Here is a 1,153,433-nt window from a genome sequence, read left to right as displayed (position 1 = left end):
GAGAAAGAGCGCTGTTTGATTCACTGAATGGATGAATAGAGCTTCAATCACTAAATTAATGAGTGCTGGTTTCTTCCTAAAATGTGTGAGTTACTTTTAGTTTCATTGCATCAATGTAACACGTCTGACGTATTGAATGCATGAATTCAGTTTGATTCCATAATGAATAAATGCAGTTTATTTTATTGAATGAAAGCGTTAATTTGGAGACATGGATTTAATGAGAGAAGCTCTACTCATTGAATTAACAGATGGAGTTTGTTTCATTGCATTGAATGAATGAAAGAATGCAGTTTGTTTCAGTAGATAAATCAGTGAATTTGGATTCATTGAATGTATGAATTACTATTGTTTAAATGAATCAATGAAAAACGTTTGGATCATTGAAAAGTTTTGAAGTTAGATTCAATTAATATATGCAATTTGTTTCATTGAACGAATGAGTTAAGGTTGAGTCATTGAAAAAATGAGAGAAGCTGTACTCATTGAATTAACACTTGCAATTTGTTTAATTGAATGAATGAGTGCAGTTTAATTGATGAAAGAATGCAATTTGTTTCAGTAGATATTTGAATGAATTTGGATGCATGAAATGCATGAATTAAGCTAATTTCAATGAATCAATGGAAAACGTTTGTTTCATTGAATGCATCGTTGAAATGTAATTCAAGGAATGAATGCCTGCAGTGTGTCTCAGTGAATGCTTGCGTTAAGCTAGAGACATTGACTTAATGCAGTACACTCTACTCATTGAATTCATACGTGCAGTTTCATTCCTTCAGAGAAAGAGCGCTGTTTGATTCACTGAATGGATGAATAGAGCTTCAATCACTAAATTAATGAGTGCTGGATTCTTCCTAAAATTTATGAGTTACTTTTAGTTTCATTGCATCAATGTAACACGTCTGACGTATTGAATGCATGAATTCAGTTTGATTCCATAATGAATAAATGCAGTTTATTTTATTGAATGAAAGCGTTAATTTGGAGACATGGATTTAATGAGAGAAGCTCTACTCATTGAATTAACAGTTTGATTCATTGAATGAATGAAAGAATGCCGTTTGTTTCAGTAGATAAATAAGTGAATTTGGATTCATTGAATGTATGAATTACTATTGTTTAAATGAATCAATGAAAAACGTTTGGATCATTGAAAAGTTTTGAAGTGAGATTCAATTAATATATGCAATTTGTTTCATTGAACGAATGAGTTAAGCTTGAGACATTGAAAAAATGAGAGAAGCTGTACTCATTGAATTAACACTTGCAATTTGTTTAATTGAATGAATGAGTGCAGTTTAATTGATGAAAGAATGCAATTTGTTTCAGTAGATATTTGAATGAATTTGGATGCATGAAATGCATGAATTAAGCTTATTTCAATGAATCAATGGAAAACGTTTGTTTCATTGAATGCATCGTTGAAATGTAATTCAAGGAATGAATGCCTGCAGTGAGTCTCAGTGAATGCTTGCGTTAAGCTAGAGACATTGACTTAATGTAGTACGCTCTACTCATTGAATTCATACGTGCAGTTTCATTCCTTCAGAGAAAGAGCGCTGTTTGATTCACTGAATGGATGAATAGAGCTTCAATCACTAAATTAATGAGAGCTGGTTTCTTCCTAAAATGTATGAGTTACTTTTAGTTTCATTGCATCAATGTAACACGTCTGACGTATTGAATGCATGAATTCAGTTTGATTCCATAATGAATAAATGCAGTTTAATTTATTGAATGAAAGCGTTAATTTGGAGACGTGGATTTAATGAGAGAAGCTCTACTCATTGAATTAACAGATGGAGTTTGTTTCATTGCATTGAATGAATGAAAGAATGCAGTTTGTTTCAGTAGATAAATAAATAAATTTCGATTCATTGAATATATGAATTACGTTTCTTTAAACGAATTAATGAAATACGTTTGAATCATTGAAAGAAGTTTTGAAGTGAGATTCAATTAATGTATGCATTTTGTTTTATTGAACGAATGAGTTAAGCTTGATACATTGAAATAATGAAAGCTGTACATTCTTGATACATTGAAAGCTGTACTCATTGAATTAAGAGATGGAGTTTGTTTCATTGCATGAACGAGTGCAGTTTGATTCATTGAATGAATGAAAGAATGCAGTTTGTTTCAGTAGAGAAATAAGTGAATTTGGGTTCATTGAATGTATGAATTACTATTGTTTAAATGAATCAATGAAAAACGTTTGGATCATTGAAAAGTTTTGAAGTTAGATTCAATTAATATATGCAATTTGTTTCATTGAACGAATGAGTTAAGCTTGAGACATTGAAAAAATGAGAGAAGCTGTACTCATTGAATTAACACTTGCAATTTGTTTAATTGAATGAATGAGTGCAGTTTAATTGATGAAAGAATGCAATTTGTTTCAGTAGATATTTGACTGAATTTGGATGCATGAAATGGATGAATTAAGCTTATTTCAATGAATCAATGGAAAACGTTTGTTTCATTGAATGCATCGTTGAAATGTAATTCAAGGAATGAATGCCTGCAGTGTGTCTCAGTGAATGCTTGCGTTAAGCTAGAGACATTGACTTAATGTAGTACGCTCTACTCATTGAATTCATACGTGCAGTTTCATTCCTTCAGAGAAAGAGCGCTGTTTCATTCACTGAATGGATGAATAGAGCTTCAATCACTAAATTAATGAGTGCTGGTTTCTTCCTAAAATGTATGAGTTACTTTTAGTTTCATTCCATCAATGTAACACGTCTGACGTATTGAATGCATGAATTCAGTTTGATTCCATAATGAATAAATGCAGTTTAATTTATTGAATGAAAGCGTTAATTTGGAGACGTGGATTTAATGAGAGAAGCTCTACTCATTGAATTAACAGATGGAGTTTGTTTCATTGCATTGAATGAATGAAAGAATGCAGTTTGTTTCAGTAGATAAATAAATAAATTTCGATTCATTGAATATATGAATTACGTTTCTTTAAACGAATTAATGAAATACGTTTGAATCATTGAAAGAAGTTTTGAAGTGAGATTCAATTAATGTATGCATTTTGTTTTATTGAACGAATGAGTTAAGCTTGATACATTGAAAGAATGAAAGCTGTACATTCTTGATACATTGAAAGCTGTACTCATTGAATTAAGAGATGGAGTTTGTTTCATTGCATGAACGAGTGCAGTTTGATTCATTGAATGAATGAAAGAATGCAGTTTGTTTCAGTAGAGAAATAAGTGAATTTGGGTTCATTGAATGTATGAATTACTATTGTTTAAATGAATCAATGAAAAACGTTTGGATCATTGAAAAGTTTTGAAGTTAGATTCAATTAATATATGCAATTTGTTTCATTGAACGAATGAGTTAAGCTTGAGACATTGAAAAAATGAGAGAAGCTGTACTCATTGAATTAACACTTGCAATTTGTTTAATTGAATGAATGAGTGCAGTTTAATTGATGAAAGAATGCAATTTGTTTCAGTAGATATTTGACTGAATTTGGATGCATGAAATGGATGAATTAAGCTTATTTCAATGAATCAATGGAAAACGTTTGTTTCATTGAATGCATCGTTGAAATGTAATTCAAGGAATGAATGCCTGCAGTGTGTCTCAGTGAATGCTTGCGTTAAGCTAGAGACATTGACTTAATGTAGTACGCTCTACTCATTGAATTCATACGTGCAGTTTCATTCCTTCAGAGAAAGAGCGCTGTTTCATTCACTGAATGGATGAATAGAGCTTCAATCACTAAATTAATGAGTGCTGGTTTCTTCCTAAAATGTATGAGTTACTTTTAGTTTCATTCCATCAATGTAACACGTCTGACGTATTGAATGCATGAATTCAGTTTGATTCCATAATGAATAAATGCAGTTTATTTTATTGAATGAAAGGGTTAATTTGGAGACATGGATTTCATGAGAGAAACTCTACTCATTGAATTAACAGATGGAGTTTGTTTCATTGCATTGAATGAATGAAAGAATGCAGTTTGGTTAAGTAGATAAATAAGTGAATTTGGAATCATTGAATGTATGAATTACTATTGTTTAAATGAATCAATGAAAAACGTTTGGATCATTGAAAAGTTTTGAAGTTAGATTCATTTAATATATGCAATTTGTTTCATTGAACGATTGAGTTAAGCTTGAGACATTGAAAAAATGAGAGAAGCTGTACTCATTGAATTAACACTTGCAATTTGTTTAATTGAATGAATGAGTGCAGTTTAATTGATGAAAGCATGCAATTTGTTTCAGTAGATATTTGAATGAATTTGGATGCATGAAATGCATGAATTAAGCTTATTTCAATGAATCAATGGAAAACGTTTGTTTCATTGAATGCATCGTTGAAATGTAATTCAAGGAATGAATGCCTGCAGTGTGTCTCAGTGAATGCTTGCGTTAAGCTAGAGACATTGACTTAATGTAGTACGCTCTACTCATTGAATTCATACGTGCAGTTTCATTCCTTCAGAGAAAGAGCGCTGTTTGATTCACTGAATGGATGAATAGAGCTTCAATCACTAAATTAATGAGTGCTGGTTTATTCCTAACATGTATGAGTTACTTTTAGTTTCATTTCATCAATGTAACACGTCTGACGTATTGAATGCATGAATTCAGTTTGATTCCATAATGAATAAATGCAGTTTATTTTATTCAATGAAAGCGTTAATTTGGAGACATGGATTTAATGAGAGAAGCTCTACTCATTGAATTAACAGTTTGATTCATTGAATGAATGAAAGAATGCAGTTTGTTTCAGTAGATAAATAAGTGAATTTGGATTCATTGATTGTATGAATTACTATTGTTTAAATGAATCAATGAAAAACGTTTGGATCATTGAAAAGTTTTGAAGTTAGATTCAATTAATATATGCAATTTGTTTCATTGGACGAATGAGTTAAGCTTGAGACATTGAAAGAATGAGAGAAGCTGATCTCATTGAATTAACACTTGCAATGTGTTTAATTGAATGAATGAGTGCAGATTAATTGATGAAAGAATGCAATTTATTTCAGTAGATATTTGAATGAATTTGGATTCATGAAATGCATGATTTAAGCTTATTTTAATGTATCAAAAAATCCGTTTGTTTCGTTGAATGCTTCGTTGAAATGTAATTCAATGAATGAATGCCTGCAATTTCTCTCATTGAATGCTTCCGTTAAGCTAAAGACATTGACTTTATGTAGTATGCTCTACTCATTCAATTAACCGGAGGAGTTTGTTTCTTTGCATGAACGAGTGCAGTTTGATTTTTTGAATGAATGAAAGAATGCAGTTTGTTTCAGTAGATAAATAAATAAATTTCGCTTCATTGAATATATGAATTACGTTTCTTTAAACGAATCAATGAAATACGTTTGAATCATTGAAAGAAGTTTTGAAGTTAGATTCAATTAATGTATGCATTTTGTTTTATTGAACGAATGAGTTAAGCTTGATACATTGAAAGAATGAAAGCTGTACATTCTTGATACATTGAAAGCTGTACTCATTGAATTAAGAGATGGAGTTTGTTTCATTGCATGAACGAGTGCAGTTTGATTCATTGAATGAATGAAAGAATGCAGTTTGTTTCAGTAGATAAATAAGTGAATTTGGGTTCATTGAATGTATGAATTACTATTGTTTAAATGAATCAATGAAAAACGTTTGGATCATTGAAAAGTTTTGAAGTTAGATTCAATTAATATATGCAATTTGTTTCATTGAACGAATGAGTTAAGCTTGAGACATTGAAAAAATGAGAGAAGCTGTACTCATTGAATTAACACTTGCAATTTGTTTAATTGAATGAATGAGTGCAGTTTAATTGATGAAAGAATGCAAATTATTTCAGTAGATATTTGAATGAATTTGGATGCATGAAATGGATGAATTAAGCTTATTTCAATGAATCAATGGAAAACGTTTGTTTCATTGAATGCATCGTTGAAATGTAATTCAAGGAATGAATGCCTGCAGTGTGTCTCAGTGAATGCTTGCGTTAAGCTAGAGACATTGATTTAATGTAGTACGCTCCACTCATTGAATTCATACGTGCAGTTTCATTCCTTCAGAGAAAGAGCGGTGTTTGATTCACTGAATGGATGAATAGAGCTTCAAACAACTAAATTAATGAGTGCTGGTTTCTTCCTAAAATGTATGAGTTACTTTTAGTTTCATTGCATCAATGTAACACTTCTGACGTATTGAATGCATGAATTCAGTTTGATTCCATAATGAGTAAAAGCAGTTTATTTTATTGAATGAAAGCGTTAATTTGGAGACATGGATTTAATGAGAGAAGCTCTACTCATTGAATTAACAGTTTGATTCATTGAATGAATGAAAGAATGCCGTTTGTTTCAGTAGATAAATAAGTGAATTTGGATTCATTGATTGTATGAATTACTATTGTTTAAATGAATCAATGAAAAACGTTTGGATCATTGAAAAGTTTTGAAGGTAGATTCAATTAATATATGCAATTTGTTTCATTGAACGAATGAGTTAAGCTTGAGACATTGAAAGAATGAGTCAAGCTGATCTCATTGAATTAACACTTGCAATGTGTTTAATTGAATGAATGAGTGCAGATTAATTGATGAATGAATGCAATTTATTTCAGTAGATATTTGAATGAATTTGGATTCATGAAATGCATGATTTAAGCTTATTTTAATGTATCAATGAAATACGTTTGTTTCGTTGAATGCTTCGTTGAAATGTAATTCAATGAATTAATGCCTGCAATTTGTCTCATTGAATGCTTGCGTTAAGCTAAAGACATTGACTTTATGTAGTATGCTCTACTCATTGAATTAACAGGAGGGGTTTGTTTCTTTGCATGAACGAGTGCAGTTTGATTTTTTGAATGAATGAAAGAATGCAGTTTGTTTCAGTAGATAAATAAATAAATTTCGATTCATTGAATATATGAATTACGTTTCTTTAAACGACTCAATGAAATACGTTTGAATCATTGAAAGAAGTTTTGAAGTTAGATTCAATTAATGTATGCATTTTGTTTTATTGAACGAATGAGTTAAGCTTGATACATTGAAAGAATGAAAGCTGTACATTCTTGATACATTGAAAGCTGTACTCATTGAATTAAGAGATGGAGTTTGTTTCATTGCATGAACGAGTGCAGTTTGATTCATTGAATGAATGAAAGAATGCAGATTGTTTCAGTAGATAAATAAGTGAATTTGGATTCATTGAATGTATAAATTACTATTGTTTAGATGAATCAATGAAAAACGTTTGGATCATTGAAAAGTTTTGAAGTTAGATTCAATTAGTATATGCAATTTGTTTCATTGAACGAATGAGTTAAGCTTGAGACATTGAAAAAATGAGAGAAGCTGTACTCATTGAATTAACACTTGCAATTTGTTTAATTGAATGAATGAGTGCAGTTTAATTGATGAAAGAATGCAAATTATTTCAGTAGATATTTGAATGAATTTGGATGCATGAAATGGATGAATTAAGCTTATTTCAATGAATCAATGGAAAACGTTTGTTTCATTGAATGCATCGTTGAAATGTTAATCAAGGAATGAATGCCTGCAGTGTGTCTCAGTGAATGCTTGCGTTAAGCTAGAGACATTGACTTAATGTAGTACGCTCTACTCATTGAATTCATACGTGCAGTTTCATTCCTTCAGAGAAAGAGCGCTGTTTGATTCACTGAATGGATGAATAGAGCTTCAATCACTAAATTAATGAGTGCTGGTTTCTTCCTAAAATGTATGAGTTACTTTTAGTTTCATTGCATCAATGTAACACTTCTGACGTATTGAATGCATGAATTCAGTTTGATTCCATAATGAGTAAAAGCAGTTTATTTTATTGAATGAAAGCGTTAATTTGGAGACATGGATTTAATGAGAGAAGCTCTACTCATTGAATTAGCAGTTTGATTCATTGAATGAATGAAAGAATGCAGTTTGTTTCAGTAGATAAATAAGTGAAGTTGGATTCATTGATTGTATGAATTACTATTGTTTAAATGAATCAATGAAAAACGTTTGGATCATTGAAAAGTTTTGAAGTTAGATTCAATTAATATATGCAATTTGTTTCATTGAACGAATGAGTTAAGCTTGAGACATTGAAAGAATGAGAGAAGCTCTTCTCATTGAATTAACACTTGCAATGTGTTTAATTGAATGAATGAGTGCAGATTAATTGATGAAAGAATGCAATTTATTTCAGTAGATATTTGAATGAATTTGGATTCATGAAATGCATGATTTAAGCTTATTTTAATGTATCAATGAAATACGTTTGTTTCGTTGAATGCTTCGTTGAAATGTAATTCAATGAATGAATGCCTGCAATTTGTCTCATTGAATGCTTGCGTTAAGCTCAAGACATTGACTATATGTAGTCTGCTCTACTCATTGAATTAACAGGAGGAGTTTGTTTCTTTGCATGAACGAGTGCAGTTTGATTTTTTGAATGAATGAAAGAATGTAGTTTGTTTCAGTAGATAAATAAATAAATTTCGATTCATTGAATATATGAATTACGTTTCTTTAAACGAATCAATGAAATACGTTTGAATCATTGAAAGAAGTTTTGAAGTTAGATTCAATTAATGTATGCATTTTGTTTTATTGAACGAATGAGTTAAGCTTGATACATTGAAAGAATGAAAGCTGTACTCATTGAATTAAGAGATGGAGTTTGTTTCATTGCATGACCGAGTGCAGTTTGATACATTGAATGAATGAAAGAATGCAGATTGTTTCAGCAGATAAATAAGTGAATTTGGATTCATTGAATGTATGAATTACTATTGTTTAAATGAATCAATGAAAAACGTTTGGATCATTGAAAAGTTTTGAAGTTAGATTCAATTAATATATGCAATTTGTTTCATTGAACGAATGAGTTAAGCTTGAAACATTGAAAAAATGAGAGAAGCTGTACTCAATGAATTAACACTTGCAATTTGTTTAATTGAATGAATGAGTGCAGTTTAATTGATGAAAGAATGCAAATTATTTCAGTAGATATTTGAATGAATTTGGATGCATGAAATGCATGAATTAAGCTTATTTCAATGAATCAATGGAAAACGTTTGTTTCATTGAATGCATCGTTGAAATGTTAATCAAGGAATGAATGCCTGCAGTGTGTCTCAGTGAATGCTTGCGTTAAGCTAGAGACATTGACTTAATGTATTACGCTCTACTCATTGAATTCATACGTGCAGTTTCATTCCTTCAGAGAAAGAGCGCTGTTTGATTCACTGAATGGATGAATAGAGCTTCAATCACTAAATTAATGAGAGCTGGTTTCTTCCTAAAATGTATGAGTTACTTTTAGTTTCATTGCATCAATGTAACGCGTCTGACGTATTGAATGCATGAATTCAGTTTGATTCCATAATGAATAAATGCAGTTTAATTTATTGAATGAAAGCGTTAATTTGGAGACATGGATTTAATGAGAGAAGCTCTACTCATTGAATTAACAGATGGAGTTTGTTTCATTGCATTGAATGAATGAAAGAATGCAGTTTGTTTCAGTAGATAAATAAGTGAATTTGGATTCATTGAATTACTATTGTTTAAATGAATCAATGAAAAACGTTTGGATCATTGAAAAGTTTTGAAGTTAGATTCAATTAATATATGGAATTTGTTTCATTGAACGAATGAGTTAAGCTTGAGACATTGAAAAAATGAGAGAAGCTGTACTCATTAAATTAACACTTGCAATTTGTTTAATTGAATGAATGAGTGCAGTTTAATTGATGAAATAATGCAAATTATTTCAGTCGATATTTGAATGAATTTGGATGCATGAAATGCATGAATTAAGCTTATTTCAATGAATCAATGGAAAACGTTTGTTTCATTGAATGCATCGTTGAAATGTAATTCAAGGAATGAATGCCTGCAGTGTGTCTCAGTGAATGCTTGCGTTAAGCTAGAGACATTGACTTAATGTAGTACGCTCTACTCATTGAATTCAAACGTGCAGTTTCATTCCTTCAGAGAAAGAGCGCTGTTTGATTCACTGAATGGATGAATAGAGCTTCAATCACTAAATTAATGAGTGCTGGTTTCTTCCTAAAATGTGTGAGTTACTTTTAGTTTCATTGCATCAATGTAACACGTCTGACGTATTGAATGCATGAATTCATTTAGATTCCATAATGAATAAATGCAGTTTATTTTATTGAATGAAAGCGTTAATTTGGAGACATGGATTTAATGAGAGAAGCTCTACTCATTGAATTAACAGATGGAGTTTGTTTCATTGCATTGAATGAATGAAAGAATGCAGTTTGTTTCAGTAGATAAATCAGTGAATTTGGATTCATTGAATGTATGAATTACTATTGTTTAAATGAATCAATGAAAAACGTTTGGATCATTGAAAAGTTTTGAAGTTAGATTCAATTAATATATGCAATTTGTTTCATTGAACGAATGAGTTAAGGTTGAGTCATTGAAAAAATGAGAGAAGCTGTACTCATTGAATTAACACTTGCAATTTGTTTAATTGAATGAATGAGTGCAGTTTAATTGATGAAAGAATGCAATTTGTTTCAGTAGATATTTGAATGAATTTGGATGCATGAAATGCATGAATTAAGCTAATTTCAATGAATCAATGGAAAACGTTTGTTTCATTGAATGCATCGTTGAAATGTAATTCAAGGAATGAATGCCTGCAGTGTGTCTCAGTGAATGCTTGCGTTAAGCTAGAGACATTGACTTAATGCAGTACACTCTACTCATTGAATTCATACGTGCAGTTTCATTCCTTCAGAGAAAGAGCGCTGTTTGATTCACTGAATGGATGAATAGAGCTTCAATCACTAAATTAATGAGTGCTGGATTCTTCCTAAAATTTATGAGTTACTTTTAGTTTCATTGCATCAATGTAACACGTCTGACGTATTGAATGCATGAATTCAGTTTGATTCCATAATGAATAAATGCAGTTTATTTTATTGAATGAAAGCGTTAATTTGGAGACATGGATTTAATGAGAGAAGCTCTACTCATTGAATTAACAGTTTGATTCATTGAATGAATGAAAGAATGCCGTTTGTTTCAGTAGATAAATAAGTGAATTTGGATTCATTGAATGTATGAATTACTATTGTTTAAATGAATCAATGAAAAACGTTTGGATCATTGAAAAGTTTTGAAGTGAGATTCAATTAATATATGCAATTTGTTTCATTGAACGAATGAGTTAAGCTTGAGACATTGAAAAAATGAGAGAAGCTGTACTCATTGAATTAACACTTGCAATTTGTTTAATTGAATGAATGAGTGCAGTTTAATTGATGAAAGAATGCAATTTGTTTCAGTAGATATTTGAATGAATTTGGATGCATGAAATGCATGAATTAAGCTTATTTCAATGAATCAATGGAAAACGTTTGTTTCATTGAATGCATCGTTGAAATGTAATTCAAGGAATGAATGCCTGCAGTGAGTCTCAGTGAATGCTTGCGTTAAGCTAGAGACATTGACTTAATGTAGTACGCTCTACTCATTGAATTCATACGTGCAGTTTCATTCCTTCAGAGAAAGAGCGCTGTTTGATTCACTGAATGGATGAATAGAGCTTCAATCACTAAATTAATGAGAGCTGGTTTCTTCCTAAAATGTATGAGTTACTTTTAGTTTCATTGCATCAATGTAACACGTCTGACGTATTGAATGCATGAATTCAGTTTGATTCCATAATGAATAAATGCAGTTTAATTTATTGAATGAAAGCGTTAATTTGGAGACGTGGATTTAATGAGAGAAGCTCTACTCATTGAATTAACAGATGGAGTTTGTTTCATTGCATTGAATGAATGAAAGAATGCAGTTTGTTTCAGTAGATAAATAAATAAATTTCGATTCATTGAATATATGAATTACGTTTCTTTAAACGAATTAATGAAATACGTTTGAATCATTGAAAGAAGTTTTGAAGTGAGATTCAATTAATGTATGCATTTTGTTTTATTGAACGAATGAGTTAAGCTTGATACATTGAAAGAATGAAAGCTGTACATTCTTGATACATTGAAAGCTGTACTCATTGAATTAAGAGATGGAGTTTGTTTCATTGCATGAACGAGTGCAGTTTGATTCATTGAATGAATGAAAGAATGCAGTTTGTTTCAGTAGAGAAATAAGTGAATTTGGGTTCATTGAATGTATGAATTACTATTGTTTAAATGAATCAATGAAAAACGTTTGGATCATTGAAAAGTTTTGAAGTTAGATTCAATTAATATATGCAATTTGTTTCATTGAACGAATGAGTTAAGCTTGAGACATTGAAAAAATGAGAGAAGCTGTACTCATTGAATTAACACTTGCAATTTGTTTAATTGAATGAATGAGTGCAGTTTAATTGATGAAAGAATGCAATTTGTTTCAGTAGATATTTGACTGAATTTGGATGCATGAAATGGATGAATTAAGCTTATTTCAATGAATCAATGGAAAACGTTTGTTTCATTGAATGCATCGTTGAAATGTAATTCAAGGAATGAATGCCTGCAGTGTGTCTCAGTGAATGCTTGCGTTAAGCTAGAGACATTGACTTAGTGTAGTACGCTCTACTCATTGAATTCATACGTGCAGTTTCATTCCTTCAGAGAAAGAGCGCTGTTTCATTCACTGAATGGATGAATAGAGCTTCAATCACTAAATTAATGAGTGCTGGTTTCTTCCTAAAATGTATGAGTTACTTTTAGTTTCATTACATCAATGTAACACGTCTGACGTATTGAATGCATGAATTCAGTTTGATTCCATAATGAATAAATGCAGTTTATTTTATTGAATGAAAGGGTTAATTTGGAGACATGGATTTCATGAGAGAAGCTCTACTCATTGAATTAACAGATGGAGTTTGTTTCATTGCATTGAATGAATGAAAGAATGCAGTTTGGTTAAGTAGATAAATAAGTGAATTTGGAATCATTGAATGTATGAATTACTATTGTTTAAATGAATCAATGAAAAACGTTTGGATCATTGAAAAGTTTTGAAGTTAGATTCATTTAATATATGCAATTTGTTTCATTGAACGATTGAGTTAAGCTTGAGACATTGAAAAAATGAGAGAAGCTGTACTCATTGAATTAACACTTGCAATTTGTTTAATTGAATGAATGAGTGCAGTTTAATTGATGAAAGCATGCAATTTGTTTCAGTAGATATTTGAATGAATTTGGATGCATGAAATGCATGAATTAAGCTTATTTCAATGAATCAATGGAAAACGTTTGTTTCATTGAATGCATCGTTGAAATGTAATTCAAGGAATGAATGCCTGCAGTGTGTCTCAGTGAATGCTTGCGTTAAGCTAGAGACATTGACTTAATGTAGTACGCTCTACTCATTGAATTCATACGTGCAGTTTCATTCCTTCAGAGAAAGAGCGCTGTTTGATTCACTGAATGGATGAATAGAGCTTCAATCACTAAATTAATGAGTGCTGGTTTATTCCTAACATGTATGAGTTACTTTTAGTTTCATTTCATCAATGTAACACGTCTGACGTATTGAATGCATGAATTCAGTTTGATTCCATAATGAATAAATGCAGTTTATTTTATTCAATGAAAGCGTTAATTTGGAGACATGGATTTAATGAGAGAAGCTCTACTCATTGAATTAACAGTTTGATTCATTGAATGAATGAAAGAATGCAGTTTGTTTCAGTAGATAAATAAGTGAATTTGGATTCATTGATTGTATGAATTACTATTGTTTAAATGAATCAATGAAAAACGTTTGGATCATTGAAAAGTTTTGAAGTTAGATTCAATTAATATATGCAATTTGTTTCATTGGACGAATGAGTTAAGCTTGAGACATTGAAAGAATGAGAGAAGCTGATCTCATTGAATTAACACTTGCAATGTGTTTAATTGAATGAATGAGTGCAGATTAATTGATGAAAGAATGCAATTTATTTCAGTAGATATTTGAATGAATTTGGATTCATGAAATGCATGATTTAAGCTTATTTTAATGTATCAAAAAATCCGTTTGTTTCGTTGAATGCTTCGTTGAAATGTAATTCAATGAATGAATGCCTGCAATTTCTCTCATTGAATGCTTCCGTTAAGCTAAAGACATTGACTTTATGTAGTATGCTCTACTCATTCAATTAACCGGAGGAGTTTGTTTCTTTGCATGAACGAGTGCAGTTTGATTTTTTGAATGAATGAAAGAATGCAGTTTGTTTCAGTAGATAAATAAATAAATTTCGCTTCATTGAATATATGAATTACGTTTCTTTAAACGAATCAATGAAATACGTTTGAATCATTGAAAGAAGTTTTGAAGTTAGATTCAATTAATGTATGCATTTTGTTTTATTGAACGAATGAGTTAAGCTTGATACATTGAAAGAATGAAAGCTGTACATTCTTGATACATTGAAAGCTGTACTCATTGAATTAAGAGATGGAGTTTGTTTCATTGCATGAACGAGTGCAGTTTGATTCATTGAATGAATGAAAGAATGCAGTTTGTTTCAGTAGATAAATAAGTGAATTTGGGTTCATTGAATGTATGAATTACTATTGTTTAAATGAATCAATGAAAAACGTTTGGATCATTGAAAAGTTTTGAAGTTAGATTCAATTAATATATGCAATTTGTTTCATTGAACGAATGAGTTAAGCTTGAGACATTGAAAAAATGAGAGAAGCTGTACTCATTGAATTAACACTTGCAATTTGTTTAATTGAATGAATGAGTGCAGTTTAATTGATGAAAGAATGCAAATTATTTCAGTAGATATTTGAATGAATTTGGATGCATGAAATGGATGAATTAAGCTTATTTCAATGAATCAATGGAAAACGTTTGTTTCATTGAATGCATCGTTGAAATGTAATTCAAGGAATGAATGCCTGCAGTGTGTCTCAGTGAATGCTTGCGTTAAGCTAGAGACATTGATTTAATGTAGTACGCTCCACTCATTGAATTCATACGTGCAGTTTCATTCCTTCAGAGAAAGAGCGGTGTTTGATTCACTGAATGGATGAATAGAGCTTCAAACAACTAAATTAATGAGTGCTGGTTTCTTCCTAAAATGTATGAGTTACTTTTAGTTTCATTGCATCAATGTAACACTTCTGACGTATTGAATGCATGAATTCAGTTTGATTCCATAATGAGTAAAAGCAGTTTATTTTATTGAATGAAAGCGTTAATTTGGAGACATGGATTTAATGAGAGAAGCTCTACTCATTGAATTAACAGTTTGATTCATTGAATGAATGAAAGAATGCCGTTTGTTTCAGTAGATAAATAAGTGAATTTGGATTCATTGATTGTATGAATTACTATTGTTTAAATGAATCAATGAAAAACGTTTGGATCATTGAAAAGTTTTGAAGGTAGATTCAATTAATATATGCAATTTGTTTCATTGAACGAATGAGTTAAGCTTGAGACATTGAAAGAATGAGTCAAGCTGATCTCATTGAATTAACACTTGCAATGTGTTTAATTGAATGAATGAGTGCAGATTAATTGATGAATGAATGCAATTTATTTCAGTAGATATTTGAATGAATTTGGATTCATGAAATGCATGATTTAAGCTTATTTTAATGTATCAATGAAATACGTTTGTTTCGTTGAATGCTTCGTTGAAATGTAATTCAATGAATTAATGCCTGCAATTTGTCTCATTGAATGCTTGCGTTAAGCTAAAGACATTGACTTTATGTAGTATGCTCTACTCATTGAATTAACAGGCGGAGTTTGTTTCTTTGCATGAACGAGTGCAGTTTGATTTTTTGAATGAATGAAAGAATGCAGTTTGTTTCAGTAGATAAATAAATAAATTTCGATTCATTGAATATATGAATTACGTTTCTTTAAACGACTCAATGAAATACGTTTGAATCATTGAAAGAAGTTTTGAAGTTAGATTCAATTAATGTATGCATTTTGTTTTATTGAACGAATGAGTTAAGCTTGATACATTGAAAGAATGAAAGCTGTACATTCTTGATACATTGAAAGCTGTACTCATTGAATTAAGAGATGGAGTATGTAGTCTGCTCTACTCATTGAATTAACAGGAGGAGTTTGTTTCATTGCATGAACGAGTGCAGTTTGATTCATTGAATGAATGAAAGAATGCAGATTGTTTCAGTAGATAAATAAGTGAATTTGGATTCATTGAATGTATGAATTACTATTGTTTAAATGAATCAATGAAAAACGTTTGGATCATTGAAAAGTTTTGAAGTTAGATTCAATTAATTTATGCAATTTGTTTCATTGAACGAATGAGTTAAGCTTGAAAAATTGAAAAAATGAGAGAAGCTGTACTCATTGAATTAACACTTGCAATTTGTTTAATTGAATGAATGAGTGCAGTTTAATTGATGAAAGAATGCAAATTATTTCAGTAGATATTTGAATGAATTTGGATGCATGAAATGCATGAATTAAGCTTATTTCAATGAATCAATGGAAAACGTTTGTTTCATTGAATGCATCGTTGAAAAGTTAATCAAGGAATGAATGCCTGCAGTGTGTCTCAGTGAATGCTTGCGTTAAGCTAGAGACATTGCATCAATGTAACACTTCTGACGTATTGAATGCATGAATTCAGTTTGATTCCATAATGAGTAAAAGCAGTTTATTTTATTGAATGAAAGCGTTAATTTGGAGACATGGATTTAATGAGAGAAGCTCTACTCATTGAATTAGCAGTTTGATTCATTGAATGAATGAAAGAATGCAGTTTGTTTCAGTAGATAAATAAGTGAAGTTGGATTCATTGATTGTATGAATTACTATTGTTTAAATGAATCAATGAAAAACGTTTGGATCATTGAAAAGTTTTGAAGTTAGATTCAATTAATATATGCAATTTGTTTCATTGAACGAATGAGTTAAGCTTGAGACATTGAAAGAATGAGAGAAGCTCTTCTCATTGAATTAACACTTGCAATGTGTTTAATTGAATGAATGAGTGCAGATTAATTGATGAAAGAATGCAATTTATTTCAGTAGATATTTGAATGAATTTGGATTCATGAAATGCATGATTTAAGCTTATTTTAATGTATCAATGAAATACGTTTGTTTCGTTGAATGCTTCGTTGAAATGTAATTCAATGAATGAATGCCTGCAATTTGTCTCATTGAATGCTTGCGTTAAGCTCAAGACATTGACTATATGTAGTCTGCTCTACTCATTGAATTAACAGGAGGAGTTTGTTTCTTTGCATGAACGAGTGCAGTTTGATTTTTTGAATGAATGAAAGAATGTAGTTTGTTTCAGTAGATAAATAAATAAATTTCGATTCATTGAATATATGAATTACGTTTCTTTAAACGAATCAATGAAATACGTTTGAATCATCGAAAGAAGTTTTGAAGTTAGATTCAATTAATGTATGCATTTTGTTTTATTGAACGAATGAGTTAAGCTTGATACATTGAAAGAATGAAAGCTGTACTCATTGAATTAAGAGCTAAAGACATTGACTATATGTAGTCTGCTCTACTCATTGAATTAACAGGAGGAGTTTGTTTCATTGCATGAACGAGTGCAGTTTGATTCATTGAATGAATGAAAGAATGCAGATTGTTTCAGTAGATAAATAAGTGAATTTGGATTCATTGAATGTATAAATTACTATTGTTTAGATGAATCAATGAAAAACGTTTGGATCATTGAAAAGTTTTGAAGTTAGATTCAATTAGTATATGCAATTTGTTTCATTGAACGAATGAGTTAAGCTTGAGACATTGAAAAAATGAGAGAAGCTGTACTCATTGAATTAACACTTGCAATTTGTTTAATTGAATGAATGAGTGCAGTTTAATTGATGAAAGAATGCAAATTATTTCAGTAGATATTTGAATGAATTTGGATGCATGAAATGGATGAATTAAGCTTATTTCAATGAATCAATGGAAAACGTTTGTTTCATTGAATGCATCGTTGAAATGTTAATCAAGGAATGAATGCCTGCAGTGTGTCTCAGTGAATGCTTGCGTTAAGCTAGAGACATTGACTTAATGTAGTACGCTCTACTCATTGAATTCATACGTGCAGTTTCATTCCTTCAGAGAAAGAGCGCTGTTTGATTCACTGAATGGATGAATAGAGCTTCAATCACTAAATTAATGAGTGCTGGTTTCTTCCTAAAATGTATGAGTTACTTTTAGTTTCATTGCATCAATGTAACACTTCTGACGTATTGAATGCATGAATTCAGTTTGATTCCATAATGAGTAAAAGCAGTTTATTTTATTGAATGAAAGCGTTAATTTGGAGACATGGATTTAATGAGAGAAGCTCTACTCATTGAATTAGCAGTTTGATTCATTGAATGAATGAAAGAATGCAGTTTGTTTCAGTAGATAAATAAGTGAAGTTGGATTCATTGATTGTATGAATTACTATTGTTTAAATGAATCAATGAAAAACGTTTGGATCATTGAAAAGTTTTGAAGTTAGATTCAATTAATATATGCAATTTGTTTCATTGAACGAATGAGTTAAGCTTGAGACATTGAAAGAATGAGAGAAGCTCTTCTCATTGAATTAACACTTGCAATGTGTTTAATTGAATGAATGAGTGCAGTTTAATTGATGAAAGAATGCAAATTATTTCAGTAGATATTTGAATGAATTTGGATGCATGAAATGCATGAATTAATCTTATTTCAATGAATCAATGGAAAACGTTTGTTTCATTGAATGCATCGTTGAAATGTAATTCAAGGAATGAATGCCTGCAGTGTGTCTCAGTGAACGCTTGCGTTAAGCTAGAGACATTGATTTAATGTAGTACGCTCCACTCATTGAATTCATACGTGCAGTTTCATTCCTTCAGAGAAAGAGCGCTGTTTGATTCACTGAATGGATGAATAGAGCTTCAATCACTAAATTAATGAGTGCTGGTTTCTTCCTAAAATGTATGAGTTACTTTTAGTTTCATTGCATCAATGTAACACTTCTGACGTATTGAATGCATGAATTCAGTTTGATTCCATAATGAGTAAAAGCAGTTTATTTTATTGAATGAAAGCGTTAATTTGGAGACATGGATTTAATGAGAGAAGCTCTACTCATTGAATTAACAGTTTGATTCATTGAATGAATGAAAGAATGCAGTTTGTTTCAGTAGATAAATAAGTGAAGTTGGATTCATTGATTGTATGAATTACTATTGTTTAAATGAATCAATGAAAAACGTTTGGATCATTGAAAAGTTTTGAAGTTAGATTCAATTAATATATGCAATTTGTTTCATTGAACAAATGAGTTAAGCTTGAGACATTGAAAGAATGAGAGAAGCTCTTCTCATTGAATTAACACTTGCAATGTGTTTAATTGAATGAATGAGTGCAGATTAATTGATGAAAGAATGCAATTTATTTCAGTAGATATTTGAATGAATTTGGATTCATGAAATGCATGATTTAAGCTTATTTTAATGTATCAATGAAATCCGTTTGTTTCGTTGAATGCTTCGTTGAAATGTAATTCAATGAATGAATGCCTGCAATTTGTCTCATTGAATGCTTGCGTTAAGCTAAAGACATTGACTATATGTAGTCTGCTCTACTCATTGAATTAACAGGAGGAGTTTGTTTCTTTGCATGAACGAGTGCAGTTTGATTTTTTGAATGAATGAAAGAATGTAGTTTGTTTCAGTAGATAAATAAATAAATTTCGATTCATTGAATATATGAATTACGTTTCTTTAAACGAATCAATGAAATACGTTTGAATCATTGAAAGAAGTTTTGAAGTTAGATTCAATTAATGTATGCATTTTGTTTTATTGAACGAATGAGTTAAGCTTGATACATTGAAAGAATGAAAGCTGTACATTCTTGATACATTGAAAGCTGTACTCATTGAATTAAGAGATGGAGTTTGTTTCATTGCATGAACGAGTGCAGTTTGATTCATTGAATGAATGAAAGAATGCAGATTGTTTCAGTAGATAAATAAGTGAATTTGGATTCATTGAATGTATGAATTACTATTGTTTAAATGAATCAATGAAAAACGTTTGGATCATTGAAAAGTTTTGAAGTTAGATTCAATTAATATATGCAATTTGTTTCATTGAACGAATGAGTTAAGCTTGAAACATTGAAAAAATGAGAGAAGCTGTACTCATTGAATTAACACTTGCAATTTGTTTAATTGAATGAATGAGTGCAGTTTAATTGATGAAAGAATGCAAATTATTTCAGTAGATATTTGAATGAATTTGGATGCATGAAATGCATGAATTAAGCTTATTTCAATGAATCAATGGAAAACGTTTGTTTCATTGAATGCATCGTTGAAATGTTAATCAAGGAATGAATGCCTGCAGTGTGTCTCAGTGAATGCTTGCGTTAAGCTAGAGACATTGACTTAATGTCGTACGCTCTACTCATTGAATTCATACGTGCAGTTTCATTCCTTCAGAGAAAGAGCGCTGTTTGATTCACTGAATGGATGAATAGAGCTTCAATCACTAAATTAATGAGTGCTGGTTTCTTCCTAAAATGTATGAGTTACTTTTAGTTTCATTGCATCAATGTAACACGTCTGACGTATTGAATGCATGAATTCAGTTTGATTCTATAATGAGTAAATGCAGTTTATTTTATTGAATGAAAGCGTTAATTTGGAGACATGGATTTAATGAGAGAAGCTCTACTCATTGAATTAACAGATGGAGTTTGTTTCATTGCATTGAATGAATGAAAGAATGCAGTTTGTTTCAGTAGATAAATAAGTGAATTTGGATTCATTGAATGTATGAATTACTATTGTTTAAATGAATCAATGAAAAACGTTTGGATCATTGAAAAGTTTTGAAGTTAGATTCAATTAATATATGCAATTTGTTTCATTGAACGAATGAGTTAAGCTTGAGACATTGAAAAAATGAGAGTAGCTGTACTCATTGAATTAACACTTGCAATTTGTTTAATAGAATGAGTGAGTGCAGTTTAATTGATGAAAGAATGCAATTTGTTTCAGTAGATATTTGAATGAATTTGGATGCATGAAATGCATGAATTAAGCTTATTTCAATGAATCAATGGAAAACGTTTGTTTCATTGAATGCATCGTTGAAATGTAATTCAAGGAATGAATGCCTGCAGTGTGTCTCAGTGAATGCTTGCGTTAAGCTAGAGACATTGACTAAATGTAGTACGCTCTACTCATTGAATTCATACGTGCAGTTTCATTCCTTCAGAGAAAGAGCGCTGTTTGATTCACTGAATGGATGAATAGAGCTTCAATCACTAAATTAATGAGTGCTGGTTTCTTCCTAAAATGTATGAGTTACTTTTAGTTTCATTACATCAATGTAACACGTCTGACGTATTGAATGCATGAATTCAGTTTGATTCCATAATGAATAATTGCAGTTTATTTTATTGAATGAAAGGGTTAATTTGGAGACATGGATTTAATGAGAGAAGCTCTACTCATTGAATTAACAGATGGAGTTTGTTTCATTGCATTGAATGAATGAAAGAATGCAGTTTGGTTAAGTAGATAAATAAGTGAAGTTGGAATCATTGAATGTATGAATTACTATTGTTTCAATGAATCAATGAAAAACGTTTGGATCATTGAAAAGTTTTGAAGTTAGATTCATTTAATATATGCAATTTGTTTCACTGAACGATTGAGTTAAGCTTGAGACATTGAAAAAATGAGAGAAGCTGTACTCATTGAATTAACACTTGCAATTTGTTTAATTGAATGAATGAGTGCAGTTTAATTGATGAAAGAATGCAATTTGTTTCAGTAGATATTTGAATGAATTTGGATGCATGAAATGCATGAATTAAGCTTATTTCAATGAATCAATGGAAAACGTTTGTTTCATTGAATGCATCGTTGAAATGTAATTCAAGGAATGAATGCCTGCAGTGTGTCTCAGTGAATGCTTGCGTTAAGCTAGAGACATTGACTTAATGTAGTACGCTCTACTCATTGAATTCATACGTGCAGTTTCATTCCTTCAGAGAAAGAGCGCTGTTTGATTCTCTGAATGCATGAATTAATAGATTCTATTAATGTATGCATTTTGTTTTATTGAACGAATGAGTTAAGCTTGATACATTGAAAGAATGAAAGCTGTACATTCTTGATACATTGAAAGCTGTATTCATTGAATTAAGAAATGGAGTTTGTTTCATTGCATGAACGAGTGCAGTTTGATTCATTGAATGAATGAAAGAATGCAGTTTGTTTCAGTAGATAAATAAGTGAATTTGGATGCATTGAATGTATGAATTACTATTGTTTAAATGAATCAATGAAAAACGTTTGGATCATTGAAAAGTTTTGAAGTTAGATTCAATTAATATATGCAATTTGTTTCATTGAACGAATGAGTTAAGCTTGAGACATTGAAAAAATGAGAGAAGCTTTACTCATTGAATTAACACTTGCAATTTGTTTAATTGAATGAATGAGTGCAGTTTAATTGATGAAAGAATGCAAATTATTTCAGTAAATATTTGAATGAATTTGGATGCATGAAATGGATGAATTAAGCTTATTTCAATGAATCAATGGAAAACGTTTGTTTCATTGAATGCATCGTTGAAATGTTAATCAAGGAATGAATGCCTGCAGTGTGTCTCAGTGAATGCTTGCGTTAAGCTAGAGACATTGACTTAATGTAGTACGCTCTACTCATTGAATTCATACGTGCAGTTTCATTCCTTCAGAGAAAGAGCGCTGTTTGATTCACTGAATGGATGAATAGAGCTTCAATCACTAAATTAATGAGTGCTGGTTTCTTCCTAAAATGTATGAGTTACTTTTAGTTTCATTGCATCAATGTAACACTTCTGACGTATTGAATGCATGAATTCAGTTTGATTCCATAATGAATAAATGCAGTTTATTTTATTGAATGAAAGCGTTAATTTGGAGACATGGATTTAATGAGAGAAGCTCTACTCATTGAATTAACAGTTTGATTCATTGAATGAATGAAAGAATGCAGTTTGTTTCAGTAGATAAATAAGTGAATTTGGATTCATTGATTGTATGAATTACTATTGTTTAAATGAATCAATGAAAAACCTTTGGATCATTGAAAAGTTTTGAAGTTAGATTCAATTAATATATACAATTTGTTTCATTGAACGAATGAGTTAAGCTTGAGACATTGAAAGAATGAGAGAAGCTCTTCTCATTGAATTAACACTTGCAATGTGTTTAATTGAATGAATGAGTGCAGATTAATTGATGAAAGAATGCAATTTATTTCAGTAGATATTTGAATGAATTTGGATTCATGAAATGCATGATTTAAGCTTATTTTAATGTATCAATGAAATCCGTTTGTTTCGTTGAATGCTTCGTTGAAATGTAATTCAATGAATGAATGCCTGCAATTTGTCTCATTGAATGCTTGCGTTAAGCTAAAGACATTGACTATATGTAGTCTGCTCTACTCATTGAATTAACAGGAGGAGTTTGTTTCTTTGCATGAACGAGTGCAGTTTGATTTTTTGAATGAATGAAAGAATGTAGTTTGTTTCAGTAGATAAATAAATAAATTTCGATTCATTGAATATATGAATTACGTTTCTTTAAACGAATCAATGAAATACGTTTGAATCATTGAAAGAAGTTTTGAAGTTAGATTCAATTAATGTATGCATTTTGTTTTATTGAACGAATGAGTTAAGCTTGATACATTGAAAGAATGAAAGCTGTACATTCTTGATACATTGAAAGCTGTACTCATTGAATTAAGAGATGGAGTTTGTTTCATTGCATGAACGAGTGCAGTTTGATTCATTGAATGAATGAAAGAATGCAGATTGTTTCAGTAGATAAATAAGTGAATTTGGATTCATTGAATGTATGAATTACTATTGTTTAAATGAATCAATGAAAAACGTTTGGATCATTGAGAAGTTTTGAAGTTAGATTCAATTAATATATGCAATTTGTTTCATTGAACGAATGAGTTAAGCTTGAAACATTGAAAAAATGAGAGAAGCTGTACTCATTGAATTAACACTTGCAATTTGTTTAATTGAATGAATGAGTGCAGTTTAATTGATGAAAGAATGCAAATTATTTCAGTAGATAATTGAATGAATTTGGATGCATGAAATGCATGAATTAAGCTTATTTCAATGAATCAATGGAAAACGTTTGTTTCATTGAATGCATCGTTGAAATGTTAATCAAGGAATGAATGCCTGCAGTGTGTCTCAGTGAATGCTTGCGTTAAGCTAGAGACATTGACTTAATGTATTACGCTCTACTCATTGAATTCATACGTGCTGTTTCATTCCTTCAGAGAAAGAGCGCTGTTTGATTCACTGAATGGATGAATAGAGCTTCAATCACTAAATTAATGAGTGCTGGTTTCTTCCTAAAATGTATGAGTTACTTTTAGTTTCATTGCATCAATGTAACACGTCTGACGTATTGAATGCATGAATTCAGTTTGATTCCATAATGAATAAATGCAGTTTATTTTATTGAATGAAAGCGTTAATTTGGAGACATGGATTTAATGAGAGAAGCTCTACTCATTGAATTAACAGATGGAGTTTGTTTCATTGCATTGAATGAATGAAAGAATGCAGTTTGTTTCAGTAGATAAATAAGTGAATTTGGATTCATTGAATGTATGAATTACTATTGTTTAAATGAATCAATGAAAAACGTTTGGATCATTGAACAGTTTTGAAGTTAGATTCAATTAATATATGCAATGTGTTTAATTGAATGAATGAGTGCAGATTAATTGATGAAAGAATTTGGATTCATGAAATGCATGATTTAAGCTTATTTTAATGTATCAATGAAATACGTTTGTTTCGTTGAATGCTTCGTTGAAATGTAATTCTATGAATGAATGCCTACAATTTGTCTCATTGAATGCTTGCGTTAAGCTAAAGTCATTGACTATATGTAGTCTGCTCTACTCATTGAATTAACAGGAGGAGTTTGTTTCTTTGCATGAACGAGTGCAGTTTGATTTTTTGAATGAATGAAAGAATGTAGTTTGTTTCAGTAGATAAATAAATAAATTTCGATTCATTGAATATATGAATTACGTTTCTTTAAACGAATCAATGAAATACGTTTGAATCATTGAAAGAAGTTTTGAAGTTAGATTCAATTAATGTATGCATTTTGTTTTATTGAACGAATGAGTTAAGCTTGATACATTGAAAGAATGAAAGCTGTACATTCTTGATACATTGAAAGCTGTACTCATTGAATTAAGAGATGGAGTTTGTTTCATTGCATGAACGAGTGCAGTTTGATTCATTGAATGAATGAAAGAATGCAGATTGTTTCAGTAGATAAATAAGTGAATTTGGATTCATTGAATGTATGAATTACTATTGTTTAAATGAATCAATGAAAAACGTTTGGATCATTGAAAAGTTTTGAAGTTAGATTCAATTAATATATGCAATTTGTTTCATTGAACGAATGAGTTAAGCTTGAAACATTGAAAGAATGAGAGAAGCTGTACTCATTGAATTAACACTTGCAATTTGTTTAATTGAATGAATGAGTGCAGTTTAATTGATGAAAGAATGCAAATTATTTCAGTAGATATTTGAATGAATTTGGATGCATGAAATGCATGAATTAAGCTTATTTCAATGAATCAATGGAAAACGTTTGTTTCATTGAATGCATCGTTGAAATGTTAATCAAGGAATGAATGCCTGCAGTGTGTCTCAGTGAATGCTTGCGTTAAGCTAGAGACATTGACTTAATGTCGTACGCTCTACTCATTGAATTCATACGTGCAGTTTCATTCCTTCAGAGAAAGAGCGCTGTTTGATTCACTGAATGGATGAATAGAGCTTCAATCACTAAATTAATGAGTGCTGGTTTCTTCCTAAAATGTATGAGTTACTTTTAGTTTCATTGCATCAATGTAACACGTCTGACGTATTGAATGCATGAATTCAGTTTGATTCTATAATGCGTAAATGCAGTTTATTTTATTGAATGAAAGCGTTAATTTGGAGACATGGATTTAATGAGAGAAGCTCTACTCATTGAATTAACAGATGGAGTTTGTTTCATTGCATTGAATGAATGAAAGAATGCAGTTTGTTTCAGTAGATAAATAAGTGAATTTGGATTCATTGAATGTATGAATTACTATTGTTTAAATGAATCAATGAAAAACGTTTGGATCATTGAAAAGTTTTGAAGTTAGATTCAATTAATATATGCAATTTGTTTCATTGAACGAATGAGTTAAGCTTGAGACATTGAAAAAATGAGAGAAGCTGTACTCATTGAATTAACACTTGCAATTTGTTTAATAGAATGAGTGAGTGCAGTTTAATTGATGAAAGAATGCAATTTGTTTCAGTAGATATTTGAATGAATTTGGATGCATGAAATGCATGAGTTAAGCTTATTTCAATGAATCAATGGAAAACGTTTGTTTCATTGAATGCATCGTTGAAATGTAATTCAAGGAATGAATGCCTGCAGTGTGTCTCAGTGAATGCTTGCGTTAAGCTAGAGACATTGACTTAATGTAGTACGCTCTACTCATTGAATTCATACGTGCAGTTTCATTCCTTCAGAGAAAGAGCGCTGTTTGATTCACTGAATGGATGAATAGAGCTTCAATCACTAAATTAATGAGTGCTGGTTTCTTCCTAAAATGTATGAGTTACTTTTAGTTTCATTACATCAATGTAACACGTCTGACGTATTGAATGCATGAATTCAGTTTGATTCCATAATGAATAATTGCAGTTTATTTTATTGAATGAAAGGGTTAATTTGGAGACATGGATTTAATGAGAGAAGCTCTACTCATTGAATTAACAGATGGAGTTTGTTTCATTGCATTGAATGAATGAAAGAATGCAGTTTGGTTAAGTAGATAAATAAGTGAAGTTGGAATCATTGAATGTATGAATTACTATTGTTTCAATGAATCAATGAAAAACGTTTGGATCATTGAAAAGTTTTGAAGTTAGATTCATTTAATATATGCAATTTGTTTCACTGAACGATTGAGTTAAGCTTGAGACATTGAAAAAATGAGAGAAGCTGTACTCATTGAATTAACACTTGCAATTTGTTTAATAGAATGAGTGAGTGCAGTTTAATTGATGAAAGAATGCAATTTGTTTCAGTAGATATTTGAATGAATTTGGATGCATGAAATGCATGAATTAAGCTTATTTCAATGAATCAATGGAAAACGTTTGTTTCATTGAATGCATCGTTGAAATGTAATTCAAGGAATGAATGCCTGCAGTGTGTCTCAGTGAATGCTTGCGTTAAGCTAGAGACATTGACTTAATGTAGTACGCTCTACTCATTGAATTCATACGTGCAGTTTCATTCCTTCAGAGAAAGAGCGCTGTTTGATTCTCTGAATGCATGAATTAATAGATTCTATTAATGTATGCATTTTGTTTTATTGAACGAATGAGTTAAGCTTGATACATTGAAAGAATGAAAGCTGTACATTCTTGATACATTGAAAGCTGTACTCATTGAATTAAGAGATGGAGTTTGTTTCATTGCATGAACGAGTGCAGTTTGATTCATTGAATGAATGAAAGAATGCAGATTGTTTCAGTAGATAAATAAGTGAATTTGGATTCATTGAATGTATGAATTACTATTGTTTAAATGAATCAATGAAAAACGTTTGGATCATTGAAAAGTTTTGAAGTTAGATTCAATTAATATATGCAATTTGTTTCATTGAACGAATGAGTTAAGCTTGAAACATTGAAAAAATGAGAGAAGCTGTACTCATTGAATTAACACTTGCAATTTGTTTAATTGAATGAATGAGTGCAGTTTAATTGATGAAAGAATGCAAATTATTTCAGTAGATAATTGAATGAATTTGGATGCATGAAATGCATGAATTAAGCTTATTTCAATGAATCAATGGAAAACGTTTGTTTCATTGAATGCATCGTTGAAATGTTAATCAAGGAATGAATGCCTGCAGTGTGTCTCAGTGAATGCTTGCGTTAAGCTAGAGACATTGACTTAATGTATTACGCTCTACTCATTGAATTCATACGTGCTGTTTCATTCCTTCAGAGAAAGAGCGCTGTTTGATTCACTGAATGGATGAATAGAGCTTCAATCACTAAATTAATGAGTGCTGGTTTCTTCCTAAAATGTATGAGTTACTTTTAGTTTCATTGCAACAATGTAACACGTCTGACGTATTGAATGCATGAATTCAGTTTGATTCTATTATGAGTAAATGCAGTTTATTTTATTGAATGTAAGCGTTAATTTGGAGACATGGATTTAATGAGAGAAGCTCTACTCATTGAATTAACAGATGGAGTTTGTTTCATTGCATTGAATGAATGAAAGAATGCAGTTTGTTTCAGTAGATAAATAAGTGAATTTGGATTCATTGAATGTATGAATTACTATTGTCTAAATGAATCAATGAAAAACGTTTGGATCATTGAAAGGTTTTGAAGTTAGATTCAATTAATATATGCAATTTGTTTCATTGAACGAATGAGTTAAGCTTGAGACATTGAAAAAAGGAGAGAAGCTGTACTCATTGAATTAACACTTGCAATTTGTTTAATTGAATGAATGAGTGCAGTTTAATTGATGAAAGAATGCAAATTATTTCAGTCGATATTTGAATGAATTTGGATGCATGAAATGCATGAATTAAGCTTATTTCAATGAATCAATGGAAAACGTTTGTTTCATTGAATGCATCGTTGAAATGTTAATCAAGGAATGAATGCCTGCAGTGTGTCTCAGTGAATGCTTGCGTTCAGCTAGAGACATTGACTTAATGTATTACGCTCTACTCATTGAATTCATACGTGCAGTTTCATTCCTTCAGAGAAAGAGCGCTGTTTGATTCACTGAATGGATGAATAGAGCTTCAATCACTAAATTAATGAGTGCTGGCGTCTTCCTAAAATGTATGAGTTACTTTTAGTTTCATTACATCAATGTAACACGTCTGACGTATTGAATGCATGAATTCAGTTTGATTCCATAATGAATAAATGCAGTTTATTTTATTGAATGAAAGCGTTAATTTGGAGACATGGATTTAATGAGAGAAGCTCTACTCATTGAATTAACAGATGGAGTTTGTTTCATTGCATTGAATGAATGAAAGAATGCAGTTTGGTTCAGTAGATAAATAAGTGAAGTTGGATTCATTGATTGTATGAATTACTATTGTTTAAATGAATCAATGAAAAACGTTTGGATCATTGAAAAGTTTTGAAGTTAGATTCAATTAATATATGCAATTTGTTTCATTGAACGAATGAGTTAAGCTTGAGACATTGAAAGAATGAGAGAAGCTGATCTCATTGAATTAACACTTGCAATGTGTTTAATTGATTGAATGAGTGCAGATTAATTGATTAAAGAATGCAATTTATTTCAGTAGATATTTGAATGAATTTGGATTCATGAAATGCATGATTTATTTTAATGTATCAATGAAATACGTTTGTTTCGTTGAATGCTTCGTTGAAATGTAATTCAATGAATGAATGCCTGCAATTTGTCTCATTGAATGCTTGCGTTAAGCTAAAGACATTGACTTTATGTAGTATGCTCTACTCATTGAATTAACAGGAGGAGTTTGTATCTTTGCATGAACGAGTGCAGTTTGATTTTTTGAATGAATGAAAGAATGCAGTTTGTTTCAGTAGATAAATAAATAAATTTCGATTCATTGAATATATGAATTACGTTTCTTTAAACGACTCAATGAAATACGTTTGAATCATTGAAAGAAGTTTTGAAGTTAGATTCAATTAATGTATGCATTTTGTTTTATTGAACGAATGAGTTAAGCTTGATACATTGAAAGAATGAAAGCTGTACATTCTTGATACATTGAAAGCTGTACTCATTGAATTAAGAGATGAGTGCAGTTTAATTGATGAAAGAATGCAATTTGTTTCAGTAGATATTTGAATGAATTTGGATGCATGAAATGCATGAATTAAGCTTATTTCAATGAATCAATGGAAAACGTTTGTTTCATTGAATGCATCATTGAAATGTAATTCAAGGAATGAATGCCTGCAGTGTGTCTCAGTGAATGCTTGCGGTAAGCTAGAGACATTGACTTAATGTATTACGCTCTACTCATTGAATTCATACGTGCAGTTTCATTCCTTCAGAGAAAGAGCGCTGTTTGATTCACTGAATGCATGAATTAATAGATTCAATTAATGTATGCATTTTGTTTTATTGAACGAATGAGTTAAGCTTGATACATTGAAAGAATGAAAGCTGTACATTCTTGATACATTGAAAGCTGTACTCATTGAATTAAGAAATGGAGTTTGTTTCATTGCATGAACGAGTGCAGTTTGATTCATTGAATGAATGAAAGAATGCAGTTTGTTTCAGTAGATAAATAATTGAATTTGGATTCATTGATTGTATGAATTACTATTGTTTAAATGAATCAATGAAAAACGTTTGGATTATTGAAAAGTTTTGGAGTTAGATTCAATTAATATATGCAATTTGTTTCATTGAACGAATGAGTTAAGCTTGAGACATTGAAAGAATGAGAGAAGCTCTTCTCATTGAATTAACACTTGCAATGTGTTTAATTGAATGAATGAGTGCAGATTAATTGATGAAAGAATGCAATTTATTTCAGTAGATATTTGAATGAATTTGGATTCATGAAATGCATGATTTAAGCTTATTTTAATGTATCAATGAAATACGTTTGTTTCGTTGAATGCTTCGTTGAAATGTAATTCAATGAATGAATGCCTGCAATTTGTCTCATTGAATGCTTGCGTTAAGCTAAAGACATTGACTATATGTAGTCTGCTCTACTCATTGAATTAACAGGAGGAGTTTGTTTCTTTGCATGAACGAGTGCAGTTTGATTTTTTGAATGAATGAAAGAATGTAGTTTGTTTCAGTAGATAAATAAATAAATTTCGATTCATTGAATATATGAATTACGTTTCTTTAAACGAATCAATGAAATACGTTTGAATCATTGAAAGAAGTTTTGAAGTTAGATTCAATTAATGTATGCATTTTGTTTTCTTGAACGAATGAGTTAAGCTTGATACATTGAAAGAATGAAAGCTGTACATTCTTGATACATTGAAAGCTGTACTCATTGAATTAAGAGATGGAGTTTGTTTCATTGCATGAACGAGTGCAGTTTGATTCATTGAATGAATGAAAGAATGCAGATTGTTTCAGTAGATAAATAAGTGAATTTGGATTCATTGAATGTATGAATTACTATTGTTTAAATGAATCAATGAAAAACGTTTGGATCATTGAAAAGTTTTGAAGTTCGATTCAATTCATATATGCAATTTGTTTCATTGAACGAATGAGTTAAGCTTGAGACATTGAAAGAATGAGAGAAGCTGAACTCATTGAATTAACACTAGCAATGTGTTTAATTGAATGAATGAGTGCAGTTTAATTGATGAAAGAATGCAAATTATTTCAGTAGATATTTGAATGAATTTGGATGCATGAAATGCAGAAATTAATCTTATTTCAATGAATCAATGGAAAACGTTTGTTTCATTAAATGCATCGTTGAAATGTAATTCAAGGAATGAATGCCTGCAGTGTGTCTCAGTGAATGCTTGCGTTAAGCTAGAGACATTGACTTAATATTACGCTCTACTCATTGAATTTTAACGTGCAGTTTCATTCCTTCAGAGAAAGAGCCCTGTTTGATTCAATGAATGGATGAATAGAGCTTCAATCACTAAATTAATGAGTGCTGGTTTCTTCCTAAAATGTATGAGTTACTTTTAGTTTCATTGCATCAATGTAACACGTCTGACGTATTGAATGCATGAATTCAGTTTGATTCCATAATGAATAAATGCAGTTTATTTTATTGAATGAAAGCGTTAATTTGGAGACATGGATTTAATGAGAGAAGCTCTACTCATTGAATTAACAGATGGAGTTTGTTTCATTGCATTGAATGAATGAAAGAATGCAGTTTGTTTCAGTAGATAAATAAGTGAATTTGGATTCATTGAATGTATGAATTACTATTGTCTAAATGAATCAATGAAAAACGTTTGGATCATTGAAAGGTTTTGAAGTTAGATTCAATTAATATATGCAATTTGTTTCATTGAACGAATGAGTTAAGCTTGAGACATTGAAAAAAGGAGAGAAGCTGTACTCATTGAATTAACACTTGCAATTTGTTTAATTGAATGAATGAGTGCAGTTTAATTGATGAAAGAATGCAAATTATTTCAGTCGATATTTGAATGAATTTGGATGCATGAAATGCATGAATTAAGCTTATTTCAATGAATCAATGGAAAACGTTTGTTTCATTGAATGCATCGTTGAAATGTTAATCAAGGAATGAATGCCTGCAGTGTGTCTCAGTGAATGCTTGCGTTAAGCTAGAGACATTGACTTAATGTCGTACGCTCTACTCATTGAATTCATACGTGCAGTTTCATTCCTTCAGAGAAAGAGCGCTGTTTGATTCACTGAATGGATGAGTAGAGCTTCAATCACTAAATTAATGAGTGCTGGTTTCTTCCTAAAATGTATGAGTTACTTTTAGTTTCATTGCATCAATGTAACACGTCTGACGTATTGAATGCATGAATTCAGTTTGATTCCATAATGAATAAATGCAGTTTATTTTATTGAATGAAAGCGTTAATTTGGAGACATGGATTTAATGAGAGAAGCTCTACTCATTGAATTAACAGTTTGATTCATTGAATGAATGAAAGAATGCAGTTTGTTTCAGTAGATAAATAAGTGAATTTGGATTCATTGATTGTATGAATTACTATTGTTTAAATGAATCAATGAAAAACGTTTGGATCATTGAAAAGTTTTGAAGTTAGATTCAATTAATATATGCAATTTGTTTCATTGAACGAATGAGTTCAGCTTGAGACAATGAAAGAATGAGAGAAGCTGTACTCATTGAATTAACACTTGCAATTTGTTTAATTGAATGAATGAGTGCAGTTTAATTGATGAATGAATGCAATTTGTTTCAGTAGATATTTGAATGAATTTGGATGCATGAAATGCATGAATTAATCTTATTTCAATGAATCAATGGAAAACGTTTGTTTCATTGAAGGCATCGTTGAAATGTAATTCAAGGAATGAATGCCTGCAGTGTGTCTGAGTGAATGCTTGCGTTAAGCTAGAGACATTGACTTAATGTAGTACGCTCTACTCATTGAATTCATACGTGCAGTTTCATTCCTTCAGAGAAAGAGCGCTGTTTGATTCACTGAATGGATGAATAGAGCTTCAATCACTAAATTAATGAGTGCTGGTTTCTTCCTAAAATGTATGAGTTACTTTTAGTTTCATTGCATCAATGTAACACGTCTGACGTATTGAATGCATGAATTCAGTTTGATTCCATAATGAATAAATGCAGTTTATTTTATTGAATGAAAGCGTTAATTTGGAGACATGGATTTAATGAGAGAAGCTCTACTCATTGAATTAACAGATGGAGTTTGTATCATTGCATTTAACGAATGAAAGAATGCAGTTTGTTTCAGTAGATAAATAAGTGAATTTGGATTCATTGAATGTATGAATTACTATTGTTTAAATGAATCAATGAAAAACGTGTGGATCATTGAAACGTTTTGAAGTTAGATTCAATTAATATATGCAATTTGTTTCATTGAACGTATGAGTTAAGCTTGAGACATTGAAAAAATGAGAGAAGCTGTACTCATTGAATTAACACTTGCAATTTGTTTAATTGAATGAATGAGTGCAGTTTAATTGATGAAAGATTGCAATTTGTTTCAGTCGATATTTGAATGAATTTGGATGCATGAATTGCATGAATTAAGCTTCTTTCAATGAATCAATGGAAAACGTTTGTTTCATTAAATGCATCGTTGAAATGTAATTCAAGGAATGAATGCCTGCAGTGTGTCTCAGTGAATGCTTGCGTTAAGCTAGAGACATTGACTGAATGTATTACGCTCTACTCATTGACTTCATACGTGCAGTTTCATTCCTTCAGAGAAAGAGCGCTGTTTGATTCACTGAATGGATGAATAGAGCTTCAATCACTAAATTAATGAGTGCTGGTTTCTTCCTAAAATGTATGAGTTACTTTTAGTTGCATTTCATCAATGTAACACGTCTGACGTATTGAATGCATGAATTCAGTTTGATTCCATAATGAATAAATGCAGTTTATTTTATTGAATGAAAGCGTTAATTTGGAGACATGGATTTAATGAGAGAAGCTCTACACATTGAATTAACAGATGGAGTTTGTTTCATTGCATTGAATGAATGAAAGAATGCAGTTTTTTTCAGTAGATAAATAAGTGAATTTGGATTCATTGAATGTATGAATTACTATTGTTTAAATGAATCAATGAAAAACGTTTGGATCATTGAAAAGTTTTGAAGTTAGATTCAATTAATATATGCAATTTGTTTCATTGAACGTATGAGTTAAGCTTGAGACATTGAAAAAATGAGAGAAGCTGTACTCATTGAATTAACACTTGCAATTTGTTTAATTGAATGAATGAGTGCAGATTAATTGATGAAAGAATGCAATTTGTTTCAGTAGATATTTGAATGAATTTGGCTGCATGAAATGCATGAATTAAGCTTATTTCAATGAATCAATGGAAAACGTTTGTTTCATTGAATGCATCGTTGAAATGTAATTCAAGGAATGAATGCCTGCAGTGTGTCTCAGTGAATGCTTGCGTTAAGCTAGAGACATTGACTTAATGTAGTATGCTCTACTCATTGAATTCATACGTGCAGTTTCATTCCTTCAGAGAAAGAGCGCTGTTTGATTCACTGAATGGATGAATAGAGCTTCAATCACTAAATTAATGAGTGCTGGTTTCTTTTAGTTTCATTGCATTAATGTAACACGTCTGACGTATTGAATGCATGAATTCAGTTTGATTCCATAATGAATAAATGCAGTTTATTTTATTGAATGAAAGCGTTAATTTGGAGACATGGATTTAATGAGAGAAGCTCTACTCATTGAATTAACAGATGGAGTTTGTTTCATTGCATTGACTGAATGAAAGAATGCAGTTTGTTTCAGTAGATAAATAAGTGAATTTGGATTCATTGAATGTATGAATTACTATTGTTTAAATGAATCAATGAAAAACGTTTGGATCATTGAAAAGTTTTGAAGTTAGATTCAATTAATATATGCAATTTGTTTCATTGAACGCATGAGTTAAGCTTGAGACATTGAAAAAATGAGAGAAGCTGTACTCATTGAATTAACACTTGCAATTTGTTTAATTGAATGAATGAGTGCAGTTTAATTGATAAAAGAATGCAATTTATTTCAGTAGATATTTGAATGAATTTGGATGCATGAAATGCATGAATTAAGCTTATTTCAATGAATCAATGGAAAACGTTTGTTTCATTGAATGCATCGTTGAAATGTAATTCAAGGAATGGATGCCTGTAGTGTGTCTCAGTGAATGCTTGCGTTAAGCTAGAGACATTGACTTAATGTAGTACGCTCTACCCATTGAATTCATACGTGCAGTTTCATTCCTTCAGAGAAAGAGCGCTGTTTGATTCACTGAATGGATGAATAGAGCTTCAATCACTAAATTAATGAGTGCTGGTTTCTTCATAAAATGTATGAGTTACTTTTAGTTTCATTGCATCAATGTAACACGTCTGACGTATTGAATGCATGAATTCAGTTTGATTCCATAATGAATAAATGCAGTTTATTTTATTGAATGAAAGCGTTAATTTGGAGACATGGATTTAATGAGAGATACTCTACTCATTGAATTAACAGATGGAGTTTGTTTCATTGCATTGAATGAATGAAAGAATGCAGTTTGTTTCAGTAGATAAATAAGTGAATTTGGATTCATTGAATGTATGAATTACTATTGTTTAAATGAATCAATGAAAAACGTTTGGATCATTGAAAAGTTTTGAAGTTAGATTCAATTAATATATGCAATTTGTTTCATTGAACGAATGAGTTAAGCTTGAGACATTGAAAAAATGAGAGAAGCTGTACTCATTGAATTAACACTTGCAATTTGTTTAATTGAATGAATGAGTGTGGTTTAATTGATGAAAGAATGCAATTTGTTTCAGTAGATATTTGAATGAATTTGGATGCATGAAATGCATGAATTAAGCTTATTTCAATGAATCAATGGAAAACGTTTGTTTCATTGAATGCATCGTTGAAATGTAATTCAAGGAATGAATGCCTGCAGTGTGTCTCAGTGAATGCTTGCGTTAAGCTACAGACATTGACTTAATGTAGTACGCTCTACTCATTGAATTCATACGTGCCGTTTCATTCCTTCAGAGGAAGAGCGCTGTTTGATTCACTGAATGGATGAATAGAGCTTCAATCACTAAATTAATGAGTGCTGGTTTCTTCCTAAAATGTATGAGTTACTTTTAGTTTCATTGCATCAATGTAACACGTCTGACGTATTGAATGCATGAATTCAGTTTGATTCCATAATGAATAAATGCAGTTTATTTTATTGAATGAAAGCGTTAATTTGGAGACATGGATTTATTGAGAGATACTCTACTCATTGAATTAACAGATGGAGTTTCTTTCATTGCATTGACTGAATGAAAGAATGCAGTTTGTTTCAGTAGATCAATAAGTGAATTTGGATTCATTGAATGTATGAATTACTATTGTTTAAACGAATCAATGAAAAACGTTTAGATCATTAAAAAGTTTTGAAGTTAGATTCAATTAATATATGCAATTTGTTTCATTGAACGAATGAGTTAAGCTTGAGACATTGAAAAAATGAGAGAAGCTGTACTCATTGAATTAACACTTGCAATTTGTTTAATTGAATGAATGAGTGCAGTTTAATTGATGAAAGAATGCAAATTATTTCAGTAAATATTTGAACGAATTTGGATGCATGAAATGCATGAATTAAGCTTATTTCAATGAATCAATGGAAAACGTTTGTTTCATTGAATGCATCGTTGAAATGTAATTCAAGGAATGAATGCCTGCAGTGTGTCTCAGTGAATGCTTGCGTTAAGCTAGAGACATTGACTTAATGCAGTACGCTCTACTCATTGAATTCATACGTGCAGTTTCATTCCTTCAGAGAAAGAGCGCTGTTTGATTCACTGAATGGATGAATAGAGCTTCAATCACTAAATTAATGAGTGCTGGTTTCTTCCTAAACTGTATGAGTTACTTTCAGTTTCATTGCATCAATGTAATACGTCTGACGTATTGAATGCATGAATTCAGTTTGATTCCATAATGAATAAATGAAGTTTATTTTATTGAATGAAAGCGTTAATTTGGAGACATGGATTTAATGAGAGAAGCTCTGCTCATTGAATTAACAGATGGAGTTTGTTTCATTGCATTGAATGAATGAAAGAATGCAGTTTGTTTCAGTAGATAAATAAGTGAATTTGGATTCATTGAATGTATGAATTACTATTGTTTAAATGAATCAATGAAAAACGTTTGGATCATTGAAAAGTTTTGAAGTTAGATTCAATTAATATATGCAATTTGTTTCATTGAACGAATGAGTTAAGCTTGAGACATTGAAAAAATGAGAGAAGCTGTACTCATTGAATTAACACTTGCAATTTGTTTAATTGAATGAATGAGTGTGGTTTAATTGATGAAAGAATGCAATTTGTTTCAGTAGATATTTGAATGAATTTGGATGCATGAAATGCATGAATTAAGCTTATTTCAATGAATCAATGGAAAACGTTTGTTTCATTGAATGCATCGTTGAAATGTAATTCAAGGAATGAATGCCTGCAGTGTGTCTCAGTGAATGCTTGCGTTAAGCTAGAGACATTGACTTAATGTAGTACGCTCTACTCATTGAATTCCTACGTGCAGTTTCATTCCTTCAGAGGAAGAGCGCTGTTTGATTCACTGAATGGATGAATAGAGCTTCAATCACTAAATTAATGAGTGCTGGTTTCTTCCTAAAATGTATGTTACTTTTAGTTTCATTTCATCAATGTAACACGTCTGACGTATTGAATGCATGAATTCAGTTTGATTCCATAATGAATAAATGCAGTTTATTTTATTGAATGAATGCGTTAATTTGGAGACATGGATTTAATGAGAGAAGCTCTACTCATTGAATTAACAGATGGAGTTTGTATCATTGCATTTAATGAATGAAAGAATGCAGTTTGTTTCAGTAGATAAATAAGTGAATTTGGATTCATTGAATGTATGAATTACTATTGTTTAAATGAATCAATGAAAAACGTTTGGATCATTGAAAAGTTTTGAAGGTAGATTCAATTAATATATGCAATTTGTTTCATTGAACGAATGAGTTAAGCTTGAGACATTGAAAGAATGAGAGAAGCTGATCTCATTGAATTAACACTTGCAATGTGTTTAATTGAATGAATGAGTGCAGATTAATTGATGAAAGAATGCAATTTATTTCAGTAGATATTTGAATGAATTTGGATTCATGAAATGCATGATTTAAGCTTATTTTAATGTATCAATGAAATACGTTTTTTTCGTTGAATGCTTCGTTGAAATGTAATTCAATGAATGAATGCCTGCAATTTGTCTCATTGAATGCTTGCGTTAAGCTAAAGACATTGACTTTATGTAGTATGCTCTACTCATTGAATTAACAGGAGGAGTTTGTTTCTTTGCATGAACGAGTGCAGTTTGATTTTTTGAACGAATGAAAGAATGCAGTTTGTTTCAGTAGATAAATAAATAAATTTCGATTCATTGAATATATGAATTACGTTTCTTTAAACGAATCAATGAAATACGTTTGAATCATTGAAAGAAGTTTTGAAGTTAGATTCAATTAATATATGCAATTTGTTTCATTGAAAGTATGAGTTAAGCTTGAGACATTGAAAAAATGAGAGAAGCTGTACTCATTGAATTAACACTAGCAATTTGTTTAATTGAATGAATGAGTGCAGTTTAATTGATGAAAGAATGCAAATTATTTCAGTAGATATTTGAATGAATTTGGATGCATGAAATGCATGAATTAAGCTTATTTCAATGAATCAATGGAAAACGTTTGTTTCATTGAATGCATCGTTGAAATGTAATTCAAGGAATGAATGCCTGCAGTGTGTCTCAGTGAATGCTTGCGTTAAGCTAGAGACATTGACTTAATGTAGTACGCTCTACCCATTCAATTCATACGTGCAGTTTCATTCCTTCAGAGAAAGAGCGCTGTTTGATTCACTGAATGGATGAATAGAGCTTCAATCACTAAATTAATGAGTGCTGGTTTCTTCATAAAATGTATGAGTTACTTTTAGTTTCATTGCATCAATGTAACACGTCTGACGTATTGAATGCATGAATTCAGTTTGATTCCATAATGAATAAATGCAGTTTATTTTATTGAATGAAAGCGTTAATTTGGAGACATGGATTTAATGAGAGATACTCTACTGATTGTATTAACAGATGGAGTTTGTTTCATTGCATTGAATGAATGAAAGAATGCAGTTTGTTTCAGTAGATAAATAAGTGAATTTGGATTCATTGAATGTATGAATTACTATTGTTTAAATGAATCAATGAAAAACGTTTGGATCATTGAAAAGTTTTGAAGTTAGATTCAATTAATATATGCAATTTGTTTCATTGAACGTATGAGTTAAGCTTGAGACATTGAAAAAATGAGAGAAGCTGTACTCATTGAATTAACACTTGCAATTTGTTTAATTGAATGAATGAGTGCAGTTTAATTGATAAAAGAATGCAATTTATTTCAGTAGATATTTGAATGAATTTGGATGCATGAAATGCATGAATTAAGCTTATTTCAATGAATCAATGGAAAACGTTTGTTTCATTGAATGCATCGTTGAAATGTTAATCAAGGAATGAATGCCTGCAGTGTGTCTCAGTGAATGCTTGCGTTAAGCTAGAGACATTGACTTAATGTATTACGCTCTACTCATTGAATTCATACGTGCAGTTTCATTCCTTCAGAGAAAGAGCGCTGTTTGATTCACTGAATGGATGAATAGAGCTTCAATCACTAAATTAATGAGTGCTGGTTTCTTCCTAAAATGTATGAGTTACTTTTAGTTTCATTGCATCAATGTAACACGTCTGACGTATTGAATGCATGACCTCAGTTTGATTCTATAATGAGTAAATGCAGTTTATTTTATTGAATGAAAGCGTTAATTTGGAGACATGGATTTAATGAGAGAAGCTCTACTCATTGAATTAACAGATGGAGTTTGTTTCATTGCATTGAATGAATGAAAGAATGCAGTTTGTTTCAGTAGATAAATAAGTGAATTTGGATTCATTGAATGTATGAATTATTTTGTTTAAATGAATCAATGAAAAACGTTTGGATCATTGAAAAGTTTTGAAGTTAGATTCAATTAATATATGCAATTTGTTTCATTGAACGAATGAGTTAAGCTTGAGACGTTGAAAGAATGAGAGAAGCTGAACTCATTGAATTAACACTTGCAATGTGTTTAATTGAATGAATGAGTGTGGTTTAATTGATGAAAGAATGCAAATTATTTCAGTAGATATTTGAATGAATTTGGATGCATGAAATGCATGAATTAAGCTTATTTGAATGAATCAATGGAAAACGTTTGTTTCATTGAATGCATCGTTGAAATGTAATTCAAGGAATGAATGCCTGCAGTGTGTCTCGGTGAATGCTTGCGTTAAGCTAGAGACATTGACTTAATGTAGTACGCTCTACTCATTGAATTCATACGTGCAGTTTCATTCCTTCAGAGAAAGAGCGCTGTTTGATTCACTGAATGGATGAATAGAGCTTCAATCACTAAATTAATGAGTGCTGGTTTCTTCCTAAACTGTATGAGTTACTTTTAGTTTCATTTCATCAATGTAACACGTCTGACGTATTGAATGCATGAATTCAGTTTGATTCCATAATGAATAAATGCAGTTTATTTTATTGAATGAAAGCGTTAATTTGGAGACATGGATTTAATGAGAGAAGCTCTACTCATTGAATTAACAGATGGAGTTTGTTTCATTGCATTGAATGAATGAAAGAATGCAGTTTGTTTCAGTAGATAAATAAGTGAATTTGGATTCATTGAATGTATGAATTACTATTGTTTAAATGAATCAATGAAAAACGTTTGGATCATTGAAAAGTTTTGAAGTTAGATTCAATTAATATATGCAATTTGTTTCATTGAACGCATGAGTTAAGCTTGAGACATTGAAAAAATGAGAGAAGCTGTACTCATTGAATTAACACTTGCAATTTGTTTAATTGAATGAATGAGTGCAGTTTAATTGATAAAAGAATGCAATTTATTTCAGTAGATATTTGAATGAATTTGGATGCATGAAATGCATGAATTAAGCTTATTTCAATGAATCAATGGAAAACGTTTGTTTCATTGAATGCATCGTTGAAATGTAATTCAAGGAATGGATGCCTGTAGTGTGTCTCAGTGAATGCTTGCGTTAAGCTAGAGACATTGACTTAATGTAGTACGCTCTACCCATTGAATTCATACGTGCAGTTTCATTCCTTCAGAGAAAGAGCGCTGTTTGATTCACTGAATGGATGAATAGAGCTTCAATCACTAAATTAATGAGTGCTGGTTTCTTCATAAAATGTATGAGTTACTTTTAGTTTCATTGCATCAATGTAACACGTCTGACGTATTGAATGCATGAATTCAGTTTGATTCCATAATGAATAAATGCAGTTTATTTTATTGAATGAAAGCGTTAATTTGGAGACATGGATTTAATGAGAGATACTCTACTCATTGAATTAACAGATGGAGTTTGTTTCATTGCATTGAATGAATGAAAGAATGCAGTTTGTTTCAGTAGATAAATAAGTGAATTTGGATTCATTGAATGTATGAATTACTATTGTTTAAATGAATCAATGAAAAACGTTTGGATCATTGAAAAGTTTTGAAGTTAGATTCAATTAATATATGCAATTTGTTTCATTGAACGAATGAGTTAAGCTTGAGACATTGAAAAAATGAGAGAAGCTGTACTCATTGAATTAACACTTGCAATTTGTTTAATTGAATGAATGAGTGTGGTTTAATTGATGAAAGAATGCAATTTGTTTCAGTAGATATTTGAATGAATTTGGATGCATGAAATGCATGAATTAAGCTTATTTCAATGAATCAATGGAAAACGTTTGTTTCATTGAATGCATCGTTGAAATGTAATTCAAGGAATGAATGCCTGCAGTGTGTCTCAGTGAATGCTTGCGTTAAGCTACAGACATTGACTTAATGTAGTACGCTCTACTCATTGAATTCATACGTGCCGTTTCATTCCTTCAGAGGAAGAGCGCTGTTTGATTCACTGAATGGATGAATAGAGCTTCAATCACTAAATTAATGAGTGCTGGTTTCTTCCTAAAATGTATGAGTTACTTTTAGTTTCATTGCATCAATGTAACACGTCTGACGTATTGAATGCATGAATTCAGTTTGATTCCATAATGAATAAATGCAGTTTATTTTATTGAATGAAAGCGTTAATTTGGAGACATGGATTTAATGAGAGATACTCTACTCATTGAATTAACAGATGGAGTTTGTTTCATTGCATTGACTGAATGAAAGAATGCAGTTTGTTTCAGTAGATCAATAAGTGAATTTGGATTCATTGAATGTATGAATTACTATTGTTTAAACGAATCAATGAAAAACGTTTAGATCATTAAAAAGTTTTGAAGTTAGATTCAATTAATATATGCAATTTGTTTCATTGAACGAATGAGTTAAGCTTGAGACATTGAAAAAATGAGAGAAGCTGTACTCATTGAATTAACACTTGCAATTTGTTTAATTGAATGAATGAGTGCAGTTTAATTGATGAAAGAATGCAAATTATTTCAGTAAATATTTGAACGAATTTGGATGCATGAAATGCATGAATTAAGCTTATTTCAATGAATCAATGGAAAACGTTTGTTTCATTGAATGCATCGTTGAAATGTAATTCAAGGAATGAATGCCTGCAGTGTGTCTCAGTGAATGCTTGCGTTAAGCTAGAGACATTGACTTAATGCAGTACGCTCTACTCATTGAATTCATACGTGCAGTTTCATTCCTTCAGAGAAAGAGCGCTGTTTGATTCACTGAATGGATGAATAGAGCTTCAATCACTAAATTAATGAGTGCTGGTTTCTTCCTAAACTGTATGAGTTACTTTCAGTTTCATTGCATCAATGTAATACGTCTGACGTATTGAATGCATGAATTCAGTTTGATTCCATAATGAATAAATGAAGTTTATTTTATTGAATGAAAGCGTTAATTTGGAGACATGGTTTTAATGAGAGAAGCTCTGCTCATTGAATTAACAGATGGAGTTTGTTTCATTGCATTGAATGAATGAATGAATGCAGTTTGTTTCAGTAGATAAATAAGTGAATTTGGATTCATTGAATGTATGAATTACTATTGTTTAAATGAATCAATGAAAAACGTTTGGATCATTGAAAAGTTTTGAAGTTAGATTCAATTAATATATGCAATTTGTTTCATTGAACGAATGAGTTAAGCTTGAGACATTGAAAAAATGAGAGAAGCTGTACTCATTGAATTAACACTTGCAATTTGTTTAATTGAATGAATGAGTGTGGTTTAATTGATGAAAGAATGCAATTTGTTTCAGTAGATATTTGAATGAATTTGGATGCATGAAATGCATGAATTAAGCTTATTTCAATGAATCAATGGAAAACGTTTGTTTCATTGAATGCATCGTTGAAATGTAATTCAAGGAATGAATGCCTGCAGTGTGTCTCAGTGAATGCTTGCGTTAAGCTAGAGACATTGACTTAATGTAGTACGCTCTACTCATTGAATTCATACGTGCAGTTTCATTCCTTCAGAGGAAAAACGCTGTTTGATTCACTGAATGGATGAATAGAGCTTCAATCACTAAATTAATGAGTGCTGGTTTCTTCCTAAAATGTATGTTACTTTTAGTTTCATTTCATCAATGTAACACGTCTGACGTATTGAATGCATGAATTCAGTTTGATTCCATAATGAATAAATGCAGTTTATTTTATTGAATGAAAGCGTTAATTTGGAGACATGGATCTAATGAGAGAAGCTCTACTCATTGAATTAACAGATGGAGTTTGTATCATTGCATTTAATGAATGAAAGAATGCAGTTTGTTTCAGTAGATAAATAAGTGAATTTGGATTCATTGAATGTATGAATTACTATTGTTTAAATGAATCAATGAAAAACGTGTGGATCATTGAAAAGTTTTGAAGTTAGATTCAATTAATATATGCAATTTGTTTCATTGAACGTATGAGTTAAGCTTGAGACATTGAAAAAATGAGAGAAGTTGTACTCATTGAATTAACACTTGCAATTTGTTTAATTGAATGAATGAGTGCAGTTTAATTGATGAAAGATTGCAATTTGTTTCAGTAGATATTTGAATGAATTTGGATGCATGAAATGCATGAATTAAGCTTATTTCAATGAATCAATGGAAAACGTTTGTTTCATTGAATGCATCGTTGAAATGTTAATCAAGGAATGAATGCCTGCAGTGTGTCTCAGTGAATGCTTGCGTTAAGCTAGAGACATTGACTTAATGTATTACGCTCTACTCATTGAATTCATACGTGCAGTTTCATTCCTTCAGAGAAAGAGCGCTGTTTGATTCACTGAATGGATGAATAGAGCTTCAATCACTAAATTAATGAGTGCTGGTTTCTTCCTAAAATGTATGAGTTACTTTTAGTTTCATTGCATCAATGTAACACGTCTGACGTATTGAATGCATGACCTCAGTTTGATTCTATAATGAGTAAATGCAGTTTATTTTATTGAATAAAAGCGTTAATTTGGAGACATGGATTTAATGAGAGAAGCTCTACTCATTGAATTAACAGATGGAGTTTGTTTCATTGCATTGAATGAATGAAAGAATGCAGTTTGTTTCAGTAGATAAATAAGTGAATTTGGATTCATTGAATGTATGAATTATTTTGTTTAAATGAATCAATGAAAAACGTTTGGATCATTGAAAAGTTTTGAAGTTAGATTCAATTAATATATGCAATTTGTTTCATTGAACGAATGAGTTAAGCTTGAGACGTTGAAAGAATGAGAGAAGCTGAACTCATTGAATTAACACTTGCAATGTGTTTAATTGAATGAATGAGTGCAGTTTAATTGATGAAAGAATGCAAATTATTTCAGTAGATATTTGAATGAATTTGGATGCATGAAATGCATGAATTAAGCTTATTTCAATGAATCAATGGAAAACGTTTGTTTCATTGAATGCATCGTTGAAATGTAATTCAAGGAATGAATGCCTGCAGTGTGTCTCGGTGAATGCTTGCGTTAAGCTAGAGACATTGACTTAATGTAGTACGCTCTACTCATTGAATTCATACGTGCAGTTTCATTCCTTCAGAGAAAGAGCGCTGTTTGATTCACTGAATGGATGAATAGAGCTTCAATCACTAAATTAATGAGTGCTGGTTTCTTCCTAAAATGTATGTTACTTTTAGTTTCATTTCATCAATGTAACACGTCTGACGTATTGAATGCATGAATTCAGTTTGATTCCATAATGAATAAATGCAGTTTATTTTATTGAATGAAAGCGTTAATTTGGAGACATGGATTTAATGAGAGAAGCTCTACTCATTGAATTAACAGATGGAGTTTGTATCATTGCATTTAATGAATGAAAGAATGCAGTTTGTTTCAGTAGATAAATAAGTGAATTTGGATTCATTGAATGTATGAATTACTATTGTTTAAATGAATCAATGAAAAACGTGTGGATCATTGAAAAGTTTTGAAGTTAGATTCAATTAATATATGCAATTTGTTTCATTGAACGTATGAGTTAAGCTTGAGACATTGAAAAAATGAGAGAAGTTGTACTCATTGAATTAACACTTGCAATTTGTTTAATTGAATGAATGAGTGCAGTTTAATTGATGAAAGATTGCAATTTGTTTCAGTAGATATTTGAATGAATTTGGATGCATGAAATGCATGAATTAAGCTTATTTCAATGAATCAATGGAAAACGTTTGTTTCATTGAATGCATCGTTGAAATGTTAATCAAGGAATGAATGCCTGCAGTGTGTCTCAGTGAATGCTTGCGTTAAGCTAGAGACATTGACTTAATGTATTACGCTCTACTCATTGAATTCATACGTGCAGTTTCATTCCTTCAGAGAAAGAGCGCTGTTTGATTCACTGAATGGATGAATAGAGCTTCAATCACTAAATTAATGAGTGCTGGTTTCTTCCTAAAATGTATGAGTTACTTTTAGTTTCATTGCATCAATGTAACACGTCTGACGTATTGAATGCATGACCTCAGTTTGATTCTATAATGAGTAAATGCAGTTTATTTTATTGAATAAAAGCGTTAATTTGGAGACATGGATTTAATGAGAGAAGCTCTACTCATTGAATTAACAGATGGAGTTTGTTTCATTGCATTGAATGAATGAAAGAATGCAGTTTGTTTCAGTAGATAAATAAGTGAATTTGGATTCATTGAATGTATGAATTATTTTGTTTAAATGAATCAATGAAAAACGTTTGGATCATTGAAAAGTTTTGAAGTTAGATTCAATTAATATATGCAATTTGTTTCATTGAACGAATGAGTTAAGCTTGAGACGTTGAAAGAATGAGAGAAGCTGAACTCATTGAATTAACACTTGCAATGTGTTTAATTGAATGAATGAGTGCAGTTTAATTGATGAAAGAATGCAAATTATTTCAGTAGATATTTGAATGAATTTGGATGCATGAAATGCATGAATTAAGCTTATTTCAATGAATCAATGGAAAACGTTTGTTTCATTGAATGCATCGTTGAAATGTAATTCAAGGAATGAATGCCTGCAGTGTGTCTCGGTGAATGCTTGCGTTAAGCTAGAGACATTGACTTAATGTAGTACGCTCTACTCATTGAATTCATACGTGCAGTTTCATTCCTTCAGAGAAAGAGCGCTGTTTGATTCACTGAATGGATGAATAGAGCTTCAATCACTAAATTAATGAGTGCTGGTTTCTTCCTAAACTGTATGAGTTACTTTTAGTTTCATTTCATCAATGTAACACGTCTGACGTATTGAATGCATGAATTCAGTTTGATTCCATAATGAATAAATGCAGTTTATTTTATTGAATGAAAGCGTTAATTTGGAGACATGGATTTAATGAGAGAAGCTCTACTCATTGAATTAACAGATGGAGTTTGTTTCATTGCATTGAATGAATGAAAGAATGCAGTTTGTTTCAGTAGATAAATAAGTGAATTTGGATTCATTGAATGTATGAATTACTATTGTTTAAATGAATCAATGAAAAACGTTTGGATCATTGAAAAGTTTTGAAGTTAGATTCAATTAATATATGCAATTTGTTTCATTGAACGCATGAGTTAAGCTTGAGACATTGAAAAAATGAGAGAAGCTGTACTCATTGAATTAACACTTGCAATTTGTTTAATTGAATGAATGAGTGCAGTTTAATTGATGAAAGAATGCAATTTATTTCAGTAGATATTTGAATGAATTTGGATGCATGAAATGCATGAATTAAGCTTATTTCAATGAATCAATGGAAAACGTTTGTTTCATTGAATGCATCGTTGAAATGTAATTCAAGGAATGAATGCCTGTAGTGTGTCTCAGTGAATGCTTGCGTTAAGCTAGAGACATTGACTTAATGTAGTACGCTCTACCCATTGAATTCATACGTGCAGTTTCATTCCTTCAGAGAAAGAGCGCTGTTTGATTCACTGAATGGATGAATAGAGCTTCAATCACTAAATTAATGAGTGCTGGTTTCTTCATAAAATGTATGAGTTACTTTTAGTTTCATTGCATCAATGTAACACGTCTGACGTATTGAATGCATGAATTCAGTTTGATTCCATAATGAATAAATGCAGTTTATTTTATTGAATGAAAGCGTTAATTTGGAGACATGGATTTAATGAGAGATACTCTACTCATTGAATTAACAGATGGAGTTTGTTTCATTGCATTGAATGAATGAAAGAATGCAGTTTGTTTCAGTAGATAAATAAGTGAATTTGGATTCATTGAATGTATGAATTACTATTGTTTAAATGAATCAATGAAAAACGTTTGGATCATTGAAAAGTTTTGAAGTTAGATTCAATTAATATATGCAATTTGTTTCATTGAACGAATGAGTTAAGCTTGAGACATTGAAAAAATGAGAGAAGCTGTACTCATTGAATTAACACTTGCAATTTGTTTAATTGAATGAATGAGTGTGGTTTAATTGATGAAAGAATGCAATTTGTTTCAGTAGATATTTGAATGAATTTGGATGCATGAAATGCATGAATTAAGCTTATTTCAATGAATCAATGGAAAACGTTTGTTTCATTGAATGCATCGTTGAAATGTAATTCAAGGAATGAATGCCTGCAGTGTGTCTCAGTGAATGCTTGCGTTAAGCTACAGACATTGACTTAATGCAGTACGCTCTACTCATTGAATTCATACGTGCCGTTTCATTCCTTCAGAGAAAGAGCGCTGTTTGATTCACTGAATGGATGAATAGAGCTTCAATCACTAAATTAATGAGTGCTGGTTTCTTCCTAAAATGTATGAGTTAGTTTTAGTTTCATTGCATCAATGTAACACGTCTGACGTATTGAATGCATGAATTCAGTTTGATTCCATAATGAATAAATGCAGTTTATTTTATTGAATGAAAGCGTTAATTTGGAGACATGGATTTAATGAGAGATACTGTACTCATTGAATTAACAGATGGAGTTTGTTTCATTGCATTGACTGAATGAAAGAATGCAGTTTGTTTCAGTAGATCAATAAGTGAATTTGGATTCATTGAATGTATGAATTACTATTGTTTAAATGAATCAATGAAAAACGTTTGGATCATTGAAAAGTTTTGAAGTTAGATTCAATTAATATATGCAATTTGTTTCATTGAACGAATGAGTTAAGCTTGAGACATTGAAAAAATGAGAGAAGCTGTACTCATTGAATTAACACTTGCAATTTGTTTAATTGAATGAATGAGTGTGGTTTAATTGATGAAAGAATGCAATTTGTTTCAGTAGATATTTGAATGAATTTGGATGCATGAAATGCATGAATTAAGCTTATTTCAATGAATCAATGGAAAACGTTTGTTTCATTGAATGCATCGTTGAAATGTTAATCAAGGAATGAATGCCTGCAGTGTGTCTCAGTGAATGCTTGCGTTAAGCTAGAGACATTGACTTAATGTATTACGCTCTACTCATTGAATTCATACGTGCAGTTTCATTCCTTCAGAGAAAGAGCGCTGTTTGATTCACTGAATGGATGAATAGAGCTTCAATCACTAAATTAATGAGTGCTGGTTTCTTCCTAAAATGTGTGAGTTACTTTTAGTTTCATTGCATCAATGTAACACGTCTGACGTATTGAATGCATGACCTCAGTTTGATTCTATAATGAGTAAATGCAGTTTATTTTATTGAATAAAAGCGTTAATTTGGAGACATGGATTTAATGAGAGAAGCTCTACTCATTGAATTAACAGATGGAGTTTGTTTCATTGCATTGAATGAATGAAAGAATGCAGTTTGTTTCAGTAGATAAATAAGTGAATTTGGATTCATTGAATGTATGAATTATTTTGTTTAAATGAATCAATGAAAAACGTTTGGATCATTGAAAAGTTTTGAAGTTAGATTCAATTAATATATGCAATTTGTTTCATTGAACGAATGAGTTAAGCTTGAGACGTTGAAAGAATGAGAGAAGCTGAACTCATTGAATTAACACTTGCAATGTGTTTAATTGAATGAATGAGTGCAGTTTAATTGATGAAAGAATGCAAATTATTTCAGTAGATATTTGAATGAATTTGGATGCATGAAATGCATGAATTAAGCTTATTTCAATGAATCAATGGAAAACGTTTGTTTCATTGAATGCATCGTTGAAATGTAATTCAAGGAATGAATGCCTGCAGTGTGTCTCGGTGAATGCTTGCGTTAAGCTAGAGACATTGACTTAATGTAGTACGCTCTACTCATTGAATTCATACGTGCAGTTTCATTCCTTCAGAGAAAGAGCGCTGTTTGATTCACTGAATGGATGAATAGAGCTTCAATCACTAAATTAATGAGTGCTGGTTTCTTCCTAAAATGTATGTTACTTTTAGTTTCATTTCATCAATGTAACACGTCTGACGTATTGAATGCATGAATTCAGTTTGATTCCATAATGAATAAATGCAGTTTATTTTATTGAATGAAAGCGTTAATTTGGAGACATGGATTTAATGAGAGAAGCTCTACTCATTGAATTAACAGATGGAGTTTGTATCATTGCATTTAATGAATGAAAGAATGCAGTTTGTTTCAGTAGATAAATAAGTGAATTTGGATTCATTGAATGTATGAATTACTATTGTTTAAATGAATCAATGAAAAACGTGTGGATCATTGAAAAGTTTTGAAGTTAGATTCAATTAATATATGCAATTTGTTTCATTGAACGTATGAGTTAAGCTTGAGACATTGAAAAAATGAGAGAAGTTGTACTCATTGAATTAACACTTGCAATTTGTTTAATTGAATGAATGAGTGCAGTTTAATTGATGAAAGATTGCAATTTGTTTCAGTAGATATTTGAATGAATTTGGATGCATGAAATGCATGAATTAAGCTTATTTCAATGAATCAATGGAAAACGTTTGTTTCATTGAATGCATCGTTGAAATGTTAATCAAGGAATGAATGCCTGCAGTGTGTCTCAGTGAATGCTTGCGTTAAGCTAGAGACATTGACTTAATGTATTACGCTCTACTCATTGAATTCATACGTGCAGTTTCATTCCTTCAGAGAAAGAGCGCTGTTTGATTCACTGAATGGATGAATAGAGCTTCAATCACTAAATTAATGAGTGCTGGTTTCTTCCTAAAATGTATGAGTTACTTTTAGTTTCATTGCATCAATGTAACACGTCTGACGTATTGAATGCATGACCTCAGTTTGATTCTATAATGAGTAAATGCAGTTTATTTTATTGAATAAAAGCGTTAATTTGGAGACATGGATTTAATGAGAGAAGCTCTACTCATTGAATTAACAGATGGAGTTTGTTTCATTGCATTGAATGAATGAAAGAATGCAGTTTGTTTCAGTAGATAAATAAGTGAATTTGGATTCATTGAATGTATGAATTATTTTGTTTAAATGAATCAATGAAAAACGTTTGGATCATTGAAAAGTTTTGAAGTTAGATTCAATTAATATATGCAATTTGTTTCATTGAACGAATGAGTTAAGCTTGAGACGTTGAAAGAATGAGAGAAGCTGAACTCATTGAATTAACACTTGCAATGTGTTTAATTGAATGAATGAGTGCAGTTTAATTGATGAAAGAATGCAAATTATTTCAGTAGATATTTGAATGAATTTGGATGCATGAAATGCATGAATTAAGCTTATTTCAATGAATCAATGGAAAACGTTTGTTTCATTGAATGCATCGTTGAAATGTAATTCAAGGAATGAATGCCTGCAGTGTGTCTCGGTGAATGCTTGCGTTAAGCTAGAGACATTGACTTAATGTAGTACGCTCTACTCATTGAATTCATACGTGCAGTTTCATTCCTTCAGAGAAAGAGCGCTGTTTGATTCACTGAATGGATGAATAGAGCTTCAATCACTAAATTAATGAGTGCTGGTTTCTTCCTAAACTGTATGAGTTACTTTTAGTTTCATTTCATCAATGTAACACGTCTGACGTATTGAATGCATGAATTCAGTTTGATTCCATAATGAATAAATGCAGTTTATTTTATTGAATGAAAGCGTTAATTTGGAGACATGGATTTAATGAGAGAAGCTCTACTCATTGAATTAACAGATGGAGTTTGTTTCATTGCATTGAATGAATGAAAGAATGCAGTTTGTTTCAGTAGATAAATAAGTGAATTTGGATTCATTGAATGTATGAATTACTATTGTTTAAATGAATCAATGAAAAACGTTTGGATCATTGAAAAGTTTTGAAGTTAGATTCAATTAATATATGCAATTTGTTTCATTGAACGCATGAGTTAAGCTTGAGACATTGAAAAAATGAGAGAAGCTGTACTCATTGAATTAACACTTGCAATTTGTTTAATTGAATGAATGAGTGCAGTTTAATTGATGAAAGAATGCAATTTATTTCAGTAGATATTTGAATGAATTTGGATGCATGAAATGCATGAATTAAGCTTATTTCAATGAATCAATGGAAAACGTTTGTTTCATTGAATGCATCGTTGAAATGTAATTCAAGGAATGAATGCCTGTAGTGTGTCTCAGTGAATGCTTGCGTTAAGCTAGAGACATTGACTTAATGTAGTACGCTCTACCCATTGAATTCATACGTGCAGTTTCATTCCTTCAGAGAAAGAGCGCTGTTTGATTCACTGAATGGATGAATAGAGCTTCAATCACTAAATTAATGAGTGCTGGTTTCTTCATAAAATGTATGAGTTACTTTTAGTTTCATTGCATCAATGTAACACGTCTGACGTATTGAATGCATGAATTCAGTTTGATTCCATAATGAATAAATGCAGTTTATTTTATTGAATGAAAGCGTTAATTTGGAGACATGGATTTAATGAGAGATACTCTACTCATTGAATTAACAGATGGAGTTTGTTTCATTGCATTGAATGAATGAAAGAATGCAGTTTGTTTCAGTAGATAAATAAGTGAATTTGGATTCATTGAATGTATGAATTACTATTGTTTAAATGAATCAATGAAAAACGTTTGGATCATTGAAAAGTTTTGAAGTTAGATTCAATTAATATATGCAATTTGTTTCATTGAACGAATGAGTTAAGCTTGAGACATTGAAAAAATGAGAGAAGCTGTACTCATTGAATTAACACTTGCAATTTGTTTAATTGAATGAATGAGTGTGGTTTAATTGATGAAAGAATGCAATTTGTTTCAGTAGATATTTGAATGAATTTGGATGCATGAAATGCATGAATTAAGCTTATTTCAATGAATCAATGGAAAACGTTTGTTTCATTGAATGCATCGTTGAAATGTAATTCAAGGAATGAATGCCTGCAGTGTGTCTCAGTGAATGCTTGCGTTAAGCTACAGACATTGACTTAATGTAGTACGCTCTACTCATTGAATTCATACGTGCCGTTTCATTCCTTCAGAGGAAGAGCGCTGTTTGATTCACTGAATGGATGAATAGAGCTTCAATCACTAAATTAATGAGTGCTGGTTTCTTCCTAAAATGTATGAGTTACTTTTAGTTTCATTGCATCAATGTAACACGTCTGACGTATTGAATGCATGAATTCAGTTTGATTCCATAATGAATAAATGCAGTTTATTTTATTGAATGAAAGCGTTAATTTGGAGACATGGATTTAATGAGAGATACTCTACTCATTGAATTAACAGATGGAGTTTGTTTCATTGCATTGACTGAATGAAAGAATGCAGTTTGTTTCAGTAGATCAATAAGTGAATTTGGATTCATTGAATGTATGAATTACTATTGTTTAAACGAATCAATGAAAAACGTTTAGATCATTAAAAAGTTTTGAAGTTAGATTCAATTAATATATGCAATTTGTTTCATTGAACGAATGAGTTAAGCTTGAGACATTGAAAAAATGAGAGAAGCTGTACTCATTGAATTAACACTTGCAATTTGTTTAATTGAATGAATGAGTGCAGTTTAATTGATGAAAGAATGCAAATTATTTCAGTAAATATTTGAACGAATTTGGATGCATGAAATGCATGAATTAAGCTTATTTCAATGAATCAATGGAAAACGTTTGTTTCATTGAATGCATCGTTGAAATGTAATTCAAGGAATGAATGCCTGCAGTGTGTCTCAGTGAATGCTTGCGTTAAGCTAGAGACATTGACTTAATGCAGTACGCTCTACTCATTGAATTCATACGTGCAGTTTCATTCCTTCAGAGAAAGAGCGCTGTTTGATTCACTGAATGGATGAATAGAGCTTCAATCACTAAATCAATGAGTGCTGGTTTCTTCCTAAACTGTATGAGTTACTTTTAGTTTCATTGCATCAATGTAATACGTCTGACGTATTGAATGCATGAATTCAGTTTGATTCCATAATGAATAAATGAAGTTTATTTTATTGAATGAAAGCGTTAATTTGGAGACATGGATTTAATGAGAGAAGCTCTACTCATTGAATTAACTGATGGAGTTTGTTTCATTGCATTGAATGAATGAAAGAATGCAGTTTGTTTCAGTAGATAAATAAGTGAATTTGGATTCATTGAATGTATGAATTACTATTGTTTAAATGAATCAATGAAAAACGTTTGGATCATTGAAAAGTTTTGAAGTTAGATTCAATTAATATATGCAATTTGTTTCATTGAACGAATGAGTTAAGCTTGAGACATTGAAAAAATGAGAGAAGCTGTACTCATTGAATTAACACTTGCAATTTGTTTAATTGAATGAATGAGTGTGGTTTAATTGATGAAAGAATGCAATTTGTTTCAGTAGATATTTGAATGAATTTGGATGCATGAAATGCATGAATTAAGCTTATTTCAATGAATCAATGGAAAACGTTTGTTTCATTGAATGCATCGTTGAAATGTAATTCAAGGAATGAATGCCTGCAGTGTGTCTCAGTGAATGCTTGCGTTAAGCTAGAGACATTGACTTCATGTAGTACGCTCTACTCATTGAATTCATACGTGCAGTTTCATTCCTTCAGAGGAAGAGCGCTGTTTGATTCACTGAATGGATGAATAGAGCTTCAATCACTAAATTAATGAGTGCTGGTTTCTTCCTAAAATGTATGTTACTTTTAGTTTCATTTCATCAATGTAACACGTCTGACGTATTGAATGCATGATTTCAGTTGATTCCATAATGAATAAATGCAGTTTATTTTATTGAATGAAAGCGTTAATTTGGAGACATGGATTTAATGAGAGAAGCTCTACTCATTGAATTAACAGATGGAGTTTGTATCATTGCATTTAATGAATGAAAGAATGCAGTTTGTTTCAGTAGATAAATAAGTGAATTTGGATTCATTGAATGTATGAATTACTATTGTTTAAATGAATCAATGAAAAACGTGTGGATCATTGAAAAGTTTTGAAGTTAGATTCAATTAATATATGCAATTTGTTTCATTGAACGTATGAGTTAAGCTTGAGACATTGAAAAAATGAGAGAAGTTGTACTCATTGAATTAACACTTGCAATTTGTTTAATTGAATGAATGAGTGCAGTTTAATTGATGAAAGATTGCAATTTGTTTCAGTAGATATTTGAATGAATTTGGATGCATGAAATGCATGAATTAAGCTTCTTTCAATGAATCAATGGAAAACGTTTGTTTCATTAAATGCATCGTTGAAATGTAATTCAAGGAATGAATGCCTGCAGTGTGTCTCAGTGAATGCTTGCGTTAAGCTAGAGACATTGACTTATTGTTTTTCGCTCTACTCATTGAATTCATACGTGCAGTTTCATTCCTTCAGAGAAAGAGCGCTGTTTGATTCACTGAATGGATGAATAGAGCTTCAATCACTAAATTAATGAGTGCTGGTTTCTTCCTAAAATGTATGAGTTACTTTTAGTTTCATTTCATCAATGTAACACGTCTGACGTATTGAATGCATGAATTCAGTTTGATTCCATAATGAATAAATGCAGTTTATTTTATTGAATGAAAGCGTTAATTTGGAGACATGTATTTAATGAGAGAAGCTCTACACATTGAATTAACAGATGGAGTTTGTTCATTGCATTGAATGAATGAAAGAATGCAGTTTGTTTCAGTAGATAAATAAGTGAATTTGGATTCATTGAATGTATGAATTACTATTGTTTAAATGAATCAATGAAAAACGTTTGGATCATTGAAAAGTTTTGAAGTTAGATTCAATTAATATATGCAATTTGTTTCATTGAACGAATGAGTTAAGCTTGAGACATTGAAAAAATGAGAGAAGCTGTACTCATTGAATTAACACTTGCAATTTGTTTAATTGAATGAATGAGTGCAGATTAATTGATGAAAGAATGCAATTTGTTTCAGTAGATATTTGAATGAATTTGGATGCATGAAATGCATGAATTAAGCTTCTTTCAATGAATCAATGGAAAACGTTTGTTTCATTGAATGCATCGTTGAAATGTAATTCAAGGAATGAATGCCTGCAGTGTGTCTCAGTGAATGCTTGCGTTAAGCTACAGACATTGACTTAATGTAGTACGCTCTACTCATTGAATTCATACGTGCAGTTTCATTCCTTCAGAGAAAGAGCGCTGTTTGATTCACTGAATGGATGAATAGAGCTTCAATCACTAAATTGATGAGTGCTGGTTTCTTTTAGTTTCATTGCATTAATGTAACACGTCTGACGTATTGAATGCATGAATTCAGTTTGATTCCATAATGAATAAATGCAGTTTATTTTATTGAATGAAAGCGTTAATTTGGAGACATGGATTTAATGAGAGAAGCTCTGCTCATTGAATTAACAGATGGAGTTTGTTTCATTGCATTGAATGAATGAAAGAATGCAGTTTGTTTCAGTAGAAAAATAAGTGAATTTGGATTCATTGAATGTATGAATTACTATTGTTTAAATGAATCAATGAAAAACGTTTGGATCATTGAAAAGTTTTGAAGTTAGATTCAATTAATATATGCAATTTGTTTCATTGAACGAATGAGGTAAGCTTGAGACATTGAAAAAATGAGAGAAGCTGTACTCATTGAATTAACACTTGCAATTTGTTTAATTGAATGAATGAGTGCGGTTTAATTGATGAAAGAATGCAATTTGTTTCAGTAGATATTTGAATGAATTTGGATGCATGAAATGCATGAATTAAGCTTATTTCAATGAATCAATGGAAAACGTTTGTTTCATTGAATGCATCGTTGAAATGTAATTCAAGGAATGAATGCCTGCAGTGTGTCTGAGTGAATGCTTGTGTTAAGCTAGAGACATTGACTTAATGTAGTACGCTCTACTCATTGAATTCATACGTGCAGTTTCATTCCTTCAGAGGAAGAGCGCTGTTTGATTCACTGAATGGATGAATCGAGCTTCAATCACTAAATTAATGAGTGCTGGTTTCTTCCTAAAATGTATGAGTTACTTTTAGTTTCATTTCATCAATGTAACACGTCTGACGTATTGAATGCATGAATTCAGTTTGATTCCATAATGAATAAATGCAGTTTATTTTATTGAATGAAAGCGTTAATTTGGAGACATGGATTTAATGAGAGAAGTTCAACTCATTGAATTAACAGATGGAGTTTGTATCATTGCATTTAATGAATGAAAGAAAGCAGTTTGTTTCAGTAGATAAATAAGTGAATTTGGATTCATTGAATGTATGAATTACTATTGTTTAAATGAATCAATGAAAAACGTGTGGATCATTGAAAAGTTTTGAAGTTAGATTCAATTAATATATGCAATTTGTTTCATTGAACGTATGAGTTAAGCTTGAGACATTGAAAAAATGAGAGAAGCTGTACTCATTGAATTAACACTTGCAATTTGTTTAATTGAATGAATGAGTGCAGTTTAATTGATGAAAGATTGCTATTTGTTTCAGTAGATATTTGAATGAATTTGGATGCATGAAATGCATGAATTAAGCTTCTTTCAATGAATCAATGGAAAACGTTTGTTTCATTAAATGCATCGTTGAAATGTAATTCAAGGAATGAATGCCTGCAGTGTGTCTCAGTGAATGCTTGCGTTAAGCTAGAGACATTGACTGAATGTATTACGCTCTGCTCATTGAATTCATACGTGCAGTTTCATTCCTTCAGAGAAAGAGCGCTGTTTGATTCACTGAATGGATGAATAGAGCTTCAATCACTAAATTAATGAGTGCTGGTTTCTTCCTAAAATGTATGAGTTACTTTTAGTTTCATTTCATCAATGTAACACGTCTGACGTATTGAATGCATGAATTCAGTTTGATTCCATAATGAATAAATGCAGTTTATTTTATTGAATGAAAGCGTTAATTTGGAGACATGGATTTAATGAGAGAAGCTCTACACATTGAATTAACAGATGGAGTTTGTTTCATTGCATTGAATGAATGAAAGAATGCAGTTTGTTTCAGTAGATAAATAAGTGAATTTGGATTCATTGAATGTATGAATTACTATTGTTTAAATGAATCAATGAAAAACGTTTGGATCATTGAAAAGTTTTGAAGTTAGATTCAATTAATATATGCAATTTGTTTCATTGAACGCATGAGTTAAGCTTGAGACATTGAAAAAATAAGAGAAGCTGTACTCATTGAATTAACACTTGCAATTTGTTTAATTGAATGAATGAGTGCAGATTAATTGATGAAAGAATGCAATTTGTTTCAGTAGATATTTGAATGAATTTGGCTGCATGAAATGCATGAATTAAGCTTATTTCAATGAATCAATGGAAAACGTTTGTTTCATTGAATGCATCGTTGAAATGTAATTCAAGGAATGAATGCCTGCAGCGTGTCTCAGTGAATGCTTGCGTTAAGCTAGAGACATTGACTTCATGTAGTACGCTCTACTCATTGAATTCATACGTGCAGTTTCATTCCTTCAGAGAAAGAGCGCTGTTTGATTCACTGAATGGATGAATAGAGCTTCAATCACTAAATTAATGAGTGCTGGTTTCTTTTAGATTCATTGCATTAATGTAACACGTCTGACGTATTGAATGCATGAATTCAGTTTGATTCCATAATGAATAAATGCAGTTTATTTTATTCAATGAAGGCGTTAATTTGGAGACATGGATTTAATGAGAGAAGCTCTACTCATTGAATTAACAGATGGAGTTTGTTTCATTGCATTGAATGAATGAAAGAATGCAGTTTGTTTCAGGAGATAAATAAGTGAATTTGGATTCATTGAATGTATGAATTACTATTGTTTAAACGAATCAATGAAAAACGTTTAGATCATTAAAAAGTTTTGAAGTTAGATTCAATTAATATATGCAATTTGTTTCATTGAACGAATGAGTTAAGCTTGAGACATTGAAAAAATGAGAGAAGCTGCACTCATTGAATTAACACTTGCAATTTGTTTAATTGAATGAATGAGTGCAGTTTAATTGATGAAAGAATGCAAATTATTTCAGTAAATATTTGAGTGAATTTGGATGCATGAAATGCATGAATTAAGCTTATTTCAATGAATCAATGGAAAACGTTTGTTTCATTGAATGCATCGTTGAAATGTAATTCAAGGAATGAATGCCTGCAGTGTGTCTCAGTGAATGCTTGCGTTAAGGTAGAGACATTGATTTAATGTAGTACGCTCTACTCATTGAATTCATACGTGCAGTTTCATTCCTTCAGAGAAAGAGCGCTGTTTGATTCACTGAATGGATGAATAGAGCTTCAAACACTAAATTAATGAGTGCTGGTTTCTTCCTAAAATGTATGAGTTACTTTTAGTTTCATTGCATCAATGTAACACTTCTGACGTATTGAATGCATGAATTCAGTTTGATTCCATAATGAGTAAAAGCAGTTTATTTTATTGAATGAAAACGTTAATTTGGAGACATGGATTTAATGAGAGAAGCTCTACTCATTGAATTAACAGTTTGATTCATTGAATGAATGAAAGAATGCAGTTTGTTTCAGTAGATAAATAAGTGAATTTGGATTCATTGATTGTATGAATTACTATTGTTTAAATGAATCAATGAAAAACGTTTGGATCATTGAAAAGTTTTGAAGTTATATTCAATTAATATATGCAATTTGTTTCATTGAACGAATGAGTTAAGCTTGAGACATTGATAGAATGAGAGAAGCTGATCTCATTGAATTAACACTTGCAATGTGTTTAATTGAATGAATGAGTGCAGATTAATTGATGAAAGAATGCAATTTATTTCAGTAGACATTTGAATGAATTTGGATTCATGAAATGCATGATTTAAGCTTATTTTAATGTATCAATGAAATACGTTTGTTTCGTTGAATGCTTCGTTGAAATGTAATTCAATGAATGAATGCCTGCAATTTGTCTCATTGAATGCTTGCGTTAAGCTAAAGACATTGACTTTATGTAGTATGCTCTACTCATTGAATTAACAGGAGGAGTTTGTTTCTTTGCATGAACGAGTGCAGTTTGATTTTTTGAATGAATGAAAGAATGCAGTTTGTTTCAGTAGATAAATAAATAAATTTCGATTCATTGAATATATGAATTACGTTTCTTTAAACGAATCAATGAAGTACGTTTGAATCATTGAAAGAAGTTTTGAAGTTAGATTCAATTTATGTATGCATTTTGTTTTATTGAACGAATGAGTTAAGCTTGATACATTGAAAGAATGAAAGCTGTACATTCTTGATACATTGAAAGCTGTACTCATTGAATTAAGAGATGGAGTTTGTTTCATTGCATGAACGAGTGCAGTTTGATTCATTGAATGAATGAAAGAATGCAGTTTGTTTCAGTAGATAAATAAGTGAATTTGGGTTCATTGAATGTATGAATTACTATTGTTTAAATGAATCAATGAAAAACGTTTGGATGATTGAAAAGTTTTGAAGTTAGATTCAATTAATATATGCAATTTGTTTCATTGAACGAATGAGTTAAGCTTGAGACATTGAAAAAATGCGAGAAGCTGTACTCATTGAATTAACACTTGCAATTTGTTTAATTGAATGAATGAGTGCAGTTTAATTGATGAATGAATGCAAATTATTTCAGTAGATATTTGACTGAATTTGGATGCATGAAATGGATGAATTAAGCTTATTTCAATGAATCAATGGAAAACGTTTGTTTCATTGAATGCATCGTTGAAATGTAATTCAAGGAATGAATGCCTGCAGTGTGTCTCAGTGAATGCTTGCGTTAAGCTAGAGACATTGATTTAATGTAGTACGCTCTACTCATTGAATTCATACGTGCAGTTTCATTCCTTCAGAGAAAGAGCGCTGTTTGATTCACTGAATGGATGAATAGAGCTTCAAACACTAAATTAATGAGTGCTGGTTTCTTCCTAAAATGTATGAGTTACTTTTAGTTTCATTGCATCAATGTAACATTTCTGACGTATTGAATGCATGAATTCAGTTTGATTCCATAATGAGTAAAAGCAGTTTATTTTATTGAATGAAAGCGTTAATTTGGAGACATGGATTTAATGAGAGAAGCTGTACTCATTGAATTAACACTTGCAATTTGTTTAATTGAATGAATGAGTGCAGTTTAATTGATGAATGAATGCAAATTATTTCAGTAGATATTTGAATGAATTTGGATGCATGAAATGGATGAATTAAGCTTATTTCAATGAATCAATGGAAAACGTTTGTTTCATTGAATGCATCGTTGAAATGTAATTCAAGGAATGAATGCCTGCAGTGTGTCTCAGTGAATGCTTGCGTTAAGCTAGAGACATTGATTTAATGTAGTACGCTCTACTCATTGAATTCATACGTGCAGTTTCATTCCTTCAGAGAAAGAGCGCTGTTTGATTCACTGAATGGATGAATAGAGCTTCAATCACTAAATTAATGAGTGCTGGTTTCTTCCTAAACTGTATGAGTTACTTTCAGTTTCATTGCATCAATGTAATACGTCTGACGTATTGAATGCATGAATTCAGTTTGATTCCATAATGAATAAATGCAGTTTATTTTATTAAATGAAAGCGTTAATTTGGAGACATGGATTTAATGAGAGAAGCTCTGCTCATTGAATTAACAGATGGAGTTTGTTTCATTGCATTGAATGAATGAAAGAATGCAGTTTGTTTCAGTAGATAAATAAGTGAATTTGGATGCATTGAATGTATGAATTACTATTGTTTAAATGAATCAATGAAAAACGTTTGGATCATTGAAAAGTTTTGAAGTTAGATTCAATTAATATATGCAATTTGTTTCATTGAACGAATGAGTTAAGCTTGAGACATTGAAAAAATGAGAGAAGCTGTACTCATTGAATTAACACTTGCAATTTGTTTAATTGAATGAATGAGTGCAGTTTAATTGATGAAAGAATGCAAATTATTTCAGTAGATATTTGAATGAATTTGGATGCATGAAATGCATGAATTAAGCTTATTTCAATGAATCAATGGAAAACGTTTGTTTCATTGAATGCATCGTTGAAATGTAATTCAAGGAATGAATGCCTGCAGTGTGTCTCAGTGAATGCTTGCGTTAAGCTAGAGACATTGACTTAATGTAGTACGCTCTACTCATTGAATTCATACGTGCAGTTTCATTCCTTCAGAGAAAGAGCGCTGTTTGATTCACTGAATGGATGAATAGAGCTTCAATCACTAAATTAATGAGTGCTGGTTTCTTCCTAAAATGTATGAGTTACTTTTAGTTTCATTGCATCAATGTAACACTTCTGACGTATTGAATGCATGAATTCAGTTTGATTCCATAATGAGTAAAAGCAGTTTATTTTATTGAATGAAAACGTTAATTTGGAGACATGGATTTAATGAGAGAAGCTCTACTCATTGAATTAACAGTTTGATTCATTGAATGAATGAAAGAATGCAGTTTGTTTCAGTAGATAAATAAGTGAATTTGGATGCATTGATTGTATGAATTACTATTGTTTAAATGAATCAATGAAAAACGTTTGGATCATTGAAAAGTTTTGAAGGTACATTCAATTAATATATGCAATTTGTTTCATTGGACGAATGAGTTTAGCTTGAGACATTGAAAGAATGAGAGAAGCTGATCTCATTGAATTAACACTTGCAATGTGTTTAATTGAATGAATGAGTGCAGATTAATTGATGAAAGAATGCAATTTATTTCAGTAGATATTTGAATGAATTTGGATTCATGAAATGCATGATTTAAGCTTATTTTAATGTATCAATGAAATACGTTTGTTTCGTTGAATGCTTCGTTGAAATGTAATTCAATGAATGAATGCCTGCAATTTGTCTCATTGAATGCTTGCGTTAAGCTAAAGACATTGACTTTATGTAGTATGCTCTACTCATTGAATTAACAGGAGGAGTTTGTTTCTTTGCATGAACGAGTGCAGTTTGATTTTTTGAATGAATGAAAGAATGCAGTTTGTTTCAGTAGATAAATAAATAAATTTCGATTCATTGAATATATGAATTACGTTTCTTTAAACGAATCAATGAAATACGTTTGAATCATTGAAAGAAGTTTTGACGTTAGATTCAATTAATGTATGCATTTTGTTTTATTGAACGAATGAGTTAAGCTTGATACATTGAAAGCTGTACATTCTTGATACATTGAAAGCTGTACTCATTGAATTAAGAGATGGAGTTTTTTCATTGCATGAACGAGTGCAGTTTGATTCATTGAATGAATGAAAGAATGCAGTTTGTTTCAGTAGATAAATAAGTGAATTTGGGTTCATTGAATGTGTGAATTACTATTGATTAAATGAATCAATGAAAAACGTTTGGATGATTGAAAAGTTTTGAAGTTAGATTCAATTAATATATGCAATTTGTTTCATTGAACGAATGAGTTAAGCTTGAGACATTGAAAAAATGAGAGAAGCTGTACTCATTGAATTAACACTTGCAATTTGTTTAATTGAATGAATGAGTGCAGTTTAATTGATGAATGAATGCAAATTATTTCAGTAGATATTTGAATGAATTTGGATGCATGAAATGGATGAATTAAGCTTATTTCAATGAATCAATGGAAAACGTTTGTTTCATTGAATGCATCGTTGAAATGTAATTCAAGGAATGAATGCCTGCAGTGTGTCTGAGTGAATGCTTGCGTTAAGCTAGAGACATTGATTTAATGTAGTACGCTCTACTCATTGAATTCATACGTGCAGTTTCATTCCTTCAGAGAAAGAGCGCTGTTTGATTCACTGAATGGATGAATAGAGCTTCAATCACTAAATTAATGAGTGCTGGTTTCTTCCTAAACTGTATGAGTTACTTTCAGTTTCATTGCATCAATGTAATACGTCTGACGTATTGAATGCATGAATTCAGTTTGATTCCATAATGAATAAATGCAGTTTATTTTATTAAATGAAAGCGTTAATTTGGAGACATGGATTTAATGAGAGAAGCTCTGCTCATTGAATTAACAGATGGAGTTTGTTTCATTGCATTGAATGAATGAAAGAATGCAGTTTGTTTCAGTAGATAAATAAGTGAATTTGGATGCATTGAATGTATGAATTACTATTGTTTAAATGAATCAATGAAAAACGTTTGGATCATTGAAAAGTTTTGAAGTTAGATTCAATTAATATATGCAATTTGTTTCATTGAACGAATGAGTTAAGCTTGAGACATTGAAAAAAGGAGAGAAGCTGTACTCATTGAATTAACACTTGCAATTTGTTTAATTGAATGAATGAGTGCAGTTTAATTGATGAAAGAATGCAAATTATTTCAGTAGATATTTGAATGAATTTGGATGCATGAAATGCATGAATTAAGCTTATTTCAATGAATCAATGGAAAACGTTTGTTTCATTGAATGCATCGTTGAAATGTAATTCAAGGAATGAATGCCTGCAGTGTGTCTCAGTGAATGCTTGCGTTAAGCTAGAGACATTGACTTAATGTAGTACGCTCTACTCATTGAATTCATACGTGCAGTTTCATTCCTTCAGAGAAAGAGCGCTGTTTGATTCACTGAATGGATGAATAGAGCTTCAAACACTAAATTAATGAGTGCTGGTTTCTTCCTAAAATGTATGAGTTACTTTTAGTTTCATTGCATCAATGTAACACTTCTGACGTATTGAATGCATGAATTCAGTTTGATTCCATAATGAGTAAAAGCAGTTTATTTTATTGAATGAAAACGTTAATTTGGAGACATGGATTTAATGAGAGAAGCTCTACTCATTGAATTAACAGTTTGATTCATTGAATGAATGAAAGAATGCAGTTTGTTTCAGTAGATAAATAAGTGAATTTGGATTCATTGATTGTATGAATTACTATTGTTTAAATGAATCAATGAAAAACGTTTGGATCATTGAAAAGTTTTGAAGTTATATTCAATTAATATATGCAATTTGTTTCATTGAACGAATGAGTTAAGCTTGAGACATTGAAAGAATGAGAGAAGCTGATCTCATTGAATTAACACTTGCAATGTGTTTAATTGAATGAATGAGTGCAGATTAATTGATGAAAGAATGCAATTTATTTCAGTAGACATTTGAATGAATTTGGATTCATGAAATGCATGATTTAAGCTTATTTTAATGTATCAATGAAATACGTTTGTTTCGTTGAATGCTTGGTTGAAATGTAATTCAATGAATGAATGCCTGCAATTTGTCTCATTGAATGCTTGCGTTAAGCTAAAGACATTGACTTTATGTAGTATGCTCTACTCATTGAATTAACAGGAGGAGTTTGTTTCTTTGCATGAACGAGTGCAGTTTGATTTTTTGAATGAATGAAAGAATGCAGTTTGTTTCAGTAGATAAATAAATAAATTTCGATTCATTGAATATATGAATTACGTTTCTTTAAACGAATCAATGAAATACGTTTGAATCATTGAAAGAAGTTTTGAAGTTAGATTCAATTTATGTATGCATTTTGTTTTATTGAACGAATGAGTTAAGCTTGATACATTGAAAGAATGAATGCTGTACATTCTTGATACATTGAAAGCTGTACTCATTGAATTAAGAGATGGAGTTTGTTTCATTGCATGAACGAGTGCAGTTTGATTCATTGAATGAATGAAAGAATGCAGTTTGTTTCAGTAGATAAATAAGTGAATTTGGGTTCATTGAATGTATGAATTACTATTGTTTAAATGAATCAATGAAAAACGTTTGGATCATTGAAAAGTTTTGAAGTTAGATTCAATTAATATATGCAATTTGTTTCATTGAACGAATGAGTTAAGCTTGAGACATTGAAATAATGAGAGAAGCTGTACTCATTGAATTAACACTTGCAATTTGTTTAATTGAATGAATGAGTGCAGTTTAATTGATGAAAGAATGCAAATTATTTCAGTAGATATTTGAATGAATTTGGATGCATGAAATGCATGAATTAAGCTTATTTCAATGAATCAATGGAAAACGTTTGTTTCATTGAATGCATCGTTGAAATGTAATTCAAGGAATGAATGCCTGCAGTGTGTCTCAGTGAATGCTTGCGTTAAGCTAGAGACATTGACTTAATGTAGCTCTACTCATTGAATTCATACGTGCAGTTTCATTCCTTCAGAGAAAGAGCGCTGTTTGATTCACTGAATGGATGAATAGAGCTTCAAACACTAAATTAATGAGTGCTGGTTTCTTCCTAAAATGTATGAGTTACTTTTAGTTTCATTGCATCAATGTAACACTTCTGACGTATTGAATGCATGAATTCAGTTTGATTCCATAATGAGTAAAAGCAGTTGATTTTATTGAATTAAAACGTTAATTTGGAGACATGGATTTAATGAGAGAAGCTCTACTCATTGAATTAACAGTTTGATTCATTGAATGAATGAAAGAATGCAGTTTGTTTCAGTAGATAAATAAGTGAATTTGGATTCATTGATTGTATGAATTACTATTGTTTAAATGAATCAATGAAAAACGTTTGGATCATTGAAAAGTTTTGAAGGTACATTCAATTAATATATGCAATTTGTTTCATTGAACGAATGAGTTAAGCTTGAGACATTGAAAGAATGAGAGAAGCTGATCTCATTGAATTAACACTTGCAATGTGTTTAATTGAATGAATGAGTGCAGATTAATTGATGAAAGAATGCAATTTATTTCAGTAGATATTTGAATGAATTTGGATTCATGAAATGCATGATTTAAGCTTATTTTAATGTATCAATGAAATACGTTTGTTTCGTTGAATGCTTCGTTGAAATGTAATTCAATGAATGAATGCCTGCAATTTGTCTCATTGAATGCTTGCGTTAAGCTAAAGACATTGACTTTATGTAGTATGCTCTACTCATTGAATTAACAGGAGGAGTTTGTTTCTTTGCATGAACGAGTGCAGTTTGATTTTTTGAATGAATGAAAGAATGCAGTTTGTTTCAGTAGATAAATAAATAAATTTCGATTCATTGAATATATGAATTACGTTTCTTTAAACGAATCAATGAAATACGTTTGAATCATTGAAAGAAGTTTTGAAGTTAGATTCAATTAATGTATGCATTTTGTTTTATTGAACGAATGAGTTAAGCTTGATACATTGAAAGCTGTACATTCTTGATACATTGAAAGCTGTACTCATTGAATTAAGAGATGGAGTTTGTTTCATTGCATGAACGCGTGCAGTTTGATTCATTGAATGAATGAAAGAATGCAGTTTGTTTCAGTAGATAAATAAGTGAATTTGGGTTCATTGAATGTATGAATTACTATTGTTTAAATGAATCAATGAAAAACGTTTGGATGATTGAAAAGTTTTGAAGTTAGATTCAATTAATATATGCAATTTGTTTCATTGAACGAATGAGTTAAGCTTGAGACATTGAAAAAATGCGAGAAGCTGTACTCATTGAATTAACACTTGCAATTTGTTTAATTGAATGAATGAGTGCAGTTTAATTGATGAATGAAAGCAAATTATTTCAGTAGATATTTGAATGAATTTGGATGCATGAAATGGATGAATTAAGCTTATTTCAATGAATCAATGGAAAACGTTTGTTTCATTGAATGCATCGTTGAAATGTAATTCAAGGAATGAATGCCTGCAGTGTGTCTGAGTGAATGCTTGCGTTAAGCTAGAGACATTGATTTAATGTAGTACGCTCTACTCATTGAATTCATACGTGCAGTTTCATTCCTTCAGAGAAAGAGCGCTGTTTGATTCACTGAATGGATGAATAGAGCTTCAATCACTAAATTAATGAGTGCTGGTTTCTTCCTAAACTGTATGAGTTACTTTCAGTTTCATTGCATCAATGTAATACGTCTGACGTATTGAATGCATGAATTCAGTTTGATTCCATAATGAATAAATGCAGTTTATTTTATTAAATGAAAGCGTTAATTTGGAGACATGGATTTAATGAGAGAAGCTCTACTCATTGAATTAACAGATGGAGTTTGTTTCATTGCATTGACTGAATGAAAGAATGCAGTTTGTTTCAGTAGATAAATAAGTGAATTTGGATTCATTGAATGTATGAATTACTATTGTTTAAACGAATCAATGAAAAACGTTTAGATCATTAAAAAGTTTTGAAGTTAGATTCAATTAATATATGCAATTTGTTTCATTGAACGAATGAGTTAAGCTTGAGACATTGAAAAAATGAGAGAAGCTGCACTCATTGAATTAACACTTGCAATTTGTTTAATTGAATGAATGAGTGCAGTTTAATTGATGAAAGAATGCAAATTATTTCAGTAAATATTTGAGTGAATTTGGATGCATGAAATGCATGAATTAAGCTTATTTCAATGAATCAATGGAAAACGTTTGTTTCATTGAATGCATCGTTGAAATGTAATTCAAGGAATGAATGCCTGCAGTGTGTCTCAGTGAATGCTTGCGTTAAGCTAGAGACATTGATTTAATGTAGTACACTCTACTCATTGAATTCATACGTGCAGTTTCATTCCTTCAGAGAAAGAGCGCTGTTTGATTCACTGAATGGATGAATAGAGCTTCAAACACTAAATTAATGAGTGCTGGTTTCTTCCTAAAATGTATGAGTTACTTTTAGTTTCATTGCATCAATGTAACACTTCTGACGTATTGAATGCATGAATTCAGTTTGATTCCATAATGAGTAAAAGCAGTTTATTTTATTGAATGAAAGCGTTAATTTGGAGACATGGATTTAATGAGAGAAGCTGTACTCATTGAATTAACACTTGCAATTTGTTTAATTGAATGAATGAGTGCAGTTTAATTGATGAAAGAATGCAAATTATTTCAGTAGATATTTGAATGAATTTGGATGCATGAAATGCATGAATTAAGCTTATTTCAATGAATCAATGGAAAACGTTTGTTTCATTGAATGCATCGTTGAAATGTAATTCAAGGAATGAATGCCTGCAGTGTGTCTCAGTGAATGCTTGCGTTAAGCTTAATGTAGTACGCTCTACTCATTGAATTCATACGTGCAGTTTCATTCCTTCAGAGAAAGAGCGCTGTTTGATTCACTGAATGGATGAATAGAGCTTCAAACACTAAATTAATGAGTGCTGGTTTCTTCCTAAAATGTATGAGTTACTTTTAGTTTCATTGCATCAATGTAACACTTCTGACGTATTGAATGCATGAATTCAGTTTGATTCCATAATGAGTAAAAGCAGTTTATTTTATTGAATTAAAACATTAATTTGGAGACATGGATTTAATGAGAGAAGCTCTACTCATTGAATTAACAGTTTGATTCATTGAATGAATGAAAGAATGCAGTTTGTTTCAGTAGATAAATAAGTGAATTTGGATTCATTGATTGTATGAATTACTATTGTTTAAATGAATCAATGAAAAACGTTTGGATCATTGAAAAGTTTTGAAGGTACATTCAATTAATATATGCAATTTGTTTCATTGAACGAATGAGTTAAGCTTGAGACATTGAAAGAATGAGAGAAGCTGATCTCATTGAATTAACACTTGCAATGTGTTTAATTGAATGAATGAGTGCAGATTAATTGATGAAAGAATGCAATTTATTTCAGTAGATATTTGAATGAATTTGGATTCATGAAATGCATGATTTAAGCTTATTTTAATGTATCAATGAAATACGTTTGTTTCGTTGAATGCTTCGTTGAAATGTAATTCAATGAATGAATGCCTGCAATTTGTCTCATTGAATGCTTGCGTTAAGCTAAAGACATTGACTTTATGTAGTATGCTCTACTCATTGAATTAACAGGAGGAGTTTGTTTCTTTGCATGAACGAGTGCAGTTTGATTTTTTGAATGAATGAAAGAATGCAGTTTGTTTCAGTAGATAAATAAATAAATTTCGATTCATTGAATATATGAATTACGTTTCTTTAAACGAATCAATGAAATACGTTTGAATCATTGAAAGAAGTTTTGAAGTTAGATTCAATTAATGTATGCATTTTGTTTTATTGAACGAATGAGTTAAGCTTGATACATTGAAAGCTGTACATTCTTGATACATTGAAAGCTGTACTCATTGAATTAAGAGATGGAGTTTGTTTCATTGCATGAACGAGTGCAGTTTGATTCATTGAATGAATGAAAGAATGCAGTTTGTTTCAGTAGATAAATAAGTGAATTTGGGTTCATTGAATGTATGAATTACTATTGTTTAAATGAATAAATGAAAAACGTTTGGATCATTGAAAAGTTTTGAAGTTAGATTCAATTAATATATGCAATTTGTTTCATTGAACGAATGAGTTAAGCTTGAGACATTGAAAAAATGAGAGAAGCTGTACTCATTGAATTAACACTTGCAATTTGTTTAATTGAATGAATGAGTGCAGTTTAATTGATGAATGAAAGCAAATTATTTCAGTAGATATTTGAATGAATTTGGATGCATGAAATGGATGAATTAAGCTTATTTCAATGAATCAATGGAAAACGTTTGTTTCATTGAATGCATCGTTGAAATGTAATTCAAGGAATGAATGCCTGCAGTGTGTCTGAGTGAATGCTTGCGTTAAGCTAGAGACATTGATTTAATGTAGTACGCTCTACTCATTGAATTCATACGTGCAGTTTCATTCCTTCAGAGAAAGAGCGCTGTTTGATTCACTGAATGGATGAATAGAGCTTCAATCACTAAATTAATGAGTGCTGGTTTCTTCCTAAACTGTATGAGTTACTTTCAGTTTCATTGCATCAATGTAATACGTCTGACGTATTGAATGCATGAATTCAGTTTGATTCCATAATGAATAAATGCAGTTTATTTTATTAAATGAAAGCGTTAATTTGGAGACATGGATTTAATGAGAGAAGCTCTACTCATTGAATTAACAGATGGAGTTTGTTTCATTGCATTGAATGAATGAAAGAATGCAGTTTGTTTCAGTAGATAAATAAGTGAATTTGGATGCATTGAATGTATGAATTACTATTGTTTAAATGAATCAATGAAAAACGTTTGGATCATTGAAAAGTTTTGAAGTTAGATTCAATTAATATATGCAATTTGTTTCATTGAACGAATGAGTTAAGCTTGAGACATTGAAAAAATGAGAGAAGCTGTACTCATTGAATTAACACTTGCAATTTGTTTAATTGAATGAATGAGTGCAGTTTAATTGATGAAAGAATGCAAATTATTTCAGTAGATATTTGAATGAATTTGGATGCATGAAATGCATGAATTAAGCTTATTTCAATGAATCAATGGAAAACGTTTGTTTCATTGAATGCATCGTTGAAATGTAATTCAAGGAATGAATGCCTGCAGTGTGTCTCAGTGAATGCTTGCGTTAAGCTAGAGACATTGACTTAATGTAGTACGCTCTACTCATTGAATTCATACGTGCAGTTTCATTCCTTCAGAGAAAGAGCGCTGTTTGATTCACTGAATGGATGAATAGAGCTTCAAACACTAAATTAATGAGTGCTGGTTTCTTCCTAAAATGTATGAGTTACTTTTAGTTTCATTGCATCAATGTAACACTTCTGACGTATTGAATGCATGAATTCAGTTTGATTCCATAATGAGTAAAAGCAGTTTATTTTATTGAATGAAAGCGTTAATTTGGAGACATGGATTTAATGAGAGAAGCTCTACTCATTGAATTAACAGTTTGATTCATTGAATGAATGAAAGAATGCAGTTTGTTTCAGTAGATAAATAAGTGAATTTGGATTCATTGATTGTATGAATTACTATTGTTTAAATGAATCAATGAAAAACGTTTGGATCATTGAAAAGTTTTGAAGTTATATTCAATTAATATATGCAATTTGTTTCATTGAACGAATGAGTTAAGCTTGAGACATTGATAGAATGAGAGAAGCTGATCTCATTGAATTAACACTTGCAATGTGTTTAATTGAATGAATGAGTGCAGATTAATTGATGAAAGAATGCAATTTATTTCAGTAGACATTTGAATGAATTTGGATTCATGAAATGCATGATTTAAGCTTATTTTAATGTATCAATGAAATACGTTTGTTTCGTTGAATGCTTCGTTGAAATGTAATTCAATGAATGAATGCCTGCAATTTGTCTCATTGAATGCTTGCGTTAAGCTAAAGACATTGACTTTATGTAGTATGCTCTACTCATTGAATTAACAGGAGGAGTTTGTTTCTTTGCATGAACGAGTGCAGTTTGATTTTTTGAATGAATGAAAGAATGCAGTTTGTTTCAGTAGATAAATAAATTTCGATTCATTGAATATATGAATTACGTTTCTTTAAACGAATCAATGAAATACGTTTGAATCATTGAAAGAAGTTTTGAAGTTAGATTCAATTAATGTATGCATTTTGTTTTATTGAACGAATGAGTTAAGCTTGATACATTGAAAGAATGAATGCTGTACATTCTTGATACATTGAATGCTGTACTCATTGAATTAAGAGATGGAGTTTGTTTCATTGCATGAACGAGTGCAGTTTGATTCATTGAATGAATGAAAGAATGCAGTTTGTTTCAGTAGATAAATAAGTGAATTTGGGTTCATTGAATGTATGAATTACTATTGTTTAAATGAATCAATGAAAAACGTTTGGATCATTGAAAAGTTTTGAAGTTAGATTCAATTAATATATGCAATTTGTTTCATTGAACGAATGAGTTAAGCTTGAGACATTGAAAAAATGAGAGAAGCTGTACTCATTGAATTAACACTTGCAATTTGTTTAATTGAATGAATGAGTGCAGTTTAATTGATGAAAGAATGCAATTTGTTTCAGTAGATATTTGAATGAATTTGGATGCATGAAATGCATGAATTAAGCTAATTTCAATGAATCAATGGAAAACGTTTGTTTCATTGAATGCATCGTTGAAATGTAATTCAAGGAATGAATGCCTGCAGTGTGTCTCAGTGAATGCTTGCATTAAGCTTGAGACATTGACTTAATGCAGTACGCTCTACTCATTGAATTCATACGTGCAGTTTCATTCCTTCAGAGAAAGAGCGCTGTTTGATTCACTGAATGGATGAATAGAGCTTCAATCACTAAATTAATGAGTGCTGGATTCTTCCTAAAATTTATGAGTTACTTTTAGTTTCATTGCATCAATGTAACACGTCTGACGTATTGAATGCATGAATTCAGTTTGATTCCATAATGAATAAATGCAGTTTATTTTATTGAATGAAAGCGTTAATTTGGAGACATGGATTTAATGAGAGAAGCTCTACTCATTGAATTAACAGATGGAGTTTGTTTCATTGCATTCAATGAATGAAAGAATGCAGTTTGTTTCAGTAGATAAATAAGTGAATTTGGATTCATTGAATGTATGAATTACTATTGTTTAAATGAATCAATGAAAAACGTTTGGATCATTGAAAAGTTTTGAAGTGAGATTCAATTAATATATGCAATTTGTTTCATTGAACGAATGAGTTAAGCTTGAGACATTGAAAAAATGAGAGAAGCAGTACTCATTGAATTAACACTTGCAATTTGTTTAATTGAATGAATGAGTGCAGTTTAATTGATGAAAGAATGCAATTTGTTTCAGTAGATATTTGAATGAATTTGGATGCATGAAATGCATGAATTAAGCTTATTTCAATGAATCAATGGAAAACGTTTGTTTCATTGAATGCATCGTTGAAATGTAATTCAAGGAATGAATGCCTGCAGTGTGTCTCAGTGAATGCTTGCGTTAAGCTAGAGACATTGACTTAATGTAGTACGCTCTACTCATTGAATTCATACGTGCAGTTTCATTCCTTCAGAGAAAGAGCGCTGTTTGATTCACTGAATGGATGAATAGAGCTTCAATCACTAAATTAATGAGAGCTGGTTTCTTCCTAAAATGTATGAGTTACTTTTCGTTTCATTGCATCAATGTAACACGTCTGACGTATTGAATGCATGAATTCAGTTTGATTCCATAATGAATAAATGCAGTTTAATTTATTGAATGAAAGCGTTAATTTGGAGACGTGGATTTAATGAGAGAAGCTCTACTCATTGAATTAACTGATGGAGTTTGTTTCATTGCATTGAATGAATAAAAGAATGCAGTTTGTTTCAGTAGATAAATAAGTGAATTTGGATTCATTGAATGTATGAATTACTATTGTTTAAATGAATCAATGAAAAACGTTTGGATCATTGAAAAGTTTTGAAGTTAGATTCAATTAATATATGCAATTTGTTTCATTGAACGAATGAGTTAAGCTTGAGACATTGAAAAAATGAGAGAAGCTGTACTCATTGAATTAACACTTGCAATTTGTTAAATTGAATGAATGAGTGCAGTTTAATTGATGAAAGAATGCAATTTGTTTCAGTAGATATTTGAATGAATTTGGATGCATGAAATGCATGAATTAAGCTTATTTCAATGAATCAATGGAAAACGTTTGTTTCATTGAATGCATCGTTGAAATGTAATTCAAGGAATGAATGCCTGCAGTGTGTCTCAGTGAATGCTTGCGTTAAGCTAGGGACATTGACTTAATGTAGAACGCTCTACTCATTGAATTCATACGTGCAGTTTCATTCCTTCAGAGAAAGAGCGCTGTTTGATTCACTGAATGGATGAATAGAGCTTCAATCACTAAATTAATGAGTGCTGGTTTCTTCCTAAAATGTATGAGTTACTTTAAGTTTCATTGCATCAATGTAACACGTCTGACGTATTGAATGCATGAATTCAGTTTGATTCCATAATGAATAAATGCAGTTTATTTTATTGAATGAAAGCGTTAATTTGGAGACATGGATTTAATGAGAGAAGCTCTACTCATTGAATTAACAGATGGAGTTTGTTTCATTGCATTGAATGAATGAAAGAATGCAGTTTGTTTCAGTAGATAAATAAGTGAATTTGGATTCATTGAATGTATGAATTACTATTGTTTAAATGAATCAATGAAAAACGTTTGGATCATTGAAAAGTTTTGAAGTTAGATTCAATTAATATATGCAATTTGTTTCATTGAACGAATGAGTTAAGCTTGAGACATTGAAAAAATGAGAGAATCTGTACTCATTGAATTAACACTTGCAATTTGTTTAATTGAATGAATGAGTGCAGTTTAATTGATGAAAGAATGCAATTTGTTTCAGTAGATATTTGAATGAATTTGGATGCATGAAATGCATGAATTAAGCTTATTTCAATGAATCAATGGAAAACGTTTGTTTCATTGAATGCATCGTTGAAATGTAATTCAAGGAATGAATGCCTGCAGTGTGTCTCAGTGAATGCTTGCGTTAAGCTAGAGACATTGACTTAATGTAGTACGCTCTACTCATTGAATTCATACGTGCAGTTTCATTCCTTCAGAGAAAGAGCGCTGTTTGATTCACTGAATGGATGAATAGAGCTTCAATCACTAAATTAATGAGTGCTGGTTTCTTCCTAAAATGTATGAGTTACTTTTAGTTTCATTGCATCAATGTAACACGTCTGACGTATTGAATGCATGAATTCAGTTTGATTCCATAATGAATAAATGCAGTTTATTTTATTGAATGAAAGCGTTAATTTGGAGACATGGATTTAATGAGAGAAGCTCTACTCATTGAATTAACAGATGGAGTTTGTTTCATTGCATTGAATGAATGAAAGAATGCAGTTTGTTTCAGTATATAAATAAGTGAATTTGGATTCATTGAATGTATGAATTACTATTGTTTAAATGAATCAATGAAAAACGTTTGGATCATTGAAAAGTTTTGAAGTTAGATTCAATTAATATATGCAATTTGTTTCATTGAACGAATGAGTTAAGCTTGAGACATTCAAAAAATGAGAGAAGCTGTACTCATTGAATTAACACTTGCAATTTGTTAAATTGAATGAATGAGTGCAGTTTAATTGATGAAAGAATGCAAATTATTTCAGTAGATATTTGAATGAATTTGGATGCATGAAATGCATTAATTAAGCTTATTTCAATGAATCAATGGAAAACTTTTGTTTCATTGAATGCATCGTTGAAATGTAATTCAAGGAATGAATGCCTGCAGTGTGTCTCAGTGAATGCTTGCGTTAAGCTAGAGACATTGGCTTAATGTAGTACGCTCTACTCATTGAATTCATACGTGCAGTTTCATTCCTTCAGAGAAAGAGCACTGTTTGATTCACTGAATGGATGAATAGAGCTTCAATCACTAAATTAATGAGTGCTGGTTTCTTCCTAAAATGTATGAGTTACTTTTAGTTTCATTGCATCAATGTAACACGTCTGACGTATTGAATGCATGAATTCAGTTTGATTCCATAATGAATAAATGCAGTTTATTTTATTGAATGAAAGCGTTAATTTGGAGACATGGATTTAATGAGAGAAGCTCTACTCATTGAATTAACAGATGGAGTTGGTTTCATTGCATTGAATGAATGAAAGAATGCAGTTTGTTTCAGTAGATAAATAAGTGAATTTGGATTCATTGAATGTATGAATTACTATTGTTTAAATGAATCAATGAAAAACGTTTGGATCATTGAAAAGTTTTGAAGTTAGATTCAATTAATATATGCAATTTGTTTCATTGAACGAATGAGTTAAGCTTGAGACATTGAAAAAATGAGAGAAGCTGTACTCATTGAATTAACACTTGCAATTTGTTTAATTGAATGAATGAGTGCAGTTTAATTGATGAAAGAATGCAATTTGTTTCAGTAGATATTTGAATGAATTTGGATGCATGAAATGCATGAATTAAGCTTATTTCAATGAATCAATGGAAAACTTTTGTTTCATTGAATGCATCGTTGAAATGTAATTCAAGGAATGAATGCCTGCAGTGAGTCTCAGTGAATGCTTGCGTTAAGCTAGAGACATTGACTTAATGTAGTACGCTCTACTCATTGAATTCATACGTGCAGTTTCATTCCTTCAGAGAAAGAGCGCTGTTTGATTCACTGAATGGATGAATAGAGCTTCAATCACTAAATTAATGAGTGCTGGTTTCTTCCTAAAATGTATGAGTTACTTTTAGTTTCATTGCATCAATGTAACACGTCTGACGTATTGAATGCATGAATTCAGTTTGATTCCATAATGAATAAATGCAGTTTATTTTATTGAATGAAAGCGTTAATTTGGAGACATGGATTTAATGAGAGAAGCTCTACTCATTGAATTAACAGATGGAGTTGGTTTCATTGCATTGAATGAATGAAAGAATGCAGTTTGTTTCAGTAGATAAATAAGTGAATTTGGATTCATTGAATGTATGAATTACTATTGTTTAAATGAATCAATGAAAAACGTTTGCATCATTGAAAAGTTTTGAAGTTAGATTCAATTAATATATGCAATTTGTTTCATTGAACGAATGAGTTAAGCTTGAGACATTGAAAAAATGAGAGAAGCTGTACTCGTTGAATTAACAATTGCAATTTGTTTAATTGAATGAATGAGTGCAGTTTAATTGATGAAAGAATGCAATTTGTTTCAGTAGATATTTGAATGAATTTGGATGCATGAAATGCATGAATTAAGCTTATTTCAATGAATCAATGGAAAACGTTTGTTTCATTGAATGCATCGTTGAAATGTAATTCAAGGAATGAATGCCTGCAGTGTGTATCAGTGAATGCTTGCGTTAAGCTAGAGACATTGACTTAATGTAGTACGCTCTACTCATTGAATTCATACGTGCAGTTTCATTCCTTCAGAGAAAGAGCGCTGTTTGATTCACTGAATGGATGAATACAGCTTCAATCACTAAATTAATGAGTGCTGGTTTCTTCCTAAAATGTATGAGTTACTTTAAGTTTCATTGCATCAATGTAACACGTCTGACGTATTGAATGCATGAATTCAGTTTGATTCCATAATGAATAAATGCAGTTTATTTTATTGAATGAAAGCGTTAATTTGTAGACATGGATTTAATGAGAGAAGCTCTACTCATTGAATTAACAGATGGAGCTGGTGTCATTGCATTGAATGAATGAAAGAATGCAGTTTGTTTCAGTAGATAAATAAGTGAATTTGGATTCATTGAATGTATGAATTACTATTGTTTAAATGAATCAATGAAAAACGTTTGGATCATTGAAAAGTTTTGAAGTTAGATTCAATTAATATATGCAATTTGTTTCATTGAACGAATGAGTTAAGCTTGAGACATTGAAAAAATGAGAGAAGCTGTACTCATTGAATTAACACTTGCAATTTGTTTAATTGAATGAATGAGTGCAGTTTAATTGATGAAAGAATGCAATTTGTTTCAGTAGATATTTGAATGAATTTGGATGCATGAAATGCATGAATTAAGCTTATTTCAATGAATCAATGGAAAACGTTTGTTTCATTGAATGCATCGTTGAAATGTAATTCAAGGAATGAATGGCTGCAGTGAGTCTCAGTGAATGCTTGCGTTAAGCTAGAGACATTGACTTAATGTAGTACGCTCTACTCATTGAATTAATACGTGCAGTTTCATTCCTTCAGAGAAAGAGCGCTGTTTGATTCACTGAATGGATGAATAGAGCTTCAATCACTAAATTAATGAGTGCTGGTTTCTTCCTAAAATGTATGAGTTACTTTTAGTTTCATTGCATCAATGTAACACGTCTGACGTATTGAATGCATGAATTCAGTTTGATTCCATAATGAATAAATGCAGTTTATTTTATTGAATGAAAGCGTTAATTTGGAGACATGGATTTAATGAGAGAAGCTCTACTCATTGAATTAACAGATGGAGCTGGTTTCATTGCATTGAATGAATGATAGAATGCAGTTTGTTTCAGTAGATAAATAAGTGAATTTGGATTCATTGAATGTTTGAATTACTATTGTTTAAATGAATCAATGAAAAACGTTTGCATCATTGAAAAGTTTTGAAGTTAGATTCAATTAATATATGCAATTTGTTTCATTGAACGAATGAGTTAAGCTTGTGGCATTGAAAAAATGAGAGAAGCTGTACTCATTGAATTAACACTTGCAATTTGTTTAATTGAATGAATGAGTGCAGTTTAATTGATGAAAGAATGCAATTTGTTTCAGTAGATATTTGAATGAATTTGGATGCATGAAATGCATGAATTAAGCTTATTTCAATGAATCAATGGAAAACGTTTGTTTCATTGAATGCATCGTTGAAATGTAATTCAAGGAATGAATGCCTGCAGTGAGTCTCAGTGAATGCTTGCGTTAAGCTAGAGACATTGACTTAATGTAGTTCGCTCTACTCATTGAATTAATACGTGCAGTTTCATTCCTTCAGAGAAAGAGCGCTGTTTGATTCACTGAATGGATGAATAGAGCTTCAATCACTAAATTAATGAGTGCTGGTTTCTTCCTAAAATGTATGAGTTACTTTTAGTTTCATTGCATCAATGTAACACGTCTGACGTATTGAATGCATGAATTCAGTTTGATTCCATAATGAATAAATGCAGTTTATTTTGTTGAATGAAAGCGTTAATTTGGAGACATGGATTTAATGAGAGAAGCTCTACTCATTGAATTAACAGTTTGATTCATTGAATGAATAAAAGAATGCAGTTTGTTTCAGTAGATAAATGAGTGAATTTGGATTCATTGATTATATGAATTACTATTGTTTAAATGAATCAATGAAAAACGATTGAATCATTGAAAAAAGTTTTGAAGTTAGATTGAATTAATGTATGCAATTTGTTTCATTGATCGAATGAGTTAAGCTTCAGACTTTGATAGAATGAGAGTTGTTCTCATTGAATTAACACTTGCAATTTGTTTAATTGAATGAATGAGTGTAGATTAGTTGATAAAAGAATGCAATTTGTTTTAGTAGATATTTGAATGAATTTGGATGCATGAAATGCATGAATTAAGCTTATTTCAATGAATCAATGGAAAACGTTTGTTTCATTGAATGCATCGTTGAAATGTAATTCAAGGAATGAATGCCTGCAGTGAGTCTCAGTGAATGCTTGCGTTAAGCTAGAGACATTGACTTAATGTAGTACGCTCTACTCATTGAATTCATACGTGCAGTTTCATTCCTTCAGAGAAAGAGCGCTGTTTGATTCACTGAATGGATGAATAGAGCTTCAATCCCTAAATTAATGAGTGCTGGTTTCTTCCTAAAATGTATGAGTTACTTTTAGTTTCATTGCATCAATGTAACACGTCTGACGTATTGAATGCATGAATTCAGTTTGATTCCATAATGAATAAATGCAGTTTATTTTATTGAATGAAAGCGTTAATTTGGAGACATGGATTTAATGAGAGAAGCTCTACTCATTGAATTAACAGATGGAGCTGGTGTCATTGCATTGAATGAATGAAAGAATGCAGTTTGTTTCAGTAGATAAATAAGTGAATTTGGATTCATTGAATGTATGAATTACTATTGTTTAAATGAATCAATGAAAAACGTTTGGATCATTGAAAAGTTTTGAAGTTAGATTCAATTAATATATGCAATTTGTTTCATTGAACGAATGAGTTAAGCTTGAGACATTGAAAAAATGAGAGAAGCTGTACTCATTGAATTAACACTTGCAATTTGTTTAATTGAATGAATGAGTGCAGTTTAATTGATGAAAGAATGCAAATTATTTCAGTAAATATTTGAGTGAATTTGGATGCATGAAATGCATGAATTAAGCTTATTTCAATGAATCAATGGAAAACGTTTGTTTCATTGAATGCATCGTTGAAATGTAATTCAAGGAATGAATGCCTGCAGTGTGTCTCAGTGAATGCTTGCGTTAAGCTAGAGACATTGACTTAATGTAGTACGCTCTACTCATTGAATTCATACGTGCAGTTTCATTCCTTCACAGAAAGAGCGCTGTTTGATTCACTGAATGGATGAATAGAGCTTCAATCACTAAATTAATGAGTGCTGGTTTCTTCCTGAAATGTATGAGTTACTTTTAGTTTCATTGCATCAATGTAACACGTCTGATGTATTGAATGCATGAATTCAGTTTGATTCCATAATGAATAAATGCAGTTTATTTTATTGAATGAAAGCGTTAATTTGGAGACATGGATTTAATGAGAGAAGCTCTACTCATTGAATTAACAGATGGAGTTTGTTTCATTGCATTGAATGAATGAAAGAATGCAGTTTGTTTCAGTAGATAAATAAGTGAATTTGGATTCATTGAATGTATGAATTACTATTGTTTAAATGAATCAATGAAAAACGTTTGGATCATTGAAAAGTTTTGAAGTTAGATTCAATTAATATATGCAATTTGTTTCATTGAACGAATGAGTTAAGCTTGAGACATTGAAAAAATGAGAGAAGCTGTACTCATTGAATTAACAATTGCAATTTGTTTAATTGAATGAATGAGTGCAGTTTAATTGATGAAAGAATGCAATTTGTTTCAGTAGATATTTGAATGAATTTGGATGCATGAAATGCATGAATTAAGCTTATTTCAATGAATCAGTGCAGTTTAATTGATGAAAGAATGCAATTTGTTTCAGTAGATATTTGAATGAATTTGGATGCATGATATGCATGAATTAAGCTTATTTCAATGAATCAATGGAAAACGTTTGTTTCATTGAATGCATCGTTGAAATGTAATTCAAGGAATGAATGCCTGCAGTGAGTCTCAGTGAATGCTTGCGTTAAGCTAGAGACATTGACTTAATGTAGTACGCTCTACTCATTGAATTCATACGTGCAGTTTCATTCCTTCAGAGAAAGAGCGCTGTTTGATTCACTGAATGGATGAATAGAGCTTCAATCACTAAATTAATGAGTGCTGGTTTCTTCCTAAAATGTATGAGTTACTTTTAGTTTCATTGCATCAATGTAACACGTCTGACGTATTGAATGCATGAATTCAGTTTGATTCCATAATGAATAAATGCAGTTTATTTTATTAAATGAAAGCGTTAATTTGGAGACATGGATTTAATGAGAGAAGCTCTACTCATTGAATTAACAGATGGAGCTGGTTTCATTGCATTGAATGAATGAAAGAATGCAGTTTGTTTCAGTAGATAAATAAGTGAGTTTGGATTCATTGAATGTATGAATTACTATTGTTTAAATGAATTAATGAAAAACGTTTGGATCATTGAAAAGTTTTGAAGTTAGATTTAATTAATATATGCAATTTGTTTCATTGAACGAATGAGTTAAGCTTGAGACATTGAAAAAATGAGAGAATCTGTACTCATTGAATTAACACTTGCAATTTGTTTAATTGAATGAATGAGTGCAGTTTAATTGATGAAAGAATGCAATTTGTTTCAGTAGATATTTGAATGAATTTGGATGCATGAAATGCATGAATTAAGCTTATTTCAATGAATCAATGGAAAACGTTTGTTTCATTGAATGCATCGTTGAAATGTAATTCAAGGAATGAATGCCTGCTTTGAGTCTCAGTGAATGCTTGCGTTAAGCTAGAGACATTGACTTAATGTAGTACGCTCTACTCATTGAATTAATACGTGCAGTTTCATTCCTTCAGAGAAAGAGCGCTGTTTGATTCACTGAATGGATGAATAGAGCTTCAATCACTAAATTAATGAGTGCTGGTTTCTTCCTAAAATGTATGAGTTACTTTTAGTTTCATTGCATCAATGTAACACGTCTGACGTATTGAATGCATGAATTCAGTTTGATTCCATAATGAATAAATGCAGTTTATTTTATTGAATGAAAGCGTTAATTTGGAGACATGGATTTAATGAGAGAAGCTCTACTCATTGAATTAACAGATGGAGCTGGTTTCATTGCATTGAATGAATGATAGAATGCAGTTTGTTTCAGTAGATAAATAAGTGAATTTGGATTCATTGAATGTATGAATTACTATTGTTTAAATGAATCAATGAAAAACGTTTGGATCATTGAAAAGTTTTGAAGTTAGATTCAATTAATATATGCAATTTGTTTCATTGAACGAATGAGTTAAGCTTGAGACATTGAAAAAATGAGAGAAGCTGTACTCATTGAATTAACAATTGCAATTTGTTTAATTGAATGAATGAGTGCAGTTTAATTGATGAAAGAATGCAATTTGTTTCAGTAGATATTTGAATGAATTTGGATGCATGAAATGCATGAATTAAGCTTATTTCAATGAATCAATGGAAAACGTTTGTTTCATTGAATGCATCGTTGAAATGTAATTCAAGGAATGAATGCCTGCAGTGTGTCTCAGTGAATGCTTGCGTTAAGCTAGAGACATTGACTTAATGCAGTACGCTCTACTCATTGAATTCATCCGTGCAGTTTCATTCCTTCAGAGAAAGAGCGCTGTTTGATTCACTGAATGGATGAATAGAGCTTCAATCACTTAATTAATGAGTGCTGGTTTCTTCCTAAAATGTATGAGTTACTTTTAGTTTCATTGCATCAATGTAACACGTCTGACGTATTGAATGCATGTATTCAGTTTGATTCCATAATGAATAAATGCAGTTTATTTTATTGAATGAAAGCGTTAATTTGGAGACATGGATTTAATGAGAGAAGCTGTACTCATTGAATTAACAGATGGAGCTGGTTTCATTGCATTGAATGAATGAAAGAATGCACTTTGTTTCGGTAGATAAATAAGTGAATTTGGATTCATTGAATGTATGAATTACTATTGTTTAAATGAATCAATGAAAAACGTTTGGATCATTGAAAAGTTTTGAAGTTAGATTCAATTAATATATGCAATTTGTTTCATTGAACGAATGAGTTAAGCTTGAGACATTGAAAAAATGAGAGAAGCTGTACTCATTGAATTAACAATTGCAATTTGTTTAATTGAATGAATGAGTGCAGTTTAATTGATGAAAGAATGCAATTTGTTTCAGTAGATATTTGAATGAATTTGGATGCATGAAATGCATGAATTAAGCTTATTTCAATGAGTCAATGGAAAACGTTTGTTTCATTGAATGCATCGTTGAAATGTAATTCAAGGAATGAATGCCTGCAGTGTGTCTCAGTGAATGCTTGCGTTAAGCTAGAGACATTGACTTAATGTAGTACGCTCTACTCATTGAATTCATACGTGCAGTTTCATTCCTTCAGAGAAAGAGCACTGTTTGATTCACTGAATGGATGAATAGAGCTTCAATCACTAAATTAATGAGTGCTGGTTTCTTCCTAAAATGCATGAGTTACTTTTAGTTTCATTGCATCAATGTAACACGTCTGACGTATTGAATGCATGAATTCAGTTTGATTCCATAATGAATAAATGCAGTTTATTTTATTGAATGAAAGCGTTAATTTGGAGACATGGATTTAATGAGAGAAGCTCTACTCATTGAATTAACAGATGGAGTTTGTTTCATTGCATTGAATGAATGAAAGAATGCAGTTTGTTTCAGTAGATAAATAAGTGAATTTGGATTCATTGAATGTATGAATTACTATTGTTTAAATGAATCAATGAAAAACGTTTGGATCATTGAAAAGTTTTGAAGTTAGATTCAATTAATATATGCAATTTGTTTCATTGAACGAATGAGTTAAGCTTGAGACATTGAAAAAATGAGAGAAGCTGTACTCATTGAATTAACAATTGCAATTTGTTTAATTGAATGAATGAATGCAGTTTAATTGATGAAAGAATGCAATTTGTTTCAGTAGATATTTGAATGAATTTGGATGCATGAAATGCATGAATTAAGCTTATTTCAATGAATCAATGGAAAACGTTTGTTTCATTGAATGCATCGTTGAAATGTAATTCAAGGAATGAATGCCTGCAGTGTGTCTCAGTGAATGCTTGCGTTAAGCTAGAGACATTGACTTAATGTAGTACGCTCTACTCATTGAATTCATACGTGCAGTTTCATTCCTTCACAGAAAGAGCGCTGTTTGATTCACTGAATGGATGAATAGAGCTTCAATCACTAAATTAATGAGTGCTGGTTTCTTCCTGAAATGTATGAGTTACTTTTAGTTTCATTGCATCAATGTAACACGTCTGATGTATTGAATGCATGAATTCAGTTTGATTCCATAATGAATAAATGCAGTTTATTTTATTGAATGAAAGCGTTAATTTGGAGACATGGATTTAATGAGAGAAGCTCTACTCATTGAATTAACAGATGGAGTTTGTTTCATTGCATTGAATGAATGAAAGAATGCAGTTTGTTTCAGTAGATAAATAAGTGAATTTGGATTCATTGAATGTATGAATTACTATTGTTTAAATGAATCAATGAAAAACGTTTGGATCATTGAAAAGTTTTGAAGTTAGATTCAATTAATATATGCAATTTGTTTCATTGAACGAATGAGTTAAGCTTGAGACATTGAAAAAATGAGAGAAGCTGTACTCATTGAATTAACAATTGCAATTTGTTTAATTGAATGAATGAGTGCAGTTTAATTGATGAAAGAATGCAATTTGTTTCAGTAGATATTTGAATGAATTTGGATGCATGAAATGCATGAATTAAGCTTATTTCAATGAATCAGTGCAGTTTAATTGATGAAAGAATGCAATTTGTTTCAGTAGATATTTGAATGAATTTGGATGCATGATATGCATGAATTAAGCTTATTTCAATGAATCAATGGAAAACGTTTGTTTCATTGAATGCATCGTTGAAATGTAATTCAAGGAATGAATGCCTGCAGTGAGTCTCAGTGAATGCTTGCGTTAAGCTAGAGACATTGACTTAATGTAGTACGCTCTACTCATTGAATTCATACGTGCAGTTTCATTCCTTCAGAGAAAGAGCGCTGTTTGATTCACTGAATGGATGAATAGAGCTTCAATCACTAAATTAATGAGTGCTGGTTTCTTCCTAAAATGTATGAGTTACTTTTAGTTTCATTGCATCAATGTAACACGTCTGACGTATTGAATGCATGAATTCAGTTTGATTCCATAATGAATAAATGCAGTTTATTTTATTAAATGAAAGCGTTAATTTGGAGACATGGATTTAATGAGAGAAGCTCTACTCATTGAATTAACAGATGGAGCTGGTTTCATTGCATTGAATGAATGAAAGAATGCAGTTTGTTTCAGTAGATAAATAAGTGAGTTTGGATTCATTGAATGTATGAATTACTATTGTTTAAATGAATTAATGAAAAACGTTTGGATCATTGAAAAGTTTTGAAGTTAGATTTAATTAATATATGCAATTTGTTTCATTGAACGAATGAGTTAAGCTTGAGACATTGAAAAAATGAGAGAATCTGTACTCATTGAATTAACACTTGCAATTTGTTTAATTGAATGAATGAGTGCAGTTTAATTGATGAAAGAATGCAATTTGTTTCAGTAGATATTTGAATGAATTTGGATGCATGAAATGCATGAATTAAGCTTATTTCAATGAATCAATGGAAAACGTTTGTTTCATTGAATGCATCGTTGAAATGTAATTCAAGGAATGAATGCCTGCTTTGAGTCTCAGTGAATGCTTGCGTTAAGCTAGAGACATTGACTTAATGTAGTACGCTCTACTCATTGAATTAATACGTGCAGTTTCATTCCTTCAGAGAAAGAGCGCTGTTTGATTCACTGAATGGATGAATAGAGCTTCAATCACTAAATTAATGAGTGCTGGTTTCTTCCTAAAATGTATGAGTTACTTTTAGTTTCATTGCATCAATGTAACACGTCTGACGTATTGAATGCATGAATTCAGTTTGATTCCATAATGAATAAATGCAGTTTATTTTATTGAATGAAAGCGTTAATTTGGAGACATGGATTTAATGAGAGAAGCTCTACTCATTGAATTAACAGATGGAGCTGGTTTCATTGCATTGAATGAATGATAGAATGCAGTTTGTTTCAGTAGATAAATAAGTGAATTTGGATTCATTGAATGTATGAATTACTATTGTTTAAATGAATCAATGAAAAACGTTTGGATCATTGAAAAGTTTTGAAGTTAGATTCAATTAATATATGCAATTTGTTTCATTGAACGAATGAGTTAAGCTTGAGACATTGAAAAAATGAGAGAAGCTGTACTCATTGAATTAACAATTGCAATTTGTTTAATTGAATGAATGAGTGCAGTTTAATTGATGAAAGAATGCAATTTGTTTCAGTAGATATTTGAATGAATTTGGATGCATGAAATGCATGAATTAAGCTTATTTCAATGAATCAATGGAAAACGTTTGTTTCATTGAATGCATCGTTGAAATGTAATTCAAGGAATGAATGCCTGCAGTGTGTCTCAGTGAATGCTTGCGTTAAGCTAGAGACATTGACTTAATGCAGTACGCTCTACTCATTGAATTCATCCGTGCAGTTTCATTCCTTCAGAGAAAGAGCGCTGTTTGATTCACTGAATGGATGAATAGAGCTTCAATCACTTAATTAATGAGTGCTGGTTTCTTCCTAAAATGTATGAGTTACTTTTAGTTTCATTGCATCAATGTAACACGTCTGACGTATTGAATGCATGTATTCAGTTTGATTCCATAATGAATAAATGCAGTTTATTTTATTGAATGAAAGCGTTAATTTGGAGACATGGATTTAATGAGAGAAGCTGTACTCATTGAATTAACAGATGGAGCTGGTTTCATTGCATTGAATGAATGAAAGAATGCACTTTGTTTCGGTAGATAAATAAGTGAATTTGGATTCATTGAATGTATGAATTACTATTGTTTAAATGAATCAATGAAAAACGTTTGGATCATTGAAAAGTTTTGAAGTTAGATTCAATTAATATATGCAATTTGTTTCATTGAACGAATGAGTTAAGCTTGAGACATTGAAAAAATGAGAGAAGCTGTACTCATTGAATTAACAATTGCAATTTGTTTAATTGAATGAATGAGTGCAGTTTAATTGATGAAAGAATGCAATTTGTTTCAGTAGATATTTGAATGAATTTGGATGCATGAAATGCATGAATTAAGCTTATTTCAATGAGTCAATGGAAAACGTTTGTTTCATTGAATGCATCGTTGAAATGTAATTCAAGGAATGAATGCCTGCAGTGTGTCTCAGTGAATGCTTGCGTTAAGCTAGAGACATTGACTTAATGTAGTACGCTCTACTCATTGAATTCATACGTGCAGTTTCATTCCTTCAGAGAAAGAGCACTGTTTGATTCACTGAATGGATGAATAGAGCTTCAATCACTAAATTAATGAGTGCTGGTTTCTTCCTAAAATGCATGAGTTACTTTTAGTTTCATTGCATCAATGTAACACGTCTGACGTATTGAATGCATGAATTCAGTTTGATTCCATAATGAATAAATGCAGTTTATTTTATTGAATGAAAGCGTTAATTTGGAGACATGGATTTAATGAGAGAAGCTCTACTCATTGAATTAACAGATGGAGTTTGTTTCATTGCATTGAATGAATGAAAGAATGCAGTTTGTTTCAGTAGATAAATAAGTGAATTTGGATTCATTGAATGTATGAATTACTATTGTTTAAATGAATCAATGAAAAACGTTTGGATCATTGAAAAGTTTTGAAGTTAGATTCAATTAATATATGCAATTTGTTTCATTGAACGAATGAGTTAAGCTTGAGACATTGAAAAAATGAGAGAAGCTGTACTCATTGAATTAACAATTGCAATTTGTTTAATTGAATGAATGAGTGCAGTTTAATTGATGAAAGAATGCAATTTGTTTCAGTAGATATTTGAATGAATTTGGATGCATGAAATGCATGAATTAAGCTTATTTCAATGAATCAATGGAAAACGTTTGTTTCATTGAATGCATCGTTGAAATGTAATTCAAGGAATGAATGCCTGCAGTGTGTCTCAGTGAATGCTTGCGTTAAGCTAGAGACATTGACTTAATGTAGTACGCTCTACTCATTGAATTCATACGTGCAGTTTCATTCCTTCAGAGAAAGAGCGCTGTTTGATTCACTGAATGGATGAATAGAGCTTCAATCACTAAATTAATGAGTGCTGGTTTCTTCCTAAAATGTATGAGTTACTTTTAGTTTCATTGCATCAATGTAACACGTCTGACGTATTGAATGCATGAATTCAGTTTGATTCCATAATGAATAAATGCAGTTTATTTTATTGAATGAAAGCGTTAATTTGGAGACATGGATTTAATGAGAGAAGCTCTACTCATTGAATTAACAGATGGAGCTGGTTTCATTGCATTGAATGAATGAAAGAATGCAGTTTGTTTCAGTAGATAAATAAGTGAATTTGGATTCATTGAATGTATGAATTACTATTGTTTAAATGAATTAATGAAAAACGTTTGGATCATTGAAAAGTTTTGAAGTTAGATTCAATTAATATATGCAATTTGTTTCATTGAACGAATGAGTTAAGCTTGAGACATTGAAAAAATGAGAGAATCTGTACTCATTGAATTAACACTTGCAATTTGTTTAATTGAATGAATGAGTGCAGTTTAATTGATGAAAGAATGCAATTTGTTTCAGTAGATATTTGAATGAATTTGGATGCATGAAATGCATGAATTAAGCTTATTTCAATGAATCAATGGAAAACGTTTGTTTCATTGAATGCATCGTTGAAATGTAATTCAAGGAATGAATGCCTGCTTTGAGTCTCAGTGAATGCTTGCGTTAAGCTAGAGACATTGACTTAATGTAGTACGCTCTACTCATTGAATTAATACGTGCAGTTTCATTCCTTCAGAGAAAGAGCGCTGTTTGATTCACTGAATGGATGAATAGAGCTTCAATCACTAAATTAATGAGTGCTGGTTTCTTCCTAAAATGTATGAGTTACTTTTAGTTTCATTGCATCAATGAAACACGTCTGACGTATTGAATGCATGAATTCAGTTTGATTGCATAATGAATAAATGCAGTTTATTTTATTGAATGAAATCGTTAATTTGGAGACATGGATTTAATGAGAGAAGCTCTACTCATTCAATTAACAGATGGAGCTGGTTTCATTGCATTGAATGAATGATAGAATGCAGTTTGTTTCAGTAGATAAATAAGTGAATTTGGATTCATTGAATGTATGAATTACTATTGTTTAAATGAATCAATGAAAAACGTTTGGATCATTGAAAAGTTTTGAAGTTAGATTCAATTAATATATGCAATTTGTTTCATTGAACGAATGAGTTAAGCTTGAGACATTGAAAAAATGAGAGAAGCTGTACTCATTGAATTAACACTTGCAATTTGTTTAATTGAATGAATGAGTGCAGTTTAATTGATGAAAGAATGCAATTTGTTTCAGTAGATATTTGAATGAATTTGGATGCATGAAATGCATGAATTAAGCTTATTTCAATGAATCAATGGAAAACCTTTGTTTCATTGAATGCATCGTTGAAATGTAATTCAAGGAATGAATGCCTGCAGTGAGTCTCAGTGAATGCTTGCGTTAAGCTAGAGACATTGACTTAATGTAGTACGCTCTACTCATTGAATTCATACGTGCAGTTTCATTCCTTCAGAGAAAGAGCGCTGTTTGATTCACTGAATGGATGAATAGAGCTTCAATCACTTAATTAATGAGTGCTGGTTTCTTCCTAAAATGTATGAGTTACTTTTAGTTTCATTGCATCAATGTAACACGTCTGACGTATTGAATGCATGAATTCAGTTTGATTCCATAATGAGTAAAAGCAGTTTATTTTATTGAATGAAAGCGTTAATTTGGAGACATGGATTTAATGAGAGAAGCTCTACTCATTGAATTAACAGATGGAGCTGGTTTCATTGCATTGAATGAATGAAAGAATGCAGTTTGTTTCAGTAGATAAATAAGTGAATTTGGATTCATTGAATGTATGAATTACTATTGTTTAAATGAATCAATGAAAAACGTTTGGATCATTGAAAAGTTTTGAAGTTAGATTCAATTAATATATGCAATTTGTTTCATTGAACGAATGAGTTAAGCTTGAGACATTGAAAAAATGAGAGAAGCTGTACTCATTGAATTAACAATTGCAATTTGTTTAATTGAATGAATGAGTGCAGTTTAATTGATGAAAGAATGCAATTTGTTTCAGTAGATATTTGAATGAATTTGGATGCATGAAATGCATGAATTAAGCTTATTTCAATGAATCAATGGAAAACGTTTGTTTCATTGAATGCATCGTTGAAATGTAATTCAAGGAATGAATGCCTGCAGTGAGTCTCAGTGAATGCTTGCGTTAAGCTAGAGACATTGACTTAATGCAGTACGCTCTACTCATTGAATTCATACGTGCAGTTTCATTCCTTCAGAGAAAGAGCGCTGTTTGATTCACTGAATGGATGAATAGAGCTTCAATCACTAAATTAATGAGTGCTGGTTTCTTCCTAAAATGTATGAGTTACTTTTAGTTTCATTGCATCAATGTAACACGTCTGACGTATTGAATGCATGAATTCAGTTTGATTCCATAATGAATAAATGCAGCATATTTTATTGAATGAAAGCGTTAATTTGGAGACATGGATTTAATGAGAGAAGCTCTACTCATTGAATTAACAGTTTGATACATTGAATGAATAAAAGAATGCAGTTTGTTTCAGTAGATAAATGAGTGAATTTGGATTCATTGATTATATGAATTACTATTGTTTAATTGAAACTTTATTGCTGGAACAGAACAGCAGGTCAGGCAGCATCTAGGGAACAGAAGATTCGACGTTTCGGGCACATGCCCTTCTTCAGGAATGAGCAGAGAGTGTTCAGCAGGAGAAGATAAAAGGTAGGGAGGAGGGACTTGGAGGAGGGGCGTTGGAAATGTGATAGGTGGAAAGAGGTCAAGGTGAAGGTGATAGGTCCGAGTAGGGTGGAGGTGGAGAGGTCAAGAAGAAGACTGCAGGTCAGGAAGGCGGTGCCGGGCTGGAGGGATTCGGCTGAGACAAGGTGGGGGGAGGGGGGATGAAGAAACTGGTGAAGTCCAAGTTCATCCCCTGTGGTTGGAGGGTTCCCAGTCGGAAGATAAGACGCTCCTCCTCCGACCGTCGCGTTGTTGTGTTTTGGCGGTGGATGAGTCCAATGACCTGCATATCCTCGGTGGAGTGGGAGGGGGAGTTGAAATGCTGTGCTACAGGGTGATTGGGTTGGTTCGTCCGGGTGGCCCAGAGGTGCTCTCTGAATCGCTCCGCAAGTAGGCGGCCTGTCTCGCCAATATAGAGGAGGCCACACCGGCTGCAGTGGATGCAGTAGATAATGTGGGTGGAGGTGCAGGTGAATCTGTGGCGGATATGGAAGTTTCCTTTGGGGCCTTGGAGAGAAGTGAGGTGGGAGGTGTGGGCGCAAGTGTTGCACCTCCTGCGGTTGCAAGGGAAGGTGCCGGGAGTGGAGGTTGGGTTGGTGGGGGGTATGGATCTGACAAGGGAGTCGCGGAGGGAGTGGTCTCTACGGAAAGCTGATAGAGGAGGGGAGGGAAATATATCCTTGGTGGTGGGGTCCGGTTGGAGGTGGCGGAAGTGACGGCGGATGATGCGCTGTACATGGAGATTGGTGGGGTGGTAGGTGAGGACCAGTGGGGTTCTGTCCTGGTGGCGGTTGGAGGGGCGGGGCTCAAGGGCGGAGGAGCGGGAAGTGGAGGAGATGCGGTGGAGTGCATCGTCGATCACGTCGGGGGGGAAATTGCGGTCCTTGAAGAAGGAGGCCGTCTGTGTTGTGCGTATTTTGAACTGGTCCTCCTGGGAGCAGATGCGGCGGAGACGAAGGAATTGGGAGAATGGGATGGCGTTTTTACAGGGGGCGGGGTGGGAGGAGGTGTAGTCCAGGTAGCTGTGGGAGTCGGTCGGTTTGTAGTAGATGTCCGTGTTGATTCGGTCGTCTGAGATAGAAACAGAAAGGTCTAGGAAGGGGAGGGAGGAGTCCGAGACTGTCCAGGTGAATTTGAGGTCGGGGTGGAAGGTGTTCGTGTAGTGGATGAACTGTTCAACCTTCTCGTGGGAGCACGAGGTAGCGCCGATACAGTCATCAATGTAGCGGAGGAAAAGATGGGGGGTGGGGCCAGTGTAGTTGCGGAAGATGGATTGTTCCACATACCCTACGAAGAGGCAGGCATAGCTGGGGCCCATGCAGGTGCCCATGGCTACTCCTTTTGTTTGGAGAAAGTGGGAGGATTGGAAAGAAAAGTTGTTCAGGGTGAGGACCAGTTCAGTCAGTCGAAGGAGGGTGTCGGTGGAAGGGTACTGAGTGGTACGGCGGGAAAGGAAGAAGCGGAGTGCTTTGAGTCCTTCGTGATGGGGGATGGAGGTGTACAGGGACTGGATGTCCATGGTGAAGATGAGGCGTTGGGGACCGGGGAAGCGGAAATCCTGGAGGAGGTGGAGGGCGTGGGTGGTGTCACGGACGTAGGTGGGGAGTTCTTGGACTAATGGGGACAGGACCGTGTCGAGGTAGGAGGAGATGAGTTCGGTCGGGCAGGAGCAGGCTGAGACGATGGGTCGTCCGGGGCAGTCAGGTTTGTGGATTTTGGGCAGGAGGTAGAAACGGGCGGTTCGGGGTTGTGGTCCTATGAGGTTGGAGGTGGTGGATGGGAGGTCCCCTGAGGTGATGAGGTTATGGACAACATAAATACGCACAACACAGACGGCCTCCTTCTTCAAGGACCGCAATTTCCCCCCCGACGTGATCGACGATGCCCTCCACCGCATCTCCTCCACTTCCCGCTCCTCCGCCCTTGAGCCCCGCCCCTCCAACCGCCACCAGGACAGAACCCCATTGGTCCTCACCTACCACCCCACCAATCTCCATGTACAGCGCATCATCCGCCGTCACTTCCGCCACCTCCAAACGGACCCCACCACCAAGGATATATTTCCCTCCCCTCCTCTATCAGCTTTCCGTAGAGACCACTCCCTCCGCGACTCCCTTGTCAGATCCATACCCCCCACCAACCCAACCTCCACTCCCGGCACCTTCCCTTGCAACCGCAGGAGGTGCAACACTTGCGCCCTCACCTCCCCCCTCACTTCTCTCCAAGGCCCCAAAGGAAACTTCCATATCCGCCACAGATTCACCTGCACCTCCACCCACATTATCTACTGCATCCGCTGCAGCCGGTGTGGCCTCCTCTATATTGGCGAGACAGGCCGCCTACTTGCGGAGCGATTCAGAGAGCACCTCTGGGCCACCCGGACGAACCAACCCAATCATCCTGTAGCACAGCATTTCAACTCCCCCTCCCACTCCACCGAGGACATGCAGATCATTGGACTCATCCACCGCCAAACCACAACAACGCGACGGTCGGAGGAGGAGCGTCTTATCTTCCGACTGGGAACCCTCCAACCACAGGGGATGAACTTGGACTTCACCAGTTTCTTCATCCCCCCTCCCCCCACCTTGTCTCAGCCGAATCCCTACAGCCCGGCACCGCCTTCCTGACCTGCAGTCTTCTTCTTGACCTCTCCGCCTCCACCCTACTCCGACCTATCACCTTCACCTTGACCTCTTTCCACCTATCACATTTCCAACGCCCCTTCTCCAAGTCCCTCCTCCCTACCTTTTATCTTCTCCTGCTGAACACTCTCTGCTCATTCCTGAAGAAGGGCATGTGCCCGAAACGTCGAATCTTCTGTTCCCTAGATGCTGCCTGACCTGCTGTGCTGTTCCAGCAATAAAGTTTCAGCTTTGATCTCCAGCGTCTGCAGACCTCACTTTCTCCTATTGTTCAAATGAATCAATGAAAAACGATTGAATCATTGAAAAAAGTTTTGAAGTTAGATTGAATTAATGTATGCAATTTGTTCCATTGATCGAATGAGTTAAGCTTGAGACATTGAAAAAATGAGAGAAGCTGTACTCATTGAATTAACACTTGCAATTTGTTTAATTGAATGAATGAGTGCAGTATAATTGATGAAAGAATGCAATTTGTTTCAGTAGATATTTGAATGAATTTGGATGCATGAAATGCATGAATTAAGCTTATTTCAATGAATCAATGGAAAACGTTTGTTTCATTGAATGCATCGTTGAAATGTAATTCAAGGAATGAATGCCTGCAGTGAGTCTCAGTGAATGCTTGCGTTAAGCTAGAGACATTGACTTAATGTAGTACGCTCTACTCATTGAATTCATACGTGCAGTTTCATTCCTTCAGAGAAAGAGCGCTGTTTGATTCACTGAATGGATGAATAGAGCTTCAATCACTAAATTAATGAGTGCTGGATTCTTCCTAAAATGTATGAGTTACTTTTAGTTTCATTGCATCAATGTAACACGTCTGACGTATTGAATGCATGAATTCAGTTTGATTCCATAATGAATAAATGCAGTTTATTTTATTGAATGAAAGCGTTAATTTGGAGACATGGATTTAATGAGAGAAGCTCTACTCATTGAATTAACAGATGGAGTTTGTTTCATTGCATTGAATGAATGAAAGAATGCAGTTTGTTTCAGTAGATAAATAAGTGAATTTGGATTCATTGAATGTATGAATTACTATTGTTTAAATGAATCAATGAAAAACGTTTGGATCATTGAAAAGTTTTGAAGTTAGATTCAATTAATATATGCAATTTGTTTCATTGAACGAATGAGTTAAGCTTGAGACATTGAAAAAATGAGAGAAGCTGTACTCATTGAATTAACACTTGCAATTTGTTTAATTGAATGAATGAGTGCAGTTTAACTGATGAAAGAATGCAATTTGTTTCAGTAGATATTTGAATGAATTTGGATGCATGAAATGCATGAATTAAGCTTATTTCAATGAATCAATGGAAAACGTTTGTTTCATTGAATTCATCGTTGAAATGTAATTCAAGGAATGAATGCCTGCAGTGTGTCACAGTGTGAATGCTTGCGTTAAGCTAGAGACATTGACTTAATGTAGTACGCTCTACTCATTGAATTCATACGTGCAGTTTCATTCCTTCAGAGAAAGAGCGCTGTTTGATTCACTGAATGGATGAATAGAGCTTCAATCACTAAATTAATGAGTGCTGGTTTCTTCCTAAAATGTATGAGTTACTTTTAGTTTCATTGCATCAATGTAACACGTCTGACGTATTGAATGCATGAATTCAGTTTGATTCCATAATGAATAAATGCAGTTTATTTTATTGAATGAAAGCGTTAATTTGGAGACATGGATTTAATGAGAGAAGCTCTACTCATTGAATTAACTGATTGAGTTTGTTTCATTGCATTGAATGAATGAAAGAATGCAGTTTGTTTTAATAGATAAATAAGTGAATTTGGATTCATTGAATGTATGAATTACTATTGTTTAAATGAATCAATGAAAAACGTTTGGATCATTGAAAAGTTTTGAAGTTAGATTCAATTAATATATGCAATTTGTTTCATTGAACGAATGAGTTAAGCTTGAGACATTGCAAAAATGAGAGAATCTGTACTCATTGAATTAACACTTGCAATTTGTTTAATTGAATGAATGAGTGCAGTTTAATTGATGAAAGAATGCAATTTGTTTCAGTAGATATTTGAATGAATTTGGATGCATGAAATGCATGAATTAAGCTTATTTCAATGAATCAATGGAAAACGTTTGTTTCATTGAATGCATCGTTGAAATGTAATTCAAGGAATGAATGCCTGCAGTGAGTCTCAGTGAATGCTTGCGTTAAGCTAGAGACATTGACTTAATGTAGTACGCTCTACTCATTGAATTCATACGTGCAGTTTCATTCCTTCAGAGAAAGAGCGCTGTTTGATTCACTGAATGGATGAATAGAGCTTCAATCACTAAATTAATGAGTGCTGGTTTCTTCCTAAAATGTATGAGTTACTTTTAGTTTCATTGCATCAATGTAACACGTATGACGTATTGAATGCATGAATTCAGTTTGATTCCATAATGAATAAATGCAGTTTATTTTATTGAATGAAAGCGTTAATTTGGAGACATGGATTTAATGAGAGAAGCTCTACTCATTGAATTAACAGATGGAGCTGGTTTCATTGCATTCAATGAATGAAAGAATGCAGTTTGTTTCAGTAGATAAATAAGTGAATTTGGATTCATTGAATGTATGAATTACTATTGTTTAAATGAATCAATGAAAAACGTTTGGATCATTGAAAAGTTTTGAAGTTAGATTCAATTAATATATGCAATTTGTTTCATTGAACGAATGAGTTAAGCTTGAGACATTGAAAAAATGAGAGAAGCTGTACTCATTGAATTAACACTTGCAATTTGTTTAATTGAATGAATGAGTGCAGTTTAATTGATGAAAGAATGCAATTTGTTTCAGTAGATATTTGAATGAATTTGGATGCATGAAATGCATGAATTAAGCTTATTTCAATGAATCAATGGAAAACGTTTGTTTCATTGAATTCATCGTTGAAATGTAATTCAAGGAATGAATGCCTGCAGTGTGTCCCAGTGTGAATGCTTGCGTTAAGCTAGAGACATTGACTTAATGTAGTACGCTCTACTCATTGAATTCATACGTGCAGTTTCATTCCTTCAGAGAAAGAGCGCTGTTTGATTCACTGAATGGATGAATAGAGCTTCAATCACTAAATTAATGAGTGCTGGTTTCTTCCTAAAATGTATGAGTTACTTTTAGTTTCATTGCATCAATGTAACACGTCTGACGTATTGAATGCATGAATTCAGTTTGATTCCATAATGAATAAATGCAGTTTATTTTATTGAATGAAAGCGTTAATTTGGAGACATGGATTTAATGAGAGAAGCTCTACTCATTGAATTAACTGATGGAGTTTGTTTCATTGCATTGAATGAATGAAAGAATGCAGTTTGTTTCAGTAGATAAATAAGTGAATTTGGATTCATTGAATGTATGAATTACTATTGTTTAAATGAATCAATGAAAAACGTTTGGATCATTGAAAAGTTTTGAAGTTAGATTCAATTAATATATGCAATTTGTTTCATTGAACGAATGAGTTAAGCTTGAGACATTGAAAAAATGAGAGAAGCTGTACTCATTGAATAAACACTTGCAATTTGTTTAATTGAATGAATGAGTGCAGTTTAATTGATGAAAGAATGCAATTTGTTTCAGTAGATATTTGAATGAATTTGGATGCATGAAATGCATGAATTAAGCTTATTTCAATGAATCAATGGAAAACGTTTGTTTCATTGAATGCATCGTTGAAATGTAATTCAAGGAATGAATGCCTGCAGTGAGTCTCAGTGAATGCTTGCGTTAAGCTAGAGACATTGACTTAATGTAGTACGCTCTACTCATTGAATTCATACGTGCAGTTTCATTCCTTCAGAGAAAGAGCGCTGTTTGATTCACTGAATGGATGAATAGAGCTTCAATCACTAAATTAATGAGTGCTGGTTTCTTCCGAAAATGTATGAGTTACTTTTAGTTTCATTGCATCAATGTAACACGTATGACGTATTGAATGCATGAATTCAGTTTGATTCCATAATGAATAAATGCAGTTTATTTTATTGAATGAAAGCGTTAATTTGGAGAAATGGATTTAATGAGAGAAGCTCTACTCATTGAATTAACTGATGGAGTTTGTTTCATTGCATTGAATGAATGAAAGAATGCAGTTTGTTTCAGTAGATAAATAAGTGAATTTGGATTCATTGAATGTATGAATTACTATTGTTTAAATGAATCAATGAAAAACGTTTGGATCATTGAAAAGTTTTGAAGTTAGATTCAATTAATATATGCAATTTGTTTCATTGAACGAATGAGTTAAGCTTGAGACATTGAAAAAATGAGAGAAGCTGTACTCATTGAATAAACACTTGCAATTTGTTTAATTGAATGAATGAGTGCAGTTTAATTGATGAAAGAATGCAATTTGTTTCAGTAGATATTTGAATGAATTTGGATGCATGAAATGCATGAATTAAGCTTATTTCAATGAATCAATGGAAAACGTTTGTTTCATTGAATGCATCGTTGAAATGTAATTCAAGGAATGAATGCCTGCAGTGAGTCTCAGTGAATGCTTGCGTTAAGCTAGAGACATTGACTTAATGTAGTACGCTCTACTCATTGAATTCATACGTGCAGTTTCATTCCTTCAGAGAAAGAGCGCTGTTTGATTCACTGAATGGATGAATAGAGCTTCAATCACTAAATTAATGAGTGCTGGTTTCTTCCGAAAATGTATGAGTTACTTTTAGTTTCATTGCATCAATGTAACACGTATGACGTATTGAATGCATGAATTCAGTTTGATTCCATAATGAATAAATGCAGTTTATTTTATTGAATGAAAGCGTTAATTTGGAGAAATGGATTTAATGAGAGAAGCTCTACTCATTGAATTAACTGATGGAGTTTGTTTCATTGCATTGAATGAATGAAAGAATGCAGTTTGTTTCAGTAGATAAATAAGTGAATTTGGATTCATTGAATGTATGAATTACTATTGTTTAAATGAATCAATGAAAAACGTTTGGATCATTGAAAAGTTTTGAAGTTACATTCAATTAATATATGCAATTTGTTTCATTGAACGAATGAGTTAAGCTTGAGACATTGAAAAAATGAGAGAAGCTGTACTCATTGAATTAACACTTGCAATTTGTTTAATTGAATGAATGAGTGCAGTTTAATTGATGAAAGAATGCAATTTGTTTCAGTAGATATTTGAATGAATTTGGATGCATGAAATGCATGAATTAAGCTTATTTCAATGAATCAATGGAAAACGTTTGTTTCATTGAATGCATCGTTGAAATGTAATTCAAGGAATGAATGCCTGCAGTGTGTCTCAGTGAATGCTTGCGTTAAGCTAGAGACATTGACTTAATGTAGTACGCTCTACTCATTGAATTCATACGTGCAGTTTCATTCCTTCAGAGAAAGAGCGCTGTTTGATTCACTGAATGGATGAATAGAGCTTCAATCACTAAATTAATGAGTGCTGGTTTCTTCCTAAAATGTATGAGTTACTTTTAGTTTCATTGCATCAATGTAACACGTCTGACGGATTGAATGCATGAATTCAGTTTGATTCCATAATGAATAAATGCAGTTTATTTTATTGAATGAAAGCGTTAATTTGGAGACATGGATTTAATGAGAGAAGCTCTACTCATTGTATTAACAGATGGAGTTTGTTTCATTGCATTGAATGAATGAAATAATGCAGTTTGTTTCAGTAGATAAATAAGTGAATTTGGATTCATTGAATGTATGAATTACTATTGTTTAAATGAATCAATGAAAACCGTTTGCATCATTGAAAAGTTTTGAAGTTAGATTCAATTAATATATGCAATTTGTTTCATTGAACGAATGAGTTAAGCTTGAGACATTGAAAAAATGAGAGAAGCTGTACTCATTGAATTAACACTTGCAATTTGTTTAATTGAATGAATGAGTGCAGTTTAATTGATGAAAGAATGCAATTTGTTTCAGTAGATATTTGAATGATTTTGGATGCATGAAATGCATGAATTAAGCTTATTTCAATGAATCAATGGAAAACGTTTGTTTCATTGAATGCATCGTTGAAATGTAATTCAAGGAATGAATGCCTGCAGTGTGTCTCAGTGAATGCTTGCGTTAAGCTAGAGACATTGACTTAATGTCGTACGCTCTTCTCATTGAATTCATACGTGCAGTTGCATTCCTTCAGAGAAAGAGCGCTGTTTGATTCACTGAATGGATGAATAGAGCTTCAATCACTAAATTAATGAGTGCTGGTTTCTTCCTAAAATGTATGAGTTACTTTTAGTTTCATTGCATCAATGTAACACGTCTGACGTATTGAATGCATGAATTCAGTTTGATTCCATAATGAATAAATGCAGTTTATTTTATTGAATGAAAGCGTTAATTTGGAGACATGGATTTAATGAGAGAAGCTCTACTCATTGAATTAACAGATGGAGCTGGTTTCATTGCATTCAATGAATGAAAGAATGCAGTTTGTTTCAGTAGATAAATAAGTGAATTTGGATTCATTGAATGTATGAATTACTATTGTTTAAATGAATCAATGAAAAACGTTTGGATCATTGAAACGTTTTGAAGTTAGATTCAATTAATATATGCAATTTGTTTCATTGAACGAATGAGTTAAGCTTGAGACATTGAAAAAATGAGAGAAGCTGTACTCATTGAATTAACACTTGCAATTTGTTTAATTGAATGAATGAGTGCTGTTTAATTGATGAAAGAATGCAATTTGTTTCAGTAGATATTTGAATGAATTTGGATGCATGAAATGCATGAATTAAGCTTATTTCAATGAATCAATGGAAAACGTTTGTTACATTGAATTCATCGTTGAAATGTAATTCAAGGAATGAATGCCTGCAGTGTGTCCCAGTGTGAATGCTTGCGTTAAGCTAGAGACATTGACTTAATGTAGTACGCTCTACTCATTGAATTCATACGTGCAGTTTCATTCCTTCAGAGAAAGAGCGCTGTTTGATTCACTGAATGGATGAATAGAGCTTCAATCACTAAATTAATGAGTGCTGGTTTCTTCCTAAAATGTATGAGTTACTTTTAGTTTCATTGCATCAATGTAACACGTCTGACGTATTGAATGCATGAATTCAGTTTGATTCCATAATGAATAAATGCAGTTTATTTTATTGAATGAAAGCGTTAATTTGGAGACATGGATTTAATGAGAGAAGCTCTACTCATTGAATTAACTGATGGAGTTTGTTTCATTGCATTGAATGAATGAAAGAATGCAGTTTGTTTCAGTAGATAAATAAGTGAATTTGGATTCATTGAATGTATGAATTACTATTGTTTAAATGAATCAATGAAAAACGTTTGGATCATTGAAAAGTTTTGAAGTTAGATTCAATTAATATATGCAATTTGTTTCATTGAACGAATGAGTTAAGCTTGAGACATTGAAAAAATGAGAGAAGCTGTACTCATTGAATAAACACTTGCAATTTGTTTAATTGAATGAATGAGTGCAGTTTAATTGATGAAAGAATGCAATTTGTTTCAGTAGATATTTGAATGAATTTGGATGCATGAAATGCATGAATTAAGCTTATTTCAATGAATCAATGGAAAACGTTTGTTTCATTGAATGCATCGTTGAAATGTAATTCAAGGAATGAATGCCTGCAGTGAGTCTCAGTGAATGCTTGCGTTAAGCTAGAGACATTGACTTAATGTAGTACGCTCTACTCATTGAATTCATACGTGCAGTTTCATTCCTTCAGAGAAAGAGCGCTGTTTGATTCACTGAATGGATGAATAGAGCTTCAATCACTAAATTAATGAGTGCTGGTTTCTTCCGAAAATGTATGAGTTACTTTTAGTTTCATTGCATCAATGTAACACGTATGACGTATTGAATGCATGAATTCAGTTTGATTCCATAATGAATAAATGCAGTTTATTTTATTGAATGAAAGCGTTAATTTGGAGAAATTGATTTAATGAGAGAAGCTCTACTCATTGAATTAACTGATGGAGTTTGTTTCATTGCATTGAATGAATGAAAGAATGCAGTTTGTTTCAGTAGATAAATAAGTGAATTTGGATTCATTGAATGTATGAATTACTATTGTTTAAATGAATCAATGAAAAACGTTTGGATCATTGAAAAGTTTTGAAGTTAGATTCAATTAATATATGCAATTTGTTTCATTGAACGAATGAGTTAAGCTTGAGACATTGAAAAAATGAGAGAAGCTGTACTCATTGAATAAACACTTGCAATTTGTTTAATTGAATGAATGAGTGCAGTTTAATTGATGAAAGAATGCAATTTGTTTCAGTAGATATTTGAATGAATTTGGATGCATGAAATGCATGAATTAAGCTTATTTCAATGAATCAATGGAAAACGTTTGTTTCATTGAATGCATCGTTGAAATGTAATTCAAGGAATGAATGCCTGCAGTGAGTCTCAGTGAATGCTTGCGTTAAGCTAGAGACATTGACTTAATGTAGTACGCTCTACTCATTGAATTCATACGTGCAGTTTCATTCCTTCAGAGAAAGAGCGCTGTTTGATTCACTGAATGGATGAATAGAGCTTCAATCACTAAATTAATGAGTGCTGGTTTCTTCCGAAAATGTATGAGTTACTTTTAGTTTCATTGCATCAATGTAACACGTATGACGTATTGAATGCATGAATTCAGTTTGATTCCATAATGAATAAATGCAGTTTATTTTATTGAATGAAAGCGTTAATTTGGAGAAATGGATTTAATGAGAGAAGCTCTACTCATTGAATTAACTGATGGAGTTTGTTTCATTGCATTGAATGAATGAAAGAATGCAGTTTGTTTCAGTAGATAAATAAGTGAATTTGGATTCATTGAATGTATGAATTACTATTGTTTAAATGAATCAATGAAAAACGTTTGGATCATTGAAAAGTTTTGAAGTTACATTCAATTAATATATGCAATTTGTTTCATTGAACGAATGAGTTAAGCTTGAGACATTGAAAAAATGAGAGAAGCTGTACTCATTGAATTAACACTTGCAATTTGTTTAATTGAATGAATGAGTGCAGTTTAATTGATGAAAGAATGCAATTTGTTTCAGTAGATATTTGAATGAATTTGGATGCATGAAATGCATGAATTAAGCTTATTTCAATGAATCAATGGAAAACGTTTGTTTCATTGAATGCATCGTTGAAATGTAATTCAAGGAATGAATGCCTGCAGTGTGTCTCAGTGAATGCTTGCGTTAAGCTAGAGACATTGACTTAATGTAGTACGCTCTACTCATTGAATTCATACGTGCAGTTTCATTCCTTCAGAGAAAGAGCGCTGTTTGATTCACTGAATGGATGAATAGAGCTTCAATCACTAAATTAATGAGTGCTGGTTTCTTCCTAAAATGTATGAGTTACTTTTAGTTTCATTGCATCAATGTAACACGTCTGACGGATTGAATGCATGAATTCAGTTTGATTCCATAATGAATAAATGCAGTTTATTTTATTGAATGAAAGCGTTAATTTGGAGACATGGATTTAATGAGAGAAGCTCTACTCATTGTATTAACAGATGGAGTTTGTTTCATTGCATTGAATGAATGAAATAATGCAGTTTGTTTCAGTAGATAAATAAGTGAATTTGGATTCATTGAATGTATGAATTACTATTGTTTAAATGAATCAATGAAAACCGTTTGCATCATTGAAACGTTTTGAAGTTAGATTCAATTAATATATGCAATTTGTTTCATTGAACGAATGAGTTAAGCTTGAGACATTGAAAAAATGAGAGAAGCTGTACTCATTGAATTAACACTTGCAATTTGTTTAATTGAATGAATGAGTGCAGTTTAATTGATGAAAGAATGCAATTTGTTTCAGTAGATATTTGAATGATTTTGGATGCATGAAATGCATGAATTAAGCTTATTTCAATGAATCAATGGAAAACGTTTGTTTCATTGAATGCATCGTTGAAATGTAATTCAAGGAATGAATGCCTGCAGTGTGTCTCAGTGAATGCTTGCGTTCAGCTAGAGACATTGACTTAATGTCGTACGCTCTTCTCATTGAATTCATACGTGCAGTTGCATTCCTTCAGAGAAAGAGCGCTGTTTGATTCACTGAATGGATGAATAGAGCTTCAATCACTAAATTAATGAGTGCTGGTTTCTTCCTAAAATGTATGAGTTACTTTTAGTTTCATTGCATCAATGTAACACGTCTGACGTATTGAATGCATGAATTCAGTTTGATTCCATAATGAATAAATGCAGTTTATTTTATTAAATGAAAGCGTTAATTTGGAGAAATGGATTTAATGAGAGAAGCTCTACTCATTGAATTAACTGATGGAGTTTGTTTCATTGCATTGAATGAATGAAAGAATGCAGTTTGTTTCAGTAGATAAATAAGTGAATTTGGATTCATTGAATGTATGAATTACTATTGTTTAAATGAATCAATGAAAAACGTTTGGATCATTGAAAAGTTTTGAAGTTAGATTCAATTAATATATGCAATTTGTTTCATTGAACGAATGAGTTAAGCTTGAGACATTGAAAAAATGAGAGAAGCTGTACTCATTGAATTAACACTTGCAATTTGTTTAATTGAATGAATGAGTGCAGTTTAATTGATGAAAGAATGCAATTTGTTTCAGTAGATATTTGAATGAATTTGGATGCGTGAAATGCATGAATTAAGCTTATTTCAATGAATCAATGGAAAACGTTTGTTTCATTGAATGCATCGTTGAAATGTAATTCAAGGAATGAATGCCTGCAGTGAGTCTCAGTGAATGCTTGCGTTAAGCTAGAGACATTGACTTAATGTAGTACGCTCTACTCATTGAATTCATACGTGCAGTTTCATTCCTTCAGAGAAAGAGCGCTGTTTGATTCACTGAATGGATGAATAGAGCTTCAATCACTAAATTAATGAGTGCTGGTTTCTTCCTAAAATGTATGAGTTACTTTTAGTTTCATTGCATCAATGTAACACGTCTGACGTATTGAATGCATGAATTCAGTTTGATTCCATAATGAATAAATGCAGTTTATTTTATTGAATGAAAGCGTTAATTTGGAGACATGGATTTAATGAGAGAAGCTCTACTCATTGAATTAACAGATGGAGTTTGTTTCATTGCATTGAATGAATGAAATAATGCAGTTTGTTTCAGTAGATAAATAAGTGAATTTGGATTCATTGAATGTATGAATTACTATTGTTTAAATGAATCAATGAAAAACGTTTGGATCATTAAAAAGTTTTGAAGTTAGATTCAATTAATATATGCAATTTGTTTCATTGAACGAATGAGTTAAGCTTGAGACATTGCAAAAATGAGAGAAGCTGTACTCATTGAATTAACACTTGCAATTTGTTTAATTGAATGAATGAGTGCAGTTTAATTGATGAAAGAATGCAATTTGTTTCAGTAGATATTTGAATGAATTTGGATGCATGAAATGCATGAATTAAGCTTATTTCAATGAATCAATGGAAAACGTTTGTTTCATTGAATGCATCGTTGAAATGTAATTCAAGGAATGAATGCCTGCAGTGTGTCTCAGTGAATGCTTGCGTTAAGCTAGAGACATTGACTTAATGTAGTACGCTCTACTCATTGAATTCATACGTGCAGTTTCATTCCTTCAGAGAAAGAGCGCTGTTTGATTCACTGAATGGATGAATAGAGCTTCAATCTCTAAATTAATGAGTGCTGGTTTCTTCCTAAAATGTATGAGTTACTTTTAGTTTCATTGCATCAATGTAACACGTCTGACGTATTGAATGCATGAATTCAGTTTGATTCCATAATGAATAAATGCAGTTTATTTTATTGAATGAAAGCGTTAATTTGGAGACATGGATTTAATGAGAGAAGCTCTACTCATTGTATTAACAGATGGAGTTTGTTTCATTGCATTGAATGAATGAAATAATGCAGTTTGTTTCAGTAGATAAATAAGTGAATTTGGATTCATTGAATGTATGAATTACTATTGTTTAAATGAATCAATGAAAACCGTTTGCATCATTGAAAAGTTTTGAAGTTAGATTCAATTAATATATGCAATTTGTTTCATTGAACGAATGAGTTAAGCTTGAGACATTGAAAAAATGAGAGAAGCTGTACTCATTGAATTAACACTTGCAATTTGTTTAATTGAATGAATGAGTGCAGTTTAATTGATGAAAGAATGCAATTTGTTTCAGTAGATATGGCATTGAGGGTGAGTTGGAGGTTTGGATTAGGAATTGGCTGGATGGAAGAAGACAGAGGGTAGTAGTTGATGGCAAAGTTTCTTCATGGAGTGCCGTCACTAGCGGTGTTCCGCAAGGATCTGTTTTGGGACCATTGCTGTTTGTCATTTTTATAAATGACCTGGAAGAGGGGTTAGAAGGTTGGGTGAGCAAGTTTGCGGATGATACGAAAGTCGGAGGAGTTGTTGACAGTGAGGAAGCATGTGGCAGGTTACAGCAGGATATAGAGAAGCTGCAGAGCTGGGCAGAAAGGTGGCAGATGGAATTCAATGTAGCTAAGTGCGAGGTGATTCACTTTGGGAAGAATAACAAAAAGATGGGGTACTGGGCTAATGGTCGGATACTTGGTAGTGTGGATGAGCAGAGGGATCTTGGTGTCCATGTACACAGATCTCTGAAAGTTGCCACCCAGGTAAATAGTGCGGTGAGGAAGGCATATGGCGTACTGGCTTTTATTGGTAGAGGAATTGAGTTCCGGAGTCCTGAGGTCATGATGCAGTTGTATAAGACTCTGGTACGGCCGCATCTGGAATATTGTGTGCAGTTTTGGTCGCCATACTATAGGAAGGATGTGGAGGCATTGGAACGGGTGCAGAGGAGGTTTACCAGGATGTTGCCTGGTATGGAAGGAAAATCGTATGAGGAAAGACTGAGGCACTTGGGGCTGTTTTCACTAGAGAAAAGAAGGTTTAGGGGTGACTTGATTGAGGTGTACAAGATGATTAGGGGGTTAGATAGGGTCGACAGTATGAACCTTTTCCCGCGTATTGAGTCGGGTATTACAAGGGGGCATAGCTTTAAATTAAGGGGGGGTAGATATAGGACTGATGTTAGGGGTAGGTTCTTCACTCAGCGAGTTGTTAGTTCATGGAATGCCCTGCCAGTAACAGTGGTGGACTCTCCCTCTTTATGGGCATTTAAGAGGGCATTGGATAGGTATATGGAGGATAGTGGGTTAGTGTAGTTTAGGTGGGCTTGGATCGGCGCAACATCGAGGGCCCAAGGGCCTGTACTGCGCTGTATTCTTCTATGTTCTATGTTCTATGTAGATATTTGAATGATTTTGGATGCATGAAATGCATGAATTAAGCTTATTTCAATGAATCAATGGAAAACGTTTGTTTCATTGAATGCATCGTTGAAATGTAATTCAAGGAATGAATGCCTGCAGTGTGTCTCAGTGAATGCTTGCGTTAAGCTAGAGACATTGACTTAATGTAGTACGCTCTTCTCATTGAATTCATACGTGCAGTTGCATTCCTTCAGAGAAAGAGCGCTGTTTGATTCACTGAATGGATGAATAGAGCTTCAATCACTAAATTAATGAGTGCTGGTTTCTTCCTAAAATGTATGAGTTACTTTTAGTTTCATTGCATCAATGTAACACGTCTGACGTATTGAATGCATGAATTCAGTTTGATTCCATAATGAATAAATGCAGTTTATTTTATTGAATGAAAGCGTTAATTTGGAGAAATGGATTTAATGAGAGAAGCTCTACTCATTGAATTAACTGATGGAGTTTGTTTCATTGCATTGAATGAATGAAAGAATGCAGTTTGTTTCAGTAGATAAATAAGTGAATTTGGATTCATTGAATGTATGAATTACTATTGTTTAAATGAATCAATGAAAAACGTTTGGATCATTGAAAAGTTTTGAAGTTAGATTCAATTAATATATGCAATTTGTTTCATTGAACGAATGAGTTAAGCTTGAGACATTGAAAAAATGAGAGAAGCTGTACTCATTGAATTAACACTTGCAATTTGTTTAATTGAATGAATGAGTGCAGTTTAATTGATGAAAGAATGCAATTTGTTTCAGTAGATATTTGAATGAATTTGGATGCGTGAAATGCATGAATTAAGCTTATTTCAATGAATCAATGGAAAACGTTTGTTTCATTGAATGCATCGTTGAAATGTAATTCAAGGAATGAATGCCTGCAGTGAGTCTCAGTGAATGCTTGCGTTAAGCTAGAGACATTGACTTAATGTAGTACGCTCTACTCATTGAATTCATACGTGCAGTTTCATTCCTTCAGAGAAAGAGCGCTGTTTGATTCACTGAATGGATGAATAGAGCTTCAATCACTAAATTAATGAGTGCTGGTTTCTTCCTAAAATGTATGAGTTACTTTTAATTTCATTGCATCAATGTAACACGTCTGACGTATTGAATGCATGAATTCAGTTTGATTCCATAATGAATAAATGCAGTTTATTTTATTGAATGAAAGCGTTAATTTGGAGACATGGATTTAATGAGAGAAGCTCTACTCATTGTATTAACAGATGGAGTTTGTTTCATTGCATTGAATGAATGAAAGAATGCGGTTTGTTTCAGTAGATAAATAAGTGAATTTGGATTCATTGAATGTATGAATTACTATTGTTTAAATGAATCAATGAAAAACGTTTGGATCATTGAAAAGTTTTGAAGTTAGATTCAATTAATATATGCAATTTGTTTCATTGAACGAATGAGTTAAGCTTGAGACATTGAAAAAATGAGAGAAGCTGTACTCATTGAATTAACACTTGCAATTTGTTTAATTGAATGAATGAGTGCAGTTTAATTGATGAAAGAATGCAATTTGTTTCAGTAGATATTTGAATGAATTTGGATGCGTGAAATGCATGAATTAAGCTTATTTCAATGAATCAATGGAAAACGTTTGTTTCATTGAATGCATCGTTGAAATGTAATTCAAGGAATGAATGCCTGCAGTGAGTCTCAGTGAATGCTTGCGTTAAGCTAGAGACATTGACTTAATGTAGTACGCTCTACTCATTGAATTCATACGTGCAGTTTCATTCCTTCAGAGAAAGAGCGCTGTTTGATTCACTGAATGGATGAATAGAGCTTCAATCACTAAATTAATGAGTGCTGGTTTCTTCCTAAAATGTATGAGTTACTTTTAGTTTCATTGCATCAATGTAACACGTCTGACGTATTGAATGCATGAATTCAGTTTGATTCCATAATGAATAAATGCAGTTTATTTTATTGAATGAAAGCGTTAATTTGGAGACATGGATTTAATGAGAGAAGCTCTACTCATTGAATTAACTGATGGAGTTTGTTTCATTGCATTGAATGAATGAAAGAATGCAGTTTGTTTCAGTAGATAAATAAGTGAATTTGGATTCATTGAATATATGAATTACTATTGTTTAAATGAATCAATGAAAAACGTTTGGATCATTGAAAAGTTTTGAAGTTAGATTCAATTAATATATGCAATTTGTTTCATTGAACGAATGAGTTAAGCTTGAGACATTGAAAAAATGAGAGAAGCTGTACTCATTGAATTAACACTTGCAATTTGTTTAATTCAATGAATGAGTGCAGTCTAATTGATGAAAGAATGCAAATTATTTCAGTAGATATTTCAATGAATTTGGATGCATGAAATGCATGAATTAAGCTTATTTCAATGAATCAATGGAAAACGTTTGTTTCATTGAATGCATCGTTGAAATGTAATTCAAGGAATGAATGCCTGCAGTGAGTCTCAGTGAATGCTTGCGTTAAGCTAGAGACATTGACTTAATGTAGTACGCTCTACTCATTGAATTCATACGTGCAGTTTCATTCCTTCAGAGAAAGAGCGCTGTTTGATTCACTGAATGGATGAATAGAGCTTCAATCACTAAATTAATGAGTGCTGGTTTCTTCCTAAAATGTATGAGTTACTTTTAGTTTCATTGCATCAATGTAACACGTCTGACGTATTGAATGCATGAATTCAGTTTGATTCCATAATGAATAAATGCAGTTTATTTTATTGAATGAAAGCATTAATTTGGAGACATAGATTTAATGAGAGAAGCTCTACTCATTGAATTAACAGATGGAGTTTGTTTCATTGCATTGAATGAATGAAAGAATGCAGTTTGTTTCAGTAGATAAATAAGTGAATTTGGATTCATTGAATGTATGAATTACTATTGTTTAAATGAATCAATGAAAAACGTTTGGATCATTGAAATGTTTTGAAGTTAGATTCAATTAATTTATGCAATTTGTTTCATTGAACGAATGAGTTAAGCTTGAGACATTGAAAAAATGAGAGAAGCTGTACTCATTGAATTAACACTTGCAATTTGTTTAATTGAATGAATGAGTGCAGTTTAATTGATGAAAGAATGCAATTTGTTTCAGTAGATATTTGAATGAATTTGGATGCATGAAATGCATGAATTAAGCTTATTTCAATGAATCAATGGAAAACGTTTGTTTCATTGAATGCATCGTTGAAATGTAATTCAAGGAATGAATGCCTGCAGTGTGTCTCAGTGAATGCTTGCGTTAAGCTAGAGACATTGACTTAATGTAGTACGCTCTACTCATTGAATTCATACGTGCAGTTTCATTCCTTCAGAGAAAGAGCGCTGTTTGATTCACTGAATGGATGAATAGAGCTTCAATCACTAAATTAATGAGTGCTGGTTTCTTCCTAAAATGTATGAGTTACTTTTAGTTTCATTGCATCAATGTAACACGTCTGACGTATTGAATGCATGAATTCAGTTTGATTCCATTATGAATAAATGCAGTTTATTTTATTGAATGAAAGCGTTAATTTGGAGACATGGATTTAATGAGAGAAGCTCTACTCATTGAATTAACAGATGGAGTTTGTTTCATTGCATTGAATGAATGAAAGAATGCAGTTTGTTTCAGTAGATAAATAAGTGAATTTGGATTCATTGAATGTATGAATTACTATTGTTTAAATGAATCAATGAAAAACGTTTGGATCATTGAAAAGTTTTGAAGTTAGATTCAATTAATATATGCAATTTGTTTCATTGAACGAATGAGTTAAGCTTGAGACATTGAAAACATGAGAGAAGCTGTACTCATTGAATTAACACTTGCAATTTGTTTAATTGAATGAATGAGTGCAGTTTAATTGATGAAAGAATGCAATTTGTTTCAGTAGATATTTCAATGAATTTGGATGCATGAAATGCATGAATTAAACTTATTTCAATGAATCAATGGAAAACGTCTGTTTCATTGAATTCATCGTTGAAATGTAATTCAAGGAATGAATGCCTGCAGTGAGTCTCAGTGAATGCTTGCGTTAAGCTAGAGACATTGACTTAATGTAGTACGCTCTACTCATTGAATTCATACGTGCAGTTTCATTCCTTCAGAGAAAGAGCGCTGTTTGATTCACTGAATGGATGAATAGAGCTTCAATCACTAAATTAATGAGTGCTGGTTTCTTCCTAAAATGTATGAGTTACTTTTAGTTTCATTGCATCAATGTAACACGTCTGACGTATTGAATGCATGAATTCAGTTTGATTCCATAATGAATAAATGCAGTTTATTTTATTGAATGAAAGCATTAATTTGGAGACATAGATTTAATGAGAGAAGCTCTACTCATTGAATTAACAGATGGAGTTTTTTTCATTGCATTGAATGAATGAAAGAATGCAGTTTGTTTCAGTAGATAAATAAGTGAATTTGGATTCATTGAATGTATGAATTACTATTGTTTAAATGAATCAATGAAAAACGTTTGGATCATTGAAAAGTTTTGAAGTTAGATTCAATTAATATATGCAATTTGTTTCATTGAACGAATGAGTTAAGCTTGAGACATTGAAAAAATGAGAGAAGCTGTACTCATTGAATTAACACTTGCAATTTGTTTAATTGAATGAATGAGTGCAGTTTAATTGATGAAAGAATGCAATTTGTTTCAGTAGATATTTGAATGAATTTGGATGCGTGAAATGCATGAATTAAGCTTATTTCAATGAATCAATGGAAAACGTTTGTTTCATTGAATGCATCGTTGAAATGTAATTCAAGGAATGAATGCCTGCAGTGAGTCTCAGTGAATGCTTGCGTTAAGCTAGAGACATTGACTTAATGTAGTACGCTCTACTCATTGAATTCATACGTGCAGTTTCATTCCTTCAGAGAAAGAGCGCTGTTTGATTCACTGAATGGATGAATAGAGCTTCAATCACTAAATTAATGAGTGCTGGTTTCTTCCTAAAATGTATGAGTTACTTTTAGTTTCATTGCATCAATGTAACACGTCTGACGTATTGAATGCATGAATTCAGTTTGATTCCATAATGAATAAATGCAGTTTATTTTATTGAATGAAAGCGTTAATTTGGAGACATGGATTTAATGAGAGAAGCTCTACTCATTGAATTAACAGATGGAGTTTGTTTCATTGCATTGAATGAATGAAAGAATGCAGTTTGTTTCAGTAGATAAATAAGTGAATTTGGATTCATTGAATGTATGAATTACTATTGTTTAAATGAATCAATGAAAAACGTTTGGATCATTGAAAAGTTTTGAAGTTAGATTCAATTAATATATGCAATTTGTTTCATTGAACGAATGAGTTAAGCTTGAGACATTGAAAAAATGAGAGAAGCTGTACTCATTGAATTAACACTTGCAATTTGTTTAATTGAATGAATGAGTGCAGTTTAATTGATGAAAGAATGCAATTTGTTTCAGTAGATATTTGAATGAATTTGGATGCATGAAATGCATGAATTAAGCTTATTTCAATGAATCAATGGAAAACGTTTGTTTCATTGAATGCATCGTTGAAATGTAATTCAAGGAATGAATGCCTGCAGTGTGTCTCAGTGAATGCTTGCGTTAAGCTAGAGACATTGACTTAATGTAGTACGCTCTACTCATTGAATTCAGACGTGCAGTTTCATTCCTTCAGAGAAAGAGCGCTGTTTGATTCACTGAATGGATGAATAGAGCTTCAATCACTAAATTAATGAGTGCTGGTTTCTTCCTAAAATGTATGAGTTACTTTTAGTTTCATTGCATCAATGTAACACGTCTGACATATTGAATGCATGAATTCAGTTTGATTCCATTATGAATAAATGCAGTTTATTTTATTGAATGAAAGCGTTAATTTGGAGACATGGATTTAATGAGAGAAGCTCTACTCATTGAATTAACAGATGGAGTTTGTTTCATTGCACTGAATGAATGAAATAATGCAGTTTGTTTCAGTAGATAAATAAGTGAATTTGGATTCATTGAATGTATGAATTACTATTGTTTAAATGAATCAATGAAAAACGTTTGGATCATTGAAAAGTTTTGAAGTTAGATTCAATTAATATATGCAATTTGTTTCATTGAACGAATGAGTTAAGCTTGAGACATTGAAAACATGAGAGAAGCTGTACTCATTGAATTAACACTTGCAATTTGTTTAATTGAATGAATGAGTGCAGTTTAATTGATGAAAGAATGCAATTTGTTTCAGTAGATATTTCAATGAATTTGGATGCATGAAATGCATGAATTAAACTTATTTCAATGAATCAATGGAAAACGTCTGTTTCATTGAATTCATCGTTGAAATGTAATTCAAGGAATGAATGCCTGCAGTGAGTCTCAGTGAATGCTTGCGTTAAGCTAGAGACATTGACTTAATGTAGTACGCTCTACTCATTGAATTCATACGTGCAGTTTCATTCCTTCAGAGAAAGAGCGCTGTTTGATTCACTGAATGGATGAATAGAGCTTCAATCACTAAATTAATGAGTGCTGGTTTCTTCCTAAAATGTATGAGTTACTTTTAGTTTCATTGCATCAATGTAACACGTCTGACGTATTGAATGCATGAATTCAGTTTGATTCCATAATGAATAAATGCAGTTTATTTTATTGAATGAAAGCATTAATTTGGAGACATAGATTTAATGAGAGAAGCTCTACTCATTGAATTAACAGATGGAGTTTGTTTCATTGCATTGAATGAATGAAAGAATGCAGTTTGTTTCAGTAGATAAATAAGTGAATTTGGATTCATTGAATGTATGAATTACTATTGTTTAAATGAATCAATGAAAAACGTTTGGATCATTGAAAAGTTTTGAAGTTAGATTCAATTAATATATGCAATTTGTTTCATTGAACGAATGAGTTAAGCTTGAGACATTGAAAAAATGAGAGAAGCTGTACTCATTGAATTAACACTTGCAATTTGTTTAATTGAATGAATGAGTGCAGTTTAATTGATGAAAGAATGCAATTTGTTTCAGTAGATATTTGAATGAATTTGGATGCGTGAAATGCATGAATTAAGCTTATTTCAATGAATCAATGGAAAACGTTTGTTTCATTGAATGCATCGTTGAAATGTAATTCAAGGAATGAATGCCTGCAGTGAGTCTCAGTGAATGCTTGCGTTAAGCTAGAGACATTGACTTAATGTAGTACGCTCTACTCATTGAATTCATACGTGCAGTTTCATTCCTTCAGAGAAAGAGCGCTGTTTGATTCACTGAATGGATGAATAGAGCTTCAATCACTAAATTAATGAGTGCTGGTTTCTTCCTAAAATGTATGAGTTACTTTTAGTTTCATTGCATCAATGTAACACGTATGACGTATTGAATGCATGAATTCAGTTTGATTCCATAATGAATAAATGCAGTTTATTTTATTGAATGAAAGCGTTAATTTGGAGACATGGATTTAATGAGAGAAGCTCTACTCATTGAATTAACTGATGGAGTTTGTTTCATTGCATTGAATGAATGAAAGAATGCAGTTTGTTTCAGTAGATAAATAAGTGAATTTGGATTCATTGAATGTATGAATTACTATTGTTTAAATGAATCAATGAAAAACGTTTGGATCATTGAAAAGTTTTGAAGTTAGATTCAATTAATATATGCAATTTGTTTCATTGAACGAATGAGTTAAGCTTGAGACATTGAAAAAATGAGAGAAGCTGTACTCATTGAATTAACACTTGCAATTTGTTTAATTCAATGAATGAGTGCAGTCTAATTGATGAAAGAATGCAAATTATTTCAGTAGATATTTCAATGAATTTGGATGCATGAAATGCATGAATTAAGCTTATTTCAATGAATCAATGGAAAACGTTTGTTTCATTGAATGCATCGTTGAAATGTAATTCAAGGAATGAATGCCTGCAGTGAGTCTCAGTGAATGCTTGCGTTAAGCTAGAGACATTGACTTAATGTAGTACGCTCTACTCATTGAATTCATACGTGCAGTTTCATTCCTTCAGAGAAAGAGCGCTGTTTGATTCACTGAATGGATGAATAGAGCTTCAATCACTAAATTAATGAGTGCTGGTTTCTTCCTAAAATGTATGAGTTACTTTTAGTTTCATTGCATCAATGTAACACGTCTGACGTATTGAATGCATGAATTCAGTTTGATTCCATAATGAATAAATGCAGTTTATTTTATTGAATGAAAGCATTAATTTGGAGACATAGATTTAATGAGAGAAGCTCTACTCATTGAATTAACAGATGGAGTTTGTTTCATTGCATTGAATGAATGAAAGAATGCAGTTTGTTTCAGTAGATAAATAAGTGAATTTGGATTCATTGAATGTATGAATTACTATTGTTTAAATGAATCAATGAAAAACGTTTGGATCATTGAAATGTTTTGAAGTTAGATTCAATTAATTTATGCAATTTGTTTCATTGAACGAATGAGTTAAGCTTGAGACATTGAAAAAATGAGAGAAGCTGTACTCATTGAATTAACACTTGCAATTTGTTTAATTGAATGAATGAGTGCAGTTTAATTGATGAAAGAATGCAATTTGTTTCAGTCGATATTTGAATGAATTTGGATGCATGAAATGCATGAATTAAGCTTATTTCAATGAATCAATGGAAAACGTTTGTTTCATTGAATGCATCGTTGAAATGTAATCAAAGAATGAATGCCTGCAGTGAGTCTCAGTGAATGCTTGCGTTAAGCTAGAGACATTGACTTAATGTAGTACGCTCTACTCATTGAATTCATACGTGCAGTTTCATTCCTTCAGAGAAAGAGCGCTGTTTGATTCACTGAATGGATGAATAGAGCTTCAATCACTAAATTAATGAGTGCTGGTTTCTTCCTAAAATGTATGAGTTACTTTTAGTTTCATTGCATCAATGTAACACGTCTGACGTATTGAATGCATGAATTCAGTTTGATTCCATAATGAATAAATGCAGTTTATTTTATTGAATGAAAGCGTTAATTTGGAGACATGGATTTAATGAGAGAAGCTCTACTCATTGTATTAACAGATGGAGTTTGTTTCATTGCATTGAATGAATGAAAGAATGCAGTTTGTTTCAGTAGATAAATAAGTGAATTTGGATTCATTGAATGTATGAATTACTATTGTTTAAATGAATCAATGAAAAACGTTTGGATCATTGAAAAGTTTTGAAGTTAGATTCAATTAATATATGCAATTTGTTTCATTGAACGAATGAGTTAAGCTTGAGACATTGAAAAAATGAGAGAAGCTGTACTCATTGAATTAACACTTGCAATTTGTTTAATTGAATGAATGAGTGCAGTTTAATTGATGAAAGAATGCAATTTGTTTCAGTAGATATTTGAATGAATTTGGATGCGTGAAATGCATGAATTAAGCTTATTTCAATGAATCAATGGAAAACGTTTGTTTCATTGAATGCATCGTTGAAATGTAATTCAAGGAATGAATGCCTGCAGTGAGTCTCAGTGAATGCTTGCGTTAAGCTAGAGACATTGACTTAATGTAGTACGCTCTACTCATTGAATTCATACGTGCAGTTTCATTCCTTCAGAGAAAGAGCGCTGTTTGATTCACTGAATGGATGAATAGAGCTTCAATCACTAAATTAAAGAGTGCTGGTTTCTTCCTAAAATGTATGAGTTACTTTTAGTTTCATTGCATCAATGTAACACGTCTGACGTATTGAATGCATGAATTCAGTTTGATTCCATAATGAATAAATGCAGTTTATTTTATTGAATGAAAGCGTTAATTTGGAGACATGGATTTAATGAGAAAAGCTCTACTCATTGAATTAACAGATGGAGTTTGTTTCATTGCATTGAATGAATGAAATAATGCAGTTTGTTTCAGAAGATAAATAAGTGAATTTGGATTCATTGAATGTATGAATTACTATTGTTTAAATGAATCAATGAAAAACGTTTGGATCATTGAAAAGTTTTGAAGTTAGATTCAATTAATATATGCAATTTGTTTCATTGAACGAATGAGTTAAGCTTGAGACATTGCAAAAATGAGAAAAGCTGTACTCATTGAATTAACACTTGCAATTTGTTTAATTGAATGAATGAGTGCAGTTTAATTGATGAAAGAATGCAATTTGTTTCAGTAGATATTTGAATGAATTTGGATGCATGAAATGCATGAATTAAGCTTATTTCAATGAATCAATGGAAAACGTTTGTTTCATTGAATGCATCGTTGAAATGTAATTCAAGGAATGAATGCCTGCAGTGTGTCTCAGTGAATGCTTGCGTTAAGCTAGAGACATTGACTTAATGTAGTACGCTCTACTCATTGAATTCATACGTGCAGTTTCATTCCTTCAGAGAAAGAGCGCTGTTTGATTCACTGAATGGATGAATAGAGCTTCAATCACTAAATTAATGAGTGCTGGTTTCTTCCTAAAATGTATGAGTTACTTTTAGTTTCATTGCATCAATGTAACACGTCTGACGTATTGAATGCATGAATTCAGTTTGATTCCATTATGAATAAATGCAGTTTATTTTATTGAATGAAAGCGTTAATTTGGAGAAATGGATTTAATGAGAGAAGCTCTACTCATTGAATTAACAGATGGAGTTTGTTTCATTGCATTGAATGAATGAAAGAATGCAGTTTGTTTCAGTAGATAAATAAGTGAATTTGGATTCATTGAATGTATGAATTACTATTGTTTAAATGAATCAATGAAAAACGTTTGGATCATTGAAAAGTTTTGAAGTTAGATTCAATTAATATATGCAATTTGTTTCATTGAACGAATGAGTTAAGCTTGAGACATTGAAAAAATGAGAGAAGCTGTACTCATTGAATTAACACTTGCAATTTGTTTAATTGAATGAATGAGTGCAGTTTAATTGATGAAAGAATGCAATTTGTTTCAGTAGATATTTGAATGAATTTGGAAGCATGAAATGCATGAATTAAGCTTATTTCAATGAATCAATGGAAAACGTTTGTTTCATTGAATGCATCGTTGAAATGTAATTCAAGGAATGAATGCCTGCAGTGAGTCTCAGTGAATGCTTGCGTTAAGCTAGAGACATTGACTTAATGTAGTACGCTCTACTCATTGAATTCATACGTGCAGTTTCATTCCTTCAGAGAAAGAGCGCTGTTTGATTCACTGAATGGATGAATAGAGCTTCAATCACTAAATTAATGAGTGCTGGTTTCTTCCTAAAATGTATGAGTTACTTTTAGTTTCATTGCATCAATGTAACACGTCTGACGTATTGAATGCATGAATTCAGTTTGATTCCATAATGAATAAATGCAGTTTATTTTATTGAATGAAAGCGTTAATTTGGAGACATGGATTTAATGAGAGAAGCTCTACTCATTGAATTAACAGATGGAGTTTGTTTCATTGCATTGAATGAATGAAATAATGCAGTTTGTTTCAGAAGATAAATAAGTGAATTTGGATTCATTGAATGTATGAATTACTATTGTTTAAATGAATCAATGAAAAACGTTTGGATCATTGAAAAGTTTTGAAGTTAGATTCAATTAATATATGCAATTTGTTTCATTGAACGAATGAGTTAAGCTTGAGACATTGCAAAAATGAGAGAAGCTGTACTCATTGAATTAACACTTGCAATTTGTTTAATTGAATGAATGAGTGCAGTTTAATTGATGAAAGAATGCAATTTGTTTCAGTAGATATTTGAATGAATTTGGATGCATGAAATGCATGAATTAAGCTTATTTCAATGAATCAATGGAAAACGTTTGTTTCATTGAATGCATCGTTGAAATGTAATTCAAGGAATGAATGCCTGCAGTGTGTCTCAGTGAATGCTAGCGTTAAGCTAGAGACATTGACTTAATGTAGTACGCTCTACTCATTGAATTCATACGTGCAGTTTCATTCCTTCAGAGAAAGAGCGCTGTTTGATTCACTGAATGGATGAATAGAGCTTCAATCACTAAATTAATGAGTGCTGGTTTCTTCCTAAAATGTATGAGTTACTTTTAGTTTCATTGCATCAATGTAACACGTCTGACGTATTGAATGCATGAATTCAGTTTGATTCCATTATGAATAAATGCAGTTTATTTTATTGAATGAAAGCGTTAATTTGGAGAAATGGATTTTATGAGAGAAGCTCTACTCATTGAATTAACAGATGGAGTTTGTTTCATTGCATTGAATGAATGAAAGAATGCAGTTTGTTTCAGTAGATAAATAAGTGAATTTGGATTCATTGAATGTATGAATTACTATTGTTTAAATGAATCAATGAAAAACGTTTGGATCATTGAAAAGTTTTGAAGTTAGATTCAATTAATATATGCAATTTGTTTCATTGAACGAATGAGTTAAGCTTGAGACATTGCAAAAATGAGAGAAGCTGTACTCATTGAATTAACACTTGCAATTTGTTTAATTGAATGAATGAGTGCAGTTTAATTGATGAAAGAATGCAATTTGTTTCAGTAGATATTTGAATGAATTTGGATGCATTAAATGCATGAATTAAGCTTATTTCAATGAATCAATGGAAAACGTTTGTTTCATTGAATGCATCGTTGAAATGTAATTCAAGGAATGAATGCCTGCAGTGAGTCTCAGTGAATGCTTGCGTTAAGCTAGAGACATTGACTTAATGTAGTACGCTCTACTCATTGAATTCATACGTGCAGTTTCATTCCTTCTGAGAAAGAGCGCTGATTGATTCACTGAATGGATGAATAGAGATTCAATCACTAAATTAATGAGTGCTGGTTTCTTCCTAAAATGTATGAGTTACTTTTAGTTTCATTGCATCAATGTAACACGTCTGACGTATTGAATGCATGAATTCAGTTTGATTCCATAATGAATAAATGCAGTTTATTTTATTGAATGAAAGCGTTAATTTGGAGACATGGATTTAATGAGAGAAGCTCTACTCATTGAATTAACAGATAGAGTTTGTTTCATTGCATTGAATGAATGAAAGAATGCAGTTTGTTTCAGTAGATAAATAAGTGAATTTGGATTCATTGAATGTATGAATTACTATTGTTTAAATGAATCAATGAAAAACGTTTGGATCATTGAAAAGTTTTGAAGTTAGATTCAATTAATATATGCAATTTGTTTCATTGAACGAATGAGTTAAGCTTGAGACATTGAAAAAATGAGAGAAGCTGTACTCATTGAATTAACACTTGCAATTTGTTTAATTGAATGAATGAGTGCAGTTTAATTGATGAAAGAATGCAAATTATTTCAGTAGATATTTGAATGAATTTGGATGCATGAAATGCATGAATTAAGCTTATTTCAATGAATCAATGGAAAACGTTTGTTTCATTGAATGCATCGTTGAAATGTAATTCAAGGAATGAATGCCTGCAGTGTGTCTCAGTGAATGCTTGCGTTAAGCTAGAGACTTTGACTTAATGTAGTACGCTCTACTCATTGAATTCATACGTGCAGTTTCATTCCTTCAGAGAAAGAGCGCTGTTTGATTCACTGAATGGATGAATAGAGCTTCAATCACTAAATTAATGAGTGCTGGTTTCTTCCTAAAATGTATGAGTTACTTGTAGTTTAATTGCATCAATGTAACACTTCGGACGTATTGAATGCATGAATTCAGTTTGATTCCTTAAAGAGTAAATGCAGTTTATTTTATTGAATGAAAACGTTAATTTGGAGACATGGATTTAATGAGAGAAGCTCTACTCATTGAATTAACAGTTTGATTCATTGAATGAATGAAAGAATGCAGTTTGTTTCAGTAGATAAATAAGTGAATTTGGATTCATTGATTGTATGAATTACTATTGTTTAAATGAATCAATGAAAAACGTTTGGATCATTGAAAAGTTTTGTAGTTAGATTCAATTAATATATGCAATTTGTTTCATTGAACGAATGAGTTAAGCTTGAGACATTGAAAGAATGAGAGAAGCTGATCTCATTGAATTAACACTTGCAATGTGTTTAATTGAATGAATGAGTGCAGATTAATTGATGAAAGAATGCAATTTATTTCAGTAGATATTTGAATGAATTAAGATTCATGAAATGCATGATTTAAGCTTATTTTAATGTATCAATGAAATACGTTTGTTTCGTTGAATGCTTCGTTGAAATGTAATTCAATGAATGAATGCCTGCAATTTGTCTCATTGAATGCTTGCGTTAAGCTAAAGACGTTGACTTTATGTAGTCTGCTCTACTCATTGAATTAACAGGAGGAGTTTGTTTCTTTGCATGAACGAGTGCAGTTTGATTTTTGAATGAATGAAAGAATGCAGTTTGTTTCAGTAGATAAGTAAATAAATTTCGATTCATTGAACATATGAATTACGTTTCTTTAAACGAATCAATGAAATACGTTTGAATCATTGAAAGAAGTTTTGAAGTTAGATTCAATTAATGTATGCATTTTCTTTTATTGAACGAATGAGTTAAGCTTGATACATTGAAAGAATGAAAGCTGTACATTCTTGATACATTGAAAGCTGTACTCATTGAATTAAGAGATGGAGTTTGTTTCATTGCATGAATGAGTGCAGTTTGATTCATTGAATGAATGAAAGAATGCAGTTTGTTTCAGTAGATAAATAGGTGAATTTGGATTCATTGAATGTATGAATTACTATTGTTTAAATGAATCAATGAAAAACGTTTGGATCATTGAAAAGTTTTGAAGTTAGATTCAATTAATATATGCAATTTGTTTCATTGAAAGAATGAGTTAAGCTTGAGACATTGAAAAAATGAGAGAAGCTGTACTCATTGAATTAACACTTGCAAATTGTTTATTTGAATGAATGAGTGCAGTTTAAGTGATGAAAGAATGCAATTTGTTTCAGTAGATATTTGAATGAATTTGGATGCATGAATTAAGCTTATTTCAATGAATCAATGGAAAACGTTTGTTTCATTGAATGCATCGTTGAAATGTAATTCAAGGAATGAATGCCTGCAGTGTGTCTCAGTGAATGCTTGCGTTAAGCTAGAGACATTGACTTAATGTAGTACGCTCTACTCATTGAATTCAGACGTGCAGTTTCATTCCTTCAGAGAAAGAGCGCTGTTTGATTAATTGAATGGATGAATAGAGCTTCAATCACTAAATTAATGAGTGCTGGTTTCTTCCTAAAATGTATGAGTTACTTTTAGTTTCATTGCATCAATGTAACACGTCTGACGTATTGAATGCATGAATTCAGTTTGATTCCATTATGAATAAATGCAGTTTATTTTATTGAATGAAAGCGTTAATTTGGAGACATGGATTTAATGAGAGAAGCTCTACTCATTGAATTAACAGATGGAGTTTGTTTCATTGCATTGAATGAATGAAAGAATGCAGTTTGTTTCAGTAGATAAATAAGTGAATTTGGATTAATTGAATGTATGAATTACTATTGTTTAAATGAATCAATGAAAAACGTTTGGATCATTGAAAAGTTTTGAAGTTAGATTCAATTAATATATGCAATTTGTTTCATTGAACGAATGAGTTAAGCTTGAGACATTGAAAAAATGAGAGAAGCTGTACTCATTGAATTAACACTTGCAATTTGTTTAATTGAATGAATGAGTGCAGATTAATTGATGAAAGAATGCAATTTGTTTCAGTAGATATTTGAATGAATTTGGATGCATGAAATGCATGAATTAATCATATTTCAATGAATCAATGGAAAACGTTTGTTTCATTGAATGCATCGTTGAAATGTAATTCAAGGAATGAATGCCTGCAGTGTGTCTCAGTGAATGCTTGCGTTAAGCTAGAGACATTGAATTAATGTAGTACGCTCTACTCATTGAATTCATACGTGCAGTTTCATTCCTTCAGAGAAAGAGCGCTGTTTGATTCACTGAATGGATGAATAGAGCTTCAATCACTAAATTAATGAGTGCTCGTTTCTTCCTAAACTGTATGAGTTACTTTTAGTTTCATTGCATCAATGTAATACGCCTGACGTATTGAATGCATGAATTCAGTTTGATTCCATAATGAATAAATGCAGTTTATTTTATTGAATGAAAGCGTTAAATTGGAGACATGGATTTAATGAGAGAAGCTCTACTCATTGAATTAACAGATGGAGTTTGTTTCATCGCATTGAATGAATGAAAGAATGCAGTTTGTTTCAGTAGATAAATAAGTGAATTTGGATGCATTGAATGTATGAATTACTACTGTTTAAATGAATCAATGAAAAACGTTTGGATCATTGAAAAGTTTTGAAGTTAGATTCAATTAATATATGCAATTTGTTTCATTGAACGAATGAGTTAAGCTTGAGACATTGAAAAAATGAGAGAAGCTGTACTCATTGAATTAACACTTGCAATTTGTTTACTTGAATGAATGAGTGCAGTTTAATTGATGAAAGAATGCAAATTATTTCAGTAGATATTTGAATGAATTTGGATGCATGAAATGCATGAATTAAGCTTATTTCAATGAATCAATGGAAAACGTTTGTTTCATTGAATGCATCGTTGAAATGTAATTCAAGGAATGAATGCCTGCAGTGTGTCTCAGTGAATGCTTGCGTTAAGCTAGAGACATTGACTTAATGTAGTACGCTCTACTCATTGAATTCATACGTGCAGTTTCATTCCTTCAGAGAAAGAGCGCTGTTTGATTCACTGAATGGATGAATAGAGCTTCAATCACTAAATTAATGAGTGCTGGTTTCTTCCTAAAATGTATGAGTTACTTTTAGTTTCATTGCATCAATGTAACACTTCTGAAGTATTGAATGCATGAATTCAGTTTGATTCCATGAGTAAATGCAGTTTATTTTATTGAATGAAAGCGTTAATTTGGAGACATGGATTTAATGAGAGAAGCTCTACTCATTGAATTAACAGTTTGATTCATTGAATGAATGAAAGAATGCAGTTTGTTTCAGTAGATAAATAAGTGAATTTGGATTCATTGATTGTATGAATTACTATTGTTTAAATGAATCAATGAAAAACGTTTGGATCATTGAAAAGTTTTGAAGGTAGATTCAATTAATATTTGCAATTTGTTTCATTGAACGAATGAGTTAAGCTTGAGACATTGAAAGAATGAGAGAAGCTGAACTAATTGAATTAACACTTGCAATTTGTTTAATTGAATGAATGAGTGCAGATTAATTGATGAAAGAATGCAATTTATTTCAGTAGATATTTGAATGAATTTGGATTCATGAAATGCATGATTTAAGCTTATTTTAATGTATCAATGAAATACGTTTGTTTCATTGAATGCTTCGTTGAAATGTAATTCAATGAATGAATGCCTGCAATTTGTCTTATTGAATGCTTGCGTTAAGCTAAAGACATTGACTTTATGTAGTATGCTCTACTCATTGAATTAACAGGAGGAGTTTGTTTCTTTGCATGAACGAGTGCAGTTTGATTTTTTGAATGAATGAAAGAATGCAGTTTGTTTCAGTAGATCAATAAATAAATTTCGATTCATTGAATATATGAATTACGTTTCTTTAAACGAATCAATGAAATACGTTTGAATCATTGAAAGAAGTTTTGAAGTTAGATTCAATTAATGTATGCATTTTGTTTTATTGAACGAATGAGTTAAGCTTGATACATTGAAAGAATGAAAGCTGTACATTCTTGATACATTGAAAGCTGTACTCATTGATTTAAGAGATGGAGTTTGTTTCATTGCATGAACGAGTGCAGTTTGATTCATTGAATGAATGAAAGAATGCAGTTTGTTTCAGTAGATAAATAAGTGAATTTGGATTCATTGAATGTATGAATTACTATTGTTTAAATGAATCAATGAAAAACGTTTGGATCATTGAAAAGTTTTGAAGTTAGATTCAATTAATATATGCAATTTGTTTCATTGAACGAATGAGTTAAGCTTGAGACATTGAAAAAATGAGAGAAGCTGTACTCATTGAATTAACACTTGCAATTTGTTTAATTGAATGAATGAGTGCAGTTTAATTGATGAAAGAATGCAAATTATTTCAGTAGATATTTGAATGAATTTGGATGCATGAAATGCATGAATTAAGCTTATTTCAATGAATCAATGGAAAACGTTTGTTTCATTGAATGCATCGTTGAAATGTAATTCAAGGAATGAATGCCTGCAGTGTGTCTCAGTGAATGCTTGCGTTAAGCTAGAGACTTTGACTTAATGTAGTACGCTCTACTCATTGAATTCATACGTGCAGTTTCATTCCTTCAGAGAAAGAGCGCTGTTTGATTCACTGAATGGATGAATAGAGCTTCAATCACTAAATTAATGAGTGCTGGTTTCTTCCTAAAATGTATGAGTTACTTGTAGTTTCATTGCATCAATGTAACACTTCGGACGTATTGAATGCATGAATTCAGTTTGATTCCTTAAAGAGTAAATGCAGTTTATTTTATTGAATGAAAACGTTAATTTGGAGACATGGATTTAATGAGAGAAGCTCTACTTATTGAATTAACAGATGGAGTTTGTTTCATTGCATTGAATGAATGAAAGAATGCAGTTTGTTTCAGTAGATAAATAAGTGAATTTGGATTCATTGAATGTATGAATTACTATTGTTTAAATGAATCAATGAAAAACGTTTGGATCATTGAAAAGTTTTGTAGTTAGATTCAATTAATATATGCAATTTGTTTCATTGAACGAATGAGTTAAGCTTGAGACATTGAAAGAATGAGAGAAGCTGATCTCATTGAATTAACACTTGCAATGTGTTTAATTGAATGAATGAGTGCAGATTAATTGATGAAAGAATGCAATTTATTTCAGTAGATATTTGAATGAATTAAGATTCATGAAATGCATGATTTAAGCTTATTTTAATGTATCAATGAAATACGTTTGTTTCGTTGAATGCTTCGTTGAAATGTAATTCAATGAATGAATGCCTGCAATTTGTCTCATTGAATGCTTGCGTTAAGCTAAAGACGTTGACTTTATGTAGTCTGCTCTACTCATTGAATTAACAGGAGGAGTTTGTTTCTTTGCATGAACGAGTGCAGTTTGATTTTTGAATGAATGAAAGAATGCAGTTTGTTTCAGTAGATAAGTAAATAAATTTCGATTCATTGAACATATGAATTACGTTTCTTTAAACGAATCAATGAAATACGTTTGAATCATTGAAAGAAGTTTTGAAGTTAGATTCAATTAATGTATGCATTTTCTTTTATTGAACGAATGAGTTAAGCTTGATACATTGAAAGAATGAAAGCTGTACATTCTTGATACATTGAAAGCTGTACTCATTGAATTAAGAGATGGAGTTTGTTTCATTGCATGAATGAGTGCAGTTTGATTCATTGAATGAATGAAAGAATGCAGTTTGTTTCAGTAGATAAATAGGTGAATTTGGATTCATTGAATGTATGAATTACTATTGTTTAAATGAATCAATGAAAAACGTTTGGATCATTGAAAAGTTTTGAAGTTAGATTCAATTAATATATGCAATTTGTTTCATTGAAAGAATGAGTTAAGCTTGAGACATTGAAAAAATGAGAGAAGCTGTACTCATTGAATTAACACTTGCAAATTGTTTATTTGAATGAATGAGTGCAGTTTAAGTGATGAAAGAATGCAATTTGTTTCAGTAGATATTTGAATGAATTTGGATGCATGAATTAAGCTTATTTCAATGAATCAATGGAAAACGTTTGTTTCATTGAATGCATCGTTGAAATGTAATTCAAGGAATGAATGCCTGCAGTGTGTCTCAGTGAATGCTTGCGTTAAGCTAGAGACATTGACTTAATGTAGTACGCTCTACTCATTGAATTCAGACGTGCAGTTTCATTCCTTCAGAGAAAGAGCGCTGTTTGATTAATTGAATGGATGAATAGAGCTTCAATCACTAAATTAATGAGTGCTGGTTTCTTCCTAAAATGTATGAGTTACTTTTAGTTTCATTGCATCAATGTAACACGTCTGACGTATTGAATGCATGAATTCAGTTTGATTCCATTATGAATAAATGCAGTTTATTTTATTGAATGAAAGCGTTAATTTGGAGACATGGATTTAATGAGAGAAGCTCTACTCATTGAATTAACAGATGGAGTTTGTTTCATTGCATTGAATGAATGAAAGAATGCAGTTTGTTTCAGTAGATAAATAAGTGAATTTGGATGCATTGAATGTATGAATTACTATTGTTTAAATGAATCAATGAAAAACGTTTGGATCATTGAAAAGTTTTGAAGTTAGATTCAATTAATATATGCAATTTGTTTCATTGAACGAATGAGTTAAGCTTGAGACATTGAAAAAATGAGAGAAGCTGTACTCATTGAATTAACACTTGCAATTTGTTTACTTGAATGAATGAGTGCAGTTTAATTGATGAAAGAATGCAAATTATTTCAGTAGATATTTGAATGAATTTGGATGCATGAAATGCATGAATTAAGCTTATTTCAATGAATCAATGGAAAACGTTTGTTTCATTGAATGCATCGTTGAAATGTAATTCAAGGAATGAATGCCTGCAGTGTGTCTCAGTGAATGCTTGCGTTAAGCTAGAGACATTGACTTAATGTAGTACGCTCTACTCATTGAATTCATACGTGCAGTTTCATTCCTTCAGAGAAAGAGCGCTGTTTGATTCACTGAATGGATGAATAGAGCTTCAATCACTAAATTAATGAGTGCTGGTTTCTTCCTAAAATGTATGAGTTACTTTTAGTTTCATTGCATCAATGTAACACTTCTGAAGTATTGAATGCATGAATTCAGTTTGATTCCATGAGTAAATGCAGTTTATTTTATTGAATGAAAGCGTTAATTTGGAGACATGGATTTAATGAGAGAAGCTCTACTCATTGAATTAACAGTTTGATTCATTGAATGAATGAAAGAATGCAGTTTGTTTCAGTAGACAAATAAGTGAATTTGGATTCATTGATTGTATGAATTACTATTGTTTAAATGAATCAATGAAAAACGTTTGGATCATTGAAAAGTTTTGAAGGTAGATTCAATTAATATTTGCAATTTGTTTCATTGAACGAATGAGTTAAGCTTGAGACATTGAAAGAATGAGAGAAGCTGATCTCATTGAATTAACACTTGCAATTTGTTTAATTGAATGAATGAGTGCAGATTAATTGATGAAAGAATGCAATTTATTTCAGTAGATATTTGAATGAATTTGGATTCATGAAATGCATGATTTAAGCTTATTTTAATGTATCAATGAAATACGTTTGTTTCATTGAATGCTTCGTTGAAATGTAATTCAATGAATGAATGCCTGCAATTTGTCTCATTGAATGCTTGCGTTAAGCTAAAGACATTGACTTTATGTAGTATGCTCTACTCATTGAATTAACAGGAGGAGTTTGTTTCTTTGCATGAACGAGTGCAGTTTGATTTTTTGAATGAATGAAAGAATGCAGTTTGTTTCAATAGATAAATAAATAAATTTCGATTCATTGAATATATGAATTACGTTTCTTTAAACGAATCAATGAAATACGTTTGAATCATTGAAAGAAGTTTTGAAGTTAGATTCAATTAATATATGCATTTTGTTTTATTGAACGAATGAGTTAAGCTTGATACATTGAAAGAATGAAAGCTGTACATTCTTGATACATTGAAAGCTGTACTCATTGATTTAAGAGATGGAGTTTGTTTCATTGCATGAACGAGTGCAGTTTGATTCATTGAATGAATGAAAGAATGCAGTTTGTTTCAGTAGATAAATAAGTGAATTTGGATTCATTGAATGTATGAATTACTATTGTTTAAATGAATCAATGAAAAACTTTTGGATCATTGAAAAGTTTTGAAGTTAGATTCAATTAATATATGCAATTTGTTTCATTGAACGAATGAGTTAAGCTTGAGACATTGAAAAAATGAGAGAAGCTGTACTCATTGAATTAACACTTGCAATTTGCTTAATTGAATGAATGAGTGCAGTTTAATTGATGAAAGAAAGCAATTTGTTTCAGTAGATATTTGAATGAATTTGGATGCATGAAATGCATGAATTAAGCTTATTTCAATGAATCAATGGAAAACGTTTGTTTCATTGAATGCATCGTTGAAATGTAATTCAAGGAATGAATGCCTGCAGTGTGTCTCAGTGAATGCTTGCGTTAAGCTAGAGACATTGACTTAATGTAGTACGCTCTACTCATTGAATTCATACGTGCAGTTTCATTCCTTCAGAGAAAGAGCGCTGTTTGATTCACTGAATGGATGAATAGAGCTTCAATCACTAAATTAATGAGTGCTGGTTTCTTCCTAAAATGTATGAGTTACTTTTAGTTTCATTGCATCAATGTAACACTTCTGACGTACTGAATGCATGAATTCAGTTTGATTCCATAATGAGTAAATGCAGTTTATTTTATTGAATGAAGGCGTTAAATTGGAGACATGGATTTAATGAGAGAAGCTCTACTCATTGAATTAACAGATGGAGTTTGTTTCATTGCATTGAATGAATGAAAGAATGCAGTTTGTTTCAGTCGATAAATAAGTGAATTTGGATTCATTGAATGTATGAATTACTATTGTTTAAATGAATCAATGAAAAACGTTTGGATCATTGAAAAGATTTGAAGTTAGATTCAATTAATATATGCAATTTGTTTCATTGAACGTATGAGTTAAGCTTGAGACGTTGAAAAAATGAGAGAAGCTGTACTCATTGAATTAACACTTGCAATTTGTTTAATTGAATGAATGAGTGCAGTTTAATTGATGAAAGAATGCAAATTATTTCAGTAGATATTTGAATGAATTTGGATGCATGAAATGCATGAATTAAGCTTATTTCAATGAATCAATGGAAAACGTTTGTTTCATTAAATGCATCGTTGAAATGTAATTCAAGGAATGAATGCCTGCAGTGTGTCTCAGTGAATGCTTGCGTTAAGCTAGAGACATTGACTTAATGTATTACACTCTACTCATTGAATTCAGACGTGCAGTTTCATTCCTTCAGAGAAAGAGCGCTGTTTGATTCACTGAATGGATGAATAGAGCTTCAATCACTAAATTAATGAGTGCTGGTTTCTTCCTAAAATGTATGAGTTACTTTTAGTTTCATTGCATCAATGTAACACTTCTGACGTATTGAATGCATGAATTCAGTTTGATTCCATAATGAATAAATGCAGTTTATTTTATTGAATGAAAGCGTTAATTTGGATACATGGATTTAATGAGAGAAGCTCTACTCATTGAATTAACAGGTGGAGTTTGTTTCATTGCATTGAATGAATGAAAGAATGCAGTTTGATTCAGTAGATAAATAAGTGAATTTGGATTCATTGAATGTATGAATTACTATTGTTTAAATGAATCAATGAAAAACGTTTGGATCATTGAAAAGTTTTGAAGTTAGATTCAATTAATATATGCAATTTGTTTCATTGAACGAATGAGTTAAGCTTGAGACATTGAAAAAATGAGAGAAGCTGTACTCATTGAATTAACACTTGCAATTTGTTTAATTGAATGAATGAGTGCAGATTAATTGATGAAAGAATGCAATTTGTTTCAGTAGATATTTGAATGAATTTGGATGCATGAAATGCATGAATTAATCATATTTCAATGAATCAATGGAAAACGTTTGTTTCATTGAATGCATCGTTGAAATGTAATTCAAGGAATGAATGCCTGCAGTGTGTCTCAGTGAATGCTTGCGTTAAGCTAGAGACATTGAATTAATGTAGTACGCTCTACTCATTGAATTCATACGTGTAGTTTCATTCCTTCAGAGAAAGAGCGCTGTTTGATTCACTGAATGGATGAATAGAGCTTCAATCACTAATTTAATGAGTGCTCGTTTCTTCCTAAACTGTATGAGTTACTTTTAGTTTCATTGCATCAATGTAATACGCCTGACGTATTGAATGCATGAATTCAGTTTGATTCCATAATGAATAAATGCAGTTTATTTTATTGAATGAAAGCGTTAATTTGGAGACATGGATTTAATGAGAGAAGCTCTACTCATTGAATTAACAGATGGAGTTTGTTTCATCGCATTGAATGAATGAAAGAATGCAGTTTGTTTCAGTAGATAAATAAGTGAATTTGGATGCATTGAATGTATGAATTACTATTGTTTAAATGAATCAATGAAAAACGTTTGGATCATTGAAAAGTTTTGAAGTTAGATTCAATTAATATATGCAATTTGTTTCATTGAACGAATGAGTTAAGCTTGAGACATTGAAAAAATGAGAGAAGCTGTACTCATTGAATTAACACTTGCAATTTGTTTACTTGAATGAATGAGTGCAGTTTAATTGATGAAAGAATGCAAATTATTTCAGTAGATATTTGAATGAATTTGGATGCATGAAATGCATGAATTAAGCTTATTTCAATGAATCAATGGAAAACGTTTGTTTCATTGAATGCATCGTTGAAATGTAATTCAAGGAATGAATGCCTGCAGTGTGTCTCAGTGAATGCTTGCGTTAAGCTAGAGACATTGACTTAATGTAGTACGCTCTACTCATTGAATTCATACGTGCAGTTTCATTCCTTCAGAGAAAGAGCGCTGTTTGATTCACTGAATGGATGAATAGAGCTTCAATCACTAAATTAATGAGTGCTGGTTTCTTCCTAAAATGTATGAGTTACTTTTAGTTTCATTGCATCAATGTAACACTTCTGAAGTATTGAATGCATGAATTCAGTTTGATTCCATGAGTAAATGCAGTTTATTTTATTGAATGAAAGCGTTAATTTGGAGACATGGATTTAATGAGAGAAGCTCTACTCATTGAATTAACAGTTTGATTCATTGAATGAATGAAAGAATGCAGTTTGTTTCAGTAGATAAATAAGTGAATTTGGATTCATTGATTGTATGAATTACTATTGTTTAAATGAATCAATGAAAAACGTTTGGATCATTGAAAAGTTTTGAAGGTAGATTCAATTAATATTTGCAATTTGTTTCATTGAACGAATGAGTTAAGCTTGAGACATTGAAAGAATGAGAGAAGCTGATCTCATTGAATTAACACTTGCAATTTGTTTAATTGAATGAATGAGTGCAGATTAATTGATGAAAGAATGCAATTTATTTCAGTAGATATTTGAATGAATTTGGATTCATGAAATGCATGATTTAAGCTTATTTTAATGTATCAATGAAAGACGTTTGTTTCATTGAATGCTTCGTTGAAATGTAATTCAATGAATGAATGCCTGCAATTTGTCTCATTGAATGCTTGCGTTAAGCTAAAGACATTGACTTTATGTAGTATGCTCTACTCATTGAATTAACAGGAGGAGTTTGTTTCTTTGCATGAACGAGTGCAGTTTGATTTTTTGAATGAATGAAAGAATGCAGTTTGTTTCAGTAGATAAATAAATAAATTTCGATTCATTGAATATATGAATTACGTTTCTTTAAACGAATCAATGAAATACGTTTGAATCATTGAAAGAAGTTTTGAAGTTAGATTCAATTAATGTATGCATTTTGTTTTATTGAACGAATGAGTTAAGCTTGATACATTGAAAGAATGAAAGCTGTACATTCTTGATACATTGAAAGCTGTACTCATTGATTTAAGAGATGGAGTTTGTTTCATTGCATGAACGAGTGCAGTTTGATTCATTGAATGAATGAAAGAATGCAGTTTGTTTCAGTAGATAAATAAGTGAATTTGGATTCATTGAATGTATGAATTACTATTGTTTAAATGAATCAATGAAAAACGTTTGGATCATTGAAAAGTTTTGAAGTTAGATTCAATTAATATATGCAATTTGTTTCATTGAACGAATGAGTTAAGCTTGAGACATTGAAAAAATGAGAGAAGCTGTACTCATTGAATTAACACTTGCAATTTGCTTAATTGAATGAATGAGTGCAGTTTAATTGATGAAAGAAAGCAATTTGTTTCAGTAGATATTTGAATGAATTTGGATGCATGAAATGCATGAATTAAGCTTATTTCAATGAATCAATGGAAAACGTTTGTTTCATTGAATGCATCGTTGAAATGTAATTCAAGGAATGAATGCCTGCAGTGTGTCTCAGTGAATGCTTGCGTTAAGCTAGAGACATTGACTTAATGTAGTACGCTCTACTCATTGAATTCATACGTGCAGTTTCATTCCTTCAGAGAAAGAGCGCTGTTTGATTCACTGAATGGATGAATAGAGCTTCAATCACTAAATTAATGAGTGCTGGTTTCTTCCTAAAATGTATGAGTTACTTTTAGTTTCATTGCATCAATGTAACACTTCTGAAGTATTGAATGCATGAATTCAGTTTGATTCCATGAGTAAATGCAGTTTATTTTATTGAATGAAAGCGTTAATTTGGAGACATGGATTTAATGAGAGAAGCTCTACTCATTGAATTAACAGTTTGATTCATTGAATGAATGAAAGAATGCAGTTTGTTTCAGTAGATAAAATAAGTGAATTTGGATTCATTGATTGTATGAATTACTATTGTTTAAATGAATCAATGAAAAACGTTTGGATCATTGAAAAGTTTTGAAGGTAGATTCAATTAATATTTGCAATTTGTTTCATTGAACGAATGAGTTAAGCTTGAGACATTGAAAGAATGAGAGAAGCTGATCTCATTGAATTAACACTTGCAATTTGTTTAATTGAATGAATGAGTGCAGATTAATTGATGAAAGAATGCAATTTATTTCAGTAGATATTTGAATGAATTTGGATTCATGAAATGCATGATTTAAGCTTATTTTAATGTATCAATGAAATACGTTTGTTTCATTGAATGCTTCGTTGAAATGTAATTCAATGAATGAATGCCTGCAATTTGTCTCATTGAATGCTTGTGTTAAGCTAAAGACATTGACTTTATGTAGTATGCTCTACTCATTGAATTAACAGGAGGAGTTTGTTTCTTTGCATGAACGAGTGCAGTTTGATTTTTTGAATGAATGAAAGAATGCAGTTTGTTTCAGTAGATAAATAAATAAATTTCGATTCATTGAATATATGAATTACGTTTCTTTAAACGAATCAATGAAATACGTTTGAATCATTGAAAGAAGTTTTGAAGTTAGATTCAATTAATGTATGCATTTTGTTTTATTGAACGAATGAGTTAAGCTTGATACATTGAAAGAATGAAAGCTGTACATTCTTGATACATTGAAAGCTGTACTCATTGATTTAAGAGATGGAGTTTGTTTCATTGCATGAACGAGTGCAGTTTGATTCATTGAATGAATGAAAGAATGCAGTTTGTTTCAGTAGATAAATAAGTGAATTTGGATTCATTGAATGTATGAATTACTATTGTTTAAATGAATCAATGAAAAACGTTTGGATCATTGAAAAGTTTTGAAGTTAGATTCAATTAATATATGCAATTTGTTTCATTGAACGAATGAGTTAAGCTTGAGACATTGAAAAAATGAGAGAAGCTGTACTCATTGAATTAACACTTGCAATTTGCTTAATTGAATGAATGAGTGCAGTTTAATTGATGAAAGAAAGCAATTTGTTTCAGTAGATATTTGAATGAATTTGGATGCATGAAATGCATGAATTAAGCTTATTTCAATGAATCAATGGAAAACGTTTGTTTCATTGAATGCATCGTTGAAATGTAATTCAAGGAATGAATGCCTGCAGTGTGTCTCAGTGAATGCTTGCGTTAAGCTAGAGACATTGACTTAATGTAGTACGCTCTACTCATTGAATTCATACGTGCAGTTTCATTCCTTCAGAGAAAGAGCGCTGTTTGATTCACTGAATGGATGAATAGAGCTTCAATCACTAAATTAATGAGTGCTGGTTTCTTCCTAAAATGTATGAGTTACTTTTAGTTTCATTGCATCAATGTAACACTTCTGACGTACTGAATGCATGAATTCAGTTTGATTCCATAATGAGTAAATGCAGTTTATTTTATTGAATGAAAGCGTTAAATTGGAGACATGGATTTAATGAGAGAAGCTCTACTCATTGAATTAACAGATGGAGTTTGTTTCATTGCATTGAATGAATGAAAGAATGCAGTTTGTTTCAGTCGATAAATAAGTGAATTTGGATTCATTGAATGTATGAATTACTATTGTTTAAATGAATCAATGAAAAACGTTTGGATCATTGAAAAGATTTGAAGTTAGATTCAATTAATATATGCAATTTGTTTCATTGAACGTATGAGTTAAGCTTGAGACGTTGAAAAAATGAGAGAAGCTGTACTCATTGAATTAACACTTGCAATTTGTTTAATTGAATGAATGAGTGCAGTTTAATTGATGAAAGAATGCAAATTATTTCAGTAGATATTTGAATGAATTTGGATGCATGAAATGCATGAATTAAGCTTATTTCAATGAATCAATGGAAAACGTTTGTTTCATTAAATGCATCGTTGAAATGTAATTCAAGGAATGAATGCCTGCAGTGTGTCTCAGTGAATGCTTGCGTTAAGCTAGAGACATTGACTTAATGTATTACACTCTACTCATTGAATTCAGACGTGCAGTTTCATTCCTTCAGAGAAAGAGCGCTGTTTGATTCACTGAATGGATGAATAGAGCTTCAATCACTAAATTAATGAGTGCTGGTTTCTTCCTAAAATGTATGAGTTACTTTTAGTTTCATTGCATCAATGTAACACTTCTGACGTATTGAATGCATGAATTCAGTTTGATTCCATAATGAATAAATGCAGTTTATTTTATTGAATGAAAGCGTTAATTTGGATACATGGATTTAATGAGAGAAGCTCTACTCATTGAATTAACAGGTGGAGTTTGTTTCATTGCATTGAATGAATGAAAGAATGCAGTTTGATTCAGTAGATAAATAAGTGAATTTGGATTCATTGAATGTATGAATTACTATTGTTTAAATGAATCAATGAAAAACGTTTGGATCATTGAAAAGTTTTGAAGTTAGATTCAATTAATATATGCAATTTGTTTCATTGAACGAATGAGTTAAGCTTGAGACATTGAAAAAATGAGAGAAGCTGTACTCATTGAATTAACACTTGCAATTTGTTTAATTGAATGAATGAGTGTGGTTTAATTGATGAAAGAATGCAATTTGTTTCAGTAGATATTTGAATGAATTTGGATGCATGAAATGCATGAATTAAGTTTATTTCAATGAATCAATGGAAAACGTTTGTTTCATTGAATGCATCGTTGAAATGTAATTCAAGGAATGAATGCCTGCAGTGTGTCTCAGTGAATGCTTGCGTTAAGCTAGAGACATTGACTTAATGTAGTACGCTCTACTCATTGAATTCATACGTGCAGTTTCATTCCTTCAGAGGAAGAGCGCTGTTTGATTCACTGAATGGATGAATAGAGCTTCAATCACTAAATTAATGAGTGCTGGTTTCTTCCTAAAATGTATGAGTTACTTTCAGTTTCATTGCATCAATGTAACCCGTCTGACGTATTGAATGCATGAATTCAGTTTGATTCCATAATGAATAAATGCAGTTTATTTTATTGAATGAAAGCGTTAATTTGGAGACATGGATTTAATGAGAGAAGCTCTACTCATTGAATTAACAGATGGAGTTTGTTTCATTGCATTGAATGAATGAAAGAATGCAGTTTGTTTCAGTAGATAAATAAGTGAATTTGGATTCATTGAATGTAAGAATTACTATTGTTTAAATGAATCAATGAAAAACGTTTGGATCATTGAAAGGTTTTGAATTTAGATTCAATTAATATATGCAATTTGTTTCATTGAACGAATGAGTTAAGCTTGAGACATTGAAAAAATGAGAGAAGCTGTACTCATTGAATTAACACTTGCAATTTGTTTAATTGAATGAATGAGTGCAGTTTAATTGATGAAAGAATGCAAATTATTTCAGTAGATATTTTAATGAATTTTGATGCATGAAATGCATGAATTAAGCTTATTTCAATGAATCAATGGAAAACGTTTGTTTCATTGAATGCATCGTTGAAATGTTAATCTAGGAATGAATGCCTGCAGTGTGTCTCAGTGAATGCTTGCGTTAAGCTAGAGACATTGACTTAATGTAGTACGCTCTACTCATTGAATTCATACGTGCAGTTTCATTCCTTCAGAGAAAGAGCGCTGTTTGATTCACTGAATGGATGAATAGAGCTTCAATCACTAAATTAATGAGTGCTGGTTTCTTCCTAAAATGTATGAGTTACTTTTAGTTTCATTGCATCAATGTAACACTTCGGACGTATTGAATGCATGAATTCAGTTTGATTCCATAATGAATAAATGCAGTTTATTTTATTGAATGAAAGCGTTAATTTGGATACATGGATTTAATGAGAGAAGCTCTACTCATTGAATTAACAGTTTGATTCATTGAATGAATGAAAGAATGCAGTTTGTTTCAGTAAATAAATAAGTGAATTTGGATTCATTAATTGTATGAATTACTATTGTTTAAATGAATCAATGAAAAACGGTTGGATCATTGAAAAGTTTTGAAGTTAGATTCAATTAATATATGCAATTTGTTTCATTGAACGAATGAGTTAAGCTTGAGACATTGAAAGAATGAGAGAAGCTCTTCTCATTGAATTAACACTTGCAATGTGTTTAATTGAATGAATGAGTGCAGATTAATTGATGAAAGAATGCAATTTATTTCAGTAGATATTTGAATGAATTTGGATTCATGAAATGCATGATTTAAGCTTATTTTAATGTATCAATGAAATACGTTTGTTTCGTTGAATGCTTCGTTGAAATGTAATTCAATGAATGAATGCCTGCAATTTGTCTCATTGAATGCTTGCGTTAAGCTAAAGACATTGACTGTATGTAGTCTGCTCTACTCATTGAATTAACAGGAGGAGTTTGTTTCTTTGCATGAACGAGTGCAGTTTGATTTTTTGAATGAATGAAAGAATGTAGTTTGTTTCAGTAGATAAATAAATAAATTTCGATTCATTGAATATATGAATTACGTTTCTTTAAACGAATCAATGAAATACGTTTGAATCATTGAAAGAAGTTTTGAAGTTAGATTCAATTAATGTATGCATTTTGTTTTATTGAACGAATGAGTTAAGCTTGATACATTGAAAGAATGAAAGCTGTACATTCTTGATACATTGAAAGCTGTACTCATTGAAATAAGTGATGGAGTTTGTTACATTGCATGAACGAGTGCAGTTTGATTCATTGAATGAATGAAAGAATGCAGTTTGTTTCAGTAGATAAATAAGTGAATTTGGATTCATTGAATGTATGAATTACTATTGTTTAAATGAATCAATGAAAAACGTTTGGATCATTGAAAAGTTTTGAAGTTAGATTCAATTAATATATGCAATTTGTTTCATTGAACGTATGAGTTAAGCTTGAGACGTTGAAAGAATGAGAGAAGCTGAACTCATTGAATTAACACTTGCAATGTGTTTAATTGAATGAATGAGTGCAGTTTAATTGATGAAAGAATGCAAATTATTTCAGTAGATATTTGAATGAATTTGGATGCATGAAATGCATGAATTAATCATATTTCAATGAATCAATGGAAAACGTTTGTTTCATTGAATGCATCGTTGAAATGTAATTCAAGGAATGAATGCCTGCAGTGTGTCTCAGTGAATGCTTGCGTTAAGCTAGAGACATTGACTTAATGTCGTACGCTCTACTCATTGAATTCATACGTGCAGTTTCATTCCTTCAGAGAAAGAGCGCTGTTTGATTCACTGAATGGATGAATAGAGCTTCAATCACTAAATTAATGAGTGCTGGTTTCTTCCTAAAATGCATGAGTTACTTTTAGTTTCATTTCATCAATGTAACACGTATGACGTATTGAATGCATGAATTCAGTTTGATTCCATAATGAATAAATGCAGTTTATTTTATTGAATGAAAGCGTTAATTTGGAGACATGGATTTAATGAGAGAAGCTCTACTCATTGAATTAACAGTTTGATTCATTGAATGAATGAAAGAATGCAGTTTGTTTCAGTAGATAAAATAAGTGAATTTGGATTCATTGATTGTATGAATTACTATTGTTTAAATGAATCAATGAAAAACGTTTGGATCATTGAAAAGTTTTGAAGGTAGATTCAATTAATATTTGCAATTTGTTTCATTGAACGAATGAGTTAAGCTTGAGACATTGAAAGAATGAGAGAAGCTGATCTCATTGAATTAACACTTGCAATTTGTTTAATTGAATGAATGAGTGCAGATTAATTGATGAAAGAATGCAATTTATTTCAGTAGATATTTGAATGAATTTGGATTCATGAAATGCATGATTTAAGCTTATTTTAATGTATCAATGAAATACGTTTGTTTCATTGAATGCTTCGTTGAAATGTAATTCAATGAATGAATGCCTGCAATTTGTCTCATTGAATGCTTGTGTTAAGCTAAAGACATTGACTTAATGTAGTATGCTCTACTCATTGAATTAACAGGAGGAGTTTGTTTCTTTGCATGAACGAGTGCAGTTTGATTTTTTGAATGAATGAAAGAATGCAGTTTGTTTCAGTAGATAAATAAATAAATTTCGATTCATTGAATATATGAATTACGTTTCTTTAAACGAATCAATGAAATACGTTTGAATCATTGAAAGAAGTTTTGAAGTTAGATTCAATTAATGTATGCATTTTGTTTTATCGAACGAATGAGTTAAGCTTGATACATTGAAAGAATGAAAGCTGTACATTCTTGATACATTGAAAGCTGTACTCATTGATTTAAGAGATGGAGTTTGTTTCATTGCATGAACGAGTGCAGTTTGATTCATTGAATGAATGAAAGAATGCAGTTTGTTTCAGTAGATAAATAAGTGAATTTGGATTCATTGAATGTATGAATTACTATTGTTTAAATGAATCAATGAAAAACGTTTGGATCATTGAAAAGTTTTGAAGTTAGATTCAATTAATATATGCAATTTGTTTCATTGATCGAATGAGTTAAGCTTGAGACATTGAAAAAATGATTGAATTAACACTTGCAATTTGCTTAATTGAATGAATGAGTGCAGTTTAATTGATGAAAGAAAGCATATTGTTTCAGTAGATATTTGAATGAATTTGGATGCATGAAATGCATGAATTAAGCTTATTTCAATGAATCAATGGAAAACGTTTGTTTCATTGAATGCATCGTTGAAATGTAATTCAAGGAATGAATGCCTGCAGTGTGTCTCAGTGAATGCTTGCGTTAAGCTAGAGACATTGACTTAATGTAGTACGCTCTACTCATTGAATTCATACGTGCAGTTTCATTCCTTCAGAGAAAGAGCGCTGTTTGATTCACTGAATGGATGAATAGAGCTTCAATCACTAAATTAATGAGTGCTGGTTTCTTCCTAAAATGTATGAGTTACTTTTAGTTTCATTGCATCAATGTAACACTTCTGACGTACTGAATGCATGAATTCAGTTTGATTCCATAATGAGTAAATGCAGTTTATTTTATTGAATGAAAGCGTTAAATTGGAGACATGGATTTAATGAGAGAAGCTCTACTCATTGAATTAACAGATGGAGTTTGTTTCATTGCATTGAATGAATGAAAGAATGCAGTTTGTTTCAGTCGATAAATAAGTGAATTTGGATTCATTGAATGTATGAATTACTATTGTTTAAATGAATCAATGAAAAACGTTTGGATCATTGAAAAGATTTGAAGTTAGATTCAATTAATATATGCAATTTGTTTCATTGAACGTATGAGTTAAGCTTGAGACGTTGAAAAAATGAGAGAAGCTGTACTCATTGAATTAACACTTGCAATTTGTTTAATTGAATGAATGAGTGCAGTTTAATTGATGAAAGAATGCAAATTATTTCAGTAGATATTTGAATGAATTTGGATGCATGAAATGCATGAATTAAGCTTATTTCAATGAATCAATGGAAAACGTTTGTTTCATTAAATGCATCGTTGAAATGTAATTCAAGGAATGAATGCCTGCAGTGTGTCTCAGTGAATGCTTGCGTTAAGCTAGAGACATTGACTTAATGTATTACACTCTACTCATTGAATTCAGACGTGCAGTTTCATTCCTTCAGAGAAAGAGCGCTGTTTGATTCACTGAATGGATGAATAGAGCTTCAATCACTAAATTAATGAGTGCTGGTTTCTTCCTAAAATGTATGAGTTACTTTTAGTTTCATTGCATCAATGTAACACTTCTGACGTATTGAATGCATGAATTCAGTTTGATTCCATAATGAATAAATGCAGTTTATTTTATTGAATGAAAGCGTTAATTTGGATACATGGATTTAATGAGAGAAGCTCTACTCATTGAATTAACAGGTGGAGTTTGTTTCATTGCATTGAATGAATGAAAGAATGCAGTTTGATTCAGTAGATAAATAAGTGAATTTGGATTCATTGAATGTATGAATTACTATTGTTTAAATGAATCAATGAAAAACGTTTGGATCATTGAAAAGTTTTGAAGTTAGATTCAATTAATATATGCAATTTGTTTCATTGAACGAATGAGTTAAGCTTGAGACATTGAAAAAATGAGAGAAGCTGTACTCATTGAATTAACACTTGCAATTTGTTTAATTGAATGAATGAGTGTGGTTTAATTGATGAAAGAATGCAATTTGTTTCAGTAGATATTTGAATGAATTTGGATGCATGAAATGCATGAATTAAGTTTATTTCAATGAATCAATGGAAAACGTTTGTTTCATTGAATGCATCGTTGAAATGTAATTCAAGGAATGAATGCCTGCAGTGTGTCTCAGTGAATGCTTGCGTTAAGCTAGAGACATTGACTTAATGTAGTACGCTCTACTCATTGAATTCATACGTGCAGTTTCATTCCTTCAGAGGAAGAGCGCTGTTTGATTCACTGAATGGATGAATAGAGCTTCAATCACTAAATTAATGAGTGCTGGTTTCTTCCTAAAATGTATGAGTTACTTTCAGTTTCATTGCATCAATGTAACCCGTCTGACGTATTGAATGCATGAATTCAGTTTGATTCCATAATGAATAAATGCAGTTTATTTTATTGAATGAAAGCGTTAATTTGGAGACATGGATTTAATGAGAGAAGCTCTACTCATTGAATTAACAGATGGAGTTTGTTTCATTGCATTGAATGAATGAAAGAATGCAGTTTGTTTCAGTAGATAAATAAGTGAATTTGGATTCATTGAATGTAAGAATTACTATTGTTTAAATGAATCAATGAAAAACGTTTGGATCATTGAAAGGTTTTGAATTTAGATTCAATTAATATATGCAATTTGTTTCATTGAACGAATGAGTTAAGCTTGAGACATTGAAAAAATGAGAGAAGCTGTACTCATTGAATTAACACTTGCAATTTGTTTAATTGAATGAATGAGTGCAGTTTAATTGATGAAAGAATGCAAATTATTTCAGTAGATATTTTAATGAATTTTGATGCATGAAATGCATGAATTAAGCTTATTTCAATGAATCAATGGAAAACGTTTGTTTCATTGAATGCATCGTTGAAATGTTAATCTAGGAATGAATGCCTGCAGTGTGTCTCAGTGAATGCTTGCGTTAAGCTAGAGACATTGACTTAATGTAGTACGCTCTACTCATTGAATTCATACGTGCAGTTTCATTCCTTCAGAGAAAGAGCGCTGTTTGATTCACTGAGTGGATGAATAGAGCTTCAATCACTAAATTAATGAGTGCTGGTTTCTTCCTAAAATGTATGAGTTACTTTTAGTTTCATTGCATCAATGTAACACTTCGGACGTATTGAATGCATGAATTCAGTTTGATTCCATAATGAATAAATGCAGTTTATTTTATTGAATGAAAGCGTTAATTTGGATACATGGATTTAATGAGAGAAGCTCTACTCATTGAATTAACAGTTTGATTCATTGAATGAATGAAAGAATGCAGTTTGTTTCAGTAAATAAATAAGTGAATTTGGATTCATTAATTGTATGAATTACTATTGTTTAAATGAATCAATGAAAAACGGTTGGATCATTGAAAAGTTTTGAAGTTAGATTCAATTAATATATGCAATTTGTTTCATTGAACGAATGAGTTAAGCTTGAGACATTGAAAGAATGAGAGAAGCTCTTCTCATTGAATTAACACTTGCAATGTGTTTAATTGAATGAATGAGTGCAGATTAATTGATGAAAGAATGCAATTTATTTCAGTAGATATTTGAATGAATTTGGATTCATGAAATGCATGATTTAAGCTTATTTTAATGTATCAATGAAATACGTTTGTTTCGTTGAATGCTTCGTTGAAATGTAATTCAATGAATGAATGCCTGCAATTTGTCTCATTGAATGCTTGCGTTAAGCTAAAGACATTGACTGTATGTAGTCTGCTCTACTCATTGAATTAACAGGAGGAGTTTGTTTCTTTGCATGAACGAGTGCAGTTTGATTTTTTGAATGAATGAAAGAATGTAGTTTGTTTCAGTAGATAAATAAATAAATTTCGATTCATTGAATATATGAATTACGTTTCTTTAAACGAATCAATGAAATACGTTTGAATCATTGAAAGAAGTTTTGAAGTTAGATTCAATTAATGTATGCATTTTGTTTTATTGAACGAATGAGTTAAGCTTGATACATTGAAAGAATGAAAGCAGTACATTCTTGATACATTGAAAGCTGTACTCATTGAAATAAGTGATGGAGTTTGTTACATTGCATGAACGAGTGCAGTTTGATTCATTGAATGAATGAAAGAATGCAGTTTGTTTCAGTAGATAAATAAGTGAATTTGGATTCATTGAATGTATGAATTACTATTGTTTAAATGAATCAATGAAAAACGTTTGGATCATTGAAAAGTTTTGAAGTTAGATTCAATTAATATATGCAATTTGTTTCATTGAACGTATGAGTTAAGCTTGAGACGTTGAAAGAATGAGAGAAGCTGAACTCATTGAATTAACACTTGCAATGTGTTTAATTGAATGAATGAGTGCAGTTTAATTGATGAAAGAATGCAAATTATTTCAGTAGATATTTGAATGAATTTGGATGCATGAAATGCATGAATTAATCATATTTCAATGAATCAATGGAAAACGTTTGTTTCATTGAATGCATCGTTGAAATGTAATTCAAGGAATGAATGCCTGCAGTGTGTCTCAGTGAATGCTTGCGTTAAGCTAGAGACATTGACTTAATGTCGTACGCTCTACTCATTGAATTCATACGTGCAGTTTCATTCCTTCAGAGAAAGAGCGCTGTTTGATTCACTGAATGGATGAATAGAGCTTCAATCACTAAATTAATGAGTGCTGGTTTCTTCCTAAAATGTATGAGTTACTTTTAGTTTCATTGCATCAATGTAACACTTCTGACGTACTGAATGCATGAATTCAGTTTGATTCCATAATGAGTAAATGCAGTTTATTTTATTGAATGAAAGCGTTAAATTGGAGACATGGATTTAATGAGAGAAGCTCTACTCATTGAATTAACAGATGGAGTTTGTTTCATTGCATTGAATGAATGAAAGAATGCAGTTTGTTTCAGTCGATAAATAAGTGAATTTGGATTCATTGAATGTATGAATTACTATTGTTTAAATGAATCAATGAAAAACGTTTGGATCATTGAAAAGATTTGAAGTTAGATTCAATTAATATATGCAATTTGTTTCATTGAACGTATGAGTTAAGCTTGAGACGTTGAAAAAATGAGAGAAGCTGTACTCATTGAATTAACACTTGCAATTTGTTTAATTGAATGAATGAGTGCAGTTTAATTGATGAAAGAATGCAAATTATTTCAGTAGATATTTGAATGAATTTGGATGCATGAAATGCATGAATTAAGCTTATTTCAATGAATCAATGGAAAACGTTTGTTTCATTAAATGCATCGTTGAAATGTAATTCAAGGAATGAATGCCTGCAGTGTGTCTCAGTGAATGCTTGCGTTAAGCTAGAGACATTGACTTAATGTATTACACTCTACTCATTGAATTCAGACGTGCAGTTTCATTCCTTCAGAGAAAGAGCGCTGTTTGATTCACTGAATGGATGAATAGAGCTTCAATCACTAAATTAATGAGTGCTGGTTTCTTCCTAAAATGTATGAGTTACTTTTAGTTTCATTGCATCAATGTAACACTTCTGACGTATTGAATGCATGAATTCAGTTTGATTCCATAATGAATAAATGCAGTTTATTTTATTGAATGAAAGCGTTAATTTGGATACATGGATTTAATGAGAGAAGCTCTACTCATTGAATTAACAGGTGGAGTTTGTTTCATTGCATTGAATGAATGAAAGAATGCAGTTTGATTCAGTAGATAAATAAGTGAATTTGGATTCATTGAATGTATGAATTACTATTGTTTAAATGAATCAATGAAAAACGTTTGGATCATTGAAAAGTTTTGAAGTTAGATTCAATTAATATATGCAATTTGTTTCATTGAACGAATGAGTTAAGCTTGAGACATTGAAAAAATGAGAGAAGCTGTACTCATTGAATTAACACTTGCAATTTGTTTAATTGAATGAATGAGTGTGGTTTAATTGATGAAAGAATGCAATTTGTTTCAGTAGATATTTGAATGAATTTGGATGCATGAAATGCATGAATTAAGTTTATTTCAATGAATCAATGGAAAACGTTTGTTTCATTGAATGCATCGTTGAAATGTAATTCAAGGAATGAATGCCTGCAGTGTGTCTCAGTGAATGCTTGCGTTAAGCTAGAGACATTGACTTAATGTAGTACGCTCTACTCATTGAATTCATACGTGCAGTTTCATTCCTTCAGAGGAAGAGCGCTGTTTGATTCACTGAATGGATGAATAGAGCTTCAATCACTAAATTAATGAGTGCTGGTTTCTTCCTAAAATGTATGAGTTACTTTCAGTTTCATTGCATCAATGTAACCCGTCTGACGTATTGAATGCATGAATTCAGTTTGATTCCATAATGAATAAATGCAGTTTATTTTATTGAATGAAAGCGTTAATTTGGAGACATGGATTTAATGAGAGAAGCTCTACTCATTGAATTAACAGATGGAGTTTGTTTCATTGCATTGAATGAATGAAAGAATGCAGTTTGTTTCAGTAGATAAATAAGTGAATTTGGATTCATTGAATGTAAGAATTACTATTGTTTAAATGAATCAATGAAAAACGTTTGGATCATTGAAAGGTTTTGAATTTAGATTCAATTAATATATGCAATTTGTTTCATTGAACGAATGAGTTAAGCTTGAGATATTGAAAAAATGAGAGAAGCTGTACTCATTGAATTAACACTTGCAATTTGTTTAATTGAATGAATGAGTGCAGTTTAATTGATGAAAGAATGCAAATTATTTCAGTAGATATTTTAATGAATTTTGATGCATGAAATGCATGAATTAAGCTTATTTCAATGAATCAATGGAAAACGTTTGTTTCATTGAATGCATCGTTGAAATGTTAATCTAGGAATGAATGCCTGCAGTGTGTCTCAGTGAATGCTTGCGTTAAGCTAGAGACATTGACTTAATGTAGTACGCTCTACTCATTGAATTCATACGTGCAGTTTCATTCCTTCAGAGAAAGAGCGCTGTTTGATTCACTGAGTGGATGAATAGAGCTTCAATCACTAAATTAATGAGTGCTGGTTTCTTCCTAAAATGTATGAGTTACTTTTAGTTTCATTGCATCAATGTAACACTTCGGACGTATTGAATGCATGAATTCAGTTTGATTCCATAATGAATAAATGCAGTTTATTTTATTGAATGAAAGCGTTAATTTGGATACATGGATTTAATGAGAGAAGCTCTACTCATTGAATTAACAGTTTGATTCATTGAATGAATGAAAGAATGCAGTTTGTTTCAGTAAATAAATAAGTGAATTTGGATTCATTAATTGTATGAATTACTATTGTTTAAATGAATCAATGAAAAACGGTTGGATCATTGAAAAGGTTTGAAGTTAGATTCAATTAATATATGCAATTTGTTTCATTGAACGAATGAGTTAAGCTTGAGACATTGAAAGAATGAGAGAAGCTCTTCTCATTGAATTAACACTTGCAATGTGTTTAATTGAATGAATGAGTGCAGATTAATTGATGAAAGAATGCAATTTATTTCAGTAGATATTTGAATGAATTTGGATTCATGAAATGCATGATTTAAGCTTATTTTAATGTATCAATGAAATACGTTTGTTTCGTTGAATGCTTCGTTGAAATGTAATTCAATGAATGAATGCCTGCAATTTGTCTCATTGAATGCTTGCGTTAAGCTAAAGACATTGACTGTATGTAGTCTGCTCTACTCATTGAATTAACAGGAGGAGTTTGTTTCTTTGCATGAACGAGTGCAGTTTGATTTTTTGAATGAATGAAAGAATGTAGTTTGTTTCAGTAGATAAATAAATAAATTTCGATTCATTGAATATATGAATTACGTTTCTTTAAACGAATCAATGAAATACGTTTGAATCATTGAAAGAAGTTTTGAAGTTAGATTCAATTAATGTATGCATTTTGTTTTATTGAACGAATGAGTTAAGCTTGATACATTGAAAGAATGAAAGCTGTACTCATTGAATTAAGTGATGGAGTTTGTTCCATTGCATGAACGAGTGCAGTTTGATTCATTGAATGAATGAAAGAATGCAGTTTGTTTCAGTAGATAAATAAGTGAATTTGGATTCATTGAATGTATGAATTACTATTGTTTAAATGAATCAATGAAAAACGTTTGGATCATTGAAAAGTTTTGAAGTTAGATTCAATTAATATATGCAATTTGTTTCATTGAACGTATGAGTTAAGCTTGAGACATTGGAAAAATGAGAGAAGCTGTACTCATTGAATTAACACTTGCAATTTGTTTAATTGAATGAATGAGTGCAGTTTAATTGATGAAAGAATGCAAATTATTTCAGTAGATATTTGAATGAATTTGGATGCATGAAATGCATGAATTAAGCTTATTTCAATGAATCAATGGAAAACGTTTGTTTCATTAAATGCATCGTTGAAATGTAATTCAACGAATGAATGCCTGCAGTGTGTCTCAGTGAATGCTTGCGTTAAGCTAGAGACATTGACTTAATGTATTACGCTCTACTCATTGAATTCAGACGTGCAGTTTCATTCCTTCAGAGAAACAGCGCTGTTTGATTCACTGAATGGATGAATAGAGCTTCAATCACTAAATTAATGAGTGCTGGTTTCTTCCTAAAATGTATGAGTTACTTTCAGTTTCATTGCATCAATGTAACACTTCTGACGTATTGAATGCATGAATTCAGTTTGATTCCATAATGAATAAATGCAGTTTATTTTATTGAATGAAAGCGTTAATTTGGAGACATGGATTTAATGAGAGAAGCTCTACTCATTGAATTAACAGATGGAGTTTGTTTCATTGCATTGAATGAATGAAAGAATGCAGTTTGATTCAGTAGATAAAGAAGTGAATTTGGATTCATTGAATGTATGAATTACTATTGTTTAAATGAATCAATGAAAAACGTTTGGATCATTGAAAAGTTTTGAAGTTAGATTCAATTAATATATGCAATTTGTTTCATTGAACGAATGAGTTAAGCTTGCGACATTGAAAAAATGAGAGAAGCTGTACTCATTGAATTAACACTTGCAATTTGTTTAATTGAATGAATGAGTGTGGTTTAATTGATGAAAGAATGCAATTTGTTTCAGTAGATATTTGAATGAATTTGGATGCATGAAATGCATGAATTAAGCTTATTTTAATGAATCAATGGAAAACGTTTGTTTCATTGAATGCATCGTTGAAATGTAATTCAAGGAATGAATGCCTGCAGTGTGTCTCAGTGAATGCTTGCGTTAAGCTAGAGACATTGACTAAATGTAGTACGCTCTACTCATTGAATTCATACGTGCAGTTTCATTCCTTCAGTGGAAGAGCGCTGTTTGATTCACTGAATGGATGAATAGAGCTTCAATCACTAAATTAATGAGTGCTGGTTTCTTCCTAAAATGTATGAGTTACTTTCAGTTTCATTGCATCAATGTAACACGTCTGACGTATCGAATGCATGAATTCAGTTTGATTCCATAATGAATAAATGCAGTTTATTTTATTGAATGAAAGCGTTAATTTGGAGACATGGATTTAATGAGAGAAGCTCTACTCATTGAATTAACAGATGGAGTTTGTTTCATTGCATTGAATGAATGAAAGAATGCAGTTTGTTTCAGTAGATAAATAAGTGAATTTGGATTCATTGAATGTATGAATTACTATTGTTTAAATGAATCAATGAAAAACGTTTGGATCATTGAAAAGTTTTGAAGTTAGATTCAATTAATATATGCAATTTGTTTCATTGAACGAATGAGTTAAGCTTGAGACATTGAAAAAATGAGAGAAGCTGTACTCATTGAATTAACACTTGCAATTTGTTTAATTGAATGAATGAGTGCAGTTTAATTGATGAAAGAATGCAAATTATTTCAGTACATATTTGAATGAATTTGGATGCATGAAATGCATGAATTAAGCTTATTTCAATGAATCAATGGAAAACGTTTGTTTCATTGAATGCATCGTTGAAATGTTAATCAAGGAATGAATGCCTGCAGTGTGTCTCAGTGAATGCTTGCGTTAAGCTAGAGACATTGACTTAATGTAGTACGCTCTACTCATTGAATTCATACGTGCAGTTTCATTCCTTCAGAGAAAGAGCGCTGTTTGATTCACTGAATGGATGAATAGAGCTTCAATCACTAAATTAATGAGTGCTGGTTTCTTCCTAAAATGTATGAGTTACTTTTAGTTTCATTGCATCAATGTAACACTTCTGACGTATTGAATGCATGAATTCAGTTTGATTCCATAATGAATAAATGCAGTTTATTTTATTGAATGAAAGCGTTAATTTGGAGACATGGATTTAATGAGAAAAGCTCTACTCATTGAATTAACAGTTTGATTCATTGAATGAATGAAAGAATGCAGTTTGTTTCAGTAGATAAATAAGTGAATTTGGATTCATTGATTGTATGAATTACTATTGTTTAAATGAATCAATGAAAAACGTTTGGATCATTGAAAAGTTTTGAAGTTAGATTCAATTAATATATGCAATTTGTTTCATTGAACGAATGAGTTAAGCTTGAGACATTGAAAGAATGAGAGAAGCTCTTCTCATTGAATTAACACTTGCAATGTGTTTAATTGAATGAATGAGTGCAGGTTAATTGATGAAAGAATGCAATTTATTTCAGTAGATATTTGAATGAATTTGGATTCATGAAATGCATGATTTAAGCTTATTTTAATGTATCAATGAAATACGTTTGTTTCGTTGAATGCTTCGTTGAAATGTAATTCAATGAATGAATGCCTGCAATTTGTCTCATTGAATGCTTGCGTTAAGCTAAAGACATTGACTATATGTAGTCTGCTCTACTCATTGAATTAACAGGAGGAGTTTGTTTCTTTGCATGAACGAGTGCAGTTTGATTTTTTGAATGAATGAAAGAATGTAGTTTGTTTCAGTAGATAAATAAATAAATTTCGATTCATTGAATATATGAATTACGTTTCTTTAAACGAATCAATGAAATACGTTTGAATCATTGAAAGAAGTTTTGAAGTTAGATTCAATTAATGTATGCATTTTGTTTTATTGAACGAATGAGTTAAGCTTGATACATTGAAAGAATGAAAGCTGTACATTCTTGATACATTGAAAGCTGTACTAATTGAATTAAGAGAAGGAGTTTGTTTCATTGCATGAACGAGTGCAGTTTGATTCATTGAATGAATGAAAGAATGCAGATTGTTTCAGTAGATAAATAAGTGTATTTGGATTCCTTGAATGTATGAATTACTATTGTTTAAATGAATCAATGAAAAACGTTTGGATCATTGAAAAGTTTTGAAGTTAGATTCAATTAATATATGCAATTTGTTTCATTGAACGAATGAGTTAAGCTTGAGACATTGAAAAAATGAGAGAAGCTGTACTCATTGAATTAACACTTGCAATTTGTTTAATTGAATGAATGAGTGCAGTTTAATTAATGAAAGAATGCAAATTATTTCAGTCGATTCTTGAATGAATTTGGATGCATGAAATGCATGAATTAAGCTTATTTCAATGAATCAATGGAAAACGTTTGTTTCATTGAATGCATCGTTGAAATGTTAATCAAGGAATGAATGCCTGCTGTGTGTCTCAGTGAATGCTTGCGTTAAGCTAGAGACATTGACTTAATGTATTACGCTCTACTCATTGAATTCATACGTGCAGTTTTATTCCTTCAGAGAAAGAGCGCTGTTTGACTCACTGAATGGATGAATAGAGCTTCAATCACTAAATTAATGAGTGCTGGTTTCTTCCTAAAATGTATGAGTTACTTTTAGTTTCATTGCATCAATGTAACACGTCTGAACGTATTGAATGCATGAATTCAGTTTGATTCTATAATGAGTAAATGCAGTTTATTTTATTGAATGAAAGCGTTAATTTGGAGACATGGATTTAATGAGAGAAGCTCTACTCATTGAATTAACAGATGGAGTTTGTTTCATTGCATTGAATGAATGAAAGAATGCAGTTTGTTTCAGTAGATAAATAAGTGAATTTGGATTCATTGAATGTATGAATTACTATTGTTTAAATGAATCAATGAAAAACGTTTGGATCATTGAAAAGTTTTGAAGTTAGATTCAATTAATATATGCAATTTGTTTCATTGAACGTATGAGTTAAGCTTGAGACGTTGAAAGAATGTGAGAAGCTGAACTCATTGAATTAACACTTGCAATGTGTTTAATTGAATGAATGAGTGCAGTTTAATTGATGAAAGAATGCAAATTATTTCAGGAGATATTTGAATGAATTTGGATGCATGAAATGCATGAATTAATCTTATTTCAATGAATCAATGGAAAACGTTTGTTTCATTGAATGCATCGTTGAAATGTAATTCAAGGAATGAATGCCTGCAGTGTGTCTCAGTGAATGCTTGCGTTAACCTCGAGACATTGACTTAATGTAGTACGCTCTACTCATTGAATTCATACGTGCAGTTTCATTCCTTCAGAGAAAGAGCGCTGTTTGATTCACTGAATGGATGAATAGAGCTTCAATCACTAAATTAATGAGTGCTGGTTTCTTCCTAAAATGTATGAGTTACTTTTAGTTTCATTGCATCAATGTAACACTTCTGACGTATTGAATGCATGAATTCAGTTTGATTCCATAATGAATAAATACATTTTATTTTATTGAATGAAAGCGTTAATTTGGAGACATGGATTTAATGAGAGAAGCTCCACTCATTGAATTAACAGATGGAGTTTGTTTCATTGCATTGAATGAATGAAAGAATGCAGTTTGTTTCAGTAGATAAATAAGTGAATTTGTATTCATTGAATGTGTGAATTACTATTGTTCAAATGAATCAATGAAAAACGTTTGGAGCATTGAAAAGTTTTGAAGTTAGATTCAATTAAAAAATGCAATTTGTTTCATTGAACGAATGAGTTAAGCTTGAGACATTGAAAAAATGAGAGAAGCTGTACTCATTGAATTAACACTTGCAATTTGTTTAATTGAATGAATGAGTGCAGTTTAATTGATGAAAGAATGCAAATTATTTCAGTAGATATTTGAATGAATTTGGATGCATGAAATGCATGAATTAAGCTTATTTCAATGAATCAATGGAAAACGTTTGTTTCATTGAATGCATCGTTGAAATGTAATTCAAGGAATGAATGCCTGCAGTGTGTCTCAGTGAATGCTTGCGTTAAGCTAGAGACATTGACTTAATGTAGTACGCTCTACTCATTGAATTAATACGTGCAGTTTCATTCCTTCAGAGAAAGAGCGCTGTTTGATTCACTGAATGGATGAATAGAGCTTCAATCACTAAATTAATGAGTGCTGGTTTCTTCCTAAAATGTATGAGTTACTTTTAGTTTCATTGCATCAATGTAACACGTCTGACGTATTGAATGCATGAATTCAGTTTGATTCCATAATGACTAAATGCAGTTTATTTTATTGAATGAAAGCGTTAAATGGAGACATGGATTTAATGAGAGAAGCTCTACTCATTGAATTAACAGATGGAGTTTGTTTCATTGCATTGAATGAATGAAAGAATGCAGTTTGATTCAGTAGATAAATAAGTGAATTTGGATTCATTGAATGTATGAATTACTATTGTTTAAATGAATCAATGAAAAACGTTTGGATCATTGAAAAGTTTTGAAGTTAGATTCAATTAATATATGCAATTTGTTTCATTGAACGAATGAGTTAAGCTTGAGACATTGAAAAAATGAGAGAAGCTGTACTCATTGAATTAACACTTGCAATTTGTTTATTTGAATGAATGAGTGCAGTTTAATTGATGAAAGAATGCAAATTATTTCAGTAAATATTTGAATGAATTTGGATGCATGAAACGGATGAATTAAGCTTATTTCCATGAATCAATGGAAAACGTTTGTTTCATTGATTGCATCGTTGAAATGTAATTCAAGGAATGAATGCCTGCAGTGTGTCTCAGTGAATGCTTGCGTTAAGCTAGAGACATTGACTTAATGTAGTACGCTCTACTCATTGAATTCATACGTGCAGTTTCATTCCTTCAGAGAAAGAGCGCTGTTTGATTCACTGAATGGATGAATAGAGCTTCAATCACTAAATTAATGAGTGCTGGTTTCTTCCTAAAATGTATGAGTTACTTTTAGTTTCATTGCATCAATGTAACACTTCTGACGTATTGAATGCATGAATTCAGTTTGATTCAATAATGAGTAAATGCAGTTTATTTTATTGAATGAAAGCGTTAATTTGGAGACATGGATTTAATGAGAGAAGCTCTACTTATTGAATTAACAGATGGAGTTTGTTTCATTGCATTGAATGAATGAAAGAATGCAGTTTGTTTCAGTAGATAAATAAGTGAATTTGGATTCATTGAATGGATGAATTACTATTGTTTAAATGAATCAATGAAAAACGTTTGGATCATTGAAAAGTTTTGAAGTTAGATTCAATTAATATATGCAATTTGTTTCATTGAACGAATGAGTTAAGCTTGAGACGTTGAAAGAATGAGAGAAGCTGAACTCATTGAATTAACACTTGCAATGTGTTTAATTGAATGAATGAGTGCAGTTTAATTGATGAAAGAATGCAAATTATTTCAGTAGTTATTTGAATGAATTTGGATGCATGAAATGCATGAATTAATCTTATTTCAATGAATCAATGGAAAACGTTTGTTTCATTGAATGCATCGTTGAAATGTAATTCAAGGAATGAATGCCTGCAGTGTGTCTCAGTGAATGCTTGCGTAAAGCTAGAGACATTGACTTAATGTAGTACGCTCTACTCATTGAATTTTAACGTGCAGTTTCATTCCTTCAGAGAAAGAGCGCTGTTTGATTCACTGAATGGATGAACAGAGCTTCAATCACTAAATTAATGAGTGCTGGTTTCTTCCTAAAATGTATGAGTTACTTTTAGTTTCATTGCATCAATGTAACACGTCTGACGTATTGAATGCATGAATTCAGTTTGATTCCATAATGAGTAAATGCAGTTTATTTTATTGAATGAAAGCGTTAAATTGGAGACATGGATTTAATGAGAGAAGCTCTACTCATTGAATTAACAGATGGAGTTTGTTTCATTGCATTGAATGAATGAAAGAATGCAGTTTGTTTCAGTAGATAAATAAGTGAATTTGGATTCATTGAATGTATGAATTACTATTGTTTAAATGAATCAATGAAAAACGTTTGGATCATTGAAAAGTTTTGAAGTTAGATTCAATTAATATATGCAATTTGTTTCATTGAACGTATGAGTTAAGCTTGAGACATTGAAAAAATGAGAGAAGCTGTACTCATTGAATTAACACTTGCAATTTGTTTAATTGAATGAATGAGTGCAGTTTAATTGATGAAAGAATGCAAATTATTTCAGTAGATATTTGAATGAATTTGGATGCATGAAATGCATGAATTAAGCTTATTTCAATGAATCAATGGAAAACGTTTGTTTCATTAAATGCATCGTTGAAATGTAATTCAAGGAATGAATGCCTGCAGTGTGTCTCAGTGAATGCTTGTGTTAAGCTAGAGACATTGACTTAATGTATTACGCTCTACTCATTGAATTCATACGTGCAGTTTCATTCCTTCAGAGAAAGAGCGCTGTTTGATTCACTGAATGGATGAATAGAGCTTCAATCACTAAATTAATGAGTGCTGGTTTCTTCCTAAAATGTATGAGTTACTTTTAGTTTCATTTCATCAATGTAACACGTCTGACGTATTGAATGCATGAATTCAGTTTGATTCCATAATGAATAAATGCAGTTTATTTTATTGAATGAAAGCGTTAATTTGGAGACATGGATTTTCTGAGAGAAGCTCTGCTCATTGAATTAACAGATGGAGTTTGTTTCATTGCATTGAATGAATGAAAGAATGCAGTTTGTTTCAGTAGATAAATAAGTGAATTTGGATGCATTGAATGTATGAATTACTATTGTGTAAATGAATCAATGAAAAACGTTTGGATGATTGAAAAGTTTTGAAGTTAGATTCAACTAATATATGCAATTTGTTTCATTGAACGAATGAGTTAAGCTTGAGACATTGAAAAAATGAGAGAAGCTGTACTCATTGAATTAACACTTGCAATTTGTTTAATTGAATGAATGAGTGCAGTTTTATTGATGAAAGAATGCAAATTATTTCAGTAGATATTTGAATGAATTTGGATGCATGAAATGCATGAATTAAGCTTATTTCAATGAATCAATGGAAAACGTTTGTTTCATTGAATGCATCGTTGAAATGTAATTCAAGGAATGAATGCCTGCAGTGTGTCTCAGTGAATGCTTGCGTTAAGCTCGAGACATTGACTTAATGTAGTACGCTCTACTCATTGAATTCATACGTGCAGTTTCATTCCTTCAGAGAAAGAGCGCTGTTTGATTCACTGAGTGGATGAATAGAGCTTCAATCACTAAATTAATGAGTGCTGGTTTCTTCCTAAAATGTATGAGTTACTTTTAGTTTCATTGCATCAATGTAACACTTCTGACGTATTGAATGCATGAATTCAGTTTGATTCCATAATGAGTAAAAGCAGTTTATTTTATTGAATGAAAACGTTAATTTGGAGACATGGATTTAATGAGAGAAGCTCTACTCATTGAATTAACAGTTTGATTCATTGAATGAATGAAAGAATGCAGTTTGTTTCAGTAGATAAATAAGTGAATTTGTATTCATTGATTGTATGAATTACTATTGTTTAAATGAATCAATGAAAAACGTTTGGATCATTGAAAAGTTTTGAAGGTAGATTCAATTAATATATGCAATTTGTTTCATTGAACGAATGAGTTAAGCTTGAGACATTGAAAGAATGAGAGAAGCTGATCTCATTGAATTAACACTTGCAATGTGTTTAATTGATTGAATGAGTGCAGATTAATTGATGAAAGAATGCAATTTATTTCAGTAGATATTTGATGAATTTGGATTCATGAAATGCATGATTTAAGCTTATTTTAATGTATCAATGAAATACGTTTGTTTCGTTGAATGCTTCGTTGAAATGTAATTCAATGAATGAATGCCTGCAATTTGTCTCATTGAATGCTTGCGTTAAGCTAAAGACATTGACTTTATGTAGTATGCTCTACTCATTGAATTAACAGGAGGAGTTTGTTTCTTTGCATGAACGAGTGCAGTTTGATTTTTTGAATGAATGAAAGAATGCAGTTTATTTCAGTAGATAAATAAATAAATTTCGATTCATTGAATATATGAATTACGTTTCTTTAAACGAATCAATGAAATACGTTTGAATCATTGAAAGAAGTTTTGAAGTTAGATTCAATTAATGTATGCATTTTGTTTTATTGAACGAATGAGTTAAGCTTGAGACATTGAAAGAATGAAAGCTGTATATTCTTGATCAATTGAAAGCTGTACTCATTGAATTAAGAGATGGAGTTTGTTTCATTGCATGAACGAGTGCAGTTTGATTCATTGAATGAATGAAAGAATGCAGTTTGTTTCAGTAGATAAATAAGTGAATTTGGGTTCATTGAATGTATGAATTACTATTGTTTAAATGAATCAATGAAAAACGTTTGGATGATTGAAAAGTTTTGAAGTTAGATTCAATTAATATATGCAATTTGTTTCATTGAACGAATGAGTTAAGCTTGAGACATTGAAAAAATGAGAGAAGCTGTACTCATTGAATTAACACTTGCAATTTGTTTAATTGAATGAATGAGTGCAGGTTAATTGATGAAAGAATGCAAATTATTTCAGTAGATATTTGAATGAATTTGGATGCATGAAATGCATGAATTAATCTTATTTCAATGAATCAATGGAAAACGTTTGTTTCATTGAATGCATCGTTGAAATGTAATTCAAGGAATGAATGCCTGCAGTGTGTCTCAGTGAATGCTTGCGTTTTGCTAGAGACATTGACTTAATGTAGTACGCTCTACTCATTGAATTCATACGTGCAGTTTCATTCCTTCAGAGAAAGAGCGCTGTTTGATTCACTGAATGGATGAATAGAGCTTCAATCACTAAATTAATGAGTGCTGGTTTCTTCCTGAAATGTATGAGTTTCTTTTAGTTTCATTTCATCAATGTAACACGTCTGACGTATTGAATGCATGAATTCAGTTTGATTCAATAATGAGTAAATGCAGTTTATTTTATTGAATGAAAGCGTTAATTTGGAGACATGGATTTAATGAGAGAAGCTCTACTTATTGAATTAACAGATGGAGTTTGTTTCATTGCATTTAATGAATGAAAGAATGCAGTTTGTTTCAGTAGATAAATAAGTGAATTTGGATTCATTGAATGGATGAATTACTATTGTTTAAATGAATCAATGAAAAACGTTTGGATCATTGAAAAGTTTTGAAGTTAGATTCAATTAATATATGCAATTTGTTTCATTGAACGAATGAGTTAAGCTTGAGACGTTGAAAGAATGAGAGAAGCTGAACTCATTGAATTAACACTTGCAATGTGTTTAATTGAATGAATGAGTGCAGTTTAATTGATGAAAGAATGCAAATTATTTCAGTAGTTATTTGAATGAATTTGGATGCATGAAATGCATGAATTAATCTTATTTCAATGAATCAATGGAAAACGTTTGTTTCATTGAATGCATCGTTGAAATGTAATTCAAGGAATGAATGCCTGCAGTGTGTCTCAGTGAATGCTTGCGTTAAGCTAGAGACATTGAATTAATGTAGTACGCTCTACTCATTGAATTTTAACGTGCAGTTTCATTCCTTCAGAGAAAGAGCGCTGTTTGATTCACTGAATGGATGAATAGAGCTTCAATCACTAAATTAATGAGTGCTGGTTTCTTCCTAAAATGTATGAGTTACTTTTAGTTTCATTGCATCAATGTAACACGTCTGACGTATTGAATGCATGAATTCAGTTTGATTCCATAATGAGTAAATGCAGTTTATTTTATTGAATGAAAGCGTTAAATTGGAGACATGGATTTAATGAGAGAAGCTCTACTCATTGAATTAACAGATGGAGTTTGTTTCATTGCATTGAATGAATGAAAGAATGCAGTTTGTTTCAGTAGATAAATAAGTGAATTTGGATTCATTGAATGTATGAATTACTATTGTTTAAATGAATCAATGAAAAACGTTTGGATCATTGAAAAGTTTTGAAGTTAGATTCAATTAATATATGCAATTTGTTTCATTGAACGAATGAGTTAAGCTTGAGACATTGAAAAAATGAGAGAAGCTGTACTCATTGAATTAACACTTGCAATTTGTTTAATTGAATGAATGAGTGCAGTTTAATTGATGAAAGAATGCAAATTATTTCAGTAGATATTTGAATGAATTTGGATGCATGAAATGCATGAATTAAGCTTATTTCAATGAATCAATGGAAAACGTTTGTTTCATTGAATGCATCGTTGAAATGTAATTCAAGGAATGAATGCCTGCAGTGTGTCTCAGTGAATGCTTGCGTTAAGCTAGAGACATTGACTTAATGTAGTACGCTCTACTCATTGAATTCATACGTGCACTTTCATTCCTTCAGAGAAAGAGCGCTGTTTGATTCACTGAATGGATGAATAGAGCTTCAATCACTAAATTAATGAGTGCTGGTTTCTTCCTAAAATGTATGAGTTACTTTTGCTTTCATTGCATCAATGTAACACGTCTGACGTATTGAATTCATGAACTCAGTTTGATTCTATAATGAGTAAATGCAGTTTATTTTATTGAATGAAAGCGTTAATTTGGAGACATGGATTTAATGTGAGAAGCTCTACTCATTGAATTAACAGATGGAGTTTGTTTCATTGCATTGAATGAATGAAAGAATGCAGTTTGTTTCAGTAGATAAATAAGTGAATTTGGATTCATTGAATGTATGAATTATTTTGTTTAAATGAATCAATGAAAAACGTTTGGATCATTGAAAAGTTTTGAAGTTAGATTCAATTAATATATGCAATTTGTTTCATTGAACGAATGAGTTAAGCTTGAGACGTTGAAAGAATGAGAGAAGCTGAACTCATTGAATTAACAGATGGAGTTTGTTTCATTGCATTGAATGAATGAAAGAATGCAGTTTGTTTCAGTAGATAAATAAGTGAATTTGGATTCATTGAATGTATGAATTACTATTGTTTAAATGAATCAATGAAAAACGTTTGGATCATTGAAAAGTTTTGAAGTTAGATTCAATTAATATATGCAATTTGTTTCATTGAACGTATGAGTTAAGCTTGAGACATTGAAAAAATGAGAGAAGCTGTACTCATTGAATTAACACTTGCAATTTGTTTAATTGAATGAATGAGTGCAGTTTAATTGATGAAAGAATGCAAATTATTTCAGTAGATATTTGAATGAATTTGGATGCATGAAATGCATGAAATAAGCTTATTTCAATGAATCAATGGAAAACGTTTGTTTCATTAAATGCATCGTTGAAATGTAATTCAAGGAATGAATGCCTGCAGTGTGTCTCAGTGAATGCTTGCGTTAAGCTAGAGACATTGACTTAATGTATTACGCTCTACTCATTGAATTCATACGTGCAGTTTCATTCCTTCAGAGAAAGAGCGCTGTTTGATTCACTGAATGGATGAATAGAGCTTCAATCACTAAATTAATGAGTGCTGGTTTCTTCCTAAAATGTATGAGTTACTTTTAGTTTCATTTCATCAATGTAACACGTCTGACGTATTGAATGCATGAATTCAGTTTGATTCCATAATGAATAAATGCAGTTTATTTTATTGAATGAAAGCGTTAATTTGGAGACATGGATTTAATGAGAGAAGCTCTGCTCATTGAATTAACAGATGGAGTTTGTTTCATTGCATTGAATGAATGAAAGAATGCAGTTTGTTTCAGTAGATAAATAAGTGAATTTGGATGCATTGAATGTATGAATTACTATTGTGTAAATGAATCAATGAAAAACGTTTGGATGATTGAAAAGTTTTGAAGTTAGATTCAACTAATATATGCAATTTGTTTCATTGAACGAATGAGTTAAGCTTGAGACATTGAAAAAATGAGAGAAGCTGTACTCATTGAATTAACACTTGCAATTTGTTTAATTGAATGAATGAGTGCAGTTTTATTGATGAAAGAATGCAAATTATTTCAGTAGATATTTGAATGAATTTGGATGCATGAAATGCATGAATTAAGCTTATTTCAATGAATCAATGGAAAACGTTTGTTTCATTGAATGCATCGTTGAAATGTAATTCAAGGAATGAATGCCTGCAGTGTGTCTCAGTGAATGCTTGCGTTCAGCTCGAGACATTGACTTAATGTAGTACGCTCTACTCATTGAATTCATACGTGCAGTTTCATTCCTTCAGAGAAAGAGCGCTGTTTGATTCACTGAGTGGATGAATAGAGCTTCAATCACTAAATTAATGAGTGCTGGTTTCTTCCTAAAATGTATGAGTTACTTTTAGTTTCATTGCATCAATGTAACACTTCTGACGTATTGAATGCATGAATTCAGTTTGATTCCATAATGAGTAAAAGCAGTTTATTTTATTGAATGAAAACGTTAATTTGGAGACATGGATTTAATGAGAGAAGCTCTACTCATTGAATTAACAGTTTGATTCATTGAATGAATGAAAGAATGCAGTTTGTTTCAGTAGATAAATAAGTGAATTTGTATTCATTGATTGTATGAATTACTATTGTTTAAATGAATCAATGAAAAACGTTTGGATCATTGAAAAGTTTTGAAGGTTGATTCAATTAATATATGCAATTTGTTTCATTGAACGAATGAGTTAAGCTTGAGACATTGAAAGAATGAGAGAAGCTGATCTCATTGAATTAACACTTGCAATGTGTTTAATTGATTGAATGAGTGCAGATTAATTGATGAAAGAATGCAATTTATTTCAGTAGATATTTGATGAATTTGGATTCATGAAATGCATGAATTAAGCTTATTTTAATGTATCAATGAAATACGTTTGTTTCGTTGAATGCTTCGTTGAAATGTAATTCAATGAATGAATGCCTGCAATTTGTCTCATTGAATGCTTGCGTTAAGCTAAAGACATTGACTTTATGTAGTATGCTCTACTCATTGAATTAACAGGAGGAGTTTGTTTCTTTGCATGAACGAGTGCAGTTTGATTTTTTGAATGAATGAAAGAATGCAGTTTATTTCAGTAGATAAATAAATAAATTTCGATTCATTGAATATATGAATTACGTTTCTTTAAACGAATCAATGAAATACGTTTGAATCATTGAAAGAAGTTTTGAAGTTAGATTCAATGAATGTATGCATTTTGTTTTATTGAACGAATGAGTTAAGCTTGAGACATTGAAAGAATGAAAGCTGTATATTCTTGATCAATTGAAAGCTGTACTCATTGAATTAAGAGATGGAGTTTGTTTCATTGCATGAACGAGTGCAGTTTGATTCATTGAATGAATGAAAGAATGCAGTTTGTTTCAGTAGATAAATAAGTGAATTTGGGTTCATTGAATGTATGAATTACTATTGTTTAAATGAATCAATGAAAAACGTTTGGATGATTGAAAAGTTTTGAAGTTAGATTCAATTAATATATGCAATTTGTTTCATTGAACGAATGAGTTAAGCTTGAGACATTGAAAAAATGAGAGAAGCTGTACTCATTGAATTAACACTTGCAATTTGTTTAATTGAATGAATGAGTGCAGGTTAATTGATGAAAGAATGCAAATTATTTCAGTAGATATTTGAATGAATTTGGATGCATGAAATGCATGAATTAATCTTATTTCAATGAATCAATGGAAAACGTTTGTTTCATTGAATGCATCGTTGAAATGTAATTCAAGGAATGAATGCCTGCAGTGTGTCTCAGTGAATGCTTGCGTTTTGCTAGAGACATTGACTTAATGTAGTACGCTCTACTCATTGAATTCATACGTGCAGTTTCATTCCTTCAGAGAAAGAGCGCTGTTTGACTCACTGAATGGATGAATAGAGCTTCAATCACTAAATTAATGAGTGCTGGTTTCTTCCTAAAATGTATGAGTTACTTTTAGTTTCATTTCATCAATGTAACACGTCTGACGTATTGAATGCATGAATTCAGTTTGATTCCATAATGAATAAATGCAGTTTATTTTATTGAATGAAAGCGTTAATTTGGAGACATGGATTTAATGAGAGAAGCTCTACTCATTGAATTAACAGATGGAGTTTGTTTCATTGCATTGAATGAATGAAAGAATGCAGTTTGTTTCAGTAGATAAATAAGTGAATTTGGATTCATTGAATGTATGAATTACTATTGTTTAAATGAATCAATCAAAAACGTTTGGATCATTGAAACGTTTTGAAGTTAGATTCAATTAATATATGCAATTTGTTTCATTGAACGTATGAGTTAAGCTTGAGACATTGAAAAAATGAGAGAAGCTTACTCATTGAATTAACACTTGCAATTTGTTTAATTGAATGAATGAGTGCAGTTTAATTGATGAAAGAATGCAAATTATTTCAGTAGATATTTGAATGAATTTGGATGCATGAAATGCATGAATTAAGCTTATTTCAATGAATCAATGGAAAACGTTTGTTTCATTGAATGCATCGTTGAAATGTAATTCAAGGAATGAATGCCTGCAGTGTGTCGCAGTGAATGCAGTTTGTTTCAGTAGATAAATAAGTGAATTTGGATTCATTGAATGTATGAATTACTATTGTTTAAATGAATCAATGAAAAACGTTTGGATCATTGAAAAGTTTTGAAGTTAGATTCAATTAATATATGCAATTTGTTTCATTGAACGAATGAGTTAAGCTTGAGACATTGATAAAATGAGAGAAGCTGTACTCATTTAATTAACACTTGCAATTTGTTTAATTGAATGAATGAGTGTGGTTTAATTGATAAAAGAATGCAATTTGTTTCAGTAGATATTTGAATGAATTTGGATGCATGAAATGCATGAATTAAGCTTATTTCAATGAATCAATGGAAAACGTTTGTTTCATTGAATGCATCGTTGAAATGTAATTCAAGGAATGATTGCCTGCAGTGTGTCTCAGTGAATGCTTGCGTTAAGCTAGAGACCTTGACTTGATGTATTACACTCTACTCATTGAATTCATACGTGCAGTTTCATTCCTTCAGAGAAAGAGCGCTGTTTGATTCACTGAATGGATGAATAGAGCTTCAATCACTAAATTAATGAGTGCTGGTTTCTTCCTAAAATGTATGAGTTACTTTTAGTTTCATTGCATCAATGTAACACGTCTGACGTATTGAATGCATGAATTCAGTTTGATTCCATAATGAATAAATGCAGTTTATTTTATTGAATGAAAGCTTTAATTTGGAGACATGTATTTAATGAGAGAAGCTCTACACATTGAATTAACAGATGGAGTTTGTTTCATTGCATTGAATGAATGAAAGAATGCAGTTTGTTTCAGTAGATAAATAAGTGAATTTGGATTCATTGAATGTATGAATTACTATTGTTTAAATGAATCAATGAAAAACGTTTGGATCATTGAAAAGTTTTGAAGTTAGATTCAATTAATATATGCAATTTGTTTCATTGAACGTATGAGTTAAGCTTGAGACATTGAAAGAATGAGAGAAGCTGATCTCATTGAATTAACTCTTGCAATGTGTTTAATTGAATGAATGAGTGCAGATTAATTGATGAAAGAATGCAATTTATTTCAGTAGATATTTGAATGAATTTGGATTCATGAAATGCATGATTTAAGCTTATTTTAATGTATCAATGAAAAACGTTTGTTTCGTTGAATGCTTCGTTGAAATGTAATTCAATGAATGAATGCCTGCAATTTGTCTCATTGAATGCTTGCGTTAAGCTAAAGACATTGACTTTATGTAGTATGCTCTACTCATTGAATTAACAGGAGGAGTTTGTTTCTTTGCATGAACGAGTGCAGTTTGATTCATTGAATGAATGAAAGAATGCAGTTTGTTTCAGTAGATAAATAAGTGAATTTGGATTCATTGAATGTATGAATTACTATTGTTTAAATGAATCAATGAAAAACGTTTGGATCATTGAAAAGTTTTGAAGTTAGATTCAATTAATATATGCAATTTGTTTCATTGAACGTATGAGTTAAGCTTGAGACATTGAAAAAATGTCTCAGCTGTACTCATTGAATTAACACTTGCAATTTGTTTAATTGAATGAATGAGTGCAGTTTAATTGATGAAAGAATGCAAATTATTTCAGTAGATATTTGAATGTATTTGGATGCATGAAATGCATGAATTAAGCTTATTTCAATGAATCAATGGAAAACGTTTGTTTCATTAAATGCATCGTTGAAATGTAATTCAAGGAATGAATGCCTGCAGTGTGTCTCAGTGAATGCTTGCGTTAAGCTAGAGACATTGACTTAATGTATTACGCTCTACTCATTGAATTCATACGTGCAGTTTCATTCCTTCAGTGTTTGATTCACTGAATGGATGAATAGAGCTTCAATCACTAAATTAATGAGTGCTGGTTTCTTCATAAAATGTATGAGTTACTTTTAGTTTCATTGCATCAATGTAACACGTCTGACGTATTGAATGCATGAATTCAGTTTGATTCCATAATGAATAAATGCAGTTTATTTTATTGAATGAAAGCGTTAATTTGGAGACATGGATTTAATGAGAGAAGCTCTACTCATTGAATTAACAGATGGAGTTTGTTTCATTGCATTGAATGAATGAAAGAATGCAGTTTGTTTCAGTAGATAAATAAGTGAATTTGGATTCATTGAATGTATGAATTACTATTGTTTAAATGAATCAATGAAAAACGTTTGGATCATTGAAAAGTTTTGAAGTTAGATTCAATTAATATATGCAATTTGTTTCATTGAACGTATGAGTTAAGCTTGAGACATTGAAAAAATGAGAGAAGCTGTACTCATTGAATTAACACTTGCAATTTGTTTAATTGAATGAATGAGTGCAGTTTAATTGATGAAAGAATGCAAATTATTTCAGTAGATATTTGAATGAATTTGGATGCATGAAATGCATGAATTAAGCTTCTTTCAATGAATCAATGGAAAACGTTTGTTTCATTAAATGCATCGTTGAAATGTAATTCCAGGAATGAATGCCTGCAGTGTGTCTCAGTGAATGCTTGCGTTAAGCTAGAGACATTGACTTAATGTATTACGCTCTACTCATTGAATTCATACGTGCAGTTTCATTCCTTCAGAGAAAGAGCGCTGTTTGATTCACTGAATGGATGAATAGAGCTTCAATCACTAAATTAATGAGTGCTGGTTTCTTCCTAAAATGTATGAGTTACTTTTAGTTTCATTGCATCAATGTAACACGTCTGACGTATTGAATGCATGAATTCAGTTTGATTCCATAATGAATAAATGCAGTTTATTTTATTGAATGAAAGCGTTAATTTGGAGACATGTATTTAATGAGAGAAGCTCTACACATTGAATTAACAGATGGAGTTTGTTTCATTGCATTGAATGAATGAAAGAATGCAGTTTGTTTCAGTAGATAAATAAGTGAATTTGGATTCATTGAATGTATGAATTACTATTGTTTAAATGAATCAATGAAAAACGTTTGGATCATTGAAAAGTTTTGAAGTTAGATTCAATTAATATATGCAATTTGTTTCATTGAACGAATGAGTTAAGCTTGAGACATTGAAAAAATGAGAGAAGCTGTTCTCATTGAATTAACACTTGCAATTTGTTTAATTGAATGAATGAGTGCAGATTAATTGATGAAAGAATGCAATTTGTTTCAGTAGATATTTGAATGAATTTGGATGCATGAAATGCATGAATTAAGCTTATTTCAATGAATCAATGGAAAACGTTTGTTTCATTGAATGCATCGTTGAAATGTAATTCAAGGAATGAATGCCTGCAGTGTGTCTCAGTGAATGCTTGCGTTAAGCTAGAGACATTGACTTAATGTAGTACGCTCTACTCATTGAATTCATACGTGCAGTTTCATTCCTTCAGAGAAAGAGCGCTGTTTGATTCACTGAATGGATGAATAGAGCTTCAATCACTAAATTAATGAGTGCTGGTTTCTTTTAGTTTCATTGCATTAATGTAACACGTCTGACGTATTGAATGCATGAATTCAGTTTGATTCCATAATGAATAAATGCAGTTTATTTTATTGAATGAAAGCGTTAATTTGGAGACATGGATTTAATGAGAGAAGCTCTACTCATTGAATTAACAGATGGAGTTTGTTTCATTGCATTGAATGAATGAAAGAATGCAGTTTGTTTCAGTAGATAAATAAGTGAATTTGGATTCATTGAATGTATGAATTACTATTGTTTAAATGAATCAATGAAAAACGTTTGGATCATTGAAAAGTTTTGAAGTTAGATTCAATTAATATATGCAATTTGTTTCATTGAACGAATGAGTTAGGCTTGAGACATTGAAAAAAATGAGAGAAGCTGTACTCATTGAATTAACACTTGCAATTTGTTTAATTGAATGAATGAGTGCAGTTTAATTGATGAAAGAATGCAATTTGTTTCAGTAGATATTTGAATGAATTTGGATGCATGAAATGCATGAATTATGCTTATTTCAATGAATCAATGGAAAACGTTTGTTTCATTGAATGCATCGTTGAAATGTAATTCAAGGAATGAATGCCTGCAGTGTGTCTCAGTGAATGCTTGCGTTAAGCTCGAGACATTGACTTAATGTAGTACGCTCTACTCATTGAATTCATGCGTGCAGTTTCATTCCTTCAGAGGAAGAGCGCTGTTTGTTTCACTGAATGGATGAATAGAGATTCAATCACTAAATTAATGAGTGCTGGTTTCTTCCTAAAATGTATGAGTTACTTTTAGTTTCATTTCATCAATGTAACACGTCTGACGTATTGAATGCATGAATTCAGTTTGATTCCATAATGAATAAATGCAGTTTATTTTATTGAATGAAAGCGTTAATTTGGAGACATGGATTTAATGAGAGAAGCTCTACTCATTGAATTAACAGATGGAGTTTGTTTCATTGCATTGAATGAATGAAAAAATGCAGTTTGTTTCAGTAGATAAATAAGTGAATTTGGATTCATTGAATGTATGAATTACTATTGTTTAAATGAATCAATGAAAAACGTTTGGATCATTGAAAAGTTTTGAAGTTAGATTCAATTAATATATGCAATTTGTTTCATTGAACGAATGAGTTAAGCTTGAGACATTGAAAAAATGAGAGAAGCTGTACTCATTGAATTAACACTTGCAATTTGTTTAATTGAATGAATGAGTGCAGATTAATTGATGAAAGAATGCAATTTGTTTCAGTAGATATTTGAATGAATTTGGATGCATGAAATGCATGAATTAAGCTTATTTCAATGAATCAATGGAAAACGTTTGTTTCATTGAATGCATCGTTGAAATGTAATTCAAGGAATGAATGCCTGCAGTGTGTCTCAGTGAATGCTTGCATTAAGCTAGAGACATTGACTTAATGTAGTACGCTCTACTCATTGAATTCATACGTGCAGTTTCATTCCTTCAGAGAAAGAGCGCTGTTTGATTCACTGAATGGATGAATAGAGCTTCAATCACTAAATTAATGAGTGCTGGTTTCTTTTAGTTTCATTGCATTAATGTAACACGTCTGACGTATTGAATGCATGAATTCAGTTTGATTCCATAATGAATAAATGCAGTTTATTTTATTGAATGAAAGCGTTAATTTGGAGACATGGATTAAATGAGAGAAGCTCTACTCATTGAATTAACAGATGGAGTTTGTTTCATTGCATTGAATGAATGAAAGAATGCAGTTTGTTTCAGTAGATAAATAAGTGAATTTGGATTCATTGAATGTATGAATTACTATTGTTTAAACGAATCAATGAAAAACGTTTAGATCATTAAAAAGTTTTGAAGTTAGATTCAATTAATATATGCAATTTGTTTCATTGAACGAATGAGTTAAGCTTGAGACATTGAAAAAATGAGAGAAGCTGTACTCATTGAATTAACACTTGCAATTTGTTTAATTGAATGAATGAGTGCAGTTTAATTGATGAAAGAATGCAAATTATTTCAGTAAATATTTGAATGAATTTGGATGCATGAAATGCATGAATTAAGCTTATTTCAATGAATCAATGGAAAACGTTTGTTTCATTGAATGCATCGTTGAAATGTAATTCAAGGAATGAATGCCTGCAGTGTGTCTCAGTGAATGCTTGCGTTAAGCTAGAGACAATGACTTAATGTCGTACGCTCTACTCATTGAATTCATACGTGCAGTTTCATTCCTTCAGAGAAAGAGCGCTGTTTGATTCACTGAATGGATGAATAGAGCTTCAATCACTAAATTAATGAGTGCTGGTTTATTCCTAACATGTATGAGTTACTTTTAGTTTCATTTCATCAATGTAACAAGTCTGACGTAATGAATGCATGAATTCTGTTTGATTCCATAATGAATAAATGCAGTTTATTTTATTGAATGAAAGCGTTAATTTGGAGACATGGATTAAATGAGAGAAGCTCTACTCATTGAATTAACAGATGGAGTTTGTTTCATTGCATTGAATGAATGAAAGAATGCAGTTTGTTTCAGTAGATAAATAAGTGAATTTGGATTCATTGAATGTATGAATTACTATTGTTTAAACGAATCAATGAAAAACGTTTAGATCATTAAAAAGTTTTGAAGTTAGATTCAATTAATATATGCAATTTGTTTCATTGAACGAATGAGTTAAGCTTGAGACATTGAAAAAATGAGAGAAGCTGTACTCATTGAATTAACACTTGCAATTTGTTTAATTGAATGAATGAGTGCAGTTTAATTGATGAAAGAATGCAAATTATTTCAGTAAATATTTGAATGAATTTGGATGCATGAAATGCATGAATTAAGCTTATTTCAATGAATCAATGGAAAACGTTTGTTTCATTGAATGCATCGTTGAAATGTAATTCAAGGAATGAATGCCTGCAGTGTGTCTCAGTGAATGCTTGCGTTAAGCTAGAGACAATGACTTAATGTCGTACGCTCTACTCATTGAATTCATACGTGCAGTTTCATTCCTTCAGAGAAAGAGCGCTGTTTGATTCACTGAATGGATGAATAGAGCTTCAATCACTAAATTAATGAGTGCTGGTTTATTCCTAACATGTATGAGTTACTTTTAGTTTCATTTCATCAATGTAACAAGTCTGACGTAATGAATGCATGAATTCTGTTTGATTCCATAATGAATAAATGCAGTTTATTTTATTGAATGAAAGCGTTAATTTGGAGACATGGATTTAATGAGAGAAGCGCTACTCATTGAATTAACAGATGGAGTTTGTTTCATTGCATTGAATGAATGAAAGAATGCAGTTTGTTTCAGTAGATAAATAAGTGAATTTGGATTCATTGAATGTATGAATTACTATTGTTTAAATGAATCAATGAAAAACGTTTGGATCATTGAAAAGTTTTGAAGTTAGATTCAATTAATATATGCAATTTGTTTCATTGAACGAATGAGTTAAGCTTGAGACATTGAAAAAATGAGAGAAGCACTTGCAATTTGTTTAATTGAATGAATGAGTGCAGTTTAATTGATAAAAGAATGCAAATTATTTCAGTAGATATTTGAATGAATTTAGATGCATGAAATGCATGAATTAAGCTTATTTCAATGAATCAATGGAAAACGTTTGTTTCATTGAATGCATCGTTGAAATGTAATTCAAGGAATGAATGCCTGCAGTGTGTCTCAGTGAATGCTTGCGTTAAGCTAGAGACATTGACTTAATGTAGTACACTCTACTCATTGAATTAATACGTGCAGTTTCATTCCTTCAGAGAAAGAGCGCTGTTTGATTCACTGAATGGATGAATTGAGCTTCAATCACTAAATTAATGAGTGCTGGTTTCTTCCTAAACTGTATGAGTTACTTTCAGTTTCATTGCATCAATGTAATACGTCTGACGTATTGAATGCATGAATTCAGTTTGATTCCATAATGAATAAATGCAGTTTATTTTATTCAATGAAAGCGTTAATTTGGAGACATGGATTTAATGAGAGAAGCTCTACTCATTGAATTAACAGTTTGATTCATTGAATGAATGAAAGAATGCAGTTTGTTTCAGTAGATAAATAAGTGAATTTGGATTCATTGATTGTATGAATTACTATTGTTTAAATGAATCAATGAAAAACGTTTGGATCATTGAAAAGTTTTGAAGTTAGATTCAATTAATATATGCAATTTGTTTCATTGAACGAATGAGTTAAGCTTGAGACATTGAAAGAATGAGAGAAGCTGATCTCATTGAATTAACACTTGCAATGTGTTTAATTGAATGAATGAGTGCAGATTAATTGATGAAAGAATTCAATTTATTTCAGTAGATATTTGAATGAATTTGGATTCATGAAATGCATGATTTAAGCTTATTTTAATGTATCAATGAAATACGTTTGTTTCGTTGAATGCTTCGTTGAAATGTAATTCAATGAATGAATGCCTGCAATTTGTCTCATTGAATGCTTGCGTTAAGCTAAAGACATTGACTTTATGTAGTATGCTCTACTCATTGAATTAACGGGAGAAGTTTGTTTCTTTGCATGAACGAGTGCAGTTTGATTTTTTGAATGAATGGAGGAATGCAGTTTGTTTCAGTAGATAAATAAATAAATTTCGATTCATTGAATCTATGAATTACGTTTCTTTAAACGAATCAATGAAATACGTTTGAATCATTGAAAGAAGTTTTGAAGTTAGATTCAATTAATGTATGCATTTTGTTTTATTGAACGAATGAGTTAAGCTTGATACATTGAACGAATGAAAGCTATACATTCTTGATACATTGAAAGCTGTACTCATTGAAGTAAGAGATGGAATTTGTTTCATTGCATGAACGAGTGCAGTTTGATTCATTGAATGAATGAAAGAATGCAGTTTGTTTCAGTCGATAAATAAGTGAATTTGGGTTCATTGAATGTATGAATTACTATTGTTTAAATGAATCAATGAAAAACGTTTGGATCATTGAAAAGTTTTGAAGTTAGATTCAATTAATATATGCAATTTGTTTCATTGAACGAATGAGTTAAGCTTGAGACATTGAAAAAATGAGAGAAGCTGTACTCATTGAATTAACACTTGCAATTTGTTTAATTGAATGAATGAGTGCAGTTTAATTGATGAAAGAATGCAATTTGTTTCAGTAGATATTTGAATGAATTTGGATGCATGAAATGCATGAATTAAGCTTATTTCAATGAATCAATGGAAAACGTTTGTTTCATTGAATGCATCGTTGAAATGTAATTCAAGGAATGAATGCCTGCAGTGTGTCTCAGTGAATGCTTGCGTTAAGCTAGAGACATTGACTTAATGTAGTACGCTCAACTCATTGAATTCATACGTGCAGTTTCATTCCTTCATGGAAAGAGCGCTGTTTGATTCACTGATTGGATGAATAGAGCTTCAATCACTAAATTAATGAGTGCTGGTTTCTTCCTAAAATGTATGAGTTACTTAAAGTTTCATTACATCAATGTAACACGTCTGACGTATTGAATGCATGAATTCAGTTTGATTCCATAATGAGTAAAAGCAGTTTATTTTATTGAATGAAAGCGTTAATTTGGAGACATGGATTTAATGTGAGAAGCTCTACTCATTGAATTAACAGTTTGATTCATTGAATGAATGAAAGAATGCAGTTTGTTTCAGTAGATAAATAAGTGAATTTGGATTCATTGATTGTATGAATTACTATTGTTTAAATGAATCAATGAAAAACGTTTGGATCATTGAAAAGTTTTGAAGGTAGATTCAATTAATATATGCAATTTGTTTCATTGAACGAATGAGTTAAGCTTGAGACATTGAAAGAATGAGAGAAGCTGATCTCATTGAATTAACACTTGCAATGTGTTTAATTGAATGAATGAGTGCAGATTAATTGATGAAAGAATGCAATTTATTTCAGTAGATATTTGAATGAATTTGGATTCATGAAATGCATGATTTAAGCTTATTTTAATGTATCAATGAAATACGTTTGTTTCGTTGAATGCTTCGTTGAAATGTAATTCAATGAATGAATGCCTGCAATTTGTCTCATTGAATGCTTGCGTTAAGCTAAAGACATTGAATTTATGTAGTATGCTCTACTCATTGAATTAACAGGAGGAGTTTGTATCTTTGCATGAACGAGTGCAGTTTGATTTTTTGAATGAATGAAAGAATGCAGTTTGTTTCAGTAGATAAATAAATAAATTTCGATTCATTGAATATATGAATTACGTTTCTTTAAACGAATCAATGAAATACGTTTGAATCATTGAAAGAAGTTTTGAAGTTAGATTCAATTAATGTATGCATTTTGTTTTATTGAACGAATGAGTTAAGCTTGATACATTGAAAGAATGAAAGCTGTACATTCTTGATACATTGAAAGCTGTACTAATTGAATTAAGAGATGAGTGCAGTTTAATTGATGAAAGAATGCAATTTGTTTCAGTAGATATTTGAATGAATTTGGATGCATGAAATGCATGAATTAAGCTTATTTCAATGAATCAATGGAAAACGTTTGTTTCATTGAATGCATCGTTGAAATGTAATTCAAGGAATGAATGCCTGCAGTGTGTCTCAGTGAATGCTTGCGTTTAGCTAGAGACATTGACTTAATGTATTACGCTCTTCTCATTGAATTCATACGTGCAGTTTCATTCCTTCAGAGAAAGAGCGCTGTTTGATTCACTGAATGCATGAATTAATAGATTCACTTCCTGTATGCATTTTGTCTTATTGAACGAATGAGTTAAGCTTGATACATTGAAAGAATGAAAGCTGTACATTCTTGATACATTGAAAGCTGTACTCATTGAATTAAGAAATGGAGTTTGTTTCATTGCATGAACGAGTGCAGTTTGATTCATTTAATGAATGAAAGAATGCAGTTTGTTTCAGTAGATAAATAAGTGAATTTGGATGCATTGAATGTATGAATTACTATTGTTTAAATGAATCAATGAAAAACGTTTGGATCATTGAAAAGTTTTGAAGTTAGATTCAATTAATATATGCAATTTGTTTCATTGAACGAATGAGTTAAGCTTGAGACATTGAAAAAATGAGAGAAGCTGTACTCATTGAATTAACACTTGCAATTTGTTTAATTGAATGAATGAGTGCAGTTTAATTGATGAAAGAATGCAAATTATTTCAGTAGATATTTGAATGAATTTGGATGCATGAAATGCATGAAGTAAGCATATTTCAATGAATCAAGGGAAAACGTTTGTTTCATTGAATGCATCGTTGAAATGTAATTCAAGAAATGAATGCCTGCAGTGTGTCTCAGTGAATGCTTGCGTTAAGCTAGAGACTTTGACTTAATGTAGTACGCTCTACTCATTGAATTCATACGTGCAGTTTCATTCCTTCAGAGAAAGAGCGCTGTTTGATTCACTGAATGGATGAATAGAGCTTCAATCACTAAATTAATGAGTGCTGGTTTCTTCCTTAAATGTATGAGTTACTTTTAGTTTCATTGCATCAATGTAACACGTCTGACGTATTGAATGCATGAATTCAGTTTGATTCCATATTAAATAAATGCAGTTTATTTTATTGAATGAAAGCGTTAATTTGGAGACATTGATTTAATGAGAGAAGCTCTACTCATTAAATTAACAGATGGAGTTTGTTTCATTGCATTGAATGAATGAAAGAAAGCAGTTTGTTTCAGTAGATAAATAAGTGAATTTGGATTCATTGAATGTATGAATTACTATTGTTTAAATTAATCAATGAAAAACGTTTGGATCATTGAAAAGTTTTGAAGTTAGATTCAATTAATATATGCAATTTGTTTCATTGAACGAATGAGTTAAGCTTGAGACATTGAAAAAATGAGAGAAGCTGTACTCATTGAATTAACGCTTGCAATTTGTTTAATTGAATGAATGAGTGCAGTTTAATTGATGAAAGAATGCAAATTATTTCAGTAGATATTTGAATGAATTTGAATGCATGAAATGCATGAATTAAGCTTATTTCAATGAATCAATGGAAAACGTTTGTTTCATTGAATGCATCGTTGAAATGTAATTAAAGGAATGAATGCCTGCAGTGTGTCTCAGTGAATGCTTGCGTTAAGCTAGAGACATTGACTTAATGTATTACGCTCTACTCATTGAATTCATACGTGCAGTTTCATTCCTTCAGAGAAAGAGCGCTGTTTGATTCACTGAATGGATGAATAGAGCTTCAATCACTAAATTAATGAGTGCTGGTTTCTTCCTAAAATGTATGAGTTACTTTTAGTTTCATACCATCAATGTAACACGTCTGACGTATTGAATGCATGAATTCAGTTTGATTCCATAATGAATAAATGCAGTTTATTTTATTGAATGAAAGCGTTAATTTGGAGACATGGATTTAATGAGAGAAGCTCTACTCATTGAATTAACAGTTTGATTCATTGAATGAATGAAAGAATGCAGTTTGTTTCAGTAGATAAATAAGTGAATTTGGATTCATTGATTGTATGAATTACTATTGTTTAAATGAATCAATGAAAAACGTTTGGATCATTGAAAAGTTTTGAAGTTAGATTCAATTAATATATGCAATTTGTTTCATTGAACGAATGAGTTAAGCTTGAGACGTTGAAAGAATGAGAGAATCTGAACTCATTGAATTAACACTTGCAATGTGTTTAATTGAATGAATGAGTGCAGATTAATTGATGAAAGAATGCAAATTATTTCAGTAGATATCCGAATGAATTTGGATTCATGAAATGCATGATTTAAGCTTATTTTAATGTATCAATGAAATACGTTTGTTTCGTTGAATGCTTCGTTGAAATGTAATTCAATGAATGAATGCCTGCAATTTGTCTCATTGAATGCTTGCGTTAAGCTAAAGACATTGACTTTATGTAGTATGCTCTACTCATTGAATTAACAGGAGGAGTTTGTTTCTTTGCATGAACGAGTGCAGTTTGATTTTTTGAATGAATGAAAGAATGCAGTTTGTTTCAGTAGATAAATAAATAAATTTCGATTCATTGAATATATGAATTACGTTTCTTTAAACGAATCAATGAAATACGTTTGAATCATTGAAAGAAGTTTTGAAGTTAGATTCAATTAATGTATGCATTTTGTTTTATTGAACGAATGAGTTAAGCTTGATACATTGAAAGAATGAGAGAAGCTGTACTCATTGAATTAAGAGATGGAGTTTGTTTCATTGCATGAACGAGTGCAGTTTGATTCATTGAATGAATAAAAGAATGCAGTTTGTTTCAGTAGATAAATGAGTGAATTTGGATTCATTGATAATATGAATTACGTTTGTTTAAATGAATCAATGAAAAACGATTGAATCATTGAAAAAAGTTTTGAAGTTAGATTGAATTAATGTATGCAATTTGTTTCATTGATCGAATGAGTTAAGCTTCAGACATTGATAGAATGAGAGTTGTTCTCATTGAATTAACACTTGCAATTTGTTTAATTGAATGAATGAGTGTAGATTAGTTGATAAAAGAATGCAATTTGTTTCAGTAGATCTTTGAATGAATTTGGATGCATGAAATGCATGAATTAAGCTTATTTCAATGAATCAATGGAAAACGTTTGTTTCATTGAATGCATCGTTGAAATGTAATTCAAGGAATCAATGCCTGCAGTGTGTCTCAGTGAATGCTTGCGTTAAGCTAGAGACATTGACTTAATGTAGTACGCTCTACTCATTGAATTCATACGTGCAGTTTCATTCCTTCAGAGAAAGAGCGCTGTTTGATTCACTGAATGGATGAATAGAGCTTCAATCACTAAATTAATGAGTGCTGGTTTCTTCCTAAAATGTATGAGTTACTTTTAGTTTCATTGCATCAATGTAACACGTCTGACGTATTGAATGCATGAATTCAGTTTGATTCCATAATGAATAAATGCAGTTTATTTTATTGAATGAAAGCGTTAATTTGGAGACATGGATTTAATGAGAGAAGCTCTACTCATTGAATTAACAGTTTGATTCATTGAATGAATGAAAGAATGCAGTTTGTTTCAGTAGATAAATAAGTGAATTTGGATTCATTGATTGTATGAATTACTATTGTTTAAATGAATCAATGAAAAACGTTTGGATCATTGAAAAGTTTTGAAGTTAGATTCAATTAATATATGCAATTTGTTTCATTGAACGAATGAGTTAAGCTTGAGACGTTGAAAGAATGAGAGAAGCTGAACTCATTGAATTAACACTTGCAATGTGTTTAATTGAATGAATGAGTGCAGATTAATTGATGAAAGAATGCAAATTATTTCAGTAGATATCCGAATGAATTTGGATTCATGAAATGCATGATTTAAGCTTATTTTAATGTATCAATGAAATACGTTTGTTTCGTTGAATGCTTCGTTGAAATGTAATTCAATGAATGAATGCCTGCAATTTGTCTCATTGAATGCTTGCGTTAAGCTAAAGACATTGACTTTATGTAGTATGCTCTACTCATTGAATTAACAGGAGGAGTTTGTTTCTTTGCATGAACGAGTGCAGTTTGATTTTTTGAATGAATGAAAGAATGCAGTTTGTTTCAGTAGATAAATAAATAAATTTCGATTCATTGAATCTATGAATTACGTTTCTTTAAACGAATCAATGAAATACGTTTGAATCATTGAAAGAAGTTTTGAAGTTAGATTCAATTAATGTATGCATTTTGTTTTATTGAACGAATGAGTTAAGCTTGATACATTGAAAGAATGAGAGAAGCTGTACTCATTGAATTAAGAGATGGAGTTTGTTTCATTGCATGAACGAGTGCAGTTTGATTCATTGAATGAATAAAAGAATGCAGTTTGTTTCAGTAGATAAATGAGTGAATTTGGATTCATTGATTATATGAATTACGTTTGTTTAAATGAATCAATGAAAAACGATTGAATCATTGAAAAATGTTTTGAAGTTAGATTGAATTAATGTATGCAATTTGTTTCATTGATCGAATGAGTTAAGCTTCAGACATTGATAGAATGAGAGTTGTTCTCATTGAATTAACACTTGCAATTTGTTTAATTGAATGAATGAGTGTAGATTAGTTGATAAAAGAATGCAATTTGTTTCAGTAGATCTTTGAATGAATTTGGATGCATGAAATGCATGAATTAAGCTTATTTCAATGAATCAATGGAAAACGTTTGTTTCATTGAATGCATCGTTGAAATGTAATTCAAGGAATCAATGCCTGCAGTGTGTCTCAGTGAATGCTTGCGTTAAGCTAGAGACATTGACTTAATGTAGTACGCTCTACTCATTGAATTCATACGTGCAGTTTCATTCCTTCAGAGAAAGAGCGCTGTTTGATTCACTGAATGGATGAATAGAGCTTCAATCACTAAATTAATGAGTGCTGGTTTCTTCCTAAAATGTATGAGTTACTTTTAGTTTCATTGCATCAATGTAACACGTCTGACGTATTGAATGCATGAATTCAGTTTGATTCCATAATGAATAAATGCAGTTTATTTTATTGAATGAAAGCGTTAATTTGGAGACATGGATTGAATGAGAGAAGCTCTACTCATTGAATTAACAGATGGAGTTTGTTTCATTGCATTGAATGAATGAAAGAATGCAGTTTGTTTCAGTAGATAAATAAGTGAATTTGGATTCATTGAATGTATGAATTACTATTGTTTAAATGAATCAATGAAAAACGTTTGGATCATTGAAAAGTTTTGAAGTTAGATTCAATTAATATATGCAATTTGTTTCATTGAACGAATGAGTTAAGCTTGAGACATTGAAAAAATGAGAGAAGCTGTACTCATTGAATTAACACTTGCAATTTGTTTAATTGAATGAATGAGTGCAGTTTAATTGATGTAAGAATGCAAATTATTTCAGTAGATATTTGAATGAATTTGAATGCATGAAATGCATGAATTAAGCTTATTTCAATGAATCAATGGAAAACGTTTGTTTCATTGAATGCATCGTTGAAATGTAATTCAAGGAATGAATGCCTGCAGTGTGTCTCAGTGAATGCTTGCGTTAAGCTAGGGACATTGACTTAATGTAGTACGCTCTACTCACTGAATTAATACGTGCAGTTTCATTCCTTCAGAGAAAGAGCGCTGTTTGATTCACTGAATAGATGAATAGAGCTTCAATCACTAAATTAATGAGTGCTGGTTTCTTCCTAAAATGTATGAGTTACTTTTAGTTTCATTGCATCAATGTAACACTTCTGAAGTATTGAATGCATGAATTCAGTTTGATTCCATGATGAATAAATGCAGTTTATTTTATTGAATGAAAGCGTTAATTTGGAGACATGGATTTAATGAGAGAAGCTCTACTCATTGAATTAACAGTTTGATTCATTGAATGAATGAAAGAATGCAGTTTGTTTCAGTAGATAAATAAGTGAATTTGGATTCATTGATTGTATGAATTACTATTGTTTAAATGAATCAATGAAAAACGTTTGGATCATTGAAAAGTTTTGAAGTTAGATTCAATTAATATATGCAATTTGTTTCATTGAACGAATGAGTTAAGCTTGAGACGTTGAAAGAATGAGAGAATCTGAACTCATTGAATTAACACTTGCAATGTGTTTAATTGAATGAATGAGTGCAGCTTAATTGATGAAAGAATGCAATTTATTTCAGTAGATATTTGAATGAATTTGGATTCATGAAATGTATGATTTAAGCTTATTTTAATGTATCAATGAAATACGTTTGTTTCGTTGAATGCTTCGTTGAAATGTAATTCAATGAATGAATGCCTGCAATTTGTCTCATTGAATGCTTGCGTTAAGCTAAAGACATTGACTTTATGTAGTATGCTCTACTCATTGAATTAACAGGAGGAGTTTGTTTCTTTGCATGAACGAGTGCAGTTTGATTTTTTGAATGAATGAAAGAAGGCAGTTTGTTTCAGTAGATAAATAAATAAATTTCGATTCATTGAATATATGAATTACGTTTCTTTAAACGAATCAATGAAATACGTTTGAATCATTGAAAGAAGTTTTGAAGTTAGATTCAATTAATGTATGCATTTTGTTTTATTGAACGAATGAGTTAAGCTTGATACATTGAAAGAATGAGAGAAGCTGTACTCATTGAATTAAGAGATGGAGTTTGTTTCATTGCATGAACGAGTGCAGTTTGATTCATTGAATGAATGAAAGAATGCAGTTTGTTTCAGTAGATAAATGAGTGAATTTGAATTCATTGATTATATGAATTACGTTTGTTTAAATGAATCAATGAAAAACGATTGAATCATTGAAAAAAGTTTTGAAGTTAGATTGAATTAATGTATGCAATTTGTTTCATTGATCGAATGAGTTAAGCTTCAGACATTGATAGAATGAGAGTTGTTCTCATTGTATTAACACTTGCAATTTGTTTAATTGAATGAATGAGAGTAGATTAGTTGATAAAAGAATGCAATTTGTTTTAGTAGATCTTTGAATGAATTTGGATGCATGAAATGCATGAATTAAGCTTATTTCAATGAATCAATGGAAAACGTTTGTTTCATTGAATGCATCGTTGAAATGTAATTCAAGGAATGAATGCCTGCAGTGTGTCTCAGTGAATGCTTGCGTTAAGCTAGAGACATTGACTTAATGTAGTACGCTCTACTCATTGAATTCATACGTGCAGTTTCATTCCTTCAGAGAAAGAGCGCTGTTTGATTCACTGAATGGATGAATAGAGCTTCAATCACTAAATTAATGAGTGCTGGTTTCTTCCTAAAATGTATGAGTTACTTTTAGTTTCATTGTATCAATGTAACACGTCTGACGTATTGAATGCATGAATTCAGTCTGATTCCATAATGAATAAATGCAGTTTATTTTATTGAATGAAAGCGTTAATTTGGAGACATGGATTTAATGAAAGAAGCTCTACTCATTGAATTACCAGATGGAGTTTGTTTCATTGCATTGAATGAATGAAAGAATGCAGTTTGTTTCAGTGGATAAATAAGTGAATTTGGATTCATTGAATGTATGAATTACTATTGTTTAAATGAATCAATGAAAACCGTTTGAATCATTGAAAAATGTTTTGAAGTTAGATTGAATTAATGTATGCAATTTGTTTCATTGATCGAATGAGTTAAGCTTCAGACATTGATAGAATGAGAGTTGTTCTCATTGAATTAACACTTGCAATTTGTTTAATTGAATGATTGAGTGTAGATTAGTTGATAAAAGAATGCAATTTGTTTCAGTAGATCTTTGAATGAATTTGGATGCATGAAATGCATGAATTAAGCTTATTTCAATGAATCAATGGAAAACGTTTGTTTCATTGAATGCATCGTTGAAATGTAATTCAAGGAATGAATGCCTGCAGTGTGTCTCAGTGAATGCTTGCGTTAAGCTAGAGACATTGACTTAATGTAGTACGCTCTACTCATTGAATTCATACGTGCAGTTTCATTCCTTCAGAGAAAGAGCGCTGTTTGATTCACTGAATGGATGAATAGAGCTTCAATCACTAAATTAATGAGTGCTGGTTTCTTCCTAAAATGTATGAGTTACTTTTAGTTTCATTGCATCAATGTAACACGTCTGACGTATTGAATGCATGAATTCAGTTTGATTCCATAATGAGTAAATGCAGTTTATTTTATTGAATGAAAGCGTTAATTTGGAGACATGGATTTAATGAGAGAAGCTCTACTCATTGAATTAACAGATGGAGTTTGTTTCATTGCATTGAATGAATGAAAGAATGCAGTTTGTTTCAGTAGATAAATAAGTGAATTTGGATTCATTGAATGTATGAATTACTATTGTTTAAATGAATCAATGAAAAACGTTTGGATCATTGAAAAGTTTTGACGTTAGATTCAATTAATATATGCAATTTGTTTCATTGAACGAATGAGTTAAGCTTGAGACATTGAAAAAATGAGAGAAGCTGTACTCATTGAATTAACACTTGCAATTTGTTTAATTGAATGAATGAGTGCAGTTTAATTGATGAAAGAATGCAAATAATTTCAGTAGATATTTGAATGAATTTGAATGCATGAAATGCATGAATTAAGCTTATTTCAATGAATCAATGGAAAACGTTTGTTTCATTGAATGCATCGTTGAAATGTAATTCAAGGAATGAATGCCTGCAGTGTGTCTCAGTGAATGCTTGCGTTAAGCTAGAGACATTGACTTAATGTAGTACGCTCTACTCATTGAATTCATACGTGCAGTTTCATTCCTTCAGAGAAAGAGCGCTGTTTGATTCACTGAATGGATGAATAGAGCTTCAATCACTAAATTAATGAGTGCTGGTTTCTTCCTAAAATGTATGAGTTACTTTTAGTTTCATTGCATCAATGTAACACTTCTGACGTATTGAATGCATGAATTCAGTTTGATTCCATAATGTGTAAATGCAGTTTATTTTATTGAATGAAAGCGTTAATTTGGTGACATGGATTTAATGAGAGAAGCTCTACTCATTGAATTAACAGTTTGATTCATTGAATGAATGAAAGAATGCAGTTTGTTTCAGTATATAAATAAGTGAATTTGGATTCATTGATTGTATGAATTACTATTGTTTAAATGAATCAATGAAAAACGTTTGGATCATTGAAAAGTTTTGAAGTTAGATTCAATTAATATATGCAATTTGTTTCATTGAACGAATGAGTTACGCTTGAGACGTTGAAAGAATGAGAGAAGCTGAACTCATTGAATTAACACTTGCAATGTGTTTAATTGAACGAATGAGTGCAGATTAATTAATGAAAGAATGCAATTTATTTCAGTAGATATTTGAATGAATTTGGATTCATGAAATGCATAATTTAAGCTTATTTTAATGTATCAATGAAATACGTTTGTTTCGTTGAATGCTTCGTTGAAATGTAATTCAATGAATGAATGCCTGCAATTTGTCTCATTGAATGCTTGCGTTAAGCTAAAGACATTGACTTGATGTAGTATGCTCTACTCATTGAATTAACAGGAGGAGTTTGTTTCTTTGCATGAACGAGTGCAGTTTGATTTTTTGAATGAATGAAAGAATGCAGTTTGTTTCAGTAGATAAATAAATAAATTTCGATTCATTGAATATATGAATTACGTTTCTTTACGTTTTGAAGTTAGATTCAATTAATGTATGCATTTTGTTTTATTGAACGAATGAGTTAAGCTTGATACATTGAAAGAATGAGAGAAGCTGTACTCATTGAATTAAGAGATGGAGTTTGTTTCATTGCATGAACGAGTGCAGTTTGATTCATTGAATGAATAAAAGAATGCAGTTTGTTTCAGTAGATAAATGAGAGAATTTGGATTCATTGATTATATGAATTACGTTTGTTTAAATGAATCAATGAAAAACGATTGAATCATTGAAAAAAGTTTTGAAGTTCGATTGAATTAATGTATGCAATTTGTTTCATTGATCGAATGAGTTAAGCTTCAGACATTGATAGAATGAGAGTTGTTCTCATTGAATTAACACTTGCAATTTGTTTAATTGAATGAATGAGTGTAGATTAGTTGATAAAAGAATGCAATTTGTTTCAGTAGATCTTTGAATGAATTTGGATGCATGAAATGCATGAATTAAGCTTATTTCAATGAATCAATGGAAAACGTTTGTTTCATTGAATGCATCGTTGAAATGTAATTCAAGGAATGAATGCCTGCAGTGTGTCTCAGTGAATGCTTGCGTTAAGCTAGAGACATTGACTTAATGTAGTACGCTCTACTCTTTGATTTCATACGTGCAGTTTCATTCCTTCAGAGAAAGAACGCTGTTTGATTCACTGAATGGATGAATAGAGCTTCAATCACTAAATTAATGAGTGCTGGTTTCTTCCTAAAATGTATGAGTTACTTTTAGTTTCATTGCATCAATGTAACACGTCTGACGTATTGAATGCATGAATTCAGTTTGATTCCATAATGAATAAATGCAGTTTATTTTATTGAATGAAAGCGTTAATTTGGAGACATGGATTTAATGAGAGAAGCTCTACTCATTGAATTAACAGATGGAGTTTGTTTCATTGCATTGAATGAATGAAAGAATGCAGTTTGTTTCAGTAGATAAATAAGTGAATTTGGATTCATTGAATGTATGAATTACTATTGTTTAAATGAATCAATGAAAAACGTTTGGATCATTGAAACGTTTTGAAGTTAGATTCAATTAATATATGCAATTTGTTTCATTGAACGAATGAGTTAAGCTTGAGACATTGAAAAAATGAGAGAAGCTGTACTCATTGAATTAACACTTGCAATTTGTTTAATTCAATGAATGAGTGCAGTTTAATTGATGAAAGAATGCAATTTGTTTCAGTAGATATTTGAATGAATTTGGATGCATGAAATGCATGAATTAAGCTAATTTCAATGAATCAATGGAAAACGTTTGTTTCATTGAATGCATCGTTGAAATGTAATTCAAGGAATGAATGCATGCAGTGTGTCTCAGTGAATGCTTGCGTTAAGCTAGAGACATTGACTTAATGTAGTACGCTCTACTCATTGAATTCCTACGTGCAGTTTCATTCCTTCAGAGAAAGAGCGCTGTTTGATTCACTGAATGGATGAATAGAGCTTCAATCACGAAATTAATGAGTGCTGGTTTCTTCCTAAAATGTATGAGTTACTTTAAGTTTCATTGCATCAATGTAACACGTCTGACATATTGAATGCATGAATTCAGTTTGATTCCATAATGAATAAATGCAGTTTATTTTAATGAATGAAAGCGTTAATTTGGAGACATGGATTTAATGAGAGAAGCTCTACTCATTGAATTAACAGATGGAGTTGGTTTCATTGCATTGAATGAATGAAAGAATGCAGTTTGTTTCAGTAGATACATAAGTGAATTAGTAATTCATACATTCAATGAATCCAATTGTTTAAATGAATCAATGAAAAACGTTTGGATCATTGAAAAGTTTTGAAGTTAGATTCAATTAATATATGCAATTTGTTTCATTGAACGAATGAGTTAAGCTTGAGACATTGAAAAAATGAGAGAAGCTGTACTCATTGAATTAACACTTGCAATTTGTTTAATTGAATGAATGAGTGCAGTTTAATTGATGAAAGAATGCAATTTGTTTCAGTTGATATTTGAATGAATTTGGATGCATGAAATGCATGAATTAAGCTTATTTCAATGAATCAATTGAAAACGTTTGTTTCATTGAATGCATCGTTGAAATGTAATTCAAGGAATGAATGCCTGCAGTGTGTCTCAGTGAATGCTTGCGTTAAGCTAGACACATTGACTTAATGTAGTACGCTCTACTCATTGAATTCATACGTGCAGTTTCATTCCTTCAGAGAAAGAGCGCTGTTGGATTCACTGAATGGATGAATAGAGCTTCAATCACTAAATTAATGAGTGCTGGTTTCTTCCTAAAATGTATGAGTTACTTTTAGTTTCATTGCATCAATGTTACACGTCTGACGTATTGAATGCATGAATTCAGTTTGATTCCATAATGAATAAATGCAGTTTATTTTATTGAATGAAAACGTTAATTTGGAGACATGGATTTAATGAGAGAAGCTCTACTCATTGAATTAACAGATGGAGTTGGTTTCATTGCATTGAATGAATGAAAGAATGCAGTTTGTTTCAGTAGATACATAAGTGAATTTGGATTCATTGAATGTATGAATTACTATTGTTTAAATGAATCAATGAAAAACGTTTGGATCATTGAAAAGTTTTGAAGTTAGATTCAATTAATATATGCAATTTCTTTCATTGAACGAATGAGTTAAGCTTGAGACATTGAAAAAATGAGAGAAGCTGTACTCATTGAATTAACACTTGCAATTTGTTTAATTCAATGAATGAGTGCAGTTTAATTGATGAAAGAATGCAATTTGTTTCAGTTGATATTTGAATGAATTTGGATGCATGAAATGCATGAATTAAGCTTATTTCAATGAATCAATGGAAAACGTTTGTTTCATTGTATGCATCGTTGAAATGTAATTCAAGGAATGAATGCCTGCAGTGTGTCTCAGTGAATACTTGCGTTAAGCTAGAGACTTAATGTAGTACGCTCTACTCATTGAATTCATACGTGCAGTTTCATTCCTTCAGAGAAAGAGCGCTGTTTGATTCACTGAATGGATGAATAGAGCTTCAATCACTAAATTAATGAGTGCTGGTTTCTTCCTAAAATGTATGAGTTACTTTTAGTTTCATTGCATCAATGTAACACGTCTGACGTATTGAATGCATGAATTTAGTTTGATTCCATAATGAATAAATGCAGTTTATTTTATTGAATGAAAGCGTTAATTTGGAGACATGGATTTAATGAGAGAAGCTCTACTCATTGAATTAACAGATGGAGTTTGTTTCATTGCATTGAATGAATGAAAGAATGCAGTTTGTTTCAGGAGACAAATAAGTGAATTTGGATTCATTGAATGTATGAATTACTATTGTTTAAATGAATCAATGAAAAACGTTTGGATCATTGAAAAGTTTTGAAGTTAGATTCAATTAATATATGCAATTTGTTTCATTGAACGAATGAGTTAAGCTTGAGACATTGAAGAAATGAGAGAAGCTGTACTCATTGAATTCACACTTGCAATTTGTTTAATTGAATGAATGAGTGCAGTTTAATTGATGAAAGAATGCAATTTGTTTCAGTAGATATTTGAATGAATTTGGATGCATGAAATGCATGAATTAAGCTTATTTCAATGAATGAATGGAAAACGTTTGTTTCATTGAATGCATCGTTGAAATGTAATTCAAGGAATGAATGCCTGCATTGTGTCTCAGTGAATGCTTGCGTTAAGCTAGAGACATTGACTTAATGTAGTACGCTCTACTCATTGAATTCATACGTGCAGTTTCATTCCTTCAGAGAAAGAGCGCTGTTTGATTCACTGAATGGATGAATAGAGCTTCAATCACTAAATTAATGAGAGCTGGTTTCATCCTAAAATGTATGAGTTACTTTTAGTTTCATTGCATCAATGTAACACGTCTGACGTATTGAATGCATGAATTCAGTTTGATTCCATAATGAATAAATGCAGTTTAATTTATTGAATGAAAGCGTTAATTTGGAAACATGGATTTAATGAGAGAAGCTCTACTCATTGAATTAACAGATGGAGTTTGTTTCATTGCATTGAATGAATGAAAGAATGCAGTTTGTTTCAGTAGATAAATAAGTGAATTTGGATTCATTGAATGTATGAATTACTATTGTTTAAATGAATCAATGAAAAACGTTTGGATCATTGAAAAGTTTTGAAGTTAGATTCAATTAATATATGCAATTTGTTTCATTGAACGAATGAGTTAAGCTTGAGACATTGAAAAAATGAGAGAAGCTGTACTCATTGAATTAACACTTGCAATTTGTTTAATTGAATGAATGAGTGCAGTTTAATTGATGAAAGAATGCAATTTGTTTCAGTTGATATTTGAATGAATTTGGATGCATGAAATGCATGAATTAAGCTTATTTCAATGAATCAATTGAAAACGTTTGTTTCATTGAATGCATCGTTGAAATGTAATTCAAGGAATGAATGCCTGCAGTGTGTCTCAGTGAATGCTTGCGTTAAGCTAGAGACATTGACTTAATGTAGTACGCTCTACTCATTGAATTCATACGTGCAGTTTCATTCCTTCAGAGAAAGAGCGCTGTTTGATTCACTGAATGGATGAATAGAGCTTCAATCACTAAATTAATGAGTGCTGGTTTCTTCCTAAAATGTATGAGTTACTTTTAGTTTCATTGCATCAATGTAACACGTCTGACGTATTGAATGCATGAATTCAGTTTGATTCCATAATGAATAAATGCAGTTTATTTTATTGAATGAAAGCGTTAATTTGGAGACATGGATTTAATGAGAGAAGCTCTACTCATTGAATTAACAGATGGAGTTGGTTTCATTGCATTGAATGAATGAAAGAATGCAGTTTGTTTCAGTAGATAAATAAGTGAATTTGGATTCATTGAATGTATGAATTACTATTGTTTAAATTAATCAATGAAAAACGTTTGGATCATTGAAAAGTTTTGACGTTAGATTCAATTAATATATGCAATTTGTTTCATTTAACGAATGAGTTAAGCTTGAGACATTGAAAAAATGAGAGAAGCTGTACTCATTAAATTAACACTTGCAATTTGTTTAATTGAATGAATGAGTGCAGTTTAATTGATGAAATAATGCAAATTATTTCAGTAGATATTTGAATGAATTTGGATGCATGAAATGCATGAATTAAGCTTATTTCAATGAATCAATGGAAAACGTTTGTTTCATTGAATGCATCGTTGAAATGTAATTCAAGGAATGAATGCCTGCAGTGTGTCTCAGTGAATGCTTGCGTTAAGCTAGAGACATTGACTTAATGTAGTACGCTCTACTCATTGAATTCATACGTGCAGTTTCATTCCTTCAGAGAAAGAGCGCTGTTTGATTCACTGAATGGATGAATAGAGCTTCAATCACTAAATTAATGAGTGCTGGTTTCTTCCTAAAATGTGTGAGTTACTTTTAGTTTCATTGCATCAATGTAACACGTCTGACGTATTGAATGCATGAATTCAGTTTGATTCCATAATGAATAAATGCAGTTTTTTTTATTGAATGAAAGCGTTAATTTGGAGACATGGATTTAATGAGAGAAGCTCTACTCATTGAATTAACAGATGGAGTTTGTTTCATTGCATTGAATGAATGAAAGAATGCAGTTTGTTTCAGTAGATAAATAAGTGAATTTGGATTCATTGAATGTATGAATTACTATTGTTTAAATGAATCAATGAAAAACGTTTGGATCATTGAAAAGTTTTGAAGTTAGATTCAATTAATATATGCAATTTGTTTCATTGAACGAATGAGTTAAGGTTGAGACATTGAAAAAATGAGAGAAGCTGTACTCATTGAATTAACACTTGCAATTTGTTTAATTGAATGAATGAGTGCAGTTTAATTGATGAAAGAATGCAATTTGTTTCAGTAGATATTTGAATGAATTTGGATGCATGAAATGCATGAATTAAGCTAATTTCAATGAATCAATGGAAAACGTTTGTTTCATTGAATGCATCGTTGAAATGTAATTCAAGGAATGAATGCCTGCAGTGTGTCTCAGTGAATGCTTGCGTTAAGCTAGAGACATTGACTTAATGCAGTACGCTCTACTCATTGAATTCATACGTGCAGTTTCATTCCTTCAGAGAAAGAGCACTGTTTGATTCACTGAATGGATGAATAGAGCTTCAATCACTAAATTAATGAGTGCTGGATTCTTCCTAAAATTTATGAGTTACTTTTAGTTTCATTGCATCAATGTAACACGTCTGACGTATTGAATGCATGAATTCAGTTTGATTCCATAATGAATAAATGCAGTTTATTTTATTGAATGAAAGCGTTAATTTGGAGACATGGATTTAATGAGAGAAGCTCTACTCATTGAATTAACAGATGGAGTTTGTTTCATTGCATTGAATGAATGAAAGAATGCAGTTTGTTTCAGTAGATAAATAAGTGAATTTGGATTCATTGAATGTATGAATTACTATTGTTTAAATGAATCAATGAAAAACGTTTGGATCATTCAAAAGTTTTGAAGTGAGATTCAATTAATATATGCAATTTGTTTCATTGAACGAATGAGTTAAGCTTGAGACATTGAAAAAATGAGAGAAGCTGTACTCATTGAACTAACACTTGCAATTTGTTTAATTGAATGAATGAGTTCAGTTTAATTGATGAAAGAATGCAATTTGTTTCAGTAGATATTTGAATGAATTTGGATGCATGAAATGCATGAATTAAGCTTATTTCAATGAATCAATGGAAAACGTTTGTTTCATTGAATGCATCGTTGAAATGTAATTCAAGGAATGAATGCCTGCATTGTGTCTCAGTGAATGCTTGCGTTAAGCTAGAGACATTGACTTAATGTAGTACGCTCTACTCATTGAATTCATACGTGCAGTTTCATTCCTTCAGAGAAAGAGCGCTGTTTGATTCACTGAATGGATGAATAGAGCTTCAATCACTAAATTAATGAGAGCTGGTTTCTTCCTAAAATGTATGAGTTACTTTTAGTTTCATTGCATCAATGTAACACGTCTGACGTATTGAATGCATGAATTCAGTTTGATTCCATAATGAATAAATCCAGTTTAATTTATTGAATGAAAGCGTTAATTTGGAGACGTGGATTTAATGAGAGAAGCTCTACTCATTGAATTAACAGATGGAGTTTGTTTCATTGCATTGAATGAATGAAAGAATGCAGTTTGTTTCAGTAGATAAATAAATAAATTTCGATTCATTGAATATATGAATTACGTTTCTTTAAACGAATTAATGAAATACGTTTGAATCATTGAAAGAAGTTTTGAAGTTAGATTCAATTAATGTATGCATTTTGTTTTATTGAACGAATGAGTTAAGCTTGATACATTGAAAGAATGAAAGCTGTACATTCTTGATACATTGAAAGCTGTACTCATTGAATTAAGAGATGGAGTTTGTTTCATTGCATGAACGAGTGCAGTTTGATTCATTGAATGAATGAAAGAATGCAGTTTGTTTCAGTAGAGAAATAAGTGAATTTGGGTTCATTGAATGTATGAATTACTATTGTTTAAATGAATCAATGAAAAACGTTTGGATCATTGAAAAGTTTTGAAGTTAGATTCAATTAATATATGCAATTTGTTTCATTGAACGAATGAGTTAAGCTTGAGACATTGAAAAAATGAGAGAAGCTGTACTCATTGAATTAACACTTGCAATTTGTTTAATTGAATGAATGAGTGCAGTTTAATTGATGAAAGAATGCAATTTGTTTCAGTAGATATTTGAATGAATTTGGATGCATGAAATGCATGAATTAAGCTAATTTCAATGAATCAATGGAAAACGTTTGTTTCATTGAATGCATCGTTGAAATGTAATTCAAGGAATGAATGCCTGCAGTGTGTCTCAGTGAATGCTTGCGTTAAGCTAGAGACATTGATTTAATGTAGTACGCTCCACTCATTGAATTCATACGTGCATAGAACATAGAACATAGAACATAGAAGAATACAGCGCAGTACAGGCCCTTGGGCCCTCGATGTTGCGCCGATCCAAGCCCACCTAAACTACACGAACCCACTATCCTCCATATACCTATCCAATGCCCTCTTAAATGCCCATAAAGAGGGAGAGTCCACCACTGTTACTGGCAGGGCATTCCATGAACTAACGACTCGCTGAGTGAAGAACCTACCCCTAACATCAGTCCTATATCTACCCCCCCTTAATTTAAAGCTATGCCCCCTTGTAATACCCGACTCAATACGCGGGAAAAGGTTCATACTCTCGACCCTATCTAACCCCCTAATCATCTTGTACACCTCAATCAAGTCACCCCTAAACCTTCTTTTCTCTAGTGAAAACAGCCCCAAGTGCCTCAGTCTTTCCTCATACGATTTTCCTTCCATACCAGGCAACATCCTGGTAAACCTCCACTGCACCCGTTCCAATGCCTCCACATCCTTCCTATAGTATGGCGACCAAAACTGCACACAATATTCCAGATGCGGCCGTACCAGAGTCTTATACAACTGCATCATGACCTCAGGACTCCGGAACTCAATTCCTCTACCAATAAAAGCCAGTACGCCATATGCCTTCCTCACCGCACTATTTACCTGGGTGGCAACTTTCAGAGATCTGTGTACATGGACACCAAGATCCCTCTGCTCATCCACACTACCAAGTATCCGACCATTAGCCCAGTACCCCATCTTTTTGTTATTCTTCCCAAAGTGAATCACCTCGCACTTAGCTACATTGAATTCCATCTGCCACCTTTCTGCCCAGCTCTGCAGCTTCTCTATATCCTGCTGTAACCTGCCACATCCTTCCTCACTGTCAACAACTCCTCCGACTTTCGTATCATCCGCAAACTTGCTCACCCAACCTTCTAACCCCTCTTCCAGGTCATTTATAAAAATGACAAACAGCAATGGTCCCAAAACAGATCCTTGCGGAACACCGCTAGTGACGGCACTCCATGAAGAAACTTTGCCATCAACTACTACCCTCTGTCTTCTTCCATCCAGCCAATTCCTAATCCAAACCTCCAACTCACCCTCAATGCCATATCTCCGTATTTTCTGCAGTAGCCTACCATGGGGAACCTTATCAAACGCCTTACTAAAATCCATATATACCACATCTACCGCTTTCCCCTCATCAACCTCCTTCGTCACCTTTTCAAAGAATTCAATAAGGTTTGTGAGGCACGACTTGCCCTTCACAAAACCATGCTGACTATCCTTGATCACATTATTCCTATCTAGATGTGCATAAATCCTATCCCTTACAATTCTCTCTAAGACTTTGCCCACAACAGAAGTGAGACTCACCGGCCTATAGTTACTAGGGCTATCCCTACTCCCCTTTTTGAACAAGGGAACCACATTTGCTATCCTCCAGTCTTCTGGGACTACTCCTGTAGACAAAGAGGACATAAAAATCAAGGCCAATGGCTCTGCAATCTCCTCCCTTGCCTCCCAGAGAATCCTAGGATAAATGCCATCAGGCCCAGGGGACTTATCTATTTTCACCTTTTCCAGGATTTCCAACACCTCTTCTCTACATACCTCAAAGCCATCCATTCTACTTATTTGTGCCTCAGTATTGTCATCGACAACAATGCCCTGTTCCTGAGTGAATACTGAAGAAAAGTATTCATTCAGTGTCGCCCCAATCTCTTCCGCCTCCACACGCAACTTCCCCCTACTATCCTTGACTGGACCTATTCCTACCCTAGTCATTCTTTTATTCCTAACGTACCTATAGAAAGCCTTAGGGTTTTCCCTAATCCTATCTACTAAGGACCTTTCATGTCCCCTCCTTGCTGCTTTTAGCTCTCTCTTCAGGTCCTTCCTGGCTACCCTATAACTCTCAATCGCCCCAATTGAACCTTCACGTCTCATCTTGAGATAGGCCGCCCTCTTCCATTTAACAAGGGATTCCAATTCCTTATTAAACCACGGCTCCCTCGCACGACCCTTTCCTTCCTGCCTGACAGGTACAGGTGCAGTTTCATTCCTTCAGAGAAAGAGCACTGTTTGATTCACTGAATGGATGAATAGAGCTTCAATCACTAAATTAATGAGTGCTGGATTCTTCCTAAAATTTATGAGTTACTTTTAGTTTCATTGCATCAATGTAACACGTCTGACGTATTGAATGCATGAATTCAGTTTGATTCCATAATGAATAAATGCAGTTTATTTTATTGAATGAAAGCGTTAATTTGGAGACATGGATTTAATGAGAGAAGCTCTACTCATTGAATTAACAGATGGAGTTTGTTTCATTGCATTGAATGAATGAAAGAATGCAGTTTGTTTCAGTAGATAAATAAGTGAATTTGGATTCATTGAATGTATGAATTACTATTGTTTAAATGAATCAATGAAAAACGTTTGGATCATTCAAAAGTTTTGAAGTGAGATTCAATTAATATATGCAATTTGTTTCATTGAACGAATGAGTTAAGCTTGAGACATTGAAAAAATGAGAGAAGCTGTACTCATTGAACTAACACTTGCAATTTGTTTAATTGAATGAATGAGTTCAGTTTAATTGATGAAAGAATGCAATTTGTTTCAGTAGATATTTGAATGAATTTGGATGCATGAAATGCATGAATTAAGCTTATTTCAATGAATCAATGGAAAACGTTTGTTTCATTGAATGCATCGTTGAAATGTAATTCAAGGAATGAATGCCTGCATTGTGTCTCAGTGAATGCTTGCGTTAAGCTAGAGACATTGACTTAATGTAGTACGCTCTACTCATTGAATTCATACGTGCAGTTTCATTCCTTCAGAGAAAGAGCGCTGTTTGATTCACTGAATGGATGAATAGAGCTTCAATCACTAAATTAATGAGAGCTGGTTTCTTCCTAAAATGTATGAGTTACTTTTAGTTTCATTGCATCAATGTAACACGTCTGACGTATTGAATGCATGAATTCAGTTTGATTCCATAATGAATAAATCCAGTTTAATTTATTGAATGAAAGCGTTAATTTGGAGATGTGGATTTAATGAGAGAAGCTCTACTCATTGAATTAACAGATGGAGTTTGTTTCATTGCATTGAATGAATGAAAGAATGCAGTTTGTTTCAGTAGATAAATAAATAAATTTCGATTCATTGAATATATGAATTACGTTTCTTTAAACGAATTAATGAAATACGTTTGAATCATTGAAAGAAGTTTTGAAGTTAGATTCAATTAATGTATGCATTTTGTTTTATTGAACGAATGAGTTAAGCTTGATACATTGAAAGAATGAAAGCTGTACAATCTTGATACATTGAAAGCTGTACTCATTGAATTAAGAGATGGAGTTTGTTTCATTGCATGAACGAGTGCAGTTTGATTCATTGAATGAATGAAAGAATGCAGTTTGTTTCAGTAGATAAATAAGTGAATTTGGGTTCATTGAATGTATGAATTACTATTGTTTAAATGAATCAATGAAAAACGTTTGGATCATTGAAAAGTTTTGAAGTTAGATTCAATTAATATATGCAATTTGTTTCATTGAACGAATGAGTTAAGCTTGAGACATTGAAAAAATGAGAGAAGCTGTACTCATTGAATTAACACTTGCAATTTGTTTAATTGAATGAATGAGTGCAGTTTAATTGATGAAAGAATGCAATTTGTTTCAGTAGATATTTGAATGAATTTGGATGCATGAAATGCATGAATTAAGCTAATTTCAATGAATCAATGGAAAACGTTTGTTTCATTGAATGCATCGTTGAAATGTAATTCAAGGAATGAATGCCTGCAGTGTGTCTCAGTGAATGCTTGCGTTAAGCTAGAGACATTGACTTAATGCAGTACGCTCTACTCATTGAATTCATACGTGCAGTTTCATTCCTTCAGAGAAAGAGCGCTGTTTGATTCACTGAATGGATGAATAGAGCTTCAATCACTAAATTAATGAGTGCTGGATTCTTCCTAAAATGTATGAGTTACTTTTAGTTTCATTACATCAATGTAACACGTCTGACGTATTGAATGCATGAATTCAGTTTGATTCCATAATGAATAAATGCAGTTTATTTTATTGAATGAAAGGGTTAATTTGGAGACATGGATTTAATGAGAGAAGCTCTACTCATTGAATTAACAGATGGAGTTTGTTTCATTGCATTGAATGAATGAAAGAATGCAGTTTGGTTAAGTAGATAAATAAGTGAATTTGGAATCATTGAATGTATGAATTACTATTGTTTAAATGAATCAATGAAAAACGTTTGGATCATTGAAAAGTTTTGAAGTTAGATTCATTTAATATATGCAATTTGTTTCATTGAAAGATTGAGTTAAGCTTGAGACATTGAAAAAATGAGAGAAGCTGTACTCATTGAATTAACACTTGCAATTTGTTTAATTGAATGAATGAGTGCAGTTTAATTGATGAAAGAATGCAATTTGTTTCAGTAGATATTTGAATGAATTTGGATGCATGAAATGCATGAATTAAGCTTATTTCAATGAATCAATGGAAAACGTTTGTTTCATTGAATGCATCGTTGAAATGTAATTCAAGGAATGAATGCCTGCAGTGTGTCTCAGTGAATGCTTGCGTTAAGCTAGAGACATTGACTTAATGTAGTACGCTCTACTCATTGAATTCATACGTGCAGTTTCATTCCTTCAGAGAAAGAGCGCTGTTTGATTCACTGAATGGATGAATAGAGCTTCAATCACTAAATTAATGAGTGCTGGTTTATTCCTAACATGTATGAGTTACTTTTAGTTTCATTTCATCAATGTAACACGTCTGACGTATTGAATGCATGAATTCAGTTTGATTCCATAATGAATAAATGCAGTTTATTTTATTCAATGAAAGCGTTAATTTGGAGACATGGATTTAATGAGAGAAGCTCTACTCATTGAATTAACAGTTTGATTCATTGAATGAATGAAAGAATGCAGTTTGTTTCAGTAGATAAATAAGTGAATTTGGATTCATTGATTGTATGAATTACTATTGTTTAAATGAATCAATGAAAAACGTTTGGATCATTGAAAAGTTTTGAAGTTAGATTCAATTAATATATGCAATTTGTTTCATTGGACGAATGAGTTAAGCTTGAGACATTGAAAGAATGAGAGAAGCTGATCTCATTGAATTAACACTTGCAATGTGTTTAATTGAATGAATGAGTGCAGATTAATTGATGAAAGAATGCAATTTATTTCAGTAGATATTTGAATGAATTTGGATTCATGAAATGCATGATTTAAGCTTATTTTAATGTATCAAAAAATACGTTTGTTTCGTTGAATGCTTCGTTGAAATGTAATTCAATGAATGAATGCCTGCAATTTGTCTCATTGAATGCTTCCGTTAAGCTAAAGACATTGACTTTATGTAGTATGCTCTACTCATTCAATTAACCGGAGGAGTTTGTTTCTTTGCATGAACGAGTGCAGTTTGATTTTTTGAATGAATGAAAGAATGCAGTTTGTTTCAGTAGATAAATAAATAAATTTCGATTCATTGAATATATGAATTACGTTTCTTTAAACGAATCAATGAAATACGTTTGAATCATTGAAAGAAGTTTTGAAGTTAGATTCAATTAATGTATGCATTTTGTTTTATTGAACGAATGAGTTAAGCTTGATACATTGAAAGAATGAAAGCTGTACATTCTTGATACATTGAAAGCTGTACTCATTGAATTAAGAGATGGAGTTTGTTTCATTGCATGAACGAGTGCAGTTTGATTCATTGAATGAATGAAAGAATGCAGTTTGTTTCAGTAGATAAATAAGTCAATTTGGGTTCATTGAATGTATGAATTACTATTGTTTAAATGAATCAATGAAAAACGTTTGGATCATTGAAAAGTTTTGAAGTTAGATTCAATTAATATATGCAATTTGTTTCATTGAACGAATGAGTTAAGCTTGAGACATTGAAAAAATGAGAGAAGCTGTACTCATTGAATTAACACTTGCAATTTGTTTAATTGAATGAATGAGTGCAGTTTAATTGATGAAAGAATGCAAATTATTTCAGTAGATATTTGAATGAATTTGGATGCATGAAATGGATGAATTAAGCTTATTTCAATGAATCAATGGAAAACGTTTGTTTCATTGAATGCATCGTTGAAATGTAATTCAAGGAATGAATGCCTGCAGTGTGTCTCAGTGAATGCTTGCGTTAAGCTAGAGACATTGATTTAATGTAGTACGCTCCACTCATTGAATTCATACGTGCAGTTTCATTCCTTCAGAGAAAGAGCGGTGTTTGATTCACTGAATGGATGAATAGAGCTTCAAACAACTAAATTAATGAGTGCTGGTTTCTTCCTAAAATGTATGAGTTACTTTTAGTTTCATTGCATCAATGTAACACTTCTGACGTATTGAATGCATGAATTCAGTTTGATTCCATAATGAGTAAAAGCAGTTTATTTTATTGAATGAAAGCGTTAATTTGGAGACATGGATTTAATGAGAGAAGCTCTACTCATTGAATTAACAGTTTGATTCATTGAATGAATGAAAGAATGCCGTTTGTTTCAGTAGATAAATAAGTGAATTTGGATTCATTGATTGTATGAATTACTATTGTTTAAATGAATCAATGAAAAACGTTTGGATCATTGAAAAGTTTTGAAGGTAGATTCAATTAATATATGCAATTTGTTTCATTGAACGAATGAGTTAAGCTTGAGACATTGAAAGAATGAGTCAAGCTGATCTCATTGAATTAACACTTGCAATGTGTTTAATTGAATGAATGAGTGCAGATTAATTGATGAATGAATGCAATTTATTTCAGTAGATATTTGAATGAATTTGGATTCATGAAATGCATGATTTAAGCTTATTTTAATGTATCAATGAAATACGTTTGTTTCGTTGAATGCTTCGTTGAAATGTAATTCAATGAATTAATGCCTGCAATTTGTCTCATTGAATGCTTGCGTTAAGCTAAAGACATTGACTTTATGTAGTATGCTCTACTCATTGAATTAACAGGAGGAGTTTGTTTCTTTGCATGAACGAGTGCAGTTTGATTTTTTGAATGAATGAAAGAATGCAGTTTGTTTCAGTAGATAAATAAATAAATTTCGATTCATTGAATATATGAATTACGTTTCTTTAAACGAATCAATGAAATACGTTTGAATCATTGAAAGAAGTTTTGAAGTTAGATTCAATTAATGTATGCATTTTGTTTTATTGAACGAATGAGTTAAGCTTGATACATTGAAATAATGAAAGCTGTACATTCTTGATACATTGAAAGCTGTACTCATTGAATTAAGAGATGGAGTTTGTTTCATTGCATGAACGAGTGCAGTTTGATTCATTGAATGAATGAAAGAATGCAGATTGTTTCAGTAGATAAATAAGTGAATTTGGATTCATTGAATGTATAAATTACTATTGTTTAGATGAATCAATGAAAAACGTTTGGATCATTGAAAAGTTTTGAAGTTAGATTCAATTAGTATATGCAATTTGTTTCATTGAACGAATGAGTTAAGCTTGAGACATTGAAAAAATGAGAGAAGCTGTACTCATTGAATTAACACTTGCAATTTGTTTAATTGAATGAATGAGTGCAGTTTAATTGATGAAAGAATGCAAATTATTTCAGTAGATATTTGAATGAATTTGGATGCATGAAATGGATGAATTAAGCTTATTTCAATGAATCAATGGAAAACGTTTGTTTCATTGAATGCATCGTTGAAATGTTAATCAAGGAATGAATGCCTGCAGTGTGTCTCAGTAAATGCTTGCGTTAAGCTAGAGACATTGACTTAATGTAGTACGCTCTACTCATTGAATTCATACGTGCAGTTTCATTCCTTCAGAGAAAGAGCGCTGTTTGATTCACTGAATGGATGAATAGAGCTTCAATCACTAAATTAATGAGTGCTGGTTTCTTCCTAAAATGTATGAGTTACTTTTAGTTTCATTGCATCAATGTAACACTTCTGACGTATTGAATGCATGAATTCAGTTTGATTCCATAATGAGTAAAAGCAGTTTATTTTATTGAATGAAAGCGTTAATTTGGAGACATGGATTTAATGAGAGAAGCTCTACTCATTGAATTAACAGTTTGATTCATTGAATGAATGAAAGAATGCAGTTTGTTTCAGTAGATAAATAAGTGAAGTTGGATTGATTGATTGTATGAATTACTATTGTTTAAATGAATCAATGAAAAACGTTTGGATCATTGAAAAGTTTTGAAGTTAGATTCAATTAATATATGCAATTTGTTTCATTGAACGAATGAGTTAAGCTTGAGACATTGAAAGAATGAGAGAAGCTCTTCTCATTGAATTAACACTTGCAATGTGTTTAATTGAATGAATGAGTGCAGATTAATTGATGAAAGAATGCAATTTATTTCAGTAGATATTTGAATGAATTTGGATTCATGAAATGCATGATTTAAGCTTATTTTAATGTATCAATGAAATACGTTTGTTTCGTTGAATGCTTGGTTGAAATGTAATTCAATGAATGAATGCCTGCAATTTGTCTCATTGAATGCTTGCGTTAAGCTAAAGACCTTGACTATATGTAGTCTGCTCTACTCATTGAATTAACAGGAGGAGTTTGTTTCTTTGCATGAACGAGTGCAGTTTGATTTTTTGAATGAATGAAAGAATGTAGTTTGTTTCAGTAGATAAATAAATAAATTTCGATTCATTGAATATATGAATTACGTTTCTTTAAACGAATCAATGAAATACGTTTGAATCATTGAAAGAAGTTTTGAAGTTAGATTCAATTAATGTATGCATTTTGTTTTCTTGAACGAATGAGTTAAGCTTGATACATTGAAAGAATGAAAGCTGTACATTCTTGATACATTGAAAGCTGTACTCATTGAATTAAGAGATGGAGTTTGTTTCATTGCATGAACGAGTGCAGTTTGATTCATTGAATGAATGAAAGAATGCAGATTGTTTCAGTAGATAAATAAGTGAATTTGGATTCATTGAATGTATGAATTACTATTGTTTAAATGAATCAATGAAAAACGTTTGGATCATTGAAAAGTTTTGAAGTTAGATTCAATTAATATATGCAATTTGTTTCATTGAACGAATGAGTTAAGCTTGAAACATTGAAAAAATGAGAGAAGCTGTACTCATTGAATTAATACTTGCAATTTGTTTAGTTGAATGAATGAGTGCAGTTTAAGTGATGAAAGAATGCAAATTATTTCAGTAGATAATTGAATGAATTTGGATGCATGAAATGCATGAATTAAGCTTATTTCAATGAATCAATGGAAAACGTTTGTTTCATTGAATGCATCGTTGAAATGTTAATCAAGGAATGAATGCCTGCAGTGTGTCTCAGTGAATGCTTGCGTTAAGCTAGAGACATTGACTTAATGTATTACGCTCTACTCATTGAATTCATACGTGCAGTTTCATTCCTTCAGAGAAAGAGCGCTGTTTGATTCACTGAATGGATGAATAGAGCTTCAATCACTAAATAAATGAGTGCTGGTTTCTTCCTAAAATGTATGAGTTACTTTTAGTTTCATTGCATCAATGTAACACGTCTGACGTATTGAATGCATGAATTCAGTTTGATTCTATAATGAGTAAATGCAGTTTATTTTATTGAATGAAAGCGTTAATTTGGAGACATGGATTTAATGAGAGAAGCTCTACTCATTGAATTAACAGATGGAGTTTGTTTCATTGCATTGAATGAATGAAAGAATGCAGTTTGTTTCAGTAGATAAATAAGTGAATTTGGATTCATTGAATGTATGAACTACTATTGTTTAAATGAATCAATGAAAAACGTTTGGATCATTGAAAAGTTTTGAAGTTAGATTCAATTAATATATGCAATTTGTTTCATTGAACGAATGAGTTAAGCTTGAGACATTGAAAGAATGAGAGAAGCTGAACTCATTGAATTAACACTTGCAATGTGTTTAATTGAATGAATGAGTGCAGTTTAATTGATGAAAGAATGCAAATTATTTCAGTAGATATTTGAATGAATTTGGATGCATGAAATGCATGAATTAATCTTATTTCAATGAATCAATGGAAAACGTTTGTTTCATTGAATGCATCGTTGAAATGTAATTCAAGGAATGAATGCCTGCAGTGTGTCTCAGTGAATGCTTGCGTTAAGCTAGAGACATTGACTTAATGTATTACGCTCTACTCATTGAATTTTAACGTGCAGTTTCATTCCTTCAGAGAAAGAGCGCTGTTTGATTCACTGAATGGATGAATAGAGCTTCAATCACTAAATTAATGAGTGCTGGTTTCTTCCTAAAATGTATGAGTTACTTTTAGTTTCATTTCATCAATGTAACACGTCTGACGTATTGAATGCATGAATTCAGTTTGATTCCATAATGAATAAGTGCAGTTTATTTTATTGAATGAAAGCGTTAATTTGGAGACATGGATTTAATGAGAGAAGCTCTACTCATTGAATTAACAGATGGAGTTTGTTTCATTGCATTGAATGAATGAAAGAATGCAGTTTGTTTCAGTAGATAAATAAGTGAATTTGGATTCATTGAATGTATGAATTACTATTGTTTAAATGAATCAATGAAAAACGTTTGGATCATTGAAAAGTTTTGAAGTTAGATTCAATTAATATATGCAATTTGTTTCATTGAACGAATGAGTTAAGCTTGAGACATTGAAAAAAGGAGAGAAGCTGTACTCATTGAATTAACACTTGCAATTTGTTTAATTGAATGAATGAGTGCAGTTTAATTGATGAAAGAATGCAAATTATTTCAGTAGATATTTGAATGAATTTGGATGCATGAAATGCATGAATTAAGCTTATTTCAATGAATCAATGGAAAACGTTTGTTTCATTGAATGCATCGTTGAAATGTTAATCAAGGAATGAATGCCTGCAGTGTGTCTCAGTGAATGCTTGCGTTAAGCTAGAGACATTGACTTAATGTATTACGCTCTACTCATTGAATTCATACGTGCAGTTTCATTCCTTCAGAGAAAGAGCGCTGTTTGATTCACTGAATGGATGAATAGAGCTTCAATCACTAAATTAATGAGTGCTGGCTTCTTCCTAAAATGTATGAGTTACTTTTAGTTTCATTACATCAATGTAACACGTCTGACGTATTGAATGCATGAATTCAGTTTGATTCCATAATGAATAAATGCAGTTTATTTTATTGAATGAAAGCGTTAATTTGGAGACATGGATTTAATGAGAGAAGCTCTACTCATTGAATTAACAGATGGAGTTTGTTTCATTGCATTGAATGAATGAAAGAATGCAGTTTGGTTCAGTAGATAAATAAGTGAAGTTGGATTCATTGATTGTATGAATTACTATTGTTTAAATGAATCAATGAAAAACGTTTGGATCATTGAAAAGTTTTGAAGTTAGATTCAATTGATATATGCAATTTGTTTCATTGAACGAATGAGTTAAGCTTGAGACATTGAAAGAATGAGAGAAGCTGATCTCATTGAATTAACACTTGCAATGTGTTTAATTGATTGAATGAGTGCAGATTAATTGATGAAAGAATGCAATTTATTTCAGTAGATATTGGAATGAATTTGGATTCATGAAATGAATGATTTATTTTAATGTATCAATGAAATACGTTTGTTTCGTTGAATGCTTCGTTGAAATGTAATTCAATGAATGAATGCCTGCAATTTGTCTCATTGAATGCTTGCGTTAAGCTAAAGACATTGACTTTATGTAGTATGCTCTACTCATTGAATTAACAGGAGGAGTTTGTATCTTTGCATGAACGAGTGCAGTTTGATTTTTTGAATGAATGAAAGAATGCAGTTTGTTTCAGTAGATAAATAAATAAATTTCGATTCATTGAATATATGAATTACGTTTCTTTAAACGAATCAATGAAATACGTTTGAATCATTGAAAGAAGTTTTGAAGTTAGATTCAATTAATGTATGCATTTTGTTTTATTGAACGAATGAGTTAAGCTTGATACATTGAAAGAATGAAAGCTGTACATTCTTGATACATTGAAAGCTGTACTCATTGAATTAAGAGATGGAGTTTGTTTCATTGCATGAACGAGTGCAGTTTGATTCATTGAATGAATGAAAGAATGCAGATTGTTTCAGTAGATAAATAAGTGATTTTGGATTCATTGAATGTATGAATTTCTATTGTTTAAATGAATCAATGAAAAACGTTTGGATGATTGAAAAGTTTTGAAGTTTGATTCAATTAATATATGCAATTTGTTTCATTGAACGAATGAGTTAAGCTTGAGACATTGAAAAAAGGAGAGAAGCTGTACTCATTGAATTAACACTTGCAATTTGTTTAATTGAATGAATGAGTGCAGTTTAATTGATGAAAGAATGCAAATTATTTCAGTAGATATTTGAATGAAAGAGCGCTGTTTGATTCACTGAATGGATGAATAGAGCTTCAATCACTAAATTAATGAGTGCTGGTTTCTTCCTAAAATGTATGAGTTACTTTTAGTTTCATTGCAACAATGTAACACGTCTGACGTATTGAATGCATGAATTCAGTTTGATTCTATTATGAGTAAATGCAGTTTATTTTATTGAATGAAAGCGTTAATTTGGAGACATGGATTTAATGAGAGAAGCTCTACTCATTGAATTAACAGATGGAGTTTGTTTCATTGCATTGAATGAATGAAAGAATGCAGTTTGTTTCAGTAGATAAATAAGTGAATTTGGATTCATTGAATGTATGAATTACTATTGTTTAAATGAATCAATGAAAAACGTTTGGATCATTGAAAAGTTTTGAAGTTAGATTCAATTAATATATGCAATTTGTTTCATTGAACGAATGAGTTAAGCTTGAGACATTTAAAAAAGGAGAGAAGCTGTACTCATTGAATTAACACTTGCAATTTGTTTAATTGAATGAATGAGTGCAGTTTAATTGATGAAAGAATGCAAATTATTTCAGTAGATATTTGAATGAATTTGGATGCATGAAATGCATGAATTAAGCTTATTTCAATGAATCAATGGAAAACGTTTGTTTCATTGAATGCATCGTTGAAATGTTAATCAAGGAATGAATGCCTGCAGTGTGTCTCAGTGAATGCTTGCGTTAAGCTAGAGACATTGACTTAATGTATTACGCTCTACTCATTGAATTCATACGTGCAGTTTCATTCCTTCAGAGAAAGAGCGCTGTTTGATTCACTGAATGGATGAATAGAGCTTCAATCACTAAATTAATGAGTGCTGGCGTCTTCCTAAAATGTATGAGTTACTTTTAGTTTCATTACATCAATGTAACACGTCTGACGTATTGAATGCATGAATTCAGTTTGATTCCATAATGAATAAATGAAGTTTATTTTATTGAATGAAAGCGTTAATTTGGAGACATGGATTTAATGAGAGAAGCTCTACTCATTGAATTAACAGATGGAGTTTGTTTCATTGCATTGAATGAATGAAAGAATGCAGTTTGGTTCAGTAGATAAATAAGTGAAGTTGGATTCATTGATTGTATGAATTACTATTGTTTAAATGAATCAATGAAAAACGTTTGGATCATTGAAAAGTTTTGAAGTTAGATTCAATTAATATATGCAATTTGTTTCATTGAACGAATGAGTTAAGCTTGAGACATTGAAAGAATGAGAGAAGCTGATCTCATTGAATTAACACTTGCAATGTGTTTAATTGATTGAATGAGTGCAGATTAATTGATGAAAGAATGCAATTTATTTCAGGAGATATTTGAATGAATTTGGATTCATGAAATGCATGATTTATTTTAATGTTTGTTTCGTTGAATGCTTCGTTGAAATGTAATTCAATGAATGAATGCCTGCAATTTGTCTCATTGAATGCTTGCGTTAAGCTAAAGACATTGACTTTATGTAGTATGCTCTACTCATTGAATTAACAGGAGGAGTTTGTATCTTTGCATGAACGAGTGCAGTTTGATTTTTTGAATGAATGAAAGAATGCAGTTTGTTTCAGTAGATAAATAAATAAATTTCGATTCATTGAATATATGAATTACGTTTCTTTAAACGAATCAATGAAATACGTTTGAATCATTGAAAGAAGTTTTGAAGTTAGATTCAATTAATGTATGCATTTTGTTTTATTGAACGAATGAGTTAAGCTTGATACATTGAAAGAATGAAAGCTGTACATTCTTGATACATTCAAAGCTGTACTCATTGAATTAAGAGATGAGTGCAGTTTAATTGATGAAAGAATGCAATTTGTTTCAGTAGATATTTGAATGAATTTGGATGCATGAAATGCATGAATTAAGCTTATTTCAATGAATCAATGGAAAACGTTTGTTTCATTGAATGCATCATTGAAATGTAATTCAAGGAATGAATGCCTGCAGTGTGTCTCAGTGAATGCTTGCGTTAAGCTAGAGACATTGACTTAATGTATTACGCTCTACTCATTGAATTCATACGTGCAGTTTCATTCCTTCAGAGAAAGAGCGCTGTTTGATTCACTGAATGCATGAATTAATAGATTCAATTAATGTATGCATTTTGTTTTATTGAACGAATGAGTTAAGCTTGATACATTGAAAGAATGAAAGCTGTACATTCTTGATACATTGAAAGCTGTACTCATTGAATTAAGAAATGGAGTTTGTTTCATTGCATGAACGAGTGCAGTTTGATTCATTGAATGAATGAAAGAATGCAGTTTGTTTCAGTAGATAAATAAGTGAATTTGGATTCATTGATTGTATGAATTACTATTGTTTAAATGAATCAACGAAAAACGTTTGGATTATTGAAAAGTTTTGAAGTTAGATTCAATTAATATATGCAATTTGTTTCATTGAACGAATGAGTTAAGCTTGAGACATTGAAAGAATGAGAGAAGCTCTTCTCATTGAATTAACACTTGCAATGTGTTTAATTGAATGAATGAGTGCAGATTAATTGATGAAAGAATGCAATTTATTTCAGTAGATATTTGAATGAATTTGGATTCATGAAATGCATGATTTAAGCTTATTTTAATGTATCAATGAAATACGTTTGTTTCGTTGAATGCTTCGTTGAAATGTAATTCAATGAATGAATGCCTGCAATTTGTCTCATTGAATGCTTGCGTTAAGCTAAAGACATTGACTATATGTAGTCTGCTCTACTCATTGAATTAACAGGAGGAGTTTGTTTCTTTGCATGAACGAGTGCAGTTTGATTTTTTGAATGAATGAAAGATTGTAGTTTGTTTCAGTAGATAAATAAATAAATTTCGATTCATTGAATATATGAATTACGTTTCTTTAAACGAATCAATGAAATACGTTTGAATCATTGAAAGAAGTTTTGAAGTTAGATTCAATTAATGTATGCATTTTGTTTTCTTGAACGAATGAGTTAAGCTTGATACATTGAAAGAATGAAAGCTGTACATTCTTGATACATTGAAAGCTGTACTCATTGAATTAAGAGATGGAGTTTGTTTCATTGCATGAACGAGTGCAGTTTGATTCATTGAATGAATGAAAGAATGCAGATTGTTTCAGTAGATAAATAAGTGAATTTGGATTCATTGAATGTATGAATTACTATTGTTTAAATGAATCAATGAAAAACGTTTGGATCATTGAAAAGTTTTGAAGTTCGATTCAATTAATATATGCAATTTGTTTCATTGAACGAATGAGTTAAGCTTGAAACATTGAAAAAATGAGAGAAGCTGTACTCATTGAATTAACACTTGCAATTTGTTTAATTGAATGAATGAGTGCAGTTTAATTGATGAAAGAATGCAAATTATTTCAGTAGATATTTGAATGAATTTGGATGCATGAAATGCATGAATTAAGCTTATTTCAATGAATCAATGGAAAACGTTTGTTTCATTGAATGCATCGTTGAAATGTTAATCAAGGAATGAATGCCTGCAGTGTGTCTCAGTGAATGCTTGCGTTAAGCTAGAGACATTGACTTAATGTATTACGCTCTACTCATTGAATTCATACGTGCAGTTTCATTCCTTCAGAGAAAGAGCGCTGTTTGATTCACTGAATGGATGAATAGAGCTTCAATCACTAAATTAATGAGTGCTGGTTTCTTCCTAAAATGTATGAGTTACTTTTAGTTTCATTGCATCAATGTAACACGTCTGACGTATTGAATGCATGAATTCAGTTTGATTCTATAATGAGTAAATGCAGTTTATTTTATTGAATGAAAGCGTTAATTTGGAGACATGGATTTAATGAGAGAAGCTCTACTCATTGAATTAACAGATGGAGTTTGTTTCATTGCATTGAATGAATGAAAGAATGCAGTTTGTTTCAGTAGATAAATAAGTGAATTTGGATTCATTGAATGTATGAATTACTATTGTTTAAATGAATCAATGAAAAACGTTTGGATCATTGAAAAGTTTTGAAGTTAGATTCAATTAATATATGCAATTTGTTTCATTGAACGAATGAGTTAAGCTTGAGACATTGAAAGAATGAGAGAAGCTGAACTCATTGAATTAACACTTGCAATGTGTTTAATTGAATGAATGAGTGCAGTTTAATTGATGAAAGAATGCAAATTATTTCAGTAGATATTTGAATGAATTTGGATGCATGAAATGCATGAATTAATCTTATTTCAATGAATCAATGGAAAACGTTTGTTTCATTGAATGCATCGTTGAAATGTAATTCAAGGAATGAATGCCTGCAGTGTGTCTCAGTGAATGCTTGCGTTAAGCTAGAGACATTGACTTAATGTATTACGCTCTACTCATTGAATTTTAACGTGCAGTTTCATTCCTTCAGAGAAAGAGCGCTGTTTGATTCACTGAATGGATGAAAAGAGCTTCAATCACTAAATTAATGAGTGCTGGTTTCTTCCTAAAATGTATGAGTTACTTTTAGTTTCATTTCATCAATGTAACACGTCTGACGTATTGAATGCATGAATTCAGTTTGATTCCATAATGAATAAATGCAGTTTATTTTATTGAATGAAAGCGTTAATTTGGAGACATGGATTTAATGAGAGAAGCTCTACTCATTGAATTAACAGATGGAGTTTGTTTCATTGCATTGAATGAATGAAAGAATGCAGTTTGTTTCAGTAGATAAATAAGTGAATTTGGATTCATTGAATGTATGAATTACTATTGTTTAAATGAATCAATGAAAAACGTTTGGATCATTGAAAGGTTTTGAAGTTAGATTCAATTAATATATGCAATTTGTTTCATTGAACGAATGAGTTAAGCTTGAGACATTGAAAAAAGGAGAGAAGCTGTACTCATTGAATTAACACTTGCAATTTGTTTAATTGAATGAATGAGTGCAGTTTAATTGATGAAAGAATGCAAATTATTTCAGTCGATATTTGAATGAATTTGGATGCATGAAATGCATGAATTAAGCTTATTTCAATGAATCAATGGAAAACGTTTGTTTCATTGAATGCATCGTTGAAATGTTAATCAAGGAATGAATGCCTGCAGTGTGTCTCAGTGAATGCTTGCGTTAAGCTAGAGACATTGACTTAATGTCGTACGCTCTACTCATTGAATTCATACGTGCAGTTTCATTCCTTCAGAGAAAGAGCGCTGTTTGATTCACTGAATGGATGAATAGAGCTTCAATCACTAAATTAATGAGTGCTGGTTTCTTCCTAAAATGTATGAGTTACTTTTAGTTTCATTGCATCAATGTAACACGTCTGACGTATTGAATGCATGAATTCAGTTTGATTCCATAATGAATAAATGCAGTTTATTTTATTGAATGAAAGCGTTAATGTGGAGACATGGATTTAATGAGAGAAGCTCTACTCATTGAATTAACAGTTTGATTCATTGAATGAATGAAAGAATGCAGTTTGTTTCAGTAGATAAATAAGTGAATTTGGATTCATTGATTGTATGAATTACTATTGTTTAAATGAATCAATGAAAAACGTTTGGATCATTGAAAAGTTTTGAAGTTAGATTCAATTAATATATGCAATTTGTTTCATTGAACGAATGAGTTAAGCTTGAGACAATGAAAGAATGAGAGAAGCTGTACTCATTGAATTAACACTTGCAATGTGTTTAATTGAATGAATGAGTGCAGATTAATTGATGAAAGAATGCAATTTATTTCAGTAGATATTTGAATGAATTTGGATTCATGAAATGCATGATTTAAGCTTATTTTAATGTATCAATGAAATACGTTTGTTTCGTTGAATGCTTCGTTGAAATGTAATTCAATGAATGAATGCCTGCAATTTGTCTCATTGAATGCTTGCGTTAAGCTAAAGACATTGACTATATGTAGTCTGCTCTACTCATTGAATTAACAGGGGGAGTTTGTTTCTTTGCATGAACGAGTGCAGTTTGATTTTTTGAATGAATGAAAGAATGTAGTTTGTTTCAGTAGATAAATAAATAAATTTCGATTCATTGAATATATGAATTACGTTTCTTTAAACGAATCAATGAAATACGTTTGAATCATTGAAAGAGGTTTTGAAGTTAGATTCAATTAATGTATGCATTTTGTTTTATTGAACGAATGAGTTAAGCTTGATACATTGAAAGAAGGAAAGCTGTACATTCTTGATACATTGAAAGCTGTACTCATTGAATTAAGAGATGGAGTTTGTTTCATTGCATGAACGAGTGCAGTTTGATTCATTGAATGAATGAAAGAATGCAGATTGTTTCAGTAGATAAATAAGTGAATTTGGATTCATTGAATGTATGAATTACTATTGTTTAAATGAATCAATGAAAAACGTTTGGATCATTGACAAGTTTTGAAGTTAGATTCAATTAATATATGCAATTTGTTTCATTGAACGTATGAGTTAAGCTTGAGACATTGAAAAAATGAGAGAAGCTGTACTCATTGAATTAACACTTGCAATTTGTTTAATTGAATGAATGAGTGCAGTTTAATTGAAGAAAGAATGCAATTTATTTCAGTAGATATTTGAATGAATTTGGATGCATGAAATGCATGAATTAAGCTTATTTCAATGAATCAATGGAAAACGTTTGTTTCATTAAATGCATCGTTGAAATGTAATTCAAGGAATGAATGCCTGCAGTGTGTCTCAGTGAATGCTTGCGTTCAGCTAGAGACATTGACTTAATGTATTACGCTCTACTCATTGAATTCATACGTGCAGTTTCATTCCTTCAGAGAAAGAGCGCTGTTTGATTCACTGAATGGATGAATAGAGCTTCAATCACTAAATTAATGAGTGCTGGTTTCTTCCTAAAATGTATGAGTTACTTTTAGTTTCATTGCATCAATGTAACACGTCTGACGTATTGAATGCATGAATTCAGTTTGATTCCATAATGAATAAATGCAGTTTATTTTATTGAATGAAAGCGTTAATTTGGAGACATGGATTTAATGAGAGAAGCTCTACTCATTGAATTAACAGATGGAGTTTGTTTCATTGCATTGAATGAATGAAAGAATGCAGTTTGTTTCAGTAGATAAATAAGTGAATTTGGATTCATTGAATGTATGAATTACTATTGTTTAAATGAATCAATGAAAAACGTTTGGATCATTGAAAAGTTTTGAAGTTAGATTCAATTAATATATGCAATTTGTTTCATTGAACGAATGAGTTAAGCTTGAGACAGTGAAAAAATGAGAGAAGCTGTACTCATTGAATTAACACTTGCAATTTGTTTAATTGAATGAATGAGTGTGGTTTAATTGATGAAAGAATGCAAATTGTTTCAGTAGATATTTGAATGAATTTGGATGCATGAAATGCATGAATTAAGCTTATTTCAATGAATCAATGGAAAACGTTTGTTTCATTGAATGCATCGTTGAAATATAATTCAAGGAATGAATGCCTGCAGTGTGTCTCAGTGAATGCTTGCGTTAAGCTAGAGACATTGACTTAATGTAGTACGCTCTACTCATTGAATTCATACGTGCAGTTTCATTCCTTCAGAGAAAGAGCGCTGTTTGATTCACTGAATGGATGAATAGAGCTTCAATCACTAAATTAATGAGTGCTGGTTTCTTCCTAAACTGTATGAGTTACTTTCAGTTTCATTGCATCAATGTAATACGTCTGACGTATTGAATGCATGAATTCAGTTTGATTCCATAATGAATAAATGAAGTTTATTTTATTGAATGAAAGCGTTAATTTGGAGACATGGATTTAATGAGAGAAGCTCTGCTCATTGAATTAACAGATGGAGTTTGTTTCATTGCATTGAATGAATGAAAGAATGCAGTTTGTTTCAGTAGATAAATAAGTGAATTTGGATTCATTGAATGTATGAATTACTATTGTTTAAATGAATCAATGAAAAACGTTTGGATCATTGAAAAGTTTGAAGTTAGATTCAATTAATATATGCAATTTGTTTCATTGAACGAATGAGTTAAGCTTGAGACATTGAAAAAATGAGAGAAGCTGTACTCATTGAATTAACACTTGCAATTTGTTTAATTGAATGAATGAGTGTGGTTTAATTGATGAAAGAATGCAATTTGTTTCAGTAGATATTTGAATGAATTTGGATGCATGAAATGCATGAATTAAGCTTATTTCAATGAATCAATGGAAAACGTTTGTTTCATTGAATGCATCGTTGAAATGTAATTCAAGGAATGAATGCCTGCAGTGTGTCTCAGTGAATGCTTGCGTTAAGCTAGAGACATTGACTTAATGTAGTACGCTCTACTCATTGAATTCATACGTGCAGTTTCATTCCTTCTGAGGAAGAGCGCTGTTTGATTCACTGAATGGATGAATAGAGCTTCAATCACTAAATTAATGAGTGCTGGTTTCTTCCTAAAATGTATGTTACTTTTAGTTTCATTTCATCAATGTAACACGTCTGACGTATTGAATGCATGAATTCAGTTTGATTCCATAATGAATAAATGCAGTTTATTTTATTGAATGAAAGCGTTAATTTGGAGACATGTATTTAATGAGAGAAGCTCTACACATTGAATTAACAGATGGAGTTTGTTTCATTGCATTGAATGAATGAAAGAATGCAGTTTGTTTCAGTAGATAAATAAGTGAATTTGGATTCATTGAATGTATGAATTACTATTGTTTAAATGAATCAATGAAAAACGTTAGGATCATTGAAAAGTTTTGAAGTTAGATTCAATTAATATATGCAATTTGTTTCATTGAACGAATGAGTTAAGCTTGAGACATTGAAAAAATGAGAGAAGCTGTACTCATTGAATTAACACTTGCAATTTGTTTAATTGAATGAATGAGTGCAGTTTAATTGATGAAAGAATGCACTTTGTTTCAGTAGATATTTGAATGAATTTGGATGCATGCAATGCATGAATTAAGCTTATTTCAATGAATCAATGGAAAACGTTTGTTTCATTGAATGCATCGTTGAAATGTAATTCAAGGAATGAATGCCTGCAGTGTGTCTCAGTGAATGCTTGCGTTAAGCTACAGACATTGACTTAATGTAGTACGCTCTACTCATTGAATTCATACGTGCAGTTTCATTCCTTCAGAGAAAGAGCGCTGTTTGATTCACTGAATGGATGAATAGAGCTTCAATCACTAAATTAATGAGTGCTGGTTTCTTTTAGTTTCATTGCATTAATGTAACACGTCTGACGTATTGAATGCATGAATTCAGTTTGATTCCATAATGAATAAATGCAGTTTATTTTATTGAATGAAAGCGTTAATTTGGAGACATGGATTTAATGAGAGAAGCTCTACTCATTGAATTAACAGATGGAGTTTGTTTCATTGCATTGACTGAATGAAAGAATGCAGTTTGTTTCAGTAGATAAATAAGTGAATTTGGATTCATTGAATGTATGAATTACTATTGTTTAAACGAATCAATGAAAAACGTTTAGATCATTAAAAAGTTTTGAAGTTAGATTCAATTAATATATGCAATTTGTTTCATTGAACGAATGAGTTAAGCTTGAGACATTGAAAAAATGAGAGAAGCTGTACTCATTGAATTAACACTTGCAATTTGTTTAATTGAATGAATGAGTGCAGTTTAATTGATGAAAGAATGCAAATTATTTCAGTAAATATTTGAATGAATTTGGATGCATGAAATGCATGAATTAAGCTTATTTCAATGAATCAATGGAAAACGTTTGTTTCATTGAATGCATCGTTGAAATGTAATTCAAGGAATGAATGCCTGCAGTGTGTCTCAGTGAATGCTTGCGTTAAGCTAGAGACATTGACTTAATGTAGTACGCTCTACTCATTGAATTCATACGTGCAGTTTCATTCCTTCAGAGAAAGAGCGCTGTTTGATTCACTGAATGGATGAATAGAGCTTCAATCACTAAATTAATGAGTGCTGGTTTCTTCCTTAACTGTATGAGTTACTTTCAGTTTCATTGCATCAATGTAATAGTCTGACGTATTGAATGCATGAATTCAGTTTGATTCCATAATGAATAAATGAAGTTTATTTTATTGAATGAAAGCGTTAATTTGGAGACATGGATTTAATGAGAGAAGCTCTGCTCATTGAATTAACAGATGGAGTTTGTTTCATTGCATTGAATGAATGAAAGAATGCAGTTTGTTTCAGTAGATAAATAAGTGAATTTGGATTCATTGAATGTATGAATTACTATTGTTTAAATGAATCAATGAAAAACGTTTGGATCATTGAAAAGTTTTGAAGTTAGATTCAATTAATATATGCAATTTGTTTCATTGAACGAATGAGTTAAGCTTGAGACATTGAAAAAATGAGAGAAGCTGTACTCATTGAATTAACACTTGCAATTTGTTTAATTGAATGAATGAGTGCGGTTTAATTGATGAAAGAATGCAATTTGTTTCAGTAGATATTTGAATGAATTTGGATGCATGAAATGCATGAATTAATCTTTTTTCAATGAATCAATGGAAAACGTTTGTTTCATTGAATGCATCGTTGAAATGTAATTCAAGGAATGAATGCCTGCAGTGTGTCTGAGTGAATGCTTGCGTTAAGCTAGAGACATTGACTTAATGTAGTACGCTCTACTCATTGAATTCATACGTGCAGTTTCATTCCTTCAGAGGAAGAGCGCTGTTTGATTCACTGAATGGATGAATAGAGCTTCCATCACTAAATTAATGAGTGCTGGTTTCTTCCTAAAATGTATGAGTTACTTTTAGTTTCATTTCATCAATGTAACACGTCTGACGTATTGAATGCATGAATTCAGTTTGATTCCATAATGAATAAATGCAGTTTTTTTTTATTGAATGAAAGCGTTAATTTGGAGACATGGATTTAATGAGAGAAGCTCTACTCATTGAATTAACAGATGGAGTTTGTATCATTGCATTTAATGAATGAAAGAATGCAGTTTGTTTCAGTAGATAAATAAGTGAATTTGGATTCATTGAATGTATGAATTACTATTGTTTAAATGAATCAATGAAAAACGTGTGGATCATTGAAACGTTTTGAAGTTAGATTCAATTAATATATGCAATTTGTTTCATTGAACGTATGAGTTAAGCTTGAGACATTGAAAAAATGAGAGAAGCTGTACTCATTGAATTAACACTTGCAATTTGTTTAATTGAATGAATGAGTGCAGTTTAATTGATGAAAGATTGCAATTTGTTTCAGTAGATATTTGAATGAATTTGGATGCATGAAATGCATGAATTAAGCTTCTTTCAATGAATCAATGGAAAACGTTTGTTTCATTAAATGCATCGTTGAAATGTAATTCAAGGAATGAATGCCTGCAGTGTGTCTCAGTGAATGCTTGCGTTAAGCTAGAGACATTGACTGAATGTATTACGCTCTACTCATTGAATTCATACGTGCAGTTTCATTCCTTCAGAGAAAGAGCGCTGTTTGATTCACTGAATGGATGAATAGAGCTTCAATCACTAAATTAATGAGTGCTGGTTTCTTCCTAAAATGTATGAGTTACTTTTAGTTTCATTTCATCAATGTAACACGTCTGACGTATTGAATGCATGAATTCAGTTTGATTCCATAATGAATAAATGCAGTTTATTTTATTGAATGAAAGCGTTAATTTGGAGACATGGATTTAATCAGAGAAGCTCTACACATTGAATTAACAGATGGAGTTTGTTTCATTGCATTGAATGAATGAAAGAATGCAGTTTTTTTCAGTAGATAAATAAGTGAATTTGGATTCATTGAATGTATGAATTACTATTGTTTAAATGAATCAATGAAAAACGTTTGGATCATTGAAAAGTTTTGAAGTTAGATTCAATTAATATATGCAATTTGTTTCATTGAACGTATGAGTTAAGCTTGAGACATTGAAAAAATGAGAGAAGCTGAACTCATTGAATTAACACTTGCAATTTGTTTAATTGAATGAATGAGTGCAGATTAATTGATGAAAGAATGCAATTTGTTTCAGTAGATATTTGAATGAATTTGGCTGCATGAAATGCATGAATTAAGCTTATTTCAATGAATCAATGGAAAACGTTTGTTTCATTGAATGCATCGTTGAAATGTAATTCAAGGAATGAATGCCTGCAGTGTGTCTCAGTGAATGCTTGCGTTAAGCTAGAGACATTGACTTAATGTAGTACGCTCTACTCATTGAATTCATACGTGCAGTTTCATTCCTTCAGAGAAAGAGCGCTGTTTGATTCACTGAATGGATGAATAGAGCTTCAATCACTGAATTAATGAGTGCTGGTTTCTTCCTAAACTGTATGAGTTACTTTCAGTTTCATTGCATCAATGTAATACGTCTGACATATTGAATGCATGAATTCAGTTTGATTCCATAATGAATAAATGCAGTTTATTTTATTAAATGAAAGCGTTAAGTTGGAGACATGGATTTAATGAGAGAAGCTCTGCTCATTGAATTAACAGATGGAGTTTGTTTCATTGCATTGAATGAATGAAAGAATGCAGTTTGTTTCAGTAGATTAATAAGTGAATTTGGATGCATTGAATGTATGAATTACTATTGTTTAAATGAATCAATGAAAAACGTTTGGATCATTGAAAAGTTTTGAAGTTAGATTCAATTAATATATGCAATTTGTTTCATTGAACGAATGAGTTAAGCTTGAGACATTGAAAAAAGGAGAGAAGCTGTACTCATTGAATTAACACTTGCAATTTGTTTAATTGAATGAATGAGTGCAGTTTAATTGATGAAAGAATGCAAATTATTTCAGTAGATATTTGAATGAATTTGGATGCATGAAATGCATGAATTAAGCTTATTTCAATGAATCAATGGAAAACGTTTGTTTCATTAAATGCATCGTTGAAATGTAATTCAAGGAATGAATGCCTGCAGTGTGTCTCAGTGAATGCTTGCGTTAAGCTAGAGACATTGACTGAATGTAGTAGGCTCTACTCATTGAATTCATACGTGCAGTTTCATTCCTTCAGAGAAAGAGCGCTGTTTGATTCACTGAATGGATGAATAGAGCTTCAAACACTAAATTAAGGAGTGCTGGTTTCTTCCTAAAATGTATGAGTTACATTTAGTTTCATTGCATCAATGTAACACTTCTGACGTATTGAATGCATGAATTCAGTTTGATTCCATAATGAGTAAAAGCAGTTTATTTTATTGAATGAAAACGTTAATTTGGAGACATGGATTTAATGAGAGAAGCTCTACTCATTGAATTAACAGTTTGATTCATTGAATGAATGAAAGAATGCAGTTTGTTTCAGTAGATAAATAAATAAATTTCGAGTCAATGGATATATGAATTACGTTTCTTTAAACGAATCAATGAAATACGTTTGAATCATTGAAAGAAGTTTTGAAGTTAGATTCAATTTATGTATGCATTTTGTTTTATTGAACGAATGAGTTAAGCTTGATACATTGAAAGAATGAAAGCTGTACATTCTTGATACATTGAAAGCTGTACTCATTGAATTAAGAGATGGAGTTTGTTTCATTGCATGAACGAGTGCAGTTTGATTCATTGAATGAATGAAAGAATGCAGATAAATAAGTGAATTTGGGTTCATTGAATGTATGAATTACTATTGTTTAAATGAATCAATGAAAAACGTTTGGATGATTGAAAAGTTTTGAAGTTAGATTCAATTAATATATGCAATTTGTTTCATTGAACGAATGAGTTAAGCTTGAGACATTGAAAAAATGCGAGAAGCTGTACTCATTGAATTAACACTTGCAATTTGTTTAATTGAATGAATGAGTGCAGTTTAATTGATGAATGAATGCAAATTATTTCAGTAGATATTTGACTGAATTTGGATGCATGAAATGGATGAATTAAGCTTATTTCAATGAATCAATGGAAAACGTTTGTTTCATTGAATGCATCGTTGAAATGTAATTCAAGGAATGAATGCCTGCAGTGTGTCTCAGTGAATGCTTGCGTTAAGCTAGAGACATTGATTTAATGTAGTACGCTCTACTCATTGAATTCATACGTGCAGTTTCATTCCTTCAGAGAAAGAGCGCTGTTCGATTCACTGAATGGATGAATAGAGCTTCAAACACTAAATTAATGAGTGCTGGTTTCTTCCTAAAATGTATGAGTTACTTTTAGTTTCATTGCATCAATGTAACACTTCTGACGTATTGAATGCATGAATTCAGTTTGATTCCATAATGAGTAAAAGCAGTTTATTTTATTGAATGAAAGCGTTAATTTGGAGACATGGATTTAATGAGAGAAGCTCTACTCATTGAATTTACAGTTTGATTCATTGAATGAATGAAAGAATGCAGTTTGTTTCAGTAGATAAATAAGTGAAGTTGGATTCATTGAATGTATGAATTACTATTGTTTAAATGAATCAATGAAAAACGTTTGGATCATTGAAAAGTTTTGAAGTTAGATTCAATTAATATATGCAATTTGTTTCATTGAAAGTATGAGTTAAGCTTGAGACATTGAAAAAATGAGAGAAGCTGTACTCATTGAATTAACACTTGCCATTTGTTTAATTGAATGAATGAGTGCAGTTTAATTGATGAAAGAATGCAAATTATTTCAGTAGATATTTGAATGAATTTGGATGCATGAAATGCATGAATTAAGCTTATTTCAATGAATCAATGGAAAACGTTTGTTTCATTAAATGCATCGTTGAAATGTAATTCAAGGAATGAATGCCTGCAGTGTGTCTCAGTGAATGCTTGCGTTAAGCTAGAGACATTGACTTAATGTAGTACGCTCTACTCATTGAATTCATACGTGCAGTTTCATTCCTTCAGAGAAAGAGCGCTGTTTGATTCACTGAATGGATGAATAGAGCTTCAAACACTAAATTAATGAGTGCTGGTTTCTTCCTAAAATGTATGAGTTACTTTTAGTTTCATTGCATCAATGTAACACTTCTGACGTATTGAATGCATGAATTCAGTTTGATTCCATAATGAGTAAAAGCAGTTTATTTTATTGAATTAAAACGTTAATTTGGAGACATGGATTTAATGAGAGAAGCTCTACTCATTGAATTAACAGTTTGATTCATTGAATGAATGAAAGAATGCAGTTTGTTTCAGGAGATAAATAAGTGAATTTGGATTCATTGATTGTATGAATTACTATTGTTTAAATGAATCAATGAAAAACGTTTGGATCATTGAAAAGTTTTGAAGGTAGATTCAATTAATATATGCAATTTGTTTCATTGAACGAATGAGTTAAGCTTGAGACATTGAAAGAATGAGAGAAGCTGATCTCATTGAATTAACACTTGCAATGTGTTTAATTGAATGAATGAGTGCAGATTAATTGATGAAAGAATGCAATTTATTTCAGTAGATATTTGAATGAATTTGGATTCATGAAATGCATGATTTAAGCTTATTTTAATGTATCAATGAAATACGTTTGTTTCGTTGAATGCTTCGTTGAAATGTAATTCAATGAATGAATGCCTGCAATTTGTCTCATTGAATGCTTGCGTTAAGCTAAAGACATTGACTTTATGTAGTATGCTCTACTCATTGAATTAACAGGAGGAGTTTGTTTCTTTGCATGAACGAGTGCAGTTTGATTTTTTGAACGAATGAAAGAATGCAGTTTGTTTCAGTAGATAAATAAATAAATTTCGATTCATTGAATATATGAATTACGTTTCTTTAAACGAATCAATGAAATACGTTTGAATCATTGAAAGAAGTTTTGAAGTTAGATTCAATTAATGTATGCATTTTGTTTTCTTGAACGAATGAGTTAAGCTTGATACATTGAAAGAATGAAAGCTGTACCTTCTTGATACATTGAAAGCTGTACTCATTGAATTAAGAGATGGAGTTTGTTTCATTGCATGAACGAGTGCAGTTTGATTCATTGAATGAATGAAAGAATGCAGTTTGTTTCAGTAGATAAATAAGTGAATTTGTGTTCATTGAATGTATGAATTACTATTGTTTAAATGAATCAATGAAAAACGTTTGGATGATTGAAAAGTTTTGAAGTTAGATTCAATTAATATATGCAATTTGTTTCATTGAACGAATGAGTTAAGTTTGAGACATTGAAAAAATGAGAGAAGCTGTACTCATTGAATTAACACTTGCAATTTGTTTAATTGAATGAATGAGTGCAGTTTAATTGATGAATGAATGCAAATTATTTCAGTAGATATTTGAATGAATTTGGATGCATGAAATGGATGAATTAAGCTTATTTCAATGAATCAATGGAAAACGTTTGTTTCATTGAATGCATCGTTGAAATGTAATTCAAGGAATGAATGCCTGCAGTGTGTCTCAGTGAATGCTTGCGTTAAGCTAGAGACATTGACTTAATGTATTACGCTCTACTCATTGAATTCATACGTGCAGTTTCATTCCTTCAGAGAAAGAGCGCTGTTTGATTCACTGAATGGATGAATAGAGCTTCAATCACTAAATTAATGAGTGCTGGTTTCTTCCTAAAATGTATGAGTTACTTTTAGTTTCATTGCATTAATGTAACACGTCTGACGTATTGAATGCATGAATTCAGTTTGATTCCATAATGAATAAATGCAGTTTATTTTATTGAATGAAAGCGTTAATTTGGAGACATGGATTTAATGAGAGAAGCTCTACTCATTGAATTAACAGATGGAGTTTGTTTCATTGCATTGACTGAATGAAAGAATGCAGTTTGTTTCAGTAGATAAATAAGTGAATTTGGATTCATTGAATGTATGAATTACTATTGTTTAAACGAATCAATGAAAAACGTTTAGATCATTAAAAAGTTTTGAAGTTAGATTCAATTAATATATGCAATTTGTTTCATTGAACGAATGAGTTAAGCTTGAGACATTGAAAAAATGAGAGAAGCTGTACTCATTGAATTAACACTTGCAATTTGTTTAATTGAATGAATGAGTGCAGTTTAATTGATGAAAGAATGCAAATTATTTCAGTAAATATTTGAATTAATTTGGATGCATGAAATGCATGAATTAAGCTTATTTCAATGAATCAATGGAAAACGTTTGTTTCATTGAATGCATCGTTGAAATGTAATTCAAGGAATGAATGCCTGCAGTGTGTCTCAGTGAATGCTTGCGTTAAGCTAGAGACATTGACTTAATGTAGTACGCTCTACTCATTGAATTCATACGTGCAGTTTCATTCCTTCAGAGAAAGAGCGCTGTTTGATTCACTGAATGGATGAATAGAGCTTCAATCACTAAATTAATGAGTGCTGGTTTCTTCCTTAACTGTATGAGTTACTTTCAGTTTCATTGCATCAATGTAATACGTCTGACGTATTGAATGCATGAATTCAGTTTGATTCCATAACGAATAAATGAAGTTTATTTTATTGAATGAAAGCGTTAATTTGGAGAAATGGATTTAATGAGAGAAGCTCTGCTCATTGAATTAACAGATGGAGTTTGTTTCATTGCATTGAATGAATGAAAGAATGCAGTTTGTTTCAGTAGATAAATAAGTGAATTTGGATTCATTGAATGTATGAATTACTATTGTTTAAATGAATCAATGAAAAACGTTTGGATCATTGAAAAGTTTTGAAGTTAGATTCAATTAATATATGCAATTTGTTTCATTGAACGAATGAGTTAAGCTTGAGACATTGAAAAAATGAGAGAAGCTGTACTCATTGAATTAACACTTGCAATTTGTTTAATTGAATGAATGAGTGCGGTTTAATTGATGAAAGAATGCAATTTGTTTCAGTAGATATTTGAATGAATTTGGATGCATGAAATGCATGAATTAATCTTTTTTCAATGAATCAATGGAAAACGTTTGTTTCATTGAATGCATCGTTGAAATGTAAGTCAAGGAATGAATGCCTGCAGTGTGTCTGAGTGAATGCTTGCGTTAAGCTAGAGACATTGACTTAATGTAGTACGCTCTACTCATTGAATTCATACGTGCAGTTTCATTCCTTCAGAGGAAGAGCGCTGTTTGATTCACTGAATGGATGAATAGAGCTTCAATCACTAAATTAATGAGTGCTGGTTTCTTCCTAAAATGTATGAGTTACTTTTAGTTTCATTTCATCAATGTAACACGTCTGACGTATTGAATGCATGAATTCAGTTTGATTCCATAATGAATAAATGCAGTTTTTTTTATTGAATGAAAGCGTTAATTTGGAGACATGGATTTAATGAGAGAAGCTCTACTCATTGAATTAACAGATGGAGTTTGTATCATTGCATTTAATGAATGAAAGAATGCAGTTTGTTTCAGTAGATAAATAAGTGAATTTGGATTCATTGAATGTATGAATTACTATTGTTTAAATGAATCAATGAAAAACGTGTGGATCATTGAAACGTTTTGAAGTTAGATTCAATTAATATATGCAATTTGTTTCATTGAACGTATGAGTTAAGCTTGAGACATTGAAAAAATGAGAGAAGCTGTACTCATTGAATTAACACTTGCAATTTGTTTAATTGAATGAATGAGTGCAGTTTAATTGATGAAAGATTGCAATTTGTTTCAGTAGATATTTGAATGAATTTGGATGCATGAAATGCATGAATTAAGCTTCTTTCAATGAATCAATGGAAAACGTTTGTTTCATTAAATGCATCGTTGAAATGTAATTCAAGGAATGAATGCCTGCAGTGTGTCTCAGTGAATGCTTGCGTTAAGCTAGAGACATTGACTGAATGTATTACGCTCTACTCATTGAATTCATACGTGCAGTTTCATTCCTTCAGAGAAAGAGCGCTGTTTGATTCACTGAATGGATGAATAGAGCTTCAATCACTAAATTAATGAGTGCTGGTTTCTTCCTAAAATGTATGAGTTACTTTTAGTTTCATTTCATCAATGTAACACGTCTGACGTATTGAATGCATGAATTCAGTTTGATTCCATAATGAATAAATGCAGTTTATTTTATTGAATGAAAGCGTTAATTTGGAGACATGGATTTAATGAGAGAAGCTCTACACATTGAATTAACAGATGGAGTTTGTTTCATTGCATTGAATGAATGAAAGAATGCAGTTTTTTTCAGTAGATAAATAAGTGAATTTGGATTCATTGAATGTATGAATTACTATTGTTTAAATGAATCAATGAAAAACGTTTGGATCATTGAAAAGTTTTGAAGTTAGATTCAATTAATATATGCAATTTGTTTCATTGAACGTATGAGTTAAGCTTGAGACATTGAAAAAATGAGAGAAGCTGAACTCATTGAATTAACACTTGCAATTTGTTTAATTGAATGAATGAGTGCAGATTAATTGATGAAAGAATGCAATTTGTTTCAGTAGATATTTGAATGAATTTGGCTGCATGAAATGCATGAATTAAGCTTATTTCAATGAATCAATGGAAAACGTTTGTTTCATTGAATGCATCGTTGAAATGGATTTCAAGGAATGAATGCCTGCAGTGTGTCTGAGTGAATGCTTGCGTTAAGCTAGAGACATTGACTTAATGTAGTACGCTCTACTCATTGAATTCATACGTGCAGTTTCATTCCTTCAGAGAAAGAGCGCTGTTTGATGCACTGAATGGATGAATAGAGCTTCAATCACTAAATTAATGAGTGCTGGTTTCTTTTAGTTTCATTGCATTAATGTAACACGTCTGACGTATTGAATGCATGAATTCAGTTTGATTCCATAATGAATAAATGCAGTTTATTTTATTGAATGAAAGCGTTAATTTGGAGACATGGATTTAATGAGAGAAGCTCTACTCATTGAATTAACAGATGGAGTTTGTTTCATTGCATTGACTGAATGAAAGAATGCAGTTTGTTTCAGTAGATAAATAAGTGAATTTGGATTCATTGAATGTATGAATTACTATTGTTTAAACGAATCAATGAAAAACGTTTAGATCATTAAAAAGTTTTGAAGTTAGATTCAATTAATATATGCAATTTGTTTCATTGAACGAATGAGTTAAGCTTGAGACATTGAAAAAATGAGAGAAGCTGTACTCATTGAATTAACACTTGCAATTTGTTTAATTGAATGAATGAGTGCAGTTTAATTGATGAAAGAATGCAAATTATTTCTGTAAATATTTGAATGAATTTGGATGCATGAAATGCATGAATTAAGCTTATTTCAATGAATCAATGGAAAACGTTTGTTTCATTGAATGCATCGTTGAAATGTAATTCAAGGAATGAATGCCTGCAGTGTGTCTCAGTGAATGCTTGCGTTAAGCTAGAGACATTGACTTAATGTAGTACGCTCTACTCATTGAATTCATACGTGCAGTTTCATTCCTTCAGAGAAAGAGCGCTGTTTGATTCACTGAATGGATGAAGAGAGCTTCAATCACTAAATTAATGAGTGCTGGTTTCTTCCTAAACTGTATGAGTTACTTTCAGTTTCATTGCATCAATGTAATACGTCTGACGTATTGAATGCATGAATTCAGTTTGATTCCATAATGAATAAATGCAGTTTATTTTATTAAATGAAAGCGTTAATTTGGAGACATGGATTTAATGAGAGAAGCTCTGCTCATTGAATTAACAGATGGAGTTTGTTTCATTGCATTGAATGAATGAAAGAATGCAGTTTGTTTCAGTAGATTAATAAGTGAATTTGGATGCATTGAATGTATGAATTACTATTGTTTAAATGAATCAATGAAAAACGTTTGGATCATTGAAAAGTTTTGAAGTTAGATTCAATTAATATATGCAATTTGTTTCATTGAACGAATGAGTTAAGCTTGAGACATTGAAAAAAGGAGAGAAGCTGTACTCATTGAATTAACACTTGCAATTTGTTTAATTGAATGAATGAGTGCAGTTTAATTGATGAAAGAATGCAAATTATTTCAGTAGATATTTGAATGAATTTGGATGCATGAAATGGATGAATTAAGCTTATTTCAATGAATCAATGGAAAACGTTTGTTTCATTGAATGCATCGTTGAAATGTAATTCAAGGAATGAATGCCTGCAGTGTGTCTGAGTGAATGCTTGCGTTAAGCTAGAGACATTGACTTAATGTAGTACGCTCTACTCATTGAATTCATACGTGCAGTTTCATTCCTTCAGAGAAAGAGCGCTGTTTGATTCACTGAATGGATGAATAGAGCTTCAAACACTAAATTAATGAGTGCTGGTTTCTTCCTAAAATGTATGACTTACTTTTAGTTTCATTGCATCAATGTAACACGTCTGACGTATTGAATGCATGAATTCAGTTTGATTCCATAATGAGTAAAAGCAGTTTATTTTATTGAATTAAAACGTTAATTTGGAGACATGGATTTAATGAGAGAAGCTCTACTCATTGAATTAACAGTTTGATTCATTGAATGAATGAAAGAATGCAGTTTGTTTCAGTAGATAAATAAGTGAATTTGGATTAATTGATTGTATGAATTACTATTGTTTAAATGAATCAATGAAAAACGTTTGGATCATTGAAAAGTTTTGAAGGTAGATTCAATTAATATATGCAATTTGTTTCATTGAACGAATGAGTTAAGCTTGAGACATTGAAAGAATGAGAGAAGCTGATCTCATTGAATTAACACTTGCAATGTGTTTAATTGAATGAATGAGTGCAGATTAATTGATGAAAGAATGCAATTTATTTCAGTAGATATTTGAATGAATTTGGATTCATGAAATGCATGATTTAAGCTTATTTTAATGTATCAATGAAATACGTTTGTTTCGTTGAATGCTTCGTTGAAATGTAATTCAATGAATGAATGCCTGCAATTTGTCTCATTGAATGCTTGCGTTAAGCTAAAGACATTGACTTTATGTAGTATGCTCTACTCATTGAATTAACAGGAGGAGTTTGTTTCTTTGCATGAACGAGTGCAGTTTGATTTTTTGAACGAATGAAAGAATGCAGTTTGTTTCAGTAGATAAATAAATAAATTTCGATTCATTGAATATATGAATTACGTTTCTTTAAACGAATCAATGAAATACGTTTGAATCATTGAAAGAAGTTTTGAAGTTAGATTCAATTAATGTATGCATTTTGTTTTCTTGAACGAATGAGTTAAGCTTGATACATTGAAAGAATGAAAGCTGTACATTCTTGATACATTGAAAGCTGTACTCATTGAATTAAGAGATGGAGTTTGTTTCATTGCATGAACGAGTGCAGTTTGATTCATTGAATGAATGAAAGAATGCAGTTTGTTTCAGTAGATAAATAAGTGAATTTGTGTTCATTGAATGTATGAATTACTATTGTTTAAATGAATCAATGAAAAACGTTTGGATGATTGAAAAGTTTTGAAGTTAGATTCAATTAATATATGCAATTTGTTTCATTGAACGAATGAGTTAAGTTTGAGACATTGAAAAAATGAGAGAAGCTGTACTCATTGAATTAACACTTGCAATTTGTTTAATTGAATGAATGAGTGCAGTTTAATTGATGAATGAATGCAAATTATTTCAGTAGATATTTGAATGAATTTGGATGCATGAAATGGATGAATTAAGCTTATTTCAATGAATCAATGGAAAACGTTTGTTTCATTGAATGCATCGTTGAAATGTAATTCAAGGAATGAATGCCTGCAGTGTGTCTCAGTGAATGCTTGCGTTAAGCTAGAGACATTGACTTAATGTATTACGCTCTACTCATTGAATTCATACGTGCAGTTTCATTCCTTCAGAGAAAGAGCGCTGTTTGATTCACTGAATGGATGAATAGAGCTTCAATCACTAAATTAATGAGTGCTGGTTTCTTCCTAAAATGTATGAGTTACTTTTAGTTTCATTTCATCAATGTAACACGTCTGACGTATTGAATGCATGAATTCAGTTTGATTCCATAATGAATAAATGCAGTTTATTTTATTGAATGAAAGCGTTAATTTGGAGACATGGATTTAATGAGAGAAGCTCTACTCATTGAATTAACAGATGGAGTTTGTTTCATTGCATTGAATGAATGAAAGAATGCAGTTTGTTTCAGTAGATAAATAAGTGAATTTGGATTCATTGAATGTATGAATTATTTTGTTTAAATGAATCAATGAAAAACGTTTGGATCATTGAAAAGTTTTGAAGTTAGATTCAATTAATATATGCAATTTGTTTCATTGAACGAATGAGTTAAGCTTGAGACGTTGAAAGAATGAGAGAAGCTGAACTCATTGAATTAACACTTGCAATGTGTTTAATTGAATGAATGAGTGCAGTTTAATTGATGAAAGAATGCAAATTATTTCAGTAGATATTTGAATGAATTTGGATGCATGAAATGCATGAATTAAGCTTATTTCAATGAATCAATGGAAAACGTTTGTTTCATTGAATGCATCGTTGAAATGTAATTCAAGGAATGAATGCCTGCAGAGTGTCTCGGTGAATGCTTGCGTTAAGCTAGAGACATTGACTTAATGTAGTACGCTCTACTCATTGAATTCATACGTGCAGTTTCATTCCTTCAGAGAAAGAGCGCTGTTTGATTCACTGAATGGATGAATAGAGCTTCAATCACTAAATTAATGAGTGCTGGTTTCTTCCTAAACTGTATGAGTTACTTTTAGTTTCATTTCATCAATGTAACACGTCTGACGTATTGAATGCATGAATTCAGTTTGATTCCATAATGAATAAATGCAGTTTATTTTATTGAATGAAAGCGTTAATTTGGAGACATGGATTTAATGAGAGAAGCTCTACTCATTGAATTAACAGATGGAGTTTGTTTCATTGCATTGAATGAATGAAAGAATGCAGTTTGTTTCAGTAGATAAATAAGTGAATTTGGATTCATTGAATGTATGAATTACTATTGTTTAAATGAATCAATGAAAAACGTTTGGATCATTGAAAAGTTTTGAAGTTAGATTCAATTAATATATGCAATTTGTTTCATTGAACGCATGAGTTAAGCTTGAGACATTGAAAAAATGAGAGAAGCTGTACTCATTGAATTAACACTTGCAATTTGTTTAATTGAATGAATGAGTGCAGTTTAATTGATGAAAGAATGCAATTTATTTCAGTAGATATTTGAATGAATTTGGATGCATGAAATGCATGAATTAAGCTTATTTCAATGAATCAATGGAAAACGTTTGTTTCATTGAATGCATCGTTGAAATGTAATTCAAGGAATGAATGCCTGTAGTGTGTCTCAGTGAATGCTTGCGTTAAGCTAGAGACATTGACTTAATGTAGTACGCTCTACCCATTGAATTCATACGTGCAGTTTCATTCCTTCAGAGAAAGAGCGCTGTTTGATTCACTGAATGGATGAATAGAGCTTCAATCACTAAATTAATGAGTGCTGGTTTCTTCATAAAATGTATGAGTTACATTTAGTTTCATTGCATCAATGTAACACGTCTGACGTATTGAATGCATGAATTCAGTTTGATTCCATAATGAATAAATGCAGTTTATTTTATTGAATGAAAGCGTTAATTTGGAGACATGGATTTAATGAGAGATACTCTACTCATTGAATTAACAGATGGAGTTTGTTTCATTGCATTGAATGAATGAAAAAATGCAGTTTGTTTCAGTAGATAAATAAGTGAATTTGGATTCATTGAATGTATGAATTACTATTGTTTAAATGAATCAATGAAAAACGTTTGGATCATTGAAAAGTTTTGAAGTTAGATTCAATTAATATATGCAATTTGTTTCATTGAACGAATGAGTTAAGCTTGAGACATTGAAAAATGAGAGAAGCTGTACTCATTGAATTAACACTTGCAATTTGTTTAATTGAATGAATGAGTGTGGTTTAATTGATGAAAGAATGCAATTTGTTTCAGTAGATATTTGAATGAATTTGGATGCATGAAATGCATGAATTAAGCTTATTTCAATGAATCAATGGAAAACGTTTGTTTCATTGAATGCATCGTTGAAATGTAATTCAAGGAATGAATGCCTGCAGTGTGTCTCAGTGAATGCTTGCGTTAAGCTACAGACATTGACTTAATGTAGTACGCTCTACTCATTGAATTCATACGTGCCGTTTCATTCCTTCAGAGGAAGAGCGCTGTTTGATTCACTGAATGGATGAATAGAGCTTCAATCACTAAATTAATGAGTGCTGGTTTCTTCCTAAAATGTATGAGTTACTTTTAGTTTCATTGCATCAATGTAACACGTCTGACGTATTGAATGCATGAATTCAGTTTGATTCCATAATGAATAAATGCAGTTTATTTTATTGAATGAAAGCGTTAATTTGGAGACATGGATTTAATGAGAGATACTCTACTCATTGAATTAACAGATGGAGTTTGTTTCATTGCATTGACTGAATGAAAGAATGCAGTTTGTTTCAGTAGATCAATAAGTGAATTTGGATTCATTGAATGTATGAATTACTATTGTTTAAACGAATCAATGAAAAACGTTTAGATCATTAAAAAGTTTTGAAGTTAGATTCAATTAATATATGCAATTTGTTTCATTGAACGAATGAGTTAAGCTTGAGACATTGAAAAAATGAGAGAAGCTGTACTCATTGAATTAACACTTGCAATTTGTTTAATTGAATGAATGAGTGCAGTTTAATTGATGAAAGATTGCAATTTGTTTCAGTAGATATTTGAATGAATTTGGATGCATGAAATGCATGAATTAAGCTTCTTTCAATGAATCAATGGAAAACGTTTGTTTCATTAAATGCATCGTTGAAATGTAATTCAAGGAATGAATGCCTGCAGTGTGTCTCAGTGAATGCTTGCGTTAAGCTAGAGACATTGACTGAATGTATTACGCTCTACTCATTGAATTCATACGTGCAGTTTCATTCCTTCAGAGAAAGAGCGCTGTTTGATTCACTGAATGGATGAATAGAGCTTCAATCACTAAATTAATGAGTGCTGGTTTCTTCCTAAAATGTATGAGTTACTTTTAGTTTCATTTCATCAATGTAACACGTCTGACGTATTGAATGCATGAATTCAGTTTGATTCCATAATGAATAAATGCAGTTTATTTTATTGAATGAAAGCGTTAATTTGGAGACATGGATTTAATCAGAGAAGCTCTACACATTGAATTAACAGATGGAGTTTGTTTCATTGCATTGAATGAATGAAAGAATGCAGTTTTTTTCAGTAGATAAATAAGTGAATTTGGATTCATTGAATGTATGAATTACTATTGTTTAAATGAATCAATGAAAAACGTTTGGATCATTGAAAAGTTTTGAAGTTAGATTCAATTAATATATGCAATTTGTTTCATTGAACGTATGAGTTAAGCTTGAGACATTGAAAAAATGAGAGAAGCTGAACTCATTGAATTAACACTTGCAATTTGTTTAATTGAATGAATGAGTGCAGATTAATTGATGAAAGAATGCAATTTGTTTCAGTAGATATTTGAATGAATTTGGCTGCATGAAATGCATGAATTAAGCTTATTTCAATGAATCAATGGAAAACGTTTGTTTCATTGAATGCATCGTTGAAATGTAATTCAAGGAATGAATGCCTGCAGTGTGTCTCAGTGAATGCTTGCGTTAAGCTAGAGACATTGACTTAATGTAGTACGCTCTACTCATTGAATTCATACGTGCAGTTTCATTCCTTCAGAGAAAGAGCGCTGTTTGATTCACTGAATGGATGAATAGAGCTTCAATCACTAAATTAATGAGTGCTGGTTTATTTTAGTTGCATTGCATTAATGTAACACGTCTGACGTATTGAATGCATGAATTCAGTTTGATTCCATAATGAATAAATTCAGTTTATTTTATTGAATGAAAGCGTTAATTTGGAGACATGGATTTAATGAGAGAAGCCTTACTCATTGAATTAACAGATGGAGTTTGTTTCATTGCATTGACTGAATGAAAGAATGCAGTTTGTTTCAGTAGATAAATAAGTGAATTTGGATTCATTGAATGTATGAATTACTATTGTTAAACGAATCAATGAAAAACGTTTAGATCATTAAAAAGCTTTGAAGTTAGATTCAATTAATATATGCAATTTGTTTCATTGAACGAATGAGTTAAGCTTGAGACATTGAAAAAATGAGAGAAGCTGTACTCATTGAATTAACACTTGCAATTTGTTTAATTGAATGAATGAGTGCAGTTTAATTGATGAAAGAATGCAAATTATTTCAGTAAATATTTGAGTGAATTTGGATGCATGAAATGCATGAATTAAGCTTATTTCAATGAATCAATGGAAAACGTTTGTTTCATTGAATGCATCGTTGAAATGTAATTCCAGGAATGAATGCCTGCAGTGTGTCTCAGTGAATGCTTGCGTTAAGCTAGAGACATTGACTTAATGTATTACGCTCTACTCATTGAATTCATACGTGCAGTTTCATTCCTTCAGAGAAAGAGCGCTGTTTGATTCACTGAATGGATGAATAGAGCTTCAATCACTAAATTAATGAGTGCTGGTTTCTTCCTAAAATGTATGAGTTACTTTTAGTTTCATTTCATCAATGTAACACGTCTGACGTATTGAATGCATGAATTCAGTTTGATTCCATAATGAATAAATGCAGTTTATTTTATTGAATGAAAGCGTTAATTTGGAGACATGGATTTAATGAGAGAAGCTCTACTCATTGAATTAACAGATGGAGTTTGTTTCATTGCATTGAATGAATGAAAGAATGCAGTTTGTTTCAGTAGATAAATAAGTGAATTTGGATTCATTGAATGTATGAATTATTTTGTTTAAATGAATCAATGAAAAACGTTTGGATCATTGAAAAGTTTTGAAGTTAGATTCAATTAATATATGCAATTTGTTTCATTGAACGAATGAGTTAAGCTTGAGACGTTGAAAGAATGAGAGAAGCTGAACTCATTGAATTAACACTTGCAATGTGTTTAATTGAATGAATGAGTGCAGTTTAATTGATGAAAGAATGCAAATTATTTCAGTAGATATTTGAATGAATTTGGATGCATGAAATGCATGAATTAAGCTTATTTCAATGAATCAATGGAAAACGTTTGTTTCATTGAATGCATCGTTGAAATGTAATTCAAGGAATGAATGCCTGCAGAGTGTCTCGGTGAATGCTTGCGTTAAGCTAGAGACATTGACTTAATGTAGTACGCTCTACTCATTGAATTCATACGTGCAGTTTCATTCCTTCAGAGAAAGAGCGCTGTTTGATTCACTGAATGGATGAATAGAGCTTCAATCACTAAATTAATGAGTGCTGGTTTCTTCCTAAACTGTATGAGTTACTTTTAGTTTCATTTCATCAATGTAACACGTCTGACGTATTGAATGCATGAATTCAGTTTGATTCCATAATGAATAAATGCAGTTTATTTTATTGAATGAAAGCGTTAATTTGGAGACATGGATTTAATGAGAGAAGCTCTACTCATTGAATTAACAGATGGAGTTTGTTTCATTGCATTGAATGAATGAAAGAATGCAGTTTGTTTCAGTAGATAAATAAGTGAATTTGGATTCATTGAATGTATGAATTACTATTGTTTAAATGAATCAATGAAAAACGTTTGGATCATTGAAAAGTTTTGAAGTTAGATTCAATTAATATATGCAATTTGTTTCATTGAACGCATGAGTTAAGCTTGAGACATTGAAAAAATGAGAGAAGCTGTACTCATTGAATTAACACTTGCAATTTGTTTAATTGAATGAATGAGTGCAGTTTAATTGATGAAAGAATGCAATTTATTTCAGTAGATATTTGAATGAATTTGGATGCATGAAATGCATGAATTAAGCTTATTTCAATGAATCAATGGAAAACGTTTGTTTCATTGAATGCATCGTTGAAATGTAATTCAAGGAATGAATGCCTGTAGTGTGTCTCAGTGAATGCTTGCGTTAAGCTAGAGACATTGACTTAATGTAGTACGCTCTACCCATTGAATTCATACGTGCAGTTTCATTCCTTCAGAGAAAGAGCGCTGTTTGATTCACTGAATGGATGAATAGAGCTTCAATCACTAAATTAATGAGTGCTGGTTTCTTCATAAAATGTATGAGTTACATTTAGTTTCATTGCATCAATGTAACACGTCTGACGTATTGAATGCATGAATTCAGTTTGATTCCATAATGAATAAATGCAGTTTATTTTATTGAATGAAAGCGTTAATTTGGAGACATGGATTTAATGAGAGATACTCTACTCATTGAATTAACAGATGGAGTTTGTTTCATTGCATTGAATGAATGAAAAAATGCAGTTTGTTTCAGTAGATAAATAAGTGAATTTGGATTCATTGAATGTATGAATTACTATTGTTTAAATGAATCAATGAAAAACGTTTGGATCATTGAAAAGTTTTGAAGTTAGATTCAATTAATATATGCAATTTGTTTCATTGAACGAATGAGTTAAGCTTGAGACATTGAAAAATGAGAGAAGCTGTACTCATTGAATTAACACTTGCAATTTGTTTAATTGAATGAATGAGTGTGGTTTAATTGATGAAAGAATGCAATTTGTTTCAGTAGATATTTGAATGAATTTGGATGCATGAAATGCATGAATTAAGCTTATTTCAATGAATCAATGGAAAACGTTTGTTTCATTGAATGCATCGTTGAAATGTAATTCAAGGAATGAATGCCTGCAGTGTGTCTCAGTGAATGCTTGCGTTAAGCTACAGACATTGACTTAATGTAGTACGCTCTACTCATTGAATTCATACGTGCCGTTTCATTCCTTCAGAGGAAGAGCGCTGTTTGATTCACTGAATGGATGAATAGAGCTTCAATCACTAAATTAATGAGTGCTGGTTTCTTCCTAAAATGTATGAGTTACTTTTAGTTTCATTGCATCAATGTAACACGTCTGACGTATTGAATGCATGAATTCAGTTTGATTCCATAATGAATAAATGCAGTTTATTTTATTGAATGAAAGCGTTAATTTGGAGACATGGATTTAATGAGAGATACTCTACTCATTGAATTAACAGATGGAGTTTGTTTCATTGCATTGACTGAATGAAAGAATGCAGTTTGTTTCAGTAGATCAATAAGTGAATTTGGATTCATTGAATGTATGAATTACTATTGTTTAAACGAATCAATGAAAAACGTTTAGATCATTAAAAAGTTTTGAAGTTAGATTCAATTAATATATGCAATTTGTTTCATTGAACGAATGAGTTAAGCTTGAGACATTGAAAAAATGAGAGAAGCTGTACTCATTGAATTAACACTTGCAATTTGTTTAATTGAATGAATGAGTGCAGTTTAATTGATGAAAGATTGCAATTTGTTTCAGTAGATATTTGAATGAATTTGGATGCATGAAATGCATGAATTAAGCTTCTTTCAATGAATCAATGGAAAACGTTTGTTTCATTAAATGCATCGTTGAAATGTAATTCAAGGAATGAATGCCTGCAGTGTGTCTCAGTGAATGCTTGCGTTAAGCTAGAGACATTGACTGAATGTATTACGCTCTACTCATTGAATTCATACGTGCAGTTTCATTCCTTCAGAGAAAGAGCGCTGTTTGATTCACTGAATGGATGAATAGAGCTTCAATCACTAAATTAATGAGTGCTGGTTTCTTCCTAAAATGTATGAGTTACTTTTAGTTTCATTTCATCAATGTAACACGTCTGACGTATTGAATGCATGAATTCAGTTTGATTCCATAATGAATAAATGCAGTTTATTTTATTGAATGAAAGCGTTAATTTGGAGACATGGATTTAATCAGAGAAGCTCTACACATTGAATTAACAGATGGAGTTTGTTTCATTGCATTGAATGAATGAAAGAATGCAGTTTTTTTCAGTAGATAAATAAGTGAATTTGGATTCATTGAATGTATGAATTACTATTGTTTAAATGAATCAATGAAAAACGTTTGGATCATTGAAAAGTTTTGAAGTTAGATTCAATTAATATATGCAATTTGTTTCATTGAACGTATGAGTTAAGCTTGAGACATTGAAAAAATGAGAGAAGCTGAACTCATTGAATTAACACTTGCAATTTGTTTAATTGAATGAATGAGTGCAGATTAATTGATGAAAGAATGCAATTTGTTTCAGTAGATATTTGAATGAATTTGGCTGCATGAAATGCATGAATTAAGCTTATTTCAATGAATCAATGGAAAACGTTTGTTTCATTGAATGCATCGTTGAAATGTAATTCAAGGAATGAATGCCTGCAGTGTGTCTCAGTGAATGCTTGCGTTAAGCTAGAGACATTGACTTAATGTAGTACGCTCTACTCATTGAATTCATACGTGCAGTTTCATTCCTTCAGAGAAAGAGCGCTGTTTGATTCACTGAATGGATGAATAGAGCTTCAATCACTAAATTAATGAGTGCTGGTTTATTTTAGTTGCATTGCATTAATGTAACACGTCTGACGTATTGAATGCATGAATTCAGTTTGATTCCATAATGAATAAATTCAGTTTATTTTATTGAATGAAAGCGTTAATTTGGAGACATGGATTTAATGAGAGAAGCCTTACTCATTGAATTAACAGATGGAGTTTGTTTCATTGCATTGACTGAATGAAAGAATGCAGTTTGTTTCAGTAGATAAATAAGTGAATTTGGATTCATTGAATGTATGAATTACTATTGTTAAACGAATCAATGAAAAACGTTTAGATCATTAAAAAGCTTTGAAGTTAGATTCAATTAATATATGCAATTTGTTTCATTGAACGAATGAGTTAAGCTTGAGACATTGAAAAAATGAGAGAAGCTGTACTCATTGAATTAACACTTGCAATTTGTTTAATTGAATGAATGAGTGCAGTTTAATTGATGAAAGAATGCAAATTATTTCAGTAAATATTTGAGTGAATTTGGATGCATGAAATGCATGAATTAAGCTTATTTCAATGAATCAATGGAAAACGTTTGTTTCATTGAATGCATCGTTGAAATGTAATTCCAGGAATGAATGCCTGCAGTGTGTCTCAGTGAATGCTTGCGTTAAGCTAGAGACATTGACTTAATGTAGTACACTCTACTCATTGAATTCATACGTGCAGTTTCATTCCTTCAGAGAAAGAGCGCTGTTTGATTCACTGAATGGATGAATAGAGCTTCAATCACTGAATTAATGAGTGCTGGTTTCTTCCTAAACTGTATGAGTTACTTTCAGTTTCATTGCATCAATGTAATACGTCTGACATATTGAATGCATGAATTCAGTTTGATTCCATAATGAATAAATGCAGTTTATTTTATTAAATGAAAGCGTTAAGTTGGAGACATGGATTTAATGAGAGAAGCTCTGCTCATTGAATTAACAGATGGAGTTTGTTTCATTGCATTGAATGAATGAAAGAATGCAGTTTGTTTCAGTAGATTAATAAGTGAATTTGGATGCATTGAATGTATGAATTACTATTGTTTAAATGAATCAATGAAAAACGTTTGGATCATTGAAAAGTTTTGAAGTTAGATTCAATTAATATATGCAATTTGTTTCATTGAACGAATGAGTTAAGCTTGAGACATTGAAAAAAGGAGAGAAGCTGTACTCATTGAATTAACACTTGCAATTTGTTTAATTGAATGAATGAGTGCAGTTTAATTGATGAAAGAATGCAAATTATTTCAGTAGATATTTGAATGAATTTGGATGCATGAAATGCATGAATTAAGCTTATTTCAATGAATCAATGGAAAACGTTTGTTTCATTGAATGCATCGTTGAAATGTAATTCAAGGAATGAATGCCTGCAGTGTGTCTCAGTGAATGCTTGCGTTAAGCTAGAGACATTGACTTAATGTAGTACGCTCTACTCATTGAATTCATACGTGCAGTTTCATTCCTTCAGAGAAAGAGCGCTGTTTGATTCACTGAATGGATGAATAGAGCTTCAAACACTAAATTAAGGAGTGCTGGTTTCTTCCTAAAATGTATGAGTTACATTTAGTTTCATTGCATCAATGTAACACTTCTGACGTATTGAATGCATGAATTCAGTTTGATTCCATAATGAGTAAAAGCAGTTTATTTTATTGAATGAAAACGTTAATTTGGAGACATGGATTTAATGAGAGAAGCTCTACTCATTGAATTAACAGTTTGATTCATTGAATGAATGAAAGAATGCAGTTTGTTTCAGTAGATAAATAAATAAATTTCGAGTCAATGGATATATGAATTACGTTTCTTTAAACGAATCAATGAAATACGTTTGAATCATTGAAAGAAGTTTTGAAGTTAGATTCAATTTATGTATGCATTTTGTTTTATTGAACGAATGAGTTAAGCTTGATACATTGAAAGAATGAAAGCTGTACATTCTTGATACATTGAAAGCTGTACTCATTGAATTAAGAGATGGAGTTTGTTTCATTGCATGAACGAGTGCAGTTTGATTCATTGAATGAATGAAAGAATGCAGTTTGTTTCAGTAGATAAATAAGTGAATTTGGGTTCATTGAATGTATGAATTACTATTGTTTAAATGAATCAATGAAAAACGTTTGGATGATTGAAAAGTTTTGAAGTTAGATTCAATTAATATATGCAATTTGTTTCATTGAACGAATGAGTTAAGCTTGAGACATTGAAAAAATGCGAGAAGCTGTACTCATTGAATTAACACTTGCAATTTGTTTAATTGAATGAATGAGTGCAGTTTAATTGATGAATGAATGCAAATTATTTCAGTAGATATTTGACTGAATTTGGATGCATGAAATGGATGAATTAAGCTTATTTCAATGAATCAATGGAAAACGTTTGTTTCATTGAATGCATCGTTGAAATGTAATTCAAGGAATGAATGCCTGCAGTGTGTCTCAGTGAATGCTTGCGTTAAGCTAGAGACATTGATTTAATGTAGTACGCTCTACTCATTGAATTCATACGTGCAGTTTCATTCCTTCAGAGAAAGAGCGCTGTTCGATTCACTGAATGGATGAATAGAGCTTCAAACACTAAATTAATGAGTGCTGGTTTCTTCCTAAAATGTATGAGTTACTTTTAGTTTCATTGCATCAATGTAACACTTCTGACGTATTGAATGCATGAATTCAGTTTGATTCCATAATGAGTAAAAGCAGTTTATTTTATTGAATGAAAGCGTTAATTTGGAGACATGGATTTAATGAGAGAAGCTCTACTCATTGAATTTACAGTTTGATTCATTGAATGAATGAAAGAATGCAGTTTGTTTCAGTAGATAAATAAGTGAAGTTGGATTCATTGAATGTATGAATTACTATTGTTTAAATGAATCAATGAAAAACGTTTGGATCATTGAAAAGTTTTGAAGTTAGATTCAATTAATATATGCAATTTGTTTCATTGAAAGTATGAGTTAAGCTTGAGACATTGAAAAAATGAGAGAAGCTGTACTCATTGAATTAACACTTGCCATTTGTTTAATTGAATGAATGAGTGCAGTTTAATTGATGAAAGAATGCAAATTATTTCAGTAGATATTTGAATGAATTTGGATGCATGAAATGCATGAATTAAGCTTATTTCAATGAATCAATGGAAAACGTTTGTTTCATTAAATGCATCGTTGAAATGTAATTCAAGGAATGAATGCCTGCAGTGTGTCTCAGTGAATGCTTGCGTTAAGCTAGAGACATTGACTTAATGTAGTACGCTCTACTCATTGAATTCATACGTGCAGTTTCATTCCTTCAGAGAAAGAGCGCTGTTTGATTCACTGAATGGATGAATAGAGCTTCAAACACTAAATTAATGAGTGCTGGTTTCTTCCTAAAATGTATGAGTTACTTTTAGTTTCATTGCATCAATGTAACACTTCTGACGTATTGAATGCATGAATTCAGTTTGATTCCATAATGAGTAAAAGCAGTTTATTTTATTGAATTAAAACGTTAATTTGGAGACATGGATTTAATGAGAGAAGCTCTACTCATTGAATTAACAGTTTGATTCATTGAATGAATGAAAGAATGCAGTTTGTTTCAGGAGATAAATAAGTGAATTTGGATTCATTGATTGTATGAATTACTATTGTTTAAATGAATCAATGAAAAACGTTTGGATCATTGAAAAGTTTTGAAGGTAGATTCAATTAATATATGCAATTTGTTTCATTGAACGAATGAGTTAAGCTTGAGACATTGAAAGAATGAGAGAAGCTGATCTCATTGAATTAACACTTGCAATGTGTTTAATTGAATGAATGAGTGCAGATTAATTGATGAAAGAATGCAATTTATTTCAGTAGATATTTGAATGAATTTGGATTCATGAAATGCATGATTTAAGCTTATTTTAATGTATCAATGAAATACGTTTGTTTCGTTGAATGCTTCGTTGAAATGTAATTCAATGAATGAATGCCTGCAATTTGTCTCATTGAATGCTTGCGTTAAGCTAAAGACATTGACTTTATGTAGTATGCTCTACTCATTGAATTAACAGGAGGAGTTTGTTTCTTTGCATGAACGAGTGCAGTTTGATTTTTTGAACGAATGAAAGAATGCAGTTTGTTTCAGTAGATAAATAAATAAATTTCGATTCATTGAATATATGAATTACGTTTCTTTAAACGAATCAATGAAATACGTTTGAATCATTGAAAGAAGTTTTGAAGTTAGATTCAATTAATGTATGCATTTTGTTTTCTTGAACGAATGAGTTAAGCTTGATACATTGAAAGAATGAAAGCTGTACCTTCTTGATACATTGAAAGCTGTACTCATTGAATTAAGAGATGGAGTTTGTTTCATTGCATGAACGAGTGCAGTTTGATTCATTGAATGAATGAAAGAATGCAGTTTGTTTCAGTAGATAAATAAGTGAATTTGTGTTCATTGAATGTATGAATTACTATTGTTTAAATGAATCAATGAAAAACGTTTGGATGATTGAAAAGTTTTGAAGTTAGATTCAATTAATATATGCAATTTGTTTCATTGAACGAATGAGTTAAGTTTGAGACATTGAAAAAATGAGAGAAGCTGTACTCATTGAATTAACACTTGCAATTTGTTTAATTGAATGAATGAGTGCAGTTTAATTGATGAATGAATGCAAATTATTTCAGTAGATATTTGAATGAATTTGGATGCATGAAATGGATGAATTAAGCTTATTTCAATGAATCAATGGAAAACGTTTGTTTCATTGAATGCATCGTTGAAATGTAATTCAAGGAATGAATGCCTGCAGTGTGTCTCAGTGAATGCTTGCGTTAAGCTAGAGACATTGACTTAATGTATTACGCTCTACTCATTGAATTCATACGTGCAGTTTCATTCCTTCAGAGAAAGAGCGCTGTTTGATTCACTGAATGGATGAATAGAGCTTCAATCACTAAATTAATGAGTGCTGGTTTCTTCCTAAAATGTATGAGTTACTTTTAGTTTCATTGCATTAATGTAACACGTCTGACGTATTGAATGCATGAATTCAGTTTGATTCCATAATGAATAAATGCAGTTTATTTTATTGAATGAAAGCGTTAATTTGGAGACATGGATTTAATGAGAGAAGCTCTACTCATTGAATTAACAGATGGAGTTTGTTTCATTGCATTGACTGAATGAAAGAATGCAGTTTGTTTCAGTAGATAAATAAGTGAATTTGGATTCATTGAATGTATGAATTACTATTGTTTAAACGAATCAATGAAAAACGTTTAGATCATTAAAAAGTTTTGAAGTTAGATTCAATTAATATATGCAATTTGTTTCATTGAACGAATGAGTTAAGCTTGAGACATTGAAAAAATGAGAGAAGCTGTACTCATTGAATTAACACTTGCAATTTGTTTAATTGAATGAATGAGTGCAGTTTAATTGATGAAAGAATGCAAATTATTTCAGTAAATATTTGAATTAATTTGGATGCATGAAATGCATGAATTAAGCTTATTTCAATGAATCAATGGAAAACGTTTGTTTCATTGAATGCATCGTTGAAATGTAATTCAAGGAATGAATGCCTGCAGTGTGTCTCAGTGAATGCTTGCGTTAAGCTAGAGACATTGACTTAATGTAGTACGCTCTACTCATTGAATTCATACGTGCAGTTTCATTCCTTCAGAGAAAGAGCGCTGTTTGATTCACTGAATGGATGAATAGAGCTTCAATCACTAAATTAATGAGTGCTGGTTTCTTCCTTAACTGTATGAGTTACTTTCAGTTTCATTGCATCAATGTAATACGTCTGACGTATTGAATGCATGAATTCAGTTTGATTCCATAACGAATAAATGAAGTTTATTTTATTGAATGAAAGCGTTAATTTGGAGAAATGGATTTAATGAGAGAAGCTCTGCTCATTGAATTAACAGATGGAGTTTGTTTCATTGCATTGAATGAATGAAAGAATGCAGTTTGTTTCAGTAGATAAATAAGTGAATTTGGATTCATTGAATGTATGAATTACTATTGTTTAAATGAATCAATGAAAAACGTTTGGATCATTGAAAAGTTTTGAAGTTAGATTCAATTAATATATGCAATTTGTTTCATTGAACGAATGAGTTAAGCTTGAGACATTGAAAAAATGAGAGAAGCTGTACTCATTGAATTAACACTTGCAATTTGTTTAATTGAATGAATGAGTGCGGTTTAATTGATGAAAGAATGCAATTTGTTTCAGTAGATATTTGAATGAATTTGGATGCATGAAATGCATGAATTAATCTTTTTTCAATGAATCAATGGAAAACGTTTGTTTCATTGAATGCATCGTTGAAATGTAAGTCAAGGAATGAATGCCTGCAGTGTGTCTGAGTGAATGCTTGCGTTAAGCTAGAGACATTGACTTAATGTAGTACGCTCTACTCATTGAATTCATACGTGCAGTTTCATTCCTTCAGAGGAAGAGCGCTGTTTGATTCACTGAATGGATGAATAGAGCTTCAATCACTAAATTAATGAGTGCTGGTTTCTTCCTAAAATGTATGAGTTACTTTTAGTTTCATTTCATCAATGTAACACGTCTGACGTATTGAATGCATGAATTCAGTTTGATTCCATAATGAATAAATGCAGTTTTTTTTATTGAATGAAAGCGTTAATTTGGAGACATGGATTTAATGAGAGAAGCTCTACTCATTGAATTAACAGATGGAGTTTGTATCATTGCATTTAATGAATGAAAGAATGCAGTTTGTTTCAGTAGATAAATAAGTGAATTTGGATTCATTGAATGTATGAATTACTATTGTTTAAATGAATCAATGAAAAACGTGTGGATCATTGAAACGTTTTGAAGTTAGATTCAATTAATATATGCAATTTGTTTCATTGAACGTATGAGTTAAGCTTGAGACATTGAAAAAATGAGAGAAGCTGTACTCATTGAATTAACACTTGCAATTTGTTTAATTGAATGAATGAGTGCAGTTTAATTGATGAAAGATTGCAATTTGTTTCAGTAGATATTTGAATGAATTTGGATGCATGAAATGCATGAATTAAGCTTCTTTCAATGAATCAATGGAAAACGTTTGTTTCATTAAATGCATCGTTGAAATGTAATTCAAGGAATGAATGCCTGCAGTGTGTCTCAGTGAATGCTTGCGTTAAGCTAGAGACATTGACTGAATGTATTACGCTCTACTCATTGAATTCATACGTGCAGTTTCATTCCTTCAGAGAAAGAGCGCTGTTTGATTCACTGAATGGATGAATAGAGCTTCAATCACTAAATTAATGAGTGCTGGTTTCTTCCTAAAATGTATGAGTTACTTTTAGTTTCATTTCATCAATGTAACACGTCTGACGTATTGAATGCATGAATTCAGTTTGATTCCATAATGAATAAATGCAGTTTATTTTATTGAATGAAAGCGTTAATTTGGAGACATGGATTTAATGAGAGAAGCTCTACACATTGAATTAACAGATGGAGTTTGTTTCATTGCATTGAATGAATGAAAGAATGCAGTTTTTTTCAGTAGATAAATAAGTGAATTTGGATTCATTGAATGTATGAATTACTATTGTTTAAATGAATCAATGAAAAACGTTTGGATCATTGAAAAGTTTTGAAGTTAGATTCAATTAATATATGCAATTTGTTTCATTGAACGTATGAGTTAAGCTTGAGACATTGAAAAAATGAGAGAAGCTGAACTCATTGAATTAACACTTGCAATTTGTTTAATTGAATGAATGAGTGCAGATTAATTGATGAAAGAATGCAATTTGTTTCAGTAGATATTTGAATGAATTTGGCTGCATGAAATGCATGAATTAAGCTTATTTCAATGAATCAATGGAAAACGTTTGTTTCATTGAATGCATCGTTGAAATGGATTTCAAGGAATGAATGCCTGCAGTGTGTCTGAGTGAATGCTTGCGTTAAGCTAGAGACATTGACTTAATGTAGTACGCTCTACTCATTGAATTCATACGTGCAGTTTCATTCCTTCAGAGAAAGAGCGCTGTTTGATGCACTGAATGGATGAATAGAGCTTCAATCATTAAATTAATGAGTGCTGGTTTCTTTTAGTTTCATTGCATTAATGTAACACGTCTGACGTATTGAATGCATGAATTCAGTTTGATTCCATAATGAATAAATGCAGTTTATTTTATTGAATGAAAGCGTTAATTTGGAGACATGGATTTAATGAGAGAAGCTCTACTCATTGAATTAACAGATGGAGTTTGTTTCATTGCATTGACTGAATGAAAGAATGCAGTTTGTTTCAGTAGATAAATAAGTGAATTTGGATTCATTGAATGTATGAATTACTATTGTTTAAACGAATCAATGAAAAACGTTTAGATCATTAAAAAGTTTTGAAGTTAGATTCAATTAATATATGCAATTTGTTTCATTGAACGAATGAGTTAAGCTTGAGACATTGAAAAAATGAGAGAAGCTGTACTCATTGAATTAACACTTGCAATTTGTTTAATTGAATGAATGAGTGCAGTTTAATTGATGAAAGAATGCAAATTATTTCAGTAAATATTTGAATGAATTTGGATGCATGAAATGCATGAATTAAGCTTATTTCAATGAATCAATGGAAAACGTTTGTTTCATTGAATGCATCGTTGAAATGTAATTCAAGGAATGAATGCCTGCAGTGTGTCTCAGTGAATGCTTGCGTTAAGCTAGAGACATTGACTTAATGTAGTACGCTCTACTCATTGAATTCATACGTGCAGTTTCATTCCTTCAGAGAAAGAGCGCTGTTTGATTCACTGAATGGATGAAGAGAGCTTCAATCACTAAATTAATGAGTGCTGGTTTCTTCCTAAACTGTATGAGTTACTTTCAGTTTCATTGCATCAATGTAATACGTCTGACGTATTGAATGCATGAATTCAGTTTGATTCCATAATGAATAAATGCAGTTTATTTTATTAAATGAAAGCGTTAATTTGGAGACATGGATTTAATGAGAGAAGCTCTGCTCATTGAATTAACAGATGGAGTTTGTTTCATTGCATTGAATGAATGAAAGAATGCAGTTTGTTTCAGTAGATTAATAAGTGAATTTGGATGCATTGAATGTATGAATTACTATTGTTTAAATGAATCAATGAAAAACGTTTGGATCATTGAAAAGTTTTGAAGTTAGATTCAATTAATATATGCAATTTGTTTCATTGAACGAATGAGTTAAGCTTGAGACATTGAAAAAAGGAGAGAAGCTGTACTCATTGAATTAACACTTGCAATTTGTTTAATTGAATGAATGAGTGCAGTTTAATTGATGAAAGAATGCAAATTATTTCAGTAGATATTTGAATGAATTTGGATGCATGAAATGCATGAATTAAGCTTATTTCAATGAATCAATGGAAAACGTTTGTTTCATTGAATGCATCGTTGAAATGTAATTCAAGGAATGAATGCCTGCAGTGTGTCTGAGTGAATGCTTGCGTTAAGCTAGAGACATTGACTTAATGTAGTACGCTCTACTCATTGAATTCATACGTGCAGTTTCATTCCTTCAGAGAAAGAGCGCTGTTTGATTCACTGAATGGATGAATAGAGCTTCAAACACTAAATTAATGAGTGCTGGTTTCTTCCTAAAATGTATGACTTACTTTTAGTTTCATTGCATCAATGTAACACGTCTGACGTATTGAATGCATGAATTCAGTTTGATTCCATAATGAGTAAAAGCAGTTTATTTTATTGAATTAAAACGTTAATTTGGAGACATGGATTTAATGAGAGAAGCTCTACTCATTGAATTAACAGTTTGATTCATTGAATGAATGAAAGAATGCAGTTTGTTTCAGTAGATAAATAAGTGAATTTGGATTAATTGATTGTATGAATTACTATTGTTTAAATGAATCAATGAAAAACGTTTGGATCATTGAAAAGTTTTGAAGTTACATTCAATTAATATATGCAATTTGTTTCATTGAACGAATGAGTTAAGCTTGAGACATTGAAAGAATGAGAGAAGCTGATCTCATTGAATTAACACTTGCAATGTGTTTAATTGAATGAATGAGTGCAGATTAATTGATGAAAGAATGCAATTTATTTCAGTAGATATTTGAATGAATTTGGATTCATGAAATGCATGATTTAAGCTTATTTTAATGTATCAATGAAATACGTTTGTTTCGTTGAATGCTTCGTTGAAATGTAATTCAATGAATGAATGCCTGCAATTTGTCTCATTGAATGCTTGCGTTAAGCTAAAGACATTGACTTTATGTAGTATGCTCTACTCATTGAATTAACAGGAGGAGTTTGTTTCTTTGCATGAACGAGTGCAGTTTGATTTTTTGAACGAATGAAAGAATGCAGTTTGTTTCAGTAGATAAATAAATAAATTTCGATTCATTGAATATATGAATTACGTTTCTTTAAACGAATCAATGAAATACGTTTGAATCATTGAAAGAAGTTTTGAAGTTAGATTCAATTAATGTATGCATTTTGTTTTCTTGAACGAATGAGTTAAGCTTGATACATTGAAAGAATGAAAGCTGTACATTCTTGATACATTGAAAGCTGTACTCATTGAATTAAGAGATGGAGTTTGTTTCATTGCATGAACGAGTGCAGTTTGATTCATTGAATGAATGAAAGAATGCAGTTTGTTTCAGTAGATAAATAAGTGAATTTGTGTTCATTGAATGTATGAATTACTATTGTTTAAATGAATCAATGAAAAACGTTTGGATGATTGAAAAGTTTTGAAGTTAGATTCAATTAATATATGCAATTTGTTTCATTGAACGAATGAGTTAAGTTTGAGACATTGAAAAAATGAGAGAAGCTGTACTCATTGAATTAACACTTGCAATTTGTTTAATTGAATGAATGAGTGCAGTTTAATTGATGAATGAATGCAAATTATTTCAGTAGATATTTGAATGAATTTGGATGCATGAAATGGATGAATTAAGCTTATTTCAATGAATCAATGGAAAACGTTTGTTTCATTGAATGCATCGTTGAAATGTAATTCAAGGAATGAATGCCTGCAGTGTGTCTCAGTGAATGCTTGCGTTAAGCTAGAGACATTGACTTAATGTATTACGCTCTACTCATTGAATTCATACGTGCAGTTTCATTCCTTCAGAGAAAGAGCGCTGTTTGATTCACTGAATGGATGAATAGAGCTTCAATCACTAAATTAATGAGTGCTGGTTTCTTCCTAAAATGTATGAGTTACTTTTAGTTTCATTTCATCAATGTAACACGTCTGACGTATTGAATGCATGAATTCAGTTTGATTCCATAATGAATAAATGCAGTTTATTTTATTGAATGAAAGCGTTAATTTGGAGACATGGATTTAATGAGAGAAGCTCTACTCATTGAATTAACAGATGGAGTTTGTTTCATTGCATTGAATGAATGAAAGAATGCAGTTTGTTTCAGTAGATAAATAAGTGAATTTGGATTCATTGAATGTATGAATTATTTTGTTTAAATGAATCAATGAAAAACGTTTGGATCATTGAAAAGTTTTGAAGTTAGATTCAATTAATATATGCAATTTGTTTCATTGAACGAATGAGTTAAGCTTGAGACGTTGAAAGAATGAGAGAAGCTGAACTCATTGAATTAACACTTGCAATGTGTTTAATTGAATGAATGAGTGCAGTTTAATTGATGAAAGAATGCAAATTATTTCAGTAGATATTTGAATGAATTTGGATGCATGAAATGCATGAATTAAGCTTATTTCAATGAATCAATGGAAAACGTTTGTTTCATTGAATGCATCGTTGAAATGTAATTCAAGGAATGAATGCCTGCAGAGTGTCTCGGTGAATGCTTGCGTTAAGCTAGAGACATTGACTTAATGTAGTACGCTCTACTCATTGAATTCATACGTGCAGTTTCATTCCTTCAGAGAAAGAGCGCTGTTTGATTCACTGAATGGATGAATAGAGCTTCAATCACTAAATTAATGAGTGCTGGTTTCTTCCTAAACTGTATGAGTTACTTTTAGTTTCATTTCATCAATGTAACACGTCTGACGTATTGAATGCATGAATTCAGTTTGATTCCATAATGAATAAATGCAGTTTATTTTATTGAATGAAAGCGTTAATTTGGAGACATGGATTTAATGAGAGAAGCTCTACTCATTGAATTAACAGATGGAGTTTGTTTCATTGCATTGAATGAATGAAAGAATGCAGTTTGTTTCAGTAGATAAATAAGTGAATTTGGATTCATTGAATGTATGAATTACTATTGTTTAAATGAATCAATGAAAAACGTTTGGATCATTGAAAAGTTTTGAAGTTAGATTCAATTAATATATGCAATTTGTTTCATTGAACGCATGAGTTAAGCTTGAGACATTGAAAAAATGAGAGAAGCTGTACTCATTGAATTAACACTTGCAATTTGTTTAATTGAATGAATGAGTGCAGTTTAATTGATGAAAGAATGCAATTTATTTCAGTAGATATTTGAATGAATTTGGATGCATGAAATGCATGAATTAAGCTTATTTCAATGAATCAATGGAAAACGTTTGTTTCATTGAATGCATCGTTGAAATGTAATTCAAGGAATGAATGCCTGTAGTGTGTCTCAGTGAATGCTTGCGTTAAGCTAGAGACATTGACTTAATGTAGTACGCTCTACCCATTGAATTCATACGTGCAGTTTCATTCCTTCAGAGAAAGAGCGCTGTTTGATTCACTGAATGGATGAATAGAGCTTCAATCACTAAATTAATGAGTGCTGGTTTCTTCATAAAATGTATGAGTTACTTTTAGTTTCATTGCATCAATGTAACACGTCTGACGTATTGAATGCATGAATTCAGTTTGATTCCATAATGAATAAATGCAGTTTATTTTATTGAATGAAAGCGTTAATTTGGAGACATGGATTTAATGAGAGATACTCTACTCATTGAATTAACAGATGGAGTTTGTTTCATTGCATTGAATGAATGAAAAAATGCAGTTTGTTTCAGTAGATAAATAAGTGAATTTGGATTCATTGAATGTATGAATTACTATTGTTTAAATGAATCAATGAAAAACGTTTGGATCATTGAAAAGTTTTGAAGTTAGATTCAATTAATATATGCAATTTGTTTCATTGAACGAATGAGTTAAGCTTGAGACATTGAAAAATGAGAGAAGCTGTACTCATTGAATTAACACTTGCAATTTGTTTAATTGAATGAATGAGTGTGGTTTAATTGATGAAAGAATGCAATTTGTTTCAGTAGATATTTGAATGAATTTGGATGCATGAAATGCATGAATTAAGCTTATTTCAATGAATCAATGGAAAACGTTTGTTTCATTGAATGCATCGTTGAAATGTAAGTCAAGGAATGAATGCCTGCAGTGTGTCTGAGTGAATGCTTGCGTTAAGCTAGAGACATTGACTTAATGTATTACGCTCTACTCATTGAATTCATACGTGCAGTTTCATTCCTTCAGAGAAAGAGCGCTGTTTGATTCACTGAATGGATGAATAGAGCTTCAATCACTAAATTAATGAGTGCTGGTTTCTTCCTAAAATGTATGAGTTACTTTTAGTTTCATTGCATCAATGTAACACGTCTGACGTATTGAATGCATGAATTCAGTTTGATTCCATAATGAATAAATGCAGTTTATTTTATTGAATGAAAGCGTTAATTTGGAGACATGGATTTAATGAGAGATACTCTACTCATTGAATTAACAGATGGAGTTTGTTTCATTGCATTGACTGAATGAAAGAATGCAGTTTGTTTCAGTAGATCAATAAGTGAATTTGGATTCATTGAATGTATGAATTACTATTGTTTAAACGAATCAATGAAAAACGTTTAGATCATTAAAAAGTTTTGAAGTTAGATTCAATTAATATATGCAATTTGTTTCATTGAACGAATGAGTTAAGCTTGAGACATTGAAAAAATGAGAGAAGCTGTACTCATTGAATTAACACTTGCAATTTGTTTAATTGAATGAATGAGTGCAGTTTAATTGATGAAAGAATGCAAATTATTTCAGTAAATATTTGAACGAATTTGGATGCATGAAATGCATGAATTAAGCTTATTTCAATGATTCAATGGAAAACGTTTGTTTCATTGAATGCAGCGTTGAAATGTAATTCAAGGAATGAATGCCTGCAGTGTGTCTCAGTGAATGCTTGCGTTAAGCTAGAGACATTGACTTAATGCAGTACGCTCTACTCATTGAATTCATACGTGCAGTTTCATTCCTTCAGAGAAAGAGCGCTGTTTGATTCACTGAATGGATGAATAGAGCTTCAATCACTAAATTAATGAGTGCTGGTTTCTTCCTAAACTGTATGAGTTACTTTCAGTTTCATTGCATCAATGTAATACGTCTGACGTATTGAATGCATGAATTCAGTTTGATTCCATAATGAATAAATGAAGTTTATTTTATTGAATGAAAGCGTTAATTTGGAGACATGGATTTAATGAGAGAAGCTCTGCTCATTGAATTAACAGATGGAGTTTGTTTCATTGCATTGAATGAATGAAAGAATGCAGTTTGTTTCAGTAGATAAATAAGTGAATTTGGATTCATTGAATGTATGAATTACTATTGTTTAAATGAATCAATGAAAAACGTTTAGATCATTGAAAAGTTTTGAAGTTAGATTCAATTAATATATGCAATTTGTTTCATTGAACGAATGAGTTAAGCTTGAGACATTGAAAAAATGAGAGAAGCTGTACTCATTGAATTAACACTTGCAATTTGTTTAATTGAATGAATGAGTGTGGTTTAATTGATGAAAGAATGCAATTTGTTTCAGTAGATATTTGAATGAATTTGGATGCATGAAATGCATGAATTAAGCTTATTTCAATGAATCAATGGAAAACGTTTGTTTCATTGAATGCATCGTTGAAATGTAATTCAAGGAATGAATGCCTGCAGTGTGTCTCAGTGAATGCTTGCGTTAAGCTAGAGACATTGACTTAATGTAGTACGCTCTACTCATTGAATTCATACGTGCAGTTTCATTCCTGCAGAGGAAGAGCGCTGTTTGATTCACTGAATGGATGAATAGAGCTTCAATCACTAAATTAATGAGTGCTGGTTTCTTCCTAAAATGTATGTTACTTTTAGTTTCATTTCATCAATGTAACACGTCTGACGTATTGAATGCATGAATTCAGTTTGATTCCATAATGAATAAATGCAGTTTATTTTATTGAATGAAAGCGTTAATTTGGAGACATGGATTTAATGAGAGAAGCTCTACTCATTGAATTAACAGATGGAGTTTGTATCATTGCATTTAATGAATGAAAGAATGCAGTTTGTTTCAGTAGATAATTAAGTGAATTTGGATTCATTGAATGTATGAATTACTATTGTTTAAATGAATCAATGAAAAACGTGTGGATCATTGAAAAGTTTTGAAGTTAGATTCAATTAATATATGCAATTTGTTTCATTGAACGTATGAGTTAAGCTTGAGACATTGAAAAAATGAGGGAAGTTGTACTCATTGAATTAACACTTGCAATTTGTTTAATTGAATGAATGAGCGCAGTTTAATTGATGAAAGATTGCAATTTGTTTCAGTAGATATTTGAATGAATTTGGATGCATGAAATGCATGAATTAAGCTTCTTTCAATGAATCAATGGAAAACGTTTGTTTCATTAAATGCATCGTTGAAATGTAATTCAAGGAATGAATGCCTGCAGTGTGTCTCAGTGAATGCTTGCGTTAAGCTAGAGACATTGACTTAATGTATTACGCTCTACTCATTGAATTCATACGTGCAGTTTCATTCCTTCAGAGAAAGAGCGCTGTTTGATTCACTGAATGGATGAATAGAGCTTCAATCACTAAATTAATGAGTGCTGGTTTCTTCCTAAAATGTATGAGTTACTTTTAGTTTCATTTCATCAATGTAACACGTCTGACGTATTGAATGCATGAATTCAGTTTGATTCCATAATGAATAAATGCAGTTTATTTTATTGAATGAAAGCGTTAATTTGGAGACATGTATTTAATGAGAGAAGCTCTACACATTGAATTAACAGATGGAGTTTGTTCATTGCATTGAATGAATGAAAGAATGCAGTTTGTTTCAGTAGATAAATAAGTGAATTTGGATTCATTGAATGTATGAATTACTATTGTTTAAATGAATCAATGAAAAACGTTTGGATCATTGAAAAGTTTTGAAGTTAGATTCAATTAATATATGCAATTTGTTTCATTGAACGAATGAGTTAAGCTTGAGACATTGAAAAAATGAGAGAAGCTGTACTCATTGAATTAACACTTGCAATTTGTTTAATTGAATGAATGAGTGCAGATTAATTGATGAAAGAATGCAATTTGTTTCAGTAGATATTTGAATGAATTTGGATGCATGCAATGCATGAATTAAGCTTATTTCAATGAATCAATGGAAAACGTTTGTTTCATTGAATGCATCGTTGAAATGTAATTCAAGGAATGAATGCCTGCAGTGTGTCTCAGTGAATGCTTGCGTTAAGCTACAGACATTGACTTAATGTAGTACGCTCTACTCATTGAATTCATACGTGCAGTTTCATTCCTTCAGAGAAAGAGCGCTGTTTGATTCACTGAATGGATGAATAGAGCTTCAATCACTAAATTGATGAGTGCTGGTTTCTTTTAGTTTCATTGCATTAATGTAACACGTCTGACGTATTGAATGCATGAATTCAGTTTGATTCCATAATGAATAAATGCAGTTTATTTTATTGAATGAAAGCATTAATTTGGAGACATGGATTTAATGAGAGAAGCTCTGCTCATTGAATTAACAGATGGAGTTTGTTTCATTGCATTGAATGAATGAAAGAATGCAGTTTGTTTCAGTAGAAAAATAAGTGAATTTGGATTCATTGAATGTATGAATTACTATTGTTTAAATGAATCAATGAAAAACGTTTGGATCATTGAAAAGTTTTGAAGTTAGATTCAATTAATCTATGCAATTTGTTTCATTGAACGAATGAGGTAAGCTTCAGACATTGAAAAAATGAGAGAAGCTGTACTCATTGAATTAACACTTGCAATTTGTTTAATTGAATGAATGAGTGCGGTTTAATTGATGAAAGAATGCAATTTGTTTCAGTAGATATTTGAATGAATTTGGATGCATGAAATGCATGAATTAAGCTTATTTCAATGAATCAATGGAAAACGTTTGTTTCATTGAATGCATCGTTGAAATGTAATTCAAGGAATGAATGCCTGCAGTGTGTCTGAGTGAATGCTTGCGTTAAGCTAGAGACATTGACTTAATGTAGTACGCTCTACTCATTGAATTCATACGTGCAGTTTCATTCCTTCAGAGGAAGAGCGCTGTTTGATTCACTGAATGGATGAATAGAGCTTCAATCACTAAATTAATGAGTGCTGGTTTCTTCCTAAAATGTATGAATTACTTTTAGTTTCATTGCATCAATGTAACACGTCTGACGTATTGAATGCATGAATTCAGTTTGATTCCATAATGAATAAATGCAGTTTATTTTATTGAATGAAAGCGTTAATTTGGAGACATGGATTTAATGAGAGAAGTTCAACTCATTGAATTAACAGATGGAGTTTGTATCATTGCATTTAATGAATGAAAGAAAGCAGTTTGTTTCAGTAGATAAATAAGTGAATTTGGATTCATTGAATGTATGAATTACTATTGTTTAAATGAATCAATGAAAAACGTGTGGATCATTGAAAAGTTTTGAAGTTAGATTCAATTAATATATGCAATTTGTTTCATTGAACGTATGAGTTAAGCTTGAGACATTGAAAAAATGAGAGAAGCTGTACTCATTGAATTAACACTTGCAATTTGTTTAATTGAATGAATGAGTGCAGTTTAATTGATGAAAGATTGCAATTTGTTTCAGTAGATATTTGAATGAATTTGGATGCATGAAATGCATGAATTAAGCTTCTTTCAATGAATCAATGGAAAACGTTTGTTTCATTAAATGCATCGTTGAAATGTAATTCAAGGAATGAATGCCTGCAGTGTGTCTCAGTGAATGCTTGCGTTAAGCTAGAGACATTGACTGAATGTATTACGCTCTACTCATTGAATTCATACGTGCAGTTTCATTCCTTCAGAGAAAGAGCGCTGTTTGATTCACTGAATGGATGAATAGAGCTTCAAACACTAAATTAATGAGTGCTGGTTTCTTCCTAAAATGTATGAGTTACTTTTAGTTTCATTGCATCAATGTAACACTTCTGACGTATTGAATGCATGAATTCAGTTTGATTCCATAATGAGTAAAAGCAGTTTATTTTATTGAATGAAAACGTTAATTTGGAGACATGGATTTAATGAGAGAAGCTCTACTCATTGAATTAACAGTTTGATTCATTGAATGAATGAAAGAATGCAGTTTGTTTCAGTAGATAAATAAGTGAATTTGGATTCATTGATTGTATGAATTACTATTGTTTAAATGAATCAATGAAAAACGTTTGGATCATTGAAAAGTTTTGAAGTTATATTCAATTAATATATGCAATTTGTTTCATTGAACGAATGAGTTAAGCTTGAGACATTGATAGAATGAGAGAAGCTGATCTCATTGAATTAACACTTGCAATGTGTTTAATTGAATGAATGAGTGCAGATTAATTGATGAAACAATGCAATTTATTTCAGTAGACATTTGAATGAATTTGGATTCATGAAATGCATGATTTAAGCTTATTTTAATGTATCAATGAAATACGTTTGTTTCGTTGAATGCTTCGTTGAAATGTAATTCAATGAATGAATGCCTGCAATTTGTCTCATTGAATGCTTGCGTTAAGCTAAAGACATTGACTTTATGTAGTATGCTCTACTCATTGAATTAACAGGAGGAGTTTGTTTCTTTGCATGAACGAGTGCAGTTTGATTTTTTGAATGAATGAAAGAATGCAGTTTGTTTCAGTAGATAAATAAATAAATTTCGATTCATTGAATATATGAATTACGTTTCTTTAAACGAATCAATGAAATACGTTTGAATCATTGAAAGAAGTTTTGAAGTTAGATTCAATTAATGTATGCATTTTGTTTTATTGAACGAATGAGTTAAGCTTGATACATTGAAAGCTGTACATTCTTGATACATTGAAAGCTGTACTCATTGAATTAAGAGATGGAGTTTGTTTCATTGCATGAACGAGTGCAGTTTGATTCATTGAATGAATGAAAGAATGCAGTTTGTTTCAGTAGATAAATAAGTGAATTTGGGTTCATTGAATGTATGAATTACTATTGATTAAATGAATCAATGAAAAACGTTTGGATCATTGAAAAGTTTTGAAGTTAGATTCAATTAATATATGCAATTTGTTTCATTGAACGAATGAGTTAAGCTTGAGACATTGAAAAAATGAGAGAAGCTGTACTCATTGAATTAACACTTGCAATTTGTTTAATTGAATGAATGAGTGCAGTTTAATTGATGAATGAATGCAAATTATTTCAGTAGATATTTGAATGAATTTGGATGCATGAAATGGATGAATTAAGCTTATTTCAATGAATCAATGGAAAACGTTTGTTTCATTGAATGCATCGTTGAAATGTAATTCAAGGAATGAATGCCTGCAGTGTGTCTCAGTGAATGCTTGCGTTAAGCTAGAGACATTGATTTAATGTAGTACGCTCTACTCATTGAATTCTTACGTGCAGTTTCATTCCTTCAGAGAAAGAGCGCTGTTTGATTCACTGAATGGATGAATAGAGCTTCAATCACTAAATTAATGAGTGCTGGTTTCTTCCTAAACTGTATGAGTTACTTTCAGTTTCATTGCATCAATGTAATACGTCTGACGTATTGAATGCATGAATTCAGTTTGATTCCATAATGAATAAATGCAGTTTATTTTATTAAATGAAAGCGTTAATTTGGAGACATGGATTTAATGAGAGAAGCTCTGCTCATTGAATTAACAGATGGAGTTTGTTTCATTGCATTGAATGAATGAAAGAATGCAGTTTGTTTCAGTAGATAAATAAGTGAATTTGGATGCATTGAATGTATGAATTACTATTGTTTAAATGAATCAATGAAAAACGTTTGGATCATTGAAAAGTTTTGAAGTTAGATTCAATTAATATATGCAATTTGTTTCATTGAACGAATGAGTTAAGCTTCAGACATTGAAAAAATGAGAGAAGCTGTACTCATTGAATTAACACTTGCAATTTGTTTAATTGAATGAATGAGTGCAGTTTAATTGATGAAAGAATGCAAATTATTTCAGTAGATATTTGAATGAATTTGGATGCATGAAATGCATGAATTAAGCTTATTTCAATGAATCAATGGAAAACGTTTTTTCATTGAATGCATCGTTGAAATGTAATTCAAGGAATGAATGCCTGCAGTGTGTCTCAGTGAATGCTTGCGTTAAGCTAGAGACATTGATTTAATGTAGTACGCTCTACTCATTGAATTCATACGTGCAGTTTCATTCCTTCAGAGAAAGAGCGCTGTTTGATTCACTGAATGGATGAATAGAGCTTCAAACACTAAATTAATGAGTGCTGGTTTCTTCCTAAAATGTATGAGTTACTTTTAGTTTCATTGCATCAATGTAACACTTCTGACGTATTGAATGCATGAATTCAGTTTGATTCCATAATGAGTAAAAGCAGTTTATTTTATTGAATGAAAACGTTAATTTGGAGACATGGATTTAATGAGAGAAGCTCTACTCATTGAATTAACAGTTTGATTCATTGAATGAATGAAAGAATGCAGTTTGTTTCAGTAGATAAATAAGTGAATTTGGATTCATTGATTGTATGAATTACTATTGTTTAAATGAATCAATGAAAAACGTTTGGATCATTGAAAAGTTTTGAAGTTATATTCAATTAATATATGCAATTTGTTTCATTGAACGAATGAGTTAAGCTTGAGACATTGATAGAATGAGAGAAGCTGATCTCATTGAATTAACACTTGCAATGTGTTTAATTGAATGAATGAGTGCAGATTAATTGATGAAAGAATGCAATTTATTTCAGTAGACATTTGAATGAATTTGGATTCATGAAATGCATGATTTAAGCTTATTTTAATGTATCAATGAAATACGTTTGTTTCGTTGAATGCTTCGTTGAAATGTAATTCAATGAATGAATGCCTGCAATTTGTCTCATTGAATGCTTGCGTTAAGCTAAAGACATTGACTTTATGTAGTATGCTCTACTCATTGAATTAACAGGAGGAGTTTGTTTCTTTGCATGAACGAGTGCAGTTTGATTTTTTGAATGAATGAAAGAATGCAGTTTGTTTCAGTAGATAAATAAATAAATTTCGATTCATTGAATATATGAATTACGTTTCTTTAAACGAATCAATGAAATACGTTTGAATCATTGAAAGAAGTTTTGAAGTTAGATTCAATTTATGTATGCAATTTGTTTTATTGAACGAATGAGTTAAGCTTGATACATTGAAAGAATGAAAGCTGTACATTCTTGATACATTGAAAGCTGTACTCATTGAATTAAGAGATGGAGTTTGTTTCATTGCATGAACGAGTGCAGTTTGATTCATTGAATGAATGAAAGAATGCAGTTTGTTTCAGTAGATAAATAAGTCAATTTGGGTTCATTGAATGTATGAATTACTATTGTTTAAATGAATCAATGAAAAACGTTTGGATGATTGAAAAGTTTTGAAGTTAGATTCAATTAATATATGCAATTTGTTTCATTGAACGAATGAGTTAAGCTTGAGACATTGAAAAAATGCGAGAAGCTGTACTCATTGAATTAACACTTGCAATTTGTTTAATTGAATGAATGAGTGCAGTTTAATTGATGAATGAATGCAAATTATTTCAGTAGATATTTGACTGAATTTGGATGCATGAAATGGATGAATTAAGCTTATTTCAATGAATCAATGGAAAACGTTTGTTTCATTGAATGCATCGTTGAAATGTAATTCAAGGAATGAATGCCTGCAGTGTGTCTCAGTGAATGCTTGCGTTAAGCTAGAGACATTGACTTAATGTAGTACGCTCTACTCATTGAATTCATACGTGCAGTTTCATTCCTTCAGAGAAAGAGCGCTGTTTGATTCACTGAATGGATGAATAGAGCTTCAAACACTAAATTAATGAGTGCTGGTTTCTTCCTAAAATGTATGAGTTACTTTTAGTTTCATTGCATCAATGTAACACTTCTGACGTATTGAATGCATGAATTCAGTTTGATTCCATAATGAGTAAAAGCAGTTTATTTTATTGAATGAAAGCGTTAATTTGGAGACATGTATTTAATGAGAGAAGCTCTACTCATTGAATTAACAGATGGAGTTTGTTTCATTGCATTGAATGAATGAAAGAATGCAGTTTGTTTCAGTAGATAAATAAGTGAATTTGGATTCATTGAATGTATGAATTACTATTGTTTAAATGAATCAATGAAAAACGTTTGGATCATTGAAAAGTTTTGAAGTTAGATTCAATTAATATATGCAATTTGTTTCATTGAACGAATGAGTTAAGCTTGAGACATTGAAAAAATGAGAGAAGCTGTACTCATTGAATTAACACTTGCAATTTGTTTAATTGAATGAATGAGTGTGGTTTAATTGATGAAAGAATGCAATTTGTTTCAGTAGATATTTGAATGAATTTGGATGCATGAAATGCATGAATTAAGCTTATTTCAATGAATCAATGGAAAACGTTTGTTTCATTGAATGCATCGTTGAAATGTAATTCAAGGAATGAATGCCTGCAGTGTGTCTCAGTGAATGCTTGCGTTAAGCTAGAGACATTGACTTAATGTAGTACGCTCTACTCATTGAATTCATACGTGCAGTTTCATTCCTTCAGAGAAAGAGCGCTGTTTGATTCACTGAATGGATGAATAGAGCTTCAAACACTAAATTAATGAGTGCTGGTTTCTTCCTAAAATGTATGAGTTACTTTTAGTTTCATTGCATCAATGTAACACGTCTGACGTATTGAATGCATGAATTCAGTTTGATTCCATAATGAGTAAAAGCAGTTTATTTTATTGAATGAAAGCGTTAATTTGGAGACATGGATTTAATGAGAGAAGCTCTACTCATTGAATTAACAGTTTGATTCATTGAATGAATGAAAGAATGCAGTTTGTTTCAGTAGATAAATAAGTGAATTTGGATTCTTTGAATGTATGAATTACTATTGTTTAAATGAATCAATGAAAAACGTTTGGATCATTGAAAAGTTTTGAAGTTAGATTCAATTAATATATGCAATTTGTTTCATTGAACGTATGAGTTAAGCTTGAGACATTGAAAAAATGAGAGAAGCTGTACTCATTGAATTAACACTTGCAATTTGTTTAATTGAATGAATGAGTGCAGTTTAATTGATGAAAGAATGCAAATTATTTCAGTAGATATTTGAATGAATTTGGATGCATGAAATGCATGAATTAAGCTTATTTCAATGAATCAATGGAAAACGTTTGTTTCATTGAATGCATCGTTGAAATGTAATTCAAGGAATGAATGCCTGCAGTGTGTCTCAGTGAATGCTTGCGTTAAGCTAGAGACATTGACTTTATGTAGTATGCTCTACTCATTGAATTCATACGTGCAGTTTCATTCCTTCAGAGAAAGAGCGCTGTTTGATTCACTGAATGGATGAATACAGCTTCAATCACTAAATTAATGAGTGCTGGTTTCTTCATAAAATGTATGAGTTACTTTTAGTTTCATTGCATCAATGTAACACGTCTGACATATTGAATGCATGAATTCAGTTTGATTCCATAATGAATAAATGCAGTTTATTTTATTGAATGAAAGCGTTAATTTGGAGACATGGATTTAATGAGAGAAGCTCTACTCATTGAATTAACAGATGGAGTTTGTTTCATTGCATTGAATGAATGAAAGAATGCAGTTTGTTTCAGTAGATAAATAAGTGAATTTGGATTCATTGAATGTATGAATGACTATTGTTTAAATGAATCAATGAAAAACGTTTGGATCTTTGAAAAGTTTTGAAGTTAGATTCAATTAATATATGCAATTTGTTTCATTGAACGAATGAGTTAAGCTTGAGACATTGAAAAAATGAGAGAAGCTGTACTCATTGAATTAACACTTGCAATTTGTTTAATTGAATGAATGAGTGTGGTTTAATTGATGAAAGAATGCAATTTGTTTCAGTAGATATTTGAATGAATTTGGATGCATGAAATGCATGAATTAAGCTTATTTCAATGAATCAATGGAAAACGTTTGTTTCATTGAATGCATCGTTGAAATGTAATTCAAGGAATGAATGCCTGCAGTGTGTCTCAGTGAATGCTTGCGTTAAGCTAGAGACATTGACTTAATGTAGTACGCTCTACTCATTGAATTCATACGTGCAGTTTCATTCCTTCAGAGGAAGAGCGCTGTTTGATTCACTGAATGGATGAATAGAGCTTCAATCACTAAATTAATGAGTGCTGGTTTCTTCCTAAAATGTATGAGTTACTTTTAGTTTCATTTCATCAATGTAACACGTCTGACGTATTGAATGCATGAATTCAGTTTGATTCCATAATGAATAAATGCAGTTTATTTTATTGAATGAAAGCGTTAATTTGGAGACATGGATTTAATGAGAGAAGCTCTACTCATTGAATTAACAGATGGAGTTTGTTTCATTGCATTGAATGAATGAAAGAATGCAGTTTGTTTCAGTAGATAAATAAGTGAATTTGGATTCATTGAATGTATGAATTACTATTGTTTAAATGAATCAATGAAAAACGTTTGGATCATTGAAAAGTTTTGAAGTTAGATTCAATTAATATATGCAATTTGTTTCATTGAACGTATGAGTTAAGCTTGAGACATTGAAAAAATGAGAGAAGCTGTACTCATTGAATTAACACTTGCAATTTGTTTAATTGAATGAATGAGTGCAGTTTAATTGATGAAAGAATGCAAATTATTTCAGTAGATATTTGAATGAATTTGGATGCATGAGATGCATGAATTAAGCTTATTTCAATGAATCAATGGAAAACGTTTGTTTCATTAAATGCATCGTTGAAATGTAATTCAAGGAATGAATGCCTGCAGTGTGTCTCAGTGAATGCTTGCGTTAAGCTAGAGACATTGACTTAATGTAGTACGCTCTACTCATTGAATTCATACGTGCAGTTTCATTCCTTCAGAGAAAGAGCGCTGTTTGATTCACTGAATGGATGAATAGAGCTTCAAACACTAAATTAATGAGTGCTGGTTTCTTCCAAAAATGTATGAGTTACTTTTAGTTTCATTGCATCAATGTAACACTTCTGACGTATTGAATGCATGAATTCAGTTTGATTCCATAATGAGTAAAAGCAGTTTATTTTATTGAATGAAAACGTTAATTTGGAGACATGGATTTAATGAGAGAAGCTCTACTCATTGAATTAACAGTTTGATTCATTGAATGAATGAAAGAATGCAGTTTGTTTCAGTAGATAAATAAGTGAATTTGGATTCATTGATTGTATGAATTACTATTGTTTAAATGAATCAATGAAAAACGTTTGGATCATTGAAAAGTTTTGAAGGTAGATTCAATTAATATATGCAATTTGTTTCATTGAACGAATGAGTTAAGCTTGAGACATTGAAAGAATGAGAGAAGCTGATCTCATTGAATTAACACTTGCAATGTGTTTAATTGAATGAATGAGTGCAGATTAATTGATGAAAGAATGTAATTTATTTCAGTAGATATTTGAATGAATTTGGATTCATGAAATGCATGATTTAAGCTTATTTTAATGTATCAATGAAATACGTTTGTTTCGTTGAATGCTTCGTTGAAATGTAATTCAATGAATGAATGCCTGCAATTTGTCTCATTGAATGTTTGCGTTAAGCTAAAGACATTGATTTTATGTAGTATGCTCTACTCATTGAATTAACAGGAGGAGTTTGTTTCTTTGCATGAACGAGTGCAGTTTGATTTTTTGAATGAATGAAAGAATGCAGTTTGTTTCAGTAGATAAATAAATTTCGATTCATTGAATATATGAATTACGTTTCTTTAAACGAATCAATGAAATACGTTTGAATCATTGAAAGAAGTTTTGAAGTTAGATTCAATTAATGTATGCATTTTGTTTTATTGAACGAATGGGTTAAGCTTGATACATTGAAAGAATGAATGCTGTACATTCTTGATACATTGAATGCTGTACTCATTGAATTAAGAGATGGAGTTTGTTTCATTGCATGAACGAGTGCAGTTTGATTCATTGAATGAATGAAAGAATGCAGTTTGTTTCAGTAGATAAATAAGTGAATTTGGGTACATTGAATGTATGAATTACTATTGTTTAAATGAATCAATGAAAAACGTTTGGATCATTGAAAAGGTTTGAAGTTAGATTCAATTAATATATGCAATTTGTTTCATTGAACGTATGAGTTAAGCTTGAGACATTGAAAAAATGAGAGAAGCTGTACTCATTGAATTAACACTTGCAATTTGTTTAATTGAATGAATGAGTGCAGTTTAATTGATGAAAGAATGCAAATTATTTCAGTAGATATTTGAATGAATTTGGATGCATGAAATGGATGAATTAAGCTTATTTCAATGAATCAATGGAAAACGTTTGTTTCATTAAATGCATCGTTGAAATGTAATTCAAGGAATGAATGCCTGCAGTGTGTCTCAGTGAATGCTTGCGTTAAGCTAGAGACATTGACTTAATGTATTACGCTCTACTCATTGAATTCATACGTGCAGTTTCATTCCTTCAGAGAAAGAGCGCTGTTTGATTCACTGAATGGATGAATAGAGCTTCAATCACTAAATTAATGAGTGCTGGTTTCTTCATAACATGTATGAGTTACTTTTAGTTTCATTGCATCAGTGTAACACGTCTGACATATTGAATGCATGAATTCAGTTTGATTCCATAATGAATAAATGCAGTTTATTTTATTGAATGAAAGCGTTAATTTGGAGACATGTATTTAATGAGAGAAGCTCTACTCATTGAATTAACAGATGGAGTTTGTTTCATTGCATTGAATGAATGAAAGAATGCAGTTTGTTTCAGTAGATAAATAAGTGAATTTGGATTCATTGAATGTATGAATTACTATTGTTTAAATGAATCAATGAAAAACGTTTGGATCATTGAAAAGTTTTGAAGTTAGATTCAATTAATATATGCAATTTGTTTCATTGAACGAATGAGTTAAGCTTGAGACATTGAAAAAATGAGAGAAGCTGTACTCATTGAATTAACACTTGCAATTTGTTTAATTGAATGAATGAGTGTGGTTTAATTGATGAAAGAATGCAATTTGTTTCAGTAGATATTTGAATGAATTTGGATGCATGAAATGCATGAATTAAGCTTATTTCAATGAATCAATGGAAAACGTTTGTTTCATTGAATGCATCGTTGAAATGTAATTCAAGGAATGAATGCCTGCAGTGTGTCTCAGTGAATGCTTGCGTTAAGCTGGAGACATTGACTTAATGTAGTACGCTCTACTCATTGAATTCATACGTGCAGTTTCATTCCTTCAGAGGAAGAGCGGTGTTTGATTCACTGAATGGATGAATAGAGCTTCAATCACTAAATTAATGAGTGCTGGTTTCTTCCTAAAATGTATGAGTTACTTTTAGTTTCATTTCATCAATGTAACACGTCTGACGTATTGAATGCATGAATTCAGTTTGATTCCATAATGAATAAATGCAGTTTATTTTATTGAATGAAAGCGTTAATTTGGAGACATGGATTTAATGAGAGAAGCTCTACTAATTGAATTAACAGATTGAGTTTGTTTCATTGCATTGAGTGAATGAAAGAATGCAGTTTGTTTCAGTAGATAAATAAGTGAATTTGGATTCATTGAATGTATGAATTACTATTGTTTAAATGAATCAATGAAAAACGTTTCGATGATTGAAAAGTTTTGAAGTTAGATTCAATTAATATATGCAATTTGTTTCATTGAACGAATGAGTTAAGCTTGAGACATTGAAAAAATGAGAGAAGCTGTACTCATTGAATTAACACTTGGAATTTGTTTAATTGAATGAATGAGTGCAGTTTAATTGATGAATGAATGCAAATTATTTCATTAGATATTTGAATGAATATGGATGCATGAAATGGATGAATTAAGCTTATTTCAATGAATCAATGGAAAACGTTTGGTTCATTGAATGCATCGTTGAAATGTAATTCAAGGAATGAATGCCTGCAGTGTGTCTCAGTGAATGCTTGCGTTAAGCTAGAGACATTGATTTAATGTAGTACGCTCTACTCATTGAATTCATACGTGCAGTTTCATTCCTTCAGAGAAAGAGCGCTGTTTGATTCACTGACTGGATGAATAGAGCTTCAAACACTAAATTAATGAGTGCTGGTTTCTTCCTAACATGTATGAGTTACTTTTAGTTTCATTGCAATAATGTAACACTTCTGACGTATTGAATGCATGAATTCAGTTTGATTCCATAATGAGTAAAAGCAGTTTATTTTATTGAATGAAAGCGTTAATTTGGAGACATGGATTTAATGAGAGAAGCTCTACTCATTGAATTAACAGTTTGATTCATTGAATGAATGAAAGAATGCAGTTTGTTTCAGTAGATAAATAAGTGAATTTGGATTCATTGAATGTATGAATTACTATTGTTTAAATGAATCAATGAAAAACGTTTGGATCATTGAAAAGTTTTGAAGTTAGATTCAATTAATATATGCAATTTGTTTCATTGAACGTATGAGTTAAGCTTGAGACATTGAAAAAATGAGAGAAGCTGTACTCATTGAATTAACACTTGCAATTTGTTTAATTGAATGAATGAGTGCAGTTTAATTGATGAAAGAATGCAAATTATTTCAGTAGATATTTGAATGAATTTGGATGCATGAAATGCATGAATTAAGCTTATTTCAATGAATCAATGGAAAACGTTTGTTTCATTGAATGCATCGTTGAAATGTAATTCAAGGAATGAATGCCTGCAGTGTGTCTCAGTGAATGCTTGCGTTAAGCTAGAGACATTGACTTAATGTATTACGCTCTACTCATTGAATTCATACGTGCAGTTTCATTCCTTCAGAGAAAGAGCGCTGTTTGATTCACTCAATGGATGAATAGAGCTTCAATCACTAAATTAATGAGTGCTGGTTTCTTCCTAAAATGTATGAGTTACTTTTAGTTTCATTGCATCAATGTAACACGTCTGACGTATTGAATGCATGAATTCAGTTTAATTCCATAATGAATAAATGCAGTTTATTTTATTGAATGAAAGCGTTAATTTGGAGACATGTATTTAATGAGAGAAGCTCTACACATTGAATTAACAGATGGAGTTTGTTTCATTGCATTGAATGAATGAAAGATTGCAGTTTGTTTCAGTAGATAAATAAGTGAATTTGGATGCATTGAATGTATGAATTACTATTGTTTAAATGAATCAATGAAAAACGTTTGGATCATTGAAAAGTTTTGAAGTTAGATTCAATTAATATATGCAATTTGTTTCATTGAACGAATGAGTTAAGCTTGAGACATTGAAAAAATGAGAGAAGCTGTACTCATTGAATTAACACTTGCAATTTGTTTAATTGAATGAATGAGTGCAGATTAATTGATGAAAGAATGCAATTTGTTTCAGCAGATATTTGAATGAATTTGGATGCATGAAATGCATGAATTAAGCTTATTTCAATGAATCAATGGAAAACGTTTTTTTCATTGAATGCATCGTTGAAATGAAATTCAAGGAATGAATGCCTGCAGTGTGTCTCAGTGAATGCTTGCGTTAAGCTAGAGACTTAATGTAGTACGCTCTACTCATTGAATTCATACGTGCAGTTTCATTCCTTCAGAGAAAGAGCACTGTTTGATTCACTGAATGGATGAATAGAGCTTCAATCACTAAATTAATGAGTGCTGGTTTCTTCCTAAAATGTATGAGTTACTTTTAGTTTCATTGCATCAATGTAACACGTCTGACGTATTGAATGCATGAATTCAGTTTGATTCCATAATGAATAAATGCAGTTTATTTTATTGAATGAAAGCGTTAATTTGGAGACATGGATTTAATGAGAGAAGCTCTACTCATTGAATTAACAGATGGAGTTTGTTTCATTGCATTGAATGAATGAAAGAATGCAGTTTGTTTCAGTAGATAAATAAGTGAATTTGGATTCATTGAATGTATGAATTACTATTGTTTAAATGAATCAATGAAAAACGTTTGGATCATTGAAAAGTTTTGAAGTTAGATTCAATTAATATATGCAATTTAGAACATAGAACATAGAAGAATACAGCGCAGTACAGGCCCTTGGGCCCTCGATGTTGCGCCGATCCAAGCCCACCTAAACTACACTAACCCACTATCCTCCATGTACCTTTCCAATGCCCTCTTAAATGCCCATAAAGAGGGCATTTGTTTCATTGAACGAATGAGTTAAGCTTGAGACATTGAAAAAATGAGAGAAGCTGTACTCATTGAATTAACACTTGCAATTTGTTTAATTGAATGAATGAGTGCAGTTTAATTGATGAAAGAATGCAATTTGTTTCAGTAGATATTTGAATGAATTTGGATGCATGAAATGCATGAATTAAGCTTATTTCAATGAATCAATGGAAAACGTTTGTTTCATTGAATGCATCGTTGAAATGTAATTCAAGGAATGAATGCCTGCAGTGTGTCTCAGTGAATGCTTGCGTTAAGCTTGAGACATTGACTTAATGCAGTACGCTCTACTCATTGAATTCATACGTGCAGTTTCATTCCTTCAGAGAAAGAGCGCTGTTTGATTCACTGAATGGATGAATAGAGCTTCAATCACTAAATTAATGAGTGCTGGATTCTTCCTAAAATTTATGAGTTACTTTTAGTTTCATTGCATCAATGTAACACGTCTGCCGTATTGAATGCATGAATTCAGTTTGATTCCATAATGAATAAATGCAGTTTATTTTATTGAATGAAAGCGTTAATTTGGAGACATGGATTTAATGAGAGAAGCTCTACTCATTGAATTAACAGATGGAGTTTGTTTCATTGCATTGAATGAATGAAAGAATGCAGTTTGTTTCAGTAGATAAATAAGTGAATTTGGATTCATTGAATGTATGAATTACTATTGTTTAAATGAATCAATGAAAAACGTTTGGATCATTGAAAAGTTTTGAAGTGAGATTCAATTAATATATGCAATTTGTTTCATTGAACGAATGAGTTAAGCTTGAGACATTGAAAAAATGAGAGAAGCTGTACTCATTGAATTAACACTTGCAATTTGTTTAATTGAATGAATGAGTGCAGTTTAATTGATGAAAGAATGCAATTTGTTTCAGTAGATATTTGAATGAATTTGGATGCATGAAATGCATGAATTAAGCTTATTTCAATGAATCAATGGTAAACGTTTGTTTCATTGAATGCATCGTTGAAATGTAATTCAAGGAATGAATGCCTGCATTGTGTCTCAGTGAATGCTTGCGTTAAGCTAGAGACATTGACTTAATGTAGTACGCTCTACTCATTGAATTCATACGTGCAGTTTCATTCCTTCAGAGAAAGAGCGCTGTTTGATTCACTGAATGGATGAATAGAGCTTCAATCACTAAATTAATGAGTGCTGGATTCTTCCTAAACTGTATGAGTTACTTTTAGTTTCATTGCATCAATGTAACACGTCTGCCGTATTGAATGCATGAATTCAGTTTGATTCCATAATGAATAAATGCAGTTTATTTTATTGAATGAAAGCGTTAATTTGGAGACATGGATTTAATGAGAGAAGCTCTACTCATTGAATTAACAGATGGAGTTTGTTTCATTGCATTGAATGAATGAAAGAATGCAGTTTGTTTCAGTAGATAAATAAGTGAATTTGGATTCATTGAATGTATGAATTACTATTGTTTAAATGAATCAATGAAAAACGTTTGGATCATTGAAAAGTTTTGAAGTGAGATTCAATTAATATATGCAATTTGTTTCATTGAACGAATGAGTTAAGCTTGAGACATTGAAAAAATGAGAGAAGCTGTACTCATTGAATTAACACTTGCAATTTGTTTAATTGAATGAATGAGTGCAGTTTAATTGATGAAAGAATGCAATTTGTTTCAGTAGATATTTGAATGAATTTGGATGCATGAAATGCATGAATTAAGCTTATTTCAATGAATCAATGGTAAACGTTTGTTTCATTGAATGCATCGTTGAAATGTAATTCAAGGAATGAATGCCTGCATTGTGTCTCAGTGAATGCTTGCGTTAAGCTAGAGACATTGACTTAATGTAGTACGCTCTACTCATTGAATTCATACGTGCAGTTTCATTCCTTCAGAGAAAGAGCGCTGTTTGATTCACTGAATGGATGAATAGAGCTTCAATCACTAAATTCATGAGAGCTGGTTTCTTCCTAAAATGTATGAGTTACTTTTCGTTTCATTGCATCAATGTAACACGTCTGACGTATTGAATGCATGAATTCAGTTTGATTCCATAATGAATAAATGCAGTTTAATTTATTGAATGAAAGCGTTAATTTGGAGACGTGGATTTAATGAGAGAAGCTCTACTCATTGAATTAACTGATGGAGTTTGTTTCATTGCATTGAATGAATGAAAGAATGCAGTTTGTTTCAGTAGATAAATAAGTGAATTTGGATTCATTGAATGTATGAATTACTATTGTTTAAATGAATCAATGGAAAACGTTTGGATCATTGAAAAGTTTTGAAGTTAGATTCAATTAATATATGCAATTTGTTTCATTGAACGAATGAGTTAAGCTTGAGACATTGAAAAAATGAGAGAAGTTGTACTCATTGAATTAACACTTGCAATTTGTTTAATTGAATGAATGAGTGCAGTTTAATTGATGAAAGAATGCAATTTGTTTCAGTAGATATTTGAATGAATTTGGATGCATGAAATGCATGAATTAAGCTTATTTCAATGAATCAATGGAAAACGTTTGTTTCATTGAATGCATCGTTGAAATGTAATTCAAGGAATGAATGCCTGCAGTGTGTCTGAGTGAATGCTTGCGTTAAGCTAGAGACATTGACTTAATGTAGTACGCTCTACTCATTGAATTCCTACGTGCAGTTTCATTCCTTCAGAGAAAGAGCCCTGATTGATTCACTGAATGGATGAATAGAGCTTCAATCACTAAATTAATGAGTGCTGGTTTCTTCCTAAAATGTATGAGTTACTTTTAGTTTCATTGCATCAATGTAACACGTCTGACATATTGAATGCATGAATTCAGTTTGATTCCATAATGAATAAATGCAGTTTATTTTATTGAATGAAAGCGTTAATTTGGAGACATGGATTTAATGAGAGAAGCTCTACTCATTGAATTAACAGAGGGAGTTGGTTTCATTGCATTGAATGAATGAAAGAATGCAGTTTGTTTCAGTAGATAAATAAGTGAATTTGGATTCATTGAATGTATGAATTACTATTGTTTAAATGAATCAATGAAAAACGTTTGGATCATTGAAAAGTTTTGAAGTTAGATTCAATTAATATATGCAATTTGTTTCATTGAACGAATGAGTTAAGCTTGAGACATTGAAAAAATGAGAGAAGCTGTACTCATTGAATTAACACTTGCAATTTGTTTAATTGAATGAATGAGTGCAGTTTAATTGATGAAAGAATGCAATTTGTTTCAGTAGATATTTGAATGAATTTGGATGCATGAAATGCATGAATTAAGCTTATTTCAATGAATCAATGGAAAACGTTTGTTTCATTGAATGCATCGTTGAAATGTAATTCAAGGAATGAATGCCTGCAGTGTGTCTCAGTGAATGCTTGCGTTAAGCTTGAGACATTGACTTAATGCAGTACGCTCTACTCATTGAATTCATACGTGCAGTTTCATTCCTTCAGAGAAAGAGCGCTGTTTGATTCACTGAATGGATGAATAGAGCTTCAATCACTAAATTAATGAGAGCTGGTTTCTTCCTAAAATGTATGAGTTACTTTTCGTTTCATTGCATCAATGTAACACGTCTGACGTATTGAATGCATGAATTCAGTTTGATTCCATAATGAATAAATGCAGTTTAATTTATTGAATGAAAGCGTTAATTTGGAGACGTGGATTTAATGAGAGAAGCTCTACTCATTGAATTAACTGATGGAGTTTGTTTCATTGCATTGAATGAATGAAAGAATGCAGTTTGTTTCAGTAGATAAATAAGTGAATTTGGATTCATTGAATGTATGAATTACTATTGTTTAAATGAATCAATGGAAAACGTTTGGATCATTGAAAAGTTTTGAAGTTAGATTCAATTAATATATGCAATTTGTTTCATTGAACGAATGAGTTAAGCTTGAGACATTGAAAAAATGAGAGGAGTTGTACTCATTGAATTAACACTTGCAATTTGTTTAATTGAATGAATGAGTGCAGTTTAATTGATGAAAGAATGCAATTTGTTTCAGTAGATATTTGAATGAATTTGGATGCATGAAATGCATGAATTAAGCTTATTTCAATGAATCAATGGAAAACGTTTGTTTCATTGAATGCATCGTTGAAATGTAATTCAAGGAATGAATGCCTGCAGTGTGTCTGAGTGAATGCTTGCGTTAAGCTAGAGACATTGACTTAATGTAGTACGCTCTACTCATTGAATTCCTACGTGCAGTTTCATTCCTTCAGAGAAAGAGCCCTGATTGATTCACTGAATGGATGAATAGAGCTTCAATCACTAAATTAATGAGTGCTGGTTTCTTCCTAAAATGTATGAGTTACTTTTAGTTTCATTGCATCAATGTAACACGTCTGACATATTGAATGCATGAATTCAGTTTGATTCCATAATGAATAAATGCAGTTTATTTTATTGAATGAAAGCGTTAATTTGGAGACATGGATTTAATGAGAGAAGCTCTACTCATTGAATTAACAGAGGGAGTTGGTTTCATTGCATTGAATGAATGAAAGAATGCAGTTTGTTTCAGTAGATAAATAAGTGAATTTGGAGTCATTGAATGTATGAATTACTATTGTTTAAATGAATCAATGAAAAACGTTTGGATCATTGAAAAGTTTTGAAGTTAGATTCAATTAATATATGCAATTTGTTTCATTGAACGAATGAGTTAAGCTTGAGACATTGAAAAAATGAGAGAAGCTGTACTCATTGAATTAACACTTGCAATTTGTTTAATTGAATGAATGAGTGCAGTTTAATTGATGAAAGAAGGCAAATTATTTCAGTAGATATTTGAATGAATTTGGATGCATGAAATGCATGAATTAAGCTTATTTCAATGAATCAATGGAAAACGTTTGTTTCATTGAATGCATCGTTGAAATGTAATTCAAGGAATGAATGCCTGCAGTGTGTCTCAGTGAATGCTTGCGTTCAGCTAGAGACATTGACTTAATGTGGTACGCTCTACTCATTGAATTCATACGTGCAGTTTCATTCCTTCAGAGAAAGAGCGCTGTTTGATTCACTGAATGGATGAATAGAGCTTCAATCACTAAATTAATGAGTGCTGGTTTCTTCATAAAATGTATGAGTTACTTTTAGTTTCATTGCATCAATGTAACACGTCTGACATATTGAATGCATGAATTCAGTTTGATTCCATAATGAATAAATGCAGTTTATTTTATTGAATGAAAGCGTTAATTTGGAGACATGGATTTAATGAGAGAAGCTCTACTCATTGAATTAACAGATGGAGTTTGTTTCATTGCATTGAATGAATGAAAGAATGCAGTTTGTTTCAGTAGATAAATAAGTGAATTTGGATTCATTGAATGTATGAATTACTATTGTTTAAATGAATCAATGAAAAACGTTTGGATCATTGAAAAGTTTTGAAGTTAGATTCAATTAATATATGCAATTTGTTTCATTGAACGAATGAGTTAAGCTTGAGACATTGAAAAAAATGAGAGAAGCTGTACTCATTGAATTAACACTTGCAATTTGTTTAATTGAATGAATGAGTGCAGTTTAATTGATGAAAGAATGCAAATTATTTCAGTAGATATTTGAATGAATTTGGATGCATGAAATGCATGAATTAAGCTTATTTCAATGAATCAATGGAAAACGTTTGTTTCATTGAATGCATCGTTGAAATGTAATTCAAGGAATGAATGCCTGCAGTGTGTCTCAGTGAATGCTTGCGTTAAGCTAGAGACATTGACTTAATGGAGTACGCTCTACTCATTGAATTCATACGTGCAGTTTCATTCCTTCAGAGAAAGAGCGCTGTTTGATTCACTGAATGGATGAATAGAGCTTCAATCACTAAATTAATGAGTGCTGGTTTCTTCCTAAAATGTATGAGTTACTTTTAGTTTCATTGCATCAATGTAACACGTCTGACGTATTGAATGCATGAATTCAGTTTGATTCCATAATGAATAAATGCAGTTTATTTTATTGAATGAAAGCGTTAATTTGGAGACATGGATTTAATGAGAGAAGCTCTACTCATTGAATTAACAGATGGAGTTGGTTTCATTGCATTGAATGAATAAAAGAATGCAGTTTGTTTCAGTAGATAAATAAGTGAATTTGGATTCATTGAATGTATGAATTACTATTGTTTAAATGAATCAATGAAAAACGTTTGGATCATTGAAAAGTTTTGAAGTTAGATTCAATTAATATATGCAATTTGTTTCATTGAACGAATGAGTTAAGCTTGAGACATTGAAAAAATGAGAGAAGCTGTACTCATTGAATTAACACTTGCAATTTGTTAAATTGAATGAATGAGTGCAGTTTAATTGATGAAAGAATGCAATTTGTTTCAGTAGATATTTGAATGAATTTGGATGCATGAAATGCATGAATTAAGCTTATTTCAATGAATCAATGGAAAACGTTTGTTTCATTGAATGCATCGTTGAAATGTAATTCAAGGAATGAATGCCTGCAGTGTGTCTCAGTGAATGCTTGCGTTAAGCTAGAGACATTGACTTAATGTAGTACGCTCTACTCATTGAATTCATACGTGCAGTTTCATTCCTTCAGAGAAAGAGCACTGTTTGATTCACTGAATGGATGAATAGAGCTTCAATCACTAAATTAATGAGTGCTGGTTTCTTCCTAAAATGTATGAGTTACTTGAAGTTTCATTGCATCAATGTAACACGTCTGACGTATTGAATGCATGAATTCAGTTTGATTCCATAATGAATAAATGCAGTTTATTTTATTGAATGAAAGCGTTAATTTGGAGACATGGATTTAATGAGAGAAGCTCTACTCATTGAATTAACAGATGGAGTTTGTTTCATTGCATTGAATGAATGAAAGAATGCAGTTTGTTTCAGTAGATAAATAAGTGAATTTGGATTCATTGAATGTATGAATTACTATTGTTTAAATGAATCAATGAAAAACGTTTGGATCATTGAAAAGTTTTGAAGTTAGATTCAATTAATATATGCAATTTGTTTCATTGAACGAATGAGTTAAGCTTGAGACATTGAAAAAATGAGAGAATCTGTACTCATTGAATTAACACTTGCAATTTGTTTAATTGAATGAATGAGTGCAGTTTAATTGATGAAAGAATGCAATTTGTTTCAGTAGATATTGGAATGAATTTGGATGCATGAAATGCATGAATTAAGCTTATTTCAATGAATCAATGGAAAACGTTTGTTTCATTGAATGCATCGTTGAAATGTAATTCAAGGAATGAATGCCTGCAGTGTGTCTCAGTGAATGCTTGCGTTAAGCTAGAGACATTGACTTAATGTAGTACGCTCTACTCATTGAATTCATACGTGCAGTTTCATTCCTTCAGAGAAAGAGCGCTGTTTGATTCACTGAATGGATGAATAGAGCTTCAATCACTAAATTAATGAGTGCTGGTTTCTTCCTAAAATGTATGAGTTACTTTTAGTTTCATTGCATCAATGTAACACGTCTGACGTATTGAATGCATGAATTCAGTTTGATTCCATTCTGAATAAATGCAGTTTATTTTATTGAATGAAAGCGTTAATTTGGAGACATGGATTTAATGTGCGAAGCTCTACTCATTGAATTAACAGATGGAGTTTGTTTCATTGCATTGAATGAATGAAAGAATGCAGTTTGTTTCAGTATATAAATAAGTGAATTTGGATTCATTGAATGTATGAATTACTATTGTTTAAATGAATCAATGAAAAACGTTTGGATCATTGAAAAGTTTTGAAGTTAGATTCAATTAATATATGCAATTTGTTTCATTGAACGAATGAGTTAAGCTTGAGACATTGAAAAAATGAGAGAAGCTGTACTCATTGAATTAACACTTGCAATTTGTTTAATTGAATGAATGAGTGCAGTTTAATTGATGAAAGAATGCAAATTATTTCAGTAGATATTTGAATGAATTTGGATGCATGAAATGCATGAATTAAGCTTATTTCAATGAATCAATGGAAAACGTTTGTTTCATTGAATGCATCGTTGAAATGTAATTCAAGGAATGAATGCCTGCAGTGTGTCTCAGTGAATGCTTGCGTTAAGCTAGAGACATTGACTTAATGTCGTACGCTCTACTCATTGAATTCATACGTGCAGTTTCATTCCTTCAGAGAAAGAGCGCTGTTTGATTCACTGAATGGATGAATAGAGCTTCAAACACTAAATTAATGAGTGCTGGTTTCTTCCTAAAATGTATGAGTTACTTTTAGTTTCATTGCATCAATGTAACACGTCTGACATATTGAATGCATGAATTCAGTTTGATTCCATAATGAATAAATGCAGTTTATTTTATTGAATGAAAGCGTTAATTTGGAGACATGGATTTAATGAGAGAAGCTCTACTCATTGAATTAACAGATGGAGTTTGTTTCATTGCATTGAATGAATGAAAGAATGCAGTTTGTTTCAGTAGATAAATAAGTGAATTTGGATTCATTGAATGTATGAATTACTATTGTTTAAATGAATCAATGAAAAACGTTTGGATCATTGAAAAGTTTTGAAGTTAGATTCAATTAATATATGCAATTTGTTTCATTGAACGAATGAGTTAAGCTTGAGACATTGAAAAAATGAGAGAAGCTGTACTCATTGAATTAACACTTGCAATTTGTTTAATTGAATGAATGAGTGCAGTTTAATTGATGAAAGAATGCAAATTATTTCAGTAGATATTTGAATGAATTTGGATGCATGAAATGCATGAATTAAGCTTATTTCAATGAATCAATGGAAAACGTTTGTTTCATTGAATGCATCGTTGAAATGTAATTCAAGGAATGAATGCCTGCAGTGTGTCTCAGTGAATGCTTGTGTTAAGCTAGAGACATTGACTTAATGTCGTACGCTCTACTCATTGAATTCATACGTGCAGTTTCATTCCTTCAGAGAAAGAGCGCTGTTTGATTCACTGAATGGATGAATAGAGCTTCAATCACTAAATTAATGAGTGCTGGTTTCTTCCTAAAATGTATGAGTTACTTTTAGTTTCATTGCATCAATGTAACACGTCTGACATATTGAATGCATGAATTCAGTTTGATTCCATAATGAATAAATGCAGTTTATTTTATTGAATGAAAGCGTTAATTTGGAGACATGGATTTAATGAGAGAAGCTCTACTCATTGAATTAACAGATGGAGTTTGTTTCATTGCATTGAATGAATGAAAGAATGCAGTTTGTTTCAGTAGATAAATAAGTGAATTTGGATTCATTGAATGTATGAATTACTATTGTTTAAATGAATCAATGAAAAACGTTTGGATCATTGAAAAGTTTTGAAGTTAGATTCAATTAATATATGCAATTTGTTTCATTGAACGAATGAGTTAAGCTTGAGACATTGAAAAAATGAGAGAAGCTGTACTCATTGAATTAACACTTGCAATTTGTTTAATTGAATGAATGAGTGCAGTTTAATTGATGAAAGAATGCAAATTATTTCAGAAGATATTTGAATGAATTTGGATGCATGAAATGCATGAATTAAGCTTATTTCAATGAATCAATGGAAAACGTTTGTTTCATTGAATGCATCGTTGAAATGTAATTCAAGGAATGAATGCCTGCAGTGTGTCTCAGTGAATGCTTGCGTTAAGCTAGAGACATTGACTTAATGGAGTACACTCTACTCATTGAATTCATACGTGCAGTTTCATTCCTTCAGAGAAAGAGCGCTGTTTGATTCACTGAATGGATGAATAGAGCTTCAATCACTAAATTAATGAGTGCTGGTTTCTTCCTAAAATGTATGAGTTACTTTTAGTTTCATTGCATCAATGTAACACGTCTGACGTATTGAATGCATGAATTCAGTTTGATTCCATAATGAATAAATGCAGTTTATTTTATTGAATGAAAGCGTTAATTTGGAGACATGGATTTAATGAGAGAAGCTCTACTCATTGAATTAACAGATGGAGTTGGTTTCATTGCATTGAATGAATAAAAGAATGCAGTTTGTTTCAGTAGATAAATAAGTGAATTTGGATTCATTGAATGTATGAATTACTATTGTTTAAATGAATCAATGAAAAACGTTTGGATCATTGAAAAGTTTTGAAGTTAGATTCAATTAATATATGCAATTTGTTTCATTGAACGAATGAGTTAAGCTTGAGACATTGAAAAAATGAGAGAAGCTGTACTCATTGAATTAACACTTGCAATTTGTTAAATTGAATGAATGAGTGCAGTTTAATTGATGAAAGAATGCAATTTGTTTCAGTAGATATTTGAATGAATTTGGATGCATGAAATGCATGAATTAAGCTTATTTCAATGAATCAATGGAAAACGTTTGTTTCATTGAATGCATCGTTGAAATGTAATTCAAGGAATGAATGCCTGCAGTGTGTCTCAGTGAATGCTTGCGTTAAGCTAGAGACATTGACTTAATGTAGTACGCTCTACTCATTGAATTCATACGTGCAGTTTCATTCCTTCAGAGAAAGAGCGCTGTTTGATTCACTGAATGGATGAATAGAGCTTCAATCACTAAATTAATGAGTGCTGGTTTCTTCCTAAAATGTATGAGTTACTTTAAGTTTCATTGCATCAATGTAACACGTCTGACGTATTGAATGCATGAATTCAGTTTGATTCCATAATGAATAAATGCAGTTTATTTTATTGAATGAAAGCGTTAATTTGGAGACATGGATTTAATGAGAGAAGCTCTACTCATTGAATTAACAGATGGAGTTTGTTTCATTGCATTGAATGAATGAAAGAATGCAGTTTGTTTCAGTAGATAAATAAGTGAATTTGGATTCATTGAATGTATGAATTACTATTGTTTAAATGAATCAATGAAAAACGTTTGGATCATTGAAAAGTTTTGAAGTTAGATTCAATTAATATATGCAATTTGTTTCATTGAACGAATGAGTTAAGCTTGAGACATTGAAATAATGAGAGAATCTGTACTCATTGAATTAACACTTGCAATTTGTTTAATTGAATGAATGAGTGCAGTTTAATTGATGAAAGAATGCAATTTGTTTCAGTAGATATTGGAATGAATTTGGATGCATGAAATGCATGAATTAAGCTTATTTCAATGAATCAATGGAAAACGTTTGTTTCATTGAATGCATCGTTGAAATGTAATTCAAGGAATGAATGCCTGCAGTGTGTCTCAGTGAATGCTTGCGTTAAGCTAGAGACATTGACTTAATGTAGTACGCTCTACTCATTGAATTCATACGTGCAGTTTCATTCCTTCAGAGAAAGAGCGCTGTTTGATTCACTGAATGGATGAATAGAGCTTCAATCACTAAATTAATGAGTGCTGGTTTCTTCCTAAAATGTATGAGTTACTTTTAGTTTCATTGCATCAATGTAACACGTCTGACGTATTGAATGCATGAATTCAGTTTGATTCCATAATGAATAAATGCAGTTTATTTTATTGAATGAAAGCGTTAATTTGGAGACATGGATTTAATGAGCGAAGCTCTACTCATTGAATTAACAGATGGAGTTTGTTTCATTGCATTGAATGAATGAAAGAATGCAGTTTGTTTCAGTATATAAATAAGTGAATTTGGATTCATTGAATGTATGAATTACTATTGTTTAAATGAATCAATGAAAAACGTTTGGATCATTGAAAAGTTTTGAAGTTAGATTCAATTAATATATGCAATTTGTTTCATTGAACGAATGAGTTAAGCTTGAGACATTGAAAAAATGAGAGAAGCTGTACTCATTGAATTAACAATTGAAATTTGTTTAATTGAATGAATGAGTGCAGTTTAATTGATGAAAGAATGCAATTTGTTTCAGTAGATATTTGAATGAATTTGGATGCATGAAATGCATGAATTAAGCTTATTTCAATGAATCAATGGAAAACGTTTGTTTCATTGAATGCATCGTTGAAATGTAATTCAAGGAATGAATGCCTGCAGTGTGTCTCAGTGAATGCTTGCGTTATGCTAGAGACATTGACTTAATGTAGTACGCTCTACTCATTGAATTCATACGTGCAGTTTCATTCCTTCAGAGAAAGAGCGCTGTTTGATTCACTGAATGGATGAATAGAGCTTCAATCACTAAATTAATGAGTGCTGGTTTCTTCCTAAAATGTATGAGTTACTTTTAGTTTCATTGCATCAATGTAACACGTCTGACGTATTGAATGCATGAATTCAGTTTGATTCCATCATGAATAAATGCAGTTTATTTTATTGAATGAAAGCGTTAATTTGGAGACATGGATTTAATGAGAGAAGCTCTACTCATTGAATTAACAGATGGAGTTTGTTTCATTGCATTGAATGAATGAAAGAATGCAGTTTGTTTCAGTAGATAAATAAGTGAATTTGGATTCATTGAATGTATGAATTACTATTGTTTAAATGAATCAATGAAAAACGTTTGGATCATTGAAAAGTTTTGAAGTTAGATTCAATTAATATATGCAATTTGTTTCATTGAACGAATGAGTTAAGCTTGAGACATTGAAAAAATGAGAGAAGCTGTACTCATTGAATTAACACTTGCAATTTGTTTAATTGAATGAATGAGTGCAGTTTAATTGATGAAAGAATGCAATTTGTTTCAGTAGATATTTGAATGAATTTGGATGCATGAAATGCATGAATTAAGCTTATTTCAATGAATCAATGGAAAACGTTTGTTTCATTGAATGCATCGTTGAAATGTAATTCAAGGAATGAATGCCTGCAGTGTGTCTCAGTGAATGCTTGCGTTAAGCTAGAGACATTGACTTCATGTAGTACGCTCTACTCATTGAATTCATACGTGCAGTTTCATTCCTTCAGAGAAAGAGCGCTGTTTGATTCACTGAATTGATGAATCGAGCTTCAATCACTAAATTAATGAGTGCTGGTTTCTTCCTAAAATGTATGAGTTACTTTTAGTTTCATTGCATCAATGTAACACGTCTGACGTATTGAATGCATGAATTCAGTTTGATTCCATAATGAATAAATGCAGTTTATTTTATTGAATGAAAGCGTTAATTTGGAGACATGGATTGAATGAGAGAAGCTCTACTCATTGAATTAACAGATGGAGTTGGTTTCATTGCATTGAATGAATGAAAGAATGCAGTTTGTTTCAGTCGATAAATAAGTGAATTTGGATTCATTGAATGTATGAATTACTATTGTTTAAATGAATCAATGAAAAACGTTTGGATCATTGAAAAGTTTTGAAGTTAGATTCAATTAATATATGCAATTTGTTTCATTGAACGAATGAGTTAAGCTTGAGACATTGAAAAAATGAGAGAAGCTGTACTCATTGAATTAACACTTGCAATTTGTTAAATTGAATGAATGAGTGCAGTTTAATTGATGAAAGAATGCAAATTATTTCAGTAGATATTTGAATGAATTTGGATGCATGAAATGCATGAATTAAGCTTATTTCAATGAATCAATGGAAAACTTTTGTTTCATTGAATGCATCGTTGAAATGTAATTCAAGGAATGAATGCCTGCAGTGTGTCTCAGTGAATGCTTGCGTTAAGCTAGAGACATTGGCTTAATGTAGTACGCTCTACTCATTGAATTCATACGTGCAGTTTCATTCCTTCAGAGAAAGAGCACTGTTTGATTCACTGAATGGATGAATAGAGCTTCAATCACTAAATTAATGAGTGCTGGTTTCTTCCTAAAATGTATGAGTTACTTTTAGTTTCATTGCATCAATGTAACACGTCTGACGTATTGAATGCATGAATTCAGTTTGATTCCATAATGAATAAATGCAGTTTATTTTATTGAATGAAAGCGTTAATTTGGAGACATGGATTTAATGAGAGAAGCTCTACTCATTGAATTAACAGATGGAGTTTGTTTCATTGCATTGAATGAATGAAATAATGCAGTTTGTTTCAGTAGATAAATAAGTGAATTTGGATTCATTGAATGTATGAATTACTATTGTTTAAATGAATCAATGAAAAACGTTTGCATCATTGAAAAGTTTTGAAGTTAGATTCAATTAATATATGCAATTTGTTTCATTGAACGAATGAGTTAAGCTTGAGACATTGAAAAAATGAGAGAAGCTGTACTCATTGAATTAACACTTGCAATTTGTTTAATTGAATGAATGACTGCAGTTTAATTGATGAAAGAATGCAATTTGTTTCAGTAGATATTTGAATGAATTTGGATGCATGAAATGCATGAATTAAGCTTATTTCAATGAATCAATGGAAAACGTTTGTTTCATTGAATGCATCGTTGAAATGTAATTCAAGGAATGAATGCCTGCAGTGAGTCTCAGTGAATGCTTGCGTTAAGCTAGAGACATTGACTTAATGTAGTACGCTCTACTCATTGAATTCATACGTGCAGTTTCATTCCTTCAGAGAAAGAGCGCTGTTTGATTCACTGAATGGATGAATAGAGCTTCAATCACTAAATTAATGAGTGCTGGTTTCTTCCTAAAATGTATGAGTTACTTTTAGTTTCATTGCATCAATGTAACACGTCTGACGTATTGAATGCATGAATTCAGTTTGATTCCATAATGAATAAATGCAGTTTATTTTATTGAATGAAAGCGTTAATTTGGAGACATGGATTTAATGAGAGAAGCTCTACTCATTGAATTAACAGATGGAGTTGGTTTCATTGCATTGAATGAATGAAAGAATGCAGTTTGTTTCAGTAGATAAATAAGTGAATTTGGATTCATTGAATGTATGAATTACTATTGTTTAAATGAATCAATGAAAAACGTTTGCATCATTGAAAAGTTTTGAAGTTAGATTCAATTAATATATGCAATTTGTTTCATTGAACGAATGAGTTAAGCTTGAGACATTGAAAAAATGAGAGAAGCTGTACTCGTTGAATTAACAATTGCAATTTGTTTAATTGAATGAATGAGTGCAGTTTAATTGATGAAAGAATGCAATTTGTTTCAGTAGATATTTGAATGAATTTGGATGCATGAAATGCATGAATTAAGCTTATTTCAATGAATCAATGGAAAACGTTTGTTTCATTGAATGCATCGTTGAAATGTAATTCAAGGAATGAATGCCTGCAGTGTGTCTCAGTGAATGCTTGCGTTAAGCTAGAGACATTGACTTAATGTAGTACGCTCTACTCATTGAATTCATACGTGCAGTTTCATTCCTTCAGAGAAAGAGCGCTGTTTGATTCACTGAATGGATGAATAGAGCTTCAATCACTAAATTAATGAGTGCTGGTTTCTTCCTAAAATGTATGAGTTACTTTAAGTTTCATTGCATCAATGTAACATGTCTGACGTATTGAATGCATGAATTCAGTTTGATTCCATAATGAATAAATGCAGTTTATTTTATTGAATGAAAGCGTTAATTTGTAGACATGGATTTAATGAGAGAAGCTCTACTCATTGAATTAACAGATGGAGCTTGTGTCATTGCATTGAATGAATGAAAGAATGCAGTTTGTTTCAGTAGATAAATAAGTGAATTTGGATTCATTGAATGTATGAATTACTATTGTTTAAATGAATCAATGAAAAACGTTTGGATCATTGAAAAGTTTTGAAGTTAGATTCAATTAATATATGCAATTTGTTTCATTGAACGAATGAGTTAAGCTTGAGACATTGAAAAAATGAGAGAAGCTGTACTCATTGAATTAACAATTGAAATTTGTTTAATTGAATGAATGAGTGCAGTTTAATTGATGAAAGAATGCAATTTGTTTCAGTAGATATTTGAATGAATTTGGATGCATGAAATGCATGAATTAAGCTTATTTCAATGAATCAATGGAAAACGTTTGTTTCATTGAATGCATCGTTGAAATGTAATTCAAGGAATGAATGCCTGCAGTGTGTCTCAGTGAATGCTTGCGTTATGCTAGAGACATTGACTTAATGTAGTACGCTCTACTCATTGAATTCATACGTGCAGTTTCATTCCTTCAGAGAAAGAGCGCTGTTTGATTCACTGAATGGATGAATAGAGCTTCAATCACTAAATTAATGAGTGCTGGTTTCTTCCTAAAATGTATGAGTTACTTTTAGTTTCATTGCATCAATGTAACACGTCTGACGTATTGAATGCATGAATTCAGTTTGATTCCATCATGAATAAATGCAGTTTATTTTATTGAATGAAAGCGTTAATTTGGAGACATGGATTTAATGAGAGAAGCTCTACTCATTGAATTAACAGATGGAGTTTGTTTCATTGCATTGAATGAATGAAAGAATGCAGTTTGTTTCAGTAGATAAATAAGTGAATTTGGATTCATTGAATGTATGAATTACTATTGTTTAAATGAATCAATGAAAAACGTTTGGATCATTGAAAAGTTTTGAAGTTAGATTCAATTAATATATGCAATTTGTTTCATTGAACGAATGAGTTAAGCTTGAGACATTGAAAAAATGAGAGAAGCTGTACTCATTGAATTAACACTTGCAATTTGTTTAATTGAATGAATGAGTGCAGTTTAATTGATGAAAGAATGCAATTTGTTTCAGTAGATATTTGAATGAATTTGGATGCATGAAATGCATGAATTAAGCTTATTTCAATGAATCAATGGAAAACGTTTGTTTCATTGAATGCATCGTTGAAATGTAATTCAAGGAATGAATGCCTGCAGTGTGTCTCAGTGAATGCTTGCGTTAAGCTAGAGACATTGACTTCATGTAGTACGCTCTACTCATTGAATTCATACGTGCAGTTTCATTCCTTCAGAGAAAGAGCGCTGTTTGATTCACTGAATTGATGAATCGAGCTTCAATCACTAAATTAATGAGTGCTGGTTTCTTCCTAAAATGTATGAGTTACTTTTAGTTTCATTGCATCAATGTAACACGTCTGACGTATTGAATGCATGAATTCAGTTTGATTCCATAATGAATAAATGCAGTTTATTTTATTGAATGAAAGCGTTAATTTGGAGACATGGATTGAATGAGAGAAGCTCTACTCATTGAATTAACAGATGGAGTTGGTTTCATTGCATTGAATGAATGAAAGAATGCAGTTTGTTTCAGTCGATAAATAAGTGAATTTGGATTCATTGAATGTATGAATTACTATATTTTAAATGAATCAATGAAAAACGTTTGGATCATTGAAAAGTTTTGAAGTTAGATTCAATTAATATATGCAATTTGTTTCATTGAACGAATGAGTTAAGCTTGAGACATTGAAAAAATGAGAGAAGCTGTACTCATTGAATTAACAATTGCAATTTGTTTAATTGAATGAATGAGTGCAGTTTAATTGATGAAAGAATGCAATTTGTTTCAGTAGATATTTGAATGAATTTGGATGCATGAAATGCATGAATTAAGCTTATTTCAATGAATCAATGGAAAACGTTTGTTTCATTGAATGCATCGTTGAAATGTAATTCAAGGAATGAATGCCTGCAGTGTGTCTCAGTGAATGCTTGCGTTAAGCTAGAGACATTGACTTAATGTAGTACGCTCTACTCATTGAATTCATACGTGCAGTTTCATTCCTTCAGAGAAAGAGCACTGTTTGATTCACTGAATGGATGAATAGAGCTTCAATCACTAAATTAATGAGTGCTGGTTTCTTCCTAAAATGTATGAGTTACTTTTAGTTTCATTGCATCAATGTAACACATCTGACGTATTGAATGCATGAATTCAGTTTGATTCCATAATGAATAAATGCAGTTTATTTTATTGAATGAAAGCGTTAATTTGGAGACATGGATTTAATGAGAGAAGCTCTACTCATTGAATTAACAGATGGAGTTGGTTTCATTGCATTGAATGAATGAAAGAATGCAGTTTGTTTCAGTAGATAAATAAGTGAATTTGGATTCATTGAATGTATGAATTACTATTGTTTAAATGAATCAATGAAAAACGTTTGGATCATTGAAAAGTTTTGAAGTTAGATTCAATTAATATATGCAATTTGTTTCATTGAACGAATGAGTTAAGCTTGAGACATTGAAAAAATGAGAGAAGCTGTACTCATTGAATTAACAATTGCAATTTGTTTAATTGAATGAATGAGTGCAGTTTAATTGATGAAAGAATGCAATTTGTTTCAGTAGATATTTGAATGAATTTGGATGCATGAAATGCATGAATTAAGTTTATTTCAATGAATCAATGGAAAACGTTTGTTTCATTGAATGCATCGTTGAAATGTAATTCAAGGAATGAATGCCTGCAGTGTGTCTCAGTGAATGCTTGCGTTAAGCTAGAGACATTGACTTAATGTAGTACGCTCTACTCATTGAATTCATACGTGCAGTTTCATTCCTTCAGAGAAAGAGCGCTGTTTGATTCACTGAATGGATGAATAGAGCTTCAATCACTAAATTAATGAGTGCTGGTTACTTCCTAAAATGTATGAGTTACTTTTAGTTTCATTGCATCAATGTAACACGTCTGACGTATCGAATGCATGAATTCAGTTTGATTCCATAATGAATAAATGCAGTTTATTTTATTGAATGAAAGCGTTAATTTGGAGACATGGATTTAATGAGAGAAGCTCTACTCATTGAATTAACAGATGGAGCTGGTTTCATTGCATTGAATGAATGAAAGAATGCAGTTTGTTTCAGTAGATAAATAAGTGAGTTTGGATTCATTGAATGTATGAATTACTATTGTTTAAATGAATTAATGAAAAACGTTTGGATCATTGAAAAGTTTTGAAGTTAGATTTAATTAATATATGCAATTTGTTTCATTGAACGAATGAGTTAAGCTTGAGACATTGAAAAAATGAGAGAATCTGTACTCATTGAATTAACACTTGCAATTTGTTTAATTGAATGAATGAGTGCAGTTTAATTGATGAAAGAATGCAATTTGTTTCAGTAGATATTTGAATGAATTTGGATGCATGAAATGCATGAATTAAGTTTATTTCAATGAATCAATGGAAAACGTTTGTTTCATTGAATGCATCGTTGAAATGTAATTCAAGGAATGAATGCCTGCTTTGAGTCTCAGTGAATGCTTGCGTTAAGCTAGAGACATTGACTTAATGTAGTACGCTCTACTCATTGAATTAATACGTGCAGTTTCATTCCTTCAGAGAAAGAGCGCTGTTTGATTCACTGAATGGATGAATAGAGCTTCAATCACTAAATTAATGAGTGCTGGTTTCTTCCTAAAATGTATGAGTTACTTTTAGTTTCATTGCATCAATGTAACACGTCTGACGTATTGAATGCATGAATTCAGTTTGATTCCATAATGAATAAATGCAGTTTATTTTATTGAATGAAAGCGTTAATTTGGAGACATGGATTTAATGAGAGAAGCTCTACTCATTGAATTAACAGATGGAGCTGGTTTCATTGCATTGAATGAATGATAGAATGCAGTTTGTTTCAGTAGATAAATAAGTGAATTTGGATTCATTGAATGTATGAATTACTATTGTTTAAATGAATCAATGAAAAACGTTTGGATCATTGAAAAGTTTTGAAGTTAGATTCAATTAATATATGCAATTTGTTTCATTGAACGAATGAGTTAAGCTTGAGACATTGAAAAAATGAGAGAAGCTGTACTCATTGAATTAACAATTGCAATTTGTTTAATTGAATGAATGAGTGCAGTTTAATTGATGAAAGAATGCAATTTGTTTCAGTAGATATTTGAATGAATTTGGATGCATGAAATGCATGAATTAAGCTTATTTCAATGAATCAATGGAAAACGTTTGTTTCATTGAATGCATCGTTGAAATGTAATTCAAGGAATGAATGCCTGCAGTGAGTCTCAGTGAATGCTTGCGTTAAGCTAGAGACATTGACTTAATGTAGTACGCTCTACTGATTGAATTCATACGTGCAGTTTCATTCCTTCAGAGAAAGAGCGCTGTTTGATTCACTGAATGGATGAATAGAGCTTCAATCACTTAATTAATGAGTGCTGGTTTCTTCCTAAAATGTATGAGTTACTTTTAGTTTCATTGCATCAATGTAACACGTCTGACGTATTGAATGCATGAATTCAGTTTGATTCCATAATGAATAAATGCAGTTTATTTTATTGAATGAAAGCGTTAATTTGGAGACATGGATTTAATGAGAGAAGCTCTACTCATTGAATTAACAGATGGAGCTGGTTTCATTGCATTGAATGAATGAAAGAATGCAGTTTGTTTCGGTAGATAAATAAGTGAATTTGGATTCATTGAATGTATGAATTACTATTGTTTAAATGAATCAATGAAAAACGTTTGGATCATTGAAAAGTTTTGAAGTTAGATTCAATTAATATATGCAATTTGTTTCATTGAACGAATGAGTTAAGCTTGAGACATTGAAAAAATGAGAGAAGCTGTACTCATTGAATTAACACTTGCAATTTGTTTAATTGAATGAATGAGTGCAGTTTAATTGATGAAAGAATGCAATTTGTTTCAGTAGATATTTGAATGAATTTGGATGCATGAAATGCATGAATTCAGCTTATTTCAATGAATCAATGGAAAACGTTTGTTTCATTGAATGCATCGTTGAAATGTAATTTAATGAATGAATGCCTGCAGTGTGTCTCAGTGTGAATGCTTGCGTTAAGCTAGAGACATTGACTTAATGTAGTAAGCTCTACTCATTGAATTCATACGTGCAGTTTCATTCCTTCAGAGAAAGAGCGCTGTTTGATTCACTGAATGGATGAATAGAGCTTCAATCACTAAATTAATGAGTGCTGGTTTCTTCCTAAAATGTATGAGTTACTTTTAGTTTCATTGCATCAATGTAACACGTCTGACGTATTGAATGCATGAATTCAGTTTGATTCCATAATGAATAAATGCAGTTTATTTTATTGAATGAAAGCGTTAATTTGGAGACATGGATTTAATGAGAGAAGCTCTACTCATTGAATTAACTGATGGAGTTTGTTTCATTGCAATGAATGAATGAAAGAATGCAGTTTGTTTCAGTAGATAAATAAGTGAATTTGGATTCATTGAATGTATGAATTACTATTGTTTAAATGAATCAATGAAAAACGTTTGCATCATTGAAAAGTTTTGAAGTTAGATTCAATTAATATATGCAATTTGTTTCATTGAACGAATGAGTTAAGCTTGAGACATTGAAAAAATGAGAGAAGCTGTACTCATTGAATTAACACTTGCAATTTGTTTAATTGAATGAATGAGTGCAGTTTAATTGATGAAAGAATGCAATTTGTTTCAGTAGATATTTGAATGAATTTGGATGCATGAAATGCATGAATTAAGCTTATTTCAATGAATCAATGGAAAACGTTTGTTTCATTGAATGCATCGTTGAAATGTAATTCAAGGAATGAATGCCTGCAGTGAGTCTCAGTGAATGCTTGCGTTAAGCTAGAGACATTGACTTAATGTAGTACGCTCTACTCATTGAATTCATACGTGCAGTTTCATTCCTTCAGAGAAAGAGCGCTGTTTGATTCACTGAATGGATGAATAGAGCTTCAATCACTAAATTAATGAGTGCTGGTTTCTTCCTAAAATGTATGAGTTACTTTTAGTTTCATTGCATCAATGTAACACGTCTGACGTATTGAATGCATGAATTCAGTTTGATTCCATAATGAATAAATGCAGTTTATTTTATTGAATGAAAGCGTTAATTTGGAGACATGGATTTAATGAGAGAAGCTCTACTCATTGAATTAACAGATGGAGCTGGTTTCATTGCATTCAATGAATGAAAGAATGCAGTTTGTTTCAGTAGATAAATAAGTGAATTTGGATTCATTGAATGTATGAATTACTATTGTTTAAATGAATCAATGAAAAACGTTTGGATCATTGAAAAGTTTTGAAGTTAGATTCAATTAATATATGCAATTTGTTTCATTGAACGAATGAGTTAAGCTTGAGACATTGAAAAAATGAGAGAAGCTGTACTCATTGAATTAACACTTGCAATTTGTTTAATTGAATGAATGAGTGCAGTTTAATTGATGAAAGAATGCAATTTGTTTCAGTAGATATTTGAATGAATTTGGATGCATGAAATGCATGAATTAAGCTTATTTCAATGAATCAATGGAAAACGTTTGTTTCATTGAATTCATCGTTGAAATGTAATTCAAGGAATGAATGCCTGCAGTGAGTCTCAGTGAATGCTTGCGTTAAGCTAGAGACATTGACTTAATGTAGTACGCTCTACTCATTGAATTCATACGTGCAGTTTCATTCCTTCAGAGAAAGAGCGCTGTTTGATTCACTGAATGGATGAATAGAGCTTCAATCACTAAATTAATGAGTGCTGGTTTCTTCCTAAAATGTATGAGTTACTTTTAGTTTCATTGCATCAATGTAACACGTCTGACGTATTGAATGCATGAATTCAGTTTGATTCCATAATGAATAAATGCAGTTTATTTTATTGAATGAAAGCGTTAATTTGGAGACATGGATTTAATGAGAGAAGCTCTACTCATTGAATTAACTGATTGAGTTTGTTTCATTGCATTGAATGAATGAAAGAATGCAGTTTGTTTCAGTAGATAAATAAGTGAATTTGGATTCATTGAATGTATGAATTACTATTGTTTAAATGAATCAATGAAAAACGTTTGGATCATTGAAAAGTTTTGAAGTTAGATTCAATTAATATATGCAATTTGTTTCATTGAACGAATGAGTTAAGCTTGAGACATTGAAAAAATGAGAGAAGCTGTACTCATTGAATTAACACTTGCAATTTGTTTAATTGAATGAATGAGTGCAGTTTAATTGATGAAAGAATGCAATTTGTTTCAGTAGATATTTGAATGAATTTGGATGCATGAAATGCATGAATTAAGCTTATTTCAATGAATCAATGGAAAACGTTTGTTTCATTGAATGCATCGTTGAAATGTAATTCAAGGAATGAATGCCTGCAGTGTGTCTCAGTGAATGCTTGCGTTAAGCTAGAGACATTGACTTAATGTAGTACGCTCTACTCATTGAATTCATACGTGCAGTTTCATTCCTTCAGAGAAAGAGCGCTGTTTGATTCACTGAATGGATGAATAGAGCTTCAATCACTAAATTAATGAGTGCTGGTTTCTTCCTAAAATGTATGAGTTACTTTTAGTTTCATTGCATCAATGTAACACGTATGACGTATTGAATGCATGAATTCAGTTTGATTCCATAATGAATAAATGCAGTTTATTTTATTGAATGAAAGCGTTAATTTGGAGACATGGATTTAATGAGAGAAGCTCTACTCATTGAATTAACAGATGGAGCTGGTTTCATTGCATTGAATGAATGAAAGAATGCAGTTTGTTTCAGTAGATAAATAAGTGAATTTGGATTCATTGAATGTATGAATTACTATTGTTTAAATGAATCAATGAAAAACGTTTGGATCATTGAAAAGTTTTGAAGTTAGATTCAATTAATATATGCAATTTGTTTCATTGAGTTAAGCTTGAGACATTGAAAAAATGAGAGAAGCTGTACTCATTGAATTAACACTTGCAATTTGTTTAATTGAATGAATGAGTGCAGTTTAATTGATGAAAGAATGCAATTTGTTTCAGTAGATATTTGAATGAATTTGGATGCATGAAATGCATGAATTAAGCTTATTTCAATGAATCAATGGAAAACGTTTGTTTCATTGAATTCATCGTTGAAATGTAATTCAAGGAATGAATGCCTGCAGTGTGTCTCAGTGTGAATGCTTGCGTTAAGCTAGCGACATTGACTTAATGTAGTAAGCTCTACTCATTGAATTCATACGTGCAGTTTCATTCCTTCAGAGAAAGAGCGCTGTTTGATTCACTGAATGGATGAATAGAGCTTCAATCACTAAATTAATGAGTGCTGGTTTCTTCCTAAAATGTATGAGTTACTTTTAGTTTCATTGCATCAATGTAACACGTCTGACGTATTGAATGCATGAATTCAGTTTGATTCCATAATGAATAAATGCAGTTTATTTTATTGAATGAAAGCGTTAATTTGGAGACATGGATTTAATGAGAGAAGCTCTACTCATTGAATTAACTGATGGAGTTTGTTTCATTGCAATGAATGAATGAAAGAATGCAGTTTGTTTCAGTAGATAAATAAGTGAATTTGGATTCATTGAATGTATGAATTACTATTGTTTAAATGAATCAATGAAAAACGTTTGGATCATTGAAAAGTTTTGAAGTTAGATTCAATTAATATATGCAATTTGTTTCATTGAACGAATGAGTTAAGCTTGAGACATTGAAAAAATGAGAGAAGCTGTACTCATTGAATTAACACTTGCAATTTGTTTAATTGAATGAATGAGTGCAGTTTAATTGATGAAAGAATGCAATTTGTTTCAGTAGATATTTGAATGAATTTGGATGCATGAAATGCATGAGTTAAGCTTATTTCAATGAATCAATGGAAAACGTTTGTTTCATTGAATTCATCGTTGAAATGTAATTCAAGGAATGAATGCCTGCAGTGAGTCTCAGTGAATGCTTGCGTTAAGCTAGAGACATTGACTTAATGTAGTACGCTCTACTCATTGAATTCATACGTGCAGTTTCATTCCTTCAGAGAAAGAGCGCTGTTTGATTCACTGAATGGATGAATAGAGCTTCAATCACTAAATTAATGAGTGCTGGTTTCTTCCTAAAATGTATGAGTTACTTTTAGTTTCATTGCATCAATGTAACACGTCTGACGTATTGAATGCATGAATTCAGTTTGATTCCATAATGAATAAATGCAGTTTATTTTATTGAATGAAAGCGTTAATTTGGAGACATGGATTTAATGAGAGAAGCTCTACTCATTGAATTAACTGATGGAGTTTGTTTCATTGCAATGAATGAATGAAAGAATGCAGTTTGTTTCAGTAGATAAATAAGTGAATTTGGATTCATTGAATGTATGAATTACTATTGTTTAAATGAATCAATGAAAAACGTTTGGATCATTGAAAAGTTTTGAAGTTAGATTCAATTAATATATGCAATTTGTTTCATTGAACGAATGAGTTAAGCTTGAGACATTGAAAAAATGAGAGAAGCTGTACTCATTGAATTAACACTTGCAATTTGTTTAATTGAATGAATGAGTGCAGTTTAATTGATGAAAGAATGCAATTTGTTTCAGTAGATATTTGAATGAATTTGGATGCATGAAATGCATGAATTAAGCTTATTTCAATGAATCAATGGAAAACGTTTGTTTCATTGAATGCATCGTTGAAATGTAATTCAAGGAATGAATGCCTGCAGTGAGTCTCAGTGAATGCTTGCGTTAAGCTAGAGACATTGACTTAATGTAGTACGCTCTACTCATTGAATTCATACGTGCAGTTTCATTCCTTCAGAGAAAGAGCGCTGTTTGATTCACTGAATGGATGAATAGAGCTTCAATCACTAAATTAATGAGTGCTGGTTTCTTCCTAAAATGTATGAGTTACTTTTAGTTTCATTGCATCAATGTAACACGTCTGACGTATTGAATGCATGAATTCAGTTTGATTCCATAATGAATAAATGCAGTTTATTTTATTGAATGAAAGCGTTAATTTGGAGACATGGATTTAATGAGAGAAGCTCTACTCATTGAATTAACAGATGGAGCTGGTTTCATTGCATTCAATGAATGAAAGAATGCAGTTTGTTTCAGTAGATAAATAAGTGAATTTGGATTCATTGAATGTATGAATTACTATTGTTTAAATGAATCAATGAAAAACGTTTGGATCATTGAAAAGTTTTGAAGTTAGATTCAATTAATATATGCAATTTGTTTCATTGAACGAATGAGTTAAGCTTGAGACATTGAAAAAATGAGAGAAGCTGTACTCATTGAATTAACACTTGCAATTTGTTTAATTGAATGAATGAGTGCAGTTTAATTGATGAAAGAATGCAATTTGTTTCAGTAGATATTTGAATGAATTTGGATGCATGAAATGCATGAATTAAGCTTATTTCAATGAATCAATGGAAAACGTTTGTTTCATTGAATTCATCGTTGAAATGTAATTCAAGGAATGAATGCCTGCAGTGAGTCTCAGTGAATGCTTGCGTTAAGCTAGAGACATTGACTTAATGTAGTACGCTCTACTCATTGAATTCATACGTGCAGTTTCATTCCTTCAGAGAAAGAGCGCTGTTTGATTCACTGAATGGATGAATAGAGCTTCAATCACTAAATTAATGAGTGCTGGTTTCTTCCTAAAATGTATGAGTTACTTTTAGTTTCATTGCATCAATGTAACACGTCTGACGTATTGAATGCATGAATTCAGTTTGATTCCATAATGAATAAATGCAGTTTATTTTATTGAATGAAAGCGTTAATTTGGAGACATGGATTTAATGAGAGAAGCTCTACTCATTGAATTAACTGATTGAGTTTGTTTCATTGCATTGAATGAATGAAAGAATGCAGTTTGTTTCAGTAGATAAATAAGTGAATTTGGATTCATTGAATGTATGAATTACTATTGTTTAAATGAATCAATGAAAAACGTTTGGATCATTGAAAAGTTTTGAAGTTAGATTCAATTAATATATGCAATTTGTTTCATTGAACGAATGAGTTAAGCTTGAGACATTGAAAAAATGAGAGAAGCTGTACTCATTGAATTAACACTTGCAATTTGTTTAATTGAATGAATGAGTGCAGTTTAATTGATGAAAGAATGCAATTTGTTTCAGTAGATATTTGAACGAATTTGGATGCATGAAATGCATGAATTAAGCTTATTTCAATGAATCAATGGAAAACGTTTGTTTCATTGAATGCATCGTTGAAATGTAATTCAAGGAATGAATGCCTGCAGTGAGTCTCAGTGAATGCTTGCGTTAAGCTGGAGACATTGACTTAATGTAGTACGCTCTACTCATTGAATTCATACGTGCAGTTTCATTCCTTCAGAGAAAGAGCGCTGTTTGATTCACTGAATGGATGAATAGAGCTTCAATCACTAAATTAATGAGTGCTGGTTTCTTCCTAAAATGTATGAGTTACTTTTAGTTTCATTGCATCAATGTAACACGTCTGACGTATTGAATGCATGAATTCAGTTTGATTCCATAATGAATAAATGCAGTTTATTTTATTGAATGAAAGCGTTAATTTGGAGACATGGATTTAATGAGAGAAGCTCTACTCATTGAATTAACAGATGGAGCTGGTTTCATTGCATTGAATGAATGAAAGAATGCAGTTTGTTTCAGTAGATAAATAAGTGAATTTGGATTCATTGAATGTATGAATTACTATTGTTTAAATGAATCAATGAAAAACGTTTGGATCATTGAAAAGTTTTGAAGTTAGATTCAATTAATATATGCAATTTGTTTCATTGAACGAATGAGTTAAGCTTGAGACATTGAAAAAATGAGAGAAGCTGTACTCATTGAATTAACACTTGCAATTTGTTTAATTGAATGAATGAGTGCAGTTTAATTGATGAAAGAATGCAATTTGTTTCAGTAGATATTTGAATGAATTTGGATGCATGAAATGCATGAATTAAGCTTATTTCAATGAATCAATGGAAAACGTTTGTTTCATTGAATGCATCGTTGAAATGTAATTCAAGGAATGAATGCCTGCAGTGAGTCTCAGTGAATGCTTGCGTTAAGCTGGAGACATTGACTTAATGTAGTACGCTCTACTCATTGAATTCATACGTGCAGTTTCATTCCTTCAGAGAAAGAGCGCTGTTTGATTCACTGAATGGATGAATAGAGCTTCAATCACTAAATTAATGAGTGCTGGTTTCTTCCTAAAATGTATGAGTTACTTTTAGTTTCATTGCATCAATGTAACACGTATGACGTATTGAATGCATGAATTCAGTTTGATTCCATAATGAATAAATGCAGTTTATTTTATTGAATGAAAGCGTTAATTTGGAGACATGGATTTAATGAGAGAAGCTCTACTCATTGAATTAACAGATGGAGCTGGTTTCATTGCATTGAATGAATGAAAGAATGCAGTTTGTTTCAGTAGATAAATAAGTGAATTTGGATTCATTGAATGTATGAATTACTATTGTTTAAATGAATCAATGAAAAACGTTTGGATCATTGAAAAGTTTTGAAGTTAGATTCAATTAATATATGCAATTTGTTTCATTGAACGAATGAGTTAAGCTTGAGACATTGAAAAAATGAGAGAAGCTGTACTCATTGAATTAACACTTGCAATTTGTTTAATTGAATGAATGAGTGCAGTTTAATTGATGAAAGAATGCAATTTGTTTCAGTAGATATTTGAATGAATTTGGATGCATGAAATGCATGAATTAAGCTTATTTCAATGAATCAATGGAAAACGTTTGTTTCATTGAATTCATCGTTGAAATGTAATTCAAGGAATGAATGCCTGCAGTGTGTCTCAGTGTGAATGCTTGCGTTAAGCTAGAGACATTGACTTAATGTAGTACGCTCTACTCATTGAATTCATACGTGCAGTTTCATTCCTTCAGAGAAAGAGCGCTGTTTGATTCACTGAATGGATGAATAGAGCTTCAATCACTAAATTAATGAGTGCTGGTTTCTTCCTAAAATGTATGAGTTACTTTTAGTTTCATTGCATCAATGTAACACGTCTGACGTATTGAATGCATGAATTCAGTTTGATTCCATAATGAATAAATGCAGTTTATTTTATTGAATTAAAGCGTTAATTTGGAGACATGGATTTAATGAGAGAAGCTCTACTCATTGAATTAACAGATGGAGCTGGTTTCATTGCATTCAATGAATGAAAGAATGCAGTTTGTTTCAGTAGATAAATAAGTGAATTTGGATTCATTGAATGTATGAATTACTATTGTTTAAATGAATCAATGAAAAACGTTTGGATCATTGAAAAGTTTTGAAGTTAGATTCAATTAATATATGCAATTTGTTTCATTGAACGAATGAGTTAAGCTTGAGACATTGAAAAAATGAGAGAAGCTGTACTCATTGAATTAACACTTGCAATTTGTTTAATTGAATGAATGAGTGCAGTTTAATTGATGAAAGAATGCAATTTGTTTCAGTAGATATTTGAATGAATTTGGATGCATGAAATGCATGAATTAAGCTTATTTCAATGAATCAATGGAAAACGTTTGTTTCATTGAATTCATCGTTGAAATGTAATTCAAGGAATGAATGCCTGCAGTGAGTCTCAGTGAATGCTTGCGTTAAGCTAGAGACATTGACTTAATGTAGTACGCTCTACTCATTGAATTCATACGTGCAGTTTCATTCCTTCAGAGAAAGAGCGCTGTTTGATTCACTGAATGGATGAATAGAGCTTCAATCACTAAATTAATGAGTGCTGGTTTCTTCCTAAAATGTATGAGTTACTTTTAGTTTCATTGCATCAATGTAACACGTCTGACGTATTGAATGCATGAATTCAGTTTGATTCCATAATGAATAAATGCAGTTTATTTTATTGAATGAAAGCGTTAATTTGGAGACATGGATTTAATGAGAGAAGCTCTACTCATTGAATTAACAGATGGAGTTTGTTTCATTGCATTGAATGAATGAAAGAATGCAGTTTGTTTCAGTAGATAAATAAGTGAATTTGGATTCATTGAATGTATGAATTACTATTGTTTAAATGAATCAATGAAAAACGTTTGGATCATTGAAAAGTTTTGAAGTTAGATTCAATTAATATATGCAATTTGTTTCATTGAACGAATGAGTTAAGCTTGAGACATTGAAAAAATGAGAGAAGCTGTACTCATTGAATTAACACTTGCAATTTGTTTAATTGAATGAATGAGTGCAGTTTAATTGATGAAAGAATGCAATTTGTTTCAGTAGATATTTGAATGAATTTGTATGCATGAAATGCATGAATTAAGCTTATTTCAATGAATCAATGGAAAACGTTTGTTTCATTGAATGCATCGTTGAAATGTAATTCAAGGAATGAATGCCTGCAGTGAGTCTCAGTGAATGCTTGCGTTAAGCTAGAGACATTGACTTAATGTAGTACGCTCTACTCATTGAATTCATACGTGCAGTTTCATTCCTTCAGAGAAAGAGCGCTGTTTGATTCACTGAATGGATGAATAGAGCTTCAATCACTAAATTAATGAGTGCTGGTTTCTTCCTAAAATGTATGAGTTACTTTTAGTTTCATTGCATCAATGTAACACGTCTGACGTATTGAATGCATGAATTCAGTTTGATTCCATAATGAATAAATGCAGTTTATTTTATTGAATGAAAGCGTTAATTTGGAGACATGGATTTAATGAGAGAAGCTCTACTCATTGAATTAACTGATTGAGTTTGTTTCATTGCATTGAATGAATGAAAGAATGCAGTTTGTTTCAGTAGATAAATAAGTGAATTTGGATTCATTGAATGTATGAATTACTATTGTTTAAATGAATCAATGAAAAACGTTTGGATCATCGAAAAGTTTTGAAGTTAGATTCAATTAATATATGCAATTTGTTTCATTGAACGAATGAGTTAAGCTTGAGACATTGAAAAAATGAGAGAAGCTGTACTCATTGAATTAACACTTGCAATTTGTTTAATTGAATGAATGAGTGCAGTTTAATTGATGAAAGAATGCAATTTGTTTCAGTAGATATTTGAATGAATTTGGATGCATGAAATGCATGAATTAAGCTTATTTCAATGAATCAATGGAAAACGTTTGTTTCATTGAATTCATCGTTGAAATGTAATTCAAGGAATGAATGCCTGCAGTGTGTCTCAGTGTGAATGCTTGCGTTAAGCTAGAGACATTGACTTAATGTAGTACGCTCTACTCATTGAATTCATACGTGCAGTTTCATTCCTTCAGAGAAAGAGCGCTGTTTGATTCACTGAATGGATGAATAGAGCTTCAATCACTAAATTAATGAGTGCTGGTTTCTTCCTAAAATGTATGAGTTACTTTTAGTTTCATTGCATCAATGTAACACGTCTGACGTATTGAATGCATGAATTCAGTTTGATTCCATAATGAATAAATGCAGTTTATTTTATTGAATTAAAGCGTTAATTTGGAGACATGGATTTAATGAGAGAAGCTCTACTCATTGAATTAACAGATGGAGCTGGTTTCATTGCATTCAATGAATGAAAGAATGCAGTTTGTTTCAGTAGATAAATAAGTGAATTTGGATTCATTGAATGTATGAATTACTATTGTTTAAATGAATCAATGAAAAACGTTTGGATCATTGAAAAGTTTTGAAGTTAGATTCAATTAATATATGCAATTTGTTTCATTGAACGAATGAGTTAAGCTTGAGACATTGAAAAAATGAGAGAAGCTGTACTCATTGAATTAACACTTGCAATTTGTTTAATTGAATGAATGAGTGCAGTTTAATTGATGAAAGAATGCAATTTGTTTCAGTAGATATTTGAATGAATTTGGATGCATGAAATGCATGAATTAAGCTTATTTCAATGAATCAATGGAAAACGTTTGTTTCATTGAATTCATCGTTGAAATGTAATTCAAGGAATGAATGCCTGCAGTGAGTCTCAGTGAATGCTTGCGTTAAGCTAGAGACATTGACTTAATGTAGTACGCTCTACTCATTGAATTCATACGTGCAGTTTCATTCCTTCAGAGAAAGAGCGCTGTTTGATTCACTGAATGGATGAATAGAGCTTCAATCACTAAATTAATGAGTGCTGGTTTCTTCCTAAAATGTATGAGTTACTTTTAGTTTCATTGCATCAATGTAACACGTCTGACGTATTGAATGCATGAATTCAGTTTGATTCCATAATGAATAAATGCAGTTTATTTTATTGAATGAAAGCGTTAATTTGGAGACATGGATTTAATGAGAGAAGCTCTACTCATTGAATTAACTGATTGAGTTTGTTTCATTGCATTGAATGAATGAAAGAATGCAGTTTGTTTCAGTAGATAAATAAGTGAATTTGGATTCATTGAATGTATGAATTACTATTGTTTAAATGAATCAATGAAAAACGTTTGGATCATTGAAAAGTTTTGAAGTTAGATTCAATTAATATATGCAATTTGTTTCATTGAACGAATGAGTTAAGCTTGAGACATTGAAAAAATGAGAGAAGCTGTACTCATTGAATTAACACTTGCAATTTGTTTAATTGAATGAATGAGTGCAGTTTAATTGATGAAAGAATGCAATTTGTTTCAGTAGATATTTGAACGAATTTGGATGCATGAAATGCATGAATTAAGCTTATTTCAATGAATCAATGGAAAACGTTTGTTTCATTGAATGCATCGTTGAAATGTAATTCAAGGAATGAATGCCTGCAGTGAGTCTCAGTGAATGCTTGCGTTAAGCTGGAGACATTGACTTAATGTAGTACGCTCTACTCATTGAATTCATACGTGCAGTTTCATTCCTTCAGAGAAAGAGCGCTGTTTGATTCACTGAATGGATGAATAGAGCTTCAATCACTAAATTAATGAGTGCTGGTTTCTTCCTAAAATGTATGAGTTACTTTTAGTTTCATTGCATCAATGTAACACGTATGACGTATTGAATGCATGAATTCAGTTTGATTCCATAATGAATAAATGCAGTTTATTTTATTGAATGAAAGCGTTAATTTGGAGACATGGATTTAATGAGAGAAGCTCTACTCATTGAATTAACAGATGGAGCTGGTTTCATTGCATTGAATGAATGAAAGAATGCAGTTTGTTTCAGTAGATAAATAAGTGAATTTGGATTCATTGAATGTATGAATTACTATTGTTTAAATGAATCAATGAAAAACGTTTGGATCATTGAAAAGTTTTGAAGTTAGATTCAATTAATATATGCAATTTGTTTCATTGAACGAATGAGTTAAGCTTGAGACATTGAAAAAATGAGAGAAGCTGTACTCATTGAATTAACACTTGCAATTTGTTTAATTGAATGAATGAGTGCAGTTTAATTGATGAAAGAATGCAATTTGTTTCAGTAGATATTTGAATGAATTTGGATGCATGAAATGCATGAATTAAGCTTATTTCAATGAATCAATGGAAAACGTTTGTTTCATTGAATGCATCGTTGAAATGTAATTCAAGGAATGAATGCCTGCAGTGAGTCTCAGTGAATGCTTGCGTTAAGCTGGAGACATTGACTTAATGTAGTACGCTCTACTCATTGAATTCATACGTGCAGTTTCATTCCTTCAGAGAAAGAGCGCTGTTTGATTCACTGAATGGATGAATAGAGCTTCAATCACTAAATTAATGAGTGCTGGTTTCTTCCTAAAATGTATGAGTTACTTTTAGTTTCATTGCATCAATGTAACACGTATGACGTATTGAATGCATGAATTCAGTTTGATTCCATAATGAATAAATGCAGTTTATTTTATTGAATGAAAGCGTTAATTTGGAGACATGGATTTAATGAGAGAAGCTCTACTCATTGAATTAACAGATGGAGCTGGTTTCATTGCATTGAATGAATGAAAGAATGCAGTTTGTTTCAGTAGATAAATAAGTGAATTTGGATTCATTGAATGTATGAATTACTATTGTTTAAATGAATCAATGAAAAACGTTTGGATCATTGAAAAGTTTTGAAGTTAGATTCAATTAATATATGCAATTTGTTTCATTGAACGAATGAGTTAAGCTTGAGACATTGAAAAAATGAGAGAAGCTGTACTCATTGAATTAACACTTGCAATTTGTTTAATTGAATGAATGAGTGCAGTTTAATTGATGAAAGAATGCAATTTGTTTCAGTAGATATTTGAATGAATTTGGATGCATGAAATGCATGAATTAAGCTTATTTCAATGAATCAATGGAAAACGTTTGTTTCATTGAATTCATCGTTGAAATGTAATTCAAGGAATGAATGCCTGCAGTGTGTCTCAGTGTGAATGCTTGCGTTAAGCTAGAGACATTGACTTAATGTAGTACGCTCTACTCATTGAATTCATACGTGCAGTTTCATTCCTTCAGAGAAAGAGCGCTGTTTGATTCACTGAATGGATGAATAGAGCTTCAATCACTAAATTAATGAGTGCTGGTTTCTTCCTAAAATGTATGAGTTACTTTTAGTTTCATTGCATCAATGTAACACGTCTGACGTATTGAATGCATGAATTCAGTTTGATTCCATAATGAATAAATGCAGTTTATTTTATTGAATTAAAGCGTTAATTTGGAGACATGGATTTAATGAGAGAAGCTCTACTCATTGAATTAACAGATGGAGCTGGTTTCATTGCATTCAATGAATGAAAGAATGCAGTTTGTTTCAGTAGATAAATAAGTGAATTTGGATTCATTGAATGTATGAATTACTATTGTTTAAATGAATCAATGAAAAACGTTTGGATCATTGAAAAGTTTTGAAGTTAGATTCAATTAATATATGCAATTTGTTTCATTGAACGAATGAGTTAAGCTTGAGACATTGAAAAAATGAGAGAAGCTGTACTCATTGAATTAACACTTGCAATTTGTTTAATTGAATGAATGAGTGCAGTTTAATTGATGAAAGAATGCAATTTGTTTCAGTAGATATTTGAATGAATTTGGATGCATGAAATGCATGAATTAAGCTTATTTCAATGAATCAATGGAAAACGTTTGTTTCATTGAATTCATCGTTGAAATGTAATTCAAGGAATGAATGCCTGCAGTGAGTCTCAGTGAATGCTTGCGTTAAGCTAGAGACATTGACTTAATGTAGTACGCTCTACTCATTGAATTCATACGTGCAGTTTCATTCCTTCAGAGAAAGAGCGCTGTTTGATTCACTGAATGGATGAATAGAGCTTCAATCACTAAATTAATGAGTGCTGGTTTCTTCCTAAAATGTATGAGTTACTTTTAGTTTCATTGCATCAATGTAACACGTCTGACGTATTGAATGCATGAATTCAGTTTGATTCCATAATGAATAAATGCAGTTTATTTTATTGAATGAAAGCGTTAATTTGGAGACATGGATTTAATGAGAGAAGCTCTACTCATTGAATTAACAGATGGAGTTTGTTTCATTGCATTGAATGAATGAAAGAATGCAGTTTGTTTCAGTAGATAAATAAGTGAATTTGGATTCATTGAATGTATGAATTACTATTGTTTAAATGAATCAATGAAAAACGTTTGGATCATTGAAAAGTTTTGAAGTTAGATTCAATTAATATATGCAATTTGTTTCATTGAACGAATGAGTTAAGCTTGAGACATTGAAAAAATGAGAGAAGCTGTACTCATTGAATTAACACTTGCAATTTGTTTAATTGAATGAATGAGTGCAGTTTAATTGATGAAAGAATGCAATTTGTTTCAGTAGATATTTGAATGAATTTGTATGCATGAAATGCATGAATTAAGCTTATTTCAATGAATCAATGGAAAACGTTTGTTTCATTGAATGCATCGTTGAAATGTAATTCAAGGAATGAATGCCTGCAGTGAGTCTCAGTGAATGCTTGCGTTAAGCTAGAGACATTGACTTAATGTAGTACGCTCTACTCATTGAATTCATACGTGCAGTTTCATTCCTTCAGAGAAAGAGCGCTGTTTGATTCACTGAATGGATGAATAGAGCTTCAATCACTAAATTAATGAGTGCTGGTTTCTTCCTAAAATGTATGAGTTACTTTTAGTTTCATTGCATCAATGTAACACGTCTGACGTATTGAATGCATGAATTCAGTTTGATTCCATAATGAATAAATGCAGTTTATTTTATTGAATGAAAGCGTTAATTTGGAGACATGGATTTAATGAGAGAAGCTCTACTCATTGAATTAACTGATTGAGTTTGTTTCATTGCATTGAATGAATGAAAGAATGCAGTTTGTTTCAGTAGATAAATAAGTGAATTTGGATTCATTGAATGTATGAATTACTATTGTTTAAATGAATCAATGAAAAACGTTTGGATCATCGAAAAGTTTTGAAGTTAGATTCAATTAATATATGCAATTTGTTTCATTGAACGAATGAGTTAAGCTTGAGACATTGAAAAAATGAGAGAAGCTGTACTCATTGAATTAACACTTGCAATTTGTTTAATTGAATGAATGAGTGCAGTTTAATTGATGAAAGAATGCAATTTGTTTCAGTAGATATTTGAATGAATTTGGATGCATGAAATGCATGAATTAAGCTTATTTCAATGAATCAATGGAAAACGTTTGTTTCATTGAATTCATCGTTGAAATGTAATTCAAGGAATGAATGCCTGCAGTGTGTCTCAGTGTGAATGCTTGCGTTAAGCTAGAGACATTGACTTAATGTAGTACGCTCTACTCATTGAATTCATACGTGCAGTTTCATTCCTTCAGAGAAAGAGCGCTGTTTGATTCACTGAATGGATGAATAGAGCTTCAATCACTAAATTAATGAGTGCTGGTTTCTTCCTAAAATGTATGAGTTACTTTTAGTTTCATTGCATCAATGTAACACGTCTGACGTATTGAATGCATGAATTCAGTTTGATTCCATAATGAATAAATGCAGTTTATTTTATTGAATTAAAGCGTTAATTTGGAGACATGGATTTAATGAGAGAAGCTCTACTCATTGAATTAACAGATGGAGCTGGTTTCATTGCATTCAATGAATGAAAGAATGCAGTTTGTTTCAGTAGATAAATAAGTGAATTTGGATTCATTGAATGTATGAATTACTATTGTTTAAATGAATCAATGAAAAACGTTTGGATCATTGAAAAGTTTTGAAGTTAGATTCAATTAATATATGCAATTTGTTTCATTGAACGAATGAGTTAAGCTTGAGACATTGAAAAAATGAGAGAAGCTGTACTCATTGAATTAACACTTGCAATTTGTTTAATTGAATGAATGAGTGCAGTTTAATTGATGAAAGAATGCAATTTGTTTCAGTAGATATTTGAATGAATTTGGATGCATGAAATGCATGAATTAAGCTTATTTCAATGAATCAATGGAAAACGTTTGTTTCATTGAATTCATCGTTGAAATGTAATTCAAGGAATGAATGCCTGCAGTGAGTCTCAGTGAATGCTTGCGTTAAGCTAGAGACATTGACTTAATGTAGTACGCTCTACTCATTGAATTCATACGTGCAGTTTCATTCCTTCAGAGAAAGAGCGCTGTTTGATTCACTGAATGGATGAATAGAGCTTCAATCACTAAATTAATGAGTGCTGGTTTCTTCCTAAAATGTATGAGTTACTTTTAGTTTCATTGCATCAATGTAACACGTCTGACGTATTGAATGCATGAATTCAGTTTGATTCCATAATGAATAAATGCAGTTTATTTTATTGAATGAAAGCGTTAATTTGGAGACATGGATTTAATGAGAGAAGCTCTACTCATTGAATTAACAGATGGAGTTTGTTTCATTGCATTGAATGAATGAAAGAATGCAGTTTGTTTCAGTAGATAAATAAGTGAATTTGGATTCATTGAATGTATGAATTACTATTGTTTAAATGAATCAATGAAAAACGTTTGGATCATTGAAAAGTTTTGAAGTTAGATTCAATTAATATATGCAATTTGTTTCATTGAACGAATGAGTTAAGCTTGAGACATTGAAAAAATGAGAGAAGCTGTACTCATTGAATTAACACTTGCAATTTGTTTAATTGAATGAATGAGTGCAGTTTAATTGATGAAAGAATGCAATTTGTTTCAGTAGATATTTGAATGAATTTGTATGCATGAAATGCATGAATTAAGCTTATTTCAATGAATCAATGGAAAACGTTTGTTTCATTGAATGCATCGTTGAAATGTAATTCAAGGAATGAATGCCTGCAGTGAGTCTCAGTGAATGCTTGCGTTAAGCTAGAGACATTGACTTAATGTAGTACGCTCTACTCATTGAATTCATACGTGCAGTTTCATTCCTTCAGAGAAAGAGCGCTGTTTGATTCACTGAATGGATGAATAGAGCTTCAATCACTAAATTAATGAGTGCTGGTTTCTTCCTAAAATGTATGAGTTACTTTTAGTTTCATTGCATCAATGTAACACGTCTGACGTATTGAATGCATGAATTCAGTTTGATTCCATAATGAATAAATGCAGTTTATTTTATTGAATGAAAGCGTTAATTTGGAGACATGGATTTAATGAGAGAAGCTCTACTCATTGAATTAACTGATTGAGTTTGTTTCATTGCATTGAATGAATGAAAGAATGCAGTTTGTTTCAGTAGATAAATAAGTGAATTTGGATTCATTGAATGTATGAATTACTATTGTTTAAATGAATCAATGAAAAACGTTTGGATCATCGAAAAGTTTTGAAGTTAGATTCAATTAATATATGCAATTTGTTTCATTGAACGAATGAGTTAAGCTTGAGACATTGAAAAAATGAGAGAAGCTGTACTCATTGAATTAACACTTGCAATTTGTTTAATTGAATGAATGAGTGCAGTTTAATTGATGAAAGAATGCAATTTGTTTCAGTAGATATTTGAATGAATTTGGATGCATGAAATGCATGAATTAAGCTTATTTCAATGAATCAATGGAAAACGTTTGTTTCATTGAATGCATCGTTGAAATGTAATTCAAGGAATGAATGCCTGCAGTGAGTCTCAGTGAATGCTTGCGTTAAGCTAGAGACATTGACTTAATGTAGTACGCTCTACTCATTGAATTCATACGTGCAGTTTCATTCCTTCAGAGAAAGAGCGCTGTTTGATTCACTGAATGGATGAATAGAGCTTCAATCACTAAATTAATGAGTGCTGGTTTCTTCCTAAAATGTATGAGTTACTTTTAGTTTCATTGCATCAATGTAACACGTATGACGTATTGAATGCATGAATTCAGTTTGATTCCATAATGAATAAATGCAGTTTATTTTATTGAATGAAAGCGTTAATTTGGAGACATGGATTTAATGAGAGAAGCTCTACTCATTGAATTAACAGATGGAGCTGGTTTCATTGCATTCAATGAATGAAAGAATGCAGTTTGTTTCAGTAGATAAATAAGTGAATTTGGATTCATTGAATGTATGAATTACTATTGTTTAAATGAATCAATGAAAAACGTTTGGATCATTGAAAAGTTTTGAAGTTAGATTCAATTAATATATGCAATTTGTTTCATTGAACGAATGAGTTAAGCTTGAGACATTGAAAAAATGAGAGAAGCTGTACTCATTGAATTAACACTTGCAATTTGTTTAATTGAATGAATGAGTGCAGTTTAATTGATGAAAGAATGCAATTTGTTTCAGTAGATATTTGAATGAATTTGGATGCATGAAATGCATGAATTAAGCTTATTTCAATGAATCAATGGAAAACGTTTGTTTCATTGAATGCATCGTTGAAATGTAATTCAAGGAATGAATGCCTGCAGTGAGTCTCAGTGAATGCTTGCGTTAAGCTAGAGACATTGACTTAATGTAGTACGCTCTACTCTTTGAATTCATACGTGCAGTTTCATTCCTTCAGAGAAAGAGCGCTGTTTGATTCACTGAATGGATGAATAGAGCTTCAATCACTAAATTAATGAGTGCTGGTTTCTTCCTAAAATGTATGAGTTACTTTTAGTTTCATTGCATCAATGTAACACGTCTGACGTATTGAATGCATGAATTCAGTTTGATTCCATAATGAATAAATGCAGTTTATTTTATTGAATGAAAGCGTTAATTTGGAGACATGGATTTAATGAGAGAAGCTCTACTCATTGAATTAACTGATTGAGTTTGTTTCATTGCATTGAATGAATGAAAGAATGCAGTTTGTTTCAGTAGATAAATAAGTGAATTTGGATTCATTGAATGTATGAATTACTATTGTTTAAATGAATCAATGAAAAACGTTTGGATCATCGAAAAGTTTTGAAGTTAGATTCAATTAATATATGCAATTTGTTTCATTGAACGAATGAGTTAAGCTTGAGACATTGAAAAAATGAGAGAAGCTGTACTCATTGAATTAACACTTGCAATTTGTTTAATTGAATGAATGAGTGCAGTTTAATTGATGAAAGAATGCAATTTGTTTCAGTAGATATTTGAATGAATTTGGATGCATGAAATGCATGAATTAAGCTTATTTCAATGAATCAATGGAAAACGTTTGTTTCATTGAATGCATCGTTGAAATGTAATTCAAGGAATGAATGCCTGCAGTGAGTCTCAGTGAATGCTTGCGTTAAGCTAGAGACATTGACTTAATGTAGTACGCTCTACTCATTGAATTCATACGTGCAGTTTCATTCCTTCAGAGAAAGAGCGCTGTTTGATTCACTGAATGGATGAATAGAGCTTCAATCACTAAATTAATGAGTGCTGGTTTCTTCCTAAAATGTATGAGTTACTTTTAGTTTCATTGCATCAATGTAACACGTATGACGTATTGAATGCATGAATTCAGTTTGATTCCATAATGAATAAATGCAGTTTATTTTATTGAATGAAAGCGTTAATTTGGAGACATGGATTTAATGAGAGAAGCTCTACTCATTGAATTAACAGATGGAGCTGGTTTCATTGCATTCAATGAATGAAAGAATGCAGTTTGTTTCAGTAGATAAATAAGTGAATTTGGATTCATTGAATGTATGAATTACTATTGTTTAAATGAATCAATGAAAAACGTTTGGATCATTGAAAAGTTTTGAAGTTAGATTCAATTAATATATGCAATTTGTTTCATTGAACGAATGAGTTAAGCTTGAGACATTGAAAAAATGAGAGAAGCTGTACTCATTGAATTAACACTTGCAATTTGTTTAATTGAATGAATGAGTGCAGTTTAATTGATGAAAGAATGCAATTTGTTTCAGTAGATATTTGAATGAATTTGGATGCATGAAATGCATGAATTAAGCTTATTTCAATGAATCAATGGAAAACGTTTGTTTCATTGAATGCATCGTTGAAATGTAATTCAAGGAATGAATGCCTGCAGTGAGTCTCAGTGAATGCTTGCGTTAAGCTAGAGACATTGACTTAATGTAGTACGCTCTACTCTTTGAATTCATACGTGCAGTTTCATTCCTTCAGAGAAAGAGCGCTGTTTGATTCACTGAATGGATGAATAGAGCTTCAATCACTAAATTAATGAGTGCTGGTTTCTTCCTAAAATGTATGAGTTACTTTTAGTTTCATTGCATCAATGTAACACGTCTGACGTATTGAATGCATGAATTCAGTTTGATTCCATAATGAATAAATGCAGTTTATTTTATTGAATGAAAGCGTTAATTTGGAGACATGGATTTAATGAGAGAAGCTCTACTCATTGAATTAACTGATTGAGTTTGTTTCATTGCATTGAATGAATGAAAGAATGCAGTTTGTTTCAGTAGATAAATAAGTGAATTTGGATTCATTGAATGTATGAATTACTATTGTTTAAATGAATCAATGAAAAACGTTTGGATCATTGAAAAGTTTTGAAGTTAGATTCAATTAATATATGCAATTTGTTTCATTGAACGAATGAGTTAAGCTTGAGACATTGAAAAAATGAGAGAAGCTGTACTCATTGAATTAACACTTGCAATTTGTTTAATTGAATGAATGAGTGCAGTTTAATTGATGAAAGAATGCAATTTGTTTCAGTAGATATTTGAATGAATTTGGATGCATGAAATGCATGAATTAAGCTTATTTCAATGAATCAATGGAAAACGTTTGTTTCATTGAATTCATCGTTGAAATGTAATTCAAGGAATGAATGCCTGCAGTGTGTCCCAGTGTGAATGCTTGCGTTAAGCTAGAGACATTGACTTAATGTAGTACGCTCTACTCATTGAATTCATACGTGCAGTTTCATTCCTTCAGAGAAAGAGCGCTGTTTGATTCACTGAATGGATGAATAGAGCTTCAATCACTAAATTAATGAGTGCTGGTTTCTTCCTAAAATGTATGAGTTACTTTTAGTTTCATTGCATCAATGTAACACGTCTGACGTATTGAATGCATGAATTCAGTTTGATTCCATAATGAATAAATGCAGTTTATTTTATTGAATGAAAGCGTTAATTTGGAGACATGGATTTAATGAGAGAAGCTCTACTCATTGAATTAACTGATGGAGTTTGTTTCATTGCATTGAATGAATGAAAGAATGCAGTTTGTTTCAGTAGATAAATAAGTGAATTTGGATTCATTGAATGTATGAATTACTATTGTTTAAATGAATCAATGAAAAACGTTTGGATCATTGAAAAGTTTTGAAGTTAGATTCAATTAATATATGCAATTTGTTTCATTGAACGAATGAGTTAAGCTTGAGACATTGAAAAAATGAGAGAAGCTGTACTCATTGAATAAACACTTGCAATTTGTTTAATTGAATGAATGAGTGCAGTTTAATTGATGAAAGAATGCAATTTGTTTCAGTAGATATTTGAATGAATTTGGATGCATGAAATGCATGAATTAAGCTTATTTCAATGAATCAATGGAAAACGTTTGTTTCATTGAATGCATCGTTGAAATGTAATTCAAGGAATGAATGCCTGCAGTGAGTCTCAGTGAATGCTTGCGTTAAGCTAGAGACATTGACTTAATGTAGTACGCTCTACTCATTGAATTCATACGTGCAGTTTCATTCCTTCAGAGAAAGAGCGCTGTTTGATTCACTGAATGGATGAGTAGAGCTTCAATCACTAAATTAATGAGTGCTGGTTTCTTCCTAAAATGTATGAGTTACTTTTAGTTTCATTGCATCAATGTAACACGTCTGACGTATTGAATGCATGAATTCAGTTTGATTCCATAATGAATAAATGCAGTTTATTTTATTGATAAAAGCGTTAATTTGGAGACATGGATTTAATGAGAGAAGCTCTACTCATTGAATTAACAGATGGAGTTTGTTTCATTGCATTGAATGAATGAAATAATGCAGTTTGTTTCAGTAGATAAATAAGTGAATTTGGATTCATTGAATGTATGAATTACTATTGTTTAAATGAATCAATGAAAAACGTTTGGATCATTGAAAAGTTTTGAAGTTAGATTCAATTAATATATGCAATTTGTTTCATTGAACTAATGAGTTAAGCTTGAGACATTGAAAAAATGAGAGAAGCTGTACTCATTGAATTAACACTTGCAATTTGTTTAATTGAATGAATGAGTGCAGTTTAATTGATGAAAGAATGCAATTTGTTTCAGTAGATATTTGAATGAATTTGGATGCGTGAAATGCATGAATTAAGCTTATTTCAATGAATCAATGGAAAACGTTTGTTTCATTGAATGCATCGTTGAAATGTAATTCAAGGAATGAATGCCTGCAGTGAGTCTCAGTGAATGCTTGCGTTAAGCTAGAGACATTGACTTAATGTAGTACGCTCTACTCATTGAATTCATACGTGCAGTTTCATTCCTTCAGAGAAAGAGCGCTGTTTGATTCACTGAATGGATGAATAGAGCTTCAATCACTAAATTAATGAGTGCTGGTTTCTTCCTAAAATGTATGAGTTACTTTTAGTTTCATTGCATCAATGTAACACGTCTGACGTATTGAATGCATGAATTCAGTTTGATTCCATAATGAATAAATGCAGTTTATTTTATTGAATGAAAGCGTTAATTTGGAGACATGGATTTAATGAGAGAAGCTCTACTCATTGAATTAACAGATGGAGTTTGTTTCATTGCATTGAATGAATGAAATAATGCAGTTTGTTTCAGTAGATAAATAAGTGAATTTGGATTCATTGAATGTATGAATTACTATTGTTTAAATGACTCAATGAAAAACGTTTGGATCATTGAAAAGTTTTGAAGTTAGATTCAATTAATATATGCAATTTGTTTCATTGAACGAATGAGTTAAGCTTGAGACATTGCAAAAATGAGAGAAGCTGTACTCATTGAATTAACACTTGCAATTTGTTTAATTGAATGAATGAGTGCAGTTTAATTGATGAAAGAATGCAATTTGTTTCAGTAGATATTTGAATGAATTTGGATGCATGAAATGCATGAATTAAGCTTATTTCAATGAATCAATGGAAAACGTTTGTTTCATTGAATGCATCGTTGAAATGTAATTCAAGGAATGAATGCCTGCAGTGTGCCTCAGTGAATGCTTGCGTTAAGCTAGAGACATTGACTTAATGTAGTACGCTCTACTCATTGAATTCATACGTGCAGTTTCATTCCTTCAGAGAAAGAGCGCTGTTTGATTCACTGAATGGATAAATAGAGCTTCAATCACTAAATTAATGAGTGCTGGTTTCTTCCTAAAATGTATGAGTTACTTTTAGTTTCATTGCATCAATGTAACACGTCTGACGTATTGAATGCATGAATTCAGTTTGATTCCATAATGAATAAATGCAGTTTATTTTATTGAATGAAAGCGTTTATTTGGAGAAATGGATTTAATGAGAGAAGCTCTACTCATTGAATTAACTGATGGAGTTTGTTTCATTGCATTGAATGAATGAAAGAATGCAGTTTGTTTCAGTAGATAAATAAGTGAATTTGGATTCATTGAATGTATGAATTACTATTGTTTAAATGAATCAATGAAAAACGTTTGGATCATTGAAAAGTTTTGAAGTTAGATTCAATTAATATATGCAATTTGTTTCATTGAACGAATGAGTTAAGCTTGAGACATTGAAAAAATGAGAGAAGCTGTACTCATTGAATTAACACTTGCAATTTGTTTAATTGAATGAATGAGTGCAGTTTAATTGATGAAAGAATGCAATTTGTTTCAGTAGATATTTGAATGAATTTGGATGCATGAAATGCATGAATTAAGCTTATTTCAATGAATCAATGGAAAACGTTTGTTTCATTGAATGCATCGTTGAAATGTAATTCAAGGAATGAATGCCTGCAGTGAGTCTCAGTGAATGCTTGCGTTAAGCTAGAGACATTGACTTAATGTAGTACGCTCTACTCATTGAATTCATACGTGCAGTTTCATTCCTTCAGAGAAAGAGCGCTGTTTGATTCACTGAATGGATGAATAGAGCTTCAATCACTAAATTAATGAGTGCTGGTTTCTTCCTAAAATGTATGAGTTACTTTTAGTTTCATTGCATCAATGTAACACGTATGACGTATTGAATGCATGAATTCAGTTTGATTCCATTATGAATAAATGCAGTTTATTTTATTGAATGAAAGCGTTAATTTGGAGACGTGGATTTAATGAGAGAAGCTCTATTCATTGAATTAACAGATGGAGTTTGTTTCATTGCATTGAATGAATGAAAGAATGCAGTTTGTTTCAGTAGATAAATAAGTGAATTTGGATTCATTGAATGTATGAATTACTATTGTTTAAATGAATCAATGAAAAACGTTTGGATCATTGAAAAGTTTTGAAGTTAGATTCAATTAATATATGCAATTTGTTTCATTGAACGAATGAGTTAAGCTTGAGACATTGAAAAAATGAGAGAAGCTGTACTCATTGAATTAACACTTGCAATTTGTTTAATTGAATGAATGAGTGCAGTTTAATTGATGAAAGAATGCAATTTGTTTCAGTCGATATTTGAATGAATTTGGATGCATGAAATGCATGAATTAAGCTTATTTCAATGAATCAATGGAAAACGTTTGTTTCATTGAATGCATCGTTGAAATGTAATTCAAGGAATGAATGCCTGCAGTGAGTCTCAGTGAATGCTTGCGTTAAGCTAGAGACATTGACTTAATGTAGTACGCTCTACTCATTGAATTCATACGTGCAGTTTCATTCCTTCAGAGAAAGAGCGCTGTTTGATTCACTGAATGGATGAATAGAGCTTCAATCACTAAATTAATGAGTGCTGGTTTCTTCCTAAAATGTATGAGTTACTTTTAGTTTCATTGCATCAATGTAACACGTCTGACGTATTGAATGCATGAATTCAGTTTGATTCCATAATGAATAAATGCAGTTTATTTTATTGAATGAAAGCGTTAATTTGGAGACATGGATTTAATGATAGAAGCTCTACTCATTGAATTAACAGATGGAGTTTGTTTCATTGCATTGAATGAATGAAATAATGCAGTTTGTTTCAGTAGATAAATAAGTGAATTTGGATTCATTGAATGTATGAATTACTATTGTTTAAATGAATCAATGAAAAACGTTTGGATCATTGAAAAGTTTTGAAGTTAGATTCAATTAATATATGCAATTTGTTTCATTGAACGAATGAGTTAAGCTTGAGACATTGAAAAAATGAGAGAAGCTGTACTCATTGAATTAACACTTGCAATTTGTTTAATTGAATGAATGAGTGCAGTTTAATTGATGAAAGAATGCAATTTGTTTCAGTAGATATTTGAATGAATTTGGATGCGTGAAATGCATGAATTAAGCTTATTTCAATGAATCAATGGAAAACGTTTGTTTCATTGAATGCATCGTTGAAATGTAATTCAAGGAATGAATGCCTGCAGTGAGTCTCAGTGAATGCTTGCGTTAAGCTAGAGACATTGACTTAATGTAGTACGCTCTACTCATTGAATTCATACGTGCAGTTTCATTCCTTCAGAGAAAGAGCGCTGTTTGATTCACTGAATGGATGAATAGAGCTTCAATCACTAAATTAATGAGTGCTGGTTTCTTCCTAAAATGTATGAGTTACTTTTAGTTTCATTGCATCAATGTAACACGTCTGACGTATTGAATGCATGAATTCAGTTTGATTCCATAATGAATAAATGCAGTTTATTTTATTGAATGAAAGCGTTAATTTGGAGACATGGATTTAATGAGAGAAGCTCTACTCATTGAATTAACAGATGGAGTTTGTTTCATTGCATTGAATGAATGAAAGAATGCAGTTTGTTTCAGTAGATAAATAAGTGAATTTGGATTCATTGAATGTATGAATTACTATTGTTTAAATGAATCAATGAAAAACGTTTGGATCATTGAAAAGTTTTGAAGTTAGATTCAATTAATATATGCAATTTGTTTCATTGAACGAATGAGTTAAGCTTGAGACATTGAAAAAATGAGAGAAGCTGTACTCATTGAATTAACACTTGCAATTTGTTTAATTGAATGAATGAGTGCAGTTTAATTGATGAAAGAATGCAATTTGTTTCAGTAGATATTTGAATGAATTTGGAAGCATGAAATGCATGAATTAAGCTTATTTCAATGAATCAATGGAAAACGTTTGTTTCATTGAATGCATCGTTGAAATGTAATTCAAGGAATGAATGCCTGCAGTGTGTCTCAGTGAATGCTTGCGTTAAGCTAGAGACATTGACTTAATGTAGTACGCTCTACTCATTGAATTCATACGTGCAGTTTCATTCCTTCAGAGAAAGAGCGCTGTTTGATTCACTGAATGGATGAATAGAGCTTCAATCACTAAATTAATGAGTGCTGGTTTCTTCCTAAAATGTATGAGTTACTTTTAGTTTCATTGCATCAATGTAACACGTCTGACGTATTGAATGCATGAATTCAGTTTGATTCCATTATGAATAAATGCAGTTTATTTTATTGAATGAAAGCGTTAATTTGGAGACATGGATTTAATGAGAGAAGCTCTACTCATTGAATTAACAGATGGAGTTTGTTTCATTGCATTGAATGAATGAAAGAATGCAGTTTGTTTCAGTAGATAAATAAGTGAATTTGGATTCATTGAATGTATGAATTACTATTGTTTAAATGAATCAATGAAAAACGTTTGGATCATTGAGAAGTTTTGAAGTTAGATTCAATTAATATATGCAATTTGTTTCATTGAACGAATGAGTTAAGCTTGAGACATTGAAAACATGAGAGAAGCTGTACTCATTGAATTAACACTTGCAATTTGTTTAATTGAATGAATGAGTGCAGTTTAATTGATGAAAGAATGCAATTTGTTTCAGTAGATATTTGAATGAATTTGGATGCATGAAATGCATGAATTAAACTTATTTCAATGAATCAATGGAAAACGTTTGTTTCATTGAATTCATCGTTGAAATGTAATTCAAGGAATGAATGCCTGCAGTGAGTATTAGTGAATGCTTGCGTTAAGCTAGAGACATTGACTTAATGTAGTACGCTCTACTCATTGAATTCATACGTGCAGTTTCATTCCTTCAGAGAAAGAGCGCTGTTTGATTCACTGAATGGATGAATAGAGCTTCAATCACTAAATTAATGAGTGCTGGTTTCTTCCTAAAATGTATGAGTTACTTTTAGTTTCATTGCATCAATGTAACACGTCTGACGTATTGAATGCATGAATTCAGTTTGATTCCATAATGAATAAATGCAGTTTATTTTATTGAATGAAAGCATTAATTTGGAGACATAGATTTAATGAGAGAAGCTCTACTCATTGAATTAACAGATGGAGTTTGTTTCATTGCATTGAATGAATGAAAGAATGCAGTTTGTTTCAGTAGATAAATAAGTGAATTTGGATTCATTGAATGTATGAATTACTATTGTTTAAATGAATCAATGAAAAACGTTTGGATCATTGAAAAGTTTTGAAGTTAGATTCAATTAATATATGCAATTTGTTTCATTGAACGAATGAGTTAAGCTTGAGACATTGAAAAAATGAGAGAAGCTGTACTCATTGAATTAACACTTGCAATTTGTTTAATTGAATGAATGACTGCAGTTTAATTGATGAAAGAATGCAATTTGTTTCAGTAGATATTTGAATGAATTTGGATGCGTGAAATGCATGAATTAAGCTTATTTCAATGAATCAATGGAAAACGTTTGTTTCATTGAATGCATCGTTGAAATGTAATTCAAGGAATGAATGCCTGCAGTGTGTCTCAGTGAATGCTTGCGTTAAGCTAGAGACATTGACTTAATGTAGTACGCTCTACTCATTGAATTCATACGTGCAGTTTCATTCCTTCAGAGAAAGAGCGCTGTTTGATTCACTGAATGGATGAATAGAGCTTCAATCACTAAATTAATGAGTGCTGGTTTCTTCCTAAAATGTATGAGTTACTTTTAGTTTCATTGCATCAATGTAACACGTCTGACGTATTGAATGCATGAATTCAGTTTGATTCCATAATGAATAAATGCAGTTTATTTTATTGAATGAAAGCGTTAATTTGGAGACATGGATTTAATGAGAAAAGCTCTACTCATTGAATTAACAGATGGAGTTTGTTTCATTGCATTGAATGAATGAAATAATGCAGTTTGTTTCAGAAGATAAATAAGTGAATTTGGATTCATTGAATGTATGAATTACTATTGTTTAAATGAATCAATGAAAAACGTTTGGATCATTGAAAAGTTTTCAAGTTAGATTCAATTAATATATGCAATTTGTTTCATTGAACGAATGAGTTAAGCTTGAGACATTGCAAAAATGAGAGAAGCTGTACTCATTGAATTAACACTTGCAATTTGTTTAATTGAATGAATGAGTGCAGTTTAATTGATGAAAGAATGCAATTTGTTTCAGTAGATATTTGAATGAATTTGGATGCATGAAATGCATGAATTAAGCTTATTTCAATGAATCAATGGAAAACGTTTGTTTCATTGAATGCATCGTTGAAATGTAATTCAAGGAATGAATGCCTGCAGTGTGTCTCAGTGAATGCTTGCGTTAAGCTAGAGACATTGACTTAATGTAGTACGCTCTACTCATTGAATTCATACGTGCAGTTTCATTCCTTCAGAGAAAGAGCGCTGTTTGATTCACTGAATGGATGAATAGAGCTTCAATCACTAAATTAATGAGTGCTGGTTTCTTCCTAAAATGTATGAGTTACTTTTAGTTTCATTGCATCAATGTAACACGTCTGACGTATTGAATGCATGAATTCAGTTTGATTCCATTATGAATAAATGCAGTTTATTTTATTGAATGAAAGCGTTAATTTGGAGACATGGATTTAATGAGAGAAGCTCTACTCATTGAATTAACAGATGGAGTTTGTTTCATTGCATTGAATGAATGAAAGAATGCAGTTTGTTTCAGTAGATAAATAAGTGAATTTGGATTCATTGAATGTATGAATTACTATTGTTTAAATGAATCAATGAAAAACGTTTGGATCATTGAAAAGTTTTGAAGTTAGATTCAATTAATATATGCAATTTGTTTCATTGAACGAATGAGTTAAGCTTGAGACATTGAAAACATGAGAGAAGCTGTACTCATTGAATTAACACTTGCAATTTGTTTAATTGAATGAATGAGTGCAGTTTAATTGATGAAAGAATGCAATTTGTTTCAGTAGATATTTGAATGAATTTGGATGCATGAAATGCATGAATTAAACTTATTTCAATGAATCAATGGAAAACGTTTGTTTCATTGAATTCATCGTTGAAATGTAATTCAAGGAATGAATGCCTGCAGTGAGTATTAGTGAATGCTTGCGTTAAGCTAGAGACATTGACTTAATGTAGTACGCTCTACTCATTGAATTCATACGTGCAGTTTCATTCCTTCAGAGAAAGAGCGCTGTTTGATTCACTGAATGGATGAATAGAGCTTCAATCACTAAATTAATGAGTGCTGGTTTCTTCCTAAAATGTATGAGTTACTTTTAGTTTCATTGCATCAATGTAACACGTCTGACGTATTGAATGCATGAATTCAGTTTGATTCCATAATGAATAAATGCAGTTTATTTTATTGAATGAAAGCATTAATTTGGAGACATAGATTTAATGAGAGAAGCTCTACTCATTGAATTAACAGATGGAGTTTGTTTCATTGCATTGAATGAATGAAAGAATGCAGTTTGTTTCAGTAGATAAATAAGTGAATTTGGATTCATTGAATGTATGAATTACTATTGTTTAAATGAATCAATGAAAAACGTTTGGATCATTGAAAAGTTTTGAAGTTAGATTCAATTAATATATGCAATTTGTTTCATTGAACGAATGAGTTAAGCTTGAGACATTGAAAAAATGAGAGAAGCTGTACTCATTGAATTAACACTTGCAATTTGTTTAATTGAATGAATGAGTGCAGTTTAATTGATGAAAGAATGCAATTTGTTTCAGTAGATATTTGAATGAATTTGGATGCGTGAAATGCATGAATTAAGCTTATTTCAATGAATCAATGGAAAACGTTTGTTTCATTGAATGCATCGTTGAAATGTAATTCAAGGAATGAATGCCTGCAGTGTGTCTCAGTGAATGCTTGCGTTAAGCTAGAGACATTGACTTAATGTAGTACGCTCTACTCATTGAATTCATACGTGCAGTTTCATTCCTTCAGAGAAAGAGCGCTGTTTGATTCACTGAATGGATGAATAGAGCTTCAATCACTAAATTAATGAGTGCTGGTTTCTTCCTAAAATGTATGAGTTACTTTTAGTTTCATTGCATCAATGTAACACGTCTGACGTATTGAATGCATGAATTCAGTTTGATTCCATTATGAATAAATGCAGTTTATTTTATTGAATGAAAGCGTTAATTTGGAGAAATGGATTTAATGAGAGAAGCTCTACTCATTGAATTAACAGATGGAGTTTGTTTCATTGCATTGAATGAATGAAAGAATGCAGTTTGTTTCAGTAGATAAATAAGTGAATTTGGATTCATTGAATGTATGAATTACTATTGTTTAAATGAATCAATGAAAAACGTTTGGATCATTGAAAAGTTTTGAAGTTAGATTCAATTAATATATGCAATTTGTTTCATTGAACGAATGAGTTAAGCTTGAGACATTGAAAAAATGAGAGAAGCTGTACTCATTGAATTAACACTTGCAATTTGTTTAATTGAATGAATGAGTGCAGTTTAATTGATGAAAGAATGCAATTTGTTTCAGTAGATATTTGAATGAATTTGGAAGCATGAAATGCATGAATTAAGCTTATTTCAATGAATCAATGGAAAACGTTTGTTTCATTGAATGCATGGTTGAAATGTAATTCAAGGAATGAATGCCTGCAGTGAGTCTCAGTGAATGCTTGCGTTAAGCTAGAGACATTGACTTAATGTAGTACGCTCTACTCATTGAATTCATACGTGCAGTTTCATTCCTTCAGAGAAAGAGCGCTGTTTGATTCACTGAATGGATGAATAGAGCTTCAATCACTAAATTAATGAGTGCTGGTTTCTTCCTAAAATGTATGAGTTACTTTTAGTTTCATTGCATCAATGTAACACGTCTGACGTATTGAATGCATGAATTCAGTTTGATTCCATAATGAATAAATGCAGTTTATTTTATTGAATGAAAGCGTTAATTTGGAGACATGGATTTAATGAGAGAAGCTCTACTCATTGAATTAACAGATGGAGTTTGTTTCATTGCATTGAATGAATGAAATAATGCAGTTTGTTTCAGAAGATAAATAAGTGAATTTGGATTCATTGAATGTATGAATTACTATTGTTTAAATGAATCAATGAAAAACGTTTGGATCATTGAAAAGTTTTGAAGTTAGATTCAATTAATATATGCAATTTGTTTCATTGAACGAATGAGTTAAGCTTGAGACATTGCAAAAATGAGAGAAGCTGTACTCATTGAATTAACACTTGCAATTTGTTTAATTGAATGAATGAGTGCAGTTTAATTGATGAAAGAATGCAATTTGTTTCAGTAGATATTTGAATGAATTTGGATGCATGAAATGCATGAATTAAGCTTATTTCAATGAATCAATGGAAAACGTTTGTTTCATTGAATGCATCGTTGAAATGTAATTCAAGGAATGAATGCCTGCAGTGTGTCTCAGTGAATGCTTGCGTTAAGCTAGAGACATTGACTTAATGTAGTACGCTCTACTCATTGAATTCATACGTGCAGTTTCATTCCTTCAGAGAAAGAGCGCTGTTTGATTCACTGAATGGATGAATAGAGCTTCAATCACTAAATTAATGAGTGCTGGTTTCTTCCTAAAATGTATGAGTTACTTTTAGTTTCATTGCATCAATGTAACACGTCTGACGTATTGAATGCATGAATTCAGTTTGATTCCATTATGAATAAATGCAGTTTATTTTATTGAATGAAAGCGTTAATTTGGAGACATGGATTTAATGATAGAAGCTCTACTCATTGAATTAACAGATGGAGTTTGTTTCATTGCATTGAATGAATGAAAGAATGCAGTTTGTTTCAGTAGATAAATAAGTGAATTTGGATTCATTGAATGTATGAATTACTATTGTTTAAATGAATCAATGAAAAACGTTTGGATCATTGAAAAGTTTTGAAGTTAGATTCAATTAATATATGCAATTTGTTTCATTGAACGAATGAGTTAAGCTTGAGACATTGAAAAAATGAGAGAAGCTGTACTCATTGAATTAACACTTGCAATTTGTTTAATTGAATGAATGAGTGCAGTTTAATTGATGAAAGAATGCAATTTGTTTCAGTAGATATTTGAATGAATTTGGATGCGTGAAATGCATGAATTAAGCTTATTTCAATGAATCAATGGAAAACGTTTGTTTCATTGAATGCATCGTTGAAATGTAATTCAAGGAATGAATGCCTGCAGTGAGTCTCAGTGAATGCTTGCGTTAAGCTAGAGACATTGACTTAATGTAGTACGCTCTACTCATTGAATTCATACGTGCAGTTTCATTCCTTCAGAGAAAGAGCGCTGTTTGATTCACTGAATGGATGAATAGAGCTTCAATCACTAAATTAATGAGTGCTGGTTTCTTCCTAAAATGTATGAGTTACTTTTAGTTTCATTGCATCAATGTAACACGTCTGACGTATTGAATGCATGAATTCAGTTTGATTCCATAATGAATAAATGCAGTTTATTTTATTGAATGAAAGCGTTAATTTGGAGACATGGATTTAATGAGAGAAGCTCTACTCATTGAATTAACAGATGGAGTTTGTTTCATTGCATTGAATGAATGAAAGAATGCAGTTTGTTTCAGTAGATAAATAAGTGAATTTGGATTCATTGAATGTATGAATTACTATTGTTTAAATGAATCAATGAAAAACGTTTGGATCATTGAAAAGTTTTGAAGTTAGATTCAATTAATATATGCAATTTGTTTCATTGAACGAATGAGTTAAGCTTGAGACATTGAAAAAATGAGAGAAGCTGTACTCATTGAATTAACACTTGCAATTTGTTTAATTGAATGAATGAGTGCAGTTTAATTGATGAAAGAATGCAATTTGTTTCAGTAGATATTTGAATGAATTTGGAAGCATGAAATGCATGAATTAAGCTTATTTCAATGAATCAATGGAAAACGTTTGTTTCATTGAATGCATCGTTGAAATGTAATTCAAGGAATGAATGCCTGCAGTGTGTCTCAGTGAATGCTTGCGTTAAGCTAGAGACATTGACTTAATGTAGTACGCTCTACTCATTGAATTCATACGTGCAGTTTCATTCCTTCAGAGAAAGAGCGCTGTTTGATTCACTGAATGGATGAATAGAGCTTCAATCACTAAATTAATGAGTGCTGGTTTCTTCCTAAAATGTATGAGTTACTTTTAGTTTCATTGCATCAATGTAACACGTCTGACGTATTGAATGCATGAATTCAGTTTGATTCCATGATGAATAAATGCAGTTTATTTTATTGAATGAAAGCGTTAATTTGGAGACATGGATTTAATGAGAGAAGCTCTACTCATTGAATTAACAGATGGAGTTTGTTTCATTGCATTGAATGAATGAAAGAATGCAGTTTGTTTCAGTAGATAAATAAGTGAATTTGGATTCATTGAATGTATGAATTACTATTGTTTAAATGAATCAATGAAAAACGTTTGGATCATTGAAAAGTTTTGAAGTTAGATTCAATTAATATATGCAATTTGTTTCATTGAACGAATGAGTTAAGCTTGAGACATTGAAAACATGAGAGAAGCTGTACTCATTGAATTAACACTTGCAATTTGTTTAATTGAATGAATGAGTGCAGTTTAATTGATGAAAGAATGCAATTTGTTTCAGTAGATATTTGAATGAATTTGGATGCATGAAATGCATGAATTAAACTTATTTCAATGAATCAATGGAAAACGTTTGTTTCATTGAATTCATCGTTGAAATGTAATTCAAGGAATGAATGCCTGCAGTGAGTCTTAGTGAATGCTTGCGTTAAGCTAGAGACATTGACTTAATGTAGTACGCTCTACTCATTGAATTCATACGTGCAGTTTCATTCCTTTAGAGAAAGAGCGCTGTTTGATTCACTGAATGGATGAATAGAGCTTCAATCACTAAATTAATGAGTGCTGGTTTCTTCCTAAAATGTATGAGTTACTTTTAGTTTCATTGCATCAATGTAACACGTCTGACGTATTGAATGCATGAATTCAGTTTGATTCCATTATGAATAAATGCAGTTTATTTTATTGAATGAAAGCATTAATTTGGAGACATAGATTTAATGAGAGAAGCTCTACTCATTGAATTAACAGATGGAGTTTGTTTCATTGCATTGAATGAATGAAAGAATGCAGTTTGTTTCAGTAGATAAATAAGTGAATTTGGATTCATTGAATGTATGAATTACTATTGTTTAAATGAATCAATGAAAAACGTTTGGATCATTGAAAAGTTTTGAAGTTAGATTCAATTAATATATGCAATTTGTTTCATTGAACGAATGAGTTAAGCTTGAGACATTGAAAAAATGAGAGAAGCTGTACTCATTGAATTAACACTTGCAATTTGTTTAATTGAATGAATGAGTGCAGTTTAATTGATGAAAGAATGCAATTTGTTTCAGTAGATATTTGAATGAATTTGGATGCGTGAAATGCATGAATTAAGCTTATTTCAATGAATCAATGGAAAACGTTTGTTTCATTGAATGCATCGTTGAAATGTAATTCAAGGAATGAATGCCTGCAGTGTGTCTCAGTGAATGCTTGCGTTAAGCTAGAGACATTGACTTAATGTAGTACGCTCTACTCATTGAATTCATACGTGCAGTTTCATTCCTTCAGAGAAAGAGCGCTGTTTGATTCACTGAATGGATGAATAGAGCTTCAATCACTAAATTAATGAGTGCTGGTTTCTTCCTAAAATGTATGAGTTACTTTTAGTTTCATTGCATCAATGTAACACGTCTGACGTATTGAATGCATGAATTCAGTTTGATTCCATAATGAATAAATGCAGTTTATTTTATTGAATGAAAGCGTTAATTTGGAGACATGGATTTAATGAGAAAAGCTCTACTCATTGAATTAACAGATGGAGTTTGTTTCATTGCATTGAATGAATGAAATAATGCAGTTTGTTTCAGAAGATAAATAAGTGAATTTGGATTCATTGAATGTATGAATTACTATTGTTTAAATGAATCAATGAAAAACGTTTGGATCATTGAAAAGTTTTCAAGTTAGATTCAATTAATATATGCAATTTGTTTCATTGAACGAATGAGTTAAGCTTGAGACATTGCAAAAATGAGAGAAGCTGTACTCATTGAATTAACACTTGCAATTTGTTTAATTGAATGAATGAGTGCAGTTTAATTGATGAAAGAATGCAATTTGTTTCAGTAGATATTTGAATGAATTTGGATGCATGAAATGCATGAATTAAGCTTATTTCAATGAATCAATGGAAAACGTTTGTTTCATTGAATGCATCGTTGAAATGTAATTCAAGGAATGAATGCCTGCAGTGTGTCTCAGTGAATGCTTGCGTTAAGCTAGAGACATTGACTTAATGTAGTACGCTCTACTCATTGAATTCATACGTGCAGTTTCATTCCTTCAGAGAAAGAGCGCTGTTTGATTCACTGAATGGATGAATAGAGCTTCAATCACTAAATTAATGAGTGCTGGTTTCTTCCTAAAATGTATGAGTTACTTTTAGTTTCATTGCATCAATGTAACACGTCTGACGTATTGAATGCATGAATTCAGTTTGATTCCATTATGAATAAATGCAGTTTATTTTATTGAATGAAAGCGTTAATTTGGAGAAATGGATTTAATGAGAGAAGCTCTACTCATTGAATTAACAGATGGAGTTTGTTTCATTGCATTGAATGAATGAAAGAATGCAGTTTGTTTCAGTAGATAAATAAGTGAATTTGGATTCATTGAATGTATGAATTACTATTGTTTAAATGAATCAATGAAAAACGTTTGGATCATTGAAAAGTTTTGAAGTTAGATTCAATTAATATATGCAATTTGTTTCATTGAACGAATGAGTTAAGCTTGAGACATTGAAAAAATGAGAGAAGCTGTACTCATTGAATTAACACTTGCAATTTGTTTAATTGAATGAATGAGTGCAGTTTAATTGATGAAAGAATGCAATTTGTTTCAGTAGATATTTGAATGAATTTGGAAGCATGAAATGCATGAATTAAGCTTATTTCAATGAATCAATGGAAAACGTTTGTTTCATTGAATGCATCGTTGAAATGTAATTCAAGGAATGAATGCCTGCAGTGAGTCTCAGTGAATGCTTGCGTTAAGCTAGAGACATTGACTTAATGTAGTACGCTCTACTCATTGAATTCATACGTGCAGTTTCATTCCTTCAGAGAAAGAGCGCTGTTTGATTCACTGAATGGATGAATAGAGCTTCAATCACTAAATTAATGAGTGCTGGTTTCTTCCTAAAATGTATGAGTTACTTTTAGTTTCATTGCATCAATGTAACACGTCTGACGTATTGAATGCATGAATTCAGTTTGATTCCATAATGAATAAATGCAGTTTATTTTATTGAATGAAAGCGTTAATTTGGAGACATGGATTTAATGAGAGAAGCTCTACTCATTGAATTAACAGATGGAGTTTGTTTCATTGCATTGAATGAATGAAATAATGCAGTTTGTTTCAGAAGATAAATAAGTGAATTTGGATTCATTGAATGTATGAATTACTATTGTTTAAATGAATCAATGAAAAACGTTTGGATCATTGAAAAGTTTTGAAGTTAGATTCAATTAATATATGCAATTTGTTTCATTGAACGAATGAGTTAAGCTTGAGACATTGCAAAAATGAGAGAAGCTGTACTCATTGAATTAACACTTGCAATTTGTTTAATTGAATGAATGAGTGCAGTTTAATTGATGAAAGAATGCAATTTGTTTCAGTAGATATTTGAATGAATTTGGATGCATGAAATGCATGAATTAAGCTTATTTCAATGAATCAATGGAAAACGTTTGTTTCATTGAATGCATCGTTGAAATGTAATTCAAGGAATGAATGCCTGCAGTGTGTCTCAGTGAATGCTTGCGTTAAGCTAGAGACATTGACTTAATGTAGTACGCTCTACTCATTGAATTCATACGTGCAGTTTCATTCCTTCAGAGAAAGAGCGCTGTTTGATTCACTGAATGGATGAATAGAGCTTCAATCACTAAATTAATGAGTGCTGGTTTCTTCCTAAAATGTATGAGTTACTTTTAGTTTCATTGCATCAATGTAACACGTCTGACGTATTGAATGCATGAATTCAGTTTGATTCCATTATGAATAAATGCAGTTTATTTTATTGAATGAAAGCGTTAGTTTGGAGAAATGGATTTAATGAGAGAAGCTCTACTCATTGAATTAACAGATGGAGTTTGTTTCATTGCATTGAATGAATGAAAGAATGCAGTTTGTTTCAGTAGATAAATAAGTGAATTTGGATTCATTGAATGTATGAATTACTATTGTTTAGATGAATCAATGAAAAACGTTTGGATCATTGAAAAGTTTTGAAGTTAGATTCAATTAATATATGCAATTTGTTTCATTGAACGAATGAGTTAAGCTTGAGACATTGCAAAAATGAGAGAAGCTGTACTCATTGAATTAACACTTGCAATTTGTTTAATTGAATGAATGAGTGCAGTTTAATTGATGAAAGAATGCAATTTGTTTCAGTAGATATTTGAATGAATTTGGATGCATTAAATGCATGAATTAAGCTTATTTCAATGAATCAATGGAAAACGTTTGTTTCATTGAATGCATCGTTGAAATGTAATTCAAGGAATGAATGCCTGCAGTGAGTCTCAGTGAATGCTTGCGTTAAGCTAGAGACATTGACTTAATGTAGTACGCTCTACTCATTGAATTCATACGTGCAGTTTCATTCCTTCAGAGAAAGAGCGCTGATTGATTCACTGAATGGATGAATAGAGATTCAATCACTAAATTAATGAGTGCTGGTTTCTTCCTAAAATGTATGAGTTACTTTTAGTTTCATTGCATCAATGTAACACGTCTGACGTATTGAATGCATGAATTCAGTTTGATTCCATAATGAATAAATGCAGTTTATTTTATTGAATGAAAGCGTTAATTTGGAGACATGGATTTAATGAGAGAAGCTCTACTCATTGAATTAACAGATAGAGTTTGTTTCATTGCATTGAATGAATGAAAGAATGCAGTTTGTTTCAGTAGATAAATAAGTGAATTTGGATTCATTGAATGTATGAATTACTATTGTTTAAATGAATCAATAAAAAACGTTTGGATCATTGAAAAGTTTTGAAGTTAGATTCAATTAATATATGCAATTTGTTTCATTGAACGAATGAGTTAAGCTTGAGACATTGAAAAAATGAGAGAAGCTGTACTCATTGAATTAACACTTGCAATTTGTTTAATTGAATGAATGAGTGCAGTTTAATTGATGAAAGAATGCAAATTATTTCAGTAGATATTTAAATGAATTTGGATTCATGAAATGCACGATTCAAGCTTATTTCAATGTATCAATGAAATACGTTTGTTTCGTTGAATGCTTCGTTGAAATGAAATGAATGGCTGCAACTTGTCTCATTGAATGCTTGTATTAAGCTAAATACATGCTCTACTCATTGAATTAACAGGAGGAGTTTGTTTCATTGCATGAATGAATGCAGTTTGATTCATTGATTGAATGAAAGAATGCAGTTTGTTTCAGTAGATAAATAAACGAATTTGGATTCATTGAATATATGAATTACGTTTGATTAAATGAATCAATGAAATACGTTAGTATCATTGAAAGATGTTTTGAAGTTAGATGCAATTAATATGTGAAATTTGTTTCTTTGAACGAATGAGTTAAGCTTGAGACATTGAAAGAATTAGAGAAGCTGTACTCATTGAATTACCATGAACGAGTTTAGATGATGAAAGATTGCAATTTATTTCAGTAGATATTTTAATGAATTTGGAATCATGAAATGCATGAATTAAGCTCATTTCAATGAATCATAGGAAAACGTTTGTTTCATTGAATGCTTCGTTGAAATGTAATTCAAAGAACGAATGGCTGTAGTGTGTCTCAGTGAATGCTTGCCTTAAGCTAGAGACATTGACTTAATGTAGTACGCTCTACTCATTGAATTCATACGTGCAGTTTCATTCCTTGAGTGATTGATTCACTGAATGGATGAATAGAGATTCATTCACGAAATTAATGAGTGCTGGTTTATTCCTAGAATGTATGAGTTACTTTTAGTTTCATTGAATCAAAGAATCACGTTTGACGTATTGAATGAATGATTACAGTTTGATTCCAGAAATGAATAAATGTAGTTTATTTCATTGAATAAATGCGGTAAGGAGAAATATGGATTGAATGAGAGAACCTCTTCTCATTGCATTAACAGGTGGAGTTAGTTTCATTGCATGAACGAGTGCAGTTTGATACATTGACTGAATGAAAGAATGCAATTTGTTCAGTAGATAAATGAGTGAATTTCGATTCATTGAATTACGTTTGTTTAAATGAATCAATGAAATACGTTTGTATCATTGAAAGAAGTTTTGAAGTTAGATTCAACGAATGTCTGCAATTTGTTTCATTGAACGAATGAGATAAGCTTGAGACATTGAAAGAATGAGAGAAGCTGTACTCATTGAATTAACACTTGCAATTTGTTTAATTGAATGAATGAGTGTAGTTTAGTTGATGAAAGAATAATTTCTTTCAATAGATGTTTGAAACAATTTGGATGCATGAAATGAATGAATTAAGCTTATTTCAATGAATCAATTAAAAACGTTTGTTTCATTGAATGCTTCGTTGAAATGTAATGCATAGAATGAATGGGTGCGGTGCGTCTCAGTGAATGCTTGCGTTAAGTTAGAGATATTGACTTAATGTAGTACGCTCTACTCATTGAATTCATACGTGCAGTTTCATTCCTTGAGTGTGAGATTCACTGAATGGATGAATAGAGATTCATTCACTAAATTAATGAGTGCTGGTTTATTCCTAAAATGTATGAGTTAGTTTTAGTTTCATTGAATCAATGAATCACGTTTGACTTATTGAATGAATGATTACAGTTTGATTTCAGAAATAAATGAATGCAGTTTGTTTCATTGAATGATTGCGTTAATGTGGAGACATGGATTGAATGAGAGAAGCTCTCATTGAATGCTTGCGTTAAGCGAGAGACATTGACTTAATGTAGTACGCTCTACTCATTGAATTCATACGTGCAGTTTCATTCCTTGAGTGATAGATTCCCTGAATGGATAAATAGTGATGTATTCACTCAATTAATGAGTGCTGGTTTATTCCTAAAATGTATGAGTTGCGTTTACTTTCATTGAATCAAAGTAACACTTCTGACGTATTGAATGCATGATTTTAGTTTGATACCAGAAATGAAATAATGCAGTTTATTTCATTGACTGAATGCGTTAAGGTGGAGACATGGATTGAATGGGAGAAGCTCTATTCATTGCATTAACAAGTGGAGTTTGTTTCATTGCATGAACGAGTGCAGCTTGATTCATTGAATGAATGAAAGAATGCAGTTTGTTTCAGTAGATAAATGAGTGAATTTGGATTCATTGAATATATGAATTACGTTTGTTTAAATGAATCAATGAAAAACGTTTGAATCATTGAAAAAAGTTTTGAAGTTAGATTCAATTAATGTAACCAATTTGTTTCATTGAACGAATGAGTAAAGCTTGAGACATTGATAGAATGAGAGAAGCTTTACTCATTGAATTAACACTAGCAAATTGTTTAATTGAATGGATGAGTGTCGTTTTGTTGATAAAAGAATGCAATTTGTTTCAGTAGATATCTGAATGAATTTAGATGCATGAAGTGCATGAATTAAGGTTATTTCAATGAATCAATGAAAAACTTTTGTTTCATTGAATGCTTCGTTGAAATGTAATTCAATGAATGAATGGCTGCAGTGTGTCTCAGTGAACGCTTGCGTTAAGCTAGAGACATTGAGTACGCTCGACACCTTGAATTCGTACAAGCAGTTTCATTCCTTGGGTGCAGTTTGGTTCATTGAATGGATGAATAGAGATTCATTCACTAAAGTAATGAGTGCTGATTTGTTCCTAAATTGTATGAGTTACATTCACTTTCATTGAATCAATGTAACACGTTTGACATATCGAATGCATGATTTCAGTTTGATTCCATAATGAATAAATGCAGTTTATTTTATTGAATGAAAGCGTTAATTTGGAGACATGGATTTAATGAGAGAAGCTCTACTCATTGAATTAACAGATGGAGATTGTACCATTGCATTGAATGAATGAAAGAATGCAGTTTGTTTCAGTAGATAAATAAGTGAATTTGGATTCGTTGAATGTATGAATTACTATTGTTTAAATGAATCAATGAAAAACGTTTGGATCATTGAAAAGTTTTGAAGTTAGATTCAATTAATATATGCAATTTGTTTCATTGAACGAATGAGTTAAGCTTGAGACATTGAAAAAATGAGAGAAGCTGTACTCATTGAATTAACACTTGCAATTTGTGAAATTGAATGAATGAGTGCAGTTTAATTGATGAAAGAATGCAATTTGTTTCAGTAGATATTTGAATGAATTTGGATGCATGAAATGCATGAATTAAGCTTATTTTAATGTATCAATGAAATACGTTTGTTTCGTTGAATGCTTCCTTTAAATGTAATTCAATGAATGAATGCCTGCAATTTGTCTCATTGAATGCTTGCGTTAAGCTAAAGACATTGACTTTATGTAGTATGCTCTACTCATTGAATTAACAGGAGGAGTTTGTTTCTTTGCATGAACGAGTGCAGTTTGATTTTTTGAATGAATGAAAGAATGCAGTTTGTTTCAGTAGATAAATAAATAAATTTCGATTCATTGAATATATGAATTACGTTTCTTTAAACGAAACAATGAAATACGTTTGAATCATTGAAAGAAGTTTTGAAGTTAGATTCAATTAATGTATGCATTTTGTTTTATTGAACGAATGAGTTAAGCTTGATACATTGAAAGAATGAGAGAAGCTGTACTCATTGAATTAAGAGATGGAGTTTGTTTCATTGCATGAACGAGTGCAGTTTGATTCATTGAATGAATAAAAGAATGCAGTTTGTTTCAGTAGATAAATGAGTGAATTTGGATTCATTGATTATATGAATTACGTTTGTTTAAATGAATCAATGAAAAACGATTGAATCATTGAAAAAAGTTTTGAAGTTAGATTGAATTAATGTATGCAATTTGTTTCATTGATCGAATGAGTTAAACTTGAGACATTGATAGAATGAGAGTTGTTCTCATTGAATTAACACTTGCCATTTGTTTAATTGAATGAATGAGTGTAGATTAGTTGATAAAAGAATGCAATTTGTTTTAGTAGATCTTTGAATGAATTTGGATGCATGAAATGCATGAATTAAGCTTATTTCAATGAATCAATGGAAAACGTTTGTTTCATTGAATGCATCGTTGAAATGTAATTCAAGGAATGAATGCCTGCAGTGAGTCTCAGTGAATGCTTGCGTTAAGCTAGAGACATTGACTTAATGTAGTACGCTCTACTCATTGAATTCATACGTGCAGTTTCATTCCTTCAGAGAAAGAGCGCTGTTTGATTCACTGAATGGATGAATAGAGCTTCAATCACTAAATTAATGAATGCTGGTTTCTTCCTAAAATGTATGAGTTACTTTTAGTTTCATTGCATCAATGTAACACGCCTGACGTATTGAATGCATGAATTCAGTTTGATTCCATAATGAATAAATGCAGTTTATTTTATTGAATGAAAGCGTTAATTTGGAGACATGGATTTAATGAGAGAAGCTCTACTCATTTAATTAACAGATGGAGTTTGTTTCATTGCATTGAATGAATGAAAGAATGCAATTTGTTTCAGTCGATAAATAAGTGAATTTGGATTCATTGAATGTATGAATTACTATTGTTTAAATGAATCAATGAAAAACGTTTGGATCATTGAAAAGTTTTGAAGTTAGATTCATTTAATATATGCAATTTGTTTCATTGAACGAATGAGTTAAGCTTGAGACATTGAAAAAATGAGAGAAGCTGTCCTCATTGAATTAACGCTTGCAATTTGTTTAATTGAATGAATGAGTGCAGTTTAATTGATGAAAGAATGCAAATTATTTCAGTAGATATTTGAATGAATTTGGATGCATGAAATGCATGAATTAAGCTTATTTCAATGAATCAATGGAAAACGTTTGTTTCATTGAATGCATCGTTGAAATGTAATTCAAGGAATGAATGCCTGCAGTGTGTCTCAGTGAATGCTTGCGTTAAGCTAGAGACATTGACTTAATGTAGTACGCTCTACTCATTGAATTAATACGTGCAGTTTCATTCCTTCAGAGAAAGAGCGCTGTTTGATTCACTGAATGGATGAATAGAGCTTCAATCACTAAATTAATGAGTGCTGGTTTCTTCCTAAAATGTATGAGTTACTTTTAGTTTCATTGCATCAATGTAACACTTCTGACGTATTGAATGCATGAATTCAGTTTGATTCCATAATGAGTAAATGCAGTTTATTTTATTGAATGAAAGCGTTAATTTGGAGACATGGATTTAATGAGAGAAGCTCTACTCATTGAATTAACAGTTTGATTCATTGAATGAATGAAAGAATGCAGTTTGTTTCAGTTGATAAATAAGTGAATTTGGATTCATTGATTGTATGAATTACTATTGTTTAAATGAATCAATGAAAAACGTTTGGATCATTGAAAAGTTTTGAAGTTAGATTCAATTAATATATGCAATTTGTTTCATTGAACGAATGAGTTAAGCTTGAGACGTTGAAAGAATGAGAGAATCTGAACTCATTGAATTAACACTTGCAATGTGTTTAATTGAATGAATGAGTGCAGATTAATTGATGAAAGAATGCAATTTATTTCAGTAGATATTTGAATGAATTTGGATTCATGAAATGCATGATTTAAGCTAATTTTAATGAATCAATGGAAAACGTTTGTTTCGTTGAATGCTTCGTTGAAATGTAATTCAATGAATGAATGCCTGCAATTTGTCTCATTGAATGCTTGCGTTAAGCTAAAGACATTGACTTTATGTAGTATGCTCTACTCATTGAATTAACAGGAGGAGTTTGTTTCTTTGCATGAACGAGTGCAGTTTGATTTTTTGAATGAATGAAAGAATGCAGTTTGTTTCAGTAGATAAATAAATAAATTTCGATTCATTGAATATATGAATTACGTTTCTTTAAACGAATCAATGAAATACGTTTGAATCATTGAAAGAAGTTTTGAAGTTAGATTCAATTAATGTATGCATTTTGTTTTATTGAACGAATGAGTTAAGCTTGATACATTGAAAGAATGAGAGAAGCTGTACTCATTGAATTCAGAGATGGAGTTTGTTTCATTGCATGAAGGAGTGCAGTTTGATTCATTGAATGAAGAAAAGAATGCAGTTTGTTTCAGTAGATAAATGAGTGAATTTGGATTCATTGATTATATGAATTACGTTTGTTTAAATGAATCAATGAAAAACGATTGAATCATTGAAAAAAGTTTTGAAGTTAGATTGAATTAACGTATGCAATTTGTTTCATTGATCGAATGAGTTAAGCTTCAGACATTGATAGAATGTGAGTAGCTGTACTCATTGAATTAACACTTGCAATTTGTTTAATTGAATGAATGAGTGCAGTTTAATTGATGAAAGAATGCAAATTATTTCAGTAGATATTTGAATGAATTTGGATGCATGAAATGCATGAATTAAGCTTATTTCAATGAATCAATGGAAAACGTTTGTTTCATTGAATGCATCGTTGAAATGAAATTCAAGGAATGAATGCCTGCAGTGTGTCTCAGTGAATGCTTGCGTTAAGCTAGAGACATTGACTTAATGTAGTACGCTCTACTCATTGAATTCATACGTGCAGTTTCATTCCTTCAGAGAAAGAGCGCTGTTTGATTCACTGAATGGATGAATAGAGCTTCAATCACTAAATTACTGAGTGCTGGTTTCTTCCTAAAATGTATGAGTTACTTTTAGTTTCATTGCATCAATGTAACACGTCTGACGTATTGAATGCATGACTTCAGTTTGATTCCATAATGAATAAATGCAGTTTATTTTATTGAATGAAAGCATTAATTTGGAGACATGGATTTAATGAGAGAAGCTCTACTCATTGAATTAACAGATGGAGTTTGTTTCATTGCATTGAATGAATGAAAGAATGCAGTTTGTTTCAGTAGATAAATAAGTGAATTTGGATTCATTGAATGTATGAATTACTATTTTTTAAATGAATCAATGAAAAACGTTTGGATCATTGAAAAGTTTTGAAGTTAGATTCATTTAATATATGCAATATGTTTCATTGAACGAATGAGTTAAGCTTGAGACGTTGAAAGAATGAGAGAAGCTGAACTCATTGAATTAACACTTGCAATGTGTTTAATTGAATGAATGAGTGCAGATTAATTGATGAAAGAATGCAATTTATTTCAGTAGATATTTGAATGAATTTGGATTCATGAAATGCATGATTTAAGCTTATTCTAATGTATCAATGAAATACGTTTGTTTCGTTGAATGCTTCGTTGAAATGTAATTCAATGAATGAATGCCTGCAATTTGTCTCATTGAATGCTTGCGTTAAGCTAAAGACATTGACTTTATGTAGTATGCTCTACTCATTGAATTAACAGGAGGAGTTTGTTTCTTTGCATGAACGAGTGCAGTTTGATTTTTTGAATGAATGAAAGAATGCAGTTTGTTTCAGTAGATAAATAAATAAATTTCGATTCATTGAATATATGAATTACGTTTCTTTAAACGAAACAATGAAATACGTTTGAATCATTGAAAGAAGTTTTGAAGTTAGATTCAATTAATGTATGCATTTTGTTTTATTGAACGAATGAGTTAAGCTTGATACATTGAAAGAATGAGAGAAGCTGTACTCATTGAATTAAGAGATGGAGTTTGTTTCATTGCATGAACGAGTGCAGTTTGATTCATTGAATGAATAAAAGAATGCAGTTTGTTTCAGTAGATAAATGAGTGAATTTGGATTCATTGATTATATGAATTACGTTTGTTTAAATGAATCAATGAAAAACGATTGAATCATTGAAAAAAGTTTTGAAGTTAGATTGAATTAATGTATGCAATTTGTTTCATTGATCGAATGAGTTAAACTTGAGACATTGATAGAATGAGAGTTGTTCTCATTGAATTAACACTTGCCATTTGTTTAATTGAATGAATGAGTGTAGATTAGTTGATAAAAGAATGCAATTTGTTTTAGTAGATCTTTGAATGAATTTGGATGCATGAAATGCATGAATTAAGCTTATTTCAATGAATCAATGGAAAACGTTTGTTTCATTGAATGCATCGTTGAAATGTAATTCAAGGAATGAATGCCTGCAGTGAGTCTCAGTGAATGCTTGCATTAAGCTAGAGACATTGACTGAATGTAGTACGCTCTACTCATTGAATTCATACGTGCAGTTTCATTCCTTCAGAGAAAGAGCGCTGTTTGATTCACTGAATGGATGAATAGGGCTTCAATCACTAAATTAATGAGTGCTGGTTTCTTCCTAAAATGTATGAGTTACTTTTAGTTTCATTGCATCAATGTAACACGCCTGACGTATTGAATGCATGAATTCAGTTTGATTCCATAATGAATAAATGCAGTTTATTTTATTGAATGAAAGCGTTAATTTGGAGACATGGATTTAATGAGAGAAGCTCTACTCATTGAATTAACAGATGGAGTTTGTTTCATTGCATTGAATGAATGAAAGAATGCAGTTTGTTTCAGTAGATAAATAAGTGAATTTGGATTCATTGATTATATGAATTACGTTTGTTTAAATGAATCAATGAAAAACGTTTGGATCATTGAAAAGTTTTGAAGTTAGATTCATTTAATATATGCAATTTGTTTCATTGAACGAATGAGTTAAGCTTGAGACATTGAAAAAATGAGACGCTTGCAATTTGTTTAATTGAATGAATGAGTGCAGTATAATTGATGAAAGAATGCAAATTATTTCAGTAGATATTTGAATGAATTTGGATGCATGAAATGCATGAATTAAGCTTATTTCAATGAATCAATGGAAAACGTTTGTTTCATTGAATGCATCGTTGAAATGTAATTCAAGGAATGAATGCCTGCAGTGTGTCTCAGTGAATGCTTGCGTTAAGCTCGAGACATTGACTTAATGTAGTACGCTCTACTCATTGAATTAATACGTGCAGTTTCATTCCTTCAGAGAAAGAGCGCTGTTTGATTCACTGAATGGATGAATAGAGCTTCAATCACTAAATTAATGAGTGCTGGTTTCTTCCTAAAATGTATGAGTTACTTTTAGTTTCATTGCATCAATGTAACACGCCTGACGTATTGAATGCATGAATTCAGTTTGATTCCATAATGAGTAAATGCAGTTTATTTTATTGAATGAAAGCGTTAATTTGGAGACATGGATTTAATGAGAGAAGCTCTACTCATTGAATTAACAGTTTGATTCATTGAATGAATGAAAGAATGCAGTTTGTTTCAGTTGATAAATAAGTGAATTTGGATTCATTGATTGTATGAATTACTATTGTTTAAATGAATCAATGAAAAACGTTTGGATCATTGAAAAGTTTTGAAGTTAGATTCAATTAATATATGCAATTTGTTTCATTGAACGAATGAGTTAAGCTTGAGACGTTGAAAGAATGAGAGAATCTGAACTCATTGAATTAACACTTGCAATGTGTTTAATTGAATGAATGAGTGCAGATTAATTGATGAAAGAATGCAATTTATTTCAGTAGATATTTGAATGAATTTGGATTCATGAAATGCATGATTTAAGCTAATTTTAATGAATCAATGGAAAACGTTTGTTTCGTTGAATGCTTCGTTGAAATGTAATTCAATGAATGAATGCCTGCAATTTGTCTCATTGAATGCTTGCGTTAAGCTAAAGACATTGACTTTATGTAGTATGCTCTACTCATTGAATTAACAGGAGGAGTTTGTTTCTTTGCATGAACGAGTGCAGTTTGATTTTTTGAATGAATGAAAGAATGCAGTTTGTTTCAGTAGATAAATAAATAAATTTCGATTCATTGAATATATGAATTACGTTTCTTTAAACGAATCAATGAAATACGTTTGAATCATTGAAAGAAGTTTTGAAGTTAGATTCAATTAATGTATGCATTTTGTTTTATTGAACGAATGAGTTAAGCTTGATACATTGAAAGAATGAGAGAAGCTGTACTCATTGAATTCAGAGATGGAGTTTGTTTTATTGCATGAAGGAGTGCAGTTTGATTCATTGAATGAATAAAAGAATGCAGTTTGTTTCAGTAGATAAATGAGTGAATTTGGATTCATTGATTATATGAATTACGTTTGTTTAAATGAATCAATGAAAAACGATTGAATCATTGAAAAAAGTTTTGAAGTTAGATTGAATTAATGTATGCAATTTGTTTCATTGATCGAATGAGTTAAGCTTCAGACATTGATAGAATGAGAGTAGCTGTACTCATTGAATTAACACTTGCAATTTGTTTAATTGAATGAATGAGTGCAGTTTAATTGATGAAAGAATCCAAATTATTTCAGTAGATATTTGAATGAATTTGGATGCATGAAATGCATGAATTAAGCTTATTTCAATGAATCAATGGAAAACGTTTGTTTCATTGAATGCATCGTTGAAATGAAATTCAAGGAATGAATGCCTGCAGTGTGTCTCAGTGAATGCTTGCGTTAAGCTAGAGACATTGACTTAATGAGTAGTACGCTCTACTCATTGAATTCATACGTGCAGTTTCATTCCTTCAGAGAAAGAGCGCTGTTTGATTCACTGAATGGATGAATAGAGCTTCAATCACTAAATTAATGAGTGCTGGTTTCTTCCTAAAATGTATGAGTTACTTTTAGTTTCATTGCATCAATGTCACACTTCTGACGTATTGAATGCATGAATTCAGTTTGATTCCATAATGAATAAATGCAGTTTATTTTATTGAATGAAAGCGTTAATTTGGAGACATGGATTTAATGAGAGAAGCTATACTCATTGAATTAACAGATGGAGTTTGTTTCATTGCATTGAATGAATGAAAGAATACAGTTTGTTTCAGTAGATAAATAAGTGAATTTGGATTCATTGAATGTATGAATTACTATTTTTTAAATGAATCAATGAAAAACGTTTGGATCATTGAAAAGTTTTGAAGTTAGATTCATTTAATATATGCAATTTGTTTCATTGAACGAATGAGTTAAGCTTGAGACGTTGAAAGAATGAGAGAATCTGAACTCATTGAATTAACACTTGCAATGTGTTTAATTGAATGAATGAGTGCAGATTAATTGATGAAAGAATGCAATTTATTTCAGTAGATATTTGAATGAATTTGGATTCATGAAATGCATGATTTAAGCTTATTTTAATGAATCAATGGAAAACGTTTGTTTCGTTGAATGCTTCGTTGAAATGTAATTCAATGAATGAATGCCTGCAATTTGTCTCATTGAATGCTTGCGTTAAGCTAAAGACATTGACTTTATGTAGTATGCTCTACTCATTGAATTAACAGGAGGAGTTTGTTTCTTTGCATGAACGAGTGCAGTTTGATTTTTTGAATGAATGAAAGAATGCAGTTTGTTTCAGTAGATAAATAAATAAATTTCGATTCATTGAATATATGAATTACGTTTCTTTAAACGAATCAATGAAATACGTTTGAATCATTGAAAAAAGTTTTGAAGTTAGATTCAATTAATGTATGCATTTTGTTTTATTGAACGAATGAGTTAAGCTTGATACATTGAAAGAATGAGAGAAGCTGTACTCATTGAATTAAGAGATGGAGTTTGTTTCATTGCATGAACGAGTGCAGTTTGATTCATTGAATGAATAAAAGAATGCAGTTTGTTTCAGTAGATAAATGAGTGAATTTGGATTCATTGATTATATGAATTACGTTTGTTTAAATGAATCAATGAAAAACGATTGAATCATTGAAAAAAGTTTTGAAGTTAGATTGAATTAATGTATGCAATTTGTTTCATTGATCGAATGAGTTAAGCTTCAGACATTGATAGAATGTGAGTTGTTCTCATTGAATTAACACTTGCAATTTGTTTAATTGAATGAATGAGTGTAGATTAGTTGATAAAAGAATGCAATTTGTTTCAGTAGATCTTTGAATGAATTTGGATGCATGAAATGCATGAATTAAGCTTATTTCAATGAATCAATGGAAAACGTTTGTTTCATTGAATGCATCGTTGAAATGTAATTCAAGGAATGAATGCCTGCAGTGTGTCTCAGTGAATGCTTGCATTAAGCTAGAGACATTGACTTAATGTAGTACGCTCTACTCATTGAATTCATACGTGCAGTTTCATTCCTTCAGAGAAAGAGCGCTGATTGATTCACTGAATGGATGAATAGAGCTTCAATCACTAAATTAATGAGTGCTGGTTTCTTCCTAAAATGTATGAGTTACTTTTAGTTTCATTGCATCAATGTAACACGTCTGACGTATTGAATGCATGAATTCAGTTTGATTCCATAATGAATAAATGCAGTTTATTTTATTGAATGAAAGCGTTAATTTGGAGACATGGATTTAATGAGAGAAGCTCTACTCATTGAATTAACAGATAGAGTTTGTTTCATTGCATTGAATGAATGAAAGAATGCAGTTTGTTTCAGTAGATAAATAAGTGAATTTGGATTCATTGAATGTATGAATTACTATTGTTTAAATGAATCAATGAAAAACGTTTGGATCATTGAAAAGTTTTGAAGTTAGATTCAATTAATATATGCAATTTGTTTCATTGAACGAATGAGTTAAGCTTGAGACATTGAAAAAATGAGAGAAGCTGTACTCATTGAATTAACACTTGCAATTTGTTTAATTGAATGAATGAGTGCAGTTTAATTGATGAAAGAATGCAAATTATTTCAGTAGATATTTGAATGAATTTGGATTCATGAAATGCACGATTCAAGCTTATTTCAATGTATCAATGAAATACGTTTGTTTCGTTGAATGCTTCGTTGAAATGAAATGAATGGCTGCAACTTGTCTCATTGAATGCTTGTGTTAAGCTAAATACATGCTCTACTCATTGAATTAACAGGAGGAGTTTGTTTCATTGCATGAATGAATGCAGTTTGATTCATTGATTGAATGAAAGAATGCAGTTTGTTTCAGTAGATAAATAAATGAATTTGGATTCATTGAATATATGAATTACGTTTGATTAAATGAATCAATGAAATACGTTAGTATCATTGAAAGATGTTTTGAAGTTAGATGCAATTAATATATGAAATTTGTTTCTTTGAACGAATGAGTTAAGCTTGAGACATTGAAAGAATTAGAGAAGCTGTACTCATTGAATTACCATGAACGAGTTTAGATGATGAAAGATTGCAATTTATTTCAGTAGATATTTTAATGAATTTGGAATCATGAAATGCATGAATTAAGCTCATTTCAATGAATCATAGGAAAACGTTTGTTTCATTGAATGCTTCGTTGAAATGTAATTCAAAGAACGAATGGCTGTAGTGTGTCTCAGTGAATGCTTGCCTTAAGCTAGAGACATTGACTTAATGTAGTACGCTCTACTCATTGAATTCATACGTGCAGTTTCATTCCTTGAGTGATTGATTCACTGAATGGATGAATAGAGATTCATTCACGAAATTAATGAGTGCTGGTTTATTCCTAGAATGTATGAGTTACTTTTAGTTTCATTGAATCAAAGAATCACGTTTGACGTATTGAATGAATGATTACAGTTTGATTCCAGAAATGAATAAATGTAGTTTATTTCATTGAATAAATGCGGTAAGGAGAAATATGGATTGAATGAGAGAACCTCTTCTCATTGCATTAACAGGTGGAGTTAGTTTCATTGCATGAACGAGTGCAGTATGATACATTGACTGAATGAAAGAATGCAATTTGTTCAGTAGATAAATGAGTGAATTTCGATTCATTGAATATATGAATTACGTTTGTTTAAATGAATCAATGAAATACGTTTGTATCATTGAAAGAAGTTTTGAAGTTAGATTCAACGAATGTCTGCAATTTGTTTCATTGAACGAATGAGATAAGCTTGAGACATTGAAAGAATGAGAGAAGCTGTACTCATTGAATTAACACTTGCAATTTGTTTAATTGAATGAATGAGTGTAGTTTAGTTGATGAAAGAATAATTTGTTTCAATAGATGTTTGAAACAATTTGGATGCATGAAATGAATGAATTAAGCTTATTTCAATGAATCAATTAAAAACGTTTGTTTCATTGAATGCTTCGTTGAAATGTAATGCATAGAATGAATGGGTGCGGTGCGTCTCAGTGAATGCTTGCGTTAAGTTAGAGATATTGACTTAATGTAGTACGCTCTACTCATTGAATTCATACGTGCAGTTTCATTCCTTGAGTGTGAGATTCACTGAATGGATGAATAGAGATTCATTCACTAAATTAATGAGTGCTGGTTTATTCCTAAAATGTATGAGTTAGTTTTAGTTTCATTGAATCAATGAATCACGTTTGACTTATTGAATGAATGATTACAGTTTGATTTCAGAAATAAATGAATGCAGTTTGTTTCATTGAATGATTGCGTTAATGTGGAGACATGGATTGAATGAGAGAAGCTCTCATTGAATGCTTGCGTTAAGCGAGAGACATTGACTTAATGTAGTACGCTCTACTCATTGAATTCATACGTGCAGTTTCATTCCTTGAGTGATAGATTCCCTGAATGGATAAATAGTGATGTATTCACTCAATTAATGAGTGCTGGTTTATTCCTAAAATGTATGAGTTGCGTTTACTTTCATTGAATCAAAGTAACACTTCTGACGTATTGAATGCATGATTTTAGTTTGATACCAGAAATGAAATAATGCAGTTTATTTCATTGACTGAATGCGTTAAGGTGGAGACATGGATTGAATGGGAGAAGCTCTATTCATTGCATTAACAAGTGGAGTTTGTTTCATTGCATGAACGAGTGCAGTTTGATTCATTGAATGAATGAAAGAATGCAGTTTGTTTCAGTAGATAAATGAGTGAATTTGGATTCATTGAATATATGAATTACTATTGTTTAAATGAATCAATGAAAAACGTTTGGATCATTGAAAAGTTTTGAAGTTAGATTCAATTAATATATGCAATTTGTTTCATTGAACGAATGAGTAAAGCTTGAGACATTGATAGAATGAGAGAAGCTTTACTCATTGAATTAACACTAGCAAATTGTTTAATTGAATGGATGAGTGTCGTTTTGTTGATAAAAGAATGCAATTTGTTTCAGTAGATATCTGAATGAATTTAGATGCATGAAGTGCATGAATTAAGGTTATTTCAATGAATCAATGAAAAACTTTTGTTTCATTGAATGCTTCGTTGAAATGTAATTCAATGAATGAATGGCTGCAGTGTGTCTCAGTGAACGCTTGCGTTAAGCTAGAGACATTGAGTACGCTCGACACCTTGAATTCGTACAAGCAGTTTCATTCCTTGGGTGCAGTTTGGTTCATTGAATGGATGAATAGAGATTCATTCACTAAAGTAATGAGTGCTGATTTGTTCCTAAATTGTATGAGTTACATTCACTTTCATTGAATCAATGTAACACGTTTGACATATCGAATGCATGATTTCAGTTTGATTCCATAATGAATAAATTCATCATTCATTCAATTAAACAAATTGCAAGTGTTAATTCAATGAGAACAGCTTCTCTCATTCTCTCAATGCCTCAAGCTTATCCAAATTCACTTATTTATCTACTGAAATAGATAAATAAGTGAATCAAACTGCATTCGTTCATGCAATGAAACAAGCTCCATCTGTTAATTCAATGAGTAGAACTCCTCTCATTCAATCCATGTCTCCAAATTAACGCGTTCATTCAATGAAATCAACTGCCTTTATTCATTATTGAATCAAACTGAATTCATGCTTTCGATACGTCAAACGTGTTACATTGATTCAATGAAATAAGCTTAATTCATGCATTTCATGCATCCAAATTCATTCAAATATCTACTGAAACAAATTGCATTCTTTTATCAACTAAACTACACTCATTCATTCAATTAAACAAATTGCTAGTGTTAATTCAATGAGTACAGCTTCATTCATTCTTTCAATGTCTCAAGCTTAACTCATTCGTTCAATGAAACAACTTGCATACATTAATCGAATCTAAATTCAAAACTTCTTTCAATGATTCAAACGTTTTTCATTGATTCATTTAAACAAAAGTAATTCATATATCAATGAATCCAAATTCACTTATTTATCTACTGAAACAAACTGCATTCTTTCATTCATTCAATGAAACAACTGCATTCGTTCATGCAATGAAACAAGCTCCATCGGTAATTAAATGAGTTGAGTTTCTCTCATTCAATTCATGTCTCCAAATTAACGCATTCATTCAATGAATTCAACTGCATTTATTCATTATGGAATCAAACTGTAATCTCTATTCATCCATTCAGTGAATCTATCACTCAAGGAATGAAACTGCACGTATGAATTCAATGAGTAGAGCGTACTACATTAAGCTTAAGGCAAGCATTCAATGAGACAAACTGCAGCCATTCATTCATTGAATTACATTTCAACGAATCATTCAATGAAACAATCGTTTTCCATTGATTCATAGAAAAGAGCTTAATTCATGCATTTCATGAATCCAAATTCATTAAAATATCTACTGAAATAAATTGCATTCTTTTATCAACTAAACTACACTCATTCATGCAATTAAACAAATTGCAAGTGCTAATTTAATAAGAACAGCTTCTCTCATTCTTTCAATGTCTCAAGCTTAACTCATTCGTTCAATGAAACAAATTGCATATATTAATTGAATCTAACTTCAAAACATCTTTCAATGATACAAACGTATTTCATTGATTCATTAAAACAAACGTAATTCATATATTCAATGAATCCAAATTCATTTATTTATCTACTGAAACAAACTGCATTCTTTAATTCAATCAATGAATCAAACTGCACTCGTTCATGCAATGAAACAAACTCCACCTTTTAATGCAATGAGTAGAGCTTCTCGCATTCCAATCCATGTTTCCACCTTAACTCATTCATTCAAAGAAAACAACTGCATTCACTTATTTCTGGAATCAAACTGTAATCATTCATACATTAAGTCAAACGTGATTCATTGATTCAATGAAACTAAAAGTAACTCATACATTTTAGGAATAAACCAGCACTCATTAATTTAGTGAATGAATCTCTATTCATCCATTCAGTGAATCAAACAGCGCTCTTTCTCTCAAGGAATGAAACTGCACGTATGAATTCAATGAGTAGAGCGCACTACATTAAGTCAATGTCTCTAGCTTAACGCAAGCATTCACTGAGACACACTGCAGTAATTCATTGAATTACATTTCAACGAAGCATTCAATAAAACAGACGTTTTTCATTGATTCATTGAAATAAGCTTAATTCTTGCATTTCATGCATCCAAATTTATTCAAATATCTACTGAAATAAATTGCAATCTTTCATCAACTAAACTACACTCATTCATTCAATTAAACAAATTGCGTGTTAATTCAATGAGAAAAACTACTCTCATTCTTTCAATATCTCAAGCTTAACTCAAGTTCAATGAAACAACTTGCATACATTAATTGAATCTAACTTCAAATCTTCTTTCAATGATTCAAACGTTTTTCATTGATTCATTTAAACAAACATAATTCATATATTCAATGAATCCAAATTCACTTATTTATCTACTGAAACAAACTGCATTCTTTCATTCAATGAATCAAACTGCACTCGTTCATGCAATGAAACAAACTCCATTGTTAATTCAATGAGTAGAGATTCTCTCCTTCAATCCATGTCTCCAAATTAACGCATTCATTCAATGAAATCACCTGCATTTATTCATTATGGAATCAAACTGAAATCATGCATTCAATACGTCAAACGTGTTACATTGATTCAATGAAAGTAAACGTAACTCATACAATTTAGGAACAAACCAGCACTCATTACTTTACGGAATGAATCTCTATTCATCCATTCAGTGAATCAAACAGCGCTCTTTCTCTGAAGAAATGAAACTGCACGTATGAATTCAATGAGTAGAGCGTACTATATTAACTCAATGTCTCTAGCTTAACGCAAGCATTCACTGAGACACACTGCAGCCATTCATTCACTGAATTACATTTCAACGAAGCATTCAACGAAACAAACGTTTTCCATTGATTCATTGAAATAAGCTTAATTCATGCATTTCATGCATCCAAATTCATTCAAATATCTACTGAAATAAATTGCAATCTTTCAACAACTAAACTGCACTCATTCATTCAATTAAACAAATTGCTAGTGTTAATTCAATGAGTACAGCTTCTCTCATTCTTTCAATATCTCAAGCTTAACTCATTCGTTCAATGAAACCCAATTGCATACATTAATTGAATATAACTTCAAATCTTCTTTTTAAGATTCAAACGTTTTTCATTGATTCATTTAATCAAAAGTAATTCATATATTCAATGATTCCAAATTCATTTATTTACCCACTGAAACAAACTGCATTCTTTCATTCATTCAATGAATCAAACTGCACTCATTCATGCAATAAACCAAACTCCACCTGTTAATTCAATGAGTAGAGCTTCTATCATTCAATCCATGTCTCCACCTTCACGCATTCTTCCAATGAAATAAACTGCATTCATTCATTTCTGGAATCAAACTGTAATTAATCATTCAATAAGTCAAACGTGTTACATTTATTCAATGAAAGTAAACGCAACTCATACAATTAAGAAATAAACCAGCAATCATTAATTTAGAGAATGAATCTCTATTCATCCATTCAGTGAATCTTTCACTCAAAGAATGAAAGTGCACGTATGAATTCAATGAGTAGAGCATACTACATTAAGTCAATGTCTCTAGCTTAACGCAAGCATTCAATGAGACAACCTGCAGCCATTCATTCATTGAATTACACTTCAACGAAGCATTCAATGAAACAAACGTTTTTAATTTAATCATTGAATTAAGCTTAATTCAGGCATTTCATGAATCCAAATTCATTCAAATATCTACTGAAACAACTTGCATTCTTTTCTCAACTAAACTGCACTCATTCATTCAATTAAACAAATTGCAAGTGTCAATTCAATGAGTAGAGCTTCTCTCATTCTTTTAATGGCTCAAGCTTAACTCATTCGTTCAATGAAACAAACTGCATTCATTCATTGATTGAAACGTCCAAACTTCTTTTATTGATTCAAACGTATTTCATTGATTCATTTAAACAAACATAATTCATACATTCAATGAATACAAATTCACTCATTTATCTACTGAATCAAATTGCATTCTTTCATTCATTCAATGCATCAAACGGCACTCGTTCATTCAATAAAACAAACTCCACCTGTTAATTCATGAGTACAGCTTAACTCATTGATTGAATCGCTCAAGCTTAACTCTCTCGTTCAATGAAACAAACTGCATTCAATCATTGACTCAAACTTCAAAACTTTTTTCAATGATTCAAACGTTTTCCATCGATTCATTTCAACAAACTTGAAATGAACAATTCAACAAACATCAATGAATCCAAATTCACTACTGAAACAAATAGCATTCTTTCATTCTTTCAGTGAATCAAACTGCACTCGTTTGTGCAATGAAACAAACCGCACGTGTTAATTCAATGAGTAGAGCTTCTCTCATTCAATCCATCTCTCCATCTTAACGCATTCATTCAAAGAAGTAAACTGCATTCATTCATTTCTGGAATCAAACTGTAATCATTCATTCAATAAGTCAAAATGGAAGTAAACGTAACTCATACACTTTAAGAATTAACCAGCACGCATTAATTTAGTGAATGACTCTCTGTTCATACATTCAGTGAATCAAACAGCACTCAAGCTTGACTCATTCGTTCAATGAAACAATCGCCATTCATTCATTGAGTCAATCTTTAAAACGTCATTCAATAACTCAAACGAGATTCATTGATTCAATGAAACTAAACGTAACTCATACATTTTAGGAATAAACCAGCACTCATTAGTTCAGTGAATTAAACTCTATTCATCCATTCAGTGAATCAAACAGCGCTCTTACATTCAAGGAATGAAACTGCACGTGTGAATTCAATGAGTAGAGCTTACTACATTCAGTCAGAGTCTCTAGCTCCACGGAAGCATTCAATGAGCCAAACGTTTTTCATTTATTCATACAAACAAGCTTAATTCATGCATTTCATGACTCCAAATTCACTTAAATATCTCCTGCAACAAATTGCATTATTTCATCTACTCAGTGAAACAAACTGCACTCATTCATTTAATGAAACAAATTGCAATTGTTAATTCAATGAGTAGAGCTTCTCTCGTCCAAACAATGTCTCAAGCTTAATTCATTGAGTCAATGAATTCATTCACTGCATTCATTCATTCATTGAATCAAACTTCAAAACTTCCTTCAATGATTCATACGTTTTTCATTGATTCATTTAAACCAACTTAATTCATACTTTTAATGTATCCAAATTCACTCATTTATCTACTGAAACAATTTGCATTCTTTCATTCACTCAATGAGTCAAACAACTACAACGAAAAAAAGGACAACCAGCGAATTTCTAGAAACATGGCATTCACCCATGGACTCCATCACTAAACACATTGACCGAGACCCAATATACTGACCACTGCAACGAACAACCAGAACCGGCAAATAGAAAGAGCAGAAACAGAACCAAATAAATTCCAGAAGACACAGTACAGCAGCTCTTCGCAGGAGGCTCCCAAGCACTGAAGATGTCACCTAGGCAGGGGATGTAACGTCTACAAATCAATTTCCCAGCTCAGCGAACGTACCCACAGCTATGGCAATGGGCACCCAAGCTACAAATCTTTACGCAAACCGTGAATGGAAGTGTAATTCTTATTTTTGTCAATCCGTTCCTGCAAACAGAAACTTTATTTTACACCAATGTTACATGTAACTATTTTTACGGAAAGATATATTAATATGCGGTTTTGAGCTGAAAATGGCAGTGTCTCCAAGCTAGACTTACGGAATTCTTTCTCACATATGTGGTACAAGCTTAAATAAAGTCATCTTGTTTTGATCTACTCAGGTCAGAAGACATGATATTTGTAAATACCCACTATCGCAGAAATAATAATATTTTCTGATGCCCATTGACTCTAGCTTTACGATTCCTTGACACAATAGTCAAATGGAGCCTTAATGTAGAGGATAATCGCTCTCAGCTCTGGAATTCAGTTATTTGCTCCATGTTTGCACCAGGGATTTGGGAGGTCCGGAGTTGAGTGATTCTTGCTCAGCTGGAAGTGGGATCTATGAGCACGATATTGCAAACCAAGTGCTGCCTGATGTAATTTTTGTCTACTTCTTATCACCAATTAGGAATAACAATCCTTTTTTGGCGAACAGAACATGGACGCTCTGTGAAGCAGTCACCCAGTCTACGTTTCGTTTCCACAATGTAGATTCCCAGCTCCAGTGGTGATAGGGCCCTCAACCGTGTTCATCTCCCGCAGTTCCGCCCTCCTACTCTCGTGCGCCCTGGAAGCCCCAGGGAAAGAAACCCCCCCGGAGGGTCAGGCAGCCCTGCATCGGGAAGCATTGGGATGACCAGCCACTATCGGTTTACATGGGAACACACCTCCACATTAAACAGCCTCGAGGCAAACTTCCCTTCCTTCTACTTAAAGTTCAGGATCCATCAAACCGAACTACACCAGGTAAATTTGGAAGAATTTCTTCCGAATGTTCGCTAATTATTTCTGTGGGCACTATGAAAGTTTGAAGTTTGTGAGTTTTAAAATTTTGTGATTCTAAGCGAAATCACACTTCAACCAACAGAAGGTGGAAATTTAAACCAAGTTTATGTTTACACAGCCTCGGTACTGTTTGACATCATTCTCGAACGTGCATGCCACACGCCAGAGAGAAATGGACACCGGAGACTCTTCCCTCAGGTAAATTGATATGAGTGCATTTTTGTGCAGCCTGTTTGGTGTTCAGAATTCGTCTTGACACAGCAATCCTGCAGAAATCTTTTGCAACACGGGTGTCGGTTTCCTTACTCCTGGAAATGGACAAAGTGCTTAAGTAATGTGCTTCAACTTCACCAGTTCATTGCCATCTCAGAGAAGAAGTTTTACACTTTAGTTCAGAGCAGACTAACAGAGAACAGGCCAAGACCATCCAGACCTCCACAAATGTGTCACGTCAACTGTGTAAATTTGGCCAGTGTATCTCTATGACATACTGTATTTAGTTCTGGGAAGCAGATGAAAAAGCAGGGAACAGAACACCGTTTTACGGGAAAGCTGCTAAAGGCGAAGTTTGATCCATCTGTCGCTGAAGCACGCTTCCACTGCACCAGTCTGCTCCTGTAACGTGCCGTGTTTCCAGAGAAGTAATCAGCTTGTAATTCTGGGAACAATGTACAATGTATTTCAAATTAAGCAATGGTTAGCTGATATGTGGCTCGTTGCTCGAGGGGCACGATTCGCTATTTAGGCCTTATACCATATGTTGACATGCAAGAGGTCCGTGATTCAAATCCCAGACAAGTCCTCCTTTCTTAACTTGACTAGTGCAAAAATGCCCAAACAATTTTCTCAAAAAGCCGCTTCATTAAACGATACCGGGTTTCCTGAAGAAGGAATTGAGCAGAGCTACCATTGCAGCCAACAGTGCAAAGGGAAACACTTGCTCAAAGTGAAAAGAAGTATTGCAGATTGTTCGTCCGCACAATCCGACTCTGAGCGAATCCTCCAGCTGCATTACTGCTCAATTCTGAGTGTGAATTTTCAGAAAGCGGGGAAGCGAAGTGATTGGAAACAGTGCTGAATAGGTTGACGTTAATGGTGCTGTGTCTGAGGAATGTCAGCAATGAAGGTAGATTGGAAAGTTGGGTCAGTTTTCCTTGGTGAACAGAAGGTTGAAAGGTGGCCTGGTTGACGTTTTCAAAGTCATGAGAGGCCTAGACAAAGGAAATAATGCAGTGAAAATGATCTCACGCCTGAAAAGATTGAGAACGATGAGGCAGACTCATTCGGAAAAAAAAGTAAAAGTGATATTGCGGAGAACGTTTTCGCACAAGGAGTGGTTAGGATCAGTGAAGCCTTTTCTGACAGTGACAAAGAGGCCGATTCATTGGACACAATAGGAAATTCGGGCTGGTCATGTTCAAAGTAACAATGTGCAGATTTACAGGGAGACGGCGACAAATTGATACGAAGGGAGACACTCATTGACTTATTATGCAGAGTCAGCAGAGCGAAGGTTGGCTGCATGGCCTCAGTCTGCGCTGTGACATATTTCCAGATTCTGAGTGAAAACCGGAGTTGGGCCAACAGAATTTGGGAAGTTTGACAACGGGTGATCAGGGAATCCAGAAACGGGGTATAACAGTTTGAGGATATGGGGTAGGCCATTCAGGTGTTTTCTTTTTAAGTCAGATTTAACTCGGTTGGTGATCCTGTGGAATTTACTGCCACAGAAAGCAGTTGAGGCCAGAGCTACTTCTCCTGGCTGTCTGGCTTGCTGTGCTCTTCCAGATGTCTGCTCGTCTATCTGGAATACACTCGGTCAGGGTCAGGATATTTATCCAGCTTTTATATTTTCTAAGCCCTCCAGCACTTTCTCTCCTGTAATGTGAACTGTTTTCAAAACATCAATGTTTATTTTCCTGAGTTCTTTAGCCTCTTTCAGTCTAACTGAACTAGTCTCCCTTGCTTGCTTTTGGTCAACATCCTTCTAAATCCTTCCTGTTCGTGTACCTGTCCAAATGTCTTTTAAATCTTGTAACAGCACCTACATCTACCACTTCCTGTGACAGTCCATTCCACATACAAACCACCCTGTGTGTGAAAAGATTGATTGAATCTGTGGATGAGTGTCATGCCTCTAGGAATTCCCTGGCTGTTCTCTGATTGGCTTGTCCTATAATAGTAGTGTTGTCCCAATCGATAAGCACATCGATCTGGACCCAATATACCGGCCACTGCAGCGGACAGCTGGAACTGACAACCGGAAGCGGCAGAGACAAACCACTACAAATGCCGGAGGAAACATCACAGAAGCGCTTCACAGGAGGCTCCCAAGGACTGAGGATGTCACCTAGACAGGGGACGAAACGTCTGCAACACAAATTCCCAGCTCGGCGAACAGAACCACAACAACGAGCACCCGAGCTACAAATCTTCTCCCAAACTTTGATTTTCTAAACAGCTGCAATTTAAATTGGCATTTATGTCTATGAACTGAAACTTAAAATGACAATAAAAATGGAATAAAATTAAATATTTCAGGAATTATTAGCATTAGTAGCAAAGCATCAGGTATACACACTTGACCAACTGGAGTGATCCAGAGGCCTTTTGACTTAGAGTGCGAACACCCATGCATCTTCCATATTCGTTTTTCTGGGTCAGGGGCATCCCCCTGTAAACGCTGCACCGTGACAACGTCTGGTATGCCTGCTTTTTTTGAGGCAGCTGATTGATGGTCCACATTTGATTATGGCCAATTGCTTGGGGTGGAAGATGGCTTTGAGCAGATTTTGGACATATAGGCAGTTCTGAACAGGTGTCGATGGGGAGGTCAGAAATCCACATTGTGATCATAGCTGGGTATCGGTGTCATTAATTTGAAACATTATTGGCAGACCAGACATATCAGGAGTTACCTCCATTTTATTCCCACTTGATAGTTCAGCTTGGCATTTCAATTCTGATTCCTTATTTTGTCCTTCCTTTCTCAAAATTTCCTGTTTACCTTTACTCATATCATAATCCTCACACTGACTTTTCAGCACCTCCCAAGACTGAGGGTTTCCCTCATTATCACACCCTCTTTGGCGCACTTTATTCTCCCAGCTGGCTGGTTTAGATTTGTTTGTAATTTCCTCTGCAGTCTTTCTCCATGTGGATATTAAAGTTTTCCATTTAGTCCCCATATTTCATTTCCAGATTGCCTCATCTGCCTTTAAACATTTGCCTATGTCCCAAGTTCCTCCGAGCAGACAAATTTCATTTCCCAATACTGACAGGCGCCTGAAGCATTCCTAATTTTAGGGGCCATCCCAGCATAACCAATGCAAAGGGGTCCCATCCCCTAACTTATCCAAAGTCTATCCCCTTTTTTTTTGTTTTTTTAAGGTCTTAACTTTCTATATATTTCTATAGTCAAGATTAGAGTGGTGCTGGAAAAGCACAGCAGGTCAGGCAGCAGGTCAGGAAGCAGGCAGGAAGAGCTTTTGCCTGAAACGTCAATTTTCCTGCTCCTCGGATGCTGCCTGACATGCTGTGCTTTTCCAGCACCACTCTACTCTTGACTCTGATCTCCACCATCTGCAGTACTCACTTTTGCCTACTTATTTCTATATACTAGTCCCGTGTCTTTAGTCTCCACACCCACTTCAGGGTTCTGACCTACGCGTTTCCCCTCTTAACAACCAGTCTAAGGGAGGATGGTTGAGACAGACGCAGTAATTATATTTTATTTTTTGCACTATGCTACAGAGCATAGATAACTCTAGATAACTCTAATCTCCTTTTCCTGGGGGACTTTCACCTTCAAATTCGAATGGACTTTCACCTTCTTTCCCAGTAATTTATGATTCTGAAAGCAAACTCATTTGCATACAAGTGTGTAAGTTACCTCAGAGATTCTGTCACCACAGAGTCCTGGGAACAAGGGGCTGACTGAGTGGTCAGTTAAGGAGAAAGATCAAGGTAAGTCTTACCTCGTGGGCCCATCCATTTCACACAACCAGCATGCAAACAACCACTTACTCAGTCCACCTGGAAGCTCCGTGTATGTTGAAATCCCACCACTGCCACTAATGTTAAGTTCTTTTTCTTGAGATTCTTACACACTGGATGCAACTGCAATTTGCCAAATTCTGTGAACATTCAAATTTTATTAAGCAAGTATAAGCTGTGGAGGAACCCTTAACACTCTTCGCCATGCTAGCGGAACCATATCGAGAGGTCTCTCTGAACAAAAGAAACAAAAATATTCACAGTTAGGCCACAGTTGAGAACAGGCTGTAAGGGAGAATTGGCCTATACCTAGTCTTGCAAAATTGGTTTATAAATATGTAGAAATAGAATCATAGAGCTGTAGAGCACATGCCGACCAGATATCCGAAATTAATCCAGTGACCCCTTTGCCAGCATTCGGTATATATCGCCCTTCATTTCAAATCTTTCCCCTCTCACCCTAAACCTATGCCCTCTAGTTCTAGACTCCCCACCCCATGCCCCTCATGATTGTACAGATCTCTATAAAGTCACCCCTCAGCCTCTGATGCTCCAGAGAAAATCTGGCAACATCCTTGTAAATCTTTTCTGAACCCTTTCAAGTTTCACAACATCCTTCTGATGGGAAGGAGACCAGAGTTGCATAAAATATTCCAAAAGTGGCCTCACCAATATCCTGTACAGCTGCCACATCACCTCCCAAATCCTACACTCAGTGCTCTAACCAGTAAAGGAAAGCATACCAAATGCCACCTTCACTATCTTATCTACCTGCGACTGAGGTCAAGGAACTATGAACCTGCATTCCAAGGTCTCTTTGTTCAGCAATACTCCCCAGGACCTTACCATGAAGTGTATAAGTCCTGCTCTGATTTGTTTTTTTTTTCAAACTTCAGCACCTCACATTTATCTAAATTAAGCTTCATTATTCATGTACTTATCCAAATGTCTTAAACGTTGTAACTGTACCTGCATTCACTGCTTCCTCTGGAAATTCATTCCACACATGATCCACACTCTGAGGGCAAAAAAAAGGTAGTGCCCCTCATGTGTTTTTAAAATTTTTCTCTTCTCACCTTCAAAATCTGCTCTTTAATCTTGAACCCCCCACCCTCGGGAAAGGACATCTGCCGTTCACCTCATCTATACCCCTCATGGTTTTTATGAACATCTGTAAGGTCACCTCTCAACCTCCTCTGCTCCAGTGAAAAAATGTCCCAGCCTATGCACCTAGATGTCGGTATACTCAGATCCATTTATGATTTGGAGGTGCCGGTGTTGGATTGAGGTGCTCAAAGTTAAAAATCACACAACACCAGGTTATGGACTATAACTTGGTGTTGCGTGACTTTTTTTAAACCATATTCACTTACGATCTGTACAATGCTGGTGCACGCTCGACAGACCACATGGCCTACTTCAGCTCCCAATTCTCTCACTTCTCGTCCAGTACAGCAAGAGACATAGGAGCAGAAATTAGGCCATTCAGCCCATCAAGTCTGCGCCACCATTCAGTCTTGGCTGTTAAGTTTTTCAAGCCCATTCTCACACTTTCAAAGAACAAAGAAGAAAAGAACAAAGAAAATTTACAGCCCAGGAACAGGCCCTTCTGCCCTCCAAGCCTGAGCCGATCCAAATGTACTGTTTAAACCTGTCGGTCAATTCCTAAGCATTTGTATCCCTCTGCTCCCCACCGACTCATGCATTTATCCAGATGCATCTTAAATGAATCTACCATGCCAGCCTCTGCCACCTCTGCTGGCAAAGCGTTCCAAAAGCCCACCACCCTCTGTGTGAAGTACTTGCCTTGTGTATCCCCCTTAAACTTTCCATCTCTCACTTTGAAAACGTGTCCTCTCGTTATTGAATCTTTCACACTGGGAAAAAGCTTGTCTCTATCCATCCTGTCTATACCCTTCATGATTTTGTAAACCTCACTCAGGTCCCCCCTCAATCTCCTTTTTTCTAATGAAAATAAACCTAACCTACTCAACCTTTCTTCATAGCTCGCACCTTCCATATCAGGCAACATCCTCGTAAACCTTCTCTGTACCCTCTCCAAAGCATTCACATCCTTTTGGTAATGTGGCGACCAGTATTCTAAATGCAGCCGTACCAATGTCTTGTACAATGTTAACATGACTTGCCAACTCTTATACTCAATACCCCATCCAATGAAGGCAAGCATACTATATGCCTTCTTGACCACAAGCATACTATATGCTTTTTTTCACCCCGTAATCCTCGATCCCCTTGATACTCAGTCTTAACTCTACTCAGTCACCTGGCCTCCACAGCCTTCTGTAGCAGTGAATTCCATAGATTCACTGCTCTCTGGCTGAAAGTGTTTCTCCTTATCTTCGTTCTAAAAGATCGTAACTCTAAGGTTGTGCCCTCGGCTCCTAGTCTCTCCTACCAATGCAAACATCTTCCCAGTGTCCACTCTGTCTAGGCCGTCAGTATGTTTCAATGAGATCCCCCCCCCCGCCCCCCCCCAGAGTGTGGGCCTATTAATCAGCATGAACCAGACCCTTCAGGATGAGGTACAGAAGGGATTAGGTTAAGCAAAGTGAGAACGGAGGGAGTGTGCATGGGATGGAGATTTTCAGCTTGTAGGGAATAAGAGAGGAAAGAAAGTTTGCAATAAATTAGAATTGATTTGATGGGCTGATGGGCTGAGAAGTGGCAGATTGAATTTAATTTAGGTAAATGTGAGGTGTTGCATTTTGGTGAAGCAATCCAGGCAGGACTTAGACAGTTAATGGGGAATGTTGCTGAACAAAGAGATCTTGGAGTGCAGGCTTGTAGTTCCTTGAAAGTGGAATTGCAGGTAGATAGGATAATGCAGAAGGCATTTGGAATACTTTCCTATATTGGCGAGAACACTGAGGATAGAAGATGGGAGGTCGTGTTGTGGCTGCACATGGTTGGTTAGGCCACTTTTGGAATATCGTGTGTAATTCTCGTCTCCCTCCTATGGAAGGATGTTGTGAAACTTGAAAGGACTCAACAAGATTTACAAGGATGTTGCCAGGGTTGGAGGTTTGAGGAGAAAGTGAGAACTGCAAATGCTGGAGGTCAGAGTCTAGAGTGTGGCACTGGAAAAGCACAGCAGGTCAGGAGGACCAGGAGGTTTTAGGCATAAGCCCTTCATCAGGAAGGGTTTGGAGGGTTTGAGATATTGGGAGAGGCTGAAGAGGCCAGGAATATTTTCCCTGGAAGATCGGAGGCTGAGGGGTGACCTTATAAAAGTTTATAAGGGGCATGGATAGGGTGCATAGCCAAATTCTTTTCCCCATGGCACGGAAGGACAAAGCTAGAGGGCAAGGTTGATGTGAGAAGAAAAAGATTTAAAATTGACCTAAGGGAAAACTTTTTTGCACAGAGGATGGTGTGTGTATTGAATGAGCTGCCAGAGGAAGTGGTGCTACAATTATAACAATAAAAAGGCATCTGGATGGGTACTTGAATAGGAAGGCTTTAGATGGATATGGGCCAAGTGCTGGCAAATGGGACTAAATTAATTCAGGATATCTGGCCAGCATGGATGAGTTGGACCGAAAGATCTGTTTCCATGCTGTATGATTTTAATCATCTTCGGTGAAAGCAGAAGTGTCGTTGCAAAGACTGGACTTTCAGAACAGCTTTCAAAGATGTTTTGTACTTACTTGGAGCAGAAGAAGTTACAATGAAATCTTTCATTTGTGAGACAGCAACTGAGTGAGTGAGTACGTCCAGGATTTTGGTGGAAAGTGGGAATTCATTGCACTTTGGGGTTGAAATGCTTCAAGGTTTACCAGCAGTAAATGAAGTATGCTGGGTGGGGAGTTTAGTGAAGGGGTAGGTGGGTTTTTGTTTTAAACTGCTCATTTCTTTCAGCATCTAACATTGTATTTCCAAAGCTGTGCATCAGTAAGAGGGGTGAATCAGCAAGTGGTATTGATAGAAGCCTTACGATTCTCAGTACTGCAGGTATTGCATTGTTTCATCAGCATTGTAAAGTTTCCTGGTAGCAACAGGAGGTGCGGGCTGTATTCACTAGAAACGTTTAAGCAGTTTAACACATATATGAGAGGGCAGGATGGGACTTATCTTTTTTGATTTGCAGAAGGTGAGATGTTCTGGGTGCTGTGATCCGGGGCAAACACAACTGGGGGAAATTATAGAAGCCCTACAGTGTCAGATCAGGCCATTCAGCCCATCAAGTCCACACCGACCCTTCCCACCCTATCCAGTCCTTTCTGTTGGTGGGTGAGACGAGGACAAGGAAACATGGCCTCAAGATGAGGGGAAGCAGATTTAGGACAGAGATGAGGAGGAACTGCATTTCCTAGAGAGCAATGAATCCCTGGAATTCTCTGCCCAAGGAAGCAGTAAAAGCAGCTTCATTAAGTATATTTAAGACACAGTTGGATGGGTTTTTGCATAGGAGGGGAATTAAGGGTAGTCAGGAAAATGCAGGTAGGAGGAGCTGAGACAATGTTAATGAATGGTGGAGCAGCTCGATGGGCCAAATGGCCTTCTGCTTCAATTACTATGAAACTATAACACTGAATTTCCCATGGGTAACCCGTCTAACCTGAACATCCATGGACACTACGGGCAATTCAGTAATGGCAATCCAAATCAAGGCCAGTGAGCAATGTAGTGACGTGGAAAATGAACATCAGAGAACGATAGAAAGGAACAGGGAAAATATATGCACAGCAATCAAAACTGGATTCAAACATCACAAAAATTGAAACTAAAGACAGTGTGTCTGAATGTGTGCTGCATCGTAACAAAAGTGATATTGAAGAAAAGAGCCTCCTTACGGAGACATGGCTCCAGAATGACAAGGATTGGATCCTGAATATCATGGGGGCACATGGCATTCAAGTTGAATGGGAAGCTGGGTAAAGGTAGAGGATTGGCACTGCTAATCAAAGCACTGATAACATGGTAGTCTTGTGTCAGCTTGGATTTCAGGTCCTGATTTCTCTGGCCTCTGCTGATCTCCCTGTGCTGGATTTCTGCTGAAACTTTGACCCCCTTTTACATCTTCTGGATCAATAAAACATTCAGTCAGTAATCCCCAACCCAAAATCTCAAAGCCTGTCAAACATCCAGACACAGACTGTCATTATAGCAGCAAGTAAAACAAGAAAAGTGAAACAAAATTAGAAATAAACATACAATTGGTGTTTGTGCTTAATGTTTGTTCAATAAGAAGTAAACCAGAAATAGGTGCCGCCAAGAATTGTTATAGTGCTCTAATTGAGGAATTCTATCTCCCTTACATCTAACAATTAAAAGGAACTATGATTTCTAACAAAGTTTACATCAATGGAAATAAAGCATCTGTTAACAAATAGACATACTGCACAGAATTTGGACTTTTTGATTCAACACATCCATGCTGACAAGATGTTGTATATAAATCTAGTTGGGTTTGCCAGCATTTGGCCCATATCCCTCCTAACCCTTCCTGTTCACATATCCATCCAGATGTCTTTTAAACGTAACAATTGTACCGGCCACTTCCTCTGTCAGCTCATTCCGTATACATATCACCCTCTGTGAAAAAGTTGCTCATTGATCCGTTTTAAATCTTTCCCCTCCCACCCTAAACCTATGCCCTCTAGTTTTCGATGCCCCACCCTGGGGAAAAGACCTTGTCTATTTATCCTAACCATGCCCCTCATGATTTTATAAAATTCTATCAGGTCACCCCTCAGCCTTTGATACTCCAGGGAAAACAGCCCCAGCCTAATCAGCCTCTCCTTTTACCACAAACCCTCCAACCCCAGTGACATCCTTATCAATCTTTTCTGCACCCTTTCAAGTTTCACAACATTTTTTCCTATCTTACAGCAGGGAGACCAGAATCGAATGCAATATTCCAAAAATGGCCTAACCAATGACCTGTACAACTGCAATATGACCTCCTAACGGCTATACCCAATGCATTCAATGGGCCAAATGACCTTTTCCTGCAGACATTTCATGATTTTACTCTCTGTCCAAGTCAATTTTAGTCACATTCAACATTTTGGGCATAAGCCCTTCATCAGGAATAAGCCGTGCTGGATGCCCGGAACATTGATTCTCCTGCTCCTCAGATGCTGCCTGACTGGCTGTGCTTTTCCAGCACCACACTGTTCGACTCTGATCGCCAGCATCTGCGGTACTGTCTTTCACCCTGTTGAACAAACCTAGATTGCAGTTAAGTCTTTTCTCTTTTAGAATCGGTTGCAAGTTTCAGTTCATCAAGAAATAAATCCCAGAACTTCTTTTAAATCACATTTTCGAGATGACTTAAGGTTTAGGTGACATCTCAGCTCAGACAATGCATTAAAGGTGTGAGGTTCAAGTCTGACTGTATCCCTATCTTGAAGCAGACTGGCTCTATTTCCAAAGTAGGAATTTATAAAATATTACATGGATTGACTGCCGGCAGATTGTGTGCTTTTTGAACAAAATAGAATGTATCTGCAAACATAATTCTGCAAATGCAAATTCACCCCATAGACTTATATGTGCGTGTGCGTGCATGAGAGAGAGTGAGTGTGATTGTGTGTAAATGCACGAGTGTGTGTATATTTGTGCACATGCATGCTTGATAAAGTGTGTCTCTGATGGAGTATAAGCCTGTGAGAGGGTGTGAGTGTGGGGGTGTATGTACATGCGTCTGAGAGAGAGCATAGGTATGAGAAAGGGTCTGCGTGAGTTTATGAGTATGTAAGAGTGTGTGTGTGTACGTGTGCTTGTATGTGTGAGAGAGTATATAGTGTATTGGGGTCCGCTGTAGTGTGACATGGACCCAAGGTCCCGGTTGAGGCCATCCTCACGGGTTCCGAACTTGCCTATCAGCCTATGCTCAGCCACTAGAATCAATTAAATAGTTGCACAACACACATTGAAGAGGGCAGGATGGGACTTGTCTTTTGATTTGCAGAAGGTAGGAGGCTCTGGATGCTGTGACCCAGGGCTGGAGGACCTTCGGCTCAGAGAGATGGAGCTGGAAGCCAGACTGCAGATACGTTGGGGAAAAGGGGGACCGTTAACCAGACTCTTTACTCCAGCAGTTATTCCCCCCTGGACAGAGCCTTCTGATGGGATCAGTGGACAGGAGGGTATGAGCGTGTGTCAAGCAGGTAAAGGGGATCTCATAGAGGGCTGTAGGGGGGAGGAGCTAACTGGCTGGATGGTGGGTTTCCAACAACGTTGGTGGTAGGGGTCAGAATAGTGACAGCGATTGTGTCCATTCTCTGCAGTTAGCAGCAGGAGGCCAGATGGCATCAGTGTCTGGCACCAGGATTCAGGAAACGATGTGCTCAGGGCTGGAGAGGTGCAGAAGGCAGGTTGCAGCGGGAGTGGTCCAACAATGCTGGGAGGAGCTAGCCTCTGCTGAGGGCACATGAGAGGTTAGAGGCTATAAACACAAAGCAGATCTACAAAGGGTGGCACGATGCCTCAGTGGTTAGCACTGCTGCCTCACATCACCAGGGTCCCGGAGTCGATTCTAACCTCTGGTGACTATCTGTGTGGGCTTCGGCAGATTTGCCCCTTGCGTCTGTGGGCTACTGCGGGTGCTCCAATCTCCTCCCACAGTCCAAAGATCTGCAGTTTAGGGTGGATCAGTCATGCTGAAGTCTCCAGTGGTGTGCAGGTTAGGCTAGGTTAGCCATGGGGAATTAGAACATAGAACATAGAAGAATACAGCGCAGTACAGGCCCTTTGGCCCTCGATGTTGCGCCGATCCAAGCCCACCTAACCTACACTAGCCCACTATCCTCCATATGCCTATCCAATGCCCGTTTAAATGCCCATAATGAGGGAGAGTCCACCACTGCTACTGGCAGGGCATTCCATGAATTCACTACTCGCTGAGTAAAGAACCTACCCCTAACATCTGTCCTATACCTACCACCCCTTAATTTAAAGCTATGCCCCCTTGTAGTAGCTGACTCCATACGTGGAAAAAGGTTCTCATGGTCAACCCTATCTAAACCCCAAATCATCTTGTACACCTCTATCAAATCACCCCTAAATCTTCTTTTCTCCAATGAAAACAGCCCCAGGTGCCTCAGCCTTTCCTCATACGATCTTCCTACCATACCAGGCAACATCCTAGTAAACCTCCTCTGCACCCGTTCCAGTGCCTCCACATCCTTCCTATAGTATGGCGACCAAAACTGCACACCATACTCCAGATGCGGCCGCACCAGAGTCTTATACAACTGCAACATGATCTCAGGACTCCGGAACTCAATTCCTCTACCAATAAAAGCCAGTACGCCATATGCCTTCTTCACCGCACTATTTACCTGGGTGGCAACTTTCAGAGATCTGTGTACATGGACACCAAGATCCCTCTGCTCATCCACACTACCAAGTATCCGACCATTAGCCCAGTACCCCATCTTTTTGTTACTCTTACCAAAGTGAATCACCTCACACTTACCTACATTGAACTCCATTTGTCACCTTTCTGCCCAGTTCTGCAACTTATCTATATCCCGCTGTAACCTGCAACATCCTTCCTCACTGTCAACAACTCCACCGACTTTCGTACCATCCGCAAACTTGCTCACCCAACCTTCTAACCCCTCCTCCAGGTCATTTATAAAAATGACAAACAGCAATGGTCCCAAAACAGATCCTTGCGGAACACCGCTAGTGACGGCACTCCAAGATGAACCTTTACCATCAATTACTACCCTCTGCCTTCTTCCAGCCAGTCAATTCCTAATCCAAACCTCCAACTCACCCTCAATGCCATACCTCCGTACTTTTTGCAGTAGCCTACCATGGGGAACCTTATCAAACGCCTTACTAAAATCCATATACACCACATTACCGCTTTCCCCTAGTCCACCTCCTTAGTCACCTTCTCAAAGAATTCAATAAGGTTTGTGAGGCACGACCTGCCCTTCACAAAACCGTGCTGACTATCTTTGATCACATTATTCCTATCCAAATGTTCATAAATCCTATCCTCTCTAAGACTTTGCCCACAACAGAAGTGAGACTCACTGGCCTATAGTTACTAGGGTTATCCCTACTCCCCTTCTTGAACAAGGGAACCACATTTGCTATCCTCCAGCCTTCTGGCACTATTCCTGTAGACAACAAGGACATAAAAATCAAGGCCAACGGCTCTGCAATCTCCTCCCTTGCTTCCCAGAGAATCCTAGGATAAATGCCATCAGGCCCAGGGGGACTTATCTATTTTCACCCTTTCCAGAATTTCCAACACCTCTTCCCTACATACCTCAAAGCTGTCCATTCTAATTAATTGTGACTCAGTATTCACATCGGCAACAATGTCCTGTTCCTGAGTGAATACTGACGAAAAGTATTCATTCAGTGTCTCCCCAATCTCTTCAGCCTCCACACGCAACTTCCCACTACTATCCTTGACTGGACCTATTCCTTCCCCTAGTCATTCTTTTATTCCTGACATACCTATAGAAAGCCTTTGGGTTTTCCGTAATCCTACTAACTAAGAACTTTTCATGTCCCCTCCTTGCTGCTCTTAGCTCTCTCTTCAGATCCTTCCTGGCTACCTTCTAACTCTCAATTGCCCCAATTGAACCTTCACGTCTCATCTTTACATAGGCCGCCCTCTTCCATTTAACAAGGGATTCCAATTCCTTATTAAACTACGGCTCCCTCACACGACCCTTTCCTCCCTGCCTTACAGGTACATACTTATCAAGGACACTCAATAGTTGCTCCTTGAACAAGCTCCACATATCAATTGCGCCCTTGCCTTGAAGCCTACTTTTCCAAGCCACGCATCCTAAGTCGTGCCTCACCGCATCATAATTTCCCTGCCCCCAGCTTTAACTCTTGCCCTGCAGAGCACACTTATCCCTCTCCATCACTAGAGTAAAAGTCACCGAATTGCAGGGCTATAGGGCGAATGGTGTTTGGAAAGTCGGTATGAATTTGATGGGCCATTTGGCCTGTCAGGCTTATATGATTCTACTGCCTTAGCAACATGTATACTGAGAAACGATTGCGCCAAGCCTGCTATGGGAGAAGTGGGTTCCAGGAAGTGGGTCACTGACACTGGTCCAGGGGAAGGTTGGATTTGTGCTGTCCCTCCCTTCACATTCTCTCCTTCTCCTCCTCATTCTCTGCACCCCATTTGTTTTCCCCCGTCTTACCGTCTGTCCCTCGAATCTTTTTCTCTTCGCCCCCCCACCTCACCCTCTGCCCCCATGTCCATTTTCTCTCTCTCCATCCCCCCGCCTTCCTGTCCATTCTCTCTACCTACTCTCCCTCCCCAACCCCAACTTTTCTCAAGCTTTGAGCCCTCTTTGATCGCTGCCATCAAAACCTTCTCAGAAGAGAGAGAGAGAATGGATGGTGATGACTCTACGGTAGAGATAGGGTGCACGAGAAATGGCTAACTTTTTAAAATTGAGAAAAGCTAAAATGATAATATTCAGAAGCATCATCAAAGTCTGAAAGCATGTTCACCGTGGCTCAGTGGTTAGCCCTGCTGCCTCACGGCACAAGGGTCCCAGGTTTGATTCCAACCTCTGGTGACTGTCTGTGTGGAGTTTGCACATTCTCCCCGTGTCTGCGTGGGTTTCCTCCGGATGCTGCAGTTTCCTCCTACACTCCAAAGATGTGCAGGTTAGGTGAATTGGCTATGTTAAATTGTCAATTAGGTGCATTAGTCAGAGGGAAAAGGGGTCTGGATGGGTTACTCTCCGAAGTGTCGGTGCGGACATGTTGGGCCGAAGGGCTGTTTCCACACTGGAGGGAATCTAATCTAATCTAATTTATAAAAAAGTTGCAGACAGCTTTCTTAAACTTGCATTGATATATGCACAGTCAGGCCATAGTTGAGGACAGGCTGTGAGGGAGTAATGACCTATTCCTAGTTTTGTGAAATTGGCTCTGACCTAAGGAAACAACTCTTCGGTCTGTGCCGACCAGATATGCTAAATTAACCTAGTCCCATTTGCCAGCACTTATCCCACATCCCTCTAAATCTTCCTATTCATGCACCCATAGAACACAGAACATAACAGGCCCTTCGGCCCACTATGTTGTGCCAAGGATTATTCCTAATCTAAATTAAAATAACCTAACCTATGCACCCCTCAATTTACTGCTGTACATGTGCATGTCCAGAAGTCGCGAAAGTGTCCACCACCACCGCTGGCGACGCATTCCATGCATTCACAACTCTGCGTAAAAAACCTACATCTGATGCCTCCTTTATACCTTCCTCCTAATATCTTAAAACTATGACCTCTCGTGCCAATCAATCCTGCCCTGGGGAAAAGTCTCTGGCTATTGACTCTATCCATTACCCTGTATACCTCGATCAGGTCACCTCTCTTCCTCCTTCTCTCCAGAGAGAAAAGTCCGAGCTTAGTCAACCTCTGTTCGTAAGACAAGCCCTCCAGTCCAGGCAGCATCATGGTAAACTTTTTGCACCCTCTCCAAAGCCTCCGTGTCTTCCCCATAATAGGGCGACCAGAACTGGACACAATATTCCAAGTGTGGTCTCACCAGGGTCTTGTAGAGCTGCAGCAAAACCTCACAGCTCTGAATCTCAATCCCCCTGTTAATGAAAGCCAAAACACCATATGCTTTCTTAACAACCCTATCTTCTTGGGTGGCAACTTTGAGAGATCTATGCACTTGAACACCAAGATCCCTCTGTTCCTCCACACTGCCAAGAATCCTGTCTTTAATCCTATATTCAGCATTTGAGTTCAACCTTCCAAAATGCATCACTTCGCTTTTATCCAGGTTGAACTCCATCTGCCATTTCTCAGCCCAGCTTTGCATCCTGTCTATGTCGCGCTGCAGCCTGCAATAGCCCTCGAAACTATCAACGGCATTTTCAACCTTTATGTCATGAGCAAATTTACTAACCTACCCCTCAAACTCCTCATCCAAGTCATTTATAAAAACTACAAAGAGCAGAGGCCCAAGAACAGAGCCCTGCGCGACACCACTGACCTCCAGGCAGAACACTTTCCATCTACAACCAATTCTGAATCCAGTCAGCCAAATCTCTCTGTATCCCATACCTCCTGACTTTACGAATGAGCCTATCATGGGGAACCTTATCAAATGCCTTGCTGAAGTCCATATACACCACACCCACTGCTTGACCTTCGTTGACCTATCTTGTCACCTCCTCAAATAACTCAGCAAGATTTGTGAGGCATGACATGCCCCTCACAAAGTCATGCTGACTATGCTTTTCGAAATAGTCATAAATCCCATCACTCAGAATTCTTTCCAAAACCTTGCTGACCAGAGTCGAAAGACTGACTGGTCAGTAATTGCCAGGGATTTCCTTATTTGCCTTCTTGAAAAGAGGAACAATATTTGCCTCCCTCCAATCCTCCAGTATGACTCCCGTGGAGAGTGAGGAAGTAAAGACCTTCGCCAGCAGCTTAGCAACTTCCTTTCTCGCTTCCCAGAGTAACTCAGGATAAATCTGGTCTGGCCTGAGGATTTATCAATCTTAATGTTTGCCAAAATGTCCAGCACACCAACTTCATCAATCTTGATCTGTTCAAACCTGTTTCCCAGCTCCTCAAAGTTCTCATTCACAACAAGGTCCCTTTCCTTACTGAAAACCAAAACAAAAAACTCATTTAGGGCTTCCCCTATCTGCTCAGACTCCACGCACAAGTTCTCTACACTGTCCCTGACCAGCCCTACCATCTCCCTGATCATTCTCTTATTCCTCACATATAAGTAAAATGCCTTTGGGTTCTCACTAATCCTTCCTGCCAAGCCTTTTTCGTGTCCCCTCTAGGCTCTCCTCAGTTCATATCTGAGCTCCATTCTAGTAAGCCTGCAATCCTCTAAAGCTGTGCTAGATCCTGTGCTTTCCTCCACCTTACGTAAGCTGCCTTCTTCCATTTGACAAGAAGCTTCTCTGCTCTTTTCACCCACGGCTTCTTGATCTTACCCCTTCTTGTCTGTCTCAGAGGAACAAATTTGTGCATCACTTTTTGTGAAGCTATTTCTCCCAATCTGTACATCCCAACTCCAGTCTGATAGCATCATAATTTCCTTTTCCCCATTAAATATCTTCCCTTGGTAACTGCTCCTTTCCCTCTCCAAGGCTATGGTAAATGTGAGGCAGTTGTGGTCACTGTCATCAAAGTGTTCTCCCAACGCGAGATCTGACTCCTGTCCAGGCTCATTGCCGAACACTAAATCCAAAATTGCCTTTCCCTCGTCGGCCTGTCTACATCCTGAGTGAGGAAACCCTCCTGAACACACCTGACAAAAACAGCTCCATCCAAACCATCTGCACTAAGGAGGTTCCAGTCAACATTGGCAAAGTTGAAGTCACCCACAACAACCCTGCTACATCTGCATTTTTCCAAAATCTGCCAGCCTATGAGTTCTTCAATCTCCCTACTGCTATTAGGGGGTCTGTAGAAATCCCCCAATGGGGTGGCTTCTCTCTTGTTGTTCCTAACTTCCACCCATACTGACTCAGTAACCTTCCTCAATCGCCTTCATTTCTGTAGTTGTGACGCACTCTCTGATTAGCAACGCTACACCCCCTTCTCTTTTTCCACCCTCCCTGTTCTTTTTAAATGTTCTGAACCCTGAAACATCTCACAAACATTCCTGCCCCAGTGGAACCCACGTCTCCTTTATGGCCACAACATCATAGTCCCAAGTACCCATCCAGATGCCTTTTCAATGTTGTAATTGTACCAGTCTCCACCATTTCCTCTGGCAGCTCAATCAATACCTATCTCTATGCAAAAACATTGCTCCTTAGGTTCCCCTCTCACTCTAAACTAATAACCTCTAGTTCTGGAATCCTCCACTTCAGGGAAAAGACCGTATCTGTTTATTCTATCCATGCCTGCATGATTTTATACACCCCCTCAGCCTCCGACTCACCAGGAAAAACAGCCCCAGCTAATTCAGCCTCTCGCTATAGCTCAAATCCTCCAATCCTAACAACATCCGAATAAATAATTTCTGAACCCTTTTAAGTTTCACAAGATCCTTCCTGATTAGTCAGTAATAGGCTGAGAACAATCTATTTTGTTCAGGTCGTCAGACAGGGCTTTTCTGGAGGTGAATTAACTTTCACACTTTTTTTCTAGTCCCCAGGTCCCTTTTAAATGTATCCCCTCTCACCCTAAACCTGGGTTTGGGATTCCCCTACCTTAGGGGAAAAGGCATACAAAAGTTGAGTAGCCAGACAAAATGCAAAAGCAAGAAAATGTACAGCCACAGGGAAACAAAAAGAAATTGTGGCTCCCGCCTTTTTTATCCCAGATTGGCAATTGGACACAAAACCTGTCAGTAACAACCAGCGCGGGCTGCCATTGGTCAGGTGGAGTAAGATGCGCTCTGATTGGAGGGGGCGCGGATGACGCGCGTCACAGAAGGAGGAGACGGAATGAAGAAGAAAAACAAAGATGGCGGCGCGAGGTGGATGGAGGTGACAGGTCGGAGCGGAGGCTGAAGCCCTCTCCACCAATCCCAAAACCTGCGGTCAGTGCGGACTAATCGGAGAGCGACATTCGGCGGGGTGGGGTGGGACAAACGGTGACCGCAAAGCCGGCCGCCATTGGTCAGCTGGAGCAAGGTGTTTTCTGATTGGATGGGGGCGCGGATGACGCGCGTCACTGAAGGAGGAGACGGAAAGAAGAAGAAAAACAAAGATGGCGGCGCGAGGCTGCGGTTTTCTCATCGACTCAGCGGGCGGTTTCTGACGGAGGGAGGGGGGCAGACAGGCATCGTTTACCTCAGAAAATACCTTTAAAATACATTTCAAATTAAAGCCGGAACTTTTCAAACAAAAGTTGTGAAGAAAAGGAGAGAGTCCCCGGGTGGTGTTTATTGTTTATTTGTGTATAATTCCCGGGGCCCGGGAAGGGGGAGGTGACGGTTACCGGGTGAACGAGGAAAAACAAATTAAAAATGTCGGCGGTGGAGGAGAGAGAGCCGGCGCCCCGCGGCGGGAGGTGGTGGAGCACCAGCTGGAGGAGAGGCTGCACTCGGGGCTGCGCTGGACCGTGAGCCTGGAGCTGCCCGCGGCTTCACTCCACCAGGTACCGGGCTGGGCTGAGGGGGGAACCCGGGGGGGGGACATTCACTCCCAGTCCCAAAACAAACATCATTTCTATTAGAATCACCATCTATAATCCCACCCTCGTCCATGTAGGAGGGCAGGCTGCACCATCTGACTGAACTTATCCTGTATAAAATTGTGTAGATATCTCTCTTTATTAAATAACATTGTATATTTTATGTATATTAGACATAAAATATTGCCACCATGGGAATTTGCAGCACTTCACAGAGCACTGTAGAAGATCACAGGCAATATTGTGTGCGAGAGCCTGTGTAAACCTCCATGTGGTTATGTTTTATAAATGTAATTTGAGGTAATCACATGTGAAATGTGGTCATATACAGTCGTTGGTTCGGATTTTTATGTGTGTCTGTGTGTATAGGTTTGTTATTTGGATCCTACGCATGTTATTTACATACTAGGCATGTGGCAGGATTACAAGTAATGCGTGAGGGACCCTGTGCTTATTTTAGACTTGGGACACATTAAAGATGCTCCCTTAAATTTCACAAGATGATCTGGAGCCAGATGAACCAGATGAAGAATCTTTAACCGCATAGCATGGGTCCCATTACAGATCAAAATCTTCCTCCCATGTTTCTAAAGTGATCTCACCTCTGTCTCCCAGACCTCACGTAGTCACTCGATGTCACCAGAGAATCCCCCACCCCCACAGATGATTAAAGAGTACTCACTGAGAGAGTGTTCTTAGCATGGAGCACCCTTTTCTCAGTATCACATCTGTAACACTCAGATTAACTCAACCTTGAGTATATTCAATGACCCCCTAACTGCATAAAGACATCTCCACTTCTGAACACAATTCCTCTTGCTAATATACCATGTGTCTTGCTCATTGCTTGTTGCACCTGTCTAACAGCTGGCATTGACTGGTGTAGAAGGACGCTGAGGCCCCTTTGTACATCCACACATCATTCCTGATGAAGGGCTCGTGCCCGAAATGCCGACTCTTCTGCTCCTCGGATGCTGCCTGACCTGCTACACCTTTTAACTCTGATCTCCAGCACCTGCAGTCCTCACTTTCTCCACATTCCAATATATCACCATTTAAACATTGCACCTCATTTATGCATTTGTTTCTTCAAAGCAAAGGCTTTAATTTCACATTGTGTAAGGATACCAGTGAGAGAGGGTCATGTCATTTTGTGGCTAGTTTTCTGCCCGTTTGTCCAATGTAGTGTTTGCACGGTATTTTGCTTGTCTGTAAAGGGTCTTGCAAATTTGTAGCTGCTGTTTTAGTGTTGGTGGGTTTGTGGGCGAGTATGATGCCAAGGAATGTGACAGTCATTTCTAAGATGTCTGTGATGTAGGGGAGTGTGTATAGAGTCATTGGACATGGTTTGTCTACTAGGTAAAAACAATGACTGCAGATGCTGGAAACCAGATTCTGGATCAGTGGTGCTGGAAGAGCACAGCAATTCAGGCAGCATCCGAGGACAGGCAAAATCGACGTTTCGGGCAAAAGCCCTTCATCAGGAATAAAGGCAGAGAGCCTGAAGCGTGGAGAGATAAGCTAGAGGAGGGTGGGGGTGGGGAGAGAGTGGCATAGAGTACAATAGGTCAGTGGGGAAGGAGATGAAGGTGTTGTGTACTTGTTTGGGATTGTTGCTGAGAAACCCCTACTCTTTTTGAAAGGTGTTGGACAGAGGGAATTGTAATCTGTGGTGAGGTTCAACCTTCATTGAGTGAGAGAGAACATTTTGACAATAGGCAGGCTCTGATTGGCAGGAGGACAAGACTACTTTCGGTCCTTCACAACACCCTCTTAGCCCTTGGAAAGACTGGCACGTTTTTGCAGGCACAGAGGAGCATGCGCAGTGCTTGCTGACACAGAGGGGCATACTCAGTTGAGATGCTGATGTTAACTGACAAATTGAGTGTTCAAATGCCAATGGGAGAGAAAAAAAGCCACATTTTCTCCCCCTCTGCTCGACATTTTATTCCTTTACCATTTTGTCTGGCTGCTCTGGCTTTGTATGTTTTTTCCCCCAGGTACAGGAATCCCAAACTAGAGAGGCATAGGTGTAGGGTACGAGGGGAAAGGTTTAAAAGGGACCTAAAGGGCAGAGGGTGGTGCGTGTATTAAACGAACTACCAAAAGAAGTTGTGGAGGCTGTTAAAATTACAACACTGAAAGGCATCTATACATGAATAGGAAGGGTTGAGAGATATGGGCCCAGCGCTGGCAAATGGATCACCAGATTAATTTAGAATATCTGGTTGGTGCCAACCAAAGGGTTTGTTTCCATGTTGTACAACTGACTGTATTTCTACATAGTCAGAACCCATTTCACAAGACTAGGAAAAGGCCATTCACCCCTTACAGTCTATCCTGAGATATAGCCTAACTGCACATACTTCCATGCAAGTTTCAGAAAGATTTCGGCAGCTTTTTTTTTAGAAAATGAACATGCTTTCAGATTTTAAATGACATTTCTGAATATATCATTATAGCTATTCTCAATTATAAAATGCAGCCATTTCTCATGCACCACAGTCTCCCAGGTAGAGTCATCATTCCTTCTCTCCTGAGGACTTGATCCTGCGATCAAAAAGGGTGTGTGTGTGTGTGTGTGTGTGTATATAATGAAGGGAGAGAAAATGGATAAGGGGTGGGGGTTTCAAAAAGATTGGGTGGAGAAAATGGAGGGGGGGTAGAGTGTTAGGAGAGAAAATATCGGGGTACAGACTATGGGGAAAGAGAGAGAGAATGGATGAGAGACAGTAGATCGAGAGAGACAGCACAAATCCCATCTTCCCCAGGACCGGTGTCAGCGTCCATTGAACTGGAACCCACTCCTCCCACAGCAGACTTGGGGGTGATCATTTCTCAATATACACATGGCTATATAATCCCTTAAGACAATTTAGCCCATCAAACTCACACCAATCTTCCAAACAGCATCCCACCCAGACCCACTGCTTACCCTACAGTTCCAGTGACTAATCCACCGGAAGATGCGCAACCTCGGATACGTTAACACAGCCGATCCACCCAAAACTGGAGATCTTTGGACTATGGGAGGAAACCAGAGCACGTGGAGGTAATCCATGCAGACACAAGGGGGAAAGAACATGCCAAAGTCCACACACACAGTCGCCAGAGGGTGGAATCAAACCTGGTGCTAAGAGGTTAACTTTCCCTCTTTTTTCCCCCCCAACTTGGCTAAGATGGCTTCTAGCTCCATATGTGAGCTGAAGGTCCTCCAGCATGTGTTTGCGCTGGATCACAGCATCCAGAGCCTCCCACCTTCTGCAAATCGAAAGACAAGTCCCACCCTGCCCTCTCCAATGTAACTGCTTAAATCGTTTCTAGTAGCTGAGCAGAGGCTGATAGTCAAGTTCAGAACCCCAGGAGGAAGGCCTCAACTGGAACCTTGGATTCATGTCACACTACAGGTGACCCAACTACACCATACACTCTCTCATACACAGTCTCTGACACACACACACCCTCACATGCTTATATTCCATCTCACGCACACACGCAAGCACGCACAGTCTGTCTCTCTCATGCATGCACGCATGTTTATGGAATGAATTTGAATTTGCAGAATTATATCTGCAGATATATTCTATTTGCTCAAAACGTGCACAAACTCCAGGCAGTAAATCCATGTCATAATTTATAAATTTCTACTTTTGAGTCAGACTGGTTTGATTTCCAAAATTGGGATACAGACTAACCTCACATCTTTCATGCATTGTCTGAGCAGAGATGTCACCTCTTTTTATAAAACCTTAAGTGATCTCGAGAATGTGACTGAAAATTAGTTCTGGGATTTACATATTAATGATCTGAAACCTGCAACCCATTCTAAAAGATGAAAGACTTAACAGCAATCTAGCTTTGTTCAATATATCATTTCAGTTGCATGGCACTGTAATCTTTTGCTATAAATTCTGTCTTATGATCCTGTTCTACAGCCACCTGACTAAGGAGCAGCACTCCGAAAGCTCATCCTTCCAAATAAACCTATTGGACTCTAACCTGACATTGTGTGATTTTTAAACTTTGTTACTAGTGAATACAGCCTACACCTCCCACTACTGCCAGTAAAAACTTTAAAATGCTGACGAAATGACAATTTCTAACGATTGTAGCTACTCATTCACTGCTCCTTCTGAGACAGGACATTGGTAACTTAGTGCGAGAGGCTGAAAGAAATGAGCAGCTTTGAGACAAAAACCTGTTGGATCTCATAGCTTTCAATGAGAGTCTCAGCCTGGCGGTGAAGTTCAGGTGACCTTGACCGCCACCAAACTTTGTTACAGCTTCAGATCTCCCCAGCAAAAAGGCTGACAAAAAGTAGGTAATTTCTTTTTAGAACAGTTCACAGTCAAAGCCCACGGACCCATTCTCCACCCCCCCCCCACCCCTTTACTATTGATCAGCACTGAGTTGTCCCTTTGCAGTACAGCCTTAACCCGTAGGAAATATTGCCTCATTCAGCAATTTCAACCCAGTCACCCTATCCAAGTCAATTTCTCCCCACTCATTTGCTGGAGAGTGAGGGAGGTGCAGTCAAGAGTTAACCACACTGCTGTGTGTCTGGAGTCACATGTCAGCCAGATGGGGTAAAGGATGCAGCTGGGACCACTGAGTGAATCCTTTCCCGCAACAGCAGTTTCCTTCCCTAAAAAGGGCAGGAGTGAATCAGGTGGGGTTTTCTTTCCCCTGAAGATGGTTTCCTTAGATTCTGAACACTAGATTTCTGACTGAATTCCAATTGTCATCTGCCGCCGCAGGATTCGAACCCGGTATCATCCCATTTCCGCCCCCCCTCACCTCAGTCAAAGCAAAATGCTGAAAGACCTGTTTCATGTTTCTTCCAGGCCCTGTAGGGAGAGAGAGAATGATCGCCCATGTGCACAAAGATGAGTTCATGGTCTCTTCTGGAAGAGCAGTTTCTCAAATGAACTATATAGTCATTTTACAGGGAGAAGCATCCAGATAAGGCAACATACATATTAATTGGGTGACCGTTACAATCAATGAGCATCAGTAGCAGAGACCAAGCCCTTTACAGTTCTTAACCTTGTTAATTGGATTCATACAATGTATACATTTCCCCTTGTTAGCTGACCTTGCACACTGAATGCTTCCAATATTGTTAAATGGCTCTACATAATGACTGCTTTTCCACCTTGTTAACCCATTATCCTTTCCTCAAGCACCCCATTGTTAACTAAGTTTTTATCTGATCTGAGTCATGCTCAACTGAACCTCTTATTTCACGAAACTCAAAACTTAACTCCTTCCCTGCCTGCTTATACCCTATACACATTCTCAACGTGAGTCCCCAGAACCGGTAGATAATGGCACTCAGCCATCGCTACTTCAATCCCCCTGTGATGGCATGTGAACTCGCTGGTGCCTCCGCAGGTGGGAGGAGCGGGTGAATCCCTTCCTGCACTGAGAGCAGCTGAATGGCCTCTCCCCGGTGTGGACCCGCTGGTGGAGCAGCAAGGTGGAAGAATTGATAAATCCCTTTCCGCACTGAGAACAGGTGAATGGCCTCTCCCCGGTGTGAATCCGCTGGTGGATCAGCAGGGTGGAAGAGTTGATAAATCCCTTCCCGCAGTCAGGGCAGGTGAATGGCCTCTGCCCAGTGTGGACCCGCTGGTGGGTCAGTAGGGCAGAAGAATTGATGAATCCCTTCCCGCACTGAGAGCAGGTGAATGGTCTCTCCCCAGTATGGACCCGCTGATGCGTCTGCAGGTTACCCAACCGACTGAACCCCTGCCCGCACATGGAGCAGGTGAATGGCTTCTCCCCAGTGTGGACCCGCTTGTGGGCAAGCAGCGTAGATGACTGAGCAAACCCCTTCCCACACACCGGGCATGTGAATGGCTTCTCCCCCGTGTGGACCCGCTGGTGCTTCTGCAGGTTGCCCATCCGACTGAATCCCTTCCCGCATACGGAGCAGGTGAATGGCCTCTCCCCAGTGTGTACCCGCTGGTGGATCAGGAGTGTAGATGACTGAGTGAATCCCTTCCCGCACACTGAGCAGGTGAATGGCCTCTCCCCTGTATGTACCCGCTTATGGATTAACAGTCTAGATGATTGAGCAAACCCCTTCCCACACACAGGGCAGGTGAATGGCTTCTCTCCCGTGTGGGCCCGCTGGTGCGTCTGCAGATTGCCCGTCTGACTGAATCCCTTCCCGCACACAGAGCAGGTGAACGGCCTCTCCCCGGTGTGGACCCGCTTATGGATTAACAGTCGAGATGCCTGAGCAAACCCCTTCCCACACATGGGGCACGTGAACGGCTTCTCTCCCGTGTGGGCCCGCTGGTGAGTCTGCAGGTTGCTCATCCGACTGAATCCTTTCCCGCACACTGAGCAGGTGAAGGGCCTTTCCCTGGTGTGTACGCGCTGGTGTCTCATGAGGTGGGATAATGCAGTGAATCTCTGCCCACATTGAGAGCAGCTGAACGGCCTCTCCCCAGTGTGAACACGTCTGTGGGTTTCCAGCGCCGATGGGGAATAGAATCCTTTCCCACAGTCCCCACATTTCCACGGTTTCTCCATGGAGGGGGAACTTTCCTTGTGTTGCTGTGTTTGAAATTACAAGCAGAACGGGTACACAGTCTTCCCCCACCGTGAGGGGTGAGATTTTGATCCCCTAAGCTGAGGAGATGGTGTGAAGCACTTTTCACAGTCAGCGCACTGAACCTCCCTCACTCAGGTGAGTCAGTATTGTTCCTGCCACACCAGTGTCCAAAATCTTTCAAGCAGACAAAAAGCAAACATTTCTTCTGTTTGAGTACATGCTAATAGTCAAATCCCAAAGAATCAAATGGCTCCATCAGAAGTTGATGCGTCAATTGTTTTCAGAATTTTTTCCCCTGCGTGACTTCCTGCAAAAAAATTCACAACATAAGTATTCATTGTCAGTACAGTTAAATAAGAATTATATAGGTGGCAATTCCTGTAGATTGCCAGATGCCTGATGATCACATTATCCAGGACACAGAAACCTGAAAACCCTCATGCAGCCAGATCGCCTTAAGTGTGTATGGAGGAAAACTTCATTTAGGTGACAATGACCTGGAACAAGCTGCCGTCAAAGGTTCTGGAAATGGAGCTGAATCAGGGACATGATAATGAAATGTCAAGGTTGCTTGCAAAAAGAAAGCCATTAAAAGTTGCTGAATGACTTCCTGCTGTACTATTAAATAAAAAAAATGACAAGAAATACAGGACGTGTGGAAGGTGAAGAATAATTTGATATCAATGTGTGAATCCCTTAAATTCTGCTCAGTTCCATGAGAAACTACCCTTTTAACTGTGAACATGAAAGGGTTCAGAAATGATTTTCACGGATGTTGCCAGTGTTGGAGGATTTAATCTAATAGGGAGAGGCTGAACAGGCTGGGACTGTTTTCCCTGGAGCAGAGGCTGAGGGGTGATCTTATAGAGGTTTATAAAACCATGAGCGGCATGGTTGGATAAACAGGCAAAGTCTTTTCCCTGGGATGGGGGAGTCCAGAACTAGAGGGCATAGGTTTAGGGTGAGAGGGGAAAGATATAAAAGAGACCCAAGGGGCAACTTTTCCCACACAGAGGGTGGCACGTGTATGGAATGATCTCCCAGAGGAAGTGGTGGAGGCTAGTGCAATTGCAACATTTAAAAGGCATTTAGATGGGTATATGAATAGGAAGGGTTTGGAGGGATATGGGCCAGGTGCTGGTAGGTGGGACTAGATTAGGTTGGGATACCTGGTCGGCATGGATGGGTTGGACCAGAGGGTGACACAGAGGAAAGAAGTGATCCTTTGAGGGTGCAAACTGTATACATGCCAAACGGGGGAAATACCCAAGGAAAATACCTTTAAGAGGGAAGAGAGAGCATCTGAGTATCTTTGCAGAGTCTGCTCCCTCCCTGGATTCACTCCATTTGCTACAAGTGAATAGTGCTTCCCCCCTCTCTTTCCCTCCCAAGATGACAAATGGAAAGGAGGAGACATTGCTTTGCTCCCAGATGTTGCCCAAAGGGAGGGAGTTTCACTCTGAAATTGACAGCCTACGAATGTACAGGATCTGCTCAGATGAGGAGACACATGACAGACACTTGGAAGTACTCAAGGATGTCCTCATAAGAATGGGGTACAATGCTCAACGCATTGACCGCGAATTCCGAAATGCCACAGCAAAAAACTGTATTGACCTCCTTAGGAGAAAGACATGAACTTTGTTGTCCAATACTTCCCAGCAATCGAAAAACTACTCCCATGTTCTTCACAGCGTGCAAAACATTATCAATGAGGGTGAGTACCTCGCGAAGACTTTCCCCATGCCTCCAATTCTCACCTTTAAACCACCACCAAACCTATTCCCAGATCATTATTCCCAGCAAACTGCCCAGCTTTCAGGACAACACCATGCAACCCTGTCATGGCAGAGGCTGCAAGATGCATCAGAGTGTCGACATGCATACCACCATTACATGTGGGGACACCACCCACTGTGTGTGCGGCAGGTACTTTTAAGACCTGGCTAACATTGCCTGCAGCATGTGAGAGAGACAAAGATGCCCTGAGGCATGGTACATTGGTAAGACTGAGCAGGGGCTACAGCAACAGATGAATGGACACTACACAACAATCAGGCAGGAGTGTACCCTCCCATTTGACCTCAAACCTTCAGGTGACTATCCTTCAAGGCAGACCTCTGGACAGGCAACAACGCAAGTGGCCAAACAGAATCTGATAGTCAAGTTTAGTACCCATGGGGGATGGTCTCAGCTAGGTCCTTGAGTTCATGTCACACTATAGGTGACCCCACTACACTACACACACTTTCTCTTTCTCACACCCTCACATTCCTACAGACCTTCTCTCATATGCTCACACATACAAACCCACAGACACACCCTCTCACACATGCAAGGTCTTTTCTCCAGGGCGGGAGTGTCCAAAACCAGAGGACAGGGGTTTGAGGGTGAGGGGAAAGATTTAAAAGGGACCTAAAGAGCATCTTTTCCAAACAGAGGGTGGTGCGTGTATGGAATGAACTGCCAGAGGAAGTGGCCAGTACAATTACATTTAAAAGGCATCTAGATGGGTATGTGAATAGGAAGGGTTTGGATGGATATCGGTCAAATGCTGGCAAATGCAGTTAGATTTACATCAGATATCTTTCAGAATAGATGTGTTGGATTAAAAGTCTATTCCCATCCTGTATATCTCCATGACTATTTGATAACAGATCCTTTATTTCTGTTGATGTAAATATTCTTATACATCATAGCTGGGTATTAATAGTTAGGTGTAAAGGAGAGAGAATTTCTCAATTAGGGCACTATAAGAATCCTGGGAGACCCCGATTTCTAGTTTACTTCCCAATGATGAAACGTTAAGCACGAGCACCGACTATGTATTGATTTCTAATTTTGTTTCATTTTTCTGGTTTTATACCCTGCTATGGTGACACTCCATGTCTGGATGATTGACAGGTTGTGGGTTGGGCCTTAATTAACTGAATGTTCTATTGATCCAGAGGGTGTAAACAGGGGGTCAAAGCTTCAGCAGAATTCCTGCAGAGCTGAGAACAGATGACATCTCACTTTCTGTGAGAACTGAGAGATCAGCAGAGGACAGAGAAATCAGGACCTGTAATTCGAGCTGACACCAGACTACCATGTTATCAGTGCTTTGATTGGCAGTGCCAACCCTCTACCTTTACCCAGCTTCCCATTCAGCTTGAATGCTACAAACCCCCTCGATATCCAGGATCCAATCCTCATCATCCTGAAGACATCTCTCTGTAAGGAGTCTCAGATCATAATTATTCTCTTCAATGTGTGCAGTCAATTCATTCACTAATGTTATAATGCAGTACACATTTAGATACAGTTTTTAGTTTCAATTTTTATGATCTTTTGAATCCAGCATTGAATACTGGTTGATTTATTCTCTGGTGTTCATTTTCCACATTGTTCACCAGCCTTGATTTGGATTGGGCATGCTAAATAGCCCATAGTTTCCAGGGATGTGCAGGTTAGGTGGGTTAGCCAATGGGAAATACAAGGTTATATATTCATAGCAAAAGAATCAGGAGTAGGCCATTTGGCCTATTGAGCCTGCTCCACCATTCATTAAGATCGTGGCTGATCTATCCGTCATCTCAGCTCCTCCTGCCTGCATTATCCCAACTACCCACAATTCCCCTACCATGGAAAAACCCATCCAACTATGTCTTGAATATACTTAATAAAGGTGGCTCTGCTGCTCCCTTGGGCAGAGAATTCCATAGAGTCACGACTATCCGGGAAAAGCAGTTTATCCTCATCTCTGTCCTAAATCTACTCCCCCTAATCTTGAGGCCATGTCTCCTCATCCTAATCTCACCCAACAGCAGAAACAACTTGTTAGGATGGGGCCCATCAGCTTCTGGCGTGCCCTTCGGAGGAGGCAGCATGGACTTGATGGGCCGAAGGCTTGCTTCCACACTATGGGGCTATGATTTCCCGCAGTTGTGTTTGCCCCAGACCGCAGCGCCCAGAACCTCTCACCTTCTGCAAATCGAAAGATAAGTCCCACCCTGCCCTCTCCTGTGTGTTATCTAACTGCTTAATCATTTCAAGTGAATACAGCCCTCACTGCTGCCAGTAAACTTTACAATGCTGATGAAACAATGCAATACCTGCAGTACTGAAAATCGTAAGGCTTCTAATGCGATCAGTTACTGATTCACCTATTCTTCTGTTGCACAGAATTGGAAATACAACATTGGAGGTTAAAAGAACTGAGCAGTTTTAAACAAAAACCCACCAATTCACTAGGCTCCCTGTTCAGCACAGTTCACTTACTGCCAGTAAACCTTAAAGCAATTCATTCCCACAATGCAATGAATTCCCACTTTCCAAAATCCCAGATCTACTCACTGACTCAGTCGCTGTCTCACAAATGAAAGATTTTGTTGTAACTTCTGCTCCCAGTAAGGGCAAAACATCTTTGAAAGCTGCTGTCAAAGTCCAGTCTTCACAACGACACTTCTGCTTTCACTGAAGACGATTAGTCACATAGCACAAAGAGACACCAATCGGTCCAACTCATCCGTGCCACCCAGATATCTGAACTTCATCTCGTTCCATTTGCCAGCATTTGGCCCATATCCCTCTGAACCCTTCCTATTCATATATTCATCCAGATGCCTTTTAAATGTACCAATCTCCACCACTTCCTCTGGCAGCTCATTCCGTATATGCACCATCCTCTGCATAAAGTTGCCCCTCCGGTTCCTTTAAAATCTTGCCCCTCTCACCTCAAACCAATGCCATTTAGTTTTGCACTCCCCTACTCTGGGGAAAAGATCTTGGCTCTTCACCCTATCCATGCCCCTTATGAACTGGTGTAAGTTCACCCCTCAGCCTCTGATGCTCCAGGGAAAACAGCCCCAGCCTATTCCGCCTCTCCCTTTAACACAAACATTCCAACTCTGGCAACAGCCTTGTAAATCCTTTCTGAACTCTTTCATAGTTTCACAGCATCTTTCTTGTGGCAGGGAGACCAGAACGGAACACATTATTCAAAAGTAGCATTATCAATGACCTGTACAGCCGCAACATGACCACCATTCCTATGCTGAACACATTGACCAACAAAGGAAAGCATACCAAAAACCTTCTTCACTATCCTATCTACCTGCAACTCCACTTTCAAGGAACTATGAACCTGCACTGCAAGTTCTCTTTGTTCAGCAACAGTCACCGTTAACTAAGGCCTGTCCTGATTTGTGTTGCCAAAATGCAACCTCATATTTATCTACCATTCCTCAGCACATCAGCCCATCCAATCAATTCTAATTTATATTGAACTTTCTTCCTTTTTCATTCCTTAAAAGCTAAAAATCTCCACCCTACACACACTTTGCTGAACCTAATCCCTGCTGCACCTCATCCTGAAGAGTCTGGTTCATGCTAATTAACAGGCCCACACACAGGAGAGATCTGATTGAAACATAGAATACTGAATGGTCCAGACATTGGGAATATTGGGAAAATGTTTCCATTGCTAGGAGAGACTAGGCCGCGAGGATACAGTCTTAGAGTAAAGGGAAGACCTGTCAGAAAGGAGATAAGGGAGAAATTTCTTCAACCCAACTGACAGACTGGATAGGCTGGGATTTTTTTCACCTGAGCATAGGAGGCCAAGAGGTGACCTTATAGATGATTATAAAATGAGTGGTATGGATGAGGTGTACGGCAGGTATCCTTTCCTTAGGGTGGTGGTTTCATGATGCGGGAGCAAATTTTGAACGTGAGAAGAGAAAGATTTTAAAAAGGCATGAGGTGCACCATTTCAGTGTGGCTTGTGTGTGAAATGAATGTCCGGAGGAAGTGATGGATGCAGTTACAGCTGCAATGTTTAAAAGGCATTTGGATAAGTACATGAATAGGAAAGGTTTGGAGGATATGCGCCAAACACTGGCAGGTGGTACTAGTTTAGTTTGACAACATAGTTAGCATGGACTATTTGGACTGAAGGTTCTGTTTCTGTCCTGTATTGGTCTTAAAACCGTTTTCTTGCCTTCAACTATAACTATCCACTTCTTTTTTGTTCAAAAATCAGATTAACTCAGCCTTGAATATATTCAATGATCCCCAAACTGCAGGAAGACATCCCCACTTCCAAATTCAATTCCTCTTGCTAATGTACTACTTGCCTTACTCATTGCTTGCTGCACCTGTCTGACAACTAGCATTAACTGATGTAGAAGGAGGTCCCTTTGTACATCCACACATCATTCCTGAAGGGCTCGTGCCCGAAACGTCGATTCTCCTGCTCCTCGGATGCTGCCTGACCTGCTGTGTTTTTGCAGCGTCACACTTTTCTACACTGACCACCAGCATCTGCTGTCCTCACTTTCTCCATACCCCAATATATCACCATTTAAACAATGCACCTCCTTTCATTTTTTGTATACAGCAAAGGCTACAACTTCATATTGCATTTGCCACGTGTTTGCTAATTGAGATACAGATCTGGACCAACTTTTCCAGGGTCTGTCCCCTTCCTGGATTCACTCCCTTTCCTTTCAGTTGCTGCAAATCAACAATTGAACACCAAAACGAAAAAACAAATAGAAAAGGGGGTGAGAAAAGTGAATGTTGTACTCACAGATGTTGGACAGAGGAAGACAGACGCAGTCTGGGGTGAAGCTCAATCTTCATTCAGACGGAAAGGAGAAGCAGCATCAGCAGCAGCTTCGTAAGCTCATTATCGAATTTCCGCATTCAGACAATGGGGGGGGGCTTTGATTGGCAGGAGGACCACACTCCTTCCGGTCTTCCAAGTTTCCCCATTGGTCTAACGAAAGGAGGTCGCGCGCCGTTTCCGCGGACAGCAAGAAGATTCTTGCTGACACCGGCGAACATGCGCAATATGCTCGGTGAGGTTGTTGGTGTTACTGACAGATTTGTGTTCAAATGACAATAGGAGAAATTAAAAAACGGCTGGAACGACATTTCTTTTTCTCTTGCGTCTCGCTATTTTACTCCTTTTGCATTTTGTCTGGCTATTCAACTTTTGTACATCTTTTACCTGGGTAGGGGACTCCCAAACGAGAGAGCATAGGTTTAGGGAAGAAGGGAAAGATTAAAAGGGTCCTAAGGATTAGAAAAAAAATTGAACGTTAATTCCCCTCAAGAAATGCCCTCGCTTAAGCCCTGAACATAATACATAAGCCCTGAACATAATCACAAGAGCACAAAAGATATTGTGAAACTTGAAAGGCTTCAGAAACAATTTGTTAGGGTGTTGCTCAGGTTGGTAGATTTGAGAGACAACGTCAGGCTGAATAGGCTGGGGCTGTTTTCCTTAGAGCATAGGAGGGTTAGGGGTGATCTTATAGAGGTTTATAAAATCATGAAGGGCATGGATAGGTTTCCCTGGCGTGGGAGACTTCAAGAGCTAGAGAGCATTTGTTTAGGGTGAGAGGGGAAAGGGTTTAAAAAGGGACCTAAAGGGCAACTTTTTCGCGCAGAGGGTGGTGCATGGACTGAATTAACTGCCAAAGGAAGTGGAGGAGGCTACAGCATTTCAAATGCATCTGGATGGATACATGAATAGGAAGGTTTAAATGGATATGGGCCAAATGCTGGCAAATGGGCCTAGATTAATTTAGGATATCTGCTTGGCACAGACTGAAGGGTTTGTTTCCATACTCTACAACTCCATTATTTTATTTCTACATAGTCAGAATCAATTTTACAAGACTAGGACTAGGCCATTCACCCCTCAAAGCCTGTCCTCAACTGTGGCCTAACTGCACATATTTCAATGCAAGTTTGAGAAAGATGTTGGCAGTTTTTTAAATACAATTTAAACTTTAATGATGTTTCTGAATATAAACATTTTCGATAAGGCATTTGTCATGCACTTGCATCTCCCAGGCAGAGTAATCACCATCCATTCTCTATCTCTGAGAAGGGCTTGATACAGCGATCAAAGAGGGTTCAAGGCATGAAAGATGGTGGTGGCGGTGGGACAGACAGAAAGGCCAGAGTCTCAGGACCACCAAGACAATGGAGGGACAGAGGATGGGGGAAAGAGAATGACATGCAGATGGAATGGATAGGGGGCAGTGGGTGGGGAGAAGATAGCACAAATCACAATTTCCCAAGACCAATGTCAGGCTTATTCTCCATCTCACACATAAGCACACACTTTCTCACACACTCACACATGCACGCAACCATACAAGTAAGTCTATGAGGTGAATTTGCATTTGCAGATCCATTCTATTTGGCTCAAAAAGCACACAATCTGCAGGCGGTCAATCCATGTAATATTTTACAAATTCCTACTTTGGAAATAGAACCAGTCTGACTCAAGATTGGAATACAGAGACTCAAACTTCACACCTTTAATACATTGTCTGAGCTGAGCGGTCACCATTTTGTTTCATAAAACCTGAAGTTATTTCAAGAATGTGACTTGAAAGTAGTTCTGGGATTTACAATATTATTGAAATGAAACCTGCAACTCACTGTAAAAGATGGAAGACTTAACAGCAATCTAAATTTGTTCAATATATCATTTCGGCTGCATGACACTGTAATTTTTCGATATAAATAATGTGTCTTATGATCCTGCTCCACAGCTACCTGAAGATCTTTCCAAATAAACCTGTTGGACTATAAATTGGTGCTGTGTGATTTTTAACTTGATCCACCCCAGTCCAACACCGGCTCCTCCACATCGTGTCGACTGACCACAGCCCACACCTCTTGGTGCTGCCAGTAAACGTTACAATGCTGATGAAACAATGCAGTACCTGCACTCCTGAAAAATTGACAATTTCTAACGATACTAGTTACTCATTCACTGCTCTGTCTGATACATGACATTAGAAACTTAGTGCTGGAGGCTGAAAGAAATCAGCAACTTTAAAGCAAAAACCTTTTGGATCTCTCAGCTTTCAATGAAAGTCTGAGCCCAGGTTACCTTTATAACGACTCAACTTTGCTACAGCTTCAGGTTTCCCCAGGGAAAAGGCATACAAAAAAGTAGCCTTTTCTTTCTTTAAGCAACTCAAGGTCAAAGCACACACACTACCCCAACCACCAACCCCTCACCCTACTTTCTTTACTATTGATTTGTATTTGGATCCCTGGTACAGCCTTAACCAATCGGAAGTATTGCCTCACTCAGCAATTTCAACTTACACACTGTATCCAAGTATGTTTCTCCCCACTCACTAGCTGGGGGAGGGCCGGGGGGGGGGGGGGTGGAGAGGGATGTCAGTCAAGAGTCAACCACACTGCTATGGGTCTGGAGTCACATGTGGCCAGACCGGGTAAAGAATGCAGCTGGGACGACTGAATGAATCCTTTCCCACAACGGCAATTTCCTTCCTTTAAAAAGGAAAATGTGTGAATCAAATGGCGTTTTTTTTTCCCTCATGAAAATGGTTTCATCATTTGATTCTGGACTCCAGATTTCTGACTGAGTTCCATTTCCACCTTCTTCCGCGGCAGGATTGGAACCCAGGAGTTCCCAGAGGTGGGCTGATAGTCCAGTCAAAAATGGCACTCGGCCGTCGCTCCTTCAATCCCCCTACGATGGCATGTGAACTTGCTGGTGCCTCCACAAGTGGGAGGAGCGGGTGAAGTCCTAATGTACCTAACACTACAGACAATTTAGCATAGCCAATTCACCTGACCTGCACATTCTTGGATTGTGGGAGGACACTGGAGCACTCAAAGGAAACCCATGCAGACACTGGAAGAATGTGCAAACTTCACACAGACAGTCGCCCAAGGCGGGAATCAAACCCGGGCCCCTTGCATGGTTAGGCAGCAATGCTAACCACTGAGCCCGTGCCATTCCTATTCAAATATCTATCCAGATGCCTTTAAATGTTGCAGTTCTATTAGCCTCCACCACTTCCTCAGCTCATTCTAAACATGCACCACCCTCTGCATTAAAAGGTTGCCCCTTAGGTTTTTTATATATATATATATATATATATATATATAAAACCTATATATATATATATATATATATATATATATAAAAAACCTAAGGGGCAACCTTTTAATGCAGAGGGTGGTGCATTTTATATATTTCCCCTCTCACCCTAAACCTACGCCCTCTAGTTCTGGACCCCCCCCACTCCAAGGAATGGATTTTGTCTATTTATTCTATCCATGCCCCTCGTGATTTTATAAACTTGTATAAAGGTAACCTCTCAGCCTCTGACCCTCCAGGGAAAACTGCCCCAGCATATTGAGCCTCTCCCCATAGCTCAAATCCTCCAACCCTGGCAACATCTTTGTAAATTTTTTCTGAACCTTTTCAAGTTTCACAACATCCTTCCTCTTTCACACAACATTCCAGAAGTGGCCAAACCAACATCCTGTACAGCCACAACATGACCTCCCAACTCTGATACTTAATGTTCTGACCAATAAAGGAAAGCATACCAAATGCCTTCTTCACAATCCTATGTACCTGTGACCTACTTTCAAAGAAATATGAACCTGCTCTCCAAGGTCTTTTTGTTCAGCAACAGTCCCTTGGAACTTACCATTAAATGTATAGGTCCTACTAAGATTTGCTTTCCCAAAATGCACCACCTCGCATTTGTTGAAATTAAACTCCATCTATCACTCATCAGCCCACTGACCTATCTGATCAAGATCCTGTTGTAATCAGAGGTAACCTTCTTCGCTATCCACAACACCTCCAGTTTTGGTGTCATCTGCAATTTACTAACTAAATCTCCAATGTTCACATCCAAATCATTTATATATGTGACAAAATGTAGTGGATACAGCACCAATCCTTGTGGCACTCCACTGGTCACAGGCCTCCACCACCAGCCTCTGTCTTCTACCTTCAAGCCCGTTCTTTATACAAATGGCTAGTTCTCCCTGTATTCGATGAGATCTGATCTGATCTTGTTAACCAGTCTCCCATGGGGAACCTTGTCGAACACCTTCCTGAAGTCCTACCTCGACACTGTCCTATCCCCCCTAGTCCAGGAACTCCCCACATATGTTCGAGACACCACCCATGCCCTCCACCTCCTCCAAGACTTCCGTTTCCCCGGCCCCCAACACCTCATCTTCACCATGGATATCCAATCCCTCTACACCTCCATCCGCCATGACCAGGGCCTCCAAGCCCTCCGTTTTTTCCTCTCCAGACGTTCCCAACAGTACCCCTCCACCGACACTCTCATTCGTTTGGCCGAACTGGTCCTCACCCTTAACAATTTCTCCTTTGAATCCTCCCACTTCCTCCAGACCAAAGGGGTAGCCATGGGCACACGTATGGGCCCCAGCTATGCCTGTCTCTTTGTTGGCTACGTAGAGCAGTTGATCTTCCGTAATTACACCGGCACCACTCCCCACCTCTTCCTCCGCTACATTGATGACTGCATTGGCGCCACCTCGTGCTCCCGCGAGGAGGTTGAGCAATTCATCAACTTCACCAACACATTCCACCCTGACCTTAAATTTACCTGGACCATCTCTGACACCTCCCTCCCCTTCCTGGACCTCTCCATCTCCATCAGTGACGACCGACTTGACACTGACATCTTCTACAAACCCACCGACTCCCACAGCTACCTGGATTACACCTCTTCCCACCCTACCTCTTGCAAAAATGCCATCCCGTATTCCCAATTTCTCCGCCTCCGCCGTATCTGCTCCCAGGAGGAGCGGTTCCACCATAGAACACACCAGATGGCCTCCTTCTTTAGAGACCGCAATTTCCCTTCCCACGTGGTTAAAGATGCCCTCCAACGCATCTCATCCACATCCCGCACCTCCGCCCTCAGACCCAACCCCTCCAACCGCAACAAGGACAGAACGCCCCTGGTGCTCACCTTCCACCCTACCAACCTTCGCATAAACCAAATCATCCGCCGACATTTCCGCCACCTCCAAACAGACCCCACCACCAGGGATATATTTCCCTCCCCACCCCTCTCCGCCTTCCGCAAAGACCGTTCCCTCCGTGACTACCTGGTCAGGTCCACGCCCCCCTACGACCCACCCTCCCATCCTGGCACTTTCCCCTGCCACCGCAGGAACTGTAAAACCTGCGCCCACACCTCCTCCCTCACCTCCATCCAAGGCCCCAAAGGAGCTTTCCACATCCATCAAAGTTTTACCTGCACATCCACTAATATCATCTATTGTATCCGTTGCTCCCGATGCGGTCTCCTCTACATTGGGGAGACTGGACGCCTCCTAGCAGAGCGCTTTAGGGAACATCTCCGAGACACCCGCACCAATCAACCACATCGCCCAGTGGCTCAACATTTCAACTCCCCCTCCCACTCTGCCGAGGATATGGAGGTGCTGGGCCTCCTCCACCGCCGCTCCCTCACCACCAGACGCCTGGAGGAAGAACGCCTCATCTTCCGCCTCGGAACACTTCAACCCCAGGGCATCAATGTGGATTTTAACAGTTTCCTCATTTCCCCTTCCCCCACCTCATCCTAGCTTCTAACCTCCAGAAACTCGATCCCCTGACCTGTCCGGACTTGTCCGACCTGCCCAGCTCCTTTTCCACCTATCCACTCCACCCTCTCCTCCCTGACCTATCACCTTCATCTCCTTCCCCACTGACCTATTGTACTCTATGCCACTCTCTCCCACCCCCACCCTCCTCTAGCTTATCTCTCCATGCTTCAGGCTCTCTGCCTTTATTCCTGATGAAGGGCTTTTGCCCGAAACGTCGATTTTGCCTGTCCTCGGATGCTGCCTGAATTGCTGTGCTCTTCCAGCACCACTGATCCAGAATCTGGTTTCCAGCATCTGCAGTCATTGTTTTTACCTCGTTGGGCCTTGAGTGACTGAATGTTTTATTGTTCCAGAAGGTGTGGGGGGGGGGGGGGGTGTCAAAGCTTCAGCAGAAATCCAGCAGAGCTGAGAACAGACAACATCTTACTCTGTGGGAACAGGGAGATCAGAGGACACAGAAATAAGGACCTGAAATCCAAGCTGATTGGCAGTGCCATCCTCTACCTTTACCTAGCTTCCCATTTGACTTCAATTCCATGTAACCCCTCAATATTCAGCATTCAATCCTTGTCATCCTGAAGCCATGTCTCTGTAAGGAGTCTCAGATCGTAATTATTCTCTTCAATGTGTGCAGTCAATTCATTCACTTTTGTGACAATGCAGCACACATTCAGACACAGTCTTTAATTTCAATTTTTGTGATCTTTTGAATCCAGCTTTGATTGCTAGTACATTCACTCTCCTTGTCCCTTTCTATCATTCTCCGACATTCATTTTACACATCACTAGATTGCTCACCGGCCTTGATTTGGCTTGGCCTTGTTAAATTGTCCATTGTGTCCAGGGATATGCAGGTTAGGTGCATTAGCCATGGGAAATGCAGGGTTATAGTTTCATAGCAATAGAAGCAGGAGTAGGCCTTTTGGCCCGTTGAGCCTGCTCCACCATTCATTAAGCTCATGGCTGACGAATCCATCATCTCTGCTCTTCCTACCTGCATTATCCCAACTACCCTTAATTCCCCAACCATGCAAACACCCATCCAACTGTGCCTTGAATATACTTAATGAAGCTGCCTCTACTGCTTCCTTGGGCAGAGAATTCCATAGAGTCACTACTCTCTGGGAAAAGCATCTCCTCCTCAGCTCTGTCCAAACTCTACTCCCCCATTCTTGAGGCCTAGTCTCACCCACCAGCAGAAATGACCTGATAGGGTTGGGGAGCGGGGGCTGGATTTGGAGGGGTCGGTGTGGACCTGATGGACCGAATGGCTTATATCCGCACTGTAGGTCTTCCATGATATACCAGTTGTGTTTGCCCCGGATCACAGCACCCAGAACATCCCATATTCTGCAAATCAAAAGGCAAGTCCCACCCTGCCTCCCGCTCATACATACTTAATGCTTAATCATTTCCAGGGAGTACAGCCCACACCTCTTGCTGCTACCAGTAAACTTTACAATGCTGATGAAACAAAGCAGTACTATTGCAGAAAATCCTAAGATTCACAGCTCCTTCTGATGCACAGCATTGGAAATATAATATTGGCGGCTGAAAGAAAATGAGCAGGTTAAAAGAAAAACCCACCTAACACTTCACTAGGCTCCCAGCTCAGCGCACTGACTTAATGCCGATAAATCTTAAAGCACTTCATCACCACAGCGCAATGAATCCCCATTTTCTACCCAAATTCCTGATGAACTCACTCACTCAATTGCTGTTTCACAAATGATTTTTGTTGGAACTTTCATCACAACTACTTCCGCTCCCAGTAAGGGCAAAACATCTTTGAAAGCTGCTCTGAAAATCCAGTCTTCACAGTAACACTTCTGCTTTCACCAAAGACAATTGGAGTCATACAGCACGGAAACAGACCCTTCGATCCAACTCGTCCATGCTGACCAGATATCTTAAACTAATCGAGTCGCATTTTCCAGCATTTAGCTCATATCCCTCTAAACCCTTCCTATTCATGTCTCCATCCCGTTGCCTTTTAAATGTTGTAATTGTACCAGCATCCACCACTTCCTCTGGCAGATTGCACCACCCTCTGTGTGAAAAAGCTGGCCTTCAGGTCCCTTTCAAATCTTACCCCTCTCACCTCAAACCCATGCCCTCTAGTTTTGGACTCCCCTATCCTGGGAAAAGCTCTTGGCTATTCACCCTGTCTATGCCCCTTATGAACTTCGATACCATCAGCCCTCAGCCTCTGATGCTCCAAGAATAACACACTCAACCGATTCAGCGTCTCCCTGCAGCTCAAACCCTACAACTCTAGCAACAGCCTTATCAATCTTTTCTGAACTCTTTCAAAGTTCCACAACATCTTTCCTTTTGCAAGAAGACCAGAACAGAATGCAATATTCCAAAAGTGACACCAAATTGGAGGTATAGTAGACAGCAAAGAAGGTTACCTTTGATTACAACAGGATCTTGATCAGATGAGCCAATGGGGAGTGGCAGTTGCAATTTAATTTAGATAAATGAGAGTTGCTGCATTTTGGGAAAGCAAATCTTAGCAGGACTTATACACTTAATGGTAAAGCCCTAGGGAGAGTTGATGACCAAGGAGACCTTGGAATGAAGGGTATAGCTCCTTGAAAGTGGAGTCACAGGTAAATAGGATAGTGAAGAGGCAGTTTGGTATGCTTTCCTTTATTGGTCAGAGTATTAGAACATAGAACAGTACAGCACAGAACAGGCCCTTCAGCCAACGATGTTGTGCCAACCATTGATCCTCATGTGAGGTAAACCTAATGTACGAACTCTCAAATTTCTGTGACTATATGCGTGTCCAGCAGTCTCTTAAATATCCCCAATGACCTTGCTTTCACAACTGCTACTGGCAACTCATTCCATGCTCTCACAACTTTCTGCATAAAGAACCCACCTCTGACATCCCCTCTATAGTTTAAGCTGTTGGTGGAAAGTATGACCCCTCGTGTTAACAATTTCTGCCCTGGGAAAAAGTTTCTGGCTATCAACTCTGTCTGTGCCTCTCATTATCTTGTACACCTCAATTAGGTCCCCTCTCTTCCTTCTTTTTTCCAATGAAAAAGTCCAAGCTCAGTCAACCTCTCTTTCTAAAATAAGCCCTCCATTTTTGGCAGCATCCTGGTAAACCTCCTCTGAACCCTCTCCAAAGCATCCACATCTTTCCTATAATAGGGCGACCAGACTGGACACAGTATTCCAAGTGCGGTCTAACCAAAGTTTTATAGAGCTGCAACAAGATCTCACGGCTCTTAAACTCAATCCCCCTGTTAATGAAAGCCAAAACACCATATGCTTTCTTAACAACCCTTCCCACCTGGGTGGCAATTTTAAGGGATCTATGTACCTGCACACTAAGATCCCGCTGTTCCTCCACACTGCCAAGAATCCGGTCTTTAATCCTGTACTCAACTTTCAAGTTCGACCTTCCAAAATGCATCACCTCGCATTTGTCCAGATTGAACTCCATCTGCCACCTCTCAGCCCATCTCTGCATCCAACAGTCCTCTATACTGTTAACGACACCTCCAACCTTTGTGTCGTCTTCAAACTTGCTAACCCATCCTTCAATCTCCTCATCCAAGTCATTAATAAAAATTACAAAGAGTAGAGGTCCAAGAACAGAGCCCTGTGGAACACCACTCACCACTGACTTCCAGGCAGAATATTTTCCTTCCACTACCACTCGCTGTCTTCTGTCAACCAGCCAATTATGTATCCAGACAGCTAAATTTCCCTGTATCCCATTCCTCCTGACCTTCTGAATGAGCCTACCATGAGGAACCTTATCAAATGCCTTACTGAAGTCCATATACACAACATCCACCATTCGACCCTCATAACTTGTCTAGTAACATCCTCAAAGAACTCAATAAGGTTTGTGAGGCATGACCTGCCCTTCACAAAGCCGTGCTGACTGCCTTTAATCAAGCCATGCTCTTCCAGATGGCCATAAATCCTATCCCTCAGAATCCTTTCTAACACCTTGCAGACGACAGACGTGAGACTGCCTGGTCTGTAATTGCCGGGGATTTCCCTATTTCCTTTCTTGAAGAGAGGAATTACATTTGCCTCCCTCCAGTACGACGCCGGTGGAGAGCGAGGATGCAAAGATCTTCACAAGCGGCGAAGCAATCACATTTCTCGCTTCCCAAAGCAGCAGAGGATAAATCTGGTCTGGCCCTGGCGACTTGTCAATCTTAATGTTTGTCAAAATTTTCAACACATCAGCTTCCTCAACCTCTCTGTTCCAGCATGCTTAACTGCTCCTCAATGGTTTCATTCACTACAAGATCCTTTTCTTTAGTAAAGATAGAAGCAAAAAACTCATTTAGGGCTTCCCCTACCTCCTCAGACTCTATACACAAGTTCCCTATGCTATCCCTGATCGGCCCTACTCTTTCTTTGATCATTCTCTTATTCCTCACATACGTGTAAAATGCCTTTGGATTCTCCCTAATCCTTTGGATTATTGACTACAGGAGTTGGGAGGTCATGTTGCGGCTGTATAAGACATTGGTTAGGCCACTTTTGGAATATTGCATGCAATTCTGGTCTCCTTCCTATCAGAAGGATGTTGTGAAACTTGAAAGGGATCAGAAAAGATTTACAAGGATGTTGCCAGGGTTGGAGGATTTGAGCTATAGGAAGAGGTTTAATAGGGTGGGGCTGTTTTCCCTGTGCATTAGAGGCTGAGGGGTGACATTATAGAGGTTTATAAAATCATAAGGGACATGGATAGGATTAATAGATGAGGTCTTTTCCCTGGGATGGGGGAGTCCAGAACTAGAGGGCATAAGTTTAGGGTGAAAGGGTAAAGATATAAAAGTGACTTAAGGGACAATGTTTTCACGCAGAGAATGGTGCGTATGTGGAATGGGCTGCCAGACGAGTGGTGGAGACTAGTACGATTGCAACATCTAAAAGGCATCTGGGATGGGGATATGAAGAGGAAGGGTGTGGAGTGATATGAGGTGGTTGCTGGCAGGTGGGACTAGATTGGGTTGGGATATCTGGTCGGCATGGACCAGTTGGATCGAAGGGTCTGTTTTCATGCTATACATCTCCGTGACTCAATGGTTGAACCAATGTCCTGCAGCCACAAAATGAACTCCCAATTTCTTTACTCCATGCACTGACCAATAAAGGAAAGCATACCAAATGCCTTCCTCACTATCCTATCTACCTGCAACTCCACTTTCAAGGAACCATGAATCTGCAGTGCAAGGTCTCTTTGTTCAGCAACACTCTCCATTAACTGTGTAAGTCCTGTCATGATTTGCCTTACCAAAAGGCAACACCTCACACTTGTCTAAATTTAACTCCATCTACTACTCCTCAGCCTATCAGCCCATCCAATCAATTTTAGTTTACACAAAAACTTATTTCCTCTCATTCTCGAAAAGCTGAAATTCTCATCCCACACACAATCCCTCCATTCTCACTTTGCTGAACCTAATCCCTGCTGTACCTCATCCTGAAGGGTCTGGTTCATGCTGATTAACAGGCCCAAACTCAGGGGGGATCTAATTGAAACATACAGAATACTAAACAGCCTGAACAGAGTGGACGTTGGGACAATGTTTCCGTTGGTATTAGAGACTAGGACCTGAGGGCATAGCCTTAGAGTGTGGGAAAGACCATTTAGAATAGAGATAAGGAGAAACCTCTTCAGCCAGAGAGTTGTGAATGCATTGAATTCACTTCCAGAGAAGGCCAGATCACTGAGTATATTTAGGACTGCGATCGATAGGTTCTTGAGTATTGAAGGGATCAAGGGTTGTGGCGATAAAGTGGGAGAATGGGGTTGAGAAACTTATCAGCTATGATTGAATGTTGGAGAAGACCCGATGGGCTGAATGGCCTAATTTCTGTTCCTGTGTCTTAAGGTCTCTTGCTGTCTTGGACACAGAATTGGGAGCAGCAGTAGACCATTTAGTCTTTCGAGCCTGTACCAGCATTGAAAGACCATAACTGGATATGATTATATCTATATCTAGGTGGATAGAGTGGGACATTTTTCACTGGAGCTTAGGAGGTTGAGAGATGACCTTACAGAGGATTATAAAATCATAAGGAGGTACAGATGAGGTGAACAGGAAAGGTGTCCTCTCCTTTGGGTGGGGGTTTCAAGATTAGACAGCCAATTTTGAAGGTGAGAGGGGAAAGAAGAGTGGCACAATTTGTTTTTTTTTTAAACACAGAGAGTGGCTTGCATACGGAATGAATGTCCAGAGGAAGTGGTGGATGCAGGTACAGTTACAACATTTAAAAGACATTTGAATAATATATGAATAGAAAAGGTTCAGAAGGATTTGGGCCAAACACTGGCAGGTGGAATTAGTTTAGTTTGACAACATAGTCAGCATGGACTAGTTGACTGAAGGGTCAGTTTCTGTGCTGTATGACTAACTATTCAGTACTGGTCTTAAAACTATTTTATTGCCTTCCCCCATAACCATCCACTTCTTTGTTGTTCAAAAATCAGATGAACTCAGCCTTGAATATATCTAATAACCTTCTAACCACTGAAAGACATCCCACTTCTGAACTCAATTCCTCTTGCTAATATACAACTTACCTTGCTCATTGCTTGCTGCACTTGTCTGACAACTTGCATTGACAGGCGTAGAAAGCCACTTTTTACGTTCATACATAATTCCTGATGAAGGGCTCGTGTCCAATACGTGGACTCTCCGGCTCCTCGGATGTTGCCTGACCTGCTGTGTCTTTCCAGCGCCACATTTCAACTCTGATCTCCAGCATCTGCAGTCCTCACATTCTCCACATCCCAACATTTAAACAATGCACCTCCCTTCTTTATTTTTTTCCCCACAGCAAAGGCTATAAGTTCACCCTGTGGTTACTGCATTTGCCATGTGCTCGCCAATTGAGATACGGACCTGGACGAACTTTTCCAGAGTCTGTCCCCTTCCTAGATTCGCTCCCTTCCGTTTCAGTCAACAATTGAACTGCAGAACGCAAAAAAAGGGAAAATGGGAGGGTGAGAAACAAAAGTGTTGTACTCACAGAGGAAGGAAGTTGCAATCTGGGGAGAAGCGCAATCTTCATTCAGGGAGAGGGGAACAACAGCAGCAGCTTCAGAAGCTCATGGACTAACTTCCGCATTCAGACAATAGGGTGGCCGTAATTGGCAGAAGGGTCAGATCCCTTCCGGTCCTCCAGAGCTTTTCATTGGTCCATCCAAAGAAGGTCGCGAGCAGTTTGCAGCGGACAGCGAGGAGCATGCGCATTCCTTTGCTGACACCGGTAACATGCGCTGTTCTTGCTGACACCGAGAAGCATGCGCAGTATTCTCTGTGGTGATGCTTGTGTTAGTGACATATTTTAAGCGTCCAAATACCAATTGGAATGAAAAACGTAGGAGCCATACGTTTTTGTATGTCTTTTCGCCAGGGTAGGGGACTCCGAATAAAAGTAAATTACTGCGGATACTGAAATCTGAAACCAAGAGAAAATGCCGGAAAATCTCAGCAGGTCTGGCAGCATCTGTAAGGAGAGAAAAGATCTGACATTTCGAGTCTCACTGAACCTTTGTCAAAGCTTTGACCAAGGGTCAATTAGACTCGAAATGTCAGCACTTTTCTCTCCTTACAGATGCTGCTAGACCTGCTGAGATTTTCCAGCATTTTCTCTTTTGGTAGGGGACTCTCAAACTAGCGGGCATAGGTTTAGGGTGAGAGGGGAAATAATTAAAAGGTAACTTTTTCACGCAGACGGTGGTGAGTATGTTGATCGAACTGCCAAAGGAAGTGGTGGAGACTGCTTCATTTACAATATTTAAAAGGCATCTGGATGGGTTTATGAATAGGAAGGGTTGAAAAAGATATGGGCGAAATGCTGGCAAATGGGACATGACACTAATTTAGAATTCAGTGCTCTGCAACTCTATTTCTATATATTCAAAACCAATTTCACAAGACTAGGAATAGGCAATTCACCCGAGCTGTTGCCTAACTAAATACAAATTTCAGAAAGACACCTGCAGCTCTTTTAAAAAATTGAACATGCTTTCAGACTTTAACAATGTTTCTGAATATGTCATTTTGGCTATTTTCAAGCGTAAAGATCAGCCATTTCTCACCTCCCTGAACCCCGTCTTTCGCAGGTAGAGTCGTGACCATCCATTCTCTCTCTCTTCTTAGAAGGGCTTGATACAGTGATCAAAGAGGGATTGAGGGTCGAGTAAGGATAGAGAGGAGGTGGAGGTGGAGGTGGGGGTGGGGTGTGAAGAGATAAAACGGACAGGGCGACAGAGAGTAGGGAATAGAAAAAGACTGGAGTACAGCGGGTGGGGAGGAAGAGAAAGGCTGGGTGTGCAGAGCGTTAGGGCAGCGAGAGAAAGAATGAATGGTGTGGGGAGGGGAGAGAGAGAAAAAATGGACAGGGAGGAGGTTGTAGAGTTTCGTCAGAAGGACTGGACGGGGAGGCAGAGGGTGGGAAGAGAAACGACAGGTGTGCAGAGGGTGGGATGTTGAGAGAGAGAGAGAAGGGACAGGAAGCTGGGGGTAGAAAGAGAGAGAAATGGATAGGGTGTTGGGGCTAGGGGCGAGAGAGAATGGACAGGAATCTGGTGGTGGGGGAATGGACAAGGGGCCCTGTGTGAGCGCAGTCATCCTCATGACCTGGCATCAGCAAACCACTGCCTTTCTGTTTTAAAAACTAAATAAATAAAGACTTGGGGATGGCAAGAAGTGGCTGAGGAACTGAACTTGCAGGAGAGGGGAGCTGGGCAAAAACAGGAGGGTGGAAGGGTGAATTCTGATTGGAATCCATTGAAAGGTGGAGGAATTGGGATTCAGATCTCAGGTATAAGATAGAGAAGGCTGTTTCTTACAAACCAGACTTCTCTCATCCTATTTTCTGCCCTGCACTGACAACATTGATTTCTATGCTCTCTTCTCACAAGGTATTAGCAGAGGAGCATCTGCTGTTAAGGCAAGCACAAGAAATGTACTCAGGGCCTGAATATCAGCAGCATTTGAAGCGAGGAGGAGAAATGTTTGGCTGCAGGAAATGATTTTAAACATCAGCGTGACTTGAGAAGCCCCATGATTACATACAGCCTGCGTGAGAGTACTCCAGGGTTCTGATTATGTAGAGAACTTTAACTCTTTCGCGAAATGTGGACGAGGGTTCTCACAGTAGACAAGCCTTCACTGAATCGTTAAAGCTGCAGAGACCCAATGACCCCTGCCCTGTGGAAGCAAATTCAATTCCTTAAACGGACTGGAGTGTCACCAGGATTAGGGAGAAGGGAATCTCCTGCTGAGCATTGGAGAGGGGATTCCTTCAATCCACGATCACATGGCACCAGGTTCAATCCCACCCTCGGACCCTGCATGGAGTTTGCATATTCTCTCCTCTCCCCCACCCCACGTGCGTGGTTTAGAGTCATAGAGATGTACACCATGAAAACAGACCCTTCGGTCTAACTCGTCCATGCTGACCAGATATCTCGACCCAATCTCATCCCACCTGCTAGCATCCAGCCCATATCCCTCCAAACCCTTCCTATTCATATACCCATCCAAATGCCTTTTAAATGTTGTAATCGTACTAGCCTCCACCACTTCCTCTGACAGTTCATCCCATACATGTAACACCCTCTGCGTGAAAAAGTTGCCCATTAGGTTTCTTTTATATCTTTTCCCTCTCACTCTAAACCTATGCGCTCTAGTTCTGGACTCCCCCACCTCAGGGAAGAGACTTTATCTATTTATCTTATCCATGCCCCTCATGATTTTATAAACTTGGCCATGCTAAGTTCCCCTGCAGTAGTGAGTTATTGGGTGGCATGACAGTCATTGTGGACCCAATGAGCCAAATGGCCTGTTCACACACTGTAGGGAATCTACGATTATGAGATCTGTCAAACCAGCAACTTCTGATTGGTGAAGTATAAGTCCAGGAGCCAATCTTTCAGCAGTTTTTGATTTACTTATACACTGGAAAGGTTCGGTGTCAGAGAGGTATTTTCTAAATGGGTCTCAGTATTATATAATGACCCCCAAAGCAACTGTGATCACCAATGGTTAGGTTCGGATAACTTCAGTGTTGGTAGGGGCTGTCGTCAGGGATGTCCTGTCTCACCATTATCATTCATGCTAGTAATCGAACCACTAGCAGAAGCTGTACAAACTGACCCTAACGTAGCGGCTCCGAGGGTTGGTTCAGGTACACATAAAGTTACTCTCTATGCAGATGACGTCCTCCTTTTCTTAAGTGATCCTTTGATATCCGTGCCCTGCCTAATTCAAGTGGTCAATCTATTTAGCATGTTCTCAATCTATAAAATCAATTTTGTGAAATCAGAGGCCACGCCATTGGATGGTATCGCCAGTATATCCAACTTACCGGACAGATCTTGCTTTCCCTTTTGGTGGTCACTGGAAAGTTTTCGATACTTAGGTATTTTTATCACCCCAGTATTTGTTCAGCTGTATAAAGCCAATTTTGTGCACCTATTAGAGAAAATAAGGCAGGACCTTCAACGATGGGGAGATCTCCCAATATCCTGCTTAGGCAGAGTAGCTCTAGTTAAAATGAATATTCTACCTCATCTTCTATATCCTATGAGAATGTTCCCCTCGATGTTGTCGAGACTGGCATTGTGTAAGCTCCACGGCTGGCTTGGTTCCTTTATCTGGAATCATAGACAGCCCCTTATCAAATTAGAAAAGCTGCAACTTCCACAGGCAAGGGGAGGACTGGACTTTCCAGACTTTAGGAAGTATCAGTTGAGCTCTTTATTATCTTATGTAGCTGATTGGGTCTCTTGTGACCCACAATCAATTTGGTTAGACATTGAGATCTCCCAAGCAAAGTGTCCCCTCATCAATCTTTTATTTACGGATAAGATGAGAGCTATTATGGAGTATTGAAAAAACCCTATTGTATTAAATACAATTAAAGCCTGGAGGATAATGTGACAAGATGAGGGTAACCTGCAAAAAACCTCCCCTTATACTCCTATAGTGGGCACATCGGGATTTTAGCAGGGCTGACAGATGCTACATTTAAAACTTGGAAGTCCAGAGGTATCTCTTGCTTGGGGGATCTGTTCGATGGCGAGGTTATGATGTCTTTTGAGCAGTTGCACCAGAAGTTTGGACTGCCTAACAGGGACCTTTTTTGGTATTTCCAAATATGAGATTATATACAGAAGAAGACCACACTGATAGGCAATCCCTACAAATCAGATAGGGAAAGAAGAGTACTATGGCCAATGGGGCCGCCCTCAGTCAGTACTCTTTATCACTCACTATACAATGAGGTATCGAAAGACATGGAACGATTATTTAAAGCATGGAACCAAGAATTGGGGTTAAAAATCTCTTTAGAAATGTGGGAGGACATCTGGGAAAATGCCAAAGAGATCTCTATTTGTAGTAGAACTCAAGCTATTCAATTAAAGATGCTCATATAGCACCTGAATGACTCGCAAAATAGGATCATCGCCAATGTGTCCTAAATGCAAAATAGAAGTTGGCACTCTCACGCATTGTCTATGGACATGTCACAAGATCAGTAAATACTGGGACAGAGTAGCGAATGCTCTGACAGAGAGCTTAAGTACGGAGATTAGGTTGGATCCAGTGTCTCTACTCTTGGGCTTTTCAGATTTACCCTCCCTGGACGTGCTCAGGAGGAAACTATTATCCATTCTCTCCTTTTGAGCAAGGAAAAATATTTTAGTGAACTGGGCAGCTGAAGGCCCTCCAGGACTTTCGAACTGGCACAGGTTAATCATGGAATATATCCACCTTGACTTCCTCACAATATGGTGCACCAAAAAACTGAATTATTCTATAAAATATGGCAGCCCTTTTTGAACTATATCGACATAATGTCCAGGGCTTTTGTCTGGCTGTGGTAATGGTTCTGGCTGGTCCGGGGACCCCCAGGAGGAGGAATCCCTTATAAATATGGGTTTTATTATGACTTGATGTAAATCTATTTTGAGCATGTACTTAGTTATTTAATTATTCTGTTGTCTGTCGCTAGTAATGTATGATATCCTAGTTAAAAATCACACAACACCAGGTTATAGTCCAATAGGTTTGATTGGAAGCACATTAGCTTTCGGAGCGTCGCTCCTTCATCAGGTGGTAGTGGAGGACACAATTGGAAGGCGCAGAATTTATAGCAAAATTTTACAGGGTGAATTTGTAGTTGCAGAGTTACATTGTACTTTGCTCAAAAACTGCATGAATTCATGTAAGACTCTGTTATCTCACTTTTTAGATTCGAATTAATCTAAACATCATGGCACAGACAGAGAACACAGGGGGCTAACACCTTCAACATATTGTATAGCTGACACCAATTGTTACAGTTAACCTGAGAATGGAACTTTTAAAAAAATGTTTTGTGATTTACACATGAAAGAAGTGAAACTATCATGGTATTCGAACAGATGAAAGACTCAACAGACAATCAAGGTATTTTTCAATATATAATTTCAGTTACATCACACTGTAAAATTTTGCTATAAATTCTGTGCCTTACAATTGTGTCCTTTACTACCACCTGATGAAGGAGTGGCGCTCCGAAAGCTAGTGTGCTTCCAATTAAACATGTTGGACTATAACCTGGTGTTGTGTGATTTTTAATTTTGTCCACCCGAGTCCAACACCGGCATCTCCAAATTATGATATTCTATTTTATGTTTAGGTTGTTTGTAGGATAGATCAGTTGGGTTTTTCTCTTTTATTGGTTTCGGTTATTATTTATTCCTTTTCTTTTTTCTTATTTATTTAATTTTATATTGGTGATTATACTTGTTTGTAGTACTTTTGTAAGTTTGTAAAAAAAAATTTTAAATTTCCTTTTTGAATAAAAATAACTATTAAAAAAGTCCTTTTTTTTCCTCTTTTTTAAAAATTTTCTTATTCAACTGACTCTTTCTAATTGTCCAGATGGGCTGGACCTCTTTTCAGTTTAGATTAGATTCCCTACAGGGTGGAAACAGGCCATTTGGCCCAACAAGTCCAAGCCGACCCTCTGAACAGTAACCCTCTAACAAATACATCTAACACTATTTAGCATGGCCAATTCACATGACCTACACATCTTTGGACTGAGGGAGGAAACCGGAGTACCCGGAGGAAACCCACCCAGACACAGGGAAAACGTGCAAACTCCACACAGCCCGAGGCTGGAATCAAACCCAGGTCCCTACTGCTGTGACACAGCAGTGCTAACCACTGAGCCACAGTGCCGCCCCAATAAATGTCTTTTTATCTGTCCTCAAACAATCATAATCAATCTGTCCCTCCTTAACATTGATTTTTTTAGTTGGCAGAATCCAACCCTTACTTTAGATAAACCTTCGGAATCAAAACACACAAACCTTTCAAAACTAATCAAAGATTTTCCATGTTCTGTACAAATCATTACAGACGTCCTCACCTCTGGGACTCCCAGTTATATCCCCATATGAGCTGTTATTTTCATTAAATAATCTGAAAATTATTGACTTCTCTCAACCTCTTCGATCCTGGGAAATTTCCATTCTCTGCGAAGTTTGTTACACATTGGCAAGTTCAATCCTCCCCCACTTCTCAAGAACACACTTTATAGCATGCAACATTCTCAGTACCTGGTAAAGTTCAGTGGGGAAACTATTTTCAGTCCAACAGTTACGCAGAATTCCTCGGAAATATTTTTGACAAATGCACTGCTCCCACCAGAGCTGGGGTTCCGCAGCCCCTTTTTTATTTCCCCATCTTCCCAGGATACAGAATTTCTCCCACCAGAAACTGTTGCCCTGAAAAAAAATTCAGCAGGAAGATCATTATGCAGCTATCATTAAAAAATCTCATTTGGGTCACCCAAGGATAGAAATGGAAGAACCTGTCTCTTCAAGCTTACTGTTCGATTTGCCCTTACAACATTCCTTGAATTTAAGGTGTTCCTTTGTAGTGTTTAATTATGATCCATTAAAAGCAGTATCCAGTCTCATCTGAACCAAAGTTCAGGCGGCATCCGAGGAGCAGTAAAATCGACGTTTCGGGCAAAAGCCCTTCATCAGGAATACAGGCAGAGTGTCTGACGGGTGGAGAGGTAAATGAGAGGAGGGTGGGGGTACAGGATTGTGATCACCTGATGAAGGAGCGTCGCTCCGAAAGCTAGTGCTTCCAATTAAACCTGTTGGACTATAACCTGGTGTTGTGTGATTTTTAACTTTCTTCAAGGCGAACATCGTTGCAAGAGGATTTGCAGTACGGTTAAAATCAGCTAGGTAAAAACAATGACTGCAGATGCTGTAAACCAGATTCTGAATTCTTTTCCAGCACCACTTTAATCCAGAATCTGATTTCCAGCATTTGCAGTCATTGTTTTTACCTCATCTGAAGAAGGGCTCATGCCCGAAACGTCGATTCTCCTGTTCCCTAGATGCTGCCTGACCATCTGCGCTTTTCCAGCAACACATTTTCAGCTCTGATCTCCAGCATCTGCAGTCCTCACTTTCTCCTCCTTTACCTCATCTGAACCAATTCAACTGATGAACAAGCATAACAACTGTTCTGTCTGCTCTTGAGATGTGACATCCTTCCCCTCTCTCTGTTGACCCAACAGGATTATCAGGGCTGCAAGTACTACCTCAAATTATGATTGCTGATCGACACTTTGCTTGTGCTGCTTAACATAAGGATTTAAAAGCTGCTGGCCTGATCTCCCACAAAGCACAAAAACAGGCTTTCCACCCATGCCTGCTCAGAAGATAAACTTCAGAAGAATAGAGCACAAAATAACAGCAGGTTACAGTCCCACAACTCTGTTTCCTATTGGGGGTGTTTGGGGGCGGGGGGGGGGGGGGGGGGGGAGGAAGTAAAGTGTTTTACTCTCAGACATCGGAGGAAGACGAAGTTTCAGCAAGTGTGCAGTTAAAATTAAACCCTTCGCTTTTTTCTTGTTTTAACAAGCTCAAACTGCATTGGCTAGAGGGGTAAGAAAAAATGAAGGAAAGGGAGTTTGCAAAGTCTCCTCCCCCTGATTCCCACTCCTCAGCTGGAGACAGTGCTGCCACCCTCTGTCCAGAAGTAAATGCTGGAAAGGTTAATAGTGAGGAGGATGGTCTCCGGCCACAGTCTGATATCGAGCAGCTGGTAAATGGGGCAGAGCGATGGAATTTAAACTCGTAGTGTTCAGGAAATTTAATGAGGAAAGGAAGTACACAATAGTACTACAGATTACTGAGGAACAAAGGGACCTTGGTGTCCAAGTCAAGAGATCCCCAAAGTTGACAGACCAGGTAAAACAGGGTGACGAGGAAGACATTGGGGATGCTTATTTTCATTAACCAGGTCTTGGAATATAGGAGCAAGAAAGTCTAGTCACAGCAGAGGAGGGGATCTTATAGAAGTGTTTAAAATCACGAGAGGCATAGAACATAGAATAATACAGGCCAGAACAGGCCCTTTGGCCCTCAATGTTGCGCCAACCTGCGAACTATTCTCAGCTCGTCCCCCAACACTACCCCAACAACATTCATGTGCTTATTCAAGGATTGTTTAAATCTCCCTAATGTGGCTGAGTTAAGTACATTGGCAGATAGGGATTCCATGCCCTTACCATTCTCAGAGTAAAGAACCTGCTTCTGACATCTGTCTTAAATCTATCACCCCTCAATTTGTAATTTTGTCCCCTCATACAAGCTGATCTCATCATCCTAGGAAAAAGTCTTTCACTGTCTACCCTAACAGATCATCTCGTATGTCTCTATCAAATCCCCAGTTAGGTTTCTTCTTTCCAATGAGAACAGACCCAAGTCTCTCAGCCTTTCCTCATAAGACCTTCCCTCCAGACCAAGCAACATCCTGGTAAATCTCCTCTGCACCTTTTCCAATGCTTCCACATCCTTCCCGAAATATGGTGACCAGAACTGTACACAATATTCCAAGTGCAGCCGCACTAGCCTTTTGTATAGTTGCAGCATAATATTGTAGCTCCGGAACTCAATCCCTCTACCAATGAAACCTAACACAGCGTATGCTTTCTGAACAGCACTATCAACCTGGGTGGCAACTTTCAAGGATCTATGTACATGGACTCCAAGATCCCTCTGGACATCCACACTACCAAGAATCTTTCCGTTGACCCAGTACTCTGCCTTCCTGATATTCTTCCTAAAGTGCAACACCTCACATTTAGCTGCATTGAACTCCATTTGCCACCTCTCAGCCCAATTCTGCAGTTTATTCAAGTCCCCCTGCAACCTGTAACATTCTTCCAAACTGTCCACTACTCCACTGACTTTAGTGTCATCTGCAAATTTACTAATCCATCCACCTATTCCTGCATCTAAGTCATTTATAAAAATGACAAATAGCAGTGGTCCCAAAACAGATTCTTGTGGCACACCACTAGTAACTGGACTCCAAGCTGAATATTTTCCATCAACCACCACTCGCTGCCTTCTTTCAGAAAGCCAGGTTCTAATCCAAGCTGCTAAATCACACTCAATCCCATGCCTCTGTATTTTTTCCAACAGCCTACCATGTGGAACCTTATCAAAGACTTAACTGAAGTCCATGTATACCAAGTCAACTGCCCTACCCTCATCTACATGCTTGGTCACCTTCTCACGACATGCCCGTGACAAAACCATGTTGACTATCTGAAATCAAATTGTTGCTTGCTAGATGATTATAAATCTTATCACTTATAATCCTTTCCAAAACCTTTCCTACAACAGAAGTAAGGTTCACTGGTCTATAATTGTCTGGGTCATCTGTACTGCCCTTCTTGAACAAGGACACAATATTTGCAATCCTTCAGTCCTCAGGTACTAAACCTGTAGACAATGACGACCCAAATATCAAAGCCAAAGACTCTGCTATCTCCTCCCTAGCCTCCCAGAGAATCCTCAGATAAATCCTATCCAGCCCAGGAGAGTTGTCTACTTTCACTCCTAGACCTGATAACACCTCTTTGCAACTAACCTCTATCATTTCTAGTCTAATATCTCATATCTCTTTCTTCTCTTCTACAATATTCTCCTTTTCCTGAGTGAAAACCAATGAGAAATGTTCGTTTAGCACCTCTCCAATTCAACAGGGTCCACATTCAACTTCCCATTTTTGTCTTTGCCTGGCCCTATTCCTACTCTAGTCATCCTTTTATTCCTCACATACCTATAGAAAGCTTTAGGGTTTTCCTTTATTCTATTTGCTAAAGACTGCTTGTGTCCTCTCTTTGCTCTTCTTAACTCTCTCTTTAAATTTGAACCTTCTTGTCTCATCCACACATAAGCCTCCTTCTTCCGCTTAACAAGAGATGCAATTTCTGTAGCAAACCACTAGCTTATTACTTCCTCCCTGCCTGACAGGGATATACCTTTCAAGGACATGCAATAGCTGTTCCTCAAACCAGCTCCACATTTCCATTGTCCCCATTCCCCTTCATTTTGCTACTCCATTATATGCATCCTGATTCTTGCCTAATCGCGTTATAATTGCCCTTGTCCCATAACTCTTAACCTGTGGCATGTACCTATTCCTTTCCATCGCTAAACTAAATGTAACTGAATTATAGTCAGTCCCTCCAAAGTGTTCACCTACAACTAAATCAAACACTTGGCCTAGTTCATTACCAAGCACCAGATCCAATGTGGCCTCCCCTCTTGTCGGCACTTTGACATACTGTGTCAGGAAACCCTCCTGTACACATTGGACAAACACTGATCCATCTGTTGCACTAGAGTTATAGCATTTCCAGTCAATGTTGAGGAAGTTAAAGTCCCTCATAATGACCATCCTGTTCCTTTCACTCCTACCCAGAATAATTTTGCCAAACCTCTCTTCCATCTACCTGGAACTCCTTGGAGGTCATAAAAAACTCCAAGCAGTGTGAATGCACTCATTCTTTTTCCCAAAGCTGGGGAATTGAGAACGAGAGGACATCCGTTTAAGGTGAGAGGAGAAAGAATAAAAGGGAACATGAGGGTTTTTTTTTTACACAGAGGGTGGTGCACATATGGAATGAACTGCAAGTGGAAGTGGTTGATGTGGGTACATTAACAACATTTAAAAGGCATTTGGACAAACACAAAGGTTTAGAAGGATATGGGCCAAGTGCAGGGAAGTGGGGGATTACTGCAGAAGGACATATTGGTCGGGATGGATCAGTTTGGCGCACACAGGTCTGGTTGCCCAACATCGGAAGGACGTGAAATTCATCAGGATGTTGCCTGGGATGGAAATTCTCAGTTATGAGGAGGGACTGAATAGGCCGTGTTTGTTTACCCTGAAGCAGAGGAGGCTATGGGGGGTGGAGGGGGGGCGGGTGGCGGGGGGGGGGGGGGGGGGGGGGGGGGATCTGACTGAGGTGTGCAAAATTCAGAGAGGCACAGACGGAGTACACTGTGAGAATCGTTTGAAGACCAGAGGGCACAAGTTGAAGGTCAGGAGTAAGTAGTCCAGAGAAGATCTGAGAAAAGAGATTTCACCCTGAGGGTGGCCGAATTCAGGAACATACTGCATGAGAGAGTGATAGAGGTAGGGACTCTCATAACTGGTTGAGCACTTAAGATGCCATGTCCCCTAAGGTAGTCATAGAGTTACATAGTGCGGAAACAGACCCTTCGATCCAACCAGGCAGCATCCAACGAGCAGCAAAATCGACGTTTTGGGCAAAAGCCCTTCATCAGGAATAAAGGCAGAGAGCCTGAAGCGTGGAGAGATAAGCTAGAGGAGGGTGGGGGTGGGGAGAAAGTAGCATAGAGTACAATAGGTGAGTGGGGGAGGAGATGAAGGTGATAGGTCAGGGAGGAGAGGGTGGAGAGGATAGGTGGAAAAGGAGCTAGGCAGGTCGGACAAGTCTGGACAAGTCAAGGGGACAGTGCGGAGCTGGAAGTTTGAAACTAGGATGAGGTAGGGGAAGGGGAAATGAGGAAACTGTTGAAGTCCACATTGATGCCCTGGGGTTGAAGTGTTCTGAGGTAGAAGATGAGGCGTTCTTCCTCCAGGCGTCTGGTGATGAGGGAGCGGCGGTGAAGGAGGCCCAGGACCTCCATGTCCTCGGCAGAGTGGGAGGGGGAGTTGAAATGTTGGGCCACGGGGTGGTGTGGTTGATTGGTGCGGGTGTCTCGGAGATGTTCCCTAAAGCGCTCTGCTAGGAGGCGCCCAGTCTCCCCAATGTAGAGGAGACCGCATCGGGAGCAATGGATACAATAAATTATATTAGTGGATGTGTAGGTAAAACTTTGATGGATATGGAAGGCTCCTTTGGGGCCTTGGATAGAGGTGAGGGAGGAGGTGTGGGCACAGGTTTTACAGTTCCTGCGGTGGCAGGGGAAAGTGTCAGGATGGGAGGGTGGGTCGTAGGGGGGCGTGGACCTGACCAGGTAGTCACGGAGGGAACGGTCTTTGCAGAAGGCGGAAAGGGGTGGGGAGGGAAATATATCTCTGGTGGTGGGGTCTTTTTGGAGGTGGCAGAAATGTCAGCGGATGATTTGGTTTATGCGAAGGTTGGTAGGGTGGAAGGTGAGCACCAGGGGCATTCTGTCCTTGTTATGGTTGGAGGGGTGGGGTCTGAGGGCGGAGGTGCGGGATGTGGACGAGATGTGTTGGAGGGCATCTTTAACCACGTGGGAAGGGAAATTGTGGTCTCTAAAGAAGGACACCATCTGGTGTGTTCTGTGGTGGAACTGGTCCTCCTGGGAGCAGATACGGCGGAGGCGGAGGAATTGGGAATACAGGATGGCATTTTTGCAAGAGATAGGGTGGGAAGAGGTGTAATCCAGGTAGCTGTGAGAGTCGGTGGGTTTGTAAAAACTGTCAGTGTGGACGCTCTGGTGTCTCTGCAGATTGGACAACTGGGAGAAGGCCTTCCCATACTCGGGGCAGGCATACAGCATTTCCCCAGTAGGGATCCGCCAGAGTTTCACCAGGGTGGACAAGTGAACAAGGCCCTTCCCGCACACGGAGCAGGTGAACGGCTGCTCCTCAGTGTGACTGCAGCGATGGCCTTCCATCGAAGAGGGGAATTCGAATTCCTTTCCGCAGTCCCCGCATCTCCACAGTTTCTCCACGACGTGGACCTCCTCGTCCGTCTCTCGAGCATTGACAATCAGTTGAAAGACCAGCCACATACACAATGTGTTCAGTCTCCCACACTGTGAACCGTGTTTTTTTTTCTGTGTAACCAGAAAAAGCTTTTTCCTCAGTTCACTGGGACACTCTCTCCTAGGTGTGTGACTATCTCTCAGACACACAAATGTCTGGAAACAGATGTTTGGAAACAGTCAGATCACACATGGTTGCTCCTGTTAGATTCAGGCCCCTCGGTCAGATTGTGATGTGGCATTTAATTTGAGGTTTCGGCTCGCAAAGCCTCCTTTTCTCATATCCTATGAAAGGAGATTCCCACAAGTCAAACACGCTCAGCACTGGACTGAAATTCAGAACAACCTCGCTCCTTCCCTGAAGGCTGTGCATCTCCATTCCACACAATCGCCTCCCATTCTCACTTCGATATACCTAATATTCTCGCTCCCCACCCTCCTAAAACTGCTGATGTAGACTTCATGACTGGAGTCATCAATCACCGTTGAGCGGAGAGAGACGTCAAAGGGCGGTCTCCAGTTCTGTGTTCAGAAGTACAAGCTATCTTTATTCGAGCCCTTTACCACACGAGCGGGAGGGGCCAAAAACCGCTGCACATCTGGCTTTCACGTGGGGCCCTCTTAATCATAGCTCAGATCGGAGAAGAGCAATGACCCTCTGATTTCCCCAGGGGGGTACAGCATTTTAATAGGTTTTCTTTGCAATAATTACATGTAACATTGGAATTGTTCCGCCCCCCCCACTTTAATCTATACATCCGTTCCTGTGAAACACAATGATGGACAGCCCTAGGTTCCCTATGATGTTGACCGGATATCGTATCATCAGTCTTCGGCAGCTTACAATGTATCCCATTAATTACACTCTCTTTCAGACGTCCCAGACTTGCTCATCTTGAAGGACTGCTCCAATTCTGCTATTCATTGCTAGCCCTATCAAATTCTATTACTCATCTTATATTTCCCACTGTCCCAATCACAGGAAATATCCAAGGAGGTTAGCTCTTACTAATTGTTATAAGCTTCATAATATTAGTTCTAACTAAACTTAGTTATATGTAAACACTTCACCGTCAGCTAATAAGTTGCAGTTTCCCCGTGTTATACTCACATTTAAATTCAATGATAAAGTTTACTGTCCTCATTACTGGACATACAAAAGATATTAATGTTTACTAGTTGTGTTAAAAAGTTGTACCTACAGTCTGAATAAAGTTACATGGTTAGAAATGATGTTAGAATTCTTTCATTAATAAGCATTATCACTTGTCTCTGTTCTTGTGGGATCATACCTTTCTTTTTAGGTAATGCTCATCTCTTTTTGAAATTTTTCCCAACAGAACTGTCATTTTTACAGAACAGCCTGTCTATTCATTTGTTCGATTATGTTGATGTGCTGATGGGAGTGGGGGAATAACGAGAGAGAGAGAAAGAGAGAGAAGTATGAAGAGGGATGGGTGGAGGCTCATGTGGAACATAAATACTGACAGAGCCCAATTGAGCCGACTGGCCTGGCCTAAAAATTGATTGATTGTTTTGATTTATTATCACGTGTACCGAAGTACAGTGAAAAACTTTGCGAGCAGTACAGCCAGATCATAGTAAGTAAGGACATACAGATCATAGGCTGAAAAAAAAACTTGCACAGATTAAGGCAAACAGGTTACACAGGGATGTGCGCTAGACAAGATCAGCATTGTTTGAAGTTAGAGTTCATGCATCAGTCTAATAATGGCAGGGAACATGCTTTTGGTGCACGTATTCAAGCTTTTGTACCTTCTGCCAGATGAAAGAGGTTGGAGGAGATCATTATCAGGGTGGGAGGGGTCTTTGATGATGTTGACAGCCTTTCCACAGCTGTGAAGTGGAAATGGAGTCTATGGATGGGAGGTTGGCATCTGTAGTTTCTTAATATCCTGGGGAGAACAGTTGCCATACCAGGCTGCGATGCACCCGGACAGTCTGCTTTCTGTGATGCATCTGTAGGAGTTCGTGAGGGTCCTTATGGACATAAGAGATACTGAGGACTGCAGATGCTGGGGGAAATGCTAATTTTCCTGATATGCCTGAGGAAGAGGAGGCGTTGTTGTGCTGGAGACTCAATGGCACAGGCAGAAATGTGTCTGTTTTAGATCTACCTGTAGTGGTCGGATAAACACTATTTAATATCCAGGATGAAATGAAAAGTTCCTTCAGCAGATCCTGTGGATCGTCTCAGAGGGAAGGTGCAGTCCCATGCTCAAAACTGGAAACAGAGTGGATGAGAGCGACCAGTTTGGCAGAAAGTAACTCCTTGTTCTTCCCAGTTCACCCACGGTTCAGTCCCGAATGTGTTTCCCAGCAGCAAGAACAGCAGACTCCATCCTCAAGTGATCACTGGCGAATTTCCTGGTGTTTCACCAGACTGGAATCTGATCAAAGCCCTTCCCGCATACGGAGCAGGTAAACGGCCTTTCTCCGGTGTGGACCCGCTAACGTGACTGCAGGTTGGAGAACTGGGTAAACTTTTTCTCGCATCAGAGCAGGTGAACGGCCGCTCCCTGGTGTTGGCTCGCTCGTGTTTGTGCAGGGTGGATAAATCGTAGAAGCCATTGCCGCACACGGATGTGAACCCGCTGCTGGATCAGGAGGTGATGTGACCTAATGAAGTCTTTCCTGCACTGTGGGCAGGTGAACAGCCTCTCCCCAGTGTGGAAACGCTGATGAATCTCCAGCGCAGATGCGGAAGAGAAACCGTTCCCACACTGCCCGCATTTCCACAGTTTCTCCCTAGTGTGGGAGTCCTTGTCTCTCTGCAGGTGCAACGTGTCAGTAGAAAGTTCGCCCACCCTTACAGCACCTGTATGGTGTGATTTGTTTCTTCAGTCTGTGTTACTAGTTAAGCCTCTGATAATTGGAACATTCTTACTCGGTCTGTGAAATAGGTTAAAGCTTGCTCCACTGTCACTATTCTGGGATACTCTCACTCAGTGTGTGGCTCTCAAAGATTTCCCAGTCACACTGATGTTTCAAACTTAACGAAGCAGACAGAACAGACAGACCTCGCCTCTCCTCCTCGTTTTCAAAGCTGTCTATATTCACAGTTTGGGTGAATCAACTGACTGCCAGATACTGACATGAAGCTTGGTTTGAGATTTCTGCTTCCAAATTCTTCTTTTCTGTTGTCCTGCAAAAGAGATTTAAAGATGTTGTCACTGTCAGTCCATGATATTAATTCAGAACACATTAATTCCAGTTTCTGTGGAGTATTTGATCCTCTGTTAATCTCAAGGCTAATAGGGCGTCATAGTTGAATGGGGCTGCTTGGATTCCCCCACTAAGCATTGCCAGGGACTCAAATTGCTGTAAGGTCATCTTTTGTGCTGTATTAACTCTTTTACTGAAGATATATAATGTACCTGCAGTATGAAATTACAAGCCAGAAATAATTACAAATAAAGCTTTTGGAACCATAAATACGACACCAATGTCTGAATGTGGAAGTTGGACAATGAGCATCTGAAGCTCAAGGTTGTTACTGCTCCTCTCTCTCTGAATGAAGATTGAGTTTCACTCTAGACTGCAACTTCCTTCCTCTGTTCAACATCTGTGAGCAAAACATTTTCCCCCTCTTCTCCATTTCTGTTATCATTGTGGGACTAAACTGTTGACTTGCAGGAATTGAAGGGAAGGGAAATGAACCTGGGGAGGGGGCAGACTCTAGATAGCTACTTCTAGGTCTCTTGGTTTTAAGGATGTTGCGGTGATTCGAGGGTTTGATCTCTTGGAAGAGACTGAGTAGACTGAGACTATTTCCCTGGATCACCAGAAGCTGAGGGGTGATCAAATCATGAGGGGCATGGATAGGGTAAATAGACAACGTCTTTTCCCTGGGATGGGGGTGTGCAAAACTGGAGGGCATAGGTTTAGGGTGGGGGGGGGGGGGGGGGAAACGTTTGAAAGGGACCTGGTAACTTTTTCACACAGAGGGTGGTACGTGTGTAGAATGAGCTGCGTGAGGAAGTGGTGGAGGCTGGTACAAATACAACATTTAAAAGGCATCTGGACGGGTACATGAATGGGAAGGCTTTAGAGGGATACAGGCCAAATGCTGGAAAATGTGATGGATTAATTTAGGATATCTGGTCAGCATGGACGAGTTGGACCAAAGAGTCTGTTTCCGTGCTGTGTAACTGTATAACTATACACATCATTTTGAAATCTTTCACTGCCACTTGCAACAGCCTGTTAGGGTTCAGAGTTCCAGGTCCTGACACAACCTTCCCCACATCTGTGGTTTTTAAATCAATTATACAGGTTGTATGTTAGTGGTTTAATATTTTAAACAAAAGACACATACAATATAAACAGAATTTCTATTCGTACAGACAGTGATGACTTGTTTCAACTTTGTTAACAGGGTATGAGAAGGGGAGGATCTGCGGACAGAAATGTCAGAAGAAATGCCATAACAAGATCTGACAGGGTCAATCAATATCACTGGAGGTTTGAATCTGGATGGAGAAATCCAATCTACCTGCTTCAAAAAGTATTGGACATCAATGTGACAGAAAAAGCAATCAGACAGGAACACACCAGTGAACTGAGCTTTAACTGGTTACACAGACCGAGAGAGAGTGTGCTCCAGTGAGCTGCCTGTGGGAAGAGCTTTAACCTTTTACACAGACTGAAAAAGTGTCCCTGTGAGCTGACTGTGGGAACAGTTTTAACCAGTCACACAGACACAGACGAGAATGAGTGTCCCCCCGTTCCCCCCCCCCCCTCCCCCCCCCCACCCCACCCCACCCCACCCCACCAGTGAACTGACTGTGGAAAGAGTGCTACCTGATCTGCTGTGCTTTTCCAGCACCACTCTAATCTAGACTCAGCATCTGCAGTCCTTGTTTTTACCCTGTGGGAAGAGTGTTAACCAATTACACAGACAGAGAGGGTGTGTGTATCTCAGTGAACAGACTGTGGAAAGAGCTTTTACCTGTTTTGCAGACAGAGAGAGTGTGTCGCAGTGAGCTGACTGTGGGAAGAGCTTTAACAAGTTACACAGACTAAAGAAACATTATGCTATTCCCAGCAGGGAGTGACTGTACACGTTTCCTGAGTGTGGTCACAGTTTCAATTGTTCATCAAACAGAGAGCCAAAGGGACACCAGAATGTGGAGAAGTCATGGAAATGTGGGGACTGTGGGAAGGGATTCCATTCCCTCTTGGCACTGGAGAATCATCAGCTCAGTTGCAGCAGGAAGAGGTCGTTCTTCCAAAAATTACTTCAAAATAATTTCCCATTGACAAAAACACATTCACGCTGACTGATTACCTTGAACTTATACAACTGCCCTGTCATAACATCTATAATAATAGCTTCTAACATTTTCCCTATGTTCCATGGTAAGGTAAATGGTCTGCAGTTTCCTATTCTCTTTCTCTCCCTTTCTGAAGAACAGTTTACCAATCTGAAGAAACCTTCCCTAAATCTAATGAGGTTTGGAAAATTAAAACCAATGCATTAATTATTTCACTAGCTAGTTTTCCCTTAAAAGTCTAGGGTGAAATCCTTCGGGTACCTGGGTCTTGGCAACTCGTAGTTTCAACAGTTTACTCAGTACTATTTCCCTGGTTATTGTAATCTTCTTCAGTTTCTCCCTAGTTCCAGAGTGTTACTTGTATCCTCTCTAATGAAGACATATTCAAGCTCTTTTCAATTCATCTGCCATCTCTTTCTGCCATTACTGAACCCCCAGACCCCCAGAACCAACACTTACTTTGTGAACTTGTTTTTAAAAGGCTAACTTTTTAACTCTAATTGTTGTGCTACTGCCTGCATTATTTCTGATGTTTTGCCCCAGCTTTCAATTCTAGCATCAACTTGTCTGCTTCTTTTATTAAACTGACCTTGGTTAAGTGTTGCAAAACACACAAGGACAAATCTTTCCTGTCCAGAAAGTCTTATTACTTAACACGATAAAATTCATTTTGAAATATTGTTCATTCTAACTTTCCCAAGCACACCCTACAGATTCAAAATCCCACACTGACACCCAGTTTTGTTGTGATCATTAATTTTGAAGAGAAATTTGAACACACAGTGATTAACTGGAAGAACTACTCATTAAGTTTTCATATTTTTAAACAAAAAATAATGAACAATTAACAGGAGTAACTTAGCAGAATAGCATGTATGGCCTTAAATCGTAAATCTAGTTTTCTTTACTTCCCTGCAAGAGATCCCATGAATCTTTACAGGAATCTTGATAGTTCATTCACTTTCTGGGAATAGTCCAAGGCATGCCACATCTCTCTAGGCTGCCCTTGAATCCTTCTCAGGATTCCAAGTATTCCCAGTAATTTTATGAGGATGCCTCCATTAGCTTTTGGCTAAGTGACCTTGCAAATTTCCTTTCAGACTTCAAACGTTTAGACTGATAGCAATGCAAACTCCACAATGGGTTGTTTGAGTGTTCTCACCATCTGGAATAATGATGGGGGCCAAGTCAGCCAAGAAAGCACAACAACACCTCCTCTTCCTCAGGAGGCTTAGGAAATGCAGCATGCCCATAAGAACCCTCATCAACATTTACAGATGTACCATAGAAAGTGTTCTATCGGGGTGCATAACGGCCTGGTATGGCAACTGCTCTGCCCAAGACCATAAGAAACTACAGGAAATTGTATGCACCGCCTAGACCGTCACGGAAGCCAACCTACCATCTACAGTTCTCATTACCACAGAAAGGCTGCCAACATCATCCAAGTCCCCTCCCACCCCAGTAATGCTCTCTGACAACCTCTTCAGTCAGGCAGAAGATACAGAATTTTGAACACGCGCCGACAGCTTCAGAAACACCTTCTTCGCTGCCGTTATTAGGCTGATGCATTTGTACATATGGAATGATCTGCCAGAGGAAGTGGTGGCCGCTGATACGATTACATTTAAAAGACATCTGGCTGGGTGAATGATTTAGGGACGGTTTGGAGGGATATGGACCAAGTGCTGGCAAATGGCACTGGATTTATCCAGAATATCTGGTCAGCATGAACGAGTTAGACCTAAGGGTCTGTTTCTGTGCTGGACATCTCTGTGACTCTCTGTCCAACACCAACTTATTGGCCCTTCAATAACAGTATTGGAAGTATGTGACATAGTTACAACACAGTATTAAAACAAATAATTATAATCGAATCTCAGAGAAGCACGAATAACACATTGAATGTTTAACCATTTAATAACACTGGACAGATCTCTGTCCCTTCTCACGTTCCAGTCCTGATAAATGGCATGAAGATCCGAAAACCTTCAGAAAGAGAGAGAGAGAATCTGAAATCCCTTCCCTTGCACTGACACTCTCTGCCTCCAATTGCTACAAGTGCACAGTGTTGCCCCCCCCCTTCCCAGGATGAGGAATGGAAAGGCATTGCTTTGCTCCCAGATGTTACCCAGAGGGAGGCAGTTTCACTCTGAAACTGACAGAGCAATTTCCTTGTGACGACCACACTAGGAAACGGGCACATCCTGAAGGAGCCAATAGGAACATGTCGGTGACCGTTCTGTGTTACAAAGTGCTTGTCTCCGAATGGCCAACCGCCCTTGTGTCACACGAGGACATTGTGCAAAGTTAAAAATCACACGACACCAGGTTATAGTCCAACAGGTTTAATTGGAAGCGCTAGCTTTCGGAGCGACGCTCCTTCATCAGGTGGTTGAAGTCCAACACCGGCATCTCCAAATCGAGACCATTGTGAGCTAATTTGGAATTCCTGGAGGACCGGAAAGAATCTGGTCCTCCCGCCAATCAGAGGCCCTTATTGTCTGATTACGGAAGTTGGACCATGTGCTCCTATAGCTGCTGTTGCTTTTCTCTCTCTGATTGAGCTTCACCCTAGACTGTAACTTGTTTCCTCTGTCTAACATCAGTGAGCACAGCACTCTCTTTTCTCATCCCCTTTTCCATTGCTTTTCTCACTCTGGGGTTAAACTGCTCAGTTTCATGAACTGAAAGGAAATTAATATCGGGAGGTGGCAAACTCTGAGAAGGTTGACTTGGTCCATATTGAGGACATTGACAGGCTTTGCTTCATTAACTTGGTAGATTCATTTGTTTGGTTAATGCTCTCAATTAAAGGGGCTGCCTTCCTCAGGAGATGGTTAGCATTTAACAGAGTGGCAGGTTAAAGATGTGAGAAACAGAACTCACTCACAAATCAATCAGCCTGAGACAAAGCCTTGGGAACAAGAACAATTTATTACAGCCTTGCAAGTACCGAACACTTCTGCAATCAAACAAAAATGCGCGCGAAAACAGAGCCTTTTAGCATTCTTATTTAGTTTAAAAGTTGCGGAATCACGCCTCCCTTTTCCCATCCTATCATAAGCCTATTACCTCACTTTTGTTTTTTTTTCTCTAGTTATTTTCTTATCTGGCCATCCTGCTGTCCTTGTCTGTATTCTTTGTTCCTTGTTTGTTACAGCTTGTTCTTTTATCCAGTTTCTCTTATTACACTATAAGCTTTATTGTGAAATGCCCCTGCTGCTTCGTTTTGTTCAGCTACAACCCTTCATAGTTATTTTTTAGCTTAAAACTATTTTCTTTAAAAGACCCGCTATATTCAAAAATCTTAGCCTTAAGAATGCGACAAGAATTCTGCGAAGGTTTGTATAATGTCCCACCCCCGCAACACCCTCCCCCCACCTGCAGAATCTACATTTCTAACCTCCCACAATTCCCCCTTTTCTTTTTTTTAAAACTGTTGTTTCTGCACTTATTAAGTCTCCTTTAATCCATTTTCTTATGTTCTGCCCTCTTATGCCTTTTGGCGATGGAGTTCACAATCTTACATTTTACATTTGTGTTGTTCGTCCCTCGAACTCTAGGAGCATTCTTTGACTTTCTCTTTGTTGCATATCACCTGCTGATTGTAAAAAGCATCTGATGTTGAATTTGGGTTCCCATTTTAGGACATTGAACCCTACCACCAGACCCACTAATATCAATAATCCATAGATAGCCAGATTGACTAACCACCTTCCCCAATTAGTGCACAGGTACCACCTTTCTCTGCCAGAATATAATCCAGAGCCATCCTGTTCTGAAGAGTCGTTAGCCTAGTGGCAATCATTTCGGTCGTTATGGCTGCTACTTGGGATTGGGGTTTCGGCCCACATCAGCAGTATTGTTGGCCAACTCTTCCGGGGAAGCCGCCAACTTTCGTATTTCTACTCCTGTTTGAGCGGTCCCATACATAGGTATCAAAGTCCAGAGGAGGCGATCTCCTTTGGTTACTTTCCGGGTTACTCGCCTTCCTCCCTGTTTATTCAGAGGTATTTTTGTGGCCCTCTTTAACAGCCTCAAGTGGGGAATTATATAGGCAAGGTAGCAGCAGCCACTCCAGCCTTTCAGGCTTTGAGGCAGTGTTTGATCAACATCATAACATGCATGCATTCCTATACAGTCGGTCATGCAAATGTATTTTTTTCCCTGGGAATAAATGGATAGGCCTTCAGGCCGCATACCCAATATGTTCCATTTAATATTTGGGGAATGATCGTGGCAGTGGCTTGGCTGGTGTAGACACAAGATAATTTTCCTAATCGGAAGGGTGCGATATCATTCTGATTACAGAAACAAGTGGTATTTACTGTGCCTTTCAGTGGGGAAACTCTAAGGCCATCGATAGCACCCAGAGTTTTCGGGGCTGGTCGAGGGAACCACCCCGCAAAGTTATAATTACCCCTTTCAAATCTCCAAGTTGTATAATTTGAGCCAGAGTCAAATTGTTGTACATCGTACACTTCTTCTTTGGTAAGTGGTATTACCGTGAGAGGAATTCCGGATTCCCCATGGTGTGGGATCTCAGCACATACCCAACAGGTGGTATGCCCCTTTTGTTTAGCATAATTCTGATATAAAGCGGTAAAATAATTTTTCCCACCCCCCTTGGCAGCTAGCGCCAATATTATCGTGACAACATAAAGCTGACCATTCATCTCAGCTCACAACCCTATCAGTCTATTCCCTAACCCTTTAAATACCAGGGAGGAGTGAGTCCATGCAACACTTACAATTGTTTTGGGATACAGTTTTTTTTAACCAATACTGAATAGTCTCTTATCTCAGTTTCTTTTTGCTCAGCTTGACTTTCAGAGGGTTGTCTGTAGGATGTGCTTGCCACTCTGCCGGAGGGGAAGGAGTGTCCACCGGGCCCTTAACACGAGTGTGATGACTCCACCCTTTTTCAGCAATTCAGATGGCTGTTTCAGTAGTCAGGAGGGTTAGGAACGGTCCGTTCCCAGCTTGGGTGCAGTTTGGTATCTTTCCAGGTTTTGATCAGGACCCAATCACCCGGTTGTATTCGATGTATGGCGAACTCAAGTGGAGGTGTCTGGATCAACAGACCCTTCTTCCTAAGGACAGACAAAGAAGAGCCGAATGCCACAATATAGTTCTTTAAAAACTTATCATTGAACTCTACAGTTGGTAATTGTCCTGTCACTTCCTCATCATTTCCTCTAATTAGGGTTGGCTCAAAAATAGGCACCAAGAATTCCTCAACGTTTACTCCGGAAACCCTGAGATTCTTGTTAGTCAATTTAGGTCTAAACCTTAGGGATGATCCACCAAAAATACTGCGCCCTCCCCTTCAGGTCCCACCTTAAAATTTATCAAGGGTTCCCGGTGGGTCTCAGGAGGAAGGAACCCCTGACTCCCCAAATCTTCATCTAAAGTCATTAGGGAAACGGCTAATTTCTCGTGCTAATGCCCCACTTTCCCGCAATGGTAACACCCTGCCTGTTGCCTCCTTTCCCGGGTCTCTGACACTTGTCTTTCATGTCCTCCCCTACCCTTCCTGTTATCCCCTGATCCCATTCTCCTTTTTGTTATTTCTTCTACTGCTGCCACCATCATTTTGGCTTTCTGCTTCTCGTCTTCCCTTTTCACATACACTTTCTGTGCCTCACATAACAGTTCTTCCATCTGTCTTTCACTCCATCCATCTAATTTCTGTATTTTCTTTTGTATTTTTCTGTTCTTTCCCTGATTCCTCCGTATTCATGGGACATAATTTTACTCCCGCGCTCCCTATCCAACCAGCCGCATAATTGGACTCTTTTTGACTGTACGGTTCTTTTCAATTGACATATATATTAAGATCTTGACACAGCCAATCCTCATCGGACCCATATTTGGGCCAAAAATACCAGGCGCCTTAATACTTTCTCTAGTCCAAATGAAACAACAATAGTTTATCATTGTGGCCTTATCTTTCTCCCGCGTCCAGGAATTGTGTTCCCAATTACCCAACATTTTCCCCAAAGGACTGTCAGGCAGAATATATTCATCTTTAATGTTATTTACAGATCGATCATTACACAGGCAACTTCCCGTGCCTCCCATTGTTGCTAATTTAATTAATCTTAATGAGGTCCGGTGTCATCTTCTTCCACACCCCCTTCAGGGTCTTGACTAGACACCTTACTCGTCCGATTAATCTGACCAATTATATGCTTTTTTTTGAGACTTCAACTGTTCTCCATAAATCACTTTTATGTAAGGATAAAGGAGATTACTTAGAAACTGATAGTAAGGCAGTCATGACCTGTAAAAAGAACAGGAGTTAACATTTTATTTCATAATCTGTAAAATCCTTAATCTTAAAAGAAATCATGTTAAAATTTCCATAGTAGAAATCAGATTCAAAACAGTCCTGGATCTCAAGCTCCAGGGAACAAAGCACATACATTCAATCACCAACAAACAAATGTGCATTCAAATCGAATCACAAAGGGTTAAACTTTCTACTAGCTGTACAGCTCTTTCTCTCTCACACACATGCGCACACACACACACAGACACAGACACCGTATCTCACAGACACTTTGAGCTTCCTGCAACGACTCCTCTAGCTTTTGAATATTCTGGACATCTGGCCATAAGTTAGTTACGAAGTGCACCCTCAGTAGCCCTTCAGCTACTAGTCCTTCTGACATGGGCTGTTTTCCATTGACATATGCTTAATTTTATATATTGCCAATTCCCCGTATATTTGTACGTCCCGACCAAGAAGGCAATACTTAAAGGTCTCTTTTCTCACCTTGGTCTGTGCACAGAGTTACCTGGTCATTTTGGTGCGCCCCATCCCGCAGCAATTCCTGTAGCAAATACCGCTGCCCCCGGTTGCCCGGATATATCCTTTAAGACCTTTCCCTACCCGGGTCTTGTGCACAAGAGTTGCCTGACCGAACCCGCTGCATCTGCCCACCTTGTTTCCAGGGTCTTCCAGTCCGGATCGTACTCGCCCAAACCGCGAACGACAAGCAAGGAGTTGGAGATCACCGAAATCGGCGAGGTGCACCTCCCCCATTGTCCCAAGAGTGTCAAGCAGTCGGAGTTTGGGATCCTGGGCGAGGCCCCCAATTGTGAGAAACAGAACTCACAAATCAATCAGCCTGAGACAAAGCCTTGGAAACAAGAACAATTTATTACAGCCTTGCAAGTACCGGACGCTTCTGCAATCAAGCAGAGATGCGCGCGAAAACAGAGTCTGTTAGCATTCTTATTCAGTTTACAAGTTGCGGAATCACACCTCCCTTTTCCCATCCTATCATAAGCTGATTACCTCACTTGTTTTTCCTCTAGTTATTTTCTTATCTGGCCATCCTGCTGTCCTTGTCTGTATTCTTTGTTCCTTGTTTGTTACAGCTTGTTCTTTTATCCAGTTTCTCTTATCATACTATAAGCTGTATTGTGAAATGCCCCTGCTGCTTCTTTTTGTGTTCAGCTACAACCCTTCATAGTTATTTCCTAGCTTAAAACTATTTTCTTTAAAAGACCCTCTATATTCATTAAAGTCTTCGCCTTAAGTATGCTACATGCTACAAGAATTCCGCGAAGGTTTGTATAATGTCCCACCCCTGCAACACCCCTCCCCCACCTGCAGAACTACATTTCTAACCTCCCACAAAGAACATAGAAAAGTACAGCACAGATGGCCCATGATGTTGTTCTGAGGGTTAATCCTAATGTAAAATAAAATAACTTAACCTACACACCCCTCAACTCACCGCTATCCATGTGCATGTCCAGCAGTCGCTTAAATGTCCTTAATGACTCTGCTTCCACCACCACTGCTGGCAATGCATTCCATGCATTCACAGCTCTCTGCATAAAGAACTCTCTGACGTCCCCTCTATATCTTTCTCCTAATATCTTAAAACTATGACCCCCTCATACCAGTCAACCCTGCCCTTGGGAAAAGTCTCTGGCTATTGACTCTATCAATTCCTCTCATTATCTTGTATACCTCGATCAGGTCACCTCTCTTCCTCTGAGTTTATTCAACCTCTCTTCATAAAGCAGGCCAGTCCAGGCAGCATCCTGGTAAATCTTCTTTGCACCTTCTCCAAAGCCTCTGTATCTTTCCTATAGTAGGGCAACCAGGAAAGGACACAATATTCCAACTGTGGCTTCACCAGGGATTTGTAGAGCTGTAGCAAAACCTCGCGGCTCTTAAACTCGATCCCCCTGTTAATGAAAGCCAAAACACCATATACTTTCTTAACAACCCTATCCACTTGGGTGGCAACTTTGAGGGCTTTATGTACCTGCACACCAAGATCCCTCTGTTTCTCCACACTGCCAAGAATCTTGTCTTTAATCCTATATTCTGCATTCGAGTTCAACTTTCCAAAATGCATCACTTCTCATTTATCCAGGTTGAACACCATCTGCCATTTCTCAGCCTAGCTCTGCATCCTGTCTATGTGGCACTGCAGTCTGTAATAGCCCTCGACACTATCAACGGTCTTTGTGTCATCTGCAAATTTACTAACCCACCCCTCAACCTCCTCATCCAAGTCATTTATAAAAACTACAAAGTGCTGAGGCCCAAGAACAGAGCACTGCGGGACCCCACTCAACAGTGACTTCCAGGCAGAATACTTTCCATCTACAACCAGTCTCTGCCTTCTGAATCCAGAAAGCCAAATCTCCCTGTGTCCCATACTTCCTGACTTTATGAATGACCCTACCATGGGGAACCTTATCAAATGCCTTGTTGAAATCCATTTACACCACATCCACTGCTCGAACGTCATCAACCTGTCTTGACAGCTTCTCAACGAACACAATAAGATTTGTGAGGCATGACCAGCCCCTCACAAAGCCATGCTGACTGCCTTTTTTCATGCTATGCTTTGCCAAATATTCATAAATCCTATCCCTCAGAATTCTTTCCAAAACTTTGCTGATCACAGACATAAGACTGACTGGTCTGTAATTGCCAGGGATTTCCCTATTACCCTTCTTGAATACAGGAACAACACTTGCCTCCTTCCAATCCTTCGGTATGACTCCCATGGAAAGTAAGAAGGCAAAGATCTTCACCAGAAGCTTAGCAACCTCCTTTCTCACTTCCCTGAGCAGCCCACAGTAAATCTGGTCTGGCCCTGAGGACGAATCAATCTTAATGTTTTCCAAAATTTCCAGCACATCAACTTCAGCAATCTTGATCTGGTCAAGCCTGTATCCCAGCTCCTCAAAGTTCTGATTCACAACAAGGTCCCTTTCCTTAGTGAAACCCGAAGAAAAAAACTCATTTATCACTAGATGCTTGGCAGTACAGTTGCAGAGTCACAGTTATACCGCACGAAAACAGAACCTTCAGTCCAACCAGTCCAATTCAAACATGATCCCAAACTAACACGTCCCCACTTGTCTGCTCTGGCTCATATACCTCCAATCCTTTCCTAATCACTTACCCATCCAAATGTCTTTTAAATGTTGCAATTGTATCTGCATCCACCTTTTCCTCAGGAATTTCATTCCACACACAGTCCATCTTCTATGGAAAAAAAAATGCCCAGTGTTTTTGTTAAGTCTCTCACCTTAAAAGAATGTGCCCCCAGTCTTTAAGTGCCCCATTCTAGGCAAGAGGCAGCTACCATCAACTGCATCTGTACTCTCATTATTTTATAAACTTCTGTCAGGTCCCCTCTCAATCTCCTATGTGCCAGTGAAAAAGGTCCCAGCCTTTCCTTATGGCAGAATGGGTCTTTAGTCCCTGGGGTTTAGAAGAATGAGAGGTGACCTCATTTAAATCAGCACAGGTTCTGATAAAATGCTTCCATGTCAGGGAATCTAGAACTCACTGATATAGATTACAAATATGGACTCTCCCATATCAGGCTGAGATGAGCAATTTATCCTCTCTCGTTAGTTTATGGAATGCTCCCCTTCAGAGAGCATTGGAGACAGGCTCATGAAATATATTCAAGGCTGAATTGAACATAATTGTGCGTGAGAAGGGTATGAAAGGTTATCGAGAATGGGCAGGAAATGGAATTGAGTCCACAGCAGCACAGACATGATCTTGTGGAATTGTAGAGCAAGCCCCATCAGCTGAATGGCCCACTCCTGGTCCAATCTTTTACAGCATGTGTCCAGGGCAGGAAGAGGCGAGCATAGATCTGTCAGTCGACATCTTTCAGCATTTTTGGGAGAATTTGGAGCAGTGATAGTAAAAGCTATAGCATAGTGAAAATGTAGGGAGACTGTGGCATTGAGATTCACATTTTTGGGGGAAGAAGAGGAGAAAGAATGTTCCACAGGAACCAGAATTGTCTGTTTGGAATTTCTATTGTGTGCAGACAGTGACAGACTATGTAATCGTCTTTTATAGGATACGGGAGGGGAAGGAATTGCAGCCAGAAATCTCAAAACAATTTCTGATAAAGACAATCGATTCATTGGCATGGGAATATCATCAGCTTTTGAATCTCACAGGATTTTTTATTTCTCTTCTGTCCTGTGAGATTCAAAAGCGTTCAAACATCAGTGAGACATGCACACAGACCCGAGTAAGATTGTCCCAGTGACCTGACTGTGGAAAGAGCTTTAAGCGGCTACGCAGTCTGAAATAGCAACATCCTATTTGCAGCAGCAAGAGACAGAACACCTTGTGTGTGTGAGTGGTCTTTCAACTGATTGTCGAAGCTGGAGAGAGATGAGGATTCCCAAGTGATGGACAAACCATGGAAATGTGGGGACTGTGGGATGGAATTCAAATTCCCGTCCTTGCTTGAACGCCATCGGCGCGGTCACACCAGGGAGAGACCGTTCACCTGCTCCGTGTGTGGGAAGGGATTCAGTCAGACCGGCCATCTGCACCAGTGGGTCTGCACAAGAGAGAAGCCGTTCACCTGCTCCGTGTGCTGGAAGGGATTCACTAATTAGTCTGACCTGCTGATGCACCAGCACCTCCACACCAGAGAGTGGCCATTCACATGCTCCGTGTGTGGGAAGGGGTTCACCCATTCATCCACCCTGCGGAAACACCAGCGTGTCCACACCGGGGAGAGGCCATTTACCTGCTCCATCTTCGGGAAGGGGTTCACTCAGTCCTCCAACCTGCAGAGACATCAGCGCGTCCACACCAGGGAGAGGCTATTCTCCTGCTCCGTGTGTTAAAGGGATTCAATCAGTCATCCCATCTGCTCAGACACCAATCCAGTCACACCCAGTAGAGAACATTTGGATTCTTTGTGGGTGTGACTGGTATTAGTATTCAAGAGAGCATACGTGCACTGGTCAGTTGAGCACCTATTAAGGCACATTTACTGATTTGGAACACGCAGTAGAGTTGGGAGATGTACACTTGTCATGTTTGACTCTGTGAAGAAATCGACCCCCTGTAAAGATTGGGTCCGGTTTTTCCCTTCCCCACGAAGCTGTCAGGACAATAACATGGCGTGAAATATTGTATGAATGGGCTCTTTATTAACCCACTCACAAACACTTTATACATACTCATTCATCAGTCTTTACAAACCTGCTGACAAGAGCCCTATATCTAATATACCGCATTCCCATGTCGTTCATTCATAATTCCTTTCTATAAGACGGTTTCATTCAGTCATTCATAAAACTGTGGTTTTGTAGTATATTTTACTATTACAAGATAGACTAAATTAAACACCCCTTTCAACCCATTACTGCTTTTTCACACCTTCAATCCTTAAGAGCTCTTGCTATAAGCAGTGTTTAGGCCTATTTCTACATCAAAAGCTACCTCTGAATGACTGTCGATATCATAACATATTCAGAACAACACCATCCCTGAACACCAAGTCTTCACAAACGATTATAATATTAATCAGCCCTTACCATCCATCTCTCGGGACCCGAATAGATACAGAACATCAAACAGTTTCTCCAACTGGCAGCCACTATCCTCTTTAAGAAACTTAATATCAAGACTGTGCTTCCATGAAATTGCATGAATGAATGAAACTCACACCGGTAAGTAAATAAATCTCACAACCTAGGCAGGGTAAGCAGTTTAATATCCTTTATTCTTTTATTCAGTGAAGGTACAATCTCTAATGTATTTAGAGCATATAGGAGTCATATTTTTCCGAACATTTGCTAACTTAAAAGACAAAAGGACTAACAATTGTTAATTGTGCAAGCAGACCACACAGACACACTATTGGGAGTAGCAGGCAGCATTTAGCACACATTCAAACCATCTCCTGTTTCCCCAGGGTAGAAGTCTGCCAAGCCTGTGCGTACAATAGATAAAACAATGTAACACCACAGTGATGGAATGTTAATATATGTCAGAACTGTGTGTATAGAGGCTGCTGTAAGAACGGTATTTCGGATTCCATCACCACCACAAACTTGAGCTCCTTGTGGTTGCTGAATAAAGAGGCTATTTTCACCACTTACTGAGTTTGATCGTTAATTGAACACAATTCCAGGACGGGAACAGAGAATGGTCACCCAGTGCTGAAGGTTGGACAAAAAGGAAAACCAAAGCTTTTGACGACAGCTTACAATCCGAGTGGCTTTTGTGAGAAATGCCCAGAGGTATTTGGAAGTTATCAGTGTCTGGTGACCCAATGATGTTCCCAGGGTCTCAGCCACGCAACAAGTGGCAGGATGGAGGTGGGGGGAATGTAGATATAGGTTACGTCCCCACCATAGAGCTGTACAGCACGGGCACAGTCCACTTGGTCCAACCCGTCCTGCCGACCAGATGTCCCAAATTAATCTCATCGCATTTGACCCATATCTCTCTCAACCAGATGACTTTGAAATGTTGTAACTGTACTAGCTTCCACCACTTCTTCTGGCAAGTCATTCCATACAAGCACCACCCTCTGTGTGAAAACATTGCCCCTTAGATCCCCTTCCCTCTCACTTTTAACCACTAGTTTTGGACACAAAAAAGTCTGGTTCCATGCAGTACAGCTCTTTGACTCTGGTGTAAGTGATAATATATTCTTGGTGGTCCAGACTTGATGGGCCAAAGGGCTTTTCTTACTGTATGATTCTGTGATCAGAAAGCTCGAGTAGGGTTCCACAAGAAAATTGCCTCTTTATGCCTTTCAGAAACATACACCATTTAAAACAGATTAATACAATAATAAACTTCACCTGGAATTTAAGAACAGACATTGTTCCATCAGAGCAGACTCCTTCTGTGCTGAAGCTATTCTATAGTTTGTGGGAGTTCAGGCTGAGGAACGTTAACTATTTAGATCTAGATGTTACACATGTAAGTCTGGAGTAACTGTAGATCAGGAAAGAATGGTACTCCCTGTCTCTGTAATCCTGTTAGGTTAACAAGAGGGAGAGGATGTCAAATCTAAAGAGCATACAGAGAACTGTGCAGCTTGTTCAGTCAGTTGAGTTGGTTCTACACTCAGATGAGACTGAACACTGCTTTTGATGGATCCTAATTAAATACGACAAATCCAAGGAATGTGTCATGGACAAATCAAACGTGACATTTGGAGAAATAGATGCTGACAGGAATTGTGTGTGGAGAGGAAACGGTTAATGTCTAGAGTCTGATTTCACTCTTGTTCGGAACTGAAAAGGACTGGAAAATGCTGTTTTTTATGCTGAAGACCGAGTGGGGAGTAAGAGCGAGGGGAGCACATGGTGCGAGTACCCACAGCCAAAGGCATAGATTGCTAACGATGGTGAAGGAGCGATTGAGATATTATATGGGTGTTAATGAAGCTGTGAAAAGGAGAAAGTGTCCACTCTGCTTAGAGCAAAGTCAACAAGACAAGGCTGTGTGGGAAAATGGAAGAAAATTGGAGAAGACTAAGCAGGACAGACTTACACAGTGCATGGTAGAGCCCTGTAGAGTGTTGCTGAACAAATAGTCCCAGAAGGGCACTCGCTTAATTCCTTGAAAGTGGAGTCATGGGGAGACAGGATGGTGAAGAAAGTGCTTGCTTTCATGGGTCACAGTTTTGAGTATAGGAGTTGGGATGTCATGTTGTGTCTGTACAGGACATTGGTGAGACTGTGCAGAAGGTTGGTCACCATTCATTTGGAAGAACCCTGTTAAACTTGAGACGATGCACAAAAGATTTACAGGGATGTTGCCAGGACTGGAGGTTTTGAGTTATAGTGAGTGGCTGGGGATTTTTCACCCTAGAGCATCAGAGCTGAGAGGCAACCTTATGGAGGTTCATAAATTATGAGGGGCATGGAGAGGGTGAATAGCCAATGTCTTTTTCCCCCACGGTGGGGGAGTCCAAAACTAGAGGGCATATCTTTAAGGTGAGAAGGAGAAGGTTTAAAAGGGACCTCATGGACAACTTTTTCATGCTGATGGTGGTATGTGTGTGGAATAAGTTGCCAGAGGAAGTTGTGGAGATGGGTACAATTACAATAGTTAAAAGACATCTGGATGAATAATTTGGATCGAGAGGGATATGGGCCAAATGCTGGAAATTAGGACTGGGTCGGATTGGGATATCTGGTCAGCATGGATGAGTTGAACCGAAGGATCTGTTATCATGCAATGTGAGTTATAGTCTTATAGACTTCTAGTCTATAACTCTATGACTGAAACCAGACCTTTGTACTGATAACCCTCCTGCTGGATTTTTTAATGCACTCAGTTTCAAGAGATTTCTGGTGGATAAAGCAGCACATGCCCCCTATCCTGGGAATCCTGGAAAATCTAAAGGGGCTGTTAAAAGTATTTTAACTTTGGGAACACTGGGTCTTGTGGAAGCAGGGCATTTGTCAAATATTTTCAGAGAAATTCTCCATAACTGGCGGACTACAAACAGTTTTCCCACGGAATGTTACACATATTAAGCATGTTACATTCTCCTGAAAAGTGAAGAAGGATTGATCTTGCTAACGTGAAACAAATGTTGGAGAGAAAGGAAACCACCAAGATCAAAATGGTTGATGAAAGTCAACACTTATCAGATTGTTTCTAGAACAGAAAAGCTTGCACTGGAAGAGGGGCATCTCATACTTATTTCTTCAATTAGTTTTGAAATATTGTTGGTGTGTCTTACTGGTTAAGTCATGGTTATGGTTGTTAAAGGTCAGTCATCTCAGCTACAGGACGTCTCTGTAGGAGTCCCTTAGGGTAGTGTCATAGGCCCAACCATCTTCAGCTGCTTCATCAATGACCTTCCTCCATCATAAGGTCAGAAGTGGAAATATTCACCAATAATTGCACAATATTGAGCACTATTCACAACTCCTCACATCCTGAAGCAGTTCAGTTTCAAATGCAACAAGATCTTAACAATATCCAATTGGCTGATGAGTGGCAAGTAACATACATGTCACATAAATGCCAAGCAATGACTCATTTCAAAAGAGATAATCTGACTACCGCCCGTGACATTCATTGGTGTTACTGTCACTAAGTGCCATTGATCAGAAACTCAACTACACTCACCACAGTGGCTACAAGAACAGGTCAGAGGCGAGGGATACTGTGGAAAGTAACCCACCTCCTGACTCCCCAAATTCTATCCATCTTCTACAAGGCACAAGTCAGCAGTGTGATGGAAAACTTTCCCTCTCGCTTGGATGGGTGCAACTTCAATAGCACTCAAAAAGCTTGATACCATCCAGGACAAAGTAGCCTGCTTGATTGGCACCATATCCACATGCATCCACTCTCTCCACTGCCACTGTTCAGAAGCAGCTGAAAATGTGTTGCTGGAAAAGCGCAGCAGGTCAGGCAGCATCCAGGGAACAGGAGAATCGACGTTTCGGGCATAAGCCCTTCTTCAGGACCGAAACGTCGATTCTCCTGTTCCCTGGATGCTGCCTGACCTGCTGCGCTGTTCCAGCAACACATTTTCAGCTCTGATCTCCAGCATCTGCAGACCTCACTTTCTCCTCACTGTTCAGAAGCAGTACTGTACTACTTACAAGACGTACGACAGAAATTTTACAATACCTTCCAAACAAACAACCACATCCATCTCGAAGGGTCGACAACGGATATTTGGGAGCACAACCACTTGCAAGTACCCCTCCAAGTCATATACCATCTTGACTTGGAAACATAGTGGTGTTCCTTCAGTGTCACTGGGTCAAAACCCTGGAATTCCCTCCCTTAGGGCATTACTGTACAGGGGGACGGCTGCAGCAGTTCAAGAAGGCAACTCACTACAATCTTCTCAAGGGGAACGAAATGCTGGCCAGCCAGCGATACCCATGCACCATGAGTAACTTTTAATAAATTGTCGAAACAGAGGGTTGGAATCTGCAAACTAAAAAAGAAATCAACTTTAAGGAGGGACAGATGGAGGATATTGATTTGGTCATTATTTGAGGACAGATAAAGAGCGATATATTGACACTGAAGTGGACATAGAGTTGACAGTTAAACAGGTGCAGTGTTTCACTCAGTGTGTAAATCTAAAATCGATTAAAGATTGGCTTCTGGCATATACTTCACAAACACGTGGATAGGACGGCTAAGAAGGCATAAGGGACACTTGCTTTCATCACTTTAATCCAGTGCGGCTGTTTGGAGCTGGAGATAGAGAGCAATGGCAGTTTTACCTCTCACAATCCAATGCGCTACAGAAACCACTCTATGGGCCGTGATGGAAGGGGAGACTAACCAATGGAAAGCCCTGGTGGACCGGAGAGGACTGGTCCTCCCATCAATCAGCACACTCCCCATCCCCCCAAAAAACATTTCTGAATGTGGACGTTGGGTCATGAACTCCTGAAACTGCTCCTGCTCCTCTCTCTCTGAATGAAGATTGAGCTTCACCCCAGACTGCAACTTCCTTCCTCTGTCCAACATCTGTGAACACAATACCCTCTTTTCTCACCTTCCCCTTCTTTTCCATTTCTTTTCTCATCCTGGGGTTCAACTGTTGGTTTGTAGGAGCTGGAGGGAAAGGAAGTCAACCCAGGGGAGGGGACAAACTCTGGAACACTTTGGTCTAGATCTGTGTCTATTAAAGACATTGACAGGCTTTGTTTCCTCAGCTTGAACATTTATTTGTCTCGCAAAAAGATCCGCCATCAGGACAGGCCAGAAGAATGGCCAGATGGAATACAATGTGGCAAAGGGTGAGGTTGTGCACTTTGGTGGGAAGACTAGAAGCAGAGACTATTTTCAAAATTGGAAAGGCTTCAGAAATGTGAAACACAATGGGACTTGGAAGACCCAGCTCAGGTTTCTCTTAATGTTAACCAGCAGGTTCCGTGAGCAGTTAGGAAGGCAAATGCAATGTTAGCATTCACTGTTAAGAGGGTTAGAATACAAGAGCAGGGATGTACGTCATAGGCTGTATAAGGCTCTGGTCAGACCACATTTGGAACATTATGAGCAGTTTTGGGCTCCCTATCTGAGGAGGTTTACAAGAATGATCATGGGGTTAAAGAGCTTGACAAATGAGGAGCGTTTGAGGACTCTGGGTCTGGATGAGGTGGCATTTAGAAGGATGGAGGGGGAAAAGTTGAGTCTCACAGGAGACTGAGAGGCCTGGATAGAGTGGATGTGGAGAAGATGTTTCCACTTGTAGGAGAGATCCAGGACTCAAGGGCACAGCCTCAATGTGAAGGCACAACCTTGAGATGAGGAGGAATTTCTTCAGCCAGACAGTGGTTAAATCTGTAACACTCACTGAGGTGGGGGTGGGGTTGGGATGTGGAGGGCAAGCCATTGAATGCATTTAAGACCGAGATAGATCAGTTGTTGATTAGTGAAGGGATCAAGGGTTACAGGGAGAAGGCAGGAGCATGAGGTTGAGAAACATATCAGCCATGATCGAATGATGGAGCAGACCCGAGCTACAAATGGGCGGCACGGTGGCTAGCACTGCTGCCTCACAGCGCCGGAGACCCGGGTTCAATTCCCGCCTCAGGCGACTGACTGTGTGGAGTTTACACGTTCTCCCCGTGTCTGCGTGGGTTTCCTCCGGGTGCTCCGGTTTCCTCCCACAATCCAAAAGATGTGCAGGTCAGGTGAATTGGCCATGCTAAATTGCCCGTAGTGTTAGGTAAGGGATAAATGTAGGGGTATGGGTAGGTTGCGCTTCGGCGGGGCGGTGTGGACTTGTTGGGCCGAAGGGCCTGTTTCCACACTGTAAGTAATCTAATCTAATCTAATCTAATCTAAAAATCTTCTCACAAACTTTGAACTACAGAATTTATATTGATGATTATTTGAAGGATCTTAACTGAAATGTACTCAAAATCGTATCATATTGATTAAATGTTTCCAGAGAAATAACAAATTGGTGTGAAATGTTCTTCTCTATGTTTTATGCATAAACAATTACAGCTGTACATTCTATCCCAGTTCTGTTACTTTGAGTCCACAGAATTACTGTTGTTTTAGTTGTCAGGACTCTGTTAAGCAAGCATTTTTTTCAAGGTCTCTAACTCCTGTCAGCTATGTTCTGCTGCATTAGCCGTGGCTAAGCTGTCAGTGTCCTGTTCGGTCATGGGCAGTCGGAACAGTAACAGACCTTGGCCCTATCTGTGCCCCTCATCATTTTGTAAACTTCTGGAATTGTCTGAAGACTGGTATCTGTAATGTTGAGGGACCACTGGAGGAGGCCGAGATGGATCATCCACTCGACACTTCTGACTGAAGTTTGCTGTATATTATGATTCCCTACAATGCGGCAACAGGCCCTTTGGCCCAAAAAATCCACACCAACCATGCAAACAGAAACCCACCCAGACCCATTCCCCTCCTCTATTATCTTATATTTACCCCTGACTAATGCATCCCTGAACACTATGGACAATGTAGCATGGCTAATTTACTTGCACATCTTTGGATTGTGGGAGGAAACTGGAGCACCCAGAGTAAACCTACGCAGACAGTCCCTCGAGCCCAGATTCGAACCTGATGCTGTGTGGCAGCCATGCTAACCACTGAGCCACGGTGCTGCAAGTGCTTCAGCCTGATCTTTTGCACTGATGTGTCGGGCTCGACCATCACTTTGGGCGGGGATATTGCTGGAACCTCCTCTTCCAGTGGGTTCATGGGGAGAAAGCTCACCCTTTAAGTGTGGGGTGCCTTTTTAAAAGCTGTACAGATTAACACAAGATTATATAGTTACTTTGACACATGCCCAAACCACACGATATTCACATGACACAGCCTACATGACATTCAGACCTTGCGCAGATCAGCTCAGACTTTGGCTTTGTTTTGCAGAGAAAGAGGAAGAGGAAGTTAACTGTAGCTGTTTTTGCAAAACATGTCAGCAGAGCGAAGAAACACCTCCTTGCAGTTTTGACTGCAGAAAAGGGAAGGCAGCAAGAGCAGGCCAGCTCAATAGCTCCCACACATCTGCTCTTCAGATGTGACATCCTCTCTCTCTCGCTGACCCTTTGGTGTCCAAAGTTAGACAGGAAAAGGGAACAAACGGGCAACTTTTACATGCAGAGGGTAGTGTGTGTATGGAATGAACTGCCAGAAGAAGTGGTGGAGGCTGGTACAATTACAACATTTAAAAGGCATCTGGATGGGGACATGAACAGGAAGGGTTTAGAGGGATATGGGTCAAATGTTGACAAATGGAACTAGATTAAATTAGGACGTCTGATTGGCACGGAGGAGTTGGACCAAGTGGACTGTGTCCATGCTGTACAGCTCTATGGTGGGGACATAAGGCATATCCACATTCCCCCCTCCATCCTACCACTTGTGTGGCTCAGACCCTGGGAACATCAGTGGGTCAGCAGACCCTAACAATTTCTAAATACCCCCAGGCATTTCTCGCAAAAGCCACTTGGATTGTAAGCTGTCGTCAGAAACTTTAGTTTTCCTTTTTGTCCGACCTTCAGCACTGGACAAGCATTGTCTGTTCCCGTCGTGGGATCGTGTTCATATAGCGACCAAAATCAGTGAGTGGTGAAAATAGCCTCTTTATTCAGCAACTACAAGGAGTACAAGTTTGTGGTGGTGATGGACTCCTGAAATACCGTCCTTACAGCAGCCTCTTTACACACAGTTCTGACATATATTAAAATTCTATCACTCTGGAGTTACATTGTTTTATCTATTGTACACAGAGGCTTGGGTGACGTCTGTCCTGGGGAAACAGAAGATGGTTTAAACGTGTGCTAAATACTGTCTGCTACTCCCAATAGGATTGAGAGTGTCTGCGTGGTCTGCTGCATAATTCAAAGGTGTTAGTCCTTTTGTCTTTCAAGTTAGCAAATGTCAGTTAAAAAATCCTGGGCCTGTATGATCTAAATACATTAGAGATTGTACCTTCACTGAATAAAAGAATAAAGGATATTAAACAGCTTACCCCGGCTGGATTGTTTACTATTTGCCAGCATGAATTTCATTCATTTATGCAATTTCATGGAAGCACAGTCTAAGTTTCTTAAAGAGGATAGTGGCTACGAGTTGGAGAAAACGTTTGATGTTCTGTATCTATTCGGGTCCCGAGAGATGGATGGTAAGGGCCGATTAATATTATAATCGTTTGTGGAGACTTGGTGGTGCTTTGAATATGTTCTGATATTAAGTTATTCAAAGTTAGCTTTTGACGTAGAAATAGACCTAAACACTGCTTGTAACAAGAGGTGATAAGGATTGAAGGTGTGAAAAAGCAGGAATGAGTTGAAAGGAGTATTTTAATTTAGTCTATCTTGCAATAGTAAAATATACTACAAAAGTACAGTTTTATGAATGAAGGAATAAAACCGCGTTATAGGAAGGAGTTATGAATGAAGAAATGTGGTGTTATTAGATAGTGAGCTATTGTCAGCAAGTTAGTAAAGACCGATGTAAATATAAAGTGTTTGTGAGTGGGTTAGCAAGAGACCTATAATACAATATCTCACACCATGTTACCGTCCTGACAGCTTTGCGGGGAAGGGAGTAACTGGAGCCAATCTTAACATGGGGTAGATTTCTTCATAGAGTCAAACATGACAGTTATACACCTCCACTGCATGTTCCAAATTAGTAAGTGTGTCCTAATCGGTACTCAACTGACCAGTGAATGTATGTCCTCTTGAATACTAATACAAAGAATCCAAGTGTTCTCTCCTCAGTGTGACTGGATTGGTGTCTGAGCAGATGGGATGGCTGACTGAATCTCTTCCCGCACACGGAGCAGGTGAATGGCCTCTCCCTGGTGTGGACCCGCTGGTGCGCCAGTCGTGTAGACGATGTATCGAATCCCTTCCCGCACTTGGAGGAGGTGAAAGGCCACTCCCCGGTGTGAATGGTGCTTCCGCAGGGAAGACGAATCAATGAACCCCTTCCCGCAGGCGGAGCAGATGAACAGCCTCTCCGGTGTGGACCTGCTGGTGTGTCAGCACGTTGGAGGAGTTAGCGAATCCTTTCCCACACTTGGAGCAAAAGAATGGCCTCACCCCGGTGTGGACCCACTGGTGTTTCCGCAGGGAAGATGGAACACTTTCCCGCACACGGAGCAGGAGAATGGTCGCTCTCTGGTGTGGATGCGCTGGTGTCTCCACAGTGCACACTCAGAGTCGGTGAACGGCCTCTCCCCAGTGTGAAGCCACTGGTGCTTGTGCAGGTCGGATGAACAGCTGAATCCCTTCCCGCAGACGGAGCAGGAGAACGGCCTCTCCCCGGTGTGAATCTGCTGGTGGGGTCAGCAAGGCAGAGGACCGGGTGAAGCCCTTCCCACACCCACAACAGGGGAATGGCTTCTCCCTGGTGTGAGTGTGGGAAGGGCTTCACCGATGCATCAACAGGGCGGATAAATGGGTGAACCACAATGATGGGATTCGAGCTGACATGGGAATTTGAATTCCTTCCCACAGTCTCTCCATGACGTGGGAATCCTTGTCTCACTCCAGCTTTGACCATCGGTTGAAGGACCACTGGAACATGTTCTGCCTCTCGCCGCTGCGAAAGGGGTTTTGCTATTTCAGGCTGCGAAAACCCGTCAAAGCACTTCCCACAGTCAGTTCACTGGAAAACTCTCACTCAAGTCTGTGTGCCCCAGTCTCACTGATGTTTGAAAGCTTTTGAAGCAGACCGGACAGAAGGGAAATAAGAAATCCTGCACGATTCAAAGGCTGATGATATTCCCGTGCCAATGAATTGGTTGTCTCGACCAGATCTTGCTTTGAGATTTCTGGCTGCAAATCCTCCCTTTCCCATATCCTGTGAAAGGAGATTACAGAAGCCATCACCTTCTACACAGGATAGAAATTCAAAACTGAATTCTGGTTCCTGTGGAACATTCTTCCTTCTCTCCATCTCCCAAAAATATGAATCTCCATGCCACAGTCTCCCTCCATTCTCACACTGCTGCAGCTATACTGTCCCCACTCCGAATTCTCCTACAAATGCTGAAAAATGTCAACTGACAGATCTATGATCACCTCTTCCTGCCCTGGACACAGGTTGTAAGAGATTGGACCAGGAGTGAGCCATTCAGTTCATGGGGTTTGCTCTGCAATTGCACAAGATCATGTCTGTCCTGCTATGGCCTTAACTCCATTTTCTGCCTGTTCTCTATAACCTTTCATACCCCTGTTTCGCAAAATTATGTTCAATTCAGCCTTGAATACATTCCATGAGCCAGTCTCCAATGTTCCCTGTGGAGGAGCATTACACAAACTAAGAAAGGATAACTTCCTTATTTCTGCATGATATGGGAGAGACCTTATTTGTAATCGCCAGTGACCGGAGACCCAATCTGCTCAACCTCTCCTCATAAGACATACCCCTTCATACCAAGAATCAGTGGAGTGAACCTCCTCTGAACTGCTTCCAATGACAAGGAAGCGTTTTATCAGAATCTGTGCTAACAGGTCCCCCTCAGAATTCTATTGGTTTAAATAAGGCCTCCTCTCATTCTTCTAAACTCAGTGACTAGGAACCCAATCTGCCATAAGGAAAGGCTGAAACCTTTTTCATCAGAGCATGTGAGATTGAGAGGGGACCTGATAGAAGTTTATAAAACAATGAGAGTTACAGACACAGTTGATGGGAGCTGTCTCTTCCCTAGAATGGGGCATTTCAAGACTGGGGGGGCGAGGGGAACATTTCGAAGCTGAGAGGAGAGAGATTTAAAACCATATTGGGCAATTTTTTTTTCATAGTGTGGTTCGCGTGTAGAATGAAATTCCTGAGGAAGAGGTGGATGTGGGTACAATTGCAACAAAAGACATTTGGATGGGGAAGTGATTAGGAAAGGATTGGAGGTATACAGGCCAGGAGCATGCAGGTGGGGATGAGTTAGTTTGGGATCATGCTCAGTATGGACTGGTTGGATTGAAGGGTCTGTTTCCATGCTGTATGACTATGACTCTAGCTGCTTGGCAGTACAGTTGCAGTGATAATCCTGTTAAATGTTAACCATCTCCCCACTGACCTATTGTACTCTATGCCACTCTCTCCCCACCCCCACCCTCCTCCAGCTTATCTCTCCACGCTTCAGGCTCTCTGCCTTTATTCCTGATGAAGGGCTTTTGCCCGAAACGTCGATTTTGCCTGTCCTCGGATGCTGCCTGACCTGCTGTGCTCTTCCAGCACCACTGATCCAGAATCTGGTTTCCAGCATCTGCAGTCATTGTTTTTACCTCGTTGATTTTAACCCTACTGCGAATCCTCTTGCAAGGATGCCTGCCTTGAAGAAGTTTTCCTCCTCTCTCTACAAGAATCTCAGGGAGTCTCTCTCTCACTGCAACTCCCAGGTCATTTCCTCAGCCCTGAAGAACCTCCAGAAACTCGATCCCCTGACCTGTCCGGACTTGTCCGACCTGCCCAGCTCCTTTTCCACCTATCCACTCCACCCTCTCCTCCCTGACCTATCACCTTCATCTCCTTCCCCACTGACCTATTGTACTCTATGCCACTCTCTCCCCACCCCCACCCTCCTCTAGCTTATCTCTCCACGCTTCAGGCTCTCTGCCTTTATTCCTGATGAAGGGCTTTTGCCCGAAACGTCGATTTTGCCTGTCCTCGGATGCTGCCTGAATTGCTGTGCTCTTCCAGCACCACTGATCCAGAATCTCCTGAGGAAGGCAGCCTCTTTAATTGAGAGCATTAACTAAATAAATCAATCTCCCAAGTTAAGGAAGCAAAGACTTTCAATGTCCTCAACCTTGTCAACCTTCCCAGAATCTTCCCCTCTCCCTGCATTCATTTCCTTTCAGTTTATGAAACTAAGCAGTTTAACCCCAAAATGAGAAAAGAAATGGAAAAAGGGATGAGAAAAGAGGGTGTTGTACTCACAGATATTGGACAGAAGGAATTTACAGTCTGAGGTGAAGCTCAATCTTCATTCAGAGAGATAGGAGCAGCAGCAACCTCAGAAGCTCATGGTTCAACTTCCGCATTCAGATAATGAGGGGCTCTGAATGGCAGGAGAGATTCCAATTGCTCACAAAGGTCTTGTGTGACGCGTGGTCGGTTGGCCATTAGGAGACAAGCAGCTTGGAACACGGGGTTGTCTCCTGTGACCTGCATCACGAAGTCCCGCCCCTTAGTGTTGACGTCACAACGCGGAAGCAGCTTGTCAGATGTGGAATCAAACTCCTTCCTCTGGGCAACATCTCCCCTTTTTATTCCTCGGGGGCAGAGAATCCAAGGGAACGGGTTTCAGATTCTCTCTCTCAGGGTTTCAGATCCTCATGGCATTTATCAGGACCAGAACTTGAGAAGAGACAGACTAGTGTTGTTACATGGTTAAACATTCAATGTGCTCTTCCTGGTTCTCTAAGATTCGATAATTATTTGTTGGAATATTGTGTTGTAGCTATGTCACATACATCAAATTATACTGTTATTGAAGGGGATGGTAAGTGGGCATGAGACAGAGAGTCATAAATATGTCCAGCACAGAAACGGACCCTTTGGTCTAACTCATCCACGCTGACCAGATGTTCTGGATAAATCTAGTCCCATTTGCCAGCACTTAACCCATATCCCTCTAAAACTTCCTAAGTCATACACGTATCCAGATGCCTTTTAAATGTTGCAATTGTACCAGCCTTCACCACTTCCTCTGGTAGATCATTCCATATGTAAATTGAGTCCATTCATCAGTCTAATAACAGCAGGGAAGAAGCTGTTTCTGAACCTATTGGTGCGTGTTCAAGATTCTGTATCTTCTGCCTGACTGAACAGGTTCTAAGAGAGCTTTAGCTGGGTGGGAGGGGACTTTGATGACGTTGGCAGCCTTTCTGCGGCAATGAGAAGTGTAGATGGAAATCAAGAATGGGAGGTTGGGTTTTGTGATGGTCTGGGCAGTGCATACAACCTTCTATAGCCTCTTACAATCCTAGGCAGAGCAATTGCCATACCAGGCCGTTACGCACCCAGATAGAACACTTTCTAAGGTGCATCTGTAAACGTTGGTGAGGGTCCTTATGGACATGCTGAATTTCCTAAGTCTCCTGAGGAAGAAGAGGCATCGTTGTGCTTTCTTGATTGAAATTGCCCACATCATTATTCCAGATGGTGAGAACACTCAAACAACCCATTGTGGAGTTTGCATTGCTGACATAAAGAAGTTTGTGTTCAGCAGCAGCTCGGTCACTCAGTAAGAACGGGGACACTAGGTGCTATGAGATTAAAGGTACAGAGAGCCCATGAGGGACCAGGCATGTTTCCAACCAACATTCAAACTGATCAGTCTAAAGCTTTGAAGTCTGAAAGAAAATCTGGAAGGTCACTGAGCCAAAAGCTAATGGAGGCATCCTCATAAAATTACCAGGAATACTTGGAATCCTGAGAAGGATTCAAGTGAATTCTAGAGAGACGTGGCATGCCTTGGATTATTCCTAGAAAGTGAATGAACTATAAAGATTCATGGGAATTTTTGCAGGGAAGTAAAGAAAACTAGATTTACAATTTAAGGCCATACATGCTATTCTGCTAAGTTACTCCTGTTAATTTTATTTTGTTTAAAAATGTGAAAACTTCATGAGTAGTTCTACCAGTTAATCATGGTGTTCAAATTTCTCTTCAAAATTGATGACCGTAACAAAACTGGATGTCATTGTGGGATTTTGAATCTGTAGGGTGTGCTTGGGAAAGTTAGAATGAACAATATTTCAAAATGAATTTAATCGTGTTAAGTACTAAGACTTTCTGGAGGGGAAGGATTTGTCCTTGTGTGTTTTGCAACACTTAACCAAGGTCAGTTCAATAGAATAAGCAGACAGGTTGATGCTAGAGTTGAGAGCTGGGGCAAAACATCAGAAATAATGTAGGCAGTAGCATAATAAGTAGTTAGAAAATTAGCCAAAAGTATAAAAACAGGTGGGAAACGTTTCTTCAACTTTTTTTTTAAAAAATTAACAAAATAAGTATTGGTTCTGTAGAAAATGTTTCTGAGGATTCAATAACAGAGGATAAAGAGCTGGCAGATGAATTGAACAAATCTGACTTCACTGGAGAGGATGCAAGAAGCAGCCGAGACCTAGCTGTAAATCAGGAACTGAAAGGAAGGGAGGAACTGAAGAAAATTACAATTACCAGGGAAGTAGTCAACTGTTGGAACTATGAGTTGACAAGTCCCAATACCCAAAGGATTTCATCCTAAGACTTTTAAAGGAAAACTAGCTAGTGAAATAGTTAATGCTTTTGTCTTAATTTTCCAAACTTCATTAGATTCAGGGAAGGTTTCTTTAGGTTGGTAATCTCCTTTTTTCATAAAAGGAGACAGAGAACAGAAAACTGCACACCACTTACCTTAACATCTGTCATATGAAAAATGTTAGAAGCAATTATTAAAGATGTTACAATAGGACACTTGTATAAGTTCAAGGTAATCAGGCAGCGTGAATGTATTTTTATCAATGGGAAATGATTTTGAAATAATTTCTAGAAGAACAGCATCTCCCCGGTGCAACTAAGTTGATGAATCTCCAGTGCCGACAGGGAATGGAATCCCTTCTCAGAGTCCCCACATTTCCACAGTTTTGCTGCATTTCTGGTGTCCCTTTGGCTCTCTGTTTTTGATGAACAATTGAAACTGTGACCACACTCAGGAAACGTGTACAGTCACTCCCTGCTGTGAATACTGTAAAGTTTCTTCAGTCTGTGTAACTGGTTAAAGCTCTTCCCACAGTCAGCTCACTGGAAAACATTGTCTCTCAGTCTATGTAACTGGGCAAAACTCCTTCCACAGTCTGCTCACTGGGACAGTGTCTCAGTCTGTAACCGCGTAAAGCTCCTTCCCACAGTCCCCTCACTGGGACAGTGTCTCAGTCTGTGTAACTGAGCAAAGCTCGTTCCCACAGTCTGCTCATTGGGACACACCGGGTCTCAGTCTGTGTAACCGGTTAAAGCTCTTTTCTGTCAGCTCACTGGGACACTCACTCTCTCAGTCTGGGTAACTGTTAAATCTCTTCCCACAATCATCTCAGTGGGACACACTCTCTCTCATTCTGTGTAAACATCGGAAGCTCTTCCCACAGTCAGCGTAACTGGTTAAAGCTCTTCCCACAGTCAGCTCACTGGGTCACTCTCACTCAGTTTGTGTAACTGGTTAAAGCACTTCCCACAGTCTGCTCACTGGGACACACTGTCTCAGTCTGTGTAATTGGTTAAAGGTCTCCCTGCAGTCAGCTCATTGGGACACAGTCTCTCAGTCTCTGTAACTGGTTAAAGCTCTTCCCACAGTTATACAGAGACAGACACAGAGACAGAGAGAGAGAGAGAAAGAGAGTCCCAGTGAGCTGACTGTGGGAACAGCTTTGACCAGTCGGCTCACGGGGACACTCTCCGTCTCTGTAACTGGTTAAAGCACTTCCCACATTCAGTTCTCTGGCACACACTCTCAGTCTGTGTAACCAGTGAAAGGTCTTATCACAGTCAGCTTACTGCAACACTATGTCTCAGTCTGTGTAACTGCTTAAAGCTCTTTCCACAGTAAGCTCACTGGGACAGTCACCCTCTCTCAGTCTGTGTAACCGGTTAAACCTCTTCCCACAATCATCTCAGTGGGAAATTCTCCTCTCTCTCTGTGTAACCGGTTAAAGCTCTTCCCACTATAAGCTCACTTGGACACACACTCTCTCAGTCTGTGTAACCGGTTAAAGCTCTCCCCACAGTCAGCTCAGTGGGACACACTGTCTCTCAGTCTCTGTAACTAGTTAACGCTCTTCCCACAGTTCCCCAGACTGACACAGTGTGTCCTCATGAGCTGACTGTGGGAAGGGCTTTAACCAGTTACAGATTGAGTGAGAGGGAGTGTGTCCCAGTGAGCTCACTGTGGGTAGGGCTTTAAACAGTCAGCTTACGGAAATACTCTCTTTCTGTCTCTGTAACTGGTGAAAGCATGTACTACAGTCAGCTCAGTGGGACACACACTGTCTGTCTGTGTCACTAGTTAAAGCTCTTTTCACAGTCAGCTCACTGGGACACACTCTCTGGAGGAAAATTTGGGAACTAGCAGCCATCTTGTCACATAAGCTGTCCTTACAGGACAAAGCTAGAACTGCTGACATGCCCGCTTAGAGAAGTACTGCTTAGTTGTTTTCTAAAAATAACCTTGCAACTACTTGAGAATCATTGTTTCTCCCCCAAACATAGACTAAGTTCTGCTTTCCTAAAGATATATGGCTTATTGTCTTGTTTACCTTCCTGATTCCTGCTCCTTGTGTCGCTTATCTTCCTTATTCTTGCCGGACCTGACGCAAACACAGTGTCTGCTACCCCTCCAACCCCGCTTGATAAGGAAATATCTGTGACCACAACCTGTGATATCCCTGACCCCATGACTTTGTGACTAACGGTCAGCCACTGCTTAAGATAATATATAAACTGTAACATTTTGTATTGCTTTGGACTACATCTGCCTCTCACTGTGAGGCATGATGTTTTCCCCATGGCCATGTAATAAAGTCTTATAATACTCAAGGTCTGATTTTCTGCAACACTCTCTCTCAGTCTGTGTCACTGGTTAAAGCCCTTCCCACAGTGAGCTGGCTGGGATACTCTCTCTCTCTCTGTCTGTGTCACTGGTTAAAGCCCTTCCCACAGCGAGCTCACTGGGATGCGTTCTCTCTCTGTCTGTGTAACCAGTTAAAGCTGCTTCCACAGTCAGCTCACTGCGACACTCTCTCTCACTCACTCAATCTGTGTAACTTGTTAAAGCACATCCCCACAGTCAGGTCACTGGGATACATTCTCTCTCCATCTGTGAGCTGACTGTGAAAAGGGCTTCAACTGGTTACACAGACAGAGAGTGTGTGTCCCAGTGAACTGACTCTCTCTTTCAGCCTGTGTAACTGGTTAAAGCTGTCAATTCACTGGGACACAACTCGCTCGGTCTCTGTGACTGGTTAAAGCACTTCCCACTGTCAGCTCACTGCGACACACTCTGCGTCTGTGCAACTGCTCACTGGGACACACTGTCTATCAGTCTGTTTAAAGCTGTTCCTAGCATCAGCTCGCTGGACTCTCTGTCTGCCTGCGTCACCAGTTAAAGCACTTCCCACAGTCAGCTTACTGGGACACTTTCCCTCAGTCTCTGTAACTGTTTGAACAGCTTCCCACAATCAGCTTAGTGGGACACACGCTCCCTCAGTCTGTGTAACTGGTTAAAGCATTTCCTAGAGTCAGTTCACTGGGACACACTCGCTCTCAGTCTGTGTAACCAGTTAAACTCAGTTCACTGGTGTGTTCCGGTCTAAGTGCATTTCTGGTCACATTGATGTCCAGTACCTTTTGAAGCAGGTCGAATGGATTTCTACTTCCAGATTCAAACATCCAATGATATTAAGTGACCCTGTCAGATCTTGTTATGGCATTTGTTCTGAGGTTTCTGTCCGCAGATCCTTCCCTTCTCACACCTTGTAAACAAAGTTGAAACAAGTCATTACTGTCTGTACTGAATAGAAATTCTGATTACATCATATGTGAATTTTGTTTAAAGTATTAAACCAGAAACATACAACCTGTGTTCTTAATTTAAAACACACAGGAGGTGTGAGGAAGGCTGTGTCAGGGCCTGGAACTCTCTGAACTCTAACAGGGTGATGCAAGTGGCAGTAAAAGATTTCAAAATGAAGTGGATAGTCAAAGAGTTATACAGCATGGAAACAGACCCTTCAGCCCAACTCATCTGTGCCGACCAGATATCCTAAATTAATCTAGTCCCATTTGTCAGTACTTGGCCCATATCTCTCTAAACCCTTTCTGTTCATGTACCCATCCAGATGCCTTTTAAATGTTATAATTGTACCAAGCTCCAATTCCACTTCCCCTCACAGCTCATTCCACACACGCACCACCCTTGCATGAAAACGTTACCCCTCAAGTCCCTTTGAATCTTTCCTTCCCATCGCCCTAACCTGCGCCCTCCAGTTTTGGAGACTCCCACCTCAGGGAAAAGACCTTGTCTATTTACCCTGTTCGTGCCCCTCATGATTTGGTCAACCCCTGCAAGGTCACCCCCTCCGCCTCCAATGCTACAGGGAAATAGCCGCAGTCTATGCAGCCTCTTCCTATAACTCAATCCCTCCGACCCCGGCAACATCCTGAAAACAGAGAGACCTGGTCTGTCCCTTCCTTGGATTCATTTCCTTTCCTTTCAGTTCTTCCAAATCAACAGTTTAATCCCAGAATGGGAAAGTAAATGGAAAAGGGTGAGGAATACTGAACAAAAGATAGAAGTTGCAGCCTGGAGTGAAGAGCAATCTTCATTGGGAGAAAGAGGAGCAGCAACACCTTAAAAAGCTTCCGACTTCAGACAATAGGCGGGTTCTGATTGGCAGGAGGACAGGACTCCTTCCGGTCCTCCGTGGCTTCCGATTGGTCAATTCGCATCAGCGAGTCTTGCCGTTCCGGCCTTCCATTGTTAACGTCACAATGCGGATGTAGCCCTGTCCGTTTCAGAGTGAAACTCCCTGGGAGCAAAGCAACGTCACCCCCTTTCCACTCCTCATCCTGGGCAGGAGAGAGAGAGAGAGAGGAGGGGAAACACTGTTCAGTTGCAGCAACTGGAATCCGAGGTTGTGAATCCTGGGATCAAGCGGACTCTGCAAAGGTTAGTTTCAGCCGCTGTCTCGATTGCTAAAAATATTGAGATTCAATGTGACAATTCCAGAACAGAAAATCATTAGAGGTCAAAGAAATGCTTCCTGCCATTTATCTCGTGGAAGACTTGATGTATCTCCAGTAACAGAGTCAGTACGACACAGCAGGATTCCAAAAAGATAGATTCTTCCCCCCATGCGCACACTTGAAGCTGTGGCCTTCCCAGAAGAGGATTGACATTTTAAGAAAGCCGTTTGTTAATACAAGACAGGGATGTGTGTAGGTTATTTGGTGTGTATTTATGGTTCTAAAAGCTTTATTTGAAATTTATTTCTGACGTTGTAATATCACACTGCAAGGATATAAAGAGTCATACAGATGTACAGCTGGGAAACAGACCCTTCGGTCCAACCCGTCCATGCTGACCAGATATCCCAACCCAATCTAGTCCCACCTGCCAGCACCCGGCCCATATCCCTCCAAACCCTTCCTATTCGTGTACCCATCCAAATGCCTTTTCAATGTTGCAATTGTACTAGCATCCACCACTTCCTCTGGCGGCTCATTGTATACACGTACCACCCTCTGCATGAAAATGTTGCCCCTTAGGTCTCTTTTATATCTTTCCCCTCTCACCCTAAACCTTTACAGCACAAAAAGACGCCCTTACAGCAACTTGAGTCTCTGCCAATGCTTAGTGGAGGAATCCAAGCAGCCCCATTTCCCCCTTGATACCTATTATCCTTGGAGATTAAGAGAACATCAAATGCTCCACGGAAACTGGAATTGTGTGTTCTGAATTTATATCCTGGACTGACAGTGATAATATCTTCAAACCTCTTTTACAGAATAACAGAAAAGAAGAATTTGGAAGCAGAAATCTCAAACCAAACTTCATGTCAGTGTCTGGCAATGAGTTGATTGACCCAAAATGTGAATATCGATGGCTTTGAAAACGGGGAGGAGAAACAAGGTCTCTCTGTTCTGTCTGCGTTGTTAATTTTGAAACATCAGTGTGACTGGAAAATCCCTGAGAGTCACACATCAAGTGAGAATATCCCAGAATAGTGACTGTGGAGCAAGTTTTACCCTATTCAGTAAGAGTGTTCTAATTATCAGAGGCCTAACAAGTAACACAGACCGAAGAAAGAAACCACAACATACATGTGCTGTAAGTGTGGGCAAAGTTTCTACTGACCGTTGCACCTGGAGAGAGACAAGGGCACCCACACCATGGAGAAACCGTGGAAATGCGGGGAATGTGGGAACAGTTACCCTTCCCCGTCTGCACTGGAGATTCATCGGCGTTTCCACACCGGCCAGAGACCGTACACTTGCACTCAGTGCGGGAAAGGCTTCACTCAGTCGCACCACCTCCTGATACATCTCCGTGTTCACACTGGGGAGAAACCGTTCATCTGCCCTGTGTGTGGGCAGGGCTTCAATCAGTCGCACCACCTGCTGTTGCACCAGCGGATCCACAGCGGGGAGAAGCCGTTCTCCTGCTCAGTCTGCGGGAAGGCCTTCACCCGGTCATACCATCTGCTGCTCCACTTCCGCGTCCACACCGGAGAGAAGCCTTTCACCTGCTCAGTGTGTGGCAATGGCTTCTTCGATTTATCCACCCTGCGCAAACACGAGCGGGTCCATACCAAAGAGCGGCCATTCACCTGCTCAGTATGTGGGAAAGGCTTCACCCAGTCGTCCAATCTGCAGACCCACCAGCGGGTCCACACTGGGGAGAAGCCCTTCGCCTGCTCAGAGTGCGGGAAAGGGTTCACCCAGTTCTCCAATCTGCAGTCACACCAGCGGGTCCACACTGGGGAGAGGCCGTTTGCCTGCCCCGTGTGCGGGAAGGGCTTCGCTCAGACATCAAACCTGCAGAAACACCAACGGGTCCACACGGGTGAGAAGCCATATACCTGCTCAGAGTGTGGGAAGCGATTCACTCAGTCGTCCAGCCTGGTGAAACACCAGCAACTTCACCAGTGAACACTGGGATGGAGCTTGCTGTTCTTGATGTTGCTAAGAATCACATTCAAGATTGTCCCTCCGACTTCCCGCACAGTTGAATGTGTTACTTTCTACTGGACTGGTCGCTCTCACCCACTCTGCTTCCCCAGGGGCCTGATGCTCTTTGAGCCTGGGACTGCACCTTCCCTCTGAGACAATCCACAGATGCTGATGAAGGAATTTTTCTTTTCATCCTGGTCATTAAATAGTGGTTATCCAACCACTACAGGTAGATCTAAAACAGGTAGATACATTTCTGCCTGTGCCATTGAGTCTCCAGCACAACCACACTTCTTCTTGCTCAGGTGGATCAGGAAATTTGGCATGACCCTCAGCATCTGCAGTCCTCACTATCTCCTATGTCCATAAGGACCCTCACCAACTCCATAGATGCACCACAGAAAGCAGACCGTCCAGGTACATCACAGCTTGGTATGGCAACTGCTCTGCCCAAGACATTAAGAAACAACAGAAGGTTGTGTGCATAGCCCAGACCATCACGGAAGCCAACCTCCCATCCACGGACTCCATTTACACTTCTCGTTGCTGTGGAAAGGCTGCCTACATCATCAAAGACCCCTCCCACCCCGATAATGACCTCTTCCAATAGGCAGAAGATACAAAAGCTTGAACACATTTACCAACAGCTTCTTCCCTGCCATTATTAGACTGATGGATGGACTCTCTGACTTCAAATAATGCTGATCATCTTAACATTGACCTTGTCTAGCGCACGTCCTGTGTAATGGGTGTGCCTTAATCTGTCCAAATTTTTTTTTCAGCCTATGATCTATATGTCCTTGCTTACTATGATCTACCTGTACTTAGGTACAAGTGACAATAAATCAAATCAATCAATCAATCAATCAATCAATCAATCAATCATTCAATCTCAGGGCCAGGCCAGTTGGCTCAATTGGGCTCTGTCAGTGAGCGTTGAGAAGATTTGTAGCTCAGGTTGAGGTTCGGGGTGTAGGTTTGCTCGCTGAGCTGGGCGGTTCATTTCCAGATGTTTCATCACCCTACTAGGTAACATCTTCAGTGGGCCTCAGGCGAAGCACTGTACATGATTCCTGCTTTCTATTTATATATTTGGGTTTCTTTGGGTTGGTGATGTCATTTCCTGTCATCAATGCAAGCAAACCTACATCCAGGGCTCTGTCAGTATTTATGTTCCACGTGAGCCTCCACCCATCCCTCTTCGTACAGTTGCAGATATCTGTTGGAGAAATTTAAATAACAGTTGTTTATAATGAGCATTAATTAAAAAGAAAGGTATGATCCCACAAGAACAGGAGCAAGTGATAAGGCTTATTAATGAAAGAATCCTAACATCAGGTCTAACCATGTATCTACAGTCTGAATAAAGCTGCAACTTTTTAACAAAACTAGTGAACATTAACATCCTTTTCTATGTCCAGAAATGAGGACAGGAAATTTTATAATTGAATTTAAAAACGAGTATAACATGGGAAAACTGTTTGCAACTTAATAGCGAAGAGTAGTGTAAACGTAAAGTGTTTACATATAACTAAGTTTGTGTTTCGAACTAATATCGTGAAACTTATGGCAAATATTAAGAGCTAACCTCCTTTTATATCTCCTGTGATTAGGACAGTGGGAAATATAAGATGAGTAATAGAATTTGATAGGGCTAGCAATTAATAACAATTGGAACTGTCCTTCGAAATAAGCAAGTCTGGGACAAGTCTGAGAGAGAGTGTAACTTATGGGATATATTGTAAGATGCTGAGGACTGGTGATACGATGTCTGGTCAATCTCATAGGGAACCTAGGGCTGTCCATCATTGTGTTTCACAGAATTGGATGTGTAGATTAAAAGGGGAGGGACAATAACAATGTTACATGTGATTATTGAAAAGCAAACTCTATAACAATGATGTATCTCCTTGCTCTCTTCTCCAATCTGAGCTATGGATTAAGAGAGCGACTGGGCCCCACATGACAGCCAGATTTAGAGCGGACTTTGGCCTCTCCCGCTTGTGTGGTAAAGGGCTCGAATAAAGATAGATTGTACTTCTGAACACAGAACTCGAGACTGCTCTTTGATGTCTCTCTTCTCCCCCCACCCCAACAGCGTCCTCCTGGTGATTGAGGACTCCAGTCATGAAGTCTACACCAGCAGAGAGAGAGCAAGAGAGGAAGTGGTGTCTGCACTGACTGAACTGTTCACAAGGTACAGTCTGCCAGTCCCTGTGTATTCAACGCCAGGCTTGACCAGAGTTTGTGACAGTCACAGGCACTCACTGTCAGACAGCAGTGGGGATGGTGTCCAATTGTCTGGTTGGGTTGAGGGATAAACTTCAGGCCCCAGGATACCCAGGGGTGAATTCCTCTCCCTGTCCTATTCAGTTCTGCTCCCCGCCCGACAACAAGACCGATAGGACCCTCAGGTTCACACGCAAACATACTGTCAGTAACATTGGGTCTTAGATTTTGGTCAGGGCTATGTGGTATTTTCAGAGACTTGTTACAAGCACGTCGACTTTGCTCGTCTGAAGTGGGAGAATTTTCTGAACGTTGTAATCTGCAAGATCCCTCCCCTGTGCTGCAACAGAGCCACAGTCACTCAAAATCCTGACAAACTCCGATATCAGTCAAAGATTCATTCGGAGAAGCAGGGTTGAGCTACACTGAATAGACTGGGACTGTTTTCCCTGGAGCATTGGAGGCTGAGGAGTGACCTTATACAGATGTGTAAAATCATGAGGGGACACGGATAGGGTAAATAGACAATGTCTTTTCCCCAGGATGAGGGAGTCTAAAACTAAAGAGCATAGGTTTGAGGTGAGAGGGGAAAGACCTAAGAGCGAACATGATCATACTGAGGGTTGTGTGTGAATGGAATGAGCTGCCAGAGGAAGTGGTGGAGGCTGGTAAAATTACATCATTTAAAAGACACCTGGATGAGTATATGAATAGGAAGAGTTTAGAGGGATGTGGGCCAAGTGCTGGCAAATTGGACTAGATTAATATTTGATATCTGGTCAGCGTGGACAAGTTGGACCAAAGTTTCCATGCTGTACATCTCTATGACTCTATAACTTTCAGTTCATCTGTTTCATTTCAAATGCTATGTACATTCAGATACAGGGCCTTTCAATTCCTCCTTTCACTCTACTTGTAAATCCAAATCTTATATGTTTGCTGACTCTTAGATTCAGACTTGATGTTGCTTCTTAGTACCTATCTCTTTGACCTTGGCTCTACTCTTTATCACTTACTTTCAAATCTGATGGATTGTCCCCACTACCCAGTTTAAAACTGAACAGAAAAAAATCTGTCGTGAATAAAGGCTGTCTTAATCTTTTTTTAATTTTTATGAATGTACCTCAAACAGAGCATCTGGCCTGGGTCAGAAACTGTCCTCAGTGATGTCTGGATGAAGAATGAAAAGGCACAAATTTAAAGTGATTTGCGAAAGAATGAAAAGTGATGTGGGGAAGGAATTATTTGCACGGAAAGCAAGGAGAGTTTGGAATGTGATGCCTGCATGTGTGGTGCAGGCACATTCGACAGAGGCTTTGAAGAGGGACTTCAGATGGTTATTTGAATGAGAATAATGGACGAGGTTAGGGGGAAGGGGAAAGAGAATCACCTTAAGACATAACCCTCCTTTGAAGAGCCAATGCAGATAAAAATGGACCTCTCATTTCAAATCTAATGTTGATCTTTCTTTTCATGCATCTTCCTTGCAGCTTCAACCTTCTATTCCTGGCCCTGATCAATCACCCGTGAACTTTGTATGGACGGCACAAAAAACAAAACCTTTCATTGTACTTAGGTACAAGTGACAATAATGTTTCCAATCGAATCAATTGCCATCTTCAGCATTGTAACAGTTCTGTGATTCTGCCATTTCTTTGTCGAAATGGTGCTTGTGTATTTGTAGGTACATTATTTAGGTGGTCATTAACATATATTTACATTTCAGTCTTGACTATATTAACTAATTATCGCATCTTCATTAAGTATATTTTGTTTCAGTAATAAACTAATAATTGTGTTACTTGTGATGGTTCCTGTTGTTGTGATAAGGTATTTAACTTGGTCACCTTGGTAACTGGAAAAAGTATTATATTTGATGTTACAGAGTCATAGAGATGTACAGTACGGAAACAAACCCTGCGGTCCAACTCGTCCATGCTGATCAGATATCTTAAATTAATCTGGTCCCATTTGGCCCATGTCCCTCCAAACCTTTCCTATCCATATACCCATCCAGATGCCTTTTAAATCTTGTAATTGTATCAGCATCCACCACTTACTCTGGCATCTCCTTCCATACACATACCACGCACTGCGTGAAAAAGTTGCTCCTCAGGTGCCTTTTAAATCTTTCCTCTCTCTCAGCTCAAACCTCTGCCCTCTAGTTTTGGAGACCACCCACCCTGGGAAAAGGACCTGGTCGATTTACCGTATACCATGCCCCTCATGATTTATTAACCTCTATAAGGTCACCTCTCAGCCTCCGACGCTCCAGGGAAAACAGCCCCAGACTATTCAGCCTCTCCATATAGCTCAAACCCTGGCAACAACCTTGTAAATCTTTCCTGATCTCTTACAAGTTTCATAACATCCTTCCGAATTGCACATAATATTCCAAATGTGGCCTAACCAATGTCCAACCAACAACCACAACATGACCTCCCAACTCCTGTACTTTTTCTATGATGCCCCAAAGAGATTGGGGGGGTAGGTGATGTGGGGAACCAACGCCATGTGTTTCCTGTTTGGAGATGATAGATTAGTGGGGGGGGGGGAACATACTCTGATAATCAGGGTCAGATCATTCAGGAGAGATCTTCAGAAGCACTACCTCACACAAAGAGTGGCAGAGGTTTGAAACATTCTTCCACAAGTGACAGTTTATTCTAGATCAGTTTAAATTTGACCAAGGTAAACTTTTGTTCAGTAAATGTATTAAGGAATATGGTCCAAAGGCAGATGAATGGAGTTAAGTCACAGATTATCTCATTGAATGTTGGAAGAGGCTCAATGAGCTGAATGGCCCAATCCCCCTCCCATGTTCTCTTGCATCTACCTAGAATGGAAGTTGCACCAGATCAGGCCTCATGTGGACTGGGTGCCCAACAGACTGTGTAACTCAGTGGCCTTTCATCAATCTTAATGCATGCACGTGGGATGTCACACCATGTCTGTCAGTCTAACTGACCAAACTTCACTCAGCAACAGTGACTACCGGTGATGACAACTCCAAAAATTCACCACAATGCAAAAAAATGTTCTGTCTGTTTCTGCGAGTTTGTAGGTTAAGGGTATCATTGCAGTGATCGACCTGTCATGTGGGGAGCAGAGGGTTATCTTAGGGGATCTTCTTCAGGTGCTCTGTGACAGTGATCACATTAAGCAGTAATTCTGCAGCAGCAATGGCCCTTCAAGATGTAGGAAATAACTCGGGCCCCTTGTCAGTGTTGTTAGAGTGTAATACTTGTCAGAAATGAGGATTGAAGTTGGGTTGAGGTTAAAGTTACGGTTAGGGCTAAGACTGTGGTTCAGGTTAGTGCATATCAACATTTAGGATTTGCAGGAAAGGAGTTAGCTTTGGTGAGGATCTAAAATTTGAATTTAGGTTATTATTAGAAGCAACAAGTATATGTATATTTTTACTAACCACAAAATGGCTTTTCAATTTAAAAGAATACATCAAAATGGCTGAGAATAGTCATTGAACCCTGTAAACGTGTACTGCTGTTTTGCAGAATTAAGCTGAAATCCAAAGATAAAAGGACAATAGAGTTTTCATAAAATGAATACTGACACATTAATTGACCATTTGAACTAATCTTGAACTGCTACAATGACATAACGATTCATGTAATTAAGACCCATTTCCTGGGAATATCATTGGATTAGCCTGATGTCAATCTTGTCACCTTATTACATTTCTTGTAATTAAGGCTGTTCTGTCTCTTAAAAAAACATATAAATAATGTGTAATTTTCTACTGTAATTGCGCAACTTCACCATGGAACACAGAAGCTTTAATCTCTGTGTTGCTGGACAGAATTGCGTCAAGATGCTTTAATTAAAAAAATAATGACCCTTGTTTTTGTACACACCACATTCCATTGATTCTTTTGACCGGTCTCGAACTAAGAGACTCTCTTGAGGCATCATAAATCTTCATTGGGATTAGGTTATGGTTAAAATTAATTTATAAGAATCATGGTCAGTGGTGATTAAGAAAGGGAGTAGTATTATGAATAGTTGTGGTTAATGTTTTTGTGGTTAATGAATAATAAGGGTTTTACATGTGAGATCTGTATTTTGGATACTTTATGCCATATGACTGTAAGACAGAGGAGCAGAAATTAGGCCATTCAGCCCATCGAGTCTACTCCGCCATTCAATCATGGCTGGTAAGTTTCTCAACCCCATTCTCCCAGTTCCTCCCCAAAACCTTTCATCCCCTTAATACTCAAGAATCTCTGTCTCTCAATCTTAAATGTAGGAGGAGAAAGTGAGGACTGGAGATCAGAGCTGAAAATGTGTTGCTGGAAAAGCGCAGCAGGTCAGGCAGCATCCAGGGAGCAGGAGAATCGACGTTTTGGGCAAGAGCCCTTCTTCAGGAATGAGGAAATCTTTCCTCATTCCTAAAGAAGGGCCCATGCCCGAAACGTCGATTCTCCTGCTCCTTGGATGATGCCTGACCTGCTGCGCTTTTCCAGCTGTCTTAAATGTACTCAATAATGTGGCATCCACAGCCTTCTGTGGCACAAAATTCCATAGATTCACCATTTTCTGGCTGAAGACGTTTCTCCTTGTCTCCATTCTAAAGTGTCTTCCCTTTACTCTCAGGCTGTGTCCTCGGGTCCTAGCCTTTTCTACCAATGGAAACATCTTACCAGCATCCACTCTGTCCAGACCATTCAATATTATCTAAGTATCAATTAGATTCCCATTCATCCTTCTCAACTCCACTGAGTATAAACACAGAGTCCTCAAATGTTCCTTAAATGCTGTCAAGTTCACAGTCATTGATTGTCCTCCCTCATATGTAGCCGGGGTCTACATAATAAAATAAAACAAAACAAAGAACTGCAGATGCTGAAGGTCTGAAACCAAAACAGAAATGGCTATAGAGACTCAGCAGGTCTGGCAGCTTCTGTGCAGAGAAAGCAGAGTCATCAACCTGATTTTCCAAAAGGTGCCACAATCAAAACCAGTGCCGGCTCAGGTATACCTTCTGTAAAGCTGGACGATAACATCCACAGCCATTCTTTCCAAGGGCTTCAGCAAACGATCTCCGGCTTATCATGGTGGAGAGAAGGACCACAAAATCCCAATCTATAGAAACGTCTCTATCGACTGATAGAGACTCCTAGCTATGGTAGGAGATTTTAACTTTCCAAACATAGAATGGGACTGCCATAGTGTTAAGGGTTTAGATGGAGAGGAATTTATTAAGTATGTACAAAAACATTTTCTGATTCAGTATGTGGATGTATCTACTAGAGAAAGTGCAAAACTTGACCTACTCTTGGGAAATAAGGCAGGGCAGGTGACTGAGGTGTCAGTGGGGGTGGGAGGGGGGGGGCTGGGCACTTTGGGGTCAACAACCTTATTTTATTAGTTTCAAAATAGAGATGGAAAAGGACAGATCTAAACGCTGAAGTTCTAAACTGGATAAAGACCAATTTTGATGGTATTAGGCAAAAACTTTCAAAAGCTGATTGAGGGCTGATGTTCGCAGGTAAAGGGACGGCTGGAAAATGGGAAGCCTTCAGAAACGAGATAACGAGAATCCAGAAAAAGTATATTCCTGTTAGGGTGAAAGGAAAGGCTGGAAGGTATAGAGAATGCAGGATGACTAAAGAAATTGAGGGTTTGGTTAAGAGAAAGAAAGAAGCATATGTCAGGTATAGACAGGATAGATCGAGTGAATCCTTAGAAGAGTATAAAGGCAGAAGGAGTATACTTAAGAGGGAAATCAGGAGGGCAAAAAGGGGACATGAGATAGCTTTGGCAAATAAAATTAAGGAGAATCCAAAGGGTTTTTACAAATATATTAAGGACAAAAGGGTAACTAGGGAGAGAAATAGGGCCCCTCAAATTTCAACAAGGCGGCCTTGTGTGGAGCTGCAAGAGGTGGGGGAGGTATTAAACATGTATTTTGCATCAGATTTTACTGTGGAAAAGGATATGGAAGATATAGACTGTAGGGAAATAGATGGTGACATCTTGCAAAATGTCCAGATTACAGGGGAGGAAGTGCTGGAAGGCTTGAAACGCATAAAGGGGGATAAATCCCCAGGACCTGATCAGGTGCACCCCAGAACTCTGTGGGAAGCTAGAGAAGTGATTGCTGGGCCTCTTGCTGAGATATTTGTATCATCAATACTCGCAGGTCAGGTGCGGGAAGACTGGAGGTTGGCTACTGATTTCACCAGTTTCCTCATTTCCCCTCCCCCCACCCTGTCTCAGTCAAATCCATCGAATTCAGCACCGCCTTCCTAACCTGCAATCTTCTTCCCGACCTCTCCGCCCCCACCCCAGTCTGACCTATCACCCTCACCTTGACCTCTTTCCACCTATCACATTTCCGACACCCCTCCCCCTAGTCCCTCCTCCCTACCTTTTATCTTAGCCTGCTGGACAAACTTTCCCCATTCCTGAAGAAGGGCTTATGCCCGAAACGTCGATTCTCCTGTTCCCTGGATGCTGCCTGACCTGCTGCGCTTTTCCAGCAACACATTTTCAGCTCTGATCTCCAGCATCTGCAGACCTCACTTTCTCCTCATTCCTATCAGAAAGATGTTGTGAAACTTGAAAGGGTTCAGAAAAGATTTACAAGGATGTTGCCAGGGTTGGAGGATTTGATCTACAGGGAGAGGCTGAACAGGCTGGGGCTTTTTTCCCTGGAGTGTTGGAGGCTGAGGGGTGACCTAACAGAGGTTTACAAAATTATGAAGGGCATGGATAGGATAAATAGACAAAGTCTTTTCCCTGGGGTCGGGGAGTCCAGAACTAGAGACATTGGTTTAGGGTGAGAGGGGAAAGACATAAAAGAGACCTAAGGGGCAACTTTTTCACACAGAGGGTGGTACGTGTATGGAATGAGCTGACGGAGGAATTGGTGGAGGCTGGTACAATTGCAATATTTAAACGGCATTTGGATGGGTATATCAATTGGAAGGGTTTGGAGGGATATGGGCCAGGTGTTGGCAGTGGGACTGGATTGGTTTGGGATATCTGGTCAGCATGGACGGGTTGGACCGAAGGGTCTATGTGGGTGTCCTCGCTGTCCAGATGTTCCAGGGATGACTGCGGAACTAAGGGAATTTGCATCCACTGCGGACCCGATATGTTGGTCGGCAAATTGTAGGGGATCGTGGGAGGCTGGAGTTGGTGTGGTTCATAACCAACCTCTCTGAGCACGTCATGATTATGGAGGTCAGAACCACGAGGTGTTCATTATTAATGAATGGTGGCTGAGTGGTCAGCACCACTGCCTTTCAGTGCCATGGATCCAGGTTTGATTCCAGCCTGGAGCTGTGTGGAGTTTGCACGTTTTCCTCACAACCTCCCCCCCCCCCGCCCCCCTCCCAATGTCTGCATGGATTTCCTCTGGGTGGTTCAGTTTCCTCCTACAATCCAAAGATGGGCAGTTCAGGTGAATTGGTTGTGCTGAATTTCTCTGTGCAGGTTAAGTGCATTGGTCAGAAGTAAATTTAGAGTAATGGGGTAGGGGAATGGATCTGGGTGGGTTACTCTTCAAAGGGTCGGTGTGAACTTGTTGGGCCAAATTGCTTGTTTCCACACGGTAGGTAATGTATAACATATTTGTTTATAAAAAGATTTTTAATAATAAAGTATATTTTTGAAATAAAAGACATTGCAGGCACAAAGTTAAAAAGTTAAACATTACAGTGCTTACTAAAAAGTAGAAAAACAAAAGAATACAGGGAATCTGAACAGACATTTACAGAATCCACTCCCTCTCTGGACTTCAATTGCTCCAAGTGCTGCAGCTCCTGAGGAGGAAGTTTCAGCTGGAAGCTCACTGGAGAACCTCCGAGTTGCGCTGTCAACAGCGGGGGGGCGGGGTCTCTCCAGGGCAGCCAATGAGAATCGCGGTGTTCGGTGGTGACGTCGCCAGCTGATTGTCTTTGTACCGCGCGCGCTCCAGGGTTAAAGGTTCACTGGGGCTCCGAATCTACCAATGGGAAGCCCTGGAGGACCACAAAGAGCCTGGTCCTCCTGCCAATCGGAGCCACCTTATTGTTTGAATGCGGAGGGTAGAGCATGAGTTTTTGGAACAGCGGCTGTTTCTTTCTCCCTGAGTGAAGGGAGATCCCAGATTTGCAACCTCCGTCCTTTGTGAGTACGGCACTTGCCTTTCTCACGCTCTTCTTTTCCTTCCTTAGATATTTCCAGAATTCCTCTCAATATTGTAAATGTCAGAGCTCTGTACAACCTTAGCTATGCATAGAGACATACAGATGTACAGCACGGAAACAGACCCTTCGGTCCAACCTGTCCATGCCGACCAGATATCCCAACCCAACCTAGTCCCACCTGCCAGCACCCGGCCCATATCCTTCCAAACCCTTCCTATTCATATACCCATCCAGATGCCTCTTAAATGGTGCAATTGTACCAGCCTCCACCACTTCCTCTGGCAGCTCATTCCACACACGTACCACCCTCTGCGTGAAAAAGTTGCCCCTTAGGTCTCTTTTATATCTTTCCTCTCTCACATCCAAACCAATGCCCTCTAGTTCTGGTCTCCCCGATCGCAGGGAAAAGACTTTGTCTATTTATTCTAACCATGCCCCTTGTAATTTTGTAAACCTCTATAAGGTCACTCCTCAGCCTCTGACGCTCCAGGGAAAACAGCCCCAGCCTGTTCAGCCTCTTCCTGTAGCTCAAATCCTCCAACCCTGGCAACATCCTTGTAAATCTTTTCTGAACCCTTTTAAGTTTCACAACATCTTTCCGATAGGAATGAGACCAGAATTGCACGCAATATTCCAACAGTGGCTTAACCAATGTTCTGTACAGCTGCAACATGACCTCCCAACTCCTGTACTCAATACTCTGACCAATAAAAGAAAGCATACCAAACGTCGTCTTCACTATCCTATCTACCTGGGACTCCACTTTCAAGGAGCTATGAACCTGCACTCCAAGGTCTCTTTGTTCAGCAACACTCCCTGGGACCTTAACATTAAGTGTATAAGTCCTGCTAAGATTTGCTTTCCCAAAATGCAGCACCTCGCATTTATCTGAATTAAACTCAATCTGCCACTTCTCAGCCCATTGGCCCATCTGGTCCAGATCCTGTTGTAATTGGAGGTAACCCTCTCCGCTGTCCACTACACCTCCAATTTTGGTGTCATCTGCAAACTTACTAACTGTACCTCTTATGCTCGCATCCAAATCATTTATGTAAATAACAAAAAGTAGAGGACCCAGCACCAATCCTTGTGGCACTCCACTGGTCACAGGCCTCCAGTCTGAAATCCACCCTCCACCACCACCCTCTGTCTTCTACCTTTTGAGCCAGTTCTGTATCCAAATGGCTAGTTCTCCCTGTATTCCATGAAATCTAACCTTGCTAATCAGTCTCCCATGGGGAACCTTGTCGAATGCCTTATTGAAGTCCATATAGATCACATCTACTGCACTACCCTCATCAATCATCTTTGTTACTTCTTCAAAAAAACTCAATCAAGTTTGTGAGACATGATTTCCCACATACAAAGCCATGTTGACTATCCCTAATTAGTCCTTACCTTTCCAAATACATGTACAGCCTATCCCTCAGGATTCCCTCCAACAACTTGCCCATCACTGAGGTCAGGCTCACCTGTCGATAGTTCCCTGGCTTGTCTTTACCACCCTTCTTAAACAGTGGCACCATGTTTGCTAACCCCCAATCTTCCGGCACTCACCTGTGACTATCAATGATACAAATATCTCAGCAAAAGGCCCAGCAATCACTTCTCTCGCTTCCCAAGGAGTTCTCGGGTACACCTGATCAGGTCCTGGGGATTTATCCACCTTTTAACCGTTTCAAGACATCCAGCACGTCCTCCTCTGTAATCTGGACATTTTGCAAGGTGTCACCATCTACTTCCCTACGGTCTATATCTTCCATATCCTCTTCCACAGTGAATACTGATGCAAAATAATCATTTAGTATCTTCCTAATTTTCTGTGGCTCCGCACAAAGGCCACCTTGCTGATCTTTGAGGGGCCCTATTCTCTCCCTAGTTACCCTTTTGTCCTTAATATTTGTAAACACCCTTTGGATTCTCCTTAATTCTATTTATCAATGTTATCTCATGTCCCTGTTTTGCCCTCCTGATTTCCCTGTTAAGTATACTCCTACTTCCTTTATACTCTTCTAAGGATTCACTTGATCTATCCTGTCTATACCTTACATATGCTCCCTCCTTTTTCTTAACCAAACCCTCAATTTCTTTAGTCATCCAGCATTCCCTGTATCTACCACCCTTCCCTTTCACCCTAACAGGAATATACTTTCTCTGGATTCTTGTTATCTCATTTCTGAAGGGTTCCCATTTTCCAGCTGTCCCTTTACCTGCAAACATCTGCCTCCAATCAGCTTTCGAAAGTTCTTGCCTAATACCGTCAAAATTGGCCTTTCTCCAGTATAGAACTACTTTTAGATCTGGTTTATCCTTTTCCGTCAAGATTTTAAAACGAATAGAATTATGGTCATTGACCCCAAAGTGCTCCCCCACTGACACCTCAGTCACCTGCCCCACCTTGTATCCCAGAGTAGGTCACGATTTGTACCTTCTCTAGTAGGTACATCCACATACTGAATCAGAAGATTGTCTTGTATGCACTTAACAAATTCCTCTCCATCTAAACCTTTAACACCATGGCAGTCCCAGTCGGTGTTTGGAAAGTTAAAATCCCCTACCATAACTACCCTATTGTTCTTACATATAGCTGAGATCTCCTAACAAGTTTGTTTCTCAATTTCCTGCTGACTATTAGGGGGTCTATAATACAGTCCCAATAGGGTGATCATCCCTTTCTTATTTCTCAGTTTCACCCAAATAACTTCCCTGGAAGAATTTCAGGCACAGCTGTAACGTTATCCCTTTTCAAAAATGTCACCCCCACTCCTCTCTTGCCTTCCTTTCTATCCTTCCTGTAGCATTTGTATCCTGGAACATTAAGCTGCCAGTCCTGTCCATCCCTGATCCATGTTTCTGTCATTGCTATGATATCCCAGTCCCATGTTCCTAACCATGCCCTGAGTTCATCTGCCTTCCCTGTTAGGCCCCTTGCATTGAAATAAATGCAGTTTAATTTATTAGTCCTACCTTGTCCCTTCCTGCCCTGACTGTTGGTTTGATTCACTTCAGTTCTCAACTGTACCAGTCTCAGATTGATCTCTTTCCTCACTATCTCCCTGGGTCCCCCCCACCTTACTAGTTTAAATCCTCCCAAGCAGTTCTAGCAAATTTCTCTGCCAGTATATTAGTCCCCTTCCAATTTAGGTGCAATCCGTCCTTCTTGTACAGGTCACTTCTACCCCAAAAGAGATTCCAATGATCCAAAAATGTGAATCCTTCTCCCATACACCAGCTCCTCAGCCATGCATTCATCTGCTCTATCCTCCTATTCCTGCCCTCGCTGGCTCGTAGCACTGAGAGTAATCCAGATATTATACCCTTGAGGACCTCCTTTTTAAATTTCTGCCTAACTCTCTGTAATCTCCCTTCAGAATCTCAACCTTTTCCCTTCCTATATCGTTGGTTCCAATGTGGACAATGACCCCTTGCTGGCCCCTCTCCCCCGTGAGAACATTCTGCACCCTCTCTGAGACATTCTTGATCCTGGCACCAGGGAAACAACACACCATTCTGCTTTTTCTCTGCTGGCCACAGAAACATCTGTCTTTACCTCGGACTACAGAATCCCCAAACACATTTGATCTCTTGGAAGCCGACGTACTCCTCATTGCATTAGAGCCTGGGTCAATACCAGAAACTTGGCTGTTCGTGCTACGTTCCCCTGAGAATCCATCACCCCCTACATTTTCCAAAACAGCATACCTGTTTGAAATGGGCATATCCACAAAAGACTCCTGCCCTTGGTGCTGACCTCTCTTACCCTTCCTGGAGTTAACCCATCTATGTGACTGTATCTGTGATTCTTTTCTCCCTCCTCTCCCCTCCCCCCCCCGGCCACCTTTCCTATAACTGCCATCCATCACATACTGTTGCTGTTGCCAATTCCTCATCGTTTCTATCTGTCTCTCCAACCGGTCCACTCGATCTGATAAGATTTGCATCCAACAGCATTTATGGCAGATATAATCCACAGTAACCCTTAAACTCTCTTTAAACTCCCACATCTGACAAGAAGTACATATCACTGCAAAGGCCATTTTTGCTCCTTCACAATCTACAGACCCAGAAAATAACACCGTCTTATTCCTCTACAAAACACTGTGCCAGTTTAAATCAAGAGTTATGGCTTATATTTTAAGTTTAATCTCCAAAAACATTATAATCAAGAAAGAACCCATTGTACTCACTAATACAGCCTTTCTCTTGGACAGACTTCAAACAACAATTAACTTATCTGATTCTGTGTTGTGAACTTTGCCCAAACAGGTTCCTCCAAGATTAGTTGTGAAATTCACTGTTTGTTAATTTTCCCACATGCACTCCGATGTCCAGCGACACATGAATTCAAAAACAGCAAAGGCAGTAACTCTGTATCTGTCTGTCTCTCTCTCGCTCTCTCTCCCACCCAACATTGCATTTGCCTGCCTATCTGCTAACCGAATCTAAGACATTCCTGAACTCGGACTCCTATTGATATCCAAATTGCATCTCTTATTTTCTTTCCCGTGAGTCTATGTCAAATTTTGGTGACAAATAAATTACTTTTAGCATGTAAAATTTAAACTGCATGAGACTGGTGGACTTGTTTCGTTTGGGAATCCTGGACTGCATGGACGAGTTGGACCGAAGGGTCTGTTTCTGTGCTGTATGACTCGATGACACTAAACCAGAAGTGATCTTATTGAAACAGGTAGAATTCTGAAAGGGGCTTGACAGGGGAGATGCAGATAAAATGCTCCTTCATGGGGGGGATATCATAGAACCCCAACAGTGTAGAAGCAGGCCATTCAGTCCACGCAGTCCACACTGACCCTCCCGAAGAGTATCCACCCAAACCCAATCGCCTACCCCATGTATCTCATGGCTAGTCCACCCTAACCTGCATATCCCTGACATTATGGGACAAATTCCCACGGCCAATCCACCCGAATCTGCACATAATTGGACTGAGAGGAAACCAGAGCACATGCTGCAACTATACAGGACACTGGTGCGGCCACACTTGGAATATTGTGTACGGTTCTGGTCGTCCCATTACAGGAAGGATGTGGAAGCATTGGAAAAGGTGCAGAGGAGATTTACCAGGATGTTGCCTGGTCTGGAGGGAAGGTCTTATGAAGAAAGGCTGAGAGATTTGGGTCTGTTCTCATTGGAAAGAAGAAGGCTAAGGGGGGATTTGATAGAGACATACAAGATGATCAGAGGATTAGATAGGGTAGACAGAGAAAGACTTTTTCCTAGGATGATGACGTCAGCTTGTACGAGAGGGCATAAGTACAATTTGAGGGGTGATAGATTTAAGACTGATGTCAGGGGCAAGTTCTTTGCACAGAGAGTGGTAAGGGCGTGGAATGCCCTACCTGCTAAGGTAGTCAACTCAGCCACATTAGGGAGATTTAAACAATCCTTACATAAGTGCATGGATGATTTTGGGATAGTGTAGCGGGACGAGCTGAGAATAGTCCACGGGTCGTCACAACATCGAGGGCCGAAGGGCCTGTTCTGCGCTGTATTGTTTTATGTTCTAACCCATGCAGACACGAGGTGGGGGGGCAGGGAAAGGACATGCAAACTCCACACAGACAGTCACCTGAGAGTCTCTGTGCTGTGAGGCAACGGTGCTAACCACTGAGAGATGGACGAGGATTCCCACGTCATGGAGAAACTGGAAATGCGGGGACTGCGGGAAGCAATTCAAATTCCTATCTTTGCTGGATGGCTATCGCTGCAGTCACACCAGGGAGAGACCGTTCACCTGCCCAGTGTGTGGAATGGACTTTGTTCACTTGTCTACCCTGGTGACCCACTGGAGGGCCCACACCAGGGAGAGGCCTTTCTCCTGCTCAGCGTGTGGGAAGGGCTTCAGCCAGTTGTCCTCCCTGCTGACGCACTGGCGTATACACACCAGGGCGAGGCCGTTCACCTGCTCCATCTGTGGGAAGGGGTTCAGCTGGTCATCCGCCCTGCTGACGCACCAGCATGTCCACACGGGGGAGAAGCTGTGCACTTGCTCCACGTGCGGGAAAGACTTCAGTTAGTCCTCCAACCTGCAGAGACACCAGCAGCTCCACACCAGGGAGAGGGCAGTTAACTGCACTTAGTGTGGGAAAGGGATTCAGTCAGACTCCCCTGAGACACTGAATAGATCCTGTGACCACGTGGGTTTTAATTGGATCAGTGTTTAAGAGGGGGAGGCGGTATTATCGTTGGACTGTTGTGGCCCAGGTAATGTTTTTCGATGCCTATGTGGAATTAACTTCCAGACGAAGTGGTGGTTGTGGATACAGTTACAACATGTAAAAGACATTTTGGATCAGTACATGAATAGGGAAAGGTTTGGAAGAACATGGGCATGGAGCAGGCAGGTGGAACTTGTTTAGTTTGGGATTATGGTCAGCATGGATTGGTTGGACCGAAGGGTCTGTTTCTGCACTGTGTGACTCTATGACTACCTTCGGGAACATGGCATTTTAAGTGTTCAACCTGTTTTGAGAGACACTCCCTCCACACCTTCTCTGGTAGGAAGTTACTTACTTCTATCACCGTCTGGGTGAAATGGGTTTTTTCAGAACTCCTCTGAACTACTTACTCCTCACCTTCAACTTCTGCCCTCTGTTCTTCAAAAGATTGTCAGTGTCATTGTCCGTCTGTGCCTCTCTGAATTTTGCACACCTCAGTCAGATCCCCCCCATGGCCTCCTCTGCTCCAGGGTAAAGAAACCCAGCCTATCCAGCCCCCCCTCATAACTGAGACTTTCCATCCCAAGCAACAGCTGGTGAATCTCCTCTGCACCCTCTCCAGTTCAATCACGTCCTTCTGATAGTGTGGCAACCAGAGCTCTGCACGTCAATGTTTTAGAGTAAAAGAGTCCTACAACATGGAGACAGACCCTTTGGCCCCAGCTGATCCCTGTTGACTAAAATATCATCTGCGCTAAGTCCATTTCCCTGGACTTGGCCTATATCCTTCTAAACCTTTGTGTTTGTCCAAATGCCTTTTAAATGTTGTTAATGTACCTGCCTCAACCACTTCCACTTCCATATGCATACCACTCTGCGTAAAAAAACAAAAGAGTCCCCCTAAGGTTCCCTTTTATTCTTTCCCCTCTTTCACCTTAAACTGATGCCCTTTAAGTCCTCGATTCCCCAACCCTGGGAAAAAGACTGAGTGCATTCACCCAATCCATGCCTCTCGTGATTTTATATATTTTTAATGAGATCTCCAACCCCCCCCCAGTTGTGACGCGATTTCCTTGCTTCCAAGCCCTGGTTAATGAAGACAAGCATCCCCTCTGCCTTCCTCACCCCCCTGTTTTACCTGTACTGACACCTTCGGTGATCTCTGGACTTGGACACCAAGGTCCCTTTATTCCTCATCACTCTGCAGGGACCAGTTACTTATTGCATATTTCCTTCCCTTATTAAATTTCCCAGAATGCCTCGATTAAATTCAATCGCTCTGCCCCATTTACCAGCTGATCGATATCAGACTGTAGCTGAAGACCATCCTCCTCACTTTCAACACCACCACCTTTCCAGCATTTACTTCTGAACAGAGAGGGGGGCAGCACTGTCTCTGGCTGAAGAGTGGGAATTGGGTGGAGGGAACTTTGCAAGCTATAATTCCTTCATTTTCTTCCCCCCCAAAGTAAATGGAGTTTTTGTTTTTTAAAACAAAAAATGCACAAGGTTTAAACTTCACACTCGCTGAAACTTTGTCCTCTTCTCTTTTTCCCCCCCAGAGAGTTGTGGGACTGGTACCTGTTGCTACTTTGTGATCTATTCCAATGAAATTTATCCTCTGCAGGCAGGGGTGAACAGCCTGTTTCTGTGCTTTGTGGGAGATCAGGCCAGCGGCTTTTAAATCTTTATGTTAAGCAGAAGAGTTAAGTGTCGATCAGCAATCGTATTTCGAGAGTAGTACTTGCAGCCCTGGTAATCCTGTTGGATCAACAGAGAGAAGGGAGAGAGAGTAGATGTCTAATAAAAGAGCAGGCAGAAGAGTTGTTGTTATACTTGTTCAGTCAGTTAAGTTGGTTGAGATGAGACTGGATACTGCTTTTAATTGATCATAATTAAACACTACAATGGAACACCTTAAATTCAAAGAATTTTAGATTAGATTAGATTACTTAGTGTGGAAATAAGCCTTTTGGCCCAACAAGTCCACACTGACCCTCCAAAGAGCAACCCACCCAGACCCATTCCCCTACATTTACCCATTCACCTAAAACTACAGGCAATTTAGCATGGCCAGTTCACCTAACCTGCACATTTTTGGACTGTGGAAGGAAACCCATGCAGACACTGGGAGAATGTGCAAACGCCACACAGACATGTGCCTGAGGTGGGAATTGAACCCGAGTCTCTGGCACTGAGGCAGCAGTGCTAACCACTGTGCCGCCCACAATTTTGAAAGGGCAAATCGAACAGTAAACTTGAAGAGATTTGTTCTTCCATTTCTATCCTTGGGTGACCCAAGTAAGACATTTTTACTGATTTGCTCCATAATAATCTACCTGCTGGATTTTTTCAAGGTAAACAATTTCTGGTGGGAGAAATTCTGTTAAAAGCATTTTAACTGTGGAACCACCAGCTCTCGTCAGAGCAGTGCATTTGTGAAAAAACATCATTTTGGAAGAATTCTTGAATAACTGCGGTCGGACTGAAAATAGTTTCCCCACTGAACGTTGCAAGTGTGTTGCTGCGAAACAGAGGAGGATTGAACTTACAACGTGAAACAAACTTTGCAGAGAAAGGAATTTCCCAGGATCGGAGAGGTTGATGGCAGTCAACAATTGTCAGATTTTCATGTAAATAACAGCTCGTACGGGGAGATTACTAGCGAACCCAGAAGAGGGGCATCTATAATGATTTGTAGAGAATATGCAAAATCTTTCCTTTTGCATTTGTCTGACTGCTCAACGTTTCAATGTCTTTTCCCAGAATTAGAGGAAGTCCAAAACTGGGCGGGGGGGCATAGGTTTGAGGTGAGAGGGGAAAGATTTAACATGGACCTGAGGGGCAACCTTTTCACACAGAGGGTGGTGTGTATGGAATGAGCTGCGATAGGTGGTGTCGGAGGCTGGTTCAATTACATGTAATTGAATGGGTACATGAAGAGGAAGGTTTTAGAGGGATATGGGCCAAGTGCTGGCAAACAAGACTAGATTCCTAACTTACAGTAGTGGAAACAGGCCCTTCGGCTCAACAAGTCCACACCGACCCTCCGAAGAGCAACACACCCAGACCCATTCCCCTACATTTACCCCTTCACCTAACACTACGGGCAATTTAGCATGGCCAATTCACCTAACCTGCACATTTTTGGACCATGGGAGGAAACTGGTGCACCCGGAGGAAACCCACGCAGACACAGGGAGAATGTGCAAACTCCCCACAGACAGTTGCCCGGGGCAGGAATTGAACCCGGGTCTCTGGCGCTGTGAGGCAGCAGTGCTAACCACTGTGCCACCATTCATTTAGGATATCTGGTTGGCTTGGATGAGTTGGACCGAAAGGTCTATTTCCCTGCACTATGGGGATGAAGTGCTTTAAAGTTTACTGGCAGTAAGTAAATTGTGCTGAACTGGGGGCCTAGTGAAGTGTTAGGTGGGTTTTTGTTCTAAACTGCTCATTCTTTTCGGCCTCCGAAATTGTATTTCCAATACAGCGAGAGGTGCTGCCAGAAACGTTTAAGCAGTTAGATAACACACATACGAGAGGGCAAAGTGGGACTTGTCTTTGGATTTGCGGTAAATCTTCAAAGCCCGTACAGTGTGGAAGCCGGCCATTCAGCCCATCAAGTGCATGCCACCGAGACTCATCCCTATCCATCCCCTTACCCGACCCAGGTGTTTCTGCTGGTGGGTGAAACTCGGACTGCCCAAGGAAGCAGTAGAGGCAGCTTCATTAAGTATATTCAAGACACAGTTGGATGGGTCTTTGCATAGTAGGGGAATTAAGGGTAGTCAGGACAATGCAAGTAGGAGGAACTGAAATGATGGATAGATCAGCCATCATCTTAATGAATGGCGGAGCAGGCTCGATGGACCAAATGGCCGACTCCTGCTTCTATAGCAAAAGTGAGGACTGCAGATGCTGGAAATCAGAGTCTAGATTAGAGTGGTGCTGGAAAAGCACAGCAGGTCAGGCATCATCCGAGGAGCAGGAAAATCGATGTTTCGGGCAAATGCCCTTCATCAGGACTGAAGACAGGGAGCCTCCAGGGTGGGGAGCGGCCTCCAGGTGGCCTACGCTTGCTTCTATTACTATGAAACATAACTCTGCATTTCCCATGGCTAACCCACCTAACCTGCACATCTCTGGACACTATGAGCAACTTAGCATGGCCAATCCAAATCAGGGCAGGTGAGCAATGTAGTGATGTGGAAAATGAACATCAGAGAACAATAGAAAGAGACAAGGTGAATAAATGTGCCAGCAATCAAAACTGGATTCTAAACATCAGCAAAAATAAAACTAACAGCTTAGTATCTGAATGTGTACTGCATTATAACATAAGTGAATGAATTGACTGCACACATTGAAGGGAGTAATTATGATCTGAGACTCCTTACAGAGAGATGTCTTCAGGATGACAAGGATTGGATCCTGAATATCGAGGGGGTATGTGGCATTCAAGTCGAATGGGAAACTAGGTAACAGTAGAGAATTGGCGCTGCTAATCAACACATTGATAACATGGTAGTCTGGTGTCAGCTTGGATTTCAGGTCCTGATTTCTGTTTTCTGTTGATCTCCCTATTCCCAGAGTTAGATGTCATCTGTTCTCAGCTCTGCTGGATTTCTACTGATGCTTTGACCCCCTTTTACACTTTCTAGATCATTAAACATTTAGTCGATCAAGGTCCAACCCACAATTTCCCAGCCTGTCAACTATCCAGAAACAGTGTCATCATAGCAGGGAATAAACAAGAAAAATGAATCAAAATTGGAAAGAAGTAAGTGCTCGTGCTTAATGTTTGTTGATCAGGAAGTAAAGCAGAAATAGGGGTCTCCCAGGATTCTTAGTGCCCACTTGAGGAATTCTCTCTCCCTTACATTTAAGTATTAGTACCCAGCTATGATTTATAACAAGTATTTACATCAACTGAAATAAAGCATCTGTTATCAAATAGACAGATATACAACACGGTAATAGATTTTTCTCTCTTATGCACGCACACACATGTATGTCGATGAGGTGAATTTGTATTTGCAGAATTATATTTGTAGATACATTCAATTTTGCTCAAAAAGCATACAATCCACAGAATTGTCCACAGTTAATGCAGGGCACTCATTATATGTAATATTTTGTAAATTTCATTTTGGAACTAGAACCAGTCTGACTCAAGTTTGGGATACAGACAGACTCTGACCTCACACCTTTAATGCATTGTCTGGGCTGAGATGTCACCTTTTGTGATATAACCTCACGTTATCTCGAGAAGGTGACTCATAAGAAGTTCTGGGTTTTACATATTAATGATACCTACAACCTATTCTAAAAGATCAAATACTTAACAATCCAGGTTTGTGCAATGTATCATTTCAGTGGCACGACACTCACGTTTTGCTATAAATTATGTGTCTTATGATCTTATACTCCGCAAACACCTGATGAAGTGGCAGCGCTCAAAGCTAGTCCAAATAGACCTGTTGGATTATAACCTAGCGATGTGTGATTTTTACCTTTCTCCAGGTTAGGGTGGATTATTGGTTCAGGGTTGTGTAGGTTAGGCGCATTATTCAGAGGTAAATGTAGAGCAATAAGGGTAAGGAAATGGATCTGGGTGGGTGACTCTTCGGAGGGTCGGTGTGGACTCACCGGGGCCACGTAGCCTGCTTCCACACTGTAGGGATTCGATGAAGGGAAGGGATTTTTGCAAAGTGTGCTCTGCTCCCGTTCTGCTGCAGGGTCCGGCTGTCGTTGCCGAATTTGCCCCGCCCCATAGCTCCATTGTGACATCACAAGGCGGACGTGGCCCTGTCAGTTTGAGTGAAACTCCCTCCCTCTGGGCAACTCCTCATCCTGGGAGAGAGGGGGAAATCTGTTCACTTGTAGCAACTGGAGTGAATCCAGAGAGGGAGCAGGCTCTGCAACTCAGCTATGTGTCCTAATGTGTTCAACATGCGGCGTGACATCGAACAATTCTTCTGCCGCCTTCGCCTCCGCGCCTACTTCTACAACCAAGACTCTCGCCCACCCTCTGACGACCCCTTCTCACGCCTCCAACACACCCCATCCACCTGGACACCCCGTGCTGGCCTCCTACCTGCCCTCGACCTCTTCATAGCAAACTGCCGCCGCGATATTAACCGCCTCAACATCTCTCACCCACTCCAACCTCTCACCCTCGGAACGCGCAGCCCTCCACTCCCTCCGTTCCAACCCCAACCTCACTATCAAACCAGCTGACAAGGGAGGCGCAGTAGTAGTTTGGCGCACCGACCTTTACACCGCTGAGGCTAAATGCCAGCTCGCGGACACCTCCTCCTACCGTCCCCTTGACCATGACCCCACCCCCCACCACCAAACCATCATCTCCCAGACCATCCAGAACCTCATCACCTCAGGGGACCTCCCATCCACCGCCTCCAACCTCATAGTCCCACAACCCCGCACCGCCCGTTTCTACCTCCTGCCCAAAATCCACAAACCTGACTGCCCCGGCTGACCCATTGTCTCAGCCTGCTCCTGCCTCACCGAACTCATCTCTGCATACTTCGACACGGTCCTGTCCCCATTAGTCCAAGAACTCCCCACCTACGTTCGGGACACCACCCACGCCCTCCACCTCCTCCAGGATTTCCGCTTCCCCGGTCCCCAACGCCTTATCTTCACCATGGACATCCAGTCCCTGTACACCTCCAACCCCCATCACGAAGGACTTAAAGCCCTCCGCTTCTTCCTTTCCCGCCGTACCAACCAGTACCCTTCCACTGACACCCTCCTTCGACTGACTGAACTGGTCCTCACCCTGAACAACTTCTCTTTCCAATCCTCCCACTTCCTCCAAACCAAAGGAGTAGCCATGGGCCCCAGCTATGCCTGCCTCTTCGTAGGAAATGTGGAACAGTCCATCTTCCGCAGCTATACTGGCACCAACCCCACCTTTTCCTCCGCTACATCGATGACTGTATCGGTGCTGCCTCATGCTCCCATGAGGAGGTTGAACAGTTCATCCACTTTACCAACACCTTCCATCCCGACCTCAAATTCACCTGGACCGTCTCAGACTCCTCCCTCCCCTTCCTAGACCTTTCCATTTCTATCTCGGGCGACCAAATCACCACGGACATTCACTATAAACTGACCGACTCCCACAGCTACCTAGACTACACCTCCTCCCACCCTACCTCCTGTAAAAACGCCATCCCATATTCCGAATTCCTTCGTCTCCGCCGCATCTGCTCCTAGGAGGACCAGTTCCAAAAACGTACAACCCAGATGGCCTCCTCCTTCAAGGACGGCAATTTCCCGCCAGACGTAGTCGACGATGCTCTCCACCGCATCTCTTCCACTTCCCGCTCCTCCGCCCTTGAGCCCTGCCCCTCCAACCGCCACCAGGACAGAACCCCACTGGTCCTCACCTACCACCCCACCAACCTCCATGTACAACGTATCATCCGCTGTCATTTCCGCCACCTCCAAACGGACCCCACCACCAATGATATATTTCCCTCCCCTCCCCTATCAGCGTTCCGAAAAGACCACTCCCTCCGTGACTCCCTCGTCAGGTCCACAACCCCCACCAACCCAACCTCCACTCCCGGCACCTTTCCCTGCAACCACAAGAAATGCAAAACTTGCGCCCACACCTCCCCCCTTACTTCCCTCCAAGGCCCCAAGGGACACTTCCATATCCGCCACAAATTCACCTGCACCTCCACAAACACCATCTATTGCATCCGCTGCACCCGATGTGGCCTCCACTATATTGGGGAGACAGGCCGCCTACTTGCGGAACGTTTCAGAGAACACCTCTGGGACACCCGGACCAACCAACCCAACCACCCGTAGCCCAACACTTTAACTCCCCCTCCCACTCCACCAAGGACATGCAGGTCCTTGGACTCCTACATCGCCAGACCATGGCAACACGACGGTTGGAGGAAGACCGCCTCATCTTTTGCCTGGGAACGCTCCAACCACAAGGGATGAACTCAGATTTCTTCAGTTTCCTCATTTCCCCTCCCCCCACCTTGTCTCAGTCAAATCCCTCGAACTCAGCACCGCCTTCCTAACCTGCAATCATCTTCCTGACCTCTCCGCCCCCACCCCATTTTGGCTATCATCCTCACCTTGACCTCCCTCCACCTATCGCATTTCCGACGCCCCTCCCCCAAGTCCCTCCTCACTACCTTTTATCTGCTGGACACACTTTCCTCATTCCTGAAGAAGGGCTTATGCCCGAAATGTCGATTCTCCTGTTCCTTAGATGCTGCCTGACCTGCTGCGCTTTTCCAGCAACACATTTTTAGCTCTGATCTCCAGCATCTGCACCCCTCACTTTCTCCTATATGTCCTAATTACCTGGGTGAGGAGGGATGGAAGGATAGAGACTGGGAGGATGGAGGGATAGACATTTTTCTGTTTTTATTTTTAAAATGCACCCGATTCCCACAGATAAATGTAACAGGTACATGCAATATTCCTCATTGCAGCTTCAAGCCGGCTGCAACGGTTTTGTATCCTCTGTTCTTCCTCCGCCTTGGCTCCAGTACATTCAGCTTCCTTGCCCCATCCTGACCCATGCCCCGAAGCATTGATGCTTCAAGCTGACCCTCAAAAGTTCGATTTGTCCCTCCATTCTTTTCCTGGTGGGTTTGTGGGTTTTGCAAACTTTCCCAATCCTCTGATTGAGGAGATGAGTTGGGAGGTTATGCTATTGCTGTACAGGACATTGCTTTAGCCACCTTTAGAGTATTGTATGCAATTCTGGTACCCCTCCTTTCGGAAAGATGTTGTGAAACTTGAAAAGGTTCAGAAAAGCTATACAAGGATGTTGCCGGGTTTGAGCTAGAGGGAGAGGCTGATTAGGCTAGTGCTGTTTTCCCTAGCGCGCTGGAGGCTGAGGGGTGACTTTAGAGATGTTTATAAAATCGTGAGAGGTACGGATAGAGTAAGGGGAGTCTAAAGATGTGCAGGTTGGGTGAATTGGCCATGCTAAATTGCCCATAGTGTTCGATTCATTAGTTAGAATGGGGTGGGGGAATGGGTCTGGGTAGGTTGCTCTTCGGAGGTCAGTGTGGGCTTGTTGGGCCAAAGGGCCTGTTTCCACATTGTAGGGAATCTAATCTCGGAACGCAAGGGTATTATGAAGTTGTGGACGTGTACTGTACCTTTAAGGAAGCTGAAACTCCTGGCTGGCACACGGTGTGCTGAAAATTTTTAAAATGTATTGTTTGGTTGTGAAACAAATAGCTGGAACTGCATTGCCATGGTATACAACAAACTCAAGTTCGTCCAATCAGTTTGAGTTATGCCCAAAATCCAAATGCATTTGAAATTTATTGTTTTGGATGACATCAAACCGATGAGACGATTTGATATTTGGAGTATGTAAAATGTGTTTTGAATAGTTGGACAAAACAGCAAAAAGCAGCCAAGCACCAACAGACTTCAAAGAGCTACTCTGCTGGCAAGGTACCCGTCCATAAGAAATTTGTGCAGCAGAAGACTGAAGATGACCTAGAGGAATCTACAGAGGAAGTTCAATGTCAGAAGATGACAACTAGTTTTGAAATTGATGCGCTGTAAATTTAAGAGGAAATTTATCGGACCAGTATTGTAGAGTCAGGGTTAAAAATAGGCTTATGAGAAAGGAGTTGTAAACAGTTCTTGTTTAATCTTTTCTTTTGGTCTTAAAGAATAATATTGTTAACTTTTTTTCTTTGCCACTCAAAATTTAACACATTATGTCACAAGGTGACCATTTGTGTGTGTCTGGTTTAAAGTAGCAGAAGGGTTTACCCCATGTCATGGTAAGGGTAATCGGTTCAGGGTGAGGGGGGAGGGAGAATTTAAAAGGGACTGAAGGGCAACTTTTTCATTGAGGATGGGCGAGTAAGGAATGAGTTGCCAGAGGAAATGGTGAATGCTTGTACAATTGGCCATGCTAAATTGCCCGTGTTGGGTGAAGGGATAAATGTAGGGGAATGGGTCTGGGTGGATTGCGCTTCGGTAGGTCGGTGTGGACTTGTTGGGCCGAAGGGCCTGTTTCCACACTGTGTAAGTAATCTAATCTAATTACAATATCTAGGAGGCATCTGGATGGGTATATGAATAGGAAGGGTTTAGAGTGATGGACGAGTTAGACCGAATGGTCTGTTTCTGTGCTGTATGTCTCCATGATTCTGGCTTGCCACTAAATATTTGCCATGTCTGTATGTTCAGTTTCTCTGTGGTGTCTGCATCAAAAATGCCTTGATGTCTCCTTTCATCCCCAACTTCCCAGGGATGTTAACCATTTCATGTTTCTGAAGAAGCTGCATTGCAGGTTCACCCTGAGTTTACACTTTTTTTTGTTGCTTCTCCGAATCAGACCTACTCACTCTCAGCAGTATCACAATGTCATGAAAGTTATTAACTTTCAGGTGGAATTATCCAAAATTCAAAGAGATATCGCCCCTGTAAGATCCTGAATCAGACCGTCAGGAGAATTAGAGAGGTACAGAGAGAGTGGGATGGTGCTTTCAATTTTGTGGAATAATAAAAGAAAAGAATGTTTCGCAGAAAGTAGAATTGCTTGTTCTGAATTTCTACCCTGCACTGATAGAGATGACTTTTGTAACCTCGTTTTACTATCACCTGATGAAGGAGCGATGCTGCAAAAGCTAGTGTGCTTCCAAATTATTGGACTATAACCTGGTGTTGTGATTTTTATCTTTTTACAGAGTATTTGAAGGTCTGAAAACAGAAGTTTCAAAATCAACAGATGATGGGCTTAGGTTGGAAACGTCGACTCTCCAGCTCCTCGGATGCTGCCTGACCTGCTGCGCTTTTCTAGCGCCGCACCTTTCAACTCTGACTCTCCAGAGTCTGCAGTCATCACTTTGTCATCAATGTCTGACAGTCACTTGATCCATCAGGACCGCAGTGATTTTTGACTGTGATTCTGTGAGAAGGAGCAAAGCTTTTCGGTTCCTGTTTCAGTACGTGTTCAGCATCAGTAAGAGACCCTACAGTTTCAGCGCACTGAGTGTGGAGCCTTAAACGGTTAGACGGCCTGGAAAGAGGAATTCACGGCAGGGAGGGGCTGTACACGCACCTGTGTGCTGCTGAAGCTTCGACCATGGAGAAAGCTGAGGAATCCCAACACATGGAGAAACCGTGGAAGTGTGGTGACTGCGGAAAAGGCTTCTGTGCCTGGAGATTCATTGGCGCAGTCACACTGGGGAGAGGTTGTTCTCCTGCCCCACGTGCAGGAAGAGTTTTACCCAGGCCTCCCACCTCGTAGCCCATAGCCGGGTCCACACAAGGGAGAGGCCGTTCTTCTGCCCCGAGTGCGGGAAGGGCTTCACCCACCCCTCCCGTCTTCATAGCCATCGGCATGTCCATACTGGGGAGATACCGTTCCCTTGCCCCAAGTGCGGGAAGGGCTTCAACAATTGCTCCAACTTGCTGAGGCACTAGCGGGTCCATATGGGGGAGAGGCCCTTCAGCTGCCCTGAGTGCGGGAAGGGCTTTACCCAAAACTCCACCCTTGTGACCCACCGGCGGGTCCACACGAGGGAGAGGCCTTTCAGTTGCCCTGAGTGCGGGAATAGCTTCACCCAGTCCTCTCATCTCCATAAGCACCGACGGATCCACACGGGCGAGAGGCCCTTCAGCTGTCCCGAGTGCAGTAAGGCATTCAGCAATTCCTCTGACCTGCTGAGGCACCAGCAGGTCCACACGGGGGAGAGGCCCTTCAGCTGCCCCGAGTGCGGGAAGGGCTTCACCTACTCCTCATACCTCCAGAAGCACCGATGGGTGCACACAGGCAAGAGGCCCTTCAGCTGCCCCGCGTGCAGGAAGGTGTTCAGCAGTTCCTCCGACCTGCAGAGGCACCAGCGGGTCCACAAGGGGAAGAGGCCTTTCCCCTGCCCTGAGTGCAGGAAGGCCTTCAGCAATTCCTCTGATCTGCTGAGGCATCAACGAGTCCACATGGGCTAGACGCCATTTGCCTGCCGCGAGTGCCAGTGGAGGTTCACATTGTCCTGCAATTTGCAGAGGCACCGATGGGGCACCAGCGCTCCCAACACTCAGATTCCACCAGTGATGCTGCTGTGGATCACTCCCAGGACTGAACTCCCTCACCGTTCTGACAGTGTGTGCCATGGGAGAGTCAGTGGGCTTTTTTTTTTCTGCTGGACTGCCCTCTGTTTCCCTTCCCTATCAACATCGCTTCAAGTGGGCGCAGCTGCTCATTTAGCCCGGGAGTTACTCTCTCTAGTTTTTTCTGTCCAGTTAAAGAATTGTTGGCTCTTTTTGGGAACGAGTCCAAGTCTGTAAGAAATAGCTTGAAGCTACATTGAGGAATATTGCATGTGCTATACTTGTACCTATTGTATTTATTTGTGGGCATCAGGTACGTTTTAAAAATAAAAACAGAAGATATCTACCTCTTTTTTTCCCCCCCCCCCTTTCCAATCTCTATACTTCCGTCCCTCCTCACTTAAGACACATAGGCAGAAGGGTATACTGCAGATGCTGGAGAATAGAGTCAAGATTAGAGTGGTGCTGGAAAAGCACAGCAGGTCAGGCAGCATCCAAGGAGCAGGAAAATCGACATTTCGGCAAAAGCCCTTCATCAAGGTATGAGGTTGGGAGTCCTGGGGGTGGAGAAGTAAATGGGAGGGGTATGGGTCTGGGGAGAAGGTACCTACGAGTGCAATAGGTGGACGGATGTGAGGGTAAAGGTGATAGGTCAGAGAGGAGAGTGGAGCGGATAGGTGGGAAGGAAGATTGACAGATGGGACAGATCATGAGGATGGTGCTGAGCTGGAATGTTGGAACTGGTGTAAGGTGGGTGCAGGGGACATGAGGAAACTGGTGAAGCCCACAATGATGCCATCAGGTTGAAGGTTCCCAAGGCGGAAGATGAGGCATTCTTCCTCCAGGCGTCAAGTGGTGAGGCAGTGGTGGTGGAGGAGGCCCAGGACCTGCATGTCCTCCGAGTTGGAGGGGGAGTTGAGTCTATAGACTCCGCTCCCTCCCTGGATTCACTCCAGTTGCTACAAGTAAACAGATTTTCCCCCCCCTCTCCCTGCTCGGATGAGGAGTTGCCCAGAAAGAGGGAGTTTCACTCTGGAACTGACAGGGCCACTTCTATGTTGTGGACATCTTCAATGGGTCACTGGGCGTGGCCAGTGGTCGGGCAAAGCCAACAACTGAACCCGCACTGCGCCTGCTCCGGACGGTCGGCCGACTGGCTCGCACTGCACCTATGTTGCCCAGCCACAGACGTGGAGGAGAGACCGTTTGCAATTACCTGTACGTCTTCCCTTCATAGAATCCCTACAGGGTGGAAGCAGGCTACTCAGCCAAACGAGTCCACACCGACCCTCCAACAAGTAACCCACCCAGACTCATTCCCCTACCCCTATTGTTCTACATTTACCCGACTAGTAATTTAGTATGGCCAATCTATCCAAATCTGCATATTCCTGAACACTATCGATAATTTAGTACAGCCAAGTAACAATTTGTGTTAGAATGACATTTCATCCGATGTTTTCAAGCCTGTGGCAAGTTGACGTCTGACTTTGTCCACCTTTCTCCCATACTAGCACCTCAACATCATGAGGACTGGAGGATAGCTAATGTAACCACTCTATGTAAACAGGGAGGTAAGGTGAAAGCAGGGAGTTATACACCAGTCAGCCTGACATTGGTCGCGGAGAAAATGTGAGAGTCCATGACAAAATAATTAATAGCTAAGCACTGAGAAAACAGTGGCAGGAGCAGATGGAGTCAGCATGGATTTCCAAAAGGGAATCATGTTTCACAATCAACTTGAATTCTTTCAGTATGTAACTACTGTAATAGAGTTGATGAGAGGGAGCCAATGAATGTGGTTTATTTGGAATTTCAGAAGGCTTTTAATCAGAACCAACGACATAGGAAGGGAAAACGTTGAGATTCTGAAGGGAGATTACAGAGAGTTAGGCAGGAATTTAAAAAGGAGGTCCTTGAGACCTGGTGCTATGAGCTAGTGAGGGCAGGAATCGGAGGATAGAGCAGATGAATGCATGGCTGAGGAGCTGGTGTATGGGAAAAGGATTCACATTTTTGGATCATTGGCATCTCTTTTGGGGTAGAAGTGACCTGTACAAGAAGGACGGATTGCACCTGAATTGGAAGGGGACTAGTATACTAGCAGGGAGATTTGCTTGAGCTGCTCGGGAGGATTTAAACTCGTAAGATTTGGGGGGGGGGCGGCGGCTGGACCAAGGGAGATAGTGAGGAAAGAGATCAATCCGAGACTGGTACCTTTGTGTCCATTTGCCAATCTGGGGTTAAAACAAAAGGCTGGAGCCACAATTTTTTCCCTTGTTGCTGCACATTTCATTCCTTTTGCATTTTGTCTGGCTGCTCAACTTTTGTATGTATTTTCCTCAGGGTAGGGGAATGCAAACTAGAGGGCACAGGGTTAGGGTGAGAGACAAAGATTTAAAATGGACCTAAGCATTAGAAAAAAATTGTGTGCAAGTCAATTTGCCTCAAGAAAAGCCCTGTCTTACGACCCGAACAATATAGATTGTTCACAGCCTATTACTGACTAATCAGGAAGGATAAAGTGAGGACTGCAGATGCTGGAGATCAGAGCTTAAAAATGTGTTGCTGGAAAAGCACAGCAGCTCAGGCAGCCTGACCTGTTGCGCTTTTCCAGCAACACATTTTTAAGCTCTAATCAGGAAGGATGTTGTGAAACTTAAAAGTGTTCAGAAATTTATAAGGAATTTGCTAGGGTTAGAGGGTTTGAGCTACAGGGAGAGGCTGAGTAGGCTGGGGCTGTTTTTCCTGGAGCGTCAGAGGCTGAGGAATGACCTTTATGGAGGTTTATAAGATTATGAGGGGCATGGATAGGGTAAATAGGTAGGGGTTTTCCCTGGGGTGGGAGAGTCCAGAACTAGAAGAAAGATTTAAAAGGGACCCAAGGGGCAATGTATAGTTTGGTATGTGTATTGAATAAGCTGCCAGAGGAAATACTGAAGGCTGGTATAATTACAGCATTTAAAAGGCACCTGGCTGGGTATGTGAATAGGAAATTTTAGAGGGACATAGGCAAAGTGCAAGCAAATGGGACTAGATTAACTTAGGATATCTGGTCAGCACGGACCGAAGGGTTGTTTCCATGCTCTGTAACTCAATGGTTCTATTTATACATAGTCAAAACAAATTTCACAAGACTAGGAATAGGCCATTCACCCCTTACAGCTTGTCCTCAACTGTACATATTTCAATGCAAGTTCCAGAAAGATGTCTGCAGCTTTTATATAAAATTGAACATGATTTCAGACTTTATTGATGTTTCTGAATATTATCATTTTAAGCTATTCTCAATTTAAAAGATCAGTGATCTCTCATGCACTCCCATCTCCCATGTAGAGTAACCACCATCAATTCTCTGTGACTTAGAAGGGTTTAAAGTGTTTAAAGAGGGCTTGAGGAAAGAGAAAGAGGAGAGAGGGTACAGGAGGGAAGGAAGGGACAGAGAGAGAGAGACCCACCCGCTTACCCTACAGCCTTGCAGTTCCCCGTGGCTAACCCACACAAACCTCCAAATTCCTGGACACTTTAGCAGGGCTGATCCACCCTAAACTGCAGCTATTTGGAATGTGGGAGCAAACTTGAGGACCTCAAGTAACCTACACAGACACAAGGGGGAGAACATGCTGAAGTCCACACAGGGCAGAGGTGGGTACTACAGATGCTGGAGATTACACTCAAGATTAGAATGGTGCTGGAAAAGCACAGCAGGTCAGGTAGCATCCGAGGATCAGGAGAATCGACGTTTCAGGCAAAGGCCCTTCAAAGTCCATACAGAGAGTTGTTAAGCACTGAGCCACCGCGCCACCCAGAGCTTTCAGGTTCTGCTTTGTCTTTGTAGCTTCTACCTTCTCATGTGCCCTCAGCAGAGGCTCTCTCCTGACATTGTTGGACCACACCCGCTGCAACCTCCCTTTCCCACTTCGAGTCATGGAGTCTGTTTCCGTGCCCAAATCTCTTCAGTCCAACATGTCTATGCCGACCAGATATCCCAACCTAATCTAGTCCCATTTGCCAGCACTTGGCCCATATCCCTCTAAACCCTTGCTGTTCATGCCCCCATCCAGATGCCTTTTAAATGCTGTAATTGTACCAGCCTCCATCACTTCTGCTGGCAGCTCATTCCATAGCTGAAAATGTGTTGCTGGAAAAGCGCAGCAGGTCAGGCAGCATCCAGGAATTTTCCTGAAGAAGGGCTTATGCCCGAAATGTAGATTCTCCTGTTCCCTGGATGCTGCCTGACCTGCTGCGCTTTTCCAGCAACACATTTTCAGCTCTGATCTCCAGAATCTGCAGACCTCACTTTCTCCTCCAGCTCATTCCATACACTCACCACCCTCTGTGTGAAAAAGTTGCCCCTTCGGTCCCTTTCATATCTTTTACCTCTCTCCCTAAACCTATCCCCTCTAGTTCTGGACTGCCCTACCCCAGGGAAAAGACTTTGTCTATTCATCCTATCCATATCCCTCAGGATTTTATAAACCTGTATGAGGTCACCCCGCCAGCCTTCGATGCTCCAGCCTATTCAGCCTCTCCCCATAGCTCAATTCCTCCAACCCTGGCAACATCCTTGCAAATCTTTTCTGAAACGTTTCAAGTTGCACGCAATATTCCAACAGTGGCCTAACCAATGTCCTGTATAGCCAGAACATGACCTTCCAACTTCTGTACTGAATACTCTGACTAATAAAGGACAGCATACCAAACGCTTTCAAGAAGCTATGAACCTGCACTCCAAGGTCTCTTTGTTCAGCAACACTCCCTAGGACCTTACCATTAAGTGTATAAGTCCTGCTAAGATTTGCTTTCCCAAAATGCAGCACCTCGTATTTATCTGAATTAAACTCCATCTGCCCATTGATCAAGATCCTGTTGTAATCTGAGGTAACCTTCTTTGCTGTCCACTACACCTCCAATTTTGGTGTCATCTGCAAACTTACTAACTGTACCTCTTATGCTCACATCCAAATCATTTATGTAAATGACAAAAAGTAGAGGACCCAGCACCGATCCTTGTGGCACTCCACTGGTCACAGGCCTCCAGTCTGAAAAAACAACCCTCCACCACCACCCTCTGTCTTCTACTTTTGAGCCAGTTCTGTATCCAAATGGCTAGTTCTCCCTGTATTTTGTGAGATCTAATCTTGCTAACCAGTCTCCCATGGGGAACCTTGTTGAACGCCTTACTGAAGTCCATATAGATCATATCTACTGCTCTGCCCTCATCAATCCTCTTTGTTACTTCCTCAAAAAATTCAATCAAATTTGTGAGACATGATTTCCCATGCACAAAGCCATGTTGACTATCCCTAATCAGTCCCTGCCTTTCCAAATACATGTAGATCCTATCCCTCAGGATTCCCTCCAACAACTTGCCCACCACTGACGTCAGGCTCATTGGTCTATAGTTCCCTGGCTTTTCCTTACTATCCTTCTTAAACAGTGGCACCATGCTATCCAGTCTTCCGGCACCTCACCTGTGACTATCGATGATATAAATATCTCAGCAAGAGGCCCAGCAATCACTTCTCTAGCTTCCCACCGAGTTCTAGGGTACATCTGATCAGGTCCTAGGGATTTATCCACCTTTATGCATGTCAAGACATCCAGAACTTCCTCCTCTGTAATATGGACATTTTGCAAGGTGTCACCACCTATTTCCCTACATTCTATATCTTCCATATCCTTTTCCACAGTAAATGCTTCCTTTTTCTTAACCAAACCCACAATTTCTTTAGTCATCCAGCATTTCCTATACCTGCCAGCTTTACCTTTCACCCTAACAGGAATATGCTTTCTCTGGACTCTCGGTATCTAATTTTTGAAGGTTTCCCCATTTTCCAGCCGTCCCTTTACCATCAAACATTTGCCCCAACAGCTTTTGAAAGTTCTTGCCCAATACCATCAAAATTGGCCTTCCTCCAATTTAGAACTTCAACTTTTAGATCTGGTCTATCTTTTTCATCATTATTTTAAAACTAATAGAATTATGATCGCTGGTCCCAAACTGCTCCCGCAATTACACCTCAGACACCTGCCCTGCCTTATTTTGCAAGAGTAGGTCATGTTTTGCACCTTCTCTAGTAGGTACATCCACATACTAAATCGCAATATTTTCTTGTACATACTTAACAAATTCCTCTCCATCTAAACTCTTCACACTATGGCAGTCCCACTCTCTGGAAAGTTAAAATCCCCTACCATAACCACCTTATTACTCTTACCGATAACTGAAATCTTGCAAATTTGTTTCTCAATTTCCCTCTGACTATTAGGGGGTCTATAATACAATCCCACTAAGCTGATCATCCCTTTCTTATTTCTCAGTTCCACCCAAATAACTTCCCTGGATGTATTTCCGGGAATATCCTCCCTCAGCGCAGCTGTAATACTATCCCTTCTCAAAAACGCCACTCCCCCTCCTCTCTTGCCTCCCTTTCTATCCTTCCTGTAGCATTTGTATCCTGGAACATTAAGCTGCCAGTCCTGTCCATCCCTGAGCCATGTTTCTGTAATTGCTATGATATCCCAGTCCCATGTTCCTAACCATCTGCCTCCCCTGTTAGGCCTCTTGCATTGAAATAAATGCAGTTTAATTCATTGGTCCTATTTTGTTCTCTGCTTTGTCCCTGACTGTTCAACTTGCTTCTGTTCTCAACTGTACCAGTCTCAGATTGATCTCTTTCCTCACTATCTCCCTTGGTCCCATCTTCCCAACCACCTTACTAGTTTAAATCCTCCCGAGCAGCTATAGCAAATCTCCCTGCTAGTATATTAGTCCCCTTTCAATTTAGGTGGTCAATCCGTCCTTCTTGTACAGGTCACTTCTCCCCCAAGAGATTCCAATGATCCAAAAATGTGAATTCTTCTCCCATACACTAGCTCCCCAACCATACATTCATCTGCTTTATCCTCCTATTCCTGCCCTAGCTAGCTCCACTTTCAAGGAACTATGAACCTGCACCACAAGGTCTCTGTTTGGCAAAATTCTCCATTAACTGTGTAAGCCCTGCCCTGACATGCCTTTCCAAATGCAACCCCCCACACTTGTCTAAATTAAAATCCAGCTGCCACTGCTTGGCCCATCAGCCCATCTGATCAATTCTAATTAATAATAAACTTCCTTCCTTCCCTCATTCCCTGAAAGTTGAAAATCTCCATCCCACACTCTCTCCCTCCATTCTCACTTTGCTGAACCTAATCCCTGCTGTACCACATCCTGAACAGGCTAGTTCATGCTGATTAACAAGCCCACACTCAGGGGCATAGTTAATTGATACATACAGAATACTGAATGGCCTGGACAGAGTAGATGTTGGGAAGATATTTCCATTGGTAGGAGAGACTAGGACCCAAGGGCACGGCCTTAGAGTGAAGGGAAGACTTTTTAGAATGGAGATAAGGAGAAACTTCTTCAGCCTGAGAGTGGTAAATCTGTGGAATTCATTGCCACAGAAGGCTGCAGAGGCCAGGTCACTGAGTATATTTAAAACCTCTGTTCTTGATAGTTTCTTGAGTATCAGGGGGATCGAGGGTTACAGGGAGAAAGTGGGAGAATGAGGTTGAGAATCTTAGCCTTAACTGAATGGTGGAGCAGACCCAATGGGCTGAATAGCCTAATTTCTGCTCCAATGTCTTACATTCTCTTGCTGTCCTGGATAGAGAATTGGGAGCAGGAGTAAGCCATTTGGTCTTTTGAACCTGCACCGGATGGAACAGATCATAACTGGATATGAATATACCGACCTCGAGGTGGTTAGGCTGAGACTTTTTTCACTGCAGCATGGGAGGTTTAGAGGTGGCTTCATAGAGGATTATAAAATCATGAGGGGTAGAGATGAGGTGAACGGGGAGTGTCTTTTTCCTAAGGTGGGGTTTCAATTTTGAAGGTGAGAGGAGAAAGATTTTAAAAAGACATGAGGGCCACCCTTTTTTTTTTACACAGAGTGATTTGTGTGTGGAATGAATGTTGTGAGGATGTGGTGGATGCAGGTACAGTTACAGCATTTAAAAGGCATTTGGATAAGTACATGAATAGGAAAGGTTTGGTGGGATATTAGCCAAAAACAGGCAGGTGGGACTAGTTTGAGAATATGGCATGGACTAGTTGGATTGAAGGGTCTGTTTCTATGCTGTATGACTCTGTAACTGCTCTGTTTTGGTCTGAAAGCCATTATCTTGCCTTCCCGTGTAAACATCCACTTCTTTATTGTTCAAAAATCAAATAAACTCAGCCTTCAATGACCCCTAACTGCAGGAAGACATCCCCACTTCTGAACTCAATTCCTTTCGCTAATATATCACTTGCCTTGCTCATTGCTTGCTGCACCTGTCTGACAACTGGCAGTGACTGGCGCGGAAGGACACTGAGGCCCCTTTGTACTTCCAAAAATCAATCCCGATGAAGGGCTTGTGCCTGAAATGTTGACTCTCCTCCTCCTTTGATGCCTCCTGACCTGCTGTGCTTTTCCAACGCCACACGTTTCGACTCTGACCACCACCGTCTGCAGTCCTCACTTTCTCCACATCCCAATATATCACCATTTAAACAATGCACCTCCTTTCTGCTTTTTTTCCCACAGCAAAGACTATAAATTCACATTGTGGTACTGCATTTGCCATGTGTTTATCAATTGAGATACATACCTGAACCAACATTTCCAGAGTCTGTCCCCTCCCTGGATTCACCTCCTTTCCTTTCAGTTGCTGCAAGTCAACAACTGAATCCCAGAAAGAAAAAAAGAATGGAAAAGGGGGTGAGAAAAGAAAGCATTGGACTCACAGATGTTGGATAGAGGAAGGAAGTTAAAGTCTGGAGTGAAGTTCGATCTTCATTCATATCTCTGATTCAGCTCCATTTCCAGCAGCTTGAAGGGAGGCAATGGTATTATTGCTTGTCTGTTAATTCAGAGACCCAGGTGATTTCCTGGGAATACAGGTTTGAAACCAGCGACAGCAGATGGTGTAATTTGAACTCAGTAAAATCTGGAAGTAAGAATCTAATGATTAGATTAGATTCCCTACAGTGTGGAAACAAGCCCTTCGGCCCAACAAGTCCACACGACCCTCCAAAGGGAAACCAACCCCCCCTATATTTACCCCTGACTAATCCACCTAACACTACAGGCAATTTAGCATAGCCAATTCACCTAATCTGCATATCTTTTGACTGTGGGAGGAAACCGGAGCACCCGGAGAAAACCCACGCAGACACGGAGAGAATGTGCACAGACAGTTGCCCGGGAATTGAACCCAGGTCCCTGGTGCTGTGAGGCAGCAGTGCTAACCACTGAGCCACCGTGCCATGATAACTGTGAATCCATTGTCAACTGTTCGAAAAACCTATCTGGTTCACTAATGTCCTTTAGGGAAGGAAACTGATCTGGTCTGGCCTACATGTGACTCCAGAACCACAGCAGTGTGGTTAACTCTTAACTGCCCTCTGGGCAATCAGGGATCAGCAATAAATTTTGGTCAGGCCAGTCGCACCCTCATCTCATGAATAAATTTTAAATACCCTTCGTAAGCAGCTTATCCAGGTCATTGTGCATGGAGGACAACTTCATTGAAGTTACACTTAATGCTATCTGGCTCCATGAGGGTTTTCAGATTTCTGTGTCCATTACCATATGATCAGCAGGCATCTGGTAATTTGCAGGAATTTGGCACCTATGTCATGTTCATTCAACTGTAGACTTATTTTGTGATTTTTTTTCACAGGCTATCAGAGAGGAAGACATGCAGAAAGTAATCTGAAACCAAATGATAGATCAACTTCTGACAGAGCCATTTGATTCATTGGGACTTGAATATCAGTGGGCGGCACGCTGGCTCAGTGGTTAGCACTGCTGCCTCACAGCGCCAGAGACCTGGGTTCAATTCCTGCCTCAGGCGACTGACTGTGTGGAATTTGCATAATCTCCCCGTGTCAGCGTGGGTTTCCTCCCACAGTCACAAAGATGTGCAGGTCAGGTGAATTGGCCATGCTAAAATGTAGGGGTATGGGTGGGTTGCGCTTCGGCGGGTCGGTGTGGACTTGTTGGGCCGAAGGGCCTGTTTCCACACTGTAATGTAATGTAATCTAATCTAATCAGCAAACATTCAAATTGAGAAGAAATGCTTGTTTCTGTCTGCGTGTGAGATTTTGGATACTGGTGCGGCAAGAAGAACATTGAGACACAAAGTGAGGGAGATTCAGGGCACTGACTGTGAAAGGTGCTTTAACGATTTACTCAGCTTGGGGAATCAAAATCACACCACCAGAGACTGTGCACCTATTCTGTTTGTAATTTCAGCTGGCCAGCAAACCCAGAGCAACACAAGCCTACACATGACTCCAGACCCACAGCAGTGTGGTTGACTCTTGACTGCCCCTTGGACGGGCAATTAATGCTGTGACGCCCTCATCCCACAACGTCGATTCTCCTGCTCCTCGGATGCTGCCTGACCTGCTGTGTTTTTCCAGCACTACTCTAATCTAGACTCTGGTTTTCAGCATCTGCAGTCCTCACTTTTGCCACAGCATCATAGAGTTGAATGGCATGGAAACAGGCCCCTCAGTTCAATTCGTCCATGCCAACCAGATATCCTAACCTAATCTAGTCCCATTTGCCAGCATTTAGCCCATATCCCTCAAAACACTTCCTATTCATATACCCATCCAGATGCCTGTTAAATGTTGTAATTGTACCAGCCTCCAACACTTCTTCTGGCAGCTCATTCCATACATGCACTACCCTCTGCATTAAAAAGTTGCCTCTTAGGTCCTTTTTAAATCTTACCCCTCTCACCCTAAACCTATGTTCCTCTAGCTTTTGACTCCCTCTACCCTAGGGAAAGACATACAAAACTTGAGCAGCCACACAAAATGCAAAAAGACTAAAATGTCAAGCCACAGGGAAAAAAAAATAAATTTGTGGCTCGAGCCGTGTTTTCTCCTTTTGGCATTTGGACACTTCAAATCGCCAAGGGGCATACTGCGCATGCTCCTAGGTGTCAGCAAGCACTGCGCATGTTTGCCGGTGTCAGCAAAGACAACCACGTATGCTCATCGCTGTCCGCGGAAACAGACTGTGAACTTCTTTTCATGGACCAATGAGGATGGACGGGAAGGCGTCTGGTCCTCCTGCCAATCAGAACCAACCCTTTGTCTCAGTACGGAGGTTGGACTATGAGCTTCTGAAGTTGCTGCTGCTGCTGCTCCTCTCTCTCTGAATGAAGATTGAGCCTCACCCCAGACTGCAACTTCCGTCCTCTGTCCAACATCGGTGAGTACGGCACTCGCCCTCCCTTTTTCCATTTCTTTTCTCACTCCGAGGTTAACTTGTTGACTTGCATGAAGTGAAAGGGAGGTGTGGGGTTCATAGGAACAGAGGGCTTGTTCCAGCTGCTCATGGCATTGGTGACACCGCAACTCAAGAATTCCGTTCATTTCTGGGCAATTTCCTAAAGGAGAGATGTACTGTACTTACATTGGAAGCAGTTTAGAGGAGGTTCACCCCACTGATTCCTGGCATGACGGGGGTTGTCTTATGAGTAGAGGTTGAGCAGATTGGGTCTCCAGTCACTGGCGTTTAGAAAAATGAGGAGTGACCTTATTTAAACTAATAAAATTCTGATGGTCGACTTGTAAGCACAAGTTCTGATAAAATGCTCCCTAGAGAATCTAGAACTCGCTTATGCGGATTACAAATAAGGGCTCTCTCATATCAAGTAGAAATGAAGAAGTTATCCTCTCTTGTTAGTTTATGTAATGCTCCCCTTCAGACAGTAATGGAGATTGGCTCATGGAATGTATTCAAGGCTGAATTTAACATAATTTTGAGTAATAGGGGATATGAAAGGTTATAGATAACAGGCAGGAAATGGAGTTAACGCGATAGCAGAACTGACATGATCTTGTGGAATTGCAGAGCAAGCCCCATGAACTGTGATAAGCTTTTGCCCGAAACGTCGATTTTCCTGCTCCTCAGATGCTGCCTGACCTGCTGTGCTTTTCCAGCACCACTCTGGCCTAAACTCTGGTTTCCAGCATCTACAGTCCTCACTTTTGCCTGGCTCACTCCTGTGTCCAGGGCAGGAAGAGGTGATTGTAGTTCTGTCAGTTGACATTTTTCAGGATTTGTAGGAGAATTCAGAGTGGGGATAGTATAGCTGCAGCAGTGTAAGAATGGAGGGAGACTGTTGCATGGAGATTCACATTTTTGGGGGGGAAGGTGAGAAGGAAGAATGTTCACAAGAACCAGAATTGTCAGTTTTGAATTTCTATCCTGTTAGATGGTGATGGCTTCTGTAATCTTCTTTTACAGGATATGAGAAAGGGAGGATTTGCAGCTAGAAATCTCAAAACAAGATCTTCTGGAGACAATCAATTGATTGGCACGGGAATACCATCAGCCTTTGAATCTTGTAGGATTTTTTATTTCTCTTTCAAAGCAGGAGCCTGCTTCGAAAGGTTTCAAACATCAGTGAGACTGAGGCACACAGACCTGAGTGAGAGTGTCCCAGTGAACTGACTGTGGGAAGAGCTCTAACTTGTCACACAGCCTGAAATAGCAACACCTCATTTGCAGCAGCGAGAGACAATACGTAGTGTGTGATCTTTCAGCCGAACATCGAAGCTGGAGAGAGACAAGGATTCCCACGTCATGGAGAAACCGTGGAAATGTGGAGACTGTGGGAAGGAATTCAAATTCCCGTACTTGCTTGAGAGCCATCGCTGCCATCACACCGGGGAGAGACCATTCATCTGCCTCATGTGTGGGAAGGCATTCACTCAGTCCTCTGCCTTGCTGACCCACCAGCGGGTCCACACCAGGGAAAGGCCGTTCTCCTGCTCTGTCTGCGGGAAGCGCTTCAGCGATTCATCTGCCCTGCGGAGACACCGGTGGGTCCACACCGGGGAGAGGCCATTCTCCTGCTCCGTCTGTGGGAAGGCGTTCACCCAATCACGCATCCTGCAGAGACACCAGCATGTCCACACCGGGGAGAGACCATTCACCTGCTCCATATGTGGGAAAGGCTTCATTGATTCATCTTCCCTGCTGACCCACCAGCAGATTCACACCGGGGAGAGGCCATTCTCCTGCTCTGTCTGCGAGAAGGGATTCAGCTGTTCATCCGACCTGCACAAGCACCAGCGGATTCACACCGGGGAGAGGCCATTCACCTGCTCCGTCTGTGGGAAAGGATTCAGTTTGTCATCCAACCTGTACAAGCACCGGCGGATTCACACCGGGGAGAGGCCATTCACCTGCTCCGAGTGCGGGAAGGGATTCACCCATTCATCTGCACTGTGGAGACACCAGCGCGTCCACACCAAAGAGCGACCATTCTCCTGCTCCGTGTGCGGGAAGATGTTCAATAATTCATCCGTCCTGCAGAGGCATCAGCGTGTCCACACCGGGGAGAGGCCATTCTCCTGCTCCGTGTGTGGGAAGGGGTTCAATAATTCATCCGTCCTGCAGAGGCATCAGCGCGTCCATACTGGGGAGAGGCCATTCTCCTGCTCAGTGTGTGGGAAGGGGTTTATTGATTCATCTTCCCTGTGGAAACACCAGCGGGTTCACATTGAGGAGAGGCCATTCTCCTGCTCCATGTGTGGGAAGGGGTTTATTGATTCATCTTCCCTGCAGAAACACCAACCTGTCCACACCGGGGAGAGGCCATTCACCTGCTCGGAGTGTGGGAAAGGATTCGCTAATTCTTCTAACCTACTGACACACCAGCAGGTTCACACTGGGGAGAGACCATTCATCTGTTCTGTGTGCGGGAAGGGGTTCATTGATTCATCTTCCCTGCGGAAACACCAGCACATTCACACCGGGGAGTGGCCTTTCACGTGCTCAGAGTGCGGGAAGGGATTCGCTAATTCCTCCAGCCTGCAGAGACACCAGCGGGTTCACACCGGGGAGAGGCCGTTCCTCTGCTCTCAGTGCGGGAAGGGATTTAGTCAGTCATCCCATCTGCTCAAACACCAATCCAGTCACACTGAGTAGAGAATGTTTGGATTCTTTGTGGGTGTGACATGTATTAGTATTCAAGAAGGCATACATTCACTGGTCATTTGAGCACCTACCAGGATACACTTACTCATTTGGAACATGCAATGGAGTCAGGACGCATATACGTGTCATGTGAAGAAATCTACCCCCTGTAAAGATTGGCTCCAGTTTCTCCCTTCCCCACAAAGGATGGTAACATGTCAGGATGGTAACATGGTGTGAGATATTGTATTAAAGGTCTTTTTACTAATCCATTCACAAATACTTTTTTTACTCATTCATAAGTCTTTCCTACCCTGCTCACAAGAGCCCTATATCTAATAATACTGCAATCCCGTTTATTTCATTTGTAACGCAGTTTCATTCATTCATAAAACTGTGGTTTTGTAGTATATTTTACAAGATAGATTAAATTAAACACCCCTTTCAACGCATTACTGCTTTTTCATACCTTCAATCCTTATCAGCTCTTGCTACAAAACAGTGTTTAGGTCTATTTCTATATCAAAAGCTGCCTGTGAATAACTGTCAATATCATAATATATTCAGAACCATACCATCCTCCACCACCAAGTCTCCACAAAAGATTATAATATTAATCAGCCCTTACCATCCATGTCTCGGGACCTGAATAGATACAGAACATCAAACAGTTTCCCTGACTCGCAGCCACTGTCCCCTTTCAGAAACTTACTATCAAGACTGTGCTTCCATGAAATTGCATGAATGAATGAAACTCACACTGGTAAGTAGTAAGTAATTCTGACAACCCAGCTACAGTAAGCAGTTTAATATCCTTTATTCTTCTATTCAGTGCAGGCAGAATGTCTAATGTATATAGAGCATATAGGCCTAGTATTTCTACTGACATTTGCTAACTTAAAAGACAAAAGGACTTGGTAATTGTGCAAGCAGACCACACAGACACACTCAATCCTATTGGGAGTAGCAGCTGGCATTTAGCATTTGTTTAAACCATCTCCAGTTTCCCCAGGACAGAAGTCACCCAAACCTTTGTTTTACCTTTTGTACACAATGTAACAACACAGTGGTGGAATTTTAATCTCTGTAAGAACGGTGTGTAAAGAGGCTGCTGTAAGGATGGTATTTCGGGATTCCATCACCACCTCAAACTTGTGCTCCTTGCAGTTGCTGAATAAAGAGGCTATTTTTCCCACTCATTGATTTTGGTCATTATTTGAACATGATCCCACAACAGGAACAGAACGTGCTTGTTCAGTACTGAAGGTTGGACAAAAAGGAAAGCTAAAGTTTCTGATGACAGCTTAAAATCCGAGTGGCTTTTGTGAGAAATGCCTGGAGGTATTTGGAAATGGTCAGGATCTGGTGACCCACTGAGGTTCCCGGAGTTTGAGCCACACAACAAGTGGCAGGATCGGGGGGGGGGGATTGTGGACACGGGTAATGTCCCCACCATAGAGCTGTACAGCATGGACACCGTCTACTCGGTCCAACACATTCGTGCCGATCAGTCCCATTTGTCAAATTTGGCCTATATCCATCTAAACCTTTCCTATTCAAGTCCCTATCCAGATACCTTTTAAATGTTGTAATTGTACCAACCTCCACCACTTCCTCTGGCAGGTCATTCCATACACACGCCACCCTCTGCATGAAAAAGTTGCCCCTTTGTTCCCTTTCCCCTCTAGTTTTAGACAAGAAAAGGTCAACGAGAGTGAGAGGATGTCACATCTGAAGAGCAGACATGGGGGAGCTATTGAGCTGGCCTGCTCTTGCTGCTTTCCCTTTTCTGCAGTCAAAACTGCAAGGAGGTGTTCTTTGCTCTGCTGACAGAGCAAAAACAGCTACATCTAACTTCCTCAATGTTAGATTTTGTTCCCAAGTTTGGGTGGAACTGAGAAATAAGAAAGGGATGATCACCTTATTGGGATTGTATTATAGACCCCCTAATAGTCAGCGGGAAATTGAGAAACAAACTTGTAAGGAGATCTCAGCTATCTGTAAGAATAATAGGGTGGTTATGGTAGGGGATTTTAACTTTCCAAACACAGACTGGGACTGACATAGTGTTAAAGGTTTAGATGGAGAGGAATTTGTTAAGTGCGTAAAGACAATTTTCTGATTCAGTATGTGGATGTACCTACTAGAGAAGGTGCAAAACCTGACCTACTCTTGGGGAAATAAGGCAGGGTAGGTGACTGAGGTGGAGGATCACTTTGGGGCCAGCGACCATAATTCTATTATATTTAAAACAATGATAGAAAAGAATAGATCAGATCTAAAAGTTGAAGTTCTAAATTGGAGAAATTCCATTTTGACGGTATTAGGCAAGAACTTTCGAAAGCTTATAGAGGTTTACAAAATTATGAGGGGCATGGATAGGGTAAATAGGCAAGGTCTTTTCCTTGAGGTTGGGGAGTCTAGAACTAGAGGGGCATAGGTTTAGGGTGAGGGGGAAAGATTTAAAGAGACCTAAGGGGCAACCTTTTCACACAGAGGGTGGTACGTGTGTGGAATGAGCTGCCAGAGGAAGTCGTGGAGGCTGGTACAATTACAACATTTAAAAGGCATTTGGATGGGTATATGAATAGGAAGGGGCTGGAGGGATATGGGCCGGGTATTGGCAGGTGGGACGAGATTGGGTTGAGATATCTGGTCAGCATAGACGGGTTGGACCGAAGGGTCTTTTTCTATGCTGTACATCTCTATGACTCTATAATATGCAATTCGCACTCACCAACGTCTGTAAACAAGCATCCAAATTAAGCACAACCCTCTTCTCCCCGTATCTGCGTGGGTTTCCTCCAGGTGCACCGGTTTCCTCCCACAGTCCAAAGATGTGCAGGTTAGGTGAATTGGCCATGCTAAATTGCCCGTAGTGTTAGGTAAGGGGTAAATGTAGGGGTATGGGTGGGTTGCGCTTCGGCGGGTCGGTGTGGACTTGTTGGGCCGAAGGGCCTGTTTCCACACTGTAAGTAATCTAATCTAGTGGCCCCTCTGACCCTCTTCACAGGCTCCACCAATATCCCCACTCACAATGATGGAAGAGCCTGACACATCATTGCTAAAGATCAGGCTGAACCACTGTGGCTCAGTGGTTTGATCAGCTGCCTCACAGCACCATCGAATCCAGCCTTGGGTGACTGTCTGTGTGGAGTTTGCACATTCTCCCCATGGCTGTGTGGGTTTTCTTCGAGTGCTCTGGTTTCCTCCCACAGTGGTTAGCACTGCTGCCTCACAGCACCAGGGACTCAGGTTCAATTCCCGCCTCGGGCAACTGTCTGTGTGGAGTTTGCACATTCTCCCTGTGTCTGCGTGGGTTTCCTCCGGGTGCTCCGGTTTCCTCCCACAGTCCAAAAATGTGCAGATTAGGTGAATTGGCCATGCTAAATTGCCCGTAGTGTTAGGTGTAAGGGAATGGGTCTGGATGGGTTGCTCTTCAAAGGGTTGGTGTGGACTTGTTGGGCCGGGCCTGTTTCCACACTGTAGGGAATCCAATCTAATCCAAAAATGTGCAGGTTAGGTGGATTGTTCTTGCTAAACTACCATAGTTGGGGTAAATGCAGGATATTAGGGGTGGGAAATGGGTCTGTGTGGGTTTCTCTTTGGAGGGTCGGTATGGATTTTTTTTTTGGACCAAAGGGCCTGTTTCCATGGTGTAGGGATTCTGCCAGATGTGCCAAATGGATGATCCATCTCGGCCTCTTCCAGTGATCCCCAGCATCACAGATACCAGTCTTCAGATAATTCCAGAAGTTTATAAAATGATGAGGGGCACAGATAGGGTGAATAGCCAAGGTCTTTTCCTGTTCTGACTGCCCATGCCTGAGCAGGATACAGACAGCTAGCCATGGTTAACGCAGTGGAACATGCTGACAGGAGTTAGACACCTTGGGAAAAATGTTTGCTTAACAGAGTCCTGACAAGTAAAACAACAGTAACTCTGTGGACAGAAGATAACAGAACTGGGATAGAATGTGCAGCTGTAATTGTTTATGCAGAAAACATAGAGAAGAACATTTCACACCAATTGGATGTTTCTCTGGAATTATTTAATCAATCTGTTAGAATATTTAAACTTAGTTTTACTTAAGATCCTTCAAATAATTATAGCTTTTGATCCTTACAGATCTATCTACAAAAAAAAATTAATTAAAGCATTAGAGGAAAAGATTCCAACCGGTTTCAGACAGTAAAAGCAGCTCCATATCATCACAGAGAGGAATGAATCACAGAGACAGAAATTAGCAGACACTAGAACTTGAGGTGAATGAATACAATATAAGATACCCAAGGATAATGACAGAAGTGTCTGGTAAATATGGTAAGCAACAACGTATTAGCGAAAGAATTCCAACATTAGATGTAACCACATAAGTTTGTTGGAACGGATCAAAGGTCAATATTCTTTTGGAGCTGTTCTGGGGCTATTTTCCCTGGGGCATTGGAAGCTGAAGGATCACCTCGCAGAGGTTTATAAAATCAGGAGGGGCATGGATCGGGTAAATAGACAAGATCTTTTCCCTAAGGTGGAAAAGTCCAGAACGAGAGGGCAAAGGTGAGAGGGTAAAGAGACCTGAGGGGCAACTTTTTCACGCAGAGTATGTGTATGGAATGAGCTGCCAGAGGAAGTGGTGGAGGCTGGTACAATCGCAGTATTCAAAAGGCATCTGAATGGGTGTATGTATAGGAAGGGTTTAGAACATAGAACAATACAGCGCAGAACAGGCCCTCAATGTTGCGCCGACCTGCAAACCATTCTCAGCTCGTCCCCCTACACTATCCCAAAATCATCCATGTGCTTATCCAAGAATAGTTTAAATCTCCCTAATGTGGCTGAGTTGACTACATTGGCAGGTAGGGGATTCCACGCCCTTACCACTCTCTGAGTAAAGAACCTGCCTCTGACATCTGTCTTAAATCTATCACCCACCAATTTGTAGCTATGCCCTCTCGTACAAGCTGATCTCATCATCCCAGGAAAAGGACTTTCACTGTCTACCCTCTGATCTATCAAATCCCCCCTTAGCTTTCTTCTTTCCAATGAGAACAGACCCAAGTCTCTCAGCCTTTCCTCATAAGACCTACCCTCCAGACCAAGCAACATCCTGGTAAGTCTCCTCTGCACCTTTTCCAATGCTTCCACATCCTCCCTAAAGTATGGTGACCAGAACTGTACACAGTATTCCAAGTGCAGCCACGCTCGCGTTTTGTATAGTTGCAGCATGATATTGCAGCTCTGGAACTCAATCCCTCTACCAATAAAACCTGACACACCGTATGCCTTCTTAACAGCACTATCCACCTGGGTGGCAACTTTCAGAGATCTATGTACATGGCCTCCAAGATCCCTCTGCATATCCACACTACTAAGAATCTTTACATTGACCCAGTACTCTGCCTTCCTGTTATTCTTCCCAAAGTGCATCACCTCACATTTAGCTGCATTGAACTCCATTTGCCATTTCTCAGCCCAATTTTGCAGTTTATTCAAGTCCCCCTGCAACCTGTAACATTCTTCCAAACGACTTTAGTGTCGTTTGCAAATTTACTAATCCATCCATCTATGCCTGCGTCTAAGTCATTTATAAAAATGACAAACAGCAGTGCTCCCAAATCAGATCTTTGTGGCACACCACTAGTAACCGGACTTCAGGCTGAATATTTTCTATCAACCACCACTGCCTTCTTTCAGAAAGCCAGTTTCTAATCCAGACTGCTAAATCACCCCCACTTCCATGCCTCTGCATTTTCTCCAACAGCTACTATGTGGAACCTTATCAAAAGCTTTACTGAAGTCCATGTATACCACGTCAACTGTCCTACCCTCATTTACATGCTTGATCACCTTCTCAAAAAACTCAATGAGGTTTGTGAGACACGACCTGCCCTTGACAAAACCATATTGACTATCTGAAATCAAATTGTTGTTTGCTAGATGATTATAAATCTTATCTCTTATAATCCTTTCCAAAATCTTTCAACAACAGAAGTAAGGCTCGCTGGTCTATAATTACCTGGGTCATCTCTACTCTCCTTCTTGAACAACGCCACAACATTTGCAATCCTCCAGTCCTCAGGTACTAAACCTGTAGACAATGACGACACAAATATCAAAGCCAAAGGCTCTGCTATCTCCTTCCTAACTTCCCAGAGAATCATCAGATAAATTCCATCTAGCCCAGGAGACTCGTCTACATTCACTCCTTACTAGATTTGAAAACACCTGTTTGTAACTAACCGTGGGTGGCACGGTGGCACAGTGCTTAGCACTGCTCCCTCACAGCGCCAGAGACCTGGGTTCAATTCCCGACTCAGGCAACTGTCTGTGTGGATTAGATTAGATTGATTAGATTAGATTACTTTACAGTGTGGAAACAGGCCCTTCGGCCCAACAAGTCCACACCGACCCGCCGAAGCGCAACCCACCCATACCCCTACATTTACCCCTTACCTAACACTACGGGCAATTTAGCATAGCCAATTCACCTGACCTGCACATCTTTGGACTGTGGGAGGAAACCGGAGCACCCGGAGGAAACCCACGCAGACACGGGGAGAACGTGCAAACTCCACACAGTCAGAGTGTGGAGTTTGCACACTCTCCCCATGTCTGCGTGGGTTTTCTCCGGGTGCTCCGGTTTCCTCCCACAGTCCAAAGATGTGCAGGTCAGGTGAATTGGCTATGCTAAATTGCCCGTAGTGTTAGGTAAGGGGTAAATGTAGGGGTATGGGTGGGTTGCGCTTCGGCGGGTCGGTGTGGACTTGTTGGGCCGAAGGGCCTGTTTCCACACTGTAAAATAATCTAATCTAATCTCAATCTTTTCTGGAGGGATATTGGCCAAGTGCTGGCAAATGGGACTAGATTAGGTTAGGATATCTGGCCGGCATGGATGAGTAGGACCGAAGGGTCTGTTTCCATGCTGTCTCACTCTGTGACTCTAACTGGGCCATGGACTGACGAATGGACTGGGCCATCGACAGACGGAGTTTAATTTAGATCAATGCAACGTGTTGCATTTTGGTGAGTCAAACCAGGGTAGGACGTACATGTCAATTGTGGGAGACCGAGAGGTGCAGGTGCATAGTTCTTTGAAAGTGAACTTAGAGGTAGACAGGATGATGAAGAAAGCTTTCGGCAGGCTTGTTTTCATTGGTCAGAGCTTGGTGTGTGGGAGCATCCTGTGGAGAGAAATCAGAGTTTACGTTTCAGGTCCGGTGACCCTGCCTCAAAACTGGACCTGAAACGTTAGGTCTGATTTCTCGCCAGAGATGCTGCCAGACCTGCTGAACTTTTCCAGCAACTTCTGTTTTTGTTTCTGATTTCCAGTGCCCGCTTTTCTCAGTATTTATTGAGTACAGGAGTTGGGATGTCTTGCTGCAGCTGTACAAGACCACGTTCAAAGGTCTCTCTACTATCGAAAGGACATTATTAAACTAGAAAGGGTACAGAAAAGATTTACTAGGATGCTACTGGGACTGAACGTTTGAGTTATAGGGAGAGGCTGGATAGACTGGGACTTTTTTTTTCTCTGGAAACTGAAGGGTACCCTTATAGAGGTAATTGTAGAATAATAGGGGAATGGGTCTGGGTGGGATACTGTTCAGAAGGTCGGTGTGGATCTGTTGGGACAAAGGCCCTGTTTCAACATTGCAGGAATTCTATCATTCTATGACCCATATCCCATCCAGATACCTTTAAAATGTTGCTACTGTACCTGCCTCAACCACTTTCTCTGGCAGCCCATTCCACATACGTACCACCCTCTGCATGAAGAAGTTGTCCTTCAGGTCCTTCCTAAGTCTTTCCCCTCTCACCTCAAACCTATGCCCTCTAGTTTTCAATTCGCCATCCCTGAGGAAAATGACGGTGTGGGTACAGTTAATCATACTAAGGGAAACTGATTGACACAGCATGAACTGGAGTTGGGAGGCATATACATTACATTACATTACAGTGTGGAAACAGGCCCTTCGGCCCAACAAGTCCACACCGACCCACCGAAGCGAAACCCACCCATACCCCTACATTTACCCCTTACCTAACCCTACGGGCAATTTAGCATGGCCAATTCACCTGACCCTGCACATCTTTGGACTGTGGGAGGAAACCGGAGCACCCGGAGGATACCCACGCAGACACGGGGAGAACGTGCAAACTCCACACAGTCAGTCGCCTGAGGCGGGAACCTGTCACGTTTCACTTTGGAAATAAATAAATGGCTCCAGTTTCTCCCTCCCCTCCATAACATTGTCAGAGTTGTAACAACGGGAACTGAGATTCTTTGACCGACAGTGAAGGTCGGAACTGAAGTGAAATAAAATTTCCGACAGAATCTTTCAATTCTAGCGGCATTTGAGACAAGAGGCTGGAAATAAGTGGAAATTGCCAGGTTCTTGATTGCCGGCTGAGTTTGATTCTTCCCTCGGACTGACTGTCTGTGTGGCATTTGCACATTGCCCCCCTCAACCGCCACCCCTTCCCCCACCCCCACCCCTCACAATCCAAAGATGTACAGGTTAGGGTGGATTGGCCATGCTAAATTGCCCATAGCGTTCAGAGATGTGTAGGTGCGGGTGCATTAGTCAGGGGTAAATGTAGAGTAATAGATTTGGAGAATGGGTCTGGGTGGGTTACTCCTCAGAGGGTCAGTGTGGACATGTTGGGCTGAAGGGCCTGTTTCTGCATTGTAGGGATTCTACGATTCTATGATTCACACAATCTTTGGCAGAATGAATTGGCCAAGTCCCTACCCCAGAGGGAGCAAGACATGGTCTTGGAATCACCACTTTCTGATGAAAATTAATGTGAAAGACAATTTTGGGAACCAGACCTTTGTCAGTTGGACATTGATGAAGTTTTGGCTTTTCCATATGGTCCATGAAGGAGATTTACAGAAGGCTTATAGAGGTTTATGAAATCATGAAGGGCATGGATAGGGTGAATAATCAAGGTCTTCCCTTCGGGTGGGGGAAGCCAGAACCTCGGGACATATGTACAAGGCAAGAGAGGAAACACACAAAAGAGTCTCAAGGGGCAACCCTACACACATGCACAAGCAGCCACAGGAAGTGGTGGAGGCTGGCACAACCACAACATTCAACACGGACCAATGAGAGCAACTTGGGTGTGGCCAGTGCTCTCAGGTGACATTTTCTACTTTTATTTTAGTTTCTTGGTTAAAGCAGAAGAATTTGGGAGTTTCATGAGTGTCTCTCAGCTGCTACTCTCTCTGAATTTTCTCTTGTTGTTTGTTCCTCCTGTAGAACTCAATGTGTCGGAATTTGCCTTTTTACCAAAAGGGGTGTGTTTAATGAGATATAACTGTATCAGAACAGTTAGTAACAGTTACTGTGTGTCTATGAAGTTTCTAGTCTGTGCAGTTATTGTAAATTCATCTCTCTTTGGCTGTATTTTTTATACAGATATTTTTTTGAAAAAGAAGATTTTTGAGATTTTTTACAAAATTACAAAAATAATACAAATTAATGTATTCCAATATAATAACAACACCAATGTAAGATTTAAAAAAAACTAACTACTAATCTATCCTACAAACAACCATAGCATAAAATAGGATATCATACATTACTAACAATAAACAAAGGACAAAAGGGTAACTAGGGAGAGAATAGGGCCCCTCGAAGATCAGCAAGGCAGCCTTTGTGTGGTGGCTGCAGAAAATGGGGGAGATACTAAATGAGTATTTTGCATCAGTATTGACTGTGGAAAAGGATATGGAAGATATAGACTGTAGGGAAATAGACGGTGACATCTTGCAAAATGTCCATATTACAGAGGAGGAAGTGCTGGATGTCTTAAAATGCATAAAAGTTGATAAATCCCCAGGACTTGATCGGGTGTATCCTAGAACTCTGTGGGAAGCTAGAGAAGTGATTGCTGGGCCTCTTGCTGAGATATTTGTATCATCGATAGTCGCAGGTGACCTCCAGAAGACTGAAGGTTGGCTAATGTGGTGTCACTGTTTAAGAAGGGCGGTAAGGACAAGCCAGGGAACTATAGACCAGTCCACCCTGCAGGCACTCTGATGAAGGGCTTTTGCCTGAAACATCGATTTTCCTGCTCCTCGGATGCTGCCTGTACTAGTGTGCTTTTCCAGCACCACTCTAATCTAGAATCTGGTTTTCAGCATCTGCAGCCCTTGTTTTTACCTAACTATAAACCAGTGAGCCTGACCTCGGTGGTGGGCAAGTTGTTGGAGGGAATCCTGACGGACAGGATGTACATGTATTTGGAAAGGCAAGGACTGATTAGGGAGAAGCTGGATACAGACACAAGCGAGAAAGCAAGAGAAGGAAATACAACAATTGTCATATAGGAGTATACAGAATGATCTCACAGAGTCGTAAAGATGTACAGCATGGAAACAGACCCTTTGGTCCAACCCGTCCATGCCAACCAGATATTCCAACCCCACCTGCCAGCACACGGCCCATATCCCTCCAAACCCTTCCTATTCATATACCTATCCAAATGCCTCTTAAATGTTGCAATTGTACCAGCCTCCACCACTTCCTCTGGCAGCTCATTGCATACACGTACCCCCTCTGCGTGAAAATGTTGCCCCGTAGGTCTCTTTCATATCTTTCCCCTCTCACCCTAATCCTACACCCTCTAGTTCTGGACTCCCCGACCCCAGGGAAAAGACTTTGCCTGTTTACCCTTTCCATTCCCCTCATAATTTTGTAAACCTCTTTAAGGTCACCCCTCAGCCTCCAACGCTCCAGGGAAAACAGCCCCAGCCTGTTCAGCCTCTCCCTATAGCTCAAATCTGGGCAGATAGATCCCTGGAAGTGGCAATGCAGGCAGGTACAGTGGTCAAGAATGCACATGACACGCTTGCCTTCCTTGAGTGTAAGAGTTGGCATGTTATGTTACAGCTATTTATTCTGGTCACATTTGGAATGTGCAGTGTGGTTGCCATGCTACCAGAAGGAAGTACAGAGAAGGTTCACCAGGACGTTGCCAGGTCTGGAGGACTATCGTTACAAGGAGGGGTGGAATAAATCTGGATTGTTTTCACTGCAAAGAGGGGTGATCTTGACAAAATTATGAGGTGGATAGGGGTGGCATGGTGGCTCAGTGTTTAGCACCGTCGCCTCAGAGCACCAGTGATCTGGGTTCAATTCCAGCCTTGGGCAACTGCCTGTGTGGAGGTTGCACATTCTCCCCCTTGAGTTTGTGTAGGTTTCCTCCGGGTGCTCCGGGTTCCTCCCATAATCCAAATATGTGCAGGTTAGGGTGGATTGACCATGCTAAATTACCCAGTGTCCAGGGAGGTGCAGGTTAGGATGAATTAGTTGTGCTATATTACCTGATGATTACTTGGATGATTAGATGATTGCTTAAGTGTGGAAACAGACCCTTCAGCCCAACGACCCTCTGAAGAACAACCCACCCAGACCCATTCCCGTACATTTACCCCTTCACCTAACACTATGGGCAATTTAGCATGACCAATTCACCTAACCTACACATTTTTGGACTGTGGGAGGAAACCGGAGCATCTGGAGGATAGTGTCCAGGGATGTGTAGCTTAGATGCTTTAGTCAGTGGTAAAAGTAGAGTAATAGGGGTAGGGGAATGGGTCTGGGTGGGTTACCCTTTGGAGGGCTGGTGTTGACTTGTTGGACCAAATGGCCTGTTTCCGTGCTGTAGGGATTGTATGATAGTTAGTTCCCCCAAGTAGAGTAAAGTGAACTTTCTAACGCAGGGGAAGCCTGTATGCTGATGGTAGTGATGGGTTGTGGCTCAGGTGGAGCATAAACACTGACAGAGGACAACTGAGCCGACCGGCCCTGGCCCGGTGGAGACTCAATGGGACAGAGACCAATGTATCTATTTCAGATCTACCTGCAGTAGTTGGACAAACATTATGCTCCATCCAAGATTTTAAAAAATGTCCTCCATCTGCTCCCATGGACCATTTCTGTAGGGAAGGTGCAGTGCTGGGCTCAGAGAGTGTCAGCCCTCACTGGAAGTAAAGTGGGTGTGAGAGCGGCCAGTCCAGCAGAAAGGAACACCTTGCCACCACACCACCACCACCTCCCCCCCCATTCACCCACTAAACAGGGTTCATGGTGTGACTCAGTAACAGCAGAATCCAACGCCTACACCCTGCGCCATCTCACTTGTGAAATTGCTGGTGTCGCCACAAGTTGCACGACTGGGTGAAACCCTTCCCGCACACGGAGCAGGTGAACAGCCGCAGGGTGGAGGAATCACAGAAGCCTTTGTTGCACACGGAACAGGTCAACGTCTTCTCCCCAGTGTGGATCTGCTGGTGCAACAGTAGGTGGTCCGACTGAGTGAAGTCTTGCCCGCACAGGGGGCAGACGAACAGTTTCTCCATGGGGGGGGGATCCCACTGGTAGACCAGAAGGTGATGTGACTGCATGAAGCCTTTCCCGCACTGAGTGCAGGTAAACATCCGCTGTTGGTGTGCAAATGCCAAAAAATCTCCAGCGTAGACCGGGAAGGGAAACCATTCCCACACTCCCCCCATTGCCACGGCTTTTCCATGGTGTGGCTGTCCTCGCGTCTGTGTGTGTGTGTGTGTGTGAGTATGTGGTTACTGGTGAACCTTCTGATAACTGGAACATACTCAGTCTGTAAAGCTTGTTCCAGTCACTACTCTGGTGTGTGGGTATGTGAGACTCTGAGTTTCCAGTCACACTGACGTTTAAAACCTAATGAAGCAGACAGACCGCCTCATCCTTGTTTCTGGATCAGTGGTGCTGGAAGAGCACAGCAGTTCAGGCAGCATCCGAGGACAGGCAAAGTCCGAGGACAGGCAAAATCGACATTTTGGGCAAAAGCCCTTCATCAGGAATAAAGGCAGAGAGCCTGAAGCGTGGAGAGATAAGCTAGAGGAGGGTGGGGGTGGGTAGAGAGTAGCATAGAGTACAATAGGTGTTGAAGAGTTTCAGGGCAGAGGAAATGACCTGGGAGTTGCAGTGGGAGAGAGACTCCCTGAGATTCTTGTAGAGAGAGGAGGAAAACTTCTTCAAGGCAGGCATCCTTGCAAGAGGATTCGCAGTAGGGTTAAAATCAACGAGGTAAATACAATGACTGCAGATGCTGGAAACCATGTCCTCTTCAACCATGTCCTGAAACAAACCCGCTTCTACAGCCACATTTGCTTACTCTATGCTACTCTCTCCCCACCCCCACCCTCCCCTAGCTTATCTCTCCACGCTTCAGGCTCTCTGCCTTTATTCCTGATGAAGGGCTTTTGCCCAAAACGTCGATTTTGCCTGTCCTCGGACTTTGCCTGTCCTCGGATGCTGCCTGAACTGCTGTGCTCTTCCAGCACCACTGATCCAGAATCTGGTTTCCATCATCTGCAGTCATTGTTTTTACTTCGCCTCATCCTTGTTGTCAAGGCCATCAATACCCACGTCCTGGTGAGTCAAGTGACTGTCAGACTTTGTTGTGACGTTTTGTCTGACACTGCTGCCTCACAGCGCCAGAGACCCGGGTTCAATTCCCGCCTCAGGCAATTGTCTGTGTGGAGTTTGCACGTTCTCCCCGTGTCTGCGTGGGTTTCCTCCGGGTGCTCCGGTTTCCTCCCATAGTCCAAAAAATGTGCAGGTCAGGTGAATTGGCCATGCTAAATTGCCCGTAGTGTTAGGTGAAGGGGTAAATGTAGGGGAATGGGTCTGGGTGGGTTGCTCTTCGGCGGGTCGGTGTGGACTTGTTGGGCCAAAGGGCCTGTTTCCACACTGTAGGTAATCTAATCTAATCTAATCTAATCTAATCTAATCTAATCTAATCATTTCTGCCTCCAAATTCTTCTCTCGTAACATTTCTGTGATGAGAGATCGCAAAAGTCATCGTAGTCAGTACATGATAGAAAATCCGAACCCACAATTCTAGTTCCTGTGGAACATTCTTTCCTCTCTTAATCCCCAAGATCTTTGTGTAGATCTATATGTAACCAGCAGGGTAATGTCAACTCCACAAAGAGTTGACATGCACTCAAGTTGCCGAACGGACCTCTATCGTGCAGTATGGATGCTCTTACTGAAGATATACAATATGCTGCAGTACGATCTTAGGAGCCCAGAAATAACTGCAAATCAGGCTCTTAGAAGCATAAACACTCCATCAAATACGCAGACTTATGCACGGTTCTCTTAAATCTGAGTCTTCTGGGAATCTACAGTTTCAAGTGTCAATTTTTGGAAAAGAAGCCATCTTTCTGGACTCCTTCCGTGTCACGCTGACTCTATTACTGGAAATACATCCAGTACTACACTAGGATTCATGATCAATGACATGAGACATATCTTTATCCTCTTATAATTTTCTGTTCCATAAACGTTTCGATGAATGCCAATGTTCTTACCAGTCATAGAGTTGCACAGCACAGAAACAGACCCTTCAGTCCAACTCGTCCATGCCGACCAGATACCCAAAAATTAATCTAGTCGCATTTGCCAGCACTTGGCCCATATCCCTCTCAACTCCTCCTGTTCATGTACCCATCTAGATGCCTTTTTGTGGAAGCTGTTTTGTTAGCCTGCTTGTCAGTTGCTGACCTGTTTGCAAAACCACCACCCAAGAAGCAGAGGCAGCTCTTTGCTTAGCTGGCTTCCTTACCTGCAGCCACCAGCTCAGCAGAGGTCAAAGCCACTTGCCAAGCAATTGCACAGGCAGATGGTATTAATGGGGGGGGGGGGGGAATGTAGTATCTGCAGTGTGCATTGACTCAAGGTCTGAAAACAATAGCCCGTTAAAGATTGCTGATGGGCAGGGCATGCTGCAAGGGCCTTCCAGAAGAGAAAATAAACTCTGTTTTCACAGGGTTCCAAAATTATTTCCACTCCAAAGGCATATCTGTGGCTTCCTTCTTTAAAGATCATAATTTCCCTTCCCACGTGGTTAAAGTTGGCCTTCAACGCATCTCATCCACATCCCCCACCTTTGCCCTAAGAACCCACCCCTCCCACTGCAACAAGGACAGAACGTTCCTGGTGCTCACCTTCCACCCTACCAACCTTTGCATAAACCGCATCATCTGCCGACATTTCCGCCACCTCCAAACGGACCTCACCACCAGGGATAGATTTCCCTCCCCACCCCTTTTCCGAGGACAATGACAGAAAAACAAGTGGCAGTAGCAGGGAGGCTAGTAATGTTGATATTGGTGCCTGGCACCAGAGGGGAACAGGGGACAACGATGGCATTGACTGTCCTCAAGTCCGGCACAGATTTCCATTGTCCTGGTTTTCCTGGCTTAGGAATGGGAAGGATAGGAGTGTTGCAGGGCCTGGTGGAGCAAGATGCCTTGCTGTAGGTGGGAATCAATGACTGGTTTTATATCTCTACTGGCAAGTGACAAATTGTACTGTCTGATAGACGGTCGGATGGGCCCACATTTCGCAGTGACCGTATGAGCCAGAGCCAATATTACTAGGCCTGTGGCACTGGAGTGCTGTGCCCATAATGAAGGTGGCACATCGTTGAGCAATCGGGGCTGTCACAGGAGGGGAGGGTGACATCGACAGGGTTTGCAAGGTAAAGGAGGGAAAACAACACACACAAAAACTCCTCCTGGCCTAAGCAGGCAATCTGCATGGAGTCGGGCTCCACAGGGTCCAGGGGTTTAAATTCCTTTAGCAGACCGCCAAGTCTATGCACCATGGGCTCCAAATCCTTTGGGTACCAAGGGGCTTTAACTATGAAGGAAATATGAGGGAATGAGGTGGGGTTATTTCAGAAAAGCGTTCTTTGTTCAGCTTTGAGCAGAACTTCCACAGCTAATCCCTCCTTACCAACGTAACACAGGCCAGTCAATGTCAGTGTAGAAACCAGATTGAGATAAGGGTCTGTAATAGCGGAATAAGACGGGTCAGGTTCGTGAAGGTAAGTTGCAGTGCAGTGAGGCTGGTCTGAACGATCCAGTGGGGGAGGGTGGTCATGGGAGGTGGAGGGGCATTCAACAAATGCAGCAGGGAAGAGATCAGGACAAGCACGTACAGGGTTGCCCAGGAAAGTCCATGTGTAAAGGGAGGGAGTAGGAGAGGACAAAGGCAGAAAAGTGGCCACAGCAACCAGCAAAAAGGAGTAATTAGAGTCAGGGCGTTCCAAGGTGAGGCCCTGTGGAGAGCAGTGAATGGAAGCGTTCAGTTTGCAGACAGTCTATCGACCGAGAAGGGTAAATGGACAAAAAGGGGAGATTATAACAGTGTTTGTAGTTTTTTTTAGAAGCTGCTGGAGTTTTGAAGAAGAAGTTACCTTTTCCCTCTCTCAGCTAGGAAATTCATTCCACTTTAAACTGGTGTGGGATAGTGTTCAAGTAACAACCAAAACTCGCTGAGTGGCGAAAATAGCCTCTTTGTTCAGCAATCACAGCACAAGGTCGAGGTGGTGATGGACCCTCGAAATACAGTTCTTACAGGAGCCCCTTTATACACAGTTCTTGCATATCATTACTATAGTGTTACATTTTTAATCTGTAGTACACAAAGGTTTGAAGGGCTTCTGTCCTGGGAGACAGGAGATGGGTTAAACATGTGTGTTAACTGCTGGCTGCTATTCCTGATGGGATGTTTGTCCAGTCTGCTTGCATAATTAGAGGTGTTAGTTCTCTTGTCTTTTAAATTAGTAATTGTTAGTAAAAATACTAATAGAACATAGAATGTTACAGGGCAGTACAGGCCCTTCAGCCCTCAATGTTGCACCAACTTGTGAAACCAGTCTGAAGCCCATCTAACCGACACTATTCTGTTTTCTTCCATATGTCTATCCAAAGACCATTTAAATGCCCTTACAGTTGGCAAATCGACTACTGTTGCAGGCAGGGCATTCCATGCCCCTACTACTCTGAATAAAGAAACTACCTCTGACATCTGTCCTATAGCTTTAATTTAAAGGATGATATGTCCCCTCATGCTAGGCATCACTAGAGGAAAAAGGCTCTCACTGTCCACCCTGTCTAATTCTCTGATTATCTTATATGTCTCAATTAAGTCACCTCTCAACCTTCTTCTCTCCAACAGAAACAGCCTCAAGTCCCACAGCCTCAAGTCCCTCAGCCTTCCCTCTATACCAGGTAACATCCCAATAAATCTCCTGTGAACTCTTTCCAAAGCTTCCACATTCTTCCTATAAGGCAGTGACTAGAACTGTACGCAATACTCAAAACACCGCCGCATCAGAGTTTTGTACAGCTGCAGTATGACTTCATGGTTCTGAAACTCAATCCCTCTTCTAAAATAAGCTAACGCACCATATGCCTTCTTAACAACCCTATCAACCTGGTTGGCAACTTTCAAGAATCTATGTACATGGACATCGAGATCTCTCTGCTCATCTGCACTACCAAGAATATTACCATTAGCCCAGTTATCTGCATTTCTGTTACTACTTCCAAAGTGAAGCACCTCACACTTTTCCGCATTAAACTCCATTTGCCATCTCTCAGTCCAGCTCTGCATCTTTTCCATGTCCCTCAGTAACCTACAACATCCTTCTGCACTATCCACAACTCTACCAATTTTAGTGTCATCTGCAAATGTATTAACCCATCCTCCTCCGCCCTCATCCAGCACATTTATAAAAATGACAAACAGCAGTGGACTCAAAACAGATCCTTGCGGTACTAGGCCTACATGCTCAAAATAAGTTAGAAACCATAATAAAAGAATAAAGAATATCAAAGTGATTACTGCGGCTGTATGCTAAGATTTATTTGCAAATTGCCAGTATGAGTTTCATTCATTCATGCAATTTCATGCAAGCTCTATTTTGTCAGTTAGTTTCTTAAACGGGTAATGGCTTAGTTAAAAGGTATTTAATAGGTAACATTTCATGGAGACTTGCTGGGAATGGTATTGTTCTGTATGCTGAAATTAACACTGCATGTAGGAGGGACTGATAAAGTGTGGAAATGCAGTCACGGGTTTGAAAGGATCGTTTTTAAATTTGGATACTGTGGAACTGAGGTTTTATGAATGAATGTGTTATAGTAAGTAGGTTAGTAAAGGGTTATGAATAGATGGACGGGAATCCGATATTAATGAATGTACTGAGCTGGGAGTGAGTTAATAAAGATAGCCTACAACACAGTATCTCATAAGACAATATCTCACATTGGTCTCCTACAAGCTGTGAATTAAATTTCTAGGATCTTCGTGGTTATAGAGTCGTAGAGTCTGACACTATGGAAACAGACTCTTTGGTCCAACAAGTCCATGCCGAACATAATCCCAAACTTAACTAGTCCCACCTGCCTGTTCCTAGCCCATATCCCTCTATCCATTTCCCATCCAAGTAGTCACCCAAATCATGAGAAATACCAAAGGAATTCACTCTTTTTGAAAATTTCCAACAACAGTTGCCCACCCTCTCACCCTAAACCTGTGCCCTCCAGTTCTGGACTCCCCCAACTGGAAGCTAGAAGCTGGGGTTTCTATGCTGGGTTACCTGAAATTGCCTTTTTCCCCCCAAGGGGTGCGTTTATGGGATGTTACAAGATAGAAAGTGTTAATTAGTAATAGTTACTGCATCTACTATTCTGTTAAGTTTTCTAATCGGGTTAAGTTATTCCAAATTCCTCTTTCTTTGCTTGTATTTTAACTATTTTGTTTGAATAAATTGTGTTTTGCTTAACCTCAAGAGTGGAGGTTGATCCCACTCTGAGAATTAAACACCCAAAGAGAAGCATCTTATCGTGTACTCTGTAAAAAGACTGTGGAAAGTGGTGTAAGCTTCTTTCAGCAAGTCTTAGTTGTTATATAAAATAAATCTCTGACAGTCACTTTAAAAATAACAAGTGATCATTTACTTATCTAACTCGAACACTGAACAAATTAAACTATTAACAAACTAAATAAATCCCTTCTAACTATTAACTATTCACAAATAAAATAAGATTTTCGTAGACTCACAGAGATGCACAGCATGGACACAGAGCCTTCGGTCCAACTTATCCATGCCAACCAGATACCTGAAATCAATCTATCCCTTTTGCCAGATCTTGGCCCATGTCCACTAAATCCTTCCTATTCATACACCCATCCAGATGCCTTTTAAATGTAATCATTGTACCAGCCTCCACCACTTCCTCTGGCAGCTCAGTTCATACATGCACCACTCTGTGCATGAGAAAGTTGCCCCTTAGGTTCCTTTAAAATATTTCCCCTCTCACCTGAAACTTATGCCCTCTAGTTCTGAACTCCTGCGCCACAGGGAAAAGACCTTGTCTATTTACCATATCCATGCCCCTCATGATTTTATAAATATCTATAAGTTACCCCTCAGCCTCCAATGCTCCAGGGAAAATAGCCCCAATCTATTCAGCTCAAACCCTCTAACCCTGGCAGAACCCTTGTAAATCTTTTCTGAACCTTTCCAAGTTTCACAACATCCTTCCTAGAGCAGAGAGCCCAGAATTGCACACAATATTTCAACAGGGGAATCACCAATGTCCTCTCTGAAGAGGGATTTAAAGTAATATTTACAACCATTATATTACCACAAGGAAATCAAGTTAGTTGGACATGACTTTCCCTTAGCAATTTGTTTTGGCTGTCCTTCATTAACCTATGCTTTCTCAGTTTAAAAAATATTTTCTGGGATGTGATTGTTGCTCGCACGTCCAACATTTGCTCACCATCCCTCATGGCCCTTGGACCGAGTAATTGACTCTCAACTGCCTTCAAGCATGTAGTCAACAACATGGCTGTAGGTCTGGAGTCACATGGTGTGCGCGCATGCATGCGCAGGGTTGATGAATGAATAAATTGATTTCCCTCCCTAAAAGGACAGTTTCACAACAATCAATAATGGTTGGAGAAACACAACAGCTCTGGCAGCATCTATGAAGAGATGACAGTGTTAATGTTTGGAGTCCAGTGGTCTTTCAAAACTTGGCTGGATTCAAAACCTTAACTGTTTTCTCTCCACAGATGCTGCCAGACCTGCTGTGTTTCCCCAGCAATTTTGTCTTTTTTTCTGAACTCCAATATCTGCAATTCATTGTTTTATACAATAATGGTTTCTTGGTTGTCAGTACTGAGACAAACGTTCACTTCCAGATCTCTTCTATTAGTTGAATATAAATTCCACTAGCAGCCAGAATGGGATTTGAATTTTTGTCCTTAGAAGACCTAGACCTTACTCAACCAGCATCACTACACCACAGTCTTCCCTTCAGTGACAATTTTCTCCTGAATATTTCCCTCTATTCATTCGTGGGATGTGGCACCTTGTCTCCCAGAAAACCAAGTGCCATTTCAAAGGGCAGTTAAGAGTCAACCACATTACTGTGGATCATTACTGTGGATTACTGAGGGACACATTCACCAAACCGGGGAAGGACTAAAGATTCCCTTCCTTAAAATGGTTATTAGTGAACAAGATAGGTCCTTATGATAATTGATTAGATCACCAAAGCAGCGATAAGCTTTATATTCCAGTTGTATTAATTGATTTCAAACTGCATCAGGGCCACAGCTGCAATTTAAAACTCCAGATGTTAAATCTAGTAACAATGCCAAAATGCCACCAACTCCCTACAATCCCTAAGTTTCCCAACACTGACTGGCCTGGAGTTGCCAGTTGTATCCTTTACCCCTTTATTATTTACTATTCAATTCAGCCCATTGAGTCGACTCTGCCATTCAGATCAGGATTGGAGTTGATGTTTACCAGACACTTTCCTGCAGTTTCCCCCTAATCCTCAATTCCTTTACTGACTAAAACATCCACTTTAGCCTTGAATGCACTTAAATAATCCAGGCTCAACGGCCCTCTGTAGTAACAAGTTCTACAGATTTACTGAACTGAGGAGAATTTCCTATCTATCCTAAACACGCAATCCCTTATTCCCTCTGGTCCTAGACTCACCAACAAGGGCAAACTTTCCCATAACTCGCCTGTGACGTCTCCTCAGAATCTCGTATGTGTCAATATGGTTACCTCTAATTCGTCTACCTTCTAATAAGTACAGGCCCAACCGATTCACTTCTCCTCATAAGACATTCCTTCCATACCTGATATCATCCTGGTTAACCTTCTCTGGACCACCTCCAATGCCAGTATATCTTTCCATACGTAAAGGACCCAAAGCTATTCACAGTGTTCAGTTGTGGCCTGACAGGTGCCTGACTATAGGTTCACTATAACCTCCCCATTTTTATACTCTATTTAAAGGCCAAGCTCCCATTTTCCTTCCCTATAACAGTATCCATTGAATATAGATGAAGAAACTCATGGATGTGGGCTTCCAAATCCATCTATTCCGCAGCTTTCTCCATTTAATATTCAGCTCTTCACCTCCTGCCAAAGTGCACAACATCATATTCCCACATTATGTTCCATCTGCCAAGTTTTTTTGCTCATTTGCTTAACATATCTAAATCCCTCTGCAGATGGTTCATGCCATCCTCACCACCTGCCTCCCCATCAACTGTCTCTTCTGCAAACTTGGCAATAAACATATTGCAAATAATTTTGGCCCCAGCACTGATCCCTGTGGTACTGATCACCCACTGATTATCCTGTGGGCGCTGGGAATATAGAAAACATGACAAAATGGTTCATTGGAGGAGAAATGGACCGTTTAGGAGGAGTGAAGTGATTGCTTTTGGCCATCTTGCCAGAAAAACACGTTGAAAGGATTCTTAAAAGGTGGGTAAACAAGTGTTGTGGCATAACACTTCAGACACCGCAAACTGTAAGACTATTTTCCAGTGGAAGAAAAAGACATTTCTTATTTCTAAAAGAACTGGGAAAGAGAAGAAGGGAGAAAATCTGAGTTGGGAGCTATTATTTGTTGAGGATGTTGCTTCATTGTTGTGTTAGTTTGGATCATAATTTTAAAATGCGTGCCACTGCTTTCTAATCTTGCTCTAGGCTTGCCCTTCCCCCATCTCTAACATCCTTCATCCCCACATCTCTCAGATTTCTCTGTTCTGCCAATCTGATGTCATGTATATCACTGGTTTTCAAAGCTCCAAAACTGGAAGTAATGCCATCAGCTATCTGGGCCCCAAGTTCTGACTAAATACCTCTCTCCTCAAAACGTACATCTCTTGCCCGAATATCTCCACATGTCAAATTTTGCTTGATAGTATCTCTGTGCGATGCCTTAAAATGCCTTATTACATCAAAGGCTATATATAAACCCAAGTTGTAATGATTCCTTTGAAAAAACTTTTCCATTACTTTGTCCAACCAAGTACAATTCAAATAAAACACATTGCATTAATTATTTTTCAAGTTAACAAAATTACTGACATCTGTCAGAGGTTCTCCAGAAAAGTATAAACATAGAACATAGAACAATACAGCACAGAACAGGCCCTTCGGCCCATGATGTTGTGCCGAACATTTGTCCTAGCTTAAGCACCTATCCATGTACCTATCCAATTGCCGCTTAAAGGTCACCAATGATTCTGACTCTGCCACTCCCACAGGCAACGCATTCCATGTCCCCACCACTCTCTGGGTAAAGTACCCACCCCTGACATCTCCCCTATACCTTCCACCCTTCACCTTAAATTTATGTCCCCTTATACACTCTGTTGTACCCGGGGAAAAAGTTTCTGATTGTCTACTCTATCTATTCCTCTGATCATCTTATAAACCTCTATCAAGTCACCCCTCATCCTTCGCCGTTCCAACGAGAAAAGGGCTAGCACATAAACTGGGACAAGATGACAGCCCAGCATAAAGTGACAAAGGTAGGAATACATGACTACCAACTGTATTTTGGGTTGTATAAATCTTAGCCTGCCAAAGTTATTTTCTAAAAGATTTTAATTCAGCGCATGAAATGGTTTGTTGGTCAGACTAGAATCATCACCCTCAAATGAGACAATATCATTAATGTCAATGAACTGCTTTTTTTTTGTTAAAAAGCACAAGTTCTTGATTTATTTTCACAACTTGCCGGTATTCACACCTGCACATTCAATGTCAAACTCTGCCATCAGAAATGAAATTACACCATTAATATTGCCTTACAATAACACAACAAACAAATTAACAGCACACACTGAACACCAAGTCTGATTAATATGTAATTAAATTTAACCAAAAAGTTTAAAATCAAGATGGGAGATAACAAATTGTGAAAATTGAAAGGGGTCAGAAAAGATTTACAAGGATGTTGCCAGGGTTGGAGGATTTGAGCTGTAGGGAGAGGCTGAACAGGCTGGGGCTGTTTTCCCTGGAGCGTCGGAGGCTGAGGGGTGACCTTATAGAGGTTTACAAAATTATGAGGGGCATGGATAGGGTAAATAGGCAAAGTCTTTTCCCTGGGGTCCAGAACTAGAGGCATTGGTTTAGGGTGAGAGGGGAAAGATATAAAAGGGACCTAAGGGGCAACTTTTTCACACACAGGGTGGTACGTGAATGGAATGAGCTGCCGGAGGAAGTGGTGAGGGTGGTACAATTGCAACATTTAAGAGGCATTTGGATGGGTATGTGAATAGGAAGGGTTTGGAGGGATATGGGCCAGGTGGGTCTAGATTGGGTTAGGATATCTGGTCAGCATGGACGGGTTGGACCGAAGGGTCTGTTTCCATGATGTATATCTCTATGACTCTATAAATGGGGGAAGGGCAGAAGGCAAGAAATGCACCATCATAGAAGGTGCTCCTCCAGGGAGTGTATTTCACCAACTATAACTGCTCAATATAAACAAACACTCTGACATGACCCTCTGGTTTTAATGTAAACCACAGCCCCATACACAGTAGGCACCATTTAAACAAGTTAATAGATACAAGCCTTGAGCAAATCCAGCCTCCAGCCGGACCCCCCGCTTCTTGGAGCTCGGACCTTCCTCCAGCTCCGGGGGGTTGTTGAGCTCCTGGGCTCCGGAAGCCGCGGGCGCTGGCTCTCTCTCCTCCACCGCCGACATTTTTAATTTGTTTTCACGTTCACCCGGTAACCGTCACCTCCCCCTTCCCGGGCCCCGGGAATTATACACAAATAAACAATAAACCCCACCGGGGACTGTCTCCTTTCCTTCACAACTTTTGTTTGGAAAGTTCTGGCTTTAATCTGAAATGTATTTTAAAGATATTTTCTATCCCCGGGTCCTAGTATCACATAGTGGTGAAATCATCTTCTCTACGTCAACTCTATCCAGTCATAGAGTCGCACAGTGAGGAAACAGACACTTTGGTCCAATCAGTCAATGTCAACCTTAATCCCAAACTAAACTAGTCCCACCCTCCTGCCCTTGGTCCAATATCCCTCCAAACATTTCTTCTTCATGTACTTATCCAAATGTCTTTTAAATGTCTGTGTGGAGTTTGCACAATCTCCCAGTGTCTGCGTGGGTTTCCTCCGGGTGCTCCGGTTTCCTCCCACAGTCCAAAGATGTGCAGGTTAGGTGAATTGGCCATGCTAAATTGCCCGTAGTGTTAGGGGCATTAGTCAAAGGGAAATGGGTCTGGGTGGGTTAATCTTCGGAGGGTCGGTGTGGACTGGTTGGGCCGAAGGATCTGTTTCCACACTGTAGGGAATCTAATCTAAATCTAAAAAAAATTGGATGTACCCACATCCACCACTTCCTCTGAAATTTCATTCCACACACGAACCACTCTCTGTGTAAACCTGTTCCTCCTTGTTTTGTTTTTAAATCTTCATGTTCTCACCTTAAAAATATGTCCCCTAGTCTTGAAGTCCCTCAGCCCAGGGAAAAGATCCCTGACATTCAACTTATCTATACTCCCCATGAGTTTATAAATCTCTATGATGAGGAGTCATCTGGAATTGAAACATTAGCTTGCCCTCTCTGCGGGGACGCTGCCTGACCCGCTGTGATCTCCAGCACTTGTTGTTTTCAGGACAGATTCCAGCATCTGCAGCAATGCGCTCCTAAAGTTTGTACCCAATTGGCTAGCTCTCCCAGACCCCATGAGATTTAAACTTACTCAACAATCCAGCATGCAGTAGTCAATAAAGTTTTCACCACCCACCTCTTTCAGTGCCCATGGGCAGCATGGTGGATCAGTGGTTAGCACTGCTGCCTCATACCTCCATGGACCCAGGTTCGAATCCAGCCTCGGGGTGACTATCGGTGTGAAGTTTGCACATGATCCCCCCCTGGAGTCTGTGTGGCTTTCCTCCCGTAATCAAAAGACGTGCATGGTGTATTGGCCACGCTAAACTGACCAATAGTGTCCAGGAGAAAATCAGGACTGGAGATCAGAGTCAAAAAGTGTGGTGCTGGAAAAGCACAGCCAGTCAGGCAGCATCCGAGGAGAAGGAAAGTTTTAATGCTTTGAGTATAAGTTTTTCATCCGGAATATGGGGGAGCCCCAAGGGGGCTGAGAGAAAAATAGGAGTGGGTTAGGGCTGGGGGAAAGGTAACTGGGAATGCAATAGGTAGGTGGAGATGGGGGTTGATGTTGATATGTCAGAGTGGAGTGGTTAGGTGGGGAAGAAGATGGACAGGTAGGACGGATCAAGATGGTGGTGGCAAATTGGAGGGTTGGGTCTGGGATAAAGTGGGGGGAGGGGAGGGGAGGAAACTGGTGAAATCAACATTGATCCCATGTGGTTAGAAGGGCCCAAGGTGAAAGGTGAGGCATTCTTCCTCCAATTTTGCAGAGGGGTCCGCGGCCTTACATGTCCTTGGCAGAGTGGGAGGGGGAGTTGAAGTGTTCGGCCACAGGACGGTGGCGTTGTTTAGTGCGGGTGTCCCAGAGATGTTCTCTGAAACATTCTGCAAGTTGGTGTCCTATCTCCCCAATGTAAAGGAGACCATATCAAGACACAGTAGGTGACTTGTGTGGAAATACAGGTAAATCTATGTCGGATGTGGAAGGATCCTTTGGGGCCTTGCACGCAGGTGAGGGGGGAGTTGTGGGCGCAGGATTTGCACTTCGTGTGGTGGCAGGGAAAGGTGCTTAGAGTGGAAGATGGGTTGGTGGGGGTCGTGGACCTAATAAAGGAGTTGTGGAGGGAATGGTCTCTGTGGAATGCAGATAGGGATGGGAGGAATATATATCTCTGGTGGTGGGGTCTGTTTGTCCCTAGTGGAAATGGTGTCGGATGATGCATTATATCCAGAGGTTGTTGGGGTTGAAGGTGAGGGGTACTGTCCTTGTTGTGATTGGAGGGGTAGGGTTCAAGGGCGGATGTGCAGGAAGTGGACGATAAGTGCTGAAGGGCATCGTCGACCACTTGGGAGGAGAAATTGCAGTCCTTGAAGAAGGAGTCCATCTAGGATATTCGATGATGGAATTGGTCCTTCTTAGAGTAGATGCAGTGGAGGCGGATGAACTGGGAGTAAGGGATAGCGTTTCTAGAGGCGGCAGGTTGAGAAGAAGCACAGTCCAGGTAGATGTGGGAGTCGGAGGGTTTGAAGTTGTTGTCTGTGTTGAGTCTGTCAGCAGAAATGGAGATAGAAAGGTCCAGGAAGAGATGGTCAAGGATAACTTGAGGTCAGAGTGGAAGATGTTAGTAAAGTTGATGAACTGTTCAACCTTCTCGTCGGAGTACGAGGCAGTGTTCATCGATGCCATGGAGGAAAAGGTGGGGGATGGTGCTGCTGTAACTGTGTTAGATGGACTGTTCTATGTACCCAAAGAAGAGGGAGGCATAGCTGGGACCCATGTGGATGTCCATGGCTGCCTCTCTGATTTGGAGGAAGCGGAAGAATTTGAAGGAGAAAATGTTGAGGATGAGGACCAGTTCAGCCAATCAAATGAGTGTGTTAGTGGAAGGATACTGGTTAGGTCGGCGGGAGAGGAAGAAACAGAGGGCTTGGAGGCCTGCGCCATGGCGGATGGATGTGTACAGGAACTGCTTGTCCATGGTGACACTGAGGCATTGGGGGACCAGGGAAACAAAAGTAATGGAGGAGGTGGAGGGCATAGATGGTGTCCCAAACGTATGTGGGGAGATCCTGAACCAAGGGGGACAGGATGGCATCATGGGTGTGCAGGTTAGGATGGATTGGCCATGCTAAATTATCCATAGTGCCCAAGGATGTGCAAGTTAGGGTGGATAGGCTATGCTAAATTACCCATAGCGCCCAGGGATGTGCAGGTTAGGATAGATTGGCTATGCTAAATTACCCATAGTGCCCAGGGATGTGCAGGTTAGGGTGGATTGGCCGTGCTAAATTACCCATAGTGCCCAGGGATGTGTAGGTTAGGGTGGATTGGCTGTGCTAAATTACCCATAGTGCCCAGGGATGTGCAGGTTAGGGTGGATTGGCCATGCTAAATTACCCATAGTGCCCAGGGATGTGTAGGTTAGGGTGGATTGGCCGTGCTAAATTACCCATAGTGCCCAGGGATGTGCAGGTTAGGGTGGATTGGCCGTGCTAAATTACCCATAGTGCCCAGGGATGTGTAGGTTAGGGTGGATTGGCTGTGCTAAATTACCCATAGTGCCCAGGGATGTGCAGGTTAGGGTGGATTGGCCGTGCTAAATTACCCATAGTGCCCAGGGATGTGCAGGTTAGGGTGGATTGGCCATGCTAAATTACCCATAGTGCCCAGGGATGTGTAGGTTAGGGTGGATTGGCCATGCTAAATTACCCATAGTGCCCAGGGATGTGCAGGTTAGGGTGGATTGGCCATGCTAAATTACCCATAGTGCCCAGGGATGTGTAGGTTAGGGTGGATTGGCCGTGCTAAATTACCCATAGTGCCCAGGGATGTGCAGGTTAGGGTGGATTGGCCATGCTAAATTACCCATAGTGCCCAGGGATGTGTAGGTTAGGGTGGATTGGCCGTGCTAAATTACCCATAGTGCCCAGGGATGTGCAGGTTAGGGTGGATTGGCCATGCTAAATTACCCATAGTGCCCAGGGATGTGTAGGTTAGGGTGGATTGGCCGTGCTAAATTACCCATAGTGCCCAGGGATGTGTAGGTTAGGGTGGATTGGCCGTGCTAAATTACCCATAGTGCCCAGGGATGTGCAGGTTAGGGTGGATTGGCCGTGCTAAATTACCCATAGTGCCCAGGGATGTGCAGGTTAGGGTGGATTGGCTGTGCTAAATTACCCATAGTGCCCAGGGATGTCTAAATTAGGTGCATCAGTCAGGGATAAATGTAGACCAATAGGGGTAGAGGAAATGGTCTGGTTGGGTTACCGTTCGGAGGGTCGGTGTGGACTCGTTGGGCCCTAGTGGGCCTGCTCCCACACTATAGGGATTCTATGAGGGGAACAGATAATTGCAAACCGCGTTGTCCACCCGGACCGCTGCAGGAAAGCGCAGGCGCAGTGCGAGCCGGCCGTCCGGAGCAGGCGCAGTGCGGGGGCCCGCTGTCGGCTTCGCCCCGCCCCGCCCCGCCCCGCCCCCTCGCGCCACCGGTGACGTCACAACGCGGAAGTGGCCCTGTCAGTTCGAGTGAAACTCCCTTCCTCTGGGCAACTCCTCATCCCGGGGGCGCGCGGGGCTGGGGCTGGGGCTGGGGCTGGGGCTGGGGCTGGTTCACTTGTAGCAACTGGAGTGAATCCAGGGAGGGAGCAGGCTCTGCAAACTCAGGTACGTGTCTTAGTTACCCGGGTGAGGGAGATTGGGAAGGGGGTGGACGTAGACATCTTTTGTGTTGTTATTTTTAAAATGCACCCGCTTCCCGCAAATAAATGTAAGATCAGTAAATGCAATATTTCTCAGTGCAGCCGGCTGCGACGGTTTTGCACCCTCTCCTCTTCCTCCGCCTTGGCTCCAGCACCTTCGGCTTCCTTCCCCCATCCGCCCCACCCCGAGGCGTTGATGCTTCCGAGCTGACCCTCAGAAGTTCGGTTTGTTTTCCTCCATTCTTTTCCGGTTGTCTTTTGTTGGGTTTTGAAAACTTTTTCGCCCAAACGTCTCATTGAGTCCAGGAGTTGGGAGGTAATGTTATGGCTGTAACCGGACGTTGATTAGGAATATTGTGTGCAATTCTGGTCTACCTCCGATCGGCCTCCAAACCCACCCCATCCACCTGGACACCCCGCCCTCGATCTCTTCATAAGCCAACTGCCGCCGCGACATTAACCGCCTCAACCTCTCCACCCCACTCACCCACTCCAACCTCTCACCCTCGGAGCGCGCAGCCCTCCACTCCCTCCGTTCCAACCCCAACCTCACTATCAAACCGGCAGACACGGGAGACGCGGTAGTAGTTTGGCGCACCGACCTTTACACCGCTGAGGCTAAACGCCAGCTCGCGGACACCTCCTCTTACTGCCCCCTTGACCATGACCCCACCTCCCACCACCAAACCATCATCTCCCAGACCATCCAGAACCTCATCACCTCAGGGGACCTCCCATCCACCGCCTCCAACCTCATAGTCCCACAACCCCGCACCGCCCGCTTCTACCTCCTGCCCAAAATCCACAAACCTGACTGCCCCGGACGACCCATTGTCTCAGTCTGCTCCTGCCCCACCGAACTCATCTCTGCATACCTCGACACGGTCCTGTCCCCCTTAGTCCAAGAACTCCCCACCTATGTTTGGGACACCACCCACGACCTCCACCTCCTCCATGATTTTCACTTCCCTGGTCCCCAAAGCCTTATCTTCACCATGGACATCCAGGCCCTGTACACCTCCATCCCCCATCACGAAGGACTTAAAGCCCTCCGCTTCTTCCTTTCCCGCCGTACCAACCAGTACCCTTTCACTGACACCCTCCTTCGACTGACTGAACTAGTCCTCACTCTGAACAACTTCTCTTTCCAATCCTCCCACTTCCGCCAAACCAAAGGAGTAGCCATGGGCACCCACATGGGCCCCAGCAATGCCTGCCTCTTTGTAGGATATGTGGAACAGTCCATCTTCCGCAGCTACACTGGCACCACCCCCCACCTTTTCCTCCGCTACATCGTTGACTGTATCGGTGCTGCCTCATGCTCCCACGAGGAAGTTGAACAGTTCATCCACTTTACCAACACCTTCCACCCCGACCTCAAATTTACCTGGACCGTCTCGGACTCCTCCCTCCCCTTCCTAGACCTTACCATTTCTAACTCGGGCGACCAAATCACCACGGACATTCACTATAAACTGACCGACTCCCACAGCTACCTAGACTACACCTCCTCCCACCCTGCCCCCTGTAAAAACGCCATCCCATATTCCGAATTCCTTCGTCTCCGCCGCATCTGCTCCCAGGAGGACCAGTTCCAATACCGTACAACCCAGATGGCCGCCTCCTTCAAAGACCGCAATTTCCCCCCCAACGTGGTCGACGATGCTCTCCACCACATCTCCTCCACTTCCCGCCCCTTCACTCGCCACCAGGACAGAACCCCACTGGTCCTCACCTACCATCCCACCAACCTCCATATACATCGTATCATCCGTCGTCATTTCTGCCACCTCTAAACGGACCTCACCACCAGGGATATATTTCCCTCCCCTCCCCTATCAGCGTTCCGAAAAGACCACTCCCTCCGTGACTTCCTCGTCAGGTCCACACCCCCCCCCCCCCCACCAACCCAACCTCCACTCACGGCACCTTCCCCTGCAACCGCAAGAAATGCAAAACTTGCGCCCACACCTCCCCCCTGACCTCCCTACAAGGCCCCAAGGGATCCTTCCATATCCGCCACAAATTCACCTGCACCTCCACACACATCATTTACTGCACCCAATGTGGCCTCCTCTATATTCGGGAGACGAGCCGCCTACTTGCGGAACGTTTCAGAGAACACCTCTGGGACACCCGGACCAACCAACCCAACCACCCCGTGGCTCAACACTTCAACACCCCCCTCCCACTCCACCAAGGACATGCATGTCCATGGACTCCTCCAGCGCCAGACCATAGCAACACGACAGCTGGAGGAAGAGCGCCTCATCTTCCGCCTCGGAACCCTCTAACCACAAGGGATGAACTCAGATTTCTCCAGTTTCTTCATTTCCCCTCCCTCCATCTTGTCTCAGTCCCAACCCTCGAACTCAGCACCACCTTCCTAACCTGCAATCTTCTTCCTGACCTCTCCGCCCCCCACCCCCCTCTCCGGCCTATCACCCTCACCTTAACCTCCTTCCACCTATCGCATTTCCAACGCCCCTCCCCCACGTCCCTCCTCCCTACCTTTTTATCTTAGCCTGCTGAACACACTTTCCTCATTCCTGAAGAAGGGCTCATGCCCGAAACATCGATTCTCCTGATCCTTGGATGCTGCCTGACCTGCTGCGCTTTTCCAGCAACACATTTTCAGCTACTTCCAATCGGAAGAATTGTTGTGAAACTTGAAAGGGCTCAGGAAAGATTTACAAGCATTTTGCCAGGGTTTGAGCGGAATAGGGTGGATTTGTTTTCTCTAGCGTGCCAGAGGCTGAGGGGTGACTTTGTATACGTTTATATAATAATGATGGGTATGGATAGGGTAAATAGACAAGATCTTTTCCCTGAGATGGAGGAGTCCAGAACTAGACAGAAATAGATTTAAGGTGAAGTGGGAGGGGATGAAGATTAAAAAGGAACCTAAGGGGCAATGATTAAAAGGTATCGGATATGAATACCCATATGAATAGGAAGGATTTAGAGGGACATGGACCAAGTGTTGATGTGGGCCACTAACGTTTGCCATGTCTGTATGTTCAGGTTCTCTCTGGTGTCAGTATCAATGCCTTGATGTCTCATTACTAGCTCCTACCCCCCCCAGCCTGCCCCGAGACATTAACCATTTTACGTCTGGTTGTTTCTCAAGAAGTTGCATGCAGGTTCATCCTGAATTTACACTTTCTTTCACTTCCCAAAATCAGACATGCTCACTCTTAGCAGTATCCCAATGTTGTAATATTAACTTTTGTGTGGAGTTATCCAAAATTCAAAGAGATGTCAGTTTTGACGTTTTTGCTTTTCTGCCCGTGTAAGAACCTGAGGAGAGTTGGTTAGAGTAGTGCGAGAATACAGGAGGACAGAGAGAGTGGGATGGTGCTTTCAATTTTGTGGAAGAACAAAAAAACATGTTTCATAGAAAGGAGAATTGCTTGTTATGAAAGTCTACTCTGGATGAACAGTGATGACTTTCGTAACCTCTTTTTACAGAGTTTTTGAAGATCTGAAGACGGAAATTTCAAACTCAATGGATGAAGGACTTATGCCCGAAACACTGTCTCTCCTGCTCCTCAGATGCTGCTGACCTGCTGCACTTTTTGACTCTGACTCTCCAGCATCTGCAGTCCTCACTTTCACATCAATGTCTGACAGTCGTTCAATCCATCGGGACTGCAACAATTTTCGACTGATTCTATGAGAAGGAGCAAAGCTTTTTGGTTCTTGCTTTTCAGCATCAGTAAGACTCTGTAGACGCCCTCCTCTTGCACCACACTGAGTGTGGAGCCTGAAACAATTATACAGCCTGGAAAGAGGAGTTCACAGGGGTGAGGAGCTGTACACGCGTTTGTGTGCGGCTGAAGCTTTGGCCATGGAGAAACCTGAGGAATCCCGCCCTGTGGAGAAACCGTGGAAGTGTGGCGACTGTGGGAAAGGCTTCCGGGTCCCATCTGCCCTGGAGACCCATCGGCGCAGTCACACCGGGGAGAGGCCGTTCTCCTGCCCAGAGTGTGACAGGGCCTTCGCTCATTCCTCCCACCTGCTGGCCCACCAGCGGGTCCACACTAGGGATTGGCGGTCCATCTGCCCTGTGTGTGGGAAGGGCTTTATCCAAGCCTCCCACCTCGTGGCCCACAGTCGGGTCCACACGGGTGAGAGGCCATTCATCTGCTCTGAGTGCGGCAAGGGCTTCGCCCACTCCTCCCACCTCGTGGCCCACCGGCGGGTCCACACTGGGGAGAGACCATTCGCCTGCTCGGAGTGCGGGAAGGCCTTCACCCAGGCCTCCCACCTCCGGACGCACTGGCGGCTCCACACGGGGGAGAAGCCGTTTGCCTGCCCGGAGTGCGGCAAGGCGTTCAGCGACCAGTCATCCCTGCGCAGCCACCAGCGGCTCCACACCCGGGAGATTCCTGGACAGAGCACTGGTGAGTGAACAGGAAACAAAAGCAGTCGAAACGTTTAGGGTTGCCAAGAGGTGAGGAATGAAATACAGTGCAAGAGATTCAGGTTTTTTCTTTAAATGCCTATTCACAGCGTTGATGAAGGAAGCACATGCAAAGGTGTTATTGACAGGTCAAGCAGGTTGGAAACAGGCGAGGTAGGAGTTTATTGAAGGAAAACCTGTCCAACCTAGCAGCAACAATGGAAAAGCAGCATTGAGAGAGACTGCAGAATCCCAGAGGCACAGAAGAATTTGGGGACATGATAAAATTAGCATAAAGGTGCCACAAGGGATTAAGGCAGAAAATGACTGACTTTATATTCCACTCCCTTAACACAAATGACAATCTCTTTCTCCATTTGTCAGTAGTATTGAGGAGACCACCAGATTTGGTTTCTTTACTTAAATAATGTAAATACATTTTGAAGTGGTTCAGAGCTAATTTACTCACCTTATAATTGGGGACAATGGGATGTCGGGCTGGGCTTGTATCAGTTAGAGCTGAGAAGAATCCGATGATCTGATGGAGGTGTATAACATCCCGAGAGGACTTAACAATGTGAATGTACAAACCCCTTCGTTCCAGAGACTAGAAATGAGTGGACACAGTTAACAAATAGGTGGCCTCTCGTTTAAGATAGGAGAGTTTTGTTTTTCTCTCAGGGGTTCCCGAGTCTTTGGCATTCAGTCCTTTAGAGACCAGCATGGGGCTGGTGGTACAATGCTTAGCGCTGCTGCCTCACGTCATCAGGTACCCTGGTTCATTTCCACTCTTGAGCAACTCAGTGTGTCACTTTTTTCATGCCCCCCCCCCCCCCCGTCTGTGTGGGTTTCCTCCGGGTGCTCTGGTTTCCTCCCACAGTCCAAATGATATGTGGGTTATGGTGGATGGGCCGTGGGAAATGCAGGGTTACAGGGATGAGGTAGCAAAGTGGCCCTGGGTGGAACGGTCAGTGTTGACCCGATGGGGTGAATAGCCTGCTTGCATGCTGGAAGGACTCTGGAACTGCCTGAAGCCTGTAACTGACCAGATGACACGTGGACACTTTCCTTACACTGCTTTTATTCAAGCCTGCAGAGCCATTTCCAGAAGACTGCAACAAACTCCCCATATAATAAAATACATCAGTTTGATATACTGTTGTGTTATTTTAAGAGCAGTTTACATTCAATCAATAGTATACGTTTGTTTTATGGTTACTGACATTCAATTACATTAGTGGTTCTGGTTATTTATTTTGTCGTACATTATCGTATTCAACCAACTACAGCATCTAGACATTTGTCTAATTACAATGTTCAATGTCAACACAGTACGTGTTTATTGTTATGACCGTTATCTTGAACACTGACAACAAAGAGGAGGTCACAAGTCAAAGTTCCTTATTTGTCCCTACATTGTCAAGGTTTTGCTTTGTCGAATGTCTTCCTGGCTTTTTGCAGTTAGTACCCTATTTTCTGCCCTTGTCAACAATTTCCCTTCCAAGGGTCTACTGAGGATTTCATGAGAAACCTCAGAGTGTGGTGAGACTGTGGAACTCATTACCATACTGAGTGGTTGGGGTGAAAGCCATTACAACGAAGGGTACACCAGCCAAAACAAACAAACCAGACTCTCAACGCAGTGAAATTAAAACATGTAATGTTTTCTCAACTGTTCTTAATCAGACTTGATGATGAACAGATTCCCCCACTGTCTCATAGACAGAGATTTAGGGGGTAAATTAGAAAAGAAAAAAAAAATTACCCATTCAATCAAACAGTTTTCAATAATGGATCACCAAGCCTTTGTGCAATCCTTAGACAATGAGTTGTTCACAGGCACATAACCGTACATCTAATTTCAAAGTCACTGCTGAACGTGAATGGACGGCCCAAAGTATTCAGCTATTTCTTACAGACTGGGACTCGTTCCCAGAAAGAGCCAACAATTCTTTAACTGGACAGAAAGAACTAGAGAGAGAAGCTCCCAGGCTCAGTGAACAGCAGTGCGCATTGGAAGCAAATTTGGGGGTGGGGGCAAGGAAACAGAGTGCAGTGCAGCAGAAAATCAAAAAAAGCCCACCGATTCTCCCACCACACCCACTCTCAGAATGGGCAGGAGATTGACTCCTGGGGTGACTCATAGCAGCATCACTGGTGGAATCCGGTGCCTTTGTAAATTGCAGGACGACGTGAACTTCCGCTGGCACTTGGGGCAGGCGACCGGCTTCTTGTCCCTGTGGACCCGCCGATGCCTCAGCAGGCGCTAGGAACGCATGAAGCATTTACTGCACTCAGCGCAGCTGAAGGGCCTCTCCCTGGTGTGAACCTGCGGGGGGTCAGCAGGTTTGAGGCCTGGGTAAAGCTGTTCCCGCACTCGGGACAGCTGAAGGCCCTCTCCTCGGTGTGGACCCCTGCTGGTGAGTCAGCAGGACGGAGGAATCACCGAAAACCTTCCCACACTCGGCAGGGAATGGCTGCTCGCTGGTGTGGACCAGCAGATTTAAGGAATTGCTAAAGGCCTTCCCACAATCAAGAGCAGCTGAAGGGCCTCTCCCCCCTGTGGACCCACCGGTGGGTCAGCAGGTCAGAGGAATTGCTGAAGTCTTCCCGCACGCAGGGCAGGGGAAGGGCCTCTCGCTGGGTTGGACCTGCTGGTGCCTCAGCAGAACAGAGGAAGCGCTGAAGGCTTTCTTGCACTTGGGGCAGGGGAAGGGCCTCTCCCCTGTGCGGAGCCGTTGGTGGGCCATGAGGTTGGAGGAGCGGATAAATCCCGTCCCACACCCGGGGCAGGAGAACAGCCTCTCCCCAGTGTGGGCCCGCCGGTGCATCTGGAGGTGGGAGGGGTGGATAAAGCCTTTCCCCAGTGTGACTGCGGCGATGAGTCTCCAAGGCAGATGGGATATGGAAACCTTTCCCGCAGTCACCACACTTCCATGGTTTCTCCACAGGGTGGGATTCCTTGGGTTTCTCCATGGGTAAAGCTTTAGCCGCACACAAATGCGTGTACAGTCCCTGCCTGCCATGAATTCCTTTTCCCAGTCTATATAGGGGCAGCACGGTGGCTCAGTGGTTAGCACAGCTGCCTCACAGCACCAGGGATCTGGGTTCAATTCTACCCATGGGTGACTGTCTATGAGAGTTTGCACATTCTCCCTGTGTCTGTGTGTGTTTCCTCCCACAGTTCAAAGATATGCAAGTTAGGTGGATTGGCAATGCTAAATTGCTCCTCGTGTCAGGGGATGTCAGGGTGGATTAGCTATGGGAAATGCAAGGTTACAGGGATAGGGTGGGAGGGGTGAGTCTAGGTGGGATGCTCTTTGGAGAGTCGGTGTGAACTTGTTGGGGCGAATGGCCTGTTTCCACAAGTGGGCGGCACAGTGGTTAGCACTGCTGCCTCACAGCGCCAGAGACCCGGGTTCAATTCCCGCCTCAGGCGACTGACTGTGTGGAGTTCGCACGTTCTCCCCGTGTCTGCGTGGGTTTCCTCCGGGTGCTCCGGTTTCCTCCCACAGTCCAAAGATGTGCAGGTTAGGTGAATTGGCTATGCTAAATTGCCCGTAGTGTTAGGTAAGGGGCAAATGTAGGGGTATGGGTGGGTTGCGCTTCGGCGGGTTGGTGTGGACTTGATGGGCCGAAGGGCCTGTTTCCACACTAAGTAATCTAATAACTGTTTCAGGTTTCAGGCTCCACGCTCAGTGTGAGGATTCAAAATTTGAAACCACCAGCCCTTGATCGCTACTGACACATTTGAATCATGTTAAGTAACCTTCTGAGTTGGATTTGCCATGCTAAATTACCCATAGAGTCCAGGGATGTGTAGGTTAGGGTGGATTGGCCATGGGAAACAAACAGTAGTGGGGCTGGGTGTGGGTGGGATGCTCTTCGGAGGGTCAGTATGGACTTGTGGGCCAAATGGTCTGCCCCCACACTGTGGGGATTCTGTGACAACACTCCCCCTCCCCCGTCCACTCCATGGAAGGAGCCTTTTACCTGCATCTACCGTGTCAAGCCCCTTTCAGAATTCTAATGTTTTCAATAAAATCACTTCTGGTTCTCAGTGTCATAGGGTCATAAAGCACGGAAACAGACCTTTCGGTCCAACTCGTCCATGCTGACCAGGGTTCTCAAACCAAACTTGCTTGTGTTTGGCCCATATCCCTTAAAGCCTTTCCACTCGTGTACCCATCCAAACGTCTTTTCAATTGTGTGACTGTACCTGCGTCAACCACTTCCTCACTCACAAACCATCCTGTTTAAAACAAAAAGTTGCCCCTCAGATCCCTTTAAAATCTCTTTCCTCTCACCTTAAAAAAATGCCCCCTAATTTTGAACACCCCAGCTAAGGAAGAGACCTTTGCCATTCACCTTACCTACACCCCTCCTTGTTTTATAAATCTCAATTAGGTCACCCCTCAACCTCCTACGTTCGTGAAAAAAGTCCCAGCCTTTCCCTGCAACTCAAACCCTCCAGTCCTGGCAACATCCTGGTAAAATCTTTTCCGAACCCTCTCTAGTAGTATTCTTCCTATGACAGGGCGACCAGAACTGTACTCAGTACTGTAAAAGTGGTCTCAGCAACATCCTGGGAAAACCTCAACATGATGTCTCAACTCCTATACTCAGTGGTGTGAACAATGAAGGCAAGTGTGCTAAACAACTTCTTAACCACCCTGTCTCCCAGTGATGTAACTTTGAAAGAGCTACGTACGTGAACCCCACCCCCCTCCCCGCCCAGGTCTCTCTCTGTTCTACAAGATGACCCTGGGCCCTACCATTAACTGTACAAGTCCTGACCTTGCTTGTTTTACCAAAACTGAAAATGTGTTGCTGGAAAAGCGCAGCAGGTCAGGTAGCATCCAGGGAACAGGAGAATCAATGTTTCAGGCATAAGCCCTTCTTCAGGAATGAGGAAAGTTTGTCCAGCAGGCTAAGATAAAAGGGACTTGGGGGAGGGGTGTCGGAAATGTGATAGGTGGAAAGAGGTCAAGGTGAGGGTGATAGGTCAGACTGGGGTGGGGGCGGAGAGGTCAGGAAGAAGATTGCAGGTTAGGAAGGCGGTGCTGAATTCGATGGATTTGACTGAGACAAGGTGGGGGGAGGGGAAATGAGGAAACTGGTGAAATCCGAGTTCATCCCTTGTGGTTCGAGGGTTCCTAGGCGGAAGATGAGGCGCTCTTCCTCCAACCGTCGTTTTGTTGTGGTCTGGCAATGGAGGAGTCCAAAGACTTGCATATCCTTGGTGGAGTGGGAGTGGGAGGGGGAGTTGAAATGTTGAGCCACAGGGTGGTTGGGTTGGTTGGTCCGGGTGTCCCAGAGGTATTCTCTGAAACGCTCCGCCAGTAGCCGGCCTGTCTCCCCAATATAGAGGAGGCCACATCGGGTGCAGAGGATGCAATAGATGATGTGTGTGGAGGTGCAGGTGAATCTGTGGTGGATATGGAAGTTACCTTTGGGGCCTTGGAGGGAGGTGAGGGGGGAGGTGTGGGCGCAAGTCTTGCACCTCCTGCGGTTGCAGGGGAAGGTGCTGGGAGTGGAGGTTGGGTTGGTTGCGGGTGTGGATCTGACGAGGGAGTCACGGAGGGAGTGGTCTTTACGGAATGCTGATAGGGGAGGGGAGGGAAATATATCCTTGGTGGTTGGGTCCGTTTGGAGGTGGCGGAAATGACGGCGGATGATGCGCTGTACATGGAGATTGGTGGGGTGGTAGGTGAGGACCAGTGGGGTTCTGTCCTGGTGGCGGTTGGAGGGGCGGGGCTCAAGGGCGGAGGAGCGGGAAGTGGAAGAGATGCGGTGGAGGGCATCGTCGACCACGTCGGGGGGGAAATTGCGGTCCTTGAAGAAGGAGGCCATCTGGGTTGTGCGTTTTTGGAACTGGTCCTCCTGGGAGCAGATGCGGCGGAGTCGAAGGAATTGGGAGAATGGGATGACGTTTTTACAGGGGGCAGGATGGGAGGAGGTGTAGTCCAGGTAGCTGTGGGAGTCGGTCGGTTTGTCCGTGTTGATTCGGTCGCCTGAGGTAGAAATAGAAAGGTCGAGGAAGGGGAGGGAGGAATCTGAGACTGTCCAGGTGAATTTGAGGTCGGGGTGGAAGGTGTTGGTGAAGTGGATGAACTGTTCAACGTCCTCGTGGGAGCACGAGGCGGTGCCGATACAGTCATCGATGTAGCGGAGGAAAAGGTTGGGGGTGGGGCCAGTGTAGTTGCGGAAAATGGATTGTTCCACATATCCTATGAAGAGGCAGGCATAGCTGGGGCCCATGCGGGTGCCCATGGCTACTCCTTTCGTTTGGAGGAAGTGGGAGGATTGGAAAGAGAAGTTGTTCAGGGTGAGGACCAGTTCAGTCAGTCGAAGGAGGGTGTCAGTGGAAGGGTACTGGTTGGTACGGCGGGAAAGAAAGAAGCGGAGGGCTTTGAGTCCTTCGTGATGGGGGATGGAGGTGTACAGGGACTGGATGTCCATGGTGAAAATAAGGCGTTAGGGACCGGGGAAGCGAAAATCATGGAGCAGGTGGAGGGCGTGGGTGGTGTCCCTAACGTAGGTGGGGAGTTCTTGGACTAAGGGGGACAGGACGGTGTCAAGGTATGCGGAGATGAGTTCGGTGGGGCAGGAGCAGGCGGAGACAATGGGTCGGCTGGGGCAGTCAGGTTTGTGGATTTTGGGCAGGAGGTAGAAGCGGGTGGTGCGGAGTTGTGGGACTATGAGGTTGGAGGCGGTGGATGGGAGATCCCCTGAGGTGATGAGGTTCTGGATGGTCTGGGAGATGATGGTTTGGTGGTGGAGGTGGGGTCATGGTCAAGGGGGCAGTAGGAGGAGGTATCTGCGAGCTGGCGTTTGGCCTCAGCGGTGTACAGGTCGGTGCGCCAAACTACTACTGCGCCTCCCTTGTCAGCTGGTTTGATGGTGAGGTTGGGGTTGGAACGGAGGGAGTGGAGGGCTGCGCGTTCCGAGGGTGAGAGGTTGAAGTGGGTGGGAGGGGTGGGGGAGTTCAGGTGGCGGTTAATATCGCGGCGGCAGTTGGCTATGAAGAGGTCGAGGGCAGGTAGGAGGCCAGCACGGGGTGTCCAGGTGGATGGGGTGTGTTGGAGGCGGGAGAAGGGGTTGTCAGAGGGTGGGCGAGAGTCTTGGTTAAAGAAGTAGGCACGGAGGTGAAGGCGGCGGAAGAATTGTTCGATGTCACGCCGCGTGTTGAACTCATTAATCCGAGAGCGTAGGGGAATGAAGGTGAGGCCTCTGCTGAGGACTGATCTTTCATCCTCAGAGAGGGGTAGGTCTTACCAAAATGCAACCCCGAACATTTATCCATACCTCTCTCAGACACACAGACACCTCCCACATGCACCCTCTCACAGGCTTATACGCCATACACTCACACTTTACCAAGCATCCAAACACGCACTCCCTTATGCTCATTCTCACGCACAAACTCACATGCACACAGACACACAGGTCTATGGGGTGAATTTCCATTTATAGTCAGAGATGTACAACACTGAAACAGACCCTTTGGTCCAATTCATCTATGCTGACCAATTATCCTAGCTTAACCTTATCTCGAGTAGGTTGGGATGGCTGGTCGGCATAGACAAGTTGGACAGAAGGGTCTATTTCTGTACTGTACATCTCTGACTCCAAATCTCAGAGGAAAGGATGAGACTTGTGCACTGGAGCATAGGCGGTTGAGAGGTGACCATATCAAACTTTATAAAATCATGAGGGTATAGATGAGGTGAATGGCGAGTGTCCTTTCCCTAGGATGGAGGTTTCAAGATTAGGGAGCAAATGTGAAGGTAAGAGGAGAAAGATTTTAAAAAGACATAAGGGGCACCTTTTTTTTCTTTTTACAGAGTGGCTTGTGTATGGAAAGAGTGTCCAGAGGCAATGGTAGATGCAGGTACAATTACAACATTTAAAAGACAGTGTTGTGGTTCTGTTCGCCGAGCTAGGAATTTGTGTTGCAGACGTTTTGTCCCCTATCTAGGTGACATCCGCAGTGCTTGGGAGCCTCCTGTGATCTTTCCTCCGGCATTTTTAGTGGTTTGTTTCTGCCACTTCTGGTTGTCAGTTCCAGCTGTCTGCTGAAGTGGTTGGTATATAGAATCTGTGGATGAGTGCCATGCCTCTAGGAATGCCCTGGCTGTTCTCTGTTTGGCTTGTCCTATAAAAGTAGGGTCGTCCCAGTTGAACTCATGTTGGATACGGATCGTTAGCTGTCTTCCTGTTTGTCCTATGTAGTGTTTTGTGCAGTCCTTGCATGGGATTTTGTACACTACGTTGGTTTTGCTCATGCTGGGTATTGGGTCCTTTGTCCTGGTGAGTTGTTGTCTGAGAGTGGCTGTTGGTTTGTGTTCTATTATAGTCCTATTGGTCATAGTAGTCTGGCTGTCAGTTCAGAAATGTTCTTGATGTATGGTAACGTGGCTAGTCCTTTGGGTTGTGGCATGTCCACATTCCGTTGTCTTTCCCTTAGGCATCTGTTGATGAAATTGCGGGGGTATCCGTTTTTGGCGAATACATTGTATAGGTGTTCTTCTTCCTCTTTTTGCAGTTCTGGTGTGCTGCAGTGTGTTGTGGACCTTTTGAACAGTGTCTTGATGCAACTTCTTTTGTGTGTGTTGGGGTGGTTGCATTCGTAGTTCATCAACAATTTCGCAATTTCATCAACAGATGCCTAAGGGAAAGACAACGGAATGTGGACATGCCACAACCCAAAGGACTAGCCACGTTACCATACATCAAGAACATTTTTGAACTGACAGCCAGACTACTACGACCACTAGGACTCATAATAGCACACAAACCAACAGCCACACTCAGACAAAACTCACCAGGACAAAGGACCCGATACCCAGCATGAGCAAAACCAACATAGTGTACAAAATCCCATGCAAGGATTGCACAAAACACTACATAGGACAAACAGGAAGGCAGCTAACGATCCGCATCCATGAACACCAACTCGCCATGAAACGACATGACTAGCTATCCTTAGTAGCCACACACACAGATGACAAGCAACATGAGTTCAACTTTGACAACACTACTATTATAGGACAAGCCAAACAGAGAACAGCCAGGGAATTCCTAGAGGCATGGCACTCATCCACAGATTCTATCAACAAACACATCGACCTGGACCCAATATACCGGTCACTGCAGCGGACAGCTGGAACTGACAACCGGAAGCGGCAGAGACAAACCACTATAAATGCCGGAGGAAAGATCACAGAAGCGCTTCACAGGAGGCTCCCAAGCACTGCGGATGTCACCTAGACAGGGGACAAAACGTCTGCAACACAAATTCCCAGCTCGGCGAACAGAACCACAACAACGAGCACCCGAGCTACAAATCTTCTCCCAAACTTTGAATTTAAAAGACATTTTAGATAAGTACATGAATAGGAAAGTTTCAGAGGGATATGGGCCAAACATTTGCAGGTGGGACTAGTTTAATTTGAGAACATACTCAGCACGCACTAGTTGAACTGAAGGGTCTGTTTCTGTGCTGTCTGACTCTGTAACTGTTCTGTACTGGTCTTAAAACCATTTTCTTGCCTTCCCCCATAAACATCCACTTCTTTGCTGTTCAAAAATTAGATGAACTCAGCCTTGAATATATTAAATATCCCTGTAACTGCAGGAAGACATCCCCACTTCTGAACACAATTCCTCTTGCTAATATACCACTTGCCTTGCTCATTGCTTGCTGTACCTGTCTGACAACTGGCACTGACTGGTGTAGAAGGATACTGAGGCCCCTTTGTACATCCACATGTCATTCCTGAAGGGCTCGTGCCCGAAATGTCAATTCTCCTGCTCCTCAGATGCTTCCTGACTTGCTGTGCTTTTGTATCGTCACACTTTTCGACTCTGATCTCCAGCATCTGCTGTCCTCACTTTCTCCACACCCCAATATGTCACTATTTAAACAATACACCTCCTTTCTGCGTTTTTTCACAGCAAAGGCTATAATTTCACATTGTGGTACTGCACTTACCACGTCTTTGCCAACTGAGACACAGACCTGGACCAACTTTTCCAGAGTCTGTCCTCTCCCCGGATTCACTCCCTTTCCTTTCAGTTATTCAAGTTAACAATTGAACCCTGGAATGGAAAACGGAAGGGTGAGAAAAGAGAGTGCCGTACTCACAGATGTTGGACAGAGGAAGGAAGTTGCAGTCTGGGGTGAAGCTCAATCTTCATTCAGAGAGAGAGGAGCAGGAGCAGTTTCAGAAGCTCATGGTCCAACTTCTGCATTCAGACAATAGCAGGGCTCTGATTGGCAGGAGGACAAGACTACTTCTGGTCCTCCACAACACCTCATTGGCCCATGGAAAGACGGTGGCACGTTTCTGCAGGCACAAATGAGCATGTGCAATGCTTGCTGACACCGAGGGGCATGCTCAGTCGAGATGCTCGTGTTAACTGTCAGATTTTAATTGTCCAAATGCCAATAGGAGAGAAAAATGCTGGACACACAATTTTTTTTCCCCTGCAGCTCGACACTTTATTCTTTTTGCATTTTGTCTGGCTGCTCAACTTTTGTATGTCTTTTAGGGGCGACATGGTGGCTCAGTGGTTAGCACTGATGCCTCACAGCACCAGGGTCCCAGGTTTGATTCCAGCCTCGGGCAACTGTTTGTGGAGTTTTCACATTCTCCCCATGTCTGGGTGCTTTGGTTTCCTCCCACAGTCCAAAGATGTGCAGGTCAGGTGAATTGGCCATGCTAAATTGCCCATAGTGTTAGGTGCATCATTCGAAGGGAAATGGGTCTGGGTGGGTTACTCTTCGGAGGGTCGCTGTGGACTGGTTGGGCCGAAGGGCCTGTTTCCACACTGTAGGGAATCTAATCTAATCTAAAAACAATTATCCTCAGGGTACGGAGTCCGAAGCTAGAGGGACATAGGTTTAGGGTAAGAGGGGAAAGATTTAAAGGAGACCTAAAGGGCAACTTTCTCATGCAGAGGGTGGTGCGTGTATTGAACAAAGTTATGGAGGCTGTTAAACTTACAGTTAAAAGGCATCTGTATATGAATAGGAAGGATTTTGAGGGATATAGGCCAAGTGCTGGCGAACGGGCCGAGATTAATTTAGAATATCTGATTGGCACAGACTGAAGAATTTGTTTCCATACTCTACAACTCTATGACTGTATTTTTACATTGTCAGAACCAAATTCACAAGACCATTCACCCCTTACAGCCTGTCCTGAGCTGCGGCCTAACTGTGCATATTACAATGCAAGTTCCAGAAAGATGTCTGCAACTTTTTGAAAAAAAAATGCTTTCAGACTTCAACAATGTTTCTGAATATATCATAACTATTCTCAATTTTAAAAAAGCAGCCATTTCTCGTGCACCCCCACCACCCACCATCTCCCAGCTCCAACACTTTGAGCCAAAGGTCCTCCAGCATGTGTTTGCCCTGGATCACAGCATCCAGAGCCTCCCACCTTCTAGGAATCAAGAGACAAGTCCCACCCTGCCCTCTCCAGTGTGTGTTGTGTAACTGCTTCATCGTTTCTCGGAGCTGAGCAGAGGCTGATAGCCAAGTTCGGTAACCATTGTGGATGGCCTCAACCGGGACTTGGGTTCGCATCACACTACAGATGACCCAAATACAGTACACTATATACTCACATCCACGCACACACCCTCTCACAGGCTTATACTCCATCACAAACGCACACTTTACCAAGCATGGACACACACACAAACACACTCTCTTACTCGCATTCACATGCACAAAGTCAGGTGCGTGCGCACACACACTCACTCTGTCAAACAAACACACAAAAGTCTATAGGCTGAATTTGCAGATTTTGCTCAATCCATGTAATATTCTATATATTCCTACTTTGGAAATAGAACCAGTCTGACTCAAGATTGGGATACAGACTCTAACCTCACATCTTTCATGCATTGTCCAACCTGAGATGTCACCTCTTTTTCTAAAACCTTAAGTGACCTTGAGAATGTGACCGAAAAGTCGTTCTGGGATTTATGTATTAATGAACTGAAACCTCTAGGTTTGTTCAATATATCATTTCAGTTGCATGATGCTGTAATCTTTTGCAACAAATTCTATGTCTTATGATCCTGGTCCACAGCTACCTGATGAAGGTGCAGCGCTCTGAAAGCTCGTCCTTCCAAATGAACCTGTTGGACTATAACCTGATGTTGTGAGATTTTTTAAATTAGTTACTCGTGAATACAGCCTACACCTCCCACTGCTGCCAGTAAACTTTAAAATGCCGATGAAACGATTAACCTGCAGTCCTGAAAAATATACAATTTCTAACGATACTAGCTAATCATTCACTGTTCCTTCTGAGACACGACATTGGAACCTTTGTGCAAGAGGCTGAAAGAAAGAGTCATAGAGATGAACAGCATGGAAACAGACCCTTCGGTCCAACCCATCCATGCCAACCAGATATTCCAACCCAATCTAGTCCCACCTGCCAACACATGGCCCATATCCCTCCAAACTTTTCGTATTCATATACCCATCCAAATGCCTCTTAAATGTTGCAATTGTACCAGTCTCCAACACTTCCTCTGGCAGCTCATTCCATACACGTACCACCCTCTGCGAAAAAGTTGCCCCTTAGGTCTCTTTAAATCTTTCCCCCTCACCCTAAATCTATACCCTCTAGTTTTGGACTCCCCGACCCCAGGGAAAAGACTTTGCCTATTTACCCTATCCATGCCCCTCAATTTTGTAAACCGCTATAAAGGTCACCCCTCAGCCTCCGACACTCCAGGGAAAACAGCCCAAACCGGTCTCTCTATAGCTCAAATCCTCCAACCCTGGCAATATCCTTGTAAATCTTTTCTGAACCCTTTCAAGTTTTACAACATCTTTCTGATAGGAAGGAAACCAGAATTGCACACAATATTCCAACAGTGGCCTAACCAATGTCCTGTACAGCCGCAACATGATCTCCCAACTCCTGTACTTAATATTCTGACCAATAAAGAACAGCAAACCAAACACCTTCTTCACTATCCTATCTACCTGTGACTCCACTTTAAAGGAGCTATGAACCTGCACTCGAAGGTCTCTTTGTTCAGCAACACTCCCTAGGACCTTACCATTAAGTGTATAAGTCCTGATATGATTTGCTTTCCCAAAATGCAGCACCTCGCATTTATCTGAATTAAACTCCATCTGCCACTTCTCAGCCCATTGGCCCACCTGTTGTAATCTGAGGTAACCCTCTTCGCTGTCCACTACACCTCCAATTTTGGTGTCGTGCTACTTACTAACTGTACCTCTTATACTCGCATCCAAATTATTTACAAAAATGACAAAAAGTAGAGGACCCTGCACCGATCCTTGTGGCACTCCACTGGTCACAGGCCTCCAGTCTGAAAAACAACCCTCCACCACCACCCTCTGTCTTCTACCTTTGAGCCAGTTCTGTATCCAAATGGCTAGCTCTCCCTATATCCCATGAGATCTAACCTTGCTAATCAGTCTCCCATGGGGAACCTTGTAGAATGCCTTACTGAAGTTCATATAGATCACATATGGACTGCCCTCATGCACTCTTCCCTCATCAATCCTCTTTGTTACTTCCTCAAAAAACTCAAGTTTGTGAGACATGATTTCCCACACACAAAGCCACGTTGACTATCCCTAATCAGTCCTTGCCTTTCCAAATACATGTACATCCTGTCCCTCAGGATTCCCTCCAACCACTTGCCCACCACCGACATCAGGCTCACTGGTGTATAGTTCCCTGGTTTGTCTTTACCACCCTTCTTAAACAGTGGCACCATGTTAGACAACCTCCAGTCTTCCGGCACCTCACCTGTGACTATCGATGATACAAATATCTCAGCCAGATGCCCAGCAATCACTTCCCTAGCTTCCCACAGAGTTCTAGAGTACACCTTTACCCGTTTCAAGACATCCAGCACTTCCTCCTTTGTAATCTGTACATTTTGCAAGATGTCACCATCTATTTCCCTACAGTCTATATCTTCCATCTCCTTTTCCACAGTAAATGTTGATGTAAAATACTCATTTAGTATCTCCCCCTTTTTCTGCAGCTCCACACAAAGGCCGCCTTACTGATCTTTGAGGGGCCCTATTCTCTCCCTAGTTACCCTTTTGTCCTTAATTGAGCAGCTTTAAAACAAAAACCTGTTTTATCTCATAGCTTTCAATGAGAGCCTGAGCCCGACGTTAAGTTCAGCTAAACTTTACTGCCACCCAACTTTGTTTCAGCTTTAGATCTCCCCAGCAATAGGACATTATGAAAAGTAGCCTTTTTAAAAAAAAATACAGCTCAAGGTCAAAGCCCACTTGCTTTACTATTGATCAATACTGAGTTGTCCCTTTGTAATTAGTTCCTTGGTACAGCCTTAACCCGTAGGAAGTATTGCCTCACTCAGCAATTTCAACCCAGTCGTTCAGATTAGAGTGGTGCTGGAAAAGCACAGCAGGTCAGGCAGCATCCGAAGAGCAGGAAAACCAACATTTCAAGCAAAAGCCCTTCATCTGGACTCTCGGTTGAAATTAGGCAAAAGTGAGGACTGCAGATGCTGGAAACCAGTCACCCTTTCCAAGTCAGTTTCTCCCCATTCATTTGCTGGAGGTTGGGGGCACGGGAGGGGGGGGGGGGGGGAGGGGAGGTGCAGTCAACAGTCAACCACACCACTGTGGGTCTGGAGTCACGTGTAGGACAGACTGGACAAAGGATGTAGCTGGGACCATTGACCGAATGCTTTCCTGCAACGGCAGTTTCCTTCCTTAAAAGTGATACGAGTGAATCAGACGGGATTTCTTTTCCCCCGAAAATGGTTTCATCATTAGATTCTGAACACAGGATTTCTGACCGAATTCCAATTCTATCAACTGTCGATGCAGCGTTCGAACCTGGTGTTGTCCAGTTTTCCACACACCCCCCCCCTCAGTCAAAGCAAAACTCTCAGAGACACAGTATGGGTTTACCTCTTTCATTTTTATTCCAGGCCCTGGAGGGAAACAGCCCATGTGTTCATGGTCTTCTCTGGAAGAGCAATTTCTCAATGAATTATATCGTCATTTTACAGGGAAGAGCATCCAGATAAGGCAACATACATATTAATTGGGTGACCGTTACAATCAATAGCAGAGACCAAGCCCTTTACTGTTATACAATTAATGTTCTTAACCTTGTTAACTGGATACATACAATGGATATTTTTCCCCTTGTTAGGCTGACTTTGCATACTGAATGCTTCCAATATTGTTAAATGGCTCTACATAATGACTGCTTTTCCACCTTGTTAACCCATTACCTTGCCTCCAGCACCCCACTGTTAACTGCAAGTTCTTATGTGATCAGAGTCATGCTCAGCTGAACCTCTTGTTTCACAAAACACAGAACAGACCTCTTTCCCTGCCGCCTTATACCCTTTACACGTTCTCAACGGGAATCCCCAGAACTGGGTTAATAGTATAATCGATCATGGCTCTCAGCTGTTGCTCCTTCAATCCGCCTGCGGTGGCTCGTGAACTCGCTGGTGCCTCCGCAGGTGGGAGGAGCGGGTGAATCCCTTCCCACAGTGAGAGCAGGTGAACGGCCTCTCCCCGGTGTGAATCTGCTGGTGGGTCAGTGGAGTGGAAGAATTGATGAATCCTTCCCGCAGTGAGCTGGTGAATGGCCTCTCCCTGGTGTGGACCCGCTGGTGGGTCAGCAGGGCAAAAGAATTGATGAATCCCTTCCCGCAATCAAAGCAGGTGAATGGCCTCTCTCCTGTGTGGACCCGCTGGTGGGTCAGCAGGGCGGAAGAGTTGATGAATCCCTTCCCGCACTGAGAGCAGGTGAACGGCCTCTCCCCAGTATGGACCCGCTGGTGGGTGAGGAGTGCAGCTGACTGAGCAAACCCCTTCCCACACACCGAGCAGGCGAACGGCTTCTCCCCCGTGTGGACCCGCTGGTGCATCTGCAGGTTGCCCATCCGACTGAATTCCTTCCCGCACACTGAGCAGATGAACGGCTTCTCCCCGGTGTGGACCCGCTGGTGGATCTGGAGTGTAGATGACTGAGTGAATCCCTTCCCGCACACTGAACAGGTGAATGGCCTCTCCCCAGTGTGTACCCGCTGGTGGATCAGGAGTGTAGATGACTGAGTGAATCCCTTCCCGCACACTGAGCAGGTGAATGGCCTCTCCCCGGTGTGTATCCGCTTATGGATTAACAGTCTAGATGACTGAACAAACCCCTTCCCACACACAGGGCAGGTGAATGGCTTCTCTCCCGTGTGGACCCGCTGGTGGGTCTGCAGGTTGCCCATCTGACTGAAACCCTTCCCGCACACGGAGCAGGTGAACGGCTTCTCCCCGGTGTGGACCCGCTTATGGATTATCAGTCGAGATGCCTGAGCAAACCCCTTCCCACATACGGGGCAGGTGAATGGTTTCTCTCCTGTGTGAACCTGCTGGTGCGTCTGCAGATTGCCCATCTGACTGAATCCCTTCCCGCACACGGAGCAGCTAAATGGTCTCTCCCCGGTGTGGACCCGCTGGTGTCTCACGAGGTGGGATGCTTCAGTGAATCTCTGCCCACACTGAGAGCAGCTGAACGGCCTCTCCCCAGTGTGAACACGTCTGTGGGTTTCCAGCGCCGAGGGGGAAGAGAATCCTTTCCCACAGTCCCCACATTTCCACGGTTTCTCCATGGAGGGGGAACTTTCCTTGTGTCACTCTGGGTTTGAAATTACAAGCAGAACGGGTACACAGTCTCTCCCCACTGTAAGGGGTGAGATTTTGATTCCCCCAAGCTGAGTAAATGGTGTGAAGCACTTTTCACAGACAGCACACCGAATCTCCCTCACTCGGGTATCTCCGTATTCTTCCTGACACACCATCTCTCAAGCAGACAAAAGCAAACATTTTCTCTCAATTGGAATGGCTGCTGATATTCAAGTCCCAATGAATCAAGGAGCTCTGTCAGAAGTCGATAGATCAATTGCTTTCAACCTTTTTTCCCACATGACTTCCTGCAAAAAATAAATTCACAAAATAAGTGATCACTGTCAGTACAGTTAAATAAATATAACATTGGTGACAATTCCTGTAGATTGCCAGATGCCTGCTAATCACATTATCCAGGACACAGAAACCTGAAAACCCTCATGCAGCCAGATCGCCTTAAGTGTGTATGGAGGAAAACTTCATTTAGGTGACAATAACCTGGAATAAGCTGCCTACAAAGGTGCTGCAAATGGAGCTGAATCAGGGACATGATAATGAAATGTCAAAGCTGCTTGAAAAAAAAAAGCAAGCCAGTAAAGTTGCTCAATGACTTCCTGCTGTCCTAATAAATAAAACAGATGACAAGAAATACAGAACGTCATTCCATTACTACGTTAGGTGAAGAATAATTTTATATCAATATGACAATCCCTTAAATGCTGCTCAATCCTTTTAATTGTGAACATGAGCAAAGAAGCGATCCTTTGAGGGTGCAAACTGTATATACGTGCCAAACTGAGGGAATACACAAGGAAAATACCTTTAAGAGGGACAAGATCTGAGCACCTTTGCAGGGTCTGCTCCTTCCATGGATTCACTCCAGTTGCTACAAGTGAACAATGTTTCCCACACCCTCCCTCCCAGGATGGGGAATGGAAAGGGGGAGACATTGCTTTGCTCCCAGATTTTGCCCAGAGGGAGAAAGTTTCACTCAAACTGACAGTCTACAGACAAGCATACATAGGATCTGTTCAGATGAGGAGGAATGTGATAGACACTTGAAAGGACTCAAGGATGCCCCCATAAGAACAGAGTACAATGCTCAACTCATCGACCGCCAGTCCCGAAGTGCCACAAAACAAAACTGTATTGACCTCCTCAGGAGACAGACTTGACAGAGTACCCTTGGTTGTCCAGTACTTCCCAGAAGGCACAAAACAACGCCATTGTCTTCGCAGCCTGCAACACATTATCAATGAGGATGAGCACCTCACCAAGACTTTCCCCACGCCTCCAAATCTCACCTTTAAATCACCACCAAACCTCCAACAGATTATTCGCAGCAAACTGCCCGGCTTTCAGGACAACACCATGCAACCCTGTCATGGCAGAGGCTGCAAGATGCCACCATTACACATGTACACGGTAGGTACTCGTGAGACTCTGCCAATGTTGTCTATCTCATACACTGCAGGCAAGGACGTCCTGAGGCATGGTACATTGGCAAGACTGAGCAGAGCTATGGCAATGGATGAATGGACATCGCACAACAATCACCAGGCAGGAATGTTCCCTCCCAGTCAGGAAACACTTCAGTGGTGTGGGACATTCGACCTTGGACCTTTGGGTGACCATCTTCCAAGACGGATATCAGGACAGGCAACAACGATAAAGTGGCTGAGCAGAGGCTGATATCCAAATTCAGTACCCATGGGGATGACCTCAACTGGGGCCTTGGGTTCATGTCACACTACAGGTGCACTACACACACACAGTCCTACAGACCCTCTCTCACATGCTCACATGTACACCCTCTCAGACTTATAACCCTTTACACTCTCACACATACACACACTCTCTCACACCCTCATGCCCCCCCACACACACAAGTTTGTGGGGTGAATTTGTACTTGCAGAATTATATTTTATTTTGCTCAAAATCTGCATGAATCCAAGATTCTGGAAATCCTTTTTAGAAATAGAATCAGTCTGAACATTGGGGCACAGACAGCCTCACACAGGGCACCTCACACCTTAGTTCATTATCTGAGACGACTTGGCACCTATTAGAATTATAGAGACAGAGATGTATAGCATGGAAACAGACCCTTTGGTCCAACCCGTCCATGCCGACCAGATATCCCAACCCAATCTAGTCCCACCTGCCGACACCCGGCCCATATCCCTCCAAACCCTTCCTATTCATATACCCATCCAAATGCCTCTTAAATGTTGCAATTGTACCAGCCTCCACCACATCTTCTGGCAGCTCATTCCATACACGTACCACTTTCTGTGAAAAACTTGCCCCTTAGGTCTCTTTTATATCTTTCCCCTCTCACCCTAAACCTATGCCCTCTAGTTCTGCACTCCCCGGCCCCAGGGAAAAGACTTTGCCTATTTACCCTATCCATGCCCCTCATAATTTACCCTATCCATGCCCCTCTATAAGGTCACCCCTCATCCTCCGACGCTCCAGGGAAAACAGCCCCAGCCTGTTCAGCCTTTCGCTATAGCTCAAATCCTCCAACCCTGGCGATATCCTTGTAAATCTTTTCGGAGCTCCTTGGTCTGCACCTTCCAAATCCACAACCTCTACTATCCAGAAGGATGCAATAACACCACCACCTGAAAGTTCTTCTCCAAGCTACTCACCAGCCTGAATTGGAAATATATTATTGGTTCTTCACAATTGCAGGTCTAAATCCTGGAATTCCTGCCCTATTAGCACTGTGGGTGACCCAGCCCTCTAAGAACTACGCTTCAAGAAAGTAGCTCATCTTGACCTTCTCCAGGGTAATTACAGATAGACAATAAATGCTGGTGTAGCCAGTGACACCCTCTTGCCCTGGGAAGAAAAAGATGTTGCTATTGTTAAAGTTCACTTGGGAATTTTAACTTTTTAAAAAAAAAAGTTCTGGGATTTACATATGGAAGAACTGAAACCAACCTGGTCACTCTAAAAGATGAGAGACTTGAACAATCCAGGTTGTTTTCAATATATAATTTCAGTTGTAAACTTTTGTTATAAATTCTATGTCGTGATCTTATACTCGACAACCACCTGATAAAGGAGCAGCGCTCAGATAGCTAGTGCTGCCAAATAAACTTGGATTATAACCTGGTGTTGTGGGATTTTTAACTTTGTACACCCCAGTCCAACACAGACATCTCCAAATCCTGAAACTGACAGGGCTACTTCCGGGTTGTGACGTTCACAATGGATCGTGGGGGCGGGGCTGACAGTGGGCCTGCACTGAGCCTGCGCAGCCCTGCAGCTGAGGCATGTGTGGAGGGGAGGACAGTACAGTACAGTTTGCAAACTCCCTTCGCTCTCCTACAAGTCAATGCATTTTGACATCAAGCAAAGAACAGGGTTTCATTTTAGCTTCACACTCACAGAAAATCTCCTCCTCTGTGAATCCAACACGTTACCCCCCACCATGGCAATAGCGATTTGAGAGACTCCCGAGTTGGAGTTGCTACCAAACCTGCTGTAGGGGGTTTGGTACAAACTATTTATTTTATGAACCATTTCAATTCAACCTCATCCTTGCCATTCAAATACTAATCATACACGGAGGGTGGTTCATGTGTGGAATGAACTTCCTTAGGAAGTGGTGGATGGGGATACAATTAAAAAATATTTGGATAAGTGCATGAAAGGGAAAGATTTGGAAGGAGACAAGTCAGGAGCAGGCAGGAGAGACTAGTTTAATTTGGGATTATAGTTAGCACAGACTGGTTGGACCAAAGGTCTGTTTCCATGCTGTGAGACTCGGTGGCAGGTTCATAGTTCCATGAAAGTGGGAGTCGCAGGTAGGCAGGATAGTACACTTCACATGACATTGGTTAGGCCACCTTTGGAGTATTGTGTGCAATTCTAGTACCGGTGATCCAACCCTGACACACTGTACGACGGAGATAGTGACTAAAAATTGATGGGACACAGGATAAAAATCATAAAATCCCTGCAGTGCACAAACAGGCCATTTGGCCCATTGAATGAATTGGGTATAAGAGTTGGGAGGTCATGTTGCAGCTGGACAGGACATTGGATAGGCTATTTTTGGAATATTGCATTTGATTCTGGTCTCCCTACTATAGGATAAGAAGGATGTTGTGAAGCTTGAGAAGGTGCAGAAAAGATTCATAAGGATGTCACCGAGGTAGGAGGTTGAGAGGTATAAGGAGACACTGAATAGAATCTCTTTTCCCTGGAGCATTGGAGGTTGAGGGGTAACCTTATGGAGGTTTATAAACTCAAAGGGCATGGGTAGGGTAAATAGGTAAGGTCTTTTCTCCAGGGTGGAGGTATCCAAAACCAAAGAGCAGAGGTTGAGGGTAAGAGGAGAAAGATTTAAAAGGGACCTAAGGGGGCAACTTTTCCACACAGAGGGTGGTGCGTGTATGGAATGAGCTGCCAGAGGAAGTGGCCGGTACAATTACATTTAAAAGGCATCTGGATGGGTATGCGAGTAGGAAGGGTTTGGAGGTATACAGGCCAAATGCTGGCAAATGGAACTAGATTTACATAGGATATCTTGTGTTGGATTGAAAAGTCTATTTCTGTGCTGTATATCTTGATGTCTATTTGTTAACAGATGCTTTATTTCTGTTGATGTAAATATTCTTATAAACCATAGCTGGGTACTAATAGTTAGATGTAAAGGAGAGAGAATTCCTCAATTAGGGCACTATAAGAATCCTGGGACACCCTGATTTCTAGTTTACTTCCTAAGCACGAGCACCAACTACATATTTATTTCTAATTTTGTATCATTTTTCTTCTTTTATTCCCCGCTACCATGACTCTCTCTGTCTGGATGGTTGACAGGCTGGGAGACTGTGGGTTGGGTCCTGATTATCTGAATATTGTATTGTTCCAAAAGAGCGTCAGCAGAAATCCCACACAGCTGAGAACAGATGCCATTTATCTATGTGGGAATAGGGAGATCAACAGAGGACAGAGAAATCAGGACCTGTAATTCGAGCAGACACCAGATTACCATATTATCAGTGCTTTGATTAACAGTGCCAACCCTCTACCTTTATCCAGCTTCCCATTCAACTTGAATGTCACATCCAATCCTTGTCATCCTGAAGCCATGTCTCTCTAAGGAATCTCAGATCCTAATTATTCTCTTCAACGTGCGCAGTCAATTCATTCACTTTTGTTACAATGCAGACACACTGCATTGTAACACATTCAGACACACTGTTTTTAGTTTCAATTTTTGTGATGTTTTGAATCCATCATTGATTGCTGGTTGATTTATTCTCCTTGTCCTTTTTTAATCATTCCCTGATGTTCATTTTTTACATCACTACATTGCTCACATGCCTTGATTTGGTCTGGCCATACTAAATTGCCCATAGTGTCCAGGTTAGGTGGGTTAGCCAATGAGAAATACAGAGTTATACATTCATAGTAATAGAAGCAGCAGTAGGTCATTTGGCCTATTGAGCCTGCTCCGCCATTTATTAAGATCATGGCTGATCTATTCATTGTCTCAGCTCCTCCTACCTTCATTATCCGACACCCTTAATTCCCCGACCATGCAAATACCTATCCAACTGCGTCTTGAATATAGCTGACGAAGCTGCCTCTACTGCTTCCTTGGGCACAGAATTCCATAGATTCATGACTGTCCGGGAAAAGCAGTTCATCCTCACCTCTGTCATAGAGACATACATCACAGAAGCAGACCCTTCGGTCCAACCCGTCCATGCCGACCAGACATCCCAACCCAATCTAGTCCCACCTGCCAGCACCCGGCCCGTATCCCTCCAAACCCTTCCTATTCATTTACCCATCCAGATGCCTTTTAAATATTGCAATTGTACCAGCCTCCGCCACTTCCCCTGGCATTCCACACATGCAGCACCCTCTGCGTGAAAAAGTTGCCCCTTAAGTCTCTTTTACATCTTTCCCCTCTCACCTTAAACCTATGCCCTCTAGTTCTGGACTCACCCATCCCAGGGAAAAGACCTTGTCTATTTAACCTATCCATGCCTCTCATGATTTTGTAAACCTCTATGAGATCACCCCTCAGCCTCCGACGCTCAAGGGAAAACAGCCTTAGCCTACTCAACTCTCCCTATAGCTCAAATCCTCCAACCCTGGCAACAGCCTTGTAAATCTTTTCTGAATCCTTTCAAGTTTCACAACATCTTTCCAATGTGAAGGCGACCAGAGCTGCAAGCAAAAGTGGCCTAACCAATGTCCTGTATAGCAGCACGGCACGGTGGCACAGTGGTTAGCACTGCTGCCTCACAGCGCCAGAGACCCGGGTTCAATTCCCGCGTCAGGCGACTGACTGTGTGGAGTTTGCATAATCTCCCCGTGTCAGCGTGGGTTTCCTCCAGGTGCTCCAGTTTCCTCCTACAGTCCAAAGATGTGCAGGTTAGGTGAATTGGCCATGCTAAATTGCCCGTAGTGTTAGGTGTAGGTTAACGGGTCTGGGTGGGTTGTGCTTCGGTGGGTCGGTGTGGACTTGTTGGGCCTGTTTCCACACTGTAAGTAATCTAATCTAAACATGACGTCCCAACTCCTGTACTCAATAGACTGACCAAATAATCACTATCCTATCTACTGCAACTCTACTTTCAAGGAGCTATGAACCTGCACTCCAAGGTCTCTTTGTTCAGCAATACTCTCCAGGACCTTACCATAAAGTATACAAGTCCTGCTCTGATTTGTTTTTCTAAAATTCAGCACCTCACATTTATCTAAATTAAACTCCATCTGCCACTCAGCCCATTGGCTCATCTGATCAAGATCCTGTTGTAATCCGAGGTAACCTTCTTCGCTCTCCACTACATCTCCAATTTTGGTGTCATCTGCAAACTTACTAACTATACCTCTTAAACACACATTCAAATCATTTATACAAATTATGAAAGATAGTGGACCCAGCACCGATCCTTGTGGCACTCCACTGGTCACAGGCCTCCAGTCTGAAAAACAACCCTCCACCACCACCTTTGAGCCAGTTCTGTACCCAAATCCTTCCTGATGAAGGGCTTATGCCCAAAATATCAATTCTTCTACTTCTCAGATGATGCCTGACTGGCTGTGCTTTTCCAGCACCACACTCCCAACTCTATATGCAAATGGCTAGTTCTCTCTGTATTCCATGAGATCTAATCTTGCTAAACAGTCTCCCATGGGGAACCTTGTCAAACACCTCACTTAAAGTATATATAGAACATGTCTACTGCTCTGGCCTCATCAATCCTCTTTGTTACTTCTTCAAAAAACCCAATCAAGTTTGTGAGACATGATTTCCCACGCACAAAACCATGTTGACTATCCCTAATCAGTCCTTGCCTTTCCAAATACATGTACATCCTGTCCCGCAGGATTCCCTCCAACAACGTCAGGCTCACTGTTCTATAGTTCCCAATTTACTTCCCCTAATCTTCATGCCATGTCCCCTCATCCTAATCTCAACGCATTCCACACACGCAGCACCGTGAAAGTGAGAGAGAGAGCGGGCGGGAGAGAGAGAGAGCGGGCGGGCGGGAGAGAGAGAGAGCGGGCGGGAGAGAGAGAGCGGGCGGGAGAGAGAGAGCGGGCGGGAGAGAGAGAGCGAGTTGGATGTTGGCTGGTGGCATGCTGTTCAGAGGTCAGCGTAGGCTTGATGGGCTGAATGGCTTGCTTCCACACTTTAGGGCTTCTCTGATTTCCCACAGTTGTTTTTGCCCCGGATCACAGCACTCAGAATCTCCCACCTTCTGAAAATCGAAAGACAAGTCTTACCCTGCCCTCTTGAATGTGTGTTACCTAACTGCTTAATCGTTTCAGGTGAATACAGCCCACACCTCCCACTGCTGCCAGTAACCTTTCAAATGCTGATGGAACAATGCAATACCTGCAGTACTGAAAATTGTAAGGCTTCTAACGATACCAGTTACTGATTCACCGCTCCTTCTGATGCACAGAGTTGGAAATATAGTGTTGGAGGCTGAAAGAAATTAGCACTTTTAAACAAAAACCCACCTAACCCTTCACTAGGCTCCTCGCTCAGCACACTTTATTTAAAGCACTTCATCCCCACAGTGCAATGAATTCCCAATTTCCACCAAAAATGTATTCATTCAGTTGCTGTCTCACAAATGAAGGATATCATTGTAACTTCTTCTGTTCCCAGTAAGGGCAAAACATATATGAAATCTGCTTTGGAAGTCCAGCCTTCACAACAACACTTCTGCTTTCACGGAAGATGATTAGTGTCAGACAGCACAGAAACAAACCCTTCGGCCCAACTCGTCCATGCCGACCTGATATCCTCAATTAATCTAGTCCCAATTACCAGCATCTGGCCCATATCCCCAAAGGGTGTTGTTGGTGAGGCCTGTTCTGAAGTACTGTGCGCAGTTCTGGTCGCGCTCTTATAGTAAGCATATTACTAAACTGGAGAGGATTCAGAAAAGATTGGCTAGGTTGGGACTTTCTTCACTGGAGAGTAGGAGGTAGAGGGAGTAACCTGTATAGAGGTTTACAAAATCATTAGCGGCTTAGATGAGCTAAATAGCAAAGGTATTTTCTTGAAGGTGGGAGAGCTCAAAACTAGGGGGATATTTTGAAGGTGATTTGATTAGATTAAATTCCTACAGTATGGAAACAGGCCCTTCGGCCCAACAGACCCTCCAAAGAGTAACCGACCCAGACCCAACTCCCCCTGACCCGCACATCTTTGGACTGTGGGAGGAAACCAGAGCACGCAGAGGAAACCCACGCAGACAGGGGGAGAATGTGCAAACTCCACACAGACAGTCACCCGAGATTGGAATTGAACCCGGGTCCCTGGCGCTGTGAGGCAGGAGTGCTAACCACTGAGCCACCATACCACCCTTAAGGAGGAAGATTTTAAAACGATGTAAGGGACAACGTTTTTACACAGTGGTTTGAATGAATGCCAGAGGAACGGTGGGTACAGGTACGGTTACAATGTTTAAAAGACATTTGGATTAGTACATAAAGGTTTGGAGGGACATGAGCCAAATGCAGGTAGGTGGGTCTAGCTTAATTTGGGAACATGGTAGGCATGGGCCAGTTGGACCAAAGGGTCTGCTTCCATGCTGTATGACTGGCTCTGACTCTATATTCTCTTTCCAATCCTCCCACTTCCTCCAAACGAAAGGAGTAGCCATGGGCACCCGCATGGGCCCCAGCTATGCCTGCCTCTTCGTAGGATATGTGGAACAATCCATTTTCCGCAACTACACTGGCCCCACCCCCCACCTTTTCCTCCGCTACATTGATGACTGTATCGGCGCCGCCTCGTGCTCCCACGAGGAGGTTGAACAGTTCATCCACTTTACCAACACCTTCCACCCCGACCTCAAATTCACCTGGATAGTCTCAGATTCCTCCCTCCCCTTCCTCGACCTTTCTATTTCTATCTCAGACGACCGAATCAACACGGACATCTACTACAAACCAACCGACTCCCACAGCTACCTGGACTACACCTCCTCCCATCCTGCCCCCTGTAAAAACGCCATCCCATTCTCCCAATTCCTTCGACTCCGCCGCATCTGCTCCCAGGAGGACCAGTTCCAAAAACGCACAACCCAGATGGCCTGCTTCTTAAAGGACTGCAATTTCCCTCCCGATGTGGTCGACGATGCCCTCCACCGCATCTCTTCCACTTCCCGATCCTCCGCCCTTGAACCCCGCCCCTCCAACCGCCACCAGCTCAGAACCCCACTGGTCCTCACCTACCACCCCACTAACCTCCATGTACAGCGCATCATCCGCCGTCACTTCCGCCACCTCCAAACGGACCCCACCACCAAGGATATATTTCCCTCCCCTCCCCTATCAGCATTCCGTAAAGACCACTCCCTCCGTGACTCCCTCGTCACATCCACACCCCCCACCAACCCAACCTCCACTCCCGGCACCTTCCCCTGCAACCGCAGGAGGTGCAAGACTTGCGCCCACACCTCCCCCCTCACCTCCCTCCAAGGCCCCAAAGGAAACTTCCATATCCGCCACAGATTCACCTGTACCTCCACACATATCATCTATTGCATCCTCTGCACCCGATGTGGCCTCCTCTATATTGGGGAGACAGGCCGGCTACTGGCGGAGCGTTTCAGGGAACACCTCTGGGACACCCGGACCAACCAACCCAACCACCCTGTAGTTCAACATTTCAATTCCCCCTCCCACTCCACCAAGGATATGCAGGTCTTTGGACTCCTCCATCGTCAGACCACAGCGAAACGACGGTTGGAGGAAGAACGCCTCATCTTCCGGCTAGGAACCCTCCAACCACAAGGGATGAACTCGGATTTCACCAGATTCCTCATTTCCCCTCCCCCCAGCCTGTCTCAGTCAAATCCATCAAATTCAGCACCGCCTTCCTAACCTGCAATCTTCTTCCCGACCTCTCCGCCCCCACCCCAGTCTGACCTATCACCCTCACCTTGACCTCTTTCCACCTATCACATTTCCGACGCCCCTCCGCCAAGTCCCTCCTCCCTACCTTTTATCTTAGCCTGCTGGACCAACTTTCCTCATTCCTGAAGAAGGGCTAATGCCCGAAACCTCGATTCTCCTGTTCCCTAGATGCTGCCTGAACTGCTGCGCTTTTCCAGCAACACATTTCCATCTCTGATCTCCAGCATCTGCAGACCTCACTTTCTCCTCTATATTCATGTACCCACCTAGATGTATTTTAAATAGTGTAACTTCACCAGTCTCCTCCACTTCCTCCGGCAGCTCACAACACCCTCTGTGTGAAAACATTGCCCCTCAGGTTCCTTTTAAATCCTTCCCCTCTCACCCCAAACCTATGCCCTCTCATTCTAGACTTGCCTAACCTGGGGAAAAGATCTCAGCTATGCACCCTATTCATGCCCATTACAAACTTGTATAAGGACATCCCTCAGCCTCCAACGCTCCAGGGAAAACAGCCCCAAGCCTAGTCGGCCTCTGCCTATTACTCAACCCCTCCAAATCTGGCAACTGCCTTGTAAATCTTTTCTGAACCCTTTCAAGTTTCATAACATCTTTCCTATTGCAGTGACACCAGAATTGCACACAATATTCCAAAAGTGGCCTAACCAAGGTCCTGTACAACTGCAAAGATCACCTCCCAACTCCAGTACTCAATGCACTGACCGATACAAGGAGGCATACCAAACCCGTCGACCTACAACTCCACTTTCAATGAACTATGAACCTACACTCCAAGGTCTCTTTGCTCGGCAACATTCCCCATTAACTGTGTAAGTCCTGCCTGGATTGCTTTACCAAAACGCAACACCTCCCAGATATCTAAATTAAACTCTATCTGCCACTCCTCGACCCATCAGCCCATCCGATCAATTCTAATCCATAGCGAACTTCGTTCCTCTCTCATTCCCTTCAAGCTGAAAATCTCCATCCCACACACACTCCCTCCATTCTCACTTTGCTGAACCTAATCCCTGCTGTACCTCACCCTGAATCGGCTGGTTCATGCTGATTAACAGGCCCACCCTCAACAGGGATCTAATTGATACATACAGAATACTGAACCATCTGGACAGAGCGGATGCTGGGAAGATGTATCCAGTGGTAGGAGAGACTAGGAGCCGAGGACACCATCTTTGAATAAAAGGGAGACTTTTAGAGCAGAGATAAGGAGAAGCTTCTTCCGCCAGAGAGTGGCGAATCGATGGAATTCATTGCCACAGAAGGCTGTGGAGGTCAGGACACTGAGTATATTTAAGACACAGGTTGATAGGTTCTTGAGTATCAAGATGGTTGAGGCTGATGATGAGAGGAAATGGTGGATGCAGGTAAAGTTATAACAGTTAAAAAACATTGGATAAGTACATGAATAGGAAAGATTGGAAGGATTATAGGCCAAACACAGGCAAATAGGACTAGTTTAATTTGAGAACGTAGTCAGCATGGACGAGTTGGACTAAAGGGTCTGTTTCTGTGCCGTATGACTATTTAACTGTTCTATACATGTAAAACCACTTTTTTAGATTAGATTACAGTGTGGAAACAGGCCCTTCAGCCCAACAAGTCCACACCGACCCGCCGAAGCGAAACCCACCCATACCCCTACATTTACCCCTTACCTAACACTACGGGCAATTTAGTATGGCCAATTCACCTGACCCTGCACATCTTTGGACTGTGGGAGGAAACCGAAGCACCCGGAGGAAACCCACGCAGACACGGGGAGAACGTCAGTCGCCTGAGGCGGGAATTGAACCCGGGTCTCTGGCGCTGTGAGGCAGCAGTGCTAACCACTGTGCCACTGTGCTGCCCACCAATTTTCTTGCCTTCCTCATAACCATCCACTTCTTTGTTGTTGAAAAATCAGATTAACCCAGCCTTGAATATATTCAATGACCCCTTAACTGCAGGAAGGCACCTCCACTTCTGAACGCAATTCTTCTTGCTAATATACCACTTACCTTGCTCATTGTTTGCTAGAACTGGCAGTGACTGGTGTAGAAGGATGCTGAGGCTCCTTTTTACATCCACACATCATTCATGATGAAAGGCTCATGCCTAAAACGTCGACACACTCGCTCTTCTCAGATGTTGCCTGACCTGCTGCGCTTTTCCAGTGCCACACTTTTCGATTCTGATCTCCAGCATCTGCAGTCCTCACTTTCTCCACAACCCACTGTATCACCAATAAACAATACACACTCCTTTCTGCAATTTCTCCCTTCACATTGTGGTACCACATTTGCCATGTGTTTGCCAACTTAAACAGAGACCTGGACCAACTTTTCCACAGTCTGTCCCCTCCCTGGATTCACTCCTTTTCCTTACAGTCGCTGCACATCAACAATCGAACCCCAGAATGAAACAAAAAGAAATGGAAAAAGGGGAGGCTGAGACAAGAGTGTTGTACTCACAGATGTTGGAGACAGGAACAACGTTGCAGTCTGGGGTGAAGCTTAATTTTCACTGAGTGAGAGAGGGGAGCAATAGTGGTTTCAGAAGCTCGTGCTCCAACTTCCGCATTCAGACAATAGGTGGACTCTGATTGGCAGGAGGACAGGACTCCTTCCGGTCCTCCAGAGCTTCCCATTGGTCCATCAAAAGAAATTCGCCCGCCCAGTCTGCCCACAGCGAGGAGCTTGCACAGTGCTTTGCTGACACCGGCGTGCATGCGCAATATGCCCTATGGCGATGTTACTGACATTTTAAGTGTACAAATGCCAACAGGAGAAATAAAGGCTGGAGTCACTTTTTGTTTTAACCCTGTGGCTCAACATTTTAATCCTTTTGCATTTTGTCTGTCTGGCTGCTCAACTGTGTATGCCTTTTCCCCAGGGTAGGGGAGTCGTGGGAGAAAGGAAAATCATGTTGCCTACAGAAACCATGTTTCTCCCTAGGGAAAAGATGGCTTACCCACAATGCCATTGGTGCCTCAAATTAGCTACACCCAGAAACGGACAGTAAACGAACCATTACCTCATCGGAGGAACATGTTATGTCAACGACCCGTGAATGTGATTCATTAACACACATTGACATTGCACTTCCAGAAGCCCCGAAGGCTCTCTCTGCATCCCCAGGAATCCAGCCGACACAATAGTCCTGCAGACTAGATGTCACCAAGATACTCAATGTAGACAGGATATTCCTGATTACTTTATCAATGCCTTTAGACGAGCTCACTGCACATTGTTTAGTAGATTGATACTATTTAAGCATTGTTAGCCTGCTTTCAAAACTATTAAACTGTCAACTGGAATTAAAACAGTATTGTCTTACAATCGACTATCAATCTCTTGTTACCCTTTATGAACTGCATATGGTTGTACCTGGGTGGGGAGGTTGTGAATCATCAGTGCAGAGCAGTCATTCTGTGCTGAGTGGTCATTGACCTCTTCCACTACAGTATATAGTGAAATAAACAAACGTATCAATCAATTTCATAAGGTCTGCGTACAAGCTTTATTCATAATTGGACAATTCTCTGACAGGAGTCCCAAGCTAGAGGGGCATAGGTTTTGGGTAAGAGGGGAAAGATTTAAAAGGGGCCTGAGGGGTAACTTTTTCATGCAGACAGTGGTACATGTATTGAACAAGCTGCAAAAGGAAGTGGTGGAGGCTGGCCAATGACAACAGTTAAAAGGCATCTAGATGGGTATATGAGTCAGAAAGGATATGTGCCAAGTGCTGGCAAATAGATCATTAGATTAATTAGGATATCTGGTTGGCATGGACCGAAGGGTTTGTTTCCCGGCTCTCCAACTCTTATTACTCTATTTCAACATAGTCTGAACCAATTTCACAAGACTAGGAATATGCCATTCACCCTTTGCAGTCTGTCCTGAGCCGTGGCCTACCTGCACATATTTCAAAGTCAAAGAATGTGGTGCGAGACAAGCACAGCCAGTCAGGCAGCATCGGAGGAGCAGGGGAAACAACGTTGCGCATTTCAATGCAAGTTTCAGAAAGACGTCTACAGCTTTACTTTAAAATTGAACGTGCTTTCAGACTTTAACGATGTTTCTGAATATATCATTTTAGCTCTTCTCAATTTTAAAGATCAGCCATTTCTTGCACACCCCTGTCACCCAGGTAGACTCATCGCCAACCATTCTCTCTGTCCCTCCTTAGAAGGGCTTAATACAGCGATCAAAGAGGGCTCGAGGCACGAGTAAGGACAGCTGGGGGGGGGGCGCGGGGGAAAGATAAGAGAGACAATGGACAAAGGGGCAGAGGGTAGAGGGTAGGGAAGAGAGAGAAAATGGACAGAGAACATGGTTCTCTGGGGCATAAAGACAGATGTGGCAGGATGGAGGATGGGGGGGGAAGAGAATGAGGGTGCAGAGAATGAGGGAGAAAGAATGGGCGTGCAGAGTGTGAGGGGAGAGAGAGAGAAAGGACAGGGGCAGATGGTGGGGTGGGGTGGAGTGGGGTGGGGTGGGGTGGGGGGCAAGAGAAAGACTGGGGGAGAGAAAGCAGGAGCAGAGGAACGGGGGGAGAGAGAGAATGGGGGTGCAGAGGGGCAGCGGGTGAGGGGAGAGACAACACAAATCCAACCTTCCCCAGGACCGGTGTTAGTCGCCCACAAACTGAAAACTACTCCTCCCATAGCAGACTTGGGACAATCATTTCTCGATATACACGTGGCTAAGGCAGTAGAATCATTTAATTCTTACGGGCCATTCAGCCCATCGAATTCACACCGACCTTCCGAACAGCATCCCACCCAGACCAACCCGCTTACCCTGGAGCTACCCATGGCTAATGCACCCTAACCTGCATATCCCTGGACACTTCAGCACGGCCGATCCGCCCTAAACTGTAGATCGTTGGACTGTGGGAGAAAACCCGGAGTTAACATACGCAGACACGAGGGTGAGAAGGTCCCAAAGTTGACACAGGCTGTCGCCCGAGGCTGGAATTTAACCTGGGTCCCTTACACTGTGAGGCACCAGTGCTAACCACTGAATCACCATGCCACCCAAACATTTGAGGTTCTGCTTTGTAGCTTCTAATTTCTCATGCGCCCTCAGCAGAGGCTCTCTGAGCACATCGGTTCCCGAATCCTGGCGGCAGATAGACACCGACTACAGAGCAGCTGCCAACTGCAGAGAACGGAGACAATTCCTGTTACTATTCTGTTCCTTACCCACCACCTCCCCCCCCCTCCTCAAAACTGTTCTTACTTCGAACACCCACCCAGTTGCAGCCCTCTCTCAGATCCCCTTTACCTCCCTGACTCATGCTCACACCCTCCTGACCCTGTCCACGGACCCAATCAGAAGGCTCTGTGCGTTAAGGGGAATGACCATCTCCCAGAGTAAACTGTCCAGGTAACTTTCCCCCTTTCTCCCCAGTCTGGCTTCCAACTCTATCTCTCGGAGCCGAAGGTCCTGAAGCATGTGTTTCCGCTGGATCACAACATCCAGAGCCTCCCACTTTCTGCAAATCGAAAGACAAGTCCCACCCTGCCCTTTCCAATGTGTGTTGTGTTAACTGCTTCATCATTTCTCGTGGCCGAGTAGAGGCTGATAGGCAAGTTCAGAACGCATGAGGATGACCTCAACTGGGACCTTGGGTACATGGCACACTACAGGTGACCCCAAGGCACTACACATTCACGCAGACCCTCTCTCACACACATGCTCTGTCTCAGATACACGCATACTCTCCCCACACTCATACCTACACACACCCTCTCACAGGCTTATACCTAATCACACACACACACTTTATCAAGCATGCACAGACGTAAACACATTCCCTGCTGTGTGTGTAAGAAATGATTTGCCCATTCAAAAAAAAACCTTCTGAAACACCAGCGAATACACACTGAGGTTGTTACCTGCTCCCTCTGTGGGAAAGGATTTACTCGGTCATCTTACCCTCTGAGACACCAGCAAGTTCACATCTGACTGCAGGCAGCTGTGTGTTGCTGCTGCCATTCTCAATAAAATCCTGATGGATCCAACCCTTCCCCTTCCCCCACCCCCATCCCCCCCAACCAAGCAGGACGAGGAAGCAGATGCAGTGGAACAGGGAAATGTGATGCTTGTGATATCACATGGGTAGGCTAGCAGAAGGTGACTTTGTATTACTTTACTTATCAGAGAAAGAGAAAATCTGACTTTGATTAGTCACTTTTTAATTCATTCTTTCAAAGTGCGTCCCATTTCAGGCAGAGCTGGGCACACACAAACACATAGGCACAAAATCAGATTCACAAACAGCCATAAAGAGACTTTCAATCACATGCCTCGGGGACAATATGTGCCTTTGCAGACAGAGTTTGTCATTCATACACAGACACTCTCAAACTTGCCTCCAAGATAAATTGTGTCCCATTGCTTGCAGAGCTGGTCACACTAATACAGAAAAAACAGATTTTAACACAGAGACAGAGGCACAATACAGAGTGAGACACAGATTCACTGACTCAAAGTTTGTGAGAAGATTTGTAGCTCCGGTGCTCGTTGTTGTGGTTCTGTTCGCCGAGCTGGGAATTTGTGTTGCAGACGTTTCGACCCCTGTCTAGGTGACATCCTCAGTGCTTGGGAGCCTCCTGTGAAGCGCTTCTGTGATCTTTCCTCCGGCATTTGTAGTGGTTTGTCTCTGCCGCTTCCGGTTGTCAGTTCTAGCTGTCCGCTGCAGTGACCGGTATATTGGGTCCAGGTCGATGTGCTTATTGATTGAATTCCTCTAGGAATTCCCTGGCTGTTCTCTGTTTGGCTTGTCCTATAATAGTAGTATCCATGAACGCTGAAACTTTATTGCTGGAACAGCACAGCAGGTCAGGCAGCATCTAGGGAACAGAAGATTCGACGTTTCGGGCACAGGCCCTTCTTCAGGAATGTGCCCGAAACGTCGAATCTTCTGTTCCCTAGATGCTGCCTGACCTGCTGTGCTGTTCCAGCAATAAAGTTTCAGCTTTGATCTCCAGCGTCTGCAGACCTCACTTTCTCCTAGTATCCATGAACGTCAACTAGCCACGAAACAACAGGATCAGCTATCCTTAGTAGCCAAACACTCAGATGACAAGCAACATGAGTTCGATTGGGACAACACTACTATTATAGGACAAGCCAAACAGAGAACAGCCAGGGAATTCCTAGAGGCATGGCACTCATCCACTGATTCAATCAATAAGACATCGACCTGGACCCAATATACCGACCACTGCAGCGGACAGCTGGAACTGACAACCGGAAGTGGCAGAGACAAACCACTATAAATGCCGGAGGAAAGATCACAGAAGCGCTTCACAGGAGGCTCCCAAGCACTGAGGATGTCCCCTAGACAGGGGACGAAACGTCTGCAACACAAATTCCCAGCTAGGAGAACAGAACCACAACAGATTCACTGACTTTTACAAACTTTTACAATTGCTTTCCCAAAAATGCAGCATCTCACATTTATCTGAATTAAACTCCATCTGCCACTTCTCAGCCCATTGGCCCATCTGATCAAGATCCCGTTGTAATCTGAGCTAACCTTCTTCGCTGTCCACTACACCTCCAATTTTGCTGTCATCTGCAAACTTACTAACTGTACCTCTTATGCTCCCATCCAAATCATTTAAATAAATGAGGAAAAGACGATGTCCCTCCATATATGATCAGAATTGCTCTGTTTAATAAGCTCATACTACTTTGTACAATAGATTAGATTCCCTACAGTGTGGAAACAGGCCCTTCGGCCCAACCAGTCCACACCGACCCTCCGAAGAGCAACCCACCCAGACCCATTTCCCTCTGACTAATGCACCTAACACTATGGGCAATTTAGCATGGCCAATTCCCCTAACCCGCACATCTTTGGACTGTGGGAAGAAACTGGAGGAAACCCACGCAGACACAGGGAGAATGTGCAAACTCATCACAGACAGTCACCCAAGGCTGTGATTGAACCTGGGACCCTGGTGCTATGAGGCAGCAGTGCTAACCACTGAGCCACCGTGCCACCCATAAGTCTGTGTAATTCTCCATTTGTAAACTAAATTGAATCAGTTGCAGAATTCTCAAAAAATCATTAAAAGTAAACTTGCTGACTTGTTCATTTCAGTCCAACTCACATGTTTAATTGACTTGTGTGAAAATCTTGTGTGACCTTATGAAATAAATTTGCTAGGAGAAAGTGAGGACAGCAGATGCTGGAGATCAGAGTCGAGAGCATGTTGCTGTAAAAGCACAGCAGGTCAGGCAGCATCCGAGGAGCAGGAGCATCGACGTTTCGTGCAGAAGCCATTCATCAGGAATGAGGCTTGTGGGCCGGGGCCTGAGAGATACTGGATGCAGAAGCCAGTGTTCTCTTGTCTAAATGAACGTGTTGTGGCTGTTGCCGATTTAAAACTGCAGCTTTGTCTCTGTGTGTGTTTTAAGTCTGGAGCCAGTGTGTGAGGTGATGAGGTCGGTAGAGGAGGGGGGTGGGGGAGACAGACACACAGTTTGGACTTAATTATTGAGCTACTACTTTCCCTCACACCTCCTCCCTGCCTACTCTCAGCTCACTAAGATGTCTCTTGCAGTGCTCCATACCTGGTGGAGGTATGCCCTAGGTAGAAGGATGGGATGAGATTTGGGCACAGAGGGATCTTTAACTGATAGACCTGAAGGCATTTAAAATAGGTCCTGACAGCTTCCTCTGTCATGTGGATGGAGCAGGAGGTGAGTATCAGAGGGTTTCTGTCTGTCTGTGTGTGTATGTGTGTGAGTACAATTGGAATCCCAGTGGCAGTTTTGTTCGATTAACCACCCTCCATCACCCCCATCCCTCCCTGAACCATCTAGACTGAAGCAGACTCCAGGACCAGGGCCTGTCCCTCATGGGTGAGAGGGAGTGTGTGAAACCATAGAGAAAGCTGGAACCCACTGGAATAGTATCCCATCCTCAGTCTCTCCATGTCTTTCCTTAACTTCTGTCTGTTTCTCTCAGATTCTCTCTGACTCTTCTTTCCCCTTTTCTCACTCTGTCTCTCTCCTTCTTTTCCACCTCCAACGGTCTGTTCGGTTATGTGAAGTTTGCATCACATATTGACAGGGTGGTTAAAAAGACATTCAGCACACTTGCCTCATTGCTCAGTCCTTTGCATATAGGAGTTGGGACGTTACGTTGAGGTTGCATGGGACATTGGTGAGGCCTCTTCTGGAGGATTGTGTCCAGTTCTAGTCACCAATGTAATGGAAAGGATATTATTAAGCTGGGGAAAGTTCCAAAAAGATTTACTCAGATGTTGCTGGTTATGGAGGATTGGGGTTATAAGGAGGGGTAGAATAGGCCCGGATTTATTTATTGGAGTGTAGGAGATTGAGAGGTGACCTTAGAGGTTATAAAATCATGAGAGGAATGGGTCAAGTTAATGGTGTATTTTCCCTAGGATAGAAGATTCCAAGACTAGGGGTTCCATTTTTAAAGTGAGAGGGAAGAGATATTAAAAAGACAAGAGAGGCTTTTTTTTTTAAACAGAGAGTGGTTTGCAAATGCAATGAACTTCCTGAGGAAGTGGTTGATAAATGCTGGCCAGTGACAACATTTAAAAGATGTCAATAATTACACGAATAGGAAAGGTCTGGAGTGATATAGGCCAAGAGCAGGCAAGTGGAACTAATTGAGTTTGGGATTATGTTTGGCATAGTAGAAAGTGAGGACTGCAGATGCTGGAGATCAGAGCTTAAAAATGTGTCACTGGAAAAGCGCAGCAGGTCAGGCAGCATCCAAGGAACAGGAGAATCGACGTTTCGGGCATAAGCCCTTCTTCAGGAATGAGGAGGGTGTGCCAAGCAGGCTAAGATAAAAGGTAGGGAGGAGGGACCTGGGGGAGGGGCAGTGGGAATACGATAGGTGGAAGGAGGTTAAGGTGAGGGTGATAGGCCGGAGAGGGGGTTGGGGCAGAGAGGTCGGGAAGCAGAATGCAGGTCAAGAAGGCGGTGCTGAGTCCGAGGGTTGGGACTGAGAAAAGGTGGGGAGAGGGGAAATGAGAAAGCTGGAGAAATCTGCGTTCATCCCTTGTGGTTGGAGGGTTCCGAGGCGGAAGATGAGGCGCTCTTCCTCCTGGCATCGTGTTGCCATGGTCTGGCGATGGAGGAGGCCGAGGACCTGCATGTCCTTGGCGGAATGGGAGGGGAGTTAAAGTGTTCAGCCACGGGGCGGTTGGGTTGGTTGGTGTGGGTGTCCCAGAGGTGTTCTCTGAAACGTTCCGCAAGTAGGCGGCCTGTCTCCCCAATGTATAGGAGGCCACATCGGGTGCAGTAAATGATGTGTGTGGAGGTGCAGATGAATTTCTGACGGTTTGGAAGGATTCCTTGGGGCCTTGGAGGAAAGTGAGGGGGGAGGTGTGGGAGCAAGTTTTGCATTTCTTGCGGAGCAGGGGAAGGTGCCGGAAGTGGAGGTTGGGTTGATAGGGGTGTGTGGATCTGACGAGGGAGTCGCGGAGGGGGTGGTCTTTCCGGAACGCTGATAGGGGTGGGGAGGGAAATAGATCCTTGGTGGTGGGATCTATTTGGAGGTGGCGGAAATGATGAAGGATGATATGATGTATCTGGAGGTTGGTGGGGTGGTAGGTGAGGACCAGTGGGGTTCTGTCATGGTGGCGATTGGAGGGTTCAAGGGCGGAGGAGCGGGAAGTGGAGAGCATCGTCAACCACGTCTGAGGAGAAATTGCGGTCTTTGAAGAAGGAGGCCATCTGGGTTGTTCGGTATTGGAATTGGTCCTCCTGGGAGCAGATGCGGCGGAGGCGAAGGAATTGGGAATATGGGATGGCGTTTTTACAGGGGGCAGGGTGGGAGGAGGTGTAATCTAGGTAGCTGTGGGAGTCAGTCGGTTTATAGTAAACATCCGTGTTGAGTCGGTCATCTGAGATAGAAATGGAGAGGTCTAGGAAGGGGAGGGAGAAGTCTGAGACGGTCCAGGTAAATTTGAAGTCGGGGTGGAAGGTGTTGGTGAAGTGGATGAACTGTTCAATCTCCTCTTGGGAGCACGAGGTAGCGCCAATCCTGTCATCGATGTTGCGGAGGAAAAGGTGGGGGGTGGTGCAAGTGTAGCTGCGGAAGATGGATTGTTCCACATATCCAACGAAGAGGCAGGCATAACTGGGGCCCATGTGGGTGCCCATGGCTACTCCTTTGGTTTGGAGGAAGTGGGAGGATTAGAAAGAGAAGTTGTTCAGAGTGAGGACTAGTTCAGTCAGTCGAAGGAGGGTGTCAGTGGAAGGGTACTGGTTGGTTCAGGGGGAAAGGAAGAAGTGGAGGGCTTTGAGGCCTTCGTGAAGAGGGATGGAGGTATATAGGGACTGGATGTCCATGGTGAAGATAAGGCGTTGGGGGCCGGGGAAGCAAAAATCATGGAGGAGGTGGAGGGCGTGGGTGGTGTCCCGAACGTAGGTGGGGAGTTCTTGGACTAAAGGGGACAGGACCGTGTCAAGGTATGTAGAAATGGGTTCGGTGGGGCAGGAGCAGGCTGAGACAATGTGCTCCTGCCCCACCGAACTCATTTCTGCATACTTTGACACGGTCCTGTCCCCCTTAGTCCATCGCAGGGGTCTTGAAGGAGTGACGGCTGAATTCCATTATCGACTGGATGGTCCACCCAGTTCTGGGGACTCCCATGTTTGAATCCAGCTGCAGCAGATGGCAGAATTGGAATTCGGTCAGAAATCTGGAGTTCAGAATCTAACGATGAAACCATTTTCCGAGGGGGGGGGGGGGGGGGGAAGAAAACCCATCTGATTCACTCATGACCTTTTTAGGGAAGAAAAATGCCGTTGCGGGAAAGGATTCACTCAGTTGTCCCAGCGGCATCCTTTACCGGGGCTGGCCTACACATGACGCCAGACCCACAGCAGTGTGATTGCCCTCCCACCAGCAAATGAGTGGGGACACATTAGATAAAGGGTTGAAATTGCTGAGTGAGGCAATACTTCCTATGGGTTAAGGCGGTACCAAGGATCCAGTTACAATGGGGCAATTCAATGCTGACCAATAGTAAAGGAGGTGGCGTGGCATGGGGTGGGGTGGGTGGTTTGACCTAGAGTTGTTTTTTTTAAAAAAAGCTAGTTTTTGTGCGCTTTTTTGCTGGGGAGATTTGAAGCTGTAACGAAGTTGGGTCGCAATAAAAGTTACCTGAACTTACCACCAGGCTCAGACTCTCATTAAAAGCTGAGAGATCCAACAGGTTTTTGTTTTAAAGCTGCTCATTTCTTTTTGCCTCCAGCACGAAGTTTCCAATCTTGTGTATCAGAAGGAGCAGTGAGTGAGTAGTTAGTATCGTTAGAAATTCTAAATTTTTCATGACTGCAGGTTCATCATTTCATCAGCATTATAAAGTTTACTGACAGCAGCAGGAAGTGTGGGCTGTGTTCACTAGAAATACAGTTCAAAAGTCACACAACACCAGCTTATAGTCCAACAGATTTATTTATAAGCACGAGCTTTTGGAGCACTGCTTCTTCAACAGTTGGCTGTGGAGCAGGTTCAAAAGACACGGAATTTATAGCAATATATCAGTGTCATGCAACTGAAATGATATTTTGAACAAACCTAGATTGTTAAGTCTTTTATCTTTTAAAATGGGTTACAGGTTTCAGTTCATTTATATGTAAATCCCAGAACTACTTTTAAGTCACATTCTCCTTTTAAGTTAGGTTCGAGTCTACCTGTATCGCAATCTTGAGTCAGACTGGTTCTATTCCAAAGTAGGAATTTACAAAATATTACATGGATTGACTGCCTGCAGATTGCGTATGTTTTGAGCAAAATAGAATGCATCTGCAAATGCAAATTCACCCCATAGACTTATATGTATGTGCACATGTATGTGAGAAAGTGTGTGTTTGCGTGTGTGCATGCTTGGTAAAGTGTGAGAGAGATTAAGTACAAGCCTGTGAGAGGGTGTCAGCGTGGGGGGCGCATGTGTGTGTGTCTGAGAAAGAGCATGTGTATGAGAGAGGGTCTGTGTGAGTATGTGTGTATGTGAAAGTGTATAGTGCAGCGGGGTCACCTGTCGTGTGACATGAACCCAAGGTCCCAGTTGAGGCCATCCCGGGTTTCAGCCTCTGCTCGGCCACTAGAAACGATTAAGCAGTTACAGAACACACATTGGAGAGGGGTGGGTGCGATTTTTCTTTCGATTCGCAGAAGGTGGGAGCCTCTGGATGCTGTGATCCAGGGCAAACACATGCTGGAGGACCTTCGGCTCAGAGAGATGGAGCTGGAAACCAGGCTGCAGACACTTGGTGGGGGGAAAATTAACCAGACACTTTATTCTGGAGACGGTCATTCCCCTCTGGAGAGAGCCTTCTGATTGGGTCAGTGGACAGGGTTAGGAGTGTGTGAGCGCGGGTCAGGCAGGTAAACGGGATCTGAGAGAGGGTTGCAAGGGAGAGGAGCAAACTGGCTGGGTGGTGGGAGTAAGAACAAAATTGAGGAGGTGGACATAGGGACAGGGATTGTCTCCGTTTTCTGCAGATGGCAACAGGAGGCCAGGTGGCATCGGTGTCTGGCGCCAGGATTCAGGAAACAATGTGTTCAGGGCCGCAGAATTGGAAAGGGGGGTTGCAGTGGGTGTGGTCCAACAATATCAGGAGGGGAGGGCCTCTGCTGAGGGCATGCAAGAAGTTGGAAGCTACAAAGGCAACGCAGAACCTCTCAGCTCTGGGAGGCACGGTTGCTCAATGGTTAGCACTGCTTCACAGCATCAGAGCCCTGGGGTCGATTCCACCATCAGGTGACTCAAAAGGTAGAAGAAGGAACTATGAACTTGCACTCCAAAGTTTCTTTGTTCAGCAATACTCCCTAGGACCTTACAATTAAGTGTATAAGTCCTGATATGATTTGCATTTCCAAAATGCAGCACCTCACATTTATCTGAATTAAACTCCATCTGCCACTCCTCAGCCCATTGGCCCATCTGATCAAGATCCCATTGTACTCTAAGGTAACCTTCTTTGCTGTCCACTGAACCTCCAATTTTGGTGTCATCCACAAACTCACTAACTATACCTCCAATGTTCACATCATTTAAGTAAATGATGGAAAAGTAGTGGACTCAGCACCAATCCTTGTGGCACACCACTGGTCACAGGTCTCCAGTCTGAAAAGCAACCCTCCACCACCACCCTCTGTCTTCTACCTTCAAGCCAGTTCTGTATCCGTTTGACTAGTTCTTCCTGTGTTTCATGAGGTCTTACCTTGCGAACCATGAGGAACCTTGTTGAACGCCTGACTGAAGACTGACACCCACCACTCCTCCCTCGTCAATCCTATATGTTACTTCAAAAAAACTTGGTCAAGTTCTTGAGATATGATTTCCCATGCACAAAGCTATGTTGACTATCCCTAATCAGTCCTTGCCTTTCCAAATACATGTAAACCCTGTTTCTCAGGATTCCCTCCAACAACTTGCCCATCACCGATGTCAGGCTCACCGATCTATAGTTCCCTGGCTTTTCCTTACCACCTTTCTTAAATAGTAGCACCACATTAGCTAACCTACAGTCTTCTGGAACCTCACCTGTGACTATCGATGATACAAATATCTCAGCAAGGAGACCAGCTATCACTCCCATGCTTCCCACAATGTTCTGTGATACACCTGATTTGTCTTGTTGATTTATTCACTTTTATACATTTCAAGACACCCAGCACCACCACCTATGTCATATGGACATTGTTCAAGATGTCCCCATCTTTATCCCCACATTCTATACCTTCCACATCCTTCTCCACATTAAATACTGATGCAAAATATTCATTTAGTTTCTCCCACATCTCCTGCACCTCCACACACAAGCTGCCTTGCTGATGTTTGAGGTCCTATTCTCTCCCTAGTTACCCTTTTGATTCTCCTTAATCCTATTTGCCAAAGCTATCTCATGTTCCCTTTTCACTCTCCTGATTTCCGTCAACTATATTCCTACTGCCTTTATACTCTTGTAAGAATTTGTTCAACTTCTCCTGTCTATACTTGTCATATGCTTCCTTCTTTTTGTTAACCAAAACCTCAATTTCTCTAATCACCCAGCATTCCCTACACCTACCAGCCTTTACGTTCAGCCAAACAGGAATATACTGTCTCTGAATTCTCGTTATTGCATTTTTGAAGGCTTCCCATTTTCCCTTTACCTGAGAACATCTGCCCCCAATCAGCTTTTGAAAGTTCTTGCCTAATACCATCAAAATTAGCCTTCCTCCAATTTTGAACTTCAACTTTTAGATCCTTTTCCATTTTCAATCTAATGGAATTATAGTCACTGGCTCCAAAGTGCTCCCTCACTGACACCTCAGTCACCTTCCCTGCCATATTTCCCAAAAGTAGGTCACGTTTTGCACCTTCGCTCATCGGAACATGCATGGACTGAATCAGAAAATTTTATTGTACACACAAATTCCTCTCCGTCTGAACCCTAAACTCTATGGCAGTCCCAGTCTATGTTTGGAATGTTAAAATTCCGGACCATAACTACCCTATTATTCTTAAAGATAACTGAAATCTCCAAACAAATTTGTTTCTCAATTTCCTGACTATTAGGGGGTCTATATTACAATCCTAATAAAGGTGATCATCCCTTTCTTATTTCTCAGTTCCACCCAAATAACTTGCCTGGATGTATTCCCAGGAATATCCTCCCTAAGTATAGCAGTAATAGTTTCCGTTATCAAAATCGCCACTCCCCCCTTTGTACCCTGGAACATTCAGCTGGCAGTCCTGCCCATCCATGAGGCCACATTTCTGTAATTTCATCAGCCTTCCCTATTAGGCCTCTTGCATTGAAATAAATGCAGTATAATTGATCAGTCCTACCTTGTTCTCAGCTTTATCCCTTCCTGCCCTGACTGTTGGACTCACTCCCTTTCCTAACTGTACAAATCTCAGGTTAATCTCTTTCCTCACTATGTCCCTGGGACCTATCCCCCACCTTATTCATTCAGCAACTTTACTGGCTTTCTTTCTGCAAGCAGTCTTGATATTTTATTTTCATACCTTGATTCAGCACCTTTGTCGGCAGCTTATTCCAGGTTATTAGAACAATACAGCACAGAACAGGCCCTTCGGCCCACAATGTTATGCCGAACATTTGTCCTAGTTTAAGCACCTATCCATGTACCTATCCAATTGCCGCTTAAAGGTCACCAATGATTCTGACTCTGCCACTCCCACGGGCAGCGCATTCCATGCCCCCACCACTCTCTGGGTAAAGAACCTACCCCTGACATCCCCCCATATCTTCCACCCTTCACCTTAAATTTATGTCCCCTTGTAACACTCTGTTGTACCCGGGGAAAAAGTCTCTGTCTACTCTATCTATTCCCCGATCATCTTATAAACCTCTATCAAGTCACCCCTCATCCTTCGCCATTCCAATGAGAAAAGGCCTAGCACTCTCAACCTATCCTCGTACGACCTAGTCTCCATTCCAGGCAACATCCTGGTAAATCTCCTCTGCACCCTCTCCAAAGCTTCCACATCTTTCCTAAAATGAGGCGACCAGAACTGTACACAGTACTCCAAATGTGGCCTTACCAAGGTCCTATACAGCTGCAACATCACCTCACGACTCTTGAATTCAATCCCTATACTAATGAACACTAATACACCATAGGCCTTCTTACAAGCTCTATCCACCTGAGTGGCAACTTTCAAAGATCTATGAACATAGATCCCAAGATCCCTCTGCTCCTCCACCTTACTAAGAACCCTACATTCCGCATTCTTATTTGTCCTTCCAAAATGGGCAACCTCACACTTGACAGAGTTGAACTCCAGCTGCCACTCCTCAGCCCAGCTCTGCATCATATCTAAGTCCCTTTGCAGCCGACAACAGCCCTCCTCACTATTCACAACTCCACCAATCTTCGTACCATCTGCAAATTTACTGACCTACCCTTTGACTCCCTCTTCCAAGTCATTAATAAATGTTACAAACAGCAGAGGACCCAGAACTGATCCCTATGGAACTCCACTTGTAACTGGGCTCTAGGCTGAATATTTACCATTTATTGTCACCTAAATGAAATTTCCCTCCATACACACTTAAGACTATCTGGCTGCATTAGAGTTTTCAGGTTTCTATGTCCTGGATAATGTGTGATCATTGGTTCTTCCAGCCTGCTGACCCACCAGTGGGCCCAGACTGGGGAGAGGCCATTCACCTGCTCTCAGTGCGGGAAGGACTTCACCCGCTCCTCCCACCTGCAGAGGCACCAGCAAGTTCATGTGCCATCGCAGGGGGATTGAAGGAGCCATGGCTGAGTGACATTATCGACTGGATGATCAATCCAGTTCCAGTTTGGAATCCCACCTTGGCAGATAGCAGAATTGAAATTTGGTCAGAAATCTGGAGTTCAGAATCTAACGATGAAACCATTTTCAGGAAGAAAAACAACCCCATCTGATTCACTCATGTCCTTTTTAGGGAAGGAAAGTGCCATTGCAGGAAAGGATTCACTCAGTCGTCCCAGCTGCATCCTTTACCTGGTCTTGCCTACACGCGACTCCAGACCCACCCTCCTGCCAATAAGCGGGAGAAACTAACTTGGATACAGTGTGCAGGCTGAAATTGCTGAGTGAGGCAATACTTCCTACGGGTTAAGGCTGTATCAAGGATCGAATTACAAAGGGACAACTCGGTGTTGACCAATAGTAAAGGAAGCCAGGGATGGGGAAGGTGTGCACTTTGACCTTGAGCTGTTTTTAAAAGAAATAAGCTACTTTTCACATGCCTTTGCTGGGAAGATCTGAAGCTGTAACAAAGTTGGGTCTCAATAAAGGTTACCTGAATTCACCGTCTGACTCATTAAAAGGTGCAAGTTCCGAAAGGTTTTTGTTTTAAAGCAGCTAATTTCTTTCAGCCTCCAGCACTAAGTTTCCAATGTCGTATATCAGAAGAAGCAGTGAATGAGTAATTAATATTGTTAGAAATTGTAATTTTTTAGGACTGTAGGTTCATCATTTCATCAGCATTGTAAGGTTTACTGGCAGCAGCGGGAGGCATGGCTGTGTTCACTAGAAACAAAAATTAAAAGTCACACATCAGGTTATAGTCCAACTGGTTTATTTGGAAGCACAAGCCTTTGGAGTGCTCTTCTTCATCAGGTAGTTGTGGAGCAGGATCATAAAACATAGAATTTGTAGCAAGAGATTAGTGTCATGCAACTGAATTGAACAAACCTAGATTATTGTTAAGTCTTTCATCTTTTAGAATGAGTTGCAAATTTCAGTTCATTAATATGGAAATCCTAGAACGACTTTTAAGTAATATTCTTGATGCAATTTAAAGGTGACATTTCAGCTCAGTCAATGCATAAAAGGTGTGAGGTTAGAGTCTCTGTATCCCAATCTTGAATCGGACTGGTTCTATTTCTAAAGTAGGAATTTATAAAATATTACATGGATTGACTGCCGGCAGATTTTGTGCTTTTTGAACAAAATAGATTGTATCTGCAAATTCACCCATAGACTTTTGTGTGTGTGCATGGGTGCATCTGAGCAAAATTGAACGTATCTGCAAATATAATTCTGCAAATTCTGGCTCGAAGGTAGAAGACAGAGGGTTGTGGTGGAGGGGTGCCTTTCAGACTGGAGGCCTGTGACCAGTGGTGTGCCACAAGAATCGGTGCTGGGTCCATTACTTTTCATCATTAATATAAATGATTTGGATGTGAACATAGGTATAATAAGTTTGCAGATCACACCAAAATTGGAGGCGTAGTGGACAGCAAAGGAGGTTACCTCGGAGTACAGCATGATCTTGATCAGATGGGCCAATGGGCTGAGGAGTGGCAGATGGAGTTTAATTTAGATAAATGCGAGGTGCTGCATTTTCGAAAAACAAATCAGAGCAGAACTTATACACTTAATGGTAAGGTCCCAGAGAATGTTGCTGAACCAAGAGACCTTGCAGTTCAGGATCATAGTTCCTTGAAAGTGCAGTTGCAGGTGGATAGGATAGTCAAGAAGGCATTTGGTATGTTTTGGTTTATTGGTCAGAGCATGGAGTATAGGAGTTGGGAGTTCATGTTGCGGCTGTACAGGACATTGGTTAGGCCACACTTGGAATATTGAGTGCAATTCTGGTGTCCTTCCTAACAGAAGTATGTTGTGAAACTTGACAGGGTTCAGAAAATATTTACAGGAAGTTGCCAGTGTATGAGAATTTGAGCTGAATCGGCTGGGGCTGTTTTCCCTGGCGGGTCGGAGGCTGAGGTTTATAAAATCATGAACGACATAATAAATAAGCAAAATCTTTTCCCTGGGGTGGGGGAGTCCAGAACTAGAGGGGCATAGATTTAGGGTGAGAGGGGAAAGATATAAAAGGGACCTAAGGGGCAACTTTTTCACGCAGAGGGTGGTGCATTTATGGAATGAGCTGCCAGAGGAAGTGGTGGAGGCTCTTTCAATTACAGCATTTAAAAGGCATCTGGATGGATATATGATTAAGAAAGGTTTAGAGAGGTATGGGCCAAGTGCTAGCAAATGGGACTAGATTAGATTAGGATATCTGGTCTGCATGGACAAGTTGGACCAAAGGGTCTGTTTCCATGCTGTATATCTGTGACTCCAAATGCAAATTCACTCTGTAGATGTGAGTATGCGCGCACGTGTGCACATGAGGTTGTGCGTGAGTGTGCATAAGAGAGTTTATATTTTTCGTGTGCGCATGCTTGGTAAAGTGAGAGTATGATGGAGTATAAGCCTGTGAGAGGGTGAGAGTGTGGGGGTGTATGTGTGTGTGTGTTTGAGAGACAACATGAATGAGAGAGATAGGGATAGGGTTGCATTTTTGTAAAACAAACAAGGGCAGGAATTGTAGTTAATGATAGGGTCTTGGGTGTCGTAAAATAGAGAGACCTGAGCGAGGTTCAAGTACATAGTTCTGTCAAAGTTACATCACTGGTAGACAGGGTGGTTAAGAAGGTGTTTAGCACACATCTGTTCATTGTTCACACTATTGAGTATGTGGAGCTGTCCAGGATATTGCTGAGGCCACTTTTAGAGGACTGAGTACAATTCTGGTCACACCGTTAAAGGAAGAATACTATTAGAGGGGGTTCGGAAAAGATTTACCAGGATGTTGCCAGGACTGGAGGGTTTGAGTTACAAGGAAAGGCTGGGACTTTTTTCACTGCAGTGTAGGAAGTGGAGGGGAGACCTTATAGAGCATCAGAAAATCATGAGTGGTGTAGGTAAGGTGAATAGCAAAGGTGTCTTCCTTAGCGGAGGGGAGTTCAAAACTAGGGGACATTGGTGTTCATGGTGGAGGAGAGAGATTTAAACGGAACCTGAGGGTCTACTTTTTTTTTTACACAGTTTGTGAATGAATGAACTTCCAGAGGAAGTGGCAGACACAGGTACACTTAGAATTTTTAAAAGACATTTGGATGGGCACGTGAATGGAAAGGTTTAGACGGATATGGGCCAAATGCAGGCAAGTTTAGTTTGAGAATCTTGATCGACTTGGAATAGTTGGACCGTGCTGTCTGATTCTATGACACTAAGAACCAGAAGTGATTTTATTGAAATCAATAGAATTCTGAAAGGGGATTGACAGGGTAGATACAGAAAAAAATGCTCCTTCAGGGGTATCATAGAATCCTTACAGTGTGGGGACAGACCATTTGACCCACCGAGTCCTTTACCGACACTTAGAAGAGCATCCCATCCAAACACACCTCCGACTGTGTATTTCCTGTAGCCAATGAAATTTGAATTAACCTACACATTCCTGGACACTAGTATGGCCAATCCAACCCAGGAGGTTCAAGTGTGTCAGCAGCAATCATTTCAAGCATTGTTGGTTTCCTTGGATGCAGAGAAGGCATTTGACCAGGTGGAGTGGCTATATCTTTTTTATAGGTAAAAACAAGGAATGCAGATGCTGGAAACCAGAGTCTAGATTAGAGTGGTGCTGGAAAAGCACAGCTGCTGTGCTTTTCCAGCACCATTCATATCTTTTTTATACCCTGGAGCAGTTTGATCTGGGTGAAGTGTCTACGAGATGGGTAAAGGTCCTTTACAATGATCCCCTAGCAACGTTTCTCACCAATGGCGTATGGTCTAGTAATTTTACCATTGGTAGGGTCAGTCGGCAAGGCTGTCCCCTTGAACCATTATTTTTCACATTGGTGATTGACTATTTGTGGAGGCTATTTGTAGGGACCCTAACATAGTTGCTCCAGAGGTGGGATCAAAGGTACATAAGATCACATCATATGCGGATGATGTTCTTACTTTTCTTTTGTACTCAGCTGTTTCAGTGTCCCATTTGATAGTGTATGAATTCATTTGGCTCTTGCAGGTTATAAGATTAATTTTTCAAACTTGGAGGCTTTGCCTGTGGGGGGTCTTGGGGAAATACTTGACATTGAGGGTGGGTTTCCCTTTAAGTGGGCACAGGGAGGTTTTCTTTACTTAGGCCTACCTGTCACACCTGCCTTTGATCGGTTAAGGCTGATTTTGTCCACTTGTTTGACAAGATTAAACAAGATCTTCAAAGATGGGGGGGGTCCCTTCTGATATCATTAGGTCAAGTGGTCCTATCAAAAGAAATGTTCTTCCTTGCTTATTATACTCTTTGTAGATGCTCCCTTTGCTTATGGAATGGTTGGTTTAATTCTTTTATTTGGTACCATAGACAGCCCTGATTAAGCTAGCAAACCTACAGTAGCCCAGGGATTTTAATTTGGGGGGGGGGGGAGGGGGGGGGGGAGGGGGGGGGGGGAGGGGGGGGGGGGAGGGGGGAGAGAAAGCCTTCCAAGTATCAGAAGATATTGTTTAGGCTCCCTTCTATCTTTTGCAAATGATTGGGCATGTGAGGACTCAGTTCTGGATCAGTGGTGCTGGAAGAGCACAGCAATTCAGGCAGCATCCGAGGACAGGCAAAATCGACGTTTCGGGCAAAAGCCCTTCAGCTTTTGCCCGAAACATCGATTTTGCCTGTCCTCGGATGCTGCCTGAATTGCTGTGCTCTTCCAGCACCACTGATCCAGAATCTGGTTTCCAGCATCTGCAGTCATTGTTTTTACCTATGTGAGGACTCAGTGTTGATATGGTTGGACATTGAGGCATCTCAGGCAAAATGTCCTCTTATCAACGTGTTGTTTTCAAACAAAATGAGGACAGTTGTGAAACATTGCCGTAATCCAATAGTTACTAACACTGTCAAAGCATGGAGGGGAAACAAGGCAGGTGAAAGGTAATATGTCTAAAACATTTTCCTGCTCCCACAATTGGCATGCCAGATTTCCAGCCAGGGATAACGGATCCCAGGTTTAAACTTTGGGTGCTTAGGGGAGTTTCTTGTTTGGGTGATTTGTTTGAGGGTGAAACGATGATGTCCTTTGATCAAATAATTCGTAAATTTGGGCGATCGAGTAAGGACCACTTCTGTTTCTTTCAGATTAGAGATTTTATTCGAAAAGAGACTTTGCTTTTAGCTGAGTGTTGTAGATCTGATTGGAACACACTGAGTACTCTTTATCATCTGTTGGGGGAGGTTTTTCAGATGACATCAAATGACTACCTGAAGTCTGGGAGAGAGTTCGGAGTTGAGCTTACTTCAGAAACATGGGAGGATATTTGTGAGAATGCGAGGAAGATTTCGATCTGTAATAGGACCCAGACTATGCAGTTAAAGACTTTTCATAGGGTTCATCTGGCTCAGATCATCTCGCAAAATTTAAGGAGGGAGCATCTTCAATGTGCCCCCCCCCCCCCGCCGTGTAAAATAAGCACAGGGACCCTCGCTCATTCCTTGTGGTCCTATCACAAGCCTTGTATGTATTGGAGTGCTGTGGCACTAGTAAAGGGTCTTGGGGACCAAAGTTAAGGTGGACCTGGTCTCTCTTCTCCTGGGGTTGCCGAATTTATCTTCGCTAGATGTGCCTGGGTGAAAGCTTTTAAACATACTCAATTTTTGTGCGAGGAAGAACATTCTAACGGGCTGCGTGTCTGTGAATCCCCAGAGTCTGTTGGGGTGGCGTAAGTTAATTATGGAACACATTCTTTTGGACTTTCCTACAACTATGGTGTTCGAAAAATGGAAAACTTTAATAAGATACGGCAGCACTTTTTGAATTACCTGGAAGCTGATTTGTCTGCCATTTTAATTAGGTCCTTTGTTTAGCCGTGATGTGAACTTGATGCCCTGAGAGGAAGAATTTCGAACAAATGTTGGTGTAATAACTGATGCTCTCGAAAGTTGAGATCTACACTCTTGTTGTGCCGAGCAGCAATATTTATTGGGCTGTATAGGTTTAATTTGTTTTGTAGAGTAGTGCAGTAGTTGCTTCACTGTTATGGTTATAATGTTATATTTTTGTTTGGTAATTTTATAATTTTGTAAAGAGAAAGTTTTCCATAAAAATATGTTTTAAAGTCTAATGCTTTGTGCCTGTGACACTGTTCTCAGTCAAGGATAGGTTCCCCATCACCACCAATCAATATCTAATTAAGCAAACTGCCAACATCCACAGCAGTCATGATTTGCCGGTGTTGGACTGGGGTGTACAAAGTTAAAAAATCACACAACGCCAGGTTATAGTACCTGTTGGACTATAACCTGGTGTTGTGTGATTTTTAACATCCAGAGCAGTAGAGAAACAGCAGCTGTATTTAAGAGGGGACTCCGGAGACGTGCCGTTTATTACGACGACACATTAGGAAATAGACACCCGATTTTTTTTTTTGCAAATCCAGCTAGAACATGAATTACAATTTATATTTTGGATGAACAGGATGGTTGTGAACAAGTTGCAAGGGATTATGATTAAAAAGGGTTACAGGAAAGGTCGTAAAGCTTCGTGGATCAGACTCAGATTAAAATACCCCCCTGAGCGGCCTCTCTCACCCACCAAAACAATATCTTACTTTTGTTTAGACCTTTATCCCGCCCGGATCCACCACCAGGACCGGCTCCTCGGACCTTCCTCCAGCTCCGGGGGGTTGTTGAGCTCCTGGGCTCCGGAAGCCGCGGGCGCCGGCTCTCTCTCCTCCACCGCCGACATTTTTAATTTGTTTTCTCGTTCACCCGGTAACCGCCACCTCCCCCTTCCCGGGCCCCGGGAATTATACACAAATAAACAATAAACCCCACCGGGGACTCTCTCCTTTTCTTCACTACTTTTGTTTGAAAAGTTCCGGCTTCAATTTGAAACGTATTTTAAAGGTATTTTCTGAGGTAAACGGTGCCTGTCTGCCCCCCTCCCTCCGTCAGAAACCGCCCGCTGAGTCGATGAGAAAACCGCAGCCTCGCGCCGCCATCTTTGTTTTTCTTCTTCTTCTCCTTCTCCTCCTTCAGTGACGCGCGTCATCCGCGCGCTCCCTCCAATCAGAGCGCACCTTACTCCACCTGACCAATGGCGGCCGGCTTTGCGGTCCCTGTTTGTTCCGTCCCACCCCCACCCCGCCGAATGTCGCTCTCCGATTAGTCCGCACCGACCGCACGCTTTGGGATTGACGGGGAGGTTCATGCGTACGTCACTATCCCCGCCCCTTTCCCTTCCCATTCATTCATTATCAGTTCACTGCAATGGGCTCTGGGGGTAGGAGGGGGTGACCCATATTGAGGTGGAAGGTGTCCACATTCATTCAACAAAAGTGGGCTTGTTTCCTACAGTGGTAGTGTCCCTACCTCTGATCCTGACGCCCAGGTTCAAATCCCACTGCTCCAGCAATGTTTAATAACATCCTCAATCTTTTTTTTTGGCATAAGTGACACGACACTCAGGTTACAGTCCAACAGATTTATTTAAAGCACAAGCTCTTGGATCATAGCCCCTTCATTAGGTGAAATCATGAAAACAGCGCAGGAAACAGCATTCAGGTAAATGATCAGCCAGGGATGGTGATGAAAGACAGAGCATCACAACGGTCAATTGCCAACTACCATTCTTATTTCTGATCTTATTAATACATGACTGATAAAACATTGGGGAACAAATAGTCAAGTGCCTCAATTTTGTAAGTCTCCATTTTGTGATAAAGTTTGCCTTACAAAAACAGGATCTGGACCAGATGGGCCAATGGGCTGAGTGGAAATGGAGTTTAATTCAGATAAATGAGAGGTGCTGCATTTTGGGAAAGCAAATCTTAGCAGGACTTATACACTTAATGGTAAGGTCCACTTAATGGTAAAGTGTTGCTGAACAAAGAGACCTTGCAGTGCAGGTTCATAGCTCCTTGAAAGTGGAGTCGCAGGTAGATAGGATAGTGAAGGCGGCGTTTGGTATGCTGTCCTTTGTTGGTCAGAGTATTGAGTACAGGAGTTGGGAGGTCATGTTGCAGCTGTGCAGGACATTGGTTAGGCCACTGTTGGAATATTGCATGCAATTCTGGTCTCCTTCCTATTGGAAAGATGTTGTGAAACTTGAAAGGGTTCAGAAAAGATTTACAAGGATGTTGCCAGGGTTGGAGGATCTGAGCTACAGGGAGAGGCTGAACAGGCTGGGGCTGTTTTCCCTGGATCGTCAGTGGCTGAGGGGTGATCTTATAGAGGTTTACAAAATTATGAGGGGCATGGATAGGATAAATAGACAAAGTCTTTTCCCTGGCATTGGGGAGTCCAGAACTAGATGGCATAGGTTTAGGGTGAGAGGGGAAAGATATAAAAGAGACTTAAGAGGCAACTTTTTCACGCAGAGGGTGGTAAGTGTATGGAATGAGCTGCCAAAGGATGTGGTGGAGGCTGGTACAATTTCAACATTTAAGAGGAATTTGGATGGGTATATGAATAGGAAGGGTTTGGAAGGATATGGGCCAGATGCTGGCAGGTGGGACTAGATTGGGACGGGATATCTGGAAGCGTTGGACCGAAGGGTCTGTTTCCATGCTATATATCGCTATGACTCTATGACTCTAAAATGGCTAAGTACATTGACCATGAGAATGAATTGAGGAATGCACAAATCTTGGCAATAACATTGTGTCTGTCCTTTCCCAGACAGAGTTTCCACAACCTAATGAATAGAATGCTCACAGTATCTTAGATTTTATCCAAGTTGACACAAATGGCACCAGACGGAGAAAACATTAATAACCTTGTTTTAATCTATGTGAACAACACTAAATGGATTCCTGAAGAAGGGCTCATGCCCGAAACGTCGATTCTCCTGTTCCTTGGATGCTGCCTTACCTGCTGCGCTTTTCCAGCAACATATTTTCAGTAAATGTATTAATTATCTAGTTCATATTATGGAAACTTAATTACAGCTATCAATATTATATTGTGTCAACTAGAACATACAAAATTGTTACACTCATAAGGAGTATAAAATATGCTGCGCTTTTGTTAAAAATCAGAGATTTTCACTAGTACATACAGGGATATCTTGATTAATACTCGATTATAGACTATTGATTTCTCGATGGCTTAATTACAATTAATTTGTAACTTACGTGTGGTCTGAGAATTTCTAAGTCAACATTTTAATGTCATGAATCTTTTTTCAACATAGGGACCGTTTCTGTAGGCTGATTAAGTGACCAAAAGAGTTTTGATTGGATGCAACAGTGGTGGGGGGCCCCTTAGGTATTTTTCCTTAAGACCACTCCTTGTGTCCCAACAGATGATCTGCCCCTTACCTAGTACCTCGAAGGGATTGAACAAACAACCTGGACCAGGATTATAAGGTAAGAAAGTTTTTGTTTTTTATGAGGTTGCTCTAGGTTGCTGCAGAGTGACCTTAGCTATTCCGTATTGTTCCTCAGATAAAACAGTTAGACTGGTGACCACAGTCAGAGAAGTGCTCCCCACTACCTGAGAAATTGGGCTTAGAGACCTGACTCCTTTGGATATGGCCAGTTAAATTTCTGAGGTTATAGAAATAGGAAGGCAGTTTCTGTAAATTTCTCACTCTGTATTATTGATATGGCCGGTTGAAATTTTTTATTGTTGAGCAAGTAATGATACAGAAACAATGGGACAGTCCCTTTATGTAGTTGGAAAGGAGACTCCCTTTCAGACTGTGTGAGAGAGAGAATACCTGATCAGGAAAATGATTTATAGGGGTTAGAGGTCCTCAGGGAAATTGGAAATTTTGGTAAGTTCTCTGTGAATTGGGCAACTTGTTAAATTGTAATGTACAAATTAAAGGACGTCCAGTTTGAATTATTGAATGATTGTGATAGTGTGTGTGAGAGAAAGGCAACTGTCAATAGAATGGGGAACTGTTTCCAAAACTGTTACTTTGTCAACAAACAGATGAAATGGACACAAAAAAACTGAGAAGCCATTTCCACTTGATGGCACATTTAATTGTGATTGTAGAAAACAATTGGCAGAAATTTTGAAAACTTCGAATATTCAAAGGAAACACAGAGAGAGATAGAGAGAGAGAGAGAGAGAGACACACACACACACACACACACACACACACACACACACACACACACACACAGAGGGACAGGCTTTTGGTTTAGCTCTCACTAAACTAAGTGTTAACTCTTTGTGGTCTGTTTTGAACGTACTTTTGTTTGTTGGTGGTTACATGTGGTCCGATATAATCTTTGTTGTTTTTTGCCCCTGGAACGCAAGATCCGGGAATGTTTTGATTTAAGTCTGCATTTTGGAATATCATGGTAATTCGTAAATGTTGTCTGTGCCTTTTAATAGGTTTGATCATGCATGGTTAATGTTATATTCTTTTGAGGGACTTTCTACACTAATTTAAATCAATATGTGCCAGGAAAGGTTGATTTTTTAAAAATTGGGTTAAGATTGGTAAAAGTCTCTTGGAATTTGATTTTATCACGTTTGGAATTCATTTTCTGGCCAGAGTAAATGACCAAATACTGTTTGACCGGATAAGCTAATTTTTAATTCCAGAAATGCAAGGCCGTTTGAACTAGATTTTAGTAAAATGTTCTAAAATCTGAGAAAACTGATGAAGGTAGGAGGGTGATGTTGAACAATTTTCAGGTATTGAAGGAGATGTGGGAACACCTTCAAGCACGGTGGCACAGTGCTTAGCACTGCTGCCTCACAGCGCCTGAGACCCGGGTTCAATTCCCGCCTCAGGCGACTGACGGTGTGGAGTTTGCACGTTCTCCCCGTGTCTGCGTGGGTTTCCTCCGGGTGCTCCGGTTTCCTCCCACAGTCCAAAAGATGTGCAGGGTCAGGTGAATTGGTCGTGCTAAATTGCCTGTAGTGTTAGGTAAGGGGTAAATGTAGGGGTATGGGGTGGGGTTCGCTTCGGCGGGTCGGTGTGGACTTGTTGGGCCGAAGGGCCTGTTTCCACACTGTAATGTAATCTAACCTGCCCTTGTATGTGTTGTTGTCGATCTATAATCAGTTAAGCTATCATAATAAAAATCTCACTAGGATATTCTTAAAAATAACCTCTCCCTTCTCTGAAAGAAAAGTAGTCTGCTGCTGTGGTATTAAGATGTAGGAATTCATAGTTACAGAGAGTGATGACATCTTGACCCTTTCAGATAGGTTCACGTGCAAATAAAACATTTATTCAATATTTAATGATGATGATTATGGTAGCCAAAGAAGCAGTTATTTACATTTTATTTGTATATCTTTACAATGGAATTACTGGAATGGACAGATTGACATGATAAGGCCAATCACAATTTGTTTGGTTAGTTGGAGATAAAATTTATTCTGTAAATGACTTTTTTCAGTTTGTCCTAATTTTGCGAATGTAAAAACAGACACGATAAATCGATTATCTCAGAGGTTATAAATTAGCATGTTTGTGCTCACAGACATGAAAATATGCATTTTCTATGTGAGACTTGACCATTTGAATTTGTATTTCTGGGCTTGGTGTCTTTTAAAATCTGTGGAATTAATGAGGGTTAAATTGAAATTCCAGTAGTGTAAATCAGACCTACAGCATTTCAGAACACTTTAAATGGCTTTTAGTTTCTCTTTGAAGGCAGTGGCAAAGGAAATTGTGGATGTGGTTTAAATAGATTTTTAATTTGTATCAACAATGCATTATGCACAGTTTCATCCAAGCTTTGTTAGGTAGTTTAATTAACTAACTAGGCTTATGTTAGTGGTCCACAGGAAGTATTGCACAAGTTTTTCAGATTAATTTTGAATTCTGTATCATATTTTGGAGAAAAACGTAATCTAATAGCTGAGTGGAATTGGAGTTATTTGGATGCAGGCTAAATGTTGCACTTATTAGGAAAAATTTGATACAATTTTCTGCATACGACCCTAAGCAGATTTTATTCATTTAAAGTCTGTTTGTTATTCTTAATTAACAGTGAAATGTGTCAGCCACTTGTTCAGTTTCCATCTCTCAATTAGAGTACGTGCTTATATTAGTCAATATATATTTTACGTGCTTATATTAGTCAATATACATTGTCAGTGATCTGTGTCATTGCCTCATGGTTAATTTTAAATTTTAAACATGGTTGTAATAATTAATGTTCACCTGGACCATCCCTTAAATCAAATTGAGCATTGTACATGCAATGACCATACAAAGAAAAGTATAGGAAGCAGAGCGAGAGAAGAAACGTTAAGGAAAGTGAAACTTGCAGTGTTCCTCATGCAAAGAACTGGCACTGAAAACGCAACTTTAATAACCTTCTATTCTGTAGCCATTTTGATTTAGTGTTACATGATAAACTTGCCGAACAGTATGAAAAATCTATTTCTTGGAATTATGTACACTACTATTTCTGGATAGAATGGAGGCATTAACTCTCTTAAATGTTCAAATTGAATGCATTAATGACAAGTCAGAAAGGAAAAATTAAAGAATTGACATCAGAAGGTGCTAAAGAAAGGTCACTCTCTTGAGAAAGTGTGGCATGAACAAACAGATCAGCCAAAACAGCAGATGTTGTGGGTACATTGAAGATTTTAGGACTAAATAATACTGTAGTTGAGTAACTTCTTTTAAATTTTAGAATTAAAATGGAAGTGCTAAATAACTGTAAATTTTAAATTTAAACACTTTATTATACTGTGTATATGACATTTAAGTATTGATTCTGTAGCCTCTGTATAGGTCAGGAAACTAGAGACCTGGGATGTGGCATCTTGTGAACAGGCGGTAAACCTAATTTGAAAGAAAAATTGTGACAAATAGTGTAAATTATTAATTAAAACTGGAAGCACAAAGCCAATATTAAATGGAAAGATACCTTGTTGGCCAGTTGGAGGAATAATGCACGTGTATATACAACAGATGGAACTCCCAGAAATTGGGAGATTAGATTAGATTAGATTAGATTAGATGTTAAAAGTTGAGTCTGAATGGGTAGATGAGGGGTGAAAAAGGGAACAGGAGAAACACTGGGACACTAAGGAAGATAAGAAAGGAGTTGAAGCACAGCGCTGTAAAAATAATCTAAGTTTTACTCTGCATCCTGAGCCTATGTCTGGCATACTGACACTATTTGAGGAAGGGGATGAGACTGGGGAACATCTCCTGATAGTCCCCAGCACACCCCCTAATTCTAAACTTCCCCTTTACTCGGAAGATCAAGTCGTCCAATATCGGGTCACCAGCTTCATCATGAGGATGAGCAGCCTAGACCATTCTCAACCAAGGGCCGTCGCAGGAAACTGAGTAACCTGACCGCAAGGAGAAACCAGCCCAATTTACTCAATATGTCCGAAGGACAATACATACTCCTCAGGACTTGTTTGCTATATGTTCCTGTCCCCTGAAGTTACCACATGGCAAGGATGGGCCAGGGTGGTGTAGAGCCAGTCCACAGTTACGACGACTTGAAGGAGAGAAGGAGAGATTCCCTCACAATGATTCCCAGCAGATCACTTAATCCAGTCATTAGAATGAGCTTTACAACAACCTGTGAACATTAGTTACTTACTGGAATGCAAACCCAAACCTGGGGAGTCGGGAGGTGATTATGGAGAACAGTTTAGAGTTCTGAGGGAGGTGGCTGAGGAAATAGCGGAGGCGTTGGTTGAGATCTTTCAAAAGTCACTGGAGTCAGGGAATGTCCCGGATGATTGGAAGATCACTGTTGTAACCCCCTTGTTCAAGAAAGGATCAAGGCAAAAGATGGAAAATTATAGGCCAATTAGCCTAACCTCAGTTGTTGGTAAAATTCTAGAATCCATCATTAAGGATGAGGTTTCTAAATTCTTGGAAGAGCAGGGTCGGATTAGAATAAGTCAACATGGATTTAGTAAGGGGGGGGGTCATGCCTGACAAACCTGTTGGAGTTCTTTGAAGAGGTGACAAGTAGGTTTGACTGGGGAAACCCAGTGGATGTGGTCTCCCTAGACTTCCAAAAGGCCTTTGATAAGGTGCCACACGGGAGGCTGCCGAGCAAGGCGAGGGCCCATGGTGTTCGAGGTGAGCTACTGGTATGGATTGAGGATTGGCTGTCTGACAGAAGGCAGAGAGTTGGGATAAAAGGTTCTTTTTCGGAATGGCAGCCGATGACAAGCGGTGTCCCGCAGGGTTCAGTGTTGGGGCCGCAGCTGTTAACATTATATATTAATGATCTGGATGAAGGGACTGGGGGCATTCTAGCGAAGTTTGCCGATGATACAAAGTTAGGTGGACAGGCAGGTAGTACTGAGGAAGTGGGGAGGCTGCAGAAGGATCTAGACAATTTGGAAGAGTGGTCCAGGAAATGGCTGATGGAATTCAATGTGAGCAAATGCGAGGTCTTGCACTTTGGAAAAAAGAATAGAAGCATGGATTACTTTCTAAACGGTGAGAAAATTCATAAAGCCAAAGTACAGAGGAATCTGGGAGTGCTAGTTGAGGATTCTCTAAAGGTAAACATGCAGGTTGAGTCCGTGATTAAGAAAGCGAATGCAATGTTGTCAATTATCTCAAGAGGGTTGGAATATAAAAGCACTGATGTGCTACTGAGACTTTATAAAGCTCTGGTTAGGCCCCATTTGGAGTACTGTGTCCAGTTTTGGTCCCCACACCTCAGGAAGGACATAGTGGCACTGGAGCGTGTCCAGCGGAGATTCACACGGATGATCCCTGGAATGGTTGGTCTAACATATGAGGAACGGCTGATGATCCTGGGATTATATTCATTGGACTTTAGAAGATTAAGGGGAGATCTAATAAAAACTTACAAGATAATACATGGCTTGGAGAGGGTGGACGCTAGGAAATTGTTTCCGTTAGGCGAGGAGACTAGGACCCATGGACACAGCCTTAGGATTAGAGGGGGTAAATTCAGAACAGAAATGCGGAGACATTTCTTCAGCCAGAGAGTGGTGGGCCTGTGGAATTCATTGCCACAGAGTGCAGTGGAGGCTGGGACGCTAAATGTCTTCAAGGCAGAAATTGATAAATTCTTGATGTCACAAGGAATTAAGGGCTATGGGGAGAATGCGGGTAAGTGGAGTTGAAATGCCCATCAGCCATGATTGAATGGCGGAGTGGACTCGATGGATAGAAATGGCCTTACTTCCGCTCCTATGTCTTATGGTCTTATAGTTTGTTTCCTGTTACGGAACATTTGCAAGTGATCAAGCCTTTAATTGAAAAGCTAACTCCCCTTTGTTTAGCGCTATGCTTTTGCAATGTATTCCTCCTGGTATCGCTGACATGATCCAGACAAACAATATGAACTGGTCCAGGAATTCCCTGTCGCTAATGAGGTAAGCGGTAATCTTCTGGGATGGCCAGAACGAGCCCAAACCATGATCCGAATATGTCCAGCAACTTCGTGATCCCTATACCTCATGTGCCAACCCCAACGAGGTTCGTTGAGACCAGGATACCAACTGGGGGTGGAACCTACCTCAGATGCCCAAGTGACCACCACTGAGTAACCCTTTCCCGATCGGAAATAATAACTTGACTTTTACAATGGTTAAGCTCAGTGACCATGGGAATGGAATAAGGAATGTACAGATTTGGCAAAAAATAGCATTTGTTTCTTTCCCATGACAGTTTTGTTGATTAGATTAGATTCCCTACAGTATGGAAACAGGCCCTTCGGCCCAACAAGTCCATACCGACCCTCTGAAGAGTAACCCACCCAGACCCATTCCCCACATATGCACCTAACACTATGGGCAATTGCTATAATGAAATGGCTAAAATACAGATGTATCCCAGGTATTAATCTATAGCTGACGTAAATAAAGCCACATAAATGGCTTTTGTTTACTTAAGGGAAACTATACTGAAAGCATTAACTATCTGGTTCACATGCAGTGACACAAATACAGACACATCAGCAGCTATGCTTAATTATACTAAATTTATTAATTATCTAATGGGAACCTAATAAAAAATATTATATGGTGAGAATTAGAGAAAATAAGATAATAACGCATATTAAGGGTACAAATTATGCTGTCCCTAAGATTTAGAGATTCATTAGCATATTCAGGGATATCTATGATTGATACTCTTGATTATTGACTATTGATCTGTCACCAGCTGAATTACAATACAGTGTGTTTTTTTTTGTAACTTACTTGTGGTCTGAGAATTTGAGTTAACACCCAGAACTGGACTGATAGTCCAGTCAATAACGGCACACAGCCGTAGCTCCTTCAATCCCTCTGCAATGGCAAGTGAACTCGCTGGTGCCTCTGCAGGTGGGAGGAGCGGGTGAAACCCTTCCCACACTCAGAGCAGATGAATGGCCTCTCCCCGGTGTGAATCTGCTGGTGTTTCTGCAGGCTGGAATAGTCCGTGAATCCCTTCCCGCACACAGAACAGGAGACCAGTCTCTCCTCGGTGTGGATCTGCCCGTGCGCCAGCAGGGCAGTTGAATGGGTGAAACCTCTCCCGCAGACGGAGCAGATGAAGGGCCTCTCCCCAGTGTGAACACGCCGGTGTCTCTGCAGGGCAGAGGAGTTAGTGAATCCCTTCCCACACTCAGAGCAGGTGAATGGCCTCTCCCCGGTATGAATGTGCCGGTGTCTCCGCAGGTCAGAGGAATTAGTAAATCCCTTCCCGCACTTGGTGCAGGTGAATGGCCTCTCCCCGGTGTGGACCCGTTGGTGTCTCCGCAGGGCAGATGAACTATTGAACATCTTCCCGCACATGGAGCAGGAAAACGGCCTCTCTTCAGTGTGAATGCGCTGGTGCATCAGCAGGGTAGACAACCGACTGAACGCCTTCCCGCACATGGAGCAGGAAAACGGCCTCTCCTCAGTGTGGATGCGCTGGTGCATCAGCAGGGTAGATGACTGGGTGAACACCTTCCCACACACGGAGCAGGAAAATGGCCTCTCTTCAGTGTGGATGCGCCAGTGCGTTCGCAGGGTAGACGACTGACTGAACTCCTTCCCACACACAGAGCAGGTGAACGGTCTCTCCCTTGTGTGAACCCGCTGGTGGGTCACCAGGGTGGATAAATGAATGAATGCCTTCCCGCACACAGAGCAGGTGAATGGTCTCTCCCCGCTGTGACTGCGCCGATGGCGTTCAAGCAAGGATGGGAATTTGAATTCCTTCCCACAGTCCCCACATTTCCACGGTTTCTCCATCACACGGGAATTCTCGTTTCTCTCCAGCTTTGAAACTCAGTTGAAGGACCACTCACACACGGAACGTGTTCAGTCTCTCGCCACTGCCATTCATCAAGCTTGCTCTGCAATTCAAGAAGATCATGTGTGTCCTGTTGTGTCCTTAATTCCATTTCCTGCCTGCCTCCATAACCTTTCATTCCCTTGTCACTCAAAATTCTTTTCAATTCAGCCTTGAATACATTCAAAGAGCCAGTCTCTCCTACTCCCTGTGGGGGAGCATTGCAAAAACTAACAAGAGAGAATAATTTATTCATCTCTGCCTAAAATGAGATACCACGTTTTTGTAATCTGGGTCTTCAAATTCTAGATTCTCTGACAAGGAAGCATTTTATCTAAATCTACCCTTACAAGCTCAGTTCTGGTCACCCAGTTATCAGAAGGGTATTATCAAGCTAGAGAGAGTTCACAGGAAACTTACAAGTTGTTGCCTGGTGTGGAAGATTTGAAGAAATGTTGGATCGGCTGGGCCTTTTTTCACTGGAGTGTAAGAGGTTGCGAGAAGGGAAGTTCATAAAGTAATGAGAGGTATAAATATAGACGATTTCACAAATGGGGGCATATTTATAATGTGAGGAGAGAGATCTGAAAAAAAGACAAGGACCTTTTTTTTTCATAGAGTGTGGGTCACATGTAGAATGAACTTGCTGAAGAAGTGGTAGATGCTGGTACAATTACAACATTTAAAAGATTTTTGGATAGGTACATGAATAGGAAAGGTTTGGAGGGATATGGGCCAGGAGCAGGCAGGACAGGTGCGATTACGTTCGGCATGGACCGATTGGACTGAACGGTCTGTTTCTGTGCTGCGTAATTCTGTGACTATAACTCTATGACTGTACTAGAAAAGCACAGCAGTCAGGCAGCATCCGAGGAGCAGGAAATTTGAAGTTTCAGGCAAAAGCCCTTCATCCGGAACTTTCGCTCGAAACGTCAATTTTCCTGCTCCTCGGATGCTGCCTGACCTGCTGTACTTTTCCAGCACCACTCTAATCTCGACTCTGATCTCCAGCAGTGCTTACTTTCGCCTCTATGACTGTACTGCCAAGCAGCTAATTATAATTTCCCGTGGCGTTAAATGCTAACCATCTCCTGGGGAAGCCCACCCCTTTAACTGCGAGTATTAACCAAACAAATAAATCTGCCGGGTGAAGGAAGCAAAGCCTGTCGATGTCTTCAACAGTGAGACCAAGGTAAAAACAAGGACTGCAGATGCTGGAAACCAGAGTCTAGATTAGAGTGGTGCTGGAAAAGCACAGCAGGTCAGGCAGCATCCGAGGAGCAGGAGAATTGACGTTTCGGGCAAAAGCCCACAACAGTGAGACCAAGCCAACCTTTCCAGAGTCTCTCCCCTCTCCTCTCCCCTCTCCCCTTCCTGGATGAATTTCATTTCCTTTCAGCTCCTGCAAGTCAACAATTGAATTCCAGAATGAAAACAAAAGGAATGGAAACCGGGGTGAGAAAAGAGAGTGCCGTACTTACAGCTGATTGACAGAGGAACGAAGTTGCAGTCTGGGATAAAGCTCTATCTTCACTCGGATAGAGAGGAGCTGCGGCTTCTCCAACTCATGGGTCCAACTTTGCATTACGACCCTAGGCTAGCTCTGATTGGCAGGAGGACCGGAAGAAGGCCGGTCCTCCAGCGATTCAATTGGTCAATCTCCAAGGCAGCTGACCGTAGTCTTTTGTGATGCAAAGGGGTTGGCCACCGCCGGACCAGCAATTTGGAACACGGGGTACGTCCCCGGCCGGAACCGTGGCTCCTATTGGCTCCTTCAAGGAGTTCCCGCCCCTATATTCGACGTCATAACGCCGAAGTAGCCCTCTCAGTTTCAGAGTGAAACTCCCTCCTCTGGGTAATATCTAAGAGTGAAGTAATATCTACTCCTTTCCATTTCTCATTCAGGAAGGAGGGAGAAAGGGAGAAGGGAGAGAGGAGTACTGTTTACTTGTTGCAACTGGGGTAAATCCAGGGAGGGAGCAGACTCTGCAAAGGTGCTCAGATGCACTCTGACCCTCTTGGAGATATTGTCATTTTCCCCCTCAGTTTGACACGTTTATTAGAATACAATTTACACCTTGGAAAAAGATTGCCTTTTTCCTCATATTCATAATTTCATTCCATGGTTTCTCATGGAATGGAGCAGCATTTAAACCATTAGCACATTGATATAAAATGTACATATATGTTGCTTCTTGTGGTGTACATCTGATATTATTTGCTGTTGTAAAAGCTTCATGGCTACTATTTTTCATCTCCTAATCACTATTACGATGGGGATTCCCTTCCCCAAAGGTCTCTCCCCAGATGCATTAACACTGGGGAGAGACCTTTCTCCTGCTGTCAGTGTAGGCAGACATTCATTAGTGCATCCCACCTCATGACACACCAGAGCAATCACACCCGCGACAGGCAGTTCATCTGCGGGAAAGCATTCATTGATTCTTCCAGCCTGCTGAAACACCAGCAGGTCCATACTGGATAGGGTCCATGTGTAGGCAGGGGTCAGTCAGATGGGCGATCTGTGGAAGCACCAATGGGTGTACGTGGTCAAGAGGCCATTCACCTGCCCCGAGGGAGGGAAGGGCTTCACTCATGTGACCAACTTGCAGAAGCAGGAGCAGTTCTGCATGTGGGAGAGGACCTTCAGATGCCCCGCGTGTGGGAAGGGGTTGACTTGCTCGGCTAAGCTGCTGACCCACCAGCGGGTTCACACCGGGCACAGCCCGCTCACCTGCTCTCAGTGCGAGAAGGGCTTCATTTGCTCCTCCCACCCGTGGAGTACCAACAAGTTCAAATGCCATCACAAGGGGATTGAAGAAGCGATGGCAAGTGACAATTTCAACTGCACTATCAACCCAGTTCTGGGGACTCCTGGGTTCGAATCCCGCTGTGGCAGATGGCGGAATTGGAATTCGGTCAGAAATCTGGAGTTCAGAATCAAATGATGAAATCATTTTCAGGGGAAAACAAATCCCCATCTGATTCACTCATGTCCTTTTTAGGGAAGGAAACTGCCATTGCGGGAAAGGATTCACTCAGTCGTCCCAGCTACATCCTTTACCCAGTTTGGCCTGCACATGACTCCAGACCCACAGCCGTGTAGTTGACTCTTGATATTGTCCCCCCTCCCCCCGACACATGAGCAGCGAGAAAGTCACTTGGATACAGTGTGTAAGTTGAAATTGCTGAGTGAGGCAATACTTGCTACAGGTTAACGCTGTACCAAGGATCCAGTTACAAAGGGACAACTCAGCTGACGAATAGTAAAGAAAGTGGTGGCGGTGGGGGTAATGTTTGTGCTTTGACCTTGTGTTGTTTTAAAAAACTACTTTTTGTACGCCTTTTTGCTGGAAGACCTGAAGCTGTAACAAAGTTGGGTCACAGTAAAGGTTACCTGAACTTACTGCCGGGCTCAGACTCTCATTGAAAGCTGTGAGACACAAAAGGTTTCTGTTTTAAAACAGCTCATTTCTTACAGCCTCCAGCTAAGTTTCCAATGTCATGTATCAGAAAGAGCAGTGAATGAGTAGCTGTTATCATTAGAAACTTAAAATTTTCATCTTTGCAGATACTGCATCGTTTCATCAGCATTGTAAAGTTTACTGGCATCAGCGGGAGATGTGGGCTGTATTATCTAGAAATAAAGTTTAAAAATCACACAACACCAGGTTATAGTCCAACAAGTTTATTTGGAAGAACTAGTTTTGGGAGGGGTGCACCTTCATCAGGTAGCTGTGGGGAGATCATAAGACACAAATTTATTGCAAATGATTACAGCATCATGCAACTGAAATGATATATTGAACAAACCTAGATTTCTGTTAAGTCTTTCATCTTTTAGAATGGGTTGCAGGTTTCGGTTCATTAATATGTAAATCCCAGAACTTTTTCTAAGTCACATTCTTGAGATAACTTAATGTTTTATTTAAAAACGTGACATCTCAGTTCAGACTATGATGTGATGTTAGAGTCTGTCTGTATCCCAATCTTGACTGGTTCTATTTCCAAAATATTTTGCGCCTTCTGAGTAAAATATAATGTATCTGCAAATATAATTCGGCAAATGCAAATTCACCCCATAGACTTTGATGTGTGTATGCATGCATGAGAGAGAGTGTGTGTGAGTGTGTTCACGTGATATGCACGGGTGAGTGCGCATGAGAGAATGTGTGTTTGCATATGTGCATGCTTGGTAAAGTATGTGTGTGATGGAATGTAAGCCTGTGTCTGAGAGACAGCGTGCATATGAGAGGGTCTGTTTGAGTGTGTGAGTATGTAAGAATGTGTGTGTCTGAGAGGGAGTGTATGGTGAAGTAGGGTCACCTGCAGTGTGACATGAATCCAAGGTCCCGGTTGAGGCCATCCTCATGGGTTCTGAACTTGGCTATCAGCCACTTGTCCATGACGCCCAGATATCCTAACCTAATCCATTCCCATTTGCCAGTACTTGGCTCATATCCCTCTGAACCCTTCCTATTCACATACCCATCCAAATGCCTTTTAAATGTCATAATTGTTCCAGCCTCCACCACTTCCTCTGGCAGCTCATTCCATACACGCACCACCCTCTGCATGAAAAAGTCGCTCCTAAGGTCTCTTTTATATCTTTCCCCTCTCATTCTGACCACTACCCTCTGTTTCTGGACTCATCCACACCAGGGAAAATACCTTATCTGTTTATCCTATCCATACCCCTCATGATTTTGTGAACCTCTGTAAGGTCACCCCTCAGCCTCCAATGGTCCAGGGAAAACAGCTCCAGCCTATTCAGCCTCTCCTTTTAGCTCAAATCCTCCAACCCTGGCAACATCCTTGTGAATCTTTCCTGAAGCTTTTCAAGTATCACAACATCCTTCCGACAGGAAGTAGAAGAGAATTGCATGCAATATTCCAATATTCTCAATTTTTCTTTCAAATTAGGTTTATCGCCTGTTCAGAATAGGCCACATCCCAGGTCTCTAGTTTCATCACTCATGTCAATCTGATATTCCAGTAATTCCATTGTATATATATATATATATATATATATACCAATAAAATGTAAATGACTGTTTCATTGGCTACATAATGATCATCATTAAATATTCTGAGTAAATGTTATATTTGCACATGAACCTATCTAAAAGGGTCAAAAAGTAACAATTCTCTATAACTATGTATACTGGCTGAAATGCCTACATCTTAGTATCACATTAGCAGGCTACATTTTCTTTCCAGAGAAGGGAGTTTTTTTTTAAAAGAATAGCCTAAAGAGATTTTTATTATGCTAGCATAACTTATCGTAGATCTACAATAGCACGTCCAAGGGTAGCTATCCCCACATCTCCTTCAATACCTGAAAATTGTTCAACTCACCCCTACATCTTCATCTTCATCAGTTTTTTTCAGTGTTATGAAGGTGTAGGGTTACCCTACCTTTAAGAGAATTGAAAAGCTAGTAGGGACTTAGAGAAGCACAGAGAGTCCGGAACAAAGTAACTATTTAACATTTGGTCAAAACAGCCAGCAACAGCTGGGCTGCCATGAGACAAAAACACATTCAAATTTGGCCAATTAGTTTAAATTATGCCGCATGATACCAAACACCATTTGAATTTAGTTTTTTGATAATATTAAAACCAACGACACAATCCAATGTTTTGGCATATAAAACCAGACAGTTTGAACAGTTAGCCAGAGGGCCAAAAGAGAACGCCAGAAGACCAACAGATGTTGGCTGCTGATAAGGGCTCTCTGAGAGGTACCTGTCTGGAGAAGGCGTTTACACAGAAAGAAAAATAGAAACCAATCTGGAGACAGAATCTACAGAGGAAACTTGACAAAGCTGACTCATTTTGAAACATGATTATTTTTCTGTAAATCGTAATTGGGATTTTTTTTATTGGACTAGTATTGTAGAGGGGGTAAGTAAAAGATAGGGTTAAGAGAAAGGAGTTGTAAATAATTGTTAGTTAATATTCTCTGTTAGACCTTTTAAAAGTCAATTCCTACTTTAATTAGTGACTTTTTTGAAAGTTCTTTGCCTCTCGATTTTTACCAGATTAAGGCACAGTTGTTTAAATGAGCTGAGGGGTTTCCCTGTGTCATAATAGTTAAAATTCGGGAGGCAAACGGTATTGCATTTCTGGAATTAAAGATTACCTTATCCGTTAAAACAATATTTGGAAATCCACTCTGTCCAGAAACTGAAATTCCAAACATGATCAAATCAAATTCTAAGAGATAATTTTTACCAATCTTTACAGCCTTTTTTTAAATCAACCTTTCCTGGCAGATATAGATTTAAGTTAGTACAGAAAGTATCTCAAGAGGATATAGCAAAATGCAGACTTAAATCAAAACATTCCCAGATCTCGAGTTCCAGGGACAAGAAAAAACCCACCAACAAATGAAAGTACATTCAAAACAGACCACTAAGAGTTAAGACTTAGATCAGTGAGAGCAGGACCAAAAGCTTGTGTCAGTCTCTCTCTCTGTGCATTCAAATGTCTATTCAAATTTTTCAAAATTTCTACCAATTGTTTTATGTGATTGCAATTAAAAGCCATCAGGTGGAAATGGCTTCTCAGTCCTTTGTGTCCATTTCACCCATTTGTTGACAAAGTGATAGTTTTGGAAACAGTTCCCCCTTCTATTGACAGCTGTCTCTCTCCCACGCACACTACCACAATCATTCAATCATTCAAACTGGACACCCTTTACTTCATATATTACAATTTACCAAGTTGCCCAATTCACACAAAGAATTTACCAAAATGTCCAATTTCTCTGAGGGGCTTCCAACCCCTATAAATCATTTTCCTGATCAGTTATTTCAACAGACCATATCAACAATACAATAGACAATAGACAATAGACAATAGGTGCAGGAGTAGGCCATTCTGCCCTTCGAGCCCGCACCACCATTCATTATGATCATGGCTGATCATCCTCAATCAGTATCCTGTTCCTGCCTTATCTCCATAACCCTTGATTCCACTATCCTTGAGAGCTCTATCCAACTAATCCAGAATCTGGGCCTCCACTGCCTTCTGGGGCAGAGCATTCCACACAATACGGAGTGAGATATTTACCAAGGCTGTCCTCCTCTTTCTGTAACTTCATACGTTCACCCGGCCATATCCAAAGGAGTCAGCTCTCTAAGCCAAATCTGTTACGTAATGGGGAACACTTCCCTGACCATGGTCACCAGTCCCAACTCTTTTATCTCAGGAACATTGCAGAACAGCCAAGGACACCCCACCGCAACCTAGAGCAACCTCATAAAAAAAACCCTTATAATCCTGCTATAGGTGGTTCATTTGATCCCTTCAAGGTACCAGTCTCACGAGACCAGGGCAGATCATCTGTTGGGACACAAGGAGTGGTCTTAAGGTAAAATACCTATGAGGCCTCCACTGTGTTGCATCGATCCAAACTCTTGGTCATTTACTCAGCCCAGAGAAACAGTCCTGATGTTGGGAAAAGAGCCACAGCACCAAAATGTTGACTCAGAAATTCTTGGATCACACGTAAAGTACAAATTAAATGCACTTCATTGTAATTAATCTGGTGAGAGATCAATAATTTATAATCCAGAGTATCAATCAAGATATCCATGAATGTACTAACGATAAATCTCTGATTTTTAGCAAAAAGCCAGCATACTTTATGCCCTTATGTTCGTAACAACTTTGTATGTTCCAGTTCCCACAATATAGTTTCAATTAAGTTTGCATAATTTGAACTACATAATTAATACATTTAGTGTTGTTCACATAGATTAAAACAAAGCTATTAATGTTTTCTCCATCTGGTGCCATTTGTATCAATGCAGATAAAACCTAAGATATCAGCATTCTATTCATGAGGTTATGGAAACTCTGTCTGGGAAAGGACAGACACAAAGTTATGTCAAGATTCATGCCTTCTTCAATTCATTCTCATGGTCAATGTACATTATCGGTCATGTATTAAGAAGATCAGAAATAGGAATGGGAGTATGTAATTGACTGTTGAGATGCTCTGTCTTTCATCACCATCCATGGCTGAACATTCATCTGAATTCTCTTCCCTGCACGGTTTTTTTCATGACTTCACTTAATGAAGGGGCTCCACTTCAAGAGCTTGTGATTTCAAATAAACCTGTTGGACTATAACCTGGTGTCATGTGACTTATGACTAAAAAAATGGATTTGATGTTATTACACATCGCTGGAGCAGTGGGCCTCAGGGCTCAGAGGTAGGGACAGTACCACTGAAGCACAAAAAAACTCTGTAGTAAATAGGAGTTCCCATTCACTCTTTTGAATGAATGGGAACTCCTTCGTCCTCGACAAGGGACACTACCGTTGTACCCCCAGCCCATTGGGTCCTCTCCTGTTGAATGAGTGAATAGGAATGGAAAGGGGTGGAGACACTGACATGTGTACGAACCTCTCCACTAATCGGCAGCACAGTGGCTCAGTGGTTAGCACTGCTGCCTCACAGCACTAGGGTCCCAAGTTGGATTCCCCCTTCGGGCAACTGTCTATGTGGAGTTTGCACGTTCTCTCCCTGTGTCTGTATGGGTTTCCTCTGAGTGGTCTGGTTTCCTCCCACAATTCAAGGCGCAGGTCAGGTGAATTGGCCATGCTAAATTGCCACATAGTGTTTGGTGCATGAGTCAATGGTAAATATAGGGTAGGGGAATGGGTATCGGTAGGTCATTCTTTGGAGGGTTGGTGAGGACATGTTAGGCCTGTTTCCATACTGTAGGGAATCTAATCGATCCCAAAGCCTACGGTTGGTGTGGACTAGTTGGAGAGCAACGTTCCATGGCGGGGGGGGGGGGTTGGGTTGGGTTGGGTTTGGGGGGAGTGAGTTCCCTAAGGCCCACAAAGCCGGCTGCCATTAGGTGGAGTAAGGTGCGCTCTGATTGGAGGGATCACAGATGATGCACGTCACAGAAGGAGGAGACAAAAAAAAAGAAAAACAAAGATGGCGGTGTGAGACTGTGATTTTCTAATCGACTCAGTGGGCGGTTTCTGACGGAGGGAGGGAGGGAGAGAGAGAGGGGACAGACAGGCATCGTTTATCTCAGAAAATACCTTTAAAATACATTTCAAACTAAAGTCAGAATGTTTGAAACTGAAGTTGTGAAGAAAACAGTCCCCAGTGGGGTTTCTTGTTTATTTTTGTACAATTTCTGGGGCCCGGGAAGGTGGAGGTGACGGTTACCGGGTGAACGAGAAAACAAATTTAAAATGCAGCGGGAGGTGGAGGAGCGGCGGCGGGGGGTAAAGTCCGGCGGAGCACAAGCTGGAGGAGAGGCTGCACTCGGTGCTGTGCTGGACCGTGAGCCTGGAGCTACCCGCGGCTTCACTCTACCAGGTACCGGGCTGGGCTGAGGGGGAATCCGGGGGATAAGGCGGATCGCCATTCGCCTGGAGCCTCAATCACTCCCATTCCTAAAACAAACATAATTTCTATTAAAATCACCATCTTATTCTCCATACACCTTCTATAATCCCATCCTTATCCATACAGGAGGGCAGGCTGCACTATCTGACTGAACTGATACGGTATTCAGTTGTGCATAATGAATAGATATCTCTTTTTAAAAATAGCAAGTTTTCAGATGACACCAAAATTGGAGGTGTAGTGGACAGCGAAGAGGGTTACCTCAGATTACAACAGGATCTTGATCAGATGGGCCAATGGGCTGAGAAGTGACAGATGGAGTTTAATTCAGATAAATGCGAGGTGCTGTATTTTGGGAAAGCAAATCTTAGCTGGACTTATACACTTAATGGTAAGGTCCTAGGGAGTGTTGCTGAGCAAAGAGACCTTGGAGTGCAGGTTTATAGCTCCTTGACAGTGGAGTCGCAGGTAGATAGGATAGTGAAGAAGGCGTTTGGTATGCTTTCCTGTATTGAATACAGGAGTTGGGAGGTCATGTTGCGGCTGTACAGGACATTGGTTAGGTCACTGTTGGAATATTGCATGCAATCCTCGTCTCCTTCCTATCGGAAAGATTTTGTGAAATTTGAAACGGTTCAGAAAAGATTTGCAAGGAGGTTGCCAGGTTTGGAGGATTTGAGCTATTGGGAGAGGCTGAACAGGCTGGTAGAGGTTTACAAAATTATGAGGGACATGGATAGAGTAAATAGGCAAAGACTCCCTGGGGTCAGGGAGTCTAGAACTAGAGGGCATAGGTTTAGGGTGAGAGGGGAAAGATATAAAAGAGAGCTGTGGGGCAACTTTTTCACACAGAGGGTGGTACATGTATGGAATGAGCTGCCAGAGGATATGATGGAGGCTGGTACAATTGCAACATTTAAGAGGCATTTGGATGGGTATATGAATAGGAAGAGTTTGGAGGGATATGGGCCGGGTGCTGGCAGGTGGGACTAGATTGGGTTGGGATATCTGGTCGGGATGGACAGGTTGGACCAAAGGGTCTGTTTCCGTGCTGTACATCTCTTTGACTCTCTACTCAATGTTATTTACTACATATTAAACATAAAATATTGCAATACTTCAACATGCACTGTAGAAGGTCACAGGCAATATTGCATGCCAGAGCCTGTGTAAACCTCTATGTGGTTATGTTTTATAAATGTGATTTGAGGTAATCACACGTAAAATGTGGTCTCATGCAATCATTGGTTAGGGTTTTTTTTTATGTGTGTCTGTGTATATAGGTATGTTATTTGGATCCTGGGGTTTTGTCTAGCCCAGTGATGGTTTGGCTATCGAGAAAGGGGAGTCAGGTACTAATTAATCTTTCTGCCAAATCCAGCACCTTGACCAAGAGCTTCACTTCTTTGCGATTGTCATCTTCCAAAGAATCAACCTACCCAGCATTTATGCAGACCTATGCATATGTATGATTGTACCTGAATGCTGGAAATCTCGGTCATATTTCCGGTTCTCCATGCATGGCAAATTGGACGTGTTTAATTTTGTTTTCTTGCAAGTGTTGTGAAACGTAGTCTGATCATGTAAAAGTCGACCCTAGTTCTTCATAGATAACAGATCAATGTTTGAGGGTCAGATTGCTGGCCGTCATCTCCCGCTCCAGCTTTGCAGTCTGCCAGTTGTTCAGCTCTACAACTGTCTTCCAGTTTGCTGGCTGTTAGTTCCACTCTGGTTCTTCAGAATTACCATAATTGTTTTCTTATTTCTTTAGTTGGACTTCTGCTCATGACAGGGTATGAATTTTGACAGGCATGAATTTCAGCCCCTCAAAAGTAGTATCCATGTAATAGTCGACCCCCTAAATTTAACTTTAAAGAAGCTTAAAAAAATTGATTATTACTCATGTATATATGGGATAAATTAATTGTTAATTGCTTCTTTGCTTTATGTTATTTTGGCTTACGAAAGGTTTCATAGGAACGCTTTACTTACGGATAGTGGGGGAAACCTGTATCAATACAATACAGCAAAGTCACAGGCTCTTCTTACTTGATTAGATTAGATTACTTACAGTGTGGAAACAGGCCCTTCAGCCCAACAAGTCCACACCGCCCCGCCGAAGCACAACCCACCCATACCCCTACATCTACCCCTTATCTAACACTACAGGCAATTTAGCATGGCCAATTCACCTGACCTGCACATCTTTGGACTGTGGGAGGAAACCGGAGCACCCGGAGGAAACCCACACAGACACGGGGAGAATGTGCAAACTCCACACAGTCAGTCGCCTGAGGCGGGAATTGAACCCGGGTCTCTGGCGCTGTGAGGCAGCAGTGCTAACCACTGTGCCACCGTGCCGCCCATTTGGTTTAGGTACCCCCACCTCCGAGCCTGTGCCGATTCTTAATCCTTACTTAGACCTGCTATTTATTGCCCATGCATGGTTTCTATCCCTCTGTTCGCCTCCCATTTGTGTATCAATCAAGATACGCCTTAAACATTGCTAAGGTGCCTACTTCCACTACCTCCACTGGCAGTGCATACCAGGTAACCACCATCCCTCTGTGAAAAAACCTTCCCTTCCACTTCTCCCCTAGACTGACTCCTCTCGCCTTGAACCTGTGTCCTTTTGTAGATGACCATTCCATCCTGGGGAAATGAAAAGGCCTCGGACGATCATAGAATCCCAACAGTGTGGAAAAGACCATTCAGCATAACAAGTGCGCACAAGGATGTATGGAAGGCGCTAGCTATGAAGAGAGGTTGAGTAGGTTAGGTTTGTTTTCATTAGAAAAAAGAAGATTGAGGGGGGAATCCTGACTGAGGTTACCAAATCATGAAGGGTTTAGACAGGGTGGATAGAGACAAGCTTTTTCCCCCAAGGTGAAGGATTCAATAACGAGAGGTCATGCTTTCAAGGTGAGAGGTGGAAAGTTTAAGGGGATACACGCAGCAAGTACTTCACACAGAGGGTAGTGGGCGTTTGGAACGCGTTGCCAGTAGAGGTGGTAGAGGCAGGCACGGTAGATTCATTTAAGATGCGTCTGGACAGATGCATGAGTCGGTGGGGAGCAGAGGGATACAGATGCTTAGGAATTGGGCGACAGGTTTAGACAGTACATTTGGATCAGCTCAGGCTTGGAGGGCCGAAGGGCCTGTTATATTTCTTTATTCTTACTTGAGGGGTTTTAGTTTTGATTGCTACATGCAATAAAGTGTAAATCATTGTTTCAGCAATTGAGTCTGTGTGTGGTTTTTGAGACAGTAGCCAAATTAAGCAGATTCACCCACAGCCAGAGTGAGAGGCTGGGATTAATATTGTCTCCATTATATTCAGCAAGATGTCATGTCAATATTGTTATTAAGCAACGGCTGCACTCTATCCCCACCGAGATCTCAAAGTGAAACACCCAAAGAGGAGCGGGTTGCTCTATAATCTGTAAAATTAGGGTGAAAAGTAGTGTAATTTGCTCTAGTGATAAAAATAAATTGCTGACACTTTAAAATCAACAAAAAGCAATTTATTTATCCAACTCTAACGGTGAACACCCCAAACAAATGCCTTCTAACTATTCACTATATCGGAATAAAAGATGATTCTTGTAGTGTGCTGTTCCAATAAATAAGAGTCCCAATGATATAACAAAAAAAATAGAATTTAGTCTTTCTGATTACAGCCATATTACGTGTCGTCTGGAATGTTCAGTGCCTTCTTCCATCAAATCTTCTGTCAGGAATGCCCTTGTCTGTGTTTTTTTAATTGATGCTTTCTCTAATACACAGACGACTAGGAGAGCCAACTTCTCTCTCTCGAGCTGAGGACTCTTAGCTTTAACGAAGGGGCTCTGTACAAATGCCCCCTTCTTGAAGACATAGCAATTTCTTTCAAGAGGGGCTGTAAAAGGTAGAAGTTACGATTCACCTTGGACTAGAGACTTTGCAAATGGCTAATAGGTACTGGCTGAGACAATAATCAGGGAAAAGGGTTTGAAATTTCTTTTCCAAAACACTCATACAATGAAAGGGCAGATCTCCCATTTGTTTTCCCCCCAGGTTTGGTTTGGATTTTAACAAGCAGTCTGTCTGAAACTGCTGGGGGAAGAAAGGTTCCCTGATTCAATACATGTCTCTCTCTGACATCTCTTCTGTAAGAACCTGTGTTTCAACAGTGTTTGGCCAAAGGAGTGTGTTTATGGTAATGTTGCAGGAAATTGGAACATTTCTCGACGGCATGTAAATAAATATTGGTTTTCCTAGAAGCCAAGTGGTTTAACCAGCTGCATCACTCCTGGGAAACCTCTACCGAAAACAATGCAAAAGTTTGGGTCTGGGCTACCTGTTTAGAATGTTTTGAGGAGGTCAAAACTGGTCCATATCACTGTAAACCTGCAAATTGTGTCTCCAGGAAGGATGTTGTGAAACTTGAAAAGGTTCACAAAAGATTTACAAGGATGTTGCTGGGGTTGGAGAGTTTTGAGTTATAGGGGGAGGCTGAATAAGTTGCAGGTATTTTTCCTGGAGCATCAGAGGCTGAGGGATAACCTTATAGAGATTTATAAAATCACGAGGGGCACAGATAGAGTAAATAGTCAAAATATTTTCACTGGGTGGGGAAGTCCAAAACTAGAGGTTTAATATGAGAGGGGAAAGATTTAAAATGGTCCTAAGGGGCAGCTTTTTCATGCAGAGGGTAGTGTGTATATGAAATGAGCTGCCAGAGGAAGTGGTAGAAATAACCCACCCAGACCCATTCCCCTACCCTATTAATCTACATTTAGCCCTGACTAATGCAACACACCTACACATCCACTGGGACAATTTAGCTCGACCAGTTCACGCTAACCTGCACAGCTTTGGACTGTGGGAGGAAGTTGGAGCACCCAGAGGAAACCCACACAAATACGGGGTGTGAACGTGCAAACTCCACACAGACAATCGCACCCAGAGTGGAATACACCCCAGGTCCCTGGCACTGTAAGGTAGCGGTGCTAACCACTGTGCCACCACTCGGCCACTGTGGGGTTTTTTTGGGGGGGGGGGGGGGGGGGGGGGGGGGGAGAAGAGGGAGGGGGTAGGATGGGTGCAGTCCAGCAGAAACCAAAAGAAACCCACCGACTCTCCCACACCACACCCACTGTCAGAACGGGCAGGAGGTTCAGTCTGGGGGGTGACCCAGAGCATTGTCACTGGCAGAATCTGATCTTTGGGAGCGCTGGTGTCCCTGCTGGTGCTTCCGCAAGTTGCCGGACAATGTGAACCTCCGCCCACACTCAGGGCAGGCAAACGGCCTCTCCCCGGTGTGGACCCGCTGGTGCCTCAGCAGGTCAGAGGAATTGTTGAAGGCCTTCCTGCACTCCAGGCAGGGGAAGGGCCGCTTGCCAGTGTGGACCCGCTGGTGGGCCAGGAGGGCAGAGGCCTCGGTGAAGCCCTTCCTGCACTTGGGGCAGCTGAAGGGCTTCTCACCCATGTGGACCCGCTGGTGGGTCAGCAGGTAAGGGAAGCGGGTAAAGCCCTTCCCGCATTCGGGGCAGGAGAACGGCCTTTCCCCAGTGTGGACCTGCTGGTGCCTCAGCAGGCTGGAGGAATTGCTGAACGCCTTCCCGCACATGGGACAGATGAAGGGCCTCTCCCCCGTGTGGACCCGTTGGTGGATCTGGAGGTAGGAGGACTGGGTGAAGGTCTTCCCACACTCGGGGCAGCTGAAGGGCCTCTCCCCCGTGTGGACCCGCCGGTGCCGCAGCAGCTCGGAGGAGACAGCAAAGCCCTTCCCACACTCGAGGCAGGGGAATGGCCACTTGCCTGTGTGGACCCACCAGTGCTTCTGGAGTTGGGAGGCCTGGCTGAAGCCCTTCCTGCACTCGGGGCATGAGAACAGCATCACCCTGGTGTGGCCCTGCACGTGCGCCACAAGGGTGGAGGCATGGGTAAACCCCTTCCCACACTCAGGGCAATGGAAGGGCCTTTCCCCAGTGTGGATGTGCTGGTGCCTCAGCAGGCTGGAGGAATTGCTGAAGGCCTTCCCGCACACGGGACAGCTGAAGGGCCTCTCCCCTGTGTGGGCCCGCTGGTGGATCTGGAGGTGGGAGGACTCGGTGAAGGTCTTCCTGCACTCAGGGCAGTTGAAGGGTCTCTCCCCCGTGTGGACCCGCCGGTGCCTCAGCAGGTGGGAGGAATTGCTGAAGGCCTTCCCACACTCAGGGCAGCTGAACGGCCTCTCCCCAGTGTGGACCCGCTGGTGGGCCAGCAGGTGGGAGGAGTGGGTAAAGCCCTTCCCGCACTCAGGGCAAGAGAACGGCCTCTCCCCAGTGTGACTGCGCCGATGAATCTCTAGGGCAGATGGCACACAGAAGCCTTTCCCGCAGTCACCGCACTTCCACGGTTTCTCCACGGGGCGGGATTCCTTGGGTTTCTCCATGGCTGAAGCTTCAGCCGCACACAAACAGGTGTAGAGTCTCTCCCCGCCGTGAATTCCTCTTCCTGGGCCGTATAACTGTTTCAGGCTCCACACTCAGGGCACTGCAACAATAGGGTCTCTCATTTAGTCCCAGAGTTTGAAAATGTAGTGAAACAGGAACCAAAAAAGCCTTGCTGCTTCTCATAGAATCATAGATGATAATCGTTGCAGTCCTGATGGATTGAGTGACTGTCAGACATTGACGTGAAAGTGAGGACTGCAGACATGGGAGAGTCAGAGTCGAAAAATGCGGTGCTGGAAAAGCACAGCAGGTCAGGCAGCATCCGAGGAGGAGAGTCAACGTTTCGGGCATGAGCCTGGTGATTTTGAAACTTCCGTCTTCAGATTTTCAAATACTCTGCAAAAAGGTTAAATATGTCACTGTCAGTCCAGGATAGAAATTCAGAACAAGCAATTCTACTTTCTGCGGAACATTCTTTTCTTCTGTTATTCCACAAAATTTGAAGCACCATCCCACTCACTCTCTTGCTCTGTCTCCCTCTGTTCTCACTCCACTCTCATTCTGCTGAAGGTGCTGATTCAGGGTGTTGCAGGGGACAGAAAAGCAAAAAATGACAAATCGACATCTCTTTGAATTTTGGATAACTCCACCTGAAAGTTAATATCTTTCACGACATTTGGGATACTGCTGAGAGTGAGCAGGACTGATTTTGGGAAGCAAAAAAAAGGGAGTCAATTCAGGATGAACCTGCCATGCAGATTCTTGAGGAACAACCAGACATGAAATGGACTTGAGACATCAAGGCATTGACACCTGAGAGAAACTGAACATACAGATGTGACAAACGATGGTGGCAAGCCAGAGTCAGAGGTATACAGCACAGAAACAGTCCAACATGTCCATGCCAACTAGATATCCGAACCTAATCTTTTCCCATTTGCCAGCACTTGGCCAATATGCCTCTAAACCTTGGAAGGAATAGGAAGCTATTCATCCACCCATCCAGATATCTTTTAAATGTCACTATTTTACCAGCATCCATCACTTCCTCTGGCAGCTCATTCCTTATACACACACCATCCTCTGCATGAAAAACTGCCCCTTGGGTCCCTTTTTGCTTCACCCTAAACTTATTACCCTCTAGTTCTCTACTCTCCCCATCCCAACAAAAAGACCTTGTCCATTTACCCTATCCAAGCCTCTCATAGTTTTATAAACAGTTTTGTAAAGGTCAGCCCTCAGCCTCCAGTGTGCTCGGGAAAACTGCTCCAGCTTATTCTGCTCAAACCCTGGCAACATGCTTGTAAATCTTTTCTGAACCTTTTCAAGTTTCACAACATCCTTGTGATAGGAGGGAGACCAGAATTGAGCACAATATTCCAAAAGTGGCCTAACCCAATGTTCTGTACAGCTGCAACATAACCTCCCGACTCCTATACTCAGACGATTGGGAAAGTTTTCAAACCCCACAAAAGACAACCGGGAAAGAATGGAGGGACAAACCGAATTTTTGAGTGTCAGCTTGGAAGCATCAATATCGTGGGGTGGGGGTGGGATGGGGGAAGGAAGCTGAATGTTCTAGAGCCAAGGCAGAGGAAGAACAGAGGATGCAAAACCTTTGCAGCCGGCTTGAAGCTGCAATGAGGAATACTGCATGTGCTGTACTTGTAACTTTTGCACTTATTTGTGGGAATTGGGTACATTTTAAAAATAAAAACAGAAAAGGTATCTCCCGCTCCCCAATCTCTATCCTTCTATCCCACCTCACCCAAATAATTAAGACACATGCCTGAGTTTGTAGAGTCTGCTCCCTCCCTGGATTCACTCCAGTTATGAATGAACAGACTCTGCAGCCCCCCCCGCCCCCTTCCCCCTCCCAGGATGAGGAGTTGCCCAGAGGAAGGGAATTTCACTCAAACTGACAGGGCCACTTCCACGTTGTGACATCAACAATGGAGCGAGGGGGCAGGGCAAGGCTGACAGCAGGCCCCCACACTGCATCTGCTCTGGATGACCGGCAGGCTGGCCCGTACCATGCCTGCACTACCCTGCAACAGAATGAGAGGTGAGCACAGTTTGCAAAAATCCCTTTCCCTTCACAGGATCCCTGCAGTGTGGAAGCAGGCCACTCAGCCCAATGAGTCCACACTGACCCTCCAAAAGGGTAACCCACCCAGACCCATTCCCCTCCGCCCTATTGCTCTACATTTACCCCTGAATCATGCACTTAACCTGCACAGCCCTGGACATTGTGGGTAATTTAGCACTGCCAATCTACCCTAATCTACACATCCCTGGACACTATGGGCCAATTCACCCGAACCTGCACTTCTGAAAATAGATATGTCCCTTGGGCGGATGGGATTTATCCCAGGATTCTCTGGCTAGCCTGGGAGGAGATTGCAGAGCCTTTGTCTTTGATATTTATGTCATCATTGTCTACAGGAGTAGTGCCAGAAGACTGGTAAATAGCAAATATTGTCCCCTTGTTCAAGAAGGGGAGTCAAGACAATCCTGGTAATTACAGACCAGTGAGCCTTACTTCGGTTGTAGGTAAAGTGCTGGATAGGTTATGAGAGATAGGATTTATCATCATCTAGGGAGGAATAAGTTGATTAGGGATAGTCAACATGGTTTTGTGATGGGTAGGTCGTGCCTCATAAAACTTATTCAGTTCTTTGAGATTGTGACTGAATAGGTGGATGAGGATAAAGCAGTTGATGTGGTGTATTTGGATTTCAGTCAGACATTTGATAATGTTCCCCAGGGTAGGCTATTGCACAAAATACAGCGGCATGGGATTGAGGGTGATTTAGCAGTTTGGATCAGAAATTGGCTAGCTGAAAGGTGGTGGTCGATGGGAAATGTTCATCCTGGAGTTCCCTTACTCGTGGGGTACACCAAGGGGGTCATTGCTGTTTGTGATCATTATAAGTGACCTAGATAAGGGCATAGAAGGATGAGTTAGTAAATTTGCAGATGACATTAAGGTCAGTGAAGTTGTGGATAGTGCTGAATGATGTTGCAAGTTACAGAGAGACATAGTTAAGCTGGGCTGAGAAGTGGCAAACTGAGTTTAATGCGGAAATGAGAGAGGTGATTCACTTTGGAAGGACCAACAGGAATAGAGCACAGGGTAAAGGGTAAAATTCTTGGTCGTGTAGACGGACAGAGAGATCTCAGTGTCCATTTACATAGATCCCTGAAAGTTGCCACCCAGGTTGATCGGGTTGTTAAGACGGCATACAGTGGGTTAGCTTTTATTGGTTGAGGGATTGAGCTTCGGAGCTAAGAGGTCATGCTGCAGCTGAAGAAAACTCTGGCGCGGCAGTACATGGAATATTGTGTACAGTTCTGGTCACCGCATTATAGGAAGGATGTGGAAGCTATGGAAAGGGTTCAGAGGAGATTTACCAGGATGTTGCCTAGTATGGAGGGACGGCCTAATGAGGAAAGGCTGAAGGACTTGATGGTCTTTTCATTAGCGAGAAGGTGGTTGAGAGGTGACTTAGTTGAGACATATAAGATAATCAGAGGGTGAGATAGGGTGGACGGTGAGAGCCTTTTTCCTCAGCTGGTGATGGTTAGTACAAGGGACATAGCTTTAAATTAAGGGATGATAGATATAGGATAGATTTCAGGGTAGGTTCCTTACTCAGTAGTAGGGACATGGAACTCACCAACGTTAAGGGCATTTAAATCGTCATTAGATAAATATATGGATGAAAATGGAATAGTGTAGGCTTCAGACTGGTTCCGCAGATTGACGCAACATCAAGGGCCGAAAAACCTGTACTGCGCTGTAATGTTCTATTTTTGGATTGAGAGAGGAAACTGGAGGAAACCCACACGTTAATAATGTATTATGGTTTGGTTAGTGTGACAAATAAATGCATCTATCTTTTCCAGTGTGGCTGGACAGGCCACCCAAAATAATGAACTAATAATGCACAATGATAAACTTACCAGGGAGTGCCAAAAGATGGACAATGATCAGAGCGTGCTGGGAAACAGAACCCAACCTTGTCTAAACTGTCAATCCACGTGCTGCAGAATGTAGACAGGCAAACTGGACAGCTGCAGACCCTGCAACCTGAAGTTGGACTTGAATGGGACAATGGAGTATCACCCTCAGGACAATCGGGAGCATCGAGTCATTCGCTAGACACTGAGGCACCGAGTACCCTTATTTCGAGCAGGCTATGTGCATCCAGCACCAACATAATGGACACCTAAGAGCCACCCTGCCATCAGTGTGCCAACACCTGACCGAGTCTGATCGATCAGGGTAATCAAACCTGACCAATCCACTCGCAGATCCTAAAGACCCTCCCAAAAGGGCACGAAGACTCAGAAGGAGAAGAATCATCACAAAACTCCACTCAGCGCGGTGACTTGAGAATACCCACCCCCAAGACCATTGGAACAAGAAAACATCATCAACACCTGGAGCCCGGCTAAGGTCTAGTGTGGTGGTATCCGATCATACAAAGTTGAGTTAAAGCATAATGTAGCTTATTGTTAGTTGACAGCGTACTTTATTGTTCTAATATTAATTGTGTTCAATAAATGAACATTATTATTTATGAGTCAACTCGTAGTTCTTTGCTTGGAGTAGGAGTTTAAACACACAGTGTGGCAGGCACGACACCAAGAAGCAGGTGTAACCCAGGCCATAGTGATAAAGATGGAAAATAAGCCAAAACATATCAGAAGTGATATGAATGAATTGTCAGTACTCAGAGCTGACTAAAACATTCACTTACTTTCTCTCACTACAGACACTGCCTAACCTGCTGAATTATTCCAGCTTGTTCTGTTCCTTTTTCAGATTTCAGCTGCTCCAGTATTTTGTTGTTGGCATTTCTCACATCACTGAGTCTGGAAGCACAGATGCACCAACAATGAGCTGCTTTATACCAGGGGGAAGTGTTAGATACAGAAGGTGATCCCGAGCCTCCAGCATAAGTCCACTTTTAAATGGAGTCACAGAATTTGGATAATTTAGCCCATCATGCTCTATAAGGGTAGATCAGCTCACCCCATTCCCCAGCCCTTTCACGGACAATACTGGCAGATATTGTCAATCTCCAGGTGCCTGTGGAGAAGATGATGTTTGATCTTCTTGAACTGCTGCAGTCCATGTACTGAAGCTGGTCCCAGGTTACTGGTGAGGAGTGGCAGGTTATTCACCTCGCAATAATGAAGGAACTGTAAAGTATGTCCAAATCAACAACAACAGATTGTATTTGTACGGCATCTGCCATTTAACAATGTCCAAGCTGATTGACAGGAGTGTGAAAAAGTGACACTTGACATTGAGCCACATAAAGGGGTGTTTGGGCAGATGACCAAGCATGTTTTTGCAGGTTGTCTCTCAATTACTTATTTTATGTTTTAAATCAATTTTACAGGCGATTAGAAGGATTGATTTGCAATCAGGAAATCTGGATCAAAGATCACAGTAAAGTCTGACGGAGTCAGTTCATTTTATCGTCACCTGAACATTATGATATTTTGAACATGAAAGGAAAAAAACGCCATTCAAAGTGGGAAGAATACATGTGCATGTGGGCAAGGCTTCAGCTGATCACCTGGCCTGTCAAAACACAAGTGGAATCACAAGGAGAAACACTGGAAATGTCAGGACTGTGGAAAGGGAGTTAGATTCCCATCTGAATTAGAAACTCATCATCGCTGTCATACTGGAGAGAGACCTTTCACTTGCCCTGAATGTGGGAGGGGATTTACAAACTCTTCTGACCTGCAGAAACACCAGCAAATTCAGTTTGGGGAGAGACCATTCACCCACTCTGTCTGTGGGAAGGGATTCACTAATTCATCCGACCTGCAGATGCACCAGAGCGTCACAGTGGGGAGAGACCATTCATCTGCTCCAGGTGTAGGAAAGGATTTACTAATTCTTCCAGCCTGCGGATACACCAGCAAATTCATACGAGCGAGAGACCATTCTCCTGCTCTCAACAGGGGAAGGGATTCAGAGATTTCTCCATCTTATGTCCCATCAATGTGCTCCAATTTTGGCAAGAGGTTCAGGCGTTTTTCTGACCGCAGCAGACACAAGTGGACCCACACACCAGAGACCATTTACCTCCCCAGATCGTGGCAAGGGATTCACTCAGTCATCTGGTCTGCTGACACACCGGCAAATTCACACGCCAGAGAGGCCATTCACCTGCTGTAAGTGTGGGAAAGGATTCACTGATTCATCCAACCTCTGCACTCATCAGCAAGTTCCCAGTGACGAGAGACCATTCAGATGCTCCCACTGTGGGTCTCGCTTCAAATGTTTATTTGAACTCACCAGCCACCAGCAGACTCACACTAGGGAGAGACCATTCACCTGACCTTAGTGTGGGAAGCAGTTCACCCAGTTATCCAGCCCTCTGAGACACCAAGGATCACACCTAGGCAAACAGATTTTACTTGCTCTGAGAGTGTTATCCAGGCTGCTGAACCTGCAGGGAGTTCCTACTGACAAGCGATTATTTAAATGCTCAGACTGTGGAAAGTGTCAAAGATTCCAGGGCATTGATGTCCCATCAATGTGTTCACACTTATGAGAGACTGTTAAGGTGCTCTTACTGCAGGACTGTAGTCACACGATCATTTCAATACATTAAACATCAGCAAATACACATTGGGGAGAGGCCATTTAACTAAATAGGTCTCAGGGAAGGGATTCATTCTGTTATCCAACATGCTGAACCGTCAGTGATTTCATCAGTAATGGCAGTGTTTGGATTTTGCTGTTAATCTCATACAAGGTGGAGCCTTGTTCACGACGCCTGCGTTGATGGGCTAATGCCCGAAACGTCGATTCTTCTGTTCCCTAGATGCTGCCTGACCTGCTGCGCTTCTCCAGCAACACATTTCCATCTCTGATCTCCAGCATCTGCAGACCTCATTTTCTCTTCGTTAATGAACTCCAGCCCAGTTATAGTCGTTAATCACTGAAATCAGGCACCTTTGGTATTTCTGCAAACAGTCGTATGTTGCGGATATTTTCTCTTACACTCATCGGGAGAATTGTAAGAATATAAACTTAACTACAGAACCAATGTTTACACTGTATGAGAAATGAGCAAGAGTACTCTAGTGGAGGCATTGCGATGAAGGATGCATAAGCTAACAATGATTGACATTTAACTGCCAGGGGTTGAAATGGGTGGAGTGCATATACATACCCTCTCTGTCCATGATGAACAGAATTAGTGATGTATATGTGGGCACAAATTCAGGTTGACCTATTTGATCGTGCTAATGTTTTAACGCATCTGCATACATACAGACTGCCCTAGACACAACTAAAGCAGTCTCCCTTTTATGTTCTATTTCATTTTTGACCAGTTCTATATCACATAAAGGCGCCAAGTGGTTGCATGAATTGCTGCAATCAGTTGTCAACAATTTTTCCATTTCCACAGGGAAAATTTCTTCCCCTTTTGCAAAGCCCATATGTGATGTCAGTATATCCAGTAATGTAATGATCATGTGCTGAGTTGACATTGTGAGGCTATTCACCAATGAGCCATCGGCATCTGCACTGCAGCACCAGATTGAGGTGATCTCGACACAGCAGCACCGTGAGAATCAGAAGTCATTGAATTTACAAGCTTGCAAATTGGCAGGACCAATTCTGGGTTTACCCTGTCCAACCTCTAAGAACCTGAAATTTTCAACATGGTCTTCTGTCATTCTTCTAAACTCCAATGGGTACAGGCTCAGCCTGCTCCATCTCCTCTCCAGAGGATATCCTCCCATTCCAGGATCAATCGCCTGAACATTCTAGGAACGGTCTTTCCTAAAATAAGGAGATTAAAGCTGTTCACAGTATTCCAAGTGTGATCTTGCTAGTACCTTATACAGTTTTAGCAACACATTCCTATTTTTTCCCTCATTCTCTTTAAATAAAGGCCAAAAGATCTCCCTGATTACCTGCTGAGCTTGGGTGCGAGATCTTTGTCTTTCAAGCACAAAGACCCACAATGTTGTCTGTTCTGCAGCTTCAGTGTTTTTCTTCATTTAAATAATAGTTACCACCCCTAATCTTACGGTTAAGTGCATAATACTCAATTTTTTTCCACATTATAATCCAAAAGCTGAGTTTTTGTCCACTTGCTTACCCAGTCTCTATCCCTCTGTTGGTCTCATTGTGCCATCCTCACTACTTGCCTCCATCTACTGTGTGTCATCTGCAAATTTGGCAACAGTATATTCACTTCTGTCATCTAAGTCGTTCATATAGATTGTAGATAACTTGGCCCCAGTATTGACACCTATGGGACTCCACAAGTTACAATGTGCCATCATGAAAATGCCCTTTTTATCTCAACTCTTGCCGTCAACTCATTACCTAATCCTTGATCAACGTTAATATGTACCCCTAATAGTGTGGGTTCATGGGTTCTTATCTTCTGAAGTAGTCTTGTTATACAATACCTTACTAATTACTTTTTGGAAAACCAGATATTACATCTTCTGGCTCCCCTTTTATCTGTCTTGCTTGTTACCTCAAAATATTTTAATAAACTTGTCAGCTATGATTTCCTCTTCACAAAACCACAGTGATTGCTTGATTGCATAATGTATTTGTAAATGCTCTCTTTCAACAGGGAAATATTGAGGAAAGAGATCAATCTGAGACTGGTACAGTTGAGAAAAGAAGCGAGTCAAACAGTTAGGGCAGGCAAGGACAAAGCAGAGAACCAGGTAGGACTGATGCATTAAATAAATGCAGCTGAATGTAAGAGGACTAACAGGGAAGGCAGATGAACTCAGGACATGGTTAGTAACATGGGACTGGGATATCATAGCAATTACAAAAACATGGCTCAAGGATGGACAGGACTGGCAACTTAATGTTCCAGGATACAAATGCTACAGGAAGGACAGAAAGGGAGGCAAGAGAGGGGGGGGGGGAAGAGGGGGATGTGGCATTTTTGATAAGGGATAGTATTACAGCTGTAATTAGAGACAATAGTCCTGGAAATACATTCAGGGAGGTTACTTGAGTGGAACTGAGAAATAACAAAGTGATGATCACCTTATTGGGATTGTATTATAGACCCCCTAATAGTCAGAGGGAAATTGAGAAACAAATTTGTAAGGAAATCTCCGTTATCTGTAAGAATAATATGGTTATTATGGTAGGGGATTTTACCTTTCCAAACATAGACTGGGACTGCCATTGTGTTAAGGGTTTAGATAGAGAGGAATTTGTTAAGTGTGTACAAGAACATTTTCTGATTCAGTATGTGGATATACCTACTAGAAAAGGTGCAAAACTTGAACTACTTTTGGGAAATAAGGCAAGGCAGGTGACTGAGGTGTCAGTGGGGGAGCACTTTGGGGCCAGCAACCATAATTCTATCAGTTTTAAAATGGTGATGGAAAAGGACAGACCAGATCTAAACGTTGAAGTTTGAAATTGGAGGAAGGCTAATTTTGACAGTATTAGGCAAGAACTATGAAAAGAGAGATTGGGGCAAATGTTCGCATGTAAAGGGACGGCTGGAAAATGGGAAGTCTTCAGAAATGAGATAACGAGAGTCTAGAGACAGTATATTACTGTTCGCATGAAAGTAAAGGCTGGTAGGTGCAGGGAAGACTGGATGACAAGAGAAATTGAGGGTTTGGTTCAGAAAAAAAAGGAAGCATATGTCAGGTATAGACAGGTGAGATCGAATGAATCCTTAGAAGAGTATAAAGGCAGTAGGAGTATACTTAAGAGGGAAATCAGGGGTGCAAATAGGGTTAAGCAGAATCAAAAGGGTTTTTACAAATATATTAAGGACAAAAGGCAACTATGGAGAAAACAGGGTCCTTCAAAAATCAGCAAGGCAGCCTTTGCGTGGAGCCGCAGGAAATACTAAATGAGTATTTTGCATCAGTGTTTACTGTGGAGAATGACATGGAAGATATAGAACATAGGGAAATAGATGGTGACATTTTCAAAAATGTCCATACAACAGAGGAGGAAGTGCTGAATCTCTTGAAATGCAGAAAGGTGGATAAATCCTCAGGATCTGATCAGGTGTACCCTTGAACTCTGTGGGAAGCTAGGGAAGTGATTGCAGGGCCCTTTGCTGAGATACTTGTATCATTGATAGTCACAGATGAGGTGCCGGAAGACTGGAGGTTGGCTAATGTGGTGCCACTATTTAAGAAAGGTGGTAAGGACAAGCCAGGGAACTAGAGACCAGGGAGTCTGACATTGGTGGCGGGCAAGTAGTTGGATGGAATCCTGAGGGACAGGATTTACACTTTTTTCGTGAGGGTAAGGACTGATTGGAGATAGTCAGCTTTGTGCATAGGAAGTCATGTCTCATGAACTTGATTGAGTTTTTTGAAGAAGTAACAAAGAGGGCACAGTGGTGGATATGGACTTCAGTAAAGTGTTCTACAAGTTTCCCCATGGGAAGACAGGTTAGCAAGGTTAGATCTCATGGAATACAGGGAGAACTAGCCATTTGGATACACAACTGGTTCGAAGGTTGAAGACAGAGGATGCTGGTGGAGGGTTTTTTTTCAAACTGGTGGACTGTGATCAGTGGAGTGCCACAAGGATCGGTGCTGGGTCCACTACTTTTCATCATTTACATAAATGATTTGGATGTGAACATAGGAGGTTTAGTTAGTAAGTTTGCAGATGACACCAAAATCGGAGGTGTAGTGGACAGTGAATATGTTTACCTCAGATTACAACAAGATCTTGATCAGTTGGGCCAATAGGCTGAGGAGTGGCAGACAGAGTTTAATTTAGATGAATGCCAGATGCTGCATTTTGGGAAAGCAAATCGCAGCAGGATTTATACACTTAATGGTAAGGTCCTAGGGAGCACTGTTAAACAAAGAGACCTTGGAGTGTAGTTTCATAGCTCCTTGAAATGTAGAGTCATAGGTAAATAGGATAGGGAAAAAGGCGTTTGGTATGCTTTCCTTTATTGGTCAGAGTATTGAGTACAGGAGTTAGGAGGTCATGTTACAGCTGGACATGACATTGGTTAGGCCACTGTTGGAATATTGCGTGCAATTCTGGCCTCCTTCCTATCGAAAGGATGTTGTGAAACTTGAAATGGTTCAGAAAAAATTAACAAGGATTTTGCCAATGTTGGAGGATTTGTGCTTTCGGGAGAGGTATAAGTTTCTAGTTCTTTTTTCAATAGTCTCTTTGGGAATTCAGAACAATGGGAATGAACGTTAAGGTTGTTGCATGCTCCTCCTGTAGAATGTAAGAATTAAGTGTCACCACTAGTATGACACTGACTTCATCTGCGGGAAGTGCACCCAACTCTAGATTCTCAGAAACCATGTGCGGAAACTGGAGCTGAATGAACTTCGGATCATTCGAGAGGCTGAGGGGGTAATTGAGAGGAGGTAGCACACCTTAGGTACAGGAAAAAGGTAGATGGATTACAGTCAGGATACGGAAAGGGAACAGGCAGACAGTGCAAGGATCCCCTAGATTTTGGATACTGTTGAAGAGGGACAACCTACCAGGGAAAAGCCAAAGTGGCCAGGTCTGTGACACTGAGCCTGGTTCTGTGGCTCTGAAGGGAAGCGGGGAAGAATAGAAAAGTGCTAGTGGAGACTCAATAATTAGAGCAACTGAAGGGAGATTCTGTGGTTGCAGATGGCACTCCCGGAAGGTATGTTGCCTCCTAGGTGCCAGGGTCCGGGATGTCTCTGATCCAGTCTACAAGATTCTGAAGGGGGGAGGGTGGACAGCCAGAAGTCGTGGTGCACATTGGTATCTATGACATAGCTAGGAAAAGGGATGTAATTCTAAAAAGTGATTTCAGGGAGTTAAAGTTGGAAGCTAAAATGCAGGACACGCAGAGTACTACTGATTACTACTGGTGTCGCATGCAAATGAGGTGAGGAACAGGGAGCAAGTGCAGCTAAACACATGGTTACAGGACTGGTGCAGGAGGGAGGGCTTCAGATAGGCAAATCATTAGGGTACCTTCTGAGTAAGGTAGGACCTGTACACGAAGGATGGGTTGCACTTAAACTGGAGGGGCACCAATGTCCTGGGTGGGAGTTTTGCTAGAGCACTTCAGGAGTGTTTGAACTAGTTTGGCAGGGGAATGGGAACCAGAGCAACAGATCAAATGAGAGTGTAGAACAGGCAGAAATAGAATGCAGAGAGTCTGTCAGGAAGGATACACAGTTGATAGGGCAAAGGGATGGCTTAATGTGCGTCAGTTTCAATGCAAGGAGTGTCAGGAATAAGAGTAATGAACTTCGAGCATGGAGGATCAGTAGGTGGAACTATGACGTCGTGGCCATAACAAAGAGTGCATCACTGCTGCAGAAAAGAAGGTTGATGAGGAGAGTTCGTCTACTCAATCAGTATGGGTGGAAGTCATGAACAGGAAGGGAGCAGTCATTTGAGAGGGAGCGGGGAAGGAGAGCTCCCCCTCAATCTTGGAAAGGTGTAGATGTAACAGAATTGTTGTTATGGGTGACTTCAACTTCCTCAATATTGATTGGAACCTCTTTAGTGCAGGATGGATGGAGCCGATTTTGTCAGGTGTGTCCAGGAAGGATTCCTGACCCAATATGTAGATAGGCTGAGTGGGGGGAGGCCATATTGGATTTGGTGCTAGGCAACGAGTCAGGCCAGGTGTCAGATATCTCAGTGGGACAGCATTTCAGCAGCAGTGACAGCTTTACCAGAGCCATGGAGAGGGACAGGAGCAGACAGTATGGGAAGGTATTTCATTGGGGGAAGGGAAATTATACTGCTATTAGACAGGAGCTGTGGAATATAAATTGGGAACAATTATTCTACAGGAAAGGTTCAACAGATATATGGAGGTGAGTGTTGGATAACTTTGTCCCACTGAGCCAGGCAAGGAATGGAAAGGTGAAGGAGCCTTGGATGACAAGAGCAGAGGAGTTTCTCATCAAAAGGAATAAAGGAAGCTTACGCAAGGATGAGGAAGCAAGGATCTAGCACAGTTTTAGGGGATTAGAGGGTAGCTAAGAAAGAACTTAAAAAATGGACTGAGAAGAGCTAGGAGTGGGCACCGAAAAGCCTTGGCGGGAAGGATTAGGGAAAATCCAAAGGCGCTCTAAACTTATGTGAGGAATAAGCGAATGATCAGAGAGAGAGTAGAGCCAATCAGGGATAGTGGAGGGAACTTGTGCCTGGAACCTGAAGAGGTTGGGGCAGCCCTAAATTAGTTTTTTGCTTCAGTATTCATGAGAGAGGGGACCTTGTTGATAGCAAGAACACCTTGGACTGGGTTAATAGGCTTAAACAGATTAATATTAAGGAAGTGGATGCGTTGAAATTTCTGGGAAGCATCAAGATAGATAAGATCCCAGGCCGGATATATCCAAGGTTACAGGGAAAGTGAGGAAAGAGATTGCTGCACCTCTGGTGATGATCAATGTAACCTCACTCTCCATGAGAGTAGTACTGGCTAATTGGAGGGGGATGAATGTTGTTCAGCTGTTCATGAGGGGGAATAGGGAAATCCCTGGGAATTACAGACCGATATGTCTTACGTCTGTGGTAAGCAAGGTACTGGAAAGGATTGAGATAGGATTTATGACCATTTGGAAAACACAGTTTGATTAAAGAGAATCAGCATGGCTTTGAGGGGGGCAGGTCATGCCTCACAAGCCTTGTTGCATTCATTGGGGATGTTACGAAACAAGTTGACAAAGGTCGAGCAGTGGATGTGGATTACAGTGAGGTATTTAGGATTCAGTAAGGCCCTATGTTGGGCGATGCCAAATTGGGGAATGAACTCAGCCAGGTGATAGATTTGAAGGTAGCTGAGTACTTTGGGGAATGTGACCATAATCCGGTTATGTTTATAAGAACAGTGGGCAGGGACAGGTATATACTGCAGGGAAAGAAGTATAACTAGCGGAAAGGCAATTATGATGCGATAAGGCAGATTTAGGAAGCGTAGGATGGGGAAGGAAACTGTAGGGGGGTGGACAAACTTGAAATGTGCAGCTCATTCACGGAACAGCTACTGCGGGTCCTTGATTAGTATACACCTATAAAGGTAGGGAAGTAGTTGTTGAAAGGGGGAGCCATGGTTTACTAAAGACGTTGAAGCTCTTGTCGTGAGAAGGAGGGTTATGTGGGGATGAGGCGGCAGGGTCAAATGAGGGGTTGAGAGTAATAGGTTAGCCAGAAAAAGATCTAAAGAGGGCTGAGAAGAGCCAGGAGGGGACATGAGAAGTTGTTGGCAGGTAGGATTAAGCATAACCCTAACACTGAAATATTTGTATCATCAATAGTCACAGGTGAGGTACCGCAAGACTGGAGGTTGGCTAATATGGTGCCACTGTTTAAGAAAGGTGGTAAGGACAAGCCAGGGAACTATAGACCAGTGAGCCTGACATCGGTGGTGGGCAATTTGTTGGAGGGAATCCTGAGGGGCAGGATGTACATGCATTTGGAAAGGCAAGGACTGATTAGGGATAGTCAACATGGCTTTGTACGTGGGAAATCATGTCTCACAAACTGGATTGAGTTTTTTAAAGAAGTAACAAAGAGGATTGATGAGGCCAGAGCGGTAGATGTGACCTATATGGATTTCAATAAGGCATTCGACAAGGTTCTCCATGGGAGACTGGTGAGCAAGGTTAGAGCTCACAGGATACAGGGAGAACTAGTCATTTGGATACAGAACTGGCTCAAAAGTAGAAGACAGAGGGTGGTGGTGGAGGGTTGTTTTTCAGACTGGAGACTTGTGACCAGTGGAGTGCCACAAGGATCGGTGCTGGGTCCACTACTTTTCATCATTTATATAAATTATTTGGACGTGAAAATGGTGAATTTGCAGATGACACCTAAATTGGACGTGTAGTGGACAGTGAAGAAGGTTACCTCAGAATACACGGGACCTTGATCAGATGGAGTTTAATTCAGATAAATGAGAGGTGCTGCATTTTGGGAAAGCAAATCTTAGCAGGACTTATACACTTAATGGTAAGGTCCTTAATGGAGTGTTGCTGAACAAAGAGACCTTGAAGTGCAGGTTCATAGCTCCTTGAAAGTGGAGTCACAGGTAGATAGGATATTGAAGAAGGCGTTTGTTATGCTTTCCGTTATTGGTCAGAGTGAGGAGTACAGGAGTTGAGAGATCATGTTGCAGCTGTTAGGCCACTGTTGGAATATTGTGTGCAATTCTGGTCTCCTTCCTATCAGAAAGATGTTGTCAAACTTGAAAGGGTTCAGAAAAGATTTACAAGGATGTTACCAGGGTTGGAGGATTTGAGCTGTAGGGAGAGGCTAAACAGGCTGGGGCTTTTTTTCCTGGAGCGTCAGAGGCTGAGGGGTGATCTCAGATGTTTATAAAATCATGAGGGGCATGGATAGGGTAAATAAAGTTTTTTTTAAGCAAGTTTTGAGAAGATTTATAGCTCAGGTTGAGGTTTTGGATGTCGGTTTCTCGCTTAGCAGGAAGGTTCATTTCCAGACATTTCGTTATCCTACTAGGTAACATTTTCAGTGCACCTCAAGCGAAGCACTGCTAAAAATCCCTGCTTTCTATGAATATGTTTGGATTGGTGATGTTATTCCTTGTGGTGAAGTCACTTCCTGTCCTTATTCTCAGGGGGCTAACTCAATGTGTTTGTTGATAGAGTTCCAGTTGGAATGCTATGCTTCCAGTAATTCTCATGCGTGTTGTTGTTTGGCTTGTCTTGGATGGGATGTATTGTCCCAGTCGAAGTGGTGTCCTTCCTCATCCGTATGTGAGGATACTAGTGAGAGATGGTCATGTCTTTTTGTGGCTAGTTGGTGTTCATGTATCCTGGTGGCTAGTTTTCTGCCTGTTTGTCCAATGTAGTGTTTGTTAAAGTCCTTGCACGGTATTCTGTAAGTGATATTAGTTTTGCTCGTTGTCTATACAGGATCTTTGAAGTTCGTTAAGATGGAGGACAGGAAAAATTTCTGGCTGTAACAGCTGCTCTTTTTTTTGGGGTGATTTCCTCGAATTGCAGGAGCAGCAATTACTGTTTTAGATGCTGTTGCATTGTTTTGGAACTTTTGGAAAACAGAAGTCAAAACAACAGCAGTTTTAAAAGTGAGAAGAACAGACAAAGGAAGCACAGGGCGAGGTCATTGCAGGAGAGAGAGAGCGAGAGAACCTGCACAGTTACTGCCTTTGATGTTTGAATTTGTGTATCACTGGACATCGGAGTGTGTCTGGGAAAATTAACAAACAGTGAATTTCACAACTGATCTTGGAGGAACTGTTGGGCGAAGTTCACAGCACAGAAGCAGATAAGTTAATCGTTGTTTTAAGTGTGGCCTAAAGAAAATCTGCAGTAGTGAGTAGAGTAGGTTCTTTCTTGATTAGATGTTTTTGGAGATATGTCTCTTGATTACACTTAAAATATAAGCTATAACTATTCATTTAACCTGGGGCAGTGTTTGTAACAGAATAAAACTGTTATTTTTCTGGGTGTGTGGATGGTGAAAGAGCAAAAATGGCGTTTAATAGAATGATACATACTTAGAGTCATAGAAATGTACAGCATGGAAACAGACCCTTCGGTCCCACCTGTCTATGCCGACCAGATATCCGAACCCAATCTATTTCCACCTGCCAGCACCCGGCCCATATTCCTCCAAACCCTTCCTATTCATATACCCATCCAAATGTTGCAATTGTACCAGCCTCCACCGCTTCCTCTGGCAGCTCATTCCATACACGTGCCACCCTCTGCATGAAAAAGTTGCCCCTTAGGTCTCTTTTATATCTTTCCCCTCTCACCCTAAACCTATGCCCTCTAGTTCTGGACTCCCTGACCCCAGGGAAAAGACTTTGTCTATTTACCCCTATCCATGCCCCTCATAATTTTGTCAACCTCTAAGGTCAAAACAGCCCCAGCCTGTTCAGCCTCTCCCTGTAGCTCAAATCCTCCAAACCTGGCAACATCCACGTTAATCAGAAAATTGTCTTGTACACACTTAACAAATTCCTCTCCATCTAAACCCTGAACACTATGTCAGTCCCAGTCTAAGTTAAAATCCCTTACCATAACTACCCTATTATTCTTACATATAGCTGAGATCTCCTTACAAGTTAGTTTCTCAATTTCACTCTGACTATTAAGGGGTCTATAATACAAGCTCAATAAGGTTATCATCCCTTTTTTATTTTGCAGTTCCACCCAAATAACTTCCCTGTATTTCCGGGAATATCTTCCCTCAGCATAGCTGTAATGCTATCCCTTATCAAAAATGCCACTCACCCTCCTCTCTTGCCTCCATTTCTATCCTTCCTGTAGCATTTGTATCCTGGAACATTAAGCTGCCAGTCCTGCCCATCCCTGAGCCATGTTTCTGTAATTACTATGATATTCCAGTCCCATGTTCCTAACAATGCCCTGAGTTCATCTGCCTTCCCTGTTAGGCCCCTTGCATTGAAATAAATGCAGTTTAATTTGTTAGTCCTACCTTGTCCCTGCCTGCCCTGTTTGACTCGCTTCTGTTCTCAACTGTACTAGTCTCAGATTGATCTCTTTCCTCACTATCTCCCTTTATCTCACCCCCCGAACTTTCTAGTTTTAGTCCTCCCGAGCAGCTCTAGCAAATTTCCCTGCCAATATATTAGTCCCCTTCCAATTTAGGTGCAATCCGTCCTTCTTGTACAGGTCACTTCTACCCCAAAAGAGATGCCAATGATCCAAAAATGTGAATCCTTCTCCCATACACCAGCTCCTCAGCCATGCATTCATCTGCTCTATCCTCCGATTCCTGCCCTCACTAGCTCGTAGCACTGAGAGTAATCCCGATATTACTACTCTCGAGGACCTCCTTTTTAAATTTCTGCCGAGGTCCCTGTAATCTCCCTTCAGAATCTCAACCTTTTCCCTTCCTATGTCGTTGGTTCCAATGTGGACAATGACCTCTTGCTGGCCCCTCTCCCCCGTGATAACATTCTGCACCCTCTCTGAGACATCCTTGATCCTGACACCAGGGAAGCAACACACCATTCTGCTTTTTCGCTGCTGGCCACGGAAACGTCTGTCTGTACCTTGAACTAGAGAATCCTCTAACACAATTGATCTCTTGGAACCCGACGTACCCCTCATTGCATTAGAGCCAGTCTCCATACCAGAAACTTGGTTGTTTGCACCCCCTACATTTTCCAAAACAGCATACCTGTTTGAAATGGGTATATCCACAAAAGACTCCTGCACTAGCTGCCTAACCCACCTATGTGACTGTAACTGAGACCTCCCCCCTTCCAATAACTGCCATCCATCACATACTGTTGCAAACTCCTCATTGCTTCACACTCTCTCTCCAACTGATCCATTCGATCTGATAAAATTTGCAGCCAGCTGCATATTTATGGCAGATATAATCCACAGTAACCTTTAAACTCTCGTTAAACTCCCACATCTGACAAGAAGTGAGCATGTGTGGGGTGGGCTGCTGGAGGAGGTGGTGGATGCTGGTGCAGTTGCAGTGTTTGGGGGGCAACTGGATGGGAATGTGAATGGGAGGAGTTTGGAGGGATCTGGGCCGGTTGCTGGCAAATGGGACTGGATTGGGTTGGCATGTCTGGTCAGCAAGTTGGACTGGGGGGTCTGTTTCTGTGCTGGATATCTCTATGATTCTATGGTAGGACATTGACATGGTATTTTAATTTACTGTTTTCTTTCTGCACCGATGCTGATAAGTATTTATAGAATTTTTGTTTTTAGTTCCACATAAGTTCTCTACTTTTAAATTCTGAATAAGTGAAAATACTTGTGTGACCTATGTTTAAATTTGTTAACCTGTTTCACGTCATCTCTTTGCTCTTCTATCCCATTCAGTTTCTTTCTTCCCATGCCATGAAACTGCTTCACATCAATTTACCTCAAGTTTGTTTTAATTGTTTAATTGGCACCTTTTCTCATTTCTTTCCCTATTATGTTGCACCTTTTGATAGACATAGCACCCCCTCCCCTTCTCAAAGCCCTGACCCTCTGAAGATTCACTGGACCTGAAATCTTAACTCTGCTTTCTCTCCACAGTTTCTTCAGCAATTCTGCTTTTGTTTAACTATCAACCTTTTTAACTTCCAACTTTGATTATCTGGATTTGAACTGGATAAGTGGGCACCAGCGTAAACTGTGAATTGATTATGACAAACACTGGAAGTGGGTCTATAAGAGGAATGCCATTGCAAGACCACAATCTCAAATGAGAGAATGATAGAGAATTTCTTCCTGATTTAGGTTGTGGATCTATGCTTAATGAATGCGGTGAAGTTGAGGTTAATGCCATTATCATGGATGGGAAAAGCCTTGACATGGGCGCATTTGCTGCTGTTAGAAACATAGCCAATCGAACCAAGCTTGCTCAACTGGTTATGGAAAAGGTAGTTTACTCCTACAGTAGTTATTACACACCTTTCCAACCGAGAACACAGGGCTGGCAATGCTTATTACCTCGTTGTAGGAGAAAATAATTATCTCTGACAATATGTGCACTTTAGCTGTTGTATAAAACATGGCTCTGTAGACTGTGGTGAGACATCATACTGAGCTCTCCTCATACTTCCAACCACACTGGAGTTCAATCTTAAACTGTAGGCTTGGCTTTATTTGATTACATTGTAACAGTAACAACATTTCAACAGTATTTCAATGACATTGGTTAGGCCACTATTGGAATATTGCGTGCAATTCTGGTCTCCTTCCTATCGGAAAGATGTTGTGAAACTTGAAAGGGTTCAGAAAATATTTACAAGGATGTTGTCAGGGTTGGAGGATTTGAGCAGAACAGGCTGGGGCTATGTCGGAGACTGAGGGGTGACCTTATAGAGGTTTACAAAATTATGAGGGGCATGGATAGGGTAAATAGACAAAGTCTTTTCCTGGGGTCGGGGAGTGCAGAACTAGAGGGCATAGGTTTAGAGTGAGAGGAGAAAGATATAAAAGAGACCCAAGGGGCAACTTTTTCACGCAGAGGATGGTACATGTATGGAATGAGCTGCCAGAGGATGTGGTGGAGGCTGGTACAATTGCAACATTTAAGAGGCATTTGGATGGGTATATGAATAGGAAGGGTTTGGAGGGATATGGACCGGTGCTGGCAGGTGGGAATAGATTGGGTTCGGATATCTGGTCGGCATACACAGGTGGGACTGAAGGGTCTGTTTCCATGCTGTACATTTCTATGACTAAGTATGTATCACTCTATTAAACGCCATTTTTGCTCTTTCACAATCCACACACCCAGAAAAATAACAGTTTTATTCCTCTACAAACACTGCCCCAGGTTAAATGAATAGTTATAGCTTATACTTTAAGTTTAATCAAGAGACATATCTCCAAAAACATCTAATCAAGAAAGAACCTACTCTACTCACTACTGCAGATTTTCTTTAGGCCACACTTAAAACAACGATTAACTTATCTGCTTCTGTGCTGTGAACTTCGCCCAACAGTTCCTCCAAGATCAGTTGTGAAATTCACTGTTTGTTAATTTTCCCAGACACACTCCAATGTCCAGTGATACACAAATTCAAACATCAAAGGCAGTAACTGTGCAGGTTCTCTCGCTCTCTCTCTCCTGCAATGACCTCGCCCTGTGCTTCCTTTGTCTGTTCTTCTCACTTTTAAAACTGCTGTTGTTTTGACTTCTGTTTTCCAAAAGTTCCAAAACAATGCAACAGCATCTAAAACAGTAATTGCTGCTCCTGCAATTCGAGGAAATCACCCCAAATAAAAAAGAGCAGCTGTTACAGCCAGAAATTTTTCCTGTCCTCCATCTTAATGAACTTCAAAGATCCTGTACAGACAACGAGCAAAACTAATGTCACTTACAGAATACCGTGCAAAGACTTTAACAAACACTACATTGGACAAACAGGCAGAAAACTAGCCACCAGGATACATGAACACCAACTAGCCACAAAAAGACATGACTCTCTCTCACTCGTATCCTCACATACGGATGAGGAAGGGCACCACTTCAACCAGGGCAACATATCCATCCACGATAAGCCAAACAACGACACGCATGAGAATTACTGGAAGCATAGCATTCCAACCGGAACTCTATCAACAAACACATCCAGTCAGACCCCATCTACCACCCCTGAGAAAAGGATCAGGAAATGACATCACCAACCCAAAGAAACCCAAACATATAATTTTCAGCAGTGTTTCACCTAAGGCCCACTGAAGATGTTACCTAGTAGGGTAACGAAACGTCTGGAAACGAACCTTAAGCTCAGCGAGCAAACCTACATCCAAAGTATTTTTTTCCCTGGGGTGGGGGGAGTCCAGAACAAGAGGACAGAGGTTTAGGGTGAGAGGGGAAAGGTATGAAAGAGACCTATGGGGCAGGTTTTTCACACAGAGGGTAGTATGTGTATGGAATGAGCTACCAGTGGAATTGGTGGAGGCTGGTACAATTGCAACATTTAAAAGGCATTTGGATGGGTGTATGAATAGGAAGGCTTTGGAGGGATATGGGCCAGGTGCTGGCAGGTGGGACTAATTTGGGTTGGGATATCTGGTTGGCACGGATGGGTCGGACCGAAGGATGTGTTTCCATGCTGTACATCTCTATGATTCTGTGACTCTAAGGCCTTCTATAGGTATATCAGGAATAAAAGAATGACTAGAGTAAGATTAGGGCCAATCAGGGATAGTAGTGGAAAGTTGTGTGTGGAATCTGAGGACATAGAGAAAGCGCTTAGTGAATACTTTTCATCAGTATTCACAGTGCCTTTTTCCAAAGTTAGTGAGAATAAAGAAATACAGTCTACAAGATTAGATGGGATCGAGGTTGACAAAGAGGAGGATTTAGCAATTTTGGAACATCTGAAAATAGATAGAACACCTGGGCCAGATGGGACCTATCTTTGGATTCTCTGGGATGCCAGGGAGGGGATTGCAGAGCCTTTGGCTTCGATCTTTATGTCATCATTGTTGACAGTAGTGCCAGAAGACTGGAGGATAGCAAGTGTTGTTCCCTTGTTTAAGAAGTGGAGTCAGGACAACCCGGGTAATTATAGGCCAGTGAGCCTTACTTCAGTTGTGGGTAAAGTGTTGGAAAAGGTTATAAGAGATAGGATTTATAATCATCTGGAAAGGAATAATTTGATTAGGGATAGTCAACACTGTTTGTGAAGGGTAGGTCACGCCTCACTAACCTTACTGAGTTCTTCAAGAAGGTGACAAAACAGGTGGATGAAGGTAAAGCTGTTGATGTGGTGTGTAAGGACTTTGTAAGGCATTTAATAAGGTTCCACACGGTAGGCCTTTGCACAAAATACGGAGTTTCAGGATTGAACATGATTTAACGGCTTGGATCAGAAATTGGATCAGAAGACAGAGGGTGTTGGTTGCTGGGAAATGTTCATCCTGGAGCTCAGTTACCAGTGGTGTGCCGCAAGGATCTGTTTTGGGGCCACTGCTGTTTGTCATTTTTATAATGAATCTGGATGTGGGTGTAGAAGGATGGGTTAGTTATATTGCGGATGACATTAAGGTAGGCAGAATTTGGATAGTGCCGAAGGATGTTGTGGGTTACAGAGGGACATAGATAAGATGCAGAGCTGGGCTGAGAAGTGGCAAATGGAACTTAATGGAGAAAAGTGTGAGGTAGTTCACCTTGGAAGAAGTAACAGGAATGCAGAGTACTGGGCTCATGGTAAAACTCTTGGTAGCGTAGATGAACACAGAGATCTCAGTCTCTGAAAGTTGTCACCCAGGTTGGTAGGGTTGTTAAGGCGGCATATGGTGTGTTGGCATTTATTGGTAGGAGGATTGAGTTTTGGAGCCACGAGGTCATGCTTCAGCTGTACAAGACACTGGTAAGGCCACACCTGGAGTATTGCATTCAGTTCTGGTCACCGCATTACAGGAAGGATGTGAAAGCTTTGGAGTGAGTTCAGAGGAGATTTACCAGGATGTTGCCTGGTATGGAGGGAAGGTCTTACGAGGAAAGGCTGAGGGAGCTGAAGCTGTTTTCATTGGAGAGAAGGAGGTTAAAAGGTGACTTAATTGAGACTTACAGAGTTAGATAGGGTGGACTTTTTCCTCGGATGGTGAAGGCTTACACAAGGGGACATAGCTTTAAATTGAGGGGTGATAATTGAGGACAGATGTTAGGGGTAGTTTCTTCACTCAGTAATAGGGGCGTGGTACAGCCTACCTGCAACTGTAGTAAACCTGCCAATGTTAAGAGCATTGGACGTACATATGGATAATAATGGAACACTGCAAATTAGATGGACATAAGATTATTTTTACAGATCGGCTCAACATCGAGGGCCGAAGGGTCTGTACTGTGCTGTAACGTTCCATGATCTATTTGTTAAGGTTCCCCATGGTTGGGCTCATTCAGAAATTATGGAGGAATGGGATACAGGGAAATTTAGCAGTCTGGATAGAGAATTGGCTGGCCAAAAGTCACTGACTGGTAGTGGATGAATAGTTTTCTGCCTGGAGGTTGGTGACCAATGCTGGCCGGCAGGCATCTGTTCTTGGGCCTCTGCTCTTTATCATTCTTGGATGAAGAAGTGGAGGGGTGGAGCGGTCAATAAGTTTGTCGATGACACAAAGGTTGGCAGTGTTGTGGATAGTACTGAGGGCTGTTGCAGGTGACAACATGGTATTGACAGAATGCAGAGCTGGGCTGAGAAGTGGCAGATGGAGTTCAACCTGGACAAATGCCAAGTGATTAATTTTGGAACATTGAATTTGAATGCTGAATACAGGGTTAAAGACAGTGTAGAGGAACAGCTGGATCTTACAGTTCTTGCACATCGATCCGTCAAAGTTGCCACCCAAGTTGATAGGGTTGTTAAGAAGACGTATGATGTTTTGGCTTTCATTAAAAGAGGACTGAGTTTAAGAGCCGTGGAGTTTTGCTGCGACTCTACAAAACCCTGGTTAGACCATACTTGGAATACTGGACCCAGTTCTTATCGCCTTGTTATAGAAAGAATGTAAATGCTTTAGCAAGGGTGCAGAGGAGGTTTACCAGGATGCTGTCTGGATTGAAGGGCTTGTCTTAGAGGTTGAGTGAGCTCAGGCTCACTGGAGAGAAGAAGAAAGAGAGGTGACTTGACAGACGTGTATAAAGGTAAAGAGAAGCAGAAATAGAGTAGATAGTAAAAAACTTTTTCCCAGGGCAGAAATGTCATGAGGGGTCATAATTTTAAAGTAATTGGAGGAAAATATGGGGAGGTGTCGGAGGTAGGTTCTTTATGCAGAGAGTTGCAGGTGCGTAGTAATAGGGTCAAAGACATTAGGGATATTTAAGGATGTTGAATAAGTACATGGATGGCAGTAAATTGAGGGGTGTGTAGGTCAGGTTGATCTTAGATTAAGATAAATGCTCAGCACATCACGGGCCAATGGGTCTGTATTGTGCTGTACTGTTCTATGTTCTAAGACTGAGTGACCCATCACACTTCTGATCCACCTTCCAATTTCAACTTCCCCATAATTTTGAGCACATCCAACACTCTGCTGCCCATGTGCTGACTCACACTAATTCTTGTTCACCTCACCCTGATGTAAAAAAAGCACCAGTTCCCCTCCCATTTATCTCTCCATCCCCAAGGCTCTCAGCCTCATCCCTGATGTATTCTTCCTTAGATACTGCCTGACCTGCTGTGCTTTTCCAGCACCACACTCTTGACTCTAATCTCCAGCATCTGCAATACTTACTTTCGCCTAAAAAACCTACTAGTTGAGAAACTTTCTAATACTTGTTTTCAAGTCCCTCCATGATAGTGATCATTCCCATCTATGTAATCTCTGCTAGCCACACAATCCATCAAACTCACCCAATTCTTGACACTCAAGCACGCTCAATACATCTGCACCAATCTCTGATGTTCTTTCAGTTTCCTGGACCTCAGAATGTGCACATCCGACCCTGGCTGTCTCCAACCCTTTCTCACTTTCCTCTTCAAAGCTTAAATTGTCCTTTCCCTAATACCTCATGATGTGAGTCAGCATCAAACACTGTTTTGTAAGATTTTAATGAACTGCCTTACAAGGTACATTAAACTGGAAATTATAGACATAAGCAATAAAGTTACACCTGTTATTGTGGCTAACTTCAATCTGAATATAGATTGGAAAAATCAAATCAGTAACAATACCGTAGAGGAGGAATTTGTGGAACGTATAGGAGATGGTTTTTTGGGGTCATTCAGGTCCCAGGTCATACAGGCCTTCCTAGACTGTATTCTATCCATTGGCAGGGTGGGATAGCTCAATAGGCTGCAATACAGGCCTTCCTAGACTGTATTCTATCCATTGGCAGGGTGGGATAGCTCAATAGGCTGCACTGTGTTGCAGAGAGATGCAAAAATCACATGCTTATTTCCTGTACTTGCTGAAGTCACTATGAAGATGCTACATTCTCAACCTTGCCACTTACCTGAGGGATGGTGACCTTCGGTCTAAAGCACCAGTCGTCAGCTCTCTTTAGTGAGAGAGGAACCATATTGTTCTGTTGGACAATGGCAATTTAATTCCAAAATTTCAATTCCTTCATTAGAAGGGAATAATTGGCAATGTAGCTGTGAGAGGCCCCTTGTGGAGAAGTGAAGAACTGAGTGAGAAAACTTTCCATTAAGATGGAGAGTAACAGAGTTGATTTGGAAACTGGGGACTTAAATCTAAAGTGATGAAATTACAACAGCAGAGGCACAAACAGGGCACAACAAATTAGGGAACACTATTGAAAAAATGACAAACATTTAAATACCCCCAAATATCCTCCAGGGGCTATGTGGCTCCCCCTGCCTCCCCGAGGATGCTTGGACGTGGTTTGCGATGTTGCTTAGACCAGTTTGGTGTTTGGTTCTCAGAGAAAGGGAGGTGGATGTTGGTTGGTGCCTCGCATTGGGACTCCTGCCAGATCTGTCATGGTCCAGTGGTGGGGTGATAGTGCTTGCTGCTGTTGGTGCTGCTTGCAGAACAGGTGGTGGGTGAAGATGGCAAAGTGTCAGCATCTGGTGGTGGGGCAGCAGTTCTGGGCTCAGACAATTGGGCAGAATTCTTGACTTTTATTGGCTTCGCAGGGGCAAGGTGCTGGAGGTCTGAGATGTGGGGCAGAGCATGGGAGCTGCATCTATGGGGCAGGGCATCATACTGATGCATTTTTGGGGATCGAGGAAGTCGGATGTGGGACATGCGGGCAGAGGCAGTGGGGGAGGAGCAGGTATCGGGGTAGGGGATAGAGAGAAATGCCAGAGGAAGTGGTGGAGGCTGCTACAATTACACATTTAAAAGGCATCTGGTTGGGTATACGAACAGGAAGGGCTTAGAGGGAGTGCTGGCAAAGGTTAGGATATCTGGTCGGCATGAACTGAAGCATTTGTTTCCGTGCTGTACATCTCTATGACTTGATAACTGCAATTACTTTTCCTTCCTGTCTGAAAAAATAAAACACAAAAGGCAGCCCAGCTATGGCTAACAAAGGATATTATGGATTGTACTGAATCCAAAGAAGTGGCGTACAAATTCACAAAAATAAAAGCAGATCTGAAGACTGGAAGCAGTTCAGGTTTCCACTAAAAGATAGTTTAAAAGGGGAAAATGGGATATACAAGATAAAAAATAAGGATTAGTGAAAACAATTACAGGCAAAGTTCAAATGTGGAACTAAAAGATGGCAGAACAACTAACCACATATTTTGCTTCTATCATCACAAAGGGGGACACAAGTAACATCCCCAAAATGTGGGGAACACATGGTCCATTGAAAGCAGAACTGAAGGAAATGTGTAGTGATGGGGAAATTGATGGGGTTAAAGGTTTACAAATCCCCAGTACCTGGTAATCCAAACCCCAGACTATGGCCTGAGATAAGCCATGCAATTGTCAAATCTCAAACTTGTGACATCCTATAACAGAAATGTACAAAAGACATAACGGGGAGTACCAGGTTAAAAACTCAGTAGACATTTCTACTTTCTATGGAACGTTTTTCCTATCTACGAACTGAAAAGTATTAAATTTGAATCCCTCCTCCCGCAAAGAAATTCAAATCCACCTTCATCATGTCTTTCCTCCACTCCCGGTGTTCTCCCCTTTTTTCCTGTCTACAAAGTGAGAATAACACCAACCCCTCGATGAGTTGCTCTCCTGGTCACTGCGATCTTGAAACCACCCATTTCCTGGTCCAGCGCCCACACATTATCAGATTGTCACAGTCACTTCAAAAATCACAGCCTGCCTTCGTATTTTTCTGGTTCTCTCCCTTTTTCCTGTTTTAAGGACTCACAGACCAAGCTCAGGGCCAGGTCTCTCGGGAGTGAAATGTGGAAATTCTAATTGACACACAGGCTGCCGCGAGGATGGAATTCTCTCCCAGAAACGACAGGGGATGGTGCCTTCACCAAGATGGCCGTCCGCGCTCACCGCCCCAAGACAACATGCGCCTTACCCTCACAAAGATGGCGGCCAGTTGTCCCGGCAACCCGAGAGGTCCTTCCCCATTGGGCCCCTGTGGGGGTTGTATTCGAGGCCTCAAGCCTTCCCCCTCGGAGTTTATAAACTCCCCAGTCTCCCTCCTCCCGCGGTTTCCAATTCCACCCTGGCGGCGGGAGCAGGATCTTGGCGCTGGGGCCTGGCGACCTCCCCGGGATGTTTGTTCTTGCCCCTCAAGCCTGCGGCATCATTCCTCTCCCGCACTCAACAAACACTGCCTTTGTCCCGCCGCAGGACCGATACTGCACATGCGCTAATCCGCAAGGGGCGGGGCCCCTGCGTGACGTCACCAAGGGAGGCGGCGCGGTTGCAGGAGCCGTCCGACCAATCGGAGGCAAGGGGGCGGGGCTATCGCTCCCCCCCCCGCCAACTCCCGCAAGAAACTTGAAAGGGAGTTTTTAAAAAAGTTTCAGCTTGTTCAGAAATGTTACTCCCAAACATTGGAAGGCTGAAACATTGGGAAACTTTCAGACATAAACAAAGAGGTACTAAGAAAAAGAATAAAAAATACGTAAAAGAAACCTAGCACAAAAAAGAACAGCAAAAGCTTCTGCTGGTATGTTAAAGGGAACTGAGTCGCTAAGGTTAAGTGTTGGTCCTTTGGAAGATGAAACCGGTGAGTTAATAAGGGGAACACTGAAATGGCAGAGATGCTAAATCAATACTTTTCCTTGGTTTTCGAGTTCGAGGACAACAGTACCATTCATAGAGTCAGCGAGATATACAGCACAGAAAGAGATCCTTCGGTCCAACCTGTCCATGCGACCAGATATCCCAACCCAATCTAGTCCCACCTGTCAGCACCCGGCCCATATCCCTCTAAACCCTTCCTATTCATGTACCCATCCAAATGCCTTTTAAATGTTGCAATTGTACCAGCCTCCACCACTTCCCCGGCAGCTCATTCCATACACGCACCAACCTCTGCATGAAAAGGTTGCCACTTAGGTGTCATACCTTTCCCTCTCATCCTAAACCTATGCCCCACACCAGGGAAAAGACTTTGTCTATTTATCCTATCCATGCCCCTCATGATTTTATAAACCTCTATAAGGTCACCCCTCAGCCTCCAATGCTCCAAGGAAAACAGTCCTAGCCTATTCAACCTGCCCCTATATCTCAAATCCTCCAACCCTGGCAACATCCTTGTAAATCATTTCTGAACCCTTTCAAGTTTCACAACCTCTTTCCGATAGGAAGGAGACCAGAATTGCACACAATATTCCAACAGTGGCCTAACCAATGTCCTGTACAGTCGCAACATGACCTCCCAACTCCTGTAATACTCTGACCAACAAAGGAAAGCATACAAAACACCTTCTTCACAATCCTGTCTACCTGCGACTCCACTTTCAAGGAGCTATGAACCTGCACTCCAAGGTCTCTTTGTTCAGCAACACACCCGAGGACCTTACCGTTAAGTGTATAAGTCTTGCTAAGATTTGCTTTCCCAAAATGCAGCACCTCACATTTATTTAAATTAAACTCCGTCTGCCACTTCTCAGCCCATTGGTCCACCTGATCAAGATCCCATGTAATCTGAGGTAACCCTCTTCACTGTCCACTGCACCTCCAATGTTGGTGTCATCTGTAAACTTCCTAACTATACCTCTTATGCACACATTCAATCATTTATACAAATGATGAAAAGTAGTGGACCCAGCACCAATCCTTGTGGCACTCCATTGATCACGGGCCTCCAGTCTGAAAAACAAACCTCCACCACCATCCTGTGATTTCTACTTTTGAGCCAGTTCTGTATCCAAATGGCTCATGCCTCCTGTGTTCCATGAGATCTAACCTTGCTAACCAGTCTCCCATGGAGAACCTTATCGAACATCTTGTTGAAGTCACATCTACCACTCTGCCCTCATCAATCCTCTTTGTTACTTCTTCAAAAAACTCAATCAAATTTATGAGACATGATTTCCCACACACAAAACCATGTTGACTATCCCTAATCAGTCCTTGCCTTTCCAAATACACGTTCATCCTGTCCCTCAGGATTCTCTCCAACAACTTTGCCCATCACTGACGTCAGGCTCACTGGTCTACAGTTCCCTGGCTTGTCCTTACCACCTTTCTTAAAAGATGGCACCACGTTAGCCAACCTCCAGTCTTCTGGCACCTCACTTGTGACTATCGATGCTACAAATATCTCAGTCAGAGGCCGAGCAATCACTTTCCGAGCTTCCCACATTGTTCTAGGGTCCTTTTGGAACAGGCAAATCAGAGGCTTTAGAACGGGCAGACCATAAACAATCAATGTCAATATGGAAAAGCAACTATTAGGATTGAGGGCAGACAAGTCCCCTGGGCCTGATGGCCTACATCCTAGGGTACTAAAGGAAGTGATGGCGGAGATAGTGGATTCATTAGTTACAATATTCCAAAATTCCCTGGACTGGGAAATATTCATTGAGTCTATTTAAGACTGCGATAGATAGGTTCTTGGTCATCAAGGGGATCAAAGATTATGAGGTGAAAGCGGGAGAATGGATTTGAGAAACTCATCAACCATGATTGAATGGTAGAGTAGATTCAATTGACGGAATGGTCTGCTCCTATGTGTCATGATCTTATGGTTCCAGGGGATTGGAAAAATACTAACGTAACACCTGTATTCAAAAAAGGAGTGAGTCAACATTTCAGAAATTGCAGACGAGTTAGTTTAACATCTGTGGTTGGGAAGGTGTTAGAATCTGTAATCAAGGAAGCAATATCAGGATGTTTGGAAAGTCAAAGCACCAGAGTCAGCATAGTTTTATGAAGGCCAATCATATTTGACAAATTCTTTGAAGATGTAATAAGCAAACTAAGCAAATGGACATCCTATAGATCCAGAAGGCATTTGCTAAAGTGCCACACAAAAGGTTAGTTAACAAGGTTGGATCAAATAGGATTATGGGTGATTTATCAGCTTGGAAAGGTGACTAGCTGATGGGCAGAAGACAGGCAATCTGAATCAATGGCTTTTTTTTTCTGGATGGCAAGATGTAATGAGTGAGGTGCCACAGGGTTCTGTCCTTGGACCCTCAGCCATTTACAATCTACATTCGTGACCTGGACACAAGGATAAAAGACTCTATATCCAAATTTGCGAATGATACAAAAATAGGTAAATTGCAATGAGGAAATAGGAACTTTATAAATGGATATAGATAGTTAAGGAGAGTAGGCCAAAATGTGGCAGATGGAATTTACAGTGGTTAAGAGTGAGGTCATGCATTTTGGTCGAAAAAAACAGGAAGGCGACCTTTTTTTCTAAATGGGGAGAGACTTCGGGGTGCTTTGGTGCAGAGGCATCTGGGTATCCTCATTCATGAGTCACAGAAAGCTAGCATGCAGGGACAGCAGATAATAAAAAAAGTGAATGGAACATTGGCTTTTATAACAAAAGGAAGAGAATATCAAGGTAACAAAGTGTTGCTACAAATATACATGGTAGTGCTGCGACCGCACCTGGAGGATTGTGCACAGTTTTAATCCCATTTTTTGAGAAAAGATGTAGTGACATTGGAGGCAGTTCAAAGGAGTTTCACTAGATTGATCCCAGAGATGAGGGGTTGTTCATACAAAGATAGATTGAACAGTTTAGGCCTAAACTCTCTAGAATTTAGAAGAATGAGGGCAGATCAAATTGAGGTGTTCCAGATGATAAAAGTAATGGATAAAATAAACATGGAGTGGATGCTTCTTCCTGTGGGGCATTATGGGATGAGAGGTCATAGATTTAGAATAAGTGGTAGCAGATTTAAAACAGAGTTGAGGGGAAATTACTTCTCCCAGAGGGTTGTGAATCTGTGGAATTCGCTACCACAAAATGGTACATGCTGGGATAGTGAGTAAATTTAAAGAGGAGATAGACAGATTTTTAATTAATGATGGGTTGAAGGGTTATGGGGAGAAGGAAGGAAAATGGGGGTGAGGAGCATATCGAATGGCGGAACAGACTCGATGGGCCGAATGGCCTAATTCTGCTCCTACATCTTGTGAACTCCGGAGCAGGCAGGAATTGAATCCGATCCAGGTTTGGGTCACTTCCTCTGGGCTACAAGACATCCGGAAAAATATCAAATCCTCCCGGGCGGGGAATTGTACCCCAGTCTCCCAAGTCGGAGGTGGGGAAACTAGCCACTACACTATCGAGGACGCTGGCCAGTTGGAAAATGATGGAGATTGGGGTGGAGAATGAGTGGATGTTTCGGGAACTATTATAGACACAACAGGCTAATGGCCTTCTCATATATAGTAACATTCTAATTCAGCCAATGATTTGACCTATGCCAACAAGTACAGTCCCCTTGGGGAGATACCAGAAGCATGTATGGGCTGTAGCAAGGGATCCAATTCCCTGTTTGACCTGGAAAGTAATCCCCACATGCAGGCCAGGGAGAGGTGATCCACTTGCTCCACATGTGGGAAGGGATTCACTTTGTCATCCAATCCCAAATTCCTACTGGACAGAAAGGATTGAACTCTGGATCAGTGGTGCTGGAAGAGCACAGCAATTCAGGCAGCATCCGACGATGCTGCCTGAATTGCTGTGCTCTTCCAGCATCACTGATCCAGAATCTGGTTTCCAGCATCTGCAGTCATTGTTTTTACCCCAGAAAGGATTGAACTTCTCAGCTTTATAAAAAGTTCAATTTTTATAGTTGTAGCAAGAATCACACTTTCCCAAATGTGGGATGGCTCTAGTGATGTTGAGAGACCAGGATTTGAATGGATAACCATTCAGGTTGCTGTGCGGCTCAGAGTGATGACGGAGGGGCCATCCCTTCAGATGCTCGGTTGTTTCTTTGTGTTGCTGGGCTTGGCCTAGTTGACTGCTCTCTGAGGCTGAATTGCTTCTGCAAAAAAAAATGCCAGCGAGAGGAAGGTCTGTGTTTCTTGTTGAAAAGAATTGATTTCTTCAGTAATTAAGATTATCTTGCAGCAATAACCAGCATGTTCAGTCGCAGCAGTGTGTACCACATACAATATGCTTTGCAGAAATTTACCAAGCCTCTTTAGATAGCTCCTTTCAAACTACTGCCATTAAGAAGGGCAAGAGCAGCAATTAGCTGCAAGTTCTCTTCCAAGCCACTCACCATCCAGACTTGGAAATAGTTTGCTGTTTATGTGTTGGGCCAGATCCTGGAATAGCAGAGTGGGTGTACTTATGGCACATGGACTGCAGCATTTCCAGGAGGTAACTCACAGGAAAGGAATTCCAGGCCTTAAGGCTGAGCCACCAATTATGAAGCAATCAAAACTGGGAATCTGTAAAAGGCCAGCATTGGAGCAGCCCATACATCTCAGCACAGGAAGATTACAGAGATAAAGATGGGAGAAGCCATTGGAGGTGTTTGAAGACTAAAATGAGAATATTAAAATTTAAATGTTGCTAATAAACAGCAGCAATGTTTTAGGTGATTTCAAGTTGACAGAGGGAAGAATTGAGTACAGCATTGAAGTAGTCGAGTCTGGAGGTAAGGAAGGGACTGAAAAGATTGGGAAAGGCTCAAATGAAATTACAGGGATGGATACAAGTATCTTCGTACTGGCACAGATCAGAAGCTTCTCTCCGAATCAAATGCAGCAAGTTGTGAACAGCCTGGCTGAATCTCAGTGAGTTACAAGGGAGAGAGAGAGATGGAGGCTGGAGCTCAGGAATGAAGATTGGTGCAGAGACTGGAAACAGCGGCTTAATTCTTCCCAATGTTTAATTGGAGTGGATCCATCAATATGAAGAATATCAGGAACTAGAATGGACCATGAAACTATTGAAGGTTCAAATTAGTTTCAGTTGGAGGGAAGGAACACTGGGAGGTTTAGGGAAACCACCTTCACATGAACAGTTCCAACAGTGAGAAATTTCAGCCATGACTTTAGATTGGAGAAGGCTGATAGAAGATTTAAAAGAAGTTGTGAAAATCATGAGGGGTCTACCCGGAACAGACAGTGAGATACTGTTCACCATGGTCAAAGCATTGAGAATAAGAATGCAGATTTCAAATGCATTACAAGGAAGAAAATGTGATGTGAGAAAGAAATTTCATACAGTGAATAAATAGATCTGGAACACATTGCATGGAACAACGGTTTAAGCAGGTTCAATTAAGGTCATTGGATAATTATTTGATGACAAGCAATGTTCAACTTTAAAAGGAAAAATCAGGACAATGGCACAAGGTGAGAAAGTTCATTTAGAGCACTGCACGGACACAATGGGCTGAGTGGCCTGCTTCTGTGTTTTAGTAATTCAATGTTTCATAATTACTCATCGGATCTCAGTCGGTTATGATCATCTGCTATTTTGTATGGTCAGTCAGGGAGGATCAATCAGATCAATGTTTTACAATGATTCATGATTGGGGAACTGCAAGGATTGGGACTGGGACCCCAGGTATTCACAATATATGTCAATGATTCGGATGAGAGAACTAAATGGAATATTTCACAATCTGCAGATGACACAAAGCTGGGTGGAAGGATGAGCTGCGAGGAGGATGCAATGATATTTGGACAGATTGAATGAGTGGGCAAATGTATGGCAGGTGCAGTTTAGTGTGGATAAATGTGAGGTTATCCACGTTGGTAGCACAAAGAGAAAGGCAGATTATTTGAATAACTGTAAACTGGGAGATGGGAATGTTCACCAAACACTAATCCAAGATGGAGGATGGGAAAAAATATGGCTGTCAGAGCTGCTCCTTTTTTGATAATATTTTACGTGTTGGTGGCGATTTCATCGAATTCCAGGAGCTGGAATTCATCGAATTCCATCGAATTCCATATTACTGTTGTATATGCTGTTGCATTTTTTTGGAACCTTGCAGTAAAAAAGTCAAAACAAGAGCATTTTTTACATGGAGAAAGACAACCAAAGGCAGTGAGCACATGGTCTGTAAGGGGGAGAGAGAGAGAAAGAAACCTACACTGCTAACTGATACAGTAGTGATTCTGCGTCGTCACTGCCTTTCCTGTTTCAATTCAAGTATCTGTGGACAACCGAGTGCATCCAGGAAAATAAATGCAGCAAAATTCATAGTTGACCTCAGAGGAACCTTTGTGGGAGAGCTCACAGCACAGGAACAGATAAGTGCATAGTTTTTAACGTGTAACCTTGCTGTAAGTCTACAGTAGTGAACAGAGTGGGTTCTTTCTTCAGCATGAAGTTAGCCTGGAGCACATTTATTTAAGAGCAAACAGACGGTGCTATTTTCTGGGTCTGTAGATTGTGAAGGAGCAAAGCTGGCCTTTCGTAGAGTGATATGCTCTTCTCGTCAGATGGGGGATTGTCAGGAGAGTTTCCATGTTACTGATTATTATGTCTGCAGGAAGTGTCTTTGGTTGCGAATCCAGATTGAATGGATCTGTTCGAGCGACAGTTAGTGGCAATGAGGAATTTACAAGAGCGGGGGGAGGGGGGTTGTGGTCGATGGCCGTTAAAGGAAGGGAGAAAAGTCGCAGATACAATCAGAAAGGTGAAAGACTTCAGGAAGGTAGTGACCCACAAAAAGTGATCCACACAAAGGCCAGGGAGTGACTTCCACATCCAGCTGCCACCCTGATGTAAAGCAGTTCTTTAACTAATCCGTCTGTGGTTCTAGACTGGGTTATGGGATTCCACTCACTGACCTTTGGTCTTCAATAACCAGCCGCTCCAAGGTGCTCCTCACCTCCGGGGCTCTACCCACTTGCCTCCCGCTGGAGGCCCCTCTGACTCGGGCTCTGGGAGCTACCGAGACTCGGTGTCACTGAGCTGCTTGCTGCTTCCAGCACCCGCACTGCGCATATGCTGCATGGACAGTCGGTCTCCCGAGACAAGGCAACATTGTCCAAAACGTCAATTTTCCTGCTCCTCGGATGCTGCCTGACCTGCTGTGTTTTTCCAGCACCACTCTAATCTAGACTCTGATCTCCAGCATCTGCAGTCCTGACTTTCATCAAGGCAATATTGCCTTTGCACTGTACCACCCCTTAGCGGAGATAGACCGTATTGATTTCTGTGGAGGATTTTAGGTTATCCATGCACCATTCCACTCAGTAAACATGTACACCTATTTTCCAAAGCTATCTCATGTCCCCTTTTTACCCTCCTGATTTCCCTCTTAAGTATACTCCTACTTCCTTTATACTCTGCTAAGGATTCACTCGATCTATCCTGTCTATACCTTTCTTAACCAAACCCTCAATTTCTTTAGTCATCCAGCATTCCCTACACCTACCAGCCTTTCCTTTCACCCTGACAGGAATATACCTTCTCTGGATTCTCGTTATCCCATTTCTGAAGGCTTCCCATTTTCCAGCCGTCCCTTTACCTGTGAACATCTGCCCTCAATCAGCTTTCAAAAGTTCTTGCCTAATACCATCAAAATTGGCCTTTCTCCAAGTTAGAACTTCAACTTTTAGATCTGGTTTATCCTTTTCCATCATTATTTTAAATATAATAGAATTATGGTCGCTGGCCCCAAAAGTGATCCCCCACCGACACCTCAGTCACCTGCTATCGGAAAGATGTTGTGAAACTTGAAAGGGTTCAGAAAAGATTCACAAGGATGTTGCCAGGGTTGGAGGAGTTGAGCTATAGGGAGAGGCTGAACAGGCTGGGGCTGTCTTCCCTGGAGCCTCGGAGGCTGAGGGGTGACCTTATAGAGGTTTATAATATTATGAGGGGCATGGATAGGGTAAATAGGCAAAGTCTTTTCCCTGGGGTTGGGGAGTCCAGAACTAAAGGGCATAGGTTTAGGGTGAGAGAGGAATGATATAAAAGAGACCTACAGGGCAACTTTTTCACGCAGAGGGTGGTACATGTATGGAATGAGCTGCCAGAGGAAGTGGTGGAGGCTGGTACAATTGTGACACTTAAGAGGCATTTGGATGGGTATATGAATAGGAAGCGTTTGGACGGATATGGGCCGGGCGCTGGCAGGTGGGACTGGATTGAGTTGGGATATCTGTTCGGAATGGACGGGTTGGACCTAAGGGTCTGTTTCCATGCTGTACATCTCTGTGACTCTATGACTCTATCTGCAGCAGCTCTTCTGCAGAGAAACATTCCAATCATAGAACTGATGTATGGACAGAAACTGGTTTGTTCAGGACTATATTCACCGGAGGTTCAGAGAATGATGGGGATCGCAGAATAATGTCAATAATTCTGACAGGTCTGGACAGGGTATTGCAGGAATGTGTTCCAGATGACTGGGGTGTCCAGAACCAGACATTGTAGTCTAATGCATGCAATGACAATGAAAGATTGAGATTAGCAGAAATTTATTCAGCCAGAGATTAGTGAACCTGTGGAATTTTCTATCACAGTAAGTATTTGAAGCTATTACATTGACTGTTTCAAGAAGATTTACATGCAGGCTAAAGGTTTAAGGCTAAAGGGTCAAAACGTATGGAAATAAATCATAAATAGGGCACTGAATTTGCATAACAGGCATCATAAGATTACAATGGCAGGGGACCTCAGACTCTTGGCATGTGCCTCTTCCTTGATGTGGGAGCTCAGGAACATGGCTGAGGTTCCTGATTCTTACACTTGCAAGAAGTGTGTCCAGTTGCAGCTCTTGTTTGACCGCATGACGGCTCTGGTGCTGCAGATGGACCCACTGTGGAGCGTGTAAGCCAGATGAACTTGGGGCTTGGATTGGTGCCTGGGAGTATATCGTTATTGCAGTCACAGAGACTTGGTTGAAGGAAGGGCATGATTGGCAACTAAATGTTCCAGGATATAGATGCTTCATACAGGACAGGGAGGGAAGTAAAAGGGGATGGGTGGGGGTGGAGTTGCATTGCTGGTCAGGGATGATATCATGGCTGTGTTAAAGGAGGACACTATGGAGGGCTTGGGTAGTGAGGCATTATGGGTGGAGCTGAGAAATAAGAAGGGTGCCGTTACATTGTTGGGGCCATATTACAGGCCTCCCAACAGTGAGCGTGAGGTAGAAGAACAAATAGGTAAACAGATTATAGAAAGGTGTAGAGGGCAATAAAGAGTAGTGGTGATGGGAGATTTTAATTTTCCCAATATTGACTGGGATACACTTAGCATCAGAGGTCTGGATGGGGTAGAATTTGTAAGAAGCATCCAGGAGAGTTTTCTAGAGCAGTATATCAATAGTCCAACAAGGGAAAGGGCCATATTGGACCTGGTATTGGAGAATGAGCCAGGCCAGGTGGTAGACGTTGCGGTCGAGGATTTCTTTGAGAACAGTGACTACAATTCCATAAGTTTTAGAATACTCATAGACAAAGATGAGTCCTAAGGGAAGAGTCCTAAGCTGGGTCAAGGCCAATTATATCAAAATTAGGCAGGAGCTCGGAAGTGTGGATTACACACAGCTATTTGAAGGGAAGTCGACATTTCATATGTGGAATGCTTTCAGAGATAGGCTAAAGATAGTGCAGGATAGGCATGTCTTGTTGAAGTCAAAGGATAGGAAAGGTAAGATTCGTGAACTGTGGATAACAGTAGAAATCATATGACTTGCCAAGAGGAAAAGGTAAGCGTACACAAGGTCTAGGCAGCTAAGAACAGAATGGGCCCTGGAGAAATATCGGAAGAGTAGGACCAGTCTTAAATGAGGAATCAAGTGGGCCAAAAGAGGTCATGAAACAGCTTTAGTGAGCAGAATTAAGGAAATCCCCAAAGCATTTTATTCTTATGTAAGAAGCAAGAGGGTAACTCGAGAAAGGATTGGTCCACTAAAAGATAATGAAGGAAGGCTATGTGTCGAACCTGAGAGAATGGGTGAGATTCTGAGTGATTACTTTACATCAGTGTTCACTGAGGAGAGGAACATGATGAATCTTAAGATTAGAGACAGAAGTTTGATTAGTCTGGATCACGTTGACATAAGTAGGGAAGATGTTTTGGGTAGGCTAGAGGTTATTAAGGTGGACAAATCCCCAGGACCGGATGGGATTTATCCCAGGTTGCTGAGGGAGGCGAGAGAGGAAATAGCTTGGGCTCTAACAGCTATCTTTGTGGCATCCTTTAACACAGGTGAGGTGCCAGAGGACTGGAAGGTTGCTCATTTTGTCCCCCTGTACAAGAAGGGGAGTAGGGATATTCCGGGTAACTACAGACCAGTGAGCCTGACATCAGTGGTGGGAAAGTTGCTGGAGAAAGTACTGAGGGATAGGATCTATTTATATTTGGAAAAGAATGGGCTTATCAGTGATAGGCAACATGGTTTTGTGTGGGGGAGATCATGCCTTACCAACTTAATAGAGTTCTTTGAGGAAGTGACCAAGTTGATAGATAAAGGAAGGGCTGTTGATGTCATATACATGGACTTAGTTAGGCGTTTGATAAGGTTTCCCATGGTAAACTAATAGAGAAAGTAAAGTCACATGGTGTGCAGGGTGTTCCAGCTAGGTGGATAAAGAACTGGTTGAGCAACAGGAGACAGAGAGTAGTAGTTGAAGGGAGTTTCTTGAAATATCTTTGAAATGGGGAAAGGTGACCAGTGGTGTTCCACAGGGGTCAGTGTTGGGGCCACTTTTGTTTGTAATATACATAAATGATCTGGAAGAGGACACTGTTGGTATGATCAGCAAGTTTGCAGATGACACGAAGATTAGTGGAGTAGCAAAAATTTTGGACTGTCAGAGAATACAGGAGAGTATAGATAGACTGGAGAGTTAGGCAGAAAAGTGGCAGGTGAAGTTCAATCCAGACAAATGTGAGGTGATGCATTTAGGCAAGCCTAATTCTAGAGTGAATTATACTGTAAAAGGAAAAGCTTTGGGAAACGTTGGTGAGCAGAGAGATCTGGGAGTGCAGGTTCATTGTACCCTGAAGGTTGCTGCACAGGTAGATAGAGTGGTCAAGAAGGCTTGCATTCATCGGACAGGGTATTGACTAGCTGGCAGGTCATGTTAAAATTGTACAAGATGTTAATTCGGCCACATTTAGCATACTGTGTACAGTTCTGGTCACCACATTACCAGAGAAGGTTTACGAGGATGTTGCCTGGTATGGAAGGTGCGAGCTATGAAGAGAGGTTGAGTAGGTTAGGTTTGTTTTCATTAGAAAAAAGAAGATTGAGGGGAGACCTGATTGAGGTTTACAAAATCATGAAGGGTGTAGACAGGGTGGATAGAGACAAGCTTTTTCCCAGGGTGAAGGATTCAATAATGAGAGGTCACACTTTCAAGGTGAGAGGTGGAAAGTGTAAGGGGGAATACACACTGTAAGTACTTCACACAGAGGGTGGTGAGTGTCTGGAACGCGTTGCCAGGAGAGGTGGTAGAGGCAGGCACGGTAGATTCATTTAAGATGCGTCTGGACAGATGCATGAGTAGGTGGAAACAGATGCTTAGGAATTATGCGACAGATTTACACAGTAGATTTGGATCGGCTCAGGCTTGGAGGGCAGAAGGGCCTGTTCCTGGGCTGTAAATTTTCTTTGTTCTTTGTTCTTTATAATACTAAATAGTGGAGCAGGTTTGAAATGCCCAAATTACCTATTCCTGCTCCTAGTTTCTACGTTTTCCCTCAACCTCAAGGCAGAAACAAACTACCCTGAAGCTGGAAAAAAGAAATAAAGACAGAAGGTGCTGGAAATACTGAGAACAGCAACAACTACGGAGAGAAGCAGACTTAAATGTTAAGGTCAGCATCTTTTCATCAGAACAGGTAGAAGTTTTTTTCAGCAAGTAAGCGAGGAAATAGATGGAAAAGGTTACAAAAGTTCTGTGATCACTCCACTGCCTGTTGACGATCCTTTGAGACAAATATTCATCGCCATAGAAACACAGGTCACTCTGCTCTTGCACATCGTTTGGCGGAGCACCTTCTGTTTTATACAGTCCCATCCGTATAAAGCCCTGCAGTTATCCTCCACATTGTTTCAAACAGCATGAAAAGTGGGGGACATGAAAAGTCATGAATGATGAGATTGTTTATAATTTCCTGCACAAGACTGATTCTGTCCAATCTACTCCTTCCCTCTTCCAATGTTTAAGAGGGAATTGCAGAGCGTATACCATCTCCCAGCACTGCCTGCAGTGGATGGAAAAAGTTTAATCCATCTGCCAATGGAAAGAGCCGAATCCCGGGGGGAAGGGACAAATAACACCGTCCCGGGAGCAGGCAGACAGAATAGAAAGAAGCTGTTCATTGCTGCTTTCACTGCCCCAGGCAAAGGGATTTAATTTTCTAATCAATCCGTTCAGAGATGTTATTAACCACCACTGGAGCAGATGGAACTTGAACACGGTCTCCCACACCCGAGTAAGGGAGACTACCTCTGTGTTTGTGCCACCTGGTTTAGTGGTAAGTAGCGCTCCCTGGTGGAGGCTGGTTGGTCGAGCGGTATGATTCATGCTTCGGGTGAATATCGAGAATGTAAGAGGTCGCGGTTCAAGCCCTTGTTTGTTCAACTCGGCCCTTTATTCATCTTTTAAAACAAATCTTTGAGACTGCGTGAGGTGGCTTTTTAAAAATATGTCGTTCAGCCCCTCTGATTCTAGAGCCCGAGCTAGAAATTACCAGGGGTTTCTCGCTGATTGTGTTCAGAGTCTAGTCTCGAAGAGACCATGAGTCAAAGTATGAAGGTCCATTTCACTGGAATTATCTTTGCTGGTTGTTCACCTTATGAATGTTGCCATTGCTGTGTTAACATCAGAACTCTGCAGCGAGGCGGCCCGAACTGTGCATGGGGCCAGTGTCTGACCACACATCAGCAGATTGTAGGGTTAATTCCTACTTCACCCGAGTGCAGGTCACGACTTCGTTATATATCCAAACTCATCTTTCTCATTGTCCTGAAGCCGAGATGCGGTTTGAATTCCTGTCTCACGTCAGTAAATGTCTCCGAGAACATCAGAGTCAATCTCACAGCGCTGTTAGAGGAGGGGAAGCTGAAATAGGGACCCCATGTTGCTCATGGGCACCTTTCCATTTCCCAAACCCACCGACCCAACCGCTGCAGCTCCTGGGAATGGAAAGAAAATAAAACAGCAAACCTAGTCTCCAACTTTGTGGGTGTTTAGAAACTCTTTGGGAAGCGGATTCAGAGGGGAGGGGAATGAGGGATGAACTGTCCGACTGAGCAGAGGCAGCCAAGGCAGCTTCCCTGCCTTTCAGGGGCGGCGCCATTGTCTCTGATGTTGTCGGGGAAGTTCACTGATCCGAGACATTGGAAGGATTCCTGTCAGAGCTGTTCCGCTACTGAGACCGTCAGGAACAATAAATCCAGAATCCCTGAGCGGGAACTGAACGTTGACAGCGCCGAAGCCGAACCACTCGGACTGAGAGTGACAGAACACACATCATTTCTCAATGACACCGCGTTTGAACTTGTGTTGACTGGAGATAAGTTTCTCCTCCAAAACGCTCGAGGCATTGAGTTTTTACAGCACGGAAAGGGGCCCAACATCCCAATTTGCCAGCATTTGTCCTATAGCGAGCATGCTCTGACGTTTCAAGTGTTCATCTCAATGATAAATTCCCCGTAATGTTTTAATCTCAACCCGACCCAACGGATGGGACTGAAGTTTGAGATGGGAAAGCGCCCCCTCGGGGAATTGTACCTCGTTTTCACCCACAGGATGAAACACACTGACACATTCCCCTGAGGCTGACAGGGGCCTCAGGAGAGACCAACCCGCACTAAAGTAGGATTTCACCAACTTGGCTTATACTGCTCCATTTCAGACTTCAAATCCAAAGTCTGGTTACAGCAAAGAAGGGAAGCATTCAGCCATTCCCCTGTCCGTATTCCTCCTCTATATAATCACTGAGCTACCGGGGCAGTACTGTGTGTTTTGAGAGAGAGGTTCTCATGCACCGGAAGCTGCAATGATTGGACAGTTTGTATATTTAAAACATGTTCCCACAAAACGGAAACAGAGTCGAGGGGATCCTGTGCAGAAGGATGGGAGCATGCAATGCCGAATCAGACAGTGTCCAGAGTGATCTAAACAGAGATCATCCCGGGTAGACTCGTCATTCGGATTCAGTCCTTTCACTGCCATGGTCTGTAAATGGGTAACATTTATAGTAATCAATCTGAAATACTGCCTGATCTTTCGAAGCAGTATTTATGTTGTGGACATACACACATAGGTTGTGAAATTGAGAAAAAAATAATCTGATCCTTTGTAGATCCAAATACTTGGGCTGAAACATTACCATCTCAGCTCTTGGATTTTCATTCAAATCCAATATTAAAGACAAAACTACAAAAACTACAGGCAGAGCTGGGAGATACAGGACTGAAGGGGACAACTGATCCTGCTTTCTCCCCACACCCTCTGATCTCTTCTGCCCTAAGAACAAGGTGGTGCAAGAACCTGATGCAAACAAAAGCAGAAAATGCTGGGAATCCCCATCAGGTCTGACAGCTTCTGAAAGTGTGATAGAGGTCAACACCAACACAACCTGATTATCTTTACTTTGCATTCACGATATCTAATGCCCTATTCACAACTCATTCAGACACATCACGTTGCCTTTCCATCTCCATTACTGCATCATTTTATTTTGCCATGGGAAACCTTGTGTTAATTAATTCGGCACTGACTGGACGGGCATTTAAACCCGGGTGCTACGAAACATGTTAGAAACGGTCACACTGGAGAAAATGAGGAGTCACTTCAAGAAATTTGGGGTTCATTCAGGAAAGCTAATGTAGAATTGTTCACAGAAAATTGTGATGGAAGGTCTCTCGAGTTATTTTGATGAGGAGTGTTGATGATGCTAATACAATCGATAGGATGAACGTAGATTGGTAAATGTATTGGTGACAGTTCTGTTCTAGCCCTGTGAGCGAAATCTAGATCTGAAGGAATAAAAGGGTCAGTAACAACATGGATCTGAAATTGGCTGCATGACAGGAAACAGATCATTAACAGTTGTCTTTTGAACTGGGGGAGATTTCTAGTGAAATTAGTTTGAGTTTTGAGGTAAGCAAGATCAAGATAATTTAGGTAAAACAAAGAAATGCTATTCTCGTTAGCAGACAGTGAAAGGATTACAAGACGACATTTTCAGCAAGTGATACAGGGAGCTGGGAAGATAAGTATTATAAACTGTGAACAACAAAGTTCTGGAGCACAACACATACATTCATAGGCCGATAACATCCAGGTCCTGATTAATCAAGTGTCACTGTCAGATTGTATTGTGGGGCTTTTTGCAAAACATCCACTTGCAAAATCCTGCAAAAGGAATATCCTGTCAGCCCAGGATAGAAAATCCGAAGGGATGAACAGTTTCCTTATTTTCTGAAGATTCACAAAGCTGAGACTGGGTTTTGGTGCTTGTTCCCTTTCCACTCCCAGGAGCCGCAGTGGTTGGAGAAAGTGAAATGTGCCCGTGAGCAGCGTGTGGGGCTCTTTCAGCTTCCCCTCCTCTGACAGCGCTGTGACGTGACTCTGATGTTCTCAGGGACATTTACTGATGCCAGACAGTGAAAGGATTCTCGTTCCTGCAGATCAGGAATTCAAACCGCATCCTGGCTTCAGGGCAATGAGAAAGATTAATTGGGATGTGTGCAGATTTCAAACAGGGAGGTGGAGTCAGATGCGTCTCCCATTGCGCCCCTGGCCCTGTGCGTACCCAACCCCGCCTCGCTGCAGAGTTCTGATGTTAACACGGACATGCGCAGCAATGGCAACATTCACAAGGTGAACAACCAGCAAAGATAATCACCGTCACTGCTTCACTTCAATAGTTCCCATTTTGTGAAGCAGTGCCTTTCACTGGCAAAGGAAACACATTTGTCCTCAGCTTCCTGCTTCTGGGTCGCCTCCTTCTCTGCTGGAAGTTTCCATGTTTTACTCACAGTCACTGCGCTGTCTCATGAGCCACTCCAGTGAAACGTACTTTCATATTCCGAGTTATGGTCTGTTCAAATCAAGGTCCTGAACCAAATTCAGCGAGAAACCTCTGGTCATTTCTAGCTCGGGCTATAGTTTCAGACGAGTTGAACGGTGCCTTTATTGGTGCCGCCCCTCCACCGCAGCTCAGCGCCTCAAAACGAGCCCCTGTTAGCATCAGCCTATTCTGTACCTTCCTGCAGTACATCTGCTGAACAACATCAAATTATCACAGCTCCGCTTTCTTCACACTGAAACCCAAGGCGATAATATGAACTGCAAACTTGGGGAGAGAAACATTGCTGCTGAAGGTGGTTATGACGTGAAGAACAGGCACAAGAGTGTGTACAAGTCAGGTCACTGTCAGCATCACTGGGTTTCCTTGCTTAGGGGCCCGAGTTTGCATCACCCAGACCTGGATACAATTCCCAGTCAGGAAATGAAGATAAACTTCTCTTCTTGTGATTTATCCGAATGAAAACGAATTCCTTGTTTCACACAGACTCCTGCCGGAGTCACTCCAGTGATTGTTAGCATCCATCTCGATGGACAATAGCAGCAGATCCACGGGAAAACTCCCACTTTAAATCCCCCTCCAATCATCTCACCATTCTGGGTTGGAAATATATCACTGTTCCTTCAGTGTCGTTGGGTCTAAATCCTGCAACTCCCTTCCTGGCGACATCATGGCTGTACCTCCGTGCTAAGGAGTTCAAGGGTTCAGGAAAGTAACTCGTGCCCTCCATCTCTGGGGTAATTAGGGATGGGCAGTGAATCCTATCCCACTGAATGGCATCTACATCCCAGGAATCCATTTCTGAAAGTTGTAGTTTCTAACCAAACACCTGCAATCGGTCAGGAACAAGGAGAAGCGGAACGGGAGAGTGAAATAAAAGTGAAAGGCAATGATGGCTGGGCGACATGGCGCAGGAAGTGAGTGTGGAGCTGGTGGCGCAAGGCTCAGTGACGGTGCCTTTACTGCCCACTGTTTACAGTGACACACACCACGCCTGGTCAATTCACCACATTGACCCAGTTCCTCTTGGTGGGAGGTTCCCTCGGGGTGTATTAATGTGGTTCATGGGCCCCAGGAGGACGCACGCATGTTCAGTTTAAAATATGAGTTTGAAACCAATGCAAGAGGAGATTATCTATCCGCGCATTTTCAGTGGAGAATATTCAGCTGTTATTGCAAAAGCGATGGTCGATTGCAATTCTCACTGAACAACATTGTTATAGAAATAATATTTCAAGTAGCTGTGATCGAGTCATTAAGGAAATGCACATATCGATCGGAAAAGTCGCATGCAATGTTGCGCCATAGGGCAGTTGGATAAAGTGCCTTTCTCATAAGCAGGGGCTGCTGGGTTCAAATCGTGGTAGTGCCTGGTCCTACCATAGGAAAACAGATGTTTTCAGTTCTCGCAAATACTGTGTTGTTGATCCAGCCTTTCAAAGGAAATGACTGTGTGTGCTTCCTGTGGTTGAACTCAGCCTGTTGGCATTTGGTGTGGCTCACCCCTGTCGCCTGCCTTGGTCCTATCAGTGAATGTTCTTTCTTGCTAACCATTAATTCAAACAGCAGTTTCTTTCCTCTGCTTCCCCTCCTCTTTTATTCTCCCTCCTTCATTCCCAGTTTGTTGGTGACGCAGGAGACACTGCAGACTTGCTGCGGAATGTTGTGGTAATGCCACAGACATCACAAGCTGATCCCCCTCATTCTTTAGGGTGGCATGGTGGCTCAGTGGTTAGCACTGCTGCCTCACAGCGCCAACGACCTGCCTGTTCCGCTTTCCTCCCACAGTCCAGAGATGTGCAGGTTCGGTGAATTTCCCATAGTGTTCAGGGATATGTAGGCTAGGTGCATCAGGTGGGGTAATGGGGGAGGGGGGGGGGGGAATACACCTCGGAAGGGTTGGTGTGGGCTTGATGGCCCGAAGGGCCTGTTTCCACACTGCAGGAATTCTAATTCTCTGCTGTCACCATTCATTCTAAAAAAAAATCAGAAATAATGCCACCACGATAAAGGAGCAGAGCAGAATTCCCATTCTTTAGCCCGGAATAGGACTTGCAGGACACTGGGAAAAGCACAGTATCCGAACCACTTGATTACCAGTGGAGCCAGCTTGTTCAATTGCACTGCTTTTGCCTTTCAATTTGTGATCATTTTCGCTACAGATCAGCTTCTCCCTATCTTTGAGTTTTTACAGTGTGGAGAAAGACCATTCGGCCCACCGTGCCCTGCGAATGAACTATTCTAGTCCCAGTTTCCACCATTTGGCCCATAGCTTTGTGTGTTCTGATGTGTCAATGAGACTCTCCTTGTGATCTCACAATGACACAACAATGGGCCTGAAGTCTGACATGGTCACACTGTGTTAAACCCCCTTGAGGAAATGATCCTCTTTTCACCCACAGAGGGAGACCCACAGACACATCCCCGAGAGGGGCAGAGGTGTCAGGATTATACCCACTCCATGTGCTACATGTCCCCAAAGAGCGCTGACAAAAGACAGCTTTAGACAAGCCACTTCTCCGGACAATGAGAGCCGTTGCGGTGAGCTGGGGTATGAAATGGACAGTGAGTTGAAATAATCCCACACGCGGCTCATGTGCAACTTTCAATTTCCCAGAACCCACTGACTCAATCCCTGCGGCTCCTGGGAATCTGACAGGACAGCATCCGGCAGACGCTCCTCACTAAAAGCAACGGACCCGCGGCAAACACTTTCACATCGCGTCTCTTTCTGCTTCTGTCCCTGTCTCACATCCAGCACCCTCTGACCGTCCAGCTCCGAGATCAGTGAGCTGCTTGATACAAACACAGGCAGATGGTGAAAATAATATTTACCTGGAAAGGAGGGCCAGTGAATGTAAGACACAAGGTATTGGGAAGCGATAAGCTTGCACACGGCTGAGTAAGAGGACACCAGCATCTCATATTCCTGATTATCCCAGAGATTCATTCAGGAATGTGTACAGTGCAAGTTATCCCCAATCCCAATGTCCCAGTGGGTACCGTGTACAGGTACAGACAGATCGGGGAGAGTCGGTTCGACCCCTTCCAGGCTCGGGTACATTTTGCAAATATTGTCCTGTCATTTCACAAACTGAGCTCATCGCAGCTGGACATAGAGGTCTCCAGCACAGAAAAGGTCCTTTGGCCCAACAAGTCTGTGCTGGTCGAAGTCAAGCCCCCCCCCCCGTGTTCTAGTCTCATTTCCAAACACTTGGCTCATAGCCTCCAAAGAAGTTGGCGATGGAAGTGTGCATCTCAATGTGACTTAACTGCTCTGGGGGTATCTGCTTGTTCCACCCTGACAGGTAGTGGGTTGCAGATTCCCACCTGTCCCAATGTGGGTGAAATGTTTTTTTCTCTCCCACCAGTGATTTGAATCTTAAAGAAGAAACTGGGGAGCAATCTCCCTTTCTTTTTGACGACATTTCTCAACTGCAGTCAGCGGGATTCACACCTGCGTAAGGAAACCCCAATGGATTTCAAGTCCATTGCATTAACCACTCAGCCCACGACTACAGAACCACACTGGCAGCTTCATTTCCCAGGTCTCTCTCACTGTGGAGCTGAGAAAAAGTGAATCATTGCTGGTTTGTTTGAATTCGATCACTTCACAGGCTTCGAAAGGTTTAAATGTCTGTACATGGTGGATTTAAGTGTTTCATCCCGAAAGATGAAATGGGCATTCAGTTAAAAAGAAAAACACAAAATTTGCCAGGAGGAACTCAGCAGACCTGGAAGAATCTGTGGAAAAAGAATCAGAGACAACATTTCAGAACTTTAACAGAACTCTGTTTTCTCCCACAGGTCCTGCCACGACCTGCTGAGTTTCTCCAGCAGTTTATGTTTTTGTTTCAGATTCCCTACATCCGCAACCCTTTACGTTAACTATTCAAACAAACAGAAACCCTTGTGCGGTTCCTCACTGGATAAGATTTCCGATGTAGGGACATTTTCCTGACCCCATTAAAAATACGGAACTGGGCAGCAAACAAAGCGGCTGGAGTGAGAACAGCAATCACTCCGTCCCAGGGTGGTCTCGAATCACCAACCTTTTGGTTAACAGCCGAACGCGCTGACCAATTGCGCCACAGAGGTAAAAACAATGACTGCAGATGCTGGAAACCTGATTTTGGATCAGTGGCGCTGGAAGAGCGCAGCAGTTCAGGCTAGTTCCAAACTTCCAGCTCAGCACTGTCCCCATGACTTGTCCTACCTGCCTATCTCCTTTTCCACCTATCCACTCCACCCTCTCCTCCCTGACCTTTCACCTTCATCCCCTCCCCCACTCACCTATTGTACTCTATGCTACTTTCTCCCCATCCCCACCCCCACCCTCCTCTAGCTTATCTCTCCACCCTTCAGGCTCTCTGCCTTTACTCCTGATGCTTTTGCCCGAAGCGTTGATTTTGCTGCTCCTTTGATGCTGCCTGAACTGCTGTGCTCTTCCAGCACCACTAATCCAAAAATTGCGCCACAGAGACTAGTGAGTCAGTCGCTTGCACGATCCCATAAAGCAGGCTGTTAATGAATTCATCATTCACTCTGCACCTTCCCGAATGACAATTGTCCTCGATCGGTTTTACTTTTCCAAAATAAAGCCTGGGCCATTCATTATGGAGACATGGGAAGAGTCTGATCCCACCCTCTGCACACACAACCATGCCACCGGGAACCAGCTCTCCTGCACCGGGGCTGTCTCCCTTCGAGCCTGTCAGTGTCTTGTCTGTTCCCGAGTTTTCTCATTGTCCCGGAGCCGAGATGAGGCTTGGATTCCTGACGTGCAGGAATGAAAGACCTTTCAATGTCTCAGATCAGTTCGTGTCCCGACAATATCAGAGTCAGTGTTCCAGGCCTGAAAGGAGGGGAAGGTGTCCAGACTGTCTTTGCGCAGTCAGACAGTTCACCCTCCATTCTCCTCCGATTCCGCTTCCCAAAGAGTTTCTAAAGATGCAAAAAATCGGAGACTGGGATTTCTGCTTTGCCTCCTGAACATATTTCCACATGCCCGATGACAATATTATCCAAGATCTCTTCACAATCCTCCGCCCTGCACCATGTCCTGGAATGAATAGTTTCCATTTTGTGGAGAGATTCCTAAAGTTGGGAATGTTTTCTTTGGAGCAAAGAATGTTAACTGGAGATTTCCTGGGGCTGTTGACAATGACGGGAGAAGAAGCGGTGGGAATGGGCAGGTTAATGGTCTGGAGAACCGGTTGCCACTGACCACGGTCAGTTACCAGAGGACAGGGATTGAAGATATTTAATGAAAAGCAGCATTTGTGCAGAATAAACACAGAAAATACTGCAGCAAGTCAACGGGTCCAGCAGCATCTGTGGGAAGGTAAACAGAGCTGACTTTTTGAGTCAGGTACTTTTTTTGTTCAGATCAGAACTCGAGTTTCCTGCATGGCAACATGAGAATAGATAGGTCGATTGAGACGGGTCTTGTGAGGTTTGAGCGATAACGCAACCAACCGGAAGTCATTTAAAATCGTCAGCGAAGGCAACATAGTCGGCAGGATTCAAACCTGCTCGGAAAAATCCCAAAGAGGGTCTCACCCATCACCTTAAGCATTCAGCCACGACGCAAAACACCAAAATTCAGCTTAACATGGAATGGTTTCAACTGGAAATGGGAGTGTTCAAACTGTCCTGTCCACGCCATGACCCCCATGTCTCCTGTTCCCCTGGATGTGATCAGAACGGAGCAGGCTGATGGGAGATTGAATTGAACTACACACATTTATGACAGATAGAGTGGGTGGAAAGGGTCCATTTCCATGTGTGTGAGATTCATAATCAGGGCCATGAATCGAGAAAGAAAGATGTTTTTTGTACTTTTATAGCGCCTTTCGCCAAGACCTGAAATACAGTCAATGGAGTACTTTTCAAGCAGATTTGTCATTTGGCAAATCTAATGTGCGAATCAGGGCACTTTATTTAACCAGAGGTCAAAAAAGAAAATGCTTGAAATTCTCACAACTGGCACTAGAGACACCAGTGAATTCATACTGTTATGAAGTTATTCTGTACATTTGAGAGAGAGTGAAAGCTGTTTTGCATTGCGAGCTTGCAGGCACCTGTTATGTGACTGACTAGCAGTCTCAGAGTGTACCGGAAAATTGAAAATATGGATCATTTGGCTGTGGAACAAATACCTGAGTTTTAGTTGCTATGCTGCAACCATTCGAATTTAATCAATCAGTTTACATTATGCCTCAGGATACTAAAACCCAATCCATTTTGAATTTATTATTTTGCTAATATCAAACCAATGACATTATCCAATGTTTGGGGCATAAAGAAGCAGGCAGTTTGAGAGTTAGCCAGAGAGACTAACTGTCATCAAGAGAGACTGCCATACAAAAACACTCTTGATCAAAGGTATCTTTTCATATGAAACATCTTTGTGACAAAAGATAGAAGATGACCAGGGAAATCTTCAGCTGAGAGATGCAGGATACTATAGACAACAGTCACTGTGTGGTTTTGAAATTAAGTTGTTATAATTTTAATATGGATGGTTATTGGAACAGTATATTGTTATAAAGTTGGAGGCAGATTACAAGCAGTTAAGAGAAAGGAGGCTTAGAGTTGTAAATAGTTGTTGTTTAATGTTCACTTTTTGAGTTAAAGAATAAAATAATATTTTTTCTTTAAATAGTGAAATTTGGGAGTTCTCTGTTACTCATACTTTAACAGATTACGAGGCGAGATGAGCTTTTCTGGGTATTTGGTTTAATTACAGAAGGGTTCACTGCTGTGTCATCATATACCCAACCTTAGGGGTTTGTTCTGCTCTGATATACACTGTCTGTTCTGCTCTGATATATACAGTGTAGACCAGAGGGCCTAATTTCAGGGTTGTCCATTTAAGAAACAGACGAGGAGGATGTTCTCTCTTTCAGCAGATAGCAAATCTGTGGATTTCTTTATAACAGAGGGCTGTCAAGGCTGGGTATGTTCAACAATGAGATAGACAGACATTTAGGGAATTGAGGGCCACGGGATATGGCAGAAAAGTGGAGTTGAGGATTAAACAAATCAGCCATGATCTCATTAAAAGGTGTAGCTGACCTGATGGGCCAAATGGCTTCCATCTTCTCCAATGTCTCATCTGTCATTTGGAAAAAGCTAGACACCATTGTAAAATAAAACAAAAATAGCAGGACCTTTCAAAAAGATGGTTGTAGTCAAACTGAGTTGAAAGGTGTGGTGGTGGAAAAGCGCAGCGGGCCAGGCAGCATCCGAGGAGCAGGAGAATTGACGTTTCGGGCATAATCCCTTTTTCAGGATTCCTGAAAAAGGGTCATATCACAGTGTTGGGTAATACATGAGCATTATGAGTTGTTTATTTAACAGAAGACACAGACTCAGGATTATTGGGTATTTTTCAAGTTGAAAAGATATATTTAGTGAAGTGCTGGAATGATCAGAGATAGAACTTCAATTATTTATCTCTGTATTAATGACTTGGAGGAAGTGGCAGAGTGAAATGTGTCCAATTTTGCTGACAATACACATTAAGTGGGAAGGCATGTTGTGATGAGGACGTGGGAATCTGCAAAAGGATATCAATGGGTTGAGTGAGTGGGCAAAAACTTGACAGATGCAATTTCATCGCAGGTCAGGCAGCATCCGAGGGGCAGGAAAATCGACGTTTCAGGCTGGTGCCCTTCATCAGGAATTGGGCTCCGGCCTGAATCGTCCATTTTCCTGTACTTTGGATGCTGCCTGACCTGCTGTGCTTTTCCAGCACCACACTCTCAACTCTGATCTCCAGCATCTGCAAACCTCACTGTCTCCTGGATGCAATTTCATGTCAGGGGTGTGAGGTCTTGCACTTTGGTCAGAAGAGTTAGAAGGCAGATTACTATTAAAATCAGAGAAACTCCAAAACAGTGTGATGCTCAGGAATGTGGGTATTCTTATGCATGAAACAAACAAAGGTTAGTGACACAGCTATTTTTCTGGCAAAAAGCATAGCCTCCTGTCCTAATGCGCATAATTAAAGAGATGGTTTCCCAGGAAAAGACAGAAACTACGTCGACTGTAAATTAATTGAAACCCAAGATATGTCTCGTGTTCTTTTATGGGGCATATTTGATGGATTGTTTATAGTTCTCTGAACTTTCTTTACAATGGAGCCGGGAATGGGAGTGGGGTTGGGGAAGGGAGGGGAGTGGAATTAAGGTCACCCATGTTTATTGCTATTATGGCCCGCGCCAATTTCCTGTTTGGTCAGGTAACCCCCCCCATTCTCTCTGATTGGTTAGAGCGAGGTCCTCCAACCCCGCCCCTTGCTTGCGGCGGGCCGTGTGACGTCATCGTTCGGACGGGCTGGGTGCTGGAGCATGCGCACAGTTAATGTGGATTGTGAGCCAGGTGTGACCCCCTACATTCTCCCAGTATCAGTAAACGTTCAAAGATATCTTCTTGTTTCCTGTACACTATGTTGTTTTTCTCAGAACATTCAACAATTTGAGAACTGAATTGAAAACAAGAGACAGAGAAGACAGTCTAGAATCTTCCAGAATTACTCTGCACTTTCTCAAACTGCTGCGTCCATGTGATGATGATTCTCCCAGAATGCTGTTCGGTAAGGAGTTGGAGGATGTTCATTCATTAGTGATAAGGTAGTGCTGATATCTGTGTCAGTTACAGTCATTTTGTTTTTATATCCCACCTTGAACAGAGCAGAAATGTAGAGAATAGCAACAGAAGTAGGTTGTTGTGGTGTTTGATCCTGCTCCACTATTCAGTATGCTCATGGGTGATCATTCCACTTAGTGGCCTGTTCCCACTTTAGATGCATTCCCTTTGATTTCTTTAGCCCTCAGAACTATATCCATCTTCATTTGTAAACATTCCACGTTCTGGCCTTTATTGCTTTCTGTGGCAGCAAATTTCTCAGGGTCACCAGTGTCTGAGTTAAAAAAAAGTCCTCATCTCAGTACTAAATGGCTTACCTCATAACTGTAAACTGTGACCCCCCCTCCCCCGGGTTCTGGACTCCCTGATCATTGACAGCATCCTTCCTGCATTTACCTTGTTAGTCCTTTTTGAATTTTATTGGTCTCTGTGACATCCTATTTCATTCTCCTAAACTTCAGTGGATTTCATTCTGCCCAATCCATTCTGCCCTCATTTGTCAGTCTTGCCATCCCAGGAATCAGTGTGTCAAATCTTTGTTGTGCAGCCTCCATAGGCAGAACATCCTTCATCAGATAAGGATTCCAAAACTGCACATAGCATTCCAGGTGTGGTCTCGCCAAAACCCTGTAAAATTTCAGCAAGACATCGCTGCTCCTGTATTCAAATCCTCTCACTACAACGGTCAACATACCATTTGCCTCCCTCACCTTCTGCTACACCAGCATGCTTGCTTTCAGTGATTTGTCTCGTTCCTCACTTCAGGTTTGTAAATCCATGCTGACTGACTCTATCCAATCCTGTCACTGTTTTTCAGTGTTGGGTTAATTGGTCTATCATTCCATGTTTTCTCTCCACCTCCTTTTTAAAATCACCTCCAATCCAGGGAAAGCTTTCCAGAGTCTATAGACAATCAATTTACTCAATGTAGATTCAATACTCAATTTTCCAAATGCATTTACTGCATCAAGGATGAGTTTAAATAATCTGAGGTATAGATTAACAGGTGCTGGGATTTGTTGTTTTTAACCACATCAATGTTTCCAGCCCCATTTCCCTGCTCATACGATTTCCTTCAGTTTATCCCTCTCATGTGTTCCCCAGCATTGGAGATATTATTCATGTCATCCTGTGTGATGAAAAAACGCAAATATTTAGTTAATTGATATGCCATCTCTTTCTTCCGCATTATAACTTGCCCTGTTTCTCATTGTACAGGATCTTTTTTAACTTTTTTTTCCATATGACATACCTTTAGGAGCACTTGCAATTAGTTTGTATGTCCCCTCAAATTTCTTCTTTGACTTGATATTTCCTTCTTAATCAATCAGTTAATCCTCTTGTGCTGAAATATGAACTGCTCCCAGTCTTCAGGTCTGCCGTTCTTTTTAGCCAATTTGTACTCCTCCTCCTTGGATCCAGTCCTATCCCTGGCAGGGCCACGTTTTCCATTTTATTTTGTGCCAGACAGGAATGAACAACAGTCACTGTTCCTCAATGTGATCTTTCAATGTTTGTCATCCCTTTAAAAGTTATGTTCTCTAAATTGTTGCGGTCTGCTTACCTTTCATAGCGTCGTAATTTTCTCTATTTAGATTTGACCCCTTGTCTCAGAATCAAATCTGTCAGTCTCCATCATTCAGAGTTCTTCACTCTTCCACGAGGGGCCTCTCACAGCTAGATTGCCAGTTATTCCCTTCTCATTGCACAACATATAAAATTGAAATTAAATTTGCCATTGTTCCAAAAGATTATAGGACTGCTCTCTCACTGCTTTAACCTGAGAGTCACAGTGCCTCAGGCAAGGGGCAAAGTTAAGAATATGGGACCTCCATGGTGACCTCAGCCAGTGCAGGGACTGAGCACGTGCTGTTGGTGTCACTCTGCATCACAAACAAGCAGTCCACCCAATTGAGCTAACCCACCCCCATTATACAGTATGTAGTCGAGGTTGACCCATCCTCCATTTGGGACTTTAATGTATCGATCTAAAAAACATCTCATTGACACTCCAGGAATGTCTCCTATGGTATTATTACTGATTTGATTTGCTCAATCTATGAGCAGATTGAAGTCATCCATAATAACCATAAGATCATCCGATGCAGTAGCAGTATTAGGTTATTTGGGCCATTGAGACTTCTCCTCCATTTGAGCATGACTGATATGTTTCTCAGCCCCATTCCCCTGCCTTCTACTTTCTCCTATAACCATTCAAGAACCTCTCTATTTCTGTCATATATATATATGACTTAGTGACCACAGCCACTTACAGCAACGAGTTGCACAGAATCACCACCCACTCACTGGAGAAATTCCTCCTCACCTCAGTTCAAAAGAGCCATCCCTTCACTCTGAGGCTGTGCCCTCAGTTGCCAGTATCTCGTACTCTTTGAAACATCTTCTTCACATTGACTCTATCCAGGCCTCTCAGTATTATGTATATTTCAATTGCATAGAGGCATGGAAACAGACTCCTCAGTCCCAACCAGTCCATGCCAACCATGTTCCAAATGAAAAGTAGATCCACTGCCTGCAATTGCCCATATCCCTCTAAACCTTTCCTATTCATGTCCAAATGTATTTTAAATGTTGTAACTTGGACCCACATTCACCACTTTTTCTGGAACTTCATTCTACACACGAAACTCTGTGTGGAAAAAAACAAGTTGCCCTTCATGTCTGTTTTAAATCTGTTTTAAATCTTTGTCCTCTCACCCCTAGTTTTGAAATTCTTCACCCGGGAGAAAGGACACTTGCAGTTGACCTTATCTATATCCCTCAGGATTTTATAAAACTGTATAATGTCAAATGCAACCTCCTATGCTCCTGTGAAAGAAATCCCAGCCTCTCCTTAGAATTCAATCCTTCCATTCCTAGTAACATCCTGAACTCTCTCCAGCTTAATAACATCTTTACTATAACAGGATGCAGTACTCCAGAACCTCATGTACTGTACAACCTCATCATAATGTCCCAAATCCAACACAAAAGGTCTGAGTAATGAAGGTAAACATACTAAAAGCCTTCTTAACCATCCTGTCTACATATGGTGCAAACTTCAAAGAATTAGGTCACTAAACCCTTCAGTCTCTCTGTTCTACAACACTATCCAAGGTCGTACCTTGAACTGTACAATTCCTACCCGCTTTGTTTGTTTTCCAGTTAAACTCCACCTGCCACTCCTCAGCCCGTAGACCCAATTGGTAGTATTTCTTTGTAATCTTAGATAACCTTCTTCACTGTTAAATGTACCACCAATTTTGGTGTCATCCACACACTGACTAACTACATCTTCTATATTCTCATCTAAATCATTTGTGTAAATGACAAAGAAAAGTGGACCCAGCACCAATACCTGTGGAACACCGCTGGTCCTAGGTCTCCAGTCTGAAATGTAACCCTGTACCACCACACCCCGTCTGGTGTTATTAAGTGAATTTTGTATCCAGTTGGAAAACTCACCCCGAATCCCATGTGCTCTAACTTTACTCATTAGTCTATTCATCTTATCTATATCCCTCACAATTTTATAAACCTCTATAAAGTTACCCCTCACCCCTCTTTCATGCTTCAGTGAAAGAAGTCCCAGCTATCCAGTCTCTCCTCATAACTCAAACACTCCTGTCCTGGGAACACAAAGACTCTAAGTGTAGCCTGAATCCACACACTTTAAAGTCAACCCAGCCATCAGAAACATCACTTAGTTTGCGCTTCTTTGGCACTTGGTTAAATAGGAACTGTCCAGCTTCCCAACTGGCTATCTTCACAATAAAAGCTGACATGAAATATTCATTTAATATCTCTCCTGTCTGCCGAGTTTCAACACAGAGGTAACCTCCTTAATCTTTAAGGTCCCTAACTCTCTCCCTCGTTGCTCTCTTGCTCCATATGTACTCTGAGAATCTCTTTGGATTATCCTTAGCCTTTGTAGATCAGGCTATCTCATATCAACTTTTGCCTTCCTGATCTCCCTCTGAAGAACTCCCCCATAAGAAATTCATTTGAATCCAAGAATATATGATTCTTTTCCATTCTTCACTAGCACCTCAATATCTTTATTCATCCACAGTTCTTTAATCTTTAATACCAGCCTTACCTTTCACTCTAACTCGTCGTGCACTTGGGTAGGAGGAATAGAGGCATGGACTATTTTCTGAATTTCTCCACATTTGGAAACATGAAGTGCCAATGGATTTGCAAATCCCAGCCCAGGTTTCTCTCTCAGAGCAGGCTTGCAGGTTGAGTCAGTGATTAGGAAGGCAGACACAACGAGTCATTCATCTCGAGAGGACTGGAATATAAAAGCAGGAATGTACATTTGAGGGTCTATTAAAGCTCTGTTCAGACCACATTTAAAATATTGTGACCATGTTTGGGCCCCATACCTCAGGAAGGATGTCCTGGCCTGGAGCAGGTCTAGAGGAGGTTCAGGATGAAAGACTTAATATATGAGGAATGTTTGAGGACTCTGGGACGATGCTGGACAGAGTGGCCGTTGGGAAGGTGTCTCAAATGGCAGGACAAGCTAGGACCCAAGGCCACAACCTTAGAGTAAAGGGAAGACCTTTTGGAACAGAGGTAAGGAGAAACTTCTGCAGCCAGAGAGTGGTAAACTGTGGAATTCAATATCACAGAAGGCGGTGGAGGCCAGGTTATTGAGTATATTTAAAACAGAGATAGAAAAGTTCTTGATTGTCAAGGGGATCAAGCAGGAGAATGGAGTTGAAAAATGTGTTAGCCAATGGCGGAGCAGACTTGATGGGCCGAATGGCCTACTTTATGCTGCTAAATCTCATGGTGTTATAATGGCTCTGATTTCTTGTTATCACACTTCCAAAAGCTTCTCACTTATCAGACGTCCGTTTACCTGTTAACAGTCTACACCAGTAAACTTTTGGCAGTTCTTGTCTCACCATTTAAAATTTGCCTTACTTCAATTAAAACTTCAACTTTTACGGAAGGCTTATCCTTTTTCATAACTGTTTAAAATTGATACAATTGTGATTACTGAACCCAAAATGTTCTCCTACTATCAGTTCAGTCACTCACCCTGTCTTATTGTCTAAGAGAAGGTCAGGTCTTGCTCCTTCTAAAGTAGGAACGTTTACATGTTGATTAAAAAGTTTTCTTGAACGTATTTGACAATTCTTCTCCATTTAAGCCTTTAACACAATGTTGTCCCAGTCACTATTTGAAAAATGTAAGTCACTCAATGTTACAACCTTATTATCCTAACATATACCTGAAATCTTTCTGCATATTTGTTCCTCAGTTTCTCTCCTACTATTGGGGGGGCCTGTGGTACAATCCCATCAAGGCAGTCTCAATGTTTGAAAAATTATACTCACCCAATATTACAACCATATTATCCTTACATATACCTGAAATCTCTCTGCACATTTGTTCCTCAGTCTCCCTCTGACTATTGGGGAGTGGTGGGGGTGGGGAGACGGGGGCGTTAGGGAGAAGGTACAATCCCATCAAGGTGATCATTCCTTTATTTCAACCCAGATATTTGCTCTACTTGCAGCAGCAATGTTTTCCTTAATCAAAAACACTACTTCTCATCCACTTTAACCTCCCTTTATATCCTTCCTATATTCCCTCATCATTCTAAACACCATTGAATACAGACCCAGAGTCCTCAACTGCTATTTTTATGAAAAGCCCTTCATTCTGGGATCATTCTTGTAAACTTACTCTGAGCTTCGTCCAATGCCTCACAATATTGCAAATGCAGTCTGACCTGTTCTGGTACAGTCTCTGCAGTACACCTCTGCTCTTGTATTCGGGCCCACTTGAAATAAATGTTCAAATGGCATTTTCCGTCAAAACTGCCAAATTGCATCTTAACCTTAAGAGAATTCCTGAACTAGGACTCCCAAAGTCCCTTTTGCCCTTCAGGTTTTTGAATCCTTTCCTTGTTCAGGGATCTACACCTTTATTCTATCTCCTAAAGTGCATAACCTCAGTTTCCCAAACTGTATTCCATCTGCCATTTCTTTGTCCACTCTCATGGCCTGTCAAATCCTTCTGACCCCCTGCTCCCTTCCTCAACACTACCTGTCCCTCCACTCACTTCTGTGTCATCTGCAAACATGACAACAATGCCCTCTGTTCCTTTGTCTGGATTGTTAATGCATAATGTGGATAGTTGTGGTCCTAACCCTGACCCCTGTGGAAGTCACCGGCTGCCATTTTGTAAACGACCCCTTTATACTGATTCTCTGCCTTCTGCCAGGCAGCCAATCCTCTGCCTTGCCACTAACACCTTATTTAACAGCCTGCTGTGCAGTACCTTAACAAAGGTCTTCTGGAAACCCAAGTAGATCACATCCACTGGCTCTCCTTTGTCGAACTTGTTTGTTACCACCTCAAGGAAATTGAACAGATTTGTCAGGCATGAGCTCCCCTTGATGAAGCCGTGCTGACTCTGTCCTATTTTACCATGCACTTCCAAGTACTCTGCAGTCTCATTCTTAATATGGGAGTCTAAAACCTTCCCAGCAACTGACCTCGAACTATCTTGCCGACAATTTCCTGCCTCTACCTCCCTTCTTTCTTAAACAGGGGTGTTGCATTAGCCATTTTCCAGTCATCTGGGACCTTCTCTGACTCTGCTGATTCTACAGATCATCCCCAATGCCTCTCCAATCTCCTCAGCTACCTCCTTCAGAACTCTGGGGTAGAGTCTATCCGGTCTTGGTGATTTATCCAGCATCAGCTGCCCAGCACCTTCACCTTGCTGATGGCCAGTGCACTCACTACTGCTCCATACCTGGAGTTCTGGTATGCTGCTGGTGTCTTCCACGGTGAGAACTTATGGAAAATACCTCTTCAGATCTTCCACCATTTCTTTGTTCCCCATTACTACTTCACCAGCCTTATTTTCCAGCTGTCCAATGTGCACTCTTGCTTCTCTGTAACCTTTCAGATATTCAAGAAAATCTCCTGCAGTCTTCTTTCATATTCGTGGCTAGCTTACTCTTGTATTTCATCTTTTCCTCTTATTGTTGTTGTTTCTTTTTTGAACCTATCCTTTGGGAAGCCTTCAGAAAATAGCAATCTTCTGGCTTCCACTAATCTTCACCACATTTTATGCCTTTTCTTCTGATTTTGTGCTCTCCCTGCCTTCCTCTGTCAGCCATGGTTGCCTTATCCTCCCCTTGGAATATTTCTTCTTCCTTGGGATGACTGTCTGCAGTGTCTTCTGAATTACCCCAGAAACTTCTGCCATTGGACGGCACGGTGGCACAGTGGTTAGCACTGCTGCCTCACAGCGTCAGAGACCCGGGTTCAATTCCCGACTCAGGCGACTGACTGTGTGGTGTTTGCACATTCTCCCCGTGTCTGCGTGGGTTTCCTCCGGGTGCTTCGGTTTCCTCCCACAGTCCAAAGATGTGCAGGTCAGGTGAATTGGCCATGCTAAATTGCCTGTAGTGTTAGGTAAAGGGGTAAATGTACGGGAATGGGTGGGTTACGCTTCGGCGGGTCGCTGTGGACTTGTTGGGCCGAAGGGCCTGTTTCCACACTGTAAGTAATCTAATCTAATCTAATCTAATCCAATCATTGCTGCTCCACTATCTTCCCTGCTAGGCTCCCCCTTGCAATCAACTCTGACCACCTCCACCCAGTCTTTGTTATTACCTTTACAATTGTAATGCTGTTATATCTGATTCAATCTTCTCCCTCTCAACTGCAGGGTGAACTCTATTATATTATGGTTACTGCCTCCCTGGGGGTTCCTTCACCCCCCTAATAAAGTCATTACATATCACTACATCCAGGATTGCCTGTTCCTTAGTCTGCTACAATCTGCTGGGGAGAAAGTGAGGTCTGCAGATGCTGGAGATCAGAGCTGAAAATGTGTTGCTGGAAAAGCGCAGCAGGTCAGGCAGCATCCAGGGAACAGGAGAATCGACGTTTCGGGCATAAGCCCTTCAGGACATTTTCCTGTTCCCTGGATGCTGCCTGACCTGCTGCGCTTTTCCAGCAACACATTTTCAGCTGCTACAATCTGCTACAAAACAAAATTGCGCAGACATTTCATGAGTTTCTTACTTGAAATCCGCTGTTAACTGCCTTTGCTGTTTTTGAATTATGTGTCGCTGGACATCGGAGTCCATCTGGGAAAATTAACAAACAGTGAACTTCACAACTAATCTTGGAGGAACCTGTTTGGGCGAAGTTCACAACACAGAATCAGATAAGTTAATTGTTGTTTAAAGTCTGTCCAAGAGAAAGGCTGTATTAGTGAGTACAGTGGGTTCTTCCTTGATTATATGTTTTTGGAGATAAGTCTCTTGATTGAACTTAAAATATAAGCCTTAACTATTAATTTAACTTGGTGCGGTGTTTTCTAGAGGAATAAGACGGTGTTATTTTCTGGGTCTGTAGATTATGAAGGAGCAAAAATGGCCTCTAGTACAGTGATATGTGCTTTTTTTTAGATTAGATTAGATTACTTACAATGTGGAAACAGGCCCTTCGGCCCAACAAGTCCACACCGACCGTCGATGAGCAACCTACCCGGACCCATTCCCCTAACACTATGGGCAATTTAGCATGGCCAATTCATCTAACCTGCACATTTTTGGACTGTGGGAGGAAACCCACACAGACACGGGGAGAATGTGCAAACTTCACACAGACAGGCGGGGATTGAACCCGGGTCTCTGGCGCTGTAAGGCAGCAGTGCTAACCACTGTGCCACCATGCCGCCCACTTCTTGTCAGATGTGGGAGTTTAAAGAGAGTTTAAGGGTTACTGCGGATTATATCTGCCATAAATGCTGTTGGATGCAAGTCTTATCAGATCGAGTGGATCGGTTGGAGAGACAGATAGAATCGATGAGGAATTTGCCACAGCAACAGTATGTGATGGATGGCAGTTATAGGAAGGGGGGAAATGTCTCAGATACAGTCACATAGATGGGTTAACTCCAAAAGAGTAAGAGAGGTAGGCACCAAGGGCAGGAGTCTTTTGTGGATATACCCATTTCAAGCAGGTATGCTGTTTTGGAAAATGTAAGGGGTGATGGATTCTCAGGGGAACGTAGCACAAACAACCAAGTTTCTGGTATTGAGATGGCTCTAATGCAATGAGGGGTACGTCGGCTTTTCCATTTTCATCCTTTGTTTCTTCAATGCCCTTAAAATCGGCGAGTCTACTACTGTTGCAGGCAGGGCGTTCCAAGCCTTCGCTATTCTCTGAGTAAAGAAACTACCTCTGACATCTGTCCTGTATCTATCACCCCTCAATTTGAAGCTATGTCCCCTCATGGTAGCCATCTGACGAAAAAGGCTCTCACTTTCCAACCTATCTAACCCAATGATTATCTTCTATGTATGAATTAAGTCACCTCTCAAGCTTCTTCTCTCTAATGAAAACAACCTCAAGTCCCTCAGCCTTGCCTCATAAGATCTTCCCTCCATACCAGGCAACATCCTAGTAAATCTCCTCTGAACCCTTTCTAAAACTTCCCAAGCTTTCTGTCCTATTACTTGTTATGGAAACTTTAATCTGTGCTGAGATCTCCCCCCACTTTAAGACTTCCCATAATTTTCTGTGCACTTGACCCCAACACCCACGATTAAGTTTAAAGTCCTATCTGCAGGCCCCGGTTATGATGTTCTCCAGGATATTGTTCCCAGCATCATTCATGTGAAGCCCAACCCATCAGAACAACTCCGTCCTTCCCCAGTACTGGAGTCAACATCCAATGAAATTGAAGCCATTTCTCCCACGTGAACCTTTCAGCCACATGTTTACCTCATTAATCTTGCTGACACTATACCAATTTCTTATGGATCAGCGAGTAATCCAGAGATTATTACCTATTTTGTTACGTTTTCTAATTTAGCCCCAAGCTGTTCATATTCCGTCAGCAGGACCTTTTTCCTCTTTCTGACTGGATCGTCCCTCTCCCATGCAGAGTTTCCCTGCAGCCCAGATGAATATCCTGAAGCCAAGCACCAGGCAGGCAGCACACCCTTCGGGGCTCTTGGTTCTGGCAACAGGAAAGAGTCTCTATTTCCCAGACTACCTTATCTTCAATAGCACCGACACTTCTCTTTTCTCCCGCCTCATGAATGCCTCCCTCGACCACTTGCTCATTCTCCCTACAGCCCCACTCTCATCCACACAGGAAGCAAGAATCTCAAATCTGCTGGACAATCTCCTTCAGCACTACCCTCTGGTTCTCTCTACCTGCCTCACTCAAAGTGATAACATTCTGTCCCTAACCACTGACTGAATTTAGGTCATTAATCGCAGAGATCTGACTCCCTCCTGAAATGGAACATCCAGGTAACTCTTCCCCATCCCTGATGTGTGGCAGTGTTCAGAGCTGAAACTCATCAATGTGAGTCAGAATTCCTCAAGCAACTAACACTTGCTGTGTATGAGGTCACTATGAACCACAATGCAGTCCACGAGCTCCCACATACTGCAGGTACAATGCATCGCCTGGCCCAGCATCTCTATTTGAATGATTTAATAATTTGATTTTAAAATATTTTGGATTCAAAGAATGTCCACCGTTGGTGGGGAGATTAATTGACCACACTGAAGAGGTTGAAATTAGGCGAGTACACATTTCGCTGGATTGTGTGGCTGACAGAGATTGGAATGACTGATATCAGAAAGGGATTTGCAAACAAGGGCAACAAGTTTGGTTAAATGTTGCTTTTTCTCAACTGGCGAGCTCTTCAGGTCACTGAGCTCACAGTGAGGAGCTTAAGTGTGAGCACCCTGGTAGCGGAGTGTTGGATGAGCTGAAGATTGCCGTGAAGTTGACATTGGAAGGTGGTTCAGGAGTGTGGTAGGGTCATTCAATCTCAAGGTTACAAAGGCCTAACTCTATATCCTTTTGCCCAATATCCCTGAATAACTTTGCTTAACAAAAGCTTTTCTATCTCAGAAAACTAACAACTAGTGATTGACCATCAGCTGTCACGTTTGAAACATACGCTTACCACCCTTTTTGTATAGAAACAATTGCGAACACCCCTCCTGCACAGACTATGCTCCCAAGTTCAAGAATAAATTGGGGGAAATTTCTCTTCACCCAGCAATGGATGTCAAGGCATTGTGACTCAGAAGCAAGTATGAGGTGGTGATGGTCGCATCCATCTGCTCCCCTAGTCTTTCATGGTGGTAGAAGTGGCTAATTTGGGAGGTTTGGCTCAATTATGGTTTACCTGTTGGTTAATAATGCCCCTCTCATTCAGCATCTCCACCTTCTAGACCTCTGTCCTCTCCCTGACACCCCAAAACCACCATCTCAATATTTTCAGCCAAGCTTCTGGTATTGAAATTGGCTCTAATGCAACGAGGGGTACGTCGGCTTCCAAGAGATCAATTGTGTTAGGGGATTCTCTCGTCCAAGGTACAGACAGACGTTTCTGAGGCCAGCAGAGAAAAGGCAGAATGGTGTGTTGTTTCCCTGGTGCCAAGATCAAGGATGTCTCAGAGAGGGTGTGGAATGTTCTCAGGGGGGAGAGGGGCCAGCAAGAGGTTATTGTCCACATTGGAACCAACGACATAGGAAGGGAAAAGGTTGAGATTCTGAAGGGAGATTACAGACGGTTAGGCAGAAGTTTAACAAGGAGGTCTTTGAGAGTAGTAATATCTGGATTACTCCCAGTGCTACAAGCTAGTGAGGGCAGGAATAGGAGGATAGAGCAGATGAATGCATGGCTGAGGAGCTGGTGTATGGGAGAAGGATTCACATTTTGGATCATTGGAATCTCTTTCAGGGTAAAAGTGACCTGTACAAGAAGGACGGATTGCACCTAAATTGGAAGGGGACTAATATACTGGCAGGGAAATTTGCCAGAGCTGCTTGGGAGGATTGAAACAAGTAAGGGGGGGGGAAGGGAAGGGAAGGGGGGACCCAGGGAGATAGTGAGGAAAGAGATCAATCTGAGACTGGTACAGTTGAGAACAGAAGCAAGTCAAACAGTCAGGGCAGGCAGGGACAAGGTAAGATTAATAAATTAAACTGCATTTATTTCAATGCAGGGGGCCTAACAGGGAAGGCAGATGAACTCAGGGCATGGTTAGGAACATGGGACTGGGATATCATAGTAATTACAGAAACATGGCTCAGGGATGGGCGGGATGGGCAGGACTGGCAGCTTAATGTTCCAGGATACAAATGCTACAGGAAGGATAGAAAGGAAGGCAAGAGAGGAGTGGGGGTGACATTTTTGAAAAGGGATAACGTTACAGCTGTGCCTGAAATTCTTCCAGGGAAGTTATTTGGGTGAAACTGAGAAATAAGAAAGGGATGATCACCCTATTGGGACTGTATTATAGACCCCCTAATAGTCAGCGGGAAATTGAGAAACAAACTTGTTAGGAGATCTCAGCTATCTGTAAGAACAATAGGGTGGTTATGGTAGGGATTTTAACTTTCCAAACATCGACTGGGACTGCCATAGTGTTAAAGGTTTAGATGGAGAGCAATTTGTTAAGTGCATACAAGAAAATTTTCTGATTCAATATGTGGATGTACCTACTAGAGAAGGTACAAATCGTGACCTACTCTTGGGAAATAAGGCAGGGCAGGTGACTGAGGTGTCAGTGGGGAAGCACTTTGGGGCCAACGACCATAATTCTTTTAGATTTAAAATAGTGATGGAAACAGATAGACCAGATCTAAAAGTTGAAGTTCTAAATTGGAGAAAGGCCAATTTTGACGGTATTAGGCAAGAACTTTTGAAAGCTGATTGGGGGCAGATGTTCGCAGGTAAAGGGACGGCTGGAAAATGGGAACCCTTCAGAAATGAGATAATGAGAATCCAGAGAAGGTATATTCCTGTCAGGGTAAAAGGAAAGGCTGATAGCTATAGGGAATGCTGGATGACTAAACAAATTGAGGGTTTGGTTAAGAAAAAGAAGGAAGCATATGTAAGGTATATACAGGATAGATCGAGTGAATCATTAGAAGAGTATAAAGGCAGTAGGAGTATACTTAAGAGGGAAATCAGAAGGGCAAAAAGAGGACATGAGTTAGCTTTGGCAAATAGAATTAAGGAGAATCCAAAGAGTTTTTACAAATCTATTCAGGACAAAAGGGTAACTAGGGAGAGAATAGGGCCCCTCAAAGATCAGCAAGGCGGCCTTTGTGTGCAGCCGCAGAAAATGGGGGAGATACTAAATGAGTATTTTGCATCAGTATTGACTGTGGAAAAGGATATGAAAGATATAGACTGTCGGGAAATAGATGGTGACATCTTGCAAAATATCCAGATGACAGAGGAGGAAGTGCTGGATGTCTTGAAACAGTTAAAGGTGGATAAATCCCCAGGACCTGATAAGGTGTACCCTAGAACTCTGGGAAGCTAGAGAGGTGATTGCTGGGCCTCTTGCTGAGATACTTGTATCATCGATAGTCACAGATGAGGTCCGGAAGACTGGAGGTTGACTAACGTGGTGTCACTGTTTAAGAAGGGTGGTAAGGACAAGCCAGGGAACTATAGACCAGTGAGCCTGATGTCGGTGGTGGGCAAGTTGTTGGAGGGAATCCTGCGGGACAGGATGTACATGTATTTGGAAAGGCAAGGACTGATTATGGATAGTCAACATGGTTTTGTACGTGGGAAATCATGTCTGACAAACTTGATTGAGTTTTTTGAAGAAGTAACAAAGAGGATTGATGAGGGTAGAGCAGTAGATATGATCTATATGGATTTCAGTAAGGCATTCGACAAGGTTCCCCATGGGAGACTGATTAACAAGGTTAGATCACATGGAATACAGGGAGAACTAGTCATTTGGATACAGAACTGGCTCAAAAGTAGAAGTCAGAGGGTGGTGGTGGAGGGTTGTTTTTCAGACTGGAGGCCTGTGACCAGTGGAGTGCCACAAGGATCGGTGCTGGGTCCTCTACTTTTTCTCATTTACATAAATGATTTGGATGTGAGCATAAGAGGTACAGTTAGTAAGTTTGCAGATGACACCAAAATTGGAGGTGTGGTGGACAGCGAAGAGGGTTACCTCAGATTACAACAGGATCTGGACCAGATGGGCTAATGGGCTGAGAAGTGGCAGATGGAGTTTAATTCAGATAAAAGCGAGGTGCTGCATTTTGGGAAAGCAAATCTTAGCAGGACTTATACACTTAATGGTAAGGTCCTGGGGAGTGTTGCTGAACAAAGAGACCTTGGAGTGCACGTTCAATGCTCCTTGAAAGTGGAGTCGCAGGTAGATAGGATAGTGAAGAAGGCATTTGGTATGCTTTCCTTTATTTGTCAGAGTATTGAGTACAGGAATTGGGAGGTCATGTTGCGGCTGTACAGGACATTGGTCAGGCCACTGTTGGAATATTGCATGCAATTCTGGTCTCCTTCCTATTGGAAAAATGTTGTAAAATTTGAAACGGTTCAGAAAAGATTTACAAGGATATTGCCAGGATTGGAGGATTTGAGCTATAGGGAGAGGTTGAACAGGCTGGGGCTATTTTCCCTGGAGTGCCGGAGGCTGAGGGGTGACCTTATAGAGGTTTACAAAATTATGAGGGGCATGGATAGGGTAAATAGGCAAAGTCCTTTCCCGGGGGTCAGGGAGACCAGAACTAGAGGGCATAGGTTTAGGGTGAGAGGGGAAACATATTAAAGAGACTTAAGGGGCAACCTTTTCACGCAGAGGGTGGTACGGGTATGCAATGAGCTGCCAGAGGAAGTGATGGAGGCTGGTACAATTGCAACATTTAAGAGGCATTTGGATGGGTATATGAATAGGAAGGGTTTGGAGGGATATGGGCTGGGAGCTGGCAGGTGGGACTCGATTGGATTGGGATATCTAGTCGGCATGGATGGGTTGGACCGAAGGGTCTGTTTCCATGCTGTACATCTCTATGTCTCTAATAGAGATAAAGAAGGTATTTTAATTATGGCAAATTGTAACTTGTGGAGTCCCAGAGGCAGCAATACTGGGGCCACAATTATTAACTATATGTATACTAATCGCCTGGATGATGGAAATGAATGAAATGTTGCCGAGTTTGGAGATGACACAAAATAGATGGTGAAGCAAGTAGTGAGGGTGACAAAATGAAATGAGATAGATAGAAACAGGATAAGCAAGTGGACCAAATCACAGCGGATGGAATAGAATGGGGGACAAAATTGAGGTTTATGCATTTTAGCATGAAAACTAGGAGAAGTGAATATTATTTAACTGGGGAAAACCACTGCAGAAAGTTGCAGCACAGAGAGAATTGTGGGTCCTTGTGCTTGGAAGATGAAAAGCTAGCATCCAGGTTCAGCAGGTAATCTGGAAGGGAACTAGTCTGTTGGCCTTTATTTAAAGGAAATGGGGATATGTTGTTAAAACTACGTACGACATTAGTCAAATCACACTTGATATACCAGGAACAATTTAGGAAAGGCAGGCCAGAGGACTTTAACAAGATTGATCCCGGAAATGGGAGAATTCTCTTGGGAGATGAGATTGAGCAGACTGGGTCTGTACTCACTGGAGTTTAGCAGAATGAGACAAGACCTTACTGAAAGGCATAAGAATCTGAGAGGCTTGATCAGATAGATTCAGAGCGCAATATTGTCCTGGTTTGAGTTGAGAGCCAGAGGACATAATCTCAGTAAGGAGTCACCTATTTAAGACAGATGTGGAGGAATTCCTTCTCTTGGGGTGGACTGAATCTGTGGAATTCTTTACTGCAGAGACTGGCTGCTCAGTGTATCCAAGGCTGGAATAAACAGATTTTATGGGCGGCACGGTGGCACAGTGTTTGGCACTGCTGCCTCACAGTGCCAGAGACCTGGGTTCAATTTCCGCTTCAGGCAACTATCTGTGTGGAGTTTGCACATTCTCCCTGTGTCTGCATGGGTTTCCTCTGGGCGCTCCAGTTTCCTCCCACAGTCCAAAAATGTGCAGGTTAGGTGAATTGGCCATGCTTAAATTACCCGTAGCATTAGGTGAAAGGGTAAATGTAGGGGAATGGGTCTGGGTCGGTTGCTCTTCAGAGGGTTGGTGTGGACTTATTGGGCCGAAGTGCCTGTTTCCACACTGTAAGTAATCTAAGCAGGAAGGGGATTAAAGGGTAGGGGATAAGACAAGAAAGTGCATCTGTCCATCAACAGATCAGCCCTGATCTCATTCAATGGTGAGAGCAGACTCAATGATCTTATCACCTTTTTCTGCGTTCTCACTTATTTCTGTTTTACTTCTCTCAACTAATTTCACAGGACATTAGATGAAGAAGATTTGCAGTGAGGAGACCGAAAATCAAACAACACCTCAGGATCTGACCGAGTTGCCCAGTTGACTGTAGCCTGGATATCATTGGATTGTGAACATGGAAGGAAAAAGCACTGTTCACTGAAGGGAGAAACCATACACGTGTTGTGCATGTGGGCAAGGCTTCAGCAGATCATCTGCCCTGTGTCAGAACATAGTCACACTGGGAGAGGCCATTCATCTGTTCTGAGTATGGGAAAGCAATCACTCGATCATCCACCCTGCTGAAACACCAATTTCACACAGAGTACAGACCTTTTAAATGTCCAGAATGTGGCAAGTGCTTTAAAAGCTCTGGGGCACTGATATCCCATCAATGTCCTCACAGTGACAAGAGATGCTTCATGTGCTCTCACTGGGGCTGGATTCAAGCAATCATCTGACCTTATTGAACATCAATGGATTCACTGGGGAGAGACCGTTCACCTGCTCACAATTTGGGAGGGAATGTGCTCAGAAATCCACCCCACTCAAACACCAGTGAATTCACACAGAGGACAGACCTTAGTTTTAAAAACAAACAAGAAGGTGCTTCAATCTAAGTATTTAGTTACACTGCACCAGCCTGACTGGGGCAAAAGTGGGAGCAAGGCAGTGTGCATGATGATCATCCATCATCGTGTTGAACAGCAGAGCAGGCATGTGCAGTCCTCATCTTCAGCAAACTGGTAAACCCGGATGAAGAACCCACTGGAACAGAGTCTCTGGGAAATCGATGAGTGGTTGTAAAACAGGAGACCACGTGTGTCAGCAACAAGTTCCATCTATATACAGCCATTGATATAATGCATCATCCCAGTGGACTTCGCATTCTTCCACAGAGCCACATGTCACGATATCGGGGTAGATAAACAAATACTTGGGTGAAGAAGTTTAGGTATTAAGGAGTAAAGTGAGTTGCAGCGAGAGAGGGAATTCCAGACCTGGGGGATGAGGCAACTGAAGATGCAGCTCCCAATGATAGAGCAGTGAAAGCTGGGAATGTGTAGATGACTGGAATGACAGCAGCTCAGATATCCTGGAGGCCTGAGCATTTGGAGTATTATAGAGCTAATGAGGGTTGAAGCTATCAGGAAATTTTAAGATAAGGATGAGAATTTTAAAATCCAGACCTTACTTGAATGGGAGTTAGCGGAAGCCAGTGAACACAGGAGTGACAGAGGAATGACACTTGACAACAAAGTTTTAGATGGATTCACATTTACAGAGACAAGATCACTGAGCACAGCATTGAAATGCTTGAGCTTGGAGGTAAGTAAAGGATGAATGAAAGTTGCAGAAGTAGCTACTCTGAGATAGGGACAGGCTCAAATAAGATGACAGGGATGGATTAAACCATTCTAAGTGATGGCACTGATATAAGGTGAGAAGCTCCTCTCAATCAAAAATGTGACACCAAATTGTGAACAGCCTGACTGAATCTTCGTGAGTTACAAGTGAGAAAGATGGGGGCGGTAGCTCAGGAATGAAAATTGGAGCGAGGACTGGAAAGTGTTTTCCTTCTTTCCAATCTTTATTAGAGTTCATTAATCAGCATGAATAGGATTTTTAAAAAACAGACTAGACCACAGACTGATTCAAGATTTAGTTGAGTTTAAGCTGGAGAAAAGGAACAAAGGGAAAACTGGGAGGTTTGAAGGAACTATCCTGACATGAAGACCTCCAGCCATGATAAATTTCAGCCTGAAATTAGATTGGAGGAGGCTGACAGGAAATTTAAAAGACGTTTTCAAAATCATGGGATATCTATACAGAGCAGGTAGTGAGAAACTTCCCATTGATCAAAACATTGAGAAAAAGAATGCAAGAAAAAAATACATTACAGGGAAATGTGATGTCAGAAAGAAACTTCACACAGTTGGTAATTAGACCTGGAATACATTGCACTGAACTGGGGTTTAGGCAGGTTCAGTCAAGAGCATTAGATGATTATTTGACTACAAACAATTTATAATATTACATGGAGAATCCGGGAAATAACACAAAGTCAGGAAGTTTATTCCAAGAACCATGCTGACACAATGGGTTGACTGGCCTCCTTCTTTGCCATATCAATTCTGTAAATCACAATTGCTTATTGAATCTCCACACAATCAGTTATGAACATGAAGCTAATATCTGCTTTTTTTGTCTGGTTGCTCAAGCATGATCACATAAATGTTTTGTGATGATGAATGGCAAATGTTAATTATGAAACGTATCACTATCTCGAGTTCATATTTTAAAATAAAACAGTTTCAGACAGAATTATCCAAAGCTTAATTTGAATTTTGGCAGAAGGAAGGAGAGAGTGTGTAGGACACAGATTTATAACATTGAGGGAAGAAAGAAAGAAAAACATTTGAGAGAAACTTGATTTGTTTCGACAGAATTTTATGTTACCTTTCCAGCGCATTGTCAAGAACGAGAGGATTTGCTGATGGGAAACTCAAATCTTACCTCATCCCAAGGTCTAAGACAGCCACTCAATTCATCAGGACCTGAATGTCCTTTCAAAGTGTTCCTTGATCTGTTAGTGGAAAAAGATTTCAAATATCAGGGTAACTGGTGTAACTGACACACGGACACCTAGTGATAGTGTTCCGGTGAACAAACTGTGGAAAGTTCTTGAGCCAGTTACCCAGTCTTATGTCCATTGTTTCCAAACTTTATAGGTTGCCCCTCAAGCCAATTTTTGTGAAACTTTGCTTTAACAGTAAATTGAGTTGGATTTTCTCAGTTTCTTCATGGCCCTCCTTCTTACAGTTAGGGTAAGGATCATGAATGTAGCTGGTGGACAGGACAGAGTCAACTAATAATATTTGCAGATGCTCTCCATCAATACCATTCTTGCTTTCCAGTCTTAGGTCTCTCAGAAACAGCTCTGAAATCTGTCAATGAACATACCTGAATTCTTCTTGGGAGCTCTTTGATTTTTCATGAGGCCGTAACTAACATTAAAATTATCTTTGCCCAGAGCCTTAATGTCAGTGGGGGCAGGGACCTGGGAGAGGTTGTGAGATCCTCTCTGACCATGGTGTGCAGATCCTCACCTTTCCATTGAATGTCTGACTTTGCCCATCCTGTGGTTTAATCTCCTGTGGCTGCACACATGAATACTCCTTTATCACATAGGGGAGACAAGTGCAAAATTGTTTCGCTGGAACCCTGCAGCAAGCCTGAGACAGAGATGCTGGACAAGGAACAGGGTGGTGTGCTGAAGTGACAGGCAACTGGAAGCTCAGGGTCTTCTTTGCAGTCTGAATGTAGATGCTCTGCGAAGCAATCACCCAGTCTACTCTTCGTTTCTCCAATGTAGACGAGACCACATTGTGAGCAGCGAATGCAGTATTGACTAGGTTGTAGGAAGTGCTGCTTCACCTAGAAGGTATGTTTGGGCCCTTAGATACTGAGGAGGGAGAGGGAAATGACCAGGTGTTACACCTTTTGCGGTTACAGGGCAAAGTGCCAAAGGGCTTTGGGCGGGTGATGGGAGTGAAGGAAGAGTGGACCCCAGATGTAACTCCTGCCCATTTATCTCCTCCCTCAAATAAGTCCCTAGAGGTGGAATAACAGTCGTTTAAATGATTCAGTACCACATGACCCGAGGCTAATTCATATTCATGTTCCGGGAGCCAGCATCATTATTGTGTCACAATGGCTGCAGGCCGTCATCGTGCATGTCCTATGACGTATGACTGATAGGCTTGGGCACAGTTTATGAAAGAAACCTCCCTGAGGGTCAGGCAGCCCTGCATCGGGAAGCATTGAGATGGCCAGCCACTATCAGTTTACATGGAAATACAAAGTTCCCTTTGTTCCACTTAAAGTTCAAGATCCATCAAACCGAAATTCCTCAGGTATGTCTGGAAGCATTTGTTCCAGATGTTGGCTAATTATTTCTGTAGACACTTGGGTAACGTTTGAACAGGGTGAGAAACATCGGTTTCTCAAACTAGTGCCTGAACTGCTCAAACAATACTTAAAACAATGGGAGTAGTGCTATAAAACCGTAGCCTGATTCCGGCCGAGAAAGACTATTCAGCTCGGTCTGTTCATGTTTCAAAAGAGAGTCACAAGTGACAATGCAAGTGAAACTGAGGAAATGGCAGACAGGCTGCCGTATCACTTTGTATGTATCCACACACAAAGATAGTTCCTGGTGACATGGGGTGTGTCTGTGATCAGACTGTTTACATGTCTCCACAATGAATGTGCCAGCCTTTATTTTGGTAAAGTCTCACTGACAGAGGGCAATTGCTACTTCAGTAACTGTAGTCTGAAGCTGGAATTCGCTGACACTCGGGTATCGGGATCTTACTGTTTTTTTACATCCCAGACTCTGTGGTGCATTTAGTCAGCACGTCTGGTTGTTCACCAAAATAGTTGTGAGTTGAAATGGAGCAAAATTCCACAATTAGGGCCAGAGTATTCAGGGGACATGTTCAGAAGCACTTCTGCACATTGAGTTTGTCAAATGTTTGGATCTATCCTACACAAACGTCAGTGGATGCAGGATCATTTGTCAACTTTAATTCTGAAATAGATTTTTTTTTTGTTGAGGAAAGCTATGCGGGGACATGGGTCAAAGGCAGGTAAATGGAGTGAGGCCTCAGATCACAACAGTTAACTGACTGAATTCCTACACTTGAATCTTTAGAAACTTAATGCTCTTGGTTTAAACAATCCTGTTAATGATTCGCTTTCCTCAGCTCCATGTGGAACAACACAAGGAAAAAATAGAAAAGCAGCAATATTCCAGTCCTATAATCTCCAATCCTCTGCTGCCAATGAAAAGCAACAATGCAGCTTCAGTCAGTGTCCACTGCAAATCCTTGGGATGTGAGATTCTGCAACCCGGGCCTAATCTCCCAATGCACCGAGCACAAGCTCAGGGAGACTGAGGGAGATTATGTCCTGATCACGAAACCTGCGAACAGCGTTGGCAAAGACATAAGAGAGTTACCCATGGAAATCACTCAACAACTTTCTAAACATTTTCAACTGCTTACTTTCCTTCTTTATTTATCTTTGCAAATCTGAACGTGAGAACTGGGGATATGTGCTAGCGAGTGGCTGTTTGTGTGTCAGGTTTGTCTACTGGGTTTGTTGCTACTGAAGCGAATTTGCTTTCAAAATAAAGGCAAAAAACAGACAAACAACTCTACATCCAGGAAGAAAAGCTGAAGAAACTGGATGTCAATGTTGAGAAAGAAGCAGAAGTAAAGTGGAATCTCAATGATTTTGCTGATTTTTGAGCAGAAAGCATTGGAGCCGTGGACTTCTGGTGATCAATTAATTTAATTGCGTGGATTTTAAGAAGTTATTTTGCCTTGATATGAGAAGTGGTTATACCCTGATTATATGTCCGGCTACCTCAGTTAATAGAGCGAAAGATTTCTATTCTGAGGTCGTGGGTTTGACACCCACATTGTACAATGTTCCTTTGAAACTTTGATTTTTCTGCTGAACATTCGCTTTTTCTTCCACTGGCAATATTTGAAGTGTGTTTTACTCCCGTTCGTTTTAATACTGTCCCAGTTGCTCGTTTATGACGGAAAGCTGAGAGTGAATGGGAGACAAGTTTGTAGGTGTGACTTAATGGTGGCACTTGTAAGTGGCTCAATCACAGAACGAGAACGGTCAAGTGCTATGGGAACCAATACCTGTCCATATTAAAGAACACTGAAATGAGTAGGATGTGATTCATTTCGAAAAAATAAATTAGAAAACTTCTTCACACAGACTATCTCAGAGGAATCATTGGCTATGGTGCCTTTAATTTTACTTAGAAAGCTCATGGAAACACTTGGCTGCGTCTTGATCCGGAACTCAGGTCTTACTTAGTGACTTTGACGTATTTTGTTTCCGAGTTCCTATATAGGCAGGAGAGCAATTCCTGTACATAAGGAGGAGGATGTTGAATCAATTAGACAAGATGACTGGATACAGCAACAACAGCCTGAAGGATACAGTGATGACACATGAAGGAGTACTAAAGGACAGGGAGAGGTCAGGAGGTCTCCTGGGGGGGAGGGGGTGTTGCGGCAAGAGCAACTTACAAAGGCGCTTCATGTCAGTGGACTCCACGGAAATGCTCATAGGCCACAGATGACCTGTCAGACAGTTTTTGTCTCTCAGAAAAAAGAATATATTTCCTTGTCCAAAATGGGAGCAGTATTTAATGTTTCAAATGGGAATCCTGAAGAAAAAGTAATTCCTGTATGTAATAGGCTGAATGAACTAACACCCACCACCAGAAGTAATGTTCCATCCCATTTTACATGACATACCCTAAACCGTTATCAAATTTGCTAAGAACATCGGAATTGTTGGGTGGACAGAGATAGGTACTGAACTTCATAAAGGAAATGAAATAACATAGTGAGCTAAAAGGCAAGAAGTAAGAATGGATATAGGAGCAGGAGACACAAAACTTGAAAACAAAAAGCAATGATTTATTAACGTTGTTCAAATAAATTAGCCTGGCAGATGATCAGCCTCAAAATATTGGATAGACAGACATGTGTTGTAAAAACTAAAATACATGAATAAACCTCTTTTGTGTTCTACGTCCAGCAATCTGCCAAGACACAATTGATGCTGACAGAGACTTTGAGTGCGAGCAGCAGCTAAGGTAAGACTGTTTGTTTTAAAATTACTTACCGGTAGCGGGCAGCGGTGTTTTTTTTTCTCTCTTTTACAGAAAGAGCGGGAGCAGCAGGGGGAAGTGACGAAGACCGGAGGGGCAGCCGGGTAGGTTTTTTCCTATAAAAGCGCGCGGGGGGGACGACTTCCTACCAGGGGTAAGTAACGGGGCTCAGGCCTCTGGCACGGAGCCTGTCCCCGTTACTCAGAAGGGAAGGGTGAAGAAGAGCAGAGCAGTAGTAATTGGGGACTCGATAGTTCGGGACACGGATAGGCGGTTTTGTGGGAATGAGAGAGACTCACGTTTGGTATGTTGCCTCCCAGGTGCAAGGGTACGTGACGTCTCTGATCGTGTTTTCCGGGTCCTTAAGGGGGAGGGGGAGCAGCCCGAAGTCGTGGTCCACATTGGCACCAATGACATAGGTAGGAGGAGCGCTGAGGATGTTAGACAGGCTTTCAGGGAGCTAGGTTGGAAGCTCAGAGTTAGAACGAACAGAGTTGTTGTCTCTGGTTTGTTACCCGTGCCACGTGATAGAGAGTCGAGGAATAGGGAGAGAGAACAGTTAAATGCGTGGCTACAGGGATGGTGCAGGAGGGAGGGATTCCGGTATTTGGATAACTGGGGTTCTTTCTGGGGAAGGTGGGACCTCTATAAACAGGATGGTCTGCACCTGAACCAGAGGGGCACCAGTATCCTTGGTGGGAGGTTTGCTAGTGCTCTTGGGGGGGGTTTAAACTAACTCTGCAGGGGCATGGGAACCCAGACTGTAGCTTTAGGGTGCAGGACCTGGAGTGTAGGGAGGTTAGAAACATGGCATCATTTTCAAAGGAGGGTGCCTGTAAACAGGGAAGTGGCTTGAAGTGTGTATACTTCAATGCAAGAAGTATACGAAATAAGGTAGGTGAACTTGCAGCGTGGGTTGGTATCTGGGACTTCGATGTTGTGGCTATTACGGAGACATGGGTAGAACAGGGACAGGATTGGCTGTTGCAAGTTCCAGGGTTTAAATGTTTTAGTAGGGTCAGAGGTGGGGGCAAAAGAGGGGGAGGTGTGGCATTGCTTGTCAAAGATAGTATTACAGCTGTGGAAAGGACGATGGATGAAGACTCGCCATCAGAGGTAATTTGGGCTGAGGTTAGGAATAGGAAAGGTGAGGTCACCCTGTTAGGAGTTTTTTACAGGCCCCCTAATAGTCCTAGAAACGTAGAAGAAAGGATTGCGAGGATGATTCAAGAGAAGAGTGAAAGTAATAGGGTGGTTGTTATGGGGGACTTTAACTTTCCTGATATTGATTGGGAAAGCTATAGCTCAAGTTCGTTAGATGGGTCAGTGTTTGTCCAATGTGTGCAGGAGGGTTTCCTGACACAATATGTAGATAGGCCAACAAGAGGTGAGGCCATACTGGATTTGGTTCTGGGTAATGAACCAGGCCAGGTGTTAGAATTAGAGGTAGGTGAGCACTTTGGGGACAGTGACCACAATTCGGTGACTTTTACTCTAGTGATGGAGAGGGATAAGAGTGCACTACAGGGCAACAGTTATAGCTGGGGGCAGGGAAATTATGATGCGGTGAGGCATGACTTAGGATGTGTGGCCTGGAAAAGTAAGCTTCAAGGCAAGGGTGTAATTGATATGTGGAGCTTGTTCAAGGAGCAACTATTGAGTGTCCTTGATAAGTATGTACCCGTCAGGCAGGGAGGAAAGGGTCGTGTGAGGGAGCCGTGGTTTAATAAGGAATTGGAATCCCTTGTTAAATGGAAGAGGGCGGCCTATGTAAAGATGAGGCGTGAAGGTTCAATTGGGGCGATTGAGAGTTATAAGGTAGCCAGGAAGGACCTGAAGAGAGAGCTAAGAGCAGCAAGGAGGGGACATGAAAGGTCCTTAGTTGGTAGGATTAGAGAAAACCCTAAGGCTTTCTATAGGTATGTCAGGAATAAAAGAATGACTAGGGTAGGAATAGGTCCAGTCAAGGATAGTAGTGGGAAGTTGCGTGTGGAGGCTGAAGAGATTGGGGAGACACTGAATGAATACTTTTCGTCAGTATTCACTCAGGAACAGGACATTGTTGTCGATGTGAGTACCGAGTCACAATTAAGTAGAATGAGGTATGTAGAGAAGAGGTGTTGGAAATCCTGGAAAGGGTGAAAATAGATAAGTCCCCTGGGCCTGATGGCATTTATCCTAGGATTCTCTGGGAAGCAAGGGAGGAGATTGCAGAGCCATTGGCCTTGATTTTTATGTCCTCGTTGTCTACAGGAGTAATGCCAGAAGATTGGAGGCTAGCAAATGTGGTTCCCTTGTTTAAGAAGGGGAGTAGGGATAACCCTAGTAACTATAGGCCGGTGAGTCTCACTTCTGTTGTGGGTAAAATCTTAGAGAGAATTGTAAGGGATAGGATTTATGAACATCTGGATAGGAATAATGTGATCAAAGATAGTCAGCATGGTTTTGTGAAGGGCAGGTCGTGCCTCACAAACCTTATTGAATTCTTTGAGAAGGTGACTAAGGAGGTGGACGAGGGGAAAGCAGTAGATGTGGTGTATATGGATTTTAGTAAGGCGTTTGATAAGATTCCCCATGGTAGACTACTGCAAAAAATACGGAGGTATGGCATTGAGGGTGAGTTGGAGGTTTGGATTAGGAGTTGGCTGGCTGGAAGAAGACAGAGGGTAGTAGTTGATGGCAAAGGTTCATCTTGGAGTGCTGTCACTAGCGGTGTTCCGCAAGGATCTGTTTTGGGACCATTGCTGTTTGTCATTTTTATAAATGACCTGGAGGAGGGGTTAGAAGGTTGGGTGAGCAAGTTTGCGGACGATACGAAAGTCGGAGGAGTGGTAGACAGTGAGGAAGGATGTGGCAGGTTACAGCGGGATATTGATAAGCTGCAGAACTGGGCAGAAAGGTGGCAAATGGAGTTCAATGTAGCTAAGTGTGAGGTGATTCATTTTGGTAAGAGTAATAAAAAGATGGGGTACTGGGCTAACGGTCGGATACTTGGTAGTGTGGATGAGCAGAAAGATCTTGGTGTCCATGTACAGAAATCTTTGAAAGTTGCCACCCAGGTAAATAGTGCGGTGAAGAAGGCATATGGCGTACTGGCTTTTATTGGTAGAGGAATTGAGTTCCGGAGTACTGAGGTAATGTTGCAGTTGTATAAGACTCTGGTGCGGCCGCATCTGGAGTATTGTGTGCAGTTTTGGTCCCCATACTATAGGAAGGATGTGGAGGCACTGGAACGGGTGCAGACAAGGTTTACCAGGATGTTGCCTGGTATGGTAGGAAGATCGTATGAGGAAAGGCTGAGGCACTAGGGGCTGTTTTCATTGGAGAAAAGAAGGTTTAGGGGTGACTTAATAGAGGTGTACAAGATGATTAGGGGTTTAGATAGGGTCGACAGTGAGAATCTTTTTCCACGTATGGAGTCAGCTATTACAAGGGGGCATAGCTTTAAATTAAGGGGGGGTAGGTATAGGACAGATGTTAGGGGTAGATTCTTTACTCAGCGAGTCGTGAGTTCATGGAATGCCCTGCCAGTAGCAGTGGTGGACTCTCCTTCATTATGGGCATTTAAACGTGCATTGGATAGGCATATGGAGGATAGTGGGCTAGTGTAGGTTAGGTGGGCTTGGATCGGCGCAACATCGAGGGCCAAAGGGCCTGTACTGAGCTGTATTCTTCTATGTTCTATGATCTGCCATTTCACATTAGTGGGGAAGAAGTGAACAGAGGCAATAGTTAACGTTGGCAAGATGTGTGTTTTCCAATTTAATGCTAGTACTGTCACGTTGCAGCCACGTAGAAGGAAGTTAATGCAAGCAATTCGAACCTGCAATGGCGGTGAACTTGCCCAATAGACGCCGCGGTGTTGAATGTCTACGACCGACATAACAGGAAAGCAATGCGCAGGCGCAGCGTCGGAGAGGGTACGGAGCCTGCGCTGAATGAGTAATTGCGGTGGTGGCGTGGTCGATCCTTGGATCCACAAACAGGTTCAGGGAATGGCGTTGAAAACAGCGATGAATCAGTGAATGCTCGGGCAGGCTTAGTAAACATGTTGTGTAAGTGTTTTGCAACCCTCAATAAGGAACTTAGCTCTCCCTCTGCCCATGTACACAGCGGAGCCTTGGCTCCCAACGGGGGCCCAGAGTAAAAGGCGCCAATCTTTATTGGGAGCGTGTTCAGCGCGGCGCATGCGCAACTATCATTTTTTTGTCGGTGGAGAGTCACAACTTGTCAATCCAGGTGATGAAGCAAAGCTGTGGCAAAGAAGGAAGGAACAGGCAACACATCCTGCAACAAAAAACAAAAATTGCTGGAGGAGCTCTGCAGGCCTGGCCCCGTCGATGGAGAAAAACAGAGTTAATGCTTCGAGTCTGGGTGCACATTCTTCTCAAATCATGCACTCTGATTCTCTGTACTGTCCAGCCTCATGTGTCCAAAGACATGCGTCTCTGTTCAGTCACGTGGAGAACGGCAGCAGAAACTAAGGACCCTGAGTAAACACCATCTTCAAATCGAGGGTCAGGCAATGGCAAGGAGGGAGAATGTTTAACAGGCTGATTGGTGTGGTCATCATGAACCAGGTCACAGGAGGAGAGAATGTTGTGAAGTCTTCATTGACAGTGATTCTCCCCCCCAGGAGAGCTTGCCTATAACTGTAAATTGTGTCCTGTACTTGTTTTCCAATCGGCTAATGAGAAGAATTTCTGATCTGTATTATCCAAACTATCAAAAGCATATACAACTCTCACATTTTGTATGATTGCGCACTGTGTAGTTCAACCTCAGATGATGATCAGGAAGAGAGATGAAATCAGTGGCTTGAGAGTGAAGTTAGTAGCTGGGACTAAAGATGCTGACTTCAGGCTTCCCAATATTCAGCAGTTAACTGGAGGAAATTTCTGTTCATTTGGAAATGAATGTCACACAGGATTAGCACAGTGTGGGACTTGGAAGTGAATTTGGTGATAAAGTTGTTAACATACACCTGTTGCCTGGACTCTTATTAGGGGGTTCAGGATTTTGATTATAAAATACCTCTTGTTGAACCATGGCAACCCCATTATCTATCCACTAATCCAGGCCAGATTATATTGTGGGTCTAGAACAGTTGACATCTTTCCTTCCCTGAAAGACATTTGTGGAACAGTTGACTTAAGACTCACCAATTTATCTTCATTCAGTTTAACTTTCTGTTTTTGTGAGACCTGTGTCATTCACTTCTTAGATTGTAATTAAACTCATTCTTGAGTTGGAGGAGTGGGCAGGTGAGGGTTATTGCAGGAAAGTGTGAGGTAATGTACTTTTGTGACAAGATTACCGAAGGTACAATTTTTAAAATGGTGCAGGAGCAGAGGGCTGTTGGTGTATATGTGCATCACTGAAGGTGGCAGGACATATCGGGAGTGACAAGTTCATTGAACATCCAGTATTTTTAGCTTCATTTATACTGGTATAGAATACAACAGCAGGGAGGTGATGTTGAACTTGTACAAGACATTTGTTTGACCTCAGATGGAGTATTGTGTAGTTGGGGATATTGGTCGATTATTTGGTCAGAAATGATGTAGAGATATGCCATAAAGGCAAAAGGTTGGCAAGAGAGATTCGAAGTAGTGCGGGCATGATGGGCCAAATGACCACTTTGTGTGCTGAAATAATTCTATGATTCTGTGAAATGAACTTGGAAGTTCGGCATTGTGCTGTGTTGGAATGAAACTGACAGACAGTTTGATGGAGCATCAGGAGTGGGAATGTACTGAAACTGGTAGAATAGTGCAATAGAGATTGTCAGTCCTGAGAGATTCAGAGAGGAACTGTTGAGTTGGGAACAGTCTGGAATAAGTGAGTCTTCTTGTCTACATTTGTGTGCTTAACAGCTGAATAAAGACAGTTATGGCAGTTAGTATGTCAGTTGTAAAGGAGGCGTGGTGCTCAGGAAGAAATTGCAATTGTACTGTGTACTGTTGGATTGTATTACACAAGGAAAGAACCCTGTCATGAAATGGATCACTAGAAGTGGAAACTAACTGAGAGAGAAAATAGCAAAATAAGTGAGGAAATGTAACAGACCATTCTGATTTCAGCTAATCATAGAGAGAGTATGTACAATACAATATGAACAATGAGCAGCTGTGGCTACTGTGTCCAAAACCAGGAAAGGTGACCGTGGACTCTGCTGGACGAATGTAGTTCAGAGTTCTGCTGTCTCTGCTCTGCCTCCCATATGTGATAAAGGAGCGTTCACATGTGCAGTCACAGGAAATAAAACCAGAGGGCTGGCAACATCACGGATTCAATGGAAAGGAGAAGATCTGCCCACCAAGGTGGGAGATGAGCTCACAACCTCTCCCAGGTTCCTTCCCCCACTGACATTAAGGCTCTGGGCGAAGATAATATTAATGTTTGTTACAGCCTCATGAAAAATCAAAGAGCTCCCTAGAGGGACCCATGTATGTTCATGGACAGATTTCAGAGCTGTTTCTGAGAGACCTAACTCTGGAAAGCAAAGACGGTATTGATGGAGAGCATCTGCAAATATTATTAGTTGATTCCGTCCTGTCCAGCAGCAACATTCACGATCCTTACCCTAACTGGAAGAAGGAGGCCCATGAAGAAGCTGAGAAAATCCCAATCAATTCACTGTTAAAGCAGGCTGTTATTTGCAGACACCAAAGATTCACAAAAATTGGCTTTGTAACCTACAAAGTTTGGAAACATTTGACATTAAGGCTGTGTAACTGGCTCAAGTTCTTTCCACAGTCTGTTCACTGGAACACTCACACGAGGTGTCTGTGTGTCGATGCTTTTCCAGTTACGCCGGTGTTTGAAATCTTTTCCCACTAACAGATCAAGGAACACATTGAAAGAACATTCAGGTCCTGATGAATTGAGTGACTGTCTCAGATCTTGGTATGATGGATGATTTGAGTTTCCCTTCAGCAAATCCTCTTGTTCTAATGCGCTGGAAAAGTAACTTGTAAGATTCAGCTCTGTACATACAAAACAGAAATTCTGTACAAACAAATCAAGTTTCTCTCAAATGTTTTTCCTTCCTTCCTTCCTTCAATGTTATAAATCTGTGTCCCACATTCTCTCTCCTTCCTTCTGCCAAAATTCAAATTAAGCTTTGGATAATTCTGTCTGAAACGGTTTTTTTTTTAAAATATGAACTAGAGACAGCAATGCATTTGATAATTCACTTTTGTAATTTATCATCACAAAACATTTATGTGATCATGCTTGAGCAACTGTTTTAAAAAATTCTCAAGGTCAAGGACCAGGCTCGCAGGAAAGTAGTCTGACACAGAACAAACAGCCAAGAGGCGAGTCTGCTAGAATATAAGTGTTTTATTCCCCGCAGCGTCGCCACAACCAGGTCTCGTACTTACAACGGGTCTGGTTTATACTCACTCTACGTGTTACCGGAACTGGGAGCCGTCAGTTCTCGTAGAGCGGTTGCCAACAACCCACGCTCGGCGGTTAAACGCAACCCCGGAGCAGACTCTACCGAACTGGAGACTTTTCCAGCTGATATACTCTTTTCGAGATCTAAACATTCATGTGAACAGCAGAGCAAGGCTGAAAAACACATTCCATTCTGGTCACATGCAGATAAGAAGATTCACACGGGAAGGTGTGTAATAAGATTCACACAGGACTAAGCGACACCTTCCATTTTCGGTTAGATTCACACATGTATTGGGACACAATTTTAACCCTTTCACCACATTCCACTGCTTGGCCCAATACATGTGTTACATTATGATTCACACATGTATTGGGACATAATTTTACACCACATTCCACTGCTTGGCCCAATACATGTGTTACATTATGCCCATATGTATTCTTTCTAACAAGCGCCTACGTACACGCCAAATATACAAGCAAGTCAGGACAGTACAGCATGTTAAAATCACCAGGACCGCTACCAGGATCGACAAGGGTGGGAACAGGAATGTCCCCGCAGTGGAGGACATACCACTCAATATGTCCCACCAATGATGAGCTGACTCCACGTCCACTACACGGGCAGCATGTACTACCTCCTGTCCATGTATAAAGGTAGACACCGTAACCTTGGTGATTCATCAGCACTTTCCACTGCACCTTGGTAAAGTGGCGAGCACTGCTATAAGTGGTCAACAGATAGGTCTGATTCTGCCAGTGCCACTGATAGACATTTGAGAGGCATCTCGAGAACGGTGCTGAGGGAAGCATAGGATGTGGATTATTGGTAGCCACACAGAGCGTGTGTGGCCCAATCTGCCACATCATGTCCCTTGGAGTTTCAACAGTCCATTCGCACAGGGCCGTTCCCTTAGTCAAGCAAGGGTCCCGATACCTGTCCATCAGTAGGCAAGTTTTCCCCTGATCAGTCTGTTCACAAGCGGACAGATCATAGGTAATATTGGTATCTGGGCTAAACCACTGTCCCCTTGTCTTCAGAAAATAATATCCAGAAGATGTAATCACTGGTAATACATAATATCGACAGACCGTAACAGCGTGGGTTACATTCATGGTAACAAAGTATCCGTTACACATAGTTGCGTTACACCATGTTCGTTCTGGATGGGTTATCATCCACAATTTCTCAGATACATTCCATATTCCCCTCCACGCTTGTACATTGGGGGATGTTACCACACGCAAAAAGCGTTCTTTCTGTATTTGAGCATGCAACATTTGAATATGACAGGCAGTCCAATTTAACTGAGCCGTAATGTTCTCAAACAGTTCCTGAGTGGCACCCCAGACATCCAGTTCCCATTGCAGAGATCGTATCATTATTTCAGCTGTCTCTCCTTGAGTCATCATTACGGATGGCATCCACCTTCCAATAGTATGTAGTCCTTGTGAGGTGACCTGTCCCGTGTTAGATAATTTAGTACGGGTTACCTCAGAGTCAATGGCATTCGAGATACCCATAACAGTTCCTGCGCCTCCCAGCAGGGTGTCGTACTGTGCAGTACCGCCCGGGCCATCTGTTGACAAGTTGACATAATAGGGGCCAACTGTGTTCGATGCGACCGCACGCCCCCCGTGGCACCCCTCTTCGGTGCTGGCCCGCCCCGCGTGGGGTTTAATAACGCCTCAGACGGGGCGTTCGTCGAGGGCAGTACCATTATTAACCACATGAATCGATGACGATTCCGAATATCGGTGGCATTGCGCAGCCACAGATCTTCCCCCCGAGCTGTGACGCTCCAATGAGTCCCCGTTGTCCCGCATGTCTGGGTGCGTCGGTCCCACAAACACGTCTTGACTTGGGCATTCACCACCAGGGTGCAATTAGGCGGTATGAACGATATGTCATATTTTTCCCCATCCCGGCGCATGTAGCACTGTGCACACGTGTACAATTGACAGTCGCTGTGAGAGTCAGAACAACGCACTGCTGACCGGGTTCACATGTAAAATTGTCCTGCGTCCGTCGCTGGCTACTGGCCTCCCACCGCACCTCATGGCGGGCGACCGGTACCAGCGTCCAGGCCGTGATACCGATGCCCTGGAGTGGCCATCCGATCGCGAACATCGCCAATAGGAGTCGCAATCCCCATGACCACCCCATGTTCAAGGCGGAGGGCCAGCCTGCGGGTGCATAGCAATTACAACATTATTTAGGTCTCACGTAAGTAGCACTGGTTCGCCGGGACGTTTGCCCAGGTCGGGTCCCCGGGGTACATAATGGTGACCAGACTGTCCTTCCCCTGTGCTATGATTTCGGCCGGCCTGGGGGGGCCGGTCGTCTGGCGCACCCATACCTTGGCCCCCTTAGTGTCAGTAGACCCAAATCCCCCCGTCCCACGCTCAGTAACCGTAACGGGAGCTCCCGTCTCTTCCACCATTGTAAGGTTACATGGCTTAATGACCAATTGCGCTATTCTGTCCCCCTTCTGTATCACGTAAGGTTCAGCAGTGATGTTGACCAGGACCACCCCCAACTCCCCTTGGTAGTCCGCGTCAATTACGCCTGCCATCACATCAATCCCCTTTAGTGACAGTCCCGACCGCGGGAGGATATGCCCATAGGTTCCAGGGGGACAAATCAATCCTAATCCGGTCTTAATCACCGTAGGTTTCTGTTGGATCAAAGTCTGGGCAGTTAGTGCTCGTAGGTCCAGTCCAGCCGAAGCCAGCGTGGCCCTTACGGGAATATCAGCTTCCTCAGCGAATTTCCACATTTTAATAGGCTGAGTCTTTGGGGTATCACATACTCGTATCATCCTATTCAAGGGTGTTACCCCATTTCCTAATGGGCGGTTATTAATTTGTTTCACCACCCGAATTAGTTGCTTCTTCCAACCTGTTAAGTCATTGCAACCTCCTGCTTTTCGTAGTGAGGACTTCAGAAGCCCATTCATTCGTTCTATAAGTCCCGCAGCTTGTGGGTGATAGGGTACATGATAAACCCATTCCACGTGGTTATCGTGACACCACTGCTTTACCACCCTTCCTGTGAAATGGGAGCCATTGTCACTCTGGACCTGTATGGGCAATCCATAAAATTGTTCAATCAAATCTAAACATCGCAAGGTAGCCTGTTGATTGTTGTGACGACAGGGATGGGCTACCAAAACCCCAGACATAGTGTCCACAGCTGTACATATGTGGTTACATCCTTGTGAGGAGGGTAAGGGACCCACAAAGTTCATTTGCCAGCTCTGTCCCGGACCATCCCCCCGATGGATATGTCCCATCATGTGTTGGGGCACTCCCTGCCGCTGATGTTGACACTGCTCACACTGGTTTACTGCAGTCTTAACATCATCTACCATAAGATCTATTCCTCGGTCTCGAGCCCATTGCAAGGTCCCTTGCACTCCCCAGTGCCCAGCCTTAAGGTGTGCCCATCTAGCTAGGTCCACTGAGGTGCCCCTTTGCACAATCATGGTTCGGACGATACCATCCACATATCGGTTATGTAGAGCTTCCACATCATTTCGAGATGTATGGGCATCTACGTGGGTGATGTATATGACCAGGTATTGAGCTTTCTCCCATATATCTTCCCATAACTGTTTACCCCATACTTCCCTATTCTGGATCATCCACTGATTGGCCTGCCAAGTTGGCATCCATTGTGTCATGCCGTTAACCACTGACCACGAGTCAGAGAACAAACAAACTCCCATGACCCCTGCTTGCATGACTACCATATGCACTGCTTTTAATTCTGCCCACTGACTACTTTTTCCCTCCCCTAATTCTTCTAGGGTAGTGCCTTGTTTTGGGTTAAAGGCGGCAGCTTTCCATCTACGCTGTCCCGCTTTCCATTGGGCTGACCCATCTACGAACCAAGCCGTGGCTTGTTCATCCGGGGTCAGTTCATCATACCGTTTTCCCATCTTAACGGGTGATTCCTTGTATTCAATCACCTCAAACCGTTTTTCCCCTTCCTCAGGGGCCTCCGCCACTTGCTCATGTAGGACTGACACTCCTTTCTGTCCAGTCCGCACTCTCTCCGACACATACCATTTCCATTTAATGATGCTGCTCTCTTGGGCAGTTCCTATTCGGTGGGTAGTGGGGTCACTAAGTACCCACGGAAGAATAGGGATAGCTGTTCTCATGATCACTTCATGTCCAATGGTCAGGGCTTCGGTTTCCACCAAGCCCCAGTAGCATGCTAATAACTGTTTCTCAAAGGGGGTATACCGTTCCCCTGCCGGGGGTAATTTTCGGGACCAAAATCCCAATGGCTTACGGGTTCTTCCCTGTTTTTGCCATAAGCTCCAATTGGCATAATCCCCCTGTGCTGAGACTTGCAGTTCTACAGGTCCTGACTGTATCTTTCCCAAGGATACAGCTTGCTGTATCGCTTGCTTGGCCATTTCAAATGCAGTTTGATGGACCTCCGTCCATTCGAACGCTGCCTTTTTCCTCGTAACTCGATACAAAGGTTTTAAAATTTGTCCTAAATGGGGAATATGCTGTCTCCAGAATCCGAATAACCCAATAAATTGCTGCACGTCCTTCTGGGTGTGAGGGACGGCAAAGACCTGAATCTTATTTTCAGCTTTCGCAGTGATTTCCCTTTCCCCCTTGTTCCACACGATTCCTAAGAATTTTACCGTTTGTGAGGGACCCTGGATTTTGGCTGGGTTGATCTCCCACCCATATCCTCGCATATGTTGAACCAGTTGGTCCAGCAATTCCTGAACCTGCTTCTGACTTGTCCCCTGTATCATCATATCGTCAATATAGTGCGAGATCATCACTTCGTCAGGCACTTTAAAGGCAGCCAAGTGTTCTGCAACTATCCGGTGGCAGATAGTAGGGCTATGCAGATATCCTTGGGGCAATCGCGTGAACGTGAATTGTCTACCCTCCCAAGTGAATGCGAACTGTTCCTGCCTATCTTCGGGAATAGGAATTGTGAAGAAGGCATTAGCCAAATCAATTACTCCGTACCACACCCCTGGATGATGTTGGATTCGTCCTATAATAGTGACGGCATCCGGGACCGCTGCCGTCAAGGCCGGAGTGTGACGGTTTAGTTGCCGATAATCTACCGTCATCCGCCATGACCCATCGGCTTTATGTACGGGCCACAAGGGGTTATTCCACGCCGTGGTGCATGTCCTAAGCACTCCCGCTTCCAAATAATCCTTAATTGTGGCGGATATTTCTTTATGTCCGCCGGGAATCCTATACTGTCTAAGACTTATTACGCGATCAGCGATCAGGATGGGGAAGGGGTCCATTTTAACCTTTCCCACTAACACCGTCCTACAGCGCAAAGCCATTTTCGTGATTCCAAATTCAAACTTCCCTTGTTGGAGGTGAAGTGTTAAACCGGCCAGAATGTCCATTCCCAGGATCCATTCTCTAACTGGTGTAATGATAATTGAATAAGTTTTAATGGGCATTGTACCTATCTTTAGGGGCAATTGTACTGTTTTTCCTTCAATCAGATTACCTCCCAGCCCAACCAGCGTGACTGGGGTTCCTTTAAACTTATGGGGCGTCCCATAGATTAAGGTGGCCTCCGCCCCTGTGTCCACTAGAGCCATAACGGTTTGGACGGATTTGCGCCAATAGATAGTCAATGATACATGAGGTCGAATGTCGTCTGCTGACCATTGGCTCGTTCGTGGGCAAACCCTTGGGGCTTGGCCCGATTCCTATTGTTCCTCCCATTCATCTTCCCCAGACAGCACTGGGTAAAGACGTTTGCCTCGCCCTTCTTTGTTCTTGCCTTTCTTACTAGGTTTCCGGCCACGCCTATCCACTTTATAACACTCTCGGAGGGGAGGCCGTACCTCCTCCTCCTCCTCGTCCTCCGAGGATTCCCACCGCTGGGAAGTGGAAGTTCTACCCCTTCGAGGCTCATTAACAACCGGACCCCGTGTCTGACATTTTTGTGTTAGTAATTCCACTAGGTCTTCCATAGTGGGTCGGGACTCCGTCTCTACCCGGGACACCTTCAGTCCCTTTCGTCTGCATAAGTCTTTTAATTCCGGTGTAGGTAGGCCATCAATCTCCGATACTGGGACCTGCGCCCGTATCAAAGCTTGCCACAAAGCACGCCGTGAGGGGCCTTGGTTACTTCCTTGATTAGGGTTTACTTTTCCCCCTGCCCGAGCCTCAGGGCGACGCCCCTCCGTGCCCCCCTGAGAAGCACGGGTTGTGGGTCCCCAATCCCCCAAACCACCCATCTCCCTCATCATACTACGGGCATCTCCTAGGGTTTCTCCCCGTCCACTCAACATTATGGTTAATAACAGTGGTTTATAATGGGGGGGGGCAGTCTTCACTAGGTGGTCTCTAGTCTGTCTACTAACATTTGTGTTATCTACCTCGTCCAGCACTCCCAGCAACAGGGCATCCCGCACACACAAACGGGTTAGCCTCTGAACCCCTTCCTTAATTGTTGTCCAAGTTCCTTCCAAGGGGGGCCAATCGGACGGGAAGGGATACTGTTCGGCCACTGCCCTGGCATACATCCCAAATAAGGTCCCCATACTGCGATCTATTACCATATCCTTGGCTTGTCTGCGGTACCCCAGGTCTATGGCAGCATCCTTTGCTAATCCACCAAACTTGGGAGCATCCTGATAGTCTACCTGCACTTGTTGCCCCCCTTCCTCGAGGAGCCGAATTAGCCATAGCTCTAACGGCTCCCCAGGATTACGTCGGGTTTTCTGGGTGATAAACAGCACCTCATCGGTAGTGAAATCTTCCGTTAATTCAGAGAATTCTGCAGGAGGCTGAGCCCGCGGTAATTCATGCATAATTGCCTCCCCTTGTTCATTCCGTATAGGGTTTCCTTCCTCATCTAACATTACCTCCCGTTGCACTGGGAGACGTCTCTGAACCTGCTTTCTCCTAACCACTGGTTTAGCTTGGAGTACGGGTAGGTCCTCTTCGTACTGATCATCTGAATCTCCCCAAATGTTCCCATCCCAATGATCGATATCCCACCGATCCCCGTTATTTAACTGGGCTACAAACGCCCGTACTTGTACTGGGTCCGGGGTTCGAGGGACCTTCCTTTTCTCTTTCCGTTTCTTAGCAGACAGATACATAATAGTTCGTCCTGCTAGTTCAGTTAATGCTGTCAATTCAGCTTTTAACTTCATAATTTCCTGCCTCAACATAGAGGCATCTCCCGAACTGAGTCCCTGCTCATGTTTCAGGAGGGCTAATTCTGCTTCAGCTTTTTGGCGCTTGTCTGACTGTTGTCTACAAGCCACCGTACAGGCCCACATCCTCCGCTGTACCCCAGGCAAGGGGTTCTTCGGCAGGACTGGGATCCTCTCAAGGGTGGACAGCAGCGACCCTGGGGTTCCTACGCCCTCGGCCTCCCAGTTCTCCGGTCGCCCCCCACCATTTCTCAAACTGCCACGCCATGCCACGGTCCATGCCATCCCGGGACGGTCGGGACCTCCACAGTTTGTTCCTCTGGTTTCTTAGCCTTTTTCCAAAACATTGTTCTGTATCAAAATCTTTCCTCAATTGCGATTGATCCTGCCGACTACGCCAAAATGTTTTAAAAAATTCTCAAGGTCAAGGACCAGGCTCGCAGGAAAGTAGTCTGACACAGAACAAACAGCCAAGAGGCGAGTCTGCTAGAATATAAGTGTTTTATTCCCCGCAGCATCGCCACAACCAGGTCTCGTACTTACAACGGGTCTGGTTTATACTCACTCTACGTGTTACCGGAACTGGGAGCCGTCAGTTCTCGTAGAGCGGTTGCCAACAACCCACGCTCGGCGGTTAAACGCAACCCCGGAGCAGACTCTACCGAACTGGAGACTTTTCCAGCTGATATACTCTTTTCGAGATCTAAACATTCATGTGAACAGCAGAGCAAGGCTGAAAAACACATTCCATTCTGGTCACATGCAGATAAGAAGATTCACACGGGAAGGTGTGTAATAAGATTCACACGGGACTAAGCGACACCTTCCATTTTCGGTTAGATTCACACATGTATTGGGACACAATTTTAACCCTTTCACCACAGCAACCAGACAAAAAAAGCAGATATTAGCTTCATGTTCATAACCGATTGTGTGGCGATTCAATAAGCAATTGTGATTTACAGAAATGATATGGCAAAAAAGGAGGCCAGTCAACCCATTGTGTCAGCACGGTTCTTGGAATAAACTTCCTGACTTTGTGTCATTTCCCTGATTCTCCGTAATATTACAAATTGTAGTCAAATAATCATCTAATGCTCTTGACTGAACCTGCCTAAACCCCAGTTCAGTGCAATGTATTCCAGGTCTAATTACCAACTGTGTGAAGTTTCTTTCTGACATCACATTTCCTTGTAATGTATTTTTTTTCTTGCACTATTTTTCTCCAAGTTTTGATCAATGGGAAGTTTCTCACTATCTGCTCTGTGCAGATACCCCATGATTTTGAAAACGTCTTTAAAATTTCCTGTCAGCCTCCTCCAATCTAATTTCAGGCTGAAATTTATCATGGCTGGAGGTATTCATGTCAGGATAGTTCCTTCAAACCTCCCAGTTTTCCCTTTGTTCCTTTTCTCCAGCTTAAACTCAACTAAATCTTGAATCAATCTGTGGTCTAGTCTGGTTTTTTATTCTGTTCATGCTGATTAATTGACTCTAATAAAGATTGGAAAGAATGAAAACACTGTTTCTAGTCGTCGCTCCAATCTTCATTCCTGAGCTACCGCCCCCAACCTTCTCATTCGTAACTCACCAAGATTCGGCCAGGCTGTTGACAATTTGGTGTCACATTTTTGATTGAGAGGAGTTTCTCATATCGGTGTCATCACTAAGAATGGCTGAATCCGTCTACATTATCTCACTCGAGTCTGTCCCTATCTCAGAGCAGCTATGTCTGCAACTCTCACTCATTCTTTACTGACATCCAATGCTGTGCTCAGTAATCTTGCCTCTGTAAACCTGAAGCCATCCAAAACTTTGCTGTCAAGTGTCATTCCTCTGTCGCTCCTGTGTTCACTGACTTGCACTGACTCCCATTCAAGCAAGGTCTGGATTTTAAAATTTTCATCCTTACCTAAACGTTTTCTGATGACTTCACACCTCGTTATCTCTGTAATCCTTCAAATGCTCAAGCCTCTGGGATATTTGAGCTGCTCTCATTCCAGTCTTCTGCAAATTCCCAGCTTTCACCGCTCTATCATTGGGAACTGCACCTTCAGGAGCCTCGTACCCCAGGTCTGGAATTCTCTCACTGCAATTCACTTTTCTCCTTAATACCTACTTCTTTACCCAAGTATTTGGTTATCTACCCGATATCACAACATGGAACTCTGTGGAAGAATGTATTTTACCCCCTTCCTGTGAAGTGCACTGGGATGACGTATTATATCAATGGCTGTATATAGATGGAACTTGTTGCTGACTGCACCCGTGGCCTCCTGTTTTACAACCACTCATCGATTTCCCAGAGAACTCTGTTCCAGTGGGTTCTTCATCCGGGTTTACCAGTTTGCTGAAGATGAGGACTGCGCATGCCTGCTCTGCTGTTCAACACAATGATGGATGATCATCATGCACACAGCCTTGCTCCCACTTTTGCCCCAGCCAAGCTGTTGCAGTGTAACTAAATACTTAGATTGAAGTACCTCTTTTTTTTTGTTTTTAAACTGTCCAGCTCTGTTGAGTCCAGAAAGACTGGACAAATCTAACCTTACTAATTATCATCCTGATAATCTACGCTCCAGGGAGTAGTGAAATGCAGTAGTCAGAGTAAGGGGAGATGGCAGAGGCAGGGAGCAACACATCCAAGTGTACAGATATCATAGAGAGTAAGGGATTGGAGATTACAGTAATCAGGAGAGATGATGCCATGGAGGCACTTGCAAACCAAATGTAGGTTTTAATATTCATTCTTTACTTGATCAGGAGAAAATGTGATCAGTGAATGTGGAGTGCGTGAATGGGGCAAGCAAGTACACAAGCAGCAGAGTTTGAGGTGATCTTATCTTTCTGGGAGGTGGCAAGTAGGGCAATGTGAGAGTCCAGACAGGAATATATTGGAATAATCAAATCTAAAGGTAACACAGTCTCGGAAGCAGCTGACCTGGAATGGGATCAAAGCATGTGATGTTTTGGAGTTTGAAATATCTGGAGTTTGGATTGGTGTGAAGATGTGGTCAGGAGCTCATTGTGTGGTTAAACAGGAGACCCAGAGGAGAGTGGTTCAACCTCAGTTTCCCTGGAGAGGGATGGACTCAGTTGTTAAGTGGTGATTTTCACAATTTTTAACTGGAGCAAATATCTGCTCATGGTGGCGAGATATCTGCCCATGAGATTTCCAGCAGACTATTAATCCAGAGATCAGGTAGTGTTCCGGGACAAGGTTTCAAATCGCACTGTTGCAGATGGTGGAATTTGAATTCAACAAAAATCTGGAATTAAAAGTCCAATGATGACCATGAAATCATAGTTCATCGTTGGGAAAATCCACCTGGTACACTAATGTCCTTTAGGGAAGAAAACACCATCCATACCAAGTCTGGTCTCCATGTGACTCCAGATCCACAACAATGAGATTGACTGCTAACTGGCCTGAATGTGAAATTAACGCTGAATGAGCCAGTGATGCACACATCCTGTGAATTAATGAATAAAACATCCAGGGATGTGAATACACTGCCTGATACTTTAGCAGCAGTGGAGTCATGGAGACGTTGGTTGTGTGATGAGGTCGAGCTGAGTGATGTCAGTGGAAGGACAAAAACTAATGCAATGGATGAGTTCAACTGCTAATGGTGTGCAGATAGAAATAGGAGGAGCAGGGGTTTGGGGGTCACCAAGTTCCTCGTTTTTGAAGAGGAAAGGGCGTTTGGAGATTATGCCAAGTTGATTTTCATTGGGTGAATGATGATGGTGGATATAAAGTGAGAAGGACCATACCAGATGAGAGCAAAAACTGTTAACAATATCAGAAAATGGGGCGGGGAGGGTGGGGGAATTGGATGCTCAGTGATTGAGTGGAAAAAGGAGTCAAGGGACTCTAGGAGGGAGGTGTCAATATGAGGAGCTCTGGAGAGGAACTGGAAAAAGTTGATTTCAGACAAGGTGGAACTTCAGAGACAGCTTCAGGGAAAGAAGGGAAATTGAAGAGGCTCGGATTGTCTCAATCTGAATGAGAAATTAGCTCCATGAGCTCCTCACAAGATGAAGGAGATAAACACCCATAGCTAGGCTGGAATTTATAAAGGTCAATTGAAAATCGACTCCAGCCTCCGTCGACTGTGCAGAAATTGAACATTCTCCCCATCTCTGCATGAGTTTGCTCCAGGTGCAGCGGTTTCCTCCCACAGACCAAAGATATGCAGCTTAGGATGAATTAGCCAAGCTAAATCGCCCATAGTATTCAGGGGTGTGTAGATTCGGTACATCAATCAGCAGAACTGTGGAGTAATAGGGTAGGGCAATGGGTCTGGATGGATTACTCTTCAGAGGGTTGTGGTGGACTTGTTGGGCCTAATGGCCTGTTTCTACTCTGTAGGAATTCCATGATTGTATGAAAAAGGCCACAATTCATCTATGTGTGATGGATGTGATTAACAGCAAACCCCAACTCCTTCAGTCAGAGGGACATCACCTCAAAGAGCACTGAGAATGTAAGAATTTGGAGCAGGTGTCAGTCACCTCGCTGATCTTTTGGTGGCCTCAGCTCCACTTACGTGCCATGTCACCATAATTGTCAATTCCTTAATTGTTCAAAAAAAATCTGACCTTAAAGACATTTACTGAAGTACTGAAGTAGGCAGGAAATTCCATAGATTCGCATAATGGAGAGATTAAAACAGTTTGATACAATGCATTTAACACAAAGTTGATTTATTTCACTGTCGTCCAGAATGTTAATCCTTTAACTGAGCTGCAGTTCATTAACTTCAGTAGAAGCAGATCCCAATGGACATCATTTGACCATCAATTTTTAAAAAAATACACTTGTTGACACATCGCCATAGCAGGTGGGACTTGAAACCAGATCTTCTGGCTGAGAGGCAGGTACACTATGAACCAGAGAGATATTCACAGTAACAACCAGTCTCTGTCATTAATCATGAACTTGCGGGTGTTTCAGGAGGTTGGATTTGAAAGCAAATCCCTTCCCACACTCAGTGCAGGTGTACGGCCTCTCCCCAGTGTGAGCTCACTGGTGTACAGTGAATTGGGATGACCACTTGAACCCAATCCACAGTGAGAGCATCTAAACGGTCTCTTATCAGTGTGAACTCATTGATAGGACATCAGGACACCAGAAATTTTATAGCACTTGGCATAGTATGAGCATTTAAAAGGTCTGTCCTCTGTGTGAATTTGCTGGTATTTGAGTGGGGTGGATTTCTAGGCAAATTCCTTCCCACATTGTGAGCAGGTGCATGGTCTCTCTCCTGTGTGAATCTGCTGATAATTAACTTGGTCACATGACTGTCTGAACTCAGCACCACAGTGAGAATACATGAAGGTCTCTCATCACCGTGAACACGCTGATGGAATATAAGGGCCTTAGAACACTTGGCACAGTCTGGACATTTATAAGGTCTGTCCTTTGTGTGAACTTGCTGGTGAGTACAGCATGGAAACGGACCCTTCGGTCCAACCCGTCCATGTCAACCAGATATCCCAACCTAATCTAGTCCCACCTGCCAGCACCCAGCCCATACCGCTCCAAACCCTTCCTATTCATATACCCATCCAAATGCCTCTTAAGTGTTGCAATTGTACCAGCCTCCACCACTTCCTCTGGCAGTTCATTCCATTGATTTCCGAGTGAATGTCTTCCCACATTGTGAGCAGGTGAATGCTCTCTCCCAGTGTGAATCCACTGGTGTTCAATGAGATCAAACGACTGCTTGAACTCAACCCCAGTGAGATGTCATGAAGCGTCTCTCATCACTGTGAGCACATTGATGGGATATCAGTGCCCCAGAGCTTTTAAAGCACTTGCCACATTCTGGGCATTTAAAAAGTCTGTCCTCTGTGAACATGGTGTTTCACCAGGGCAGATGATCAAGTGAATGCTTTCCCATACTCAGCACAATTGAATGGCCTCTCCCCAGTGTGACTATGTTCTGACACAGGGCAGATGATCTGCTGAAACCTTGTACCCATGTACGGTTTCTCCCTTCAGTGAATGGTGCTCTTTCCTTCCATGTCCACAATCCAATGATATCCAGGCTACAGTCAACTGGGCAGCTCTGCCAGATCCTGGAGGTGTTTTATGGTTTTCGGTCTCTTCACTGCAAATCTTCTTCATCTAATGTCCTGTGAAATTAGTTGAAGGAAGTAAAACAGAAATAAGTGAGAACGCAGAAAAAGAAAAAGACGATAAGATGTAGAAGTAGGTAATTCAACCCATTGAGTCTGCTCTCAGCATTCAGTGAGATCAGGGCTGGCCTGATAATCGACAGAATCACTTTCTTGTCTTATCCCTTAACCCTTGATCCCCTTCCTGATTAAAATCTGTTTATCTCAGCCTTGGATACATTGAGCAGCCAATCTCTGCAGATCTCTGCAGTAAAGATTTCCACAGATTCAGTACACTTCAAGAGAAGGAATTCCTCCACATCTGTCTTAAATAGGTGACTCCTTACTCTGAGATTATGTCCTCTGGCCCTCGACTCAAACAAGGAGAATAATGCTCCCTGCATCTATCCTATCAGGTGCCGCAGAATATTATGTCTTTCTGTAAGGTCTTGTCTCATTCTTCTAAACTCCAGTGAGGACAGGCCCAGTCTGCTCAATCTCATCTCCTGAGAAAATTCTCCCATTTCTGAGATCAATCTTGTTAAAATTCTCTGGACTGCCTTTCCTAAAATAGGGGGAACTAAAACATCTCACGGTATTCCCGGTGTGATCTGACTAGTGTCGTGTAGTTTTAACAACAATCCCCATTCCCTTTAAATAAAGGCCAACAGACCATTTCCCGCCTGCTAAAAGCTAAACCTTTTCATCTTCCAAGCACAAGGACCCACAATTCTCTCTGTGCTGCAGCTTTTTGCAGTGGTTTTCCCCAGTTAAATAATATTCACTTTTCCGAGTCTTCCTGCCAAAATGCATAAACCTCAATTTCTCCCCCATTATATTCCATCCGCTGAGATTTTCTCCACTTGCTTATCCTGATTCTCGCCCTCTGTAATTTCGTTCTGCCACCCTCACTACTTGGCTTTGCCATGTATTTTGTGCCATCTTCAAACTCGGCAACAGAACATTAATTTCCATCATCCGGATGATTAGTATGTACAGTTAATAATTGTGGCCCCAGTATTGATGCCTCTGGGACTCCACAAGTTACAATTTGCCATCATGAAAATGCCCACTTTATCTCTATTCTCTGCCCTCAATTCATAACCCGAACCTTGATCATTAAGCTTGACTAATACATACCCTCAACAGTGTGGCTTCATGGGTTCTTACCTTATGAAGTAGTCGCATAAAGTACTGTACTCAATACTTATTGGAAATTCAACTATTTCATCTATTGGTTTCCCCTTTATCTTGCTTGTTACCGTCTGAAAATATTTTAACAAACTTGTCAGCTCTGATTTCCCCTTCACAAAACATGCTTGATTGTATAATGTATTTCTAAATGCTCTGTTATTCCAACTTTAATAATAAACTCTAACATTTTCCCAATGATGGTAGGTTGTGAAATTGAGCTGCATTTGTGGGGCTGGGCACTCAGGAAAGGAGACTATGAAAGCTACCAGTCATTACAAAAACCCAAAAATTGTTCACAAACGTCCTTCAAGGAGAGAACCCCAGTCTGGTCCGAGAGACTCTGGCCTCCATGAGATGGTGGGGTTGGAGCATCAGGGGGAAGGGAAAGGTCTAGAAGGAGGAGGTGCTAAATGAGAGGGGTATTACCAACCAACAGGTAAACCATAATGAGCAAAACCTTCCAAACCAGCCACTTCCACCACCATGCAGGACCAGAGGAGCAGGTGTATGTGACCATCGCCACCTCAAACTTCCTTCTGAGTCACAATGCCCCAACATCCATTGCTGGATGAAGAGAAATTTCCTCCAATTTATTCTCGAACTTGGGAGCATATTCTGTGCAGAAGAGGTGTTAGCAATCACTTCCATGCAAAAACCGTGTTAAATGTTCCAAAAGTGACAGCTGATGCTCAATCACTAGTTGTTAGTTTTCAGACTGAGATAGAAAGCTACTCAGGAATATGGGCCAAAGATAGCTATATGGAATTAGACCTTTGTAACCTCGAGATTGAATGACCCTACCACACTCCTGATCCACCTCCCACTGTCAACCTCCCTGCAATCTTCAGCTCATCCAACACTCCGGTACCAGTGTGCTCACTTACACTGAGTCTTATTCTCCTCATTGTGAGCTCCCTGACCTGAAGAGCTCGCCAGTTGAGAAAACGTAAAATTTAAACAAGCTTCTCGTCCTTGTTTGCAAATTCTTCTCTGATAGCAATCATTCCCATCTCTGTAAACTCTGCCGGCCACACAATCCCTCCGGATAAGTGTACTCGCCTAATTCCTACCTCTTCAGTGTGGTCAATTAATCTCTTCATCAATGGTGGACATTCTTTCAATAATGAATGTTTTAAAAATCAATTTATTAAATAATTCAAATACATACCTGCAGTATGTGGGAGCTAGTGGATCCCATTGTGGTTCATAGTGACCACACTCTCAGCAATTGTTAGTTGCGTGAGGAATTTTGGCTCAGGTTGATGAGCTAGAGTCTAAGCTCCAAACACTGCCACACATCAGTGATGGGGAAGAGTTACCTGGATGCTCCATTTCAGGAGGGAGTCAGATCCCTGAGATTAACGACATAAATTCAGTCAGTGGTCTGGGGCAGAAGTATGTCACTTTGAGTGAAGCAGGTCGACGGAAGCAGAGGGTAGTGCTGAAGGAGCCACAGCCCTTCAGCTTGTCTAACGGTTTGAGATTATTGCTCCCTGTGTGGATGAGAGTGGAGGCTGCAGGGAAGATGAGCAAACTGACCACAGCACTGTGGTCCAGGGAGCTATTCAAGAGGGGGGAGAAAAGAGAAGTGTAGGTGTAAACAAGGATAATGTAGTCAGGGATAGAGACTCTTCCCTGTTGCCAGAATCAAGAGACCCAAAGGTTGTGCTGCCTGCCTGGAGCCTGGCTTCAGGATATTCACCTGGGCTGCAGGGGAACTTGGAATGGGAGAGGAACGATCCAGTTGTTGATACAGGCGGAAAGACGAAAGAGGTTCTGCTGAAAGAATATGAGCAGCTCAGGGCTAAGTTTGAAAATAGAACAAAATAGGTAATAACCTCTGGATTACTCCCTGATCCATAAGGAATTTGTATCAGGTCAGCAAGATTAACGATGTAAATGTGTGGCTAAAAGGTTCATGTGGGAGAAATTTGGGTGGCACGGTGGCTCAGTGGTTAGCACTGCTGCCTCACAGCGCCAGGGTCCTGGTTCAATTCCAGCCTGTCTATGTGGAGTTTGCACATTCTCCCCGTATCTGCGTGGGTTTCCTCCGGGTGCTCCGGTTTCCTCCCACAATCCAAAGATGTGCAGGTCAGGTGAATTGGCCGTGCTAAATTACCCATAGTGTTAGGTGCGTTAGTCAGGGGTAAATATAGGGTAGGGGAATGGGTTTGGGTGGGGCGGTGTGGACTTGTTGGGCCAAAGGGCCTGTTTCCACACTGTAGAGAATCTAAACTAAATCTAAATGGTTTGGATTTCATAGGATATTGATGTCAGTACTGGGGAAGGATGGAGTTGTTCCAATGGGATGGGTTTTACCTGAATGATGCTGGGACCAGTGTCCTGGAGAATCTCATAACTGGGGCCTGTAGATAGGAGTTTCAACTAAATCATGGGTGTTGGCTTCAAGTGCTCAGAAAAATATGGAAAGTCTTAAAGTGGGAGTTAGTGGGGTGGGGTGGGGAGGTCCCAGCACGGAGTTAAAGTTCCCAAAACAAGTAATAGGACAGAAAGTATGGAAACTCACTTCAGGCACAGAGGATAACGCGACAACTGTGAGAAAAGGGGCAGTCAACTCAGAACTGAGGGTGTTGTACCTAAATACCTAAATATGAAACCAGGTCAATAAGTTGCCGCAGAGATTAAAATTGGCGTGTGCAATGTCGTGGGTATCAGAGACATGGCTGCAGGGGGATCAGGGCTGGGAATTAAATATCGAAGAATAGATATTGTATGAGAAGACAGGCAGATGGGGCGAGGCTGCCTTGTTAGCAAGAAATAAAACTAAATTGACAGCAAGAAGTGAAATGGAGTCGTGAGGTGGACAATCCATGTAGATAGTATGAAGGAAGCACAAAGGAGAAAGACCATGATGAAAATTGTTAACAAGTCTTGTATCAGTCGTCAGAATGTGGGAAAGAAAATATTGCAGGAAGTTGAAATGCAATGCTGCAATAACTATCGGGGAAATCGATATGCAGGTGGACTAGAAAAATCAGGTTAGCAGTGGATTTCAAATAAAAAAGTTGCAGCAGATTGTAGTCGGGCCCACTAAGGAACAGGCAATCCTGGATTTGGTGATATGTCATGACTTGATTAGGGAGCTCAAGGTGAAGGGACCCCTAGGAAGGCAGTAACCATAACATAATAAAGTTCACCCTGCAGTTTGAGAAGAAGATTGGATCAGATGTAACAGTATTACTATTGTGGAAAGATGAAAACAATGACATGGATGGAACTCGCCAGAGTCAGTTGCAAGGGGAGCCTAGCAGGGAAGACAGTGGAGAAGCAATGGCAGGAGTTTCTGGGGTAATTCAGGAGACGCTGCAGACAGACATCCCAGGGAAGAAGAAATATACCAAGGGGAGGATAAGGCAACCATAGCTGACAGGGGAAGGCAGGGAGAGCACAAAACCAAAAGAAAAGATATAAAATGTGGTGAAGATTAGTGGAAGCCAGAAGATTGCTGTTCTTTAAGGCTTCCCAGAGGATAGCTTCAAAAAACAAGCACAACAATAAGAGGAAAAGATGAAATACAAGAGTAAGCTAGCTACTAATATGAAAGAAGACTACAGGAGATTTTCTTGGATATCTGAAAGGTTACAGAGAGGCAAGAGTGCACACTGGACAGCTGGAAAATGAGGCTGGAGAAGTAGTAATGGGGAACAAAGGAATGGTGGCAGGTCTAAAGAGGTACCTTCCATACGTTTTCACTGCAGAAGACACGAGCAGCACACCAGAACTTCAAGAGAGACATGTGGCAGAAGTGAGTGCACTGGCCATCAGTAAGGTGAAGGTGGATAAATTACCAATACTGGAAGGGACTATACCCCAGAGTTCTGAAGGAGGTAGCTGAGGAGATTGGAGTGGCATTGGTGATGATCTTTAGAAATCAGCAGAGTCAGGGAGGATCCCAAATGACTGGAAAATAACCAATGCAAAACCCCTATTTAAGAAAGGAGGGAGGTGGAGGGAGGCAGAGGCAGGAAGCTGTAGGCAGGGTAGTTTGAGCTCAGTTGCTGGGAAGGTTTTAGACTCCCTTATTGAGAATGAGACTGCAGAGTACTTGGAAGTGCATGGTAAAATAGGACAGAGTCAGTACGGCTTCATCAAGGGGAGCTCATGCCTGACAAATCTGTTCAATTTCTTTGAGGTGGTAACAAACAAGTTCGACAAAGGAGAGCCACTGGATGTGATCCATTTGAATTTCCAGAAGGCCTTCGTCAAGGTACTGCACAACAGGCTGCTAAATAAGGTCAGGGCATGGTGTTAGTTGCAAGGAAGAGGACTGGCTGCCTGTCAGAAGGCAGACAGTCAGGATAAAGGAGTCTTTTACAGAATGGCAGCAGTGACTTATGAACTTCCACAGGGGTCAGGGTTAGGACCACAACTATCCACATTATGCATTAACGATCCAGACAAAGGAACAGAGGGCATTGTTGTCATGTTTGCAGATGACACAGAAGTGAGTGGAGGGACAGGTAGTGTTGAGGAAGGGAGCAGGGGGCAGAAGGATTTGACAGGCCATGAGAGTGGACAAAGAAATGACAGATGGAATACAGTTTGGGAAACTGAGGTTATGCACTTTAGGAGATAGAATAAAGGCGTAGATCCCTGAACAAGGAAAGGATTCAAAAACCTGAAGGGCAAAAGGGACTTTGGGAGTCCTAGTTCAGCAATTCTCTTAAGGTTAAGATGCAATTTGGCAGTTTTGACGGAAAATGCCATTTGAACATTTATTTCAAGTGGGCCCGAATACAAGAGCAGAGGTGTACTGCAGAGACTGTACCAGAACAGGTCAGACTGCATTTGCAATATTGTGAGGCATTGGACGAAGCTCAGAGTAAGTTTACAAGAATGATCCCAGAATGAAGGGCTTTTCATAAAAATAGCAGTTGAGGACTCTGGGTCTGTATTCGATGGTGTTTAGAATGATGAGGGAATATAGGAAGGATATAAAGGGAGGTTAAAGTGGATGAGGAGTAGTGTTTTTGATTAAGGAAAACATTGCTGCTGCAAGTAGAGCAAATATCTGGGTTGAAATAAAGGAATGATCACCTTGATGGGATTGTACCTTCTCCCTAACGCCCCCGTCTCCCCACCCCCACCACTCCCCAATAGTCAGAGGGAGACTGAGGAACAAATATGCAGAAAGATTTCAGGTATATGTAAGGATAATATGGTTGTAATATTGGGTGAGTATAATTTTTCAAACATTGAGACTGCCTTGATGGGATTGTACCACAGGCCCCCCCAATAGTAGGAGAGAAACTGAGGAACAAATATGCAGAGAGATTTCAGATATATGTTAGGATAATAAGGTTGTAATATTGGGTGAGTATAATTTTTCAAACATTGAGGCTACCATTGTGTTAAAGGCTTAGATGGAGAAGAGTTATCAAATAAGTTCAAGAGAAATTCTTAATCAACATGTAAATGTTCCGACTTGAGAAGGAGCAAACCTTGACCTTCTCTTAGACAATAAGGCAGGGTGAGTGACTGAACTGATAGTAGGAGAACACTTTGGGTTCAGTGATCACAATTGTATCAATTTTAAACAGTTTTAAACATTTCACAGGAGCATAGGAGGTTGGATTTTGACGTTATACAGTTTTATAAAATCCTGAGGGTTATAGATAAGGTCAACTGCAAATGTCCTTGCTCTAGGGTGAAGGATTTCAAAACTAGGGGAAATATTTGAGGTGAGAAGAGAAAGAATTAAAACAGATTTTAAAAAGACATGAAGGACAGCTTTTTTTTTTCTACACAGTTTCGTGTGTGGAATGAAGTTCCAGAAAAAGTGGTGAATGTGGGTCCAAGTTACAACATTTAAAATACATTTGGATATGTACATGAATAGGAAAGGTTTAGAGGGATATGGGCAATTGCAGGCAGATGGAACTACTTTCCATTTGAAACATGGTCGGTATGGACTGGTTGGGCCCGAGGGGTCTGCTTCCATGCTATCTGACTCCATGCTTCTATGCAATTGAAATAATACTGAGAGGCCTGGATAGAGTCAATGTGGAGAAGATGTTTCAAAGAGTACGAGATACTGGCAACTGAGGGCACAGCCTCAGAGTGAAGGGATGGCTCTTTTGACCTGAGGTGAGGAGGAATTTCTCCAGTGAGTGGGTGGTGATTCTGTGCAATTCATTGCTGTAAGTGGCTGTGGTCACTAGAGAGGTTCTTGAATGGTTATGGGAGAAAGTAGAAGGCAGGGGAATGGGACTGAGAAACATATCAGTCATGCTCAAATGGAGGAGAAGTCTCAATGGGCCAAATAACCTAATACTGCTACTGCATCGGATGATCTTATGGGTGACTTCAATCTGCACATAGATTGAGCAAATCAAATCCATAATAATACCATAGGAGACATTCCTGGAGTATTGATGGAGTATTGGTTTTTGGATCGATAGAATACCAACCCAAATGGAGGACAGGTCATCCTCAAGTACATACTGGGGGTGGGTTAGCTCAGTTGGGTGGACTGCTGGTTTTTGATGCAGAGTGACACCAACAGCATGTGCTCAGTCCCTGCACCGGCTGAGATCACCATGGAGGTCCTTAACCTTGCTCCTTGCCTGAGGCACGGTGACCTTCAGGTAAAAGCACCATCACTCATCTCTCACTCACTCACTCTCCCTCTGGTGAGACAGCAATCCTATGATCTCTTGGGACTACAGCAACTTTACTTGCAAATTTTTTGTTGTGCAATGAGAAGGGAATAACTAGCAATCTAGCTGTGAGAGGCCCCTTGTGGAAGAGTGAAGAACTCTGAATGATGGAGACTGACAGAGTTGATTCTGAGATGAGGGGTCAAATCTAAATAGAGAAAATTACGATGCTATGAAAGGTAAGCAGTCCGCAATAATTTGGAGAACATAACTTTTAAAGGGATGACAAACATTGAAAGAGCACTTCGAGGAACAGTGACTGTTGTTCATTCCTGTGTGGCCCAAAAATAAAATAGAAAAAGGTGGCCCTGCCAGGGATAGGACTGGATCCAAGGAGGAGGAGTACAAAATGGCTAAAAAGAGCAGCAGACTTGAAGACTGGGAGCAGTTCATATTTCAGCACAAGAGGACTAACTGATTGATTGAGAGGGAAATATCAAATCTAAGAGGAAACGAGCGGAACATACAAACTGATTGTAAAAGCTCCTAAAGGTACATCATGAGAAAAAAATTAATGAAAACAAATCCCTTACAATGAGAAACAGGGCAAGTTATAATATGGAAGAAAGAAATGGCACATGAATTAACTAAATATTTTGGTTTTATCATCTCACAGGATGACATAAATAATATCTCCAAAATGCTGGGCAACACACGAGAAGGAGAAACTAAGGAAATCAGTATTAGAAGGGAAATGGGATTGTGGAAATTGATGGGGTTAAAAGCCAACAAATCCCAGCACTTGTTAATCTATACCCCAGATTATTTAAACTCACCCTTGATATAGTGAATGCATTTGAAAACTGAGTATTGAATCTACATTGAGTAAATTGATTTGTCTATGACTGTGGAAAAATTTCCTTGGATTGGAAGCGACTTAAAAAAGGAGGTGGAGAGAAAATATGGAACAATAGACCAGTTAGCCTAACACTGAAAAACAGTGACAGGATTGGATAGAGTCAGTCAGCATGGATTTACAAAACTGAAATGAGGAACGAGACAAGTCACTGAAAGGAAGCATGCCGGTGTAGCAGGAGGTGAGGGAGGCAAATGGCATGTTGGCTGTTGTAGTGAGAGGATTTGAATACAGGAGCAGCAATGTCTTGCTGAAATTGCACAGGGTTTTGGCGAGACCACACCTGGAATGCTATGTGCAGTTTTGGAATCCTTATCTGATGAAGGATGTTCTACCTATGGAGGCTGCACAACAAAGATTTGACACACTGATTCCTGGGATGGCAGGACTGACAAATGAGGGCAGAATGGATTGGTTAGAATGAAATCCACTGGAGTTTAGGAGAATGAAATAGGATGTCACAGAAACCAATAAAATTCAAAAAGGACTAACAAGGTAAATGCAGGAAGTAAGGTCTCAATGATCAGGGAGTCCAGGGGTGATCGGGGGCAGGGGGGTGGGGGGTCACAGTTTACGCTTATGAGGTAAGCCATTTAGTACTGAGATGAGGACTTTTTAAAACTCAGACTGGTGACTCTGAGACATTTGCTGCCACAGAAAACAATTTAGACCAGAACGTGGAATGTTTCCAAGGTGAAGATGGATATAGTTCTGAGAGCTAAAGAAATCAAAGGGAATGCATCTAAAGTGGGAACAGGCCACTAAGTGGAATGATCACCCATGAGCATACTGATCTCCCATGAACAGGATCAAACACCACAACAACCTACTCCTGTTGCTATTCTCTACATTTCTGCTCTGTTCAAAGTGGGATATAAAAACAAAATGATTGTAACTGACACAGATATTAACACTACCTTATTACTAATGAATGAACATCCTCCAACTCCTTACCGAACAGCATTCTGGGAGCATCTTCATCACATGGACGCAGCAGTTTGAGAAGGTGCAGAGTAATTCTGAAAGATTCTAGACTGTCTTCTCTGTCTCTTGTTTTCAATTCAGTTCTCAAATTGTTGAATGTTCTGAGAAAAGCAACATAGTGTACAGGAAACAAGAAAATATCTTTGAAAGTTTGCTGATATTGGGGGAATGGAGGGGTCATACCTGGCTCACAATCCACATTAACTGTGCGCATGTTCCAGCACCCAGTCCGTCCTTACGATGACGTCATATGGCCGGCCGCAAGAAGGGACGGAGCTGAAGGACCTCGCTGGAACTGCTGGTCCTCTAACCAATCAGAGAGAATGGGGGGCCCTGGCCAAACAGGAAATGGGCGCGGGCCATAATAGCAATAAACATGGGTGACCTTAATTCCACTCCCCTCCCTTCCCCAACCCCACTCCCATTCCTGGCTCCATTGTAAAGAAAGTTCAGAGAACGTAGAACAATACAGAGCAGAACAGGCCCTTCGGCCCTCAATATTGTGCCGACCTGTGAACTATTCTCAGTTTGTCCCCCTGCACTATCCCAAAATCATCCATGTGCTTATCTAAGGATTGTTTAAATCTCCCTAATGTGGCTGAGTTGACTACATTAGCAGGTAGGGCATTCCACACCCTTACCACTTTCTGCATAAGGAACCCACCTCTGACATCAGTCTTAAATCGATCACCCCTCACTTTGTAGTTACAAGCTGACATCATCATCCTAGGAAAATGTCTTTTTTCTGTCTACCCTATCTAATCCTCTGATCATCTTGTATGTCTCTATCAAATCCCCTCTTAGCCTTCTTTCCAATGAGAACAGACCCAAGTCTCTCAACCTTTCCTGTAAGACCTTCCCTCCAGACCAGGCAACATTCTGGTAAAACTCCTCTGCACCTTTCCCAATGCTTCCACATCCTTCCTGTAATGGGGCGACCAGAACTGTACACAATATTCCAAGTGTGGCCGCACCAGCGTTTTGTGTAGTTGCAGCATGATATTGCAGTTCTGGAACTCAATCCCTCTACCAATGAAACCTAACACATCGTATGCCTTCTTAACAGCACTATACACCTGGGTGGCAACTTTCAGAGATCTATACACATGGACTCCAAGATCAATCTGCACATCCACACTACCAAGAATCTTTCCATTGACCTAGTTCTCTGCCTTCCTGTTATTCTTCCCAAAGTGCATCACCTCACATTTAGCTGCATTGAACTTGATCTGCCACCTCTCAGCCCAATTCTGCAGTTTATCCAAGTCCCCCTGCAACCTGTAACATTCTTCCAAACTATCCACTACTCCACTGACTTTAGTGTCATCTGCAAATTTACTAATCCATCCACCTATTCCTGCATCTAAGTCATTTATAAAAATGACAAATAGCAGTGGTCCCAAAACAGACCCTTGTGGCACACCACTAGTAACCGGACTCCAGACTGAATATTTTCCATCAACCACCATTCGCTGCCTTCTTTCAGAAAGCCAGTTTCTAATCCAAGCTACTAAATCACCCCCACTTCCATGGCTCTGCATTTTCTCCAACAGCCTACTATGTGGAACCTTATCAAAGGCTTTACTGAAGTCCATGTATACCATGTCAACTGTCCTACCCTCATCTACATGCTTGGTCACCTTCTCAAACAACTCAATGAGGTTTGTGAGACAGGACCTGCCCTTGATGAAACCATGTTGACTATCTGAAATCAAATTGTTGCTTGCTAGATGATTATAAATCTTATCTCTTATAATCCTTTTCAAAACCTTTCCTACAACAGAAGTAAGTCTCACTGGTCAATAATTACCTGGGTCATCTCTGCTGCCCTTCTTGAACAACGCCACAACATTTGCAATCCTCCAGTCCTCAGGTACTAAAGTTGTAGACAGTGACGACTCAAATATCAAAGCCAAAGGCTCTGCTATCTCCTCCCTAGCTTCCCAGAGAATCCTCGGATAAATCCCATCTGACCCAGGGGACTTGTCTACTTTCACTCCTTCTAAAATTGATAACACCTGTGCATAACTAAACTCGATCATTTCCTGTCTAATATCTCATATCTCATTCTTCTCTACAATATTCTCCTTTTCCTGAGTGAACACTGATAAGAAATGTTCATTTCGCACCTCTCCAATCTCTCCAGGGTCCACACTCAACTTCCCACTTCTGTCTGTGATTGGACCTATTCCTACCCTAATCATCTTTTTATTCCTCACATACCTATAGAAAGCTTTAGGTTCTCCTTTATTCTATTTGCTAAAGACTGCTCGTGTCCTCTCTTTGCTCTTCTTAACTCTCTCTTTAAATCCTTCCTAGCTGATCTGTAACTCTCCATCACCTCATCTGAATCATCTTGTCTCATCAACACATAAGCCTCCTTCTTCTTCTTAACAAGAGATGCAATTTCTGTTGTAAACCACAGTATCCTTACCTTATCACTTCCTCCCTGCCTGACAGAGACGTACCTATCAAGGACACGCAATATCTGTTCCTTAAATCAGTTCCACATTTCGATTGTCTGCATCCCCTGCATTTGCTACCCCAATTCTATGCATTCTAATTCTTGCCTAACAGCATTCTAATTGCCCTTGCCCTATCGATAGCTCTTGACCTGTGGCATGTACCTAACCCTTTCCATTACTAAATTAAACATAACTAAATTATGGTCACTCTCTCCAAAGTGCTCATCTACAACTAAATCTGATCTGGTTCATTACCAAGCACCAGATCCAGTGTGGCCTCCCCTCTTGGCGGCCCTTCGACATACTGTGTCAGGAAACCCTCCTGTACACATTGGACAAAAACTGACCCATCCGATGTACTAGAGTTATAACATTTCCAGTCAATGTTGGGGAAGTTAAAGTCCCCCATAATGACCACTCTGTTCCTTTCACTCCTACTCAGAATAATGTTGCTAATCCTCTCTTCCACCTCCCTGGAACTCTGCGGAGGCCTCTCCTCTCCTGTTTCTAACCTCTGCCCTCACTACTACAGTAGACGAGTCCTCATCAAAAGTTATGTCAGCCACCGTTAAACTATCTTTGACTAACAAGGCCACGCCTCCCTCTCTTTTACCGCCTTGCCTGTTTTTAATGAAAGATCTAAACCCTGGTACCTGCAACATCCATTCCTCACCCTGCTCTATCCATGTCTCCAAAATGGCCACAACATTGAAGCCCCAGGTACCTATCCGTGCTGCAAGCTCACCTACCTTATTTCGGATACTCTGGCGTTGAAGTTGACACACTTCAAACCAGTTTGCTGTCTGCCAGCACATTCCTGTGACCCTGAAATCCTGTCCCTGTCCTTCCTACTCTCATCCTCCTGTGCACTGCAACTACACCTACAGTTCCTATCCCCCTGCTGAGCTAGTTTAAACCGACCTGAATAGCACCAGCAAATTTCCCACCCAGGATATTAGTACCCCTCTGGTTCAAGTGAAGACCGTCCTGTTTGTACAAGTCCCACCTTCCCCAGAATGAGTCCCAATTATCCAAAAACCTGAGACCCTCCATCCTGCACCATCCTTGCAGCCATGTGTTCAGCTGATATCTCTCCCTATTCCTTGCCTCGCTGGCACGGGTAACAAACAGAGATAACAACTCTGTTTGTTCTAGCTCTCAGCTTCCACCCTCCCTCCCTGAAATCCTGCCTTCCATCCCTAACCCTCTTTCTACTACATCATTGGTACCTACATGGACAATGACTTGAGGCTGGTCACCCTCTCCTTTCAGGACCCCAAAAATATGATCGGAGACATCACAGACCCTGGCACCTGGGAGGCAACACTCTAACTGTGAGTCTCGTTCATTCCCAATAAGCCTCCTATCTGAGCCTCTAAATATTGAGTGTCCAATGACTAACACTCTCCTCCTTTCCCTCCTTCCCTTCTGTGCAACAGGGACAGGTTCTGTGCCAGAGACCTGGGCCCCACTGCTTGCCCTGGTAAGTCGACCCCCTCAACAGTATCCAAAACAGTATACATGTTTTGTAACCATAAACAATACATCAAATATGCCCCATAGAAGACCACGAGACATATCTTGGCCTTCAATTAATTTACAGTCTACATAGTTTCTGTATTTTCCTGGGAAACCATCTCTTTAATTATGAGCATTAGGAAAGGAGGCCATCCAGAAAAATAACGATGTCACTAACTTTTGTTTGTTTCATGCATAAGAATACTCAGATTTCTGTACATCGCACTCTTTTGGAGTTTCTCTTGATTTTAAGAGTAATCTGCCTTCTGACTCTTCCGGCCAAAGTGCAAGACCTCACACTCCTGACATGAAATTGCATCTAGGAGACAGTGAGTTTTGCAGATGCTGGAGATCAGAGTTGGGAGCGTGTTGCTGGAAAAGCACAGCAGGTCAGGCAGCATCTGAGGAACAAGAAAATCGACCTTTCGGGCCACAGCCCTTCATCAGGAATGAATGATGTTTCAATGAAATTGCATCTGTCAAGTTTTTGCCCACTCACTCACCCCATTGATATCCTTTTGCAGATTCCCCCATCCACATCACAACATGCCTTCCCACCTATTGTGTTTTGTCAGCAAAATTGGAAACTTTTCACTCTGCCATTTCCTCCAAGTAATAAATATACAGATAAATAAGTGAAGTCCTCTCACTGATCATTCCAGCACTTCACAAAACATATCTTGAACTTGAAAAATACCCAATATTCCTGAGTCTGTGCCTTCTGTTCAATAAACAATGGGCAGTCCATGCTCATGTATTACCCAACACTGTGACCTCCTACATTGTGCAATGACATTTGATATGACCCTCATTGAGTGCCCACCAAAAATTCAAATACACTTCATCTACCGGCTCCCTTTATGAACTCTGCTTGTAATATTAGCAAAGAACTCTGGCAATATTGTCCAGTGTGATTTTACTTCCAATAAATAATGTTGACTCAGTTTGACTGCAAACATTTTTTTTTAAACGTCCTGCAATGTCTTCCTTTTCCAAATGAGAGACAAGGTATTGGAGCAGATGGAAGCCATTTGGCCCATCAGGTCAGCTGCACCTTTTAATGAGATCATGGCTGATTTGGTTAATCCTCAACCAAACACCCAGAAAGGTTCACCTTGCCTCGTAATCTGTTAAAGTATGAGTGACAGAGAACTCGCAAATTCCATTACTTAAAGAAAAAATATTAATTTATTCTTTAACTCGAAAAGTGAATATTAATCAACAACTTTGTGGGCGGCACGGTGGCACAGCGCCAGAGACCCGGGTTCAATTCCCGCCTCAGGCGACTGACTCAGGCGACGTTCTCCCCGTGTCTGCGTGGGTTTCCTCCGGGTGCTCCGGTTTCCTCCCACAGACACAAAGATGTGCAGGTTAGGTGAATTGGCCATGCTGAATTGCCCGTAGTGTTAGGTAAGGGGTAAATGTAGGGGTCTGGGTGGGTTGCGCTTCAGCGGGGCGGTGTGGACTTGTTGGGCCGAAGGGCCTGTTTCCACACTGTAAGTAATCTAATCTAATCTTTAAGCCTCCCTTAGTTGCTTGTTATCTGCCTCCAACTTCATATCAATAAAATGTTCCAATAACCATCCGTATTAAAACCTGCTTTCCTGAAGAAGGGCTTACGCCCGAAACGTCGATTCTCCTGCTCCTTGGATGCTGCCTGACCTGCTGCGCTTTTCCAGCAACACATTTTCAGCTCTGATCTCCAGCATCTGCAGTCCTCACTTTCTCCTCGTATTAAAATTATATCATATAAATTTCAAAACCATACAGTGGCTGCTGTCTGTAGTATCCTGCAATGACGACTCTGTCTCAAAAGTACTTCACGGATTGCATTTCAGATCTAAGTGAAAGGCGCTATAAAAGTTCAAAAACATCTTTCCTTCTCAATTCATGGCCCTGATTATGAATCTCACACACATGGAAATGGACCCTTTCCACCCACTCTATCTGTCATAAATGTGTGTAGTTGTTCAATTCAATCTCCCATCAGCCTGCTCCGTTCTGATCACATTCAGGGGAACAGGAGACATGGGGGTCATGGCGTGTTTGAACACTCCCATTTCCTGTTGAAACCATTCCATGTTAAGCTGAATTTTGGTGTTTTGCGTCGTGGCTGAATGCTTAAACCTCTTTGGGGTTTTTCCGAGCAGGTTTGAATCCTGCCGACTATGTTGCCTTCGCTGACGATTTTAAATGACTTCCGGTTGGTTGCGTTATCGCTCAAACCTCACAAGACCCGTCTCAATCGGCCTATCTATTCTCATGTTGCCATGCAGGAAACTCGAGTTCTGATCTGAACAAAAAAAGTACCTGACTCAAAAAGTCAGCTCTGTTTACCTTCCCACAGATGCTGCTGGACCCGTTGACTTGCTGCAGTATTTTCTGTGTTTATTCTGCACAAATGCTGCTTTTCATTAAATATCTTCAATCCCTGTCCTCTGGTAACTGACCCTGGTCAGTGGCAACCGGTTCTCCAGACCATTAACCTGCCCATTCCCACCGCTTCTTCTCCCGTCATTGTCAACAGCCCCAGGAAATCTCCAGTTAACATTCTTTGCTCCAAAGAAAACATTCCCAACTTTGGAAATCTCTCCACAAAACGCAAACTATTCATTCCAGGACATGGTGCAAGGGGATTGTGAAGAGATTTTGGGAAAGTATTGGCATGTGGAAAAATGTTCAGGAGGCAAAACAGAAATCCAGTCTCCAGCTTTGTGAATCTTTAGAAACTCTTTGGGAAGCGGAATCAGAGGAGAATGAAAGACAAACTGTCCGACCGAGCAGAGACAGTCTGGACACCTTCCCCTTCTTTCAGGCCTGGAACACTGACAATGGACAATCAGTTAAAAACAAAAACATAAACTGCTGGGGAAACTCTGCAGGTTTGGCAGTACCTGTGGGAGAAAACAGAGTTCTGTTAAAGTTCTGAAATGTTGTCTCTGATTCTTTTTCCACAGATTCTTCCAGAACCTGCTGAGTTTCTCCTGCAATTTCTGTTTTTGTTTTTAACTGAATGTCCATTTCATTTTTCCGGATGAAACACCCAAACCCACCATGCACAGACATTTAAACCTTTTGAAACCTGTGAAGTGATTGGATTCAAACAAACCCAGCAATGATTCACTTTTTCTCAGCTCCACCTGATGAGGAGAGACCTGGGAAATGAAGCTGCCAGTGTGGTTCTGTAGTGGACCGAGTGGTCAATACGATGGACATGAAATCCATTGCGGTTTCCCCACGCAGGTGTGAACCCTGCCGACTGCAGTTGAGAAATGTCGTCAAAAAGAAAGGGAGATTGCTCCCCAGTTTCTTATTTAAGATTCAAATCACTGGAGGGAGAGAAAAAAACATTTCACCCACATTGGGACAGGTGGGAATCTGCAACCTGTCAGGGTGGAACAAGCAGATACCCCCAGAGCAGTTAAGACACATTGAGATGCACACTTCCATCGCCAACTTCTTTGGAGGCTATGAGCCAAGTGTTTGGAAATGAGACTAGAACATTGGGGGGGCGGGGCTTGACTTCGACCAGCACAGACTTGTTGGGCCAAAGGACCTTTTCTGTGCTGGAGACCTCTATGTCCAGCTGCGATGAGCTCAGTTTGTGAAATGACAGGACAATATTTGCAAAATGTACCCGAGCCTGGAAGGGGGTTGAACCGACTCTTCCCTGATCTGTCTGTACACGGTATCCACTGGGATTGGGGATAACTGGCACTGTGCACATTCTCTGGGATAATCAGGAATATGAGATCCTGGTGTCCTCTTACTCAGCCGTGTGCAAGCTTATCGCTTCCCAATACCTTGTGTCTTACATTCACTGGCCCTCCTTTCCAGGTAAATATTATTTTCACCATCTGCCTGTGTTTGTATCAAGCAGCTCACTGATCTCGGAGCTGGACGGTCAGAGGGTGCTGGATGTGAGACAGGGACAGAAGCAGAAAGAGACGCGATGTGAAAGAGTTTGCTGTGGGTCCGCTGTTTTTAGTGAGGAGTGTTTGCCTGGCGCTGTCCTGTCAGATTCCCAGGAGCCGCAGGGATTGAGTCAGTGGGTTCTGGGAAATTGAAAGTTGCACATGAGCCGCGTGTGGGATTATTTCAACGCACTGTCCATTTCATACCCCAGCTCACCGCAACGGCTCTCATTGTCCGGAGAAGTGGCTTGTCTAAAGCTGTCTTTTGTCAGCGCTCTTTGGGGACATGTAGCACATGGAGTGGGTATAATCCTGACACCTCTGCCCCTCTCGGGGATGTGTCTGTGGGTCTCCCTCTGTGGGTGAAAATGAGGATCATTTCCTCAAGGGGGTTTAACACAGTGTGACCATGTCAGACTTCAGGCCCATTGTTGTGTCATTGTGAGATCACAAGGAGAGTCTCATTGACACATCAGAACACACAAAGCTATGGGCCAAATGGTGGAAACTGGGACTAGAATAGATCATTCGTAGGGCACGGTGGGCCGAATGGTCTTTCTCCACACTGTAAAAACTCGAAGGTAGGGAGAAGCTGATCTGCAGCGAAAATGATCAGAAATTGAAAGGCAAAAGCAGTGCAATTGAACAAATATACATTGGCTGGCTCCACTGGTAATCAAGTGGTTAGGATGCTGTGCTTTTCCCAGTGTCCTGCAAGTCCTATTCCGGGCTAAAGAATGGGAATTCTGCTCTGCTCCTTTATCGTGATGGCAGTATTTCTGATTTTTTTTAGAAGCATAACATACTATGTGGAACTAGCAGGGATTGATTTTGTCCCAAAAACTGTTCAGGTTAATATCAAAGAACTGCAGATGTTGAAAATCTGAAACAAAAAGAGGAATTGATCGAGAAACTCAGCAGGCATGGCAGCATCTGTGGAGAGAAACAGAGTTAGTGTTTCAGATTGACAGAACCAGGTTAGTTATGCATTTTTATGTTAATACCGGTGGAAATTCTCAGTTTTATCTGTCAAATCAGCACATTTATCAAAATCTCTAACTTGCTGACAAACTTCACCTTCACAAATTTAAAGGACATTATTGGGTCTAATGCTGCTTCTTTTGCCCTGAGCTGGTGCAAGGCTCTGCTTAAATGGTTGCCTTTTTTATTTTCCTTTCTGTCAGTTAGCACCCAAGTCGAATGGAGAATTCGTCCTTTCAGTATCTCCCTCAATATATGTCACCATTTGTCTACCTTTGTCTCTGTTTATCCACCTGACCCTCTTTCCCATTCTCCCACTCTCTGTCTGTCCATTTCCCATTTCTGCTCTTTGAAAAGCCTGACATTTGGAGACAGTCTGAAAGTGGAGCTGCTGACAGGTTTTCTTCCCCCTGGCTGGAGTGTGTGGAACATTCTCTGGATAATCTGCCTGTCACTTAGGCCTGCGGTAAGGAGACATTTCTTCCCTCAAAATAGTATGAGCGTTTAGAATTCTAAATAGAAATCATGATCCATCAGGAAACAAAAACGCAATTCCACCACAATGATCGGATTACAATGATCCCTTTACTGTTGGTGTGAAATGAATGAATGGTGTCAGCAGAAAATTAGAATTCCTGCAGTGTGGAAACAGGCCCTTCGGGCCATCAAGCCCACACCAACCCTTCCGAGGTGTATTCCGGCCCCCCCCTACCCCATTACCCCACCTGATGCACCTAATCTACACATCCCTGAACACTATGGGAAATTCACCGAACCTGCACATCTCTGGACAGTGGGAGGAAACCGGAACAGGCAGGTCGTTGGCGCTGTGAGGCAGCAGTGTTAACCACTGAGCCACCATGTCACCCTAAAGAATGAGGGGGATCAGCTTGTGATGTCTGTGGCATTACCACAACATTCCGCAGCAAGTCTGCAGTGTCTCCTGCGTCACCAACAAACTGGGAATGAAGGAGTGAGAATAAAAGAGGAGGGGAAGCAGAGGAAAGAAACTGCTGTTTGAATTAATGGTTAGCAAGAAAGAACATTCACTGATAGGACCAAGGCAGGCGACAGGGGTGAGCCACACCAAATGCCAACAGGCTGAGTTCAACCACAGGAAGCACACACAGTCATTTCCTTTGAAAGGCTGGACCAACAACACAGTATTTGCGAGAAGTGAAAACATCTGTTTTCCTATGGTAGGACCAGGCACTACCACGATTTGAACCCAGCAGCCCCTGCTTATGAGAAAGGCACTTTATCCAACTGCCCTATGGCGCAACATTGCATGCGACTTTTCCGATCGATATGTGCATTTCCTTAATGACTCGATCACAGCAACTTGAAATATTATTTCTATAACAATGTTGTTCAGTGAGAATTGCAATCAACCATCGCTTTTGCAATAACAGCTGAATATTCTCCACTGAAAATGCGCGGATAGATAATCTCCTCTTGCATTGGTTTCAAACTCATATTTTAAACTGAACATGCGTGCGTCCTCCTGGGGCCCATGAACCACATTAATACACCCCGAGGGAACCTCCCACCAAGAGGAACTGGGTCAATGTGGTGAATTGACCAGGCGTGGTGTGTGTCACTGTAAACAGTGGGCAGTAAAGGCACCGTCACTGAGCCTTGCGCCACCAGCTCCACACTCACTTCCTGCGCCATGTCGCCCAGCCATCATTGCCTTTCACTTTTATTTCACTCTCCCGTTCCGCTTCTCCTTGTTCCTGACCGATTGCAGGTGTTTGGTTAGAAACTACAACTTTCAGAAATGGATTCCTGGGATGTAGATGCCATTCAGTGGGATAGGATTCACTGCCCATCCCTAATTACCCCAGAGATGGAGGGCATGAGTTACTTTCCTGAACCCTTGAACTCCTTAGCACGGAGGTACAGCCATGATGTCGCCAGGAAGGGAGTTGCAGGATTTAGACCCAACGACACTGAAGGAACAGTGATATATTTCCAACTCAGAATGGTGAGATGATTGGAGGGGGATTTAAAGTGGGAGTTTTCCCGTGTTTCTGCTGCTATTGTCCATCGAGATGGATGCTAACAATCACTGGAGTGACTCCGGCAGGAGTCTGTGTGTAACAAGGAATTCGTTTTCATTCGGATAAATCACAAGAAGAGAAGTTTATCTTCATTTCCTGACTGGGAATTGTATCCAGGTCTGGGTGATGCAAACTCGGGCCCCTAAGCAAGGAAACCCAGTGATGCTGACAGTGACCTGACTTGTACACACTCTTGTGCCTGTTCTTCACGTCATAACCACCTTCAGCAGCAATGTTTCTCTCCTCAAGTTTGCAGTTCATATTATCGCCTTGGGTTTCAGTGTGAAGAAAGCGAAGCTGTGATAATTTGATGTTGTTCAGCAGATGTACTGCAGGAAGGTACAGAATAGGCTGATGCTAACAGGGGCTCGTTTTGAGGCGCTGAGCTGCGGTGGAGGGGCGGCACCAATAAAGGCATCGTTCAACTCGTCTGAAACTATAGCCCGAGCTAGAAATGACCAGAGGTTTCTCGCAGAATTTGGTTCAGGACCTTGATTTGAACAGACCATAACTCGGAATATGAAAGTACGTTTCACTGGAGTGGCTCATGAGACAGCGCAGTGACTGTGAGTAAAACATGGAAACTTCCAGCAGAGAAGGAGGCGACCCAGAAGCAGGAAGCTGAGGACAAATGTGTTTCCTTTGCCAGTGAAAGGCACTGCTTCACAAAATGGGGACTATTGAAGTGAAGCAGTGACGGTGATTATCTTTGCTGGTTGTTCACCTTGTGAATGTTACCATTGCTGCGCATGTCCGTGTTAACATCAGAACTCTGCAGCGAGGCGGGGTTGGGTACGCACAGGGCCAGGGGCGCAATGGGAGACGCATCTGACTCCACCTCCCTGTTTGAAATCTGCACACATCCCAATTAATCTTTCTCATTACCCTGAAGCCAGGATGCGGTTTGAATTCCTGATCTGCAGGAACGAGAATCCTTTCACTGTCTCGCATCAGTAAATGTCCCTGAGAACATCAGAGTCACGTCACAGCGCTGTCAGAGGAGGGGAAGCTGAAAGAGCCCCACACGCTGCTCACGGGCACATTTCACTTTCTCCAACACACTGCGGCTCCTGGGAGTGGAAAGGAAACAAACACCAAAACCCAGTCTCAGCTTTGTGAATCTTCAGAAAATAAGGAAACTGTTCATCCCTTCGGATTTTCTATCCTGGGCTGACAGGATATTCCTTTTGCAGGATTTTGCAAGTGGATGTTTTGCAAAAAGCCCCACAATACAATCTGACAGTGACACTTGATTAATCAGGACCTGGATGTTATTGGCCTTTGAATGTATGTGTTGTGCTCCAGAACTTTGTTGTTCACAGTTTATAATACTTATCTTCCCAGCTCCCTGTATCACTTGCTGAAAATGTCGTCTTGTAATCCTTTCACTGTCTGCTAACGAGAATAGCATTTCTTTGTTTTACCTAAATTATCTTGATCTTGTTTACCTCAAACTAATTTCATTAGAAACATTCCTCCTGTTCAAAAGCCAACTGTTAATGATGCCTCTGTTCCCAGAGCCAGTTTCAGATCGATGTTGATACTGTCCTTTTTATTCCTTCAGATCTAGATTTCGCTCATAGGGCTATTACAGAACAGTTACGGAATACTGTTACCAATCTATGTTCATCCTATCGATTGGATTAGCATCGTCAACACTTCTTATCAAACAAAACTCGAGAGACGTTTTATCACAATTTTCTGTGAACAATTCTACTTTAGCTTTCCTGAATGAACTCCAAATTTCTTGAAGTGGCTCCTCTTTTTGTCCGTTATAACCGTTTCTAACATGTTTCGTAGCACTCAGGTTTAAATGTCTGTCCAGTCAGTGCCGAATTAATTGACACAAGGTTTCCCATGGCAAAATAAAATGATAAAAACATCGACTGCAGATGCTGGAAACCAGGGTCTAGATTAGAGTAGTGCTGGAAAAGCACAGCAGGTCAGGCAGCATCCGAGGAGCAGTGTAGTAATGGAGATGTAAAGGCAACGTGATGTGTCTGAATGAGTTGTGAATAGGGCATTAGATATCGTGAATGCAAAGTAAAGATAATCAGGTTGTGTTGGTGTCAGAAGCTGTCAGACCTGATGGGGATTCCCAGCATTTTCTGCTTTTGTTTGCATCAGGTTCTTGCACCACCTTGTTCTTAGGGCAGAAGAGATCAGAGGGTGTGGGGAGAAAGCAGGATCAGTTGTCCCCTTCAGTCCTGTATCTCCCAGCTCTGCCTGTAGTTTTTGTAGTTTTGTCTTTAATATTGGATTTGAATGATAATCCAAGAGCTGAGATGGTAATGTTTCAGCCCAAGTATTTGGATCTACAAAGGATCAGATTATTTTTTCTCAATTTCACAACCTATGTGTGTATGTCCACAACATAAATACTGCTTCGAAAGATCAGGCAGTATTTCAGATTGATTACTATAAATGTTACCCATTTACAGACCATGGCAGTGAAAGGACTGAATCCGAATGACGAGACTACCCGGGATGATCTCTGTTTAGATCACTCTGGACACTGTCTGATTCGGCATTGCATGCTCCCATCCTTCTGCACAGGATCCCCTCGACTCTGTCTCCGTTTTGTGGGAACATGTTTTAAATATACAAACTGTCCAATCATTGCAGCTTCCGGTGCATGAGAACCCCTCCCTCAAAACTCACAGTACTGCCCCGGTAGCTCAGTGATTATATAGAGGAGGAATACGGACAGGGGAATGGCTGAATGCTTCCCTTCTTTGCTGTAACCAGACTTTGGATTTGAAGTCTGAAATGGAGCAGTATAAGCCAAGTTGGTGAAATCCTACTTTAGTGCGGGTTGGTCTCTCCTGAGGCCCCTGTCAGCCTCAGGGGAATGTGTCAGTGTGTTTCATCCTGTGGGTGAAAACGAGGTACAATTCCCCGAGGGGGCGCTTTCCCATCTCAAACTTCAGTCCCATCCGTTGGGTCGGGTTGAGATTAAAACATTACGGGGAATTTATCATTGAGATGAACACTTGAAACGTCAGAGCATGCTCGCTATAGGACAAATGCTGGCAAATTGGGATGTTGGGCCCCTTTCCGTGCTGTAAAAACTCAATGCCTCGAGCATTTTGGAGGAGAAACTTATCTCCAGTCAACACAAGTCAAAAGCTGTGACATTAAAAAATGATGCGTGAGCTATCACTTTTATTCTTGTTGGTCTAGTGGTTAGGCTTCGGCATTGCACCACTGCGGTCTGGGTACAATCCCTGCCCAGGGATTCTGGATTTATTGTTCCTGACGGTCTCAGTAGCGGAACAGCTCTGACAGGAATCCTTCCAATGTCTCGGATCAGTGAACGTCCCCCACAACATCAGAGACAATGGCGCCGCCCCTGAAAGGCAGGGAAGCTGCCTTGGCTCCCTCTGCTCAGTCGGACAGTTCATCCCTCATTCCCCTCCCCTCTGAATCCGCTTCCCAAAGAGTTTCTAAACACCCACAAAGTTGGAAACTAGGTTTGATATTTTATTTTCTTTCCATTCCCAGGAGCTGCAGCGGTTGGGTCGGTGGGTTTGGGAAATGGAAAGGTGCCCATGAGCAACATGGGGTCCCTATTTCAGCTTCCCCTCCTCTAACAGCGCTGTGAGATTGACTCTGATGTTCTCGGAGACATTTACTGATGTGAGACAGGAATTCAAACCGCATCTCGGCTTCAGGACAATGAGAAAGATGAGTTTGGATATATAACGAAGTCGTGACCTGCACTCGGGTGAAGTAGGAATTAACCCTACAATCTGCTGATGTGTGGTCAGACTCTGGCCCCATGCACAGTTCGGGCCGCCTCGCTGCAGAGTTCTGATGTTAATACGGACATGCGCAGCAATGGCAACATTCACAAGGTGAACAACCAGCAAAGATAATCACCGTCACTGCTTCACTTCAATAGTCCCCATTTTGTGAAGCAGTGCCTTTCACTGGCAAAGGAAACACATTTGTCCTCAGGTTCCTGCTTCAGTGTCGCCTCCTTCCCTGCTGGAACTTCCCGTGTTTTACTCACAGTCACTGCACTATTTCATGACCCATTCCAGTGTAAAGGACTTTCAAATTATGACTCATGGTCTCTTCGAGACTAGACTCTGAACACAATCAGCGAGAAACCCCTGGTAATTTCTAGCTCGGGCTCTAGAATCAGAGGGGCTGAACGACATATTTTTAAAAAGCCACCTCACGCAGTCTCAAAGATTTGTTTTAAAAGATGAATAAAGGGCCGAGTTGAACAAAAAGGGCTTGAACCGCGACCTCTTACATTCTCGATATTCACCCGAAGCATGAATCATACCGCTCGACCAACTAGCCTCCACCAGGGAGCGCTACTTACCACTAAACCAGGTGGCACATACACAGAGGTAGTCTCCCTTACTCGGATGTGGGAGACCGTGTTCAAGTTCCATCTGCTCCAGTGGTGGTTAATAACATCTCTGAACGGATTGATTAGAAAATTAAATCCCGTTGCCTGGGGCAGTGAAAGCAGCAATGAACAGCTTCTTTCCATTCTGTCTCCCTGCTCCCGGGACGGTGTTATTTGTCCCTTCCCCCCGGGATTCGGCTCTTTCCATTGGCAGATGGATTAAACTTTTTCCATCCACTGCAGGCAGTGCTGGGAGATGGTATACGCTCTGTAATTCCCTCTTAAACATTGGAAGAGGGAAGGAGTAGATTGGATAGAATCAGTCTTGTGCAGGAAATTATAAACAATCTCATCATTCATGACTTTTCATGTCCCCCACTTTTCATGCTGTTTGAAACAATGTGGAGGATAACTGCAGGGACAGTATAAAATAACAGGAGCTCCGCCAAACGATGTGCAAGGGTGCAGTGACCTTTATTTCTATAGTGATGAATACTTGTCTCAAATGATCCCCAACAGTGGAGAGCTTTCATAACCTTTTCCACCTACTTCCTCGCTTACTTGCTGAAAAAACTTCTATAAGTTCCTTGGAAAAGATGCTGACCTTAACATTTAACTCTGCTTCTCTCCAGAGTTGCTGCTCTTCTCAGTATTTCCAGCATCCTCTGCCTTTATTTCTAGTTTCTAGTTTCAGGGTAGTTTGTTTCTGCCTTGAGGTTGAGAGGAAACGTTAGAAACCAGGAGCAGGAATAGGTAATTTGGGCATTTTAAGCCTGCTCCACTGTTTAATATTATCATGCCTGTTCCGCGAATTCAGTGCCCTATTCCCGATTTTTCCATACCTTTTGGCCCTTTCGCGTTAACAATTCCATGTAAAACTTTCAATGTAATAGTTTCAACCGCTTACTACGACACAAAATTCCACAGGTTCACTCATCTCCGTCTGAATAAATTTCTTCAGGACACCCCAGTCATCTGGAACACATTCCTGCAACACCCTGTCCAGACCTGTCAGAATTATTGACATTATTCTGCGATCCCCATCATTCTCCGAACCTCCGGTGAATATAGTCCTGAACAAACCAGTTTCTGTCCATACATCAGTGCGATCACTGGAATGTTTCTCTGCAGAAGAGCTGCTGCAGATTTCATGGGTCACCTTCATGTGCATGTTTACTGAGGATTCTGGGTACATGGAAAACCCAGAATCCTCCGCGGAAATGAATACGGTCTATCTCCGCTAAGGGGCGGTACTGCGCAAACGCAATGTTGCCTTGTCTCCGGAGACCGACTGTCCATGCAGCATATGCGCAGTGCGGCTCCTGGAAGCATCGGACAGCCTCAGTGACACCGAGTCAGAGCGGCCTCCAGCGGGAGACAAGCGGCTAGAGCCCCGGAGGTGAGGAGCACCTTGGAGCGGCTGGTTATTGAAGACCGAAGGTCAGTGAGTGGAATCCCATAACCCAGTCTAGAACCACAGACGGATTAGTTAAAGAACTGCTTTACATCAGGGTGGCAGCTGGATGTGGAAGTCACTCCCTGGCCTTTGTGGGTAACTACCTGTCTACCCCTTCCTACCTTTCCTGGAGTCTTTCACCTTTCTGATTGTATCTGCGACTTTTCTCCCTTCCTTTAACGGCCATCCAAACCCCCCCCCCCCCTCTCTTGTAAATTCCTCATTGCCACTAACTGTCGCTCGAACAGATCCATTCAATCTGGATTCACAACCAAAGACACTTCCTGCAGACATAATAATCAGTAACATGGAAACTCTCCCTAAAATTCAAAGTTTGTGAGAAGGTTTGTAGCTCGTTGCTGTGGTTCTGTTCGCCGAGCTGGAATCCCTAAAATCCCCCATATCACTCTACGAAAGGCCATTTTTGCTCCTTCACAATCTACAGCCCCAGAAAATAGCACCGTCTGTTTGCTCTTAAATATATGTGCTCCAGGCTAACTTCATGCTGAAGAAAGAACCCACTCTGTTCACTACTGTAGACTTACAGCAAGTTTAAAAACTATGCACTTATTTGTTCCATGAGCTCTCCCACAAAGGTTCCTCTGAGGTCAACTATGAATTTTGCTGTATTTTGTTTCCTGGATGCACTCCGATGTCCACAGATACACAAATTGAAACAGGAAAGGCAGTACCTACGCAGATTCACTGCTGTATCAGTTAGCAGTGTAGGTTTCTCTCTCTCTCCCCCTTACAGACCATGTGCTCACTGCCTTTGGTTGTCTTTCTCCATGTTAAAAATGCTCTTGTTTTGACTTTTTTACTGCACGGTTCCAAAACAATGCAACAGCATATACAACAGTAATTGCTGCTCCTGGAATGTAATGAAATCATCACCAACACCTAAAATATTATCAAAGAAGGAACAGCTCTTACAGCCACATTTTTCCCATCCTCCATCTTGGATTAGTGTTTGGTGAACATTCCCATCTCCCAGGTTACAGTTATTCAAATAATCTGCCTTTCTCTTTGTGCTACCAAACCTCACATTTATCCACACTAAACTGCTCCTGCCATACATTTGTTCACTCACTCAGCTGTCCAAATATCATTGCATCCTCCTCGCAGCTCATCCTTCCACCCAGCTTTGTGTCATCTGCAGATTGTGAAATATTCCATTTAGTTCTCTCATCTGAATCATTGATATATATTGTGAATACCTGGGGTCCCAGTCCCAATCCTTGCAGTTCCCCAATCATGAATCATTGTAAAACATTGATCTGATTGATCCTCCCTGACTGACCGTACAAAATAGCAGATGTTCATAACTGACTGAGATCCGATGAGTAATTATGAAACATTGAATTATTAAAACACAGAAGCAGGCCACTCAGCCCATTGTGTCCGTGCAGTGCTCTAAATGAACTTTCTCACCTTGTGCCATTGTCCTGATTTTTCCTTTTAAAGTTGTACATTGCTTGTCGTCAAATGACCTTAATTGAACCTGCTTAAACCGCTGTTCCATGCAACGTGTTCCAGATCTATTTACTCACTGTATGAAATTTCTTTCTCACATCAGATTTGCTTCTTTGTAATGCATTTGAAATCTGCGTTCTTATTCTCAATGCTTTGACCATGGTGAACAGTATCTCACTGTCTGTTCCGGGTAGACCCCTCATGATTTTCACAACTTCTTTTAAATCTTCTGTCAGCCTTCTCCAATCTAAAGTTATGGCTGAAATTTCTCACTGTTGGAACTGATCATGTGAAGGTGGTTTCCCTAAACCTCCCAGTGTTCCTTCCCTCCAGCTGAAACTAATTTGAACCTTCAATAGTTTCATTGTCCATTCTAGTTCCTGATATTCTTCATATTGATGGATCCACTCCAATTAAACGTTGGGAAGAATTAAGCCGCTGTTTCCAGTCTCTGCACCAATCTTCATTCCTGAGCTCCAGCCTCCATCTCTCTCTCTCTCTCTCTCTCCCTCTCCCTTGTAACTCACTGAGATTCAGCCAGGCTGTTCACAACTTGCTGCATTTGATTCTGAGAGGAGCTTCTGATCTGTGCCAGTACGAAGACTCCTGTAACCATCTCTGTCATCTCATTTGGGTCTTTCCCTATCTCAGAATAGCTGCTGCTGCTGGAACCCTCTTTGATCCCTCCCTTCCTTACCTCCAGGCTCGACTACTTCAATGCTGCACTCAATGTATATACACATTCTGCCCTCTGTCAACTTGAAATCATCTAAGACATTGTTGTTGTTTATTAGCAACATTTAAATTTTAATATTCTCATCTTAGTCTTCAAATACCTCCAATGGCTTCTCCCATCTTTATCTCTGTAATCTTCCTGTGCTGAGATGTATGGGCTGCTCCAATGCTGGCCTTTTACAGATTCCCAGTTTTGATTGCTTCATCATTGGTGGCTCAGCCATAAGGCCTGGAATTCCTTTCCTGTGAGTTATCTCCTGGAAATGCTGCAGTCCATGTGCCATAAGTACACCCACTCTGCTATTCCAGGATCTGGCCCAACACATAAACAGCAAACTATTTCCAAGTCTGGATGGTGAGTGGCTTGGAAGAGAACTTGCAGCTAATTGCTGCTCTTGCCCTTCTTAATGGCAGTAGTTTGAAAGGAGCTATCTAAATAGGCTTGGTAAATTTCTGCAAAGCATATTGTATGTGGTACACACTGCTGCGACTGAACATGCTGGTTATTGCTGCAAGATAATCCTAATTACTGAAGAAATCAATTCTTTTCAACAAGAAACACAGACCTTCCTCTCGCTGGCATTTTTTTTTTTGCAGAAGCAATCCAGCCTCAGAGAGCAGTCAACTAGGCCAAGCCCAGCAACACAAAGAAACAACCGAGCATCTGAAGGGATGGCCTCTCCGTCATCACTGAGCCCCACAGCAACCATTGTTACCTGAGCGGTTATCCATTCAAAACCTGGTCTCTCAACATCACTAGAACCACCCGACAGTTGGGAAAACTGTGATTCTCACTACAACTATAAAAATTGAACTTTTTATAAAGCTGAGAAGTTCAATCCTTTCTGTCCAGTAGGAAGTCGCTGATGTATTTGGGATTGGATGATGAAGTGAATCCCTTCCCATATGTGGAGCAGGTGGATCACCTCTCCTTGGCCTGCATGTGGGGATTACTTTCCAGGTCAAACAGGGAATTGGATTCCTTGCTACAACCTCTGGTATCTCCCCAAGGGAACTGTACTTGTGTTCAGATCATTGGCTGAATTAGAATGTTTTAGAATGTTACTATATATGAGGAGGCCATTCAGCCTATGGTGTCCATAATAGTTCCTGAAATACCCACCCATTCTCCACCCTTATAACTGACCAGCGTCCTCGATAATGTAGTGGCTAGTATCCCCACCTGCGACTAATGAGACTGGGGGTACAGTTCCCCGCTGGGGAAGGATTTGATATTTTTACGGATGTCTTGTAGCCCAGAGGAAGTGACCTAAACCTGGAACGGGTTCAATTCCTGCCTGCTCCGGCGTTCATAAGATGTAGGAGCAGAATTAGGCCATTCGGCCCATCGAGTCTGTTCCGCCATTCGATATGCTCCTCACCCCCATTTTCCTTCCTTCTCCCCATAACCCTTCAACCCATCATTAATTAAACATCTGTCTATCTCTTTTTTAAATTTACTCACTGTCCCAGCATGTACCACTTTGTGGTAGCGAATTCCACAGATTCACAACCCTCTGGGAGAAGTAATTTCCCCTCAACTCTGTTTTAAATCTGCTACCACCTATTCCAAATCTATGACCTCTCATCCCATAATGCCCCACAAGAGGAAGTATCCACTCCATGTTTATTTTATCCATAACTTTTATCATCTGGAACACCTCAATTTGATCTGCTCCCAATTCTTCTAAATTGTAGAGCGTATCGTCCTAAACTGTTCAACCTATCTTTGTACACAAGCCCCTCATCTCTAGGATCAATCTCGTGAAACTCCCGTGAACTGCCTCCAATATCACTACATCCTTTTCAAAAACTGGGATTAAAGGTGCAGTCAGCACTGCCATGTACAGTTACCTTGATATTCTATTCCTTTTGTTCTAAAAGCCAATGTTCCATTCACTTTCTTTATTATCTGCTGTCCCTATATGCTAGTTTTCTGTGACTCATGAATGAGGTCACCCAGATCCCTCTGCACCAGAGCACCCCGAAGTCTCTCCCCATTTAGATAAGAGGTTGCCTTATGTTTTTTCAACCAAGATGCATGACCTCACACTTATCCACATTAAACTTCATCTGCCACATTTTGGCCCACTCTCCTAAACTATCTATATCCATTTCTAAAGTTCTTATTTCCTCATTGCAATTTACCATTCCGCATATTTTTGTGTCATCCACAAATATGGATATCGAGCCTTTTATCCTTGTGTCCAAGTCGCAAATGTAGATTGTAAAAAGCTGGGGTCCAAGGACTGAACCCCATGGCACCTCACTAGTTACATCTTGCCATCCAGAAAAAAAAGCCGTTGATTCAGACTGTCTGTCTTCTGCCCATCAGCTAGCCACCTATCCAAGCTGATAAATCACCCCTAATCCCATATGATCCAACCTTGTCAACTAACCTTTTGTGTGGCACTTTAGCAAATGCCTTCTGGAAGTCCAGGTATATTATATCTGCAGGATCCACAGTATCCACTTTGGTTGTTTAATCTTCGAAGAGCTCTAGCAAATTAGTCAATTATGATTTGACCTTCATAAAACTATACTGACTCTGATGGATAGAGTTTTGACTTTCAAAATATCCTGATATTGCTTCCTTGATTACGGATTCTAACACATTCCCAACCACAGATGTTAAACTAACTGGTCTGCAATTTCCAACATGTTGCCTCACTCCCTTTTTGAATACAGGTGTTACATCAGTATTATTCCAATCCACTGGAATCATAAGATGAGATATAGGAGCAGAAATTAGACCAATCGGCCCATTGAATCTGCTCCACCATTCGATCATGGCGGAGAAGTTTCTCAAATCCATTTTACCGCCTTTTCCCCATAATCATTGATCCTCTTGACAATCAAGAACCTATCTACCTTAGTCTTAAATAAACTCAATTAATCTTTCCCATGTCCATCGATTTTTGGAATATTGTAAGTAATGAATCCACTATATTTAGTATTCCAGGATGTAGGCCATTAGGCCCAGGGGAGTTGTCTGCCCTCAATCCTCATAGTTTGCTTTTCCCTTTCGACGTTGATTGTTTATGTTCTCCACTTTCTATAGCCTCTGACTTGCCCATTCCAATAGGAATGGCACTATTGTCCTCCAACTTGAAAACCAAGGAAAAGTATTGATTTAGCATCTCTGCCATTTCAGTGTTCCCCTTATGAACTCAGCGGTTTCATCTTCGAAGGGACCAACGTTTACCTTAGCGACTCAGTTCCCTTTAGCATACCAACAGAAAGCTTTTTGCTGTACTTTTTGATATTTCGTGCTAGTTTTCTTTTGTGATTTGCCTTACGTATTTTTATTCTTTTTTTTTAGTATCCCTTTGTTAATGTCTGAAAGTTTCCCAACGTTTCAGCCTTCAGAGGTTCGGGAGTAACATTTCTGGACAGGCTGAAAATTTTCTTGAAAAACTACGTTCTAACTTTAAACACTTCAGAGGTTTCTTGCAAGGGTGGCGGGAACGGTCGCCCCGCCCCATTGCCTCCGATTGGTTGGACGTCTCCGCCAACCACGCTTCCTTCAATGGTGACGCAACACCGGGGCCCCGCCCCCTCTGCGGGCTAGCGCATGTGCAGTGCAGGCGCTGCCGCGGGACGAAGGCAGGGTGACTGAGTGTGGGCGGGGAATGGCGGCCGGCGGCTGAAGGGGCAACGACAGGAGCCGCTGAGCAGGTCCGGCGGCGCGTGTCGGGAGGAATCCGACATGTTTCATAAACATCCCGGGGGGGAGGTCGCCAGGCCCCAGCTCCTGCCCCCGGGGAGAGGAGACGGTGAGTCAGGGTAGGATTGGGAACCGCCTGAGGCCTCGAATACAAGCGCCGCGGTTCATTTCACCGGGCGAGGACCTCGCGGACAACTGGCCGCCATCTTTGTGATGGTAAGGAGCACGTCGCCATCTTGGTGAAGGCACCATCCCCTGTCGTTTCTGGGAGAGAATTCCATCCTCGCGGCAGCCTGTGTGTCAACTAGAATTTCCACATTTCACTCCCGAGAGACCTGGCCCTGAGCTTGGTCTGTGAGTCCTTAAAACAGGAAAAAGGGAGAGAACCAGAAAAATACGAAGGCAGGCTGTGATTTTTGAAGTGACTGTGACAATCTGATCATGTGTGGGCGCTGGACCAGGAAATGGGTGGTTTCAAGATCGCAGTGACCAGGAGAGCAACTCATCGAGGGGTTGGTGTTATTCTCACTTTGTAGACAGGAAAAAAGGGGAGAACGCCGGGAGTGGAGGAAAGACATGATGAAGATGGATTTGAATTTCATTGCGGGAGGAGGGATTCAAATTTAATACTTTTCAGTTCGTAGATAGGAAAAACGTTCCATAGAAAGTAGAAATGTCTACTGAGCTTTTAGCCTTGTACTCCCAGTAATGTCTTTTGTACATTTCTTTTATAGGATGTCACAAGTTTGAAGTTTAACAATTGCATGCCTTATCTCAGGCCATAGACTGGGATTTGGATTACCAGGTGCTGGGGATTTGTAAACGTTTAATCCCATCAATTTCCTGACACCATTTCCTCATAACTACTCACTTCCTTCAGTTCTGCTCTCAATGGACCATGTGTTCCCCAACATTTTGGGGATATTACTTGTGTCCTCCTTTGTGATGATAGAAGCAAAATATGTGGTTAATTCGTCTGCCATCTTTTTGTTCCACATTAGAACTTTGCCTGTTTCTAATTGTAATTGTTTTCACTAATCCTTTTTTTTCTTCATATCCCCCATTTTCCCCTTTTAGTCAATACTTTAGTTGAAGCCTGAACTGCTCCCAGTCTTCAGATCTACTGCTACTATTTAGCCAATTTGTATGCCACTTCTTTGGATCCAATACTATCAATAATATCCTTTTGTTAGCCAAGGCTGGCCCAACTTTTTCCTTCAGACAGGAAGGAACAACTATTGCAGTTAGTCACAGTCATGGAGATGTACAGTATGGAAACGGAACCTTCGGTCCAACCCGTCCATGCCGACCAGATATCCCAACCTGCCCACCTGTCAGCGCCCGGCCCACATCCCTCCAAACCCTTCCTATTCATATACCCATCCAAATGCCTCTTAAATATTGCAATTGTACCAGCCTCCACCACATCCCCTGGCAGCTCATTCCATAGACGAACCACCCTCTGCGTGAAAAAGTTGACCCTTTGGTCTCTTTCATATCTTTCCCCTCTCACCCTAAACCTATGCCCCTCTAGTTCTGGACTCCCCGACCCCAGGGAAAAGACTTTGTCTATTTATCCTACCAATGCCCCTCATAATTTTGTAAACCTCTATAAGTTCACCCCTCAGCCTCCGACGCTCCAGGGAAAACAGCCCCAGCCGGTTCAGCCTCTCCCTGTAGTTCAGATCCTCCAACCCTGGCAACATCCTTGTAAATCTTTTTTGAACCCTTTCAAGTTTCACAACATCTTTCCAATAGGAAGGAGACCAGAATTGCACGCAATATTCCAACAGTGGTCTAACCAATGTCCTGTACAGTCGCAACATGACCTCCCAACTCCTGTACTCCATACTCTGACCAACAAAGGACAGCAAACCAAACACCTTCTTCAATATCCTATCTACCTGTGACTCCACTTTCAAGGAGCTATGAACCAGCACTCCAAGGTCTCTTTGTTCAGCAACACTCCTGAGGACCTTACCATTAAGTGTATAAGTCCTCCTAAGGTTTGCTTTCCCAAAATGCAGCACCTCGCATTTATCTGAATTAAACTCCATCTGCCACTTCTCAGCCCATTGGCCCATCTGGTCCAGATCCTGTTGTAATCTGAGGTAACCTTCTTTGCTGTACACTACACCTCCAATTTTGGTGTCATCTGCAAACTTACTAAGTGTACCTCTTATGCTGGCATCCAAATCATTTATGTAAATGACAAAAAGTAGAGGGCCCAGCACCGATCCTTGTGGCACTCCACTGGTCACAGGCCTCCAGTCTGAAAAACAACTCTCCACCACCCTCTGTCTTCTATCTTTGAGCCAGTTCTGTATCCAAATGGCTAGTTATCCCTGTATTCCATGAGATCTAACCTTGCTAATCAGTCTCCCATGGGAACCTTGTCAAATGCCTTACTGAAGTCCATATAGATCACATCTACTGCTCTGCCCTCATCAATCTTCTTTGTTACTTCTTCAAGAAACTCAATCAAGTTTGTGAGACATGATTTCCCACATACAAAGTCCTTGCCTTTCCAAATACATGTACATCCTGTCCCTCAGGATTCCCTCCAACAACTTGCCCACCACCGAGGTCAGGCTCACTGGTCTGTAGTTCCCTGGCTTGTCTTTACCGCCCTTCTTAAACAGTGGCACCACGTTTGCCAACCTCCAGTCTTCCGGCACCTCACCTGTGACTATCGCTGATACAAATATCTCAGCAAGAGGCCCAGCAATCACTTCTCTAGCTTCCCACAGAGTTCTCGGGTACACCTGATTAGGTCCTGGGGATTTATCCACCTTTAACCATTTCAAGACATCCAGCACTTCCTCCTCTGTAATCTGGATATTTTGCAAGATGTCACCATCTATTTCCCTACATTCTATATCTTCCATATCCTTTTCCACAGTAAATACTGATGCAAAATATTCATTTAGTATCTCCCTCATTTTCTGTGGCTCCACACAAAGGCCGCCTTGCTGATCTTTGAGGGGCCCTATTCTCTCCCTAGTTACCCTTTTGTCCTTAATATATTTGTAAAACCCCTTTGGATTCTCCTTAATTCTATTTGTCAAAGCTATCTCATGTCCCTGTTTTGCCCTCCTGATTTCCCTGTTAAGTGTACTCCTACTTCCTTTATACTCTTCTAAGGATTCACTCGATTTATCCTGTCTATACCTGACATATACTTCCTTCTTTTTCTTAACCAAACCTTCAATTTCTTTAGTCATCCAGCATTCCCTATAGCTACCAGCCTTTCCTTTCACCCTGACAGGAATATACCTTCTCTGGATTCTTGTTATCCCATTTCTGAAGGCTTCCCATTTTCTAGCCGTCCCTTTACCTGCGAACATCTGCCTCCAATCAGCTTTCAAAAGTTCTTGCCTAATACCATCAAAATTGGCCTTTCTCCAATTTAGAACTTCAACTTTTAGATCTGGTCTATCCTTTTCCATCACTATTTTAAAATAAATAGAATTATGGTCACTGGCCCCAAAGTGCTCCCCCACTGACACCTCAGTCACCTGCCCTGCCTTATTTCCCAAGAGTAGGTCAAGTTTTGCACCTTCTCTCGTAGGTACATCCACATACTGAATCAGAAAATTGTCTTGTACACAATTAAGAAATTCCTCTCCATCTAAACCTTTAACACTATGGCAGTCCCAGTCGATGTTTGGAAAGTTGAAATCCACTACCATAACTACCCTATTATTCTTACAGATAGCTGAGATCTCCTTACAAGTTTGTTTCTCAATTTCCCTCTGACTATTGGGGGGGTCTATAATACAGTCCTAATAAGGTGATCATCCCTGTCTTATTTCTCAGTTCCACCCAAATAACTTCCCTGTATGTATTTCCGGGAATATCCTCCCTTAGGATATTCCCGGATGTGGGCGGCACGGTGGCACAGTGGTTAGCACTGCTGCCTCACAGCGCCTGAGACCCGGGTTCAATTCCCGCTTCAGGCGACTGACTGTGTGGAGTTTGCACGTTCTCCCCGTGTCTGCGTGGGTTTCCTCCGGGTGCTCCGGTTTCCTCCCACAGTCCAAAAGATGTGCAGGGTCAGGTGAATTGGCCATGCTAAATTGCCCGTAGTGTTAGGTAAGGGGTAAATGTAGGGGTATGGGTGGGTTTCGCTTCGGCGGGTCGGTGTGGACTTGTTGGGCCGAAGGGCCTGTTTCCACACTGTAATGTAATCTAATCTAATCTAATCTTAGCACAGCTGTAATGCTATCCCTTATCAAAAATGCCACTCCCCCTCCTCTTTTGCCTCCCTTTCTGACCTTCCTGTAGCATTTGTATCCTGGAACATTCATCTGCCAGTCCTGCCCATCCCTGAGCCATGTTTCCGTAATTGCTATGATATCCCAGTCCCATGTTCCTAACCATGCCCTGAGTTCATCTGCCTTCCCTGTTAGGCCACTTCATTGAAATAAATGCAGCTTTATTAGGGAATGTATTGTATTAATTTATTACCTTGTCCCTGCCTGCCCTGGCTGTTTGACTCACTTCTGTTCTCAGCTGTACCTGTCTCAGATCGAAGTTATGGAATCATAAGAGATGTACAGCATGGAACCTGACCCTTTGGTCCATGCCGACCAGATATTCTAACCTAATCTCGTCCCATTTGACAGCACTTGGCGCATATCCCTCTAAGCCCTTACTGTTCACATACCCATCCAGGTGACTTTTAAATGCTGTAATTGTACCAACCTCCCCCACTTCCTCTGGCAGCTCACTCTATTCCCCTACCTTGATGCCCGCTCCCCCACACTGCCTTGGCCCGCATGAATATACATCCGATTGCCCCAAACCCCCAAGATGTATGAGTACGGTCCCCTGCCCCACAGATGCAACCCCCATGTTCTGCCCCGCATCTCAGACCTCTGCCACCAATCTCTCTTTTGAAAGTTCTTGCCTAATACTGTCAAAATTCCTCCAATTTCGAACTTCAATGTTTAGATCTGGTCTATCCTTTTCCATCACTACTTTAAAACTGATAGACTTATGGTCACTGGCCCCAAAGCGCTCCCCCACTCAGTCACCTGCCCTGCCATATTTCCTAAGAGTAGGTCCTGTTTTGCACCTTTTCCCTTTGGTACATTCACACAATGAATCAGAAAACTTTCTTGTACACACTTAACAAATTTCTCTCCATCTAAATCCTTAACACTATGGCAGTATCAGTCAATGTTTGGAAAGTTAAAATCCTTTACCATAACCACTCTATTATTTTTACAGATAACTGAAATCTCCTTGCAAATTTGTATCTCAATTTTCTGCTGACTATTAGGGAGTCTATAATACATTCCCAATAAGGTGATCATCCCTTTCTTATTTCTCAGTTCCACCCAAGTAACCTCCCTGGATGTATTTCCAGGAATATTGTCTCTAATTACAGCTGTAATGCTATCCCTTATCAAAAATACCACTCCGCACTCCTCTCTTCCCTCCCTTTCTGTCCTTCATGTAGCATTGGTATTCTGGAACATTAAGCTGCCAGTCCTGTCCATCCCTGAGCCATGTTTTTGTAATTGCTATGATATCCCAGTCCCATGGTCCTAACAATGCCCTGAGTTCATCTGCCTTCCCTGTTAGGCCTCTTACATTCAACTGCATTTATTTGAATGCATCAGTCCTACCTGGTTCTCTGCTTTGTCCCTGTCTGTTTGACTCGCTTCTTTCCTCAGCTGTACGAGTCTAAGATTGATCTCTTTCCTCACTATTTCCCTCGGTTGCCTCTCCTCCCTCCCTCCCCCCTCACCTTACTAGTTTAAATCCTCCTGAGCAGCTCTCTCAAATCTCCCTGCCTGTATATTAGTCCTCTTCCAATTTAGGTGCAACGCGTCCGTCTTGTACAGGTCACTTCTACCCCAGAAGAGATTTCAAATATCCAAAAATGTGAAAACTTCTCCCCTGCACCAACTCCTCGGCCACTCATTCATCTGCGCTATACTCACTAGCTCAGAGCACTGGGAGCAATCCAGATATTACTACCCTTGAGGGCCTCCTTTTTAAATTCCTGCCTAACTTTCCAGTCCCTTGAGCCTGTCCCACTATTTAATAAAATCACGGCTCATCTGTGGCCTAATTGCATATAGCCACCTTTTGGCCCATATCCCTGAAAACCTTTTACTGAATAAAAGTTTATCTATCTCAGATTTAAAACAAACAACTGAGTATCATCTGCAATTTTTTTTGGAGGAATGATCCAAACCAACACCACCCTTTTGTGAGTGACATTGCTTCCTAACATCTCCTGAACAGTCCAGCCCTAATTTTCAGACAAAGTCCCCGAGTTCTAGACAGGATTGGAGGAAATTTCTATTAATCCAGCATTAGAAAGCGGGACATTGTGTGACTTGGAGGGAGTGTCGAGGTGGTCATGGTCACATTCGCCTGCTCCCTAGTCATTTGTGGTGGTGGAAGTGGCAGTTTTGGGAAGGTTAGTGAAAGTTATGATTGAGTTATTAGTGAATACCTCTCCCATCCACAACCTCCTCACAGTCCTCTCTCTTTCCCCCTGCACCCACCCCAATCCCCACCATTCCATGGAAGTCAGAGTGTCTATGACCAGACCAGGTGGCAGGTTCCATCCCTGAAGGGTGCAAATAAACCAGTTAGGTTTTTAATGACAATTGGTAGCTTTCATAGTCACATTTTCTGAGTGCCCAGCCCCAGAAACTATCAAATTGACTCAACTCAATTTCACAACTTGCTCTGTCATTGGGAAAATGTTAGAGATCTGTTATAGAAATTGAAATAACAGAGCATTTACAAATACATTTATACAATCAAGCAGAATCACTGTGGTTTTGTGAAGAGGAAATCATAGCTGACAAGTTTGTTAAAATATTTTGAGGTAATGAGCAAGACAGATAAAGGGGAACCAGAAGATGTACTATGTAGTTTTCCAAGAAGTGATCAGTAAGGTATTGTATCACAAGACTACTTCAGAAGATAAGAACCCTTGAACCCACACTGTTCGGGGTATATATTAACGTTGATCAAGGATTAGGTAATGAGTTGACGGCAAGAGTTGAGATAAAAAGGGCATTGTCATGATGACACATTGTAACTTGTGAAGTCCCATAGGTGTCAGTAATGGAGCCAATATGAATCTATATGAACGACTTAGATGACAGAAGTGAATGTACTGTTGCCTAATTTGCAGATAACACACAAAGATGGAGGCAAGTAGTAACGATGGCACAGTGAGACCACCGAGGGATAGAAACTGGATAAGCAAGTGGACAAAAACTCAGCTCTTAGATTATAATGTGGGGAAAAAACTGGAGCTTATGCACTTTAACCGTAAGATTAGGAGCGGAGACTATTATTTAAATGAAGAAAAACACTGAAGCTGCACAACAGACAAAATTGTGGGTCTTTGCATTTGAAAGACAAGAATCTTGCACCCAAGCTCAGCAGGTAATCAGGAAGGTCTTTTGGCCTTTATTTAAAGAGAATGGGAGAAAAATAGGAATGTGTTGTTAAAACTATAAGGTACTAGCAAGATCACACTTGGAATACTGTGAACAGCTTTAGCCTCCTTATTTTAGGAAAGACAGTTCCTAGAATGTTCAGGCATTGATCCTGGAATGGGAGGATATCCTCTGGAGAGGAGATGGAACAGGCTGAGCCTGTACTCATTGGAGTTTAGAAGAATAACAGAAGACCATGTTGAAAATTTCAGGTTCTTAGAGGTTGGACAGGGTAAACCCAGAATTGGTCCTGCCAATTTGCGAGCTTGTAAATTCAATGACTTCTGATTCTCACGGTGTTGCTGTGTCGAGATCACCTCAATCTGGTGCTGCAGTGCAGGTGCCGATGGCTCATTGGTGAATAGCCTCACAATGTCAACTCAGCATATGGTCATTACATTACTGGATATACTGACATCACATATAGGCTTTGCAAAAGGGGAAGAATTTTTCCCTGTGGAAATGGAAAAAATTGTTGACAACTGGTTGCAGCAATTAATGCAACCACTTGGCGCCTTTATGTGATATAGAACTGGTCAAAAATGAAATAGAACATAAAAGGAGACTGCTTTAGTTGTGTCTAGGGCAGTCTGTACGTATGCAGATACGTTAAAACATTAGCACGATCAAATAGGTCAACCTGAATTTGTGCCCACATATACATCACTAATTCTGTTCATCATGGACAGAGAGGGCATGTATATGCACTCCACCCATTTCAACCCCTGGCAGTTAAATGTCAATCATTGTTAGCTGATGCATCCTTCATGGCAATGCCTCCACTAGAGTACTCTTGCTCATTTCTCATACAGTGTAAACATTGGTTCTGTAGTTAAGTTTATATTCTTACAAATTCTCCCGATGAGTGTAAGAGAAAATATCCGCAACATACGTCTGTTTGCAGAAATACCCAGGTGCTGTTTGTGAACAACTTTCAGTTGACTGATTTCAGTGGGCTGAACTATAACTGGGCTGGAGTTCATTAACATCAACGCAGGCGTCGTGAACAAGGCTTCACCTTGTATGAGATTAACAGCAAAATCCAAACACTGCCATTACTGATGAAATCACTGATGGTTCAGCATGTTGGATAACAGAATGAATCCCTTCCCTCAGACATATTTAGTTAAATGGCCTCTCCCCAATGTGTATTTGCTGATGTTTAATGTATTGAAATGATCGTGTGACTACAGTCCTGCAGTAAGAGCACCTTAACAGTCTCTCAAGTGTGAACACATTGATGGGACATCAATGCTTTGGAATCTTTGACACTTTCCACAGTCTGAGCATTTAAATAATCGCTCGTCAGTATGAACTCCCTGCAGGTTCAGCAGCCTGGATAACACTCACAGAGCAAGTAAAATCTGTTTGCCTAGGTGTGATCCCTGGTGTCTCAGAGGGCTGGATAACTGGGTGAACTGCTTCCCACACGAAGGTCAGGTGAATGGTCTCTCCCTAGTGTGAGTCTGCTAGTGGCTGGTGAGTTCAAATAAACATTTGAAACGAGACCCACAGTGGGAGCATCTGAATGGTCTCTCATCACTGGGAACTTGCTGATGAGTGCAGAGGTTGGATGAATCAGTGAATCCTTTCCCACACTTACAGCAGGTGAATGGCCTCTCCAGCGTGTGAATTCGCCGATGTCAGCAGACCAGATGACTGACTGAGTGAATCCCTTCCCATATTCTTGGCAGGTCTCTCTGTGTGTGGGTCCACTTGTGTCTGCTGAGGTCAGCAAAATGCCTGAACCTCATGCCAAAGTGGGAGCACGTGAATGGTCCCCTATAAGTGTGAACATATTGATGGGACATAAGATGGAGGAATCCCTGAATCCCTTCCCACGTTGAGAGCAAATGAATAGTCTCTCCCCACTGTCAACCCGCGAATGCATCTGTAGGTCGAAGGAATCAGTGAATGCCTTCCCACAGACAGAGCAGGTGAATGGTCTCTCGCCAATGTGAATTTACTGGTGTGTCTGCAGGTCAGAAGAATTTGTAAATCCCCTCCCACATTCAGAGCAAGTGAAAGGTCTCCAGTATGACCGCGATGTTGAGTTTCCAATTCAGATGGGAATCTAAATCCCTTTCCACAGTCCTGAACATTTCCAGCATTTCTCCTTGTGATTCCATTTGTGTCTTTACAGGCCTGATGTCACAACACTCCACTTTGAATGGTGTTTTTTCCTTTCATGTTCAAAACGTCATGATGTTCAGATTGCGATAAAATGAACTGACTCCGTCAGACTTTGCTGTGATCTTGATCCAGATCTCCTGATTGCAGATCAATCCTTCTAATCGCCTGTAAAATTGATTTAAAACATAAAATAAGTAATTGAGAGAGAACCGCAAAAACATGCTTGGTTAGCTGCCTAAACATCTCTTTAAGTGGCTCAGTGTCAAATGTCACTTTTCACACTCCTGTCAATCATCTTGGACATTCTGTTATAATGAAGATGCCGTACAAATACAATTTGTTGTTGATTTGGACATACTTTACAGTTCCTTCATTATTGCGAGGTGAATAACCTGTCACTCCTCACCGAACAGTAACCTGGGACCAGCTTCAGTATATGGACTGCAGCAGTTCAAGAAGATCAAACATCATCATCTCCACAGGCAACTGGAGATTGACAATATCTGCCAGTATTGTTCGTGAAAGGGCTGGGGAGTGGGGTGAGCTGATCTACCCTTATAGAGCATGATGGGCTAAATTATCCAAATTCTGAGACTCCATTTAAAAGTGGACTTATGCTGGAGGCTTGGGATCACCTTCTGTATCTAACACTTCCCCCTGGTATAAAGCAGCTCATTGTTGGTGCATCTGTGCTTCCAGACTCAGTGATGTGAGAAATGCCAACAACAAAATAATAGCAAAATTCTGGAGCAGCTGAAATCTGATAAAGGAACAGAACAAGCTGGAATAATTCAGCAGGTTAGGCAGTGTCTGTAGTGAGAGAAAGTAAGTGAATGTTTTAGTCAGCTCTGAGTACTGACAATTCATTCATTATCACTTCTGATATGTTTTGGCTTTTTTTTCCATCTTTATCACTATGGCCTGGGTTACACCTGCTTCTTGGTGTCGTGCCTGCCACACTGTGTTTAAACTCCTACTCCGAGCAAAGAACTACGAGTTGACTCAAATAATAATATTCATTTATTGAACACAATTAATATTAGAACAATAAAGTACGCTGTCAACTAACTATAAGCTACATTATGCTTTAACTCAACTTTGTATGATCGGATACCACCACACTAGACCTTAGCCAGGCTCCAGGTGTTGATGATGTTTTCTTGTTCCAATGGTCTTGGGGGTGGGTATTCTCAAGTCACCGCGCTGAGTGGGGTTTTGTGACGATTCTTCTCCTTCTGAGTCTTTTGGGAGGGTCTTGAGGATCTGCGAGTGGATTGGTCAGGTTTGATTACCCTGATCGATCAGACTCGGTCAGGTGTTGGCACACTGATGGCTCTTAGGTGGCTCTTAGGTGTCCATTATGTTAGTGCTGGATGCACATAGCCTGCTCGAAATAAGGGTACTCGGTGCCTCAGTGTCTAGCGAATGACTCGATGCTCCCGATTGTCCTGAGGGCGATACTCCATTGTCCCATTCAAGTCCTACTTCAGGTGTGTATTGCAGGGTCTGCAGCTGTCCAGTTTGCGTGTCTACATTCTGCAGCATGTAGATTGACAGTTTAGACAAGGTTGGGTTCTGTTTCCCAGCACGCTCTGATCATTGTCCACCTTTTGGCACTCCTTGGTAAGTTTATCATTGTGCATTATTAGTTCATTATTTTGGGTGGCCTGTCCAGCCACACTGGAAAAGATAGATGCATTTAATTGTCACATTAACCAAACCATAATACATTATTAATGTGTGGGTTTCCTCCAGTTTCCCCTCTCAATCCAAAAATAGAACATTACAGTGCAGTACAGATCCTTTCAGCCCTTGATGTTGCGCCGACCTTGATGTGGAACCAGTCTGAAGCCTGCCTATCCTACACTATTCCATTTTCATCCATATATTTATCCAATGACCATTTAAATGCCTTAAAGTTGGTGAGTTCCATGCCCCCTACTACTGAGTAAAGAAACTACCTCTGACATCTGTCCTATATCTATCACCCCTCAATTTAAAGCTATGTTCCCTCATGCTAGTGATCACCATCTGAGGAAAAAAGCTCTCAATGTCCACCCTATCTAACCTTATCTTGATTATCTTGTATGTCTCAATTAAGTCACCTCTCAACCTTCTTCTCTCTAATGAAAAGAGCATCAAGTCCCTCAGCCTTTCCTCATTAGGCCGTCCCTCCATACCAGGCAACATCCTTGTAAATCTCCTCTGAACCCTTTCCAAAGCTTCCACATCCTTCCTATAATGCGGTGACCAGAACTGTACGCAATACTCCATGTACTGCCGCACCAGAGTTTTCTCCAGCTGCAGCATAACCTCGTAGCTCCGAAACTCAATCCCTCAACCAATAAAAGTTAACCTACCTTAACAACCCGATCAACCTAGGTGGCAACTTTCAGGGATCTATGTAGGTGGACACTGCGATCTCTCTGCTCATCTACACCACCAAGAATCTTAACATTAGCCCAGTACTCTATTCATGTTGCTCCTTCCAAAGTGAATCACCTCTCACTTTTCCGCATTAAACTCCATTTGCCACCTCTCAGCCCAGTTCCACAGCTTATCTATGTCTCTCTGTAACCTGCAACATCCTTCAGCACTATCCACAACTTCACCAACCTTAATGTCATCTGCAAATTTACTAACCTATGCTCTCATAGACAAACAGCAGTGGCCCCAAAACAGATCCTTGGTGTACCCCATTAGTAAGTGAACTCCAGGATGAACATTACCCATCAACCACCACCAATTTCTGATCCAAACTGCTAAATCACCTTCAATCCCATGCCTATGTATTTTGTGCAATAGCCTACCCTGGGGAACATTATCAAATGTCTGACTGAAATCCAAATACACCACATCAACCGCTTTATCCTCATCCACCTATTCAGTCACAATCATAAATAACTCAATAAAGTTTGTGAGGCATAACCTACCCTTCACAAAATCATGTTGACTATCCCTAATCAACTTATTCCTCTCTAGGTGATTATAAATCCTATCACTTTACCTCTCAACATTTTACCCACAACCGAAGTAAGGCTCACTGGTCTGTAATTACCAGGATTGTCTCTACTCCTCATCTTGAACAAGGGGACAACATTTGCTATCCTCCAGTCTTCTGGCACTACTCCTGTAGACAACGATGACACAAAGGTCAAAGCCAAAGGTTGTGCGATCTCCTCCCTGGCTTCCCAGAGAATCCCAGGATAAATCCCATCCGGCCCAGAGGACATATCTATTTTCAGAAGTGCAGGTTAGGGTGAGTTGGCCATGCTAAATTGCCCCATCATGTCCTGGGATGTGTCGGTTAGGGTGAATTGGCTGTGCTGAATTATCTCATGCTTTCCAGGGATTTGTAGATTAGGGGTGAATTGACTGTGCTAAGTTGCCCCATGGTGCCCAGGGATGTGTAGATTAGTGTGGATTGGCAGTGCTAATTTACCCACAGTGTCCAGGGATGTGCAGGTTAGGTGCATGAGTTAGGGGTAAATGTAGAGCAATAGGGGTAGGAGAATGGGTCTGGATGGATTATCCTTTTGGAGGGTCAGTGTGGACCCATTGGGCCGAGGGGTCTGCTTCCACATTGCAGGGATTCTATGAAGGGAAAGGATTTTTGCAAACTGTACTCTCCTCCCTTTCTGCTGCAGGGCAGTGCAAGCACAGTGCGGGCCAGCCCGCTGGTCATCCAGAGCAGGTGCAGTGTAGGGGCCTGAAAGCTGATGTGAAATATTCATTTAATATCTCTCCCATCTACTGAGTTTCAACACAGATAACCTCCTTAATCTTTAAGGTGCCTAACTCTCTCTCTCTCTCTCTCTCTCTCTCCCTCTCATTGCTGTCTTGCTCCATATGTACTTGGAGAATCTCTTTGGATTATCCTTAGCCTTTGTAGGTTATCTCATATTGTCTTTTGCCTTCCTGATCTCCCTTTGAAGAAATCCCCCATAAGAAATTCATTTGAATCCAAGAATATATGATTCTTTTCCATTCTTCACTAGCGCCTCAATATCTTTATTCATCCACAGTTCTTTAAAGATACGAGCCTTACCTTTCACTCTAACTCGTCGTGCACTTGGGTAGGAGGAATAGAGGCATGGGCTATTTTCTGAATTTCTTCCCATTTGGAAACCTGAAGTGCCAATGGATTTGCAAATCCCAGTCCAGATTTCTTTCTCAGAGCAGGCTTGCAGGTTGAGTCGGTGATTAGGAAGGCAGACACAATGTTATCATTCATCTCGAGAGGACTGGAATATAAAAGCAGGAATGTACTTTCGAGGGTCTATTAAAGTTCTGTTCAGACCACATTTAAAATATTGTGAGCAAGTTTGGGCCCCATACCTCAGGAAGGATGTCCTGGCCTGGAGCAGGTCTAGAGGAGGTTCACGAGAATGTTCCCAGGGTTGAACAAATGTGGAATGTTTGATGACTCTGGAACTATGCTCAGTGAAGGAAGAGGGAGGAATATAATTAAAACTTGCAGACTACTGGACAGAATGGCTATTGGGAAGATGTCTCAAATGGCAGGAAAGACTAGGACTTAAGGGCACAGCCTTAGAGTAAAGGGAACACTTTTGGAACAGAAGTAAGGAGAAATGTCTGCAGCCAGAGAGCGGTAAATCTGTGGAATTCATTACCACAAAAGGCGGTGGAGGCCAGGTCATTGAGTATATTTAAAACGGAGATAGATAAGTTCTTGATTGTCAAGGGAATCAAGCAGGAGAATGGAGTTGAAAAATGTGTTAGCCAATGGCGGAGCAGACTTGATGGGCCGAATGGCCTATTTTATGCTGATCAATCTCATGGTGTTATATTGGCTCTGATTTCTTGTTATAATAGAGATCGGGGAGGGGGAGAAATCTTTTCTGTTTTTATTTTTAAAATGCACCAATTCCCATAAATAAATGCAACAGGTACAAGCACAGCACATGCAATATTCCTCATTGCAGCTGCAAACCTTTTGCATCCTCTGTTCTTCCTCCACCTTGGCTCCAGAACATTTGGCTTCCTACCCCCATCCCACTCCTGCCCAGAGATGTTAATGCTTCCAAGCTGACACTCAAAAATTCGGTTTGTCTCTCCATTCTTTCCTGGTTGCCTTTTGAGGGTTTTAGAAAACATTCCCAATCCTCTGAGTATAGGAGTCGGGAGGATACGTTGCAGCTGTACAGAACATTGGTTAGGCCACTTTTGGAATATTGTGTGCAATTCTGGCCTTCCTCCTATCGGAAGGATGTTGGAAAAATTGAAAGATTCAGAAAAGGTTTACATGTTGCCAGGGTTTGAGCAGAATAAGCTGGGGCTGTTTTCCCGAGCGTACCGGAGGCCGAGGGGTGACCTTTATAAAATTGTTTATAAAATCATGAGAGGGACGAGTAGGGTAAACAGATAAGGTCTTTTTGTTGGGATGGGGGAGTCCAGAACTAGAAGGTAATAGGAGAAAGTGAGGACTGCAGATGCTGGAGCTTAAAAATGTGTTGCTGGAAAAGCACAGCAGGTCAGGCAGCACCAAAGGAACAGGAGAATTGACGTTTCGGGCATAGAAGGTAATAGGTTTAGGATGATGCCGGGGAAAGGATAAAAGGGAACTAAGGGACAGCTTTTTCATGCAGAGGGTGGTGTACGTAAGGAATGAGCTGCCAGAGGAAGTAGTGGATTAGATTACTTACAGTGTGGAAACAGACCCTTCGGCCCAACAAGTCCACACCGACTCTCCGAAGAGTAACCCACCCAGATTCATTCCTCTACCCTAGACATACCCTGGAATAATGCACCTAACACTATGGGCAATTTACCACATCTTTGGAATGTGGGAGGAAACTGGAGCACCCGGTGGAAACCCATGCATATGCTGGGTGGAGGCTGGTAAAATAGTGACATTTAAAAGACATCCGGATGGGTTTAGGGGCATATGGGACAAGTACTGGCACATGGGAATTGATTAGTTAGGCAATCTAATTGGCATGGATGAGTTGAACTGTTTCTGTGCTGTATATTTCTGACTCTGGCTTGCCACTAACGTTTGTCACATCTGTATGTTCAGTTTCTCTCTGGTGCCAGTGCCTTGATGTCTCATTTCCATTTTGTGTCTGGTTGATTTTGAAGAAGCTGCGTTGCAGGTTCATCCTGAATTGACACTTTTTGCTTCCCAAAATCAAACCCGCTCACTCTCCGCAGTATCCCAAATGTCGTGAAAGATATTAAATTGCATGTGGAGTTATCCAAAATTCAAAAGATGTCAGTTTGTCGTTTTTGCCTTTCTGTCCCTACAAGACCCTGAATCAGCACCTTCAGCAGAATTAGTTAGAGCGGAGTGAGAACAGAGGGAGAGAGTGGGATGTTGCTTTCAATTTTGTGGAATAACAAAAGAAAAGAATGTTCCGCAGAAAGTAGAATTGCTTGTTCTGAATTTCTACCCTGGACTGACAGTGACATTTTTAACCTCTTTTTACAGAATATTTGAAGATCTGAAGACGCAAGTTTCAAAATCAACAGATGAAAGGCTTATGCCCAAAATGTTGACTCTCTTCCTCGGATGCTGCCTGACCTGCTGTGCTTTTCCAGCACCGCATTTTTCGACTCTGACTCTCCCATGTCTGCAGTCCTCATTTTCACGTCAATGTCTGACAGTCACTCAATCCATCAGGACTGCAACGATTTTCCTCTGATTCTGTGAGAAAAGGAGCAAGGATTTTTGGTTCCTGTTTCAGTACATTCCCAGCATCAGTGGGACTGGATGAGAGACCCTACCATTGCAGTGCCCTGAGTGTGGAGCCTGAAACAGTTATACAGTCTGAAAAGAGGAATTCACACCGGGGAGGGGCTGTGTACACGTTTGTGTGCGGCTGAAGCTTCGGCCATGGAGAAACCCGAGGAATCCCGCCCCGTGGAGAAACCGTGGAAGTGCGGTGACTGCGGGAAAGGCTTCTGTGTGCCGTCTGCCCTAGAGATTCATCGGCGCAGTCACACCGGGGAGAGGCCATTCTCTTGCCCTGAGTGCGGGAAGGGCTTTACTCGCTCCTCCCACCTGCTGGACCACCAGCGGGTCCACACCGGGGAGAGGCCCTTCAGCTGCCCTGAGTGCAGAAAGGCCTTCAGCGATTCCTCCAACCTGCTGAGGCACATGCGGGTCCACACAGGGGAGAGGCCGTTCTCTTGCCCCAAGTGCAAGAAGGCCTTCAGCAATTCCTCCGACCTACTAGCCCACAGGCGGATCCACACGGGGGAGAGGCCCTTCCACTGTCCTGAGTGCAGGAAGGCCTTCAACAATTCCTCCAATCTACTGAGACATCGGCAGGTCCACACGGGCAAGAAGCCAATCTCCCGCCCTAAGTGCGGGAAGGCCTTCAGTGATTCCTCTGTCCTGCTAACCCACCGGCGGATCCACACTGGGGAGAGCCCGTTCTCCTGCCCCAAGTGCGGGAAGGCCTTCAGCAAGTCCTCAGGCCTGCTCAGGCACTGGCGGGTCCACGTAGGGGAGAGGCCCTTCCATTGCCCTGAGTGCGGGAAGAGGTTTACCCATGCCTCCACCCTTGTGGCGCACGGGCGGGTCCACACCAGGGTGATGCTGTTCTCATGCCCCGAGTGCAGGAAGGGCTTCAGCCAGGCCTCCCACCTCCAGACCCACTGGCGGGTCCACACAGGCAAGAAGCCATTCCCCTGCCTCGAGTGTGGGAAGGGCTTTGCTGTCTCCTCCCACCTGCTGCGGCACCGGAGGGTCCACACGGGGGAGAGGCCCTTCAGCTGCCCTGAGTGCGGAAAGGCCTTCACCCAGTCCTCCCACCTCCAGACCCACCAGCGGGTCCACACTGGGGAGAGGCCCTTCAGCTGTTCCGTGTGCGGGAAGGCGTTCAGCAATTCCTCCAGCCTGCTGAGGCACCAGCACATCCACACTGGGGAAAGGCCGTACTCTTGCCCTGAGTGTGGGAAGGGCTTTACCCGCTTCTCTAACCTACTGACCCACCGGCGGGTCCACACAGGCGAGAAGCCCTTCAGCTGCCCCAAGTGCAGGAAGGGCTTCACCCAGGCCTCCGCCCTCCTGGCCCACCAGCGGGTCCACACTGGCGAGCGGCCCTTCCCCTGCCCGGAGTGCAGGAAGGCCTTCAGCAATTCCTCTGACCTGCTGAGGCACCAGCGGGTCCACACCGGGGAGAGGCCGTTTGCCTGCTCTGAGTGTGGGCGGAGGTTCACATTGTCCTGCAACTTGCGGAAACACCAGCAGGGACACCAGCGCTCCCAAAGATCAGATTCTGCCAGTGACAATGCTCTGGGTCACACCCCAGACTGAACCTCCTGCCCGTTCTGACAGTGGGTGTGGTGGCAGAGTCGATGGGTTTTTTTTTGGTTTCTGCTGGACTGCACCCAGCCCAGCCCACCCCCCACAACGGCTCAGGGGTGGCACAGTGGCATACCTGGGTTCTATTCCACTCTGGGTGTGACTGTGTGGAGTTTGCACATTCTCGCCCCTTATTTGCGTGGGTTTCCTCCAGGTGCTCTGGTTTTCTCCCACAGTTCAAGGCTGTACAGGTTAGCGGTTAATTGGTCAAGCTAAATTGTCCCATAGTGGATGTGTAGGTGTGATGCATTAGTCAGGGGTAAATATAGATTAATAGGGTAGGAGAATGGGGCTGGGTGTGTTACATCTACCACTTCCTCTGGCAGCTCATTCAATATACACACTACTCTCTGCATGAAAAAGCTGCTCCTTAGGTCCCTTTTAAATCTTTCCCCTCTCATATTAAACCTCTAGTTTTGGATTCCTCCACCCCTCCTTCACCTATCTGTGCCCCTCTTGTGATTTTATAAATCTCTGTAAGGTTATCTCTCAACCTCCGATGCTCCAGGGAAAATACCTGCAACTTATTCAGCCTCTATAACTTAAAACTCTCCAACCCCAGCAACATCCTTGTAAATCTTTCGTGAACCTTTTCAAGTTTCACAACATCCTTCCTGGAGACACAATTTGCAGGTTTACAGTGTTATCGACCAGGCCTGACCTCCTCAAAACAGGTAGCCCAGTCCAAATAGTTGGTCAAACCACTTAGCTTCCAGGAAAACCAATATTTATTTACATGCCACCGAGAAAGGAGCTGTTCCAATTTCCTGCAACATTCCCATAAACACACCCCTCTGGCAAAAAAAGGTCAGTTCAAACACAGGTTCTTACAGGAGAGTTAGCCAGAAACACCTGTTGAATCAGGGAACCTTTTTTCCTCCAGCAGCTTCGGACAGATTGCTTGCTAAAACCCAAACCAAACGAGGGGAAAAAAGGGAGAACTGCCTTTTCATTGTACAAGTCTTTTTAGAAAAGAAACCTGAAAACCTTTTCCCTGATTATTGCCCCAGCCATTACCTGTTGGCCATTTGCGAAGTCCCCAATCCCAGATGAATTGGAACCTCTATCTTTTACAGTCCCCCATTGGAAAAATAATCGACATATCAATGTAGAAAAGAAGGGGACATTTGTACAGAGCCCCAAATCTAATCCCCCTTTGCTAGAGCTAAGAGTCCTCCGCTCTAGAGAAAGAAGTTGGCTTTCAACAGTCATCTGCGTATTAGAGAAAGCATTGTTTTTAAAAAATAAAACAGACAACGGCATTCCTGACAGAATACTCCATTGAAGAAGGTGCTGAATATTCCAGAACTCATGTAACATGGCTGTAATCCGAGAGCCTAAATTCTATATTTTTGTTGTATCGTTGGGACTCTTATTTATTGGAATAACATACCACAAGAATCTTATTTCATTCAGGTATAGTCAGTAGTTAAGAGGGATTTGTTTGGTTTGTTAATAGTTTACTCCATTTGTTCACCATTTATAGTTGGATAAATAAATTGCTTTTTGTTGATTTTAAAGTGTCAACAATTTTTTTTATCACTAGAGCAGGTTACACTATTTTTCATGCTAATTTTAGAGATTATAGGGCAATGCGCTTTCCTTTGGGTGTTTCACTTTGAGATCTTGGTGGTTGGGGGTGGCAGGGGATGGAGGTCAGCCTTTGCTTTATAACAGTATTGACATGACATCCTGCTGAATGCAATGGAGTCAATATTAATCCCAGCCTCTCGCTCTGGTTGTGGGCGAATCACTTTTATTTGGCTACTGTCCCAGAAACCACACAGAGACTCAACTGCTGAAACTATGATTTACACTTTATTTGCACATAGCAATCAAAACTAAAACCTCTCAAGTAAACAAGTTTAGCCTCACCTACCAACTTGGCTATCACCCAGTTGATGGCAGAATTTAGCTGGGTTTGCACCAAAAGTGCCCGTTTCTGGAAGTGCAGAACTTGGAAAAACTTCTTCCAAGTACTACTGCTGCATTGTTGTTGGAGTTGAATTCTGGTGGAGATTCCTCGCTTTCAAATTTGTGATGTGATGTTTCTTCAGATTCTCTATACTTCTGGAGACCTTGGGTCTGTAGCCTACCTTTTTATCCTTGAGAGTTAGCTGTGTGTTTGAAACAACCTGTCCTGCAATTAACCCCTTTATGTCAGGACCTTCCTTTTACAGGCAGACTTATTTGTCCTTCTGTCATGAGGTCATTAAACACAGTTATCTCGTCTGTCCCAAGAAATGGCTTGTTGTTTTGCCTCCTCCTTCCCAGGGATGGTTATTTTGTAACTCCTTTGTAGCAGTTTCTTCTTGGCCCAGGAAGAGTTATTGCTGACTCATGAAGTTAGGAAAGTTCTGGAGTTTACTGGACCACACCACATTCCTCTCTGCCTCCTCCAGGAATAACGATTCTTCCTGAGATACTGGCAGTTCCTCAGATCGCTTGGTATCCCCAAATACAATCTGTGTGTCAGGAAATCTCTGGTGCTGCCCTGACACCAGATCGTCACCCTTGGAACAGAAGGATTATGGGGAGAAAATTAAGAAATCCAAACCGCAGAGACTTGGGAGTTCCAGTCCAGGATTGTCTCAAGGTAAACATGCGGGTTGAGTCGAGTTAAAAAATGTGTTGCTGGAAAAGCTCTGATCTCCAACATCTGCAGTCCTGAGTCAGGAGTTAGGAAGGCAAATGCAACAAAGGCATTTATTTTGACAAGATTAATATAAAAGCAGGGATGTTCTGAGGCTCTGGTCAGGCCACATTTGGAGTATTGTGCACAGTTTTGGGCCCCATAATCTCAGCAAGGATGAGGTATGGGGCCCTGGAACACATTCAGAGGAGGTTCAGGAGGATGGTCCCAGGAATGAAAAGCTTAACATCTGAGGAACGTTTGAGGACTCTGGGCCTATACCCGATGGAGTTTAGAAGGATGAGAGGAGATGCAATTGAAATCTGCAAGATACTGAACGGCCCAGATAGAATTCATGTTGGAAAGTTGTTTCCATTGGTAGGAGAGACTAGGATCCAAGGGCACAGCCTTAGACTAAAGGGAAGACCCTTTGGAACAGAGAGAAGGAGAAACTTCTTCAGCCAGAGAGTGATGAATCTGTGGAATTCATTGCCACAGAAGGCTGTGGAGGCCAGGTCATTGAGCATATTTAAGACAGAGATAGATACGTTCTTGAGTATCAAGGGTTACGGGGAGAATGGGGTTGAGAAACTTAACAGCCATGATGGAATGGCAGAGTAGACTCTGGGCTGAATGGCCTACTTTCGGCTCCTATGGTGTTCTGATTCGCCGATGGGTGGAGGGATGAGGAGGGGGCAAAGAGATGAAGAGAGGAGTTGGATACAGATACGAGGGAGAAAGGAATAGAAGGAAACACAAGAATTGTACAGTAAATTGCAGAGCTCTTAGAAGCACTGGCATGCAGAGGGATCTGGGCGCATAGATCCCTGAAAGTGGCAACAGAGGTGGGTACAGTGGTCAAGAAGGCACACAGCACACCTGCCTTCTTTGAGTGTAAGAGTTGGCAAGTTATGTTATAGCTGTTTATTCCATTCACATTTGAAATGTGTGCAGTTCTGGTCGCCATGCTACTGGAAGGACATGGATACTATGGGAGAGGGCGCAGAGAAGGTTCACCAGGACGTTGCCTGGTCTGGAGGACTCTCATAACAAGCAGAGGTGGGATAAATGCAGATTGTTTTCACTGGAAAGATCGAGGCTGAGGGACAGCCTCGTCAAAATGATGAGAGACACAGATCAGCCAGATAGGGGTGGCACAGTGGTTAGCACTGCTGCTTCACAGTACTAGGGGACCTGGGTTCGATTCCAGCCACAGGGCAACTGTCTGTGGAGTTTGTTCATTCTCCCCCCACGTTTCCGTGGGATTCCTCCAGGTGCTCTGGTTTCCTCCCACAGTCCAAAGTGGATTGGCCAAGGTAACTTACCCATAGTGTCCAGGATGCACAGCTTAGGGTGCATTAGTCATGAGTCAATGTTGTGTAATAAGAGTAGGGGAAATGGGTCTGGGTGAGTTACTCTTCAGAGGGTCGGTGCGCATATGTTGCATTGAATGGTCTTTTCCACACTGTTGGGATTCTATGATTGTCAAAGGCTTTTTTCTTTTCCCCCAGGGTGGAATGGTCAACTACAAGAGGGCACAGGTTCAAGGCGAGAGGGGTCAGTCTACGGGAGAAGTGGAAGGGAAGGTTTTTCACAGAGGGATGGTGGGTACCTGGAACACACTACCAGTGCTGTACAAAGTTAAAAAAATCACACAACACCAGGTTATAGTCCAACAGGTTTAATTGGAAGCACTAGCTTTCGGCACGCCGCTTCATCAGGTGATTGTGGAGGACACAATTGTAAGACACAGAATTTATAGCAAAATTTTAGTGTGATGTAACTGAAATAAAACATTGAAAAATATTTTGATTGTTTGTTGAGTCTCTCATCTGTTAGAATGACCATGATAGTTTCACTTCTTTCATTTGTAAATCACAAAACTTTTTTTAAAAAAGTTACATTCTCAGGTTAACTGTAACAATTGGTGTCAGGCCAGATACGATGTTGATGGTGTTAGCCCCCTGTGTTCCCTGTCTGTGCCATAATGTTTAGACTGATTCTAATCTAAAAAGTGAGCTAACAAAGTCTTACATGGATTCATGACTATAACCTGGTATTGTATGATTTTTAACTGTACACCCCAGCATCTCCAAATCATGACTACCAAGCGTATCTTGATTGATATACGAACGGGAGGCGAACAGAAACTGTGCATGGGCAATAAATAGTGGGTCTAAGTAAGGATTAAGAATTGGCACAGGCTCGGAGGTGGGGGTGCCTAAACCAAATAAGAAGGGCCTGTGACTGTGCTGTATTGTATTGATACAGGTTTCCCCCACTATCCATAAGTAGTGCTTTCCCAAGAAACCTTCCATAAGCCGAAATAGCGTAAGCAAAGAAGCAATTAACATTAATTAATTTATCCCGTATATACTTGAGTAATAGTAATTTTTTGACTACATTTTAAGGTTAAATTTAGGGGGTCGACTATTACATGGATACTACTTTTGAGGGGCTGAAATTCGTGCCTGTCAAAATTCATACCCTGTCATGAGCAGAAGCCCAACTGAATAATAAAAAAAAACAATTATGGTAATTCTGAAAACCCAGACTGGAACTAACAGCCAGCGGACTGGAAGATGGGTGCAGAGTTGAAAAATGTGGTGCTGGAAAAACACAGCAGGCCAGGCAGCATCCGAGGAACAGGAGAATCGACTTTTCGGGCATAAGCCTTTCTTCAGATGGGTGCAGAGCCAAACAACCGGCAGACTGCAAAGCTGGACCGGGAGATGATGGCCAGCAGTCTGACTCACAAACATAGATAACAGATCAATGAAGAACTTATGTTTCACAACACTTGCAAGAAAAGAAAAATCAAACATGTCCAATTTGCCATGCAGGGAGAACAAAAAATATGATCAATAATTTTTTTTTTAAAAAAGAATTTCCAGCATTCAGGCACAATCGTTCAGGCATGGGTCCGTATAAATGCTGGGTAGGTTGATTCTTTGTCAGATGACAATCACTAAGAAGAAGCGAAGCTCTTGGTCAAGATGCTGGATTTGATAAAAAGATTAGTTAGTACCCTTACTCCCCTTCCTCTATGGCCAAACCATCACTGAGCAAGACAAAACCCCAGGATCCAAATAACCCCAGGATCCAAATACACACCAACACACATTAAAAAAAACCTAACCAATGATTGCATATGACCACATTTTATATGTGATTATCTCAGAGATTTACACAGGTTCTCGCACACAATATTGCCTGTGACCCTTCTACAGCACTCTGTGAAGTATTGCAATATTTTATATCTAATATGTGGAATTTGCACATTCGCTCCGTGTCTGCGTGGGTTTCCTCCAGGTGCTCTGGTTTCCTCCCACAGTCCAAAAATGTGCAGGTCAGGTGAATTGGCCATGCTAAATTGCCTGTAGTGTTAGGTGAAAGGGGTAAATGTAGGGGAATGGGTCTGGGTGGAACTTGTTGGGCCAAAGGGCCTGTTTCCACACTAAGTAATCTAATCTAATGTAATAAATAACATTGTATATTTTTAAAAAAGGGATATCTACATTGGTTAGGCCACTTGGAATGTTGTGTGCAATTCTGGTCTCGTTGCGAAACTTGAAAGGGTTCGGAAAAGATTTACAAGGACGTCACCAGGGTTGTGGAGGATTTGAGCCACAGGGAGAGGCTGAACAGACTGTTTCAGGCTGTTTTCCCTGGAGCGTCGGAGGCAGAGGTTTACAAAATTCTGAGGGGCATGGATAGGGTAAACAGGCAAAGTGTTTTCCCTGGGGTCGGGGAGTCCAGAGCTAGAGGGCGAGAGGGGAAAGATATAAAAGAGACCCAAGGGGCAACTTTTTTCACGCAGAGGGTGGTACGTGTGTGGAATGAGCTGCCGGAGGATGTGGTGGAGGCTGGTACAATGACAGCATTTAGGAGGCATCTGGATGGGGACATGAATAGGAAGGGTTTGGAGGGATATGGGCGGGGCGCTGGCAGGTGGGACTAGATTGGGTTGGGATATCTGGGTCGGCACGGGCGGGTTGGGCCGAAGGGTCTGTTTCCCTGCTGTACATCTCTATGACTACACGTTATACACCAATGAATACAGGGTCAGTCCAGTCAGACAGTACATGGATGAGGATGGGATTATAGAAGGTGGTGTATGGAGAACTAGATGGTGATTCTAATAGAATATACAGGATAAGTTCAGTCAGATGGTGCAGCCTGCCCTCCTACATGGACGAGGGTGGGATTATAGATGGTGATTCTAATAGAAATGATGTTTGTTTTGGGACTGGGAGTGAATGTCCCCCCCCGGGTTCCCCCTCAGCCCAGCCCGGTACCTGGTGGAGTGAAGCCGCGGGCAGCTCCAGGCTCACGGTCCAGCGCAGCCCCGAGTGCAGCCTCTCCACCAGCTGGTGCTCCACCACCTCCCGCCGCGGGGCTCCGGCTCTCTCTCCTCCACCGCCGACATTTTTAATTTGTTTTCCTCGTTCACCCGGTAACCGTCACCTCCCCCTTCCCGGGCCCCGGGAATTAGACACAAATAAACAATAAACACCACCGGGGACTCTCTCCTTTTCTTCACAACTTTCGTTCGGAAAGTTCCGGCTTCAATTTGAAATGTATTTTAAAGGTATTTTCTGAGGTAAACGGTGCCTGTCTGCCCCCCCCTCCCTCCGTCAGAAACCGCCCGCTGAGTCGATGAGAAAACCGCAGCCTCGCGCCGCCATCTTTGTTTTTCTTCTTCTTTCCGTCTCCTCCTTCAGTGACGCGCGTCATCCGCGCCCCCATCCAATCAGACAACACCTTACTCCAGCTGACCAATGGCGGCCGGCTTTGCGGTCACCATTTGTCCCACCCCCACCCCGCCGAATGTCGCTCTCCGATTAGTCCGCACTGACCGCAGGTTTTGGGATTGGTGGAGAGGGCTTCAGCCTCCGCTCCGACCTGTCACCTCCGTCCACCTCGCGCCGCCATCTTTGTTTTTCTTCTTCATTCCGTCTCCGCCTTCTGTGACGCGCGTCATCCGCGCCCTCTCCAATCAGAGCGCATCTTACTCCACCTGACCAATGGCAGCCGGCGCTGGGTGTGACTGACAGGTTTTGTGTCCAATTGCCAATCTGGGATAAAAAAGGCGGGAGCCACAATTGTTTCTGTCCCTGTGACTGTACATCTCACTCCTTTTGCCTGTCTCTTCCTCAGGGGGAAGGGGAATCCCAAACTAGAGGGCACAGGGTTAGGGGGAAATCCCAAACTAGAGGGCACAGGGTTAGGGGGAATCCCAAACTAGAGGGCACAGGTTTAGGGGGAATCCCAAACTAGAGGGCACAGGGTTAGGGGGAATCCCAAACTAGAGGGCACAGGGTTAGGGGGAGTCCCAAACTAGAGGGCACAGGGTTAGGGGGGAGTCCCAAACTAGAGGGCACAGGGTTAGGGGGAATCCCAAACTAGAGGGCACAGGGTTAGGGGGAATCCCAAACTAGAGGGCACAGGGTTAGGGGGAATCCCAAACTAGAGGGCACAGGGTTAGGGAGAGTCCCAAACTAGAGGGCACAGGGTTAGGGGGAATCCCAAACTAGAGGGCACAGGGTTAGGGGGAATCCCAAACTAGAGGGCACAGGGTTAGGGGGGAATCCCAAACTAGAGGGCACAGGTTTAGGGGGAATCCCAAACTAGAGGGCACAGGGTTAGGGGGAATCCCAAACTAGAGGGCACAGGGTTAGGGGGAATCCCAAACTAGAGGGCACAGGGTTAGGGGGAGTCCCAAACTAGAGGGCACAGGGTTAGGGGGGAGTCCCAAACTAGAGGGCACAGGGTTAGGGGGAATCCCAAACTAGAGGGCACAGGGTTAGGGGGAATCCCAAACTAGAGGGCACAGGGTTAGGGGGAGTCCCAAACTAGAGGGCACAGGGTTAGGGGGGAGTCCCAAACTAGAGGGCACAGGGTTAGGGGGAATCCCAAACTAGAGGGCACAGGGTTAGGGGGAATCCCAAACTAGAGGGCACAGGGTTAGGGGGAGTCCCAAACTAGAGGGCACAGGGTTAGGGGGGAGTCCCAAACTAGAGGGCACAGGGTTAGGGGGGAGTCCCAAACTAGAGGGCACAGGGTTAGGGGGGAGTCCCAAACTAGAGGGCACAGGGTTAGGGGGAATCCCAAACTAGAGGGCACAGGGTTAGGGGGAATCCCAAACTAGAGGGCACAGGGTTAGGGGGAATCCCAAACTAGAGGGCACAGGGTTAGGGAGAGAGAGGAAAGATTTAAAAGGGTCCTAAGGATTAGAAAAAAAAGTGTGAAAGTTAATTCACCTCCAGAAAAGCCCTGTCTTAGCACCTGAACAATATAGATTGTTCACAGCCTATTACTGACTAATCAGGAAGGATGTTGTGAAACTTAAAAGGGTTTAGAAATTATTTACAAGGAGGTTGTCAGGGTTGGAGGGTTTGAGCTACAGGGAGAGGCTGAACAGGCTGGGGCTGTTTACCCTGGAGCGTAAACAGGGTAAACAGATTTTATAAACCTTATGGAGGTTTATAAAATCATAAGGGGCATGAATAAGATAAACAGATAAGGTCTTTTCCCTGGGATGGAGGAGTCCAGAACCAGAGGACAGATATAAACGGGACGTACGGGGCAACGTTTTCACGTATAGGTTGGTGTGTGTATTGGTAAAAACAATGACTGCAGATGCTGGAAACCAGATTCTGGATTAGTGGTGCTGAAAGAGCACAGCAGTCCAGGCTGAGAGATAAGCTAGAGGAGGATGGGGGTGGGGAGAAAGTAGTATAGAGTCCCCACCCCCACCCTTCTCTAGCTTATCTCTCCACGCTTCAGGCTCACTGCCTTTATTCCTGATGAAGGGCTTTTGCCCGAAACATCGATTTCGAAGCTCCTTGGATGCTGCCTGGACTGGTGTGTGTATTGAATGGGGAGAAAGTGAGGTCTGCAGATGCTGGAGATCAGAGCTGAAAATGTGTTGCTGGAACAGCGCAGCAGGTCAGGCAGCATCCAGGGAAAAGGAGAATCGACGTTTCGGGCATAAGCCCTTCTTCAGGAATAAAGGCAGTGAGCCTGAAGCGTGGAGGGATAAGCTAGAGGAGGGTGGGGGTGGGGACTCTATGCTACTTTCTCCCCATCCCCACCCTCCTGAAGAAGGACTTATGCCCGAAACGTCGATTCTCCTGTTCCCTGGATGCTGCCTGACCTGCTGCACTGTTCCAGCAACACATTTTCAGCAGTGTGTATTGAATGAGCTGCCAGAGAAAATAGTGGAAGCTGGTACAATTACAAGTTTTAAAAGACACCTGGATGGGTATGAGAGAGAAACATTTCAGCTTGTCAGGTGTATGTTGACTTTAACGAATATAGAGAGTCTTTTTAGAAATAGTTTTAAGCTAAGAAATTACTTTTGAGTGTTGTAGCTGACCACAAAAGAAAAAAAGAAGCAGGAGGGGCATTTTGCAATAAGCTCATAATTTGTAGGTCCGCTTTTTGGACTATCAAGATAGTAAAGTGGGCGGCACGGTGGCACAGTGGTTAGCACTGCTGCCTCGCAGCGCCAGAGACCCGGGTTCAATTCCCGCCTCTGGCGACAGACTGTGTGGAGTTTGCACGTTCTCCCCGTGTCTGCGTGGGTTTCCTCCGGGTGCTCCGGTTTCCTCCCACAGTCCAAAGATGTGCAGGTCAGGTGAATTGGCCATGCTAAAAATTGCCCGTAACGTTAGATAAGGGGTAAATGTAGGGGTATGGGTGGGTTGCGCTTCGGCGGGGCGGTGTGGACTTGTTGGGCTGAAGGGCCTGTTTCCACACTGTAAGTAATCTAATCTAATCTAATCTAAAGGATGATCTCAGAAGTCAGACGGTTAGATAAGAGGAACTGGACAAAGTAATAGGAAGGCTGTAATGAACAAGGACAGCCAAATAAGGCAGATTTAAAGAAAAACAAGTGAGGTAATTAATAAGTATGATAGGCTTAGGCTTGGGTGCAGGGAATTACCAAATGAAGGAATAATGGGTGCAAGTAATAATCAAATAAGGGGATAGAATGAAATAGACACTTATGATAGGTTTATTGCTCAGTTTAGGGGTGTCAAGAGACCCCCAGAAAAGTATAAAAAGCTCTGTATTTTACTGACGGGTGTGTCTCTCCTCGTAGAGCCACCCATCTTTAAAGATGTTCGAATAAATATGCTGCTTCGGAACTCTTTGAATCGGACTGAAAATTATTGATTAAGTGGGGTTCGTTTCTCACAGGTATGTGAATAGGAAGATTTAGAGGGACATCGGCAAAGTGGTAGCAAATGGGACTAGATTAACTTAGGATATTAAATTAGATTCCCTACAGTGTGGAAACAGGCCCTTCGGCCCAACAAGTCCACACCAACCCTCCGAAGAATAACCCACCCAGTCCCATTTCCCTCTGGCTAATGCACCGAACACTACGGGCAATTTAGCATGGCCAATTCACCCTAACCTGCACATCTTTGGACCTGTGGGAGGAAACCGGAGCACCCAGAGGAAACCCACGCAGACATGGGGAGAATGTGCAAACTCCACACAGGCAGTCGCCTGAGGCTGGAATCAAACCTGGGACCCTGGTGCTGTGAGGCAGCAGTGCTAACCACTGAGCCACCATACCACCCTTTAAATATAGCGCCTTAGACCGCTCGGCCACGCTATCACAAGCACGGACCAAAGAGTTGTTTCCATGCTCTGTAACTCGATGGTTCTATTTCTACATAGTCAAAACCAATTTTACAAGACTAAGAATAGGCCCCTTATGGCCTGTCCTCAACTGTGCATATTTCAATGCAAGTTCCAGAAAGATGTCTGCAGCTTTTTTTGTAGAAAATTGAACATGCTTTCAGACTTTAGTGATGTTTCTGATTATTATCATTTTAGCTATTCTCAATTTTAAAGATCAGCCATTTCTCATGCACCCCCACCTCCCATGCAGAGGAACCTCCATTCATTCTCTGTCTCTTAGAAGGGCTTGATACAGTGATTAAAGAGGGCTTGAGGCACGAGAAAGGATGGGGATGGGGTTGAGAGGAGAAGGGAGAGAGAATGGACAGGGAGGCAGAGGGTGGGGAGAGAGAGAGAGAGAGAAAATGGACGTGGGGATCAAGGGTGAGGGGAAGAGAAAGACTGGGTGGGACAGAGAATGAGAGAGCGAGAGAGAGAATCAGAGAGACAAAGAATTAGAGATAGACCCTTCCTATTCATGTACCCATCTAGATGCATTTTAAAATGTTGTATTTGTACCAGCCTCCATCACTTCCTCTGGCAGCTCATTCCATACCTGTACCACCCTCTGCATGAAAACGTTGCCCCTTAGGTCCCTTTTATATCTTTCCCCTCTCACCCTAAACCTATCCCCTCTAGTTCTGGACTCCCCCACCCCAGGGAAAAGACTTTGTCTATTCATCCTATCCATGCCCCTCATGATTTTATAAACCTGTATGAGGTCACCCCTCAGCCTTCGATGCTCCAAGGAAAACAGCCCCAGACTTTTCAGCCTCTCCTGATATCTCAAATCCTCCAACCCTGGCAACATCCTTGTAAATTTTTTCTGAACCCTTTCAAGTTTCACAACATCCTTCCAATACGAGGGAGACCAGAATTGCACACAATACTCCAAAAGTGGCCTAACCAACATCCTGTACTGCCGCAACATGATCTCCCAACTCCTATACTCAATGCTGTGACCAATAAAGGAAAGCATACCAAACACCTCCTTCACTGTCCTATCTACCTGCGACTCTATTTTCAAGGAGCTATGAATCTGCATTCCAAGGTCTCTTTGTTCAGCAACACTCCATTAAGTACCTTACCATTAAGTGTACAAGTCCTGCTAAGATGCACCTTGCATTTATCTAAATGAAACTCCATCTGCCACACCTCAGCCCAATGACTCATCTAATTAAAACTCCGTTGTAATCTGAGGTAACCTTCTTCGCTGTCCACTATACTTCTAATTTTGGTGTCATCTGCAAACTGTACCTTCTATGTTCATATCCAAATCATTTTATAAATATAAAGGACTTCTCCAGCCCGGAGCACATCTGCTCCCGAATCCTGGCACCAGACAGACACTAATGCCTCCCACCTTCTGCAAATCAAAAGACAAGCCCCACCCTGCCCTCTCCACTGTGTGTTGTGCAACTGCTTAATTGTTTCTAGTGGTCGAGCAGAGGCTGATAGCCAAGTTGGGTACCCATGAGGATGGCCTCAACCGGGACTTGGGTTGATGTCGCACTACAAATGACCCAAATACAGTACACTATACACTCTCACCCATGTACATACCCTCTCACAAGCTTATAAACCATCACACACACACTTTACCAAGCATGCACACATGCAAACACACTCTTTTACTCGCACTCACACACACACACACACACACACACACACATATATAAGTCAATGGGGTGAATTTGCAGATGTATTTTGCTCAAACAGCGCACAATCTGCAGGCAGTCAATGCAGGTAGTCAATCCATGTAGTATTTTATAAATTCCTACCTTGGAAATAGAACCAGTTTGTCTCAAAATTAGGATACAGACAGACTTTAACCTCACACCTTTCATGCATTGTCTGAGCTGAGATGTCACGTTTTTTATAAAACATTAAGTGATTTTTTTTTACTGTGTGGAAACAGGCCCTTCGGCCCAACATGTCCATATCGACCCGTCGAAGCGCAACCCACCCACACCCATTCCCCTACATTTACCCCTTCACCTAACACTACGGGCAACTTAGCATGGCCAATTCACCTGACCTGCACAGTTTTGGACTGTGGGAGGAAACCGGAGCACCCGGAGGAAACCCACGCAGACGCAGGGAGAATGTGCAAACTCCACACAGTCAGTCACCTAAGGCGGGAATTGAACCCAGGTCTCTGGCTTTTTTTTGTTAAGATTAGATTAGATCAGATTCCCTACAGTGTGGAAACAGGCCCTCTGGCCCAACCAATCCTCCAAAGAGTAACCCACCCAGACCCACTTCCCTCTGACTAATGCTATGGGCAATTTAGCACGGCCAATTTACCTGACCTGCACATCTTTGGACTGTGGGAGGAAACTGGAGCATCTGGAAGAAACCCACGTAGACACTGGGAGAATGTGCAAACTCCACACAGACAGTCACCCGAGGCTGGAATCAAACCTGGGACCCTGGTACTGTGAGGCAGCAGGGCTAACCATTATGCCACCGTGCTGCCTAGGGAATCTAAAAAGTTATGGCGAGAATGTAACTTAAAAGAATCTCTGAGATTGACATATTAATGAACCGAAACATGCAGCCCATTCTAAAAGATGAAAGTCTTGACAGCAATCCAGGTTTGTTCAATATATCGTTTCAGTTGCATGACACTGTGATTTTTAGCTGTAAATTCTGTGTCTTATGCTTCTGCTCCACGGCTATCCAATGAAGGAGCAGCGCTCTGAAAGCTAGTGCCTTCAAATAAACTTGTGGGACCATAACCTGGTGTTGTGTGATTTTTAACTTTGTCCAACCCAGTCCAAAACCGACTCCTCCACGATTGTTTCTAGTGAACACAGCCCACACCTCCCTGTGCTGCCAGTAAACTTTACAATGCCGATGAAACGGTGCAGTACCTGCACTCCTGAAAAATTTACAGTTTCTAACAATACTAGCGTTGGTCAAGACTCAACCACATTGCTGTGGGTCAGGAGTCATGTGTAGGCCAGACCAGGTAAAAGATGCAACTGGGACAACTGAGTGAATCCTTTCCCGCAACAACAGTTGCCTTCCCAAAAAAAAGGACAAGAGTGAATCAGATGGAGTTTCTTTTTCCCAGAATATGGTTTCATCGTTAGATTCCGTACTCCAGGATTCTGTCCGAATTCCAATTCCGCCATCAGTCATGCCGGGATTGGAACCGGGGTGTCCCCAGAACTGGGTTGGTAGTCCAGTCGATAATGGCACACGGCTGTCACTCCTTCAATCCCCCTGTGATGGCACGTAAACTCGCTGGTGCCTCCGCAGGTGGGAGGAGCAGGTAAATCCCTTCCCGCACTCGGAGCAAGTGAATGGCCTCTCCCCGGTGTGGACCCACTGGTGCTTCCGTAAGTTGCCCGCGTGACTGAAGTCCCTCCCGCAATCAGGGCAGGTGAACAGTTTCTCCCCCGTGTGGACCCGCTGGTGGGTCTGCAGGCTTGAAGAATCGATGAATCCCTTCCCGCTCTCTGAGCAGGTGTACGGCCTCTCCCCCGTGTGGACCCGCTGGTGGATCAGCAGGTTAGCCGAGCAAGCAAACCCCTTCCCGCAGTCGGGGCACCTGTAGGGCCGTTCCCCCGTGTGGACACGCTCGTGCTTCTGCATGTTGCTCACATGACGAAAGGTCATCCCACACTCAGGGCAGGAGAACGGCCTCTCCCCTGTGTGGACCCGCTTGTGGATCAGCAGGGCAGCTGACTGAGCGAACCCCTTCCCACACACCAAGCATGTGTAGGGCTTCTCTCCCGTGTGGACCCGCTCGTGTTTCCGCAGGTTGCTCACATCACTGAATCCCTTCCCACACACACAGCAGGTGAATGGCCTCTCCCCGGTGTGAACGCGTCTGTGCATTTCCAGCACCGAGGGGGAAGGGAATCCTTTCCCACATTCCCCACATTTCCACGGTTTCCCCATGGGGAGAACTTTCCTTGTGTCACTCTGGGTTTGAAATTACAAACAAAATGGATACACGGTCTCTGCCCACCGTGAGGGGTGAGATTTTGATTCCCCCAAGCTGAGTAAATGGTTTGAAGCACTTTTCACAGTCAGCGCACTGAATCTCCCTCACTCGGGTGTCTCAGTATTCTTCCTGCCGCACCAGCATCCAAAATCTCTCAAATAGACATTTCTTCTCGATTTGAATGGCTGCTGATATTCAAATTCCAATGAATCAAGTGGGTCCATCAAAAGTCAATGTAGCAATTGCTTTCAGATTTCTTTCCACATGTCTGCCTGCAAAAAAACTTCACAACGTAAGTAATCACTGTCAGTACAATAAAATAAACATAACATAGGTGGCAATTGCTATAGATTGCCAGATGCCTGCTGATCTCTTACTATCCAGGACACAGAAACCTGAAATCCCTCATGTAGCCAGATATCCTTAAGTGTGTATGAAGGAAAACTTCATTTAGGTGACAATGATCTGGAATAAGCTGCCGTCAAAGGTGCTGCAAATGGAGCTGAATCAGGGACATGATAATGAAATGTCAGGGCTGCTTGAGAAAAGAAAGCCAGTAAAGTTGCTGAATGACTTCCTGCTGTAGTATTAAATAAAAAAGATGACAAGACACACCAGATGCAACTCCATTACTACATTAGAAGGTGAAGAATAATCGCAAAGAAGCTTTTACAACAGCCTACAATATCAGATATACACCATATGAAGCAACATGCGTCTACATTTTGCATCAATGTGCCAATCCTTTAGATGCTGCTCAGTTCCATGAGAAACTACCATTTTAATTGTGAACATGACTGTGAGAAACAAAGCTCATGTATCAATAAATTTCAGTCCGAGTCAAATTCTGAAGCAGCGAATTTTATTGAAATGTTCTTGCAAGATGGATGTCTAACAAGTAGGCATCCCGATCCAAAAATTACTTCACAATTTATACAGTTTAATTGAGTCTCTTTCAGTACTTCCCCATTTACTTCATTGGCCTAGCATATTACGTGTCAAACCTATCACTATTCCTTACTGTATTCTGCCCTGCCAAGCTGTGCTCCACCTTGTTTACTTCTCCCACTACTCTAAGCATGGCGCTCCTCACTCTTGTTTGTTTTATCCCTTATTTGCAACAACCTTGGCTCGTTCTGGTGCCTACGTGAGGGCTATCTGCTTAGCTGGCATGGCTCAGTGTTCTTTTTCCTCCTTATCTACTTGTCCAGAACATATTCCATTGTTGCTCATTCTAATCTTAACTTTTGCATGCAAGTTTTAGCTAACTCAGCTCTTTGTAACTTCAGCTCTTTGCTGAAAAAATTATAGGTTAGTTCATCACCTAGCAGAAGCAACACTGCTTTACCTATATTTCACAATTTTCCCCTTTTTTAAAATTAACATTTGTTGTCTTCTGCATTTTTCTTATATGTCGCCTCCAAGTTGGCGAGCATCATCCCGAGATTTCATTTATTTTGGTCCCCAAGGTCACTTATTCCCTCCATGTTTAACAGGTAGAGCCCTTCTCCCCAATTGCTCTTTAGGCGCATTTGTGAGGCCAAAGCTGTTTGAATCAACCTTTGGATTAGCCCCTGTGTGCAAGGTATGATACGACATCCTATTGCGATTAGTACTCCTACCACCACGATCAAAGAGGTAAGGGCTAAAACCACCACACCCTTCCACTTCCCAAACCACAATTCTAGCCACCCGGTGAATGATGTGTTGACTCCTGAGTTTTCGGCTAGTTCTTCCACCAGGGTTGTTAGGCCTTGCAGGGCCCGAGTAATAGACCCACCTGGGGCTGTGTTATTTGGAATAAAGGTACAGCAGCTCCCTCCTAACATTACACACACACACACCCTTTTTCTGCGAGGATCATATCCAGGGCCCTATTCTATTCTCCCAGGCCATTCTGCTGGTTGCGTCAAGTTGTTCAGCTATACCTTTAATTGCGTCTCTAGTGTAATTGATGAACCTTTGCTGATTATAGAAAATATAATTTATCCAGTCCACATTTTTGTTGACTGTTACCCACCAGAAGAGGACCGATTCAAAACCTGCCGTGATCTGGTTACGAGCCTTGAACTCATCGGGTACCCCTCTTGGGACTCCTATAGAGCCTAGATATACCTGATCATCAAACGAAGTATCCAATAGTGATTCTTACTCTGTCCCCCTTCCTTTACTATCTCTTTCTTTTCAAATGCCAGGGTGAATGGGATTGCCAATTGCACAATTGCACACATGCCCCTCCAATCTGGAGGTAGGGTGGGTCTCAATATTTTCCCTCCGCAGTACCACCACAGATCCGCTCGGGGAATCCTTAATGCTGAGTAGTTCCCTCCCTTGTCCGTTTCTGTCACGTACTCAATTTCGGTACATGGTTTCAGCTTCCCCAAATATCTGAACCAATTTGTTCCTCGCCTGTTTACAAATGATGTGTGATTTCCGACCATGGCAGAAAACATGGGGGGGCGTCTTTAAATCTTCCTTCTTTAAAGGAGGGAACTTTAATAGAAGGGGCATACAATCTATATTACTCCATGCAGTCTCATCCTGATACAGGGCTATCATGCATGTCATGCCCCTCCTGTCTTGCTTCCATCCGAGTGGAAAGGGGACTACTTGGGCCATCGGTCTCCCAGAGGCACATGCATAACAATTGCTTTTATTCACACTTTTCACCGTGTACTTTACCCATTCAACCCAGGCATTTGTATCCCCATATCCTGTTTCTACTTCAATGGTCTACTTTAAGTCCTTTACCTCTACAATTTTCATCACCTTAGGGTCAGAGTAAGGGGCTCTACTATTCCTTTCCCCTACTCGGGTTCTGTCTTTCACCTGTACTTTAAAACAGGAAATCCTTCCCATCTGCTTTCATCTCTATTCCTAATATTTTGTTTAATTGGACCTGATAGGTTTCTCCCCCCAAAACCACTTCATACCATGAGGTTTTCTTTATTGTTAAATATATCGGGTTACACTTTTTATTGGGACAGTCAAGAGCTGGCTGGAAGGGGCCCTGGTTACTGTAACAAGTGGATTAATCAAGAGATCACCTTCACGGTCTTCCTGCTTCCGCCATCCTTTACATCTTCCATCCCAAAGATATCCCCTTACACTCCTCTCTCCAAGACACTTTCTTCCCGTCAACCCCACCCTGTGCCCCCCTTCTGGGCCTTTTTCGTAGAACTTAAGATGTATTTCTGAGTTACTGTATTGCCTCTGACTTCTTACATCTCCGCAATCCATTAGGCTGCAGGCATCTGTTTCTATGACTTGTGGACTTGTACTCTCTGGAACCGTTATCACTAAGTAAGACGACCACATCAGGCCTGACAGAATCCTAGGGCTAGAAGAGCAAATATAGTGTACCTGAACATTCCCCCCATTCTACAGTGGTACTGAAGCACCGAGAGACTTAGCATACAATACTACAAAAGCTATCCCGCGCTCGCGCCGCCACTGTATAATCAGTTATTTAAAGTCTTTTTAACTTAAGTTTAAGTGGTTCTTTTGTCGATTCGGTTGTCCAGACTTCTCTCTCAACCGGAGATTCCAATGGCCCTTTAATCGGAGTGTAGTGAGTCCAGCCTTTCTCTGCTGTTTCAGTAGTTAGGAGTGCCTGGTACGGCCCCTCCCAGTCTGGTTTCAATTTGGTCTCAAGTCCATGATTTGACTAGGACCCAATCCCCCGGTTGGATCGGATGGACAGTGAATTCAAGGGGTGGAGTCTGTGCCAACAAACTCTGCTTCCTGAGGAAAGATAAGGAGGAGGACAAGCCCAGTATATACTTCTTTAAGAACAGATCTTTAGTCTCCAGGGTCAGCCCTTTCGTTCCCAGATAGGGAAGGCCAAACAATATCTCATAAGGGGACAGCCCCATATCTTTCCTTGGGGCCGTACGCACTCGCAAAAGGGCTGTAGGTAAACACTTAGTCCAAGGGAGTCTGGTTTCTATTACTAATCTAGATAACTGCTTCTTGAGTGTCTGGTTCATTCTCTCAACCTTTCCTGATGAAGGTGGGTGCCAAGGGGTGTAGAACTTCCAGGACATTCCTAACCCCTTCATCACTCCCTGGAGTACACTGGAAGTAAAATGAGTTCCCTGATCCAAAACTATACACTCTACTATCCCGTATCTGGGGATTATGTGTTCAAGTATTATCTTGGACACCCCACTTGATGTGTCAGTGGCTAAAGGATACGCCTCCACCCATCCAGATCGGTGATCAACCATTACCGGCATATACCTCAGTCTTCCCACTCGGGGTAATTCGGTATAATCTACCTGGATGCTCTGAAATGGTCTTAGCCCAGGTTCTCTCCCTCCTGGGACTTGTTTCCTTAACACCTCCTTGTTTACTTTTTTGCATGTTCCCTTTGCATCCATATTTCCTTAAGACTAAATCACACATTGCTTGCACTCCCCAGTGACTCCCCTGATGTAAGACAGCCATAATTTCTCGCATCATCATTTTATTCAACATGTCCCCCCCATCGGGTAACATCCAGCGCCTATCCGCTGTCTTTGCAGCTCCTAAATCTTTAAGTTCCTTTTCCTCCTTTGCAGTAAACAATGGAGCAGCCTGAAGATCTGGAATTGCAGGTATTAGGGAGTATATCGCTGCTCCCTGTGGATTCAGGGCTGCTTCTTTAGCTACCTCATCGGCCAGTCTATTTCCTCTCACTTCCGATTCATTCCCCTCCTGACGTCCGTTTATATGAACTACCGCTATTTCTCTCAGGAGTAACAGAGATTCCGGCAATTGTTTTATCAATTCCTCATGTGCTAGTTCTTTTCCTCTGCTATTTATCAGTCCTCTTTCTTGCCAAATTTTTCTGAAGGTGTGTACTACTCCAAACACATATTTGGAGTCTGTGTACACCGTTCCTTCCTTGTCTTCTAAGGCTCTGAGAGCTCTTTCGAGGGCATAGAGTTCACAAGTTTGGGCTGACCAGCCGTTAGGCAGTCTTTCAGCCTCAATAACGCTTCCCTCTATCCCGTCTACTACAGCATATCCATTGTGCCTTTTACCCTCAATCACCCGGGAGGACCCGTCGATAAACAACCGAGCTCCCACATGCAACGGGACGTCCCTTAGGTCCATCCGCACTTTGGTCTGATATTCAATAATATCAAGGCAGTCATGTTCTGGATTGCCAAGGGCCACCCCCTCTCCCCACCACAGAAATGCACCTGGATTTAAGCAACTGTCTGTGACTAATGCAAGGTCATTCTGCTCTATTAAGATTGCCTCATATTTCAAGATCCTAGAGTCCATAAGCCACCGTCCTGCTTTCTGATTTAGTATGGTCCGTACCTGGTGTGGGGTGCTGACTATTAAGGCTCCCCCAAAAGCAAGTTTCTGACTTTCCTCTACCAATAAGGCTGTTTCTGCCACTGCCTGTACACACTCTGGCCAGTGATGTAGCTTTCCATTCTTTAATTCACAATAAATTAATGCTGTCATGTTTTAAATTAGCTATGAGTCAATATGACAGGTCACTGAGAATGTGTGATGGAATCCTGTCAATTAATATTGATTCAGGCTAATACAATTGATTTATTATAAATATTAATAATATAAAGAATAATATATCTAATTAATAATAAATATTTATAATAATAAATAAAATAATCATTATCTGTAATTCAGGGTGGAAACCCAACAAGTAACTAAAACATTTTAAAAACTACACTCTGCTGCTTTATCCTTCTTATTGCATCATTCTCTTCCCTTCTGTAGTTGATCTCCTTGCCCCTATTTTCATTTTAACCTAATTTAACCAATTTATCAATTTATGCTTGTCTAACTTTAAGCCTATTCCTAACTATACATTTTGGAATCTTACTTGTCATAATCTGAAAGCTAATTTTAGGATTTGAATTTTCAGCTAATCAAAAATTGCAAGAGGAGAATAAGTAAATAGGTGATTTGTCTCATTCACGTGTCTACAAATGAAATAATGATTGATATATCATCCTATTCCTCAATATGTTTGGCTGTCCCTATTTTCCAAAGGTTGGAATGCTGGGTGACAGCAGTGCCTGCTTAAGTCAGGCAGTAGACCTTTCTCATTGTTAGGAACACCTAATAATATGGATAGAATTCAGCTTGAATTTTGACGAGAGCACTGAGTGGAGTGGTACCAAGCCACTATAATTACCCGGTTTTAGTCCCTTAATTCAAATCCAAAATTAGTTTTCTTAAGTAGTCCTGACCAGTCATTGCTCAAATACAATGCTAAAGGTCGTGAAATAACCTTAAAGGGATTTGTCTATTCAAGTTAAAAAAAAACTTCTAATGCATGAATAATGGCCGAATCCAAGGTCACAGATATTAACCATAGAATTTTTTTAAATGATTTATTACAATCTAATGTTGAACTGAAACTTCAACTGTCATTGAGGGAGGGGACTTTCTGAATAAAGCTACGGCTGGCACGTCATAATCACCAATGTAACACATCAGTCTTAAAATTAAGTGGAAACAAATGAGTCTGAAACACAAAAAAAAAGTTATAATGTTGTTTTCCTCCATCGAATAAGGTTGGCTTTTATGTAAGGATAAAAGAGATTAGTTAGAAACTGATAGTAAGGCAGTCATGTCTTGTAAAAAGAACAGGAGTTAACATTTTATTTCATAATCACTGTAAAATCCTAAACCTTAAAAGAAATCATGTTAAATTTCCGTAATAGAAATCAGATTCAAAACAGTCCCAGATCTCAAGCTCCAGGGAACAAATCACCAACAACCAAATGTGCATTCAAACCAAATCACAAAGGGTTAAACTTTCTATTGGCTGTGCAGCTCTTTTCACACACACACACACACACACACACACACACACACACACACACACACACACACACACACACACACACACACACACACCACATGTCACAAACACTTTCTGAACTTCCCGCAACAACACCTCTAGAGGCTTCTCGCTCCACCTTTTGAATATTTTTCTGAATGTCTGGTCATGATTTAGTTACAAAGTGTACCCTCAGTAGCCCTTCAGCTACTAGCCCTTCTGACACGAAGCATAATCTGATCCCTCCTGACTGAAAAGCTGTTTTCCGTTGACATATAAATTCAAATATTTACAAACACTGTCTTCATCCGACCCGTACTTTGGCCAGAAGATGGCGGGACGAAGAATGGATTCCTTAGTCCATACAAAGCAACAATATTTAATCATCTTTTTCCTATCTTTTTCCCTTGTACAAGTATTATTTTTGCAATTCCACAACATCCTTCCCAAAGGACTTTCTGGAGGTATGTTGTCAGGGACCCCACCTCCATTTCCATTTCCTTTTTCCCTGGAGGCTTTTTCTTTACCCTCGGCACAGCCCATATTGAGTTCTTTTGTTAGTCCCTTAACTACTGAAGCTCAATCCCAGCCACCAAGGTAGTTCTTAAAAGTCAATTTACCTTCCTTGGTCCGTGCACGGAGTTGCCTGGCTCGATGTCTCCCTGTGCCTACTTAAATTTCTTACTTCACAACCCTTTCGCCTGGTTCAGATAGACTCCCATTGGATCTCGATCAGTCAACCAGAAGGGGGAACCCACCGCCGAGGAACACGGGACCGTTCTAAAAGGTATGGGATGCGTCTTCCCAGCCGTCGACGGTGCCTACCCTGCTGGTGATGATGGACACCCCAGACAAGTGTCCAAATTATGAGAAACAAAGTTCACATATCTATAAATTTCAGTCCGAGTCAAATTCTGAAGCAGCGAATTTTATTGAAACGTTCTCGTAAGATGGGTGTCTAACAAGTAGGCACCCCGATCCAAACATTACTTCACAATTTATACAGTTTAATTGAGTCTCTTTCGGTACTTCCCCATTTACTTCATTGGCCTAGCATATTACGTGTCAAACCTATCACTATTCCTTACTGTATTCTGCCCTTGTCTAGCTGCGCTCCACCTTGTTTACTTCTCCCACTACTCTAAGCCTGGCGCTCCTCACTCTTGTTTGTTTTATCCCTTATTTGCAACTAACTTGGCTTATTCTGGTGCCTAGGTAAGGGAAATCGCTGAGCTGGCATGGCTAAGTGTTCTTTTTCCTCCTTATCTACTTGTCCATAATGTATTCCATTGTTGCTCAACCTAAGCTTAACTTTTGCATGCAAGTTTTAGCTAACTCAGCTCTTTGTAACTTCAGCTCTTTGGTGAAACAATTATACAATTGTGTAAGTTCGTTCATCACCTAGCAGAAGCAATTATAGCTGCAGAAGCAACACTGCTTTACCTCTATTTGCTTTACATGAGCAAAGAGGCAATCCTTTTCTGGGCTGCAAACTGTATTCCTGCCAAACTGAGGGAATACATAATGAAAATTCCTTTAAGAGGGGCAGAGAGCATCTGAGCATTTTTGCAGAGTGTGTTCCCTCCCTGGATTCATTCCAGATGCTACAAGTGAACAGTGTCTGTCCCTCTCTCTCACTCCCAGGATGAGGAATGGAAAGGGGAGACATTGCTTTGCTCCCAAATGGACGATAGCACGGTGTCTCAGTGGTTAGCACTGCTGTCTCACAGCATCAGGGACCCGGGTTCAATTCCAGCCTCAGGCGACTGCCTGTGTGGAGTTTGCACATTCTCCCCATGTCTGCGTGGGTTTGCTCCGGTTTCCTCCCACAATTCAAAGATATGCAAATTAGGTGAATTGACCATGCTAAATTGCCCCATAGTGTTCAGGGATGTCTAGGTAGAGTAATAGGGGAATGGGTCTGAGTGGGATATCCTTTGGAGGGTCGGTGTGGACTTGCTGGGCCAAAAGGGCCTGTTTCCACACTATAGGGATTCCATGTTGCCCAGAGGGAGGGAGGGAGTTTCACTCTGAAACTGACAGGGCTACCTCCGCATTGTGACATCACAATGGATCAATGGGGGCAGGGCAGGCAGTGGGCCTGTGCTGCCCTGCAGCTGAAGCACATGGGGAGGGGAAGACCCAGAGTTGGAGGTGTTACCATAGCTGCTGTCGGGGGTTTGGGAGAAACTGTTTATTTTATGAACCATTTCAATTCAACCTCATCCTAGCCGTTCAAATACTAATTTTACACAGAGGGTGATTCATGTGTGGAATGAACTTTCTGAGGAAGTGGTGGATGAGGGTATAGTTGAAAGCCATTTGGAATGTGCTGAGATTGGAAAGGGTGTTACTGAAGAGGACCAGACAGGCTTTATAAGGGGTCGTAGGTCCTCTAATAATATTAGAAGGTTGCTGAATGTGGACCAAGTTTGTAAGCAACGATCGATTCAGAGGTTGGTGATTTCCTTAGATGCAGAGGAAGCGTTTGACCGGGTGGAATGGCCATATCTTTTTTATGTCTTAGAACAGTTCGGGTTGGGTGGAGTCTTTGCTCGGTGGGTGGAGGTTTTATATCGCCACCCTCTGGACGCAGTCATCACCAACTGAGTGAAGTCTGGGAATTTTTCAATTGGTTGGGGTAGTCGGCAAGGATGCCCCCTCTTACCGTTGTTGTTTACGTTGGTGATGGAGCCGCTGGCAGAGGCCATTCGTCAGAACGTCCACATAACCGCTCCGGAAGTGGGATCAAGGGCACACAAGACTACACTTTATGCGGATGATGTCCTTCTGTTTTTATCGAACCCAATGACCTCCGTATCCCATTTGATACAATGTATCAATTCATTTGGGGCTATATTTCAGGATGTAAGATTAACTTTGCATAATCGGAGGCTATGCCTTTGGAGATCTTTTCCGTTTTTTTCAGGTTAGGGATTTCATCCAGAAGGAGACTACACTTCTCACTAAGCCCTATAAGCCCGATACAGAGAGGTTGTTGCTACGTTCCACAAGCACACTTTCTGTTAGTGCCCTCTATCGCCTGCTGGGTGGCAGGGCCTGGCAGGATATTAACCATTTATGTGAGGTCTGGGACAAGAGCTAGGAATGGAGATCTCGTCTGAAACATGGGAGAACATATGGGAGAATACTTGAAAGATCTCAATCTGTAACAGGACTTGCGCTACGCTGTTAAAAGTTCTGCACAGGGCTCATCTGGTACCAGACCGTCTGGCGAAGTTTAAAAAAGGGGCATCTTCAGTGTGCCCCAAATGTATTATCAGTGTAGGTACTCTTACCCACTGCTTCTGGACATGGCACAGGCCCCATGTTTACTGGAGCACTGAGGCAGGAGAGATAGGGAGGGTATTGAGGACTGAGGTCAAAGTAGACCCAATATCTCTCCTCTTAGGTCTACCGAATTTACCATCTTTAGACGGGCATGGGAAGAAACTATTTAATATTCTTGCACACTGCACAGAAGAATATTCTGATGAATTGGGCGTCTGAGAACCCGCCGGGCTTGCTGGGATGGCAGAAATTAATTATGGAGCACATTCCCTTGGACTTTTTTACAAACATGGAGCACCACACAACAGATCATTTTTATAAGACATGGCAGCCCTACTTGAGTTATTGGAGATAGATTGGTCAGTTGTCTTAACTAGGACGTTTGTTTAACCAGGATGGTTAGATTTGGGAAGCCCTGGGCCCTGGAGGGGGTCTCCTGAGTTAATACGGGTACATATACAATGCTCCTGTTTCTTTGTTTGGGAGCTTTTCGCTGAGCATAGCTGTTCTGTATTTTGTGGTTTTTTTCATTTTTTTTTGCTTTTGTTTCTTTTTTTTGGTGTTGCTTTGCACAGTGTTAGGGTTTGTTTTGTATTAAACGGTAGGTTAATAGCTAGGGTGACAGTAATTGTATTGCAATTTATGTTTTTGTCTTTTTATTGTATTGATATTTGTTATTGATTGTATTTTTCAATAATTTTATATGTTTGGAAAGTTAAAAAAAATTTGCTAATAAATTTACTTACAAAAAAAAAGCCATTTGGATAAGTACAGGAATAGGAAAGTTTGGAGGGATACAGGTCAGAAGCAGGCTGGAGAGATTAATTTAACTTGGGATTATGGTTGGCATGGACTGGTTGGACTGAAGGTCTTTTTTCATGCTGTATGACTCTATGGCAGGTTCATAATTCCTTGAAAGTAGAGTCGCAAAGTAGACAGAATAGTGAAGGTGGTTGGAACACTTTGCTTTATTGGTCAGTTGGGAGATCATGTTGTGGCTGTACAGGAAATGAGTTAGGCTTCCTTTGGACCATTGCATGCAATCTTGGTACCAGTGATCCCACCCTGACACACCATACACCAGAGATCGTGACTAAAATCGACTGGGACACAGAACAAAATCATAAAATCCTTGCAGTGCAGAAAGAGGCTCTTTGTCCCATCGATTGCATTGGGTACAAGAGTTGGGAGGTCATGCCGCAGCCGTACAGGACATTCGTTAGGCCACTTTTGAAATATTTCATTTGATACTGGTCTCCCTGCTAGAGGATAGGAAGGATGTTGCGAAATTTGAAAGGGTGCAGAAGAGATTGAGAAGGATGTCACCAGGGTTGGAGGGTTGTGGTATAAGGAGAGGCTGAATATGAAAGAGTTGTTTTCCCTGGAGCATCAGAGGTGGAGGGGTGACCTTATAGTTTTATGAAATCATGAGGGGCATGGATAAGGTAAATAGACAAGGTCTTTTCTCCAGGGTGGGGGTGTCCAAAACCAGAGGTTTAGGTGAGGGAGGGGAACCATTTAAAAGGGATCTAAGCAGCAACGGTTTCACACAGAGGGTGGTGCGTGTATGGAATGAGCTGCCAGAGGAAGTGGCCGGTACAATTACATTTAAAAGGCATCTGGATGGGTATGTGAACAAGAAGGGTTGTACGGATATGGGCTAAATGCTGGCGAATGTAACTAGATTTCCACAGGATATCTTGTCAGCATGGATATGTTGGATCGAAAAGTCTATTTCAGTGCTGTATATCTCGATGTCTATTTGATAACAGATGATGTATTTCTGTTAATGTAAATACTGTATTGATATAAATCATAGCTGGGTACTATTACTTAGATGTAAGGGAGAGAGAATTCCTCACATCGGGCATATAAGAATCCTGGGAGACCCCTATTTCTGGTTTACTTTCTAATGAATAAACATTAACCTAAAACACTAACCACAAACACCAACCAAGTATTTATTTCTAATTTTGTTTCACTTTTCTTGTTTTATTCCCCACCACAATGACATTCTGTGTCTGGATCGCTGACAGACTGGAAGACAGTGGGTTGGGTCCTGACCGACTAAATGTTTTATTGCTCTGGAAGGTGTAAAAGGGGGTCAAAGCTTCAGCAGAAATCCAGCAGAGCTGAGAACAGACCGACATCTTACTCTGTGGGAACAGGGAGATCAACAGAGGACAGAGAAATCACACCTGAAATCTGAGCTGACACCAGATTACCCTGTGATCAGTGCTTTGATTAGCAGTGCCAATCCTCTACCCTTACCCAACTTCCCATTCGACTTGAATGCCACGTAACCCCTCGATATTCAGGATCCAATCCTGAAGCCATGTCTTTGTAAGGATTCTTAGATCATAATTGTTCTCTTCAATGTGTTGCAGTCAATTCATTCACTTTTGTTACAATGCAGCACACATTCAGACACACAGTCTTCCGTTTCAACTTTTGATTTTTAGAATCCAGTTTTGATTGCTGGTACGTTTACTCTCCTTGTCCCTTTCTATCATGCTCTGATGTTCATTTCCCACATCACTGCATTGCTCACCTGCCTTGATTTGGATTGGCCATGCTAAATTGCCCAGTGTCCAGGGATGTGCAGGTTAGGTGGGTTAGACAATGGGAAGTGCAGGGTTTTAGTTTCATTGTAATAGAGGCAGGAGTAGGCCATTTGGCCCATCGAATCTGTTCTGCCATTCATTAAGCTCATGGCTGATCTATTCATCTCAGCTCCTCCTACCCACATTATCCCGACTACCCTTAATTCCCCTACCATGCAAACACCCATTCAACTGTGTCTTGAATATATTTAATGAAGCTGCCTCTACTGCTTCCATGGGCAGATATAGATTCACTGGTCTCTGGAAAAAGCAGCTCCTCCTTATCTCTGTCTGAAATCTACTCTTGAGGCCATGTCCCCTCATCCTAGTTTCACTCACCAGCAGAAATGACTGGATGTGGGTGGGGGGTTTATATGGCATGCTCTGAGGGGTCGGTGTGGACCTGATGAGCCGAATGACCTGCTTCCACACCGTAGGGCTTCTGGGATTTACCGCAGTTGTACTTGCCCTGGATCACAGCACCCAGAACCACCCATCTTCTGCAAATCAATCGACAAGTCCTGAAGATCTGGACTCCCCTGGCAGGCAGCTCTCTCTCTGTTCCGCGATCTGTCTATAAACACTAGCAATTCAGACTGGTTCTGTAAGATTTCACACTTTATTTTACGGCCAGGTACTGGTTGTCTAGCAAATATTGACTGGGAATACTATAGTTCAAGTACTTTAGATGGGTCAGTGTTTGGCCATTGTGTGCAGGAGGGTTTTCTGATACAGTATATAGACAGGCCAACAAGGGGCGAGGCCACATTAGATTTGGTACTGGGTATTGAACCCAGCCAGGTGTTAGATTTGGAGGTTGGTGAGCAATTACACAAGATTTAGGATGCAGAGGATGGGGAAGGAAACTGCAGGAGATGGGCACAATAGAAATGTGGAACTTACTTAAGGAACAGCTACTGTGCATGTACCTGTCAAACAGGGAGAAGTTGTCAAGCGCAGGAGCCGTGGTTTACTAAGGAAGTTGAATCTCTTGTCGAGAGGAGAAAGAAGGCTTATGTTAGGATGAGATATGAAGGCTCAGATAGGGCAATTGAGAGTTACAAGATAGCCAGGAAAGACCTAAAGAGAGAGCTAAGATGAGTAAGGGACATGAGAAGTTGTTGGCGGATAGAACTAGGGAAAAACCAAAAGCTTTCTCTCGATATATAAGGGATAAAGGAATGATTAGATTAGGGCCAATCAAGGACAGTGGTGGGAAGTTGTCAGTGAAGTCTCAGGAGACAGAGGAAGCACTAAATGAATATTTTTCATCAGTATTCACACTGGAAAAAGACAATGTTGTCGAGGAGAATACTGAGAAACAGATTAGAAACTAGATGGGATTGAGGTTCACAAGTAGGCAGTGTTAGAAATTCTGGAAAGTGTGAAAGTAGATAAATCCCCTGAGCCGGATGGGATTAATCCGAGGATTCTCTTGGATGCCAGGGAGGAGATAGCCGAGCCTTTGGCTTTGATCTTTATGTTGTCATTATCTACAGGAGTAGTACCAGAAGACTGGAGGATAGCAAATGTAGTTTCATTGTTCAAGGAGGGGAGTAGAGGCAACCCTGGTAATTATAGACCAATGGGCCTTAGTTCAGTTGTGGGTAAAGTATTGGAAAAGGTTATAAGAGATAGGATTTATAATCACTCTGATAGGAATAAGTTGATTAGGGATAGTCAACACAGTTTTGTGAAGGGGAGATTGTGTCTCACAAACCTTATTGAGTTCTTTGAGAAGATGACCAAACAGGTGGATGAGGGTAAAGCAGTTGATGTGGTGTATATGGATTTCAGTAAGGTGTTTTTTTTTAAGATTACTTACAGTGAGGAAACAAGCCCTTAGGCCCAACAAGTCCACACCGACCCTCCGAACAGCAACCCACCCAGACCCATCCCCTTACATTTACCCCTTCGCCTAACACTATAGGCAATTTAGCATAGCCAATTCACCTGACCTGCACATCTTTTGGACTGTGGGAGGAAACCAGAGCACCCGGAGGAAACCCACACAGACACGGGGAGAATGTGCAAACTCCACACAGACAGTTGCCTGAGACAGGAATTGAATCCAGGTCTCTGGTGCTGTGAGGCAGCAGTGCTAACCACTATGCCACCGTGCCATTTGATAAGGCTCCGCATGCTAGGCTACTGCACAAAATACAAAGGCATGGGGTTGAGGGCAATTTAGCAGTTTGGATCAGAAACTGGCTAGCTGAAAGGAGACAGAGGATAGTGGTTAATGGGAGATGTTCATCCTGGAGTTCAGGTATTAGTGGCAAGGATCTGTTTTGGGTCCACTGATGTTTGTCATTTTTATAAACAACTTGGATGAGGGTGTAGAAGGATGGGTTAGTAAATATGCGGAAGACATGAAGGTTGGTACAGTTGTGGATAGTGCCGAAGAATGCTGTAGGTTACAGAGGGACATAGATAAGCTGCAGAGCTTGGCTGAGAGGTGTCAAATAGAGTTTAACGCAGAAAAGTGTGAGGTGATTCACTTTGGAAGGAGTAACTGGAATTCAGAGTACAGAGCAAATGGTAAGATTCTTGGTGGTGTAGATGAGCAGAGAGATCTCAGTGTCCATGTACATAGATCCATCAAAGTTGCCGCCTGGGTTGATAGGGCTATTAAGAAGGCATATGGTGTGTTAGCTTTTATCAGTAGAGGGTTTGAGTTTTGGTACCATGAGGTCACGTGGCAGCTGTACAAAACTCTGCTGTCAACGCAGTCGCACTTGGAATACTGCATACAGTTCTGGTCACCGCATTATAGGAAGGATATGGAAGCTTTAGAAAGGGTTCAGAAGAGATTTACTAGGATGTTGCCTGGTATGGAGGGAAGGTCTTACAAGGAAAAGTTGAGGGAGTTGAGGTTGTTTTTGTTACACAGAATAAAGTTGAGAGGTGACTTAATTGAGACATAAGACAATCAGAGGGTTAGATCGCGTGGACAGTGAGAGTCTTTTTCCTAGGTTGGTGATGGCTAGCACAAGGTGACATAGCTTCAAATTGAGGGGCGATAGATATAGGACAGATGTCAGAAGTAGTTTCTTTACTCAGAGAATAGTGGGGTGTGGAACGCACTGCCTGCAACAGTTGTAAGCTTGCCAATTTTACAGGCATTTAAATGGTCATTGGATAAACATATGGATGAGAATGGATGGAATGGTGTAGGTTAGATGGGCTTCAGATTGGTTTCACAGGATAGTGCAAAGAGGGCCAAAGGGCCTGTACTATGCTGTAATGTTCTATGCTCAAGGTATCACCATTTAAACAATGCACCTCCTTCCTAATTTTTTCATAGTAAAGCCTATAACTTCACCTTGTGCATTAGATTTGCTGTGTCTTTGCCAATTGGGACAGCTCCTCAGATACTGCCTGGCCTGCTGTGTTTTTCCAGCATCACATTTTTCAACTCTGGTCTCCAGCATCTGCAGTCCTCACTTTCTCCCAACTGGGACACAGACCAGGACCAACTTTTCCAGAATCTGTCCTCTCCTGGATTCACTCCCATTCCATTCAGTTGCTGCAAGTCAACAATTAAACCCCAGAATGAAAACAAATGTAAAACGGAGAGGGTGAGAAAACAGAGTGCCGCGCTCACAGATGTTGGATAAAGGAAGGAAGTTGCAGTCTGAGGTGAAGCTCAATCTTCATTCAGAGAGAGAGGAGCAGCTTCAGAAGCTCATGGTCCAACTTCCGCATCCAGACACTAGGGGGCTCTGATTGGCTTCCAATTGGCCCATGGAAAGACGGTCGCGTGCCATTTCTGCGGACACCAAGGAGCATGTGCATTGCTTTGCTGACACCGGCGAACATGCGCACTCCTTATTGACACCGAGGAGCATGCTCAGTATGTTTTGTTGAGAGGCTGGTTTTATCGACAAATTTTAAGGGTCCAAACGCCAATCGGATAGAAAAAGCTGGAGCCACAAATTTCTCCCCTCTTGGCTCGACATTTTATTCCTTTTGCATGTTGGTTGGCTGCCCAACCTTTGTATGTCTTTTCCCCAGGGTACAGAGTCCCAAACTAGAGGGGCATAGGTTTAGGGTAAGAGGGAAAAGGTTTAAAAGGGACCTCAGAGGCAACTTTTTCATGCAGAGGGTAGTACGTGTATTGAACAAACTGCCAAAGGAATTTGTAGAGGCAGGTGCAATTGCAACATTTGCAACAGCTGGATGGGTACATGAACAGGAAGGTTTAGGGTAAGAGGGGAAAGATAAATATGTGGACCTTTCCACACTGTAGGTAATCTAATCTAATCTAATGCTGGCAAATGGGTCACCAGATTAATTTAGGATATCTGGACGTCACGGACCGAAGGGTTTGTTTCTATGCTCTACAACTCTGACTCTCTTTCTATACAATTCCACAAGACTATGAAAAGGCTGTTCACACTTTACAGCCTGTCCAGAACTGTGGCCTAACTGTGCATACTTCCATGAAAGTTTCAGAAAGATTTCTGCAGCTTTTTAAAAACAGAAACATGCTTTCTGACTTAAATGATATATTCAGAAATATCATTGAAGAAATTCTCAATTTTAAAAATCAGCCATTTGGTAGGGGTGTGTGTGTATGTCAGGGAGAGAAGTGGGGCTGAACAGGAAGAGAAAGCAGGAGGGACCGGGAGAGAAAGGAGGGGCTACAGAGTGTGAGGAGAGAGACAATAGGGATGCAGAGTGGGGAGAGAGAGAGAGTGGGCAGGGGCAATGGGTAGGGAGAGAATGGATGGGGGGGAGACACAGTACAAATCCAACCTTCCCCCTGGACTGCTGTCAATGTCCCACGAACTGGAACCCACTCCTCCCACAGTAGTTTTGGGGCAATCATTTCTTAATATACACATGGCTAAGGCAGTAGAATCATAGAATCCTGACAGGTCTTTTGGCCCATCGAATTCACACCGACCCTCCAAAAAGCATCTCACACAGACCCACCCTATTGCCCTACAGCCCTTCAGTTGCCCATGGCTAACCTACCAGAGGCTGCACATCCCTGGACACATTAGCATGACCGATCCACCCTAAGCTGCAGATATTTCAACTGTGGGAGGAAAGTGGAGCACCTGGAGGTAACATATGCAGACACAAGGGCAGAATGTTCCAAATTCCACACAGACAGTCCCCTGAGGATGGAATCGAACCCTGGTCCCTAGCGCTGTGAGGTTAACCTGCCCCTTTACGCCCAACATGTCTCACCCTGGCTTCCAGCTCCATATCTGAGCCCAAGGTCCTCCAGCATGTGTTTGCCCTGGATCTCAGCATCTAGATCCTCCTACATTCTGCAAATCGAAAGACAAGTCCCACCCTGCCCTCTCCAATGTGTGTTGTGTAACAGCTTAACTGTTTCTTGTGGCTGAGCAGAGACTGATAGCCAAGTTTGGAACACATGAGGATGGCCTCAACCTTGGGTTCATGTCACACTACAGGTGACCCAACTATATTATACACTCTGTCTCTCACATTCACACACACACACTTATATACTCACACACTTGTGCATACATAGGCTCTCTGACACATACATACACCTCACACACTCACCCACACACACATCCTCTCAAATGCTTATATTCCATCACACACGCAATTTACCCAGTATGCACACACACAAACTCTCTCTTTCTCTACTCTCTCATGCATGCACGTGCGTACACACACACACACACAAGTTATGGGGTGAATTTACATTTGCAGGATTATCACAGAGTCATAGAGATGTACAGCATGGAAACAGACCCTTCGGTTCAACTCGTCCATGCCGACCAGATATCCCAACCCAATCTAGTTCCACCTGCAAGCACCCGGCCCATATCCCTCCAAACCCTTCCTATTCATATACCCATCCAACTGCTTCTTAAATGTTGCAATTGTACCAGCCTCCACCACTTCCTCTGCCAGCTCATTCCATACACGTACCACCCTCTGTGTGAAAAGTTGCCCCTCTTTTATAACTTTCCCCTCTCACCCTAAACGTATGCTCTCTAGTTCTGGACTCCCTGACTCCAGGGAAAAGACTTTGCCTATTTACCCTATTCATGCCCCTCATTATCTTGTAAACCTCTATTAAGGTCACCCCTCAGCCTCCAACGCTCCAGGGAAAACAGCCCCAGCCTGTTCAGTGTCTCCCTATAGTTAAAACCGTCCAACCCTGGCAAAATTGTTGTAAATCTTTTCTGAACCCTTTCAAGTTTCACAACATCCTTCCAATAGGTAGGAGACCAGAATTGCACGCAATATTCCAACAGTGGCCTAACCAATGTCCTGTACAGCTGCAACATGACCTCCCAACTCCTGTACTCCATACTCTGACCAATAAAGGACAGCATACCAAACACCTTCTTCACTATCCTATCTACCTGCGACTCCACTTTCAAGGAGCTATGGACCTGCACTCCAAGGTCTCTTTGTTCAGCAACACTCCCTCGGACCTTACCATTAAGTGTATAAGTCCTTCTAAGATTTGCTTTCACAAAATGCAGCACCTCACATTTATCTGAATTAAACTCCATCTGCCACTCCTCAGCCCATTGGCCCATCTGGTCCAGATCCTGTTGTAATCTGAGGTAACCCTCTTCGCTGTGCACTACACTTACAATTTTGGTGTCATCTGCAAACTTACTAACTGTACCTCTTATGCTCACATCCAAATCATTTATGTAAATGACACAAAGTAGAGGGCCCAGCACTGATCCTTGTGGCACTCCACTGGTCACAGGCCTCCAGTCTGAAAAACAACCCTCCACCACCACCCTCTGTCTTCTACCTCTGAGCCAGTTCTGTATCCAAATGGCTAGTTCTCCCTGTATTCCTTGATATCTAACCTTGCTGATCAGTCTCCCATGGGAACCTTGTCGAATGCCTTATTGAAGTCCATATAGATCACATCTACCGCTCTGCCCTCATCAATCCTCTTTGTTACTTCCTCAAAAAACTCAATCCAGTTTGTGAGACATGATTTCCCGCGTCCAAAGCCATGTTGACTATCCCGAATCAGTCCTTGCCTTTCCAAATACATGTACATCCTGTCCCTCAAGATTCCCTCCAACAACTTGCCCACCACCGAGGTCAGGCTCACTGGTCTGTAGTTCCCTGGCTTGTCCTTACCACCTTTCTTAAACAGTGGCACCACATTAGCCAACCTCCAGTCTTCTGGCACCTCACCTGTGTCTATCGATGATACAAATATCTCAGCAAGAGGCCCAGCAATCACTTCTCTAGCTTCCTACAGAGTTCTATGGTACACCTGACCAGGTCCTGGGGATTTATCCACTTTTATGTGTTTCAAGACACCCAGCACTTCCTCCTCTGTAATATGGACATTTTGCAAGATGTCACCATCTATTTCCCTACATTCTATATCTTCCACGTCCTTTTCCACAGTAAATACTAATGCAAAATACTCATTTAGTATCTCCCCCATTTTCTGCAGCTCCACACAAAGGCTACCTTGCTGATCTTTGAGGGGCCCTATTCTCTCCCTAGTTGCCCTTTTGTCCTTAAAGTATTTGTAAAAACACTTTGGATCCTCCTTAATTCTATTTGCCAAAGCTATCTCATGTCCCCTTTTTGCCCTCCTGATTTCCCTGTTAAGTGTACTCCTACTTCCTTTATACTCTTCTAAGGTAAAAACAATGACTGCAGATGCTGGAAACCAGATTCTGGATTAGTGGTGCTGGAAAAGCACAGCAGTTCAGGCAGCATCTGAGGAGCAGTAAAATCGACGTTTCGGGCAAAAGCCCTTCATCAGGAATACAGGCAGAGAGCCTGAAGGGTGGAGAGATAAATGAGAGGAGGGTGGGGGTGGGGAGAAAGTAGCATAGAGTACAATAGGTGAGTTGGGGAGGGGATGAAGGTGAATGGTCAGGGAGGAGGGTGGAATGGTTAGGTGGAAAAGAAGATAGGCAGGTAGGACAAGTCATGGGGACAGTGCTCTTCTAAGGATTCACTCAATCTATCTTGTCTGTACCTTACATATGCTTCCTTCTTTTTCTTAACTAAGCCCTCAATTTCTTTAGTCATCCAGCATTCCCTATACCTACCAGCCTTCCCTTTCACCCTAACAGGAATATACTTTCTCTGGATTCTTGTTATCTCATTTCTGAAGACTTCCCATTTTCCAGCCGTCCCTTTACCTGTGAACATCTGCCTCCAATCTGCTTTCAAAAGTTCTTGCCTAATACCGTCAAAATTGGCCTTTTTCCAATTTAAAACTTCAACTTTTACATCTGGTCTATCCTTTTCCATCACTATTTTCAATCTAATAGCATTATGGTTGCTGGCCCCAAAGTGCTCCCCACTGAACCTCAGTTATCTACCCTGCCTTGTTTCCCAAGAGTAAGTCAAGTTTTGCACATTCTCTAGTAGGTACATCCACATACTGAATCAGAAAATTGTCTGGTACACGCTTAACAAATTCCTCTCCATCTAAACCCTTCACACTATAGCAGTCCCAGTCTATGTTTGGAAAGTTAAAATCCCCTACCATAACCACCTTATTATTCTTACAGATGGCTGAGATCTCCTTACAAGTTTGTTTCTCAATTTCCCTCTGACTATTAGGGGGTCTATAATACAATTCCAATAAGGTTATCATCCCTTTCTTATTTCTCAGTTCCACCCAAATAACTTCCCTGAAGAAGGGCTTATGCCCGAAACGTCGATTCTCCTGTTCCCTGGATGCTGCCTGACCTGCTGCGCTTTTCCAGCAACACATTTTCAGCTCTGATCTCCAGCATCTGTAGACCTCACTTTCTCCTCCCTTTCTATCCTTCCTGTAGCATTTGTATCCTGGAATATTAAGCTGCCAGTCCTGCCCATCCCTGAGCCACTTTTCTGTAACTGCTATGATATCCCAGTCCCATGTTCCTAACCATGTCCTGAGTTCATCTGCCTTCCCTGTTAGGCCCCTTGCATTGAAATAAATGCAATTTAATTTATTAGTCCTGCCTTGTCCCTGCCTGCCCTGACTATTTGACTCACTTCTGTTCTCAACTGTACCAGTCTCAGATTGATCTCTTTCCTCACTATCTCCCTGGGTCCCACCCACCTCCCTCCACCTCCCCCCACACCACCTTACTAGTTTAAATCCTCTCGAGCAGCTCTAGCAAATCTCCCTGCTAGTATATTAGTCCCCTTCCAATTTAAGTGCAATTTGAGTAGAGGCTGATAGCCAAGTTTGGAACACATGAGGATGGCCTCAAGCGAGACCTTGGGTTCACGTCACACAACAAGTGACCCAACCACACTGTACACTCTGTCTCTCACACTCACACACACACTCTTACATACTCACACACTTGTGCATACCCTCTCTCATACACAGGCTCTCTCTCATACACACACATACACCTCACACACACAATTTACCAAGCATGCACACACGCAAACACACTCTCTCTCTCATGCACGCACACAGACAAGTTTTGGGGTGAATTTACATTTGCAGAATTATATTTGCAGATATATTCTATTTTGCTCAAAAAGCACACAATCTACAGACATTCAATCCATGTAATATTTCATAAATTCCTACTTTGGAAATAAACCAGTCAAAATTGGGATACAGACAGACTCTAACCTCACACCTTTCATGCACTGTCTGAGCTGAGATGTCACTTTTATCACCTTATGTTATCCCGAAAATGTGATTTAAAAGAAGTTCTGGGATTTACATATTAATAAACGGAAACCTGCAACCCATTCTAAAAGATGAAAGACTCAACAACAATCCATATTTGTTCAATATATCATTTCAGTTGCATGACACTGATCTTTTGCTGTAAATTCTGTGTCTTATGATCCTGCTCCACAGCTACCCGATGAAAGAGCAGCGCTCCGAAAGCTAGTGCTTCCAAATAAACCGGTCCGACTACAATCTGGTGTTGTGTGATTTTTAATCTTTGTTTTTAGTGAATACAGCCCACAAATTATTCAATAACGAGAGGTCATGCTTTCAAGGTGAGAGGTGGAAAGTTTAAGGGGGATACACGCGGCAAGTACTTCACACAGAGGGTGGTGGGCATTTCGAACGCGTTGCCAGTAGAGGTGGTAGAGGCAGGCACGGTAGATTCATTTAAGATGCGTCTGGACAGATGCATGAGTCGGTGGGGAGCAGAGGGATACAGATGCTTAGGAATTGACCTACAGGGTTAGACAGTACATTTGGATCGGCTCTGGGTTGGAGGGCCGAAGGGCCTGTTCCTGGGCTGTACATTTTCTTTGTTCTTTGTTCTAAATCCTATTGGTGCCAATAAACTTTACAATGCCGATGAAACGATGCAGAATCTGCGGAGATGAGAAACTTATAATTTCTAACCATACTAGCTACTCATTCACTGTTTCTTTTGATACATGACATTGGAAACTTAGTGCTGCAGCCTGAAACATATGAACGCCTTTAAAAAGAAACCTGTTGAATCTGACAGTAAGTTCAGGTAACAATTATTGCGATCCAACTTTGTTACATCTTCGGATCTCTCCAGCTAAAAGGTGTACAAAAGGTAGCTTCTTTTTCAACAGCTCAAGCTCAAAGTGTACACACATTCCCCACCCCACTTCCTTTACTATTGGTCAGCACTGAGTTCTCCCTTTGTAACTGAATCCTTGGTACAGCCTTCACCTGTAGCAATTTCAACCTATACACTGTATCCAAGTGAATTTCTCCCCAATCATTTGCCGGGGGGAGGGCAGTCAAGAGTCAACCACACTGCTGTGGGTCTGGAATCACGTATAGGCCAGACCGGGTAAAGGATGCAACTGGGACAACTGAGTGAATCCCTTTCCGCAACAGCAATTTCCTTCCCTAAAAAGGACAGGAGTGAATCAGATGGGTTTTTTTCCCACTGAAAATGGTTTCCTCATTAGATGCTGAACCCAGATTTCTGACTGAATTCCAATTCCACAATCTGCTGCGGTGGGATTCAAACCCATGAGTCCCCAGAACCGGGTTGATCGTCCAGTTGGTAATGGCACTCGGCCGTCACTCCTTCAATCCCCCTGCAATGGCACATTGATAGAAACAAACTCAATAAAATTTTAGACGAGACCAACAAATCTGGAAACAAGACAATTTATTACGGACTTGCAAGTACGGGCTGCAACTGCACAAAGCAATTGAGCAAATTAGAACTCAGGTTAGTGTACAGTTATACCCTTTGAGCTGAGTGAGGTCATCTCTCCAGACTCCTAATTACCCAATCTCTCTTACTGTGCCAGACCACTGCCCAGCTGTGCTCCACCCTTATTACTTCCCCCTTCCCCAGGCTGGCAACCTTCCTTTCTGTAAATGCTGATAACATATATTTATTTTGTCAAGATCTGGTTTAACATTTTGTATCAATTCTGCTGGTACATTCCATCCTCGGACATTTCATTAACTTGTATCATTTTGTATAGCTCAAGCATTTCGGTTATCTCAGCTTTTTGCTGAAAGCATAATTTTACAAAAAAAACTTTTTGTTATAGTAATTACACACCAAAGTTAGCATTTAATTAACTACAATTATACACTGAAAAGTCCCTAACTACCTGCAGGGTTAATAGTTCTCTTGCTGTACCCCTTTTCTGTATGCTTTTTCTATATCTGCAAAAACAAAACTTTACCCCATTTCTAACAACATGAACTCACTGGTGCCTCTGCAGGTGGGAGAAGCTGGTGAAGCACTAACAGCAGTTGAACGGCCTCTCCCCAGTGTGGATCTGAAAGCAAATGATACCTCAACTTCTAACAGAGCCACTTGATTCATTGGGACTTGAAATCAGCAGCCATTCCAATTGAGCAGAAATGTTTGTTTTTGTCTGCTTGACAGATTGTGGCAGGAAGAACATTGAGGCACAGATACCCAAGTGAGGTAGATTCAGGGCACTGACTGTGAAAGGCACTTTAATGATTTATTCAGCTTGGGGCATCAAAATCACACCACCAGAGACTGTTAACCTGCTCTGTGTGCGGGAAATATTCGTTGATTCTTCCACCCTCCTGACGCGGTAACAGGTCCTCATCGGGGAGAGGCCATTCACCTGCCCGGAGTGTGGGAGTGTATTCCTCCGCCTCCGCCGTATCTGCTCCCAGGAGGACCAGTTCCACCACAGAACACACCAGATGGCCTCCTCCTTTAGAGACCGCAATTTCCCTTCCCACGTGGTTAAAGATGCCCTCCAACGCATCTCGTCCACATCCCGCACCTCCACCCTCAGACCCCACCCCTCCAACCGTAACAAGGACAGAACACCCCTGGTGCTCACCTTCCACCCTACAAACCTTCGCATAAACCAAATCATCCGCCGACATTTCCGCCACCTCCAAAAAGACCCCACCACCAGGGATATATTTCCCTCCCCACCCCTTTTCCGCCTCCCGCAAAGACCGTTTCCTCCGTGACTATCTGGTCAGGTCCACGCACCCCTACGACCCACCCTCCCATCCTGGCACTTTCCCCTGCCACCGCAGGAACTGTAAAACCTGCGCCCACATCACCTCCCTCACCTCTATCCAAGGCCCTAAAAGAGCCTACCACATCCATCAAAGTTTTACCTACACATCCACTAATATCATTTATTGTATCCGTTGCTCCCGATGCAGTATCCTCTACATTGGGGAGACTGGACACCTCCTAGCAGAGCGCTTTAGGGAACATGTCCGGGACACCCGCACCAATCAACCACACTGCCCCGTGGCCCAACATTTCAACTCCCTCTCCCACTCTGCCGAGGACATGGAGGTCCTGGGCCTCCTTCACCACCGCTCCCTCACCACCAGACGCCTGGAGGAAGAACACCTCATCTTCTGCCTCGGAACACTTCAACCCCAGGGCATCAATGTGGACTTCAACAGTTTCCTCATTTCCCCTTTCCCCACCTCACCCTAGTTCTAAACTTCCAGCTCAGCACTGTCCCCATGACCTGTCCTACCTGCCTATCTCCTTTTCCACCTATCCACTCCAACCTCTCCTCCCTGACCTATCACCTTCATCCCATCCCCCACTCACCCATTGTACTCTATGCTACTTTCTCCCCACCCCCACCCTCCTCGAGCTTATCTCTCCACGCTTCAGGCTCACTGCCTTTATTCCTGATGAAGGGCTTTTGACCGAAACGTCGATTTCGCTGCTCCTTGGATGCTGCCTGAAGGTGCTCAGATGCTGTGTCCCTCTTAAAGGTATTCTCATTTTTTTCCCCTCAGTTTGACATGTTTATTTGAATACAATTTGCACCTTGGAAACCGACCGCTTCTTTCATCATTTTCACAATTAAGAGGGTAGTTTGTCATGGAACTGAGCAGTATTTAAGGGTTAGTACAATGATATAAAATGTACATTTGTGTTGTTTCATAGGGTGTATGTCTGATATTATTCGCTGTGTAAAAGCTTCATGGCTATTATTTTTCACAATCTAATGCAGTAATGGAGTTACGGCCTGTATTTCGTGTCATCTTTTTCATTGAATAGGACAGAAGGAAATCATTCAGCAACTTTACTGGCTTTCTTTTCTCAAGCAGCCTTAACATTTCATTGTCATGTCCCTGATTCAGCTCCATTTCCAGCATCCTAGTAGGCAGCTTGTTCCGGATCATTGTCACCTAAATGAAGTTTTCCTCCAAACACACTTAAGGTATCTGGCTGCATGAGGGATTTCAGGTTTCTGTGTCCTGGATAATGTGTGATCAGCAGGCATCTGGCAATCTACAGGAATTGTCACCTATGTTATGTTCATTTAACTGTACTGACAGTGATCACATATTTTGTGATTTTTTTTGCAGGAATCATGTCGAAAGAAATCTGAAAACAAATGATACGTCAACTTCTGACAGAGTCACTTGATTCATTGGGACCTGAATATTAGCAGCCATTCAAATTGAGAATGAATGTTTTTGTTAGCTTGAGAGATTTTGGATACTGGTGTGGCAGGAAGAGCATTGAGACATAGATACCCAAGTGAGGGAGATTGAGGGCACTGACTGTGAAAATCGCTTTACTCAGCTTGGGGAATAAAAACCACACCATCAGAGACCAGAGACTGTATACCTGTTCTGTTTGTAATTGCAGCTGGCTGGCGAACCCAGAGCAACACAATGACACCGCCCCCCCCCAAACCCACACACACACACACACACACAATGGAGAAGTGGGGACTGTGGGAAAGGATTCCCTTCCCCTTCGGTGCTTGAAACCCACAAAAGCATTCACACCGCGGAGAGGCTGTTCATCTGCTCTGTGTGTGGGAAGAGATTCATCGAATCTTCCTCTCGACTGACGCACCAGCGGGTTCACAACGGAGAGAGACTGTTAACCTGCCCTGAGTGCGGGAAAGGCTTCAGTCAGATGTGCAACCTGCCAATGCAACAGCGGGTCCACAGGGGAAAGAGGGCCCCGCGTCTGGGAGGGGGTTCAGTCAGGTGGGCTACCTGTGGACGCACTATCAGACCCACACGAGGGAGAAGCCAGTCACCTGCCCCTTGTGTGGGAAGGGATTCACTTGCTCGGCTGCGTTGCTGAATCACCAGCAGCTCCATATTGAGGAGAGGTCATCCACCTGCTCCGAGGGCAGGAAAGGATTAACCGATTCTTCCGGCCTGCTGGCCCACCGGTGGGTCCATACTGGGGAGTGGCCGCTCACCTGCTGTCAGTGCCCAGCTCCTCCCACCCTGAGTTCACATGCCATTGCAGGGGGATTGAAGGAGGGACGGCCGAAGTGCCAATATTGACTGGACTATCAACCCAGTTCTGCAGAGTTCCGGCTTCGAATCCCGCCGCAGCAGAATTGCAATTCAGTCAGAAATCTGGAGTTCGGAAGCTAATGATGAAACCATTTTAGGGTGGAAATGAAACCCTATCTGATCCACCCTTGTCCTTTTTAAGGAAAGAAACTGCTGTTGCGGGAGAAGATTCACTCAGTCGTTCCAGCTGCTTCCTTCTGGAATTCTGGATTTCGCTGCTCCTCGGATGCTGCCTGACCTGCTATGCTCTTCCAGCACCACTGATCCAGAATCTGGTTTCCAGCATCTGCAGTCATTGTATTTACCTCGTTGATTTTAACCCTACTGCGAATCCTCTTGCAAGGATGCCTGCCTTGAAGAAGTTTTCCTCCTCTCTCTACAAGAATCTCAGGGAGTCCCTCTCCCACTGCAACTCCCAGGTCATTTCCTCTGCCCTGAAGCTCTTCAACCACGTCGTGCACCCATTGTACTCTATGCTACTTTCTCCCCACCCCCACCCTCCCCTAGCTTATCTCTCCACGCTTCAGGCTCTCTGCCTTTATTCCTGATGAAGGGCTTTTGCCCGAAATGTCGATTTTGCTGAAGCTCCTCGGATGCTGCCTGAACTGCTGTGCTCTTCCAGCAACACCTAATCCAGAATCTGGTTTCCAGCATCTGCAGTCATTGTTTTTACCTTGTTGTCACATAGTCTGCCATTACACACCACCAATTGTTAGTCACTAACAGTCTCCTTTAACCCTCCCAGACAGAACGTGATCAACTCCTTTCTCTGTTCAACCGTTCTTATCTCACTTTGGGCTCGACCCCATCTATCATTTACTCCGTCCGCCTTCCTCCCACCCTCTCTTCTGTCTATTAACTGATATTTTCCCAATCACCATCAGTTCTGTGGAAGGATGTTTCTTCACAGATGCTGCAAGACCTGCTGAGCTTTTCCAGCAACTACTGTTTTTTTTTGTTTCAGATGTACAGCGTCCGCAGTTATTTTCAGATTTTATTTAGAGAGAGTTGGAAATTGTTGAGAGAGACAGAGCGAGAGAGAGTGAGACAGAGCAGCCATGAACCGTTAACCTCCGTTCTCAAGTTATAACGTAATAAAACCATTGCAGTTCGGTCAATTTCCTTAATCTTGCATAACGGCGAGCATGGGGGTGTGCAGCGCATCTGAGTCCAGATCAGAAGGTTGCGTGTTCAAATCACGTCAGGCTCATTGTATTTAATTGAAGCTCAATTTCTGGTGTGTTTCAAATCAAGAAATCAGATCTCCGCTGCTGCTGTGGTGTAATGTGCTGTTGCACAGACGTATGGCGGCTATGTAAGTATAAAGTTTGTCTAAATTGCCACAATCTGTTGGTCGAACTGACAGTTCACTCAGAATCACAGAATGTGATGCAGCCCACCTTCATATCGTAATCTTGCCTTCACCCTGTAAATCTCGACATTGTTACTTTGAATATGACTATCCCCAATTCCCTGTTATGTCAGGCGATAGACTGTGTGGAGTTTGCACATTCTCCCCGTGTCTGCGTGGGTTTCCTCCGGGTGCTCCGGTTTCCTCCCACAGTCCAAAGATGTGCAGGGTCGGGTGAATTGGCCATGCTAAATTACCCATAGTGTTAGGTAAGGGGTAAATGTAGGGGTAGGGGTGGGTTACGCTTCGGCGGGTCGGTGTGGACTTGTTGGGCCGAAGGGCCTGTTCCCACACTGGAAGTAATCTAATCTAATGTCCATTGAATCTGCCTTTGTCACTGTCAAACCTGATTTCCTGACCTCAACCACTGCCTGTGGGAAAGTGTTCTTCCTAAATATCACTTTTGCTACTTTTCCTAATGACTTTAAATCTCTGCCTAATCGCTTTCGATCCTTTCAGGCGTGGGAGCACTTTCACTACATTGTTTCCTCTGTCTCGACTCCTCATGCCTTGGAAAACTTCAATCAGGCCAGCTTTCAACCTTCTGTTCTCCAAGGAGAACTGTCCCAACTTTCCAATCTGCCATCACTGCTGACATTCCTCATACACGGCAGCATTAACGTCGAGCGCTGTCTCCAGTCACTTCACTTCCCCGCTTCCTGAAATTTCACACTCGGAACTGAGCAATAACGCAGCTGGAGGAGGGTTCATTCGGAGTCGGGTTGCGCGGGCGAGCAATGTTGCTTTCACTTTGCACAAGTGTTGCCCTTTGCCCGCGTTCACTGCAACGGTAGCCCTGCCCCATCCCTACTTTTGACGAAGCTTCCTTTTGAAAAACTTGATCGGGCATTTTTGCACAAGTCAAATACGAGAGCTGGTCGGGGATTTGAACCGGGGATCTCTCGCACGTCTACATAAAGGTAAAAAGCCCCCAAAGTGGGGAATCCTACGCCGAGAGCCCTCTGACCTGCTGAAACTGGCTGACTATGAAATACATTCTACATTGCTCCAAGAATTGCATGCAGCAACGAGTTTCCAGAACGTCTGCTTCTCATTCTGTCTCCCAGGACCCTGGCTCTCTCCACTGGAGGATAATTACATCATTCTGTTTCTAAATTTTTCTCTCACACCCGAGTGGCCAGGAACAAGCATTCTGGATCAGTGGTGCTGGAAGAGCACAGCAGTCCAGGCAGCATCCAAGGAGCAGCGAAATCGACGTTTCGGGCGATTCCCTTCATCAGGAATAAAGGCAGTGAGCCTGGAGCGTGGAGAGATAAGCTGGAGGAGGGTGGGGGTGGGGAGAAAGTAGCATAGAGTACAATGGGGGAGGAGATGAAGGTGATAGGTCAGGGAGGAGGGTGGAGTGGATAGGTGGAAAATAAGATAGGCAGGTAGGACAAGTCATGGGGACAGTACTGAGCTGGAAGCTTGGAACTAGGGTGAGTTGGGGGAAGGGGAAATGAGGAAACTGTTGAAGTCCACATTGATGCCCTGGGCTTGAAGTGTTCCAAGGCGGAAGATGAGGCGTTCTTCCTCCAGGCGCCTGAACTGCTGTGCTCTTCCAGCACCACTAATCCAGAATCTGGTTTCCAGCATCTGCAGTCTTTGTTTTTACCAGGAGCAAGCATTGCCCTCCTCAACAAATGGTACAGAGAACAGGAGAACACCACTCAGACCTCCACAAATGTCCTACCTCATATTTCTACATTAGGCCAGTATATCATCGTGAGATATTTATTTCACATCTCCAAAAATGTTTTGGGGAAACGGATGCGGAGGTAAGGTATAGAAAAAAAGAATCTGCTGGAGACCTTAGGTATATAGCAGAGGATGGTTTCGATCCATCGACCTCTGGGTTATGGGCCCAGCACGCTCCCGCTGCGCCACTCTGCTACACTGCCTGCAGATTTTCCAGAGAAGTAATCAGCTTTTCATCTGGCGTGTGGGGCAGACATGTTCGAGATTGATGTCAAAAGATTTTCACTGCTAAATCGCCTTTGTGCAAATACAAACTTAATCTAAATTTCCACATTCTGCTTGATATTGAAGCGAATCTGCTTTCAAAATAAAGACGAAAAACAGGCAAACGACTTTGCATTCAGGAAGAGAAGCTGAAGAAACTGGATGTCAATGTCGAGAAAGAAACAAAAGCGAACCGGAATGTTAATGATTTTGCTAATTTTTGAGCAGAAAGCATTGGAGCCGTGGACTTCTGCTGGTCAATTTATTTATTTTCGTGGATTCTAAGAAGTTACCTCGCCTTGAAAAGGGAAGTGGTTATACCCTGATAATATGTCCGGCTATCTCAGTTAGTGGACTGAAAGATTTTTTTTTCTGAAGTCGCGAGTTTGACACTCTCATTGTACAATGTTCCGTTGAAACTTTGCTTTTCGAGCTGAACATTTGCTCTTTATTCCACTGGTAATTAATCATAATCGAAGTCAGTTTTTATTAATGTCCCAGTTGCTGGTTTATGTGTGAACACTGGGAGTGAATGGGAGACAAGTTTATAGGTGTGGCTTAATGGTGGCACATGACAAGTTCTACACTTGTCTCGAGGCCAGTCAGGGGCTCAATAACAGAATTAGAATGAGGCAAAAGTGAGGACTGCAGATGCTGGAAACCAGAGTCTAGATTAGAGTGGTGCTGGAAAAGCCTGACGAGGGCTTTTTGCCCGAAACGTCGATTTTCCATCTTCGGATGCTGCCTGACCTGCTGTGCTTTTCCAGCACCACTCTGATCTAAACAAAGAATTAGAACAGTCAAGTGCTCGGGGAATCAATACCCGTCCATATTAAAGAACAGTGAAACGAGTAGGATTCGATTCATCTCGAGCAGGGAAATTAGGAAACGTCTTTGTACAGTGTGTCTCAGAGGAATCATTGGCTATGCCGTGTTTCACTTCACTTGGAAAGCTTGTGGAACCACTTGGTTGTGGCTTGATCTGGAACTCAGGTCTACTTATTTGTTATCGAGGTCTTATATAGGCTGGGCAGCAATTCCTGTACATAAGGAGGAGGAGTGTTGAATCAATTAGACAAGAAGACTTGATACAGCAACAACAGCCTGAAGGATATTGTGATGACACATGGAAGAGGACTAAAGGACAGGGAGAGGTCAGGTGGTCTGTTGGGGGCGGGGGTCAAGGAGCAACCTGCAAAGGCGCTTCATGTCAGTGGACTCCACGGAAATGCTCATGGGCCAGAGATGACCTGTTAGACAGTTTCCATGTCGAAAATGGTAGCAATATTTAATGGTTCAAATGGGAAACCTGAAGAAAGAGTCATTCCTGTATTCTATATGCTGAATAAACCAACACCCACCACCAGAAGTAATGTTTCATGCCATTTTGCAGATGATCAGCTTCAAGATATTGGCCATGCTAAATTGCCCGTAGTATTAGGTAAAGGGGTAAATGTAGGGGTATGGGTGCGTTACGCTTCGGCGGGTCGGTGTGGACTTGTTGGGCCGAAGGGCCTGTTTCCACACTGTAAGTAATCTAATCTAATCTAAAAAGATATTTGGTAGACAGATATATGTTGTAGTAACTAAAATGCATGAAAAATCCTCTTTTTTTTTTGTTCCACGTCCAGCAATCTGTCAAGACGCAGTTGATGCTGACACATGATCTGCCATTTCATTATAATGGAGAACAAATGACCAGAGGCAACATTTAACGTTGGTAAGATGTGTGTTTACCAATTTAATGCTATTACTGTCACATTGCAGGGACGATCGTTGCCCAGATCCACAAACAACACCCTGGGAACAGCGGTGAATCAGCGAATGCTCTGGCAGTCTTAGTGAACATGTTCGATAAGTGTCTTTCAACCCTCAATAAGGAATTTATCTCTCCCTCTGTCCGTGTTCACGGCGGGGGCTCGGGTTTAAAGACGCCAATCTTTATTGGGACAATGTGCAGCGCGGCGCATGCGCAGCTACCATCTTTGTAGGGGGAGAGCCACAACTTGTCAATCCAGCTGATGAGGCGAAGGAAGGAAGGAAGGAAGGAACAGGCAACACATCCTGCAACAAAAATATAAATTGCTGGAGGAACTCTGCAGGTCTGGAACCGTCTATGGAGAAAAGCAGAGTTAACGTTTCAAGTCTGGTCCAAATTCTTCGTCACTCCAGTTCCCTGAACTATCCAGCTCCATGTGTTCAAAGACATGTGGCTCTGTTCAGTTACTCACGAAGAGCCGCAAGGGAAGGGCTGATTCACATAAAGCAAATTCAAACTAAACTTCATGTCTAGATCTGAAAGATTCACCTGGTTCAGCACGACCTGAACATTATTGGCCTTTGAACGTATCAAGAGAAACTGTGCCCGTGGACGCCGATTTCAAACATCCGTAAGTCTGGAAACAGAGCGAGAAAAAACATCCATACGTGCCCAAATGGGGTGTCTCCTAACTTTGGAAAGAACATTAGCCAGTGATTCAGCCTGAAAAGAAACAATACCATTCCTAGTGAAAGGTAAACCCCCCTCATGTTCTGTGTGAGCTCCATGCTTCAACTGATCCAACTGGAGGAACATAAGGATTAGTGAGTTTTGAAAAGATTTGTAGCTCAGGTTGAGGTTCTGGATGTAAGTTTGCTCGATGAGCTGGAAGGTTTGTTTTCAGACGTTTCGTCAACCTTCTAGGTGACATCATCAGTGAGCCTCCGGTGAAGTGCTGGTGCTATGTCCCACTTTCTATTTATGTAATTAGGTTTCGTAGTGTTGGTAATGCCATTTACTGTTCTTTTTTATCAGAGGATGATAGATGGGATCCAATTCGATGTGTTTGTTCAGACAGTTCCGGTTGGAATGCCATGCTTCCATGAATTCCTGTGCGTGTCTCTGTTTGGCTTGTACCAGGATGGATATGTAGTCCCAGTCAAAGTGGTGTCCTTCTTCATCTATATGTAGGATTGTGGGTCATGTCTTTTTGTGGCTTGTTGATGTTCATATATCCTGGTGGCCTAGTCGTCTGCCTGGTTGTCAAAGTAGCGTTTGTTACAAAATGTGTGAGGTATTTTGTAAATAAAGTTTGTTTAGCTTGTTGTCTGCGTAGGGTCTTTTAAGTTCATTAGCTGCTGAACCACCAGTGGGTTCACAGTAGGGAGAGGCCATTCATCTGCTCCGAGCGAAGTAAGGGATTAATCAATTCTTTCAGCCTGCTGACCCACCAGCAGGTCCACACCAGGGAGAGGCCATTCACCTGCTCTGTGTGAGGGAAGACGTTCACTCAGGTAGGCAATCTGCAGACCCACCATAGAGTCCACACTGAAGAGAGGCCATTCACTTGCTCCATGTGTGGGAAGGGGTTCACATGCTCAGCTAAGCTGCTGAACCACCAGCAGATCCAGCACTGGGGGGCAGGCCGTTCACCTGCTCTCAGTGTGGGAAGGGATTCACCCCCTCCGCCCACCTGCGGAGGCACCAGCTGGTTCATGGCAGATGGGGGAATTGGAAGTCGGACAGAATTCTGGAGTTCCAAATCTCATGTTGAAACCATTTTAGGGGGGGAGAAAACTTACTTGGATACAATGTGTAGGTTGAAATTGCTGAATGAGGCAATACTTCCTACAAGTTTAGCCTGTGCCAAGGGTCCAATACAAAGAGGCAACTCAGCTGACCAACAGTAAAGGAAGTGAGTAGGGTTTGGGGTGAGTGTGTGCATTTGGACCTTGGGCTGTTATAGAGATGTACTGCACGGAAACAGACTCTTCCTGTCCATGCTGACCAGTTATCCCAACCCAATCTAGTACCGCCTGCCAGCACCTGGCCCATATCCCTCCAAACCTTTCCTATTCATATACCCAACCAAATGCCTTGTAAATGCTGCAATTGTACCAGTCTCCACCACTTCCTCTAGCGGCTCATTCCATACATGTACCACCCTCTGCATGAAAATGTTGTCCCTTAGGTCCCTTTTATATCTTTCCACTCTCACCCTAAACCTATGCCCTCTAGTTCTGGACTCGCCAACCCAGAGAAAAGACTTTGTCTATTTATCCTATCCATGCCCCTCATAATTTTGTAAACCTCTATAAGGTCACCCCTCAGCCTCTGACTCTCCAGGGAAAACAGCCCCAGCCTGTTCAGCCTCTCCCTAAAGCTCAAATCCTCCAACCCTGGCAACTTCCTTGTAAATCTTTTTTGAACCCTTTCAAGTTTCACAACATCCTTCCGATAGGAAGGAGACCAGAATTGCACGCAATATTCTAACAGGGCCTAACCAATGGCCTAACCAGCTGCAACATGACCTCCCAACTCCTGTACTCAATATTCTGACTGATAAAGGAAGGCACACCAAACGCCTCTTTCACTATCCTGCGGCTCCACTTTCAAGGAGCTATGAACCTGCACTCCAAGATCTCTTTGTTCAGCAACACTCCCCAGGACCTTACCATTAAGTGTATAAGTCCGGCTAAGATTTGCTTTCCCAAAATGCAGCACCATGCATTTATTGGAATTCAACTCCATTTGCCACTTCTGGTTCATCTGGTCCAGATCCTGTTGTAATCTGAGGTAACCCTCTTCGCTGCCCACTACACGTCCAATTTTGGTGTCATCTGCAAACTTACTAATGCTACCCCTTATGCACATATCCAAATCATTTATATAAATGACGAAAATTAGAGGACCCAGCACCGATCCTTGTGGCACTCCATTGGTCACAGGCCTCCAGTCTGAAAAACAACCGTCCACCACCACCTTTGAGCCAGTTCTGTATTCAATTGTCGAGTTCTCCATGTATTCCATGAGATCTAACCTTGCTAACCAGTCTCCCATGGGGAACCTTGTCGAACACCTTACTGAAGTCCATATACATCACATCTACCGCTCTGCCCTCATCAATCCTCTATGTTACTTTATAGATTAGATTACTTACAGTGTGGAAACAGGCCCTTCGGTCCAACAAGTCCACACCGACCCGCCGATACGCAACCCATCCAGTCCCATTCCCCTACATTTACCCCTTACCTAACACTATGGGCAATTTAGCATGGCCAATTCACCTAACCTGCACATTTTTGGACTGTAGGAGGAAACCGGAGCACCCGGAGGAAACCCACGCAGACACGGGGAGAATGTGCAAACTCCACACAGTCAGTCGCCTGAGGCGGGAATTGAACCCAGGTCTCTGGCGCTGTGAGGCAGCAGTGTTAACCATTGTGCCACCGTGCCGCCCACTTCTTCAAAAAACTCAATCAAGTTTGTGAGACATGATTTCCCACATACAAAGCCATGTTGACTATCCATAATCAGTCCTTGCCTTTCCAAATAGATGTACATCCTGTCCCTCAGGATTCCCTCCAACAACTTGCCCACCACCGAGGTCAGGCTCACTGGTGTATAGTTCCCTGGCTTGTCCTTACCGCCCTTCTTAAACAGTGGCACCACGTTAGCCAACCTCCAGTCTTCCGGCACCTCACCTGTGACTATCGATGATACAAATATCTCAGCAAGAGGCCCAGCAATCATTTCCCTAGCTTCCCACAGAGTTCTAGGGTATACCTGATCAGGTCCTGGGGATTTATCCACTTTTATGTGTTTCAAAACATCCAGCACTTCCTCCTCTGTAATATGGGCATTTTTTCAAGACGTCACCATCTATTTCCCTACAGTCTATATCTTCCATATCCTTTTCCACAGTAAATACTAATGCAAAATACTCGTTTAGTTTCTTCCCCATTTTCTGTGGATCCACACAAAGGCCGCCTTGCTGATCTTTGAGGGGCCCTATTCTCTCCCTAGTTACCCTTTTGTCCTTAATATATTTGTAAAAATCCTTTGGATTCTCCTTAATTCTGTTTGTCAAAGCTATTTCATATCCTCTTTTTGCCCTCCTGATTTCCCTCTTAAGTATACTCCTACTGCCTTTATACTCTTCTAAGGATTCACTCGATCTATCCTGTCTATACCTGACATATGCTTCCTTCTTTTTCTTAACCAAACCCTCAATTTCTTTAGTCATCCAGCATTCCCTACACCTACCAGCGTTCCCTTTCACCTTAACAGGAATATACTTTCTCAGGATTCTCGTTATCTCATTTCTGAAGCTTCCCATTTTCCAGCCGTCCCTTTACCTGCGAACATCTGCCCCCAGTCAGCTTTTGAAAGTTCTTGCCTAATACCGTCAACAACTACAATCCTCTGTGCGAAAAACCTGCCTCGCACACCTCCTTAACCATTCCCCTTCTCAACTTAAACCTATCCCCCCCTAGTATTTAGACATTTCCAACTGGAAAGAAAATTCATCCTATCCACGCCTCACTTAATTTTATATCCTTCTATGAAGTCGTCCCCTTAGCTTCCAATGTTCTAGTGAAAATATTCCAAGTTTGTCCAACATCTCCTTCTCACGAAAACACTCCAAACTGGGCAACAGCCTGTTAAATCTCTTCGCACCTTCTTCAAAACGCCCACATTCTTCTTATTATGTGGTGATCCGAACTGTATACAATACTCCAAATATGACCTAACTACATTTATACAGCTGAAACATGACATGGCAACTTTTGCACTCAGTGCCCTGACTAATGAAGGCAAGTATGCCATACACCTTCTATACCACCCTATTCACTTGTATTGCTACTTCCAGGAAGCTATGTACTTGTGCTCCAAGATCCCTCTGTATCTCAATACACCTAAATATACTGTATACTTACCTTTTGCATTAGACCTCCCAAAATGCATTACATCTCATTTACTTGGATTAAACTACATCTGACACTTCTCCAATCCAGCCTTTCTATATCCTACTGTACCTTTGATGGTAGACAAGCAGGAGGTTGGAAAAACACGACAAGCCAGGTAGCATCAGGAGGTGGAGAAGTCAACGTTTCAGGTATAACCCTTCTTCAGGACTGGGGGTGGGGGTAAGGGGAGCTACAGGTAAGGAGGTGAGGGGCAGGATTTTGGGTGGGGAGAGGGGTGGAGTGCTGAGGTAGTGATAGGTGAACACAGGTAGAGGGTACAGCCTGGTTGGTGGATGGGAGGAATGAATCCATTTGGTAGCTGGATGTAGGATCGGTCAGAGGAATGGAAGGGAGAGGGGTGGCTGGAAAGAGAGTCGGGGAAATGGGAAGGCAGATTATTTGAAATTGGAGAACTCAATGTTGGGTCCTACTGCCTTTATACTCTTCTAAGGATTCACTCGATCTATCCTGTCTATACCTGACATATGCTTCCTTCTTTTTCTTAACCAAACCCTCAATTTCTTTGGTCATCCAGCATTCCCTATATCTACCAGCGTTTCCTTTCACCCTGACAGTAGGCTGCCCAGGCGGAAGGTGAGATGTTGTTCCTCCAATCTGCAGTCTGATTCACTGTGGCAAAAGAGGAAGCCAAGGATGGTCATGTCAGAAAGGGAGTCAAATTGGGCCGTGACTGGGAGGTCAGGTTGGCCCTATATATAAAAAACAAATAAGCTACTTTTTCTACGCCTTTTTGCTGGGGAGATCTGAAGCTGTAACAAAGTTGGGTCACAATAGAGGTTACCTGATCGTACTGCCGGGCTCAGACTCTCATTGAATTCTATGAGATTGAAAGGCTTTTGTTTTAAAGCTGCTTAATTCTTTCAGCCTCCAGCACTAAGTTTCCAATGTCGTGTATCAGAAGGAACAGTGAATGAATAGTTAATATCGTTAGAAATTGTAAATTTTTCAGGAGTACAGGTACTGTATCACTTCATCAGCATTGTAAAGTTTACTGGCAGCACTGGGAGGTGTGGGCTGTGTTCACTCGAAACAATCGTGGAGGAGCCGGTGTTGGACTGGGGTGGACAAAGTTAAAAATCACGCAACACCAGGTTATAGTCCCACAAGTTTATTTGGAAGCACAAGCTTTCGGAGCGCTGCTCCTTCATCAGGTAGCTGTGGAGCAGGATCACAAGACACAGAATTTATCGCAAACGATTACAGTGTCAGGCATATTAAACAAACCTAAACTCTTGCATTTTCACAATGGGTAGCAGGTTTCAGTTCATTAATATGTAAATCCCAGAACCTCTTTTAAGTCACATTCTCGATGTAACTTCAGGTTTAAAAAAGAAATAACATCTCAGGGCAGACAGTGCATGATAGGTGTGAGGTTAGTGTCTTTCTGTATCCCAATCTTGAGTCAGACTGGTTTTATTTCGAAAGTAGGAATTTCTAAAATATTACATGGATTGACTCCCAGCAGATTGTGTGCTTTTTGAGTAAAATAGAATGTATCTGCAAAAATAATTCTGCAAATGCAAATTCACCCCATAGACTTAGGGGGGTGTTTGTGCGTGCATGAGAGAGAGAATGTGAGTGTGTGTGTGAGAAAGTGTGTGTTTGCGTGTGTGCATGCTTGGTAAAGTGTGTGTATGTGATGAAGTATAAGCCTGTGAGTGTGGGGGGGTGTATGTGTGTCTGTTGGAGAGAGAGCCTGTGTATGAGAGAGGGTCTTTGTGTGTGTGTGAATATGTAAGAGTGTGCACGTATGTGTGCTTGTGTGTTTGTGTGACAGGGAGTATACAGTGTAGTGGGATCACCTGTAGTGTGACATGAACCCAAGGTCCTGGTTGAGGCCATCCTCATGGCTTTCGACCTTGGCTATCAGCCTCTGCTCGGCCATTAGGAACGATTAAGCAAACATATTGGAGAGGGTAGGGTGGGACTTGTCTTTCTATTTGCAGAAGGTGGGTGGCTCTGGATGCTGTGATCCAGAGTAAACACAAGCTGGAGGACCTTTGGCTCAGAGAGATAGAGCTGGAAGCCAGGCTGCAGACACGTTGCGGGGGAAAGGTGGAAATTTAACTGGACTCTTTATTCTTGGAGATGGTCATTCCCCTGCAGACAGAAGCTTCTGATTGGGTGAGTGGCCAGTGTTGGGTGTGAACGCAAGTCTGGCAGGTAAGGGGGATCTGAGAGAGGGCTGCAGAGGGGGAGGAGCTGACTGGCTGGGTGATGGGAATAAGAACAATGTTGAAGAGGGAGAGGTGGTGGTAAGGGACAGAATAGTGACAGGGATTGTTTCCGTTCTGTGCAGTTGGCAGCAGGAGGCCAGATGGCATCAGTGTCTGTCTGGTGCCAGGATTCAGGAACCGATTGCTCAGGGCTGATGAAATGGGAAAAGCAAGGTTGCAGTGAGTGTGGTCCAACAATGTCAGGAGGAGAGAGGCTGTGCTGAGCGCACATGAGAAGTTGGAAGCTACAAAGACAAAGCTGAACCTCAAAGCTCTGGGCGGCTCTGTGGTTAGCACAGCTGCCACACAGCGCCAGGGAGCCAGGTTTGATTCCACCCTCTAGTGACTGTCTGTGCGGACTTTGGCACATTTTCTCACCCTTGCATCTTACACGGGTTATCTCCAGGTGCTCCAGTTTCCTCCCACAGCCCAAAGATCTGGAGTTTAGGGTGGATTGCCGAGCTGAGATGTACAGGTTAGGGTGGGTTTGCCATGGGGAACTGCAGGGCTGTAGGGTAAATGAGTGGGTCTCGGTCGGGTGATGTTTGGAAGGTTGGTCTGAATATGATGGGCCAAATGGCCTGGCGCGATTATATGACTCTACTGCCTTAACCATGTGCATATTGAGAAATGATTGCCCCAAGTCTACTGTGGGAGGGGTGGGTTCCAGTTCGTGGGACACTGACACCAGTCCTGAGGAAGGTAGGATTTGAGCTGTCACTCCCCCAACCCTCTCTCCCCCACTGTCCATTCTCCTCCCTCCCCCCCCGCCGTTCTTTCCCTCCTCACACTCTGCACCACCCCATTCTGTCTATCATCACACTCTGCACTTACCAATGCTCTTTGGTCACCCATTCTTTCTCTCCTCCTCATTTTCTGATTTCTCCCCCACCCCCCCCCCCTCTCCCCCTCCTCTGTCCATTCTCTCTCCCTTCTCCCCCGCCCATCCTCTCTCGTGCCTCGAGCCCTCTTTGATCACCGTATCAGGTCCTTCTCAAGAAAGAGAAAGAATTGATGGTGATGACTCTACCTGGGAGACGAGGATGCGCAAGAGTTGGCTGATGTTTAAAATTAAGAATAGCTAAAATGATATATTCAGAAACATCGTCAAAGTCTGAAAACTTGTTCAATTTTTTTAAATAAGCTGCAGACGTGTTTCTGAAACTTGCATTGAAATAGGTGGGTAGAGACATACAGCACAGAATCAGACCCTTCAGCACAACCTGCCCATGCTGACCAGATATATTAAATTAATCTAGTGACCCATTTGCCAGCATTTGGCCCATATCTCTTTCAACGCTTGTTATTCATATATCTCCAGGTGTCGGGTGATAAGGGTTTGGAGATTGAGGAGGCCCAGGACCTGTGTGTCCTTGGTGGAGTGGGAGGGGGGAGTTGAAGTGTTCAGCCAAGGGGAGGTGGGGTTGGTTGGTGCGATTGGCCCAGAGATGTTCTCTGAAATGATCCGCAAATAGGCATCCTGTCTCCCTGATGTAGAGGAGTCCACAACGGATGCAATGGATACAGTAGATGACATCGGTGGAAGTACAGGTAAATTTCTGTCAAATGTGGAAGGATCCTTTGGGGCCTTTGACGGAGGTGAGGGGAGTGGTGTGGGTGCAGGATTGGCACTTCCTGCAGTGGCAGGGAAAGGTGCCGGGAGTGGAGTGTGGGCTGGTGGGGGAGTGAGTCCCACCGTCGAGTGAGTCACGGAGGGAATGGTCTCTCCAGAATGCTGATAGGGGTGGGAAAGGACAAATACATCTGGTGGTGAGGTCCGTTTGTAGGTAGTGGAAGTGGTGGAGGATGATGTGATGCATGCGGAGGTTGGTGGGCTGCAAGGTTCTGTCCTTGTTGAGTTTGGAGAGGTGGGGTTCAAGGGTGGAGGTGTGGGAAGTGGAGGAGATGTGTTGGAGGGCATTGTTGATCACATGGGAAGGCAAATTGTGATCTTGGAAGAAGGAGGCCACCTGGGATTTGATTGGTCATCCTGGGAACCGATGTGGTGGAGGAGGAGGGATGGCGTTTTTACAGGAGGTAGGGTGGGAGGATATGTAGTCTAGGTAGCTGTGGGAGTTGGTGGGCTTGTAGTGGATTTTGGATTAGTGGTGCTGGAAGAGCACAGCAGTTCAGGCAGCATCCGAGGGGCAGTAAAATCGACGTTTCGGGCAAAAGCCCTTCATCAGGAATAAAAGCAGTGGATGTCTATGGTTAGTCGGTCGCTGAACATGGAAATGAAGAGGTCCAGGAAGGGGAGGGAGGGGTCCGAGATGGTCCGAGTGAATTTGAGGTCAGGGTGAAAGGTGTGAGTGAAGTTGATGAACTGTTCAATCTCCTCAAGGGAACACTAGGTAGCACCGAAGCAGTCATCGATGTAGCGGAGGAACAGATAGGGGGTGGTGCCAGTGTAACTGCGGAAGATGGTCTGTTCCACGTACCTGAAAAAGAGGCAGGCATAGCTGGGTCCCATGCAGGTGCCCATGGCTACCACTTTGGAGGAACTGGGAGGATTAGAAAGAGAAGTTGTTAAGGGTGATGACCAGTTCAGTCAGGCAGATGATGGTCTTAGTGGAAGGGTACTGGGTGGGATGGCATTAGAGGAAAAAACAGAGGGCTTGGAGGCCTTCGTCATGGCAGATGGATGTGTAAAGGGACTGGATGTCCATGGTGAAGATGAGGCACTGGGGTCCAGGGAAACGAAAAACTTGGAGGATTGAAGGGTGTGTCCCAAATGTAGGTGAGGAGTTCCTGGACTAAGTGGTACAGGAAGGTATCAAGGTAGGCAGGGATGAGTTCAACTGGACAGCAGGAGGCTGAGACAATCGGTCGACTGGGGAAGTCGGGTTTGTGAATCTTCTGTAGGAGGTAGAATCCGGCCGTGCAGGGTTCACGGACAATGAAGTTGGAAGCTGTGGATGGGAGATCCCCAGAGGTGATGAGGTTGTGGATGGTCTGCGAGATGATGGCTTGGTGATGGGAGGTGAGGTCGTGTTCAAGTGGGCAGTAGGAGGAGGTGTCTGCGAGTTGGCGCCTGGCTTCAGCGGTGTAGAGGTTGGTGCGCCAAACTGCCACTACGCCCCTCCTTGTCTGTGGGTTTGATGGTGAGGTTGGGTTGGAGTGGAGGGCTGCGTGTTGTGAGAGCAGGCGATTGGAGTGGGTTCAGGCGGTAGATGTCACGGCAGAAGATAGAAATGAAGAGGTCAAGGGTAGGTAACAGGCCACCACAGGGTGTCCAGGTAGATGGGGTGTGTTGAAGGTGAGGGAAGGGGTCCTCAGCGGGTGGGCAGGAGTTTTGATTGAAGAAGTGGATTCAGAGGCAGAGGCAGAGGCGGTGGAAGAAATGTTCAAGGTTGTGACGCATGTCAAACTCATTAATCTGAGAGCATAGAGGGATGAAGGTGAGGCATTTGCTGAGGACTAAACATTCATCCTCGGTGAGTGGGAGGTCTGGAGGAACACCAGAAACAGGGCAGGGCTGTGCGAGGACCTGGGTGTGGAGCTGGACCTGGGTGTGGGGACGGAGACGGTCCCTTGAGTGGGCATGATTATAGCATCAGGCATGACATCACCAACAGAAGTGACAATAGACAATAGGTGCAGGAGTAGGCCATTCAGCCCTTTGAGCCTGCACCACCATTCAATATGATCATGGCTGATCATCCTTAATCAGTATCCTGTTCCTGCCTTATCTCCATAACCCTTGATTCCACTATCCTTGAGAGCTCTATCCAACTCTTTCTTAAATGAATCCAGAGACTGGACCACCACTGCCCTCTGGGGCAGGGCATTCCACACAGCCACCACTCTCTGGGTTAAGAAGTTTCTCCTCATCTCTGTCCTAATTGGTCTACCCTGTATTTTTAAGCTGTGTCCTCTGGTTCGGCACTCACCCATCAGCGGGAACATGTTTCCTGCCTCCAGAGTGTCCAATCCTTTCATAATCCTATATGTCTCAATCAGATCCCCTCTCAGTCTTCTAAACTCAAGGGTACACAAGCCCAGTCGCTCCAGTCTTTCAGCGTAAGGTAGTCCCGCCATTCCAGGAATTGACCTCGTGAACCTACACTGCACTCCCTCAATAGCCAGAATGTCTTTTCTCAAATTTGGAGACCAGAACTGCACACAAAACTCCAGGTGTAGTCTCACCAGGGCCCTGTACAGCTGCAGAAGAACCTCTTTGCTTCTATACTCAATCCCTCTTGTTACAAAGGCCAGCTGCTATTCACTACCTGCTGTACCTGCATGCTTACCTTCATTGACTGGTGTACAAGAACACCCAGATCTCTTTGTACTGCCCCTTTACCTAAATTGATTCCATTGAGGTAGTAATCTGCCTTCCTGTTCTTGCCACCAAAGTGGATAACCATACATTTATCCACATTAAACTGCATCTGCCATGTATCTGACCACTCACCTAACTTGTCCAGGTCACCCTGTAATCTCCTAACATCCTCATCACATTTCACCCTGCTACCCAGCTTAGTATCATCAGCAAATTTGCTAATGTTATTACTAATACCATCTTCTATATCATTAACATATATTGTAAAAAGCTGCGGTCCCAGTACTGATCCCTGCGGTACCCCACTGGTCACTGCCTGCCATTCCGAAATGGAGCAGTTTATCACTACTCTTTGTTTCCTATCAGCCAACCAACTTTCAATCCAAGTTAGTACTTTGCCCCCAATACCATGCACCCTAATTTTGCTCACTAACCTCCTATGTGGGACTTTATCAAAAGCTTTCTGAAAGTCCAGGTACACTACATCCACTGGATCTCCCTCATCCATCTTCAGAGTTATATCCTCAAAAAATTCCAGAAGATTAGTCAAGTATGATTTCCCCTTCATAAATCCATGCTGACTCTGACCTATCCTGTTACTACTATCCAGATGTGTCATAATTTCATCCTTTATAATAGACTCCAGCATCCTTCCCACCACTGAGGTCAGACTAACTGGTCTATAATGTCCTGCTTTCTCGCTCCCATCTTTCTTAAAAAGTGATGCTAAAATAGGGCGTACAACAGTGTCCATTGGGCAGGAGTGACATCACATGTGACAGGACTCTACAACCACATGGGATCAACGTGGATTACACCTCATTTGCCCTCCCCCCACATTATCCCAGTCCCAAGCCTCCAATTTGGCACCACCCTCCTGACCTGTCCATCACCTTTCCCATCTATCCGCTCCACCCTCCTCTCTGACCTATCACCTTCTCCCTCACATTCATCTACCGATCACATTCTCACCTACTTAACCCCCAGCTCCAATCCCTTCCCATTTATGTCTCAGCCCCCAGCGTCATTCCCGATGAAGGGCATATGCTCAAAACGTCGATTCTCCTGCTCGGCTGTGCTTTTCCAGCACCAAACTCTCGACTCTGATCTCCAGCATCTGCAGTCCTCACATTCCCCTATTCAGATGCCTTTTAAATTTTGTCATTGTACCAGCCTCCTCCAATTCCTCTGGCAGCTCATTCCATACATACACCACCGTCTGCGTGAAAAAGTTACCCCCGAGGTACGTTTTAAATCTTTCCCCTCTCACCCTAAACCAATGCCCTCTATTTTTGCACTCCCTCTACCTTGGGGGAAAAGAGTTGAGTAGCCAGACAAAATTCAAAAGGAATAAAATGTCAAGCCACGGGGGAAAAATAAATTTGTGGCTCCAGCCTTTTTTTTTTCTCTCTGCTATTGGGATTTGGACACTGAGAATCGGTCAGTAACACCATCTCCACAGAGCACACTGGGCATGGTTCTGGGTGTCAGCAAGCACTGCGCATGTGCGCTGGTGTCAGCAAGATACAGCGCATGCGCCTGGCGGAAGTGGCCGGCGACTTTCTTATGAAGGACCAATGGAGAGACCCGGAAGACCGGAAGGAGTCGGGTCCTCCTGTCAATCAGAGCTACCCCTTTGTCTGAATGCGGAGTTGGAACATGAATGTCTCGAATTGCTGCTTCTATCTTGTCTCTGAATGAAGGTTGAGCTTCTCCCCAGACTGGAACTTTCTTCCTCTGTCCAAGCATCTGTGAGTACAGACTCTCTCTTCACTCCCCCTTTTCCATTTCTTTTTTTTTTATTATTCTGGGGTTCAGCTGTTGACTTGCACGAACTGAAGGGAAAGGGAGTGAATCCAGGGAGGGGACAGACTCTGGAAAAGTTGGTCCAGGTCTGTGTTTCAATTGGTAAACACATGGCAAATGCAGTACCACTATAATGTGAAGTTATAGCCTTTGCTGGGAGGGGGGGGGGAAAAAAAGACAGAAAGGTATGGTTTTATTTGGTAATATATGGGGATGTGGAGAAAGTGAGGACTGCAGATGCTGGAGATTGGAGTTGAAAAGTATGACGCTGGAAAAGCACAGCAGGTCAGGCAGCATCCGAGGAGGATGAGAGTCGACATTTTGGGCACAAGCCCTTAATCAGGGATGGTGTGTGGATGTACAAAGGGGCCTCAGCATCCTTCTATACCAGTCAATGCCAGTTGTCAGACAGGTGCAGCATGCAATGATCAAGGCAAGTGGTCTATTAGCAAGAGGAATTAAGTTCAGAAGTGGGAATGTCTTCCTGCAGTAAGATTAGATTCCCTACAGTGTGGAAACAGGCCCTTCAGCCCAACAAGTCCACACCGACCCTCCGAAAAGCAACCCACCCAAACCTATTACCCTACATTTACCCCTTCACCTAACACTACGGGCAATTTAGCATGGCCAATTCACCTGACCTGTATGTTTTTGGTCTGTTGGAGGAAACCAGAGCACCCGGAGGAAACCCACGCAGACACGGGGAGAATGTGTAAATTCCACACGGTTGCCTGAGGTGGGAGTTGAACCCGGGTCTCTGGCGCTGTGAGGCAGCAGTGATAACCACTGTGCCGCCCATTGAATAAGGGAGTCATTGAATATATTCAAGGCTGAATTTATCTGAGTTTTAAACAATAAGGAAGTGGATGTTTATGGGGGAAGGCAAGAAAATGGTTTTAAGGCTATTATAGAACAGTTACAAAATCATACAGCACAGAAACAGGCCCTTCAGTGCAACTAGTCCATGCTATGTTCTTAATCTAAACTAGTCCCACCTGCCAGTGTTTGTCCCATACCCTCTGAACTTTTCCCATTCATGTACTTATCCAAATGTCTTTTAAATGTTGTAATTGTACCTGCATCCATCCCTTCCTGTGGACGTTCATTCCACACACAAACCACTGTCTGTGGGGGAAAAAAAAGGTGCCCCTCATGTCTTTTTTAAAATCTTTCTCCTCTCACCTTCAAAAATTTGCTCGCTAATTCTGAAACCCCCAATCTAAGGAAAGAAGTTCTACTCTAACTTGCCGTTCACCGCCTCTATGCCCTTCATGATTTTATAAACCTGAATAAGGTCACCTCTCAACCTCCTATGCACCTGTGAAAAAAAGTCCCAGCTAATCCACCTAGATGTAGGTATATTCATATCCAGTTGTGAGGTGTTCAGTGCTGGTGCAGGATCGAAAGGCCAAATGACGTATTCCTACTTCCAATTCTCTCAATCTGTGTCCAGCTCAGCAAGACATAGGAGCAGAAATTAGGCCATTCAGGTCTGCTCCACCATTCAATATGTTTCTCAATCCCATTTTCCAGCTTTCTGCTGTTGACATTCAAGAATCTGTCGCAGTCTTAAATCTACTGAGTGACCTGGCCACCACAGCCTTCTGTGGCAATGAATACGAGCACTATCTGGCTGAAGAAGTTTCTCCTTCTCTCTGTTCTAAAAGGTCTTCCCTTTATTCTAAGGGTGTGCTGTCAAGTCCTAGTCTTTCTACCAGTTGAAACATCTTCCCAGTGTCCACTCTGTCCAGGCCTTTCAATTCTGTGTGTTTTAATTAGACTCCCCCTGAGTGTGGGCCTGTTAATCAGCATGAATTAGACTCTTCAGGATTAGCTACGGCAGAGTTTAGGTTTAGCAAAGTGAGAATAGGGGGACAAAGTGTGGGATGGAGATTCTCAGCTTTCAGGGAATGAGAGAGTAAAGGAAGTTCGATATAAATAAGAATTGATCAGATGGGTTGAGGAGTGACAGATGGATTTTAATTTAGATAAATGCGAGGTGCTGCAAAGAGACCTTGGAGTGCAGATTTATAGTTCCTTGAAAGTGGAATTGCTGGTAGATAGAATAGTGAAGAAGGTGTTTGGTATGCTTTCCTTTATTGGTCAGAGTATTGAGTATAGGAATTGGGATATCATATTACGGCTGGACAGGACATTGGTTAGGCCACTTTTGGAATATTGCACTCAGTTCTGGTCTCCCTGCTGTTGGAAAGATGTTGTGAAACATTGAAAGGGTTTGGAAAAGGTTGTTGCCAGAGTTGGATGGTTTGAGTTACAGGGAGAGGCTGAATAGGTTGGGACTATTTTTCCTGGCGTGCCAGAGGCTGAGGGGTTACCGTATACAAGTTTATAAGGGGCATGGATAGATTGGATAGCCAAGATCTTTTCCCAAGGGTAGGGGAGTCCAAAATGAGGGAGAGAAAGAAAGAAACCAACACCTGCTAACTGACACAGTAGTGAATATGCATAATAATTGGACATCGGAGTATGTCTCAGAAAAATTAACAAACAGCAAAATTGACAGCTGACCTTGGAGGAACCTGTGTGGGAGAGATCAGGTACAGATAAGTGCATAATGTTTAACGTGTAACCTTGCTGTAAGTCTGCAGTAGTGAACAGAGTGGGTTCTCATTTATGTTTTATTGAAATCTGTCCCTTGATTAAATTTTAAAAATATAAACCATAAATACTAAGTTAGCCTGAGGCACTGTTTTTTAGAGCAAAAAGATGGTACTATTTTCTGGGTATGTCCAGTGTGGAGGAGCAAAGATGGCCTTTCATAGAGTGATATGCTCTTTTGTTGGATGAGGTAGATTAGGGAGAGTTTACATGTTATTGTTGATTATGTTTGCAGTAAGTGTGTTTGGTTACAAGTCCTATTGGATCGCATGGATCAGTTTGAGCAACAATTAGAGGCAATGAGGAATTTATAAGAGCTATAGGATGTGATGGATGGCAGTTATAGCAAGAGAGAAAAGTTGTAGATGCAGTCAGGTAGATGGGTTAACCCCAGGAAATGTAGGAGGGGTGGGCAGGTAATGCGGGAGTCTCCTGTGGCAAGTATGCTGTTTTAGAAAATGTAGGGGGTGGTGGACCCTCAGGGGAATGTAGCACGAACAGCCAAATTTCTGGTATCGAGACGGGTTCTATTACAATGAGAGGTACATCGGGATCCAAGCGATTGATTTATTGTGATAGGGGACTCTCTTCTCAGAGGCACAGACAGATGTTTCTGCAGCCAGCAGTGAAAAATCAGAATGGTGTGCTGTCTCCCTGGTGCCAGGATCAAGGATGTCTGAGAGGGTGCAAAATGTTCTCAAAAGGGAGAGGGACCAGCAGGAGGTCAATGTGCACATTGGAACCAATGACAAAGGAAGGGGAAAAAGATGAGATTCTGAATAGAATGTTAGGCAGGAATTTAAAAAGGAGGTCCTCGAGGGTAGTAATATCTGGATTACTCCCCGTGCTACATGCTAGTGATGGTAGGAATAGGAGGGTAGAATGCATGGCTGAGGAGCTACTGCATGGGAGAAGGATTCACATTTTTGATTTGTTGGAATCTCTTCTGGGGTAGAATTGACCTGGACAAGAAGGATGGAAGGGGACTAATATACTGGCAAGGAGATTTGCTGGAGCTGTTCGGGAGGATTTAAACTCATAAGTTGGTTGTGGTGGGACCCAGGGAAATAGTGAGGAATGAGATGAATCTGAGACTGGTACAGTTGGGAAAGTGAGCAAGTCAAACAGTCAGGGCAGGAAGGAACAAAATAGAGAACGAGATAGGGCTGATACATTAAACTGCATTTATTACAATGCAAGAGGCCGAACATGGATTGGAGATGAACTCAAGGCATGGGTAAGAACATGGGATTGGGATATCATAGCAATGATAAAAACATTGCTGAGGGATGGAGAGGACTGGCAGCTTAATGTTCCAGGATACAAATGCTACAGGAAGGACAGAAAGGTGGGGGCGCGTGGAGACAAAGAGAGGACAGGGAGTGTCATTTTTGATAAGGGATAATATTACTACTCTAATTAGGGAGGATATTCCTGGCAGTACGTCCAGGAAAGTTATTTGGGTGTAACTGAGAAATAAGGAAGGGATGATCACCTTATTGGGATTGTAGTACAGACCCCCTAATAGTCAGCAGGAAATTGAGAAACAAATTTGTAAGGAGATCGCAGCTATCTGTAAGAATAATAGGGTAGTTATGGTAGGGGATTTTAACTTTCCAAACACAGACTGTGACTGCCATAGTGTTAAGGGTTTAGATGGAGAGGAATTTGTTAAGTGTGTACAAGACAATTTTCTGATTCAGTATGTGGATGTACCTACTAGAGAAGGTGCAAAACCTGACCTACTCTTGGGAAATAAGGCAGAGCAGGTGACTGAGGTGTCACTTTGGGGCCAGCGACCATAATTCTATTAGCTTTAAAATAGTGATGGAAAAGGATAGGTCAGATCTAAAAGTTGAAGTTCTAATTTGGAGGAAGGCTAATTGTGATGGAAAATGGGAAACCTTCAAAAATGAGATAACAAAAGTCCAGCGACAGTATAATCCTGTTAGATGAAAGAAAAGGCTGTTAGATGTAGGGAATGCTGGATGACTAGAGAAATTGAGGGTTTAGGTAAAAAAAAAATGAAGCGTATTGTCAGGTATAGAGAGGAGGAGTCGAATGAATCCTTAGAAGGGTGTAGAGGCTGTAGGACTGTACAGAAGAGGGAAATAGAACATATAGAACGTTACAGCACAGTACAGGCCCTTTGGCCCTCTGTTGGACTGACCTGTGAAATTAATCTGCCCATCTAACCTACACTGTTCCATTATTATCCATATGTATGTCCAATGCCCATTTAAATGCCATTAATGTCGGTGAGTCTACTACTGTTGCAGACAGGCTATTCTGAGTAAAGAAACTACCCCTGATATCTGTCCTAAATCTATCACTCCTCAATTTAAAGCTATGTCCCCTCATGTTAGCCTTCACCATCCGAGGAAAAAGGCTCTCACTGTCCACCTATCTAACCCTGTAATTATCTGATACCTCTCGACCTTCTCCCCAATGCAAACAGCTTCAGTTCCCTCAGAATTCCTCGAAAGATATTACAGAGGAGGAAGTGCAGGATGTCTTGAAATGCATAAAGGTGGATAAATCCCCAGGACCTGATCAGGTGTACCCCAGAACTCTGTGGGAAGCTAGAGAAGGGATTACTGGGCCTCTTACTGAGATGTTTGTGTCATCGATAGTCACAGGTGAGGTGCCGGAAGACTGGAGGTTGGCTAACATGGTGCCACTGTTTAAGAAGCGTGGTAAGGACAAGCCAGGGAACTATAGACCGGTGAGCGTGATGTTGGCGGTGGGCAAGTTGTTGGAGGGAATCCTGAGGGACAGGATGTACATGTATTTGGAAAGACAAGGACTGATTAGGCATAGTAAACACGGCTTAGTGCGTGGGAAATCATGTCTCACAAACTTGATTGAGTTTTTTGAAGAAGTAACAAAGAGGATTGATGAGGGCAGAGTGTAGATGTGATATATATGGACTTCAGTAAGGCGTTCAACAAGGTTCCCCATAGGAGACTGATTAACAAGGTTCGATGACATGGAATACAGGGAGAACTAGGCATGTGGATACAGAACTGGCTCAAAGGTAGAAGACAGAGGGTGGTGGTGGCGGAGGGTTGTTTTTCAGACTGGAGGTCAGTGAAGTGCCACAAGGATCGGTGCTGGGTCTTCTACTTTTTATCATTTACATAAATGATTTGGATGTGAGCATAAAGAGGTACAGTTAGTAAGTTTGCAGATGACACCAAAATTGGAGGTGTGGTGGACAGCGAAGAGGGTTATCTCAGATTACAACAGGATCTGGACCAGATGGGCTAATGGGCTGAGAAGTGGCAGATGGAGTTTAATTCCGATAAATGTGAGGTGCTGCATTTTGGGAAAGCAAATCTTAGCAGGACTTATACACTTAATGGTAAGGTCCTATGGAGTGTTGCTGAACAAAGACCTTGGAGTGCAGGTTCATAGCACCTTGACAGTGGAGTCACAGGTAGATAGGATAGTGAAGAAGGCATTTGTTATGCTTTCCTTTATTGGTCAGAGTATTGAGTACAGAAGTTGGGAGGTCATGTTGCTGTACAGGATATTGGTTAGGTCACTGTTTCAATATTGCGTGCAATTCTGGTCTCCTTCCTATCGGAAAGATGTTGTGAAACTTGAAAGAGTTCAGAAAAGATTTAAAAGGATGTTGCCAAGGTTGGAGGATCTGAGCTATAGGGAAAGGCTGAGGCTGTTTTCCCTGGAGCATCGGAGGCTGAGGGGTGACCTTATAGAGGTTTACAAAATTGAGGGGCATGTATAGGGTAAATAGGCGAAGTCTTTTCCCTGGGTTGGGGAGTCCAGAACTAGAGGGCATAGGTTTAGGGTGAGGGGAAAGATATAAAAGAGACATAGGGGCAACCTTTTCACTCAGAGGGGTGGTGCGTGTATGGAATGAGCTGCCACAGGAAGTGGTGGAGGATGGTACAATTACAGCATTTAAGAGGCATTTGGATGGGTATATGAATAGGAAGGTTCTGGATCAGTGGTGCTGGAAGAGCACAGCAATTCAGGCAGCATCCGAGGATAGGCAAAATCGACGTTTCGGGCAAAAGCCCTTCATCAGGAATAAAGGCAGAGAGCCTGAAGCGTGGAGAGATAAGCTAGAGGAGGGTGGGGGTGGGGAGAGAGTGGCATAGAGTACAATAGGTCAGTGGGGAAGGAGATGAAGGTGATAGGTCAGGGAGGAGAGGGTGGAGTGGATAGGTGGAAAAGGAGCTGGGCAGGTCGGACAAGTCCGGACAGGTCAGGGGATCGAGTTGCTGGAGGTTAGAAGCTAGGATGAGGTGGGGGAAGGGGAAATGAGGAAACTGTTGAAATCCACATTGATGCCCTGGGGTTGAAGTGTTCCGAGGCGGAAGATGAGGCGTTCTTCCTCCAGGCGTCTGGTGGTGAGGGAGCGGCGGTGGAGGAGGCCCAGCACCTCCATATCCTCGGCAGAATGGGAGGGGGAGTTGAAATGTTGAGCCACGGGGCGATTTGGTTGATTGGTGCGGGTGTCTCGGAGATGTTCCCTAAAGCGCTCTGCTAGGAGGCGCCCAGTCTCCCCAATGTAGAGGAGACCGCATCGGGAGCAACGGATACAATAGATGATATTAGTGGATGTGCAGGTAAAACTTTGATGGATGTGGAAAGCTCCTTTGGGGCCTTGGATAGAGGTGAGGGAGGAGGTGTGGGTGCAGGTTTTACAGTTCCTGCGGTGGCAGGGGAAAGTGCCAGGATGGGAGGGTGGGTCGTAGGGGGGCGTGGACCTGAGGAAGGGTTTGGAGGGATATGGGCCAGGTGCTGGCAGGTGGGACTAGATTGGGTTGGGATATCTGGTCGGCGTGGACGGGTTGGACCAAAGGGTCTGTTTCCATGTAGTACATCTCTATGACTCTAAGACCTTCCCTCCATTCTAGGCAACATCCTAATAAATCTCCTCTGAACCCTTTCCAAAGCTTCCACGAGCTTCCTATAATGCTGTGACCAGAACTGAATGCAATACTCTAGGTGCTGCTGCCTTACCAGTGTCTTGTACAGCTGAAGCATGACCTCGTGGCTCTGAAACTCAATCTCCCTACCAATAAACACCAACACAACATGTGCCTTCTTAACAACCCTGGGTGTCAACTTTCAGAGATTTATGCACCTGGACACCGAGATCTCTCTGTTCATCTACACTGCCAAAAATGTTACTATTAGCCCAGTACTCTGCATTCCTGTTGCTTCTTCCAGAGTGAACTACCTCACACCTTTCTGCATTAAACTCCATTTGCCACTTCTCAGCCCAGCTCTGCATCTTGTCCCTCTGTAACCGACAACATCCTTTGGCACTATCCACAACTCTACCTACCTTAGTGTTACCCGCAATTTCACTAACCTATCCTACCACATCCAGATCATTTATAAAAATGGCAAACAGCAGTGGGCCCAAAACAGATCCTGTGACACACACTGGTAACTGAGCTCCAGGACGAATGTTTCTCATCAACCACCAGCTTCTGTCATCTTTGAGCTCGCCAATTTCTGATCTAAACTGCTAAATCACCTTCAATCCTGAAATTCCATTTTTGTGCAGCAGCCTATCGTGTGGAACCTTATCAAACTTTACTGTCCATATATACCACATTGACTGCTTTACCTTCATCTACCTGTTTTGTCACCTTCTCGAAGAACTCTAAGGTTAGTTAGGCACGATCTACTCTTCACAAAACTGTGTTGACTATCTCTAATCACCCAAATTATTCCTTTCCAGGTGATTAAAAATTCTATCTCTCATAAGCTTTTCCAACACCTTACCCACAACCGAAGTAAGACTCACTGGCCTATAATTACCAGGGTTGTCCCAGCTCCCCTTCTTAAACAAGGAAACATTTGCTATTCTCCAGTCTTCTGGCAGTACTCCTGTTGACAATGATGACATAAAGATCAACGCTGTAAAATTATTTGTGGGCGGCACGGTGGCACAGTGGTTAGCACTGCTGCCTCACAGCACCAGAGACCCGGGTTCAATTCCCGCCTCAGACGACTGACTGTGTGGAGTTTGCACATTCTCCCCGTGTCTGCGTGGGTTTCCTCCGGGTGCTCCGGTTTCCTCCCACAGTCCAAAGATGTGCAGGTCAGGTGAATTGGCCATACTAAATTGCCAGTAGTGTTAGGTAAGGGGTAGATGTACGGGAATGGGTGGGTTACGCTTCGGTGGGTCGGTGTGGACTTGTTGGGCCGAAGGGCCTGTTTCCACACTGTAAGTAATCTAATCTAATCTAATCAAAGCCAAAGCCTCTGTAACCTTCTCCCTGGCTTCCCAGAGAATCTGAGGATAAATCCCATCCAGCCTAGGGGTCTTATCTATTTTCAGATCTTCCAAAATTGCTAAAATCTCCTTTTTGTCAACTGCAATCCCATCTAATCTAGAATTCTGTATCTCTGTATTCTCACTAACATTGTCCTTTTCCAATGTAAAGTATTCATTGAGCGCTTCCCCATGTCCTCAGATTCCATACGCAACTTCCCACTACTGTCTTTGGCTCTAATCTTATTGTAGTTATTCTTTTTTTTATTCCTGATATACCCTATAAGAAGGAGGGCAAAATGAGCCATGAGATAGCTTTGCTAAATAGGGTTAAGGAGGATCCAAAAGGCTTTTATAAATACGCTAATGACAAAAGGGTAACTAGGGAGAGAATCGGACCCGTCAAAGATCAGCAAGACAGCCAATGTGTCAAGCCACAGGAGAGGAGATGGGGGAGATACTAACCGAGTGTTTTACATCAGTGTTTCCTGTAGAGAAGGACATGGAAGATGTAGAATGTGGAGGAATAGATGGTGACATCTTGAAAATGTCCATATTACAGAGGAAGTGGTGCTGGATGTCTTGAAACCCATAAAAATGGATAAATCCCCAGGACCTGATCAGGTGTATCCTTTAACTCTGGGAAGTTAGGGAAGTGATTGCTGGGCCCTTTGGTGAGATATTTGCATCATTGACATTCACAGGTGAGGTGTCAGAAGACTGGAGGTTGGCTAATATGGTGCCACTATTTAAGAAAGGTGGTAGGAAAAGCCAGGGAACTGTAGACCAGTGAGCCTGACATTGGTGGTGGGCACGTTGTTGGAGAGAATCATGAGGGACAGGATTTATATTCATTTTGAAAGGCAAGGACTGATTAGGGATAGTCAGCATGGCTTTGTGCGTGGGAAATCGATTGGATTTTTTGAAGAAGTGACAAAGAGGATTGATGACGGCAGAGTGGTAGACGTGATCTATATGGACTTCAGTAAGGCGTTCGACAAGGTTCCCCATGGGCAACTGGTTAGCAAGGTTAGATCTCGTGGAATACAGGGAGAACTAGCCATTTGGATACAGAATTGGCTCCAAGGTAGAAGACCAAGGTGGTGGTGGAGGGTTGCTTTTCAGACTGGAAGCCTGTGACCAGTGGAGTGCCACAAGGATCGGTGCTGGGTCCTCTACTTTTTGTCATTTATGTAAATGATTTGGATGTGAACATTGGAGGTATAGTTAGTAAGTTTGCAGATGACACCAAAAATGAAAGAAGGTTAACTCTGGTTACAACAGGATCTTGACCAGATGGGCCAATGGGCTGAGAAGTGGCAGATGGAGTTTAATTTAGATAAATGTGAGATGCTGCATTTTGGAAAAGCAAATCAGAGCAGGACTTATGCACTTAGTGGTAAGGTCTGAGGGAGTGTTGCTGAACAAAGAGACCTTGGAGTGCAGGTTCGTAGTTCCTTGACAGTCGAGTTGAAGTAGATAGAATCGTGAAGAAGGCATTTGGTATGCTTTCCTTTATTGGTCAGGGTACTGAGTATAGGAGTTGGGAGGTCATGTTGTGGCTGTACAGGAATTGGTTAGGCCACTTTTGGAATATTGTGCAATTCTGGTCTCCTTCCTGTTGGAAGGATGTTGTGAAACATGAAAGGGTTCAGAAAAAATTCACAAGGATGTTGCCAGGGTTGGAGGATTTGAGCTATAGGGAGAGGCTGAACAGGCTGGGGCTGTTTTCCCTGGAGCGTCGGAGGCTGAGGGGTGACCTTATAGAGGTTTACAAAATCGTGAGGGGCATGGATAGGGTAATAGACAAGGTATTTTCCATGGGTTGGGGGAGTCCAGAAGTAGAGGGCATGGGTTTAGGGTGAGAGGGGAAAGATTTAGAAGGGACCTAAGCGGCAGCCTTTTCACCCAAAGAGTAGTGTGTGTATGGAATGAGCTGCCAGAGGAAGTGGTGGATGCTGGTACAAATGCAGGATTTAAAAGGCATCTGGATGGGTATATGAATAGGAAGGGGTTTGAGGGATATGGGCCACGTGCTGGCAAATGGGACTGGATTAGGTTAGGATAATTAATCGACATGGTCGAGTCTGACTGAAGGGTCTCTTTCTGTGTTCTACATCTGTATGACTTCTTCAGGACTGTTCGTGAAAACTGCTTCAGTAATCTGCCCAGTATTAAGACCATGAAAAGCAGGACCAGAATGAGGCTATTTGGCCCATCAAGTCTGCTCCAACAGTCAATTATGGCTGATATCTTTCTCAACCCCATTCGGCCACTTTCTCCTCGTAACCCTTGATCCCCTTACTAATAAGGAACCTACCTACCTCTGTCTTAAATGCTTTCAATGGTTTGGCCTCTACAGCCCTCTGCAGCAATGAGATCCATGGATTCACCACCCTCTGGCTGAAGAAATTCCTTCTCATCTCAGTCCTAAAGGGCATTCCTTCCCCTTGAGCCTGTGTTCTCGGGTCCTAGTCTCTCATTGTAGTGGAACCATCTTCTCCACATCAACTCTATCCAGTCATAGTCGCACAGTGCAGAAGCAGACCCTTTGGACCAATCAGTCCATGTCGACCTTAATCCCAAACTAACATAGTCTCACCCTCCTGCACTTAGCCCAATACCCCTCTAAACATTTCTCCTTCATGCACTTATCCAAAAGCCTTGACTGTACTCGCATCCACCACTTCCTCTGGAGGCTCATTCCACACAAGAACCACACTCTTGTGTAAAAATGTTCCTCCTTGTTTTGTTTTTAAATCTTCATGTTCTCACCTTAGAAATATGTCCCCTAGTCTTGAAGTCCCTCAGCCCAGGGAAAAGATCCCTAACATTCACCTTATCTATACTCCCCACGAGTTTATAAATCTCTATGATGAGGAGTCATCTGGAATTGAAACATTAGCTTGCCCTCTCTGTGGGGACGCTGCCTGACCTGCTGTGATCTCCAGCACTTGTTTTCAGGACAGATTCCAGCATCTGCAGCAATATGGTGGTAAATTTTGTACTCAGTTGGCTAGCTTTCCCCGGACCCCGTGAGATTTAACCTTACTCAACAATCCACCATGCAGTGCAGTCAACAAAGTTCCCACCACCCACTTCTTTCAGTATACGTGGGCAGTATGGTGGCTCAGTGGTTAGCACTAGTGCCTCACAGCATCAGGGACTCTGGTTTGATTCCAGCCTCGAGGTGAATATCTGTGTGAAGTTTGGACATTCTCCTCTTGTGGCTGTGTGGGTCTCCCCTGTGTACTCTGGTTTCCTCCCACAGTCCAAAGATGTGCAGGTTTGGGTGAATTGGCCATGTTAAATTGCTCCTTAGTGTGCAATGATGTGAAAGCTAGGTGCATTAGTCAGGGGTAAATGTAGAGTAATAGGGGAAGGGGAATGAGTCTGGCTCGGTAACTCTTCAGAGACTTGTGTGGACCTTTTGGGCCAATTGGCCTGTTTCTGCACTGTAGGGATTCTATATGCCATTCCCCCACCTCCAGAGTCGCAGAACTCTTTGCTTTTCGTATGGACAGGGTGGGGGAGAGAAAGCAAATGTTTTACATGGGAGGAAGGTTTGGTGAGTATGAAGCGAAAGTTAAACACAGTGCTTTGCTTGAAATCCAGCTGAGTGATTTGGTGGGGAGTGGAAAAGGGAGGTATGGTGGCTCAGTGGTTAGCACTGCTGCATCACAGCGCCAGGGACCTCGGTTCAATTCCTCCCTTGGGGCAACTGTGTGGAGTTTGCACGTTCTCCTCTTTCCTCCCCCCCCCCCCCCCCCCATGTCTGCATGGACTTCCTCTGGGTGCTCTGGTTTCTTCCCACCCTGGGGTCGGGAGTCCAGAACTCGAGGGCATAGGGTTTAAGGTGAGAGGGGAAAGAGACCTATGGGGCAACTTTCTCACACAGAGAGTGGTACGCATATGGAATGAGCTGCCAGAAGAAGTGGTGGAGGCTACTGTAACAATTGCAACATTTAAAAGGCATTTGGATGATTATGATTAGATTAGATTAGATTACTTACAGTGTGGAAACAGGCCCTTCGGCCCAACAAGTCCACACCGACCCGCCGAAGCGCAACCCACCCATACCCCTACATTTACCCCTTACCTAACAGTAATGAGTAGGAAGGGTTTGGAGGGATATGGGCCGGGTGCTGGCAAGTGGGACTCGATTGGGTTGGGATATCTGGGTCAGCATGGATGGGTTGGACCGAAGGGTCTGTTTCCATGCTGTACATCTCTATGACTCTGTGTGTAGGTGAGGGTGAATTGGCCATGCTAAATTGTCCCATAGGGTCCAGGAATGTGCAGGTTATGTGCATTAGTCAGGGGTAAATGTATTGCAATAGGGGAGGGGAATAATGCGTCTGGGTGGGTTACCCTTCGGTGTGGACTCGTTGGGCCGAGCGGCCTGCTTCCACACTGTCGGGATTCTGTGAAGGAAAGGGATTTTTGTAACCTCTGCTGTTAAAGGACAGCGCAGGCGCAGTGCGGGCGGCCCGGCCGGCCGGCTGTCCGGAGCAGGCGCAGTCTGGGCCGGCCGGCCGGCTGTCCGGAGCAGGCGCAGTGCGGGGGCCAGCTGTCGCCTTCACCCCGCCCTCTTTCCCGATTCAGTCGCCCCATTGTTGACGTCACAACGCGGAAGTGGCCCTGTCAGTTTCAGAGAGAGACTCCCTCCCTCTGGGCAACTCCTCATCCTGGGGGAGAGGGGGGAACCTGTTCACTGGTAGCAACTGGAGTGAATCCAGGGAGGGAGCAGACTCTACAAACTTGGGTATGTGTCTTAATTACCTGGGTAGGGAGGGACAGAAGGTTAGAGATTGTGAGGGGGAGGGGGAGATGTATTTTCTGTTCTTATTTTTTAAATGCACCCTATTCCCATAAATGCAACAGGTACAAGTACAGAACATGCAACATTCCTCATTGCAGCTTCAAGCCGGCTGCAACGGTTTTGTATCCTCTGTTCTTCCTCTGCCTTGGCTCCAGCACATTCAGCTTCCTTGCCCCATCCCCACTCCCCCGCCCCGAGGCGTTGATGCTTCCAAGCTGACCCTCAAAAGTTCACTTTGTCCCTCCATTGTTTCCCGGTTGTCTTTAGTGGGTTTTAAAAAAAAACTTTCCAAATCCTCTGAGTATGGGAATTGGGAGGTTATGTTGTGGGAGTACAGGACATTTGTTAGGTTACTTTTGGGATATTGTGTGCAGTTCTGGTCTCCCTCCTGTCAGAAGGAAGTTGCGAAACTTGAAAGTGTTCAGAAAAGATTTACAAGGATGTTGCCAGGGCTTGAGGGTTTTAGATGAATAGGCTGGGGCTGTTTTACCTAGCACTCTGGAAGCTGAGGGGTGATCTGAAAGACCTTTATAAAATCATGAGAGGCATGGATATGGGGGAAGTCCAGAATGCGAGGGTAATAGGTTTAGGATTGGTAGGAGCAAGACTGAAAAGGGACCCAAGGGTCAACCTTTTCATGTGTGTAAGGAATGAGTTGCCAGAGGAAGTGGTGGATGCTGGTACAATTATGACATTTAAGAGGTATCTGGATGGGTATATGAATAGGAATGGTTTTAAGGGATATAGGAATATAATGCTGGCAAATGAGACTAGGTTAGGTTGGGATATCTAGTCGGCATGGATGAGTTGGACCGAAGGGTCTGATTCTGTGTTGTGTCTGTCCCCCAGGATGCTTGCCACTAACGTTTGCCACGTCTGTACTTCAGTTGCTCTCTGGTGTTAGTGTCAATGCCTTGATGTCTCATTTCCCTTTTCCTGGGGATGTTAACCATTTTGTGTCTGGTTGTTTTTCAAGAAGCTGCATTGTAGATTCATCCTGAATTGACAAACTCTTTTTTCACTTCCCAAAATCAGACCTGCTCACTCTCCGCAATATCCCAATGTTGTGAAAGATATTAACTTTCAGGTGGGTTTATCAAATTCAAGAGCTTTTCTGCCTGAATCAGCACCTTCAGGAAAATTGGTTAGAGCAGAGTGAGAATAGGAGGAGAGAGAGAGTGAGATGGTGCTTTCGATTTTGTGGATTAACAAAAGAAAAGAATCCTCTGTAGAAAGTAGAATTGCTTGTTCTGAATTTCTACCCTAGACTGTCAGTGATGACTTTTGTAATCTTTTTACAGAGTATTTGAAGATCTGAAGACGGAAGTTTCAAAATCAACATCGACTCTCCTGCTCCTCGGATGCTGCTTGACCCGCTGTGCTTTTCCAGTGCCCTACATTTTGACTCTGACTCTCCAGTGTCTGCAGTCCGCGCTTTCACATCAATGTCTGACAGTCACTCCATCCATTGGGACGCCAATGGTTTTCAACTATGATGCTGTGAGAAGGAGCATGGTTCCTGTTTCAATACGTTTTCAGCATCAGTGGGACTGGATGAGAGACCCTACTGTTAGAGGGCACTGAGCGTGGAGCCTGAAACAGTTATACAGCCTGGAAAGAGGAATTCACGGTGGGGAGGGGCTGTACACGCATTTGTGTGCGGCTGAAGGTTCGTCCATGGAGAAACCCGAAGAATCCCACCCCGTGGAGAAACCGTGGAAGTGTGGTGACTGCGGGAAAGGCTTCCTTGTCCCGTCTGCTCTGGAGATTCATCGGCGCAGTCACACCGGGGAGAGGCCGTTCTCCTGCCCTGAGTGCGGGAAGGGCTTCGCCAGTGCCTCCCACCTGCTGAGGCACCGGTCGGTCCACACGGGGGAGAGGCCCTTCAGCTGCCCAGAGTGTGGCAAGGGCTTCAGCGATTCCTCCACCCTGCAGTCCCACCAGCGGGTCCACACTGGGGAGAGGCCCTTCGGCTGCGCAGAGTGCGGGAAGGCCTTTACCCAGTTCTCCCACTTCCAGACCCACCGGCGCGTCCACTCGGGCGAAAAGCCCTTCAGCTGCCCCGAGTGCGGGAAGGCCTTCAGCAATTCCTCCGTCCTGCTGATCCACCGGCGCGTCCACACGGGGGAGAGGCCCTTCAGCTGCCCTGAGTGCGGGAAGGGTTTTACTCAGGCCTCCAACCTGCTGGCCCACCGGCGAATCCACACCGGCGAGAGGCCGTTCACCTGCTCAGAGTGCGCCAAGAGCTTCAGCGATTCCTCCACCCTGCAGGCCCACCGGCGGCTCCACACTGGCGAGAGGCCTTTCAGCTGCCCCGAGTGCGGGAAGGGCTTTACTCAGGCCTCCCACCTGCTGACGCACAAGCGGCTCCACACTGGAGAGAGGCCGTTCAGCTGCCCTGAGTGTGGGAAGGCCTTCAGCAATTCCTCTGCCCTGCTGACCCATCGGCGGGTGCATACTGGCGAGCGGCCCTTCCTCTGTCCTGAGTGCAACAAGGGCTTCAGTGATTCCTCTGCCCTGCTGGCCCACCGGCGGCTCCACACGGGGGAGAGGCCTTTCAGCTGCCCCGAGTGCGGGAAGGCCTTTATCCAGGCCTCCCACCTGCTGGCCCACCGGCGGGTGCACACCGGCGAGCGGCCCTTCCCCTGTCCCGAGTGCGGGAAGGCCTTCAGCAATACCTCCCACCTACTAGCCCACCGGCGAGTTCACACCAGGGAGAGGCCCTTCCCCTGCCCCGAGTGCGGGAAGGCCTTCAGCAATTCCTCCCACCTTCTGGCCCACCGGCGGGTCCACACGGGGGAGAGGCCCTTCAGCTGCCCCGAGTGCGGGAAGGGCTTTACCCAGACCTCCCACCTCCAGACCCATCGGCGGGTCCATACTGGGGAAAGGCCGTTCGTCTGCCACGACTGCGGGCAGAGATTCTCATCGTCCTGCAGCTTGCGGAGACACGAGCGGAGGCGCCAGCATTCCCAACAATCGGATTCTGCCGCTGACGCTGCTGTGGGTCACCCCCAGGACTGAACCTCCTGCCCGTTCTGACGGTGGGTGTGGTGGGAGAGTCAGTGGGTTTATTGTTTTCTGCTGGACTGCCGAACCCCACGGTTGCTCAGTGGTTAGCGCCGCTGCCTCAGGGCGCCAGGGACCTGGGTTTGATTCCACCCACAGGGTGCCTGTCTGTATGGAGTTTGCATGTTCTCCCTGTGTCTGCATTGCTGGGGGTTGAAGGGTTTGAGCCACAGGAAGAGGCTGAATAAACTGGGGCTGTTGTTGGGGGCTGAAGGGTGACCTGAAAGAGATTTATAAAATCGTGAAGGTCATGGATAGGGTAAATAGACAGGATCTTTACCATGGGCTATGGGAACCCAGAACTAGATGGCATAGAGGGGAGTGCATGTATGGAATGAGCTGCCAGAGGAAGTGGTGGAGGATGGTACAATGACAGCATCTGGAACTAATCACAATACTCCAAGGCATCTGGATGGGGTTTAGAAGGATATGGGCCAAGTGCTGGCAAATGGGACGAGATTAATTTAGGATATCTGGTCAGCATGGACAAGTTGAACCGACGGGTCTGTTTCCATGCTGTACGTCTGTATAACTACAGGTTGTGATGTTAGTTTTAAAATAGTTCAATCCTGTTGAGCTCACTTCCTGAAAGATTTCAAATGAATCCCTCCAAGCGATACTGTTTAAATATGCCGAGTTCGACACGACCCTAGAATTGAAGAAGTCAGAAGTCGCACACCAAGGTGACCAGAACTAATCACAATACTCCAAGTGCGGTCTCACCAGCATCTTGTATAACTGCAACATAACTTCCCAACTTCGATACTCAATGCCCTGACTGAAGGCCAGTGTGCTTTAAGCTTTCTTCACTGCCCTGTCTACCTATGTTGTCAGAAATGGAGGACCGACTCCAAACTGGATCCACAATCCAGCTGACGGGTCAGGAAATTGCTTCCTTTCTCGAGACGAGTCTCCTGGAGAGAACTTGCTGGCTGGCTGACTGTGATCTACTGCTCTCAGTTATCTGGAGCGGGTCCACACACAAAGTGGTGCTAGAAACTCTTACTTTCCCATCTGTTTGGGATTGACCCCCATTCATTTGAGTCACACAGCCCAGAAACAGACCCTGCAGTCCATGATCCGCAACTAAACTAGTCCTACCTACCCCCTCCTGGCCTGTCGCCATGGAGATGCACAGCACAGAAGCATTCCCTTCAGTCCAACTCGTCCATGCCCACCAGATATCCTAATGTAATCCAGTACCATTTGTCAGCCCTTGGCCTATATCCCTTTAAACTCTTCCTATTCCTACACCCATCTCTGTATCTTTTACATGATAACATTGAACCAGCGTCCTCCACTTCCTGTGGCAGCTCATTTCATACACGCACAACCTCTGTGTAAAACATTTGCCCCTCCCTTTCAAATCTTTCCCCTCTCACTTTAAACCTATTCCCTCTGGTCTCCCCACAACCCAGGTAAAAGACCTTGACTATTTACCCTATCCATGCCCCCTCATGGTTTTGTAAACCTCTATAAGGCAACCCCTCAGCCTCCGATGCTCCAGGGAAAACATCCCCAGCCTATTCAGGCTCTCCTTTTCCCTCCAAACTCTCCTGTTCACGTACTTATCCAAATGTTTTTTAAATGTTGTAATTGTACCCGTGTCCTCCCCTTCCTCTGAAAGTTCATTCCTCACGCGAACCACTCTATAAAAAATTTGCCCCATGTCTTTTTTTTCAATTTCTCTCCTGTCACAGTAAAAATGTGCCTCCTCTCTTGAAATCCCCCACCCTAAGGAAGAGATAACTACCGTTAACCCTATCTCTACCCCTCATGTTTTTATACATATCGTCTCTCAACCTCCTCTGCTCCAGTGGAGAAACACCGTGGGGCTGCATGATGGCTCAGTGGTTAGCACTGCTGCCTCACAGCTCCAGGGACCCATGTTCGATTTCAGCCTCGGTGTCTGTGTGGAGTTTGCACATTCTCCCCGTGTCTGCGTGGGTTTCCTCCGGGTGCTCCGGTTTCCTCCCACAGTCCAAAGATGTGCAGCCAGGTGAATTAGCCATGCTAAATTGTCCATAGTGTTAGGTGCGTTAGTCAGAGGGAAATAGGTCTGGGTGGGTTACTCTTCAGGGGGTTGGTGTGGACTTGTTGGGCTGAAGGGCCTGTTTCCACACTGTAAGGAATCTAATCTAATCTGATCTATCCAGCCTTCATTCCAATTTGCTAATTCTGGCGCAGTGATGATTTTGCCTCTTTGTGTGTCAAGGATCTCTTGTTTCTCAGCCAATTCAGTGCCTCTTAAGTTCACCTGATCATAAAACAAATTGCACCCCATTTAATGTAAAATGTTTGTTTTCCATGCAAAATCAGTCCTGGTTGGAAAATAGCAAGTGGTGTTTATATTCCCATACGCTGCTTCTGACCAGGTTTGTAAGTTATGTTTTGAGATGTATGAGTAAAACTTCACAATAAAAGATTAATGCAGCCTTTATTTATTACTCATTATTAAACACACTTTCTCCATTCACAGATGTGATTGAGAGGCTTCTCTGAATGACCCTTTGACTGATAATGGACTTTGTCAGGAATTTGAGAGTCACTGTGGCTCTGTCGTAACACAGAGGAGGGCTCTTTCAGACAGAATGCACCATGCAGAAAATTCTCCCACGTCAGATGAGCAAAGTCAATGTGTTTGTAACAAGTTGTGAAACTTGAAAGTTCAGAAAAGATTTACAAGAATGTTGCCAGGGTTGGAGGGTTTGAGCTATCGGGAGTGGCTGAATAAGACACCAACTGTTTTCCCTGGAGCGCCAGAGGCTGAGGGGTGACCTTATAGAGGTTTATAAAATCGTGAGGGCCATGGATAAGGTAAATAGACAAGGTCTTTTCCCCAGGGTGGGAGAATTCCGAACAAGAGGTCGTAGGTTTAGGATGAGATGGGCAAGTATTGAAAGGGACTTCGAAATGGCAACCTTTTCTCTCTCAGCCTGGTACATGCATGGAATGAGCTGCCAGAGGCATCTGGATGGTTATATGGGCCAATTGCTGCCGAATGGGACTAGATTAAGTTTGGATATCTCGTCAGCATAGACGAATTGGACCAAAGAGTCTGTTTCATGCTGTACATGTCTACATCTCTATAACAGGTCAGATAGGTTCTCACACAAAGAAAATGTCAGTAATGCTGGATTTCAGAGATTGCCTCAACCAATGTGGTAGTTTTAGAAACTTGAGTCATAGAGATGTACAGCACAGGAATAGACCCTTCAGTCTAACCTGTCCATATCAACCAGATATCCTAAATAACAGCCATTCCTCACCATGGAATCAGAGGAGGCATTCCTGACAGAAGGCAACACAGAATATTCCAGAAACACGTAACCTGGCTGTATTCTGAGAGACTTTTTTTTTATTATATATAAGTGGCACAGTGGTTAGCACTGTTGCCTCACAGCGTCAGAGACCTGGGTTCAATTCCCGCCTTAGGCAACTGTCTGTGTGGAGTTTGCACATTCTCCCTGAGTCTGCGTGGGTTTCCTCCCACAGTCCAAAAACGTGCAGGTTAGGTGAATTGGCCATGCTAAATTACCCGTAGTGTTAGGTGAAGGGGTAAATGTAAGGGAATGGGTCTGGGTGGGTTACTCTTCGGAGGGTCGGTGTGGACTTGTGTAGAAGGGCTTGTTTCCACACTAAGTAATCTAATTTATTGGAACAGCATTCCACAAGAATCTTGTTTCATTCCAGAATAGTAGTTAGAAAGGATTTATTCAATTTGTTAATAGTTTGGTTCAGTTGTTCACCATTACACTGGGATAAATACATTTTGTTTGCTTTTTGTTGATTTTAAAGTGTCAGGGATTTATTTTTATCAATGGAGCAGGTTACACCACTTTTCACACTAATTTTATAGATTATGGGGTGACCCGCTCCCCTTTGGGTGTTTCGGTTAGAAATCTTGGGTGGGGGGAAGGTTAACCTTTGCTTTACAACAGTATTGACGGGACGTCCTGCTGAATGCAATGGAGTCAATATTAATCCCAGCCTCTCGCTCTGGTTGTGGGTGAATTGCCTTTTTGGCTACTGTCTCAGAAACCAACTGCTGAAACAATGATTTACACTTTATTGCATGTAGCAATCAAAACTAAAACCCCTCAAGTAAGCAAGTTCAGCCTCACCCGTTAACTTGACTATCACCTGATCGATGGTGGAATTTATCTGGGTTTCCACCAAAAGTGCCCGTTTCTGGAAGTGCACTGGGGTTTGATGCAGTGTTGTTCTTCCAAGTACTACTGCTGCTGCATTGTTCTGGAGTTGAATTCTGGCGGAGTTTCCTCGCTTTCAAATTTGTAATGTGACGTTTCTTCAGATTCTAACACTACCTCCCTATACTTCTGGAGACCTTGGGTCTGTAGCCTACCTTTTTATCCTTGAGGGTTAGCTGTGTGTTTGAATCAGCCTGTCCTGCAATTAACCCCTTTATGTCAACCTTCCTTCTACAGGCAGACTTAATTGTCCTTTTGTGACATGGTCAGTAAACACAGTATCTTGTCTGTCCCAGGAAACAGCTCATTGTTTTGCCTTCTTCCCAGGAATGGTTAACTAGCAGAAATTAGACCATTCAGCCCATTGAGTCTGTTCTGCCATTCTGCTCAACCCCATTCTCCCCATAACCTCTTGATCCCCAAGAACGATTGAATCTGCTCCGCCATTCAATGGGCTGATTGGCCTAAGTTCTGCTCCTACAGTCTTACGATGTAGCAGTTTCTCAATGGCCCTTTCGTTTCTTGGTCCAGAAAGAGTTATTGCTGACTCATGAAGTTAGGAAAGTTCTGGAGTTTTAGGACCACACCAAGTTCCTCTCTGCGGGAGTAACGATTCTTCCTGAGATACTGGCAGTTCCTGAAATCCCTCGGTATCCCCAAATACAATCAGTGTGTCGGGAAATCTCTCTGCTGCCATCGTGGAACAGAAGGATTACAGGGAGAAAGTTCAGAAATCCAAAGTGGAGAGAGACTTGGGAGTTCCAGTTCAGGATTCTCTCGAGCTAAATGTGCAGGTTCAATCAGTAGTTAGGAAGGCAGTTCTTGAATTGAAAAGCAGGGATGTATTCTTGAGGCTCTGATAGGGCCATATTTGCAGTATTGTGTGCAGTTTTGGGCCCCATATCTCAGGAAGGATGTCCTGGTCTTGGAGCGTGTTCAGAGGAAGTTCATGAGAAAGGTCCCAGGAATGAATAGCCTGATGTAGAACTGGATGCATAGTGGTTAGACTGCTGCCTCACAGCGCCAGAGCCCCAGGTTCAATTCCCGCCTCAGGCAACTGTGTGGAGTTTGCACGTTCTCCCTGTATCTGTGTTTTTTTTCCTCCTGGGTGCTCTGGTTTCCTCCCACAGTCCAAAGATGTGCAGGTTAGGGTGAATTGACCATGTTAAATTGCCTGTCATGTTAGGTGAAGGGGTAAATGTAGGGGAATGGGTCTGGGTGGGTTGCTCTTCGGAGGGTCGGTGTGGACTTGTTGGGCTGAAGGGCCTGTTTCCACACTGTAAGTAATTAATCTTAAAAAAAACTATGGAGCACTGGCATACAAAGGGATCTGGGCATATGCATCCCTTAAAGTGGCAACACAAGTGGGTACAGTGGTCAAGGTGGCATACAGCACACTTGCCTTCCTTCAGTGTAACAGTTAATGTGTTATGCTCCAGCTATTTATTTCAGCCACATTTGGAATATTGCGTGCAGTTCTGGTCGTCACGCTGCCGGAAGGCCGTGGATGTTCTGGGAGAAGGTGCAGAGAAGGTTCACCAGGGCGTTGCCTGGTCTGGAGGGCTCTTGTTACAAGGAGAGGTGGGATCAACCCGGATTGTTTTCACTGGAAAGACAGAACCTGAAGGGTGACCTCAACAAAATGAAGAGAAACACAAATTAGCTGGATAGGTATGGCACGGTGGTTCAGTGGTTAACACGGCGCCAGGGCTTCCGGGTTCAACTCAACCCTCAGGGCAATTGAGAGTGGAGTTTGCACATTCTCCCCCGTGGGGTTCCTCCAGGTGCTCTGGTCTATCTCCCAAAGACGTGCAGGTTAGGGTGGATTAGCTGTGCAAAGTTACCCATAGTGTCCTGGGACGTGCAGGTTAGGGTGAATTGGCCAAGCAAAATTACACATATTGTTCAGGGATGTGTAGGTTTGGTGCATTAGTCAGAGGTTAAAGTAGAGCAATAGGGGGTAGGGGAAGGGGTCTAGGTGGGTTACTCTTCAGAGGATCGATGTGGACTTGTTGGGTCGAATGGCCTGTTTCTACACTGTTGGGTTTCTATGGTAGAGGTTTTTTGTCCCCCCAGGGTGGAAAGATCAACTCTTAAGAGGGCACAGGGTCAAGACGAGAGGAGGGAGAAGTGGAGGGGATGGTTTTTCACACAGAGGGATGGTGGGTATCTGGAACACACTGCCAGTGGAGGTAGTGGAAGTAGGCACCTTTTATGGCGTATCTTGATAGACACATGAACGGGAGGCAAACAGAGGGATAGAAACCACGCATGGGCAATAAATACTGGGTCTAAGTAAGGATTAAGAATTGGCATAGGCTTGGGGGTTATGGAGGTGCCTAATCCAAATAAGAAGGGCCTGTGACTGTGCTGTATTGTGTTGATACAGGTTTCCCCCACTATCCAAAAGTAGAGCGTTCCCATGAAACCTTTCATAAATCGAAATGGCATAAAGCAAAGAAGCAATTACCATTAATTAATTTATATAACGCTTTTTCTTGTGAAAATAAGAATCCTCTTTGGATTTCCTTTGGTTAGCAACAACAGGTACTAATGTCGGTTTTTCAGGGATACCTGTATGCTGATATTGGGGGGAGTGAAGAAGAGGCGGGGGGCGGGGGGGGTGGGGAAGGAGGCTCAGGTGGAGCGTAAACACTGACAGAGCCCACCCTGTGCTGGAGATTCAAAGGGACAGAGACAAAATTCTGAGGGGCATGGATAGGGTAAATAGGCAAAGTCTTTTCCCTGGGGTTGGGGAGTCCAGAACGAGAGGGCATAGGTTTAGGGTGAGAGGACAGATATAAAAGGGACCTAAGGGGCAACTTTTTCACACACACAGTGGTACAGGTATGGAATGAGCTGCCCGAGGAAGTGGTGGAGGCTGGTACAATTGCAACATTCAAAACCCTTCCCCCAGCCCCACCCTGCACACCATCTGGATGGATATATGAATTGGGAGGATTTGGAGGGATATGGGCCGGGTGCTGACAGGTGGGACTAGATTGGGTTGGGATATCTGGTCGGCATGGACAGGTTGGACCGAAGGGTCTGTTTCCATGCTGTACATCTCTATGACTCTAAATGTACCTGTTTCAAATCTACCTGCTGTGGTCAGACAAACATTATGCTCCCTCCAGGATTAAAAAAAAATCCTTCGTCTGCTTCTGCGGATCATATCCGTAGGGAAGGTGCAGTCCCAGGCTCAGAGAGTGTCAGCCCTCACTGGAAGCAAAGTGGGTGTGAGAGCGGACCCTTCCACTTCACCCACTCAATGGGGTTCAGGTTGTGACTCACAGCGGCAGTAACATTAGAACCCAAACCCTTCCCCCAGCCCCACCCTGCACACCATCTCACTTGTGAAATTGCTGGTGTCTCTGCAAGTTGCACGACTGGGTGAAGCCCTTCCCTCACACTGAGCAGGTGAACGGCCGCTCCTTGGTGTGGATACGCTGGTGTTTGCACACGGTGGGGGAATCACAGAAGCCATTGCCGCACACAGTAGCTGAATTTCTTCTCCTCGGTGTGGATGTGGAAGTGGAGCAGCAGCTGGTACGACCGGATGAAGCCCTTCCCGCAGACGGAGCAGATGAATGGTTTCTCCCCGGGGTGGACCAGGTGGTGATGTGACTGAGTGAAGCCTTTCCCACGCTGAGTGCAGGTGAATGGCCTCTGCCCGGCCTGCAAACACCAGCACAGACAGGGAAAGGAAACCGTTCTCACATTCCCCGCATTTCCATGGTGTCTCCATGTTGCGGGTGTCCTCATCTCTCTCCGGGTTCAATGATCAGTTTAACACTCACTCATGCTTGCAGCTTGTGTACAATGTTACTAGCGAATCCTCTGATAATTGGAACACACTCACTCAGTCTGGAAAGCTTGTTCCAGTGACTACTCTGGTGTGTGGGTATGCGTGACTCTGATTTTCTACTCACACTGACGTTTCAAACCTAATGAGACAGACAGACCACCTCCTCTTCATTTTCAAGGCCATCAGTAAACCCGTCCATGTGAATCAAGTGACTGTCAGACTTTGACATGATGTTTGGTCTGAGATTTCTGCCTCCAAATTCTTCTCTTGTAATATTCCTGTGGAAAGAGATTGCTGTCAGTCCGTGATAGCAAATCAGAACACAATTCTAGTTTCTGTGGAAAATTCTTTCCTCTCTTCATCCCCAAGATCTTTGTGTAGATCTATATGTAACTGTAAACCAGCAGGGTAATGGGGCTGACTGCATTTCTCCACAAAGAGCTGGTATGCTTTCAAGTTGTTGAATATACCTCGATTGTGCAGTATTGGTGTTCTTACTGTAGGATATTATATGCCTTCAGTACAATTTACAAAGCTATAAATAACTGCAAATAAAGCTCTTGGAACCATGACTACCTGTTCAAATATGTAGCATATAACCCACTTATCTCTGTCCTATATTAACACACGGTTTTCTTAAATCTCAGACTTCTGGTAAAGCTACCATTTCGAATGTGAATGTTTGGACTTTTTCTATGTCATACCGACTATTACTGGATATACACCCAGTACTACACTGGGACTCCTGGTCAATGACGTGAGGCGTATCTTTATCCTCTTACAATTTTCTGTTCCATAAATGTTTCGACGAATGCCAATGTTTTTACCAGTCTTAGGTCCAACTTGTCCATGCTGACCAGATATCCAAAATTAATCTAGTCGCATTTGCCAGCACTTGGCCCATATCCCTCTCAACTCCTCCTGTTCATTTACCCATCTAGATGTCTTTTTGTGGAAGCTGTTTTGTTAGCCTGCTTGTCAGTTGCTGACCTGTTTGCAAAACCACCACCCAGGAAGCAGACCCTCTTTGCTTAGCTGGCTTCCTTACCTGCAGCCACCAGCTCAGCAGAGGTCAAAATCACTTGCCAAGCAAAGCCCCAAACCAGGCGGACGGTATTAATGGGGGGGGGGGGGGGGATGTAGTATCTGCAGTGTGCATTGACTCAAGGTCTGAAAACAATAAGGTAAAAACAATGACTGCAGATGCTGGAAACCAGATTCTGGATCAGTGGTGCTGGAAGAGCACAGCAATTCAGGCAGCATCCGAGGACAGGCAAAATCGACAGGCGAAACGTCGATTTTGCCTGTCCTCCGATGCTGCCTGAATTGCTGTGCTCTTCCAGCACCACTGATCCAGAGTCTGAAAACAATAACCCGTTAAAGATTGCTGATGGGCAGGGCATGCTGCAAGGGCCTTCCAGAAGAGGTAATAAACCCTTTGATAAGGGAGAGTATTACTGCTGTAATTACGGACGATATTCCCGGGAATACGCTTAGGAAAGTTATTTGGGTGGAACTGAGAAATAAGGAAGAGATGATCACCTTATTGGGATCGTAGTATAGGCCCCCTAATAGTCAGTGGGAAATTGAGAAACAAATTTGTAATGAGGTTTCAGTTATCTGTAAGAATAATAGGGTGGTTATGGGAGGGTATTTTAACTTTCCAAACATAGACTGATGCAACTTCTGCCTCAGAACACTTCAACCCCAGGGCATCAGTGTGGACTACACCAGTTTCCTCATTTCCCGTCCCCTCGTCTTACCCCAGTTCCAACCTTCCAGCTCAGCATTGTCCATGGGGTTCCAAAATTATGTCCCACTCCAAAGGCATATCTGGAGTTGGTGTAAATGTTAACAGACCTTTTGTCAGCAAGGATACAGGCTCTGGTAAGGCAAACAGTTCAGATGCCTGTGCAGAAGTTCCTTCTGGTAGAGCAGCAGATTCCAGGGTTTCAAAAGGTGTGCATATCACATAGCCAGCTAGCATTTTGGTGATCCAAGAGGCAAAGAGAGAAGCCATCTGTGAAAAGGATCATGTCTGGGTTGTCTAACAGCGTTTCAGAGAGGTCAGGACAGGGGTGACAACGTCTTGGACAACATGCAGACAATGATGGTCCTCTGCCAGGGAATCTTGTACAACAGGGAGAAGGGTGGCAGGGTTTAAAGTGGGGACCTCATAGCCAGTTCCCCTTGAAGCTGTAAAGTGCTGAGTCACTGCTGAATTAAGCAGCAGGGAAAGTGAATGAGGAACAAAAACTGTACAAGGACAATCTAGTGGAATAAGGGCGGATATTTCTACCATTGCACTGGCAGCCACCACAGCTCGTAAACAGGCCGGCATGTTCCTTACAACAGGTGATAACTGCATAGAATAAAAGGCTACAGGGCGCCAGAGATCCCCATGTATTTGTGTTAGATTATCGGATGCATATCCTTCCTTTTCGTTAACATAAAGCTGAAATGGCTACGTATAATCAGGTTTGGCCAGAGCAAGCACTGAGGTTAACATAGAATATTACAGCACAGTACAGGCCCTTCTGCCCTCGATGTTGGATCGACCTGTGGAACCAATCTGAAGCCCATCTACCTACACTATTCTATTTTCATTTCTATGTTTATCCAATGACCATTTAAATACCCTTAAAGTTGACAAGTCTACTACTGTTGCAGGCAGGGCATTCCAAGCCCCTACTACTCTGAGTAAAGAAACTACCTCTAACATCTGTCCTATATCTATCACCCCTCAATTTAAAGCTATGTTCCCTTGTGCTGGCCATCACCATCCAAGGAAAAAGGCTCTCACTGTCCACTCTATGTATATCTTATATGTCTCATTTAAGTCACCTCTCAACCGCCTTCTCTCGAACAAAAACAGTCTCAAGTCCCTCAGCCTTTCCCCATAAGACCTTCCCTCCATACCAGGCAACAACTTAGTAAATCTCCTCCGAACCCTTTCCAAAGCTGCCACATCCTTCTGATAATGCGGTGACCAGAACTGTACGCAATACTCCAAGTGTGGCCACACCAGAATTTTGTGCAGCTGCAACATGAACTCATGGCTGTGAAACTCGATCCCTCTTACAATAAAAGCTAATACACCAAATGTCTTCTTAACAACCATATCAACCTGGGTGGCAACTTTTAAGGATCGAGGTACATGGATACCGAGATCTCTCTGCTCATCTATACTACCAAGAATCTTACCATTAGCCCAGTACTGTATATTACTGTTGCTCCTTCCAAAGTGAATCACCTCACACTTCTCCATATTAAATTCCATTTGCTACCTCTCAGCCCAGCTCTACAACTTATCTATGTCCTTCTGTAACCTGCAACATGCTTCGGTACTATCCACAACTCCACCAGCCTTAGTGTCACCTGCAAATTTACTAACCCATCCTTCTAAGCCCTCATCCAAGTTGTTTATAAAAATGACAAACAGCAGTGGCCCCAAAACAGATCCTTGCTGTACACGACGAGTAACTGAACTCCAGGGTGAACAGCTCCCATCAACCATCAACTTCTTTCAGCTAGCCAATTTCTGAACCAAACCACCCTTAATCCACGCCTCCGTACTTTCTGTAATAGCCTACTGTGGGGAACCTTATCAAACACCTTACTGAAATCCATATACACCACATCGACCACTTTACCCTCATCTACCTGTTTGGTCGCCTTCTCAAAGAGATCAACAAAGTTTGTGAGGCATGACCTACCCTTCACAAAACCGTATTAGATTAGATTTCTTACAGTGTGGAAACAGGCACATTCTCCCTGTGTCTGCGTGGGTTTCCTCCAGGTGCTCCGGTTTCCTCCCACAGTCCAAAAACATGCAGGTTATGTGAATTGGCCATGCTAAATTGCCCGTAGTGTTAGGTGAAGGGGTAAATGTAGGGGAATGGGTCTGGGTGGGTTGCTCTTCGGAGGGTCGGTGTGGACTTGTTGGGCCAAAGGGCCTGTTTCCACACTGTAAGTAATCTAAAAAAAAAATGCAGGTTTTTGTTAACCACAAAATGGCTGTTCAATTCAGAATAACACAAAAAAAATGGCTGAAAGTAATGATTTGACTCAGTGAACCTGTGCTGCTGCTTTGCTGAATTAAGCTAAAATAGAAGATAAGAGAAAACAATGGATTTTTCATAATATGCATCATAAGACGGTGATTTGGTATTTGAACTAATCTTGAACTAGCAAGCATGGGATGATTTTGTGTGTCAAACAATGTTTCTCAAGAAATATCATTGGATTAGCCTGCTGTCAGTCATGTCACCTTATTATAGTTGATTGGACTTTTCTCGTAATTAAGGCTGTGCTGTCTCTTAAAAAACATATAAATAATGTGTAAGTTTCGAATGTAATTGCGCAACTTCACCATGGAACCCAGAAGCTTTAACCTCCGTGTTGCTGGACAGATTCGCGACAAGGTGCCTTACTTTAGTAAACCTTGCTTTGCACAGATTGCATTCCATTGATTATTTGACCGATCTCGGACTGAAAAGGCCCCTTAAGGGGTGGGGTTCATATCGTCACCCTCAAATCCTGCATAAATCTCCACTGTGCCAATTTTCCTGGCTTAGGAATAGGGAGGATAGGAGTGTTGCAGAGGCTAGTGGGATGCACCAGGATTCCTTGCTGTAGGTTGGAATAAATAACTGGTTTTACATCTTTGTTGACAAATTGTACTGTCTGATAGACGGTAGGATGGCCCCACGTTTCACAGTGACCATATGAGGCAGAGCCGATATAATGAGGTCTGCGTCATTGGAGTGCTGTGCCCACAATGAAGGTGGCACATCGTTGAGCAGTAAGGGGCTGCCATAGAAAGGGGAGAGCAGTGGGGTCTGCAAGGTAAAGGTCACATCCTCGGACGAAGGAAAACAACACACACAAAACTCCTGTCCTAAGCAGGCAATCTGCATGGAGTCAGGATCCAGGAGTTTAAATTCCTTTGGCAAACTGCAGAGTCTGTGCACCATGGGGCCCAAATCCTTTGGGTGCCACAGGGCTTTAACTATTGGGAAACATGAGGGAATGAGGTGGGGTTATTTCAGAAAAGCATTCTTTGTTCAGCTTGAGCAGAACTTCCACAGCTAATCCCTCCTTACCAACGTAACACAGGCCAGTCAATGTCAGTGTAGAAACCAGATTGAGATAAGGGTCTGTAATAGCGGAATAAGACGGGTCAGGTTCGTGAAGGTAAGTTGCAGTGCAGTGAGGCTGGTCTGAACGATCCAGTGGGGGAGGGTGGTCATGGGAGATGGAGGGGCATTCAACAAATGCAGCAGGGAAGAGGTCAGGACAAGCACGTACAGGGTTGCCCAGGAAAGTCCATGTGTAAAGGGAGGGAGTAGGAGAGGACAAAGGCAGAAAAGAGGCCACAGCAACCAGCAAAAGGGAGTAATTAGAGTCAGGGCGTTCCAAGGTGAGGCCCTGTGGAGAGCAGTGAATGGAAGCGTTCAGTTTGCAGACAGTCTGTCGATCGAGAAGGGTAAACGGAGAAGGAGGGGAAATTATAACCGTGTTTCTAGTTTTGTTCTTTTAGCTTTGGCAGAAGCTGCTGGAGTTTTGAAAGAAGTACAACATTTCTTTTTCCTCTCTCAGCTACGAAATTGACTCCACCTGAAACTGGTGTGGGATAGTGTTCAAGTAACAACCAAAACTCACTGAGTGGCGAAAATAGCCTCTTTGTTCAGCAATCACAGCACAAGGTCGAGGTGGTGATGGACCCTCGAAATACAGTTCTTACAGGAGCCCCTTTATACACAGTTCTTGCATATCATTACTATAGCGTTACATTTTTAATCTGTAGTACACAAAGGTTTGAAGGGCTTCTGTCCTGGGAGACAGGAGATGGATTAAAAATGTGCTAAATGCTAGCTACTATTCATAATCTATCCAGTCTGCTTGCATAATTAGAAATGTTAGTTATTTCGTCTTTTACATTAGTACATGAGTTAAAAATACAAATACTCAGCCTACATGCTCTAAATAATTTAGAAATTGCAATAAAAGATGGGTAATCCAAGATGGAGGACAGGAAAAATTTCTGGCTTTAACAGCTCCTTTTTTGAGGTATTTTAGGAGCTGGAGGTGATTTCCTCGAATTGCAGGAGCAGCAATTACTGTTTTAGATGCTGTTGCATTGTTTTGGAACTTTGGAAAAAAAAAGTCAAAACAACAGCAGTTTTAAAAGTGAGAAGAGCAGACAAAGGAAGGACATGGTGAGGACAGTGCAGGAGAGAGAGAGAGACACACACAGAGAGAGACAGAGAGAGAGAGAGAAAGCCACATTGCTAACTGACAAAGTTAGCTGTTCCTGCGTTTGTTGTTGAATTCATGTATTGCCGGACATCGGAGTGTGTCTAGGAAAATTAAAAAACAGTGAAATTCACAAATGATCTTGGAGCAACCTATTGGGAGAAGTCACAGCACAGAAACAGATAAGTAGATGTTTTAAGCGTGGTCTTAAATTAAGTCTGCCGTAGTGAGTAGAGTGGGTTCTTTCTTGATTATATGTTTTATTGAGCTATGTCGCTTGATTAAACTTAAAATATAAGCCGTAAGTATTAATTTAACCTGGAGCAGTGTTTTGTAAAGGAGTTAGACAGTGCTATTTTCTGCGTCTGTAGATTGAAAGAAGCAAAAATGGCCTTTAGTACAGTGATGTGCACTTCTTGTCGGGTGTGGGAGTTTAGGGAGAGTTTATGGGTTACTGAGGATTATATTAGCAATAAATGCCATTGGTAGCGAATCCTATCAGATCGAATGGATCAGTTTGAGAGGCAGTTAGAGGCAATGAGGAATTTACATGAGAAAGGGAATATAATGGAGGACAGTTATAGGAAAGGGGGGCAAGTCTCAGATACAGTCACACAGATGGGTTAACTCCAGGAAAGGTAAGAGAGGTAGGTAATGCAGGAGTCTTCTGTGGCTATCTCCATTTCAAACAGGTATGCTGTTTTGGAAAATGTAGCAGGTGATGGATTCTCAGGGGAACGTAGCACGAACAGCCAAGTTTCTGGTATGGAGACTGGCTCTAATGTAATGAGAGGTATGTCGGGTTCCAAGCAATCAATTGTGTTAGGGGACTGTCTAGTCCGAGGTACAGACAGATGGTTCTGTGGCCAGCAGCAAAAAATCAGAATGGTGTGTTGCTTCCTTGGTCCCAAGATCAAGGATGTCTCAGAGAGGGTGCAGAATGTTCTCATGGGTGAGAGGGGCCAGCAGGAGATCATTGTGCACATTGGAATCAACGACATAGGAAGGGACAAGGTTTAGATTCTGAAGGGAGATTACAGAGAGTTAGGCAGGAATTTAAAAAGGAGGTCCTCGAGAGTAGCAATATCTGGATTACTCCCGGTGCTACGAGCTAGTGAGGGCAGGAATAGGAGGATAGAGCAGATGAATGCATGGCTGAGGAGCTGGTGTATGGGAGAAGGATTCACATTTTTGGATATTCCGAGAGATACATCCAGGGAAGTTATTTGGGTGTAACTGAGAAATAAAAAAGCAATGATCACCTTATTGGGATTGTATTATAGACCCCCTAATAGTCAGAGGGAAATTGAGAAACAAACTTGTAAGGAGATCTCAGCTATATGTAAGAACAATAGGGTGGTTATGGTCGGGGATTTTAACTTTCCAAACATAGACTGGGACTGCCATAGTGTTAAAGGTTTAGATGGAGAGCAATTTGTTAAGTATGTATAAGACAATTTTTTGATTCAGTATGTGGATGTACTTACAAGAGAAGGTGCAAAACCTGACCTACTCTTGGGAAATAAGACAGGGCAGGTGACTGAGGTGTCAGTGGGCCAGCATCCATAATTCTATTCGTTTTAAAATAGTGATGGAAAAGGATAGACCAGATCTAAAAGTTGAAGTTCTAAATTGGAGAAAGGCCAATTTTGACGGTATCAGGCAAGAACTTTTGAAAGCTGATTGGGGGCAGATGTTCGCAGGTAAAGGGACGGCTGGAAAATGGGAAGCCTTCAGAAATGGGATAACGAGAATCCAGAGAAAGTATATTCCTCTCAGGGTGAAAGGAAAGGCTGGTAGGTAGAGGGAATGCCAGATGACTAAAGAAATTGAGATTTTGGTTAAGAAAAAGAAGGAAGCATACGTCAGGTATAGACAGGATAGATCGAATGAATCCTTAGAAGAGTATAAAGGCAGTAGGTGTATACTTGAGGAAAATCAGGAGGGCAGAAAGGCGACATCAGATAGTTTTGGCAAATAGTTAAGGACAATCCAAAAGGTTTTTACAAATACATTAAGGACAAAAGGGTAACTAGGGGAGAGAATAGGACCCCTCCAAGATCAGCGCAGCAGATCAGGCAGCATCCAAGGAACAGGAGAATCGACATTTCGGGCATAAGCCCTTCTTCAGGAATCGATGTCCGAAACGTCGATTCTCCTGCTCCTGGGATGCTGCCTGACCTGCTGCGCTTTTCCAGCAACACATTTTCAGCTCTGATCTCCAGCATCTGCAGTCCTCACTTTCTCCCCTCCAAGATCAGCAAGGCAGCTTTTGTGTGGAGCCGCAGGAGATGGCGGAGATACTAAATGAGTATTTTGCATCAGCATTTACTGTGGAAAAGGATATGGAAGATATAGACTGTAGATGGTGACATCTTGAAAATGTCCATATTACAGAGCAGAAAGTGTTGGATGTCTTGAAACGCATAAAGGTGAATAAATCCCCAGGACCTGATAAGGTGTACCCTAGAACTCTGTGGGAAGCTAGGGAAGTGATTGCTGGGCCTCTTGCTGAGATATTTGTATCATCGATAGTCACAGGTGAGGTGCCGGAAGACTGGAGGTTGGCTAACGTGGTTCCACTGTTTACGAAGCGTGGTAAGGACAAGCCAGGGAACTATAGACCGGTGAGCCTGATGGTGGTAGGCAAGTTGTTGGAGGGAAATCCTGAGGGACAGGATGTACATGTATTTGGAAAGGCAAGGACTGATTAGATTAGGGATAGTCAACATGGCTTTGTGCGTTGGAAATCATGTGTCTCAAACTTGATTGAGTTTTTAGAAGAAGTAACAAAGAGGATTGATGAGGGCAGAGCGGTAGATATGATGTATATGGACTTCAGTAAGGCATTCGTCAAGATTTCGAAGTCCGAAGTCGTGGTCCACATTGGCACCAACGACATAGGTAGGAAGAGGGCTGAGGATTTTAGGCAGGCTTTCAGGGAGCTAGGTTGGAAGCTCAGAGTTAGAACAAACAGAGTTGTTGTCTCTATCACATGCCACGTGATAGAGAGTCGAGGAATAGGGAGAGAGAACAGTTAAATGCGTGGCTACAGGGATGGTGCAGGAGGGAGGGATTCTGGTATCTGGATAACTGGGGTTCTTTCTGGGGAAGGTGGGACCTCTATAAACAGGATGGTCTACACCTGAACCTGAGGGGCACCAGTATCCTTGGGGGGAGGTTTGCTAGTGCTCTTGTCGGGGGGGGGTTTAAACTAACTCTGCAGGGACATGGGAACCTAGACTGTAGCTTTAGGGTGCAGGACCTGTAGTGTAGGGAGGTTAGGAACATGGCATCAATCTCAAAGGAGGGTGCCTGTAAACAGGAAAGTGGCTTGAAGTGTGTATACTTCAATGCAAGAAGTAAACGAAATAAGGTAGGTGAACTTGCAGCGTGGGTTGGTACCTGGGATTTCGATGTTGTGGCTATTACGGAGACGTGGGTAGAACAGGGACAGGATTAGCTGTTGCAGGTTCCAGGGTTTAAATGTTTTAGTAGGGTCAGAGGTGGGGGTAAAAGAGGGGGAGGTGTGGCATTGCTTGTCAAAGATAGTATTACAGCGGTGGAAAGGACGATGGATGAAGACTCGCCATCTGAGGTAGTTTGGGCTGAGGTTAGGAATAGGAAAGGTGAGGTCACCCTGTTAGGAGTTTTCTACAGGCCTCCTAATAGTCCTAGAGACGTAGAAGAAAGGATTGCGAGGATGATTCAAGAGAAGAGTGAAAGTAATAGGGTGGTTGTTATGGGGGCTTTAACTTTCCTGATATTGACTGGGAAAGCTATAGCTCGAGTTCGTTAGATGGGTCAGTGTTTGTCCAATGTGTGCAGGAGGGTTTCCAACACAATATGTAGACAGGCCAACAAGAGGTGATGCCATACTGGATTTGGTTCTGGGTAACAAACCAGGCCAGGTGTTAGAATTGGAGGTAGGTGAGCACTTTGGGGACAGTGACCACAATTCGGTGACTTTTACTCTAGTGATGGAGATGGATAAGTGTGCACTGCAGGGCAAGATTTATAGCTGGGGGCAGGGAAATTATGATGCGGTGAGGCATGACTTAGGATGCATGGCTTGGAAAAGTAGGCTTCAAGGGAAGGGCGCAATTGATATGTGGAGCTTGTTCAAGGAGCAACTATTGAGTGTCCTTGATAAGTATGTACCTGTCAGGCAGGGAGGAAAGGGTCGTGTGAGGGAGCCGTGGTTTAATAAGGAATTGGAATCCCTTGTTAAAGGGAAGAGGGCGGCCTATGTAAAGATGAGGCGTGAAGGTTCAATTGGGGCGATTGAGAGTTATAAGGTAGCCAGGAAGGATCTGAAGAGAGAGCTAAGAGCAGCAAGGAGGGGACATGAAAAGTCCTTAGTTGGTAGGATTAGGAAAAACCCAAAGGCTTTCCATAGGTATGTCAGGAATAAAAGAATGACTAGGGTAGGAATAGGTCCAGTCAAGGATAGTAGTGGGAAGTTGCGTGTGGAGGCTGAAGAGATTGGGGAGACACTGAATGAATACTTTTCGTCAGTATTCACTCAGGATTGTTGCCGAATACTGAGTGTGAATACTGAGTCACAATTAATTAGAATGGACGGCTTTGAGGTATGTAGGGAAGAGGCGTTGGAAATTCTGGAAAGGGTGAAAATAGATAAGTCCCCTGGGCCTGATGGCATTTATCCTGGGATTCTCTGGGAAGCAAGGGAGGAGATTGCAGAGCCATTGGCCTTGATTTTTATGTCCTCTTTGTCTACAGGAATAGTGCCAGAAGATTGGAGGCTAGCAAATGTGGTTCCCTTGTTCAAGAAGGGGAGTAGGGATAACCCTAGTAACTATAGGCCGGTGAGTCTCACTTCTGTTGTGGGCAAAGTCTTAGAGAGAATTGTAAGGGATAGGATTTATGAACATCTGGATAGGAATAATGTGATCAAGGATAGTCAGCATGGTTTTGTGAAGGGCAGGTCGTGCCTCACAAACCTTATTGAATTCTTTGAGAAGGTGACTAAGGAGGTGGACGAGGGTAAAGCGGTAGATGTGGTGTATATGGATTTTAGTAAGGCGTTTGATAAGGTTCCCCATGGTAGGCTACTGCAGAAAATACGGAGGTATGGCATTGAGGGTGAGTTGGAGGTTTGGATTAGGAATTGGCTGGCTGGAAGAAGACAGAGGGTAGTTGTTGATGGTAGAGGTTCATCTTGGAGTGCAGTTACGAACGGTGTTCCGCAAGGATCTGTTTTGGGACCATTGCTGTTTGTCATTTTTATAAATGACCTGGAGGAGGGGCTAGAAGGTTGGGTGAGCAAGTTTGCGGATGATACGAAAGTCGGTGGAGTTGTTGACAGTGAGGAAGGATGTGTCAGGTTACAGCGGGATATAGATAAGCTGCAGAGCTGGGCAGAAAGGTGGCAAATGGAGTTCAATGTAGGTAAGAGTAACAAAAAGATGGGGTACTGGGCTAATGGTCGGATACTTGGTAGTGTGGATGAGCAGAGAGATCTTGGTGTCCATGTACACAGATCTCTGAAAGTTGCCACCCAGGTAAATAGTGCGGTGAAGAAGGCATATGGCGTACTGGCTTTTATTGGTAGAGGAATTGAGTTCTGGAGTCCTGAGGTCATGTTGCAGTTGTATAAGACTCTGGTGCGGCCGCATCTGGAATATTGTGTGCAGTTTTGGTTGCCATACTATAGGAAGGATGTGGAGGCACTGGAACGGGTGCAGAGGAGGTTTACCAGGATGTTGCCTGGTATGGTAGGAAGATCGTATGAGGAAAGGCTGAGGCACTTGGGGCTGTTTTCATTGGAGAAAAGAAGGTTTAGGGGTAACTTGATAGAGGTGTACAAGATAATTAGGGGTTTAGATAGGGTTGACAGTGTGAGCCTTTTTCCACGTATGGAGTCAGCTATTACGAGGGGGCATAGCTTTAAATTAAGGGGGGGTAGGTATAGGACAGAGGTTCTTTACTCAGCGAGTCGTGAGTTCATGGAATGCCCTGCCAGTAGCAGTGGTGGATTTATGGGCATTTAAACGGGCATTGGATAGGCATATGGAGGATAGTGGGCTAGTGTAGGTTAGGTGGGCTTGGATCGGCGCAACATCGAGGGCCAAAGGGCCTGTACTGCGCTGTATTTTTCTATGTTCTATGTTCTATGTTCCCCATGGGAGACTGATTAGCAAGGTTAGAGCTCACGGAATACAGGGAGGACTAGCCATTTGGATACAGAACTGGCTCAAAGGTGGTGGTGGCGGAGAGTTTTTTTTCAGACTGGAGGCTTGTGACCAGTGGAGTGCCACAAGGATCGGTGCTGGGTCCTCTACTTTTTGTTATTTGCATAAATGATTTGGATGCGAGCATAAGAGGTACAGTTAGTAAGTTTGCAGATGACACCAAAATTGGAGGTGTAGTGGGCAGCGAAGAGGGTTACCTCAGATTACAGCAGGATCTGGACCAGATGGGCTAATGGGCTGAGGAGTGGCAGATGCAGTTTAATTCAGATAAATGTGAGGTGCTGCATTTTGGGAAAGCAAATCTTAGCAGGACTTATACATTTAATGGTAAGGTCCTAGGGAGTGTTGCTGAACAAAGAGACCTTGGAGTGCAGGTTCATAGCACTTTGAATGTGGAGTCACAGGTAAATAGGATAGTGATGGCAGTGTTTGGTATGCTTTCCTTTATTGGTCAAAGTATTGAGTACAGGAGTTGGGAGGTCATGTGGCTGTACAGGACATTGGTTAGGCCACTGTTGGAATATTGCGTGCAATTCTGGACTCCTTCCTATCGGAAAGATGTTGTGAAACTTGAAAGGGATCAGAAAAGATTTACAAGGATGTTGCCAGGGTTGGAGGATTTGAGCTATAGAGAGAGGCTGAGGCTGTTTTCCCTGGAGCTGAGGGGTGATCTTATAGAGGTTAACAAAATTATGAGGGGCATGGATCGGATAAATAGACAAGTCTTTTCCCTGGGGTCGAGGAGTCCAGAACTAGAGGGCATAGGTTTAGGGTGAGAGGGGAAAGATATAAAAGAGACCTACGGGGCAACCTTTCACACAGAAGATGGTACGTGTATGGAATGAGTTGCCAGAGGAAGTGGTGGAGGCTGGTACAATTGCAACATTTAAGAGGCATTTGGATGGGCATACAAATAGGAAGAGTTTGGAGGGATATGGGCCGGGTGCTGGCGGGTGGGACTAGATTAGGTTGGGATATCTGGTCGGCGTGGACAGGTTGGACCGAAGGGTCTGTTTCTGTGCTGTACATCTCTATGACTCTAAAGGATATTAACCTGATTACTGCAGATTTATTTACTATTTGCCGGTATATGTTTCATTTATTCATGAAACCTCATGCAAGCACTATTTTATCAGTTAGTTTCTTGAAGGGATAATGGCTCAGTTCAAAGGTATTTAACAGGTAATGTTTTGTGGAGACTTGATGGGGATGGTATTGTTCTGTGTGCTGAGGTTATCAACCCCTGTTACACGCAATGTAAAGGTGTGGAAAGGCAGTGATGGGTTTGAAAGGGTTGTTTTTAAATTTGGATACTACAGAACTGCGGTTTTATTAATGAAAGAAACAGTGTTATAGTAAATACCCCTGTAACAGGTTAGTAAAGGGTTGTGAATGAATGAACGAATGAATGGAAATCATTCCATTCATGAGCGGCAGGGACCTGGGTTCAATTCCCACCCCAGGCAACTGACTGAGTGGAGTTTGAACATTCTCCTCGTGTCTGAGTGGGTTTGCACCCACAGTCCAAAGATGTGCAAGTTTGGTGAGTTGGCCATGCTAAATTGCCCATAGTCTTAGGTGCATTAGTCAGGGGTGAATTGTAGGGGTCAGGGGTGAATGTAGGGGAATTGGTCTGGGTGGGTTGCTCTTCGGAGGGTCGGTGTGGACTTGTTGGGCTGAAGGGCCTGTATCCACACTGTAGGGAATCTTAAAACAAAATCTGGTAATAATGAATAAAGTGAACTGGTGAGTGAGCGAATAAAGATAACCTATAACCCAATATCTCACACTGGTCTCCTAAAAGCTGGAAATTAATTTCTAGGATCTTTGCGGTTCTAGAGTTATCAGGTTTGACACCACGGAAACGGACCCTTTGGTCCAACCAGTCCATGCTGAATATAACTCCAAATTGAACTAGTCCCACCTGCCTGCTCCTGGCCCATTTCCCTCCAAACCTTTTCTATTCAAGTACTTACCAAAATCATCAGAAATACCAAGGAATTCACTCTTTCTCAACCTTTATTTCCAAAAATAATTAGGAGTCTGACTGCCCACCCTCTCACCCTAAACCTGTGCCCTCTAGTTCTGAACTCTCCCAACTAGGAGTTAGTAGGGGTCTCTCTGCTGCTGGGTTACCTGAATTTGCCTCTTTGTTTCTCCCCAAGGGGTGTGTTTATGCGATTTTACTATATTGGAACAGTTAATTAGTAATAGTTACTGCATCTACTATTCTGTTAAGTTTTCCAATCGAGTTACGTTATTCGAAATTCCTCTTTCTTTGCTTGTACTTTCACGAAAGTGTTCGAATGAATTATGTTTTGCTTAACGTCAAGTAGGTAAATCTGTCACATATGCTATAAAATGGATTTTTGTTTTATTCATTCATGAGGATGTCACTGGCTAGACCAGCATTTATTGCCCAGAGGGCAGTTGAGAGTCATCCACAATGCTGTGGGTCTGGAGTCACATGTAGGCCAGACCAGGTAAAGATGGCAGTTCCCTTCTCCAAAGGACATTAGTGAACCCCTCCAAGAATTAAGCACTTAAAGAGAAGCATCTCTTGCTATAATCTGTAAAGAGTGTGTGAAAAGTGGTGTAAGCTTCTTTTAACAACTCCTGGTCGTTAAATAAAATAAATCCCTGACACTCACTTCAAAATCAACAAGTGGTCATTTACTTGTCTAACTTGAACAGTGAACACATGAACTAAGCTGTGAACAAATCAAATAAATCCCTTCCAACTACTAACTATTCCCGAATAAAATAAGATTTTCATGGATCCACAGACTCTTCAGTCCAACTCAGCATCCATGCTGACCAGATATCCTAAATCAATCCAGCCCCTTTTGCCAGCACTTGGCCCATGTCCCTCTAAACCATTCCTGTTCATATACCCATCCAGATGCCTTTTAAATGTTGTAATTGTACCAGCCTCCACCACTTCTTCTGGCAGCTCATTCCACACACACACACACACACACACACACACCATCCTCTGCATAAAAAAGTTGCCCCTTAGGTCCCTTTTAAATCTTTCCCCCTCGCCCAAAACCTAAGCCATCTACTTCTGGATATTAGTCCAATATCTACTTAAAGAAGGGCAAAGACAGAAGATGTGCATACAATTTGCTGGGGTCTGTTGAAAATGATCACAGTATGGAGAGACTTTGAGCTTTGGTGTACTGGGCGTGGTGTAGAATCTTGCATTGAATAAAACAATGTTTTGCACAGATAGCAATTCTGTGCATCCTTTGTAAAACCTCATCCCACACATCCAGAATTACCTCTTCAAGATCTGCCTCCCAGATAGCTTTAATAGAATCAAGAGAATCTGAGCATACTTTATGGATGTTTGAATAAATAGCCCCCTTTAATGAAGAAAGCAGTTCCAGAAAGATGTCAAAACCAGATCAATTAGGAAGCGCAGGGAAACCCTGACATAAACTGATGGACAAAACTGTGAACTTGGTGGTATCTAAAGAATGGATCTGGGATAAGGTGGGGGGGAGGGGAAATGAGGAAACTGGTGAAAAGATTCTGGGTAATCCAAGATGGAGGACAGGAAAAATTTCTGGCTGTAACAGCTGCTCCTTTTTTGAGGTATTTTAGGTGTTGGAGGTGATTTCCTCGAATTCCAGGAGCAGCAATTACTGTTTTAGATGCTGTTGCATTGCTTTGGAACTTTGGAAAAAGGGAGAAGAGCAGACAAAGGAAGCACATGGTGAGATCAGTGCAGAAGAGAGGGAGAACCTGAGGAAGGGCTCATGCCCGAAACGTCAATTCTCCTGCTCCTTTGATGCTGCCTGACCTGCTGCGCTTTTCCAGCAACACATTTTCAGAGAGAGAACCTGCACAGTTACTGCCTTTGCTGTTTTGAATTCATATATCGCTGGACATCGGAGTGTGCCTGGGAAAATTAACAAACAGTGGAATTCAAAACTAATCTTGGAGGAACTGGTTTGGGTGATGTTCACAGCACAGAATCAGATAAATTAATCGTTGTTTTAAGTGTGTCCAACAGAAAGGCTGCAGTAGTGAGTAGAGTGGGTTCTTTCTTGATTATATGTTTTTGGAGATATGTCTCTTGATTAAACTTAAAATATAAGCCATAACTATTAATTTAATCTGGGGCAGTGTTTTGTAGGGGAATAAGACGGTGTTGTTTTCTGGGTCTGTAGATTGTGAAGGAGCAAAAAATGGCCTTTAGTACAGTGATATGTACTTCTTGTCAGATGTGGGAGTTTAAAGAGAGTTTAAGGGTTACTGTGGATTATATCTGCCATAAATGCTGTTGGATGAGAATCTTATCAGATCAAATGGATTGGCTGGAGAGACAGATAGCAGCGATGAGGAATTTGCAACAGCAACAGTATGTGATGGATGGCAGTTATGGGAGGGGGACAAGTCTCAGATACAGTCACATAGATGGGTTAACTCCAGAAAGGGTAAGAGAGGTAGGCACCAAGGGCAGGAGTCTTTTGTGGATATACCCATTTCAAACAGGTATGCCGTTTTGGAAAATGTAGGGGGTGATGGATTCTCAGGGGAACGGAGCACAAACAGCCAAGTTTCTGGTATTGAGACTGGCTCTAATGCAACGAGGGGTACATTGGCTTCCAAGAGATCAGTTAGGGGATTCTGTAGTCTGAGGTACAGACAGACGTTTCTGTGGCCAGCAGAGAAAAAGCAGAATGGTGTGTTGTTTCCCTGGTGCCAGGATCAAGGATGTCTCAGAGAGGGTGCAAAATGTTCTCACGGGAGAGAGGGGCCAGCAAGAGGTCATTGTCCACATTGGAACCAACGATATAGGAAGGGAAAAGGTTGAGATACTGAAGGGAGATTACAGGGACCTCGGCAGAAATTTAAAAAGGAGGTCCTCGAGATTAATATCTGGATTACTCCCTGTGCTATGAGCTAGTGAGGGCAAGAATAGGAGGATACAGCAGATGAATGCATGGCTGAGGAGCTGGTGTATGGGAGAAGGATTCACATTTTTGGATAATTGGAAGCTGTTTTGAGGTAGTAATGACCTGTACAAGAAGGACAGATTGCACCTAAATTGGAAGGGGACTAATATACCGGCAGGGAAATTTGCTCGAGCTGCTTGGGAAATGCGCAAAAGTGAGGACAGCAGATTCTGGAGATCAGAGCCTAGATTAGAGTAGTGCTGGAAAAGCACAGCAGGTCAGGCAGCATCTGAGAAGCAGGAAAATTGACATTTCGTGCTCAGTGGTTAGCACAGCTGCGTCACGGTGCCAGGGACCCGGGTTCAATTCCCGCCTCGGGCAACTCTCTGTGTGGAGTTTGCACATTCTCCCCGTGTCTGCGTGGGTTTCCTCCGGGTGCTCCAGTTTCCTCCCACAGTCCAAAGATGTGCAGGGTCAGGTGAATTGGCCGTGCTAAATTGCCCATAGTGTTAGGTGCATTAGTCAGGGGTTAATATAGGGGGGTGGCTTTCTCTTTGGAGGGTCGACGTGGACTTGTTGGGCCGAAGGGCCTGTTTCCACACTGTAGGGAATCTAAACAAAAGGGTGGAGCAAATAGGTGGGAAGGAGGATGGGCAGGTTGGATAGGTCGAGAGGATGGTACTGACCACAGGAAATGTAAAAGTTAACTATATAAAAAATACAAAGCAGAAATGAGTAAAGACGTAAGTATAATAAAATAAACCATACTCCCCTACAGTAGGTACCATTTAAATAAGTTAATAGATACAAGCCTTGAGCAAATCCAGCCTCCAGCCGGACCCCCCGCTTCTTGGGGCTCGGACCTTCCTCCAGCTCCGGGGGGTTGTTGAGCTCCTGGGAACCGGAAGCCGCGGGCGCCGGCTCTCTCTCCTCCACCGCCACCATCTAACCTCTCTATAGTCAGCTAGTCCTCTACTGAGGGCCACACTCTCTCAGAACTGCAAACGACCCCTTCTATGCTATATTCTAAGAAGAATTCATACTCTCAACAAACACCATCTCAAACATCAAAAACTGTAAGTACCACAAACTTTTATATACCCACCTCCAAAACCAGCGCTCCGCAAACATTCCAGAAGCTTCCCCCGGCCTCCGGCACAGCTCGGCCGCGATTAGCCACTAGGCCGGTAACAGCCACCGTCCCCACGGTGATCGATGACATCACTTCCGCCGCCATCGCAGCCACTTCCGACCTGCACATCCACCAATGTCATTTATTATCCGTTGCTCCCGATGCAGTCTCCTTTACATTGGGAAGACTGGACGCCTCCTCGCAGAGTGCTTTAGGGAACATCTCCGGGACACCCGCACCAATCAACCACACCGCCCCGTGGCCCAACATTTGAACTCCCCCTCCCACTCTGTTGAAGACATGCAGGTCCTGGGCCTCCTTCAGCGCCGCTCCCTCACCACCCGACGCCTGGAAGAAAAATGCCTCATCTTCTGCCTCGGAACTCTTCAGCCCCAGGGCATCAATGTGGACTTCACCGGTTTCCTCATTTCCCCTTCCCCCACCTTACCCAGTTCCAACCTCCCAGCTCAGCAACATCCTGTCCCACCTGCCAATCTTCCTTCCCACCAATCACCTTCATCCCCACCTCCATCCACCTATTGTACTCTTAAGCTACATTCTCCCCAGCCTACTCCCAATCCTATTTCTGATCTACTTAATACATAACAAGTTGTGTGTTTTCCAAATATTAATTTTATTTCCATGGATTAAAAATGAATATCTAATGACAGGCAGTTTTATTTCCTTTCTCAGTTGGCCATATATGACCCACAACAATTTATATGGCACTGTTAATATCATAAACCCTCTCATGAGATATCACAGGAGCAATTCATAGTGTCAAATTTTGTTTGAGTCACTCAAGTAGATACTAGAACAGAGAAAGCGTCCTGCAGATATTGGGAATCTAACTAAACGTTATCAACCTGAGATCTCAACTGGGCCGGTGAACAGCCCCAATCAGGGAACTCATTCTGAGGTCCACCTGACTGACCTAATTATAGTCACCAGAGTACCTCGTACTACTCTTCACTGAACACTGCAATTACTTTCCTTTTCAGTTTAAAGATCCAACTCTCTTTTGAATGCCATATTTGAATCGGGCTCCAATACACTCTCTCACAGACCATTCCAGAGGTTGAAGTAAGTTCGATCATTAATGAATTAAGTTTTGGATTTCTCCCAAAGGCACTTTGTATGGATTCTTGCTTCCATTCATTTGCAGTAAGTTCTTCACACGGACAAATTTGCAACTTCGTGGATTTGTTCAAATTTGATAACATATTGAGATGGCGCAGTGCTACCTCACAGCGCAGGGACCCAGGTTCAATTCCAGCCTCAGGTGAGTGTCTGTGTGGAGTTTGCAGGTTCTCCCACAGTCCAAAGACGTGCAGGTTGGGTGGACTGACCAGGCTAAATTGCTCCGTGATGTGTAGGCTAGGTGGATTAGCCATGGTAAACACAGGGGGATGGGGTGATTCTGAGTGGAATGCTTTTTGCTGGGTCAGTGCAGACATAATGGGTCAAACGGCCTCTTTCTGCACTGTAGGAATTTTATGCATCTCTGTCTGATTTCTCGCACATGCTCCTTTCTGAAAGGGACATTTTGCTGTCATGTTCAGGACTGCAGTGTCTATATTTTCACACATACCTCTCCATTAAGTTTGCACGAAGTCCCCCCGTTTTGTTGTATTTTATCTCACATTTCCCCCCTTTCCATTCCTTATCCATTTTTTCCATTACCTTGTCTTATAATCCTCTTTACATAGTATTGTCAACTGACTAAGATCTCGTTACCATGTCTGCAAAGTATAAGATGAAAATGCTTTTTTTCTGATCCCATACTTTAGTGAATCCACTACGATAGCTTGTTAAGGCCTCTTGCTGAAGAGGACTCTTAATACTGCATCGGATTAGGTTAGGTTTTCTGGCCAGCATAGACAAGTTGGACCAAAGGATCAGTTTCGGTGCTGTGCATCTCTATGTCTATCGGATACGGGCCGGGGCAGACAGGCGGCACTAGTTTAGTTGGGGATCATGGACGTGTTGGACTGAAGAGTCTGTTTCCAGGCTGTGCATCTCAATGACTATGACTACTGGATACAGGCCAGGAGCAGACAGGTGGCACTAATGTAGTTGGGAATCATGGACTGGTTGGACCGATGGGTCTGTTTCCAGGCAGTTTGACTCCATAGCACCGAATGAATAGGGATCAATCCCAAAGAGATGATAAAGTAAAGGTTTCGGTACCACATTCGATGCATGTGTGTGAACCCCTCTAGATAACCGAGGGCAGTGGGGCACTGCGAGGTTCAGTAGGTCAGACAGACAGTCAGCCAGCAAGTTCTCTCCAGGGGACTTATCTGGAGAAAGATCAGCAAACCGCCTTCTATCAGCTGGATTGTGGATCCAGTCTGGAGTAGGTCCTATATTTCGGAGATCATAGGTAGACAGGGCAGTGAAGAAAGCTTAAGGCACGCTGGCCTTCATCAGTCAGGGCACTGAGTATAGAAGTTGGGAAGCTATGTTAGTTATACAAGATGTTGGTGAAGCCACATTTGGAGTACTGTGGCCAGTTTTAATCACCTTGGGCGTGTGACTTCTGACTTCTTCAACTCTGGGTTTGTGTTGAACTTGATAGGATACTTTGTCTCAGTCAGCATATATAAGCAGTATCGCTCGGAGGGATTCATTTGAAACCTTTCAGCACGTGAGCTCAACTAGGTTGAACTTTTCAAAAGTTACTTGGACTCGATTTTAAAACTTACATCAGGACCGGTAATCGTAGAGATGTACAGCGTGGAAACAGACCCTTCAGGGCAACTGGTTCATGCTGACCAAATATCCCAAATTAACCGAGACACATTGGCCCATACCCCTCTAAACCCTTCCCATTCATGTCCCCATTCCGATGCCTTTTAAATGCTGTAATTGTACCAGCCTCCACCACTTCCTCTGGCAGCTCATTCCATACATGCACCATGCTCTGCATGAAAATGTTGCCCCTTAGGTCCCTTTTAAATTTTTCCCCCCTCTCACACTGAACCTATTCACTCTAGTTCGGGACTCCCCCACCCCAGGGAAAACACCATGTCCATTTACCCAAACCACGCCCCTCATGGTTTTACAAACCTCTCAATCACCCCTCAGCCTCAAACTCCAGGGAAAACAGCTCCAGTCTATTCAGCCCCTCCCTGTAGATCAAATCCTCCAACTCCCGACAACGTCCTGGTAAATTGTTTCAGGTAGAGAAGTCAACAATTTGGATAAATAGCCAAAACGCTGACTTCTCCACCTCCTGACGCTGCCTGGCTCGCTGTGTTCTCCCAACCTCCTGCTTGCCTACTTTGGATTCCTGCATCTGCAGTCTTATTGTTTCGAACGGTTGACAGAGCAGACTCGATGGGCGGAATGGCCTAACTTCTGCTCCGAAGATCTTGTGGTTTGTGTGGATCGTTTCAGTGGGAACGTGCTGTCCCGGGTTCGTCGAGCAGTAGCACCCACTGGAATCAAAGCTCAAAGAATCATAGAATCCCTACAAAGTTTGGAACCGGCCCTTCGGCCCAACAAGTTACAACTGACTCTCCAAAGAGTAACCCACCCATACCCATTCCTCCTACTCTACATTTACCCCTGACTAATGCACCACACCTACAAAGCTGAAACTTTATTGCTGGAACAGCACAGCAGGTCAGGCAGCATCTAGGGAACAGAAGATTCGACGTTTCGGGCACATGCCCTTCTTCAGGAATGAGCAGAGAGTGTTCAGCAGGAGAAGATAAAAGGTAGGGAGGAGGGACTTGGAGGAGGGGCGTTGGAAATGTGATAGGTGGAAAGAGGTCAAGGTGAGGGTGATAGGTCGGAGTAGGGTGGAGGCGGAGAGGTCAAGAAGAAGACTGCAGGTCAGGAAGGCGGTGCCGGGCTGGAGGGATTCGGCTGAGACAAGGTGGGGGGAGGGGGGATGAAGAAACTGGTGAAGTCCAAGTTCATCCCCTGCGGTTGGAGGGTTCCCAGTCGGAAGATAAGATGCTCCTCCTCCGACCGTCGCGTTGTTGTGGTTTGGCGGTGGATGAGTCCAATGACCTGCATATCCTCGGTGGAGTGGGAGGGGGAGTTGAAATGCTGTGCTACAGGGTGATTGGGTTGGTTCGTCCGGGTGGCCCAGAGGTGCTCTCTGAATCGCTCCGCAAGTAGGCGGTGAAATCTTTATAGAGAGAGGCAGAGAGCTTCTTCAAGGAAGGCATCCTTGTAAGAGGATTCGCAGTAGGTTGAAATCTTCGAGGAGAAAGTGAGGTCTGCAGACGCTGGAGATCAAAGCTGAAACTTTATTGCTGGAACCACACCTACAAAGCCCTGAACACTATGAGACAATTTAGCTTGGCCAATACACCCCAACCTGCACATCTTTGGACTGTGGGAGGAAATCCATGCAGACACTGGGGGAGAATGCGCAAACTCCACACAGACAGTTGTCACAAGGTGGAATCAAAGCCATGTGCCTGGTGCTTGAGGCAGCACTGCTAATCGCTGAGCCACAGTGGCATTTTGGGGTGTGCTTGCAGTCCAGCAGAAAACAAAACAAAAAAAAAAACAAAAGCCCACTGACTCTCCCACTGTCAGAGCAGGCAGGAGGTTCAGTCCTGGGGGTGACCCACAGCAGCGTCACCGGCGCAATCTGGTTGTTGGGAACAGTGGTGCCCCCGCTGGTGCCTCTGCAAGTTGCAGGACAACGTGAACCCCTTCCCACACTCGAGGCAGGGGAAAGGCTTCTCGCCAGTGTGGACCCGCTGGTGCCTCAGCAGGGCGGAGGCCTGGGTGAAGGCCTTCCCACACTCGGGGCAGCTGAAGGGCCGCTCACCAGTGTGGACCCGCTGGTGGGTCAGCAGGTTGGAGGCCTGGGTAAAGCCCTTCCCGCACTCGGGACAGCTGAATGGCCTTTCCTCGCTGTGGACCCACCGGTGCTTTAGTAAGTCAGAGGAATTGCTGAAGCCCTTCCCGCATTCAGGGCAGCTGAAGGGCCTCTCGCCGGTGTGGACCCGCTGGTGGGTCAGCAGGTGGGAGGAATTGCTGAAGGCCTTCCTACACTCAGCGCAAGTGAAGGGCCTCTCCCCAGTGTGGACGCGCCGGTGGGCCAGCAGGACGGAGGCCTGAGTGAAGGCCTTCCCACACTCGGGGCAGCTGAAGGGCCTCTCCCCAGTGTGGACCCGCCGGTGGGTCAGCAGGGCAGAGGAATCGCTGAACCCCTTCCCGCACTCGGGGCAGGAGAACAGCCTCTCCCCAGTGTGGACACGCTGGTGCCTCAGCAGGGCGGAGGAATTGCTGAAGGCCTTCCCACACTCGGGGCAGCTGAAGGGCCTCTCCCCGGTGTGGACCCACTGGTGCCTCCTCAGAGCGGAGGAATTGGTAAATTCCTTCCCACACTTGGGGCAGGAGAACGGCCTCTCCCCGGTGTGACTGCGCCGATGAGTCTCCAGGGCAGATGGGGCACGGAAGCCTTTCCCGCAGTCGCCACACTTCCACGGTTTCTCCAAGGGGCGGGATTCCTCAGGTTTCTCCATGGCCGAAGTTTCAGCTGCACACAAACGCGTGTACAGCCCCTCCCTGCCGTGAATTCCTCTTCCCAGGCCGTATAACTGTTTCAGGCTCCACACTCAGTGCGCTGAAACAGTAGGGCCTCTCATCCACTCCCACTGATGCTGAAAACTTACTGAAACTGGAACATAAAAGCTTTGCTCCCTCTCACAGAATCATTGTTGAAAATCGTTGTAGTCCTGACAGATTGAGTGACTGTCAGACATTGATGTGAAAGTGTGGACTGCAGACACTGGAGAGTCAGAGTTGAAAAGTGTGGCGCTGGACAAGCACAGTGAGTCAGGCAGCATCCGAGGAGCAGGAGAGTCGACCTTTTGATTTTGAAACTTCCGTCTGCAAACCATCAAATACTCTGTAAGAAGAGATTACAAAAGTCATCACTGTCAGTCTAGGGTAGAAATTCAGAATAAGCAATTCTACTTTCTGCGGACCAATTTTTCTTTTGTTATTCTACAAAATTAAAAGCACCATCCCACTCTCTCTCTCTCTCTCCCCCTCTGTTCTCATTTTGCTCTATCTAATTCCCCTGAAGATGCTGATTCAGGACCTTACAGGGACAGAAAAGCAAAAAAGGTCAAGACTGACATCTCTTTGGATAACTCCATCTTTCATGACATTGGGATACTGCAGAGAGTGAGCAGGTCTGATTCTGAGAAGCAACAAAAAAAAAAGTGTATAAATTTAGGATGAACCAGCTTCTTGAGAAGCAACCAGACACAAAATGGTTAACGTTCTGGGGGCATTAACACTGACACCAGAGAGAAACTGAACACACAAGCATGGCAAATATTAGTCTTTCCTCTTTTAGACATTAATATTAGGCATCATTAATATGTAAATCCCAGAACTTCTCACAAGTCACCTTCTCAAGTTAACTTAAGTTTTTGTAACAAAAGGTGACACCTCAGCTCAGACGATGCATTAAAGGTGTAAGGTCAGAGTCTGTCTGCATCCCAATTTTGAGTCATTTCCAAAGTGGAATTTACAAAATATTATATGTATTCACTGCCTACATTGGCTCTCTGCTGATTTCTGCTAAAAAAAAAGCACATCGATTGTATCTGCAAATACAATTCTACAAATACAAATTCACCCCTTAGGCTCGTGTGTGCGCGCACATGCAGGAGAGAAAACAAGTGTCTATTTCAGTGCTGTTTATCTCTATGTCTGTTTGATAACAAATGCTTTATTTCTGCTGATATTGTTATAAATCAGAGCTGGTTACTAATACTTAGATGTAAGGGAGAGAGAATTCCTCAGGGAGGACATTGTAAGAATCTTGGGAGATCCCTACTTCTGGTTTACTTCCTAATGAACAAACATTAAGCAGGAGTTGGGTTGCATGCTCTTCAGAAGGGTCAGTGTGGACTTGATGTGCTGAATGACCTGCTTCCACACTGTAGGGCTATGATTTACCACAGTTGTGTGCACCCAGGATCACAACATGCAGAACCACTCATCTTCTGCAAATTGAAAGACAAGTCCCAATCTGCCCTCTCATATGTGTGTTATCTAAGTGCTTATCTAGTGAATACAGTCCACACCTCCTGCTGCTGCCAGTATCCTTTACAATGCTGATGAAACAATGCAATACTTATAGTACTGAGAATCATAAAGCTTCCAGCAATACCAGTTACTGATGCAGTGTATCAGAAATACAATGTTGGAGGCTGAACGAAATGAACAGTTAAAAACAAAAACCCACCTAACTCTTCACTAGGCTCCCCACTCAGCACGCTGTACTTACTGCCTTAAAGCATTTCATGCCCACAGTGCAATGAATTCCCACTTTCCACCAAAATCCCGGATGTACTCACTCACTCAGTTGCTGTCTCACAAATGAAAGATTCCGTTGCAAGTTCTGCTCCCAGTAAGGACAAAACATCTTTGAAAGCTGCTCCGAAAGTCCAGACTTCAGAACGACACTTCTGCTTTCACTGAAGACGATTCGAGTCATACAGCATGGAAACAGACCCTTCGGTCCAACTCGTCCATGCTGACCAGATATCCGAAATTAATCTAGACCCATTTTCCAGCACTCGGCCTCTAAACCTTCCTCACCCTAAACCTATGCCCCTCTAGTTCTGGACACCCCCAGCCCAGGGAAAAGACCATGTCTTATTATCCAGAGTCTGTCCCCTCCCTGGATTCATTTCCTTCCCTTTCAGTTGCTGCAAGTCAACAATTAAAACCCAGAATTTTTTTTTAAAAAGGGCGTGAAAAACGAGGGTGCTGTACTCACACATGTTGGACAGACAAGGGAAGTTGCAGTCTGCACTGAAGCTCAATCTTTGTTCAGAGAGAGAGGAGCAGCAGCTTCCCGGTAGAACTTCCGCATTCAGACAATCGGTTTGCTCTGATAGGCAGGAGGACCAGTCGCAATCTGGCCCTCCAGGGCTTCCCATTGGTCAATCAAAACAGGCTGGCGGAGCGTTTCCGCTGGTCGCCAGGAACCTGCGCAGTGTTTTGCTGACACCGGCGAACATGCGCAGTGCTTGCTGACACCGGCGAACATGCGCACTGTGTTCTATGGCCATGTTGCTAATACTCCACTGATAGATTTTCAGTTTTTAATACACAATAGACAATAGGTGCAGGAGTAGGCCATTCAGCCCTTCGAGCCTGCACCCACCATTCAATATGATCAGGTCCACGCCCCCCTACGACCCACCCTCCCACTTTCCCCTGCCACCGCAGGAACTGTAAAACCTGTGCCCACACCTCCTCCCTCACCTCCATCCAAGGCCCTAAAGGAGCCTTCCACATCCATCAGAGTTTTACCTGCACATCCACTAATATCATTTATTGTATCCGTTGCTCCCGATGCGGTCTGCTCTACATTGGAGAGACTGGGCGCCTCCTAGCAGAGCACTTTAGGGAACATCTCCGAGACACCCGCACCAATCAACCAAACCGCCCCGTGGCTCAACATTTCAACTCCCCCTCCCACTCTGCCGAGGATATGGAAGTCCTGGGCCTCCTTCACCGCCGCTCCCTCACCACCAGACGCATGGAAGAAGAACGCCTCATCTTCCGCCTCGGAACACTTCAACCCCAGGGCATCAATGTGGACTTCAACAGCTTCCTCATTTCCCCTTCCCCCACCTCATCCTAGCTTCTAACCTCCAGCAACTCGATCCCCTGACTTGTCCGGACTTGTCCGACCTGCCCAGCTCCTTTTCCACCTATCCACTCCACCCTCTCCTCCCTGACCTATCACCTTCATCTCCTCCCCCACTCACCCATTGTACTCTATGCTACTCTATCCCCACCCCCACCCTCCTCGAGCTTATCTCTCCACGCTTCAGGCTCTCTGCCTTTATTCCTGATGAAGGACTTTTGCCCGAAACGTCGATTTCGAAGCTTTTCGGATGCTGCCTGAATTGCTGTGCTCTTCCAGCACCACTGATCCAGAATATGATCATGGCTGATCATCCTTAATCAGTATCCTGTTCCTGCCTTATCTCCATAACCCTTGATTCCACTATCCTTGAGAGCTCTATCCAACTCTTTCTTAAATGAATCCAGAGACTGGGCCTCCACTGCCCTCTGGGGCAGAGCATTCCACACAGCCACCATTCTCTGGGTGAAGAAGTTTCTCCTCATCTCTGTCCTAAATGGTCTACCCCGTATTTTTTAAGCTGTGTCCTCTGGTTCGGCACTCACCCATCAGCGGAAACATGTTTCCTGCTGACAGAGTGTCCAATCCTTTAATAATCTTATATGTCTCAATCAGATCCCCTCTCAGTCTTCTAAACTCAAGGGTTACAAGCCCAGTCGCTCCAGTCTTTCAGTGTAAGGTAGTCCCGCCATTCCAGGAATTGACCTCATGAACCTACGCTGCACTCCCTCAATAGCCAGAATGTCTTTCCTCAAATTTGGAGACCAGAACTGCACACAAAACTCCAGGTGTGGTCTCACCAGGGCCCTGTACAGCTGCAGAAGAACCTCTTTGCTTCTATACTCAATCCCTCTTGTTATGAAGGCCAGCATGCTATTAGCCTTCTTCACTATCTGCTGTACCTGCATGCTTACCTTCATTGACTGGTGTACAAGAACACCCAGATCTCTCTCAACTGCCCCTTTACCTAAATTAATTCTATTTAGGTAGTAATCTGCCTTCCTGTTCTTGCCACCAAAGCGGATAACCGTACATTTATCCACATTAAACTGCATCTGCCATGCATCTGACCACTCACCGAACCTGTCCAAGGCACCCTATAATCTCCTAACATCCTCCTCACATTTCACCCTGCCACCCACCTTTGTATCATCAGCAAATTTGCTAATGTTATTACTAATACCATCTTCTATATCATTAATATATATTGTAAAAAGCTGTGGTCCCAGCATTGATCCTTGCGGTACCCCACTGGTCACTGCCTGCCATTCCGAAATGGAGCCGCTTATCACTACTCTTTGTTTCCTATCAGCCAACCAACTTTCAATCCAAGTTAGTACTTTGCCCCCAATACCATGCGCCCTAATTTTGCTCACTAACCTCCTATGTGGGACTTTATCAAAAGCTTTCTGAAAGTCCAGGTACACTACATCCACTGGATCTCCCTCATCCATCTTCAGAGTTACATCCTCAAAAAATTCCAGAAGATGAGTCAAGCATGATTTCCCCTTCATAAATCCATGCTGACTCTGAGCTATCCTGTTATTACTATCCAGATGTGTCGTAATTTCATCCTTTATAATAGACTCCAGCATCTTTCCCACCACTGAGGTCAGACTAACTGGTCTATAATTTCCTGCTTTCTCTCTCCCACCTTTCTTAAAAAGTGGTATAACATTAGCCACCCTCCAATCCGCAGGGACTGATCCCGAATCTATCGAACTCTGGAAAATAATCACCAACGCATCCACGATTTCTCGAGCCACCTCCTTCAGTACCCTGGAATGTAGACCATCAGGCACCGGGGACTTATCAACCTTCAGACCTAACAGTCTCTCCAACATCAATTCCTGGCAAATATAAATTCCCTTCAGTTCAGGTCCTTGTGGGCGGCACGGTGGCACAGTGGTTAGCACTGCTGCCTCACAGCGCCAGAGACCTGGGTTCAGTTCCCGCCTCAGGTGACTGACTGTGTGGAGTTTGCACATTCTCCCCGTGTCTGCGTGGGTTTCCTCCGGGTGCTCCAGTTTCCTCCCACAGTCCAAAGATGTGCAGATCAGGTGAATTGGCCATGCTAAATTACCCGTAATGTTAGGTATAGGGGAATGAGTCTGGGTGGGTTACGCTTCAGCGGGTCAGTGTGGACCTGTTGGGCCGAAGGGCCTGTTTCCACACTGTAAGTAATCTAATCTAATTCAGCCACTGTTACCTCAGGGAGATTGCTTGTGTTTTCCCCAGTGAACACAGATCTGAAGTACCAATTCAAGTCTTCTGCCATTTCTTTGTTCCCCGTAATATATTCCCCTGTTTCTGTCTTCAAGGGCCCAATTTTAGTTTTAACCATTTTTTTGCCTTTCACATACCTAAAAAAGCTTTTACTATCCTCCTTTATATTTTTGGCCAGTTTACCTTCATACCTCATTTTTTCTCTATGTATTTCCTTCTTAGTAACTTCTGTTGTTCTTTAAAAGCTTCCCAGTCCTCTGTTTTCCCACTTATTTTTGCTATGTTATACCTTTTCTCTTTTAACTTTATATGTTTCTTAATTTCCCTCGTCAGCCACTCCTGCGGATCTTTCTTCCTTTTTGGAATGAACTGATCCTGCATCTTCTGCATTATACACAGAAATATCTGCCATTGTTCCTCCACGGTCATCCCTGCTAAGGTATTGCACCATTGAACTTTGGCCAGCTCCTCCCTCATAGCTCCATAGTTCCCTTTATTCAACAGAAATATTGTCACTTCCGACTGTACCCTCTCCCTCTCAAATTGCAGATTGAACCTTATTGTATTATGGTCACTACATCCCAATGGCTCCTTCACTTCGAAGTCTCTGACCAATTCTGGTTCGTTGCACAATACCCGATCCAGAATTGCCTTCTCCCTGGTAGGCTCCAGCACCAGCTGTTCTAAAAATCCATCTCTGAGGCACTCCACAAAGTCTCTTTCTTGAGGCCCAATACCATCCTGATTCTCCCAGTCTACCTGCATGTTGAAATCCCCCATAACAACTGTAGTGACATCTTTACGACAGGCCAATTTCAGCTCCTGATTCAACTTACATCCGACATCCAGACTACTGTTTGGGGGCCTGTAGATAACTCCCAAGAGGGTCTTTTTACCCGTAGAATTTCTCAGCTCTATCCACCCTGACTCTACATCCCCTGACTCTAGGTCCCCCCGCGCAAGGGACTGAATATCATCCCTTACCAACATGGCCACCCCACCCCCTCTGCCCGTCAGTCTGTCCTTACGATAGCACGTGTATCCTTGATTATTCATTTCCCAGGCCCTGTCCACTTGAACTCCTATTTCACTCAACCTTACAGCATGATCCCACCCACTCAAATAACAATCACTTACCTTCCCGACCGGCTTTGCGCTCCGACTTCACTTCCACCCAGCTCCCATTGTTCTCTGCTGCAAAAAAAAACTGGCACCACGTTTGCCAACCTCCAGTCTTCCGGCACCTCACCTGTGACTATCGATGATACAAATATTTCAGCAAAGGGCCCAGCAATCACTTCCCTAGCTTCCCAGAGTTCTCAGATACATCTGATCAGGTCCTGGGGATTTATCCACCGTTACGTGTTTCAAGACATCCAGCATGTCTCCTCAGTAGTAAAGACATTTTTCAAGATGACACCATCTATTTCCCTACATTCTATGTCTTCGATGTCCTTCTGCACAGTAAACACTGATGCAAAATACTCGTTTAGGATCTCCTCCATCCCCTGCAACACCACACAAATGCCGCCTTGCTGATCTTTGAGGGGTCCTATTCTCTCCCTACTTACCCTTTTGTCCTTAGTGTATTGAGAAAAGCCCTTTGGATTCTCCTTAACCCTATTTGCCAAAGCTATCTCATGTCCCCTTTTTGCCCTCCTGATTTCTCTCTTACGTATACTCCTACTGCCTTTTTACGCTATGGATTCACTTGATCTATCCTGACACATGCTTCCTTTTTATCCTTAACCAAACCATCAATTTGTTTAGTCATCCAGCATTCCCTACACCTACCAGCTTTCCTTTCACCCTGACAGGAATATACTTTCTCTGGATTCTCGTTATCTCATTATGAAGGCTTCCCATTTTCTAGCCGTCCCTTTACCTGCGAACATCTGCACCCAATCAGCTTTTGAAAGGTCTTGCCTAATACCGTCAAAATTTCTCCAATTCAGAACTTCAACTTTTAGATCTGGTCTATCCTTTTCCATCATTATTTTAAAGCTAATAGAATTATGGTAGCTGGCCCCAAAGTGCTCCCCCACTGACCCCTCAGCCACATGTCCTGCATTATTTCCCAAGAGTAGGTCAAGTTTTGTACTTTTGCAGTAGGTACATCTACATGCTGAATCAGAAAATTTTCTTGTATACATAGAAATTCCTCTCCATCTAAACCTTCAACACTATGGCAGTCTTAGTCTATGTTTGGAAAGCTAAAATCCCCTACCATAACCACCCTATTATTCTTACAGATAAGATTAGATTAGACTAGATTACTTACAGTGTGGAAACAGGCCCTTCGGCCCAGCAAGTCCACACCGACCCTCCGAAGAGCAACCCACCCAGACCCATTCCCCTACATTTACCCCTTCACCTAACACTACGGGCAATTTAACATGGTCAATTCACCCTAACCTGCACATTTTTGGACTGTGGGAGGAAACCGGAGCACCCGGAGGAAACCCACGCAGACACGGGGAGAATGTGCAAGCTCCACACAGTCAGCCGCCTGAGGCGGGAATTGAACCCGGGTCTCTGGCACTGTGAGGCAGCAGTGCTAACCACTGTGCCACCATGCCACCCACTGAAACCTCCTTTCTCAATTTCCCGCTGACTATTAGGGGGTCTATAATACAATCCCAATAAGGTGATCATCCCTTTCTTATTTCTCAGTTATACCCAAATAACCTCCCTGGATATATTTCCAGGAACATCCTAAGTACAGCTGTAATGTTATCCCTTATCAAAAATACCACTCCCCCTCCTCTCTTGCCTCTCTTTCTGGCCTTTCTGTAGCATTTGTACCCTGGAACATTAAGCTGCCAGTCCTGCCCATACCTGAGCCACGTTTCTGTAATTGCGATGATATCCCAGTCTCATGTTCCTAACCATGTTCTGAGTTCATCTGCCTTCCCTGTTAGGCCTCTTGCATTGAAATAAATGCAGTTTAATTCATCAGTCCTACCTTGTTCTCTGCTTTGTCCCTGCCTGCCCTGACTGTTTGACTCGCTTCTGTTCTCAACTGTACCAGTCTCAGTTTGATCTCTTTCCTCACTATCTCCCTGGGTCCCACCTCCCCCACCTTTCTAGTTGAAATCTTCCCGAGCAGCTCTTACAAATCTCCCTGCCAATATATTAGTCTCTTTCCAATTCAGGTGCGATCTATCCTTCTTGTACAGGTCAATTCTGCCCCAGAAGATTCCAATGATCCAAAAATGTGGATCCCATACACCAGCTCCTCAGCCACGCATTCGTCTGCCTTATCCTCCTATTCCTATCCTCACTAGCTCGTAGCACCAGGAGTAATCCGGATATTACTACCCCGAGGACCTCCTTTTTAAATTCCTGCTTATTTTTCTATATTCTCCCTTCAGAATCTCATCCTCTTCCCTTCCTATGTCATTGGTTCCAATGTGTACAATGACCTCCTGCTGTCCCTCTCCCCTTTGAGAACATTCTGCACCCTCTCTCAGACATTCTTAATTCTCGCACCAGGGAGACAACACACCAAATTGGATTTATCACAGCTGGCCACAGAAATGTCCTTCTGTCCTCTGACTATAGAGTGCCCTACAACATTCGATCGTTTGGACCCCAACGTACCCCGCATTGCATTAGCGCCTCTGTGATGGTGTCCAAAACTAGAGGGCATAGGTTTGGGGCGAGATGGGAAAGATTTAAAAGAGACCTAAGGGGCAACAATTTCACACAGTGTGGTGCGCATATGGAATAGGCTGCCAGAGGAAGTGGTGAAGGCTGGTACAATTACATTTAAAAGCCATCTGGATGGGTATGTGAATAGGAAGGGCTTGGAGGGATATCAGCCAAATGGAACCAGATTTACATCTTATCAGCATGGATCTGTTTGATCGAAAAATCCATTCCTGTGTTGCATATCTCTGTCTATTTGATAACAGGTGCTTTATTTCTGTTGATGTAAATATTGTTATAAATCATAGCTGGACACCAAACAGATGTAAAGGAGAGAGAATTCCTCAAGTAGTGCACCATAAGAATCCTGGGAGACCCCTATTTCCGGTTTCCTTCTGAATGAAAGAACATAAATGTTTGTGTTTAATTCCTAATTTTGTTTCAATTTTCTTCTTTGCTCCCCACTACTATGACTCACTCACTGTCTGGATGGTTGACAGACTCGGAGATTGTGGGTTGGGTCTTGATCAGCTGAATGTTTTATTGTTCCACAAGGTGTAAAAGGTGTGGGGGGGCTGAAATCAGAGCTTCAGCAGGAATCCAGCAGAGCTGAGAACAGACCGACATCTTACTCTGTGGGAACAGGGTGATCAACAGAGGACAGAGAAATCAGGACCATGTTATCAGTGCGTTGATTAGCAGTGCCAATCCTCTGCCTTTACCCAGCTTCCCATTCAACTTGAATGGCACGCACCCCTCGATATTCAGGATCCAATCCTTGTCATCCTGAAGCCATGTCTCTGTAAGGAGTCTCAGATCATAATTATTCTCTTCAATGTGTGCAGTCAATTCATTCACTTTTGTTACAATGCAGCACACATTCAAACACAGTCTTCCGTTTCAATTTTTGTGATCTTTTGAATCCAGTTTTGATTGCTGGGACATTTACCTTGTCCCTTTCTATCATTCTCAGGTGCTCATTTTCCACATCACTACATTGCTCACCAGCCTTGATTTGGATTGGCCATGCTAAATTGCCCACAGTGTCCAGGGATGTGCAGGTCAGGTGGGTTAGCCATGGGAAATGCAAGGTTATAGTTTTGTAGGAATAGAAGCAGCAGTAGGCCATTTGGCCCATCCAGCCTGCTCCACCATTCATTAAGATCATTGCTGATCTATCCATTATTTCAGCTCCTCCTACCTGCATTATCCCAAATACCCTTAATTTCCCTACCATGCAAACACCCATCCAACTGTGCCTTGAATATACTTAATGAAGCTGCCTCTACTGCTTCCGTGGGCAGAGAATTCCATACATTCATGACTCTCCCAGAAAAGCACTTCCTCCTCATCTCTGTCCAAAATCATCCACTTTCATCATAAACTGTTGTATTTTTAAAGAATTACTCCCCCTAATCTTGAGGCCTTATCTCACCCACCAGCAGAAATAACCTGAGTGTTGGGAGGGGGAGAGAGAAGAGATTTGGAAGGGTCACTGTGGACCTGATGGGCCGAATGGCTTACACCCACACTATTGGTATTCTATGATATACCACAGTCGTTTTTGCCCCAGATCACAGCACCCAGAACCTCCCATCTTCTGTAAATCGAAAGACAAGTCCCACCCTGCCCTCTTGTATGTGCGTTATCTAACTGCTTAATTGTTTCTAGTGATACAACCCACACCTCCCAATGCTGATGGAACAATGCAATATCTGCAGTACTGAAAATCCTAAGATTCACCGCTCTTTCTGATGCACAGCATTGGAAATATAATGTTGGAGGCTGAAAGAAATGAGCAGCTTAAAAGAAAAACCCACCTACCCCTTCACTGGGCTCCTTGCTCAGCACACTTTACTTCCTGCTGGTAAACCTTCGAGCACTTCATCCCCACAGTGCAATGAATTCCCACTTTCCACCAAAAGCCCGGATGTACTCACTCACTCAGTTGCTGTCTCACAAATGAAAGATTTCATTGTAACTACTTCTGCTCCCAGTAAGGGGAAAACATCTTTGAAAACTGCTCTGAAAGTCCAGTCTTCACAACCACACTTCTGCTTTCACCAAAGACAAATGGAGCCATACAGCATGGAAACAGACCCTTCAATCCAACTCGTCCATGCCGACCACATATCCTAAATTAATTTAGTCCCATTTGCCAGCATTTAGCCCATATCCCTTTCAACCTCCTTATTTATGTCCCCATCCAGATGCCTTTTAAATGTTGTAATTGTACCAGCCTCCACCACTTCCTCTGGCAGATTGCACCACCCTCTGTGTGAAAAAGCTGGCCTTCAGGTCCCTTTCAAATCTTTCCCCTCTCACCTCAAACCATACCCTCTAGTTTTGGACTCCCCTATCCAGGGAAAAGATCTTGGCTATTCACCTTATCCAAGCCCCTTACGAACTTCTCTAAGGTCACCCCTCAGCCTCTGACTCTCCAGGGAAACCACACCCACCCTATCCTTGTAGCTCAAACCGTCCAACTCTGGCAACAGCCTGGTCAATCTTTTCTGAACCCTTTCAAAAGTTTCACAACCTCTTTCCTTTTTGCAGGGAGACCAGAACAGAATGCAGTTCCAACTGTGGCCTAACCAATGCCCAGCGCAGCCGCAACATGAACTGCCAACTCCTTTACTCAGTGCACTGACCAATAAAGGAAAGCATACCAAACGTTTTCTTCACTATCCTATCTACCTGCATCTCCACTTTCAAAGGAACAATGAACCTGCAGTACAAGGTCTCTTTATTCAGTAACACTCCTCATAACTGTGTAAGTCCTGATTTGCCTCACCAAAAGGCAACACCTCATATTTATCTGAATTAAACTCCATCTGCCACTCCGATCAATACTAATTTATACAAAACTTCCTTTCCTCTCTTATTCCCTAAAAGCTGAAAATCTCCATTCCACACACACTCCCTCCATTCTCACTTTGCTGAACCTAATCCCTGCTGTACCTGCTGGTACATGCTGATTAACAGGCCCACACTCAGGGGGGGACCTAAGTGAAACAAACAGAATACTGAATGGCCTTGGACAGAGAGGATTGGAAATGGTTTCCATTGGTAGGAGAGAGCAGGACCCAAGGGCACAGCCTTAGACTATAGGGAAGACCTTTTAGAATGGAGTTAAGGAGAAACTTCTTCAGCCAGAGTGGTGAATCTATTGAATTCACTTCCAGAAAAGGCCAGGTCACTGAGGATAGAGAGGTTCTTGAGTATCAAGGAGATCAAGGGTTATGGGGAGAAAATGAGAGAATGGGGTTGAGAAACCTATCAGCTATGATTGAATGGTGGAGAAGACCTGATGGGCTGAATGGCCTAATTTGTGTTCCTGTGTCTTAAGGTCTCTTGCTGTCCTGGCAACATAGAGTATGAGAATTGGGAGCAGGAGTCATAGAGTCATAGAGATGTACAGCATGGAAACAGACCCTTCGGTCCAACCCATCCACGCCGATCAGATATCCCAACCCAATCTAGTTCCACCTGCCAGTACCCGACCCATATCCCTCCAAACCCTTCCTATTCATATACCCATCCAAATGTCTCTTAAATGTTGCAATTGTACCAGCCTCCACCATATCCTCTGGCAGCTCATTCCATACCTGTACCACCCTCTGCATGAAAAAGTTGCTCCTTATGTCTCTTTTATATCTTTCCCCTCTCACCCTAAACCTACACCCTCTAGTTCTGGACTCCCCGACCCCAGGGAAAAGACTTTGCCTATTTACCCTATCCATGCCCCTCATAATTTTGTAAACCTCTATAAGGTCACCCCTCAGCCTCCGACGTTCCAGGGAAAATAGCCCCAGCCTGTTCAGCCTCTCCCTGTAGCTCAAACCCTCCAACCCTGGCAACATCCTTGTAAATCTTTTCTGATCCCTTTCAAGTTTCGCAACATCCTTCTGATAGGAAGGAGACCAGAATTGCACACAATATTCTAACAGTGGCCTAACCAATGTCCTATACAGCTGCAACATGACCTCCCAACTCCTGTACTCAATACTCTGACCAATAAAGGAAAGCATACCAAACGCCTTCTTCACTATAGGAGAAAAAGAAAGGCTGGAGCGAAATGTTTTTCCCCCAGTAGCTCTGGCTGCTCAACTTTTGTAATGTCTTTTCGCAGGGTAGATAGAGGGTATTCAAAACTAGAGGGCATCCGTTTAGGGGGAGAGGGGAAAGATTTAAAAGGAACCTAAGGGGCAACGTTTTCACACAGAATGGCCTGTTGTGTATGGAATGAGCTGCCAGAGGAAATGGCGGAGGCTGGTACAGTGACAACATTTAAAAGGCATCTGGATTGGTACATGAATACGAAGGGTTGAGAAAGATATGGGTCAAATGCTGGCAAATTGGTCATGAGATTAATTTAGGATATCAGGTTAGCAAGGACCGAAGGTTCGTTTCCTTGCGTTACAACAATATGAATCTGTTTCGACATAGTTGGAACCATTTGACAAGACATACCCATTCAGCCCTTACAGCCTGTCAGCAACAGTGGCCTAACTGCGCATATTTGAAGTGGAGTTTAGATCAGAGTGGTCCTGGAAAAGCACAGCAGGTCAGGCAGCATCCGAGGTGCAGGAAAATTGACGTTTCGGGCAAAAGCCCTCCATCAGGAATAGAGGCAGGAAGCCTCCAGGGTGGAGAGATAAATTGAGGGGGTTGGGAAGAAGGTAGCAAAGAGTACCATTGGTGAATGGGGGTGAGGATGGAGGTGAAATGTCAGAGGGGAGGGTGGAGGGGATAGGTGGGAAGGGAGATTGGCAGGTAAGACAGGTCATGAGGACAGTGCTGAGCTGGAAGTTTGAATCTGGGGTACGATGGGGGGAGGGGAAATGAGGTTCAGTGCGTGGTTGAAGAGCTTCAGGGCAGAGGAGATGACCTGGAGGTTACAGTGAGAGAGAGAGACTCCTGAGATTCTTGTGGAGAGAGGAGGAGAACTTCTTCAAGGTAGGCATCCTTGCAAGAGGATTATAGTAAGGTTAAAATCAACAAAGGTTAAACTCTGGTTTCCAGCATCTGCAGTCCTCACTTTTGCCTGCGCATATTTGAATGCAAGTTTCAGAACCATGTCTGCAGCTTTTTTTTGAAAAAAATTGAACATGTTTTCACTCTTCAATGATGTTTCTGAATATTTCACTTTAGCTATTCTCAGTTTTATAGATCAGCCATTTCTCATGCACCCCTATGTCCCAGGTAGAGTCATCACTATCCATTCTCACTCTCTCTTCTCAGAAGGGCGTGATACAGCAATCAAAGATGGCTTGAGGCATGAGAAAGGACAGGTTAGGGGGTGGGGAAGAGAATGGATGGGGGACAGAGGATGGGGGACAGAGGAAACAGAGAATTACAGAGGGTGGGGGCAAGAGAAAGACTGGAGGGACAGGGTGGAGAGAATGGAGGGGCAGAGGAAGAATGGATGGGGTGGGAGTGGGTTGGGTGAGAGTTAGCACAAATCCCACATTCCCCTGGCGTCAGTGTTCCACAAACTGGAACTCACTCCTCCCATAGCAGACTTGGGGCAATCATTTCTCAATATAGAATCATATAGCCCCGATAGGCCATTCAGCCAATCAAACTCACACTGACCTTCTGAACAGCATTCCACTCAGACCCACCCACTCACATTACAGGCCTGCAGTTCCCCATAGCTAACTCACCCTAACCTGCATATCCGATCCACCCTAAACTTGCAGGTCTTTGGACTGTGGGAGGAAGCCAGAGCATCCAGAGGTAACCCACACAGACACAAGGAGGAAGAATGTGCCAAACTCCACACAGACAGTCACCCGAGGCTGGAATTGAAACTGGGTCCCTGGCACTGTGAGGCAGCAGTGCTAACCATTAAGTCACCATCCCGCCCAGAGCTTAGTCTTTGTAGTTTCTAACTTCTCACCAGAGGCCCTCTCCTCCTGACATTGTTGGACCACACCCGCTGCAACCTCCCTTTCCCACTTCTCCGACCCTGAGCACATCGGTTCCCGAATCCTGGCGCCAGACACACACCGATGCCATCTGGCCTCCTGCTGCCAACTGGAGGGAACCGATACACTCGCTGTCACTATTCTGTCCCTTGCCACCACCTCTCCCTCCCCAACATTGTTCTTACTCCCAGCACCCAGTCATTAGCTCCTCCCCCCTGCAGCTCTCTCTCAGATTCCCTTTACCTGCCTGACACATGCTCACACCCTCATGACCCTGTGCACTGACCCAATCAGAAGGCTCTGTCCAGAGGGGAATGATCATTTACCGAAATAAAGTGTCAGATTAAAGTTACTCCCGTTCCCCCCAACGTGTCTGCAGCCTGGCTACCAGCTCTCTGAACCGAAGGTCCTCCAACATGTGTTTGCCCTGGATCACAGCGTCCAGAACCCCCCACCTTCTGCAAATCGAAAGACAAGTCCCACCCTGCCCTCCTCAATGTGTGTTGTGTAATTGCTTACTTGTTCCTCGTGGCTGAGCAGAGGCTGATGGCCAAGTTCAGTACTCACGAGGATGGCCTCAACCGACCTTGGGTTCATGTCACACTCCAGGTGACCTCAAGTCACTGCATTCTCTTACACGCACACATGCACACACGCATTTACATAATCAGGCACTCATGTGGACCGTCTCTCATACACACGGCCTCTCTCAGATGCACACACATCCCCCACACTCACACCCACAGATGTGCCCTCTCACAGGCTTATAATCCATCAAACACACACTTTACCAAGCATGCACACACACAAACACTCTCTCATGTGCGCTCACACACATGCACACACTCTCTGTCTCATGCGCACACACACAGACATGTATGTCTATGAGGTGAATTTGCATTTGCAGAGTTATATTTGTAGATACATTCTGTTTTGCCCAAAAAGCTCACAATCCGCAGGCAGTCAATCCATGTAAGATTTCACAAACTTTGGAAATGGAACCAGTCTGACTCAAAATTGGGATAGCACCAGCCTCTAACCTGACATCTCTCATGCATTGTGTGGAGTGAGATGTCACCTCTTTTTATAGAACCATAAATTATCTCAAGAATGTGCCTTAAATGAAGTTTTGGGATTGACATATTAATGTTGAACGGAACCATGCAACCTGATTTAAAAGGTGAAAGCTGGAACAACAATCCAGATTTATTCTATATATCATTTCAGTTGTATGACTCTGTAATCTCTGTAATTGGATCCTTGGTCCAGCCTTAACCCGTAGGAAGTATTGCCTCACTTAGAAATTTCAACTGATACACTGTATCCAAGTAAATTTCTCCCGCTCTTTTGCCAGGGCAGGGGTAGTCAACCACACTGCCGTGTCAAGAGTCATGTGTAGGCCAGACCTGGTAAAGGAAGCAGCTGGAACGACTGAGTGAATCCTCTCCCGCAACGGCAGTTTCTTTCCTTAAAAAGGACAAGGGTGGATCAGATGGGGTTTCATTTCCACCCTAAAATGGTTTCATCATTAGCTTCCGAACTCCAGATTTCTGACTGGATTGCAATTCTGCCGCGGCGGGATTCGAAGCCGGAACTCTGCAGAACTGGGTTGATAGTCCAGTCAATATTGGCACTTCGGCCGTCCCTCCTTCAATCCCCCTGCAATGGCATGTGAACTCAGGGTGGGAGGAGCTGGGCACTGACAGCAGGTGAGCGGCCACTCCCCAGTATGGACCCACCGGTGGGCCAGCAGGCCGGAAGAATCGGTTAATCCTTTCCTGCCCTCGGAGCAGGTGGATGACCTCTCCTCAATATGGAGCTGCTGGTGATTCAGCAACGCAGCCGAGCAAGTGAATCCCTTCCCACACAAGGGGCAGGCTTCTCCCTCGTGTGGGTCTGATAGTGCGTCCACAGGTTCCCCACCTGACTGAACCCCCTCCCACACACGGGGCCCTCTTTCCCCTGTGGACCCGCTGTTGCATTGGCAGGTTGCACATCTGACTGAAGCCTTTCCCGCACTCAGGGCAGGTTAACAGTCTCTCTCCGTTGTGAACCCGCTGGTGCGTCAGTCGAGAGGAAGATTCGATGAATCTCTTCCCACACACAGAGCAGATAAACAACCTCTCCGCGGTGTGAACGCATTTGTGGGTTTCAAGCACCGAAGGGGAAGGGAATCCTTTCCCACAGTCCCCACATTACCGCACTTCTCCATTGTGTGTGTGTGTGTGTGTGTTGGGTTGGGGGGGGGGGGGTGTCATTGTGTTGCTCTGGGTTCGCCAGCCAGCTGCAATTACAAACAGAACAGGTATACAGTCTCTGGTCTCTGATGGTGTGGTTTTTATTCCCCAAGCTGAGTAAAGCGATTTTTAGTCAGTGCCCTCAATCTCCCTCACTTGGGTATCTATGTCTCAATGCTCTTCCTGCCACACCAGTATCCAAAATCTCTCAAGCTAACAAAAACATTTATTCTCAATTTGAATGGCTGCTAATATTTTGGTCCCAATGAATCAAGTGACTGTCAGAAGTTGACGTATCATTTGTTTTCAGATTTCTTTCGACATGACTTCCTGCAAAAAAAAATCACAAAATATGTGATCACTGTCAGTGCAGTTAAATGAACATAACATAGGTGACAATTCCTGTAGATTGCCAGATGCCTGCTGATCACACATTATCCAGGACACAGAAACCTGAAAACCCTCATGCAGCCAGATACCTTAAGTGTGTTTGGAGGAAAACTTCATTTAGGTGACAATGATCCGGAACAAGCTGCCTACTAGGATGCTGGGAAATGGAGCTGAATCAGGGACATGACAATGAAATGTTAAGGCTGCTTGAGAAAAGAAAGCCAGTAAAGTTGCTGAATGATTTCCTTCTGTCCTATTCAATGAAAAAGATGACAAGAAATACAGGCCATAACTCCATTACTGCATTAGATTGTGAAAAATAATAGCCATGAAGCTTTTACAACAGCGAATAATATCAGACATACACCATATGAAACAACGCATATGTACATTTTATATCATTAAATACTGCTCAGTTCTATGAGAAACTACCCTCTTAATTGTGAAAATGATGAAAGAAGCGGTCGGTTTCCAAGGTGCAAATTGTATTCAAATAGACATGTCAAACTGAGGGGAAAAAAATGAGAATTCCTTGAAGAGGGACACAGCATCTGAGCACCTTTGCAGAGCCTGCTCCCTCCCTGGGTTCACTCCAGTTGCTACAGGTGAACAGCTCCCTCCCTCCCAGGATGAGGAGTGGAAAGGGGGGAGACATTGCTTTGCTCCCAGATGTTGCCCAGAGGGGGCGGAGTTTCACTCTGAAACTGACAGGGCTACATCTAACGTGAACAATGGCGGGCGGAGACCTCCTGAAGGAGCCAATAGGAGCCGCGGTGTCGGCTGGTGACGCCCCATTTTCCAAGCTGCTTGTTCAGCCATTGGCCAGCCGCCCGCCGTCGCATCCCTAATGAAGGGCTTTTGCCCGAAACGTCGGGTTTCCTGCTGCGCTTTTTCAACACCACTCTCATCTTGACTCCGTCACACAAGCCTATTGTCCGCCGTGCCTGGAGATTGACCAATGGGAATCTCAGGAGGACCGGAAGGAGCCTGGACCTCCTGCCAATCAGAGCTCGCCTATGGCCTGAATGCGGAAGTTGGACCGTGAGTTTCTGAAGCTGCTGCTGCTCCTCTCTCTCTGAAGGAATATTGAGCTTCACCCCAGATTGCAACATCCTTCCTCTGGCCAACATCGGTGAGTACGACACTCTCTCTTTTCTCACCCCTTTTTCATTTTTTTTCATTCTGGGGTTCAATTGTTGACTTGCTGAAAGGGAATAAAATGAAATGAATCCAGGAATGGGGGTAGACTCTGGAAAGGTTGGCTTTGTCTCTGTATTGAAGACATTGACAGGCTTTGCTTCCTTCACTTGGTAGATTCATTTGTTTGGTTAATGCTCTCAATTAAAGAGGGGGGCTTCCCCAAGAGATGGTTCGCATTTAACAGCACAGCAAATTATAATTAGCTGCTTGGCAGTACAGTTATACAGTCATAGTCATAGAATCACACAGCACGGCCTTTTGGTACAACCAGACCATGCCAAACATAATCTTAAACTAAACCTGCCCTACCTGCCTACTCCTGGCCCATATTCCTCCAAACCTTTCCTATTTGCGTACCTTTCCAATCTTCTTTAATTGTACTTGCATCTTACACTTCCTTGACAAGTTCGTTATGCATGTCAACCACCCTCTGTGTAAAACAAAAAAATTGGCCCTTGTGTTTTTTAGATTGCTCTCCTCTCTTATTAGAAATGTGAAATCCCCATATCCTAGGGAAAAAGATAACTACCATTAACTCAATCTATATCACTCATTATTTTATTAACTTCTTGCCTCACTATATACATTCCAGTGAAAGAAAGGCCCAGCCTTTCTTCAAACCTTCTATACCCGGCAACATCCTGGTAAATCTCCTCCGAACTCTCTCCAGCTTGATATCCTTCCTAAAACCGGGTGACCAGAACTGGACAGTGTTCCAGAAGAGGCCTCACCAATGTTCTGCAGAACCTCAACATAACGTCCCAACTTGGACACCCAAAGGACTGTGCAGTGATGGAGTGTCCTCCAAATGCCTTTTTAAGCACCCTGTCTATATGTGACACAAACCACAATCTTGAACCTTGCTGAAGAAAGGCACACTGTTGAAACTTGTCGTCTTGCTGGATCAGCCTGGTTGGAAGATACTAAATCTCAAAAGGGCTGATATTGCACAAGAAGCATGCTGATAATGATTGGTCTTAAAGTGGATTCTGGTCAACACTTTGCCATAGAGATTGTACCAGAGAACCGTGTACAGTATTTCCAAGTTTCACATCTGTAAACTTTCCAATTCTGCACTGAGGTTTAGAAGCATGTGAGTTGAGTGTTGCTGGAAAAGCACAGCAGGTCAGGCAGCTTCCTGACTCGTTAGAAGAATGAGATGACCTTATTTAAACCAATAGAATTCTGAGGTGGGTAGGGGGCTTGTCAGGGTAGATCCAGATAAAATGTTCCCTTGTCAGGGGAATCTGGAACACGACCCAGATTACAAATAAGAGGCTTCCATTTCAGGCAGAAATGAGGAATATATTCTCTCGTTAGGTTTTGCAATGCTCCCCCACAGGGAGTAGTAGAGACTGGCTCTTTGAATGTGTCCAAGGCTAAATTGAAGAAAACTTTGAGTGACAGGGGAATGAAAGGTTATGGAGAACAGGCAGGAAATGAAGTTAAGGGTGCAGCAGGACACACATGATCTGATGGAATTGCAGAGCAAGCCCATGAGCTGAATGGCCCATTCCTGGTCCAATCTCTTACAAGCTGTGTCCAGGGCAGGAAGAGCTGAAAATGTGTTGCTGGAAAAGCGCAGCAGGTCAGGCAGCATCCAAGGAACAGGAGAATCGACGTTTCAGGAATTCCTGAAGAAGGGCTTATGCCCGAAACGTCGATTCTCCTGTTCCCTGGATGCTGCCTGACGTGCTGCGCTTTTCCAGCAACACATTTTCAGCTCTGATCTCCAGCATCTGCAGCCCTCACTTTCTCCTCCAGGGCAGGAAGAAACTAGCAAAGGTCTGTCAGTCGACATGAATCAGTATTTTTAGGAGAATTTGGAGTGGGGACAGTAATAGCTACAGCAGGGTGAGAATGGAGGGAGACTGGTGAATGGAGATCCCCATTTTTGGGGGAAGAAGAGGAGAAAGAATGTTCCACAGGAACGAGGATTGTCTGTTTGGAATTCCTATCCTGTGCAGATGGTAATGGCTTGTGTAATCACCTTTTACAGGATATGAGAAGGGAAGGAGTTGCAGACAGAAACCGCAAAACACGATCTGATGGAGACAATCGATTCATTGGCATAGGAATATCATCAGCCTTTGAATCTCGCACTGTTTTATTTCTGTTCTGTTCTGTCTGCTTTGCAAGGTTTCAAACATCAGAGAGACTGAGGCATACAGACCTGAGTGAGAGTGTCCCAATGAACTGACTGGGAAGAACTTTAACAGGTTACGCAGCCTGAAATGGCAATACCCCATGTGCAGCAGCAAGGGACATTCCATGTGTGAGTGGTCTTCCAACTGATTGTCGAAGCTGGAGAGAGACAAGGATTCCCACGTCATGGAGAAACCGTGGAAATGTGGGGACTGTGGGAAGGAATTCAAATTCCCGTGTCTGCTCGAATCCCATCGCCGTGGTCACACCGGGGAGAGGCCGTTCACCTGCTCTGTGTGCGGGAAGGCGTTCATTCAGCTGTCCACCCTGGTGACCCACCAGCGGGTTCACACCGGGGAGAAGCCGTTCACCTGCTCAGAGTGTGGGAAGGGCTTCACCCGGCTGTCTACTTTGCAGGCCCATCAGCACATTCACACCGGAGAGAGGCCGTTCACCTGCTCGGTCTGCGGGAAGGGGTTCATTGATTCGTGTGGCCTGCAGAGACACAAGCGGGTTCACACTGGGGAGAGGCCATTCATCTGCTCGGTGTGTGGGAAGGGCTTCACCCATTCGACCGCCCTGCTGACCCACCAGCACATTCACACCGGGGAGAGGCCGTTCTCCTGCTCCATCTGTGGGAAGGGCTTCACGGATTCCTCCGCCCTGCAGATACACCAGTGGGTTCACACTGGGCAGCGGCCGTTTACCTGCTCCGTGTGTGGGAAGGCCTTCAGTCGATCATCCCATCTGCTGAGACACCTCTCCAGTCACACCGAGTAGAGAATTTTTAAATCCTTCGTCTGTGTGGGTGTGACTTCAAGAGAGTACCCATTCACTGGTCAGTTGAGCATCTATTAAGAGACACTTAATGATTTGGAACATGCAGTGACATCAGGAAGTATATACCTGAAATGTTTGACTCTGTAGAAATTTGAGTTGGAAAGTGTGCCACTATAAGAAGTACTGCAGGTCAGGCAGCGTCCGAGGGGCAGGAGAGTTGATGTTTCGGGCACAAGCCCTTCATCACGTTCCAGCGCCACACTTTTAGACACTGACTTTCTAGTATCTGCAGTCCTCACTTGCTGTGAGTCTGAGAAAATCTACCCCATGTAAAGATTGGCTCCGGTATCTCCCTTCCAATGAGGCTGTCAGGATGATTACATGGGAAACAGCGAAAGCTCGTCCAATGCTGAAGGTCGGACAATTAGGAAAAATAAAGTTTCTGGCGGCGGCTTACAATCCTGGTAGCTTTTGAGAAATGCCCCAAGGTACTTGGACATTGTCAGGATTTGGTGACCAACTGAGGTTCCCATGGTCTGAGCCACACAACAAGTGGCAGCATGGAGAAGGGAATGTGGACATGGGTTACATCCCTACCATAAAGTCAAAGAACTCGACAGCATGGAAACAGACCTTTCGGTCCAACACATCCATGCCGACCGGATATCCCAAATTGGTGAGGCCACTTCTGGAATACTGTGTTCTGCTCGAGTCTCTCTGCTTCAGGAAGGGTTTTAAACTTAAACAGTTCAGAAAAAGTTTACAAAGATGTTGCCAGGGGATGGAGGGTTTGAGGTAAAGATGAATGGGCTGGGGCAGTTTTCTCTGGAGCATCAGAGGTTGAGGGGTGACCTTATAGAGGTTTATAACATCATGAGTGGCATGGATATGGTGAATACCCAATTATGTTTTCCCAGGATGGGCGAGTCCAAAACTAGAGGGCGTAGGTATAAGGTGAGAAGGGAAAGGTTTAAAAGGGGCCTAAATGCCCTAAACACCTTCCTTTGGACTCACTCACTCTTCCCTTGCTACAAGTGAACAGTCTCCCCCTATCCCCCTCTCCCCAGGACAAAGAATGGAAAGGGGGAGACATTGCTTTGCTCCCAGATGTCCAGAGGAATTGGGAGGTCATGTTGTGGCTGTACAGGATGTTGGTTCAGCCACTTCTGGAATATTGAAATCATGAGGGGCATGGGTAGGGTAAAAACATTGGGACACAGACTTTAACCTCACACCTTCAATGCATTATCTGAGCTGAGATGGCACCTATTGAAGCTATTTTAAACTTTTTAAAATGAAAAGACTTACAAATGAAAGAACCATTAATATTACATTCCAGAACAATAGTCTAGTGCAATGCAGGGCGGCTGGCCAATGGTGGAGCATGGGATGTCAGCGGCCAGCACCGCGGCTTCTATTGGCTCCTTCAGGGTTTCCCCCGCCCTGACCCGTCCCATAGACCTCACAACGCAGAGGTAGCCCTGTCGGTTTCAAAGTGAAACTCCTTCCCTCTGACGAACATCCGAGAGCAAAGCAATGTCTCCCCCTTTGCATTCCTCATTCATGATTTGGTGATGCCGGTGTTGGACTGGGGTGTACAAAGTTAAAAATCGCACAACACCAGGTTATAGTCCAACAGGTTTAACTGGAAGCACACTAGCTTTCGGAGCGACGCTCCTTCATCAGGTGATTGTGGAGGGCACAATCCTAACACCGAATTTATAGCAAATATTTCGTGTGATGTAACTGAAATTATACATTGAAAATACCTTGATTGTCTGTTGAGTCTTTCATCAGTTTGAATACCATGATAGTTTCACTTCTTTCATGTGTAAATCACAAAACCGTTTTAAAGGTTATAGCTAACCTGAAAATGCAACTTTAAAAAAAAACGGTTTTGTGATTTACACATGAAAGAAGTGAAACTATCATGGTATTCGAACTGATGAAAGACTCAACATTGGGGTGTACGGGGTTGGAGTTCGCCCAGCACCAGGTTGTAGTGCAGCAGGTTTGGTTGGAGGCGCGCTGGCTTTCGGAGCGTTGCTCCTTCACCGGGCGGTGGTGGAGGGCTTGACCCTAACACAGTCTGTAGCGAGAATTTGCGGTGTGGTGTGGCTGAGATTGTGCAATTGAGAGATTGATTGTCTGATGGGCCTTCATCTGTTGGAGTGCAGTGGTGGTTTCGCTTCTTTCATGTGTGAATCACAAAACCTTTTTTAAAAAGGTTGCATGCTCGGGTTGGCTGTTAACTATCTAGGTGGTGGCTAGACAATATGTTGAGGGTGTTGGCCCCTTGTGTTTATGTAAAACTCCGTTATCTCACTTTTTAGATTAGAATCAATCTAAACATCATGGCACAGACAGAGAACACAGGGGGCCAACACCTTCAACATATTGTCTAGCTATCACCGTTGTTAACAGCTAATCTAACAATGCAACTTTTTAAAAAAAGTTTTGTGGTTTACACATGAAAGAAGTGAAACTATCATGGTATTCTAACAGATGAAATGCTTAACAATCAAGTTTTCAATGTATAATTTCAGTTACATCACACTGTAAATTTTTGCTATAAATTCTGTTAGGATTGAGCTCTCCACTATCACCTGATGAAGGAGCGTCGCTCCGAAAGCTAGTGCTTCCAATTAAACCTGTTGGACTATAACCTGGTGTTGTGATTTTTAATGCTGGGAGGAGAGCAGACAACTGAAGTGAATGCAGAGAGGGAGCAGACTCTGCAAAGGTGTTCAGATGCTCTCTGCCCCTCTTAAAGGTATTTTCATTTTTTCCCCTGTTTGGCACATTTATTTGAAAACAGTTTGCACCTTGGAAAAAGATTGCTTCTTTTTGCATGCTCACAATTAAGAGTAGCTTTTCATGGAATGGAGCAGCATTTAAGGGGTTGGCACATTGATATAAAATGTCAATGTATGTTGCTTCATGTGGTGTATATCTGATGCTGTTGGCTGTTGTAAAAGCTTCATGGCTATTATTCTTCACCTTCTAATGTAGTAATGGAGTTACGTCCTGTATTTCTTTTCATCATTTTCATTGAATAGGACAGAAGGAAATCCTTCAGCAACTTTAATGGCTTTCTTTTCTCAAGTAGCCTTGACATGTCCCTGATTCCAGCTCCATTTCTAGCACCTTTCTCAGCAGCTTGTTCCAGGTCATTGTCACCAAAATGAAGTTTTCCTCCATACACACTTAAGGCTATCTGGTTGCATGAGGGTTTTCAGGTTTGTGTCCTGGATAATGTGATCAGCAGGTATCTGGCAATCTACAGGAATTGTCACCTATGTTATGTTCATTTAACTGTACTGACAGTGATCATTTATTTTGCGATTTCTTTTGCAGAAAGAAATCTGAAAGCAAATAATACATGAACTTCTAACAGAGCCACTTGATTCATTGGGACTTCAATATCAGCAGCCATTCCAATTGAGCAGAAATGTTTGTTTTTGTCTGCTTGACAGATTGTGGCAGGAAGAACATTGAGGCACAGATACCCAAGTGAGGTAGATTCAGGGCACTGACTGTGAAAGGCACTTTAATGATTTATTCAGCTTGGGGCATCAAAATCACACCACCAGAGACTGTTGACCTGCTCTGTGTGCGGGAAGGATTCGTTAATTCTTCCATCCTACTGATGCGCTAGCAGGTCCTCATCGGGGAGAGGCCATTCACCTGCCCGGAGTGCAGGAATGCATTTAGTCAAATGTGCAACCTGTGGACACACCAGCGGATCCACACTGGGGAGAGGCCGTTCACCTGCTGTTCGTGCTTCACCAGCTCCTCCCACCTGCAGAGGCACCAGTGAGTTCATGTGCCATTGCAGGGGGATTGAAGGAGTGACGGCCGAGTGCCATTACCAACTGGACGATCAACCCGGTTCTGGGGACTCAATGGTTCGAATCCAACTGTGGCAGATTGTGGAATTGGAATTCAGTCAGAAATCTGGAGTTCAGCCTCTAATGACAAAACTATTTTTGGGGGGGAACAAAAACCATCTGATTCACTCCTGCCCTTTTTAGGGAATGAAGCTGCTGTTGTGGGAGAGGATTTACTCAGTCATCCCAGCTGCAATCCTTTACCCGGTCTGGCCTACATGTGACTCCAGACCCAAAGCAGTGTGGTTGACTCTTGACTGCTTCCCCTGGCAAATGATTGGGGAGACATTTACTTGGATACAGTGTATAGGTTGAAATTGCTGAGTCAGGCAATATTTGCTACAGGTGATGGCTGTACCAAGGATCCAATTACAAAGGGACAACTCAGTGCTGACTCAGTAAAGGAAGTGGGGTGACAATCGACAATAGGTGCAGGAGTAGGCCATTCTGCCCTTCGAGCCTGCACCGCCATTCAATATGATCATGGCTGATCATTCCTAATCAGTATCCTGTTCCTGCCTTATCTCCATAACCCTTGATTCCACTATCCTTGAGAGCTCTATCCAACTCTTTCTTAAATGAATCCAGAGAGTGGGCCTCCACTGCCCTCTGGGGCAGAGCATTCCACACAGCCACCACTCTCTGGGTCAAGAAGTTTCTCCGGAGCTTTGTCCTAAATGGTCTACCCCGTATTTTTAAGCTGTCCTCTGGTTCGGCGCTCACCCATCAGTGGAAATATGTTTCCTACTGCCAGAGTGTCCAATCCTTTCATAATCTTATACGTCTCAATCAGATCCCCTCTCAGTCTTCTAAACTCAAGGGTATACAAGCCCAGTCGCTTCAGTCTTTCAGTGTAACTCCAGGAATTGACCTCGTGAACCTACGCTGCACTCCCTCAATAGCCAGAATGTCTTTCCTCAAATTTGGAGACCAGAACTGCACACAATACTCCAGGTGTGGTCTCACCTGTACAGCTGCAGAAGAACCTCTTTGCTTCTATACTCAATCCCTCTTGTTATGAAGGCCAGAATGCTATTAGCCTTCTTCACTACCTGCTGTACCTGCATGCTTGCCTTCATTGACTGGTGTACAAGAACACCCAGATCTCTTTGTACTGCCCCTTTACATAAATTGATTCCATTGAGGTAGTAGTCTGCCTTCCTGTTCTTGCTACCAAAGTGGATAACCATACATTTATCCACATTAAACTGCATCTGCCATGTATCTGTCCACTCACCTAACTTGTCCAGGTCATCCTGTAATCTCCTAACATCCTCATCACATTTCACCCTGCCACCCAGCTTTGTATCATCAGCAAATTTGCTAATGTTATTGCTGATACCATCTTCTATATCATTAACATATATTGTAAAAAGCTGCGGTCCCAGTACTGATCCCTGCGGTACCCCACTGGTCACTGCCTGCCATTCCGAAATGGAGCCGTTTATCACTACCCTTTGTTTCCTGTCAGCCAACCAACTTTCAATCCAAGTTAGTACTTTGCCCCCAATACCATGCGCCCTAATTTTACTCACTAACCTCCTGTGTGGGACTTTATCAAAAGCTTTCTGAAAGTCCAAGTACACTACATCTACTGGATTTCCCTCATCCAACTTCAGAGTTACATCTTCAAAAAATTCAAGATTAGTCAAGCATGATTTCCCCTTCATAAATCCATGCTGACTCTGTCCTATCCTGTTACTACTATCCAGATGTGCAGTAATTTCATCCTTTATAATAGACTCCAGCATCTTTCCCACCACTGAGGTCAGACTAACTGGTCTATAATTTCCTGCTTTCTCTCTCCCACCTTTCTTAAAAAGTGGTAAAACATTAGCAGCCCTCCAATCCTCAGGAACCGACCCCGAATCTATTGAACTCTGGAAAATAATCACCAACGCATCCACGATTTCCTGAGCCACCTCCTTCAGTACCCTGGGATGTAGACCATCAGGCCCCGGAGACTTATCAACCTTCAGACCTAACAGTCTCTCCAACACCAAACCCTGGCAAATATAAATTCCCTTAAGTTCAGGTCCTTCAGCCACTGTTACCTCAGGGAGATTGCTTGTGTCTTCCCCAGTGAACACAGATCTGAAGTACCCATTTAATTCCTCTGCCATTTCTTTGTTCCTAGTAATATATTCCCCTGTTTCTGTCTTCAAGGGCCCAATTTTTGACCTAATCATTTTTTTGCCTTGCACATACCTAAAAAAGCTTTTACTATCCTCCTTAATATTCTTGGCCAGTTTACCTTCTGACCTCATTTTTCCTCTGCGTATTTCCTTCTTAGTAATCCTCTGTTGCTCTTTAAAAGCTTCCCAGTCCTCAGTTTTCCCACTTATCTTAGCTATGTTATACTTTTTCTCTTTTAACTTTATATGTTTCTTTACTTCCCTTGTCAGCCACGGCCGCCCATGCCTCCTCCTGGGATCTTTCTTCCTTTTAGGAATGAACTGATCCTGCAACTTCTGCATTATACACAGAAATATCCGCCATTGCTCCTCCACGGTCATCCCTGCTAAGGTATTGCACCATTGAACTTTGGCCAGCTTTGGTGGGGAGTGTGTGCACTTGGGGCTGTTGAAAAATAAGCTACCTTTTAGCTGGGGAGATCTGGAGATGTAACAAAGTTGGTTTGCAATAATTATTACCTGAAGTTACTGTCAGACTCAGACATTGAAAGCTGTGAGATCCGAAAGGTTTGTGTTTTAAAGCTGCTCATTTCCTTCAGCCTGCAGCACTAAGTTTCCAATGTCATGTATCAGAAGGAGCAGTGAATGAGGAGCTAGCATCATTAGAAATTATAAAATTTTCACCTCTGCAGATTCTGCATCGTTTCATAGGCATTATAAAAATGTTTACACTCAACAGCTGGTTGTGTGGGCTGTATTCACTAGAAACAGATTAAAAAGCACATAGGTTATAAGTGCAACAGGTTTATTTGTAAGTACGAGCTTTCGGAGCACCGCCCCTTCATTGGGTGGAGCAGGATCATAAGACACAGAATTTACAGAAAAAGATTAGTATCATGCAACTGAAATTATATATTGAACAAACTTGGATCACTGTTAAGTCTTTCATCTTTTAGAATGGATTGCAGGTTACCGTTCATTAATATGTAAATCCCAGAACTTCTTTTAAGTCACATTCTTGGGATAACTTAAGGTTTTTAAAAAAAAGTGACATCTCAGCTCAGACAATGCATGAAAGGTGTGAAGATAGTCTGTCTGTATCCCAATTTTGAGTCAGACTGGTTTATTTCCAAAGTAGGAATTTATGAAATACTATACAGATTGACTTCCTGTAGATTGTGTTTTTGAGCAAAATACAATACGTCTGCAAATGTAAATTCTCCCCATAACTTGTGTGTGTACATGAGAGAGAGACTGTTTGCGTATGTGCATGCTTAGTAAATTGTATGTGTTGATGGAGTGTAAGTATGTAAGAGTGTGTTTGGGTGAGTGTGAGAGGTGTGTGTATGAGAACCAATTGAGCAGTTACACAACACACATTTGAGGGCTCAATGGGACTTGTCATTCCATTTGAGGACAGTGGGAGGAACTGGATGCTGTGATCTATGGCAAATGCGTGATGGAGGACCTTGGGCTCAGAGATGGAGCTGGAAGGCAGGGCAGGACACGTTGGGTGTAAGTTGGGGGCAAGTTAACCTCACAGCACCAGGGACTTGGGTTTGATTCCATCCTCGGGGGACTGTCTGTGTGGACTTTGGCACATTCTGCCCCTTGTATCTACATGGGTTACCTCCGGGTGCTCCAGTTTCCACCCACAGTCGAAATATCTGCAGCTTAGGGTGGATCGGCCATGCTAATGTGTCCAGTGATGTGCAGCCTAGGGTGGATTAGCCTTGGGCAATTGCAGAGCTGTAGGGTAATTGGGTGAGTCTGGGTGGGCTGCTGTTTGGAGGGTCAGTGTGAATTCGATGGGCCAAAAGGCCTGTCAGGATTCTATGATTCTACTGCCTTAGCCATGTGTATATTGAGAAATGATTGCCCCAAAACTACTGTGGGAGGAGTGGGTTCCAGTTCATGGGACACTAATAGGAGTCCTAGGGAAAGTTGGATTTGTACTGTCTTCCCCCATTCTCTGTCCCCCGTCCATTCTTCCCCCCCGCCCATTCTCTCTCTCTCCCCACATTCTCTGTCCCCCGTCCATTCTTCCCCCCCGCCCATTCTCTCTCTCTCCCCACATTCTGCATCCCCTCATTCTCTCCCCCGAACCCTCTGCCACCATTCCATTATCCCCTACTCCCCATTTCCCCATTCTCTAACACCCCTACCCTCTGTCTGCTTGTCCATTTTCTCTCCCTTCTCTTCCCCACCCCCCACCCCCCACAGTCCTTCCTCTTCTCCCCCCCCCCATCAGTCCTTCCTCTTCCCCCCCCCCCCAGTCCTTCCTCCCCCCCCCCCAGTCCTTCCTCCCCCCCCCCCCCCAGTCCTTCCTCTTCCCCTTCTCTTTCTCTCCCACCCCCACCCCCACTGCTTTGTCTTCTATCGAGCCCTCTTTGATCATTTATCAACCCTCCTACGTAGAGAGAGAGAGAGAGACTGGATATTTATGACTGTAGCTGGGAGACGGTGTGCAAGAAATAGCTGATTTTCAAAATTTGAGAAATTCTCAATGAGACATTCAGAAACATCATTAAAGTCTAAACGCATGCATGGAGGACCTTGGGCTCAGAGATGGAGCTGGAAGGCAGGGCTTTTTAAAAAAAGCTGCAGAAATCTTTCTGAAACTTGCATGCAAGTATGTGCAGTTAGGGCACAGTTCAGGACAGGCTGTAAGGGGTGAATGGCCTTTTCCTAGTCTTGTGGAATTGGTCCAATTGTATAGAAAGAGAGTCAGAGTTGTAGAGCATAGAAACAAACCCTTCGGTCCGTGACGACCAGATATCCTAAATTAATCTGGTGACCCATTTGCCAGCATTAGATTAGATTAGATTAGATTACCTACAGTGTGGAAAGGTCCACATTTATCTTTCCCCTCTTACCCTAAACCTTCCTGTTCATGTACCCATCCAGCTGTTGCAAATGTTGCAATTGCACCTGCCTCTACAAATTCCTTTGGCAGTTTGTTCAATACACATACTACCCTCTGCATGAAAACGTTGCCTCTGAGGTCCCTTTTAAACCTTTTCCCTCTTACCCTAAACCTATGCCCCTCTAGTTTGGGACTCTGTACCCTGGGGAAAAGACATACAAAGGTTGGGCAGCCAACCAACATGCAAAAGGAATAAAATGTCGAGCCAAGAGGGGAGAAATTTGTGGCTCCAGCTTTTTCTATCCGATTGGCGTTTGGACACTTAAAAATTTGTCGATAAAACCAGCCTCTCAACAAAACATACTGAGCATGCTCCTCGGTGTCAGTAAGGACTGCGCATGTTCGCCGGTGTCAGCAAAGCAATGCACATGCTCCTTGGTGTCCGCAGAAATGGCACGCGACCGTCTTTCCATGGGCCAATTGGAAGCCCTGGAGAACCGGAAGGAGCCTGGTCTTCCTGCCAATCAGATTCCCCCCCCACCACCCATTGTCTAAATGCGGAAGTTGGACCATGAGCTGTTGCTGCTGCTGCTCCTCTCTCTCTGAATGAAGATTGAGCTTCACCCCAGACTGCAACTTACTTCCTCTGTCCAACATCTGTGAGTACAACACTCTCTCTTTTCTCACCCCCTTTTCTATTTTGTTTTCATTCTGGGGTTGAATTGTTGACTTGCAGCAACTGAAAGGAAAGGGAGTGAATCCAGGGAGGGGACAGACCCTGGAAAAGTTGGTCCAGGTCTGTGTTTCAATTAGCACAGACACAGCAAATCTAGTACCACAAGGTAAAGTTATAGGCTTTGCTGTGGGGAAAAAAATAAGCAGAAAGGTGCATTGTTTAAATGGTGATATATTGAACATAGAACATTATAACACAGTACAGGCCTTTTGGCCCTCGTTGCGTCACCCTGTGAAATCAATCTGAAGCCCATCTAACACGATTCCATTCTCATCCATACGCCTATTCAATGGTCATGTAAATGCCTGTAAAGATGGTGAGTCCACAACTGTTGCAGGCAGTGCGTTCCACACCCCACTACTGAATAAGGAAACTACCTCTGACACCTGTCCTATATCTATCACCCCTCAATTTGAAGATATCTCCCCTCGTGCTAGCCATCACCATCTGAGGAAAAAGGCTCTCACTGTCCACCCAATCTAACCCTCTGATTATCTTACGTCTCAATTAAGTCACCTCTCAACCTTCTTCCCTCTAATCAAAAACATCTCGAGTCCCTCAACCTTTCCTCGTAAGACCTTCCCTCCATACCAGGCAACATCCTGGTAAATCTCCTCTGAACTCTTTCCAAAGCTTCTGCATCCTTCCTATAATGCGGTGACCAGAACTGCATGCACTACTCGCAAGTGCTGCCACATCAGAGTTTTGTACAGCTGCCACATGGTTCCATGGTTGTGGGCGGCACGGTGGCACAGTGGTTAGCACTGCTGCCTCACAGCGCCTGAGACCCGGGTTCAATTCCTGCCTCAGGCGACTGACTGTGTGGAGTTTGCATGTTCTCCCCGTGTTTGCGTGGGTTTCCTCCGGGTGCTCCAGTTCCCTCCCACAGTCCAAAGATGTGCAGGGTCAGGTGAATTGGCTATGCTAATTTGCCCATAGTGTTAGGTAAAGGGGTAAATGTAGGGGTATGGGTGGGTTGCGCTTCGGCGGGTCAGTGTGGACTTGTTGGGCCGAAGGGCCTGTTTCCACACTGTAATGTAATCTTTAAAAAAAAACTCGATCCCTTTACTAATAAAAACCGTATGCCGCCTTAACAGCCCTTTTAACCTGGGTGGCAACTTTGATGGATCTATGTACATGCACACCGAGATCTCTTTGCTCATCTACACCACCAAGAATCTTACCATTTGCCTGTATCCTGAATTCCTGTTACTCCTTCCAAAGGAATCACCTCACTTTTCTTCATTAATCTCCATTTGCCACCCGTCAGCCCAGCTCTGCAGCTTCTCTCCATCTCCCTGTGACCTACAAGATCTTTTGGCATTCTTCACAACGGTACCAACCTTCATTGTTATCCGCAGATTTACTAGCCCATCCTTCTTCACCCTCATCCATAAAAATGGCAAACAGCAGTGGACCCAAAGCAGATCCTTGCAGTACACCACTAATACCTGAACTCCAGGATGATCATCTCCCATCAACCACTACCCTCTGTCTTCTTTCAGCCAGTCAATTTCTGATCCAAACATTCAATCCCATGTCTCTGTATTTTCTGCAATAGCCTACAGTGGGGAACCTTATCAAACACCTTACTGAAATCCATATACACCACATCAATGGCTTTACCCTCATCCACCTGTTTGGTCACCTTCTCAAAGAACTCAATAAGGTTTGTGAGACACAATCTCCCCTTCACAAAACCGTGTTGACTATCCCTAATCAACTTATTCCTATCGAGACGATTATAAATCCTATCTCTTATAATCTTTTCAAACACTTTACGCACAACCTAGGTAAGACTCGCGGACCTGTAATTACCGGGTTGTCTTTACTCCCCTTGAATAACGGAACAACACTTGCTATCCTCCAGCCTTCTGGTACTACTCCTGTAGACAATGACAACATAAAGATCAAAGCCAAAGGCTCGGCTATCTCCTCCATGACTTCCAAGAGAATCCTAGGATAAACCCCAACTGGCTCGGGGGATTTATCTATTTTCACACTTTCTAGAATTTCTAACACCGCCTCCTTGTGAACCTCCATCACATCTAGTCTCGTAACCTGTTTAACAGTATTCTGCTCAACAACATTGTCTTTTTCCAGTGTTAATACTGATGAAAAATATTCATTTAGCGCTTCCCCTATTTCCTGTGACTGCAGGCACAACTTCCTGCCACTGTCCTTGATTGGCCCTAATCTTACTCAAATCATTCTTTTATCCCTTTATATATCTGTGGAAAGGATCAGGGAAAACCCGAAAGCTATCTGCCAACAACTTCTCACGTCCCCTCCTCACTCATCTCCGCTCTCTTTAGGTCTTTCCTGGCTATCTTGTAACTCAATTGCCCTAACTGAGCCTTCATATCTCATCCTAACATAAGCTTTCTTCCTCCTCTTGACAAGAGATTCAACTTCCTTAGTAAACCACGGCTCCTGCGCTTGACAACTTCTCCCTGTTTGACAGGTACATACTTATCAAGGACACACAGTAGTTGTTCCTTAAGTAAGATCCATATTTCTATTGTGCCCATCCCCTGCAGATTCCTTCCCCATCCTATGCATCCTAAATCGTGTCTAATTGCATCGTAATTGCCTTCTGGTCTATACCTATCCCTTTCCATTGCTAAAGGAAACTAACTGAATTGTGGTCACTATCACCAAAGTGCTCACCTACCTCCAAATCTAATGCCTGGCCAGGTTCATTACCCAGTACTAAATCTAATGTGGCCTTGCCCCTTGTTGGCCTGTCTACATACTGTATCAGAAAACCCTCCTGCACACAATGGCCAAAAACTGATCCATCTAAAGTACTTGAACTATAGTATTCCCAGTTAATATTTGGGAAGTTGAAGTCTCTCATAACAACTACCCTGTCACTCTTGCTCTTATCCAGAACCATCTTTGCTATCCTTTCCTCTAAATCTCTGGAACTATTTGGAGGCCTATAGAAAACTCCCCAAAAGGGTGGCCTCTCCTTTCTATTTTCTAATCTCAGCCCATACTACCTCAATTGATGAGTCCTCAAACGTCCTTTCTGCAACCGTAATATCGTATTGGACTAACAGTGTCCCACCCCCACCTCTTTTACCATCTTCTGTATTCTTACCCCTCTGGTTTAGGTGTAGACCATCCTGTTTGTAGAGGTCCCACCTACCCAGAAACAGCCTCAATTATTGAGTAATCCAAATCTCCTTCCCCCGCCCCATTCCTGTAGCCACATGTTCAACTGCTCTCTCACGAGCACGTGGCATGGGCAACAAGCTAGAGATAACAACTGTTTGTCTGAGGTCTAAGCTGCCACCCTTGCTCCCTGAATCTTTGCCTTAAACCCCCATCTCTCGCCCTGTCTGTCGTTGGTGCCTATGTGGACCACTACTTGGGCTGCTCCCCCTCCCCTGCAAGGATCCTGAAAACATGATCAGAGACATCATGACCCCTGGAAGGCAGCACACCAACCAGGAGTCTCTCTCATTCCCACAGAACCTCCTGTCTGTTCCCCCTAACTATGGAGTCCCCAACGACTAATTCTCTGCCTCTTCCCTTCTGAGCAATAATGACAGACGCTGTGCCAGAGACCTGTGCCCCATTGCCTTCCCCTGGTAAGTCGTTCCCCCCCCCTCCCAACAACAGTATCCAAAATGGTATACTTGTTGAGGGGATGTGGAGAAAGTGAGGGCTGCAGATCAGAGTCGAAAGGTGTGGCGCTGGAAAAGCACCTCAGGTCAGACAGTATCAGAGGAGCAGGAGAGTCGCTGTTTCAGGCCCTTCAGGAATGACGTGTGGATGTACAAAGGGGCCTCAGCGTCCTTCTACACCAGTCACTGCCAGTTGTCAGACAGGTACAGCAAGCAATCAGCAAAGCAAGTGGTCTGTTGGGAAGAGGTATTGAGTTGAGAAGTGGGGATGTCTTCCTGCAGTTAGGGGGTCATTGAATATCTCCAAGACTGAGTTCATTTGATTTTTGAACAACAAAGAAGTGGATGGTTGAGGGAAGGCAAGAAAATGGCTTTAAGACCAATACAGAACAGTTACTGAAACAGACCCTTCAGTCCAACTCGTCCCTGCTGACTGGTCCTCAAACTAAAGTAGACCTACGAGCCTGTGTTTAGCCCATATCCCTCCGAACCTTTCCTATTCACGTACTTATCTAAATGTTTTTTAAACATTTTAACTGTAGCTGCATCCACCACTTTCGCTAGACATCCATTCAACTCGTGAACCACTCTGCATGAAAAAAGGTGCCCCTCGTGTCTTTTTAAAATCTTTCTCCTGCCACCTTCAAAATTTGCTCCCAAATCTTGAAACCCCCCACCCTAAGGGCAGAGGACATCTGCCATTCACCTCACCGATATCCCACATGATTTTTAATGGTCTGTAAGGTCACACCTCAACCTCCTAGGCTGGGAATTTTTTCACTGGAGCATATCTCTCTGGCTGAAGAGGTTTCTCCTTATCTCCATTCTGAAAGGTCTTCCCCTTACTCCAAGACTGTATCCTCATCCTCAGGTCCTAGTCTCTGCTGCTAATGGAAACATCCTCCCAACATCCACTCTGTCCAGGCCGTTCTGTCTGCTTCAATTAAATCCTCCTCCCCCCACCCACCCCCCCCCCCCCCCCCAAAACTGAGTGTGGCCCTGTTCATTAGCATGAACCAGCCCCTTCAGGATGACGTACAGCAGGGCTTAGGTTCAGCAAAGTGAGGGTCCGAGGTGTGGCAGGTGAAGTTTAATTTAGATAAATGAGGTGTTGCATTTTGGAGACATAAATTGTACAATATAGGATGTAGACAGTTAATGGGAATGTTGCAGAGCAAAGAGACCTTGCAGTGCAGGTTCATAGTTCCTTGAAAGTACAGTTGCAGATAGATAGGATAGTGAAGAAGACGTTTGGTATGCTTGCCTTTATTGGTCAGTATATTCAGTATAGGAATGGTGGTCACAGCGGCTGGACATTACATTGATTAGGCCACTTTTGAATACTGCGTTCAGTTCTGGTCACCGTGACAGGAAAGATGTTGCAAAACTTTGAAAGCATTTGGAGAAGACTTACAAGGTTGTTGCCAGAGTTGGAGGGTTTGAGTAATAGGAAGAGGCTGAATAGGCTGGGGCTGTTTTCCCTGGAGCATCGGAGGCTGAGGGGTGACTTTATACAAGCTCATAAGGGCCATGGATAGGGTGAAGAGCTGAAATCTTTTCTCCTGAGTAGGGGAGTCCAAACCTAGAGAGTATAGGTTAGAGGGGAAGGATTTAAAAGGGACCTGAGGGGCAACCTTTTCATGCAGAGGGTGGTGCGTGTATGAAATGAGCTGCCAAATGAAGTGGTGGGGGCTGGTACAATTATAACATTTTAAAAAGCATCTGGATGTATATTTGAATAGGAAGGGTTCAGTGATATGGGCCAAATGCTGGCAAATGGGAGTAGATTACTTTCGGATATCTGGTCAGCATGGGCGAGTTGAACTGAATGATCTCTTTCTGTGCTGTGTGACTAATAGTCTTTGGTGAAAGCAGATGTGTCATTGCGAAGACTGGACTTTCAGAGCAGTTTTCAAAGATGTTTTGCCCTTACTGGGAGCGGAAGAAGTTACAATGAAACCTTTCATTTGTGAGACAGCAACCTTAGAGGTCTCTCTCAAAATTGAGGGGCATGGATAGGGTAAATAGGCAAAGTATTTTCCCTGGGGTCAGAGTCCAGAACTGGAGGGCATAGGTTTAGGGTGAAAGGGAAAGATATAAAAGAGACCTAAGGGGCAACTTTTTCAGTGGTAAATGTATGGAATGAGCTGCCAGAGGAAGTGGTGGAGGCTACTGTAACAATTGAACCATTTAAGAGGCATTTGGATGGGTATATGAATAGGAAGGGTTTGGAGGGATATGGGCCGGGTGCTGGCAGGTGGGACTAGATTAGGTTGGGATATCTGGTCGGCATGGACGGGTTGGACCGAAGGATCTGTTTCCATGCTGTACGACTCTCTATGACTGAGTGAGCAAGCATATCTGGGATTTTAGTGGAAATTGGGAATTCATTGCACTGTGGGGGTGAAGTGCTCTAAGGTTTACCAACAGTAAGTAAAGTTTGCTGAGTGGGGACCCAGTGAGGGGTTAGGTGGGTTTTTGTTTTAAACTGCCCATTTCTTTCAGCCTCCAACACTGTTTCCAATGCTGGGCATCAGAGGGAGTGGTGAATCAGTAACTGGTATCGATGGAAGCCTTACAATTCTCAGTGCTGTAGGTATTGCGTTGTTTCATCAGCATTGTAAATGTTACTGTCACTAGAAATGATTAAGCAGATAGATAATACAAATACGAGAGGGCAGGGTGGGACTGAGGATCTGAAATCTGAATACATGTTGTTGTTAGGAGCAACCATTTAATACATGCTCTTACTAACATAAGCAGCAACAAAATGGCTTCTTATTGCACGTAACATGACAATATGGCTCAAATCGACAATTCTGCTTATAAGCTGTATAAAATGGCTTTTAACTCTACTAAAAGCTGCATTCTAGATTTAACCATTGTGTGCTTTAGCAAAGATTAGCAGACAATGCTTCCTTTGCAGCATAGAAATAACTAGACATAAGATATTACTAGCCATCCTAACTGACCTTGCAAGTGCAGATGCGGTGCTTAGATGTGTAAAGCAAGGTTGGTTCCCAGGAAATATCATTGGGTTAAGTTGCTGTCAATAATGTCATTTTATTAAATTTGATTGGTAATTGCTTGAATCTGCTGTGTAATTGTGGCTGTACTTTTCAAAAAAGATATAAAAATGTCTTTGTCTTAAGCCATGTGCGCAGTTTCTCTGAGGGACACAGAAGTGTTTAACCTCTGTTGCTAGACAACCAGTACCTGGCCGTAAAATAAAGTGTGAAATCTTACAGAGCCAGTCTGAATTGCTAGTGTTTATTGACTGACTGATTGTGGAACAGAGAGATTAGATTACTTAGTGTGGAAACAGGCCCTTCGGCCCAACAAGTCCACACCGACCCACCGAAGCGCAACCCACCCAGACCCATTCCCCTAATGCTACGGGCAATTTAGCATGGTCAGTTCATCTAACCTGCACATTTTTGGACTGTGGGAAGAAACCCACGCAAACACGGGGAGAATGTGCAAACTCCACACAGTCTCGGGAATGGAACCCGGGTCTCTGGTGCTGAGGCAGCGGTGCTAACCACTGCATGCCACCATGCCAGGGGAGTCCAGATCTTCAGGATCTTGTCGATTGATTTGCAGAAGGTGGGTGGTTCTGGGTGCTGTGATCCAGGGCAAGTACAACTGCGGTAAATCTCCGAAGCCCTACAGTGTGGAAGCAGGCCATTCGGCTCATCAGGTCCACACTGACCCCCTCCGAAAAGCATGCCAAAAAAAACACTGTCCTCCATTGATCTCCCTGTTCCCACAGAGTAAGATGTCGGTCTGTTCTCAGCTCGGTTGGATTTCTGCTGAAGCTTTGACCCCCTTTTTACACCTTCCAGAGCAATAAAACATTTAGTCGGTCAGGACCCAACCCAGAGTCTTCCAGCCTGTCAGTGATCCAGACACAGAATGTCATTGTGGTGGGGAATAAAACAAGAAAAGTGAAACAAAATTAGAAATAAATGCTCGGTTGGTGTTTGTGGTTAGTGTTTTAGGTTAATGTTTATTCATTAGAAAGTAAACCAGAAATAGGGGTCTCCCAGGATTCTTATATGCCCGATGTGAGGAATTCTCTCTCCCTTGCATCTAAGTAATAGTACTGAGCTATGATTTATAACAATACAGTATTTACATTATGTATTTCTATTAATCTGTTATCAAATAGACATCGAGATATACAGCACTGAAAGACTTTTTGATCTAACATATCCATGCAGACAAGGTGTTAATCTAGTTACATTTGCCAGCATTTAGCCCATATCCGTACAACCCTTCCTATTCACATACCCATCCAGATGCCTTTTAAATGTAATTGTACCGGCCACTTCCTCTGGCAGCTCGTTCTGTACACGCACCACTAGCTGTGTAAAAATGTTGCCGCTTAGATCCCTTTTAAATGGTTCCCCTCCCTCGCCTAAACCTATGCCCTCTGGTTTTGGACACCCCCACCCTGGAGAAAAGACCTTGCCTATTTACTTTATCCATGCCCCTCATGATTTCATCAAGTTTTATAAGGTCACCCCTCCACCTCTGATGCTCCAGGAAAACAGCTCTTTTGTATTCAGCCTCTACTTATACCACAACTCTCCAACCCAGTCAGGGTGGCATGGTGGCTCAGTGGTCAGCACTGCTGCCTCACAGCGCCAGGGACCCAGGTTCGATTCTAGCTTCTGGCGACTGTGTGGAGTTTGCATATTCTCCCCGTGTCTGCGTGGGTTTCCTCTGGGTGCTCTGGTTTCCTCCCACAGTCCCAAAATGTGCAGGTTAGGTGAATTGGTCATGCTAAATTGCCCGTAGTGTTAGGTGCATTAGCTAGGAGGAGTGGGTCTGGGTGGACTAGTTGGGATGAAGGGCCTGTTTCCACACTGGAGGGAAGCTAGTCAAAAAGCCCTGGTAACATCCTTCTCAATCTCTTCTGCACCCTTTCAAATTTCACAACATCCTTTCTATCCTCTAGCAGGGAGACCAGTATCAAATGAAATATTCCAAAAGTGGCCGAACGAATGTCCTGTACGGCTGCAATCCAATGCAATCGATGGGCCAAAGACCCTCTTTCTGCACTGCAAGGATTTTGTGACTTTATTCTGTGTCCCAGTCAATTTTAGTCACTATCTCTGGTGTATGGTTTGTCAAGGTGGGATCACTGGTACCAGCATTGCACACAATACTCCAAAAAGAAGCCTAACTCATTTCCTGTACAGCCACAACATGATCTCCCAACTGACCAATAAAGTCAAGTGTACCAAACACCTTTCACTATCCTGTCTAATTGCGACTCTACTTTCAAGGAACTATGAACCTGCCAGATGAGTCATACAGCATGGAAACAGACCTTCGGTCCAGCCATAATCCCAAATTAAACTAGTCACACCAGCCTGCTCCTGACCTTTTCTCCCTATTCACGTACTTGTCCACATGGCTTTTAATTGTACCCTCATCCACCACTTCCTCAGGAAGTTCATTCCACGCATGAATCACCCTCGAGAACATGGAACAATACAGCATGGAACAGGCCCTTCGGCCCACGATGTTGTACTGAACATTTGTCCTAGCTTAAGCACCCATCCATGTACCTATCCAATTGCCGCTTAAAGGTCGCCAATGATTCTGACTCTGCCACTCCCACAGGCAGCGCATTCCATGCCCCCACCACTCTCTGGGTAAAGAACCTACCTCTGACATCCCCCCTATACCTTCCACCCTTCACCTTTAAATTTATGCCCCCTTGTAACACTGTGTAAAATTAGTATTTGAACGGCTAGGATGAGGTTGAATTGAAATGGTTCATAAAATAAACAGTTTCTCCCAAACCCCCGACAGCAGCTATGGTAGCACCTCCAACTCTGGGTCTTCCCCTCCCCATGTGCTTCAGCTGCAGGGCAGCACAGGCCCACTGCCTGCCCTGCCCCCATTGATCCATTGTGATGTCACAATGCGGAGGTAGCCCTGTCAGTTTCAGAGTGAAACTCCCTCCCTCCCTCTGGGCAACATGGAATCCCTATAGTGTGGAAACAGGCCCTTTGGCCCAGCAAGTCCACACCGACCCTCCAAAGGATATCCCACTCAGACCCATTCCCCTATTACTCTACATTTACCCCTGACTAATGCACCTAACCTAGACATCCCTGAACGCTTTGGGGCAATTTAGCATGGTCAATTCACCTAATTTGCATATCTTTGAATTGTGGGAGGAAACTGGAGCAAACCCACACAGACACGGGGAGAATGTGCAAACTCCACACAGGCAGTCGCCTGAGGCTGGAATTGAACCCGGGTCCCTGATGCTGTGAGACAGCAGTGCTAACCACTGAGACACCGTGCTATCGTCCATTTGGGAGCAAAGCAATGTCTCCCCTTTCCATTCCTCATCCTGAGAGAGAGATTGGCACTCTGATATAAAATGTAGACACATGTTGCTTCATATGGTGTATATCTGATATTGTTGGCTGTTGTAAAAGCTTCTTTGCAATTATTCTTCTAATTACCTTGTAAAGTAGTAATGGATTTTTTTTAGATTAGATTTCCTACAGTGTGGAAACAGGCCCTTCAGCCCAACCAGTCCACACCGACCCTCCGAGTAACCCACCCAGACCCATCTCCCTCTGACTAATGCACCTAACACTATGGGCAATTTAGCATGGCCAATTCACCTGACTTGCACATTTTTGGATTGTGGGAGGAAACCAGAGCACCCGGAGGAAACCCACGCGGACACAAGGAGAATGTGCAAACTCCACACAGACAGTCACCCGAGGCTGGAATCAAACCTGGGACCCTGGTGCTGTCAGGCAATATTGCTAACCACTGAGCCACCGTGCTGCCCATGTAATGGAGTTACATATTGTATTTCTTGTCTTTTTTTTAATTTAATAGAACAGCAGGAAGTCATTCAGCAACTTTACTGACTTTCTTTTCTCAAGTAGCCTTGACATTTCATTATCATGTCCCTGATTCAGCTCCATTGCCAGCACCTTTTGTAGGAAGGTTGTCCCAGGTCATTGTCACCTAAATGACGTTTTCCTCCATTCACACCTAAGACTATCTGGCTGCATGAGGGTTTTCAGGTTTCTGTGTGCTGGGTAATATGTGATCAGCAGGCATCGGGCAATCTATAGCAATTGCCAACTATGTTATGTTAATTTAAGTGTACTGATGGTTGTCACCTTACGTTGTGAAGTTTTTTTGCAGGCAGACATGCGGAAAGAAAACTGAAAGCAATTGCTACATCGACTTTTGATGGACCCACTTGATTCATTGCGACTTGAATATCAGCAGCCATTCAAATCGAGAAGAAATGTCTGTTTGAGATTTTGGATGCTGGTGTGGCAGGAAGAATACTGAGACACCCGAGTGAGGGAGATTCGGTGCGCTGACTGTGAAAAGTGCTTCAAACCATTTACTCAGTTTGGAGGAATCAAAATCTCACCCCTCACGGTGGGGGAAGACTGTGTACCCGTTCTGTTTGTAATTTCAAACCCAGAGTGACACAAGGAAAGCTCTCCCCATGGGGAAACCGTGGAAATGTGGGGAATGTGGGAAAGGATTCCCTTCCCCCTCGGTGCTGGAAATGCACAGACGCGTTCACACCGGGGAGAGGCCATTCACCTGCTGTGTGTGTGGGAAGGGATTCAGTGATGTGAGCAACTTGCGGAAACACGAGCGGGTCCACACGGGAGAGAAGCCCTACACATGCTTGGTGTGCGGGAAGGGGTTCGCTCAGTCAGCTGCCCTGCTGATCCACAAGCGGGTCCACACGGGGGAGAGGCCGTTCTCCTGCCCTGAGTGTGGGATGACCTTTCGTCATGTGAGCAACATGCGGAAGCACGAGCGTGTCCACACGGGGGAACGGCCCTACAGGTGCCCCGACTGCGGGAAGGGGTTTGCTTGCTCGGCTAACCTGCTGATCCACCAGCGGGTCCACACGGGGGAGAGGCTGTACACCTGCTCAGAGTGCGGGAAGGGATTCATTGATTCTTCAAGCCTGCAGACCCACAAGCGGGTCCACACGGGGGAGAAGCCATTCACCTGCCCTGACTGCGGGAGGGACTTCAGTCACGCGGGCAACTTGCGGAAGCATCAGTGGGTCCACACCGGGGAGAGGCCATTCACTTGCTCCGAGTGCGGGAAGGGATTCATTGATTCTTCTGGCCTGCTGACCCACCAGCGGGTCCACACCGGGGAGAGGCCATTTGTCTGCTCCGAGTGCGGGAAGGGATTCATCGATTCTTCCAGCCTGCTGACCCACCAGTGGGTCCACACTGGGGAGAGGCCGCTCACCTGCTCTCAGTGCGGGAAGAGATTCACCAGCTCCTCCCACCTGCGGAGGCACCAGCGAGTTCACGTGCCATCACAGGGGGGATTGAAGGAGTGACAGCCGTGTGCCATTATCGACTGGACTACCAACCCAGTTCTGGGGACAGCCCGGTTCCAATCCCGGCATGGCCCGATGGCGGAATTGGAATTTGGACAGAATCCTGGAGTATGGAATCTAATGATGAAACCATATTCTGGGAAAAAGAAACCCCATCTGATTCACTCTTGTCCTTTTCAGGGAAGGAAACTGCCGTTGCGGAAAAGGATTCACTCAGTGGTTTCAGCTGCATCTTTTACCTGGTCTGGCCTACACGTGACTCCAGACCCACAGCAGTGTGGTTGAGACCTGACCAACGCCGCCTCCTCCCCCCACACACAGTGCAAATCTGCGGGGAGAAATTTACTTGGATGCAGTGTGTAGGTTGAAATTGCTGAGTAGGGCAATACTTTCTGCGTGTTTAGGCTGTACCAAGAATCCAATTACAAAGGGACAACTCAGCTGACCAATAGTAACGGCAGTGGGGTTGGAGGGGGGAGTGTGTGCGCTTTGACCTTGAGCTGATTGGGAAAAATTTTTTTTTCGTACACCTTTTTTTGCTGGGGTGATCAGAAGCTGTAACAAAGTTGGGTCGCAATAAAGGTTACTTGAACTTATCGCCTAGCTCAGACTCTCATTGAAAGCTGTGAGATCCAAATTGTTTTTGTTTTAAAGCTGCTGATTTCTTTCAGCCTCCAGCACTAAGTTTCCAATGTCGTGTATCAGAAGGAGCAGTGAATGAACAGCTAGTATTGTTAGAAACTGTAATTTTTTCAGGAGTGCCGGTACTGCATCGTTTCATCAGCATTGTAAAGTTTACTGCAGCACTGGGAGGTGTGGGCTGTGTTCACTAGACACAATGTGGAGGAGCCAATGTTGGACTGGGGTGGACAAAGTTAAAAATCACACTACACCAAGTTGTAGTCCCACAAGTTTATTTGGAAGCGCTAGCTTTCAGAGCGCTGCTCCTTCATTGGGTAGCTGTATAGTAGGATCATAAGACACAGAATTTATAGCAAAATATGACAGCGTCATGCAACTGAAACAATATATTGAACAAACCTAGATTGCTGTTAAGTCTTTCATCTTTTAGAATGGGTTGCAAGTTTCAGTTCATTAATATGTCAACCTCAGAGGTTCTTTTAAGTCACATCCTCAATGTAACTTTAGATTAGATTACTTTCAGTGTGGAAACAGGCCCTTCGGCCCAACAAGTCCACACCGCCCCGCCGAAGCGCAACCCACCCATACCCCCACATTTACCCCTTACCTAACACTACGGGCAATTTAGCATGGCCAATTCACCTGACCTGCACATCTTTGGACTGTGGGAGGAAACCGGAGCACCCGGAGGAAACCCACGCAGACACGGGGAGAACGTGCAAACTCCACACAGTTAGTCGCCTGAGGCGGGAATTGAACCCGGGTCTCTGACGCTGCGAGGCAGCAGTGCTAACCACTGTGCCACCGTGCCGCCCACAAACTTAAGGCTTTATTTAAAAAAAAGTTAATTCTCAGCTCAGACAATGCATGAAAGGTGTGAGGCTAGAGTCTGTGTATCCCAATTTTGAGTCAGACTGGTTCTATTTCCAAGTAGGAATTTTATAAAATATGACATGGATTGACTGCCTGCAGATTGTGCGCTTTTTCAGCAAAACAGGATGTATCTGTAAATTTGCCCCATAGACTTAGGTGTGTGTGTGTGTGAGAGAGAGAGAGCAAGCAAGTGAGCGTGTAAGAGAGTGTCCATGCTTGGTAAAGTGTGTGTTTGTGATGGAGTATAAGCCTGTGAGAGGGTATGTACATGGGTGAGAGTGTATAGTGTACTGTATTTGGGTCATCTGTAGTGTGACATCAACCCAAGGTCCCGGTTGAGGCCATCCTCACGGGTACCCAACTTGGCTATCAGCCTCTGCTCAGCTCCGAGAAACGATGAAGCAGTTACACAACACACATTGGAGAGGGCAGGGTGGGACTTGTCTCTTGATTTCCAGAAGGTGGGAGGCTCTGGATGCTGTGATCCAGGGCAAACACATGCTGGAGGACCTTTGGCTCAGAGAGATGGAGCTGGAAGCCAGGCTGCAGACACCTTGGAGGGGGGAAGTTAACCAGACACTTTATTCCAGCAGACGGTTATTCCCCTCTGGATAGACCCTTCTGATGGGGTCAATGGACAGGTTCAGGAGGGTGTGGGCGCAAGTCAGGCAGGTAAAGGGCCTCTGAGCGAGGGCTGCACGTGGGTGGAGCTAACTGGCTTGGTGGTGGGAGTTAGACCAATGTTAGGATGGGGGAGGTGGTGGTAAGGGACAGAATAATGACCAGGATTGTCTCTGTTCTCTGCAGTTGGCAGCAGGGGGCCAGATGGCATCTGTGTCTTCTAGGAGAAAGTGAGGACTGCAGCTGCTGGAGATCAGATGTGTTTCCAGCATCACATTTTCAGTTGATTCCTGAAGAAGGGCTCATGCCCGAAACATTGATTCTCCTGCTCCTTGGATGCTGCCTGCTGCGCTTTTCCAGCAACACATTTTCAACTCTGGCATCTGTGTCTGTCTGGTACCAGGATTCAGGAAATGATGTGCTCAGGGCTGGAGAAGTCCTTTTATAGAATGATTTGGATATGAAAATAGGAGGTACAGTTAGTAAGTTTGTAGATGACACCAAAATTGGAGGTGTAGTGGACAGTGAAGAAAGTTACCTCAGATTACAACAGGATTTTGATCAGATGGGCCAATGGGCTGAGGAGTGGCAGATGGGAGTTTCATTTAGATAAATGCGAGGTGCTGCATTTTTGGGAAAGCAAATCTTAGCATAACTTATAATGGTGAGGTCCTAGGGAGTGTTGCTGAGCAAGGAGACCTTTAGAGTGTAGGTTCATAGCTTCTTGAAAGTAGAGTCGCAGGTAGATAGGACAGTGAAGAAGGTGTTCCTTTATTAGTCAGAGCATTGAGTATAGGTATTAGGATGTCATACCTTTTATTCCTGATGAAGGGCTTTTGCCCGAAATGTCGATTTTGAAGCTCCTTGGATGCTGCCTGAACTGCTGTGCTCTTCCAGCACCACTGATCCAGTATGAGGATGTCATGTTGAGGCTGTACAGGGCGTTGTTAGGCCACTTTTGGAATATTACATGTAATTCTGGTCTTCTTTTTGGAAGGATGTTGTGAAACTTGAAAGGGTTCAGAAAAGATTTAGAAGGATGTGGCCAGGATTGGAGAATTTGACCTACAGGGAGAGGCTGAATAGGCTGGGGCTATTTTCCCTGGAATGTCAGAGGCTGAGGGATGACCTCATAGAGGTTTGTAAAATCGTGAGGAGCGTGGATGGGATAAATAGACAAAGTCTTTTCCCAGCGGTGGGGGAGTCCAGAACTAGAGGGCATGGGTTTAGGGTGAGAGGGGAAAAACATAAAAGGGACCTAAGGGGCAACTTTTTCTCACACAGGGTAGTGCATGTATGGAATGAGCTGCCCGAGGAAGTGGTGTAGGCTGGTACAATTGTAACATTTAAGAGGCATTTGGATGGGTATATGAATAGGAAGGGTTTAGAGGGATATGGGCCGGGCGCTGGCAAGTGGGACTAGATTGGGTTGGGATATCTGGTCGGCATGGACGGGTTGGACCGAAGGGTCTGTTTCTGTGCTGTACATCTCTATGACTCGAAGTGGGAAAGGGAGGTTGCAGCGGGTGTGGTCCAACAATGTCAGGAGGAGAGAGTCTGTGCTGAGGGCACATGAGAAGTTAGAAGCTACAAAGACAAAGCAGAACCTGAAAGCTCTGGGTGGCGCGGTGGCTCAGTGCTTAACAACTTTGGCATGTTCTCCCCCTTGTGACTGTGTGGATTACTTCAGGTCCTCCGGTTTGCTCCCACAGTTTAAATGTCTGCAGTTTCGGGTGGATCAGCCCTGCTCCAGTGTCCAGGAATGTGCAGGCTCGTGTGGGTTAGCCACGGAACTACAGGGCTGTAGGGTAATCAGGTGGGTCTGGGTGGGATGGTGTTTGGAAGGTTGTTGTGAATTCAATGGGCTGAATGGCCTGTTGGGATTAAGTGATTCCACTGCCTTAGCGACATGTATATTGACCCATGATTGCCCCAAGTCTGCTATGGGAGGACTGGGTTTCAGTCACTGAGACGCTGACACTGGTCCTGGGGAAGTTAGACTTTGTGCTGTCTATCCCTCCACCCACTGCACCCCTTCCATTCTCTCTCTGCCACCTCATTCTTTGTCACCCACCCCAGTCTTTCTCTTCTCTTTCCCCCCACATTCTGTCTCCATGTCCATTTTCTCTCTCTCTCTCTCTCTCTTTCTCTCCCCATTCTGTGCCTCCCTGTCTATTCTCTCTCCCTTCTTCCACCCCCACCCCCCCCCATTCCCGTCCTTTCTCTTGCCTCAAGCCCTTCTAAGAGACAGAGAATGGATGGTGGTTATTCTGCATGGGAGATGGGGGTGCATGAGAAATGGCTGATCGTTAAAATTGACAATAGCAAAAATGATAGTGATGTTTCTGAATATTATCAATTTTATAAAAAAGCTGCAGACAGCTTTCTGGAACTTGTTGAAATGTACGCAGTTAGGCCACGGTTGAGGACAGGCCGTAAGGGATGAATGGTCTACTCTTAGTCTTGTGAAATTGGTTTTGACTATGTAGAAATAGAATCATAGAGTTTTGAGAAGACTTGTAGCTCAGGTTGAGGTTCTGGATATAGGTTTGCTCGCAGAGCTGGAAGGTTCATTTCCAGACGTTTTGTCACCCTACTAGGTAACATCTTCAGTAGGCCTCAGGCGAAGCAGCCTACATGATTCCTTTGTATTTTGTAAATGACATTAGTTTTGCTTGTTGTAAAAAAAAAAAAAACGCATAAGAATTGTAACAAACAATGCTTTGGACAAACAGACAGAAAACTAGCCACCAGGATACATGAACACCAACTAGCCACAAAACGACCTGACCCCCTCTCACTCATATCCTTACGTACAGATAAGGAAGGACACCACTTCAACTGGGACAACACATCCATCTTAGGACAAGCCAAACCGAGACACACACACGAGAATTCCTAGAAGCATGGCATTCCACAGGAAATTACATTACCAACCCAAATATGTAAATAGAAAGCAGGAATCATGTACACTGCTTCATCTGATACCTACTGAAGATGTTACCTAGTAGGGTGACGAAACATCTGGAAATGAACCTCCCAGCTCAGTGAACAAACCTACATAGAACCATAGAGTTAGAGAGCATGGAAACAACCCGTCTGTCCGTGCTGACCAGATATCCTAAATTAATCTAGTCCCATTTGCTAGCACGTAGCCTATATCCCTCTAAACCTTCCTATTCACATACCCATCTTTAATTTTACCAGTCTCCACTATTTTCCATGGCAGCATTCAATACACACACCAACCTATACGTGAAAACGTTGCCCCTTAGGTCCTTTTTGAATGTTTCCTCTAGTTCTGGACTCCCCCGCCCCAGGGAAAAAAAACCCTATCCATGTATCCTATCCATGACTCTCCATAAGGTCACCCCACAGCCTCCGACGCTCCAGGGGAAACAGCCCCAGCCTGTTCAGCCTCTCCCTGTAGCTCAAACCCTCCAACCCTGGCAACATCCTTGTAAATCTTTTCTAAACTCTTTTAAGTTTCACAACATCCTTCCTGATTAGTCAGTAATAGGCTGTGAACAATCTATATTGTTCAGGTGCTAAGACAGGGCTTTTCTGGAGGTGAATTAACTTTCACACTTTTTTTTTCTAATCCTTAGTACCTTTTTAAATCTTTCCTCCCCCTAACCCTGTGCCCTCTAGTTTGGGACTCCCCCTAACCCTGTGCCCTCTAGTTTGGGACTCCCCCTAACCCTGTGCCCTCTAGTTTGGGATTTCCCCCTAACCCTGTGCCCTCTAGTTTGGGATTTCCCCCTAACCCTGTGCCCTCTAGTTTGGGACTCCCCCTAACCCTGTGCCCTCTAGTTTGGGATTCCCCCTAACCCTGTGCCCTCTAGTTTGGGACTCCCCCTAACCCTGTGCCCTCTAGTTTGGGATTTCCCCCTAAACCTGTGCCCTCTAGTTTGTACTCCCCCTAACCCTGTGCCCTCTAGTTTGGGATTCCCCCTAACCCTGTGCCCTCTAGTTTGGGACTCCCCCTAACCCTGTGCCCTCTAGTTTGGGATTCCCCCTAACCCTGTGCCCTCTAGTTTGGGACTCCCCCTAACCCTGTGCCCTCTAGTTTGGGATTTCCCCCTAAACCTGTGCCCTCTAGTTTGTACTCCCCCTAACCCTGTGCCCTCTAGTTTGGGATTTCCCCCTAACCCTGTGCCCTCTAGTTTGGGATTCCCCCTAACCCTGTGCCCTCTAGTTTGGGATTCCCCCTAACCCTGTGCCCTCTAGTTTGGGACTCTCCCTAACCCTGTGCCCTCTAGTTTGGGACTCCCCCTAACCCTGTGCCCTCTAGTTTGGGACTTCCCCCTAACCCTGTGCCCTCTAGTTTGGGACTCCCCCTAACCCTGTGCCCTCTAGTTTGGGATTCCCCCTAACCCTGTGCCCTCTAGTTTGGGATTCCCCCTAACCCTGTGCCCTCTAGTTTGGGATTCCCCCTAACCCTGTGCCCTCTAGTTTGGGACTCCCCCTAAACCTGTGCCCTCTAGTTTGGGACTCTCCCTAAACCTGTGCCCTCTAGTTTGGGATTCCCCCTAACCCTGTGCCCTCTAGTTTGGGACTCTCCCTAACCCTGTGCCCTCTAGTTTGGGATTCCCCCTAACCCTGTGCCCTCTAGTTTGGGACTCCCCCTAACCCTGTGCCCTCTAGTTTGGGACTCCCCCTAACCCTGTGCCCTCTAGTTTGGGATTCCCCCTAACCCTGTGCCCTCTAGTTTGGGACTCCCCCTAACCCTGTGCCCTCTAGTTTGGGACTCCCCCTAACCCTGTGCCCTCTAGTTTGGGATTCCCCCTAACCCTGTGCCCTCTAGTTTGGGATTCCCCCTAACCCTGTGCCCTCTAGTTTGGGATTCCCCCTCCCCCTCCCCCTCCCCTGAGGAAGAGACAGGCAAAAGGAGTGAGATGTGCAGTCACAGGGACAGAAACAATTGTGGCTCCCGCCTTTTTTATCCCAGATTGGCAATTGGACACAAAACCTGTCAGTCACACCCAGCGCCGGCTGCCATTGGTCAGGTGGAGTACGGTGCGTTCTGATTGGAGGGGGCGTGAAGTAGAAGAAAAACAAAGATGGCGGCGCGAGGTGGATGGAGGTGACAGGTCGGAGCGGAGGGTGAAGCCCTCTCCACCAATCCCAAAACCTGCGGTCAGTGCGGACTAATCGGAGAGCGACATTCGGTGGGGTGGGGTGGGACAAACGGCGACCGCAAAGCCGGTCGCCATTGGTCAGGTGGAGTAAGGTGTTTTCTGATTGGATGGGGGCGCTGATGACGCGCGTCACTGAAGGTGGAGACGGAAAGAAGAAGAAAAACAAAGATGGCGGCGCGAGGCTGCGGTTTTCTCATCGACTCAGCGGGCGGTTTCTGACGGAGGGAGGAGGGGGGCAGACAGGCACCGTTTACCTCAGAAAATACCTTTAAAATACATTTCAAATTAAAGTCGGAACTTTTCAAACAAAAGTTGTGAAGAAAAGGAGACAGTCCCCGGTGGTGTTTATTGTTTATTTGTGTATAATTCCCGGGGCCCGGGAAGGGGGAGGTGACGGTTACCGGGTGAACGAGGAAAACAAATTAAAAATGTCGGCGGTGGAGGAGAGAGAGCCGGCGCCCCGCGGCTTCCGGAGCCCAGGAGCTCAACAACCCCCCGGAGCTGGAGGAGGGTCCGAGCTCCAAGAAGCGGGGGGTCCGGCTGGAGGCTGGATTTGCTCAAGGCTTGTATCTATTAACTTATTTAAATGGTACCTACTGTATGTGGGGCTGTGGTTTACATTAAAACCGGAGGGTCATGTCAGAGTGTTTGTTTATATTGAGCAGGTGTAGTCGGTGAAATACAAGATCCGGAGATGCCGGTGTTGGACTGGGGTGTACAAGGTTAAAGATCATTCCTGAGGAAGGGCTCCTGCCCGAAACGTCGATTCTCCTGCTCCCTGGACGCTGCCTGACCTGCTGCGCTTTTTCCAGCAACACATTTTCAGCCAGGTTAAAGATCACACGGCACCAGGTCATAGTCCCCAACAGGTTTCCCGATTCCTCCGCCTCCGCCTCATCTGCTCCCTTGGAGGACCGGTTCCACCACAGAACACACCAGATGGCCGCCTCCTCCTCCTCCTCCTCCTTCAGAGACCGCAGTTTCCCTTCCCACGTGGTTAAAGATGCCCTCCGACGCATCTCGTCCACATCCCGCACCTCCGCCCTCACACCCCACCCCTCCAACCCGTAACGAGGACAGGACGCCCCCGGTGCTCACCTTCCACCCTGCCAACCTTCGCATAAACCAAATCATCCGCCGACATTTCCGCCACCTCCAAACAGACCCCACCCACCAGGGATATATTTCCCTCCCCACCCCTTTTCCGCCTTCCGCAAAGACCGTTTCCTCCGTGACTACCTGGTCGGGTCCACACCCCCCCTACAACCCACCCTTCAATCCTGGCACCCTCCCCTGCCACCGCAGGAACTGTAAAACCTGTGCCCACACCTCCTCCCTCACCTCTATCCAAGGCCCTAAAGGAGCCTTCCACATCCATCAAAGTTTTACCTGCACATCCACCAATATCATTTATTGTATCCGTTGCTCCCGATGCGGTCTCCTCTACATTGGGGAGACTGGGGCGCCTCCTAGCAGAGCGCTTTAGGGAACATCTCCGGGACACCCGCACCAATCAACCACACTGCCCCGTGGCCCAACATTTCAACTCGCCCTCCCACTCTGCCGAGGACATGGAGGTCCTGGGCCTCCTTCACCGCCGCTCCCTCACCACCAGACGCCTGGAGGAAGAACGCCTCATCTTCCGCCTCGGAACACTTCAAGCCCAGGGCATCAATGTGGACTTCAACAGTTTCCTCATTTCCCCTTCCCCCACCTCACCCCAGTTCCAAACTTCGAGCTCAGCATGTCCCCATGACTTGTCCTACCTGCCTATCTTCTTTTCCACCTATCCACTCCCCCTCCTCTCAACCTATCACCTTCATCCCACCTCCATCCACCCATTGTACTCATTGCTACCTTCCCTCCTCTCCTCCCTGACCTATCACCTTCATCCCCATCCCCACTCACCTATTGTACTCTATGTTACTTTCTCCCCACCCTCCTCTCCTTTATCTCTCCACCCTTCAGGCACTCTGCCTGTATTCCTGATGAAGGGCTTTTGCCCGAAACATCGAGTTTACTGCTCCTTGGATGCTGCCTGAACTGCTGTTCTTTTCCAGCACCACTAATCCAGAACACTAGCTTTCGGAGCGTCGCTCTTTCATCAGTGGAGGAGCATCTTCTATGATGCTGCATTTCCTGCCTTCTGCCCTTCCCCCATTTGTTATCTTGATTTTAAACTTTTTCTTAAGTCAAATTTAATCTCATTTTAATCAGACTTGGTGTGCTATTAGCTTGTTTGTCAGACTAGTGTAAGACAAAATTTAAGGTGAAACTTCATTTCTGATGAAGTCAGAGTTTGACATTGAATGCGCAGGTGTGAATACCATTAAGTTGTGAAAATAAATCAAGAGCTTGTGCCTTTAACAAAAAAAAAGCAGTTCACTGATATTCATGGCTTTGTCTCATTTCAGGGTGCTGATTCAAGTCTGACCAACAAACCGTTTCATCCCATCACCCAATTTAATTAAAATCTTTTAGAAAATAACTCTGGCAAGCTAAGATTTATCCAATTTATTTAAAAGATTTATTTATGTGTCAGTTGCTCTCCATGTGGTCTTCTCTGCATTGGGGAGACTGGACGCCAACTTGCGGAATGTTTGTGGAACACCTCTGGGACATCTGAACTAAATGATCCCACCGCCCGGTGGCTGAACACTTTAACTACCCCTCCCACTCAGACAAGGACATGAGTCCTGCGCTGCCTCCATCACCAAACTCAAGCTACCTGACACCTGAAGGAAGTACACTTCATCTTCTGTTATGGGACCCTCCAACACATGGGATCAATATAGATTTCACCAGTTTCCTCATTTCCACTCTCTCCCTCCCGCTCCCCATTAACAAGCTTTAGTAATGGACTCACCAAAGTATGGGATCTGGTAATATTGCCATCTCTGATCATGCTCCAGTGTACCTCATGGTTAAGATTAAGGATGTTACAGTGGATTCAAGGTACTGGCGAATGGACCCCTTTATTCTCATGGACAGTAAGTTTGTGGAGTATTTTTCTAGGGAATTTCGGGCATTCCTAGACATAGGCTCGGTTGATAGCTCATCTGTTCTCTGGGAAACTGCCAAAGCTTATGCCAGGGGGTTAGTTATTTCATATTCCACAAGTAGGAAGCGGCAGAAGGGTGAGCAGCAACGTCTCCTTGAAGCAAGGTTGAAGGCAGCTGAGAAGGCCAATTTTGACAGACCCTCGTTGGTCAAACTACAGAGGATTACGGCACTGCGGTCTGCACTAAATTTCGTGCACATGCAGATGGCAAAGAAGGAGCTGGCTTTTGAAAAGCAAAGGTTATATGAGCATGGTGACAAGCCAGGCAAATAATTAGCGTACCTTGCCAGAAAGAGAAATGCCCCACAAACCATTACAGCGATTAGGGAAGGGTCTGGGAACCTGACATGTGATTCTAAAAAGATTAATGTGGCGTTCCAGAGATTCTACTCTAAGTTATATCTGTCTGAGAATTGTGAGGAGGGACAGGCCAAAATGGAATCCTTTTTTTAGAGATCTGAAGCTCCCGGGTGTGACTCTCGAACAACAGTCCTTTCTCAATGCCCCATTATCACAGCAAGAAGTGCAGGAAGCTGTGAGGCAGCTTCAGAATGGAAAGGTGCCCGGTCCTGATGGACTTCCCAGTGAATTCTATAAGGAATTTATAAGTATACTGTCAGGCCCGATGCTGAATATGTTTACTGATTCATACAGTCCTGGTTGTCTCCCACCATCTCTGAGAGAGGCCAATATTTCACTTATTCTTAAAAAAGGGAAGGATCCGGAAGACTGTGCTTCGTACAGGCCCATCTCGCTCTTAAATGTGGACTTTAAGATCCTATCTGAGGCTCTCGCATTAAGGCTGGAGACTGTGTTACCCTGTATTATTAAAGAGGATCAGACGGGCTTCATAAAGAGTCGCAGATCCTCCAATAATGTTAGGAGGCTGCTTAACGTAATTCAAGCACGCCAACAGCAGTCAATACAGGGATTGGTGATTTCTTTAGATGCAGAGAAGGCATTTGACCGAGTTGAGTGGCCGTACCTTTTCTATACTCTAGACCGGTTTGGTCTGGGCGAAGTTTTCAAAAGATGGGTAAAGGTTCTCTACGGTGTACCTCTCGCTGCAGTCATTACCAACGGGGTACGATCAAGCAATTTTAATATTTCTAGGGGCAGCCGGCAGGACTGTCCCCTTTCACCATTACTTTTTACGTTGGTGATTGAACCGTTGGCAGAGGCCATTCGTGGGGATCTCAATATATCAGCTCCAGAAGTGGGGTCAAAATTACATAAGGTCTCGCTGTATGCAGACGATGTTTTAATTTTCTTGACAAATCCAGCAGTTTCAGCTGATACAATGCATTCACACGTTTGGTGCTTTTTCAGGGTATAAGATTAATTTTGCTAAATCAGAGGCTTTGCCTATGGGTGGTCTTACGAAAGACATGGCTCTTGAGAGTGACTATAGATTCCCATTTAGATGGTCACAGGGGGGTTTTGTGTATTTGGGCATATTCATTACTCCAGGGCTTCAGTCCTGCTCCTTGGATGCTGCCTGACCTGCTGCGCTTTTCCAGCAACACATTTTCAGCTCTGATCTCCAGCATCTGCAGTCCTCACTTTCTCCTCGGACATTAAAAATTACCAATTAAGCTCGCTTTTAACCTACGTGAGTGATTGGGTTTGTGGGGACCCTTTTTCAATATGGCTAGATATCGAAGCCTCCCAGGCAAGGTGCCCCCTTACCAGTTTGCTGTTTTTGGACAAGATGAGTTAGGAAATATTGCCATAACCCAATAGTCATCAATACTGTTAAAGCATGGAGGGCAATTCGGCAGAGGGAACGCAATAGTGGCAAAACATCTTTGTTTACACCTTTAGTGGGTATGCCGGGTTTTCAACCGGGTATGATAGATTCAGGATTTAAACATTGGGCAGCTAGGAGTATATCTTACATGGAGTATATCTTACATATATCATTCCTGAAGAAGGGCTTATGCCCGAAACATCAATTCTCTTGTTCCCTGGATGCTGCCTGACCTGCTGCGCTTTTCCAGCAACACATTTCCAGCTCTGTATATCTTACATGGGTGATTTATTTGAAGGAGATATAATGATGTCCTTCGATCAGTTAGTACGGAAGTACGAGTTACCTAATAGAGACCTCTTTCGTTTTTTTCAAGTTAGGGATTTTATTCAAAAAAAGACCACACTTTTGACTGATCCCTACAAATCTGACATAGGAAGAGGGGTACTAAGGGCTAAGAGTACACCCTCTGTCAGTACTTTATATCACCAATTGGGGGGTGCCACCTCAGATGAGTCTGATCGACTGTGCAAGATGTGGGAAAGACAGCTGGGTGTTGAAGTTTCTTCAGAGGCATGGGAGGATATTTGGGAGAATGCAAGGAAGATATCAATTTGCAATAGGACCCATGTTTTACAGTTGAAGATTCTCCACTTAGCCCCAGACCGTTTGTCAAAATTTAAACCAGGGGTATCTTCAGCATGTCGCAAGTGCAAGGTCTGCACGAGTACTCCTACCCATTGTCTTTGGTCTTGTGACAGGCTTCAAACATATTGGAGCGCTGTGGTGGGTGCAATGGGGAGGATTTTAGGTTAGGGGTGGAGAAGGACCCTATTTCGCTCCTTTTGGGCCTACCCATTGTATTTCCTGCAGACTCGCATAAGAAAAAACCTTTCAATATTCTTACGTTCTGTGCAAGGAAGAATATCTTGCTCGGTTGGATATCCGAAAACCCCCCAGGCCTGTCAGGTTGGCGGAAGATTGTTATGGAGCATATTCCCCTGGATTTTCTCACAAGTATGGTACACCACAAAACTGAAAATTTTTACAAGACATGGCAACCCTTTTTGAAATACCTGGACACAGATTTATCTGCCACACTAACAAGGGCTTTTATATAGCCGTAACGATTGTGTTTCATGAGTCCAATATCCAGGGAGGAGGAACTGTGAATGTATGAGTGTTTTGTTTGGCTGGGCTGAGTTATTACTATTTATTTGTTTGTTGTTAGGTATTTATTTATTTAGTTAAATAGCTAGTTTAGTTTTTTAAAAATTTTATACTTCTCTATATATGTTTATACATTCGTATAGGAGGGTGGGTTGGGGAATTCTTTTTATTATTTGGGTTTAGTTTTGTACTATTTTTGTACTGTTTTGAATTGCATTGTTTTGTATTTGTTGTAATATTTAAAAATCTATTTTTTCCTAAATAAAAATATATTATAAAAAAAGGCTGTGATTAAAATACAACCAAAGAGAGGAATTTAGGATAACTCCACAGACTGGAAACTTAATAGACACACAGTAACTGTTACTAACTATGTATTCTGATACAGTAACATCCCATTAAACACACACCCTTTGACAAAAAGGCAATTCCAACACAGATTTTCACATCAAGTTCTCCAGGAGGAACAAACCAACAAGAGCAAATTCAGAGAGAGTAGCAGTCAAGAGACATGCACTGAAGCTTCCAACTCCTCCTGCTTAAGGCAAAAATCTAAAATAAAAGTAGAAAATGTGGTCTGAGTGTGCTGGCCACACCCAAGCTGTTCCCATTGGTCCATTCTGAATTTTGTGGTTGTGCTGGCCTCCACCACTTCCTCCAGTGGTTCGTTTTGGGTGGTGGGGAGTGGGGGTTGCCCATTGTGTCCCTTTTGCGTCTTTCCTCTCTGGCATTGGATCCACACCCCATGGTTCTGGACTCCTCCATTCTGGGGGGGGGGGGGGGAAAGGACCTTAATTATTCATCCACACCCCTCATGATTTTGTAAACCTGTATAAGGTCACCCCTCTTCTTGTAAATCTCATTCATAAACCGTATTGAAAAGCCAAAGATTCGTCAACGTCTAACCGACAGATATCCAGCTCCCAAAATAGCCTCTAATATTAATTTCCATCAGAAAGTGGTGATGCCAAGGCCATGTCTTGCTCCCTCTGGGGTAGGGACTTGGCCACTTCATCCTGCCGATGGTTTTATGAATTGTAGAAGAATCATAGAATCTCTACAGTGTGGAAACAGGCCCTTTGGCCCAACAATCCATACTGACCCTCTGAAGAGTAACCCACCCAAACCCATTCTCCTATCTTATTGTTCTACATTTACCCCTGACTAATGCACCGCACCTACACATCCTTGAACACAATGGGACAATTAAGTATGGCCAATTCACCCTAACTAGCACATCTTTGGGTTGAGGGAGGGAACTGGAGCATTCGGAGGAAACCCACACAGACACGGGGGATAACTTGCAAATGGCACACAGTCGGTTCGAGGGAGGAATCGAACTCGGATTCGGCTGCCAATCAAGACCCTGGCAATTTCCACTTACTTCCAGCCTCTTGTCTCAAACGCCACTGGAATTGAAAGATTCCCTCTGAAATTTTATTTCACGTCAGTTCCGAACTTCACTGTCGGTCAATGAATCTCTGTTCCCATTGTTACAATTCTGACAACCTTACAGAGGGGAGGGAGAAACTGGAGCCAATCCTTACATGGTCTAGATTTATTTCCAGAGCAAAACATGACAGGTGTATGCCAATTACGCCAGTTCATGCTGTGTCGGTCGGTTGCCCTTAGTATGATCAACCTTACCCATGTCGTCTTTTTCCCCAGGGATGGGGAATTGAAGACTAGAGGGGATCGGTTTGTGGTGAGAGGGGAAAGACTCAGGAAGGACCTGAAGGACAACCTCTTCACGCAGACGGTGGTATGTGAAGTGGGTTGTCAGAGAAAGTGGTTGAGGCAGGTACAATAACAACATTTAAAAGGTATATGGATGGGTTTTTGGATCATAGAATCTCTACAGTGTGGAAACAGGCCCTTTGGCCCAAAGCATTCACACTGACTTCTGAAGAGTATCCCACCCAGACCCATTCCCCTATTACTCTACATCTACCTCTATAAGGGTACCCTTCAGTTTCCACAGGAAAAACGTCCCAGTATATCCAGCCTCTCCCTATAACTCAAACTTTCCAGACCCGGTATCATCCGAGTAAATCTTTTCTGCACCCTTTCTAGTTTAATGACGTCCTTTCAATATTAGGGTGACCAGAACTGCAGGCAGTACTCTGAAAGTGGCCTCACCAATGTCTTGTAAAGCTGCAATAAGATGTCCCAACTCCTGTACTCAATAAATACCAAGAAAACTGTACACTGGAAGTCAGAAACAAAAACAGAAGCTGCTGAAAAAGCTCAGCAGGTCTACCAGCACCTGTGGAGAGAAATCAGAGTTAACGTTTTGGGTCCAGTTTTGAGGAATGGTCACCGGACCCGAAACGTAAACTCTGATTTCTCTCCACGGGATGGTCCTACATTCAGCGCTCTGACCAGTGAAAGCAAGCATGCCGAAAGCCGTCTTTGCCGCCCTGTCTACCTCTGAGTCCACATTCAAAGAACTATACACCTGCACCTCTAGGTCTCTAACAATTCATGTGTACATCCTGCCCCGGTTTGATCACCAAAATGCAACACGTTGCATTGATCTAAACTCCATCTACCATTCCTCAGTCCATGGCCCAGTTAGATTCATAGAGTAAGACAGCATGGAAACAGGCCCTTCGGTCCAAACTGGTCCATGGTGCCCACCCAGCTAGTTCCAATTAGAGTCATAGAGATATACAGCGCAGAAGTAGACCCCATGTGTTAATGGTAGCTCTGCAACTTTGAGCCAGTCCACCCTTGTAAAGAAACTTAATGGAGATGAATTACTTTGATTTTTTTTAAAAATCTTGTCATCTCTCACAACAACTAGAGTTAGTAATCAGCTCCTTCTCTGATTTTATTCAAACTTATGGAGAGGTTTGGTTCAGTCTAAAGCTTTGGATACTTAACTGAATTCTGTTGGAATCTGACGTAAGTTATTAAGATTTCTTTGCTTCTGGCTGAAGGTTGCTGCGAGTGCCTCAGCCTGATCTTTTTGTGCTGATGTGCTGGGGTCTTCCATCATTGAGGATGGGGTTATTGGTGGAAGCCACCTCCTCCAATGAGTTGGTTAATTGTCCGCCACCATTCATGACTGAATGGGGCAGGACTGCAGAGCTTAGATCTGATCCATTGGTTGTATTATTATTCACAATTTATACTGATGGTTTGGAGTTGGGGGCCATGGGTCGCAGGTCAAAGTTTGCAGGTGACACTAAGAAGAGTGGCAGAGTAAAATGTGCAGAGGACTGTGAAACTTTGCAGAGGAACATAGATGCTTTGAGTGAGTGGGCAAAGGGATACAATGTTAATAAATATGAAGTCATCCATTTTGGTCGGAATAACAGTAATGACTTGATGGTAAAGAGTTGCAGCATGCTGCTGTGCAGAGGGACCTGCGTGTCCTTGTGCATGAATCAGAGGGTTGGTCTGCAGGTGCAACAGGTAATTAAGATGACAAATGGAATTTTGTCCTTCATTAGAACATAGAACAATACAGCACAGAACAGGCCCTTCGGCCCACGATGTTGTGCCGAACATTTGTCCTAGCTTAAGCACCTATCTATGTACCTATCCAATTGCCGCTTAAAGGTCACCAATGATTCCGACTCTGCCACTCCCACAGGCAGCGCATTCCATGCCCCCGCCACTCTCTGGGTAAAGAACCTACCCCTGACATCCCCCCTATACCTTCCACCCTTCACCTTAAATTTATGTCCCCTTGTAACACTCTGTTGTGCCCAGGGAAAAAGTTTCTGACTGTCTACTGTATCTATTCCCCTGATCATCTTATAAACCTCTATCAAGTCACCCCTCATCCTTTGCCGTTCCAATGAGAAAAGACCTAGCACTCAACCTATCCTCGTACAACCTATTCTCCATTCCAGGCAACATCCTGGTACATCTCCTCTGCACCCCCTCCAAAGCTTCCACATCTTTCCTAAAATGAGGCGACCAGAACTGCACACAGTACTCCAAATGTGGCCTTACCAAGGTCCTGTACAGCTGCAACATCACCTCACGACTCTTGAATTCAATCCCTCTGCTAATGAACGCTAATACACCATAGGCCTTCTTACAAGCTCTATCCACCTGAGTGGCAATTTTCAAAGAGCTACGAACATAGACCCCAAGATCCCTCTGCTCCTCCATCTTACTAAGAACCCTACCGTTAACGCTGTATTCCGCATTCTTATTTGTCCTTCCAAAATGGACAACCTCACACTTGACAGGGTTGAACTCCATCTGCCGCTCCTCAGCCCAGCTTTGCATCATATCTAAGTCCCTTTACAGCCAACAACAGCCCTCCTCACTATCCACAACTCCACCAATCTTCGTATCGTCTGCAAATTTACTGACCCACCCTTCAACTCCCTCTTCCAAATCATTAATAAACATTACAAACAGCAGAGGACTCAGAACTGATCCCTGCAGAACTCCACTTGTAACTGGGCTCCAGGCTGAATATTTACCATCTACCACCACACTCTGACTTCGACCGGTTATCCAACTGGCCAAATTTCCCACTATCCCATGCCTCCTGACTTTCCGCATAAGGAAAGGCCTAGCACTCTCAATCTATCCTCATACGACCTATTCTCCAGTCCAGGCAACATCCTGGTAAATCTCCTCTGCACCCTCTCCAAAGGATTATTAAAGGGATTGAGTTTAAAAGCAGAGAGGTTATGTCAGCCATTCCGACAATCAAGTCCACGCCAGCCCCTCTGAACAGCGTGCCACCCTTCACCTTAAATTTATGTCCCCTTGTAACACTCTGTTGTACCCGGGAAAAAGTCTGACTGTCAACTGTATCTACTCCCCCTGATCATCTTATAAACCTCTATCAAGTCACCCCTCATCCTTTGCCGTTCTAATGAGAAAAGGCCTAGCACTCTCAACCTATCCTCATACGACCTAGTCTCCATTCCAGGCAACATCTTACAGATCCAGCCTACCCATTCCAGCTATTTCTGCTGGTGGGTGAGACCAGGATATGGGGTATAGGCCTCAAGATTGGGGGAGTAGATTTGGACAGAGATGAGGAGGAACTGCTTTTCCTGGAGAGTAGTAAATCTTTGGAATTCTCTGCCCAAGGAAGCAGTAGAGACAACTTCGTTAAGTATATGCAAGACACAGTTGGATGGGGTTTTTGCATGGTAGGGGAATTAAGGGTAGTCTGGATAATGCAGGTATGATGAGCTGAGACAATGAATCAATCAGCCATGATCTTAATGTACGGCAGAGCAGGTTCAATGGGCCAAATAGCCTACTCCTATTACTGTGAACTCTAACCCTGCATTTCCCATGGCTAACCTGTATATGCCTGGACACAATGGGCAGTTTAGCATGGCCAATCGGAATTGAGGCCGGTAAGCGATGTAGTGATGTGGAAAATGAATGTCAGGAAACGATAGGGACAAGGAGGATAAATGTACCGGCAATCGAAGCTGGATTGAAACGATCATTTAAAAAAAAAAACTAAAATCTCAGTATCTGAATATGTGCTGCATTTTAACAAAACTGAATGATTTGATTGCATACATTGAATTATGATCTGAGACTCCTTACAGGATGACAAGGATTGGATCCTGAATATCGAGGGGGTACGTGCCATTCAAGTCGAATAGGAAGCTAGGTAAAGGTAGAGAGTTGGCACTGCTAATCAAAGCACTGATAACATGGTGGTATTGCCCTCTCACCCTAAACTAATGCCCCCTAGTTTTGGACTACCCCCCCCCCAACCCTGGGGAAAAGACCTTGCCTATTTCCCCTATCCGTCCCACTCATGATTTTATAAATCTCTTCACGTCCACCCTCTGCCTCTGATGGCCAAGGGACAACAGCCCCATCCTATTCAGTCTCGCCTTATACCACAAACGTCCAACCCTGGCGACTTCCTTATCAATCTTTTCAAGTTTTACGATATCTTTCCTATTCGGTAGGAGGGTGACCAGAATCGAATGCAATATTCCAAAAGTGGCCGAACCAATATCCTGCACAGCTGCAACATGACCTCCCAACTCCTACACTCAATGGGCCAAGTGGCCTCTTTCTGCACTGCAGGGGTTTTATGATTTTAATTGATATAAAATGTCGACTTATGTAAAATATAAATTGCTTCATATAATGTAGGTTGCTGTATTTCTTGTCATTGATTTTATTTAAAAAGGTCAGCATTCAGCAACTTTACCAGCTTTCTTTTCTCAAGTAGCCTTGAGAAAAGTAATGGACCCAGCGCCGATCCTTATGGTGCACACTGGTCACAGGCCTCCAGTCTAAAAAGCACCCTTCCACCGCCACCCTCTGTCTTCTACCTTTGAGCCAGAACTTGCAGAACTATTTTTGCAGATACATTTAATTTTGCTCAAAGTGCACAATCTGCAGGCAGTCAATCCATATTTTATAAATTCCTACTTTGGAAGTAGAACCAGTATGACTCAACATTAGGAGAGAGACAGACTCTAACCTCACACCTTTAATACATCGTCTGAGCTGAAATGTCATCTTCAAGTTACGTCGAGAACGTTACTTATAAGTAGTTCTGGGATTTACATATTAGTGAACCAAAACCCAGAACCCATTCTAAAAGATGAAAGATGTAACAGCAATCTAGATTTGTTCAATTCAGTTGTCTGACATTAATTTTTTGCTACAAATTCTATGTCTTGTGATCCTGCTCCACAGCTACCTGATGAAGGAGCAGCCCTCCGAAAGCTAGTGCTCCCAAATAACACCAGGTTATATTCCAACATATTTGTATGATTTTTAACTTTGTTGCTCGTGAACACAGCCCACACCTCCCGCTGATGCCAGTAACCTTTACAATGCTGATGAAATGATGCAAAGATGAAAAACTTAAGTTTTAATTTTAATCCTGTGTCTTACGATCCTGCTCCACAGCTACCCAATGAAGGAGCAATGCTCCAAAACCTAGTGCTTCCAAATAAACCTGTTGCACCATAACCTGATGTTGTGTGACTTTTAATCTTTGTTTCTCGGGAATATAACCCACACCTTCTGCCGCTGCCAGTAAACCTTACAATGCTGATGAAACAATGAACCTGCACACCGGAAAAATTGACAATTTCTCAGGATTCTAGCTACTCATTCACTGCTCCTTCTGATACATGACATTGGAAAATTGGTGCTGGAGGTTGAAAGAAATTAGCAGCTTTAAAGAAACAAAAAACCTGTTGGATCTCACAGCTTTCAATGAGAGTCAGAGTCCGACAATGAATTCAAGTAACCTTTATTGCGACCCAATTTCATAACAGCTTCAGATTTTCCCAGAAAAAAAAAGGCGCACGAAAGCTAGCATTTTTTTTTAAAATAAAGCTCAAGGTCAAAGTGCACACACTCCCCATTCCCCCAATTTCTTTACTATTGGTCAGCACCAAATGATCCCTTTGTTATTGGATCCTTGGTACAGCCTTCACCTGCAGGAAGTATTGCCTCACTCAGTAATTTCAGCCTACATACTGTATACAAGTTAGTTTCTCTAGCTCATTTGCAGGAGGGGGAGCTGCAATCAAGAGTCAACCACACTGCTGTGGGACTGGAGTCACACATAGGCCAGACTGGGTAAAGGATGCAGCCGGGATGACCGAGTGAATCCTTTCCTGCAACAGCGGTTTCATTCTCTAAAAAGAACATGAGTGAATAAGATGCGTCTTTTCTTCCCCTGAAAATGGTTTCATTGATTCGGAACTGCAGATTTCAATTGCGCCATCTGCCATGGTGGGATTCGAACCTCGGACCTCCCCAGAACTGGGTTGAAAGTCTAATCGAAAATGGCACTTGTCCATCGCTCCTTCAATTTCCCTGCGATGGCGCGTGAACTCGCTGGTGTCTCTGGAGGTGGGAGGAGCGGGTGAAGCCTTTTCCGCACACGGAGCAGGTGAATGGCCTCTCCCCGGTGTGGACCCGCTGGTGAGTCAGCAGGCTGGAAGAATTGATAAATCCCTTCCCACACACGGGGCAGGTGAACGGCCTCTCCCCTGTGTGGACTCGCTCATGCTGCCGTAAATTGCCCACATGACTGAAGCCCTTCCCGCACACAGAGCAGGTGAACGGCCTCTCCCCAGTGTGGATCCGCCAGTGGGTCTGCAGGCCAGAAGAATCAAGGAATCCCTTCCCGCACTCTGGGCAGGTGAATGGCCTCTCCCCCGTGTGGACCCGCTGGTGGGTCAGCAGCCCGGAAGAATCAAGGAATCCCTTCCCGCACTCTGGGCAAGTGAACGGCCTCTCCCCCGTGTGGACCCGCTCGTGATTCCGCAAGTTGCGCACGTGATGGAATCTCTTCCCACACTCGGTGCAGGTGTACGGCCTCTCCCCAGTGTGGAGCCGCTGGTGCTTCCGCAGGTCGCCCACATGACGGAAGGCCTTTCCGCACTGGGGGCAAGTGAACGGCTTCTCCCCCGTGTGGACCCGCTGGTGCATCCGCAGATTGCCGACATTACGGAATGCCTTCCCGCACTCGGGGCAGGTGAAGGGCCTCTCCCCCGTGTGGATCCGCTCGTGATTACGCAGGTCACTCATCTGACTGAACCCCTGCCCGCACTCGGGGCACCTGAAGGGCCTCTCCCCCGTGTGCACCCGCTCATGCTTCCGCAAGTTGCTCGTACGACGGAAAGCCTTCCCGCACTCGGAGCAAGTGAACGGCCTCTCCCCAGTGTGGATCCGCTTGTGGATCAGCAGTGTAGATGAATGAGCGAACCTCTTCCCGCATACCAAGCACGTGAAGGGCTTCTCTCCAGTGTGGACCCGCTGGTGTGCCCTCAGGTTGGAAGAATTCGCGAACCCCTTCCCGCACACTGAGCAGGTGAACGGCTTCTCCCCGGTGTGGACCCGCTGGTGTGTCTGCAGCTGAGACAACTGAATGAATCCTTTCCCGCAACAGTGGCAGACAAACGGCTTCTCCCCGGTGTGAACACGTCTGTGAATTTCCAGCACCGAAGGGGAAGGGAACCCTTTCCCACAGTCCCCACATTTCCACGGTTTCTCCATGGGGAGAGCTTTCCTTGTGTCACTCTGGGTTTGAAATTACAAGCAGAACGGGTACACAGTCTCTCCCCACTGTAAGGGGTGAGATTTTGATTCCCCCAAGCTGAGTAAATGTTTGAAGCACTTTTCACAGACAGCACACCGAATCTCCCTCACTCGGGTATCTCCGTATTCTTCCTGACACACCATCTCTCAAGCAGACCAAAGCAAACATTTTCTCTCAATTGGAATGGCTGCTGATAGTCAAGTCCCAATGAATCAAGGAGCTCTGTCAGAAGTTGATGGATCAATTGCTTTCAAGTTTCTTTCCGCAGGTCTTCCTGCAAATATAAATTCACAAAATAAGTGATCACTGTCAGTACAGTTAAATAAATATAACATGGGTGGCAATTCCTGTAGATTGCCAGATGCCTGCTGATCACATATTATCCAGGACACAGAAACCTGAAAACCCTCATGCAGCCAGATCGCCTTAAGTGTGTATGGAGGAAAACATCATTTAGGTGACAATGACCTGGAATAAGCTGAATCAAGGTGTGAAAATAAAATATCAAGACTGGTTGCAGAAAGAAAGCCAGTAAAGTTGCTGAATGAGTAAGGTGGGGAATGGGTCCCAGGGAAATAATGAGGAGAGAGATTAACCTGTACAGTTGGGAAAGGGAGCGAGTCAAACAGCCAGGGCAGGAAGGAATAAAGCAGAGAACAAGGTAGGACTGATACATTATACTGCATTTACTTCAATGCAAGAGGCCTAACAGGGAGGGCAAATGAAATCAGGGCTCATAGTTAGGAACATGGGACTGAGATATCATAGCAACTACAGAAATGTGGCTCAGGGATGAACAGGACTGGCAACACAATGTTCCAGGATACAAATGCCATGGAAAAGTTAGAAAGGGGAGGGGGAGGGGAGTGACATTTTGATAAGGGCATTGTATTTCAGCTGTACTTCGGGAGGATATACCTGGGAATACATCCAGAAGAGTTATTTAAGTAGAACTTAGAAATAACAAAGGGATGATCACTTTATTGGGATTGTAATATAGACCCTCTAATAGTCAGCGGAAATTTGAGAAACAAATTTAGAAGCAGATTTCAGTTATCTGTAAGAATAATAGGATGGTTATGGTAGGGGATTTTAACTTTCCAAACATAGACAGGAGTTGCCATAATGTTCAGGGTTTAGATTGAGGGGAATTTGTTCAGTGTGAACAAGAACATTTTCTGAGTCAGTATGTAGCTGTTCCTACTACAGAAGGTGCAAAACCTGACCAACTTTTGAGAAATAAGGCAGGGCAGGTGACTGAGGTGTCAGTGGGGGAGCACTTTGGGGCCAGTGACCATAATTCCACGAGATTTAAAATAGTGATGGAAAAGGATAGACCAGATCTAAAAGTTGGCGTTCTAAATTAGAGGAAGGCTAATTTTGATGGCATTAGGCAAGAACTTTCAAAAGCTGATTGGGGGCAGACGTTCGCAGGTAAAGGGACGGCTGGAAAATGGGAATCCAGAGAGAGTATATTCCTGTCAGGGTGAAAGGGAAGGCTGGTAGGTGTAGGGAATGCTGGTTGACTAGAGAAATCAACGTTTTGGCTAACAAAAAGAAGGAAGCATTTGACAGTATAGACAGGAGAAATCGAATGAATCCTTAGAAGAGTATGAAGATAGTAAGAGAGTATACTGAGAAGGGAAATCAGGAGGGTGAAAAGGGGACATGAGATAGCTTTGGCAAACAGTGTTCGAGTGAATTAGAAGAGTTTTTATAAATATGTTAAGGACAAAAGGAATGCCTTTTAAATGTTGTAATTGTACCAGCCTCCACCACTTCCTCTGGCAGCTCATTCCATACACGCACCACCCTCTGTGTGAAAATGTTACCCCTTAGGTCCGTTTTAAATCTTTCCCCTCTCATCTCAAACCTACGCCCTCTAGTTTTGGACTCCCCTACAACGGGGAAAAGATTTTGCCAATCACCCTACCCATACCCCTTATAAACACCTATTAGGTCATCCCTCAGTCTCCGATGCTCCAGGGAAATTATCCCTGGCCTATTCAGCATCTCCCTATAGATCAAACCCTCAGCTCTGCTAATGTCCTTGTAAATCTTTTCTGAACCCTTTCAAGTTTCACAACATTCTTCTATAGGAGGGTGACCAGAATTGCACACAATATTCCAAAAGTGGCCTAACCAATGTCCTGTGCAGCCGCAACATGACCTCCCAACTCCTGTACTCAATGCTCTGACCAATACAGGAAAGCATACCAAATGCCTTCTTCATTATCCTGACTCCCTGCAATTCCACTTCCAAAGAGCTTTTAACCTGCAAGATCGATTTATTCGGCATCACATCCCATTAACTGTGTAAATCCTGCCCTGATTTGCCTTACCATAATGCAACAGCTGACATTTATCTAAATGAAACTCCATCTGCCACCCCTCGGCCTATCAGCCCATCTGATCAATTCTAATTTATATTGAACCCTCTTATCCCTAACTGCTGATAATCTCCATCCCGCACACACTCCCTCCATTCTCACTTTGCTGAACCTAATCCATGCTGTACCTCATCCTGAAGGGGCTGGTTCATGTTAATGAACAGGCCCATACTCAGGGGGGGGGATCTAATTGAAACCACACAGAATACTGAATGGCCTGGACAGAGTGGATGTTGGGAGGATGTTTCCATTGGTAGGAGAGATTAGGACCTGAGGGCACAGCATTAGAGTAAAGGGAAGATATTTTTGAAAAAAGATAAGGAGAAACCTTTTCAGCCAGAGAGTGGTGAACATATGGAATTCACTGCTACATATGCTCAGTGACCTGGCTGTGGAGGCCAGGTCACTGAGCATATGTAAGATGGAGATAGATAGGTTCATGAGTATCAAGGAGAATCAAGGGTTACGGGGAGAAAAGGGATTGAGAAACTTATCAGCCATGATTTAATGGTGGAGCAGTCCTGATGGGCTGAAAGGCCTAATTTCTGCTCCTATGTCTTATGGTCTCTTGCTGTCCTGGACTAGGAGTGAGAGAATTGGGAGCAGGAGTAGGCGATTTAGCCTGTCAAGCCTGCACCAGCATTGAACAGATCATAAGTGGATATGAATATACCTACATCTCGGTGAATAGGCTGGAAATTTTTCCACTGGAGAAGAGGAGGTTGACTGGTGACCTTATAGAGGATTATAAAATCACGAGATGAGGTGACTGGCAGTTATCCTTTGCCAAGGGTGAGGGTTCAAGATTAGGGAGCAAATTTTGAAGAGAGGAGACAGATTTTAAAAAGACATGAGGGGCACCATTTCTTTCCCCCACAGAGTGTGGTTCTTGGGTGGAATGAATGTCCAGAGGAAGGGGTGGATGCAGGTACATTTAAAAGACATTTTAATAAGTACATCACTGGAGGCAGCACAGTGGCTCAGTCGTTAGCACTGCTGCCTCACAGCATCAGAGACCCGGGTTCAATTCCCGTCTGTGTGGAGTTTGCACATTCTCCCCGTGTCTGCATGGGTTTCCTCTGGGTGCTCCAGTTTCCTCCCACAGTCCAAAGATGTGCAGATTAGGTGAATTAGCTATGCTAAATTGCCCGTAATGTTAGGTGGATTAGTCAGGGGTAAAATGTAGAGGGGGGGGGGTTCTCTTCGGAGGGGCGGTATGGACTTGTTGGGCCGAAGGGCCTGTTTCCACACTGTAGGTAATCTAATGACAAAGTTTAAATTTAGATAAATGTGAGATGCTGAATTTTGGAAAAGCAAATCAGGGCAGAACTTATACCCTTTATGGTAAGTTCCTGGGGAGTGTGCTGAACAAAGAGACACCTGGAGTGCAGGTGCATAGCCCCTTGAAGGAAGAGTCGGAGGTAGATAGGATAGTAAAGGCAGCATTTGGTATGCTTTCCTTTATTGGTTAGAGCATTGAATAAAGGAGTTGGGAGGTGATGTTGCAGCTGTACAGGACATTGGTGAGGCCACTTTTGGAATATTTTGTGCAACTCTGGATTCCTTCCCATCAGAAGGTTGTTGTGAAACTTGAAAGGGTCCAGAAGAGATTTACCAGGATGATGCCAGGTTTGAAAGATTTGAGCTCTCAGGTGAGGCTGAACAGGCTGGGGCTGTTTTCCCTGGAGCATCGGAGGCTGAGGGGTGACCTTATTGAGGTTTATAAAATCATGAGGGGCACAGATAGGGTAAATAGACAAAGTCTTTTCCCTGGGGTGAAGTAGTCCAGAACTAGAGGGCATAGGTTTAGGGTGAGAGAGGAAAGACATAAAAGGGGCAGCTTTTTCACATGGAGAGTGATGCATGTATGGAATGACCAGCCAGAGGAAGTGGTGGAGGCTGATATAATTACAGCATTTAAAAGGCATCTGGATTGGTCTGTAAATAGGAAGGGTTTAGATGGATATGGGCCAAGTGCTGACAAATAGGAATAGATTAGGATAACTGGTCTGTTCATGCTGTACATCTCTATGACTCCAATAGGAAAGGCTCAGAGGGATATGGGCTAAACACAGGCAGGTGGGTATACTTTAGTTTGAGAACATAGTCAGCATGGTCAAGTCAGACTAAAGGGTTTGTTTTTGTAAAAGGTCTCCAAACCTTTTTCTTGCCTTCCCCCATAACCATCCACTTCTTTGTTGTTCAAAATTCAGATGAACTCAGCCTTGGATATATTCCATGACCCCCTAACTGCAGGAAGACATTCCCACTTCTCAACTCAATTACTCTTGCTAACAGACCACTTGCCTTGATCATTGCTTGTTGCACCTGTCTGACAACTGGCAGTGACTGGTGTAGAAGGACACCGAGGCCCCTTTGTACATCCACACACCATTCCTGGTGAAGGGCTCGTGCCCATAACGTCAATTCTCCTGCATTTGCCCTGTGTTTTTCAACTGAGACACAGACCTGGATTCACTCTCCCAGAGTCTGTCCCCTCCCTGGATTCACTCTCCCAGAGTCTGTCCCCTCCCTGGATTCACTCTCCCAGAGTCTGTCCCCTCCCTGGATTCACTCTCCCAGAGTCTGTCCCCTCCCTGGATTCACTCTCCCAGAGTCTGTCCCCTCCCTGGATTCACTCTCCCAGAGTCTGTCCCCTCCCTGGATTCACTCTCCCAGAGTCTGTCCCCTCCCTGGATTCACTCTCCCAGAGTCTGTCCCCTCCCTGGATTCACTCTCCCAGAGTCTGTCCCCTCCCTGGATTCACTCTCCCAGAGTCTGTCCCCTCCCTGGATTCACTCTCCCAGAGTCTGTCCCCTCCCTGGATTCACTCTCCCAGAGTCTGTCCCCTCCCTGGATTCACTCTCCCAGAGTCTGTCCCCTCCCTGGATTCACTCTCCCAGAGTCTGTCCCCTCCCTGGATTCACTCTCCCAGAGTCTGTCCCCTCCCTGGATTCACTCTCCCAGAGTCTGTCCCCTCCCTGGATTCACTCTCCCAGAGTCTGTCCCCTCCCTGGATTCACTCTCCCAGAGTCTGTCCCCTCCCTGGATTCACTCTCCCAGAGTCTGTCCCCTCCCTGGATTCACTCTCCCAGAGTCTGTCCCCTCCCTGGATTCACTCTCCCAGAGTCTGTCCCCTCCCTGGATTCACTCTCACAGAGTCTGTCCCCTCCCTGGATTCACTCTCCCAGAGTCTGTCCCCTCCCTGGATTCACTCCCTTTCTCTTCAGTTCCTGCAAGTCAACAGCTCAACCCCGGAATGGAAAAGGGGGTGAGAAAAGAGAGTGTTGTACTCACCGATGTTGGACAGAGGACGGAAGTTGCAGTCTGGGGTGAAGCTCAATCTTCATTCAGAGAGAGAGGAGCAGGAGCAGAAGCTCATGGACCAACTTCCGCATCCAGACTGTGGGTTTAATGTGATTGGCAGGAGGACCAGTCTCCATCCGGTCCTCCCATTGGTCCAGCGAAACAAAGTCGTGGGGCGTTTCCGTGTGTTACATGAGCATGCGCAGTGTTTTGCTGACACCGAGTTGTGGCTGCTGACACCGAGTAGCATGCGCAGTATGGAGATGCTGGTATTACTGACAGATTTTCTAAGTTAAAAATCACACACCGCCCAGGTTATAGTCCAATAGGTTTGTTTCAATCACTGGCGTTCGAAGCGCTGCTTCTTCATCGGATGGTTGTGGAGCATAATCATAAGACGCAGACATTACAGCAACAGGATTGCAGTGTCATGGAATGTAATATTAAACAAATTTAGCTCACATCTTTTAGAATGACCACTTTAATTTCGGATCCTTCTAATGTAAATTCCAGCACTTTTTTTAAAGTTACATGCTCAAGACAGCCGAGATGACACATATTGTTAAAAGCTCAGATAATGCATTGAAGGTGTTAAGTTAAAGTCTGTCTTGTGTCCCAATGTTAGGTCAGACTGATTCTATTTCTAAAGTGATATTACAGAATCTTACGTGTATTTATGCAGTTTTTGAGCAAAATAAAATGTAATTCTGCAAGTGCAAATTCATCCCATAAACTCAGGGAAACTGAGTGCATGGATGTGTGGGGGGTGTGCGCGCGTGTGTGAGTGTAATGGGGTATAAGTCTGTGACAGGGTGTGTGTGTGAGAGAGAGAGCATATGAGCGCTTGTGCATGAGAGAGGGTGTGTGAGTGTGTTGTTCTGGAGGAGCATGTGTTTGTGTGAGTGCGCACTTGTGTGCATGTGTGTGAGAGAGAGAGAAAGCATAATGTAGTGGGGTCACCTGGACCGTGACATGATCCCAAGGTCCCTGTTGAGGCCATCCCCATGGGTACCAAATTTGGATATCAGCCTTTGCTCATCCACTTTCCATTGTTGCCTGTCCTGAAGTCCGCCTTGGAGGATAGTCACCCGAAGGTCTGAGGCTGAATGTCCTGGACTGCTGAAGTGTTCCTCAACTGGGAGGGGACACTCCTGCCTGGTGATTGTTGTGCAGTGTCCATTAATCTATTGCTGTAGCCTCTGCTCGGTCTCGTCAATATACCATGCCTCAGCACATCATTTCCTGCAGCACATGAGATAAACAATGTTAGCCGATTCACATGAGTACCGAGTAATCGTGTCGACTCTCTGACATGTCTTGCAGCATCTGCCATGACAAGGTTGCATCATGTTGTCCTGAAGGCCAGGCAACTTGCTGCGAACAATGATCTGTTTAAGGTTTGGCGGTTGTTTGAAGGCAAGACGTGGAGGTATGGGGAAGGTCTTGGTGAGGTGCTCATCCTCAATGATAATATGTTGCAGGCTGCAAAGAACATGGCGTGGTTTTTCAGCTCCCGAGAAGTACTGGACACAAAGGGTACCATATTGGTTGCAGCTTATGTCTGTCTCCTGAGGAGGTCATTACGGTTTCTCACTGTGACACATTGGAACTGGCAGTTGATGAGTTGAGCATTGTACCCCATTCTTATGAGAGCATGCTTGTGTACTTCCGAGTGTCTGTCACGTTCCTCCTCACCTGAATAGATCCTATGTATGTGAAGGGCTTGTCCATAGGGGATGGCTGTTTTAATATGTTTCGGGTGGAAGCTAGAGAAGTGTAGCATTGTCAGGTTATCCATGGGTTTGCGATACATGGAAGTGCTGAGATGCCCATCCTAGATAGAGATGCATGTGTCCAAGAATGAGACAGATACATGGTGAGTGTGATGGTGGGATGAAACTTATTGGTATCACTGTGTGGTTGTTTCAGTGACTCCTCGCCATGGGTCCAGAGGAAGAAATGTTGTCAATATATCTGGTGTATAGTGTTGGTTGGAGGTCCTGTGCAGAAAAGAAGTCTTGTTTGAACCTATGCATGAAAATGTTGGCGTACTGGGGTGCAAATTTGGTCCCCATGGCTGTTCCATGTGTCTGGACGAAGAACTGGTTGTCAAAGGTGAAAAGGATGAAGCAGATATGTTGCAGGACAGTGCTCAGAGATTGGCGGTTGTTGGTATTGAGTACTGAGGCTGTCACCGTGATGCCATCATCGTGGGGAATGCTGGTGTAAGGTGCTGAAATGTCCATTGTGACAAAGAATATTCCTGATTCAACTCGTCCGTGGTAGCTGAGTTTCTGGTAGAAATCTGTAATGTTGTGACAGAAGCTTGGGCCCCCCTGCACAATGGGTTTCAAGATGCCTTCAACATAGCCAGAGAAGTTCTCACACAGGGTCCCATGGCCTGATACACTGAATGTCCTAGTGTGTTGGCTTTGTGTATCTCCGAAAGGCAGTAGAAGTCGCTTTCGTGAGAATACGTGGGATGAGGGCATGTAGAGAACTCTGAAGGATTGGATCGAAAGTCTTAGAACATAGAAAGGTACAGCACAGCATAGAACAGGCCCTTTGGCCCACAATATTGTACCGAGGATTAATCCTAATATAAAATAAAATAACTTAACCTACGCAGCCCTCAATTCACTGCTGTCCATGTGCATGTCCAGCAGTCGCTTAAATGTCCCCAATGACTCTGCTTCCACCACCACAGCTGGCAACGCATTCCATGCATTCACAACTCTCTGCATAAAGAACCTACCTCTGATGCCCCCTCTATACCTCTCCACTAATATCTTAAAACTATGACCCCTCGTGCCAGTCAATCCTGCCCCAATCTCTGGCTATTGACTCTATCTATTCCACTCATTATCTTGTATATCTCAAATCAGGTCACCCCTCTTCCTCCTTCTCTTCAGAGAGAAAAGTCCGAGCTTATCAAAGAGTAACCTATCCAGATCCATTCCCCGACTACTCTACTTTACCCCTGACTAATGCCCCTAACATACACATCCCTGAACACTATGGGCAATTTAGCACGGCCAATCCACCCTAACCTGCACATCTTTGGACTGTGGGAGGCAACCGGAGCACCCGGATTAAACCCACGCAGACACAGGGAGAAGGCGCAAACTCCACACAGTCGCCCCAGGCTAGAATTGAACCCAGGTCCCTGGCATAGTGAGGCAGCAGTGCTAACCACTGAGCCACCTGATAAAGTAAATAGCAGAAGATGGTTTCAATCCATCGACCTCTGGGTTATAGGCCCAGCAGATTTCCGCTGCACCACTCTGCTCCACTAATGATCAACGTTGTTAGTTCACGGGTGTGCTCTTTGGTCGGATCAGCCAGTAGTGTTCCTGGTCAGTTGTCTGTACACTTCCTTGCAATAGTCCATTCTATTCTGAATTGCTCAAAAACTGCATAAATTCATGTAAGATTCTGTAACTCCCACTCTCGAAATAGAATCAGTCTGACATAACATTGGGACACAGACAACTATAACTTCACATCTTCAATGCATTGTCTGAGATGATACCTATTGTTAAAATCTATTTTGAGAACGTAACTTTAAAAATGTTCTGGGATTTACAAATCAAGGAACTGAAGCTAACATGGTCAATCTCAAAGATGAAAGATGTAAGCTAACCTGCACATCCCTGGGCACTTTAGCACAGCTGATCCACTCTAATGTGCAGATCTTTGGACCGTTGGAGGAAACTAGGAACACCCAGAGGTAACCCACACAGACACAAGGGGGAGAACGTGCCAAACTATACACAGACAGTCGCCCAAGGGTGGAATCGAATCCAGGCTCATGGCGCTGTGAAACAGCGGTGCTAACCACTGAGCCACCAACTACCCAGAGCTTTGAGGTTCTGTTTTGTATTTGTAGCTTCTACCTTCTCATGCGCCCTCACCAGAGGCCCTCTCCTCCTGACATTGTTGGACCACACCCGCTGCAACCTCCCTTTCCCACTTCTCCAGCCCTGAGCACATCAGTTCCCGAATCCTGGCGCAGACAGATACCGATGCCATCTGGCCTCTGACCGCCAAGTGCAGAGATTGAAAACAATCCCTGTCACTATTCTGTCCCTTATCTCCCCCTCCCTGACATTGTTCTTACTCCCACCACCCAGCCAGTTAGCTCCTGCCCCCTTCAGCCCTCTGTCAGACCCCCTTTATCTGCTTGACCCAGGCTCACACTCTCCTGAACCTGTCCACTGACCCAATCAGAAGGCTCTGTCCAGAGGGAAAGACCATCTCCCAGAATTAAGTGTCTGCTTCCCCCCAACGTATCTGCAGTCTGGCTTCCAGCTCCATCTCTCTGAGCCGAAGGTCCTGAAGCATGTGTTTGCTCTGGATCACAGCATCTAGAGCCTCCCACCTTCTGCAAATCGAAAGACAAGTCCCATCCTGCCCTCTCCAATGTGTGTTGTGTAACTGCTTCATCATTTCTAGTGGCCGAGCAGAGGCTGATAGGCAAGTTCGGAACCCATGAGGATGGCCTCAACCGGGACCGTGAGCTCATGTTACACTACAGGTGATCCTGCTACACTGTACACATTCTCCCTCTCACACACACACACACACACACACACAGTCTTGCACACTCATACACTCACGCAGACCCTCTCTCAGATGCATACACACATACACCCCCCACACTCTCACCCACGCACACACCCTCTCACAGGCTTATACTCCTTCACACTCACACTTTACCAAGCATGTACACATGCAAACACACGCTCTCTCACATGCACTCACACGAATGCACACACTCACTCACTCTCTCGCATGCACACGTACATATAAGTCTATGGGGTGAATTTGCACTTACAGATACATTCTATTGTGTGATTTTTGAGCCCAATCTGCAGGCACTCAATCCATTTAATATTTTATAAATTCCATATTTGGAAACAAAACCAGTCTGACTCAAGACAGACTCTTACCTCACATCTTTCATGGCATTGTCTGAGCCAAGATGTCACGTCTTTTTATAAAACCTTAAGTAATCTCCAGACTGTGACTTTAAAGAGTTTCTGGGATTTATATATCAATGAACTGAAACCTGCAATCTATTCTAGAAGATGACAGGAGTTAGAGACCATGGGAAAAATGTTTTCTTCATATAGTTCTGACACGTAAAACAGTAGTAACTCCAAGTAACAGAACTGGGATAGAATGTGCAACTGTAATTGTTTATGCATAAAACATAGATAGGACCATTTCACCCCAATTTGTTGTGTCTCTGGAATCATTTACTCAATCTGATACAATACTAAGAGTAAGTTTCAGTTAAGATCCTTCAAATAATCATAGATATAGATTCCACAGTAGTTACAAATCTAACTATACACAAAAAAATCACTTAAAGCATTATAGAAAAAGATTCCAACCAGTTTCAGACAATAAAAGCAGCCCCCGTCTCATTACAGAGAGGAATGAATCACTGAGACAGAAATAGGCAGACATTGGAATGTGAGATGAACACGTTATAAAACACCCAAGGATAAAGATAGAGGTGTCTGGTAAATATGGGAAGCAACAACTTGTTAGCTGAAGAATTCTGACATTAGGTGTAACCACATAACTTGGCTGGAACTTATCGAAAACTAATGTCCTTTTGGATCGCCTGTAATGAGGAATTTAAAAGGTTCCTGAAGTGATGGCCAAGTATCCAATGAATTGGCAGTTAACACGGTGCAGCTGGTAAATGTTACTTGAATACAGGATCCAGTGTGAAAAAGCCTCAAGGAGGGAGATAAGAGAGTCGGGGAAACGTCACAAAGCTCCGGGGCAGAACCACAAGCCTGTCCATCTCTTTGTCATTCCATGAAACGATTAGCTTCATTGGGAATACATTGAGGTCAGCTGAAACTGTATAAGACAGTTATGGTCCAGAGAGCCAATTACAAAGGGATAACTGGGCGGCTCTGACCAATAGCAATCAAGAGGGGTCTGGGGGTGTGTGCTCTAAGTTGAAACTGTTTAAGTTAATACACCTTTTGGCTTTCGGTGTGCCTTATTGCTCTGGAGAAATGAAGCTGTACTGAAAATGAAGCTGCAATATAGATTAGCTGAAACCGCCTCCGCGACTCAGACTCTCATCAGAAAATACAAGATCTAACATTTCCCCAGGGTAGTGGAGTCCAGAACTAGAGGTTATAATGTTCAGGTGAGATTTAACAGGGACCCAAGGGGTGGCGCGTGTGTGGAACGAGTTGCCAGAGGAAGTGCAGGATAGAAATTCATAACAGACTGTTCTAGTCCAGGAACATCTATGCCCTCTCTCATTCACTAAAAGCTATAAAGCTCCATCCCACACCCTCTTCCCTCCATTCTCACTCTGCTGTACCTAATATCCCTCCCCATTCTCCTGCAGGGTCTGACTGACAGACCCACACTCACCTCCTTCCCATCCTGGATACACAGTGTATGAATTATAACCAATCATGTTTCAGTAGAGCATAATAAAAAGGAGCAGAAATGGGCCATTCAGCCCATTGGGTCTGCTCCATCATTCGATCATGGCTGATATGTTTCACAACCTCATGCTCCTGCCTTCTCCCTGTAACCCTTGATCCCTTCACTAATCAACAACTGATCTATCTCTGTCTCAAATGGCTTGCCCTCCACATCCCAACCCCACCCCCACCTCGGTGAGTGTTACAGATTAACCACTGTCTGGCTGAAGAAATTCCTCCTCACCTCAGGGCCCTCCCTTCACTCTGAGGCTGCGCTCTCAGGTCCTGGGTCTCTCCTACAAGTGTAAACATCTTCTCCACATCCACTCTATCCAGGCCCCTCAGTCTCCTGTGAGACTCAACCTCTCCCCCTCCATCCTTCTAAATGCCACCTCATCCAGACCCAGAGTCCTCAAACGCTCCTCATTTGGCAAGCTCTTCAACCCCATGGTCATTCTTGTAAACCTCCTCAGATACGGAGCCCAAAACTGCTCACAATGTTCCAAATGCGGTCTGGCCAGAGCCTTATACAGCCTATGCAGTACATCCCTGCTCTTGTATTCTAACCCTCTTAACAGTGAATGCTAACATTGCGTTTGCCTTCCTAACTGCTCACGGAACCTGCTGGTTAACATTAAGAGAAACCTGAGCTGGGTCTTCCAAGTCCCATTGTGTTTCACATTTCTGAAGTCTTTCCCATTTTGAAAATAGTCTCTGCTTCTCATCTTCCCACCAAAGTGGATAACCTCACATTTTGCCACATTGTATTCCATCTGTCCCTTCTCTGGCCATTCTCCTGGCCTGTCCATGTCCTTCTTTCAGCTTCCCTACTTCCTCAATGCTCCCTGTCCCTCCACCTACTGTTGTGTTATCCGTGTTAGACAACAATGCCCTCAGTTCCCTTTGTCCAGATTGTTTGCACCTAACATGAAGAGTTGAAGTTCTAGCACACACCCCTTCTGGAATTCCGCTTGCCCCGTCCTGAAAAAGACCCCTTTATCCCCAACTCTCTGTCTTCTGACAGTCAGCCAATCCTCTATCCGTGCCAGTACCTTGCCCCTAACACCAAGGACTCATCCTATTGAGCAGCCTCCTGCATGGCATTTTGTCAAAGGCCTTCTGGAAATGCAAATCGGTCATGTCCATTGGCTTTCCTTTGTCTAACTTATTCTTCGAGGAGAAAGTGAGGACTGCAGATGCTGGAGATCAGAGCTGAAAATGTGTTGCTGGAAAAGCGCAGCAAGTCAGGCAGCATCCAAGGAACAGGAGAATCGACGTTTCAGGCATAAGCCCTTCTTCAGGAATGTTCATTAAAACATAATCAAGTTTAAAGATTTAATATCATGCATGTACACTATCTTTGCCCCTCATAATATCTTATCCTTCTAAAGAAGTCCTTCAAAAATTCCTGAAGAAGGGCTTATGCCCGAAACATCGATTCTCCTGTTCCTTGGATGCTGCCTGACCTGCTGCGCTTTTCCAGCAATACATTTTCAGCTCTAACTTATTCTTTACCTGCTCAAATAATCCTAACAGATTAATCAGACAATGACCTCCTCTTGTCAAAGCTGTGCAGACTCAGTCCTGTTTTACCACGCAATAAATACTTTGCACTCTTACCCTTCATAATGTCTGTTCAGTTTACACATTTTACCATAAAGAAGCTGTTCTGTTCATTAAAACATAATCAAGTTTAAAGATTTAATATCATGCATGTACACTATCTTTGCCCCTCATAATATCTTATCCTTCTAAAGAAGTCCTTCAAAAAGATTAGCACAAGGTATGAAACTGACTGTGCGACTGCATCAAGTAAAGGAGTTAGTAAGAATGAGAAAGGAGCAGCTAAATATCTAAACCTACTCATGCAACAGTCAAGAAGGCACAACAACGCCTTTTCTTCCTCAGGAGGCTTAGGAAATTCGGCATGTCCATAAGGGCCCTCACCAACATTTACAGATGCACCATAGAAAGCATTGTATTTGGGTTTATCACGGCCTGGTACGGCAACCGCTCTGCCCAGGACCGGAAGAAACTACAGAAGGTTGTGTGCACAGCACAGTCCATCCTGGAAGCCAACCTCCCATCCGTGGAATCGATCTACACTTCTCGTTGCCGCAGAAAGGCTGCCAACATCATCAAAGACCATTCCCACCCCCACTACACCCTCTCCCGCCTGGCAGAAGATTCAGAAGCTTGAACACATGCACCAGGTTCAATAATAACTTCTTCCCTACCATCATTGACCTCTCAAATGTCAAATCTAATGTTGACCTTGCCTTTGTGCACCTTCTGTGCAACCTTGCGTTTTGCCTCACTGTCTCTAAGAACTGTATGACCTACATGTCCTTGTTTGCTAAGGTCTGACTGTACTGCTCACAAAACCAAACCTTTGTCTGAACTTGGGTACATAGAACATAGCTCAGCACAATACAGGCCCTTCAGTACTCAATGTTGTGCTGGCCTTTTATCCTACTCTAAGATCAGATTAACCTACAAAGCCTTCATTGTACTAACTTCCACGTACCTATCCAAGAGTTGCTTAAATGTCCCTAATGTATCCGACTCTCCTACCACTGCTGGCAATGTGTTCCATGCACCCACCACTCTGAGTAAAAATCCTACTCTGACATCTCCCCTAAACCTTCCTCCAATAACCTTAAAAATATGCCCCCTTATAATAGACATTTCTGCCAAGGCTAACCACTCTGTCTATGTGTCTCAATATCTTATACACCTCTATCAAATCACCTCTCAACCTTCTTCGCTCCAATGAGAAAAGCCCCAGCTCCGTCAAGCTTTCTTCATAAGACATGCCCTCCAGTCCAGGCAGCATCCTGGTAAATCTCCTCTGCACCCTCTCTGAGCTTTCACATCTTTCCTGTAATGAGGCGACCAGAACTGAACACAATATTCCAAGTGTGGTCTAACCAGGACTCTATAGAGCTGCAGCATAACCTCACAGCTCTTAAACTCAATCCCCCTGCTAATGAAAGCCAACACACCATATGCCTTCTTAATAACCCTATCAACTTGGTGGCAACTTTGAGGGATCTGTGGGCATGGACCCCAAGATCCCTCTGTTCCTCCACACTGCCAAGAATCCTGCCTTTAACCCTGTATTCTGCATTCAAATTTGACCTTCCAAAGTGATGGTTGAGCACCATCTGCCACTTATCAGCCTAGTTTGGCATCTTGTCAATAGCTTGTTGCAACCTACAACAGCCCTCCATACTATCCACAATTCCTCCAACTAATTGTGGTACATGTGGCAATAAATCAAATCAAATCAACAAGCTCTCACAAGAGCCCTCAGAGGGAATCTGACCCGTTTCTCATGCCGATTCAACATTCTTGCATCTGTCCTGATGGCAGATCAAGAGGCCATCCTTTTTGACAGACAAATACATGTGTCAAGCTGAGGAAACAAAGCCTGTCAATCTCTATAATGAACACAGATCTCGACCAACCTGTTCCAGAGTCTGTCCCCTCCCCTGGATTGACTTCCTTTCCCGACAGCTCCTACAAACCAACAGTTGAACCCCAGGATGAGAAAAGGTGAGAAAAGAGAGTGCTGTACTCACAGACATTGGAGGGAGGAAGTTGCAGTCTGAGGTGAAGCTCAATCTTCATTCAGAGAGAGAGGAGCAGCAGCTTCAGGACCTCATAGTCCAATGTCCGCATTCAGACAATAAGAGGGCCTTGATTGGCAGGAGGACCAGTGCTCTCCGGTCCTCCAGGGTTTTCTATTGGTTATCTCCGCTTCCATCAGAACAATAAGGGGCATAGAACCACACCGATCTCACATGTGCACTTGCAGCACCCTCACCGCTTTCACTGGTACTGCCTGCGGCCCATAGAGCGGTGTCTGGAGTGCATGGGATTGTGGGAGGTAAAGCTGCCATTACCCTCTATCTCCAGTACCACACGACCGCACTGGATTAAAGTAATGAAAGCAAGTGTACCTTCTTAACCTTCCTATTCACGTGTTAGTGAAGTACACACGAGACAATCTTTAATTGATTTTAGATTTGAAACACTACAGATGTTTAACTGTAAACTCTATTTTCACTTCAATACATCACTCTTTATCTGTCCTCAAATAATGACCGAATCAATACTCTCCATCTCTCCCTCCTTAACGCTGATTTTTATTTTAGTTTTCAGACTCTGTTTCCATAATTTATTAAAAGTTACTAGTGGTACATGGGCATCGCTGGCTGGACAGCATTTAGTTCCCTTTGAGAAGGTAGTGGTGAGCTGCCTTCTTGAACCGCTGCAGTCCTCGCGCTGTACGGTGACCCACAATGCCACAAGGGGAGCGAAATCCCAGGATGTTGACCCAGCAAGACTGAAGGAAGAACAATATATTTTCAAGTCAAGATGGTGAGTGGTTTGGAGGGGTACTTGCAAGTGGTTGTGTTCCCAAGTATCTATTGTCCTGGCCCTTTGAGATGGAAGTGGTTGTTCATTTAGAACATATTGTTTAAGGATCTTTGGTGGCTTTCTGCGGTGCATATTGGAATACATGTGTCAAGCTGAGGAAACAAAGCCTGTCAATGTTGATAATGAACACAGATCTCAACCAACCTGTTCCAGAGTCTTGGAAGAGGGAGTCGAAGGGTGGGTCAGTAAATTTGCAGACGATACGAAGATTGGTGGAGTTGTGGATAGTGCGGAGGGCTGTTGTCAGCTGAAAAGGGACTTAGATATGATGCAGAGCCGAAAATGTGTAGCTGGAAAAGCGCAGGTCAGGCAGCATCCAGGGAACAGGAGAATTGACGTTTCGGGCATAAGCTCTTCTTCAGATATGATGCAGAGCTGGGCTGAGGAGTGGCAGATGGAGTTCCACCCTGTCAAGTGTGAGGTTGTCCATTTTGGAAGGACAAATAAGAATGCGGAATACAGGGTTAATGGTAGGGTTCTTAGTAAGGTCTACGTTCATAGATCTTTGAAAGTTGCCACTCAGGTGGATAGAGCTTGTAAGAAGGCCTATGGTGTATTAGCATTCATTAACAGAGGGATTGAATTCAAGAGTCGTGAGGTGATGTTGTAGCTGTATAGGACCTTGGTAAGGCCACATTTGGAGTACTGTGTGCAGTTCTGATCATTTTAGGAAAGATGTGGAAGCTTTGGAGGGGGTGCAGAGGAGATTTACCAGGATGTTGCCTGGAATGGAGTATAGGTCGTACAAGGATAGGTTGAGAGTGCTAGGCCTTTTCTCATTGGAACGGCGAAGGATGAGGGGTGACTTGATAGAGGTTTATAAGATGATCAGGGGAATAGATACAGTAGACAGTCAGAGACCTTTTCCCCGGGTACAACAGAGTGTATAAGGGGACATAAATTTAAGGTGAAGGGTGGAAGGTATAGGGGAGATGTCAGGGGTGGGTTCTTTACCCAGACAGTGGTGGGGGCATGGAATGCGCTGCCTGTGGGAGCGGCAGAGTCAGAATCATTGGTGACCTTTAAGCGGCAATTGGATAGGTACATGGATGGGTGCTTAAGCTAGGACAAATGTTCGGCACAACATCGTGGGCTGAAGGGCCTGTTCTGTGCTGTATTGTTCTATATTGTAGATGGTACACTACTGCTTCTGAATATTGGTGGCAGAGGGAGTGGGTGCATGTGGATATGGTGTCAATCAAGCAGACTACTTTGTCCTGGATGGTATCAAGCTTTTTGAGTGCTGTTGAAGTTGCATCCATCTAAGCTAGTGGGACAGTATTTTGTCACACTGCTGACTTGTGCCTTTCAAAGATGGACAGATTTTGGGGAGTCAGGAGGTGAGTTACTTGCCACAGTATTCCTGGCCTCTGACCTGCTCTTGTAGTCACTTTGGTGAGTCTAGTCGAGTTTCTCCTCAATGGTAAACCCCAAGGAGGTTGATAGTGGGGTATTTAGTGACAGTAACACCGATGAATGTCACAGGGCAGTGGTCAGATTATCTATTTTGGGATGTTATGATCCGGGTTAAACCCTCCTGCTTAATTTAAACCAGCAACACAGAAAAAATTTATCCCACGCTGTGATCTGTGAAAATTCAAGAGGCCAAGAACTATTTAAAGGAAAAATTAACCATTTTATTTCTTAAGGTATAACAGAGAATCATTAACTAACAACTATTTACAACTTCTTCCTCTATCCTGTCTTTTACCTTCCCTTCTATAGCACTTATCCAATAAAATCTCCCAATTGAGATTTATCAAAAATTTAAGTTTTGAAAACCAGCCAGCTGTCAAATCTTCTATTTGGATCTTCCTGTGTCTTCTTTTCTTCTTGGGAGATTCTGCTTCACAGGTCACAAATTGATAAAGGTACCTTTAAGAGAGGTATTCTCCAGCAGTCTGCAGATGTCGTTAGCTTGGCAGTTTCCCTGGTCTTATGCCCCCAAAGAATTGGATTGTGTCATTGGCTTTTAAGATTTTCAATATACTAAATTCAAACTTGATTGGAATTTGGTTTTTTTTGGAGTGTCATTTAACTGAATGGCTTAATTCAAATCTGATTTGTTGTTACCAGGCAACCCAGCTAATTTCAGTTTCAACCAAGTATGACATTGTTACTTTATTCAGAACGCTTGATGCTGTCAGGTAGCTCTGCGGCCTTTTAACTCTCTTAAAGTTACAGTACCCCCACATCTTCGTAACAGGGATGAGTCATTGCTTGGATGTATGTTACTTGCTACTCATCAGCCAATTGGATATTGTTAAGATCTTGTTGCATTTGAAACTGAACTGCTTCAGGATGTGAGGAGTTGTGAATAGTGCTCAATGTTGTGCAATTATTGGTGAATATTTCCACTTCTGACCTTATGATGGAGGAAGGTCATTGATGAAGCAGCTGAAGATGGTTGGGTCTCGAACAATACCCTAAGGGACTCCTACAGAGACGTCCTGTAGCTGAGATGACTGACCTTTAACAACCATAGCCATGACTTAACCAGTAAGACACACCAACAATATTTCAAAACTAATTGAAGAAATATGTATGAGATGCCCCTCTTCTGGGTGTCTCCAGTGCCAGCTTTTCTGTTCGAGAAACAATCTGATAAGTGTTGACTTTCATCTGGGCAGTTTCCTTTCTCTCCAACATTTGTTTCACGTTAGCAAGATCAATCCTTCTTCACTTTTCGGGAGAATGTAACATGCTTAATATCTGTGAACATTCCGTGGGAAAACTGTAGTCCGCCAGCTATAGAGAATTTCTCTGAAAATATTTGACAAATGTCCTGCTTCCACAAGACCCAGTGTTCCCAAAGTTAAAATACTTTTAACAGCCCCTTTAGATTTTCCAGAATTCTCAGGAAAGGGGGACATGTGCCACTTTTACCCACCACAAATCTCCTGAAACTGGGTGTACTAACAAAAATCCAGCAGGAAGATTATCAGTTAAAAAAAAAAGTCTGGTTTCAGACATAGAGTTATCGAATTATAGAGTCACACTGCACAGAAACAGATCCTTCGGTTCAACTCATCCATACTGACCAGATATCCCAATCCGACCCAGTCCCAATTTCCAGCATTTGGTCCATATAAACCCAAATTATTCAGCCAGATGTCTTCTAAATAATTGTACCCATCTCCACAACTTCCTCTGGCAACTTGTTCCACACACACAGATGAAAATGTTGTCCCTGAGGTCCCTTTTAAACCTTCTCCTTCTCACCTTAAAGATATGCCCTCTAGTTTTGGACTCCCCCATCTTGGGGAAAAAGACATTGGCTATTCACTCTCTCCATGCCCCTCATGATTTTATAAACCTCCATGAGGTCATCCCTCAGGCTCTGATGCTCCAGGGTGAAAAATCCCCAGCCACTCACTATAACTCAAAACCTCCAGTCCTAGCAACATCCCTGTAAATCTTTTGTGCATCGTCTCAAGTTTAACAGGGTTCTTCCAAATGAATGGTGACCAACCTTCTGCACAGTCTCACCAATGTCCTGTACAGACACAACATGACATCCCAACTCCTATACTCAAAACTGTGACCCATGAAAGCAAGCACTTTCTTCACCATCCTGTCTCCCCATGACTCCACTTTCAAGGAATTAAGCGAGTGCCCTTCTGGGACTATTTGTTCAGCAACACTCTGCAGGGCTCTACCATGCACTGTGTAAGTCTGTCCTGCTTAGTCTTCTCCAATTTTCTTCCATTTTCTCACACAGCCTTGTCTTGTTGACTTTGTCTGAGCAGAGTGGACACTTTCTCCTTTTCACAGCTTCATTAACACCCATATAATATCTCAATCGCTCCTTCACCATCGTTAGCAATCTATGCCTTTGGCTCTGGGTACTCTCACCTCTGTGCTCCCCTCGCTCTTACTCCCCACTCGGTCTTCAGCATTTTCCAACCCCTTTCAGTTCCGAACAAGAGTGAAATCAGACTCTAGACATTAACTGTTCCTTGCTCCACACACATTTCCTGATCTGAAGACTTCGTCCAGCACACAAGGATAGAAATGTCAGTATCTATTTCTCCAAATGTCATGTTTGATTTGCCCATGACACATTCCTTGAATTTGGAGTGTTCTATTGTAGTGTTTAATTAGGGTCCATCAAAAGCTTGTCTTGTCCCTAGTGCAGAACCAACTCAACTGACTGAACAAGCTGCACAGTTCTCTGTAAGCTCTTTAGATGTGACATCCTCTCTCTCTCGTTAATCCAAACGAGGACTACAGAGACAGGGAGTACCATTCTCTCTAAACACTATTGCTGATCCACAGTTATTCCAGACTTACATGCGTAACATCTAAACCTAAATAGTTAATGTTCCTCAGCCTGAACTCCCACAAAGTATAGAATGGCTTCAGCACAGAAGGAACATGCTCTACTGGAATGATGTCTGTTCTTAAATTCCACATTAAGTTTATTATTGTATTAATCTGTTATAAATGCTGTATGTTTTTGAAAGGCACAGAGAGGCATATTTCTTCTGGAACCCTATTAGAGATTTCTGATCACAGAATCATACAGTACAGAAAAGGCTCTTTGGCCCATCAAGTCTGTAATACCAAGAATATATTATCACTTACACTAGAGTCATGGAGCTGTACAGCATGGAACCAGACCCTTTGGTGTCCAAAACTAGAGGGCATAGATTGAAGGTGGGCGAGGAAGGGGACCTAAGGGACAACGTTTTCACACAGAGTCGTGCTTGTATGGAATGTCCTGCCAGAGGAAGTGGTGGAAGCTGGTACAATTACATTTCAAAGGCATCTGGATGGATACATGCATTGACAGAGATATGAGTCAAATGGGACAAGATTAATTTAGGATATCTGGACCATGTTGGACTGTGTCTGTGCTGCACAGCTCTATGGTGGGGACATAACCTATACCCATATTCCCCCCCTCCATCCTACCACTTGTGTGGCTCAGACCCTGGGAACATCAGTGGGTCAGCAGACCCTAACAATTTCTAAATACCCCCAGGCATTTCTCACAAAAGCCACTTGGATTGTAAGCTGTCGTCAGAAACTTTAGTTTTCCTTTTTGTCCGACCTTCAGCACTGGACAAGACGGTCTGTTCCCGTTGTGGGATCGTGTTCATATAGCGACCAAAATCAGTGAGTGGTGAAAATAGCCTCTTTATTCACCAACTACAAGGAGTACAAGTTTGTGGTGGTGATGGAATCCTGAAATACCGTCCTTACAGCAGCCTCTTTACACACAGTTCTGACATATATTAAAATTCTATCACTCTGGAGTTACATTGTTTTATCTATTGTACACAGAGGCTTGGGTGACGTCTGTCCTGGGGAAACAGAAGATGGTTTAAACGTGTGATAAATACTGCCTGCTACTCCCAATAGGATTGAGAGTATCTGTGTGGTCTGCTGCATAATTCAAAGGTGTTAGTCCTTTTGTCTTTCAAGTTAGCAAATGTCAGTTAAAAAAAGCTAGACGTATTTGCTCTCAAAACGTTAGACAGACATTGTACCTGCATCGTATAAAAGAATAAAGGATGTTAAACTGCTTACCCCGGCCAGGTTGAGAGATTTATTTACTATTTGCCGGAGTGAGTTTCATTCATTCATGCAATTTCATGGAAGCACTGTCTTGATAGTATGTTTCTTAACGGGGATAGTGGCAGCAAGTTGGGGAAACTACTTGATGTTCCGTATTTACTCAGGTCTCCATAGACGGTTGGTAAGGGGTGGTTAATTTATAATCTTTTGTGGAGACAAGATAGCAGGGTTGGTATTGTTCTGAATATGTTACAATGTTGACAGTTAATCAGATGTAGCTTTCGATGTAGAAATAGGCCTAAACACTGCTTGGAACAAGAGCTGATAAGGATTGAAGGTGTGAAAAAACAGTAATGGGTTGAAAGTGGTGTTTTAATTTAGTCTCTCTTGCAATAGTAAAATATACTACAAAACTGTGGTTTTATGAATGTATGAATGAAACCGTGATATAGGAAGGAGTTATGAATGAATGAAACGGAAATGTGGTATTATTAGATATAGTTGTGAGCAGGTTAGCAGGTTGTGAGCAGGTTAGTAAAGACTGATGAATGAGTAAATATAAAGTGTTTGTGAGTGGGTTAGTAAAGAGACCTATAGTACAATATCTCACACCATGTTATCGTCCTGACAGCTACGTGAGGAAGGGAGACACCAGAGCCAATCTTTACAAGGGGTAGATTCCTTCACAGAGTCAAACAGCCAGAGCATAGTGCTGGAAAAGCACAGCAAGTCAGGCAGCACCCGAGGAGCAAGAGAATCAACGTTTTGGGCATAACGTTGGGCATCAGCAATGAGGCTTGTGGGTCAGGGCTGAGAGATAAACAGGAGGGGAGTGGGGTTGGGGGGGGGGGGAGCTGAGAAAGCGATAGGTGGATGAAGGCGAGGGAGAATGTGATAGGTCAGAGGGGGGAAGAGATGGACAGGTCTGGAGGGTGGTGGCGAGTTGGAGGCTTGGGACTGGAATAATGTGGGGGGAGGGGAATGAGGAAGCTGTTGAAACCCACATTTATCCCGTGTGGTTGCAGGGTCCCAAGTCTAAATATGAGGTGTTCCTCTTCCTGGTGCGGATGGTAACAGTTTGGCAGTGGAGGAGGCCCAGAACCTGCATGTCCTTGACAGAGTGGGAGGGGGAGTTGAAGTGTTCAGCCACGGGGCGGTGGGGTTGGTGGGTGCGGGGGTCCAAGAGATGTTCTCTGAAATGACTCGCAAGAAGACGCCCTGTCTCCCTGATGTAGAGGAGCCCACATCGGGTGCAACAGATGCAATGTCATCTACTGTGGACCCGCTGGTGTTTCTGCAGGACGGAGGACTGAGTGAACCCCTTCCCGCACACGGAGCAGGTGAACGGCCTCTCCCCAGTGTGGACCCGCTGGTGTCTCTGCAGGTTGGAGGACTGAGTGAACCCCTTCCCGCACACCGAGCAGGTGAACGGCCTCTCCCTGGTGTGGACCCGCTGGTGTTTCTGCAGGGCAGATGAATGGGTGAACCCCTTCCCACACACGGAACACGTGAACGGCCACTCCCCGGTGTGGAGGTGCTGATGTGTCAGCAGATCGGACGAATTAGTGAACCCCTTCCCACACAGTGAGCAGGTGAACGGCCTCTCCCCACCGTGGACCCACTGGTGCTTCTGCAGGTTGGAGAACTGAGTGAACCCCTTCCTGCAGACAGAGCAGGTGAATGGCCTCTCCCTGGTGTGGACCCGCTCGTGTCTCCGCAGGGCAAATGAACGGGTGAAGCCCTTCCCGCACGCAGAGCACGTGAACGGCCACTCCCCAGTGTGGAGGTGCTGGTGCATCAGCAGGTCGGATGAATTAGTGAATCCCCTCCCGCATATGGAGCAGGTGAATGGCCTCTCCCTGGTGTGGACAAGCTGGTGTTTCCACAGGGCGGATGAATTGGTGAAGCCCTTCCTGCACACAGAGCAGGGGAAAGGTCTCTCCCCGCTGTGTACCCACTGGTGGGTCAGCAGTTTAGATGACTGAGTGAACCCCTTCCCACACTCAGAGCAGGTGAATGGCTTCTCTCCTGTGTGGACCCGCTGGTGCGTCTGCAGGTTGCCCATTCGCGTGAACCCCTTCCCACACACTGAGCAGATGAACGGCTTCTCCCCCGTGTGGATCCGCTGGTGTGACTGCAGATGGCCAATCTGACTGAATCCCTTCCCGCACACGGAGCAGGTGAATGGCTTCTCCCCAGTGTGGACCCGCTGGTGTCTATGCAGGGTGGATGAGTTGGTGAAGCCCTTTCCGCACACAGAGCAGGGGAATGGTCTCTCCCTAGTGTGACCGCGCCGATGGCATTCAAGCAACGACAGCAATTCAAATTCCTTCCCACAGTCCCCACATTTCCACGGTTTCTCCATCACGTGGGAATCCTCGTCTCTCTCCAGCTTCGACAATCAGTTGAAAGACTACTCACCCACACAATGTGTTCTGTCTCTTGCTGCTGCGAATGGGGTGTTGCTATTTCAGACTGCGTAACCGATTGAAGCTCTTCCCACAGTCAGTTCACTGGGACACTCTCAGTCAGGTCTGTGTGCCTCAGTCTCACTGATATTTGAAACCTTTCGAAGCAGGCAGGACAGAAGAGAATTAAAAAATCCTGCAAGATTCAAAGGCTGATGAGACTCCCGTGCCAATGAATTGATTGTCTCTATCGGATCTTGTTTTGAGATTTCTGGCTGCAATTCCTTCCTTTCTCGTATCCTGTAAAAGGAGATTACACAAGATAGAAACTCCAAAACAGACAGTTCTGGTTCTTGTGGAACGTTCTTTCTCCTCTCCTTCCCTCAAAATTGTGGATCTCAACACTACAGTTTCCCTCCATTCTCACTCTGCTGTTCCTATTACTGCCCCACTCCAAATTCTCCTAAAATTACTGAAAAATGTTGACTGACAGTTCTTTGCTTGCGTCGTCCTGCCCTGAACACAGTTTGTCACAGATTGGACCATTCAGCTCATGGGGTTTGCTCTGCAATTCCTTAAGATCATGTCTGTTCTGCTGTGGCCTTATCTCCATTTCCGACCGGTTCTCCATACCCTTCCATCTCCCTGTCACTCAAAACTATGTTCAATTCAGCCTTGAATACTTTCCATGAACCAGTCTCCATTACTCTTGGTGGGGGAGCATTCCACCAGCTAACAAGAGAGAATAAATTGCTCATTTCCACCAGATATGGGAGAGCCCTTATTTTTAATCTGTGTCAGTGAGTTCGAGATTCTCTAACAAAGAAGTATTTTAACCAAATCTGTCCTGACAAGCCCCCCTCAGAATTCTATTAGTTTAAATAAGGTCACCTCTCAGTCATCTAAACCCAAGGACTAGAGACTCATCTGCCATAAGGAAAGGGTGGGACCTTTTTCACTGGAGCATAGGAGATGAGCGGGCACCTGATAGAAGTTTATAAAATAATGAGGTACAGATGCAGTTGATGGGTGCTTTCTCTTCCCTAGAATGGGGCATTTCAAGACTGGGTGGCACATTTTTCAGGTTTTTAAAAAACATAGATGGTTCATGTGTGGTTTGAAATTCCCAAGGAAGAGGTGGGATACGGGTACAACTGCAACATTTAAAAGTAATTTGGATAGGGGATTGATTAGGAAAGGATTGGAGGTATAAAGGCCAGGAGCATGCAGGTGAGGACGAGTTAGTTTGGGATCATGTTGAGCATGGACTGGTTGGATTGAAGATTCTGTTTCCATGGTGTATAACTATGACTCTACAACTGTACTGCCAAGCAGCTAGTGATAATATGCCGTCCTGTTAAATCATCTCCTGTTAACCATCTCCTGGGGAAGACAGCCCCTTTCATTGACAGCATTAACCAAACAAATGAATCGATCAAGTTAAGGAAGCGAAGCCTGTCAATGTCTACAATAGAGAGACCAAATCAACCGTTGTTTAGATCAGAGTGGTGCTGGAAAAGCACAGCAGGTCAGGCAGCATCCGAGGATCAGGAAAATCGAAGTTTCGGGCAAAGGTCCTTCATCAGGAAGAGAGGAGGGTGGAGATGACGACCTGGGGGTTGCAGAGAGAGAGAGAGAGAGAGAGAGAGAAAGAAAGAAAGAGAGACAAACTTCTTCAAGGCAGGCATCCTTGCAAGAGGATTCGCAGTAGGGTTAAAATCAACTAGGTAAAAACCAACTAGGTAAAAACAAGGATTGCAGATGCTGGAAACCAGAGTGAGGATCAGAGTGGTGTTGGAAAAGCACAGCAGGTCAGGCAGCATCCGAGGGGCAGGAAAATCGACGTTTCGGGTAAAAGCCCTTCATCAGGAAGATGCAGGAAGACCAAGTCAACCGTCCGAGCCTGCCCTCTCCCTGTATTCATTTGCTTTCAATTCATGAAAATGAGCATTTTAAGCCCAGGCTGAGAACAGAGAGTACTGTACTCACCGATGTTGGACAGAGGAAGTAAGTTGCAGTCTGGGGTGAGGCTCAATCTTCATTCAGAGAGAGAGGAGCAGCAGCAGCTCATGTTCCAACTTCCGCATTCAGGCAATGGGTGGCTCTGATTGGCAGGAGGACCAGATTACTTCCGGTCCTCCGAGGATTGGCAATTGGCTCACAATGGTCTTGTGTGACGCAAGGGCGGTTGGCCATTAGGAGGGCAAGCAGTTTGGTACACGGGCTCGTCACTGGCCGGCTCCGTGAAGCCCCCGCCCCTTACCGTTGACGTCACAATGCGGATGTAGCCCTGTCAGTTTCAGAGTGAAACTCCGCCCCCTCTGGGCAACATCTGGGAGCAAAGCAATGTCTCCCCCCTTTCCACTCCTCATCCTGGGAGGAAACACTGTTCATTTGTAGCAGCTCGGTAAAAACAATGACTGCAGATGCTGGAAACCAGAGTCTGGATCAGAGTGGTGCTGGAAAAGCACAGCAGGTCAGGCAGCATCCAAGGGAGAGTATTAATGCAGTTGTTGAACTGCATCCGCTGCAGCCGGTGTGGCCTCCTCTATATTGGGGAGACAGGCCGCCTACTTGCGGAGCGATTCAGAGAGCACCTCTGGGCCACCCGGACGAACCAACCCAACCACCCTGTAGCACAGCATTTCAACTCCCCCTCCCACTCCACCGAGGATATGCAGGTCATTGGACTCATCCACCGCCAAACCACAACAACGCGACGGTCGGAGGAGGAGTGTCTTATCTTCCGACTGGGAACCCTCCAACCGCAGGGGATGAACTTGGACTTCACCAGTTTCTTCATCCCCCCTCCCCCCACCTTGTCTCAGCCGGATCCCTCCAGCCCGGCACCGCCTTCCTGACCTGCAGTCTTCTTCTTGACCTCTCCGCCTCCATCCTACTCCGACCTATCACCCTCACCTTGACCTCTTTCCACCTATCACCTACCTTTTATCTTCTCCTGCTGAACACTCTCTGCTCATTCCTGAGGAAGGGCCTGTGCCCGAAATGTCGAATCTCCTGTTCCCTGGATGCTGCCTGACCTGCTGTGCTGTTCCAGCAATAAAGTTTCAACTTTGATCTCCAGCATCTGCAGACCTCACTTTCTCCTCAGAGTATTAATGCAAGGGAAGTGAGATTCTCGCTCACAAGGTTTTCAGATCCTCGTGGCATTTATCAGGACTGGAACTTGAGAAGAGTCGGAGATATGTCTAGTGTTATTCAATGGTTCAATATTCAATGTGCTATTCGTGGTTCTCTAAGATTCGGTTATGATTATTTGTTGTAATATTGTATTGTAGCTATGTCACATATTTCTAATTATACTATTATTGAAGGGGATGGTAAGTGGGCATTGGACAGAGAGCCACAGAGATGTCCAACATGGAAACAGATCCTTTGGTCTAACTCGTTCACGCTGACCAGATATTCTGGATAAATCTGGTCCCATTTGCCTGCACTTGTCCCATATCCCTCTAAACGCTTGCTAAGTCGTACACCCATCCAGATGCCTTTTTAATGTTGTAATTGTACCAACCTCCACCATTTATCTGGCAGATCACTATGTATACATTGAGTATATTCATCATGAGGGAAGAAGCGGTTTCTGAACCTGTTGGTGTGTGCGTTCAAGATCCTGTATCTTCTGCCTGACCGAAGAGGTTGTAAGAGGGCAGTACCAGAGTGGGAGGGGACTTTGATGATGTTGGCAACCTTTCTGCGGCAACATTGGTCACATCCTGACAACGAGGGCCTACACATTATCCCTGTTTCGGGTTGTCAACCCTGCCAGTAATTTGTTCTCAGTTTTGTGGGCTTGGACTCTACGTTAGCAGACTTTCAGAGACTTTATCAAATGCCTTCTGAACATACATATATACAACATACATAGACATTCCCCTATGCAGCACCTTAGCCACCTAGGGCATCACAGTAGCTCAGCACTGCCACTCACAGCACCAGGGCCCCAGGTTTGATCCCACTCTCAGGCGATTGTGCACATTCTCCTGTGTCTGTGAGGGCTTCCTCCGAGAGGTCAAAGTTTCTCCCAGAGTCCAAGGTGGAGTCAGAGAGATGTACAACATGGAAACAGGTCCAACCCGTCCATGCCAACCAGATATCCCAACCCAATCCAGGCCTACCTGCCAGCACTCAGCCCATATCCCTCCAAACCCTTCCTATTCATATTCCCATCCAAATGCCATTTAAATGTTGCAATTGTATCAGCCTCTTCCACTTCCTCTGGCAGCTCATTCCATACATGTACCACCCTCTGCGTGAAAAAGTTGCCCCTTAGATCTCTTTTATATCTTTCCCCTCTCACCCCAAACCAATGCCATCTAGTTCTGGACTCCCTGACCAGGGAAAAGACTTTGCCTATTTACCCTATCCATGCCCCTCATAATTTTGTAAACCTCTATAAGGTCACCCCTCAGTCTCTGACGCTCCAAGGAAAACAGCCCCAGCCTGTTCAGCCTCTCCCTATACCTCAAATCCTCCAACTCTGGCAACATCCTTGTAAATCTTTTCTGAACCCTTTCAAATTTCACAACATCTTTCCGATAGGCGATCAGAAATGCACGCAATATTCGAACAGTGACCTAACCAATGACCTCAACATGACCTCCCAACTCCTGTAATCAATACTCTGACTAATAAAGGAAAGCACACCAAACACCTTCTTCACTATCCTATCTACCTGAAACTCCACTTTCAAGGAGCTATGAACCTGCACTCCAAGGTCTCTTTGTTCAGCAACACTCCCCAGGACCTTACCATTAAGTGTATAAGCCCTGCTAAGATTTGCTTTCCCAAAATGCAGCACCTCACATTTATCTGTATTAAACTCCATCTACCACTTCTCAGCCCATTGGCCCATCTGTTCCAGATCCTGTTGTAATCTGAGGTAACCCTCTTTGTTGTCCACTACACCTCCAATTTTGGTGTCATCTGCAAACTTACTAACTGTACCAAGTGGCCTTGCTAAATTGATTTGATTTGATTTACTGTTACATGTACCTAAGTACAGTGAAATGCTTTGTTTGTGAGCAGTGCTGGCAGATCATAGTAAGCAAGGATGTACGGATCATAGAGTGAGAAAGAAACGTTGGACAGCCTCAGGCATACAGGTCACACCACACAGGACATGCACTGGCAAGATCAACATGAACAAGATCAGCATTTGTTTGAAGTCAGCAAAGTTCATAAAAACCTACAATGTGGAAACAGACCATTGGGCCCAACAAGTCCACACCGACCCTCCAAAGACTAACCCACCTAGAGTCATTTCCCTACCCTATTACTCTACATTTATCCCTGATTAATGCACCTAACCTACACACCCCAAACACAATGGGCAATTTAGCACAGCCAATTCACCTAACCTGCACATCTTTGGATTGTGGGAAGGAACTGAAGCACCCGGAGGAAACCCACGCAGACATGGAGGGAGAACGTGCAAACTTAACACAGACAGTCGCCCGAGGCTGGAATCGAACCTGGGTCCCTGGAGCTGTGAGGTAGCAGTGCTGACCACTGAGCCACCGTGCCGCCTAATAACAGCTAGGAAGAAGCTGTTCCTGAACCTGCTGGTGCGTAGGTTCAAGCTTCTGTATCTTCTGCCTGACAGAAGAGGTTTGAAGAGAGTGTGTTACTGGTGCGGGAGGGGTCTTTGATGATCTTAGGGCAGCCTTCCTGCAGCAACAAGTGTAGATGGAGTCTACGGATGGGAGGTTAGCTTTCATCATGGTCTGGGTTCTGCACAGAACCTTCCATAGTTTCTTCCAGCCCTGGTCAGAGCAACTGCCATACCAGACCATTATGCAACTGGACAGTATGCTTTCTATCATGCATCTATAAAAGTTGGTGAGGGTCCTTCTGGACATGCCAATTTTCCTGAGCTGCCTGAGGAAGAAGAGCCGTTGTGGTCCCTTCTTGACCATCGCATGTACGTGGGAAATCCAGGACAGTATGTTGGTTATTGTCACTTCTATGACCCTTTCAACCTCTGCTCCCTTGATGGAGAAAAGAGTGTTTCTGCTTCTTTCTTCCTGAAGTCAGTTCTTTAGTTTTGCCAACATTGAGAGAGAGATCGTTGTCATTGCACCACCTCACCAAGCCCTCTAACTCCTTTCTGTAATCTGACTCGTCATTGTTTGATATCCTTCCTACCACTGTGATGTCATCAGCAAACTTGTAGATGGCGTTTGTTCAGAATTTAGCTACACAGTCATGCAGGGGCAGGAAGTACAATAGAGGAGCTGAGAACGCATCCTTGGAGGGGGCCTCCGGTGTTGTGTGTTATTGTGGAGGTGGTGTCCATTTTCACTGATTGCGGTCTATGGGTCAGGAAGCTGAGGATCCAGTTGCAGAGATTAGAGCCGAGAGCAAGGTCACCAAATTTTGAGATCAGTCTGGAGAGAATCATGGTGTTGAAGGTGGAGCTGTAGCCAATGAGCAGGAGTCTGATCTAGCTGTCCTTGTTGCCAGATGTTTCAGTGAGGAGTGTGGGACCGAGGGAAATAGCATCCACTGCAGACCTGCTATATCGGTCGGCACATTGTAAGGAATCAGGGCCAGCTGGAGTTGATGTGACCCATGACCAGCCTCTCTGAGCGTAACAATTATGGAGGTCAGAGTTATTGGGTGGCAGTCATTATGACATGGGACCTGGGTTCAATCCCAGCCTGTGTGGAGTATGCATGTTCTCCCTTTCCCCCTAGCGCCCCAAGTCTGCATGGTTTTCCTCCGGGTGCTTCAGCTTCTTCCCACAATCAAAAGATGGGCAGTTTAGATGAATTCGCCATGCTGAATTTCCCATAGTGTTCAGGGATGTGCAGGTTAGGTGCATTAGTCAGGAGTAAATGAAGAGTAACGGGGTAGGGGAATGGGTCTGAGTGGGTTACTTTTCGAAGGGTCATTGTGGACTTGTGGGGCCAAATGGCTGTTTCCATTTGGCCCCACATCATACACATATTAAAAAGGTTTTCATGATTAAAGTGTAATTTTGTAACAACACACAATGCAGAAAAATAAGGAAAGCAAGGTTAAAAAGTTAAACAATACAGCGCTCACTAAAACGTGGAAAAACAAAGAAATATAGGGAGTCTGAACCTACCTTTGCAGAGTCCACTCCCTCCCCTGGACTTCAATTGCTCCAAGGAGCAAGTTCCAGCTTGAAGCTCACAGGAGAACTTCCGTGTTGTGATGTCAACAGTGGGGGGCGGGGTCTCTCCAGGGCAACCAGTCAGAATCGAGGTATTCGGTGGTGACGTCGGCAGGTTCCAAGCTGATTGCGTCTGCGCCCCGCGCGTTCCGGGGTTCAACGGTCACCTGCCGCGGAATCGACCAATGGAGGGCGCTGGAGGACCGGAAGAGGTCTGGTCCTGCTGTCAATCAAACCCCACAGTGCCTGGTTGGTCCAGGAGCTGCTGCTCCTGCTCCTCTCTCTCTCTGAATGAAGATTGAGCTTCACCCCAGACTGCAACTTCCTTCCTCTGTCCAAGATCTGTGAGAACAGCACTCTGTTTTCTCACCCTCGCCTTTCCCTTCCTTAGATACTTTCAAAACTGCTCTCAATATTGCAAATGCAGTGTGAAACAAGCCCTAGCAGGACATCGAACATTGCATTTGCCTCCCTACCTGCTAACCGAATCTGCATGTTAGATTAGATTAGATTAGATTAGATTAGATTATTTACAGTGTGGAAACAGGCCCTTCGGCCCAACAAGTCCACACCGACCCTCCGAAGAGCAACCCACCCAGACCCATTCCCCTACATTTACCCCTTCATCTAACACTATGGGCAATTTAGTATGGCCAATTCACCTGACCTGCACATCTTTGGACTGTGGGAGGAAACCGGAGCACCCGGAGGAAACCCACGCAGATACGGGGGAGAACGTGCAAACTCCACACAGACAGTCGCCTGAGTCTGGAGGGCAGGAATTGGTGAAGAATAGACAAAGCATCTCCGCTTAGTCTTAGAGCAGAGCTGGAATCTATTAGTTGGCCTCCCCAGCCATTCACCCACATTGTCCAGCAACTATGACGACTGGAGTCCTCCAAACCTTAGATCCATTTGAAAGCCTTCTCCCCTTTGTTCTTGAAGGTGCAGTCCTCAGACTGGTGCAGCCTGGGTGTCATTCCTATATCCCTTGTGCCCCAGCCAAGCTCCCACCCTGGGCTTGCAAGCACAATTGTCTGCACAAGTATGAGTTGTATCTTGAGAGCTTCTGTTTGACGTCAGTCTGGTAAACCACTGCTAAGGGTCAGATCAGTGTCTACGCCAGCACAAGAGTTCAGTGGATATTTGTTAGAAGCTTGTTTTGGACATTGCTTTTCCCAGGTTCTGGGGTGCACACAAACTATAGTTCATGTGTACAAGGGGTGGAGGAATTGTAAGACATGCTGGTAGTGAGAGATATAAGAAGTTGGGAGAAAGTGTATGGAGCGCACATGTCTGCATAGACCAATTGGGCAAAATGGCTTGCTTGTTTAATTGTAGATTGAATGCTTAGTGTTGCATTTGCTGAGATGTTGGATAGGTGTAGATTCATTAGATTAGATTAGATTACTTACAGTGTGGAAACAGGCCCTTCGGCCCAACAAGTCCACACCGACCCGCCGAAGCGTAACCCACCCATACCCTTACATTTACCCCTTACCTAACACTACGGGCAATTTAGCATGGCCAATTCACCTGACCTGCACATCTTTGGACTGTGGGAGGAAACCGGAGCACCCGGAGGAAACCCACGCAGACACGGGGAGAACGTGCAAACTCCACACAGTCAGTCGCCTGAGGCGGGAATTGAACCCGGGTCTCTGGTGCTGTGAGGCAGCAGTGCTAACCACTGTGCCACCCACAGAGAGGCAAAGTGAAATTTTATTCTTTAAACACGACATTCTGGACTACTATATTGGTGAACAGACAAGGAAAGCAAACGATTTGTGTTCAATCTGTCCGGGCTTGGCCTCATCTGGAGCATTGTGTTCAACTTTGGCCCCTACACTTGGGAAGATTGTAAAATCATCAGCGAGGGTACAGAGAAGATTCATGAGAATGCTACCAGCCCCGAACTTTAGTTATGTCGAAAGATTAAAGAAATTGGGACTTCTGTCCTTTTTTAGAGGAGAGAAGATTTGATAGAGGGTGCCCAAAATCATGAGGGGTTTTAGAAACCTTTCCCCATTGGTATAAGGATCGAGAACAGAAGGATGTACTAATTAACAAAAAATATTATCTTTCGCACCGTGGTGCGAATGCATAGCATGGAATCAAAGTCAATTAAAGCTTCAAAAGAGAATGGAACACTATAATGAAAAGGAAAAATTGCGAGGCTATGGGGAAACGGCAAGGGAGTGAGCGTCAATGGGTGAGTGGCTGCTTCGGAGGGTAGGGGTGAGGGTTGATTTGACCTCCTGCAACCATTTACTGATTTATGTTAACCTTTGGAGATTCCTGAACTAGGACTCCTATTCATATCCAAATTGCATCTCTCAATCTTTTTCCCGTGAGTCTGTGTCAAATGTTGTTAAAAAGTAAATTAAGTACTTTTAGTGTGTTAAATTTAAACTGCCTGAGACGAGTGGGACTGGTTTAGTTTAGGAATCCTGGTCAGCATGGACGAGTTGGACCTGTGCTGTATGCCTCCGTGACACTAAGAACTAGAAGTGATCTTAATGAAACCAGTAGAATTCTGAAAGGGGCTTGACAGGATAGATGCAGATAAAATGTTCCTTCGTGGGGGGCAGTCATAGAACTCAAACAGCGTAGAAGCAGACCATTCAGCCTGTCCAATCCACACCAACCCTCCGAAAAGCATCTTACCCCAAACTCAACCCCCCAACCCATATATCATGTGGCCAATCCATCCTAATCTGCATATCTTTGGACTGTGGGAGGAAACCAGAGCCCCCAGAGGAAACCCATGCTGACATGGGGCGGGGAGAAGAAAATGCAAACTACACACAGACAGTCATCTGAGGGTCCATGGCGCTGTGAGGCAGCAGTGCTAAGCACTGAGCCACCCAGGTCTGTCAATCGACATGAATTAACACTTTTAGGGGAGTGGGGAGGGAGGATATTAGGTACAAAGTGAGAATGGTAGGCGAGTGTGTGGAATGGAGATGAACAGGGAAGGAGTGAGGCAGTTCTGAATTTCAGTCCTGTGCTGAGTGTGTTTGACTTGTGGAATCTCCTTTTACAGGATATGAGAAAGGGAGGCTTTGCGGGACGAAATCTCAAACCAAACGTCACATCACTATCTGACTGAGGGGCCTGAATCATTGGCACACACATAGTTTTTGAAGTTTTGAATCTAACAGGAACAAGTATGTGTGGTCTGTCTATTTGCAAAGGTTTCAGACATTAGTGTGACTGTGGGAGAGAGTGTCCCAGTGAACTGACTGTGGGAAAAGCTTTTTACAGTTACACAGGAATAAAAACACACCATTCACAGCGGCAGGAGACCGAATACATTCTGTGTGTGGTTGGTCTTTTAACCGATTGTCAACGCTGGGGAGATGGAGAGGATTCCCATGTCATGGAGAAGCCATGGAAATGCGGAGACTGTGGGAAGGAATTCAAATTCCCGTCTTTGTTGGAAAGCCATTGCCGCAGTCACACTGGGGAGCGGCCGTTCACCTGCCCGGTGTGTGGGAAGGGCTTTGTTCACTTGTCCACCCTGGTGACTCACCGGAGGGTCCATACTGGGGAGAGGCCATTCACCTGCCCCGAGTGCAGTAAGGGCTTCACTGATTCGTCCGGGATGCTGAGGCACCGGCGGGTCCACACCAGGGAGTGTCCGTTCACCTGCTCCGTCTGCGGGAAGGGGTTCAGCCAGTCATCCGCCCTGCTGATGCACTGGCGCATCCACACTGGGGAGAGGCCATTTTCCTGCTCTGAGTGCGGCAAGGGCTTCACCGATCCTTCCAGCCTGCAGAAGCACCGGGGAGCGGCCATTCACATGCTCCGTGCGCGGGAAGGGTTTCAGTCAGATCTCCAGCCTGCAGAGACACCAGCAGCTCCACAGCTGGGAGAGGGCAGTTAGCTGCTCTTAGTGTGGGAAAGGGATTCAGTCAGACTCCCCTGAGACACTGAATCGATTCTGTGACCGTGTGGGTTTTAATTGGATCAGTGTTTAAGAGGGGGAATTGTGGTCCCGGTAACGTGTTTCGATGCCTATATTGAATGAACTTCCAGAGGAAGTGGTGGATGCGGGTACAGTTACAATGTTTAAAAGACATTTGGATCAGTAAATGAATAGGGAAAGATTTGGAGGGACATGGGCCAGGAGCAGGCAGGTGGGACTAGTTAATCTGGGATTATGGTCAGCATGGACTGGTTGGACCGAAGGGTCTGTTTCCACACTATGTGACTCTATGACTACCTTAGCGAACATGGCATTTTAAGTGCACAATCAGTTATGAGAGTCCCTACCTTCACCACCCTCTCAGTTCCTTAATTCGACCACCCTCAGGTGGTCAGATCCCCTCTGAACTACTTACTCCTGACCTTCAACTTGTGCCCTCTGATCTTCAAAAGATTCTCACAGTGTACTCCGTCTGTGCCTCCCTGAATTTTGCACACCTCAGTCAGATCCCCCCCACGGCCTCCTCTGCTCCAGGGTAAACAAACCCAGCCTATCCAGCCCCCCCTCATAACTGAGACTTTCCATCCCAAGCAACAGCTGGTGAATCTCCTCTGCACCCTCTCCAGTTCAATCACGTCCTTCTGATAGTGTGGCAACCAGAGCTCTGCACGTCAATGTTTTAGAGTAAAAGAGTCCTACAACATGGAGACAGACCCTTTGGCCCCAGCTGATCCCTGTTGACTAAAATATCATCTGCGCTAAGTCCATTTCCCTGGACTTGGCCTATATCCTTCTAAACCTTTGTGTTTGTCCAAATGCCTTTTAAATGTTGTTAATGTACCTGCCTCAACCACTTCCACTTCCATATGCATACCACTCTGCGTAAAAAAACAAAAGAGTCCCCCTAAGGTTCCCTTTTATTCTTTCCCCTCTTTCACCTTAAACTGATGCCCTTTAAGTCCTCGATTCCCCAACCCTGGGAAAAAGACTGAGTGCATTCACCCAATCCATGCCTCTCGTGATTTTATATATTTTTAATGAGATCTCCAACCCCCCCCCCCCCAGTTGTGACGCGATTTCCTTGCTTCCAAGCCCTGGTTAATGAAGACAAGCATCCCCTCTGCCTTCCTCACCCCCCTTTTTACCTGTACTGACACCTTCAGTGATCTCTGGACTTGGACACCAAGGTCCCTTTATTCCTCATCACTCTGCAGGGACCAGTTACTTATTGCGTATTTCCTTCCCTTATTAAATTTCCCAGAATGCCTCGAGATTAAATTCCATCACTCTGCCCTTTTTAACCAGCTGATCGATATCAGACTGTCGACCATCCTCTTCACTATCAACACCACCACCTTTCCAGCAGTTACTTCTGAACAGAGGGGGGGAGGGGGCAGCACTGTCTCCAGCTGAGGAGTGGGAATGGGGTGGGGAGGAAAGTTTGCAAGCTCCCTTTCCTTTATTTTTTTTCCCCCCAGTCAATGCAGTTTGAGTTTGTTAAAACAAGAAAAGAAACACAGGGTTTAATTGTAACTTGACACTCACTGAAACTTCGTTCTCCCTCCAATGTCTTGAGAGTAAAACACTTTTTACCGCCCCACAAATGGGAAATACAGGGAGTTGTGGGGCTGGTATCTGTTGTTATTTTGTGACCTATCCCAAGTGAAATTTATCCTCTGCGCAAGCATGGGTGAACAGCCTGTTTTTTGTGCTTTGTGGGAGATCAGGCTAGCAGCTCCTAAATCCTTATGTTAAGCCACAGAGTAAATTGTAGATCAGCAAACGTAATTTGAGAGTAGTACTAGCAGCCGTGATGATCCTGTTGGGTCAACAGAGAGAGAGAGGGAGGATGTCACATCTCAAGAGCAGACAGAACAGTTGTTAGTACTGGTGGATGAACTGTTCAACCTCCTCGTGGGAGCACGAAGAAGGGCTTATGCCCGAAACGTCGATTCGCCTGTTCCTTGGATGCTGCCTGACCTGCTGCGCTTTTCCAGCAACACATTTTCAGAACAGTTGTTATGCTTGTTCATCAGTTGAATTGGTTCAGATGAGACCAGATGCTGCTTTTAACGGATCATAATTAAACACTACAAAGGAACACCTTAAATTCAAGGAATGTTGTAAGGGCAAATCGAACAGTAAGCTTGAAGAGACAGGTTCTTCCATTTCTATCCTTGGGTGACCCAAATGAGATATTTTTAATGATAGTTGCATAATGATCTTCCTGCTGAATCTTTTTTAGGGCAAACAGTTTCTGGTAGGACAGTTCCTGTACACTGACTGACCCTCTGCACCCCCAGTCTTTCTCTTCCTCCCCACCCACTGTACCCCAGTCTTTCTCTCCTCCCTACTCTCTGTCTCCCTATCTGTTTTGTCTCTTTACAGACCTCCCACCGCATCCTTACTCGTCCCTCGAGCTCTCTTTGGTCACTGTATCAAGCCCGTCTAAGAAGAGAGAGAGAGAATGGATAGTCATGATTCTACCTGGGAAAGTTTGCGGGGATGGGGTGGGTGAGAAATGGCTGATCTTTAAACCTGAGAATAGCTAAAATGATCTATTCAGAAACATCGTTAAAGTTCAATTTTTTAAAGTAAGCTGCAGACATCTTTCTGAAACTTGTAATTAAATATGCTCAGGGCAGGCTGTGAGGGGTGAATGGCCTATTCCTAATCTTGTGAAATTAGTTTTGAATATGTAGAAATAGTCATAGAGTTGTAGAGCACTGAAACAAACCCTTCGGTCCACATTAACCTAATATCATAAATTAATCTGGTGTCCCATTTGCCAGCATTATGGCTCATATCTTTTTCAGAGCTGAAAATGTGTTGCTGGAAAAGCGCAGCAGGTCAGGCAGCATCCAAGGAACAGGAGAATCGACGTTTCGGGCATAAGCCCTTCTTCAGGAATGAGGAAAGTGTGTCCAGCAGGCTAAGATAAAAGGTAGGGAGGAGGGACTTGGGGGAGGGGCTTTGGAAATGCGATAGGTGGAGGGAGGTCAAGGTAAGGGTGATAGGCCGGAGTGGGGTGGGGGCGGAGAGGTCAGGAAGATGATTGCAGGTTAGGAAGGCGGTGCTGCGTTCGAGGGATTTGACTGAGACAAGGTGGGGGGAGGGGAAATGAGGAAACTGGAGAAATCTGAGTTCATCCCTTGTGGTTGGAGGGTTCCAAGGCAGAAGATGAGGCGCTCTTCCTCCAACCGTCGTGTTGCCATGGTCTGGCGATGGAGGAGTCCAAGGACCTGCATGTCCTTGGCGGAGGGATGGTTGGGTTGGTTGGTCCGTGTGTCCCAGAGGTGTTCTCTGAAACGTTCCGCAAGTAGGCGGTCTGTCTCCCCAATATAGAGGAGGCCACATCGGGTGCAGCGGATGCAATAGATGATGTGTGTGGAGGTGCAGGTGAATTTGTGGCAGATATGGAAGTGTCCCTTGGGGCCTTGGAGGGAAGTAAGGGGGGAGGTGTGGCCGCAAGTTTTGCATTTCTTGCGGTTGCAGGGGAAGGTGCCGGGAGTGGAGGTTGGGTTGGGGGGGGGGGTGTGGACCTGACGAGGGAGTCACGGAGGGAGTGGTCTTTTCGGAACGCTGATAGGGGAGGGGAGGGAAATATATCACTGGTGGTGGTGTCCGTTTGGAGGTGGCGGAAATGGCAGCGGATGATACGTTGTACGTGGAGGTTGGTGGGGTGGTAGGTGAGCACCAGTGGGGTTCTGTCCTGGTGGCGGTTGGAGGGGCGGGGCTCAAGGGCAATAGATGATGTGTGTGGAGGTGCAGGTGAATTTGTGGCGGATATGGAAGTGTCCCTTGGGGCCTTGGAGGGAAGTAAGGGGGGAGGTGTTGGCGCAAGTTTTGCATTTCTTGCGGTTGCAATAGATGATGTGTGTGGAGCATCCGCTGCACCCAATGTGGCCTCCTCTATATTGGGGAGACAGGCCGCCTACTTGCGGAACGTTTCAGAGAACACCTCTGGGACACCCGGACTAACCAACCCAACCACCCCGTAGCCCCACACTTTAACTCCCCCTCCCACTCCACCAAGGACATGCAGGTCCTTGGACTCCTCCATCGCCAGACCATGGCAACACGACGGTTGGAGGAAGAGCACCTCATCTTCTGCCTGGGATCCCTCCAACCACAAGGGATGAACTCGGATTTCTCCAGTTTCCTCATTTCCCCTCCCCGCACCTTGTCTCAGTCAAATCCCTCGAAATCAGCACCGCCTTCCTAACCTGCAATCTTCTTCCTGACCTCTCCGCCCCCACCCCACTCCGGCCTATCACCCTCACCTTGACCTCCCTCCACCTATCGCATTTCCGACGCCCCTCCCCCAAGTCCCTCCTGTCTACCTTTTATCTTAGCCTGCTGGACACACTTTCCTCATTCCTGAAGAAGGGCTTATGCCCGAAACGTCGATTCTCCTGCTCCTTGGATGCTGCCTGACCTGCTGCGCTTTTCCAGCAACACATTTTCAGCTCTGATCTGCAGCCCTCACTTTCTCTCATATCTTTTTCAACCTTTCCTATTCATGAACCCATCCAGATGCCTTTTAAATGTTGTAATGGTAGCAGTCTACAACACTTCTTTTGGCAGTTCGTTCAATACACTCACCACCGTCTGCGTGAAAAAGTTACACCTCAGATCCCTTTTAAATCTTTCTCCTCTCACCCTAAACCTATGTCTTCTCGTTTACGACTCCCCTACCCTGGGGAAAAGTTATACCAAAGTTGAGCAGCCGGACTAAATGCAAAAGGCATAAAATGTCGAGGCATTTGGACACTTAAAATATGTCAGTAACACAAGCATCGCCACAGAATACTGCGCATGCTTCTCGGTGTCAGCAAGAACAGCGCATGTTCGCCGGTGTCAGCAAAAGAGTGCGCATGCTCTTCGCTGTCCGCTGGAACGGCTCTTTCGATGGACCAATGGAAAGCCCTGGAGGACCGGAAGGAGTCTGGTCCTCCTGCGAATGACAGCCACCCGATTGTCTGAATGCGGAAGTTGGACCATGAGCTTCTGAAGCTGCTGCTCCTGCTCCTCTCTCTCTGAATGAAGATTGAGCTTCACCCCAGACTGCAACTTCCGTCCTCTGTCCAACATCGGTGAGCACAGCACTTACTTTTCTCAGCCTCCCATCTTCCCTTTTTTTTATACGTTCTGCGGTTCAATTGTTGACTTGCGGCGAGAAAGGGAGTGAATCCAGGGAGGGAGACAGACAGACTCAGGAAAAGTTGGTCCAGGTCTGTGTCTCAGTTGGCGAGCACATGGCAAATGCAGTACCACAGGGTGAACTTATAGCCTTTGCTGTGGGGGGAAAAGAAAAAGCAGAAGGGAGGTGCATTGTTTAAATGGTGATATGTTGAGATGTGGGGAATGTGAGGACTGCAGATGTTGTTGGAGGTTAGAATTGAAAAGTAGGGGCTGGAAAAGCACAGCTGGTCAGGTAACATTCGAGGAGCAGGGAAGGTGACTTTTCAGGCACGAGCCCTTCATCAGGAATGATGTGTGGATGTACAAAGGGGCCTCAATGTCCTTCTGAACCAGTCAATGCAAGTTGTCAGACAGGTTCAGCGAGCAATGAGCTTAAAAACGTGTTGCTGGAAAAGCGCAGCAGGTCAGGCAGCTTATGCCCAAAACGTCGATTCTCCTGTTCCCTGGATGCTGCCTGACCTGCTGCGCTTTTCCAGCAACACATTTTTAAGCTCTGATCTCCAGCATCTGCAGTCCTCACTTTCTCCTCAGCAAGCAATGAGCAAGGCAAGTGGTATATCACCAATAGGAATTGAGTTCAGAAGTGGGGATGTCTTCCTGCAGTTTGGGGGCATTGAATATTTTAAAGACTGGGTTCATCTGATTTTTGAACAACAAAGAAATGGATTGTTATGGGGGAAGGCAAGAAAATGTCTTTAAGACCATTACAGAACAGTTACAGAGTCATACAGCACAGAAACAGACCCTTCAGTCCACTATGTTCTCAAACTAAACTAGTCCCATCTGCCTGTGTTTGACCCATATCCCTCCGAAACTTTCTCTATTCATGTACTTATTAGATTAGATTCCCTACAGCGTGGAAACAGGCCCTGCAGCCCAACAAGTCCACACCGACCCTCCAAAGAGTAACCCACCCCACTCTGACTAAAACACCTGACACCGTGGGCAATTTAGCGTGGTCAATTCACCTGACCTGCACATCTTTGGACTGTGGGAGGAAACCGGAGCACCCGGAGGAAACCCATGCAGTCACGGGGAGAATGTGCAAACTCCACACAGATAGATGCCCGAAGGTGGAATCGAACCTGGGGCCCTGGTGCTGTGAGGTAACAGTGCTAACTACTGAGCCACCGTGTCGTCCTTATCCAAATGTCTTTTAAATGTTGTGACTGTACCTGTATCCACCACTTCCTCTGGATATTCATTCCACCACACAAACCACTCTGTGTAAAAACAAAAACAAATTGTGTGCCTCATCTTTCCCCTCTCTCCATCAAAATTTGCTCTCTAATCTTAAAACCCCCACCCTAGGGAAAGGATGCCCCCTGTTCACCTCATCTATACCCCTTATGATTTTATAATCCTGTGTAAGGTCACCTCTCAACCTCCTAAACTCCAGTGAAAAAAATCCCACTCTATCCACCTCAATGTAGGAATTCCTGAAGAAGGGCTCATGCCCGAAACGTCGATTCTCCTGCTCCTTGGATGCTGCCTGACCTGCTGCGCTTTTCCAGCAACACATTTTCAGCTCTGATCTCCAGCATCTGCAGTCCTCACTTTCTCCTCCAATGTAGGTATAATCATATCCAGTTATGATCTCTTCAATGCTGGTGCAGGCTCGAAAGACCAAATGGGAGAAAATGAGGTCTGCAGATGGCTGGCGGTCAGAGTCGAGACGGTGAAGGGCTCTGGCCTGAAACATCAATTCTCCTGCTCCTTAGATGCAGTCTGACCAGTTGCGCTTTTCCAGCAACACACTCTCAACAAAAGACCAATATCTGGATTGCTCCCAGAGCTACGAGCTAGTGAGGGCAGGAATAGGAGGATAGAGCAGATGAATGCATGGCTGAGGAGAAGGATGGGAGAAGGATTCACATTTTTGGATCATTGGAATCTCTTTTGGGGTAGAATTGACCTGTACAAGAAGGATGGATTGCACCTAAATTGGAAGGGGACTAATATGCTGGCAGGGAAATTTGCTAGAACTGCTTGGGAGGATTTAAACTAGTAAGTGGGGGGGAGTGGGACCCAGGGAGATAGCGAGGAAAGATAGCAATCTGAGACGGGTACAGCTGAGAACAGAAGTGAGTCAAACAGTTGGGCAGGCAGGGACAAGGTAGGACTAATAAATTAAACTGCATTTGCTTCAATGCAAGGGGCCTAACAGGGAAGGCAGATGAACTCAGGGCATGGTTAGGAACATGGGACTGGGATGTCATAGCAATTACAGAAACGTGGCTCAGGGATGGGCAGGACTGGCAGCTTAATATTCCCAGGATACAAATGCTACAGGAAGGATAGAAAAGGAGGCAAGAGAGGAGGGGGAGTGGCATTTTTGATAAGTGATAGTATTACAGCTGTGCTGAGGGAGGATATTCCCAGAAATACATCCAGGGAAGTTATTTGGGTGGAACTGAGAAATAAGAAAGGGATGATCAGCTTATTGGGATTGTATTATAGACCCCCCCAATAGTCAGAGGGAAATTGAGAAACAAACTTGTAAAGGGATCTCAGCTATTTGTAAGAATAATAGAGAAGTTATGGTAGGGGATTTTAACTTTCCAACCATCGACTGGGACTGCCATAGTGTTAAGGGTTTAGATGGAGAGGAATTTAAGTGCATACAAGACAATTTTCTGATTCAGTATGTGGATGTACCTACTAGAGAAGGTGCAAAACTTGACCTGCGACCGTAATTCTATTAGTTTTAAAATAGTGATGGAAAAGGATAGATCAGATCTAAAAGTTGAAGTTCTAAATTGGAGAAAGGCCAATTTTGACGGTATTAGGCAAGGACTTTCAAAAGCTGATTGGGGGCAGATGTTCGCAGGCAAAGGGACGGCTGGAAAATAGGAAGCCTTCATAATGAGATAACGAGAATCCAGAGAAAGTATATTCCTGTCAGGGTGAAAGGAAAGCTGGTAAGTGTAGGGGAATGCTGGATGACTAAAGAAATTGATGGTTTGGTTAAGGATAAAAAGGAAGCATGTGTCAGGATAGATCGAGTATAACTCCTTCCCTGTACATCTCCATTCCACACACTCGCCTCCATTCTCACTTTGTACCTAATATCCTCCCTCCCCACTCCCCTAAAAGTGTTAATTCATGTCGATTGACAGACCTGGGTGGCTCAGTGCTTAGCACTGCTGCCTCACAGCACCATGGACCCTCAGATGACTGTCTGTGTGTAGTTTGCATTTTCTTCTCCACGCCCCATGGGTTTCCCCTGGGGGCTCTGGTTTCCTCCCACAGTCCAAAGATATGCAGATTAGGATGGATTGGCCACATGATATATGGGTTGGGGGGTTGAGTTTGGGGTAAGATGCTTTTCGGAGGGTTGGTGTGGATTGGACAGGCTGAATGGTCTGCTTCTACGCTGTTTGAGTTCTATGACTGTCCCCCCACGAAGGAACATTCGTGTATAGCATATAAAGGCCGTAGGAGTATACTTAAGAGAGAAATCAGGAAGGCAAAAAGGGGACATGAGATAGCTTTGGCAAATAGGGTTAGGGAGAATCCAAAGGGCTTTTCTCAATACACTAAGGACAAAAGGGTAAGTAGGGAGAGAATAGGACCCCTCAAAGATCAGCAAGGCGGCATTTGTGTGGTGTTGCAGGGGATGGAGGAGATCCTAAACGAGTATTTTGCATCAGTGTTTACTGTGCAGAAGGACATCGAAGACGTAGAATGTAGGGAAATAGATGGTGTCATCTTGAAAAATGTATTTACTACTGAGGAGACATGCTGGATGTCTTGAAACACGTAATGGTGGATAAATCCCCAGGACCTGATCAGGTGTACCCTAGAACTCTGTGGGAAGCTAGGGAAGTGATTGCTGGGCCCTTTGCTGAAATATTTGTATCATCGATAGTCACAGGTGAGGTGCCGGAAGACTGGAGGTTGGCAAACGTGGTGCCAGTATTTCTTTTTTGCAGCAGAGAACAGCTGAAATCCTGAAGAAGAGCTTATGCCCGAAACATCGATTCTCCTGTTCCCTGGATGCTGCCTGACCTGCTGCGCTTTTCCAGCAACACATTTTCTGGCTGACAGGAAGCAAAGAGTAGTGATAAACGGCTCAATTTCGGAATGGCAGGCAGTGACCAGTGGGGTACCGCAGGGATCCATGCTGGAACCGCAGCTTTTTACAATATATGTTAATGATATAGAAGATGGTATTAGTAATAACATTAGCAAATTTGCTGATGATACAAAGCTGGGTGGCAGGGTGAAATGTGAGGAGGATGTTAGGAGAGAGATTACAGGGTGACCTGGACAGGTTAGGTGAGTGGTCAGATGCATGGCAGATGCAGTTTAATGTGGATAAATGTATGGTTATCCACTTTGGTGGCAAGAACAGGAAGGCAGATTACTACCTAAATGGAATCAATTTAGGTAAAGGGGCAGTACAGAGAGATCTGGGTGTTCTTGTACACCAGTCAATGAAGGTAAGCATGCAGGTACCGCAGATAGTGAAGAAGGCTAATAGCATGCTGGACTTCATAACAAGAGGGATTGAGTATAGAAGCAAAGAGGTTCTTCTGCAGCTGTACAGGGCCCTGGTGGGACCAGACCTGGATTATTGTGTGCAGTTCTGGTCTCCAAATTTGAGGAAAGACATTCTGGCTATTGAGGAAGTGCAGGGTAGGTTCACGAGGTCAATTCCTGGAATGGCGGGACTACCTTACGCTGAAAGACTGAAGCGACTGGGCTTGTATACCCTTGAGTTTAGAAGACTGAGAGGGGATCTGATTGAGACATATAAGATTATTAAAGGATTGGACACTCTGGAGGCAGGAAACATGTTTCCGCTGATGGGTGAGTGCCGAACCAGAGGACACAGCTTAAAAATACGGAGTGGGCCATTTAGGACAGAGATGAGGAGAAACCTCTTCACCCAGAGAGTGGTGGCTGTGTGGAATGCTCTGCCCCAGAGGGCAGTGGAGGTCCAGTCTCTGGATTCATTTAAGAAAGAGTTGGATAGAGCTCTCAAGGATAGTGGAATCAAGGGTTATGGAGATAAGGCAGGAACAGGATACTGATTAAGGATGATCAGCCATGATCATATTGAATGGCGGTGCAGGCTCGAAGGGCAGAATGGCCTACTCCTGCACCTATTGTCTATTGTCTATAAAGGTGGTAAGGACAAGCCATGGAACTATAGAGTGGTGAGCCTAATGTCAGTGGTGGGCAAATTGTTGGAGGGAATCTTGAGAAACAGGATTTATATGTATTTGGAAAGGCAAGGGAGGTCAACATGGCTTTGTGAGTGGGCAATCATGTGTCGCGAACTTGATAGAGTTTTTTGAAGAAGTAACAGAGGTTTGATGAGGGCAGACGGTGGACATGATCTGTATGGTCTTCAGTAAGGCAGTCGACAAGGTTCCCCATAGGAGACTGGTTAGCAAGGTTCGATCTCGTGGAATACAGGGAGAACTAGCCATTTGGATCCAGAACTGGTTCAAAAGTAGAAGACAGAGGGTGGCGGTGGAAGGTTGTTTTTCAGACTGGAGGTCTGTGACCAGTGGAGTGCCACAAGGATCGCTGCTGGGTCCACTACTTTTCATCACTTGTATAAAAGATTGGATGTGAACATAGAAGGTATAGTCAGTAAGTTTGCAGATGACAGCAAATTGGAAGTGTGGTGGACATTGAAGAAGATTATCTCCAGTTACAACGGCATCTTGAGCAAATGGGCCAATGGGCTGAGCAGTGGCAGATGGAGTTTAATTTAGTTAAGTGCAAGGTGCGAGATTTGGGAAAACAAATCTTAGCAGGACTTATACACTTAATGGTAAGGTCTTGGGGAGTGTTGCTGAACAAAGAGACCTTGGAGTGCAGGTTCATGGCTCCTTGAAAGTGGAGTCGCAGGTAGATAGGATAGTGAAGGAGGCATTTGGTATGCTTTCCTCTATTGGTCAGAGTATTGAGTACAGGAGTTGGGAGGTCATGTTGCAGCTGTACAGGACGTTGTTTCGGCCACTGTTGGAATATTGCGTGCAATTCTGGTCTCCATCCTATCAGAAGGATGTTGTGAAACTTGAAAGGGTTCAGAAAATACTACATGTATGTTGCCAGGGTTGGAGGATTTGAGCTACAGGGAGAGGCTGAACAGGCTGGGGCTGTTTTCCCTGGAGCGTCAGAAGCTGTAGGGTGACCTTATAGAGGTTTATAAAATCATGAGGGGCATGGATAGGATAAATAGGCAAGGTCTTTTCCCCCTGGGGTGGGGGAGTCCAGATATACAAAAGAGACCTAAGGGGCAACTTTAACGAGAGGATGATATGTGTTTGGAATGAGTTGCCAAGGAAGTGGTGGAGGCTGGTAGAATTGCATTATGTAAAAGACATCTGGATAGGTATTTGAATTGGAAGGGTTTAGATGGATATTGGCCAAGTGCTTGCAAATGGGACTAGGTTAGGTTGGGAAAGCTGGTCAGTGTGGACGAATTGGACTGAAGGGTCTGTTTCCAGATGCATAGATGCTGTACATCTATGTGACTCTATATGATTTTATAAACCTTTAAGTTAACCCCTTAGCCTTTGAATCTCCACGGAAAACCGCCTCATCCTATTCAGCCTCTCCTTTTACCACAAATTCTCCAACCCTGGTGACATCCTTATTAATCTTTTTGACATCTTTCAAGTTTCACAACATCTTTCCTATCCTGTAGCAGGGTGACCAGAATCGAATGCTGTATTCCAAAAGTGGCCTAACCAATTTCCTGCACAGCTGCAACATGACCTCCCAACTCCTATATCCAATGGGCCGAATGGCCTCTTTCTGCACTGCAGGGATTTTATGATTTTATCCTGTGTCCCATCAATTTTAGTCACTCTTTTTAGTATGGTGTATCAGGGTGGGATCACTGGTACCAGAATTGCACGCAATACTCCAAAGGTGGCTGAATCAATGTCCTGGACAGCTGCAATGTGACCTCCCAACTCCAATAGCTGAAAATGTGTTGCTGGAAAAGCGCAGCAGGTCAGCCAGCATCCAAGGAACTGGAGAATCGACGTTTCGGGCATAAGCCCTTCTTCAGGAATGAGGAAAGTGTGTCCAGCAGGCTAAGATAAAAAGGTAGGGAGGAGGGACTTGGGGGAGGGGCGTTGGAATTGCGATAGGTGGAGGGAGATCAAGGTGAGGGTGATAGGCCAGAGTGGGGTGGGGGCGGAGAGGTCAGGAAGAAGATTGCAGGTTAGGAAGGCGGTGCTGAGTTCGAGGGATTTGACTGAGACAAGGTGGGGGGAGGGGAAATGAGGAAACTGGAGAAATCTGAGTCCCAACTCCAATACTCTATAAAGCAAAGTGTACCAAACACCACCTTCACTATCCTACCTACCTGCAAGTTCACTGTCAAGGAACTGTCATAGAGTCATACAGCATGGAAACAGACCTTCGGTCCAACCAATCCATGCCAACCATAATCCCAAATTAAACTAGTCACTCCTGCCCGCTCCTGACCTGTAATCCCTCCAAACCCTTCCTGTTCATGTACTTAAACAAATGTCTTTTAATTGTACCCACATCCTCCACTTCCTCAGGGGGTTCATTCCACACATGAACCACCCTCTGTGTAAAATTAGCATTTAAATGGGAAGGATGAGGTTGAATTGAAATTCTAGAGTCTTAGAAATCGCTGCTGCCATAGAGAGAGGAGTAAAGTGTTGGATTCACAGAGGAGGAGGATTCCTGAGAGTGTAAAGCTAAACTGAAACCCTGCACTTTGCTTGAACACAAAGCACACTGACTCGGAAGAGAGCGAAGGGAGTTTGCAAAGTGTCCTTTCCTCGCCGCGTGCCCCAGCGGCAGGACAGCGCAGGCGCAGTGCGGGCCCACTGTCCGCCCCGCCCCGCCCCCCCAATTGTGACGTCACAACGCGGAAGTAACTCTGAAACTGACAGGGCGAAACTCCCTCCCTCTGGGCAACATCTGGGAGTGAAGCAATGTCTCTCCCTTTTGCATTCCTCATCCTGGGAGGGAGGGAGAGACACTGTTTACTTACAGTAACTGGAGTGAATCCAGGGAGGCAGCAGACTCTGCAAAGGTGCTCAGATGCTCTTTGTCCCACTTAAAGGATTTTCATGGTGTATTCCCGCAGTTTGGCACCTGAGAAAAGGATCGCTTCTTTCCTCATGTTCACAATTAAAGGGTAGTTTCTCATGGAACTGAACAGCATTTAAGGGATTGGCGCACTGATACAAAATGTAGACGCATGTTGCTTATTTTGGTGTATATCTGATATTGTTGGCTGTTGTTAAAGCTTCATGGCTATTATTTTGCTCCTAATACAGTAATGGAATTATATCCTGTACTTGTTGTCTTTTTTTTATTTAATAGGACAGATGTAAGTCATTCAGAAACTTTACTGGCATTCGATTCTCGAGCAGGCTTGACAGTTCATTGTCATGTCCTTGATTCAGCTCCATTTCCAGCACCTTTGTAGGCGGTTTGTTCCAGATCGTTATCACCTAAATGAAGTTTCCCTCCTTACACACTGAGGGCTATGTGGCTGCCTGAGGGTTTTCAGGTTTGTGTGTGTCCTGGATAATGTGTGATCAGCAGGCACCTGGCAATCTACAGGAATTGCCACTTGTGTTATGTTAATTTAACTGTACTGACAGTGATCACTTATTTTGTGAATTTCTTTTTGCAGGAAGACATGCGGAAAGAAATCTGAAAGCAATTGATACATCGATTTCTGACAGAGCTCCTTGATTCATTGGGAACTGAATATCAGCAGCCATTCAAGTCTGCTTGAGAGATTTTGGACACTGGTGTGGCAGGAAGAATATCGAGATACCCGAGTGAGAGAGATTCAGTGCAGGAGATTGTGTCACTCTGGGTTTGACACAAGGAAAGTTGTCCCCATGCGGAAACCGTGGAAATGTGGGGACTGTGGGAAAGGATTCCCTTCCCCCTCGGTGCTGGAAATGCACAGACGCGTTCACACCGGGGAGACGCCATTCACCTGCTCTGTGTGTGGGAAGGGATTCAGTTGGCTGTGTAGCCTGCAGACCCACCAGCGAGTTCACACCGGGGAGAGGCCATTCATCTGCTGCCGTTGCGGGAAAGCGTTCACTCAGTTGTCCCACCTGCAGACACACCAGCGGATTCACACCGGGGAGAGGCCCTTCTCCTGCTGTCAGTGTGGGCGGAGATTTATTGATGCATCCCATCTCCTGACACACCAGCGCACTCACACCGGGGAGAAGCCGTTCACCTGCTCCGAATGCGGGAAGTCATTTGTCGATTCTTCCGGCCTGCTGAAACACCAGCGGGTCCACACCGGGGAGAGGCCGTTCACCTGCTCCGTGTGCGGGAAGGGATTCAGTCAGATGGGAAACCTGCAGACGCACAAGCGAGTCCACACGGGAGAGAAGCCGTTCACGTGCCCTGTGTGTGGGAGGGAGTTCACTCAGTCATCTACGCTGCAAATCCACCAGCGGGTCCACACCGGGGAGAGGCCGTTCACCTGCACCGTGTGCAGGAAGGGATTTGTGAATTCTTCCAGCCTGCAGAAACACCAGCGGGTCCACACTGGGGAGAGACCGTTCACCTGCCCTGAGTGCGGGAAGGGGTTCAGTCAGATCGGCAATCTGCGGAAGCACGAGCGAGTCCACACGGGGGAGAGGCCGTTCACCTGCTCCATGTGCGGGAAAGAGTTTGCTCAGTCAGCTGCGCTGCTGACCCACAAGCGGGTCCACACCGGGGAGAGGCCGTTCTCCTGCTCTCAGTGCGGGAAGGGGTTTGTGAATTCTTCCAGCCTGAAGACCCACCAGCGGGTCCACACCGGGGAGAGGCCATTCACCTGCCCCGAGTGCGGGAAGGCTTTCCGTCATGTGGGCACCTTGCAGACGCACCAGCGGATCCACACAGGAGAGAGGCCGTTCACCTGCCCCGAGTGCGGGAAGGGGTTCGCTTGCTCGGGTAAGCTACTGATCCACAAGCGGGTCCACACGGGGGAGAGGCCGTTCACCTGCCCCGAGTGTGGGAAGGGATTCATCGATTCATCCGGCCTGCTGACCCACCGTCGGGTCCACACCGGGGAGAGGCCGTTCACCTGCCCTGAGTGTGGGAAGGGCTTCACCCACTCCTCCCACCTTCGGAAGCATCAGCGGGTCCACACCGGCGAGAGGCCATTCGCCTGCCCCGAGTGCAGGAAGAGATTCACTGATTCTTCCAGCCTGCAGATCCATCAGCGGGTCCACACCGGAGAGAGACCCTTCACCTGCTCTGTGTGTGGGAAGGGGTTCAGTCAGATGAGCAACTTGCGGACGCACCAGAGGGTCCACACCGGGGAGAGGTCGTTCACCTGCTCCAAGTGCGGGAAGGGATTCAGTCAGATGGGCCATCTGCAGACGCACCAGCAGGTCCACACCGAGAGAAGCCCTTCACCTGCTCAGTGTGCAGGAAGGGATTCACTCAGTCCTGTACACTGCTGACCCACCAGTGGCTCCACACCGGGGAGAGGCTGTTCACCTGCTCTGTGTGCGGGAAGGGATTCACCCGCTCCTCCCACCTGCGGAGGCACCAGTGAGTTCATGTGCCATCGCAGAGGGATTGAAGTAGGGACAGCCGAGTGCCATTTTCAACTGGACTATCAACCCAGTTCTGGGAACTCCAGGGTTCGAATCCCGCCTCGGGCAGATGGCGGAATTGGAATTCGGTCAGAAATCTGGAGTCCAGAATTTAATGATTAAAACATTTTCGGGGTGAAATCCCCATTCTGATTCACTCGTCTCTTTTTAGAGAAGGGAACTACGGTTGCTGGAAAGGATTCACTCCGTCGTCCCCGCTGCATTCTTTACCCGGTCTGGCCTACACGTGACTCCAGGCCTGCATGTGACTCCAGACCCACAGCAGTGTGGTTGACTCTTGACTGCCATCCCTCTTCTCCCCAGCTAGTGAATGGGGAGAAACACACTTGGATACAGTGTGTAGGTTGAAATTGTTGAGTGAGGCAATACTTCTGATTGGTTAAGGCTGTACCAAGGATCCAATTACAAAGGGACAACTCAGTATTGATCAATAGTAAAGAAAGTAGGGTGAGGGGTTGGGGGGAGTGGGTGTGCTTTGACCTTGAGATGTTTAAAGGGAAAAACAAGCTACTTTTTGTCCACCTTTTTCCTGGGGAGATCTGAAGCTGTGACAAAGTTTGGTCACAATAAAGGTAACCTGAACTTACCCCTGGGCTCAGACTCTCATTGAAAGCTGAGAGATCCAAATGGTTTTTGTTTTAAAGCTGCCTGTTTCTTTCAGCCTCCAGCACTAAGTTTCCAACATCGTGTATCAGATGGAGCAGTGAATGAGTAACTAGTATCGGTCGAAATTGTAAATTTTTCAGGAGTGCCGGTACTGCATTGTTTCGTCAGCATTGTAACGTTTACTGTCAGCACCGGGAGGTGTGGCCTGTGGTCAGTCGACACGATGTGGAGGAGCTGGTGTTGGACTGGGGTGGATCAAGTTAAAAATCACACAGCACCAATTTATAGTCCAACAGGTTTATTTGGAAGTGCCATCAAGTAGCTGTGTCATAAGACACAGAATTTCTATCATGCAACCGAAATGATATATTGAACAAATTTAGATTGCTGTTAAGTCTTCCATCTTTTACAGTGAGTTGCAGGTTTCGATTCATTGATATTGTAAATCCCAGAACTACTTTCAAGTCACATTCTTGAAATAACTTAAGATTCTATAAAATAAAAAGATGACAGCTCAGCTCAGACAATGTATTAAAGGTGTGAAGTTTGAGTCTCTGTATTCCAATCTTGAGTCAGGCTGGTTCTATTTACAAAGTAGGAATTTATAAAATATTACATGGATTGACCGCCTGCGGATTGTGTGCTTTTTGAGCCAAATAGAATGGATCTGCAAATGCAAATTCACCCCATAGACTTATGTATGTTGCGTGCATGAGAGAGAGAGTGTGTGTGTGCACATGCATGAGAAAGTGTGTGCTTCTGTATGTGCTTGCTTGGGTGTGTGTGTGTGGAGTTTGAGTCTAGGGGTGGTGTGTGTGTGTGTATCTGTGAGAGTGTATATAGTGTAGCGGGGTCACCTGTAGTGTGACATGAACCCAAGGTCCCGGTTGAGGCCATCCCCACGGGTTCCGAACTTGGCTATCAGCCTCTGCTCGGCCACTAGAAACAATTAAGCAGTCACACGACAGACATTGGAGAGGGGTGGGTGCGATTTGTCTTTCGATTTGCAGAAAGTGGGAGGCTCTGGATGCTGTGATCCAGAGCAAACACATGCTGGAGGACCTTCAGATCAGAGAGATGGAGCTGGAAGCCAGGCTGCAGATATGTTTGGGGGGGGGGGGGAGCGGGGAAAGTTAACCGGACACTTTATTCCGGAAGACGGTCATTCCCCTCCGGACAGAGCCTTCGGATTGGGTCAGTGGACAGGGTGAGCGCGAGTCAGGCAGGTAATGGGGATCTGAGAGAGGGCTGCAGGTGGGAGGACCTGCCCCACAGCGCCAGGGACCGAGGTTCGATTCCACTCTTGCCGACTGTGTGGACTTTGGCACATCTCCCCTAGTTCTGCATGGGTTATCTCCAGGTGCTTCAGTTTCCTCCCACAGTCCAAAGATCTGCAGTTTAGGATGGATCAGCTGTGCTTCAGGTGTCCAGGGATGTGCAGGTTTGGATGGGTTAGTCATGGGCAAGTGTAGGGTAAGCAGGTGCGTTTGAGTGGGATGCTGTTTGGAAGGTCGGTGTGAATTTGATGGGCAGAATGGCCTGCAGGGATTATATGATTCTACTGCTTTCAGCACGTTTATATTGAGAAATGACTGCTGTGGGAGGAGTAGGTTCCAGTTCTTGGGACACTGACACTGGTCTTGGGGACGGTGAAATTTGTGCTGTCTTTTCCTCCCCCCACCCCATCCATACTCTCTCCCTCTGCCCAGCAACCCTCTGCCTCCCATTCTCTCTCCCCCTCATTCTCTTCTCCCACCCTCTGTCTCCCATTCTCTCTCTATCCCCCCCAGTCTCTCAATGGCCCTGAAACTGTCCCCCATCCATTCTCTCTCTCTCTTCCCACCCTCTGCATCTCCCCCCCCAACATAAACTTTCTCATGCCTCAAGCTCTTTGTGATCGCTTTATCAAGCCTTTCTCAGGAGAGAGAGAATGGATGGTGATGACCCTGCCTCCGAGACACAGGTGCATGAGAAATGACTGATCTTTAAAATTGAGAATAGCGAAAATGATCCATTCAGAAACTTCATTAAATGCATGTTCAATTGTAAAAAAAAAAAAGTTGCAGCCATCTTTCTCAAACTTGCATTGAAATATGTGCAGTGAGACCAGAGTTGAGGATGGGATGTAAGAGGTGAATGGCCTAGTCCTAGTCGTGTGAAATTGGTTCTGACTAATAGAAACAGAGTGATAGAGTTGTACAGTATGGAAACAAACCCTTTGGTCTGCGCCGACCAGATATCCTAAATTAATCTAGGCCCATTTGCCAGCACTTGACCCATTGTTCTTACCATATCCCTCTAAACTTTCCTATTCATGTACCTGTCCAGATGCCTTTTAAATGCTGTAATTGTACCCGCCTCCACCCCTTCCTCTAGTAGTTCATTCAGTCCACACACCACCCTCTGTGTCAAGTTGCCCTTTAGGTCCCTTTTAAACCTTTACCCTCTCACCCTAAACTAATTCTCTCTAGTTCTGAACTCTCCCACAGCAGGGAAACCTATCCATGCCCTTCATGATTTTATACACCTCTATAAGGTCACCCCTAACCCTTCCACCCTCCAGGGAAAACAGCCCCAGCCTATTCAGCCCCTCCCTGATGCTCAAATCCACCAACCCCAGCAACATCCTGACAAATTGTTTCTGAAGCCTTTCAAGTTTCACAACATCCTTTGTGCTCAGTGATTAATAGGCTGTGAATAATTTTTTTTCAAGGCGTAAGAGAGGGCCTTTCTTGAGGGGAATTAACATTTCAAACTTATTTTTTCTCTAAACTTTTGGACCCTTTTAAATCTTTCCCCTGTCACCCTAAACCTATGCCCTCCAGTTTGGGAGTTCCCCCTACCCTGGGGAAAAGATATACAAAAGTTGAGTAGCCAGACAAAATGCAAAGGGAATAAAATGTCGAGAGGCAAGGGGAAAAAAAATATTGTCGTTCCAGCCTTTTTCTTTTCCCCCTATAGTTATTTGGACACAAAATCCACCAGCAACTTCACTGAGCATATTGCGCATGTTCGCCGGTGTCAGCAAGCACTGCGCATGTTCGCCGGTGTCAGCAGAACGTTGCGCACGCTCCTCGCTGTCCACGGAACTGGCGCGCGACCTCCATTTGTTGGACCAATGGGAAAACTCGGAAGACCGGAAGGAGTGTGGTCCTCCTGCCAATCAGAGTCCTCCCATTGTCTAAATGCGGAAGTTGGTCCATGAGCTTCTGAAGCTGTTGCTGCTGCTCCTCTCTCTCTGAATGAAGATTGAGCTTCACCCCAGACTGCAACTTCTTTCCTCTCTCCAACATCTGTGAGTACAGTACTCTCTTTTCTCACCCCCTTTTCTATTTTGTTTTCATTCTGGGGTTCAATTGTTGACTTGCAACAACTGAAGGGAAAGGGAGTGAATCCAGGGAAGGGACAGACTCTGGAAAAGTTGGTCCAGGTCTGTGTCTCAATTGGTAAACACATGGCAAATGCAGTACCACTATAATGTGAAGTTATAGCCTTTGCTGTGGGGGAAAAAAAAGACAGAAATATATTACCAAAATTATTTGGTAATATATGGGCATGTGGAGAAAGTGAGGACTGCAGATCAGCATCGAAAAATGTGACGCTGCAAAAACACAGCAGGTCAGGCAACATTCAAGGAGGAGGAGAGTCGATGTTTCAGGCACGAGCTCTTCGGAAATGATGTGTGGGAATGCACAAAGGGGCCTCAGCGTCCTTCTACACCAGTCAATACTAGTTGTCGGACAGGTGCAGCAAGCAATGAGCAAGGCAAGTGGAATTGTATTCAGAAGTGGGGATGCCTTCCTGGAGTTAGGGGGACATAGTTTTGAATATATTCAAAGTTCATCTGATTTTTGAACAACAAAGAAGTGGATGTTTATGGGGGAAGGCAAGAAAATGGTTTCAAGACCAGTACAGAACAGTTACAGAGTCATACAGCACAGAAACAGGCCCTTCAGACCAACTCGTCCATGCTGACTATGTTCACAAACTGAACTAGTCCCACCTGCCAGTGTTTGGCCCATATCCTTCTGAACCTTTCCTATTCATGTACTTATCCAAATGCTTTTTAAATGTTGTAACTGTACCTGCATCCACCACTTCCTCTGGACATTCATTCCACACACTAACCACACTCTGTGCAACCAGAAATGGTGCCCCTCATGTCTTTTTTAAATCTTTCTCCTCTTATCTTCAAACATTGGCTCCCTAATCTTGAAACCACCACCCTAAGGAAAGGACACCTGCCATTCACCATATCTATACCACTTATAATTTTATAATCTGCTATAAGGTCACCTCTCAACCTCCTATGCTCCAGTGAAAAAAGTCCCAGCCTATCTCTCTGGCTGAAGAATTTACTCCGTAGCTCCATTTTGAATTGTTTTCCTCTTACTCTAAGACTGTATCCTCGAGTCCTAATTTCTCCTAGCAATGGAGACATTGCTCACACCATCCAGACGTTCAGTATTCTGTATATTTCAATTATATCTCTCCTGAGTGTGGGCCTGCTAACAGCATGAACCAGGTTGAGGTACAGAAGGGATTAGGTTCAGCAAAGTGAGATTGGAGGGAGTGTGTGTGGGATGGAGATTTTCAGCTTTTAAGATTACTTTTTAGATTAGATTACTTACTTAGTGTGGAAACAGGCCCTTCTGCCCAACAAGTCCACACAGACCCGCCGAAGCGCAATCCACCCATTCCCCTACATTTACCCATTTACCTAACACTACGGGCAATTTAGCATGGCCAATTCACCTGACCTGCATATCTTTGGACTGTGGGAGGAAACCGGAGCACCCGGAGGAAACCCACGCAGACACGGGGAGAATGTGCAAACTCCACACAGTCAGTCACCTGAGTCGGGAATTGAACACTGGTCTCTGGCGCTGTGAGGCAGCAGTGCTAACCACCGTGCCGCCCATTAAGGAATGAGAGGGGAAAGAAAGTTTGATATAAATTAGAATTGATCAAATGGGCCAAGGAGTGACAGATGAAGTTTACTTTAAATCAATATGAGGTGTTGCATTTTGATAACACAAATCAGGACAGGACTTAGACAGTTAATTGGGATGTTGCAGAAGAATGACACCTTGCAGTGCAGGTTCATAGTTCCTTGAAAGTGGAGTTGCAGGTAGATAGGATAGTGAAAAAAAAGTGGTTGGTATGCTTTCCTTTATTTGTCAGTGCATTCAGTACAGGAATGATGGTTATGTTGCAGCTGTGCAGGACATTGATTAGGCCACTTTTGAACCCTGCTACAGGAAAGATGTTGCGAAACTTTGAAAGGATTTACAAGGCTGTTGCTAGAGTCGAAAAGTTTGACTTACAGGGAGAGGCGGAATAGGCTGGGACTGTTTTCCCTGGAGCGTCGGAGGCTGAGGGGTGACCTTGTACAAGTTCATAAGGGGCATGGATAAGGTGAAAAGCCAAGATCTTTTCCCCAGGGTAGGGGAGTCCAAACCTAGAGGGTATAGGTTAGAGGGGAAGGATTTAAAAGGGACCTGAGGGGCAACGTTTTCATGCAGAGGGTGGTGTATGTATGGAATGAGCTGCCAAGTGAAGTGGTGGAGGCTGGTACAATTATAACATTTTTAAAAAAGCATCTGGATGGATATTTGAATAGGAAGGGTTCAGAGTGACATGGGCCAAATGCTGACAAATGGGACGAGATTAATTTCGGATAACTAGTTGGCACAGATGAGTTAGACCGAATTGTCTCTTTCCATGCTGCATGAGTCTAATTATCTTCGGTGAAAGCAGAAGTGTCATTGTGAAGACTGGACTTTTTAAAGCACCTTTCAAAGATGTTTTGCCCTTACTGGGAGCAGAAGTTGTTACAATGAAATCTTTCATTTGTGAGATAGCAACTGAGCGGGTGTGCACATCCTGGATTTTGGTGGAGGGTGGGAATTCATTGCACTGTGGGGATGAAGTGTTTTAAGGTTTACTGGCAGTAAGTACAGTGTGCTGAGCAGGGAGCCTAGTGAAGGGTTAGGTGGGTTTTTGTTTAAAACTGCTCATTTCTTTCAGCCTCCAACACTGTATTTCCAATGCTGTGCATCAGAAGGAGCGGTGAATCGGTAACTGGTGTCGTTAGAAGCCTTACAATTCTCAGTACTGCAGGTAGTGCATAGTTTCATCAGCATTGTGAAGGTTACTGGCAGCAGTGGGGAGGTGTGGGCTGTATTCACTAGAAACAATTGAGCAGTTAGATAACACACATTATGAGAGGACAGGGTGGGACTTGTCTTTTGATTTGCAAAAGGTGGGAGGCTATGGGAGCTGTGATCTGGGGCAAACAAAACTGTGGGAAATCATAGAATCCATTAAGTCTATGCCGACCCCATCTGAAGAGCATGCCACCCAGACCCACTCCAACCCCTTCTGTCCTGTCCAGTCGTTTCTGCTGGTGGGTGAGACAAGGACTCTGGGTCATGGCCTCAAGATGAGGGGGGGAGTAGATTTAGGACAGAGATGAGGAGAAACTGCTTTTGCCAGAGAGTTGAGTCTATGCAATTCTCTGCCCATGGAAGCAGTAGAGGCAGTTTCATTAAGTATATTCAAGACACAGTTGGATGGGATTTTTGCATAGTAGGGGAATTAAGGGTAGTCGGGATAATGCAGGTAGGAGGAGCTGAAACAATGGATAGGTCAGCCATGATCTTAATGAACGGCAGAGCAGGTTCAATGGGCCAAATAGCTTACTCCTATTACTGTGAACTCTAACCCTGCATTTCCCATGGCTAACCTGTACATGCCTGGACACAATGGGCAGTTTAGCATGGCCAATCGGAATTGAGGCCGGTAAGCAATGTAGTGATGTGGAAAATGAATGTCAGGAAACGATAGGGACAAGGAGGATAAATGTACCAGCAATCGAAGCTGGATTGAGAAGACCACAAAAATTGAAATTAAAGACTGTGTCTGAATGTGTGCTGCATTGTAACAAAAGTGAATGAATTGACTGCACACATTGAAGGGAGTAATTATGATCTGAGGCTCCTTACAGAGACATGGCTTCAGGATGACAAGGATTGGATCCTGAATATCGAGGGGGTGCGTGCCATTCAAGTCGAATGGGAAGCTGGGTAAAGGTAGAGGGTTGGCACTGCCAATCAACGCACTGATAAGATGGTCGTCTGGTGTCAGCTCGGATTTCAGGTCCTGTTTGCTCTGTCCTCCGTTGATCTCCCTCTTCCCACAGAGTAAGATGTCTGTCTACTCTCAGCCTTGCTGGATTTCTGGTGAAGTTTATTAGGGGCATGGATAGGGTGCTTTCCCCAGGGTAGGGGAGTCCAGGAGGAGGGAGGCAGAGAAAGAAACCTGCACTGCTAACTGACACAGCAGTGAATTTGCCCAGTTATTGGACATCGGAGTGTGTCTTGGAAAAATTAACCAACAGCAAAACTGACAGCTGACCTTGGAGGAACTGGTGTTCATTCACAGCACAGGAACAGATAAGTGCATAGTTTTTAACACACAACCCTGCTGTAAGTCTGCAGCTGTGAAGAGAGTGGGTCCTTTCTTGATTATACAGAGACATAGAGATGTACAGCACGGAAACAGACCCTACAGTCCAACACATCCATGCCGACCAGATATCCTAACCTAATCCAGTTCCATTTGTCAGCCCTATTCATGTCCCCATCCAGATGCCTTTTAAATGCTCTAATTGTACCAGCCTCCACCACTTCCTCTGGCGGCTCATTCCATACACGCACCACCCTCCACGTGAAAAAGCTGCCCCTTAGGTCCTTTTTTATATGGTCCTTTTTTATATCTTTCCCCTCTCACCCTAAACCTACGCCCCTCTAGTCCTGGACTCCCTCCACCCCAAGGAAAAGACCTTGTCTGTTTACCCTATCCGTGATTTTATAAGTCTCTATAAGGTCACCCCTCAGCCTTCGACACTCCAGGGAAAACCGCTCCAGCCTGTTCAGCCTCTCCCTGTAGCTCCCAGAGGCTGTACCGACCCCTCAAATCATCCAAATCTGACAACAACCTTGTAAATCTTTTCTGAACTCTTTCATATGTTTTATTGAAATCTGTCTCTTGATTAAATTTTAAGAATATAAGCCATAAGTACTAAGTTAGCCCTGGAGCACTTCTGTTTTTTTAGGGCAAAAAGACATTGCAATTTTCTGGATCTGTAGATTTTGAAGGAGCAAAGATGGCCTTTTGTAGAGTGATATGCTCTTCCTGTCGGATGTGAGAGATTACAGAGAGTTTCTATGCTTTTGATGAATATGTCTGCAGTAAGTGTGTTTGGTTGCAAATCCTATCAGGTCACATGGATTGGTTGGAGCAACACTTAGAGACAATGAGGAATTTACAAGAGCTAGGAGGTGTAATGGCTGGCAGTTATAGGTAGGGAGAAAAGCCGCAGATAGTCAGGTAGATGGGTTAACTCCAGGAAAGGTAGGAGGGGTAGGCAGGTGGTGCAGGAGTCTCCTGTGGCTATTCCCATTTCAAACAAGTGCACTGTTTTAGAAAATGTAGGGCGGTGATGGACCCTCAGGGGAATGTTGCATGTTCAGCCAAGTTTCTGGTATTGAGATAGGCTCTAATGTAATGAGGGGTTTGTCAGGTACTAAGTGATTGATTGTGATAGCGGACTCTCTAGTCAAAGGCACAGACATCTGTTTCTGTGGCCAGCAGCAAAAAAGCAGAATGGTGTGTTGCCTCCCCGGTGCCAGGATCAAGGATGTCTGAGAGGGTGCAGAATGCTCTCAAAGGGGAGAGGGACCAGCAAGAGGTCATTGTCCACATTGGAGACAATGACATTGGAAGGAAAAAGGATGAGATTCTGAAGGGAGAATATAGAAGGTTAGGCAGGAATTTAAAAAGGAGGTCCTCGAGGGTAGTAATATCTGGATTAGTGCTATGAGCAAGTGAGAGTAGGAATAGGAGGATAGAGCAGGTGAATGTGTGGCTGAGAAGTTGGTGTATGGGAGAAGGGTTCACATTTTTGGATCATTGGAATCTCTTCTGGGATAGAAGTGACCTGTACAAGGATGCATTGCACCTGAATTGGAAAGGGGACTAATATATTGGCAGGGAGATTTGCTGGAGCTGTGCTGTAGGTTTTAAGGGATGGGGTGGGGTGGTAGTGGTAGTGGGAAAGGCAGATTAATTCAAGACATGGTTAGGAACATTGGGACTGGGAAACATGGCTCAGGAATGGGCAGGACTGGCAGCTTAATGTTCCAGGATGCAAATGCTACAGGAAGGACAGAAGGAGAGGAGGGGGAGTGACATTTTTGATAAGGGATAGTATTATTGATGTACTTAGGGAGGATATTCCTGGGAATACATCCAGGGAAGTTATTTGGGTGGAACTGAGAAATAAGAAAGGGATGATCACCTTATTGGGATTGTAGTATTGACCCTGTAATAGTCAGCGGGAAATTGAGAAACAAATTTGTAAGGAGATCTCGGCTGTCTATAAGAATAATAGGGTGATTATGGTAGGGGATTTTAACTTTACAAACATAGACTGGGACTGCCATAGTGTTAAGGTTTTAGATGGGGAGGAATTTGTTCAGTGTGTACAAATACATTTTCTGATTCAGTATGTGGATGTACCTACCAGAGAAGGTGCAAAACCTGACCTACTCTTGGAAAATAAGGCAGGGCAGGTGACTGAGGTGTCAGTGGGGGAGCACTTTGGGGGCCATCACTATTCGTTTTAAAATAGTGATGGAAAAGGATAGACCGGATCTAAAAGTAGAAGTTTGAAATTGGAAGAAGGCTAGTTTTGAGGGTATTGTGTCAGGGTAGAGTATTTGCGTGAATGGTGGATTGGTTGACTGTCAGGAAGCAGAGTGGGGATAAATGAGTGCTATTCTGGCTGGCATTCTGTGACTAATGGTGTGCCTCAAGGATCGGTGTTGGGACCACAATTATTTACAACTTATATCGATGATTTGGAGTTGGGAAGCATGTGTACGGTGTCAAAGTTTGCTGATGACACTAAGATGAGTGTCAGGGCAAAGTGTGCAGAGAACTGTGAAACTTTGCAGAGGATCGCAGATACATTGGGTGAGTGGGCAAAGGTCTGGTGGATGGAATACAATGTTACCAAATGTGGAGTCATCCATTTTGGCTGGGGTAACAGTAAAATAGCTTGTCACATGAATGGTAAGAAGTTGCAGCATGCTGCTGCTGTGCAGAGGGACCTGGGTGTCCTTGTGCATGAATCGCAGAAAGTTGGTCTGCAGGTACAACAAGTAATTCGGGAGGCAAATGGCATGTTGTCCTTCATTGCTAAAGGGGTTGAGTTTCAAAGCAGAGAGGTAATGTTACAGCTGTATAAGGTGCTGGTGAGGCCACACCTGGAGTACTGTGCGGGTTTGCTCTCCTGAGGATGTACTGGCACTGGAGGGAGTGCAGAGGAGGTTCACTAGGTTGGTTCCGGAGGTGAGGAGATTGACTTATGAGGGGAGTCTGAGTAGACTGGGATTACATTCATTGGAAGTTAGAAGAATGAGGAGGGATCTTATAGAAACATATAAAATTATGAAGGGAATTGATAAGATGGAAGTAGAGAGGATGTTCCCACTGGTGGGTGAGACTAGGACAAGAGCGCGTGGCCTCAAGATTAGAGGGAGCAGGTTTAGGACTGAACTGAGAAGGAACTTCTTCACCCAGAGGATTTTCTATCTGTGGAATTCCAGGGAAGTAGTTGACGCTACTTCAGTAATCACTTTTCAAGCTAAGATCGATTTCTTTCTGAACAGTAAAGGAATGAGGGGTAAGGGTGAGCCAGCGGGTAAGTGGAGCTGAGTCCATGAAAGGATTAGAGCTGAAAAATGTGTTGCTGGAAAAGCGCAGCAGGTCAGGCAGCATCCAAGGAGCAGGAGAATCGACGTTTCGGGCATAAGCCCTTCAGGAAGAGCGTGCAGGTCCATTGTACCCTGAAGTTGCTGCACAGGTGGATAGAGTGGTCAAGAAGGCATTTAGTATGCTTGCCTTGGATGGGGTATTGAGAATAAGAGCTGGCAAGTCATGTTAAAATTGTACAAGACATTGTTTCGGCCGCATTTAGAATACTGTGTATAGTTCTGGTCGCCACATTGTGGGCGGCATGGTGGCACAGTGGTTGGCACTGCTGCCTCACAGTGCCTGAGACCCGGGTTCAATTCCTGCCTCAGGCAACTGACTGTGTGGAGTTTGCACGTTCTCCCCGTGTCTGCGTGGGTTTCCTCCAGGTGCTCCGGTTTCCTCCCACAGTCCAAAGATGTGCAGGTCAGGTGAATTGGCCATGCTAAATTGCCCATAGTGTTAGGTAAGGAGTAAATGTAGGGGTATGGGTGGGTTGCGCTTCGGCGGGTCGGTGTGGACTTGTTGGGCTGAAGGGCCTGTTTCCACACTGTAAGTAATCTAATCATTACCAAAAAGAGGTGGACACTTTGGAGTGGGTGCAGAGAAGGTTTACAAGGATGTTGCCTGGTATGGAAGGTGCTAGCTATGAAGAAAGGTTGAGTCGGTTCGGTTTGTTTTCATTAGAAAAATGAAGATGAGGGGAGACCTGATTGAGGTTTACAAAATCAAGAAGGGTATAGACAGGGTGGATAGAGATAAGCTTTTTCCCAGGGTGAAGGATTCAATAACGAGAGGTGTCACTTTCAAGGTGAGAGGTGGAATGTTTAAGGGGGATACACGCGGCAAGTACTTCACACAGAGGGTGGTGGGCATCTGGAACGCGTTGCCAGCACGTGTGGTAGAGGCAGGCACGGTAGATTGATTTAGGATGCGTCTGGACAGATGCATGAGTCGGTGGGGAGCAGAGGGATACAGATGCTTAGGAATTGGGCGACAGGTTTAGACAGTACATTTGGATCGGCTCAGGCTTGGAGGGCCGAAGGGCCTGTTCCTGGGCTGTTAAATTTTCTTTGTTCTTAAAGGGACAGCTGGAAAATGAGAAGCCTTCAAAATGAGAGAACATGAGTCCAGAGACAGAATATTCCTGACGGGGGAAAAAGGAAAGGTTGGTAGGTGTAGGGAATGCTGGGTGACCAGAGAAATTGAGATTTTGGTTAAGAAAAAGAAGGAAGCATATGTCCGGTATCGACAGGTGAAACAGAAAGGCAGGAGGAGTCTACTTAAGAGGGAAATCAGGAGGGCAAAAAGGAGACATGAGATTGCTTTGGCAATTAGGGTTAAGGAGAATCCAAAGGGCTTTTGTAAATATATTAAGGTATACAAAAAGGTAACTAAGGAGAGAATAGGTCCACTCAAAGGTCAGCAAGGCAGCTTATGTGTGGAGCTGCAGGAGATGGGGGAGTTACCAATCGAGTATTTTGCATCAGTATTTACTGTGGAGAAGGACGTGGAAGATATAGAATGTAGGGATATAGATGGTGACATCTTGAAAAATGTCCAGATTACAGAGGAGGAAATGATGGATGTCTTGACATGCATAAAGGTGGATAAATCCCCAGGACCTGATCAGGTGTACACTAGAACTCTGTGGGAAGCTAGGGAAGTGATTGCTGGGCCTCTTGCTGAGATATTTGTAACATCGATAGTCACAGGTGAGGTGCCGGAAGACTGGAGGTTGGCTAACGTGGTGCCACTGTTTAAGAAAGGTGGTAAAGACAAGCCAGGGAACTATAGACCAGTGAGCCTGACCTCGGTGGTGGGCAAGTTGTTGGAGGGAATCCTGAGGGACAGGATGTACATGTATTTGGAACGGCAAGGACTGATTCGGGATAGTCAACATGGTTTTGTGCATGGGAAATCATGTCTCACAAACTGGATTGAGTTTTTTGAGGAAGTAACAAAGAGGATTGATGAGGGCAGAGCAGTGGACCTTATCAATGTAGACTTCAGTAAGGCATTTGACAAGGTTCCCCATGGGAGACTGATCAGCAAGGTTAGATCTCATGGAATACAGGGAGAACTAGCCATTTGGATTCAGAACTGGTTCAAAGGTAGAAGACAGAGGGTGGTGGTGGAGGGCTGATTTTCAGACTGGAGGCCTGTGACCAGTGGAGTGCCACAAGGATCGGTGCTGGGTCCACTACTTTTCAGCATTTAAATAAATGATTTGGATTTGAACATAAGAGGTATAGTTAGTAAGTTTACAGATGACACCAAAATTGGAGGTTAGTGGACAGCGAAGAGGGTTACCTCAGAATATAACGGGGTCGTGATCAGATGGACCAGTACACTGAGGAGTGTCAGATGGAGTTTAATTCAGATAAATGTGAGGTGCTGTATTTTGGGAAAGCAAATCTTAGCAGGACTTCTACACTTAATGGTAAGGTCCTAGGGAGTGTTGCTGAACAAAGAGACCTTGGAGTACAGGAGTTGTGAGGTCATGTTGCGGCTGTACAGGACATTGGTAAGGCCACTTTTTTGGAATATTGCGTGCAATTCTGGTCTCCTTCCTATTGGAAAGATGTTGTGAAACTTGAAAGTGTTCAGAAAAGATTTACAAGGATGTTGCCAGGGTTGGAGGATTTGAGCTATAGGGGGAGGTTGAACAGGCTGGGGCTGTTTTTTCCCTGGCGCATCGGAGGCTGAGGGGTGAATTTATAGAGGTTTACAAAATCATGAGGGGCATGGATAGGATAAATAGACAGGGTCTTTTCCCTGGGGTCGGGGAGTCCGGAACTAGAGGGGCATAGGTTTAGGGTGAGAGGGTAAAGATATAAAAGGGACCCAAGGGGCAACTTTTTCATGCAGAGGTTGGAGGCTGGTAAAACTACAGCATTTAAAGGCATCTGGATGGGTATGTGAATAGGAAGGGTTTAGAGGGACATGGGCCAAGTGCTGGAAAATGGGACTAGATTAGGTTGGGATAACTGGGTTGGCATGGGCGAGTTGGACCGAAGGCTCTGTTTCTGTGTTCTATGACTCTTCTTCAGGACTCTGACATTGTTCGTGAAAACCACTTCAGTAATCTGCCCAGTTTTAAGACCATAATACGCAGGAGCAGAATGAGGCCATTTGGCCCATTGAGTCGTCTGCACCGGTTTCTCGACCCCATTCTGCTGCCTTCTCCTCGTAACCCTTGATCCCCTTACTAATCAAGAACCTATCTATCTCTGCCTTAAATTCCCTCAATGGCTTGGCCTCCACAGCCCTCTGCAGCAGTGAGATCCACAGATTCACCAAAATCTGGCTGAAGAAATTCCTTCCCATCTCAGTCCTAAAGGGCATTCCTTCACCCTGAGCCTGTGTTCTCGGGTCCTAGTCTCTCATTGTAGTGGAACCATCTTCTCCACATCAACTCTATCCAGTCATAGAGTCTCACAGCACGGAAACAGACCCTTCTGTCCAACCATGTCGACCATAATCCCGAACTAAACTAGTCCCACCTGCTTGTGGTTGGCCCAATATCCCTCTAAATATTTATTATTCATGTACTTATTCACATGTCTTTTAAACGTCATGACTGCACCCACATCCACCACTTCCTCTGGAGGTTCATTCCAAAACGAACCACTCTCTCTGTAAAAACGTTGCCCCTTGTTTTGTTTTTAAATCTTTCTGTTCTCACTGAGCTCAGTGGTCAGCGCTGCTGCCTCACAGCACCAGGGTCCTGGGTTTGATTCCCACTTGTCTGTGCAGAGTTTGCACATTCTCCCCGTGTCTGCGCGGGTTTCCTCCAGTTGCTCCGGTTTCCTCCCACAGTCCGAAGTTGTGCAGTTTAGGTGAATTGGCCATGCTAAATTGCCCGTAGTGTTAGGTGCGTTAGTCAGGGGTAAATATAAGGTAGGGGAATGGGTTTGGGTGGGTTTCTCTTCGGAGGGGCGGTATGGACTTGTTGGGCCGAAGGGCCTGTTTCCACACTGTAGAGAGAGAATCTAATGTCCGCTAGTCTTGAAATCCGTCAGCTCGGGGAAAAGACCCCTGCCCATTCACCTTATCAATACCCCGCATGACTTTATAAATCTCTGTGATGAAGAGTCATCTGGACTCGAAACGTTAGCTTGCCCTCTCTGCGGGGACGCTGCCTGACCCACTGTGATCTCCAGCATTTGTTGTTTTTGGGACAGATTCCAGCATCTGCAGCAATGTGCTCCTAAATTTTGTACCCAGTTGGCTAGCTCTCCCTGGACCCTGTGAGATTTAACTTTACTCAACAACCTACTGTGCAATACAGTTAATAAAGTTCCCATCCTGCACCACTTTCAGCACATGTAGGCAGCACAGACGCTGAGTGGCTAGGACTGCTCCCTCTTGGCGCCAGGGACCCAGGTTCACTTCCAGCCTCAGGGTGACTGTCTGTCTGTGTGGAGTTTGCAAAGTCTCTCTTTTCCCCCCCCCCCCCATATCTGCGTGGGTTCTCCAGTTTCCTTCCAAAGATGTGCGGGATTGGCTGTGCTAAATTACCCATAGTGCTCAGGGATGTGTAGGTTAGGTTAGATTAGATTCCTTAGTGTGGAAGCAGGCCATCCAGCCCAACAAGTCCACACCGACCCTCTGAAGAGTAACCCACCCAGACCCATTTCACTCTAACTATTGCGCCTAACACTGTGGGCAATTTAGCATGGCCCATCTTTGGACTGTGGGAGGAAACCGGAGCACCTGGAGGAAACCCACACAGACACGCGGAGAATGTGCAAACTCCACACAGACAGTTGTCCAAGGCTGGAATCGAACCTGGGATCCTGGTGCTGTGAGGCAGTCGTGCAAACCACTGAGCCACCGTGTAGCACCCACGTGTCCAGGGATGTGTAGGTTAGGGTCTATTGGCCATACTAAATTACCCATAGTGCCCAGGGATGTGCAGGTTAGGGTGGATTGGCCATACTAAATTACCCATAGTGCCCAGGGATGTGCAGGGTAGGTACACTGGTCAGGGGTAAATGTTGAGCAATAGGTGTAATGGAATGGGTCTGGGTGGGTTACCCTTTGTAGGGTCGGTGTGGATTCGTTGGGCCGAGTGGCCTGCTTCCGCACTGCAGGGATTCTATGAAGGGAAAGGGATTTTTGCTAACTCTGCCCTCCTCCCCTGCAGCTGCAGGCTCGCGCAGGCGCAGTGCGGGCCAGCCGGCCGTCCGGAGCAGGCGCACTGCGGGTTCGGTTGCTGTGTTCGCCCCGCCCCCACCCCATTGTGACGTCACAACGCGGAAGTGGCCCTGTCAGTTTCAGAGAGAGACTCCCTCCCTCTGGGCAACTCCTCATCCTGGGGAGGGGGGAAACCTGTTCACTGGTAGCAACTGGAGTGAATCCAGGGAGAGAGCAGACTGCAAACTCAGGTATGTGTCTTAATTACCCGGGTAGGGAGGGACAGAAGGATAGAGATTGGGGGGGGGAAAGGGGCAGAAGTCTTTTCTGTTCTTATTTTTTAAATGCACCCTATTCCCATAAATGCAACAGGTACAAGTACAGAACATGCAACATTCCTCATTGCAGCTTCAAGCCGGCTGCAACGGTTTTGCACCCTCTATTCTTCCTCCGCCTTGGCTCCAGCACATTCAGCTTCCTTGCCCCATCCCCACTCCCCCAACCCCGAGGCATTGATGCTTCCAAGCTGACTCTCAAAAGTTCACTTTGTCCCTCCATTGTTTCCTGGTTGTCTTTCGTGGGTTTTGAAAACTTTCCCAATCCTCTGATAGTTGGGAGGTTATGTTGTGGCTGTACAGGACATTGGTTAGGCCACTTTTGGAATATTGTGTGCAATTCTAGTCTCCTTCCTGTCAGAAGGATGTTGTGAAATTTGAAAGGGTTCAGAAAAGATTTACAAGGATGTTGCCAGGGTTGGAGGGTCTGAACTGAATAGTCTTGGGCTGTTTTCCCTCGCATGCCGGAGGCTCTGGCATTACTTTATCGACATTTATAAAATCATGAATGGCATGGATAGTGTAGATAAAATATTGAGGAATCAACGGTTAAAAGTTTTATTCTATTAATGATTTATCATAAAGTTTGAATTAAGTGTCTGTATTCGTGGCAGGCTGAAGGTCACAGTAACTGTATGCATGATGAAGATTGCAGGTGTTCTTGCCTAACCTTGGAGCTGTTCCTGTCAAATTCCTATCCTTGGATCAGGCTGTTTTCTTTCATATAATGGAACATTGTTAACCGCACTGCTTATGTGCTTATGACTAATGTGAACAGTACAGGATAAGGTAACATTTCGCCTTGCGTGCAATTCTGGTCTCCTTCCTATCGGAAGAATGTTGCGAAACTTGAAAGGATTCAGAAAAGATTTACAAGGATGTTGCCAGATTTGGAGGATTTGAGCCACAGGGCGAGGCTGAACAGGCTGGGGCTGTTTTCCCTGGAGCGTCGGAGGCTGAGGGGTGACCTTTATATAGAGGTTTACAAAATTATAAGCGGCATGGATAGGATAAATAGGCGAAGTCTTTTCCCTGGGGTGGGGGAGTCCAGAACTAGAGGGCATAGGTTTAGGGTGAGAGGGGAAAGATATAAAAGAGACCTAAGGGGCAACGTTCTCACACAGGGTGGTACAGGTATGGAATGAGCTGCCAGAGGATGTGGTGGAGGCTGATACAATTATGACATTTAAAAGGCATCTGTTTGGGTATATGAATAGAGGGATATGGGCCTGATTAGATTAGATTAGATTAGATTACTTACAGTGTGGAAACAGGCCCTTCGGCCCAACAAGTCCACACCGCCCCGCCGAAGCGCAATCCACCCATACCCATACATTTACCCCTTACCTAACACTACGGGTAATTTAACATGGCCAATTCACCTGACCCTGCACATCTTTGGACTGTGGGAGGAAACCGGAGCACCCGGAGGAAACCCACGCAGACACTGGGAGAACGTGCAAACTCCACACTGTCAGTCGCCTGAGGCGGGAATTGAACCCGGGTCTCTGGCGCTGCGAGGCAGCAGTGCTAACCACTGTGCCGCCCAGCTGGTGCTGGCAAACGGGACTCGATTAGGTAGGATATCTGGTCGGCACAGATGAGTTGGACCAAAGGGTCTGTTTCTGTGCTGTACATCTCTATATGGCTGTGGCTTGCCAGTAACGTTTGCCACATCTGTGTGTTCAGTTTCTCTCTGGTGTTGGTATCAATGCCTTGATGTCTCATTTCCCCCACCCCCCGGGGCACTAACGTTTCGTGACTGGTTGGTTGTTTCTCAAGAGGCTGCAGGTTCACCCTGAATTTACACTTTGTTTTTGCCTTCCAAAATCAGACCTGCTCACTCTCCACAGTATCCCAGTGTTGGGAAAGATATTAACTTCCAGGTGGAGTAATCCAAAACTCAAAGAGATGTCAGTCTTGACGTTTTTGCTCTTCTGCCCCTATAAGATTCTGAATCAGCACCTGCAGGAGAATGAGTTAGAGGTGTGTGTGTGCGCGTGTGTGGTGATTTCAAATTTTCTGAAATAACAAAGGAAAAGAATGTTCTGCAGAAAATAGAATTGTTCTGAATTTCTACCCTGGACTGACAGAGATGACTTTTGTAATCTCTTTTTACAGAGTATTTGAAGATCTGAAGACGGAAGTTCCAAAATAAACAGATGAATGAAGGGCTTAGGCTCGAAACATCGACTCTCCTGCTCCTCAGATGCTGTCTGAGCCACTGTGCTTTTCCAGTGCCGGATGCTCCATCTGCAGTCCTCGCTTTCACGTCAATGATAGTCACTCGATCCATTGGGACCGCAACAATTTTCAGCTATGAGTCTGTGAGAAGGAGCAAAGCTCTTTGGTTCCTGTTTCGGTCAATTTTCAGCATCAGTGAGACTGGATGAGACGCCGTACTGTTAGAGCGCACTGAGTGTGGAGCCTGAAACAGTTATACGGCCTGGGAAGAACGAGGAGGGGCTGCACACACGTTTGTGTGCGGCTGAAGCTTCAGCCATGGAGAAACCCGAGGAATCCCACCCCGTGGAGAAACCGTGGAAGTGCGGTGATTGCGGGAAAGGCTTCTCTTTCCCATCTCTCCTGGAGACTCATCGGCGCAGTCACACCGGGGAGAGGCCGTTCTCCTGCCCCGAGTGCGGGAAGGGCTTTACCCGCTCCTTCCACCTGCTGAGACACCGGCCGGTCCACACCGGGGAGAGGCCCTTCAGCTGCCCTGAGTGCGGGAAGGGCTTTACCCGCTCCTCCACCCTGCTGGCCCACCAGCAGGTCCACGCTGGCGAGGGGCACTTCATCTGCTCTGAGTGCGGGAAGGGCTTTACCTGTTCCTCCACCCTGCTGGCCCACCGGCGGGTCCACACGGGGGAGAGCCCTTTCAGCTGCCCCGAGTGCGGGAAGGGCTTCAACCGCTTCTCCCACCTCCAGACCCACCGGCGGGTCCACACCGGAGAGAGACCCTTCATTTGTCCCGAGTGCGGCAAGTCCTTCAGCCATTCCTCCACCCTGATGACCCACCAGCTGGTCCACACCGGGGAGAGGCCGTTCGCCTGCCCCGAGTGCGGGCGGAGGTTCATGTTGTCCTGCAATTTGCGGAGGCACCAGCGGGGGCACCAGCGCTTCCAACAATCGGGTTCTGACGCTGCTGTGGGTCACCCCCAGGACTGAACCTCCTGCCCGTTCTGGCAGTGGGTGTGGTGGGAGAGTCAGTGGGCTTTTATTTTTGCTTTCTGCTGGTCTGTCTCCATCCCCCACGGCAGCTCAGGAACGACACGGTGTGTGGAAGCTGTTCTTCGTAAGCTGACGGTTTTTGCAAACGTAGCTCTTAACTGAAACTGCAGGGTCTCAGGCAGGAAGCAGAATATAGGTCCAGCTAACTTGCTGTTTTTCTGCACATCAAAACCATAAGGCCTCCTGAGCTCAAACTGTGCATAGTCTGTGTGATGTAGGCTGTGTCATATGGTTATCCTGTGGTTTGTAAGTAACTCTCAATGTGTACAATGTAAGTCCGTAGTGACCTGTACTGCTTTGGAGAAAGCACTGGATCATTCTTGAGGAGGTCTCTGTCTCTGTGTCTGTCTCTGTCTCTGTGTCTGTCTCTGTCTCCACCCCCCCCCCCCCCCCCCCCCCCCCGACAAATAAAATTTGTCAGCGCTCAAGGTCTGATTCCGGGGAATTTCTTCAACAATTTGTAGTCGGCAGGATCCCTTCTTTACAGGGTCCTCAACAAACCTAAAATTATAAAAGATCCTGTCCTGAGTCAACAGGCTGATCCCAAGGTGGGGAAAGATGCTGAGACAAGAGGGAGGACTGTTTCTCCACCGATTATAAATCCGCATTTTAGAACGAAAGAAAAACACTATGTGGTCTGTGACTTCTAAAACAGGCCGTACCCGGAGACACTGAAAACTTATCCCGCTGAGAAGGACGGCCCCCGTCCATTTCTCCTCTTGGAGAAAACACAAGCGCGCAGGAACGCCACAGTAAACACGTTCGATGCAAAAAAAATAGGGGATTGAAGCTCCTCTGAAATAGAGGTTCAAGGCCCTTCAGGGAAATAGGACATTTTGGTAAATCCTTGGTGAACTGGGCAACTTGATAAATCATACAAATTTGAAGGACATTCAGTTTGAATGATTGCACGATTGTGTGGTTGGGTGTGTTTGAGTGCAGTTGGGTGGGTGTGCGGTTCGGTGGGTGAGTGTGTGACAGCTCCCAAAAGAATGGGCAACGATGTCTGTCATGAGGCGCACCCTCAGCAGGGAACACGTTGACTGCACTTGACAGTCCATTATGGGTCTGGTTCCAAAACAAAAACTTTGTCAACCAATGGGTGAAATGGACGCAAAGAACTGAGAAGCCATTTCCGCCTGATGGCACATTTAATTGCGATTACAGAACACAGTTGGCAGATATTTTGAGAAAATCAAAAAGGAGACAGAGTAAGACACCAGCATTTAGTATTGCGTTGATTGAACTCACTGTTAACTCGTGGTCTGTTTTGAATGTAACTTAGTTCGTTGGTGGTTACATGTGGTCTCGTGTAAATATTTGTTGTATTTTTGCTCCCTGGAGCTCGGGATCTGGGAAATGTTTTGAATTAAGTATACATTTTGGAAATCCATGGTGATTTTAAAGTGTTGTCTGTATCAGTGTGGATCATGCATGGTTAATGCAATGTCCCTTTTTTTTAATTAAGAAAGATTTTTTATTCTTCACAAAATTATAAAACTTCAAAAATAGAACAATCTGATAGCCATAAACTAACGTTGCTATACTAACTATTAATCTACCACCCATAATAGAAAAGAAAAACCACCCAAACTGCAGTTTAATAAATAATTGAACAGAGTTAAATTATATTACACTATCCAGTGCAGCCCCACCAAAGCTCCACATCCTCAGGAGCATCAGTTAGCATGCCCACATTTATTTGGGATTCTTCCTCTCAGGGTACCCAGCCCAGCAGGCCCAAGTCTCGTGGCTAAACAAAAACTTGAGTTAATATAGCCAACAAGTCTGCTTCTATATAGTTCAAAAAAAAAGGCCACCATGTCTTATTTTAAAAAAAGGTTCTGCTTTCTACTGCATCATACTTGTAAGGAAGTCGAGGGGCACGTGTCCCGTAACCAGTCAGCGCCACCCTGAGAGAGACGGAGGACTTTCTGAGATCCAGCTCGTCAGCCTGTTCTTCCCCGTGCAATACATAAGAATATTAAACCGCTTCTTCCCGGGCCGATCGCGATAGGCGGACTCCGTAAGCACAAAAGAAGAGAGCCCCAGAACCCCCATCGAGACACTTGCTATAGCGCCCCAGTATTTGCAAAGCGTACCGTGTGACCACCAAACAGTGGGGTGCGTGCGCCAATATCTATTTTGCACTTGGGACACATTGGAGGTGCTCCTTTTTTAAATTTCGCGAGCTGTTCTGGGGCCAAAGTGAAGGACTTTCAGCTTGTGTTCTGTCACTTTCTCCCAAATGTCTTCCCGTACCTCTGAAGAGAGCTCCACTCCCAGTTCGTGCGCCCAGACCCCCATGCAGCTGTTCAATAACTTTCGAGGTCCCACCTCCCAGTAGATGGTAGCAGGTACTCAGGGAGAGGGTACCTCTGGTCTGAAGCACTCTCCTTTCTGCATCAGGCCCTTGTCAGTCAACCCACAGTGCGGTCTTTTTCCGAATAAAGTCCCCAATCTGAAAATAACAAAAGAGCTCCCTGGTGGGCAATTCATATTTACAGCTCAACTGATCAAAGGGCATCGTGGTGTGGCACGGTGGCTCAGTGGTTAGCACTGCTGCCTCACAGCACTAGGGACCCGGGTTCAATCCAGTCTCGGGCAACTGACTGTGTGGAGTTTGCACGTTCTCTCCGTGTCTGCGTGGGTTTTCTCCGGGCGCTCTGGTTTCCTCCCACAGTCCAAAGATGTGCAGGTTAAGTGAATGGGCCATGTGAAATTGCCCATAGTTTTAGGTGGATTAGTCAGAGGAATGGGTCTGGTGGGGTTGCTCTTCAGAGGGTCAGTGTGGACTTGTTGGGCCGAAGGGCCTGTTTCCACACTGTAGCTAATCTAATCTAATCATGACTTTCCCTTCAAATCAGTCTCCTAGATGAGCGACCCAACCCCTGCTCACCCATGACATAAACCAGAATCCATTCACCCTGGCCAAAATCCTGGCATTCCTACTATGGGGGTGAGAAAGGAAGTTTTAGTAAGCTGTCCTCGCTTTCTCGCATCATTCCCCACACTCGGATAATTGCCTTATGAAGAAAGGTTGAATAAGCTCAGACTTTTCTCTCTGGAGAGAAGGAGGAAGAGAGGTGACCTGATTGAGGTATACAGGGTAATGAGTGGAATAGATAGAGTCAATAGCCAGAGACTTTTCCCCAGGGCAGGATTGACTGGTACGAGGGGTTATAGTTTGAAGATATTGGGAGGAAGGTATAAAGGACCCGTCAGAGGTAGGTTCTTTGCGCAGAGAGTTGTGAATGCGTGGAATGCGTTGCCAGCTGTGGTGGTGGAAGCAGGGTCATTGGGGACATTTAAGCGACTGCTGGACATGCACACGGATAGCGGTGAATTGAGGGGTGCGTAGGTTAGGTTACTATATTTTACATTAGGATTAAACCACGGCACAACATCGTGGGCCAAAGGGCCTGTTCTCTGCTGTACTTTTCTATGTTCTATGATATTGATGATAATTGGGTTCTGGCAATAACCCGCCACTGCCCTCATCTTATCCATCAATTTGATAAGGGGTCACTTTGCCTGGGAGGCCACAATATCCACCTCTGATCCTGACAAGCCCAATCATTCACAGAGACTGAGAGAGCGCTTTTGAGATCTGGAAAGTCTCCCTCCTTTTCCCCCCCACCCCCGCAACTCCACCGAATTTCCTGGGGAAACCGCAACTTGCCAAGCTTAATGAGAGGCCGTGTGCAACGCCAAAGAAAAGAACTGAGCAATTGTTAAGTCTTCGCGACGTTTGCCTCCGCACTGTCACAGGGAGAGCATGCGCAAGGGACATAAAAAGCGAGGAAGAACATTCATTTTATTCCGGGCTATTCAACCCAACCTAGATATTGGAAAAGCCTCCTGGTGCTGAAGCTCTTGCCTTGTCTTCTCAAACAAGTGCACCAAAGTAGCCTTCTTTGAGAAGACAAGGCAAAAGCAGGGGGTAACGAAGATACCTAGTTACGGAAAACCTCCCAGTGATCACCTGCAAGGGAACTAGGCCTCACCTTGGAGATCCACTAAGGCCCCCTTCATAAAATTAATCTTATACCCTGAGAAAGAGCCAAGTAAGGTGATGTGTTGTGTCGGGCGAGGTACAGACGCTGTCGGGTTTGACAGGAAAAGGACAGCGTCATCTGGGTAAAGAGTGATCTTCTGACCCCTGACCTCACCTGCGGGGTGACAACATTGGGTTCCCCCTGGATAGCCTCCGCCAGCGGCTCAATCACCAGCGTGAACAGCCATCGTGAGAGGGAACAACCTTGCTGGCTGCCTCTACCAATACTGAAATGATCAGACCTCGTGCCGCTAGGAAGGACCGCTGCCATAGGGCCCGCTATATAGCACTTCCACCCATTTGGTGAAAACCCCACCAAGACCAAAGTGCTCCAGAACATAAAAAGCTATGGCCATTCTATCCGGTCAAACGCCTTCTCAGCATCTCGGGAGACCACCAAGCCCAGCATCGATCTCTGCTGGCACACCAGACCACGTTCGGCACACTTTTGATATTACTAGAGGACCTACGGGCCTTTAACAAAACCTGTCTGATCCTACTTTACAATCGAGGGCAACACCTTCTCCACTTCTGCCTTAGACAGAGTTTTAAAATCTGAGTTTAGCGGCGAGATGGGTCTGCACGAAGCGCAGTCCTCTGGGGCTTTCTCTCTCTTGAGAATGAGGGGTATCAGCTCCTCTCAAAGACGACGCCATGCCTCTAAGAATTCTTGCGAGTTTCTTTGTTTTGCCTTCCATACATACAAAGATGGACAGCACTTTGACTGGGATAACACACACATCCTAGGACAGGCGAAACAAAGACGTGCACGAGGATTCTTAGAGGCATGGCACTCTAACCAGAACTCCATCAATAAACACATCGATTTTTTTTTTTCCCTGTCTACCTTCCCTTAAAAAAAACAGAAATGACATCACCCACCTTAAGAGACCAAGATCTAGAAATAGAGAGGCAGGACCTACCACCAGCACTTCACTGGAGATTCTCGCTGATTATATTACCTAGTCATGATGATGAAATGTCTGAAAACAAACCTTCCCACTCACTGAGCTAACTTACATACTTATCATCAACCTGAGCTATAAATCTTCTCAAAAAATTGCTAGTTGTTTAGATTGTGGGGAAGTACGCGGGGGACTCCTAGACATCCTATCCACTGTGGGATCCATGAGACAATGAGTCTCCCCCTATGATCATATGGCGCACTCCAAGGGCCACTGACCTGGAAAGTCCATCCGTTAAAAATTTAAGGGGGTAGTCAACATTCTGGATATTGTATTCCTCGCCACGTATTCGAGCTTTAAAGATCACAAACCATCAGTATTCATCCTTAATTTGGTCTAATAACTGAAATGGGACATTCTTCTGGACAAGAATGGCCACTCCCCTGATTTTTGAGTTAAAAGACAAAAGAAACACCTGGCCGTACCCTCCCTGCTGCAACTTTAAATGCTCCTTGTCATTGTTATGATGGGTGTAGAGGTACTGTACCTTTAAGAGAGTTAAAAAGCTAGCAAGGACTTGGAGAAGCACAGAGAGTCTGGAACAAGGCAACAATGTAACATTTGGTCGAAGTTAAAAATCACACAACACCAAGTTATAGTCCAACAGGTTTAATTGGAAGCACTAGCTTTCGGAGCGCTGCTCCTTCATCAGGTGGTTGTGTCCAAATCATTTGGTTGAAACAGCTAGAGTAGATGGGTTGCCATGAGACACAAACAAATTCAAATTTGGCCAAACAGTTTAAATTATGCTCCAAGATACCAAACTCCAATCAAGTTTGAATTTGGTTTTAACATTATCAAAATACTAATGAAACGATCCAATGTTTTGGGGTATAAAACCAAATGTTTTTTGAACAGTTGAGGGAGAACTGCCAAAGACCAATAGGCTGCTAGTTTAAGAGCTCTCATAAAGGTACTGTCTGTGGAAGAAGCTTGTACAGCAGGACATAGAAACCGACCTGGAAAGAGAATCTATGGAGGAAATTCAGCAAAGCTGACTGGTTTTGAAATATAGTTAATTTATTTGTAAATCAGAATCTGGATTTTTAAAATCAGAATAGTATTGAAGAGGGGGAGGTAAAATATAGGTTTAACAGAAACCAATTGTAAATAATTGTTAGTCGTTATCCTCTGTTAGACTTAAAGAATAAAGTTATTAATTTTTACTTTAGTGACTTTGGGGATAGTTGGTCGTCTCTTGAATTTTAACAGATTACAGCACAGGGTGAATCTTTTCTGTGTTGCTGGTTTAAATTAGCAGAGGGGTTTACCCCATGTCATAACATCAGCGGGATGGATATCTTGCAAGAGAGCGATGTCAACCCTCTCCTTTCTAAGGCTCAAAAGTACTTATTTTCTCTCAATCAGTGAGTGACTTCCTTTAATGTTCCAAGTGCACCATTTAAAGGCATGATGAGCCATAATCGTCTGAGACAACATGCAAACCCGCCCCCCCCCCCCCCCCCCCCCAAGAGGAAGAACACTATTCACCATGCTACAAAAACTACCAAAACTATACGTCTAAAAACTGCACCTACAATCAACCAATATAAAAAATCAGATAAAAGGAGACCTTTACCCCCTTGCCCATAGGGGGCACTACCCTTAAGCACCTCCATGGCTCCTACCAGTTGAAGCCGTGCCCCAAACCCAGGCAAACAAGAAGTAGAGAGTATGTGAATTTAGACTAGATTCCCCACAGTGTGGGTACAGGCCCCTTGGCCCAACAAGTCCACATCCACCCTCCAAAGAGCAACCCACCCTCCCCCTCTGACTAATGCACCTAATGCATTATGGACAATTTAGCATAGCCAATTCACCTAGCCTGCATGTCTTTGGATTGTGGGAGGGAGCCGGAGCACCCGGAGGAAAAACACGGTGCGAACTCCACACAGACAGTTGCCCGAGGCTGGAGTCAAACCTGGGACCCTGCTGCTGTGAGGCAGCAGTGCTGACCACTGTGACGCCCATTACAGCACCGCGACGGTTGGGAATCGAACCCAGGCAGCTATGCTCACCACTATACCACCATCACCGTTCTTTCAAACAAAGAGGTTAGACGTGAGCATTTCGCCCAGCCCCGCCCATAGATCGACCCCTGTCATTGATGGTAAAAATCAACAAAAGAGGAGTTCCGGCAATGTTTCCCAAACCCCAGGAAAGTGAAAAGGGAAGAGAATGAGTAAAATATTGGAGGGAAGAAACCCAATGAACGAAGCAAAAACAGGAAAAGAAAAGGAAAAAAAAAAATTATTGTCCACTTTGCTTCATCTAGCCAGTCTATTTTAAAAAAGTCCTTTGCCTTTTCTGATGAATCAAGGATATGAGTGACCCTCCCTTAATTCCTTGCGAGATCAAGAATTTATCAATCTCTGCCTTGAAGACACCCAACGTCCCGGCCTCCACTGCGCTCCATGGCAATGCATTCCACAGGCCCACCACTCTCTGGCTGAAGATGAGGCGTAACACTGCCGGGTACCCTAAAATATCCAGGTCCCTCAGCCTCCTCTTTATTTCATCAAAAGATTTCCTCTCATGGATCACGGCCGCATGAAGAACATGATTTTTGACCCCTTGTAAATCAGGGCCTGTGGACCCTCCCCAAGCATTCTGGAAGCTTCCAATATCTCCTGCTTGTCTCTGTGTGATTGGAATCGCACTCAGACTGGGCGGGGGCGCAGGTCCGACCCAGCCACGGTATGCCCACTCGACCTCATCCACGCGCTGCCCGACATTCTGCATCTCCTGCTCTTGCTTCTGCAGTGTGGCCGAGATCGGTTCTAGCCCGGCACGGGTCTCCTCCGTCGCTGACTCGATCTTGTCTCAGAGTTTAACAAGCTCCAATGCCAGGCTCTACTTTACAGGTCAGGCTAGCAGGGACTCTACAGAGGTCAGTGCTGCAGCCATGGCTGTGTCTGTTGTTGCAGGGTGGTGCCCTGCTTGTTGCAATCTGGGTGGCGTGGCGGCTCAGTGGTTAGCACTGCTGCCTCACAGCACCAGGGACCCGGGTTCGATTCCAGCCTCGGGCAATTGTCTGTGTGGAGTTTGCACATTCTCACCCGATACGGGCTGGGTGCTGGCAGGTGGGACTAGATTGGGTTGGGATATCTGGTCAGCATGGACGGGTTGGACCAAAGGGTCTGTTTCCATTCTATGACTCTATGTCTGTGTGGGTTTCCTTCCACGGTCCAAAGCTGTCTGGTCAGGGTGTATTGGCCATACTAAATTACCCATAGTGCCCAGAGATGTGCAGGTTAGGGTGGATTGGCCATGCTAATTATCCCCTGGTGTTCAGGGATGTGAAGGGTAGGTGCATTAGTCAGGTGTAAATATAGGGTAGGGAAATGGGTCTGCGTGGGTTACTCTTCAGAGGGTTAGTGTGGACTTGTTGGGCTGAAGGGCCTGTTTCCACACTGTAGGGATTCAGGTCCTGATGAAGGGCTTACATCCGAAACATCGATCTCCTGCTCCTCAGAAACTGCCTGACCTCTCAGTACTGGTGTAAATCAAAACCTGCCAGGAAATGTTGATTTTTAAAAATTTGGTCTGAAAGATTAGTGAAATTTATCTCTCAGAATTGGAATTTATCATGCTTGGAATTTTATTTTCTGGCCAGAGTGAACTGTCAAATACTGTTTTAGTCAAATATACTCTTTAATTCCAGCTGACACAATTTTCTTGTACTTTGCGAAAATTGGCATTTTGGAAATGCAAACTTGTTTGAACTAGATTTTGGATTAGTGGTGCTGGAAGAGCACAGCAGTTCAAGCAGCATCCGAGGAGCAGTAAGATCGACGTTTCGGGCAAAAGCCCTTCATCAGGAATAAAGGCCCAAAACGTTGATTTTACTGCTCCTCGGATGCTGCCTGAACTGCTGTGCTCTTCCAGCACCACTAATCCAGAATCCGGTTTCCAGCATCTGCAGTCATTGTTTTTACTGAACTAGGTTTTGGTCAAGTGTTCTAAAATCTGTAAAATAAAACTGATGAAGATGTGGCGGTGACATTGAACGACATTCGGGTATTGAACGAGATGTGGGGACACCCATCCTTGTCAGTGCTAGTGTAAATAGGCTGTAACCACGTATGGAACACCCATTCTGTACCCTCTGTATAGGTCAGGGAACTAAGACTGTGAATGAAATCTTGAGCAACCTGCAACTTGACAGTGCTAATTACAGGAGAAAGTGAGGGCTGCAGATGCTGGAGATCAGAGCTGAAAATGTGTTGCTGGAAAAGCGCAGCAGGTCAGGCAGCATCCAAGGGAACAGGAGAATCGACGTTTCGGGCATAAGCCCTTCTTCAGGAATGAGGAAAGTGTGTCCAGCAGGCTGAGATAAAAGGTAGGGAGGAGGGACTTGGGGGAGGGGTCGTTGGAATTACGACAGGTGGAGGGAGGTCAAGGTGAGGGTGATAGGCCGGAGTGGGGTGGGGTGGGGGCGGAGAGGTCAGGAAGAAGATTGCAGGTTAGGAAGGCGGTGCTGAGTTCGAGGGATTTGACTGAGACAAGGTGGGGAGAGGGGAAATGAGGAAACTGGAGAAATCTGAGTTCAAATAGACTAGTGCTAATTACAGCTCCAGTAAATGAAATGGAAAGATCTGATTGGATCTTTGGGGTGGTCTCACTCCATCAGCCATGTTGACCCTTTGGGCTGGTGTGGACAGAGACAGGGGATTGGCCAGTGCTGTAGAAAATTTCAGAAAGAGACCTTCAGTATTGGCCAACGTTATTTCACTACTTATCACGGGAAACAGCCAGTAAAACTGCTTCGAAATTACAATTCAGCTTGAGGTTTAGAGGAGCCTCAATTGTCTGAATTTCGGAGTATCCGAAGAAGATCTCAAGGTCCAGCTTGAGATACATGTATTTGATTTACCTGTACTGAAGAACATGTGAAAATGCTGGCAAGAACAAAGAAACACAAGCAGCTCAAGCGACTGGATATTTTTTCGGTAAGGGTTAATTTCACAGCCCTGAAGTGTTTTACAGGGTATTCCCATCACTTTACTGAGCTGTTCATGAACAAAATGGCCGACAAAGTAAACGCATGCATGAGGCAGTGCTTCTGTCTTTGGAGTCCTAGAGTCATAGAGATGTACAGTTTCCGGGAACTCAATGTCGCGATAGAATTCTATTCGTTTTAAAATAGTGATGGAAAAGGATAGACCAGATGTAAAAGTTGAAGTTCTAAATTGGAGAATGGCTAATGTTGACAGTGTTAGGCAAGAACTTTCAAAAGCTGATTGGTAAAGGGACGGCTGGAAAATGGGAAGCCTTCAGAAATGAGATAGCGAGAATCCAGAGAAAGTATATTCCTGTCAGGGAAGGCTGGTAGGTGTAGGGAATGCTGGATGACTAAAGAAATTGAGGGTTTGGTTAAGAAAAAGAAGGAAGCATATGTCAGGTACAGACAGGATAGATCGAGTGAATCCTTAGAAGAGTATAAAGGAAGTAGAAATATACCTAAGAGGGAAATCAGGAGGGCAAAATGAGATAGCTTTGGCAAATAGAGTTAAGGAGAATCCAAAGAGTTTTTACAAATACATTAAGGACAAAAGGTAGACCAGGGAGAGAATAGGGCCCCTCCTGATGAAGGGCTTTTGCCCGAAACGTCGATTTTCCTGCTCCTCGGATGCTGCCTGGACTGCTGTGCTTTTCCAGGACCACTCTAATCTAGACCCTCCCCTCAAAGATCAGCAAGGCGGCCTTTGTGTGGAGGCGCAGGAGATGGGGGAGATACTAAACGAATATTTGGCATCAGTATTTACTGTGAAAAAGGATATAGAAGATATAGAATGTAGGGAAATAGATGGTGACATCTTGAAAAATGTCCATATTACAGAGGAGGAAGTGCTGGATGTCTTGAAACACATGAAAGTGGATAAATCCCCAGGACCTGTTCGGGTGTACCTAGATTCATTAATATTCGAGATTTGAACAGATTCTCCGGTAGAGCACAGCGTTAGATCAGTATTGCTTCCTTTGTTTAAGATAAAATCAATTATCCGAACAGAATAGTGCCCGCCCATCTCGTTCGGAAAATACAAGGTTCCTCTGTATACAGGAAGGTAATTCTCAATGTATAATTTCAGTTACATCACACTGTAAAATTTTGCTATAAATTCTGTGCCTTAGAATTGTGTCCTCCACAACCACCTGATGAAGGAGCGTCACTCCGAAAGCTAGTGCTTCCAATTAAACCTATTGGACTATAACCTGGTGTTGTGTGATTTTTAACCTCTGTTTACAGGATTTCAGCTGATAATTTACTTTAATTGGACGAGTACGAGATGGCCTGCTTGCACCTGCATTGGACAGAGTGGAAGTCTTGCCAAAAATGTATATTAAAAGGTCTATTGTTTTAGGTTTGTGTCAATACTTTGAAGTTACTTTGTAACCCCTCCCCTGCTGATTTAACGACATTCCATAGATAAAGTATTTCATGAGTTATGCAGAAGCGTGCTTAGGGTTATCAGAGGACAAAACCTTAAATCAAGAAAAGGCAGCACGGTAAGTAAAGGAAAAACAGGGACTATTCAGGAAAGGACCTAAATTCTTCACTGAACCCTTTTATTTATTTATTTATTTATTTGAGACACAGTGGAAGACACAAAGTGCACAAATCTTTATTCAATTTCCACCACCAGGAAGATAGGAAAACACCCGGGTGGCCAGTGACAAACACTGCCCTTCACATCAAAGGGCAGTGCTGTGTGATCAAAACAGTGAAGGGGAGGGTAGGGACTAAATCAAAATAGAGTTGGAGGGAGAAATGATGCACTCCACTCCCTGCGGCACCCACCTCTCCCTGAACAACTCCAGGGTGTTGGTCGACACCGCGTGCTCCTTCTCCAAGGACACCCGGGCCCTAACGTAACCACGGAAGAGGGGCAGGCAGTCGGCCCTAACGACCCCCTCCATGGCCCGCTGCCTGGACCTGTTGATGGCCAGTTTGGCCAGGCCCAGGAGCAGACCCACGAGGAGGTCTTCAGACCTGCCCTCCCTCCTCCGTACCGGGTGCCCAAAGATCAGGAGCGTGGGACTGAAGTGCAACCAAAAACAGAGGAGAAGGTTTTTAAGGAAATCAAAAAGGGAGTGCAAACGCCCACACCCAATATATACGTGGTCCACGGACTCCACAGCGCCACAGAACAAGCAGTTGGGCTGGGAGTCCGTGAACCACCGCAATCTGCGGTTGCAGGGGACTGCTGCGTGCAGCACCCTCCACCCCAGATCCCCGAGAGAAAGGGGGAGGACTCCCGCGTAGAGAGCCCTCCACTGGGGATCCCCACCGCCCGGTGGCAAATGGGCACGCCAAGGTGTGTCCGGACGGTGGATGAGGGAGAAGAGGTGGACGGTGTGCAGCAGCAGTCTATACAGGGCCTTCCTTTTTACATCTTTGAAGGAGACAAAATTAAAATTTCGGAGGCGGCTCAGGTTGTGGGGCACAGGCTCCCGCGGGAAGTACGGGATCTTGGGGCCAATGTGAAATTCCGGCCGGGCTGGGGTGAGCGCGGACGGGATCCCACCGCACACCTGAGCGTCCTCCAACTGGTGTACTACGTCGGGTCCGAGCACCGCCGTTTTGAGGCGTCGGATGGCGGTGGCCACGTACTGGACGTCTACCGCCGCCCTGCCTGCTATGTCCTGCGGCAGCGTCCAGCCCAGGCCCCCGGCACCCAGCACGTCCCCGACCCTGGTCACCCTCGCCGCCGCGGCCCTCCCCTCCGACAGCCACTCGAACCCGCGAGTACGGAGATGCGGATTCCTGAGCAACGGCTCCCTGACGACAGCCGCTACTCCAGCCGGAGGGTAGGCGCGACGCGATTCGACCATATTCCAGACAGTGATCAGGTCCTGGTAAAAGACAGGCAGCGTCTTGAGGGCGACCTCCAAACCGTCACGGTCGACGAACAGGAGCTGCGTGTCGTAGTTGAGGTTACGCACCTGGTGGAAAATATACGTCGCCAGGGCGCACCACCTAGGAGGAGGCTCGACGTAAAGGTATCGCCGCAAGGTCTGAAGGCGGAACGTCGCGACCTGGGTGCGGACGCACACCAGCGACTGACCGCCTTCCTCAATAGGGAGACTCAGAACCTGCGCGGCAACCCAGTGCATCTTTTTGTCCCAGAAGAAATCGACCAACGTTCTCTGGATGTCAGTGACAAAGACAGGAGGAGGGACCAAAGTGACCAGCCGGTACCACAGCATGGCGGCCACCAGCTGGTTTATGACCAGCGCTGACTCCTGTAAGATAGCACTCGGAGCAGTCCTGTCCAGCGGCCTAGGCGAGCCGAGACTTTGGCCTCCAGCTCCTGCCAGTTGGCCGGCCAGGATTCCTCAGCCGGGCTGAGGTAGACCCCCAGGTAGAGGAGATGGGTGGTACTCCAGCTGAACCCCCGTAACTCCTCCGGCAGAGAGTCCACCCGCCACGGGCCGACCAGTAGTCCGGAACATTTGGCCCAGTTGACCCTGGCGGAAGACGCCGCTGAGTACAACCCTTTTTTTTTTTTTTTTTTTTTTTTTCTTTTTTTTTTTTTCTTTTTTTTCTTCTTTTTAGCACCCATGGTGTGTGTGTGCAGGTGGGAGACACAGTGAAAGACACAAAGTGCACCAATCTTTATTCAATTTCCACCACCAGGAATATAGGAAAACACCCGGGTGGCCAGTGACAAACACTGCCCTTCACATCAAAGGGCAGTGCTGTGTGATCAAAACAGTGAAGGGGAGGGTAGGGACTAAATCAAAATAGAGTTGGAGGGAGAAATGATGCACTCCACTCCCTGCGGCGCCCACCTCTCCCTGAACAACTCCAGGGTGTTGGTGGACACCGCGTGCTCCTTCTCCAAGGACACCCGGGCTCTAACATAACCGCGGAAGAGGGGCAGGCAGTCGGCCCTAACGACCCCCTCCACGGCCCGCTGCCTGGACCTGTTGATGGCCAGCTTGGCCAGGCCCAGGAGCAGACCCACGAGGAGGTCTTCAGACCTGCCCTCCTTCCTCCGTACCGGGTGCCCAAAGATCAGGAGCGTGGGACTGAAGTGCAGCCAAAAACAGAGGAGAAGGTTTTTAAGGAAATCAAAAAGGGAGTGCAAACGCCCACACCCAATATATACATGGTCCACGGACTCCACAGCGCCACAGAACAAGCAGTTGGGCTGGGAGTCCGTGAACCACCGCAATCTGCGGTTGCAGGGGACTGCTGCGTGCAGCACCCTCCACCCCAGATCCCCGAGAGAAAGGGGGAGGACTCCCGCGTAGAGAGCCCTCCACTGGGGATCCCCACCGCCCGGTGGCAAATGGGCACGCCAAGGCGTGTCCGGACGGTGGATGAGGGAGAAGAGGTGGATGGTGTGCAGCAGCAGTCGGTACAGGGCTCTCCTTTTCACCTCCCGAAACAAAACAAAGTTAAAATTTCGGAGGCGGCTCAGGTTGTGGGGCACAGGCTCCCGCGGGAAGTACGGGACCTTGGGGCCAATGTGAAATTCCGTCCGGGCTGGGGTGAGCTCGGACGGGATCCCACCGCACACCTGAGCGTCCTCCAACTGGTGTACTACGTCGGGTCCGAGCACCGCCGTTTTGAGGCGTCGGATGGCGGTGGCCACGTACTGGACGTCTACCGCCGCCCTGCCTGCTATGTCCTGCGGCAGCGTCCAGCCCAGGCCCCCGGCACCCAGCACGTCCCCGACCCTGGTCACCCTCGCCGCCGCGGCCCTCTCCTCCGACAGCCACTCGAACCCGCGAGTACGGAGGTGCGGATTCCTGAGCAACGGCTCCCTGACGACAGCCGCTACTCCAGCCGGAGGGTAGGCGCGACGCGATTCGACCATGTTCCAGACAGTGATCAGGTCCTGGTAAAAGACAGGCAGCGTCTTGAGGGCGACCTGCAAACCGTCACGGTCGACGAACAGGAGCTGCGTGTCGTAGTTGAGGTTACGCACCTGGCGGAAAAAATACGTCGCCAGGGCGCACCATCTAGGAGGAGGCTCGACGTAAAGGTATCGCCGCAAGGTCTGAAGGCGGAACGTCGCGACCTGGGTGCGGGCGCACACCAGCGACTGACCGCCCTCCTCAATAGGGAGACTCAGAACCTGCGCGGCAACCCAGTGCATCTTTTTGTCCCAGAAGAAATCGACCAACGTTCTCTGGATGTCAGTGACAAAGACAGGAGGAGGGACCAAAGTGACCAGCCGGTACCACAGCATGGCGGCCACCAGCTGGTTTATGACCAGCGCTGACTCCTGTAAGATAGCACTCGGAGCAGTCCTGTCCAGCGGCCTAGGCGAGCCGAGACTTTGGCCTCCAGCTCCTGCCAGTTGGCCGGCCAGGATTCCTCAGCCGGGCTGAGGTAGACCCCCAGGTAGAGGAGATGGGTGGTACTCCAGCTGAACCCCCGTAACTCCTCCGGCAGAGAGTCCACCCGCCACGGGCCGACCAGTAGTCCGGAACATTTGGCCCAGTTGACCCTGGCGGAAGACGCCGCTGAGTACAACCCTTTTTTTTTATTCTAGGAGTCTCAAATTAACAGACGTTTATCTGAGTTTTACTAATTGCAGGCTGATAATTAATTGCAGACCGTTTAGATTCCCTGCAGTGTGGAAACAGGCCCTCCGGCCCAACAAGTCCACATCGACCTTCCGAGGAGTAATCCACCCAGACCCATTCCCCTATCCTATATTTACCCCTGACTAATGCATTACGGGCAATTTAGCATGGCCAATTCACCTGACCTGCACGTCTTTAGCTTGTGGGAGGAAACCCACGCAGACACGGGGCGGAATGGCTAATCCACCCGAACCTCGCAGCGTCAGAGACCCGGGTTCAATTCCCGCCTCAGGCGACTGACTGTGTGGAGTTTGCACGTTCTCCCCGTGTCTGTGTGGGTTTCCTCCGGGTGCTCCGGTTTCCTCCCACAGTCCAAAGATGTGCACGTCAGGTGAATTGGCCATGTTAAATTACCCGTAGTGTTAGGTAAGGGGTAAATGTAGGGGTACGGGTGGGTTGCGCTTCGGCGGGGTGGTGTGGACTTGTTGGGCCGAAGGGCCTGTTTCCACACTGTAAGTAATCTAATCTAATCTAATCTAAATGTGCTACTTCACACAGACAGTTGCCCGAGGCAGGAATCGAACCAGGTTCCTGGCGCTGTGAGACAGCAGTGCTGACCACTGAGCCAACATGCTACAAGAATTCATTCTCTTGTACAGAACAGGACTGACCACTGTTAATTTTCAATAATGATTTGTTTCTTATGGGTAAAACTTCATCTCATCCCTCCAGGGTCAGGTCAGACTATGACACAGAATCTCGTTAGACAGTTAGTTACAAATTTCTCTCGATAATGACTTTTAGGGTAGTTAACGCTCAATGAAAATGGCTTCCAGGGCCACAAAATTACTTCCACAATATCTCCTTTTTTCTCGTTTGAGATCAAAAGAATAGGTCCGGAGACTCAAGAGAGGATTAGATTCCCGAGAGTGTGGAAACAGGCCCTTTGGCCCAACCAGTCCACACCGACCCTCCGAAGAGTAACCCATCCAGACACCATTTCCCTCTGATGCACCTAAAACTACGGGCAATTTAGCACGGCCAATCCACCCTAACCTGCACATCCCTGGGCACTATGGGTAATTCAGAATGGCCAATCCACCCTAACCTGCACATCCCTGGGCACTATGGGTAATTCAGAATGGCTAATCCACCCTAACCTGCACATCCCTGGGCACTATGGGTAATTCAGAATGGTCAATCCACCATAACCTGCACATCCCTGGGCACTATGGGTAATTCAGAATGGCCAATCCACCCTAACCTGCACATCCCTGGGCACTATGGGTAATTCAGAATGGCCAATCCACCCTAACCTACACATCCCTGGGCACTATGGGTAATTCAGAATGGCCAATCCACCCTAACCTACACATCCCTGGGCACTATGGGTAATTCAGAATGGCCAATCCACCCTAACCTGCACATCCCTGGGGAACTATGGCCTAATTTTGTCTCTCAGCAACCCAGGTACTGCTAACTGCTGGACCAAATGTTACGTTGTAAATTCTTCAGCACTCTGTGTGTTTGCTAAGTTCTTCAACTCTCTTCAGGGTACGGTATACATCTACACTTTCATAGTAATGGCAAAGAACTGCTCAGTCTCGTTTATACCTATCTTGGTATGAGTCTAAGGTTATTTGAATGGGGAGGAGTACGTGTAGTAAATGAGGAGAAGCACATGCCCCAGATAGCAATGAGTAGTCCAGGAGAGTGGTAGCCAGGAGTAGGCATCATGGCCGCAAATAAAATAGGTGTCATCGATTTTCCTGCTTCTCGGATGCTCCCTGACCTGCTGTGCTTTTCCAGCACCACTCTAATCTTGACTCTGATCTCCAGCATCTGCAGTCCTCACTATTGCCCATGTCCTGTGGAAATTAAATCCTCTCTGTTCCCACAAAGCTCCGTAACCATGGGCCACGCCAAAAGCACAATGAGAGACAAAAAAATACCTGCAGATGCTGGAATCCAAAGTAGACAGGCAGGAGACTGGGAGAACACAGCGAGCCAGGCAGCACCAGGAGGCGGAGAAGTCGACATTTCGGGTTAACCCTTCTCCAAACCCGAAATGTCAAAAACACAACGAGGGTCAGTAAATATATTTGCAGATTTTCCTTTTGTCAAGATGCAAGCACGTTGATCCCTGCATTAGTTCCAAGGTAATAGATTAGATTACTTACAGTGTGGAAATAGGCCCTTCGGCCCAACAAGTCCACACCGACCCTCCGAAGAGCAACCCATTCCCCTACATTTACCCCTTACCTAACACTACGGGCAATTTAGCATGGCCAATTCACCTGACCTAACCTGCACATCTTTGGACTGTGGGAGGAAACCAGAGCACCTGGAGGAAACCCACGCAGACATGGGAAGAATGTGCAAGCTCCACACAGACAGTTGCCTGAGGCAGGAATTGAACCCGGGTCTCTGGTGCTGTGAGGCAGCAGTGCTAACCACTGAGCCACCGTGCCACCCACATGCAGCTGCATGTGCAAACTCCATACAGACAGGAGGACATTTGGCTCTCCAGTGACCATACCTCCCACAGTTAAAGCAAGGACCTGCCACTCATCCCTGGGGGATTTCACTGTCTTGTTCCCAGTCCCTACTGGAGCCTGCCTGTCCCATTTTACTCGGGAAATAGTGTTCACTATTCAAAAGGGCCACAACACACTGCAGTACACCAGAACTGCAAAAAGAAGAAGAGGAACACCTATACAAGGTATTCGCCAAAAACGGATACCCGCGCAACTTCATCAACAGATGCCTAAGAGAAAGACCACGGAACGAGGACATACCACAACCAAAAGGACTAGCCACACTACCATACATCAGGAGCATCTCGGAACTGACTGCTAGACTACTGCGACCCCTAGGACTCATAACAGCACACAAACCAACAGCCACGCTCAGACAACAACTCACCAGAACGAAGGACCCGATACCCAACATGAGCAAAACTAATGTAGTGTACAAAATACCATGCAAGGACTGCACAAAACACTACATAGGACAAACAGGAAGACAGCTAACAATCCGCATACATGAACACCAACTAGCCACGAAACGACACGACCAGCTATCCTTAGTAGCCACACACGCAGACAACAAGCAACATGAATTCGACTGGGACAACACTACTATCATAGGGCAAGCCAGATAGAGAACAGCCAGGGAATTCCTAGAGGCATGGCATTTATCCACAAACTCCATCAACAAACACATCGACCTGGACCCAATATACCAACCACTACAGCGGACAGCTGAAACTGACAACCGGAAGCGGCAGAGACAGACCACTATAAACACCGGAGGAAACATCAAAGAAGCGCTTCGCAGGAGGCTCCCAAGCACTGATGATGTCGCCTAGCCAAGGGACGAAACGTTTGCAACAAAAACTTCCAGCTCGGCGAACAGAACCACAACAATGTCGGTATGCCAGACATAGGCTCAGGATGCAGAGTATAACTTAAGTTATTTTTACAGCGCTGTTGCGTCAACTCCTTTTTCAACGGTCCGTTTCCTACACTTTCCAACATATCGCCCACTTCTATTGCCATTTGGATGTACAATGCTCAACTTGTTTTAATGGATGGTTCAGGTGAACATTAGTCAATGTAGCCAAGCTTCAGTTTAATCAGGAGGCAATGCCACAGATCACTGACAATGTATAAAGGTAGAAAAGCCAATCAAACTTGCCAATTATTTCTGATTATGTAATTCAGGACTAATACAAATAGTGTAAAATATTGACTAATGTAACCATATTTTCTCATTGAGAGATGGAAACTGTACAAATGACTGAGACGTTTCACTGTTAATTAATAAGAACAAATGGATTTTAATGTCACAAAAATGATTCAAATCTGCTCAGGGTTGTACACATAAAATTATATCAGGACTGTCCTATTATGCGCATATTCCACTCAGCTATTACATTATAAGTTTTCTTCCTACTGAGTATGAGTTTTGTTAAGAGGCACGGTGGTTCAGTGGTTAGCACTGTTGCTTCACAGCGCCAGGGACCTGAGTTTGATCCCAGCCTCGGGCGACTGTCTGTGTGGAGTTTGCACATTCTCCCCTCGTGTCTGCGTGGGTTTCCTCCCATAGTCCAAAAGATGTGTAGGCTAGGTGAACCGGCCACACTAAATTGCCCATAGTGTTAGGTGCATCATTCAGAGTGAAATGGGTCTGAGTGGGTTATACTCTTCGGAGGGTCAGTGTGGACTTGTTGAGCCAAAGGGCCTGTTTCCACACTGTAGGGAATCTAAATAATCTATGATTTGGAGATGCCGGTGTTGGACTGGGGTGTACAAAGTTAAAAATCACACAACACCAGGTTATAGTCCAACAGGTTTAATTGGAAGCACACTAGCTTTCGGAGCGACGCTCCATTAAACCTGTTGGACTATAACCTGGTGTTGTGTGATTTTTAACTTTGCACAGCCAACTGATGAAGGAGTGTCGCTCCGAAAGCTAGTGTGCTTCCAATTAAACCTGTTGGACTATAACCTGGTGTTCCTGAAGAAGGGCTTATGCCCGAAACGTCGATTCTCCTGCTCCTCGGATGCTGCCTGGCCTGCTGTGTTTTTCCAGCCCCACATTTTTCAACTCATAGCCTGGTGTTTTTTAACTAAAATAAACTAGAAATTCATTTAATCAAACCCCAATGTTATAATATAAAAACTGCACAGTTTCCAACGCTGAAATTCATTACAATTACCTGGTTCCAGTCTCTCAATTTAAATCCCAAATTTGATTCTTTAAGCAGTTTTGATCAGACATTGCTCATTCATATTGCGACAGGCTTAATTGCAAATGATTGCAACTGCATGGACAAAAGTCTTGCCTACTCACATTCATTTTGTTTAGTTTTGTTCATGTTAACAAAATGTGTCTAATGCACAAATAATGATTAATCCAAGGACACAAATATTAACCATAGTGTTAAGTGCATGTAACTTTGTTACATGCGTTTTACAAAATAATGTTGAACTGAAACTTCAATTCTCAGTGAGGAAGGGAAATCTAAACAGAATAAAGCTATGGCCTCACAAATGAAATGCAGCAGTTTCTCAAAATTATCTGGAAACAAACAAGTCCAAAACATTTTTTAAAAAATTTCTGCTCGTATCATTTTCTGAAAACAATATTTTTGGTTGGGGATATTTAAATCCATCTTTATGCTTTCAGTTTTACATTTTTAATTAAATTATCTAAAGTTCACTGTCATGCCTCCTCTTAATGAGTCCATGTTAAAGTCTGAGGTGACCTTCCTCAACGTTAGGCTTAGATTATTTTTTCAAGAAATGAGCAGACACCTGTTTTATCCTGAGGTCAGGATGCTGAAAAGTTAATGTCACTGTACTATACCATAAGATCAAATTTATTAATTACAAAACAAACGTGCTTCAGAAAACTTTGATAGGAAAGCAGTGTGCAGATTGATTCTGATTTGGTTACAGTGCTACTGCTTTTACCTCCTTTAGTCAATCCTTTGACTAGGACAAAGAACAAAGAAAATTTAACAGCCCAGGAACAGACCCTTCGGCCCTCCAAGCCTGAGCCAATCCAAATGTACTGTTTAAACCTGTCGCCCAATTCCTAAGCATCTGTATCCCTCTGCTCCCCACCTACTCATGCATCTGTCCAGTTGCATCTTAAATGAATCTACCATGCCTGCCTCTACCACCTCTGCTGGCAACGCGTTCCAGACACCCACCACCCTCTGTGTGAAGTACTTGCTGCGTGTATCCCCCTTAAACTTTCCACCTCTCACCTTGAAAGCATGACCTCTCGTTATTGAATCCTTCACCCTGGGAAAAAGCTTGTCTCTATCCACCCTGTCTAGACCCTTCATGATTTTGTAAACCTCAATCAGGTCCCCCCTTAATCTTCTTTTTTCTAATGAACATAAACCCAACCCACTCAACCTTTCTTCATAGCTAGCACCTTCCACACCAGACAATATCCTCGTATTCCTGAAGAAGGGCTTATGCCCGAAACATCGATTCTCCTGTTCCCTGGATGCTGCCTGACCTGCTGCGCTTTTCCAGCAACACATTTTCAGCTCTGATCTCCAGCATCTGCAGCCCTCACTTTCTCCTCAATATCCTCGTAAACCTTCTCTACACCCTCTCCAAAGCATCCACATCCTTTTGGGAATGTGGTGATCAGAAATGTACACAGTATTCCAAATGTGGCCGACCCAATGTCTTGTACAATTTTAACATGACTTGCCAGCTCTTATACTCAATACCCCATCCAATGAAGGCAAGCATACTATATGCCTTCTTGACCACTCTATCCATCTGTGCAGCAGCCTTCAGGGTACAATGGACCTGCCCTCCCAGATCTCTCCGCCCATCAACTTTTCCCAAGGCTCGTCCGTTCATTGTGTAATTCACTCTAGAATTAGTCTTGCCTAAATGCATCACCTCACATTTGTCTGGACTGAAATCCATCTGCCACTTTTCCACCCAACTCTCCAGTCTATTTATATCCTCCTGTATTTGGACAGTCCCTTATGTTTTCTGCTATTCCACCAATCTTTGTGTCATCTGCAAACTTGCTGATCATACCAACAGTGCCCTCTTCCAGATCATTTATGTATATCACAAACACCAGTGGCCCCAACACTGACCCCTGTGGAACAACACTGGTCACCTTTCCCCATTTCGAGAAACTCACTTCAACTACTACTCTCACTAGTCCAACACCTGGGGGTGAAAGGAGTGAAATTGATCTTTAGCAGTAGTATGATATTATGATGGTGTTAAGAGCAGGTTTATACTGGTGTAAAATGGTGCAAGAATCTTAAGGAAAAGACATTTTTGAAAGATTGTAATGTTATTTTCCTCCATGTTAAACTGATTTGAATTAAATAAGATTGGCTTCCATGAAAACATTAAAAAATGTGATGGGTTAGAACTTGACAGTAGGGCAGTCATGGTTTGTAAGAAGAACAGGTGGGTTAATACTTTATTAATGTTACTTTTTCTTTTACAGAATTTGCATTTTGTAGTCACTGATGGTTCCTTAAAAAAAATCCTCATAGATTGCCAAAATGCAAATTAAATTCAAAGCATTCCCAGATCTCGAGCTCCAGGGAATAAAAACACAAACATTCAGTCACGGCACTGTGGCTCAGTGATTAGCACTGCAGCCTCACAGCGCCAGGGACTCTGGTTCGGTTCCAGCCGCGGGCGAGTGTCTGTGCAGAGTTTGCACATTCTCCCTGTATCTGCATGGGTTTCCTCCCATGGTCCAAAGCTATGCAGGTTAGGTGAATTGGCTGTGCTAAATTGCCATAGTGTTCAGGGATGTGCAAGTTAGGTGCATTAGTCAGGGGTAAATATAGGGTAGGGGGAATGGATCTGAGTGGGTTACTCTTTGGTCGGTGTGGACTTGTTGGGTCGAAGGATCTGTTTCCACACTGTAGGAATTATATGGAACACCAATAAGCAAATATGTATTCAAACCTGACCACAAAGAGTTAACCCTTTGACAAGGTTTAGTGAATCTCTCTCTCTTGCAAGTATGAACATTTTCCGACTTTCTTCCTATTTCAGTTTTTAGCTTTTGTTTATTCCTTGCTTGTAAGGGTAATGAGACCTTCACATTCCAGCACAGCCAAAGTTAGGGAGTTTAGCCTTATAAATCCTGGCTGTGACACATAGCTGCTTAAACAAGTGGGAATCATAAATACCTCTTAGTCATCCCAATTGCAGTCTTAACAGTATTTTCAAGCCTCTGCATTAGTCCACAGCCCAAAGGGAGATACAATGCAGTCTTTAATGGTTGCCCAATGTGTCCCCTACGCCAAATTCATTAAAGTCTGGACGTCCTGATGCAAGCAATTATACTTACTGCAGATTTGTACTGGCCAACTCAAACATGATGTTGGGCGTTTCAGCAGATCTGCGGAAGGACACTGCAGACCTCAGAGTGGGTCCAGGGCTTGTCAAGTGGGGTTTCACCGATCATAATCCGGGGGCAAGTAAGTTCTTTACTACTAATGTTCTGTGAACTGTGAGATTGGGTGCCTTGTACAGAACCAGACAAGTTAGAAGTGGACAAGACAGCAGACACTGAAACAGAGTGTATGGTGCCAGAAAAAGCATAAAGTTACAAATTCCACAACACCAGGTTATAGTCCTTCATCAGGTGGTTGATGAAGGACCGTCGCTCCGAAAGCTACTGCTACCAATCAAACCTGTTGGACTATAACCTGGTGTTGTGGGATTTGTAACTTTGTACACCCCAGTCCAACACCGGCATCTCCAAATCAGAAAAAGCACAGCAGGTCAGGCAGCATCCGAGGAGCAGGAGAATTGATGTTCCAAGCAAAACGCTGATTTCAAGCATCACACCTCTGGGTGGCACGGTGGCACTATGGTTAGATTAGATTACTTACAGTGTGGAAACAGGCCCTTCGGCCCAACAAGTCCACACCGCCCCGCCAAAGCGCAACCCACCCATACCCCTACATTTACCCCTTTACCTAACACTACAGGCAATTTAGCATGGCCAATTCACCTGACCTGCACATCTTTGGACTGTGGGAGGAAACCGGAGCACCCGGAGGAAACCCACGCAGACACGGGGAGAATGTGCAAACTCCACACAGTCAGTCGCCTGAGGCGGGAATTGAACCCGGGTCTCTGGCGCTGTGAGGCAGCAGTGCTAACCACTGTGCCACCGTGCCACTGCTGCCTTAATTCCCGCCTCAGGTAACTGTCTGTATGGAGTTTGCACATTCTCCCCGTGTCTGCGTGGGTTTCCTCTGGGTGCTCTGGTTTCCTCCCACAATCCAAAGGTGTGCGGATCAGGTGAATTGGCCATGCTAAATTGCCCATAGTGTTAGGTGCATTAGTCAGAGGGAAATGGGTCTGGGTGGGTTACTCTTCGGAGGGTCGGTGTGGACTGGTTGGGCCGAAGGGCTTGTTTCCACACTGTAGGGAATCTCATCTAATCTACTCCTCGTCAGACTTCTGTACAGTTTCAAACCTCTCAGCTGGCTGCTATCCGAAACAATTTATGTGGCTCGTTGGTCTAGGGGTATGATCCTTGTTTTGGGGTGGCATGGTGGCACGGTGGTTAGCACCGCTGCCTCACAGCGCCAGGGACCCGGGTTCAATTCCAGCCTCGGGCAACTGTCTGTGTGGAGTTTGCACATTCTCCCCCTGTCTGCGCGGGTTTCCTCTGCGTGCTCTGGTTTCCTCCCAATGTCCAAAAAATGTGCAGTTTAGGTGAATTGGCCATGCTAAATTGCCTGTAGTGTTAGGTGTAAGGGGGGAATGGGTCTGAGTGGGTTGCTCTTCTGAGGATCGGTGTGGACATGCTGGGCTGAAGGGCCTGTTTTCACACTGTAAGTAATCTAGTCTAATCAGTGCTGCTTCAATTCTTTCACCAAACATTTAAGAGGCATCTGGATGAGTATATGAATAGGAAGGGTTTGGAGGGATATGGGCTGGGTGCTGGCATGTGGGACTAGATTGGGTAGGGATATCTGATCGGCGTGGATGGGTTGGACCGAAGGGTCTGTTTCCGTGCTGTACATCTCTATCTCACCTTCCACCCCAGACACTAGGACCCCATTGAGTACACGCACCAGTATCTTGCAGCTGAACTGTACCCGCGTTTCTCTCTGCATTTTGGCCCTGCATGTTCAGGAAGCGACAAAAGCAGCAATCTCGTCAATTTGAGGGTGGGAGTCCGAAGCAGGGATGGTATGTTTGGGGGACTGAGCGCAGCCGCGATTTTTATTTTTAGGGGGCTGATCTTTAAAATGTATCGATGCAAATCCTATCCCACAATGGGTCGGCGTATTCACCCCCTCGGTGTTAGTCCTCCAGTCATCAATCTTTTCCAACTTAAAGGACCCTCCATAAGGCCAGTTGCCATGGGACAACCCGTATAGATTAGATTAGATTCCCTACAGTGTGGAAACAGGCCCTTCAGCCCAACCAGTCCACACCGACCCTCCGAAGAGTAACCCACCCAGACTCATTCCCCTACGCCTAACACTATGGGCAATTTAGCACGGCCAATTCACCTGACCTGCACATCTTTGGACTGTGGGAGGAAACTGGAGCACCCGGAGGATACCACGCAGACACGGGGTGGTATGTGCAAACTCAACATAGACAGTCGCCCGAGGCTGGAATCAACCTGGGACCCTGGTGCTGTGAGGCAGCAGTGCTAACCACTGAGCCACTGTGCCACCCCTGGGAAAAGGCTGGAGGGAAAAGGAATGATATTTCTCTACCATCACCTGTCTCTTTCCAAACAATATTGGCTGGTGATTCTGACGGAACCAGGGAGTCTCCTACCTTAATTGTGCCATTAGCGAGTTTTGAGAAGATTTGTAGCTCAGATTGAGGTTCTGGATGTAGGTTTGCTCGCTGAGCTGGAAGGTTCATTTTCCGACGTTTCGTCACCATCCTCGGTAACATCTTCAGTGAGCCTCCGGACGAAGCACTGGTGGCATGGCCCGCTTTTCTATTTTTTGTCCTATCCAAGAACTTTTGGGAAATTACAAACATTGCATCCACGCTCTCTGTAACTACATCTTTCAGGATCCTAGGGTGCAAGTAACCAGGGCCAAGGAACCTGTCTTCCCTTGAGCCTCAGGAGTTTTTTCCTAATACAGCTTCTTATGATGGTACTTAATTCGACCACTTTTATTCTTTCGTATTAATGGGATGTTCAAACTATTTTCCACCAGCTAGCGCTTCCAATTAAACCTGTTGGACTATAACCTGGTGTTGTGTGATTTTTAATTTTGTACACCCCAGTCCAACACCAGCATCTCCAAATCATTCCACCATAAAGACTGATGCAAAATGTCTGTTCAACTCCTCCACCATTTCCATGCTCCCCATAACTATCTCCCAAAATAATCTTCTTGTTGTTGTTGCATTTCATTCACATGGTTTTGCATCCTCGTCGAGTGGACAAACAGATGGAGACTGTCCTTCTCAGCAGGACATGATTTACTTGTCCCCCAGAGACAGCCCTTCCTTAGAGTTCAGCGACCCCCCCATCGGTCTGCAGGTGAATGAACAAAGAAAAAACAAAAAAAACCCTGAAACAGAGCCGGACGCTGGCGCCCCGGTCAATTTCTCAAGGCCTACTTTAAATTAAATGTACACCCGCAGCGATCTTCCCAAATCTTGCCTCAGCATTATTTCCCAAGCTGGGATCAGATACAAGACATCAACCCTCGCTGCTCATTGCATTTCGGAACAGTCTATTGACTGTTTCCCATGATATATCACGAGATGTAATAAAGTTGGGCAATACTGAAGGTATATTTCCAAAATCTACTTCAACAGTTGGCGGTCAACCATACAGTTTGAATACCGCTCCTTCCCCTTCTCCCTTCTTGTCATGATTTGCAGGAGCTGGTGTTGGACTGGGGTGTACAAAGTTAAAAGCCAGGTTATAGTCCAAAAGGTTTAATTGGAAGCACTAGTTTTCAGAGCGCTGCTCCTTCATCAGGTGATTGTGGAGGACACGATTGTAAGACACAGAATTTATAGCAAAGGTTTACAGTGAGATGTAACTGAAATTATACATTGAAAATGTCTTGATTGTTTAAGTCTCTCATCTGTTAGAATGACCATGTTAGTTTCTCTTCTTTCATATTTAAATTGCAAAACCTTTTTTAAAAAGTTACATTCTCAAGTGTACTTTAGCAATTGTTGGCAGCCCAGATAATGCATTGGGTATTAGCACCTCTGTGTTGCTACTGTCTGTGCCATAATGTTTAGACTGATTCTAATCTAAAAAATGAATTAGCAGAATCTCACATGGATTCATGCAGTTTTTGAGCACAGTACAATGTAACTCTACAAGTACAATTTCACCCCACAAATATATATGTGCACGTGTGCATGTGGGTTTATGTGTGTCTGGGTTGGGGTTGTGAATGTCTGTGAGAGAGTGTGTGTGTGTGAGTGTAAAGGGTTGTAGGTCTATGAGAGGTTGCATGTGTGAGTGTGGGAGTGTGTGTGTGCCTGTGGGAGTGTGTATAGGAGTGCCTGTGTGTGTGTGTATAGGAGTGCCTGTGGGAGTGTGTATAGGAGTGCCTGTGTGTGTGTGAGAGAGAGTGTAAAGGGCTCTAGGTCTGTGAGAGGTTGCATTGTGTGTGTGTATAGGAGTGCCTGTTAATTCATTTTTTTTAGAGTTCATTTTTGTTAAAGTTCACTTTAGAATGTAAATTTTAAAAAGATGTTTTGCGATTTATAGATGAAAGAAGAGAAACTAAAATGGTCATTCTAACAGATGAGAGACTTAATAGACAATCAAGATATTTTTCACTGTATAATTTCAGTTACATCTCACTGTAAACTTTTGCTATAAATTCTGTGTCTTATAATCGTGTCCTCCACAATCACCTGATGAAGGAGCGTCGCTCCAAAAGCTAGTGCTTCCAATTAAACCTGTTGGACTATAACCTGGTGTTGTGTGGTTTTTAACTCCCTTCTTGTCAGCCTTCTGACTCGGGTCAGGATCATGATATGAAACCGGAGGTCGAAACCAATTCTTATAATTTCACCGAGCTGGGAATTTGTGTTGCAGACGTTTCGTCCCCTGTCTAGGTGACATCCTCAGTGCTTGGGAGCCTCCTGTGAAGCGCTTCTGTGATCTTTCCTCCGGCATTTGTAGTGGTTTGTCTCTGCCGCTTCGGGTTGTCAGTTCCAGCTGTCCGCTGCAATGGTCGGTATATTGGATCCAGGTCGATGTGCTTATTGATAGAATCTGTGGATGTGTGCCATGCCTCTAGGAATTCCCTGGCTGTTCTCTGTTTGGCTTGTCCTATAATAGTAGTGTTGTCTCAGTCGAACTCATGTTGCTTGTCATCTGAGTGTGTGACTACTAAGGATAGCTGGTCGTGTCGTTTCGTGGCTAGTTGGTGTTCATGGGTACAGATCGTTAGCTGTCTTCCTGTTTGTCCTATGTAGTGTTTTGTGCAGTCCTTGCATGGGATTTTGTACACTATGTTGGTTTTGCTCATGCTGGGTATCGGGTCCTTTGTCCTGGTGAGTTGTTGTCTGAGAGTGGCTGTTGATTTGTGTGCTGTTATGAGCCCTAGTGGTCGCAGTAGTCTGGCTGTCAGATCGGAAATGCTCTTGATGTACAAGATCACAGAAGCGCTTCACAGGAGGCTCCCAAGCACTGAGGATGTCACCTAGACAGGGGACGAAACGTCTGCAACACAAATTCCCAGCTCGGCGAACAGAACCACAACAACGAGCACCCGAGCTACAATTCTTCTCCCAAACTTTGATCTTATAATTTCAGGCTCGGTCTCATTGTAAGTAGAGAACCTGCTGACTGACTGCCAATTGTTGAAGAAAATTTCGGAAATATACCTTCAGTATTGCCCAACTTTGTTACATCTCATGATATATCATGAAAAACAGTCAATAGACTGTTCCGAAATGCAATGACCAACAAGGGTTTATATCTTGTACCTGACAGCTCTTACAATACAACAAAACAGCCACTAGATGGCTGACTTGCACTTTCTTTGGATGAAATGCCAAAAAATGTTTATCAAAAGGGCTATGGTTTTGGGTTTGTGGAAATAATTTATACTTACATTGCTGATTTAACGAGTTTGCATATTTCTCCCTGTGTCTGTATGGGTTTCCTCCGGGTGCTCCGGTTTCCTCCCACAGTCCGAAGAGGTGCAGGTCAGGGTGAATTGACCATGCTAAATTACCCATGGTGTTCAGGGATGTGTAGGTTAGGGTGAATTGACCATGCTAAATTACCCATGGTGTTCAGGGATGTGTAGGTTAGGGTGAATTGACCATGCTAAATTACCCATGGTGTTCAGGGATGTGAAGGTTAGGGTGAATTGACCATGCTAAATTACCCATGGTGTTCAGGGATGTGTAGGTTAGGTGCATTGGTCTGGGGTAAATGTTTGAGTAATGGGTTTGATGGGTTTGGGTGGGTTACTCTTCGAAGGGTCGGCGTGGACTTGTTGGGCCGAAGGGCCTGTTTCCACACTCTGGGAATTCTAGGATCTCTTTATTTACAAGGTCGGGCCAGACAGTGACACATCCTTAAATTGCCACGCTGTTAGTTATAAAATTTCTCTTTAGTGACGATTATTTTAACTTGGCTAGGTTTAAAATCTAAAAATGGCCTCCAGGGCCAGAAAATTACTTTCACAAGTCTGAAACCTTGTTCATATTTTTTAAAAATAAAACTGCAGACATCTTTCTGAAACTTGTATTGAAATATGCGCGGTTGGGCCACAGCTCAGGACAGGCTCAAAGGGCTGAATGGCCTTTTCCTAGTCCTGTGAAATTGGTTCCGACAATGTGGAAATAGAGTCACAGAGTTGTAGGGAACGGTAACAAACCCTTGTTGAACAGACATCCCAAATTAATCTAGTGACCCATTCGCCAGCATCTACCCTGGGGGGGGGAAATAAACATACAGAAGTTGAGCAGGCAGACAAAATGCAAAAGGAATAAAACGTCGAGCCACAGGAGGGAAAAAAAATGTGGCTCCAGCCTTTAATTTGCTCCTATTGGCATTTGGACATTTAAAATCTGTCAGTAACACCAGCATCTCCACAGGGCGGACTGCGCATACTCTCCGGTGTCAGCAAGCAGTGCCCACGACCATCTCTTGATGGACCAATGGGGAGCCCGAGAGGACCGGAAGGGGTCTGTTATTGTCTGAATGCGGAAGTTGGACCATGAGTTCCTGAAGCTGCTTCATCCCAGACTGCAACTTCCTTCCCCTGTGTGTACAGCACTCTCTTTTCTCACCCCCTTTTCCATTTTGTTTTTCATTCTGGGGTTGAATTGTTGACTTGCAGCAACTGGAGGGAAAGGGAGTGAAACCAGGGAGGGGACAGACTCTAGAAAAGTTAAATTAGATTACATTACAGTGTGGAAACAGGCCCTTCGGGCCAACAAGTCCACACCGACCCGCCGAAGGGCAACCCACCCATACCCCTACATTTACCCCTTACCTAACACTACGGGCAATTTAGCGTGGCCGATCCACCCTGACCTGCACATCTTTGGACTGTGGGAGGAAACCGGAGCACCCAGAGGAAACCCACACAGACACGGGGAGAACGTGCAAACTCCACACAGTCAGTCGCCTGAGGCGGGAATTGAACCCGGGTCTCAGGCGCTGTGAGGCAGCAGTGCTAACCACTGTGCCACCGTGCCGCCCACAGTTGGTCCAGGTCTGTGTCTCAATTGGCAAACACATGGCAATGTGGTACCACAATGAAGTTATAGGCTTTGCTGTGAAAAAAGCAGAAAGGACATGCGTTGTTTAAATGGTGACGCATTGGGATGTGGAGAAATGAGGACTGCTGATGGTGGGGGTCGGAGTTGAAAAGTGTGGCACTGCAAAAGCACAGCAGGTCAGGCAGCACCTGAGGAGAGTTAACATTTCAGGCATGAGCTCTTCATCAGGACCGATGTCTGGACAAGGGGCCTCAGCGTCCTTCTACATCAGTAAATGCCAGTTGTCAGACAAGCAATGATCAAGGCAAGTGACATATTAGCAAGAGGAATTGTGTTCAGAAATGGGGATGTCTTCCTGCAGTTAAGGGGTCATTGAATATATTCAAGGCTGAGTTCATCTGATTTTTGAACAACAAAGAAGTGGATGTTTATGGGGGAAGGCAAGAACATGGTTTTAAGACTGGTACAGAACAGTTACAGAGTCAGACAGCACAGAAACAGACCCTTCAGTTCAACTAGTCCATGCTGAGTATGTTCTCAAACAAAGCTAGTCACACCTGCAAGTGTTTGGCCCATATCCCTTCAAATCTTTCCTACTCATGTACTTACCCAAATGTCTTTTAAACATTGTAACTATACCTGCAGCCACCACTTCCCCTGGATATTCATTCCACACACAAACCACTCTCTGTGTAAAAACAAAATGGTGCCACTCACGTCTTTAAAATCTTTCTCCTCTCACCTTCAAAATTTGCTCCCTCATCTTGAAACCCCCCACTAGGGAAAGGACGCCCAACGTTCACCTCATCTATACCCCTCATGATTTTATAATCCTCTATAAGGTCACCTCTCAACCTCCTATGCTCCCAGATGTAGGCATATTTATATCCAGTTATGATGTGTTCAGTGCTGGTGCAGGCTCGAAGGACCAAATGGCTTACTCCTGCTCCCAATTCTCTCACTGTCCAGGACAGCAAAAGACCATAAGACATAGGAGCAGAAGTTAGGCCATTCAGCCCATCAGGTCTGCTCCACCATTTAGTCATGGCTGATAAGTTTCTCAACCCCATTCTTCCGCTTACTCTCCGTAATCCTCGATCCCCTTGCTACTCAAGAACCTGTCTATCTCAGTCTTAAGTATACTGAATGACCAGGCCTCTACATCCTTCTGTAGCAGTGAATTCCATAGATTCACCGCTCGCTGGCTGAAGATGTTTCTCCCTGTCTCCCTTCTAAAGATATTCCTTTTACTCTAAGGCTGTGCTCTTGGGTCCTAGACTCTGCTACCGATGGAAACATTTTCCCAACGTCCACTCTGTTCAGGCCGTTCAGTCTGTTTTTATTAGATCCCTCCCCCCCCCCCCCCCCCCGAGTGTAGGCCTGTTAATCAACCTGAATCAGACCCTTCAGGATGAGGTTCAGCAAAGTGAGAATGGAGGGAGTGTGTGTGGGATGGAGATTTTCAGCTTTTAGGGAATGTGAGAGGCAAGGAAGTTCGATTATAAATTAGAAGTGATCGGATGGGCTGATGGGGTCGAGGAGTGGCAGATGGAGTTTAATTTGATAAATGCGAGTTATTGCATTTTGATAAGACAAATCAGGGCAGAACTTACACAGTTAATGGGGAATGTTGCTAAAAAAAAGTGATCTTGCAGTGCAGATTGATAGCTCCTTGAAAGCGGAGTAGCCGGTAGATAGGATAGTGAAGAAGACTTTTAGTATGCTTGCCTTTATTGGTCATTGCATGTAGTATAGGAGTTGGGAGGTCATGTTGCGGCTGTACAGGACATTGGTTCGGCCACTTTTGGAATACTGCATTCAGTTCTGGTCTTCCTGCTATAGGAAATATGTTGTGAAACTTGAAAGGGTTGGGAAAAGATTTATAAGGCTGTCACCTGGGTTGCAGGGTTTGAGCTGTAGGGAGAGGCTGAACAGGCTGGGGCTGTTTTCTCTGGAGGCTGAAGGGTGACCTTATACAAGTTCATGGGGGGGCGTGGATCAGGTGAATGGCCAAGATATTTTCCCCAGGGTAGGGGAGTCCAGAACTAGAGGGCATAGGTTTGAGGTGTGAGGGGAAAGATTTAAAATGGACCTGAGGGGCGACATTTTCACACAGTGGTGCATGTATGGAATGAGCTGCCAGAGGAAGTGGTGGAGACTGGTACAGTTACAACATTTTAAAAGGCATCTGGATGTGGACATGAATAGGAAGGGTTTAAGAGGGATATGGGCCAAGTGCTGGCATATGGGAAGAGATTAATTTAGGATATCTGGGCAGCACGGTTGAGTTGGACCGAAGGGTCTGTTTCTGTGCTATATGACTCCAACTGTTTTCGGTGAAAGCAGAAGTGTCATTGTGAAGATTGGACTTTCAGAGCAGCTTACAAAGATGTTTTGCGCTTACTGGAAGAAGTTACAATGAAATCTTTCATTTGTGAGACACCGACTGACTGAGTGAGTAAAACCAGGATTTTGTTTGAAAGTGGGAATTCGTTGCACTGTGGCGATGAAGTGCTTTATGGTTTACCAGCAGGAAGTAAATTGCGCTGAGTGGGGACCCTAGTGAAGGGGTAGGTGGGTTTTTGAGTTAAACTGCTCATTTCTTTCAGCCTCCAACATTGTATTTTCAATGCTGTGCATCAGAAGGAGCGGTGATTCAGTAACTGGTTATGTGAGATGCCTTACAAATTTCAGTACTGCAGGTTTTGCATTGTTTTATCAGCATTGTAAAGGTTACTGGCAGCAGTGGGAGGTGTGGGCTGTGTTCACCAGAAACAATTAAGCAGTTAGATAACACACATACGAGAGGGCAGGGTGGGACTTATCTTTCAATTTGCAGAATTGAACGGTTCTGGGTTCTGTGATCCGGGGCGTGGACAACTGCGGTAAATCATAGAAGCCCTACAGTGTGGAAGCAGGCCATTCAGCCCATCAAGTCCACACCGACCCCTCCAAAGAGCATGCCACCCAAACTACACACCCCCCCACCCCCACCCCAACCATATTAGGTCCTTTCTACTGGTGGGTGAGACTAGGCCTCGATTAGGGGCAGTAGATTTAGGACAGAGATGAAGAGGAACTGCTTTTCCCAGAGAGTTGTTAAGCTATGGACCGCTTCAATAAGTATATTCAGGACACAGTTGGATAAGGTTTTGCATGGTAGGGGAATTGCGGGTAGGTGGGATAATGCAGGGAGGAGGAGCTGATACGATGGGTAGATGAGCCATGATCTTAATGAATAGTGGAGCAGGCTCGACGGACCAAATGGCCCACTCCTGCTTCTATTACTGTGAAACATAACTCTGCATTTCCCATGGCTAATGCACCTAACCTGCACATCCCTGGACACTATGGGCTATTTAGCATGGCCAATCCAAATCAGGGCAGGTGAGCAATGTAGTGATGTGGAAAATGAACATCAGAGAACGATAGAAAGAGACAAGGAGAGCAAATGTCCCAGCGATCAAAACTGGATCCTAAAGATCACAAAAATTGAAACTAAAGACTGTGTGTCTGAATGTGTGCTGCATCGTAACAAAAGTGAATGAACTGACTGCACACATTGAAGAGAATAATTATGATCTGAGACTCCTTACAGAGATATGGATTCAGGATGACAAGGATTGGATCCTGAATATTGAGGGGGGGCACATGGCATTCAAGTCGAATGGGAAGTTGGGTAAAGGTAGAGGGTTGGCACTGCTAATCACAGCTCTGATAATATGGTAGCCTGGTGTCAGCTTGGATTTCAGGTCCGGATTTCTCTGTCCTCTGTTGATCTCCCTGTTCCCACAGAGTAAGATGTTGGTCTGTCCTCAGCTCTGTTGGATTTCTGCTGAAGCTCTGACCCCCTTTTACACCTTCCAGAGCAATAAAACATTCAGAGCTTAAAAATGTGTTGCTGGGAAAGCGCAGCAGGTCAGGCAGCATCTAAGGAGAAGGGCTGAAGAAGAAGGGCTTATGCCCGAAACGTCGATTCTCCTTCTCCTTTGATGCTGCCTGACCCGCTGCGCTTTTCCAGCAACACATTTTTAAGCTCTGATCTCCAGCATCTGCAGTCCTCACTTTCTCCCAATAAAACATTCAGTCACTCAAGGCCCAACCCCCAGTCTCCCAGCCTGTCAACCATCCAGACACAGAGTGTTGTCATAGCAGGGAATCAAACAAGAAAAATGAAACAAAATTATAAATAAATGCACAGTTGGTGCTTGTGCTTAAAGTTTGTTCAATAGGAAGTAAATCACAAATAGGGGTGTCCCAGGATTCTTATAGTGCCCTAATTGAAGAATTCTCTCTCCCTTACAAATATATATTAATATCCAGCTATGATTTACAACAATATTTACATCAACAAAAATAAAGCATCTGTTATCAAATAGACATGGAGATATACAGGACAGAAACAGACTTCTCAATCCAACACATCCATGCTGACAACATATCCTATGTAAATCTAGTGTTCATGATTTGGAGATGCCGGTGTTGGACTGGGGTGTACAAAGTTAAAAGTCACACAACACCAGGTTATAGTCCAACAGGTTCAATTGGAAGCACACTAACTTTTGGAGCGACGCTCCTTCACCTGATGACTATCACCTGATGAAGGAGCGTTGCTCCGAAAGCTAGTGCTTCCAATTAAACCTGTTGGACTATAACCTGGTGTTGTGTGATTTTTAACTATGTAAATCTAGTTCCATTTGCCAGCATTTCGCCCCTATCCCTCCAAACCCTTCCTATTCACACACCCATCCAGATGCCTTTTAAATGTGATTGTACCAGCCACTTCCTCTGGGAGCTCATTCTATACACGCACCACCATCTGTGTGAAAAACCTGCCCTTTAGATCCCTTTTAAATCTTGCCATTCTCACCCTAAACCTAAGCCCTCTGGTTTTGGATGCCCCGCCGTGGGGAAAAGATCTTGTCTATTTACCCTGTCCATGCCCCTCATTATTTTATAAACCTCTATCAGGTCATCCCTCAGCCTCCGACGCTCCAGGGAAACAACCTCATCCTATTCAGCCTCTCCTTATACCACAAACCCTGGTGTCGTCCTTATCAATCTTTTCTACACCCTTTCACGTTTCACAAAGTTTTACCTATCCTATAGCAGGGAGACCAGAATCGACTGAAATACTGTATTCGAAAAGTGGCCTAACCAATGCCCTGTACAGCTGCAACATGACCTCCCAACTGCTATACCTAATGCATTCAATGGGCCAAATGGCCTCTTTCTGCACTGCAGGGGTTTCGTGATTTTATTCTGTGTCACAGTCAATTTTAGTCACAATCTCTGGTATATGGTATGTCAGGTGATACCAGAATTGCATGCAATACTCCAAAAGTGGTCAAACCAATGTTCTGTCCAGCCGCAGCATGACCTCCCAACACCAATACTCCAATGCACTGGTTAGCACTGCAGCCTCACAGCGCCAGGGACCTGGGTTCAATTCCAGCCTCAGTGACTGTCTGTATGGAGTTTGCACATGATGAAGGGCTTTTGCCCAAAACGTCAATTTTCCTGCTCCTCGGATGCTGCCTGACCCGCCGCGCATTTCCAGCACCGCTCTAATCTTGACTCTGATTTCCAGCATCTGCAGACCTCACTTTTGCCTACATTTCCCCCATGTCAGCGGGGGTTTCCTCCGGGTGCTCCGGTTTTATCCCACAATTGCCTGTAGTGTTAGGTGCATTAGTCAGGGATAAATGTAGGGGAATGGGTCTGGGTGGGTTGCTCTTCGGCGGGTCGGTGTGGACCTGTTGGGCCGAAGGGCCTGTTTCCACACTGTAAGTAATCTAATCTAATCCAAAAATATGCAGGTCAGGTGAATCGGCCGTGCTAAATTGCCCGTAGTGCTCGATGCATTAGGCAGAGGGAAATGGGTTTGTGTGTGTTACTCTTCGGAGGGTCGGTGTGGACTTATTGGGCTGAAGGGCCTGTTTCCACTCTGTAGGGAATCTAATCTAATCTTTAAAAAAAAAAGACGAAAGCGTACCCAAACACCTTCATTATTCTGCCTACCTGCGACTCCACTTTCAAGGATCTATGAACCTGCCATAGAGTCATACAGCATGGAAACAGACCTCCGTTCTTACCGGTCCATGCCAACCATAATCCCAAATTAAAGCAGCCTCTCTAGCCTGCCCCTGACCTGTATCCCTCCAAACCTTTCCCTTTCATGCACTTATCCAAATATTTTTTAATTGTATCCCCATCCACCACTTCCTAAGGAAGTTCATTCCACACGTGAACCACCCTCCGTGTATGATTAGTATTTGAATGGCAAGGATGAGGTTTAATTGAAATGGTTCATAAAATAAATAGTTTGTACCAAACCCCCTACAGCAGGTTTGGTAGCAACTCCAACTCGGGAGTCTCTCAAATCGCTATTGCCATGGGGTGGATATGAGGGGTAAAGTGTTGGATTCACAGAGGAGGAGATTTTCTGTGAGTGTGAAGCTAAAATGAAACCCCGTGCTTTCCATTAACTTTTCGCAGCAGAGAGCGGCGGGAGCTGGGCGGAAGTTCAGACGGAGCGCAAAGCCGGCCAGGAAGGTAAGTGATTACTATTAGAGTGGGTGTGTTCTAAACCCCAGGTCCTACAAAGTAGGGCCTCCCTCCCTCCCTCCCTCCTCTAACCTTAATTAAGAGTCCACAGACGTGCCACAAAAAGAGGGTCTAAGGAAGTTTGGATCGAAGAGTGAGGCTTCAGCTCAGGAATCTTTGACAAGCAGGTTGAGTGAAGTGATTACACCACAGTTGAAGAGGGTGAAGACATGACTGCCCAGCTGGTTCAGTGGGCTACGTGCTTGATGTGGGAGGTCAACGACTCTGGTGTGTCTGGCTCGTATATGTGTGGAAAGTGTGTGCATGTTCAGCTACTGACCGAGCATATTGCAGCGCTGATGAAATAACTCGAGGACCTTAGGCTCATCCGAGAGAACGAGATCTTTCTGGACAAGACCTTCAGCGATGTTATTATACCAATCATGTCAGAAGAGAACAGAAGAGAGCAGACGATGAGGAAGGCGGAGAGGAGACAGGTGCAAGAGACCCCGGGAGAAGTACCTGTCAGGAACAAGTTGAAGCTTTTGGAAACAGAGACAGATGACACTGCCAGTTCGCAAGGCGGCCAGGTCTGTCAATCAAAAGTTGCCGCAGAGGCAGAGCGGAAGAGTCGGACATCACACAGAGCCGTGGTAATAGGGGACTCCATCGTGAGAGGAACTGACCGGGGTTTTTGTGGCAGCAGACGGGATTTAAGGATGGTGTGTTGCCTTCCTGATGCCAGGGTGAAAGACATCACGGACAGAGTGCAGGAAATCCTCAAGGATGAGGGTGAAGAGCCAGAGGTGGTGGTGCATGTCGGCACAAATGATGTCGGGAAGAAGAGGAGGAACATACTACAGCGAGACTTCGGAGAACTAGGAAGAAGGCTGAAAAGCAGGACGTCCAAGGTGGTTATCTCCGGTTTGCTTCCAGTTCCTCGGGCTAGTGTGGCCAGAAACAGGGAGATAATGGACTTGAACGTGTGGTTGGGGAACTGGTGCAGGAAGCAAGGATTTAAGTTCTTGGATCACTGGGGTATATTTTGTGGTAAACATAAATTCTACAAGAGAGACGGCTTGCACCTTAATAGGTTAGGGACCAGCATTCTGGCAGGCAGGTTTTCTACTGCAACACCGCTACATTTAAACTAAGTAGCGGGGGGGAGGGGACAAGCTGGATGTTTAAAAAGGAAATTGAAGGGAAAGTTAAAACAAGAGAAGTCAAGAAAGACAACTGTATCAATGAGGCAGAAAACTCGGAAAGGCATCATGCTGTAAGGTTGGGTGAAATAAGGGTTGATGGGAAGGGTGAGGGCAGTAACAAATTAAAAATACTATACATAAATGCACGAAGCATTAGAAATAAGATGGATGAGCTTAAGGCTCTTTTGGAAATTGGCAGATACGATATTGTGGGGATAACTGAGACGTGGCTTCAAGTGGACAGGGCCTGGGAAATGAATATTCAAGGATACACGTGTTATCGTAAGGACAGACTGAAGGGCAGAGGGGGTGGGGTGGCCCTGTTGGTAAGGGACGATATTCAGTCCCTTGCGTGGGGGGACCTAGAGTCAGGGGATGTAGAGTCAGTGTGGATAGAGCTTCGAAATACTAAGGGTAAAAAGACCCTCTTGGGAGTCATCTACAGGCCCCCAAACAGTAGTCTGGATGTCGGATGTAAGTTAAATCAGGAGCTGAAATTGGCCTGTCGCAAAGATGTCACTACAGTTGTTATGGGGGATTTTAACATGCAGGTAGACTGGGAGAATCAGGATGGCTTTGGGCCTCAAGAAAGAGACTTTGTGGAGTGCCTCAGAGATGGATTCTTAGAGCAGCTGGTGCTGGAGCCGACCAGGGAGAAGACAATTCTGGATCGGGTATTGTGTAACGAACCAGAATTGATCAGGGACTTCGAAGTGAAGGAGCCATTGGGAAGTAGTGACCATAAAACAATAAGGTTCAATCTGCAATTTGAGAGGGAGAGGGTACAGTCAGAAGTGACAGTACTTCTGTTGAATAAAGGGAACTATGGAGCTATGAGGGAGGAGCTGGCCAAAGTTCAATGGTGCAATACCTTAGCAGGGATGACCGTGGAGGAACAATGGCGGATATTTCTGTGTATAATGCAGAAGTTTCAGGATCAGTTCATTCCTAAAAGGAAGAAAGATCCCAGGAGGAGGCATGGGCGGCCGTGGCTGACGAGGGAAGTAAAGAAACATATAAAGTTAAAAGAGAAAAAGTATAACGTAGCAAAGATAAGAGGGAAAACTGAGGACTGGGAAGCTTTTAAAGAGCAACAGAGGATTACTAAGAAGGAAATACGCAGAGGAAAAATGAGGTCAGAAGATAAACTGGCCAAGAATATTAAGGAGGATAGTAAAAGCTTTTTTAGGTATGTGCAAGGCAAAAAAATGATTAGGTCAAAAATTGGGCCCTTGAAGACAGAAACAGGGGAATATATTACTAGGAACAAAGAAATGGCAGAGGAATTAAATGGGTACTTTCAGATCTGTGTTCACTGGGGAAGACACAAGCAATCTCCCTGAGGTAACAGTGGCTGAAGGACCTGAACTTAAGGGAATTTATATTTGCCAGGATTTGGTGTTGGAGAGACTGTTAGGTCTGAAAGCTGATAAGTCTCCGGGGCCTGATGGTCTGCATCCCAGGATACTGAAGGAGGTGGCTCGGGAAATCGTGGATGCGTTGGTGATTATTTTCCAGAGTTCAATAGATTCGGGGTCGGTTCCTGAGGATTGGAGGGTGGCTAATGTTATATCACTTTTTAAGAAAGGTGGGCGAAAGAAAGCAGGAAATTATAGACCAGTTAGTCTGACCTCAGTGGTGGGAAAGATGCTGGAGTCTATTATAAAGGATGAAATTACTGCACATCTGGATAGTAGTAACAGGATAGGTCAGAGTCAGCATGGATTTATGAAGGGGAAATCATGCTTGACTAATCTTCTTGAATTTTTTTGAGGATGTAACTATGAAGCTGGACGAGGGAGATCCAGTAGATGTAGTGTACCTGGACTTTCAGAAAGCTTTTGATAAAGTCCCACACAGTCCCACAAAGTTAGTGAGTAAAATTAGGGCGCATGGTATTGGGGGCAAAGTACTAGATTGGATTGAAAATTGGTTGGCTAATAGGAAACAAAGGGTAGTGATAAACGGCTCCATTTCGGAATGGCAGGCAGTGACCAGTGGGTACTGCAGGGATCAGTACTGGGACCGCAGCTTTTTACAATATATGTTAATGATATAGAAGATGGTATCAGCAATAACATTAGCAAATTTGCTGATGATACAAAGCTGGGTGGCAGGGTGAAATGTGATGAGGATGTTAGGAGATTACAGGATGACCTGGACAAGTTAGGTGAGTGGACAGATGCATGGCAGATGCAGTTTAATGTGGATAAATGTATGGTTATCCACTTTGGTAGCAAGAACAGGAAGGCAGACTACTACCTCAATGGAATCAATTTAGGTAAAGGGGCAGTACAGAGAGATCTGGGTGTTCTTGTACACCAGTCAATGAAGGCAAGCATGCAGGTACAGCAGATAGTGAAGAAGGCTAATAGCATGCTGGCCTTCATAACAAGAGGAATTGAGCATAGAAGCAAAGAGGTGCTTCTGCAGTTGTACAGGGCCCTGGTGAGACCACACCTGGAGTACTGTGTGCAGTTCTGGTCTCCAAATTTGAGGAAAGACATTCTGGCTATTGAGGGAGTGCAGCTTAGGTTCACGAGGTCAATTCCTGGAATGGCAGGATTACCTTACACTGAAAGACTGAAGCGACTGGGCTTGTATACCCTTGAGTTTCGAAGACTGAGAGGGGATCTGATTGAGACGTATAAGATTATGAAAGGATTGGACACTCCGGCAGTAGGAAACATATTTCCACTGATGGGTGAGTGCCGAACCAGAGGACACAGCTTAAAAATACGGGGTAGACCGCTTAGGACAGAGCTCCGGAGAAACTTCTTCACCCAGAGAGCGGTGGCTGTGTGGAATGCTCTGCCCCAGAGGGCAGTGGAGGCCCAGTCTCTGGATTCATTTAAGAAAGAGTTGGATAGAGCTCTCAAGGATAGTGGAATCAAGGGTTATGGAGATAAGGCAGGAACAGGATACTAATTAGGAATGATCAGCCATGATCATATTGAATGGCGGTGCAGGCTCGAAGGGCTGAATGGCCTACTCCTGCACCTATTGTCTATTAACTCAAGCTGCATTGACTTGGAGGAGAGCGAAGGGAGTTTGCAAAGTGTCCTCCCCTCCCCACGTGCCTCAGCAGGCGCAGTGCTGGCCCGCTGTCAGCCGCGCCACGCCCCCCCCATTGTTGAGGTCACAGCCCGCTGGCAGCCCTGTCAGTTTCAGAGTGAAACTCCGCCCCCTCTGGGCAACATCCGGGAGCAAAGCAACGTCTCCCCCCTTTCTGCTCCCCATCCTGGGAGGGAGGGTGGAGACACTGCTCACTTGTTGCAACTGAAGTGCTCAGACCCTCTCTGTCCCTCTTAAAGGAATTCTCATTGTGTATTCCCTCAGTTTGGCACCTATACAGTTTGCAGCCCAGAAAAGGATTGCTACTTTCCTCATGTTCACAATTAAAGGGGTAGTTTCTCATGGAACTGAGCAGCATTTAAGGGATTGGCACATTGATGTAAAATGTAGACGCATGTTGTTTCTCATGGTGTATATCTGGTATTGTTGGCTGTTGTAAAAGCTTCTTTGCAATTATTTTTCACCTTCTAATGTAGTAATGGAGTTACATCTGGTGTTTCTTGTCTTTTTTTTATTTAATAATACAGCAGGAAGTCATTCAGCAACTTTACTGACTTTCTTTTCTCGAGCAGCCCTGACATTTCATTATCATGTCCCTGATTGAATTCCATTTCCAGCACCTTTGTAGGCAGCTTGTTCCAGGTCATTGTCACCTAAATGACGTTTTCCTCCATACACACTTAAGGCGATCTGGCTGCATGAGGGTTTTCAGGTTTCTGTGTCCTGGATAGTAAGAGATCAGCAGGCATCAGGCAATCTACAGGAATTGTCACCAATGTTATGTAAATTTAACTGTACTGACAGTGATCACTTATTTTGTGATTTTTTTTCTGCAGAAAGAAATGCGGAATGAAATCTGAAAGCAAATGATACATCGACTTCTAACAGACTCACTTGATTCATTGGGACTTGAATATCAGCAGCCATTCAAGTAGAGAAGAAATGTTTGCTTTTGTCTGCTTGAGAGATTTTGGACACTGGTGTGGCAGGAAGAATACTGAGACACCCGAGTGAGGGAGATTCGGTGCGCTGACTGTGAAAAGTGCTTCAAACCATTTTCTCAGCTTGGGGGAATCAAGATCTCACCACTCACAGTGGGGAGAGACCTTGTCCCCGTTCTGCTTGTAATTTCAAACCCAGAGTGACACAAGGAAAGCTCTCCCCATGGGGAAACCGTGGAAATGTGGGGACTGTGGGAAAGGATTCCCTTCCCCCTCGGTGCTGGAAACCCACAGACGTGTTCACACGGGAGAGAAGCCATTCTCCTGCTCTCAGTGCGGGGCAGGGTTTCAGTCAGAGGGGTGACATGTGGAAGCATCAGCAAGTCCACACCGGGGAGAGGCCGTTCGCCTGCCCTGAATGTGAGGTGGCGTTCACCCATTCATCTACACTGCTGATCCACAAACGGGTCTACACCGGGGAGAGGCCCTTCACCTGCTCTCAGTGCGGGAAGGGATTCATCAATTCTTCTGCCCCGCTGACCCACCAGTGGGTCCACGCCACAGAGTGGCTGTTCGCCTGCCCTGAGTGCGGGAAGAGCTTCAGTCAGATGAGTGACTTCCGGAAACACCAGCGGGTCCACACGGGAGAGAAGCTGCTCACTCAGTCATCTACACTGCTGACCCACAAGCGGGTCCACACGGGGGAGAGGTCTTTCACGTGCCCCCGACTGCGGGAAGGGCTTCAGTCATGTGGGCATCCTGCAGATTCACCTGCCCCGAGTACGGGAAGGGATTCATCGATTTTTCCGGCCTGCTGACCCACCAGTCGGTCCACACGGGGGCTGCTCACCTGCTCTCAGTGCAGGAAGGACTTCACCCGCTCCTCCCACCTGCGGAGGCACCAGCGAGTTCACGTGCCATCACAGGGGGATTGAAGGAGCGATGGACGAGTGCCATTATCAACTGGACTATCAGCCCAGTTCTGGGGACAGTCCGGTTTGAATCCAGCTGTGACAGATGGCGGAATTGGAATTCGGACAGAGATGTGGAGTTCAGAATCTAATGATGAAACCATGTTCAGGGGAAAAATTTCACCAAATTCTCTCTTGTCCTTTTTTGGGAAGGAAGCTGCCGTTGCAGGAAAGGATTCACTTGGTCGTCCCATCTGCATCCTTTACCCAGTCTGGCCTACACGTGACTCCAGACCTACAGCAGTGTGGCTGACTCTTGACTGCCCCTCACCCCACCATCACCACCGCAGTAAATGAGTGAGGAGAATCTTACTTGGAGACAGTGTGTAGGTTGAAATTGCTGAGTTGGGCAATACTTCCTATGGGTTAAGGCTGTACCAGGGATCTAATTACTCATTTCACCAGTTTCCTCATTTCCCCTCCCCCCCACCTTGTCTCAGTCAAATCCCTCGAACTCAGCACCGCCTTCCTAACCTGCAATCTTCTTCCTGACCTCTCCGCCCCCACCCCACTCTGACCTATCACCCTCACCTTGACCTCTTTCCACCTATCGCATTTCCAACGCCCCTTCCTCCAAGTCCCTCCTCCCTACCTTTTATCTTAGCCTGCTGGACACACTTTCCTCATTCCTGAAGAAGGGCTTATGCCCGCAACGTCGATTCTCCTGTTCCCTGGATGCTGCCTGGCAACACATTTTCGGCTCTGATCTCCAGCATCTGCAGACCTCACTTTCTCCTCTAATTACAATGAGACAACTCAGCTGACCAATAGAAAAGCGTGTGGGGGTATGGGGGGAGTATGTGCGCTTTGACCTTGAGCTGTTTTTAAAAAAAAAAGCTAGCTTTTGTACACCTTTTTGCTGGGAAAATGTGAAGCTGTAACAAAGTTGGGTCGGAATAAAGGTTACCTGAACTTACCGTCTGGCTCAGACTCTCATTGAAAGAGGTTTTTGTTTTAAAGCTGCTGATTTCTTTCAACCTCCAGCACTAAGTTTCCATTGTCATGTATCAGAAGGAGCAGTGAATTAATAGCCAGTATCATTAGAAATTGTAAATTTTTCAGGAATGCAGCTACTGCATTGTTTCATCAGCATTGTAAAGTTTACTGGAGGTGTGGGATGTGTTCACTAGAAACAATGTGGAGGAGCCGGTGTTGGATTGGGGTGGACAAAGTTTAAAGATCACACAACATTATGCTGCAACAGGTTTATTTGGAAGCACTAGCTTTCTGAGCGCTGCACCTTCATCGGCTAGCTGTGGAGCAAGATCATAAGATATAGAATTTACAGCAAAAGATCACAGTGTCATGCAACTGAAATGATATATTGAACAAACCTGGATTGCAGTTATGTCTTTCATCTTTTAGAATGGGTAGCAGGTTTCTGTTCATTAATATGTAAATCCCAAAACTACTTTTTAGTCACGTTCTCAAGATAACTTATAAAAAGAGGTGACATCTCAGCTCAGACAATGCATGAAAGGTGTGAGATTAAAGTCTTTCTTTATCCCAATCTTGAATCAGACTGGTTCTACTTCCAAAGTAGGAATTTATAAAATGTTACATGGATTGACTGTGTGTTTTTTGAGCAAAATAGAATGTATCTCCAAATATAATTCTGCAAATGCAAATTCACCCCATAGACTTGTATGGGCGTGTGCTTGCATGAGTGAGAGAGAGATGGTGTGAACATCTGATTTGAATAATAGTCACCTCCCATGAGAGCTTCATAAAAGACTTTCAAGATAGTTTCTTAGCACGTTCTGAAACTGACCAAGGATCCTGCCAGGCTTGGATAACATGGTAATGTTACAACATGGGGTAAACCTTTCTGCTAATTAAACCTGGCACACAGAAAAGCTCACCTCGCACCGTGATCTGTACAAGTATGACTGACAAAGAACTACTAAATCCCACCATTTAAAGAAAAAAATTCACAATTTATTCTTTAACTCCAAGAAAAAAAATTAAACAACTATCTACACTGTAATCTTCCTTTGTCTGATCGATTTATCTACCTCCCACTCTACAACACTAAACTGATCCGATTAAGTTTAAAATTTGATTTTCTTGTTAAAACCAGTCAGCTGGGTCGATTCTTATCTGTATCGAGATGGAAATGTGTTGCTGGAAAAGCGCAGCAGGTCAGGCAGCATCTAGGGAACAGGAGAATCGACGTTTCGGGCATTAGCCCTTCTTCAGGAAAAGGGCTAATGCCCGAAACGTCGATTCTCCTGTTCCCTGGATGCTGCCTGACCTGCTGCGCCTTTCCAGCAACACATTTCCATCTCTGATCTCCAGCATCTGCAGACCTCACTTTCTCCTCTTATCTGTATCTTCCTGGCTTCTTTTCTTCGGTCTTTCGCTTCACAGATTTCATAGGAAAACGTGCCTTTCAGAGATTGTCTCTGCAGGCCGTCTCTTTGTTGGTGCTCTTTGCTCTGGCTAACTGCTTGATTTTTATACCCCCAAAAGTCAGACTATCGCATTGGTTTGATGTGGTCAAAACAGAAATTCAAATTTGATTGGATTTTCATATCTTCAGGCATAACTTAAACTGATTTTGGCCAAATTCAAATTTGTTGTGTCTCATAGCAACTCAGCTCAGCTATTTGTTTCACAGCCAAATATTACATTTTTAAATTTTTCAGCACACTCTGTGCCTTTCTAGGTCCGTGCCAGCTTTCAGTCTCTCTTAAAGATACAGTACACACCTACCCCTTCATAACAGTAGTCTGGTGTTCGCTCAAATTTCACGTCCTGTTTTCTCTGTCCTTCATTGATCTCCCTGTTCCCACAGGGTTAAGATGTCTGTTCTCAGCTATGCTAGATTTCTGCTTTGACCCACACCCCTCCCTTTACACCTTCCAGATCAATAAAACATTCAGTCAATCAAAGCCCAACTCTCAATCTCCAAGCATGTCAATCATCCAGTCATTGTAGCAGGGAATACAAGTGAAACAAGATTAGAAATAAATACATAGTTGGGGCTTGTGCTCCATTTTATGTTCATTAAGAAGTAAACCAGAAACCGGGGTCTCCCAGGATTCTTATAGGGGAGGAATTCTCTCTCACCTCCATCTCACTTTTAGTACTGAGTTATGATTTATAACAATATTTACATCAACAGAAATAAAGCATCTGTTAACTGTTCCAATCAAATACTATTTGTTAAGATGAAATAGTTCATAAAATAAGCAATTTCTACACAGTGCCCAGCATTGCTTCCACAGTTAAAATGCTTTTTAACAGCCCATTATTATGGAGAGACGATGGCCTGGAGGTATTATCGCTGGACTGTTAATCCAGATACCCAGGTAATGTTCTGGGGACCCGGGTTTGAAAACTGCCACGGCAGATGGGGAATTTAGATTTAATATATGCTGACCATTAATCCATTTTCGATTGTCGGAAAAACCCATCTGGTTCACTCATGTCCTGGAGGGAAGGAAGCTGTCGTCCTTGCCTGGTATGGCCTACACGTGACTCCAGACCCACAGAAATGTGGTTGACTCTTAACTGCCCTCTGGGCAATTAGGGATGGGGCAATAAATGCTGGCCTGGCCAGGGATGCCCTCACCCCATGAATAAATTTTAAAAAAACATTGTCTTCCCAGGATACAGGACATTTGCTGCTCTCACCTACCAAAACTATCCTGAAACTAATTGCACTGATACTCTGGTTAAACAGGAAGATTATCATGGGAGCCATCTACACAAAAATCTCCATTTCATGTTCTTTGGGTCACCCAAGGATCGAAATGATTTGGAGGTGCTGGTGTTGGACTGGAGTGGGCAAAGTTAAAAATCACACAACATCAGGTTATAGTCCAACAGGTTTATTTGGAAGTCCTTCCAAATAAACCTGTTGGACTATAACCTAGTGTTGTGTGATTTTTAAACAAGGATAGAAATGCAAGGACATATTTCTCCAAACTTCGTGTTTGACTTGCCCTTGAATTTAGAGTGTTCCATGATATAGGGGTTGGGAGTGTGATGCTGGAAAAGCACAGCAGGTCAGGCAGTATCCAAGACAGCAGGAGAATCGACGTTTCAGGCATAAGCCCTGATGAAGGGCTTATGCCCGAAATGTTGATTCTTCTGTTCCTCGGATGCTGCCTGACCTGCTGTGCTTTTCCAGCATCACACTCCCAACTGTGATCTCCAGCATCTGCAGTCCTTACTTTCTCCCTGTTCCATGATATAGTATTTAATTATCATCCATCAAAAGCAGTGTCCAGTCTTGTCTGAGTGCAGAGCCAACTCAACTGACCCAACAAGCTGCATAACCCTTCTGTCTGTTCTTTAGATGTGACATCCTCTTTCTCTGTTGACCCAACCGGATGACTCTCTGGTACTCATCCACATCTTTATACTGCTTAACCTAAGTATTTAAAAGCAGCTAGCCTGAGCTTCCACAAACAATGGGATGGTTGTGGCACACAAAAAAAGGGCACGTTCACCCGTCATGTCTGTGTAAGGAATAAATTTCAACTAGAATTGTTCACAAAATAACAGCTACACAACTCTCTGTGTTTCCCCTGTCACAGATGCTGGACAGAGGAGCAAATTTCAGTGAATCTGGAACCATGTGCTTTGTTTGAACTAAAACTGCATGACTTGGAGGGAAATGAAAAGAAGGGATTTTGCTAAGTGTCCTGCCCACTGCCCACTGCACCAGGTTCGCGCAGCCGCAGTGCGGTCTTGCTGGCCAGCGCGAGCACGCGGTCTAGAGCAGGCGCAGTTCGGGCTCGCTGCCTCGGGCGGGCCTGATGTGCGGAGCAGGCGCAGTGCGTTCCCTCTGTCTAGCTCTTGCCCGCCGTCCGGAGCAGGCGCAGTGCGGACCCGCTGTCCGGAGCAGGCGCAGTGCGTTCCCTCTGTCTAGCTCTTGCCCGCTGTCCGGAGCAGGCGCAGTGCGGACCCGCTGTCCGGAGCAGGCGCAGTGTGAGCTGCCTGTCCAGCAGTGAATGCAGGAAGAGTGCCAGCTGTGCAAAGGTATGGTGTCCATCTCTTTCTCAGAGACATTGACATCCTCTTATTCTCTCAGTTTGAAATATTTGCTTGGCTTCAAAGGCTGACATTCCTCATGTTCACCGTTGCAATTTTACTTTGCAGAGGGAGACCCCGTTTGAGTGATACAAAACAGAGCCATGTCTTATGTGCTATGCTTCTGACTTTTGTTTGTGGTTCTCTCATCGTCATTTCCAATTATTTCTGGTCCCGTGAGGGGATTCAGCAAATGTTGCACATATTTCCAGTAATGGAAAGTATTCAGCAAATCAACTGCTCACTAACCCAGCTGCCCCCATGTATCCTTCCCAACTCCCTCTATCCCTGCAATTCTATTTCTGCCAAATACCCATCCAGTTTAGTTTTGTTATCATTAATGATCTTTACTTCCGTCTTGCTCGCAGGCAGAGAATTCCAGAGAGTCCCAAACTGTTTCTCAAGCTAAGAAACAGTGTATGCAACATAGTTATTTAGAATTTGTCTTTCAGTTTGAATCAGCAGGAAGATTAGTTACAGCAGATATGGGATGGTGGTTTACAGATTTTTGTCAGATATGAGAGAACAGATTGTTCTGTGGATTATTCTCTTTGCTCCAAATTCCTAACCAGGACTGACACAGATGACTTTTCTAATCTCCTTTTACAGGCTACTGAGGGGGAGGATGATTTTGAAATGGAAATCTCAAACCAAACCGAATATCAGTTCATCGGGAACTGAACGTGTGGGCCTTTGAGGGGAACCTCAGTTCTGTTTGCTTCAGACTGGTAAAAGCAACAAACACACACCTGAGTGACAGTTTCACAGTGATTTGACCGTGGGTAGAGGTTTACCCATTGGACGGGCGAAAGAAATCGCACCGAGCACATGTTCTAAGGGCACTCCCTCCATGGAGAAACCGTGGAAATGTGGGGACTGCGGGAAAGTGTTCCCAACACCGTCCGCGCTGGAAACTCACCGGCGCAGTCACACGGGGGAGAGGCCGTTCACTTGCTCAGTGTGTGGGAAGGGATTCACACAGTCGAGCCACCTGCGATTGCACCAGCGGGTTCACACTGGAGAGAAGCCATTCACCTGCTCGGTGTGCGGGAACGCTTTCCGTGACTCGGGCAGCCTTCAGAAGCACCAGCGATTCCACACGCGGGAGAAGCCGTTCACCTGCTCTGTGTGCGGGAAGGGATTCGGTCAGTCGTCCAGTTTACGCAGACACCAGAGCAGCCACACTGAGGACAGGCCTTACAAATGCTCTGACTGCGGGGCTGCTTTCAAGAGCTCCTGGGACTTGATGCTGCACCAGCGCATCCACACTGAGGAGAGGCCATTCGGCTGCTCCCACTGCGCCAAGAGGTTTAAAACGTCGTCTGAGCAGCAGCGACATCAGCGGGTTCACACTGGGGAGCGGCCGTCTGTCTGTCCCGTCTGCGGGAAGGGCTTCGTTCAGTCCTCTGGCCTGCAGAGGCACCGGCGGGTCCACACCGGGGAGAGGCCGTTCATCTGCTCTGTCTGTGGGAAGGCCTTCACCCAGTCCACCAACCTGCGGACCCACCAGCGCATTCACACCGGGGAGAGGCCGTTCTCCTGCTCCGAGTGCGGGAAAGGATTCACTCAGCTGTCCAACATGGTGTCGCACCAGCGCGTTCACAAGTGATTGCGGGGTTGGGGGAGATGGAGGTTGGTTTGATTCTGCCTGAGAGCCACATCCGGGAATCGACCCTGCTCACTTTGACATTGGGAGAGGAGGGGGCGGAGGGTTCGGACAAGCCGCTCTCTCACCCACTTTACTTCCAGAGGGGGCTGACACTCTCTGAGTCCGGGACTGCACCTTCCCTATGGAAACGATCCGCAGGAACACAAGAAGGACATTTTGTATTGTGGATGGAGCATATTATTTGTCCGACCACTGCAGTTAGATCAGAAATAGACATATTTGTCTCTGGGAGAAAGTGAGGACTGCAGATGCTGGAGATCAGAGCTGAAAAATGTGTTGCTGGAAAAGCGCAGCAGGTCAGGCAGCATCCAGGGAGCAGGAGAATCGACGTTTCGGGCATAAGCCCTTCTTCAGGAATGAGGAGAGTGTGTCCAGCAGGCTAAGATAAAAGATAGGGAGGAGGGACTTGGGGGAGGGGCGTTGGGAATGCGATAGGTGGAAGGAGGTCAAGGTGAGGGTGATAGGCCGGAGTGGGGTTGGGGGCGGAGAGGTCAGGAAGAAGATTGCAGGTTAGGAAGGTGGTGCTGAGTCCGATGGTTGGGGCTGAGACAAGGTGGGGGGAGGGGAAATGAGGAAACTGGAGAAATCCACATTCATCCCCTGTGCCTGCAATCTTCTTCCCGACCTCTCCGCCCCTACCCCCTCTCCAGCCTATCACCCTCACCTTCCACCTATTGCATTCCCACCGCCCCCCGCCTCCCCAGGTCCATCCTCCCTACCTTTTATCTCAGCCTGCTTGGCACACCCTCCTCATTTCTGAAGAAGGGCTCATGCCCGAAAGGTCGATTCTCCTGCTCCTTTGATGCTGCCTGACCTGCTACGCTTTTCCAGCAACACATTTTTAAGCTCTACATTTGTCTCTGTCCCATTGAGTCTCCAGCACAGGGCCAGGCCGGTCGGCTCAGTTGGCCTCTGTCGGTGTTTACGCTACACCTGAGCCTCCCACCCCTTTTTATCTCCTCCCACCATCCGCATATCATATCCTTCTGTTCCTTTCTCACTCGTGTCTGTACCCAGCTCCCTCTTTAATTGGATTCCCCCCTTCAACTCCTTCCCCTCCGTCAGTGTACAGCTATCCCCTGCTGTCCACTAGCCGAGCGTTCCTGTGAAACCTCTGGTAAGCCGAAATGGTGGAAAGCGAAGAAGCGATTACCATTAGTTCGCCTTTTCTCGCAAAAGCGAAAATCCTCTGCGGATTTCCTCTGGTTAGCAAAAACAGGTACCAGATTCTGGATTAGTGGTGCTGGAAGAGCACAGCAGTTCAGGCAGCATCCAAGGACAGGTACCAACCTACCAGCCTTTCGTACAAGGGAAGTGGGCGTAAACCGAGCTTCCGCCAAGTGGGGGTGTGCCTGTATCTTGTAGAGCTCTCAAAGATAGTGGAATCAAGGGTTATGGAGATAAGGCAGGAACAGGATACTGATTAAGGATGATCAGCCATGATCATATTGAATGGTGGTGCGGGCTCGAAGGGCTGAATGGCCTACTCCTGCACCTATTGTCTATTGTTCGGAAGAAGGCCAGACGTGAGTTGCTTTCCAGATGAAGCAGGAGGGTGATTCCGAATCGCCCGGGCCCTGCTCCGGCCCCCAGCCCCTTTGGGATTCGGTCACAGATGTGCACCAGCGACAAGGTCAGGCACTCTCTTCAAGAGGAGCAACAGCAAGGATGAGCCCCGCGGTTGGAGGGGGGCGGCAGGAGGTCCCCAAACCCGATGGTGCTACCGGACTCCGTGTCGACGGGCGGGGGGGGGGGCGGATAAGGCGGGAGTGGGACAGAGTCTTTCAGGAGCTGTCAGCGAGAGCAAGGACTTCTCCGAACCCCCCTCCCGGGGAGGCCAGCAATTGGAGTTTGACCCTCATCCGAGGAGGGAGATATACCTCTGTCCCTCCTCCTGGGCCCCCACCGATACAAGAGACTGCTGCTCGGTGTCAGATTTCCGCACACGGTTTGCATTCAGTGATACAAGGGGACCCCAGTGTCTCCAAGGGGGGGATTGGAGTAGATGGATAGGAACGTGGCTGGGATTAGTATTGACTCGAGCAGGACGTACGGTCTGTCGGAGACAAACTACTCGCTGGCTGTGGCACTGCTAACTCACGAGCGGTGAAATCAACCCCAGCCGGGGAAAAAAAAAGCAACAAAATTACGTTGGACTGGGATGTGACTGGCAATTTGTAATCGCAAATTGCTTAGTGAGTTGTGGTTTGTTCAATTTGTTCACAAACTCTCTGGCACTCGCTTTGTAAATGTGCAACAGTAGAATATGTGTGTTTCCTCTGGTTCAGAGGAGGAGGTCATGGCGGCTCAGTGGTTAGCACCGCTGCCTCACGGCGCCAGGGACCCTGGTTCGATTCCAGCCTCGGACCAACTGTCTGTCTGTGTGGAGTTTGCACATTCTGCCATGCTAAAGGTTAGGGTGGATTGTCTGTGCTAAATTACCAGTAGTGCCCAGGGATGTGCAAGTTAGGGTGAGTTGGCCATGCTCAGTTGCCCTGTAGCATCCAGGGATGTGTAGGTCAGGGTGGATTGACCATGCTAAACTACCCATAGTGCCCAAGTATGTACAGGTTAGAGTGGATTGGCCATGCTAAATTACCAATAGTGCCCAAGGATGTGCAGGTTGGGTGAGTCAGCCGTGGTTAAAAACCCCATGCGGGGTTACGGAAAGGGATGGGATGCTCTTCAGTGGGTCCTTGCAGTCTCAGTGGGCTGAATGGCCTACGTCCGGACTGTAGGATTCTACAATTCTATGTGGTTGCAATGGGGATCAGAGCTGGGTACTAAATATCCAAGGCGGGCAGATAGGGCAAACCCGTAGGCGAGAAATTACATCAATAGCAAGACGTGATATAGAGTCATAGAGATGCTCAGCACCGAAACAGACCCTTCAGTCCAACTCGTTCACGTCGACCAGATATCCCTAAATTAGTCTGGTTTATCAGCATTTGGCCCATATCCCACCAAACTCTTCCTAGTCATGTTCCCATCCAGATGCCTTTTAAATGCTGTAATTGTACCAGCCTCCATCACTTCCTCTGGCAGCTCATGTCAGACACACACCACCCTCTGCGTGAAATAGTTGCCCCCCGCCCCCCCTTTCCCCCAGGTCCCTTTTAAATCTTTCCCCTCTCACTCTCACCCTATGGTCCTCTAGTTCTGGACTCCCCTACCCCTGGGGAAAGTCTTTGTCTGTTTATCCTATCCCTGCCCCTCACAATTTTATGAACCAGTCAGAAGGCGTAGAATCTGTGTGGGTAGAGTTCAGGAACTACGAAAGAAAAAAGAAGACAGTGATGGGAGTCAGGATGCGGGGAAGAAAATAAGTCCGAGGATTAAAAAGGCATGTAAGAAAAGCACTATTACAATAATCACAGGGGACCTCAATATCATCAATCACAGGCGGCTCAGTGGTTAGCACCGCTGCCTCACAGCACCAGGGACCCAGGTTCGATTCCAGTCTCGGGCGACTGTCTGTGTGGAGTTCGGACATTCTCCCCGTGTCTGCGTGGGTTTCCTCCAGTCTCCTCTCACAACCCAAACATGTGCGGGTCAGGTGAATTGGCCATGCTAAATTGCCCATGAGTCAGAGGGAATTGGGTCTGGGTGGGTTGCCCTTCGGCGGGTCGGTGCGGGGCCGAAGGGCCTGTTTCCAACCATGTAGGGAATCTAATCTAATAATATATGCAGGTGGGCTGGGGAAAATCAGTTTGATAGCAGATCTCAAGAAAAGAAGTTCACGGAATGGGATTTTGGAACAGCTTGTGGTAGAGCCCACCAGGGAACCGGCGATTCTGGATTTGGTGATGCCTAACGAGGCAGACTTGATTAGGGAGCTTAAGTTGAAGGAACCCCTCTGGGGGAGAAACTGTAATACAAGAGAATTCCCCCTGCCTTTTGAGAGGGAGAAGCTGGAATCAGATATAACCGTCTTACAACGAGTACAGGTAACTCCAAAGACATGAGAGAGGAGTTGCCCAGAGTTGATTGGGAGGGGGAGCCAAACAGGGACGATGGTGGAGCAGTAAGGGCAGGGATTTCTGGGGATAATATCGAAGGCACAGCAGAAATTCATCCCAAGGAAGACGAAACATACTAAGGGGAGGATAAGCGCAGCAGGTCAGGCAGCATCCAGGGAACAGGAGAATCGACGTTTCGGGCATAAGCCCTTCTTCTTATGCCTGAAGAAGGGCTTATGCCCGAAATGTCGATTCTCCTGTTCCCTGGATGCTGCCTGACCTGCTGCGCTTTTCCAGCAACACATTTCCAGCTCTGATCTCCAGCATCTGCAGACCTCACTTTCTCCTAAGGGGAGGATAAGGCAACTACGGCTGACAAGAGAAGCCAAAGTCAACATAAAAGTAAAAGAAAAAGCACGCAATGTGTTGGTGATAAGTGGAAAGCCTTTAAACACCAGCAGACGACAACCTTTATTGGTCAGAGTATTGAGTACAGGAGTTGGGAGGTCATGTTGTGGCTGTACAAGACATTGGTTAGGCCACTGTTGGAATACTGCGTTCAATTCTGGTCTCCTTCCTATCGGAAAGATGTTGTGAAACTTGAAAGGGCTCAGAAAAGATTTACAAGGATGTTGCCAGGGTCGGAGGGTTTGAACTATAGGGAGAAGCTGAGGGGTGACCTTCTAGAGGTTTATAAAATCATGAGGGGCATGGACAGGGTAAATAGACAAAGTCTCTTCCCTGGGGTGGGGGAATCCAGAACTAGAGGGCATAGGTTTAGGGTGAGAGGAGAAAGATATAAAAGAGACCTAAGGGGCAACATTTTCACGCAGAGGGTGGTACGTGTGTGGAATGAGCCGACAGAGGAAGTGGTGGAGGCTGGTACAATTCCAGCATTTTAAAAGGCATCTGGATGGGGACGTGAATAGGAGGGATATGGGGTATGAAATTGGAGGGATATGGGCCGGATGCTGGCAGGTGGGACTAGATTGGTTTGGGATATCTGGTCAGCATGGGCAAGTTGGACTGAAGGGTCTGTTTCCGTGCTGTACATCGCTATGGCTTAATAACTTAAAAAATAAATCAGAGAGCAGAGGATGTGGAAGCGTTGAAAAGGGTGCAGAGGAGATTTACCAGGATGATGCCTGGTATGGAGGGAAGGTCTCATGAGGGATTTTAGGCTGTTTTCCTTAGAGAGAATAAGGTTAAGAGGTGACTTAATAGCAACGTACAAGATGATCAGAGGATCACAAAGTGGACAGTGAGAGTCTTTTTCCTTGGATGGTGATGGCTAGCACGAGGGGACATAGCTTTAAATTGAGGGGTGATAGATATAGGACAGATGTCAGAGGTAGGTTCTTTACACAGAGAATAGTAAGGGTGTGGAACGCCCTGCCTGCAAAAATAGACTTGCCAAAATTAAGGGCCTTTAAATGGTCATTGGATAAACATATGGATGATAATGGAATAATGTGGATTAGATGGGCTTCAGATTGGTTTTACAGTTCGGCACAACATTGAGGGCCGAAGGGCCTGTACTGCGCTGTTATGTTCTACATGAGGGTAAGCTAGCTAGTAATACAAAAGAAGATCGCAAGAATTTTTTAAAAGATCTATTAAAGGTAACCATGCTGTGGAGGTGCTGGTGTTGGACTGGGGTAAACAAACTTAAAAATCACACAACACCAGGTTATAGTCCGTCAGGTTTATTTGGAAGCACTAGCTTTCGGAGCGCCGCTCTTTCGTCAGATAGCTAGCGGGACAGGATCATAAGACACAGAATTTAGAGTAAAAGATCACAATGTCATATAATTGAAATGAAACCTGCAATCCATTCTAAAAGATGAAAAACGTAACAGTATCGCATGCACACACACATTCTCCTTCTCTACCCCTCTCTCTCTCACACACATACACACAAGTCTGTGGGGTGAATTTGCATTTGAAGAATTATATTAGCAGATACATCCTATTTTTGCTGGAAAAGCGCACAACCTGCAGGTAGTCAATTATATATAACATTTTATCAATTCCTACTTTGGAGATCGACCCAGTCTGACTCTAAATTGGGATACAGACAGACTCGAACCAACCTGTAATGCATTGTCTGAGCTGAGATGTTACTTTTTTTTTTTACAAAACCTTAAGTTATCTCAAGAATGTGACTTAAAAGTAGTTCTGGGATTTACATGTTAATGAACCGAAACCTGCAACCCATTCTAAAAGATGAAGGACTTAACAGCAATCAAGGTTTGTTCAATATATTGTTTCAATTGCATGACATTGTGAGCTTTTGCTATAAATTCTGTGTCTTATGATCCTGATGAAGGAGCAGCGCTCGTCCTTCCAAATAAACCCTGTTAGACTTTAACCTGGTGTTGTGTGATTTTTAACCTTATAAAAGGTAAGGGTGAGGCAAGAGTGTATATGAGGCAGGAGAAATATTAATGGGGAATGAAGAAATGGTGGAGGAATTTCTATTTTCTGATGACATTGGCATTTAAGATTTGACAGAGTCTAGATCAGAGTGGTTCTGGAAAAGTACAGCGGGTCAGGAAGCATCCGAGGAGCAGGAAAATCGACATTTCAGGCAAAAGCCCTTCATCAGGGATGGACATTTCTGATAAAGGGCTTTTGCCCGAACCGTCGATTTTCCTGCTCCTCGGATGCTGCCTGACCCGCTGTACTTTTCCAGAACCACTCTAATCTAGATTCTTGTTTCCAGCATCTGCAGTCCTCGGTTTTACCCCTTTAAGATTTGACCCCTTTAAGATTTGACAGACTGTTTCCTAAGCAAGGGTGATTCGTTTGAGATTTTCCCCACCGGATTAAAAAGTCTAGCCCAGCTACAGGGATGATTTAACATCAGAAATAAACCACAGCTGTCAGCCTGAACATGGTTCAAATTTGGATATCATTGACAGCAGCAACGTCATCTTTGCTCAGTTCCCGGAGTCAAATGTGAACATTTGTCCATTGGAAACTTTCCCTGGTGTTGAGCCTAAGAGCTGGCAAGTCATGTTAAAATTGTACAAGACTTTGGTTCGGCTGCATTTAGAATACTGTGTACAGTTCTGGTCACCACATTACCAAATGGATGTGGACGCTTTGGAGAGGGTGTAGAGAAGGTTTACGAGGATATTGTCTGGTGTGGAAGGTGCGAGCTATATAGAAAGGTTGAGTGGATTGGGTTTATGTTCATTAGAAAAAAGAAGATTGAGGGGGACCCTGATTGAGGTTTACCAAATCATGAAGGGTGTAGACAAGGTGGATAGAGACAAGCTTTTTCCCAGGGTGAAGGATTCAATAACGAGAGGTCACACTTTCAAGGTGAGAGGTAAAAGTTTAAGGGGGATACACGCAGCAAATACTTTACACAGAGGGTGGTAGGTGTCTGGAACGCGTTGCCAGCTGAGGTGGTCGAAGCAGGCACGGTAGATTCATTTAAGATGCGTCTGGACAGATGCATGAGTAGGTGGGGAGCAGAGGGTGCTTAGGAGTTGGGTGACAGATTTAGACAGTGGATTTGGATTGGCTCAGGCTCGGAGGGCCGAAGGGCCTGTTCCTGGGCTGTACATTTTCTTTGTTCTTTGAAAATGGGATGAGTGAGTGAATCCTGTGGCTCACGCCAAACATGCTGCTCCCTAATATGGGTTTGTTGGCAGAGTTACTGAAGTCCTTCCCACATTTAAATGACCTTTCTCCAATCTGAAGGGACAGGTTTGCCAGCATGTTGGCTGATGGAGTGAATTTCTGCCCACAGATCTGGACGGCTATATGAATAGGAAAGGTTTAGAGGCGTGTGGGCCAAATGTTGGCAAATGGGACTAGATTAATTTAGGATATCTGTTTGGTATGAACGAATTGGACTGAAGGACTGTTGCCATGCTGTACAGCGCTATTGCTCTGAGACAGAGCAGATGTGATTGAGCTCAATGAATGAACGTACCGTTCCCACAGTTAAGAATCACACCACTCCAGGTTATAGTCCAACGGGTTAATTTGGAAGCACTAGCTTTCCAGAGCACTGTTCTTTTATCAGGTAACTGTGGAGCAGGATCACCAAGACACAGAATGTATAGCAAAAGATGTCGGTGTCATGTAATTGAAGTGAAACCTGCAACCCATTCTAAACGATGAAAGACTTAACAGCATCACATGCGCACACACACACACACTCTCTCTCTCTCTCTCTCCCCTACATGTGTGCATGTGCACACACACACACAAAAGTGAATTTGCATTTGCAGAATGAAGGAGCAGCGCTCCAAAAGCTAGTGCTTCCAAATAAATCTGTTGGACTATAACCTGGTGTTTGTGTGATTTTTCACTTTGTCCGCCCCAGACCAACACTGGCTCTTCCACATCATGCCTTCCCACAGTGTGGACACGCTGGTGTCACAGCAAGATAGAGGCATCTCGGAACCTCTTCCCCACAAGCAGTCAAAGGGCGACCTCACTGGTGTCGAAGTGGGACAGATGAGCGAGTGAATCCTTTACGATATACATTGCAGGTGAACAGCTTATGCCCTGTGTGGCCATGTGGTTGAGTTTACTGTTTGGTGATTTCCCCAGAATCCCCCCTCCTGCCATATTCATACAGCTCATTCCAAGTCTGGTTACAGTTGTCCATCACCAGGCTTTGGTGAGCAGTTCATTGTATTCATAGTAATAGAAGCAGGAGTGGGCCATTTGGCCCGTCCAGCCGCTCCCCCATTCATTAAGATCACAGCTGATCTATCCATTGTCTCAGCTCCTCCTCCCTGCATTATCCCCATAGCCCTCAATTCCCCTATAATGCAAAAACCCATCACTGTGTCGTGAATATATTTACGAAGCTGCATCTACCGCTTCCTTGGGCAGAGAATTCCATAGATTCACTACTCTCTGGGAAAAGCAGTTCCTCCTCATCTATGTCCTCTTATTGATATCTTGTAGCACAGCCAAACCACATTCCAGCTGATTAAGTGATACTGTGGGATCATGAAAAGATGTTTACTGTATAGTCATTCCTGCTGTAATGGGAGGTTATGAAACACAGCTCTGTAAATAAAGGATACAAACCCAGAACTGTCCATTCCAGGTGTCCAAATTCTTACTGAGAAAAACTCACTTTCGATCTGAAGACTTAACTTTTTGTCCTTCCTCCGCAGATGATGCCACACTTTTATTATTAGGGCTTAACTGGGCGGCGTAATTTTAAGGTGAAAGGAGAAAGATTTAAATGGGACCGGAGGGGCAGTTTTTTCAACCAGATGGTGAAGTGCTTGAAGCAGGTATAGTTACAGCATGTAAAAAAAAAATGTGGACCAGTAGGAAAGGTTTGGAGGGATACGGGCTAAGCGCAGGCAGGTGGCACTAGCTTAGTTTAGGAAACTCGGTCGGCATGGATGAGTTGGACCAAAGGCTCTGCTTCCGGTCTGTGTGACTCTGTGCCTGAGGCAATGAACTGTTTTGCTAAGGAGATGTTGGCACAGTGGTTTACACTGCTGCCTTCACAGCGCCAATGAGTCATGTGGAGTTTGCAATGTTTCCTTCCACGTCTACATGGATTTCCTCTGGGTGCTCTGGTTCCCTCCCACAGTGGAGAAAGTGAGGGCTGCAGATGCTGGAGATCAGAGCTGAAAATGTGTTGCTGGAAAAGCGCAGCAGGTCAGGCGGCATCCAGGGAACAGGAGAATCGACGTTTCGGGTTCCTGAAGAAAGAGCTTATGCCCGAAACGTCGATTCTCCTGTTCCTTGGATGCTGCCTGACCTGCTGCGCTTTTCCAGCAACACGTTTTCAGCTTCCCTCCCACAGTCCAAGGATGTGCAGTTTAAATGGATAGGCCATGCTAAAGAATTGCCCCCTAGTGTCTGCAAATGTGCAGGTTAGGTGGGTTACCCATGCTTAAAAACCCAACGTGGGGTTACGGAATGGGTGTGGGATGCAGACTCATAGAGATATGCAGCATAGAAACAGACCCTTTGATCCAACTTGACCACGCTGACCAGATATCCTCTATTAATCAAGTCTCATTTGCCAGCACTTAGCCCGAATCCCTTTAAATCCTTCCTGCTCATGCACATGTCCAGATACCTTTTAAATGTTGTAGTTGTACCAGCCTCCACCACTTCCTCTGGCAGCACATTCCATCCACACACCACCCTCTGCGCAAATAAGCTGCTACTTTGGTTCCTTTTAAATCTTTCCCCTCTCACCTTAAACCCATACCCTTTTGGATTACCTTATCCTGTGGTAAAGACCTTGGGTACTCACCCTATCCAAGCCCCTCGTGGTTTTATAAACCTCTATAAGGTCACCCTTCAGCCTCTGAAGCTCCTGGGAAAATTGCCCCATTACATGAAGGGCATGGATTGGATAAATGGACAGAGTCTCTTCCCTCAGGTGGGGGAGTCCAGAACTAGAGGACATGGGTTTAGGGTGAGAGGGGAAAGATATAAAAGAGACCTAAGGGGCAATATTTTCACGCGTATATGGTGGTACGTGTATGGAATGAGCTGCCAGAGGAAGTGGTGGAGGCTATTATAATTGCAACATTTAGAAGGCATCTGGATGGGTATATGAATTGGAGGGATATGGGCCAAGTGCTGGCAGGTGGGACTAGATTGGGTTGGGATATCTGGTCGGCATGGACAAGTTGGACTGAAGGGTCTGTTTCCATGCTGTACATCTCTATGGCTACGGCTATGGCTCCATAGCAACCTCTCCCTGTGGCTCAAACCCTCCAACCCTGGGAATGTCTTTTCTGCATTCTTTCAAGTTTCACAACATCCTTCCTACAGCAGCTACTTGAATTGCACACAATATTCCAACAGCAGTGGCCTAACCAATGTCCTGTACAACCGCAACATGACCTCCCAACTCCTGTACTCAGTACTCTGACCGATAAAGGAAAGCATACCAAACGCCTTCTTCACTATTTCATTTAAACACTGCACATCCACATTTCTCCTTAGATATTAAAGGCTGCAACAATATCGGGGTCTCGTTGCAGGATTTTAAATCTACAACCTAACACAGGGTGTGCTATGAAGTTGGGAAAGTTGATGCTAAAAGTTTTGACAGTGAGTTTTGCTCTGTCAAAGGGAAGATTTGTCACTGGGTGTTTTGTAACAGTCCACCTAAGCCAGGTTAATCGAACTAAGCAGAACGGCCGAGCTTGGAGTTGGAAGCAAGGACTGAGAAAGGAAAAGCAATGGAAGCCTTAATTGAGCTTTTGGGATTCAGATTCTGACTGTGATGGAGAAATAGCTTGAGATGGCTGTGACTCCGCTGCAGATGGGCCAGTCTGGAGAAGCGAAGGCAAGAAAATGAAACGGAAGGAGCAGAAAGTGGAACAAAGCTCGAACATGAACAAGCTGAATGAGTGTCGGGCCAAGATCGGAATTTGTACTCCTGGGATAGGCCTTGACAAGGGATGGAAATGAGATCAGGAAAGAGGTGGAGTTTCAGAGACAGAAAGATGTCAGAAAGGACGAACTGCCTGAAGAAAATCTTAGTTTCTTGAAAGTAGAGTCACAGGTAGATAGGATTGTAGTGAAGGTGTTGGAGGTACTTTTCTTCATTGGTCAGCAAGGGTAGCACTGCTGCCTCACAGCACCAGGGACCCGCGTTCAATTCCAACCTCAATTGTCTGTGTGGAGTTTACACATTCTCCCTGTGTCTGTGTGGGTTTCCACTGGCTGCCCTGGTTTCCTCCCACAGACCAAAGATGTGCAGGTTAGGGTGAATTGGCTATGCTAAATTACCCATAGTGCCCAGGGATGTGCAGGTTAGGAAGGATTGGCCATGCTAAATTGCCCACAGTACTCAGGGATGTGTTGGTGAGATGCATTAGATAGGGGTAAATAGAGGGTAGGGGAATGGGTCTGGGTGGGTTACTCTTCAGAGGATCAGTGTGGATTTGTTGGGCCAAAGGGCCAGTTTCTGCACTGTAGGGATTCTATGATTGAGTACAGGAGTTGGGAGGTCATGTTGCGGCTGTACAGGACATTGGTTAGGCCACTGTTGGAATATTGCATGCAATTCTGGTCTCCTTCCTATCGGAAAGAGGTTGTGAAACTTGAAAGGATTCAGAAAGGATTTACAAGGATGTTGCCAGGTTTGGAGGATTTGAGCTACAGGGAGAGGTTGAACAGGCTGGGGCTGTTTTACCTGGAGCGCTGGAGGCTGAAGGGTGAACTGATAGAGGTTTCTAAAATCATGATAAGTTAATAGACAAGATAATTTCCCTGGGGTGGGGGAGTCCAGAACTAGAGGTTTAGGGTGAGAAGGGAAAGATATAAAAGGAACGGCACGGTGGCACAGTGGTTAGCACTGCTGCCTCACAGCGCCTGAGACCCGGGTTCAATTCCCGACTCAGGCGACTGACTGTGTGGAGTTTGCACATTCTCCCCGTGTCTGCGTGGGTTTCCTCCGGGTGCTCCGGTTTCCTCCCACAGTCCAAAAAAGATGTGCAGGGTCAGGTGAATTGGCCATGCTAAATTGCCCGTAGTGTTAGGTAAGGGGTAAATGTAGGGGTATGGGTGGGTTTCGCTTCGGCGGGTCGGTGTGGACTTGTTGGGCCGAAGGGCCTGTTTCCACACTGTAATGTAATCTAATCTAATCTAATAGACATGAACCTAAGGGGCAACATTTTCATGCAGAGGGTGGTGTGTGTATGGAATGAGCTGCCAGAGGAAGTGGTGGAGGCTGGTACAATTTCAACATTTAAAAGGCATCTGGATGGGGACATGAATAGGAAGGGTTTAGAGGGATATGGGCAAGTGCTGGCAAATGGGACTAGATTGGGTTGGGATATCTGGTCGGCATGGACAAGTTGGACCGAAGGGTCTGTTTCCGTGCTGTACATCTCTATGACTCTATGGCTCCTTTGGGGTGAAAAGCTCATAAATCAAGTCCCAATCCTAGCTCTTGACTTGACAAAGTACCTTCGCTTCGTGTTTTGAGAACAGCATACAGATATATTTTGTTTCACTTGACAAAAATGGTATGAAACTGGGGTAGGCTGGGCTCTTAGCTAGGTAAAAACAATGACTGCAGATGCTGGAAACCAGCTGCTGAGCAGCTGGTGGGGGAAAACCATGAATGCTCTGCCATATTGGAGAGGGCGAAACACAGCAGGCTGCCTGGTTTCAGTTTATCTGTGCACTTGTCAGGAATGGTTTTCATTTTCATGTGGATTCACCAAGAGAGGTTAGACAAGCTAAGGCTTTTAGACCTGCGTAGTAAGCAGAGTAAAAGACAGATATTGTCGTTGCCCATGTTGAACTCGAGGTGAGGCTGAGTCACAAATCTTACAAGGATCAGAAGATTGGACAGTTTGAAGCTACTGAGAAAAACTCTACAATACACCTGGAAATATTAGAAACACAACAAGGAGATGAGCATCTGTAACCAACTGATGGTAAATGGACCATTTTACCTCCAAGAATAGATGGAGTCATAGAGATGTACAGTGCAGAAACAGACCCTTTGGTCCAACTCGTCCCATGCCGACCAGATATCCCTAACCGAATCTAGTCCCATATGCCAGCACCCGGCCCACATCCCTCTTAAACCCTTCCCATTCATGTCCCTCTCCAGATGCCTTTTAAATGTTGCAATTGTACCAGCCTCCACCACTTCCTCTGGCAGCTCACTCCACACACGCACCACCTTCTGCGTGAAAATGTTGCCCCTTGGTTCCCTTTTATATCTTTCCCCTCTCACCCTAAACCTATGCCCCTCTAGCTCTGGCCTGCCTCACCCCAGGGAAAAAAACTTTGTCTATTTAGCTGAGGAAAATTCTCCAGAGGACTATGACACTCCTTACAGGAGTGAATAACTTGAAGACTTGTATGTCTTATAAGTTAAAAATCACACAACACCAGGGTACGGTCCAACAGGTTTATTTGGAAGCACTAGTTTTCAAAGCGCTGCTCCTTCATCAGCTCCACAACCATCTGATGAAGGAGCGTTGCTCCGAAAGCTAGTGCTTCCAAATAAACCTGTTGGACTATAACCTGGTGTTGTGTGATTTTTAAACTTTGTACAGCCCAGTCCAACACCGGCTCCTCCAAATCACGTCTAATAAGTGAATTCTTAGGTAATGTATGGAGTAAACCTGGAGACATAATTGTAAACCACATTGTTTGTTTCACTTTTATTCTTTGATATGCTGTTACGACCAAGATGGCTCGAAGGGCAGAATGGCCTACTCCTGCACCTATTGTCTATTGTCTACCATATAAATGTAATTGTTTCTCCCCTTCCCAATATGCTTTCCCTCAATTAGACTTTGAGTGAAAATATCGGTCAATCAAATTTCTTCAACAAAATCTTTTGAGTCTTTTTTTTTTACAAAACAGAATATAGAGTTGTACAGCACGGAAACAGACCCTTCGAACTGACTTGTCCACACAAACCAGACATCCTAAATTATCCTAGTCCCATTTGCCAGTGTTTGACCCATATCCCTCTAAGAGGTAAAGACAATGACTGCAGATGCTGGAATGCTGCCTGAACTGCTGTGCTCTTCCAGCACCACTAATCCATATCCCTCTAAGCCCTTCCTATTCATATACCCATTCAATGTTGTAATTGTACCAGCCTCCACCACTTCCTCTGTCAGCTCATTCCATACACACACCACCCTCTGTGTGAAAAGGTTGCCCCTCAGGTCCCTTTTATATCTTTCCCCTCTCACCTCAAACTTACGCATCTCTCGTTCTGGACTCCCTCCTACCCCAGGGAAAAGATCTTGGCTATTTATCCTATCCAAGCCCCTCACGATTTTATAAACCTCTATAAGGTCACCCCTCAGCCTCTGAAGCTCCAGGGAGAACAGCCCCAGCCTATTCAGCCTCTCCTCGTAGCTCACACCTTCTAATCTTTTCTGAATCCTTTCAAGTTTCATGACATCCTTCCTATAGCAGGGAGACCAGAATTGAATGCAGTATTCCAAAAGTGGCCGAACCAATGTCCTGTACAGCCGCAACATGACTTCCCAACTACCAAACGTCTTCTTCACTACCATGTCTACCGGCCGCTCCACTTTCAAGGAGCTATGAACCTGCAGTCCAAGGTCTCTTTGTTCAGCAACACTCCTCAGGACCTTACCATTAAACATACAAGTCCTGATTTGCCTGTCCAAAATGCAGCACCTCCCATTTGTCTAAACTAAGCTCAATCTGCCATTCCTCGGCCCATTTGCCCATCTGATCATTCAAAAAAAGATGCAGAACTAGAGATCTAAATGTTTACCACTTTTTATTAACTGCACACGTGTACACAGACACACAATAAGCAACAGTAAAGAAATACAGATGTCAGTACAGAGATTCTCCTTGGGGATAAAAACATTTCCAGCCGGTTTAGTGATGAAGAAAACAGAGGGTCAGGAATCCCTGCAATTCAGGCCATTCAGCCCATCAAGTCCACCTCAACCCACCAAAGAGCATCCTACCCAGACTCATGGGTGGCTCAGTGGTTAGAACCGCTGCTTCACAGTGCTAGGGACCCGGGTTCGAAGCCAGCCTCCGGGCGACTGTGTGAAGTTTGCACATTCTCCCCAAGTCTGCATGGGTTTCCTCTGGGTCCTCCAGTGGATTGGCCGTGCTAAATTACCCACAGTGCTCAGGGATGTGTAGGTTAAAGTGGATTGGCAGTGCTAAATTACCCATAGTGCCCAGGGATATGTAGGTTAGGGCAGATTGTCTGTGCTAAATTACCACAGTACCCAGGGATGTGCAGGTTAGGGTGGATTGGCCGTGCTAAATTACCACAGTACCCAGGGATGTGCAGGTTAGGGTGGATTGGCCATGCTAAATTACCCATAGTGCTCAGGGATGTGTAGGTTAAAGTGGATTGGCAGTGCTAAATTACCCATAGTGCCCAGGGATATGTAAGTTAGAGTGGATTGGCCATGCTAAATTACCCATAGTGCCCAGGGATATGTAGGTTAGGGCAGATTGTCTGTGCTAAATTACCACAGTACCCAGGGATGTGCAGGTTAGGGTGGATTGGCCGTGCTAAATTACCCATAGTATCCAGGGATGTGTAGGTTAAGTGCATTAGGCAAACATAGGGTAGGGGAATGGGTCCGGGTGGGTTAGTCTTCGGAGAGTCGGGCCGAAGGGCATAATTCCATACCGTAGGGATTCTAATTCTAATTCTCTCGGCTCCCTAACCCCCCATCCTATACCCCTGCATTCCCCAGGTCTAATTCACTGAACCAACTACAGGCAATTTACCTAACCTGCACATCTTCGGACTGTGCGAGGAAACCTACGCAGACACGGAGGGGAAATGTGTAAACTCCACACACACAGTCGCCTGAGGGTTGAATCGAAACTGGGTCCCTGATGCTTTAAGGTAGCTATGCTAACCACTGAGCCACCGTGCTGCTTCCCCCACCCCACCCCACCCCACCAAACTTGTGTTCATTCGTATACCCTGTGTATTCCCAACTAACTAGCTTTTGAACTACAATTCATCATAATATTTCTGAAGATACTTATGTTTCACCCCCTTCAATAACCTCAACCTCATTCAAATTATGACTTTCTCATAGCAATTATTCCCAATTATGTCCTTCATCTTCTCTCCCTCAATTCCAGAGATGCCAACTGATAAATTGTTACTATAACTATACATTTGTCACAACAGAGGTGCTTCAGAAACAGAAGAGATGAGCTCAGCAGCCTACGGTTCAGCAGGCTCCCACCCGCACCCGCCTGACCCAAGACCCAACTGCCTGCAAAACCACTGCTCAAACAAAACAACCACCCGAAAAAGCAACCTCTCAACAGTGAGGAAGCAGGCCCAACTAGTTCACACCAACCCTCCGAATGGCACCCCACCCAGACTCACCCCCTTACCCTAGCCCTGTATCCCTCCATTTCCTAGGGCTAACCCACCTAGCCTGCACAGCCCTGGGCACTATGGGTAATTTAGCATGGCCAATCCACCCTAACCTACACATCCCTAGACCTTATGGGTAAGTTAGCATGGCCAATCCACCCTAACCTACACATCCCTAGACCTTATGGGTAAGTTAGCACAGCCAATCCACCCTAATCTGCACGTCCCTGGGCACTACGGGACAACTTAGCATGCCAATCCACCCTAACCTGCACATCCCTTGGGCACTACGGGACAACTTATCACGCCAATCCACCCTAACCTGCACATCCCCTGGGCACTACGGGACAACTTAGCATGGCCAATCCACCCTAACCTGCACATCCCTTGGGCACTACGGGACAACTTATCACGCCAATCCACCCTAACCTGCACATCCCCTGGGCACTACGGGACAACTTAGCACGGCCAATCCACCCTAACCTGCACATCCCCTGGGCACTACGGGACAATTTAGCGTGGCCAATCCACCCTAACCTGCACATCTTCAGACTGTGGGGACAAACCAAAGCACCCGGAGGAAAGCCACGCAGAGACGGGGTGGGGGAGAACGTGCAAACTCCACATAGACAGTCACCCGAGGGTGGGATCGAACCCGGGTCCCTAGCGCCGTGTGACGGCAATACCTCGTACATTTGCAAAAAGGGCCCTGGATTTAAAACAAATCATTCCATTGTGTCTTTTTCTTTGACTGTTGGGACAGCGAAAAAAATCCACAGAACTCAAAATAAATCAACTTTCTCAGAATAACTCCTCAAAAACGTATTTAACATGAAGCCAATACAGTGAAGTTGTATTGATCAAAAGGAGTTGCGTATTCCGGCAGGTGAACAATGACATGCTGGGATTTATTGTTTTGAAGGTTTCTAATGGAATTGAAACGATTTTGAGCTGAGCGCAAAACGAGAATCAAAAACAAAAACAGAAGTTGCTGGAAAAGCTCAGCAGGTCTGGCAGCATCAGTGGACAGAAATCAAAGTGCACGTTTCAGGGTCAGTGATCCTTCCCCAGAGACCTGCTGAGCTTTTCCAGGAATTTCGCTTTTTTGTTTCTGATTCACGGTGTCCGGAGTTCTCAGAAAGGCTTGAACCGGGGAAATGGAATGTGAAAGGAAGAGAAGGAACTTGCAGGACATTGTTAAATGACAGGAACCAGGGGAGGAAGGAGGCAGAATTAAAAAGATAAAGCTGGGCTGGTAGCAAACCGGGGTATGGCGGCTCAGTGGTTAGCACTGCTGCCTCACGACACCAGGGACCCAAGTTCGATTCCACCCTCGGGCAACTGTCTGGGTGGAGTTTGTGCAATCCCTCCCTGTCTCTGCGTGGGTTCCCTCCGGGTGCGCCAGTTTCCTCCCACAGGCCAAAGATGTGCAGGTTAGGGTAGATTGGTTGTGCTAAATTACCCATAGTGCCCAGGGATGTGCAGGTTAGGGTGGTTTGGCCATGCTAAATTACCCATAGTGCCCAGGGATGTGCAGGTTAGGGTGAATTGGCCGTGCCAAATTACCCACAGTGCCCAGTGATGTGCAGGTTAGGTTGGTTTGGCAGTGCTAAATTACCCATAGTGCCCAGGGATATGTAAGTTAGGGCAGATCGACCATGTTAAATTACCCACAGTGTCCATTACAGGCTTTTGCCTGAAACATCGATTCTCCTGCTCCTCAGATGCTGCCTGACCTGCTGTGCTTTTCCAGCACCACACTCTTGACTCTAATCTCCAATAGTGTCCAGGGATGTGTAGATTAGGGTGGATTGGCCATGCTAAATTACCCATAGTGCCCAGGGATGTGCAGGTTAGGGTAGATTGGTTGTGCTAAATTACCCATAGTGCCCAGGGATGTACAGGTTAGGGTAGATTGGTTGTGCTAAATTACCCATAGTGCCCAGGGATGTGCAGGTTAGGGTGGTTTGGCCATGCTAAATTACCCATAGTGCCCAGGGGGGATGATGGTGGGGAGGAGGCGATGGCCTAGCTGTATCATCACTGGACTGTTAATCCCAGAGAGCCCAGGTAATGCTTTTCAGGGACCCGGTTCACATCCCGCCCAGAACAGTGGACTCAGAATCAGGGTGGGACCCATCTGGGGGTTCATTAATGTCCCTTTAGGGTTGGAAACTGTCGGCTTAACCCGGTCGGGCCTATAGACCCACAGCGATGTGATTTGACTCTCTGGGTAATCAGGGTGGGGGCCCAGTCCTCATCCTGCCAACGAGTAAAAGAAAGGGCTGACAGGAAGCATCCGAACATGGAGGGAGAGGTCCCTTCACTCTGTGTGGCTACTGTGATGTTTCAGGAGGGTGGAGGACTGGGCGAAGGCCTTGCCGCAGATGGAGCAGGAGAAGGGCCGCTCCCCCGTGTGGACCCGCCGGTGCCTCGCCAGGTTGGAGGACTGAGCGAAGGCCTTGCTGCACTCGGGGCAGGGGAAGGGTCTCTCGCCAGTGTGGACCCGCCGGTGGGCCAGCAGGGTGCCAGACTGCCGGAACTCCCGGCCGCACTCGGGGCAGGGGAAGGGCCTCTCCCCCGTGTGGAGCCGCCAGTGCTTCTGCAGGCTGGAGGCCTCGGCGAAGGCCGTGCCGCATTCGGGGCAGGCGAAGGGCCTCTCCCCGGTGTGGGCCCGCCGGTGGGTCAGCAGGTGGGAGAGCTGGGCGAAACCCCTCCCGCAATCCGGGCAGCTGAAGGGCCTCTCCCCGGTGTGGACCCGCCGGTGGGTCCGCAGGTGGGAGAGCCGGCCGAAGGCCTTGCCGCACTCGGGGCAGGGGAACGGCCTCTCCCCGGAGCGCGGCCGCGCCGCAGGGGGTGCCGCCCCTCCGCGGCCGGGATGGGAGCGCTGGTGGGCCAGGAGGGCGGAGGAGTTGCCGAAGGCCCTCCCGCACTCGGGGCAGCGGAAGGGCCTCTCGCCGGTGTGGACCCGCCGGTGGGTCAGCAGGTGGGAGGAGTCACTGAAGCCCTTGCCGCACTCGGGGCAGGAGAAGGGCCACTCCCCGGTGTGGAGCCGCCGGTGGGTGACCAGCGAGGACGAGTTGGTGAAGCCCTTGCCGCACTCGGGACAGGCGAACGGCCGCTCCCCGGTGTGACCGCGCCGGTGGATCTCCAGCCTGGACGGCGCTTTGAAGCCCTTCCCGCAGTCCGCACATCGCCACGGTCTCTCCATGGTGCAGGGGGAGGGGTGACCCCACACTCACTCCGATCTGACCCTCCGCGGACCCTGAACACTCTCTCCCCTCCGCGAGTGGTGAGATACTTTCTCAGGCCAGTCAAAGGTGGGTATGTACCTTGGTTATTTTCACAGTGGCACAGATGTTTCAAATCTTATCAAGGAGGCAGAGTGCGGACATCATTTCTCCTTCCAGATCGGAAGACTCATGACAATCAGACACCACTTCAGCGCCACTGCTGCTTCTCGACGGGATGGTCGGTTTGCAATCTGTCTGCAAGTCGCTCCCTCTTAACATCCTGCAAAAGGTGATCACAGGGTATAAATTCAAAACAAATAAGTCTGTCCTCTCCCGTCCAGAATCCCTACAGTGCTGAAACAGGCCCAAGTCCACACCGACCCTCCGAAGAGTAACCCATCCAGACCCATTCCCCTATTAGTCTACATTTACGACTGACTAACGCACATCCCTGGGCACTATGGGTAATTTAGCATGGCCAATCCACCCTAACCTGCACATCCCTGGGCACTATGGGTAATTTAGCCTGGCCAATCCACCCTAACCTGCACATCCCTGGGCACTATGGGTAATTTAGCCTGGCCAATCCACCCTAACCTGCACATCCCTGGGCACTATGGGTAATTTACCATGGCCAATCCACCCTAACCTGCACATCCCTGGGCACTAGGGGTAATTTAGCCTGGCCAATCCACCCTAACCTGCACATCCCTGGGCACTAGGGGTAATTTAGCCTGGCCAATCCACCCTAACCTGCACATCCCTGGGCACTAGGGGTAATTTAGCATGGTCAATCCACCCTAACCTGCACATCCCTAGACACATTGGGTAATTTAGCACGGCCAATCCACCCTAACCTGCACATCCCTGGGCACTAGGGGTAATTTAGCACGGCCAATCCACCCTCACCTGTACATCCCTGGGCACTATGGGGATATTGGAACATAGAACATTCCAGCGCAGTACAGGCCCTTCGTCCCTCGATGTTGCGCCGACCTGTGGAACCAATCTTAATTTAATTCAAATTCCACCATCTGCTGTGGCGGGATTTGAACCCGGGCCCCCAGAACATTATCTGGGTCAAGAGTCAATTGAAAATACCACTAAGCCATCGCCTCCCACCCTCAGGGTGCATTGTCGGACGGAGACACACTCTGAACGTGCAGCGAGTGCTGGTGGCGGGGAGTCCTGGTGGCTTGGAACTCAGCGCTCAGGAGGCTGGTGAAAGCAGAGGTGAGCAACAAATTCAAAATGAGATGGGCGACGTGAGATGAAACAGACTGCTGAATGAAGAATCACTGCAGGCACAAGTGCTGAATGGACTCATTGCAAATTCCAATACCATAGCTAAAAGACTACATTATGAATTTAGAAATTTAATTAACATATTTTACTTGAGGAACATTAGTATTTATGTAGTACATAGTTAATGCATTTTTAACACTACACAAGTTATAAAATTATGAGGGGCATGGTGAGGATAAATACACAAGGTCTTTTCTTTGTGGTGGGGGAGTCCAGAACTAGAGGGGCATGGGTTTAGGGTGAGAGGCGGGAAAGATTTAAAAGGGACCTAAGGGGCAACTGTTTCACGCAGAGGGTGGTGCATGTGTGGAATGAGCTGCCAGAGGAAGTGGTGGAGGCTGGTACAATTACAACATTTAAAAGACATCCAGATGGGTACATGAATAAAAAGGGTTTCAAGTGATGTCGGCCAAGTGCTGTCAAATGGGCCGAGATTAGGTTAGAACATCTGGTCAGCATGGACAAGTTGGACCGCAGGGTCTATTTCTGTGCTGTACATCCCTATGACTCTAAGTCTCTATCTGATGTTATCTTACAGTTCCCTTAAAGCCAGCCATCTCCCAGGGAAATAACTGTAAACATCAGGTGAGAGGCCATCCTTTTAGCGAGACAAATAAATGCACCGTGTTGAGGGAGGAAAAGAATTTCAACGTCTTTAAAAGAGAGACCTAGACCAACCTTTCCCAGAGTCTACCTCCTCCCTGGATTCAATTCCTTTCCTTTCAGATCCTGCAAGGCAACAGTTTAACCCCAGGATCAGAAATGGGGTGACAAAAGAGAGTGCTGCGCTCACAGATGTTGGCCAGAGGAAGTTGCAGCCTGAGGTGAAGCTTAATCTTCATTCAGAGAGAGAGGGAGGAGCAGCACATTCACAAGCCCATAGTCCCCACTTCCGCATTCAGACAATAGGGAGGGTTCGGATTGGCAGGAGGACCAGACACCTTCCGGTCCTCCAACGTTTACTATTGGTCCATCGGGGCGCGGCCCTTTGTGACGACGCAAACCCCGATCGCCCAACACATGCGCTGTCCCCGGAACACTGGAATCCTAGAAGGTTTTGCTGCAGTCTGTCCCAGTCTCGTTTGAAAGGGCAGCACTTTGCAACCAGGCGTGTTTTCAAATAGGGGCCAGCATCAATGCACCCACCCCCTCAGGCACACACACACACACACGCTGCTGCATTTCATCCTGCTGCATTCCGGGCACCAGCTCCTTCCTTTGGTGTTGGCATCAAATCCGTTGGGATATGGGCCAAGCACTGGCGATTGGGACTGAATTAATTTAGGATATCTGATCGGCGTGGACGAGTTGGACCGAAGGGTCTGTCTCCCTGCTGTATATCTCTATGAGTCTAAGTGGTCAGTGTCAAGTAACAAAGGCAAAGGTGTAAATTCCAGAACTAGAGGGGCATAGGTTTAGGGTCAGAGAGGAAAGATATCAAAGGGACCTGAGGGCAACTTTTTCACACACAGGGTGGTACGTGTATGGAATGAGCTGCCAGAGGAAGTGGTGGAGGCTGGTACAATTGCAACATTTAATAGGCATCTAATGGGCCAAGTGGGTGAGACGTGGAGCAGCTCAAAGACCCTCCACTAAATCTGGCTCCTTCTGAAATACTGTGTGCAGTTCTGGTCACCCTGCTATTGGAAGGATACTATTAAACTGGAGGGGGTTCAGAAAAGGATTTCCCAGGATGTTGCTGGGAATAGAAGGTTTGAGTTATAAGGAGAGTCTGGGAATTTTTTTCACTGGAGAGTAGAAGATTGAGATGTGACCTTGTAGAGATTTATAAAATCAAGCGGGGCATGGATAGGGTGAACAGCAAGGGTCTTTTCCTCAGGGTGGGGGAGTTCAAAACTAGGGGGCGGGGACATATTTTAAAGTGAGAGGAGAAAGATTTTAAAATGACACGATTTTACACAGAGGGTATAGTTCGTGTGTGGAATGCGCTTCCAGAGGAAATGGTGGACGTGAGTCCAGTCACAACGTTTAAAAGATGTTTGGATAAGTACACAAACAGGAAATGTTTGGAGGGATATTGTCCAAACGGAGGCATTTGGGACTAGTTTAGTTTGGGGACATGGTCGATGTAGACTGGTTGGTCAGAAGAGCCTGTTTATGTGCTGGATGACTCTAAGTTATGAATAGTGAGAAATGTCTGCACAAAATACAGTTACCCGCTTGAACGCATCAGACAATCTACCCAACCTTGGTTCGTGTCACACATTCTAACTGGTGACTGAACATTTAAATCTGGGTAGCTCAATGGTTTAGCACTGCTGCTTCACGGTGCTAGGGACCCGGGTCGATCCCACCCTCAGACGACTGTCTGTATGGAGTTTGCACATTCTCCCTTTCTTCACCTCGCCCCCCCCCCCCCCCAAACCCGTGTCTGCATGGGGTTTCCTCAGGTTTCCTCCCACAGTCCAAAAAGTATGTGGGTCAGGGTGGATTGTCTGCGCTAAATTGTCCCGTAGCACCCTGGGATGTGGGAGCTAGCTGGATTAGCTACAGTAAATGTGGGTTACAGGGATACAGTGGGTTGTTCTTCCGAGGGTCAGTGCAGATTTGTTGGGCTGAATGGCCTCTATCTGCCCTGTAGGAATTCTGTGATTCTAATCACTGTCTGTTCAAATACCTTCACAAGTGTGGATTTTGCTACAGTTAAGCAGGATAAACTGATCCTGATGAAAATACCTGCTAAGTGAACATGGTTTCCTCATCGTATTAACTTGTAGTTCAAATGCCCAACTTTCAATTAGCTCTCACTGAATGGCATAGAGTCATAGAGATGTACAGCATGGAAACAGACCTTCAGTCCAACCTGTCTGTGCCAACCCAGATATCCTAATCTAATCTCGTCCCAGTACTTGGCCCATATCCCTCTAAACCCTTCCAATCAGCCTCCACCACTTCCTCTGGCAGCACATTCCATACACGCACCACCCTCCGTGTGAACACGCTGCCCCTTAGGTCCGTTTGATATCCTTCCTCTCTGATCCTAAACCTATGCCCCTCTCGTTCTGGACTCCTCCACCTTGGGGAAAGGACCTGCTATATTATGGTTGATCAGAAAATGCAGGCCTGAACCCTGACTGAGGAATTTGACCACAGTCAGGATCCTGATCTCCTCCTGAAAGGTTTATCGACTAGTCGTGGCAGAGTTTTTAGCTCTGACCTGAATCTATGTGGAGATCCCTGTTTGAGAGGGTCACGTGGAGACAGCTCCCTACCCCAATAAATTACAGGCTCTCTACCTCCCTTTCTGTTACTGCTGGTCAATTCATCAAAGGGGGGTCCATCTAGAATCCCTACAGTGTGGAAACAGGCCTTTTGGCCCAACAAGTCCACACCGACCCTCCAAAGGGTAACCCACCCAGACCCATTCCCCTACCCTACCCTACCCTATATTTACCCCTGACTAATGCACCTAACCCATGGACACTATGGGTAATTTGGCATGGCCAATCCACCCTAACATCTTGGACTGTGGGAGGAAACCCATACAGACACTGGGAGAATGTGCAAACTCCACACATTCAGTTGCCCTGAGGCTGGAATCGAACCCGGGTCCCTGATGCTGTAACACAGAGGCACAAACCACTGAACCAACACGCCACCAATTTTCACCTACCATTTCTCATTCTTGTACATTTGTGCTATGTAGCATCATCTTAACATTGAACAGTGCAGCACAGTACAGGCCCTTCAGCCCTCGATGTTGTGCCAACCTTTGATCCTATTCTAAGATCAAACGAAGCTGCACACCCTACATTCTACTGTCATAGACTTAGGAAACTATCCACATGTTCTTCCTTTATTCCTTTCCAGCTTGACTCTCTCCCTTATAAAACTAAGGCTCAGTGGTTAGCACTGCTGCCTCACGGTGCTAGGGGACCTGGGTTCGATTCCAGCCTTGGGCTATTGTCTTTGTAGAGTTTGCACATTCTCCCCTGTGTCTGCATGAGTTTCCTCTGGTTGTGCTGGTTTTCTCCCACAGACCAAAGATGTGCAGGTTAGGGCGAATTGGCCATGCTAAATTGCCCATAGTGTCCAGGGATGTGCAGATATAGTGCATTAGTGTGGGGTAAATGTCGAGCAATAAGGGTCTGGGAGGGTTACTCTTCAGAGGGTTGGTATGGACTTGTTAGGCCGAGTGACTTGTTTCCACACTGTAAGGGTTCCATGCTCTCATTCATTCAATGTTTGTATTCATTGACTCATTCATCCATTCAAGAATTTTAAAAAAGTAAAACTGAGCTGTTACGGCATTGTGCAGCACAGAAACAGACCCTTCAGTTCAACTCGTCCAGATGTCCTAACTTAATCTAGTCCCCTTTGCAGCACTTGACCCATATGGGTGGCACAGTGGTTAGCACTGCTGCCTCACAGTGCCAGAGACCTGGGTTCAATTCCTGCCTCAGGCAACTGTCTGTGTGGAGTTTGCACATTGTCCACCGTGTCTGCGTGGTTTCCTCCCACAGTCCAAAAATGTGCAGGTCAGGTGAATTGGCCATGCTAAATTGCCTGTAGTGTTAGGGGAATGGATAAACATAGTGGAATGGGTCTGGGTGGGTTGCTCTTCGGAGGGTCGGTGTGGACTTGTTGGGCCAAAGGGCCTGTTTCCGCACTGTAAGTAATCTAAACCCTTCCAATTCGTGTCCCCATCCAGATGCCTTTTAAATGTTAGAAAATCACACAACACCAGGTTCTAGTCCAAAAGGTTTATTTAGAATTAGAAGCTTTCGGATTGCTGCTCCTTCGTCAGGTAGCTAGTGTGACAGGAACATATGATACAGATTTCCAGTAAAAGATCAAACAACTGATGCGATGTGTTAAACAAACCTAGATTTCTGTTAAGTCTGTAATCACTTAGAATGGGGCTGCAGTTTCTGATTGATTATTATGTAAATCCCAGAACTTCTGTCAAGTCACTGCCCCGAGTTAACTTAAGATTTTATCAGTGGATTAAAAAAAGTGTCGTAATTGTACCAGCCTCCATCCTCTGGCATCTCTTTCCATACATGCACTGCTCTCTGGGTGAAAAGGTTGCCCCTCAGGTCCCTTTTAACCCTCTCACCTTAAAACTATGCCCTCTAGTTCTGGACTCCCCCACTCCAGGGAAAAGACCTTATCTCTTTTCCCTCATGATTTTACAAATCTCTATAAGGCTGCCGACGCTCCAGGGAAAGCAGCCCCAGCCTACTCAGCCTCTTCCTGTAGCTCAAACTCTCAAATGTCCTTGTAGACCTTTTCCAAACCCTTTCAAGTTTCACGACGTCCTTCCTGCAGCAGGGAGACCAGAATTGCACGCAGTATTCCAAAAGTGGCCTGACCAATGTCCTGTACAGCCGCAACATGACCTCCCAACTCCACTACTCAATGCTCTGACCAATAAAGGCAACGCACACTTTGTCTTTTCTGTTAATTAGTTTTGTTTCAACCTTGCCCTGCCTAAAACAGTCCACTCTTTTGTTTTTGTCTGTCTTGTTTCAAACGTCCCTCGCCATTGGCTGGCCAGTACTGCACCTCCCTTGACTGACCCGTTCAAAATCCACCCAGTCGCTGGTGCCTGAGCAGAATATACTCTGGTGTTAGGGTATCAGCAGTGTCCCTCCAGCAACCAGTGTCCCTCCAGCCTTTATCTTTCCAGACCAGTTGCCTTGAGCAAATGTTCCCTTGAAAGTAGAGTTGTAGGTAGACAGGATAGTGAAGAAGGCGCCAGTGAACTGTAGTGAACTATATGCTTCCCATTATTGGTCAGTGCATTGAGTACAGGAGGTCATGTTGCATTGGTTAGGGCAACTTTTGGAATATCGTGAGCAGTTCTGGTCTCCCTGCTACAGGAAAGATGTTGTGAAACTTGAAAAGGTTCAGAAAAGATTTACAAGGACTTTGCCAGGGTTTGGGCTACGGGGAGAGGCTGAACAGGCTGGGGCTGTTTTCCCTGGAGTGTCAGAAGCTGAGGGGTGACCTTAAAGAGGTTTATAAAATCATGAGGGGCATGGGTAGGGTAAATAAACAAAGTCTTTTCCCTGGGGTGGGGGACTCCGGAACTGGAGAGGCATAGGTTTAGGGTGAGAGGGGAAAGATATAAAAGGAGGGACAACTTTTTCATGCAGAGGGTGGTGCGTATATGGAACAAGCTGCCAGAGGAAGTGGTGGAGGCTGGTACAATTACAGCATTTAAAAGGCATTTGGATGGGTATATGAATAGGAAGGGTTTGGAGGGATATGGGCCAGGTGCTGGCAGGTGGGACTAGGTTGGGTTGGGATATCTGGTTGGCATGGACGGGTTGGACCGAAGGGTCTGTTTCCCTGCTGTACATTTCTATTCTGGTCTCTATTCTAGACTCTTCTACTCAATTCCACAACCAACAAAGGCAAGTGTGACATACATCATCTTTACCACGCTATCTACTTCCGTGGCCACTTTCAGAGAGCTAAGGACATGAACCCTAAGATCCCTCTGAGCATCAATACGGTTCAGGGTCCTGCCTTTAAATGTAAACTTTTCCTTAGCATCTGGACTCCCAAAGTATTTTCAAACATTCCTTTAAGTGAGTGAGGCCATATTAGGTAGGACGTAATAACAAAAAGGAGGCAATCACACAACAGACTCTTCAACAAAATATAAGCACTTACCCCAGTGAGGCAGTAGTGTGAGGATAAAGAAAAAACAGATTTTTAAAAATTGTAAAATGTATAACCAGGATAGAAAAAAAAAATGAAAATCACTACCGCAGTTAGGCGATAGTGTGGAGAGAGAAAAAAGTATATATATTTATATTTATATATATATATATATATATATAACTGGGGGATTAAAGTCCAGGGGATTAAGAATCTCCTCAGTTCAGGCAGGCTGGGCCACAGTCTGTATGTTACTGTTAACCTGGGACAATCAGGAAAGCCCTGGCTGACTGATAGAACCAGGAGATTCGCAATCTCCTCAGTTTAGAGCATTGACTCTGTGCTCCTGCTTAAAGAAAAGACACCACGGTGGCTCAGTGGTTAGCACTGCTGCCTCACAGCACTAGGATCCCAGGTTCGATTCCAGCCTCAGGCAACTGTCTGTGTGGAGTTTGCACATTCTCCCCCAGTGTCTGCCTGGGTTTCCTCCCACAGTCACAAAGATGTGCAGGTCAGGTGGATTGACCATGCTAAATTGCCCATCGTGTTAGGTGCATTACTCAGAGGGAAACGGGTTACCCCTTCAGAGGGTCGGTGTGGATCGGTTGGGCCGAAGGGCCTGTTCCCACACTGTAGGGAATCGAACCTAACCAGTACAACACTGGGTTACAGTCTAGCAGTTTTATTTGAAATCACAAGGCCCTTCTGACCTTGTCCACTCCAGTCCAACACCGGCACTCCACATCATCCGGAGGGAGATCTGGAAACCTAGATATGTAGGCAATTCTCAGAGACGTGTAAAAGCGAACATGGAATGCTGGTGGGGATGTCAACCTTCTCTGTATGAACTGGGAGCGTCAATGTGCGGAAGATCGAGAAATTCTTGGAATGCGTCCAGAACTTTTTAACGCCAGTTAAATTCTCCAAGAAAAGAGGCAGTGCTGGACAGAAATTTAGGGAAGGCAGGCAGGGAAATGGTAGATGTGGCAGGCATTTGGGGAATAGTGACCATAATGCAATGAGATTTTATCTAATTACAGTTCAGGAAAAAGACAGACCGGAAATGAAGGTTCCATTGTGAGGCCGATTTGAATCTGACAAGACAGGATGTGGCCAAGGTGGACTGGGGTACGTTACTGGCAGGAAAATCGACCGGAGTGCAGTGGGAGAACATTCCAAAGTGGAACAGTGAGAGGGCAGGACTAATACCTACCTGTAAAGAGAGAGAGGATGGGACCAAAAGTGCCAGAGAACTCTGGATGTCAAGGGATGTATCGGAAGAGACTCAAGACACAAAATCATTGACCAGAAACTGACCTTGGAATTGGCACGGTGGCTCAGTGGTTAGCACTACAGCACCAGGGTCCCAGGTTCGATTCCAGCGTCGGGCCACCATCTGTGCGGAGTTTGCACATCCTTCCCCCAGTGTCTGCGTGGGTTTTCTCCGGGTGCTCCAGTTTCCTCCCACACTCCAAAGGATGTGCAGGTCAGGTGGATTGGCCATGCTAAGTTGCCCATAGTGCATCATTCAGAGGGAAATGGTTCTGTGTGGATTACTCTTTGGAGGGTTGGTGTGGACTTGTTGAGCCAAATGGCCTGTTTCTACATTTCAGGGTATCTAATCTGAATGAGCCAGTTCAGGCTTTGGTGAGGCCCCAGCTGGAGTACCGTGGGCAGTTCCAACCCCCCAACCCCACACACTATAGGAAGGATGGGACCCTACTGGAGGGGTGGGGGATGCAGAGGGAGATTCACCAGAATGTAACCTGGAATGAAGCAGAGAAGAGAGGCTGGATAAACTTGGGATGTTTCCTTTAGAGCAGGGGAATCCTGATAGACATGGATAAGAGTCAGTAACAAGGGAGCATGGTATTAAAGTGAAAAGCAGGAGGTTTTGAGGAAACCATTTTTTTCACCCAGAGGTTGGGTTGAGCAATCTTTCAGAGCCATAAGGTCATGTGGCAGCTGTACAAAACTCTGGTGCGGACACACTTGGGGTATCGCATACAGTTCTGGTCACCGCATTATAGGAAGGATGTGGAAGCTTTGGAAAGGGTGCAGAGGAGATTTATCAGGATGTTGCCTGGTTTAGAGGGAAAGTCTTATGAGGAAAGGCTGAGGGACTTGAGGCTGTTTTTGTTAGAGAGAAGAAGGTTAAGAGGCGACTTAATAGAGACATGGATGTTATGAAACTTGAAAGGGTTCAAAAACGATTTACGAGGATGTTGCCAGGGTCGGAGGGTTTGAGCTATAGGGAGAGGCTGAACAGGCTGGGGCTGTTTTCTCTGGAGCGGAAGCTGAGGGGTAACCTTACAGAAGTTTCTAAAATCCTGACGGGGCATGGATAGGATAAATAGACAAGGTCTTGTCCCTGGGGTGGGGGAGCCCAGAACTAAAGGGGCATAGGTAGAGGGGAAGGATTTAAAGGAGACCTGAGAGACAACTTTTTCACGCAGAGGTTAGTACGTGTATGGAATGAGCTGCCAGAGGAAGTGGTGGAGGCTGGTACAATTGCAACATCTAAGAGGCATTTGGATGGGTATATGAATAGGAAGGGTTTGGAGGGATATGGGTCGGGTGCTGGCAGGTGGGACGAGATTGGGTTGGGATATCTGATCGGCATGGACAGGTTGGACTGAAGGGTCTGTTTCCATGCTGTACATCTCTATGACTCTATGGCATAAAAAGATAATCAGAGGGTTAGATAGGGTGAACAGTGAGAGCCTTTTCCCTCGGATGCTGACGGCTAGCACGAGGGGACATAGCTTTAAATTGAGGGGTGATAGTTACAGGACAAGGTTCCCCATGGTAGGCTTCTGCAGAAAATACGGAGGTATGGCATTGAGGGTGAGTTGGAGGTTTGGATTAGGAGTTGGCTGGCTGGAAGAAGACAGAGGGTAGTAGTTGATGGTAAAGGTTCATCTTGGAGTGCAGTTACTAGCGGTGTTCCGCAAGGATCTGTTTTGGGACCATTGCTGTTTGTCATTTTTATAAATGACCTGGAGGAGGGGTTAGAAGGTTGGGTGAGCAAGTTTGCGGATGATACGAAAGTCGGTGGAGTTGTTGACAGTGAGGAAGGATGTGGCAGGTTACAGCGGGATATAGATAAGCTGCAGAGCTGGGCAGAAAGGTGGCAAATGGAATTCAATGTAGCTAAGTGTGAGGTGATTCACTTTGGTAAGAGTAACAAAAAGATGGGGTACTGGGCTAACGGTCGGATACTTGGTAGTGTGGATGAGCAGAGGGATCTTGGTGTCCATGTACCCAGATCTCTGAAAGTTGCCATCCAGGTAAATAGTGCGGTGAAGAAGGCATATGGTGTACTGGCTTTTATTGTTAGAGGAATTGAGTTCCGGAGTCCTGAGGCCATGTTGCAGTTGTATAAGACTCTGGTGCGGCTGCATCTGGAGTATTGTGTGCAGTTTTGGTTGCCATACTATAGGAAGGATGTGGAGGCACTGGAACGGGTGCAGAGGAGGTTTACCAGGATGTTGCCTGGTATGGTAGGAAGATCGTATGAGGAAAGGCTGAGGCACTTGGGGCTGTTTTCATTGGAGAAAAGAAGGTTTAGGGGTGACTTGATAGAGGTGTACAAGATGATTCGGGGTTTAGATAGGGTCGACCATGAGAACCTTTTTCCACGTATGGAGTCAGCTATTACGAGGGGGTATAGCTTTAAATTAAGGGGTGGTAGGTATAGGACAGATGTTAGGGGTAGATTCTTTACTCAGCGAGTCGTGAGTTCATGGAATGCCCTGCCAGTAGCAGTGGTGGATTTATGGGCATTTAACGGGCATTGGATAGTGGGCTAGTGTAGGTTAGGTGGGCTTGGATCGGCGCAACATCGAGGGCCGAAGGGCCTGTACTGCGCTGTATTCTTCTATGTTCTATGACAGGCGTCAGAGGTGGGTTCTTTACTCAGGGAGTAGTATGGGTATGGAATGCCCTGCCTGCAACGGTAGTGGACTCACCAACTTTAAAGGGCATTTAAGTGACCATTAGATAAACAAATGGATGAAAATGGATGGGGATGGGCTTCAGATTGGTTTCACAGGTCGGCGCAACATCGAGGGCCGAAGGGCCTGTACTGCGCTGGAATGTTCTCCGTTCTACATGAGGGTAAGCTAGCGAGTAATATAAAAGAAGATTGCAAGAGTTTTTTTTTTAAGATCTATAAAAGGTGTTAGGGGTAGATGTGGAGGTGAGGTGTTGGACTGGGGTGGGGGTGGAGGTGGCGGAGACCCTCACAGCGCCAGAGACCCGGGTTCAATTCCCGCCTCAGGCGACTGTCTGTGTGGAGTTTGCACGTTCTCCCCGTGTCTGCGTGGGTTTCCTCCGGGTGCTCCGGTTTCCTCCCACAGTCCAAAGATGTGCAGGTTAAGGCGAATTGGCCATACTAAATTGTCTGTAGTGTTAGGTGGATTAGTCAGCAGCAAATGTAGGGGGGGGCGGGGGGGTTGCTCCCCGGAGGGTCGGTATGGACTTGTTGGGCGGAAAAGGACCTCTTTCCACACCGTAGGGAATCTAATCTAAAGTTAAAAATCACGCAACACTGGGTTATAGTCCGACAGGTTTATTTGGAAGCACCAGCTCATGGAGCAGGATCAGAAGACACAGAATAGAACATAGAACATTCCAGCGCAGTACAGGCCCTTCGGCCCGCGATGTTGCGCCGACCTGTCATACCAACCTGAAGCCCATCTATCCTACACTATTCCATGTATGTCCATTTATAGTAAAATTTATAGTAAAAGATCAGTGTCATACAATTGAAACGAAACCTGCAATCCATTCTAAAGAATGAAAGACTTAGCAGCATCACATGCACACACTCATTCTCTTTCTCTACCTTCCTCACACACTCACACACACAGTACCTCTCTCTCTCACACTTGCACATCCCCTGCATGCACACACGCACAGCCTCTGTACACACACAAACACACATTCTCTGCCCCTCACACACACAAACATATATAAGTCAATGGGGTGAATTTGCAGAATTATATTTGCAAATACATTCTATTTTTGCTCAAAAAGCGCACAACCTGCAGGCAGTCAATGATATGTAACATTTTATAAATTGGACTGACGCTCCAAGGCCGCAGAGCAAGTTGCAGAAATGGAGCCAGCATCAATTTAGCAGAGCTTTGCCAGCACGGACCCACTGAGCCGAAGAGCCTCTCAGCACCCTCCACGATCCTCCGAGACGTTTCAACTTCCCTGGAGCTTCAGGACATTGGGGAGGTGGGCTGGAAAAGCACCGAGATTCACCCACACGCAAGTGTTCCGGTGACCTGACTGTGGAAAAGAGTGCTCTGACCTGTTGAAAACCTGATAGTCTGCCGCAGGTCATTTGTCTGTATATTTCCATGTGTGGTACAACCGATTATCTGAACGATGGGAGTATCTCGATCGGATAACTGATCTGTCGTACGCACGCGGTAATTTGAGTGCCAATTATCAAACATTTCATACGGACGATCCCTGGAATGGTAGGCCTAACATACCATGAATGGCTGATGATCCTGGGATTGTATTCATTCAAGGGGACATAAAGTTAAGGTGAAGGGTGGAAGGTATAGGGGGGATGTCTGGGGTGGGTTCTTTACCCAGAGAGTGGTGGGGGCATGGAATGCGCTGCCTGTGGGAGTGGCAGAGTCAGAATCTTTGGTGACCTTTAAGCGGCAATTGGATAGGTACATGGATGGGTGCTTAAGCTAGGACAAATGTTCGGCATAACATCGTGGGCCGAAGGGCCTGTTCTGTGCTGTGTTGTTCTATGAGTTCAGAAGGTTAAAGGAGAGATCTAATAGTAACTTACAAAATAATGCATGGCTTAGGAAGGGTGGACGCTGGGAAGTTGTTTCCATTAGGCGGGGAGACTAGGACCCGTGGGCACAGCCTTAGAATTAGAGGGGGTCAACTTAGAACGGAAATGAGGAGACATTTCTTCAGCCAGAGAGTGGTGGGCCTGTGGGATTCATTGCCACGGAGCGCAGTGGAGGCCGGGACGTTAAATGTCTTCAAGGCAGAGATTGATAATATCTTAATCTCGCAAGGAATTAAGGGATATGGGGCGGGTGCGGGTAAGTGACATTAAAATGCCCATCAGCCAGGATTAAATGGCGGAGTGGACCCACTGGCCTTACTTCCACTCCTATTTCTTATGGTCTTATGGTTATCCCCCAATACGCGTCATAATGCCATTTAACTGATAACTGCGTTGCCTAATGCCATTTTTACGGGATCTTGAGATCTTGTTCGGAAAATCCGAAATTCAGATAATTGCTGTCCGGATAATCGGAGGTTGTAACGTACATGTCACTGTATTGTCAGATTAGAGATACATAGGTTTTTGAAAAACTTTTCCATTCACAGGAAGAGGGCGCTGTTGGTCAGGCAAGTCTATGTCTGGAAGTCATACATGTTTTGCCCCCTCATGTCTGTGCGGGTTTCCTCCCACAGTCCAAACACCCATAGTGCCCAGGGATGTGCAGATTAGGGGGAATTGGCCATGCTAAATTACCTAGTACACAGGGATATGCAGGTTAGGGTGGATTGGCTATGCTAAATTACCCATAGTGCAGGTTAGAGTGATCCGCTGTGAGAAATGCAGGGTTACAGGAACAGGGGACAAGTCTGGGAGGGTTACCCTTCAGAGGTAAAGTGTGGACATGTTGGGCCAAATGGCCTGCTATGGAACATGCGCTCCAATACAAATCAAAGTTATTCACTTCATCTACTTTAGGTACATACAAACTAATGAGTGACTTTATTATCTCATTCAACTTTCAATACAGTCAACAACTCAGTCTCACTGCCTTGCCTTCATTCCCCCAGAGTGCTGCGGATGACAGGGGGTGGAGAAAGTTTAAGGAAGAGAGAGAGACAGATTTTTAGCAGAAAAACCCACTGACCCCCACAACTACCTGGACTGCACCTCCTCCCATCCAGAATCCTGCAAGAACTCGCCTCACTTTAGGAAAGATGTGGAAGCTTTGGAGAGGGTGCAGAGAAGATTTACCAGGATGTTGCCTGGAATGGAGAGGAAGTCGTACGAGGATAGGTTGAGAGTTCTCGGCCTTTTCTCGTTGGAACGGCGAAGGATGAGGGGTGACTTGATAGAGGTTTATAAGATGATCAGAGGAATAGATAGAGTAGACAGTCAGAAACTTTTTCCCCGGGTACAACAGAGTGTTACAAGGGGACATAAATTTAAGGTGAAGGGTGGAAGGTATAGGGGAGATGTCAGGGGTGGGTTCTTTACCCAGAGAGTGGTGGGGGCATGGAATGCGCTGCCCGTGGGAGTGGTAGAGTCGGAATCATTGGCGACCTTTAAGCGGCATTTGGATAGGTACATGGATGGGTACTTAATCTAGGTTAGAAGTTCGGCACAACATCGTGGGCCGAAGGGCCTGTTCTGTGCTGTATTGTTCTATGTTCTATGTTCTAACTCCCACCCATTCTCCCAATTCCTCCATCTCCGCCGCATCTGCTCGCATTCCACTCGTGAGCATCCCAGATGTCCACCGAATTTGAACAAAGTGCTTTTCCTCCCTTGGTCATCCAGACCACCCCCATTCCACTGCTCTAAACCCCCCCCTCCCTTCCAACGCAATAATGACAGAGTCCACCTACTACCCCACCAGTCTACACTCCAACGCATCATCCTTAAACATTTCTGCCAACTCCAAATAGACCCCACCACCAAGAACATCTTCCCCTTCGCACCCCTCACTGCCTTCCACAAGGACCATTCCCTTCGACAGTCCTTGGCTTGCATCACTCTCCTCACCGATCCCCCGAACCACATGTACCTCTTCCTGCCTCATTTTCATGTGTTCCTCTTCAATTGCTTATTGCCATGCACAATTAACCCTCCCACTTCACCCACTGTCCGAATGAACACGGTTCGGTCCTGAATGTGATTCTCAGCAGCAAGAACAGCAGAATCCAAATGCTGTCTTCACTGATGAACTCTCTGCTGTCTCTGCAGCTTGTATGACTGGATACCCCCCCACCCCATCACACACACACACACACACAGAGCAGGTGAATGGTTTCTCCCTGGTGTGCATTCGCTGGTGTTGCAGCACAGCAGATGAATCCCTGAATCCTTTCCCCGACACGGTGCTGGGGAATGGTCGCTCCCCAGTATCAAACGCGCTTGTGGATCAACAGTCAGGCCAATTGAGTGAATCCCTTCTCGAACTCAGAACAAGTGGACTGCCTCTCCCCAGTGTGAAGTTGCTGGTGTGCCAGTAGGGAAGAGGAGAGAGCAAATCCCTTCCCACAGTCAGAGCAGGTGAATGGTCTCTCCCCGGTGTGTTCTCTCTGGTGTCTCCGCAGGCAGAATGGCCTTAGTGAATCCCTTCCCACACACGGAGCAGGTGAAAGGCCATTCCCCGGTGTGAATTCGCTTGTGCGTTTGGAGGCTGGATGACCGACTAAATCCCTTCCCGCACTCGGATCAAGTGAACGGCCTCTCCCTGGTGTGCACTCGTTTGTGTGCCACCAGTGAACAAGACTGCGTGAATGCCTTCCCACATTCAGAGCAGGTGAACGGCCTCTCCCCGGTGTGAACACGCCGATGTGTCAGCAGCGAAGAAGACAACGTGAATCTCTTCCCACAATCTAAGCAAGTGAACGGCCTCTCCCCGGTGTGAACTCGGCGGTGTCTCCGCAGGTAGGAGAAATGAGTGAAACGCTTCCCACAGTCAGAGCAGGTGAACGGCCTCTCCCCGGTGTGAATGTGCTGGTGCACCAGCAGCTTGGACGATGAACTGAATCCCTTCCCGCACTCGGAGCAGGTGAATGTCCTCTCCCCGGTGTGAACCTGCCTGTGTGCCACCAGGGAAGAGGACTGAGTGAATCCCTTCCCACAATCTGAGCAGGTGAACGGCCTCTCCCCGGTGTGCACCCGCTGGTGAGCCACCAGGGAAGAAGACCGAGTGAATCTCTTCCCGCAATCCGTGCAGGTGAACGGCCTCTCCCCGGTGTGAACTCTCTGGTGTCTCCGCAGGTCAGAGGAAATATTGAATCCCTTCCCACAGTCAGAGCAGGTGAACAGCCTCTCCCCGGTGTGAACACGCTGGTGTGACAGCAGGTGGCACGACTCAGTGAACCCCTTCCCGCACTCGGAGCAGGTGAACGGCCTCTCCCCGGTGTGTAGTCGCTGGTGCTTCAGCAGGTAGAACGACTCAGTGAATCCCTTCCCGCACTCGGAGCAGGTGAACGGTCTCTCCCCGGTGTGAACCCGCTGGTGCGCCAGAAGCCTGGAGGATGCACTGAACCCCTTCCCGCACTCGGAGCAGGTGAACGGCTGCTCGCCGGTGTGCACTCGCTGGTGCGCCAGCAGCGACGAAGACCGAATGAATCCCTTCCCACAGTCTGAGCAAGTGAACGGCCTCTCCCCGGTGTGAACTCTCCGGTGTCTCTGCAGGTCAGAGGAAAAAGTGAATCCCTTCCCACAGTCAGAGCAGGTGAACGGCCTCTCCCCGGTGTGGACACGCCGATGACGCTCCAGCTCAGACGGATACCTGTACCGTTTCCCACAGTCCCCACACTGCCATGGCTTCTCCACGGTGCTGTTGTCCTTGTGTCCCTCCAGGTTGGATGATGAACTGGAGCCTGAAGTGCCCACACACACAGAACCCCCTGATGGTGTCTCCTGGAGGAATGTTATTGCAGCAGCAGCAGCAATAACTTCCGCATTCAGACAATAGACACGCTCTGATTGGCTGGAGGACCAGTGCGCTTCCGGTCCTCCAGCGCTGTCTATTGGACAGTCCGAATGCCGAGCTGTCCGGAGCCAGCCAATAGGAGCCGCGGCTGTTCCGGACAAAGGGCCTCGCGCTGCCCCCGTGCTGAGGGAGCTGGAGGAGGGGAGGGCACTTTGCAACAAATCCCTTCCCTTCATTTTCCTCCAAGGCATGTGTTCACACAAAGCCCAGGGTTTCACTGTAACCTCACACTCACTGAAACTTCCTCATCTGTGAGCACAACACTCTCTGTTCCCGTTCTGGGGTTAAATTGAATCTCCCCACCGCCTCCCAAGAATGCCATCTCAACTCCCTGCCATAATCACTGTCCACCCGTGACAAATTCTGCATGAATGCCATCTACAAGTTTGGAAGGGACTTTTGGTTCTAACAAAGCACTAAATACAACTCAATGACGACTCACGATTCTCCCACACCTCTATTGCAGCCTAGTCGCAATGTGATACAAAGATTTCTACTGAATACATTCAGTTAGTACACAAATTCAGTGAGGATAGGCTGTGGAAACCGTATCGTTTCGGGAAGGGATCAGGGCAAACGTGTGAAAGATAGGTCAGACATGGCTAAAGATCCTGTCAAACACATGGCTGAGGAAACTAGTCATTTTGGAGTTGGTATGGTGAAAAGTGGGAGAGGTGGAGATACTGGTAGAAGCAATGACTGAGCGTGTACAGTCCAGGTAACTGTGGGGGTCGATGGATCTGTATTGGAATTTAGCTGCCAGCCCATCAATAGAAATGGAAGGGAATTGAGAAGTCAGTGATGGACCAGTGACAGCAGGCCAGAAAACCGAAGCAAAACTGATTAACCTTTCAAGAGCAGGAAGCAGCAACCAAGACAGATCCCTGGAATGAGTGAGATGAATTTCCAAGAAGGATTGCACAGGCCATTTGAATGAAAGGACCTAATGGGTTCTTTAAGATGTGATCAAAATGAATACAAGCAGATATATGCACTCCAGTACAAAGCACATTTATTCACTGAATCTACTTTAGGTACATGGAAACTAATGAGGGACTCTATTAGTTTAAAAGATGTTTGATACAGTCAACAAGTGAGTCTCACTGCTTTGTCGTCACATCAGGGTGTCCTGGGTGACGGCTGTCACTTAGAGCTCTATTTCCGTTCTCACAAACTGGTCTCTCGAACCCGAGTCTGATAGTGAAAGTCTCTTGGGTTGGGAAATGTTCCCAATATTAATACTATTCTAACTCAGATATTATGTGCTGTACTGCAGTCCCGGAGTACCTTTCCCATTCATTCCTTTGTACACAAACAGGTGGGTGTGTCTCTGTGCCTTTGCTCGACAGTCTGTCCCCAAGACCAGCCAAGGTCATTGCAGTTACCTTCCAACCAGAACGGCCTGTGTTTACCCGAAGCCTGTTTTTCAAGTATTTCCCCTTCAATTACTTATTGCCATGCACAATTAACCCTTAACAATCTGGATTGGAACTATTTTGCCCCCTCAGTCGACACATGGACACAAGATTCGATCACATGGAATCCAAGGAGTGCTAGACAATGGGATACAAAATTGGCTTGATGGTAGGAGATAGAGGGTGGTGGGAAAGGATATGTATTCAGACTGCAGGCCTGTGAGTCACCTGTGCCCGAAGTATCAGTTCAAGGTACACTGACTAGATTCCTGATGAAGGGCCTATGCCCAAAATGTCGATTCTCCTGCTCCTCGGATGCTGACTGACCAGCTGTGCTTTTCCAGCACCACTCACCTCAACATGATTACTTGTCATTTATATAAATGCATTGGATGCGATGATAATGGGAATGGTTAATATTCCCAAAATTGCTGAAATAGTTTAAGGTAAAGAAGGATATTTGATACTACTACAGGATCAGGATCAGTTGGATTGAGGAATGGCAAATAGAGGTTAATTTAGACAGATGCGAGGTGTTGCATTTCGCTAAGACAAACCAAGGCAAGGCTTAAACCGGTCCTGAGTGTTGTCAAACCGAGAGACTAGGGGTGCAGGTAATTAGTTCCTTGAACGTGGTGTCATAGGTAGACAACGTTGTGAAGAAAGCGTTTGGTACGCTTACCCACATTGGTGACAGCACTGAGTATAAAAGTTGGCAAATCACATTAAGGCTGCAGATGACAATGGTAAGAGCATAGCTGTGTGCACTTCTGGTCACACTGTTAGAGGAAGGCTATCATTAAACTGCAAATTGTGCAACAAAGGTTTAGAAGAATGCTATAGAGGATTTGACTTACAAGGACAGGCTGGACAAACTGGGACTTATTTCCATGGAGCATCAGAGGACAAGGGATGACCTTTGCTGAGGTCCACAAAATTATGACGGGCAGACATAAGGTGATTAGTGAAGACATTTTCCCCAGCGTAGGGGCAGTCCAAAATGATGACCATGGGTTTTCAGTGAGAGGGGAAAGACTTAAAAGGGACCCGAGGTCCAGCTTTTTCATGCAAAAGGGTGGTGCATGTATGGAACAAGCCGCCAGAGGAAATGGTGGAGGCAGCTACAATTACAACATTTAACAGCCATTTCCACAGGTACATGGATCGGAAGGTTTGGAGAGATACGGGCCCAAAACTGGCAAATGGGACAACATCGGTTTACGCACCATTACTCATTTCCTCATCATCGGTAAGATATTTCAATTCCTACAGCACTTTACAATAAGAGGTAGCATTAGGATAAGAGGTAGCAGATTTCAATCAGAGATGAGGGGAAATTACTTCCCTCAAAGAGTTTTTAATCTGAGAAATTCACTCCCCCAATAGTGCTGTGGATGCCAGGATATTCAGTAAACCTAAGGTGATAGACAGATTGTAACAGGTTGAAGGGTTATAGAGAGGAGGCAGGAAAGGAGAGTTGAAGCTGGGATGTGATCAGCCTCAATGGTATTAAATAGTGGGGCAGGCTCGATGGGCTGAATGGTGTACTCCTGCTCCCCGATGTCATGGTCTCACTGGGTCAACTTTAGATCTACCTGCAGTGATAGGCAACCTCTGTTTCCTAACCAGGACAAAGTAAATGTTGTTAATCAGCTTCTGTGGATCATTTCAGAGGAAATGTGCACTCCCAGGCTGAGAGAGCATTAAACTCACTTCAATAAAACATCACACAAACCCTCCCACTTCACCCACCGTGCGAATGAACACGGTTCAGTCTTGGACGTGATTCTCAGCAGCAAGAATAGCAGAGTCCAATTGCTGTCTTCGTTGATGAACTCTCTGGTGTCTCCGCAATGTGCATGACTGGTTAAATCCCCTCCCACACACAGAGCAGGTGAATGGCTTCTCCCCGGTGTGAATTCGCTGGTGTTTCAGCACAGATGATGAATCCCTGAATCCTTTCCCACACACGGTGCAGGGGAATGGTCTCTCGCCAGTGTGAATGCGCTGGTGGACCAAAAGTGGGGCCAACTGAGTGAATCCCTTCCCGCACTCAGAGCAGGTGAAAGGCCTCTCCCCAGTGTGTATCTGACGGTGTCTCCGCATACTGGACGGATCGCTGAATATGTCTCCACACTCAGAACAGGAGAATGGCCTCTCCCCAGTGTGAACCCGCTGGTGGATCCGTAGGCTGTATGCTGAAACGCATCCTTTCCCGCACTCCGAGCAGGTATACGGCAACACCCCTGTGTGAACTCGCTTGTGTGTTTTAAGGCCGGATAAGTGAGTGAATCCCTTCCCACAGTCAGAGCAGGAGAACGGCCTCTCCCCTGTGTGAACACGCCGATGACGCTCCAGCTCAGACGGATACCTGTACCGTTTCCCACAGTCCCCACACTGCCATGGCTTCTCCACGGTGCTGTTGTCCTTGTGTCCCTCCAGGTTGGATGATGAACTGGAGCCTGAAGTGCCCACACACACAGAACCCCCTGATGGTGTCTCCTGGAGGAATGTTATTGCAGCAGCAGCAGCAGCAATTAACATCTCCAGAATCGGGTAACTTCCGTGTTCAGGCGCTAGGCGCGCTGATTGGATGGAGGACTAAAGCGCTTCCGGTCCTCCAGCGCTGTCTATTGGCCAATCTGCATGCCGACCTGTCGGGAGTCAGCCAATAGGAGCCGCGCCTGTTCCGGACAAAGGGCCTCGCGCTGCCCCCGTGCTGAGGGAGCTGGAGGAGGGGAGGGCACTTTGCAACAAATCCCTTCCCTTCATTTTCCTCCAAGGCATGTGTTCACACAAAGCCCAGGGTTTCACTGTAACCTCACACTCACTGAAACTTCCTCATCTGGCCACAACACACACTGTTCCCGTTCTGGGGTTAAACTGTAGCTTCCCCTCCCCTCCCCAGGAATGCCTCCACAATTCCCTGTCCACCCGTGACAAATTCCATCTACAAGTTTGGAAGGGAATTTTCGTTCTAACAAAGCACTAAATGCAACTCAATCACGACTCACGATTCACCCACACCTCTATTGCGGCCGAGTCGCAATGTGATACAAAGATTTCTACTGAATACATTCAATTTATACACAAATTCAACGAAGACAGGCTGTGGAAACCCCATTGTTCTGGGAAGGGATCAGGGCAGAAGTGTGGGAGTTAGGCAGACATGGCTAAAGATTCTTTGAGGAGAAAGTGAGGACTGCAGATGCTGGAGATCAGAGCTGAAAATGTGTTGCTGGAAAAGCGCAGTAGGTCAGGCAGCATCCAGGGAACAGGAGAATCGACGTTTCAGGCATAAGCCCTTCTTCAGGCTTGTGCCCGAAACGTCGATTCTCCTGTTCCCTGGATGCTGCCTGACCTACTGCGCTTTTCCAGCAACACATTTTCAGCCATGGCTAAAGATTCTGTCAAACACAACAAAGGGGGAAATGCATGGATGAGGAAACCAGTCATTTTGGAGTTGGTATGGTAAAAAGTGGGAGAGACGGTGACACTGGGAGAATGCAATGAAGTCTCTACATGAAGCAGGGGGTGAGCATGTACAGTCCAGGTAACTGTGGGTGTCTACGGATCTGTAGCAGAATTTGGCAGCCAGCCCATCATCAAATCTGGCAGGGAATTGAGAAGTCAGTGATGGACCAGGTGATAGTGACAGCTGGACAGAAATCTGAAGCAAAACTGATTAAATTTTCAAATTTCTGAAGCAGAGCAGGAAGCAGCAACCAAGACAGATCCCTGGAATTTCCAGGAAGAATTGCATAGACCATTGGCGGTGTTCAGATGAAAGGAACTAATGGGTTCTTTAAGGTGTGATCAAAATGAATACAAGCAGATATATGCACTCCAATACAAAGCACATTTATTCACTGAATCTACTTTAGGTACATGCAAACTAATGAGCGACTATTACCTCAAAAGACTTTTGATACAGTCAACAAGTGAGTCTCACTGCCTCGTCTTCACATCAAGGTCTCCTCGGTGACAGCTACGATCTGTCTCTCAAACCATTCCCACGATCTGGTCTCTCAAACCCCAGTCTGATGGTGAAAGTCTTTCAAGCTGGGAGATGTCCCCAGTGTTAGCACTATTCTGAATCAGATATTACATTCTCTGAGTACTTTATCCACTCATTACTTTCTGCACAAACAGGTCCAGGTATCTCTGTGCCTTTGCACGACAGCCTGTTCCCAAGGCCTGCCAAGGTCATTGCAGTTACCTTCCAACCAGAACGGCCTGTGTTTACCTGAAGCCTGTTTTTCGGGTATTTCCCCTTCAATTGCTTATAGCCATACACAATTAACCCTTAACAATCTGGTTTGGAGGTATTTTGCTCCCTCAGTCGACACATTGACACAAGATTTGATCACATGGAATCCAAGGAGAGCTAGACAATGGAATACAAAATTGGCTTGATGGTAGGAGATAGAGGGTGGTGGGAGAGGATTCAGACTACAGACCTGTGAGTCATGCTGTGCCAAAATTCATTCGAGGTACACTATTATTTATCATTTATATAAATGCTTTGGATGAGATGATAGCAGGAATGATTATTAGATTTCCGGATGATACCAAAATCGCTGATATAATTTAAGCTAAAGAAGGCTATTTGAGAGTACACAGTATCTTGATCAGCTGGGCCAAGGAATGGCAAATGGAGTTTAATTTGGATAAATGTAGGGTGTTGCATTTTGCTAAGGCAGCTCTTAAACAGATAGGGAGTGTTGTCAAACAGAGAGACTAGGGGTGCAGGTACGTAGTTGCTTGAAAGTGACATCACAGGTAGACAAGGTGGTGAAAATAATGTTTGGTACACTTGACCTCATTGGTGAGAGCGTTGCATGTAAGACTTGGCATGTCATGTTAAGGCTGCACAAGACAATGGTGAGGCCACAGTTGGAGCACTGCGTGCAATTCTGGTCACACCGTTAGAGGAAGGCTATCATTAATCTGCAAATTGTGCAAGAAAGGTTTACAAGGATGTTACTGAGGCTGGAGGGTTTGACTTATAAGGACAGGTTGGACAGACTGGGACTTATTTCCCTTGGGCATCAGAGGCCAAGGGGTGAGCTAGTACAGGATCATAAAATTATTACAGGGGAAACATAAAGGTGAATAGCAAAGGTCTTTTCCCCAGGGTAGGGTCAGTCCAAAACAAGAGGCCATAGGTTTAAGGTGAGAGGGGAACGATTTAAAAGGGAACTGAGGGGCAGCTTTTAAAGCAAAGAGTGGTGCGTATATGGAACAAGCTGGCAGAAAAAGTGGTGGAGGCGGCTACAATTACAACATGGATTAGAAGGTACAGGGATTAGAAGGTTTAGGCGGACATGGGCCAAATACTGGCAAATAGGACAACATCAGTCTACGCATCACCTTTACTCATTTCCTCATTATAGGAAAGATATTTCAATTCCTACGACAACTTAGAAAAAGAGGACGAGGGATAGCAGATTTCAAACGGAGATGTAGGGAAATTACTTCCCTCAATGCAGCATTAACCTGTGAAATTCACTCCCCAGAGTGCTGTGGATGACAGGACATGGAGAAAACATAAGGAAGTGATAGATAGATTTTTAATCAGGAACAGGTTGAAGGGTTATGGAGAATAGGCAAGAAAGTTGAATTGAAGCCAAGATGCGATCACAGAGTCATAGAATCCCTACAGTGTGGAAACAGGACCCTCAGCCAACAAGTCCACACCAACCCTATGATGAGTAACCCACCCAGACCCATTCCTCAACCCTATTACTCTACATTTACCCCTGACTAATGCACCTAGCCTACACATCTTTGCACACTATGGACAATTTAGGAAGGCCAATTCACTTAACTTGCACATCTTTGGATTGGGAGAAAACCGAAACACCCAGAGGAAACCCACGCAGACACGGGGAGAATGTGCAAATTCCACACAGACATGCACCCGAGGCTGGAATCAAACCTGGGTCCCTGGCACTCTGAGGCAGCAGTGCTAACCGCTGACCCACCAAGCCACCAGTGCAACCTCGATGGTATTAAATGGTGGAGCAGGCTCCTGCTCCCCGAAGTCATGTTCTAAATGTGTTGACTTTAGATCTACCTGCAGTGGGAGGCAACCTCTGTTTCCTAACCAGGAGAAAATAAATGTTGTTCATCAGCTTCTGTGGATCATTTCTGAGGAAATCTGCACTCCCAGGCTGAGAGAGCATCAGCCCCTCTGACCCTCCCACTTCACCCACTGTCCGAATGAACATGGTTCAGTCCTGGATGTGATTCTCAGCAGCAAGGACAGCAAAATCCAATTGCAGCCTTCACTGATGAACTCTCTGGTGTCTCCACATTGTGCACGACTGGTTAAATGTCCTCCCACACATATAACAAGTGAATGGCTTCTCCCCGGTGTGAATTCGCTGGTGTTTGAGCACAGCAGATGAATCCCTGAATCCTTTCCCACACACGGTGCAGGGGAATGGTCGCTCCCCGGTGTGAATGCGCTGGTGGACAAACAGTCGGGCCAACTGAGTGAATCCCTCCCCGCAGTCAGAGCAGGTGAACGGCCTCTCCCCGGTGTGAACACGTCGATGAATCTCCAGCTCAGATGGATACCTGTACCGTTTCCCACAGTCCCCACACTGCCATGGCTTCTCCACGGTGCTGTTGTCCTTGTGTCCCTCCAGGTTGGATGATGAACTGGAGCCTGAAGTGCCCACACACACAGAACCCCCTGATGGTGTCTCCTGGAGGAATGTTATTGCAGCAGCAGCAGCAATAACTTCCGCATTCAGCCAACAGGGGTGCTCCGATTGGCTGGAGGACCATGTGCTTCCGGTCCTCCAGCGCTGTCTATTGGACAGTCCGCATGCCGAGCTGCCCGGAGCCAGCCAATAGGAGCCGCGGCTGTTCCGGACAAAGGCCCTCGCGCTGCCCCCGTGCTGAGGGAGCTGGAGGAGGGGAGGGCACTTTGCAACAAATCCCTTCCCTTCATTTTCCTCCAAGGCATGTGTTCACACAAAGCCCAGGGTTTCACTGTAACCTCACACTCACTGAAACTTCCTCATCTGTGAGCACAACACTCTCTGTTCCCGTTCTGGGGTTAAACTGTTGCTCTAACCCCTGCCCAACAATGCCACCTCAACTCCCTGCTGTACTCTCTGCCCACCCTTGACAAATTCCACAAGAACACCATCTACAAGTTTGGAAGAGAAGTTTGGCTCTACCATGTGCAGTGGCTCAGTGGTTACAGCGCTAGGAAGCCAGGTTCAATTCCTCCTCGGGTGACCGTCTGTGTGGAGTTAGCACACAACTGGTGCTCCAGTTTCCTCCCACAATCCAAAGATGTACAGGCTAGGTGAACTGGCCAGGCGAAATTGCCCATAGCCTTCATGGATATGTAGATTAGGTGCATTCTTGTAGAGAGAGGAGGAAAACTTCTTCAAGGCAGGCATCCTTGCAAGAGGCCTGTATTCCTGATGAAGGGCTTTTGCACGAAACGTCGGTTTTGCTGCTCGTCGGGTGCTGCCTGAACTGCTGTGCTCTTCCAGCACCACTGATCCAGAATCTGGTTTCCAGAATCTGCAGTCATTGTTTTTACCTAGTTGTTTCCACACTGTAGCAATTCTAATTCAAAGGACAAAATGCTTTGAATGCTAAATGCAATTGAGGCTCATTATTCATTCTAACCTCTGTCGTGGCCTAGTCGTCATGTATAAGGAAGATTTGTACTGAATATATTCAGTTTGTATACAAATTTAACAAGGACAGGCTGTGGAAACCCTATCATTCTGGGAGGGGAAGGGATCAAGGCAGAAGCATAGGACATAGGTCAGACACTGTGAAATATATTGAATTATATATAGAATCCCTACAGTGTGGAAACAGGCCCTTCAGCCCAGCAAGTCCACACCAACTTGCTGAAGAATAACTCACCCAGACCCTATTACTCTACATTTACCCCTGTTTAATACACTTAACCTAACACTATGGGCAACTTAGCATACCCAATTCACCTAATCTGCACATCTTTGGATTGTGGGAGGAAACCCACACAGACACAGGGAGAATGGACAAACTCCACACAGACAGTCGCCCAAGGCTGGAATCGAACCCAAGTCCCTGGCACCATGAAGCAGCTGCGCTAATATCTGGAAGAGAGAGGAAGGGATCAGGGCAAACATGTAGGAGATAGATCAGACACAGTGAAAGATCCTGTCAAACACAACAGAAGGGGAAATGCAAGGCTGAGGGCACCTGTCTTTTCAGAGGTGTTCTGGTGAAAAGTCATGATTTGGAGTAACCAGTGTTGGACAGGGTAAACAAAGTTAAAAATCACACAACACCAAATTATAATTCAACAGGTTTATTTGGAAGCACTAGCTTTCGGAGTGCTGCTTCTTCAGCGGGTGATTCCTGAAGAAGGGCTTATGCCCGAAACGCGATTCTCCTGCTCCTTGGATGCTGCCTGACCTGCTGCGCTTTTCCAGCAACACATTTTTCAGCTATAACCTGGTGTGCTATTTTTAACCTGGTGAAAGTGGTAGAGATGGAGAAACTGGGAGAATACAATGGAATCTCTACAAGCAGCAGGGAGGGAGCATATACAGTCCAAGTAACCGTGGGTGTCGATGGATCTGTAGCGGAATTTGGTGGCCAGCCCATCATCAGAAATTTATATACAGAGATGTTGAGAAAGGGAATCGAGAAGTCAGTGATGGACCGGGTGATAGTGACAGCAGGACAGAAATCCGAAGCAAAACTGATTAACTTTTCAAATTCTGGGGGTCAGCAGGAAGCAGACTGATGCATGGAACGGGTGAGATGAATTTCCAGGATGGATTGCATGGGCCACTGGCAATGTTCAGCTGAAATGATTGAATGGGTTGTTTAAGGTCTGCTCAAAATGAATACGAGAAGAAATGAGTGTTCTAATACAAAGCAAATTTATTCACTTAATCTACTGTAGGTACATGCAAATTAATGAGTAGCATTATTAGCTTAAAAGACTTTTGATACAGTCGACAAGTGAGTCTCACTGCCTTGTCGTCACATCGGGGTCTCCTGGGTGATGGCTGACACTCGGAGCTATTTCCGTTCCCACGATCTGGTCTTTCAAACCCCAGTCCGATAGGGAATGTCTCTCAAGCTGGGAAAAGTCCCCAACATCAATACGATTCTGACTCAGATATGACATGCTGTATTGCAGTCTCCGAGTACCTTTCCCACTCATTCCTTTCTGCACAAAGAGGTCCCAGTATCTCTGTGCCTTTGCACGACAGTCTGTTCCCAAGACCAGCCAAGGTCATTGCAGTTACCTTCCAACCAGAACGGCCTGTGTTTATCTGAAGCCTGTTTTTCACATATTCCCCTTCAATTGCTTAGTAACAGGATCCTTGATCAGCTAGGCTGAGGAATGGCAAATGGGGTTTAATTTACACAAATGCAACATACTTCATTTTGTGAAGACAAACCAAGGCAGGACTTACAGAGGTAGGGAGTGTTGTCAAGCAGAGAGTCGAGGGGTGCAGGTACATAGTTCCTTGAAAGTGGCGTCCCATGTAGACAAAGTGGTGAAGGATGTATTTGGTATACTTGCTCTCATTGGTCAGTGCACTGAGTTTAGGAATGTCATGTAAAGGCTGCATAAGACAATGGTAAGGCCACAGTTGGAGAACTGTGCTCAATTCTGGACACACTGTTAGAGGAAGACTATTATTAAACTGCCAATTGTGTGATAAAGATTTAGAAGGATGTTACTGATGCTGAAGGGTTTGAGTTATAAGGACAGGCTGGACAGACTGGGACTTATTTCCCGGCAGCATCAGAGGCTAAAGGGTGACCTTGTAGATGATCATAAAATTATGATGGGCATACATAAGATGAATAGCAAAGGCCTTTTCTCAGGGTAGGGGCAGTCCAAAACGAGAGGGCATCAGTTTATGGTGAGAGGGGAAAGATTTAAAAGTGATCTGACTGGCAGCCTTTTCGCAGAGGGTGGTGCGTGTATGGAACGAGTGCCAGACAAAGTGGTGGAGGTGACTGTAATTACAACATTGAACAGACATTTTGACATGGATCAGAGAGATATGGGCCCAATACTGGCAAATGGAACAACATCAGCTTACGCATCACCTTTACTCATTTTCTCATCATTGGAGAAATAGTTCACTTCCTACAGCAATTTAGAATAAGAGGTCATAGTGTTAGGATGAGGGATAGCAGATTTCAAACAGAGATGTGGAGAAATTACTTCCCTCAAAGCAGTATTAATCTGTGAAATTCCTTCCCCCAGAGTGCTGTGGACAACAGGACATGGAATAAACTTAAAGAGGAGATAGATGTTTAATCAATATAGGGTAGAAGGGTTATGGAGAGGAGGCAGGAAAGGGGAGTTGAAGCCGGGATGCAATCAGCCTCGATGGAACAAAATGGTGGGGCAGGCTCGATGGGCTGAATGGTGTACCCCTGCTCCCCGATGTCATGGTCTCACTGGGTCGACTTTAGATCTACCTGCAGTGGGAGGCAACCTCTGTTTCCTAACCAGGAGAAAGTAAACGTTGTTCATCAGCTTCTGTGGATCATTTCAGAGGAAATGTGCACTCCCAGGCTGAGAGAGCATCAGCCCCACTGGAATATAAAGCCCCCTGACACTCCCACTTCACCCACTGGTCCAGTCCTGGACGTGATTCTCAGCAGCAAGAACAGCAGGATTCAACTGCTGTCTTCACTGATGAACTCTCTGGTGTCTCCGCAGTTTGCTTGACTGGATAAATCCCCTCCCACACACAAAGCAGGTGAATGGCTTCTCCCCGGTGTGAATTCGCTGGTGTTTGAGCACAGCGGATGAATCCCTGAATGCTTTCCCACACACGGTGCAGGGGAATGGTCGCTCCCCGGTGTGAATGCGCTGGTGGACCAACAGGTGGGCCAACTGATTAAATCCCTTCCCACAGTCAGAGCAGGTGAACCGTCTCTCCCCGGTGTGAAGTTGCTGGTGTATCCTGAGGCCAGTGGATTGAGTGAATCCCTTCCCGCACTCAGAGCAGGTGAACGGCCTCTCCCGGGTGTGCACCCGCCGGTGTCTCCGCATGCTGGATGGATCGCTGAATATCTCTCCACACTCGGAGCAGGAGAATGGCCTCTCCCCGGTGTGAATGTGCTGGTGGATCCGCAGGCTATCTGATGAACTGCATCCCTTCCCACACACTGAACAGGTGAACGGCAAGACCCCTGTGTGAATGAGCTTGTGTCTTTGCAGGCCGGATGAGTGACTGAATTCTTTCCCACAGTCAGAGCAGGAGAATGGCCTCTCCCCGGTGTGAACCCGCTGGTGGAGCCGCAGGTTGTATGACGAACTGAATCCCTTCCCGCACTCCGTGCAGGTTAAAGGCAAGACTCCTGTGTGAGTTTGCGTGTGCTTCTGAAGGCTGGAAAAGTGACTGAATTCTTTCCCACAGTCTGAGCAGGTGAACGGCCTCTCCCCGGTGTGAACTCGCCGGTGTCTCAAAAGGCCAGACGAATGAGCGAATCCCTTCCCACAGTCTATGCAGATGTGTGGCCTCTCCCCGGTGTGGACACGTCGATGAATCTCCAGCTCAGACGGAGACCTGTACCGTTTCCCACAGTCCCCACACTGCCATGGCTTCTCCACGGTGCTGTTGTCCTTGTGTCCCTCCAGGTTGGATGATGAACTGGAGCCTGAAGTGCCCACACACACAGAACCCCCTGATGGTGTCTCCTGGAGGAATGTTATTGCAGCAGCAGCAGCAGCAATAACTTCCGCATTCAGACAATAGACACGCTCTGATTGGCTGGAGGACCAGAGCGCTTCCGGTCCTCCAGCGCTGTCTATTGGACAGTCCACATGCCGAGCTGTCCGGCGCCAGCCAATAGGAGCCGCGGCTGTTCCGGACAAAGGGCCTCGCGCTGCCCCCGTGCTGAGGGAGCTGGAGGAGGGGAGGGCACTTTGCAACAAATCCCTTCCCTTCATTTTCCTCCAAGGCATGTGTTCACACAAAGCCCAGGGTTTCACTGTAACCTCACACTCACTGAAACTTCCTCATCTGTGAGCACAACACTCTCTGTTCACATTCTGGGGTTAAACTGTTCATGTGCAGGAGCTGGAGGGAAAGGGAGTGAATCCAAGGAGAGGGGGCAGACTCTGGAAAGGTTGGTCTAGGTCTCTCTCAAAGATGTTGATATTGCTCCCTGATCAAAATGAATACAAACAGAAATGTGCGCTTCAACACAAAGCAACTTTATTCACTTAATATCCTTGATGTACATGCAAAGTAATGAATGGCTCTGTTAGCTTAAAAGACTTTTGATACAGTCAACAAGTGAGTCTCACTGCGTTGGCTTCATATCTGGGTCCCCTGGGTGACAGCTGTCACTTGGAGCTCTATTTCCGTTTCCACGATCTGGTCTCTCAAAACCCAGTCAGAGGGTGAATGTCTCTCCAACTGGGTGAAGTCCCCAATGTTAATACTGTTCTGACTCGGATATGACTGCAGTCCCTGAGTACTTTTCCCACTCATTCCTTTGTGCACAAACAGGTGGGTGTGTCTCTGTACGTTTGACAGGTAGTCTGTACCCAAAACCAGCCAAGGTCATTGAAGCTACCTTCCAACCAGAACGGCCTGTGTTTACCTGAAGCCTTTTATCACGTATTCCCCCTTCAATTGCTTATTGCCATACACAATTAACCCTTAACAATCTGGGTTGGAGATATTTTGCCCCCTCAGTAAATACATTTACTCAAGGTTCCATTATGTAAAAATCCATGGACAGTTAGCCAATGGGATAGGAAATTGGCTTGACAGTAGGAGACAGAGGGTGGTGGTAGAGGATTGGTATTCAGACTGGAGACCTGTGACCAGCAAGGTTCAGTTCCAGATCAACTGTTATTTGTCATTTATATAAACGCTTTGGATGAGACAATAGCAGCAATGGTTAGTAGGTTCGTTGGTGACACCAAAATTGCTGATATAGTTTAAGGCGATCTGAGAGTACAATAGGACCTTGATCAGCTGAGCCGAGGAATGGCAAATAGAGTTTAATTAAAAGAAATGTAAGGTGTTGCATTTTGCTCAGACACACCAAGGCAGGACTTACACAGGTGGAGGGTGTTGTTAAACAGAGAGACTAGGGTTGCAGGTACAAAGTTCCTTGACAGTGGCGTTGCAGGTAGACAGGGTGGTGAAGAAGGCGTTTGGTACGCTTCCTCTCATTGTTCAGAGAATCGCGTATTGGAATTGGGACAGAATGTTACGGCTGCACAACACATTGGTATGGCCACAGCGTTCAGTGAAGATTAACAAGGATGCTCCTGAGGCAGGAGGATTTGAGTTAGAAGGCTGGACAGACTGAGACAATCTTCCCTGGAGAACCAGAGGCTGAGGGGTGACCTTGTAGAGGTTTATAAAAATCATGGCAGGGCAAAGATAAGGTGAATTGCCAAGTTTCATTCCCTCGGTTATGGGAGTCCAAAACTAGAGGCCGTAGATTTAAGACCACTGACTTCCACAGCTACCTCCTCCCACCCTTCCTCCTGCAAAAATGCGATCCCTTATTCCCAATTCCTTTGCCTTCGCCGCATCTGCTCCCAGGAGGACCAGTTCTACCACAGAACGCACCAGATGGACTCCTTCTTTAAAGACCGCAATTTCCCCTCCCCACGTGTTCGATGATGCCCTCCAGCACATCTCATCCACATCCCGCACCTCTGCCCTGGAACCCCACCCCTCCAACCGCAACAAGCACAGAACCCCCCCAGACTTCACCTTCCACCCCATCAATCTCTGTATACATCGCATCATCCTCCGCCATTTCTGCCACCTATAAACAGACCCCACCACCAGGGATATATTTCCCTCCCCATCTCTATCCGCTTTCCATAAAGACCGTGCTCTCCACGACCACCTGGTCAGGTCCACACCCCCCAGTAACCCACCCTCCTTTCCTGGTACCTTCTCCTGCCACCACAGGAATTGCAAAACCTGTGCCCACACCTCCTCCCTCACCTCCATCCAAGGCCCCAAAGGAGCCTTCCACACCCATCAAAGTTTCATCTGCATTTCCACATGTACTGTATCTGTTGCTCCCGATGCAGTCTCCTCTACATTGGGGAGACTGGACGCCTCCTTGCAGAGCATTTCAGGGAACGTCTCTGGGACACCCACACCAATCAACCACACCGCCCTGTGGCCCAACATTTCAACTCCCCCTCCCACTCTGCCGAGGACATGCAGGTTCTGGGCCTCCTCCATCGCCACACCCTCACTAACCGACACCTGGAGGAATAACGTATCATCTTCCACCTCGGGACTCTCCAACCCCAGGGCATCGATGTGGATTCCAACAGTTTCCTCATTTCCCCTCCCCCACTTTACCCCAGATCCAACCCTCCAACTCAGCACCGTCCTCATGACCTGTCCCATCTGTCAATCTTCCTTCCCACCTATCCGCTCCACCTTCCTGCCCTACCTATCACCTGTACCTCCCATTTCCATCCACCTATTGCACTCTCAGCTACCTTCCCCCCAGCTCCACCCACATTCCATTTATCTCTCCACGCCCCGAGGCTCCCAGCCTCATTCCTGATGAAGGGCTTTTTCCCGAAACGTCGATTTTCCTGCTCCTTGGATGCTGCCTGATCTGCTGTGCTTTTCCAGCACCACACACTTGGCTGTAGATTTAAGGAGAGAGAGGAAAGATTTAAAAGGGACCTAAGGGGCAGAGGATGGTGTTTGTATGAAACGTGCTGCTAAAGGAACTGGTGGAGGAGGGTACAATTACAACACTTAAAAAACGCATTCCGATATGTATGTGGATTGGAAAGTGTAAGAGGGATATGGGCCAAATGCTGGGAAATGGGACTATATCACTCTCCTCACCGTCTTTACTCATCTACTCAGCATCGGAATGCTATTTCATCTTGTGGGGCAATTTAGAATGAGCGATCTCAGGATAAGGGATAGTAGTTTCAAACAGAGATGTTGAGAAATTACTTCCCACAAAGGGTCATTAATTGGTGAAATTCACTCCCCCAGAGTGCTGTGGATGACAGGACATGGAGTACATTTAAGGAGGAGATAGATAGATGTTTAATCAGTATAGGGTTAAAGGGTTATGGAGAGGAGGCAGGAAAGGGGAGTTGAAGCTGGGATGTGATCAGCCTCGATGGTATTAAATGGTGGGGCAGTCTCGATGGGCTGAATGGTGTACTCCTGCTCCTCGATGTCATGGTCTCACTGGGTCGATTTTAGATCTACCTGCAGTGGGAGGCAACCTCTGTTTCCTAACCAGGAGAAAGTAAATGTTGTTCATCAGCTTCTGTGGAGAATTTGCAGTCCCAGGCTGCGAGAGCGTCAGCCTCACTGAAACAAGAAATCCCACTAACTCTCCCACTTCACCCACTGTCCGAATGAACAGGGTTCAGTCCTTTACTCAGAGAGTAGTAATGGTATGGAATGCTTTGCCTGCAACGGTAGTAGATTCGCCAACTTTAAGTGCATTTAAGTGGTCATTGGACAAACATACGGACGTAGTGTAGGTTAGATGGGCTTCAGATTGGTACGACAGGTCGGTGCAACATTGTGGGCCGAAGGGCCTGTACTGTGCTGGAATGTTCTATGTGATATTCAGCAGCAATGAACAGCAGAATCCAAATGCAGTCTTCACTGATGAACTCTCTGGTGTCTCCGCAGTTTGCTTGACTGGATAAATCCCCTCCCACACACAGAGCAGGTGAATGGCTTCTCCCCGGTGTGAATTCGCTGGTGTTTCAGCAGATTCGATGAATCCCTGAATGCTTTCCCACACACTGTGCAGGGGAATGGTCCCTCTCCGGTGTGGATGTGCTGGTGGACCAACAGTCAGGCCAACTGAGTGAATCCCTTCCCACACTCAGAGCAAGTGAACCGCCTCTCCCCAGTGTGATGTTGCTGGTGTATCCTGAGGCCAGAGGATTGAGTAAATCCCTTCCCACACACAGAGCAGGTGAATGGCCTCTCCCGCGTGTGCATACACCAGTCAATCGGACCCTGTTCATCAAGAAGGTACTGTTGGGATGCTGTGGGTTCGCCGCAGCGGACATGTACTGCCTGCAGGATTTCCCTGGGGCAGGCTACTTCGATGTCACCTTCAGGAGCGTGAAGCAATGTGGGCGGCACGGTGGCACAGTGGTTAGCACTGCTGCCTCACAGCGCCAGAGACCCGGGTTCAATTCCCGCCTCAGGCTGTGTGGAGTTTGCACATTCTCCCCGTGTCTGCGTGGGTTTCCTCCGGGTGCTCCGGTTTCCTCCCACAGTCCAAAGATGTGCAGGGTCAGGTGAATTGGCCATGCTAAATCGTCCGTAGTGTTAGATAAGTGGTAAATGTAGGGGTATGGGTGGGTTGCGCTTCGGCGGGTCGGTGTGGACTTGTTGGGCCGAAGGGCCTGTTTCCACACTGTAAAGTAATCTAAAGTAATCTAATCTAATCTAATGTGAGCAGCTCCTGAAGGTCTTCAAGGAGAAGCAAGGGGAGCCGCTGTTCTCCATCTTGTCGGCGGTCCCGTTGTGTGTGCTTCCTGCACAGAGGAGCAGGGTTGTTACGATCCACATGTACAACCCCTACGTGCCAGCAACTGATGTCCTGACGTTCCTGAGAAGGTATTTCCAGGTCGAGGGAGAGAGTACCGATGTGTCGATCCTTTTAGGATCTGGACCAGCAAATGGCAGGTCAGGGTAACCCTGAGGGTCGCTGGCAATGGGAACATTCTTCACCCACCCTCGAGCTTCGCAATTGGAGGGAACAGAGGCTACCTGACATATGCAGGGCAGCCGAAAGTGTGCAGAACCTGCGGGAAGTCGGGACATGTGATGGCGGATTGTAAGGTGACCATCTGCAGGAACTGCAAACAGGAGGGTCACCTGACTAAGGACTGTCAGGAAGAAAGGAGCTGCAACCTGTGCGGAGAGGCGGGCCACGTGTACAAGACCTGCCCAAGACGGGGGGGGCCCGACTTACGCACAGATGGCCAGAGGTGGCAATGCGAGCCGTGGACCCCCAAAGACCAGCAAGGTCCACCCAGACAGCAGGGAAACAGAGTCTGGTGGCACCCAGAAAGAAGAACAGGCTGGAGTGGAGGAGGGGGCAGCCAGCGGAGAGACACAGCAGCTAATCCGAGCTCTAGCTGGGCAGATGGAAGCAATGGAGGAGGAGGAGGAGGTAATCGAGCAGGCAGAGGAGTGGATACCGGTTATAAACAGGAAGAGAAAATCCGGCCAGGCCCCCAAAGCCTCCCAGCAAAGGGGGAAAATGGCAGCTGCATGAGGAAGGCACAGTCAGCTCTTCGGATGGTGAAGACGGGCGCAAGGAGGGTCATCACCAGAAAAAGAGACAGAGCACTGTAGGTGAAGAGGAGGGCATTTACTCCCAACCAGGAAACAACGGACCCCCCGAAGTCCACCCTCCACCAGTGAGAACCAAGGGGTACCCACTGCCCCACAGCTACAAAGACTAGATTACTTACAGTGTGGAAACAGGCTCTTCAGCCCAACAAGTCCACATCGCCCCACCGAAGCACAACCACCCATACCCCTACCCCTACATTTACCCCTTACCTAACACTACGGGCAATTTAGCATGGCCACTTCACCTGACCTGCACATCTTTGGACTGTGGGAGGAAACCGGAGCACCCGGAGGAAACCCACGCAAACTCCACCCAGTCAATCACCTGAGGCGGGAATTGAACCCAGGTCTCTGGCACTGTGAGACAGCAGTGCTAACCACTGTGACACGGGCCGCGCAGAGCTGTGATCCTCTGACAGCCCCACTGTCAGACACAGAACTGGACGGTGCGGAACCTTGCCTTGGCTCAATGACACCAGAGGGGGTAAATGACCCCAGTGAGGAGCTGGACAGCTACCTCAGCCCTGCAAGGGCCAGCAGTTCACCTTCACCATGGGGATGCAGACAGCCACCCCAGAGACATGGACAGTCAAATGGACAAGGGTAACCCCATAAAACTGAGGGTTAAAGAAGGTTCCTTTGCTATCGTATAACAGGGGGCCCACTCAGTAGTTGGGTTCCGCTGACGCCGCAGCTAAATACCAAGAGACTGGATGGTTAATATACAGAACTGTAAATACGATTAACTCAATCTGTCTCAATGTAAAGACATGCAATGTATATATATGAATGGCATGACCAATTGTACAGGTACCAAAGATTTATTTCTATGAATAAAGTATATTTTGAAATAAAAAAAATCTGCCGGTGTCTCCGCATGCTGGATGGATCGCAGAATATCTCTCCACACTCGGAGCAGGTGAACAGCCTCTCCGCGTGTGAACGCGCTGGTGGGTCAGCAGGCTGTCTGATGAATGGCATCCCTTCCCGCACTCTGTGCAGGTGAAAGGCAAGACCCCTGTGTGAGTTTGCGTGTGCTTCTGAAGACTGGAAAAGTGACTGAGTTCTTTCCCGCAGACGGAGCAGGTGAACGGCCTCTCCCCGGTGTGAACACGTCGATGACTCTCCAGCTCAGATGGAGACCTGTACCGTTTCCCACAGTCCCCACACTGCCATGGCTTCTCCACGGTGCTGTTGTCCTTGTGTCCCTCCAGGTTGGATGATGAACTGGAGCCTGAAGTGCCCACACACACAGAACCCCCTGATGGTGTCTCCTGGAGGAATGTTATTGCAGCAGCAGCAGCAATAACTTCCGCATTCAGACAATAGACACGCTCTGATTGGCTGGAGGACCAGAGCGCTTCCGGTCCTCCAGAGCTGTCTATTGGACAGTCCGAATGCCGAGCTGTCGGGAGCCAGCCAATAGGAGCCGCGGCTGTTCCGGACAAAGGGCCTCGCGCTGCCCCCGTGCTGAGGGAGCTGGAGGAGGGGAGGGCACTTTGCAACAAATCCCTTCCCTTCATTTTCCTCCAAGGCATGTGTTCACACAAAGCCCAGGGTTTCACTGTAACCTCACACTCACTGAAACTTCCTCATCCGGCCAACATCTGTGAGCACAACACTCTCTGTTCACATTCTGGGGTTAAATTGAATCTCCCCACCGCCTCCCAAGAATGCCATCTCAACTCCCTGCCATAATCACTGTCCACCCGTGACAAATTCTGCATGAATGCCATCTACAAGTTTGGAAGGGACTTTTGGTTCTAACAAAGCACTAAATACAACTCAATGACGACTCACGATTCACCCACACCTCTATTGCAGCCTAGTCGCAATGTGATACAAAGATTTCTACTGAATACATTCAGTTAGTACACAAATTCAGTGAGGATAGGCTGTGGAAACCGTATCGTTTCGGGAAGGGATCAGGGCAAACGTGTGAAAGATAGGTCAGACATGGCTAAAGATCCTGTCAAACACATGGCTGAGGAAACTAGTCATTTTGGAGTTGGTATGGTGAAAAGTGGGAGAGGTAGAGATACTGGTAGAAGCAATGACTGAGCATGTACAGTCCAGGTAACTGTGGGAGTCGATGGATCTGTATTGGAATTTAGCTGCCAGCCCATCAACAGAAATGGAAGGGAATTGAGAAGTCAGTGATGGACCAGTGACAGCAGGCCAGAAAACCGAAGCAAAACTGATTAACCTTTCAAGAGCAGGAAGCAGCAACCAAGACAGATCCCTGGAATGAGTGAGATGAATTTCCAAGAAGGATTGCACAGGCCATTTGAATGAAAGGACCTAATGGGTTCTTTAAGGTGTGATCAAAATGAATACAAGCAGATATATGCACTCCAGTACAAAGCACATTTATTCACTGAATCTACTTTAGGTACATGGAAACTAATGAGGGACTCTATTAGTTTAAAAGATGTTCGATACAGTCAACAAGTGAGTCTCACTGCCTTGTCGTCACATCAGGGTGTCCTGGGTGACGGCTGTCACTTAGAGCTCTATTTTCGTTCTCACAAACTGGTCTCTCGAACCCGAGTCTGATAGTGAAAGTCTCTTGGGTTGGGAAATGTTCCCAATATTAATACTATTCTAACTCAGATATTATGTGCTGTATTGCAGTCTCTGAGTACCTTTCCCATTCATTCCTTTGTACACAAACAGGTGGGTGTGTCTCTGTGCCTTTGCTCGACAGTCTGTCCCCAAGACCAGCCAAGGTCATTGCAGTTACCTTCCAACCAGAACAGTCTGTGTTTACCTGAAGCCTGTTTTTCAAGTATTTCCCCTTCAATTACTTATTGCCATGCACATTTAACCCTTAACAATCTGGATTGGAACTCTTTTGCCCCCTCAGTCGACACATTGACACAAGATTCGATCACATGGAATCCAAGGAGAGCTAGACAATGGGATACAAAATTGGCTTGATGGTAGGAGATAGAGGGTGGTGGGAAAGGATATGTATTCAGACTGCAGGCCTGTGAGTCACCTGTGCCCGAAGTATCAGTTCAAGGTACACTGACTCGATTCCTGATGAAGGGCCTATGCCCAAAATGTCGATTCTCCTGCTCCTCGGATGCTGACTGACCAGCTGTGCTTTTCCAGCACCACTCACCTCAACATGATTACTTGTCATTTATATAAATGCATTGGATGCGATGATAATGGGAATGGTTAATATTCCCAAAATTGCTGAAATGATTTAAGGTAAAAAAGGATATTTGATACTACTACAGGATCAGGATCAGTTGGATTGAGGAATGGCAAATAGAGGTTAATTTAGACAGATGCGAGGTGTTGCATTTCGCTAAGACAAACCAAGGCGAGGCTTAAACCGGTCCTGAGTGTTGTCAAACCGAGAGACTAGGGGTGCAGGTAATTAGTTCCTTGAACGTGGTGTCATAGGTAGACAACGTGGTGAAGATAGCGTTTGGTACGCTTACCCACATTGGTGACAGCACTGAGTATAAAAGTTGGCAAATCACGTTAATGCTGCAAATGACAATGGTAAGAGCATAGCTGCGTGCACTTCTGGTCACACTGTTAGAGGAAGGCTATCATTAAACTGCAAATTGTGCAACAAAGGTTTAGATGAATGCTATAGAGGATTTGACTTACAAGGACAGGCTGGACAAACTGGGACTTATTTCCACGGAGCATCAGAGGACAAGGGATGACCTTTGCTGAGGTCCACAAAATTATGACGGGCAGACATAAGGTGATTAGTGAAGACATTTTCCCCAGCGTAGGGGCAGTCCAAAATGATGACCATGGGTTTTCAGTGAGAGGGGAAAGACTTAAAAGGGATCCGAGGTCCAGCTTTTTCATGCAAAGGGTGGTGCGTGTATGGAACAAGCCGCCAGAGGAAATGGTGGAGGCAGCTACAATTACAACATTTAACAGCCATTTCCACAGGTACATGGATCGGAAGGTTTGGAGAGATACGGGCCCAAAACTGGCAAATGGGACAACATCGGTTTACGCACCATTACTCATTTCCTCATCATCGGTAAGATATTTCAATTCCTACAGCACTTTACAATAAGAGGTAGCATTAGGATAAGAGGTAGCAGATTTCAATCAGAGATGAGGGGAAATTACTTCCCTCAAAGAGTTTTTAATCTGAGAAATTCACTCCCCCAATAGTGCTGTGGGTGCCAGGATATTCAGTAAACTTAAGGTGATAGACAGATTGTAACAGGTTGAAGGGTTATAGAAAGGAGGCAGGAAAGGAGAGTTGAAGCTGGGATGTGATCAGCCTCAATGGTATTAAATAGTGGGGCAGGCCCGATGGGCTGAATGGTGTACCCCTGCTCCCCAATGTCATGGTCTAACTGGGTCAACTTTAGATCTACCTGCAGTGATAGGCAACCTCTGTTTCTTAACCAGGATAAAGTAAATGTTGTTCATCAGCTTCTGTGGATCATTTCAGAGGAAATGTGCACTCCCAGGCTGAGAGAGCATTAAACTCACTTCAATAAAACATCACACAAACCCTCCCACTTCACCCACCGTGCGAATGACCACGGTTCAGTCTTGGACGTGATTCTCAGCAGCAAGAATAGCAGAGTCCAATTGCTGTCTTCGTTGATGAACTCTCTGGTGTCTCCGCAATGTGCATGACTGGATAAATCCCCTCCCACACACAGAGCAAGTGAATGGCTTCTCCCCGGTGTGAATTCGCTGGTGTTTCAGCACAGATGATGAATCCCTGAATCCTTTCCCACACACGGTGCAGGGGAATGGTCTCTCGCCAGTGTGAATGCGCTGGTGGACCAAAAGTGGGGCCAACTGAGTGAATCCCTTCCCGCACTCAGAGCAGGTGAAAGGCCTCTCCCCAGTGTGTATCTGACGGTGTCTCCGCATACTGGACGGATCGCTGAATATGTCTCCACACTCAGAACAGGAGAATGGCCTCTCCCCAGTGTGAACCCGCTGGTGGATCCGTAGGCTGTATGCTGAAACGCATCCTTTCCCGCACTCCGAGCAGGTATACGGCAACACCCCTGTGTGAACTCGCTTGTGTGTTTTAAGGCCGGATAAGTAAGTGAATCCCTTCCCACAGTCAGAGCAGGTGAAAGGCCTCTCCCCGGTGTGAACACGTCGATGAATTTCCAGGTCAGATGGAGACCTGTACCGTTTCCCACAGTCCCCACACTGCCATGGCTTCTCCACGGTGCTGTTGTCCTTGTGTCCCTCCAGGTTGGATGATGAACTGGAGCCTGAAGTGCCCACACACACAGAACCCCCTGATGGTGTCTCCTGGAGGAATGTTATTGCAGCAGCAGCAGCAGCAGCAGCAATAACTTCCGCATTCAGACAATAGACACGCTCTGATTGGCTGGAGGACCAGAGCGCTTCCGGTCCTCCAGCGCTGTCTATTGGACAGTCCGAATGCCAAGCTGTCGGGAGCCAGCCAATAGGAGCCGCGGCTGTTCCGGACAAAGGGCCTCGCGCTGCCCCCGTGCTGAGGGAGCTGGAGGAGGGGAGGGCACTTTGCAACAAATCCCTTCCCTTCATTTTCCTCCAAGGCATGTGTTCACACAAAGCCCAGGGTTTCACTGTAACCTCACACTCACTGAAACTTCCTCATCTGTGAGCACACAGTTAAAAATCACAGTAGAAGCTCATAGTAGAAGCTCATAGTGTCATACACTGATGAGAAATATTGAACAAACCTAGATTGCTGTTAAATCTTTCATGTTTTAGAACAGGTTGCAGGTTTTGATTCAGTAATATTTAAATTCCAGAATTTCTTTCAAGTCACATTACCACACAATCACACTCTTTCTCTCTCTCTCTTTCTCCTTATGTGCGCACACAAACACACATAAGTCCGTGGGATGAATTTGCATTTGCAGAATTGTATTTGCAGACACATTCTACTTTGTTAAAAAAAACACACACATCTGTAGACAGTGAACTTTTTTATAATTCATGTGACATTTTATAAATCCCTACTTTGGAAATAGAACCAGTCTCACTCAAGATTGGAATACATACAGACTCTAACCTCACACCCTTAATGTATTGTCTAAGGCAAGATGTCACCTTTGTTTTATAAAACCTTATGTTATCTCAGGAATGTGACTTGACATTGCTTACACCTTCAGTGGACACATTGACACAAGGTTAGATCACATGGGATCCAGGGAGAGCTAGCCAATTGGATATGAAATTGACATGTTAGGAGAGAGAGAGAGGATGATGCAAGAGGATTGTTGGATGAGAATATAGGAGGAATACTTAGTAAGTTTGCAGATGACACAAAAATTAGTGATGTAATGGGCAGTGCAGAAGATTATCTCAGAGTCTTTCTGACAATCACAATGGATTCATGGTCATTAGAGTCTTAATTTCAGATTTTTATTGAACTCACAGTCATAGAGTCATAGAGATGTAGAGCACTGAAACACACCCTTCCATCCAACTCGTCCATGCTGACCAGATATCCCAACCTAAACTAATCCCATTTGCCAGCACTTAGCCAATATCCCTCTAAACGCTTCCTATTCGTATACCGGTCCAGATGACTTTTAAATGTTGTAATTATACCAACCTCCACCACTTCCTCTGGCAGCTAATTCCATTCCAGCTTCTGTAAAAAAGTTGCTCCTTTGACCCTTTTTAAATCGTTCCCCTCTCACCCTAAACCTATGCCCTCTAGTTCTGGAATCACCCAGAAAAGACTTTCTCTACTTATCCTATCCATGCCCCTCATGATTTTATAAACCTCTATAGATTCACCCCTCAGCCTCCGATGATCCAGGGAAAACAGCCCCAGCCTATTCAACCTCTCCCTATAGCTCAGATCCTCCAACCCTGGCAACATCCTTGTAAATCTTTTCTGAACCCTTTCAAGATTCCAATAGAAAGGAGACCAGAATTGCACGCAATATTCCAACAGTAGCCTAACCAATGTCCTGAACAGCCGCAACATGACCTCCCAACTCCTGTACTCCATACTCTGACCAATAAAGGAAAGCATACCAAACGCCTTCTTCACTATCCTATCTACCACTTTCAAGGAGCTATGAACCTGCACTCCAAGGTCTCTTTGTTCAGCAACACTCCCTAGGACCTTAACATTAAGTGTATAAGTCCTGCTAAGATTTGCTTTCCCAAAATGCAGCACCTCACATTTATCTGAATTAAACTCTATCTGAGCAAGGTCCCGTGTATTCTGAGGTAACCTTCTTCACTGTCCACTACACGTCCAATTTAGGTGTCATCTGCAAATTCACCATGTTCACGTCCAAATAATTTATATAAATGATGAAAAGTAGTGGACCCAGCACCGATCCTTGTGGCACTCCACTGGTCACAAGCCTCCAGTCTGAAAAACAACCCTCCACCACCACCCTCTGTCTTCTACCTTTGAGCCAGTTCTGTATCCAAATGGCTAGTTCTCACTGTATTCCATGAGTTTTACCCTTGCTAATCAGTCTCCCATGGGGAACCTTGTCGAACACCTTACTGAAGTCCATATAGATCATGTTAACTGCTCTGCCCTCATCAATCCTCTTTGCTACTTTTTCAATAAACTCAATCAAGTTTGTGATACATGATTTCCCACACACAAAGTCATGTTGAATAATCCGAATCAGTCCTTGCCTTTCCAAATACATGTACATTCTGTCCCTCAGGATTCCCTCCAACAACTTGCCCACCACCAACGTCAGGCATCCCGGTCTATATTTCCCTCATTTTTCCTTAAGTACACCTTCCTTAAGTAATGGAACCACGTTAGCCAACCTCCAGTCTTCCGGCACCTCACCTGTGACTATCGATGATACAAATATCTCAGCAAGGGGCCCAGCAATCACTTCCCTAGCTTCCGACAGAGTTCTAGGTACACCTGATCACGTCCTGGGGATTTATCCATGTTTATGCATTTCAAGACATCCAGCACTTCCTCCTCTGTAATATGGGCATTTTTCAAGATGTCACTATCTATATCCCTGTATTCTTTATCCTCCATGTCCTTCTCCAGAGTAAATACTGATGTAAAATACTCATTTAGTATCTCCCATCACCTACGGTACAAAGGCCACCTTGCTGATCTTTGAGGGGCCCAATTCTCTCCCTAGTTACTCTTTTGTCCTTAATGTATTTGTAAAACCCTTTAGATTCTTCTTAACCCTATTTGCCAAAGCTATCTCATGTCCCCTTTTTTGCCCTCTGGTTTCCCTCTTAAGTATACTCCTATTGCCATTATACTCCTCTAAGGATTCACTCGATCTATCCTGCCTATACCTGACATATGCTTCCTTCATTTCTTAACCAAACCCTCAATTTCGCTTGTCATCCAGCATTCTCTAGCCTTTCCTTTCCCCCTAACTGGAATATACTTTCTCTGGCCTCTCATTATCTCAGTTCTGAAGGCTTCCCATTTTCCAGCCGTCCCTTTACCTGTGAACATCTCCCCCCAATCAGCTTTTGAAGGTTCTAGCCTGATACCATCAAAATTGGCCTTCCTCCAAATTAGAGCTTCAACTTTTAGATCTGCTCTATCCTTTTCCATCACTATTTTAAAACTAATAGATTTATGGTCACTGGCCCCAAAGTGCTCCCCCACTGACACTTCAGTCACCTGCCCTGCCTTATTTCCCAAGAGTAGGTCAAGTTTTGCACCTTCACTAACATCCACATACTGACTCAGAAAATTTTCTTGTGCACTCTTAACAATTTTTTCCATCTAAACCTTCAACACTATAGCAGTCCTGTTAAAGTTCAGATTTGAGATGGCCCAGGGAATCTCTTGTGGACTTAACCTGTAAGCCTCTCTTGGTTCGTCCCCGAGATCATATTCTTTGGTAGTCTGGAATAAAAAACCTCTTGCAGACAGTTTAGTTTAATTTTCGTCATCCCCTTTATTTACCAATAGCATCACTCTTACAACATAATGGTGGCATGGTGGCTCAGTGGTTAGCACTGCTGCCTCACAGCGCCAGGGACTTGGGTTTGATTCCAGCCTCAGGTAACTGTCTGTGTGGAGTGTGCACATTCTCCCCGTGTCTGCGTGGGTTTCCTCCGGGTGCTCTGGTTTCCTCCCACAATATAAAAGATGTGCAAGCCAGGTGAATTGGCCATACTAAATTGCCCGTAGTGTTAGGTGCATTAGTCAGAGGGATATGAGTCTGGGTGGGTTACTCTTTGGAGGGTTATGGACTTGTTGGGCCGAAGGGCCTGTTTCTGCACTGGAGGTAATCTAATCTAATAACTCTTCCTTGAAGAGCCCTCGCAGGCTACTCGACTGTACTGTCGCAAACAGGCTTCCTTTATACAAAAAGTTTACAAAAACATTGCATGTTCTTAATTAAACAGATAACAGTGAAAGACAATAATTTGAAAGGAAGGTCTGTGTGCGCTTGAGTGATCACTCCTACAGGCCCTGAGCCATTCATCAGGTGGGAAAAACAAATCCAACCGAGTTAGGCGTCTGCTGGCGAGATACGTTCCTATCATAAAGAGGTACCAGTCTGAGCTAATTGGAAAAGTTCATCAGGTAACCTTGGACAGCTCGCATGTCAGATACCATTGTTTAACAAAATGGCTTCTTAGCAAGGAGGGTGAACTTTTGACCATAAAATGGCTTCCTAACACGTTGTACCTGAATCTCTTCAACCTTAGGTTTGAATAATTTCTAAGCTGGGAGCAGACTCCTGCTTTTTATCTTAAGCACTGAGTCATTCTGTACCTGAGGCTGAGATGTTACCGTAAGGTTGCATTTAAACTGATTCATTAGTCTCGAATTAAACATGCTTTCTTTTCAGGGTTGTGATTCAAATTCAAATAAGGCATAAGATCTGATTACTTAGAATTGACAGTGGAGCGGTCTGTAGAATGGTCTGTATGAACAGCAAGTAAATTAAAGCTTCATCAATATTACCTTTTACAGCATTTGCATTTCATAACCAGTAATGGCTACTCAAAATCATCATAAAGTCTCAAAATGCAATTAAGTTCAATCCATAGCAAGTAAGCACAAAGAGTTAATTTTCTCCAGGCTTCAGCAGTCCCAGCAAAAAATGGTCTCTCTGTCTCTCTCTCACTCATGTCCTTTTGAACTCTCAAGTCAGGGACTTGTAACAGAAAGATGTTTTTCCTTCTGTGTCTGCCTAGCTTGCAAGGGGTAATAAGAATCTGTTGTAATTGATAGGACCTGACCGTCAATTACAAGGCTTTTGATAGTACAGAGTTTCATTTCAAGGTCAGAATCAAACACTGTCATTAATTTCACAAGGGAACGGCTGTGAATGTTATCACTCGGTGTCCTGTTTACACAGATTCACTGATGTTAAGGCAAATATTCTTGGTTAAAAATCACACAACACCAGGTTATAGTCCAACAGGTTTAATTGGAAGCACACTAGCTTTCGGAGCAACGCTCCTTCACCAGGTGGTTGTGGAGGGCACAATTGTAAGGCACAGAATTTATAGCAAAAATTTAGTGTGAGGTAACTGAAATTATATATTGAAAAATACTTTGATTGAATGTTGAGTCTTTCATCAGTTTGAATACCATGATAGTTTCACTTCTTTCATGTGTAAATCACAAAACTTTTTTTTTATAAGTTGCATTGTCAGGTTAACTGTAACAATTGCTGTTAGTTAGACAATATGTTGAAGGTGGTAGCCCCCTGTGTTCTCTGTCTATGCCATGATGTTTAGATCTAAAAAGTGAGATAACAGAGTTTTACATGAATTCATGCAGTTTTTGAGCAAAGTACAATGTAGCTCTGCAGGTATAAATTCACCCCACAAAATATATGTATATGTGTGTGTGTGTGTGTTCTAGGGAACTGACTGTGGAAGGAGCTTTAACCACTTACACAGACTGAAATAATGTCACGCTGGGAGACACCATCAGGGGGTTCTGTGTGTGTGGGCACTTCAGGCTCCAGTTCATCATCCAACCTGGAGGGACACAAGGACAACAGCACCGTGGAGAAGCCATGGCAGTGTGGGGACTGTGGGAAACGATTCAGGTTTCCATCTGAGCTGGAGATTCATCAGCGACTTCACACCGGGGAGAGGCCGTTCACCTGCTCTATGTGTGGGATGGGATTTATCCAGTCAAGCAAGCTGTGGAGAGTTCATCAGTGAATACAGCAGTTGGATTTAGCTGCTCCTGCTGCTGAGAATCACATCCAGGACTGAACCGTGTCCGTTCGGACAGTGGGTGAAGCGGGAGGGGAGCGAGGCCTATTTTCTGCTGGACTGGCTGCGCTCTCACATTTGGATTCCTGTGGGGCTGATGCTGTCTGAGGCCGGGAGGCCACAATCGCACTGAAATGATCCGTACACACTCTCGACCCCTTTTGAGAAAAGTAATTTCCCCACCCCTCGGTTTGAAATCTGCTATAACCCTTAGCATAAAACGATGCTCTCCCTTTCTGTGTTGCCCCACAGCAGAAAGATCCTTTCTACGGCTGTTTTGTCCAACCCTTCCAGCACCTCACATACTTCAGTTGTCGTTCTTTCTAAACTCCACAGAGTTGTCACCCACAACTGCTCAATCTCTCTTCAGGAGACAAAATCCCTCATCCCTGGAATCAATCTTGTGCCCTTTACAGAGTCGTAGAGATGTACAGCATGGAGACTGGTCTCCTTCCTCTCGGAAAGATGTTGTGAAACTTGAAAGGGTTCAGAAAAGATTTACAAGGACGTTACCAGGGTTGTGGAGGATTTGAGCCACAGGGAGAGGCTGAACAGACTGGGGCTGTTTTCCCTGGAGCGTCGGAGGCAGAGGGGTGACCTCATAGAGGTTTACAACATCATGAGGGGCATGGATAGGGTAAATGACAGTCTTTTCCCTGGGGTGGGGGAGTCCAGCACTAGAGGGCATAGTTTTAGGGTGAGAGGGGAAAGATACAAAAGAGACCTAAGTGGCAACTTTTTCATACAGAGGGTGGTACGTGAATGGAATGATCTGCCAGAGGATGTGGTGGAGGCTGGTACAATTGCAACATTTAAGAGGCATTTGGATGGGTATATGAATAGGAAGGGTTTGGAGGGATGTGGGCCGGTGCTGGCAGGTGGGACTAGGTTGGGTTGGGATATCTGGTCGGCATGGGCATGTTGGACCGAAGCGGAACCTTTTTGCCTTTGCCTCTTAATTCTTCTATCTCCATCTTTAGTGATGGAGTGAACAATGTTCTCGGGACCTGGGTTCGAATCCAGTCATGGGAGATGGTGGAATTTGAATTCAATTTTTTAAAAAAAATCTGGAATTAAGAGTCGACTGACGGCCATTGTCAATTGTCGGAAACACCCATCTGGTTCACTAATGTCATTTAGGGACGGAAATCTGCCATCCTTACCTGGTCTGGCCTACATGTGACGCCAGAGCCACAGCAATGTGGTTGACTCTCAACTGCATTCTGGAATGGCCAAGCAAGCCACTCAATCATATTAATCGCTAGAAAGTCACAATAAAGAAATGAAACTACAGACCACCTGGAATCGACCTTGCCAGTTTCTGTGGTGCAATTGGTCAGTGCGTTCAGCTATTAACCGAAAGGTTGGTGGTTCAAGGCCACCCAAGGCAGATTTTTCGCTGTTCTCACTCTTATCAATTTGGATGGCGTGGTGGCTCAGTGGTTAGCACTGCTGCCTCACAGCACCAGGGACCCGGGTTTGATTCCAGCCTCAGGCGACTGACTGTGTGGAGTTTGCATTTCTCCCCCAGTGTGTGCGTGGGTTTCCTCCCACAATCCAAAGATGTGCAGGTTAGGGTGAATTGGCTATGCTAAATTACCCATAGTGCCCAGGGATGTGCAGGTTAGGGTGGATTGGCCATGCTAAATTACCCATAGTGCCCAGGGATGTGCAGGTTAGTGTGGATTGGCCGTGCTAAGTTACCCATAGTGCCCAGGGATGTGCAGGTTAGTGTGGATTGGCCGTGCTAAATTACCCATAGTGCCCAGGGATGTGCAGGTTAGTGTGGATTGGCCATGCTAAATTAACCATAGTGCCCAGGGATGTGCAGATTAGGGTGGATTGGCCATGCTAAATTACTCATAATGCCCAGAGATGTGCAGGTTAGTGTGGATTGGCCGTGCTAAGTTACCCATAGTGCCCAGGGATGTGCAGGTTAGTGTGGATTGGCCCGGCTAAATTACCCGTAATGCCCAGGGATGTGCAGGTTAGGGTGGATTGGCCATGCTAACTTACCCATAGTGCCCAAGGATGTGCAGGTTAGGGTGGATTGGCCGTGCTAAATTACCCATAGTGCCCAGGGATGTGCAGGTTAGTGTGGATTGGCCGTGCTAAATTACTCATAGTGTCAAAGGATGTTCAGGTTAGTGTGGATTGGCCGTGCTAAATTACCCATAGTGCCCAGGAATGTGCAGGTTAGGGTGGCTTGGCCGTGCTAAATTACCCATAGTGCCCAGGGATGTGCAGATTAGGGTGGATTGGCCATGCTTAATTACTCATAATGCCCAGAGATGTGCAGGTTAGTGTGGATTGGCCGTGCTAAGTTACCCATAGTGCCCAGGGATGTGCAGGTTAGGGTGGATTGGCCGTGCTAAATTACCCATAGTGCCCAGGGATGTGCAGGTTAGTGTGGATTGGCCGTGCTAAATTAACCATAGTGCCCAGGGATGTGCAGATTAGGGTGGATTGGCCATGCTAAATTACTCATAATGCCCAGAGATGTGCAGGTTAGTGTGGATTGGCCGTGCTAAGTTACCCATAGTGCCCAGGGATGTGCAGGTTAGGGTGGATTGGCCATGCTAAATTACTCATAGTGCCCAGGGATGTGCAAGTTAGTGTGGATTGGCCATTGCTAAATTACCCATAGTGCCCAAGGATGTGCAGATTAGGGTGGATTGGCCATGCTAAATTACCCAACAGTGTTAGGCACATTAGTTAGAGGTAAATGGGTCTGGGTAGGTTACTCTTTGGACGGTTGGTATGGACTTGTTAGGCCAAATGCCCTGTTTCCAACACTGTAGGGAATCTAATCTAATCAAATACAAGCTCCTCAACTTTACCCTACTCACTCACTCTCAACACACACTCTTTCATTACACAATAGGGTCAACTCATTTCACACTCACTCCATTCCATTTTACCAATAGACATTTGTCCCTGGGGGGGCAGGGAGGAGTCCAGAACTAGAGGGGCATAGATTTAAGATGAAAGGGGAAAGGCTTAATAGGGACCTAAGGGGTAACCTTTTCACACAGAGGGTGGTGCGTGTATGGAATGAGCTGCCAGAGGAAGTAATGCAGGCTGGTACAATTACAAATTTAAAGGGCATCTGGATGGGTATATGAATAGAAAGGGTCTATAGGCCTATGCTGGCAAATCGGCTGGTCGACATGGATGAGTTGGACTGAAGGATTTGTTTCCATGCTGTATGACTCCACAACTCTATCCTCACTCTGTGCTTTATGTTGGTTAGTCAGCTCTCTATCCTACCTAATAAATTGCCCCTAAGCCTGATAGATCTTAGCTTGTGGATTAACCTTTTGTCCAAATTTGATCTCAGATAGTCAACATGGTTTCGTCAAGGGCAGGTCGTGTCTCACAAACCTCATTGAGTTTTTTGAGAAGGTGACCAAGCATGTAGATGAGGGTAGGACAGTTGACGTGGTATACATGGACTTCAGTAAAGCCTTTGATAAGGTTCCACATAGTAGCTGTTGGAGAAAATGCAGAGGCATGGAAGTGGTGGTGATTTAGCAGTCTGGACTAGAAACTGGCTTTCTGAAAGAAGGCAGCAAGTGGTGGTTGATGGAAAATATTCAGTCTGGAGTCCGGTTACTAGTGGTGTGCCACAAGGATCTGTTTTGGGACCACTGCTGTTTGTCCTTTTTATAAATGACTTAGATGCAGGAATAGGTGGATGGATTAGTAAATTTGCAGATGACACTAAAGTCGGTGGAGTAGTGGACAGTTTGGAAGAATGTTACAGGTTGCAGGGGGACTTGAATAAACTGCAGAATTGGGCTGAGAGGTGGCAAATGGAGTTCAATGCAGCTAAATGTGAGGTGATGCACCTTGGGAAGATTAACAGGAAGGCAGAGTACTGGGTTGATGGAAAGATTCTTGGTAGTGTGGATATGCAGAGGGATCTTGGTGTCCATGTACATAGATCCTTGAAAGTTGCCACCCAGGTTGATAGTGCTGTTAAGAAGGCATACGGTGTGTTAGGTTTCATTGGTAGAGGGATTGAGTTCCGGAGCTGCAATATCATGCTGCAACTACACAAAACATTGGTGCGGCCACACTTGGAATATTGTGTACAGTTCTGGTCCCCATATTTCGGGAAGGATGTGGAAGCATTGGAAAAGGTGCGGAGAAGATTTACCAGGATGTTGCCTGGTCTGGAGGGAAGGTCTTATAAGGAAAGGCTGAGAGACTTGAACCTGTTCTCATTGGCAAGAAGAAACCTAAGAGTGGATTTGATAGAGACATACAAGATGATTAGATAGGGTAGACAGTGAAAGTCCTTTTCCTAGGAAGATGATGTCAGCGTGTATGAGGGGGCTTAACTACAATTATGGGGTGATCGATTTAAGACAGATGCAGAGAATGCCCTACCTGCTAATGTAGTCAACTCTGTCACATTAGGGAGATTTAAACAATCCTTAGACAGGCACATGGATGATTTTGGGATACTGCAGGGGGACAAACTGAGAATAGTTCACAGGTCGGCGCAATATTGAGGGCCGAAGGGCCTGTTCTGCGCTGTATTGTTCGACATTCTATGTTATGGTAAGTCTTAGATTTGCCTTTTGACTTCCTCGCTTAATATTTATTCCCCTGTTAGAATTTCTCTTCCCCTGTAGAATTTAGAACAATACAGCACAGGAACAGGCCCTTTAAGCCCACAATGTTGTGCTGAACATGACGCCAATTGAGACAAATCCCTTCTGCCTGCCCTTGGTCCATATCCCTCTGTTCCTTGTGTATTCATGTTCTTATCTCAAAGTCCCTGAAACGTCTCTGTCATATCTGCCTCACCACCACCCCTGGCAGACATGTTTCGGACTCCTACCACACTCTGTGTAGAAAAAAACTTGACCCTCACATCTCCTTTGAACTGCTCCCCCTCTCACTTTAAATGCATGCCCTCTTCTATTACACATGGCCGCTCTGGGAAAGAGATTCCGATTGTCAACCCTGGCAATGCATCTCATAATTTTACAGACTCCGACGAAGTCTTCCCTCAGCCTTCAGAGAAAACAACCCGACTTTATCTAGTGTCTCCTTACAGCAGATGGCCTCTAGTCCAGGCAGCATCCTGGTAAACAATTCCTGCACCCTCTCCAAAGCCTCTACGCCCTTCCTGGAATGTGGCGACCGGAATTTGAATGCAGAACTGTAAGTGTGACCTAACTAAAGCCTTATTATTCTGCAGCATGACTACCTGACGCTTGATATGTTCTAGTTACAAGGAACAGATAGTCTCCTTAACTGTCGGCCACCTTTCCACCCAGTCCACTGGGTCTGAACCTGTCCTTAGGCCGACGTCATTACCTTTGATCAACACCAGATCACTGGTGGAAGGTTCCAGGCGGAAACCCCTCAGACTGAATTTAAAATTCCAGTTTGCTAGGATTGCTCTTCCCTAGAGGATCCTTTAACATGAGATCGTGCATTAAGTGCCACCTCATTCCACAATACCAAATCCAGCATGGCCTGTTCCCTGGGTTCCTGCTCCAAGCAGCAATCTCGAATACATTCGATGAACTCTCTTCTTTTGAGGGGCTTGTTGCCAATTTCATTCATCCAGTCTGTGTACATAATCAAACCAGCACTGTCACTTTCTGACAAGCCCCCAGTATTCCCTGGTTTGGACTGTGGAACTACTATAGACAATAGGTGCAGGAGTAGGCCATTCTGCCCTTCGAGCCTGCACCGCCATTCAACATGATCATCCTTAATCAGTATCCTGTTCCTGCCTTATCTCCATAACCCTTGATTCCATTATCCTTGAGAGCTCTATCCAACTCTTTCTTAAATGAATCCAGAGACTGGGCCTCCACTGCCCTCTGGGGCAGAGCATTTCACACAGCCACCACTCTCTGGGTGAAGAGGTTTCTCCTCCTCTCTGTCCTAAATGGTCTACCCCGTATTTTTAATCTATCTAGTTGTCTACTGTTAGACAACTAGATATATTATCTTGAGTATTGTGTGCATTTCTTTTTCATAGAATCCTTACAGTGCGGAAACAGGCCCTTCAGTCCAACAAGTCCACACTGACCCTCCAAAGATTATCCCACCCAGTTCTCCATTAATCTACATTTACCCCTAACTAATGCATGTAACCTACACATCCCTGAACACTGTGGGCAATTTAGCATGGCCAATTCACCCTAACCTGCACACCAGGGGTGGCACGGTGACTCAGTGGTTAGCACTGCTGCCTCACAGCACCAGGGACCTGGATTCGATTCCCACCTCGGGCGACTGTGTGTGTGTGTGTGTGGAGTTTACACGTTCTCCCCATGTGTCTGCATGAGTTTCCTCTGAATGCTCCGGTTTCCTCCCACAATCCAAAGATGTGCAAGTCAGGTGAATTGGCCATGCTAAGTTACCCATAGTGCTCAAGGATGTGCAGGTTAGGATGGATTGGCCGTGCTAAGTTACCCATAGTGTCCAGGGATGTGCAGGTTAGAGTGGATTGGCCGTGCTAAATTACCCACAGTGCCCAAGGATGTGCAGGTTAGGGTGGACTGGCTGTGCTAAAATACCCATAGTGCCCGGGGATATGCAGGTTAGGATGGATTGGCTGTGCTAAATTACCCATATGCCCAAGGATGTGCAGGTTAGGATGGATTGGCTGTGCTAAATTACCCATAGTGCCCAGGGATGTGCAGGTTAGGGTGGATTGGCCGTGCTAAATTACCCATATGCCCAAGGATGTGCAGGATAGGATGGAATAGGCTGTGCTAAATTACCCATAGTGCCCAGGGATGTGCAGGTTAGGATGGATTGGCTGTGCTAAATTACCCATAGTGCCCAAGGATGTGCAGGATAGGATGGAATAGGCTGTGCTAAATTCCCATAGTGCCCAGGGATGTGCAGGTTAGGGTGGATTGGCCGTGCTAAATTACCCATAGTGCCCAGGGATGTGCAGGTTAGGGTGGATTGGCCGTGCTAAATTACCATACTGTTAGGAGGAGAAAGTGATGTCTGCAGATGCTGGAGATCAGAGCTGAAAATGTGTTGCCGGAACAGCGCAGCAGGTCAGGCAGCATCCAGGGAACAGGAGAATCGACGCTTCGGGCATAAGCCCTTCTTCAGGTACAGTAGTCAGGGTTAAATGTGGGTTATTCTTTAGAGAGTCAGTGTGGACTTGTTGGGTCAAATGGCCTGTTTCCCCCACTTTAGGGAATGTAATCTAAAACCTTTTGACTGTGGGAGGAAACCGGAGCAAACCCACACAGACACGGGGGAAGAACGTGTAAACTCCACACAGACAGTCGCCCAAGGCTGGAATCGAACCTGGGTCCCTGGAGCCGTGAGGCAGCAGCGCTAACCACTGAGCCACCGTGCCACCTATTGGTCGCCCATTCCAAGAGAGGATGTCCTTGCTATTGAAGGAATCTGACGACGGTTCGCCAGACTGGTTGCCCTAGGGATGTCAGGACTGACATCTGGAGAGAGACTGGATCGACTGGGCTTATACTCGCTGGAAATTAGAAGAATTATGGGGAGGAGATCTCATAGACACACACAAAATCCTGATGAGACTGGACAGGCGAGATGCGGGAAGAATGTTCCTGATGTTGGGCAGGTTCAGAACCAGGGGTTACGGTCTAAGAATAAGGGGCACGCCATTCGAGACTGAGCTGAGGAAGGATTGCTTCACTCAGAGAGTTGTGAACCTGTGGAATTCTCTCCCACAGGAAGCTATTGGGGCCAGTTCCTTAGATATATTCAAGAGGGAGCTGGACCTGGTCCTTGCGGCTGAAGGGATCAAGGGGTGTGGAGAGAATGTGGGAATGGGATACTGAGATTGCGTGATCAGCCATGGTCATATTGAATGGTGGTGCAGGCCAGAAGGGTTGAATGGCCTACTCCTGCACCTTCGATGTTACTGTTCAAGTCCTAGTCTCCCCATAGCCTCCATCCCCTTGGGTCGACAGCACAGCTAGTCAGCTCAACTGGGCTCTGGCTGCAGGCACAGAATCATGATAGCATGGAGAGAGGCCGTTCAGCCCACTGAGTCTGCACTGACCCAGCCCCCCCCCTCCCCCCACACTCCCTATCCCCATAACGCTGCATTTGCCCTGGCCAATCCAAGTACTCTTGATGCGACGGGGCAATGTGGTGTGACTAATCCACCCTACCTAGCGCCGCTTTGGACTGCGGGAGAAAACCGGACCACCCGGAGGCAACCCACACAGTCACAAGGGGGAAGAATGTGCAAGCTCCTCACAGTCAGTTGCCCTGAGGGTGGGATCAAAGCCAGGTCCTTGGTGCTGTGAGGCAGCGCCGCTAACCGGTGACACACCGTGCCGCCCCACCCTGACTCAGCTTCTCAGGCCTGCTGTTCCGCTCGCTGAGATTCTGCCCGCTCCGCACCCTCCATGCTCCTGACTTAGCCCCGATGACCTGTCGCCGACTCCCCCCTTGTTTACCGAAGGCTCTCCAGCCCCAGCTCGAGAAACAATCAAGAAGAGAAACTCACATCCGTGGGGAAAGACGTTCCCAGATCAACCTTGGAACGTGTGGCCAGATTAGGTTCCTCCGGGCAATGTTGACTGCTCGCTTTGTAACCTCGAAGCCAGCCCCTGATGACCTTTCAGCCCCCTTTGCTCACTGGGATGGTCCACATTGCTGCCTCAGAGATGCCCAAAGAGGCTGCCTTCACCACCTTTCTCCTGAAGAGTTATAATTAGAGTCGTAGAGATGTGCAAGCATGGAAACACATCCTTCAGTCCAATTTGTCCATGCCGACCAGATATCCTAACCCATCCTAGTCCCACTGAGAACACAGAACATTCCAGAGCAGTACAGACCCTTCAGTCCTCAATGTTGTGCCGACCTGTGAAACCAGTTGAAAGCCCATCTAACCTCCACTATTCCATTATCATCGGTATGTTTTTCCAATCACCATTTAAATGCCCTTAAAGTTGGCGAGTCTACTACTGTTGCAGGCAGTGCGTTCCACGCCCCTCCAACTCTCTTGAGTAAAGAACCAATCTCTGACATTTGTCCTTTTTCTATCACCCCTCAGTTTAAAGCTATGTCCCCTTGTGCTAGCCAGCACCATCCGAGGAAAAAGGCTCTCACTGTCCACCGTATCAAACCTCTGATCATCTTGAATGCCTCCATTAAGTCGCCTCTCAACCTTCTTCTCTCTATTGAAAACAACTTCAAGTCCCTCAGCCTTTCCTCATGAGATCTTCCCTCCGTACCAGGCAACATCCTGGTAAATCTCGTCTGAACCCTTTTCCAAAGCTTCCACATCCTTCCTATAATGCGGTGACCAGAACTGTACGCAATACTCCACAATGCGGCCGCACCAGAGTTTTGTACAATTGCAACATGACCTCGTGGCTCCAAAACTCAATCCCTCTATCAATAAAAGCTAAACCACCTGCCAGCACCTGGCCCATATCCCTCCAAACCCTTCCTATTCATGTACCCATTCAGATGCCTTTTAAATATTGCAATTGTACCAGCCTCCACCACTTCCTCTGGCAGCTCATTCCATACCCGTACCACCCTCTGCGTGAACACATTGTCCCTTAGGTCCCTTTTATATCTTTCCCCTCTCACCCTAAACCTATGCCCCTCTAGTTCTTGACTCCCCCACCCCAGGGAAAAAGACTTTGTCTATTTACCCTATCGATGCCCCTCACGATTTTATAAACCTCTATAAGGTCACCCCTCAGCCTCCGACGCTCCAGAGAAAACAGCTCTCAGAGAGAAAACCGCCCTGCCTCATCTCTGTCTCAAATGGGCGCCCCTTATTTTTCAAAAGTGACCCTGCAGTGCCAGGTGTAAAAATGTCTCCAGCCCAGATTGTTAAGGGTTAATAGTGTATGGCAATAAGTAATTGAAGGGGAAATACGTGAGAAACAGGCTTCGGGTAAACACAGACTGTTCTGGTTGGAAGGTAACTGCAATGACCTTGGCTGGTCTTGGGAACAGGCTGTTGTGCAAAGGCATAGAGACACACCCACCTGTTTGTGCACAAAGGTATGAGTGGGAAAGGTACTCAGGGACTGCAGTACAGCACGTCATATCCGAGTCAGAATAGTATTAACACTGGGGACTTTTCCGAGCTCCAGACACATTCACTATCAGACTGGGGTTCAAGAGACCAGGTTGTGGGAACGGAAATAGACCTCCGAGTGTGAGTCCTCACCCAGGAGACCCTGATATGAAGCCAAGGCTGTGAGACTCACTTGTCAACTGTATGGAAAGTTTTCTTTAAGCTAACAGAGGGCAAAAATGAGGGCTGCAGATGCTGGAAACCAGCCTCCCAGCAGAGCGCGTCAGGGAACATCTCCGGGACACCCACACCAATTAACCACACCACCCCATGGCCCAACTCCCCCTCCCACTCTGCCGAGGACATGCAGGTCCTGGGCCTCCTCCACCGCCGCTCCCTCACCACAAGATGCCTGGAAGAAGAACGCCTCATCTTCCACCTCGGAACACTTCAACCCCAGGGCATTAACGTGGACTTCAACAGTTTCCTCATTTCCCCTTCCCCCACCTCACCCCAGTTCCAACCTTCCAGCTCAGCACCATCCTCATGACTTGTCCTACCTGCCTATCTTCCTTCCCACCTATCCGCTCCACCCTCCTCTCTGACCTATCACCTCTATCCCCACCCCCATTCACCTATTGTACTTTATGCGACTTTCTCCCCAGCCCCATCCCCCCCCATTTATCTCTGCACCCTGGAGGCTTCCTGCCTCTATTCCTGATGAAGGGCTTTTGCCTGAAACGTTGTCTTTCCTGCTCCTCGGATGCTGCCGGACCTGCTGTGCTTTTCCAGCACCACTAAACTTTAAGCTAACGGAGTCACTGGTTAGTTCGCGTGTACCGGAAGTAAATGGAGTGAATAAAGTTGCTTTGCTTTGGAGCCCACATTTCTGCGTGTAATCATTTTGATCTGACCTTTCAACCTCGCACTGCCAGTTGCCCATGCAACTTCATCCCACCCATTCCAGGGATCAGCCTGCTGTCCCTCAGAATATCAGTTTTGCTTCCGATTTCCATCCCGCTGTCACGGATTTCTCAATCCCGTTCCTCGACATCTCTGTATCCATTTCTGATAATGGGCTGGCCTTCGATATCCGTTTAGAAGCAGGCACCGTACGTGCTCACTCCCTGCTTCCTGCAGAAACTCCATGGCATTCTCCCAGCTTTTTCGTCTCTTCCGAAATGACCGGTTCCCTAATCCGTGCATTTCCCTTTTTCCGTTGTGTTTGCTCGATCGGATAGCAAAGGCTCCTATCTCCCACGCTTCTGCCTTGATCCCTTCCCTTCCTTCCCAGAAATGATAGGGTTTCCACAGCCTGTCCTCCCTGAATTTAAAAGTCACACGACACCAGGTTATAGTCCAACAGGTTTAATTGGAAGCACACTAGCTTTCGGAGAGACGCTCCTTCATCAGAAAGCTCGTGTGCTTCCAATTAAACCTGTTGGACTATAACCTGGTGTTGTGGGATTTTTAACTTTGTACACCCCAGTCCAACACCGGCATCTCCGAATCATGCTCACTGAATTTGTGTACTAACTGAATGTATTCAGTACAAATCTTGTATCACGTCACAACTAGGCTTCAATCGAAGTTTGAATGAATCATGGGCGGTAATTGAGTTGCGTTTAGTCCTTTGGTGGAGCCAAAACTTCTCTTCCAAACTTGCAGATGTGTTCATGCGGGATTTGTCATGGGTGGGCAGGGAGTCAACAGGGGGTTGAGGTGAAATTTCTGGAGCAGGGGAGAAGCTCCCATTTAACCCCAGAACGGGAACAGAGAGTGTTGTGCTCACAGATGTTGGACAGATGAGGAAGTTTCAGTGAGTGTGAAGTTACAGTTAAACCCTGGGCTTTGTGTGAACACATGATAGGATAGTGAAGCAGGCATTTGATATGCTTTCTTTTATTGGTCAAGAGTATTGAGTACAGGAGTTGGGAGGTCATGTTGCAGCTGTACAGGACATTGGTTAGGCCACTGTTGTAATATTGTGTGCAATTCTGGTCTCCGTCCAATCGTAAAGATGTTGTGAAACTTGAAAGGATTCAGAAAAGACTTACAAGGACGTTGCCAGAGTTGGAGGGTTTGAGCTACAGGGAGAGGCTGAACAGGCTGGGGCTGGAGTGCCGGAGGCTGAGGGATGACCTTATAGAGGTTTACAAAATTATGAGGGGCATGGATAGGAATCCAGAACTAGAGGGCATAGATTTAGGGTGAGAGGGGAAAGATATAAAAGAGACCTAAGGGGCAACATTTTCACGCAGAGGGTAGTACGTGTAGGGAATGGGCTGCCAGAGAAAGTGGTGGAGGCTGGTACAATTGTAACATTTAAAGGCATTTGGATGGGTATATGAATAGGAAGGGTTTAGAGGGATATGGGCCGGGTGCTGGCAGGTGGGACTAGATTGGGTTGGGATACCTGGTCGGCATGGACGGGCTGGACCGAAGGGTCTGTTTCTATGCTGTACATCTCAATGACTCTACGACATGCCTTGGAGGAAAATGAAGGGAAGGGATTTGTTGCAAAGTGCCCTCCCCTCCTCCAGCTCCCTCAGCACGGGGGCAGCGCGAGGCCCTTTGTCCGGAACAGGCGCGGCTCCTATTGGCTGGCGCCGGACAGCTCGGCATGTGGACCGTCCAATAGACAGCGCTGGAGGACCGGAAGCGCTCTGGTCCTCCAGCCAATCAGAGCGTGCCTATCGTGTGAATGCGGAAGTTATTGCTGCTGCTGCTGCAATAACATTCCTCCAGGAGACACCATCAGGGGGTTCTGTGTGTGTGGGCACTTCAGGCTCCAGTTCATCATCCAACCTGGAGGGACACAAGGACAACAGCACCGTGGAGAAGCCATGGCAGTGTGGGGACTGTGGGAAACGGTACAGGTCTCCGTCTGAGCTGGAGAGTCATCGACGTGTTCACACCGGGGAGAGGCCGTTCACCTGCTCCGAGTGAGGGATGAGTTTCACTCAATCTGGCAGCCTCCAGGTACACCAGCAACACCAGACTGGGGGAGGCCGTTCACCTGCTCTGAGTGTGGGAAGGGACTTTCTCACTCTACTGGCCTCCGGGTACACCAGCAACATCACACCGGGGAGAGGCGGTTCACCTGCTCTGTGTGTGGGAGGGGATTTATTCAGTCATACACGCTACGGAGACACCAGAGAGTTCATCAATGAAGACTGCATTTTGATTCTGCTGTTCTTGCTGCTGGGAACCACATCCAGGACTGAACCATGTTCATTCAGACAGTGGGTGAAGTGGGAGGGTCAGAGGGGTTATATATTCCAATGGGGCTGATGTTCTCTCAGCCTGGGAGTGCACATTCCCTCTGAAATGATCCACAGAAGCTGATGAACAACGTTTACTTTGTCCTGGTTAGGAAACAGAGTTTGCCTCCCACTGCAGGTAGATCTAAAGTCGACCCAGTTAGACCATGATATCGAGGAGCAGGAGTACACCATTCAGCCCATCCAGCCTGCCCCACCATTTAATATATTTAATTGGAAGCACTAGCTTTTGGAGCGCTGCTCCTTCCATCAGGTGGTTGTGAAGGAGCGTCGCTCCGAAAGCAAGTGTGCTTCCAATTAAACCTGTTGGACTATAACCTGGTGTTGTGTGTGATTTTTAACCTTGTACACCCCAGTCCAACACCGGCATCTCCAAATCATTGGAAAATGTAGGGGGTGATGGACTTTCAGGGGAACGTAGCATGAACAGCCAGGTTTCTGGTATCAAGACAGGCTCCAGTGTAATGAGAGGTACGTTGGGTTCCAAGTGATTGGTTGTGATAGGGGACTCTCTAGTCAGAGGCACAGACAGATGTTTCTGCAGCCAGCAGTGAAAAGTCAGAATGGTGTGCTGTCTCCCTGGTGCCAGGATCAGGGATGTCTCTGAGAGAGTGCAGAATGTTCTCAAAGGGGAGAGGGACCAGCAGGAGGGCATTGTACACACTGGAACCAATGGCGTAGGAAGGAAAAAGGATGAGATTCTGAAGGGAGAATATAGAAAGTTCAGCAGGAATTTAAAAAGAAGGTCCTCGAGGGTATAATATCTGGATTACTCCCTGTGCTATGAGCTAGTGAGGGTAGGAATAGGAGGATATAGCAGACGAATGAGTGACTGAGGAGCTGGTGTCTGGGCTAGAAGTGACCTGCACAAGAAGGATGGAATACATCTGAATTGGAAGGGGACTAATATCCTGGCAGGGAGATTTGCTGGAGCTGTTCGGGAGGATTTAAATAGTAAGGTGGGGGTGGGTGGGATTCAGGGAGATAGCGAAGAAAGAGATCAATCTAAGACTCCTCAGTTGAGAAAAGCAGCGAGTCAAACAGTCAGGGCAGACTGGGACAAAGCAGAGAACGAGGTAGGACTGATGAATTAAACTGCATTTATTTCAATGCAAGGGGCCTAACAGGGAAGGCAGATGAACTCAGGGCATGGTTAGGAACGTGGGACTGGGATATCATAGCAATTACAGAAACATGGCTCAGGGATGGGCAGGACTGGCAGCTTAATGTTCCAGGATACAAATGCTACAGGAAGGACAGAAAGGGAGGCAAGAGAGGAGGAGGAGGAGTGGCGTTTTTGATACGGGATAGCATTACAGCCATACTGAGGGAGGATATTCCCGGAAATACATCCAGGGAAGTTATTTGGGGGTAACTGAGAAATAAGAAAGGGATGATCACCTTATTGGGATTGTATTATAGACCCCCTAATAGTCAGAGGGAAATTGAGAAATTTGTAAGGAGATCTCAGTTATCTGTAAGAATAATTGGATGGTTATGAGATGGGATTTTAACTTTCTGATCATTGACTGGGACTGAGAAATTCTATAGCCTTAAAACTTGTCCTTAAACATTTAGACTAAAATATAACGTTGAATGATAGATAACATTTGCTGCATGCTAGAAAATAGACAGGCAGGGAGGGTCAAGTCTCGGGGAAAAAGGGGAACCCAAGCTATGTAGAAGATAGAATCATCTGTTCTCACCAAGTGTTAACAGGACGCTCTAAGGCAATTATAAACATTTGGGAGGGTTCCCTCCCAGTTGGGGAGCACTTGTGTTAGGTAAAGGGGTAAATGTAGGGTTACGCTTCGGCGGGTCGGTGTGGACTTGTTGGGCCGAAGGGCCTAATTCCACACTGTAAGTAATCTAATCTAATCTAATCTCTTCAGAAGTCCAGGACATTCAGCCTCGGACCATCCTCCAAGGCAGACTTCGGGACAGGCAGCAGAGGAAAATGCCCAAGCAGAGGCTGATAGCTAAGTTCCATACCCATAGGGAGGGCCTCAACTGGGACCTTGGGTTCATGTCACACTACAGGTGATCACCATTGCACTATACACACACACCATCCTACAACTCACACACACACACAGGCACTCCTACACATACACACACTCACACATGCACCCCCTCACAGACTTAAGACACTCTACACTCACATACACTCTCTCTTCTCTCTCACACTCACAACACCCCAACCCAGACACACAGCACTCTCACTGCGTGTTTCCAGCCTCACTGATATTTAATATCCTTTGGAGGCAGATTAAATGAACACATTCCACCTCCACTCAAAGAACGACAATGTTGAAGCCCAATGAATCGAGGGACTCTGTCAGACTTTGACATGATGTTTGCTTTGAGATTTCTGTCTGTAAATCATCCCCTTCTGGTATACTGTAAAAGGGATTGTAAAAAAAAAAATCAGTTATTCAAATCAGACAATTCTGGCTTCTGCGCAACATTCTTTCCTCCCTCATTCCCGAAAAGCTGTAAGTCTGCATCCCCCACACTCTCCTTCCATTCTGAGTCTGCTGTTTGCAATTTAAACCCACCCTAGTCTTCTAATTGAGAGTCAATGTATCTTTTCAATACAGAAACCTGAAAATCCTCATGCAGGTAGATAGCCATTCCTTTGCACATTTAGTGGGCTAAACATGCATACGTCAGAGACATGCAGACACCCGAGGAAAAATGTTCTTCCGACAGCAAGAGCTCATAACCCAGACCTTCCTGCCTATGAATCAGGTGGAAACGGACACAATCCATGATTTCAGCATTTTGGTGGGCAAAGAAACAAACTAGCGAATTTTGAGAAGATTTGTGGCTCAGGTTGAGGTTCTGGATGTAGGTTTGCTCGCTGAGCTGGAAGATTCATTTTCAGACGTTTCGTCACCATACTAGGTAACATCTGGGACAACGCATCCATCCTAGCACAAGCCAAACAGAGACACGCACGAGAATTCCTAGAAGTATGGCATTCCAAACAGGCTCTAACACATTGACTTGGATCCGATTAACCACCCCCTGAGAAAAAGAACAGGAAATGACATCACCATAGGAAATGACATCACTCGCTGAGCTAGGAGGTTCATTTCCAGATGTTTCATCACCCAACAAGGTAACATTTTCAGTGGGCCTCAGAAAAAGCAGTGTACATGATTCCTGCTTTGTATTTATATGTTTGGGTTTCTTTGGGTTGGTGATGTTATTTCCTGTGGTGATGTCATTTCCTGTTCTTTTTCTCAGGGGGTGGTAGATGGGATCTAACTCAATGTGTTTGTTGATGGAGTTCCAGTTGGAATGCCATGCTTCAGGAACAGGAAATGACATCCCCACAGGAAATAAGATCACCAACCCAAAGTCACCCAAACATATAAATACAAAGCAGGAATCATGTAGGCTGCTTCGCCTGAGGCCCACTGAAGATGTTACCTCGTAGGGTGACGAAACGTCTGGAAATCAACCTCCCAACTCAGCGAGCAAACCTACATCCAAAAGAAACAAACTGCAGGGTGCTGGGGATATAAAGGGAGGAGTAGAAAGGGATTGCTCCACAGAGTTGGCATTACTCACATCACCGATTGGAATCAGATACAAACACAGAAATCACTTTCTAAGAAATAACGATGAATAATATGCTGCAATACCTGTCACATGAACAGCAGTAGACTTACCTCTCTTCTGCACTAATTCACTTATCCCTGAATATCGGTAATTCCTGGGGGAGCCACCTTTTTTAATTATGATCTTGAGAAAAGAGGCCATCCTTTGAGTGAGTAAAAGCATCAAGCTGAGGGAGCAAAGGATATCAATATATTTAACAGAGAGGGAGACACCTCAGCCAAACCTTTCCAGAACTTCTCTGGATTCACTTCCTTACCTTTCAAAATCAACAACTAAACCTCAGGACAGAAAAACCAGACAGGGGATGGGTGAGAAAAGAGAGTGCTGTTCTCACCGATGTTGGACAGAGGAAGGAAGTTGCAGTCTGGGGTCAAGCTCAATCTTCATTCAGAGAGAGAGGGGAGCAGCAGCAGCTTCAGAATATCCCTCCAAACCCTTCCTATTAAAGTCCCCATCCAGATGCCTTTTAAGTGCTGTAATTGTACCAGCCTCCACCAATTCCTCTGGCAGCTCATTCCACACACGCACCACCCTCTGCATGAAAAAGCTGCCCCTTAGGTCGCTTTTATATTTTCCCCCACTCTGTTTGAACTAAAATACAGAACATAAGAGGAGTAGGTCATTCGGCCCCTCATTCTTCTCTCCCATTTGATAAGATCATGTGCCCCAGGTTACAACTGTTCTGTTAGGCTCAAATACGTTCAGTGATCTAACCTCCACAATTCCAGACATTCACTATCCTCTGCCAGAAGAAATTCCATCGCATCCCAGTTTTAAATGAGCGTTCCATGATTCTGTAATGCTATCCCATAGTTCAAGACACCTTCGCCAGGGGAGAGGCTTTCTCAACACCTTCCCTGCCAAGCCCCCCTCAGAATCTTGTATGTTTCAGCAAAATCAACCCCTCATCGTTCTGAACTCGAATGACTAATGGCTTAACCTGATCTGTTCTCAAGAAGCCACCACCTATACATTTCAGAAATCAGTGGCATCAATCACTTTCGAACTGTCTCCAAAGACAGTGTCTGCTTTAGAACATAGAACATAGAACAATAAAGCACAGAACAGGCCCTTCGGCCCACAATGTTGTGCCGAACATTTGTCCTAGCTTAAGCACCTATCCAAATGCCGCTTAAAGGTCACCAATGATTCTGACTCTGCCACTCCCACAGGCAGCGCATTCCATGCCCCCACCACTCTGTGGGTAAAGAATCTACCCCTGACATCCCCCCTATACCTTCCACCCTTCACCTTAAATTTATGCCTCCTTGTAACACTCTGTTGTACCCGGGGAAAAAGTCTCTGACTGTCTACTGTATCTATTCCCCTGATCATCTTATAAACCTCTATCAAGTCACCCCTCATCCTTCGCCGTTCCAATGAGAAAAGGCCTAGCACTCTCAACCTATCCTCGTACGACCTAGTCTCCATTCCAGGCAACATCCTGGTAAATCTCCTCTGCACCCTCTCTAAAGCTTCCACATCTTTCCTAAAGTGAGGCGACCAGAACTGCACACATTACTCCAAATGTGGCCTTACCAAGGTCCTGTACAGCTGTAACATCACCTCACGACTCTTGAATTCAATCCCTCTGCTAATGAACACTAATACACCATAGGCCTTCTTACAAGCTCTATCCACCTGAGTGGCAACTTTCAAAGAGCTATGAACATAGACCCCAAGATCCCTCTGCTCCTTCACCTCACTAAGAACCCTACCATTAACGCTGTATTCCGCATTCTTATTTGTCCTTCCAAAATGGACAACCTCACACTTGACAGGGTTGAACTCCATCTGCCGCTCCTCAGCCCAGCTCTGCATCATATCTAAGTCATCATTTCATAACTACAAGGATCAAAAATGTACACAGAACTCTGGGTACAGCCTTACCAACAACACATACACAATTCTAACTTCTCAATTTATAAACCCAAGTGACACAGGCCAAAATTCCACTTACTGCCTTAACTACCTGCTGCGCCTGAATGTTAACTTTTTTGTGTGTTTTATGCATAGGAACACCACTATACTGCACTGTTTCAGAGTCTCTCTCCATTTAGAGTCATACAGCATGGAAATGGTCCAACCCGTCCATGCTGACCAGGTTTCCCAAATGGAACGAGTCCCTATGTTTGGCTGTATCCCTCTAAACCTTCCCTATTCATGTACCTATAATGTTCTAACTGTACCTGCATCTACCTCTGGCAGTTTGTTCCACATATGCACCACCCTATGTGTGAAAAGGTTGCCCCTCAGGTCCCTTTTAAATCTCTCCCCTCTCTCCTTAAACCTGTCCCCTCTAGATTTGAACTTCACTACCCGAGGGAAAAGGCCTCTGCTAGCCACCTTACCTACGCCCCTCATTATTGTATAAGCCTCTCTGAGGCCTCCTACGCTCCAGGGGAAACAAAATCCCAGCCTCTTCTGATAATTCAATCCCTCCATTAAAATTACAGCCCACCTTTCAATTCTTCCTATGGAGAAATGATCTTACATTGACACATTAAACTCCACTTGTTAAGTTAATTCAATCTATCCATATCCCTTATATCCTTACCTTCTCATCATACATGCCCTCCCACATATTTGAGCGCTATCAACAAACTTACACACTGCCCCTTCCTCCGAACCGTTAATATATAGATAGTAAGTAATTAAGGGCCTAGGACAAATCCTTTTCACACTCTTCCAACCTGAAAAAGATCCATTATACCACCTTGCTGCCTTCCGCATGTTAGCTAACACATTACCCCCAATAGTGTGAGCTGCTACCTTGTACAATTAATCTTGAGGCGACTGAATGCCCTCTGGATATCCAGATAGACTACATCTACCAGTCCCTTTTATTGACTATGTTTGTTACATCCTCAAAGGACTCGAGCAAATTTTACGATTGTAATTTTCCTTTCATAACAATGTGTTGACTCTATTTGATTGCATTAGGTGTTTGTAAATGTCCTACTTCTTCCTTAGTAGTATTCTTCCATTTTCACAGACAATATCCCCAGTAATTGGGGTGGCACAGTGATTCAGTGGTTAGCACTGCTGCGTCACAGGTTCGATTCCAGCCTCAGGGGTGACTGTCTGTGTGGAGTTTGCACGTTCTCCCCATGTCTGCATGGGTTTCCTCCGGGTGCTCCGGTTTCCTCCCACAGTCCAAAGATGTGCAGGTCAGGTGGATTGGCCATGCTAAATTGCCCATAGTGTTAGGTGCATTGTCAGAGAGAAATGGGTCTGGGTGGGTTACTTTTCAGAGGGTCAGTGTGGACTGGTTGGGCCGAAGGGCCTGTTTTCACAGTGTAGGGAATCTAATCTAATTTTTTTTTGCTGATATGTAGACCTCTGAGGTCTCTGGGTGGCATCAGCATCTGAGACCAGAAGTGTCTACCCCCTCCCCCCACCATTTTCCCCTCCAGATCATAACTCTTCTGACTTTTTCTTGCAGCTATTACAAGGTCCGAGGATGAAACACCCTCTTAGCTCTGGTTGGCTTTCTGCAGAGTTTGGGGTGGGGGGAGGGGGAAGTGGGTAAGGGGAAGGGGGGAATGGGCGGGGGAGAAGAAAGGGCGGGGAAAGGGGGTTCGGTGGGGGGGGGGGGGGAGATCCAGTCAGCAGCCTAGCCCAATCCTTGCTGTTTCCATGGTTGATACCCCAGCAGTGGAGACAGTGATGGTGCTGACTGAATCATGAACCTAATACAGAATCCCGGTCTTTTAGAGTCATAGAGATGTACAACAGGGAAACAGATCCTTTGGTCCAACCCATCCATCCCGACCAGATATCCCAACCCAATCTAGTCCCACCTGCCAGCACCCGGCCCATATCCCTCCAAACCCTTCCTATTCATATACCAATCCAGATGCCTCTTAAATGTTGCAATTGTACCAGCCTCCACCACTTCCTCTGGCAGCTCATTCCATACACGTACCACCCCCTGTATGAAAAAGTTGCCCCTTAGGTCTCTTTTATATCTTTCCCCTCTCACCCTAAACCTATGCCCTCTAGTTCTGGTCTCCCCGACCCCAGGGAAAAGACTTTGCCTATTTATCCTATCCTTGCCCCTCATAATTTTGTAAACCTCTATAAGGTCACCCCATAGCCTCTGATGTTCCAGGGAAAACAGCCCCAGTCTGTTCAGCCTCTCCCTATACCTCAAATCCTCCAACTCTGGCAACTTCCTTGTAAATCTTTTCTGAACCCTTTCAAGTTTCACAACAGCTTCCCAATAGGAAGGAGACCAGAACTGCATGCAATATTCCAACAGTGGCCTAACCAATGTCCTGTGCAGCCGCAATGTGACTTCCCAACTCCTGTACACAAGGGCGGCACGGTGGCACAGTGGTTAGCACTGCTGCCTCGCAGCGCCAGAGACCCGGGTTCAATTCCCGACTCAGGCGACTGACTGTGTGGAGTTTGCACGTTCTTCCCGTGTCTGCGTGGGTTTCCTCCGGGTGCTCCGGTTTCCTCCCACAGTCCAAAAGATGTGCAGGTTAGGTGAATTGGCCGTACTAAATTGCCCGTAGTGTTAGGTAAGGGGTAAATGTAGGGGTATGGGTGGGTTTCGCTTCGGCGGGTCGGTGTGGACTTGTTGGGCCGAAGGGCCTGTTTCCACACTGTAATCTAATCTAATCTAATCTAATACTCTGACCAATAAAGGAAAGCATACTAAACGCCTCCTTCACTATCCTATCTACCTGTGACTCCACTGTCAAGGAGCTATGAACCTGCACTCCAAGGTCTCTTTGTTCAGCAACATTCCCTAGAACCTTACCATTAAGTGCATAAGTCCTGCTAAGATTTGCTTTCCTAAAATGCAGCACCTCACATTTATCTGAATTAAACTCCATCTGCCACTTCTCAGCCCATTGGCCCATCTGGTCCAGATTCTGCTGTAATCTGAGGTAACCCTCTTCGCTGTCCACTACACCCTCCAATTTTGGTGTCATCTGCAAACTTACTAACTGACAACGTCCAAAGAAAAAGGTTAGAAGTTAGGCAGAGAAGGAAAAGTTAGTGAGAATGGATGGGGAATGCAACACAGGATAGAAATTCAGAACAGGCAATTCCATTTTGGTCACATCTGCTTCCTCTTTTATTTCCCAAAAAGTTGCAAAGACTTCAGCGCGCACACTCGTCCTCCACTCTCACTCTTGCAGTGCCTCTCCCCATTCACCTGAAGGGTCTGACTGACGCTGATTCACAGGCCCACACTCAGCTCTTCCTGCCTTGGCCACATGGGACTGAAGACCAACTCAAACAGGAACAGGACGGAGCTGAAAATGTGTTGCTGGAAAAGCGCAGCAGGTCAGGCAGCATCCAAGGAGCAGGAGAATCGACGTTTCGGGCATAAGCCCTTCTTCAGGAATGAGGAAAGTTTGTCCAGCAGGCTAAGGTAAAAGGTAGGGAGGAGGGACTTGGGGAGGGGTGTCAGAAATGTGATAGGTGGAAAGAGGTCAAGGTGAGGGTGATAGGTCAGACTGGGGTGGGGGCGGACAGGTCGGGAAGAAGATTGCAGGTTAGGAAGGCGGTGCTGAATTTGATGGATTAGACTGAGACAGGGTGGGGGGAGGGGAAATGAGGAAACTGGTGAAATCCGAGTTCATCCCTTGTGGTTGGAGGGTTCCCAGGCGGAAGATGAGGCGCTCTTCCTCCAACCGTCGTTTTGTTGTGGTCTGGCGATGGAGGAGTCCAAAGACCTGCATATCCTTGGTGGAGTGGGAGGGGGAATTGAAATGTTGAGCCACAGGGTGGTTGGGTTGGTTGGTCCGGGTGTCCCAGAGGTGTTCTCTGAAACGCTCCGCAAGTAGCCGGCCTGTCTCCCCAATATAGAGGAGGCCACATCGGGTGCAGAGGATGCAATAGATGATATGTGTGGAGGTGCAGGTGAATCTGTGGCGGATATGGAAGTTTACTTTGGGGCCTTGGAGGGAGGTGAGGGGGGAGGTGTGGGCGCAAGTCTTGCACCTCCTGCGGTTGCAGGGGAAGGTGCCGGGAGTGGAGGTTGGGTTGGTGGGGGGTGTGGACCTGACGAGGGAGTCACGGAGGGAGTGGTCTTTACGGAATGCTGATAGGGGAGGGGAGGGAAATATATCCTTGGTGGTGGGGTCCGTTTGGAGGTGGCGGAAATGACGGCGGATGATGCGCTGTACATGGAGATTGGTGGGGTGGTAGGTGAGGACCAGTGGGGTTCTGTCCTGGTGGCGGTGGAGGGGCGGGGCTCAAGGGCGGAGGAGCGGGAAGTGGAAGAGATGCGGTGGAGGGCATCGTCGACCACGTTGGGGGGGAAATTGCGGTCCTTGAAGAAGGAGGCCATCTGGGTTGTACGTTTTTGGAACTGGTCCTCCTGGGAGCAGATGCGGCGGAGACGAAGGAATTGGGAGAATGGGATGGCGTTTTTACAGGGGGCAGGATTGGAGGAGGTGTAGTCCAGGTAGCTGTGGGAGTCGGTCGGTTTGTAGTAGATGTCCGTGTTGATTCGGTCGCCTGAGATAGAAATAGAAAGGTTGAGGAAGGGGAGGGAGGAGTCCGAGACTGTCCAGGTGAATTTGAGGTCGGGGTGGAAGGTGTTGGTGAAGTGGATGAACTGTTCAACCTCCTCGTGGGAGCACGAGGCGGCGCCGATACAGTCATCGATGTAGCGGAGGAAAAGGTGGGGGGTGGGGCCAGTGTAGTTGCGGAAGATGGATTGTTCCACATATCCTATGAAGAGGCAGGCATAGCTGGGGCCCATGCGGGTGCCCATGGCTACTCCTTTGGTTTGGAGGAAGTGGGAGGATTGGAAAGAGAAGTTGTTCAGGGTGAGGACCAGTTCAGTCAGTCGAAGGAGGGTGTCAGTGGAAGGGTACTGGTCGGTACGGCGGGAAAGGAAGAAGCAGAGGGCTTTGAGTCCTTCGTGATGGGGGATGGAGGTGTACAGGGACTGGATGTCCATGGTGAAAATAAGGCGTTGGGGACCGGGGAAGCGAAAATCATGGAGGAGGTGGAGGGCGTGGGTGGTGTCCCGAACGTAGGTGGGGAGTTCTTGGACTAAGGGGGACAGGACCGTGTTGAGGTATGCAGAGATGAGTTCGGTGAGGCAGGAGCAGGCTGAGACAATGGGTCGGCCGGGGCAGTCAGGTTTGTGGATTTTGGGCAGGAGGTAGAAACGGGCGGTGCGGGGTTGTGGGACTATGAGGTTGGAGGCGGTGGATGGGAGGTCCCCTGAGGTGATGAGGTTCTGGATGGTCTGGGAGATGATGGTTTGGTGGTGGGGGGTGGGGTCATGGTCAAGGGGGCAGTAGGAGGAGGTATCTGTGAGCTGGCATTTGGCCTCAGCGGTGTAAAGGTCGGTGCGCCAAACTACTACTGCGCCTCCCTTGTCAGCTGGTTTGATAGTGAGGTTGGGGTTGCAACAGGACGGAGCCCTGAGACTGAGTCCCGGACTCACTGAGACTGCGCATGCACACTGCGCCGGGGCACGTTGATCCTGCGCTCGCGCACTGGCCTCCTCATTCGGTCATTCATAGGGGGCTTTCACCAGCGCTGTGGCCGCTGGGTAATCGATCTGCCATTGCCAACTTCAATCTGAGACGGAGCAGCGATGGTTCGCCACTCTTCATGGAAACCGGGGCCGAGCTACCCAACAGGACTATATAAGAAGCCACATTGTCAAACTTTTATAGCCTAAACCAAAGGGGGGGGGGGAACAGAATAATATAAGCAGACCGCGCGTGTGCAGGACCTGCCGGTCGAAACATGGGAAGCAGTGTCCGCGCATGCGTGCGGTGAGGTCACGGGCTCTTTGTGAAGTCCCTCAACAACCCACCTCCTTCCAAAGCATGCGCAGTCGTGCAGCCCTCCCCTGGAACCCCAGCACAAGGTCTTGCTGTAGACTGTCCCAGTCTTGTTTGAAAGGACAACAGGATAGACCTGGCGCGTTTTCAAGTAGGGACCAGCATCAATGCACCCCCTCAGGGACACACACACGCTGCTGCATTTCATTCCCCTTCATTACGGACACCAGCTCCTTCCTTTGATGCTGGCATCAAATCCGTTTGCATCCAGTTGCCACTGTCTCTCTGTCGCTGCTTCCATAGCACTAGATCGGAGACAGACTCAGAATCTCTGTGTTACCCTCACTGACCTTTATCCAGAGGAGGCTGGTCATCTTTTATCCTGGGAAGAGGTAGTGCTGCGGTAATGTCACTGGACTATAATCTGGAACCCAAGCCTAAAGTTCAACGCGTCAAGGGCTATGGGAGAAATGTGGAATGGGACATTGAGATCAAGGTAGACATGCAGGAGGCTGGAAGAACGCAGCAAGCCAGGCAGCATCAGGAGGTTGGAGAAGGGAAAGTTTCGGGTGTATCGCTTCTTCAGGACTGAGAGTGGGTGGAGGAGGAGCTGCAGATAAAGGGGAGGGGTGCAGGATGGTGATGTAGGGATAGGTGAACACAGGTAGAGGGTACAACCTGGTTGGTCAATGGAAGGAATGAATCTGGTTGATAGCTGGAAGGGTCGATCAGAGGAATGGAAGGGAGTAGGGGAATGGGAAGGGAAGTTATTTGAAATCGGAGAACTCAGTGTTGAGTCCTCTGGGCTGTTAGCTGTCCAGGCAGAAGATGAGGTGTCATTCCTCCAATTTGCGCTCTGACTCACTGTGGCAATGGAGGAGGCTGAGGATGGTCATGTCAGAGAGGGAATGGGAAGGGGAATTAAAATGGGTGGTGTCTGGGGGGAGTCAGGTCGGCCCTTGGAGTCCAGACTGAAATGCTCGGCAAAACGGGCCCTGAGTTTACATTCGAATACCCTGATGTAGAGAAGACCACGTCAGGAGCACCGGATGCAGTAAACTAGGTTGGAAAACAGGCAGGTTGACATCTGTCTCACCTGGAAGAACAGTTTGGAACCCTGGATGGAGGTGAGGTGGGTGGTGTGTCGGCAGATTTTGCATCTTTTATGGTTGCAGGGGAAGGTACTGGGCTTTCGGGGGTGGAGGGGTTGTTGGCGCAAACCAAGAATTGGCAAAGGGAACTGTCCTTGTGGAAGGCAGAGAGGGGTGGGGAGGAGAAGATGTTCTTGGTGGTGGAGTCTAATTGTCAGAAGTGTTTAAGGATGCGGAGACTGGTGGGGTGGAAGGTGAGGACAAGGGGGACCCTGCCTTTATTGAGAGCGGGGTTTAGAGCAGTGGAACAGGGAATGGAGGAGGTGCGGTGGAGAGCTGTCTGGATGACAGAGAGGGGAAAAACACAATGTTCTAAATAGATGGACATCTGGAACGCTTGAGAGTGTAATGTCTCCTCGTCCGAGCAGATGAATTGGGAAAATGGGATAGAGTTCTTGCCAGATACTGGATGGGAGGAAGTGTATTGCTGGTAGTTATGGGAGTCTGTGGGTTAAAAGTAAACATCCGTCTGGAGACTGTCGCCGGGAATGGAAATAGGGAGGTCAAGAAAGGGGAGGGAGGTGTCCAAGATGGACCAGGTGAATATGAGGGTGGGGTACAATTTGTGGGCGAAGTGGATGAACTGTTCCAGTTCAGCCTGGGTGCAGGATGATGCACCGATGCAATCATCGATGTAAGAGAGCAGCCATGTTCATATTGAATGGCAGAGCAGTCAAAGGGCGAAATGGCCTTTGAAACATGGCATTCCAACCAGAACTCTTTCAATCAAACACATTAACTTGGATTCAGTCACCATCCCCTGAGAAAAAGAACAGGAAATTACATCCCTACAGGAAATGACATCACAAATGACATCACCAACCCAAGAAAACTTAAACATATACGGGGAACCTCAATTATCCGAATACCAATTATCCAAAAATCGGATTGTCCAAAGGAGATCTCGAGGTCCCGAGAGAAACGTTACATCAAAGACGGGTGTCCAACACTGCTCGTGTCTTTTGTTTACAGTGATTAAAAGTAGTGCTGAGAACGGTCCTGAGCTGGTGGGAGTGCAGGCACCATCTCTAAATGACTGACCTCCCACCTCCTCTCTCTCTCTCTCTTCCCTGGAGTTCTATATAGGCGTGTGCCCTGAACCCCCCCTTCCCCACATAATCACTCCAACGTTGCCCTGTACAGGCAGTCTCGCTGTTGGTGTCCAGCCGGGCTGCCCCGGAGAGGGGGCTGGAGCAGAAACGGGGGCATGGAAAGGGGGAGGCATGTTGGACAAGATTGGGGGGGCAGATGGGGGGGTCGCTGTTGGGGGGGATGTGGGTGGGGGTATGATGGGGGCAGTGTTGGATGGGGTTGGGGGGCAGGCAGGGGTGGTGTTAGATGGGGTTTGGGGGCAGTGTTGGAGGCGGTTTGGTGGTGGGTGGGGTTGGGACTGGGGGGGCGGCAGTGTTGGGTGGGGTTTGAGGGTGGGTGGGTATGGAAGGGCGGGGCCTCACGCACACTGTGATGCTGCCTTATCTCCTGAACAAGGATCAGACTTTACAGAAAACTCCAAGCCTCAGAGGAAAGACATTGAATCAATTAACTGAATAATCAGTTATCCAAACAAAATAGTGCCCGTCCATCTCGTTCGGATAATCAAGGTTCCTCTGTAAACAGAAAGTGGGCTACACCACCAGTACTTCATTTGGAGGCTCCCTGAAGATGTTACCTCGTACAGCAACAAAATGTCTGAAAATGAGCCTTCCAGCTCAGTGAGCAAACCTACATCCAGTGCCAAATGGCCTCTTCCTGCTCTTGGTTTCCATCCTTTGACTGTACACTTCTGGATTACCAGCTTTTTATGACCAGAAACAAATTCCCTTCCCCTTATACAAAATACCTTTCTTGCGTGCCCGACATTGATTTGAGCTTGGCGAAGATGTTAACCATCGGGCTGGATAAAGGGCAGCCAGTCAATGTCATTCCAAAAGGTTTGCAACTGAAGCTGCTGCTTTTGGAAATATGGGGATGAAAGCAGATTATGAGATGGACAGAAGGAGTCTACAAAAGGACACAGATTGGACAAAATAATGGCAGATGGATTATTATGTGAAAAATTTGAAGTTGTCCACTTCAATAGGATGTTTAGAAAAGGCAAATATTACTTAAATGAAGAATAATTTCAGAACGCTGCAGTGCAGAGGAATCTTAGTAGTGTTGAGGATGAATCACAAAATATTAGTCCACAGAGACAGAAAGTAATACCGAAGGCAAATGTCCTTTATTGCAAGGGAATGGAGTATAAAAGTTGCTCCAGTTATAGAAGGCATTGGTGGACTTAACTGAGACCATTGTGTGCAATATTGGTGTTGTACTTTGATGGATATAATTGTTTTGGAATCATTCCAAGAGATTTCAGTATGATACATCCTGGACTGACGGAATTGTCTTTTGAGTAAACGTTGAGAAGGTTAATCATTGTGAGTTTGGAAAAAAAAATGAGCGGTTTAAGTTCTAGTCAAGGAGAACAACCATAGCATCTCCACACTCACACTTGTCCATAAACTTTCCTACACAGCTTCTCAAGGATCCTCACATCATTGTTGAAGTCTGAAGGGCCAGGACCAGAATTGGACACAATACTCTGGTCAATAGATAATAGACAATAGGTGCAGGAGTAGGCCATTCAGCCCTTTGAGCCTGCACCACCATTCAATATGATCATGGCTGATCATCCTTAATCAGTATCCTGTTCCTGCCTTATCCCCATAACCCTTGATTCCACTATCTTTAAGAGCTCTATCCACCCCTTTCTTGAAAGTATCCAGAGACTTGGCCTCCACTGCCCTCTGGGGCAGAGCATTCCAAATATCCACCACTCTCTGGGTGAAGAAGTTTCTCCTCAACTCTGTTCTAAGTGGCCTACCCCTTATTTTTAAACTGTGTCCTCTGGTTCTGGACACACCCATCAGCGGGAACATGCTTCCTGCCTCCAGAGTGTCCAATCCTGGTCCAGGCCCCACCTGAGCTTTGTAAAGATTCAGCAGAATATTCCTGATTTTTGTTCCCAATCTCTCTGTTTCTGAAACCAAGAATCTCATCTGCTTTGCTTATTCTTCCTTCATGTCCTCCCTACTGCCATTGACGACCTTCACGCATGAACCCCAGGTCCCTCTTTCTCTCTCTCCTCACTCTTCAGAATTGTGCAATTAAGTCAATGTTGCCTCTCCCAACCTCTCCTGCCCAATCACATCCCCTCATACCTCTCTGTAGAAAATTCATTCCAGTGATGGACATGAGGCTGCATTCAGCTGAGAATAACGGGGCCTGAACCCCAGTTGGGAATCTGCTGAGGGCGTAGAACTGGATGTAGGTTTGCTCGTTGAACTGGAAGGTTCATTTTCAGATGTTTCATCACCATTCTAGGTAACTTCTTCACTCAGCCTCCAGATAAAGCACTGCTAATGATTCCTGCTTTCTATTTATATGTTTGGCTTTCTTTGGGTTGGTGATGTCATTTCCTGTTCTTTTTCTCAGGGAGTGGTAAATGGGGTCCAGGTCGATGTGTTTGTTGGTAGCATTCGGGTTGGAATGCCTTGCTTCTAGTTGTAGAACTGTTAGAGAAATGGGCAGGTGGTTGAGGACCAATGAGAAAACTACGGGGGGGAGGGGCAACTGGCGCTATTGGTGACCCTTGCCCAAGGATTCAGATGTCCAAAGGTGTACAGGGCTATGTAGATTAGCCATGGCAAGTGCAGGGTTACAGGGTTAGGGAGCGGTGGGTCTGGGTGGGATGCTCTTCGGAGGGTCAGTGTGAACTCAATAGCCTCACTGTAGGGATTGTGTGTCCCACCACCTTGCACTTGGAGAGTCACGAGACTAGGAGATAGAGAAGCTGAAGAGAGACCATTTGGGTCCAGACCACTTTTCACATCCCTTTACTCTAATTGTCTTTGATGTGTCATTTTGTATTGTTTCATTAATAATTGTTTCATGGTGGCTCAGTGCTCAGCACTGCTGCCTCACAGTGCCAGGGACCCAGGTTCGATTCCAGCCTCGGATGACCGTCTGTGTGGAGTTTGCACATTCCCCACCCACCCCTGTGTCTGCATGAGTATCCCCCGGGTGCTCCAGTACGCTCCGGCAATCTAAAGATGTGCAGGTCAGGTGACTTGGCCATGCTAAATTACCCATAGTGCCCAGGGATGCGCAGGTCAGGATGGATTGGCCATGCTAAATTACCCAGAGTGCCCAGGGATGTGTGGGTTAGGGTGGATTGACCGTGCTAAATTACCCATAGTACCCAGGGATGTGCAGGTTAGGGTGGATTGGCCGTGCTAAATTACCCATAGTACCCAGGGATGTGCAGGTTAGGGTGGATTGGCCATGCAATTCCAGCCTCGGATGGCTGTCTGTGTGGAGTTTGCACGTTGTCCTCCCGTATCTGGGTGAGTTCCCTCCAGGTGATCTGGTTTCCTCCCACAGTCCAAAGATGCGCTGGTTAAGGTGGATCGGCCAAGTAGAATTGCCCCCAATATTCAGGGATGTGTAGGTTAGATGCATTAGCCAGGAGAAATATAGGGTAATGAGTCTGGGAGGGATATTCTTCGGAGAGTCGGTTTGGACTTGTTGGGCTGAAGGGCCAGTTTCCACACTGTGGGGATTCTAATTCTAATCGGTGCTGGGTCCACTGCTGTTTGTTATTTATGAGATTTGAATGAGAATAGGGGAGGTATCGTTAGTTCGCTTGCAGATGACACCAAAATAGTTGGTGTAGCAGACAGTGAAGAAGATTTTCTCAGAGTACACCAGGACCTTGAATGCGTCCGGTCTTATTTTCACTGAATCAAACATAACCACGGGCTACAATGCAGACCGTCACTTCAAATCATTTCAGAGTTTGGTAGAAGGCATAATTGATTCCTTAACACCAATTCCTAACATCGCTGTCAAAAACAAATCAAATCTCTTCTCCCACTCAGGCCCCTTTACCAATAACCTTTCGAGACCCATTTTCTGCTAAACCCCTCTCACCTACTTTCCGTGAAGGACACCAATCTAAACAGGAAATGGCCTGAAAATCAAATCATCAAATCCCTACAGTGTGGAAACAGGCCATTTATAAGAGTCATAGAGATGTACAGCATGGAAACAGACCCTTCGGTCCAACCCGTCCATGCCGACCAGACATCCCAACCCAATCTAGTTCAGACCACACCAACCCTCCAAAGAGTATCCCACCCAGACCCATTCCCCTACCCTACGTTTCCCCTGACTAATGCACCTACCCTACACATCCCTGGGCACTATGGGTAATTTAGCACGGCCAATCCACCCTAACCTGCACATTCCTGGGCATTATGGGCAATTTAGCACGGCCAATCTACCCTAACCTGCACATCCCTGGGCATTATGGGTAATTTAACATGGCCAATCCACCCTAACCTGCACATCCCTGGGCATTATGGGTAATTTAGCACAGTCAATCCACCCGGACCTGCATATCCCTGGGCATTATGGGTAATTTAACATGGCCAATCCACTCTAACCTGCACATCCCTGGGCATTATGGGTAATTTAACAATGGCTAATCCACCCGAACCTACACATCCCTGGGAACTATGGGTAATTTAGCAATGGCCAATCCACCCTAACCTGCACATCCCTGGGCGCGATGGTGCAAGTTAGCATGGCCAATCCACCCTGACCTGCACATCCCTGTGCATTATGGGTAATTTAGCATGGTCAATCCACTCTAACCTGCACATCTCTGGGCATTATGGGTAATTTGGCAATGGCCAATCCATCCTGACCTGCACATCCGTGGGCATTATGTGTAATTTAGCATGGCCAATCCACCCTAACCTGCACATCCGTGGGCACTATGGGTAATTTAGCAATGGCCAATCCACTCTAATCTGCACATCCCTGGGCACTATGGGTAATTTAGCACGGCCAATCTACCCTAACCTACACATCCGTGGGCACTATGGGTAATTTAGCACGGCCAATCCACCCTAACCTACACATCCTGGGCACTATGGGTAATTTAGCAATGGCCAATCCACCCTAACCTGCATATCCCTGGGCACTATGGGTAATTTAACAATGGCTAATCCACCTGATCCTACACATTCCTGGGAACTATGGGTAATTTAGCAATGGCCAATCCACCCTAACCTGCACATCCCTGGGCGCGATGGTGCAAGTTAGCATGGCCAATCCATCCTGACCTGCACATCCCTGTGCATTATGGGTAATTTAGCATGGCCAATCCACCCTAACCTACACATCCCTGGGCATTATAGGTAATTTGGCAATGGCCAATCCATCCTGACCTGCACATCCCTGGGCATTATGTGTAATTTAGCAATGGCCAATCTACCCTAACCTGCACATCCCTGGGCATTATGTGTAATTTAGCATGGCCAATCCACCCTAACCTACACATCCCTGGGCATTATGTGTAATTTAGCAATGGCCAATCCACCCTAATCTGCACATCCCTGGGCACTATGGGTAATTTAGCACGGCCAATCCACCCTAACCTACACATCCGTGGGCACTATGGGTAATTTAGCAATGGCCAATCCACCCTAATCTGCACATCCCTGGGCACTATGGGTAATTTAGCATGGCCAATCCACCGTAACCTACACATCCATGGGCACTATGGGTAATTTAGCAATGGCCAATCCACCCTAACCTGCACATCCCTGGGCACTTTGGGTAATTTAGCACTGCTCATCCACCCTAACCTACACATCCGTGGGCACTATGGGTAATTTATCACGGCCAATCCACCCTAACCTACACATCCCTGGGCACTATGGGTAATTTTGCAATGGCCAATCCACCTGAACCTACACATCCCTGGGCACTATGGGTAATTTGGCAATGGCCAATCCACCCAAACCTGCACATCCGTGGGCACTATGGGTTATTTAGCACATCCAATCCATCTCGATTGGACATCCCTGGACTACCAGAGGAAACTGGAACAAACCCACACAGACAGGGCGGAGAATGTACATACCTTACACAGACAATCGTCTGAGGAATCAAACCTGGGCCCTGGTGCCATGAGGCAGCAGTGCTAACCACTGAACCACCGTGCTGCCCCTATTGACCACACTGCAGATGCATAAGGTTCAATCTCAGTGTTAAGGAACAGAGGCTTGCATTGCGCCTAGTTTGAATTTCGTGAATTTACAAGAAGTCCCACAGTGTTGAATATGCTTGAAAGTCAGAACAAGGAACTGAGCATCTGCAGTCAAGAGATGGTAGACGGATCATTTTATCCCTGGGAATAGGTGGAGCTGAGGAGCATTCTCCAGAGGATTGTGGCATGCTTAGGTTTCAGCAAGAGTGAATAATTTAAAGATTTACATCTCTTAGGGTCATACAGCATGGAAACAGACCCTTCGGTCCCAACCAGTCCATGCCGAACGTAATCCCAAAGCTGAACTAGTCCCACCTGTCTGCTCCTGGCCCATATCCCTCCAAACATTTCCTATTCATGTACCTACCTGAATGTCTTTTAAATGCTGTAATAATACCCGTATCCACCACTTCCTCTGGCAGCTCATTCCATACACGCACCACCCTCTGGGTGAAAAGGTTGCCCCGTAGGTCTCTTTTATATCTTTCCCCTCTCACCCTAAACCTATGCCCTCTAGTTCTGGACTCCCCCACCCCAGGGAAAAGACTTTGTCTATTCATCCTGCACACTCCACACACGAACCAGCCTCTGTATAAAGAATTTGCCTTTTATGTCTTTTTTTAAATCTCTGTTCTCTCAACTTAAAAATGTGGCCCCTAGTCTTGAAATTCCCTATCTCAGGGAAAATCCAACTTTATCCATAGAGTCATAGAGATGTACAGCATTGAAACAGACCCTTCAGTCCAACCTGTCCATGCCGACCAGATATCCCAACCCAATCTAGTCCCACCTGCCAGCACCCGGCCCATATCCCTCCAAACCCTTCCTATTCATTTACCCATCCAAATGCCTTTAAATGTTACAATTGTACCAGCCTCCACCGCTTCCTCTAGCAGCTCATTCCATACACGTACCACCCTCTGTGTGAAAAAGTTGCCCCTTAGGTCACACCTAATACTGTGGCCCATTCACCTAAACTGCACATCTTTGGATTGTGGGAGGAAACCCATGCAGACACAGGGAGAATGTGCAAACTCCACGCAGACAGGCGAGAATCGAACCCAGGACCCTGATGTCATGAGGTGGTAGTGCTAACCACTGTGCCGTCATCTTTCCTGCCAGTCTCATTCGTCATCCGGAATAGATGATCCAAACTTCTATCAGTGCCCGACTGACCGGCACCTGGCTCCCAGATTATTGGTTTGAGTGTCATCAGGAAGTGACGATGCCAAGACCACCTCTTGGGAGGGACATAACGCACACTCACATTCCACCAGCACACCCCCACCCCCACCCCCCCCCACCCCTGCACCCCCCCATTCCCCACACCCCACCCCCACCCCACCCCTGCACCCCCCCCCCCAAACCCCACCCCCTGAATGCAATCCCTGAATGTGTGTGCCCACTGGTCACCCCTTCTTGCAAGAAGGTTTAATAAAATTCGCTGCTTCAGATTTTGACTCAGACTGAAATTTATTATACTGTGAGCTTTGTTTCTCACAATTTGGGGGCTTCGTCTGGGATGTCCTTCATCACTGGCAGGGTAAAGCACCGTCGACGGCCGGGAAGACGCGTCCCGTTCCTTTTAGAACGGTCCCGTGTTCCTCAGCGGTGGGTTCCCCCTTCTGGTTGACTGATCGAGATCCAATGGGAGTCTATCTGAACCAGGCGAAAGGGTTGTGAGTAGGCACAGGGAGCCAGGCAACTCTGTGCACAGACCAAGGTAAGAAAATTGACTTTTAAGAACTGCTTTGGTGGCTGGGATTGAGCTTCAGTAGTTAAGGGAACAAAGGAACTCAATACGGGCTGTGCCGAGGGTAAAGAAAAAGCCTCCAGGGAAAAAGGAAATGGAAATGGAGGTGGGGTCCCTGACAACATACCTCCAGAAAGTCCTTTGGGAAGGATGTTGTGGAATTGGAAAAATAATACTTGTACAAGGGGAAAAGATAGGAAAAAGATGATTAAATTGTGGGCGGCACGGTGGCACAGTGGTTCGCACTGCTGCCTCACAGCGCCAGAGACCCGGGTTCAATTCCCGCCTCAGGCGACTGACTGTGTGGAGTTTGCACGTTTTCCCCATGTCTGCGTGGGTTTCCTCCGGGTGCTCCGGTTTCCTCCCACAGTCCAAAGATGTGCAGGTCAGGTCAATTGGGCATGCTAAATTGCCCGTAGTGTTAGGTAAGGGGTATGTGTAGGGGTGGGTTGCGCTTCGGCGGGGCGGTGTGGACTTGTTGGGCCGAAGGGCCTGTTTCCATACTGTAAGCAATCTAATCTAATCTAATAAATATTGTTGTTTTGTATGCACTGAGGAATCCATTCTTCGTCCTGCCATCTTCTGGCCAAAGTACGGGTCGGATGAAGACAGTGTTTGTAAATATTTGAATTTATATGTCAATGGAAAATAGCTTTACAGTCAGAAGGGATCAGATTATGCTTCGTGTCGGAAGGGCTAGTAGCTGAAGGGCTACTGAGGGTACACTTTGTAACTAACTTATGGCCAGACATCCAGGAAAATATTCAAAAGCTAGAGGAGTCGTTGTGGGAAGCTCAAAGTGTCTGCGAGATATGGTGTCTGTGTGTGTGTGTGTGTGTGTGAGAGAGAGAGAGAGAGAGAGAGAGAAAAGAGCTGTACAGCTAGTAGAAAGTTTAACCCTTTGTGGTTCGGTTTGAATGCACATTTGTTTGTTGGTGATTGAATGTTCCCTGGAGCTTGAGATCCGGGACTGTTTTGAATCTGATTTCTGTTATGGAAATTTTAACATGATTTCTTTTAAGGTTAAAGATTTTACAGATTATGAAATAAAATGTTAACTCCTGTTCTTTTTACAGGTCATGACTGCCTTACTATCAGTTTCTAACTAATCTCTTTTATCCTTACATAAAAGCGATTTATGGAGGACAGTTGAAGTTTCAGTTCAACATTAGATTTGTAATAAATCAAAAAAAAATCCTCTGGTTAATATCAGTGACCTTGGATTCAGCCATTATTCATGCATTAGAAGTTTTTTTTAAACTTGAATAGATAAATCCTTTTAAGGCAGCTCCAGTTATTTCACAACCGATTGAGCAATGACTAGTCAGGACTACTTAAGAAAACTAATTTTGGATTTAAATCAAGGGACCAAAACTGGGTAATTATAGTGGATTTCAAAGGTGGGAACTGTATGCATTTTACATTTTAAATATTAAACACTGAATAAATGAATTTATAATATATAAATATATATTTACAAGTAAGATTTCAAAATGTATAGTTAGGAGCAGGCTTTAAAGTTAGACAAGCATAAATTGATCAATTGTATTTGAGATTACAGGGAGCAAGAAATATTGCAATATTTCTTTAAAAATCAAGGTCTAAACAAAACATTGGGTGATGAGGAATGGCCATGAGGTTGCCCTAAAGCTGTTCAGTTGGTTACATCGGCTCAGTAATTGATCTGGCAACGTAACATGAGAAGCAGAAACAGAAGGCAAAAATAATGATAAGCCACAGTTAATGAGGTAATAAAGAAAAGGACAAAACTAAAAGGAGAAGGAAACTGGAATGGTAGTGGGCAGCATGTTGAAAATAAAGTGAGGAGAAAGGATCGGGGAGGAGATGTTAAGGGGTCTGGTCAAGGAACAAGGATCAAAGTGGAAATCCCCACAGGCGGGATGTTATTACTGTGGAAAGACAGGTCACTTTAAGAGAGAGTGTCCAGATCCGAAAAAGGAAGTAAAGGCAATGCTGTTTATGAACCTTGATGAAAAATAGGGGTGTCAGGAGTTCCTGCCCCGGGGACCCACCAGGAACCCTTGATAAATTTAAAGGTGGGACCTTACAAAGAGGACGTAGTTTTCTTAGCCGATACAGGGGCAGCAAGGTCATCCTTAAAGTTTAAGCTGAAAATGTGTTGCTGGAATAGCGCAGCACGTCAGGCAGTGTCCAAGGAGCAGGAGAATCAACGTTTCGGGCATGAGCTCTTCTTCAGGAAGGGCTCATGCCCGAAACGTCGATTCTCCTGTTCCCTGGATGCTGCCTGACCTGCTGCGCTTTTCCAGCAACACATTTTCAGCTCTGACCTCCAGCATCTGCAGTCCTCACTTTCTCCTTAAAATTTAAGCCCAAGGCAGCGGGAACGAAAAGGTTAATTGGATTATGGCGCCAGTTTTGTGATGAGAGGCACGAAGAATCAGTTTTGCGCTTATGACAAGATACTGCCACCAAATTGGGGATTGAATTAACTGCAAATAGTGCGATGGAATCTGTTGAGGTTCTTAAAAATGAATGTGCTCGAGCAAACAATTACAGAAACAGAGTGAGAAGTCACAAGTAAACAAACAGAACTGTGCAATTACAGTTTTTAAAATGTTTTAGTCACTTGCTGCGTTTCCACCCTGAATTATATAATATATAATTAATAATTAATATTTATAATAAATCAATTGTGTTAGCCTGAATCAATATTAATTGACAGGATTCCTTCACACATTCTCAGTGACCTGTTCTATTGACTCATAGCTAATTTAAAACATGACAGCATTAATTTATTGTGAATTAAAGAATGGAAAGCTACATCACTGGCCAGAGTGTGTACAAGCAGTGGCAGAAACAGCCTTATTGGTAGAGGAAAGTCAGAAACTTGCTTTTGGGGGAGCCTTAATAGTCAGCACCCCACACCAGGTACGGACCATACTAAATCAGAAAGCAGGACGGTGGCTTATGGACTCTAGGATCTTGAAATATGAGGCAATCTTAATAGAGCAGAATGACCTTGCATTAGTCACAGACAGTTGCTTAAATCCAGCTGCATTTCTGTGGTGGGGAGAGGGGGTGGCCCTTGGCAATCCAGAACATGACTGCCTTGATATTACTGAATATCAGACCAAAGTTCGGATGGACCTAAGGGACGTCCCGTTGCATGTGGGAGCTCAGTTGTTTATCGACAGGTCCTCCCGGGTGATTGAGGGTAAAAGGCACAATGGGTATGTTGTAGTAGACGGGACGGAGGGAAGCGTTATTGAGGCTGAAAGACTGCCTAACGGCTGGTCAGCCCAAACTTGTGAACTCTATGCCCTCGAAAGAGCTCTCAGAGCCTTAGAAGACAAGGAAGGAACGGGGTACACAGACTCCAAATATGTGTTTGGAGTAGTACACACCTTCGGAAAAATTTAGCAAGAAAGAGGACTGATAAATAGCAGAGGAAAAGAACTAGCACATGAGGAATTGATAAAACAAATGCCGGAATCTCTGTTACTCCTGAGAGAAATAGCGGTAGTTCATATAAACGGACGTCAGGAGGGGAATGAATCGGAAGTAAGAGGAAATAGACTGGCCGATGAGGTAGCTAAAGAAGCAGCCCTGAATCCACAGGGAGCAGCGAAACACTCCCTAATACCTGCAATTCCTGATCTTCAGGCTGCTCCGTTGTTTACTGCAAAGGAGGAAAAGGAACTTAAAGATTTAGGAGCTGCAAAGACAGCGGATAGGCGCTGGATGTTACCCGATGGGGGGGACATGTTGAATAAAATGATGATGCGAGAAATTATGGCTGTCTTACATCAGGGGAGTCACTGGGGAGTGCAAGCAATGTGTGATTTAGTCTTAAGGAAATATGGATGCAAAGGGAACATGCAAAAAAGTAAACAAGGAGGTGTTAAGGAAACAAGTCCCAGGAGGGAGAGAACCTGGGCTAAGACCATTTCAGAGCATCCAGGTAGATTATACCGAATTACCCCGAGTGGGAAGACTGAGGTATATGCCGGTAATGGTTGATCACCGATCTGGATGGGTGGAGGCGTATCCTTTAGCCACTGCCACCGCAAGTGGGGTGTCCAAGATAATACTTGAACACATAATCCCCAGATACGGGATAGTAGAGTGTATAGATTTGGATCAGGGAACTCATTTTACTTCCAGTGTACTCCAGGGAGTGATGAAGGGGTTAGGAATGTCCTGGGAGTTCCAGTCCCCTTGGCACCCACCTTCATCAGGAAAGGTTGAGAGAATGAACCAGACACTCAAGAAGCAGTTATCTAAATTAGTAATAGAAACCAGACTCCCTTGGACTAAGTGTTTACCTATAGCCCTTTTGCGAGTGCGTACGGCCCCAAGGAAAGATATGGGGCTGTCCCCTTATGAGATATTGTTTGGCCTTCCCTATCTGGGAACGAAAGGGGAACTGCTGACCCTGGAGACTAAAGATCTGTTCTTAAAGAAGTATATACTGGGCTTGTCCTCCTCCTTATCTTTCCTCAGGAAGCAGAGTTTCTTGGCACAGACTCCACCCCTTGAATTCACTGTCCATCCGATCCAACCGGGGGATTGAGTCCTAGTCAAATCATGGACTGAGACCAAATTGAAACCAGACTGGGAGGGGCCGTACCAGGCACACCTAACTACTGAAACAGTGATAAGAACGGCAGAGAAAGGCTGGACTCACTACATTCCGATTAAAGGGCCATTGGAATCTCTGGTTGAGAGAGAAGTCTGGACAACCGAATCGACAAAAGAACCACTTAAACTTAAGTTGAAAAGACTTTAAATAACTGATTATAACTTAAGCTGAAAAGACTTTATACAGTGGCGGCGCGAGCGCGGGTTAGTTTCTGTAGTATTGTATGCTAAGTCTCTCGGTGCTTCAATACCACTGTAAAATGGGAAGAATGTTTAAGTACACCAGATTAGCTTTACTAATCCTAGGATTCTGTCAGGCCTGATGTGGTCGTCTTACTTAGTGATAACGGTTCCAGAAAGTACAAATCGACAAGTCATAGAAACAGATGCCTGCAGCCTAATGGATTGCAGAGATGTAAGAAATCAGAGGCAATACAGTAACTCAGAAATAACATCTGAGGTTCTATGAAAAAGGTCCCGAAAGGGGGGGCATGGGATAAGACTAACGGGATGAAAGTGTCCCGGGGAGAGAAGTGTAAGGGATATCTTTGGGATAATGAATGGCGGAGGCAGGAAGACTGTGAAGGTGATCTCTTGATTAATTCACTCGTTACATTACACCGTCCAGCTCTTGACTGTCCCGATAAAAAGTGTAACCCGATATATTTAACAATAAAGAAAACCTCATGGTATGAAGTGGTTTTGGGGGGAGAAATCTATCAGGTCCAATTAAACCAAATATTTGGAATAGAGATGAAAGCAGACGGGAAGGATTTCCTGTTTTAAAGTACAGGTGAAAGACAGAACCCGAGTAGGGGAAAGGAAGAGTAGAGCCCCTTACTCTGATCCTAAAGTGATAAAAATTGTAGAGGTAAAGGACTTAAAGCAGACCATTGAAGTAGAAACAGGATATGGGGATACAAATGCCTGGGTTGAATGGGTAAAGTACACGGTGAAAAGTGTGAATAAAAGCAATTGTTATGCATGTGCCTCTGGGAGACCAATGGCCCAAGTAGTCCCCTTTCCGCTCAGATGGAAGCAAGACAGGAGGGGCATGACATGCATGATAGCCCTGTATCAGGATGAGACTGCATGGAGTAATAAAGATTGTATGCCCCTTCTATTAAAGTTCCCTCCTTTAAAGAAGGAAGGCTTAAAGACGCCCCCCCCCCCCCCATGTTTTCTGCCGTGGTCGGAAATCACACATCGTTTGTAAACAGGCGAGGAACAAATCGGTCCAGATATTTGGGGAAGCTGAAACCATGTACCGAAATTGAGTACGTGACGGAAACGGACAAGGGAGGGAACTACTCAGCATTAAGGATTCCCCGAGCGGATCTGTGGTGGTACTGCGGAGGGAAAATATTGAGACCCACCCTACCTCCAGATTGGAGGGGCATGTGTGCAATTGTACAATTGGCAATCCCATTCACCCTGGCATTTGAAAAGAAAGAGATAGTAAAGGAAGGGGGACAGAGTAAGAATCACTATTGGATGCTTCGTTTGATGATCAGATATATCTAGACTCTATAGGAGTCCCAAGAGGGGTACCTGATGAGTTCAAGGCTAGTAACCAGATCACGGCAGGTTTTGAATCGGTCCTCTTCTGGTGGGTAACAGTCAACAAAAATGTGGACTGGATAAATTATATTTTCTATAATCAGCAAAGGTTTATCAATTACACTAGAGACGCAATTAAAGGTATAGCCGAACAACTTGATGCAACCAGCAGAATGGCCTGGGAGAATAGAATAGGGCCCTGGATATGATCCTCGCAGAAAAAGGGTGTGTGTGTGTGTGTAATGTTAGGAGGGAGCTGCTGTACCTTTATTCCAAATAACACAGCCCCAGGTGGGTCTATTACTCGGGCCCTGCAAGGCCTAACAACCCTGGTGGAAGAACTAGCCGAAAACTCAGGAATCAACACATCATTCACCGAGTGGCTGGAATTGTGGTTTGGGAAGTGGAAGGGTGTGGTGGTTTCAGTCCTCACCTCTTTGATCGTGGTGGTAGGAGTACTAATCGCACTAGGGTGCTGTATCGTACCCTGTGCACGGGGGTTTATTCTAAGTTTGATTGAAACAACTTTAGCCACATGAATGCCCTTAAAGAACAATTGGGGGGAAGGGCCATACCTGTTGAACAATGAGGGAATAAGTGACCCCTGGAAGAATTCCAGAATAGATGAAGTTTCAGGAAAATTTGTGGGTCAGTTTGGAAGCAACATTTAAAAAAACCGATGCAGAAGATAACAAAAGATAATAAAAAGGGGGAAATTGTGGAATATAGGTAAAACAGTGTTACTTCTGCAAGTATAATTGAGTACTAACTTTAGTGTATAATTGTGGGATATAGGTAAATAATTACTAACTTTAGTGTATAATTGTGGGATATAGGTAAATAATTACTAACTTTAGTGTATAATTGTGGGATATAGGTAAATAATTACTAACTTTAGTGTTTAATTGTGGGATATAGGTAAATAATTACTAACTTTAGTGTATAATTGTGGGATATAGGTAAATAATTACTAACTTTAGTGTTTAATTGTGGGATATAGGTAAATAATTACTAACTTTAGTGTTTAATTGTGGGATATAGGTAAATAATTACTAACTTTAGTGTATAATTGTGGGATATAGGTAAATAATTACTAACTTTAGTGTATAATTGTGGGATATAGGTAAATAATTACTAACTTTAGTGTTTAATTGTGGGATATAGGTAAATAATTACTAACTTTAGTGTATAATTGTGGGATATAGGTAAATAATTACTAACTTTAGTGTTTAATTGTGGGATATAGGTAAATAATTACTAACTTTAGTGTTTAATTGTGGGATATAGGTAAATAATTACTAACTTTAGTGTATAATTGTGGGATATAGGTAAATAATTACTAACTTTAGTGTTTAATTGTGGGATATAGGTAAATAATTACTAACTTTAGTGTATAATTGTGGGATATAGGTAAATAATTACTAACTTTAGTGTTTAATTGTGGGATATAGGTAAATAATTACTAACTTTAGTGTATAATTGTGGGATATAGGTAAATAATTACTAACTTTAGTGTTTAATTGTGGGATATAGGTAAATAATTACTAACTTTAGTGTATAATTGTGGGATATAGGTAAATAATTACTAACTTTAGTGTTTAATTGTGGGATATAGGTAAATAATTACTAACTTTAGTGTATAATTATTCGAGCAAATAATTTCTTTCATCATGATAGTTTAAATAATTTATAGTCTCAGCAAAATAGCTGAAACGCATAAACTAGGCAAGAAAAGACACAGTTAAAATGTATATTCAGGAATGGAATGTACCTATGAAGAATGGAAGATGTTACAAGCAAAACAGATAAAGTGAAAAGAACATCAAGATCCAAGTTTAGCAAAATCTCCCTTATGTCAGCACTTACAGAGGGGAGGGTCACCAACTTGGAGAAGGGGGGAAGTAATAAGGGTGGAGCGCAGCTGGGTAGCAAAACACAATAAGGGAGATTGATAGGTATGAGGTAAACGGGGAGTACCAAAAATTAAAACTGTATAAATTGTAAAGCAATCCCTGAATGTGTGTGCCCACTGGTCACCCCTTCTTGCAAGAAGGTTTCAATAAAATTCGCTGCTTCAGATTTTGACTCGGACTGAAATTTATTATACTGTGAGCCCTGTTTCTCACAGGATGTTTTCTCTGGAGCGTTGGAGGCTGAAGGGTGACCTTACAGAAGTTTATAAAATCATGAGGGGCATGGATAGGATAAATAGACAAGGTCTTTTCCCTGGGGTGGGAGAGTCCAGAACTAGAGGGTATAAGTAGAGGGGAAAGATTTAAAAGGGACCTGGGGGCAGTTTTTCCACGTGGAGGGTGGTGCGTGTATGGAATGAGGTGCCAGAGGAAGTGGTGGGCACTGGTACAATTGCAACATTTGAAAGGCAACTGGAGAGGGACATGAATAGGAAGGTTTAGAGCGAAATGGGCTAAGTGCTGGCAAGTGGGACTAGATTAGGTTAGGGATATCTGGTCAGCACGGACGAGTTGGACTGAAGGGTCTGTTTTTGTGCTCTACACCTCTATGACTCTCTGACTAGATTGGAGATTATCTCAGAATCTGTGTGTTACTCTCACTGACATTTGTTCGAGGACCAGTGGAGGCTGAGATATTGAATATATTACAGACTACATTGGAAAGATGTTTAAAGGAGAGGGTTATGGGGGAAGGAAACTGGAGCCAAGGCTGATGCTGGATCAACCACAATTTGTTTGCATGATTCAGTGCGTTCAGTTGACCTATAGGCCAATCTAACTCCTGTTTCTTATGATCTCTGTGTCCGGGACAGGAAGAGGTGAGTATGGAGTTGTTAATAGCCATGTGTCTGCAGTATCCGAATGGAGAGGATGTGTATTATGTACAGCAGAGGGAGAGTGTGTGGGATGGAGATCTACAGCTTTTAGTGAATGAGGGAGGAAAGGACTTTTCACAGATGTTTTTGTTCTGAATTTCTACCCTGCACTGGTAGTGACAGTTTTTGTAATCACTTTTCCCAGGATATATTAGGAGGAAACAAGTTGCAGACAGGAATCTCAAACCAAGCACCACATTAGGACCTGGTAGTGACGGAGGGAACGATCTTTGCAGAAGGCGGATAGGGAAATATATCCCTGGTGGTGGGGTCCGTTTGGAGGTGGCAGAAATGTCGGCAGGTTTATGCGAAGGTGGAAGATGAGGACCGGGGCATTCTGTCCTTGTTACGGTTGGAGGGGTGGGGTCTGAGGGCGGAGGTGCGGGACGTGGATGAGATACATTGGAGGGCATCTTTAACCACGTGGGAGGGGAAATAATGGTCTTTGAAGAAGGAGGCCATCTGGTGTGTTCTGTGGTAGAACTGTCCTCATGGGCGGAGACCCATTTCTCTCTGACTAATGCACCTAACACTATGGGCAATTTAGCATGGCCAATTCGCCTAACCTGCACATCTTTGGACTGTGGGAGGAAACCGGAGCACCCGGAGGAAACCCACGCAGACACGGGGAGAATGTGCAAACTCCTCACAGACAGTCGCCAGAGGCTGGAATCGAACTTGGGACCCTGGTGCTGTGAGGCAGCAGTGCTAACCACTGAGCCACCATGCCACTATGTTGATAGGATGTCTGTGGCAGCAAGGAGTGTAGATGGATCCCATGGATGGAAGGTTGGTTTCCATATTGGACTGTGCTGTGCACACAACCTTCTGTAGTTACTTATGGTCCCAGACAGAGCAGTCAGCGTACCAGGCCATCGCACCCAGTGTCAAGACTGTGGTGCTGGAAAAGCACAGCCGGTCAGGCAGCATCCGAGGAGCAGGAGAGTCGACATTTCGGGCATAAGCCCTTCATCAGGAAATGTTTTCAGTATGCTATCTATGAAGGGGAGAGACAGGGTGTTGGAAAGGGAGAAACAAACCTGAAACGTTCAGCTGGCTCGACAAAAGCTTTCGATGATGTCAAAGAAGGAGTTAATACTTCAGGTACTCATTGCTACCCTCCCCCACCCTCCCCTCTGACCTATCACCTCCATCCCCACCCCCACTCACCTATTGTACTCTTTGCTATCTTCCCCCACCCTCCCCTCTGACCTATCACCTCCAGCCCTTTCCCCATTCACCTATTGTACTCTTTGCTACCTTCCCTCACCCTCCCCTCTGACCTATCACCTCCATCCCCACCCCCACTCACCTATTGTACTCTATGCTACTTTCTCCCCACCCTCCTCTCATTTATCTCTCCACTCTGCAGGCTCCCTGCCTCTATTCCTGAAGGGCTTTTGTCTGAAACATCGATTTTCCTGCTCCTTGGATGCTGCCCGACCTGCTGTGCTTTTCCAGCACCACTCTGATCCAGACTTCAGACGATGAGTCAAGTGTCACTCCAGGCTTTGGTCGAACAGAGGATTCTGATCTCATCCCTATATTCAGGGAGGAGAGAATTGAGAGCAAGGTT

At 41.8% G+C, this 1,153,433-nt stretch overlaps 22 protein-coding genes, 2 long non-coding RNA genes and 3 pseudogenes across 43 annotated transcripts; 11 read left to right on the top strand and 16 right to left on the bottom strand.

Annotated features, from left to right (window-relative positions):
• Nucleotides 1–369,422: 369,422 nt before the first annotated feature.
• Nucleotides 369,423–391,886, bottom strand: LOC148144611 (uncharacterized). 2 transcript variants are annotated; one of them, XM_043682304.2, is made up of 3 exons: nt 391,829–391,886; nt 378,942–379,429; nt 369,423–372,677 (listed from the first exon to the last, which is right to left on the bottom strand). In XM_043682304.2, exon 3 carries the CDS (start codon nt 372,346–372,348, stop codon nt 371,155–371,157), a length of 1,194 nt encoding a protein of 397 aa, XP_043538239.1. In that variant the 5' UTR covers nt 372,349–372,677; nt 378,942–379,429; nt 391,829–391,886; the 3' UTR covers nt 369,423–371,154. The 2 variants fall into 2 exon arrangements, with proteins under 2 accessions (XP_043538239.1, XP_087831045.1); XM_087974919.1 differs by lacking the exons at nt 378,942–379,429; nt 391,829–391,886 and having other exon boundaries at nt 369,423–372,191.
• A 21,709-nt stretch (nt 391,887–413,595) lies between these two features.
• Nucleotides 413,596–440,851, bottom strand: LOC122543568 (uncharacterized; annotated as a pseudogene). The gene is made up of 6 exons (XR_015751522.1): nt 440,054–440,851; nt 439,821–439,948; nt 434,379–434,798; nt 419,638–419,720; nt 416,973–417,339; nt 413,596–415,284 (listed from the first exon to the last, which is right to left on the bottom strand). The product of XR_015751522.1 is annotated as an uncharacterized LOC122543568 (transcript).
• Nucleotides 440,852–440,978: 127 nt separating this feature from the next.
• Nucleotides 440,979–447,177, top strand: LOC148144610 (uncharacterized). The gene is made up of 2 exons (XM_087974928.1): nt 440,979–441,144; nt 441,983–447,177. Exon 2 carries the CDS (start codon nt 442,368–442,370, stop codon nt 443,124–443,126), a length of 759 nt encoding a protein of 252 aa, XP_087831054.1. The 5' UTR covers nt 440,979–441,144; nt 441,983–442,367; the 3' UTR covers nt 443,127–447,177.
• An 11,990-nt stretch (nt 447,178–459,167) lies between these two features.
• On the top strand, nt 459,168–471,696 carry LOC122543654 (uncharacterized; annotated as a pseudogene).
• An 11,158-nt stretch (nt 471,697–482,854) lies between these two features.
• LOC122543655 (uncharacterized) lies at nt 482,855–486,973 on the top strand. The gene is made up of 2 exons (XM_043682471.2): nt 482,855–483,062; nt 484,104–486,973. The coding sequence occupies exon 2, from the start codon at nt 484,443–484,445 to the stop codon at nt 485,790–485,792; it is 1,350 nt and encodes a 449-aa protein (XP_043538406.2). The 5' UTR covers nt 482,855–483,062; nt 484,104–484,442; the 3' UTR covers nt 485,793–486,973.
• Nucleotides 483,048–881,921, top strand: LOC122543548 (uncharacterized). Of its 3 annotated transcripts, none has more exons than XM_087974936.1 (3): nt 483,048–483,062; nt 873,754–875,355; nt 878,037–881,921. In XM_087974936.1, the coding sequence occupies exon 2, from the start codon at nt 874,086–874,088 to the stop codon at nt 874,677–874,679; it is 594 nt and encodes a 197-aa protein (XP_087831062.1). In that variant the 5' UTR covers nt 483,048–483,062; nt 873,754–874,085; the 3' UTR covers nt 874,680–875,355; nt 878,037–881,921. The 3 variants fall into 3 exon arrangements, with proteins under 3 accessions (XP_087831062.1, XP_087831063.1, XP_087831061.1); XM_087974937.1 differs by lacking the exon at nt 483,048–483,062 and adding an exon at nt 871,417–871,686 and having other exon boundaries at nt 873,894–875,355; XM_087974935.1 differs by lacking the exon at nt 483,048–483,062 and adding an exon at nt 871,417–871,686.
• Nucleotides 514,188–519,866, top strand: LOC148144609 (uncharacterized). The gene is made up of 2 exons (XM_087974938.1): nt 514,188–514,274; nt 517,781–519,866. The coding sequence occupies exon 2, from the start codon at nt 518,160–518,162 to the stop codon at nt 518,721–518,723; it is 564 nt and encodes a 187-aa protein (XP_087831064.1). The 5' UTR covers nt 514,188–514,274; nt 517,781–518,159; the 3' UTR covers nt 518,724–519,866.
• Nucleotides 533,671–570,079, bottom strand: LOC122543525 (uncharacterized). 2 transcript variants are annotated; one of them, XM_043682317.2, is made up of 2 exons: nt 569,739–570,079; nt 533,671–535,712 (listed from the first exon to the last, which is right to left on the bottom strand). In XM_043682317.2, exon 2 carries the CDS (start codon nt 535,389–535,391, stop codon nt 534,201–534,203), a length of 1,191 nt encoding a protein of 396 aa, XP_043538252.1. In that variant the 5' UTR covers nt 535,392–535,712; nt 569,739–570,079; the 3' UTR covers nt 533,671–534,200. The 2 variants fall into 2 exon arrangements, with proteins under 2 accessions (XP_043538252.1, XP_043538250.1); XM_043682315.2 differs by lacking the exon at nt 569,739–570,079 and adding an exon at nt 548,296–548,718.
• On the bottom strand, nt 579,038–581,933 carry LOC148144608 (uncharacterized). Its single transcript, XM_087974922.1, has 2 exons — nt 581,818–581,933; nt 579,038–580,400 (listed from the first exon to the last, which is right to left on the bottom strand). The coding sequence occupies exon 2, from the start codon at nt 580,294–580,296 to the stop codon at nt 579,355–579,357; it is 942 nt and encodes a 313-aa protein (XP_087831048.1). The 5' UTR covers nt 580,297–580,400; nt 581,818–581,933; the 3' UTR covers nt 579,038–579,354.
• On the bottom strand, nt 594,772–623,812 carry LOC148144607 (uncharacterized). 2 transcript variants are annotated; one of them, XM_087974916.1, is made up of 2 exons: nt 623,570–623,812; nt 594,772–596,535 (listed from the first exon to the last, which is right to left on the bottom strand). In XM_087974916.1, exon 2 carries the CDS (start codon nt 596,136–596,138, stop codon nt 594,879–594,881), a length of 1,260 nt encoding a protein of 419 aa, XP_087831042.1. In that variant the 5' UTR covers nt 596,139–596,535; nt 623,570–623,812; the 3' UTR covers nt 594,772–594,878. The 2 variants fall into 2 exon arrangements, with proteins under 2 accessions (XP_087831042.1, XP_087831043.1); XM_087974917.1 differs by lacking the exon at nt 623,570–623,812 and adding an exon at nt 623,250–623,557.
• Nucleotides 719,092–744,537, top strand: LOC148144606 (uncharacterized). Of its 6 annotated transcripts, none has more exons than XM_087974912.1 (2): nt 719,092–719,189; nt 741,143–744,537. In XM_087974912.1, the coding sequence occupies exon 2, from the start codon at nt 741,548–741,550 to the stop codon at nt 742,973–742,975; it is 1,428 nt and encodes a 475-aa protein (XP_087831038.1). In that variant the 5' UTR covers nt 719,092–719,189; nt 741,143–741,547; the 3' UTR covers nt 742,976–744,537. The 6 variants fall into 6 exon arrangements, with proteins under 6 accessions (XP_087831038.1, XP_087831041.1, XP_087831037.1 ...); XM_087974915.1 differs by having other exon boundaries at nt 719,130–719,148; XM_087974911.1 differs by lacking the exon at nt 719,092–719,189 and adding an exon at nt 724,943–725,189.
• Nucleotides 735,533–750,321, bottom strand: LOC148144605 (uncharacterized). Of its 2 annotated transcripts, XR_015751529.1 has the most exons (4): nt 749,954–750,321; nt 739,030–739,125; nt 738,740–738,935; nt 735,533–736,371 (listed from the first exon to the last, which is right to left on the bottom strand). It is a non-coding gene; the product is annotated as an uncharacterized LOC148144605 (long non-coding RNA). The 2 variants fall into 2 exon arrangements; XR_015751528.1 differs by lacking the exon at nt 739,030–739,125.
• Nucleotides 756,686–766,001, bottom strand: LOC148144604 (uncharacterized). The gene is made up of 2 exons (XM_087974929.1): nt 765,745–766,001; nt 756,686–758,585 (listed from the first exon to the last, which is right to left on the bottom strand). Exon 2 carries the CDS (start codon nt 758,265–758,267, stop codon nt 757,578–757,580), a length of 690 nt encoding a protein of 229 aa, XP_087831055.1. The 5' UTR covers nt 758,268–758,585; nt 765,745–766,001; the 3' UTR covers nt 756,686–757,577.
• Nucleotides 804,010–820,860, top strand: LOC148144603 (uncharacterized; annotated as a pseudogene). The gene is made up of 3 exons (XR_015751676.1): nt 804,010–804,109; nt 819,169–820,605; nt 820,727–820,860. The product of XR_015751676.1 is annotated as an uncharacterized LOC148144603 (transcript).
• Nucleotides 849,258–855,317, bottom strand: LOC148144602 (uncharacterized). Its single transcript, XM_087974923.1, has 2 exons — nt 855,239–855,317; nt 849,258–853,348 (listed from the first exon to the last, which is right to left on the bottom strand). Exon 2 carries the CDS (start codon nt 852,960–852,962, stop codon nt 852,039–852,041), a length of 924 nt encoding a protein of 307 aa, XP_087831049.1. The 5' UTR covers nt 852,963–853,348; nt 855,239–855,317; the 3' UTR covers nt 849,258–852,038.
• Nucleotides 881,922–884,127: 2,206 nt separating the features above from the next.
• LOC122543515 (uncharacterized) lies at nt 884,128–896,832 on the top strand. Its single transcript, XM_087974925.1, has 2 exons — nt 884,128–884,229; nt 895,136–896,832. Exon 2 carries the CDS (start codon nt 895,452–895,454, stop codon nt 896,316–896,318), a length of 867 nt encoding a protein of 288 aa, XP_087831051.1. The 5' UTR covers nt 884,128–884,229; nt 895,136–895,451; the 3' UTR covers nt 896,319–896,832.
• Nucleotides 884,157–969,594, top strand: LOC148144600 (uncharacterized). Its single transcript, XM_087974944.1, has 3 exons — nt 884,157–884,229; nt 968,093–969,066; nt 969,404–969,594. Exons 2-3 carry the CDS (start codon nt 968,307–968,309, stop codon nt 969,460–969,462), a joined length of 819 nt encoding a protein of 272 aa, XP_087831070.1. The 5' UTR covers nt 884,157–884,229; nt 968,093–968,306; the 3' UTR covers nt 969,463–969,594.
• LOC122543522 (uncharacterized) lies at nt 917,416–924,538 on the bottom strand. The gene is made up of 3 exons (XM_087974943.1): nt 924,289–924,538; nt 917,714–918,875; nt 917,416–917,630 (listed from the first exon to the last, which is right to left on the bottom strand). Exons 2-3 carry the CDS (start codon nt 918,556–918,558, stop codon nt 917,564–917,566), a joined length of 912 nt encoding a protein of 303 aa, XP_087831069.1. The 5' UTR covers nt 918,559–918,875; nt 924,289–924,538; the 3' UTR covers nt 917,416–917,563.
• On the bottom strand, nt 941,864–943,156 carry LOC148144601 (uncharacterized). Its single transcript, XM_087974920.1, has one exon. The coding sequence runs from the start codon at nt 943,096–943,098 to the stop codon at nt 942,001–942,003; it is 1,098 nt and encodes a 365-aa protein (XP_087831046.1). The 5' UTR covers nt 943,099–943,156; the 3' UTR covers nt 941,864–942,000.
• LOC122543543 (uncharacterized) lies at nt 959,310–996,530 on the top strand. Of its 7 annotated transcripts, XR_015751525.1 has the most exons (3): nt 973,864–973,938; nt 976,674–976,766; nt 986,617–986,841. XR_015751525.1 is itself a non-coding variant. In XM_087974932.1 (2 exons), exon 2 carries the CDS (start codon nt 989,444–989,446, stop codon nt 990,107–990,109), a length of 666 nt encoding a protein of 221 aa, XP_087831058.1. In that variant the 5' UTR covers nt 959,310–959,330; nt 989,063–989,443; the 3' UTR covers nt 990,110–996,530. The 7 variants fall into 7 exon arrangements, 5 of the variants coding, with proteins under 5 accessions (XP_087831058.1, XP_087831056.1, XP_087831057.1 ...); XM_087974932.1 differs by lacking the exons at nt 973,864–973,938; nt 976,674–976,766; nt 986,617–986,841 and adding exons at nt 959,310–959,330; nt 989,063–996,530; XM_087974930.1 differs by lacking the exons at nt 976,674–976,766; nt 986,617–986,841 and adding an exon at nt 989,063–996,530 and having other exon boundaries at nt 973,802–973,938.
• A 42,011-nt stretch (nt 996,531–1,038,541) lies between these two features.
• On the top strand, nt 1,038,542–1,040,721 carry LOC122543535 (uncharacterized). Its single transcript, XM_043682333.2, has 2 exons — nt 1,038,542–1,038,705; nt 1,039,366–1,040,721. Exon 2 carries the CDS (start codon nt 1,039,607–1,039,609, stop codon nt 1,040,363–1,040,365), a length of 759 nt encoding a protein of 252 aa, XP_043538268.1. The 5' UTR covers nt 1,038,542–1,038,705; nt 1,039,366–1,039,606; the 3' UTR covers nt 1,040,366–1,040,721.
• A 14,900-nt stretch (nt 1,040,722–1,055,621) lies between these two features.
• Nucleotides 1,055,622–1,062,642, bottom strand: LOC148144599 (uncharacterized). The gene is made up of 2 exons (XM_087974924.1): nt 1,062,448–1,062,642; nt 1,055,622–1,060,744 (listed from the first exon to the last, which is right to left on the bottom strand). The coding sequence occupies exon 2, from the start codon at nt 1,060,440–1,060,442 to the stop codon at nt 1,059,555–1,059,557; it is 888 nt and encodes a 295-aa protein (XP_087831050.1). The 5' UTR covers nt 1,060,443–1,060,744; nt 1,062,448–1,062,642; the 3' UTR covers nt 1,055,622–1,059,554.
• Nucleotides 1,062,643–1,076,741: 14,099 nt separating this feature from the next.
• LOC148144598 (uncharacterized) lies at nt 1,076,742–1,078,991 on the bottom strand. Its single transcript, XM_087974907.1, has one exon. It carries the CDS (start codon nt 1,078,337–1,078,339, stop codon nt 1,076,876–1,076,878), a length of 1,464 nt encoding a protein of 487 aa, XP_087831033.1. The 5' UTR covers nt 1,078,340–1,078,991; the 3' UTR covers nt 1,076,742–1,076,875.
• Nucleotides 1,078,992–1,079,143: 152 nt separating this feature from the next.
• On the bottom strand, nt 1,079,144–1,082,740 carry LOC148144597 (uncharacterized). The gene has a single exon (XM_087974927.1). It carries the CDS (start codon nt 1,082,105–1,082,107, stop codon nt 1,081,334–1,081,336), a length of 774 nt encoding a protein of 257 aa, XP_087831053.1. The 5' UTR covers nt 1,082,108–1,082,740; the 3' UTR covers nt 1,079,144–1,081,333.
• A 5,149-nt stretch (nt 1,082,741–1,087,889) lies between these two features.
• On the bottom strand, nt 1,087,890–1,091,605 carry LOC122548167 (uncharacterized). The gene has a single exon (XM_043686719.2). The coding sequence runs from the start codon at nt 1,091,538–1,091,540 to the stop codon at nt 1,090,260–1,090,262; it is 1,281 nt and encodes a 426-aa protein (XP_043542654.2). The 5' UTR covers nt 1,091,541–1,091,605; the 3' UTR covers nt 1,087,890–1,090,259.
• Nucleotides 1,091,606–1,099,285: 7,680 nt separating this feature from the next.
• On the bottom strand, nt 1,099,286–1,102,493 carry LOC148144596 (uncharacterized). The gene has a single exon (XM_087974921.1). It carries the CDS (start codon nt 1,102,477–1,102,479, stop codon nt 1,101,475–1,101,477), a length of 1,005 nt encoding a protein of 334 aa, XP_087831047.1. The 5' UTR covers nt 1,102,480–1,102,493; the 3' UTR covers nt 1,099,286–1,101,474.
• A 21,154-nt stretch (nt 1,102,494–1,123,647) lies between these two features.
• Nucleotides 1,123,648–1,126,166, bottom strand: LOC122546843 (uncharacterized). Its single transcript, XR_006310817.2, has 3 exons — nt 1,125,383–1,126,166; nt 1,125,099–1,125,214; nt 1,123,648–1,123,818 (listed from the first exon to the last, which is right to left on the bottom strand). It is a non-coding gene; the product is annotated as an uncharacterized LOC122546843 (long non-coding RNA).
• Nucleotides 1,126,167–1,153,433: the final 27,267 nt, after the last annotated feature.

Source organism: Chiloscyllium plagiosum, unplaced genomic scaffold (assembly GCF_037043375.1).
Source record: "Chiloscyllium plagiosum isolate Xiang-an unplaced genomic scaffold, Cpla_swu_hap1 HiC_scaffold_27, whole genome shotgun sequence".
NCBI classification, from domain to species: domain Eukaryota; kingdom Metazoa; phylum Chordata; class Chondrichthyes; order Orectolobiformes; family Hemiscylliidae; genus Chiloscyllium; species Chiloscyllium plagiosum.
This window is presented reverse-complemented; position numbering and strand designations above follow the sequence as displayed.

What these genes read in the sequence shown, in the direction of transcription:
- LOC148144600 (XM_087974944.1), top strand. Translation starts at nt 968,307, where the DNA reads ATGCGGAAACCGTGGAAATGTGGGGACTGTGGGAAAGGATTCCCTTCC. An exon ending in CGAGCGAGTCCACACGGGGG is followed by an intron (nt 969,067 to 969,403) that starts AGAGGCCGTTCA and finishes CCACACGGGGGA; the next exon opens with GAGGCCGTTCACCTGCCCCG.
- LOC122543515 (XM_087974925.1), top strand. Translation starts at nt 895,452, where the DNA reads ATGGGGAAACCGTGGAAATGTGGGGAATGTGGGAAAGGATTCCCTTCC.
- LOC148144610 (XM_087974928.1), top strand. Translation starts at nt 442,368, where the DNA reads ATGGAGAAACCGTGGAAATGCGGGGAATGTGGGAACAGTTACCCTTCC.
- LOC122548167 (XM_043686719.2), bottom strand. Translation starts at nt 1,091,540, where the DNA reads ATGCCTTGGAGGAAAATGAAGGGAAGGGATTTGTTGCAAAGTGCCCTC.
- LOC122543543 (XM_087974932.1), top strand. Translation starts at nt 989,444, where the DNA reads ATGGAGAAACCCGAGGAATCCCACCCCGTGGAGAAACCGTGGAAGTGC.
- LOC148144611 (XM_043682304.2), bottom strand. Translation starts at nt 372,348, where the DNA reads ATGGAGAAACCGTGGAAATGTGGGGACTGTGGGAAAGGATTCTATTCC.
- LOC122543535 (XM_043682333.2), top strand. Translation starts at nt 1,039,607, where the DNA reads ATGGAGAAACCGTGGAAATGTGGGGACTGCGGGAAAGTGTTCCCAACA.
- LOC122543548 (XM_087974936.1), top strand. Translation starts at nt 874,086, where the DNA reads ATGGAGAAACCGTGGAAATGTGGGGACTGTGGGAAGGAATTCAAATTC.
- LOC148144597 (XM_087974927.1), bottom strand. Translation starts at nt 1,082,107, where the DNA reads ATGTTAATTGCTGCTGCTGCTGCTGCAATAACATTCCTCCAGGAGACA.
- LOC148144601 (XM_087974920.1), bottom strand. Translation starts at nt 943,098, where the DNA reads ATGGAGAAACCGTGGAAATGTGGGGACTGTGGGAAGGAATTTGAATTG.
- LOC148144609 (XM_087974938.1), top strand. Translation starts at nt 518,160, where the DNA reads ATGGAGAAACCTGAGGAATCCCGCCCTGTGGAGAAACCGTGGAAGTGT.
- LOC148144598 (XM_087974907.1), bottom strand. Translation starts at nt 1,078,339, where the DNA reads ATGCCTTGGAGGAAAATGAAGGGAAGGGATTTGTTGCAAAGTGCCCTC.
- LOC148144608 (XM_087974922.1), bottom strand. Translation starts at nt 580,296, where the DNA reads ATGGAGAAACCGTGGAAATGTGGGGACTGTGGGAAGGAATTCAAATTC.
- LOC122543655 (XM_043682471.2), top strand. Translation starts at nt 484,443, where the DNA reads ATGGAGAAACCGTGGAAATGTGGAGACTGTGGGAAGGAATTCAAATTC.
- LOC122543525 (XM_043682317.2), bottom strand. Translation starts at nt 535,391, where the DNA reads ATGGAGAAACCGTGGAAATGTGGGGACTGTGGGAAAGGATTCTCTTCC.
- LOC122543522 (XM_087974943.1), bottom strand. Translation starts at nt 918,558, where the DNA reads ATGGAGAAACCGTGGAAATGTGGGGACTGTGGGAAAGGGTTCCCTTCC. An exon ending in CAGCGGGTCCACACGGGGGA is followed by an intron (nt 917,631 to 917,713) that starts GAGGCCATTCAC and finishes TCCACACTGGGG; the next exon opens with AGAGGCCGTTCACCTGCTCT.
- LOC148144607 (XM_087974916.1), bottom strand. Translation starts at nt 596,138, where the DNA reads ATGGAGAAACCCAAGGAATCCCGCCCCGTGGAGAAACCGTGGAAGTGC.
- LOC148144602 (XM_087974923.1), bottom strand. Translation starts at nt 852,962, where the DNA reads ATGGAGAAACCTGAGGAATCCCGCCCCTTGGAGAAACCGTGGAAGTGT.
- LOC148144599 (XM_087974924.1), bottom strand. Translation starts at nt 1,060,442, where the DNA reads ATGGAGAGACCGTGGCGATGTGCGGACTGCGGGAAGGGCTTCAAAGCG.
- LOC148144604 (XM_087974929.1), bottom strand. Translation starts at nt 758,267, where the DNA reads ATGGGGAAACCGTGGAAATGTGGGGAATGTGGGAAAGGATTCCCTTCC.
- LOC148144596 (XM_087974921.1), bottom strand. Translation starts at nt 1,102,479, where the DNA reads ATGCCTTGGAGGAAAATGAAGGGAAGGGATTTGTTGCAAAGTGCCCTC.
- LOC148144606 (XM_087974912.1), top strand. Translation starts at nt 741,548, where the DNA reads ATGGAGAAACCCGAGGAATCCCGCCCCGTGGAGAAACCGTGGAAGTGC.